The sequence below is a fragment of the Neovison vison genome, chromosome 11 (genome assembly GCF_020171115.1).
Source record: "Neovison vison isolate M4711 chromosome 11, ASM_NN_V1, whole genome shotgun sequence".
In the NCBI taxonomy this organism is placed as follows: domain Eukaryota; kingdom Metazoa; phylum Chordata; class Mammalia; order Carnivora; family Mustelidae; genus Neogale; species Neogale vison.
Window position 1 is genome coordinate 131,428,586 of NC_058101.1, and position 1,153,433 is coordinate 132,582,018.

Here is a 1,153,433-nt window from a genome sequence, read left to right on the forward strand (position 1 = left end):
GACAGATATATATTCCTCTCTGATCCATTTGGATGAGTCCTCTCCAGCATGATTTGGCCTTATCCACACACACTGATAAAACTCAGCTAAAGACTTGAGGAAGATCTTCCACAGATCTCTGTCTGGATGTCTGTGTAGTTCTCCCTTCTCTGATCATCTGTCTTGTGAAGACTATCCATTTTTCTTCACAGAGCTCTGCTTCATCTTCTCAATTGAGGGAGACCCTCAGGCTCTTTCTGAGGTCCTGGGCCACGTGATGTGGACTAGAACTCTGCCCATAAACTAAGGCAGTCAAGTCTTCCCTCAATTTTTACCAAACTTTCATGGATTCATTGGCTGATGTCCATGTCTTGAAAAGTGTTTTATATATTTCATCTGCTTTGAGTTTTCCAGGAGGGTGGTAATCCAGTCCCTACTAATAAACAATATTTTGAGTATTTTTCTCTTTCTTTCATCTTTATATTTTTTTACTTAGCAGAATACTGGGAATAGATTAGGTACAACACAAACAGTTTGTATTTCTCCTTATATATATGCTATAAAAGTATGTGCTTGTATGGGAAATGGAGACTTCTTTCCCTGGATTTTTATTTTCAAGGGAAGAATGATTACATTGGAGTAACATTTTGTTTGTCTCTCTTCTCCCTATCTCAGTCTGCTTCACATGACAAAAAGTGAATTATCTGATTTGTAAAATTGGGAGCAAAAACTAATATGTGTGTCTCAACCATATACTCCCTAACTTTTTTAGGAAATAGCTATTTGAAGGTGTTTGAAGGAAACTCATATTCTACACTGAATTATTATGTGTTAGTTCCTTTTTATGTTGAGATAGAATTCACTTATAATATTTACAAATTTAAAGTGTGCAATTTAGTAGTTTTATTTTATTTACAAATCCTTGCAACTAGTACCACTATCAAATTATAGAATATGTTCACTACTTCAAAGAAAAACCCCATAATTGTTAGCAGTCATTCTCCTTTCCCCACCATCCCCACTGCTGGCCCCAAGCAACCACTAAAACACTTTTTTTCCCCCTTTTTTTCTAGAATTTGTCTGTTCTGAACATTGCATATAAATGGAACCAAGAAATTTGTGGTGTTTTGTGTCTGGGTCTTTTCTCTTCTCATAATGCTTTCAAGATTCATTTATGTTGTAATATCAACCAGTACTTCATTTCTTTTCATGCTAAAGAATAGTCCATTGTATGGATATATCACATTTTGTTTCTCCATTAATCAGTAAATGGAAATTTAAGTTATTCTCACTTTTTGACTATTATGGAGAGCACATCTATGAGCCTTCATGTAGAATTTTTTGTGTGGATATGTTTTCATTCTCTTGGGCATATTCACAATAGTGGAATTGCTGAAACATATTTTAATTCTGCATTTACACTTAAAGGAACTGCCAAATTATTTTCCAAAGTGGCTGTAGAATTTTAAATTCTCACCGTCAATATATGAGGATTCCAATTCCTCCACATTCTCACGAACATTTGATATCAAATATCCTTCCCATTATAGTCATTCTACTCAGTGGGGAGTAGTATTTTAGTGTGGTTTTAACTTTTATTTCCCTAATGATTAATCATGTTGCACATTTTTATATACTTCTTGGCTGTTTGGATATCTTATTAGATATTAGAGGAATTTCTATTCAATTTTTTGCCCATTTGTAAACTGCCTAATTTATCTTTGTTATTATTGAATTGTAATAGTTTTTTATATTTTATAGATATGAGTCCCTTATCAAATAAATTAATTGCAAATATTTTCTTCCAGTCTATGGATAAACTTCACTTTCTTGATCCTCTGAAGTGTGGAAGTCTATTTTTGATGAACCTAATTTATATATGTTGTTTTTGTTGCTGTTTGTTGTGCTTTTGCTGTTATATCTAAAATCTAAATCAAGCTCACAAAGATTTATTCTTATAAATCTGCTGTTTTATCTAAATCAAGCTCACAAAGATTTATTCTTATAATTTCTTCTAAGATTTTAATAGATTTATTTATTATAGTTAGATCTCTGATCTATTTTGAATTTTTGTATATGGTATGACTTAGAGATCTAACTTTGTTCTTTTGCATGTGGATATCTAGTTTCCCCAGCACCATTTGTTGACTTTTCTTTCCACATTGAATTTCTATGACAATCTTATAAAAAAATTAATTGCTGCCAACATGTGGGTTAATTTCTGGATTCCAAAATTTAGTTCATTGGTCTGTGTGTCTCTCCTTAAGCCTTGGTTACACTGGCTTTGCAGTTTGTTTTGCAGTCCCAAAGTGTGGATCTTCTAAACTTGTTCTTCTTTCTCAAGTTTGAATTTTCTAGATCAACTGTATTTCCATATAAATTTTAGAATCAGCTCGTCAAACTCTGTAAAAAAAATCTGGAATTTTATGCGGATTAAGATAAATCTGTAGACCAATTTGTGTGTTGTTGATATCTTATCAATATTGTTTTCTATATCATGAACATGAAACATTTGTCCATTTTTAGGTTTTTAATTTCCTTCAGCAAGATATTGTACTTTTAGTGTACAAGTTTTGATGGCTTTAGATTAATTTATTCATGAGTATTTGTTTGATGTTTTTGCAATTTGAATTACCTAAATTTTGTTTTTATATTATTCACTGTTATAGTTTAGAAAGATAATTTTTGTATGTTGATCTTGTATGCAACGTTGCTGATTCATTAAGTAAATTATTACTCTAATATTGTGTGTGTGTGTGTGTTCCTAAGGATTTTCTATGTACAAAAACATGTCTTTGAAAAAAGATTATTTTATTAATTTCTTACTAGTTTTAAAGACTTTCATTTAATTCTCCTTACCTAATTGCCAAGGTTAAATTTTCTAGTACAAAGTTGAATAGAAGTGGACATCCTTGTCTTGTCCCTGTTTTTTTGAGCAAAGCTCTCAGTCTTTTAACATAAAATATCATGGTAGCTGTGGGTTTTTCATAGATGGCCTTTATCAGGTTGAGGAAGTTCTTTTCTATTTATGGTTTCCCAAGTGTTTGAAAATGTAAGGGTATTGTATTTGGTTAAATATTTCCAGTATCTTTTACATGATCTTTTTTGTTGTTGTTGTTCTTTGTTTTATTAATATGGTGTCTTACTTTGATTGACGTTCATATTGCAATGGACTAAACTTTTGTGTCCACCCCCCATTCATATGTTGAAACCCTAATCCCAGTGTGATTATATTCAGAAGTAGAACTTCTGAGAAGCATTTAGGTCATGGAGATTCAAACTAGAGCTCTTGGGAATGAGACTAGTACCCTTATAAAAGACCAAAGAGCTAGTTAGCATCCTTCTGCTCTGTGTTGGCACAGCAAGATAGAGGTCTTCAATCCAAGAAGACACTTATCAAAAACCTATCCTAATGGCATCCTGATCTTGGACTAGCAACCTCCAAAACTGTGAAACATAAATTTCTATTTTTTAATAGGAAGATTACAGTATTTTGTTATAGCAGCTGGAACTGAAACAGATGTTGAACCAAACTTGCATTACTTGCATTAATTCCACTTGATTCCTGTGTATGATTGTTTTACATGTTGCTAAATTCTAGTATTTGCTAAAGTTTCTTGAGTATTTTTGTGCCTATTTTAAGAAGTGATATTGGCCTGTAGTTTCTTGTGATATTTTTGTCTGGTTTTGGTTTCAGTATAGTGATGGCTTACAGAATGATTAAGAAGTATTCTCACTATGTGCTATGGTGAATGCTGTGAATTGTATAAGACTAATGATTTACAGACCTGTACCCCTGAAACAAATAATATATTATATATTAGTATATATATATATATATATATATATATATATATATATATTTAGTGAAATTAGTGTTAATTCTTCTTCAAACATTTGGTTGAACTTATCAGTGAAACCATCTAACCGGACTTTTCTTTATGGGAATATCTTTGATTACTAAACTAATGTTCATAATTGTATGTCTTTCCAGATTTTCAACTTTTCTTGCACATGAGAAATCACTTTTCTTTTCCTATTCTCTATTTGTGTTTGGTTTTCTGCAATTTGATTATGATATGCCTAGTTGTGACTCTGTTTTTTCTATTTTTTGGCCAGTATTCTTACTGCTTTATGGAAAAGAAAATTTTTAAATGTCCTTACTTTGTTATTTTTGCTGACATGATTTTATAACCTTGGCTTTTACTAGGGAAGACTCTACCCCTCCTGGTGGTCAGCAAATATGTAACTCAGTGAATAAGTAGGTCTACTCTGGAGTTTAGTACTATGAAGTCAATTTTTAACTATTTCTATTGATAATTAAACTGATATTGTTATTTTCACGTGCACATGTCTTAACCCCTATCTTTCAATTGGTTCAGAACTTAAGCAAGGAACATGGCTGTCACTCAGTAGCCCTCTTCTTTCTCACAGTTTGCTTGACAAACACTGTGAAATTATCTCTGGCTAAAGGCAAGGATTCTTGATCATACCTCAACTGATTTCATTGTAGACAAATTAGCAAGAACCCAAGGGGAGATTTCCTCCCTAGTTTATGCCAAAATGCTATTCAGAATTAAAGTCAAATTCTTCTTCATACTCAGAGTACTTACTAAGATACTTTAGTAACAGCTAATATCTAAGATTATCTGACAATACAGTATATTTTTATCTACACTAATAACTAAGCTCTTTTATTAAAAGTTTTCTTTTCTTTAATTATGTCATATGTTATATCTTCCCAAAAAGAGATGTGTCTTCAAAGAAGGAATGAAGCTTAATTTTTGTTTTACTTTTAGTATATTAATTCATGAAAAAATAATAAGTATTCAGTTAATATTTATTGTTTAAGGATATGTAAGTAGGATTAGTGACTTCAGTTATATATATTCTTTTTATTTCCCAAAGACTTTATCTATTTACAGACAGAGATCACAAGTAGGCAGTGAGGAAGGCAGAGAGAGAGAGGGGGGAAGCAGGCTCCCTGCCGAACGGAGAGCCCAAATGCAGGGCTCGATCCCAGAACCCTGAGTTCATGACCTGAGCAGAAGGCAGAGGCTTTAAGCCATTGAGTCACCCAGGTACCCCCAGTTATATTTTTTTTTATCACTTAAAAATAATTATCTTGATAAAGTTTCTCAAATTTTTTGCTCATCTATGAAATGCAATAACACTAATTAAATGCAGTATTATATAAAATATAAGGCTTAATAAATGGCAGTTTGCTCCCTACTTGTTCCAGGGATTAAATGACTACTTGAAATAAATATTGCTTACTGTGTTTAATAAAACCATTTCACTAATCTTCTCATATAGCCCACATGTTCACTCCAAATATATGTGATAGTACACAGATTGTAATGTTTTGTTTTGTTGTTCTCCATTACATAGATCAATGATAAATGTTAAGAAGTTACTGGTTTTTAAATAAGAATCTTGGTATTGAGAACAATTTTGAGATTAAGTATAAGATCTTTATTCATGCTATTTTTTTCTTCATATAATGTCAGTTCTCGCATTCAGACTTCAATAAATGGGATTTTCAGAGGTACAATTCAGTGAGCTGTCACTTGAAAAGGAATGTTATGTAAGCACCTTCCTTGAGTTTAACAGAATCTTCAGAAATGAGTAATATCTTAGATATCTTAGAAATGTCTGCTCAACAGATTTCATACATTTGATTTGTCTTCTGGCTTTGCTTACTACTTACACACAAAGAAGATGGCTGATTACCACACTATAGGCTTTGTCAGTTCAAGGTTATATGTGAGTTTGCTTAGAACTTTAATACTCATCTATTCATCCTCTACATTGTAAGTTTTTTTTTTTTTTTTTAAGTTTTTCTTGTTTACCTCCTGCACACTTTCATATATTTTAGGGAACTCTTTGAATAAAACACATTTTAATAGTTAACATTTAATAAGCACTTATTACATACCACTATATTATATTTATATATATAAATGCTTACTTAGTATTTATATCATCTTAAGGTAGATACTACAATAGTCAGAAGCTCATAAATGAGAAAACTGCATCACAAGCAGGTTAAATATCTATTAGCATATTTTCCTGACTATTAAGGTAGAGACCTCATTGCATCATGTCAACCTTGCTAATCTCTATATTATGATGCTGAGTTTGAAAATCTGCAACTGCCTTCTTGTTACATTCTGACAAGAGAGAGGAGCACAGTAGAGAGTGCAAGGTAAACAAGGGGAAGAATGTCTTCCTTCTGCCCCGCGCTTGCTATTTATATCACCACCACCTCAATCAGTGGACTTCACCTCAAGAGAAAAAGTTAGTTCCAGTATCCAGATATTTTTTCTCTCCTAGGACCAGTATTATTGAAACTCCTCCTGGTACCTGCAGCAGCACATTCACACAGGCTCCTTGAGGTTCTGAGTTTTTGTTCTGCAGGACTGTTCTTGCTAGTCTATATTATAATTCCAAACTTTCCCCTTTATGCCCCCAGATATAAGGATGATAGAGTCTTCTTGTAGTTATTCCCAGCTTACCTCAGAGTTTTTGTTTTATTTTGTTTTTGTTTTTGTTTTAAGATTTTATTTATTTATTTGAGAGAGAGAGCATGAGCAGAGCAGAGGGAAAGGGACAAGCAGACTCCTGGCCAAGCAGGGAGCCTGATGTTGGGCTAGAATCCAAGACCCTGGGATCATGACATGAGCCAAAGGTAGCCACTTAACTGAACAGCTACACAGGAACTCCTTTGTTTTTTTACTCATTCAGTTTATTCAGCACCCACATAACCAATTCTCTTAAATTCTTCATTTCAAATACCTAATTCCATTTTTGTTTTTTTTGCCAAGCCGCCTGATTTATAAACTCTCTTGGCTCATTTCTTCGAATTGTTAGATCTCTTGATGTAGGTCCCTTATGGAGTGAAAATAAAATCGTTCATTTCATAACATTTTCAAATGATTATTGATATAAGTAAACAAATAGAACTACTTCTTACATCCTGGATGACAATAATGCTCAAGTAAGAATTGTTATCATATGCTCATGTATGATCTGAGAGTTGACATTGCTAACACCACACCACTTAGAATTGGAAAGTAGCCCGCCTTGATGTTCATATCTGTGTGGTTCTTGCTTTCTCAGGTTCTGAACTAACACTACTTGTGCCCAGAACCTGCCAATATTTTTTAGCTCTCCATCAATCAAAATCCAGATCTCATGCCCATATCTACATTTTCCTCACCAACAACTTTCCTTTTCACTGTACTTCATTTTTAGAATCTGAATTCAGAGCTAAGATTCAAAAGAAAATTAGGCATTACCAAATATACTAACTTATACAAATAGTATATGCATGTGTGTGTGTGTGTGTGTGTGTGTATGTGTGTGTTAGAGAGGCAATGGCAATTCCACATGTTTAGTAATTCTTCTATTTTAACCAGTCCAGATGAACCATCTGAATTAACCATGCTGCACAGAATTGACTTCGCCATTCATTAGTTCTGGGATTTGAATAAACTACTCAGAACCCACACACTGTTTCCTCACCTTTAAACTGGGAATTTTTAAAGTATCTGAATTGAGGATTATGTGGTTAAGTGCGTCAGTAAATTTAAAGTGCTTAGAATGGCATTGTCACATGGTAATTGTTAAATGAATTCCACCTAATGTGGTTGCTATTATTCTTATGATATCCTAGAATGGCATCGATCAAATAAACATGTACTAGAAAAAATAATAATGCATTCTCAAACATGCAAGGGAAATGTCCATGAACTAGAAACAGTTTACTCAAAAATATGGAGAATACAAATTTATCATTTTCTCCTGTGAACAGAAATATCTGAAATGAAGTCAGGAATGTCAATGGAGCCACCAGGCCATTGGGGAGGTTAGTCTTATGCCTGTCCCTACCTGAATGGAGCATGAACTTTTGGACTATGCCAACCACAAACAGCTATGTCCTGTTGTAATCCTCAGAATGAGGCTAAACTCCAACCAAGAAACTAGCATAGTAACGTGTATTATGGTATCTACCAATGTTAATTATTTTTGCTTATACCAGTCATAATCCTTGGAAAACAGTTTATATAAGTCTGCAGTTTTTGCCTTTATAAACTCTGTGTCTCCCCTCTCACCCTTCAGAGCATATTTCAGGTACCCCTGGATCTGTGTCTCCTGAATTCAAATTCCTAAAGACCTACAAATAAACTTTTGGCTTGCTTTGCAATCTCAATTATTTCTTGCTCAACATTCCTTTATATTTGGCTTATTGATTGGGTGGAACTGTTTCACACTTCTAGAGAAGACAGCCCCTCTGGTAAAAGATGTGTGAAAATAGTCTCTTCCCCTCCCTACCCTTCATTTCTCCCTTACTATATATTCTTAGAAACAATGTGAAGGCAGATGCCAACAGCATATAAAATTTTTTATTATGGAGGGCATGTATTGCATGGAGCACTGGGTGTGGTACATAAACAATGAATTTTGGAACACTGAAAATAAAGTAGAAAAATAAATAAATAAATACATTGATACTATTCATACAAAACAACTACAGATTAAGCAAGGTTGCGATATTATTTGTTTCATTTAGACAAATTTTCTCAATCCTGTAAAGAACAGTTTTCTAGTTCTTTGTCAGGAAACCGAACACTTCCCCTCAACACCAGCCATGTATGTATGTATGTATGTATGTATGTATGCATGTGTCTATTTATCTATCTATCTATCATCTATCTATATCATTACTAGGCAGATCTTTTGTTTCTTTCTTGGATTTCTCTGATTTCCACATAAACTGACATTTGTTTTGGGATATGCTTTTTTTTATACTTTATTCAAACTGATCTTGGTTCTCATTCTCCCTTATGAGAAATAGAATTGAATCCTAGAGGCCAAATGTCTGAATATAATCGCTGAGTCAATCAAAAACTAAATCTCCTGATCCTTGGCCTGGCATCTTTTGTTAATGTCTAGGTTAGAGGTACATGTTTGTCCTTTTCTAAGGCAAGGATGCATAGCCTTTATTAGATTCACATATGGATATATGATGAAAAACTGGTAATTACCAGAATTTTAAATATTACAGGAAGTTTGGGATTTGAGTTTGGTTTAGTGAAACTGGTGATAGTGAAGGCAACTGGGGTAGTGACTGCACTGGGTTCATTACTAGTAGATGTGGTGAGCCCATTTCAGGTCTATTGTACTAATCCCGTTTCCCTGTGGGTGGGAGAGAACCAAGTAATTCAGACTAAAGAGGTTTTTCATTTCTCCTTATCTTCTGTGCTGATCGTGCCTAGCTGAGACTTCTCTGAAGATAAAAAGACTAAATATTTACTTCAGAATAAATGTTTTTTTCTTATTTTTCAATACACTGGAGACACAGGAGTTGGAGAAAATACATCACAAGCCAAAATTGGCCTCAACTTGGCCAACAGGGTTCCCGTCACAGGATACTGCAATTTTTGGGGGGGGGTTGTTTTAATTAAAACACATTTTCTACTAAAAATATGGAAAATAGTTATTTAAATGTGCTACATTTTCCTTGGAGCATAACATGTTGCAGAGATACATGAAACATACCACACTAGGCCCATATATATATCTAGTCCTGGAGATTCTTGGATTCTATTTCTTTCTTTCTTTTTTTTTTTTTTTTTTTTTTTTAGATTTTGTTTATTTATTTCACAGACAGAAATCACAAGTAGGCAGGGGGAGCGGGGAAGCAGGCTCACCCCTCAGCCAAGAACCCGATGCAGGGCTCAATCCCAGGACTCTGAGATCATGATCTGACCCAACTCAGAGGCTTAACCCACTGAGCCACCCAGGTGCCCCTTGGACTCTATTTCTATTTCAGAAGAGAATTCCCTGGAGCAGGCAGCCAAGACAATATGGCAGGCAGGAAATAAAGAGAAAGCATTCCACACTGAGGAACCTGACTCCTCATCTATTCTACAAAAAATATAAGTGTAAAGAGGTATGAAATCTACTTATATGAGCAGTCTCATAATACGACGCATTCATAACTGCAATACCTGCATTTATTATCTAGTGTGAAATGTAAGCATTTCTAGAGTTAATATACCTTTCCTTTTCCATACTGAAAATCCATTAGTGTGGTCCTAGAAATTTATTTTTCTTTCCCTCTCTGTCTCTCTTTCATTCCCTCTCTTTCACCTATTCTCTCTTCCTTTTCTTTCTTTATACATCTGAAGTTTCCTCCGTAATTTAAAGAATTTTGTTTCACAAAATATAATATTTTAATTGCCCAAGCAGCTTGCTATCGCAAGTCATAAAATTCTATATGCTTACTTATTCCTTAAGAACAGCAACCAACAAGCTTGAAAGGAATACAAATCAGCAAAAAACCCAGTGGGAGGGGGAGGTTACAGGGACACCACATTTCCTAAATGATACTGATGTTCTTGTTTGTTACTAATTCCTAAATTCACCTCAAATCATCCCTGTTGAATTCTCATTTCTAGCAACTTTACCATGAAAACTTCTGTTCCTCTAAAAGCTTGTTTGCATTAAAACCAAGGAAACTCTAAGAATTAGGTTTATAAGAAACAGGAGAAATTGTCCTGCTTGATTCTGTTGCATTTTCTTGTATTTTTTAAACAAAACTCAATTTATCAATTCGAGAGAGGGTAGAACATAAAAGTAAAGGATGTTGCCATAAAAGTTGGAAATATATCCTCTATAACAGCTTCTGGGGCCGATCTGCATAGCAAGCTCTTGGTTGTTTATTCAGTGTGAAAGCTAATAAATCTATTTGTGAGAACTCCTAAAAGGCAATCATTTTCAAAAAGAGCGAATTCTGGCAAAAGCTATTGTTTCAGCAAATCCAAATGACAAGTGCTTTAATATGACAACATTTGCAGTTCCGGGGGCACAGTACATTTTGGAATCATAAAAGTAGCAACACATTCTGCGTGGCAAAACATACTGTGTTTAAATCTGTCCTACTGAAACGTGCTGCTAATGGTTATGCACAATACATTAAGGAGAGAAAGGATGACAAATTACAAACCTACACAGATCTCATCATTTTGCAAGAAAGTCTTTATTTTATTTATTTATTTTTTCTTTCCATCCATCTGTTTTAGTTATACACCCTCTCCAAATTCAGCTAGAAATCTGTCTCTCAAGAGCCTTCTCACACTGCATTCTACTTTTCTTTAGATGGTATGCATTAAATTTCCCAATAACAATACTTTTTATTTTATTGATAGTAGCAAATAAAATATATTTTTAGATTAATGAATTAAAATAAACACCTTTTTTGGTCTGTATAAAAAGTAATGATTCTTGATGCTTAGTAAGGTGAAATTCAGTTCTCATTTAACTTTCTTCATCAGCTTCTATTCTCAGTTTGTCACTGGGATACAGGACACCAAACATTGTGGAAAATGAGAAGTTGATAGTCTTTGCCCTGAAGCTTGCAGTCTGAGAGTAAAAACTTGAGACAGGCAGAGTCAAAGTAGGAAAGCTGTACCAAAGTGAAATAAACATTGTTAGAGGTAAGGCAGTAAGAAAACGATATACTGGGAACTTGGAAGTAGAGACAAAAATTGTGTTTATTTAACAATTGTCAATCTTTCCAACTTCACACTGCAAGATGACCCCTGTTATAGTGAGCTTAATTTTTTTCTAAAGGATTCATGGATGAGGCTTCTTGTTTGGACTTTCTGATTTGTGCTCCAAACCACAATGCAGAAAATTGCCTGGAAAACATAGCAATTTTTGAAGGCATTCCTGCATACACTGTAATCTGACTCCATTTTTTTCTGTCACATTTAATCTAAACATGTTACCCAGTTTTTCAAAGCTCTCTCTTCTGTTAATCTGCCATTCCTAATGGGTCTACCCTCCTAGTCAATAATCAGGCCAGATTTCCTGTGACCCACTTTCCTGATTTGAAGTGTTCAGTTTCTTCTCTTCTACCTATTCAAATCTTTTCATTTAAGCCCAGATAAATATACTTCTTCCACCATCCCTACACTATTCTTTTTTACAGATCTCAATTACTATGTTATAGGAAAGTGTGCCTTATGGATTGTCGGCTCCTGTCTCTGTTGCTCCCTCAATTAGAAGATGTGCTGCCTGAGGAAATCTGTGATGTATTATGTGCCCACATAGTTCACAAAGCCCTGAATAGAATATGTCTTTGTAATATTCTCAAAACCATGTCCATGTGTTTAAATGACAAATGAACATGTTTTGTTTCTTAGATAAATTCTTCATTAGTAATTATATTATTAATGCTTATTATATTGAGTGTAATAACTATAAGTGATGGGTTAATGAAAGTGTGATTTTTATCTACTTTTAATTTTAAATTTTTATTCTTAAAATTATTTTTGAATACAACATTTGGTTCTAAGATAAATTTTCACTGTAATGTCTTTTTGTAATTTTCCTCCACTCAATTCCATCCCAATTAAGGTGAAAAGGGCAATAGGGTTACTCTCATAAGTTTCAATTGAACTAATACAAGTGAGGATGGTGTATATTCTCTTCAATACATACAGATATTCACAAGCATACACACAATGAATTTGGCTTAAATATTTTAATTATTTATAAGTTCTGATTGTTTTATAATTACAACATCACTTTCTCGGGCTCATCAAACCTTTTTTCTTCATAAATGACTCTCATATGCAGGCAAATAAGTGTGTTTACTTTCTGTGAACTCTCAGTAGTTCAAGTAATATTTAATTCCATTTTGGTTTAAAAATTCAGTAATATTACTTGGTAAATAATACAACGAAACACTTCCTGAAGTAAGTACACTACATTAGCTAGCATGGTCTCAGATAGTGATACTATTCTGCAATGTCAGGGGAAATAGTCACAATTTTTCTAGTTAAATTTAGAGCAGAAAATGTTGTAGAATGGGCTAAGAGTTGAACCCTGATCTCTCTGTCTCTGATTCACAACTTTTGACCACTTTGCAATCTACCTTTCAGTTTTTATTTGCTCAAAGTGGTGAAGTGATGCAAAGGATGAAGATCTCTCTCTCCCACATCTCCCACATCTCTCTACTACATCTCTGTGTTTGTGTGTGTGCATAAATATATTCCTACCTGAAATAAAGTTCTACAGCAAGTCTCACATTTCATTTACAATAGAAGTCAAACTCATTAGCTGTCTTCCATCTAACTTTTCTGCTTCCATCCTCACACTACATTGGACCCAACTCAAATTTCTCACAATTTTGAAAATATGACCTGATCTTTCCCACCAGTCATTCATCTGTACTATTCTCTCTACCTGGCAATCTTTCCATTTTCCTCTTGATGCCTAATTTCAAAGCTCTTGTCAAGAATAACTTTCTCCTTGATGACCTGATGTATTCCTTTGTTCAGTCTAATTTCTATCTCTTTTCTTTATCCTGATGTCCCTGAGTACTCTCTGTCACATCTGCATAAAAACTGGCCTCCTTGAGATCACTAATACTACCCACATTGACCATTCACATTATCAGTTCTCAATAAAATATCTTACACAGCATATGAGCCAAGTTTGGTGTATTTACTGCCATTGATAAGGCGTTTTTTTTCGCATGGTTCAGAATACTATATTTTATTATTCTTCAACTAACTTACTTTTCTGATGCCTTTTGTTTCTCTCAACACTGGTTAGTGTTAATTCTTAGTCTTATTTTTTGTTCTATTTATAAATAATCTTTGGACCATCTCATTGATCTGATGGTTTAACATAGGGCAAAAGTTAACAATTTACAGATTTATTTTCATGATACCTTCATTCTCTCAGTTATCCAGTTAGAAAAATTCTAAAATTACTTTTTCTCTCACCAACATACCCATCTGAAAATCATGTTATCATTTAGATTGTAGCCATTTCTCTCAGTCTCTTCACCTGTTAATCTCTTAACTCAGATCTGAGTTGTTATCGTGTCAAGTTTCATTTGCTGTAATAACCACTAGGTCTCAAGTTCTTCTAGTCTTCTCTATAATCTCTTTTTAAAATAGACACTGCATTGTGCCTGGGTGGTTTCGTGGTTTAAGCCTCTGCCTTCAGCTCAGGTCATGATCTCAGGGTCCTGGGATAGAGCCCCACATCAGGCTCTCTGTTCAGCAGGAAACCTGCTTCCCTCTCTCTCTGACTGCTTCTATGCCTACCTGTGATCTCTCTCTCTCTCTGTGTCAAATAAATAAATAAAATATTAAAAAAAAATAGATGTTGCAAAAGGAAACAGTCAGCAAAACTAAAAGGCAGCTCATGGAAGGGTGGGGGGGATATTTGCAAATGTCATTACAGATAAAAGGCTTTTATCCAAGATCTATAAAGAACTTCTCAAGCTCAACACCCGAACATAAATGATCAAGTCGAAAATGAGCAGAAGACAGGAGCAGAAACTTCTCCAAAGAAGACATACAAATGGCTAACAGACACATAGAAAAATGGTCAATATAATTAGCCATCAGGGAATTTCAAATCAAAACCACATTGAGATACCACCTTAGACCAGTTAGAATGGCAAAAAATTAACAAGACAGGAAACAAAACATGTTGGCAAGGATGTGAAGAAAAGGGAACTCTTTTACACTGTAAGATGTAAGGAATGCAAGCTGGTGTAGCCACTTTGGAAAACAGTGTGGAGGTTCCTCAAAAAGTTAAAAATAGAGCTACCTTATGACCCAGCAATTGCATTACTGGGTATTTACCCAAAGATACAGATGTAGTAAAACGAAGGGGCACATAAACCCCAATGTTCATAGCAGCAATGTCCACAATAGCCAAACTGTGAAAGGAGTTGGGATGCCCTTCAACAGATGAATGGATAAAGAAGATGTGGTTCATACATATAATGGAATACTACTCAACTATCAGAAAAGATGAATACCCACCATTTTCATCAACATGATTGGAACTGAAGGGGATTATGCTGAGTGAAGTAAGTAAAGCAGAGAAAGACAATTATCATATGGTTTTACTCATATGTGGAACATAAAGAATAGCACAGAAGACATTAGAGGAAGAAAGGGAAAATTGAAGGGGGGAAATCAGAGGAGGAGATGAACCATGAGAGGGTTGACTCCAGGAACCAATTTGAGTTTTTCAGAGGGGTCGGGCATGAGGGAATGGTGTAGCCCAGTGATGGGTATTAAGGCGGGCACATGTTGTATTGAACTCTGTGTGTTATATGCAAATAGTGAGTCACGGAACACTACATCAAAAACTAATGATGTACTGTATGGTGACTAACATAACATTTAAAAGAAAAACAAACAAACAAACAAAAAAACAAAACAAAAAAAAGAAAAGAAAACAGATGTTGCATAGGTCCTGTAAAATGTGACCTGATTCTTCTTCTCTGGCCCAAGCCAAGCAATGATTCTCCATTTCATTCAAAGTAAAAGCCAAAGACCTAACCATGACCTAGAAAATGTTGTAAGATCTGATCCTGCTGTGGGTTGAATTGTATCTTCCCACAATTTATATGTTGATTCCCTCTACTACAGCGTGATGATATTTGAAAATGAGGCTTTTGAAAAATTGTTGGGTTTGGACTACATCATGAGGGTGGGGTTCTTATAATGGGATTAGTACCCTTATAAGAAGAGATGTCAGAAAATTCATTCTTTTTCTTTCTGCCATGTTAAGACACAGACAGAAGGTGGTCATTTGAAACCCAGGAAGACATCCCTCATCAGAACTCAACAGTGCTAGCACCCTGATATTGGACTTTCAGCCCATGAAACTGTGAGAAAATAAATTTCTGTCATTTAAGCAACCTAGTCAGTGCTATTTTGTTATGGCTGGCCAAACTAAAACAGACCTTTTTTTAGCTTTCTGAATTTTTATCCTATTATCTCCTTGACTCCAGTCAGAGACTCCTTATTCATTCTAAATCTACTAAGTAATGCCTATGTTAGAAACTAGTTCTTTTTTTTTTTAATATTTTATTTATTTATTTGACAGAGATCACAAATAGGCAGAGAGGCAGACAGAGAGAGAGGAGGAAGCAGGCTCTCCACCGAGCAGAGAGCCCGATGTGGGGCTCGATCCCAGGACCCCAGGATCATGACCTGAGCCGAAGGCAGAGGCTTTAACCCACTGAGCCACCCAGGCGCCCGAAACTAGTTCTATCTATCCTCTTTGCTTGAGATAAAGTTTTGGAAGACATTAATTTGCCAGAAGATTTTATCTTTTTCAAGTCATTGCTCAAAATCCCACTTTCTTTGCAAAGTCAACCCTGCCTGCCCAATAAACAACCACTTTTACACTCGAACCCTAGATTCACCACCCTCCTTACTCTGTTCTATTTTTGTTAAGTTTTCATTTAAATTCTACTTAGTTAACATACAGTGTAATACTAGTATGACCACTTCCATACACCTGATTCTCATTACAACAAAGTGCCCCTCCTTCATCCCCATTACCTATTTCACCCATCTGCCCACTCACCTCCCTTCTGGTGACCATCAGCTTGTTTTCTATAGTTAAGAGTCTGTTTCTTGACTTGTCTCTTTCTTTCTCACCCTACTTTTGCTCATTTGTGTTGTTTCTTAAATTCCACATGAATGAAATCACATGGTATTTGTCTTTCTCTGACTGACTTCGTATAATATTCTCTATCTCTAATCAAGTTGTTGGAAATGGCAAGATTCCATTCGTTTTTTTGTAGCTGAATAATATTCCATTGTATGTTTTGTTTGTGTGTACATATATTTACACACAAACATGACTTCATCTTTATCCATTTATCAGTTGATGAATACCTGGGATGTTTTCATAATTTGGTATTGTGCATATTAGATAATGTTGTTAAATCATCCAGGTGCATGTTTCCCTTCAGACCAGTATTTTTGTTTTCTTTAGGTAAATAGTAGTGGAATTGCTGGACCTGGGGTAGCTCTATTTTTAACTTTTTGAGGAACCTCTACCCTGTTTTCAAGAGTGACTGCACCAGGTTGCATTCCCATCAACAGTGCAAGAGAGTCCTCCTTTCTCCACATTCTCACCAATACGTGTTGTTTCTTGTGTTGTTGATTTGAGCCATTCTGACAGGTGTGAGGAGATATCTCATTGTAGATTTGATTTGCATTTCCCTGATGATTCAGTGATGTTGAACATCTTTTCATGTGTCTGTTGGCCATCTGAATCTCTTATTTGGAGAAATATCTATGTCTTCTGCCCATTTTTGATTGGATTATTCGTTTTTTGGGTGTTGAGTTTTCTGCTCCATTGAAATGATCATACAGTTCTTCTCTCTTCTTTGATTAATGTGATGTATCACATTAATTGATTTGCAAATATTGGACCACACTTGTAATCCAGAAATAAATCCCACTTGATTGTGGTAAATTATTTTTTAATATATTACTGAATTCAGTTTGCTAATATTTTATTGATAATTTTTATATCTATTTTCATCAGGGATATTGGCCTATAGTTCTCTTTCTTAGTGGTGCCTTTATCTGCTCTATTTTTCTTTAATGGAACATATCATCTTCTAACCATAAGATATCATGTAGTGATTATCTTTATTATTGAACATCATTCTCTGCTAAACTGGGAGCCTCACAAAAACAAGGATTTTTTCTTTATGTTTTTTCCTAATGAATCCCAAATATATATACAGAATATATGTTATTTTTTCTTAAAGATTAAGCTTTAATGTATTTTATACTATCAATAGTAATTCTTTCCTGAGAGCTCAGAACATTCATATAATAATTATTCATTATTATGCAGATTTCATAATTTTCTTTTCTCTTGAAATATTTGTAATAAACAATTTATCTATTTTTTGATTTTCACTATTAACATTAAAACATTTGTATATAATTTGCTTCTTTTTATTGAAGTATAATTAATATACAATATATTAATTTCAGAGGTACAACAAAGTGATTTTACATTTGTATGCATCGTGACATGATCATCTCCCTTAATCTAGATACTATATGTCACCATACAAAGTTAACATGATTTTACTAATTATATTCCTCCTACTGTACATTGTATCCCCAGGGCTTATTTATTTTATAACTAAAATTTGTACTTTCTGATCCCCTTCACCCATTTTGTACTCCAATCCTCATCTGACTTGCAAATACCAATCTATTCCCTGTAGTTATGAGCCTTGGTTTTGTTTTGTTTTGTTTTTTAGATTCCACATATAACTGAATTTATACAATATTTGCCTTTTTTTTACTCATTTCATATAATGTAATACCTTGAAAGTCCGTCCACATTGTTGCAAATGCAACATTATACTCTTTTTAATGGCTGAGCAATATCCATTGTGTGTGTATATGCATCACATCATCTTTATCTATCTATCATGAACATTTAGGCTGTTTCCATATCTTGGGTATTGTAAATGATGCTTCAATGAATATAGAAGTGCACATATCTTTTCAAATTAGTGTTTTCATTTTCTTTGGATAGCTACCCAAAAGTAGAATTGCTGGATCTTATGGTAGGTTGTTTTTTTTTTTTTTTTTCATTTTTTGAGGAATTATAATACTGTTTCCCACAGTGTCTGAACCTACTTACATTCCCAAAAAACAGTGTACCAGGGTTTCCTTTACTCAACATCCTTATCAAAAGTTGTTATTTTTTTATCTTTTGCATAATAGATTGTTGTGACAGGTGTAAGGTGATATCTTACTGTGGTTTTGATGTGAATTTCCCTGACAATTAGTGATGTTGAACATCTTTTCCTGTGCCTTTTGACCATCAATATGTCTTCTTAGGGAAAATGCCCATTCAGATCCTCTGCCAATTTTTTAATCATATTTTCTATTTTCATTTTTGTTGTGATTGAGTTTTATGAATTCTTTATATATTTTGAATATTTACCCCTTAATGAATATCTCATTTGCAAATATCTTATCCCATTCAGTAGATTGTTTTATTTATTTATTTATTTACTTACTTAATTTATTTGCTGTGTAGAAGCTTTTAATATGTTGTAGTCCCGTTTACTTATTTTGCTTTTTTGTCCTTGTCTTTGGAGTCAGATACAAAACAAACAAACAAACAAACAAAAATCAACAACAACTAAAATAGCAAATCTAAGATTTTTTTTCCCGCTAAAATTAATGGGAAAAAGTTTACTACATATATATATATATATATATACATACACACACACACATATATGTGTACATATATATATATTTTTAGAACAGTTATAATTTTAGTTCTGGCTTTAATAAATTAAAAGTTAATATTTGTGTGTGTGGTATAGGATGGTTTTCCAGTTTCAGTCTTTTACAGGTGGCTGTCCAGTTTTCCCAACATGATTTAGTGAAAAGACTATACATTCCTCACTGTATATTCTTGCCTCTTTTGTCATATATTAATTAACCCTATATGGGCAGGTTTACTTCTGAGCTCTGCTTTCTGTTACATTGATTCATGTTTCTGTTTTTATGCCAATACCATCCTCTTTTGATTACTATATCATTGGAGCATAGCTTGAAATCTGGGAATATATAGCACTTTGTTTTTATTTTTCAAGATTGTTTTGGATATTTAGGGTCTTTTGTGGTTCAATACAAACTTTAGGATACTTTGTTCTAGTTCTATGAAAAACTGCCATTAAAATTTTGATAGGGATTGCATTGAATGTGTAGATTGCTTTGGGTAGCATAGATATTTTAACAGTATTAATTATTCTAATCCATGAGCACAGAATATCTTTCCATTTATTAGGCTTTTCTTCAACTTCTTTCTTTAATATCTTATACTTTCCAGTGTAGAGTCTTTTTCCTCATCGGTTAAATTTATTCCTAAATATTTTATTATTTTTGACACAATTGTAAGTGCAATTGCTTTCTTGGTTTCTCTTTCTGATAGTTCATTATTAGTGTATAGAAACAAAACAGATTTTTGTATATTAATTTCATATCCTGAAGCTTTATTAAATTTATTTGCCAGTTCTAGCTAACAATTTTTGGGTGGAGTCTTTAGGATTTTCTGTATATTATCAAGTCAACTGCAAATGGTGACAGTTTTGCTTTTTTCTTTATAATTTAGATGCCTTTTATTTATTTTTCTTATCTGATTGCTTTGGCTACCATTTTCAATGTATAAAAATGTCAAGAATGAGCATTCTTGTCTTGTTCCTGATCTGAGCATGATATTAGCTATCAGTTTGTCATATATGGCCTTTATTATGTTGAAGTACCTTCCCTCTGAACCCACTGTGTTGAGAGTTTTTATAAGCAGATGTTGCTTTTTGTCAAATGCTTTTTCTGCATCTTTTGAAATAATCATGCAATTTTTATCTTTCATTTTGTTAACATAGTGTATCACTTTGATTAATTTGTGGATACTGAGCCATCCTTGCATTCATGAAATAAATCCCACTTAATCATGGTGTATGATCCTTTGAATCTATTGCTGAATTTGATTTGCTAATATTTTGTTGAGGATTTTTATATCTGTGTTTATCAAGGATATTGAACTATGATTTTTTGCTTTTATTTTTATACTGTCTTTGTCCTGTTTTGGTATTAAATAATGCTGCTCTCATAAAATGAGTTTGGAAGTGTTCCCTTCTCTCCAGTTTTTTAAAAGAGTTTGAGAAGGATAGATATTAAATCTTTTTTCAATGTTTTGTAGATTCACTGGTGAAGGTTTTGGGTCAAGGACTTTTGTTTTTTTAGGAGGTTTTTGAGACTGATACAACGTCCTTATTAGTATTCAGTCTACTCAGATTTTATTTTTCTTCCTGATTCAGTCTTGTGTCTTTTGATTAGAGAATATAGTCCATTTACATTTGAAGTAGTTATTGATAGGTATGTACTTACTATCATTTTGTTCATTGTTTTCTGGCTGTTTTTGTAGTTATCCTGTTTCTTTTTTATCTTTCTTTCTTTATTTGTGTTATAATGTTTTTCTTTAGTGTTATGTTTAGATACCTTTTTGTGTTTGCTATAAGTTTTTGTTTTGTGATTACTGTGAAGTTCATGTATAACATTGTATATACATAATAGTCTATTTTATGTTGATAGCAACTTAAATTTAAATACATTACAAAACTTCACATTTTTACTTACTCTCCCATTTTGTTTTTAATGCAAAATTTACTTTTTTTTTTTTTTTTTTTTTTTTTTTTAAGAAAAAGAGAGAGAGAACATGAAGGAGGAGATAGAGGGAGAGGGAAAGAAAAAGAATCTCAAACACGTTCCATAACCATCAGAGAGCCTGACACAGAGCTCAATCTCATGACCCTGAGATCATGACCTGAACTAAATCAACAGTCTTAACCAACTGAGCCACCCAGGTACCCCTCATTTTACTCCTTTATATTTTATGTATTCTTTGATTATTATGGTTTTAGTTTATCTTACTACTTTTTTTTTTTTTTTAAAGATTTTATTTATTTATTTGACAGACAGAGATCACAAGCAGGCAGAGAGGCAGGCAGGCAGAGAGAGGAGGAAGCAGGCTCCCCGCTGAGCAGAGAGCCCGATGTGGGACTCGATCCCAGGACCCTGGGATCATGACCTGAGCTGAAGGCAGCGGCTTAACCCACTGAGCCACCCAGGCACCCTATCTTACTACTTTTTTATTAAAGTATAATTTATGTGAAATGTTATATCAGTTTCAAATGCACAACATATTGATTCAACAATTCTGCACATTGTTCAGTGCTTATCACCATGCATTATTATAATATTATTGACTATATTCCCTATTTTACTACTTTTATCTTTTAATCTTCATATTAGCTTATCCCTACCATCTTTATATGTTTACTTTTTCAAGGGATATTTTCACATTCATATTTTTTCTTTTTTAAACAGTGTCATTTCTTTTCAGCTTAAACAAATCCCTTTAACATTTCTTGTAAGGCTTGGTTAGTGTGGATGATTGGACTTTTTCTTATCTGGAAAACTATTTATCTCTCTTTCAGTTGTGACCAGATAGAGTATTATTGATGGGTAGTTGTTTTGTTTGTTTGTTTGTTTGTTTGTTTTTCCCCCTACTCAGCACCCTAAATATGTCATGCCACTTCCTTTGGCCTACAAAGTTATTGCTAAAAAATCTCCTGACAGACTTATCGAATTTTTCTTAAACATGACAAGTTACTTTTCTCTTGCTGGTTTTAAGATTCTTTCTTTATTTTTAACTTCTCATGTTTTAATTATAATATATCTTGGTGTCACTCTCTTTGAATTTATTTTATGTGACTCTTCATGCATTCTGAATTTGGACACCTGTTCTTTCTGTACCTTTATGAAAGTTTTCAGCCATTATTCTTCAAGTAAGTTCTCTGTACTTTTCTCTCTCTCTTCTCCTCTTGGGACCCTTATAAATACAGAAGTTATTCTGTTTGATGTTTTCTAGGTCTGTTAAATTATCTTCTTCTATTTTTTTTTTCTTTCCTTCTCTTTTCTTTTTGGTGCTCTGGGTATGTCCCCAAATCCTTTGTCTTCCAGCTCATTGATCCATTCTTCTGTTTCATCCAGTCTGCTGGTGAACCCCTCCAGTGTATTTTTTAGTTCAGTTTTTATATTTTTCAATGGTACTTTCTTATATTTTCCAACTCACTATTGAAGTTTTCATTGTATCCATCCATTCTTCTTCTGAGATTGGTGAGCATCTTTATGACCATGGCTTACTTTCTTTCTTTCTTTATTTATTTAAATCATGTAGTTTGCTTACCTTCATCATATTAAGGTCTTTTTCTGAGATTTTGTATTATTCTTTCATTTGGAATATATTTTTCTTTTTCTTCATATTACTTGACGTTTTGTGTTTGTTTTTATGTATTACACAAAACAGCTATATCCTTGAGTCTTGAAGGAGAGACCTTATTTGGTGATGAAATTTCTCATTCACCCTTGTCTTATTTCACCATTTTTCTCTCAAACCTTTGTGTTTGTCTAAACAACTTGATTTATTCTTGATATGTCTTCATTGTTGAGGGTGTGTTAAGACGTGTCCTTGTTCCAACGTGAAGAATCTCATTTTGTACGAAGCTTCAGGCTGATTGGAAGCCAGACTCTTAGACAGAAACTTTTAAAGCATTCAAAATATACAATCCTATGAGGACCCACTTGTTAACCCTTCTATTTTCTAGATCTCTCAATCTGGAGATATTCCCTAGGCAAAAATAAGAACTCCAGATAAGCCTTTTACTGGAAGTTCTTATCAAGTTGTATAGCAAGGCCAAGGGGGTGCAAAAGAATGGTGTCTCTCTTCTTATATTACCTGGGAACTCTTCAATAGCTTATTGATGTGTGCAAAACCTGGAGTCTGTTTCTCAAGCTAAAGCTCCAGGATAAGTAAATAGGTCTTTTTCACAGGAAAATTGGAGGTATGCTTTATTATCTGTGCTTACCCTGCCAATAACTGTCCTTCTGATTTTTATCTAATTGTTACTTTGAAGTTCAGGAATACCAGGCACTTTGGCTACCTAGGCCAGGCAAACATAGGTTGTTTCCTGTTGTTTTTGTATACTCACTGGCTTTAATAGGGCAGCTAGGAAGTGTAGTTTGTAGCACACACCAGCTTCAGAAAGAAAGCAAGAAAATGTCTTGACTGTGTACACTAGTGGGCTTCAGTGACATTGTACATAATTAGCTTCTTTTTTCTTAACACTTCATTTGTGAATGAACAGAACATCATTGCTTTAGGTTGTTGCATTTGGAATACTGAAGATCTAGAGTTCTTGTCACAGTCCCCTTTGTAATATACCTGAGGCACTTGATGTATATCTGTGATCAAGACAAAAACATCCTTATCCTCCATCTTCTATTCTAGAGATCATGCTTCATATATCCTATGGGTTCAGATCAAATTATTTGAGTGTCAAACACTATTATACTTTTTGACTCTCTTTCACTTTAAAAGTTTCATTCATAAGACTTAAATTAAAAATTTCTTTCAAAGTCTCTGTTTAAACCATTCCCATGCTCCCTATGTCTCCTCAAATTTATTAATTTTAATCTTTTTAAAATTAATTTATTTATTTTCAGAAAAACAGTATTTATTTTTAATCTTTAATATTTATCCTTTATGTTAAGATGTTTCTCTTATAGTTCCATATGATTTATTTAAAGCTTTTTTCTTTCTTTCTTTTGATGGATTATAAATTCCTTTCCCTTAAATGAGTTGATATTTGTAAAATAACTTTAAAAGTAAATGCAAACTTTTAATATCCATCCCTTCCTTGTCATAAAAATAATTTACTTTTACTATTTCATTGCCACTTTTAAAAACTCTAGGCCACAATACAAATTGCAAACTTTTTGTTAATATAATTTACTCCTTTCATTTTCATCATTATTTTGTACATATTTCTTTTAGTTTCTTTCTTTCTCTCTCTCTCCTTTTTTTTTTTTTTTTTGCTTTTACATACTGTCACTCCATTAGTGAAAATGAATCTAAAAGGCTTTAGCCAACTGCGTAATTTTGTTCTTCTGTGCACTCAAGTCCCTGCCTGAGAGTGAATTAGGCACTTAGAGAGGACCATTAGCACTTGCAGTGCATGTAAAATGCTCAAAACAGCACCCAAGTGGCTTAAAGAATTTATGTACCTGATGCCAAAGATTCTTACAGAGCTTGACTTAGGTTCTAGAGAGAAAGGAAAACAGGATCCTGGGAGACTATCTGATCTAGCTTCTTGCCTTCAAGCAGGCACATGTTGAAGCTATTCAGAAATGATTTTTTCTAATTATCATTCTGAATATCTCATGTTCATTTTTTTCTTCTCAAAATTACACAAGGCAGTTTTCACAATGCCATGCACTTGGTGCTTTCTGATACTTCCTGGACTGAATGGTTGCCTTACATCATTTTTGTTGTTATTCGTAGGTATCCATCTAGCAAGGCTTACTATGTTTTACTACTCACTCTTTTAAATTGAAATAAGACTAGCATTCTGTGGTTTTAAATTTAGATATCAAAGATAAAAAATAGGTAATGTAAAAGCAGAAATAAATCTTTTATTATGAGATTCCATCTATTTCCACTGGAATCTCAATACTTTGGACACTTAACATTTTCTTCCCTTGTTAAGTATTAAAAATAATATCTGCATTAACTACCTCATTGAATTGTTGTAAGGATTAAATAAACCAGTGCATGTGATGGTGCCAAGAAATCTGCAGGGTACTATTCAATTATAAGGCCTTTAATCACTATCCCTTCTATGTCCCTGGCAGAATTTGTTTACATAGCTATTATAGCACTCAGGATATTGTTTCTTAGTATTAAATGTGTCTCTTCTATTTCCCAACTACTAGAAAGCAGAGGCTCTAATTTATTGCTATGCTCCCTGAATGTTAACAAGTTCAGTGCTATGGATGTAATAGCCAATAAATAAATGTGGAATAAATGAGTAAATGAAATGTGTAGATTTCATTATTATTTGCAAAACTAACATGTTATTATGCTAAGTCAGAAACAGAAAACAAAGGTATAATGAAATAGTTCCAGCTATATATTACTAGATTTTAATGGTAAAAAAAAAGATATAAATCTGTACAAGAAATATTGCCAAAATAAATTTTAAAAAAGAACATCCATGCTCGATCTTAAAATATTAGGAAGTGTTGCCTTACTTTATGAACATCTCAATCCATTATTTCAAAGTTTTACTCAAGCTTTCTCCAAACACTATTCAAAGCAGAAATTTAGAAAGTTAGGGACAGAAAATTCAGCAAAAGCAATTATATAGTTTGGTGAAGCTAAAAGAAATGTAAGAACACCAAGTATTACTTAAAATATTTGAGTACACTGACTTTCTCAGGCTTCCTGAGGGAAGTATTTGCTCATATTAACTTAATATTAATAAAATAAAAAAGCTTAAAGCATGGGAATAATTAAATGCTGACAAAATGATGACATATATCAAGCAGGAAAAGCTATGAAGAAAGATAAACATAGTCTACTTACAAAGAAGTGAGATTTCACTTGATTTAAAATAAGTAGAGTTTGTGATATTAGTAAATGGGATTTTAAAATAATTCAAAACAATTTGCTTCTTATTTGTTATATCTACATTAAAATTCTGAAATATGTTACTATAATGATATTATTATTAAGAGCACATAAGAAAAATTTACTAAAACTATCTTCCTCCCCCCAAAAAAGAGTATCTTTCCCTTCTCCACTTATATATATATATTTTTTTTAACCTTACCAAAAGGAGAAAAAGAAAACAAAAACAAAAACAAAATGCTGGGGGGTCTTTCAATTTCCAATCATGTACTTGTCTAATTGTCCTGAAATTTGGGGGCTTGAAATCCTGGTGGGGTAGAAAACTGCTAATGTTAAAGAAAAGAAAATGTAAAGGAAAAGATTTTTCATTTATGTAGGCCTTACCAGTTTACAGTGTGATTGTTAACAACATCTTTTACTCAATCTGATGTTATATCAGTTGTCATAAAAACAAAGTTTGTACGATTTTCTCTTTCTTTAAGAGCTTTTAAAATGGCTAACTTCATGGCATTTTTATCAACGTATTTACTTCAGTTAGAAAATATTTACAAAAATTTATTAATATTGCTTTTGTTGAAAAATGTCAGAAAAATGTTGTATTTATGTCAGTGGTGGCTTTTGCTATTATGAAATTCTGATTCTTTGGTTTGGGAGATCGGGAGATCAAATGCCATTTTTGGAAAAAGTTTTGCCTTACTTTATCCAAAGTAAGGAATGAATAAATGCAAATACCAAATGAAATAAATATTCAAAAGACTGATATCTAAAAATGTGTGAGAGAAGTAATAACAAGCAGAATCTTATGTATAAGGAGAGAAATAAATGGGAGAAGACTGGGCAGTCTATTCTCACTTTACAGTTCATAGTTAAATGACATTGCCAGGGTGACAAACATATGAAAACCTGTTTCACAATACCCAAGATGGTGTTTTTCCACTGTTTTATATTGATGGTTAAAAAGACTAAATCTTGGGGTGCCTGGGTGTCTCAGTGGGTTAAAGCCTCTGCCTTTGGCTCAGGTCATGATCTCAGGGTCCTGGGATCAAGCCCCGCATCAGGCTCTCTGCTCAGCAGGGAGACTGCTTCCTCCTCTCTCTCTGCCTGTCAAATAAATAAATAAAATCTTTAAAAAAATAAAAATAAAAAAGACTGAATCTTTTGTGAGTCACAACATGATGCAGTGGTTAAGTGAGTCCTCTGAAGCCAGACTCCTTGAATTCATATCCCATCTCTGTTACTTATCATCAGTGTGACTTTGGGCAGCTTACCTTCTCCGTATCTTTGTTTCTTTATCTGTAAAAGGGCCCTAACAATAGCACATACTTTTTAGAGTTTTTGTAAGTACCTTATTTTATTCACGAACAGTGCACAGAATGGTACTTAACACACAGTAAGGGTGTATCTGTTTCCCATGGCTGCTTTAGTAAACAACCATGAATCTAGTAGTTTAAAACAGCAGTTTATTCTCTCAGTTCAGAAAACTGGAAGTCTTTAGGTAGATAGGTCTGGTAGGTCCACATTCTTTCTGGGAGCTCTATGGTACAAGTTATTTCTTTTCTCTTCTGTCTTCTGATGCTGCCCCAGCATTCCTGGGTTTGTGGTCATATCTCTGACTTTATTCTCACATCACCTATATTGTATCTTCTGTGTGAAACCTACTTCTGTTTTATAAGAACACTGTGATGACATTTAGGTCCTACTGAGACAATCCAGAGCTATTTCCCCAACTCAATATTCTTAACTTATTTGTATAAGGACACTTTTCCAAATCAGTTAACATTTATAAATTCCAGGGATTAAAATCTGAGATGTTTAGGTGAACAAATTCAACTTACTATATAAGGGCTTTAAAAAGTTACTATTTTTAGAATTTGGGGGCTTTTGGATGTCCTTTTTTTTTTTTAAGATTTTATTTATTGATTTGACAGAGAGCAAGAGGGAGAGCACAAACAGGGGGAGGAGTAGCAGAGAGAGGGGGTGAAGCAGGTTCCACACTGAGCAGGGAGCCCAATGTGGGACTTGATCCCATGACCCCGGGATCATGACCTGAGCCAAAGGCAGTCACTTAACCAACTGAGCCACTCAGGTGCCCTAGATGTCCTCGTTTTATGACTAAGTTTAGCAGAGTCAATTATCAAAATATTAGGTCATTAACCTCTAGAACTGGAGAGGGAAAGATCTTGAGCAAAGTAGGACAGACTCCAAGGGAAGACTCAGAGCTACCAACAATTCTTGCTAATGAAGGAAGGAAGGAATAGCATTATTAAGAAAAAAAGAAAAAACTAAGTAGGTTTATTGTAATATGCTTCTCTAATCAACATATCAGTGATTTAGTAATACAGCTAAATTGTGAACCAAAGTGAGATAAATAGGATCTTTTTTCTTGAAACTTCTATTGTATTTGATAATGTGTCTAAAAACACTCGCTGATAATAAAACCAACTATTTTTATGGAGTTGTTCAGTACCATTCAAGAGTCTTATTAAACTCAGGGTGCCTGGGTGGCTCAGTCAGTTAAGAATCTGTCTTTGGATTAGATCATGATCTCAGGGTCCTGGGACAAAGCCCAAAGTCAGGCTCCCTGCTCAGTGTGGAGTCTGCTTCTCCCTCTCCCTCTGCACCTCTCACTACCCTCTCCCCTTCTTCCTGCTTGTGCTCTCTGCTCTCTCTCAAATATATTTTAAGTCCTATTAGTCTCATTGAAATGAGAAAAACCAAACTAAACTCTCATCTTGAGTTTCTACTTTCTTTGGGCCTTTTCTAATTCCTTTCTGTGTAAGTCAGGGCCCTGAAAGAAACAGATAGTCATGTTACAATTAGAAGAAAGTTTGCACATTTAAAGGTGTGGGAATGAATTAGAAAAAGCAAGAAAGGATGGTGTCCTACTCCAAAAATAGTACCATCAGGGAGACCCCACTGGGCATGAGTGGCAAGGTGGGGGAGCAGTGACTGGAAACAAAGAGCTGAATGGAGAAGTCTTTCTGACTCAAGCCATGTCCTTTAACAGTATCGAGGTACATAGGGAGCCAGAAAAACAAGTATCCTGGGTTTTTTGTTTGCTTGTTATTTTGGCTTTGGATTCCTTTTATTCTTTTTTTTTTTAATTCTATTTAGTTAACCTATACTGTATTGTTTGATTCATTTTTTGTTTCCTGTATTCTGTATGGTATTCTGGTTCCCATGGTGAATACCAGAGGACTGGGAAGTCCAGTGACTGAATCCATCTGGGTCATTCTCCCAGAACACAGACATGAGGGGGGATAAAGGATGTTTTGGGCAGAGAAGGTATCCATCACACTTACTTGGAAATTTTGGATTCCTCCTGGGCTCTTTCATATATTATTGCATGCACTTTTTCTTTTCTCTTCTCTCTTTCTTTCTTTTTTTTTTCCAGTTTATTTTATATTATTTTCAGTGTTCCAGAATTCATTATTTATGTACCACACCCAGTGCTCCATGCAGTATGTGCCCTCCATAATACCCACCATCAGGCTCAACCAACCCCTACCTCCTTCCCCTCCAAAACCCATAGCTTGTTTCTCAGAGTCCACAGTCTCTCATGGTTTTTCTCCCCCTCCAATTTCCCCCAACTCAATTCTCCTCTCCATCTGCCAATGTCCTCTGTGTTATTCCTTATGCTACACAAGTAAGTGAAACCATATAATACTTGACTTTCTCTGATTGACTTATTTCACTCAGCATAATCTCTTCCAGTCCCGTCCAGGCTGATACAAAAGTTGGGTATTCATCCTTTCCAATGGATGCATAATACTCCATAGTATATATGGACAACATCTTCCTTATCCATTTGTCTGTTGAAAAGCATCTTGGTTCTTTCCACAGTTTGGTGACTGTGGTCATTGCTGCTATGGACATCAGGGTACAGATGGCCCTTCTTTTCTCTACATCTGTATCTTTGGGGTAAATACCCAATAGTGTAATTGCAAGATCATAGAGTAGCTCTCTTTTTGATTTCTTAAGTAATCTGCACACTGTTTTCAAAGTGACTGTACCAACTTGCATTCCCACCAACAGTGTAAGAGTGTTCCCCTTTCTCCACATCCTCTTTGACACATGTTGTTTACTGTCTTGTTAATTTTGGCCATTCTAACTTTATAGATCTTGGATATCAGCCTTTGTCTGTAATGTCATTTGCAAATAACTCCTCTCATTTTGTCTGATGCCTCAATGTTTTCTTGACTGTTCCCTTTGCTGTGCAGAAGCTTTTGATCTTGATGAAGTCCCAAAAGTTCATTTTCATTTTGTTTCCTTTGTCTTTGGAGACATAGCTTGAAAGAAGTTGCTGTGGCTAATGTTGAAGAGGTTACTGCCTATGTTCTCCCTTATGATTTTGATAGATTCCTGCCTCACCTTGAGGTCTTTTATCCATTTCACGTTTATCTTTGTGTATGGTGTAAGAGAATGGACAAGTGTCATTCTTCTACATATAGCTGTCCAGTTTTTCTAGCACCATTTATTGAAGAGATTCCCCCACTCCACCCCACACACTGGATATATTTCCTGCTTTGTCGAAGATTATTTGACCATAGAGTTGAGAGTCCATATCTGGGCTGTCTACTCTGTTCCACTGGTCTATGCATCCGTTTTTATGGCACTACCATGCTGTCTTGGTGATCACAGATTTGTAGTAAAGCTTGAAATCAGGAAAATCAGGCTTTGAAATCAAACCCCGCAGGGTTTGTTTCTCTTTTTCAATATTTCCTTAGCAATTTGGGGCCTCTTCTGGTTCCACACAAATTTTAGGATTGTTTGTTACAGCTGTTTGAAAAATGCTGGTGGAATTTTGATTGGGATGGCATTGAAAGTATAGATGGTTTTAGGCAGTATAGACATTTTGACAATGTTTTTTCTTCCAATCCATACTCATGGAATCCTCTCCCATCTTTTCCTGTCTTCTTCAATTTCTTTCATGACTGTTCTGCAGTTCTTTGAGTACAGATCTTTTACCTTGTTGGTTAGGTTTATTCCCAGGTAGCTTATGGTTCTTGGTGCTATGGTAAATGGAATCAGTTCTCTAATTTCTCTTTCTATATTTTCATTGTTAGTGTGTAAGAAAGCAACTGATTTCTGTACATCAATTTTGTATCCTGCCACATTCCTGAATTGCTGTATGAGTTTTAGTAATTTGGGGGTGGAGTCTTTTGGGTTTTCCATATAAAGTATCATGTCATCTGTGAAGAGGGAGAGTTTGACTTCTTCATTGCCAATTTGAATACCTTTTATTTCTCTTTGTTGTCTAATTGCCGTTGCTTGGGCTTCTAATACTATGTTGAACAAGAGTGGTGAGAGTGGCCATTCTTGTTGTATGCCTGATCTCAAAGAGAAGGCTGTCATTTTTTCCCCATTGAGGATGATATTTGCTTTGGGTTTTTCATAGATTTTATGAAGTTGAGGAATGTTCCCTGTATCCCTGTGCTTTGAAGGGTATTAATTAGGAACGGATGCTCCATCCTGTCAAATGTTTTTTTCTCCATCAGTTGAGAGGACCATGTGGCTCTTCTATCACATTGATTAATTTACCCACCTTTGCATGCCATTGGTAAATCCCACCTGGTCATGGTGGATAATCTTTTTAATGTACTGTTTAATCCTAATAACTAGGATCTTGTTGAGAATCTTAACACCCATATTCATCAGGGATATTGGTCAGAAATTCTCCATTTTGGTGGTGTCTCTGCCTGGTTTGGGGGTCAGGGTAATGCTGGCCTCATAAAGAGTCTGGAAGTTTTCCTTCTGTTTCTATTTTTTGAAACAACTTCAGAAGAATAGGTATTATTTCTTCTTTTAATGTTTGGTAGAATTCTTCAGGAAATCTGTCAGGTCCTGGGATCTTGTTTTTGGGAGGTTTTTGATCACTGCCTCGATCTCATTACTAGATATTGGTCTATTCAGGTTGTCAATGCTTCCTGATTCAGTTTTGGAAGTTTATAGGTTTCTAGGAATGCATCCATTTCATCTAGGTTGCTTAACTTATTGACATATAACTATTGATAATAATTTCTGATGATTGTTTCTATTTCCTTGGTGTTAGTCGTGATCTCTCCCTCTTCATTCATAATTTTATTAATTTGAGTCTTCTCTCTTTTCTTTTGCATTAGTTTGGCCAGTGGTTTATTGATCTTATTGATTTGTTAAAAAAAAAAAAAACAGCTTCTAGTTTTATTGATGTGTTCTACTGAATCCCTAGTTTCTATCTCATTGATCTTTGCTCTAATCTTGATTATTTCCCTTCTTGTATGTGGGGTTGGCTTAATTTGTTGTTGTCTCTCCAGTTCTTTAAGGTGTAAAAAGGTGTAAAGAGAGCTGGTGTATTCTTGATTTTTCAAATTTTTTTTTTTTTTTTTTTGAGGGACGGTTGGATGGCTATGCATTTCCCCCTTAAGGACTCTTTGCTGTATCTCATAGGTTTTAGACTGAAGTCTCTTCATTTTCATTGGTTTCCATGAAATATGGAATTTGTTGTATTGATCCTCTTATAATTGTAAAGAGGTTTAAAAAATAAAAAGAATGAGAATAATGGGAACAAATTAAAAATAAGAGTTGTATCTATGAAATATATGGGTTTTAGGACAATACCGGGAGCTTAATGTTTTCTTTTCTCCTGATACTGGGGTTTTACAGTTTTTTGTGAACCCTGTGGTGGGTGTCCTCTCATTGGTTCAGTGGCTGTCTTTGCCAGGACTGTGATAAACCAGAGATAAACCACACTGAGACTTTCAAGCCCAGGCTGGGAGTGTTGAGACTCTTGGCCAGTCCTAATGCACACTGGCTAGTGCCCACACAGAGAACTCACAAGCATGGGTGAGGAGCAAGGTTCAGTCCCCAGTCGTGTAGTACAAATGCAGTGCATTATATCATCAATACATGTGCATTATATCATCAATACAATTTATTAGGGTACAGGTGGTGATTATCAAGATCTGCCATGACAGATTATACTTCTTCATGCAGAATTAATACCATTAAAGAAGAACTCACCTATTGCTATGATAACACATTAAAGGTGTATTGAGTATTTTCCCAAGTCAATGCAAACTCTTCCTGACTGTGTTTTATGATAGACTGGGAAAAGCTAGCATGAACAAGATCAATAACAGCATGCCATTGTCCTGCATCTAGCCGAGCTTCCACTACCCCAGTGATTAAAAGCATGGACTTTGGAGACAAACACCCTTGATTCATAGTCTAGCTCTACCTTTTATTAGCTGCATGATTTTGCCCAAGTTACTTAATCTTACTGCACTTTGTTTCCTCAGTAAAGCGAGTTTTAATAATACCTACTTCACAGAGTTGTCATGAGCACTAAAACAGTTAAAATAATAAAAGCATATAATAGAGTGCCTATATAGAGCTATGTAAGAATTTGCCATTATTCTTATACCCTAATATTTTACATATACCACTTTAGTTAGAAATCATATTCCCTAAGGTCTTTGTTAGAGCCAATACTGTTTCAGATTTCTCACTACTTTGCATTCCATACATCAGCAAGGTTTTAACATTTGGTTATAATTCCCACCTCACTGTCTGTGCTGTATCTTCTAGACATACTAGACAAATGTCATACTAGACATTTTTAACCTCCTCTTTCATTTTTGACTTGTTCACCACTACAGTCACATAGCTGTCTAAGGTTACAGCCAGCCTCTAGTGTCCATGTTTAGAACTAATGGCATAATCTACAGAGCTCAGGAGTCTCCTCCATGGTATTTGTCCAAATCCCATCATCTCAATCTTCTATGGAGCAGTTAACAATAACTAGGGAAATGCAATATTTTTTTTCTTCTTTTCAAAATTCTAATGTAATCTAATGGGGCAGACCTCTAAGAGATAAGTCTTTATAATCCACTGATAATTCTACTTGTCATCATATATCTTAGTGTCTGAGTCACAGGGTATACATCCAATCAATCAAGCATCATATGTTCTTACCAAACTCCACTCCCTTTATCACCCTGAGATCTTTCCACTGAGATTTACTCTAGCGGTTTATGGTTTCCATGGCAAATCATTTAAACTACACTTAAATTGGTGCAGTCAGAATATGTGACAGAGAGAAGTATCATTTTTCATAAGTGATAGTGGTATAAAGTTCTCAAAACTTAAAAATCCTAATCTGTTTGGGAAAATAATAATATGAGGGAGAAGCACATTATATCTCCAGGATGCTCAAATGGGCCATGAAAACTCAGCCTTATACATACAAGGGTAGACAGCTACTGTAGTACATAGCAAGATCTGAAACACACTACATAGCTCATGAGTATCAGGGAGGTGTTGTGTTCCATTTGACTACAGGCTTGAATACACTCTTCATTTGCCATCTGTAGATTCTGAAGTGAATAAAACCCTGTCTAAGTGTGTTCTTGAACTCAGAGCTATAGAGTTAGAACGAGAGTCACATCACACTCAAATGTCTCTGAGAGTCTGGCTAACAATATGTTAGGCAATCACATGGCCTATATGTAGCACTCAACCTGTATAAGTAAATTTTAAAGTTCAGTTTCAGTTGCATGTGACTAGTGCCTACCATATTTGATAGAACCAGCCCTTCAAAATTCTAGTTTTTAAAAATACAGAGGAAACAATCCTTTTATTTATTTATTTATTTATTTATTTTTGAATCTATCATATCTGATCACATTATTTATAATGACTCATTTATGCTGTGACTTTTTAAAATTCAGTGTAGGGTGGAAAGTCATACTGTTGTTTAATGACTTTCTTGAACTAGGGTAGGACATTTGTACTTAGAAGATATCCATTGCCTCTAAGATGCAGTGTGGATAATGTGCCAAACTTGATAAAAAGGGCATTGGTTGCTGTGGATTAAAGTTTCCAGTTTAGTTTTATGAACCTTCATGCATCTTCTGTGTTTTAACTGAGTCAGTTTGTTTGTGTATAGGTGTGTTTCTGACTTATATGCTTTCCTCAGGACTCCTGTACACTGAAAGCTACAGTGAAAAAATGGAGAAATGATAGAATCATCTGGAAAGGGATACATAATAATACATAGAAAATAGAAGTGGGAATTGAAGCCACCGGACATGGGGCAAGAACTCAAGAGAAGAATTTTGTCCTCCTAATTCCCTGCTTCACCCCCACTATACAAACCCCCTTCAGGAAAAGTCTTTGTCTTTTGTAGGGGGCATCTGTGTGTCTCAGTCAGTTAAGCATCTGACTTTTTTTTTTTTTTTTAAAGATTTTACTTATTTATTTGACAGAGAGAGATCACAAGTAGGCAGAGAGGCAGGCAGAGAGAGAGAGGAGGAAGCAGGCTCCCCGCTGAGCAGAGAGCCTGATGCGGGACTCGATCCCAGGACCCTGAGATCATGACCTGAGCCGAAGGCAGCGGCTTAACCCACTGAGCCACCCAGGCGCCCCAAGCATCTGACTTTTGATCTGGGTCTTGGTCATGATCTCAGGGTCATGGGATAGAGCCCCATGACAGGCTTCATGCTGGATGTGGAGGCTGCTTAAGATTCTCTCTCTCCTTCTGCCCCTCTTCCCCACCCACACACAGGTGTGCACTACTTCTCTCTTTCTCTAAAAAATAAAAAGAAAAAAAGAAAAGGAAGGATGGAAAGAAGGATGGAAGGAAGGAAGAAAGAAAGAAAGAAAAGTCTTTGCCTTTTTTGTTCCTATACAGCTAGCACCTAGAGCAGAACCTAGCCATAGTTGGCCCTTGATAAATATTTCATATATGGATGAACAAAAAACCAAAGCAGCACAAAAAAGCAGCATTTGAAGATTAGAAGGTTGATGTAGCTAAGGACACAGTGAATTCTTCTGGTAAAAAGTCAGGCTGCTATATAGGCAATGTCCATTTGCTCCTAGAGTAAATTTTTACCATTTGGTAAATATTGGGGGGTGGGGTTATGTTATTATATAAACATGATAACCTCTCGCTCATATAGCACCTTGTTAGCAAGCTGTCCAAACTAGCAGTGCTGCAAAACACAAACGCAAATGATTGCACTGATAAAGTTAAAAAGCTGCCAAATCAATCTCAAAATATTTATTTTATTTGGTTGTTTATTCCTCACTGGATTGAAAACTTCTAGGGTTGGTGATAGTATCTCATTTATCTTTGTTCCCTGGTAATACACAGAATCTGATTCAGAGGCAGCATGCATTTATTAATTTAATTGAACTAAATCCCAAAGAACTTTCTCAGTAAGCAGACGTCCTGCCAGATCAAATAAAGCCTGTCCTAATCTTTGCAAGCCAAGATTGCCGGTGTTGTTACTTATTAAATCTCCTGTAAAACAGGTAACTTCAGGCAATTCCTCCTCTAGCTTGAAAGAACCACAGCACTGACACTAATTTGATTTTTTTTAATGTTTTCTCTTCTATAATCGTATCACTTGAGGTATGCACTGCAAATCTGTCTTGTCAGACAGCTTGTTGCCACCCACTGCCTGTCAGCCTCAGCCTCTCAGAAGATGGTGGCTCAGTGAGAGAAAGCACATTTACACCTCTGTGATTCAGCTGGTTGAGAGAAGCACCACTTCTAACAGCTCAGCTTCCGTATGATGAGAGAGACTTGTTCTTTCATCCCTAGGCTACAGTCTGATTTGTATTGAAAAGTGTTATTTATATGAGGCAACTGAGACTGGGGGAAATGATATACCAGGCAATACAGGCAGACGTCAATATTTTAAATAAAACAGAAACAGCAGGATGTGAGATAGATAAGGAAACAGGGAGCTTAGTGGTCTAATTTTTTCATTTCAAAGGTAGATAAAAAATTCCAAAGAGATTATGGCCCAATAAAGATTACATAGATAAGTAGTAGGAAAAATACTGTAAATTAGAAGCAATATATACACTATGTACTACATTAAAAGGGTATGTGCTTTGCAGTATATACATATGTGCTATGCTGAGCACCCTGAATTGTGTAAGACTGATGAATCACAGACCTGTACTCCTGAAACAAATAAAGCATTATATGTTATTTTTTTTTTAAATCTTAAAAATAAATAAATAAATAAATAAAAGGATTGTTTCCTCTGTATTTTTAAAAACTAGCCTCTGTATTTTTAAAAACTAGAATTTTGAAGGGCTGGTTCTATCAAATATGGTAGGCACTAGTCACATGCAACTGAAATGGAACTTTAAAATTTAATTTTTTTAATTTTAAAGAATTTTTAAAATACTTTATTTATTTATTTATTTATTTTTATTACATCATGTTAGTCACCAAACAGTACATCTTTGGTTTTTGATGTAGTGTTCCATGATTCATTGTTTGCTTATTATTCCCAGTGCTCCATGCAATTTGTACCCTCCTTAATACCCAACACTGCGCCAACCCATCCCCCACTCCCCTCCTTTCTAAAACCCTCAGTTAATTTAATTAAATTAAAAATTTTGTTCCTCAGTTATACTACCTATCATAGATGGCTAGTGGCTATATATTGGACAGTGATGGTATAGAATTTTTCCATTAGTGCAGAATGTTCTTTAGGATGGCATAGATGGAAAGATTATGTTTGCTGATGGATACAACTCATATCAAATTAAATATTTCCTTCTACTTGGGGGGCGCCTGGGTGGCTCAGTGGGTTAAAGCCTCTGCTTTCGGCTCCGGTCATGATCCCAAGGTCCTGGGATCGAGCCCCACATCCAGCTCTCTGCTCAGCAGGGAGCCTGCTTCCTCCTCTCTCTCTGCCTGCCTCTCTGCCTACTTGTGATCTCTGTCTGTCAAATAAATAAATAAAATTTAAAAAAAAAAGTTCCTTCTACTTAACATATTTGACTTCCTACACAGAATTTCATTTAAAAATATGGTTTAAAAAATAATATAAATAGCACAGCAACTTCCTGTTTTTGTTTCTATCTCCTTAGGAACATAGTGATACTTCATTGTGACACTTACTCCCACAGATACATCACAAAATAAGAATTTGTGGGACTGGATTATAAACCAGTTTTTGTAACCAGCAAATATATAGTTTATTTACTACATCCTTAAAGATTGACAATCATGTAAATTTAGTACTCTATTTCAGTAAAAATTCAACTTTTTTCTTTAAGATTTTATTTATTTATCTGACAGAGGGAGAGAGAGAGAAAGCACAGAAGCAGGGGATATAGCAGAGGCAAAGGAAGAAGCAGGCTCTCTGCTGAGCCGTGAGCCCGATGCAAGGTTCCACTCCAGGACCCTGGGATCATGACCTGAGCCGAAAACAGATGCTTAACAGACTGAGCCACGCAGGTGTCCCTAAAAATTCAACTTTTAAAAATACTTAACTTTGAAAGAATTACAGATTCACAGGAAATTTCAAAAACATACATAGTAAAGTCCTGTGTATTCTCTATCCAGGCTCTACCAATTTTAACTATAGTAAAATATCAAAGCCAGGAAATTACCTTGATTCAAAGTGCAGTTTATACAGATTTCAGCAGTATTGTGTATGTGTATGTGCATATGTGTGTAGCTCTATGCAATTTTACCCATGTGTAGCTTAGTGAAACCACCGTCCTTGAGGATACTTAACTACACCATCACACAATTCCCTTATGTTATAGCCAAGTTTATTTTATCCCACTCCCCAGCATGACAATCAAAATTCATCCCTATGTATATAATTATATCATTTAATTAATGTTTATATATAAACAAAATCACATTATATATGTTGTTTTATGATTGCCTTTCTCCACTCAGCATAATTTTCCTGAAGGTCATTCAGGTTCTTGTGTATATCAATAGTTAGATCCTTTTTATTGCTAAGGAATACTCCGTGATATGGAAGTTCCACAGTTTGTTGAATTGTTCACCCATTGAAGAACATTAAAGAAGTTTCCTTTTCTGTGTGATTATGTACAAGTTTCTGCATATATCTCTGGAATAAAGGCCAAACACTGCAATTCTTGGATAATTTATGCAGAACATTTTTAGTTCTAAAAGAAACTGCCAAACTCTTGTCTTGGATTACTCTTCCATTTTACATTCAAGCCAGCAGTGTATGAATTACCAGCATCAACACATCTTCACCAGCACTGGGGGTTATTGCTATTTTTTAATTTAGTCATTCCGATGGCTATGTAGTAATATTGTGATTTTCATTTGTATTTTTGTAAAGGCTAATGATGTGGAACATCTTTCCATATACTTATTTATCATCCATTTATCCCCTCTGTGAAATGTCTGTTCACATGATTCTCCTCATTTTCTAATGGTATTGTTTGTTTTACTAACATTGAGTTTTAAGAATTCTTTACATAATATGTATATGAGCCCTTTGTAAGATTTAGTATTTGTAAATATTTTTTCCCAGTAAATTATTTTTTCATCATAGAGTTTTTAACATAGAAAATTTAAGTTTCAATGGTTTGTTTATCAATTCTTCTTTTTATGGATCATGATTTTGGTGTTAAGTGTGAGATATTTTTCCTAGTCCTAGGCCCCAAATACTTTGTCTTTTTTTTTTTAAGTTTTACAGCATTATGTTTCATATGTAATCCTTTATCCATTTTTATATAAAGTATCAGAGATTCATTATTTGCCAATAGCTGTCCAGGTGATCTAGCACAACTTGTTGAAAAGATTACCCTCCTAAATTAAATTGTTTTGTCCCTATGTCAAAAATTAATTCTAGTTTCTGTATTCTATTACATTTATCTCTGTCATTCCCTCCAAAGGTACCACATTCTCTTAATTATTCCAAATGTAGAGTAAGCCTTAATACTAGCAAGAATGGTTCCTCTCAATTCTTTTTAAATTTTTATGTCTTAAGGAATTTTTATAAAAACTTTAGAATAAGTTTACCTCTACCAAAAATTACTGAGAGTTTGATAACTCTGTTAAATCTGTAATCAATTAAGGAGAATTGACATCTTTACTATGGCGTATCTTCCAATCAATAAAAGTAATATGTCTCTTGTAGTATTTATAACTTCTTTGACTCTTTTCTTCAATATTTTATTTTCATCTTCTAGGTCCTATACATGCGTTGTTAGATTTATACCTAATATTTCATTTTCTCTGGAGCAGTTGTACATGGTATTGCATCTTTAATTTCAGTCTCCAGTTGTTCACTGTAAATGCATAAAAATGCAATTGACTTGTGTGTATTGATCTTGTATTCCATGACCATACTGATTTCATTTATCGGTTCTGGAAACTTTTTGGTAAATTGCTTGGAATTTTCTCCCAAGAAATCTTGTTATCTGAATATTTCTCTTTCCATTTCTATCATATTTTGATTTTTTTAATGTAACAGCTTTGGTGAGATATATTTCAAATGCCATAAATTCAGTCATTTAAGTGTATAAATCAATAGTTTTAGTATATCATGGAGTTGTGCGATTACCATTACAATTAACTGCAGAATGTTTTTATCACCCAAAAAAAAGTCGATGGCCATTAAAAGTTGCTCCTTCTAAATCCCTCCAACTCCCCACCACGCCAACCACTAATGAGTATTTCTATCTCTATAGATTTGCATTTTGGAAATTTCACATGATTGGAATTATTCAAGGTATGGTCTTCATGACCAATATCACTTAATTTGCATAATGCTTTCAAAATTAATCCATGTTAAAGCATGTAGCAATATTCATTCTTTTATGCATGATATTTACTTACTTAGAATATACACTATGAAAATTATCCATTCAACAGGTGCTAAACATTTAAGTGTTTCCACTTCTGGTTAGAATAATACTGCAATGGACAATCATGTATATGATTTTGTATGGACCTATGTTTTAGGTTACTTGGATATAACTCTAGAAGTGGAACCTTTGAGTCATTTGGTAATTCTGTGATCAATACATCAGTAAAATACTTTATTTTCAGCCTGTTTTCCTAAGTGTCTATAACATCTTCTATTCCCACCAGCAGTATAAATTCATTCTAATTTCTTCAAGTCTACCCTGACAAGTGTCCTTTTCTTTTTTTTTAATATTCTAGCTGGTGTGAACTGGAATCTTATTATGGTTTTTAATGGCATTTCTCTGGTAGCTGATGATAGTCAGTAGATTTTCATGGGCTTACTGGTGATGTTTATATCTTGTTTGTTGTTGCAACTTTATTTAGATATAATTGACATAATACATTGTGTAAGTTTAAGGGGTATAAAATATTTATTATCGTATGATTAGTTAGCACACCCCACACCTCTTATAATTATGATTTTTTGTTGTTGCTGTTATGGTGGGAACATTTAAGATCTATTCTCATAGGATGTTCAGGTATACAGTACAGGATTATTAACTATAGTCACCTTACTGTACATTAGAACATTTATTCACTCATAACTAGAAATTTGTATCCTTTGATCAACATCTCCCCATTTTCCCCCATGCCTCCACCTCAAGTCCCTGGCAATAACTATATATTCTGGTTCTATGAGTTCAGCTTTTTTTTGGATTCTACATAAATGTGAAATCACATAGGGTTTTTCTCTGATTTATTTCACTTAGCATAATGTCACAATCCATCCACGTTGTCACAAATAACAGTATTTCCTCCTTTTTTGTGATCCAGTAATATTCCTATTATTCCACTGTGTGTGTGTGTATCAGAGTTTCTTCATCTATTCATCCACTAATGGACATTTAAGTATTTTCCATACCTTGTCTGCTGTAAATAATGCTGCAGTGAACAATCTCTTTGAGACGGTGATTTCATTTTCTTTGATAAATACCCAGAAGTGGAATTGCTGGATCATATTGTACTTTTGATTTAATTTTTTCAGGAAACTATTTCTTTCTCATAAATTAGCTGGCATACAATGTACCTTAGCTCCACTTAGTTGCTTATCATCCAAATTTTTATTGTTTGTAAGAGAGGTCTCCAAGCTCAATTCATCACATTTTCTTTCCAAAATTGTCAGTTCTTCTGAGGATAATTTTGGAATTATCTATTCTTATGGCCTGCTTCTCCTGTGCAAAATATCTGGTTACTGCTCTGGAATTGGGAGTGAGAACAGTGACTCAATTTTCCCGGGTTGACACTAGGCTGGTATTGTAGTTTTTGGTCTTTTTGAATTCCCTCAATTTTCCTGAAACTCTAACTTGCAAGTAAGTTCAGGCAAAGTCAAGCAAAACCAGGGTTTTCAATTTGCCTAGACTGGCATAGATTTTTCTGCCCTATGAGTGGGGTAATATGAATATACTGTTTTTGGTTCAACATGTTAAGTAATATCAATTTCATAATGCACAATTTAAGTCATATAGTAACTTCGTCCCACATGGTCAAGTGTTTAGTCTCAGCCAGTAGTAAACAAGAAACTACTTTTAATTTAAATAATTTTTTCTGATAAAAAGACTCTTCTCCAGTACCTCTGTGATTACAGGCTTAATACAAACAACATGGCAGTACATCTTATACTGTAACCTGGACCTTTTATGAATCAATTTAATATCTTATACCATTACTAGTAATGCTATTTTAAAAACTTTTATAATATAAGATTATTAACTTATGAAATTAAATTTGTTTACCTTAGGTCTGTAGCTGACTTTCCCTCATACCTTACTGAATATATGAATATATGCACCTTCCATAATCCTCTGAAGTATATGAATTTCTTTTAGACTCAGACTATTAAACATCTTGGCTTGGTTTTAAAAGGTTAACGAATTTATAATATTATATTTAGATAAATATTACATTTAAATAAATATAATAAAAACAAATATAATTTAGATAAATAATATAATATAATATAATAATGGCTTAATTTCTTTGTCCCAAATTCTCTTTAATTCTGTCTTAGAATAGTCTAAGAGAATTCAAAAATACAATTTATAAATAACATAGGTTAGCATTTCAAATATAATATGTACATTTACTTATTTTTTTTCAGTTTTTTTTTCAATTTATTTATTTTCAGAAAAACATTATTCATTATTTTTTCACCACACCCAGTGCTCCATGCAAGCTGTGCCCTCTATAATACCCACCACCTGGTACCCCAACCTCCCACCCCCCCGCCACTTCAAACCCCTCAGATTGTTTTTCAGAGTCCATAGTCTCTCATGGTTCACCTCCCCTTCCAATTTACCCAAATTCCCTACTCCTCTCTAACACCCCTTGTCCTCCATGCTATTGGTTATGCTCCACAAATAAGTGATTTACTTATTTTTAACTATAATTTTCTTTAATTAGTATGATCTTTCTGGATGGTAATACTCAGTTCAAGTAATCATAACTAATAATATTAGCAAAAATAAATATTGAGCTAACAATGGTAAAAAATATTAGTTTTATGCACAACACATGAGTAAGTGCAATTAGAGGCAAGTTGTATCAGGTTGGATATTACAGAAAGTATAAATTCATCAAACAATAAAATTTAAATAAAATTGTATTTGCTTTCAACAAGGAGTGGTATACTTTTGATTTTATAAGTTAGTCTTTTTTTAAGATTTTATTTATTTGAGAGATAGAGAGAGAGGGAGACACACAGAAGGAGAGTGTGAAGGAGAAGCAGACTTCCCACTGAGAAGAGAGCCCATGTGGGGCTTGATCCCAGGACCTTGAGATCATGTCCTAAGGTGAATGCAGACACTTAAACGACTGTGCCATCCAGACATCCAATAAATTAATCCTGAAACAGAAATATAATCATCCACAAATACACTGATATTTCTTTTAGATATCATAGATGCAGAATCCTTTATTTTATGTAAGCATGCTTCTTGTGGCAAGGTTAATATATAAAGAACAATCTGCCTCTATAAATAACTAAAAGATGATATATATTAATTTAGAGTTTAATAATACCTGAAAGGTACTAATCTTTAACATAACAAACATCATGTTTACATAAGCAATTACATTTGAGATGGCAAATGTTTAAAATACATCATCTATCCAAATGTTCATTATATGTCTATTAGCTCTAATACTTTAGAGAATTAAAGAATATTAAATATAAAACACTTGCCTGAATGTTGCTACAGTTAATTATCCCAGTTTAATAACATTCAAGGCATGCATTTTAACATAATGATTTGAGATTCTCAAAAAGTTAAACACATATTCTATAGAGACCCAAAATATTTTGAGTTCAATTAAAACAACAATTCAAGTGTCTCACATATGTTTATTGGCTGCCTAATACATACCTACGACATTCCAAGCCCTTTTCTGGATGTGATATAAACAAGACAGACAAAAGTCCTTGCTCTCATTTGGTTGTATTATGTGTATGTGTTGAATGGGGTTATACAGATAATAAATAAATACACAATAAATTTTATAGCATGTTAGGTAATAATACATAATGGAAATGCATATCAACAAAGGTAGATGAGCATATTTTGGAAAGATTATTTCAAATTTTAAATAGGAGAGTCAGCAAATCTCACTAGTAAATATCTATCTGAAGAAAGTAAATAAACAATTCATGAGAATATCTGGAGACCGTATATCATAGATGGAAGAAACAACATCTATAAAATGCCATGTCAGGAGTAGTCTTTCAAAAGAAAAGAAAGGAAGCTATATGACTGCAGATGAATGATTGTGGGAGAAAGTTCTAGGGGGGTGATCAATTGATCAGAGAGCTAACTGGATGCTACATCATGAAGTTCCATGTAGACAATTTTAAGAAAGTTCCAGGACCGGAGAAGTCAGTTTAGAGGAACAGAGGCTACCATCGTCCATCCATTGCCTTGCTCATAAAGCTGGAGTGTCACTTGAAGAGTAGGGAGCAACTATTTCTACTTTTGTGGTGGCCACCTCTTTATCCTGTGCATGCCAAGAGCTAGGTAGTTCTTTGTTCCTCATTGGATATTAGATAACTTGGTGAACTTGCAACTCTAGATCTATAATCTGTTTAGGTGAAATTATAATATTGTTGACTTGTCCAACTTTTCCTTTTTACTAGAGTGGCAATGACTTTCTTTGCCTATTTGTACTTTCTAAGCAATATCAAAATCTTCACATTATTTTTGAAGTATATTGTTTTCATTTTTATTATTATATGGAGAATCCAGATTGTACGTATCTCAATTTGATTTTTTCTTTAGTGTTGTTTTTGAATACTTGTAAAATGTCTATGCTTATTTATTTATATACTTATAACCTCTTAAGTGATGGCAAAATTTGGCTATTTCTCAATTTTTTCCAAATGGATTGAGGATGTTTTCTGCACTATTTTGGTTTTTTTTTTTCAAGTTTCTATTTAAATTCAAGTTAGTTAACATACAATGTTATACTAATTTCAGGTGTACAATATAGTATGTCCACACATACAACACCTAGTGCTCATTACAAGTGCACTCCTTAATCACTACCCTTTAACTCATCCCTACCTACTTCCCCTCTGGTAACCACCAGTTTGTTCTCTATCATTAAGAGTCAATGTCTTGGTTTCTTTCTCTCTCTCTTTTCCTTTTACTCTTTTTATGTTTCTTAAATTCAACACCTGAATGAAATCATGTGGTATTTGTCTCTGACTGACTTATTTTACTTAGTATAATACTCTCTAGCTTATCCAGTTAAATAATGGGCAGAAGACACAAATAGCCATTTTCAAAAGAAGACATACAGGTGACTAACAGACAAGTGAAAAGATGCTCAACATTACTGATCATCAGGAAAATACAAATCAAAACTGCAATGAGGTATCACCTCATGTCTGTCAGAATAGCTCAAATTAACAACACAAGAAACAACAAGGTGTTGATGAGGATGTGGAGAAAGGGGAAACCTTTTGCATTGTTGGTGGGAATGCAAACTGGTGCAGCTACTCTTGCAAAGAGTATTATGAAGGTTCCTCATAAAGTTAAAAATAGAACTACCCTATAATCCACAATTGCACCATTAGGTAGTCACCCAAAGAACACAAAAATATTAATTCATATATTAATTCAAAGAGTTACATACACCTTGCTGTTTCTGGTTAGCATTATCTACAGTAGCCAAATTATGAAAACAGTCCAAGCGTCCATCAACTGAAGAATGGATAAAGAAGAAGTGGTGTGTGTACACACAAACACACACACACACACACACACACACACACACAGGAATATTACTTGACCATAAAAAAAGAATGAAAAATATTTTCTTTATTAAATGTATGCTTTTAATTGATTTTATAATGTACTAGTAGTTTCAAAAAATCAAGGAAGTGATGTATATATGTGTATATAAATGTATATATGTGTGTGTATGTGTGTGTGTGGGTGTATACACACAGATTCATTTTTTAAATATTAATATTACATTATTCAAATCCTATATATATATATTCTTAATTTACTTGATCTAATAGAATCTCCAGAATCAAGTCTCATTATTATTTTGTATCTTTGATATTCCTTTTCTACATAGTTTATACTTTTAAATACTTTGGCAATCAACCATGTCATTCTAGATCTAACAGACATTCTAAAATACTAATGGGATATGTCTGGATATTTAAATTTAATTCTCTAATATTTCCAGATATGCTTCCAGTTTTGCATAGTCTCAATGAACACACACACATACACACACACATCCAGTGAGGTGTCTAATTGCTGCAGTTTGTAAAACTGCATGGCACATGGCACAGTTGCACCAAAATCAACAAAATGAAATCATATATTTTTGTCAACAATTTTCTTAATTATGCAAAATTAATATGCTGTATGTTAATGTAATACTTTATATCTGTATATTTATTTTTGCTCAATTTATATTTCCCTCAAGAAAAATTAATGTATCCAAAGGATGTTTATTGATCTAGAGAAAGTCATGAATAATATTTTATTTACAAGCTCAAATGCTGAATGCTATGCTACTCCTTGCTAATAGTTCTGACCATAGTAAAGAACTTAAATTAGGAGCAAAACTGATTTGAAAGTAGGTGGGTAAGCTGAAGCACACTAAAGTAATTCAGTGATAATTTCAAAAAGTTACATAATTTCATGTATGTTGAGTCCCTATCCTGATTATCATGAGACTTTTCACTTGAACTTCATAGCACTGAACAAGTATTTAGATCCAGGTTTAAAAGAACATTGTGATTTTCTTTGGAAATGAAAAATGGAAGTATAAAAATTGCACCATTAGGTAGTAGGTATACACATGAACAACAGACATTTTTAATGGAAGTAATAGTATATTCTTTGACACTAAAACAATTTGGATTCTAAGTGGTTAAATGTGGATTTGCAAACAGTCTTCAAAACATTTATCAAACACTAAAACAGAATATATTTTGTCTTTTAGTATGTTCTTTCTCAATTTCAGCCAAATGATACTACATACAAAATTTAATTATGTATCTAAACATGAATTCTCCAAACATTGAGAATTTTATCATTATTAAACTCAAGTAAAAAAGAACAATTAAAACTTTTCTAATTCACCAAGTGTAGCTGTAAATCACTGTAAAATAGCTATAGTGTACTCATTAAATACCACAGAGACACGTATATTTTGCTGATGAATATTACTAAAAAGCTAAGTGTTTTTCCAATTACTAATAGGACTAGGTAATTTATTAAATGCAAACAAACAAACAAACAAGAATATGCTCATATGGTCTGGTTAAGATTTAGTATTCTGAGAAGTTGGGAAAAGTTACCACAACTTAAGAATACAGACAAGAACTTTTATAGCATGACTTTCAGAATACATTTCCATTATGAAATTTCCCAGGAGAGGTAAATGATATTAGTGTGTTTTTGGAAAGAAAGTAAAGATAGGCTTTTGATAAGGTGCTGCTTTTGTTCTCTATTTCCATTCATACAGGAACACATAAATGGTAGATATATGAACAAGTGATATTAGAAGTAACCCTGGTGACTTTTTAAGGTTGTAATGTTGGGTTGTCCATTTTCATCTTGTATTGATTTCGATCATAGCAGTATTCTTAAAATTTTTCTCACTTCAAAATTTACATAGTATGATAAATTGTCAGATATGACTAAAAATACTGTTTCATTCTAGAAAATCTTCACTAACGAATGTAAAATCCAGGCAAACTAACTTATTTCTCAAAAGAAAACCCTGTGAAGAATTTTTGGGTGAGGATCTGAAAGGTGATAAGATCTACATTACATTTTTTAAAAAGTGTTTTAACTTTACATAGATATAATTAGACAGAATATGGTCGGTTTGTTATGCATGATGACACTTCTCTGGGCATATATTCCACTGTCTAATATTTTCACTTAAAATATTATCTAAATCCTTATTCTCTGACCCCAATCTGTTTCTCTTTCCTGTGTTTATCAATGATGTCATATATGAGACTGCTCATGTTTGTCTCTTTTTATTATGTCTAATACTTATTCAGTTGCATTTCATGTCTGGTTCCTTAATATGTCCTGGTTCATAATATATACTTTCAATTTAATTGTATTAAAAACCATAAACTCACCTTGTTGCAGTGACTCTGCCCCCAATTTCCCTTTTCTTCAAATCTTCATTCTATTTCAAAATAATACACTTTAAAAGTGTTGTTTCTACTACCATTTCTCTTTTTAAAAATCACTGAGTCCTTATTACCTGGATTATATCCAAATCCTTTATCTATCTATCTATCTATCTATTTATTTATTTATTTACTTTTTGCATTCTTCACCTCCTTTCCTCCATAATCGTATCGTAACCTATTTTCTTGCCTTATCTATATCACCTCCTTTACATAAAACTTTTATTTCTTTTTGGTCAAGGTCGAAGTTCTCCATCAAGGACCTCTCACATCTATTTCCATTCTCGATTTCCCACCTTTCTCATTCCAATGCCCTGAATTGCTATTGCTTCACTTTGCCCCTGCTTATTACAAATCTACTATTTGACGTTAGAGTTTTGTTTTTGTTTGTTTGTTTGCAGTCACCTCATAATTTTATCCTGGTTTTTCCTTTTTTTTTTTTTTTTTTAAGATTTTATTTATTTAAGACAGAGAGAGAGAAAGCGTACAAGTAAGGGAGAGGAAGAGAAAGGGGCAGAGGGAGAGAGAGAGAAGACTCCCCGTGGATATGGAGCCCTATGCTGGGCTCAAACCCAGGACCCTGAGATCATGACCTAAGCCGGTCAGATCCTCAACCAACTGAGCCAACCGGGTGTCTCTATCCTGTTTTTTTCTTCAGTTTTTACACATACCTACATTATTGATGAGATCATTATTTGCAACAAAATTTATAATTTATATAAAAAGACAAACAAACGCCTTTCCTTGATTGATCTCACTTTACTTGCCCTCTACCCCATCAAATCAACTTTAAAAATAATGCAGAACACCAGACTATGTTGGAAGCACTGGGAAACAAAACAAAACATCGATATGCACATTAAAACATTGGACTCTCAAGGGTTAAAATTTAAGAGGTTTATTCTCTTTTTATCAAGCAATGTCTACAGACAGAGCATCCACATGGTATAAGCTACCAAAGAAGAATGTATGAGATGGACTTATATTAAATCATTAGACACTTTATATGGTTCATGTTCACAAGGGAGAAAATTGCTAAAATGGAAAGCAGGTAAGTAAAAACATAAGCTGGTAGTTTATTAAATCTACCTCTCATAATGTTTTCTTAAGCTAAGAAGAAATCTACTGTATCACACAGCTCAGGATGCTATATATACATAAGATATTACACACACTATAAAATTTCAGGTTTCTAAGCAGTTTTATACAATTTAAATTTGAGTAAAATTTGTATTTAAAAAAGACCTTATTGGATTACCTTCAGTAAACGGAGGTCATTTCAACAGCCCATTAGCATTTTTAGCAACAATTAAAAAAAAAAAAAAAAGTAAAAAGATTCTCCAAACATGTAAGCTATTACTTTAAGCCAAGATAATTATCTGCTTATTTCAATAAACCAACTCTCTAGTTTTAATTCAGTTCTGCTAGCCTTTTATTTGCCCTTCAAAAAAAAAAAAAAAGAAGCAATCATTTTTATTTCTATATAGTGTCTCAAATAAGAGAATTAGTTAGGTTTCAATCCATATGCACAGTTAATGAGAGGGTCATTTAAGGATTATTCAGGAGTTGAGCAGAACTCATTTAGGAAAATTCTTACGAAATGAAGTTCCTTCATGTGTTATGTTTAAACTGCCAATGCAAGAGTAAATTATCTCTTTACTCACCACTGTGGAGTTATCCCTTACTCTCAATTTCTGCTACTAATTCTCCTAAACCACTAATATTTATCAGTTCTCTAGCTAGTATTTTCTCCCTGGTGTTAATTTCCCTATATGTGGTTTACTTTCAGCAGACACAAATGATACTTCTTTTTTAAAACTGAAAGTTCGTGCTGTTTCAACACTGGACTAGACGAAAAGAAAGAAACATATTCTGCTAATAATAAACATTTGTAAGCAGTTGACATCTGAGACAAACTTGCATTAAAATACAGTGTACTCCAATGATTAAAAGCAAAATGAGTAGAGAATACATTGCAAACATTTTTCCATAATTATTTTTCCTCCCTTCCTCCCCATTTTCCATAGCATGCTGCAGACCATACAGTTAAGTATCAAATAGAGTTTGTTACCTGTATACAACCTAAGGCCAACTTATGCCTTCAAATGATATTTTGCTGAGGTTTAAAATAGTGTCAAAGACAGGATTTAGTGCAAGAAATGTTAAACTTTTCTCTTTTAATGACAAAAGATTTATAGTTATGGGGGTGTTTGGAATGCAGCATTTAACCTATCTTTTCCTCTTGTGACATTCCCTTCAAGGCACAAAAGATTATAAACAGTGGATGGGACAGAATATTTTGAAGTAAGAATTTTAAGGTTCCACAATACCTTTTTATTTCTAGTTTAAGCATACCAAAAGACAAAGGAAAGAATAAGAGATAAGCCACCCCCAAAATGAAATAGTGCTTAAAGTCATCTGAAATTCCCTGCAGTTATTTTTATGTATTTAAATTTCTATTTTATTAGTTTAAAATGTTATTGTAGATTTGATTCCTGTGATTGATGTAGTTCTTAATGTTGTTTTAAGTATTTCTAATCAACCAATAATACTAATTGTGTGTATCTTTGCAAAAAAAAAAAAATATCTATTTTATTTGGCCAACCAAGTAACTTATGCTTGACTAGGGTATCATCTTGTAAAGTTAAGCTGTAAATTTAAACAATGGATTAAGTGCAATGCACTGGAAAACTCCTTATTCAATAGTTATCTAACAGGGCTCCTAGGCATCTCCAACCCAAATGACTGTATTTCCTTTCTCAACTTCAGTAATCTCACAGTTTAACTTATTGAGTCGTCCATCTAGTATAAAGAGAGAGTCCTTGGAAGGTGTCATCAGGTATTGACCAAACAAGCCACTGTCCTGGATTTGCCTGTTCTTCTGGTTCCAAGGCCATTCTTCTGCCTTGAGTGGTTCCTTAAGACTCTTTATCATCTTAACCTTCCCAGAGGAGAGCTCAACAAAGAGCACATCAGTCTGTGTGCTTGAACTACCATAAATGTTGTATTGGTGGGCTTCAGTAAAGGATGGCTGAAATGCCAGATCAGATATATGCAGATTTGTGTGAATATCAAAAGCCTCTTGTATTTCTCCTCTGATGGTAATGTACTGGACCCTTACAAGACCTTTCACATCATTAATGCTGACAAGATAGTGCCCATCTGGAGAGACATAAGGAGTGCCTGTCACATCACTATTGAATCCAATGACCGAGTCGGTTACACCATCCACCATAAGCTGTGGTGGTATTGCCCCAGTGCTGTCAGGTTTGCAGCCAATAAAGTAGTATCCTCCCAAATGTGTATACGCCAATGACTGAGGAATGCACTTATAGTCCATCAAGTTAATTGTCTTGATGTATGACATGGTTTCAAGATCAATTTTTTGTAGTGCAGCTTCATCTTTATGAAGAATAAATCCAAACCTGAAAAGACGAAAACCAAAGTTAGACAGGAAACTACAGAGTGGTTCCCATATAAATATGTAATGTGGGCAGGTAGAAAGGGTCATCACTAGTCTAGGCATTAATTGTCAGGCTATGCAGCAATTTGTGTCACCATCGTGCTGGAATTAAACTTTAAATTGTGTTCCTTTCACCTCCTTTCTCTAGGTCATTTTTTCATTATAGCCAAACAGTTGTAACTCATGGTGTAGAAAACAAAATAATTAAAAGCAATATATCAAGTTAATTGGAACAACAGATTATATACCATACATAAAAAGGTAAACATTATTTTGTGAGCCTCTAATCCTTCTGATATTGAATAAGATTTGTTTACTGCTATTAAAGTCAACAACAATAAAAGACTTGAATATATATCTATTATACTCGCTTCATTTACTTCTTATTTTGTCCAAAGAGCATCTGAAAAGTCTGACACTCATTACTACTTAGACAATTATCCACATCTTTCTCATTTTCATATGAGGGTTTTTTTGTTTTGTTTTTGTTGTTGTTGTTGTTTTTGGTATAGAACTATTAAACTTCTTTTTGTTAGATTTTAAGATTGCCTTGATTAACTACTTTTATGATTTTAACACTCTTTTATTTTAAGTTTTAAATACAGGTTACATTTTTCAACCTTGCTATATTTACATTATCATTTTTAGTGATATACCTGCATTATATTTGTTATCATATATTGAACAACAATGAACCTTAAAGATTTATGATTTTTCTGTTAAAGTTATTTAAAAATAAATATTTCTTATTTGTTTTGGTAGTCTCTTTAATTATTTCTGTGCTTTTCAAAGCATTTGTCCTGAATTCTAGCTGCAAATTATTTTAAGTCCCTGTGACAAATATAAATATATTTTGTAACTATGACCTATAACACCAGTGGGTTCTTAGGAAAAATAAGTTAAATAAGATAAAATGAGATGGTGAGTAGTATAGAAAATTATATCCAAAATGGATACTGGCCAATAAAATTTTGAAGGACACTTACTTTTGTTTCCCTTAATAATATCAATTAAAACACATGCTAGTATTTTCAAAGACTCCATAAAAAAACGGGCGGGTCTATTGTTATAATGAATGTGCTTATAAATGAAAAAAAAGTAAACATAAGATGACTTGTGGCACAGTAAAACAGAAACTTTAAAGGTAATTATTTTCACCTGTGCAATTCATTTTTGATATGCTAATCCTCACACAAAATTTTATTTATGTAAAAATAACCATATCTACACATAATACATAAATATAATGAACTCAGGGTAACAACTCCTTAAAATTTCAAATATAAGCATATGGCAAGCCCCTCAAATAAATGCATCTTTAATATTATAGAAAGGATAAGATGAATGTTCTCAAAAAATCAGTCTTTGTGCTGTAATTGTGGAAGGTGACAAGTGCATCCGCAGAAATTTTACTGAAATAGATGTAAAGTTGTAACCACTTCTATGTTATTATATTACATATAGTTGGGATACTCCATATTACAATTTTAGCTAATTTAAACATTTGTGAAAAAAACTATTTGTTGTCTTTAGAGAGATTACAACATCCATACAAAAGAAAAACTACAATGTACACTTACTCCTTTAAATTTTCTAAAAAATTTTTATCGAACAACTACTGAATATGAGGCACTGGGAATATATCAGATCAACGTACCTCTCCCTGCTCTCAATGACTCTGGGAATTTTAGTAATAAAAACAGAAAACTTAGTGATCAATGTTTAATTATAGCATCTTACTATACTATCATTTAACTTAGTGATTATTGCTTTTTCTATTTACAGGAGATGGAATAAAGTAATCATTTTGAAAATAATATTTCTGGTGTATTTCAGAATGACATTCGCCATTTCTGGCTCATTTCCTCGATCTCTTTTCCTGTGTCCTTAATAACTGTGTTGGTGTCACAACTCCCATCATACCTATTTAGGATAACATTTTCATTTGATTATAATGGTATGAAGAAGAATTTGTACTATTAAAAATCACTTCCACATGTTTCTATTAAAATATTAATGCTTAGCACAGGTTTTAAATACTACCTGAATATTAGAGAATAAAATAAAAACAAAAACAAAAACAAAACCCTCAAACCAAAAACTGCACCCCATGATTTTTTGTCAACCTCAAAAATATCATAAAGTCTTAGATATCACTATCCATTCTCATACTTGTCTTAATAAATAATTAACTCTGATTACTGTAAAGGGATATTGTTCCATTAATGGACAATCATTAAGGATACAGAAGTATGTATATGATTGTATCTGGTATGATTTATGAGATTTTGAAAAATGATGGAAAATACTGTCTTTCTTTTATGTTATGCATTGTACATGTTCCCAGAGACAAAAGCAGTAATATGCACATTTAATAAAAGCAACAAGCCAATCAAGTTTTGGCATTTCAGCTCCTCTTTTAACCTTGAGTCTTTCAGTCCCTTTGGGCAATGGTTTGTGAATGCTAATGAAGAAGAATGTGACAAGCTTTAACTACTCTTGAACTATTTTAACTCTAATACTGAAGAATGCACTCAAGTTTTCTGTGATGCAACCCAGCTTCTTTTGAAGGTAATTAAAATTTTAAGAGAAGGTCCAGTTAAAAATGCAAAACCTCCATGTGGGGCGATAAAATCACATCTATTTTGGCGTCCATGCTGCATGCTCCTTTAGGACTAGAGATCTAGCTACATAAGCAGATGCACGAGAATGCCTTCAATTTTTCACTACTGATTTATTGGGTAGGAAGTGATGTCTCTAATTCAAAATTTCCCCCTAGTACAGATTGATATTCAAAAATCTCCCACTGTTCATTAGTCTGTGATTAATATTTACGAGGTTCTCAACTTCCATGCCTGCTTAGTATAATAAAATCCTACCCAGACTAAGCCTAATATAGTTTGTCTAATATTTGTCAGAATATGTATAGGAAGTTGCAGACTGTAAGAAATGAGAGTTAAAACTTACTCTTGGAATCACTGCTTTTACTAGGAAATGAATAAAGCTAGGAAAGTGTGACCCCCCTCGGTAACAGCATTGTGTGGATTTTTTGCTGGACTTGGTGAGGAGAATCAGGGCAATGTTTTTCATTTATAAATTATTTTATTTTTCTGAAGTGTAATCAATCTAATTTATTATAAAGGTTTTAAGAAGTTCAACTTTAATTACTGCTTTTGTACTTTAAGGTAAGGTCCTGAAGTGATTCATACAAGGGAACTTCTTATTTTGGAAGCAATAAAAATTTTCAACCCAGGGTGACTTAGTTTCGTGTTCCAGTTTTTCGATATAATAGGTAGATGACCTTATGTAAAGTCCTTGAACTCCATGAGTTTAAATTCCTTCGTTAGAAAAAAAAGGACAAAAGTATTACTTTGTTTGAAGTATAGAAGTTAAATGTGTGTTACCGGGCAAACAGTATATTATCAATAAACAGAACTTGCCTATGCTTTATACATTAAGTAACATAATTTTCCCCTTAGGAACCCAATATGATATTTCCTATGGGACTACAGATTATTACAATTCATAAATGGGAAAAACAGAAACAAATCATCAGTTTTTCTGTATAGCCAGTATTCCCAGTTTTTTTTTTTTTTTCTTTAAATAAGCACATTATGTTACTCCAATGTGGCAGGATTTTTCCCCTTGCAAATTCAGCAGATATCACACTTGTAATAGAAATCCACATTTTTATTCTTGCTCTCACTATTGGGTAAAGGGTGTACTAGCCATAGAACCTGTTGTTAGAACCTGACAACAGGTTTATGGCTAGTGCACCCTTTACCCAATTACAAATCTCTCACATTTTTAAGAAGGAAGGCAGTCTAGCTCACTCCATCTTCTTTAGAGGTGCTGCATCAGTTCTCACTGAGGGCATGAAGCAGTGAGCATGGTGTGCTGGGTGATTTTGACCTCGGCACAGAGGGTGGGATTTGAAATAGATACCTGTCTTACTCAAGAATTTTCACTTAGAGTAAGAGGAAATTTTGAGACAGACATGGATATCTAACGACATGGAGAATTGCAATCAGAGTATATCATGGCAATTCAAGAGATTTGTAAAAGAAGTTATTTGGCAGAGAGGGGAAAAGAACAGGTATTTAGAGAGAAGCATGGCTGAAATACTATGAAGTCTATTAAAGAGCTGCTCGAAGACCACATCCCACAAGACCACGTGCATTCCTTGCATCTGATTAATGACTGATTTCCCTATATCTCTTGCTCAGTTCCTGAATGGGTCTAGTCACAGAGAAACTTTCAGAGCAATTTCCCAGTTATTGTCACTCCATAGCATCTGCCATGTTATTCTACCCTGATTCTGCTTTCGGAGATGCTACTGAAAGAATCCCATAATGGCAATTAATAACCTGTATTAATTTGCCATGATCAGTGCCAACAGTGTTAATACTCCAAAGTTTGGTGTGAAAGAATCTCATAACATTTGCACAATAACAATTTTTTTTAAATCTCTTGAGTCTTAATATAGCGTGATTTTTTTCCCCAGAGTCCTCATAGATTCTCACCTGAACAACTCTCTTTACTGCCGACTTTCAGTATTTACCCACTGAGATCAATCCCCATACTACCAGCTGGGAAGTGTTCCTGAACCATCCGTACATGACCTCTTTCCTCATACCCCATCTTCTAAACCTCCTTAAATTTTAAAACAAGCACTTCTATGTATATCAGTGGACACAAATGGGAAGTGGTAAATGCAAGACCAGGTGTACGTGCCATCAAATGCTCTACCACTGAGCTATGTCCCTGCATATTGAAGGTGTCTGAACATGGGATTACTCAGACACTCTATCCTGTAATAAAAAAACACTGCTGCAATCCACACCTAAAACAAAAATATTTTCCAAAACTTTTCTGATGTCTTAATAGTAGAAAATATGAAATTCCAGGACAGAATACTTCAACAGGCCTAGGAATTACTTGTGATAGGATTTTACTTATGAAAATCTACATCTAAAACTTATGATCAAGTACTTAGTGTTTCATAATAATAATGAGCAAGATTATTAAAACCCTGTTTTTCTAACTGGATTATAGTTAGCACGTTTTTCCAATTGGAAGGTAAGAGATACTTAAGAGAAAAGAAACAGAAATTATAGCCTCTTCCCCACATAATTAATATATAAACTCACACATGCGTTGTGCTGTTGAAATGACATCTTCCATTATGTTACAGCTGAAAGAGAGTTTTCATGGACGCAAAGCATAAATCTGACATGAGCCATCATTCACTAGTTTATGAATTCCTTTATATTTAGTTGTTTTCTATTATCCCAGACTGACCCTTGTAAGAAAAGATTGAATGCTGTTCCCACACAAGTACCAGAGGATTTAGTTTTTATCTGAACTTCACATAAATAGCTCAGTAAAACATACCTGTTCATAAACAGTGGCCACATTCATATTCGGGAGATAGGAGGCACAGAGAAATAGAATTGACACATTTAGTGAAGATTTACAACCAGAGCAAGGACAGTTTCTGAATAGAACTAATGCTTAGATGTATTTGAGAGATCATACTACTTTGAAGTTCTCTGTTTTCAAAACATAGGTTGGAAAGCTAAAATAAGCAACAGGATGCCTCCTATCTGCCTTTTATAAGTATATTATAGAAATTCTCTGTTAAAGATTTTAATGTTACTTTCCCTACTTTCAGTTTTAGAAATTTTTTCTTTAAAAAGTAGACTGTGTTTCTGAATACTAAATTCCCTATTTTCCTCCTTCTCTGGTATCATATTGTTTGGATCTGTAGGCCAAATTGAAACATAAATGCATAATTTAATTATAGTATATCCAGGATGTGTAATGGCTCAACAGAATTAATACAGTACCTAAAGGTATATCACTTCTAGTGGCCAGGACATTAAAAAATTTAAAAAATATATTTATTAAGAATTCCATGCAGACCGTATATACTACAGACCATATTTCAAAAACCGAAGTCTTCCACCTCTTTCTGAAGGAACTTAAGAGCTTAGGGGGAAAAAAAAGAAAGAAAGAAAGAAAAAACAAACTGACAACTATGTTTTCAGATAGCATTTTATAAGATTGCTTGCTCTTCTGACCTGGTTTTGGAAAAGCACATGAAAATCTGAAAATAGGAGCTTCATGGATCTTACCCATTTTTCTAATCCAGGCATGTTTTATGCAGGAATTGGGAATGGAACAGGGATGATATTGTAGAAGTGGATATAGAAAATAGAAGAATGGGAAATAATTTGTGAGTACAGAGGTGGAAGTACAAAAGGAAGGTAAAACAAAGGCAAGAGCAAAATCTGTGAAAAACAAAAACAAAAACAAAAAAAGAACAAAAAAACAAAAACCTACCAAAGTGACCATTGCATACCTGGCAAACAGAAAACGATGGGTGAAAAAAAATTCAGTAAAGAACTAGGTCTGTCATGAGTTGGGTTCCAGACACCATGTGACCCAATTCAGTATTATTCACAAGCTGCTGTGTTCAGCACACTTTGTACAACCTTATGAAGGAAATGGAAAGGAAATATATGGCTCCTATCCTTAAGGTAATTATAGTCAAGCAGAGGAGTGCTTATAATTGGATGCCCTGACTTTCAAAAAGTGTTTAGGGAGCCTCTTCAAAGATGAGAGGAAGGATGGGTGTAGCTACATCTCTAGTTTCAGCTACTAATTTACATTTCAGTTATGCTATGCTTTAACGTGAAGAGAGAGGTTTTATTAGTCTGGGTCCCAGAAGGAAAGGAATAAATTTCAATTAGAATAAATCAAGGAGGATATGATAAAGAGACTGTTTACAGTGAAATAGAAACTGGTCACAAGGGATAGTGCAGTAATATGTGGAGAGTCACAATGAAGCTGTTGTCATTGCTCTATCTGGGTTGGAGGGAGTTATGTGGAGAGATGTGTCTTGTGGTGTTTTGTTACCTGTGATCTAAAGAAACAGCTGGTCACCTAAAAACAGCACACATGGTGGGGAGTGAGGGGATAAAGAGTGGGAAGGTAGGGGGTATTCTACACTCTGGTCTCATGTTCCTTCTTTGTGCAATCTTGTCAGGCTTTTCATAGACCCAATCAACCAGAAACCCTATTAGCCAGCCTTCTGGGATAGAAAGCAAGGTGGAGAAGGGTGGAATGTGTACCTGAGAATAGAAATGCAAAATAGCAACCACAGATTTCCTTGGCCAAAGAGTCTTGAAAAACTCAATTCCAGTGAAGACACAGAGTTATACGGAGTGATGATTGTGGCATATATGTTTAGTTCCTAAATGGGATCACATGACAATGGATAAAGGAAAATTGTGTAACTTTCCAAGCTGCAAGAAAGCATTCTTGATTTGTTTTCCCCCCTAAAATGATAGCATTTTCTTACTTCCTGTAAAGTTTTAGAAAATGTCTCTCACCTTTAGTTACTGGTAAAATATTTTTAATAATTGCTATGTACTAAATGTTTGTACCCTACCTCCTCAAGCCCCCAACAGATTCATATGTTGAAGTTCAAATCCCACTGTGATGGCATTTGGAGGTGGGGCTTTTGGAAAGAAATTAGGTTATGGAGGTGAGCCTTCATGGATTAGATTAGTGCCCTTAAAAGAAGAGATATAAGAGAGATGATCTCTCTCTCTCTCTCTCTTTCTCTCTCTCTCTGCCATGTGAGGACAGAGTAAGATGATGGCATTCTGCAAACTAGAAGGAAGGGTCTCTCCAGAATCTAAACAGTTTGACATCCTGATCTCTGACTTCCTAGCCTCCAGAACTGTAATAAATACATTTCTGTTGTTTAAGCCATCCTGTCTGTGATATTTTGTTAAAGCAGCCTGAACTGACTAAAACATCATTGGTACCAGAAATGAGGTGCTGTTACAACAGGTTTCTGAAAGTGTGGATGAGGCTTTGGAACCAGATAAGGCATAAGTGCTGGAGGCGTTTTGAGGTGCATGTTAGAAAAACCCAATATTATTGGGTTGGGGTCACTAAAAGTGATCTTGGTGAGAGCTCAGAAATGAAAGGAGAGAGCTGGAGAGGAAGTCTTTATCTTCTTAGAGAGTACATAAATAATCATAAACAGATTGTAGAAATGTGGCTGGTAAAGGGCATTCTGATGAGGTCTTAGATGTCAATGGGGGATATGTTATTAGAAACTGGAGGAAAGACATATCCTTACTATAAAGCAACAGAGGATTTAGTTAAACTGTGTTATTTCTGGTGTTTTGTGGAAAGTAGAACGTGAGAATGATGAAATTGGATGTTTAGCTGAGATTTAAAAGCAAAGGGTCGAAGAAGTGATTTGGTTCTTCCTGATTGCTTTTAGTAAAATGGAAGCAGAAAGAAATAGATAGAAGGAGGAATTGTTACGCAAAAGGAACCAGAACATAAAGATTTGGAGAGATCTTAGCCTGTCTATAATACCAATAAAAGAAGGGAGGGAATGCATACTCAGAAAAGAACATTACCAGTGTAGAAGACCAGCCGTTTGATAAGGATATTAGCATGTTGTGAACCACAGAACTAATCAGCCACCCAGCAGGGGGACTGCCAGTTTGAATTAAAGGAGACAGAGACAGAATGGAATGAGGGAAGTCTGCTGGACTTCTTGAATTTTATAGGATAAGACCACACAGCTCTATACGAATGTGCATTCTTCTTCAAGATAAAGGAAACATGATTCTAAGGTGATTCAGTGATTATTAGGGTTGCTGTCTCAGTTTGAAAAGGGCCAAGACAGCACCCAGAGTCTTAGAAATGAAACCCTCACCATGCAGAGATGTAGGGGCAAGACCACAACCGCAGTGGGGCTGGAAATCAGAACATCAAGTCAGAGAATTATTCTCAAGCCTTAAAATCTCATGGAGGTTGCTTTGCCAGATTTTAAACTTATTTTGGACTTATAATTACTTTTTCCTCTCCTACTGCTCCCTTTTCGAGTAGGATGTCTATCTTCTGCCTGCCCCACCACTTTATTTTAGAAGCACATAATATATTTGATTTCATAGGTTCACAGCTAGAAAGGAATTTTGCCTCAGTGTGAATCAAACCTGAGTCTTTCCCATATCCACTTTAGATGACATTTAGATAAGATTTTGGATGTTCAACTTTAGAATTGATGCTGGAACTAGTTAAGACCTTCGGGGGGCGCCTGGGTGGCTCAGTGGGTTAAAGCCTCTGCCTTCGGCTCAGGTCAAGATCCCCGGGTCCTGGGATTGAGCCCCACATCGGGCTCTCTGCTCAGCGGGGAGCCTGCTTCCTCCTCTCTCTCTCGGTCTGCTTCCCTGCCTACTAGTGATCTCTGTCAAATAAATAAGGGAAAAAAAAATCTTAAAAAAAAAAAAAAAAGACCTTTGGGACTCTAGGATAAAATAAATGTATTTTTTTTCCATGTGAGAAAGATATGAATTTTGAGTGATTAGGGGTGAGAATCTATGGGATGGGGTGGGAATCTATGACTGAATTACGTCTCCCCCACACCTCAATTTCTTGGGTCTAATTGAAGGTCTAATTCCCAAAGTGATGTTATTTGGAGGTGGAAATTTGGGGAGGGAATTAAGTCATGAGGGTAGAGCCCTTCTCAATGAAACTGGTGCCCTTGATAGAAGAGACATGAAGATATGATTTCTCTCTCTCTCTTTCTCTCTCTCTGCCATGAGAGACACAGCTTAAGGCAGCAATCAGGCTGCCTTAATCCAGGAAGAGGACTCTCACCAGAATCCAAACATGTTGGCACTCTGATTCCTGACATCCCAGCCCCTAAAACTGTGAGAAAGAAACTTCTGTTGTTTAAACCACCCAGTCTGTGGTATTTTGTTAAATTAGCAAAACTAAGTTAGAAATCATGTGATAAAAGTTACACACATGATTAATACCAGTGATTGTTTTATTATTTTCCCATTGCTTCTGCATTTTTTTTTTTTCAGGTAAGAGCAAAGCTGCTTGAGTAATTGTTACTTAACAGAGTAAGGGTTTGTAATATATCTTTAAAAACATCTGGATTTGGTAATTTTTTTTTTTACTTTTATTAATTTGTGTGTGTTCTCAGGTATGCAAGAGTAAGTGAAGGGGGAGGATTTCTGTTTGCTTGTTTGCATTTTTCCTTTATACAAATGACAGTATATATGATATGTATCTCAAATTGTGTCTTTTTTTTTCTTTCACAGTACATTTTTAAAAGATATATTCATGTTGCTCTGTGCATTTTTACTGTACTACTTATAGTCATTCATCAGAAATCAATTGTATGAGCTGCCATATTTTACTTAATCAGCTTCCTTAATATGTGTACTCATGTGGCCTCATTAAACTGGGGCTTGGTTGGTGGCTGAAGTCAACAAGGAAGCCTGGGATGGGTGAGCCTTCCTCTCTCCATGTGGTTTTCTCTCCTCAGGGACGCTCACAAGATTTCTTTTACAGGTGACTGCCAAGTTCTAATAGGGAAATCTTTTGTCAAGTCTCTGCTTGACTCATGTTTGCTTATGTTGCATGGACATAAAGAAATCACATGCCCATGGTCAGAGTGCAAGGGAACTACCCACAGACATTGATACTCATTAGTATATAACAATCTATCATATAAGGTAATGGTTCAACTGTTTTTTTTTTTTTAACTATTTTTAAAAAATATTTTATTTATTTATTTGAGAGAGAGAGCAGGCAAGAGAGCACAATAGGGGGAGGGATAGAAGGAGAGGGAGAAGCAGGTTCCCGCTGAGCCAAGAGCCAGATTCAAGGCTCCATCCCAGGACCCTGGGATCATGACCTGAGCTCATGGTAGATGCTTGACCAACTAAGACACCCAGGTCACCTCCCCCTTTTTAAAAATTATTCTTAAGATAGATATCTTTTAGCTCCTATTTTATTGGATAGTACATCACTTTCTACTGACTTGGAATGTCACTTGGCATTTAGTCTATGTCTGTTGTTCTATTTCTTTCATCACAGATACATGCTGCCCTATTTTATTCATTGAACCTATATAATATGTATAAATATCCAGAAGAATGAACCTAACAATTTTTTTCCTCAAAATTTATTGGCTATTGTTGAGTTTGTGTGATGTTCCATAAACTTTTCAATCAGTTTATCAAGTTAGAACATGATTAGTACTTTTATCTCACATTTTAGAATCAGCTTATCTAATTTTGAAATGCTGATATATTTGAGGGGGCTTGTTACATTTACATACTAACCAGGTTATAATATTTTAAAAATAATATGATATATATTTTTACTTATTTGATTCTTATAATCAAATTGCTTTACCAAGAAAAATTGATTTGTTCTTAGATATATTCATAGATATTTTACCTTTTGCTTGTTAATATTAATGGATTCTTTTTTCCATTATATCTTCTGTGTGTTTTTATTTATAAAGTTATTAATATCTGAATATTGTTTTTGTGCCCCTTAACATTTGGATTATTCCATTTTCCTAATAGGTTTTTATCTGGTATTCTAGTGTTACTTATATTCAATTATAGCATTTTTAGAAATGAATAATTTACCTCCCTTTTGCAATTTCTAACCTACTTGTCTTCATATTTTTCATTGCAGTGGCTAGTACATTCCTCTTATTTTTAAAGATTTTATTTATTTATCAGAGAGAGAGAGGGAGAGAGAGCGAGCACAGGCAGACAGAATGGCAGGCAGAGGCAGAGGGGGAAGCAGACTCCCTGCTGAGCAACGAGCCCGATGTGGGACTCGATCCCAGGACCCTGGGACCATGACCTGAGCCGAAGGCAGCTGCTTAACCAACTGAGCCACCCAGGCGTCCCTCCTCTTATTTTTAAAATACACATCTCAAAAAATAAAATAAAATACACATTTCGATACTGGCCTTGATCCAGTGGTGTTTCAGCAATACATAAAAATATTGGTGGAATAGAATAAAAATTTCAGAAGCAGACTCATATGATATGTGAAAGTTAAAAATATAATAAAGATTGTTATTGAAATCTGTAGAGAAGATAAAAGCTATATAATACTTTGAGATAATCAGCTGTGTCAGAAAAATGTATATATAACTCATTTTTTACACAAAGTAGTATCTAGAGAGATGAAAGGGTTAAAATTATGATAAACTAATAATAACAACAGATCAGTATTAAACAGCAGTATTATAGCAGCATTAAAAGCATCAGATATTTAAATATTGAAGAAAATGATACCTTTTTAAGCAAGATCCCATATTCTAGAAGTCTAGAAGTGAAGCTTGATAAAAGTGACTACATTTTTTAAATGAATGAACAATGGTTAATACAAACTATAAAATGAGCAAATATAACAGAAAAAGTCAATATTCTGACTGTATAAGAAATTACTAAAATCAGAAAAAGCAAAATATTAAAAAGAAAAAATAGTCACCAAATAGCTATTCCTCACATGAGGGGAGAATTAATGGCCCTTTAACATCAAACTTTCAAAACTTCATAAAGAATTAGGTGAATTAAGTTAAAAAAAAAAGAATGTGATATTTATTTTTAGCAGTCTACATTATCTACAGTGACAAAGTGTGTTTAAACCCAACAATGATAAGGATGTGATCAAATATGTTCTCTCACATACTACTGGTGGAAGCATAGTTACCTTGGGCTTTTTAGAGAATAATTTGGTATTACCTCTTAAAATTAAAATATGGCTCTGCTTTAATGAAGCAATGATGCCTCTCAGTATCTCCTCTTAATAAATGCTCATAAATGACCACAAAGTAGCATGCACAAGGATATTCACTCCAGCACTGGTTAGAATAGGAAATTTAGAAATAATTTAAATGTCAAACAATAAAGGAATACTTAAATACACTATAAAGCATCTGCCAAATGAAATCTCATACTGCAGCTATAAAAATGATAGGTTATTAGTAATGACCTACTGGTATCTCCAAAATAGTTAATGTTTAAAGAAGTACATACCAGATTTAAAAGAATACTATATATTTAATGCATTTATATATAATTGCTAGAAGAAATGGACTGGGAGGTTACACAACAATATGTCTAGTCTTCTAAAAAGAAAAGTGCTGAGTACTTATAGGAGATTTGCTATAAGGAGATTTGTACATATTACTATATTAACTTCTTTATGGTTTTAATACAGCATGTATGTATCAAAATAATACAGAAAACATGCAGTCCCATTATTTTTCTACTAAACAAAATTAAATAAACAGACTGTGCTTCATGCTTCACTAAAAATTCACCTATGTAAAGACTTTATCTGCAAAGAAATACAGACATACTGAAACAAATTCTGAAAATACCAGAGTATGCTTTGATGTTAAATTTAATGAAAAATGGTGCAAATGCAAAGATACCTGTACTGAATCACACAAGGAGATAATGGAACAATAAATTCATAGTATAATAATGACACAGTAGCTGAGTATTAGAAGATCAATGGGAGATGTTATGATCTATAATTTTAACAAAGAATTTGCATGCTAGAATGAAACTAAAAGTTTGACTGGAGAAAATGCTTGCAGTTGTGATCTTAACAGAAGATACAGCAAAATATAACTGAATGGAAAAAATGGGAAACAGGAAAAGTGTTCTCTGAAGACATCATTCCACAATGTTAATTAGAAGTTATTTTTTATATTTCTCTAAACTACTCTGTCTTTGAAAATCTACTTTTATATTCAACATGGGATAACTATATATTTTTTACAACTTCTAAATTCAAAATAGTACCTTTGATAATTATCTTAACTCTCATTTCAGTTATACTGGAAGGTTTTCCAGTTTTAAGTCTATTATATGCAAGTTGGTGACCAAATATCAGAATTTAAAATCAAATGTGATTTTATTGCAAATCTCTGAAAGGACATATTTATTTCAGAGATTGAACCAAGCATACATACTAGAAAAGTAAAGAAAAACAAGTCTGAAGTAGTTGAATTTGTATAACTCCTTCATCAATTTTGCTTGAAAATTTAATCTTATTAACTTTAGTAGTCTTTCCCTGGTGACTTCTTTTAATTGGCACGATGTTGCTACAGAAAAACATGTAGTGAAGTTTTATGAGGAAGAAAGTAAGAATAGAAAAACCAAAGTGTGCCTGTAGGTCTGCCCCAAAACTATAATATCATTGGTTTTATTTCTGTTTGTACAATGGTGATTATGCCAGTTACCTCCCAGAATACTACAAGAATAAATTAGTTTTAAGAATATCAGTGTTTTAAGTCATGAAATTCCTATGCAGGAGGCAATGTACATATAAGTAGAATGTTTATAATAATGAACAAATGGTAATATTTCACTTGGATGGAAATTAGATGGTTGTTGCCTTTTTAGAAAACTTAACTAATGCCAATTAATTTAGAGTTCAATAATGACATGTATGCCATGTATTTTTCTAATTTTACTAGATTTTATTTCAATTTATTATAACTTTGATTTTCTCTTACTTTTCAGTCATCAGATTTTCAAAAGTGACTTTTTCATATCTCTGTATAAACATCAGTCAATTAAGAGTAGGTAAAAAGCACAAAGGAGCTGTTACTGAAAGGAGCTGGGTAAAGCTAACATTCCTGAAGACAGCCTGATAGAAGGGAAAGTGAAACACGCACACACACACACTCAATGCAAAAATAACACAATATTTCAACAAAAACAAAAACAAAAAAAATTAGGACATTTTGGGCAAAATAATCAATGTATTTTAGAAGCATTTCACATGAAAGTTATTGTTTTAAACAACAGCCTGAATTATCACGAACAATTTGTATTACTAATAATATGATTATTTGGCCCTTACATGGACTTTTCCCTTGAAGAATCCACATAGCTGAGCTTTATTTTATACCACTTAAAATATTAGGAACTGAGCAATACATTTGGGAACAATGTCACATTGTGTTTGTTTTTTTCTGAATGTGTTCCTAGCATCTATGGATTATTTAACTTCTTTTGTTTAGAGTGATAGATTTAGCAAGATTTGTTTTTGTGAAGAAAGAATTTGGAGCTCTCTTTGGCTCTGTTCCTAGCCTCCTTTTTCTCCTTGTTTTGGTTTTGGGTACACTGCGTACTCCCCCTTCTATGTTAGATTCTTGGACTGAGCCTAATCTGATATTTGCTTCGTAATGGTCAATACCTCCTTTAGCGACCTCTGATGATGTAGAATCAAATCCCACTTACACCATTCAATATGCCATCTTAGGTACAAAATCAAAATCATGATTTTTACTTCCCAGGAGTATTAATAATTAACAAATATAAATGACAACCAAAATATTGAATCCTCTAAATACCTCAACATCATAAAAAGTACTATTAATTCTTTCAATAGAACTTCCTAGTTTTTGAGCTTTAAGAGAAGAAAATTTTTCTTGCTGTTTTCACAGAACTTACACAATTTATTTTTGTATGAAAAGCAAGAAGAAATATTGAGAAGTCAATAAATTTGAGGAAGTTTTTAAAAATTTAAAGACCTACAATTATTGTAGAAGATATGATCTAGTTTACTGATACTGAAATGTATCAAAAGTGGTTATTTTCTTGCACTTTTTTACTGGTAACTTACCAATTTTTTTTTTTTAATTTCAGAAGAAAGATTTCAAAACGATCACCAAACTTTGCACTTTAAGAACTAAAAAAGAAAGAACAAACCAAATCTAAAACCAACAGAAGTAAATAACAATGAGAGGTGAAGATATAGAGAATATGAAAATAATTTTTATTGTTCAACAAAATAATATTTAATAAAAAAAGTTGATTCTTTGAAAAGTATAAGTATAAAAAGTGACAAATATTTTAGTAAACTGAAAAAAAGAAAATAATCAGATTCTAAATCAATAATGAAAGTGGGATGGTACTACAGACCTTACAGAACTAAAAATAATTAAAAAGGATACTATGAACAATTATAGGTCAACAAATTAGATAACATAGATAAATTAGATAATATCCATAGATAATATGGATAAATTCCTAAAAAACACCAGCTTCCAAACTCACTCAAGGAAAAACAGAAAATCAAAACAGACATATAACTAGTAAAGAGACTGAATCAGTAATTAAAAGCCTCCCAAGAAAGAAAAGTCCAGGGCCAAAAGGCTTCATTGGTAAATTCTACTAAATATTTGAAGAAACATTAACACCAGTGTTCCTAAAGATCTTCCACAAAAGTAGTGGACTTCTTCCGTCATCAAGGCATATTAAAAGGCCTTGCATATTAAAGACCATCATTACCCTGGTACTGAGGTCAAAATATGAAAGAAAGGAGAAAGTAGAAAGGAAAGAAAGAAATAGAGAGAGAAAGGAGAAAGGAAGGAAGGAAGAAAGAAAGGGAGGGAGGAAGGGGAAGGGAAGGTGGGAGGGAGAGAGGGCAAGAAGAAGGGAAGGAGGGAGAGAGGGAAAGAAGAAAATTACAAAGCAATATCTCTTTAAGTGTAGATGGAAAAATTCCGAATGAAGTACTACCAAACCAAATCTACAAGCATAGTAAAAGGATTATATACCACGAGCCAGCGAATTAATCTTAAGACTGAAAGGGTAGTTTGTTATGAAAAACTCATTCAATATAAGTGTCTACTTTAATGGAATAAAGGGGGTCATGGTCATTAAAATTGATACAGAAAGAAAAAAAACACTTCATAAAATCTAACACTCTTTCCTAATAAAAACACTTAGATAATTAGTAAGAAAGAGAAATCTTTTTAATTTGATAAAGGATGTTTATGAAAAACCTAAAGCTAACATCATACCAATTGCCACCAAAACCTTCCCTCTAAGATCCTGGATAAAACAAGAATGCCTACTTTTTAAAGGTTTATTTTATTTGAGAGAGAGAAAGAGCTGGGAGGGCCAAAAGGAGAGAATCTTTAAGCAGACTACCCACTGAGCATGGAGTCCAACCTGTGGTTCAATCTCACTACCCATGAGATCATGGGCGAAAACCAAGAACTGGAGGCTTAACTAAGGAGCCAGCCAAATGCCCCAAGGGTGTCTACTTTCATCACTTTTATTCAACATTATATTGGATTTTCAAGCCAGAACAATAAGGTGGTCTTAAAAAAAAAAAAAAAAAACGCATTCGAATTGGAAAAGAAGTAAAACTATCTTAATTCAAAGATGCCTTGATATTATATGTAAAAAATACACTCACGTACACACACACAATATCAATACTAATAATTTCAGCAAAATTGTGGATACAAGATCAACATTCAACATTCTGTTGTATTCTATATGCTAGCAATAAACAATCGGAAAATGGAATTAATTGTTTTTATTTACAATTGCATAATAATAATAATAAAATGCCTAAGAATAAGAGTTTCAACACTGAAAGACTTTCACATTGAAAACTACAAAGCATTACTCACAGACTTTATAGAAGATTAAATAAGTGGAAAGTCATTTTTGTACATAGCCTAAAATACATCATATTGCTAAAATGGCAGTACTCCTCAAAGTGATCCAGAGATTCAGTGTAATCCCCAGCAAAATCCCAGTAGCCTTTTTTTTTGCAGGAATGGAAGAGGCAAACCTAATATTCATGTGAAATTGCAAGGTTTCCAAAATGGGCAATTAACCTTTCAAAAGAAGAACAAAAATGTCAGACTTAGATTTCCTGATTTCAAAACGTACTAAATACCTACTTTATTCACTACTGTGAATAAAGTTGTAGCCAATAGAAGAGTAAGGATAAAGTTGTAGCCAATAGAAGAGTATTGTGAGTCAAAAACTATGGCAATACTTCTATGGTTAAATTTATTTTTTTCAATGATACTAAGACTATTCAATTGGGTTGGATAGTCTCTTCAACAAATAGTGCTGTGAAAAATTCATATCCACTTGCAAAAGAAGGAAGTTGGTCCCCTTCCTCATGCCATATAAAAATAAAATAAATTTTAAAAATATATTAAATAAATAAATAAATAACAAAATAATAAAAAAATAATAAAAATAAGAAATAATTAAAAAGTAAAATAAAAATGAAATAAAGAAAAAGTTGGTTCCCTTCTTCATGCCATATAAAAATAAAATAAATTTAAAAAATAAAAATATAAAATAAATAAAATAAAAATGAAATAAAGAAATAAGTAAGATCTGTAACTATAAAAGTCTTAGAAGGTAACAGGTATAATTCTTCATGATCTCAGATATAGTGAGAGATTCTTGGATATGACCTCAAAAGTACAACTAACAAGAGAAAAAATAAAAGATAATTTGGACTATATCAATATAAAAGATTCTGTGTATTGGGGGCACCTGGGTGGCTCAGTGGGTTAAAGCCTCTGCCTTTGGCTCAGGTCATGATTCCAGGGTCCTGGGATGGAACCCCGCATGGGGCTTTCTGCTCAGCTGGGAACCTGCTTCCCCTGCCCCCCTCCCCCGCCTGCCTCTCTGCCTACTTGCCATCTCTGTCAAATAAATAAATAAAATCCTAAAAAAAAAAAAAATCGTGTATCACATACCACCATCAAGATACCATTAAAAAGAGAAAAGACCTCCTCCCACAGTATGAGAGAAAATTTTTGTGAATCATATATCTGATGTTGTCTAATATCCAGAACAAATACAGAACTCTGAGAATTTAAGAACAAAAAAGACAAACAACCCAATTAAAAAATGGACAAAAGACTTAAACAGAAATTTCTCCAATGAAGATATACAAATGACCAAAAAGCACTAAAAAGGTGTTCAATATCATTAGACATTAGAATTGCAAATCAACCCACAATGAAATACCATTTAATACTCATTAGGATGGCTATCATCAAAGAGATGAATAATAACAAATGTTGATGAGGATGTGGAAAAATTGGAACTCATGCCTTCCTGGTGGGAATGTAAGATAGTACAACACTGAAGCAAACAGTCTGGCGATTTCTCAAAAAGTTAAACATGGAATTATCACAGGATCCAGGAATTCTATTTCTAGATATGTATCCCTCCAAAACTATAGATAGGTATTCAAACAAAAATTGTGGAAAAGTATACATAGCAGCACTATTCTCAGTACCCAAAATGTAGCAATAACTCATGTCCATGAACAAATAAATGGATAAACAAAATATATTCATGTAATGGGATATTCAACCGAAATGTGGATGAACCTGGAAAATATTAGTCTATGCTAAAGAAACAATATATATTGATATATAGATATAGATATTTATAGATATAGATATATAGATATAAAATGTTCCATAATCAATGATACAATCAGTATGAAATATATTCCATTTATAGGTAGTACAAAAAGGTACATACAACAGACAGAAAGTATATCAGTGGTTTTTAACGACTGAGGCAAGGGGGAATGGGAAATGATTGCTTCGTAGGTACAGGTTCTCCTTTAGAGACAATGAAGAAAAATATTGGAATATTTTTAAACTGGAGATGATGGTGGCACAGCATTCTGAATATACTAATACTACGAATTGTACATTTTGAAATGTTTAATTTTGTGTAATGTGAATTTCACCTCCAAAGTTAAAAAAACAATCTAAATCTAAATGTTAATTGATGGCTCGGCTAAAACCAATAGCAAAAGAGGAGTAGGAATTGCTGACTCAGCCTAACTCAAGACAACACTGATGGTATCAAACAATGCTATCCCTGATTTATGGCACATTTGAATCAAATAGCAGTTTTGTCACACCCTGGTACCATTCTGAATTTTAGTTACTGGTCGGAGAAAGCAAACAATAAAAACAGAAGCATCCTATAAAAGGCCATAATAGTCATTAGATACAGAAACAGAAGAAAACAACAATACCTATGTAATTTAGCTTATTCACCTGAAAGAAGTAAAGAAACAATACATTTCATGTTTGCATTTATAGATTCTCTGAGTCAACCATGCTTCTAGAACCTTTGAGATATTTTAGTATTTAGTGAAAAGGAGTCATTTACTTACCATGGGAATATCAGTCAGGTATCTTAAATCTTTTCATACCTTATAATTTTTATCGAAAGAAAACCTAGATAGTTGTCTAAGATGTATTACTTAAACTCCTCAAAAAAAGGAGAAAAATGATGTGAGAGGAAGGGAAGCAACAAAAGCAAGAAAAGATTCAGAAAACAAATAAAATAAGACCATAATAACACCACACCAGCAATCCCAGAAGAGTATTAACTGAACATTTTTTTCTGCATGTGGAAAAAATATTGAACAATAAGATTGAAAATAAGACTGAAAAATAATTCAGACTTATTATTTCCTTTCTTTAAATATTGGTATGAGTTCTAATGTGGAACAATATTCCAGTTCAAGTTCCTCATGATTATATAGTAAAAAGGTGTGTTTTGGAGTCACATGAATTTGAATATTTTTCTTGTGTAATTTTGAATAAGTTACTTTATTTCAGCTTTGGTTCTTCTCTTTGTTAAATATTCCAATAATGCAAACCAGTGAATATTAGAGAAAATACATGTACAAAGTCTGATATATTGTAGGAAGTTAGTAATTACAGCTATTATCATTAACGATAATTGAAAAATATCGAGAACATATATTAAAATTACAAATAATGCAAAAATAAGTCACCGGTTTCTTTTCAAGAATTTAGATCATTACCCTGAATAGGGAAGATAAACATATTTAAGAGCTCTGATCTTTTTTTTCCCTCGGCAGGTTTTCTTCTCTGCTCACATTCTTTTGAGGTTCACTTAGCTGCTTTGGTTTTAAAATAATTCCTCACCTTTTACCTACTCAAAAAGATACACGTTGCTTTATGAGAGTTAACTAGCATTTCAGAGCAACAGTTGCTAATTTGCTTTGATGTTATTCTTTAATTTGTGTCTACAATGGGTGGGTGAGTGATGGATGGCCTGCACAGATCACTTCTTTATTCAGAGAACTTAGTGCTCAGATACTTAGAAACGCCATATGGAGAAATATTTCTGTTTATCACATTCAAACATATGAGCTTATGTTTACATTAAGCCTGATTATATATCTTTATTTATTGATGAAATTTCAATCCCAATCCATCAGCATTAATATATGGAATAATAAATGATTTTCCCTAAAGTACAATGATCTAGTATAATGTATAATTATATTACTATTCTTCTAAGAGAAAAATGTAAAATGTTTATTTGAGGATAGGGTCATTGAATCCAGCTCTTCTGATGACTATGAAAGATTAAGTATATTGTCCAGTTTTCAAGGCTGATTATAGAATAAACAATTTGGTTTGGAGAATTAATGGAGTCAGTGACCTTCCATTTAACTCTTTTGATCTATTGGTGCAACAATGTTTAAGTTGTTATATTTCACACAAGCCTTTTCTGTTCATTTCTACTGAAGATTTTGCTCCCGAATTATTTGGTCATTTTATTTTAAATATGATTGAAATAATTTCTTGTTCTCTCATCATGTCATAGCTTCAGTTACGTACAAAGTGTGGATTCACCAACACTTCTAAATTAATTTCTGTAAGTTTTAAAAAATATTCTGCATAAAACCATACCCAACATTGTTGGCCTTTCTGGGCTTTATAAATTGCCCATTTCCTGAAGGAATCTCATGCTTACTTTCAATATTCAATACATTATACTAAAATCTGTGCATTGGACAGCATCTCTTTATATAAAGTCAATTTTACAAACATAAATATTGCTATTTTAAATTTCAACAGTAGCCTAATTTTGAAGCAGCATATCTAGTTGATATTTAACTGGTTTGTTTGTTTTAACTCTAGCAAATTTTGTTCAAAAATCCACAACTCTTTATGGTCATACATAATGAGTGAACTTTTCTCTCTCTCTTAAAATCAGAACAATTCAGCCACACAGAAAGTAATGTGTGCCATATTTCCTACTAATTTTTAATAATGCCATCTTTTACTCCAGCTAGTTTATAGTTACTAATTTGTCTAATATGTTGCATCATTTTTCAACTTTATTTTTTTTTAAGTAGGCTCCAATGCCCAGTGTGGAACCCAACACAGGGCTTGAACTCATGACTCCGAGATCAAGACCTGAGCTGTGATTAGGAGTTGGACACCTAACTGACTGAGCCACCCAGGCCCCCTCCCAACTTTTTGACCCACTCTTCTCATGATGTTTCATACAGAAAGTGATTTGGGTACTAGAGATACATCACAGAACATGGAACATTCACTGTTCCTGAGGAGTGTAGAGTCTAGGATTAAAAATTTGGACCTGGACACTAAGCTTTCTAGCTTCAAATCCCATATGACTGTGTAGCCCTCAGCAATCTAGTTTTAGACAGGGCTAGCAATGACATCTATTTATAAGGGTTTTGTGAGGACTGAATAAATTCATGTAACACAAACAAAATTTTATCTTGCACACACTTACTCCCATATATATTTGTTCAATGAATATTTAAACTCATGTCTCTGTTTAAATGAGTACACAAATTAATATAATGTATTAAGTGTTATAATTAGACACAAAATTACATTAGAAAATGAGCAATTTATACAGACTGATGGAGATTTTGAATGCCTTACTGGAGGAAATAAAATAAATGTTGGAAACTAGTGTTCCGATGAAGGAGGAGGAGAACACATTTCGAGTACAGGGGACAAAATAAGTAGCATAATCTAAAACAGAAAGTATAAGCTACTTTGCATCACAAAACTTAAGAGTAAATCAGAGTCATCTATTTCATTCTGTTTTTAAGTTCCCTAAGAGGGAAGTCTTAGACTACCAGATGTGTGTACTGTTAGTCTCTAATCCAGAGCTTTACATAAAAGATATTCATCATCTCATGCATTATTCCCGTGATAGCTTTCTAAATGTCTCTCAAACATGTTCTCCATCACATTTCAATCTACTTCATGTAGAACTTCCAGGATAATCTACAGTATACACATAATCCCTCAAAAGACGAGTAGGCTGAAGAACATTAGTTGCTGCTTGTTACCAATGGCATTAAAGACATATTCCTGTTCTAACACTAAACATATTTTTTATACTTTATGGCCTCTACTTTTTTATTCAGCCTCCTCTTTTCTTCTGTCTCAATCATATATATTTATCTATACATATGAAACAAAATAATTTTCTAACTATAAAATATCCATTTTATATAACATACTTTACTAGATTTTTTTTAATTTTTAAAACATGTTATTTATTTATTTGAGAGAGAGAGAGGGGGAGTACAAGTAGGGGGAGGAGCAGAGGTAGAGGAAGAAGCAGAATCCCCACTGAGTAGGGAGCCAATATAGGGCTCCATTCCAGTACCTGGGATCATGACCTGAGGCAATATCAAGAGTTAGATAATTAATTGACTGAGCCACCCAGGTGCCCCCAAATCTAGAAGTTTATAAAAATGCAGTTGGAAAAACAGAGAAAACAGCAGGAAACAAAAAAGAAAATACTCTTAAAGGAAAGAGATTTCTTGAATATCGGTCAATTCTTAGTACCATGTCCTTGAGTGTTAACTGTTCTGAAGGTCCTGCCCTTGGATTTGGACTTTTACATTAGCTATACACCTGTCCTCTTAGAAAATAATCTCCACAACCACACACTTTCTCAGGGAAAATTAGATTCCATCTCATCTTCCATCAAAATTTGTAATGGCTTCTATCACACTCAGAGTGATATGAAACTGGCAGTACTTCTCCAAACTAATTTCCTACCTCTGGAACTGTAGAGGTCTCCATGCTGTTCCTCAAGCATGCCACAGGATTTCTGTTCAATAACTTTGCACTCAGTCACCTCTATCTAAAATACTTGGCTTGATTGTTTCCTCACTATTTATTTTTTAATTCTATGATCTTTCCACAAATATACCCTACTATAATTATTGTCAGTAAATTTACATTCTAATCTCTTAGTTGACAAGATTTTGGTCATCTCTGGATACTTCTAAGAGTCTCTAGGCCTTGCAAGTAGAGTCTAAACCCGGAATTCTGTGGTCAAATCCAAGAACTTCTTAGTAAGATTCTGCTCAGCAGGCAGCTTTTTGGTTGGCATTATATGATTTCTTCATGTCATCCTATTAATATCTACAAATTCCTCGTTTGAAGGGTTACTGAGAGTACTAAATATTATACGTCAAGTATGTGTTAGACTGCCTGGCACAAAACAGTGAAGACAGTCCACTACTACTATGATTGCTGCTCTAAGGAGCACCGGAGTTTCTGACAGGAAAACTAGTTTTACCCCCTGAGTTAATGAGAATTTTATTAAGAGTCCAGAACTAATTTTCTCATTTAGATTGCCTGGGCTAATCCAGAAATTAATTAGGTTTGGAGTTATCCCGCAGAAAGTGAAGTTAGGAATCCAAGGGGGCTAACGTAAAAGTGTGTAGATAGCAGCACAGCTGAGGAAAAATGAGCAGCTAGACCGGGCCTTAGGACTGCCTATACTGTGTTCCCTTGATTTCCCCTGGCTGACTTTGTAACCAAAAAACAAACAAATGAATAAAAGAAGCAATTTGAGCATTCCTGGCAGGATGCCTAAATACTACCCTTCAAAGTGCCCTAGGGAATATATTTTATTTTTAAAAAATAAATCCAACTGTAATGCGACACACTTCTCTCTTTGAAAAGGAGACTATGAAAGAAGGCATAGTGTTCGCTTGGAAAGGACCTATAGCCTAAAAATACATTTGCAGCAGATTACAATCTGATCACAGCTTCACTTATCTATTTGGAAAGGCATTTATATTGCACTTATTACCTAGTCACTGTTAAAGCTGTTTATGGAGACCACAAGGAAGAAATAATTTTTATGCTCCTTTTAGTTTGCTATAAATTCAGAAACAATTTTGCTTGAACAGCTGATCTGTGAATTAATAATGAGGGACTATAACTTTTTTTCACTACAGTATGTCAAGTACTTCTTTGTGTTTAAAAATTGATGAGGCTCAAAACTCCATTTCTTTACACAAAACAGATTTCAAAGGCATATGGGACAATCACCACTTCCCTCATATGGAAAGTACTTTCCAAGATCAGGTCTGGCTAGTAATAAATAAATAAATAAATAGAGCTTAGCTTTGATTGCAGAATGAAATAAAATATTATGTTCTTTCTTTACTACTTCATGAAAATATTCTCCAGAAAAATGATGTAAAGAATAATATTTGGTAAAATATATATCATAATTTATCACAGAAATGCTATCTACCTTAAGAAACAGTTGGGGCCTCCATGGCTCAGTGGGTTAAGCCTCTGCCTTAGGCTCAGGTCGTGATCTCAGGGTCCTTGGATCAAGCCCCACATCAGTCTCTCTGCTCAGCAGAAAGACTGCTTCCCCCTCTCTTTCTGCCTGCCTCTCTGCCTACTTGTGATCTCTGTTAAATAAATAAAATCTTAAAAAAAAATTAACTGAGTCTTTCTGTAACGTGAATAATCCTCTTAATTGCTTTTGTTGGCCTTGTATGTTTGGATTTTTATATCTACTGTTTTTGAAGTACCAGTATTCTTTCTACTATATTTTTCATTCATTATTAGCTTGAATTTCTTTTGAAGATTTATTTACTTTAGGAAGAGAGAGAGAAAGAGAGTAGGCGAGTGGCAGAGGAAGATGGAGAGAGAAAGAGACACTCCTCAAGCAGAGTCCCAATGAAGCATGGAGCCCAACACAAGGCTCAATCCCAGGATCCTGAGACCATAAGCTGAACTGAAACCAAGAGTTGGATGCTCAGCTGACTGAACCACCCAGATGTCCCACTACTAGCTTGAATTTACCAAGACTAATACATCACTGAAATGAGCTTCCTATCATTGGGATAACTGGACAGGTAGAGGCAAAGATGAAAATTCCCTCATTTCCAAATATGATGCCTTAGTCCTGAGCATGGACACATAAGTAATTGAACCAGAGGCAATTTGAAGGTGATCTGAAGCAGTGGACAGGGTTTGATCTATTCTAGTACTTTTTATGGTTTATCATCAGATGGAGGGTAGAGAGGATATCAATGTTCATGTTCAAGTTGAAACATTGCCCAGATTATCCATGCAGTAAGAGTAATTCTTAAAGTTGCTTTAATATAATTATTTTGTCATTGGAAATAGGGTGTTAATGTAATCAAAGTATTTACTGACTATTTACTGGGAAATAGGGGATGGCAGTTAACGATATAATGTCCTGAAGGCATATAGTCTATCCCGCATAAGTTTTTCATTTTTGAGGGGCAGGGAGAAAATTTCCTAAGTAGTGTCTTTAGAAGATTTTTATTGTCATTTATTTAAAGAAAGTTTATACCTCTTATCTAAATTTTAAAAAAAATTGATTTTCTTTTGTATTGTATTGTTTTCCCATTCTATCTCTTTTTTCATATATTACATATATGAAATCTTCCTTCTTTCTTGTTTTCTTTTTCTCTACGACTCAGTATGGTGATAAGATTTTGTAAATATCCAGTCTCTAAGTATAGAGATTGAAAATTAAGTCAGATAGTGGCAGATACACTCTGCAAATGAACTTTAATTTTAAGAAATTTAAAACGACAAAAATATTATATAATTTTGGAAGTTTTTTAGAGGCAGACACTAAAGTTAGAGAGAAACTATAGCTAGGAAAGAAAACCATTTTTATATCATGGAATGTTGTTATCTTGTTCATGTTTTCCATAATTAGATATTAACTACATTAAGGTATATAAAATACCAATCCAAAGATTCTGGTGTGTGTGGAATGTGATAGGAATAAGTTGAACTGAGCTAGGATTTATTTGTAGTTAAGACTGTATTTGACAATATGGTGAGTTCTGCTGTGCTATAGATATCACTGATTTTTGAATAATTATGTATTATATTTTAATAGGTATTAATTGCCCAGGAAGTTCCTATTCCAAAAATTGTTTGGCCTCCAAAGAATGATTAATACTTCGTAATTCTTATATAATAATTCTTATATAATATCACAAGGCATTAGAGAGAAGAACAGCAGAGAGCCAGATGTTCTGGTCTGAGGCAATCTTAAGATTTTGAGTTTGCTTTAGAACTGAAGGAACTTTAAACATGATCTGGTTCAATCCCTTCATTTCACAGATGAAAATCTTGAAACCCACTGAAATTAAAGGATACACCTGAAGTCACACAGCTTAGTTACTGAAGAGCTTGGATTAGAGCCTATGTTCTTAAATTCTATTGTATTCCCCTCTTAGGAGGGAGATATCATGAGTAGAGCTTATAAGGTTAAAAAAAAAATAGATAGAGATAGATATATAGATGTAATATAGATATATAATATAATAATGTGATATATATATATTTAAGTTAATGCAAAAAGAAAAATAAAGATTAATTATTTAGTAGTGATTGAAAATTCTAAACCAACAGAAAGTGCCAAAAAAAGATATTTAAGAAAAAAAATCTACCACCTTCTAGGTAGTATCTCAATGTATACTATTTGAATATTATTTGTCTTGTGTAACTTATAAACATTTTTGTAGCTACATATTTTTACTATATATAAATATTAAATTTAATAAATTTGATTAACATACATATATAGTAATTCTACCTAAATATTTAACAACCATTATCTATTAGGTACTACAATAAGTGAACAGTTTAACAAATTCTATTAAACTCTAGAAGTTTAATTTCTAGAAGGCAAAGATACAATTCTGTGATATAAAATATGATATTATAAGTGTTACAGTAGCTGTAATCATATCAGCTCTGAGAAACAGAAAATGGACAGAACAATATAGATGTAGCTACAGAATGGTACTGAAACATCTGGAAAAAAATCCTCAAAGCTAAAAGACACAATGTGATGTGAATTTTAAACAAAAGACAGAACCTTGGGCGCCTGGGTGGCTCAGTGGGTTAAGCCGCTGCCTTCGGCTCAGGTCATGATCTCAGGGTACTGGGATCGAGTCCCGCATCGGGCTCTCTGCTCAGTGGGGAGCCTGCTTCCTCCTCTCTCTCTGCCTGCCTCTCTGCCTACTTGTGATCTCTCTCTCTCTGTCAAATAAATAAATAAAATCTTAAAAAAAAAAAAGACAGAACCTTGTAGGCAGGTATTTGGAGGTGGGCATTTTTCATAGGAATTATTCCAAGTTTACTTTCATTACATGTCCCTTTTCCTTTCCAAGCTTGAGGGCATAAATCTTTCAATATAAGAAGGTAAATATTTATTTTATTTATCAAGAGGAGTAAAACAACCATTCTTTCTCTGATTTCTAGCTATGAGTGACTTGAAAATAATTTACATAAAATTTACTAGTTACTTAATGATCTCTAACCACACTTAAAATATTTGCCAACTATCTCAGTTGAATTCAGTTTATGAATTCATCATAAAATGATTTTTGAAAGGATTTATATTCTCTAGCAAAGATCATGTTAAGTATAAATCATGTCAAAGTTTGAGAAAATAGATTTAAAAGTCTATATCTATTGTTGAGATTAAAATACAAATAATGTATTATCTATGAGAGAAAACCAAGCATTGCTAATATGAAGATATTATAAGTATACAAAATAGAGATTAGCTAGAAATTAGGAAACTCTTAAATTGGGTACTAAATATTCAATAGTAGAAGTTAACTTTAAAATTTTACCTAGATCTCAATATGCTTCCTGAGAAAGATAGTCCCCTCATTTTTATTGTTACTTTTAATTTAACTTAATTTAACTAATTTTATTAAGCCCTTGCTGACTATTGATTTCTGTAGGATCCATGTCCCATGCTGTGCCAGCCATGAAAATAAGATCATCAGTTCTTCTCCTGTAGGGACTCTAATTGACTAAGGGTCTCAGCGGCTGTGCTTGGAAATCTATAGCTCTGTTTGTGACCTAACCATGTTTTCCACATGCTGCTCTGAGCCAGTGTTGGAGGGTAGTACTAATAGGAAAGCAGACTCATTTCTACTAGATGAGAGGCTTCTCTGAATGGGGATTTTGGCTTTAGGACTTCCAACAGCACTGTTCAATCTTCTGCAGACTCTGGGAGTCTAGGATGTTTCACCCAGACTCACTTTTTTTTTTTTTTAATAAGATTTCATATGTAAAAATATTTTATTTGAGAGAGAGAGTGATGGAGACAGCAGGAGCAGAGGGAAGTGGAAGAAGCAGACTCCCTACTAGACAGGGAGCCCGGTGTGGGACTTGATTTCAGGACCATGAGCTGAAGGTTTTTTGGCTCAGGGTCCTGTAATCAAGCTTACTAATCAACACTTAACTAACTGAGCCACCAAGGTGCCCCTCACTTCCTTTCTTTTCATTCTTCTTCACTCAGGGTCAGACAGGAACAACACATTTCTGCTTGGTGTCTGCTTTATAAAAGATCCAGAATAAGACACATACATATAGAGGATATGTAAAAATAATGTCCAATTACAATAAGCTATATCATGAATGTGACAAAATTTCAACAGAGGTAATAAATTATTATTACACCAGATGTTCAGTCCTCATAGTAAACAGTCAAAACTAGACTGCTCCTTGGCAACTCTCAAAAAAGCTATTCAAATCGGTCACTGAATGTCACACTTTATGCTTCCACCATACAAGAACCGATGGGATGTCCCTAAAGGAATCAAAACAGGTTTTTAAGTGTATTTTTTTCTGATTATAAAAGTAAGCATGCTATTGTTATTTTTTAAATTAATATGGCATTTCCTCTACCAGCAATAAATTTCCTCAAGTTTTTCCCCTTGTTCAGTATGACAAGCTATGCAACTTTTCATAGCTGTCTCAGAGTAACAATGGTTGATAGATATTCTCCATTTGACACAAGCAAAAGGGCACTCATTTTTTAATGAAGTTAAAAATTTAAGAACATGCCTGGATTGGTTAGCACTTCTTGCAGAAGATACAACAGAACGCTTTCTGTTGGGGGAGTAATTTTACCAGCCCACCAGTCTCCATAAGAGGAGGTACCCGCCGAAAACCCTGAAGATAGAATAAAGATCTAGACAACTCCATTCTGATTATTCCTTCAGTTCTCAAGGGATCTATATATCTTCCTAGATTCTTCCAACTCTTTGGTGGATTTTTGGCTATTGCCACACCCTTGCCTGATCTAATAAACAAACATTCCTAAGTGTTTACTGAAGGAGTGAGCTGATGTTTATTTTCTGTGCAAACTATGTGCTAGCATTTTCATGTCCCAAGCTTTGCTTTCTTTATTTCTTTAAAACCAACTGCACGCATCATTGCTACTGCCAACTCTCTGATCTTTCTGCAATGATCGTGTCCTTCACTTCTATTAGAAATGTCTTGGCACTACCTCCATGATAGCACTTACCATTATGCCTTAAACTATATTTATATATTAAACTATTTTACAAGGTTATGAAGAACTTGATGAAAACATATTGTTAATGATTTCTGTATCAAACTTTTCCACCTATGCCTAAATTTATCTGCAGATGGTCAGATTAAACCAATAAAAAAATTGGGATAATTCCTTCACTAAGATTAATAAGAATTACTAGCTTTTTTTAAGATAGAGACAAGGACTCTTTCCCCAAGTAATTTCAAGTTTGCAGAGGAAAGTTTTTGAAGTCTGTACAAGTAGCTTCTACTGATTATATTTAATAATTCCTTTACTGAGCATTTATGTGCCAGGCAATGAGGTATGGGTTAGGTATAAAAATACAATGATTATTATGATTCTGTTATTAGGGACCTTATTCTCTCTTATTCTCATAGGGAAGACAACGATGTAAACAAATAGTTTTTGAAAAAATGAGTTCTGCCATCCTAGAAATTTGCATAGAATTCCATTAGAATTATCCGGGGCTACAGTTGTTTCCACAGACAAGATGAAGTGTCGACACATTGCAGCATCGGTGAGACTGACACAATAGAGACACTGGGAATAGTTTGTCTGAAGCCCAAGATATATATTAGGAAGTAGCTGATGGTGAGGATGAAGAAAAATTGAAAAATCTAGGTCACAAATGTCTTTAATCTCATGAAAAATATTCTGGTATTTCTTGTAAATATATTGTAAGGACCTATTTAGAAACTGTCCCTGCTCCCCTTCCCCCAGGGGATTTACTTGGAGACAAGTCCCGGAAATCAGCTTCAGGTAACAAAGCCCAGATACAAAGGTGGGTCAGGCCAGGTGGAGACATCTAATCAGTTGAGGGATGCATACTGTCTCCCTGGTAACCAAGGAGTATGGGCCCCGCCCTTTGGGCGCCAATCCCAATCAAGGTGTAATAGGCTGGTTCAAATGTCTACTAGGGTAAATTGTAACTCAGTTGGTCACCCAGCATCACTGTGGAGTTTCCTGTGTGTGTTCCAATCTCATTGGCCACCTGTGCGTGGCCAGGCCCGACCGCATGGCCTTTGCCTTTAAAAGCTAGTCTGTGAAACAGAGAAGGGTCGTCCTCTCCTGTAAGAGGTACGGCCCTGAACATTAGGTTAGATTCTTGATGCTTGGCACGAAATAAAGCTTTCCTTGACCTTTGCTTTGTATCAGTCTCGCTCCTTTAATCACGGACCCATTATTGGGGCATAACAGATTAATAGGTACTATTGTCATCTTCGAAGCAAGGACTTGCAGTATGAGCAATAGGAACAATTATTAGACAAGTTAGATTATATTTTGGAGATAGAATCAATAGCACTGGTTGATCTTGTGGAAGTATGAAGTATGGTGGGTGAGTAGTCCACACAGATGCAGAAGTCACATGTCTGGAAAGGGCATGGAGATGAAGGTACCCACTGAGGTTTTTAAACAGTAATTGTTGTTAAAGGGTGGTTTAGATGTTGTTAGGTAGCAATAAGAAATGGAAGTGATTCAGCTGAGATGAAGGATTATACATTTCTACAGGGGATCACAGGTATTTTTCTCATGGTAATGAAGGACCAGTTGTCTGTAGATGACCCTGTGGGCAAAAATGGGAGAGGCAAACAACTCCCACTTCTCAGCCTCACACACTTCAAGTCTGTTTAGAATAAGAACACTCAGGCATGTGTGCAAAAATAGCCTACAAGAAGGAGAATGGAGTTTCATTAAAGGCAAGGAGGGTGAAGAAAAATGCTTTTAACAGTCTGTGGAAGTAAGGAAATTTAACTCAAATAGCTGTCTATAAAAATAAGATAATGTTGAGGCATCTGAAGTGATTCTCTGCCTATGAGCCCCATCTGTCCATTTGAGGTTTTTCACATTTATCTTTAAGTGGGCCAGAGACTATACTTAGGTTGTTGGTTTTTTTGTTTTGTTTTGTTTTGTTTCCCCTTTTTCTTTTATGTCCACAATGTACTGGGAGAAAATAACAACTGCTACTTAGAAATGAGTGAATAGCTTATTGTATTGGATGCATTGATGGTAAAAATGAATATACATTCAAGAAAAGGATTTTATCTAAAACCTTTCATATGTTGCTTTTTAATTACCCTTTATATCTTGCTGATGATTTAAAAAAATAGACTGCACAATTATCATTTTATATGGCTACAGAATGGCATTTTTCCAATGTCCCATGGCAGGGAATATTTATAAAAGTCTAAAGAACAACAGGAATTATTTTCCAGCTCTACAATTCATAAATTTAAATGAACAAAAGATAACTGAATTGCATTAAGGTATATCATTACTGGACAAGGGATCAAAAGTAAAATTAAATTGATGACTTTAATGTAATGAATTATGATATTCCAGATGCTTAAATATGTTTACAGAGTATTTAATTATCTTGTATGAAGGAATGCTTTTGGAAGAGATAAGCACTCTACCCCGATATAATAAATCAGAAATGAAAATCTATTTTATAGTAATTCCTGTCTTTCATACTTGAAATTGAAGTATATATTTTCTTCTTTCTAAAGTTTATCCCAGCACTATTTGGGTAGTGAGTACAAAGACTATTTTTAGAGTATTTAACAGACTGGCAGCTATATAGAAAGCTCATAGATGATGATTAAAATAAGGAATGAGCTTGCTTTCTTTCGATTGGAAGTCATTTTTAAGCACTGAAAACACCAAAACATAGCCCTACCCAATTATTATAAGGAACACATTCAAATCAGTATAATTTCATTGATTCAGTGTCTTTTAACATGGTATGCCACAGTTTGTGCATTAATGAACGTCTCTCAAAAAGCGTCCCATAAAACAAATTTCAGAAATATATCTGACAACAGTAGACTACAAAATCTCTCCACAAAACAAACAAACAAAAGGAGACATTGTAAGTGGAGGTTAAGTGTGTGTGTATGTGTGTTGGGGGAGTGGATCACTCAGGGCCCCTCAGGAGGAGAGTGTTTAAGAACACTCAAATGCAATGCTCTAACCAGACTATGCAGGTTTGTGTCCCAGCTCCATCATGCAATAACTTGGGTGATATTGAGTAAGCCATTTACGTTCTCCATGAGTGTTTTCTTAATGCATGAAATTGGATTAGTGTGGTTGTTCTGATTAATAATAGGCTAAAATGTGCACAAGATAAAACATTCCCTTCACAGATTAAGCATTCAATAAACATCGGTTATTTCTGAAGTGATATTAAAAATATCTGACATCTGATAGGTCATGGGCACCAGCCAATTGGAATGCATGACAACCTGGTATCCACTTCGTTAATGCAAACCCTGATTATTTAATACACACACATAAGTGCATGTATAAAATACATGTACATACAGAGTGATTTGAAACCAACTGACTCTTTTGAATTGGTATTAGTCAAAAATTAAGTTGTGCATGTAAAAGTTATCAAGATACCCTTTAGTGCATTTACAGATTATCAGAAAAGTTCTCCAAGTAATGGCCAAAATGAGCTGGCACTGAGAGAGGCATTTATTGATACTACAGTTTGGCATATTTTCTATAAGTGATTGGAGATAGATTATTGCCATTTTCAGAAGCTATAGGTCCTGACAGAAATAGATAATGTTGAACAATACAATATCAGCTATTAGAGTTGTGGAGAAAATAAGATGACTTTGCAATTCACTTCACAATGACAGGGCTACTTTTGATTTTATTTATTTTTCTTTTCTAGAGCAGAAAAAAAGAATAGACATGATGCTCCTAGGGGGTACTGAAAATAAACATGTCATCACTAAACATGTAAGGGATTCATTGATGTACAGACCTTGCTCCACTCTATCATCTATCTATCTGTCTTTCTGTCTGTCTGTCTATCTATCTGTCATCTATCATCTATTTACTGCAGCTAACACAGTGAGAGTAATCACATATGTGGACTTGTTGATGAAGTGTTTTATTTTCTTTCCCGCTGTACCTACAGAAATTCTCTGACAACCTCATTTTCCAACAGACTGGGGTTTTGTCCTGTTTTCCTCATGCTGTTCTGAGTTTCCTAATGAACACCTACTTTGTCAGTGGTTTGTTCATTCTGTATAAAATACTGATGTGCCTCTGGACCTGCCATTTAGTACCTCTCCATGATTTTTTTATTTTAGAGGTTCTTGTTTTTACCACATTTTTCCTTTTGTCCTTCTGAAAATGAAGGACTCTGTCATGGCTCTGATTTCAACCACTAATGATGTTTTACTTCAAAAGGTCTAAATGAACTATACATAGGACTGATGTTTAGGGTGGCACATAGTGGACATAATAGAAATAACTGTGAGTGATTCTTTTTTAATTTGTTTTGAATATTACTGATATTCCTAGTAAACTAAGTAATAAATTTGAGAGTGTTCAAACATTTACCTGCTTGATGCTCTTCAGGTAATAAGCCTACAGGCTTATCATTTGGTTGCTTTGAAAAAAAAAAAAAATTCTCCAGTATTTCATTTAACAGGTATTTATTCAGAATTCTTCCATGTCATCTTTATTACAGGATTATTTACTTGAAATACTCCTCTCCAGAGATGAGCTACTCAATACAGCTCTCCAAAGGAGTTATATGAATCATTAGTCCTCATGATTGCCAAAAAACCAAAACTATACTTGGTTTTGAACTTCTTCCTATATCTTGTTTCCAGAAGAGTATGAATTGCTTTCTGTAGAACACCAATACTAAAAATATAAATTAAAATGAACAACAACCCAAAGCTTCCTGAGCTTTACACTACTCATAATATACTATGAGTATATACTCAATACTATAATACAGTAAATAAACTGAACGTCAACCTCAGATGATATTCTTCTTTGTAGTGTTACAATTTGATAAATTCAATTTTAAGAAAATAACTACACTCTTTGGAGAAATATTAGCCATGGGGTAGGTAGGGTTCTAACTTACTTATAAAACTTACCAATTATTCAGTATTGTTATGAATCAGGTTTTTTTTAAGATTTTTTTTTTTTTTAATTTGACAGATAGTAACAGTGAGACATGGAACACAAGCAGGGGGAGTGGGAGAGGGAGAAGGAGGCTTCTGGCTGAGCAAGAAACCCCACACAGGGTTCAATCCCAGGACCCTGGGATCATGACCTGAACCCAAGACAGATGCTTAATGACTGAGCCACCCAGTTGCCCCTGTTATAAACTAGGCTGATGTTAAATTAAAACTGAGACACCTACCAAAATATCCACTCCAATACACAGTGCTTTGAACCAGAAAAAAAAAAAAATCACTGAGTAAACATCTCTAGAATATTTTCAGAATCTCATAAAAGACTTAAATTTCAAACAAACATTCTAGGAGATTTATAATGAAATCTACCCAAGAGAGGGGAAAAATAGATTCTCTAAACCTTAGAAGAATTGTAATATTCCTGGAGTTCAGATTTTGTTAAATCACAAGTTTCACTCAAATCCTAAAAGAAATAACAAGCTTCCCTTTGAGAAAGTCCTAGAGAAATTTCTCTTCTTAACACTTAGAGAAAACGTGGATTTGTGCAAACCATAGATATAGATATCCAGACTGAAAAACAATGGCCTTTCCTATAACTTGTAATTTAAGGGACTCTGAGAAAACCTCTACAGATGAAACCCTATAGTTTTAGCATTACTCTTGAGTTGCCTTAGTTGTCCAAATATCTTCAAACTGAGTCATCTTCTTAAGGTGTTACACAAGTGGTTGATAAACAACAACTCCCTGTCTCCATAGCACTAAAGCCATGGAGAAGTTTTTAGTAAGATACAAACTGGGACTGATTCATGGCCCTTTTTTTTCTTTTATGCAGAATCACCATGCTAGACAGACAGAGAAACATTACTAAGTGTGTTACATTTTTTAAAGATGTATTTATTTATTTATTTATAGGGAGGGAAGGGCTGAGAAAAGGGGACAGAGTCTCAAGCAGACTCTGTCCTGAGCATGGAGCCCCACAGAAAGCTGGATCATATGACCCTAATATCATGACCTGAGCTGAAACCAAGAGTCAAGTAAATGCTTAGCTGACTGAGCCACCCAGGCCCCTCTAAATACACTATTTTTTAACAAATATTTATTGAGCACTAATTAGTATAACTGCTAGGGTTATAATAACTATACTGTGATAAGAAATTCATCAACCCAAGGGAATAGGAAATTAGCATTTGTTAATCGCATTTTGTGTGCCAGGAATTGCACAAGCTCCTGCAATCAACTCAAAAGAGTATGAAGTGGGTAATATGCGTATTTTATATATAAGAAAACCTGCTCTTAGACTCTTTCATCTGTAAATAATAAGATATGCAATCCAGACTTTTTAAACCACAAAAATATGGGATTTCATACAGATGGAATTCTAGAACCAGCCCAAGTATAGCTGAAATTTGGTCTACAGTAATGTTAATATCAATCATATTTTTTTCCTAGTGCATTGGCTCTGCCATCTACTATATTGATTTCAGGTCTAGGCTTCACATGGTATGAAAGTAACTGCTGTAAGCTCTGTATCTCCTAGACCAGTCTACACACAAAACCAAAGTCTCTTTCCAGAAGTCCCAGAAAAAGTGTTCATTATAACATATGAATTCAGAATGGGTTATACACCATGTCTATGCTAATTATTGGGGGCAGAGAGAATTTGGGGACTTACTTGTCTATGCCTGTCTCTGGTGCTCTTCCTCTTTGGTTAGTAAGTGAAGCAAGGCAGGCAAAAGACACAGGCCTAAGAAGAGGACAGGATAAAGCTCTAGCAGACAATTAAAAATAATTTGCCTTGATAGAGTTTGGAGTCTGCATACAGAGTCAGGGAAGAAATGAAAGTGAAGGTGAGTGGGTCAGGCTTTCTCCTTCCACTATCCCCACCCATCTCCATTTAATTAACCTGGGTATTATGGCATTTATTTCATTTACATTATAGACTTCAACAGAGGGTCACACTGCTCTAAGGAAGAAAAAAAGAAAGAACACAAATATTTTAAAAATAGATGTCAATTCACCTGAGTAGGGACATAAATTGTGTAAAGCTGTAGGTGACAGGGTGGGAGCTTGGGGGAGGAATAAGGTAACAAAATTATTCCAGTAAATTAAAGATAAACTAATACTTGAAGCAAGCAATATTTCTGGATGAAACACATATCCTTAGCAGACAATTTTTAAAAATGTCCTTTAAAAAGTTTAATTTGCTTAAAATCACATTGTAGTAAGTGGTAGCATCTGAATTTGAACCTATATTCTTACCATTCCAAAACCAGTTTCTTTTAAAAAATACATCTAGGGCACCTGGGTGGCCCAGCTGGTTAAGCACCCAACACATGACTTTGATCATGATCTCAGGGTTGCAGGATCCAGCCCTGTGTCGGGCTTCACGCTCAGACTGGAGTCTGCTTAAGACTCTCCCTCCCTCTTCCCCTGCCTCTCCCCACTTTTGTACTCTCTCTCACTCTCAAATAAATAAATAAATTCTAAAAAAAGCATGTATCTTTTTTTTTTATTAACTGTTCAATATACTATAGGAAAGTAGGACAAAAATCTGTACTCATGCTCCTATTAGAATCTAGAATAACGTCTATTATGTGAATAGTTCAACTGTATTGAATGAATAAATGAAATAAAATAACAATTGGTTCATGCCTTAACAAGAAGTGAATTCTAAGGAGAGTGTTATTATAAATGATAAAGCAATAGAAAAAGTTGCATGACACAGAATGCACTTGAGTTTGGCCAAGAAATTGGCATAAATTAAGAGGTTCTAAATGAAAATCATAAAGAATACTTTAGAGAAAATGAAGGGTTAAGTGGAAACAGGGAAGTATAGGAGCTACTCAGGTTCACACTGGCTGGGCCCTAGGGTGTCTGCAGATCACACACTTAGGAAGTGACGTAGGTGTAGCTTAACTTTAACTTAAATACAGTAAGAAATATTTTTTTTTTCTTTACAGTGCAAAACTGTAGTACCATAGCTAGGAATTCAAAAAAGGAATGTAGTGGTTCTCTGTTTATTGAGTTGAAGTATGGAGAAAATGGGAAGTATGGAGAAATAGTCAGGAGCTCCTTACATTAGCAAGGTGGGATGTAAGGAAGCTCAGCTTAAGGCTGTGTCATGAGAGCAGAAAGGAGCAGATTAATAAATAGATATTACGAAGTTAGACATGAACAGACAGAAAAAAAATTTACTATAGAATCTGTAGGGACTGTAGACACCACATCATATTTTTTCTCCATCGCTTCTGAAATCATTTACTTGTGGAAGAGGAAAATCAAACTGATCTAAGCAAAATTAAATACTGTGCTAAAGGCCCCAAAGGATCTGAAGAGCTACTTTCCATCCTAGGTCTGTGTGAATCTCAACACAAATGAGAAATAACAAAAATTCAGAATGTCAAGGGGATTCCAATTAGGGAGATTATAACAAATTTTATAAAAGGTGGCTTTGAGATAAGTCCTGAAGAGTTTGTTAAGCAGACAATGAAGAAACAGGGCATTCTGCAAATTAATTCAGATAGGTGAGAAAATATCGTGTAGGTTTGTTGTGAGGAGGTGAGTTTTGTTGTAGCAGAGATAATAGAAAAGTGAGAGAGAGAATGTGTTAAAGGTAAGTGTGAGATAATTTGTAGAGGATATCAGTCATTAGGTTTTACCCTAAAAGTGATAAAAGGACTTGAACACTAAAATGTATTAAGTGCTAAGAAACTAAACTTAGACAGTATGGAGTTTATAGCTTGTTCCAATACTTATTAGTTAAGTGATTCACCATATGTAGAATAGGGATAAAAATTTACATAGCTGCTAGTTCTAAATGAGTCAGTTCTGGCATAGAGTAAGTGCTCAATGTTTCCTCATTACTCTTAACATATTATATAGCAACCATAGTAATAAGAACAAAAACTGTAACCAGGGAATACAACTGGAGGGTATGTAAATGATACAGTAAGCTCTGACTTTAGAAAATCAGGTTTTGTTTCCATATTAAAATAAAATTATAGGGAACCACTCTAAATGACTATTATACATAGGAACAGAGAAAAGATGGAAATTACTCATGAAACTATTAGACAATATGAATAAGTGGTAGTGTATTTCCTGTATTTCTTATAATTTTCTCATATACCTAGTTCTCTTCTCCTTAACATTTTCATTCCTTTACTTCCTGCTAACATTCAAATTTGTGACTTATTCATGTGCGTATCTTTTATGAAATCATTATGTCTGTCATAACTTAAAAAGTGACTCTCTTTAAATTATTTACATTAACAACTTACAATTAAATGTAGTGTTATTGTGTGTGTTTCACTTGTATAAGTACAATAAAGAACAATGTTTCCCTGATGAATTTGAAATTTTAATAATGACTTCATGAATTGGAAGCATAAATATAATTTATCTGCTTTCTGTAAACCCACATATGCTTGTTCAAAAGTGTTTTCATGCATTTAAAAATTGTTGAAGATGGCAAATGGAGCAAGCTGAAGTTAAGTAAGTGGTAAAAGTATTGAAAACATTATTAATATATCTTTGATGGTGACAGGGCACAGACTGGATTCAGTAAATGAAAAATGTAACAGATAGGTTAATGTGACCTCTCTTTTCATAAGGCCTCTTATTATGATAGCCAGGAAGTATATCTCTTAATTCACAAAACAAAAAGTACTAAGTTGTCAAATGTATATCTAAAAGAACTATTACTAAATAATTTCTATTCCACTTTAAGTCTATTTTTAAAAAATCATTTGTATCCAACAATCTCTTTGAACTAGATTCTGTTATATCCCAATGCAAATAATAATTTAGATGGAAGTAGGGGTTTTGATGTCAAAAATTACCAAACAAAATTAAGGCTGTATATAATCAGGAAAGCACATTTAGTCAACATAAAGATATGTGTACCTATGATCTATTAAAAGTGTTTCTTAACAAAACCTTCTTATATAAACTAATAAACTATTTTCAAATTATCTTCACATATTAATTAAATTAGTTTTTCAAGCTTTTTAATAAATATTCTACAGATGTTCCAAATATTCTATTACTTTCTATTTGTACAGCTAGGTTTTGAAGCAGAACTTAAACACTGTATACTTTAATTAAAAAACACAAAAAATGTTTTCTATCACTCAAAACTGATGAATAACCCTGATTTCCATTATGAGAGGAAAATCTCGGTTATTTTAGGATTTTCTTGGCTCACTTCTAAATCAGCAGTACTTGCACAGCACATGCAAACTCTGATTTCCTTTTGTTTCAAAGAACTAAAAACTACATTTATGCGTTCGAATTACAGAAGCATAAAAATAAGCTTCTACATTATGACCAACAAAGGAATTACTGTAATTTCAGACTGTTTTCCTTGAAAATCAGTTGTGAATATAGGAAAAAAAATCTATAAAGATTAATTATCCACCTCCCAAATAACAGAAAAATGGGAACGTAAGAAAGGAAAATTTTCTATAGTGTAGAAAAATTCAGCTAATCTCAGTCTAAACCAATACAGAGATTTTAACCATAACTAACCCAGCTAGCAGTTTAAAAAATCACTGAAGGCAACTGTCATTTTCATCTCCCCTGAAGTTGTCTATTTCAATCAATTTTATAAGTTTTATGTATCCTACAAGGTGCTAGTGTATACACCAAAGGATAAAACCCTGGCAGTTTGATATTTGTTGCCTAATGTTCTTAATCTACTCAGGTAGTTATGTTGAGTATTTCCACTCATAATAGATGATAGATGAGACCTAATAGTTTCTCCATATATCTACTAATTTGGTGGGTTTTTCTGGTACAGTAACTTTTAAAGGCTCTCTGACATCCTGTCATGTACTTCATTTTTGCTTGAACCAAATCTTTAAAACCAAGGAATTTTAAAACCTGAAATTTTGCTGCAGGATTTCTGAGATAAAGCACTGCTACAGAACAAGTGATTGTTAATTTAAATGAAAAAAAAAGGAATGCATTTGTGTAAATATATTTGATTGGTTTACAATAACCTATACCTTTCTCTTACACAGATAGCCATAGTGAGGCCAAATCCATAGATTTACAACTAAATTAGAATGGCACAGGAGCACATGGGTGGCTCCGTTGGTTAAGCACCTGACTTGATTTTGGTTCAGGGCATGATCTCAGGGCTGTGAGATTGAGCCATGTCTTGGGCTCCATGCTCAACATGGAGTCTTGGGATTCTCCTTCTCTCTCACCCCTGTGCCCCTCCCTCCACTCTGGCACTCCCCCAACTTACTCAAGTAAGAGTTCTTTCTCTCCCTCTCTCTCTCTCTCTGTTTCTAAATAAATAAATAAAATCTTTTTAAAAATGCTATAAAATATGAACTTGTGTGGATTCACAATGAATATTTTTTATAGTCTTAACTCATTATAAATAGAGTATCAGTGCCACCATGTTGTCCATCTAAAGACACCTCCCACTACTACCACTAATTTTACATTTAAAATAAGTTTTTATAATTAATTAAAATTGAGAAGTGCTGTGTGTGTGTGTATATATATATATATGTATATATATATATATGTATTTAGTCACATTCACAGAAAATTTCAAAAAAAATGTTCTACTGACCACAGTTCTATTGACTTTACACAATATTCAAAGATAAAATTATTTATTTTCAACTATATTACTCTATTGAACTGCAGTAGGAGTCTTTCATTCAAAAAAGAGTTTTTGTTAAAGTTATGATATGTGTATGTTAAGTTTTAGCATTTTAATAAAATATTTTATCAAAAAACTAATGAATTCATAAAATAAGATACTATGGTAAAATATATCAACTTTTAACAGAATACTAACAAAGCCACTTCAGATAGAAAGAATTAGAAAACCCAATATACACTATTCATTTGTATACACATTTTATGAGAACTAGTTAATGTCTTATACACTTGATTCAAAATACTATAATCTATTAAACATATGTACAAAATGGGCCATGTAGTGCATATATTAAATTCACATAAGAAATTAGTTAGGTTCTCAGGATGAGTTTTGCCCCTCTCTTGATATATTGTATTGTACTTTAAATTTTGGTATTTTTCTTTCTTAACCTTAATTGTTATCTGAGTTTGTTTTTACTACCAAGCAAAAAAGCAAAGTAATCTATACAACCATATCATTTACTCATTTAAGGTAAAATAAATTTGATTTACAATTCCAGCAAAACTTAAAATCATATGTGACAAAGAAAAGAAAAAGAAGACCATACAAATTTGCTATGTATATCTCACACCTGCCTCCTAAGAATCCTGGGTCTTGTCAAATGGACAGCCCTATGTTTTACTGAACACCTTGATGAGTTAGCATAAGGACCTCTTGAGAGAAGCAAGAGCTATTTTTCTTTGCGTAATAAAACTCAAGAGGCAGATTTGCAATGTAGAGTGTTTCTAAATTACACATTATTAGTGCTCCATTGATTTCTTCAATAAAAAATGTCATAGAATGAATCTACTTAGGGATTTTATTAAATCTTAAAGCTTGGAGTCCACTAATAACACCTGTACAAAACTTAGCCTTTTTAAAAAATAATGAGATCCTCATATTTTATTTATTTTTTTTTTAATTTTTTTTTAGGTTTTATTTATTTATTTGACAGAGAGAGATCACAAGTAGGCAGAGAGAGGCAGGCAGAGAGAGAGGAGGAAGCAGGCTCCCTGCTGAGCAGAGAGCCCGATGTGGGACTCGATCCCAGGACCCTGAGATCATGACCTGAGCCGAAGGCAGCGGCTTAACCCACTGAGCCACCCAGGCGCCCAGAGATCCTCATATTTTAAATATAGTTTGCTCTTTAAATCCAACCTCATTTACCCATACAATAAAATATATATAAATATATATATATATATATATATATATATATATTACATAGCTAATATGGCCTACTAATCTGGTTAAGTGTATATTCTGCCAAAAGAGGAGTTGGCCTTCTTGGACACTAGATTCTTTTTTTTTTTTTTTAACAGTACTTAGATAGTGCAGAGACCTGTTAATGTAGGGCAGAGACCAAGCAGGAAGCAGACAGTGTTCTCTAACTCAAGAAATAATGAAATTAACAAACTGAACACACACACACACACACACACAGGAACATATACACGCAACACTTGGCTGTAAGCGCTCAATGGTTTTCTGTCTAAGCATTTTATACTCAATGTGTTAGCTACACAAGTATGCTTAAGAAAGTGGAAAATAAAAAAAACAAATCCCATAACCAAAATGAAAAAGGAGAATAACATTACAGATCCAAATTGAAGGGTGTGTTTACTTCTTCTTCTTCTTCTTTTTTTTTTTTTTTAAGAATTTATTCATTTATTTGACAGAGAGACACAGGGAAGAGAGGGAACACAAGCAGGGGAAGTGGGAGAGGAAGGTTTCCTGCTAAGCAAAGAGCCCAATGCAAGGCTGGATCCCAGGACCTGAGCTGAAGGCAGATGTCCAACGACTGAGCCACCCAGGTGCCCCATGTTTACTTCTTTAAAAATTAGTATGTTTAGGGGCATCTGTGTGGCATAGTTGGCTATGCAGCTACCTATGGCTCAGGTCATGATCCTGGGATCCTGGGATTGATCCCCACGTCATGCTCCCTACTCAGTAGAGAGACTGGTTCTCCCTCTCCCTCTCCTTGCCACTCTGCCTACTTGTGCTCTCTATCTCTCTGTCAATAAATTAATAAAATCTTAAAGAAAAAACAAGTGTGTTTGCTTCTTTAAAAGTAAGATGAAACAAGTTATCAAGAGCTTGTGTAGAAGAAACTGTGCACCCATATAAAAAGTTTGGAAAGTTTACCAACATGATTTGTATATGTATTGCATACCCACTCACAAACATATACATATGTACTGTGTTTAATAAGCCACTTATGAATGTCTTCTGTTTTTCAATAGTGCACTAGGCTATGGAAATGTAAGGGTCCCAAGATATTGCAGGTCCTGGCAATCTAGAGTTTGTGTTTGTGTGCTGTGGAGAGGGCAATGAAAAACCTCAGAGACTCTGGGGGAGGAGATCATAGTTTCAGAATTCATAAATGTTTCAGGTATTCACTATATGTGAGAATACAGACAGAGAGAGCTCCCACTCCTGGTTTATTTAGAATCCTTATAGTTTGTTAGTTTGTTTCTTTGTGGGAGAAATTAGCATATAAGGATGAATGGAGTAACAAAAACAAAACAAAACAAAACAAACAAACAAAAAAACACTGAACTGTGATTTTGTGAGATCTTTATCTAAGAATCATTTTTGAAACAATTTTGATTTTTGCTTATCATCTTTAGTTTATATTTTTCCTATAAAGGATTGAACAACTGATATTTTCAATTTCTGATGTGCCAGGATTTCAGTTACCCAGGCAATTTTGCTGCTGACATTGTATCTCCATATACCTGGCCTGTCCATGAATCAAGTCACACGTGTAGGGTTGTCTTGATAAATGGCTAGCCATATATATAATTTTGCTTTAACAGATTTGATAAAATATGAGGAAGAATGATATACTTTACTTTAACTTTCACTTTCACAGAATGTTTATTTTTCCCTTGGAGAAGCTTCAAGGAAACATAAATCAAACCCAATCCCTTCTTAATCATTTCCTTGCTGTAATTTATAACAGAAAAGGAGCGCTATAGACCTCTCTCCAGACTCCTAGAATGGTGCCCGCTACTTGTTATTTCAGCTTTCTTCATCCTTTACAGTGGAGCCATAGCCGTTGGGTGGGGAGGAGTTATGACTCATCTGGAACAGGATAAGCTCTGAGCCCCTTATTCCACATTTGTCTGCAACCCTTTTACATTACATTCTTCTCACTCATTTGACTTTTGAGGGTCTTAAAACTGCCTTTCCAGCCCACCAGAACTGAAAAGTAACACTGAGGTCCACTTTCCATGAAATGCCTGAATTACCCAATTTGAGATAATTATTTGACACTGACATCATTTTAAGGTATGTGGTAGGGAAGGGATGAGTGTTACAAGGAAACTTTTGGAATATTGTTTGTTTGTTTGTTTTGTTTAGTAGGTCAAGTCCAGAGGAGAAGAAAAATGTTGGAATTGGCATTCTCAGTTTTTATGTAAATACTTGTTGCTTTCAAGTACTCTATTATATATACTCTATTCATCTTATAACTTATCATGTAATCATAGATCGAAATAAATACACACACACACACACACACATCCTCCCAAGTTCAAACATTAATCTTAAGAGACTACATAATCAACCAATCAACCCATAAATAAAAATGCCAATAAGAAAAATGTCAAATTTCCAAACTGCCCTTCCATTTTCCTGTTAAGAACTAGGAGTACTTTCAAGGTAGATTTCTAGAGAAACATAACCCAAAGTAACAGGAGTAGTTTAAATCCAGGCAATATTACCAAATGCTGATGTTGGAGGTGATGTCAAGTGTAGACAGGCCTTTTGAAGAATCTCAAATAGCATCGTTGAAGTTGTTATCTTCCCTTTCTATCTCAACACTACTCCTGAAGTAACACATAAATCAGAAATAACTTCCTTCTTTTTTTTACTAAAAGTTTCCTCTTTTAGGTGAATTAGATAGGATTAAATTTGTCTGTAGTTGTAGTCAACTTCAGAGAGGACAGGAAATCCAAGACACATGATTTGTAGATGTTACAAGGGTCAGACTATAAAACACAATTTTTCTTCATGTATTTTATCTATTTAAAATTGTATCAAAGGTATTATTTTGGTCAGTGAAAATTTAAATAATTTCTTAGAGCCCTAATGAACCTGAGTATTAGCTGTGCCTTTGTAATGTAGGTAAAAATATCTAGTTGTTCCCCCCTTTCTTATCTTTCCACTAATTTTATTCATGACAAGACATGACGTGACATTCATGACATGACAAGATAGAAATACTTCTGCTAATTCTTGCATTTGTCATACCTTGTAGTTTCTGTCCTTCTCCATATCTTCCACTAAGCTTTATCAAGTTTCCTTGCTCTCAACCATGCTGGCCCTTAAGTAAATCCCACTTTCATCACCCCACTACCAAAAATAAATCATTCTTTAGAAAAATTATTGAAGTATTTTCGGGGAGAGTCCCATGGAAATACTTTGCCATTCACTGCTTGAATATCTTTCATCTCACTAGCTTCTCCTCTCATTTTCTCAATTCTCCTCACCCCTCTAAACTCACACAAGGGAATATTTTAAAAATAAACATGCAATAATGCAATAAATCACTGTCAAACCTGTGGTTTTCATTTCCTATGCTAATTATAGTAGCATTTGCACAGTAAGTTGTAATCTTTACATATATCACAATAAGAAATTGGCATTTAAATTTTTCTCTTCAGAATAGTATAAAAATGAAACACAATCAATTATGTAAATGTCCATTCTTTATGAGATTTAGTTGCTTTGAAGATAATACAACCATTATGATACAACAATTTTTCTGGAAAAAAAATAAATTGCTTTGAAATTACTTTTTAATCTCTAGCTAATTAAAAAACTGATGCAAAAATTACTAAATTTCCCATGCATTATCCATATCATAAAAAACGTTAAGAGTAGTAGAACTCTATCTTTCACATATCTATTTGCATGTAATGATATTATAATAACTTAGCATTTTGGATACAAGTTATGAGTACAATAATGAAACATTTTCCTTTACATTTGTAGAACACTTGTGCTTAAAAAAGAAAATGAATTATTATTTCAATTTTTATACATTAAATAGACATAACTGATTCTTCTGAGAATTTTACATGCATTTTCATTTTTAATAGTCTCTTTTAATTTTTCCTTTCTGGATATATTTGTATATAGAAAAAGATAAAAATGCAAATTGAAATTCCTCATATAAGAAATTTATATTTCTCATGTCATTACAAAACACATTCTTTTTCACTGCATAATCTCTTCAAATTTAGAACTATGATTTATGATTAATTAATTACTTGGTGGAGTTTAAGGTTTTTAAAGAAAATTCTTTAATAACTACAAGTCTGAAAAATGAGTATCTAGTTAATATATGTTGCCAGTTAACTGTATTGTGCTATGAATTACTAATATGAAAAGTACATCACTTATTAAATATTCAATGGATCTGTTTTTATGAAAATTAACAGAATATAAGGTATGATTTCTTTACTCTTACTTTAAAAACAAAAAAGCAAACATAATTATAGAGTGATTTAAATCAATATATTTCAATAAACATCAGATTATCATCTGTGTTATTAGCTAAATATCAAGTAATTTAAGTTTTCCCTAAACAATTGGAGAAGTAGATATTAAGCAACTCACACTCAATATTAAAAATACATATGTTAGAATTTTAATAAACTTTTAAAAACAAACTTTTAGTCAATAAGTATTTAGTCAATCCCTTTCAGAAGCTGAGTAGGTAGTTGGAACTTTGGGGAGACAGGATTGTAATACTTCTTCTCTTATCTTCCAGGAAGTCTAGTTTCATTAAACCAAAGTGACTTCACAGTTGGGGCTCACATATCTGTATCTTAAAGAATGGCTGCGTGCTAGTTTATAGTTATTATCCCCTGGTAAGCATGCATATTCAAGAGAGTGTAAGGCACGGACACAAGCTATAGCTGAGTCCCGTAACCAGAACCCAATCGTTTAAAGACCATTTTGATTTAGATCAAAGGAAGTATGGCATCAGTGTATCTCAGCCTAGGGCTCAGGTACTCTTCTGATTCCTATGGAGAAGGAAGGAATACATAAAACCAAAACGGGATTCTTTTTACTATTAAAGTGCCATTCCATAGGATAAAATGGGAATAACTGTATGTGTGCTCACTTAGGCAACATATATACTTAAAAATAGAAATAACTGCATGTGGTCTGGACTGTGTCTCTCAAGGAATGGGAAGGAGATCACTGAGGAACTGAATGAATCAGTCCTTCTTTCTCAGATATTTTTTAGATGTTAATGAGTTTTCCAAAATTAAACTTTCTCAGGTCATTCAAAATGGATAAAAAAGATATGAAACACATGTACACACACAAACACACACACATACATTCCATACAATGGAATATTACTCAACCATTAAAACAAATGAAATCTTTTATGAACATGAATGGATCTAGAGGCTATCCTGATAAGTGAAATAAGTCAAACAAGGACAAATATCGAATGATTTCACTTATATGTGGAATCTAAAAAGCAAAACAAAATGAACAAACAGAATCATAAATACAAAGAGTAAATGTGGTTGCAAGGGAGAGGACAAAGAGGGGTTGGGTGAAATAGGTGAAGGGGATTAAGAAGTACTAACAGGAAATATAGTCAAAAATATTGTGATATTTATGTATGGTAACAGGTGGTAACTATACTTACCGTGGCAAGCATTGCAAGATGTAGAGAATTGTCAAATCACTATGTTGTACAATTGAAATTAATATAGTATCAAATGTCAACTATATTTCAATTAAAAATGAGGGACATAAATTAAGATCCCAAAATTTTTTAAATGCTGAAAATTTTAAGCTGTTTTAAAAAGTGAACAACTTTCTAAATTTTGTGAAGATTGGTTATTTTTTAAGCTACAAACTTGTTTTTTAACATAGATGGATAAAATAATTTTGGTTCTCTTAAATTCCTCAGTCTCGATTTACTTTACAGACTAGATTAAACAAACCTGAGAATTTTAGACATTGAAAAGGGAGAAAAATGTAGAAAAAATGAGAAGTTAAGCAGGGAAAATACAAACCTTTAGCAAAATTGTCACTATTCACAGGGAAACCCCTGGTACAGTGTGGATTATGAGTAATATCTACATCATGGTTATGGGCAACTTAAAATTTTTTTGATATTTTTTTTGAAGATTTTATTTATTTATTTGACAGAGAAAGAGAGAGAGTACAAGCAGGGGGAGGGGCAGAGGTGGAGGGAAAAGCAGACACCCTTCTCAGCAGGGATCCCAAGCTGGGACTCCATCCCAGGATCCTGGGATCATGATCTGAGCTGAAGGCAGCTGCTTAACTGAATGAGCCACCCAGGCCCCTGTAACTTAATATTTAAACATTATTTCATTCCAGTCCTCAGAAAGAAATGAAGTAAACTGGCTAAATTCACAATAGCCAATGGCAAATGTTATTGCTGGGACCTTCAGACTTTGATCTGACGGGAGATCTAAGTATTTATTATTTGTATTTACTGTTTCCACATAATTCATGTGCACTTAATACAGTACTTGTTGCATCTCTGATACCGTGTTAGATGCTGGGAAATTCAGTACAAAAGAAATACAGTTCCCTTAATGCTATGTAATTCTCTCAGTCTTAGACATAGTCTGGCTTAGAAAATAGCATAGCACTTTCTTCTTTACTTCCATTCCTGTGAGAAACATGAATTAAGAGCCTACCAATTTTTAGGCACTTAGGGTATAAAATCCTGACACTTGTCCAGGATCTTTTCAGACATTTGAGATATAAATTATTTGAAATGAGAGTGTAGCAATCTGAGAGAAAAGTAGATTAATGTGATGAGGGGTCAGAGGAAGGAAACTCATATTAATTAAACACGAATTATGTGTCAGACCTTCTGCCTGGCCTGGAAATATATACCAAGCCCAGCATCAGAAAATAGTCTCAAATTCTGAAAAACTCAAGTTACAAACAAGATCAATCTCTGCAACACATATTTAAACACACGCCAGATTTGGTTAGAAAAATATGTTACATGAGATTGGTAGGAGAAAAGACTGTATCTGTCCCTCAGATTTTCCTGACGTAGAAAAAAATTCTCATTATGTTAAAAATAATTTATATTTAATGTTTTGACTTTGAAAATGCATGCTAATTTTTACTCTCACTCTTCGCTTAGTAATAGGAATAATTACTTTGAAATGCAGTAGAAAATTTGACCATCATTCACATTCATGAAAATGGCACTGTATATGCAAGCTATGCAAGTAGGCTTGCTATAATTTAATTTATTATATTTTACAAGTATGGCAAAACATCCCTGCCTATCCATCCCTAAAAGGAAAATGATGTTTAAAAATATCCTCAAGCATACTTTTCAGTGTTTTTCATAATATAAAGAAATAACTAAAATAAAAGTTTGCCTTATATGTGTTCCCATTGTTTAGATGTTCTTCTAATTATTAGCTCCAACTCTAGCTATATAGTAATCATTTCAACCCTAAGAAGATATTATGTTCTGACTGCATATATAGCAATTCTATAATCATGCAATATAATTTTGTATATCAATTATAAATACAAACCCAGAATTACACATAGCACTTGCTGCATTTAAACAAAGTTAAACTCTTGACCTGGTAGCTATTTTACCACAATGATATAATTTACTGGTTGCAGGGGAAAATAAACAGCCCACACTATACACTATTAACCCTATTAGTATTGTAGACCAGGAAATTTGCCCCAAATAATTCTGTTACTAGTGCATTCAGGGGGAAAAAAAAAAACGAAGTTGATAATAGTATATTGAATACAGTAATGTGTAATAGAAGAATAGGATAAATAGAAAGCAAGTGTTACACAGTAAATTATTGATGATAATAATTTATCAGCAACTTGAAAATAACAGAGGAATATAACACTCATTTCCAAATAAAAATGTATTTTTTTCATACTATCTCAAGCAGTCCCATTTTTCATTCATATTCTAATTTCTTTTGTGTCTGTACTATTATAGCACTTACAGTCAGATGTAAAAATTATTACTTCAATACAATACTTTAAAAATATGCTATGTTTTCAAAAAGTTCCACTTATTTTCCATAAAACATGTAATAATTATAACAGGACATTATATTTTTTAATCACATTATTGTTGAGCACATAATAGACATTCTGAAAGTAATGGTCATTTGCTTGAAAAATGTACTAACCTCTTTGAAAACATACTTGGCTATGCAAATGACAGTTTCTATGTAGTGTCTGAAGATGAACACAATTCTGATTTATTAAACTCCCTTTTTTACTTTTGTAAGTTTGAGAATTCTTATAACGCTAACTCTTAGATAAGATAATTCCAATTTAATACAAAAGAAACATATATATATATGTAAGAATCAAATAATGAGTCATATAACATCTGGAACAGTTCTCTCTCAATATAATTTACTTGAGAAACACAACAAAATGATAGTTTGGTTCAAATTCACTAACATTGCTAGGTGATACTTTAAAAGTTTTTCGGTAAATTATCAAAATATATACTTAAAATTATGATATATTCTGTCTCTCTCTGTCAAGCATTTAAACCCTTCTATGGCACTTTGGAGTAATGTCATTAGAAGTAATTATCTTTTCACCTCTTATAAATACATTCAAAGGTAGAACACATCATGTTTCTTCAAAGTGTAGGCCTCAAACATTTCAATTTACTATATGCTTCCAATACAGATTTATGCTCATTTCTATAAGAGGAAAATGATTAAAGAATGTCATTATAATATTTGAATGGATTTCTATGAAAGTGTTTCTTTCATCATGCCAAGTTCGAATATCAGCATTTTACAAAAGCTTAATAAGAAAACTCCAATGGCTATTTGCAAAAATATTAACTATAAAATTGATTTTAAAAAGCAACTGATTGTCTAAAATTCACTCCTTTTTGAGGCATAAAAAGAAATACAGGACAGGAAATTCATTACTAAAGTTGATAAAAGTTCATCAAGCAGATGAGACAAGGTAAATCATGTGCAATTATGCGTGTATCCATGTATAACAGAAATGTATTTTGTTTTTTATGACTTCCCCTCGCTTCCTATCAAAACCAGAGAGAAATCTGAAAGTCAATCACTCATTTAGCATTTACCTTATGTGGGTGATGATGAGTGTTGTAGTAGGAATAAAAAAATCATCCACTCGGTCAAACTGCTTTCCCACAGGCTGGGTGTGAATAGTATGGTGTGGCACATTCCCGCTGGCCAGCGTTATTACCTAAACAGAGCATATTACAGTTAGACATTGCCAGTGCATTCCCTTAATAGTACCAGCATTAATTGTGTTTAGAGATGAAACAAATCAGGAAATGTTTCAGAGACTCTTTATTGCCCTCTCAAAACTAGTATATCGTTAAGGAAATTGGATTTTTGTAATTGTTTGCTTATTTTCAACATAGAAATTTGTTTTTCTAAAGAAATAAAAAATAGAGAATGATTTGTCTTGAATAATTTCTGCCTAAATTATAAAATAGGTAGAAACAACTTCTGTATTATAAAAGCATTAACCTTGATATAATGAGAAAAATAAAGCAACTCTACATATGATATAAATGAGATTATTGGTTGCTTGCTTCTCTTTCTTTCTTTCTTGCTCCTCTCTTTCCCTCCCTCCTTTCCTCCCTTCCTTCTTTCCTTCCTTCCTTCCATTCTTTCTTTCTTCAGCTTTGTGGAGTTGATGATAGTATATTGAATACAGTAATGTGTAATAGGAGAATGGGGTAAATAAAAGCAAGTATTACAGGTTTTTCTTTCTTTCTTCAGCTTTGTGGAAGTGTAACAGAAAAACAAAACAAAACAAAAAAATTCATCCTAATATAGAACACAGCCGGGAACAAAACTGAAAATTCCAAAACAAATCATATGAAATCATTTTAGTTCTTAGCAACATTAGAATAGATTAAATTATAATGTTTTTTCTTCTTATAAATTGAAAGTAACAAAGTTCAGGAAGTTATTATTTATTATTATTTTTTTAATTTGTTTAGAGAAGAGAGAGTGAGAAGTGGGGAGGAGGAAACGGGGAGAGAGACAATCTTGAGCCGGCTCCCTGCTGAGCATGAAGCCCAACATGGGTTCCAACTCAGAGATCCTGACCTGAGCCAAAAACCAGGAGATGGATGTTTAACCAGACTGAGTCTTCCAGGTGCCCCAGATTTAAGTAAGTTCTAATCAAAGACATTTCTTCTTCTTAGTCATCATAAATTGGTTTTTAAAATCTTTATAATCCAGGGTGCTGGGGTGGCTCAGTGGGTTAAGCCTTTGCCTTCAGCTCAGGTCACAATCTCAGGGTCCTGGGATCAAACCCCTGCATTGGACTCTCTGCTGAGTGGGGAGCCTGCTTTCCTCTCTTTGCCTGCCTCTCTGCCTACTTGTGATCTCCCTCCCTTTGACAAATAAATAAATAAAATCTTAAAAAAATAATAAAAAATAAATAAAACCTTTATAGTCCATTAAAGAGAAGATCACTGCATTTAAATTCTTTTATTCCTTGTATCCCATTATGCGCCAAATTCTATCACTTCTTTCTTCAGATTTTTCACACCTCTCCATTTGTTTTCCTGTTGTTTCTGCTGGTCAACCATCATTCTGTGTTAGCCTTTTAAAGCACGTTCTGTCTTTATTTCTCCCCTTTTAAGTTCTTTCTATATATGACCACCAAATTAAACTTCCTAAATAATTGACTCACTCTCTTAAGGCAATTACTTTCCTCCCTCAAAATGCAGTTTTTGGTTTTTATGACAGAAGTAAGTAGCACTTTGATTTTTTTTTTTTTTTTCTGAATAGCTAATTTTTCTTCACTCATGTGAGTTCCCCCTGGAAACTCATTGAGTTCCCTCTGGAAATTGCCTTTTCAATGAAGTTAGCTTATTATGATTTTAACAGGATAGGCTCAGTTACGTTGTGGTTAAAAAGAAAAATAGAAAAAAAAAAAATACTAAAGTCTTAGAGGCTTGAAGATTTCATCTCACACCCATGAATTTCGCCGAGGGTTTTGGTGGGGTATCTACTGTTTCACTTAGTATCCCATGCTGAACGAGCCAACTACCTTGACTATTTCCACTGACAACAGACCACATTTGCCAGAACTAATCATATGGCTCCCAACCAAAAGGAGCCTATCGTGTGCCCAGAGGAAGAGAGAACCAAAGTCTTTAAAAAAAAACTAGAAAGATACCATACCTATTTTATTAAGGAATGTCAATGAGGACATTTTCAGTGGATTTTAGCCATTCATGTCTGTAAGATTTTAATAAAGGTCAACAGAAGTAATGGAAAAGGGATTCCTCAAATTTTCTTCCCCTTAGTTTGTATAGGGGTGCCTAGTTCTGAAATGCATATACAAGTATTCAAAATTAATACTCAAACTGACAACAGCAATAATAATATTTACTAAGAGCTTGTTACATGCCAATTATGTGTTCTCAGTAATCTACAGGCATCACATAACTGAATATTCAAACAACACTATAATGTATCCCAACCTTACTGATGCAAAAATATTTTATGCCAGTGAAGGTATATTAAGCATCTGAGCATCTCCTTTGTGTTTGGCACAGTCCTAGGTTGTAAAAGATGCAATGCCAGTTCCATAGTTCTTCTCAGTCTGGACTTTGTTCCCTGATGGTTCTAGGTCCTTCTCACTACTGCAGGTGAACAAGATGTAGTGGACTGCCAGATTCAGGACTGAGCTGACTAACAGCAAGGATGCACAGGTTGATCTATGATGCACCTTAATCAACAGGTCCAATCTTACAACAATCCTTGGTTCATTCCTAATTGCATCCTGCTGCTGGTTCCTCCATATGCGATGTCTTCCACAAACCTACAGCTGCCACATCCCACTGTCACCCCATCTGGCTGGGGCCTACATCCTGGCCAACAGCAAGGTGTAAAGACTTTATTCCAAGTTGTTTCCTGGGGACATTTCTTCTCTAATTTTGTGCATTTGAAATGACATTACATATAGATTGTAAAACTGTGCAGATGAGAGTCACATGACTTTTAGAATAGCATGTCTTAAATTTTCATAAGGCATAAATGCCTTTTAAAAAGGAAAAAAATAACTATGGTAAATCTTTGAGAATTCATCTGAGAACACTAATTGGAAAATCACTGTCTTATACACCTACCATGACAGTTTATGGGTTTTTATTAATTAATTATAAATATCACAGAAAATAATATATTTTGCTTCCATAATTGACAAAAATTTATAGATCGGATTATAGTCAAAATGAAAACACAAAGTAGGGGGCACCTGGGTGGCTCAGTGGGTTAAAGCCTCTGCCTTCGGCTCAGGTCATGATCCCAGGCTCCTGGGATCCAGTCTCACATCTGGCTCTCTGCTCAGCAGGGAGCCTGCTTCCTCCTCTCTCTCTGCCTGCCTCTCTGCCTACCTGTGATCTCTGTCAAATAAATGAATAAAAATCTTAGGAAAAAAAAAACACAAAGTAGAAGTATACATAGGATTTTTGATCATTGATAGGTTTCAGTGGCCACTATTATATACTACATTAGGGCAAAATTTTACTGCCTATCTACCCATCACAACCTAGCATCAATGTTTCTAGTTCTAGTCTGATCTTTCAACATAGCACAAGGACACTTGGGCAAAAATGGAATTTTGCCCATGTTTTGGTTTGGTGATTTTGATTTCACCAAAGGAAAGTCTGTTTCTCTTGTCAAACAAATCTTAAATTCCATTTCCTTTTGCAAATGTTTCCTGAGAATCTTGTTGGAAGACAATCATCCTGAATATTCTGATATTTCTGCTGAGTAAGGTCTTTCTAAGCAAAGAGCTCTAGCAAAGTTGGAGAAAGGATGATGGCAAGAATGCCTTGGAAGATGAAGGTGGGGTATTGTACCTCAGAGAAGTAGAGACTTAATTCCCTTGAGCCTTATTGACATTCTAGCATACTTATCGGGTAAAATTTGCATTCGAGACTATAACAATATATTATTATTTATATAAGTATAGAGTATAAAAGTCTCTATCTGTCATGAGAGGATAGATTGATATGCCAACAGTCTTAAAAACAAACAAACAAACAAACAAAAACTCTGAGACACATAATTCCAGGTTTCTTCTCCTGTTAGTGCAAATGTGCTATTCATACAGGGTAACATTAGTCTGTCACTACATCACCCTTGGGATGGAGGCTGGAGCATAAACACTAGCATGCTCCTAAGTAAGAAATGGTCTGTTCTCTGATCCAAAGACCCTGTGTTTCCTGTCAGTCTGCTAACTATCTATATATTATCTTATCTAATCTGTCACATATATATGTGTATGCATTTGTGTATAAATGTTACTTTATGCAAATAAATCTTACTATATGTACTATTTTAAGAGTACTTCTCAATTCTTACATTTTATTTTACATTTACATTATTTACATCTCAATTCTTACATTTTATTTTCAGGCGTGAGACTCACCTTTCCCTCTACCCAACAAATATTTTAAAAATTCATTAAATCTTAAAAGCATATTTTTATTGGACTTTCAGAGAAAAATAACCCATTTTTAAATGGATGAATAATGTGTGGAAAGTTACTTAACACCTTTTCAAAGACTTTTTCTCCCTTTCTGTATTATATTAAAGGAGTTTGCCTAAAGTGCTTTATGGAAGGTTTGCAACACTGAGAAAGCTATTAATCTATCAAAGTAGCAAGTACCAAAGGGGAGGAGAAGGATTCAGTTCCAAAGAATATGCTATATTGAAAATTCATACAGCTTTAAAAGAAAAAATATATATACACATATATACATATATTAACTTTTATAAGATGTGTTTATTTTAAAGGTAATAGCATTAAATATAATTCATAAGTGAATTTTTTAAAAAATTCATAGATATTGACCTGTTCTATCTTGTCAGGATTTAAGTACAAAATATCAAATAACTAGATAATATTACCATATTGTGGTGATAGATGAAGACTATATTCTTTCCATCAAAAGATGAGCTCTGTTACTTCACCCTCTTGATACTAGGCAGTCAGTGTGACTTGCTTTGATCAAGAAATTGTGGTGGTATTGGCATAAAAACAGACACATAGACCAATGGAACAGAATAGAAACTCCATAAATGGACCCTCAACTCTATGGTCAACTAATCTTTGACAAATCAGGAAAAAATATAGATATCCAATGGAAAAGTCTCTTCAATAAATGGTACTGGGAAAATTGGGTAGCCACATGCAGAAGAATGAAATTGGACCATTCTCTTACACCATATACAAAGATAAACTCTAAATGAATGAAAGACCTCAATGTGAGACAAGAATCCATCAAAATCTTAGAGGCGAACATAGGCAGTAACCTCTTCGACGTTGGCCACAGTAACTTCTTTCAAGACACTTTTCCAAAGACAAGTGAAACAAAAGCAAAAACGAGCTTTTGGAACTTCATTAAGATAAAAGTTTCTGCACAGCAAAGGAAACAGTCAACAAAACTAAGAGGTAGCCCATGGAATGGGAGAGGATATTTGCAAATGACATTACAGATAAAAGGCTGGTATCCAAGATCTATAAAAAATTTCTCAAACTCAACATTCAAAAAAACAAATAACCCAGTTAAAAAATGGGCAGAAGACATGAACAGACACTTCTCCAAAGAAGACAAATGTCTAACAGAAACACACAAAAAAATGCTCAACATCACTAGCCATCAGGGAAATACAAATCAAAACCACAATGAGATACCACCTTATGCCAGTGAGAATGGCAAAAATTAACAATAGCAACAACAAAAAATTAACAAACAGGAAACAAAAAATGTTGGTGAGGATGTGGAGAAAGGGGAATCTTCTTACACTGTTGGTGGGAATGCAAGCAATTACACTACTAGGTATTTACCCCAATGATACAGATGAAGTGATAAGAAGGGGCAGATGTATCCCAATGTTCATAGCAGCCCTGTCTACAAGAGCCAACCTGTGGAAGGAGCCGAGATGCCCTTCAGCAGATGAATGGATAAAGAGGATGTGGTACATATATGCACTGGAATATTACTCAATCACCAGAAGAGATGAATACCCACTATTTGTGTCAACATGGATGGAACTGGAGGGGATTTTTTAAAGTAAAGTTAAGTCAAGCAGAGAAAGATAATTATCATATGGTCTCTCTCATATGTGAAACATAACCAGTAGCATAGAGAACCATAGGGAAAGGGAGGGAAATCTGAAGGGGGAGAAATCAGGGAGGGAAAAGAACCATGGGAGACTATGGACCCCAGGGAATAATCTGAGGGTTTCAGAGAGAAGAAGGGTAGAGGGAGGGGGTAAAAGGTGATGGGTATTAAGGAGGAGAAGTGCTATGATGAGCACTGGGAGTTATATGTAACTAATAAATAATGGAACACTACATCAAAAAAGTAATGATGTACTATACAATGGCTAACTGAACATTAAAAAAAGGTTAAAAAATGAAACAAACAACAACAATAAGTTGTGATGGAAGTGACTTAATAAGAATTCTAATGCCTACATCTTAATTAGCCTCACAATTTCCACTCTCTTATACCCTGGAACCACCATGCTGACATGCCAGTCTAAAGGATGACCACGCACATGCAGTAGACCTAAGCCACCCAGCTATTCACCACTAATACATAATGGACGTGGGGGTGAGGCTATTTTGAACTACCCAAGTACTGTAATAAGATGAGTGTGGCCATCTGAGTGTTCCCCAATTATGTCTACAAACGGCCCAGATTGCTGAAGCACAAAACTATGGGTAGTAAGTCATTCTTTAATTCTGTTTAACACAACAAATTTTAGGGTGATTTGATTTGCCACAATAGATAACTGGAATACTATTATATGTTAGATGTTTCAAATGACACATATTTCTAATGAAATATAATAGGAATCTTCATCCTGATAGTTCTCTTAAAAGATTTCCATAGTACTGTCTTTTGTAAGTTAAATATTGCAAAACTAAAAATCTTTCGAAAACATTTAAGGTATTGGTAGTGAAAATGGATTAAAATAAAAAACATGGCACTCAGTTGACTTACTGAAAACCAGCCAAAGCTTAATGATTTGTAATAAGTGGAATGTTCACAGCCATGCTATAATCACAAGGTAGTCTGAGATATAGATAAAACATTTTCAGGGACGAATGTTCCTTCTCATTCCCTCTCAGTTTTCTGTTAAACTTTTAACTCCAACAATTGAAACTGTACCAAAGAGACATTGTCAAAATATATAATTTTTCCTCTGTCAAGTTCTATATAAACAACTTTAAAACATAAGCAAATTCCACAAAGATTATACTGCTTATTCCCCAATTAGAAATGAGTCTGTTCTCAGATAATATCATACAACCTGTCTGGGGAAAAATAGAGATCTGCCTTGAGACTATCTAACTCTCTTGGTCTCTAGCTCACATGCCCCATTTTGGAAAAAAGAGATGGAAACAAGAAAATTCTCATGAAAACTGAAGGGAGGCAGGTAATTGTTGAAAGACAAATTATGACTATTTTTCACTAATGGCATCAGTTTTCTAGTCATTGGTTTTTCTGTTTGCATATAGTCTAAACTTTGATAAGAATGACATGCAATATTTTCCATTCAAACAAGTACTTGTGTATTAACTTCTTCACCCTTTTCTGTGCAGATCTAGAAGTGATTAAAGTACAGTCCTTAGCTGAAGATCACTCTCGAATAGTTATAAATATCCAATGAGATAGCTAAAGGTTTAAATACCACGGTTTTCTCAAATACACTGAAATGTGCTTACCTGCAGTGTTGGGGAAATCTTTTCCATGGTACCCCAGCTCAGCACCCAGACCTGATCATGTGATTTGTCATAGTGTAATTTAACTGGTACAGGGTCTGTGCTTACTGCCTGTAATAAACGGGAGTTGAAAAAAAATGTTTTCAGACTGAAATATTAGTTTAAAACTATGCCAGACATTATGAAAGAACACAAGCGTTTAGATACCAAATTAAAAATTTATGTTGCCAATTTTCTGATTTTTCTAATTTGGAAATATGATACTTTACCCAGCATGTTTTTGCACAATTTTATATAGTGTTATGTTCCTTTATTACCTATGCAAATTGGGTGTCTGTGGAGAAGCTATTTAGGAACTTAAGATATATAAATGATTAATATGTATATTTTATTCAATTGTTGAACACAGGTAAGAACTATGTTTATACTATTAGGTATTTTTTCATTCTAATGCCGGGCATGGGATTTGGCCATCTATAGTGCTAAAATGCCTAAGTCTGATATACAGTGATAACCCTAATGACAGATTACCTAATTTAATTTCCTTAACGAGAAATCTAAAATCACAGAAAGAAATAAATGCATTTCTTAACCATCCTTGATATGGTAAATGTGTTTTTCTGCTACTGTTTATAATATTTAGCATTTACTTAAAACAAAACTTCCAGAAAACAAATTGCTGCCAGGAAGTTATTTCGCTCACCTTAATTTCAAGTTATTTATATTTCAAGCTAATACCTTTTTAAAGTAATTTCCTGTAGTAGTTCTTTATGTATATTTTTCTAATTTTATAACATGAAACAAATTGTATTCAATAACACTACCTTTATTCAATATTGAAAGCATTTCTTTCTGAAGAAGTTCTGATGAATATTCTTAGAGAATTTCCCAAGTCCTAGTTCATAATGCAATCCTCTTCTCAGTGGGTTAAAGGTAAAGTACATTTGTGTTTGAACATGTGAAGGTTCATATTTTAGCTAAATGTTGGCAACTTAGTCATACTAAAGTATTTATTTTCAAAAGACTTGCCCCGGATTTTATCTATTTAAAATTCGCAATACTCTTGGATTACTGAATTAATTATTTAATTTCTGAAAATGCCTACTTAAACATTTCTGTATTAATGTCTTCCCTGACTTTCTTCCTGGCTAATAGAGCCATTATGTTGTTTTGGAATCTTGTAGTCAACAACTTTCTCAGGGAAGGCAGCTCACTTGGCAAGCACCAGAGATTTAAGCCTATTCCCCTTTCACAAATGCCAAGTTTCCCAGCCTCTCTAGTGGCTCCCGTGGTCACATGACCTAGACTCAGTTATACATGATAAGGATTAACAAGATGAATGATATCATTTTTTACAATGATACTGTGCCACAGTTTCTCTTTTTTCCTACTTTGAACACTATCATGTAACAAGATTAAGCCTTCATTTCCAAAGTCATTTTGAGGCCTGAAACAATAAGCTTAAGAAGGAAAAGCCACACAACACTTTGAGGATTTGGCAGGAGAAAAATGAAAGGAGAATGAATTCTCCATAACAGCCTTGAGTTGCTACACAAACCTAGAGTAACTGTCTCTAGACGAAGTTATTTGGGATAATTAAATAGCTTTATTGCTTAAGAAATAGTCTGGTGTTTTGTTAATTGTAATCCAGTGAATGCCAGATGTTTCATTTAAATTCTTCATGTACTCATCAATAATTTCAATGTGTATATAGCAAAAGTGCCATCATTAATTATTACACTAATAACAAAGCATTAAGATTCCTTTGATTTTTCATATTTTCCCTTTTATATGTAAAACTTGATCTGTACGTGATTATAAGTTACCCTATTTTGCATGCAGCTTAAAAAGAAATAATCTCTAGGTCTTTACAATGTTAAAGATAAAATAGTTCAACAACAAAAGCAATATAACAAAGACCTCACTGTTATTCAATTGTTAAGAGTCAGTTACACAAAGAGCAAAGAGCTTTAGGTAACTTTAAATATTAAGGAAAAATTTAAATGAAAATTTCCAACTTGCCAGCTCTCATAAGGTTCTTTTCTTTTCCTGGTTCCTCTCCTTAGTATTAACTTCTAGGGCATACCACAGTCCATGATTAAGTTAATATCCACATAAAGCAGGGCAAAAAAACGAAACAGCCTTACCAGGAGTCATCCAGCAGGTGATCAGCAGAGCTGGGATTGGATGATCTGTTTACCCCAATGTGCAACCTTTCTGAATATGAGTCGGCATCCTTCCTAGCTGTTAGTTTAATTCCCAACACCGCGTGCATACATTGCCCTCCTATTGTTCCCTCATGTATAAGAAATATTCTTTGGACTTTTTCTCTTTTGGAAAGTGGAAGGAATCCAAGGGCCCAAATATCATCTGTATTATCTGTATAAGCAGTACAGACCCAGCCGAGAACCAATGAATGGCGGAATACACCATGTTTGTTAGTTTGTTTGTTTTAAGATTTTATTTATTTATTTGACAGACAGAGGTCACAAGTAGGCAAAGAGGCTGGCAGAGAGAGGGAGAAGCAGGCTCCCTGCGGTGCAGAGAACCCAGTGCGGGACTTGATCTCAGGACCCTGGGAATCATGACCTGAGCTGAAGGCAGAGGTTTTAACCCACTGAGCCACCCAGGCACCCCAAAGTATACACTATGCTTACGAGCATGCATTCTGAAGCGGACTGTGAATTTTAGGGTCCTCACTTAAGTGAAAAAAAAAAAAAAAAAAAAGTAAAGTAACATAAAAAAAAAGTAAAATAACATAAAATAACAAAACCTCAGGAAGTTACTAAGCTTTTCTGTGGTGCACCATGGAAATACTACTATTACTGTCAGAAAAGCTAATTGAACTAGAGGTATTTCATGACAATAGCCTCATAGTGTTTTAAAGTTTGGAGATTCAGCACCTTTATTTAGCAAATGAAGAATCTGAGATTTAGAAAGTAAATAAACACAGTCTCTAATTCCTTAAAGAATTAGAGGCTAGAGGGTGGAAGAACTTGAAATAGCTAGATGCCTAGTCACAAAATAAAAATAAGGACCAAATGCCAGGAAAGTGCAGAGGAAAAAGTACAAACCTGGATGAAGGATAAGGGGAGGAGGTGATGCTTTGATTGAGCTTTTAAGTATGAATATTTTTATAAATGGGAAGACAGAGACTATTTTTTAAAGTTAACTGATGAGAATATGTTTCAGGAGATGTCAAAAAGCAGTCCATGAACAACTGCCTTCAAATAATTAAGATATATGTATTTGAAAGAGAAATATATCAATTTTCAAAACAGTGTCCGATTTTGAAAAATATCTGCTCAGTGATCTCCAAAACGTTTGAACATTTTTGTCTCTCAGCATTTCAGAGGTTTGGTATTAAATTCAATATATTTTGGTTTGGGGTTATAATAGTTCACCAGAACTGAAAAAAGATATGCAGATCAAAAATGAAGAAAAATACATCTGACATACTTTATTTGGAAAATGTTTAACTCTTGGGGAAAAAAATATCTGTTTACAACTTTTCAAGCGTGGAGATATAACACATTTTACTGAGGGAACATTAACATAGTTTTCAGAAACAAGATCATGTAACAAAGACAGAAGTATTTCCAAACAACCATCTTCAGGATAATCTTGCCATACCAATCTTCAGCCAAAAAACAGATATTTTCCTACTTATATTGTCAACTTTTGAAAGGAACAAATTGCACGTATTGGATTTCACAAAATACCTGCTAGTACACTCTGGAAATTACTTTAAATGATGAGTAAGCTTAAAAGCCATTAGCTTTTGTAAAAGAGAAAGGCACTATATTTGATACTTAAAATATTTTTTTTCTTGCCACAATTAATCCTGTCTCTGTGTTATAAGTAGTTTAAGTATTTCTCCACATTTTATGAAAGACATTGTAAAGATTCTCTTATCCTTGACTGCCCTCTCTCTCCCATGCCTCACATTCTCAGGAAACCGAATTCTATCTGCCCTTTAAATACTGACCTCGGCAGTACCTTACTGATACCATCAAGAACAGAGCCTCTATCCTCTCAAATCGCATCACATGGTTTCTAACTTTTAACTTTTTATATACTCACCACCTTCCTCAACAGATTTGTTAAAATGATTTTTATTTTTTGGTAAGCATTAGACAGATCATAATACTAATCTTCTCAAAGCACTACAGCGTCTTCTCATTTCCCTCAGAGTAAAGACAGAGGTCTTTTGAATGACTACCACACCCTGGCTCACTTGCCCCTTCTGTCTTCTTTCTCTGATCCCTTCACCTGCTACTCCAGGGGAGGGGCTCTGGGCCCCCTGCTGCTCATCCAGCATGCCAGCCTCACTTCTGCTTTTCGGCGGGCTTTTCCCTTGAATGTTCTTCCCCTAGATAGCCCAGTGTCTGCTTCCTCAACGTGTTCACTGCTGAGAACTCCTGCGCCCAGGGACCCAGTCTGATCTCCTGCTTAATGCTATAACCAGCCTTTGCTTGGTACACATCTTCTCATCCTTAGTTTTCTTAATTCCACCTGGTCTTACATCACTGTTTTACCTTTTCTAAAGCACTTACCACCTGAGCACATATTATAATTTGCATGTTTAGTATTCCTATTTTTCATTGTCTATCTTCATCTAATGGATTCTAGGTTCCAAGAAAGCAGCTTTTTTTCCTGCTTGTTTAAGTCAATAATACAACCTATGCACTTAGAACAATACCTTTTTAAATAGCAGTATTCAACATACAACTAATGGGACTTTAAATCTACAAGACTGGGAAAGGCAAATTGCAAAATTAAACAGTGTTCCAAAACTTATTATTATTAAGAACATCATTATTATTTTATTTAAGAAAGACAATTATACTCTGTACCATGCTTATTATGAACAGGGAAGTTTTTTAATGTTTTACAAATAAAAATTATTTTAATTTAATCTTTGTAACAACTTTTGTGTTGAGGTATGCAGTACTGTTATCTCCTTTGTAAAGATAAAAGTGAAGTAAAGTACCAATATTGATCCCCTCTTATTGTAAAACTCCTACTTTCGTCTTCAGGTGCCCTCCTGTCCATCGAGCATTACATCAGCATTCAACATACAGATGATGTAGGATTACCATGTTGGTCCATATATTAAGAGATTATAAAGTGTAACATGATTTTTTAAAGATAAAAACACATATTAATGACATCCTAGTATTTCTTTCTCACAAGTCAGCATCTTTCATTCCATTTTGGAGACCACTAGTGTATATAGTTTTTTGTTTTATTTTGTCTTGTTTTGTTTTTCCCTATATCCACCAACCATTTATCAAGAAGAAATGATATAAATTGAATAACAACATTCAAGAATATGGGATTATAAGAAAATATTCCATATATATTTATCTTCCACCCCAGAATTAATCTATATAGATTGCTCATCTATTACTTTGCATAGATTTGTATTTAACTACTGATATTACTTTGTTAGGAAACTTGTTTTCAGACTTTGCCTTGAGAAGCCTATGGAAATGAGATTTATTTGTAGCAGGTGATTCAAATTCCGGCCATAATAGAACAAACAGGGTCAGTTTGGATCTATCAAATGACTCCATAAGATTTGTTTAAATTAAGGATTCTGATACTATAGGTTGGAAATTTCTTTCCAGTATCATAAACACTATGGTTTTCTGTACACAGTGTTATTTCTTGGCCTGATGATATTCGGATAATTAAGCCACATTCTTACTTTCAAAAATGAATTGATCTTTTAAACACTTTAAGAAATATCTTTCAAATTACAATGTGTTGTTATTATAATTAATAAATAATAGTGATCTACATATTCAAGTCTGAAAATGCATTTCTTAACTTTCTATATAAGAACCATTTTTGGAGTGTTATATTGTCATGTTGAATTAACTTCTTCTATTCCTTCCTTAAAATACACTATATAATGTAATAATAAAAAAGGTTTATTTGTAGCTTTATAAAGATATCAATAAATGTTTTTATTTAATATTTTAAAACATTGCTTGAGCATATAATTTACATATATCGTAAGGGTTTTTTTTTTTTCTTTTTGTCAATCCACAAATCTTAACTCCTTCATAATCCCCAACTACCCAGTATTACACAAATTTATCAGTGTTTCTTGAGAAGACGAGACAAATAGAAAAATTTAAACTATACACTATAATGATCATGGACCAGTTGCATCTGGTACTGATAATCCATAAACATCTATACTGATAATAGCAACAAAGATAAACAAAACTTGGGGTTTGGTCTTAACAAGAAGGAACAGTGAAGCACAGCTTGTTTATCAGCCTGACAAGGAGAGTACCAGCTGGCTAATTAAGTGAACCTAATTTAAACTAATGATGTCGATTCTCAAGATAATGTGCTAATGGCTGGAGGAGACTGCTCCTGACACTTAAGAATACTCCCGAGGTGTCACAAGCCACGTTGGCATCCAAGCAGAACCCGATTTTACTCCATAGAAGACAAAATAAGGTCAGTTGTTTACCAGTCAGTCTTTAATACAGCCAAATATCACCTGCCTGCCACTCTGACAAAAATTCCACAGTAAGAAAGGCAATACACATTTGATGGCTAAAGCGATAGCAATCTTAACGATTCCATTAAAACATTGTGACCTTTTATATTTTAAGCTGCAGATGAAAATATAAAAATGGTATTGTTGCATCCACTGAAAACAAATGTAGTCTAATGGTAATATTTTATCATGAATTTTCTAAAATATTGTCAAGAAATGTCAAGAAAATATTTGTCATTTTAATAATAAAATGTAACAAAGCTGTTCCAAATCTTTAAATTTTTAACCTTCAATGCACATTTACTGCCAATCCACACAGTCTTTCGTATGTATTGTTTTGCATGTATTTGCATGAAAAAGAAGTAGTAAGAAATATGATTTCTTAGATAAGGTCGGTATAAAACACTAGGGATCTACTTTAATTAGATTGAAAAATAAAGCTTATAAGATCAAAGTTAAATAATAGTAGTGTTCTTTTTTGTCTCTTTTCTTTTTTTTTTTCTTCAAGATTGATTTTGGACTTCGTTGTTTTGTTCCTTTTCTGTACACCAGAGAAAATTCCATGGCATTTTCTATCATGTTTGGGAGAAGGTTAACTAAATTTCTGTTATAGTTAATATTCTTAGCTGTTTCTGTATAATACACTCAGGTTTGAAAGAAAGAAATAAATGCCTACAACACACAATCAGGAAGTATAACTTACTTGGATGCAAAAAAGATTGACTTAAACTTAGCCTCAGTTGAGAAAAGTGGTCAAGTTGAGAAAGAATGTTTAACTTTTTATAAAATTAACTTCGTACTTGGCAGTTGACTTTGAGTGTGCTCTGTCCTTGCAGATAAATACAGCTGTATTCATTTTTTAAAAGATTTTATTTATTTATTTGACAGAGAGATCAAAAGTAGGCAGAGAGGCAGGCAGAGAGAGAGGGGGAGGGAGGCTCCCTGTTGAGCAGAGACCCAATACGGGGCTCCATACAGGACTCGATGGCAGGACCCTGAGACCATGACCTGAGCCAAAGGCAGAGGCTTAACACACTGAACCACCCAGGCACCCCAATAAGTACAGCTTTAAATCACAAAGTTGTTGTTGTTTCAATATAGTCTTTTAAGTAGCTAGAAATGTTCTTTCTTTAGTTTTAAAACTTGAACTTCTTGGATTGTTAATTTATAAAACAGAGGGTTCAATATCTAAATCTGCAAAATCTATAATGCTGTTTTTAAATTGGGAAAACCTTGAGGGAATTTACAATTCTAAGAAATGAGGTATTTTCAAGTATGAAAATAGAACCACTAGGATATTTATAATTCACCTTCAAGCGTGTACTTTTGAGGACTGAAATTCACAGATTCTAAGTTATGTTAAGACAAATATAAGGCAGTGTTCTTTCACCCAGCAGGTAAGTAGACGCATGGAATTCATTATCTAAAGAGCTCACAAACTGAAATTATACATGGCTTTGAAAGTGAAAACTTAGACAAATTAAAGCCTAGAAAATTTTAGTTTTTTAAAAAGACAATCTTTTGTGGTATAGATCTAAAATTTTAGGTTGATATTTACAGTCAGTAATAGATTTCAAGAACTAGTATTCCTATCAGTAAGAACAGGAAACGGATTCTACCCAGTATGGAAATTTTCATTTTATAAACAATGGTGATCTCTGCATTTCTACAGAACGGATTGTTGCAGAATGTCCCAAATCGCTACAGCTGCACTTTAACTTCCCCTCTTTCCAGTAAGGTATTCAGTAGCCCCTACGATTCAAAACCGTTTCTTTTTATTGAGAGAAGCATAATATTCAACATCATCACACATCTAGCCAGAGCTGTGCAAGTAACCCCATGACACTCTGCCTTTTTGTGCCGTGGTTTAAGTTCTCACATTTTTCTGACAATAGGAACAAATCTAGTACGTTATTCTTGGTTTCCACTGTTCTCCAAATAGAAGGAGGCCATAGGAAGTGAGACAATGGGCTGATAAATGGTGGTGTGGGGCAAGATGCATGGAGAGAAGCTTTAGATTTGTCTTTGGTAATAGAAAATCTGAGAATACACAGAGGCTCTAGCCAGAACAGGTGGAGTGAGTAAAGCAGGAAATCAGTACCATGTCAGTTTTCACCTCTAAACCCATCTGGGGCAGAATATTTTTCTTTGTTGTTTTATTTTAGAACTCTCAAATCAAGATTGCTTTTTTATTCCTATTTTGGTTACATGATATTAACATCTTTTCCCTTTAATTTGTTCTTTCCCATTTTGCTTTTAAAATTCAATACCATACGGGTGCCTGGGTGGCTCAGTGGGTTAAAGCCTCTGCCTTCAGCTCAGGTCATGATCCCAGGGTCCTGGGATCAAGCCCCGCATTGGGTTCCCTGCTTGCAGGAAGCCTGCCTCTCCCTCTCTCTCTGCCTGCCTCTCTGCCTACTTGTGATCTCTGTCTGTCAAATAAATAAATAAAATTTTTTTTAAAAAATTCAATACCATAATTTTTTACCTTAATACTTTCTTAGTTTCTTTTACTCTCTGCTAGGAGTGTGGTTATATACTTTTACTCAGTTCTAATAGTGTTAATCATGACTTTTGTCCTTATTTTTTGCAAAAAATTCCCAGCTTCTTTTTGATTGTTCTACTAGATTTTAAAAATTTTAATTTTTAGTTTTTTCAATAACTTAACTTTTACCTTTATACATTAATTCCTTTGTGTCTCTATATACGTATCCTTATATTTTCCTTCTTACATTCAGATTATTCTCTTTTTCTTCAGCTAAGTTCTAAAATTATCTGGTTAAATTAATCTATTACTTTTTTTTTTAATTAAGGAGCAAAATTCCCTAACACACAACCTTATCTGGATTCAACATATTTAATCATGATTATCATATTACTTGATATTGATATTAAAATTTTGCGTTTATATGGGTGCTACTAATAATTAGCCTAACATTGTGTCAGAGAATCGGTATGAAGTAACTTTCATTACTATATCTTGCAACTTCATTTATAGACTATTATTTATCAGTTGTAGCTGTTTCTATAAAATAACCGCTAACACTGAGTTTCTGAATACTGACCCATTGCTCCTAGGGGAAATACATACTTAGGTTCCTTTGAGGCTCCGGTCTTAAGATTTTTATCAACTGATCAATAGATAACTTTGTTTCATATGTGTTTCTGTTCAAAGACACTTTATTTAATATATATTGTTCATTAATTAACATTGAACTTGTAGCCAAATAACACTAGGACTCATGGCTGAATGAAACTTACCAATACGTACATCATAGCCTTCTTGCACAGGCATTTCAATGTCGGGGACCGCCTCCGGCCGGGAAAGTCCCCGCCATTACAAGATGGTGCTTGGCTCACTGCCAGCAAAATACGCTGCAAGTAAACACCGAACTTTCTGGTGAAGCCCACCTAAAGGAGGACATGGTCATTGGCTGTTTCAAATTTAATCAGCATAGTAACAGGACTCTCATTGGCTCTCCCCATTGTTTGGCCCCTTATTGGTCACCTTGTTCACTGATTGGTCATGTAAACGTATATAAGTGTGTGGACTTGGGGAAATAAAGAGAGAGAAGATAGATCTGAACCAGGGCTTCTTGTCGTCCTTGCGGGTCGAGGGCGACAAATGGTGCCGGCACCCGGGAATTGTTAATGAGTAAGTAAACCTTGCAAGGAGAAAAACCGCAGGTAAGCGGGGAAGGAACCACAATTAAAGTGGTGGGAATCTTGTACAAGACCGCAATAAGAAGCGGGCGGCCATAGAGCCGGGATTTTCTTAAGGGACCACGATTAAAGTGGTGGGAATCTTGTACAAGACCGCAATAAGAAGCGGGCGGCCATAGAGCCGGGATTTTCTTAAGGGACCACGATTAAAGTGGTGGCAATCTTGTACAAGACCGCAATAAGAAGCGGGCGGCCATAGAGCCGGGATTTTCTTAAGGGACCACGATTAAAGTGGTGGCAATCTTGTACAAGACCGCAATAAGAAGCGGGCGGCCACAGAGCCGGGATTTTCTTAAGGGACCACGATTAAAGGGGTGGCAATCTTGTACAAGACCGCAATAAGAAGCAGGCGGCCATAGAGCCGGGATTTTATTCCGCGGTAAAGCGGGGAATAAAGGTCGACTGAAGTATATGTGCGTAAAAAGTCAGTGTGTTAGTGTCTTTAACGTCCGCGTCTGTTGTCTGTGTGTTCATAATGGGATCTGAAGTATCTAAAGTGCGGTTAGAAGGGTCTTTAGAAGACCTGCTGTAAGCCAATGGAACTCCACTAAAAGCAAAAACTGCTCGGGCCTTTTTGAATACAGTGGAAAAGGCGGCTCCATGGTTCCTAGATGAAGGCTTGCTAAACATACCTCAATGGGACCAGCTGTGATCCAGGGTTTGGCCCCTGTAAAACCTATTAATGCCTCGGGGCCATATCAACCTTTGCCATTGAGGACCCAGTGCCACAGGCGAGACATTATCATAAGCTGTTCCCTGTGAATGCTTTAACTCTTCACCTCAAATTTAACATAACAAAAGCACAGGCACGGGACTTAGTAGTCTCCTGCAGAAACTGCTTGACTTTACTACCTGCACCTTCTTTGGGGGTTAATCCTAAGGGTCTGTTACCTAATCATATATGGCAAATGGATGTCACACATGTTTCAGAATTTGGAAAGTTAAGATATGTTCATGTCTCTGTAGATACCTGCTCTGGAATAATTTTCGCCTCAGTGCATACTGGGGAAAAATCCAGAGATGTTATCGCCCATTGCCTACAGGCTTTCGCGGCATGGGAAAAGCCATGCCAGTTAAAGACAGATAATGGTCCAGCCTACACCTCACAACCCTTTAAAGCCTTCCTACAACAACTTGACATTCACTTGATACATGGAATACCCTATAACCCACAAGGACAGAGTGTTGTGGAGCGCGCGCATCTTATAATAAAAAATGCGCTTTATTAACAAAAAGGGGGAATAGGGGACACCTTCAGGTCCCCTAAAGATAAGCTCAACACCATTTTCTTTATTTTGAATTTTTTAACGTTGGACAAAACAGGTAAATCAGCTGCAGACAGACATGCAAGTGCTGCTGCTGCTCCCCCTAAGCCTTTAGTACTTTGGAAGGACATCCTCACAGGAAAGTGGAATGGACCAGATCCAGTGTTAGTATGGAGTAGGGGGTCTGTATGTGTTTTTCCACAGGAAAAAGAGGCTCCAATTTGGATCCCAGAGCGGCTGGTGCGTGCAGCCTTGCCTCCGAACACCAGTCATGATGCTGAAGATGCTGATGATAACGCTGAGGATGCTACACCTCCTGCGGCAGACTCAAGCCAGAGAGCTGTGAGCAGTGGTTAAAGCATGGCTATATCCTTTACCAGTGACTAACTCTTCTCTCATATTCCCTCCTCTCCCTTTGATGCATGGCAGGTCTGTAACTTGTTAGGAGCATGTACTGATATCTCAGCAGTGTCCATGTTAAATGGTGGCAAATTCCTCAACTGTTCTTATAAACAAAATGACTCTAGTACCTTTGAGACAACAGTTAATGTGTCTTGTCCCAATAATATTACTTATCAGCCCACTCCCATATGCGTCTCGCCACCGTTCCTTTTCCTCGTAACAAATGCTAGCAAGCTGAATGATATGTTGAATTGCACTAAGAATTGCTATCTTTCCCAGTGCTGGAATGTCACGGCCTTCAAGCTGGCTGTGATTATGCGTATCCCTACCCATGTTCCTATCCCAGTTTTCATTCCAGAGGACAAGTTACCGGTGGTGCTATCCAGAAATAAGAGAGATTTTGGTATCACAGCCGCCATTGTGACAGCATTGGCTATATCTACAGCAGCTGCCACGGCAGCAGCAGTCTCGCTTGCTGCAACTAGACCCACTGCGGAAGCTGTGAACACCCTTGCAGCAGGAACGGCAGCAGCCCTTCAAACACAGACTCAGATCAATGCACATCTGCAAGCAGGAATCCTAATAGTCAACCAGAGAGTGGATTTGGTTCAAGAACAAGTGGACATATTGGGGGCCCTATTGGGACTGGGATGTATAGCACCCTTCCCGGCAATTTGTGTAACTCCCATAGCCTATACAGAATGTTTCCCGACAGCTCTCCCAGTATTTGCAGGGTGCTTGGTCTGACGATTTTCAAAATTTCACATGAGTACGCGTGTGCAACCAGCTTCCCTCCCAGAGCTATTTCAAACATTCAGCAATATGTTCCAGTTTACCAAACAGTGGGCTGGCACAATTGGTCTTCTTGTCCTCCTTCTTATTGGCATTCTGATTCTATTCAGAAAAGTTCGCCAATGGAGAACACAGCAGCGAGAGCAGAGCCGAGCTATAGTACAAGCCCTTATGTCAATAGAGGCTGGGACATCTCCCCAGATATGGCTAAGCATGCTAGATCGGTAGTCAAAGACGGGTAAGATCAGTAGAGAAGCATACCAACCTAAGACAGGACAGAGATCATTGATATTTTGTGTCTGATGACGGGTAAGGATGTTTTCTGCTACTGACAACCTAAGACAGGCACGATCTCTGCCATAAAACAAAAAAGGGGGAGATGTCGGGGACCGCCTCCGGCCGGGAAAGTCCCCACCATTACAAGATGGCGCTTGGCTCACTGCCAGCAAAATACGCTGCAAGTAAACACCGAACTTTCTGGTGAAGCCCACCTAAAGGAGGACATGGTCATTGGCTGTTTCAAATTTAATCAGCATAGTAACAGGACTCTCATTGGCTCTCCCCATTGTTTGGCCCCTTATTGGTCACCTTGTTCACTGATTGGTCATGTAAACGTATATAAGTGTGTGGACTTGGGGAAATAAAGAGAGAGAAGATAGATCTGAACCGGGGCTTCTTGTCATCCTTGCGGGTCGAGGGCGACATTTCAACACTGTGCTTAGGAGTCATTTTAAGCAACAGAGTTGCCAACAAAACACAAAAATGCAAAACACGTAGTACTAAAAAGTCCATGAAAAGGACTCTTGTTTACAGTATAAAAACTGACACAAGAATGCAGAGTATCTTCTTATTCAACTTCAGCTAGAAACGTGTGTGTTGGGTGACAAATTTTTAACCATTCTGTTCATGTCCTTGCATGACCACAAAAGCCCCATGAGTATTGATTTTATGCTTTTAAATAAATTTAGGTGAATTTTCAAATGAGAATCAACAAATAATTAACTGTAATTGATTTATCTCCAGCAAAGAAAGAATCACACTATACCTACATTTAAACAAAATAATCTTATGATTATAATGTAGCACAAAGTAGCCAGATACAAAAATTGAATGCTATATATTTCCACTGATGTAATATTTAAAATCAGTCAATGTTTATTTATGGTGGCATAAATATACATTATGATTATCTATGAATAGTTAAGGACTAGAAGGAGCAATAAATCATCATTATTATTTTAATAATAAGATCATAAGAACTCATTTGGACTGAGGCCCAATTTTCTAGCCTATAAAAAAGTAAATGTTAGATTTTTGTTTAAAAATACTCCATAATGATTATATCATAAACATGATTTTTAAAAATATTTTAGCATTATATATTATCTTTTACATTCCCTGGTATTTCATAGCAATTAGAGGCACTTTGAAAAATAATATAATTTATGTGACTTTTGCATTTCATTATAGTATTTTCTATTAATTTTAATTTTTAAATTTTAAATTTTATACTGTTGTCTGAAGATGGAAAGGATATGAAGATCAATGATATTAGTTTTTCTCGCTTTTGAATATCTAGTAGGTAATACATAATTAGCATAGATTTCTAGTTTGAAAACAAAATTTAAAGACCAATTTGATTATTTCTGAAACATACTTCTAATTTTAACCTGCTGGCTATAGCGTCTAAATAATCCTAAACTGAATGCCTATAATTTGATCACCTATGTTATAGCTGAAATCAAGATCAAATTAACTTGGTCAAAATCCAGAAGTCTCAGACAAAAGAGGTGAAATACACAGAAAAATATATATTCTCAAGGTGGATACTGAACCATCAGACTGGATATATATGTGAACCATGCAACCCTAGAGGCCTTAGAGAAGTTTTCTGGTAGAACAGTTACTGATCCTTTTCCTCATGATTATACCAGTCACTCTCTTATTAGAAATTTAACCATTAGACTAAATATCCACTGTAAATTTGTAAAACCAGAGACAACAGAGTTTTTCAGTAGAAACACTTTTCACTCTTTTATTTGCCCTACCAAACATCCATAGAAGGCAATTGATAAGTATACAAAGAGTGGATGGATAGATAGATGGATGATTGGATGATATCATGTGAAGCTATGAAGGACTCTTAGAATGAAAAGCCCTAACTTTGAACTTATTGCCACTTTTTGTAGTTCTAGTCAGTAATCATTAGAGGAGTTACTTCAATATTTGATTTCAAACCAATATGGATGAAAAATAGAAGGACAAATATAAGGAATGGTTAGTTTCTAGTGTCTCTCAGAAACTTTGATAGTAAGTAGATGTAAATCACTTCTATATGCCAAGATCTGCTATATTTTTTTGCTATAAATGTTTTATATGCATTAAGTTAATTCTAAATACAACTTTATGAGATATTTACAATTATTAATTCCATTTCGTGGATTATGCATATCTAATAAAGCTGTTTTAAATTTGTTTCCTCTGATCTGAGAAGCAAGAGATTATAGTAAGAGTCAAGGGCCCAGTTACTATAGCCAGGCCACCTAGAAGCAAACCCCATACCATCCCTGGCTGTTGTGCAATTGAGTACAAATAGACTGCCAAAGTTAAACAACTTTGGAAAGAACTGGGAATGAAACATTTGGAGACTCAAACCAGAATTTTTTTCTATAACCATGACCATGACAATGTTTATTTGGATTTTTTTTTCTCTGTCATTGACCTATACACATATTCCTTGTTTTACTACTATAGTAAAACCTACTAAATTATTATTATCTAACAGTCTACTATTATCTTGGCTTTTGTTAAGAATCAAGTAAGGAAGAAATAATACTGTTTCTGGAATGGTAACTAGGAATACCTTAATTAGTGTCTGACTGGAACTCTCCTGGTTCTAACAGAATAAATAAATCTGAGGTTGATTTTTGTGGAACTAATCATGTTACTATTATGATGTGTTTATGGAATCTAATTTTTGAAAATAAGAAAAATTATTTTTAATTCATTAAACTCAAGCAACAGACTAAGAGGAAAGTTTGCAGAAAATGCACACATTATCCAGTTATCCAAGTAATAAAACAAATTATCAATGACAATCAGATGGCAATGTACAAGTTACCTGGTAAAGAATTGCAAAAAAATAAATAATTTTTTAAAAAGTCACCTTCAAAAGCAGGGATCGTTCATACCTGAACAACTTTTTGGGACTGCACATCAACAATGAGGACTCTGTCCAGAGTTGGCTGTGCAACATAAATGAACTTGTCTTTGACATTAACAGCTGAGGCCCACACACACCTCTGAGCTTCATCTTCTTTAGCTTTGGGACAGACTTCATCCTATAATTTAGAAAACAGGGGAAAAAGTGAGTATTTTAAATTAAGATGGATATGGCATATTAGAAGCAAAATTAATGTTTGATGCTTTATTACTTTCAACATCAAAATTAAATATATATATACACACACATATATATGTGTGTGTATATATATATATATATACACATACAGAGAGATAGTGTGTGTACTAAATTAAACAATCCCCTTAAATATAAATCAATGGAAATAACCCTTTGATATAAATTTCATCAGGCTCTTAATTACTTATTTCTAATAGGATATAGCCTCTTCATATGTTACTATCTTGTTCATAACTCAGTAACTTCAGAAATAGATAATAAATTCAAAGTTTTCTCTCAAATCCTCCAATCTCAAGCTTCTTTACCAGACATTAAATGTCACACTGGAGTGTATTTAGAGGTTATCACATCAGTGGCTGGCCCCATGCCCTGTCCTTGATCTTTTCAAAAGCTACCAAATCTACCAGAAGTGATTGAAAGCTTTCTAATCTGTGGAGAATCAGAAGCTTCAAAAAATTATAAAAAGGTAGTTATTCATAAGGCTTATTTTATTTTTCAATTTTTATCAAGGTCAAATTTTACAAAATCTTTTAATATATCCAAGCATATTATTATTCTATTCCTTCACCCATAACTGTTTTCTGGTGGAATATTATATTGTTTGTGCCAGACTGTCATAAATGAGACAAAAACAAAAACAAAACACACACACACATAAAAACTTCTATTCCCTCCTATCCTGAATTTTGTTAATAAGTGAATGTTGAAGGGATCTGTGCTGGTAGACACATCACAAATGGAAGAAACGTCATTTAGCCCATTATTTTTCTTTCAGGTTTTTCTTTTATTCACTGATCTTTTTGTTTTATAATTGTCTCACTTTACCTATAGTTAGAAAACCACTAAGAAGAAATATTTGTTATCTAAACATAAAATATGTGTGTAATGATTCTAGTGTTTCATTTGTCTTATGATTTAGGTATGATCACTGATTACTAATATCTAATTTATTGATTTATATATTCCAGTTAGTAACTGTTAAATTAGAACACTCTCCTTCTCTAATTCAAATAAAAACATTTCTTTTCAGCAGAGATTTCATTCACCATTTGTATTTAATAATCACGAACTACAATTAACAAAGCTTACATAATCAACACCACTAAGCACTTCTTTTAAAGATAATACTGACAGCAAATCACATTTTACATATAGTAATTAAAATGGATATACCATAATAACACCTTTGGAAGGAGCACAAACATAGTAGGTGGTTTTTCTCTTTGCTTAAAATTTAGAAAATAATATAAAAACCAGAGCACTTTGAAATGAGAGCTCAACGTGTAGTCTGCTGTTTTCGTTCTCCAAATTTCAGATATGATTCAGGGAGAATCTGGAGTGTCCACTGATTTTTAAGATTCAATCCAGAAGTTGCCACGCACTGTCAAAACACCCGGAACATATGGTAGGGTCTTCCTTTAAACAGTACATGTTATTCCCAGGCTTCCAGAACATAACCAAACAAATTAAAAACTAAACATCTAATGCGTGATTCTGGTAGTTCTGGAGGTAGAGAATTAACTCCACTACATGGGATGTACCACTATCATTTTAAAATGATTACCAGTGGGGTCATCCTGAATCATGTCCACAGCACCCTCAAGCAGGCTCACAAACCTGAACTCTGTCCTCAGCACATGCACAAAACAGTTTCACTCATCAATTCACTGAAACATTACTTTCTATACCAAACATATTGCTTCAGAAGTATATTAAATATCTTTGACAAGAGCCTAATTTGTGAGAATCCAGCACAATATAAAATATGTACTTCAGAGGCATAAATATGTGGGGGAAAAAAAGTGGAATCTAAGGTTGATGAAAGGCTCTGAACACAGGAAAATTGTTTATAAATTCTTTGCTGTTGTGTAAAAGCTACCAACAAAATCTGCCAAAATAATAGGAAGTGTGAGTGACCTGACACATAACTGTCAGCGAAACAACTGCTGAACCAGGAGCAATTTCCACCCCTTTGTTTGCTACAAAACTATTCAACAGTAAAATAAACTGCTCTGCTGGGAATTATTTCCTATTTGTATGCTGTCTCTGTAAGATGTCCCTGATCAGCCTCACAAGCATTTTTACAAAGCCATTAAAAGTTTCCTGACAGCCACCCTGAGTTTTCTTTGCTTCACTTTATGCCATTATTTCTGATTATAGTCTATTAGGCTCCATTTTACAACGGCACTTTTATTTTTTCAGATCACATAGATTAATATTTGCTTCTATGGATGGGAATTTTAGAGGAATATTTTTTACATGCATTAGGCATTTAATGAGATAAAAGATGAGCTAAAAAAAACCAAAGATGCAAAATAAAATTAAGATAATACATACTGATGAGGAAAATGGTGAGGAATTATATCAAGAAGTTTAATTAAATCACTTTTTATAGAAATGTGTACCACAATTTAGAGTAAAAGGAATTAATAAGATATTAGAACTAATAAGGGTAAGAGTCAATAAGAAAAAGAAAATTCTAGTTCATAGTTAGAAATTATCTATCTCCCTTTAAGTAATTTCCATATTTAATTACATCCTGTGTATACATTATCTCTTTCCAAAATTTTAAAGGCAAACAAGATGTTTCTAGTGATGATATTAATTTGGATTTAACATTTAAAATAATGCTCATGATACCTGATTATTAAAAATAAGTAGGTCAGTTAGGTGGATGTATGCATTCATCTTCTATAGGACTTTGCCATTTTTATTTATTGTATTGATTGACTATTAAAAATACATTTCCCAGGATGCTTGGGTGGCTCAGTCCATTGAGCCTCCAGCTCTTGGTTTCAGCTCAAGTCATGATCTCCAGGTGGTGGGACTGAGCTCCAAGTCGGACTCACACTTAGTGGGGAGTCTGCTTGAGAAGATTCTCTCTCTCTCTGCCCTTCCCCTCATTCAATCTCTCTCTCTCTCTCTCCTCCAAATAAAGAAATAAATAAAATCTTTTAAAAAAATGCATTTCCCTCAAATCTCCAAATTCCCATCTCTCTGTCCTCTTCTTCCCCATAGTCTCTCTTTCAGCACATATTCTGTCATTCATGTCGGGGACAAATGTTATTTGTCACAAGCACCTCCATTTTCCTTGCATCCAACTCAGTAAGTTTCTATCATTATCCCCTCCTCTCAACCTTCTCTCCAATCATAGATTTGTCCACTGTCCTTTGCCTTCAGGAAGATCTGTCCTGTATTTAATTTGTCATTGTAGTCACATCCAATGTCAACATTCCAATGCAATTTAAGAAGAAAGAATAACGAAACATTACTTGGATTTATCTTCTTTACCTTCCAATCATCCAATTCTCTTCAGACACTAAACAAGCTGTCTAGAAATTTACCTCCATTTCCTGACCTTTCAGTCTAAATTGTTCTTACTTCAAATAGCTTTCATCATCCTCTCTCTTTCAAAACAGGAGAGATCACCAGTGGCCTCAGAATTTCCAATCATTAGTCTTTACTTCTTGTTGGGAAGCACTTATTGAGTACTTACTATGTGGAAGATAGTGTGAAAATTATATTTGGAAATAAAACTATGAATATACAAGAATGCCTGCTCTCAAGTTGCTTATAGTTTCTGATGAATTTGGCTATTCAGACATTTATTCTTCCTAAAATATTCTTTCATTTTTGCAAGGTAAAAATCAGCAAATAATGGCCCCAGGCCAAATTCATATCATTGCCTTTTCTGGTACATGTCCCAAAAACTGAGAACGTTTTTGCATTTCTTAATGGTCGGAACAAAAATCAAAAGAATACTACTCTATGACATGTAACAATTATATGGAATTCAATTCAAATTTACATAAAGGTTTATTGGAACAAAGCCAAAACCATTGACTTAAATATTGTCTATGACCATTTTCATGCTATAATGGCAGATAAAGATTCTGTGGACCACAAAGCTTAAGATATTTACTATATGAACCTTTGCAGAATAAAATGTTGTTGATCTCATTCTTGAATAGTTCCCTATCCTAGTTATCATTTAAATTCTATTAGTGAAATTCTGTCATAGTGGCTTCTTTATGTTATGTTCCTTAATTATGATTCAGGAAAGGTAAGCCTCAGACTTTGGTTTTCTATTCTATTTCCTTTACATTAAATTCCTCTTAGAGTGCATTCGTTTTTATTTATTGATTTGATTTAGAGAGGGGTTGGTGAGAGGCAGTGGGAGAGGGAGGGAGAGAATCTTAAGCCTTCCATGTCCAGCACAAACCCCAAGGCAGGGCTCAAGCTCACAGCCCTGAAAACATGACCTGAGCCAAAATCAAGAGTCAGACACTTAACCAACTGAGCCACCCAGGTGAGTCAAAAGTATATTCACTCTTACTGCCTGGTTGTAATCACGATTGAATGATACAAAGAGATTAATCTGTGACTTGTCAGTCACCAGGCCTTCCTTCCTCTATCAGTCTCTTCATAGAAAAAAATCTGTTAAATGAACAATTTGAAATAAACAAAGTAAAAAAAAAAAAGTATACTATATTAAAGGTAATTAAAAACTGAATCGAAAAAAAAGGTGAAATACACATAGATACACATGAGCACCCGCAAATAAATTATAGATAGAGAATAGATAGATGACAGAAAGGGAGAGAATACACAGATAATATAAACAGACATTATCTATGTAAAGATATATAAGTTTTGGTTTATATTAGGGAACTTTATTGAAAAAAAAACTAAATGATTCCATAAAATAAAAGACTATTGAGTGATAAAATAGCAGAGTAAAATTAATAGTAATAATCATGTATAAGTCTATATACAGAACATAAGTATGGTTGGTATATAAAATATCTTGTTTATAAGTAGACAACAGTCTAAGGAATGCCAGGCCCAGGAGCACAGGAAACAAAAGCACTAAAAAGGCTAGGTAATTAAATACAAATAGATTAGAGTTCTCTAAAGTTAAACAGAAAAGTAAATATCTGATCTTTTACATAATTTGGATTACAAATACAGTAAGTAATACACAGAACTTGAATAAAAATAAGGTGGCATTAGTAGTATTTAAAAAGGAAGAAATAAATATGTAACATATAAGGTGATCTAACATGTATTCATCTAGTTTAGGGATTGATTTTGGCAGCATGTGGATTCACCCAACGGGGGTAGATAGACACTCCTAGGTAGGTAGGTACTGAACTACTGGACATGTATATTGTCAAAGAATGAGAGAAAGACAGTTTGATATTCTGATCAATACGTCGCATTTAAGTTTGAAAATTATTAGTTATATTTTAGACCTGGTTGCCTTACTGATCTGGTCACTAATTATTGAAAATAATTTGATTTTAGTAGTTGTGCATTGATAAATTTTTCTGCTTCTTTACCAGTCATGTTCTTAAGACTGTCGTAATAGTTCCTTTCTTTGGCAGTAACTGAGAGTGGACGTAGAGTAGGACGTAGAGTAGGAGTAGAGGGACGTTGGGGAAGAAAAAAGAAAGAAAGAAAGAAAGAAAGAAAGAAAGAAAGAAAGAAAGAAAGAAAGAAAGAAAGAAAGAAGTTGTAAAAATCTTATTCAAAATGTATAACATGATCTTCATTATTTTCTAACAGTCTGTTCTTGCTAGAATATTCACAACAAAATTTCATAAAATCCAATGATTTTCCACAGACAGTAAAGAGCATACCACACATTTTATTAATCAAATTATTTTCAATCTACATTTGGCCATCATATTTCCAATACCTATGTGACTTTTAATCTTCCTGATTTTCTTCTTGTCTAAACTTCTATTATATTTACATTTTGTGCCACAAAACTTGGCATATAACCCTGTACTATCATCCTCCAGTTAAAATGTTAGCCTTTTCTCTTCCTATATTTTTACATTTTTCCAAACACGCTAGAAAAGATACAGTATTTCCTCAGTAAATACTTGTTTAAATGTTACTTATTGTAGAAAGAAAAGTCAAAAGTGTATACTTCTCAGTCATGCCATGTCATCCAGAATGATTGAAAAACTGAATTTTAGAACAGCATTATTCAAAATGTTGCGTGCAAACAGCTGCCAGTTGGCATACCATTTGTTACCAAGCTGAGAATAATATTGAAATTGAAAATAAACATTTAGAACCTTTTATAGTAATTTGACAGTGCCAAAATAGCCATGTGCTCCTATGATCAGTAAACTTATCTTTATGAACAGGATTTAGATCAGTTTGGGTGGTGTCAAAATTGCCTGGAAGGTTTCTTGGAATGAAAAATACTTACTGGTTAAAAAAATATATATATAGAACAAAAACCAAAGTGATTCTTCCCCCCAGATAGTTTAAGAAACAACTGATTTTGAGCTTTCTTCTCTGTCTCTCTCTCTTTTTAAAATCCAAACTGTCATAATCTGAGTCTACTGAGATATATAGAAAAGTAAATAATGAAACACTTTAAAAAATAGTGTTCACTTAATCAATAGAACACAAATAATTATTCTCAATGAGATTTCGTTCAGGTTATCATGAATCAAGACAAATGAAACAAAGGTTCTTTTGTACTGTATGGAATGTCTAGGTTGGGATTCCTAGGATATTTTTCATAGCCATCTGGAAATTAATGTGATCAAGGTTAAGCTTTTTTGAATACACCAAAAACAGTATACTCTGCTGAAACCTGTAAAACAGGTTTTACAATATTTTAAAAAAATGAGATTTTACAATAATGTATTATTAATTTAATATTAGTGGTTATCACCCTGGTGGAACATTTTTTAAAAAAGAAAGACCTGAAGTTTAAATACTTTTATCAATTTTTAATTGAGATTACTGGTTATACCTGAGCAATACAACTGGATTTTTTGTATAATTACATATATTAATCTATATAATTATATCTGCCATTTCATATATTAATGTATATAAACAGTCTAGCTCATATAAGTCAAAGCATAGGTAGTCATGGAAATGTAAGAGGTGATTTGTCTTAATTTGGCCTATCTTAGAAAACCATCATACAGCATGATTTTGATTCTAGGATATCAAAAGTACAAAGAAAACATTACAGAAACTTTCAATTATTTTAATATAAGAAGATTGTATTTATGTCTTTCAGTGTTATAATAAAAATGGAGTTGAGAACATTACACTGTCATAAATAGAGAACCAGTTTCTTTAGGGACAGTGTATTAGTTAGAGAGGTTATGAAAATAGTCCTTGAAGTCAACCAGACCAAGAGGTCATGTCCAGGTTTACATTCACATTAGCTGTGTAAATACTCCTTTTGATCCTCATATACTGCAATGGTATAACAATATTACCTATCACACGAGATTATTATGCACATTAAATAAAATCATGTTTGAAAAGTTCAAGTGATCAATGATGTTACTTGTTATTTCCTTTTCTTAAATATTTTGTTTATTTATTTATTTGAAAGAAAGAGAGAGCATGAGCAGGGTGGAGGGGCAGGGGAAGAGGGAGAATCAGATGTTCCCCCATCCCCTGGCCTGCAGGGAGATGCAAGCAGGGCTCAATCCTATGATCCCAAGACCATGACCTGAGCTGAAGGCAGACGTGTAAACTACTGAGCCACCCAGGAATTCCATATCTGTCATTTTCATACACAAAATTTTCTAAGGGCTATATTTCGTAAAACTATAATAGCCTACATATTTTTACAATTTTTTTCAATTTTCCATAATGTTTTGGAGAATAGTTCACTGTGAATATTTAAGAGTTTCAGAGAGGTACTTGAAGTATGGAATACTTGTTGCATTGAGAGAATTAAAGAGAATGTTTTCCCCCTCTATCATTTGGTAGTTCTGTGATCCTGAGCAAATCACTTGACCTTTCTCATTTTGTCTAGAAACTGAGGGGATTGAAATAGGATTTTGGGGGCACCTGGGTGGCTCAGTGGGTTAAAGCCTCTGTCTTCGGCTCAGGCTCAGGTCATGATTCCAGGGTCCTGGGATGGAGCTCCGCATCGTGCTATCTGCTAGGCAGAGAGTCTGCCTCCCCCTCTCTCTCTGCCTGCCTCTCTGCCTACTTGTGATCTCTGTCTGTCAAATAAACAAAAAACATCTTTTTAAAAATAGGATTTTGTCAGTTGTTTTCAAAAAAGGAAACAAAAACAAAAACAAGCTCTCTGAATTACTTCTACTTTGCTTAAATGGAAAACGTTTTACCCACTTTATAAAAATATTATGATAGCAGTTAAAAAATAAATTTTAAGAGTGTTAAATTTCAAATGTCTACAGAATATAAAAGAAGAAAACTGTAGAACTTTTATAAATGTAGGACTAGACGGTTTGTATCTTGGTTCTCTTGGTTCTTGTAAAGGAGCTGAAATCCTATCTCAGGGTTGGTCCAGGGGCCAATAGACACAGAGAATCTCTGGGGCAGGAACTTAATGTCTGTTGGGAAAGGCATAAATTTGAATAATGGGAAGGCCAAATTAAATATCAAAACCAAAAGTATAAAGTTATGTTGAAAAATCAGTAAATAGTGTTTGACAAAAAAGTGTTGGTATTAAAAGCTAATATCAGGCACTAAAACAATTGGACAATTATGGTAGATATCAGAAAGTGTAAATTATATGGACCAATTTGGTTCATGGTGGATAACTTAAATAGTAGTGGGGATAGTTGAAACTAAAGAATTAGTTGTGTTTAATTTTGATCCCCAACATAATGAAGATTTGATTTGTATGAAAGTAATAATCATCTTTCCTGACTTTGTTTTACAAAACACAATTAGTAAGGTGGTTAGGTAGAGGGAAAAACAATAAGATTAACAAATTTTTTTCTTATCAAATAACACATGAGGTTAACTGACCAGAAAGAAAAAAGAAAAGAAAACAAAAAAGAAAAGAAGAGAGAAAAGAAAAGGAAAAAGAGACAGAAAGAATGGATGAGAGCAAACAAGCTGAGCTATAGTATGTAAAAAATTCATTAAAATAATGAAAAATTCATAAGCATGACATCATTATGAATACTAATGAATATCATGGGAATATGGGGCTTATTTCTTTCTAATATGTTATATACTCTAATTTCTTTAAGTAGCAGCAAAAAATACTTGTTCAAGTGGTCCCTTGCAACTATTGATTAGAAGACTCATCAATAAAAAGATCAATTAAACATTTCTTTAAATGCCAAATGTACACATTCCCTTGTATAATTTTTCTGATGGCTGGATACCTAGTCTTGTTGTTGTTGTTGTTTTTAACTTCAAGAAGAGGAAGACTTCTTTGTAAGATAGGCTATTTCATTTTGACTAAAGAGCATAAATCTCTCCCTAATAGCTTCCCATCATTCAATTTGGTTCTTTGTTTGAAACAATACATTTTTTAAATTTTTTTAAATTTATTACCATATAATGTATTATTAGCCCCAGGGATAAAGGTCTGTGAATCACCAGGTTTACACACTTCACAGCACTCACCATAGCACAACCCTTCCCAATGTCCATAACCCCACCACCCTCTCCCTAACCCCCTTCCCCCGGTAACCCTCCGTTTGTTTTGTGAGATTAAGAGTATCTTATGGTTTGTCTCTCTCCTGATCCCATCCTGTTTCATTTATTCTTTTCCTACACCCCCAAACCTCCCATGTTGCATCCCCACTTCCTCATATCAGAGAGATCATATGATAGTTGTCTTTCTCTGATTGACTTATTTAGCTAAGCATAATACCCTCTAGTTCCATCCACGTCATCACAAATGGAAGATTTCATTTCTTTTGATGGTGCATAGTATTCCATTGTATATATATACCACCTCTTCTTTATCCATTGTTGATGGACATCTAGGTTCTTTCCATAGTTTGGCTATTGTGGACATTGCTGCTATAAACACTTGGTTGCACGTGCCCCTTCAAATCACTATGTTTGTATCTTTAGGGTAAATACCAAGTAGTGCAATTGCTGGGTCATAGGGAAGTTCTATTTTCAATTTTTTGAGGAACCTCATGCTGTTTTCCAGAGTGGCTGCATCAGCTAGCATTCCCACCAACGGTGGAGGATGGTTCCCTCTTCTCCACATCCTTGCCAGCATCTGTCATTCCCTGACTTGTTAATTTTAGCCATTCCCTGATGCTGAGTGATGTGGAGCATTTTTCATGGCCATCTGAATGTCTTCTTTGCAGAAATGTCTGTTCATGTCTTCTGCCCATTTTTTGATTGGATTATTTGTTCTTTGGGTGTTGAGTTTGATAAGTTCTTTATAGATTTTGGATATTAGCCCTTTATCTGAAATATTGTTTGCAAATATCTTCTCCCATTCTGTCAGTTGTCTTTTGGTTTTGTTAACTGTTTTCTTTGCTGTGCAAAAGTTTTGATCTTGATGAAGTCCCAATAGTTCATTTTTGCCCTTGCTTTCTTTGCTTTTGGTGATGTTCCTAGGAAGAAGTTGCTGCGGCTGAGGTTGAAGAGGTTGCTGCCTGTGTTCTCCTCAAGGATTTGGATGGATTCCTTTCTCACATTGAGATCCTTCATCCATTTTGAGTCCATTTTTGTGTGTGGTGTAAGGAAATGGTCCAGTTTCATTTTTCTGCATGTGGTTGTCCAATTTTCCCAATACCATTTGTGGAAGAGGCTGTCTTTTTTCCACTGGACATTATTTCCTGTTTTGTCAAAGATTAGTTGACAATAGAGTTGAGGGACTATTTCTGGGCTCTCTATTCTGTTCCATTGATCTATGTGTCTTTTTTTTTTTTTTTTAATGCCAGTACCATACTGTCTTGATGATGACAGCTTTGTAATAGAGCTTGAAGTCTGGAGTTGTGATGCCACCAACTTTGGCTTTCTTTTTCAATATTCCTCTGGCTATTTGAGGTCTTTTCTGGCTCCATATAAATTGTAGGATTATTTGTTCTATTTCTTTGGAAAAGACGGATGGGATTTTGATAGGGATTGCATTAAATGCGTAGATTGCTTTAGGTAGATTAGACATTTTCACAATATTTGTTCTTCCAATCCATGAGCATGGATCATTTTTCCATTTTTTTGTATCTTCCTCAATTTCTTTCATGAGTACTTTATAGTTTTTTGAGTATAGATTCTTAGCCTCTTTGGTAAGGTTTATTCCTAGGTATCCTCTGGTTTGGGGTGCAATTGTAAATGGGATTGACTCCTTAATTTCTCTTTCTTCTGTCTTGTTGTTGGTGTATAGAAATGCAACTGATTTCTGTGCATTGATTTTATATCCTGACACTTTACTGAATTCCTGTATAAGTTCTAGCAGTTTTGGAGTGGAGTCTTTTGGGTTTTCCACATATAGTATCATATCATTTGCAAAGAGTGATAGTTTGACTTCTTTGCCGATTTGGATGACTTTAATTTCTTTTTGTTGTCTGATTGCTGAGGCTAGGACTTCTAGTACTATGTTGAATAGCAGTGGTGATAATGGACATCCCTGCATTGTTCCTGACCTTATCAGAAAAGCTCTCAGTTTTTCTCCATTGAGAATGATATTAGTGGTGGGTTTTTCATAGGTGGCTTTGATGATATTGAGGTATGTACCTTCTATCCCTACACTTTGAAGAGTTTTGATCAGAAAAGGATGCTGTACTTTGTCATATGCTTTTTCAGCATCTTTTGAGAGTATCATATGGTTCTTGTTCTTGAAATAATACATTTTATCATAAATTTTACATAAATGTCCTTCAAATGCTAATGATAATTTGTTAATGTGGCTTTAAAACATGACTCCCAAAACTGAACTTGAGTTTTTTAACTTCAGTCCAACTTGTGGAGCTCATTTCCTTTGCCTTACTGATTATCCACTTAATAGGTATTATTTATTTTGAAATCTGCAATTGCTTTAAGTAATATGATCAGAGCACAGAGAAATGAAATCTATCAAAATACAATTGCTTACTTTTATAAAACATTGTAAGTGAATCTCTTTGGATTAATTTACTTTGATGCTTTGAAATTCTTATATTAAAATGGAGTAAATTAAATCATTTATAATCATTATAAGTCCATAGTATAAAGAGTTAAACTTTTAAGGAAAAGGATTGAACAGTTGTAATGAGATAATATCAAAAACAATATAACATGTCTTTTCCTTCTTTAAATGATCATCTCTCTCTTTTTTTTTTTTTTTTTTAGTAGTGATGCATGAGATTTGATAATGCGCATTTTACTAATTTTTCTTTTTGGAGACATTAGTTGAGGAGCAACATAGGTTTTATTAATTACCTTTAAAAAATGCATATGTAATCTCTTCCTGTGAATACCTTATTTTATCTTGTAACTGTTTAAGAAGTGTTGACCTAAAAGCATAAATTGAGTTAATTTTACAGTTGTGGGAGAATCTACATTTGGTTAAACACTGTGTAATATCATTTAGGAATTGAGCTTTTTTCTGTAGCACATAATCTCACAATGCAGATGGTGACATGTCATTTTGATCGAGTTCTTCCATCTTTCCATATTGTCTAGCACATAAGTGCCTTATGTGGAAGAGAGACATAATAATTTTTGCAAGATTACTGTTTACTGAAACGAATTATTCTGAAGGGTGATAAATTTATCTTCTCAAAGTATAAAGCTGTTTATAGGATAACTATATGCATTTCTATTTTTAAGCCTTATTCTAACACACATATAAATTTGTTCCACATCAGAATATCTATACTTAATAACATTAACTTTACCTTTTAGGTGAGTATTCTTTTAAAAATTATTAAAAATTAAATTAAAAATAATTTAAAATTTAAAATTTAAAATTAAATTAAAAAACTATTAAAATTACTTTAATATGATTTATATTATTTACTGTTTAATTATTATTGAAAATGACCTTACAGTCTATTTCTTACTATAGTGAAAAAATACTGACCAAATAATTTATACACCTATGTATTTTATCATGTTTATATCAGTTAAATAAAAGCCATGAAAACGGACTCATTTTAAAGCATATTTTGCAAATGTTTAGAATAAATTTTATGTTAAAAAATAACTTCCTTCATTATAAGTAAGAAAATACAAGCTAAAGGTACATTTTCTTTGTCCTTTCTTTTTGAAACTAAATCTTTACTTATTATATTGCCCACAGAATTGTATTTTGTATTGTCTCTTTCTTACTATGAATTAGATAGGAGTTCTGCCACACTATCAGTTTCAGAAACATTCTTGAGTAATAACATGAAAACTATATTGAGAATTCACCAAAAATGCCTCTGCAATTTAGTTCAATGCAAATCCCCTAAAATGTATACAGATTATTTAAACAGATCTGCTATTATTTTATTCTACCTTTAAGTTTTCCAAATAATTTCATAAATAAGATATCAGTAATAAAATACATTTTTAAGAAATTATATTACTAGATAAGTATATGCTGAAAATTACACATTAAACAGTTACTTCTTTTTAAATGAAGTCCAGTGGATACACAATATTACACTAGCATCAGGTGCACAGTGCAGTGACTTGAAATTTTCCTACATTATGCTGTGTTCACCTCAGGCGTAGCTACCATCCGTCACCTACAACACTCTTCCAATACCATTGACTATATTCCTGTGCTTCACCTTTTATCCCTGTAACTTTCTTATTAAAAGTTACTATTCTTCAATGAAAATGATACTAGTATATAGCTTTTTAAATATGTTAAGCTCATTTTATTCTGCCCTCATCATAGAAAGTACATTTTTCATCTCAAGATCGAGGTGAGGTAGAAGTGGCCCTTAGGGTCTTTTTCGAGATGGAAGAAAGAACACTGAAGATAGAGTAGTAAATGGATCCAGTTTCTGAAATAAGAAACACTTTGGTGGTGATTTTGGGCAGCTTAGACTGCTGGTAGTTGTGCCACTGGATAGTGGCTTGTGTTTCATTTTCTTTAGCACTGCACAGATGAGATTTCAAGAGGGAATGGAAAGATTGCTGTGTTTCATCTAAAGTTTCATCTAAAGATGAACTTTAGGTTTTGTCTTTAATTTACTGTATGTCCTCTTAAACTGTTTAAATAAAATTTTAAAGACAAATTACTAAAATACAAAAAAAGGAGTTTTAATGGGTAATGCATTACTATATTAAATAGTTAAGAGATAATAATTTTGAAGTTTAAGTTTTCTTATCTTTTTATTCTTGTTATATAGTTGTATCTCCAATTTTCATCTGAGAAACATATAAGATCATTATATGAGAAGTATATGGAAAAATACAAAACTGTTCATTTTAAATTCTTTCAGCAATATTTTTTTTAAAGCAATTCAAACAGTTAATAAGGTACACGTGAGGGAATTAATTTGCTGTTGTTTTTCTTTCTACACCACCTCTTAAATTGTGCAAACTGAGATTTATGACCTATCTGAAATATGAAAATGATATTAAAGAAATGACCAGCCATTGGTGCTAAATTGCAGTTTTGACTACTATGTATGAAATATAAAATACAAGCAATAAGAAAACAATACAAAAAAATACAAACAATAAGAAATCAAGCAACAGCTTGGAAAATTAAAGTTACATAAAAATTTTAGGAAATTTCAAGAAAAACAAGGACAAAGATTTAAATAAATCATTAAAACTATAAATCTAATTCCCAAAGCATTAAAATTATTACATAATTGTCAAAATATTTAGAAAGAGGAAAAGTTAGGAAATGCATAAGCAAAATTATTATCGTCCATAAAGAAACACCAATGGAAAATATAATTCAAGAGCTATCACTACTGAGCATAATCTTTAAAGTAAATAAATGTAAAGTAATAAATGTAATGTAATTAATTGCATACAGTGGGACTGGGAATAGAGAGACATGAAGAAAGAAACTACTACTTTTTATTATGCTTTTTTGCATTATTTTATCATGCGAATCTATTACTTTGGAAAAAGGAACCAGTACATTTGTTGTGAGTAAAACTAAATCTTAGACCAGAACTATAGTTTAAGATTTATATAAGACAAATTGATGTGATTTTATAAATTTCAAGTAAAAAGTTTTCATGTGTAAGGACGTCTGAATGAATAATTTTTATGTTAAACTTCAATTTTATCCTTAAGAAATTTACATTGAAAATTCTAAATTACTATGAACTTATTTCTTTCTGAAGTGCATAGAATGTACTTGTATGTGTATAGTGAGTCCTTATTTCTCATGTAAAAAAAAAAAAATGTTTCAAAATGACAAAAGATGACCTAAGACATATGCAGCATTCTGTTCATAATTATCTAAATTACTTGGCTGGTTCTCATTAATAATTCCTGAAGAGGACTTAATCTGCTTTCTTATATAAAATCACCTGTTACTCAAATCCATTAACACAACTGTTGCACAATTCACATGTTTCCCATTGTTGTTCTCCCAACGTCAGGCTTACATACTTATAGAGTGTAAGAAGCACAATGTAAGAATTTCGTTTATTTATTTATTTATGATTTTATTTATTTATTTGACAGAGAGAGATCACAAGTAGGCAGAGAGGCTGGCAGAGAGAAAGGGGGAAGCAGGCTCCCTGCTGAGCAGAGAGCCCGATGCAGGGGCTCGATCTCAGGACCCTGAGACCATGACCTGAGCCGAAGGCAGAGGCTTAACCCACTGAGCCATCCAGGCACCCCATAATGTAAGAATTTTAAAACACTAGATTTTTAATCCACAATCTTAAGGCCTCTTCAAGCTTAGGACTTCAAAGACTGATGTCATAAATTTTATTTCTCTCAACACCCACTGACTAATCTACTGAGAAACAAGGTAGTTTATATTACTCTTTAGGAAGTTCTTTGCAGGACATCACTGCAACCACTAAGGGACAAAAGCTTAAATCTTTATCATTCTAAACTCTTTTTAAGATAAGCCTTGCTAGAATAGAGGCCCACTGAAAAAAGAGTAAGTGGGGAAACACTCCTTTCTGAAATGTACAGTAGGCATTGAATTCAAAAGCTTGTTCAGTGGCTTCATGGGGAAATGGTCTGTGTCATTTAAAGGGACTGGTTTTTGTTTGTTTGTTTGTTTTGTTTTGTTTTAAGATTTTATTTATTTATTAGAAGAGAGAGACTGAGATCACAAGTAGGCAAAGGGGCAGGGAGAAGCTGACTCCCCACTGAGCAGAGAGTCTGATGCAGAGCTCAATCCCAGGACCCTGAGATCATGACCTGAGCTGAAGGCAGAGACTTAACCCATTGAGCCACCCAGGTGCCCCTAAAGGGACTGGGGTTTTAACAAATATTTTCGTGAACAGAGTTTGGAGAAATGGTAATTGGATAAGAAACAGAATGAAATGCTGAAAAGGGAAATGTGGAAGGATAAGTAAGGGAATGTGAATGCCCAGAAAGCTGTAGTGCTTGAGGTAAGGGAGAGCACCAAGAGAGAACAAAATGTGCACTGTTGTGTTTGCCTATTTCTAATTTCAACTTCAATTTCTTGATATCTAAGTATTCTGAACACTGTACATAATCTGTTCCTAAGGACGAATTCCATTCTAATAGAGTTCTAGTAGTATTTATTTATAAAAGTAATTTTCATATGTGGGAATTCCAAACCTAGAAAAGAGACATTTTAGAGGTGATTCACATCAGACGTCCTATAGAAAGTGCATTCCCCTGCAGTTCAGCACCATTGAAATCACCATTAAAACTAGTAATAAAACTTTCATGTCTCCAAATATAAGACCTGTGCAGATAAGATACATGGGATTGTCATTTAAGCTCTTCTAGTACCCATGAAAAAATAAAGAGCACTGTAGTATACGTGAAAAACAACAGCTAGAGCTCTAATAAGCAAACACAGAAGGAATGGAATTAAAAATTATTAAAAAAATAAAAGAATAGTAGTTAAAGATGATGAAATAGGTGAAAACTAGAGGAGCAGAAAAGAGTCATCTTGGAAAAGCCCGTCATCCTGAGTCTATAATTTAAACATTTTTTCAACCCTTTTCAGTTTGCCTTCTGAGTTCATAAGTCTGGGAGAGAATTCTATGTGCTTGAAGTTCATACTGTAGGGGACAAGATGAAATCATGTGTACAACTAGGATAAATATAGCAAGAGTCTTATCTAGTAAGGGTATATAACAATAAAGAAAAAAAGTGATGCAAGTATATCTAAATCATGTTGCATGAATCCTCACCAACTCACTATCAAAAGCTGAAACCCAATGTAATCTGACATTGCACAAAAATTGAATTTTTATTTAAAGCAAGCAAATAGCATCTTCTGAGAGGTTTGATGGAAAATTCTATATTCTAAGTATTTCAGTTTTTATCTAAATGTTACTAACTAATGAATTATATTGGAAATTGCATTGCTATTTTCTTAATATCAACAATGACTTTGAAAAATATTATATTCATGTTTAATCGTTTCATGGGAAAAAATAATTTCAATAGACTCATTTCTGCTACTCTCGCTCAAGAGATTTATTTTCTAAATCACAAGGAAGTAGTTTTTTTTTTTCCTGTAATAGAACTCCCTACTATCTTATACAGTATATTTGCAAAGTACATTTTGACTATGTGATCCTGAATTAAATAGACGCATAAGGTTATATTTACCCTGAACAATTTATTGGTAAATTATTCTATGAAACAATTTTCACAAACACATAAGAAGAACTCTGTTTTGTGGGAATTGTAAAGTAAGGTATAATATTAAGGTGAGGAAGAAATTAGAAATATATGTGTTTAAACTTCGAGAATGCATAGAAAAATGAAGGCTCTAAGCAATGGAATTTTCATTAAATTCATTTAACAAACGTTGTTTGACTATCTGCCATGTATAAGGCACTGTATGCAACATGTTGGGAATACAAACATGAATTAAATAGGCCCTTGACCAAAAGCGATAGTAAGAGGTGACGGTTAACTTTATGTATTAACTAGGCTACGGCTAGGCTATGGTGCTCTATTGTTTGGGCAAGCAACAGTCAAGATGTTGCTATGAGGTTGTTTAGAGGTGATTAACACAATTGTTCTTTACAAAACAGATCATATTCTGTAATATGAGTGGGCCTCATCTAATAGATTAAAGGCCTTAATATTTAAGAATGAGTTTTCCCAAAGACAAAGGAATTCTTCCTAAAGATTTCCACAGAGAAATCTGCTTGTTTCCAGTCTGCCTACAGATTGCTAACTCAAGGCTTCAATATGAGTTTGTGTCTGGATTTCCGGTCTATTTGCCTCATCTGTGGATTTCAGACTCCAGACTATAGCATCCACTCTTACCTGAATTTCCTGGTGGCTGTTCTCCCCTAGGGTTTCAGACTTGCCACCCCACCCACCATCACCTGAGACAATTTCTTGTAATAAATCAAACAGAGATAGAGACAGAGACAGAGGTAGATGGAGATGGGGCTAAAGATAGTGATAGATATATATACAGATATTAATTCTATTGGTTCTGTTTCTCTGGAGAAAAGTTTTCCCTTTACATAATACTCAAAAATTTCCTCAGGACATTATTTTATAATTAGAAATGTAAATCTAGAAATATAACACCAGATAGCTTACACACTCTGAAATTGACATCTCTCTTGTGTTTAAACAGAAAATAAAATAGCTTCACATAAGAAATAATTATTTAGGAATAAAAAATAATGGAGCAACATGAAATAAAAGTTTACTTGCTGTAGTCTTTATTTCATATATATATGGACTATGTTAGTTACATGGGAAATATCTTTGTTGGTATTCATAGAATGTCTCTATAGTCTACATTTAACAGTTATAAGTAGGACATACTTTTAGTTAAGTCACAATTTTCAATATTATTTCTAATGCTTTAAAAATGTATATTGGTCAGCTGAAATGAATTTATCTTGCAATTTCAACATCCAAGGAAATAGTAAGGCCATAACTTAAAGAACATACATTTGCAGCACCTGGTTAGCTCAGTCAGTTAAGGGGCCAACTTTTGATTTCAGCTCAGGTCATGATCTTAGTGTCATGAGATTCAGACTCATGTTGAACTCTGCCCTCAGTGGGGAGTCTGCTTAAAGACGCTCTCCCTCTCCCTCTGCCCCTCTCACCATTCACGTTGTCTCTTTTTCTCTCTCTCTCTCTAAAATAAATAAATCAGTCTTTAAAAAAAATAAAAAAGAAAACATTGATATTTGTTCTCAAAAGTACAAATCTGATGTTTCTTACTCTTTTTGCTTATTCTTCCATTAGAATATTAACTTTTTTGTAAATTTTTATTTTATATAATATAGGTAAGCTAACATATTCTCTTTCATTTTTGCATTATGCATTCTTAGCATAAACTCATATGTAGCATGAATATAAGATTTCTATAGGCTGTGATTTGGAAAATCTGATGCAATAAATTAGTTCTTCATAACTATCCTGGCTTTGATACACTGTTGATGTATGCTTGCTGATAAGGGGTTCTCAGGTTGAAGGAAATGAGTGAAGACTGTTGTCGTGGGGTTTGGTTTTCACTTCTTCAATTTTTAATTTTTAGAGAAAATCATATATAATGTATATATGTATGTATGTAATTTCTCACTATATATAGCCAAATACATAGAGATAGATAGATATACCTAATCCTATCTATCTAATAGATAGATATACAGAATTTCTACTTTAGTTGTTTTAGGAGAAGCCTATGTATTCAAAAGCTTTAAAGAAAGAGGAATTCAGGTCATCCCTATTGTCTAGACATGTCACAGTGTCACATCAAGTTTTTCTTGTTTTTTCAGCTTTAGATTCCAAATAGTTAAATTAACTCAACCAGAGCCATCAAGAAATGTTCTGAAAAAGGACAGTCTTCAACATTTGCATTGAACCAAATTACAGTACATTTGTTATTACAAATAACAACTCTGGAATTGCAGAGTATTGGTTAATGGTTTAATTCCAGTACTCTGGAAGAAAATTCTTTGTCTTTAAACTTGCAAATCAAATTCATGAAGTGACAGTTTTGTTATGAAAAGTACGGGTTTCACAGATTATCTTATTAGTTAGTAACTGAAGTTTCAAGCTCTGTGATATGACCAACACATCTGTGTCAGCTACAAAACTGCTGGTCCTGTAAGACTCAGAGATATATTCTCCTACAAAATTATTTCACTTTGATTCAAATCATTTTAATGCTACATTTCCTAAATTTGTGAATTAGCCCAGATTTTTCATCCATAATGCTTTTATGAAAATATGAATGTGGTATAAAATTGTATGATTTGCTTTATCACAAGCAAATATATTTTCATATACATTTATTTATTTACATACATGTAGGTACTTTATTCAAGATGGTCTCAGTTATATGATTATAAGACAAAACAAAACTATATGTGCAATTTAAAATATTATCTGACTTATTAAACCATAACTTAGCAAAAATAACAATAATTCCATTTAGCAATTTATATTATAACAAATATTTTAAATTAAAATGGTTTCATTTGTTTTTATTTTACTTTATTTTATCTTAAAGGTTTGTTTATTTATTTAAGAGACAGTGAGAGAGAGCACATGAGCATACATCAGCGTGGGGAGGGGCAGAGGGTGAAAACCTTCAAGCAGACTTCCTGCTTAGTGAAGAGCCCAGCATGGGGCTCCATCTCATGACCCATGAGATCATGACTGCAAAAAACAAGAGTTAGATGCTTAACTGACTGGGCCACCCATGCACCCCAAAATGGTTTCATTTCTTTTAAACAATCATAGACATATTAAGTTAAATTATTTCTTTTATTTCAAGTAAGAGGTCTTTTTGCTATAAAATATCTGGAGGGTAGCTGGACTATCTTATTTCACGCATATACTTTTTTCTTCTTATTTTAGGGCATAGATTTAATGTATAAATTGTTGTCTCCGTCTATCAATATACAACAACAGTGGCTAGGTTGAAAATAGGACTTCAAAGTAAGAAATCTAAATAATGACATTAAATATTTATTTTACTCATATCTCATGGCCATACCAACCTTAAAAATGAGTATCAAGAGAGGGTCCATGATGAGGTCTACCAATATCTTATCTTATATTGGGTGTTTGGTGCATGTCCAGATGTGTATGGGAATACATAAATAACATAGATGATTTAATATTACACATTTTGGTGTATATATGTTTATGTGGAGAGATACATATAGTTATGATAATATAAAAATAATTATAATTTATTATTATCTTATTAAAATACAGTCTCTATATAATCTATAAAATCAACACCCATTTTGTTAAATATCATTTTATTTTCTGAATCCTGTACCAATATTTTACAGAAAAAAAAAATCTTTCTGGATGGGTAAGATACGCATAAATAAATAAATAAACTAACGTTTTGTATATAAATGTAAAGTATTCATTTCATTGATACCTCATAAAGATGAGATGAAAAATAAAAAGAAATCTATCTTTATAAAGCAACTAACAGACCTCCAACTTCCCATCAGATTATTTGCATGCTATTTTCTTTCATTTTGTTAAAGTAACCATTGCCTACCAAAACGTAAAACATCCTAAATTAAGGAGTAGGTAAACTTACTACACTGTGTTCATCCTACATAGTTCACGTCTATTGTCTTTACTTTAATTAGAACAAGTAATTAGGAATCCACAACATATCACTTTTCTTCCTCAAATATTAAACTTGCATAGAATAACAGCCCTTATACCAGTTTTAATATTCTCCTCCCCGAACATCTCATATATGCATGGATTTCCTTGTGTTTCTGAAATGTAATTCTACTTAACAAAAACTGCCCCATAAAACTGCAAAGGAAGTTTTTAAATACTTGCCTGAAATCCAAGGAGCTTTTCACTAGGCTTAATGTGTCTCTGAAATTCACATTCTATGGGTTGTATCACTTTGATTCCATCTTCATAAAAAACATAGAACATGTTTCCAATTCCCAGACCTTAGGAATAAAAACACATTCAAAAGTTCAAAATAAAATTATCAGAAATCTTTACAAGCCAAACTCAGTGTTCCTCATAATACCAGCAGGAGATCGATTTGTAAAGTTGTGTAATGTTAATAAAGCAAACCATATGAAGCCTTTACCGTACACCAAAGCAACTTTCTGATATTATGCAGATATTCTACTTTATTCTCCCTAATCTGCAATTCAGTGATTTCTTTAATATAATTCAATAAATATTTCAGATAAAAATGAAAATAATAAACTCTCTGATACATAAATTATGTCTGAGACCATCCCCCACTTAATTTAAGTGTTGACTAAGGAATAAAAATATTTTTGAATTATATTTATAGTATATTTTTTTAAATATTTTTATTTATTTATTTGACAAAGATCACAAGTAGGCAGAGAGGCAGGCAGAGAGAGAGGAGGAAGCAGGCTCCGTGCTGAGCAGACAGCCCAATGTGGGGCTCGATCTCAGGACGCTGGGATCATGACCTGAGCTAAAGGCAGAGGTATTAACCCACTGAGCCACCCAGGCACCCCTATTTATTGTATATTTTTATTAGAGTTCCTTAGGGAAAATAGAATTTCACTCTTTGTAGAAATATAGTTTACCTAAAGACTGTTAAAAACAAAAAGACCAAGCCCTCCAGATTTTGAAGAATATATATTTTCCAAAATAGCTTTTGTAAATATAATCCTACATAGAGCTCTTATATTTTAGTTTTAGACCGACAAAGTTTAGGATCCATTTCTATACTTTAAAACTTGAATTAATTTACGGTCTTAGAAAAATCTGAATGAACTATTTAAATCATACTTCTAATTTTGTTCACACTACAGATCTGGGTGTATGGTATCTTAGAAATTCATCTCACTTACTTTTTCAAGCCACATGTAATGGGTGCAGGATGGTACAAATTTGACCCCTGGAATGCAATTGGTGTTAACTGATGCCTGCACATGGGGATCTTCATGTATTCCACCTTTTTTCTATGTCTCTTCTGGTTCTGCTTTGTTCCAACATGGCCAGACCTAAGTGCATCCAGTCCCTTCATTTTCTGATCCTCACTTGATCCTTTGCCCAGCTGTACTGGTTTGTTCAATCATATTTGTTCAGTCTAACTATAGTATACACAATTGAATGATGGCATGTGTTCTTTAAAAGATAAGTAATGGTATTCGAATCTTGGTAGTTTGAAAAGCCAAGCCATTGCTGCTTAAAAGGTTTAAATTCTGAAAATATCAATAAAAAGAAAGAATTTACTTAAATACAAAAGATTCCCCAAGTATCATTTTCATTTTGATTGATAATACCTGCAAGGTTTATTAAGTCAACCCTGAGGACCACGATGGAGGTGTACTGATTCATAAAAATATTTGATTATTCAATTTAAACCATATTTATTCTTCTTAAATATGTACTTAATTAATACAAAAGTCTCCAATTTTTTCCATTGAGTCATATATCCTTCTATATTTATGATTTAGAGGGAAATGTATTTAAGCATAATTATGACTTTGTTGATGTTTATACATAGTGATTATAATTTTCTTTTAGCACATGAAATTATTTCCATCTAATATGCTTATACATTTTAAGTGACTCCAGATTGTTTTGACACATCTTATTGATTTATAAATATTCTATAGTATTCATAGTTTAAAATAGGCAATCTTTATCAGTTAATTACATACTATAGTTCCAGGGAACACTACATTATGATGGAATATTCCTAAACAATAGAAGTGGCAAAAACAAATTCAAGTCATATTTTTCAGAAAATAAATTTAGGGGGTGCCTGCGTGGCTCTGGAAGCCTCTGCCTTCGGCTCAGGTCATGATCTCAGGGTCCTGGGATAGAGCCCCACATCAGGCCCTCTGCTCAGCAGGGAGCCTGCTTCTCCCTCCCTCTCTGCCTGCCTCTCTGCCTAGTTGTGATCTCTCTGTCAAATAAATAAATAAAATCTTTATAAATAAATAAATAAATAAATTTAGTAGTTGTCAGCTCTTATTTATTATTATAATTATGCATCAAGGAATATAAGTTCTATGCCCAAAGGATAAAACTTTTTAAAATGTTAGTTTTTATTCAAAGAGATAAGAATCACCAAGCTTCCATGTCAACATTAACATAGGACTGACATGTGCTACATGTCAATGACTCTCAATTTAACATTATTGGTCTTTGAAACTTGGGAATATGACCAGGTCTCAATGTGGTGCTAGTTTTCAGCTGTGCCAGTTACACGCTATGTTTGATGATTATTACAAAGCTCCTAAAATTTTTAGTGAACATGATTCTCCCTCACTTCAGCTGCTGCAAAATTTTGCTCCCCAGTTAGGAATTCGAATGTGTTTGAACCTGACAAATACTCTAAGTCCAGACTGTTTGCAGTCTGGTGAAATATTTCTGCCCTTATTCAAATGGATACTTTCATTATGTTATTTATCATAATATGTACAAACTACAGTCAGTGGGATTCCACTGCATGGTTTCACTGATGGAATTTCTGAGCTGTATTTTCCTCTAAAAACCATTTAATTCATCCAAATCACTTGTTCAAATCTGAAGTCTATTTTCTTACTTTTTATATGAGTTACACATTCAGCATTTTTATAAAGCATGAACTACTTTCCAGATTACAGGTTATTGAAGAAATACAGATTTCATTATGTAAGGTTTACTTTGTTTTTGAACCTTATTTTTGTCAGTGAAAATAGAGTTTTTCAGTGTTGATTAATAGTAATGACAGCAAAATACCATGTATAAATAAATTAGGTAAAATAATCATTTTAAAATAAGTAACTATTTTTTAGTCAATCTGCTATGAATTAAAATTTTATGTATACCCTTAGAGCCATCTATGAGTTTCTCCTCTCTCTACCCACAAGACACATGTTTACACTTTCTTTTTTTTGGGGGGGGGTGGCTAGGGAGTTTTTTTTTTAAGATTTTATTTATTCTTTTGAGAAAGAGAGAAAAAACAAGCATGAACAGGGGAAGGGAAAGGGCAGAGGGAGAAGTAGACTCCCCTCTGAGCAGGGAGCCCATAGGGGGGCCTGGATGTTGGAACCCTGGAATCAACCAAAGGCAGATACTTAACTGACTGAGCCACACAGGTACCCCTTGGCTAGAGAGATTTTTTAAATCATGTTTTCTGTGGGTTTTAGGAGCATGCATTTATGATCTGAATATATGCTACAGAAGGGCTTCTTTTAAATTTACTGCCATATAAGATAATTACACTGGGCACAGAATAATATAAATTACCTGATAATGAAAATGTTGAAAATTAAAGACACATGTAGATTTTCATTTGGAGGATTCATTAACTTTACTTACAAACAAAATAATAATGTCTTTGTGTATGCTCACTATAACTGTTACGTTCCCATGTCTGAACTTTTTTTTTTCTTTTTTTAATGGGAGAATGTTACAGAGAGATAAACTCCATTCTCTGGGTTCGTACAGCTCAGAGGACAATCATGGTTCTAGAACTGTGTTGTACCATTGGAAAGTTATTCAGTCTATATCATAATTTCCCCATCAAAAGTTTGGAGATAATAATTATACTTACATCATACAGCTATTGTAAAAATCAAATTTGATGGAGAAAGTAAAACATTTAGCAGAGTGACTGGCACATAGTAAAATTTTCAAAAAATGGTACTGTCACTATTTTTATGACTGATATTATTTTTTCTTTTAAACATTAGTAGAAAAAAATGGTGTAACAGTATATAACCAGATTTTGGTTTCTGTTTCCACGTTTTCCTCAAATCTACACTGTGAGATATATTGCTACATTTCAGTTTTCTATGATTCAGTTTTCTATTGCCACATTTCAAATTCTATGAATCCATGAGCCTGCTAAAAGGTCAACTTCATGTTTATAAAAAATAAATTTAAAAAAAGATCAGTTTCATATCCTAGTAGGCAATTCTCATAGTTGATCCTTTCAGAGGGTCTGCAAAGTCAAAACAATTTTCGTAATAATACTAAGGTGTCATTTACATTTTTCTCTCTCATTCTTACAAATTAGATTCTTCCAAATGTAGAGTGTACCTTTGACAGGCTACATGACATATGATGTAATGAGTGATATCAAAATAATTCATTGAATAAGCATATATAGGCATCCAGCATCTTCTACTCAATCAGACATCAAAAAGATTTTCAAAATACAAAACAATGTGAATCTCTTCATTTAAAAATATATAAATAGCTTTAAAACTGTGCTATTTATGGGTACTTATAAATTAATTTATTATGGTTATTTTCAATGAATTAATAAATATCTGTAATTTTTTTGCTTTCATTTTGATTATGGTAAATATAGGTAAACAAATAAACAAACAAACAAATAAACAAGAACTTTCAAGTTCTCAGCAATTTTGAAGAATGCAGAGGGGTTCTGAGTTCCAAAAAGTTTAATAACCATGTAGGTTTCAATCACAGTTCTCTCCTCATTCATGCATTGTATTGCAGGATATTAAAAAGTTCCTGGCTTCAGTTAAAAGCTTCACCACTCTCATCACAGTAAGAATCAGCAATATGTGCTGCCTCTAGTTTCTTTTTTCATCACCAGTGAAGACAGACACACGTACTTTGTCTTTTCTGGGTCGATTGTTAATCTAATGGAATATAGTGGCTCCAGAAAGTGATCCATAATTTGTTTGTTTCTTGTGAGCTTTCTTTTTGCTTTGTTTTTCTTTCTCTACAGAGAAAGGACGCAAGCAAGAATTACTTGCAGTCTTGTAAAAGGGAAGTATTTCCCAGAGGATTTTCTAATCAATACTGCACCTTTAAATATGTGAAATGGTCTGAGGAAAATGTATGTAATGCGCACGTCTGTCTCAATCCTTTAGGATAGTTGTTCATGAATAACAGCATATTGTGATAATACAATGATGTTATATCTTCTATTTAGCACATATATTACATAATTTGTATTAGTGATGAAAGTCGGTTAATTTCTGATTACTGGATGGACAACAGTAACAAAAGAAAGTTAATAATATATTTTGTGGTGATGTTTGTCTTCCTCTGATCTAAATTGCTATTGATTTAAGATTTAAGTTGTGGTCAAGAGCAAAGTATAATCATATGGTGTAGTGATTTGGTAATCAATTGAAGATAATTCAATAAATTTTAGTCTTATAAAGTCCTTTATTAGTTGATTTTATTCTTTTCACTTTTAAGGGATCCTAAACTAGTTTTTTTTTTTTTTTGAAATCTGGAAAAAAAATCTCTTTTTCTAGCTAAAGAAAAATGTAAGCAAAAGTAGATAGACAATCCATATTGCGTTTCTCTTCTTGAATAATTTAGCAGAGGAAATATTGTTGGTTAGTGAATATCCCCATGTTTTGTATCTTTATCTTTAGAACAAAAACTTCTTTACACACAAAGTAGCATCATTCCACTGTACTCAATAAGATCTTTTATATTATGTTCAACTAAAATAAAACTTACTATTTCATTCTTGCTAGAAAGTGAATGGTTGTCTCAAGCTCTTTACTAGCCACTATTAATCCAGAAATTGGGTACTATTTGCCTGGTCGGAGTGATATTACCGAAAACCAGTCCTTTTGAGTCAATATACCATTTCCTGAACTTCCAAAGATATGCTGAAAAAGCTGAATGCAGATCTGCATTGTTAATTTCACATTTAACAAATAACATAGCAAAGGTTATAACATAATAGAGTATTTGTGCTATATAATTAATGTTAGATGGAATCATATATAAAATTATATATGTATTCATATGTGTGTATGTATGCATGTATAGATCTAGCATGTATATATACATATTTATGTGCATGTATATACACACATACCTGCAAATGTGTATCTCTTGCCAGATCACAATTTTGATTTGAAAATTGTTTTAATGGAAGAATATAGAAAACTAAAAATGTTAGGTTGATGCTATTGTTTAAAGCAATGAGAGCGGACCGGCTAATGAAAATACTGAGAACTTGATTACGATTTAATTGGCATCATATACTGACCATTAGAGGCATGGTCTCTACGTCTCCAGAATGTTATAACTTTCTAAGTTTGATGCATTCAGAAGCCTACGCTCTGACAATTTCTTTTTTATTTTAATTAACTCATCAATATTACTGTGAGACAGTAATCTGGTCCTGAGAACTTCAGCATTATTTTTCTCTAAAAATAAGTTTATAAGAAACTTATGGAACTCACAAAGCTGTATATATTAGTCCTAACCTCCCTTGCAATGTAGAATAGTCTGGCCAATGAAATGTGAATAATTTCAGGATGAAGAAGTTAAAAGATGACCTGCTTGCCATATCCCCTTTCCCCCACTTTGATGAAATTATAGATCACGAAGTTAATCAGATTATGGTTTAATATGTACATCTTGTTTTAAGATTTTCCTGCAATTTCTATTTGCATTTTGTATTGGTAGGTGTAAATGAGCCTGACTAATATAATGTTTACCTTAATCATTTCTATATTTTCAAGTGAATAGATTTGTAAATATTTACAAAGAATAGAAGAGGCATTCAATTTTTATAAACACATTATTTTTGGCTTTTGAATCATTAGTCATAACCATCCAGTTTTTCCCAAAATAGTCTTTATTCAATATTGATCCTAAAGATATTCATCAAAATAATTCCATGTTATAACAAATTTAGGAAATGTTATGCTATATAGTGAACCATCTTACATCTTTCCTTGGAACTGAATTTAGCATATTTAAAAGTTAAGATTAATTCATCAGTGAATAAAATGGCTTAAAGTTCTTTAATTTGGTGTTTGTCTAAATCAAAACATGTGTTATTAAGTTAGACCATATAGTATATTCCTTAACTGTTGTCCACTAAATAAACTTTAAGATGTATTTCGTTAGATTATATTTTATTACAAGATTTAAAAAAATATTGCGGAAGGAAACCAAATAGTGGATCTTTTAATGTGTATTTTCAACTCTTTGGCAAAATTAGTTATCAGTAAGAATGATTAAGGTTTTAACTTACTAAATCAAAATTTTCTTTAAGGAAGATATTCCTATCTTTATAATTCCAGTATTTTCAAAGTGCTTTATATTTAAAGGCTCTTTAAAATATTTATCAATAAATAAGTGACATGTTTCCTTTCTTAACAATGTCTTTCCACACGCCTGCAAACCACAATGATGACTAGAAAAGAACTGGAAGAACCCAGAGAAGTAGAGGACGCTGTGTTTCAAGCTTAAAAATCCATATGATTCCTAAGATAATACATATTAAATTCAGTAACATCGATTTAGATTATAAAATCCTGGCTAAGCTAGATGGATTCTGATGCTCATGATTAGAAAAATAATTTTTCAGTTAAACAAAATTTTATGGTTTTAATACTTGCATATAAGTACAATGGCATTATAAGAGGTTTATAATTTTTAACTCTCTTTCCAAGATTTATCTTAGAATGTCTGAGACTGGGATGCCACTGCTGGGATAAATTTCTCTTGGCCATGGTAAAGAGTGAAGCATGCAAACAGAAAACGTTATTATAGCAGAGATAAAAGTAGATCTTGGAATTATGCAGTTCATCCTTGTTATTATTCTGTCTTTTAAAAGTAAAGGTAAAAGATTTTTGGAAACCCTAGTTAGCTGTTAGTTTAATTACATTTTATGAAATAATTGTATACACTGTTAAGATTTAGTGATTCCTCAAGCAGCTCTATTATCTCTGGCTACCACTATTATTATTATATGTAATCATTTCTAATTGTAATGCCTCACCAATAAGTGTGGCATTGTAAAAAAATAATTTACAGATGCCTATGAATCTAAATCAGGCATATTTTTTTCTCAAGTATATTATGTTAAATCTTGTTTATTCTAAGAAACAACAAAGGACCCTGATGCTAATTGCACACGAAATAAAAGATTTAAAAACTTTACCCAAAGATATTCATTATATATGTCTTAAACTTATCTACAAAATATACTAAATAATGATTATTTCTCAAGGACATATTCTCTGTCAAACAAAGTTATGAAGAGTAAGCAAATCTTTAATTAATGGAGATGATGGAGAATAATTATCGAGAGTACACATGTTGAAAAAACTAACAAAAGAAAATATAGATAAAAGTAGTTTCATGTAATGAATCGCAGGGTAATTCTAATTAATCTGGAGATCTCATATTTTTAAAGATAGCCTGAATAATATAATTATTATTATTACATATGAAGCTTGTACAATAATAATGTTCATAGTTATTATCAGTCAAATTACAAGAAAGCATTGTTTTACATGCTTTAAGGACATTTATATATCACAATTTTATAAGGAGAGTGCCAGCTGCATTTTAAGCAATGTATTAGAAAATTCTGGCTCAGAGAAGTAAAACAACGTATCTAATTTTTATCAGCAATTAACCAGCAAAGCCAGATCTGTGCTACCTGGTCTCTGATTACTTGGGTTTTTGTTCCTTCCATTACAATAGCATGAAAAATCAATTTTTAAAATGAACAGAGATATATTTGTTTGATCTAAAGAGGGAAGAGAGTGTAAAGAAATGTTGTTTAACAGCTATACTAATGTTAGTTTTGCAATGACTACTCTGTATGTTCAAATGTGAAATATCTAGGTGGACTAAAATGAGAAGGCATGGTCAGGGCACCTGGGTGGCTCAGTGGGTTAAAGCCCCTTCTTTTGGCTTGGGTCATGATCCCAGGGTCCTGGGATCGAGCCCCGCATCAGGCTGTCTGCTCAGCAGGGAGACTGCTTCCCTTCCTCTCTCTCTGCCTGCCTCTCTGCCTACTTGTGATCTCTATCTGTAAAATAAATAACTATAATCTTTAAAAAAATAATAAAATGAGAAAGCACAGTCATATCAGAATGTCTTTAGTAAACCAGACTTTGAAGAAGCCTATACAAAGGATTTCAGAAGCAACCGATACCAAGGGGAGAAATGGTGGTGTGCCTCATCATTGAGAACAAAACTGAGATGCTTCAATTCTCAAATTACTTGAAGCTTATGAGACAGGACCCTCACAGGTGGCAGTGACTCTAGTTGATATGGGAAACTGTAATCAGGGAAGAAAAAGTTTATCTAGGATGGATTATGAGGCAATATTTTGATCCCTGCTTACCAGAATAGTAATGGTGACATTACATTTTACTTCTAAAAATTTATTTAAAGTATGTGAGTGCCTGGTGAAACACATTCTCCCCAGTCTTCACAAATAAGAAAAATAATAATTATAATAAATGGAAGTGGATACTGTTTCTAGAATGTAGTCTATATTTAAGGAACTGGTAGCAGCCCTACTGAGTATTAACAACTATCCTTATTTTTAAGATAACCAAATTGAGACATAAAGAAGCCCTAGTTATACAGTGGTGGAGACTAGATTTGAAACTAAGTCCTTCAAGTTTACAACCCATTTTCTTAAATAATTTATTAAGTTCCCTTGATAAGGCAATGATTTTTAAAGTTTTTTTTTTCCCCTAATCTAAATCAAGGTCTATTATGGAAGTTATGTTTAAGTTTGCTTTTATTTCTTTGACTTCATTTCAATATATTATAATGTACTTTACTGATTATACATCAATAATAAATCAAACTGATAAAAAGTAAATATATCTAATGGTATCAGGTTTAAAAAAGAATATCAATTTACAATCAAACAAAAATATTGAGTCAACATAAAAATGAATAAGATGATTATTAAAACTGATATTCAAGAAATCCACTAAAATTAGGCAAAATAATCACAATAGAAAAATAATGGAATTTAGTACCTTCTTCTCTCCATAATATGTTAGCTACTGCAGCATGTTAAAGGAAAAGGAGAGAAAGAAAAATGAGTAAATAGAGCTTCAATTGCATAATAATATAAATAACTATTAAAGAGGTCACAATCTCTAGGATAGAACATGTACATAAAAGTGGTGATGGTGAATTCAACAAACTACTTTGAAAAAGCAAAATTCTGGTACTAGCTAATAATGCTCTTTTCATTTCTTAAAATTGCCAATTCTTAGGAATAAAGATTTTTGTTAATAAACAAAGAACATTTTATGCATCATTGGAAAGAATGGGATATTTAGCTTATGTTATTAAAATACATCTTTAGAACAAACACTGGTAGTTAAAACTATTTATTTAAGACAGTATAGTTAAAAGTTGTTAACTAAAAAGAACTTTTAAATTCTCAGTAATCACAATATGTAATATTCTTATATAATATGCAATATTCCTGAGCAAGAAGATTTATTTAAATAAAGGATTTTGAACACAGACATAACTTATTTTTAAGTAATATATGTTTTCATTTTTTAAACCAGACAATGAATTACATCTAAATATATCTTGTGTAGTTCAATGCACAAAAATGATTCATATTAAATTGATTCTGGACAATGGGTATATTAAATACTATGTAGAGATTAAATCAATAGAGTTAAAATATTGAGATAGAAATAAAGTAAAAAATACCAATTAGAAATATTCTCAGAGAAGTGTCTGCCTCCATTACTAATTCAAATTCACCCAAATTCTGTTTTCAAAGCAAAATAATATATCAAGAGAAAGTGTAATTGATACAAAAGCTCATCTAATTATACCCTGAATATTTTAACCATATTAAAGCACAATCACTTTTTTTTTTTTTAACTGAACCCCTGATGAATAAAGCAGAGCCAAGTCTATAGTCCAAAGTTCCTAGTTGGAGGCTGAAGGCCCACATATCCAGTTTCAAAACCTGCTAAACATTTAAAAAATATTTTTTTTGTAAAGTGACATTCATCCCTTCAAAACATTTTGTGGTGCTGTTCTTGTTGTCTACAGTGTTCTTGAAATGAATATGAAAATGATAGATCCTATTTGCAAGGAAAGGACACAGACCTCAGTTATCAGCAGTTAACCTCAGTCTGGAAGTAGATGATCCTGTTCCTAAAGTTTCATCAGAATGTAAGTGCATATGTCATTCACTTCATCTCATCACAGGAGCATTTTATCATCTCACATCATCACAAGAAGAAAGGTAAGTACAGTACAATGAGAGAGAGAGAGTATATTCACATAACCTTTATTATAGCATATTATTATAATTATTTTTATTAGTTATTATGGTCAATATTTTATGGTGCCTAATTTATAAAATAAAATTTATCATAAGAAAAAAACCCAGCATATATGGAGTGTAGTACATAAATAGTTTCATGCATCCACTGGGGGTCTTGGAACATATTCTCCGCCTGAGGGGGAACTACTATATTCAGAGAAATTTAAGTAATTGAGTATGTCTGAGAGCAAAACTGATAGAAGATGGGGTCAGAGAATTTTTCCATGAGCAGATTAAGAAAGTCTTTTGTACACAATGCAGAAGAAAGTAAATTTTCCTCTGTAGGTTCAGGAAAGGCTGGGTCATGACTTCTCTCTCTCCCTCTTTTTTTTTTCTTTTTTTTTCTGTTTTATTAAAAAAGAAATGCAACAGATATATGTTTCTTCATATCTCCATTCATTTGCTTAGGGAGTACTGATTGAGCCATCTACCATGTGTCAGACATTGCATTCAGTGATAAAATACACAGATTATGTAGGCCCATTCTCTCTGTTAATAGAGTTTATATTTTAATTGAGGAAAAAAATATTATTCACCACATGACAGAGAAAATTTTTTAAATTACACATTTAATGGGTTATAAAAGAGAGGAACAGTACTAGGAATGGTTTTAGCAGGTGAATTAAACATAGAGAAGTACCAAAGGTTAAGGATGCAAGATGAATTAGAGTGAACCAAGTGAGAATTGTAAGGATAGGTTTCTAGAGAGAAGAAAAAGCCTGCACAAACCTTAGTGATATACCAAAGCCCTGCTAGTTTAAAGGAGTTAAGGACAGAGATATTTTCAAGATAGGAAATAATTTATGGGAAAGTAGCAAAAAATACATAGTTTGTGATATTGACATCAAACAAAGTAAAATTTGAAGCACTTCATATTGAAATTAATATTATATAAACTAAAACCATCATATTAAAATATGAAGCAAAAACTATTAGGACTGGATACAAAATTGATAAATCCACAATCATATTTTATTTTGTTACCTTGTCACTCTCAGTATTTGAAAAATAAAAGAAAAAAGACTGTTTAAATAATATAATTATTAAGACTAAATTAGTAGTTTCATAATGAGTATTGTACTATACAAACAGAATGTTGAACTATAAAAACACAAGTGTTTTTCAGATTTTCTGGAAAAATTTTCAAGAGCGGTCACAAAGTAAACTAGAAAATGAAAAGTATTTTGTAGGTATATTCTAATCAGTATATTTTAAACACTTTCAGACAATAAAATAAATATGAAAATCCATGAAATATGTTTAAACACACAAAATTCTTCCACAAATTAATTTTTTAAATCAAATATGAGGTACCTGGTTGGGGCAGTACATTAATGTCCAACTCTTGGTTTTGGCTCTGATCTCAGAGTTGTGAGATGGAACCACACATCAGGCTCCACACTCCGTGCAGAGTCTGCTTAAAAGTCTCTCCCTCTCCCTCTTCACTTCCCCACTGATATCTCTCTCTCTCTCTCTCTGACACTCTTTGCCTAAAATAAATAAATAAAATCTTTAAAAATAAATAAATAATAAAATATGATTATGATTCATATAAGGCAACAAAAATGAATATTCAATATGTGGACCTAAAGAGTTTTGGCCAAGAGATAAAACAGAGACTTGATTGATGCATTATTGAACAAAATAGAAAGAGGAAAAAATGATAGAAAGCAGAAGTGGAACCAAAACCAGGAGGAAGAAAAAAGGGAAAGAAATGGAAAGACAAGGAAGATAGAAGGAGTGATGATAGCTATGATTTTAAATTAATGTAGGCTTTTTTGTATTTTCAAGTTTTTATTTAATTTACAGTTATTTAGGGGCTCCTGCATGGCTCAGTGAGTTAAGCCTCTGCCTTCAGCTCAGGTCATGATCTCAGGGTCCTGGGATTGAGACCAGAATCAGACTTTCTGCTTAGAAGGGAGCCTGCTTCCCCCTCTCTCTCTCTGCCTGCCTCTCTGCCTACTTGTAATCTTTGTCAAATAAATAAATAAAATCTTTTAAAAAATTAAATTATAGTTATTTAACATACAGTATAATATTAGTTTCTGGAGTAGAATTTAGTGATTCATCACTTTAATGTAGAATTTTTGCTAATAAATTTTGTAATCTGGATTTCACTCAAAAAAATTCAAAGAAATATAAATATCCAAACTGAAATGAAGAAAAAAATGAATAAAAATAACCACGGTACTGATTGAAACATGTTTTTAATATAAATTCAGTTAATTAGCATATAGTATATTATTAGTTTCAGAGCTAGAGTTTAGTGATATCAGTCTTATATAATACCCAGTGCTCATTATATTATGTGCTGTCCTTAATGTCCGTCACCAGTTACCCAGTTACCCAGTTACCCTATCCCTCCACTGCCCTCCCCTCCAGCAACAGTTTTTACCCCTATGATTAAGAGTCTCTTATGGTTCATCTCCCTCTGATTATGTCTTGTTTTATTTCTTCCTCCCTTCCCTTATGACCCTGTCTTGTCTCTTACATTCCACATACGAGTGAGATCATATAATTGTCTTTCTATGACTGATTTTTTTCTCTAGCATAATACCCTCTAGTTCCATCCATGTTGTTGCAAAAAGAAAGATTTCTTTTTTGATGGCTGATTAATATCCCATTGTCTGTACATACACATCTTCTTTATCCATTCATCTGTCGGTGGACATCTCTATTTTTTTCCACAGTTTGGCTATTGTTAACATAGCTTCAATAAGCATTGGGGTGCAGGTGCCCCTCCAGATTCCTACATTTTTATCTTTTGGGGTAAATACCTAGTAGCACAATTGCTAGGTCATAGGATAGCTCTATTTTCAACCTTTTTTTTTTTTTTTTTTTTTAGGATTTTATTTATTTATTTGTCAGAGAGAGAGAGAGAGAGAGAGAAGCAGGCTCCCCGCCAAGCAAGGAGCCCGATGTGAGACTTGATCCCAGGACACTGGGATCATGACCTGAGCTGAAGGCAGCCGCTTAACCAACTGAGACACCCAGGTGTCCCTCTATTTTCAACTTTTTGAGGAACCTCCATAATGTTTTTCAGAGTGTTATATCAGCTTGCATTCCCACCAATAGCATAAAAGCGTTCCCTTTTCTCTGCATCCTCACCAACACTTGTTGCCTCTTGTCTTCTTAATTTTGGTCATTCTGTTTGGTGTAAGGTGGTATCTCATTGTAGTCTGGGTTTGTATTTCCCTGATACCAAGTGATGGCATTTTTTCGTGTGTCTGTTCATTTGTATGTATTCTTTGGAAAAATGTCTGTTCATGCCTTCTGCCCATTCTTGATGGGATTATTTGTTCTTTGGATGTTGACTTTGATAAGTTCTTCAAAGATTATGGATACCAGTCCTCTATTTGATATGTCACTTGAAATATCTTCTCCCATTCTGTCAAATGTCTTTTGGTTTTGTCGACTGTTTCCTTTGCTATGCAAAAGTTTTTGTCTTGATGAAGTTCCAATAGTTCATTTTTGCCTTTATTTCCCTTGCCTTTAAAATCATGCCTAGTAAGAATTTGCTGCAGCTGAGGTCACAGAGGCTGCAGCTTGTATTTTCCTTTACAGTTTTGATGGATTCCTGTCTCACATTTAGGTCTTAATCCATTTTGAGTCCATTTTGTGTATGGTGTAAGAAAATGGTCCAGTTTCATTTTTTCTGCAAGTGGCTGTCCAATTTTCCCAGGACAATCTGTTGAAGAGACTTTTTCTATTGGATATTCTTTCCTGCTTTGTCAAAGATTACTTGACCATAGCATTGAGGGTCCACTTTGGGCTCTCTATTCTTTTCCATTGATTAATGTGTTTTTGCACCAGTACCATACTGTCTTGATGATTACAGCTTTGTAATAGAGCTTGAAATCTGGGATTGTGATGTCACCAGCTTTGATTTCCTTTTTCAACATTCCTTTAGCTATCCAAGGTCTTTTCTGGTTCCATACAAATTTTAGGATTATTTGTTCCAGCTCTGTGAGAAAAGCTGATGGTATTTTGATAAGGATTGCTTTGAATGTATAGATTGCTCTAGGTAACATGGAAATTTTCACAATATTGTTCTTCCAATCCATGAGCATGGAAAATTTTTCCATTTCTCTTTGTCTTCCACAATTCCTTTCAGAAGCATTCTATAATTTTGTGAGTAGAGTACCTTTGCCTCCTTGATTAGGTTTATTTCTTAGTATCTTAGAGGTTTTGGTGTAATTATAAATGGGATCAACTTCTCAATTTTTCTTTCTTCTGCCTGATCATCAGTGTATAGAAATTCGACTGATTTTGGTGCATTGATTTTATATCCTACCACCTTGGTGAATTATTGAATGAGTTCTTGCAATTCTAAGGTGGAGTATCTTGGGTTTTCCACATAGAGTATCATGTCATCTCTGAAGAGTGAGATTTTTCTTTCTTCTTTGTTGATTTGGATGACTTATTCTTGTTGTTGTCTGATTATTGAGGCTATGACTTCTCGTACTATGTTGAAAAACAGTGGTAAGAGTGGACATCCCTGTCCATAGAGAAAAATCTCTCAGTTTTTCCTCATTAAGAATAATATTCACTGCAGGCTTTTCATAGATGACCTTTATGATACTGAGGTATGTTCCCTCTATCCCTAAACTGAAGAGTTTTAATCAAGAAAGGATGTTGTACTTTATGAAATGTTTTTCCTGCATCTATTGAGAGGATCATAAGGTTCTTAACTGTTCTTTATTAGGATAGTGTATCACATTGATTTGTTGATGTTGAACAACTCTTGCAACCCAAGAATAAATCCCATCTGGTTGTGGTGAATAATCTTTTTAATGTACCATTGTATCTATTAGGTAGTCTCTTGGTGAGCATTTTTGCATTATGTTCATCTGGGATAAGGTTTTGTAATTTTCCTTTTTGTTGTGGTCTTTGGCTGGTTTGGGGATCAAAGGAATGCTGGCCTCATAGAATGAGTTTGTAAGTTTTCCTTCCATTTCTATTTTTGGAAACACCTTCATAAGAATAGCTATCAGTTCTCTAAATGTTTGGTAGAATTCCTTTAGGAAGCCATCCAGCCCCATCTGGGGTCTTGGTGTTGGGAGATTTTTGATGACTGCTTCAATTTCCCTGATGATTATGGGTCTGTTCAGGTTTTCTATTTCTATATCTGAGTTTTGGTAGTTTATAAGTTTATAAGTTTCTAGGAATGTATCCATTTTTTCCAGATTGCCTAATTTGTTGGCATATATTTGCTCATATTATGTTCTTACGATTGTTTGTATTTCCTTGGTGTTGGTCAAGATCTCTCCTCCATCATTCACAATTTTGTTAATTTGGGTTTTGTTTCTTTTTGATAAGTCTGGCTAGTGGCTTTGATAAGCCACTATAAAGAATCTTATTAAGATTCTAATACACTAATAAAGAATCTTATTAATTCTTTCCAAGAATCAGCTTCTAGTTTCATTGATCTGTTCTTCTGATTTTTGATTTCTGTTTCATTGATTTCTGCTCTCACATTTATTATTTCTCTTCTCCTGCTTGGTTTAGACTTTCTTTGCTGTTCTTTCTCTAGTTCATTTAGGTATAAAGTTAGCTTGTGTATTTGAGACCTTTCATATTTCTTGAGAAAGGCTTATATTGCTATGTACTTCCCTCTTAGGACTGCTTTTGCTGCATCCCAAAGATTATGAATAGTTGTGTTTTCATTTTCATTTGTTTCCATTAAATTTTAAATTCTTCTTTAATTTCCTGGTTGACCCATTCATTCTTCAGTAGGATGCTCTTTAACCTCCAACTATTCAAGTTTCTTCCAAATTTCCTTTTCTGATTAAGTTGTTGTTTCAAAGCACAGTGGTCTGAAAATATGCAGGGAATAATCTCAATCTTTTGATATCAGTTGAGACATAATTTGGAATCTAGTATGTGATCTATGCTGGAGAATGTTCCCTGTGATCTCAAGAATAACATGTATGCTGTTGTTTTAAGATGGAATGCTCTGTATACATCTGAAGTCCATCTAGTCCAGTGTTAGATTATCTGTCCATTGCAGTGAGTGGGGTGTTAAAGTCCCCTATTATTAATGTATTATTATCATCGGTTTTTATTTTTTATTTGGTTATTAATTGGCTCATAAAATTCATTGCTCCCGTATTAGGAGCATAAATATTTATAATTGTTAGATCTTGTTGGATAGACCCTTTATATATGATAGAGTGTCTCTCTTCATCCCATACTACAATCTTTGTCTTAAAATCTAATTTATCTGATATAAGGATGGCCACCCCAGCTTTCTTTTGGAGTTTTTTAACATGATAAATTATTTCTCTCCCCTTCACTCTCAAACTAGAGGTGTCTTTGGTTCCAAAACAAGTCTCTTGCAGACAACATATCCATGGATCTTTCTTTTTTAATCCATTCTGATACTTGAGTCTTTTGATTGAGGCAATTAGCTCATTTACTTTCAGAGTAACTATTGAAAGATATGAATTTAGTTCCATTGTATTACCTATAAAGTCACTGTTTCTGTATACTATCTCTGTTCCTTTCTAGTCTTTTTTTGGGGGAGAGTCTTTCTTTGCTTAAAGAATTCCCTTTACTATTTCTTGCCAGGCTAGGTTAATGATCACAAATTCTTTTAGTTTCTCTTTTTCCTGGAAGCTTTTCATCTCTCCTTCTATTTTGAATAAATAACAGCTTTGCTAAATAAAAAGTATTCTTGGTTGCATATTTTTTGTCATGTAGCACCCTGAATATATCATGCCAGTCCTTTCTGCCTTGCCAGGTCTCTGTAGATAGGCCTGCTGCCAGTCTAATGTTTCTACCCTTGTTGGTTATGGACCTCTTCTCCTGAGCTTCTTTCAGAGTTTTCCCTTTGTCTCCAAGATTTGCAAGTTTCACTTTTATGTGTTGAAGTGTTGACTTATTTTTAGTGATTTTGCAGGAGTTCCCTCCCTCTGGACTTGAATGTCTGTTTCCTTCCCCAGATTAGGGAAATTCTCAACTATATGTTGCTCCAATATACCTTCTACCTCTCTCTTTCCTTTTCTTCTGGGACCCCAATTATTCTAATATTGTTTCACTTTATGGTATCACTTATCTCTCAAATTCTCCCCTCATGATCCAGGAGTTATTTATCTCTTTTTGTTTCCTCAGCGTCTTCATTCATCGTTATTTTCCCTTCTATATTACTAATTCTCTCTTCTGCCTCATTTATACTAACAATTAGATCCTTCATTTTTTATTGTATTTCATTAATAGCCTTTTTAATTTTGACTTGATTAGATTTGGGTTCTTTTATTTATCCAGAAAGGGATTCTTTAGTGTCTTCTATGTTTTTTTTCAACCCCAAGTAGTATCTTTATAATTATGATTCTGAGCTCTAGTTCTGAAATCTTGTTACCATATTAATTAAGTCCCTGGCAGTTGCATCTTTTCTGAAGTGAGTTATTCCATCTTGTCATTCTTGCAGAAAGTGGCTGCTTTTCTATTCATATAATTACAACAATTCTTTTCTTCCATCTCCAGTTGAGTTCACGTTGTTCAGAATGATTTGATACTGTCCAGCTGAATTCCTGGGACCAGACAAAACTAAAGTCTCCTACTCCTCTACCATCTTGGAAAGTCCCTGATTGAAATATTTTTTAAAAATAGTTTTTTCCCAATATCCTCTCAGGGTCTGAGGTTTTTTAATGAATATTTACTAACTTTTAAGATTTGTACAGTTCCAGTTCTGTTAAATATGTTTAGGCTATGGAAACACTTCTATTTTTTTTTAAAAGTCAACAAAAGCAATGCCAATAACTAATCATAGTAGAAAATCAAAGGGAATTATAGAAAAATTTTACTAGTGACAAAAATTAAAGATAAAATGCAAACAAAATTCATCAGGGTATTAAAGGTTGATCATAGACAGGAATGGAATGAAGGAATGTATTGGTAAGAATTTAGTTAAGAAAGTTAATTAACTTAAAGCACTTTACTGGTATGTCAAGTGAGAAAAAGCAATGTAATTTAACTAAACAATTGTAATTTGATAAGATGTGTTGCCTATTACTAAGTATAATCTAAATACTCTTAGTGACTGAGCAAACTATAAGTAGGGGATATTTTGCTAAGTGAAATCAGACAAAGAAAGACAAATACCACATGATTTCACTTATATATTGAATCTAAAAAGCAAATGAACAAGCAAACAAAACAAAACAGACTCGTGAATACAGAAAATAAACTGGTGGTTGCTAGAAGGAAGGGGAGGAGGATAGGTGGAATAAACAAATATGATTAAATGGTACAAGCTTATGGTTATAAAATAAATAAGTCATGGAGATGAAAACTACAACATAGGGAATATAGTGAATAATTTTACAATAATGTTTTATGGTGAGGGAACATTTATTAATGTATAGAATTGCAAAATCAACATGTTATACACCTGAAACTAATATAACATTGTATATTAGTTATACTTTGATAGAATAAAAATAAAAAGGAGAATGTACATACAATAAAACCAACCTGATATTATCTGTACTTTAAAAAAAAGACTAGAGGCATATTTTATATTAATGAAAATTTAACAAATATTAGAATAATAAATTGAGAGCCAAAAGAGTGGATTGAAATTGTCATTGGGAATTAATTTTTTTATGAACTAGACAATTTGCTAAGTCAATAAATAAATATAAATCATATAAGTAGTCCAAATTAGAAAATAACCAAAATTTGAAGATAAAATTTGTCAAAAGAGTATATTAAAAGTACACATAAGATTAATTAAATAGTTCAATTTGGTAACAAGACACAAGATAAATACTCTCAAATCTATTCTTATGTAAGAATTAGAAAATGCAATAAATTTTATTTATAATACCCCAAAGCATAATATGTCAATGAATGAGTAAATTCTATATCTGGAGTATCATACTGTATGTTAATTAACTGGAATTTAAATAAAAATTCAATGATTCATGTAAAAAATACAGTAAATCTAGTATAACATTCACTAAAAATATGCTATATGGAAAGCTATATATTTTTAAATCAAAAGGGTGAATGTTATAAAGAGAATTTATTCTGCAATTACGTAATTTAAAAATAGCATGTACTGTTATTGTATATTTAGAACATATCCCATTTTTATAGTATAAATTTGGAATGCACATTAAGCGTAAAAAATAGTTTGAATTCAATTACATAGGTATAATAACCAAGCCTCTTTTCCTTAGATGTCTTATTATTTTTCTAATTTTTATATAAGTGTACATGTAAATGGGGGTATTTTTGATACTATGAATATACAACATGTAAAAATAATTTTAATCCTGCATATTCATTTATCATATCTCTACTTTGGTCTTCAATATACAGTTTAAATCAATATACACTATTCCTTCATATGGTTTTCTTCCTTAAAAAATATTACTGTTCATTATTAATTAATCCAAACTTGATACCTATTGCCAGAAGCTAGTATAAGTTATAAGATTCAGTATGTACCATTGACTTTTCAGTCATATACACATCTATATGATGTATGGATATATACATATACATTGACAAACAAATGTGTGTGTATGTGTGCATGGATGTGTTTTAACTGTGATGACCATCGTTCAGTGTAGTAATTTCATTGCTATATATTCCTACAAGAGGTGTAGGGATGGTCAAAGCCACTGGCACATGTTCAAGTTAACTGCCAAACATTGATATCAGCACCACAAACATTGTGTGCAAGTATTCACTCCTCCATGCTCAAGGTAGACTAAAACTGTATATATGTGTATGCATGCACATATGCATAATATTACCAAACATTAATATATAAACATTATAATATGTGTTACATATAATATATGGTAGTTTGATTATGTTATATTATTTTTGCAAATATTGAAAGAAAATTTTCTTGTTTTTTAATGCCTTTAAACCATTATTTCTATTGGGATATTACTTTTCTCTTCTATATGTATATACAGTTTAAAGATTTTGTTTATTTGAGAGAGAGGATGAGAGAGAGAAAAGAGCATGAATGGAGGGAGGGGTAGAGGGAGAAGTAGACTCTCTCTTGAGTAGGGAACCTGATGCAAGTGCTTGATCCCAGGACGCTGGGATCATGATGTGATCCAAAGGGCAGACACTTAACTGACTGAACCACCCAGGTCTATTTTTTTTTTTTTATTTTAACAACTACTTATATTAGAATGACTTTATAATATTGATCTATATTTCACATAATAAAAACTGCTATCTATAATGAATGCTGACTTACTCACACCACTTATTTACTTAAAAACATAATGCATATTTGTGTGTGTGAGTATATACTCTCAAAGTCCTTAATATAGCACATACAGTCTTTTATGACATACCTATGTCATTTTAAACTCACATTCCTAACATCAAGACATTTTGAATTTCTTCATGTTTACTTATATGTTAAATCTGACAGTAATACCCTTACCAGAAGTCTTCACTTAATTCCCCTCTAATTCTCCTTTAAACCAGCTTATTATTATTTTTTTAAATCTGTAGCTATCCTGTAAAACCGAGTCTGAGCTAAAGAAGCTGTGTTTTTTTTCTGTACTTATTGAATCCTATTATTATGCCCTTAATACAGCATAAATGAAATTTCTGTTCTGAAATCTTTTATTTTTAATTGGACAACAAACCCCTCAAAATTGCAGACACCCCGTAATTTAATATTTATTCATAACTTAATTGAAATATAAAATTCTTTCTGAAGATAACATATGCCTTATAATGAAAATGTGGTTCAAAAAACAGATGTCTGGAAACTAGTAACAGAATCTTTTATGAATGCCCTTTTCAATAAAGTGCCTTATTTTATATATTAGGGACTTATGATTACAATCAAAGTGATGGATCTCATGTTAAATATGCTATCTGTATGTGAAAATATATGTGAAGAGTTGAATGTTATATAAGTAACAGCAAAAGATGATTAACTACCTAGCAACATGCTATAGTACTGAACAGGTATTTTAACTGGTTGGCTTTGCAATTAAATAAGTTTTTCTTGTCCTTGTCTTTGAAAGTGTAAGGTTTTCACTAGTGGAAAACTTTTTTTTTATAAACTGCATTTATGTAAGGATAACATTTTAGTTATATGTCTTATTCACTGCTTCTTCTTTTGGATTTAAGAAGTTGACTTAACTTCAGAAGGCAAATGGAAAAGGGCAATGTTAAAAGAAAATGTAAATAAAAATTTAATGTATCTAAAAAATGTATGGTTAGTATTATGGTAGCTGAAATTTCTTTGAATGTGCATATGGAGAATGAAATGAGACATTTAAAATGGACTATTTTTAGGATGGAAAGCTATATAAGATATGTCAAGTACATTGCCTGCCATGTGCCAAATTCAAAGCCACTTTCAAATAAAACTGTCATTTGTTGGGCACTGATTGAAGATGATTCTCCCCTCTGACTACAAAGATTCCCAACCTAGTGTCTAACATTAGCTGATTAAGCTAGAGTGTCCAGCTAGCATTAGGGAATGTGACTCAGAAACTGGCCAGGAATCTGTGGTCCTAATTTCTACAAACTGATGAAATGGGATAATCAGATTCTTTTCAGGGATAAGTTGAGTCAAGAAATCATGTTTAAAAATGGAGAGCACAGAGAACCAGAATTGTAAGAATGCACAGCAAATGGCACCATGACATAGAGTCAGGGCCCTTAATGGTTTGTGAAAACGAAGAGAACTCAAAATTGCAAAAGGGACTCTTCCACGAAGAGAGAGAGTCAGAAGTTGTCTATGGAACATCAGTTTCTGGGTTCTGAATGAGGATACATCTCAGATTGCTTCACATTGCTAGTTTAACAATCACATCAATTTAAAAATAACCTATACTTAACCAAATAGAGAACCTACTTCTGGAAACCAAATAGCCTGAGTGAAACCAAGACAATATAAGAACTTATTAAATATTTTAAATAGTCCATGACACATAATTAATTGCTCAATAGGTCTTGGCTATGTAGTTATATATACATATATCCTAAGTAAAACTCAAGATAATCAATCATACCTATAGAAATTAAATTAATATAAATGTTGCCAAACAAAACATTGCATAAAAGTATATCTTAACCTATAATTAGGGCTATCAGAGGATTCTCCTTATTATCATTTGAGAGAACAAAGTAATTAGAAAAATAGAAGCCTACTTAGATATTAGTTAGCATTTTGTATAAGGAAAACAATGAAAAATAGAATTTAAAGCTATTTCAGTGCCGCCTAATTTTTATAAAAGGGTATTATTTCTAATATTTTTAAAAGATTTATTTATTTGTTTTATGAAAAGGGAGAGAGAACAAGGGCTAGAGTGGGGGAAGGGGCAGAGGGAGCCAATCTTCAAGCGGAATCCCCACTGAGCATCAAGCTAGATCTCAAAACCCATGAGACTGTGACCTGAGTCAAAACCTAGAGTCATACGCTTAACCGGCTGAGCTACTCTGGTACCCCGCTAATAATTTTCATTACTTCTCTCATTTTCTGAATTTCTCACTACTTAATTTTTAAATATCTACTTAATATATTTATGTTACATATGATGTTAATATATAAATAGAATTATATTTAAATATAGAGTAAAATAAGAGATACAAAGTTTTTGAAGGAAATTGACTACTTTAAAACATGATTTATTAATAAAATAAAGGTTGTTAGGTAAATATTTTATGAGGGAAATTACAAATTATAATTACAAATCTCAAGTTAAATTAAGTCTCTTGATAGTTAAGAATTTTGGATAAACACATAGCTTCTAATTCAGTTAAAATTGCTCAGCTTTAAAGATATTATAAAAGAGATTAGTAGCAGTGAAATAAAAGGCATCAGACATCCAAACGAATAACTGCTGTAGTCAGCTATAAACTTGTCACCTGAAATTTCTAGCAGTCGCAGGATGAAAGGAAAAAAAAATTGGACTTTATACTGTCTGAGAAGTGTTCATGAGAAGTGTTCAGCATAAAACAAGCTGATTATAAGTTAACAGAGGTTAACTTCTTAGAACAGATTTCTAAAGAAATTACATGAAATATACAGACGAATTAGACAGTATAAGGCTTTTATGAGAATTCCATGAGATAAAAATTTTAAATTGCTTAGAACAGTGACTACCACATACTCAGACAGCCTCATGTATGCACACACGCAACACATATGTATGCATGTGGACACATATCTTTTTGGAAAACAGAAATACATTTTTTCTAAGCATAACTTCAAAGGTAAGAACTTGATATTGTGACTCAAATATGAAGTAAGTTGCAGCACAAATTAGCCTATACATCTTGTCTTTTTAATTAAGAAAAATAAAATAATGTTTGTGTGGACACAGAGTTGCAGAACACGTATTTAACCTATTTATCTAAGGGACTCTCCCAACAGTCCTTGAAATATTCTTTTCCAAATATCAAGTATTAAAAGCCTTAGCAGACCAATGACAAGTTCTGAAATAAATTCAAATTTGTCTCTTATAATTGCTTAAACTTTTACATTGAGTTGAGTAAAGTGAATTTCCTATTGCTTTTGATTTGCTTTTAAACACAATAAGCACCAGACTTCGCACTCTGTTACAAAAATGTAAAATGGATATTCTCAATCTGCTGCATTCCCATTCTATACAATAAGGTTACATGAAGGGATGCCTGGTTGGCTCAATCAGTTAAGCATCTACCTTTGGCTCCCCGTTCATGATTGTGGGGGGGTCCTGAGATCCAGCCCCACATGGGGTCTTTATTCAGCTGAGGACCCTGCTTCTCCCCCTCCACCCTGCTCATGCTTGCTCTCTCTCTCCTCTCTCTCTCAAAATGAATAACTAAAATCTTTTTTAAAAGTTCTCATGTAATGGGATTAAAGGGATGACTAATTCTATAACTGAATTCATTTTCTTCAAAGCATTTTAAATATATCTTAGTTCTTTTACAATTTCATGATAGAGAACCCAGATATCTGTGTTATGCAGTGAGAGTTTTGATGTAGAAATGTTAATTGGAAAACTAGAAATTAATCATGTTTTATAAAAGAATTTCAGTTTAATCATGGAAGCATTTGTGATCTTAAATTAGAAAGTATCCTGAGGGTTCCAAGACGAGTTCACTGGACACTGCATGTCCACTTTGTTGATTGAGAGTGATCCTGTCAAATCAGATTGGTTTGCACTGGCCAATTCAACTTTATTTATTTATTTAGCCTGAGGTCCCTCTAAGTGGGTTTTTTTTTTTTTTTTTTCCTTCTGGGATAGTTTTCTTTCTCTTTAACTTAATTGTGAATGTAGTACCTGCTCAAAAAATTATCGTCTTGATTTTGCTTGATTAGTGGGAAAGGAATGGCAGCTTCTGCCTAAAACAACATCATAAAGTCCTGATTTTGTTCTCAGCTCTCCATGGTACTGTCACTAGTCTATGTTTTCCTAAAATTCTCAGTAGATACGCTTCTAACTCTTGGATTTTACTCACGTGTTTTTAAAATATCATTGAGATGAAAAGTGAAACATGTGTCTCTAATGTGATAAACTAAGAATCGGTTCAATAATTTATTTAAAGAGGAAAATATAATGAAACCAAAAAAACATCTCCAGTCATCCCCAGTTATTTTTTCCCTGAATTGGCTGACATGCTTCTTACATTGCTCCATTAAAATCCCTGATCATAATTTTATTTAAATCTCTAATTTTCCAGAAGCCTCATATCTTCTCCATGGAAATACTGTCATTACTGTTTTAAATGTCTGTAAAGAAGCTTGAGTACCACAATTCTTTCCCATTATGTGAGAAGGGGAAATTAAAGCATGAAGACTGGGTAAAGGAGGCAAGAATGTACCCTGCCACTGCAAAGAAAGATTAGGAATTGTAATTATCAGCCATATAATTCTAACACACACTGTCTTCTCTACTTGAAACATCATTCCTACCTCGGGGAGCAGGATCACTGCTTAACAACTGTTACAGCACAGAAACAAATGCTGGACAACCATAAAAGGAATAAAGTGGTCTGTTCTCCTTCAGTCCTGTCTTTCCTCTCTCCTCTTCTTTCCCATCTCCACCCCTATCCCATGAAGATTCTATATTAATAAGAACTATGCCAGCTGCCTGTTCTTCCTTCCATTGTCAACACTGAAGAAGAAGGGCAGAACAGACAACAGACTGCAGTGATACTCTAGCAGCTGCAATCACTGGCATGGAGAAAAGGGAATGAGGTCAAAGATGTTCAGCAGAGAAATGACAGGGAGAGAAAAAAAAACAAACAAAACCACAAAACTAGGCCAAGTAGCAGCAGTGTAGCCACCCGTGGCTGTGGTAAGAATGAACATTGGCACCGAAATGTCAAAGAATTTTCAGCTGAAACCTCCTGATATATCACAGTGACTCTGCACATGTATAACCTTTAATTATTGCTCACTCTTGAAAATAAAATGTGGTGAGACATGACTTGTAGGATACTATATAAGAACACACACACATATATATATATAATACTAATTAATATAATTAGTATATTAGGGAATATTAGTTATATATAATATATAAATATATAATTATATATAATATATAGTCATATACAATTAATAATTAAATATATAATAATTAATGATTAATTAATTAATTCAATAAAAATAGTTAATTATATATGATATAATTATATATTTATATATTATATATAACTAATATTCCCTAATATACTAATTATACTAATTATATTATATATATTATACTAATATATAATATTATATATTATACTAATATAATTATACTAACAAATAATATATAATCATACTAATATACTAATTATATATATTATATATTATATACATATATACACTAATATATATGTTACTACTATTCCCTATGAAACTTATCTTTCTTCCCATACTCTCCCAGAAGAACCAGCAAAGATAATTATCAGACTTGAATGAAACTCTGAAATTTCATGTCCTCGGAGCATTTTTTCAAACTTAAGGATAAAAGGTTAGGATGGGAATCAAAAACATAATTTAGCTTCACAAAAAAGTGATAGAACATATAAGATACAAGAGTAAAAAAATAGTTTGCGACACGTGTTAATAAAAATGTAAGAAATTTCTAAATATATCTGAATTTCAAAGTACTTTGCTACTAAATATAAATCTGAGATGTCTAGTTTGGAACTGTTTCTTGAATGAGCCCAAATCTAGTTTATGGCACTAGCACATTTACCCATTTTTTTACACATTTTCATAATTTTTATCCATTGTTCAGAATTTAAGAAACATTTAAGCTTAATAATCATTGACCCCAAATAATATTAATAATTGTAATCAAAACAAATACTTACTGAGCCCTCATTATATGTTAGACACTGTGCTAAGTATTTTATAGCATTGGATACATTAAAATGTTATATCTGCAAATGTCTCCAATTGAGTTAATTTCTATAATAGCTTACTCTAAAAAGGCAAAATAAAGCAAGCACTTGTTAAAAATATAAGAGGCTAATCACATAGTCTGGGGTAAAATAATAATATTCAAAAAATAAATTGAGAAACAGAACAACCACTTTTTAACGTATCACATAAAATGTTTTCATATTAGGCTATAGCCAGAGTTATTTATCTGGCCAGCATCCTACCAACCATATTTATATCAGGGTGAAGTACAGATTGCTCAGGGAGCCACAAAAGCATTAAGCTGATGGTAGATTATCTTCTATCTATTATCATAATAGAATCTTTCCAATGTCAGTTTTGCTGTAATTTAATGGTTACAAATTAATAGGCATAAGTTGCCTAAGGCATAATTTTAGTCCTTGACTATTTTAATATGATTATTTATTATGAAAAATAATACTTTATGAATGCACTGGTTTTCTTCATAGAAGTTCAAATAGGCTGATGAACCATGTAACACTACTTTGGGGAAATGCTATTATGCCAAATACTCTTGAAAAGATGGATAAAGGGAGATAACCTCGCATCGAATGCTCACATTAATTGTGTTCCACCAGCATGCTGTAATGAGTTTTCACAATACACATTCTGTCTTGAGATTAAATACAAGCTTGTTTGTCTTATAAACTAAGCTGGGAATTAGAATTTTGGTTAATTCTACCCAATTAAAAAAAAACAAGGTCAAATGTCTCCTATATGTTAACAATAAAATCTAGCAAAAAAATGCTTATCATGATCTCTGAATATTGAATACAAATTCTCCCTTTGAAGGAACATAGCATGTAAGTCACTCTTAATTTGACTTTTTCATTCAGTTCAAGGCCTTCTTTAGTTTGGTTCTACCCAATGATTTGTTCTCACTATGTATATTGTAAATTCCCAGCAAGCATTTTTATGGTGATACATTACACAAAGTTCATGAAACCTACCATGTATTTTATGATGGTTCTCTGGGTTTGACATACTTTTAAGTGTCCAACTATGGAAGTATCATGGTAGCCACCAAATATCAGCTCAAATATCATCACCTCAATTAGGAAGGGCTATGCTATGCAACTTGGTTGGAATTTATTGTTTCTGTGCCTGCAATCCTATCATACCTGGGTTATATGCCTAGTGCAACAATTATTTTATTTTGTCATGCATTATAGTTTCTTCTACTTGCGCTAAACTATAGCCTTTCTGAAAGTAGAGAGCTATGAACAGCATGCTAACAGCATGCTTGTTTTTGTGTTTGTTTTTACTTCAGTAAATATTTAATAAGTGAAAACATGAATGAACAAACTATTGTTCTATATAGATTTCTTTGTTCTCCTTACAATGAAACATTTTATTCACTATAAATTTTGTACATGTCCATTTCCTAATAGATAATTAAGAAAGGAGTAGCTAAGTTTGAAGTAATACTGACATTCATGCTCATGGGAAGGTAACCAGTTTCACACACATTTAAATTACAGCCATTGTAAAAAGTATTTAAATTAAATTTAGTTCAGTTGCCATAGAAATACAGATGGAATTAAAAGGCAGATAAAAAAAGGGATGACAAACTGTCACAAAATATTAAGTACATGGCAGGTTCTTCTTGAATGACTTCTGAACAAATGGCAATTCAATGTTTCTTTAATACATGACGATTGCTGGCTCCCAAGTTATATGTGAAATCAACTCTAATAGATAATGATGCCAAAGTGCTTTCCAAAAGGTGTAAAGATGGCGGTGGTACTAACAATGTGTAATGATTCCTATTTTTTCAAATCTCACCAAGTCTTGTTATTATGCAGTGTTTTAACTTTTGGTATTCTAGTGCATGCAAAATGACATTTCTCTCTGGTTATAAGATATTTTTCCTTGACACCTAATGAGGAGTAACATCTTGTCATAATATATATTGCCATTTTATTTATTTATTTTTCTTGTCTCTGAAAGCTCTTTTGAAAATTATGCTCTAGTTTTCTTTTGGGTTGTTTCATTAACATCTGTCTATCTTTCTGCCTATGAGACTAAATTCTTATCAGGTATTTGTATTGACAATATCTTGGGAGTAAATTTTATGATCCCAACTTCTTAATTTTAACATCATCATACTGTTTCCTCCAACGTTTACTCTACTTTTGAAATACACCCCTAAAATTACACTTTGATATTAACATTAGTGTAATTGTAATTTATATAATATTAGTTGTAATACATATAGTATGTTTATATATCTCTATCTATATATATGCAGTCTTTAGTTAAATTTCATTATAATAATTAAATTGGAAAGATATCATTTTTGTTTATTCTATTGTACTCTCAGTCATCTGAATCCAAAATGTCTCTAGAAATATTTTGACTTCCTATTGAAAAATGTTTGAAAATTTTTTTTTAAAAAGTTTGAGATAAAAACAGAAATATTTTATTCACTAATAATTTATATTATATTAAAATTTCACTATTACTAGAATTTTCCCAAAAATCATATTATGGTTTACACCAGAGTTTAGTATAAAAATATGTATTAGATAGACCAATATAAGGCAAAGATATTCGTATTGACACACAAGTTTGCTGCATGAAATAGAAAACGGTTTTTTAAGGACTTTCATTTTTTTAAAAATATTTATATGCTTTTTAAAGATTTTATGTATTTATTTGACAGACAGAGATCACAAGTAGGCAGAGAGGCAGCAGGTAGAGAGGAGGAAGCAGGCTCCCCGCTAAGCAGAGAGCCTGATGCGGGGCTTGATCCCAGGACCCGGGGATCATGACCTGAGCGGAAGGCAGAGGCTTTAACCCACTGAGCCACCCAGGTGCACCAAGGACTTTCATTTTTAATAATATTTCATATGTAGTGTTACATTTCATATGTAACACAGGTATGGAAATGTGCACTAAGTTGAAAAGTAAAACAAATAAAGAGGCAGAACATGGGCGCCTGGGTGGCTCAGTGGGTTGGGCCGCTGCCTTCAGCTCAGGTCATGGTCATGGTCTCGGGGTCCTGGGATCGAGTCCCGCATCGGGCTTTCTGCTCAGCAGGGAGCCCGCTTCCTCCTCTCTCTCTCTCTCTGCCTGCCTCTCTGCCTACTTGTGATCTCTCTGTCAAATAAATAAATAAAATCTTTAAAAAAAAAAAAAGAGGCAGAACAATAATAAAACAGACGCACTCTTCCTAGAATATTCATGTCATAATCAGAATTCAGAGATCTGGACAAACAGAGGACAACAAGACACACAAATGTGTAATCTGGTTCTGCAGACAGTTGATAAAAATGTATAGCATAAATTAGATTTTATAAAACTTGAAGAAGGTAAGTCACTGCAGCCCCTCACCCCAGAGCCTGTGCATTTGAAGGGAACATTTATTTTAGTAATGTTTCACACATTTACACTGTTTTCCAACCAAATTCCTACATCAGAGAATTCTAAGAAAATCACAGAGTGATGATAATTCTAACACCCTTTTTGAAACTAAGTGCACAATTATTTTGCAAAGGAATCACAAAGCTTAAAGCCTTTGGAATTATAGAATTTTAAAGTGAGTTCTAACATTCTTACCTGACCACCACCAACAAAATACTAATATGTAGATTTTCTAAGAGTGTCATAGAGATTTTATGCACAGCACTGTCACTGTTTAGAAGCTTATTTAGTCTACATGCCTGAAGTAATATAAATAAGATGTCACCATTGCATGCCTAATTTATCATCAAATAAATTAGGCAAATTGGCATTGTGTAATATGAGATGAGATGAGAATATTCCAATGAAGGTATATAATGCCTGGCAGATGAAATGTGCACAATAAATCAAACTAAACAAGCTTTGAGTCTTACTTTGTTTTCTAGGCAAAAAAGATGCCCAATTACTTAGGATTGTTATAAACCTGTCAATCTGATGACATTCAGATCACATAGCATCTTGTTAGATAGCAAGTCTCTACTGTTGTGCAAAAATGGAATAGCAATGTGTTAGACAGATCAATTTAATGACATTGAAAAGGATTTTATTTTAAAAATACAGCCTTCAGATATGGAAATCACAAGGCAGATAATTTCAGTGTGTTCTGGGTCAACAGATGAAAAGATTTTTGGAACAAGTTATACCACAGGATGTGACAATGTCATTGGGCAAATTGAGACTATGAATATTAGAATTTATGATAAATAATAAAAGCTCATAAAATAATAACTGCTTATCAAGCACAGTTAACCTTGACATGAGTCTGATTATCCTAAGTGCATTTTATTTCACACTAAGTTTACTGATACGTAAAGGTCTGTGACAAATATTAAATAAATAGGCTTGGAGACTTTTCAAAAGGTATATGAATTGTTCATTCTGCTTTAAATGTTTTTAGTATAGCTTCTCTGCAGAATAATATTCAGTGAATGTTAAATTTAAAAAATGATTTTTTTCACTTATAGATTTATTTCATTCTTCCTGAAATATTTGTTTTTATTTGATTCTTTTTGATTCAAGCACTTAGCTTATAACTATCAGGGTTAAATTTTCACACTGGTTATCATAGGCACACCTTATCTTTAACTATGGACTTTCCTTATTCCTTATTATTCTACCTATCTCACTGTACCGGTGTACAGACTATGCTCATCTACTTACATTATCTTTCTAGCCTCAGAAGACATCAATAAGATTCTGCTTAAATGATCTTATTAAATCTATACAACTGTTCTGGGGCACCTGGGTGGCTCAGTCAGCTAACCCAGCTCTTGATTTTGGCTCAAGTCACGATCTCAGGTTCGTGGGAACTAGTCTACATTGGCTCTGGGCTCAGTTGGGAGTATACTTGAGGGTTCACTCTCTCCCTCTCCTTTTGCCCCCCCCCACACACACTTTCTCTCTCAAATAAATAAATATTTTTAAAAAATCTATACAACTGCCTTTTGGAAATAGATATTCTCTATTCTTTAAAAATAGGAAGTAAAGGAGTTCTTGGCTGGCTCAGTCAGTACAACATGGACTCTTAATCAAAGGGTCTTGAATTCAAGCCCTATGCTGGGTGTGGAGCCTACTTAAAATTAAAAAAAAAATAAAGTAATAAAAATAAGAAGTAAATGAAGTCTAGAGAGTTAATTAATTTTTCTATATTATCAGAGTATATTCTATTTTCAAAGTTTGCAATACTATACTCAAACTGCTTATATATAAAAATACCATGTTTTAATCTATTTTAAGATTCTTTACTCAACTTCTTTTCAGTTTCTTTTTATTTTTTGACACGTTTTTATTTAAATTCTACTTAGTTAACATACAGTGTACTATTAGTTTCAGGTATAGGCAATCTGGCTCTCTGTCACCCAATTGACTGCCAGGGTTGACTCGGCTGATCTGACTGGCTAAGCATGTGTCCCTTTCCTCCCTGTCTGCTACATGTGCATCCTTCCTAAGCTGCACCCTCAGTGGAAAAGGACAACCTTATCAAGGTGGGCTGTTTTGGTCAAGGGTATAGGAGTAGTTGTACTCTCCTGCTAGAACCTCCAAAGAAGTTCTCAAAGTCCCTTTCCTCTACTTCCAAAATAGGCAAACACATCTTAAACATTCACATTATCTTTTGAAATATTTAGGTATGAATGGCTACATTTTACCATATTTCTAAAGTCCATGTACTATTAATTAGTCATTGTATTTTTGTAATATTACTAATTTACATTAGCATTCTATATTTATATAACTTGTACATTTAAGTAATCTTGTCATTGAACTTATCACATTTAAAATATTGTTTTAGAAAATTTTATAATTAATTTTATAATTGTCAACTAATATTAATTTACTGAAGTTAATTCTAAAATAAGGATGGTTGTAAAGGCTTTGTATTTCCAAATATAATGCTGACTGTGACAATGATAAAAAGTAAAGTTGTATATACTATTACAATATATTCTGACATTCTGTTCTAATATTTACATTAAACTAGATTAATCATATCCTTTACTAAAATCCTAGCAAGGTGTGATATAATCTGTGCTCAGTGCTTAATGCAGCCAGTAGCTTAAAAGCTTTCAATAGCAGCCTACGCTCACACTGCTTTTCATTTACCTTAATCCTGAAGATGAATTATTATCATCTGGGAATTGAACTCCGCTTGGGAATGGAAATGTATCAAGTGCTTATGCCACTTGCAAGACGTTTTCAAATGAATAACATTTACCTCTGCCTAAAACCCCTTCATATATTTCATATCATGTGTTACAATCCCCTATGGCCCATTTCTACTCTTCTTTACATTTAAATCCTCCCTGTATATCACCCCATTAAATCTTAGTTCTCAAACCCTATCCCTAATGTACCTGTAAATGAGATTACTCTGAAGCACTTTTTTTGTAGTTCAGTTTTTCATCTGAGAAAACTTCATGAGGTTTGTTGACAAAGTTGGGCACTGTAACTCAAGGTTTTCCAATTCAAAGATTAGGTTACAAGCAAAACATAAACTCCTGAGCACATGATTCTTTGCATGAATTGTTCACTCAACAATATCATCCTGCTGGGAAATGTAGTATAAGGGGAAAAAATGTGATTGATACTACTCTGACTGCTCTATTATGTAGAAAATAATGGATGATTGCTCTGAAGCTGTAGCTAAAAAACGTAAGAATGTTGTGTCATTTAGTCCAAAAATTGTAAGTCTCCCCCCATGTTTATCGCTGTCTATAGGGAATTCAATACGTCTCTTCTCTGCGTCTTTCAAAAAAGAAAACGGAAAACTTTACAGAAGAATTTTAAAATGTAATAGGAGGAGGAGGAGGGGCAAGATGGCAGAGAAGTAGGAGACCCTGTTTCAACTGATTCCCTAAAGTGAGCTAATTATCTATCTAGAAAACTCTGAACACCCATGAAACCAGCCTCAGACATAGGATTATACACTTCTGGATCTCTATGAGGGCAGAAGACACCAGTGGACAGGTAAAGCATACTAGGAATGATTTAACGGATATCGAAGGATAAAGAGAAGGGGGAGGGAGCCACGAGAAGCAACCCATTGGAAAGTAATACCCCAATATGAAAGTGCTCTATGATTAGGGACCAGCATTGACTTAGAGTCTGGTTAAGAGCACTCAAAAAGAACAAAATATCTGAAAGGGCAACTGGTGGAATCAGATGGTCATGGGCCTAAGACCACGGACCCAGGATGGCCACCACCAGAGACCACCCATGCCAAGGAAAGTGCAGCAGCAGAGCCTCCAATTCCTGGTCCCAGAGCCTCCAGGGTTGCATGGCTTGAGGGAATCTCATGGGCACTCTCTAGAACCAAGCCTTTTGCACTCTGTGCTCACTGCGCAAACAAGGTCTGAACCACACTCCCTACCCATGCCTGAGAGAGCTCTGTGTGGGCACTAGCCAGTGTCTCTAGGACTGGCCAAGAGTCTGAACACTTCCAGCCCAGACTTGAAGGGACAAACCCAGACAGCAGTCCTGGCAAAGGCAGCCACTGGAAGTGGGTTCCCTGGACCATTATCACTCGTGGTTTTGGCACAGGGGTGCAGGAACAGATGGGCGCTTTGGGCGCCCCCTGAGGTGATAGCTGGGGATGTGCACTGCCTATTGGAGGTTGCACGGCTCAGCAGAGATTGCTGAGGGGGAGTCTGTGTGTTCTGGACAACCCAAAGGGTAATAGACTGAGACTTCTCTCTGAGACAGAGTTCTGATTGCAATTTGCTTTCCACTAAACCTCCAAAAAGCTGCAAAAATCTACCAAAGAACAAAAACTTCCAGAGAACAAAAGCTTAAAAACAGTTTCCACAGAGCCTAGCCCCTTGATAAGGAGCAGGAAGACTCAACCCAAGCAAAACTGAGTGAAGAACAATACAGCAAGCCCCTGCCCAGAAAGGCAGCTGAAAGAATGAGAGGACAACCACCACAGGGTCCCCATAAAACTGTAAAACCCCAATATCAGGTGAAAACAATAAATTAAGCTCCTGGTATTGCCCTAAAACTGGTATATTACATAGATACAACTTCTATTTTTAATTCATTCTCACTATTTTTTTAACCTACTTACCATTACAATTAGAGGTTTAATACAACATATTCCATAATAATCTTTAAACTTGAACTTCTTTCATACATATACCTCTATTTTTCTTTTCCAAAGATTTTATTTATTTATTTGACAGAGAGAGAGATAACAAGTAGGCAGAAAGGCAGAGAGAGAGAGAGAGAGAGAGGGAGATCTCCCTGTTGAGCAGAGAGCCCAATGTGGGGCTTGATCTCAGGACCCCAGGATCACAACCCAAACTGAAGGCAGAGGCTTAACCCACTGAGCTACCCAGGCACCCCTCTTTTTCTTTTCTATTTTTTTTTAATATACGTATACATAAGCTTAAAGGTAATCCTCTTTCCCTAATCAATATTACCCCTATATATAAACCAGTTTTAATCTCCCTTTATCTCTGGAAAGTTGAGTCCTTTAACAAAGATATCAAGATACACCTAGGAAGAATCAAAATAAAATTCCTTGCCCACATCCAGGATTTATAAACACTTTCCCATCTTTTTCAGTCAGTGTTCCTTTGTAATTGTTTTTGTTCTGGTATTATATAAATCTCATCCTTGGAGTTCATGTTGGCTTTTTTTGTTTGTTTGCTTGTTTGTTTGTTTATTTGTCTGTTTTGTTTTTCCTGTCATTTACTTTTGTTGGTCTTTTTTTTTTTTGTCCAATTTGTTTATATACCTTATAAATCTTATCTCTAGGGCATATTTTAATTGGGTCTTCTGTTTCTCTCTCTCTCTCTCTCTTTCTTTCTTTTTGATGGTGACTTCGATTGCTCAGAAGCATTCCAGTATGGACCTTGCCTGGATCGTGGTTGATATATTCAGCTACACATCCCCTCAACCACCTCTCACCAAAATGACTAGGAGGAAGAACAATCAACAAAGGAAAAATTAAGTGACTGTGCCCTCTCCATAAGAGCTATTGGATATGGACATAAACAGTATTTTGGAAAGTGAATTTAGGGTAACAATTATCCAGGCAATGGCTAGGTTGGAGAAAACCATTAATGACAACATTGAATCAATTAAGGCAGAAGTGAAAATCACCCAGGAAGAAGGTAAAAAATGCTATCAATGAGTTCCAATCTAATCTAAATTCCCTAACAGCTAGGGTCACCAAGGCAGAAGATAGAATTATTGATCTAAAAGAGAAACTGATAGGAAAAAAAAAAAAAAAAAAAAAAGGATCAGGAGGAGGCCTGGAACAAACAGCTTAGAAGCCATGAAAGTAGAATTAGGGAAATAAATGTCTCTATGAAACATTCCAATGTCAAATTATTGGGATCCCTGATGGAGAGGAGAAAGAAAGAAGACTAGAAGATATAGTTGAACAAATTCCCCATGAAAACTTTCCCAGTCTGGGGAATGGAACCAGTGTTCATGTAGAAACACTACCCCCCCCAAGATAGATGCATCTAGAAAGACCTCGAAACATGTTATTGTAAAACTGATGAATAATAATTTTAGACAAGAGCTCTTAAAAATAGCTAAGGGGAAGAGATTCCTTACATACAGAGGAAGGTCCATCAGAATAACATCCGATCTGTCCATAGAAACCTGAAAAACCAGAAAGTTCTGGCAAGACATATTCAGGGCACTAAATGAGAAGAACATGCAGCCAAGAATACTTTACCCAGCAAGGCTGACATTCAAAATGGATGGAGAGATAAAGAGCTTCTAAGACCGGCAAAGTTTAAATGAGTAAGTGACCACTACGCCAGCACTACAAGAAATATTAAGGGTGGTTCTATTAAAGAAGAAAGAACCCAAGAGTGTCATGGAACAGAAATTAACACAGACAATCTATAGAAACAAGGACTTCATGGGCAATGTGCTGTCAATAAAAACACAATTTTCAATAATCATTCTCCACGTGAATGATCTAAACACTCCCATAAAATGACACAGGGTTGTAGATTGGATAAAACGACAGGACCTGTCCATATGTTGTCTACAAGAGACCTATTTGGAACCTGAGTCTACATCCAGACTGAAAGTGAAGGGATAGAGAAGCATCTTGAATGCCTCAAAAGAAAGTGGGGTAGTGATTCTCATGTTAGATAAATTAGATTTTAAATTAAAGACTGTAGTCAGAGATAAAAAGGACACTAGATCATTCTCGAAGAGTCTATCCACCAAGAAGATCTAAAAATTATGAATATTTATGCCCCCAGTATGGGAGCAGGCAACTACAATAAACAACTGTTAATCAAGATATTCATATCAATATGAATGCATTCATAGTAGGGGATCTTAACACTCACTCTCAGTAAAAAACAGATCATGCAGGCAGAAAATCAAAAAAGAAACAAGTGCATTGAATGACACATTGGACCAGATGGACCTCATAGATATAAACAAAACACTCCAAGCTAAAATAACAGAATACTTATTCTCTTTGAATGCACATGGATCTTTCTCCAGAAGAGACCACATTTTGGGTCACAAAAAAAGGCTCAACCAATACCAAAAGACTGAGATTATTCCCTGCATATTTTTAGACCACAATGCTTTGAAACTGAAACTCAACCACAAGAAAAAGTTTGGAAGGAATTCAAACACCTGGAAGCTAAAGACCACCCTGCTTAAGAATGTGCTGACTTTGGCTCAGGTCATGGTCTCAGGGTCCTGGGATCAAGTCCCGCATCGGGCTCTCTGCTCAGCAGGGAGCCTGCTTCCCTCTCTCTCTCTGCCTGCCTCTCTGTCTACTTGTGATTTCTCTCTGTCAAATGAATAAATAGAATCTTTAAAAAAAAAAAAAAAAGAATGTTCAGTCAACCAGAAAATCAAAGAAGAACTTAAACAATTCATGGAAACCAAAAAGAATGAAGACACTTTAGCCCAAAACCTATGGGATACAGCAAAGGTGGTCCTAGGGGAAGATATGTAGCTATCCAAGCCTCCCTTAAAAAAAAAAAAAAAAAAAAAATTGAAAAAGCCAGATTATACCAGCTCTTGTTACACCTCAAAGAACTGGAGAATCAACTATAAGTTAAGCCAACCCCATACACAAGAAAGGAAATAATCAAGATTAGAGCAGAGATCAATGAGATGGAAGCTAGGGATATAGTAAAACACATCAATGAAACTAGAAGGTGTTTGTTTGTTTGTTTGAAAGAATCAATAAGATCAATAAATCATTGGCCAAGATAATCCAAAAGAAAAGAGAGAGGAGCTAAATTAATAATATTATGAATGAAAGGGGAGAGATCACATCTAATACCAAGGAAATAGAAACAATCATCAGAAATTATTATCAACAGTTATATGCCAATAAGTTAAGCAACCTAGATGAAATGGATGCATTCCTAGAAACCTAAAAACTTTCAAAACTAAATCAGGAAAACATTGATAACCTGAATACACCAATATCTAGTAATGATATTGACGCTGTGATCAAAAACCTCCCAGAAAACAAGAGCCCAGGACCTGACGGATTCCCTGGAGAATTCTACTGAACATTCAAAGAAGAAATAATACCTATTCTCCTGAACCTGTTCAAAAGATAGCAACAGAAGGAAAACTTCAAGACTCTTTTTATGAAGACAGCATTACCCCGATCCACAAACCCCACCAATAAGGAGAATTTCAGACCAATATCTCTAATTAGAGTATGGATGGCAAGATTCTCAACAAGATCCTAGCTAATAGGATCCAACAGTAGATTAAAAAGTTTATCCACCATGACCAGGTAGGATTTATCTATGGGATTCAAGGATGGTCCAACATTTGCAAATCAATCAATGTGATAGAACAAATCAGTAAGAGAAGACAAAAGAACCACATGGTCCTCTCAATTGATGCAGAAAATGCTTTTGACAATATACAGCATCCATTCCTGATTATAATGATTCAGAGTATAGGGATAGAGGGCACATTCCTCAACTTCATAAAATCTATCCCTAAAAAACCCATAGCAAATATCATCCTCAATGGGGAAAAGCTGACAGCCTTTCCTTTGAGATAAGGAACATGAAAAGGATGTCCACTCTCACCATTGTTGTTCAACATAGCACTAGAAGTCCTAGCAATAGCAGTCAGATAAAAAAAAAGGAATAAAAGGTATTCAAACTGGCAAAGAAGAAGTCAAACCCTCTCTCTTCACAGATGAGATGATACTTTATATGGAAAACTCAAAAAACTCTACCCCCAAACTACTAGAACTCGTATAGCAATTCAGTAATGTGGCAAGATATAAAATCAATGCACAGAAATCAGTTGTTTTCTTATACACTAACAATGAAAAAATAGAAAGGGAAATGAGAGAATTTATTCCATTTACTATAGCACAAAGAACCAGGAGTTAACTGGGAATAAACCTAACCAAAGAGGTAAAGAATCTGTACTTGAAGAATTACAGAACACTCATGAAAGAAATTGAAGAAGAAACAAAAAGATGGAAGAGCATTCCATGAACATGGATTAGAAGAATAAACATTGTCAAGATGTCTATACTGCCAAGAGCAATCTATACTTTCAATGCCATCCTGATCAAAATTCCACCGGCATTTTTCAAAGAGCTGGAACAAACAATCCTAAAATTTGTGTGGAACAAGAAGGGACCCCAAATTGCTAAGGAAATGTTGAAAAAGAGAAACAAAACTGGGAGCATCACGTTGCCTGATTTCAAGCTTTTATAGCTTTTACAAAGCTGTGATCACCAAGATAGCATGGTACTGGCACAAAAACAGACACGTAGACCAGTGGAACAGAGTAGGAGCCCAGATATGGACCTGCAACTCTATGGTCAAATAATCTTTGACAAAGCAGGAAAAAATATCTAGTGGAAAAAACTCAGTCTCTTCAATAAATGGTGCTGGGGAAATTGGACAGCTATGTGTAGAAGAATGACACTTGACCATTCTCTTACACCATACAGAAAGATAAATTCGGAATGGATAAAAGACTTCAATGTGAGGCAGGAATCTATCAAAATCCTAGAGAACATAGGCAGTAGCCTCTTCAACATTGGCCATAGCAACTTCTTTCAAGCTATGTCTCCAATGGCAAAGGAAACAAAATGAAAATGAACTTTTGGGACTTCATCAAGATCAAAAGCTTCTGCACAGCAAAGGAAATAGTCAATGAAAGAAAGAGGCAACTGACAGAATGGGAGAAGATATTCGCAAATGACACTACAGACAAAAGGCTGATATCCAAGATCTATAAAGAAGTCCTTAAACTCAACACACGCAAAACAGGCAATCACATCAAAAAATGGGCAGAAGACATGAAAAGACACTTCTCCAAAGAAGACATACAAAGAGCTAACAGACACATGAAAAAATGTTCATCATCATTAGGCATCAGGGAGATTCAAATCAAAACCACATTAAGATACCACCTTATACCAGTTAGAATGGCCAAAATCAACAAGACAAGTGTTGGAGAGGATGTGGAGAAAGGGGAACCCTATTTTACTGTTGGTGGGAATGCAAGTTGGTGCAGCCACTTTGGAAAACAGTGTAGAGATTCATTAAGAAATTAAAAATAGAGCTTCCCTATGACCCTGCAATTGCAATACTGGGTATTTACCTCAAAGATACTGATGTAGTGAGAAGAAGGGCCATTTGTACCCCAGTGTTGATAACAGCAATGGCCACAGTGGCCACACTGTGGAAAGAACCAAGATGCTCTTCGACAGATGAATGGATAAAGAAGATATGGTCCATATATATAATGGAATATTATGACTCCATCAGAAAGGATGAATACCCAACTTTTGCATCATCATGGATGGGAATGGAAGAGATTATGCTGTGTGAAATAAGTCAAGTAGAGAGAGTCAATTATCATATGGTTTCACTTACTTGTAGAGCATAAGGTATTACATGGTGGACATTGGGAGATGGAGAGGAGAAGTGAGTTGGAGAAAATTGGAAGGGGAGACAAACCATGAGAGACTGTGGACTCAGAGAAAATCTGAAGGTTTGGGGGGGTGGGTTGAGCCTGATGGTGGGTATTATGGAGGTCACGTATTTTATGGAATATTGGGTGTGGTGCTTGAACAATGAATTTTGGAACACTGAAAAAAATAATAAAATAAAATTTAAAAAAATGTAATAAGAATATAAACTGACTGGTGTAAAGAGAAGTAAAGTGTAGCTTTTGTTTTGTTTTCTTTTTTTTTTTTTTAAAGATTTTATTTATTTATCTGACAAAGAGAGATCACAAGTAGACAGAGAGGCAGGCAGAGAGAGAGGAAGGGAAGCAAGCTCCCCGCTGAGCAGAGAGCCCGATGCGGGACTCAATCCCAGGACCCTGAGAGCACGACCCGAGCCGAAGGCAGTGGCTTAACCCACTGAGCCACCCAGGCGCCCCTAGCTTTTGTTTTCATTCTGTGACAAAAGTGGACTCCGGTAACAAGATATTATTTAAAATATCTTAATAGCTATATTAAAGGAAAAATGTATTCTCTAATCGCTTGAGTCAAATTGTTTTAATGTAAAATGAAATAATGATTTTTATATTTGGATATGTAATTGCATAGATGTCTATATATACTCATCTCTCTCTCTTTCTCCCTCTTATCTCTACATCTATCTTAATTTCTGGATCAATCTCTATTTGTCTCTATATATCATTCATTTTAGAAACTCTAATTTCTAACAATTACTAGATTCTCTAGAGTTTTTAAAGAATAACTTTTGTCAATGTTTCTTTCAAGGAATAAATAATTACTTTCATAAAATAAGCATGAAGTGGAGGAAGAGCTACTTTATGTCTAGCACTATGGAGAGTGGTCTATAATATCTACACAGATACCCCTTAGTGAGTTAATATTCGTACCAGATCATTATAGATAAAGAAATTAGAGCTCAGAGAGGTTATGTAAAAGCTCCAAATCATAGAACTATTATGTGGTGGGACAATGGCTCTAATCCATGTCTAATGGCAAAGTTCATGCTCTTCTGTGATAGCAATCTGCTTTTTTGGATGCACGTTGTATCCATCACTACTGAAAGGGAAAAATGACCTGTGAATTTATTTTTCACGAATGCAGAATGGTTAGTAATTTTTTTAATAAGTACAAATAAGAAGTTGAAAGTATCACTGATGGTTCTGTGACTGTTTCCTTTGGCTTTTTTGAAAATATCTACATATCCAAAATGCATTTTGTATAGCCAATATTGGTCTTTGTCCGTGGAATTACTAGAAGAGAACCCAGAGCAATCCTTAAGAAGTAGGTTACAAAAGTCAACACCTTTTTCTCATGTGATCTCCACTTGATTTTGGTTTTGTTTTTGTTATGCAGGATTCTGACAGTTTATTGAGTACTAGTAGACATCCCAAGGAAAGCTTATCTGCTACCACACAGACATTCTTATTTTTCATTTTCTTCTTTTCTGTAGCTCCTAATATTCTGCTAAGTTTGCTCGTTTAGTATTATTCAGATTTTAATTATGTGCATATAATTCCAAAATGCATGTGTTCATATCAACAAAAACCAAGAGAGTGAAAAGTCAACCTATGGAATGCAAGAAACCATTTTCACTGAGCATGAGAAATGCAAATCAAATCTACAATGAGATATTATCTCACATTTGTTGGGATGGTTATTATTATAACAAAAGATAAAAGTATGGGCAAGAATGTGGAGAAATTGGAACTTTTGTGCCTTGTTGGTGGTAATGGAAAATGGTATAGTCATTATGAAAAGTATAGAGGTACCTCAAAAGATAACAATGGAGCTATCATATGATCCAGTAACCCAATTTCTGGGAATACAACCAAAAGAACCGAAATCATGATCAAAGAGCTATCTGTACTCACACATTCATTGCAAGAGCATTCACAGTGGCCAACATACAGAAACAACTCAAATATCTATTGACAAATGAATGGATAAAGAAAACATTGTATATACATACAATGGAATATCATTTCACCTTAAAAAGAAGGAAATCCTACCATTTATGAGAACATAAATGGACCTGAAAGACATCAAGCTAATTGAAGCAAGACAGCCACAGAAATACCAAGACTGTGAAATTGTACTTATGTGAACTATGTAAAAGAGTCAATATCATAAAACAAAATAAAATGGTGGTTGTGAGGTGATGTGGAGGAGGGAAAAATAAAGAGTTGTTCAGAGGGTATAAAGTCAAAGTTATACAAGATCAACAAGCTCCAGAGATCTGTTACACAACCCAGTGTCTATAGTTAACAAAAAAATGTCATGTACTTAAAAACTTAAGAGGATAGAATTTATGCTGTGCTCTTACCAAAATAAATGAGATAATTCAGTTAAAAAATGAAATCTGTTAGTTTGCTCTCTCATTTTTTTTAAAGATTTTATTTATTTGAGAGAGAAAGAGAGAGAGAATGAGCAGGGGTGAGGGGAGAAGCAGGAAGGAGAAGGAGACCCCCACTGAGCAGGGAAACCCATGCAGGGCGTGATCCCAGAACCCTGGGATCATAACCTGAACTGAAAGCAGATACTTAACTGACTGAACCACCCAAGCACCCTTTAGTTTTCTCCCTTTCTCTTTGAAAATGTTACATAATTTAAATACATAAGGAACATCTACAAATAATTTGATCCAAACTTAGGAAAAAAATCCTCCAAATCTTTCACTTCTATTTTCCTATAACATGACTCTGAAAGTTCTATAAATATAGATGTTGTAAGGCCTGAATTACTAAAATTGAAAAAATGTTATCTCTTATTTTAATACCATGCAATCTCAAAAATTATTAAAAATAGATAAAAAAGATGTAGTGTGTGTGTGTTTGTATGTGTGTGTGTACACACACACATACATATATACACAATGGAATACTATGCAACCATCAAAAGAAATGAAATCTTGCCCTTTGCAACAATGTGGATGGAACTAGAGGGTATTATGCTGAGCAAAATAAGTCAAACAGAAAAATACAGTTATCATATGATCTCTAATATGAGGAATTTGAGAGGTAGGGCAGGAGGTTTGAGGGGAGGGAAGGAAAAAATGAAACAAGATGGGATCAGGAAGGAGACAAACAATAAGACACTTTTAATCTCACAAAACAAACTGAGGGTTGCTGGGGGATGGGAGGGTAGGGAGAGGGTGGTTGGGTTATGGACACTGGGGAGGGTATGTGCTATGGTGAGTGCTGTGAAGTGTGTAAGCCTGATGATTCACAGACCTGTAACCCTGGGGCAAATAATATATTATATGTTAATGAAAATAATTTTTAAAATGTATTATTTTTACCTAAAAGCTTAAAGTAATAAGTAAAATAAAAACGTGATTTCAGAAGCTGTTTACAATTGAACAAACATTCATATGACTAAGTGTATGAATCAAATTATTTTAAATCTTCCTTAAAATTATCCTCAAATTTACATGCTGGTAAATACTAAGTGATTCACCCACTAAAGGAACTCTGGCTAAGCATTTTATTCCTGTAACTAAGGAAATATATTAAAAAATTACTTGACCAACAGTAAAAGAAAATCAGAATAGAAAGTTGAAATTAAAATATGTGGCACAAATGTCATCATAAAGGACAAAGAAAGCCAAAGTAGCCAATTACTTGTCACCTAAAAAGTTATTTTTTAACAGAAAGTGAATTGCAGGGCGCCTGGGTGGCTCAGTGGGTTAAGCCGCTGCCTTCGGCTCAGGTCATGATCTCAGGGTCCTGGGATCGAGTCCCGCATCGGGCTCTCTGCTCAGCGGGGAGCCTGCTTCCTCCTCTCTCTCTCTCTGCCTGCCTCTCTGCCTACTTGTGATCTCTCTCTGTCAAATAAATAAATAAAATCTTTAAAAAAATGAAAGTGAATTGCAAATTGATATTTAGCAGAAATATATAAAAAGAGTAGAAAAATTATGGTAGACCTTACCCAGGTTATTAAATCCATCTTTCTTTTCTGTTTTTCTACCTTAAGAATTTTCTTTTTAAATATTTGTTTGTAACGATCATTGTCCTAGACAGACCAAATATAGACAAAAATATATTGGTAGTCAGGAGTTAGATAAGATCCTTCTTCCCCATGGGATCCACTAATATGTCATGTACTCACTGATTTAAAGAGAAATAAGATTCCAAGACAATGCTTTACCCTTTTTCAAAAACTTGGTTCAGAGAAATAAGCATGCCAAACTAGAGTCCTCCAAATATCAGGACCCTTGCAACAAATAGGATTTATAAGACTTGTGAATATAACAAATCAGACTGAGAAGCAAAGAAAATAATCATGCCAAATACATCCAGACCCACTCCTAAAACAATCAAACCATGGCATACGCAGACTGAGGAAAGAAAGTGTCTGCGGGATGTCCATTGAACGTTCATTTGATACATGCTATAAGAGGACTTTGAGGCCCAAGCAATTTAGCTGTAACTAAAAATCCATCTATATCATCCCTACCCTATCCATACCTCTTTCACTAGGTAATAATTTCTTTTTAAGAATGATACACTTTTTTCTTATTACATGGTATAACTGGGAAACATGTACAGCAATGGCAAAGGACTTCTAGCCCTCAATGGAGAAAACACCCCACGGATTGATGTCTTATGGCACTGGTGAGTGTCTTAACAGTGACAGTAACCATAGGGCTTACTGCAGAGAAACCCTGCTCTAGGGCTCATGAACCACCGACTGCAAGGCAACTGAGAGAAAAAGAAAGATATGAATTTATTAAACCTATAGGATCCCTCTTTGCTTTATCTTGGAACCTTGAAATGCCCATGTCGTTTGGGAGAAGGATTTTGTAGGAAGTTAAATTCCTCTATGTGTGAATGGGAAGACAGGACCTGAAATATAGTGGACATACTTGCAAAGGAAATAAAATCATTCTAGTGTTGTATTAAAAATTCCACAAGCTTGTTTAATTCGTAAATCTGATTTTAATATTTTAAGATTCTTATCTTTCTTATGTTTGAATTTTTTTTAATGCATTCTTCATTTTGCCAAATTTTCTGGTGCTTTTGCTTTTTGAAGAAAATAAAAAGTTTAATTGTAAAGTAGAGTACAATGTGTGTGAGTAAGTGCACTGCAGGTGTATACATACGGGTCTTTCTAGCAGAATCTTCAACAAAAAGAGAAGAGATGTCTTCATCCACTCCTGCTTCATTCTTGGCAATACAAGTGTATGCTCCTGTATCTTCATAGCGTACATTGCTTATATGAACCTCACTGCCATTTGCTGAAAACAGAAGGCAAATGCAACTTGTAAACTACGATTTCAGTTTTGGTACAGTGCTTTCCGATTACACAGTCAAGCAGTTCTCTTAGCTTGTCGTAATTAAACTGTTTTCCTTCCTACTTCCATGCTTTGGAGGCATGCCAAATTATTCCAAAATCATTCAAGTGTTTCATAAACTGTGTTGTCATTCTATTGGGAGCCCAAAACTCTATGTCAAATGCACAAGCTTCATATTTTACCTTTATTTCCTATTTCCTGCATTTCATGTGTATTTCATATTGATGACTATAATTCCACTTATATATTTATTTTTAGTATTCAGAATCCACTTTACAAAATTTTAAAATAATAGCAATATGGCTCATACACAGAAGAATATGGATAAAAAGACTTTTCGTAAAGAAACTCAGTGAGCTACATCATGAAATATTACCACTTATTAGGTACATTACTGAGACCGTATTATACATCTGGAATTAGAAGGTAAGGAAGGTATTAAGTAAGGAAAACAGAAAGGTAGGGCGCCTGGGTGGCTCAGTGGGTTAAAGCCTCTGCCTTCTGCTTAGGTCGTGATCCCAGGGTCCTGGGATTGAGCCCCCCATCGGGCTCTCTGCTCAGCACGGAACCTGCTTCCCTTTCTCTCGCTCTGCCTGCCCTTCTGCCTACTTGTGATCTCTGTCTGCCAAATAAATAAATAAATAAAATCTTAAAAAAAAAGAGAGAGAAAGGTAATAACACGTGATTTGTCTGCAAGATTTCAGTCTTTTGCCAGAAATATCCATAAACAATATTATAATGATATTTGGTATACTGATATACAGTCATAAATTGATACAATCAGTATACAACCAAAGGATTAAGAGAATAATTAGCTCAATTTTTCAATCTTGGTAAGGTAGCTTTTTTTTTTTTTTTTTACTTTCTAGTTCTTCATTCAAGACACACACGTTATTTAAAAAAATACATATTCTTAAGGGCAACATAGTAATTCATTTAGATGGATCTACTTTGTAGTTTTACCTTTAAAATAGTAAGTCCCCTCATTAAGACAATGCTATTAAAGAATGCTATTATGAATATAACTCTTAATAAAATAACTTCTTAAGCTAAAATCTGATTTCCTAATGTAGAAATCAGGGCATAATTAACCACCAACTGTGTTGGAAATATGTTGGAAATATACAAGGTACCTTAACATATTTTATATCTTAATTGTCCTAAATAATTCATAATTTTCCGAACAGAATCAGAAACTCATAGATTGATCTTATGGAAATCACTCAATTCAAAACATAAGGGCTAGACACCTATCAGACCCTAAAATTCAGTGTTCGTTGTGCTCATTTGTTTAGGTTTCTTTCTCTCTCTCTCTCTTTTACTTTATTTTCATTCTTTCTTTGTTTCTGTGTGTGTTTGTTTCATATTATCCAATCACAAGAACACCACGCATCATGTGCACAGAGTAATATGACTATTTAAGACAGATAAGTGATGAAATAATCCATAACCCTGTTTGGGGAAAGGACATAGAAAACCAATGGGAAAAAGAGCTAGGGAATGCCAGTGGCTCTCAAGGGATGTGAATGGGATATGGAGAGGCAGTTAGTGTTTGGGGGAGGAATAATGATTCAGATAACTTGAACCTTTTTCCTCACAGTACAGATGGTATTGCTCACCTCCATTCCCTGATCCATTGTTGAGAATCACTACTCCAAAACAGAAGGTTGACCATTTGTTTTTGGGTTGTGGGTGCTTTTCCTGTTTTGTTTTGTTTTGTTTTCCCATTAAAAGCTGGGTAGATATGCTTTGTAGGTCATAAAGTTTCTTTAACGCTACTCACCTCTGTCATAGCAGCATGAAAGCAGCTATGAACAATATTTTAAAACATGAGTGTGGCTGTGTTCTAAAGACAAAAACGAAAACAAAGCCCCCCAAGTGGCTTTATTTACAAAATAGGCTGTTTCCCAGATTTGGCCTGTGGGCCTTAGTTTGCAGACCCCTTAAATACATTATTTTTAAGCCTGTGTCAGCTTCTTGTTTTGCATGATATATAGCTTTCTCCAAAGAAAACACTTTCTCTTAAGAACCGCACACTTAGCAACCTAAATTCTCTAGATTTTTTTAAATATCAAAATCAATTTATTCCTTTTTCAAATGTTCTTTTCTCAATATTGTTGTATGTCCCCCTAACCTACATGCTCCAACTGTCTTCCTCCTTCACTACATAATCTGCCATTGCTAGATGTTTTCTACTCTATTGCCAGAACTAGCAATTTCCTCATCCATTTATCATTCTGACACATACACCTTACCAACTGCCAAAACTAGAAAAAGTGGACGTATCTCTGCACTTAGTGTCTCTGCATCTAGTTTTCTGAGTACATTAAGAGACAACTGCATAAGCAAATTTACAAATTCACAGTTTTCAGTTTGCAGGATGTTCCATGCTTGGTATTCATTTCACTTGACCTTGACAGGTATATGCCTTCCATTTCCTGCTCTGTCTTTATTTCAAATCTTTACTCTGTTTGATGTTTCCCATCCTAATACTACCTTCTCACCCTAAGCAAGTGACCTTGTTTTTAAATCATGAAGTGCATACATGTAATTAACAAGTAAACCTAAATCATTTTCAGTATATATCCTTATTAAATCATCACATTTTATACCTTAAACTTACACAATGCTATCAATTATATTCCAGTCAAAGCTGGGAAAACAAGTAAAGCCAACTTCCTATTTCCCTCTACAGTTTCACATGTATTTACTTCTCAAAAGAAGCTCTCTGTTTCTTTCCAAAGAAAATGTCCTTTCTTTTCTTTATGATCTCTACAGTTATTTAGTCATCGTTCCCCACCTCCATTATCTGCACGTATTTTTTCTCTCTTAGTATTTCTTCACTGGATGTTCTAAGAAGAAAAAAAAAATATCATTTGTCCTAATCCTTTCCATAAAGAGCAACTACCTTTTCTTTTGTCCTCCTTTCAAAATCTGAAGAGATTTTTATACTTTCTTACTTCCTCTCTTCTAAACCAAGGAAAATTGATGACTATGAATAAAGTTTTTCCTAAATGTCAAAAGGTCAAACTAATCACCTGACCCATGAATACATTTCAGTGACTTTCCTCCACCTTTCTGTGCATTTGATATTGTTGAACTCTTTCCCATACTTCGCTTTCTTTTATGTAGGATCACCTTTTTCTCTTGCATTTTGTTGATTTTTAGTCCCCTTGTGTTATTTATCATGATTTGCCTTCTAATTAAACATTTCTGCTTTTCTAGGATTTTACTTCCTCTCATTAACATATCATCCCATCCATTGATGTATTCAGTCCATGCCTAGACTTAGACCTTACCTGTAAATGTTAACTAAGCATTTGTTGAATCAATGGATAATTAAACTATAGTATTTGGTAACATGTAATCATACGGAATGCCACAGGGATTTCACATGCCTATGCACCCAGATTTATCTCTTAGGTTGTGCTCTCCACTCACTTTTCATTTTTCATTCTCTCAAAACTTCAGTAATTTTCTCATTAAAAAAAAATGATAATAGCTACCTTACAAGGGCTCCCACACTTTCACTATTGAATCTGGAGTGTAATCAGCCCCTCATATGTGCCTTTGTGTGTATTCCTAGAAACAAAGATATAATATGCTCATCTAATACTGTTTACTGCTATTAAATGGGCAAGAGATGACAAAGGCAGAAACTAATTAGGACTTTCTTCACTTTAATTACTGTTTATCAGATCAATCCTTTTCTAAGATTATAGACACTAAAGATGTAATCAGTAGATGTAAACATGTAAATTACTTGAATTTACTTCTACTAATATAGAGATTTGTAGAATCTAGGTTTTAAAGGTCACAATTACTTTCATATGTCATTTCTGACTTACAAAAATAAAATAGTTAATATTTCAAAAGGATTTATTTAAAAACATATATCAAAACGTTCACTGTTAAAATGTAATAAGAAGTAAAGTCTATGCTTATACAAATAATGCAAAAACGAAAATATATTCACTTGTAGTATGAATCAAAGGAATTTAAAGCATGCAATAAAGAATATAGTGTCATACAACAGACACTCCAATAAAATGACTCATCATGTTCTACTCTTGATGGTGGAACTAAGATTTATGCATTTTTAAACTTACTGGTATACTCAACATATATGCAACTGCTTTTGCATTATTTAGGTATTTGGCATTACAAAGTTTTTTTGTTTGTTTTCTACTTACCACATATTCATTATTATTATAATCTGTATAATAATTCTGTCTCATATTAGACTATTCAAACTTTAAATATTTATATGTTAAAATTCAATAATAACATTAAATACCTTTCAAACAATGTAAGTGTGAAACATATTTAGTATCACTTTTTTCTTCATTTGCAAGTTATGCTACAAAATATTCACTAAGGGATTCTATACTATTGACACTCTCTAAGATTCATTTTTAAAGTATGATTTAAATATTTAAATGATCCCTTCAAAATGTATTCTATGAAGAAATCCATTTATTCTGTTCAGCATTTCTGCTATAATTCATAGAACAATTACTTAAAAGATACATAATATTTTACTTATTGCTGAAATGATAGCATAACTAATTATTATGACATTATTATTTAAAACACAAAAAAATACTAATGGACTCTATTTCAAATAAAATGTCTTAAGAACAACTATATATTTTTTTTCATATGCATGACATTTGGTTGCCATTAACTAGCTTTTTTTTTTTCAAGTCATGCAAACTCTGTTATAAATTTTAGTATAAAATTTCTGCACAGTCATTTAAGAGGAAAAAGTGTAACTAAAAAGCACCTTGAAGTGTGAGTTGTTTGGACAGCTTCGGTGTTATATCAATTCCATTCTTGAGCCAGCCAAGCTGAGGGTTTGGTATCCCCTCTGCGTGACACCTGAGACTTGCAGTTACCCCAGGTTCTCGAGCCTGACTCTCTGGATACACCCGGATTACTGGAGGGACTAAAGAAGAAATGGGAAAAAAATGAATTAGTAAGCCATATTCTTTGATTTTCTAAAAATTGCAGTATGACATATTGTTAATTATGTATTTTAATGATATGTATTTCCATAATCTTAGTTTCCAAATATCATCATCTGCAAAAATGTACCAGTTACCTTTAACTGTACCAGTAATCTTTAGTACATAAAGGTTACTCTAAGACTGTGCCAGGAAAAATACAAGCTGAGTTGGTAATAAGAGAAGTTTTCAAAATATGATAGAAACACTAAAAAAAAATACAGAAGCCAACTTAAAGGGACTTTTATTTGTCAAATGTGAGAAAACTTGAGCATTAAAATAAGGAACAATTATAAAAAACATAAGGAATTTAAAAAGACTTAAAGAATTCAATTGTAGGGGCACCTGGGTGGCTCAGTGGGTTAAGCCTCTGCCTTCGGCTCAGGTCATGATCTCAGGGTCCTGTGATCGAGCCCTGCATTGGGCTCTCTGCTCATCAGGGAACTTGCTTCCCCTTCTCTCTCTGCCTGCCTCTCTGCCTACTTGTGATCTTTCTCTCTGTCAAATAAATAAATAAAATCTTTAAAAAAAAAAAAGAATTCAATTGTATAAATAAATAAATGAATATAAAAATAAGGAACAATGAAAATCTTTTCCTTACCATAGCATATATAAAGGATCAGGATAACAATTACATTTACAGAAGCATCCAAAAAATAAAATATTTAAAAATAAATTTCACCAAGGAGGTGCAAGACTTTCACACTGAACAAGGCAAAATGAGTTGAAGTATATTTTAAAAAAATAATGAAAAGTCATGAGTTTATGAATTGAAATAATTAATTAGTAGGATAGTAAGAACTGGTAAGAATTGTAAGATGATAATACTCCACAAAATTGATCTATCAATACAATGTAATCCTTATAGAAATTTCAACTGCATTTTTTCTTTTTGCAGAAATGGAAGCGCTAATCCTCAGATTTCCATAGAATCACAAGGGACCCCTGAAATAACCAAAACAACCTTGAAAAATAGTAACACTGGAGGTCTCTTACCTCTCAATTTCCAAATATACTATAAAGTATGTGTATAGTATATATATAGGAATCAAAACAATATGATACTGGCGTAAGGAAAAAACTCAAGTCTATGAAATAGAATTGAGTTGGGAATGCAGGAAAAAAACCTATTAATCTATAATTAATTGATTTTACAATAAATGCCAAGAAATAGTCTTTTTAAGAATTGATGCTGGAACAACATCCATATAGAAAAGAATGAACATGAACTCCTACCTCACAACTTATATAAAATTAACTCAAAATTAGTAAAAAACCTAAATGTAGGAGCTAAAATAATAAAACACTTAGAAGAAAACTTAAAGGTAAATCTTCCTCAACTTGTGTTTTACTATGTTTTCTTAGATATTACTCCAAAACCCAAGCAACAAAAGAAAGATCAATAAATTGAACCTCATTAAAATTAAAATTGGGGGTGCATCAAAGGACACACACTATCATGAAAGTATATATACAACTCACAGATTAAAACAATATTTGCAGATTGTATCTGATAACATAGTAGTATCCAGAATATATACTGAGCTGTTATAACCCAGAAACAAAGGGCAAATCATTCCCTCTCCATAGCAAAGGAAACTGTCAACATAATAGAAAGGGAACCTGCAGAATGGGAGAAACTATTTGTAAACCAGATTATCTGATAGTGGTCAATATCTAAAATATACAACTCATGCACTTTAACAGAAAAAGCAATTTAAAAATGCCCAAAGTACATAAATAAGCATTTTCCAAAGAAACTGCAACCTCAGAAAGGTCTAATACAGGGACCACCTGGCGAAGCTGTTCTCAAATTCCTTAGTTGTCTTATTTCTCTACTTATTACCTCATATTTTCCTGTTACTATCTCATATGATAAAAAAAAAAATGTTTGTTGGTTTAAGCCACTAAGTTTTAGGATAATTTATTGTTTGCTAATATGTATAGTAAGTTTCTTGGTTGAAGTTTTGCCTTATTTAATCTTTATATCCCCTTACATAGTTGAGTGACAAAAGCACTATAGAGCAAGAAGTGTTCCACAGAGTGCGTATTACAGACACATTACACATATATTTTATTCACACTCACACTTTAGCATTTGTTATTTAGAATGACCATGAGAACATATGTACTCTGCATTTTCCTTAGTAAGAATATGACTTGGTAAATAAGGAGAAACATCCTGGTTCTCAGTGCAAGAATTTTCTGCTGAAGCTCTCTTAGCAAAAGACAATAGACAGGAATGTTCATCAGGACCATCCTGCTCTTTGGTTAATTAATATACTTTGAACTGCCTGGTTTCTTTTATTTTTCACCCAACGGAATGCCTGTCAAAGATGCAAAATCAAAAAATCAGACTGAGACTCTCTTTAGGCTCTCAACTTGAGACCCAAGTTAATTTCAGCACTGTTTTTTCCAGCCATCGTATACACAAGTTAGATTGACTAACGAATAAACGTCAGCCTTCTACATCTACTGAAGTTATAAAAGCAATTCAATCCAAGAGACAAGTTGAAGCCACCACTGGACTACAGATACGCAGACCATCCTACTGGCACGTTCGTTCTGGCTATACACTAGAGGTCCTAAACTGGACTCATATCAGCTCTTACATGGAGACAAAGGGAAGGAAGTGGTACTCGGAAATGCCCAGTAATCCTTTCAAACTGAAGCTGGGTCTTTGTTTTGTGAATTGCCTTTAATAGTTTCTGAAACAGAAAAGTAATAAACTTCCAAATTTCCAAGCACTAGATTTTTGCTGTATTCTTTCACCCTCTCCTAAATATAAGTCAGAACAAATGCAGTATGCAGAAACATCCAGAACAATAAGAGGAGTAAAACCAGGCTCTTTAATTTTTTTTTTATCCTTGATGACTACTTAAATGGTGTATTTTGAAATATCAAATATATTTTCAAAAATAGTCCTCATAAAATTTTGGCTCATAGTTTCTTAGTAACATAGAGAACAAATTTAGGCTTTTGGTTTACATCTAAAAGGACAGAGTATTTTTTGTATCATTTTATTATATTGGAGGTTCAAGTTAATAACTTTTTAAAGAGATAGAATAATATATTTCCAGCCAAGCCACATTACCATAAGATCTGGAGTAAAGAGACTTTTTTCAAATACTCAGACCTAATCTCTAATCTCTTAACAACTCAGGAGTTAGGAGATGAGCTTTTTATTTTATTTTATTTTTTTTTTTAAAGATTTTATTTATTTATTTGAGAGAGAGAGAGACAGTGAGAGAGAGCACGAGCGAGGAGAAGGTCAGAGAGCGAAGCAGACTCCCCATGGAGCTGGGAGCCCGATGCGGGACTCGATCCAGGGACTCGAGGATCACGCCCTGAGCCGAAGGCAGTCGTCCAACCAACTGAGCCACCCAGGCGTCCCGGAGATGAGCTTTTTAAAAAGACTTACATAGAGTGCCAAAATGGAAAACTGCTCTCTCAATAAACATTTAATAGAAGAAAATGTATCTTGCCACAAAACTTATAGCTAAAGCAAGGGCCAAGGTTTCTTACAACATTCTTTGGAATAGCAAAACATTGGGATGACCTAAGTATATTGAAATTAGTTTGAAACGAAGCACATCAATCAACTCAATGATAACAATAGATTCTACATAATTTATATTTAAAAATGTAGATATTATATGGGTCACCTATACTGGCACTAATACTTCCTTAAGGACAACTTTTCCAATAAGATATTCAATTTCCCCTTGCGTTCCTAGTTGTTTTCTACTTTATTGACACATTTATTTGCATGTGAACTGAAAGGAAAACAATGAATAATAATTTTGCCACATTGAACTTTTATACCCAAATAGACACTATCATATTTTGAAAAAAATAATAATTCTCATATAATATGCTTCATATATTGGTATCAAGTGATGGTCTGAAAAATATCTCTTAACTTACACAAAATTGAAGGATAAGTGATTGGCATAACAACTATTTAACCTCCGTGACAAGCTACGCATTTAAAAATAGGTTATTTTTCCCGGGATACATATTATGAAATATAAATGAGGATTGATGGCAGCCTGAATTAAAAAGTCAATAATCCTCCAGAGAACATTTCAAGCCATTTGTTACAGTCATTTTTAGTTAGGAGGTGCACTCTATGAACTTGTCTTTCCTTGCTGTTGCATGAATAAAGAAACTGATGAAAAGGATCAAAGCGTTTTCACATTGGATTTAGAATCCAATCTGCGTGTGCTACCATGAAAATATTTAAATAAGGCTCCCAATATCTCAAGGAAAAAGGTAATATTAAACGTAAGTGTCTATGTACTTAAAATTTCCTAAGATATTCAATGTCTCACAAATTTACTCTTGAAGCAGTTTTTTTGATATAATATTATCTAATAAAGTCAAATGATATCATATAAGTAGAGATAATTGCATATTGTTCAATAGCATCCCATAAAATATAACCAAATAAGTTTTTGTCACTTAAAATGGAACAGATATGAAAGGATATAAATATGTGAATTTTATTTATGAATAAAATTTAAGAAACATATAAAATGTGATCTGTTTATTCTGAATTTTAGGATAATATAGAAATATTTATTGAACAACTTCTGTGTGTAGCATATTGTGGTAAATGACTCTCTTTCCATCTCTTACATGCTCTGTTTTATACACTAACATGTTGATTGGATATTGAGCTCAGGTTTTGAAATTAGCCAAATAAACACTGGAAAAATGGATTCTTACCTTAAATTGTATTATACGGTACCAACCATAAAATAAACGTTCCCATACACATAACTACTGGAATTTGTTGGCTTGAAATCCAAATATAAAATCTAAATTAAGTGTTTTAGCCATTATATATAAGGTATATTTGAAGTCCTTAAAAATTATATTTTAAAATGTGAAGGTCAAGTAATTATCAGTGCATTTATAGTAATTTGGAGAGGTATTAATAATTCATCTCAAACGGTTACAACTTTTCAAGGAAACTGAACTGCTTCTTTCCATAAGCCAGGTAAGATAAATATCATATGACTATATTAAACTGATAAAATAAATCTGCATTTAATTTACCTAATAGTTCTTAGAGCATAAAGTATAAATAATAAGATACTGTGTACAGAGGAATAGTTGCTCTAAAAATACATACTTAAGGCTAATACTTTTTAACTAGTTATAGAAATTAAAATAAAATGGGGCTCTGCAGACACTTCTCCAAAGAAGATATACTAACAGACACATGAAAAAATGTTCATCATCATTAGTTATCAGGGAGATTCACATCAAAACCACATTGAGATATCACCTTACACCAGTTAGAATGGCCAAAATCAACAAGACAGTAAACAGCAAGTGTTGGAGAGGATGTAGAGAAAGTGGAACCCTATTATACTGTTGGTGGGAATGCAAGTTGGTGCAGCCATTTTGGAAAACTGTGGAGATTCCTTAAGAAATTAAAAATAGAGCTTTCCTATGACCCTTCAATTGCCCTACTGGGTATTTTCCCCAAAGATACTGATGTAGTGAAAATAAGGGCCATCTGTACCCCAGTGTCCATAGCAGCAATGGCCACAGTGGCCAAATTGTGGAAAGAACCAAGATACTCTTCAACAGACGAATGGATAAAGAAGATATGGTCCCTATGTACAATGGAATATTATGCCTCCAACAGAAAGGATGAATACCCAACTTTTGTATCAACATGGACAGGACTGGAGTTGATTATGCTGAATGAAATAAGTCAAGCAGAGAGAGTCAAGTATCATATGGTTTCACTTATTTGTAGAGCTTAAGGAATAACACAGAGGACACTGGGAGATGGAAAGAAGTGAGTCGGGAGAAATTGGAGGGGTACACAATCCATGAGAAACTGTGGACTCTGAGAAACAAACTGAGGGTTTTGGCGGGGAGGAGGATGTGGGGGCTGGGTGAGCCTAATGGTGGGTATTATGGAGGACCTGTATTGCATGGACCACTGGGTGTGGTGCATAAGCAATGAATTCTGGAACACTGAAAAGAAATAAAATAAAATAAAATGAAATAAAAAATGGGGTTCTGATAGTAAATATTAAGTTTAGAATCAAAAAAGCAGTTCAGCTAAAGAAAATACAATATAACTAGTCTATTTTTCTAGGTCTTTCTTCCTGGAAACTTTGGGGTCTTTATGGAATCAGTTGTGAAGATTTATCAGCTCAAAACCATGAAGTATTGAATAATATTAATACATATAAAACTTGATACTAAGGTTGGTGGATATATTTCTTAAAGGTCTATAATAACTTCATTGTATTAAAAATAAGTGTTTTCTCAATAGTAGAAATTATCTAATACAACCTAATCATCTTTCTAATCTAGTATTAGAAACGATTTTATGAAAAAATAGCTATCTATAATACTAAGCCCTGATTTTTCATTCTTTCACTTTCATTCTGTGATCTTTCTTTAGAAATTGCTGCAGTGTTCCAGAATGTATAAAAACAGCATAACCTGCGTAGTTTGGAAACCTGATTTTTGAATCAGGAAGCAGAGATCACTGACCCAATACAGTGACTGTAATCTAACTGAAAACAAAAATGAATTTAAGGTGAATTGTCAGGTCACTGGTATGTAAACAACTAAACATTGGGTATTTTTTTTTTTCTCAACACTATTATCTTGTATTCTTTTGAAGGATTCTATCACTGCTCTTCCACAAATTATTCACACAGCTGCAACTGTTAGAGGAGGTTCTAAGAAAGCTTGAGGGTAAGAATATAAATGTCTCTGAAGTAGTGCTGACTCACAGCGGCATCTGGATTGTTCTGTTTGTATTATGACTTCCTTTGTCATTAAAGCAACTTTCCTATGAAAAATTACAGACAGAGTTTAATAAATATTTTAAACACTACTGAGCTTGTCCAATGCCTTTTGTCTCTGACATTATTAAAGCCATCAATTTCTCTTTAACTTTGTCCCAAAGCAGTCTTTTTATATTCATGACTTTCACACTGCCTCTTGTCAATATTACAAAACTCTCTGATCACATTATAGCAGCCTTCATAAAAATGTAGAAGAAGCAACGAATGGTGGAGGCAAAATATAAATTAACAAGAATATACTTATGCTCATAAACTTTTGTGATTTTTCTACTGGGTCTTCCTATATATCCTACAATATTTTAACAGATCACAACTTTTTTTTTTTTTAATTTTATTTATTTATTTGACAGATAGAGATCACAAGTAGGCAGAGAGGTAGGCAGAGAGAGAGAGGAGGAAGCAGGCTCCCTGCTGAGCAGAGAGCCCAATGCGGGGCTCGATCCCAGAACCCTGAGATCATGACCTAAGCCAAAGGCAGAGGCTTAACCGACTGAGCCACACAGGTGCCCCCAGATCGCAACTTTTTAAGCTATTTTGAAAGGGACAGCAGTCTATCCTAGTGTAATGAACTTAGATCTATTCTACCAATCCTTAAAGTTAGTGTCCCTTTTAATCCTTAATTTTTAAAAAGTGTCAAAGGCCATGATTTATAGAAATGCTCTCTGAAATAAAATCTAGCCAAAGCATTCAAGGTAATAATATAGAATGTTGTTTTTCTAAATCTATGAAAAAAGAACTAATGAAATAAATAATTTAATGTCTGGCACATGATGGTTACTGTTTTTTTTTTTCCTTAGATGTTACATTTAATATATATTTAATTTAAAGAAATTTTCAGAAGATATCAAATTAATTATTTGAGGCAGGGAATGTTCAGTAAATACATTATAGTAACCTCTCCACATACACACCTGAAAATCTGAATGTATTTTTAGCACTCTATGCTCTAAGGGATAAAATATCTAATTTCTCTAGGTCTCAGATTCCCCATTTATAAAGTTTGAAACCCTTCCTAGAATTAAATTGATTAAAAGAAACAATGAATGGCAAGTGGAAATATTAGGTGTTGTAGCTCACACACTTTAATTTCCAGAAATCATATTTTTGCTATTACATGCAGAATGACTGAGACCTAATAGGAGAAATGACAAAAGTATGTACTTTCACTAGTCAATACCAATTGATTAGTAGAAATGGACTTTTTAGAGATCCAAGTTGGAAGTGGCCTAAACCCATATATGGGTTCAATGGGATAGACTAGCTGTAATTGGTAAGCCATAGCTGCCAGGTCTAGAGAAAGGGAAATGGAAGCAAGACACATTTTGCAAACTTGCTTTAAGATGTAAATATAGGGGCATTTTGGTGGCTCAGTGGGTTAAGCCTCTGCCTTCAGCTCAGGTCCTGATCTCAGGGTCCTGGGATTGAGCCCCGCTTCGGGCTTTCTGCTCAGCAGGAATCTGCTTTCCTCTCTCTCTCTCTCTGTCTCTGCCTACTTGTGGTCTCTCTCTCTCTCAAATGAATAAATAAAATCGTTTAAAAATGGATGTAAATATAAGCCCTATCTAAATATAATGTATAACTAGATTTATTCAAAGCTGCCACTAAAAGAATTCTAGACAGGTCAAGTCAATCTTTTAAACTCTTCAATCACATTTGTAGCTCATTGGACATTTAATATACACATACCCTTTAAAAAGGCAGTTTTTGTGACTGGAGAGTAAGGAAAACGATTGCATTAGTTAAAACTTAAAAAGATACAGAAAAATATGTCTTTGTGATATTAAAATGTGTAGCAAAAAGCATAACTTTCCTTAAAGCTATAAGTCTAGCTAGACTTATATTTTTCCACCATTTGTATAAGAAATAGAAGAACTTTCAAAACATGTAAGACCATAGAATATAAAGCACTTTGTATCAGGCAGGATTACTATACTCAAGAGGTAGATCTGAGGTCACAACTTGGAACGGAATGATTTGGGGGAGACTTACTCCAACTCTTGTAGTGCCTGTTCCTTCATTTGAAAAATAAATGTTATAATGAAATAATGTGATGGTATTTTAAAATAGAAAATGCCTTGCAGATAGAAATGGAGAGAAATGAATTTATGATAATATTGTTGAGGCAAATGGTGAAAATCTCTTCAATAGAGTAGATGATGATAATTACAAATATTTAGTATTTTTTCTCACGTTTTTTTTTTTTTTATTGCAACTACTTTATGTAAAAGGCAAAAAAAAAAAAATCTGTAAGTTTAAAAGGTTAAATTCACCTAAGTTATAACAGTGCTAACACACTGGGGATTATAAATATAATTTCCTAATTTCAGAATGAGCTTTTTGATAGGAATTATAAATTCAATCTACCATAATTAGAGATAGTCATGTAATTCTAAACCACAATATTAATTTACTAAAAATGTACAGATAGTTCATCTGAAAAAGGCAGTCTTGAATAAAACAGCAGCAAGCTTTATTTTGTTGTTGTTTGTTAGTTTTTATTTAAATTCAAATTAGTTAACATATAGTGTATTACTAATTTGGGGGTAGAATTTAGTGATTCATCCAGTTGGCTATAACACCCAGTGCTCATCCCAACAATTCCCAACAAGCTCATCCTCTCTTAATGCCATCACCCAATTACCTCCAACCCGCCACCCACCTCCCTTCCACAGCCCTCAGTTTGTTTCCTAGAGTTAAGGGTCTCTTATGGCTTGTCTCCCTCTCTGTTTTTATCCTATTTTATTTCTACTTCCTTTTCCCTATGTTCATCAGTTGTTTCTTAAATTCCACATATGAGTGAAAGCATATGGTATTTGTCTTTCTCCGACGTACTTCACTTAGCATTATACCCTCTAGTACCATCCATGTAACTGCAAATGGCAGTAAGCTCTGTTTTAAGCAAACATTATTTTACCTGTATTTTACTCAACAACTGTCAAAAAAAATCTTTGTTACAAAACTGCAAACAAAACTGTAGCCTTAAAAGCTATGCAAAAATCACATTAAGTGCAATCCTTATTAAACAAAGAGAAAATATATGACTATGTCTTATTAAAACAATTGCTTAAATTTTTCATTTTTAAATTGACTAGGATTTTAAGTTTTTTTTTTTTTTCATTTGTAAAAAAGAAAGCCTTTCATGACATACATAAAAACTTGCCGGGCGCCTGGGTGGCTCAGTGGGTTAAGCCACTGCCTTCGCCTCAGGTCATGATCTCAGGGTCCTGGGATCGAGTCCCGCATCCGGCTCTCTGCTCAGCGGGGAGCCTGCTTCCTCCTCTCTCTCTCTGCCTGCCTCTCTGCCTACTTGTGATCTGTCTCTGTCAAATAAATAAATAAAATCTTTAAAAAAAAAAAAAACTTGCTAACTCCTGCAGAGGAGGACTATGCTATTTTAGACTTAATGCATTTGATAATTTTTAGAATATCCCCTTACTTAATAGGCGGTGACAAGGCTTTTTTCTCTCTGGTCAAAACCTAATAATTTCATCTTATACAGGATCTCTTAGCAGAATCTGTCCCTGTTTCATCTGATAAATCCATGAACCACATGAAGCCAGACCGATCAGTGTTTGAGGCCCATGTTCAGCATGTAAAGCACCTGTAGTTAGAAACTTCTTAAGCTTTCTCAGTCTTGTTTTTGTCAGTCATAAAATTAGCATATTAGAAATAATTGCCTCAAGGATTTTTGAAAGAGAAAGAGATCATGTATGTAGAAAAGCCATTTAAAATGTTGCAAAATAGAAATTACTCATTCATGTTGGCTCTAATTTGTTTCTCTTTAATTTCTTTTGTTATTGATATCTTAATATACTGTGTATTTATTATTAAAAACACATTATACAGTGGAGGCATATAAAATATTAATTGCCTTTCTCACCACAGACTTTTGAAATGACCAGTTTTAATCTTTCAGTGTACTTTAAGTTTCACCTCTATCTTTATGCAACATACATGCACATATGTATTTCTCAAATACGAACTTCTCTATATCTTACTTCGGATGTTTTTCATTTTAGACATCTTAGACATATTTGAGGACAATATATGTAAATAAATTTATTGTTTTAATAGATTAATAATTTTTGCCATAAGGGTATATGATAATTTATTCATCAATTTTGATAATGATTCAGGTTAAATTTCATACTATTTTACACAACTTATATAAAAATCATTCTTGTACCTACATACTACTGTTGCTTTTAATTTTTCAGATTAGCTGAGTCAAAGAAAAATTGCTACATTGAAAAGTATATGCATTTAAAATTGAATGTTAGGGGCACCTGGGTGACTCAGTGGGTTAAGCCTCTGCCTTCGGCTCAGGTCATGATCTCAGGATCCTGGGATCGAGCCCCACACAGGGCTCTTTGCTCAGCGGTGAGCCTGCTTCCCCCTCTCTCTCTGTCTGCCTCTCTGCCTACTTGTGATCTCTCTCTGTCAAATAAATAAATAAAATCTTAAAAAAAAATAAAATAAAATTGAATGTTAGATTACTATGCTAACATTTTGTAGAAATCCCTTCTCCCAAAACTAACCACGGTATGAGAGGGTCCATTTGCCACAAATTCACCTGAAATGGGTATTATTAATCATTTAAATTTGGCAAATGGTTCCTTATTTTAAATAAATTGAATTTCATTGTTTGCTACTTGAATATGTTTTCCTATACTCATTAGTCATTTTGATTTCTTCCATGAAAGTTCTGTTCATAGCTTTTACCCAATTTTTTTCTTGTTAATATATAAGAATATTCATCTAGACAAATGTATAATAATCCTTTATCCCTTATTTGTGTTGTAAATATTTTATCTAGTATATTTTGAGTGATTACAATACAGAATATTTTTTATTTACAGTAGCCCATAAAACATCTCTTTTATTACTACTGGATTTCTTGTTTGCTAGAGAAAAATATACATACACTGCCATCCTCAATATATCAAATAAATATTTTCCTTAACAATAAACACCCTAAATTTATTTTTCTTTTTAACACAATTATATTTCTAATTAGATTACAATCTAGTTTACAATCCGGTTTCTGGGAAACATGTTTATATAATGTGTGAAGAAACACAACTTTTTTTCAGTGACTTATTTTTTTATATATCATTCAAGAATGAAACAATATATTCTCAATAACTGGATACCCTTTCTTCACCACACTGTGTATAATTTTTCAACAAAGTATATATTTTCATCATACATTTAAGTGTTTATTTTTATTTTACATATCATATATGTAAAATGCACATATATTTTCAAACTTAAAATTATCTAACATATTTACTGATTGCATCTCTTTTTTGGTATTTTACCCACCTCAAGAATCTGTACTATATTCTTTGGTTAGTGTAGATTTAAATTGTTTTACTGTCCCTTAGAACAAATCCATGCTCACTAGTGTCCATTTTATCAGTTTTTTTCCCTCATTTCTTCTTTTATTAAAAGAAATGAGATGGGAGAAGTAGGGGGAGCAGAATGAAAAAAAAAAGAGAGAGAGAGATGTAGGGAGGAAGGAAAGAAGAAAGAAAAGAAAGATAGAAGAGAAAGGAAAACAGATTTTTGGAATTCTTGTTGAAATTGAATTGAACTTATAATTAAAGAAGTTGCACAGTTATTTTAATATTGAATATCTCCCAATCTAAGAATGTAGTATATTATTCCATTTGTTTATATTATTTTTGAAGTCCTTTAGTAGAATCTGAATTTTTTTCTACTAACTTTTTTAACATCTGCTTATTGCTGTTAATGGAAAATCTCTTTATATATATTCATAAGTAAAGTGTCTATGAGCCCTAATTTTCTTTTAGTAAGAAAGCTTTTAGAATTTAATCTCTTGGGTTTCAAAAGTAAGCCATCATATCATCTGCAGATATATATAAAAATTGTCTATCTTGGGCACCTGGGTGGCTCAGTGGGTTGAGCCGCTGCCTTCGGCTCAGGTTATGGTCTCAGGGTACTGGGATCGAGTCCTGCATCGGGCTCTCTGCTCAGCAGGGAGCCTACTTCCCTCTCTCTCTCTCTCTCTCTCTGCCTGCCTCTCTGTCTACTTGTGATCTCTGTCTGTCAAGTGAACGGATAAAATCTTTAAAAAAAAAAATTTCTATCTTATAATATTTATATGTTTAAACTCCACAACAATTTGAATAATAGTGGAAATGGATAATGAAATATAGCCCTGAAAAAACAGATAATAGCCCTGGGTTGTTTAGATGTTAAGTGAAATATCCATTTTATTAGTTGGCATTTTAAAAGTAAGCATTGTAAGGTATAGGCTGATTCCTTTGGTATCTAAGTACATCATGGTATATTAATTTTTTCAGTTACATTTTAGCTACTTTTCAGCATTTTATATATATATATATATTTGATACGTATATATATGAAAAAAGTATGTATATGACATCACTAATGCTACATCCATCCAGCCATCCATCTTTCTACCTATAATCTAAACACAACATGTATATCTCAGACATATTCATTGAGTTACTTTAATATTGTTTACTTTCACTTAGATTTTATTCATTTAATCTGTCAAACTTTTTTCTAACTATACATTAAAATCCTCACTAGCATTATAGCTTTATCAAATAATTCTTTGATTTTTATATTTTTTGTTGAAATTTTAATGTATATATTTGGCACATGGAAGTTTTTAACTCTTATATGTTCCTTTGTATGTTTTCACTAAGGGAAAATATTTTTCTTTATTCTAGCCAATGGGTTTAGCATAAATAAAACTTTAGCAAATATAGGTACACTACAATTGATTTCATTTAATTTATTTTTTTACACATGTATTGATTAATCACTTTATGATCAATATGGTTTTGTCATTTCTTTTTAGATTTTTCTTGCAACTATCACATAGTTTATTTTTTTTTATCTAAACATTAAATTTGAAGCAGGAGTTCAAACCACATATATCAATTGTAATACATATGATATTTGTTTAAATTTTTCATCAAATTTTATACTTGCTTTATACACTGTTGTTGTTTCCCCGTTTTTTCTGACTTTTTCTTACCTATACTATACCAGTAAAGTTCCTTTTTATTCCTTCTTCCTCCATTCTTCATGAAATTCCCATCTTTAACTGTCTTATGAATATCTTATTTGTCAAGTCATATCTAAGAATTAAGTAACATCTACTCCTAACTCAGGACGTAAGATCTCCTCTATCTAAAATAGAGTTTTAGAATTTCTTTTTTCTTCACTTCTTTTTTGCTCCTCACATCCACTCTCAAACCTGGAAAAAGTAAAACAGGACCAGCAAAAACACTACCTCAAACACATCATGGAAAGAGAAATACTTTTATCTTTCTGGCCTATTTAGGGATTAGAATTTAGAAATCTATGAGTTGTCCAGGAAAGAAGCAGGTTTGCAACTATAGCAGAGATGGTCCGATTTGACAGAATGCTGTCATCCCTTCCTTTGCCTGCTACCTATCAGGTCATACCCGTAGTATTTTCTCTTTTGTTAGTGTTAATGTATTATCCTTCTGTCATGGCATTATCATTGATTCGCATCTCACACCCTATACAAAAATTAACTTAAAATGTATTTAAAACTGCAGAATAAAAAACTGTAAAACTTTAAGAAAATGCATAGCAAAAATTCATCACTACCTAGGAATCAGCAAAGAATTCTTAGATTTGACATAAAAGAACTATTCATTAAAAAAAAAAAAAAAGACGAATTGACCACAACAAAATTTAAAACTTTTACTCTAGAAAAAATATCCCATGAAATGGATTAAGAGACAAGCTACAAACAGACACATGAAAAAATGTTCATCATCACTAGTCATCAGGGAGATTCAAATCAAAATCACATTCAGATAGCACCTTACACCAGTTAGAATAGCTAAAATTAACAAGACAGTAAACAACAAGTGTTGGAGAGGATGTGGAGAAAGCAGAACCTTATTATACTGTTGGTGGGAAGGCAAGTTAGTGCAGCCACTTTGGAAAGCAGTGTGGAGATTCCTTAAGAAATTAAAAACAGGGGCGCCTGGGTGGCTCAGTGGGTTAAGCCGCTGCCTTCGGCTCAGGTCATGGTCTCAGGGTCCTGGGATCGAGCCCCGCGTTGGGCTCTCTGCTCAGCAGGGAGCCTGCTTCCTCCTCTCTCTCTCTGCCTACCTCTCTGCCTACTTGTGATCTCTCTCTGTCAAATGAATAAATAAAATTAAAAAAAAAAAAAAAGAAAAGAAATTAAAAACAGAGCTTCCCTATGACCCTGCAATTGCTCTACTGGGTATTTACACCAAAGATACAGATGTAGAGAAAAGAAGGGCCAACTGTACCCCAATGTTCATAGCAGCAATGGAAATGGTTCTTTCTATGGAAAGAACCAAGATGTCCTTCAACAGATGAATGGATAAGGAAGATGTGGTCCGTATATACATCGGAGTATTATGCCTCCATCAGAAAGGATGAATACCCAACTTTTGTATCAACATGGACAGGACAAGAAGAGATTATGCTGAGTGAAATAGGTCAAGCAGAGAGAGTCAATTATCATATGGTTTCACTTATTTGTGGAGCATAAGGAATAACAGGGAGGACATGGAGAGATGGAAAGGAGAAGGGAGTTGGGGAAAATTGGAGGGGGAGGTGAACCATGAAAAACAATCTAGGGTTTTGGGGGATGTGGGGTGGGAGTTTGGGTGAGCCTGGTGGTAAGTATTATGGAGGGCACCTATTGTATGAAGCACTGGGTGTGGTGCATGAAAAATGAATTCTGGAACACTGAAAATAAATTTTAAAAAATTAAAAAAAAAAGACAAGCTACAGTTTGGGACAAAGTATTTACAAAACAGATACACAAAAAAAGAATATCTAAATAATCAACAAAACTCAACAGTAAAAAACACACAAACAAACAAGGAATTCAATTAGAAAATGGTTAAAGGATATACTAGGACATTTTATCAGAGATGATATACAGATGGCAAGTAATCACATGAAAAGATGCTTGGTTTCATTAGCCATTACATAAATGCAAATAAATACGACAATAAGATTTCACCACACATATCAGAATGACTGAAATAAAAGCAGTGATAATACCAAATGTTGGCCAAGATACAATAAATCCATCATTCATTGCTAGTGATAATGTCCAATGGTACAAGCACTCTGACAGTTTCTAAAAAAAAAAAAAAAAAAGAAAAAATCTAATCATGAAACTACCGTATGACTTAGCAATTAAATTCCTGAGTATTGATCCCAGAGAAATGAAAATTTGTGTTCATATAAAAACCTCTTCATGAATACTCTTTGCAGTGTCATTTGTGATAGAAAATAACTGGAATCAGCCTAAATATCTTTCAACAGGTAAATGAATAAACAAACTCTAGCATATTCACATCATGAAATACTATTAAAAAAAAAAAAGAACAACTATTGAAACCTACAACAATATAGATGAATCTCCAGAAAATTGTGCTCAATGGAGGGAAAAAACCAATCCCAAAAGGACATATACTGTATAATTACATTTATATAACATTCTCAGAATAACTCATTATAGAACGCGAGAACAGGTTAGTGATTGCCAGTTGTTAATGGGGAGGAGACTGTAGACAGGAAAAAAGTAAGTGGGTTTATTAAAAGGCAACATTAGGGATCCTTGTGTGATACAGTTGTGTTGTATCTTGACTGTATCAATATCAGTATCCTAGTTCTTATGCTGTACTTAAGTTTTGCAAGACGTTACCAATCAGAGAACATGGGGAAAGGGATTAAGGATGTTTTGCATCATTTTCTTAAGTCGTAAGAATCTACAGTTATCTCAAAATAAAAAGTTTAATGAAAATGTTATTGACCTATTTTCAATAAAACATGATTTATTTCAATAGTGAAGAAAAGCCCACCCTGAGTAACTCAAAAGAAAATTAGTCATGCCATTGTAACCATTATAATCCTATTCTAACTTTCCCAGGAAAGCCTTTGTTTCTGGTTTCTCCATACTCTGAATTTCCATAGCTTTGGTTCCCTAACATTGCACTTCGAAATATTTCACTACTGATCTGTGCTTGACAGGCTCGCCAGGGGCGGAGGGGAGGTTTTGATAGTCCTAGTGGTGACTGCTGTCACCAACAAATAATGTTTGTTATGTCTCAAGCTAACGTCATGTTCAACTCAGAAATGGCATGTTTCTTACAAGTTTATTTGCAAATAATGCTGCCACCACATATCTCCAAATTTTTTAAAAAATGTGAGCGATCTGTGACCTGCCCCTCTAATTTTTTGGTAATCTTCCCAACCAATCCCCTAATTATTTACCACAACATATTTACTTCTAATTTTCTCTCAATTTCATTCTCTTTTCCTACCCTAAGTCTACTTAGCAGCTTTGCTATTTCTAGCCTTTGTTAATAAAAAATCTATTAAGTGTTTTTTCCTACATTCCTGTGCAAACCCATTCTCCACACCACAACTAAAATTATGTTTAAATTGAAAGTAGGATGTTGTATCTAATATACTCAAAATCCTTTATTACATTAACCCCGTTTTTTAGAATAATATCAAAACTACATAACACAAAATGTCCTTCACTGTCTTGTCTGAACTTGTCTTTCAAAGTTTACATCTTGCCAATCCTTTCTGAAACACCTATATTAATGCTTCCAAATTATCAAGTGCTGTTCTTTCTATTCCTACTCCCATTCTATTCCTCTTCCTATTTCTATTTCTGTATCTCCTTTCTGTTTTCTCCTGCTTTCTGCCTCACCACTTTCTCCTCTTTTTCTTTTATATTCCATCCTTTTATATTCCATCTTCTTTTCCTTATTTTCCTTTTTTCACTTTCTTCAGTCTCCTCATTTTTCTATCCATGTTTTAGTTATAAAATTTAACTTATTCTTTCATTCTTAACTTCATTATTTTTGAGGTGTTCATCAAATGTTTATTGAATAAAAACCACAGAAAATACAGTCATGGGGTCACTCTCCAAATGTGAGAAGCAGCCCCTGTGGGAAGTAAAGAATATCCTCAGCTATGTGGGTTTGAGTCAGTTAAAAGGCATGTCTAAGGCACACATCTGGTGGCCACCTTTGTGTCAGAAGACGTGGTGGGTGTATTGCTCAGTAGAACTATTCCCCATTTTTATTAGGCTTCCAGTCACAGCATCCAGGTAAGGGTGGGTCTCTCTGACCCTAGATGGGTCTCCCTACCCGTTCCTCCAGGGCAGAATGTCCACCTCATTATTTTTTAAATAGACAATACATTCACTTAATAGAAAATTCAAAAGATACAAAGAATATACTGTGAAAAGTCTCCCTCCCAGTTATCTAGGTTTTTCCTCTCCAAAAGCAGCTAACAAAAGTTACCAGTTTTTTATGCATTTTGACAGAGATATTGCATTTATATACTATTATGATAATATACATTATATGCTGTCATATATACGATAGACAATATATTATCCAACCATATATGCATAGCTACCTACATCCAACTATATATGCATAGCTACTTACATACATATACTTATATACATCTCTCTCTCTCTCTCTCTCTCTCTATATATATATATATATATATATGGATTTATCTTGTTACAGGAGTTTGACCTTACACAATTCAATTGTGTAAACTGAGTAAACAGCCTCTCAGGCTATTTATTGTCTTCCTGTCTGATTCTGGATTCTGAATTCCACAAGACAGACAGTGAAGGAGTAAAGGTAGTTCTAAAGTACCACAATAGGCAAATCTATAGAAATAAAAATTAGATTAGTGGTTGCCTGGGGCTAGAGGATTGAGGGTAAATGCCAAATGGCTACTAATTGGTACAGGGTTACTTTTTGCGATGGTAAAAATGCTCTGGAGTTAGATAGGATTGATGGTTGAACAGCTCTAGGAATATATTGAAAAAAAAAACCACACACACGCTAAATTGTGCACTTTAAAAGAGTGCATTATGATATAAGAATTATAGCTTAGGGGAGGCTGGGTGGCTCAGTCAGTTAAGCGTCTGCCTTTGGCTCATGTTGTGATCCTGGGGTCCGGAATCGAGCCCCACATGAGGCTCTCTGCTCAGTGGGGAGCCTGCTTCCTGCTTCTCCCCCTCCCATTACCCCTGACTGTGCTCTCTCTCTCTGTGTCTCACTCTCTCAAATAAATAAATAAAATCTTTCATAAATTACAGCTTAAAAGAAAAAATGAAAAGAACAGTAAGTACAGTACATTATCATCTGTGTGAAGAAAAATTAAATAAAATAACTAAAATAAAATAATAAGTAAAGTAAAATAAATAAACTAAACTAAAATAAAATAAATAAAATATTACTGGCTTAAGTGTCTCAATGCAGCTAGACTGAACTACATATCCAAGAATTCCCTTTCTTGTATTTTTCCAGTTAAAGTAGGTGGATAAGAGATTGTTTTTTGTTTTTTTGTTTTGTTTTGTTTTGTTTTGTTTTAAATAAGAGTTAGTTTAATTTTGTCTGAGGTTTGTTGGGCAGAAGTAAACCAAAAGCCATTCTGAAAGTTGGGAAAGGGTCCTTATGTGATCTTATAGCCACACAGTGTCACATCTGGGGCTCAGATGTTGGTGATGAAGGGTAGCAGCCAGGCCTGCAACTGCTCCCCTTTCCTTCAGCTTGATAAATTCTGGGCTTGGTGTGCATTTGGTTCTGTTCAACAGAGATCAGCATCTCATACTCTCACCTCATTGAGGTTGGAGACAGTGAGAACTGACATGGGTCTCAGACCAACCTTGTGAATTCCAGTTCACGCTCAAAGGTTTGTATTTTTCCTTATTCTTCTCCAGTCTACATCTATTGTCCTCTCTTCAATTCCCACAGTTCTGCTTCATTGATCTATATGTCTATTCAATATCAGTATAACACCATCTTGGTTATTGTAACTTGATAGTCCCATTCATATTTTGCTTGTACAATATTTCTCTATTTTTTTATAATGTCACTAATGATATATTAAAAATCAAAGTTCTTGGGGAGAAGGCAGCTTGTATTTTTTTTTAATTTTTTAAAAGTTTTATTTATTTATTTGAGACAAAGTGAGACCCAGAGAAAGAGAGAGAGGAGTAAAGAGAGAGAGCACTCTCCCTCCACTGAGCAGGGAGTCTGATTTGGTGCTTGATCCTCTGACCCTAGGATAATGACCTGAGCTGAAGGCAGTCGCTTTATCAACTGAACTACCCAAGTGCTGTATTTAACAAGAAGTTGAAATAACATCGAGAATGACAGAAAGCACTTCAAAGAATATAATTATCATTAATTCACTATTGGACCCTCAGCATCCAGCGTAGTGTATAATAGATGAAATCTACAGTTCTAAAAATAGATAGATTACATATGTGTGAATAAATGAATGAACAGGATCTTGATAACATTTTTATATTCTATCACCATAATAGCACACCAAAGTTGGCCCTGGTTTCATTTCAGCCTCCATTTTAGTTCCTCCCTATTAAAGCTGTGTTTGTTTTTATTGTTTCTACTCTTGTCAATGCATTGCTTTCTCTGCCGTACCTGTTAATGTTCTGGCATGTGTCACCTTTAACATAAAATCCAATCAAACCCCAGAGGTCAATGGATATTACCACTGCCTTCTCCTCCTTTCCTATCTGTAGTATTGTCCCTTAATTAGTATAGATTTTTTAAAAACTAGCTCTCCTAAACCATTCTGTGCCATCTTTGATAATTTGGCCAGAAAGGACATAGACTATTCTATCCAGATGTACTGTAACAAATTGGAAAAATTGAAAGTTTAATTTAGAATTATTTAGAATAGCTAATCTAATTTAAAAGTCTTTAAAACAGTAATCTGTTATTATATATAATCAAATCAAAATAAAAAGAAAAATAAATATTAAAATGGTCATGGTAGTATGCTAAAAGGTAAATATTCAAATTTTTATGTGTTAAAGTATTTTCTGCATATTAAATTAGAATAAACAAAAAAGAAACAATGATTCATCATTCACCATATAGGTATTTATTCCTTAATTTTTTTAGCAGAAAAAAGTGTATAATATTAAAGTTAATTTTCTGCAGTGATTAAATTTATTATTATTCAATTCGATAACAACCTAACTAAACTTAAATCGGTAATCAGTATTTATTATGTGACGTATAACATTATTAATTGCACACACCTAAAGACATACATAAACACACATACATATACACGCATATTCACACAAGTATTATTTTTAACACAAGTCCAGTACTTCATGTGATACAATAATAATTTAAAATAATCGCAACAATAAATAATTTTTTTTTGGAAATATATTCCTATAAATTCTTAGTTTTTCTTAAAAGGAAACTGTAGTTTTCAGTTTTATCAATAGATGGCACTACTATTTACCACATTTTTTTTTTTTTTTTTTGCTGCACTATACCTTAAAATATTTGCTAAAATCTGTCAGTTGTCAGTTGATCAAATAACACATTATTGGTATTCTTTCTAGAAGTATTCCTTTTGGAGACTTACTTTCAGTAAACAATTACTATTACATTGACACAATTGATGTGTTACTTTAAAATAGTCACTTTCAAAACTAATAGAGTTTTTAAAACTGTGATGATTACTGTAAAATGCTTGTTACCACCCATAAAATTTCCCAGATACTTTCTAAGAAATATTTTATTTTTATTTTTATTTTTAAGGCATTCTGACTTAGCATTTGTGAGAAAAGGGACTGTTGAATTTGTTGGGAGTAGTACTATCATTGGGTGTTTTGCTTATATTTTGTTTTCTTAAAGATTTTATTGTTTATTTGACAGACAGAGGTCACAAGTAGGCAGAGAGGCAGGCAGAGAGAGAGAGAGGGAAGCAGGCTTCCTGCTGAGCAGAGAGCCCGATGCGGGACTCAATCCCAGGACCCTGAGATCATGACCTGAGCCGAAGGCAGCAGCTTAACCTACTGAGCCACCCAGGCACCCGGCTGTTTTGCTTATTATTTGCTTTTATTTTAAAATAATCAGTGGTCTTAAAAAGTGATTTAGAGGAAACTTATAAAATCTGATTGCATATATTACCTATGAATGGTGATAGAGCCCTGCTGATAGTCACAAATTATCTATTTTCTATTGTTAATCCCTTGTGCAACTGTATGACTGGTAAAATAATCAGTATTCTGTCATGAAACCTCTCAAGTCACTATTCTAGATGTTAGTTTAGAGCATTCTCTTTGCTTAACCTCTGGCAAAGCTACTTAAACTAATTTGTGTTAGCTGGAAATGTAGAGTCAGAAGCAAAAGAGAACCTCTCAGGCTGCCTTATGAACAGTAAAATAATCAGAGCCTTCAAATCTATACTGTCTTTTCATTTTCTTTCGGCTTATCTTGTCTATCACCAACATCATATTCATCATAACTAGAAAGTAACAACAACATCTTTTAGCACGTGGTCAATATAGAGTCTTTATTTATGGCATTAAACTTCTAGAAGTATGCTTGCTTCATCATCTCAACTAAATTGAAACCTCCTTGTTCTTAATATAATCTCCATAAATATAATACCATAAATGTATATGCAGATTTCTGAGGAAAAAGTGCTATTGTATGACCACAGCTTTCTCTTTGGCTCTCATCTAAAATTATTAATCTAAATGAGTGGCAATCCTGCTACTAAAAGAAAATGTACTCAAGCTAGGATGTGTTCACGGGCTCATTTTGGAAAAGTTCTTCTTTGCAACTTACACGAACTTTTTGGATTTGTCTGACACCCAAATTTCAAAAAGGCTACATGGGTAGGATCTATGTCCTTGTTTATACCACCACACTTAGTTAATGACATTATCTACTGTGAGTTTGATCCAAACGCTGCTTTCATCATTGTGAGACTACTATGCAGCTGATTCTTGAAGATCACAGATTTGAATTGCGCAGGTCCCTTTATATGCAAATTTTTCTGGTAAATACAGTACAGTACTATAAATGTATTTTCTCTTCCTCATGGTTTTCTTAATAAAATTTTCTTTTCTGTAGCCTACTTTATTGTAAGAATGTAGTATATAAACATATAACATGCGAAATATGTGTTAACTAATGGCTTATGTTATCAGTAAGGTTTGCAGTCAATGGTAATCTATTGGTTGTTAAGTTTTGGGGAAGTCAAAAGTTATACACAGATTTTCAACTGTAAGAGTGTTGGCACCCCTAACCTTCACATTGTTCAACAGTCAACTGTATATGGAGATACAAATACCATGGTACATGTAGAGTGGCCAACCTTTATCAGCCCACAGCCATTTAGTTGATTATATTTTAGTATAAACAAAAAAGTTTCCAGGGTACCTCGGTGGCTCAATGGGTTAAGACTCTGCCTTTGGCAAAGTTCATGATCTCAGGGTCCTGGGATGGAGCCCTGCATGGGGCTCTCTGCTCAGCAGGGAGCCTGCTTCCCTCTCTCTCTCTGCCTGCCTCTCTGCCTATATGTGATCTCTCTCTCTTTCAGATAAATAAATAAAATCTTTAAAAAAAAAGGTTTCCAGTTCAACAAGCAAAATAGATCAATATATAATTGCCTACTGTATGCTGTCTGCAAAGTACAAAATTCAGCGTATAGAAAAAAAGAATTTATGAAACATGGACCTCATTCTTTGGATATCTAATTGCAAAGCTCCATATATATCAAGACCCTAAAGAAAGATGCTATGAAAATCAACATAATTACTTCTAATGAAAAAAATATATATATACACACACATATATATACATATAAATATATATGGGGCAATATATATATATACAATAATACATATATGCATATATATACATATACATATGCATATATATATATATATATATAGCAATGCATATAAGATGAAAGAAATTACTGGGAGCTGCAATGCTTGTGGCTACCTGCACATGAGCATGGAACACAAACTGAGCCTTAGCAAATGGATCTGAATGAGGTCAGAGAAAATGGGAGGCCCACCCATGCCTGTACTCAGACCCTGATGGCTTAAAGAAGTAATGTGCTACAAGAGTAAACTGCATTGAAAAAAAAAAAAAAAAAAAGACTGGGTAGTAAAAATCATGTAAATGAATTACAACCATTACTCATAAGAAAAGCATGAAGAGGTATTAATTTGCAGAACTCGTCAAAGCCTAAATACAGAATGTGAAAATATAATTTTATACTTCCTAAGATATCAGAAACAGTTTACAATTAACTGAATTACTGCTACAAATGATGTCCTGTGTCATTGTTAAATTAATTTCTAGAATGTTCTTTCCATTTGGCCAAGTTTAAAAATGATATAGATATCAAATAATGAAATCATATTTACTGATATACTGTACCATGTAATATGGTATATAAGTGACACATAAAAGAGTTAAATGGGTCCAGTCATGACTGGCCATAACTGCTTGCATTATACTAAGCTATCATTTCATAATTTAAAACATCTTACTATTTTGGATTGAACCGCAATTTAAGCATAATATGGAAGAAATAATTGTAAATAATACATATATCAAATGCAAAATTCAGGGAAACACCATCACCAATAACAGTAAAACAGTACAAGGGAAGAGAATGAACAAATTCATTAATTTAATTGAAGTAAAATTTATTTTTAGAACATATGGATTAACAAGTACACATGTAAATTGCAAAAGGTGCTTAAAATCTAATTAAGCTATCTTGAGAGTTCCTTCATGCTAAATCTTTAAGATCAAATAAGCCTCATTATCACATTAACCTTCTTTCAACTCTCTTGTTATACAAGTGTCATTACATTAATTAGTCATTATACTGTTCTTTAAGTGCTGGCCACCTCATGAGTGTTTTGTAACATTACCTAGTACTTGTATACACAAAAATCATCTATGAAATAGCACTTCTATGGGCAGGTGTAAACCAGCCAAGTAAACTAGGTTGTGCTAATCTAAATGGGCCTGTCGATATAATCATTATAATTTTATGAAGAAAGATAATTTTGTAGCATTTAAAAATAAGATTTAGTACATTCATTCACCCATAAAAGTCCATGAATACATTCACTTATACCCTAAAAGAGTTCTGGCTGAATAAATTTAGGTTTGAGTCAATCGTGAATGAATACAAAACATTAGTATCTGAGAATGAGTCATCTACCTGAGATATTTGCTCCTATTAACAAAAGACTCCAAGTAACTCTGATTCATGGAGACGATTATATCTCTCCCAAAATGTTCAGAAGTCCACAAGTAAGAGGAGGGAGGAAGTATCGGCTTGGCACACTTGAAGAAAGACTGAGCTGGTTCAGTTCTTCCTTCTCACATCTGGGGTCTGTGTGTAAAGAGAATGTGTGTTGTTCTGCTCTGGGGAAAACCAAGTCTCAGCTTTGTTTCCCTGTGCTGAGGTCTATAGTAATGTTCATGAGTTATTAAGCATATTAAATTATGGAAATTAAACAATTGTCATAGATCTCAAAACATTCTCTAAGCAGGTTTTCCACAATGATATGCTGATATTTGTATAACTCACTATCTTTCTCTCAATTGTTTCTGAAGATCAGATCAGGAGGGGAAGAAATTGGTGATATTTACCATCTCATAGATGCTCAACATCTGATGCTTTAGGAAACTTTGACAAATTTATAGAGCAAAGTTTTGTTGACATAATAACACCAGGAGGAATCACAGCTTTTGAACTAGCTCTGGTGGGTAACTTAGATAATACATGCTTTGAGGGTGATTTGAGAGAGAGAGAGAGAGAGACAGTAGGAAAGTAGGTTTCTATATGCTGCAGCCTTAGCAAGCGGCTTTAGGCCTAAGCTTCAATAAATACTGGCTAATTAGATTTGATCCCATTGGGTGACTTTTTTCCCCATAAATGAATAGCTGTGTTTATGTAGGCAGAACTGTGTCTAACAAATACAGACCTTAAGAAGCAGGTCACCCTGTTTGTATAGGCTGTCATAATTCAATTTTGAATTACACAGGTGCACTTTGGTTGGGTATTTTAATCAAAGCCAAAGTAAAGGTAAATCCTTTTTATGTATCAGTAAGTGGCTGTTGCTGTGTTTCTCAACCATGTCTGTAGGAAGGGTTTTTGTTGTTTTGTTTTATTTTTTTTTCCCTAATGCACAGGCAGCTAATTTCCATTAGTGTTACAAAGCCCTAAGTACAGGTTACTCCTTTATATTATTAGTGGCATACCTAAGTAGGCAATACTAAATTGACTACCCAAATTCCATTAACTACCTTTTTGTTGCAAAAAGGGGAGCTTTCTCAAGGACTTAAGTACCAGCCCACTGCTAGTGGTCACAAGAACTCTGGTTTCCTTAATTATATAAACTCTGATCATGGCTTTAGATTTCATAGATCTATAGTGCGTCTTGACCCAAAGAAAGATGATATATATTTTTAAACAGACAAATGGAAAATAAAAAAGTATCTTATCTTTATTCTAGAGAAATAAATCTCAAGGGCTGGATAGACTAGCAACTGCTGGTGAAAATACTGCCAACTAAAAACCTAAACTGGAAATCAAACTTCCATACCCCCATTGTCTCTAAGAATTAGGTTTGCTTAGGATGTCAAGGAGGAACTGAAGCCATTTAAAAATATCCTGTCATTTTCTATCAGGACGTGAATAGAAGCAAATGAAAACAAAAGAAAAGAAGACTGATTAAACTGGAAAAGAGAGATTTACTTAGGAGGACATCTTAGAGGACAGAGCACACTGATATAAAAAAAAAATTAAATCTTGAAGTCCAATGTACACACACACAGACAACACATGCACACGCACATGTCACCTACAGCCAGCTCTTAAAAAGGGTATCATTAAAAATCGAGGAAATGTTTTTGTTGTCTGTTTAATAAAACCATAGGTAGTACCCCCTGCCACCTGACAGCTGAAGAGAGTGGAAAAATATGAGAAAGCAGACTAGAATGATTCCTCAAAGGGATCCTGAACTAGGAAACAAAAGGGAACATTTATTTATCATTCCTATGTATTTAATCAGCACATTGCTTCATTCTGGGTATCAAAAAGCAGACAGAGAAATAATCTCCTCCAGTAAATAAAGACCAAAACTGAACTATGAACATACGAAATAAGTAATTTGCCTTAAGTCTAAGATGTTATAACATATATTAATAACAAAGAAAAAATTGCTTCCAGTTTAATAGACACATTGGTTCTTATAACCCTAGACTGTAGAACATATCCCTATTTCAAGGATATTAAAATATAACAGAAAAAAACAGCATAAATAATATGTTAGGATGTGTGAAGTTATTAGAGGGTAATAGCACTATCAATAAATAAAGTTGAGAGTGACTGCAAGTGGGAGGGTGGGATTAGGTATAATTTTAAATTGTGTAGTCTGCATAGGTTTCATTAAAAAAAGGAACATTTAACCGAAGAGTTGAAGGAGGTTGGAACTGAGCCTGGTGGGGATCTGGAAAGTATCTTTAGGCAGAGGGAATAGCCAACTGAAAATGCTTTCTATACTTAAAGATAAAAAGAGCATTTAATGCAGCTGGAGTGAAGTTTGCAAAAGGAAGAGTAGCAGAATAGGAAAATACCATAAAAATCAGAACATTTAGTGTTTTGATGGGCATTCAAATGACTGGCTTTTAATCTGAGTAACGCTGGGGGCAATGATAGGATTTTAAGCACAGGAGGGACATGAGCTGATCCCATAAAGGTGAAATTAGGGATACACAAAAATTGGAATGATCATAGTAAGTTGGGAATACACAACAATGAGAATAATATCTCACAGATATTTACCAAGTGTTTACACTGACTGTGGAAAAAAAAAAAAAAATTAGAAGGACAGAAGAGAAGCATCAGATTCTCATAGCATCCCTGGCTGTATTTCAAAATGACAGTTACTGCAGGTGGCCATGGAGCTATCCTCCGCAACTAAGGGCACATGACCAGGAAATCTATGGAAAAAGAGATTCTGAGAGAAAACAGAGCGAAGAGGAAACATGCTAAAAGGAATCCAGGCAAAATAATGATGGATCATGTCCAGACACAGGTTAGATACTGTTCTAATGGAAGAAGAACCTCTGGCTGGGATTACTTGAATCAAGAAGGAGAAGGTGGACAATATGTGTCTGGACTGTGAATGTTTTTGGCAGATCCAGATGCAATATTTTCAAATCCCTCCCTGTGAAAGATCCCACAGGACAACATATAAATGTAAGGACCTATTTAGCAAGAGGCTTTCATTAAAGTTAAACTGTCCCAGCTCCCCTTCCCCCAGGGGATTCACTTAAAAACAAGTCCGGGCTGGAAGAGATTATGCTGAGTGAAATAAGTCAAGCAGAGAGAGTCAATTATCATATGGTTTCACTTACTTATGGAGCATAACAAATATCACGGAGGACAAGGGGTGTTAGAGAGGAGAAGGGAGTTGAGGTAAATTGGAAGGGGAGGTGAATCACGAGAGACTATGGACTCTGAAAAACAATCTGAGGGGTTTGAAGTGGCGGGGGGGGGTCTGGGGTACCAGGTGGTGGGTATTATAGAGGGCACGGATTGCATGGAGCACTGGGTATGGTGAAAAAATAATGAATACTGTTTTTCTGAAAAAAAAAAAAAAAAAAAAAAACAAGTCCCGGAAACAAGCTCCAGGTAACAAAGCCCAGATACAAGGGTGGGTCAGGCCAGGTGGAGACCTGGGTTGCATACTGTCTCCCTGGTTACCAAGGAGTATGGGCCCCACCCTTTGGGAGCCTTTTTGGCTCCAATCCTAATCAAGGTGTAATAGGCTGGTTCAAATGTCTACTAGGGTAAATTGTAATTCAATTGGTCACCTAGCATCACTGTGTAGTTTCCTGTGTGTGTTACAATCTCATTGGTCACCTGTGTGTGGCCAGGCCCGACTGCATGGCCTTTGCCCTTAAAAACTAGTCTGTGAAATAGAGAAGGGTCACCCTCTCTTGTAAGAGGTGTGTCCCCAAATGTTCAGTTAGATTCTTGATGCTTGGCGCAAAATAAAGCTTTGCTTGACCTTTGCTTTATATCAGTCTCGCTCCTTTAATCATGGACCCATTATTGGGGCATAACAATAAAGAAATACACAAGAACAAAATGTTTGGGCCCAAAGGCAGAGAGCAACAAAGAAAAAGGAAGACACTTATTTCTAGCATACCGCCCTGCTGAAGGAAAAGGGAGAGTCCAAATTAAGACGATAATGAAGTTGGTGAACACTCCTGAAATAAATAATGGAACAACTAAAGAGAAAGAGAGCAGTAGAGCAGGAAAAATGTAATAGAAATAAACACTACACAAGGTCTGCAATCCTTCTAAACTGAGGAAATGACACAGTGTAGAGCTCATGGTGAAGTTAAGGTCAGCAGTAGTCCCCTGAAGGCACAGTTTTCAGAAACATTAATCTCAATTTTAGTTTCAAAATCAGCTAAAGGCTATATGTCAGCTGAAGCAATGTGGGGCCTTGGTAAAATCGTTGTGGACCTGGTTTCACAAATACAAATAATTCCATGTGGCACTGGTTCCAAAAACGCCTATTCCCCAGAGACGATATGATTGTCTTAAATGTTTTCTTAAAGAGGTGGCACTCTACACCACTTGGTCTTTCTCCCAGAAAGCTTACAAGCATTGTATTCTTACGACAAAATCAGGCTAGATGCACACTGTAAGTATTACCATTTCATTCTGAACCCAGAGCCCACTTCTCTTCCTCAAACTTCCTTACAACAGAATGTATTGATTGTGAACCCTAGTAAGTAGGCGAAAGGGCTATCTGCTACAAGGCCCACCCTATAAGCCTCCTACAAAATCCTTAAAGTGTTGTCTCTTCTGTTATCTGCTAAACAAACAGACAAACAACAAACAAAAAACAAACAAGAAAACAAACAAACAAACAAAAAAAGCAGAGGCTCTATTAGAGGATCCCAAGGCTTTCGGGAAGTGATTATTTTTTTTCTTTTTTTTTTTTTTTTAAAGATTTTTATTTATTTATTTGAAGACAGAGATCACAAGTAGGCAGAGAGGCAGGCAGAGAGAGATATTGGAGGAAGCAGGCTCCCCGCTGAGCAGAGAGCCCAATGTGGAGCTCAATCCCAGAACCCTGGGATCATGACCTGATCTGAAGGCAGAGGCTTTAACCCACTGAGCCACCCAGGCGCCCCAAAGGAAGTGATTCTTAAACTCTTCAGGAGATCTTTTTTTTTTTTTTTTTTTTTTTTTCATTCAAAGCTATAGTTACCAGGTAATAGGATCCTTTACCTAGATGGTGTAGAAATATGCAATTACTATAAAAATATTTTTGAGGTTACTAATAATTTCTATATTTTCTTTCATGGATGGATAACAGTTCAGAGAAATAGTTCATAGACTGTAACAAGGCCATGGCAGTAGCATCGTCTTACATAATACTGTGGCCTATAGAAAGAAGGCTCCTGAATCACTGAATACATCAAAGAGAGCCTCTCTACCAGTCTGCAGCTGGACTGTAGGAGAACTGACAATAAACTTGTTAAATAAAGATAAGATACTGGTTGAACTGATGTAACAGAGCCACAATACAGTCATGGCTTAAATAAGATGTAACTTCTGTTAGCATAGTCATAAAATGGTATGGTGGCTTGATAATGTGGATGTTGTTATAACAAGGAGGCCCAAAGACAGTTACTTAAACTAAATGTAAGTCCTTGAAATGGTGAAAGGTTAATTTGGTAACTTGATCTTGTTAGAAAACTCAGTGTTGCTGAAACAATTACCACAGGGTTAGTGGCTTAAAGCAACAAAAATTTATTCTTTTAAACTTCTAGAGGCTAAAAGTCCAAAAACAATTTTAGGGAACTAAAGTCAAGGTGCTGCCATGGCTGGCATGGCATTTTCGAGTCTTAGGGGAAATCCATCCCATTGTTATTTCTGGGTTCTTGAAACCACCTGCATTTCTTGGACTATGACCCCTTTATCAAATCACTCCAACCACTTCCTTCTGTTATCATAGGTCATTTCCTTCTTTGACATTTTTGCTTCGTTTGTGTGGGGGTGCTTATATTTAGAACCTACCTGGATATCTGCAACTCAAGCTCCTTAGCTTAACCACTTATGTAACTCTCCTCAAAAGCCATATTAGGTAATATTCATGAGTTCCAGGGATTAGGAAATGAATACCTTTTGTGAAGATATTATTAAGCCTTCCATACCCAGGAAACTTCTATCTTTTTCTTCTTCTAACTTTAAAACATAATTTCCTTTCTCTCAATTCAACATATCTCCTCAGCTACCACTATTAGATCCATAGTCCAATAAACAGAAACAAAGAAAAAGAGAAAGAAAAGCACATAACTTCCCTTATATGTTAAAATCCAGACATTAGGGCACTTGGGTGGTTCCGTTGGTTAAGTGTCTGCCTTTGACTCAGGTCATGATCCTGGAGACCTGTGATCAAGTCCCACATTGAGATCCCTGCTCAGTGGGAAGACTGTTTCTCCCTCTGTCTGTCACTCACCCTGCTTGTGCACACTCTCAAATAAAATAAAATCATAAATAAATAAATAAATAAATAAATAATAAACAAACTCCAGACATTAAGCACATTAGTTATTAGCATACTCCATTAGCAAAAACCTTGTTACAAGACAATACCTAGCTTCAAAGACATCTGGGAAAGGTACTTTTAGGTGAGTAGTAATGAAACTGGCTGAAACAGGGCCTCTATCACTGAAGAAAGCTGTAGAAAATTATTTGGCAGATAGCAATCTCTTCTTCTCACGTAATCACAAAATTAACCTATTTTGGTTGTTTTGATCAATTAAGAATAATTTCTTTAGCCTTAAGAAATTGATATAGGAAGACTCATATTCCACCACAGCCAAAACACAGTCTGTTGCTGCTGTTGTTGCTGTTGTTTTTGTCATTTCTATTGTTGTTTTTGTTCATTCTCCTCGCTTCATGTACTACTGAGTGCCTGCTCTACTTGTGGCAGAATTAAGTACTGGACATCGAGAACAAAACAAGCATTACTCAAAATTTCTAAATTTATTTCACATAGTGTTGGTGCTGTCAGCATCAGCCATGTCTACCAACTTTCAGAACGTTTACAAATAAGGATCATGAGAAAGCTTGACTTTAACTAACAAAACCTCTCAGTCTTTTAAAAAAGGTTCCTGTGAACCCTCTTACTCTTGTTGGCAGGAATGTGAACTCATGCAGCCAATCTGGAAAACAGTATGGAGTATCTTCAAAAGTTAAAACTAGAACTATCCTATGATACAGCAATTGCACTACTGGGTATTTACCCAAAGCATTCAAAAATACAGATTCAAAAGGGTACATGCACCCTGATGTCTATAGCAACATTATCAACAATAGTCATAGTATGGGAAGAGTGCAAATGCTCATGTCCATCAACAGATGACAGATGAAGAAGAAATGGTACACACACACACACACACACACACACACACAGAAGTGGCACACACACACACAGTGGAATATTACTCAGCCATCAAAAAGAATGAAATCTTGCCATTTGCAACAACATGGATGGAGCTAAAGTATATTATGCTAAGCAAAATAAGTCAGTCAGAGAAAGACAAATACTACATGATTTCACTCATATGTGTAATTTAATAAACAAAACAAATGAACACAGGAAGAGAAAAAAAAAAAAAAAACAGAGAGAGGCAAAGCATAAAACAGACTTTTAACAATAGAGAACAAACTGGTTACCAGAGGGAAGGTGGGTGGAGGGATGGGTTAGATAAGTGATGAGTATTAAGGAGGGAATTTGTTGTGATGGGCACTAGCTGTTGTATGTAAGTGATGAGTCACTAAATTCTATACCTGAAGGTAATAATATACTGTATGTTAACTAACTGCAATTGAAATAAAAATTTGGAGAAAGAAAAAAAAATGGTTCATATGAGATATAAAGTCATGACAGAAAATGTTGAACATATAAGCCTCTGCTATAGATAAATAGAGCCAATATGAAACAACCATTATCAAATGTTGCAAAACCATCAGCAGAATATCATGATCCCTGGGGGGAAAAAGAAAAGAAAAATGAAGAAAATGGGTTGAGCTTATAATTGCCTGTTTTCTGCCTAGAGACATTTAGTTTATGTTGATATGAGGCAGAGGAATTGAAGGGTCTTGCTCAAATAAAAGAGTATTTCCTGGAGTTCAGGAAAACTGAAAGGAAATTAATTTCATTTCTTGGAATTCAGGAAACCTTGAGACCTGGAATTTGTAGGAAGAGTGCCAGAAAGGACAGAAGTATGTAGTGATAGAAAAAGCTACATGGGGCGCCTGGGTGGCTCAGTGGGTTAAGCCGCTGCCTTGGGCTCAGGTCATGATCTCGGGGTCCTGGGATCGAGTCCCGCATCGGGCTATCTGCTCAGCAGGGAGCCTGCTTCCTCCTCCTTCTCTCTCTACCTGCCTCTCTGTCTACTCTCTCTGTCTACTCTCTCTGTCAAATAAATAAATAAAATCTTAAAAAAAAAAAAAAAAGCTACATGAATCTGAATCAGGTTTCTGTTAGGGCTTCAGCTCAAACCATAGGATGAAACACCACAAAGTCATGCAAAGTTCAATGACTATAGAAAAAACTACTACTAGGGAGCTATAAATTTAAAAACTTAATGAGCTTACTCAAGGATAGGTGACATATGAGTTAGATTAATCAGACTCCCAACTAGAGAGACCTAATAGAATACAAAAACAAAAACAAAACAAAACAAAAAACAGATTAAAGGAACTTCATTAAACACCTCATAGAGATCCCAGAAACACAACATTCTAGGAAATAGTGAAGCAAACCTTAGTGTAAAGTTTACTCTAGAAATACTCAAATTGAGTTAGAAAGAAAGCTTCAAAAAAAAGTCTAACAGATATGCTAATGCCAAAGAAACACTTCTAAAAGGAATCCCACAAATCTCTCTCACAAATTTCCATCATCTAAAACAAAAACAAACAACAACAACAACAGAAGACAGATGTGAGAAGGAAAATGTGGCTCATATGCAAGAAAAATATTGATCAATAGACAAAGATATAAAATTTCAAAGACCATGAAATGATCTTCAAAATATCTGGTATAGATAGATTCAAATATTTAAGGGGAAACATGAACACAATCAAGGAGAGAAATGAAGGTCATAAAAAACAATCAGAATCTGAAATTGAAAAATATGATATCTGAAATATATCTTTAAAATACTTTCGTTGGGTTTAATGGCAAATTATAGAGGCAGCAAAACAGATTTGTGACTTTGAAGTCAGAGCAGTAAAAACTATCTAAATTGAAGTATAATGAGGACAAAGCATGAAGACAGAAACAAATAAAACTGATTGTAGTGGCCTATAGAAAAATGTCAAGCAGCCCTGCATAGCTGTACTTGAATTCCTAGTGGAGAGAGAAAGCAGGAATCTACTTAAAAATGATGGCCATTTTTTTTCCAAATTTGCTGAAAAATGTATATTCCAGACTCCAAGAAGTTGAATAATCCCTACAGAATAAATACAAGTAGAGAAAACAGAACCAAAGCATATTAATAATTAAATTGCTGAGACCTAGTGAAAAATGAAAACCTTAAAAAATTTCCAGAGGAAAATTAAAAAAAAAAAAAGACAAGAGATAAAACTTACTTCTCTTTTATAAAGCATTAAAACCTACAAACCAGAATATAATGCAACATCAGTAAAATATTGAAAGAAAAACAGAAAACAGAAACTGCATTCTTAAATTTCAATATCCAACAGAAATATTCTTAAATGAAGGGGAAAAAAATACCTTTCCACAAATAAATTACTGATAAAATTGTTAAAAAATGTTTATTAAGCTAAAAGAAAATGGAGAAATTTGGATTTACATAAATGAATGAGGAGGATCAGAAACAGTAAAAGTTTGTCTCTTCTTTTTAAAAAATAATATCTTTGAAGGATATTTACTTATTCTTTTAAAGACTTAAAGATTTTTTTTTTTAATTTATTTATCTGACAGGCAGAGATCACAAGTAGGGAGAGGCAGGCAGAGAGAGAGGAGGAAGCAGGCTCCCTGCTGAGCAGAAAGTCCAGTGCAGGGCTTGATCCCAGGACTCTGGGATCATGACCTGAGCCAAAGGCAGAGGCTTTAACCCATTGAGCCACCCAGGTGCCCCCTTTTAAAGATTTATATATTTATTATGTGTGCATGAGTGGGAGAGGTAGGGGCAGAAAGAGAGGGAGCATCTCAAGCAGACTTCTGCTGAGTGCAGAGCCCCACTCAGGACTTCAACCCACAACTCCGAGATCGTGACCTGAGCTGTAATCCAGAGTCAGACACTCAACCACCTGAGTCACCTGATTGCCCCAGAATATTTACTTACTAAAAGGAGAAATAAAACAATGTGTTATAGAGTTTGTAACATACATAGAAATAAAATATTTAACAGTATTATCAAAAAGGATGGAAAGGGAGAGACCTAAGATTTCTGTTTTAAGGTTTTTATTTTAAATGTAAAGTAATAAAATATTATTTGAAGATATGTGGTAATAGGATAAAGATGCATATTGTAAATATAGCTTACAGCTACACTTAAAAAAAATTAAGCAAAGAGATACAGCTAACAAGTCCATCCTGAAAATAAAATAGAATTCTAAAAGTTATGCAATCCAACAGAAAGAAAATACAAGGAAATAATCAAGTATAGACGTGGCTATTTGAAAACAAATAGCAACATGGCACACTTAAATCTAATGAGAATTAGCCCAAGATAAAGATGTTGAATTTATACCAAAACCATAAACTTTTCAAGGACCTCTCTCACCAAAAGAAAGTAAAACAAGAACTAGAGGAAGAATTTGATTCTTGAACTTTACTTGTAATTAAAACATTTGGACTTTCTCTAGATTTTATGTTGCAAGGGCAGTATACTTTAATTTTGTATATTAATTACTTTGGATTTATTTCTTTGGAACTTTAATCTTTGAAGTTTTATTTCTCGGTGGGAATTTAATAATTAGATTACATATTAAAGTTTGAGCATGTATACGCACTTGCTATTACATAATTGTAGTGTCTTGATGTCAAGATTTAATATAATTGCAGAGGCTCTGAAGAGCTCTATCGAACAGTATAACTGGACATAATTTAACATGGGGAATAATAGAGATAGAATTTTCAGACTCTGGAGTCTATGAATTAATACAATGTTCAGTCATATTTCAAAGCCTTCTGGAAGCAAACATATGGTGCCTATCAGTAGCTTGCAGGGTGAGCTACCAAAGGACATTTATTATTAAGGTAAGGACATTCTTAAATGTGACTGTCCCCAAAAGCAGCTTTGAGAAAAGAACTTAGGTTCATGTTGCTGATTTGGGATGTGATTCCAGAAAGCATAAGCTAGAGACTAGAAAGGTAAGATGGATGCAAGAAAAATAGAAAAGAAAAAAATCAAAAGGAAAAGAAAAGATAAAGAAATGTAGAAAAAAAAAGGGGGAAGGAAGGAGAGGGGAGGGAAGAAGGGAGGGGAAGGAAAGGAAAGGAAAGGAAGGGGAAGGAAAGGAGGGAAGGAAGAAGAGAGAGAGAAAGAAAGAAAGAGAGAAAGAAATAGGAAAAGAAAGAGAGAGAAAGAAGGAAGGAAGAATCATATGGAACGTATCTTAGAATCTTCTCTCTGAGTGAGTGCGAAACAACGATTCTTACTTTTTCTCACTTGTGTCCCTCACTGGTTGAGGACTGTCTGTGTAAGACATTAAATCCCTGGCACATTTAGACTGTCTCAAGTTCAGCTGATAAAGCTTCCTGTGTCAAATAAAATTCTTAGAAGAGTGGTTTGGGACACATTCCTGAAGCATCAAGCCATCAGGGGATGTCCACCACAGTTGAGAAGGCATAGGTAGGCTTTTGAGCAAGACATCAACATCAACACGTCTGCAATCAAACCTCCTGAGAGGGATGACTGATTTGATACATGGCTGATCCCACCCCTAAGAGACAGCCGCTTCCCAAAATCACTGTGAGCTTAGTTTCAAGTCAAGCAACATGGATGGGACTGGAAGAGATTATGCTGAGTGAAATAAGTCAAGCAGAGAGAGTCAATTATCATATGGTTTCACTTATTTGTGGAGCATAACAAATATCATGGAGGACAAGGGGTGTTAGAGAGGAGAAGGGAGTTGGGGTAAATTGGAAGGGGGGGTGAATCATGAGAGACTATGGACTCTGAAAAACAATCTGAGGGGTTTGAAGTGGCAGGGGGGTGGTGGGAGGTTGGGGTACCAGGTGGTGGGTATTATAGAGGGCACGATTGCATGGAGCACTGGGTGTGGTGAAAAAATAATGAATACTGTTTTTCTGAAAATAAATAAATTGAAAAAATTTAAAAAAAAAGAAAAAAATTAAGAGAAAAAAGTCGGAGGGTATGAGGAAGGAACATATACTCCCACTTCTCAGGTCTTTCAGGATTAACATTTCTAGAGCAGTGATTCTGAAACATGGCCAGAATCATGAGGAGAGTTTGTTAAAACACGGATCACTCTCCTTCAGGCTCAGAGTTTCTGATTTGGTAGTTGTGGGTGCAAGTCTGAGAATTTGCCTTGAAAACGAGTTGCTGATGCTGTTTGCTGAGGAACTACAGAGAATCTCTGAGTCAGAGTAACCTTCAAGGATTTTCTTTCTCATCTTTCCTCTGCTATCCAGGTAGGAAGAGTGAGAAGGGGGAGGTAGGCCTCTCACCACCTGCTTTCTGGATCTTACTGCTTGTAACAAGGTTTTATTCCCATTTGCATTTTGGCTATACAGAAACCTTGGCAAGGGAAGGCTGCCTGTGACTGGAGAAGGAAGTTCAAGTCTATGATGCAAGACAAAGCAGGCCATTGTTGCCCAGACTTAAGCCACTTTCTCAAACAGCTTTGTCAGTAATGGAGGTGATGTTTCCATACGTATACTTCTGGCTCTAGTGTCTTCTTTTAGATGTTTTCAAACTTCGAAGGAGAAAAATGGGATGTTCTATATAGACATCCTATAAAACCAACAATTTTGTGCACATATTTCTGCCATGAGCAGGAAAAAAAAAAATCCACTTGATATTATGTGTAAGGTCTTAAACAATATGAACGAGAGGGAAATTACAGCATACATTATAGGTCTATTGTGAATATGGACAAGCTTCTGCCCAGAGGGTAGTGTAAACACTGAATGACTTTTAAAATTTCAAACATTCTGTTTCATAAGCTGAAGATCTAAAGACGATTTGCTTTATGTAAAAAGAAAAGAAAAAGCATGAAATGAATTCCGCTGGCAGAGTCAAGCTCCTTTGATTTATACATAATGTTTCTTCTGACAAGGACACAGAAGCACTCTCGTATTTCAATAATCTAATTTTGCATTGTTTGAAAAGAAACAGGACTATTGATAGACTTATTTGGCTTGCACCCTGGGATATTTAAATAGACTTTGCACTTCAAAAACACTTTCAGAAATTCCAATAACTTGTGGTATTTTCAGAGCTTTTTATATAAAATATATCGGTGATATATTTTATTTTTATTACTAATTGAAAAATTGCTCAGATAAATATGTTAAGTTTTCTGTGAAAACTTAATTTTCTAAAGGTTTTTTAACCCTTTCTGAAAAGTGGATGAAGTATAGAAAATGAGTCAAATCAGTTTAGAGATTTATTTGGTTTATAAATGTGTCATTTGGCTAATCTGATTTGCATTTTCTTGCATTTTCATTGTATTTTTCCAGTGTCACAGCTCATTCCTATCTATTCTTCTGTTATTGGCATATAATAATATTCTGAGTGATCTCAAGTTTATTCTACTTATTTCTACATAAAATATACATTTAAAGTTATTATTGCAAATATAAAACATCACAAAACCAAAGGAAAGGAAAACACACACACAAAAAAGAAATCACTTGTTCAGCAAATCATTTGTTCAGCTGCTGTTTTACAGCTAATCCTACCATTTCTAAGCAATTTTATAAAGTGTCATTGTTCTACTACTGTTTTGCAAAAACTTTTGGTACACCAGACATTTTTGTGACAAAAGATGGCCACTGACATATCCAATATTTATTTCTTCTTTTAAGTAATTGAACCCTTAATTGTTGTGGATGGCAAAACAATAAGGCCAAAGAAATATACTTAACTCTCTGCATTTAGAGAGGGTCATTGGAAGTTACTGTTGTTACTTCCATTAAAGTTATTTCAAAAGTGCTCTCTCACGTGACAGGTGTTATTTTTCCACACTTTTTCTTCCTTTTTCCTTGTTGAAATATGAACATGATAATTGGAATTTCCACTGCCATTTGGAAAACATGGGAAGAGACGGAGAAGGGAAACCATGTTCTCACCACGGTAGGGGAAGCAAAGGATAATGATGACATGATGGAGTTGCCTTTTGAAGTGCCTTATCTGGGCTTCTTTTACATGTAAGAAAATACAGCAGTATCTTCTTTAAGCCCCCGTTATTTGGGGTTATCATGCCCAAAGGTCATCTCTTACTGATACACACACAATACATTTTCTGCTTGCTTTCTGGCTTCTTCAAATAGGTTTAAATATTAAATACGATCCTTGAAATGCACTTATTATTTTCCCTCCTTGATAAAGATGCCGTAGAGGAGAGTTTTGATCTACTGTGGTGAATTAATGATTAATTAATGTTCTTCTTCCCTTCATTTCTCCTTTTGAGCTAAGAATAGAACTGGCAAGTTAGATTTAGAACAGCTGGCTCCCTGAACACCTATCAAACCTTAGTGGTTCATGCATTCTTTTGTAGAAACTTGACCTAATTAAATGTGTTTCTGATAAAGAGAAATTACCAGATGCCTTAAGAAAGTGCTTTGAGTGAAGGAACTGCATTTTGCTGGTTCGAACACCCCATTTTAGAAGTACTTGATCAACTTGGAAACACCAGTCGCTATTTTAGTTCATTTCACATTTCTTATGGTCTCACTGTCTTCCTTACCTACCCCTTTCCTTACCTTACCACTTCTGTGGTCCATCATTATAATAATTCCCTTATAAACTTGTTTATTTTCTTCATTCCTGTCTCTCTTCCACTTACTCACCTGACAAAATAAAATGCTGGTTTAACCCAAATCTCTTCTTTCTATGATTGCAAATGCACAGCCAACCACACCTGAAGGAAAACATACTAATATTTATCACCTCAAGGACACCCAAAGATCTGCCTGACATACCAACTATCAGCTGTTAGTTCTATCACCCTCCTGATCTGCAAGATAATTATTTTATCTCCCTTCCTCTGCTCAAATCAGCTCTTACAAACTCCTCACTTTCAATAGTTGGTATTCCTGGCTGCACTGAAGAAATCCAAGCAATGCAAAGAGGATTATTTCCTCATGTTTCCACCCTGAGCATCTGTTCCCAGTCTCTCTTGCTCCCTGTTTCAACAGATTAACTATTCATCTTCCAAAGACCAATCCTTCAATGTGTGTACTAATTACATCAACTTTTTACAAACTTGACTACTGCAATTCTCCCTTTTTTCCCTCTTAAATGATCTGCATTTCCTCTTTACCAGATTATTCACATCAGCGTAAAAGAGTATCATATCCGCAATTTTTATAAAATCCCCCCACTTTAACTCCACGGCACTCTCTGTCTACTGCAGTTCTCTCTCTGTTCAGTCTCAATCGATGTTCAGCAGTAATGTCATCATTTTCCCTCTTTGCAAACCCCGCGCTTTCATAAAAACATTTATACAAAGAACTTTGGAGCAGATTAAATGTAGTAGGAGGTAATTGAAAGAGAAGGGTTTTTCTCCCAGGTTCAGGGATCTGTTTCTAGAAGAGAGAAAACATTAAATCTCAGCAGCAGTCAATGCTTATACTGAAGTCCTCTAAATTAATTCATAATGCTGAGACAGATGGTCATAGCTCTGTGGCTGAGACCTCATGGTTCCCACATTCTCCCATTCCATCTTCAGAAAAACCTTGTGGTCAGAGAAGAAGCAGTTCATTCACAAGGTGGGGGTAAAATAGGGAAGGTGCATTTCTCCAATGCTGTTCAGGGCACATCCTGCAACATGAAAGCCTGCAGTTTGGCTCAAAACCTTCTTACTGGGCTTCCCAGCTGGAGCCTGAAAATGAGTAAGTTATGCAACAAGCCTGCTTCAGACATGAATGGGGAACAGAAATGCCTAAAGAACAGTTATTTGAAATGGCTCTCATGTTTTACCAAGCACCACAATTACCTAGGAAGCTGCCAAAGTGCTGTATTCAAATCAAGTTCCAGAAAGTGTTAGTGGAATCCAGAGTTCTACGCTTTTGATAATTTTTTCATGTGATTCTGATGTTGCTAGAACATGAACCATGCACTACTCTACAGACTACTAAGAAGTCAACCAGCTGGTCCTTAGACTAAGAGAACTAGAACTGGGAGTGAATATAAAAGACAGAACTAATTGTTAACCAAACAAAACTGGAGAATCTCTCACAAAACAAATAAATAAGTAGCTCAGAGCTTTAGTTTTGTCAAAGAGGCCATAGTCTGTAAACAGTTACAACAAAGAGGGAGGTAAGAACCAGATTTGCAAAAACAACCATTTCCCCAGGATGCCACATCTAGATAGAGAACATCCCCCAGACAATGTTGTTCTGTCCTACCAAGATTGTGCATCCTCAGGTACAATTGTTGTATCCAAAGTCCAACTGCAAACATCTGAGACCACTGAAAGTGGCATGCATCACCTCCTTTGTACCTTGTATGCTCTCTTCACTGGTGTCCTTGAAAGTTTGCTTCCAAGCCTTAACCTATCAGTAGTTACAACTGGGTTTGCATTAGAAACCAAGGCCTAGATCTGCTTCTATTGAGTGCCCGCAACAGTCAAGTCAAACCGTCAACTCTCCAGTCTTCTCAAACTTTTTTTCAATACATTTTAATTGATTTCTCAGGGCACACTTTCCATGACAAGGTGCTCACTCTAAGTCTTCTTTACTCCACTTGTTAACCTCAGCTCCAAGGCTCAATCTTCAACATGAATATTTATATTCATTCCTAAGGTGACCTCATCAAGATCAAACTTATGGCTTTAAATACAGTTTATACACATTGATATTATCTAAATATACAACTTTAGGCTGTCACTCTCCTCTGATTTCCATACTTACATACTAAATTGCAAACTTGATTTCCATCTAGAAATTATATTGAAGTTAATTTGTCCAAATACATATATATATATATATATATATAAATCTCACTCTCCAAATGTGCTTCTTCTATATTCAGTTAATGTTACAAAGATATATCTAAATGTTTCAAATTTAATGGGTTTATTTTTTTTAAATTCTGTCTTATATTTGCATGCCATTCCTCAGTAATATCATCAGATCTACTTTCAGTAAATATACTAAATTTAACCACTTTTTACTCTTCATCATTAACATTATATTTTTAGCCACTGTTATCTCTTCCTTAGACTATTAAAATATTTGAACAGATCTCATTGCTTCCAGTCATTTTAAAACAAATCAGAATATGGCATTTAGTACACTAAATACTTTGATAGCTTCCCACATTATACTTAGGGTGGGAATCCAAATATTTAATTAGGTCCCCAGGGATCTATGTGATCTAACCCCAGGCTACCTCACCAAGCTCATATCTGTCAGTCCCTTTTTAATTCATCCAAACCACATAAGCCATCTTGCTGCTCCTACAACAAGCCAAGTAAGTTTCTGTTTCCTTTAGTAAATCATAAAGTTATACACACACACACACACACACACACACACAATATGGAAGTGAGTAAGTATGAATTAATGTATCATACATATAATCCTATGTGATCAATTGAACTAATTAGCTAAAATTTGAATTAAGTCAGGAAAAGAAAAAACCCCTCTGATTATAAGAATAGTATCAGGGGCACCTTATTCAATTAAGCATGTGCTTTTAACTCATGTTATGACCTTCAGGTCCTGGGATTAAGTCCGAGTCCAGCTTCCTGTTCACCAGGAATCAGCTTCTCCTTCTCTCTCCCTCTGCACCTTCCCCAACCACATGCTCTCTTTCTCTCTCAAATGAATAAATTAAATTAAATTAATAAAATAAAATAAATAAAAATCTTAAGGAAAATAGAATATCAGCCTACATGGCCAATGTTCACAGCCATTAAATTAACAATTAAGAGTATAACATTTGTTGTACATAAATAGCAGTCTTTTAATATCATTAAGATCAACCAGATAATCTGATTAAAATTTCAAGATGCTTATTTTTTTAATTTCTAAAATTAATATGGTTGCCTACTTGTTGATATTTAAATTTCAGAAAGGAATTTAAGTTTTTTATGTTTTAATTTTAAATTAGAATGAGTTACTCTGTACTATTTCACAATAAGAATAGTGGTAAAATTTACAGCATTTATCCACCCAACCACCTGTTTTTTTTTTTTTTTTTATTGAAAAAGGCTTTACATTAACAATAAGTTTCAAAACAAAACAAAACAAAAACAAAAACTGATACTTTACCAAACTAAAACAATTGAAAACTTGCCTTCCTAATCAACTGCGATATTCTTTGAATACATAGTGAAACATAAAGCAACGATATCAACACCACATTTCTTACCATTTACTTGGAAGATGTGAGTTTGAAAGACTTGTTCATAGCCATCTGCATAGCAGGTGTAATTGCCCATGTGAGTTGTGGTAACCTTAGTAATATACAAGGACCCATCATCTCCAAAGTCCTAAAGAAATAAAATAAAATAAAATAAATTGAAATCAAATGAGATCTTTGTATTTAAAATGTATTTTAACAATTCACTTTTTTTTTTTTTTAGTGTATTCAGGAGCAAAGTAAATAGATTAAAATACTGTTTTGTAAATTATCAAAATAATCATTGTTAGTCTTATAGAGTTAGAAGACCTATAATTACCATATTCTCAAGGCATGTTTTGTTTTAAAAAAGTATAACTTTACTCATACATGCAGCTTTTTTAGTATTTATTTGAATTATGAGTTTATATATAAAGTAACTCAGTTTCCACATTTTTTTCTAATTTAGTTACAGCAGTCTCCCCTTATCCATGGTTCTGTTTTCCCCAGTTTCAGTTACCCATAGTCAACTGCAGTTTGGAAGTAGATGATTAACCTTCTGATGTATCATCAGGAGGTCAATAGTAGCTTCATGCTAAATCACAAAGTCTACATCATTTATCTTGCTTCATCTCATCATGGAGGTAATTTATCATCTCACAACATTATAAGAAGTAGCATGACGTACAATACAGTAAGAGATCTTGAAAGAGAACACATTCACATAGCTTTTATTACAGTATATTGTTGTAATTTTTCTATTATTATTGTTGTTAAGCTCTTACTATGCTTAATTTATAAATTGAATTCTATCATAGGTATGTGTGTATAGTAAAAGTATAGAATATATATAGGATTTGATACTATACATAGTTTCAGGCATCCCTTGGGGTCTTGGAACATAACTCCTGAGGATAAAAGGGGATGGCTATACCTTTTTAATTAATAAAATTTTAAAATGACTTTTTTCTTGTTTGTAACTAAAATAAATAGCTCCTAATTATATTCTTTACATTAGTAATTTTCTATTCATTTTATATCCTTTTATTATATATTTACCCAGAAAAAATGATAACATTTATAGTCAAATTGATAGAATGTGATTTTTTATAAACCTCAGGGACAATCAATATATTAGAACAAAATAGCCATACTATTTCAAATCTATGGAGACAAATGTATGACCATTTTGGAAAAAAGGAGAAAAATCTGACTCGATCAAAATCAAACCAAGAAGCACCTCTAGAACAGCAAACACTAGAAAATCTTTTCTTCCATAAAGGCAATGAATACACAGCAGCACTTGTCAAAGCCAACTTTTCAGAACAGTGGAAATAGATAAAAAGAGTTTGCACCAATCTACAGAGCATTTACTCCAAAAAATTGCTGAATCTCAGTAAGAACAAAGAGATTCATAGCATCCCTCTTTCCACAGCTGCATGGATGCCTTTAACTATCAGCTTTGTAATTTTGCCTGCTATGAAAACCATCATCGTAGCACACACTGGAGGGGGGGAAAAGGGCTTGGAGCTCCTCTGAGTTCCCATCCCTGGAGAACTGTCACCATTTGACCTATCTAGCAGGCCCCTAAAAAGTTCCATTTTTGTGACTTCCTTTTTATTTGAGCAAGACTTTAAGCTCAGTCTGTATAAACATAGTCTGTATAAACATAGTCCTATCCCTAAAGCCTTTATTGAAAAGAAACAACAGTAATTGTTTAACATTACAGCTTATTATGTTGAAGATACTGATTGGAGATAACAATAGGTGCACCAAACCAAACCAAATCAAACCAACCAACCAACCAACAAAAATTTTAAAGAAAAGTGGAGATGAGATAGCAATAGGGGCATATGAAAAGATCTGTGTATTTCTGGGAATCTAGAAAGCCATAAAAATGTGCAAGACTGTGTGCATGCCCAAAAGAGGGGTGTGTGTGTGTGTGTGTGTGTGTGCATAACATATACGAATTAGGAAGAGAATCCCTAATCTCTCGTCTCTGATTGGCTTTGAGGTCCTACACAGACAGAAAGTGAAGGCTAAGGCAGACTTGTAACTGCCTATGGGAGTATTGAGTGCATAACACAAACAGAAAGAGAGCACCTTGGCCAAGTCTGGAAGATTGATTGATTCAACACATTTAATTAAATATATTTTTAATCATTAGCTCATCACTAAACTGAGTGAAGATTTCAGTAACTAAATATAAGAAACTGAGTAAAAATAAACTCTCCTTCATCAAAATTAAAAATCTGTGCTTCCAAGGGATACTATCAAGAAAGTAAAAAGATCTCCAACAAAATGGGAGAAAATATTTACAAATCATTTACCTTATAAGGACTTGCATCTAGGAAAAAGAAAAAAAAATATATATATAGCTGAATAATAAAAGGACAAGCAATTCTGTTAAAACAATAAGCAAAGAATTTAAGTAAATATTTATCAAAAATGAATTACAAATGGGCAATAGGCACATATAAGGAAAATCAACATCATTAGTCATTAGGGAAAGGCAAATAAAAACCACTATGAAATACCACTTCACACTTACTAAGATGGCTAAAATAAAAAGACAGTAACAATTGTGGAAGAGGATGTGGGAAAGTTGAAACCTTCAAACATTGCTAATGAGAATATTAAATGGGATATCTACTTGGAATAACAGTTTTGGCAGTTCCTCAAAAACTTAAAAACTTGAACAGAATTAAAAGTTAAACTTCCTTAAATAGCGTCTCATATGTCTAAAGTAATTTGTTTCCTAGGCATATACCCAAAGGAACAACAACAACAAAAATCTTGTACATGAACGTTCATAGTAGCATAACTCATATTAACCAAATAGTGAAAAAACTCAAATACTTATCAATTGATTAATGGATAAACACAAAGTGATATATCTATATACAATAGGATATTGTTTGTCAATAAAAAAGAATAAAGTCCTGATATATACTACAGAATGAATGAACGTTGAAAACATTATGCTAAATCAAAGAAACCAAACTCAAAAAGGCACAAATTGTATGAGTCTATTCATATGGAATGTCTGGAATGGCTAAATCCACAGAAATAGAAAATAGATTAATGGTTACCAGGAGCTGAGGGGATGGAGTGATAGGAAATGAATGCTAGTAAATATGGAGTCCTTTGGGAGTGATGAAAATATTCTAAACTTTGATAGCCACTATGGCTGCACAATTTTCAGAAAATACTAAGACCCACTGAACTAGACATTTTTAAAGGGGTTATGAAGATGATATTTCAATAAAGCTGTTACTGAAAATAAGTTATATATAAATATTTAGATATTATATATATTTATATAAAAACATATAATGGATATGTGTTAAAATAAAACCGCATATTACTTTGGCCAAAAGAATCTTAATTTAGTATAAAAATTTAGAAATCAAGAAAGAAAGAATGACTAAAATATGCGTATGTAAAGAATAAACACTTTGGCATTACAAAACGTTGTAAGCCTTAAAGGAAAGAAAATGAACCCCAGGCTATATATATGTAAAATATTTAAAAATGTATTTTAATCCTCATTTATATAGTGATTATATGTCAGATACTACTCTAATTAATTCAAGAATATTGACATATTTGATCCCTATAACAAACCTATGAATCTACTGAAGAAAATCTATGAAATTCCTGTCACGTTATAGCAGCAGATACTAAGATGTTAAGTAATCTTCTTAGTTTCTCTTGGCCCCTAATTAGTAGAACTAGGATTTGAAACAAGGTAGGCTTACTCCGGAGGCTGTGCTTTAAACCCCTACAATATGATGCCTTCCTTGTCAATCAGAGACTCAAGTAGGGATAAGGACAGGAAAAGAGAAACAAAGAAGAAAGTCAAGGTAAAAAGCCCAAAACAAAGAAGGTCAATTATGCTGTTAAGTCTGAAGAAAAAAAGGCTAGAAATATAATGAAAGCACCTATGGAAAAGAAAGAAGGAAAGCTGAAAGATCTGAGACGTAAGTCAAAAGACACTAACACTTAAAATAAGTCACAGCCATGGGCCACCTGGGTAGCTCAGTTGGTTAAGTATCTGCCTTTGGCGTGGGTCATGGTCAGAGGGTCCTGGGATTGAGTCCCACATTGGACTCCCCGCTTACTGGGGAGTCTGCTTCTCCTTCTTCTCCCCCCACTCTTTTTTTTTTTTTTCTCTCTCTCTCAAATAAATTTAAAAAATCTTTAAAAAATAAATAAAATAAAATAAACCAACAGCTATGTCTCTTTCCTTTCTCAACAGCAGAAAATGAGGATGACTATAAGGGTGCTGTTGAACTCACTCTTCTCAAGATGTAATTGGCATATTTTCAACATCTTCTACCACAAATACTAGTAAAAGGGTTTTTATGTATGTGGTAACTGTTAAGATTTAGTCTTTAAGAATTGTTTGATAGGCACCTTGGTGGCTCCATCAGTTAAGAGGCCAACTCTTGGGCGCCTGGGTGGCTCAGTGGGTTGGGCCGCTGCCTTCGGCTCGGGTCATAATCTCAGGATCCTGGGATCAAGTCCCACATCGGGCTCTCTGCTCAGCAGGAGGCCTGCTTCCCTTCCTCTCTATCTGCCTGCTTCTCTGCCTACTTGTGATCTCTGTCTGTCAAATAAATAAATAAAATCTTTAAAAAAAAAAAAAAAGAGGCCAACTCTTGATTTAGACTCAGATGGTGATCTCAGGGTCTTTAGATCAAGCCCCACATGATCAGCAGGGAGTCTGTTTGAGATTCTCTCTTTCCCTCTCCCTCTGCCCCAACTCTTGCTCATGTGCTTTCTCTCTAAAATAAATAAATAATCTTAAAAAAAAAAAGAATTAAAGAATTACTGGTTTATTGTTTCTTCCAACTTTTAACTTTGGAGTTTGCTATCATTCATTCCCTAATTTTTTAATGCATCTTTATCTTCTGTGTAAAATAATTTGGTTTGAAAATTGTTTCTTTCCTTATATCAACTTCATGATTAGAAAGGCCTTTTTATTCTGATTTAATGTAAATATTTTCCAACATTTCTTTCTCATTTCCTTATGTTTATAAAATTACATTTTAATCTCTCAACATTTCCTTTTTATCTTTTAAAGAACTGAGCACTCATCTTTACATTTTTTCTAAACTATAACTAATTGTATCAGCAGCATTTGTTCAAGAAACCCCCTTCCTCATTTGTAACTGTGATGAGCAATGGGTGTTATACACAATGAATCATTGAACACCACATCAAAAACTAATGATATGCTGTATGTTGACTAACTGAACATAATAAATAAATAAATAAATAAATATCCGTCTATCTTTAAAATATCAGAGTACCTAGTGAATTACCAATATTCACATAGCAGTGCTCAAAAAATATGCCTTGCATGTTTCTGACTTTAGCTATATTCATACCATGTTCATATTTTTTTAAATAACTTTCCTCTAACTAATACTCATATAGATTGATTGCAATCAAGAAAATTACTATGAAGATATTGAACCTGGGTCTGAAAGTAAGGTAAATGCATTCTGAGTCAAGACAGGAAGAGATGGAAGGAAGGAGACAGAAAGAAGGAATAAAGGGAGAGAGAAGAATGAGAATAAAGAGGAGAGGGGCAGGAAGGAAGAGAAAGCTGGAGGGTGAAGAAAAGGACTGGCAGGAAAGAAGGAAGAAACATAATGCATGCTCTGACCATCAAGTCATTTAGCTGAAGAATGATATTCTTTAATAACTGTCAGGTAAAATTCTTCGACATCACATGAGATTAATCGTACCACATTTCAAAGCTGTCGGGGAGAGCTTTCGCAAAGCTACTGGAAAAGCCTCATGACCTGCACAATAGGAGAGGATTTAGAACTTGAACCCCAACAGGGGAGTCACTCTGTGACACACATGTGTGATAAAACTCCCTGCGTCACGGTAGGCAGCCACTAAAAGCACTGCTCACTCAGGGCAGTGCACATTGGTTAGAGAATGGAAATGCCAAGTATAAACCTGAAGCTGTGATTCTAGTTAACACTGAAGCAGACAGTTGATATGCAGCAGGATAAAATGTGGAAAAGCCAGACTTCTATAGAAATCAACTAATACTGATCAGAGTTACAAAATATTTTGCAGAAGATTCTGACCCAAAAGTAACAACTGATAACCTAAGATATGATAGTAAAATATCTAGTATGCATAAAGTAAACAAGCAGGCAGGGGGGCAAGCACATATGAGAAAGATTCATCACAAGCAGAGCAAATCTTGGAGACCAAATTAGAACATAAATGAATCCCTTCACTGGGCAAGAATAACTGGAATTTTAAAAACTCAAACCATATTTGTTATTTGTGATTATTTTTATATTCATGTATGCCAAACTGTAATTAGATCTCATGAAGTATATTTTCAAAAAAATACTTTTTAAAATCTCCATAAAATCTGAAATAAACTGGGAGCCTGGGTGGCTCAGTGGATTAAGCCGCTGCCTTCGGCTTAGGTCATGATCTCAGGGTCCTGGGATCGAGTCCCTCATCGGGCTCTCTGCTCAGCAGGGAGCCTGCTTCCTCCTCTCTCTCTCTGCCTGCCTCTCTGCCTACTTGTAATCTCTCTCTGTCAAATAAATAAATAAAATCTTTAAAAAAAATCTGAAATAAACTTTTCCATGTGTTGTTCTATATAGGTACCTAGAAAGCATGACTCTTCCTTGTCTGCTACAATCAAGAGTCGTACCAGGTGGTGGGTATTATAGAGGGCACAGCTTGCATGGAGCACTGGGTGTGGTGAAAAAATAATGAATACTGTTTTTCTGAAAATAAATAAATTGGAAAAAAAAGTTTAAAAAATACATAAATATAAATAAATAAAGTCAATTAGCCGACATATATTAAAAAAAAAAGAGTCATTTGCCTAATGGTATGAAAATTACCAGAGAATAAAACTTTGAGAATGTTTATTTAAAGTATCTTATTGCTATGTGTTATTCTGCAACATGAAATTGCTTTAACTTAGAATATTTTCTAAATTAGCATATGTGTGACCCCTTCTAGTTTATATATACATTTGCTTATGTTTTTTTTTCCCTTTTCTTCTAAATGGAAGCAAAATCTTCTAGTCTCAGTTTCTTTCAATATACAACTTATAATCACCTTTTCAGACAGCGTTTCTGTATAAACAAGACTTCAATATTCTCTCATCACTTCGAGTAAGGCATGGATCTTTCACTACACTAACATCAAGTCCAATAAATATTTACCCTTAAATATGTCAAGTGCTATGCTAAATAATTATATAAATTACCAAATTTCATCCTTTATACACTCTTTTTCAATACCACTACTGTTAGTCCCATTTTATATATAAGAAAACTGAAACACCCTGATTTTAAGTTTGGGGTTACCAACTCCTATGGTCTGAATATTTGTGTTCCCTTCTCAGGTCTTATATTAGAATCCTAATATGCCTAGTATGGTATAAGGAGATTGGGCCTTTGGGAGGTGATTAAATCATGACAGTGGAACCTTCGTGAATGGGATTAGTTTTCTTTTAAAAGTGACCTAACATAGATCCCTTACCCTTTCCACCATTTTGAGACACAGGGAGCAGCCACTGGCTAAGAACCAGGAAGAGGGCTCTCACCAGTACACTAATATGGTAGTGCTTTGATCTTTGATTTCTCAGTTCCAGAACTGTGAGAAATAAATTTCTGTTGTTTATGCTACCCAGTCTGTACAATTTTGTTATGGCAGCCTAATGGGCTAAGACACCACCAAAGTGAGGGGTCTAATGCAGAATGGAACTACTGCAGAATTGAACTACTCTTAACACATCCTCCTCTTCCCAAATTCTCCATTATTTTAGCCAACTCTCAAAATTCCTTTGAGTTCTTTTTAATATAAATTTTGAGAATATATATAAAGTATATACACTGTATATTTTATATATATGTATATACATATATATGTATACACACACTGATAAATCAATCCTGCTCTTTACCTCATCCTGATTCAGCACTACTGATCTTTAAATCTCTCATTTTCTCACCATTTTTCTAATCTTAAATCAAATGTGCAATTTTTATACACAGTCATGGTTGAGAAGTATGGCATTAAAATACAGTCTTAGAATTCAGGGACAAAATCTTGCACTTACTCTGGACCCCCATTATACCTTTATAATTTTGCTGCCAATAGACATTCTATAAATATTTCTTCAGTTATTAAATCTTCATGAGCCTCTACAAAATTAAAAAGTTGCCTCAAGGCACTGATGTCTGGAAAGTCAATAGAAAAAAGCAAAATCATTTATTTTGTTGAATTTATTATTTATATCCTTTCAAAGCAAAAAGGAAGAGAGTTGTGGTTTAAAAGAAAATCTGTAGCACATTTCTAAAATTTCAAAAAACTTCATGGCTACTCTGTTGTCTATAATCAATTATGTAAGAGTAAAAATTAAAAGATTTAACAACCTATAAATGACAAGCATTGATCACCCTGAATATGCAGGACAGCACACATTAGGGATAATTATACCAGAGCATAACAACTGAAATTCAGACCAGTATTTAACCACAAGCATTCATTCCAATCTGAAAGAAAATCCCATCCATTAAAAAATGGTAACTTTGAAATTTAAAACTTACTTTCCTATTTCATATAATGTTCTCCATAGTTCTAAATTGCATGGTACCAGTGTTACTATACTTTAAATGAGATTTTCTATGTAATATTCATTGCTTTGATACATACTAACATTATAGTAATTTGTAATGCTGATTATGCTAGTGTGTTTTTACTTTGTAATCTCGTGTAAGCTATTTTCCTAGCTTTTTATGCATATAAAATGTATTTTCATAAAATAGCAATAAAAGTAATTTAAAAAAACATCTACATATTGACATTGATGAAGTACTATTGTCTCATGATTTGTGTCATTTTTCTAAGAACTATGGCAGTTTCTCACTAGTCTATTGGATATTAATCTATCAATAATAAATACAAAAGTGAAATATGAAATCTGATAATATAAATTTAATTTGTTAAATGCATTATTTTTCAAATCTTTTTTTTCCCTAAAGTCAGTCATTTCATGTGTTAATTTAAAAAGATACATGAGAAAATAAGTAACCTAGTGTGGACTGATTTAAAAAGATACACGAGAAAATAAGTACCTGGAATCCTGGTGACTTGGATATAATTAGTGAACCTATAATAGGGAGGGGTTTCAAACTCGTGAATGCTGTATTTTTATTATTTCAAGTTGATAAGCAAAAAGTCAAGCAACTACATTCTTGGGTGAGAAAACCAAAACCAAAATTATGAAAGCCATGTGTAACAGTATTATTTGATGTATGTGTGAATAATTATATTAATCATACTTTATTTCACTGAAGAAAATAACCTTGTACTAATTTGAAAAGATATAAGCACCCCTGTGTTTACTGTAGCATATTTATGATTGCCAAGATATGAAAGTAACCTAAATGTCTATTAACAGAGAAAGGATAAAGAGGTTGTGGTATGTATGTACAATGGAATATTCCTCACACATAAAAAAAGGATGAAATCTTGTCATTTGTGATACCATGGATGAACCTAGAGGGCATTATGCTAAGTGAAATGAGTCAGAGAGGTATAGACAAGAACCATATGACTCTATTTATATGTGGAATCTAAAAAAACAAATGAACAAATAAGGCAAAACAGAAACAGACTCTGATACTGATTGCAAACTGATGGTTGCCAGAAGGGAGGGAGATGGGAGACAGGTGAATGAAGTGAAGGACATTAAGTGGTACAAACTTCAGTTATAAAATAAATAAAACAAGAGGACATAATTCACAACATAAGCTAAATGTCAGTAATATTATAACAACTTCATATGGTGATAGCTGGTAGCTAGCCCTGTTGTAGTCATGATTTGGTAATGTATATAAATATTGAATCACTATGTTGTACATCCAGTGCATGTTAATCATTCTTCAATAAAAAAAGGAGACCTATAAAAATTATCCATTGATACAAGTAATAAGATATAATATAGATAATAATAAGATATAATAAGTAATAAGATAAATTAAAAACACCTATCATTCTCATAGAACTATTATTCAAAGGATTTAACATAATATCGAGTCAGATTTGCCATGAAGCTGATAAAGATTAAGTTTCAGAGCCCCTCATTTGTTCAAGCCCTTTCTAAGGATCTGAAAACAACCCTACAATGTGTTTATACTATGTGTTTCTATAAAATTTACAACTATATTAGATTGTCTTTGATTTCTTATTGTAATAAATATCCAAGTTTGCATTTAATTTCTATTTATAATTTGTATTCAAACTGAAATGCAGCACCTTCAAAATGTAGGTGCTTTAAAACTTCAAGGTCATATAACATTAAACCACCCCTGATTCTTTTATATTTTGGCAATACTATGTTATACACACAAAGAAACAGAAGTCAAAAAGATGAAGTGACTTATCTATGAAGACTATTTTGTTAATGATACAGTATTTAAAACTAGTTCTGTTTTGAATACTAGTTCTGTAAGTCCATGCTTTAAAGGGGTGCCTAGGTGGTTCAGTCAGTTAAGCCACTGACTTGATTTCAGCTTAGGTCATGATCTCAGGATCCTGAGATGGAGCCTTGAATTGAGCCCTGCATCAGGCTCCAGTGCAGAGTCTGCTTGTCCCTCTCCTTTCTCCTCCTCACACTCTCTCAAATAAAAAAATTAAATCTTAAAAAAAAAAAGGGAAAGTCCATGCTTTATGGATACAGACAAAATATAGATGAATCCCCCAAAACAATGGCAAATATATATGAAATACAATATGACAATATGACTCAATTTATATAAAATTCAAGCATATAGAAATAAACAATATTTTATATACACACACACACACACACACATTTATGGTAAAACAATTTAAAAAAATAGCAAAGAACTACTTAATATATAACTCATGGTAAGCGTTATATCTACAGAAAAAGAAAACTATAATAGGGAGGAGCCTATTATAGGAAAGAACCTATAATAGGGAGGGGTTTCAAACTCGTGAATGCTGTATTTTTTAAATGGTTATTAGGTCTATAATTACTAGTGCATCATTTTGCTTTAAGTTGTATATACTCTTGGGTATGTGTAATATTGAAATATAAGACAACCAATTCAATAAAAAATTCTACTAGACCTTAAATCATGTACTTCAAAATATATAGCTTCCCCTAAGTATATGTAGAAAGTTCCAAGTCTCCTTCTTATTCCTTTTAAATAGACTGGAATTTTACTTCTTAAAATTTTAATGGAAAAAATAAACACTTAGATGCTAAACTATATTCTGGCATGTTCTGAAAGAGAACCAACTTTTATTTGATTTCATCAAAAATATTAATAACATAATACCCAAAAGTACCTGGAATCCTGGTGACTTGGATATAATTAGTGAATCAATAATGTATATTACAAAGGTCTGGCTCCATCTTAGAATAAAGAACTGGAAAGAATGTCACATCTATCCAAACAATAAGAAGTGGGGAATCTGTAAAATCGTCCTGTGTTCTTGAACTTATCAGAGTACTGACTTCAAATGCAACTGACTAGGGTAAAATCTGATTAAGCTGGAGTGAGCCTCCAGAAAGACACCTGGGTGGCTCAGTTGGTTAAGCAGCTGCCTTCGGCTCAGGTCATGATCCCAGTGTCCTGGGATCGAGTCCCACATCGGGCTCCTTGCTCGGCAGGGAGCCTGCTTCTCCCTCTGCCTCTGCCTGCCATTCTGTCTGCCTGTGCTCGCTCTCTCTCCCTCTCTCTCTCTGACAAATAAATAAAATCTTTAAAAAAAAAAAAAAATTAAAAAAAAAAAATCAGAAAGAGACATGGCATAAGCATTCACCCACCTAGACCCCAGCACTGGAAGAAAACAAGGCTGCCATACAAATTAGTGTTTAAAAAAAAAAAAAAAAAGTAATTTTTAATGGATTATTGAAAGTTGAACATACACAATTTTGAATATAGACCCTTGGGAGCACAAACACTTGGAGCCTCTTCTCTCTGGACCTCACTATTTGTTCATGAAAAAGACTGGGGCAGTAGAGATCAGGGAAAGCATCTCTCAAAGTGTAGTTCTAAGTTGTGTAACATAATGTAGTTCTGCTGCTGAGGAAAAAAAAAAAAAAATCAACAATTCTTGCCTAGAGTCTTCTCCCCAGTGGGATAAAATTTTAAACTGCTGAAGAAAGGCAGCAAATCCCGTCATTTTCAGTGAGTGAAAACTTACTAGTTGGGAAAGTGAGAAAGGAAAGAAATCCTCCTACTTCCAGAAAATTAAAGATCCCTTCCCACTGGGGACAGGCAGGATCACTGAGAAAACTCCACTCAAAAGACTCAGAGACACATGAACAGCCTAAAGCTAAGGTTGAATGAGGGAAAAAAAAAAAAAAAATATATATATATATATATATATATATATATATATTTATGTATGTAAATTCTTTCTTGCTCCTCACCACCTAGGCTAGACCAACAAGCAGGAAATAAGCAGTAACACAATAACTGAATACCACTAATGGAGGGACAAGAGCATAGAGAGACAGCTTCTCTGAGTCACCAGCTCACAGGAAAAGTCTAAAACTGATGGTGGACAGAACACAATCAAGATTATCTCAGATAGTCAGTCTAGTTCCCACCCTAATCAAAAAGCGCCAGTTGAGGGACTTGAAGCTGGTGGCGCATTGAAGATAATGATTGCAACCAAGAAAACTGAAACGTGGCTCAACTCCTCAATGGAGGCCTAGCAGAGAAAGAGTCATGCCTATTCCCAGGCATAAATACTATTTACCTTGGTCTCTACTACCACACACAGAACTATGTGGATTTCAGCTAAAAATTATGAGGCACACTAAAACTGGAGGGAAAAATGATCTGCTGTTGAGAGACAAAACAATCAATAGAACTAATCTCAAATATAAATCTATTGTTAGAAAAATCACATAGTGGATAAAATAACTATGATTAATATGTCACAGGCTTTAGTGGAAAAAGTCGAAGACATTCGTGAATAGATGGGTAATTTCAGCAGAGAAATAGAAGCAATAAAGTGTCAAAGGACATGCTGGAAATAAATTTAAACACACACATAATAACAAAGATGAAGTGTTTTTGACAAGCTCATCAGTATGCTGACACATCCAAAGAAAGACTCGGTGAACTTGAATATAGATCAATAGACTTTACTAGTGGAAACACACACAGAAAATTAGTGAAATAAAATGGAGAGAGAAAACAAAGCATCCAAGAGATATAGGCCAATATCAGTCTAAAATATGTGTAATGGGTATGGTGCATAAACAATGATCTTGAAAAAATAAAATTAAATAAAAGAAATGTGCTTAATGGGAATCCTAGATAGGGGAAAAATTAAAAAGGAGGGAGAATGGAAAGAAAAAATACTTGCAAATGAATAGTCAAGAATTTTCCAAAAATGACAGATTAAAAAAAAAAAGAAAGAAAAGAAAGAGAAAACCTGGAAATATATTGATACTGCTGAAGACCAAAGATAAGGAGAAATGCTAAAGTTGTCGGGGGAGGGAAAATATATATATATATATAAAATATCATCTTTAAGAAATGGAAATCATCTGAGATTTTTGAGACCAAGTATAACCAGAGTAAAAGTATCAACTATCCGGTGGAAAAAAAAAATATGTATATTGGAGAGGAGTGAATGATCTACCAGAGAGGTTAAGAAAAATCAGAGAAGTGAGGTAACAATATGGATTCTCCAACATAAAATGAAAGAAGTTCTCTTTGCCCGGCCAAGGAAAATTGGACGACTGAGTCATCTATAACATTGCAAATATCAATCAATCAATTGATTGTATGAACATATATAAATAAAAACACAGACAATCTTAACAGAAATGATGCTATTTAAATCATAAAACTAATCATCTCTTGGTATTTGTACCTAAGTAATATTCATTTCTAATTATTTTCAATAAATTCACTTCTTTTTTTCAGTACAATTTTGATAATGATCTTCCCAATATAGTTTGGGGTTGATTTTAATATTCAGTTAAATTATGTATAATATTCAGTAACAGATATTTTAAATTTCTTGGATTAAATCACCAAATATATTTTTTTAAAGATTTTATTTATTTATTTATTTGACATAGAGAGAGAGATCACAAGTAGTCAGAGAGGAAGGCAAAGGGGGAGGGGGAAACAGGCCCCCTGCTGAGCAGAGAGCCCTATGCGGGGTTAGATTCCAGAACCCTAAGAACACGATCTGAGCTTAAGTGGAAAGTGGGTCCAGTTTCTAAGTTTCTTTTTGCACCACCTTATTGCACCATCTAACTATTCTTGTTTTTTATAAGATTTTTATTTATTATTTATTTGAAAGACAGAGATCACAAGTAGGCAGAGAGAGAGTGGGAGGCAGTCTCCCCACTGAGCAGAGAACCCAATGTGGGGCTCAATCCCAGAACTCTGAGATCATGACCTGTGCCAAAGGCAGAGGCTTAACCCATTGAGCCACCCAGGTGCCCCCAAATCACCAAATAATGTTATACAAAAATCCACTTAACATTATTTCCATGGATCATCAGTCTTGAATCAAAAGAACTCTGGGAACCAGAAGAAGCAAGCACGTGATTCAAAAACCAACCAAGAGGCAGAAACCACACAATAATTTGAGCATGGAAATGTCAATTAGAAATTCCTAGTTGTAACAGTGAATTAGAGTAATGGGTGATTATCTGCTATAAAGGGAACTCGAAACAATATAGGAATAACTGGTATAGGAGCAACCGTTGTTTGAAGAAATGAGATAGTAAGCCTAAGAAAGAGACTCCTCTCCTGCATTGTTGACACCTGGACCTCTTTGTAGAGGGTGGGAATGTCTATGGCTCATAGGAGAGTAGAAAAATTCACTGAGGCTATAAAGCTTGTACAGGAGAAAATGTTCATAGGAGGTACCCTGCTGGAACCTCCTACTGAAAAGCCACTTAACGGTGTTGCTGGCGCAATCTGTTCATGGGAACTACCATGAGCTGCTATAAATCACAACTTTTAGAGCCAAGGGACTAAGCCAGGAGTTTCATGAAGACTAGGCACTGAGAAATTTGCACATAGTGCAGGAGTCTGCCAAAAAATACACACCAGAACTTGGAAGAGAAACCTTCTACTCTAGTGTTCTTCTAGTCTTCTCTACTAACAAAGCATGCCATCTGCCATTGGAGAAATGTTTACACATATAGTATTGCAGAACTGTCATTTAAGGGTGATTAGAGAGGAGAGAAAATGGATCAATAACTAGTACATCAAATTTCTCAAGAAAAATGCCAAATTAAGCAAACAAATAGTTAGCTGTCTGGTCTACTGCAGACCACGTTTTGCACTGCACACACTTTCTATCCTAATCATTCATCAGTAAGGGAAAGAGAGGAGATAACATACAGAAAAATAAATTCAAATGTATCCCAGAGCTAGCAACATTATTAATTTCAATTTGTGAAAACTCATCAAGCTATAAATTTATGGTTTATGCACTTGTCTGTAACATTTTTTATATTTTAATAAAAATGCTTAAAATACAATATCCATGTTGCAGTTTAATTTCTGATCATTGGTACCTGTACATAGCACTCCATAGAATCCATGTACTCAGCCCTACTGACGTATATGTCTCTCTTTTGTAAATGTCTATTTAATTGAAATGCTCTGAATTGAGAATAATTTTCTTTCCAGGCCCTAAATAAAGGTTTGTTGAAAAAGAATTGAAGAATGAGTTTATTTTGGAGGTAAAGAGTTGTCAGTCATTCAAAGCAGGTTCCTTTCTATGATTTCTTGGATATTTCCCATTTTTCCTCTAAATGAAGATAACCCATTATATATCACGAAGCTGCTACCAACAATATTCATTATTTTATGGTAAAAACCAAATGACCCCATTTCATTCACTAAGTTCTTGCCCTTCAATGAAATTTACTAGTTGGAGACCCACCCAACTCTTCCTCAAAACAGAAAATTGAATTGTCTTTGCTCTTCAGTGGAAAACCATTCCATGTCTTAGAAAGTGGGTCATTTTAATATTGTTGTTAACGTAAGACTCCCCTTTTGTGGTAGACTGATTTCATTGATGGTCTCAATTAATCGCATTTCTTTTTTTTTCTTTTTTTTTTTAAATTTTTTACTTTTTATAAACATATAATATATTTTTATCCCCAGGGGTACAGGTCTGTGAATCGCCAGGTTTACACACTTCACAGCACTCACCAAAGCGCATACCCTCCCCAATGTCCATAACTCCACCCCCCTTCTCCCAAACCCCCTCCCCCCAGCAACCCTCAGTTTGTTTTGTGAGATTAAGAGTCACTTATGGTTTGTCTCCCTCCCAATCCCATCTTGTTTCATTTATAATTAACTGCATTTCTAAGCAATGTCCTTTGCTCTATAGCTTTCTAGTCTTCTCCTTTTTGACTATGAGTTTGCTGTATAATTTCCTCTGGCTAAGTGATGTTAGCAAATGTGATGCAAGCAGAGGCAGTGAAGAAAGGAAAGTACATTTCTGCTTGCCTTGTTCCATGCCCTGTCCTGCTCTCTCTTGGATCCTTGCCATCAACAAGAGCAGAAACTGAGATTAGCCTGCAAGAAAGCGAGAAAACACATGGAGTAGAGCTAATCATCCCAACTGAGGCCATTCAAGACTAAGCAGTTCTTAGTTTACGCACAAGTTTATGTCTTAGGAGTGAGCTAATTTAGAAAGGTCAGTGAAGTTCAATCTAGATCAGCAGGACCTCCAAGCCAACCAAAAACCTTGCAAAGAATACTGAATGGTGGTGATTTTAATTCATTAAATTTTGGAATAATGTGTCATGTAGCAATGTCTGCTTAGTGTAATTTCTTACCCCTGGCTGAAGTTTCCTCTTGATTATATTTTAATTATTAGAATTCTGTTCTGTTTTCTTAAGAAACTATATTCATAGCACTTCCCTGGAGTTACTGCACAGGCAAACTGAATAATAACCAAAAAGCTACACTGAGTTTTTATATGAAGTGGTCACTTGGGTTTCTCAATAGCTAGAAAACATTTTTCTTCATATCAGCAATGAGAGATTGTAAATCTAAATTGCGTTTGAAGGGGCGGGGGGGGTGGGAGGTTGGGGTACCAGGTGGTGGGTATTATAGAGGGCACGGCTTGCATGGAGCACTGGGTGTGGTGAAAAAATAATGAATACTGTTTTTCTGAAAATAAATAAATTGGGAAGAAAAAAATAAATTGCGTTATAATCAAAATGCAGAATATTATATACCATGAACTTTAAAATTACTTAGGATGAGTTAAGAACTTAAATGCAAAATCTATGAATGTTGAGTGTGCTAAATAATTGATGAAAAATTAAATTAATTTATTAAATATATAATAGTAACATTCTTAAGAAATTTTGCAAGGATTGAATAAAAGATGTTTTTAAAATCATTTGGAGGAAACCTGGGTGGTTTGGTTGGTTAAGTGTCTGCCTTTGGCTCAGCTCATGAACCCAGGGACCCGGGATTGAGTCCCTCATGGGGAGGGAGAGGTTCTCTGCTCAGCAGGGAACCTGCTTCTCTCTCTGACACTCCCCCTGCTGTATCTCAAATAAATAAATAAATAAATAAAATCTTTCTAGAAAAGAAAGAACAAATTAAAATCATTTGGAAATCTTTTACAATATAAAGGTTATAACTCAAGAAAGTCAGTGTAGGCTTTCTGTTTCACTATGTGTGAACTAAACCCCAGGTTGTTATTAAGTAACATACCAAGTTTGATGACTGTCAGTGAGGTAGTAATGATAAAGAGCTGCACAAAAGTGGGCAGTCTCACGTTCTGAATCATTCTGAAAACTTGGGGAAAGGACTTATGATTTCATGATTAGTTAAGAAATATTGTGTATATGAGACATTGATTACTTAGATGATGTCTTTCTTACTGCACAACAGTCTCTGATAAGTTAGGAGAGAATGGTAAGTATTGTTCTGCTAATTGCACATACCACTGCTAAAATATAGATCCTATTTGAAACAATGACTTTTTTCATATTAATGCTGTCTGTTTCTGAGATAAGAATAAAGAAGACTTAAAAAATAAAGAGCATTAAATACCTTCTCTAAAACAATTTACTTTTTCCAGAAACGTTTATTGGGTAGCTCCTCTTTATCAGCCACCTTGAATCTCTGACAAAGACTACCTAACTGTCCTTTCAGATGTCTTATGGGAAGGGATAATTTCCTTTTAACTAATCACAAAGGAAAACATAAAATCGGTATTGAGGACCTGAATAAAGATGGTTCTTTATTCTACTTCTAACCTTAAAAAAAAAAAAGTTTTCAACTCTCTAATTCAGTGTATGCTCATGTAGAACAAAGATATTTACAGAATTTATAGGATTTGATGGTTTATCACCTTGAAATGTTTATTTTTCTTTCTACGTACTCTTTCTGCTTTCTTCAGCTTTGTTGGATATTAGATATCCCATACATGCATACTTTTCCCACCAAATATGTGCTTCTTAGAGAAGCCTTGTTGTTACTTTTGTTCACAACATTTCAATTCTAATTATTTACATAAGTCATCAACTTTAAAAAATCAAAACTCAGATTTGAAAACCATCTTTGTCACAGACTGATTTTAAGAAACTTGAGAAAGTTTTTTCTTTTCTCCAATCTTCATTTTCCAAATATGCAGAATGGGAATGAAAACATTTGCTCACTTTATCTCACAAGCAGATATAAGAAGAAAATGAAATGTTGTTTTGGAAAACACTTTGTAAATGACAATAAAATGTGAGACCATGATCCTCTTAATGATAAGGAATTCATAGTTGGTATATTGACACATCTAACTTTACATGCATTGCAGGTTTCCAAATGGAAGATAAAGTTGTTAAAGCAACAAGGAATAAAACTTCATAATTATTTCTAACAGTTCATTCCAACATCAACCATCAGTATATTTTTCACACAGTAGGTAAAATTAAGATGTTCTGACGTTCTTCTTTAAGTGAAGCTGTATATTTTTTATTCTGTTCAAAGGAACTGCTTCTCTGTTTCTTTTCTTTGGGCTATATAGGGTCAGATAGCTTCATTGTTCAGGATAGTTCCACATTTAGAGAACAATTGGAAAGAAAAGAGTAACTGGAAATAAAGCTATACTTCCTCATTTGGAAAATTTTACACATTTCTAAAATTATCTAGAAGGAAAAAGTCATTTGAGACTATGAATCTCAAATAATTAGTATGTCTCTTTTAAAAACGTTTGACATCTAGGGGCAACTGGGTGGCTCAGTCAAACATCAGACTCTTGGTGTTGGCTCAGGTCTTGGTCTCCTGGTGATGGGATTGAGCCCCTTTTCTGGCTGTGTTCTCAGAGAAGAGTCTGTTTCAGACTCTCTCCCTCTCTACTTGTGTGGGTGCACATTCTCTCTCTCTCTCTCTCAAAAATAAATGAAATCTTTTAAAAATGAAATTAAATTAAAAAATAAAAACATTTTACACCTCATGTTAACATTTGTAGGAGAAAAAAGACATGTGGTGCACTACTAGAAAATGTCATGTGAGCGTTTTAGATTTTATATCAAAAAAGAATATATGATTGCTTCCCCAGTCTTGTCTTCTGCCATCAGGCTCTACCCACAGTCTCTTTGGTTTCTTTCCAGCAGTCCAGGATCCTTTCCACCCTGCAGTCCTCATACCTATTGCTTGGCATACACTTTTCAGAATATTTCATATAATCCTTGAGATAGTACATTAAATCTCATTTGATAACATAAAAGTTTTTCTTTCTATAATCTGTCATAGCACTCTGTACTTTTATTCTTAAATTTTAGTGTAATTTCTATTAGCTTTTAAATTTTGTGTGGCTACTTTTAATGATCAATCTCTTATCCATGAAGGCAGATAGCACATAGTTCACTGCATGTCTTTAGCATGTACCACAGTGTCTGGCATATAGGAAGTATGCAATGGGCATTTGAATGTATTAATTTAAAAAAAAAAAAGTAATTTCTGTTTTTTTTAAATTTCCCAGACTTTTATTTGGAAAATTATTTATCATAAATAACATTTAAAAATATGTCATGCTGAAAACAAGTTTATTTTACCTTTGACTGTATTTTTATTAAGTGATAGATCATCAAGTGTTGTCATTTAAATTTATTTTATTTCACAACCAACAAATATTCTTAAACCTTAAATTATTGATTTCATTGGATTCCATGGAAAATATTTTATTTAAAGATGGTTATCAAAATTAAATTCAATTCTGATATGTCATGCAGTTAGTTTGCAGGATTGTATTAGTTCAAACTGTCAAGAGCTTGAATGGCCTATTTTTATTTCCTCCTTACAAGCTAATATGTAAGCCTGCTCTAATTTTGTGAATGCTGGTAGAAGACATGAGATTCCTGGGTCAGAGACAAAGGTCCTTCTTATAGGTGGTGCAGCAAGCAGTATGAGCCTCCCACTTGCATCAGTTTCCCTTGCCTTCTCAGCCTTACCGGAGCAAGGCAGAGCAGCCTGGGTCAATGCTGCAGACAGCAAACAAACCTGAACTCTGGACGTAAATACTATTTCTGTTTTCAAAGACCGTATACTAGATCAATACCCTTACAGATACAGCTGAGAACAAAAACCATCAGTGCCTCTGTTCAGAAGACATGCAAAAATATTAAAGACTCATGGAAAATTATTTTCTAATATGCTCTTCTCAGATTAATGCAGCTCTTGCAGTTTATACTTTGAAATAATCATTTTGTTGATGTTATCAGAGTAATACACACATGTGTCAGAACATTTTTATTTCAATAGGTAAACCTGGGCCCACTAAGTATTACACCTATTAAAAAATGCACTGGCTTATTGAAACTCTTCTTGCTAATAACAAAGAGATAACAATATGCGATCTCAAAAATGTTAAATGTTGGCTTTACTTCTTTTGGATTATATTTCTAGAGTCAATCATGTTGCACATTTGTCAAGTGCTCTGTTGGATGTGTGAGACTTACATATGCTCTAATCATAGAACTACAGTTTATTACAGAATGCTTAAGCTGGCAGAAGTGATAAAGATGATTTAGAGGTGTACATTATGTACAGCATCAAAAATCACTTGTATCTCTTTTCCTTTCCCAACATGTGCTATTGGCCTCAGAAGAAAACTGATTCTATCCCCGTTTCAGCCCAATTTTGCTCTAAATGTGAGAAATGTGAGGTGATTGCATGGCTGAGGTCAGTAAATGCAATCCAGATTTCCCAAATCTAGTGCAAACCTGTTTTAAACAAGAGAGTGGGGAGGATCATATCAGTGGGGACAGTACGACAGTACATTGCTCATGCCGTGGAAATCTACATTAAAAACCAAATGATAAGGGGTTGAAATTGAAGATGAAGACTCTGCCACAAATTTCATTCTGAAAATGATAAGGCAGCTTGCTTTCATATTTATATGGAATTACTAACTTAAATCACTTTCTTCTATAATTTGTTTCATTTATACTTTGGTTGTGGATGAACTTTCTCTGCCGAGATTTTCATGTGTTGTAGTTTCTGCATGATAATTTCAGGTGCAGATATAATAAAAAATTGACTATGCCTGTCTTCTATTTTCTATAGGCTCTTTTCTCATTCATAAGACCAAAAAGCCATCATAAGTAAGTTTTAACATTATGAAAAAAGTATATAAAATTATTTGTAAGATATCTCAATTCAGATATTTATTCTATCAAGAAATAAATGGACACAGAAGATTTGAATAATTTGCCCAAGGTGATAGAGTGAGATCAAGAGAAAAAATATATATATAAATATAACTTCCTATTATCAGTCAGTTATTTAATTTATCACCTAAAGGGTTTTTTTGGTAATTTAATCATTAATACTTTATCAAGAAAATTGAGATATCTTTTGCCCTTGCCTGGCACAGAACATATGAAGCCATTATCACTAATCTTCTAAGTGAGGATCTTGTATTGGACTAGAAGGAAAATACAGATCACTTGCATCAGGTGTGGCATCAATGGGATAATGTGTCCAAAGTGAGGGCTGTGGACCACTCAAAGTATTGACTGAGCACAAGACATTGGATCAGAGATGCCATGATGGTTGGGTTTGGTAGGTTTTTAGCCATTGATGAATAAACTGCAGAAACATCTCTAAGTTATGAGTGCAGAGTATATAGAGAGGACAGAGAGAATGGAGGAAGGGTATCTAGCCCAGTTGGGGATACCATACCCATTCTGAGATGCCTGTAAAGCCAAGGTAGGGGAAGTGGCATTTAAACACTAGAAGGTAAATGCTTTTTCCTAGATGTCTTTAAAACTCATGAGATGGGATGCCTGCTGGAAAATGAGACATAGGCACATAACCCTGGTGCAGGCAAAGCAGGTTTGAGTGTAAATGGAGGAGACTGCATGCCAGGCAGTGGTGAGTGACTGATGTGGATCACCTTTCACAAGCTCACAAAATTCCTGGGCAATGGGCAAGATGATCGACATTAAACAGATGAGAAAACTGAGGCTCAAAGAGGTAACTTTCTACTCCTAGGAAGCAGCAGAGCACAGGGCTTGAGCCAACCTTTCCTGGTAGGCTTGATTCTTTTTCAGAAGGTGTTACCTATAGGCAGGTGCCTGCTGTTGGAAGCCCAGTGGGTACAATAAAAGAAGCAAAGAACAGTAGTGACATTGTGAAGGGATTTACCATGACTCTGGCCTGGCAGAGAATGAGGAAGTGATCTCCTGATAACCCTGGGAAAATGGACACAAATATAAGATGCAGTGGGATGCTCTATCTACTCAGCTACCACTGGCAGGAGCAGTGGAGGGATTCTTAGATTCTCAGTTTGCATGTGGATTTCCTAACCATCAAGGAAAAACAGAGGAAAGTGATCTTCCATTTCTGCTCTGCACTGGTGTGGTATTCCTGGTTTAGTAGGTGGGGAGAGGGAGAAGTTTGAAGGGAGGGGAAGAAGTGAGGAGAAGGCACTTTTTCTTCAGTGGCCAGAGAGGCAGGCAGCCACAGCTCAGCACCACACCTCTGCGCTGAGGTGTCCTGATCACCCACCTCCTTGGGAGCAACACAGAAGGTAGTGGCCTGGTGAAGGCACCGACAAGTCCTGCACACAGACCACAACTCCCATGTGAGTCTGAGGACATTTGAACATGTCTTAATAGTTAATATGTGGCATGGTATGCCTTTCCATTAAGGTGTGGACTCCATGAGGTAGGAGTATATCTTTTTTGTTTCTTTGTTTTGTAAGGATTTATTTATTTATTTGAGAAAAGGAGTGTACATAAGTAGGAGGAAGGGCAGAGGGAGAGAATCTTTAAGCAGACTCCCCACTGAGCACAGAGTCCAACACAGAGCTCAATCTTACAACCCAGGAGATCAAGACCCGAGTCAACACCAAGAGTAAGATGCTCAACCAACTGACCCATCCAGGTGCCCCAAGGATTGTATCTCTTTAAAAAAAAAAAAAATTCTTCTTTAATCTTGTATGTGTTTATCTAACAAATAGTTATTTATAACTTACTACAAACACTGTAATAGTAACTCTAGCCTCCATTGTAAATTAGCTAGGAGTTAGCAATATGTTATATGTTTTTATTTATAAATGGATTTTTCTATCCATTATTAAAATTTATAAAATACCCACTAGGCAATATACAGTATTCAAGGTCCTGTGTATATAAAAGCGAACCGACTCACCAAAAAATCGCCGGCTATCAGGAAGCATAATTACAGTGAGAAGAATTAAACAGTAAACACATGAAAGAGGTAATTTCCGAGCACAAAATTATAGGGAAAAATTGGGCTGGATAAATTACTTTGGACAAAATGGTCATGCAAGGCCTCCCTATGAGGGCATACCTTACTAATACAACTATAAGCTTGAAAAGGAACCAGACTTGAGAAAGGTTAAAAAAAAAAAAAAAAAAAGAACAGCAAGATGCTAAAACTCAAACCCTCAAAGGCCAGAGACACTGAAGTTAATTCTGTGAATGTCACAGCACTTACTTTGGACTGGATGAGTTCTTCTGGAGACAAGAGAAGGGGATTAAAGCTGGCACTGCCAGTCTAAAGGTTGTTAGTAGAGGACAAGTTGGCAAACAAAAAGACTGAGGATCAGCCAGAAATGTAAAAACAAAGCCAGCAAAGTGTAGGAAGCCAAGAGAATAAAGAGATTCCTCATCTTGTGTGGCCTCAGATAATTAACAACTTCTAATGCAGAACTTCACTTAGTTGGGAAATATGAGAAGAAAATAAATACAAAATCAAAAAACAAAGTACAACTTTAAAGTTACTTTAGAATAAAATAAAAGCAATACGATATACATAAAAGTAATTTAAGTTAATAAATGGAAATAGTGTATCCATATTTTTAAGAGAAAATATTTTATACCTACCGTTTTCAGGATAATAAACGGTATATAGCAATGGCAAAGTAATAAAAGAACAAGGATTTATTTTAAAGTAAAATAAAATCAGTGGCATTTTATAGGGCTAGAAAAGTCAGATTTCTCTATTTGCCCTTCATCAGAACTAGTGTGTGATCAGGATGAATGAATTTGGTACTTGAAATCCACACTACTATGTTCTACCATTGTGATATTCATTAGTGCACCCACTGGCATATTAACATAAATTTGTGATGCGATTTTCTAGATTCTTTTAATAAAGATAAAAGGTCATGTAGTTCACTTGCAGATTAGAAGTAGGGAAGACACAGTATCTTTTTAGGGCATTACTTCAATGAGGGCATATAAAGCTATAAAGCTTCAGAGGAAATTCCTGCTTCTGAACAGAGAAGCTGGTTAACAGTATTTAGGGACTGGGGGCTAAAGGGAAAGGTGTTGAGGTAGAATCTGTAATAAAAGCAAGAATTACGTGATGAAGGCAAATCACACACCTCTTCTTGTCTCAGAATTATCATCTATGAAACGTGAATCTTAGTATAACCACCATGTTACAAGATTGATTCCTTTTGTGACATATACTTACAAGTATGTCGGCAACACTGCAACTGTACCATAAGTATTATTGGGGTCTTGTTATTTTAATATTACATGGCTTAAGAATTGTACCTTAAAAATTGAGTACTGAATTTCAAACAAGCTTGGAGCTAATTAAGGTATTAACAAATCTTTTAACCAAGCCTGATAGAAATTATATCTGTTGAACTCAAAATATAATCACAAATTTTGTTGGAAACCAGAGCTAATATATGATGATTCACTAATGCAGCATCTAGTATAATACTCCCAACACTTAATGTGGTGATATATGTGTTCACTAGATGATGATACTGATGATAAAACACAAAGACTCAGGGGTAGAAGGACTACCGAGCACAGTGGAAAAACAAGGAGACCAGAAGACAAATTCCATGACTTCTTTAAATAGTATCCAGTTTAAGAACACATATAGGTAAACCCATATGCAAAAAGCTGTGGGGTCTTTTTAAAAGATTTTTATTTATTTATTTGACAGCGAGAAAGACAGCACAAGCAGGGGGAGCAGCAGGCAGAAGGAGAAGCAGCCTCCCCACTGAGTAGGGAAACCCACTGGACTAGGACTTAGATCCCAGGTCTCTGGGACCATGACCTGAGCTGAAAGAAGATACTTAACCTATGGGGCCACACAGATGCCCCCATGTGCAAAAGGTTTTATTTACATATCAAAAATACTCATCTGAGCTCTCCTTTAAAGAATATATTCCCTCAGTATCTTTTAAATTATAAATTACAAATTTTGTTTCACATTTAACTTTTCTGAAACATATCTGGTCAGCGAACTAATATAAATATAGAGATATATAACTAATATAAATATAGAGAATACAAAAAATACAATTAAGTCTGAAGGTCATGTTTAAAATATTAGTTTTCTGTGAAGACTTTGAATTGAAACAAACAGAAAATATGCAAAACATGAACTATTAATGTAGCTCAATTATACTTCATATATCATTGACTAATCAAATTATTTTGTTTATTATTTAATCCTTATATATTACATCCCTAAATTATTCTTTTTTTTTTCAACTTTATTTTTTTACTTTTTTATATTTTTTTATAAACATATAATGTATTTTTATCCCCAGGGGTACAGGTCTGTGAATCGCCAGGTTTACACACTTCACAGCACTCTCCATAGCACATACCCTCCCCAATGCCATAACTCACCCTCCTGTCCTGACTCTCCTCCCCCCAGCAACCCTCACTTTGTTTTGTGAGATTAAGAGTCACTTCTGGTTTGTCTCCCTCCCGATCCCATCTTGTTTCATTTATTCTTCTCCTACCCCCCTAACACCCTACATTGCATCTCCACTTCCTTATTCAGGGAGATCATATGATAGTTGTCATTTCCCGATTGACTTATTTCACTAAGCATGATACCCTCTAGTTCCATCCACGTCATCACAAATGGCAAGATTTCATTTCTTTTGATGGCTGCACGGTATTCCATTGTATATATATATATCACTTCTTCTTTATCCATTCATCTGTTGATGGACATCTAGGTTCTTCCCATAGTTTGGCTATTGTAGACATTGCTACTATAAATATGTGGGTACACCTGCCCCTTCGGATCACTACCTTTGTATCTTTCCTGACTTGTTAATTTTAGCCATTCTGACTGGTGTGAGTTGGTATCTCATTGTGGTTTTGATTTGTATTTCCCTGATGCCGAGTGATATGGAGCACTTTTTCATGTGTCTCTTGGCCATCTGGATGTCTTCTTTGCAGAAATGTCTGTTCATGTCTTCTGCCCATTTCTTGATTGGATTATTTGTTCTTTGGGTGTTGAGTTTGCTAAGTTCTTTATAGATTTTGGACACTAGCCCTTTATCTGATATGTCGTTTGCAAATATCTTCTCCCATTCTATCAGTTGTCTTTTGGTTTTGTTAACTGTTTCCTTTGCTGTGCAAAAGCTTTTGATCTTGATGAAATCCTAATAGTTCACTTTTGCCCTTGCTTCCCTTGCCTTTGGCGATATTCCTAGGAAGAAGTGCTGCGGCTGAGGTCGAAGAGATTGCTGCCTGTGTTCTCCTCAAGGATTTGGATGGATTCCTTTCTCACATTGAGGTCCTTCATCCATTTTGAGTCTATTTTTGTGTGCGGTGTAAATAATGGTCCAATTTCATTTTTCTGCATGTGGCTGTCCAATTTTCCCAACACCATTTACTGAAGACGCTTTTTTCCATTAGACATTCTTTCCTGCTTTGTCGAAGATTAGTGGACCCTAGAGTTGAGGGTCTATTTCTGGGCTCTCTATTCTGTTCCATTGATCTATGTGTCTGTTTTTGTGCCAGTACCATGCTGTCTTGACGATGACAGCTTTGTAATAAATCTTGAAGTCCGGAATTGTGATGCCACCAACTTTGGCTTTCTTTTTCAATATACCTTTGGCTATTCGAGGTCTTTTCTGGTTCTATATAAATTTTAGGATGATTTGTTCCATTTCTTTGAAAAAAAAAGGATGGGATTTTGATAGGGATTGCATTAAATATGTAGGTTGCTTTAGGTAGCATAGACATTTTCACAATATTTATTCTTCCAATCCAGGAGCATGGCACATTTTTCCATTTCTTTGTGTCTTCCTCAATTTCTTTCATGTGTACTTCATAGTGTTCTGAGTATAGGTTCTTAGCCTCTTTGGTTAGGTTTATTCCTAGGTATCTTATGGTTTTGGGTGCAATTGTAAATGGGATTGACTCCTTAATTTCACTTTCTTCTGTCTTCTTGTTGGTGTAGAGAATTGATTTCTGTGCAACTGATTTCTGTGCATTGATTTTATATCCTGACACTTTACTAAATTCCTGTACAAGTTCTAGCAGTCTTGGAGTAGAGTCTTTTGGGTTTTCCACATAGAGTATCACATCATCTGCGAAGAGTGATAATTTGACTTCTTATTTGCCGATTTGGATGCCTTTAATTCCTTTTTGTTGTCTGATTGCTGAGGCTAGGACTTCTAATATTTTGTTGAATAGCAGTGGTGATAAAGGATATCCCTGCCTTAGAGGAAAAGTTATATCCTGACTTAGAGGAAAAGAATATCCTGACCTTAGAGGAAAAGTTTCATTTTTTCTCCGTTGAGAATGATATTTGCGGCGGGTTTTTCATGGATGGCTTTGATAATATTAAGGTATGTGCACTCTATCCCTACACTTTGAAGAGTTTTGATCAGGAAGGGATGCTGTACTTTGTCAAATGCTTTTTCAGCATTTATTGAGAATATCATATGGTTCTTTTTCTTTCTTTTATTAATGTGTTGTATCACATTTATTGATTTGCAGATGTTGAACCAACCTTGCAGCCATGGAATAAGTCCCACTTGGTCGTGGTGAATAATCCTTTTAATATACTGTTGAATCCTATTGGCTAGTATTTTGGTGAGAATTTTCACACCTGTATTCATTAAGGATATTGGTCTGTAATTCTCTTTTTTGACTGGATCCTTGTCTGGTTTTAAGATCAAGGTGATGCTGGCCTCATAAAATGAGTTTGGGAGTTTTCCTTCCATTTCTATTTTTTGGAACAGTTTCAGGAAAATAGGAATTAATTCTTCTTTAAAAGTTTGGTAGAATTCCCCTGGAAGCCCTCTGGCCCTAGGCTTTTGTTTGCTTGGAGATTTTTGATGACTGCTTCAATCCCCTTACTGATCATGGGTCTGTTCAGGTTTTCTATTTCTTCCCAGTTCAGTTGTGGTAGTTTATATGTCTCTAGGAATGCATCTATTTCTTCCAGCTTGTCAAATTTGTTAGCTTAGAATTTTTCATAGTATGTTCTTATAATTGTTTGTATTTCTTTGGTGTTAGTTGTAATCTCTCCTCTTTCATTCATGATTTTATTTATTTGGGTCCTTTCTCTTTTCTTTTTGATTAGTCTGGCCAGGGGTTTATCAATATTATTAATTCTTTCAAAGAACCAGCTCCTAGTTTCGTTGATTTGTTCTATTGTTTTTTTGTTGTTGTTGTTTGTTTGTTTGTTTGGGGGGGGTTCTAGTTTATTGATTTCTGCTCTGATCTTTATTATTTCTCTTCTCCTGCTGGGTTTAGGGTTTCTTTGTTGTTCTTTCTCCAGCTCCTTTAGGTGTAGGGTTAGGTTGTGTATTTGAGACCTTTCTTATTTCTTGAGAAAGGCTTGTACCGCTATATATTTTCCTCTCAGGACTGCCTCTGCTGTGTCCCACAGATTTTGAACCATTGTGTTTTCATTATCCTTTGTTTCCATGAATTTTTTCAATTCTTTTAATGTCCTGGTCGACCCATTCATTCTTTAGAAGGATGCTGTTTTGTCTCCATGAATTGGGGTTCTTTCCAAATTTCCTCTTGTGATTGAGTTCTAGCTTCAGAGCATTGTGGTCTGAAAATATGCAGGGGATGATCCCAATCTTTTGATACTGGTTGAGACCTGATTTATGACCCAGGATGTAATCTATTCTGGAGAATGTTTTATATTCACTAGAGAAAAATGTGTATTCTGATGCTTTGGGATGAAATGTTCTGAATATATCTGTGATGTCCGTCTGGTCCAGTGTGTCATTTAAGGCGTTTATTTCCTTGTTGATCTTTTGCTTAGATAATCTGTCCATTTCAGTGAGGGGAGTGTTAAAGTCCCCTACTATTATTGCAATCTTGTCTATGTGTTTCTTTGATTTTGTTATTATTTGGTATATATAGTTGGCTGCTCCCATGTTAGGCGCATAGATATTTAAAATTGTTAGATCTTCTTGTTGGACAGACCCTTTGAGTATGATATAGTGTCCTTCCTCATCTCTTTTATGATCTTTGGCTTAAAATCTAATTGATCTGATATAAGGATTGCCACCCAGCTTTCTTCTGATGTCCATTAGCATGGTAAATTGTTTTCCACCCCCTCACTTCAAATCAGGAGGTATCTTCAAATCTAAAATGAGATTCTTGTAGGCAACATATAGATGGGTTTTGTTTTTTTATCCATTCTGATACCCTGTGTCTTTTGATTGGGGCATTTAGCCTATTAACATTCAGGGTAACTATTGAGAGATATGAATTTAGTGTCTTTGTATTGCCTATAAGGTGACTGTTACTGTATATTGTCTCTGTTTCTTTCTGATCTACTACTTTTAGGGTCTCTCTTTGTTTAGAGGACCCCTTTCAATATTTCCTGTAGAGCTGGTTTGGTATTTGCAAATTCTTTCAGTTTTTGTTTGTCCTGGAAGCTTTTTATCTCTCCTTCTATTTTCAATGATAGACTAGCTGGATATAGTATTCTTGGCTGCATGTTTTTCTCATTTAGTGCTCTGAATATATCATGGCAGTTCTTTCTGGCCTGCCAGGTCTCTGTGGGTATATCCGCAGCCAATCTAATATTTTTACCATTGTATGTTGCAGACTTCTTTTTCCGGTCTTCTTTAAGGATTTTCTCTGTGTCGCTAAGACTTGTAAATTTTACTATTAGGTGATGGGGTGTGGACCTATTCTTGTTGATTTTGAGGGGGGGTTCTCTACACCACCTGGATTTTGATGCTTGTTCCCTTTGCCATATTAGGGAATTTCTCTACAATAATTCTCTCCAATATACCTTCTGCTCCCCTCTCTCTCTCTTCTTCTTCTGGAATCCCAATTATTCTAATGTTGTTTCATCTTATGGTGTCACTTATCTCTCGAATTCTCCCCTCGTGGTCCAGTAGCTGTTTGTCTCTCTTTTGCTCAGCTTCTTTATTCTCTGTCATTTGGTCTTCTATATCACTAATTCTTTCTTCTGCCTCATTTATCCTAGCAGTGAGAGCCTTAATTTTAGATTGCACTCATTAATAGCTTTTTTTATTTCAACTTGGTTAATTTTAGTTCTTTTATTTCTCCAGAAAGGGCTTTTATCTCTCCAGAGAGGGTTTCTCTAATATCTTCCATGCCTTTTTCGAGCCTGCCTTGAACCTTGAGAATCATCATTCTGAACTCTAGATCTGACATATTACCAAATTTCTGTATTGATTAGGTCCCTAGCCTTTGGTACTGCCTCTTGTTCTTTTTTTGTGGTGAGTTTTCTGCCTTGTCATTTTGTCCAGATAAAAGTATATGAAGGAGCAAATAAAATACTGGAAGGGTGGCAAAGACCCTAGGAAATTGCACTTTAACCAAATCAGAAGAGACCCAAAATTGTGGGAGGGAGAAAGGGGATAAAAAGAAGTTCAGAAAAAAAAATTAATAAAAGAAAACAAATAAAGAAAAAATATAAAAAAGAAAAAATATATATATTTATATATATTAGATAAACTAGTTTAAAAAGTTAAAAAAGAAAAGGGTAAAAATTAAAAAAAAATTAGTGAAGAAAAAAAATTAAATTAACCACAAGACTAAAGAATCTTGGGGAGAAAGCCATGAGTTCCGTTCTTTGCTTTCTCCTCCACTGGAATTCTGCTGCTCTTTTTGGTCGGTGTACTTTGTCTTGGCTGGATTTCTTGTTGATCTTCTGGGGAAGGGGCTTGTAGTAGTGATTCTCAAGTGTCTTTACCTGAGGTGGAATTGCACCACCCTTACCAGGGGCCGGGCTAAGTAATCTGCTCAGGTTCGCTCTCGGGAGCTTCTGTCCCTGAACGCTTTCCATAGAGTTCTGGAGGACGGGAATGAAAATGGTAGCCTCCCAGTCTCTGGTCTGGAGGAGCCAAGAGCTCGGGGCCCCACTCCTAAGTGCGCCCTCAGAGAAAAGAGCCCAATCATTCTCGTCTCCCTGGCCTCTGGTTGCGCTCTAAGCTCACCCAGCCTGTGACCAGTTCAAGGTAACCCCGAGCTGAGAGCTCATTCCTTGGCTCTGTCTCTGTAGCCAGCATCCCTGGTCTAATACCTGCAAGCTCTGCAACACTCAGACACCCCCGATCCTTCTGTGACCCTGTGGGACCTAGGGCTACGCTGGCCCCACATGGGCTTCATCCCGGTTTAGCCTCTGGAGCTCTGTCCCTCAGTGGAGCAGACTTTTAAAAGTCCTGATTTTGTGCTCTGTTTCTCCGCCATTTGCCAGGAGCTGGCCATTCCCCTCACAGTCTATCTTCCCGTCGCTTTGGATTCAATTCTCCGCCAGTCCTACCTTCCAGAAAGTGGTCAATTTTCTGTTTCTAGAATTGCTGTTCTTCTCTTCAATCTCCTGTTGGATTTGTAGGTGTTTGCAATGGTTTGATAAGCTATCTAGCTGATCTCCTGCTACCTGATGTAGTCTCAGCCTGCTACTTCTCTGCCATCTTGACTCCTCCCAGCCCCAAATTCTTCTTATGTTTAAAGAAAGAAAATAGCTGAGTACTCAAATTTTTTAAAAAATGGTATGGGCTTGTATTCAATAATTGCAATTTAAAATACTCTTGTTGCGTTTTATTAAACTCCTTAGAGTGGAAACATCACAGTGTGGATTTTATATCAGATAAGCCTTATCTTTCCTGTGATATTTTGAAATTCTTATTTAACAATTGTCTTAGAATTATAAAAAATAAAATTAATAAAATTACTATATATATTAAAGCTTAATTATTCTGTATTGGTTCTGATAAACTTCCCAGGCTTGTTCTAGTATGAACTAAATGATCTGATGTTTAATAATTATATGATCCTGAGAAAGTTAGACTCCTTGAATCTTAGTTTTCTCACCTTTAAACTAAGGCTGTAAAACTGAATTTATTTTGATTAATTAAGTTTAGGTCAGTAAATCTTCTAGTGTACTATCCATAACAAGCTTGTAGTAGTGATTCTACTAGGCATTCATTAAAGTAGAAGCAAAGAAGGCATTTGGTAGAGTGACAAGAGCAAGGATTTTGCAGTCAGAACCCAAGAAGGACTTAGATTCCTTTCTGTACCCTTGTGTTCCATTTCACAAGTTAAACTAGCTTCTCTGATCAGTAAGAATAAAAATGGTATGTTTTATGATACATGCACATATAATTTCTGGTAAATTGCAAGTAATCACAATCATTGTCTTTATAATTATATTCCAACAATCTATTCTCACTAATAAACCTTTTATCAATACTCTGAAAGCAAATCATTTCTATATTCCATCCATTATACAATACACTATATTTAAACTAAGTTTATTCCCAGGGACTAACTATTCATAATCTCTACATATTCATCAACACCTTTTCATCATCTGATGTCGACAATCTCAAAAATATGGGAGTAAAAGAGAACTTCAACTGAGATATAGGATTGAAATCAGGTGTCTGTTACTATCTCTTATGGAACCTCAATTAGAGAGATTTATTGAAATAATAGAAACTATAGTCAATCAACAAAGATGAAGCAATCAGGTGAGATTAAAGGATAGAAATGTCCTGAATAATTAGGAATCCAAGTACTCCTTTGAGATTTAGACAAAAAGCTACATACAAACAAATTTTTTTAAAAATGTAATTATATTTAGGGTAAAAAATTCTGATTTTTTTTGCCTCTTTAAATATCAAAATCTTACACATGAGAAACATTTAAAGAATCATGCAATGCTTCTGTTATCTAATAAAATATTATTAATTTTTTTCATTGTAAGCATATCAATCCATGTAGCACAGTAAGAAATGCTAAGAATAAGTGACAATGGGGGGTGCCTGGGTAGTTCAGTGGATTAAGCCTCTGCTTTCAGCACAGGTCACGATCTCAGGGTCTGGGACTGAGCCCTGCATCGGGCTCTCTGCTCAGCAGGGAGCCTGCTTCCCTTCCTCTCTCTCTCTGCCTGCCTCTCTGCCTACTTGTGATCTCTCTCTCTGTCAGATAAATATTTTTTTTTTAAATCTTAAAAACAAAGGAAGAAGTGACAATGGGATTTAATTACCCTCCTTAGATCAAGTAAGCATTATAACTAAATGGTACAAATATTCTCCATTCTTCAGTTCTACCTATATTTACACTATCAGTATACTTCCAGCATCGTCAACATTTTCCATAATCGTGTATATATAAACATTTTACTAGGCTATCATAGCAATACATTTTTTTTCCAATTTATTTATTTTCAGAAAAACAGTATTCATTATTTTTTCACCACACTCAGTGCTCCATGCAAGCTGTGCCCTCTATAATACCCACCTCCTGGTACCCCAACCTCCCACCACCCCCCCGCCACTTCAAACCCCTCAGATTGTTTTTCAGAGTCCATAGTCTCTCATGGTTCATCTCCCCTTCCAATTTACCCAAAAGCACATACCCTTCCCAATGTCCATAACCCTACCCTCCTTCTCCCAACCCCCTCCCCCCAGCAACCCACAGTTTGTTTCGTGAGATTAAGAGTCACTTATGGTTTGTCTCCCTCCCTATCCCATCTTGTTTCATGGATTCTTCTCCTACCCACTTAAGCCCCCATGTTGCATCACCACTTACTCATATCAGGGAGATCATATGATAGCAATACATTTTTTAAATGTAACACACTTAGCTTCCTTTTGTAAAATTATTTTATTAAGCCAACTTTTAAAATTGTTTGGATTCTATTTGCTACTGAGCAATCATATATTCTTTTTTTTTTTTTTTAAGATTATTTATTTATTTATTTGACAGAGAGAGACCACAAGTAGGCAGAGAGGCAGGCAGAGAGAGAGGAAGGGAAGCAGGCTCCCTGCTGAGCAGAGAGCCTGATGCGGGACTCTATCCCAGGATCCTGAGAGCATGACCTGAGCCGAAGGCAGTGGCCTAACCCACTGAGCCACCCAGACGCCCCTCATATATTCTTATATGGTAATCTGGTAATCTGACTTTTAAAAGAGCAATAAATTCTCTATTCTTTCTTTTTCTCTTTTCATTTTTTTTACTAACTGTATCTTCAGATTTTATTACTTTATATTAGAAAATGTGGAGAGAACCAATCTAAACACTTTACAAACTTAATTTCATGTCTGAAAGTTCATCATCTTCATTTGACAAAGAAGAAAGAGCTCCAAATCTCAGTCTAGATCATGCATCAAGTAAAGGTCAGAAAAGGACCTATACTGCCTTAGCTCAGTACACCAATCATGATTAAGAACAAACTGTTATTGGGACACCAGGGTGGCTCAGTCGTTTGGGAAACTGACTCTTGCTTTCAGCTCAGGTGTTGATCTCAGGGTAATGAGATTCAGCCCCACATCAGGCTCTGCACTCCGTGTGGAGTCTGCTTGGTATTGGTAATCTTCACTGTATCATTCCAATTTTAGTATATGTGTTTATGGAAGGGAGCATTGTAACATATTCATTACTATTTAAAATTTATGTAGTTTGCAAGGCAAAGTATACATTAGGAATGAACATAAACAAGCTTAAGTTTAAAAGTTATAACCATCTTATTTGTTTTTTACTTAAGACAGGTCACCTGATATTTAAGAAATTAAGTTTGCATTATTATAGCCCAACAATACTCTTAGACTAAATCATTTTGATTTTTGTTGTTGTGGACACTAGACTATAGCATGTGGCTGGATAAACATGTACCAGAATAATTTAAGTCACTACCCATCTAAACAAAGCTATATTCATCTTGTGAATTTCCTAACACAGTGTTCACAATTTTTTTAATAAAAAATTATATAAAATAATTTTTCTCAAGCCTCAAGCCTCACTCATCAAACTATCATGATAGGCATAGAAAAATTTTATCCACTTTACGGAGAAGATGTAGTGCTCTTGTATCTTTTCTCCTCTCTTATTTAAAATATAGTCCTTTTTTTTAATGTAATGTGCATATCACTTATATCAGAATCTCAATGAGTGCTTGTTTAAAAACATAGATTACTTTTTTGAGGCCAGATACTCATTAGATCTTGGAAAGAATAAAGCACGTCATAATTAAAATCTTCCAGAAGTGATTTTTAATATATAATAATTTTTAAGACCCTCTCCATATACTTTTGCATTTTTCTCTTTATTTTTTAATTTTTTTAAATTTTATTTTAGAAAAAGATCACAAGTAGGTAGAGAGGCGGGTAGAGAGAGAGGGGGAAACAGACTCCCTGCTGAGCAGGGTCCAATGCAGGGCTCTATCCCGGGACTCCGGGATCATGACCGAAGCCAAAGGCAGAGGCTTAACCCACTGAGCCACCCAAGCACCCCTGTCTTTGCCTTTCTTAATGGAAAACAAGCAAACTAACCCCCTTTATTTCCACAAAGGAAATAGTTTTCTTATCTATACTATCTCACATTTCCTTTTGTCATTCCTTTTCTAAAATGTCCTCCTTTGGAGTCCTGGGTGGCTCAGTCCATTAAGTGTCTGCTTTCAGCTCAGGTCATGATCCCAGAGTCCTGGAATAGAGCCCCATGTTGAGCTCCTTGTACCGAGGGAAGCCTGCTTCTCCCTCTGCCCTCCACTTGCTCTTGCACTTTCTCTCTCTCTCTCCCTCTGTCTCTTTCCAGTGGTCTCTCTCTCAAATAAATTGATAAAATCTTAAAAAAATAAAAAACAACAACAACAAAAAAAAAATAAAATGTCTTCCTTTATCTCCAGCATGTTTAAAAGCCCTTATTTACTGGCTTATGCAATGATCAGGTCAAGCCCTTTTTTATCATGGCATTATCTGATGTAGAAGCAAAAATTAAAAATTAGCCAAAAGATTAAATTATCCAAGTGAGATAATAGGAAGTTTGTTATCATTTCCTCCTCCACTTTCTTTCATTATTCACCTAAAATGGCTACATTATATCTAAAGTGCAACAACTCTCACAAAGGAAGGTACAGAATGAGAAATGGAGAAGCCTGGTTCCTGATGCCATAGCTGATCAATCATTCCAAACCCCAGCCTGCGCATGAAAGATAAACACCTCCTTATTTATTTAGGGCACTGGTTTTTTAGTTTTCTGCTATTTGTAGTTGCATTCAACCCCTAGTTAAGACAATGTGTAATCAGGGACAATTTCTACTTTAGTTTTCAATTGTTTTGATCACAATATTTTTCAGGCATTTTCACTCCATTATCCTTCCTCCATTTTTTCAGGTATTCTGTTACTATCAATGTTAACACCTGGAAATTACCTCTGGGTACAAATGGGTCCTGGATAGCAATGAATGTCATCAAGATATGATATTTTCTTGTTTCTGTAACTCTGTTCTGGTTTTTAATATGATATTTTCATTTTTAAGCTGACTCTATCTATCCACACGATAGTTTCCATAACAGAATTTCTCAAGATATGACCTCTGTAGTATGTCTTTATAAATCTGGGCAGGACAGAAAGAGCTCAACAGATTGATCATTTCATCCAAAACCTAGGATTGATGTTGACTGCATGTTTTGGTGAATAGACTAAGATATGTGTGCTCTATCTAGAACTAAGGATGAAGTTAACTTCATCCAAATGCATGGACACCGAGTCATGGAGATGGATATCTTCAAAGATAAAGAAATGCTGAGCAGACAAAATTAAAACAACAACAACATAACACTTTCTACTCTACTACAACCTTAGTTTTAACTTTTTAAATTTACTTGGAATGCTACAATATCTATTTTAATCTCCTGTCTCCAATACTTCAGTTGCATTCTCAAGCCAATTGTTTCTTCCTATGTCTAAGTTCCTTTTAACTTCCATTTTCAACTATGCTTATGCAGGGGAAACTGAGTTGAACTTCTTACTACTGCCTAAGGCAAGAGAGTTTGGAATTTGAGACTGCTCACATAACTGCCTATTGGGTTGTGGTATGTGTGGGGGGCAACTTTTCAGAGGAAGAAAAAAGAACCCAGAGTGTCCATAACGTATTTTTCTTATTGTCCACTATCCAGTGAAAAATTAACCAGATAGGCAAATAGAAAAAGATGACCAAACTCAAAGAAAAAGAAAAAAATCTGTCAATAAAAACTGACACTTAAATGACCTAAATATGCAGTAAGTAAATAAGGACTTTCCATAAGATATCATAAATACAATCAAAGAGTCAAAAGGAAATAAGGAATGACAAGAAAAACAATTTCAGCTGCAATCCTATGTGTGTGTGTGTGTGTGTGTATGTATACATATCTGTAACAAAAACTCCAAATTAAAAGAAAAATAAGAACTGAAAAGTCAACATATAGAATTAAATAGTTAACTATCAAAAAGAATTAGTATCAGATTGATAATTCCTAGGGAAGCGCCAGTAACTTGAATGCATTTAAATAGAAATTATGCTCTCAGAAAAATAAAGAGAAAAAACATTAAATAAAATATAACATGAACAGACGTTTCTGCAAAGAAGACATCCAGATGGCCAACAGACACATGAAAAAGTGCTCCATATCACTCGGCATCAGGGAAATACAAATCAAAACCACAATGAGATATCACCTCACACCAGTCAGAATGGCTAAAATCAACAAGTCAGGAAATGACAGATGCTGGCGAGGATGTGGAGAAAGGGGAACCCTCCTATACTGTTGGTGGGAATGCAAGCTGGTGCAACCACTCTGGAAAACAGCATGGCGGTCCCTCAAAATGTTGAAAATAGAACTGCCCTATGACCCAGCAATTGCACTACTGGGTATTTACCCTAAAGATACAAACGTAGTGATCCAAAGGGGCACGTGCACCCGAATGTTTATAGCAGCAATGTCCACAATAGCCAAACTATGGAAAGAACCTAGATGTCCATCAACAGATGAATGGATCAAAGAAGATGTGGTATATATACACAATGGAATACTATGCAGCCATCAAAAGAAACGAAATCTTGCCATTTGCGACAACATGGATGGAACTAGAGCGTATCATGCTTAGCGAAATAAGTCAAGCGGAGAAAGACAAATATCATATGATCTCCCTGATATGAGGAAGTGGTGATACAACATGGGGGCTTAAGTGGGTAGGAGAAGAATCCATGAAACTAGATGGGATAGGGAGGGAGACAAACCATAAGTGACTCTTAATCTCACGAAACAAACTGTTGGTTGCTGGGGGGAGGGGGGTTGGGAGAAGAGGGGTAGGGTTATGGACATTGGGGAGGGTATGTGCTTTTGGGTAAATTGGAAGTGGAGGTGAACCATGAGAGACTATGGACTCTGAAAAACAATCTGAGGGGTTTGAAGTGGCGGGGGGGTGGGAGGTTGGGGTACCAGGTGGTGGGTATTATAGAGGGCACGGCTTGCATGGAGCACTGGGTGTGGTGAAAAAATAATGAATACTGTTTTTCTGAAAATAAATAAATTGGAAAAAAAAATTTTAACAGGGTCCTGGAGACCTGTGGAAATAATAACTGTAAAAATATATGCAATTTTAAGATGCCTGGATGGCTTAGTTCAAGTGACTGACTTCAGCTCAGGTTATGATCCTGGAATCCCAGCATCAAGTCCCACATTGGGCTCTCTGCTCTGCAGTGAGTGTGCTTCTCCCACTGACTTCCTTCCTCTCATGCTTTCTCTCTCTCTCATTCTCTCTCTCTCTCAAATAAATAAGTAAATTTTTTTTAAAAATACATATGCAATTTTAATACCAACAGAGAGAAGAGAGGAAATATGAATAGAAAAAAGTATTTACTGGCCCCAAATTTACAAGACAATATCAATTTATGAATCCAAGAAACTAAACAAAATGAAACTTGATAAATGTAAAGCAAGCAATAATGATACCCAGGCACATTATAGTCAAACTGAGAAATTAAAAGAGAAAGAGGAAATGTTTAAAGCAGGTGTGGGTGTGGGGGAGGTAACATACTAGATATAGTAAACAATAATGGGATTGACTACTTCATTCTTATTAGCAAGAACACAAAATAAGAAAAAGAGGTCAGAAAACAATAGAATGGAATCTTTGTATTATGAAAGGAAGTGAAAATAAAATTATGAGCACAGAATTGTATATCTGATAAAAATAACCTTTCTAGATGAAAAGTAGAGACATGTTCAGATAAACAAAATGGAGAATTACAAGTTTATTTACTCTATAAAAAATGCTAAAAGAGTTTCTTCAGGCTGAAAATAAATACATAAGTAATAAATATATCATATATAAGTTTATATAGCATATAAAATATTATATATAATATATAAATATAAATCTATACAATATAAATCATATATGATACTATAGTATATATACCACGTTATATATTATACATATACACATATATGTGTGTGTGTGTGTGTATCACCAAAAACACAACTTAGAAAATGTTTCAAGGTAAATGATAATTAAAATATAGGATTTCAAAATATGTGGGTTGCAGCTAATATGGTGCATGTATATTTAAATGGTATATAGGAAAGTAAGAAAAATTTAGCTTAAATTAGCTAAGATCACACCTTAAGAAGATAGACTATATAAGCAAATTAAATCCATATTAAATAGAAGGGAAAATAAAGACAAAAGCAGCAACCAATACTATAAAATAAAAACAGAAAAATTAGCAAAGCAAAATTTAGTATTTGAAAAGATTCGTAAAATTGATCAAAGACAACACCTCTTATATCTAAATTAAATAGATGCTATTATTACGATGCTAAAGACATTAAAGTTATAATAAAGTCATTTTAAAAGATTTTATTGCTTTATTTGAAAGAGAGATAAAGAAAGAGAGAGAGCAAGCATTGAGGGGGGATGGTAGAGGGAGAGGGGGAACCAGCTCCCTACTGAATAGGGAACCTGACTTGGGGCTTGATCCCAGGACCTTGCGATCATGACCTGAGCTGAAGGCAGATGCTTAACTGGCTGAGACACCCACGTGTCCCTATAATAAAGTCATGTTTTCCATAACACTCTTTTTTTTCCTTTTTTTAAAGATTTTATTTATTTATTATTAAGTGAGAGAGAGAGAGAGAGCACAGGCAGAGCGGCAGGCAGAAGCAGAGGGCAAAGCAGGCTCCCTGCCGAGCAAGGAGCCCAATGTGGGACTCTATTCCAGGTCACCGGGATCATGACCTGAGCCAAAGGCAGCCGCTTAACCAACTGAGTCCCCCAGGCGTCCACAACACTCTTATGTCCATAAATTAAAAAATAGGAATTTAGAATACTTGACAAATTGCTTAAAAAATCACTCATTAAGTCAATCAACAGGAGATAAAATAGAAAATATGAATAACTCTATGTCTCTCAAAAATTGTATTTATTATCAAAATCTTCCCCCACAAAGAATATTCAGAGTTTAGATCTTTTTACTAGTGATATGCCAATCTTACACAGACTCTTCCATAAGTAGAAGAAGGCACACCTCAATATATATTATGAACTCAGAAAAACCTTGTTATCACAGCATGACAAAAATGTTACTAGAATAGAAAAATTGTAGACTTTCATAAATACAGACATAATAATCTTTATTAAAATATTACTATTTGGAGTGATGGATATTATGGAGGGCACATATTGCATGGAGACTGGGTGTGGTGCATAAACAATGAATGCTAGAAAGAAATAAAATAAAATAAAATGGAAAAAATATTAGTACTTGAAAGTAGCAACATATATAAATGATAATATATAAAAAGTAATAGAGTATGACCAAGTAGTTATTCCAGGAATGAAAAGTTAGTTAAACCTTAATACAACATAATCTCCTAAATTATCAGAACAGCATTATCACCTTAATAAATGAAGAAAAAATTTCTGGACAATTTTCAACTCTCATTAATGATAAAATGCTCTGAATACTAGGAGCAGATGATAACTACCTCAATCTGATAAGGGATATCTTGGTCATGACAATAAATCATGCCAAAGATGCTTTATTCAGGAAATTGAGGTTGGTAGATATTATAAAAATCAACTTACAGTGAAAGATTAAAAGAGAAAATTCATAAGACCATCCTAATAACTGCTGAAAAAAATAACACATTTGCTAAAATCACCAATGGTAACAATTTCAGAACATTCAGAATAAAATAAACACCCTTTATCTGCCAAAAGTTATTCAAAATGCCTCAAGTAAACATCCTATTTAAGGGTTAAAGCCTTAAAGCTTCCTTTAGAGACTGATAAGAAGAGAAAAATTCCCATTATCATCACTTTCATTCAACATTGTACTGGAGTTTCTAAAAGGTACAGTAAGTCAAGGGAAAGAAAGAAAAGCAGAGATAAGAAAGAAAGAGTCATGCCAGTATTCACTGATGTTAGGACCAAATTATGAAGTTTCAATGAAGTATCAGGTGAAAATACATGTAACTCAGACATTAATGTCTTCAGCATGAGAAATATTGTTTAGATCAACGCTTAAAGTGCTCTTTTTTAAACATATGGATAGATTTTTGAGGCACAAAGCCTCAGTTCCATTCCTAGCTTTATTTCTAGAGTTTTCTGATATGTTCACAGAAATATCAAGCATCACAAGGGGTGGTGGCAGTTAAAATTGTTAAGTAAATACACACAAACACAGTTGTACCTTAAGTTACAGCTGAAATGTAACCTAGACTGTAGGAATTTTCTCAACTTCTTGGCCCATGTTTTATTTTATAAGTACTGGATCCAATTAGAAATTATATTAATGAAGACCGTTGTCCTCATTCTCAAGTGCACTAACAAAAATGACAAAACCATGACTAAAAGGAGAATTTTTATTTTGTTTTTTAATTTTATTTTTATTTTTTTTTTAAAGATTTTATTTATTTATTTGACAGAGAGAAATCACAAGTAGATGGAGAGGCAGGCAGAGAGAGAGAGAGGGAAGCAGGCTCCCTGCTGAGCAGAGAGCCCGATACGGGACTCGATCCCAGGACCCTGAGATCATGACCTGAGCCGAAGGCAGCAGCTTAACCCACTGAGCCACCCAGGCGCCCCTGTTTTTTAATTTTAAAATCCTCACAATTTACAAACATACATTCATTCAAATTACTCCATTTTTCTTTCAACATTCCTGTGGAATTAAATTAAATAAACGACCACCAAATGATCATCCATTCAAAAAATTTAAATTTTTTATTGTACCTGAACTCCTTATAAAATATATTATGATTGTTCAAGATTATTTATAGTTTTTATATTGGTTAAATGAAGTCTCTGCCTGTCAGAATATAGTGAAGTATTATGTTAACAATGAAACAATTTCCTATGTAATATTTTAAAAAGATTTATTTATTTATTTTGGGAGGGAGCATGAGCTGGGGGAGTGACAGAGGGAAAGAATCTTTAAGCCAACTCCCCGCTGAGGGTGAGCTCCACAAGGACTCATTCCCACAACCCATGAGATCATGACCTGAGCTGAAACCAAGAGTTGGACCCTTAACCGACTAAGCCACCCAGACATCCCTGTATAATTTTTGGTAAGAGTTTACTTTAAACTACTTTTAATTTCAGTTTTTAATAGTACATGTATTTGTGTGTGTCTGACATGGTTCACAAAAGAAGAAATAAATTAAAAAAAGGAAAATAATAAAGTCATGGTAATGTATTTCATATCTCAAAAGATTGATTTCTGGCGTGATATATTTCAAGTCAATTATAAATATCTCTTCATTTCTGTTAATGAAGGCTATTTCTTCTCTTAAAGAAGCTATCACTTTTCCTCATTAAGTGGAACCTCTAAGAGGAGACTTTCCAGAATATCTTGAATCCTTTGCTTGGAGAGCCTTAATTTAATATATTTGAGATATTTGACATTGTAGAACTCCCAAGGACTTGCTTATACATCAAAAATTTATTATTTCTCTTTAATTAAATTCACATAAGCTCTTAGGCAATCAAATTTGCAAGAGAAATTTTTAAGTGATGAGAAATATTACAAGGATGAATGTACAGAAGTGAAATTTTCCAATACTGATTACATGCTATTTTACATAAGACAAAGACAGTGGAGAAGATAAATGCTTCCTCATAAGAGATAAGGTAGTTATTAACTAATTAAGAAAATACATTTGAAGCAATTACTAAAGGATAACAGCAGTAACTCCATTCATATTTTGGGTTTCCCCTGTCTGCCAAATTGAAGTGTGGACCTCTACTCCATAACTGACAGCACTAAATTTGATCCTCCCCACTTTTTTATATTAATAGGACTACTTGTGAAGTTTTAAAAGCCTAAATGACTTCCTATCCTGAAATCCAGAGAGAAGCACTTTGATTTTGATATTTTAATTTTTCTCTTCATGTCTTTTTCTCTTCATATATCCATAGCTATAATAATGTAATTCATTTTAAAGAGTGAAATTCAGGATATCTTCTGATATAATAATTCAGAGAATAATTAGAGGGGATACACAGTTACGTGCACTTCCAATTTGATGATTTTATAATGTATTTTTTCATTCTTATATATAGATACTTACTAAAAGTTGCTTTATATTATGAATAGAGCTACAGATTTATAGTAATAGGTTTCTATTGTTTTCCCCTTTTCAAAAAATACTTTTTATTTTTCCCCACATTCTTATTTAAATTCCAGTTAGTTTTATTAAATTCCAGTGTAATATTAGTTTCAAGTGTACAACATAGTGATTGAACACTTCCATACAACCCCCAGTGGTCAAGTATACTCCTTAAATCCTACCCATCACCTATTTCAGCCATGCCCCCATCTCTGGCAACTATCAGTTTGTTCTTTATAGTTAAGGTGTCTGTTGTTTTTTAACCACAGCACATTAAAAACTTTCATCCTTCAATGTAAGTTAATTAATTTCTGTGTGTTCATTAAAGTGCTTTAGTAGAACTCCCTTTCACGATAGAAAACTTTGCACTGCTTGTGAAAAAAAATGTCATCTAATACTCTGCAGTAAGTTAAGCATCTAGAACAAGAAAGACTGATGTTATTGCAAGATTAAAATAAGTATTCTTAGTTCTAATCTGTATCAGTGTCTGTTCTATGGACATTTTTGCTGTTTACAAAATTTTAGTTGGAATCTTATGCAGAAGCCTGATCCTGTCTGGACTGGAAAAAGCAGAAAAGCAGGTGTTGTGATGAATAACATGTAAGCTGTGTGGGGCCTCTTTGGCCCACATCACAGCAGCTGCAGTTGGAGTCGAGTAAGGGAACAGCAGTCCTAACTCTATGATTGTCAATAGCATGCGGTATTTTTCATTAATGGGATAACACAATAAAATATCCATCATATGGAAATGATAGCCTTCAAAAAGTTCTCTTTAATCACATGAAAATCATAGTCTTAATAAATTAACCATTTTTTCATATTTATCAGTTTTTAATAGCAGTATTTTATAATAATTTTAGGAAATGTGTTTTTATCAGATACTCTGTATAAAATATTGACCCTCAGAAAACTTAATGGTTAATTACATTGAATTAAGTTTTCATAATTCACCATATTTTTATATCTATTACTTTAGCACCTAAGGCATAAATAGTATATAATCAGATGATTTTTCACATGATAAATGGACATTATCAAATATGTTTCTCGAGTATAAAAATGGGATTAACTAAAGTAATAGTATTTTATTCTATAGATAACAAAACATAATTTCACATTCAAAATACAAATTATTATAAAAATTCTGAATTTATACTATTACACAGATATAGATTGGAATATTTTTATAATGGAAACATATAACAAAATAACTCATTTTTTATTCAAATGTAATACACAAGGAAGATTAGGCATGAATCGAAACTTTTGTATATAGACAAAATGATATGACTTAGGAGTCAATAAATTTGGCTTTTTTTTTTTTTTTTTAAGTGGAAAGCTTCCTGTATTTGTGTGTCATTCTTGCACCAGGGACATGCTAATCTCTATGCCATTATGCACTGACAAGCAAGCACCAAATCTGGTTCTTAATTCTGGCTTTACTTCTAGCCCCCTTTGTATGATTTTGGTTAAATCAGTAGTCTTGGCCTCAGTTTCTCATACATTAATTGGGGAGCACCTTTCCTTACTGAATTTGAATATCATGATTGGATATCGTGATTGAATGAAGCAATTTACTATATTTTTTTAGCACTGTGTCTATCATGTGATAGGCACTCCAAATAAGTTGATTTCCCTAATGTGTTTTTATTTTACTGATTGGATTTTAAAATCTATAATCTCTATGTCTTGAATTATGCAGAATATTTTAGTTTTAGGAAATTGTTGCAAAAACACAACGAATTGAACTTAAAATATCAATAGGCCCTGATGAGTCTAAAGGCTTTCTTACGGTGGAAATGTCACGCTCCAATCAGAAACATGATCACAATTATAAAAACTGCTTAAAGGAAAACACACAATTGGCAGCTCCAGTTTTTAAATTATGCTTAAAGAAAAATTACTATATAAAACATAATTTCAAAGTATAATCATTTTACTTCCTCAGATTAACCAAAGATGAATGACAGCCATATTACTTTTAATGTGCCAAGTGATGCCAAAAAGGACATTGGAAATCACTTTAGTCCATTAGAGGTAACATTAAATCCCAATGAAATCTAAGTTTTAATTTTATAATGCATCTCAATCTTAAACCTTCATTTCTAATTAGTAATTTATTCCTTTTAACTTCCTATCAGGTTAGCTGTGCCAATCTTAAGCCCTCGATTATAATTTGTCACTTATTCATTTCAGATGTCAAGATTCAGACTACTAATGGACAGCCATGTTATCCTGCTACCTGGATGTACCAAAAAAAAAAAAAAAAAAAAGTCACTGGTCTCAAGGACCAATAAAGCTCTGTATTGATTGCTTAGTATATCCAACTCAATAGTATTTTTTGGGAACTTCCAATGAAGGTATCACTTTGGTTATTGTATGGTACACAATATTTTAACTGCGAAGCACTGTCAATAAGCAAAAACCTTGGAATATAGTGAGGGAGCTAAGGCAACATATATATAATATGTGTTAGACAAAGTAGAAAGACATGATATTAATGAATCATTAGTAAAATCTAAGTTTGTTTTATTTCTATAGATTAGTAATTCTTTAGGGCACATCCAGGTAGCAGAAGCCTATGGATGTCTAACATAGGTCTCACACAAGGAATTTCTTCCTCCTTTCATCATTTTCAAGTGGCTTATTAGACTACCATCTACATCTCTACTCCAGCTCCATTTTCTATCCCAAGTTGTAGCAAACATTTCCAAACATATTTTATTAGTAAGCAATAGTAAAATTACAAGATATTATAGGAAATCATTATATAGGTAACTTACAAAAAATGTTTTTGAGGAGGAGAGCAATCTTAAGTAGAAGAAAATTGATTTTTTTTTCAAGCTAAGGTATAAGTTTTGGGTTGAATCAGTTTATGCCCAAGTTATTGAGGAGTCTGTTTCCTGGTCAGAAATCAATGTGTGATCTTTCAGGTCTGACCACAGGCAGTAGCAAAGATTCTGCCTGGCAGAACTTGCAAGGGAAAGCTGCCTTTCCCACACCAGACTTGGAGCACAGCCCGGGCACTGCCATCTCTATAGAAAATTACAGTCAAGAACTTGGCCAGCCATGCTCTTATCTATATTACTAGTCCCAAGCACCTCCATTAGGTACCTGCATCAGGAACCTCTCTCAGAAGCACCTCTGACAGGCACCTCTGCTGAGACTTCTTTTTGGGGAAAAAGGTGGGGCAGGGACTGGAAGATATTTTTTCTACTCTGGATTCAGTATTTAGTACTTTGTCACTCCTAGCCCTTAACTATCCCTCCCCTCCTCTACCCAAGTCCATAAAACTGCAGGATCCTTTTGTTCAGCTTCTCTTGGGAGTGAGGCAATTACTTCATTTTGGCTAGCAATTCACCATGTATGCACTGATCCATTTGACCCTTGACTGGTGTCACATCATGGAGAAAAATGGAACAGTGAGACACTTGGCATTTTATTTAATTTAGGCTCTTGCTTATATTTTTACACTAAGCGACTAAAGACTTGCATTTACTGTCATTTTTGCTTGTTCTGTCAACCAGTTTCTATGACACCTAGCAGCTGAGGAAGCTCCAGCTCAACTCAGCCCTTGAAGTTATCTACCTTCTTTGAGCCTTTCTTGTCATAACAATGGAATATTGATACCTTTCTCACTGTAAGTATGAGAGACGATATAAGTAGATTTCTTAAGATAAAACTGAAACTCAATTACAGCAATCTCGAAACCATAACTGTAACTGGAAACTTGAAGGATCTCCAAGACAGCAAGTAACAGTGATTGAACGTATGAATCATTTTACACTTGGTTAAATTTTTATAAATATGAACAATAAATCTTGTGTCTTCAAACTACATGTTTTCTATTTTTTAAGGTTTTATTTATTTGACAGACACAGTGAGAGAGGGAACACAAGCAGGGGGAGTGGGAGAGGGGAAGGCAGGCTTCCTGTCAAGCAGAGAGCCCGATGAAGGCTCGATTCCAGGATCCTGGGGTCATGACCTGAGCTGAAGGCAGATGCGTAATGACTGAGCCACCCAGGCGCCCCTACACATGTTTTCTAGAGGACGTCCTATAGAACATCTTCTAGATCTTTTTAAAAAAATTTTTAGAGGACAGTAGATTCAAGGAAACATGGTTGCAATGGTATATACAGAGATAGGTGTGTACTGTTTCAAAATCTTGAAAACTGGTATCATTTAGAGGTTAATAAGATTTATTTTCAAAGTAAATTACATTATATATATACATATATATGTATATATATATACATATATATACCATATTTTAATTCCAACAAGAAACCAACTCACAAGAGTCTTCTATTTTTACCAATAGTACTAGGTACTACATAGTATTAATAGTACTACACAATAGTTACTAGGACACAAGTTTTTGAGTCCTATTTTGTTTCTGCTTGTTCCCTGATTTGTTGACAGAACATAGCTTCTTGTGTATTTGTGAAAGAGACAGACCTTCACTTGTAATCTGTATCTGTTATATTAATAGGAATTTGACACAAAATGTCATCTTGTCTTTCCCCAACATTTCTGTAACATATTTGCTCAATAACACACAAATAAGCAAAACTTAAGCAAATGAATTCCTTACAGGCCAAATTAATATTATCAGATAGATCCAGGCATTTTTCAGTATTGATTGAGTCAAGAAAATTTAATTCCCCACTGTTATCTTCTACTAAGAATCACTATGGCAATGGAGCTGGTTGATGCTAAGTTTCCTGAATATTATTTGTCCATATCTGCCTTCATAAAATGTCCTTCTAACTGAAGTTTCTGCATACTATTTAGAATTATTCTGTTCTTCTTAATTCTTTAAGGCCAAAGTGTGAACTTCCCCATCAATATTTTGGTCCACAATTTATAATTTTTTCTTCTATCAATCATAGAATGACCCACATGTGACCCACAACAGTAATTTGATACTTGGTGCTTTGTTGTTTCATTTATTTAACAACATGAGTATTATTCAAAGTACCTCATAGCCTTTTTAGGATTACACAATTACCACAGTGTTTTGACTAGACAACTTCAATAATAAAAAAAAGTTTATATTAATTATTCATTTAAGAAGTATAGTTTCAAATCTAACTTCTACCTGAATAAACTTGGTAATTAAAGCAAATTGTATAAGAGATTTCAGCATATTATTTAAGCGGCAACTTAGGCATTTTCTTTTAAGTTTCAATTTATTCTTGATTTATTGTATCCTAATTTCTTTCATTTAAAGCTACTTCCAATTTAGAAATATATTAAATTTTTAGTTGTCTCATATAAGATTTATTTTAGTGTGTGACAAGGTCAGCTTCAACTACAACAAAAACAATGCATTTTAACTGATTGCCATTCCACTGCACAAAGGTAACTTTTTTTTTATATGTTTTTTTAGAGGACAGTAGATTCAAGGAAACATAGTTGCAATGGTATATTCAGAGATAGGTGTGTACTGTTTCAAAATCTTGAAAACTGGTATCATTTAGAGGTTAATAAGATTTATTTTCAAAGTAAATTACATGACCAATTATATCTTTCTGTTAATGTAATTGTATTCTTTTGGGTATTCTTCACCAGATTATAACTTGCATATTCCACTCTGTTTGTGTCAAGAAAAACACATTACATGTAATATTAAGAGACTGAAATAAAAAGAACATTTTCTTGACAATTAATTTTGTGTTTTTCATTTAGAAGGTGAATATTACATTGTCTTATGAAATATTCATTGGTGTTATATATACTTCTAATTTATTCAAAAGTTGATTTTTTGGTTCTTTGTTTAATAAAATATTCAGATATAATAGGATAAAATTTTATTAGCAAATGAACAAGGGAATTTTAGTGAGGACAGAAGGAATGAATGGAGTAAATGTTCCTGTGAAGGAAGGAAAACTAATCTTATTAAATTTTTACTACCTATCTTATGTTAATTTAAAGATGTATGTTTCATTTAATAGAATTTTTCACAAATCTGTAAGGTAAGTTGCTGGAAGATCTTTTATTTTCTTTACAAATAAAAAAGTTGTGACTTAGTGAGATTTCATGCCTTTCCAAGGAACTGACAGAGCAATAATTTCAGTGTTTCATGGGTGCATCTCTCTTTTGGGCCAAGGATTATGTTAAAGTTTCTAATGTTTTAACAGAGCAGAGGCAATTAAATTCTTTCCACCCACCCCACAAAGAAGAAAAAAAAAATGTTTCCAATGCAGAATTTTATCACTAAATAGCATAAATAATAGCTCCTTCTTTTATTCAGCTAACTTGCTGGAAACGAATAGCACATTTTACCAAAATATCGTGCTGGAGTCTATAGGAACCATAGATGCTTGGAGCTTAAAACACTGTTGTACTATAACTTTAAAAGAGTTAAAACACAATTCCAATAAACATATAAAATTAACAGGAAACAAAGATATTTTTTATCTCATTAATGAGGGAACAAGAAAGATGGTCAACACAGCTTAAAGTCCATTGGAACAGAAGATATTTATATCATTTAAGGCATGCTAATGTAAGTTTATGAAGTTTAACACAAAGTGGTTAATAATTATTTTGGAGTTATCTTTTCCATAGAACAGAAATCATTTGCATTCACATGCATATTCATAGGGTCTGTGACCTAATAAGTAGTTAATGGACAAATTACAACCCAAGAGAATTGAGTAATCTTTAGGTGGAAATATTAGCCCATATGTCAAGATGGTCTTGGAAGATATGTCATTATTACATATCTTTGTAACACACATAGTCCCAAGCAATTGACTCTAGACCATCAGGCGGAAGATGCCCCCCTCTTGTTTACCCTAACCCAAAATATGAAACAACATCATAACATCTTGCAATCAGGGTTAGCCCAGTTTGTTTCACTCTAAAAATTATATTGCCCTTGTTCACCTCATACACTGAAGATTGTCTTTATTTTTGATGCCAGTTTTTCTTGCCATAAATTAAAATAACTCTTAAATCTATAAACTCAAGGATCATAGACCATATAATATGTCCCCTGCTATTAATTCATTTATCTTTGTTAACTTTGTAAACATTCATTGGTAAGTTATCAAAGGATCACATTCCAGCTAAATAGTTAGACTTACTTATGCCATAGTGGAATAGAAATAAAAAATAAGGGATTAATTAATATTTGTCTTTGGGACAATAGCTAGTTAATTATTTTTAGACAAAAATTATAGAATCACAATGCATTTTCCCCCTTAAAAGGAGGTCTTATAAATCACAATAATGTCAGCATAAATATATTTGAACATTGGTTATATAAATTTAAGAATGTTTACTAGAGTTCTCTATTATAAATATAATTTATTTTCAGTAGGAAAAACAGTAATATAGAAGCAATTGCCAATTAACATGCTTCACTAATATAACTGATTTCACATACCTCTATATCAAGTTCCTTGAATGAACAAAAAGGTTTTTTTTAAGTGTTCTTTATTAGTAGTGTTTTTGTCTTATTTTAATAGTGTATACAGTTAGAAATAAAATATATGATAAAATCCCAACTTCTGTCAAAATCCTGCTAATAGGAGGAGTCAAGATGTCGGAGAAGTAGCAGGCTGAGACTACTTCAGCTAGCAGGAGATCAGCTAGATAGCCAATCTAAAGATTGCAAACACCTGCAAATCGTAGAGAAGAACAGCAATTCTCAAAATAGAAAAACAACCACTTTCTGAAAGGTAGGACTGGCAGAGAAGTGAATCCAAAGCGACGGGAAGAGAGACCCCGGGGGGAGGGGTCGGCTCCCGGCAAGCGGAGGAGCAACGGAGCACAAAATCAGGACTTTTAAAAGTCTGTTCCGCTGAGGGACATCGCCCCAGAGGCTAAACTGTGGCAAAGCCCACGCGGGGTCAGCGTGGCCTCAGATCCCGCAGGGTCACAGAAGGATCGGGGGTGTCTGAGTGTCGCAGAACTTGTGGGTATTGGAACGGGAAAGCCGGCTACAGAGACAGAAACGACAGTAAGCTCACAGCTCGGTGTTGCCTTGAGCCGGTCGCAGGCTCGGTGAGCTCGGAGCGCAGCCGGAGGTCAAGCAGACGGGAGTAACTGGGTGCTGTTCTCTGAGAGCGCACTGAGGAGTGGGGCCCCGGGCTCTCGGCTCCTCCGGGCTGGAGACCAGGAGGCCGCCATTTGTATTCCCGTCCTCCGGAACTCTATGGAAAGCGCTCAGGGAACAAAATCTCCTGAAAGCAAACTCGAGTGAATTACTCAGCCGGTCCCCTCGTAATGGCGGTGCAATTCCGCCTGGGGCAAAGACACTTGAGAATCACTACAACAGGCCCCTCGACCAGAAGATCAACAAAAAATACAGCCAAGACCAAGTTCACCTACCAAGGAGTGCAGTTTCAATACCAAGGAGAGCGGCATAATTCAAGAGGAGGAGATAGCAAAGCACAGAACTCATGGCTTTCTCCCAGTGATTTTTTAGTCTTGCAGTTAAATTAATTTTTTTCTTTTTCATTTTTTTTTATTTTGCTAAAAATTTTTTTTGAACTTTTAACCTTTTCCTTTTTAACGTTTTTCAACTAGTTTATCTAATATATATATTTTTTCTTTTTTATACTTTTCTTTATTCATTTTCTTTTTTTTTTTTTCCTTTCTTTCTTTTTGAACCTCTTTTTATCCCCTTTCTCCCCCCTCACGATTTGGGATCTCTTCTGATTAGGTTAAAGCATATTTTCCTGGGGTTGTTGCCACCCTTTTAGTATTTTACTTGCTCCTTCATATACTCTTATCTGGACAAAATGACAAAGCGGAAAAATTCACCACAAAAAAAGAACAAGAGACAGTACCGAAGGCTAGGGACCTAATCAATACAGACATTGGTAATATGTCAGATCTAGAGTTCAGAATGACAATTCTCAAGGTTCTAGCCGGACTCGAAAAAGCCATGGAAGATATTAGAGAAACCCTCTCGGGAGATATAAAAGCCCTTTCTGGAGAAATAAAAGAACTAAAATCTAACCAAGTTGAAATAAAAAAAGCTATTAATGAGGTGCAATCAAAAATGGAGGCTCTCACTGCTAGGATAAATGAGGCAGAAGAAAGAATTAGCGATATAGAAGACCAAATGACAGAGAATAAAGAAGCTGAGCAAAAGAGGAACAAACAGCTACTGGACCACGAGGGGAGAATTCGAGAGATAAGTGACACCATAAGACGAAACAACATTAGAATAATTGGGATTCCAGAAGAAGAAGAAAGAGAGAGGGGAGCAGAAGGTATACTGGAGAGAATTATTGGGGAGAATTTCCCCAATATGGCAAAGGGAATGAGCATCAAAATTCAGGAGGTTCAGAGAACACCCCTCAAAATCAATAAGAATAGGCCCACACCCCATCACCTAATAGTAAAATTTACAAGCCTTAGTGACAAAGAGAACATCCTGAAAGCAGCCCGGGAAAACAAATCTGTAACATACAATGGTAAAAATATTAGATTGGCAGCTGACTTATCCACAGAGACCTGGCAGGCCAGAAAGAGCTGGCATGATATTTTCAGAGCACTAAATGAGAAAAACATGCAGCCAAGAATACTATATCCAGCTAAGCTATCATTGAAAATAGAAGGAAAGATTAAAAGCTTCCAGGACAAACAAAAACTGAAAGAATTTGCAAACACCAAACCAGCTCTACAGGAAATATTGAAAGGGGTACTCTAAGCAAAGAGAGAGCCTACAAGTGGTAGATCAGAAAGGAACAGAGACAATATACAGTTAACAGTCACCTTACAGGCAATACAATGGCACTAAATTCATATCTCTCAATAGTTACCCTGAATGTTAATGGGCTAAATGCCCCAATCAAAAGACACAGAGTATCCGAATGGATAAAAAAACAAAACCCATCTATATGTTGCCTCCAAGAAACTCATTTTAAGCCCGAAGACACCTCCAGATTTAAAGTGAGGGGGTGGAAAAGAATTTACCATGCTAATGGACATCAGAAGAAAGCAGGAGTGGCAATCCTTATATCAGATCAATTAGATTTTAAGCCAAAGACTATAATAAGAGATGAGGAAGGACACTATATCATATTCAAAGGGTCTGTCCAACAAGAAGATCTAACAATTTTAAATATCTATGCTCCCAACATGGGAGCAACCAACCATATAAACCAATTAATAACAAAATCAAAGAAACACATCAACAATAATACAATAATAGTAGGGGACTTTAACACTCCCCTCACTGAAATGGACAGATCATCCAAGCAAAAGATCAACAAGGAAATAAAGGCCTTAAACGACACACTGGACCAGATGGACATCAGAGATATATTCAGAACATTTCATCCCAAAGCAACAGAATATACATTCTTCTCTAGTGCACATGGAACATTCTCCAGAATAGATCACATCCTCGGTCCTAAAGCAGGACTCAACCAGTATCAAAAGATTGGGATCATCCCCTGCATATTTTCAGACCACAATGCTCTGAAGCTAGAACTCAACCACAAGAGGAAGTTTGGAAAGAACCCAAATACATAGAGACTAAACAGCATCCTTCTACAGAATGAATGGGTCAAGGGGGAAATTAAAGAAGAATTGAAAAAAATCATGGAAACAAATGATAATGAAAACACAATGGTTCAAAATCTGTGGGACACAACAAAGGCAGTCCTGAGAGGAAAATATATAGCGGTACAAGCCTTTCTCAAGAAACAAGAAAGGTCTCAAGTTCATAACCTAACCCTACACCTAAAGGAGCTGGAGGAAGAACAAGAAAGAAACCCTAAGCCCAGCAGGAGAAGAGAAATAATAAAGATCAGAGCAGAAATCAATGAAATAGAAACCAAAAAAAACAATAGAACAAATCAACGAAACTAGGAGCTGGTTCTTTGAAAGAATTAATAAAATTGATAAACCCCTGGCCAGACTTATCAAAAAGAAAAGAGAAAGGACCCAAATAAATAAAATCATGAATGAAAGGGGAGAGAACACAACTAAGACCAAAGAAATACAAACTATTATAAGAACATACTATGAGCAACTCTACGCCAACAAATTTGACAATCTGGAAGAAATGGATGCATTCCTAGAAACATATAAACTACCACAACTGAACCAGGAAGATATAGAAAGCCTGAATAGACCCATAACCAGTAAGGAGATTGAAACAGTCATTAGAAATCTCCAAACAAACAAAAGCCCAGGGCCAGACGGCTTCCCAGGGGAATTCTACCAAACATTTAAAGAAGAACTAATTCCTATTCTCTTGAAACTTTTCCAAAAAATAGAAATGGAAGGAAAACTTCCAAACTCATTTTAAGAGGCCAACATCACCTTGGTCCCAAAGCCAGACAAGGATCCCATCACAAAAGAGAGCTATAGACCAATATCCTTGATGAACACAGATGTGAAAATTCTCACCAAAATACTAGCCAATAGAATTCAACAGTTCATTAAAAGGATTATTCACCACGACCAAGTGGGATTTATTCTAAGGCTGCAAGTTTGGTTCAACATCCACAAATCAGTCAATGTGATACAACACATCAATAAAAGAAAGAACAAGAACCATATGATACTCTCAATAGATGCTGAAAAAGCATTTGACAAAGTACAGCATCCCTTCCTGATCAAAACTCTTCAAAGTGTAGGGATAGAGGGCACATACCTCAATATCATCAAAGCCATCTATGAAAAACCCACCACAAATATCATTCTCAATGGAGAAAAACTGAAAGCTTTTCCGCTAAGGTCAGGAACACGGCAGGGATGTCCATTATCACCACGGCTATTCAACATAGTACTAGAAGTCCTAGCCTCAGCAATCAGACAACAAAAGGAAATTAAAGGCATCCAAATTGGCAAAGAAGAAGTCAAACTATCACTCTTTGCAGATGATATGATACTCTCTGTGGAAAACCCAAAAGACTCCACTCCAAAACTGCTAGAACTTGTACAGGAATTCAGTAAAGTGTCAGGATATAAAATCAATGCACATAAATCAGTTGCATTTCTCTACACCAACAACAAGACAGAAGAAAGAGAAATTAAGGAGTCAATCCCATTTACAATTTCACCCCAAACCATAAGATACCTAGGAATAAACCTAACCAAAGAGGCACAGAATCTATACTCAGAAAACTATAAAGTACTCATGAAAGAAATTGAGGAAGACACAAAGAAATGTAAAATTGTTCCATGCTCCTGGATTGGAAGAATAAATATTGTGAAATTGTCTTTGCTACCTAAAGCAATCTACACATTTAATGCAATTCCTATCACAGTACCATCCATCTTTTTCAAAGAAATGGAACAAATATTTCTAAAATTTATATGGAACCAGAAAAGACCTCGAATAGCCAAAGGGATATTGAAATAGAAAGCCAAAGTTGGTGGCATCACAATTCCGGACTTCAAGCTCTATTACAAAGCTGTCATCATCAAGACAGCATGGTACTGGCACAAATACAGACAAATAGATCAATGGAACAGAATAGAGAGCCCAGAAATAGACCCTCAACTCTATGGTCAACTAATCTTCGACAAAGCAGGAAAGAATGTCCAATGGAAAAAAGACAGCCTCTTCAATAAATGGTGTTGGGAAAATTGGACAGCCCCATGCAGAAAAATGAAATTGGACCATTTCCTTACACCACACACAAAAATAGACTCAAAATGGATGAAGGACCTCAATGTGAGAAAGGAATCCATCAAAATCCTTGAGGAGAACACAGGCAGCAACCTCTTCGACCTCAGCCGCAGCAACATCTTCCTAGGAACATCGCCAAAGGCAAGGGAAGCAAGGGCAAAAATGAACTATTGGGATTTCATCAAGATCAAAAGCTTTTGCACAGCAAAGGAAACAGTTAACAAAATCAAAAGACAACTGACAGAATGGGAGAAGATATTTGCAAATGACATATCTGATAAAGGGCTAGTGTCCAAAATCTATAAAGAACTTAGCAAACTCAACACCCAAAGAACAAACAATCCAATCAAGAAATGGGCAGAGGACATGAACACACATTTCTGCAAAGACATCCAGATGGCCAACAGACACATGAAAAAGAAATAGAACTGCCCTATGACCCAGCAATTGCACTAATGGGTATTTTCCCTAAAGATACAAACGTAGTGATCCAAAGGGGCATGTGCACCCGAATATTTATAGCAGCAATGTCCACAATAGCCAAACTATGGAAAGAACCTAGATGTCCATCAACAGATGAATGGATAAAGAAGATGTGGTATATATACACAATGGAATACTATGCAGCCATCAAAAGAAATGAAATCTTGTCATTTGCAACAACATGGATGGAACTAGAGCGTATCATGCTTAGTGAAATAAGTCAAGCAGAGAAAGACAACTATCATATGATCTCCCTGATATGAGGAAGTGGTGATACAACATGGGGGCTTAAGTGGGTAGGAAAAGAAGAAATGAAACAAGATGGGATTGGGAGGGAGACAAACCATAAGTGACTCTTAATCTCACAAAACAAACTGAGGGTTGCTGTGGGGAGGGGGGTTGGGGGAAGGAGCATGGGGTTATGGATATTGGGGAGGGTATGTGCTTTGGTGAGTGCTGTGAAGTGTGTAAACCTGGCGATTCACAGACCTGTACCCCTGGGGATAAAAATATATGTTTGTAAAAAATAAAAAAAATTATTTAAAAAAAATACTGCCAATAGAAATGAAATAACAAATCTTGAAGGAACAACAAAATTGGATTTTACAACTTCTTTTTCTTTTTGGCTAATTACTTCCAATAACCTTAAATTTCCCTCTCTAAAACGTAGAGTACTCAGAATGATAATGTCAATGACATATATGAATACTGTTACAAGACAGAGATATCGATGATACTATTTCTTTACATTAAACTGTAACTTTTGCTTCTTGCACAAAAGGAGAAAGAAAAATAAAACAAGAATTAACAATTAATGTTAAAGTGATGAGTTGCCTTTCTATATTAAATAATCTTCACCTATTATGCCTTAAATTATATAAGAAGATTTTTATTTTGAACCTTATGATTGATGGTGGCTGTTAAGCAATTCTACCACAGAATTCCCCATCAGTTTTTTTAAAAATAAACTAGGTAGCAATATATAGCTCTTACAAGCTGGACATTATTTAAAAGGTTAAGAAGAAGTTAACTATAATTAGAAGGCAATGAAAAGTCTATTGCGAAACGAATGGAATGTATTTTAGGAGATATGTAAGATCAACTGGCATTAGTTATATATCCTTCAAATGGCACTTGCTAGTCTCCTTTGATATGAAACTGAAAAGTTGCTTAAAATTTTATAGATGTATTATTTGTTTAAATTTTAGTTCTATCTGTAAATATGGACCAAGGTGACTGAAGAGAACCAAAATTATCATTGAAATTCTGCAGTTAAAAATCAATTTAAACATCATCTTGGTTATGAGTATAAATATGTTTCTCTTGTGTTGAGTTAATATATTATATATTTTTAAATGATACATTTTAATACTTGGTAAATATTAAGTATCCATCCATCATCATCACTGTGTTATATGTTGTTAAGTATAAATGTAAATCTCTATAATCAAATGCAAAAACCTGATTTTATTTAATATATTTAAACCCTTTATCAATATATTAATAATTTGAAGCCCTTTATTAACCTATTATCTTTGCTAACTCTTATATGTAACTCCATTAACTATACCATGCTATCTCAAGCCTGCTGTACTCTTTTTTTTTTCATTTATTTATTTTCAGCATAACAGTATCATTATTTTTTCACCACACCCAGTGCTCCATGCAATCAGTGCCCTCTATAGTACCCACCACCTGGTACTCTTATTCGGAATACCTGTCTGTCACCCCTTCACCTAGTTCTTATCTCCACTGCAAGTCTAGTGTATTCTTAGAAGTCTTCTGTGACTCTGCAACTTAAATTTGACTTCCCTTTACTATTCTTTATATATTTGCAGATAGATTAAACAAATATATGTATAGATGGCCTCCAACTTACTATTTTTCAACTTCACCATGGTGTGAAAGCAATACACATCTTGTAAACACTGTACTTTTTAATTTTGATGTTCTCCTGGGATAGCACTGTGCCATTCTAATATTCCCTGGAGATACGGGGCAGCAGCAGTGAGCCACAGCTCCAAGTCAAACATGCAACCATAAGGACAAACAACCCATACACTTAAAATCATTCTGCACACATACAGTCATTTATTTTTCACTTTCAGTAAATTACATGGGCTGTTCACCACTTCATTATCAAATAGGCTTTATGTAAGATGAGTATGCCTAACTGTAGGCTCCTGTAAGTGTTTGGAGTGAATTTACAGTAGGTTGGGCAAAGCTATGATATTCAGTAGGTTAGTTAAATGTCTTTTCCACTTAAGATAATTTCAATTTACATTGGTTTTATTGGATGTAACCTCACCGTAAGTTGCGGAAGATCTGCATTTATGAAACTTTCACACTGCATTATTAAATATAATGTAGTTGTGTTTTTTTTTTTATTCCTTCTGTCTGTGAGATTTTCAAACTGGAATGATGTCTCTTATAGGTTTACCCTCAGCATTTAAGTGATTGGCTGGAAAAGTGTACTAGTTAAAGCAATATTTGTTTAATCCATGAAGATGAAACAATGACCAAATATGTGTTGCCTCTCATCTTTTTCATCCCCCCTTATTGCATATCATATGAGAGTAAATTGAAACCATAGTAAAAAATCAATATGCTTAATGAGAACTGTTATTAAAGAAATGGAATCCAGATATTGTTGAGCTGTGTTAGACTTAAATGAGGCCAATAAATATCAGTTGATTGATAATCCTGCATGTGGCTATAGTAAGTAAATAAAATCTCTAACAAGATGTTGAATATAAAAAAGTCTACAAATAAACTCAACAATGAATAATTGTTGAGTTTATTTGTAGACTTTTTAGTCTACAAATTTGTAGACAATTTACAAATTTGTAGAAAAATATCACTATGTCATTTGTTATTTGCACATTTAAATTGTATTATCTCCTAGGTGTCAGTACAGGGCTATAACATCATAACCCAAAGCTGAATATATAAATGTCCCTGAGCTCAGAGTTTCTAGAGAAGAACAGCAAGGATGTTAATAGCTCTATTATGAAGCAACAAGTATGGTAATTGTGAGACAAAGAACTTTAAAAAAAAAAAGAATTTAGGCATAAAAGCATTTATCTATTTGTAAAGAATGCACTGGACTTACATAAATTAAAAAAGACAAGGGAAGATCTTCCAGTAGAGAGTAGAATGTGTTTGAGAATGGTAATAATAACACAACTTAATAGTCAGAAAACAGCTAGTGTTTGGAGGGGTTGTAGGAAAGAATGAATATGTATGAATAGTACCAATAATTAATAAAGAAACAGGCTTTCCAGAATAAGCTAAATAATTTGAAACTTCTTTTTCTCATGAAAGTTACAAGCAGCCATTAGAGGATTTTAAAGAGGAATGCACAATGGCCATATATAAATTTTATGAGGCTTCGTCTGCCTGTTATAGGAAGTACAGGTTTAAACTGGAGGGTCAGTCTTAGTAGGAAAGGATCATGTTCGAAGGTGAGACATGGTAAGGGCTTAAACTAAGGCAGCCATGGTGGAAATGAGATGACAGAAGAGATTTAAGATAAATAAAAAAGTTAAATTCATAAGGTTTTGTAGATTAGATCTGAGGGGCAAATTGAGAGAGACCTTGACCAGGACTCAGTTTTCTGGCTATATTGAAATGGAATAGGAAACACTGCAAATGTTGCAGGTTTGGGGATGAAGATAATTGGTCTGGAATTTGATTTGGGAAACAAAGGAGAAAGAAGAATTACATTTCCTTACTACTTACAGCCCACTGACAAGTCCTTGAAACAGACAGGGTGATGTTCCTCTAGGAACTTAGCTGCCTCGATTTTAATACTTTGCTAAGAGCAAAAGACAATCCTAACCCAACCCCCAGAATCCTATAAATCTAACATATAAAAATTCCTTTGGAAACTTCCTTTATGGGTTTTGTTTTGTTTTACTTTCTTTACTCCAAAGATACATGTTGGCAATCAACCTTCAAGCATATGACCCTACTAATATACATCTGGAGGGTCTCATGGCCATGGTTTTACTAGACAGTAATAAATGATGTTTCCTCAACAATAACTAGCCCCATCAAGGTCCTGGAAACCTTGTTTTTAAAATAATATTCAAGCAGCAAGCTATTAGGCAATGTTTATGATCATGTGCAAATTCACCAATTTAACAGCTATATAGGTTATAGGTGGAAAATGAATGCATGTTGGATGTTTGATATTTCTGGAAGAAATCCAATATCTTTAGCCTTGCCAATGCTCCTTGCTTTCTTTGGCTTAGAAGATTTTGAATCATAAATATTCTCAAATTCCCCTTGGATTTTAAGAGTCAACAATGGCCTCAGGCTTATATTAAAAATAAATTAGTGATAAAAATTACATGGTGAATGATGTATTATATTACAAACATTAAATGTCTACATTTTTAGTTAAGGGGAAAAAAGAAATGGATTGTTTATAGTCTAGAGAAGAAAAAAGTCGATAACTTCCTTTTTAATAACTGGTGTTGATGTTATACTCCAATATGTTCCATATTAAAATAGAACACTATAAGTTTCTAAAAAGTTGAAATGAAATCTTGCTAACTAAATTGTTTTTATTGGTGACATATAATTTGGGTTCTGTTATCAATGAATAGCCTAAAGGGTAAAAATGCTCCTTTTCTATAAATGAGAACTTTAAAATTCATAGATTTAAGGGGAAAAGTTATATCCTCACACTGCTGTATTAAAACTGAGTAACAGAGTCAGATATCTCTACTACTAAAATAATTTTCAGTCTTTGGGAATGAAGTATGACTTGGGGATTTGATTTTTAAATTTGAAGTTCAGTACTTATTTTGAAACATGTTTTTAAGCAGAATAAGGTATATTAGTTTATATTAAGCATTTAATGACTTTAAAAATCCAGACATATTAAAATAAAACAAATAATAAAATTTTTATTAACATTTTAATTTTGATAAAATTTATTGATTATGCTGTGATATGCTATCTCTCAGTGCTAGTTTTGCCAGCTACATACATAGTAGGAAATCAAGCATTGAAAAAAAAAAAAAAACAAACAAAAACTAATGTGCAAACTGCCACACCTACAATTGGATTCTGATTTGAATTAAAATGGTTATTTCAAATGATTTATTGCCTGTGAGTAACTTAAACCATGTTTCAAGAGAACACTTTGCTTTAAATGGATGTTAGCTGTACATGGTGAGAATTGTTTCAAATAGGAAACGGGGATAGAACTATCTTAAAAATGATCAGAAAAACTGATGAACCACTGAACTCTACCTCTGAAACTAATAATACACTATATGTTAATTGATTGAATTTAAATAATTTTTTAAAAGAATGAGCCAAAAAAAAAAATCTGACTGAATAATCTAAATAAATAAATAAATAAACAAAATAGTACAATATTTAAGGAGCGGCATATTAGTACAAAATACACAATCAAAGAAATTAGTTGAGGACTGATGAAACTACCAAAGGAGCATAGGTGGTGTGCAGAACTGCTCAGATTTGAATTTAGATGATAATCATTTTTAATCAGTGCTGAAAAACAAACAAACAAAAAAAAACCCTAAAGCAAACAAACAAATAAAAACAGACTATAAAGACAAAAGCAGAACATCTTCTATCTTCTTAGATGCCATCGATAGAGAAATAGAAATTGATGTCCTGTTCCACCTTTGTAACTGAAGGCTGAGCAGTACATCTAGTTAAACAGTGGTATTTACCAGTCTCCCTAGTAGTTATTATAGTTATTGCTCATCCGTGACCCATAAACAGTTGCAGAACTTCCAGGAATAAATTCCTTTATCTTCTACCTGCTTTGTACTGCTATGGACACGGACTGTAGAATGATGGAATATAGATTGGTGGCTGGAGCTCCAATAGCCTGCTTGATCCTGAGATGACCTTAAAGATGAAAGCTATCATCTTGGAATACCAGAAAAGAAGATAGAAGATTGAGATCCAGATGCTTCATGGAGCAATCATGTGAGCTATGGAAAGTACATTTTATGAAAGAATAAACTCCTTTGAGTTTAATCTTCTATTTTCCCTAGCCTCTTCTCACTGTGAGGTACAATTACTAACAGGTTAGATGGATGTAAAGGAAACAAAAATCACAGAACGAATGTTAAGATGGAAAAAAATAAGGAGTCTACAAAACCAATGTATTAAATTCACATGAACTTTTAACAGATCCAATTTTTAATCTCAGTGATGTAATCCACAGGATCGTTTGTAAGAAAATGGTTTCATGCAGTATTTAAGCCAATTTGACTTTCATGTAAAGAGAATGCCAGACATAGTAAATAAAATACAACACCTAATTAAAGTTGAATTTCAGACAGATAAGAATGATTCTTGTATGAAGTATATCCTATGCAATATTCTGTACATACTTATAATGAAAAAATATTTATCGTATATCTGAAATCTAAATGTATCTCTGAATGCTGCATTTTATCTAGCAAGTCTACCTTTAAAGTTGTGAAAGACATGATAATATAAATTACATCACGCTATTTCAAAATAACATTTTCATAGGGCTTTACATTTGTTATTAAGCATGACCAATGATGACATATTGAATCAAGCTACTGATAGTAATAAGACAAATAACTTATATTTTATGTTCAACCTAGTATGCGCCATTGAGTTTTATGACAATCCCTTCTTTTATAGATGAAGGGACTGTAACTTAAATTGGTTCAATCAATTCATGGCAAAACTAGGAATGGCAATAATAAATGGCAAAACTAGGAATCTAGTTTTGGAATCTAAAAACCAGCTAAAGAGAAGGTCAACAGGGGAGTCATGTTCTAAACCTCATAGCTCCTCATCTGCATCCTGGTCATAGCTCATCAAACCAGGATTAGGACTCAAGCTCAATCATTTGTGGTTTATATGCCACATCCCATCCAAATCAAAGTAAACCAATTATCTATTGCAGGACAGAGGACTGAGGCAGGCAGGATAGAGACAGGCAGAAAGAGGACTGAGGACACATATATGAGGGAAAATATATGAAAATACAGTAGCTGAGTGAATTTAATGGCATATCTTTAGAGCAAAATTAATACAAGATTGCTAATAGGAAGTTAAGTCAGCATGATTCCTAAAACTGCATTGAAAAGAGAGAAAAAAAAAAAAATCTCGTTTCAGGGACTATAATCAGAATAAATTTGGTGGAGGCATTTCCTGTTAGTTCCCAAACTCTCTTACTACCATATGCATCCTAACATTGAATTTCTGTTGTGTTCTGTGATTCTGAATTTTTCTGTGATTCTGAATTCTGTGTTCTGTGTTCTGAATTTCTGAGTGTTTCTGTGCTGTTGAAACCTACATTAGAAAGAAGAGGAAAAAGAAGAAGAGTTGGGAAGAGGGCAAGAAAGAAAAGAAAGCAAAGAACCTAGTTTAACTGAAGATTTAAACTATGACTCATAATGTTACCAGTTTTAAAATGCTTTATCTCATTAGCTCTTATGCAAAAATGAGTTCATTCTACTGTTATCTTCAGTTTACAGGTAAGGAAGCTGGTCATAAGCAGGTTAAGTACCTTGAGGACACAACACTCCCAAGAGACCAAATATTAATTGGAATCCAGACAGTCTGAATCCCCAGCCCATTTTGTAAACCACTATGTCACTGCCTCTCATAGTTCAGGAATGTTCTTTAATTCATTTGGCACAAAACAGAAGACAGGTCAAATGAAAGACCCCAAACATCAAGAGAATATCAATCAGTACCACACATAATAGCAGAGAATATAAAACCTATTAGTAATGTATAGGGGCCAGAATTACTTGGGATACATTTTGCAAAGGGTAGTAGAAAATGGCAGACCATCTCACCTCTGTGCAGTGGCAAAGCTCAAGAACTAGAGTCAATCATGCCATATAAACATTCCAACTGTAACACTTATTCATTCAACAATCTTTGGAAAAAATTATTTTAGCATAAATCCCCACATATGCAAATGAGGCTAAGCTTCCCTGCTGCTGCTGCCAAAAAAAAAAAAAAAGAGTTTCCCTGCTTCATGGAGTTGTCTTTAAGGCTGGTAAGATAATGAAGTTGTGACAAGGAGAATTAATATGAATCTATCTTACTAAATAAATAAAATTATATTTGTAATACATGGAAGAAAGATTAACAATGTACTCACTGGATTCTTTTACACTTAAGAATGGAAATAAATAGATATAAAAAAGGAGGGGTAATCATGCTTTTAAAAAATAAATCTATATTATTTTAATCTTTTACAATAAGAAAGTATTTGTATATTTCCTAGGTAAATATATGTTAAATCCTACTAATATATATTAAAGAATCAAGAAGAATATTAAAAATTGTCATCCATTTCCTTTGACATGAAAACACTTATAATTTTAACTTTACATAATTTAATGGGAATTAAACCCACTCTTGTGAGAACAAATATATACTAATTGGACATAAAACTGACTCATATCTGGAAATTTTGAATGTCCTTTTTGCTTATAAACAAAAAAATGTATTTTATAATAGTAAGGTCATCTAAAATGTATATGGAATATACATATATATATGTAATGATGAAACGTACATTTTAAGAAGATATGATTATAGATGTTTCTTAACATATTAAACTCATAAAATTATTTAGACAACATTCTTAGAGGCAAACACTAGAACCCATTCTAGCTAGTTTTAAGCATGAAGGTCATTTAATGAAGATATTAGGGAGATCATAGGATATCCAGAACTGAGTGTCATCCTTAGGAAATGAGATGCCAGGAAAAAAGCACAAGCCACTTGCTGAAACCCATGAAGATCCAACTGAAGCTGAACACTGACCAGCTCCAGAACATTTATCACTGATGTCCTTGTAAGTAGGATCTGCTGCCACAGCTCTCATGAGGAGGGATGGATGGGTGGAGTGAATTCTGTAAAGCATCTGTGATTCCCTGTTCTTTCCTTACAAAATGAATTGTTGAGCAATGTCTTTGTTAATGCCTTATTCACATATCTGCTCCCTAATTGCAAAGAAGTCTAATTAAGTAAGACTTCGGTTTCTAGCTTGGAAAATCAAAGAACCAAAGCACTGCCAAAATGTTTGAAGGGTTGTTCGAAAGATGTTAAGTAATTAGATAACACATCAAATGTCCACTAGAGACAGTACCAACTCTTTCTCTCTCTCTCTCTCTCTATATATATATATATATATATATGTGCACACACACACATAAACTATATAATAAATATTTTATAACAAATATATTATATAGTATAATATATGGTAGACTATATAATAGATTATTATATTTAATACAGTTCTATGTATAAAAATTATATAGTTTGTTAACTGTAATAAACTATAAATTCTATACACAGATGGATCACTATAAATAGATAATTCACATGGTGAAGTCCTTATTTTAAAAGCAGGAGCAAGAACAAAATGTAATGTAATATTTTGTAACTATTATTTCACCCTTTAGTTATATTGGTAAATGTATTTAAATGAAAACACCAGTAGTATATAGGAAAATTACATAAATACCCCTTTCAAAGATATCCCTGCAGTTTCATTTGGAATGCTGGAAGTTATATGTATACTATAGGTTAGGAATGCTTGTCTGATTTATTTAAATATGCCTTGTAATGAAATTGAAACTTTCTAAATCTTAAAAATATTTTTAAAATTCTCAAAATTTATCTGCTATATTAAATGTAACCAAAATAACTTTATCCAATATAAGTCAATTTATTGATGCCAGATTTATCTAGTGCTTACATATATTTTAGACACCAAACTTATTTACAATCCTTTTCTTAGAAATTTCGATTTCCTAGAACAGTCAGAAGTTAGGAAGTAAACAAAATAACTTATAAGGTACAGGCACAAAAGTATGCTAATGTTTACAATTTTTCCACAGATTATTCATAACATACCCTTCCTTACTGAAACAATTCAAATGAGCTTATTTTGAGGTATTCAAACCAGAGCACCATAGAATACATGGGCCTCTGGATATAACAGTGGAAAACTTGATAGTAGGAATGAAGGTAGAAAATAAAAGATAAAATGTAGACATAACAACATATAAGCATATCAATGTCTCTCAAAGATTGTTGAATACTGCTGAGATTATAGCTATTCTAATGCACAGTATTCTTAGTATCATAGGAATTAAGTATTAATCTCCATATACTTTCTGAAGAAATTCCACAGATGTAAAAAAATTTAGAAAAAAATTATTAAATAAAAAATTACAGTTAGAAATCTTCTGTTTTGAATCATTTGAGGACATTAAACAAGAAGATTTAGTAATATAGTATACATAGGAGTGACTCTTGGACCTGTGGTTTGGAGGTTCTGTACGAAGCAACAAAGAATGAGCAAAAGGTGATGGTTTTCTTGAGCAATAATAAAAAATAACTAAAATTTACATGCATAGAGATCATAAAATCCCCAAAATCACTAAGACAAAGGATTGCCCTATGTCATTTCCATGGGCATCCCATAACACTGACTTTTTTACTTCTTTTCATCATCTAGGATGATGTATACTTTTTAACCCCCACTTGGAACATATAGCATGGAAGGAACAGATGAATACCCTGTTTCTGTTTCATTTTCAAAGCTGTACCCTTTCAAATTGAGTTTAAGATTCTGAGTCTCTAGGTGTGAACCTCAGTAGAGAAATTTATACAATTTTATTCTAGAGAATAAACCATTTATTGCTTGATTAATGTTTATTATTTCTAATACACTATGAAGTATCTGAAGCAAAAACTGCCCTTACCCAATCTAACACCTCACAAGCTTTAGGCTATTGCTCAACCATAATAGCAAATACAAAAAGATTAATTGTTGATAACTGTAGAAATTCTTACCATCAGAAAGAATTGGTTTAAGTTGATATCATCTCACTAATACAGTGCTCCATAACCTGCTCACCATATCTACTCACATGATTTGGGTAATTTCAAATGATCCATGGTGCACCTCCCAGTCAGTAGTGTGGAAATGAAAATGTTCCAATAGCCCTCTTCTACTCTATGTCCAATATTCATTAAGCTCTTCAGACTTCACAAAGTCTAGAGTATACTGCATGAAATATGCAAATTATAAAGCAACATCTATTTAGTACTCACATTGATGTCTTCCAAGTCTAAATTATTTAGGATAATATCGTTCCTTTTCCAGATGATGGGGGGTCTCAGTGCCCCCTGAATGGCACAGCTCAAAACAGCACTCTGTCCCACAGTTGTCGCTGTAATGCTTAGTTTCTGATCCTCAGGCAGACTCAACTGGATAACCTCTGTAAAGATAAAGTGTCAGTAATGTTGATGAGCATGTAGTTTTATAAGGTTAATTAGTACAAAGTTTCTGAATACTAGTAATTAAGGCTTTTAGTTTGAATAAAATGGAAAAAAGCGTGTGATGAAATGAAAAAAAGGAATAAATTGTTTCCAATAAAAGGTCAGAATGACATTTCAATTTAATTGATTGACAAGCATCCTCATGAGGCAAAGAACTATTAAACATAAAATGAGTATCAGAAGTAGAGTTATAATAAGCCTGGCAGATTGCGCCCAAAAGAGAGATAAATTATTTAACTGCCAAATCGACATGTAGTGTGACATAGGCATTGAAAAAAAAATGATGTTGTTTATTCACTGATAGATTTATATTGTAGGTGAGGTGAGATCATTGCTGGCTGGCTTCAGAGAACACTAGCATAGCTGAATGGGTAAAATGTATCATTATGCTGGGAAACATAAATTTACTCTAAAGGGATAAGATTTATTTGGGAAGCTGACGAACGAAAAACTGAAGTTCACCAACCAAACAGCAATTAAGTGAAATTCTGTCAGCTGCCTTTATCAGTCAGTGTTGGTATAGTACAGTTGCTTCCTAATCCTTAAATTTTAAAGTCAAGTATAATATTTTTAACTATTCAACACATTTCTCCTAATAATTGTGCCAAACCAGAAAATATAATATGAAATCTGGATCTGGCTTTCCTTTTCTGTTTTCAGAGAATCTTTACCAATTATGGAATTAACAAGTCTATCATTGTGCATTTTCATGAGAGATGACTGGATAACCCTACAAGTTTTCACCCATGTCTCATCAGCTGACATTCACAGACACTAACTTTTCTACCCTGAGTTTTGCATTTTGACTTTGCTCAGTCTTAGTCAGGTTAAAATATCACAATATTCTGAAATGAACTTTCCATGGTGGTAGTGGGGGAGAGACAATGATTGTCTTCTGTTTGTTGTGATTGATGATATGTTTCATGGGGACATTGAGTACAGGAAAGTGGTGGCTTTTAATTTGCAATAGATATATATAAGTTGCAATCTTTGCTGTGCCCTGCCCCCACACACCCCTCTCCTTTCCTTTCACATTTCTATCTTCTTTCTCTCTCTTTCTGAATCCTATGTCCTCTTGAGAAGAAAGATAAATGCCAATCAAATACATTTTATAGAATGTAACTATTCAATAAACAGTAACGTTATTTTTTGGTACCATCATAAATTGTCAAGTCAAAAATAGCATACATTTTTGTATTGAAAGACGAGGATTGAACATACAATCCCCCCACAACCATATGGTAAACATTAATATTAAATGATCTCTGTTGTCATAAGCCCTGTCTTCCACACCATTAGTTAATGAATATAAATGAAACAAACTGAAAGTCTTAATGACTTAAGGAGCAGCGTTTCATGTTGTTAAAGAAGTGGGTGGGCTTGCCTTTGAAACTGAAAACCCTATGAGGGAGACTCAGCCCAAGTTTATTCTTTTTGTCATGACATCACTTATAGAAATGATACAAATAGGTAACAAGGACCTTGCTCAGTCATTTGTATTGGCACCCTAATGTTCCCTAATGGTATTTACCAATATTCATATTTTATTTCAATGTTTCTTGAGCAAAAAGAACACAAGCAATATGCTTAATCTTCTTTTCTTTAGTACTCATACTCTTTTTTTTCCTTTCTTTCTATAAAACCACTAAAATATATTTGGCCAATTAGGCATAGTAAATATTTGAAATTTGCAGAAACAGTGTTTCTTTAGGTCTTTTTTTTTTTCCCTAAGATTGTATTTATTTATTTGAGAGAGAGAATGAGGGGGTAGGGGCAGAGGGAGAGGGAGAGAGAAAATCTCAAGCAGACTCTGTGATAAGGATGGACCCCAGCATGGGGTTCAATTACACAACCCTGAGATCGTGACCTGATCAAAAGTCAAGGGTTGGATGCTTAACCAACTGAGCCACCAAGGTGTCCCTAGGTCTTTTTTATTTTAATATTAAAAACCTATAGAAAAAGGGAGAATTATAAAAGTAATAACATCATGTAGACTATTATAAGGTTATCAATAATTTTCTATTAACATTTCTGAATTCCAACTTATGTCTTATCATAAAATCATGTAAGAAATAATGGGACATCTGGTTCTAAAATCAGCATGTTAGCATTGGCTATTCTGACATTTAGAAATATAATTGCTACTAAGTCACCTTGGAATCTCTTCACTAACCTCCTGTATCTGGTATTAGAGCTCAGTCCATTGAACTTAGTTGTGCTTTTAGTAGTTATACACTAACAATGCTAATTAGATAATATGAACATGTTAGAGTAAATGTGGAGATTTGGCATAACAATGTGAGACATCTTTCTAAAATGTAATTTTTTTGAGAGGATACATAATGAGAAATAAGAATTACTATTCACCCAGGGCATATTAACTTGCACAGTAAAAAAGTTTTTCTTTAATATGGAGATTACATTTTTTGAAATTATTTTAAAAACTACCTCAGTAATATGTATTCTTAAATAATGATGTGTATTTTGAAAACTCTAGAATTTTTTCCTGCATATTTCATGCAACATATATATTTCTCCTCTTCCCTGACATAGCATATAGGACTACATGCACAAAGCCAATTATGTTCACTTGCTACTTCTCAAAAATTAAGTGTTTTTTTCCTTAAGTAAATGCAGCAGCAAGATGTCTTTTACCTACAAAATTGTCATGCTTATCTTTACTAGTCTTCCTGATAGTTATTAACAAGGAAAGATTTAAGCACACACATGCACTAATATTAAACACTTTTATTCTTACATTCTAACTTTAATCAAACATGCTTTAATGGTGGAGAAAGTACACATAAAGCATATCAGATTTATATTTTATAACAAAATGGTGATTATGTCTAGAAACACATTAACAACCTAAAACAAAATCTACAAATCAATTCATAAGCCAACTTAAGATTTATTTTAAGTGATATTAGTGTAGGTTGGTTGTCTCTGAGTGTTTGTGTATATTTAGTGTTCACAGTTATCACTTTAGAAATGAGTTTCCAGGAAAAATATTGAAAATTTAATTTCTTATCAATCAGTATTAATTTTCATGGATATGCATTAATGATAGCATATTTCATTCTATAACATTCTATCTACATCTTATGCTAGTTATGTACAGAAAATTGCTTTGCAGAAAATAAGATCTACCGTTTTAGTACCCTCTTCCATCCTTTCAGGTCGAATGATAAAACACATATGAAAAGTTTTCTTTAAGTAAAATCATGTATTACATGATATCAAGAGTTAGTTGATGTCTTGAACAAAGATAAAGGCATAAAAATACATAGGCTAGGTATAACAGATGGTACTAACTTTTTTGAAACACTTCAGTACTTCTTTTGACTTATAAGCTTTGTGTCCTATTGGACGACCTTTTAGTATCCAAGGAAATAAATAAGAGCTCTAGCTGTGGTGTTTCCTCTAATCTCATGTTATGAAGACTACTAATGCCATCTCTAGATCAGCTTTTTCTTTTGATTACTTGGGAAAGAGAAGAGGCAAATAAAAGAGTGGAACAATTTTTGGACTTTTTTTATTTTCATAACTTGCCTTAGAGGAATATTAAGAGATTGCTTTCGAAGTAATGAAAATTGTTTAGTCTCTTCCAGCAGAACCCAAAGCTAGAGAGACAAATACAGTTGAATCCAACTTCAACCACAGCAGATAAGTATTTATGAAGCATTTATTCTAATAGCAACTAGGTGATAGAAATAGTGATAGGAACATGGGTAAAAATAGTATGTGTTCTAAAAAAGTACAAAAAAGGAATAAAATAATATGAATATTTGTGAAACACCAATTAAAAACAAGATGATTGTAGTAATTTGATTAAATTCATTTAAAATCATCAGAAAAATTTAATTTATCATAAACAAGATTCTGTTCTTTTGAAATTCCTAAGTACCTATTTATGTTAAATATTTGAATACTAGTTTTAATCTTATTGCCCTAATTACACATAACTATTATTATAGGAATGAAATATGGAAGAAATTTTATCAATAACATTTTCAAATTACTTGTATTTTTCCCTTCCCTACTCCACCAGGTGGTGGGTATTATAGAGGTCACGGCTTGCATGGAGCACTGGGTGTGGTGAAAAAATAATGAATACTGTTTTTCTGAAAATAAATAAATTGGAAAAAAAAATAATCACTAATTAAAAACAGATAAAATACTTAAGTCAGAAATGTATCACACACACAAAAAAGATGGAAATCCCAAGTGGAATTATTGATTATTCTCATAATGAAACCACACTTATTCAATGATATACCCCTTAAAATAATTTGAAAATTCTGATGGTATCTTTTGTCAAGAAATATGTGATTTCAAAATAAAGATTAATTTTTACCTAATTTAGACATGTCAAGATATATACTAATTTACTGTGATCAGATGTCTAGAATTGCTTATCTGTACACTATTATATGCCTATATCAGAATATGTGTGTTGCAAAAATAAAACAAAAGAAATTTAAAAAGAGATCTAGAAACATTCCTTTGATAGCAATGTATTGGGTAATTTGGATTAACTCTGCAACTGAAGAAGTAACACAGCAACAAAAAAACAACAAACAACCTGGAATAAATACAAATAATATTCCTAAAACAATATATGAACGACTTATTCTTTTCATTCTTATCTCATGAAAGAGATATAAGATAGTGAAGAACTATAACTTAGAGACATAAGATTTCACCTTGAGTCACTTAGTGTTTGGGGAATTTTTTCAACTAGAGAAGATGACTGAGGTTTAAATGCATTTTGGTGGCTTTTTGCTCCTTCAGGCATATGAGATGGGTACAGTAATGGATTACCACCTTCTCTCGGCTAGGACTTTAGGATGCCTCACTATGCAAGTGAATATGGACTGCAGCTCACTTTTATCCAAGTGTCTTGTAAAATATAAAATCTTCCCCTCTATAGTAAGATAGTATCATCCAAGTCATCTAATCATTATTACAAATAATTCTTAATAAAATGTCCAAGAAACAGTCAAAGATAACATGGCATACACAGAAGACAGTGTGATGAGAATAAGCAGAAAGAGGGTACAATAGTAATAAATCCACCAGGATTATAAAATTAATTGTTTATGAAAATAAAATCAGTTCAGAAAACTCGACAAAGACTTTAAACAATTTATAAACATTATAAATTCATGAAAGAACCAAATAGAAATTATATAAGTAGAAAATGTAGTAATTGAAATAAGAATTAAATTGATATGCTTAAGAACAGATTAGACACAGTAGAAAAGTTAATGACTAAACTAAGGAAAAGATTAAAAGAAATTTTACCCAATGAAACATAGAAAGATGAAGAATTAAAAATACAGGTGAGGGTAACAAAAATAGTTCCATATGAAACCCGCAGAAGGAGAAAACAAAGAAAATGAATCAGAACTAATATCTGAAGAAATAGGACCTGAGGATTTTCCATAAATGTTGAAAGATGCCAATCAATAAATAGAAGATCATCAAATTAGCAAAGCAAATGAAAAACTACAATGATTTACACCTAGACACTTTAATGGTAAAATTGAAAAAAAAATTAAAGAGAAAGAAAATCTGTAAAATTATGCAAATAAGAAAATACAGATTGACTTTATAGCAAGTAGAGCCAGAAAAGTAACCAGTGTCACCAGCAAAAATAGGAACAAGAAGCTAGCGGGATGCTATCTTCTAAGTGATGAAAGAAAATAAAATCAATCTTAGAATTTTATATACATAAATAAAAATTAAAATAAATATATTTTTAAAAACAATTAGAAAGTTCATCTCTAGTAAACTTGTCTCAAGGTAAACTCTGTAGGATATTCTTCTGGCAGAAGGAAAATGCTCTTAGGTGGGAGCTCAAATATGCAGAAGGAAAGGAGAGCAAAGAAGGTGTTTAAATGTAAGTGTTAAAGTTTAACATTAAACTTTGTTACTTCAAAGTGCCTGATAATATAGAAGACTATCTTCTTATTCCTGGGCAGAGAAAGATGTTTTAAAGCGCACACACACACACACAAATGAACACTAAAACCAAAACAAACAAACAAACAAGCAAAAAACAGGTAACAATAACAACAACAACAGCAATGAGTTCACCTCAAGGGAAATGATTTATATGTTTAACCACATCATAATTTAGATCACTTATTCCTCAAAATGTACTTTTAAGAGACCAAAAATGCAAGGCACCAAGCAGGAAAATAAATTCATAAAACTAACAAAGATCTCAGATAGAAAATTAATAATGATCTCCTAAAAATTAATAAGTAAAAGACAATTCCAAAGAACCACCAACAAAATACTTGAACAAATATTCCATGAATTAGTTAATCCATATGGCTTAAGAAAATCTGAAAAAGTATTTAACAATGTATGTAATCAGAGAGATGAAAATTTAAGCCAAAACTTTGAGAATGGCATAAATTATAAAGTCTAGTGATAAGTATTGAAAGAATATGAAGCAACAGAAAATCTTACATTCCGTGAAAAAGAGTGTAAATTCATATATATACTTTCTTTCTTCATTAGTAAATAAAGTCTCATCTACACAAACTTGCTCTGCCAATTAATGTTTCCAAGTTAGCCATGTGTCTTGCAGAAGCCTAGAGTATAAGAGTGTTTAGGTGTTATTAAAAAATATATATACCAGAGGTAGCAATGCATATATTATGAAGATGCCTTTAATATACCGGACAGAAGGGAGGGGGAAAAAAAAGAGAGGTCTAAATTGGGAGAAAAGAATCTGGTGAGGAATAGAATAGAATAGAATAGAATAAAAAATTCCCAAGTTTATCCTGAAGAAAAAGACCCGCTAGACAGGAAAATTCTAAGAATACAAGTGAAAATGGGATTATTTCTGCCATGACTTCTGAGAGAAACCAGAAGGACCTAAAATCAAAACCATAAATATTCAGCAGTTAGTTAAAACAAAAACATCATTTATTCTTATGTCATTGGAGGGATTTAAAGTTATGGGAAGATATTTAAAAAAAAAAAAAAAAAGACTAGTAGGAGAATTTTCTGTACGACAATGAAGCAAAAGTTCTTGTATAGGGGCACCTGGGTGGCTCAGTGGGTTAAAGCCTCTGCCTTCGGCTCAGGTCGTGATCCCAGGGTCCTGGGATCGAGCCCTGCATCGGGCTCTCTGCTTGGCAGGACGCCTGCTTCCTCCTCTCTCTCTGCCTGTCTCTCTGCCTACTTGTGATCTCTGTCAAATAAATACATAAAATCTTTTTTTTCTTTTTAAAGATTTTATGTATTTATTTGACAGAGAGAAATCACAAGTAGATGGAGAGGCAGGCAGAGAGAGAGAGAGGGAAGCAGGCTCCCTGCTGAGCAGAGAGCCCAATGCGGGACTCGATCCCAGGACCCTGAGATCATGACCTGAGCCGAAGGCAGCGGCTTAACCCACTGAGCCACCCAGGCGCCCTAAATAAATAAAATCTTTAAAAAAAAAAGTTCTTGTACAAAATTGGAATTTCATTTTTTTAATCTCTTTATAGCTCTGTAATAAGGACAATACAACATTATAGACAGGACTGTATTTTGATAATACTTCAAGATGTTAACAATGGTAAGTTATATTTTCTTTTCTTTTAATTCATGATTTTGATATTCCTTCTGTGGTCTTATAAATGCAGTGCAATTACCATTCAACATTTCTGTTCAATTTTATTTAATTTCTCTCTTTCAAATAAATTATATACAGTTGAATTTAAACTGGAATATGTGAAGAATAGACCTATTCATTCAGTGATATGTATAACACCAGTATTTGGAAAATAATTCTTTCTAATGAATAATAGTTTCCTTTTGAAATTCGACCTAACAAAAATTGTATCCAGAGAGAACTAGGTGGTCACACAAACTAATCAAGTTAATTTTAACGTTATAATTTGGAAACCTTGAGACAATATCATCAACAAGACTCACATTTGTGACATCACTGGGATGCTTGCTTCAGTTTGATCTCTAATGCACAGTCTTTCTAAGACTTCTTTTGACAAGTTATTTAAACTCTGTGAGTCTCAATTTTTCCATCTTTACAATAAGGATGATAGCTAACTCCTATAAATACTATGAAGATATGATATTTTAAAATCCTACTGTGCATGGTCTTTAGTAAATTCTGGATATGCCACACAGCTCGCTACTAGTGGAAAGCTATTGAAGTACTTGTAGGTTAAGATAGACACCGTTTTACCATGCTTAGGAATTATGTTCGCTTTGAAAAAGGCACTGCTTATATAAATTCTGTTGGTTTAATTTTCATAGATATTACGTAAGCATGAGAAGAAAAACCCACGCTCATGACCCACAAGGCAACTTAGGCTCTATTTTGGTACTACTCTTACATACAAACGAAGTATCCTTTATGTTGTACTTGATATGCAGGCTAAGAAAAAGGCTATTGAACATAATGATAATCACTCTCCTACCTTCAAAAATCATGAAAAATAAAATGAAATGTTGAAGTAATCAAGTATCTTTTTCCTGTACAATTTGTGATATAAATACCCTGTGTGATTTGAGAAAATTTGATATTATTCTCTAAATGCCTAAATTACATAAAATACTGAATAAATTTACTATCTCTAATAATCTTTGAAAAGTTTCAGTGTGATCACTTACAAATGGAATTCAATGTAGTAAATTGGGAGGAGAAATTGCACAGACATACGAAGGAAAGAATCTAACAAGAAGAGTTTGCCGTGAATCCTCATTTGTCAGTCAGGGCAAAACAATCAGTTAATCACTGTCTATTTCCTGTATGTTAACAGTGTGTTCAGTGGTGTGTTAAAAAGCTATTACGGATATAAGGAAAGAATGTTAACCTGTGTTTATTCCTTCAACTTATCTCAAGGAAACCCCAGGACGTTAATGGTAGAGTCAATCAAATGGCACATTATTTGCCCTGTCTCTAATAAATTGAAATTTTTTCACTATTTTTTAGATTACAGTCAGTCAGACAGAGCTAAATGAACTATTCCCTCCATGCAGTGTAAGCTAGATTTCTGAGCATTTCAGACTGAAAAAGATTTTAGTATTGCTTGCCTAATTAAAACAATTCAGGTAAAGGAGATTGCTGTTTGTCATAACACACTGCTATTAACTGATAAAACTGAAACTGGGGTCCAGAGCATTAGCCTACACTATGAAGTTTTACAGAGTTGGAGTCTCCCTATTATGTTCAGCAAATAGATGTGAAAGATGGGGGAATTGAACATTGGCTGTTCATTTTGGCAGCTCTTTATAGCTTCAGAAGACTGGGTCTCAGCTATGCAAATTCAGAAACAAATTTAACAATTCATCCAGAATTAATTAAGCTATTGGGGATTGACTGAGCTAATCAAAATCACAGGATACCTTTGTTTATACTGAATACCAATTTATTCATTTACAATTGGGAAAGCATCAGGTTTAGTAAATGGTGTCAGCTCTGAGCCTGGGAATCTCCCTTCTAATGCACAGGTCAAAAGCTTCTCAAGATTGATGAACAGAAAATTACAAAAAAGGGAGTTGGCTATTCTCAAGCTAGTCAAGCTCTAATCAGCTAATGAATTGCCCTTTTCAACTCTAAAGACATTTCTGTCTAGAGAGCTTTTCTTTTTCTTGTCACTTTCAAGTTTACTGACAAATTCTTAGCCCTTAGCCTCCTGTTTTTTGTTTTGTTTTATGCCATGCAAATAACCATATGTTTGCAACTAGAGCATTAACTCAGGTAGGTTATAAAAGAGTTGAGTATCTATACTTCTTCACCTCAGGAAATGTTCCCATAGTCCTGGGCAAATGATGCCCATGCACTAAATAAGGCCCACCAGTTGTTTTTGTAAGTAAATTTGTATTGGAACACAGCTATATTCATTTATTACTGTATTGTCTTTGTCTGATTTCAGTTATATAGGTAGAGCTGAATAGTTGTTACAGAAATCTTATGGTATGGTTAAGCCTAAAATATTTATTCTCTGGCCTTCTATGCAAAGTTGCCTAGTCATTAAAATACTACTTTGCACATTTTGTATCCCTTTAACATACATTAGTTATTTAAATGTGATCTATTGGATTCTTGCTCATATTCCAGGTTTAGAACACCAAGCATTAAATAATTACTTACAGAATACATAAAAAATGTTCCCATTTATATATGGGTGAATTTGTAAGCTACCACTGTATTTTTTATCATCTTTGAAGCTTCTATGAATAGGGAAAGGATGAGTTTCTCTAATAACTATGCCAATTGCTACTCTTAAAGTACAAAACAAAATGTAAAAGTGAGTCAAGTTTGTCCTGACCAAATACAAATTTCTTGTTCCAGATAGTAACATCCTCCTGGGTCCATCTTCTCCAAGTTTATCATGTAGAACAATGATCATTTCTTCTCTCTTCTTAACAACCAATCAAAATACTAATTCTCAGGACACATTTCTCAGCCAGAAGGAAAGCAATCTGATTATCCCATGTAAGTCATTCACAGTAGTAATCCGTGAACAAGCCTGATTTCCAAGAGAGAATTTACATTTTAATAGGGAACATTTTAATTCAAATGTGTCTTTAACCACCAAAATGCTTAGCAGAAATACTTCGGAGAAGGAAAACCTTCTAAGGAACCCTTGTCAACTCTGCCACCACTTTCTCAATAAGAAATCAAAGGGACCTACATCAACAAAGACAGATTCAGTTTAAACTTGAGACAAAACCTGTAGAGACTATAGGGCTCTGACATTGCTCTTCTTAGAGCATTTGCTTTGAAAAATTGCTATTGTAAGTTCCTTCTCTGCCCCTTTGAGGTGTAAATCTTCTCCCAGCCTCCTGCCAGTTATACCACCCAGGAACGCCTTTCTCAAGGACCTCAGAGCCATCCCTCTGAAATGTAATCATCAGGGAAGATGGTGTTCTTATCACAGTCTCTGTGAGAGGGTGTGAGGCTAACTCCAGTTAGCCCTGGAGGAGACATGCTTGGAGTCCTCAAGTTGACCACCACCTTCTCTACCCTATTGCCCTTCAGTACCTTTCAGTTTGCTCACCCTGGTGCTTTATAACTCATCTGCCTTTTGTTTCATTGGAGTTGAGTTCAGTCATTCCCCTCTATTGCGGTAGTCTTCCGTGCCATTTTAACTTGTGGTGTGCAGTTATTCATTGAAAATCAGAAATCAGTTTTCCTTTTCTGAAAAAATCAGGGTATTTGCTTACCTTTATTTCCTATTTCCCAATCCCACTTAAGCATAGGGAGTTTACAAAGTATTAATTGAGAGCATGAGTGACATTTATTTATGGTCTACCATTCTGGAGAAGTCTAGAATTGAAGAAAAAGAGATTGCTCTCATTTGTTTTCACCTATATTCCCAAAAGCCATAAATTTAAGGATTTTTACAAGCTTATGATTGTTGCTATACAATAATGGTTTTATATCACTTATAAAGCTAGGAATCTGTCTTCTGTGCAAATGAATGTAATTTAAATTACTTTAAATACATACTTCTCTTAGGAACTTCTGGGCATACTTTTAAGCACTATCACTACCTGGAAACTACAGGTCCTTACAAATCCTATGTAAATACAGTACAACTGGAAGCTCTCCAGCAAATCAAACACTGTCTTATTGCCCAAGAACCCAGATTTAGGGTCATTTATCTTCATCATCAAAACAAAGAAGAGAAGTGAACAATGATGTACTTTACCCAGTAAGTTTAAATAGATACTCTATACATTGACGGCTAAAATTAATGTACTAGATTTAAATGATACAAACTGAAATGTACTTATGTAAATTAGAACTTGCATGGCTTTAATTGAAATTCTATATGTATAAATCTCCTAATTGCTTAAGCACATTATTTGAGAAAAAGGACTCAGTATAATAAATGTCAAAATCTACATTTTGTGGCTTTTTCATGCAAAAATCTCAGTCTTTTATGTCAATTTGATATTTGCAATAAGTTTCTCAATTTTGTTGAAGATTTTACTAAGGTACTATGTCTTCATCCTGCTCATTTAAGCAAATTTTGTCAACAGTACTGACTAAAAAAGTTAAACATATTTCTTTTTAAAAGAAGCTGCTCAAGTAAATCCAAAAAGATTTTTTAGTAATTCTTAAATAGTAAAATTGATTATTATAGCATCATAGGACAAACAAGTAAAGCATGCATTTTTTTGGTTAAATAGGTAAAAGATTAGGTCAAACTCAAAATACTGAATTCCAACCTCTGACACTGTATTTATTTCTTTGTGACAAACAAGTACTAATTGTCAAATGTCACTATTTTTATATTCAAGTCTGAGTTTTCGATTACAAATTTGTGATAGAAAATACATAATTTATCAATTAACATCTCTTTATATTTTAAGTAATTATTTTTGAGAATATATTTTCTATTTATTTTACATTCATGAAAAAAGGCAACTTGTTTTAAAAATTATATGAAATTAGTATAAAATTTCAATATACATTTATAAAATGTCAAAGAAAATGCAAAAGTATTTTAACATTTATAATTTTTTTTCAACTCTGTTTATTTGAAAGAGAGAGACAGAGCATGAGCAGGAGGAGCAGAAGGAGAAGGAGAGGGCATCTTAAGCAGGCTCTGTGCTGAGTGAAGAGCCCAACGCAGGGTTTGATCTCTCTACCCTGAGATCATGACTAGGGCCAATATCAAGAATCAGAAGCTTAACTGACTGAACCCACCCAATCCCCACTTTAAACTTTATAATCGAATTCACTTAATTGAAGCTATTTTAAGGTACAAACAGTATATTTCATATAGCATTGTCAACAAGAATGATTTTGTTTTGTTTGGATAATATTTAGCAAAAACTAAAAGACACTGAAGGAGTAAAGCAAAATAAAGCACTCTATAGGTTTCCACTATTAATGGAAATTTTTTAATGCAAATATATATTCGGCAGGATACTAAACTAACATTTTACAGCATTAATGTTGTAACTGAAAGCATTTCTTTGGGAAGAAAACATGGGTGGAAAGAATAGCAATGAGGAAAGAAAATAATGAAAAGATTTGGTATAGCAGATTCGTCTTATTACTTGCTGGTTTCTTTTCTTCAGGCTACCCTAGCCTTTGATGTAAGTAATTTGAATAATCCACATCTCTTTTATATTTGCCTTTTATATTTTGCCTTAGAAAAAAACAAATTGCTCCAACACACAACACCAGAGCTGCCTGGTCCAGCAGCATATTTGGATTTTCTCAAGCAATACTAGAGGGCCAGGCACTGCTGTCATATAGTATGTCACCATACCAAAGGGTTCCCTGATAGGCTTATTTGATTGAGGTGGCATATATTAAAAAGATAACTAGTGACCGAGTTTGAAGCACTATAAGCACTAGAAGTCGGTGACTTAACAGTTTATAAGAAAAATGTAACAAAGGTGAAAACATGCCCCATAGATTTAATGAGGTTGAAATACTGGAAAGTTTAAAGCTCGTTTTTCTGAGAAATGTTTTCCCCTAATTAGCTATTGGTCTTTTCAGACCCCACTAATAAACTCCCTAGCTATCTCTACAGAAGCCTGGACTCAAAGTCAATAGTATGTTTCGAGCCTAGGAATAAGCAAGGCTCTGCATTCTTTACACAAGGTAATAAGTCCAAGACCCCATTCAGTTTATACCAGCTCTCAGAGCCTCCCCGTACCCCCTTCTCCCTGTCCTGAGATACCCTCCTGATGTCAGGGACTGAACCTTGCCTCATTTTGGTGCTGTTGCCACCCTCAAAGTAAACATAGGATGTACATTACATATATGTTTGCTCAGTGTGCTTTCTCCATCTTTCCTCATGAAGAGTCCTAAATTTTATCAATATGTATATAATCTCAATCCCTATGATTATAAAAACAAAACAAAACAAAAAACTCCTTCTCTTCCCATTTGGGGAGGCAGATTTTGAGCTTTGTCTTCCCTCTCCTGGCTGCCTCTCAGATAAACTCTTCCCTTGTTGCATCCCTGATGTCTCAGTGATTGGCTTTGGTCTCCATCATGCAGACTTGGGTTAGGTTACAAAGGCAATCTATATACAGAAAGCAAAAAGGGGGACTATTAATTTTGATAAAGAAACATTTCAGTCAAGACATGTAACAGTCCGTTTAACAGAGGGATGCATATAAATCTTATCTTTGGGAGAACGCTTCGGAACTTGAGCACCCAGTGCTGTTGCCATACTTTGTTTCCACAGGAAACAAAACCCCTTTCTCCCATACAGAAGTTTTGTGCCACAGTATCTGAGATCAACTTTATAATCTCTGATTTACTCATCTCAATTTTATAATCTCTGATTTACTCAGTTGAGATATCTGTTACAAAACTAACATCATAAAAATAGAAAGAAAGGTATAGATAGACTGTAGATATAGCAGGATACTTCATAAATATTTAATTTCCCCATATAGGTATAACTCTAAATAGATATGCTTCTAATCACTTCAGTAAAAAAGTTAAAAATGTAATAGTTGATAATTATGTAATTGCTCACTATTAATAAAATAATACACATCGTTTAAAAGTATGTGGGAGGTATTTTGTTAGTGTTATTCCCTCCATAAAAATTTAATAAACTGATATAGGTATTATTTATTTTTGAACTTGGTATATAAAGAATGTCAAATCATAGTCTCTAAATACATATTTACTAGAATTTCATTTATTCTGGAAATTGGAATACAAATGAACAACAGAGCACAATATTTTCCCAGTACCTCTTAATTATCAATTTAATATTAGATAATCCAGTATTTAGCTCACCATTTTGTTAAAATAGCAACACCCAGGAACACACTGAGATTCTTAGCTAATTCTTCTTATGCTCATAAAGGTAAAGCTCTGTAATTAGCACAGTTAAGAAAGTATTTTCATATAATCCATTTTTTTATTTATCAAAATTCTAATTTGGTAGTTTTAAGAAGCAGGGATTTACTATGTACCATAAAAGCATAAACTTATGTGTAGTAATTTTCTTTGGAGTACAAATAATTCTAGTGAGATAAGAAAAAATATATTATTTTCCCTGAAGGCATGTTGCATTGCTGCAAAATACTTATACAAATGTGCTTTTAAGAAAAAAATTTAAAAACAAAACAGAACCTAGAATCACTATGTAATTTATGCATATGATGCTGTTTGATAGAACATCTTTAGAAGTTACCAATATATGTTTTATATGAATGATAAAATTCATATTTTCTCAAAAGAGGAAGAATTGAAAAAATATTAAGTTTAACAGCATGTAATATATTATTACATATGAAATATTACCTTGTTTTATGGCATATAGCCAATATAAACTAATTTGTATGATATGATTATAAAGAACAAATCACATTAGAAGAGTATAAACTGGCTCCTGGTATGATTCTAAATTTAAATTCTGACTCTAGTACTTTCTTGTTATAGGACCTTGGATAGAAATCACAAACTACCCTCATAGAAATCAATAAAATTAATTAAAGGTAGGAATATTGGCGGGGGGGAGTGTAGGAAATAATTGTAAATATGCTGTCTTGGTTTTCCCTCATCAAGAAAGAACATTCACAACAATCCTTAGTCCCAATTTGCAGACATTTGGGCTGAGCAAAATGTAACAAAGAACAGTAAACCAATCTTTGAAGTTTCTAAGGCCCTCTTTCTTTCAGGTCCTGCTGTAATCATTATTGCTAGTACTGCTGATAATATAAATTACACAAATAAATCATTGAGAATATAGAAAGAGAATGTAATAATTAAATGAGTCAAGTTGAATCCAGAGAGGACTCTATCATTATGTTTGATCAACAAAAGAAGAGTATGCATTTATCAAAGCTACAGATATATTTTCAAAATAAACTGTAAACCCAGTGGAAGGTGGAGAAAATTTTCAGAGTGATGAAAAGTAAGAAATGGGAAAACAGCAATACAGGATGAGATTTAATTTAGATAAATGTAAGGTAATACACAGAAGGGATGCCAAGAGAAAGAAACAAATTGAAGAGTATTGGTTAGAGAACTCCTTTTGGAGATTAACTATGGAGTATTGTGGGAGAGAATTTTTGCTACACGACAGTGAAGTAAAAACTAAATGAAATATATCTTGTAGTAGATGAAGAGGATTATTAACTTTTTATCCATATACCCAGAGTTTATTTTTAGCAAACAAATAATCATTTTAAAACAACAATAATTTTAGTAGCCAGATGTTATTGAATACACACTAGACATTGTATTAAATTACCTAGTATTGAACACTCAAGGAAATCTGAAGTATTGTTACTCTCTGCATTTTACTGTTAGATTTAGAGATGTTAAGTAATTTTTCAAGGTTACACAGTGTTATAAGTAGTGGAGCAAAGATTATATAAAATTTGAAAATTCATAGCATAAAATTTAAATTAGAGAAAATAAAACGAAGAATACAAAAGCACTGGATATTAATATGTAGGAATTAAGGGTTTTAGTAAATTGTGATTTTCACAAGTGATATTTGCTAACATACATTGAGCATTGATTGACTTTGTGCTACATACTCTTTTCCATACTTTACTAGTTTTTATTTATTTAATCCTCAAAAATCATATGTGTTAGAATTATTATTCCATTTTGAAAGTTAAAGATACTGAAGTTGGGAACAATTGTGTAACTCATCTTGGTCATACAGTGCATAAGTGGTAGAGCTGAGATTTGAACCTAGTAATCCCACTCTTAGCTTCTGGAACAGTCCTAGTTACTGCTGTCTTGTATTGAATCTAGTATTGGGAAAAGGGTGCAAAGGTAGAGCAGAATATGATGAAATGCAAGAAAATGGAGTTATTGAAGGACTATGCCTAATACATAGTGTAATTATTAATAAATATTTATTAAATGCATAGAAAATAACCTAAATGAGTTTAGGTAAAGTTTAGAATATGCATTCACTCATTGAGAAAATAAAAATAATAAACCGATATGCTATCTTTCTTCTTTCATTGACGATAGTTACTGGCACATACTATATGATGGATACTCTTCTGGTGTGAGGGATACATTTTTGAAACAGACAGAAATGGTCCTATAGTCACAGACCTTCTTTCCCAGAAAATACTAAATAACATTTCACCAAGGCTCAGATATTTACATTTCTATTCCTGATTATATTCAGAAATATAATATTCAGGAAGCAGGCTCCCTGCTGAGCAATAAGCCTGATGTGAGACTCTATCCTAGAACCTTGGGATCATGACCTGAGCCACAGGCAGACGCTTAACGGACTGAGCCACCCAGGCATCCCAATGTTTTATCTTCCTATGAAGTGAGAAAAAAATGGGAGGGAGAATTATTATAAAATGCATAATTTCATACATATTTCTAAATATCCCTGGGAGAAAAGCTCTGGAAAAGCAATTATTTTGACACACAAGAAATCTGCAAATAATAAAGTACAAAATTTAGAGCACACACTAACAGTGACCTGATGAAGGCTTGAAAAATATGAGGTCCTGCAAGACTGAAAATAGCAAGATTCAAAGGAATTCCATGTTTTCTACTCTTTCCTGTTTGTCAGTCCCTCTCTGGCACTAAAGAAAAACACATTAAATCATTCAGTTCAGTGAAGTATAACACTGCAAATGGTTATAATGTGTAGATGCAGTCCAAAAATCAAACTGAATTATAGTCAAAGCAAAAGTTTCATTACATGAAAGACTAACTATGGAAATCAATTAATGGAACAGCTAAGTCCAGCCCTGGGTCATATGAATCAAATAAAATAGTCTCTGGGTATATGTGTGGGTGTGTGTGTGCATGCATGTGTGCATAAATTAAAAATCATCTTCATACAACAGAAATGACTCCACTAAAACCTGTTTACATACTGGGACTGCAAACAAATACTTTAGGACACTATTTTTGGTTTCTAAAAGGAAAAGTCACAAGAACAAAAAACTGTATCACAGGTTTTGAGAAATATAATATCTTATTAGGAAAAAGACTGACACAAAATTAATAATAGATCAAAATTAATAAGAATGTTAACACTCCTGATATATATTGTCAAATTACTTTTATAAAAGGAAACTAAATTATACAAAGATTATATATACATATATAAATTATATTACTGTCTTCAAATTTTAATACTTTTATAATTTTATATATGAAACATATTCAGTGCATGATTTTTATAATACATGGGAAAAACAGGAAAATAAAACTATATATAAAAATTACTCATTATTTACCTGGAGAAAGTAAAAACACTAATTTGAAAAGATACATACATCTTTATGTTTATTACAACATTATTTACAATAGCTGAGACATGGAAGCAGCTTAAGATAAATAGATAAATAGATAAATGCATAAAGAATATGTGTTATACACACAAAATAGAATATTAGCCATAAAAAAAGAATGAGATCTTGTCATTTTCCATGATGCAGATGGACCTAGAGGTTATTATGATAAATGAAATAAGTCAAACCGAGAAAGACAAATGCCATATGATTTCACTTAAATGTGGGATGCAAAAAGCAAACAAAAAAAACCGAACAACTAAAAAATAAGAGACTCACAAATAAAGAGAACCAACTGACGGCTGCCAGAGGGTGAGTGGTAGGCAAAATAGTCAAGGGGATTAAGACGTATAAACCTCAAGTTATAAAATAAATTTATCATGGGGATAAAATGTAAAGAGAATATGGTCACTAATATTATAGTAAGTTTGTATAGTGACAGGAGCTAAATTTATCTTGCTTGCAAATTTAACCACATCTTTCAAAAATGTTATGGTTTCTCTCTTACAAAAATATTTTAATGATACTTGTAATTCTTACAATTTTCCCTCTTATAGTCACAATACTTTTATGGATAAGTTAATAGGAAATATTTAATTATATTGTTGATACAGTGAATGGTAGCTTTCTTTCACTGTATTTTCTAAACATTTATTGCACTATGATCAAGAGTAGTACTGCTTGTGTATCCTTCTTGAACTCAAAAGCCTTCTCAATTAAATGCTTTTTAATGGAGATCTTTAGGTTTTCTTGACATACAATTATCATTTGCAAATAATAATTGACTTTTTCTATCACCATTTCTTACTGATTTTATTAGCCTAATTATGATTAATTAATTTCTAAATAAACAAATTACAGAAGTCATGAAATACTTCATTTCATAGCACTAGGTTTTGTTGGAAAGAATTTATATCACTAGGCACAGATATAGATATCTGTTCCTACTACATCTTTTTGGTATAAGTTAAGTGTATGGAAACAGGGCATAACTAATATGAGTCAAAAAAAATGTAGCTTGCTTAAGAATATTTTCTTCACTTTCCTGAAATAGAAGGACAGATTTTGCTTTTTCCATGTATTATAAACTCTATTATGGAATAAACTGTAGGAATAAACTACTTTTTTTTCCTAAGGTAACTTTTGTTCATTCCGTGGAAAGGATATAGAAAAAGCATTTGACAAAATTCAGTACGTTTTCATGATAAAAACACTCACTGAACTAGAAATGGATGGGGACCTTCTTTACATGACAAAAGGCACTTATGGTATGTGTGTTTTAGTTTTTATTCTTCTAGTGTTTTTTTTTTATTTTCTAACCTACTGTTGTTTGAGAGTGTATTGTTTAATTTCCATATGTTTCTTATTTTTTTCCTTCTTTTATTGATTTTAACTTCATCCCATTGATGTGTGAAGTCTTCAACTAATATACAAACTCCAACGGTACTATAAACACATATTTTATAACTTTCTATCTCTTTCTTTAATTCTGTCAATGTTTGCTTCATGTATGTTGGGATTCTATTGTTTGTTGTATATACATTTATAAATATTATATCACTTTGATGAATTGACACTTTTATCAGTATATAAAACCATTCCTTATCTCCTATAACACATTTTGGTATTAAATCTTTATTGTCAAATATTGATATAGCCATCCCAGCTCTCTCTTGATTACTAAATAGTAACATGGAACATTTTTTTCCATCCTTTCACTTTCAACATATTCAGGTTTTTTAATCTACAACTAGTCTCTTATAAACAATATAGAGTTGACTGTGTTTTTTTAATCCATTCTACCAGTCTCTTTAACTTGAGAGTTTAGTCTGCTGTCATTTAAAGTAATTACAGATAAAGAAGGACCTCTGCTATTTTGTTGCTTGGTTTCTGTATATAGTATACCCCTTTTGTCCTTCGTTTCCTCTATTATTGTCTTCTGTTGTGTTTAGTGCCTTTTTTGTGCACTCATGAATTGCACTTGTGAATTTGCTTTGTGAACTTGTACACTGTGAATTATATTGATTCCCTTCTCATTCTCATATTTTGATTCCCATATTTTAATGTTCTAAATTTATACAGTCAAGTTTGAACTGATACCAAAGTAGTTTCAATATCATAAATTAACTCTACTCCTCTCAGCTCTTTCCTCTACTGCTTCATGCTGATATTGTCACATACATATTTGTACATTGTATAGCTATTAGATTTATATTTATTGCTTCATAAATTTGTTTTTGTTTTGTTTTGTTTTGTTTTTTAAAAGATTTTATTTATTTATTTGACAGACAGAGATCACAAGAAGGCAGAGAGGCAGGCAGAGAGAGGAGAAAGCAGGCTCCCCGCTGAGCAGAGAGCCGACCTGAGCAAAGGCAGAGGCTTTAACCCACTGAGCTACCCAAGTGCCCCCATAAATTTGTTTTTTAAAGAGTTTAAGAAGCAAAAAAAGAGTTACTTTCCAACTTTTCAACTACAAAAGTTCTATTTGTTGTCTTTTTACAATTTCTATCTCTTACTGATATTCCCTACTTTTTCATACACCATTCTCCTGGTTTACTTTTATTTGTTTCTTCATGGTTTCCTTCAGCTCTTTGAACATCTTTCAAGTGGTTTATTTAAAGTCTTCATTAACAAGTTTAGTATCTGGGCTTTTTCAGAGATTTCTGATATTTTGTTTCTTCTTATTAATGGGATATATTTTCATGTTTCTTTTGGTATTTTATATTTTTTGTTGTTGTTGAGAACTTGATATGTTTAATATCATAATAGAGTAAGTTTGTAAATCACATTCTCCTCTCTCCCCAGAGATTACTGATATTACTTGTTGAGGGCTGCAGTGGTCCATGTGTTTAGCGACTTTCTGAAACACCCCCCCACCCCGGCAAAGACTGTACTTTTTATCACGTGTGATCACTGAAATCTTTGTTCTATTATCTGTACAGTCAGGAAAAAAAAAAAAAAGATGTTTTCTATTTCTTTAAATTATGTTTACAAATGCTAATTAGGAAGCCACTTGAGCCAACCTAAGCACCAAACCCCAGCAAACCAACAGGCAAATTAACACTGTACATCTGATCTCTATAAGATAATGTATGTATTGTCCATACATAGTAGAACAGAGACCTAGGAATCTAAAGGAATGCGTGCTGCCATTCACACAGTAGCTACCTACCCTGGAACTTGGTAATAGGAACCGTGGCTACTATACGAAACGACAAAATTCCTCACACTTGACCAGCCTTTGTATTCATCAGGCATTCTCCTGGACACTACAATTGTTTGATTGGAATCCAGAGGCCTGAAATCATTGATTTTGACAATTCTTGTCAGTTCAATCGTTGTTTTAGTGGCAGGACGATCTCCGCGAGCTTCTTGCGCTGCCGTCTTCTGTGGTATTACAGAGGGCAATTTTGAAATGAATAATGGAAAACAATCAATAGGAAAGTCTAGAAAAACGGAATTCATAACAGTAATGAAAGTTTAGAGGAAATTGGGGAATGAAAGAGAATGAACTGAAGAAGTAATTTGATGAAACAGTCTAAAACTCCAAAGAGCAATAAAAGAACTGTAAAAAGCAGAAAGAATAGCGAAGGATCAAGAAACAGCTTCAAGTTCGAGGTTTGTCCTTAAGTAGCTGAGAGATTTTGACATAACATTAAATATTTTAAAACTTTGTTTCTTTCTTTTTAATATAAAGGCCTTATGATCTCTATAATTCCTTTCACCTCTTAAACTTTGAAATTTAAATACATAAAAATAAAAAGTATTAATTTTTTAAGTTTTCATTTTGAATCATGCTTTACTGCAACCTATAATGCATACATAATAAGATGATAGTCCATGTAAATAAGTTATAGAAATATTTTTACTATTAATCATACATTATTCAACATTTGTTGAATATTTAGTATGTGCTACTTAGTGCTAATCACATGAAATGATTAGTCTTTTAGGCTCAAAGGCAAGACAAAAGTGGTCTGCATTTTTCTTCCCCCAATTTTCACCCCATGTGTTTTATGGAAAGAGAGAAATGTTTTTTCCCAAGCAACAGCCTGTGTTGTGATAACTTGGAATCTGCTATCTAAGTGGCAGGATACTCTCAGGCATAGATTTTCATTATTTAACAAAGATGATCTGTAGGAAACACATTAATAAATTCACATTTAAGGTACGGAAAATGAGTGTAATTTTGGCCAATTCATTTGTACTGCATGACATACTGAATTTCTAGAATACAATTACAAAATTTATGTTAATTTGTACATTTATATGCATATTTTTATAATGTATATAACATGTTATTAATTATAAAATAAAAGATTTCTACATAAAATGTATGTTTTAATTACATATTCAATTATATATTCTATTAACAATGATGTGATTTGGAACTTCTTATTTCTTTTTCAAGTTTTATTTCATTGTTTCCTCAAAAATAATGCTAAAATTCTAAACCAATAAAACTGCAATGAAGCATATTCTTTATATCTAGTGTTAAGATTAAATTAAGCTTGCATTCATTTGGTTTGCCTCTTTAAAATGTAATTTAAAAGCAACCAACTTTTTAAAAAAGATTTTATTTATTTATTTGAGAAAGAGAGAGTGAGAACAACCAGGGGCAGAGGGAAAGGAAGAAGGAGATTCCCCACTGAGTAGGGAGCCTGATGCAGAGCTCGATCCCAGAACCCTAGGATCATGATCTGACCTGAAGGCAGGGACCCCCCAAAAAGCATTCACCTTTTAAAATTACAGAAAGTACCTTTATTCTACAGGCTATGCTTCAAGTTTAATGAATATTTGATCATATGCATGTGCATGATTTGATGCATCTTGATGCATCAAAGTATCAATAAGGAAAAAATATGTACTTTAATGGAATATTTGTTATTGATAGTTTTAATTTCTATTCATATCGGTGACAAAGATACTTGGAATTCAGTGGAATTAATTTTTTGCATTTTCTTAAATGTCTTAAATGTTATTCTCACTCAGAAAAAATCTTAAATGTAATCAAAACATCTTCCTGAGGGGCACTTGGGTGACTCAGTGGTTAAATCCTCTGCCTTCGGCTCAGGTCATGATCTCAGGGTCCGGGGATCGAGTCCCACATCGGGCTCTCTGCTCAGCGGGGAACCTGCTTCCTCATCTCTCTCTGCCTACTTGTGATCTCTGCCTGTCAAATAAATAAATAAGATATTTTTTAAAAAAATCTTCCTGATACAACATTTTCAAGTAAAACTAAAGCAATTATTTTTTTTCTAAAATGAAAATTATTTTAATATCTGATTGTAAGAATTGAGAAGAAACTTGTAAATTATTGTTTTATCATCCAGTATAAAATCAATACAAGTTTTAGGTAAAACAAGGTGTGACTCTACAAACAATACAGGTTTCCCTATTATCCAAAAAGTACAACACACCTATAAACGTTTCGTAAACCAAAGTGACAAAAAGCTAGACTATCTCCCACTTTCTGAAGTGTTAGGTAACTTCATTTTCACAAAAGACTTACCTTAGCATTGTAGTGCCTTTCTTCATAAAAGTGAAAATTCTTTGGGGGTTTCTTTCAATCAGCAAAAGCAAATACTAAAGCAGGTCTTTTGTAAAAGTGAAGTGGCCCAATGTGAACTTTTGGAAAGGGGGAGATACTGTATCACTCTGTACTTTCATAGTGACCATTTATTCTTACAAATGGTAATGCTTTAAGCAAATTCTTCACATTGTCTCTCTCATTCAAGTTCAAGATTTTATTATATGAGCAGGTGGTTAGAGGACTATGATTTGACTTAAATAGTCGTGAACTGATTCATTTTGATGTGATATTCATACTATGTTTGAATACTCTGAGTATGGAATAACCAAATGTTAGGTCACAGTTCAAAAATGGCTTTATGCTTTGATGCTTGGTATAAGAAAGAGTTGTAATGGTGATTAGATTGATATTATAATTGCATTACCTACATAGAAATATGTTAATATATTTATTTACAATGATGTATTTTATAAAATATTGTATGAGTTATTCATGTCATAGTATATTACATACTTCCTTAGTACATATTTAAGTATGTTTCAAAGTAGGCAGAAATATGTTCTGAAATTGGTGGTACTAGTGTAGTCTTGAAAAGTTGACCATGGCATCCTCCTATTTAAAATTATTAAGGGCTGTGAATTGTGCAAGACTGATGAATCACAGACCTGTACCCCTGAAACAAATAATACATTATATGTTAGTTAAAAAACAAACAAACAAAAAACAAAAACAAAAAAACTATTAATGGTTTTCCTTGATTTACAAAATAAAATATAAGCCACTTTATACCATTGGAATTAATTGTTGTATGATATTAAGGATACAAATAAAATCACTTTGGAATTTAAAAATCTCCTTGAGTCAAATGAAAGTTTAAGTGCCTGCAGTTGATGAGGATGATATGAACATTAATTACATAGTGATAATCATTTATTTTTTCAATTAGCAATAATCGCGCCTCAGATAAACCTCATTGGCTACGATACTGCCACTGCGCAAAGCTAATAGGTCAATTTAGCTCATTTGAAGTCTATTTGAAGTTGCCTTTTCCAACATTTCAAATTCCTCAGCACCATGCTTTGGCATGAAGTCCTTTAGGAGGCTCCCAGGGATATAACAATTTATTAGTGGCCATTTATCTATGGGCAGCCACACAATCATCCCCCAAAAAAGAATGCCATCCCAGAATGCCATTACAGGGTAAACTTCAGGACTTCTACACTTGGCATTTTACTTTTTGGGACATCCTAGAATGAAAGAATGAAATCAGTCCTGCTGATTATGAGACTGTGTTAACAACCATAGCTAGGACTGGCTCCAAAGGTAACAATTCTGCCGCCCGCCCGGCCCCAGGCCACCCCTACTGCAGAATGCTTAAAACAGCCACCTTTTCTTGAGTGACGACTTCTGTCATACCACCAATGTCTTCATATCCACACTGTGGTTCTTGCTTCCATCAAAAAGATACAAAGCTGAACTCCACTTCCTCCAGTCTTTCCTCAGAAAAACAACTGATACATAGTTGTTATGGACTGAATTGTGTCCTCAATTTATATGTTGAAGCCCTAATCTCCTATACTTCAGAATGTAAATTGGCGATAGGCATATGAAAAGGGTAAATACATTGAAATGAGGCCGCTAGGAAGGGGCCTTAATCCATTATTATCTGTGTCCATACAGATAGTGAGACACCAGAGATGTTCATACACAGAGTTGACAATTGTATGAGGCCAGAGGGAGAGGGAGACATCTATAAACAGGGAGAAAGAATTCAGGAGAAACCAAACCTGCTGACACCTTAATCTTGGAATTCTAGTCTCTAGAACGGTGAGAAAATATATTCTTGTTGTTTAAGCCACCCAGGCTGTGCTCTTTTGTTATGGTAGCCCTAGCTGACAATATTCTTCCTTGTTGCCGCAAGTTACTAAACTGAGATTTGTTTGATTACAGGTTTGTTCCTGGTAGACTTTACCTCATGGGCTTTATCATCCTATTCCAGAGGTTCAAAACCTTCGTTAGGGCCAGGTAACACCTCTTGAAACAAAAATCCCATATCTCTTTCTCTTCCTTCAACTTAAACAATTTTATTCCCTTCAAATGTGTGGACCTTTATAACAATAACATTTTGATGAGTTGCCTTGTGAAACACTGACTCTTACTGGCATTACTCTACTTTCCAGGCAGGAAATAGGTTCTGAAAATCTCAGACTTCATGTTGCTGAACCACTTACAGAGGTTACATATACTTTTTAATATGTAATATTAAATGTATTAAATGAATGATGAATCCATAGACAGACCTTCATAAAATGTAAGTCAATTTTTTAATTACCTGCTATAATATTAAGATTGATAATATAGACAATGATCCAGCTCTACCTCATTTCAGTCATAGATCTTCCTCTTCTTTGAACTTGAAAATGTATTTTTCCCTTTATATATTAAAAGCACAAATAAATAAAAATATAAAAACACAAAAAGGTTTTCATAGAAAATAAATCCCTATATTTTTATCTAACCCACAATTTTCTGAGCATATTAAACCATAAAAAAAAAATCTGAGCATAGTGTTAAAACCCTATGAAAATGCACAATGGGAATTTAAAAATAAATCTTGAAAGAACTGATTGCTAACTCTTGTCAAAGTTTTATTACAGACCTGGGACAAGGGACTAATATCCAAGAAAGACAATTCAAGATTTCTTTTCTCACAAATTATTTTTATAGGAAGACCAGATAATTAAAAACGCTAGTAAACTAGGTACAAAAAGAAAGAAAGAAAGAAAGAAAGAAAGAAAGAAAGAAAGAAAGAATGGAAGAAAGAAAGAAAGAAAGAAAGAAAGAAAGAAAGAAAGAAATAAAGAAAAGAATAGAATCTTGGCCCATTACAGATTGATGTTTACTTAGGTAGTTTAAAGACAAATTCTGTCAGAATCAACTGTTTAATTTGATTTTCAGTAATGCTACCCTTTGTTAATCATATGACACAACAAAGTCCCTACAGATACATAAACATTACCTTTCTCAGGTCTGAGACTGTCTTCTTTCTCAACATTATCCACTAGAGGTTTGTTTTTCTGGGCTTTTGTATCTGGAACTTTCTTATCTAACTTATTTTTTCAGACATTACTTAACATTCTTCAAGCAGTAATCTATCCCTTGTACAAGCTTTCCATGAACTTCAGATACATTTAAATATTTAAATATTTTATTATACCTCAAAATTGTATAATTTGCAATAATCTTTCCCAATAAATGGTACATTCCTCAGATACAGATATAATATCTTATGTATATTTGTAACTCTATATTCCTATTTTTTAAATGAACTTACATATATTTATATTTCTAACTCTACATCAAGAACAAAGTGGACAGATAATAAATGAATGTTGAACAAAACTTGTTTGTGACAATAAATTAGAGAAGATGAAAATATTTATTTTTATGAAATATGAGCATTTTTCTTTACAAAATATATTTATATGTATTATTAGCAAAACAAAACAAAAATTAACAGAAGATGTATTAATTTTGAAAGAAAAGAGTGGCCTTGAAGTAAGAAAGCTGAAGGGACTCCATTTTAGAAAGGCTCTATCTCTATTATGTTCTGCTAGATCCCATTTACTCATGTTCCACATTTTGCCTCTGCATAAGCCAAAGAAGCTATGTTCCCACTTCAAGGGAGAAGCAAGAAAGTTAGTCATTCTCTGAGATTTGTCCCAGACCCCAAACACCTGATAATACCTAAGAAAAGCCAGATCCCAAACATGTTCCAGACAAACCTGGGCTGATGCTGGCATCAATATCTTTATCTTCCGCCATTTATGGAAAAATACTTATTGTTCACCTGATAATCACCTTTGATTGGATCCTATCATGGACTCCTGAAGAAACACATACCCTAGATCCTTTTCCAGTGTAAACCCCCAGCCCCAAGCAACAAGGCTTATTCTCCTTTCCTTTCCACATATCCTAGGCCCTCCATCTGCTATTCTGCACCTGCCACTCACCCTAGTCAATAAACTCTCTTTCACTTTTTCGGGCTTGCATTTGACTTCCATCCTGTATGAAGCCAATGACCCCTCCTGGCACGTCGTGTGGGACACTCTTCTGGATCCTCTGGCCCAGCTGGCCTGCATTAGCTTCATTAGGAGGTCACAGGGAAAAAAATGTATAATATTCATAGAAATATCTATGTTTTAAATTGATCTAAGCTTCAGTTGGAACGGACAAAAGCACAGTATTAGGAAATCATGAAGGAAATTCATTTTTGACCTCAAGTCAAAAGGCCTTGGTCTGAATTCCAAGTCTGTACCTGTTTTGAATTCAGTTTACTCACTTACAAAATAATAACAGTACCCCTGTCTTGCCAGCTTTCTTTACAGGTTTCCTGTGAATACCAAAAGTTAAAAGGTATGTAAAAGACTTTATCATTAAAAAAACATTTTTTTTAAATTTTTGGTTTAATGAGGATTATTACAGCAATTATGTTTAATAGAGGTGAAAGGATTCCACTTTTTACTCTCTCTCTCTCTCTTTTTTTTTTTGGAATAATAGGTTTATGGAGCTATTTATCGTGAATCATTGACTTCATGTCAGTGAGTTGGGTTTAATTTAGAATCAGATAAGGATGGACCAAAAAAAGAAAGAAAAAAAAAAAAAAGAAAAAAAAAACCTGCTTAACCAACAACATCTATAAAAGCACTAGGTAAAAACATTAATTTAAGAATTAACATGCATTAGCTTATAGAAGTTTAAGGAACTTGGAGTCCTCAAAATTAGTCTTTGCAGACTGAAATCAATTCAGTAGCAGTATCAAATAGCTAGTAGAGAATAGTAGCTAGTAGAGCAGTATTTCACCAAAAGGAGACTTGGAATAACAGTAAAATATCTACACACACTGGTTTTTGCTTTGTTTTGTTTCATTTGTTTTTTAGATTTTATTTATCTATTTGACAGCAAGAAGGGGAACACAAGCCAGGGGAGAGGGAGAGGGAGAAGTAGATTTCTGCTGAGCACTGAGCCCAATGCTGGGCTCAATCCCAGAACCCTGGGATCATGACCCAAGCTGAAGGCAGATGTTTAACAACTGAGCCACCCAAGTGCCCCTCAATTCTTAAATAAATATTACTTTTATAGATAGTAGTTCATTCTACAATATTACTCATTTTACTATATACCTATTCTAATGCATTTATTTAAACAAAACATCTGCACAAAAATTAATTTGTTTCTTTCTATAAATTAATTTGTTCAGAGAGAAATACTTTTCTAGAAATACAAATTGAGTATAATTACCAATACTTACATGATACTTTTCACTTCTCAAGCAAGAAATTTAATTTTCACACATCAGAAGAACTTTGTATTGAAATGAATTTTAAACCTAATTTCTTGGCCAAATTCCTATTATAGAAGCAAGACATGCATTCTTGAAAAAATCCTGTTTATGCAGTTAATGACTCGGTTATTTTGTTACTAATAAATTTGTAAATTATGACAATACATTTATTAGAAGATATATGACTTGGAAAAGAGAAAATACTGTAAAACGTTGAAAATATTTCACTCAGTGTACCTGAGTTTCTTAATCCATCAAGCCATGGACTCTTGGTTTCAGTTCAGGTCGTTATCTTAGGGTAGTGAAATCAAACCCTGCATTGGGCTATGCGCTCATTGCAAAGTTGGCTTGGGATTTTTCCTCTCCTCCTGCCCTTCCCTGGACCTTGCACATGTGCTCTCTCTCTCTCTCAAAATTAAATAAATCTTTGGGGAAAAAAATGTATTTTACTCATTACAAATGCATCAATGGCATAAAATTTTTTAAAGCATAAAAGTTGAAGTATGTCCTACGTATAATACTTTTGTATATATAATCTAACTTATTAATGAAAATGAAACAATTTAAGATCTTACTTCAATGTTTCCTCATAAAAACATCACTATTCTCATGTTGTTATACCAAATATAGTGATTTATGAAAATATTTAATTTGTGAACCTATTAATTTGCTAACATAACAGATTTTGTAAATTTAATTTTATCACACAGTGGAGAACAAGCATTACTAATTTTTTAAATGATTAAAATAGGAGAATATATCCTTCTGTACAAAGAATAAAAAATCTCTGACAATATTTAGTCTTTAGATAGTGCCTTTTTTTCATTGACACTTGGGGTTTAAACCTGATAACGTTGAAATACAGAAAAAAGACAAGAGGAAGAAAACAGTAGAAAGTAAAAGATACTCATTTCCCCCACAAAACCACATTTTAAGTTTTGTAAAGGTATACTTGATCAATTACAGAACTTTAATGCCTGCCTGCAAAATTCCAGATTGTAGAAAGCTGAGTGAGCACACATCATTACAATGAGGAATTTTATAGTTAGAAGAAAAGTTAGACATTTTCTATCTCCCCTCTTTAACAATTCAACACTGAAGGTACCCAGGGTCCTGTCCCAAATTCAGAGGCAAAAAAAGAAAAAAAAAACAAACTATAACTCTTGTTTCCTATATAATATGTCTATATCTCTTCTCTATTACATTTTTTTAGCTTTGTCTACTTGAGAAATCTATAAGACCTCTCAAAGTTTAAGTCTATATAAAATAATTAATCCTTTGTATTGTATCACTTCTTAGAATTTACTTAAAATAAGAGGTATTTGTTTTACAGTTTATATTTGTACTCAATATATCCTAAATAACGCTCCTTTTTAGGAGAATATTTCCATACTTAATGTGTCATTAATTGTATTCCAATATATTAAAGATATTAACAACACACACACAAAAATCAAAATATGAAATCCACAAAACACCTAAACAAGTGTAAGCCCTGAGTCAGAGGGAAGTGATTCTACTGTTGAACGTCCCCTTAAAGCTATTTCAAGCATTATGCATCATTTAGAGACTGTATTTCTTACTTACACTTTTCAGATCATTTACATACATTTTTAAAGTTTTCAAAAAAACCCTCATCATTTTATATTTGCTTTCTTTGTGAAGATATGACTTTGTTTCTAACGTTTTCCCCCATTTTCAGTGATACTATATGTGTGTATATATATATATATATATATATATATATATAGTAATTGGGGAAAGGAAGATGAATTGTATAATAGAATGAAAGAAAGAGTTTCATGTTATTACCTGCCTACCAGGCACAAACATGATGCCAATTCTAGATCTATGGAAATATATATTAGGAATACTTCTTCTGAATAGATTTTTTTCATATGTTAAATTTACATAAAACTATGTAAATATTACTCAGAATATTTATGAAATGTCAAAAGCAAAATAATGCTAATAATTTGCTAATTTGCTTTTTCTTAGTGCATTTATCACAACAGCCATAATATTATGTAAATATATGAAAAATCCAGTATGCATTGACGATTTATAATCTATACTGGCACAAAAATTTGCTACTGTTTTACCTCTAACAAATCTGTGGCTATTTTTCATAACGTAGCTCAAACAATTTCAGTTGGCCTGAAGAAACTTTTATTTTATAAATACAAACTTATTCCGCTTTTATTATCTTACATATACCAATTTAATTTTGAACATAATTCATAGGAATTTTTAAAAATCTATTTTGATCCACAATTTCAAAGACCTACCTAAATTAAATATAAGTTTGGAGAAATGAATCTTACTTTTAAAATAATCTCAGTGTGTCATCAAATAAATTATTTATTATTTATTAAATGAATTATTTAAATTGTATTATCTTCCATTTGTTAAAAGGTTTTTCATAGAATACATGCTAGGAAAAGAAAAGAAATCAATAAGAGATACGATAAATTCTCAAATACATATGACATAAATATGATATTGAAATAGAAAATTTAAAAGTTGATTATATTTCATTGATTTATTTTTGAACCTCTAGAGTGGAACAGGAAGCAGAAAACAATATTAACTATTAATGAGAATAATGGTGTAGAGAATTGTCAAATAACTTTTGTGCACCTAAAATCAAAACAAATAAAACACTGTATTTAACCATACTTAGAATAATAAATAAATAAATAAATAAATACAAACTGTAATACTTAAAACAAAACAAAAGAAAACATTTGCCTTTCTCCAAATAGTGCAAGAAGAATTATCTCATGTCAATAGTATTTATTGAGTCATGTCCCTATAACTGTGGAGGAAAAATGTGATCTTCACCTGGGCCACATCTGGGTTACTATCTGCCTCAGGAACTAAGGGTGAGAGAAAAGATAGTTCTCTGGAATAATCCTTCTCAAAGTTTGTCTTAAAAACGCAAATTCTCAACCATACCTCACACCTATTCAGTGAGGAACTCCTGTAATGAGACTTAGCAATCTGGTTTTTAATACATTACCCAGGAGATTCCGATAGTTGCTTGAGTTTGAGAACCAATGTGCTGATATAAAATATGGGTTTTAGAACTAGGAGAATACAGAGATTATGGATGATAAAAATAACAGTCACAATAATTTCTTCCATAAACTATTTGTGATGTGCAAATATGCATATGAGTGTATAAGTGTGGTTTTATTATTAAACAATAGTTTGTTGAGTTATCTGACAGATAATTGAGTCCTGTATTCATTTATATCAGTCTTCTCCATAAAATATTGAACTTTATTTCTACATTATTATAACTTTATTTCTTTAAGATAAATTAAACTCGGGACGCCTTGGTGGCTCAGTTGGTTAAGCAGCTGCCTTCGGCTCAGGTCATGATCCCAGCGTCCTGGGATCGAGTCCCGCATCGGGCTCCTTGCTCTGCATGGAGCCTGCTTCTCCCTCTGCCTCTGCCTGCCATTCTGTCTGCCTGTGCTTGCTCTCTCGCCCTCTCTCTCTCTGATAAATAAATAAATAAATAAATAAAATCTTAAAAGATAAATTAAACTCATACATATTACACATATATAAAAATTATGAGATACATTGACAAATTTACTTCCCTCCTTTCTCTGTTTTCCTAATTACTATTTTTAAATGTGCAAGGAAAACACCTCAGGAATGGTAGTATGAGAGGTCCATAGACTCCTACCTCATAAAAACAGATACACTTCACAAAAACAGTAATGGCTATTACTGGTTTAAAAAAAACCATTAAAAAATGAATTATCCTAAAGGTATATAGCAAATGGAGATACACTTATTCTAGGAGATCAGATCTAAATATCTGTAAAACCAGAGACAGACTTTGGCATTTGAGCCAAGACCTCTTCCCTCTTTCCTGAACTCATCAAGATAGTAGCTCTACACTGGATATATGCAGCAAAGAAATGGCCCTGCCTCCCTCCCCAACTAGAAGTCTAGAGCTAGTTTCTTCCTGGGAGAGGAAGACTGTCATCTCTTCTCCTTTCCTTCAGCTCCGTAGTAGAGAGGCTCTTTCCCAGACAAGCATGAGTGGGAAATCTGAATTCCCTTCTTTACCCAGTCCCCCACTGCTAGGGTACAAGAATGCTAGGCTCAGTTGCATTCATCCCTACTCACACATCAGGTGAAAACCTCACCTTTGAAGACACAAGGCAAGACAATCAAGGCAACAAACCCAACCCAATAAATCTCTCAGAGAACTGGAGTGTCACTCAGAGGGAAATGGGCTGCTATTCTCACCGCCAGGACCAGTGCAACAGCAAAGAAATTCTGCCCAAGGGGAGAGGCAAACCACAAGGAAAACAGATCTCCATAGCAGTATCTAGGGTGACTAACATTCTTTAGAACAGAATATGGGAAACTTCAAGGTTAACAAGGGCTGATGAAAACAATGAACAATTGAGGTGGGCTATTAACTCCATAATTACAACACATGAAACTATAGGCAAGCGAGACACTTAGCAGAAAATAGAGAAAGAAATAGCTAACAGCAGCCCTCCTAGGATTGAAGCAAGCCTCAAAGAATGCATCAAAATTACTCTTGCAAAATGACCCGAATTTAATTGTACCTGATTATGGATCACTGATTGATCTAGGATGTCATCAAACAATAGAACAATTAGCTAACAATTAGTGGAAAAAAAACAAATAGAAGTGATATAAAAAAAAACAGACTGAGGGGCGCCTCGGTGGCTCAGTGGGTTAAAGCCTCTGCCTTCGTCTCAGGTCATGATCCCAGGGTCCTGGGATGGAGCCCCGCATCTGGCTTTCTGCTCGGCAGGGGGCCTGCTTCCTTCTCTCTGCCTGTTTCTCTGCCTACTTGTGATCTCCATCTGTCAAGTGAATAAATAAAATCTTTAAAAAACAAAAGCAAAGAAACAAACAAACAAAAAACAGACTGAGCTGAACAGAAATCAGGGAGAGAGGCAAAGAGAGCCCTACTTCAACCACTGATAGACTTGGGATGAGGTTTACCAGCAGGAATGTGTGCATGCCCAAGAATAAGTCCCTTGAGTTGCAATATCAAAAGCTGAGCTTTCTTGTGCAGAAAAAAGAGGCTTACTGAAATATTAAGTACAAATTACTAAACATAGTAAGTAAAAAAACAAAGAACAAGAAACTGTAGAGTGGAGATCAGTATTTAGAGTTGTTACTATATATTGTCCAAAATGAGCAACTGTCTTTCCAACTCATTCTTCAGAGTCAATATTATCTTAATGCCATAATTAGAGAACACAATAAAATATATTCTTTTGGTTATACTTCTTATGGAGATAGTTCTTTTGATTATAGATGCAAAAAATTATCAACAAAATACAAGCACACTGAATCTAGATATATATAATTATGCATATATATTATATATATAATAAATTATATATATAAATTATATATATATATATAATAAAATCATACTTTCATTGCACTTTAATGCTTTTCTTCATGCAGACACAGACACAACAACTGTACGAAAATGATTTTTTTTTTTTTTTTTTTGGTGTGTTGATTTCTTGCCAGAGCATTGATTAACTCTTGGGAGCTTAGAATTTTGTGATTGGTAATAGCTTCCTTAATATGTAAAATTTTGAGGCTATCAGCTCCCAGATGATCTGTTTATCTATAGCAAGTTAATTACATATTTGTGTTCAAATAATATACTTTTAATTAACACTTACGATATTGAAAGGGATGACTCTACCTTTTAGTCTTCATAAAATATGGTATTAAAAATAATTGTAGGTAATGCCTATAGAGTTAAAACTTCTATTAATATTTTCTTCCAGCTTATTTTCATGCGCATTGTATTTATTTGGTTATTTTTTTTTTCCAGGATTAGGTTCAGGTTGTTTAGCAAAGTTGCATTCAATTTTTTTTTAGTTATTATCACATCAACATTTTCCATGTCATTAAATAGTCTTTTTAGTTTGAATCCATTCTAGAAGCAGAATAGCTTAGTGCATGTGGTGCCAGATAACCTGTGTTTACATCCTGACTATGCTGTTCACTAGCGTTTTTTACCTCAGGCAAATTACTTAACCAATTTGTGCCCCTCTTTCCTAACTATGAATAATACTGCTTATCCCACAGGCATGTAATGGGAATTAAACGAGCCTATATATATATAAAGGTATATACAGATACATACATAAAGTGCTTAGAACAGTCCCCAGTATACTCAATAACTCCTATCATCATTCCTCTTTCTCCTTGAATATCCAGATGACTCCAAGGACTGAAGTATTGACTTTTTAATGTTATGAAATTTGTCTTTTCACAAATGCACTGATACATTACAAAAAAAAACTAAGCTTATGAAAATAGTGTATTTTTTAAATATGCTTATGTATTATGTATTACGTGATATTTTCATATATGTTGCTTATATATTCCTTTAACCTTTCAAGTAATTTTTATATGGTAACTATTTTTAATTCTAGGTTTAAATTAGCTATCTGTTTAATTTTTATAGATCTCAAATAGAGTCAAGCTATCATGATAACTGCAAATTTGAATTTTCCTTCTTTTTAGTGATTTTTTAAAAAAGTAATAAATATATAAGTAACTATATGCACATGGTACGAAATAAATAATATTGAAGAATTTATAGGCTTAGTAGCACACAAGAGTTTTGCCTTTTCCTTTTTATACCCCAAATAATTCACCTTCCTGGAGGCATCCATTTTACAAGTCACTTAAGTGAATTTCCACTGTAATTATAAACATAAACAAGAGACTGTGAGTTGTTAGCATATAATGTTCTTGGGTCTTGATCTTGTATTTTTTCTTTTCTCTTTTCTTTTTTTTTGAAAAATATTTTATTTACTTTTTTAAATTTAATTTTTTGTTTTTTTTTTTAATTTATTTTCAGCATAACAGTATTCATTGTTTTTGCACCACACCCAGTGCTCTATGCAATCCGTGCCCTCTCCAATACCCACCACCTGGTTCCCCCTACCTCCCACCCCCTGCCCTTCAAAACCCTCAGATTGTTTTTCGGAGTCCCTAGTCTCTCATGGTTCACCTCCCCTTCCAATTTCCCTCAACTCCCTTCTCCTCTCCATCTCTCCTTGTCCTCCATGCTATTCGTTATGCTCCACAAATAAGTGAAACCACATGATAATTGACTCTGCTTAACTTATTTCACTAGATCTTGTTTTTTTCTATGAACTGTATTGTGGAGAGGTTTCATGTTAAATGTTTCTGCCTCATTTTTTTTTTTAAATGCTTAATATCCCTTTCTCATATCCTTGAGAATTTGATTTTGATTCATTTCACTTACCTGGGTATAACTTCAAGAAAGTTTTACAGATAGGACATCGGTTGAGTATCTTTTCTGAGTAACTGTATTTATCTTTTTACTGCTTTCATATTAAAAGTAAAACAAGCAAATAGATATAAAAGCTTGCATCACAGGCATTGTCTATACATCATACAATGTCTTTTTTTCTTTTTTTTTTTAAGGTTGGGGAGCAGAGGGAGAGGGAGAAGAATAGAGAGCATCTTAAACAGGTTCTCTGCTTAACGTGGACCTTGACGCTGGGCTGGATCTCATAAGCCTAAGATCAGAGCCTGAGCCAAAACCAAGAGTTGGATGCTTTACTGACTCTGTCACTGAGGTGTTCTGGGCATCGTAAATAGTGAGACTTGTCATCCCTTTGCTCTGTCCTCATCTTTCTATATTCATTCATGAAATGATCATTAAAAAGACAACAACTGAGATTTTCGGAAGGCAGATATTAAAAGCGCATTGAATCTCCAAAGATGGAACAACTGAAAAAAGCTAGAATGATCCTTGGCAAACTGAGTTTTAGATATGTAAACATCAATATACACAACTATTTCTCTTAAAGTAGGAATTAACCACAATCCAGTGCCTACTGAACAGGACCAATATCTAGACAGATGCCTGGGTTATGAAGGGTATATTGAAAGGAAAATCAACAACAAAACAAACTCAGGATTTTGAAAATGATATTTAATCAGAGGGAAAAGATACTCAAGGAGAAAATAATCTGAAAATAAATCTGAGAGAAGAAAATAATTTGAAAATAATTTTACAGAAAAAAACAAGTTACTATTTGGATACTCAGTGAAATTCAAAATAATATTAAATCCATGAAAGAGAATTGAAGGCCATAAGAAGAACAGTCTTTTTGAAGGATATAAAAGGTAAAATAAGAGTAAAACTGAATGAGACCCAATGATAAGCTCTTAGGAAAAAAAAATCATAAAGAAAGCAAAATATCATTAGCAGAATTAAAAACTATTCAAGACAGAATTAAAAACTATTCAAGACAGTAACTATTTGCATAATCTTTGCCAGAAGATCAGACTTGATAATGAAAAAGTTAAACAACGGTGTTGAGAAAAAAATTTGAGAAAATTTCCCTAAGTATTTAGAAAAAATAAAATAAAATAAAATGCAAATGAAAAGAGGTGCTAGATAAGGAGGACAGAGAGTAGGCCACACCTAAATATTATTCATGTTCCTGAGTAGATGCCAGAACAATGAAATAAGTGTTGTCAATAAATAATGCAATTTTTAATAGGGAAGAAAATCTTTTTGGAACTGAAAAAATACCTATGTGTATAGATCAAGAAAATTTATCATATTCCATACAAAATAAATGGTATAAATTAATGAAAATAAATCCATAATGGACAGAACATTCACACATATACATATGCATGTGAATAGGTAATATATGTATATGAAGGAATTAAAAATTAAAGACATTATAAGATGTAGAGGGGTACCTGGGTGGCTCAGTTGATTTACCCTCCCACTCCTAGTTTAGGCTCAGGTCTTGACCTCAGGGTCATGAGATTGAGCCCTGCCTCAGTGCAAAATCTGCTTAAGACTCCCCTTCTCGGGACGCCTGGGTGGCTCAGTTGGTTGGACGACTGCCTTCGGCTCAGGGCGTGATCCTGGAGTCCCGGGATCGAGTCCCACATCAGGCTCCCAGCTCCATGGGGAGTCTGCTTCGCTCTCTGACCTTCTCCTCGCTCATGCTCTCTCTCACTGTCTCTCTCTCTCAAATAAATAAATAAAATCTTTAAAAAAAAAAAAAAAAAAAAAAGACTCCCCTTCTCTACCTCTCCCTGAACTCTTTAAACTAAATGTCTTTAAAAAATAATTAGAATGCCTTTGTCAAAAGTTCAGAAATAGCATAAATAAAACCAAAAAGTCATCAAAGTAGCAACAGTTTATTGTGTACACAATAAAAAGACAGTCTGCAAACTGGGAGCACTCAAACCAAAATGTGGAATGAGGCTCAGGAATATAAAGAAGCTTACTACAGTGAGAGAGCTGTGATTGTTTATTCTTCACAGTAATTGGGTATAATATTAACATTTTTTAAATTATGGGGAATTGGTCAGTGGTTACTTCATATCAACCTTGGAAAACAGTCTATGTTTTACTCATGATTTCCAGAAGTATAAGCAAGAGATGACCCAGGTCAGGTTAGTCTTGCAAAAGAAGCTAAATTAAGTTTTGTTTGTGTGGCTAAACTGGTTTTGTCTGTTCAGGGAATTTTCGAGGTTGGTCTTCATTTGGTTTTGATTTTAACACCCTGAAAGATGTTATACCCTGCCTAGTATTTTGTCTGATACAGATCCTCATCTCCTACTTAAAAGACAGAGAGAGGGAGAAGAACAAATTGCCTATGTTATAAAAAACATAAGTTGTCCACTGATAGCTTTTCCCATCTAATCAATCAGTTTTATAGTCAGTGGGTAATTCTTCAATATTCTGCCAATAGATCTCTTATCAATCTAAATTTTGGTTTAGGTATTCTTATCCTCACATATTTTGATGCATGGGGGAGCTGCTATTCATATGTGTTTATAATCCTGACTATTAACTGAAAAGCTTTATATGTATACTTTTTCTCATTTCTTTACAAATAATGTTTCATCAGGGAAAAAATATATCTTATATGTTCTCATAAATTATAGATGCTTCCTTATTCAGAAATGTACTTTCTGGCTGGCCCCTTGGATGACTTGGCCTTGCAGATTTCTATTCTTATGGAATTATGTATTCTCTAGAAAGCAATGTAGTTAGCTTTCTATACATGTGAGGCTGACACTTAGAAAAAGTCACCTATAGCTCCTACTAAGTATTGTTCATAAAGACAGTTTTAACAATAGCTGTTCAGGGCCCAGAAGACTTAGTGGCATTCCAGTGACCCAAAAGGATTAACATGCTTCCATGATTTTCTCCTAGTGACATTTAGTATATTTAGCTTAAAAAGGTAATCAATCATGCCTTATGAGATATGCCATTTAAAAAATAGTTTGGCCAAGAATATAATTCAATATATTTAAGTGAATAAAAGCCGTGAGAATGATTAAAATGGAAATTGTCTGGATGGAGGAAGTAGCTAGTTAAGTGCCACAGGGTTAGTTCTGCATATAGATAGATCAGCGGTACCATTATAAGGAAATCCATCACTGCAATTTACATACATCAGAATAATTAAAGGTACTGGAAACACTGGTAGGGAAAATCACCTAAAGTGAACTAAAAGAAGATATATGAAATGTGAGCTGAACATCAAATGAGATTCATCTATAGTGTAGGAGAGAAAATTATTTGAAATTCAATAATTTTATAGGCAATTATTGTCTGGAAAGCAATATTCTAAAAAAGACTTAGATGACCCAACTAATCATTTTGAATCAATTTCATGTTGTGAATTAATTAAAACTTAATGACAAATGTTGAATAGGATTAATCATTAAAACAAATAGATACAAGAAATTTTTACAAGAGTAGAAAGAAACTTGCTAAGGAAAATGTTTGCATTTGCATTTAATTTCCCAGCTGTGTTTTCACATCAGTGAGAGGATGAAAATGAAGCAATATTAACATTTCTGGGAACTAATCCCAGACACCCACATAATCCTTAAGGCAAGGAAGGAGAAGCTAGACATGTTATTCCAGAAAGAATTGAAAGAAAAAGACATCTTAGAAGTCTTTTTTTTTTTCATTTATATTTGCATCCATATCATGTATAAGATGTTATCACACTCTAATTATAATTTAATTCACCAGATATCCTCTGTGTCTTTTTACAAATTCAATTACTTTGACCCTTGGCTCACAAGTATAATGATACCTGATTATGTTCTTTTAGACTATCCCTTTGCAAACTATTTTAAAATTCCCTCACTATTTTTTTTTCTTTTGCATAATCTTTGCCAAAAGAGGAGTGGAAATTTTCCGCCAAGTTAAGTAGCTTTATTCTAATGAAAAGCTTGTCTACATGGCATGGTGGGTTTTTTTGTTTGTTTTTCACTTTCTTTTTCTGATATAGTTTGTCTTCCATCCTAGTCCATGAGGTCATGGTCCCCAAAATATAATTCCAGGAGACCTTGCATTGCAAGAAAAAGCTCAGAGTTTGTCTACTGGAAGTGAGAAAACACCTGACAAGTGGGACTTGGACCACCCCCTTCCTGACCCAACATAAACAGTTCAACATTTGGGGCACCTGGGTGGCTCAGTAGGTTAAAGCCTCTGCCATCAGCTCAGCTCATGATCCTGGGATCCTGGGGGTCTTAGGATCAAGCCCTGCATCAGGCTTTCTGCTCAGCAGGGAATCTGCTTCCCTTCCTCTCTCTGCCTGCCTCTCTGCTTACTTGTGATCTCTGTCTCTTGTCATTATTAAAAACAAACAAACAAACAAAAACTTTTTTAAAAAAGCTCATCATTTAACCATTTAAAGTTTCAGAGTTTTGTTTTTGATGCCACTATTAATGAAACTTTATACAAGGATTATTGGTAGATCAATATTTTCAGAATATAAACATAGGATTTCTAGTGGCTTTCATGGGAATTTCAAAGTCTTCACTAAATTATTCTTTCCACATCTCTATCCTCAGTGCCCTGAGTTGAGTAAAATCAGAATAATCTCTTTTTTAGACTTTAATAGTAAATCTCATTTATTAATTCATTTAACAAGTACCATATATCAATCCTTTCCAGGTTTGTGATTGGTGCTGAGTTAAAGAGGTGAATGAAATACCTAAAGTCTTAAAGAGCTTGCCATTCTATTGGGTTAGGTGGGAGGGTAGAGGAAGAAGACTGAAAAGTACATAAGCTATCATCTGGAGATTATATGAAGGAAGGTAAAGTAAGAGACTGATAAAGTGCAATTATTTATAGGATAGTTGGCGAAAAAGACCTGTTGGATGTGATGAAAAATAAGAGAGATCTGAATGCAGTAAAGAACAAGTTGTGTGCACATCTATGCTGTGGTGGGGAGGAGACAGTAATATCAGATAAAGGGAATACAGCAAGTAGAAAATTTCTAAGGCAGGAGCTTGCTCCCTATGGTCAAGGTTCAGCATAGAGATCAATGCACTGAGAAGATGGGTAGAGGAAGTACACAAGGTAGAGGGGTAGTCAAGGATTAACATTCATTATGTTGTGCAAAACCTTGTTAAGAATTTTGGGTTTGATTTTGAGTGTGATAAGAAACTAATTATTTACTTTATAATGGCGTTTCTCTGTAGAGACTAGTCTATGGAATAAGGGCAGAGCAGGAAATGGAAGTGGTAAATTAGAAAGGTGGTTTTGGTAGTAGTCCAGGCTAGAACTCATTCAGATACATATATCAGAATTAGAACACATCTTTTGATTGGATATAAAATAGGCAAGAAAGGAAAATCAAGGATGACTTTTAAAACTTTGCATTGAATATTTGGACAAATGGAATTGTTGTTGCCCTAGATGGGTAAAGACTGGAAATGGAAAAGATTTGGTAAATATTACATTTAGGTACCTATAAACATCCAAGTGGAGATATTGAGTTGACATTTAAAAGAGGGGTTGACATTGGAAGTATAAAATGGAAACAATGAACTTTCAGATGGTATTTTAAACCATGGAACAGGAGTTAACAGAGAGTGAGGAGCTCACATGAATATTCTGAGTTGTGAATACTTCTGTACTCTACTGTATAAAAGTCAGGAAGATGAAAAACATCCAGTAAAAATATGAGAACAAGTAACCAGTGAAATTGGAAACAAGCAAAACTGTAGAATATGTCTGTAGGAAGCCAAATGAAGAGAGTATTTCACTAAAAAAGAGAAGACTCTGCTGTTATCAAATACTTGGACATTAGACAAAATTATCTTGCTTTCTAAAGTTCTTGAAATTCCCCTTTTTTGTAAGCAAAATAATGGTTGTACATAATCAGTTTTTCCTAGATCATCCCAATGCCCTTTTTGCACTTTGGCTTCCATTTTCCAATGGAAGGAAAAACCTACATTTATGTTACAAGCTTGACAAATAAATTCTCAGGGCATTTTTCTCCCTTCTCTCTTCCTACCCTCCTTAAAACATCTATTTCTTGCTCCAGCGATCCTGATTGTGCATATAATAGAGCGACATTATTTATTTTAAATAATCAAAAATCATTGGTTGCTTATTCTAACATTCTATCTAATCATTATACTACAAAAGAGTGTTGCTTTAAATTAGTGAACTATTTAAATTTATTCTTTCAAACCTGGAAAGAAAAAGGTATATTGAGATTGACATTAAAATTGCTAGTCTTAATACCTAGCACATGTGGGATAGAGGAAATAACCCTCAGGCTTTCTTTGGAAAAAAAAAAAAAATCCCGATTTATCTACTAAAATCAAGCTGCACCTGTTTGCCTCTATAATCAACAAAGCACAAAGCAAACTTTATTTCTCCCAGTGCAGAAATTATGGCTTGTGTCTAAAAACAAACATTTTTAATTAGAGCTGGTAATTTTTTCTGTTTTTCTTCTATCTAGAAGAGACTAGTTAGTATGTAAAGGTGACATTGGGAGAGCCACAAAACTCAGCAGATGACAGTGTTAAACAGAAAAGCAAGGAGCAAGGATTTAGTCAGAAGCCCAGCGAATCCTGGTCATACTGTGAGCATTCATTATAGGAGACAGCCTAGTGGATTAGAAGATTTTTTTTAAAGGATTAAGAGATTCAAATGCCATTTTTTTTCTTTTTCTTTTTTATTCTTCACAATAAACTTCATTGTGTAAATTGATTATGATGTTTTATGTCTAAACATTAAGTAGAACATGAATGTAGCATTAAGGAAGACTGAGTACACTTTTAACTGAAAACAGTAACAACAACAATCACAACACAGGACTCAGAATGCAATGTTCTTATGTGTATTCTGGTTCTGAAGGAGAATTTGGGGTTTTGATTTATATTCTCTTTGAGGTGACCTCCGTCCATTTCTCACACTTTAATGAGTATTCTGCATGCCCTCTGAGTCTTCCCTTTGGATAGGAATCTCCTGAAAAAGCTTTCCCAAAGGAAGTTTTGGGAAAGGAGGAAATGCTATTTTTTTTTTTTTTAAGATTTTATTTACTTATTTGACAGACGGAGATCACAAATAGGCAGAGAGAAAGGAGGAAGCAGGCTCCTTGCTGAGCAGAGAGCCTGATGTGGGGCTCCATCCCAGGACCATGGGATCATGACCTGAGCTGAAGGCAGAAGCTTTTACCCACTGAGCCACTCAGGCACCCCAAGGAAATGGTTCTAAAGTAAGGAATGTAAGTGGCCAACAAATAGGAAATTCTTTTTAGCTCACTAGCAAATAAAAGAAATAAAAAATGATGAGATTGTTTTAAATATTTATAAATGTGGTAGGTTACAAAAAGTGGCAGGGGCACCTGGGTGGCCCAGTGGGTTAAAGCCTCTGTCTTCAGCTCAGGTCATGATCCCAGGGTGCTGGGATCGAGCCCCACATCAGGCTCTCTGCTCAGCAGGGAGCCTGCTTCCCCTTCCCTCTCTGCCTGCCTCTCTGCCTACTTGTGATCTCTGCTTGTCGAATAAATTAAAAAAAGAAAAAAAAAAAAAAAAAAGGTGGCAGCACAATTTCCAAAAGGTTATGGGTAAAAGATAATCACTCCCCAGCAGTGGAAAAGGGTATATTTCTGGGGAGCAATCTAGCATTAAAAGTCAAAAAGTTATCATGCATTTTTTTTCTTTTAAAGATCTTATTTATTTATTTATTTATTTATTATCATTTCTTTTTTTTTCCAATTTATTTATTTTCAGAAAAACAGTATTCATTATTTTTTCACCACACCCAGTGCTCCATGCAAGCCGTGCCCTCTATAATAGCCACCACCTGGTACCCCAACCTCCCACCCCCCCCACCCCCCACCCCCCACCCCCCCCCCCCGCCACTTCAAACCCCTCAGATTGTTTTTCAGAGTCCATGGTCTCTCATGGTTCACCTCCCCTTCCAATCTACCCAAAAGCACATACCCCTCCCAATGTCCATAACCCTACCCCCCTTCTTCCAACCCCCCTCCCCCCAGCAACCCACAGTTTGTTTCGTGAGATTAAGAGTCACTTATGGTTTGTCTCCCTCCCTATCCCATCTTGTTTCATGGATTCTTCTCCTTATTTATTTGACAGGTGGAGATCATAAGTAGGCAGAGAGGCAGGCAGGGCAGGATGTGGAGGTAGAAAGCAGGCTCCTTGCTGAGCAAACAGACCAATGCAGGGTTCCATCCCAGGACCCTGGGATCATGACCTGAGCTGAAGACAGAGGCTTTTATATATTTTTTTTTAACCCACTGAACCACCCAAGCACTCCCATCATGCATGTTCTTTAATAAACAATTCCAAGTGGAGAAAATGGAAAACATTCTAAACCCATTGATAGTGGACTAATGAAATACAATGTATTACAGAAAAAAAAAAAAGCTACCAAAACCAAAAAGAAATTTACATGAAAATATGCTTATTTTTTAATGTTAAGAGAAAAATATGAAATACCAAATAGAAAATAATTAATGAAAAACTCTAAACATCTGTGAAGATATATCTAAGGAAGAATGTGTGCGTGTGTGTGTGTATGTGTGTGTATGTGTTATTTTAAATGGATAATCAATGTTTATCTCATTATTTTGTGGGATTTCTGGTTCTATTCATTTTTCCCTCCTTTTTTAAAGTATGCGATATTTTTACACTTGAATAATGTAAGGCTGTTCTGTAAATCTGTGAAAAAAATTGTTTTGAGTGTTTTAGTGACTATTGCCTTTTCATAGTAATATCACAAACCAAAGAAACCCTTGTGACCTTGAATTACTCAACATATCTCTAACTACTTAATCAGGAAACACCACTTGACATAACTGCCTCTATTGAAGATGGTCTGAGAAAGACCTTTTGAAATTTCCACATCTCAACTGTTTACGCAGTGTCACCTCCCATCCCTAGGCAGAACTGTAATAACATGCATATGAGTAAAATGTGTTTTGGTATTTGGGTTTTCCCCTCACATTATTAACTATTGTTATCCATAATTTATTGTACAATTATATCTTATTTATAGAATGTTAACTAGAAAAGAGGTACTCCTTTGGTTTCTTTGGGGTTTTTTGTTTGTTTGTTTGTATGTTTTTTTAAAGAATGATTTTCTTTTTTTTTTTTAATTTGAAAGAGAGAGAGAAAGCATGAGAGTGGGGAGGGTCAGCGGGAGAAGCAGATTCCTCACTGAACAGGGAGCCTGATATGGGACTAGATCCTGGGACTCCAGGATCATGACCTGGGCCGAAGGTAGTTGTTTAACTTGGGTGCCAGCCGGGCACCCAAGAGGTAATCCTTTAAATCACAAGGTTGCTTAGGGGGTGTTCAGACTTAATCCCTAATTAATTAACTCTACATTATATTACTAAACACTTACTGCATTTGGGTAAGGCAACCGTGTATGATTTGAAAACAAACACATGTTCTGTTTTTGTATTAGGCAAACTCTGGCATCGATTCTCTGATTTTGGTTTTCAAACTCCATCAGTCCTGAATTAATTTTGTTAGGGAACATCTGTGGGAAATCTATAGTGGTTCCAGCAGTCACTGCTGGGAGAGTTAACCTAATGGTCAAATGATTTTTTTTTTTTTTCTTATTTATTTGATAGAGAGAGAGAGAACACAAGCAGGGGGAATGGGAGAGGGAGAAGCAGGCTTCCTTCCTCATCAGGCTTCTGATGCAGGGCTCAAACCCAGGACCCTGGGATCACAACCTAAGCCGAAGGCAGACACTTAATGACTGAGCCACCCAGGCTACCCATGGTCAAACGATTTAACTAGCTGAATTTAAGAATGCTTATCAGCACTTTTTTTTTCATTATAACAGATCTTAACTCTATATGTATTACTTTTTAAAGCACCTTTATTGAGATATAATTTGTAGAACATAAAACAATTCAATTCACCCATTTCAAGTGTACAATTCAATGTTTTTTTTAAGTATATTCATGGAGACATGCAACCATCACCACAATCAATTTTATTTTTTTTTAAGATTTATACACCACGATCAATTTTAGAACATTTCTATAATTCCAAAAGGAAATGCCTTACCTATTGTTAGTCAATCCACATCCACCCCAACCTTCTGTATGATATTGAAAAGAAGTATTAAAAAACATTGTTTCTTTTTTCTGGTCTTGGGAGGAAACTATTCAGAAATTAAGTGTAATGTTAGCTGTGGGTTTTTCAAAGATATCCTTCATCAATCAGATTTAGGAAGTTCCCCCTTACTTCTAAATGTTGAGTGTTTCTATCACAAAAGTTTTTGGATTATGTCAAGTATGTTTTCTGCACCTACTCAAATTAGCATGTATTTTATGCTATTTTTTACACTGTTTTTTTATGCTATTGCTGTGGTATATTACATAAATTGATTTTCAGATAGTGAACTGATCTAAGATTCACAGGATAAATCCAACTCGGTCATAATGTATAGTCCAAGTTTTAGTTTAAAAATTCAGGAAAAGTGAGCTATTTTGAGGAGATAATCTGATTGTCAGAGGTACTGCCTGCCACTTATGATGTTGCTGTAGGAGGTAAATAAAATACTTCTGTACTTAATCAAAGGTGAAGTTTGAGGTAGCAGATGATTTACCCAAGTGAGGGATCCTGCTGTTGCCTGACCTTATAAAGGGTTTTTGACAACAGACTTCTTTATTTACATCGTAATACTCTATATTTTGAAATAATAGTTGCCTTTAGTTATTCTTTGTATCAATATAGTTTGAAATGATTTGAATTGCTGCTAGTCCTTCCCAAGCAGAGCACCAAAATTAGAGAGAGAGAGAGCGAGAGAGAGAGAGAGATTATGGGTCAACATATTTACTCTTAATTTAGATTCAACTGGGATCAGAAATACCTTTAGCTGCAGGTAGCCCCCATGTGATTCTGCTTTGGTAGTTTCAGAAGGGATATAAATTATTGAATACAGCAAGCCTGGCCAATTTGATGAATAGCTATTCACCTCAGTCACTTTACCGAATGACTAACCTGCCAAACTGCTGAAGAGTTTTTGCAGTTTTCACTTGTTCCCTGATGGCTTTTGTCTCTGCTCCTGACCCTGGGTCTTTATATGAAAATGTATAGAAGTTTTTTCTAGTCTAATATATTGTCCACTGTGGATTGAAAACACAAACCCAGTAGTTATGTCCCTTCCACTGCCCACCTCAGCATTAGCCTCTACTTGTTGTTAAAAGAGCAGGACAAAAGTAGCACAAATAAAATTGTAAATTTAAGAGAAGGCTTTCTGAAGAAGGTAACTTCTTAGTTTTGCAAAACTTAAATGAGACACAGGACAGGGAAATGTGTCCAAGGAAGAGAGTAGCTTTTTAAAAACCATGGTTGAAAACAAAGCGTGGCAAGTTCCAAATGTGTTGAGTCAAAATCTGTGAGGATGAAAAGTGTTACATGAAGGAAAAAAGAGCAAAGCAAAACAAACAAACAAACAAACAAAAACGATGCTCAGAAGTTTAGCACAGAAGACAGCATAAGCCTCAGTTTGATTCCCAAAGTCACTGAGAACCACTGAGGGATTTATAGCAAGATAGTAACAGTTTTGGAATTTACAAATATCACCCTGTTGGCAGCTTAAAGATTAGAGCTTGAAAATAATTAGGATACTTTGTAATAATCTAAGCAATAAATGTTATAAGATTAATCAATTAGTAAAAATGTAGATAGAAAGGGGACATTTTTGAGAGGTAGTTTAGTGAAGGAAAATTTTATTGTTGGTAACTGATTGTGGAAATCAGGGAAATAATTCATTCCGAGCAGTGCAAAGATCTAGGCCTGGAAAACTGTGCTTATTGCTTAGAAGAAATAAGGGAGGAACAGTGGCTTGGAAGAGATCATGAAAATGTTGGTTTATTTTGGATTTAAGATGTCATTTGAGGGAACACATATAGCAATTTATCAAACTGTGTGTGTGTGTGTGTGTGTTTGTGTGTGTGTGCATGTATGGATTTGAGCTTAGAAGGGAGTGACGGATAAAGATGGGGGCATATGTAATTGAAGTCATATATCCCACATGACAAATGAATTAGTCACAGAAAAAGTAATAGGCATTGGGAAAATAAGGAAGAGAAAGGAAGGTACATGATGGAGCCAAGTCTATGTTGATTCGCTTCTGTTTCAAAGAATTGAATGGGAATGTTGTAACTGCCCAATACACTCCACATGGCAGTTGTAACTGTCCAACTGTCCAATAACAAATGTCTGCACACACACACACACACACACACACAAACACACCCCATAAAATATTCTCTTCTCTTTCCCTTTCCTTCTCCCCTCACAAAATAATTATGGAGAGAGAAGACTTGGCCGGAACACCCACATACTGAAAACTTGCCCGCACTAGAAAACCCTTTTCATTCGCTCTCTGATTGCACGTATCTTTGCTGGCATTCTATGATGTAGCTGCACATCACTTAGATTTCCACCACCACCACTTAGCCTATATCAGTCTCTTTAGTGTGCCACACAGGAATGAGAAAGGGCACACAGTTGGAACAATGCCTAGGGAGGTATTAAAAACAGAAAACAAATGAGGATAAAAACTAGTAGAGCAGCAGTCAGTTATCAGACAATGCTCTGCCTACATGAACATAGAGAAAACTGATTGTGGAGGAGAATGGGTAAATTGGCACAGGAAGTAAAAAAAGAGCTAAGAAAGCAATTGGTATGTTGGAATGCTCATTCTAAAGTTGAGGTTATCATAATCTCTGAAGAATTTGAATGCCACTCTGGTATGCTGTCACAAAAGGGTCCAAGAGAGAAAGTCACTGTGAACGGATGTGTGTTCTGGTCTGATGACATACAATCAACAAAGCCTGGAGTTTTAGGAAAAAATCTGCTTCTGCTACCATGATTATTTCCATCCGAAAGCTTCTCTGGATATCAGCACACTACCCATGGGGGGAATATCTAGATGAACTAATAAGTTTTATCAAACCCTAATTTTGGAGTCTTAAGCACAAAACATCACTGTAGCAGATGCACCAGGCAAGACCATCTACAAAGTAGGTACCTGGCTGTATGTAGAGTTCAAGCTAGTGAAGTGGGATCTAGTGCTTACACAGTAGATGCACAAAATACATCTCAGGATTTAGGTTAGACTGCTACGCCATACTGGAGCAGGCAGAGAAATAACCCTCCAAAGATTCTGTGTCCTAATCCCCAGAACCTGGTGAATACACTATGTGGCAAATGGGCTTTGCAGAAATAATTAATATGCTGCCCTTAAAACAAGGAATTTATCCTGGATCCAGGAGGGCCCAATCTATTCACATAACTGCTTAAAAGCAGAGAACATGGAGTTGGAGATACTCAGCAGAAAGGGAAGTAGGAGGGGGACTCAATTGCCCATTGCTGGAGGGGAGGCTACATGGAAACATGAAAATGAATGTAGATAGATCTTGGAGCAAAAACTGGCCCAAGACTGACAGCCAGGAAGGAAATGGAGGCCTGCGTCCTTCAACTGCAAAAAACTGAATGTAGCCAACAACCTGAACGAGCTGGGAAGCAGATCATCCCCATGGTCTCCAGAAAGGACCACAGCCATCCCTACAACTTGATTTCAACCTTGTGACTGACACAGAGGACCCAACCGAACAACACTATACAAAGACTTCTGACTTAGGGAACTGTGGGATAATAAATAGTTGTTTTAAACTGTTAAATTTAATCCATTATGGCAGCAGTAGAAAACTAGTATGTACATACTAACTTGTGATATTCCTAAGAATTTAGGTAGCACTGATAAAATTAGGAAGTCAAGATAATAAGAAACTCTTACCACTCATGAAAGATAATCCAAGATACACATTTTATTTCACCTTGAGTATCCCACTGACTTAACAAAACAATAAATACTGAATACAAGTTCAGATGACAAAGACAACTTTAAACTACCTTAGAGACACGATTCAGTAATATGCACCAGGTAAGCTATCCCTATGAAAACTATACAATAAAACACAAATTTTAGGTGTAATTAAGATAAGAAAAATGACTAAGCCTTGGAGAACTACTACGTAAGTGGGAAGTATATGGAAAAAAAAGTGGGTAGTACATGATACTACTGTTAACAGTAGATAATGTCTCTTTAGATCTTCTAGTAACACTTTAAACAGATTATTTTAGGAGTCTTCCCTAACATGATGAGATTACGCTGCTACCTTCAGTTAACATTGTTGCTGCTTCAACTCATTCACAGCAGTCTTGGGCACCTGCCCCATCGCCAGTCTGAGAATGGCCTCTAAAATCCCAGAAGTTTGCCACAAAAGCATAGTGAACCTACCATCACTACACAAGACAACTTATTAGACACCTGGCTCTACATCTCCCTTCTCAGTTCAGAGAACAGCCTGTGTTTTTCACAGGTGCCTTCTTGTTGTTTACTTTAAATAAGATGGAGCCCCTGCTTCCTCCCTCCAACTTGAGATATCCTCTCAGGGAGTGTGGCCAGAATACCAAAGTGTTTTCATAAAATTCAGGTGTAAGAAAGTTTTAGTGCCTACTCTACACCTCCTCCACTTTTACAACCCCCAAATAACTCCCATAAAATGAATGTTTTACTGTCCTCTACCCGTCAGTTTCCTGTAAGTAAAAGTTTAGAAGTGTGTAGTGCCAAAAGGTGTAGAGGCAGTTGAGGATACTTTATGATGCTGAGCATGTCAGATTTGAAGCTTCATGGGTTTTAAACACACAGTTCTGAATAACTCTGCCCTCATACCTGATCTTTCTAGCCCAGCGGTCTTAAAAAGGATGGCAATTACCACTTCATCATATTCAGTGACATAATGATTTGCCTCCTTGTATTATTTTCCATGATTTAAAGATTTGCAAGGAAGAAAAAAATAGATATTTTAGGGAATGGCAATTCTGAATTACGAAAATCAGGTACAAAACTTATGGAAGAAACGAATTCCTTCACATCTGAAATGAAAACACCCCAAAACTTACTCTTCTGTGTAAAACTATTCATTTTTTTTCCTACAGGCATTTCTGATGAAGTTGGGTGGTAGCAGGTCGTCCATGATTAAAACTGAATTTCAAGTAATTTCAGGTATAGAAAGATGGCAGTGATGGAGGGGTGTCATAGGTTCTGCTTCACTACACAGAAGATCCAGAGATAAAGGGGTGATGAACTTCTAAAGTAAGAAGGCAAAATCGTTATTACCCCTACGTATGTGTAGATGTAACACGATCGTATTTTTCTGTATATGTTTATTATTCACAAAAATTTAGGGGTAATTTCAGACTGGAATACTCTAAATCAGGATTCATTGGGATTGCTGGTCTGTGGTCTATGTTTGTGTTTCAAGATGAATGCTTTTACTATTTTATGTCAGTTCTAGTCATGTCTGTGAATACGATTTGTGACAATCTTGTTCAGTTTTTGTGTTTTCCGGTTTCATTTCTGTGTGTGTGTGTATGTGTGTGTGTGTGTGTGTGTGTTGTATATACAGAGTCACATGATAGAAGAGCTTTGCATGAAACTCTTATTCTTTCAAGAATTATAAAGGATCTATATTATATTGGAAAATTTGTTGATAGAAAATAGTGTCTAAGGAATTATAAATAGAAACTCTTTTGAAATATTTTTTTAAGTACATAGTTCTCTTCTGAACTCATTTACAGCAATGTGAAGGACAAAATATTATTAAGTATCTTAATCTAAAATCAGTTCTTCTGGAAGGAAATATTTTCCATTTTATTTTTATTTTGTCTATTTTATTAATTTAAAATGACTTTTAATTTTATTTAAAATAACTTTTTTTTCCAATTTATTTATTTTCAGAAAAACAGTATTCATTATTTTTTCACCACACCCAGTGCTCCATGCAAGCTGTGCCCTCTATAATACCCACCACCTGGTACCCCAACCTCCCACCCCCCCGCCACTTCAAACCCCTCAGATTGTTTTTCAGAGTCCATGGTCTCTCATGGTTCACCTCCCCTTCCAATTTACCCAAATTCCCTACTCCTCTCTAACGCCCCTTGTCCTCCATGCCATTTGTTATGCTCCACAAATAAGTGAAACCATATGATAATTGACTCTCTCTGCTTGACTGATTTCACTCAGCATAATCTCTTCCAGTCCCGTCCATGTTGCTACAAAAGTTGGGTATTCATCCTTTCTGATGGAGGCATAATACTCCATAGTGTATATGGACCACATCTTCCTTATCCATTCATCCATTGAAGGGCATGATGTCGTGAAAAGAAGGGCCATCTGTATCCCAATGTTTATAAAATAACTTTTAATTTTAATTTTATTTAAATTAAATTTAATTTTATTTAAAATAACTTTCGATAAAGAATGGATTGCACAAATCAGTACCTAAGGATACCAAAGATGGTATCCTTAAAAGATGGCCTCTACCTTCCTGTAAAAAGTGAGTAGTAAGAGTTAGTGGCTGTCAGGAATCCATCTTCAGTTGTCAACCTTTGACTTCTCCTTCAGCAGAATTTGCACACATCTAACCCTTTCTTGGAAATGATGCATTGCCTCATTAGCCAGAATATGGGTCTACTATTCACAGACTATGACTCAACATTAATTTCCATTTTCTTGCTTTCACACGAATTTGGAAGGATTTCAGATTTGCAGCTCAATGCTGAGCTAGGAATCTTATGCTAGATAAGTAAAAATGAAAAAAAAAATGAAAACTCTAACATTTTCATCAACATAGAAGAAACTGAGAATTTGGAGGAAGATGCGTCTCTCCCAAAACAAGCAAAACATCACATTGCTAGTGCTCATGCAAAAGAAATACGTGTGTGTGTGTATGTGTGTGTGCATATATATATAAATTTTAAGGTCATCTATTCCTGTTTTTGTTTGTTTGTTTTGGTTTTGGGTTTTGTTTGTTTGTTTATTTTTAAAGAAAGGGAGAGGTTGGGGTGCAGAAGGAGAATCTCAAGTAGGTTCCACACCCAGTGTGGGGCTGTCACAGGCTCCATCCCACAACCCTGAGATTATGACCTGAGCCAAAATCAAGAGTCTAATGCTTACCCTACTGGAGCCACCCAGGCTACCCATAAAGGCTTTTTAAAGAGTGTTTTATTTATTTTAAAATATTTTTATTTATTTATTTATTTGAGAGATAGACAGTGAGAGAGAGCATGAGCAAGGAGAAGGTCAGAGAGCGAAGCAGACTCCCCATGGAGCTGGGAGCCTGATGTGGGACTCGATCCCGGGACTCCGGGATCATGACCTGAACTGAAGGCAGTCGTCCAACCAACTGAGCCACCCAGGCGTCCCTTAAAGAGTGTTTTAGATTCATATCAGAATTAAGAGGGTAAAAAAAAAATAAAGAAATGAAGAAACTACATATGTTTAAGTGTATAATTAGATGAGTGTTAATGTGTATACACACACTGAAAACATCACCACATTCAAGACAATAAACATAACTATCACCCCAAAAGTATTTAATGCCCCCTTGTAACCCTTTCCTTGCACTTTCCCTATTCATCTTTATACTATTCTCAAGCCAACACTGTCTCTCTTTCTGTTACTATAGATTAGTTTGTCGAGTATGTACTATTTTTTGTCTGAACTTCTGTATGTAAATCCATAATCATTTTAATTTATCCATCTCATTGTGTATAAATACTTGATAATTTTTTATTCTCAGGGTCATTCTTTTTTTGTGGACATTCCACAATTTTTGTATCCATGTACCAGTTGATAGACATTTGAGTTGTTTCCTGAGTGAGATAAATCAAGCAAGAGAGTCAATTATCATATGGTTTCACTTACTTGTGGAACATAAGGAATAACACGGGCAACATTGGGAGATGGAGAGGAGAAGTGGGCAGGGGAAATCAGAGGGAGAAACACACCATGAGAGACTGTGGACTCTGAGGAACAAACTGAGGTTTTTTTTTGGGGGTGGTGGTGAGATTTGTGATGGGTATTAGGGAGGGCGTACATTGCATGGAGCACTGGTATGGTGCATAGACAATGAATTTTGGAACACTGAAAATAGAATAAAATTAAAAACCCACCTAAGTACAAGTATTTGTGTGGCATATTATTTCATTTTTATTACCCCCTAGGTAGGGTTGTAAAGCAGTTGTATGTTTAACTTTTGAGAAACTTCGTTTTCCAAAGTGGTTATTCCATTACCCATTCCGGTCAGCTGTGCATGAGAATATCAGCTGTTCCGTATTTTTGTCAACACTTAGAGTCAATCTGTAATTTTAGCTATTTTAGTGAGAATATAACAACATCTCATTGTGCTTTTAATTTTCATCTCCGTAATAATTAAGGGTATTGAAAATTTTTCACATTAGGGCATCTGGGTGGTTCAGTTGGCTAAGCATTTGACTTTGACTCAGATCATGATCTCAGGGCCCCAGGATTGAGCCCAAGAATGGTCTAGCTCAGCTGGGACTCTGCTTGTTCTCCTGCCCCTCCCCCCACCGATGCACACATGCATTCTTTCACTCTCTCTCAATAAATAAAATCTTAAAAAAAAAAAAAAAACTTTTTCACATTGTCATTTGTATATCTTCTTTAATAAAATGCTTGTTATTTCTTTTTCTTTCTTTAAAGATTTTATTTATTTGACAGACAGAGATCACAAGTAGGCAGAGCAGCAGACAGAGAGAGGGGAGAGGCAGGCTCCCCACTGAACAGAGAGAGCCCCATGTGGGCTCTATCCCAGGACCCTGAGATCATGACCTGAGCTAAAGGCTAAGGTTTACCCACTGTACTGCACAGGTACCCCTCTTATTTCTTTTTACTTATCCATTTTTGTCTTCCTGTTATTAGATTGGTAGAATTCTTTATAGTTTCTAGATAATGACCTTGTTAGATATATGGTTTGAAAAATGTGTTTCATTCTGTAGTTGTCTTTTCATTTTTGTAATGTTATTTTTTGATAAATGGAAGTTTTTATTTTGATGACACCATTATTTTTTTTTATTTTGTGATTGGTGTTTAAATATATATATTAAAGAAAACTTCACCAGCCCAAGGTAAGTAAAATTTTATTCTATATTTTCTCTTGGAATTTTTATAGTTTCAGCTCTTAAATTTAGATCAAGGATCAATTTCAAGTTAATTTTAACCTGTGGTGTGTCATAAGGATGGAAATTTAATAATTTGTTTTGCCTATGTGTATGTTCCAATACCATTTATTGAAAAGATTGTTCTTTCTTTATTATACTGCCTTAAATCTTTGTCAAAAATCATCTGCTCTTATAATGAGCTAATCCTTGACTGTATTTTTCTATTCCATTTTTCTGTACATCTATCTTTATACACATACCACACTGTTGTTATTACTATAGCTTTATAAAGTATTTTAAAACTAGATGTAAATCCCCCAGTTTTGTTCTTTTAAAAAAAATAGTTTGGTCTATTCTAAGTACATGTTACTTCCATATAAATTTATAAACAGGTTCTTGATTTTTACTGAAAACCCTCCTATGATTTTGCTTTGGTTTGTATTGATCCATAGACCAATTTCGATAACATTAACATCTCTTATTTCCTGAACATGTTCAACTTTTCTAATTCATTTGTCTTCATGATAGGTCTCTTATTAAAAGTGTCATTTTCAGTGCACAGATTTTGTGCATCTCTTATCAGACTTATCTCTAACATAGATCACATTTTTTTGTTATTATTCTAAATATTTTTGTTGCTATTGTGGACATATTTTTTAAAATTTTAACTTCAATTGATTGTAGCTAGTTTATTGAAATCAAGTAAGTTTTGTATAACTGGTATAATATCCTGTGTCTTTGTAAAACTAACTTACTAGTTTTTTGTTTTTTTTTTTTCTTTTTTGGGGTAGATTTCTTAGGATGATAGTGTTGTTTTCAAATAAAGACTGTCTTACTTCATTGTTAATCTGTATGCCTTTCAAGTCCCTTTCTTGCCTTATTGTACTCTATAGATTCCTAAAGGGCTTTTTAAATGCCTCTCAGCAGGTGGTGATGTCATCTCTTATATCCAGATTGCTAAGATGTTATCACTGCTGCATATGAGAATATTATAATTATTTTCATATTTATAATTTTAGTAAAATTACCGTATTTTCTGATGTTTATCTCATTTTGTAATTAAAATTTATTAAAACATCTAATTATATTTTCTTGTATATATGGAAAGTTGGTACTTCTTTTAGAAATGTAGGGAACTGTAGGAATTACCTAGTCTAAACTGTACATTTAAAGATTAGTATTATGATTTCCATTTTTTTTAAATGACTGTCTCAAGGTCATTCAGTAATGAAAAGTAAATACATAGATTCCCTTCTCTTTTCATTTTCCTCTTTTCTTTAAAGTAAATGAATAGTATTTTTGAATTTCATTTTCAATCTACATTTCAATCTACTAATCTATATTATACATTCAGTGGGAAAATATGAACAGATATTTGAGAATTAAAGAATGCTAATATAAATTCATTTAAATGGGTAAAAAGTAATTTTTCTTTTAAACATTATACTCATATGAGCACTTTCATAAATATGTATTTTATAAATATTAATGAGATTTTCAGTCAACAAAAGAAGAAGTAAAATGTAGGTGCCAATAATATAACCAACATTATTTAAAGCTCTTTTTGCAATGATAATATAACATTTTCAGAGCAGTTTCATTTTGTATAATTCACAATAGATAGGTAGAAGTTTTGCTACCTTGAAAAAACATTTTAGTATCCAAGGGAAGCATGAACTTAGCATCCAGACTGTTGCAACCAAGTTTCAGTGGATGATATCAATGACTTCTGAAAAATTAGACAACTTATCTCTTATGTCTAGGCCTCATTTTCTTTACTGTTTAAATATAGGTGTTATGATTTTGAGTCAAATTTCTGTGATCTCTGGTTAGATTGACAGTTTAAGAATATACATTTAATGAACTTTTTGAAATGTGCCTCACTGAAAAATAAAATAGTTAACTATGTGTTCACAAATGAATGTGGTTGTCTCAAGACTCATTACCTAATTCCCCTTCGATTTTATGAGAAAATAAACTATTTTTTTGCTCACCAAGTAGTCACTCTTTAAATTAAATTTAGATAAATTAAGTTAAATACATAATTTTTAAAATAGGTGATTTTCTTTTTGGTTATTATCATCTTCTGAGAAGATCAATTAGCTAAAGTCTAACTGAATCCATTAATGCCTTATACTTTTTAAGAAAGTGTTATATTTTATTCAGAATTTATAGTTTGTATAGTATAACTTACACTTTTACTTGTTAAAATAAGAATGATCTCAACAACAATGATCAGGAAGACAATTTAAAACTACTGGTCCCTGAGCATTTTTGTATGCATGTAACTAAATGTATAAATTGTCCAGTATAAAAACAAACAAGCAAAAAAAAAAAAAAAACAAAAGCAAATAAAAATCTCCTGTTGTAATTTCCTCATAGTACTTTTGATTAAGCATGTTATTTGCTTACAATTACCAAAATAAACATGTTTGATGTTGTAGAAATCTTTACAAAATAGTTACTACCATTTTGTATTGATAAAAACTCACATTATTACAGATGGTCTTGCTTAAGAAAAAGCAGTATTATTACATAAATTTACTGTGTAGATGAAATGAAACTCCCCTAAAGCTATCTATTTAATTGAGTGAATCTACCACTTAAGTCTACCAATTTGGGCTTTATTAATACAATTTAATATATTTTGAAGTACATAAAATATATCTATTTTATTTCCTCCCTCAATCTTATAGATAACAATTTGCTATTGGACAATCAAATGTAATTGAAAAAGTAGAACCCTTATAGCCCTCTCAGGAGACAAGAAAAGAAAATAATATTGATTATGTAAAATAATTTTCATTTTTCCCTAGTGTGCAGCAAAGGAAGAGTCATTAGGAGAGTTCTCTTCCTATTTCTACAGAGCCAGCAGAAGGGATGCATAATCTGAAAGTGATTATGAGAGAATCTGTCCTGCAAATTAGAGGTAGTTAGGATATTCTTCTGTATGGGTTTAGATTGGGCTTGGCAAGAATGTCTGCAGCTATAAAAGCCTATTAGTATCTAGGGGTTGTGTGTGTGTATTCGATTAAGTTGCTGGTTTGGGAAAATCTAAATTATAAAAAGTCACATCTGCACCTCAAGTTAATAGTGTACAGTAGTCAAAGAAACCAAAATCTACAGTGTACATTACTGCTCTGGATGACCCTGTGGGATTTAGATTGCCAAAAGGTGAGTCATGAATAACAAAATGGTTTTCAGAAAAAAGAGAAAATTTCCTAAAGAAACACTAATTAGAGAATAGGAAGACAAGAAGGGTTAGTGACCAGACAAATCAATGAAAGAATCACTGTTAATTCTGTGTAGGCTTCATCTTTGGTTTATGGAAAATGTCAGATTTAAAATTCAGGTTTTAACTTTTTTCTATATCAATTTTTAATTCTCTTTACTGAACCTCACTCTTTATGATTACCTAGCATGTCCACAAAGCACTGTGTGTTAGCTTTGTGGAAAATCAAGGAAAGGAAACAAAGTGTAGCCATCAATAGACCTTAGTGGTTTCATACTGAGGTAGACACATGCAATCATAATGATGACTTGAAAAAAGAATTTGATCCTACAGTAGGGCAGGAAGAGCAGGAAAGATCACAGAATGTGGGACAACTGTTCTTATAAAACAACTGCTCTACTTTATAAATTCACTCTGCAATAATAATACAAAAAAATCATGTTCTATCTTTCAGGGTCTTTTTATTACCAGTTAGGCACAAACAGGAAGTAGCTCTCAAACATTATTTTTGGCATATTTTATGTTAAATTAAAAGAATCAAAGGAAGATCAAGAGTCAAAGATAGTCAAACTTCCAGTTAAGCAGACTTTATATATTTGTTTTCAAACTAGAAAACATTGTTAAATTCATTTTTTTATATTTGATAATACCAATGTGAATCTCTACCCACTGATAGGTTTTTAAAATGATAGAAAAATAAGGGCAATTTCCAGCTTTTTCTGAAATAACTACTTCATAACATGTTTTATAACTTGAAGTTTAAAAATGGCCAAGTATAATGCATTTAAATATGACCATTATGAGTAACCTTAAAGGTCAAAATTTAAGACTGACCCTCTTCAGACTTTCAGTGATATTCTTTTTTTGAGCATATGATGAGCAGGGGAACACATAGATTTAGACTGTGAATAAAAAATGAGAAAACTAGTTTTTTGTTGGTTTTCTGAATAATCAGGAACATAATATTTTAAAGAGGAGGGTCATTATTTATCTGATAAAAATTATATTAGATTTTTTTTCTTGTTATATCGAATACATGACTTACAAACTATGTATTCTGGATACCTAGTTTTCTTCTGAATGTCGATTTTATCTGAGAAAGTAAGAGAGAGTAGGTCCATTAATCAAAGTTCTTGTGTTCAAAAGTAGCTGTTAACCTCTAAAGAATTCCAGCAATGCATCGGCTTATGTTGGTGACTTTTGAAAACCTAAAAGCTTTTATAATATATTTGATTTGGGTCAATAATTGTGAAATAGTAGCTCATAATATACTTAATATTAACTTCTCTTAATGACAAAATAAGAAGGGTCAAGAATGAACGTGGGGAGAGGATGTTCATTCACTCTTTCAGATATCACATTGAAAAAAAACTATATGAATAAAGGTAAAATAGAAATTTTTAAAAAAAACTGACATTGGAACTGATCCAGGGACAAAGAGAATTAATATAATAATATGTGATCAAAGTGTAGCTTGTATTATACTGAAACACATCAAAATGAACAAAAATATGATGGGAACACTTACCTACAAGATAATCAAATTAATTGGTGTTGATCAAATTCAAATAAGAACGCTTTACCTACTTGGAAAATTGTATGCAAAATCAAAACTGTTTGGCTTAACAAAATATTAAACTACAAAATAAGCCTTTGATTACTTGCATGTTTTTCATAATACTTAAAACACTCTTCTTGTTTTTTTCTGACTACTCTTATTTGCATATTTTGGTTAAATCACTTGCACAATTTCCTTAACGGTATAAGTTGCAATCAAGCTCTTTTATAAGTGCTGTATTATTTTTTTTAATTTACAGAGAATAGCATTCCTCTCCAAATTTCATTCAAGACACTATTTGTATAGGAAAATTCTGACAACTATATTCATCTCATTTATGTATGCATAATTTATATGCTTCAATTATTAAAAATGTTCTAATTATGACTACCTGTGTTATGGGTTGAATTGTATCCCTGTCAACTTCATATGTTGAAATTAACCCCCAGTACCTGAAAAGGTGACCTTATTTGAAAACGGGATTTTGCCGACGCTATTAGTTTCTAAGTGGTCGTTAGAGTGGGCCCTAATCCTTTATTACTGATGTCTTTATAAAAAGGAGGCATTTGGAGACAGGCATGTTCATATAGAGAAAATGTCATTTGAACATGAAGATAACTATCTACAAGTCAAGGAGAGAGACCTGAAACAGAGCTTCCATTCAGCCCTCAGAAGGAGCTAAACTGCCTAAAACTTGTATCTTAGGCTTCCAATTTCCAGAACCGTGAGACAATAAATAGCTGTTGTTGAAGTCATCAAATCTGTGCTATTTTTATGGTAACTCTAGCAAACCAATATAAGTGGTTAATATCACTTTATGCTTAAAATGTTCATTACTCATTTAACTACCAAATTTTCTACACACTGAGTCGAGCCATTTTTACAAAGCTGACTTAAACAGGGAATGGTTATAGCTAGAGAAAGGCAAGAACAGAAATCACCTCAGAGCTCAGTGCAACTACTGTCACACACTAAGAGAAGGACCCAGAGTCAGAGACTGATGTCCTAGATCTGGGCAAAAGTAGGTGTTCAAATGTAAAGGGAAGGAAGGATAGACATGGAGGTAGTTTTGTTTTATTTATTTTTAAGGATTTTATTTATTTATTTGAGAAAGAGAGGGAGGGGAGGAGAGGGGCAGAGGAAGAGGGAGAGGGAGAAACAGACTCCCTGCTGAAGATGGAGCCACAGGCCTCCATCCCAGGACCCCGAGATCAAGACCTGAGCTGCAGGCAGATGCTTAACCGACTGAGCCACCCAGGTGCCCCAGCATGGGAGTAGTTTTAAATTAGTGAAAAATATCTCTTTCCCCGGTTCAATATTTAAGCATGTATTTAAAACGTAAGTATCCAAACTGGTATACTTACAAAAAAAGAAGAGGAAGAGAAAGAAGGAGGAGGAGGAGGAGAGGAGAAAGAAACTAATATATATGGGCTCCGCAGAAGCAAGAAAATTGTTTTCTTGTGGTTTTTGTAGGCTACCCTAAAGCTTAAAGAATCCCAAAATTTAAGTTCCAAAGGTGAATCAAAGACAATCCCAGATAGCAATTAAGATACCTAAAATAATATAACAGCTCTTTTAGGCTTTGATTGACAATATACTAAAAATTTATAAAGGTTTAAGAAGAGTTTTAAACCATACTATCTAATTTGATTTTTACATTTTTATTGGATAAGCATTCAAGTCCTGTTTTACTTTCCATGTTTCAAGTCGTAAACAAAGCAATACAACACATACATACACAAAAACCTGATTCTTAGAAAGATAAATTAACTTTTCTCAAATCAAGAATAAGAAGAAGCAGGGCTGACATATAGTTCTAGTGTTTTATTTTTAATTTCCATGTTATTTACACCATACCACAATTACTGATCCACACAGAAGAGCTACATCTGTGCAATGATTTTTATAAATATTGCATTAACATTAATTTTATACCCAAATTATCATTTTGAATTTGATATCTTGAAATTCACTCATTGATTGTTTTGTTCATAAAATATGTATTCAGAACACGTTACCTACTTAGATCATATGGTACCCCTGACCTAAAAAAATTTCTATATCCTAATCCTCAGAATCTGTGAATATGTTCAATTACATAGCAAAGGAGAATTTAAGTTGCAGTTGGAATTAAGATTACTAATCAACTGACCTTTAAATGGGAAAGTTATCCTGGAATATTTGGAGAGGGCAGTGTAATCACAAGGGTCTTTATAAGTGTAAGAGTGGGGGCCAAAAAGGAGACAACCAGAAAGACGGCAGCTTGAGAAAGACTTAACCCAAAGTTGTGGACCTCGATGACAGACAAATGGAGCTATACATCAAGGAATGTGATGGTCTTAAGAAGAAAACAAGGAAACAGATTCTATTCCAGATATCCAGAAGGGATGCAACCTTGGCACTGATACCTTGATTTTAACCCAGTGATACCTGTCAGACTATCTATCATACTTTAAGATAATCACCTTGGGTTGTTCCAAGCCTGTATATTTATGGTGATATATTGTGGAAGCAATATAAAGCAAATACAGATAATATTAATATTCCTGATCAAATGGATCTTACAACCTAACAGAATTCAGAAAAATAAATGGAATTATAAAAAGACTGTGATAAGTATAGGGATTAGTATGAGTTAGTTCAGGAATATTTATGCAAATCCACCAAACACAACCTAGGGACTGGGATTGAAGTGGGACATGAAGGCAGAAGGAGTTTTAATTAAAATAAGTGTGGATCAGTGTTATGACTGAAGGTGACTAAACATCGAGTTTCAAAAAAAAGGAAAAAAGGAATGTGGCATTCATGGAGAGTAAGTTGGTAAGTTTATAGCTTGTGAGAAAACAAGCAAACAAAGAAGCAACAAAAACAAACAAGCAAACCAAAAACTCTGACTAGTATTAGACTATGAGGACTAGTTATGTTAGAGATAAACTTGTTATTTGATGATTTGAGAGGATTGGGAGGCCATTAAAAATGATTTAAGGATAAGCTTTGCATTTGAGGAAACATATTCTGGTAAAGGGAGTTGATTAAGAGGAGGCAACAATGGATGCAGGAAGATCATGTAGAAAGTTGCTATATTATTTGTTTAGAAATGATGGTGGTCTGAGACTTGTAGACAGCATAGAGAGAAAGGACTAGATTTTAAATTTTTTAAGGGAGAGATTCAACATGGATTTTTTTTTTTAATTCTTTGAGGAACAAGGGAAAAGGGGAGAATATACTTTCAATGTTTTGGAAACTTGGTAAAAAGCCATATCATGCTCTGAGAAAGATACACAGAGAGGATTAGCCTTTGACAGGACACAAACAGTGAATTTAGTTTTGAACAGATGGTATTGAAGTCCAAGAAAAGAATCCAAGTGACAGCAGTCAGTAGGCCAAGGATGGCTGTAGTTCTAATAATTCAAGTCTGGAGATATGTATTACACTATGACAACATATAGATTATAATCCCTAAAGGAGGGTGGGTTATTAGAGAAGAAAAAGTCATAAGGAAGAAGTATGAGAAATCTTCACCTTCATATGGAGAAACTTAATTAATGGAAGTGACCAGAAATTGATAGATTACCTGAAAATATGGTAACTGAAAAAACAAGGAGAGCAAGAATTTAAGTTGGAGATAATAATAAGGCAATCTCACATACTGAGGGGACATCAGATAAAATTGAGCTAACAATATTTCATTGGGTCTAGCAACAAGCAAGTTAATGTTCCCATTGACAAGAACAGCTTCCCTGGACAGGAGACATGGGAACAAGGTTTTGAGGTAAGCAAAGGAACTATGAGTATAAGCAACTGTAAGTCTGGATAAGGGATACAAATAAGATGGCAGTTGGATGAAAACATGCTGTGTAATGGGGAAGAAACTTAAAGTCCTTAAAATTATTAATGCCGGGTAACCATCATACTGTGAGAAATCAGAGGTATACTACAGAGAAGGAATATTTTTTAGACTCAGGTCTTATGAAATGTAAGAAAAAAAAATGGACACAGAGAACAGGTGTAAGAAACATTACAAAAGATTAAAGGTGGATGTGTTTCCTTATAACCAGAGATAATGAAGAAAAGATGAGTACGAATGCAAGTAAAAAGATGGATTTGTCTAGAATGTGTAACCTGTCACTGTTCCATGGGGAGCTATAGCAATGCACTAATTGATGTCAATCAAGTAAAATAAACAAAATAGACTCATATTGGATAGCTAATACTTCTTGGGCACCCAGAGCAATAGGAGCAAATTCTCCATTCTACTCAGTAAATAAAAATATTGATAATAAAAATCAGTATGTCCTTTGATTATCTGCATACACGTTACAAAGTATTTGTGGATTATTTATTTTTATTAAATTTTTTTTTAAAGATTTTTTATTTATTTATTTGACAGAGAGAGATCACAAGTAGGCAGAGAGACAGGCAGAGAGAGAGAGAGGAGGAAGCGGGCTCCCTGCTGAGCAGAGAGCCCAATGCGGGACTCAATCCCAGGACCCTGAGATCATGACCTGAGCCGAAGGCAGTGGCTTAACCCACTGAGCCACCCAGGCGCCCCTATTTTTATTAACTTTTGAAATTGTTACTAAGTATACATAATGTAAAATTTACCATTTTGATCATTATTAAATCTATACTTCTGTTGTATTAAATACATTCACGCTGTTGTGAGACTTTCATTGTTATCCATTTTGTCATTATACACCACCTACCAATTTTCCCCTGCTCTATTTCCTGAAAACCACAAACCTTTTTGTCTCTATGAATTTAATTATTTCATAGAAGTATAATCATACAATATTTATTCTGTGGTGACTGACTTATTTCACTTAATATAATATCTTCAAGTTTCATCCACTTGAAGGAAGTGTCAGTGTTTCCTTGCTTTTGAGGTTGAATAATATCCCATTATACATATATATCACATTTTGTTCCTCCATTCATCCATCAATGGACACTTGGGTTGCTTCCATATCTCCTATTTTGAATAATTCTATTATGAACATGGGTATACAAATATCTCTGCAGTCTTAGCTTTCAATTCTTTTGAATATATACCCACAAGTGGGATAGCTGGATTATATGGTAATTTTATGTTTATTTTCTGAGGAACTACTTATCATTTTCCACAACAGCTATACATTTAGAAAATTTCTCACCAGAAATTTACTATTTTTACTATTTTACTAGTAATTTACTATTTACTATTTTTTTCCTTTACTATTTACTATTTTTTTCCTTTGTTCTATCATAGCCAAAAAATCATTGCCCAATCCAATGTCATATGCTTTCCCCCTGTTTTCTTCAAATATTTTTGTAGTTTTAGTTCTTACTTTAAAGTCATTGATCCGTTATCAGGGTTTTTTGTTTGTTTGTTTGTTTGTTTGTTTGTTTTTAGTGTGGTGTAAGTTAAGGATCCAACTTTTTTTTTTTTTTTTTTTTTTTTTGCTATGTGGATACTCAGTTTTCTGAACACCATTTGTTCAAAAGACTATCTTTTATGCATTGAATGGCTTTGGTGTTCTTGTTGAAAATCATTTGACCACATATGAGAGAGTTTGTTTCTGGGCTCTCTATTTTATTCCATATGTCTGTCCTTAGGTCGGTGCTGCTCTGCTTTGATTATGAAAATCAGGAAGTATGAGAACTCCAATTTTCTCCTTTATCAAGAGAGTGTTTTGGCTATTCAGGGTCTCTTGAAATTCTATATGAATTTTTGCATGGATTTTTCTATATCTACAACAAACAAACAAAACAAAACAAAATAACAAAACAAGAAAAAGAACCCACTATCAAGATGTTTATAGGAATTGCACTGCATCTGCAGATCACTTGGATGGTATTGACATCTTAACTCCATTAAGTCTTCTAGTTCATGAATATGGACTGTCTTGCAGATATATTTTAAATCTACCACATTTGCAACTTCTTTCTCCATAATCTCAGAAACATTTACAAATAAAAAATAATACAAAGATGCTTTGTTTTTAAAATTGCAAATTCACAGGTTGCTTGTGGAATGGATAGATAAGTATAATAATAGTCACAAGTTTTTCAAGATGAAGAATTACGCTGTTGCATCTGAGATAATGTCTTAACTGGAACCTAGTTTTCAAAAAAGTAGCAGACTTTTTGGAGTCAAACGTGTTTCTATTCTCTCTTCTAGTAGAATCCAATGTGTAAATTTACCTGATAGCTTGCTGATAAATTCAGAACTGTTTAATCTGTTATGCTCAACCAGGTGCAAATTCTATCACTATTACAAAAATATGACAAGTACAAGGTTTTTAGAAAATCATTCCATTCTTTCACTAATAGATACTTTGTTCATATTATAATCTAGAGAAGTAAAAGTGTATGGTCAGTGCAGCATAAAGAATGAGCATATCATTGTGCAGACTCTTTTGGATGGTAACAATTTCTGAGATTTCTATCCAATTTAAGAAATCAATTTATACCACAAATTTATAACTGTGATTTAATTATGCATTCAATGCCTATTGATATATTTTGTGGTCCAATGAATTGATTCAGTCAAAGCTGACACACTGTGTATCTTTCTTCAATTATTATAATGTTGGGTTATATTTTCTATACAATTATAACATGGGGTGCTGGGTGGCTCAGTCAGTTAAGCATCTGTCATGATCCTAGGGTCCTGAGATCGAGTCCCAATTGGCCTCCCTGCTCAGTGGGGATCCCTCAGCTTTCCACTCCCCCTGCTTGTGCTCTTTCACTCTCTGTCAAATAAATGAATATAATCTTTTAAAAAGAGACATTATTTCATGGAATAGTAACAATGATGATCTAAGTCCATTCACATTATATCTTTCTCTATTTATGAAAGTATGATGAAAAGTGAAAGGAAATCTCATACCAAATGCCACCATACATATCAACATTTATATAAAATGCCACCTGGAAACAAGGCAAGCACTTTCTATCAGGGAGCTGACTGGACATTCATCCATCTGTAACCATCTGAGGTCTCTTATAGTCTTTACAAGAAATCTAATAGTTCTTGATCAAATTGGCATAGGTCAGTTCTCAACACTCTGATATCACATCTCAGCTAAAATTGAAAGAAAATCCTGATAAAGTTGTTCATAAAACTCTTTCAGTTTAAATACACTAACACTTTTAGAACTATATTTCTTCTAAATATAAGTATACTCTTTGGACTGATAACTGTTTCTGTGGTGACAGTTACATACTATTAGAAAGAAAATCTCAATTTTTGGCTTTAGTATGTTTCAAAAATCTGTCCATGCATTAAAAAAAAAAGTAAAAAGCCAAGTGATGCAAATTATAAAATGAGTTATGAAATTTGGGATAGGAAATATCAGTTGGAACTATTCTGTTTTATTGGATCTAGTAGCAGCAAGATGAGTAGTTTCTGGAAATAAGAATGCAATTCTCTACTTAAATGGCTTAAAAAGAGACCATAAAGCCTGGATTTTGAGGAAGGACTTCAATTAAAATTGATAAATCTCACTATTTCCATGAGCTACAATAATGTCTCAAATACACTTAATACTTCAGCAAGTAATAACTTGATGAGTCATTTGACATCAAAATATGAAAAAGTTCATAAATCCCAAAAGACAGAAAAAACACAGACTAAAGAAGCAGTGAGATCTCACATGAAAATCTTTTACAGGCAGTTTATTTTGTACATCGATTGTTATATTAAAATGTTACTTTTTAAGTTATAAAGTAGGAATTCAGTGCTAATATAAAATCTTTTCCAAATGTGGTATTAATATGAAGTTGTTCAGTTAACAATATAGGGTGATAATAGCAAGTGGATATGTAGAGGAATGGTGTATATAGCACTTTTGTGTGTTGTTTAAACATAGTTAATAGGTGTTGAATATTTAATTATAGATTTTTAGTTGAGTGTCAAAATATCTACAAAGGACAGGAAAATAATCTGCACTTTTAATGAGACTTCATAAAAATAATATCCTTTATATAAGGAATGTGTCAACTCATAAGTACAAAAAAAAAACCTCACTCAATACAGCAGTAAGATAAACTCTGGATATCAAAAGAAAATATTACTACTTCATATATTATAGCAAAGATTCAATCATTAAAAGAAATGTTAAGCTGTCACTTATGTGGTTTTTCAGAATGTTAATACAGGAAATTCTTATAAAAGATGATTCCAATAAAATGAATTGTGTCAATGGAAATGAATTGTACATATACCGTTAAACAATCACTGGTTCAGAGCTTTAGTTCGCTAAACTAATTTTGTCTGATATCATTTCAAGGTCTATTTTTCATCAATAAGATAAAGTTAATATATTTCTTTTTACTTGAGTAGTTCAAAAATTTTGTAACGAATTGCTCACGATTCCTTTCTATTATCTAAAATCTATCACATCACATATATAAATTATTTCTACTATAATAAATATCACATTAAGATTTCTAGAGAGAGTGAGAATATTATTGAATGTGAAGTTGAACAAAACAAGAATTGTCACCTATTAATTTATTTAGATGTCTTTTGCAAATCATAGCAACCTTGTTGATACAATTATTACTAATACTAATTTTAGATTGCAAAATGTATATATTCTAAGGTTCTTTTTTAGGAATTGTCAGCCTTATCCTTTACCAAGTGTTTTGGGTCACTTCTTTCTTTCTTTCTTTCTTTCTTTTTTTAGTCTGCATCTTCTTAATTACCCAATTATCCTTGTTCAATCCCTCAAATTTATCACTAGCAGCTTACAGCTTTTAGTCAGCAGTGTTCTAGCAAATATTTAAGAAAACCAGATCTCGGGGCGCCTGGGTGGCTCAGTGGGTTGGGCCGCTGCCTTCGGCTCAGGTCATGATCTCAGGGTCCAGGGATCGAGTCCCACATCAGGCTTTCTGCTCAGCAGGGAGCCTGCTTCCCTCTATCTCTCTCTCTGCCTGCCTCTCCATCTACTTGTGATCTCTCTCTGTCAAATAAATAAATAAAATCTTTAAAAAAAAGAAAACCAGATCTCGGGGCACCTGCGTGGCTCACTGGGTTTAGGCCTCTGCCTTCGGTTCAAGTCATGATCCCAATGTCCTGGGATCAAGCCCCACATCAGACTCTCTGCTTAGTGGGGAGCCTGTTTCCTCCTCTCTCACTGCCTGCCTCTCTGCCTACTTGTGATCTCCATCTGTCAAATAAATAAAGAAAAAAAAAAAAGAAAAAAAAAAACAGATCTCTAAGCAGAAGTGGGGTGGGCTCAAGGGGTAGGACTGTCATTTGTAGCATTGATCAATGTCCTACCATGGGCTAATTTTCAGTTTTCAATGTGATATCAACTAGATAGCAAAATTTCTGAAAATGTAATCACCGACTTCAACAACCATTGATTGCACTAATCTATGATATTTTTTTTAAAGATTTTATTTATCCATTTGAGAAAGAGAATGAGAGAGTATGAGAGGGGAGAAGGTCACAGGGAGAAGCAGACTCCCCACAGAGCTGGGAGCCCAATGCGGGACTTGATCTCGAAACTGCGGGATCATGACCTGAGCTGAAGGCAGTCGCTTAACCAACTGAGTCACCCAGGCGTCCCCAATCTTGTTTCTTAACCTCATTTTGCTTTCAGCTTTCTAAGTGATCCTTCCAAATTTAGACCTGATTATTCCATATTGCTGCCAGTGTCTTGCCTGTCACTGCATTATCTTGGTTTCTGGATAATACTATGGAATTTCAATCTCTAGCCCCTACCTCCATCCTAAGCTTCTTTTTTCAGTAATTCCCCCGTTTGCATTTCCAACTCCTTCATCATCACAGTGCTTGCAATTTCCCACACCTCAGTCTTTGCTGATGTGTTCTGCCCAGCAGAAAAGCACCTGATTGCTCTTTCTCTTCCACAACTCCTATACAGAGGATAGGCTTAGTTCAGCTGGTATACCTGCTGAGAATCCATTACTGAGAGTGGTCTCTTTTTCGTTTTATTTTATATGTTGTATTTTATACAAGTCTCTTTTACTCCATGCCATATTATTTTGTAATTGTTTTTTGTTTTGTTTTGTTTAATTTTCTAAAGTGGAGAAGATAAACTTTCATATCTATCTCATTATTTGTAGCAGAAGCCTTGATAATGTCACATGAGCATAACAGATATTGGTTGTTGTATATAATGTTAATAATTGTGACTTGAAATATTAATCTTAATATGGTAAAAATGTGTCAGTGGATGATTGCACAGCTAAGCTTCAAACTATAAAATACATAAAATAAACCTCACTTACTCTTCTTTGTCTGACTCTTCTTTCTTTAGTCTCTCTTTGTTGTCTTCTTTTTTTTGTCTCTGTCTGTCTCTCTGTCTCACTTTCCCCTCCTTCTATCCTACCTTGTCTTTCTAATTTTTATTTTTAAGTGAAATTATTTACCCTTTGGGAATAGACCAAGTACAATATATCATCCACTACAATGTTTAATTCCCATATTTATTTAATAATACATTACTGTCATTAATAGTGGATGAAACTAATAAAAGAAAGATTAGTCCATCAATGTCCTCCAAATAGTTGCAATAAATCTACATTACCTCTCAAGATTATTTTCAATGTTTAATTTCTGTAATACTTGAAACATAATAATTTTTTTTTTCATCCTATTTGGTCACCACCAATAAGAGTCTATTTATATTACTTTTTTTTAAAAGATTTTGTTTATTTATTTGACAGACAGAGATCACAAGTAGGCAGAGAGGCAGGCAGAGAGAGAGGAGGAAGCAGGCTCCCTGCCGAGCAGAGAGCCTGATATGGGGCTCGATTGCAGGACTCAGGGACCATGACCAGAGCTGAAGGCAGAGGTTTTAACCCATTGAGCCACCCAGGCACCCCTCTATTTATATTACTTAAATAACCAATAACAAGTTTACTAAAATTTCCTTCCTTTTTATAGGAACTATTTCCATTAAAATGTACACATTTCTCAGTCAGTACATTGCAGATGATATACCATATTTAATGCCTCACAAAATCCTCAATCAGGCAGCTAAATAGCACTTAGTATAATGTCTCCTTTCCTTCTTGTTAAGAAATTTATTTAATTTCAATCTATTTTTAAATCATCATCTAATGATACAACAAATACTCATTAAAATTTCAAGACAGATATACTATTTATAAAAATCATCATTCCAAAATTTACTAATAATGATGGTAGTATATTATGCTAAATATTCATTCATCAAATAGCACTGCAGAGTTAGAGGTCTATCATAAAGTAAGAGAGAGAACTGTAATAGAATTTCTTTAAGAAATGAAAATCTGTCACATATATATATAGTTTATATAGGTAATATTCACCAAATTGATTACATCTATGAAAGTGTAAAGATGGATGTGTATTAATTCATTCTGTCAATTCTTAAAACGTTTGTTAAAAAGTAATTTATTACTCCTTTGGAATATCTATAAAAGGAACTGTCATACAAAGTATCAGCACTGAATTACTATAATGCATGTTAAGAGGTATTTTGAACATATCTTGTTAACATAAGTACTCACATATGCACATGCGTTTTTTTATTGCGATGACCCTATGCACTATAAAATATTTCAATAACTCCTATGCATTAAAGGATATGAAGTTATATTTAGTGTGGTACACTAAATCCCCTAGGGTTCTCAGAGGTGAAAATACTTGGAGCTGTTTTTAATACTTAAAAACAAACAAACAAACAACTGGATATAAACATTAATCATTGCCGTATATAAAGTTTTACAGGCTTCCTGAAAGTGTTACTCTGTTTAGTGCTGTACTGAAATAACTCAGACTAGTAATACCTTTAATTCTCACACTGAACAGCTTCTCACTAGAAGACATACATGATTGGTGCATTTGTTTTAAAGCAGATGGGGGAAAAGTAGTCCTTAAGAATGAGATATTGCAAATTCATAAAATAGGTGCTAACTGTGAGTAGGGGATATCTGATTTAAATGATCCATTGTCAGGGGCAAGATGGCAGAGAAGTAGGAGACCCTGTTTCAACTGGTCCCCTAAAGTGAGCTAATTATCTACCAGAACACTCTGAACACACATGAAATCAGCTTGAGATGTAGGATTATACACTTCTGGATCTCTGTGGGGGCAGAAGACTACAGTAGAGAGGTAAAGCAGAGTGGGAATCTGAGTGATATCAGAGGATAAACAGAAGGAGGAAGGAGCCACCAGAAGCAACCCATTAGAAAGTAATGCCCCAACACAAGAGTGCCCTGTGATTGGGGACCAGCATTAACTTGGAGTCTGTTTAAAAGCATTCAAAAAGAGCAAAAGATCTTAAGGGAAACTGGTGGAATTGGGCAGTCATGGGCCTAAGCCCACAGATACAGGACGACCACCACCAATGACAACCCATGCCAGAGAGAATGCAGTGAAGCCTCCAGGCTATGGTCCCTAAGCACACGTGAGAGAATCTGGTGGGGATGCCAGCCAGCGCCCTCTAGAACCACAGCCTTTTGCACTCTGCATGCGCACTGCACAAATGGGGACTGAACCGTGCTTCCCACACTCTTCTGAGTGAGTGCCATGCGGGCACTAGCCAGTGGTCTCTAGGACTGCCAGAATCTGAACACTCCCAGCCCAGGCTTGAAAATCTCAGCGCGCTTTCCCTGGTTGGGATCTCTCCAGTGGTCTGGATCCAAGACAGCAGTCCCAGCAAAGGCAGCCACTGGAAGCAGGCTCCCTGGACCAATATCACTCATGGTTTTAGTAACATGGGAGTGCAGAGACAAGCAGGTGCTTTGGGTGACCCCTGAGATGGTGGCTGGGGACGTGTACTGCCTACAGGAGGTTGCATGGCTCAGTGGAGTTTGCAGAGGGGGAGTCTGTGTCCTCTGGATCACCCAGAGGAGAGCAGACTGAGTCTTCTCTCGACTCTCTGAGACGGAGGTCTGGATGCAGTTTGCTTTCCACTAAACTTCAGAAAAGCTGCAAAAAGCTGCCAAAGAACAAGAATTTCCAGAGAACAAAAGGCTGAAAAACTGGTTTCCACAGAGCCCAGCCCCTTGATAGGGGACAGGAGTACTCAACCCAAGCAAGGCTGTCTGAAAAACAACACAGCAGGGCCCTTCCCCAGAAAGCCCGCTGAAAGAACAAGAGGACAACCACCACAGGGTCCACATAAAACTGTAAAACCCCAATATTAGGGGAAAAGAAGATACTAAGCTCCCGGTATTGCCCTAAAACTTGTATATTTCATAGATGAACTTTTATTTTTAATTCATTCTCACTATTCTCATTCTTTTTAATTTTTTTAACCTATTTACCATTACAACTAGAGGTTCAATACAACAATTTCCGTAATAACCTTTTAACTTGAACTTTTTTCATACATGTACCTGTGCTTTTCTTTTGCTTTTTTATTTTGTTTTAATATACATATAGAGATAAGCTTCAAGGTAATACTCTTTCCCTAATCAATACTACTCCTATATATAAACAGTTTTAGTCTTCCTTTATCTCTAGAAAATTGAATCCTTTAACAAAGATATCATGATAACCCAGGAAGAATCAAAATAACCTTCCTCATCCACATTGAGGGTTTATAACCACCCTCCCACTTTATTCTTCTGTCAGTGTTTCGGTGTATTTGTTTTTGTTCTGGTATTATATAAATCTTATCCTTGGGTTCATTTTGGCTGGGTTCTTTTTTCTTTCTTGGCATTTACTTTTGTCAGTCTTTCTTTTCTCCATTTTTTTTTCCCTTATATCCCCTATAAATCTTACCTCTGGGGCCTATTCTTATTGGGTTCACTCTCTCTCTCTCTCTCTCTCCCTCTCTTATGTCTCTTTCTTTTTCTCTTTTTTCTTTCTTTCTGTGGTGACTTCCAATTGCTCAGAAACATTCCAGGGTGCACCTTGCCTGGATCATGGTTGATATATTCAGCTACACATCCCTTCAACTACCTCTCATCAAAATGACTAGGGGGAGAAACAACCAAAAGAGGGAAAATTAAGAGACTGTGCCCTCTCCATCAGAGCTATAGGGTATGGACATAAACAGTATGTCAGAAAGGGAATTCAGGGTAAAAATTATCCAGGCAATGACTAGGTTGGAGAAAACCATTAATGCCAATATTGAAATCTATTAGGGCAGAAGTGAAAGCCGCCTGGTAAGAAGTTAAAAATGCTACCAATGTGACCCAATCTAATCTAAATTTTCTAACAGCTAGGGTAACTGAGGCAGAAGATAGAATTAGTAATCTACAGGACAAACTGATAAAGAAAAAGGATCAGGAGAAGGCCTGTAACAAACAGATTAGAAGCCATGAAAACTGAATTAGGGAAATAAATGATGCCATGAAATGTTCAGATGGCAGGATGGGATCCCTGAGGGGGAAGAGAAAGAAGGAAGACTAGAAGATATAGTAGAATAAATTCTTGATGAAAATTTTCCCAGTCTGGGAATGGAACCAGCATTCATGTCCTAAAGGCAGAAAGATAACCCTCCAAGATCATAGATTCTAGAAAGACCTCGAGACACATGATTGTGAAACTCATGAATCATAATTTTAGACAGGGCTCTTGAGTGCAGCTAAGGAGAAGAGATTCCTTATGTACAGAGGAAAGTCTATCAGAATAATGTCAGACCTATCCACAGAAACCTGGCAAGCAAGAAAAGGCTGGCAAGATATATTCAGGGCACTGAATGAGAAGAACATGCAGCCAAGAATACTTTATCCAGCAAGGCCAACATTCAAAATGGATGGAGAGATAAAGAGTTTCCAAGACTGGCAATGTTTAAAAGAGTATGTGACCACCAAGCTGGCACTACAAGAAATACCACGGGAGGTTCTATAAAAGAAGAAAGAACCCAAGAGTGTCATAGAAATTTATAGAGACAATCTATAGAAACAAGAATTTCACAGGCAATAGGATATCAATAAATATGTATCTTTCAATAATTACTCTCAACGCAAATGCCTTGACACTCCTATAAAACAGCACATGGTTGCAGATTAGGTAAAACAACAGGACTCATCCATATGTTGTTTATAAGAGACCCATTTAGAACCTACGGATACATCCAGATTGAAAGTGAAAGGATGGAGAAGAATCTCTCATGCCAATGGGTCTCAAAAAAAAGTGGGGTAGTGATTTTCATATCAGATAAATTAGATTTTAAAATAAAGACTAAAGTCAGAGATAAAGAAGGACACTACATCATTCTTGAAGGGTCTGTCCACCAAGAATATCTAACAATTGTAAATATTTATGCCCCCAATATGGGAGCAGCCAACAAAGACAATTGTTAATCAAGAGTCATATAATCAAGATAAAGAGTCATATTGATATGAATACATTAATACTAGGGGACCTTAACATGCCATTCTCAGTAATAGACAGATCATCCAATCAATAAAATCAATAAACCAAAAAAGAAACAAGTGCATTGGATGACACATTGGACCAGGTGGACCTCACAGATACATACAGAACATTCCACCCTAAAACAACAGAATACTCAATCTTCTAGAATGCACATGGAAATTTCTCTAAAAGAGACCACATTCTGGGTTAAAAAAAAAAAAAAAAAAAAAAAACTCAACCAATACCAAAAGATTGAGATTATTCCCTGCAAATTCTCAGATCACAATGCTTTGAAACTGGAACTCAACTACAAGAAAAAGTTTGGAAGAAATTCAAACACTTGGATGCTAAAGACCACCTTGCTTGAGAATGTTTGGAACAACCAGGAATCAAAGAAGAACTTAAACAATTCATGGAAAGCCATGAGAATGAAGACACTTCGGTCCAAAACCTATGGGATATAGCAAAGGCGGTCCTAAGGGGAAAATACATAGTCCTCCAAGTCTCCCTCAAAAAAATTGAAAAGTCCAGAATACACCAGCTCTTGTTACATTTTAAAGAACTGGAGAATCAACAACAAATTAGGCCAACCCTGTACACAAGAAGGGAAATAATCAAGATTAGAGCAGAGATCAATGAGATAAAAACTCAAGAAATAGTAGAACACATCAATGAAACTAGAAGCTGTTTTTTTGAAAGAATCAATAAGATTGATAAACCACTGGCCAAATTAATCCAAAAGAAAAGAGAGAGGATCCAAATTCATAAAATTATGAATGAAAAGGAAGAGATCATGACTAACACCAAGGAAATAGAAACAATCATCAGAAATTATTATCAACAGTTATATGCCAGTACAATAAGCAACCTAGACAAAATGGATGCATTCCTAGAAACCTATAAACTTCCAAAACTGAATCAGGAAGAAATCGACAACCTGAGTAGACCAATATCTAGTAACGAGATGGAAGCAGTGATCAAAAACCTTCCAAAAAACAAGATCCCAGGACCTGAAGGATTCCCTGGAGAATTCTACCAAACATTCAAAGAAGAAATAATACCTATTCTCTTGAAGCTGTTTCAAAAAATAGAAACAGAAGAAAAACTTCCAGATTCTTTCTATGAAGCCAGCATTATTCTGATCCCCAAACCACACAAAGACCCCATCAAAAAAGAGAATTTCAGACAAATATCCCTGATGAATATGGATGCTAAGATTTTAGTTAATAGGATCTAACTGTACATTAAAAAGATTATCCACCACGACCAGGTGGGATTTATCAATGGAAAGTAAGGGTGGTTCAACATTCACAAATCAATCAGTGTGATAGACAAAATCAGTAAGAGAAGAGAGAGTAACCACATGGTTCTCTCAATTGATGCAGAAAAAAATATTTGGCAGGATACACCATTCATTCCTGATTAAAATTATTCAGAGTATTGGGATAGAGGGAACATTCCTCAACTTCATTAAGTCTATCCATGAAAAACCCACAGCAAATATCATCCTCTATGGGGAAAAGCTGACAGCCTTCCCATTGAGATCAGGAACACAAGGATGCCCACTCTCACCACTCTTATTCAACTAGTACTAGAAGTCCTAGCAACAGCAATCAGACCACAAAAAGAAATAAAAGTATTCAAATTGGCAATGAAGTAATCAAACTCTCTCTTTTAACAAGTGACATGACACTTTATATGGAAAACCCAAAAGATTCTACCCCCATACTACTAGAACTCATATAGCAATTCAGTAATGTGTCAGGATACAAAATCATTGTACAGAAATAGTTGTTTTCTTATACACTAACAATGTAAAAATAGAAAGGGAAATGAGAGAATTGATTCCATTTACTATAGCACCAAGAACCAGGAGTTAACTGGGAATAAACCTAACCAAAGAGGTAAAGGATCCGTACTCGAGGAACTACAGAAAATTTATGAAAGAAATTGAAGACAAAAAGATGGAAGAGCATTCCCTGCTCATGGTTTGGAAGAATAAACATTGTTAAAATGTCTATACTGCCTAGAGCAATCTATACTTTCAATGCCATCCTGATCAACATTCCACCAGCATTTTTCAAAGAGCTGGAACAAACAATCCTAAAATTTGTATGAAAAAAGAAGGGACCCCAAATTGCTAAGGAAATGCTGAAAAAGAGAAACAAAACTGGGGGTATCATGTTGCCTGATTTGAAGATTCACTATAGAGCTGCGATCACCAAGACAGCATGGTACTGGAAAAAAAAAAAGAAAAGAAAAGAAAGACATATAAACCAGTCGAACAGAGTAGCAAGTCCAGATATGGATCCTCAACTGTATGGCCAAACAATCTTCAACAAAGCAGGAAAAAAGTATACAGTGAAAAAAAGTCTCTTCAGTAAATGGTGCTGGGGAAATTGGATAGCTATGTGTAGAAGAATGAAACTCAACCCATTCTCTTACATCATACACAAAGATAAACTCGAAATGGATAAAAAACTTCAACATGGGGAATCTATCGAAATTCCAGAGGAGGACATAGGCAGTAACCTCTTCAACACCAGCCACAGCAACTTCTTTCAAGATATGTCTCCAAAGGCAAAGGAAACAAAAGCAATAATGTACTTTTGGGACTTCATCAAGATCAAAAGCTTCTGCACAGCAAAGGAAACAGTCAACAAAGCAAGGAGGCAACCCACAGAATGAGAGAAGATATTCACAAATGACACTACAGACAAAGGGCTGATATCCAAGATCTATAAAGAACTCATCAGAGGCACCTTGATGACTTAGTGGGTTAAGCTTCTGCCTTCGGCTCAGGTCATGATATCAGGGTCCTGGGATCTAGCATCAGGCTCTCTGCTCAGGAGCCTGCTTCCCCCCTCTCTCTCTGCCTGCCTCTCTGCCTTGTGATCTCTCTCTGTCAAATCAATAAATAAAATATTTAAAAAAAAAGAACTCATCAAACTCAACACACACAAAACAGATAATCATGTCAAAAAATGGGCAGAAGGCATGAACAGACACTTCTCCAAAGAAGACATACAAATGGCTTACAGACACATGAAAAAATGTTTGTCATCATTAGTCATCAGGGAAATTCAAATCAAAACCACATTGAGATATTACCTTACACCAGTTAGGATGGTCAAAATTAACAAGACGGTAAACAACATGTGTTGGAGATGCTATGGAGAAAGGAGAACCCTCTTATACTGTTGGTGGGAATGCAAGTTGGTTGGTGCAGCCACTTTGAAAAACAGTGTGGAGATTCCTTAAGAAATTAAAAATAGAGCTTCCCTATGACCTTGCAATTGCACTATTGGGTATTTACCCCAAAGATACCAATGTAATGAAAAGAAGGGCCATCTGAACCCCAGTGTTCATTGTAAAAATGGCCACAGTCACTGAACTATGGAAGGAACCAAGATGCTCTTCAGTGGACAAATGGATGAAGCATATATGGTCCATATATACAATGGAGTATTATGCCTCCATCAGAAAGGATGAATACCCACCTTTTGTATCAACATGGATAGGACTGGAAGAGATTATGCTGAGTGAAATAAGTCAAGCAGCGAGATTCAATTATCATATAGTTTTCACTTACCTGTGTAGCGTGAGGAATAACATGGAGGACATTGGGAGATGGAGAGAAGTGAGTTGGGGGAAATTGGTGGGGGAGACAAACTGTGAGAGACTGTGGACTCGGAAAGAAACTGAGGGTTTTGGAGGGGAGCAGGGTAGGGTTTTGGGTGAGACTTGTGGTGGCCATTATAGAGTTTATGTATCACATGAAGCACTGGGTATAGTGCATAAACAATGAACTTTTGAACAATGAAAATAAATAAAACAAAATAAAAATTTAAATAAATAAATAAATAATCCATTGATAAGACAACATTTGGGAGGCACTGGTTTAAGATGGATGGCATTAAATATATTTTATTGAATTCTGTTTTTATTTTCTTATTACATTTTAAATATTTTATTTATTTATTTAGAGAGAGAACATGAGCAGAGAGAGGAGCAGTGGGAGAGGGATAGAGAGCATCCCAAGCCAACTCCATGCTGAGAGGGGAACCTAAGGCAGGACTTGGAACCTAAGGCAGGACTTGATCCCACGACCCTGAAATCATGACCTGAGCTGAAATCAAGATTTGGTTGCTCAACAAACTGAGCCACCCAGGCACCCCTTGAATTCTGTTTTTAAAATAAATATCTTATTTTGAGGATGAAATTTTTTTGCTTAGATGACTATATTTATTCTATAAGTGTGTATTTTTTCTGATTTCCTAAAAAACAGATATGAATTTCACACTATGTTATTTACTTACTACTAGAATATGTGCTTAATCGCATATTTAAAATAACTAAATTGTCAAATCAGTATGTTGTACACTTGAACTTAATATAACATTTTATGTTAATTATACCTCCATGATAAAAAATAAATAAATAGAATCTGTAGATTTCCTACATAGATGACAGTGTTGTCCCTGAATAAATATAATTTTACTTATAAAAAAACTGGAGAAGAATTTTAAATTTTTTTTAACACTCTAAAATTATACTGTTCAAGATGGTAGTCAATGACTACTGACTATTCTGAATATGGTTAGTCCAAAATGAGAAATGAGATATGCTGTAAATGTTAGATTTTTAAAGTTAATAGGAAGAAAATGGAAAGTATTTCCTTAATTTTCATATTGACCATATGTTGTGGATAGTAATATTTTTGGATATGTTCGGATATATAAAATGTTAATAAAATCAATTTCACTCATTTTTTTAACGTGACTGCTAGAAAATTAAAAGTTATTAGGATGACTAACATTTTTTGCTTGTATTATATGTTAAATGGAGAGTGTTGACTTTTAAAGAAAGAAATAATATCTTAGGAATAGTAATAAATGGATTGTTATGATTATAATTTTATAATTATGGTGACTTCATACATTGTAGGCCATTAAAAATATGTTAAGCTATGTTTGTTAATACTGATATATGCTCCCATACTTAACTAAGGTATAATTAAAATCTTGAGGATATAATATTACTGTAGTCCCATTTTCATAAAATATGTATGTGTATATCAAAGTGATTATAAATGAATGATAGAATTAAAATTAATTCATATTTTTCTTTTATGTCTTTCTGTTTTCTTTAACTACTACAACAACAAAAATAGTTATTGATAATGCTATGGAATGGACATGAAATTAGGGTAGTTAATGAAAGCAAAGACTGTTGGCCAACCTTTTAAAATGTGATTTGGTTTAAAATTTATTAAAACTCAAAAATCCATTTATGTCATTTTGATTCATTTCCTTTTTTTTTTAAACAAGACAGTCTCTAATCTTAGAGACTTGACTTAAATCTTACGATTTCTATATGTTGTTGATAAGGCCTACTTAAAACTTCTTGTTTTATTTGGTTACACCCATGTAACCACTCTATGAAAGTGGTAGAACTCTTTTAAATAAGACGGTAGGCCTCTGGCAGGTATTAAAAAAAATGTGAAGGTACTAATAACTATACATTAAAATACATTTAGCAAAAAGGTATTTTCTAAATACTAGCTTCCAAACCCTTGAATTAAAAAAAGTATTTTTAAAAGATTGTCTAAACATATATGATTATCTTATATATTTAAAAAACACTTGATTATATATATAACGGCCTTCACTTTGTGGATAAATGCCTCTATAATGGATCATTGACAGAGCAGAATCTTATAAAGAAACTTTCAACTGGGGTGCTTGGGTCGCTCAGTTGGTTAAGCATCTGCCTTCAGTTCAGGTCATGATTCCAGGGTCCTGAGATTAAACCCCTGTTCGACAGGAAGTTTATTTCTCCCTCTGTCCCTACCAAGCTTGTGCCTTCTCTCTCTCTCAAATAAATAAAATCTTAAAAAAAAAAAAAAAAAGAAAATTATAACTGAAAAATGTTAATGAAATGCATTTTCTCAGACTAACCTTGAGTAGGGAATTCAGAAAACAGCTAGTAGTGAAAACATTATACATTACATTCAAATTGTTTTAAACTATTAAACAATAGTTAACCAGTTAAAAACTAAATCCCATTCATAGAAACTCAGTTTGGAAATCTGAGACAGTTTGTTTGTTTGTTTGTTTAAATAGGCTCCACACCTAACAAGGGGCTTGAACTCATGACCCTGAGATTGAGGGCCATGCTCTATTGCCTGAGCTGGCCAGATGCCCCTGAGATACTTGAAGTTGAAGCGAAGGCTTTGGTGCCAAGCTGCAGCAGCTCTGTTGCCCAAAGGAATCAGATCTGCAGCAGTAATACAGCTGGTGGTCTCCACAGGAAAATCACTACACACAAGACACCAAGCAGACAGGGTTTCAGAATCACACAAGCACAACGCAAGGCTCAATTCAAGGAGTTTCTGAGAAATCAGTATAAAGAAAGAGGTTAACAAAGCCAAAGTACCAATGAATTACAGAACAACTTTGAAAGTCGGAAACAGCCTCAGGCTACCTCTGTTGCTGAATACCATGCTGAAGTCAGGGGAAAGTAATTTTAAGTCAGACCTGCTAAGTTATGATTGACAAGATACGGTGGAGTGTAGAAAAGTAAGAATGAATAATCAATTTCCATTTTATTGTTCTTATTTCAGTTTTATTTTGTGACCGAAAAGGCCTTACTCTCAATATTTATATGACAAAAAGATTCAATACTTTAAGAAATAAATACAAGTGTTTCACTTGAGATAAAAGAGAAACTAAAATATCTAATTGTCTGCTTTTAGGAGTTCCAAATAGTTAGGTCAGCAAGCAAAATTACCAGTAAGAAATCATAACAGAGGCTATAGGTAAAAGAAGAAAAATGAAGTTCCACTAGCTACTATTAAGGTAACCTTAGCAATTGGAAGGACAGGGTCATCTTAAAATGAAGAAAAAAAAAAGGGGGCGCCTGGGTGGCTCAGTGGGTTAAAGCCTCTGCCTTTTGCTCAGGTCATGGTCCCAGGATCCTGGGATCGAGCCCCGCACTGGGCTCTCTGCTCAGCAGGTAGCCTGCTTCCTCCACTCTCTCTGCCTGCCTTTCTGCCTGCTTGTGATCTCTGTCTGTCAAATAAATAAATAAAATCTTTAAAAAAAAAATGAAGAAAAAAAATATATATAAGATTTTATTCTCTTTAAAATTATAGTTTAAATTGGTATTTCTTTACCTTTTATCTTTCCCTTCACAATTGTTACATAAAAATAATTTATTTTGTTTAGAACCAAAATTTGTCCTTTTGGAATACATGTCTATAGGTTGTGTCTCAGTAATCATGTTGGACAGTTCTTTCCCTGTAAAGTCTAAAGAACTTAGAACAATAGTCGTATAAGGTGGAAATTATCTTTAAGTGAATGGTACTGAGCTTTATTTACCAAAACTGTCAGGGTATATCTATAAACCCTAACATAGAAAATTATAATTATACTAACAAGTGAATTAATATTTTAATCAAAGTATGCCATAGAAGAATTGTTTTCCCAACTCTTCCAGCAATTAAAGTTGCTCTAAGGTTTCATATTACAATGATATGTGTGTGAGGCTATTCTATAGTAGCTATATCAATGCCAATATAGCATTTCCCAAACCAGTGTGGGGTTTTTTTGTAAGGCTAAAAAGCAGAATGTTATGAGCATCCTAGAAGCCTTCTTCTCACTTTATGTTCCCACCCCATCCCCTGCCAATTCCTCCAAAGGTCCCATCATGTGAACTATTGAAACCACAGATAAGTTTTACTTATTTTGGATTTTATCTAAATATATACTCGATACATGCTTGCATGCTCTGCTTCTTTGCTCAGCACTTTTTTTTCTTTTTCTTTCTTTTACTTTTCTTCTTTTTTACATATAATGTTTCAACTGCCAGCACTTTTGCTTCTACCTCTATATCTCTGATGAAAATGTTGTGCCCAAAGTCACCAATGGCCACCTTACTGACAAATCCAGAGGCCATTTATTTATCTGTCATATACTCTCTTCTTCTGAACTCAGTCAAGGAAATTGCTGGTCAACAATTTTTAAAGTTTTATGACAGTGTAGTCCTTTGGTTTACTTCCTACCTCTCTAAGTGTTGTTTTATGTTTGCTTGTTTTGTTTTTAAACTAATCAATTAATTTTAAGTTTTGGTTCCATTGCTCTTTTGCTCATCTCTTCTCTCTTTACATACTCACCTTGGTTACCCCATTCCCTGCTAGAGTAGCAATTTTTTATTTTATTTTATTTATTTATTTGACACAGAGAGACATCACAAGGAGGCAGAGAGTCAGGCAGAGAGAGAGAGAGAGAGAGGGAAGCAGACTCCCCACTGAGCAGAGAGACCGATGCAGGGCTCGATCCCAAGACCCTAAGATCATGACCTGAGCCGAAGGCAGAGGCTTAACCTACTGAGTATCAAATTAACTATAAGCTCCATATCTCTATTTGTGGCCCTGAACTCCCACTTGAGCTCTAGACCACAATATGCTCCAACCAAAGTTTTCTATGTAAATATGCCAATATGTTGAAAATTTAACTCAATGTATGTCCCCAAACTTGCTTCTCTTCCTGTGTGCCCTACTTTAATAAATAGCATCATTGTTTAACTTTGTATGCAAGCTAGAGAACTAGGCATTATCCTTGACCCTAACTTCTCTATCCCATGCATATGTAATCATTCATCAAGTTGAGAGGATTCTACTTGTGAGTTATTATCCAAATATGACCACTTCTCTGTATTACTACTTTTGTTCCTTTAGTCCTGGCCCTATCACCTTTAACCTGTATTACTGTAAGAGTCTTAATTCTCACTAAACTCTGCTAATTTTCTCAAAAAAATCTTTCATATACTAATGATCTAATATCTATGAATATTAACATAATATTCATATTTCATTTCTCTGATTATTAGATGGTTCCAATAAGTAATATTTTATTATAGAAATTGTGATTTCCTAGAAAATGATTTTTTCCTTATAATGTCATTACCAAAACTATATCCCATTAAGAGTGTTTCCTATAAAGAGAGATGACATTTTGAGTATAATCATGAATAGTTAGGCAATTTAAAATAAGTGTTCCATTTTTTTTTAGTACTTTAAAGTTTCAGAATACTAATTATTCTTTTTAAGAAAGGAGAGAAAACTATTATGCAATTAGTTTCAATATAAATGCTCACAGTTGATGCATTACACTTGCAAAAAACTAATTATTTTATGCCTAGTAGAAACACATCATTTTTTGGATCCTTCCACACATAAAGATAATATTGAATTGATAGAGATTTATTTAAGTGTGGCATTAGAACTTGAACTTCTAGAATACATATATATTTTGAAATACATGTATATGGATTTGGGAACTACAACTCATAAGAGTTTAATTGAATTTCAAGAATCTATCAGAATTGCAAACTCCTCATTTCATACAATTTTAAGACTTGAAACTCGAGTCAAACAATTTATAAGTTAACTTTCAATTTATAACTTAACTTATAATTTAAGAAAATAAAGTACACAAAACATTTTCAAAAAATGTTCTTTTCTGGATAGCCACTTGCTAGAAATAAAAACTAGCTAGAAATAAAAACTACTCCTAAAATCAATAATCCTATCATGGCACTTTATCATCTTAATTGAGTCTGACTACAAAAATAAGTAAACATAAACATTTATCTGAATATCACTTTTGAAATTGGATGCCTTAATTCAGTGTATGGTCATGTTTGGATGGCAAATCATTTTGGATTTACCTAGATTTAAAGTGAAAATATAGTGCTCTATGTAAATCAACCAATCAAACATTTTAATTTAATTTTGAATGGGAAGAAAATAAAGTGCCGGTTCTTTGTATGTTAATCCAAGTCCTTGTGATTAATAATGACACTGTTGACTCATTTTTAATTGTACAGGAGACCTTTGCACTGAAAAGTCTACACATTTTACTGAAAATATTCAAGACAACAAAATGCCTGGGTGAAAGGTGTTCACCATCTGACCAGAGGATTTAGTATTTCCTCTAAATATTCAAAACTATGTCACTGACCTCATTTAAAATTTATTTGATCCCATTAAATAGATTTCCAAGTTTGTTAATCAAACAAGGCATAATTTAGCATATTTGATACTCACACTGAGGATTTATTTTAAGTACCTTTTTAATAATGCCAAAAATTCTGGAGAAAAAAACCAAGAATACCATCCAATGCTTGTTGGAAAATATTAAAATAATTCATCTTATCCAAAAAGAGAAAAAAAGGCTATTTTACAGAAAACCTTATACAGTTGATGATTTGGTATTTTTTACCATTAACCTTTTTTTGTTTGTACATTACCTTTTACTTTACTTTCTTCCACTTTTATATGGCAGAAAGAATGATAAACTAGACTCCAAAAATCTGTATCTACAAGCAAGTAATTAATAGATCAAGAGAAGTTTTTTAATTTTTTTTAACTTCTCTGGACTTTGCTTATTCCTTTGTATCTTCATTTAGGGACTTTTTAGTTTTCTGGGTGTTGTTTTTAGGAACTATCTGGGGGGAATCATTCTGGATGCAATAATATATATATATATTTATATATATCCCCCACATACTAAATATGTCATTTTTATCATTATCTGTCTGTGAGTATATACTCCTAAGGGAAAGAAAAATAATTTTTACGTTGATTTAACTATCACAGCATCACAGCACCCTATACACAGGAGTACTTAATACATGGGTTTTGAATAGATTGGTTTTCTTACTATTGTTACACGTTTTTACTCATGAAACTACCTTAATATTTTATAACACAGTGACTTTTAGAAACACACCATTTTAAAAAGTCTGTCACTAAACTTCACAAAACTAAAGTGGGTTTAGTTATAAAGTATTTTAACAGATGGAAAGAAAGAAATAGATACATATCTCCTATTGAAGACATATAATATGTCTTATTAATGCAGACACAATCCATACAGATTAATTCTGCTATCTTTGAGGGATCACTGTATAGTTTGATGACTTGTTTAAATTAGTGAAACACTGAAAACAGAATACTTCCCAGAAAATCGCTTAGTGAGACCAGAAAGAATATTAAAATCTTCCATATAATTCCAGCATTACTTATAAAAACATTATCTTCTCTAAATGATTATGTGAACATCATTTCATCATTGTTAAGGGATAGTTTTGTGATTATACAAAAAGAAAAAAAGATCATAATATGATTGCTGATTGCCAAGTGCTTTCATAATCTAATATCTCTTTATGACTTAGAATATTAAGAATGTAGACCTTTTGTGTTATACATAATTTTGACCTAATGGCAGAAACATTACAATATTCATTAAGTTCATTGCATTTACTATAAATAATTTCCATGAAATCGTTACATATTACTTCCTAATAGTAAACCCAAATCATATAGATTTTTTCCCTTTCAACTTCAGCAGTTCCTAGTATAATTTAGCCTCTTTATAGACAAAACTTAACTATTTCTCTATTGAATACTTTTATTGATGATACAGATTTCTGAGTTGCAGAATTTTCTTTATCAGAACAATAAGCTGATCCACCTTGCTTTCCTTAGCAACATTAAATCATATCTCAAAATGCAGTATCATTTTTTTCCCTAGGATAAGTGCAAGTAGCTGTATTCTGGACAAGATTCTTATTTACTGATATTGCCAAAGATCATTATTCAGTCTTTGCAGTGCTGTCATAAAAATAACATATTATTTAGACATTATTTTTATTGTTTTAGTTTCTAGCTCTACCATTTCATCATCAATAATAACCATATTTAAAATTAAAATTCTACACAGATAGCCACTTATCTTATGATGCTTGATCAATTTCATGACACTAAAAATATTTTTTGCTCTCGCTACAAATTTCAATCACTTTTACTTAGTCAAATCCACGCTTCTACACAGTTTAAGGGTGAGAGATTGGAGTTGGTAAATTAGACTGCTTGTTTCACAAAACAAGTTAGTAAAATAGTAATAATAATTGATATATTTTCATAGAATTTCAGACCTGGAACAGATCTTGCAGTTTAATTGGTTTCTGCAAATACCTTGGTTTGTCACACACTTGAGTTTTTATTCTTGCTATTCTTTTTGTCCAATTTCCCCATCTCCTACTGACCAAAGCCCATATCCACTTATCCTGGAGACTAATTCAAAAACTATCACCCTCAAGAAGTCTCCTTGATTTCCCAAACTGGAGAGTATATTCTCAATTCACTTAATATTTTATGTAGGTCTTTTTATGATATTTATCCCTTCTATCTTGTATCTAGTGCTTATATATATATATATAGTCTTTATATAATAATATAATAGGACAGTATTAATATAATATAAATATAAAATAATATAAGTATAATTTCTTTCCTGATAAACCATAATACCTTCTCTTTGCCACCATGAGCACACAAACTAATGACTATTATGGAGTGAAGTTCTGTGGAAAGAACATATACTTCATAGTCTGACAGAGGTTTAATAAGAAACTCAGCCACTTAGTTCTTAACTTCTCTGTACTTCAATTTCTTCATACAAACACAGAATAATAATACTACTTTCTTGTTAACTTTGAAATATAGTTTCACCTTGTGACATACTTTTAGAAGATTAACAGTTTATGGAGTTGTCCTCCCTTGTGATCCTGCTTTTTAATCTAAAATGGAAATGAAATTTAATTAAATCTGAAGAGCATACTGATATCTTGCCTTAAAGCTTTGTAACTTGCAACTATTTCACATATATTGTTTTACTTGCACCAAATATTACATACCATATAATTTAATGTTTAACATAAAATTATCATATAACAAGAAAATTACTACCCTTGTTCATATAAATTTTCAGAAATTTAAGTAATTTCTCTAATATTAGACCACTGATAAATGGCAGAGGTATAATTCAAAAGAGATCTTTTCACACCAAGCACATATATTATTTCCTGACTTTCTGGAAAGTGATATATACATGTGTATATATATGACATATTAAAGGTAGATAGATGACAGATGATAGATAGATATAAAAAATACTAGTTTCAGTTCTAAATTAAATCCTTTTGAACTTTGATTCTTTGGTGATTATCAAACACCAACTAGTTAATTTAATTTTTACATACATCTCCTATATCTTTCCTTTCTTGTTTTTGTCTCCTAGTCTTTCCTCTTTGAATTATTTTTAAAGAATAACCTAGTAGGTAACTTTTTTTTTTTTAGATTTATTTTATTTATTTATTTGACAGACAGAGATCAGAAGTTGGCGAGAGGCAGGCAGAGAGAGAGGAGGAAGCAGGCTTCCCACAGAGCAGAGAGCCCGATGCGGGGCTTGATCCCAGGACTCTGGGATCATGACCCGAGCCGAAGGCAGCAGCTTAATCCACTGAGCCACCCAGGCACCCCTAGTAGGCAACTTTTTAAAGCCAGGTCATCTTCATAATTCCCTTTCATAAAGCACATAAGTTAATTTTAAGAAGTCTTTAAGCAATTGAAATATATATAAATTATTCCAAAGTACCTTAATATTATACCAAACACCTTAACATAAATACAATTTTTCCATTCCTATGCTTGTTACCATAATGCAAACTCTATCTAGGAATCTGCTTTAGTTTCCCAATAGGGTAAAAACAAAAAAGTCACTGTGAAAATAATTAAATTGGTTTTGACATACAGTGAAAATCAGGCAGGTACTGCTCCTTCTCCAAAGCTTAGAAACAACATTGTGGAATTAATGCTTTCAACGAAAATCAGTAAGAACAGATATCTAGGGTTATCAAGTATTCCCAGTTTTTCATTTTAGAATCATTAAACTCCTTAGCTTTTACATATATTTCAACAACATTTAAGTACTTAAATTATCTTACTTATATATCACTTCTCTTAAAAAAAAAAAAAAAGAACAACTTGTACTCTGAGATCAAGCAAACACACAGAATTGTGTAAAGAAACAGAAAAAGAATGAAGAATTAAGAGAATGAATATTATACTCACGGAATGTTCTATAAAGTTCTTCAAGAGCCAGGTGCTTGTCAGAGTTAAAATCATCATATTTCAGTAGATCATACAAAGTACAATCAGAAAGATCCTTGCCAAGTTCTTCCTGTTTTATCACCTGACAGGAAAATGAAACCATACAATTATAACCTTCTTAACATTTCTATAGCACAATTCATTATACATAATAATCATTTAATGGATCATTTTAAGTCTGCAGTAGGGCAAGTAAGTGAACCTATGAAAAATCCAGATTTTCAGTTACTGGACAATTATTTTTAACCATTCCAAAGATAAAAAGTTAAAAAGTTCAGATAGGTACTTAGAATTTAGTCCAAACTTTCTAATACAAAAATTTCACAGTAGAACCCAGAAAAATCTGAACTTTACAAGGACATTTGTATTTTACTCATTTTCTTTGCTCCATTTACACTGACTTAAGGAACTATCGCCACATGAAAATTGCCTCCTACATCTCAGTGACCTCTGTCAAAATAAAGCAGGACTCTTTCTCAACAAAAATAGTGAGATTGTTTGTTCCAATTTTCATCTTCAAATTATATGTGAAAAATGAAGTTAGGGTTTTTTTTTTTCTTCTCTGCCTAAACTCCTCCTCAGCTGGAAGTTAAACCATTTGGGATTGTGCATAAACTCCCTGGGTCACAAAAGAGCTATTAAGCAAATAACTGTTTCCAGGAGCCAAAGAGAATTAATGCTCCAACTGATGATGAAAATCTACCCAAGTGTGAGTGAGAAAAATCATCAAACTGCCTTTCTACTCTGTGCTCTGTCCTATGGACTGAAGCTGTAGCTTTTTTATACTCAACTGCTCTAACTATTGCCTCTCAAATAAAATCAAAGAAAAGAAAAAGACTTTTCAAACACTTCTGTTCATCTGGTGGGCTGCAGAGCTGTGTCCATGGCTTTTCATAGCCTCCCACATACAGAGGCAGTATTTCACATTATAGTGTGTGTTTTTTAAAAGACAGTGCCATGTAATCAGAAAATGCAGGCTCTTGAATTCAGCCAGGTCTGGGTTCTGCTCCTGCCAAGGCCACTTCTATAATTTCTAGTAAACTGTTGAACATTTCCTCAATTAGAAATTGCAGAGAGCAACATTTATCTTTCATGACTACCCTGAAGATTACACACACACATGCATGCATGTATGTCCATAAATGCGCGCGCACACACTCACATAGTTAGATGCAAGACTACACATAATGTTCACTCCAAAGTAAATCATTTAAAGTAAAAAAAAAAAAAAAAAAAAAATTAAGGTAATGTGCTTCTTATTCAAACAATTCACTGCCGATTTCCACACCAGCTTGCACAGTTTGTTTTTGAGAAAACAGTATGCTTCAGACTTTCTTTGTTAGATCGATGGCAGATTAGCGATACCAACTTCTAAAGATTCTCAGATGCTATTGAACTACTTTTTTAATAACCCTTTTGGGAACAGTCCAAAAGGGTTATTAAAAGTTCTGTTACAGCTAAGCATGGATGGCTGTAGAGGTAGCTTGGAGGATGGAGCTTAGCATAAGGGTCCGTAGAGCCTCCAGCCCCCTCCAGTCCCAGCCACCTGAGCAGAGCCAAACAGAACTTCCACAATATACTGAGTTATCTACTTTTGTGCAATGTATTCACATTTCATTGGTGAAGTTCGTATTTGCTGCCTTGGGGGTGGGAGCAGGCAAAACATTTATCTGCTTTAATTGATCCACAAAAATAGATATTGTTGAGAGTGAGTATTAAGCCCTACACTCTTGCACAGTCCAGCTGGAGGGATTAACAAAACTACCTCATGGCTAAAGCCACCTCTCCTATAAGCCTAGTGAGAAAACTAATACTGCTTTTCTCTTTAGAAAGCCACAGAGCTCTCAGTCATTCTCCATCTGTTATTTGTTAGATCATGGATAATGACTTTTTCCCGGGTGGTAGGGGGGCGGCGTATTTCATCTGACCTCACGAGGCTCTTCCTAAAGAAGTACAATGCAAGCATTGCGGTGACACCAGGTTTTGGTCACGTATTTTAAGGATATATTTTAGTGGTTTTTATTCTTGTACATATTCATAAAGAGAAGGAGATGGAAAAACCTAGAGAAAAATCTTCTTCATTTTCTATTTCCTATTTTCTATTTTAATAGTTTACTCAGATTAAGTCATGTATTAGACAAAGAGAATGAACTTCCACCTTTTTTCCCTGAATGCCAGCATAAGACTAGATAGAACTTGATTTGATCTTGGTCTTCGTTTGATCATGATTGTACAACGTAAACTGGATGTGTTTTAATGAGTGTGCCTTAGCAAAACAAATAGTCCTGGCTAGAAGTTTTTTAAAGCCAAAACCAAAAAGCAAAAAACCCCAACTCTGTTCACCTATATTGGACCATGTCCATTTACAGAAGAGAGGTGATTCTTATCATCAATATTTCAAGTACATATTTTCTTCATTTATTCCATTTTTTGGTCAAAAAACAGCCTACTTAAAACATATTTCCTAGTGACTTCTTCTGCCCTTTAGATTTCCTAATGGATCTGTGTATAGTCTGGGGTATTCCAAAAGAGAGAGACACCTTCCTATGACTTTTCATTCAATGGATCAATTGCTTTAGATATCTAGAGTTTTGATAAGCTTATCAAAGTGTCTGTCTGCAAGAAAGTAAGCAGATTTCATTCCCAAGTGTACAGTAATACATTAAGCATTCTTTGACACAGGGGTCCAAACTTTTAGGGCTTTCATTGCTGCCAGCATTTCCTTTATTTATGTCTGGCACTGATTCTGATTGCTTCCCCGTCTAGGCTCCCAAAACACACGTGTTATTTTTGACCTGGTGATCATGACAGAGCCACACTCACTGAATATATTGTGGGAAAAAAAATACATACATATACATATATATATGTATTTTTTATTTTTTTTATATATCCTACATATCCTACAATGAAGCTTTAATCAAGGAGGTAACTCATAATTTCATTTGTTATACACTGTAAAATATTGAGTGTTTTTCCCAAATTTACCAGTGTTTGGTGAACTCTCTAAGGCTAAAAGACAATTAAAGAGTCTCACATTTTTTTAATGATCAAAAATCAAGTTTCGTGAATCTTGGGTTCCACAGAGATTAGAGTCAGTATGACAAAATAGAAGTATTAGTAGAATATATGTCATCCAGGGAGCTCAGATACACAGCATCCCAGAGGGGATACATATTTAATTTCAAAATAATAGAACTGTCAAGGTTACATGAGGAATTGTAATAACTCAGGGATGATTCAGTGTTTTTGTATTATATTCTTTTTTGTCCAAAAACAACAACAAAAACAACAAAAATAAAAACAAAACACCCAGTTCCTCCCAAAGTAAACTATTCTCCTTATTATTCTCTTTCATTTGTTTATTTAGATATCTAGTCAACAAATCATTTTTGACTATCTACTGTGTGCCAGACTCCTAGATTCTGAAAATAAGACAAAGATCCCTCCCACGTATAACTTATATGCTAGTAAAGGGGAAACAAATAAATATATAAGTAAAATATATTGTATACCAGATAATAAATTATTTGAGGACAAATAAAACTGGAAAGAAAAAAAGAAAATGCCAGAGGTGGGTGGAGAGGATTGTCTCCCTGCTGTGGAGATGTGTGGATATTAGTTTTCTGGACATATATCATGACTTAGAAACCAAAGATTATTATACCGACTCTCATAAAAAAGGTAAAGTACATGGGATCAGTTTTGATGGTCTCAAGTCAGGTCATGATGATGAGAGGTGAGGGTATAGAAGGACAATGGAGTAGAATCTTCCAATACTGTCTTTTTCTTTATTCTCCTTGGTGAGACAGAAAAACAGCAACAGTAAACTCATGGAAAGACACACCAATCATTTGTTCAAGAGCACATCAGAGGCTGAGCTCTTCCTGATCCTTTGCAAGCTATTTTTCATCTAACTAATCACGACCATGTCACAGTCACAGTGATCCAGTAGATCAGAGCTCAGTGTTCCTCTGTTTATACAAAGTACATCACATTTGTGAAGTTGAGGAGAAGAAGTTATATTCACTCTCTACTTGACAAATTGCATCAAAGCCTGAGGGGTCAGGAAATAAATATACTTTGTTAGAAATACGTATTCTTCAGGCTTTATCCTTAAGCTTCTCCTACACACTTGATATGGATGGGTTGGCTTCTCTACTACTTGGTTCTCTCAACATCTCCTTGTACACTACGTTTCTGCTTCTCCCCTCCCCCCTGCCCTCTCCTTTTGTCTTTCCCTTTTTAACAACAAACATGTGCCAAGAACTGTGCTGGCGTTGGAGATATGGTAGTAAATAAGAATGACATAGCCTTTGTCCTCATGGAATTAATTTTCTGGGGAAGATAAGTGGGAACAGGAAATCAAATAATTAAATAAACAAGATAATTACAGATTGTCAACAGTGTTCCAAAAAAAAAGACAAAGTGAAAGGACAGAGAGTAAATAATTAACATTACAGATTATAATTGTTTAATTATATATAACCGATGTTATCCTGAACTAGGTGTATTACAAGAAAAGGTTTACATAAAAATTAATTAACATCTTTTAAGTTCTCTTAAGGTTTTGTAACATTTAAAAAATCAATAGTGTCAAAGTTAATTCTTTTGAAGAACCTGCTGAAGATATAACATTAATGAGAAAAAAAATATTTTATTTTTAAGGCATTCTATATGGCTCATAGGGATTTTCTGAATGTAAATTCCTCTTTTTTAAATGCATATTAATATTCCAAGGGAAAGATTCAATAAATGATAGAATTACCTAAAAACTACCTAAAAACAATTTTTTAAAAAATTTCCAATTGTCTTGTGCATATTATGAAAAGCATTAAACAAGAAAAAGAAAAAAAGGATACTTGAAACTCTTTACTAATGTTTCCAGATAGGATTGAAAGTCCTGTTTCTTAATTGTAGCCTCAAGCTGCAACTAAACAATCACAAGCCTTACCTTTCTCTGTTAAGTGCTAACTGTTGCTGTTATTACCCTTCTGAAATCTTTAGTGTTTGAAAGGAAATTGCCAGTGCTAGGAAGATCTACCTACTGGCATTGCCACTGCCATTCTAAGTCAAACACCTGGTTTCTGCTACCTTATTTCATCTACCAGAGGTTTATGGGGCTTTAAAATGTTAAATAGGATTAATTACTATGGCATTCCCTGGAAGTCCTCACTTATCTCCCTTCTCTATCCAGACAAAAGCTTGTTTATTTGCATTTAGTTTGTTCCCACTAAAATAGCTTTTTTATCTATTCGACAAAACAATTCTTACCAATCTTATAGTAAATAAATATGTTGACTAGATACCAGAACCTTTTAAAAAATCTTGAAAATTGTAATAGGCTTCATCAACTCAAAATAAAGATTAATTGTCCATTCCCTATATAACAGCTCTAATAATTTTTAAAGAAAATTGTATGTACAAAAGTTGCAAAAACATCATTGCCATGCCCATTCTGATAGCTTAAAAATATCCGGTCTTATTTATTCTTGCTTTTTATTTAATTTTGTAAATGTATTCACATATGGTAGTCATTGAGCAAATAGCTTTTTAAGTCAAATATGTATAACATAATAATCTAAATCCTGCGAACAAGTAGCTCTTTTTATTATTTTAATAAAGAGTTGGCATGTGTGCACATTAGGGAAATATTTTATTCTAATATGCATGCTTAATGTGAATCAGCTTATTAAGATGACAGAATCTAAATGAAGAAAGAGCTAAATCAATATACTCAATACAGCTGCTTATTTAAACTCAGAATCACAAGGGAATGATTTTGCTTACTTAAATTCTACGGGTGGTTATTTTATGAAATAGGGAGAGGCCGAAGGAGTAGATTTTCCAAGCTGTTAGCACTATTTCACTTTAAGAACCCTATGTTTACTACTATTAAGTTAAACAAGGAAGCCATTAGACTGAGTTGGATCTAATGCTCTGGCCTTTATGTAAACAACCCAATATCTAAGCCTGTAAATGCCACAATTTTCAAAACTGACAACCAATCACAAATAGCCAAGTATGCTTTAAGCAGTAGCCAATCAAGATTTCCTTACTTTGCTTTCTCCTTTTCTCTAGAAAAGTTTTCCCTTAGCTCCCCTCAGCAGAATGCATCTTAACCATTGCTAGTTTGGCACAGTCCAATTCAAATAGATTTTTGCTCAAATAAATTCTTAAAATTTTAATATGCCTGAGCTTACCTTTCAACACTGCTAACAAATTCAAGGGTGCCATTCTGCCAGGTGAAATCTGTTTATAAGTCCCTTCATCTTACCCTAAAGACCCAGCATTTGAGACCACAGTTCAAGACAAAGTTGTCCATTCCCCTCTATGGGACAATCTGGACAATTCCCTTTGTGTTTCATACCCTGGTTCAGCTCTGTGACCCTATGAATTCCCCATATTGCTATGCACATTTCCTTCTCTGACTCAATTTCCATTCCTTTCCAACTAAAACCGAACATAGTGACCTCTGGAAATCCTGCTCTCTGATCAGAAAACTCTCTTTTATCTTCCATTTCTTACAAAAAACATGTTCTTCACCACATTAACTTAAAGAATTCTGGCTACCCCTTAAGAAAACAATTTGTCTAATAATTTTATCAATCAGAGGCCGATTTTTCTCTCGTATCCATTCTATCTCAGCACGGAAGATGGTCAATAACTCAATGGCTCCCTCTTGGCACTTCTGGATTTTTTCTGCTTCCTAAACCTGTCTTCATTAGATAGATAAAAATGAGAGATGGATGGATGGATAGATGGAGAGAGAGAGAGAGAGAAAGGACCTACTTCTTTGAATCTCAGGCCATTCAGCCACATAATTCTCTTCCATTCTCTCCCCATAGTTCACAAATAAATTTAGCTGCTGATTCACAATCTTTCTGCCTACCTTAACTCTTTTAATATCCCCAGTGTTTCCCTCTATACATATGAATAAACCACCCAGAACCATGCTGAGCCACCCCCAACTTTTTTCTTTTTTAAAAAATAAATGATCATTAACCTCCACAATTCTAGTGACCTTTCCCTACATGCTAGACTGGCCAGGAGGAATATATTCATACCTTAGGTCACCTCATCCTGAAATCTTTATTTCAAGCATCACACATTCAGGTCTGTTGTAGGGAAATTATATTTTGAAAGCCACAAATATGTTACTATGTAGCTGAGCACCTGACTACACTAATCATATATATAACACTTGGGAGAGATATCAGGTTTGTGATCATACTATGCAAAAATATACTTTTATGTTTGTTGAGGCTTTTGCAGTAAGCTATTATTCTATGAATCATACATTGGAATATGATAATCCAATTTGGATCATATTGTTATAAAAATGATTTTCAATGAAGCAAGCATCAGTAAAGCTCAGATTTCACCATAGATCCAAAGATAGCATCAAGTTCTCACTTTTGGGGAAGATAATTAAAGAAAAGAAAGAGAGACAGATACAGATAATAGAGATGAACCTCAGAAATTTGCTTAGATGTGGGGAGTTAAGCTAAGGTAGAACACCAAACAAATAAGGTTTCACACTTTATCAAAACGGTCTTCAGAAAAAGGCAGAACATTTGGTTTTACCTTTAGTATACAGAATTAGTTACCAGCAAGGACTACTCAGTTTAATAATCTCATTGTGAGGGTACGTGGGTGGCTCAGTGGGTTAAGCCGCTGCCTTCGGCTCAGGTCATGATCTCAGGGTTCTGGGATCGAGTCCCTAATCCAGCTCTCTGCTCATCAGGGAGCCTGCTTCCCTCTTTCTCTGCCTGCCTCTCTGTCTACTTGGGATCTCTGTCTGTCAAATAAATAAATAAAATCTTTAAAAAAAAAAAAAAAAAGATCTCATTGTGAATGGAATCCAGACACTATAGCATGGATCTGAGAAAAGGTACAGACCTCTACAACAAAATAACTGCCCATTTACCTGTTTTCCATAAAGAGAGAATAGATATTTAAAGACAAAATGCACAAAAAATATTTAAATGTGATTGAAATACTGCCTTTGTCATACAGTAATTAAGACAATTATATGGGAAGGAGTCAATGGTAATCTGTTCTGTTCCTATAAAACAACAAAGTTTATAAATAACACACTTTCCCTACCATCCATCTCCATATCATTTGGGGAACAGAAATTCTCACCCAAATGCTAAAAGTGGGCCATACACTTGAGGAAAGAGAGACATACGAGACTTAATTAGGTTCTGAGAGTATAAAAAGTAAGGCACAAGACAGAGGCTAGGAATTTCCTTACATTTAAAAGACTGGTGATGTATTTCTCCTAAAGAGAAGAATATGATAGATACTGGTTTTTGATGTTGGTATTATATCCTATAACCTGTCATTAGTTTTTTAAAAAAGATAGATATTGGCAACTGTGGAATGTGATGTATTTGTCATACAAATTCAGGGGAATATAAAATAGAACATACTGTTTTACATGATAAAGCATTTGGAGCCCCAGGCTGAGAGAAAGATTTAAGCACTGAATCTATGGTGTAGGAAAAGCAAACCACAACATGGACAAGGCACAAGGAAAGGAAAAGTGTACAAAACACTTCATCTAAACTGGATTTCAATTTGGGATTTAAGTAATTTGTGATGTAAACACCCTATATTTCCTTTACACATCTTCAAGCAAGTCTACATTGCTTCTTTCAAATATATATATTTTACATATATATATAATTATACATGTATATGCATAAAATTTTTGTGGAGTTCAAAAAGAAGCACAAAGGAGACATAGACATCTAGATTATAGCAATAAAATAAGTATCATTACTATTACTAATATTATTACTATTAGTTACTATAACATAGTACTCAGGATTTAACAATTCATGCCGACAAATATGTAAGTACTTCAAATGAGATGAGCAAAATAAAAACACACCATCATTTATTTTTTCTAATTTCTAATTTCTTGGGAAAACTATTTCTCTTTTTTTGCAGGAAACTTTTTTCTTTCTTTTTTGTCGGGGACCGCCTCCGGCCGGGAAAGTCCCCGCCATTACAAGATGGCGCTTGGCTCACTGCCAGCAAATACGCAGCAAGTAAACAACGAACGTTCTGGTGAAGCCCGCCTAAAGGAGGACATAGTCATTGGCTGTTTCAAATTTAATCAGCATAGTAACAGGACTCTCATTGGCTCTCCCCATTGCTTGGCCCCTTATTGGTCACCCTGCCACATATAAGCTAAGGAAGTTGACGAAATAAACGGGATGAAACATTAACACCATACCAGGCTGGTTGTCGTTCTTGCGGGCAGAGGGCGACACTTTTAAAAAAAACTTTTTTAATGTTTATTTATTTTAGAGAGAGAGAGAGAGAAAGAATGAGTCAGTGGGAGGAGGGGCAAAGGGAAAGAATTTTCAAGCTGACTGTCCGCTGAGCAGAGACCCCCCACTTGGGATCAACCTCATGACCCTGAGGTCACAACCTGAGTCAAAATGAAGAGTCAGACACTTAACTAACTGAACCACTAGGCACCCCTCTATTTTTAAAAACTATTTTATTTATTTATTTTAGAGTGAGAAAGAGTGTGCACATGCATGAGCATGGGGTAGGGGAAGGGCAGAGTAAGAGGAAGAGAGAGAATCTCAGGCAGACTCCCTGCTAAGCCTGGAGCCCATCACAGGTTCCATCCCTGACCCTGCGATAACGACCTGAGTTGAAATTGAGAGTTGGATGCTCAACTGACTGAGCCACCAGGTACCCCAGACCATTTTTCTTTTCATTATAAAAGTTGGTATTAAAATTTTTGTATGTTTAATAATGTGTATGTAGATTTCTGTGTCATAATGGCTGTGACCTAATGGTATTTAAGTTGTTATCACCTATCATCCAAGTATAAGCATTAAAAAAAAATGCAAAGGGGGATGATCATAATGGAAATATTATTCAATCACTCATTCAATAACTTAAGTATATGTGCTCTCTTTGCTTATATTATCATCTGTGTCATCACATGAAAGTTAGCTTTGAAAATATAATTATAGCTAACACACTGTATTTTCTGTGTGCTAATCATGTTCCTAAGAAACATGTATATTGTAAATGATATAAATATTATATTAAATTTACACAGTAAGGACTTGTATTATTGCTAATATTTAGAAAGGAAAACTGAGTCGCAGAGTTTAAGTAACTGGCCAAAGCTTCAGAGGTAGTAAGTATTGATCATAAAAAAAGATTATTTTGAAAAAAAAAAATTCTAGGACTTTACCAATTTAGAACCACTCATGCCTTTCCATTTGTAACACTCTCTTTTGGTCTTTTGAAATGCATATGTCATCTTAATCTATGTTGATTTATTTTCTTCTGTTATTACCTTTTTTAACTCTTCCAGATCCTCTGTTACCAATGGCAAATCTACCAGAGCACTATTACTGAATATATTAACTTAGTAAAACACAATTCTTTTGAAAATCTAAAACTTCACTTTGCTATAAATTACTATTGCTATAAAATTGCTATAAAAATACCCAATTATATCTTATATCTCCCACTGACTCATATAATTGGGTATTTTCAACATACAAAATGAGCCTCAGACTGAAGGATGAAATGTGCAGTTACAGATGTCTATGTTAAGGTAGAGTGTTGAAGAGATGTATTGAACAAGATTTAATTCTCTAAGTGGTCAGTTTATTTTAGTAAATATTTTCTTGCTGTGACAAATTGTTAGCTGTGATACTAAGGATCCTATTCCTTTTATCTACTACATTTTTTATTCATTTTCACTCTCAACTAGAAAGACCTGTAGGTTCTAATTTACTTGAAGATCTGCAAGAAAAATTCTAGAATATATATTCATTATGTGGAATAAAAATAGAATGTATGCAGCCAGCTCTCATGCTGCAATTGTAAAACCTCAAAGTCAAATTATATTCTTTAATTTTTCCTTGTCACTGGCAGTATCTTAGAGCTATGTATTATATTTCTGCTAATAATAGCTTGTAAATTATTAAAAGACACCAGTAAGATCCTTTCCCTTTTTATCCTTCTAAGTTAAATTATTTCAAAATTCCATTTTAAATTATGATATTATATGTTTCTAAGCTTATTAATAAAGCCATATGTATTATTGGTTATAATATTTAGCAAAAAGTTCTTAAAGAGTAACTGTAACCCCAAAAGACACAAGTCAAAAACAATACTGTGCTATACATAAATAGGTATTCATTCTATTTTTTTTTTTTTAAGATTTTATTCATTTATTTGAGAGAGAGAAAGAGCATGAAAGAGGAGAAAGTCAGAGGGAGAAGCAGACTCCCTGTGGAGCTGGGAACCCAATGCAGGACTTGATCCTGGTATTCCAGGATCATGTCCTGAGTTGAAGGCAGTTGCTTAACCAACTGAGCCACCCAGGCACCCATCTCTCCATTTTTTCAAGCGTGTTTGTTATTACCTTCTGTTGTTGTTGTTCTCCTTTTTTATTTCATAGTTGATTACTGACAGATGAGATACTGATATTTTCACAATACGCTGCTAAAAGTGGAAATGACTTAATGTGGTATGGGATATATTCAGAAGGATGTTAGTAAACCTCCCAGAAATTTCCTTCCATTTACCTCATGGAGAGCCAAGATGCAAAAGAGTTTCTGAAGTTTCTGAATATAAAGTTTCTGAGGATAACTTTCAGATGAATTGGAAAAGTACTTTTCAGACATACAGGAAATCCAAAGCAAGGGAAACAGAATAATTTCTGTTTTTTGAAATATTTCTGTTTTTTGAAAAATAATTTTGTAGCAGATGAACTTTATTATGGGTTGAGTTGTATCTTCTTAAAAGATATATTGAAGTCTTAATCCTGGTGCCTCAGAATGTAATGTATTTTTGGAAATAGGGCTGTTAAAGATATAATTTGATAACTTAAAATGAGGTCATACTGGAGTAGGGTGGTCCAATCCAATATGACTGGTATTCTTTAGAAAAGGCAAGGTGTTGGGAAGACAGGCACACAGAGAGGATGTCATGTGGCTATAGAAACAGAAAGATGTTACTACAAGCCAATGAATGCCAAGGAATGCCTAACACTGCCAGAAACTGAAAGAGACAAACAAGAATCTTCTTCCAGATATTTCAGAAAGAGCATGGTATAGCCAATTCTTCGATTTTAGATGCTGAATGGAGAGAAAGATTGATTTAGAAACCCACTTTGCATTATTTTGCTAAGGCTGCTCTAGGAAATAAATACAAATTTGGTGTGGCAGAAACTTGAAACAGGTATAATTGAAGTATGCTGTCACTGCCATTTTCTAGTGAGGAGAAGGTTTCCATTTGGATTTAGATGGAGCTACTATGATAATAACCGGATTCAGTCAAAGCATGTTTTGTAACTAATCAATGGTTACAATGGTGTAGATATGTTAATAAAACTAATATATATAGAAATAATTTTATTTAATTTTTTAATTTATTTTATTTAATTAATTTTACCTAAAATTCCAGATTTTGATTCTTTAAATCCCAATGCCTGGATTCAGTAACTAGTCAATAAATGCAATCTGGATTAAAGGAGATAATGAAAATGATATATATTTTAATTAACTAGAATGACAAGAACTGTAATCAATTTACTTACAAATTTACTTTGATATAAAGCTCTAAACTAAGTTATACTATTCCAAATCTTAGAAATCTTTGCAGAATAAAACCAATATTCCACAATGTCAGATTTTTAAAATAAACCATGAAATTAACCATAAGAGATGAATGACATGACGTTATAGACTACTGGATTTTTTTTTATTAACTGTATTAACTGCTAAGTACTGCAGCAAAATTCACCTCAATATATTCACTATAGGGATTATCAAGAAGTCAGCAAAATTCCTTAGTGCTATCACCATTTTCCTAGATTGTTCATCCTAGATTGGCTTCTTTTCTTCATTAATCCCTAAAACCTGTATAATTTTGGAAGAAACCTTGTGTCTTCTATTTTACATTTCTACTATTTTCTACAACTAGTTTAGTTTCTTAAATCTGAGTGTTAACATTTTCCTTCAAACTAGTCTTTCTCCATGACACACACATAAAAGCATTTCTGTTTTTCCAAAATGATCTAAATAGACCTTTGTTTATTCAAATAGTCTCTTTAGTAATTGGTTTCTTATTACATCTTTCATTTTGGTGACAATTTTCAAATAAATGAAATTTAATAAAGTGGACTAAATTATTTGACCTAAATTGACTGTATCCTAATTAATCTTTGGTTATTGAAACAAAGTAATTTAGTAACTTCCTAAATGATTTACTTACATTATGTTATAGATGTGCTTAATTGCTGATGAATAATTCCCCTAAAGTTTGGGTACACAAGTTCTCATTGACTGATAGACAAACATTATAAAAGCTCCAGAGTAGATCTGAAGATCTCTTACACATTTTGTAAGATAAAGAACTAGTGATTCCTTTAGGTATTTAAGGTGTAGAAACCTATCAAAAGTAGTTACTGATTTTTAAACTACAAAATATCATATAAATGTTATTTGAAATTTTATTGCTGATAGAATAGTGTTAAAGAAAAACAACACCAAAACCCAAAAATTAACCAACCAACCAAAGAATATTAAAATGGCATCACTTAGGCCATGTCTTAATAAACTAAATTATAATAAGCTGATAAACTAATTGTAGTTCAACCTCTTCCAGAAATGTAGTCTTATTAGTCCATCATGAATTTTTCAATCAGCACCAATGAGTCTAACACCTGGGCCCTTTCCAGCTCTCAAAAGAAGATGATGTAATCTACATGAGAATAGCCCATGCTTTTCCCCTAAGGAAAAGTGGCCTTATCTGGAACAACCTTTCTCTTTTGATAATAATTTTCCTGCCCCACTCTCCTTCTACAAAAACTTTCCATCTTGTACGACTGCCCTAGCACCCATCTATTTGCCAAATGGGATGTTGCCCAATTCGATTTTGTTTAATAAAGCCATTAAAACTTTAAAATTTACTCAGTTGAATCTTTGTTATTTAACAGTAATCAAATGTTGCCCTTAAAAGTATGTTTTGTCTACACTCTCATATAATACAGATTAAACATATATTTTATTAATACAGAATAAATTCACACAGATGTGAAAATATTGTACATGATACATTTAAATAAACTTGTTAATTCAATCATGAATCATACCTGAGTTAGTTCATTAATATCTACAAGTCCATTACTGTCGGCATCAAAATATTTAAACATTCGATCCACCAACAACTTCTTCCAAGATATGTCATCACCGTTAGGGTTTTCATTTTCTTGTGTAATATATTTTTGATTTTGTAAATCTAAAAGCATATTTTTCATCTTGCTGTATTCAGTGGCCTTGCAGTTATTTCCTGTAACAAAAGAACTAAGTTATTTTAAAAGCAATGTTATTGAAAAGAAATCATTTATTATATTAATGTTAAGAAGCCGTTATCTCTAAAAATAACATACTTGGTACATGATTTTTCTCTTCCTACTTTGAATACTTTACAATTCACACAAGGTTAAAATAATGGACTATCAATTTGCAGGGTAAGATAGAAAACTTTCATTTGTATCATATCTACTAACAACATATTTACGGTGTTTTCTCTATGCCAAAGTAATTGGTTCTATGAGGAGCAATAGAAAAACATGATAGCTCCAATTGTTTGAATACATTATCTTAATTTTAATCCTCACTATACATTCTTACATGGATAGTTCGCAGGTTTTGAAGCACAAGGAGATGAAATGACTTGCCCAAGGCAAAGGGTTAGATTGTGTTGGATTTTGCACTTGAACTCATATATATCTTGTATCAAAATAGGATAGCATATTTTTAAGTGGAAGTATCCTTTATATATTTGAAATTTTTTTGAAGAAGCTTGTGTGTGTGTGTGTGTGTGTGTGTTTGCATTTTTTAAAATTCTATTCTTGATAGTAAGCTCATATTTGTATTCTTACAAAAGTCTTTCTCTTTCTGATATTCATTTTTCTCTCTTTTTAGAGCACACAGTGTATAAAATGATATATGTTTGCATTTTTATCTTGAAGTTCTAACTTTACAAATTTTATCTCCACAAATGACGTGAAAGTTCATTGAACTAACAATGCATCACAGACTTTCAGTATTTCCCATAAAGTAGTGGGGACAATATTTGGCAACATCAGAGTTGGTGAAAATAATTGCTTAGCTTAATGTCTTCAAAAATAATGCAATTGATCTAATATCATCACACAATTATTTTACAAAGGATTTTTCTTACACTGGTTCCCATGATAATGTCTTTAAGTAGTACATTGAAAAGTAGTATATACCACTGATAGGAAATGCAATATAAAATGTATTATAGAAAATACAGTGACTAATGTGACTTGTAAACGAAAAAGTAAGTATTGTATTAGCCAAGAATTTTTAGAACACATTTTTACAGAAAGTACTAACTTTATAATTGTTGTCAATTTTGACAATTAGGCTTTAACAGAATCTACGATTTAAAAAGATTTCTGAAGATTTTTAAATATATGTCTGAACAGCACGGAGTTGAAAAACAGTATTTGAAGTCTCATTCTCTTTCAAGACAAGATGGGAAACAATCTCTTCCAGAGAGATGAGAGACTGTCTTTTTCAAAGACAGCGAAATAATTACTGTTGTTCAGCAATTTTAGTGTTTAGCAATCCTGTCAAGAACTTTTTTTTTACAATAAAAGGTAAACTTTGTGCTTCAGATTAAGTCAATTTTGCATTATTCTATTCTCAGTTATAAAAAAGATAATACTGAGAATGTTCTCATAATAGCAAAGAAATAACTGACAAAAGAGAGAAGTAATCAAGTCTAGAGGGATAGGTAGCAATTTTGATGTCCATGGAAGTGGCACAAAAAAGATTTAAAACATGTGCATGCCTGTGCGTGTGTGTATGTGCACATGTGCATGCATCAGGAAGAGAGAGGAATATGTGATAAAAGAATGGGGAAAAGCATCATAGACTATTCCAATAGCCTTACCCAGGATTTCTGTATCTGACTTTGGGTCTATATCTCCTTTCATCTAACAGTGAGTAGGATGCAGTTTGGAGACGTTGGCCTGGGTCCCAGGCAATGTGGAGATCAGAATGCTGGTGAGAGGCAATAGGAACTAGGGTTTAAATGCTGAGAAACATGTAACTAATATTTACAATTTGAGGGAAGAGGATACAGTGTGAGTTGTTACACTCTAATTTTGATCTAATTGAGTAATGTGATCATCATAATGATCTCTATTAATACTCTCACTTCCCAACTTGTAAATTTCCTTGAAAATTCAAGTGATTGTTGGCAATCCAAAGAAAATAAAAATAAAAGCATTGTAGTTAAGGATTTATAGTCTATGGAAATGTACAAAAAGTAGTTATAAAATCACATAAAACTTTGTGGAATTTATAGATTTAATAAAATTTCTGTCATAGATTTTTAGTAATAAATGGGAACACTTGCTATTAACAATAAGTGATATGTAATGCAGGTTTCCTATGTGTCAGGAACTTTATATCAGTTATTAATTACTGATTATTATATCAGTGTTAAATCAGTTAACTGTCACAACAGTCCCAAAAGAAAGTCAATGCAATTATCACCATTTTATAGACCAGGAATTAAGGCATTGAGAAATTAATTTGTTCAAAGTTATAGAGCTAGAAAGGAACAGAATGATTTTTATATACAAGCAATATCTCTTTTGCCATTTATTCTCTACTTCTCTCATCTTCAGAACTGAGTTTTATTTTTTTAAAGATTTTATTTATTTATTTGACAGACAGAGATCACAAGTAGGCAGAGAGGCAGGCAGAGAGAGGGTGGGGGATCAGGCTCCCTGCTGAGCAGACAGTCTGATGTGGGGCTTCATTTCAGGATCCTGAGATCATGACCTGAGCCAAAGGCAGAGGCTTAACTGGGGCACCCAGGCACCCCCAGAACTGAGTTTTAAAATCAACTTACATATGTGATTCAATAAATTTGTCCAAGGATTATTTGTAAAGTAAAAGGTAAACATAATAATAAACTATAGGCAAATAGAGAAAAAAGAACTCATAAAGGAAAAAAGAAAAAGGACTACCTGAGAAGTTGCAGGCAATAAGAAAGTACTGAAGAGGAAGCTAAAGGGAGAACTTTTCAAGAAAGAGGATATGATGAAATGTCAAATATTTTAGAGTAAAAGTAAGATAAACAATAAAATACACTCATTGAATTCCTTAAATTGTAGGTAATTGGTGACTGTAAAGAAAAATTTTAGGAAATAAATTGAGTAAAATTCTTTTTTTTTTAAATTTAGAATCTTTCTTTTTTAAAGATTTATTTATTTATTTGAGAGAGAGAGAGAGAGAGAAAGACAGTAGGGGAAAGGAGCAGAGGTAGAGGGGGAGAGAGAGTCCCAAGCACACTCCCCACTGAGTGTAGAGCCCGATGTGAGGCAGGATTCCACAACCTGAGCCAAAAATAAGAGTCTGACACTTAACCTACTGAACCACCCAGGTGCCCCTAGAATCTCCTTTTTTATTAGAGACCTCTTTTCCACTAGAATTCATATTTTCTTCTATTTTGTTTCATTTTATTTTAATTACAGTATATTTAGCATAAAATGTTAATTTTAAGTGTACAATATAGTGATTTAACACTTCCACAAATCACCCAGTGCTCATCAGGACAAGTTACAAAGGTAACCATTGGTTTGTTCTCTGTAGTTTAGAATCTATTTCTTTGTTTGTTTTTTTCCTTTGTTTTGTTTCTTAAATTCCACATATGAATGAAATCATATGGTATTTGTCTTTCTTTGACTTATTTCTTTTAGCATTATACTCTATAGCTATATCCATGTCATTGTAAATGACAAGAGTTTATTCTTTTATGGCTAAGTAATATTCAATATTTATATTATATCAATATAAAGATTTATATTGATATAAATATTGAATATATATGTTGAATATATATATCTCACATCTTCTTTATTCATTCATTTATTGATGTACAGTTGGACTGCTTTTGTAATTTGGTTATTATAATTAATAATGCCATAAACATAGGGATGCATATTTCTTTTCAAATTACTGTTTTTTGTATTTTTGGGGGGGTAAATTACTGTTTTGTAAATTTTGGGGTAAATCCAGTAGTGAAATTACTAGATCAGAGGGTAGTTTTATTTTTAAGTTTTTGAGGAAACTCCATATTCTTTTCTGGAGTGGCTGCACCAGTTTGCATTCCTACCAACTGCGAATAAGAGTTCCTTTTTCTCCATATCCTCACCAACACTTGTTTCTAGCATTTTCATTTTAGCCATTCTGACAGGTATTAGGTGATATCTCAGTGTTGTTTCAGTTTGCATTTTCCTGATGACAAGTGATGTTGAACATCTTTTCATGTATCTATTGGCCATCTGTATGTCTTCTTTGGAGAAATGTCTGTTCATGTCTTCGGTCCATTTTTAACTCGATTATTTGTTTCTTGGGTGTTGACTTGTATAAATCTTTTACACATTTTGAATACCGACCCTTAATCGAACATGACATTTGCAAATATCTTCTAAATGGAGCAGAGTTCTTTTTACAGTGAGTTAAGGAACAAGAACAGTGAACATTTGGAAATATTAAATATTTATTAATTTTTAGTGGAAGAAAAAGTACTAGAATTATTAATGAAGAAGGATAGATATTTAGAAATGAACATCAATTAATAGATATTTAGAAATCATGGACTCATCCATGAATAATGTCAGACAGGAAGGTAAGAGATTTTTATTTGTCTGCTTTGATAAGATTCCTTTCTCAAAGCTTAATCAACAGGGAGTGTTAGATTGGTGTAGCTAAGGGAAAGAAATACTTTCCTGGATTTACCTCCTATTCTGGATGGCAAGTAAGAAATCTCCTCTGCTGTTCTTGTTCCAGACACTGAGAACAAGACAAATGAGATGCCTATTTGATGGTATCTATAGCATCATCCTTCCCATGAATGCTGGGGCTGTGCCAATTCTTGATTTAGAGACATTCTAAGGGCAGTTAAAATCCATCTGGTCTTAGGGGGCTGAGAAAGATGCAGACTCTCTGACATTCAAATGGCTGCACCTGTGTAGTTGGCAGTGTTTCTCCAAGTTTCTACAGAACCAAAGATAATTACATTTTATATATCCTATAGTACAAGCATCCGTTTCAGTACAGGGTAAGTGTTTAAATTTATAGATTATATCATTTATGTTTTTATTATGTTTTTCAAAGGCTGTTTTTATCTTTTGAAATTATACGTTTATCCTTCTCTCCAAGCATCCATCAATAAAAATTACCTATTCCCTTCAACACAAAAATATTGAAATCTAAGTATATAAGAATATGATTTTCCCTCTTACCATTTATATTTAGAATATGATTAATTTTATCCTACTATAGGCTGAAATCTTAAATATTCAAAGAATAAAAATTGAATATTTTTATTTTAGTGTTAATTCTATCCATTTATTAGAATATATATTGGAAGTGTTCTTTTTCTCAAACTGTTCAATAGTTGTTAATAAAATCCTTTCACATATTTTTAGAAAAATATTTTATATTTATAGCACACATAATATGTTAAAACCTTAGTATGTTTGATTTAATATGTATATATGAATCAAATTAAACATGGAAAACTATTGTAATTATGTTAATCTGTAAGTTGTTAAACTGTGTGAGAAGGAGGTAAAATCATCTTTATTAAAAGTTGTCTGGGGCGTCTGGGTGGCTCAGTGGGTTAAAACCTCTGCCTTTGGCTCAGGTCATGATCCCAGGGTCCTGGGATCGAGCCCCGCATTGGGCTCCCTGCTCACCAAGGAGCCTGCTTCCCTTCCTCTCTCTCTCTGCCTGCCTCTCTGCCTACTTGTGATCTCTGTCTGTCAAATAAATAAATAAAAACCTAAAAAAAATAATGTTGTCTGAACAGAATTAAAACAGACTTAAATCTTTAACTGGAAGATCTATTTAAAAAGGTAATGTATAAATATTTTTGTGATACATGAACTCTACTTAAATGTTCATATTAAAAATATGTTAGTTCTACACAAAATTAATGTTAGTTTATTACATTTCAGATACTATTCTAATTTTGGGAATTCACTAATACAAACACATGTAAACATACCATTTCACAACTTAGTACTTTTTTTTTTTTTTTTTTTTTTTTTAAGTAGGCTCCATACCCAGCATGTTGCCTGGTGCAGGGCTCGAATTCACAACACTGAGACAATGACCTAAGCTGAAGTCTAGATTCAGTCACCAACTGACTGAACCATGCAAGCACTGCAACAATTTAGTACATTTTAGGAGCTGTGATTTTCTCCAAGACGCAGAGAATTTTGTTTTTCAATTTTTATTTAAATTCCAATCAGCTAGCATACAGTGTAACAGTAATTTTGGGTGTACAATATAGTGACTCAGCACCTCCATGCAATACCCAGTGCTCATCCCAAGTGCCCTCCAGAACACCCATCACCTATTTTACCCATTCCCCACCCACCCTCTCTTTGGGAACTGTCAGTTTGTCTTTTATAGTTAAGAATCTGTTTCTTGGGATGCCTGGGTGGCTCAGTTGGTTGAGCAGCTGCCTTCGGCTCAGGTCATGATCCCAGCGTCCTGGGATCGAGTCCCACATCGGGCTTCCTGCTCAGCAAGGGAGCCTGCTTCTCCCTCTGCCTCTGCCTGCCTCTCTGTCTGCCTGTGCTCACTCTCTCTGACAAATAAATTAAAAAAAAAAAAAAAATCTTAAAAAAAAAAAAGAATCTGTTTCTTGGTTTGAGGCGGGGAATTTTTTTAAAGAATACACTTTACTCTTTAGAGTAGTTTTAGGTTCACAGCTAAACTGAAAGAAAGTAAAGATTTTCCATATACCCTCTATCTCCCACCACCCTGCCAACTCCCCCACTATCAATATCCTGCAACAATCAGTGAACATACTAAAAGTCCATTAGAAATCAAACAATGTAGCATACTAAGCTACATTCTAAGCTTGCCTTCTTTCACTTAAAAATAAGCATTTAATATTCTTCCATGTTTTCTCATGGTTTGAGAATTCACTTGCTTTTAGTGTTCAATTATATTCCATTGTCTGCATTCACCACAGTTTATTTATCCATTTACCTTATTGAAGGATGTTTCTAAGTTTTGGAATTTATGACTAAAGCTGCTATAAACATCTGTGTTCAGATATTTATGTGGCCTGAGTTTTCAGCTCTTTTGGATAAGTACCAAAAAGCATAATTGCTAAGATAATATGGTAAAATATGTTGTTTTGTGAGAAAACACTAAGCCGTCTTCCAAAGTGGCTGTACCATTTTGTATTCCCATCAGCAATGTTTAAGAGTTCCTGTTGTTATACATCCTCACTGGCATTTGCTGGGTTGCTCTAGTTTTTTTTTGCCATCTAATACATGTCTGGTGGCATCTTGCTGTTTTACAGACAATTTTTTTTAAATTAATAAGCAGTATTTTAAAAAGGGTTTGGCTTTCTAGTTTGGCAAATGTGATTGTATATTAGTATTTCAAAAGTGTTCTAGTAACCAGGTCACTTTGCTCTCTTAATCCTGAGAGAACACTGATTAAAATGCGTTTGAGAGGTCAGATTAGGCACACTAATCTGTTTCCAACTATATTCTTCAAAGGAGACACATGTTGGGGTAAGTCCTCAGCTCAGCCATTACTTACTATCACCATCATCTGTCATCATCCTCACAAACACAATCACATGTTATAAAGATGCAGAGAGTGTTGATGGAAAAACAAAACAAAACAAAAAAAACGAAATAGCACAATACAGTGGTGGAATTATTAACCTAGAAAGCTTGGAAAACAAAATGAAAAATGGACATTTCTCTTATCTGAAGTAGATACAACTTATAATATTAATGATCATGAAATTGGCTAAATGTGTTATTTTATTGCTTCAGGAATTTAATAGTTTCTTAAGGCATTATTTTTATAGTAAAAATCAAGAAAATGTAATAAGTTTCATATGAAAAGCCATGCCTCCCATACAGCATATGAAAGTGCTGTTAAAACATTTATGAATTAAGTTTTTCATACTTAATTTTTTTCTGGCAACTTATCTACAAATATTTTATACAGGATATGTAAGTCCTTACATCTTATTACAATCTTATAATTAAATTGTTAAAATATGAGTGCATTATTGCCTTAAATATTATAATATATAACATAATTATTGTGGAAACCTGTATTTTATGAAGGTTATTATCATTTATGCTACCTATATTTATATTACTTCTCAGAACAAAGATTGCTTAAGTAAAAATTTCTTAATTTTTCAAGATTTTGACCAAATCATTTAAAATTAACCAAACTACAAAAAGTAAATCTATCCCTGCAGCAAATATAGTCAAAACTTAGTCTCATGTAGCTCCGGTGGAAATAGATCTCTTAGTACTTTTGAACCCTAAATAATCTTTCCTCAGAATTTTATCACATCACTCAAATATGTGGTTGCCAATGAAAAAATTAGTTTGTATTGGTGTTATAAAGGATATGCTATTCATATCTGTGAAGCCATAGTCATATAATGATTTCTAATCCAATATTTATATGGCAATTGTGTGCTGGCACTGTTTTAAGTATTTTACAGCTAACTTTCAATCTTTATAATGATCCTATGAAGTAAGAACAATTACCATACCATATCATTGAAAGCATAATAAGCCCAATAATAGGCTTGACATTTGATATTACATGAAAGGCTAAGAAAATTCTAACCCTAGGATTGTAAGGCCATCTCTCAGAAATCAACTCCCAAGTTTCCCATGAAGTATACAGAACTCACAAGTTTTTATCTATTTGTCTATTGAGAAGATGAGAAGCTTTAACTCTTTTTTCTTTGCTTATTCTACAAATTTCTGTGAAATTCTGTCAAGAACTTAGTATTCTGAGGACTGCCTACATGCATGAAATCTGATATGCATATTCAAAAATAAATATTTTTTTTTGTCTCCTATATTAGGATAGGAAGGTCTTTTCCTTGGTAGGATTTTTAATTTCCACAACAGTCATTAGGGGCACTATCTAATAATGACATGAGTGACTTACCAAGCCTATCTAAACATTATGATTTTGTATGCTCACAACTTCAAAAAATGTAAATCAAATGGTGATACAATTACCAGGCAAGCTTGATAAACCACAGAGAAAAACTGTAATACTTTCACATGGGAAATGTAAATCAAACAGCCATTGAGCACTAATACTTTAGTCTGGAACAAATCCAGAAATGCACTATTATAGGAGTATAGTACTCTTCCTTAAGCATTAATTTTAATGCTAAATTTATCTATAGTAGAAGTTTGAAGTTTGAAGTTGAGTTAATTTCCTGAAATTTTCCATAAGCCCTGGGTCCTTTGGACAGTTTGGTGCTAAAATTGCTAGTTAGGAACATAAGTATATGTCTTTTTCTGGTCACTAAATAACCTGAATAAAGTCAAGAGTTCATATACATCTTGTTTCCTAGTAACTCCGCTACTCTTTGTTTCATTTAGCACAGAAAATTACAGAAGTGATTATGAATATAGGATTTTTGTCTGTGATTACTATATATGTGTGTGTGTGTATACATATATGTGTGTGTGTATGTATATTCTATATATAATATATTCATTATTTTTTGCCAAGCAAACAGAAGAGATAATAGTCATGAATGGGCATCAGCTTCTGGCTATGTCTTATCCTATCAAATGTAACAAGAAATATTAGTTCCAAATAAATATTAGAATCCAATTCTTTTTTTTTTTTAAGATTTTATTTATTTATTTGACAGAGAGAAATCACAAGCAGGCAGAGAGGCAGGCAGAGAGAGAGAGAAGGAAGCAGGCTCCCAGCTGAGCAGAGAGCCCGATGCGGGGCTCAATCCCAGGACCCTGCAATCATGACCTGAGCCGAAGGCAGCAGCTTAACCCACTGAGCCACCCAGGCGCCCCCTAGAATCCAATTCTAATCAACTGTAAATATTCACCTATTATCTTATATTAAACATCACAACAACAATGTTCATAGTGTTGAGAGTGTTTTATGATAGATACTTTCATATAGGTTCAATTTAGGAGTGGGTTTTTATATATATACATATGTAAGTGTATATATATGATATAATATATATGATATATATAAATTTATAGCTTTTTGGATTTGGGAAAAGATTTCTTGTATATATTGTATGTGGGTCAGTGGTATCAGCTGATTGGATATTATATCTCAATACAATGCTCGTGTACAAATAATTTATCTAAATAGATGCAATATGCAAAAGCCTTGTCCCTATACTAGCAACAACTATATGTTATTGTCATTATTTCTTTAAAGCACAGCTGAACTTCAGGAGATATTATTCTATAAAGGTCCTATGATATTTTATATATTGGTTTGTCATAGCATGGATGCTAGCATTAATTACTTCCAACTGCCCAAACCAACCAAATGAACAAATAGAAATGATTCTACTAATGTGTGTCCCTCTATAGAAGACAATAACTTTGTATTTTCAAATCAGTCCAGTTTAGTAGTTAAGTAGTTAAATGGTCAAGAAAGGACTTGTTCAACTAGACATATATCTGTTATTCTCTACTACATAATGATTCTTTAGAGTATTTCCAAAGTAGACCCTATGTTTGTCTGAAATTCCAATAACTTGTACATAAAGTATTGTATATTAAAAACATTTGGTTATATATAACCTTTATGCAATGCTCATTGTTTTAGTATCTGGAAGATTGTAAAGTTTTACTGTTCAGTTCCTCAGCATTATATATCATCATAGAAATATGACACTATTTGACATTTTCTCTTAACTCACACATACTTAGTCACACAAGATAAGAAATAAGTATCTATTTAGTCATGCAATTTCTTATGGATATACATCATGGTTTTTTTGTTTTTTAATTAATTTATTTGGGAGAGAGAGAAAGAATGGGGGGAAGGGCAGAGAGAGAGGGATAAAGAGTTTAAGCAGACTCCAAACTGAGTGTGGAGCCCAACGCTCCATGACCTTGAGATCATGACCTGAGCTGAAATCAAGAGTTGGACACTTAAACAACTACATCATCTTGGGGCCTCATGAATTTACCTCATTTTTAACAATAGCTCATCATCATCTTGACCAAAAATACTTAGGAAATAGAAAATACAGAGGACAAAATATATAAGCACTGTAAATAGGAGGACTGGAAGGTTTCTACATTGTGTGTAGACTGTGTATGCCTGCAAAATTGGGCCTGTGAGACGATAAACAAATAAAGATAGAGGAAATGATAAACTAATTTTTAAATCAAATGAGTTTGAGGTAATTTTGGGTTATCCTGATAGAGGTCTCAATGAGGGAAAAGGAAACATAAATTCAAAAGCTTTATATTTCAGAAGGAAAAAACTTTGATAAATTGGACTAATGAGTCATTGACAAATACATGGCAGTTGAAGTATGATTGATAAAGGAGGGCACTTGCAATGAACACAGATATCATATGTAAGCGATAAATTACCAAATTCTACTCTCGAAACTGGTACTACATATATGTTAACTAACTAGTATTTAAGTAAAAACTTGAAACAAACAAAAAATAAAGGAGGACACTTGTAACATGTGAAGTGAAGGTAGAAATTTTCAAACCATGATCACACACATTTTCAAGGAGTATTAAGACACAGACTTCTTGGGGTACCTTGGTGGCTCAGTGGGTTAAAGCCTCTGCCTTCAGCTCAGGTCATGATCTTGGAGTCCTGGGTTCAAGCACCACATCGGGCTCTCTGCTCAGCAGGGAGCCCGCTTCCCCCTCTCTCTCTGCCTCTCTCTCTGCCTGTTTATGATCTCTCTCTGTCAAATAAATAAATAAAATCTAAAAAAAAACAAAAAAAAAAACCACAGACTTCTTAAAAAAGAGACTGCTAAAACACTCAGTAGTTTGGTGGAGAAGAGATGAAGACAATTTCATTATACAACTTTATACACTAAAGTCTATTTCTTGAAAATGGAGAAACTGAGTAACTACTACAAATCACGTGGAAGAATATAAGGAAATGAGATATTGCCTTTCTCTGAAATGCAAAGTTTACTGTGAAATTCAGCTGACATTTTTATTTTCACCATATGCAAGCATGTGTGTTTGTGTCTGCATAAAGCAAAATCTGCAGCTATATTTATATGAGTAATAATGCTTATATTCCTTTGGTAGGGTATTGAGTAATGTTTAGAAAAAGCCTACGGGCTACATTATTAAAGGTAAGTTCAATATAACTTTATAGAGTAAAAAGTTAATTCTTCATTAAATTGACTAATCTCATGTTAATTTTGCTACTTAAAAGCATATAATCTATGAATATGTTACACAAGAAAAAAACATTTAAATGTGTGAAATTTCTGAAGTCAATAGAGATGAAAAACTCCTAATTTTCCCATTATGAATAAATAAAAGATGATTACTTAAGTAGTTGTCCTTCTCATGTGTGTTTTCAGATGATGAATTACAAACTCCTTATTTTTATAAATTTATAAAATTGTTTATACAATCCTTTTATAAATGAGTTGCAAAATTATTTAATAAATATATTTTAAAACAATGACCAACTTTCTAATTTCTAAGGAAAAAGAAAAACCATAATGTTCTCCTTTACATTAACTCTAAAATTTTTACTTATTTTCTTGATTTAGTTACCTATTATGAGCAGCAAAAACAAAAAATACCCTTTCTTTGAATATTACATGCATTGAATTGATACACCTGTATTATTTCAATAATAGTCCATGTAGCTATTATTGAAAAAATATATAATGGTTTAGCAATATTTTCTTTTCTTCAATTAAATTGGTTTCTTCTTGGCTCCATAATTAAAATAATGAGAGTAGCTTATATAGTTTATGCCTACAGATTTTCCTTTTGTACGGTTTTAATGTTGTTCAGGCCACATACTGAGTTCTAGTACTACAGTTCAGTAAATAAGTTTGGAATGGGCAAAGAAATTATTAGGTGTCTACACTGGAAAATCATTCATTATTTATAACGACTTTCAGGGTTATCTGACTAGCCTTTCACTGCCTTTGAAATATTTTACTGTTCTGTAAATTGTAGATAACTGATACCAATGAAAAGTAATTCTTGTCTATGAACTTGCAAATTAATTCTGACTGGAAGAAATTCAATTGATTTCTCTCCCCTCTTTTGTGGTAAAAGCCAGATTCATGTGTACCTGTAAGTGCATTTCCACAATTGTTTACTCTATGTAAGCATGTGGCTCTTTTTTTTTTTTTTTTTTTTTTAAAGATTTTATTTTATTTATTTGAGAGAGAGAGACAGTGAGAGAGAATGAGCGAGGAGAAGGTCAGAGAGCGAAGCAGACTCCCCATGGAGCTGGGAGCCTGATGTGGGACTCGATCCCGGGACTCCAGGATCACGCCCTGAGCCGGAGGCAGTCGTCCAACCAACTGCGCCACCCAAGCGTCCCAGCATGTGGCTCTTTGGCTTCCTTGGACTGATTATAATATCTGCCTAGATCTTTCATAAATAACAAGTTAGTTAAATATTTAACATGTATTAAACTATGACAGCATTTTGGCTGGTAACCAATACTTAATTCAAGACCAGGTCCCTCGGACAGACCCATCTTTTTGGAATTCTGCCAGGTTTAAAGACTAAATAGAAAGTTATATGAGGCATGATCTGAATTTTTATTTTCTTTTAATAAATCTTTAAATCATCCTTAAATTATCTTTCTCAGACCTGGTAAAATATTCTCAAGGGAAGCAAAGAAAATTCAGCATTTGATTTCTGAAAAGATGGCAATTGTTTTAAAAGTCCAAGGAAATATAGCTTTTTAAAATAGTCCAAGGAAGATAGGAAATTGTATCTTGAAGGGGGAGAAAAAAGCAAAAAACACAGCACAATACAGTAAAAGAAACAGGGCAAGGGAAAAGAGGATGGGTGATGGAGAGAAAAAAGAGAGAAAGTGAAAGATAATTTCACACTGAGGAATAAACTTGTTTCACAAATAACCCATTTTCCTTCTTCGTTTATTACAGGGAATTGTCAAAGACCTACCTGAGGGAATTAGTTATGTCAGATTATCTTAAGTAATAGATTTTTTAAAAAACCTATAGCAAGTTTGGACAAACTTCTTCTGTAGAGAGCCAGAGAGTAAATAATTAAGGCTTTCTGGCCCATGCTGTTTCTATTACCACCACTCAGCTTTGTTACCTTAGGGCAAAAGTAGACATAGGCAGTATGTGAACAAATAGTTATGGGTGCATTCCAATGAAACATTATATACCAAAGCAGGCAGTGGGCCATAGCTTGCTGACCCCTGGTGTATAGAATAATGGCATAGCACAGATAGATATCAATATATTTTTTGGCTCTTCTCCTGAAATCTAAGTGTAACATTTTTGGGAAACAGAAAACAACAACAACAACAACAACACAAAAAAACCCCGCATAGATACGGATATATTTAATACTGAATTCAAAAGCAGCAGTTTTAAAAATTCTAATTCAAAAGCTCCTCCTTTAACTTGTCATGTAAATCCATTTCTGAGTGGTGTGATAAACTAATGTTTTATTTAAAACTAAGGGACAGTGTCAGAATCAAGGAAGGCTACTATATCATATACATCCCAGGAAAGTCATTGATTTTTCTCTATTGTCATAAAAGGGTAGACCAGATATTTTACTTTTATTGAAGTAACCTCTTGGTCAAGAGGGGTTGTTTTAGGGAAAAGCGTTTTGTTAAATGTAGTCGGGATAAATTTGGTATTATATTAACTTGTGAACATAAGAAAGATCTGCTAATGTTTGCTTAGTGGGGATGGTCAGGAAAGCTAGACAAACAGGTAATTCAGACTCCAAAGAGTATTGTTGTCACAGCTTGAAGTTGCTTTTAAGGTGTACTAAATGAGAAAATAGGACTCTCGGAAGCAGCAGCTTTTAGTGTGTGTTTCATATTATAGCCACCTGAGGAGCATTAAAACAAGGTCTGGGCCTCTTTCTCAGAGTCCGATTTAATTGATCTACGGTGGGATGGGACATCAATATTTTTAAAAAGCACTTCAGATGATTCATACATACATCCAAGGTGGTGAACCACTGTTTCAGGGTTTTAATAAAGTAGATTATAACCATATCCCTATAAGAGGAAAAGCAGACTTGACATTAGTGCTAAATCTAGGCCATGATCTCCTAGTTGTTTCTGCACACACATGGGTCTAGTAGCTTATGCAACAGAAAAATGCCTTGAGCATTCAGGGCTTTTTATGATTTCTGTATGGTAAATCTGAGTTAAATTTGTAAATCTGAAGAAAAATATGCTTTTGTCAATGAATTGCATTCTAAGTTTCATCCAGCCTAGGGGGACCTACAAAATGTCCCCAGTCCTTAGGGCTCAGAAACATAGAGGCCCTACCTGGGCCCTCAGTTTGTTTCTCTCTTGAAACTTCTGTAGTACTTTGTATGAATCACATTTATTTTATTTCTCTCTTTCTTGCTCACTCTCTCTCATTTTACCTTTTAATTTTTAAATTTTAAAGATTTTATTTATTTGAGAGAGAGAGAGAAAACAAGCAGAGGGAGGGACAAAGGGACAAAGGGACAAGCAGACTCCCTACTGAGCAAGGAGCCCAATGCTGGGCTCCATGCCAGGACCCAGAAATCACGAGCTGAGCTGAAGTCAGATGCTTAAATGAGTGAGCCACATACATTTTATTTTTCAAAATATGACATCCCCCCCCTTTTGGACTATGATATGCTGATGGTAAGGCTCATTTATGATTTACTTTATGCCATTCACAAGCTCTTGACCTAGGTTTTATTATTGTTTTAAAGATTATATTTATTGGGGTGCCTGGGTGGCTCAGTGGGTTAAAGCCTCTGCCTTCAGCTCAGGTCATGATCCCAGAGTCCTGGGATCTGTCAGATTTTATTTATAAATAAATAAAATAAAAATAAATAAATAAATAAATAAATAGAAATATAATAATAAATAAATAAATCTGTCAGATTTTATTTATTATTTATTTGACAGAGAGAGAGAGAGAGAGATCACAAGTAGGCAGAGAGGCCGGCAGAGAGAGAGGAAGGGAAGCAGGCTCCCTGCTGAACAGAGAGCCTGGTGTGGGGTTCGTTCCCAGGACCCTGGGATTATGACCAGAGCCAAAGGCAGAGGCTTAACCCATTGAGCCACCCAGGCATTCTGAACTAGGTTTTATACAAAATAATATTTTAATACATTGTCATAAACTAAGTACCAATATGTTGTTATACTTCCCCCCATCCTTCCACTGTATGCACGGCTTAATATTTTATTACTATAATCAGGTAAACTCAGACTAGCTTATTCAAGAAACTATCTACAACTACATCTATCTTACTAGACACACACACACAAATACAAAATGTGTATTTTGTATACAAATATATACTTGTATTTTCACTACCTTCCTCAGTGCTAACACCTATTTGCTTACTAAATGTTTGTTGAATATCTTACCATCTTCTTTGAGGAAGAATAGAAATGACTAAAAGAGTGAAGTAAATGAGGGGCACCTGATAGCTCAGTCAGCTGAGCATCTAACTCTTGGTTTTTAGTTCAGGTCCATGATCTTGGGGTTGTGAGATTAAGCCCTGAATTGAGTTCCATGCTTAGCACAAGCACAGAGTCCGCTTGGGTTCTCTCTTCCTCTGCCCTTCCCTCAGCTTATGTACACATCCTAAATAAATAAATAAACAATAAATAAAATCTTTAAAAAAGTGCAGTAAATGAGAATTTCAGTTATTACTAGAATTGCTACCATTAGGGCATAAAAATGAAGAACAGCCAGTTAATTTAGAATTTCGGATACGTAGGGGCGCCTGGGTGGCTTAGTCATTAAACATCTGCTTTTGGCTCAGGTCATGATCCCAGCGTCCTGGGATCAAGCACCACATTAGACTCCCTGCTCCACGGGAAGCCTGCTTCTCCCTCTCCCGCTTCCCCTGCTTGTATTCGCTCTCTCTGTGTCAAATAAATAAATAAAATCTTTAAAAAATTTTCAGATAAGTAATGAACATTTTTTTTTGGCATACATATTTCCAAATACCACATTGTAATTTATCTGTTAGTATCTTAGTTACTAACTCTGCCCTAAATGATCCAATTACCTTTAAGACAGTATTATGTTCATCCTGATCTCATATAAATATATTTTAAGAATCTGACATTCTCTTTCTTTTAATTGGTAAGATAACTCCACTTATATTTATTATTGTTATGTTCTGAATGTTTGTGTCCCCTCAAAATTCCTATGTTGAATTTCCACTACTCAGTGTAATGGTATTAGGAGATAGGGCCTTTGGGAGATGTGTAGGTCATGAAAGTGAAACCCTCGTGAATGGGATTAAAGCTGGTATAAAAGAGACCCTAAACCATTCTGCCCTAGGAGGACATAGTAGAAAAACAGCTGTTTATGAATGAGGAACCCCTCACCAAACACTGAATCTGTCCGTGCTATAATCTTGAACTTTCCAACCTCCAGAATTGTAAGAAAAAAAAAAAAATTGTTGTTTATAAACCACTCAGTCTGTGGTATTTTGTTATAGCAGTCTGAATGGACTATTATGATGATTAGTGTTTTAAATTTGTTTCTGTAACTTTTATTGTGTTCAATTTTGTTTGCTTTTGTATGTCTTCTTTTTGGATAAATTTTATTTGTTTTATTTTTATTTTACCATTTTCCTGTTAGTGATTTGGAATCTATATGCTCTTTCTCTTTTTATTGCAGTGCTTGCCCTCAGTATTTTATCATATAAGTTTATTGTAGAAATATGTTTTATTCTTTTCTCTGTCTTTGAGAAATTTATTTAAGATTCCTTTCATTAATGGTCCAACTCTTTTATGGGATTATTTTACTCTCATTTTATTAGAGTCTTTAGGAGATGATGAGATAAATGTTTAATCTCATTAGATTTCTTCCTCCTTTCCTTCTTAATGTCTATTATATTTCTCTATCCATACTAGCTGGTCAGTTAGCTCAGGACTCTGTCATTCATCTGATTCGAGCATTAATTTCTTTTCTTTTTAAAGATTTATTTATTTGAGAGAGAGAGAGAGAGAGAACACAAGCAGGGAGGAGGGGCAGAGGAAGAGGGAGAAGCGGGCTCCCCACTGAGCAGGGAGCCAAATGGGGGGCTGGATCCCAGGACCGGGATCATGACCTGAGTCGAAGGCAGAGGCTTAACTGACTGAGTCACCCAGGTGCCCCTGATTCTAACATTAATTTCTTAACTGCCTAACTTGCAACCCTCTTTAATTTCCATCTTGGTGACTTCAGTCTAATTACTGTTAATCTATAAATTAACATTATCAGGTGCTTTCTGCTTAAAACTTTTAAATGCCTTACCATTCCTTTCTATATTAAATCCAGACAGAAAAATGTGATGCAGCCTTGCCTTTCATCAACTCACCAACCTCACTTCTAGTCTAGTTCAAATACTTGAAATTCCTGAGAGCTATCTGCTTATTGGCTATTCTATTTCTTTTAGTAAAGATTTCATATTGTCTATTCAGCAGGGTCATGGTACAAAAAGCATATTGAAGACGCAGAGTAAGCATTATGTTTCACTCAAATTGTTTAAATGTCTATACACATAATAAAATTATTATAAATGGGGCACTATAACATTCTGGGAATTGCTTAATGATATTCAGTACAGCATTTAACTTTCCTAGAGTAGTTTGCTTATGTTAATTTGGTTTTAATCAGGTAAAACACTACTCTTTACCACACTAGCACTATTAGCTATTCTTGCATAAAAATGACAAGTCTGCTACAAAATTAGAAATACATATTTTGCTAAAAAATCGACCCATTCGATGATTACATGATTGTATTTTAATTATAAAGTACAAAGAACACTATTAGAAAAAAAATTCATTTTAAAAAAAAAGGTGGATTCTGTATGCTGTTTCATAAGTATTGTGTTCATTGAAATTTGAAATAGGCTTTTTAATGAATGCAATACTCTCAAGAATAAGAAATTCATTTTCTCATAAGTAGCAAAGCCTATTTGTTGCTATATTAATATAGTATTTTTGAGGCTTTTGTGTAGGAAATATTTCAGTCATAACATTTCCAAGAATATTATGGTTGAATTAAAAATATAGAACTAATGCCAAACATGTTAAGCTGAGATTTGAATTTCAGTTGATCCTTGGTGGTTATGTTTATCATACTTTATCAGTTAATAAACTCTGCAAGCAAAAATATTTGACTTTATGTAAAGCATAATACTACCATCAAAGAAAAATTAAAACTCCTATATCCCTCACTGTAAATATTTCTAATTTCTTTTCACATATTAATCTATATAATACTAAAACTACCAAATAGAATGGATGCTACTATTATTTCCCTTTTTCAGATTAGGAAACTGTGGCACACAGAGGTTAAGTAATTTCATCAGGGTGACAGATTTCAGGAATGGTAACCTGGAATTTGACTTTTAGGTAGTTTGACCAAGAGTCTGTATTACTTTAGAAACTGCTAAATGATAGTGATTGATGTTAGACATTTGTAACTGACAAAATTGACTATAGTTTCCTATTCCACTAATGTTTCCTTTAGTCTGTAAAATATGGAAACACCCAAAAAATTGGAGAATGAAAAACAATAGTCTTAGAATCAAAATTTTGCCAATCCCTAAATAATATAGGTAGTGAGAATTTTGTCAAAGGTTAAAAATTATGCTATAATGGGGCGCCTGGGTGGCTCAGTGGGTTGAGCCACTGCCTTCGGCTCAGGTCATGATCTCAGGGACCTGGGATCAAGTCCCGCATCGGGATCTCTGCTCAGCGGGGAGCCTGCTTCCTCCTCTCTCTCTGCCTGCCTCTCTGCCTACTTGTGACCTCTCTCTGTCAAATAAATAAAAAAAAAATCTAAAAAAAAATTATGCTATAATAATTTTTAAAAAGCATTCAGGATTAATGGGAACAAAGTGATTGAAAGAATTTTAAAAATATGCTATATTGGTCTATACCAGTGGTCACCCACTTTGTAGCCCAAATGCAAATTCTCAGTGTAAATTCATATGTACCAAATCAGAAAATCTGGGTGTATGGCTTAACAGTCTGTGTTTCAGAAAGTTCTTCAGGTAATTCAGATGAACACTCAAGTTTGATGAACACCTGATTTTACTCACAATGATATAATCCAGTTAAGAGGCCCAATTGGGGGACACTTGGGTGGCTCAGTTGGTTGGACGGCTGCCTTTGGCTCAGGTCATGATCCTGGAGTCCCGGGATCGAGTCCCGCATCGGGCTCCCAGCTCCATGGGGAGTCTGCTTCTCCCTCTGACCTTCTCCTCACTCATGCTCTCTTTCACTGTCTCTCTCTCAAATAAATAAATAAAAATCTTTAAAGAGGCCCATTTGGAAATATAAAAAACAGGAAGTTTAAGTACATTAGAGAAGAGCCTAAGCCTAATTTTTAGTGTAGCCTGGCATGCCAATTGCTAAGTGTTTTGTTGTAATAATCTGAGTTAATAAAGAAAACACATTAAAGAAATTTGAAATTCTAAACTGTGTGAAAGGGAAAGAAAAGTGGAAATTGCATAGCCAGAGGTGGGGCATGGGTGGGATTTACACAGACCAGACACCTGAGGGAAATTATGATGGGCTGTGAAGTCTTTACAATAAAACTCAAATGAAAGCTCAAAAAAGTGAGCCCTAGATTCGGTTGGATATTGAAACCATATATTTTTAAATTAGTGTTCTCAATTACTAAAAGACAAGGTGCCTAGGTTATGAACTTAACTCCAATTTATGCTAACTGTGGACATGTGAGTTAGTCATTGGCTCTTTCTATATCTTAGTGTTCTTTAATTTATACTAAATATCAAATATCAAAACGTAACTCATGTATTTTTGAAATGATTATATGTAAAGAGCTCACCACAGTTTATGACACATAATGGACTCCCTCCCCCACAATGTTAGATTTAGATTCTCCTTTTACTGTAAACAAAGTACATCACCATAGTGATGAGTGAGCTATGAGAGATTAAAAAAATATATATTTGATACTCTATTTACAAATATTTTGGGTAGAGACTAGTGATATTAATTCAGTTTGAAGGTACCATCTTATGATGTTCTGATGCTTGCAAAAGTTAAACTATGGAATAAAATAGAATTTTTTTACCTGACTATTTTAATAGTAGAATCAAAGAGATGCTTGACTCAAATGGCTTTACTTTCTATCCCTATACTCTACTTTTCATCTCATTCTCATAGTCAACATCGTAGTGCAATGTACTTTGCCCGACTACAAAAAGGAAATGTGGAAGGAAGACCTAATGTATACATGAATAACAACAAACAATTATAATTGAATGTTCATCATGTTACAGGATCTCAAACTGATTATTAACACATTTAATCCTTGCAGCTATTTTATGAGATGAACATTACTTCTCTTTCATGGATGGGCAAACCATGGCAATAGGGTGTCGAGCAAGTCTCCAAAAGAGATATAGTCAGTGAATACTGGAGCTGGGTTATAAAATCAGGCAATTAAACTCCAGAGTCTGTGTATTTAATCGCTGTGCCATGATTCAAGTCTCTTAAAATAAGGATGTTTACAAAGTAATATTGATTCATAGCCATAACAGCAATTCAAATATTGACATAACATTCATAACATTCAGGACATCTGTTCAAATTTAGATTACCATATCATACAGATGTAGTACAGAATGCCATAGACAGGCTAAGATTAGACTTGGCTAACTTATCATTGAAATAGTGATGTCTCATCTTAAAGCACTAATTATACATTTGCTTTTTAGCCCTGAGATAAAAATCCCTTTCCTATCTTCATCTTGTTTGTTCCCAAGCTTTTTGGATGTAATCTCTTAGGATCTGGAAAAAAAAAATAGTTTACCTGTTATTTTTAAGCAAATGGTTCAGGAGAAAAAGCTTATGTCATAAATTTTCCCTCTAATTTTCAATCTCATTTAATGGGATAAATATAGTAAATAATACACAAAAACAGCTTAAGCCAGAGAGAAGCACCTCTTCAAGATGAGACTAAGGGGAACATTTCTAGATGGCCCTTGTTTCTTCTTTTACCATGGAGGAACCAGAACTGCCTCCCTCAGCAGCAGTCCCCAGGTGGCCTGGCCAGTTTTCACCTTTCAGTGTTTATGTCCAAGGACATTTTAAATCCTTCTTGGGAACTACATTTAAATTTTAAAAGAATCTTTTAAAAAAAGAAAGTTTTCAAGCTGGCAGATGGAAATGAATATACAAAACTATCTTTTTCCCTCTACTGAGACAAAATTGCCCTGATTTCTTTACCTCTTAAGTAATGCTAACTTTTAATTTGAATTTTTGTTGGGATAAAACTTTGATAAATTAGCACTTCTAAGTGAGTCAAATAGCAATTAGAAATTTAAGAAGTTCACTTCCTTTAAGTTTCAATCGTATTTTAATTCAGAAATTGTCATAGAAAATAATTCTTTACACGTGAACATAAATTGCAGAAGCACTAGTATCATCATAGGTTGCTCTTCAGATAGTATAAACACCTTTAATATAAACAAATATTTCATTTAATTCTCAGAAGAATCAAACAATTCCTGATAAAAGAATCAGTGACTATTGTGAACTATGTTTTGGCCATATTTTTAAGTAGTTGGTAAGGTTACCATAGTCAATGTGAATTTAGTTTCATTGGATAGGATTTGGAAATACTGAGAACTGTTAGAAGATAATGATAAATGGTAGTGGCTATGTTTCATTAAGCAGCTGCAGGATTGGTATTAGGTGATGTAAAGTGCTACACTTGTCACATTATGGAGACAAAAAATAAATAAAGCAGCATTTTTGCAGTCCCACTTAAAAAAAGAAAAAATTTGTAAATATCTAAGTGCATAGATTTTTGTTACTGATGCATTTCTTGCGGGGAGGGGGGTTGGAATGTTTCTGGGAGGGCAAGAGTGATGAACAAACTATACATTTCCTATGAACTATATTATTCCTTTTAATCTTTTCACAGCTGGTATGCAGCATAATTGGCAAACAGTAGGGATACCATTTGGGTTTATGTAGTCATTCACTGCACATTTATTTTGTGGAGAAGTGAATGGAGATTGACAGTCTTTCTCAGATTTATGCTTTCCTGGGGTCTGGGATTGTCTTTATAGGAAAACCTCCTCAGAGAAATATGAGAAAGAATCATTTCTGCAATATCAAGAGATCCTTCTGTTTTTATCAGTCTGTGTTCCTAATGGAAAAGCAAAATCCTCTCCTCTTTGAAGACCTTCTAGGTCTCAGATTTAAAATCTCTTATCCAGCATAGCATTCAGTTTAAAAAATACTGTAATCAGAATTTTCAGTATGACTGATTCATTCTTCTGAAAGTGTAATTGAATATATCATTCATTACTGTGCTATATATAAATATTTGTAAGTATCTTACTTAGCTAATATGGTATGTATAATAATAATAAAAAAAGCCTTTGGACAAAAATGTCTCTACATGGCAGGCATTCCATCAAATTTCTTGAACACCAGATGAGCTGTGATTGAAATGTATGAAAGACAGACTAAAAAGAAATTCCTGTTGTGCCTCTAGTACTAATGTTCTTCCCTCTCCCCAGCAAATAAACTGCAAGATATGGCATTCTTTATAGATGTCTTTCTCCTTGTTTGCACAGTATTCAAGGATTGAATGTTGCTTTATGATGGCACTCAGTTTATGACAGTAGAATACAATCATGCAGTCATCAAAAAGTCTCATGTCTACGTCTGTGCATACTTTTCAATTATTTAAGTGATGTGCTATTCTTTACATTGAAAGAAGACCATCTTGGTTAACCTTTACTATTTTCTTTATTAGGAAAAGAATGGATTCTTTGGATTCTCCCTTAACATGAACATGTAGCCACACCATACCTATATTACTTCTGTTATGTGATTAAACAAGTCTTCTGTGGTCATGAAATGAAGAAAGCTAACTGCCCTCCACAACAGTTAGTCACTGAGGTATAAGCATTTCTAAAACCAGTTGGTTTAATGGTACTCTGTGTGTGTGTGTGTGTGTGTGTCTGTGTGTGTGTGTGTGTTGATAATATTTTTCTGAATCTAACACAGTGAGCCCATTTACAATTTTCCAGACCAAAGGTCTCTGACAAATGATAAGATAGGCAATACACTTAGGGGAAATGATGTGGAACTCTCACTTTGCTCTACTCTGATAACCATCCATTGAGTTGGGTAAAAAAAGATAATAAACTTTACTAGATGCACAGTTTTGCTAAGCCTGTATGTTCCATCCTTCCAAATCTTGTGGTATTAATTATCTTTATTATCAGATCAATACCTAAGATGCCCAGCTGTATTGTAAGTAAAAATTAAAGCCTCACAAGCACTATGTGTCAGAGTGTCTTTAATTCATGTATTGCTGCTGCTAGAACATAAGAAACAAAGAATACAAATGCTGTTGTTGAAGAAGAACTCCATTCATATGTGGATGGGAAGATTAAAAAACAAAAATTCTGTTCCATCATTAATGATGTCCATGGCATTATTCAATAGAAGGATGTTTCCTGAGATTCACACTTGAAGATAGAAGGACTGAATATATTTTGCAGCTATAGCTTGAAAATAATTTTTAAAACTTCATAATTTACTACCTGAACAAAGTTGTTTTTCTTCTATTATTATGGTAAGAATCTCCAGAGATAATTAAGGCAAAAGACACATATATTGATCTCTGAGCCTTCCTGGTATCCTAGTACTTGGTATGTTTTGTACTTGTTGGTTTACAAATTCAGAAGTGAATTAATTTGCTGCTGTATTGAGAAGAATACTACATGATTTCTGCATAAGGCATTCTGAAAATTCCTAAACCTTTATTCTATTTCTGTGCATGATACTGCTCAGTGTTTATCACTGACTTCGTGATTGATTAACTGGGTAAAATTAATCTTCTAGCATAATAAGCTTCAGAGTCATGCCTCAAATCCATTTAAAAGGACCCATATAAATTAAACATTGGAATACATAGGTTATAACTTCTTGAAGAAAGATAATATACAATCTGCACAGTCTTTTAATATCTGTGAGTCTGTAAAACACTGATGATCAAATATCCTGTTACTGACTTCATAATAGCCAAATTTCAGTTTCAAATTTCAACATATTCAAAAATATTTATGATGGTGGAGGTCATTTTTATCATACAAATAACTTTGCATGAATGGATAATTTTCTATATGCAAAAATACTGATTAATAAGTTATATAACAGTTATAGTAATAAGATGTTTGTTAATTTCCAATTGCTGTCTTAACAAATCATTACTAACAGAAGTCTGAAACAACTCAGGTTTTATTATTTCACAATTTCTCTAGGTCAAACATTTGGGTGTACTGTAGTTCATCTGGGTCCTTTGTTTTGAGTTTCTCAAGGCTTAAAGTCAGAATGTCAGTTGGATTGCATTCCTTCCTATAAGCTCTATGATAGATTCATATCAAAGCTCATGCAGATGTTGGCTAAATTTAGTCCTGAAATTGGAGGACTGAAGTTTCCTTGCTGTTACCCTTAGCTCCAAAGGCCCTGTCTACGGTATGTACATGGGGTTACCTAAATCTCAGAACTATCAATAGTGTGTTCAATCTTTCTTATACTTCATATCTTTCTGATGTTCCTTTTTGTGGCTTCTGGGCTTCACCAAACTAAGCTCTCTGATTTTAAAGGCCCTGGGATTAGCTAACTCTATCAAGATAATGCAGGAGACTCTATCTTTAGGTCCCTAACCATAACTATATCAGTAATGTTCATTTTCTCATAAAACATATTAACACACTCATTTTTTAAAAATATTTAATTATTTATTTTAGAAAGTTGGGGGAAGGCCAGAAGGAGAGGGAAAGAGAGAGAATCCTAAGCAGACTCCCTACTGAGTACAGAGTCCAACACAGGGCTCAGTCCCATGACTCTAGGATGATGATCTGAGTTGAAATCAAGAGTCAGACACTCAACTGACTGAGCCACCCTGGCTCCCCTGGGGTGTAGATATCTTTAAAAGTGGAGGAGTGTTTCTACTTATCATAGATACGTTATTAGTTGTTTTAAATATCGTTTTTTCACTATTAAATTGTTTCAGTTACACTTTATTTTCATACTCTAAGTGCTCATTGCAGCTCATTAAAAATATCATGTATAAAAATATATATTGAGCAGTTCCTAATAAGACCAAATGCTTTCTGTACAATTATCACTTTTCTTCAAAATAAGAAATAACAATCAGGGGTGCCTGGGTGGTTCAGTGGGTTAAAGCCTCTGCCTTTAGCTCAGGTCATGATCCCAGGGTCCTGAGATGGAGCCCCGCATCAGGCCCTCTGCTCAGTGGCGAACCTGCTTCCTTTTCTCTCTCTGCCTGCCTCTTTGCCTGCTTGTGATCTCTGTCTGTCAAATAAATAAATAAAATCTTTTTAAAAAACCATACTTTTCCTACTTATGAGGTAATTCTTAAATTTATGGGTTGATTTTTTTCACCTTTTAAATAAAAATTATTAGATATCTAATAAGATTTGTTGATCAGACAGATGGCTAAGGATTTTCAAAGAGGTATGCCTAATGTATATTTCAAAAATTAAATTCCATTTCTTAATAGAAAACGAAAAAGATTAATTGTTCATTTTTTTAAGTACCAGAGGAGATGGGACAGGAATGTGTAGTCAACCATGAAAACTATGAAGGGATTTTAAGACATTTAAGTTTTTTTTTTTTTAACATTATTTGCACAACACTATTGAAGTACTTACACATATTTTAACTCATTTAATCCTAAAAAAGGATTGGTATAATTATTAAACTACACTTTATAGATGAGAAACAAAGCAAATAGAAGTAAGAGATTTTCTCAAGTTATGCAATAACTAATGGTAGCACTTGGATGAAAACTCTTAACATTAAGATATATAAAATGTTGTGGCGCCTGGGTGGCTCAGTGGGTTGAGCCGCTGCCTTCAGCTCGGGTCATGATCTCAGGGTCCTGGGATCGAGTCCCGCATCGGGCTCTCTGCTCGGCAGGGAGCCTGCTTCCCTCTCTCTCTCTCTGCCTGCCTCTCCATCTACTTGTAATTTCTCTCTGTCAAATAAATAAATAAAATCTTTAAAAAAAAAAGATGTATAAAATGTTTCTGTAGAGTATGTTCTTATTTGTGCCCATTTCTACCACTCCATACCACCACCAGTCATAGTCTATCAAGGACTCAGAGAATTCTCAAAAGTAGTTTAAGGAAAAAGGAATGGCTCAATTCTAGTGAGGAGTGCTTGAAAAAAGTTGAACAATGAAGGGTGGATATTGAATCTCAGAAAGAAAAAGATGGAAAATGACTGTTGGACATAGCAAGAAGCAAATCACAGATGATCTAAAAATGCCTTGGAAGAGTGGGGGTAAAACAAAATTATAGTTGGCACCTGAGTTGGTTAGAGGCAGTAGAAACAGTCAAGAATGACTATGAAAGGGATAAAAAGTTCAGTAGTCAAGAGAAAGATGGGTTCAAGGGAGGGTCCATATATATATATATATATATATATATATATATATATATATTATATACTGTGCTAGATATATAGATGATAGATGATAAATTATGATAGATAAATAGAAATATAGATAAGGGGAAATCATATCTATTTTTGATTATTAATGAGAATAAGAGTTGTAGAAATTAAGGTTAAGAAAGAACAGATTAATAAGTATATAAAAAACCAGAAGGGAGTATGAGCTTGCATATAGTTGAGAAATCATGCTTGGGTTAGAGGAGTATTTCCTATTATAAAAGAAAGTAATTAAAAGCAATGAGTCTGGATATAGGTTAATCAGCTGGTTTAAAGACATAAAATTAATGGCAGTAACTTTCACTTTGAGAATATGAATCAAGGCCATTTACTAAAACTGTCTGAAGAAAAAAGGAGACCATTTGAAATAGTTACTGTGGACTATGCAGATAGAGATAACTAAAAAAAAAAAAATGTAGAAACATTACTGGGCAGAATTGGTACTGAAGTTGTGGCTGAATTTGGGATGATATCATTTTGAGAAATTAGTGATACCATATAGGCGTGATCTGCAAGCATGTTGTATAAAGGTCAGATAGTAAATATTTCAGGATTTTCAGGATTTGTGGGTCATAGATTTTTGTAGCAATTACTTAATTTTTGTTTTAACATGAAAGCAGCCGTAGAAAATACATAAATAAATGGACATGGCTGTGTTCCAATAAGACCTTATTTGCAAAAATAGGCGTTAGGTTAGAGTTAGCCCAGGGACCATAGATTAAAGATCCTTGTTCTGCAGGACCATAGATCCATTTGGTCATAGACAAGGAATCAGAAGCTCCTATTGGCCCCGCATAAAGTTTGCCAGCCAGTGAACAGGGTTGGCAATAAGGCATAGAATGTAGGCACGAGTATTTATGTGTGGTGATAAGCACTGGGTGTTATACACAATTAATGAATTGTTGAACACTACATCAAAAACTAATGATGTATTATATGCTGTCTAACTGAACATAATAATAAAATAAGTAAATAAAGTACTGACCATGATGGATGAACTGGACTAGAAGTGAGAACTTGTTATATCAGGAAGCAAATACACAGCTATTAAGTAAAAGGATCAAAAGGCAGTGAGGACAAATAACATGTACATTGGGGTTGCTGGATAGAAGAAAAGGAAACAAAAGAACTAGATAAAATAAAATGTAGTAAAATCAGGCTATAGCAATTTCCCATGTGTGTAAATAATGAAATGATTATGTCTTTTATCAGTATAAATAAGAAAATAAACTCAGTGATATAACCTTCAGAGAAAGGACTGATACAAAATTAAAATAATAAAAGAAGGACCTAAAAAAATTAGTGATAGATGATAGATAAATAAACAGAAGTGTATGATAACAAAGTAAATGGATTGCATAGAAATTCCTCCGAAAATAAAAGAATTACCATATGATCCAGCAATTCCGCTTCTGGGCATATTCTCAAAAGAAATGAAAGCAGGGACTTGTTCATGTTCATAGCAGCATTTTTTGCAATAGCCAAAACATGGAAACTTAAGTGCCCATCAACAGATAAATGGATAAACAAAAAGTTGAACTTTTACACCATGTAAAAAATTAACTCCAAATTGATCAAAGACATAAATGTAAGAGCTAAAACTATGAAACTCAGAAGAAACATGGGGAAAAGCTTCATGAAACAGGATTTGGCAATGATTTCTTTTATACAACAACAAAAACACAAAGAGAGTAAAAACAGATAAAATGGACTGTATCAAAATTAAGTTTATGCATCAAAAAACACTATCAACAGAGTGAAAAGAAAACCTGAATGAGAAAAAATTGCAAATAATATGTCGTATAAGGCATTAATATCCAGAATTTACAAAGAACTCCTATAACCTAACAACAACAAAAATAACCTCACTTAAAAAAAAAATGGGTAAATGACTTCAATAGACATTTCCCTAGGGAAACAGAAATGGCTAACAAGCAATGAAAAGATGCTCAACAAAATAATCTTTAGGGAACTAAAAATCAAGATCACAATATTACCTTATACCCATTAGGATGGCTACAATAAAAACACACATACACATACAACAAAAGTTGTGGCTAGGATGTGGTGAACTTAGAACCCTTGTGCACTATTGGTGGAATGCAAAATGATTCATCCCTCTATGGAAAACATTATGGCAGTTCTTCAAAAAATGATTAATAGAACTACCATATGATCTAGCAATTCATATTTGAAAGAACTAAAAACAGGATCTCAGGTCAAAAAAATATCTGCTGCATTATTTACAATTGTGAAGAGATGAAAGCAGCTCAAGTGACCTAGTCCATCAATGAATACACAAAATGTGGTATATACATCCAATGGAATATTATTCGGCTTTAAAAAAGGCAAAAATAAATCTGATACATGCTACAGCATGGAAGAACTTTGATGATGTTATTGCAGTAAGTGAAATAAGCCAGTTACAAAAGGACAAATATTGCATGATTCCATTTATATATAGTACTTAGAGTAGTCACATTAAAAGGAATAAATAGTAGAATGGTGGTTGCCAAGGCAGAGGGGAGAGGGAAATGGAGGGTTAGAGGAAGATTAATGGGCACAGAGTTTCGGTTGAGAAATACAAAAAAATTCCAGATATAGATGGTAAAGATGGTCACGAAATAATGTGGATGTACTTAGGTCTTTCTCTTAAAAATGAACTCTGTTGAGTCAAATATTTTTGATCACTAATTTACTGGCTCTGGAGTTAGGGTGTGTAGGTTTGACTCAAAATTTAATTGCTTACAAATTGGTGATTCTGGGCAAGTCAGATAAGCTCTCTAAGACTCAGTTAAACATCTGTAAATGAGAATAATATGAAAACTTAAACCATGATGGTGTTGCAGGACAGAATGAGATAATACTTATGAAGTACCTAACACAATACATGGCACATAGGAAGAAATCAACAAAAATTAATATTTAATTATGGTTATTACCTCAAGCTTCTAAAACTAAAATATGTGCAGTGATAATGAAACTAATAAAATAGGGAATGCAAGAGGAGAAAAATAAATGTTATATGAGAAGGTAGCCCTAGTGTTGAGTGCATTTGATTGAGAAGCCAAAAAAGATAGCTATAGAAATGTCAACAGGAAATTGGAAATTCAGGCCCAGGGTCTGAGAGAATGATTCTGAGCAGAGACATTAAATTGGTGGTTGTGTTATGGTAAAAGGTTTTAATTTCCTACAATGTTAAAATGTATAGCTAGACATAAATAGATTATGATTTCAAATTCTACTACCAGTGTAACTTTAAATATATGGCTTAGGTCTCAGTGAGAAAGACCACATTTATTTCATATATTCTAAACTTAATTTATTTACATAATTGTATGTTCTAAAATTAATTTATTTACATAATTATATGTTCTAAACTTAATTTGTTTACATAATTATAATAAGATTAATTGATATGCAATTTATATAATGTAATAATAACAGTAATTTATATAAACTTCTTAGTATAGAGAAGGTGATTAGATGTACCAATAACAAAAAACAATGGTAACTTTTGAGATTAAATGATTTAAGCACTTGATAACACCAAGAGTAGTTACCATCTGAAGGCATGGACACTCACTACATAACTGTGTCAGCCCTGTTCTTCACATTTCACTTGAATTTTCTCCTCTATCTTCACACGCAGACTGAAAGTGAAGGGATGGAGAAGCATCTTTCATGCCAATGGGCCTCAAAAGAAGGCTGGGGTAGCGATTCTCATATCAGATAAATTGGTTTCAAACTAAAGACTGTAGTCAGAGATACAGAAGGACACTACATAATCCTTAAAGGTATTATCCACCAAGATGATCTAACAATTGTAAATATCTATGCTCCCAATATGGGAGCAGCCAATTACTTAAGAAAACTGTTAATCAAGATAAAGAGTCATATTGATATGAATACACTAATCGTAGGAGATCTTAACACGCCTCTTTCAGAATTAGACAGATGATCGAAGCAGAAAATCAATAAAGAAACAAGAGCATTGAATGACACATTGGACCAGATGGACCTCATAGATATATACAGAACATTCCACCCTAAAACAACAGAATACTCATTCTTCTCAAGTGCACACGGAACCTTCTCCAGAATAGACCACATACTGGGTCACAAATCAGGACTCAACCGATACCAAGAGACTGAGATGATTCCCTGCATATTCTCAGATCACAATGCTTTGAAACTGGAGCTCAATCACAAGGAAAAGTTCCGAAGGAACTCAAACACCTGGAAGCTAAAGACCACCTTGCTTAAGGATGCTTGGATCAACCAGGAGATCAAAGAAGAACTGAAACAATTCATGGAAACCAATGAGAATGAAGACACTTTGGTCCAAAACCTATGGGATACAGCAAAGGCGGTCCTAAGGGGAAAATACATAGCCATCCAAGCCTCCCTCAAAAAAAATTGAAAAATCCAGAACACACCAGCTGTCTCTACACCTTAAAGAACTGGAGAATCAACAACAAATCAAACCAACTCCACACATAAGAAGGGAAATCATCAAGATTAGAGCTGAGATCAATGAGGTAGAAACCAGACATACAGTAGAACGTATCAATGAAACTAGAAGCTGTTTTTTTGAAAGAATCAATAAGATCGATAAGCCACTGGCCACACTAATCCAAAAGAAAAGAGAGAAAGCCCAAATTCATAAAATTATGAATGAAAAGGGAGAGATCACAACTAACACCAAGGAAGTAGAAACAATCATCAGAAGTTATTATCAACAGTTATATGCCAATAAGCTTAGCAACCTAGACGAAATGGATGCATTCCTGGAAAAATATAAACTACCAACATTGAGCCAGGAAGAAATCGACAACCTGAATAGACCGATATCTAATAACGAGATTGAAGCAGTGATCAAAAACCTCCCAAAAAACAAGAGCCCAGGACCTGACGGATTCCCTGGGGAATTCTACCAAACCTTCAAAGAAGAAATAACACCTATTCCCCTGAAGCTGTTTCAAAAAATTGAAGCAGAAGGAAAACTTCCAGACTCTTTTTATGAAGCCAGCATTACCCTGATCCCCAAACCAGGCAAGGACCCTACCAAAAAGGAGAATTTCATACCAATATCACTGATGAATATGGGTGCTAAGATTCTCAACAATATCCTAGCCAACAGGATCCAACAGCACATTAAAAAGATTATCCACCATGATCAGGTGGGATTCATCCCTGGGCTACAAGGATGGTTCAACATTCGCACATCAATCAATGTGATACAACAAATTAATATGAGAAGAGAGAAGAACCACATGGTCCTCTCAATTGATGCAGAAAAAGCATTTGACAAAATCCAGCATCCGTTCCTGATTAAAACGCTTCAAAGTATAGGGATAGAGGGAACATTCCTGAACCTCATCAAATCTATCTATGAAAGACCCACAGCAAATATCATCCTCAATGGGAAAAAGCTGGCAGCCTTCCCATTGAGATCAGGAACAAGACAAGGATGCCCACTTTCACCACTCTTGTTCAACATAGTATTAGAAGTCCTAGCAACAGCAATCAGACAACAGAGAGAAATAAAAGGTATCCAAATTGGTAATGAAGAAGTCAAACTCTCTCTCTTTGCAGATGACATGATTCTTTATATGGAAAACCCAAAAGACTCCACCCCCAAACTACTAGAACTCATACAGCAATTCAGCAACGTGGCAGGATACAAAGTCAATGTGCAGAAATCAGTGGCTTTCTTATACACTAACAATGAAAATACAGAAAGGGAAATTAGAGAATCGATTCCATTTACTATAGCACCAAGAACCATAAGATACCTGGGAATAAACCTAACCAAAGAGGTAAAGGATCTGTACTCAAGGAACTACAGAACACTCATGAAAGAAATTAAAGAAGACACAAATAGATGGAAGACCATTCCATGCTCTTGGATCGGAAGAATAAACATTGTTAAAATGTCTATACTGCCTAGAGCAATCTATACTTTTAATGCCATTCCGATCAAAATTCCACCGGCATTCTTCAAAGAGCTGGAGCAAATAATCCTAAAATTTGTATGGAATCAGAAGAGACCCTGAATCGCTAAGGACATGTTGAAAAACAAAAATAAAGCTGGCGACATCACGTTACCTGATTTCAAGCTTTATTACAAAGCTGTGATCACCAAGACAGCATGGTACTGGCATAAAAACAGACACATAGACCAGTGGAACAGAGTAGAGAGCCCATATATGGACCCTCTACTCTATGGTCAATTAATCTTCGACAAAACAGGAAAAAATATACAGTGGAAAAAAGACAGTCTCTTCAATAAATGGTGCTGGGAAAACTGGACAGCTATATGTAGAAGAAAGAAACTCGACCGTTCTCTTACACCGTACACAAAGATAAACTCAAAATGGATAAAAGACCTCAATGTGAGACAGGAATCCATCAGAATCCTAGAGGAGAACATAGGCAGTAATCTCTTCGATATCAGCCACAGCAACTTCTTTCAAGATACGTCTCCAAAGGCAAAGGAAACAAAAGCGAAAATAAACTTCTGGGACTTCATCAAAATCAAAAGCTTCTGCACAGCAAAGGCAACAGACAAAAAAACAAAGAGGCAACCCACGGAATGGGAGAAGATATTTGCAAATGACAGTACAGACAAAAGGTTGATATCCAAGATCTATAATGAACTCCTCAAATTCAACACACACGAAACAGGCAAACACGTCAAAAAATGGGCAGAAGATATGAACAGACACTTCTCCAATCAAGACATACAAATGGCTATCAGACACATGAAAAAATGTTCATCATCATTAGCCCTCAGGGAGATTCAAATTAAAACCACATTGAGATATCACCTTACACCAGTTAGAATGGCCAAAATTAACAAAACAGGAAACAACATGTGTTGGAGAGGATGTGGAGAAAGGGGAACCCTCTTACACTGTTGGTGGGATTGCAAGTTGGTGCAGCCTCTTTGGAGAACAGTGTGGAGATTCCTCAAGAAATTAAAAATAGAGCTTCCCTACGACCCTGCAATTGCACTCCTGGGTATTTACCCCAAAGATACAGATGTCGTGAAAAGAAGGGCCATCTGTACCCCAATGTTTATAGCAGCAATGGCCACAGTCGCCAAACTATGGAAAGAACCAAGATGCCCTTCAACGGATGAATGGATAAGGAAGATGTGGTCCATATACACTATGGAGTATTATGCCTCCATCAGAAAGGACGAATATCCAACTTTTGTAGCAACATGGACGGGACTGGAAGAGATTATGCTGAGTGAAATCAGTCAAGCAGAGAGAGTCAATTATCATATGGTTTCACTCATTTGTGGAGCATAACCAATAGCATGGAGGACAAGGGGCATTAGAGAGTAGTAGGGAATTTGGGTAAATTGGAAGGGGAGGTGAACCATGAGAGACTATGGACTCTGAAAAACAATTTGAGGGGTTTGAAGTGGCGGGGGGGTGGGAGGTTGGGGTACCAGGTGGTGGGTATTATAGAGGGCACAGCTTGCATGGAGCACTGGGTGTGGTGAAAAAATAATGAATAATGTTTTTCTGAAAATAAATAAATTGGGGAAAAAAAATAAAAAATAAAATAAAATAAAAATAGAGCTTCGCTATGACCCTGCAATTGCACTCCTGGGTATTCACCCCAAAGACACAGATGTCGTGAAAAGAAGGGCCATCTGTACTCCAATGTTTATAGCAGCAATGGCCACGGTCGCCAAACTATGGAAAGAACCAAGATGCCCTTCAACAGATGAATGGATAAGGAAGATGTGGTCCATATACACTATGGAGTATTATGCCTCCATCAGAAAGGATGAATACCCAACTTTTGTAGCAACATGGACGGGACTGGAAGAGATTATGCTGAGTGAAATAAGTCAAGCAGAGAGAGTCAATTATCATATGGTTTCACTTATTTGTGGAGCATAACAAATAGCATGGAGGACAAGGGGCGTTAGAGAGGAGTAGGGAATTTGGGTAAATTGGAAGGGGAGGTGAACCATGAGATACTATGGACTCTGAAAAAAAATCTGAGGGGTTTGAAGTGGCGGGGGGGGTGGGAGGTTGGGGTACCAGGTGGTGGGTATTATAGAGGGCACGGCTTGCATGGAGCACTGGGTGTGGTGAAAAAATAATGAATAATGTTTTTCTGAAAATAAATAAATTGGAAAAAAAATTTAAAAAAAAAACCTTTGGGATCTATTTTTATTCTCTTCCACATTTTTATAAATCTGTAATATGAAGTTAAAATATAGAGAGGAGATGAGACTTATGGGCAGTATCTTGAAGAATGCTTTTTGGTTGCTTGAAAGGAAGAATGAGAGAAGCAGGAGCACCCAAAGATGGAACAATGCAGTCCCAAAAATGATTGAACAAGTACAATTTCACTGAAGTCAAAACATGAGAGAGTTAAAAATTATAAACCACATGAATTTTCTTGCAGGATAATCAAATTATAACATTATTTTATAATGAGATTTTTTTAATGTTTTCCTTTCACGTACATGCCAAGCACTTGAATTATTGAATGACTTGTCCGTTGTGACAGCATTTTAATGGACTTTCGGCATACACTACAGTTGAATCTAAATTTCCTTCACTCAGCTTTTGCTGAAACAAGCTACAGAGTTAATCTTAAAATGACTCTACTGAGAAGAGAGTGGATTTTACATAGTGTACAATAAGTCTGAAAACATGGAGATGAAATCACAAATGAAACTTTGACCCAAAATCCTACTTAATGTTAAAATCAAGACAAGGCTTAAAAAATGAAAATATGTCATTAATCATGGTTAATCTATGAAACCACTACAAACATAATACTATACTGTGATCCCATTCTTCTGTTGTAAATCAGCAAATTTCATACACAATTCACCTAAAATTTAATGTTATATGCAATATGTTTCACAATCAAATATTTAAGAATATTTGTTAATATTCTTAACAAATGATTATAAGTTAAATGCTTTGAGGATCACTATTTCTTAAAAGCAGTTCTATTACTACCCTATAGTATTTCTAACCAGTGGGTTAAATGTTGAAGTAACAATTGATAATGATCACTGGGAAATATTTGGATATAATATAAATATTAATAAGAAATATTTACCTTTCAGAATCCTAGAAACTCTGTTTTTTTTATTAAACTACATAAAATCACAATGTAGCTGAAAAATTCAACAGATATTATAGAGATTTGTTCCAAAATTATGTTTTAGGAAACATTAGTTCTATAAAATATTAATATATGCTTCATTAAAGAAAAGTTTGTGGGACAAAGACATTAAGGAGATACTGAAGTAATTATCTGTAAAGGGACTTTTTGGGCTTTTTAAAAGGGCACTATGTGTTTTCAAAAGACAATCACATAAACATATCCTTCTCCATTTTCTTTCTCTGATCATAGAGCCAGGTACAAGTACTTATACAAGTACTATGAAGAGATGGCAAGAGCTGAGCTCTGGGACCACACTGGGGATAAAACTCAGCTCTGCCATTTCTTAGGTGTGTGACTTTGTGTGAATCGTTTAACTTCTTTGTGTCTCAACTTTCCCAGCTGAAAGTAAGAAAGCAAAAATACATAAAAAGAAAACAAAAATGATCTGTCGGTCTAATGACTAAACATTGATATTTTGAGGGTTTTAAGTACTATTTGGCTCACAGGAGGCTCTCTCTCATTAGTAGTTTGCTTTTGTTACAATGTATTATGAATTGAATGCCTGTAATCTCTCTCCCTTAACTTCATATGTAGAAACCCTAATCCAATGTCTTTGGTGTATGAAGTGAGGTCTTTGAGAGGTAATTAGGTCATGAGAGTGGAGCCCTCATGAAAGAGATTAGTCCCCTTATAAAATGATCCCACTTCCCTCTCCTTATCTCCTATATATGGTGACAGCAAGAAAGTGGCTGTCTGTAAAGGAAGAGGAGCACTGACCAGATATTGAACCTGCTGGCATTTTGATCTCGAACTTCCCACCATCAAAACTGTGAGAAATATATGTCTTATTTAAGAATTCCAGTCTTGGTATTTTTGTTATAGCAGCCCAAACTAAGATATTATAATTCCGCAGAACATCACTAAGGAGCAGTGTGCCAAAGGGAAATTCTATTTTATCATATTTCCCTACTATCCTATTCTACATTTTCAGTAAGATGAGCCCAACCTTTGTTATTCTTCATGGTGCTTATGATGGGTACTCTAGTAGGTATTTTATTGAGTAAGCATAGATGTGAATGTTTAGGTGTAAGGGAATAATTTCATCCAAACAAGATACCAAATCTCACCAAAAATGATTCTGTTTTAGAAGTAATAACCAGCAGAAAAGTTTTTCTCAAGTCAGTGATCCTGTTTAGATAAGTCATGGACTCTATCAAGTGTTTGACAGGATTAAGGGCATGGAGTTACAGGATTATGCAAGATTCTTTAGAATCACATAAGATTACTCTAAGCCATGTTTAATAAATATGCTAAACTGTGAACAATTAAGAGTTTTGTACTTAATAAAATGTTACTAGAGGTGGCATGTTCTAGTGGAAAAAGAATATGGACCTCAGGATCAGCCACTTACGCACTGATCATGAGAAAGCTGGTCAATTTCTTTGAATTCTAACTTTCATTTTGAAGTTGTTATGAGAATGGCTAGTTGGTTTTTATCTACAGTTGATCCTCAATATTTTGTGAGGTATATACTGGTATATTGTAGAGCACCATCTTACTTTTCAAAAATAGAACACATCTAGAAACTGAAATTTTTAGCTTTTGTATTTCATAAAAATGACTTCCTTAAATATCACTGCTAGCAGACTATAAAGGAGATAATGTATGCTAATTATACATGATAAGATCATGATTATTTTATTCTTTTATATGAGGAATGGGGAATTAAAGAAAACGTTTCAACAAGATTTCTGACCCTTACAAAACTAAAAAGGAAAGAAGTTCAAATACAAGGCATATCTTATTTTAGTTCTTCCTCTCTTTTTATATGTTAGCTAAATACAAAACACAAATTTTATTTAAAGCACCTAGACAATAAAGAAATTTCTCTGTGTAATGAAGAATTAATGAAGGCTTGCAAAGAAAAAAGCAGATCAGCAAATGATTGAGGAAGAAGAAAGAGGAAAAAAGAAAACAATGACAGTAAAAGGCAAAAGTAAGAGAAGGAAAGAAGGCAAAAATTTGGGAACATGAAAGATGGGTGAATACATAAATATGCACAAAGATGAGTACAGGGAAGAAAGGAAAGAGAGAGAGAAGGGAAAGAAGGATAACAATCATGAAATTAGAGAGAAAATTAGCATATACAACAGAATTTCCCTTTGGTACACCATTCCTATGTGATACTTTGAGGAATCATAGTGTCTTAGTTCAGACTGTTGACAATATCATGTGAGAAATATGGATAACTTCAGCTGATACTTATTTGCATATGCCTGGAAAATAGTATGTTGTGTCTTTTCATTGACGGCATATCTACCTAGAGATAAAGATAATATTTAAATATGTAAATCTTTATATCCTAGGTATAAAAATAGTCCTCTCCTTATAATATATATATTATTCTCTCTATATAGAGAATAATACGTATTATTCTATATATAGCAAATATTTGCCTAGAATTTTAACTCCATGAATAAAAACAACCATTTATTGTTGTTTACTCATTTTTTTTGTTGTTTACCATTTATTATTGTTACTCTAGTAATTTAATTGTCCTAAAATAAGATCTATTTGTCACTTATATCACTTATATCCTAATACAATGCCTATTTATTTTGATGCCCAAATAAATTAAATCAATTTGATTATCCAATTAGGATTATAGAAGTGCTTTTCTAAATAGAAGTCATTTTATGCTACATTCATACCTCAAATATGAATGGTTTCAACATTTGAAAGATTAATATATACAACACATAATTTAGTATACTTCTTAGTAACCTTTTTCTATATATAGTTTTAAAAGATTGCTGGCTTTCATTATGTTATTGGTTTTGCTACAACTGTTTCACATACTTATTGAATAATAGTTTTGTTAAATGTATTTTTAAAACACCTACTTTTATAGAAATTTAAGTGTTGCTGACCACAGAACATACTTAAAAATTAAATGTGAAGGACTTGTGTGTGTGTGTGTGTGTGTGTGTGTGTTTACTTTCAGATGAAAGGGACTTGGATCAAAATTATTTTTAAATTCTCAAGTATTCTGATCTAAATTTGCATTATGAATCTTAGAATAATGCATTATTAGTCAAGGAATTATCCCTCTTTCTTTGAAGGTCTTCTAAAATTTCAGTGTAGTTTGAGCTAATGAGAACTACTCCAAAACTGAAGATACTCTGCCCAGTAATTACAACAACCTCTGCTATATGATTTTTATATCTACTGATAGTTGTCTTTCTATCTGTCTACCTGTTATTTTTGCTGGATATATTTGGTTTTCCAAGAAAACTGTTACTTCCATATATGCTAGATTTTTTTTTTTACACCTTGAGTAATTCCTGTTTTCCAATGCACTTGAAGCTTCATAAAACCCTTGTTTAATGATGAAAGGCAAAAAAAAAAAAAAAAAAAAAAAAAAAAGCATACGCTGAAGTAAAGAAAAGCATATAGTATAATTTAAACATTCTAAATGGCTATGCTATGGTACATATGCATTCATTTGCTTACTGCAATAAAATAGACTATTAACCTTACTTTTCTATATTTTAATATATGATGTAGTAATGTATTTATCTAATAATAATTACCAACTTGATAATGTTTTTGATTAAAAAACACATTTCTTTGTGTTTCATTATAAGAACTGAAAAACTAGAATTTTTCAGTATTCATGGAGAGTTAAAATGTGTTCTGGAAACAAGTAATAGCTTTCTTTGTCAAATATCTTACCGGCAAACAACAGGTAATTTGTTCTCTGAGTTGATTCCTTTTATTTTATACACTGATAGTTAAGATACTTCCCTGAAATCTTATTTTGTGTAACTAACATAAAGAGAGTTTACAGTTCCTCAAAATTAATCTTCAGTTTTCAGTTTTCATCATCTGTCTTTCCCTATAAATTTCAAGCATTTCAAAATGAGTGTGACCTTTTTAGCAAAAGTACATCAATCAGATACACTGTAATTTATTTTCAAATCATTGCATCAGATGGAAGGAAATTTTGAATGAGAAAAGGAAATAAAATATCAGTTTTGATCATTTTAAAATACATTTTAATTGTAGCTATCTCCTTTCAAATTTAAGTATAAATACCATATTCTAATAAAGTTAGCATGAAAAATCTATGATTTAATCATACTTTTCAATAATAGTAACTTAGCAGAAATTTAGCTCACATCTTCTGAGTCAATTATTTTTTAAAATGTTATGTCTATATCAAAAACTGATACTATTTGGAGGCATTGGTCATAATGCAAAATAGAGTCTTTTGAGTACTTTTTAAAACTTACAGAGCATTTTTCTCTAAAGGGCACTGATGTGAAGTGCTGGAGTCTCTAATATCTTGCTCTATTATGGCATGTATTTAAAGTGGAAAATATTTATCTCCTGAAGCTTGCCAAAAGTTGTTCTCAATAACACAGAGGAACAAACTATTTACAAAAATTTACCATAATTTTCCCCTTACATTGCCTACTGTTTTAAGTAGTATCAGCTGATATATAAATATTTTGTAACTTAGAAATAAGATTATAGAGTATTATTGGAAGCTAAAGATTACAAGAAGTGATTTATTCTGTATCCCTCCCCTCATATTTAAGGAAGAACAATAATAAAAACAATCAAGGGAAGAATAAAAAGGAAATTCAGAATCATCAAGAACTTTTTGTGATTCTCAGTATTCAAATACGTATATTTTAAGGATTAATTCCAATATGTATGCAGTTTAATACTATTTACACACATACACACTCACGCACACATTTCAACTGAAAAAATAGGTCTTTGAGACACATAACAAATAGCTACTTGATTTTTAAAATTTGCTTAAAATCTTTTGAGTTTTTATTTAAACTCAAGTTAATTAACATACAGTGAGTGTAGTATTAGTTTCAAGTGTACAATATAATGATTCAACAATTCCATGCAACATCCAGTATTCATCACAGGTGCCCTCCTTAATTCCCATCACCTATTACCTCATCCCCCCACCCATCTCCCATCTGATAACCATCAGTTTGTTTTCTGTAGTTAAGAGTTTGTTTCTTGGTTTGCCTCTCTCTTTTTTTGTTCCTTTGCTCATTTGTTTTGTTTCTTAAATGTCAAATCTGAGTGAAATCATGTCATTTGTCCTCCTTTGACTGATCTATTTCACTTGGCATTATATTCTTTTTTTTTTTAACATGATTTTTATTAGTTGAATTAGTGTGGTGAAAAAATAATGAATACTGTTTTTCTGAAAATAAATAACTTGGCATTATATTCTTTAGATCCATCCATGTTGTTGCAAATGGCAAGACTTCATTCTTTTTTATGACTGAGTAATATTCCTGTGTGTGTGTGTGTGTGTGTGTGTGTGTGTGTGTGTGTGTGTGTGTGGTGTTACTTCTTCTTTATCCATTCATCACTGGATGGACACTTGGGCTGTTCCCATAATTTGGGTATTATACGTAATGCTGCTATAAACATTGCAGTACATGTATCCCTTTGAATTAGTATTTGTGTATTCTTTGGGTAAATGCCTAGTAGTGCAATTGATGGATCTATTTTTAACTTCTTGAGGAACCGCCATACTATTTTCCACAATGGCTGTATCAGTTTGCATTCCCTCCAATAATACAAGAGGTTTCTTCTTTTTCCACATTCTTGCCAATTTCTGTTGTTTCTTGTGTTGTTGATTTTAGCTATTTTGATAGGTGTATGGTGATATCTCACTGTAGCTTCAATTTGTATTTCCCTGAGGATCAGTGATATTGAGCATCTTTTCATGTGTCTGTTGGTCATCAAGATGTCTTCTTTGGAGAAATGTCTGTTCATGTGTTCTGCCCATTTTTTAATCGGATTATTTTTGGGGGGTGTTGAGTTTTATAATTCTTTATATGTTTTAGATACTAACTCTTTATTAGATATGCCATTTGCAAATAACTTCTCCCAGTCTGTAGGTTGCCTTTTGATTTTGTTGATGCGATTTTGTTGATTGAAGCTTTTTATTTTGATAAAGTCCCAATGGTTTGTGTTTGTTTTTGTCTCCCTTGCCTCAGTAAACATATCTAGAAAGAACACGCTAAGGCCAATATCAAAGAGGTTACTGCCTGTGTTCATTGCCAAACTGATTTCTTTTTCTTCCCAAATTCATGGCGGTGTGCATTTTTCAGTGTTTCCTGTAGCATGTTGTGGTTGAATGACAGAGAGTTAGACAATGAAAAATGAGCAGAAGTATATGTGATGATTCTAGAGCCCTGGACCCATAAGTGATCCCTGTTGCTCATTTCCTTTGAAGACAGATGTTGAAGATGAAGCCATATGTTGAAGATGAAGCCATAAAATGGAAGAATCTTCGTCCCTGAATTACCACATGGAGAACTGCTTGTCCTTTAGACACATGTTTTGGTTTCTATATCATATTTGAGCCATCACAATATTTTCATTTGTTACAGCACTCTAACTTTCATTAATTAATGCAATGATATTTCAGTTATTCTTAATTATTAGAATTCAAATGTTGATTTACAAAACAAAAGCTTTACAAATAGAAAAAGTGTATATTTGTGAACATTTTTGATTAATGGCATTTGATTAAAAACAGGTTTAATTAAAGAACAATGAAGATTTGGTAGATTCTCCTGGGCCATATGAAGATTCTTATTTTTTTTAATGTTTTATTTTGGAGGAGGTTTTTTTTTTTTTTTTTCCGCAATTTATTTATTTTCAGAAAAACATTATTCATTATTTTTTCACCACACCCAGTGCTCCATGCAAGCTGTGCCCTCTATAATACCCACCACCTGGTACCCCAACCTCCCACCCCCCCCGCCACTTCAAACCCCTCAGACTGTTTTTCAGAGTCCATAGTCTCTCATGGTTCACCTCCCCTTCCAATTTACCCAAATTCCCTACTCCTCTCTAGCTCCCCTTGTCCTCCATGCTATTGGTTATGCTCCACAAATGAGTGAAACCATATGATAATTGACTCTCTCTGCTTGACTGATTTCACTCAGCATAATCTCTTCCAGTCCCGTCCATGTTGCTACAAAAGTTGGATATTCGTCCTTTCTGATGGAGGCATAATACTCCATAGTGTATATGGACCACATCTTCCTTATCCATTCATCCGTTGAAGGGCATCTTGGTTCTTTCCATACTTTGGCGACTGTGGCCATTGCTGCTATAAACATTGGGGTACAGATGGCCCTTCTTTTCACGACATCTGTATCTTTGGGGTAAATACCCAGGAGTGCAATTGCAGGGTCGTAGGGAAGCTCTATTTTTAATTTCTTGAGGAATCTCCACACTGTTCTCCAAAGAGGCTGCACCAACTTGCATTCCCACCAACAGTGGAAGAGGGCTCCCCTTTCTCCACATCCTCTCCAACACATGTTGTTTCCTGTTTTGTTAATTTTGGCCATTCTAACTGGTGTAAGGTGATATCTCAATGTGGTTTTAATTTGAATCTCCCTGAGGGCTAATGATGATGAGCATTTTTTCATGTGTCTGATAGCCATTTGTATTTCTTGATTGGAGAAGTGTCTGTTCATATCTTCTGCCCATTTTTTGATGTGTTTGTCTGTTTCGTGAGGGTTGAGTTTGAGGAGTTCATTATAGATCCTGGATATCAACCTTTTGTCTGTACTGTCATTTGCAAATATCTTCTCCCATTCCGTGGGTTGCCTCTTTGTTTTTTTGACTGTTTCCTTTGCTGTGCAGAAGCTTTTGATTTTGATGAAGTCCCAGAAATTTATTTTCGCTTTTGTTTCCTTTGCCTTTGGAGACGTATCTTGAAAGAAGTTGCTGTGACTGATATCAAAGAGATTACTGCCTATGTTCTCCTCTAAGATTCTGATGGATTCCTGTCTCACGTTGAGGTCTTTTATCCATTTTGAGTTGATCTTTGTGTACGGTGTAAGAGAATGGTCGAGTTTCATTCTTTTACATATAGCTGTCCAGTTATCCCAGCACCATTTATTGAAGAGACTGTCTTTTTTCCACTGTATATTTTTTCCTGTTTTGTCGAAGATTAATTGACCATAGAGTTGAGGGTCCATATCAGGGCTCTCTACTCTGTTCCACTGGTCTATGTGTCTGTTTTTATGCCAGTACCATGCTGTCTTGGTGATCACAGCTTTGTAATAAAGCTTGAAATCAGGTAAGGTGATGCCGCAAGCTTTATTTTTGTTTTTCAACATTTCCTTAGCGATTCGGGGTCTCTTCTGATTCCATACAAATTTTAGGATTATTTGCTCCAGCTCTTTGAAGAATGCCGGTGGAATTTTGATCGGAATGGCATTAAAAGTATAGATTGCTCTAGGCAGTATAGACATTTTAACAATGTTTATTCTTCCGATCCAAGAGCATGGAATGGTCTTCAATCTTTTTGTGTCTTCTTCAATTTCTTTCATGAGTGTTCTATAGTTCCTCAAGTATAGATCCTTTACCTCTTTAGTTAGGTTTATTCCCAGGTATCTTATGGTTCTTGGTGCTATAGTAAATGGAATCGATTCTCTAATTTCCCTTTCTGTATTTTCATTGTTAGTGTATAAGAAAGCCACTGATTTCTGCACATTGACTTTGTATCCTGCCACGTTGCTGAATTGCTGTATGAGTTCTAGTAGTTTGGGGGTGGAGTCTTTTGGGTTTTCCATATAAAGAATCATGTCATCTGCAAAGAGAGAGAGTTTGACTTCTTCATTACCAATTTGGATACCTTTTATTTCTCTCTGTTGTCTGATTGCTGTTGCTAGGACTTCTAATACTATGTTGAACAAGAGTGGTGAAAGTGGGCATCCTTGTCTTGTTCCTGATCTCAGTGGGAAGGCTGCCAGCTTTTTCCCATTGAGGATGATATTTGCTGTGGGTCTTTCATAGATAGATTTGATGAGGTTCAGGAATGTTCCCTCTATCCCTATACTTTGAAGCGTTTTAATCAGGAACGGATGCTGGATTTTGTCAAATGCTTTTTCTGCATCAATTGAGAGGACCATGTGGTTCTTCTCTCTTCTCATATTAATTTGTTGTATCACATTGATTGATGTGCGAATGTTGAACCATCCTTGTAGCCCAGGGATGAATCCCACCTGATCATGGTGGATAATCTTTTTAATGTGTTGTTGGATCCTGTTGGCTAGGATCTTGTTGAGAATCTTAGCATCCATATTCATCAGTGATATTGGTCTGAAATTCTCCTTTTTGGTTTGGTCCTTGCCTGGTTTGGGGATCAGGGTAATGCTGGCTTCATAGAAAGAGTCTGGAAGTTTTCCTTCTGCTTCAATTTTTTGAAACAGCTTCAGGAGAATAGGTGTTATTTCTTCTTGGAAGGTTTGGTAGAATTCCCCAGGGAATCCGTCAGGTCCTGGGCTCTTGTTTTTTGGGAGGTTTTTGATCACTGCTTCAATCTCGTTATTAGATATCGGTCTATTCAGGTTGTCGATTTCTTCCTGGTTCAATTTTGGTAGTTTATATTTTTCCAGGAATGCATCCATTTCATCTAGGTTGCTAAGCTTATTGGCATATAACTGTTCGTAATAACTTCTGATGATTGTTTCTACTTCCTTGGTGTTAGTTGTGATCTCTCCCTTTTCATTCATAATTTTATGAATTTGGGATTTCTCTCTTTTCTTTCGGATTAGTGTAGCCAGTGGCTTATCGATCTTATTGATTCTTTCAAAAAACCAGCTTCTAGTTTCATTGATACGTTCTACTGTATCTCTGGTTTCTCCCTCATTGATCTCAGCTCTAATCTTGATGATTTCCCTTCTTATGTGTGGAGTTGGTTTGATTTGTTGTTGATCCTCCAGTTCTTTAAGGTGTAGAGACAGCTGGTGTGTTCTGGATTTTTCAATTTTTTTAGCAAGGCTTGGATGGGTATATATTTTCCCCTTAGGACCGCCTTTGCTGTATCCCATAGGTTTTGGACAGAAGTGTCTTCATTCTCATTGGTTTCCATGAATTGTTTCAGTTATTCTTTGATCTCCTGGTTGATCCAAGCATTCTTAAGCAAGGTGGTCTTTAGCTTCCAGGTGTTTGAGTTCCTTCGGAACTTTTCCTTGTGATTGAGCTCCAGTTTCAAAGCATTGTGATCTGAGAATATGCAGGGAATAATCTCAGTCTTTTGGTATCGGCTGAGTCCTGATTTGTGACCCAGTATGTGGTCTATTCTGGAGAAGGTTCCGTGTGCACTTGAGAAGAATGAGTATTCTGTTGTTTTAGGGTGGAATGTTCTGTATATATCTATGAGGTCCATCTGGTCCAATGTGTCATTCAATGCTCTTGTTTCTTTGTTGAGTTTCTGCTTCGATGATCTGTCTAATTCTGAAAGAGGCGTGTTAAGATCACCTACGATTAGTGTATTCATATCAATATGACTCTTTATCTTGATTAACAGTTTTCTTAAGTAATTGGCTGCTCCCATATTGGGAGCATAGATATTTACAATTGTTAGATCATCTTGGTGGATAGTCCCTTTAAGGATTATGTAGTGTCCTTCTGTATCTCTGACTACAGTCTTTAGTTTGAAGTCTAATTTATCTGATATGAGAATCGCTACCCCAGCCTTCTTTTGAGTCCCATTGGCATGAAAGATGCTTCTCCACCCCTTCACTTTCAGTCTGTGTGTATCTTTAGGTTCAAAATGGGTCTCTTGTAGACAGCATATGGATGGGTCCTGTCGTTTTATCCAATCTGCAACCCTGTGCCGTTTTATGGGTGCATTTAGGCCATTCACATTGAGAGTGATTATTGATAGATATGTTTTTATTGACATCGAGTTACCTTTGAAGTCTTTCTTTCTGTAGACTGTCTCTATATTTCTGTTCAATGCTATTCTTGGGATTTTTCCTCTTTTATAGAACCCCCCTTAATATTTCTTGCAGTATCGGCTTGGTGGTTGCATAGTCTTTTAAGCCTTGCCGGTCTTGGAAACTCTTTATCTCTCCATCCATTTTGAATGTCAGTCTTGCTGGATAAAGTATTCTTGGCTGCATGTTCTTCTCATTTAGTGCCCTGAATATATCTTGCCAGCCTCTTCTGGCTTGCCAGGTCTCTGTGGACAGGTCTGACGTTATTCTGATGGGCTTCCCTCTGTAAGTAAGGAGCCTCTTTGCCCTGGCAGCTTTCAAGAGATTATACCTACAATTATAATTTCTCAATTTGACTATCAGGTGTCGTGATGTTTTTTTGGAGTGTATAATCTTGGGTGGAGACCGTTCAGCCTCTAGTACATGAACGCTGGTTTCATTCGTGAGATTCGGAAAGTTTTCATGAAGGACTTGTTCCACGACATCTTCTAGACTTCTTTCTTTCTCCTCCCCTTCAGGAATTCCAATAATTCTGACGTTGGAACGCTTCATGGCATCATTTATTTCCCTAATTCTGCTTTCGTGGGATCTAAGCTGTTTGTTCCAGGCTTCCTCCTGATCCTTTCTCTCTATCTGTTTGTCTTCCAGATCACTAATTCTATCTTCTGTCTCAGTTACCCTAGCTTTGAGAGAGTTTAGATTGGATTGGAACTCATTGAGAGCATTGTGGACCTCCTCCCTGGTAGCTTTAAGCTCCGCCCTAACATTGTGAACATCCTGTCTGGTCGCTTTCAGTTCGGCCCTAATCAATTCTGTTTGGTCATCCATGGCTTTCTCCAACCTAGCTATTGCCTGGATAATTGTTAGCCTGAATTCTCTTTCCGACATATTGTCTATGTTGATAGCCGTTAGCTCTATTGCAGAAGGTCCATCCTCTGTATTTTTCTTCTGTTGGGCATTCCTCCTCCTAGTCATTTTGGTGGGAGAAGACTGAACAGATGTAGCTGGATGTATCAACTCTGGTGCAGTCAAGGTGCACCCTGGAACACTTCCTGATCTCCGTCTCAGAGAGAAGCCTCAGTCTGGGTGCAGAAGCTGAATAAATTCCCCCTTGGCCGCTGGCAGTGCAGGTTCCAAGTTGCAGACCCTGGGGGCGCAGGATCTTTTGCTCGTCCCCAAAGCCAAGGCAGTGGCGGCTGTCTGGGAGCTCCTGACCGCCAGAGAGGTTCCAAGCAGCGATCGCACACTGAGATTTTGCCGCCGGCCGGGGCTGGCAGTGCCTGGCTTGCGCGCACCTCTTTTCAGAGGCGGCTGTGGGTCCGGCGCGCGTCTGGGGCACTGAGAACGGGGCGCTGGTCCGTAAGCAGCAGGCTGGGCTTTTGCGTGCCTCTGTCCGGGGAAGAGTTTCGCGCGCACTCGGCTTAGACTTTGAAACAATGGCGCGGGTCAAGAAGCGCCCCCGGGCCTTAGAAACCCAGGAGAGCTGGAGCGACGTGCGCGCGCATCTCAAACTTTGTGGTAGGGCTAGTGCGCGTTCTGCAGACCGGCGCAGCTCCCATCCCCTCACAGGAGCCTGAACCCACGTGCTCTGGGGAGCGCTGGCGGCTTAGGGACCAGGAGCCGGTTTCTCCGCCGCACTCTCTCTGCCTCCATGCCGGGGAGGCCGTCTGGGACCGGGGACTTAAGCCCCTGTCCCTAGCCGCCCTGATTCCCATAATTTGCCCCCGCGATCCTTTGCTCTTTTGGAGTGCTTTCAACCAGTCTCCAAGTTAATGCTGGTCCCCAGACGCAGGGCACTCTCACTCGTATTGGGGTATTACTCTCCCACCGGTCGGCTCTGGTGGCTCCCTCCCCCTTTTGTTTATCTTCCGATATCAGTCCACCGTTCCCATTCCGCTTTACCTGCTCACTGGCGTCTTCTGCCCCTGTAGAGATCCAGACGTGTATAATTCTGATCTCAGGCTGATTTCATGGGTGATCAGAGTTCTTTGGTAGGTAATCAGCTCACTTTGGGGTACCAGCTGAAAAGACGCCTCTTCCTAGTACCCCGCCATCTTGTCCCCCCGGAGGTTTTTTTTTTAATTACAAAAAAGGCATTTAGAAAAATTATCTCACAATTTTAGAATCTGTGATTTCTTCCATTAGACTAAATATTCTCTGAGTCATATGTCATTAATTTTTGCAGGCCAGAGTTTACTTATATTTAGCAAATGATAGATGTTCAATACATTTTTATTGACTGTTTGAATAAATCTATCCATTTTTGTATCTCATTTTATGTTAGCCATTGTATTTATCATTTATCATTATTATAACACATGCTTATTTGTTTTTACAACCTCTTATAAATGTGATATAAATGCAAACAGGAAGGGAAATCAATAGAGAGTAGAGACAAATATTTTGATTTGTCCTGACTATGGACAGGCTCAATTCCAGTACAAAGATATGTCAAAAATGTGGTAGTAAAAGCAAAATATGAAGTCATGTCCTTCAATAGGCCTCAGGTTAAGAGTGAAGTAATGAGAGGAATGAACTTTTAGAACAATGTACTTTGTAGGTGTCAATGGTGGTGAATTTAGAATACTTGAGAAATAAATTAGCTTCAAAGAGGGAAAATTGAACAAAGAGTTTAAAAAGCTTTAGTTACATTAGACACAATAAGAGGGAAGGCAAGTGGATGCTACCTCTAGGATCAGAGTCTTTCTGTATTTTAGATAAATTATTTCTTGGAGAATAAAACTTCTGGGTAGTATATTAATGAAAAAAAATCCTTGTAATATATGTATGCATTATATATATATGCTATTTTAATGTATACATAAATATTTGCTTAGGACTGTATATTTATGTGTATTCTGATGTTTAAGAGCAAAAGCTCCTTAAAATATTAATTTTAATTAGACAGTAACACAAGAAAATATTAAAATTTTCCACTTGGTAGATGAAAGCTGAAGGAAAAAAGAAGCAAATAATCATTTTCAGGATTGTCAGTGAATAGAAAGAATGCCACCAAACAATAGCAAATCAAAGGACAAACCAAGATAGAACAAGATTTTCAAGCTGAAAATAACACAAATCACATTATGATGAATGTATACAATTAACTATGATAGTATGCAATTCAAAGTTACACCAATTTTTCTTCAAAATTATCTTGTTTTAAGGATTTCTTATGAATGAAAAATGATTTTCAGTTTTGTTTTGAGCCATCAAATAACAAACACCTTGTAAATGAGAAGGAAACAAGAATCCATTTGGCTACTGTGCCAGGAGGGACCCTAACAGCAGGTGATTACAATAAAAACCACCTTGTTGTTATATAGTTAACATCTGTGCTTTCTAAATGGTAAAGTAAATGAACATAATGGATATAGTTTTGGATTCACATTTTGCCACCTGCCTTTACACAAGCGTATGCAGATTGTCTTCAAACCACAGAGCCAAAATCTCAGATACATCCTGCCAATTTTCCTTAAATGATTGTATGCAACAATGATAAGGAACCAATACATTTTGCAATTTTGTTCACAAGGAAAGAGCAATAATTAAGTTTATAACACTGAAAGGCTAGAATCAGAAGCATTTTTTGAGGTGAATAAAGACAAGAAAGCAAAGATCCAGTAGAATTCCAGATTATCCTATTGTTTTGAAGGGTTTAAAAAATATATATGGTATAAATACAACTGATTAAATAAAGAACAAATATCTATGAAATTTTTGGCTGATGTAATAGCATTCATTGAGATTAAACATAGGTAAAAACATTGGGTATTGTGCAAACATGATTCTTTGTGTGGTTACTTAAGGTCTTCAATTATAATATAGAGAACAATTGGCCAATTATTTTCAGACACTTTTTTGTTTTTGCCCTTTTAAAACACCTAGAAAACTCAAAGATGTGCACTTTGAAAATAAATGAACTTGTTGCCAATTACTTCCAGATACTTTGCTCTCTGTTATGATGTACTTTCTTAGTTCTTAAGAGGATAGTAAGAATTAAAAGTAAAGATATCTATAATTGAATTTTTAAAAAAAATTAAATATCTTTGTGTTTGTTGACCATGCTTTCTTTATCCTCCTTAAACTAAAAATTTTAATAAACATGAAATTGTGTTTGCAGGCATAGTTTTGCAGTGGGTAAAACATTTGATTATGAGTGAAGAGAATCCTAGCCTCTCTGTTTCTTTGTTTTGTAGTTGAGAGAAGGTCTTAAAATCTGGTCTTGAGATTCTTTGTTTATAAAGTGAAGCATTAGTATCATTAGTGTTAAAATCAAGCTGTCCTTGTATGTTTCAAAAACATAAAGTTAAATGAAAAGTGTCCCTTTGACAAGGTTTGGGAAGCAGTAGTTGTATAGTCTCTCAACAGGGACACCATGACATCAGAATATTAAAGTCTTCAAAAAATCTTGAAGAGGGGTTCCTGGGTGGCTCAGTGGATTAAAGCCTCTGCCTTCGGCTCAGGTCATTATCTCAGGGTTGTGGGTTCGAGCCCCACATAGGGCTCTCTGTTCAGAGGGGAGCCTGCTCTTCCCTCTCTCTCTGCCTGTCTCTCTGCCTACTTGTGATCTCTACTGTAAAATAAATAAATAAAATATTTTAAATTTTTTTTTAAATCTTGAAGAAAAACCTAAACGAACAAATAAATGAGTGAATGAATGAATAAATAAAACAATAAATAAAACAGTATTTTCCTCAAATCATTTAACCAGAGCCATGTCCAAAAGTTGGAATGGGGGTAATAAGGTTGGAAAACATATTAAAATATCTCCGACCTCTATGATGCGGCATTGTTATTTTGAGGGCAAAAGTGGTATCAGGTAGTTTATGGGTCCCTTTTGGTAATAAATTGCTATGATGCTAAACATATTTGAAAATAACAATTTTTACATGTTCTCCAGAAGTTGAAATGTGACTTGCATGATTTAGCATTAAGAAACACTTTGCTCTTTTAGTCATTCCCAAATATCTAATCAGTGGACATACTGTAAATTCTTATTTGGACATTTAAATGCAATTTCCCCCCTTTGAAACATACCTCATACTATGCATCTGATAAGACAAGCAAGCACCATCTGCTTGGTTTTTAAATTGACATTTTCATCACCTGAGTGTGTTCTTCTGTGTCATTTTCAGGAGGAAATAATACAAAATTTGAAATAAAGTAGAAAGTTTTAAATTTCTAGGATTACTCTCTCTACTATTAAGAAGTACATATGACTCATATAAAAACATTAAAATATGCTATGATTCCAAAATGTTATATTTGAGATCAAAAGATAGAATTAAATTTCTTATATATTCAAATTCAATATAGTATTATTCTTTTTTTTAAGATTTTATTTATTTGACAGTAAGATAGACAGTGAGAGAGGGAACACAAGCAGGGGAAATGGGAGAGAGAGAGGCAAGCTCCCCCCTGAACAGGGAGCCCGATGTGTGGCTCAGTCTCAGGACTCTGTGATCATGACCTGAGCTGAAGGCAGATGCTTAATGACTGAACCACCCAGACACCTCTAGTATTTTATTCTAATATGCATTTTCACATGATTTTCATTTTGAAAAACAAGAGCTGCTTATGAATATCTCTTTAAGTAGTGTCATTCATTAACTTCTGTTGTGTCTGTAATATATCTATGAATAGCATATTAATAGATATATATGTCATTCTAAAAATAAAAATAAATATCCTTAGGGTTTTAGAGACAATTTGATGAAAAAAATATTTTATAAAACTAGTATAGAAATGACTTTTGACTTTACTGACCTATTAGGTGACTGGATAACAGTAAGACATATTGCTATATTATTACATTCAAATTATTACATTCAACAGATTCTTAATGCCTCCTCCTTAGGATGTGCCGAAAGCAGGTAAGGAGAGGAAAGATGTATGTTAGTAAGGCTAGTGGAAATTCCCACATATAAACAAACCAATACAAACACCAACATAGAATCACGACAAGTTTAAGCACAGTATACATTTGTAAGTCTTGATGACTCTTTAGGTAAGAGGATGACTAACCATCTCAGGATAAAGACAAGGGAAGAATTTATAGACAATATGAGAACTGAACTAAACAAATGAACTGTAACATAGGACAGTGTGTTGGTATATTTTATGAGGAGAGTGAGTCATACCAGAGAGCCAGAAGACAAGTAGAATTTTATGAAACTGATAATAAGTAAGATGTATTCCTACACCTGCATATAGCGCATTTTCCCTCAGGTAGAAGCTGCTGATGGGAGTCTGGTGGATAATGAGAGCTCATGGAGAGTCTTAATATACTCTTCTAAGAAGTTTGGAGGCAATTTTAAAATGGCATTGGATTGCAGATGGCATTGTAAGGCTATTATATAAGCAAATTTGGACATTAAAAAAGTACTCCAGAAGCAGTGTTGAGAATAGGTTGTTCTGGAGGAATATTTGAGATATTGTAAAATTTTGTCTTCTTTAGAAACATTTTTCAGGTATTAAAATGAAGGGTGAGACTGGGCATATAAAAAAGAAGGTATAGTTATGGTATGTTTAAGGGTCAGAAAGAACTTTTTAAATTAATTTGGAATATTTTCTTATTTCCTATAGATATATTGATTCCATTTTTTGAGATAACAAAAAAAAAGAAGGAAGAGGAACACTTTTGTGAAATGGTACTGAGTCAGTTATTAATCTACTAAGTTTGAGACACATCTGCCTGGCCTCTAACTGCAGGTGCTAAATCTGTAACTGGACCTATGAACCTGGAAATTCAGGACAAAGTTTCAAAAAGAGTTAAGTAAAATGTAAATGTAGCTGAAATCATGGAGAAAATTATTATTTGTTTGAAAGACAGGGAATAAAATGAATAGAAAATTCTTTAGATCTCAGCAAAAGTGATGTTGAGGTCATCCAAACAGAGAATAAATTGTGGAATGGAAGATCACTAAGTAAGGCTTCTGAGAAAGACCCTTTCTTAAGACCAACGGTTAAAAAAAAAAAAAAATAGGAACCCATGAAAAAGAACAAGATGTAGTGAAAGAAACAGTGAAGGAAATAAGAAAAATAATACCACTGAGAATTTCCAGATATATAGAGTGCTAAGAATTTCAAATGCTATAAAAAGTTGTATCAATCCATTTCTGAAAAATGCCTGGTTTATAGCGTAACTAAGTATGATGCCTTTAATATTAGGGAAGGATGTTTCAGTGGATTTTCGGACATGGCATTGCATTAGTTTTAGGTGAAGAGACAGCCAGGAATTGAAATAAAGAAATTAGACAAGATATTTTAAACTAGACAAAGCCTTTTCATATCATTAGTCAATTAAAAAGATCACACTATTTAATCTATGAGGTCCTATCTTTGTACATCTATGATTCATGAAGAAAAGAGAACAACTACACAACAAACCTTAATATTTGAAATACCATAAAGAAAAACAGAAATATTTTATAATGGTTAACTTTTACTGCAAGCTATGAATATGGTTAAAACCACATTCTATGGTCAATGAAATGTATGCATATTCTCCATTATGCATTTAATGCCCTTTTATTTACACAGAAGCAATGCTGACCCACCTGAAATTATGAGTACCTCTTCTATAAAATGCATATATTATTGACTTTAGGGTCAATAAAATAAATACTAGTATCTCATTATGGAGGTCACAGAATGTTAACTATTTTATACTTGATATCTATCTGCTTATAAGAATTCCTTCCTTTTATTTCATGATTTTAATATTGTGTGTTATTTTTTATTTTATAAAGCAAGGGCAGATTGAAGAAAATATATCTAGGATTCACACACACACACACGTAACAGTGATTCAGGAAAAAATTCAAAGTAAAAGTAAAGTAAAATAAACAAGTAAACAAACAAAAAGCTAAAGTAATACCACCCTCTGGGTATTATTGAATAATGATAAAGATGGAAAACTGCATATGTTTATGTGTTTGTCTCTCTATAACTCCATGTATGAAAAAATTTAATTTTTATTGAATTTTATTATTTCTATATTTTATCCATCTAAGAGAAGGTTATTAAGAGAGAAAACATTGATGAATGTTATCATTTTTCCTCAGAACTGGTTACTTGTATCAAAAAATAATATCATTAAGTGCCTAGAAACATCTGTCCATGAAAATTTAACTAGAAATACAGATAAGAAATTTAAAATGTCAGAGAAGTAGAATAGATTTTGAGTGATGCAGAGATGGCATGTAAATGCTACTATAAAAACTGGGAAGTATTATGGCCTTAATGAGAGTGGTAATTTAGGTCTGGATTGGAATGGATGTGAACAATGTAATAAAGACAGCATTGTCTCAGAATACAATACAGCTAATCATTACTGGTCACTCAGAAAATGATGTTATTTCTTTGGGGATGTCATCATGTGGTCCTGAGCTACATATGATTGTAATCCATATGTTTTTCCAATGACTACCCTGTGTGGTCAGCAGTCCAGAGGAAACCATAGTTACCAAGAGATGCAGTCTTGGCACACTTGAAGACGTGGATGAAAGCAGGTGCATTTTCACCTTTCTTTCCCTCTCTGTAAAAGTGTATATTATAGAGTCACAGTGGCCTTCAATCTTTTTTTTTTTTTGCTCATTCTTTTTGCAATTGTGCACATTTCAAATTTCAAAAGAAAAATTAAAGAATTTAAATAAAATAAATGCTCAGTTAAGAAATGTACTACTCCACATAAAGATTGTACCTTGAAGCATAGTGTCATGTTATTACTGATTACATGAATAAAACACACATATTTTATGATTTTACTTTATTACTTTGTTTATAACAAATATATTTATATAGTAATTTAGTTAATATTTTATTAAATATTATATTTATGAAATATTTTATCATTTTTAATACTTATATATTTATTATTATATTATTATTGATGTTTTCCAATATGTTAAACACATGTTATTAAATATTAGAATATTAATACTTGATATTATTTTTATATTTTATTTTATAATTACAACTTACTTATATTTAACATATACTTTATTTCTATTGCAATTATCTACCTTGGAGTTTCAATTTTGGGTTACTCATATTTTTAGAGAAAAACTTATTTTATAATAAAACACTTTCTCACAATATATTAAGTTGTTTGGCACTTTTGTGCTATTAAAATATTCAAAAGCCTTAACAAAATTATGTTACAAACTTATAAGTGGTTATTTTCATTCTTCTGTTAACACAAAAACAGTAAAGATTCTAAGACTGGTGCTAGTTCTTTCAGGAGTCCAAGAGAAGGCAGGATGTTAGACACATTGATCAACTCTTTTCTCCCCAGGAGGAAGATGAGTACTGGGACTTTTTTTTTTTGTCTTTTTGCCAGTCCTGTGAGCCCTTAAGGAAAGTTTGTGATACCAAAGAAGTGAACCAATCTCCTTCCTCTTGGAGGATCTGGGAGCTAGAGCTTCTCTTCCTGATTATAGGTTGTTGCACAGGGACAAGGATATCCTCTGGAAAGAGGATGTCCTGAATCTCCCAACCTTTTTTGGTTAGTCTATTTTTAATTTACCCCATATGCAGGAGCCATTCAATTTCAATTCTGGATTTTCTCACAAAGGAAATTTATCTATGAATTGTTGCTGAATCAGTGTTTTGTTGTTGTTGTTGTTTTGTGTTTTGTTTTTTTAAGATTTTATTTATTTGACATAGAGAGATCACAAGCAGGCAGAGAGGCAGGCAGAGAGGGAGAGGAAGCAGGTTCCTTGCTCAGCAGAAAGTCCGATGTGGGGCTTGATCCCTGGACCCTGAGATCATGACCTGGGCTCAAGGCAGAGGTTTAACACACTGAGCCACCCAGTGCCCCTGAATCAGTGTTTTAATGGGAGAAAGGGATCCCAGAGCTTTTCTATCTACTCTGTGTTGAGTAAGTTTATTTTCATTGATAGTTACAGTGGACTTGAGCTGAATAAATATTAAAATGTTTAAAATAATATGTTAGCATTTATGTTGGAAGATATAAGGCTTACGTAGAACACAAATGCATTCTACTGTTTTTTTACTTAGTTTTTTTTCCACTTGTACCATTATAACAAACACTGTTTTTCAGTAACAACGGAGGCAAGTAAGGAAAATAAAAAGAGTTCTTGAGTAAATAGAGAAGAAAAGAGAGAAAAATTGAGCAAAGGAGTAAAACTTCTAGAGAATAGGAGTGAAAGTTAATATTAAAAAAGAGGAAAGAGAAAATATAAATGAATTATAACACTTCATCATTTTCAGAAAGTAAAATGAAGTTAGAAGAATAAAAATATAATTAATAGAAATAAATCTGTATTTCCAAAAAAATATATAGATATGTACTATTCTTTCGCTTAAAAGGAGGGTGCTTCTTGGCTCTTCAGTTTCTACTGCACAAAAATCTTATTTTTGATCCATAACTTCTTTTGTTTGTTTTTTTTACACCAAGTTATATATAAAACCATAGATATGAGGAAAAATCAGTCATTCTCAACTGGCTCTAATAGAAGACAGTATTCCTTTATCAAAATGAACTTGGGAGTTTTTCTGAGTAACGGTAAAGAATCTTCCCACACCCATTTAAAAATACGTAGCTGTAATAAAAAACAGGTCATATGGGAAAGATTTATTTTCTTTCAGACTCAAGTTCAATAAAAAGGAAACTGTAACCACAGGTTACTTTACATGGAATCATCTCTACCTTTGCAAACACAGGGGGACATCACTGAACCAGGTCCTCAGTTTTGTACAACTTCTTCATAATACTGCTGAAAGTACCTTGTTTCTATTTTTTTTTTCAAGATTTTATTTATTTATTTGAGAGAGAGAGAATGAGAGGGAAGAGGTCAGAGGGAGAAGCAGAGTCTGATGTGGGGCTCGATTCCAGGACTCCAGCATCATGACCCAAGCAAAAAGCAGTTGCTTAACCAACTGAGACACCCAGGCACTCCCTTGTTTCTATTTCTACTACTCATTCTTTCTTGCTTGAGCCAGCTCCTACCAGATCATAAGAGTCAACTGTTCATGTTCTTAGCACAAGCTCGTAACTACAACCCATTGGTAGCTAAAAATTGGCCATGGTGGGGATATTTACACAACTGAAATCAGCAAAGGTTACAAATCAAGGGTTTTGTTTTGTTTTGTTGTTTTTTTGTTTTTTTTTTTTTGTTGTTGTTGTTTTGTTTTGTTGTGTTTTTTTTTTAACAAAGATTACACATCAGGATTTTTTTTTTTCCTCTTTTGCTCTCTGTCAAGCAAAGGATATTCAGCATTTACACACACAGCATTACTTGCCCTTTACTAGTCATAGCACTCTCAAATGTAACCCTCCTTCCAAACCGTATTCCACCTTGGACCAGCATGCAGTCCAGGGCTTGTACCACCGCTGTCTTATTCCAGCAACCAACATGAAATTTTCCCTGAATGACAGAAAAGGAAAAAGAAATCTTCTAACTCAAATCATTCAGAAATTAAATTTCTCAGAACCCTCTTCCTTACTGTGAAAATTTTTCCATATCCAACACGTTCCATTCCTCTATCCTTGTATTGATGATAGATGTGTAACCAGTTCTCTACATTTATAAATTGTTCGTGAAAGGCAACTTTATGGCACAATTAGTGATCATAGAGCCATGCAATCTTTATTTTTTAATTGAAATTGATTTTGGAGGTAATTGAAATTCACATGTATTTGTAATAAATAATAAAGAGATCCCCTAGTATACTTTGCTCTATTTCCCCTCCTGACAACATTTTGCAAATTTATAGTATAATACCACAACTAGAATATTAACATTATTACAGTCCACATATCTTATTCAGATTTTACTTGTTTCTATCAGTTTTACTTATACTTACATATAATTGTGTGTGTGTGTGTGTGTGTATAAGTACTATGCAATATTATCACTTGTGCAGGTTTAGATGTACTACCACAGTATAGGCAAGGAAGAGATCCAATATTAAAAGGATCCCATGGTGATGCAGTTTTATCTCCACACCCAACACCCTTCACCTCCTCCCCATCTCACTACAAAACTACCTACTGGTAAACAAAAACTGTCTTCCAGTTCTAAAATTTCATCATTTAAAACTGTTATGTAAATAAATATATTGCAGTATGTAAGATTTAAGTTCTTTATGTTGTTTTTGTTGTTGTTTTTTATCCTGGAGATTTATCCTGGTTCCTATCTTCATTTTTATTGCTGAATAGTATTCCATGGTATGTATGGACCAGAGTTTGTTCCACCATTCACCTGCCGAAGGATATGTTGGTTGATTCCAGTTGTTGGTTTTTACAAATAAAGCTGAAATATTTGTTTACAGACTTTGTGTGAGGATAAGCTTCATTTTGCTACAATAAATGAACAACAGTGCAATTGCTGGGTTATATGGTATATTGGTTGGCTAAGGCTGTGGAAACAAATACCACACACCAGGTGGCTTAAACAACAGAAATTTATTTTCTCACATTTCTCGAGGCTGAAAGGCCATGATCAAGGTGCCAGCAGGATTGTTGTCTGATGAAAGCTCTGCACTTGCGTTGCAGATGGCTTTCTTCTCACTGTGTGCTCCTGTGTATACGGGCACAGGGAGAGAAATGGCATGCTCTCTGATGTCTCTTCTTACAAAAACATTAATCTTGTTGGATCAGGGTTCCATTCTTATGACCTCATTTAAGTTTATTCAAGTCTTTAGAGAACTCATCTCCCAGTGTAGTCATACAGGAGGTTAGGGTTTCTACATACGAATTTGGGAAGGATAAAACCACAATATATGTCCACAATATATGGTTATTAGGCATTCTGTTTTATATGACACTGTCAAACTGTTTTCTAGAGTGGCTATTCCATTTTACATTCCATCCAACAATGTGTAAGTGATCCAAGTTTCTTGCATTTTTACCAGAATTGGTGTTGTCATTATTTTTTATTTCAGCCATTCTGATACGTCTGCAGTGATAGCTCCTTGCAGTATTATTTTGCATATCCCTGATGACTAATGGTGCTGAACATCTTTTCGTGTGTTTATTTGAACATATTTTTTTGTGAAATGTCTGTTCATGTCTTTTGTTATCTTAAAATTTCATCAGATTGTTTATTTTTATTGTTGAATTTTGAGCATTCTTTGTATTTCTAAGTGCTAGTCCTTTGTTGGATATGTAATTTGCAAATATAATCTACCACTCTGTAACTTGTACTTTTTATCCTGGTCTCATGAACTTCCTTAGAGTAGACATTTTAAAATATTTTTATAAAGTTACATTTATCACTTTTTTCTTTCATGAATCATGATTTTGGTTTGTGTATAAGAAATTTTTATCAAATTCTAAGTCCTGAAGATTTTTGCCTAATTTTTCCTAACAGTTTTATAGTCTTACATCTTAAATTTAGTTGTGAGGTTTATGTTGGTGTGTATGTGTGTTTGGGGAGTGGTGTTTTTCTACTCTGTTCTCTTAGTGTTTGTGTCTGTGGCTCTGCCATTGATCCCTGTCTTAATATAAGCTAAGATCATTTTCCCAATTTATTTCTTTTATAAAGATTGTTTTAGCTATTATAAGTTTTGTTGCTTAGGAATCTTAGTGTTCTGGTTATAGGAAAAACCTAGATATTTAAATGTTTACAGAAGGGAAAATAAGTTTAAATTCAAGGATATAATTTCATCTTAAGAAGCTGGAAAAAAGGAAAAAAAGTAACCTAAGTATGTAGAAAAAATAAATAATAATAAAATTAACATCAAAAAATAGAAATCATATAATGGAATTTAAAAGCCAAAGGTTATTTCTTTTGAATATTAATGGAATGATTAAATTCCTCACAGAATGACCAGTGAGAGAGCAGAGATAGAGAAAAAGAGGGAGGGAGGGATTGAGAGAGGAAAGGAGAGAATAGAGTGTTGTATGTATGTGTGTGTGTGTGAGAGAACTAATAACCAGTATTTAAAAATGAACAAGACCAATGGCTGAGAAAGAAGGCTTAACTAGAAAGAAGAATAAAAGACTATTCTGGAGTCATGCACATATTCTCTATCTTGAATGGACTGTTGATTACATAGTATAAACATTTGTCAAGGAACTAACCACTTAGGTTAGTATGTGTCATTGTATCTAAATTTTACATCAATAATACAATTTTGAAAAGAAAATATAAGGGCAGATGATATATGGACTTGCTTGAGAAAAGCATACAGAGAGGAAAGTACTGAATAAAGGCTGGAATTTTGGATAACAGAATACTGGGAACTTTTGACTTTGGAATGTAATCCAATAAAACTATGTTATTATAAAACCTAAAGTTTAATAGAACTATGTTATTATAAAACCTAAAGTTTAATATAGTTTTAATATTTCTGATGATGTTGATATTTTTATTGTTCAATCACGTTATTGGTAGAATTCTCTTTTGTTAATGACTTAAAAGCATCGGTGTATTTAGCAGTATTGGCTGAACTAAGGGATAGTGAATCCCATGTATTCTTGGGAGCATAAGGAAAATAGAGCATTGAGATGTGACTGGGAAATTAAGAATTAGGACAATAAGCCAGTATTCATATTTTCAATATGCTTGATTAACTTGGGAAGGAGAAAAAAATGAAAAAAAGAAACTCAGGTTTTAAAAAAATTCAGAAAGGATTGTGTTGGGTCTATATCTACATATTCAATGTAACTGCTATAGTCTGTACAGAATTTGTGTGTCAATTGCTCAATGTGTAATAAAGTTTTCTCGTATTTGGAGAAAAAATAGAACACTAAAAATATTAAGATCTCCATTCTCAAGAGTAAGTCTCAGTTAGCCTTCTCAAACACTTGGTTTATTAACATAGTTCTTTGTTAAGGAAATATATAACTATTTAGTGACATTAATTAGGTGTAAGGTTGAAATTAGACTTAAAACAGATGATAAACTTGAAATAGATAGTAATTATTAAATAGCATGTTTTTATGTATCCCATTTATCAAGTATAAAGAAATATATATTTTATTTTAGATGAGGATGTTTGTGTTTAATTTTGTTTTATAAGGACAATTATACTAGTGTTCATTTGTAGAAGACCACTTTTGGAATCATAGTTCATTCTCCATGACTATATAAATGAATGTATAGAAGAACAGATGTTTGAAATTATATAAGCAAGTATGGAAGCTGACTTGGTGAAGTCACAGATATGGTTTGGAATGAGCCTATAGTGTTTATAATGCAAATAGCCATCCTGATTACACACAGGAAGATTCGCAGACTGTACCTTCAAAATACAATAATCACCATCACATTTCAGTTCACATTTAGCCACCTGTTTTTGATTACTTGGTACCAGCTGTCAATTTGCAGCTATTTATATTGATGTCGCAAGGTGTCCTCATTCTGCTGGAGTCCTACAGTTGACACCATGCAGAAGCCCCTTTGTGTTTTCCCCGAAGCTCACTGTGAAGACAGTCTCACATCCTTCAGTGCCAACGTACATTCAAATATGAATAGACATGCCGCCCAGCTGGGAGCAGATCTTTAGGCCCATTGAGTGGATGCCAAAGACTTATCAGCATCAAAAACAGTTATTGAAGAGCCAAGTAGAAGAATAAATACTAAAATATTAAATGTGCTCTTATTCACAATGCTCCTACTGCACTGGTCACTTTTCTATTCTTAAAATAACTCTTTTAAAGAATTAGGAACAGCAGGTAACATCACCTATGATTGAATGATTGATTGCCTATACGGTCTCATCTAAATAGAAGCTCTGTGAGAATGGTGGTCTCACCTCTTCTGTTTAACAGTATCTCCATTTCCTAAGTTATTCTTTATAAATATCCAATTTTTAAGATTTTATTTATTTGTTTATTTATTTGAGAGGGAGACAGAGAGTGAGAAGACAAGCAGGGGTAGGGAGGGGCAAAGGGAAAAGCAGACCCTCCGCTGAGCCGGTAGCCTCATGTGGGGCTCAATCCCAGGACCCTGGGATCATGATCTGAACTAAAGGCAGATGCTCTTGACTGACTAAGCCACCCAGGTGCCCCTATAAATAATAGTAATTTTTGTGTGTGGTATAAGAAAGAGGTTCCACTCTTTGGCATGAGTATACCCAGTTTTCCTTAACACCATTTATTAAGGAGATTCCCTTTCACTAATGAATTTTCTTGGCATTCTTGTCAAATTGACTGTGTATGGTTGGGTTTATTTCTGGGCTCTCAATTCTGTTTCATTGATCTATGTGCCTATTTTTACCATAGTACCATATAGTTTTCATTAGTATAGCTTTGTAATAGTTTGAAATCCAGAAGTGTGATGCCTTCTGCTTTATTCTTCTTTCTCAGGATTTATAAGCTTTATTATTATTATTGTTGTTGTTATTATTATTATTTATTACTTAATTTTTCCAGAGGCCTCTTTTACACACTTTGTGGTTATCTACTTAAAGGGTTGAATAACTATCTTATAATTTAGGTAACTCTGTTGTACTACTTATCCTCCTTGTCTTGGATATTAAGAATTAGGTAGTAATAATTTACCTAGAAAGCTGTTCCTTGATTTTGCATTAAAAGTATAATGAAACAGACACACATACTGACAGCAGAAACAGTGAAATCATAAAACAACAAGAAATACTATTCAGGTGAATTTAACCATGTTTTTCTTTCCTGAGTTCAATGCCCAGATCTTCAAATGCATGCTTGAGAAAATAATGTACTTTAGTACCATAAGCTATGAGATTAATGTAATCTTTTAAGCTATAATAATTGACTCTTAAATATCTTTATATCCAAGTGAAAGCAACATTTTTTTCTTCTGAGTTTTATTTTAACTAAGACCTGTTGCTTCGTTTTATTCACGCTGTCTTTTCCTGCTGTGAGGAGGTAATGTGTTCTTAAAACAAGCATGAGGAGTGCCTGGGTGGCTCAGTGGGTTAGAACCTCTGTCTTCAGCTCAGGTCATGATCCCAGGGTCCTGGGATCAAGCCACACATCAGGCTCTCTGCTCAGCAAGGAGCCAGCTCCAACCCCCCACGCCTGTCTCTCTGTCAAGTAAAATAAATAAAAATCTAAAAAAAAATAATAAAGCATGAATATTGTGTGTTTGCTCAGGCTTCAGAGTACTTAGAAGCTGTCTTCTAGACCAATTTACAAGTCACTCTGGAAAATCAATCTCATTCTTTATAATAGACTATTGCATTTGTGACTGAAAGTGATATTATCAAGGTTGACCACTCATCTTACTCACATGAAATAAGGCATGAAAGAGTTCTACTTTAAAGAAAACATATTTGTCACCATTGAATAAATTGTGCACTTTTACTTTCGGATTCAAATATAATTGCAAAAGACAAATTCAGACAAGTTTTCAGAAATGTCAACATGTATAGATTTTCATTTGATAGGTGATGTATATTAGTTTATTATATGGTCCACTGTTTAATTACTTCACAGATTTGTAATGTTATTCTTTACAAGCATCTTTGAGTGTTTTATCTGATGTTAAGGACAGTGAATGAGTGTGTGTGTGTGTGTATGTGTGTGTGTGTGTGCATGTGTACTGAGGCAAAGGACATGTAATTTCTAGTTTACAGTTTTATTATTATTGGAGCAATCTTTAAATTATTTTCTGTAATTAAATAAAAAACAAAAATAAATGCATTTAAATCAGTCTGTATTTCAAATGCCTCTTTTGTTCAAAATTGTGTCATTTTACATTCTTTTTGAGTGCACATGGAACATTCTCCAGAATAGATCACATACTGGGTCACAAATCAACTCTCAATAAGTACAAAAAGATTGAGGTGTCAAACCACAACGCTATGAAACTTGAAGTCAACCACAAGAAAAAAATTAGAAGGATCACAAATACATGGAGGTTAAAAAACATCCTACTAAAGAATGAACAGGTTAACCAGGAAATTAAAGAAGAAGTAAGAAAATACATGGAGACGAATGGAAATGAAAGCACAACCGTCTGAAACCTTTGGGATGTAGCAAAAGTGGTTGAAAGAGGAAAGTATACAGCAATACAGGACTACCTGAAGAAGCAAGAAAAGTCCCAAATACATGATCTAACCTTGAACCTAAAGGAGCTAGAAAACAGCAAATAAAGCCTAAAGCCAGCAAAAGAAAGGAAATAATAAAGATTAGAGCAGGAATAAACAATATAGAAACAAACAAACAAACAAACAGAACCAGTAGCATGGACAAACTATGGAGAGAACCCAAATTTCCATTGATTGATACACACACACACACACACACACTAGAATATTAGTCAGCCATCAAAAAGAATGAAATTTTGCCATTTGCAAGAGCTAAACTATATTATGCTAAGTGAAATAAGTCAGTCAAAGAAAGACAAATACCATATGATCTTACTCATATGTGGAATTTAAAAAGAAAACAGATGAACATATGGAAAATGGAAAAAGGAAAAAAGGAGAGGGAAACAAGCCATAAGTTACTCTTAATGATAGAGAATAAACTAAGGGTTGATGGAGGGAGGGAGATGGGGGATGGCTAGATGGGTATTAAAAACTGTGTTTGTTGTGATCAGCACTGGGTGTTTTATGTAAATGATGAAGCACTACTCCAGAAACCAATATTTTTTTTAAAGATTTTATTTATTTATTTAAAAGAGAGAGAGAGAGCACAAGCAGGGGCAGAGGCAGAGGGAAAGGGAGAAGCACATTCCCCACTGAGCAGGGAACCTGAGGTGGGGTTCAATCCCAGGACCTCAGGATCATGACCCGAGCCAAAGGCAGACACTTAACCAACTGAGCCACCCAGGCGCCCCCCAAGAAACCAATATTGCACTGTAGGTTAACTAACACATTTTATTAAATGCAATTTTAAAAACCTCCAAATTAGGGGTGCCTGGGTGGCTCAGTGGGTTAAAGCCTCTGCCTTCAGCTCAGGTCATGATTCCTGGGTCCTGAGATTGAGCCCTGCATCGGGCTCTCTGCTCGGCAGGGAGCCTGTTTCCCTTGCTCTCTATCTGCCTGCCTGTCTGTCTACTTGTGATCTCTGTCTGTCAAATAAATAAATAAAATAAAAAAAAAACACCCTCCAAATTATGCATTTTACTATTAAACTCTATAAACATATAAGTAGCAATTTAGTATTTAAGTTTGTGGCACAAATTCTTGTCATTGCATCATAAACAATCTACACATAAATTCAAAATTATTGAATATAAAGTTAGGTTACTAATTAAGGGATAAGACATTAGTAATTTTTCATTAGTCCTAAAACACTAATTATAAGGACTTCAAATGCTATACAGATACCAACTTTTACTCCATGGATATCCATGAAGAGGATTTACGATTGTAACCAACCATGATTCATTCTGCAAAGACTTTCATTTTCATTGTTTCATTTTGTTCTTAAAAGTACTATACCAAGGGACCCTGGGGTGGCTCTGTTGCTAAACTGTCTGGTTTCCACACAGGTCATGATCCCAGGTCCTGAGGTGGAGCTCCCATTAGGCTCCTTGCTCAGCAGGGAGCCTGCTTCTCCCTCTACCTACTGCTCCCCAAACTGGTGCCCTCTCTCTCTCTGAAAAATAAATAAATAAAATCTTTAAAAAATACTAACTACTAAATCAAGGAGTTTTTATATTATTGACATTGTAAGATGATGAAACAGAGGTACTGACAGTTCAAGTATTTATCTAAGTCAATAATCTAGTCAAAGTTGAATGGAGGATTAGAACCTAAGCATATTCTTTTCTGCTACCAATATCATTTCACTGCATAACCATAAAGTCAAGTATTACTGAGTTAGCAGTCTACTGTTTTTTTTAACTTAATTAAGAAACTAAAGAAATGTTGATAAAAAATTAATAAGTGCATGTGTCATCTGAATGTCGTTTGAAACTTACATTTAACTATTACCCCTAGATTTCAAGTGATATTTGAGTATTCTACTAATCTACATTAGACTCCGTTATTACTTCAAACAACAGGTAGGAGATATTTGACAGTATTATAGAATGATTGCTTTAAAATCCCACAATTTTTTTTAAAAGTGAAAAGAACATTTAATGTTAAGATAGTTATATTACTTTTATCTGTGTTCAGAACACCTAATTATATGTATTGAAGGGAATATTTAGAAAACATTGCTATGAGGGCAAAAAACAAAACAAATGTCTGTGCAAAGTTTAATCCAAAGTTTTTTTAGAAAATCGTTATAGAGAGAATGACGAATCGGCAATACTTCTCATGATTATGATAACTTTTATTGAGTAAATCCAATGTACAAGCTATTGTTCTAAGCATTGGATTAGCCCAGTAAATACAACTCTTTCACAAGGGAGCTATTATTACCATCCTCATTTTATAAACAAGGAAGTTCACACTCAGGGTGGTGAAGTAACTCGCTCAAGGTCTCATAGATACTAAAGTGGCAGAGCTGAAATTTAATGCCAGTCAACCTGGCTCTAGAGCTTGCTCTCTCAAGCACCAGAGTTTATGGACTCTAGAATCAAGATACCTCTAGATTCACTGCCATTGGCTTTTCCAGAAAGTAGGGTTGTTTTGTTTTGTTTTTTTAAATTTTGTTTTCTCTCTTTCTCTGTTTAAGTGGAATCGCAGTAAAGACCAAAATGACTTCCAGGTTTACTTCAGTATTTATAGCAATAACCTTAACATTTTCATTTCAGCATAATATTAAAATCATTTCTGCCTAAAAAATTCAAGAAATATCTAAAAATATGTACGATTTTATTTTTCCTTAATATTTTAAGGAAAGGGAAAACTTGTAGTATTGCAAAATTACAGTAATGTGAAGACACTAAAATGACTCAGTATATATCAGAAATGTAATTTTTTCCAAGAATAATCCATAAAAATGATCTCAGATATAATTAGGTTTTTCATAAATATAATAGCTACCATGAAATGTTCATCTGCCTTATAATTTTCAGAATCCTGATTTCTTGGTTATTTTAGCTTTGATTTAGAAGGTAGAGGATTACCATTTTGAAATGATATTTTCATTATGTAAATCTTTCTTCATTCTTCTAAGCTAATATTATCCCAAGCTATTTTTCTGTAATAGGAACGTCAAAAAAATGAGTCCCATCATTATTTTTTAAATATACTAGATAAACAATCCCTAATGAATTATTAGTGGTTAATATACTAACATGTGCTATGAGATTTCAAGAAATTAATATCATATGTATATTTACATAATTTGCATATTATATATAACTTCATTTCCTTGTTAAATAATCAGGAGAGGATATGTTTTCCTGCAATGCAGAAGAATTCAGAAAAGCCCTTGCTACATGCTCATGATGAGTTAGATAAGGCTGTGCGCTGAATCATCATCATTTGGGGCTCAAACTTGGGATGCTGCCTCTACCTAGAAATTTTCTGGTTCTCATGACAGAGTTAGGGAAAGAGAGTGTTGGCAAACCATGAACCAGTTTTTAATCTACTAAAAATGTGACACATATATCACTTTGGCTTCCCTTAAAATGATGAAGGCAAGTAATAGACTTTCTGAGTTCATTAGGGTGTGGAAGTATAATCATTGACGCTTGAGAGATGTTGCAAGTCATGCGATGAGAACTGCCATCACTGGTTAAGGGATAAGAAATATATTAAATGTATTACAATCTACCATTGCCTTTATAGAGGGGTTAGTGACAAATTTGTACCTAACTCAACACAATATTGCTAAATAAATATTTGTGAGCCAATAACTAAGGTAAAATTGTTTCTATATTAAAGAGATTTTCTTTAGAAAAAGTGTCCATTGACCTTTAAATCTGAGGAAACTAGAAAAACTAGAGGTGTCCTCGGAAAAGAAGCCACAAAGACCCCTACTAGCATGACAGTGTTTCTTGGATCTCTGTTCCCCTAGAATATCTAGGAGTGATAGGGTTTGGAGCTTTCACATGATCTCATCTCTCTGACTCACACAGATGCACAGGATACTGAAATTTTACTGTATATATTTACTGTATATTTATCTTCTCTGTTTCTTTCTTCACAAGAATAGCACTATTTAATGATAATAATTATAAATAAAGATTAGGTAAGATCTCTATATAAGTTACAGAAATAAAGATGTTATAATTAGCTAATTGAATAAGAGAAAAAAACAGTTTCTAACAATATAAAGTATTAATAATTGATGTCTTTAACATACTGCCAGCCTATTTAACCTATATAATCTGTAAATGTCTAGGATCTTTTATAATCATGAAACTGTTATCTTTGTTTTCTTTAATAGCATTACTGCTGTCATAAATTATCTCTAGGCAAAAGCAGTTCTTCTAGGTCTTAATATGACAAAGTTAAGAAAATAATTTTCTGTGTCAATATATACATTTTGTTCCACTAAAATTGAACTGTTTGATAACACCAAGATCAAAAAAGGAAAGGCTAATTTTATGTAAATTTGGTACAATATTTATACCTTATAATGGCTAGTAAAAATATGTATTATAGAAAACTAAGGCTGTAATTATGAGTATCTTTCAGTATGCAAACTTTCAGTTCTAACAGTTTATATTTATTTCATCACCCATTTTCAAATACAGAGTTAAAACATATTGTGTAATTTAGAAAAAGGAATGATATGATTTCAGGGGATTTTAGCCAGAAAATGGGAGAAGATTAATAATGTGTTTTAGAATAGGCACCACTGAATGAAGACTGCAGTGTCTGAAGGGAAGCAAAACTAAAATGCACTGATTGTGTTGCTGTATACTGCTATGAAGCTTTAAAACATTAGCCCATTTAATTATCCAAATGCCCATTCATTGTAATAAAACAAGATGGAGGGGACTGTTTTTTTAACACAATTGAATGGCTTCATGCAAAGTAGAGATGTTTATGTGTGCACATACATGGGCTTGCATGCTGCGTGAGGTCGGCATGGCACTCTGCTACACTTCCTAGTAGAAGAGAATCATGGGTCTGGCCCAAAGACATTTGGGGGGTTATGGAGAATGTGGCAAAGACCACCAGATGACAATAATCAGCCCCTTCTCTCCAAGCCTGAGAGAGTGCTGATTATGCATCAAATAAAGTGACTTCTTCCAATAACCCAAGATCTTCAAGCGTTAACCAGAAAAGAAAATTTACGAACCATGTATTAGTATGAAAGGAGACAGAGACAAAATGACTGTAAATAAATAAAGTCAGAAATCTATAAATTTGAAGAGGAGCAAGGATATGATTTTGGAAGTTTCAAGTCTCCCCATATATTTAAGAGCAAGAATGATTCAAGTAAAAATCTCGTTTATGATAGAAATTATTATTACCATTTGCTGCGCTTGACAAAGTTGAAACTTAGAAAATGTAAATTCCTTTCTCACAATAATTTAGCTAAAAACTGAGAGAACTAAGATTTGGAAGTTGAACATATTGACTCCCTAGTTCTCTGTCATACAGAACAAATAGAAATGTAGAAACTACTTTCTTATGAAAAGTTTCTGACATAAATCAGAAAGTTTGTGTGAGTTTGTCATATACTCTGTGTTGTCATTGGAGTGTCATCATTAAGCTAATCTCTCTAGCATATCTTCAGTAGTATCCAGTTAATAAAAATTTGTTTTTGAACTAGCACCACTGAATGAAGATTGAAGGTTACCTAAGCACACAAACATAGGTGCACATGATCACAAGCATATTGAAATACTATTTCAATATATATTTCCTGGGTGCCTGGGTGGCTCAGTGGGTTAGGCCACTGCCTTCGGTTCAGGTCATGATCTCAGGATCCTGGGATCGAGTCCCGCATCGGGCTGTCTGCTCGGCAGGGTGTCTGCTTCCCCCTCTCTGTCTGCCTCTCTGCCTACTTGTGATCTCTGTCTGTCAAATAAATAAATAAAATCTTTAAAAATAAAAAATATATATATATATATTTCCTAATGACAAACCTCCAAAGCAAAACAAAAGGTACACACATATAAACACATATATTATATATATATGCATATAATATGTCTATATATAATGTATAGCACTATTATATAAATTTTAGTGATTATTCTTATATCTGAAATAACAATTCTGGATGTTAGTATAGGCACTATTAGAATATTTCAATGCTAGTGAAACAGTAGAGTAACCCAGAAAACAAATGTTAGAGTTATAGATATTCCCCATATTATTTGAGTATATTTTTGCTTTGAATGTTATATTATTTATAATTTTAGTTTCTCTCATAGTTACCTAAGTTAAAGATACTTTTACTTTCTTCTACAACCATCTTAAGTGCTAAAGAAAAATAGTATAAAGGAAAATCCAGCTTATAATATGGACCCACACACAATTTTTCAAAGCATTTAACTTATAATAGTGTTTCATTCTCATGAGTATTTTCTCTTCATGACAGTTTGGTCACGTTGTTATGCTACAACATTAGAAAATGCACTGTTCATTATTTAATTTATGCCATCTTTGAAACTTATCTAAGAAATATATTTCTTTAAGAATGACCATAGTTTCTCATTTTGTTAATTGAGGTTAGTAAGTGACCTCTCAACCTTTTAAAGTTCTCATTAAGTTCTCATTAAGTGAACTCTTTGAACTTAAGCAGATGTCAAATATATACATAATTAGAAATTATACAGATAAATTCTAAGGTAAAATCCTGCCAAATACTAGAGGACCTAAAATAACTTATTTGAAAATGATGGAATTACATTATTTCCATTTTCTTGAGTATATGCCAACACTTGTTAGCTTTTTTGCACTTTGAAAAGTTTGATATTATTGACATGATAAAGGGTGCAAAACTAATTATTGGGTAAGTATTTACTCCTCTTCATTCTGGTCAGAAAAAAAATATAGTAAAACCAATTTCAAATGTTCTTACTCATTTGAATATGGTTGACTCAGGTTCTGACAGAAAACAAGGGAACATTAAGATTCTGGGATTAGATAAGACTACTTAGGTTCAAATTCCTCATATCAGAGAGATTATATGATATGAAGAATTTGAGAGGCAGGGCAGGGGTTCTTGGGGAGTAGGGAGGGAAAAAAAAATGAAACAAAATGGGATCAGGAGGGAGACAAACCATAAAAGACTTTTAATCTCATGAAACAAACTGAGGGTTACTAGGGGATGGGGGAGTAGGGATAGGGTGGCCGAGCTATGGACATTGGGGAGGGTATGTACTGTAGTGAATGCTGTGAAATGTGTACGACTAATGATTCACAGACCTGTACCCTGGGGCAAATAATATATTATATGTTAATTTAAAAAAAAAGACTAGGTTCTACAACTTACTGTCTCTGTAAATTAATTTATATTATTGAGACTTTACTCACTAATTCAATGAAAATGATAATCTTTACTTTTTTTATGCTTAGGATGAGGTTTGAATAATCCATATTAGGGGCACCTGCGTGGCTCAATCAGTTAAATGTCTGCTTTCATCTCAGATCATGGTCCCAGGGTCCTGAGATCAAGCCAGTGTGGGCTCCCCACTCAGCAGGCATCTTCTTACCTGCCCCCCTGTGCTCTCTCTCATACTCTCTTGTGCTCTCTCTAAAATAAATAAATATATATTTTTAAAATCCACATTACAAGACAGAAAGTAAGAAAACTACCATCAAAAGACATATTTATAAATGCAGATCAGAACCTGTATACATATCTTCGTAGTGGTGAGTTTAGAGTTAAACACAAACTTATTCTGGACTCAGAGTTGGGTGAGGATAGGCTGTTGGGTGAGGATAGGGATGTGAGGAGAAAGACTTACTGGAACCCTAGGAAGGAGGCTGTTGATGGGAGTAGCTCAGTAAGATTTGGACAGTTCTATTTTCATTAAGGAAAGGAAAAAGATGACTAACATTTACTTCTGAATTGAGAAGCGCCATTGCCCAAATGAGTACATTCAGTCCTGGGAAGGAACTTGTGGTGTTGAATGAGTCTTCCAGTAGACAGTCTCAGCACTCAGCATAGAGGAAAGGGCAGTATTATTTCTCTGAATGAGTGCCCTGGACTGCTGGGGAGTCCCTACATAATAATTCCTCTTGACGGGGGTTTTGATTATAAGCATTCACATTCACTGAGAATGATTACATGCCTCTTCAGTGGCCTAAGAGACCAAAAGATATTTGATTTAATATCAAATCAAATAGGGGTGATGGGAGGTTTTAATTCTCCATGGGGATTACAAATGTTACTCTAACAAAACACCAATTTTATAGACAAGCATGGACTTCTTGAGTCATAGAATGTGACTCAAATGAGAAATATTACAAATGAATGGGTGAGGAAAAGTTACTGTGTAAAATAGTAGCTGGCTTTAATAAAAATCTAGGGGTCATGAGAAATATTTTAAAAAATTGTAAGACATAATGAACCATATAGACTATAATATATAAAATGCAATATGGAGGTACCAGGGTGGCACAGTGGGTTAAGCCTCTGCCTTTGGCTCAGGTCATCATCTCACAATCCTGGGATCGAGCCCCGCATCAGGCTCTCTGCTCAGAAGGGAGACTGCTTCCCCCCTCTCTCTCTGCCTGCCTGTCTGTCTACTTGTGATCTCTGTCTGTCAAATAAATAAATAAAATCTTTAAAAAAAAATAAAATGCAATATGTGTTATATATGTCTATTTAAAGAAATAGGCATATAGTTACCATATAGATGTAACCTCAAAGATATTACTAAAACTCAGAAGGTGATTTTGAAAATATTCAAACCAAACTAACAGAAAAGCCAAATCATTTTTCTAAATCTAAACCCGATAATAATTAATAATTAACATGGAAATAACACTGTAGCTAAAACCAATATTTTTTCCCCCACAATATAGTTGTGGATTTTGTTTTGTCTTTTTCCTTTTAGTCTTTTGTTACCATTAAATTCTACAGTTTGGAAGAAAAGATTGAGAATGTTCTCAGAAATTTGACTCAAGGCGATAATACTAAAGAGAAGACAGTCTGATTAAGCCTTAATTGTGCTATTTGGGGTAAATTAATTATATTGCAATAAATACAAAGATTAAGATTAGCAAAGTTTTATGCCCTGGGCTATGTAAACATAGGGTAACATTGCTATAAGGTATCTTTGGAGAGCTTTCTAATGGGTTTATTCGGAGTTACTCTGTATTCCCATGAAATTTCACAATAGAAGAAAATTATATATTCTGGTCCATAAGGAATACATGGAAACAAAACAAACCTCTCCTTTGAGCATAAAAAGACTCATTTATTTCAATATAATGTGCACTTGTTTGCAATCAGAGAACTGAATCACATTTGCTTCAGAATTTATAGTTTGGAAATTCACAGAAACACATAGAAATCTGCTCCTAATTATTCATCACATCAATACCAAAAAAATATAGGAAGTGCAGGAAAAGATAAAGAGGCACAGTACTTGGTTCTAGGACTATATTTGAAATTTATGGAAAAAGTAAAACATCTACTTCAAATATTGTTCTGTACTTTGTTTACCAGTCATACAGCAATTGGATCATTGTACTATTCATATTAAACTGAAATTAATTTAATAACATGTTTAATTTTTTCACTTAGATTGTAAATAGACATTTCAAAACTGAATGAAATGTCAGGTCAATGGATTTTTTTTGGTAGATATTTGTATATATAAAACCATGTATTAATTTGGCTGTATCAGGAGTGGTTGATTCAACAGAGGGCAGGCAAAGGCACTAAAGGCCAAACCTTAAGGTTTGAAGAAGGAATTAAGTTTTAACAGGAAGATAAAAAGTAAGATATTTAAAATATTGCTGTTTGTTTGCTTGTTTTGTTTTTAAATGTTTTTCTGCATCATGCCTATAAGAAGCTTACAGTCTTATAGGAGAACCATATAAGCCACAGTAACTAATCTATCTATAGTAAAGAACTAATAACTAGTGAAAACATAGGCAAAATATTTTAATGCTGAAGGAAGAGCAAATTACTTTCATTTGGAGGATGGGAAAATTCTCATGGATCACAAGGAGGATGAATTTTCCTTAAGAGATAATTCAGGCCTAATGTCTTGGTAGGAAAGAAGGAGGAACAGCATAGAGAAAGGTATGGTGGTGGGCAAACGTGTGTGCTTAAGGGAATGGAAATTATCACAACCAAAAAATGCATAGTTTTCAAAGGTATATTTTAAATATACTGATATTTGGAAATATTAATAAATATTTAATTATAAAATTAAGAAAATAATGATTTTAGGAAGGTCTACATTAAAGTAGTCATTTTTTAAAAGCCATTTTGAAATACCCTTTGGTTTAATCAAGTGCATTCATCAACCAGTTATTAAGCATACACTGGACTAGATACAGTTCTTGACCTTGAGATAGATACAAGAGTCAATAAAGCAACCAAAGACTTGTGTCTCTTAGTGGAGTGTATATTCTAATGTGGAAGAAAGACTGTTTCTCTTTCTGTGTGTCTATTATTTATTTGCATGCTTGTGTATTTATGAATGAGTATATATGTGTATCCTCAGGTAAATAAGTAATGTAAATTCAAATATTAGTAAGTATCATGGAGAATAAAACCCAGAAGGAGGATTGAAAGTTTTGTTGAGCAGTAAAGACAGAAGGCATAAATGAGTCCAGAAACCTGACTGACAGGAGAAAGGCAACTGGTAAAGACCTGAGGAAAGAGCGTGGAGGAAGAGTCCTCAAGGTGCTGAGGCCAGAATCAGTTTTGCATGTTAAAGAATAGAATAAACAAATAATACATTAAATGTTAATAATAAAAAAAAGATGATACATTCAGAGCAAAAAAAAAAAAATCTGTGATTAAGATAGAAGCCAGGTATCTCATCTTTGCAGATCATTGCCTAGAATTTAGGATTTACTCTCAGAGTAGTTGGGAAGTTATTGGTTAGGATGATCACAAGTGGCAGTGGTATGGTCTGACTTGCCTTTCTACAAGATCACCTGATGTAAAAGCTGGAAGCAGAGGAGCAGTATTTAAAAACCTACTATTACAGTACAGGAGAGAGATGAAAGTGACTTGCAATGGAAGACATGATGAGAATTGATCAGATTCTCAAATTGGATATGTATTTGGAAGATGTTTCTAAGAGCCAATGATGGATCAAATGTGAGAGTAAAAGGGAAGAACGGAGTAACAATAGTTTCTGTATTTTGGTCTAAGCACCTTAGTGAAAATATATTTCAATCCATTAAGAATTTTTTTCCCTTAACATCTCCAAAAGACAATTTGTGTATGTGGGGGGGTGATTATTTGTAACATTCTTAACTGCTGCATTATACTTATCTGCCTGGAAGGGTACCTCCTCCCAGGCCACCTCCATCCCTCTCATAAATCTAACTGCTACTTGATTTTCATTACTCAGTGTAAATATATCTTCGTACTGGTTATTTCTCTGCAAGCCTACATAAGTATCTTTTAACGCATCTGTCTCTGTCTTAATTACTTGAGTTTTAATTTAATAATTTAATGTAATAATATAAGGTTTGCATCCCCTCTATGAATGTGAGAGAAAGGCAGGAACTGTCTGTTATATTTACAAATTGTTCTTAATACCAGGACCTTGCAGACAGTGGAAAGCCAATAAATATTTATTGAGTGAGTAAGTAAGCCTCTTCTTTTTGTATCTTTTCCTATTTTTCCCCACTCATTTATATGGGAGTTCCTGCTATCTGTTTCTGTCACTTATTCTATTGCCTCTTCCTATTTTTGTTAACTACCAATCAATGTTGGTGACAAAGGGGCTGCTAGTCTAACTTTTAAGCAAGCATAAAATTTAAAGTCTTCTGGGCAGCTATTTATACATTAAACTAAAAGTCCTTGATTTATTTGCATCATTATTTAAAAGGCTTATTTAAAGAGCATTTACTATTTCAAGGTACTCTGATAGGCACCAAGGATAGCATAGTAGCACAAGCAGACACGATCTTTGTCATTATGCAAATCAGCTTCCATTTAGTAAACAGATATTAGCAAAAAATTCCATAAAATACTTTGACCTCTGGTCTACTTTGGCTACCTTCTTCCATAGATACTGCCTTGAACTGCTTCACCTCTCTAACTACAATTCTACTACAATTCTAATTCTCATTCCCAGACCACGAAATTGACCCCCTCTCCCATTTTCATTCTACTGGTTCTGCTCCGTGAATACACTGAGATGTTTAGTTCATGGTCATGTCTTCCACTCTTAGAGGAGTGTATTGCTCCTGGCTTTTCTCTCTGTAGTCTCTTTCCTTGATATCCTTTGGAGCTTCTCTCTTGCTTAGAGTTTTATTTCCTTTGATTCTGCTTTAAGTCGCAAATTCTTAGCAAACCCCAATCTATGAAACACTTATGTATCTTTCATTCTCCATGTCTATGGGAGCAATTGAACACTGAGGGATAAAATCTTATAAAAATTTTATTTAGTTGTTTTGCAAATTTGTGGTTTCTCATCTCTATTCAGACAAATATTATTCAGTAGACTTTTTAGGTATTCCTAGTCAGTTCTCTCTCTAATTTCTACTCCCTCCAGGAAGCGTCCTAGTCCTTTGAAGATGATAGTACCTCCACTACTTGGAACATTTGGCCTATCAAAGCAAAACACTTAACTCCTTATCCTGGTACCTGCATACAATCTTATAGTCACAATGTTCCCCATTGCCTTCATTTCTATCCTAGAGGAGTGGATGGGTACTTCTCCCCTCTTTCACATTGCATTACCATTCTTAAGGTTTACACAAATGTTAATTTGCAAACTTTATATGTGCTTTCTCAGCTCTTGAACTTGTCTTTTTGATTAACCATACCTCTCACCACCAGACTAACCTTGATAAAATGTATTTCACTGGGTTACATCCATGTTCAAAAACTTCCAACATTTTATTTAAAACGTTAGTACATTTACCGAATTCCTCATCTGGTTATCTCTCTGTAATCTTATTTAATGATAACTATCTAAAGTTGTCTTCTACAATCTTACTCTAAAATATGAACTCCCGGGCGCATGGGTGGCTCAGTGGGTTAAGCCGCTGCCTTCGGCTCAGGTCATGATCTCAGGGTCCTGGGATCGAGTCCCGCATCGGGCTCCCTGCTCAGCAGGGAGCCTGCTTCCCTCTACCTCTCTCTCTGCCTGCCTCTCTGTCTACTTGTGATCTCTCTCTGTCAAATAAATAAAAATAAAATCTTTAAAAAAATAAAAATAAAAAAATAAAATAAAATAAAATATGAACTCCCAATTCATAGATCTTTTGTTTTTTTTCCCTAATATTTTAAAATTATTTTTGTTACTTTAACAGCTACATTTGTTTAATTTCAAAACTTTAGGAAATGAATTCAAATTAAGGTGTCCAAATGGAAAGAGCCCAAATGTTCATCAGCTGGTGAATGGATAACATACACACACACACACACACACACACATCCAACACCACTGGAATATTACTTAGTCATCAAAAAGAATGAAATCTTGGCAAATACAACTATATGGATATAGCTAGAGTATATTATCCTAAGTGAAAAAAGTCAGGGAATGACAAATACTGTATGATTTCACTCATATGTGAAATTTAGGAAACAAAACAAATGAACATAAGGAGGAAAACCAAGAAACAGACTCTTAACTGTGGGGAACAGTATGTTGGCTACCAGAGGAGAGGTGGGTGAAATAGGTGATGGGTGCTAAGGAAGGCACTTGTGATGAGCACAGGGTGTTGTATGTAAATGATGAATCACAGAATTTTACACCTGAAACTGATATTACAATGTATGTTAACTAACTGGAATTTAAATAAAAACCTGGGGGGGGAGTCAGCTATGTAAAAGGCATAACACTAACTGTTGAGGATAAATAATGAAAGAGATAGGCCTGTTTCCTTCCATTAATAGGCTTACAGAAGCAGACGATGGTCATATTCCAACAATTAAAACTATAATATGCAGGTGCAGAGGGCTATGGGACATGTTGGAGGGAAAAGGAACCCAGAAGGAGAGGTTAAGGTGGGGTGTCAATGAAGGCTTTGAGGATTAAATGCCAATTAAATTAAGGGCTACAGTATGAGAAGAATGTGTTAAATGAAAGAGAGATGGCAGTGAGGAAGCAGCAGTGCTTTCCAGGGTGTTTAAGGGAGTATGGGATCGAAAACCAAGTTTGGCTGAAATGCAGAGTTAAAGGTGAGAGATGAAGTTGAATAAAGAATAATGTTATTGCATGTCAAGTTAAGGAGTTTGGATGTTAAAACAAAAGTATAGGGAGGCTTTGAGGAATTAAGAAATACTAGGGTCAGATTTGCCTTTTTATATTAGTCAATTTTGCTTTATGGTAGAGAAAGTTTCTAGGGGCTTAGAAATGGGGACAAGAAGCTGAATTAAGAAGAATTCATATTAAAGGTAATAGTAACATAAATCAAGGTAGTAATAATGGGACTCTAAAGTACTCTGGGAATAAATAAAACTTAATTTAACAATTCCTCTTGTTTTGTGCACTTATATTCTGTCTGGTGAATCTCTAAGAAGGGTATACATTATATAACATTTCTAATATGTGTTTGCCTTCCTCGTTTTCCACAGAGCATCTCATAATACCACTATATTTACAAGACCTGCACTGCAAGAAATGCTGACAGAGTATTGTTTAGCAATGGATAAATACTCAGGTATATACCTGCAACAGTGCAAGTCATTTGCTTTTTAGCCCAGGAGATCTTGGATGGATATTAACGCATGAATTACTACCCTCCCTCCACCAACACAACATATTATAGTTCTCAAAAATACAACATTGAATATTACAAACAAGTATTCTTAAATACCATTTCTTTGTTCAGTGATTTGTGTGTTATATTTGTAAATATTTGTGTTGGCATCATCTATTTACTAGTTCTGCTAGAAGGCAATTTTCTTTTCTTGTCAGAAGTTCTAAATGATAGCTTGATGACACCATTCAAATTAAAGAAAAAGAAGAATCATTCTGATATTTATCCTCATTCAAATATGATACCAGAACTTCAGCAGGCCAATTTTTGGAGAAAAAAAATCGGATAGGTATCATATTTTTCAGGCATAGAATTTGACTCTTCCTTCTGGATTCTTGTTAGAGAAGCGGTTGGAAGATTTAGTGGGCAAACTTCAACTCATTTCAAGCAGTCCTAGGAAGTGGCTTTCTCCCTTAATTCTTTGATGATGAATGTGGTATAATAATAGTTGACAGCAAGATGGAAAGAAAATATATAAATACATAGAATAAACTACTCACAGACAATCTGATCAATGCATGTGTCTGTGGCTAAGAAATCATTTCTCCCTTGATGCAAATTTAGTTCATTCTATCCCACTGAAAAGTAATTTGATATCATTAGTCTTTCTTTACCTGGTAAAACTGACATAGCATATGCAGGAGAATTCAATTTCCTACTTTAGAAGGAACTGTAATACAGAGATCAAATCAACTGTCAATGGGAATGAATTCTTTATGCAAATAATTCCATTTGATAAATACTATAGAAATAACATTTTAAATAATTCATTTAATTATGTATAGATCAAATATACTTTTGAAACCTTATGAAATGCATTCGTTTTTTAAAAGTAGTGGTATTTCAGTTTTGTTTTCAAAAGTAAAATAGAATACAACAAAGAGAAAAAATAATCATTACACTTATAAGTGAATACGAAAGACTTGAATCTATAACTATTAGGCAATTAATAGCTTGGGTACAGTAAAAGGAGCTCAACACTTTGCTAGAACGTCAATTTTAAAGAAGTAATAGCATCACAACCAAAATCAAGCATGTAATATCAATATTTAATGTGTGTGTTGGAAAATCTAAGTTGCTGTCCTTTCTCTCTTTTCGGAAAGTAAGTAGGGAATTTACAAATGCACTTTTATTGTAATTTAAACTCTGAAAAATAAAAGTGATAAAGCTACGATTGAGTGAAGACAGTGTATGTCATAAATTCTCCATTCACTACAAAATACTCTCTGTACCAAATGTTGTGATAATGCCACAATTTGACTTGATTAAATTGGCTCTCTTATGTAATAATCCCTAAATACACATCAAGCTCATTTACAGAAATCCCTACTCCTCATCTATATGCAACAAAGCAGCCTGCCATTTTTCTGTCGGCTATGATATTTAAGTATTCATATTTCAATATAAATACAAATTCCCTATGTTGTTGCATTGTTACCGGTATCTAGGAAAAACAATCAAGGAGCATCGTCTCAGGAAATGAATGTCTGTGCTTAGGGATAAATAAATGATCTTGTTTGAGGTAAACAGTGAATAATGATAATTGAACAGATTGGTTGATGTCAGAGGATAGAAACCTTGGATTGCAGACAGATTTTTGTTACAGGTGATGACAGATCAGGTTGGTTGGTTGGTTTGTTTGATCAAGGGGTTTCAGCATCAACACTTGTAGGTGGATGAATGTCTGTATTCAGCTCAGGGAGAAAGCCGGCACAGAATAAGAAAGGGAAAAGCAGAAGAACCAGTTAGAGGTTGTTGCAGTAGTTACAACAACAGAAATAGAGTACACTGAGAGGTTGAATGAGATGTGCGAGGCATGCCCGCAGCAGAATTGACAGATTGGATATGATGCGAGCAAACAAAAAGAAGGGTGTCGGAGACATTCAGCCCGGGTAGAGGGAGAAGAGTGTTTGCTTTTTCTAGTTCTTGATTTCCATGAGAAGCAATTTACCTCACCCTCTCATTCCTACCTGGTCCACTCTTGGGAAGTAGAGTTCTTTATCTTGTTTGTAAATTTACAAAGTATAATTTGGCAAACTTGTCACAGCACCACTCACTTTTCCCCTGGGATCTGTACATCTGCCAGCATCAAGCCTACTCAGCTCCTCAGGCAGGAGCTTGCATTCTGCAGGAGAAAGATGTCAGCACCGCTGGGATGGGGCTGGTGAATTCTGTGGTCAGGATTTTCAGGACCATTAGGCTCCACATTGCAAGCCGTGTCTTTCAACCGTAGTTTTGTCAGTGGAAGAAAGAAAAGCCTCCGTTTTTGTTTGTTTGTTTGTTTGTTTTGTTTTGTTTTGTTTTGTTTTTAATTAAAATTTGTTATAACTCCAGTGGAGAATACGAATTCTATTTAGATGGACCTTCTCTGCCCCCTGAAGAGTCCAGGAACTGTCTCAACCTTTATTTTCCTGTGGGTTAGTTTGCTATGCAGTCAAATGCTCTACCACTGAGCTATACCCCCGGGTTAGTTTGCTATGGAGCAAAGTATTTTGTACTCATCTTTTAGGAACAGATTCCTTTGAGGTAGATCCTTAAATGCCTTTTAATACAACGAATGAGGGCACTATGGAATTCTGAGGACACTATGGGAGACATGAAAGGCTGTTATGAAGAGGAATAACATTTATTTCAGCTTCATTCTGGCAGTAATATGTAGTTGGCAGCCAAGGTTCAGGATTTGGATTCATGTGGACCAGACCTCAAATCCCATCCCTGACTCTGACTGCCTAGGTGATTATAGATAAGCCATCAAAGACACGTGATTATAGATAAGCCATCTAAAACCCAGTTTATTGGGGGTATCAGGACATCTCACAAGTTGTGAGGATTAGATGACATACATGTAACAATTAGTCCAGAACTAGGTATATAGATTAAAGTAGAGACAGTTATTAATAATGAATGGAATAAGCCAAGCTAAATGTAGGAGGAAAGGTAGGAAGCTAGTGCAATAGATCAGAGTGAAATTGTTTTAAAAATATTAACAAGGGTGAATAATGAGTTTGATTTTGGTTGTACTATATTTATAATATTGGTGAAATATCTCAGAATAGACATCCAGCAATAAAACATAAGATAAAGGGTTGTAGAATGTTACAAGAACCATACACACATATAGATGCATAATAATAAGGGTAAAACCTGTGGATTTATGTAAGAGGACCAAAGAAATTAGCATAACATTAGATGAGAATTAACTATTACCCTAGAAAAAACTGGAAAGTGAGAAAGAGAAACCAAAAAAAAATGGGTCTCTACAATATTTTGACACTTAGTATGTAATACCTAAACAATGAATGCATTTTTCAATGTAGCCTTAACATCAGTTGCAATGTAATGAAATTATATTTTATTTCTGACAAAATGTAGTGATTAAATTAAAATATAAAACACATCTACTTACATACACATTTTCCTTCCTATATATTAAAGTTCTTTCAATAATTTTCTAATATCAAATTGTTACTTCCTACCCTACAGGACTAATACCAAATTAACCCATTTGCAGTATATTACAGTTGGGCAAATAAAGGAAGATGAAAAGTCTAGAAAAATGGTGATTTTCACATTTGTCAACTTGTGTTATGCAACTAAATGGCAATTTTTTTCACCCTGTCTTAAGCTCTAAGAAGAAGGGACAAGACCATGAAGGCAAGCATCAAGTGTGATTTATACTTAGCTAATAAAATGTCTTTTTGCCTTTTCTTATTTGCCTCTGGAAATACTGAAGTTTATTGTTAATTCAGGAGGAGAGAGAGACAGAAATAGTATGAGGTATTCTAGGCTTTAGTTAAAATCCCCAGCCTTTTGCTTTATTATTTGAGGGCACTTATTAAGTGGTCTCAGTTTCATCCATATGACTTTTAATTTATATGCATTATCATTGTGAATTTTACAATATTATTCTATTTTCCTGCTTAATTATCATCTTGAAATTATCTTTTATTTATAATCTATTTCTCTAAATAGATAATATACCCTTTTAAAATTAATGACCTAAGTAATGCACAGTATTAATATATTTAATTTACCAATGTCTCAAATCATTAATTACTAATTAACTTGATGAACACTTTCTATGCGAAAGACACATGGACATTTGAACAAAAACATGAGCAAGCAACTTAGACATAAAGAAATATAGATATTTTAGGGCACCTGGGTGGCTCAGTGGGTTAAGCCGCTGCCTTCGGCTCAGGTCATGATCTCAGGATCCTGGGATCGAGTCCCTCATCGGGCTCTCTGCTCAGCAGGGAGCCTGCTTCCCCCTCTCTCTCTGCCTGCCTTTCTGCCTACTTGTAATCTCTCTCTGTCAAATAAATAAATAAAATCTTTAAAAAAAAAAGAAATATAGATATTTTAAATATATGTGGAAATTGTGTTTTACCTCAGAACTAATCTAATACATATATTCATATATACATAAATTCATATATACATTTTTTGCATGTAAGTATTTGGCTATTTGGCTATCATTTAAATAATGAAAAATAATTGTGTTAATATTTGACATGGAGAAAAGTATATGGGATAATTAAATATTATTTGTGTGAAAATAATTTGGTAAATTCTTTATAAAAGAAAGGAAGTGATATAGAATAGGAGCAATAGGTATCTGTAAACTTTGGTTCTATAAACTAACTGAGACCTTATCCTTAGGAAAGAGTTCTACATACAAAAAAAAAATAATCATACTCTAAGATATTTACTTCAGGATCTTATAATGCAAAACTTAGAGAAGATGAAATATTGGCTATAGGGATTTACATATAATATAATGCAAAGTGAAAGAAGCACAATACAAATTTCTGCCTGTCAACTACATCACATAAACAAAAACTGCATCAGAAAATGATGAAGGTAACCAACCCAAACTCTAATCAAATATATATATGTGATTATATATATTATGTATATTTATATTTCTACATATATATGCAGAAATTGCATAATTTTAACCGTAATACATTTTTTTAAAAACTTAGTGTCATAAATGAACATAGTGTTTCAAATGAGACAAGAGTACGTCGTGAGAAAGTTCTCCATTCCTCCTTCTATTCATTGTCCTTGACCATGTGCCTTCTTAACAGCCCTTGCCTTCCCCACAACCATCTTTTTTTTTCCCCCCGATATCTCATTATCATTGTATTTTACCAATTAGATGGCCAAGCCAAAAATCTGGGTGTTACTTTGTCTCTCTTTTACTATTTCAAATTATTTAATATCTATTATAGATTTTTTCTCTCAGTCTGCCTAGAACTTGGTTTTTTCTTCAATTCCACTGATACCATTTTAGTTTAGGTGCTTATCGCCCTTTACCTTTTCCTGTCTGAAGCTTCTTATTCTCTCCGTCAAATTATCCCCATCTCCTTCAGAAATCTAATTTCCACAATATTGTCAAAATTATTTTCTAACAACTTGGTACTATTATTAATTTTTTGGTCATATTCCTTCAGTGACTCCTTTTCATCAAGTGGATAGTATCCAAACCCATTAGCATGATGTAGGTCGTTGTACATTCTTCCAAGCACCTTCTCTTACGTACAATCTATCTGCAATAAATCCTGGTAATTCCTTAATGCAACACCCTCTCACAATTGTGTCTATTTGCAAATGCTAGACCTAGACCTTCTTCTTGGCATGGCCTTTTTTGGTATGTGCCAGGCCATACTTAATCCTCTAGTCTCACAAACTATCATCCCCTTTAGCAACCTTCTTTGGTCTCCTGGGGAGATTTCGACAGTGCTACTCTCCTATTCTCAATCATCTCATGCAGTAATGATCTGACTCTGAAAAGATAATGAATGATGCTTATTTCACTGGGCAGCTGTGAGGAAGAATGTAGTAATTACGTGAAAATGTTTTAGAACACGAAACATACTTAGAGAGTGATAACTATTAAGGAGGGAAATATATTAAAGTTATTAGAGAATTGGCTTATTTTTAGGCAGATCTCAGATTGCTAATCATGCAATCATAACAAGCTTCTTATCTAAGTCTCAGTTTCTTTATTAGTGAAAGAGAAATAATGCTGCTATTGTTGACATGCTGACTTCCACCACCCTTCCCACATGTCCAGGTCTAAGTTCTGATTATTCTAACATCAGTGATTCACAACCAATTGCGAGTTTGCTCTCCAGAGGATTTTTAACAATGTCTGAAGACCTTCCTGGTAGTCACAAACTTGGAAGTGTTACTGGCATCTAATAAGTGGAGATCAGGGATGCCGACAATCTCCTACAATGCGCAGGAGAGCCTTCCATAACAAAGAATGTTCTAACTCCAAATATCAATACTGCAAAGCTTGAGAAACCATGACCTAATAATCAATCATGAATATCCTAGGAACTGTGCCAGTTTTAAGATATCAGCACATGGCATTCTCCTAGATAGGTATTTGTCCAGATTATTTGTAGCTTAAGTTGATATAATTGGACTTACATGCAAAATTATATTTCAGAGTAAAGTCTCTGCCTTATCCTCTCTACCCCCTCCTTTCTCCTCAATCTCTTTCTCCCTCCCTCCTCCTTCCATCTCCCTTTCCCCATTTATCCTCTCACTGAAGGTGAATGAGAAGTCCTGTAGCTCTGATAAATACCTACACTCACTTTAAGGCTGCAAGGGGAATCTCTTATAGCAAAAACAACAGAGAAAAGAAATCGGGAGTGTGTGGGGTTTCTGATGACCTCACGGACTTCATGAGCTACCTCCCTTCCTAGACTAAACGCTGTAAGAGAGGTCATGTATTTGTTCACCACTTTTAGGTTGAGCTACTTTCAACCTAAGTATTCTTATTGCTTAACGGAAAAAGAAGGGGAACCTGTGTGGCTCAGTCCATTAAGTGTTTCTCTTAGACTCAGGGATCTGAGACTAAGACTGACTTAGACTCTTGGGATTTGGGGATTGAGTTCCACATCAGGCTCTCTGCTCAGCAAGGAGTCTGCTTTCCCTCTCTCTCCCCTTGCTAATGCTGTTTCTCTCTCTCTCTCTCTCAAGTAAATACATAAAATCTTAAAAAAAAAAAAAAAAAACAAAAAACAGAAAAAACTGCTTTCTGATCTCGGCCTTGCCTATTTCCTATCACATCATAGTGTTCATGCATGCAGGACATTTTTCTTCTTTTTCCGTTAAGCAATGTATTCCAAATGTCTGGGAAAAGAAATGTCTGTCATATACTTGGCCCTCAATAAACTCTTAATGGATTAATAAAAATCACTTAACCTTTCTGAGCCATGATTGTTTCTGTAATATAAGGCCAACAATACTTACAGGTTTTATTAGGATTCGTTCAATTAATTAAAGTAAGCTAAGCATTAGACACATTACAGGTGCTCAATACATATTAATTCCTTTTCTGTCTTTATTTTTGCAAACAATTTTCTGCTTGAGAAACATTTCAGACAGCTGGATGCTAATCAAGTGTACTAAATGGGTCAAATTTTTCACATAATGAAAACAAGCCCAAAAGGAATGACAGACACAAGAGAGAGTAAAACTTTTTGGTGCATAAATATGTTTTTTTCATAAATATGTTTTAAAGCAGTAATCATAGTTAAAAATAAATTATAATTTAATTTATATTTAAAAACATATGTGTAGCCACATCTTTGAAAATCATGGACTTAGAAGAAAAACACTATATCCACATTACTTTTTCTAAGTCAAGAACAATCAACTATTATACAAATATCTAATTAATCTTTCAAACAAGTGATGTACAACTATCCAATTCATAAAAGCAAATTGCTTTATGAATGAATTATAGTTGTTTGGTATTATAAAGAATTTCTATAATGAGATTTATTAGCATATGCTGTATACCGTTAATATAGTTTTACTTCACGTAATGAATGTAGAACGTAGCAGATGTTAGCTGAAGTCTGTACATCTTTGCAACTTCAGTAATGAAAATTTTCCCGAGATTAATTTACTACTTTCAACTTCCAAAATCAATAATAATTTCTAAGTTTATTTTATAGGTAAATGAATTCTTAATTTGTGGGAAATTTAGTATTGAAAAATTTTTATCTGTGATTTAAAAAAAAAATTATTAGAACTGTCATCGATTGCAAATTTGCCCAAACATTTCAAAAGGCAGTGCAGTAATGATAATGGACAGTTACCAAATATATTATGTATAATATAATCCTTCATATATTTCTACATATGATCATCATAACATTTCCCAATATACTATGTACTACCCAAGGATTAATAATCTCCATTTTCAGGGAAAAGCCTTAGCTATGGAAAGTTTAACAAATGCTTGTTAAAGGTTTATTTGACCACCTGCAAGCAGATCATCCACTTTCCAAATTGATTTGTTTTTTAATACAATGAATATGTAAGTTGCATTTGTGACTAAGCAACAGGTTTAAATCATGATTCTTGCTTCTGTTATCTGTGTGACTTTGGGCAGGTTAAAATATACTTTACTTCTCTGATTTGTAAGACAGAAATAAATATTGTGTCTGTCTTATAAAGTGTTTGCATGAAGCTAGTCATTTCATTCTTGAAGAGCACACAGAAAAGTGTCTGGCAATCATAAATGCACAGTCTAAAGGCTAGTATTACAATCATTATTATTATTATTTCAAGAATGTAATACGATTAACTTTTTAACCACAAAACTATTACTGATTGTCCATTTGACAACTACACATTTTTTTTAAAGATTTTATTCATTTCTTTTAGAGTGACAACATAATTAAAAAAAAAAAGCTACACTTAAAAAACAAAATAGAGGTAGTGGAGAGAAAGTGCAAGAGGAGAGAGGATCAGACGGAGAAAGACAAGCAGATTCCACACTGAGTGCGGAGCCCAACACAGGGCTTGGGTCTCATGACCCTGAGATCATGACTTGAGCAGAAACCAAGGGTCAGATGCTTAACCAGCTGAGCCACCCAGGCTCCCCTTAACAACTGCACATTTTATTCACACCAAAATATATTGCTTTGTAGAAAAAATTTATTTACTCCAAAAAGACCTTTCATAAGTCTAATGTGATGGCTTTAAAAATGCTTAAGAATCCACTCAAGACCTTCATAAAATTCCATGTTCCTGCTCACTTTTCTCAAAGGATTTGATTGAGAAAGTACTGTTCAAGAATTTATACTATTCAGCTTCCTGGTTGGATAGCATATGTACCATTCAACTAGAATATATATGTATTTATATGTATATGTATATGTAATGTGTATATACATACACATATATATGTATATGTGTGTGTATGTATATATATATATATATATATATACACTGTATAGATTTTATAATTTCTACCTAATTTTAAAAACTCCTTGTTCATTTTATAGGCTTCTGTTCTTCTATTATTATGCTTCATAACTTTTTTCTTTATATATGTATTAAAAATACTTATTTGATTTTGTATATCTGCAGAGATGATTACACCATATCTTATTCTCTTGGTTCTCACTCAAGTTCTCTTATTACATTATGTGAACAGTATTTTTTGAAATAGGAGTTATATTTGTTTTGTTTTGTTTTGTTTTGTTTTGTTTTTTTGTTTTGTTTTGTTTTGCCTCTGTGGAACTGGGTAGAGGCCTAAGGTAAATGTTTGTAAAGAAAGTCTTTGTCTTGTTTGCATTTCCTGGCACTACCATCCCAAATCCCATTTAAAATGGAGTCACTGATGTTTTTCATAGTTGTGGCTATTATGTGAATTGAAACCAGAATCTCAGTGGAGAGATAGTTTGTAATGATTATTTTTAAGATTTTCTTCTTTCTTACCTATTGCCAAGATTAAGACAGACAGTTATTTATGGCTTCCTCTGAAAAGCAGATATGTTTTTATTTCATTTCGTTATGGAGTTTGAAAGACAGCAATTAGCTTTTTTTTTTTTTTTTGTCATTTAGCTAATTGATTACAAAGGTGTTTTGGGTTTTTATGTGACATTTGTGACATTATGTTTGATTTGGATGGTTGTTCATGTTATTTATTGCATCAGGTAGCCACAACTGGAAGTCATTCCTTTTCTATTTTAGAAATGTTCAATTCATTAGTATCTTCTCATTTCTGGTCTAACACTACTCATAAAACTGTAAAGATATGAATATATGAAATTTGTTATGAATTTGTTACAAATTCAATATTTTAATTAAAATCACAGAATTTTAGACATAAATCCAAGCAAAAATAACTATCATTCTATATAAAAGCAGTCTTTGAATTATTAAATAAATCACCAAAAATATTCTTAAAGATATTTCAGTAAGCAAACTTATGATTCTCTCTTGAATATTTTACAGGATGTGTATATGGCATTCAAATAATTTTTGAATCCATTTTTAAAATTATCACCAGGAGGAAATATTAAAGTATATTTGATCAATGAAAAAACATTAAATAAAGAAAAAAAGTTTCAAGAGATGATTGGGGTACTACGGTATGCCTTTGTATAACTTTTATGTTAGGTCCATCAATAATTATCTCTATTTGAATAGCACTCTAGGACTGCTAAAATATTCAAATCATAAAATAAATCTTAACTAAAAACAACAACAAAAATGTCTACACTCCAGTGGAATGTTTAAATGCATTTTGTTTAAGTGACTATTAGGGGCTCCTGGGTGGCTCAGTGGGTTAAAACCTCTGCCTTCAGCTCAGATCATGATCCCAGGACCCTGGGATTGAGCCCTGCTTCCCCTTCTCTCTGCCTGCCTCTCTGCCGACTTGTGATCTCTGTCTGTCAAATAAATAAAAATAAAATCTTAAAAATAAATAAATAATCAAAACATTCTACTAATTAAAACATTCATTTTATAATAATTTCAGTATTTTTTGAAAATTACAGTAGTTAGGTTATTTAAATTTCTTATATAAAACCATCATCACTTTCTCCTATATGTTACTGCACAAAATGGATGACACTATTATAAATAAGAAACACATGTAGTCGTGTATCTATATTTCTACTTACATAGAATCACATTATTAATATAGTGGAGAAGTATATTTATATCCAATAAGTGGGAAAATAATTCTACCTTAAATAAACATTGAAATTTTCCATACTTCACTACTTAAAAAAATTATTTAATAATATTATCTTGAGTAATTTGCTAACAATTTAATCCAATGCTCAGTTTTGGTAAGTATATTTCTATTTGTATTTAAACACCTCTCTATATTTAAAAGATTTTATTTATTTATTTATTTCAGAGAAAGAGCACAGTGTGGGGATCAGAGAGAGAGGGGAAAGCAGAGTCCCTGCTAATCAGGGAGCCCCACATGGGTCTAATCTCAGGAACCTGAGATCATGACCTGAACTGAAGTCAGACACTTAACCAACTGAGCCACCCAGGTGTCCCTATGTTTTCTTAAATTTTAATGTCCATTCCTATGGATATAAATTTAAATGAAATTAATGAGAATGATAGCAAATTCTAGAAACTCCTTCTCTCTATAAAATCTTGAATAATTTTGCCATTGATATTTTAACATGGATATTAACACCCTAAACTTACAGATGATGCCACCGGGCCCAGAAATTTATATTTTGTGGTGATTCTCAATTTTTTCTGCAATGATGATCTCTTCCCTAAATATTAGATTTATATTTTGAATTGCCCATTCAAAACTTTCATTTGAATATATAGTATTCACTATAAAATGCAAACTGTGGCTTTCTCCCTTTCCTGAATTTGTTCTTTTACAGTCTTTCCTTGGTTGAGAAATGGCTAGCTGATTTCTGAGGTCTGAAACTTTGATTTTATCTTTGTCTCACTCCACGCTCACCCCATATTAGACCAGCAGCAGCAAATCTCATTGGATTTACTTGCAAATTATATTCAGAACCCAAGAAATTCTTCTCACCCCACTGCTATCACCAGGCTTCAAGCCAGCCTCATTTCTCACCTAGTGAATAGACTTTTAATAGCCTCTTACCTGGGCCCCTTCCTTTCACTCTCCTCAAGCTGCAAATTAGTTATCATAGTAACAGCTTAGAACTGTGTGGATCAGGATCCGCACAGTGTGGATTTTTTACAGTATAGGACTGTAAATGTATTTTCTCTTTCTCATGATTTTCTTAAACATTTTATTTTCTTCAGCTTACTTTATTGTAAGAATATAAGATATGGGGTACCTGGGTGGCTCAGTGGGTTAAAACCTCTGCCTTCGGCTCAGGTCATGATCCCAGGGTCCTGGGATCAAGCCCCACATTGGGCTCTCTGCTCAGCGGGGAGCCTGCTTCCCCTTCTCTCTGCCTGCCTCTCTACCTACTTGTGATCTCTGTCTGTCAAATAAATAAATAAAATCTTAAAAAAATAAGAAATAAAAAAAGATTTTAAAGAATAGAAGATATAATACATATAACAATAAATGAAGTGTTCATTGACTTTATTTATTGGTACAGTTTCTGGGTCAATAGTAGGCTATTTAGTAAAGTTTGGGGAAAGTCAAAGGTTACACAGGGGTTTTCAATTTTGCTGTGGGTTGGTGACCCTTAACTTCTGAGTTGTTCAAGAGTCAGCTGTGTGAATCTATTCACTGTACTTCCCTAGGCAAAACATTTCATGGACTTTCTCTCACATAGGGAGATAAATACAGACAGGAAAGTGTCGAAGTCTCTGCAAGAGCTCATCTCAGGCAGACCTCCAATATCATCTCTGTTCAGCCTCCTCTTCATTCTTCTCCAGTCATACAGACCTTGCGGTAATTTCCTAACATATGCCATATGTTTTTTACCTCAGAACTTTTTCAGTAGCTTTACATTTTGCAGTGAATTTACTTTTCTTGTATTGTCACATGACTAGCATACCTCACTTCATTCAGTTCTCTGCTCAAATGTCATCTTATGTGATGGACCATCCAAAAACTTGCAACCCTAGGACACTTTCCTATCCTAAAAATAACTCTTTTTCTTATACTTACCACTATTATATTGAATATTTATTTATTTCCTTCTAGACTACTCTCTCTCACTAGAATATTAGTTCTACAGAAAGAATAGAATGTTTCTTCTGTCTGATTCTGAACTGCCTAAATGTTAATTTTCATTCATTGTTAATGTTTATTTGTTAACTATATTAATAGATCTCCTCAAGTTCCTTAATCCCATTGGTGAAGACCTTTTTCCGTATGTGGTAATATTTCTTGTTTTTATAGATTAGGTCCTAAATATATTTTGGAGCCCATTATTCTGTCTACAACTTTGATTAAGCACAAAACAGAACTATTAAATATAATAGAACCTTGACTCACTTATATAATATTTATCTTTTTAAAAAATATATTAGGCAAACACTCATATATTGCTTAACTGTAAAATAGTATAAACACTGGCAAACAGACAGTTTCTTAGTAAGTTAAACATACGCTTACCATATGACCTAGCAAATCCTTACTAGGTATTTAGTTTGGAGAAATAAACACTGATGTCCATGCAAAGACCTGTACACAAGTGTTTATAAGTGCTTTATTTTTATGCACCAAAAACTCAAAACAGCCTACCTGTCCTTTAGTGGGTAAATGGATAAACAGATTGCAATAGCCATATGATGGAATACTATTCAACAATAAAAAGAAACAAACCATTGCAATACAAAGCAGCATAAATGAATCTTGAAGGCATTATGCTGGTGAAAGATGCCAGTTTCAATGGTCCCATACCTTATAATTCCATTTATATGACATTCAGAGAAAGGCAAAACTATAGGGAAACTGTAGGGAAAGTGATGACTGGTTGTCCTCAGGTTGGGGTAGGAAGAAGGTGTGACAACAAAGAGTGAGCAAGGGAATTTGGGGTGCATAAGGGAACTCCTCTTGATCCTGATAATGAAGGTGGTTTCACGAATCTATAAATGCATTACAACTCATAAGACTGTGCACCAAAAAATTTAAAAGTAAATTTGACTCTGTAAAATTTAAAAATATTAACTTTATAATGTCCTATGATATAGTAATCTGCAATATTGCTGGGAATGGAACTTAATTTTAACAACTCTGATTGGTAAGAGCAAATAATTTAGCTCTTTAGTATATCCAGCCAATAGTATGTTAACTGTTTCAACTCAGCACTCTGTTTACTCACTATGCACAGGCACCGCACATGCATACACAGTTTTTTTCTTAGGGTAAGAGTAATTATGTACCAAAGTGGCATCAGTAAACTTCAGGACTTGGGGATTCAAAAGTATTTGGCAAGTACTTTTTGTATTTTTTTTAATTTTTTATTTTTTATAAACATATATTTTTATCCCTAGGGGTACAGGTCTGTGAATTGGCAGGTTTACACACTTCACAGCACTCACCAAAGCACATACCCTCCCCAATGTCCATAACCCCACCCCCCTTCTCCCAACCCCCAACCCCAGCAACCCTCAGTTTGTTTTGTGAGATTAAGAGTCACTTATGGTTTGTCTCCCTCCCAGTCCCATCTTGTTTCATTTATTCTTCTCCTACCCACTTAAGCCCCCATGTTGCATCACCACTTCCTCATATCAGGGAGATCATATGGTAGCTGTCTTTCTCTGCTTGACTTATTTCGCTAAGCATGATATGCTCTAGTTCCATCCATGTTGTCGCAAATAGCAAGATTTCATTTCTTTTGATGGCTGCATAGTATTCTATTGTGTATATATACCTCATCTTCTTTATCCATTCATCTGTTGATGGACATCTAGGTTCTTTCCATAGTTTGGCTATTGTGGACATTGGTGCTATAAACATTCGGGTGCACGTGCCCCTTTGGATCACTATGTTTGTATCTTTAGGGTAAATACCCAGTAGTGCAATTGCTGGGTCATAGGGCAGTTCTATTTTCAACATTTTGAGGAACCTCCATGCTGTTTTCCAGAGTGGTTGCACCAGCTTGCATTCCCACCAACAGTGTAGGAGGGTTCCACTTTTTGTATTTTTAAAAGCACACTATACTAATTACCTGGAACACCATATAAGACAGTAACACAAAAAACAAAATGTAAACAAACAACTATCTTTCTCATTCATTTTAAAGTTTTAGAAATCATTGTTTAAATAAATGCTGATTTTTCTGATCCTGACATTTGAACCTCATCTGTTGTTCAAAATACTCCTGGGGAAGAAGTGCACAAGTCCAGACATTCTGTTAATAGTGGCAAAGGACTCAGGTCACTGCCCTTTTGTTTTGTTTGAAACGTTTTCTTTCCTTTTGTGAAAGAAAACTCCTTTCTCTTTCACTGGCTTATTTCAGGCCATCTGTTTTGATTACAGTCACAATAGGTGTTACACATGCAACATGGTATCCTGTGTTATAGTCTGGATCAGAAAATACTTATTTCTCTATTTGGTTTCTCCTGCAAGATTCCTTGATTCTGAAGACAGCAATCAGAAATACAGAAATTTATTTTCATCTTGTAAAACCTAAGCCAACAGCAATGGACTTTAAGCTGATCACTTGTCTTATCTTAAATTGTTCCTTTCTAATTCAGGATTTTCTCAAATCACTAGTGACCTGCTTCTTGAAAACCATAAATCCTCAACTAATTCCTGACATGAGATTATTTGGAAACTTCATCTGCTGTACCAAAACAAAATTGTAATATTTGGAAAATTGAAAATATTCATATAGCTTTTGGCATCTCTTTTAACTAAGAATTTTCTTATCTGTTTGCTATTTTACAGTTGTTTAGCCCAATAGTATTATGTTAAAAATCCAGGCTAAATGTTTCAACCCAATGCTATTATCCATAAATCTGAAGTAATCATGGCAAGTCCTTTATTAAGAAAACATAAAAACTTGAAATAATGATGAACAAGAATACCATATCTAGGATACTTCTGATTTAGATAGATCAAAAAAAACTAATTAAAAATAAAAATGATTTTAAGCATGTTTAATCTTTATTTCTTCTATACATTTCTATTTCCATTTATAGTGGAATCCTCATTTTACAGAACTCAACTTATCTTTCCAGTTGAGGAAAGAGCCACAGACGCTACATATTGGAGTAGACAGCATTATCAGTATAATTCTTTGATTAACCATGTATGAGGCAATTGCTAAATGGTTCACTGAAATGTATAAATAGTTTGGTTTCATTTTGACTCCAAAAGATACCACTCCAACATGCCCCATGTATTATCCTGTTTGGGTCAATACTGAATTATGGATTTTCAGTGAGAACACTACTGAATGATCTATTTGTGGGTAAAGGCCATTAAAAATGTGTTTTGGATGTTTGGAAAGCACATAATATTCAGGGGAGTGTGATTATTTCCTTCCTGCTTAGAATACAATATTGAAATTGAAAACAAGGGTGAAAGATACATTTTAAACCAGGATATATAGACTTCTGGTTTCTAGACCCTCTTTTAAGGAGCTTGGAAGTCACCACTCTGTCCTAAAAATAGTTAAAAGTTGAATAGATTGAAAAATCCACAACTCTTTCTGGATCTGTTAGAAAAGGGAGGATACCGAGCAAATTGCTACCTCCCGATTGGGAAGACAGATAGGCAAGTGTAGGGAGTCACAGTTTTCCAGAGCAGAGACTCACCAGCAGAAACTACCAAGGGAGTGCCAGAATAAAACAAAAACCAAAATTTAAGCTGTAATGGTAAGTTGCTGAGGCGGACTGTAGACAAGTTTGAGAGTTAAAAACTTCCAGGATACCCACAAATGGGGGGGGCGGTGTGTGAGTTTTATCTGTAGGAGCTTCACCAGATTTTCACCGTAAATATTGGCGAAAAACTCACCCATGCTTCCAGTATTGGGGGGTGGTGGTGGCAGGAAACTACCACTTTGAAATAATGAGAAATCATTCTGTTCTTCTTAATGATATTTGCCCTCAACAATCAACTGTTTAAGGATAGTTACAAACAAATCAACTGTTTAAGGATAGCCCAATCTGCTGGGGTTTTATCAGATCCTAAATAACCTGCCAAAAAGAAATACCCAACTTTAGCCCACTCTAACCATCCTCTCCAACCTAAGAAAAGGGGAAAAACTGAGAGGTATATGTGAGGTTGATAATCCAGAGACAAAGATTCTCTAGAAGCCTGAGACCTTATCAGAGGAGTATAGAAGATTTTCTTCCTTCTAGATTATTCTTCCACATTATTAAGGGCTTAATTACAACACTTCTCTTTACCCAGTGCATTGTACATTGTATCTGTTTTATAATTTTTTTTACAAAATTTAAAAAAAAAAATTTACAAAAAATATTTTACAAAATTTACATGGCATACTTACAAACAAAAAACAGAAGTGGAAGACATAGAAGAAATAGCATAATCACACATGACAGAAATGTGATTATCAGACCAGAAATTTAAAGCAACTATGATTAATATGTTAAGGGCTCTAATGGATAAAGTAGACAGAATGCAAGAACAGATGGGCAGTTTAAGCAGAGAAATAGAAATCCTAAGAAACAAAATGAATTTCTAGAGTTTAAGAAACACTGTGACAGGAATAAAGAATGCCTTTGATGGGTTTATTAATATCCTGGACATGGCTGAAGAATAAAAAATTCTCTGAGCTGGGGGTTATGTCACTAGAATCCTCAAAAAATAAAAAGGAAAGTAAACAAAGAATTAAAAAAAAAAAAAAAAAAGGAACAGACTGTCCGATTCCAAGGACTGTGGGACAAATACAAAAATGTGTAATGTATACATAATGGGAATACCAGATGGAGAAGAACTAGAAAAAAGAACAGAATATTTGAAACAATGAATGACTGAGAATTTCCCCAAATTAATGTACCAAATTACAGATCCAGGACTCTCAGGGAATACCAAGCAAAATAAATAAGAAGGAGAAGAAGAAGAAGAAGAAAGAAGGAGAAGAGGTGGGAGAAGGAGGAAGGGAGGAAGTAAGGGAATCCCTAGACCTAGGCATATCATTTTCAAACTACAAAAAATCAAAGAAAAAGGAAAAAAAAAAAAGCCTGATATATGGTGTGTGTGTAGGGACACCTGTCCTACAGAGGAACAAAGATAGAAATTATATTTGATAACTTCTCAGAAACCATACAGCAAGGGGTGTGAAGTGATTTATTTAGAGTTGAGAGAAGGACAATCCACCAACCTAGAATTCTGCACCTTGCAAAATTACCTTTCAAAACTGAAGGAGAAATACTCTTAGACAAACAAAAATTGAAGAAATCTCTTGTCAATAGATTCACTTTGCAAGAAATATTAGAAGTTGTTCTTTAGAGAGAAGGAAAATTATAAAGATCAGCATCTTGGATCTACATGATAAAAGCAAGGTATCAAAAAGGACTAAATAAAAAATAAAATAAAATAAAAACTTTGGTTTTTCTTATTCTTAAGTTATCCAACAGATAATAACTTTCTGAAATAATACCAAAATAGTATTTGATTATGTATGTTTATGTATATATCATATACATATGCTTGTACATGAGGAAATGAATTACAGCAATGATACAAAGGGTGGGAGGGAGGAAGTAGGATCATTTTGATTTTATAACTTATTAACACTACTTGAGAAGTGGTATATAAATGTACACTTGGGTTGGCTGTAATTGTATATATATATATTTTTTAAAGATTTTATTTATTTATTTGACAGAGAGAAATCACAAGTAGATGGAGAGGCAGGCAGAGAGAGAGGAGGAAGCAGGCTCCCCGCTGAGCAGAGAGCCCGATGCGGGACTTGATCCCAGGACCCTGAAATCATGACCTGAGCCGAAGGCAGCGGCTTAACCCACTGAGCCACCCAGGCGCCCTGTAATTGTATATTGTTAACTCTAGGACAAATACTAAAAAAGCGGGGGGGAAAGAAGTATAACCTATATGCTAAGAAAAGAAAAAAATAAGAATTACATAAAATGCTTAAATAAAATCAAGGAAGCAAAAGAGTGAGAGGAAAAAAAAAAGAAACAGAGAACAAAGGCAACATATAGATGACAGTAAGAAGTATGGTAAGTGTGAAATCCAAATATATCAAAACCACTTCCAATGTCAGGAGTCTAAATCTACCAACTGAAAGGTAGTAATTGTCAGAGAAAACCAAAAAAACAAAAAATATTGTGTAGAAAAAAAACATTTTAAAATATAAAACTGTACATAGATTAAAAGTAAATGGATTAAAATTAAACGCTTCTGCACGACAAAGAAAACAGTCAACAAAACTAAAAGATGACATACTGAATGGGAGAAAATATTTGTAAATGATAATTCAGATAAAGGGTAAGTATTCAAAATATATAAAGACTTCATACAACTCAACACCCCAAAGATAAAAATAATCCAATTTAAAAATGGGCAGAAGACATGAATGGATATTTCTCCAAAGAAGACATCCAGATGGCCAACAGACATATGAAAAGATGCTCAACATCATTAATTATCAGAGAAATGCAAATAAAAACCACAGTGAGATACCACCTCAAACCTATCAGAATGACTGAAATGAAAAAAACAAGGACAACAAGTGTTGGCTAGGATGTGGAAGAAAAAGAACCCTTGTGCACCACTGGAGAGAATGTAAATTGATGAGGCCACTGTGGAAAACAGTATGGAAGTTCCTCAAAAAATTAAAAATAGAAATACCATACATCCAATGATTGCACTATTGAGTATTTCTCAAACAATACAAAAACACCAATTCAAAAAAAATCTCAAAACCGCAATGAGATATCATGTCACACCTATCAGGACAGTTAAAATGAACAACGCAGGAAACAACAGATGTTGGCAAGGATGTGGAGAAAGGGGAACCCTCTCACACTGTTGGTGGGAATGCAAATTGGTGCAACCATTCTGGAAAACAGTATGAAGATTCCTCAAAAAGTTAAAAATAGAATTACCATACAACCCAGCAATTGTACTACTATATATTTACCCAAAGGATACAAAAATACTAATTCAAAGGGATACATGCACCTCAATAGCATTATAACAGCATTATCAACAATAACCAAATGGTGGAAATGCCCAAATATCCATCAACTTATGAACAGATAAATAAGAAGTCATATATATATATATATATATAAACACACACATACACACACCTATATATAAGCACATATATGTATATATGTACATGTGAAAGAAAGAAATATTACTCAGCCATAAAAAAGATGAAATATTGTCATTTGCAACAATGTAGATGGAGCTAGAGAGTATTATGTTAAATTAAATAAGTCAGTCAGAGAAAGAGAAGTACCATAGGATTTCACTCATATGTGGTGTTTAAGAAACAATACATATGACATGGTGGGGGAAAAAGAGAAAGACAAACCACAAAATGGACTTTATCTATAGAGAACAAACTGAGAGTTGCTGGGAGGTGGGTGGGGTGATGAGTTAAATGTGTCATGGGTGTTAGAGAAGACACTTGTTGTGATGAGCACTGGTTATTGTATATAAGTGATGAATCACTAAATTCTACAATGAAACTAACATTACACTGTATGTTAACTAACTGGAAATTAAACAAAATCTTGAAACTACAAAGAAAAGATATATGCACCCTTATGTTTACTATGGCATTATTTGTAATAGCCAAATTATGAAGCAGCCTAAGTGTCCATCAATAGATGAATGGATGAAGAAGATGCAGTATATATACATATATATATATATATATATATATATATATACACACACACACACACACACACACATATACATGATGGAATATTAGTCAGCCTTAAAAAGAATAAAATCTTGCCATTTGCAATAATATGGAGGAATCTAGAGTGTAAACTGTTAAGTGATATAAGTTATTAAGAGAAAGACAAATACTATATAATTTCACTTATATGTGATTTTAAGAAACAAAACAAATAAATGAAGAAGTAAAGACAGACCAAAAACCAAACCAAAACAAAAACCAAAAACCAGCCAGCCAAACAAACAAACACTCAGACTTTTAACTATAGAAAACAAACTGGTGGTTACCTGAGGGGAGGTGAGTAGGGAGATGAGTAAAATCAGTGAAGAGGATTAAAAGTACATTTATTGTGATGAGCACTGAATGATGTATACAATTGTTGAATCACTATATTGCATACCTGAAATTAGTACAATGCTGTATGTTAATTATAGTGGAATTAAAATTAAAAATAAAATCAACACCAGAAAAAAAATTTATCAATGTAATCTTTAAATAGTACTGAAGAGCTTCTCATGAAAAATAGCAATTTTGTGTCTAACCCATCCTCTCAGCTACCTGAGGCAATATCAATGATATTAAGTAATAAGCTTATTCCTCTTCTTTGATTTATTAAATTCAGACAAATATGATTTAAAAAACTAAATGGATGGAGAAAAATATACCATGTTAACACTAACCAAAAGAAGGCAGGGATAGCTATATTAACTTCAGACAGGAGAGGCTTTAAATTAAGGAAAGTTGTCAGGAATAAAGAAAGCCATGTCATGATGAAGGGGTCAATTCTCCAAGAAGACATAATAATCCTTAATGTGAATGCACCTAACAACAGAGCATCACATTCTGTGAGGCAAAAACTGATAGGATACAAGGAAAAATATGAATCCACTCTGAAAGCTGGAGACCTCAACATCCCACTATAAGAAATAAATCCAACAGGCAAATATTCAGTAAGGACATAGCTGACCTCAAGAACAACATCAATCAACTGGATATAATTGACATCTACAGACTACATCAACCAAAGCAGCAGATTAAACAAACTTCTTAAGCTCTTGGGGAACATTCAACATGATAGATCACATTCTAGTCCTTAAAATACACCTTAATCAATTTAAAAATACTGAAGTCATACAATATCTGCTCTCAGAGCACAGCAGGATTAAACCACAAACCAATAAATGAAAAATAATTTGGAGATTAACAACATAATTCTAAAGAAACTTGGATCAAAGAATAAATTTCAAGACAAAATTTAAAAAAATATTTTGAACTAAATGAAAATGAAAATATAGCTTATCAAATGTGTGTAATGCTCTTAAAGCAGTGCTTAGAGGATTTTTACTCCAGATTTACTGAGATATAATAGATACATAACATTGTGTATGTCTAAGGTATACAATGTAATGATTTGATACATGCATGAATTGTAAAATGATTACCAAAATAAGGTTAGTTAACACTTCCATCCTCTCACTATAGTGAAGATATTTAAAATTAACTTTTTCAGCAACTTCCAAATACATAATTTTACAGAAATGTTCTACACTTTGTTTCTAGAAGTTTGGCTTTTGTTAGATTCCACATACATATAAGTGATATCATACAGAATTTTTCTTTCTCTGATTTATTTCATTGAGCACAATGCCCTCAAGCTCCATTCTTGTTGCCACAAACGACAGAAAATATCACATTCCCCTTATCTGATCATCCACTGAGACATATTTTGGTTGTTTCCATGTTTTGTTTTGTGAATACTACTGCAATAAACATTAAGATGCAGACATCTCTTCAGGACAGTGACTTCATATCCTTTGGTTACGTACCCAGAAGTGGGATTACTGGATCATATGGTAGATTGCTTGATTGATTGATAATTGTTATTTGAGGACCCACTATCCTCTTTTCCATAGTGACTGTATTGATTTATAATTCCATCAGAAGTGCACAAGCTTTCTCTTTCCTTCACAGCCTTGCCAACACTTGTTATCTCATTTCTTTTTAATAACAGTCATTCTAAACAGGTATGAGGTGATATCTCATTGTGGTTTGGATTTTCATTCCATTATGCTTAGCAGTGTTCAACACCTTTTTATGTACTCATTGGCCTTTTTAAGTCTTCTTTGGAATAATGTCTATTTAAATTCCCTGCCCAGGGGAGCCTGAATGGGTCAGTGGGTTGGACCTCTGCCTTCTGCTCACGTCATGGTCTCAGGGTCCTGGGATTGAGCCCCCCATCAAGCTCTCTGCTCAGCGGGAAGCCGCTTCCCCCTTTCTCTCTGCCTACTTGTGCTCTCTTTCTCTCTGTCAAATAAATAAAATCTTAAAAATAAATAAATAAATAAATAAATAATAAATTCTCTGCCCATCTAAAAAATCAGATTATTAGTATTTTTGTTATTGAGTTATAGGCATTCCTTATATATTTTGAATATTAACCACTTATATATGATTTACAAATATATTCTTTCATTGTTTAGATTATCTCTTCTGTGTGTGTGTGTGTGTGTATGTTTTGTCCTTATTTTTTTTGTTTTGTTTTGTTTTGTTTTTTACTGTGCAGAGCTTTACAATTTGATATAGTTCCCTTTAATGTCTTTTTATTCTGTTTTTGCTATCATATCCAAGCAAATCATTGCTAAAATAATGTCAAGGAGCTTTTTCTCTATTTTCTATTAGTAGTTTCATGGTTTCATGGCTTCATGGCTTATTTAAGGTAAGCTTTTTTTTTAATCAATTTTGAGTTAATTTTTGTGAGTGATATAATCTAGGAATTCAATTTTATTCTTTTGAATGTGAATATCCTGTTTTCCTAACACTATTTCTTGAAGAGACTATCCTTTTTCCATTGAGTATTCCTGGCTCTCTTATCAAATATCATTTGACTATATACACATAGTTGTTTTGGGGGTTCTTTATTTCTGATTTTTATTCTCCATTCTATGAATGTGATGTATCAAGTTTATCAATATGCATATGTTGACCCATCCTTGGATCTCAGGGATAAACCCTACTTCATCACATTGTATGATCTTTTAATGTGCTGTTGATTTTGGTTGGCTAGTATTTCATTTGGAATATTTGTGTGTGTGTCCATTAGAGATATAACCTATAGTTCTCTTATTGTGCATTATTTGTCTTCGGTTTCTGGATAATATTTCCTCATAAAAGGAGATGGAGAGTATTCTAGGGGTATAGTCATACCATTGGATGCATATAATAATCAAGAAGAAATATCTAAAGTCAATAACCTAAGTTTCTACTTCAGGAAACTAGGTCTTCAGAACTTACTCATCTTATAACTAGAAATTTGAACTATTTGACAAAAAGAGCAAATTAAATCTAAATTAAGCAGAAGGAAAGAAATAATAATAAAAATAATTCAGCCATCAAAGAAATTGAAATCATGGTGGGCATCTGGTGGCTCAGTTGTTTAAGCATCCTACTTTTGATTTAGGCTCAGGTCATGATTTCAGGGTCCTGAGCTGGAGCCCCAGGTTGGCTCTGTGTTGAGTGCTGTATGGAGCCTACTTAAGATTCTCTCTCTCCTTCTCCCTCTTTCCCTTCTCTCAAATAATTAAATAAATCTTTAAAAAAAAATTAAAACAGGACTGCCTGAGTGGGTCACTTGGTTAAGCAGCTGCCTTCGGCTCAGGTCATGATCCCAGGGTCATGGGATCGAGTCCTGCATTGGGCTCCTTGCTCGGCAGGGAGCCTCTTCTCCCTCTGCCTCTGCCTGCCTCTCTGTCTGCCTGTGCTTGCTCGCTCTCTCTCCCTCTGTCTCTGACAAATAAATAAATAAAATCTTAAAAAAAAATTAAAACAGAAAATCAATAGGAAAAATCAAAGAAACCAAAGCTAGTTCTTTGAAAAGATGAATAAAATCAGTAAGTTCCCATCCAGGCTTAGGGAAAAGAGAAAGAGAGAAATAGAAAAATGAGAGCAAGAAAGAGGGAAAGAAGAAAGGACACAAATTAATACCATCAGAAATGAAAGATATTTCTACAAATCCCATGGATATTAAAATGGTAATAAAGTAATACTATGAACAATAATTGGTTCACCAAATTGAAAGTTATAATCTGCCAAGATTCACACAAGAACAAATAAGAAATGTGAGTAGTTATAGATCTAAAAAATGTAATCAATACTTTTAAATGTTTCAAAACAGAAAGGACAAGGCCCATATGGGTTCATTGCTGAAAACTTTCAAGGAAGAAACTATATTAATTTTATATAGTCTTTCGGAGCTTATATAAGCAGGATCCTAACTCATTCTGTGATACCAGCATTACCCTAAAACCAAAAGCAGACAAAGATATTATAAGAAAAGAAAGCAGCAAATCATTATCTTTCATGAATAAATGAGCTAAGGAAGAAAGTGATCATATCAATAAATGCAGAAAAAGTTCTTGACAAAATCCAACACCTATTCATGATTAAAAACAAAACAAAACAAAACAACAAACAAAAAACCCCACATACCTCTCAGGAAACTAGTAAGAGAAGAACTTCCTCAACTTAAAATTATCTACCAAAAATCTATCACTAACATACTTAATGGTGAGAAACTTTCCCACTAAGATCAAGAACAAGGCAAGATGACTCCTATTACCACTACTCCTAAATGTCATACTAGAATTCCTAACAATGCAATAACATAGGAAAGGAAATAAGATTGGGTAGAAAAACATAAACTGTGTTTGTTCAAAGATGACATGATCATCTGTATAGAAAATCTGAAAGAATCTACAAAAAATGTGGAATAAATAAGCCATTGTAGCAAAGTTGCAGGAAATGTGGATTATAAAAGCCAATCACTTTCTTAAGTAATAGCAATGAACAAGTTTGAAATTAAACCACAGTACAATTTACATTAACACCTCAAAAATGAAATACTTAGGAATGCTACAAAACTACAATAAATTTATCAAAGAATAACTAAAAATATGAAGATATATTCATAGACAGGAACCTTCAATATTATCAATATGTCCATTCTTCCCCATGTGATCCATAAATTCAATGTAATACCAATTAAAATTCCAGCAAGTTATTTGGTAAATATTGACAAAATGGCTCAAAGTTTATATGAAGAGGTAAAAGACCCAGAGTAGACAACACAATATTGAAGAAGAAGAAGAAGAAGAGACCTGACAACCTTATGCCTAGACCTATTGTAAAACTTCAGTAATTACGACAGTGTGTATTGGTAAAAAAAAGACAAGTAGATCAATGCAAGAGACTAGAATGCTCAGGAAGAGACCCATCTAACTATACACAGATGATCTTTTTTTTTTTTTTTAAAGATTCTATTTATTTATTCGACAGACAGAAATCACAAGTAGGCAGAGAGGCAGGCTGAGAGAGATGGGGAGGCAGACTCCCTGCTGAGCAGAAAGCCCAGCGCGGCTCAACTCCAGCACTCTGGGATCATGACCCGAGCTGAAGGCAGAGGCCCCAACCCACTGAGCCACCTCAGAGCCCCCACAGATGATCTTTATAAAGGAACAAAGACAATACAACGGAAAAAAAGATGTCTTTTCAACAAACAGTGGTGGAAACACTGAACACCCACATGCAACAACAACAACAAAAAATCTGGACATAGACCTTCCAAGCTTCACTAGAATTAACTAAAAAATGAACTATAGAATATGAATGTAAATGGAAGATGTAAAACAATAAAGCTATTAAATATGACATAGGAGTAAACCGAGACAACCTTGGGTATGGCAATGGCTTTTTGTTACAACCCCCAAAGCCATGATCCATGAAAGAAATAAAGAAGGTGAATTTCACTCAAATTAAAAATTTCAGTTCTGCAAAAAGACAGTATCAAGGGAATGAGAAGACAAGCTATAGACTAGGAGAAAAGATTTACAAGAAACACATCTGAAAAAGAACTGTTATCTAAAATTCATATGGAACTCTTAAATTTTAACAATAAGAGAATAAGCAAACTGACTAAAAAATGGACCAAGTACTTGTAACAGCCACCTCACCAAAGAAGATACACATATGGCAAATAAGCATATGAAAAAATGATAAATATCATATGTCACCAGAGAAATGTAAAATAAACAACAACAGGTACCACTACACTCCTATTTTGGAAGGCCAAAATCCAGAACTTTGACAACCACAAATGTGTGTAAGGATCTGGAGCAACAGGAACTCATTCACTATTGGAAGGAATGCTAACTGGTGCAGCCACTTTTGAAGTCAGTTTGGCATTTTCTTACAGATTTAAACATACTCCATAATACCCATTGCAGGGAACACTGGGTGTGGTGTGGTGCATAAACAATGAATTTTGGAACATTGAAAAGAAATAAAATAAATTAAATTAAAAAAAAATACTCCTAGCCTATCATCCAGCAATTATGCTCATTGGCATCTATCAAAATGAGCTGAAAACTTATGTCCACAAAAGTCCTGTGCACAAATGTTTATAGCAGCTTTATTTATAATTTCCAAAACTTGAAAGCAGCAAATAACCTTCTGTGGGTAAATGGATACATCCCAGACAACAGAACATTACCTGGTGCTTTAAAGAAATGAGCTCTCAAGTCATAACAAGATAAGAAGAAATCTTAAATGCATAATATCAACTAAAAGAAGCAAATTTGAAAAGGTTGCATACAATATGAATCCACCTAACTGACATTCTGGAAAACTATGGAAACAGAAAAGAAAAAAAGATTAGTGATTGCCAGGGATTGGGTGTGGGAGGGGGAAAATAGGCAGAACCCAGACAACAATATAACTACTATAGTGACACTACAGTGGTGGATACAGGTTATTATACATTTGTCAAAATCTATGAAGTGTAAAACAGCAAGGGTGAATTCTAAGGTAAATCATGGATTCTGGATGATAATGATAATGATAGGTGAGTGTAGGTCCCTGGATTGTAACAAATGTACTACTCTGGTATAGGATATTGCTAGTAGGGGAGGCTGCCCGGCCATGGTGCACTCTCTGTACTATCAGCTCAATTTTACTGAAACTTAAAACTGCTCTAAAAATACTCTTAAGAAAATAACAGCATAAATTCTTCAACTCCCCATTGATAATGTCAGTAAGGATTTATTTTGAACTGAATAGAAATAAGGAAACTAGGTTGAACAAGACACAATGACTTAAGAATCAGTAACAAAATATTCTTTAAGTTCCTAATATAACAACAATTTATTTTGTTGTATTAAGTGTATATAAACGATGTCTTTTATCCATTTCATTTCTTAATGTCACATTAACTCTGTCATCGTTACGAGTCCTATATTGGTCTCATGAAGCTGTTTGCTAAGTAATTTAAAATCTAAATAAAAATAAAAATTTTGCTTGATATGTGCTATAATGAGAAGAGGAAACAAAAATAACCCTCTGGGATAATGAAATGTTTCAGTATGACTAATATCAAATTTAATAATCATGGACTGTGTTAGTATTTAATTGAAATCAAATTTTATTAAGAGCTTATTACTAAAAAGAAATGAATTAGAGGCACCTGGGTGGCTCAGTGGGTTAAAGCCTCTGCCTTCGGCTCAGGTCATGATCCCAGAGTCCTGGGATCGAGCCCCACATCGGGCTCTCTGCTCAGCAGGGAGCCTGCTTCCTCCTCTCTCTCTGCCTACTTGTGATCTCTGTCAAATAAATAAATAAAATCTTTAAAAAAATGAATTAAACTGAGATAAAAATTAATTTATGGGTCAAAAACAGGTGCTGGTAAACCAAGGGATATATTAAGCTCCCTGAGGCCAGAGATGAGAGGTTAGTATGTCCAAGACTATCCCTGACATTAACTAATGATGTTGCCAGTAAAGCAAGAGATTTCCAAAGCATGGCAAGACCTTGATCACAGTGGAGGATGCATCATTCTTTGTTCTGCATCATAATTTTTTCCCTCACTTCTTTGACTATTTCTCTGAGATTTCTTTGATATTTATAGGAGAAAATTTTACATATTTCAGAATGTACTCAATATTTTTTTTTCCTGTGAAATTATGCTTAGGGCTCAGAATTTTTGAAATTCCTTTGTATATGTGCTGCCGATTTCTGATTGTTTTAATATATTTAAGTAGTTTTTGTCAGGCATCATTCTGTCTCCATTAGAAACTAAAATGAAAAGATGGAAGGCGAGAATGCTGAATTATAGTTAAACTTGATTCTTATTAGATGAGGAGTTTAGGATAAGATTTGATCACCATGATTCTCAGTCTGCTTCTATCCCAATAACACTGATAGAAATTTTGGGGGGATCTTATGAGGTAGCAGATGTGAAAGACTGAGACAAGAGATCTATACAATGTGTCCACTATCAGTTTCAGAAGCAAGTCTCCTTTCCTTCTTCTTTTCCTCTATTCTGTTTCCTAGGAAATGTCTATGCACAATGGAGTAAAATGCAATATAAAAGGGAGTTCACCATCTATCGAAAGTAAAAGAGCATAGACATAAGTTTAAACAATAGAATTTATGTATTTGTTTTACTTAAACATATAAAATACCATTTTAATTGGGCATTCATTAATAGGAGGTATCTTTTATGTAAAATCTAATGTTCCAGGAATGAGATATATCTATAAACAAAATGCATTTTAAATAAATGTATCACTTTTAAGATATTTAGATAACACCATATTTCTCAAACCTATATTTTTCCACTTAAATTAAAAATCTCTAGAGAGGTCATTATGCCACCACTGCCATAGGTCCTTATCAACTTCATCTTCTTCACTGAACAAACAGAAGAAATTGTTTATATCTATGTTGTATACATGTATGTGTGTGTGTGTGGTATCTATGACGAGAATATTCCGAAAGTATTAAAATGTTAACAGAAGTCTTCCTATCTCTCATCAGCTTACTAAGCACTTTTTTAATTAAAAGAGAAATAAGTATATTATGATAATTATATAGCAAATAACCACTCTGCAAAACAATAGTGAGAAGATACACTTTTTTTTTTCTTAAGACTTCATTTATTTAATGTGACAGAGAAAGAGAGAGAGAGAGAGCACAAGTAGGCAGAGAGGTAGGCAGAGGGAGAGGGAGAAGCAGGCTCCATGCTGAGCAAGAAGCCCAATGCAAGGCTCAATGTGGGGCTCAATCCCAGAACCCTGGGATCATGACCTGGGCCAAAGGCAGAAGCTTAACCAACTGAACCACCCAAGCACTCCCACATTCTTTCCATACTAGTCAGTTATAAAGTTGCAGGTAGAAATTGAAACTTGGATTATAGTCCCTTTTGATTTTAAATTAACTTTATCCTTAAAAGATGCTATGATAAATGGAAACTATAGAATTTTAATTTACAAATAATAGTTGAATTTAAGATTGTGGGTAGTCATTAGTTTTCAGACACAGTAGCAAGACAGGGATGTCTTTATCTCAGTTAAATGAGTGCTCCTACCCCCCATTTTTAAAAATCTTTAACTGATCCTTGTCATATTTTGAAATGTTAACAATATAGTTTGAATTCAATTTCTGCAATTGAAAACTAAGAAAATTCAGGAGAAAGTTTAGGTGAATTATTCTATGATTGTCTTTGCAGCTCATCTCAATTTTAAATATTTAAATAATTCCTATGACTGAAGAAGAGCGATCAGTGCAAACGGTATAAATAACCATTAGGGGAACATATTTGATTGACAGCTATTCCCCAAAATGTTCAAAGTAAAAGGCAGTTATTATCAACAAAATTATTGAGTATAATAACTTGAAGGGTGCAGTATAGTCTAAATCAATGCATTTCAACATGCACAAGAATGATTTTTATAAAACTTGCCATTTAAATTGTCATGAGCTGGAAATAAAAAAATAAACAGAGTTAAAATCATATTTGATTTGTATTTATATAATCTGGATGATGAGTAAAAGTAAACAAGGGAAGACACTTGAGCCATTTTTTTTCCTCAATACATTTTTTATGGTATAACTGAGTTTTGGGAATCTAACTCCATTTTGTATTCCATAGACAGATTAAGCCTTGAAGAAGCATATATACAATGACAAAACAAGGAAAGAACACAACAAATTAAAAAAGTCACTGCATTTCTAATCTTTTTGTTTCTTTCCTTGTTTTGCTCTACGTGTGTGTGCATGTGTATGTGTTTTACTTTGGGCAAGAATTTAGTTTAGTTAACCACAACTACTGTCATGGGATTCTACTGTTATAACAACATGAAAGCTATCAGAGGAACAATACAGAGAGTTATTGAAGGACTATAGAAGAACATAACTGATTAGCCTGAAGACCTAACCAGTTCTTGTTTAATTCTTTTCATAAATAGTTCTGTCTAAAACACATTTTACATACCAGATCTTGGACTGGGCACTGTTTAAGTAACTGAGGATACTATAAAAATCCTGCTTTGAGGAAATGACTATCTAGTTTTGGGAAAGAAACAATTAAATGAAGTTTTATAATTCATATTGATGGATACCTGATCAATCCAAATTTACATTAGAAGCAATTCTTATTTTAATAAACAAGAGGACCTCAAGATAAATATCTTCCACATTCTTTAATCATACTTAGATAAAATAGGGCCAGTACTTTAAAAGATTTAAATAGATTGTGAGGTAGACAAGAAATGACTATATCTCCATACACATTTACCTTAATCTGAATCTGAAGTTCATCACTAATAATAATTAATTTATCATAAAGCTCACTATATTGTGAAAGGCCCACCACCTTTGTGGTATATTCTAGGTTACATGCTTCATACTGAAGAAAAAGAACATGCTGTTTTAGGATATACACATACTAACCCTCATATGAACACACATCATTAACATTTGTATAGCAGTTCAAGAATCCTGGGTTGTCAATAAAACAATCCTAATGTAAGCTTTCCTCTACAAAATGATTATAGCACTGCCTGGAACTTCAATGTTTAAACATATTTTTCAAGCATGGTCAAGTTAACCTCTAAAATAGGTAAATACATGACTACTAACATTTTGTTGGTAATTTACAAGCAATGCGATATTTAATGGCTCTGAAGGAAGTCTGCAGCAAATTTGCAAATCCCAATCCCATAACAGCATTAGCAGGTAAGACTGTGAGTCATTTAACCCAAATTAATATTGCTTGTTTTCAAGGGTAACCGACAGTTATTTAAGTGCAGTTAAATTATAGTAACATTTGGACCTCCGACCAAGGAAGAAAGACAGACCCAGCAGAAAGAAAACAACAAAAAATCCAATGCTACTTTACCCATTATTGCCAACCTTCCCTTACCAAAATGTAGGAATATTTTTTGATCAATTAGAATTTTTTCCATGAATTAGTGTTCTATTTCGGAACCTGTTATATCTATTTCTCTATCTAACATCATCTATCTATCCATCCATCCTTTTATACTATTAGATTTCCTTACTTTTCCAATTTTAAATGTTTCTCAGGCTTTTCCATTTTTTGCTATAATATTTTAATAGTACCTATAGCATCTTTTAAAAGTTTTTTTTTAATAGATTCATCTCACTTAATATTTTCTAGAGTTTACTCTATTTTTTTACTTTAATACATACATGAGTAAAATTGATGAGCAATCTCACTAGCTGACCAAATATGCATTATGCATTCATATTTAACCGTTAATCTTCCAATTTAATTCACTTTCTCCTTAAAACTAGTTTTTATTTTAAGATTTATTTATTCATTTATTTGGCAGAGGGAAAGAGAGAGAGAATCAAGCATGAGGAGGGGGAGGGGAAGAGGAAGAGAGAGGAGTAGGTTCTCTGCTCAGCAGGAACCTTGATGTGGGGCTGGATCCCAGCATCTAGGGATCATGACCTGAGCCAAAGGCAGCTACTTACCCAACTGAGCCATTCAGGCACCGCTAGACTAGTTTTCATAAGACTGATTAACTACTGTTACTCTTCCACAGAAAAATGTTCGGTAGGAACAAGCACAGTATTTAGTTCATTCATTTCACAGGTGTGGACATCTAAGTCCAGAAAGGTTAATGTCTTGTTAAAGTATCAATACTCACTCAGTCCCTGAGTACAATATCTGTTCAAGTTTATTTTTAATATGTCTTTTTTCCCCTCATTAACCCATTGATTTCACAAAAGTCCAAATGGAGGTTGTCCTACTTCTACTTTTATAAAACAGATAAGGTCACGTGGTTGTTAGACATTAACTGATGTTTCTCAAACCTGTTTCTCTTCCTTCTGTGTATAAACCAAGCTTCATTTCCCAGCCTCCCTTTAAGTGAGCTACAGCCAAATGACCAAGACTGGTCAATGTGATGTGCTGTGCCACTTTCAGTTTGGCTCATTAGAATCTCCCAGGAGTGATCTTCATTCTTTCTCCATTCACTGACGGAATGGAGAGAACTTAGAGCATCTGATATAGATCACGGGTCTAGGATGGAAGAAACCTGGGTCTCTGAATTACAACATGAAGCAGAGTCCATCTAAACCTAGAATGCATACCGGACTATAATAGGTACAAGAAATAACATATTATTGTGTTACATCACAATTGATTTGGGATTTCTTTTTTGTTGTTATAGAAAGTAGCATACTTGAGTAATAAATCTGTATTGGTAATACACATTAGTTTGGATTTTTGCCCTTGGTGATTTTTAGGAGAGGATTTTGTCAAAACTTTCACTAAAGTATACATTAATGAATTTGCTATCTTCATTCAAAAATAGTGAATATTCTAATACACAATGGGTGACAGAAATGTAAAATTGTATGTAATATATACTCAAATTTTCATAATTAATTTTTATGCTTTGGGCAGACAAATTAGTGACAAATTTTGTCACTGCTTTGTTGTATGACTATAGTTAAGCAATAACACAAATATAACACAAAATAACACAAAATATTTAGTTAATGCTATTAAATCCTTTTAGCTTAACATGTTCGGTAGCTTTGTTATCTTTTTGTTTTGTCTATATAATAAGAATGATTAAAATAAAGTACTAAATATATATGTATTTTTCTATAGATCTTATGTTTAGGTTTCTATACATTTCAACTATTGTATCCTTTATCAGGAAAAAAAACACGATAGAAAGAAAGAATCTTATAAGATATAAATACTGGGAAATGATTATTAATTTTATAACTTTAAATTAATTCATTGATGATTCAAATTTCCTTTATGAAATAATTAACTCAGGATTTCCTTATGAGTCATCTATGTATACAGGATATTCTTTTTTTAATCTTTTCATAAAATATTTCATGAAGAGAACTGTTCCTGTGTTACAACAGATATTATTAGAATTTCTGATATTGGTTGTAGTAGCAATTAAGTTTTGTAGTAGCAATTTTGTAGTAGCAATTAAGGTTGTAGTAGCAATTGGTTGTAGCAATTAAGAATTTATTTATAGGGATGCCTGGGTGGCTCAGTTGGTTAAGCAGCTGCCTTCGGCTCAGGTCATGATCCCAGCGTCCTGGGATCGAGTCCCACATCGGGCTCCTTGCTTGGCAGGGAGCCTGCTTCTCCCTCTGCCTCTGCCTGCCTCTCTGTCTGCCTGTGCTCGCTCTCTCACCCTCTCTCTCTGACAAATAAATAAATAAAATCTTTAAAAAAAAAAAAAAAAAGAATTTATTTATAGATGTAAAAAGGAATTTCTTATGGATGTGATTACAAAATACATGTGGCCTTTTTTGTTTGTAACTAAGAAGAATGAAAAATATTTAATTTGTTTTTAATTCAGAATTAGATAGCAGTCAAATTATCCTGGATCTAGCAAAACTTTGAAAGGCAAGTTATGATCGTTCATCACATGGAGAAGGTCTGAAGCCTCTCTAAAAACTATTTAGTCTGTTGAAAGACAAAAGGTTCTATCTTATAGAAATATAATGGAATCATTTGTATATCATTTGGCTGAAGATATCCAGGGTGAAGGCAATTTATGTTTGTCCTTGAACATTCTGGGTAAGCAAAAAATAAATATGTTTCAAGAGGATGATAACCTTATTGGTGAATTCACTTATATGTAAGTAAGTTGTTTCTGCTCCTGTTTCTGATGTACATACATGGTTGTAGTCCAGCGAGCTGTAAAATATGATAGACTTGGGACTTAAATGGCCTAAGCAGTCTTGCCATCTTGAATCACTAAATTCTGTACCTGAACTAATATTACACCGTATGTAAACTGACTGGAACTTAAAGAGAAGTTTGAAAAAGAAGAAGAAATATTCTCATTTCTTATTTCTCTAATAAGAAAAAGAATACCTGCCATTTTGCCTACCTTCAAATAGGTTTTCTCTACTATCCTTTCCAACAAAATATTGCCTCTTTCCTACAACCATAAGATTTTTTTTTTTAATAAAAGGAAATTTAAAAAACTTTAGTTGTTTATTTGTTATTACAAAATCTATGGTTTATAACCTGATCTCGGCTCCATAGCTCAGGGGTTAGAGCACTGGTCTCGTATAACCTGATCTCATAATTTTTTTAAAGATTTTATTTACTTATTTGAGAGAGAGATCACAAGTAGGCAGAGAGGCAGGCAGAGAGAGGAGGAAGCAGGCTCCCCGCTGAGCAGAGATTCCCAATGTGGGGCTTGATTCCAGGACCCTGAGATCATGACCTGAGCTGAAGGCAGAGGCTTAACTCACTGAGCCACCCAGGCACCCCCGGATCTCGTAATTTTTTGAAGTATATCAGCAGGTAAGAAAGGTAGTGTCAGTAACACACACAATGAAGGGGAGATTCTAGTTGATATGTTTCTGAATAATATAAAATTTTCAAAGTAATATAAAATTTTCAAAGTAATACATCTCCATTTTTGTCCCTCTTTGCTGTCTGTGTCAGCAAATGGAAATGAATCCATCTATATAACATATTTATAATCAGTTCCAACGATCTCTGTTAAGGTATAAAAAACGGAAGTTCAGGGGCACCTGGGTAGCCCGGTTGATTAAGTATGTGTCACTTGATTTTGGCTCAGGTCATGATCTCACGGTCCTGAGATCAAGACCTGCACTGGGCTCTGCACTGAGCATGGAACATGCCTAGAATTTTCTCTCTCCCTTTCCCTCTGCCCCTCCCCTCTGCACACACATTCCCTTGTTCTCTCTCGCTAAAAAATAAAAATATAAATAAAATAATAAACCAAGGAGGCTCACATGCCACTACTTGCCTGATTGGCACTTAATAGATGCACTTTATTAAGGTATGGGTTGATGGCATATTAAAGGTTAGATATAAGATGAGGTCAAACATCACAAATTCAGTTTGAATGAGCCTTAGAATAAATCTTATTTCCCTATTAACTAACAATATGAAACAAATCTTCTTAAGAAAAATGTATCTATTCTTTTATTTCTAGGATCATTTGGCATAAATTAAGAAAAAGATGTATGGAAATACTTTGGAACCAGTAAAATGATTTATAAAATCAGTTATTCAAAATCATAGAAAGACTTATATTAGAATAAATAATATCCATCTGTGTCCCTCATTTTTTTTCTATCTATCTGTCACTTTCCTTCATTTGAACAATAAAATTATACGCTGTGTCTTTAAGTGCGAAGCAACTATTGACAAGTAGGGCCACTGATAATGTTGAGTCCATAGATAAAGTAACTAGAGTTGCCTGAGCTTCTTCCATTATAATCTGACATTCTTGAGTAATGGGTATTAAGGAGAGCATTTGTTGTGATAAGCACTGGGTGTTGTATATAACTGATGAATCACTGGATCCTACATATGAAACCAATATTAAACTGTGTATTAACTAACTAGTATTTAAATAAAAACTTGGAAGATAAAATTTAGGGACAAGAGAAGGAAAAAAATTGACATACTTATCAGTTTAAAATACTGTGGTTTCCTAATCACTTTAATCAGTTTGATTTTTTATCTTCATTAATTATGATTCTTTCCATATTTGTATTTTTAGTTCTCAATACTTCCCTGCAGCTTGTAAAGTATTTATTTACTCTTTATTTATTCTGTTTTGATCTTATTTGTTTTATTTGATCAAAAATTTCCCTGTTTAATTCATTCATTATTTTTTATGCCATTCTTGAGGAATTTACTCCTTATTTTAGAATTTTATTTCCTTAGTTTTGTAATTGTTCTTTTACACATCCAGAATTGGATTAAGAGATTTCAGAAAGTTCTTTTCTTTTCTTTAGAGACAAAACATTTTTCTATTTGCAGAAATATCAGGGCAAAGTGGAGAAAAGACACTATGCTTGCTAGAGAAGTAGTCTGGTGTAATAATATCAGTAATGAAAAAAGATGGTTCACATATCGTTTCAAATCTCTACTTCTCCACTTACTCAAATTACTAGCTCTTAATTTGTAGTAAGTACTTGATCTCTCATAAATGGAATAATCTCTCATAAGTAAATGTGGATAATACCCTCAACTTATGATGATGTTTTGAATTTTAAGCAAAATCACACTTAGTAGCCATATAATTAGAAATAAATAAATTCTAGATATTTTATCAGTTACTTTGGGGAAACTTTGAAAAAATAAATTATTCCATCTTTGGGCTACTCATATTCTGATTGAATTGGCGAAATACTAATGTTGCACAACTCGTCCAGTCAGGGAGGGATTCCATTATATCCAACTTTTAAAGTATGACTTTTAAATAATGTCGCAAAAATCTGAGCGTGTCCTGATGATTAAAAACCTTTTTATGCCCAGCAGGAAGAAAAAAGGTGTGTAGTGTTTCTCTTATTTACCTCATAAATGCCTGCTACTTTCTTTCACAAGTCAAGGCTTAAACAATATTAATCTTTCCCTTCAACACGAGTTTCTGCCATCAGAGAAGCCGGTTTGAATGACCAGCTTTAATTGGCAGTGTAACTTCAATTTTCTTTGACTCCCTCATATTTGAGAAGTTTTACTTCTAGTCCACATTAGCTATCCATGTTCATGGGTGCATCTTGGATTTTGTTTTTCTGATATATGCTTGTTCTCCAATATCTCACATTTCAGTATCCTATGATTATAAATTGCTTTTATTTCAATCACTTTATTATTTGAACAACTACCAGCTTAGACTTTAATTTGACCACCAATAACCTTCTCATTTTCTACTAACTTTTCACCTTCAACCTGCTTTCATTTGCAATGGAAGCTCTATTGAAGCTGGATGTTCATTTAGTTACGTGGGAATAAAAATTACTGGTCATATTACGTTAGTTATTAACATAATTCAAGATCCATTCATTTGCCATTACATTATACTTCTATTAGCCCAGTTTAAAAAAAAAAGGACAAAATTTTTAAGTTTATTTAACATTTTGTGAATGTTTCATTTCATACTTCTTACTATAGAACAGCACCCCATCAATATCCTAGAGGAGAACACAGTCATCAACCTCTGTGACTTTGGCCACAGAAACTGCTTGCTAGATATGCTTTTAAGGGCAAGAGAAACAAAGGCAAGAATGAACTATTAAGACTTGATCCAACCTCCCACCCCCCTGCCACTTCAAACCCCTCAGGGCGGGGGGGTGGGAGGTTGGGGTACCAGGTGGTGGGTATTATAGAGGGCACAGCTTGCATGGAGCACTGGGTGTGGTGAAAAAATAATGAATACTGTTTTTCTGAAAATAAATAAATTGGAAAAAAAAATGAAAAAAAAAAAAAGACTTGATCCAGATAAAAAAAACTTTTGCACAACAAAGGAAACAGTTAACAGAACCAAAACACAAAGGGCAGAATATAAGAAGATATTTGCAAACATCTTATCAGATAAAGGGCTAGTCTCCAAAATCTATAAAGAACTTAACAAATTTAATACCCAAAGAACTAATAATCTAATCAAGAAATGGGCAGAAGACATAAATAGACACTTCTCCAAAGACGACATACAAATGGCCAACAGACATGAAAAAAAAATGCTCAACATCACTCAGCATCAGGGAAATAATACAACTCAAAACCACAATGAAATACTACCTCACAACAGTCATAATTAAAATTAACAAGTCAGGAAATGACAGATATGGGAAAGGATGTAGAGAAAGGGAACTTCATTACACTGTTGGTGGGAATGCAAACTGGTATAGCCACTTTGGAAAACAGTATGGTGGTGACTTAAAAAGTTGAAAATAGAGTTACCCTATAACCTAGCAATGGCACTACTAGGTATATACCCCAAAGATACAAACGTATTGGTCCAAACGGGCACCTGCACTCCAATGTTTATAACAGCAATGTCCACAATCTCCAAACTATGGAAAGAGTCCAGATGTCCATCGACAGATGAATGGATAAAGAAGATGTGTGTGTGTCACACACACAATGGAATACTACTCAGTCATCAAAAATGAAATATTGCCATTTGTAACAATGTAGATGGAACTATAGAGTATTATGCTAAGGAAAATGTCAATCAGAGAAAAACAATTATGTGATTTCACTCATTGGAATTTAAGAAACAAAACAGAAGATAATAAAGGAAGAGAGGGAAAAAACAATACAAGATGAAATCAGAGAGGGAGACAAACTGTAAAAGACTCTCTCTTTTTTCTTTTTTTTTTTTATTTATTTGACAGAGAGAGAGAGAGCACAAGTAGGCAGAGAGGCAGGCAGTGGGAGAGGGAGAAACAGGCTCTCCGCCAAGCAGAGAGCCTGATGTGGGGCTCGATTCCAGGACCCTGGGATCATGACCTGAGCTGAAGGCAGATACTTAAAAATTGAGCCACCCAGGTGCCCCAGAGACTCTTAATCACAGGAAACAAACTGAAGGTCGCTGGAGGTGGAGGGTGAGAGGATGTGGTAACTGGGTTTTGGACATTAAGGAGGGCACATGATGTAATGAGCACTGGGTGTTACGTAAGACTGATGAATCACTGATCTCTACCTCTGAAATCAATAATACATTATATGTTAATTAACTGAATTTAAATTTTAAAAAATGATAAAAAAGAACACCACCAAAGTTTCATCTTTGCCACAGAGATTTTAGTCCTACCTCTCTCAAAATATATAAACCATGTAGAATTCTATAGGCTTAAATATATATTGAATATATCTATGCACATATTCTCCAAAGCTTTTCAAATTTGAGGACTCAACTCTGAATCACCTGCAAGTACTTACTATAAACTCTTAATAATTCACATATCACATTCTAAGTTTATTTGCTAACTTTTACAAATGTGAGATGTCATTATTTATATGTAGAAAATTAAAATGCTTTGAGTAACATGATTTCTCAGTCTATCATTCCAATAAATTAACAATAAAAAAAGAATATAGCAAGTAAAAATTCTTTAGGTTTCCTTTTGAAAAAATATGGCAGGCATTGCATAATATTTCGTAGCAATATTTTATGCTTTACTTAAATATTTACTACAAGTATTATTCATATATTTAAGTACATATTATAAAAATATTTTCCACAATATTGTACTCTTATGCTGTAAATATTCATATCTTCTTGCAATAAATGAAGAAAAACTATTTTTTGTATGACATAAGTCTGTGTTTTGCCACCATAGCTCAAATTTCTGTTTTAACACTTAGTCATACAGTAAAAAAGATTGATGAAATCCCAGTACAGACATTTACCATCTGGTTAAACAAATACACTTAAAGATACTTCTGCGATTGTGATCAAGTGATAGCAGATCTAAAAGCAGTCAGAGCTTGGACTCTAAAATGATGATTGTACAGCTGTAGTTGGCATCATTAGAGACCAATAAAATCTTTATGTTCCGTTTGGATGGCAAGGACCTTTATCAAAGAGAACTCGAATGGCTAAATAACAAAGAAATGATCCACTTAGCAGTTGTTTTAAATTTAAGATAGATAATGGAACTTCTAAGTCATAATTAGCTCTTAACATTGGAAAGATTGTTTTCAAGTTCTATATTCCATTCTGATATTTTAAACTTGTCATCTTACCATAATTCTTTGATTATGGTTTTGCTTCATTTTTCTTATGTTGTCAATGTAAGCTAAAGCCATCACATAATCCTTAACAGCCAAACTGCTGAAATTACCAGAATGCTTTCATAATATTTCCAATTAAATAATACAATAGAGAAAGAAAACCCCAAATGTCTTTGCCTAGTGAAAAAAATAAGCAGATACACACTTTTTTTTTCTTATCAGGTAATTCAAAGCTGTTTCTGAACACTGAATATTTACTGGGTTCTCTGTTAACAGGATAATTCCTGAGAAGCTATATAAGGTCTATTAAAACAGAACAAATGAGCACAGCATACTGCTGACTGATTTACAATACGAACAGTAATCCCTTAGAAATCACACTTAAGAATTTCCGGTGCTCTAAATTGACATCAGCAATTTTTATTAATTGGTAGTTTTTCTTTCTCTAAAGATTCAATAATACAAGCGCCTAAATATTTTAATGATGTTCCAGACTGGAGGGTAAAACCAACTTTTTACTCCCACAAGCTTGTTAGTCAGAATTTCCCAGGGAATGCCTGCAGAGCTTAAATTCTATCCATTGTAGAAAAACAGGTATGTTTTTCTATGTAGGCTGCACTATAACCTTAATGAAGTCAGAAGCTAGTATATGTTCTCAGTTATAAAATTTTACACGAAGAGGATATTACTAATCTGACTCAAAGTTATGTCCACAGATGTGGAAATTTAAGTCTGAGATGAGTGTTCGGATAAAATTACACAGTAGGAGGTAGAGCATGGATTAATGTCAGGCCTCCCTGACTCCAGAGTTCCAGTTCCTCTCCATTACGTTATCAAATATTAGCTCTGACTTTAGAAAAGTCAGAGTTCTTCTTAGTCCATGTTCTTCTTATCACTGGACCTCTATCAGTGTCCATTTTAGTGTAGTATTTGGGCAATTCACACACACACACACACACACACACACACACAAACATTTCTTGGTCATTTCTGTGTGTCTGCCTGTGGACAAAGATGCATATGCTTTTTCACAATATACTTATGAGGCATGCATGCACACACATTAATTTATGTGATGCATATTTATACTATATCCCATGTTGTATAGGAAGCTTCTCTAAGACAGGAAATTATTTTCTTCAAGAACGTGCACATTATTTAGTAAAGCTCTCTTGGCTATATCAGTACTTGCCATAAATAAATCAATGCTTAGAGAAATCAATCATAATGATAGCTTGCATGTACAGGGTACTTACTATGTGACAAGGGCTGTGATTTGTGAGCTCCACTCTTAGAGAGTGTTCAGCCAACACAACAACTGTGTGGGATAAGTATTGGTATCTCCATTTTCCAGATAAGAAAAGTCTGAGTTGAATGTTGGTAAACTTGCCCAAGATCTCACAGCTAAGAAGGAACAGGAGCATAACCACCAGGTGTGATCAGACTCCAGCGTCCTTTCTTCTATCCACTTAGCTCCCATGAATTCCATTATAACATTTCAATATTGTATATTAGAAAAGTCCTTTCTCCAGTGCTTAGGTGGTGCAGTCCGGTGAGCATCTGACATTTTTTTTTGGCTCAGGTCATGATCTCATGGTAGTGAGATTGAGCTCCCCTTGGGGCTCTGTGCTCAGCATGGAGTCTGCTTGAGATTTTCTTTCTCCCTCTCTCTGCCTCTCCTCCTGTACTCTCTCTCTAAAATAAATAAACAAATCTTAAAAACAAACAAAACAAAAAACAAAACAACAACAAAAAAACAAACAAAAAACAGGAGCACCTGATTTAGCCTTCAGCTAAAGTCATGATCCCAGGGTCCTGGGATCGAGCCCCGTATCCGGCTCTCTGTTCAGCAGGGAGCCTGTTCTCTCTCTCTCTCTCTCTGCCTGCCTCTCCGCCTATTGTGATCTGTCTTTCAAATAAATAAACTCTTAAAATCCAAAAAAGTCCTTTTTTTCCTGCATAAATTAGAAAAAAATCTATTGCTACAGTTCTTTCTACCTCTCAAAGAAGCATTAGTTAAAAAAAAAAAAAAAACTATTATGTGTCATGTTCTTTTATTTGGAACAGGTTTAAAGTGAGATTTATGATTCCCACTTAATTGAGGAGCTCAAGTAAGTTGAAAGACTCTCCACACTGTTAATAAGCAGCAAGGACAGAAAGTGAACCCAATCTTCTGAGTTTAAGTACCGAGCTATCTTAAATAAAGAAATGTGAAGTTAAATTTATACAGTTTTCGGAGTTGCCTGAGACTCCATCTAAAGCAGGTGTAACTGTGATGCTATCTATGATATATCAAAGCAGAAATACAGCAAAGAGCAAAAAAAGAAAATAATGACATTAATTATTTTAATTTACTTTAGGGTGTGCTTAACTTTATGCCAGCTACTATAATAAAGGTGTTTACACGTTATGTCATTTAGTCCTCACTACAGACTATTAGAATTATTTTTACATGGCACAATATTTTTTGCTTGTCTTAGTCATTGACCAGAGGACCACTGGCTTCTAAGTGGCAGTGGTGGGTCTCAGAGCAAGTATCCTGGAATCCAGAGCTTGCATTTTCTGATGAGTAACAAACAAAAATACAGAGGAACACATCTACTGCTTTTCTTCCTACATTATTTTCCTTTGGATATCTGATAATATTGTACTTTCTCACTGACACAGAACTGCCACCTGAATCACAAAAGAGTAATCACAAAAGCGTTTTCTCCCTCCATCTATATAGTCATGGAAATACACAGTTGATACATAGTATCAGTATGTATCTAGATAATCATTAAATATCAGTTTAGACAATATTTTTGATATATTGTAATGATCTCTGAATTCAATAATAATGCTAAACTCTCAAAGATACTGCTAATAATAATATAGACATCTTCATTGTTTTGCTACTTGAACTATTTCATTCTTTGATGATAAAATGATACAAGTTAGACTGAAACAAACAAAATTGTTTTGTAGGTGAAAACGGTAAATATAAGCAATTTCTTAGGCTTAGAACTGATAATATTATTTCCTAAAGTGTTCATGTTAACCTTGATTATCAGGTAGTACTTTCCTAATTGACCTCCACTAATATGTTAATGTTTTATGAAAGTTTTAATTTAAATGCTGGAGAGGTGTTTCCCACCCCACTGCCCACATACCCAAATTAGTATTAAAGCAGTTTAATGCAACTGATAAAACTAAAATCTTTGGTTTTGTTTTATATCATATTAAGAATTGGTTTTCTTTTCACAATAAATATTAATAATTATATATAATGGAGTTTTCATCTAATAATGCTGCAGCTGCATAAAAGGTGATAAACACGAGACTTCAAAATCCTAAATCTGAAAAAATACTAATTTCTTTCCTAATTAGATAATCAGTGGGGGTGCCTGGGTGGCTCAGTGGTTTAAAGCCTCTACCTTCGGTTCAGGTCATGATCCCAGGGTTCTGGGATCGGGCCTCACATCAGGCTTTCTGTTTCATGGGGAGCCTGCTTCCTTCTCTCTCTCTGCCTGCCTCTCTGCCTATTTGTAATTTCTGTCTGTCAAATAAATGAATAAAATCTTTAATTAGATAATCAGGCATCTACATAATTCCATATTTTTTAAATTCCCTTAAGACTTTTTAGATGGTAGAGATTTTATTGTGCTATATTTATATTCCACGTTTAATTCCAGTGTGAAAACATCAATCAATTGTACACTCTGAAATGTATTAATTATTTTTCCTTAGGTGTTAAGGATCCCATTGGCATGTGGAATCATATATATATATATACACACACACGTATATGTATATATATGAAATAAACTTTTCAAAATAGTAAATATATATTAAAATTAAATATCTGTAAAAAAAAGGAAAACACCAAACATTAGGATCCAACTGGGTTATACTCTTTGTGAAATCATATTATTGGAGGAATCAGTTATATATTTCATTCAATTTATTTGTAATAGGTAACTGGGGGAATATTAAATAATATATATTCAAATGGCATATATATTTTTAAAAGTAAGTCATTCATGTTGCATCACCACTCCACTTGACTAACATGGGGGCTTAAGTGGGTAGGAGAAGAATCCATGAAACAAGATGGGATAGGGAGGGAGACAAACCATAAGTGACTCTTAATCTCACGAAACAAACTGTGGGTTGCTGGGGGGAGGGGGGTTTGGGAGAAGGGGGGTAGGGTTATGGACATTGGGGAGGGTATGTGCTTTTGGGTAAATTGGAAGGGGAGATGAACCATGAGAGACTATGGACTCTGAAAAACAATCTGAGGGGTTTGAAGTGGCGGGGGGGTGGGAGGTTGGGGTACCAGGTGGTGGGTATTATAGAGGGCACAGTTTGCATGGAGCACTGGGTGTGGTGAAAAAATAATGAATACTGTTTTTCTGAAAATAAATAAATTGGAAAAAAAAAAAAGTAAGTCATTCATTTTTTTGGTGTATATTCACCATATAACTAAGGTTCCTAAGTTTTTTGTGGTAAGATTCCTATAACTTATAGTGAAAAGTTGTTGTTAGTGTTGTTTTAATTAATAGGCTAAATATTTAGAAAAGTTGATGTCTACAGAGAAATTTCATAGTGCAAAGAGATCCTTTTACTCACCAGCTCCTATATTTTTTCTATTATTAACATCTGGTCTTATTTTACTGTATCTGTTACAATTAATGAACTGAAAATGACACTTTATTGTTAATCGAAATCTATAATTTACATTAAGGTTCACTATTTGTGTTGTACAGCTCTACGGGTTTTGGTGAATGCATAATGTAATCTCTAAAAATCCCCTTGGTTTCCCCCATTTATTCCTCCTTTCATCTCTATGTACTTGACAAACACTAATCTTTTTAGTGTCTCAATAGTTTTGCCTTTTTCAGAATGTCATATGGTTGGAATCACACAGTATGCAGCTTTTTAACTTAACAATATGCATTTAAGGTTCCATCAAGCCTTTTTGTGGCTTGATAGTTCATTTAATGTATTTATGTGTATATATAAATATACATTATTTATATGCATATATCATATATATTCATTGTACTTTATCAATATTATGGTATTCATGTTAAAAGTATATATAATATATAAACATGTTATATAGTATAGAATATTATCATTTGTATAATTAAAATACATGAAACAAATATAAGTATTATATATTAAAATTTTGATCCATATATTATATTCATATTTATATTATATATGCATATATGCATTTATCATTAAGATATGATACTCCATCCATTCACCCATTAAAAGATATCTTGATTACTTCCAGTTTGAGGCAACTGTGAATAAAGCTGCTATAAATATTTGTGTGCAGCATTTGTTGTATTTGTGGACTTAAGTTTTCAACTCAAGTGGACAAATACCTAGATCATATGGTAAGAGCATGTTTGGTTTTTTAAGAAACTGCCAAACTGTCAACTATTTGTGGTCAGAGAGTTTGAAATGTTGAAGCACTGGATATTATAACAGTAGGATACATTTCTGACTGGTCTACATTTATGTTTTTAAAACCTGCATCTGTCAACCCAAAGTATGCTTTCTTATTTTTTTAGATCAGATAATAGTTCTCAGGAGACTTTCAACAATTATTAAGATGTGTTTAAATTTTGAACATTCAGAGTGCGAATCTACAATTGAATACGATTACCAGCAATAAATCAGGTCGACACTTACCTGCACAGATACAGAAAGTAATTCAATCTTCTTATATTCAGATTGCAAGAAAGTGTAATTCAGTCTTGAGATTTTAATTACTACAAGATCTCAAGTGTAAAGTATAATTCTTAATTATTTTTTTAACAGAATGCAAAAGTCACTATGTGACAGCAAATTTGAAGGGTTCTATTTTATGTTGAATTCAAATTTATGTCAAGTCCTTTAGAAACAAATCACCATTGTTATTGTCAGTTTGAGGGTGTATTTGTTTATTTATTTTAGCCATCCTAATATGCATGTATTAGTATCTAATTGTTACATATATTTGTAATTTCCAAATGAAAAATAATGTTTAACATCTTTTCTTTTTATTTTTTAAGATTTTATTTATTTGATAGAGAGAGAGAGAGATCAAAAGTAAGCAGAGAGGCAGGTTGGGGGAGGGAGTGGGCTCCCTGCTGAGCAGAGAGACTGATGCAGGGCTTGATCCCAGCACCCTGAGATCATGACCTGAGCTACAGGCAGAGGCTTAACCCACTGAGCCACCGAGGTGCCCTAGCATCTTTTCTTACACTGTTTGCCACCTATGTATCTCCTTGATTGAGGTGTCCATCACTACTCAATCTCTGTCCTTTTTCTTCAGCCACTTACACTACACTTTTCTTTTAGGAAGATACTCTTCCTCCCTTTTATAACCTTCTGGATGGAGTAATTCCATCTTTAATGTTCGAAGCATGCCTGGCATAGGGAACTAGGCGGTAGGCAAAGAATCAGGGACCATATATAACCCAACGCTGTCAACTATGACATTCTCATTGGAATTTATGTGAAAGAGAAGCTACCTTTCCATCAGACAGGAAACTAGGGAAAATGATGTCACAAGGTGCTGCAGACATATGAGAAAATATTTGCTGAGATGTATACTTCCTGCCTCTCAGGTAGAGTTGATGCAGAGGAGAACAGATGCAGGACATGGACAGTGGACACACTAGAATATTAGTAGAACCCCTGTATCCAGCTGTATTCTACTCATGCAATTTTAATTGTATATACCACTAAATTTCATATTTTTTGCTCAATCCAATCCACTAGATTTTTCTTTCAATTCTGAAAGCTGTTATTAACAGATATATTCAACCATAGGTATCATTAGAAGGCCTAAAATTTCTCTGCCAGTCAAGGTAGAACTTCCAGGAAGCTTCTCTCTTCCTATTCATCTAGCTATTCAAGCCAATGCTTATTTATTGAACATCTGCCATGTGTCAGATACTATTCAAGGGTTTGAGGACATACTGATGAAAAATTTAAAAAAAAGTCTCTGACTTCATGAAACGTCATTTTCATGGGGGAAAAATAAAAACATAAAAACAGACAGTATATGTCAATAGGTAAATAAACCAAAGACGAGTAAATCCCTTCTTTGGTGTAACCAGAGTTTTGTGGGAAAAACAAAACAAAACAAAACAAAACAAAAAACACCAAAGCTACCTGCCAATAAGAAATTCCACATAAAAAAAAAAATATTAACAGCATTACCACCAAATTCTGAATCCAGGAATGGAAAAGTGAGCCTATAGAGTGAGTTTAGAAAATCTCAGCTTTAAACACTAGTTGAACAAGCATGTCATGTTGTCCACAGAAGACACATTTGGAGAGCCACAGAACAAAACCACATAATAAATGAAGCATAGGGTGTAGCAGGAACCACCAAAAAAAGTGATTAAAAATGCATTCTCAGAAAGAACAGAAGACCCTTAATAAGGATAGCAATAGGTGGACACTGAGCCTTGCTAAAGGTATCTGTGTATACCTTGAAACTTAAGAAGATGCAAATATAATCAAAACAGAACTGTGGTGTTTGGTTCTTTGTGATGAGTTAGCACAATTCTCAATTATAAGAAGATCATAGAAATAGTTAAATATGTTCAATACCATCTGTGCTATTTAACTCTTTAGAAATCAGTCAGTCATTTATTCTCAATCTGTCACTGTTTTCCTACACCACTTTTATTATCATTATTAAAGACATCTGAAGGGATAGTTTTGAGTATGTGTTCATTCATTCCTTCATTCCTTCATTCGTCACATATTAACTGAGTGACTCTCTCAATTCTAGACTTGTCATAGATGATCTACAAGAAAGATGTCCCTACCCTCACTGAGATTATATCTTAGTAGTGAAGCCTGCCAAAAAAAAGAAGATATAAATTGATAGTCACACTTCTGGCAAAGTTTCAAATGCATACTTAAAATTGTTGTATTTTAAAAATTAAGCCAGAACACTTAGTGTACTTTGAAGAATGTATCAAAGGTATTTTATAAAGAGCATCCTGTGAGGAGGTGGTATATGAGAGCTGAATGGAATAAGGGAATGAGCCACGCACTGATCTGAGGAAGAGTATTATCAGTAGTCCAAAAATGGGAAATGTAAAGTTTCTTAGATAGGAATGCGCTTGCTGTGTTTTAGTGTCAATGAAAATAGACTTGAAGGCTGAGTGAGTAAGCATTTAGAAAAACTTCTAGGGGCGCCTGGGTGGCTCAGTGGCTTAAGCCTCTGCCTTGGACTCAGGTTATGATCCCAGGGTCCGGGGATTAAGCCCCGCATCAGGCTCTCTGCTTGGCAAGGAGTCTGCTTCCCTTCCTCTCTCTCTCTGCCTGCCTCTCTGCCTACTTGTTATCTCTGATTGTCAAATAAATAAAATCTTTAAAAAACAAAAAAAGAAAAAGAACTTCTAAAAGAGGATGGGCATTGATATGGGTTATTGATCAGATCACATGAAACCTTCTACATTGTGGCTAAGCCATTGTATTTTGTTTGAAGTATCAAAATACACTTGGGGTGTTTTAAGAGGGAGAGTAACATAATTTTGTATTTTATAAATTTTATTCTGATCTTTGAAATGGGTATGTAGTTAGGAAAATAAAAACCTAGGGTAAATAAATAAATTGGAAAAAAAAAAAACCTAGGGTAAGACTAGGTTTACATAAATTACCCCCACTAAAGATGAGTATATATGTGGAATATTTCCAGTCTTATCTTTAGTTTCTAAATTTATATATCCTCTGTTACATGTACTCTGATAAATTTAATTGTTCTCAGTCCTTTAAAATACCTACCAACTTAAGATGGTTACCAATTATAAATTATCCATGACAGTATTTTGCCTCATTTTTAATAAGTTTAATGATTATTGTACCTATCTAAAGACACTGTAAAATCCATTTGATATATAAAATCATATGATATCTAATCTGATAATTATTCAAGTCCACTAAGAGAAGATGGAGAATCCCATAGACATGTTTCATGTGTTAATAAGCGTTAGCCAAATTATTTTTCTCTGTGTGCTACAGTAGTAGAGATTATTTAAGTACATAATATGTAAATCATCAGGGAAGGAACATATGTCTATTTAAAAAATAGATAAAGGCAATAAGGCTAAATCTAAATGTAACAGTGATTCTTTTTGTTTCTTCATGAATTTGTGTCTTATTAAAGTGTGGATGAAAAGATTAATGCATAAAGCTTTTCTTTTTCCAAAAGAAATTTGTATTTCCAAAAGAATAAATTTTGTGACTACACTTAATTCTTGCTACTCTCATATCTGCTCTCTTACATTTTGCTAGCTTGCCCACCAATATTAAGATTTTGATAACTGCTTTGAGATGTTTGAACAGTGAGGTCTAATTAATCAGCAAAGTCAGGCTGCTCACCCTAGTGAGAGTTGACAGTAGACTATATTAAACACCTTTTCAGGGTTTTTATTGTGATGGTTTTAATAGGTGTTATTCCTACAGGATATCAAATCCCAAGCTCCAACATTTTTTTTTCATGTAGTTCATTCATTTTTTTCCTTTTGATCAGATTATTAAGTCTTCTATAACTTTCCCTCCTATTTTATGTGCCAGCACTTTTAACACATTTTAAAAGACACTATTGATGTGACTGCTCCCGAGTGTTCTATTCAACCGTAATTTTCATTTCCTTCTGGCATAAAGAGATAATTTTTAAGAACTTTCTTTTTCTAGACCCCTCAAAAGCTGTTACACCTTTGTCCCATAAAAATAAGAAAAATGAGAAACCTTTTTTTATTCATTTCCTCAATTATGATTATGTGAAACCATCCTTTCATTTATTTTTTTCTTACTCCTACTCCATTTTAGTTACAATGGATTAAAACATCCTTGTTGTAACTATAATAAACCATTAGTAGAATGTGTTTTTTTTAACAATTACAGTCACACATCATGAATTTTAAGCAAAATACCTCAATATTCTTAAATTCTTATCAAAAGCCAGATAGCTCAATTATTGATGTCACAGTGGATTTCCCCCCAAGGTAGACATTAGTGTTTTACTGAGGGCATGGGGCATGTGTGAGGAGGGGTGAGTAGCTATAGGCAAAAAGTCTCTCTTCAGGAAACAGTATGTACATTTTCTCAAAGCACACTTTGTCTTTTTTTTTTCTCCCAAACCCTAACATGCATGTATCAATCACTAACTAAAATTCGGACCCTCCATGTCTTGGCCACACAGACCGTTAAAGTGTTACTCTGGGCCCTTCATTTATTTTCCAAGTCATCAATCTTTGCCTCAATCATGTAAAGATAGCAGAATGTGAAAGGGAACTTTATGACAATGATAGAAACAGTATTGCTAGACAAACTTGGACCAAATTTTTGGAGAAAAAAGTCAAGAAAAAGAAAAATTTCCTCAATATCCTAATGTGCATAAGAAAAATCCTATATGAAAAAAAAAAACCTCACTCTTATTGATAGTCTTAAATTCTAAAACTCCAAGAAATAAGTTTTCTCAACTTTCATTACAATTTCCATACCTGTTAACTTAGATTCATAAGCAGACAAAATCTTAATGAATTCTGTCACTTTTATTTTTCAAAGATTTTCCCTATTTATTTATTTATTTATTCATTCATTCATGTATGAATGGGAGAGGGGCAGAGGGAGAAGGAGAGAGAGAATCTCAAGCAGTCTGTGAGCATGGAGCCTGATACAGGTCTAGATTTCATGACCCTGAGATCATGTCGTGAGCAGAAATCAAAATAAGATGCCCCATCTACTGAGCCAACCAGGGGCCCCAATTCTGTCACTTTTAAACTCACAGGACTTGGCAGCTTAGTATCAATCTAAGCACGAAATTACAGGTGTACAACATGAATATGATGATTTTTCCTTAACACAGTGAAGGATTCAAGAGGATCATTCTTAAATTGGCTCACAATTTAATTTGTGCAAGTGCTGAGAGCCAATTACTTAAAATATCTCTTTCTTCTTTTTTGCAGAATAAGAAAATTTGTTAAAACTTTATTTTAAATAATTCATGCAAAGAAATATTAACAGTGTTCAATTTATATAAAATTATTTTTAATTTTTTTTATTTATTTTTTAAAATCTTTTTCTTTTTTTTTTTCCAATTTATTTATTTTCAGAAAAACAGTATTCATTATTTTTTCACCACACCCAGTGCTCCATGCAAGCTGTGCCCTCTATAATACCCACCACCTGGTACCCCAACCTCCCACCCCCCCGCCACTTCAAACCCCTCAGATTGTTTTTCAGAGTCCATAGTCTCTCATGGTTCATCTCCCCTTCCAATTTACCCAAAAGCACATACCCTCCCCAATGTCCATAACCCTACCCCCCTTCTCCCAACCCCCTCCCCCCAGCAACCCACAGTTTGTTTCGTGAGATTAAGAGTCACTTATGGTTTGTCTCCTCTTAACATCTTAATTTTTTTCAGTGTTCCAAGATTCACTGTTTATGTACCACACCCAGTGCTCCATGCAATATGTGCCCTCTTTAATACACACCACCAGGCTCATCCATACCCCCAACCCTCTCCTCTCCAAAACCCTCAGTTTGTTCTTCAGATTCCGCAGTCACTCATGTTTTGTCTCCTCCTCCGATTTACCTCAATTCACTTTTCCTTTCCTTCTCCTAATATCCTCCATGTTATTCCTTATGCTCCATAAGTAAGTGAAACCCTAAGATAATTGACTTTCTCTGCTTGACCTATTACACGCAGCATAATCTCCCCTAATGCTGTCCGTGTTGATACAAAAGTTGGATATTCATCCTTTCTGAAGTAGGCACAGTATTCCATTGTTGACCATATTTTCTTTATCCATTCCTCTGTTGAAGGGCATCTTGGCTCTTTCCACAGTTTGGCGACCGTGGCCATTGCTGCTATAAACACTGGAGTACAGATGGCCCTTCTTTTCACTACATCTGTATCTCTGGGGTAAATACCCAGTAGTGCAATTGCATGGTCATAGGGTAGATTTATTTTTAATTTCTTAAGGAATCTGCACACTGTTTTCCGAAGTGGCTGCACCAGCTTGCATTCCCAACAATAGTGTAAGAGGGTTCCCCCTTCTCCACATCCTCTCCAACACTTGTTGTTTCCTGTCCTGTTAATTGTGGCCATTCTTACTGGGATAAGGTGATATCTCAGTGTGGTTTTGTTCAGAATTTCCCTGATGGCTAAAGATAATGAACATATTTTCGTGTGTTTGTTAGCCATTTGTATGTTTTCTTTGGAGAAGTGTTGGTTTATGTCTTCTGCCCATTTTTTGACATGATTATCTGGTTTTTTGGGTGTTGAGTTTGAGGAGTTCATTATAGATCTTGGGTATCAGCCCTTTGTAGTGTCATTTGTGAATATATTCTCCCATTCTGTGGGTTGCTTCTTTGTTCTGTTGACTGTTTCCTTTGTTGTGCGGAAGCTTTTGATCTTGATGAAGTTCCAAAAGTTCATTTTTGCTTTTGTTTCCTTTGCCCTTGGAGATGTGCCTTGAAGGAAGTTGCTGTGGCTGATGTCAAACAGGTTACTGCTTATGTTATCCTCTAGGATTTTGATATATTCCTGCCTCACATTGAGGTATTTCATCCATTTTGAGTTTGTATATGGTGAGAGAGTGGTTGAGTATCATTCTTCTGTCCAGCACCATGTATTGAAGTGACTGTCTTTTTCCCACTGGGTATTTTTTCCTGCTTTGTCAAAGATTATTTGACCATAGAGTTGAGGGTCCATATCTGGGTTCTCTACTGTGCTCTACTGGTCTATGTGTCTGTTTTTGTGCCAGTACCATGCTGTCTTGGTGATCATAGCTTTGTAGTAAAACTTGAAATCAGGCAACGTGATACACCCAGCTTTGTTTTCCTTTTTCAATATTTCCTTAGTGATTCACGCTCTTTTCTAATTACAAACAAATTACTAGAACTCATACAGCAAGTATGTGGCAGGATACAGTAATGTGACAGGACACAAAATCAATGCACAGAAATCATTTGCTTTCGTATACACTAACAATGAAAATATAGAAAGGGAAATTAGAGAATTGATTCCATTTACTATAGCACCAAAAACTATAAGATACCTTGGAATAAAGCTAATGAAAGAGGTAAAGGATCTGTACTCGAGGAACTACAGAACACTCATGAAAGAAATTGAAGAAGACACAAAAGATGGAAAAGCGTTGCATACTCATGGATTGGAAAAATAAATATTGTTAATAAATAAAAATTTATTTATTGTTAATAAATAAAAAAAAATTGTTAAAATGTCTATAATGTCCAGAGCAATCTATACTTTCAATGCCATCCCAATCAAAATTCCACCAGCATTTTTAAATATTTTTTTAAGATTTTTATTTATTTGTTTGTTTATCTATCAGAGATAGAGAGTACAAGCAAGGGGAGCAGTAGGCAAAGGGAGGAGCAGGATCCCTGCTGGGCAGGGAATCCAATATGGGACTCCATACCAGGACCCAGGGATCTTGACCTGAGCAGAAGGCGAACACTTAACCGACTGAGCCACCCAGGCTTTCCTAAAGTTCTTTTTATTTTAAAGAGCTGAGGGCATGTTTAGTATTCACAGAAACTTGGACCAGTGAAGGATGACTATATGTTTGTCTTAGAAAACCAAAGACCACAAAAAATCCCGTGAATTACACACACATTTTCACCCCATAAAAAAAATAATGACTTGAGTATTAATACCAATGTTAACATACCTGCTCATTTAATTTGATATTTCATGTTAAAAATCACTGGATCCTCAGCCAGTCAAGTATTGAGATGTATCAGTATACATGGATGGCAGTCTTTGAAAAAGATGTGAGACACTGAGGATGTATGGGTGGGTAAGAATGAAAGGCATAACCTTTACCACTGATGTTCAAAAGGAGAACACCCTGATGAAGTGGATTAGTAGTGTCCTGGTTGAGATTTACTGACTGTAGAGGACTCTGGACCTTTAAAACATAACCAAGCAGAAGAGGAGGAATGGAGAGGTTTGTGAGAGAGGCTTTCTTTTTTGATCCAGAATGTGGCTGAGACGGAAAGTTTCCAGGGAACCTGCGTTTGGACAATGTTTTAACCTGTGATGTTGCCACATGAACTCTGAAATTAGAGCCCAACATGTGCAGACCTGAGATAAGTTCAAAGAATCCAAATTCCAAACTCCTGAGTGAGTGTCAAAGACAGAGATTCTGTGATAGAAGAGTAGAAAAAAAGACTTGAGTGTCTTGAGGAGAACATGTGCTTAAGTGGCCCAAGAAAATGACAAGAAACCAGCCAAGCCATACCCTACGAATGCTCACTGATACTGTTAATGATAACTACCTTTTTCTTTTTTATTCCTAGCGGTCAGTGACAAGAGGAAGTAATGAGACTATGCTGATCGAGGATAGGAAAAAATCACAAGAGTAGAATGACAAAAACAAAGGAGTTCAGGTTAAGCACTTTCATATGAAGATACATCCTTGAAACAGCTAAAGGCTCTAGCTCAAATTGATCCACTCACTTTAATTTGATTGGAAATAAGGATGGAATAGAGACTGCTTTCTATTAATTTAACAGTTTGTTCCTTCAGACCTTTTCTTAAGAAGAGGGTCAGGAAATTGGGTTATAAATGGGGTTGATGCCTTTGCCTCGTCCAAAAGACACAGTGTAATAACTTTTTTTGTTCCTTGTCAGGGCCCCTGGTTTCAAGTCTCAGAGAACAGTGGAATCCTTTGGGCTGGGAGGCGAGGAGGACTGGAAGGGGAGGTGGTCTGGGGAGGATAGGGTGACAGAGGCTTTGTGTAACAAAATGTTTTCTGTATCCACAAGTAAATTTTCTAAATATTTAAGATAACCTGGAGTCAAATAGAGTAAGCTTCTTCTCCCTATTGTTTGCTCTATCATGTCTGGTTGTCCAAGTAAGATATTTATTTGTTTGTTTGTTTGTTGTGGTGTTCTGATGTTCAAATAATTAGAATTACATAGAAAGGGCATGGCATAATATTTCTTTCATATATTTATTGATATATGGAGATGAAACTCACTTCCATGCCTGCTACTTCCTGTGGAGGTAGACACAGCCCTGACAAATTTATACAGGAGTTGGTGTGCGTGTTTACCGTGGAACTAATGAACAAAACTGTTGCTATGCTGTACACTAGCTGTTTCTGAGCTATGGAGATTGTGCCAATGTGTCATGTAAATGTTTCCACTTGTTAAAATTTTTAAAGGCCAAAACATGTGCTGTATTATTCAAGCATATTTTTCCCCGGGATTTGAAAGTAATTTTGACATAAATTTAATTAAACCCCCAAATCCTACTCTTATGTTTTGTAGACTGTCATCACAGCTAAATGCCATAGTTATTATTCTGAATACTGGAAAATACATCCTATACCAACCTACAGGTTCCTTTGTGTTTCACTAAAAGTGCAGTAGATGCAAACCTATCAGTGTTCTTTGAGTGAAAATTAAACAATAGTCATTTTTTCCAATATAATTAATTTAGGCACATGTGTTCATTTTGGAAATATGTTAATGTGGGGATACATAAAAGAAATGATGAGTTTTGATAAGGCATAAAAACTCCGCCTCAAAGCTAGAGTTCTAGAGTTAATAGTCTATGCTTCTTTGGGAGCAGATAAAGGTCTAATGACAAGAGATAAAATGTCAATAAATAGCCCCAAATGTCTTTGTCCTTCTTGGAATATTCCCTTAGTCAAAATACGCCATGTACTACATATGCAACATTAGGTTCTCTGGGTTTTTATAGGCATCCATTAAGCTCAGGGTATACTATATTACTACACCTTACTTGATATCGTCACTTTTCTGAAAGTAGAGTGAATGGCCAATATCTTCTAGGTTGTGAGAGCGAACTTGGGCTGAAGATGTAAATGCTTATAAAGAAACACTGTCTGCCAATTAGAACCATATGCAGTACCTTCGGAAGCTGCAGGAGTTAACATACAGGATGAGAAGGCAAAATGAGCTCTCCATACATTCCTTTTGAGTTCAAACTTCTCTATCATTGTTTTTTTTTTTTTTTATTTGATTCTTATTTCTTGCTGAATACATTTCTCAGGGACCCCTGATCTCTCTTTTAACTTGGACTGCATACTGAATAAACTGCCAAGGGGGGGGGACCTAAATGACCATAGACAATTGAATGTAATGTTGTAATGTGGCACATATACACTATAAGGGGGAAAAAAATGTTTCACTTAACAAAAGGCAAATGGTATTGTTTTGACACAGAATAATTTCATGTACTTGAATATTAGGTATACATGTTAATCTAACCTCATGAGTCCAGAAATGATGGAAATCGCCATTGGTCATTAATTGATTTCTCTAGCTACTCATCCCACCCAGGTAGCAAAAGTAACAACTTTATCATCTACATTTTGGACACAGCTTTAAGAGTGGGTCTGACACAGGATTACATGTCAATATATAATCACTGTGAATGGCTAAAAATATCATATTTGCTCATACATACCAATCCATGTTGTGTGTGTGTGTGTGTGTGTGTGTGTATTTCATTTCTACAGATATTTTATATTATTATTATCTGAAGTCTTTTTTATCTGAAGTCTTTTGACAGGTATATAACATTTTGAGCATTTATAAAAATCAAGCACATGTGATATTGTTCCTTTCAATTAATTACACTAATGATCAATTAAATTCATCAAATGCTCATGCATCTTTCTGAATTTTTAGTAACACTTTCATCTTCTTTTAGGAAAAAAATTTCAAAAATGAATTTAATGTCAACAACCCCAGAAATATCCACATTAAATTAGTCTATATTCCATCATTATTGGCATCTTGAATGGTTAAATTGAATATGTTCAAATGTAGAAACATTATGTAGAAAATTTTGAGCTGCCTCAAATTTTCAAATGATTTGCTTAGCTAAACAAAGCAGTTTCCACCATCAAAAACACTGACTTACAGAATTAATAATAAAGTGATCTTATGTTAGATATGCTTCAAGGTAATTTCCCACCCACACTCTATTTCAGAGAATTACTTTCCAATTGTCCCTCTTTTTTTCCAAAAATATAGATTTCCAAAAATAAAGATATAGATGATATAGATAGATACAGTTGTAAATATCTTGTTTTCATGCCCATCACAGTGACTGCTAATTGATCAGAGAGGTAGAGAGTCATTGAAATAAAATAGCTATTATAGGCCTATATCCTTTCCAAAGATCATGGAAAGGTATGACTTGGCTAACTAGTTTAAACAGATTTCATTACTGGAAATTTTGACCAAGAGTCACAGATGTAAAATGAATGTTAGCATAAGGAAGTTAAGCCAAAATATGTGATACAATTTCCAGAATGTAGAAGTGGTCGGGAAATTCATTCTCTCCTATATGCAAGCTGAGGAAAAAGATACCCACCAGGAGATTTCTGGATACTAGAGGAGGTATACAAAAAAGAGAAGAGATAACATAATCATTCTGCCCCTGAAATATATGGAAAATATGACTTTGGACTCTTATGTATAATTTTTTCCTGGGTGAAAAAAATCCTGATTAAACCTAATTTTTCATCTGTTCAATGCCTTAATCTTAAGAAGCTGATTATATTTGTAGAAAAGTACACAACCACAAAAGACTACTCTCTTTAAATTTATGAGCAGAGATATTCAGTTCTTCAAAACTACTGGAAATCCTACCATATTTCTTTAATTTTTTCTCCTGTTGTCTTTGTTTATTTTTTTCACGAACTCTTTGTTCATTTTTCTCAAATCTCCAAAACCTTTTCCTCTGTCACTTTCAACCGATACTTCATTTCTTATTTCATATAAAAATATATTAAATATATTTGAAATAGTGAAATATATAAGACATAATGCATTCTTATCTGGTTGCATCTGTACATTTGAATGTATGTGCATATACACATATGCAACCAAATAAGAACAACTTTTACATCATAGAATAGGTCCATCTACCACAACCTAGAAGTACTTAGTTTTCCAATCCTTGTCTATTTAATGGATGAAGAATCCAAGCTCTCATCTAAAGTCAAATATAACCCTTGTCCATTGGAGCCCATTCTCTCTGGCCTATTCAATGCTTCTGTTGTGACAGCTACCTCCACTTTCTCTTGCCCTATGAAATTTCTCCCTTTCTGTTCCCTTATTCCCATCCACATGTCTCTCTCTCCTGATCACTATATGTATCTGCTCCTCTTTAGAGCTTTCTGGAAAGTGCTATGCTATCTTACTTCCTCGGCTCCTATTTTCTTTTACAGACTCTCTTAACCAAGTTAACTAAATCAATGGTCATTTCCTAATTTCCATCATACCTGATTTCACCAACATTAATTCAGCTAATTATTCTGTCTTCCATGAAACACTTTCTTAATTAGTTTCTATATATCTACACTCTCCTGATTTCCCACCCCATCATTGCAGACTATGTATATGTCTGGTTTACTTATCTTTCTCCATCTCCTGATCCCTGAAGGTTGAAGTACAACAGACTTCCATCCCTGTACTCTTTGCTTCCTAATGTGCACTCCGTCTCTAGTTTATCTCAACTACAGAGTCCTTTACCTTGCCTCTTTATTAGTATACTAATAAATCCTATATGTACACATCTTCCTCCAAATTTTCCTTTAATTTCCTGACTCATATTCCACCAAATAAATGGCATTTTCCTTGCTTTTCTAAAAGGGATTTAAATTTAACTAACCTTAAATGCATATATATGTGTATACATTTTCCCCTCACATCCACTTTCAAAAGTGTGAGTCCCCCAGTGTTTCACATTTCCATAAATGACTCCTCAAATTTTCTTTTTTTAGGTGATCTTGTTTTTTCTTAATTACCATAAACTCCATCCCCACTTCACAGAAAAATATGTCAGATAGCCAGACAACTTTGTACTTCCAATGGCACTACGGTCATCTTGATTCAAACTACCCTCATCTCTCTTACTTTTGGGTAACTACAACTAGATATTAATTGCTCACTTAATTTATGCCTTACCTTTCTGTACTAATGAATTCTCATCCAACATCTCTTTACCTGTCATCAAGAGGAAAAAAAATACTGACAAAATGTAATCACAATTCATGCCTAGATTTTGGTGGGAGACTTTTAGAGAGACATTCTACAAATCACTGGAAATTCATATATTGATGAAAGAAACATACAGAAACAAGTCTTTAAAGTGATTATCACATAGAGGAACACATGAAATGCTTCACATCTGTCTGAGTACACACCACCCTCTATTGTAACCATGAGGTTGCTAAGTAATTTATAGGCAGATGATGGTGTGTCATGAACTAAAAACAAACTGCACATTACCTGCATTAAATTAATTAAATTAATTTAATTAATTGAAATTCCTTATACTTTCCTTAACCAGTTATCAAAAGAGCAACACCATTAATTACCTATGCCTTACATTGTGCTGGAAAATGCCAAATCTCCTTTCTTCAATATGATTCCCTCCAAATATTTTTTTCACGTAATTATCTAGATGATAACATTAGGCAAAGCTTCTCACTTTCCCATCTGGTTTAAAATTTTTATTATTAATAGGTTTTTAAATGCCCTCTACAGTACCTAAAGACACCCCTCAGAAAGGATTTTATTTATTTATCTTTTTTAATTGATTTATCTATTTATTTATGAGAGAGAGAGAGTATGCAGGGGAGGGACAAAGGGAGAGGGAAAGAAAGAATCTTAACCAGACTCCACGTCCAGTGCAAAGCATAATACAGGGCTCAATCTTATGACCCTGAGACCATGACCTGAGCAAAAATCAGGAGTTGAACACTTAGCTGGCTGAGCCACCCAGACACCACCCACTCGGAAAGGATTTTAAAAGTGAAATATAAATCAGTCTAATAGAGAAAAATTTTCAGTTGCACTTTCTAGAACAGTTTATCCCCAATTACATATGCTGAATGTAATCAATGGAAAGTTTTCCATCATCCTATTTTACACAGAAATATTAAAGAGAAAAGTTTTAACGCATTAAAAAAAAATGGTTGTAAAAAATGTTCTTCACTTGGTATGGTACAGAAATGTCACATTCTGCATTTGAAAATCCGATACTGAGAAAATAAACATTATAAATGAAGGTGCCAGTGACTGGTAATGACTGATAAAATATTTCAACAGTCTCAAGATAGAAGAAAAATTATTTGAACTAATAAAAGGTTAAAAAATGTTCTCATTTTTTGTCATTATTGAATATTGTGCTTATAGCTACTAATGGAATGTTCATATAATCATAGAAAACATGCTCTTATCTGGTTGCATCTGTACATTTGAATGTATGTGCATATATACATATGCAACCAGATAAGAACAACTTTTACATCATAAAATAGGTCCATCTACCTGCACCTGAAAGTGCTTAGTTTAACACTAAAATGTTAAACTAAAATATTTATTCTATAGCTTGAAACTGAAGAAAAATTATATCACATGAAAATATATAAAAACAAGAATATCCATGTTTTTTAACGTTAAATTAAATTCTTATAACAGGAAACAAAAGGGAAATTTTGGTAAAAATTAAATGCATCAAGAAATGCACTTAATTTCTAAAGTTTTGGTTTTGAAGAGGGGAGTAAAATAACATTGTCACCTTTCTAATAGATATTCTATTTATAGCATAAGATAAGCAAAACCAGCCTAAACAAAATCTATGAGGAAGGTTATTATAAGATAGCTCTTCAAATGACAACCAAGAAATTAATAATAAATATATTTCTAAACTCAAGTTAGTTATTTTTTCTTTAAGTAGTCTTACCTACAATCAGAAATTTACTACCTTAATTAACCTGTTATAACCTGGCAAATTCAATAATGTAGTAATTCAACCAGAGTCTTTTGATGCAAGATTATAAACTAATATAAGCCTAAAAGAAAATATATGTGGCTTTTGGGTAAATTGGAAGGGGAGATGAACTATGAGAGACTATGGACTCTGAAAAACAATCTGAGGGGCTTGAAGTGGCGGGGGTTGGGAGGTTGGGGTACCAGGTGGTGGGTATTATAGAGGGCACGGCTTGCATGGAGCACTGGGTGTGGTGAAAAAATAATGAATACTGTTTTTCTGAAAATAAATAAATAGGAAAAAATAAAATAAAATAAAATACTAAGAAAATATATGTGGCTTCACAGATTCAAATTTGAGAATTTATTGCAATTAAATGTTCACAGTTATTGTATAAAGTTACAGTCTTAAATAATTATTATCTGTTACTATGTTCTTCAGTTGGTTAAGAACTATATCAAGTGTGTTACTTAATCAATCTTCAAAATACCACAGTGAGCAAAAATGTTTCTAAATAATGTCACATGTTCATGGAAATCACTATTAAAAGTAAAGTTTTAAAAATCTTAGGCAAGTAAGATATCATGGCATATATTTCAGCAGAATATTTGGAGCATACATGCACTAAAGAAGACAGAACCCCTTGTGTTTGCTATGCAAGTGTTTTGCCGGCCATTTTTAAAGTCTTAATCTCACCTTCTTTATAGTATACTGGCTTGTTACTATGATAGAACAATAAAAAACACTAATAATAATAAACACTGTGTCAGTGTTTTGAAATAAATAATAATCAAATTACTATTATTATCACCTGTATTCTCTCTCTTTCTTTCTGGTAATATTTTTTAATGTATTTTTTAAGTAGTCAATATCCAAATCTATTTCTTTTAGATCATTTTCATATTATATGTAAAACCTCATTTATCCACTATCTATAAAACTATTTAAAAATAAATTTTTAAATATAAAAATCCCATATAATACATAATGTCTACAGAGTCCTTTATAGAATTTTCAAAAATCAGAGGAGAAATAAACATTTGGTATTATTTTAATAACAAATGGTAACTTTCTGAGTGTACACATTACAATGATTTCTTATTTATTTATTTATTTATTTGACAGAGAGAGATCACAAGTAGGCAGAGAGGCAAGCAGAGAGAGAGAGAGGAGGAAGCAGGCTCCCCGCTGAGCAGAGAGCCCGACGTGGGACTTGATCCCAGGACCCTGAGATCATGACCCCAGCCAAAGGCAGTGGCTTAACCCGCTGAGCCACCCAGGCGCCAATGATTTCTACAGATATAATGAGCAATGCACAGAATTCTATATTTCACATTTTGATTAGAGCGGCAACAAAATTATATTAACTTTAATTAAATGTTAAATGTGAGATAAGTTTTGAAAGTGAAACTCAGCTCAGTCAATTTCATAACACCAAATTCAGAAAGTTTTATTGTAAATCTACCCCAGTTCCGGGGATTAATCAAATTGGTTTGATGTTGTCTGTGCTGAGGGCATTCAAGAGATCTAGAGCATCTGTGTGTATGTTATGGTCTTAAGGAGAGCACATTTGTAGTTGTCCAATTCATTCATTTCACTACCATCCTACAGTTTCACTTGGCTAATACTGCCCAAATCCCAAAACAAAGCAAACAAACACATATCTAGGTGTTACTTTCAGTTTAAATATTTATCAAGGTTACTATTTTTCATGAAATGGATAAAAGACAAACATAAAATAGAAACTGTACAAAGCCTTCCTTCAAAAAAAGAAAAGGTAAATTAAAATCCCATGTGTTTTAACAAAATAATTAAAATGGCATTGTATCATTGGCAGCCTAGTTTTCTAGCTCAAGTCCTGTCTTTAAAAAAAAAAAAAAATCAGGTAAAGGAACCAATTAAAAAATGGAATATGAATGTCTCTCCAGATCATACCAAAGAAAAAGAACACAATGTCAGATCTCATTCAAATAGTGCACACATAGCCATAAAAACCATATTTCCCAAGTTGTTATTGTTTGTGATGCACATTTAAGTGCACAGAACATTTGCTTTTATGGCAGTTTTATTCTCAGCACAGTAAATGGCAAAAGGGTTTCTGTTCAATTGACTTTCTCATAAAAGGTTTAATTCCTTACTCATTTTGGCATAAGTTATATCTTGAGTTTCTTACTCTATCTTATATCTATTGTCTGAGTAAATCAATTCTGCTGTGTAAGACAGACAGACCCGGGGTAAGGGTAAGAGAAAATTATACTTGTTATTAGTGACATGAATTGCAGAAGCAAGAAGCCCTTTGGGGGTAGAGTGGGGATGGGAAATGACTTTAAGCCAAAACTGCTATCACAAGGAACAGCTAGGCCCTACACAAAAATAGAATGTTTTATGCTATGTGATGGGGTTCAGTATAGTTCACCTCAGAATGTGTCACTTTGGCATGAGGGTTATTTCCAGACAATCTTATTTGAAGACAACAAAAGCCCGACAGACCCACGAAGACCATTTTGGTTCCCTCCTCCCCACAGCTGCGTAAAAGAACTGAGATAGGGGGCCTGTATCAGTAGTATTTATTACAGAAATTTTTTTGTTTGTTTTTGTTGTTTGGTAACATAAAGAAAACTTCTCAGCAAGACATGGCAAACATTTGTTTACCAAACTTCTGCTCTTCCATCTCCCAGTGTCTTCTCCAGTTTGAAGTCCCAGACCCTTACCCTCTTCTTACTTCAGGATGCATATAAACCTCAGTTCCCTGTCAATGAGTCTCATTTTCTTATGGGTCCCCATGTATATGTAATTGAATTTATTTTTCTCCTCTTACCTGTCTCATGTCAATTTGATTATTAGGCCAGCCAGAAGAAAAAAAATATAGAAAAACTTTTTTCCTCCCCAACATATGCCAAGTATCATCTTAAAGTTTTTCGTGTCATTAAAAAATACTGTAATATTCTATATCCGATTATAGTCAGTTTCTTTGTAATCACAGAAATGTGAATAAAAATAAATTTAAAGATGCTATATTCTTAGATATGTTTTATTTATGGTTCCACATATCTTAAATCACTTAAGAAATTTCTTAGTGAATCATTGTCTCTAGTTAAGAGTTAGTAATAACAAGTGCTAAGCATACTACTGAGGTGTTTAAATATTTAACACATACAGTAGAAGGGAGAGAAATAGATACAGTTATAGGTATAGATATATGCATAGATATAAAGATGCAAAAGTAAATATAGATATAAATCTCCCTAACTTGAACTCTAATCTTGATTTTAATATAATCAATAAACATGATTATACAGATATAAATCACTTTAATAAGTTTAATATAAATGACAAACATTAACCTGATAAATTTGATACGTAAAATAAGACTTAACCTTAAAGTTGAAATAATTAATGAATAATGTAAACTGTACTTTCTTTAAAATTATCTTAAGTATTTGCTCAAAATTTTCAGTAGTTTTTCGTATTAAACTCTTTTTATTTTGTGATAACTGTAGAGGCATATGAGGTTGTAAGAAATAATAGAGATTCTATGTACTCTTTACCCAGTTTCTACCAATAGTAAGATTTTGAAAACTTTAGTACAGTATCATAACCAGGATATCATCTTTAACACTACCCACTGATCTTACTCAGATTTCCTGTTTTATATGTAACCATTTGTGTGTGGATATGAGTTTAATGTAATGTAACACATGAGTAGGTCCCTATATTTAACACCATAGCCACGAAGACATAGAGAAGATCTCTCAGTATTTTAAAAAATTAATTTTAAAACACTGGTAATCTTTTATAGCAGATGTTAACAAACTTTTTATGGGAAGATCCAGACAAAATGTTTTTTATACTTTGCAGACCATACTATCTCTGTTATAAATACTCAAATCTCCTTTCATTTTGCAAAAACATCCAAAGGAAATTCCTAAATAAATGGCTGTGACTCTCTTCCAATAACACATTGTTTTAAAAACAGTGGACTGTAACCTGAGTTTGGCCATTAGTTGCTTGTTTGTTGACTCTTATTCTAAGGTTTACATAATTACCTTTTATTAGAGCTAAAAAAATTTTTTTTGGGGGGAGGAAAACTCATTCCTGTTATTTAGTTTGTTTTGATTTTTTTCTATTAAAAATCTAATTAAACATAGGTTTTTAGCAGTTCTTGAACTTAATATTTTAATTTGCTTCTTCCTTTGGGCCATTATATAATTGCAGACATTCTGTGGAAAATAAAGTTCATAATCACAAGGATTAATTTGGGCCATGACAACCAACCATGTCAGGCGTTTAGCAGTCATGAATCTTGTTTTGCACCTTAAACTTGGTCTACTGCACACCAGTAAGACAAGTAACTTATTGTTTGGTTATACATCACTTAGTTCCTTTCTGCTGAAATAAATTCCTTTTGTGAGGTATACATGTGTTAGGCAAAATCCCAAAATAAATAATCCAAAGACACAAATTCTGAGACCCGAGTAATGCATAAACCCTTGGTAATTAACCCAGATAATATAAATGAATTTTTTTAAAGATTTTGTTTATTTATTTGACAGACAGAGATCACAAGTAGGCAGAGAGGCAGGCAGAGAGAGAGAAGGGAAGCAGGCTCCCTGGTGAGGGGAGGGGCCTTGATCCCAGGACCCTGGGATCATGACCTGAGCCGAAGGTAGAGGCTTTAACCCACTGAGCCACCCGGGTGCCCCTATAAATGAAATTTTTTAATACTAGGTGTAATTAGTTAAAGAAGCATTTTGATTTATATATGATGACAAAGTCTTTTGAAAAAAATCAATAAATTTGATAAATTTAAGTCTGAAAGACAAAAGTTTTTCAAACCATTGTTTTGTGAACTCATAGGGCAGAAAAGATTCCTAGCTATATTCAGTTCATCTATGTCATGCTGATATACACATTGATTTGTATTATGCCTAAGTATCCAGCAATAAAGTTGAACATTAGAATATACCAAATGTTGTTTTTTTTTTTTCTCACATGATATCTAATATCATATGTTTTCACATAACTGATTGCTGGGTGTCAGTTGGACAAAACCTCATTTTGAGAATGTATCTAAATTATCTTAATAGAATATTATGTATATAGTTGTATGATGTCATGGATCAATGGCACAGCAATATTGTTACTGTACCATCTTAGGTCGAAATGACAGAATAAATACACACACACACACACACACACACACACTCTTCCATGAGTTCTAAAGCACATTTCTAATAGAATTAATTTTAATTAATTGTAAAATAGATTTGATAGAAGAAGAGAATAAATTGAACTTGAAATCAAATCATATGCTATTCTTTCTATACAAGAAGAGAACCTGATATCATAAAATACTCTGTGCATGAATTCAAGGTGCACCTAGTTCACTGTTGTAAAGAAACGATTAACACTTTACTTCAAATATATCAATGGGCTTCTAGTAGCCACACTGACTACAGAGTATGTCACCTTATATCATCTGAAAAGCTCTGTATATAACTTTATTATCACCTTGGAAATAATATTTTATTTATTCTACCATGTTTGAGAAAGGAAAGTTTTTAGCCATTTTACTTAATATCAGAAAAGTCTTAAGTGTAAATAAACTTGAGGAAAGTTATGAAAAAATGGGATGGGAACCAAGTGAAGATTAGAAATCAGGTTGATCACTATCCTATTTGAATGTTCTGTATATTTAACATCTCAGAATTTCAGTCATAGTTTTGACTATGAATAAGCAAGTATTTTCTCCAGTAGAAACAAATAAAGAGAGGCTCATGGGTGGCTCAGTGGGTTAGGCCTCTGCCTTCGGCTCAGGTCATGATCCCAGGGTCCTAGGATTGAGCCCCACATCGGGCTCTCTGCTTGGCGGGGAGCCTGCTTCCTCCTCTCTCTCTCTCTGCCTGCCTCTCTGCCTACTTGTGATCTCTCTGTCAGATAAATAAATAAAATCTTTTAAAAAAAAAAGAAACAAATAAAGACAAAATAGGCTTATGAATAAATAACATTAGAAATGTTCTATGATTTATGTACTTATATAGCACATTAAAATAATTTCTAAAATTACTTATTCAGCAATACTTTTTCATAAACCATAAACAGTGGTTTTGGGTACCATGAAAATAAATACCAATATTTTTAGGTTTTAGGTTGTTGTAATCTCACATTTACTATGTAAATTTAGCAGAATTCCTCAGAGTTATTTCAATGGACATTTACGGGTTCCATCTAACCCAAATTATGTGGTGCAAACTGAAACCCATCGTTTTTAATCAGGAAGAAATGAGATGTTATCCCAGCATGGCTTGGCATTCACTATTCACTCAATTCCACTCCAGGTGCTTTTCACTGGGTAGATTTGGCCTGTTGGCTGAATTGGCCTCCCTGTGTCCTAAGATAACTGCCATGATTGGGAAGCCATATGGTGCAATGCTGTAAGCTATATTAAATTTGAGTCATATTTTGGCCAACTTTGTACTCATAATTGAGATTCAGAATTGTGTCCATGTACATTTCTATATACTTACTGCTTATTGATGTAATTAAACTCACATTTTTTTCTTTCTCTTTTTAAATACTTGCTGATATGAAATCATGCTTCAGTTTAAACTTAAAGGCAGTAGTTGAGAGAAGGAAAGGAATAGAAGGTGACACTTTAGGTTCACCCCGTATTTACCTTTAAAGAAGCAGTCTTCGTTGTGAACAATGGTAATCTTTTGCTTTTTCAGGCAAGCAGCTCTATGGACCTCACAGTGGTTTTCATAAAATTCTCCATCAGATCCACACACAGGTTTATAGTGTCTCTTGCAAATGTCCATACAGGCACATTCTGGTTGCCCTGTCTCTCTGCTGATGACGCAGTGCCTTCCCAAACCACAGTATTTATTCTCACAAGACCCCAGAATGCCATCCTGAATCAGGAATCCTGAAGACAAGGAAGAGGAAAATCATTTGCATTCATATGTTTAAATATGTGCATGTCAAAATATGAAATAAGGAAAAGTCTATGAGAAATATAGTATAATCAGGGTTCAGTTGTTCTCAGTACAAAAGAGACTTGTATTAGACAGGTAGATGACCTTTTGAAAACACTCTCAATAGTCTTTCCCTCCTACCGTGCTGTGGTGGAGCTCTTTTCTCCCTTTTCAATGAGTAGTGTGGTCCTTAAGAACATGATCTCCAAAATTCTACTGCCTGAGTTCAAATACTGATTCTACCATTTATTAGCTATATGTCTTTAGACAAATTACTTCTTCGTGCCAAGTTGTCCCATCTGTTACTGATGGTAATAGTATGGACTCCCTCCTAAAGTCGTACAAAATATTACATGTAAGAATCCACAGGAATCACTTCCCTGTCATATAGTGAATGTTAAGTAAATGTCAACTTTTACATTAATAGTAGGAAAAATGATATGTATGTATATAAAGCAAGAAATAAGAATGGGAAATAATTGTGCCTTGAAAACTCCTTGGTGGGTTCTGGTAGCTGATCTTTTCTTGTTTGACCTTTGCCACTGGACAATCACAAATACATTTCTTAACTAAATGAATAAATCATGAAGAATTCGATTTTATTGCTACATATCAGTTTAACAATCTCCATTGGCATCAGAAAAGAGTAAGTAGATCCAGCAGTCTTGTACTAAAACCAAACTAATCAGCTTGAATCACCACACTTTTAAGACAGATTTGGCTTTTCTCCTTTGAGAATTTATCTGACTGGAAAGTAAAAAAAATCAATAAACTAAAGACACACACACACACATATGCATATGTATATGTATATATGTATTTTTAATTTAATTTTAATTATAAATATATTTTAATATATTATAAATATAATATATTTATACATAAGTATATATTTATAGACACACACAGATATAAGATATAAAAACACAGATATAATATATACATATACATACATATGCATGTGTGTATATACATACACATATGAAAAGATTTGTGAGGTAATATACTACAGTAATTTTCTTATATATTTAGTGTATAATTTTAGCTTGTTGATTTAAGACCATCTCTCCACATGACAACATCATAATAATTAAGAACACAGATACTGATCCAGAGCTTAAACCATAACCCCACCAGTTACAACATTTAGGACCTTGGGCAAGTACCTAAACATCCGAGTTTCCTTGTCTGTAAAATAGGAATAATACCATATTCTCATAGGATTATCAAAATTAAAGGGCTTGGCACATGTAAAACTCCATTCAATTGCCTATTATTATTATTATTATAACTACCTTTTTAAAGACTAGTTTTCATAAGGACAGATATAATACAATTGAACAAGTATTTAAAAAAATCATATTTATTTGTTTTTAAATGAAACCTATAACGCAATTTACTTTACTATATACACGTATTACCAAATGGAGGGTAGCAAATTTAATATTACAAAAAGAAAAGACCAATACTATTTTGGTATAAAATATAAAAAAAATCAACTATGTTTTTTTTTTTTTTAAGCATGTCTTTTAATAGTGGTATAAATTGGAATAAATCTTCTCAAAAGCAATTTTTAAGTACTTGAACTTTGATACCACATTCCAATTATTGAGAAAACAATCTATAAAATTAAAAAAATAAAAATAACTAAAAATATACATAATTTTCGGAATAGATCTTCTCGATATAGTGTTAATTTATATGATAACTCACTGAAATATTTAGTAAATTTTGTAAAATATACTTAATGTGGTAGTTCCTAAAATTTGGCATGCATTAAAGGGGCCTAGTGTAGTTGTTAAAACATGGATTCTGCCTCCAAGCCACCTCAGAGTTTTTGACTCAGTGATCTGGACTATGTATAGCCCAAAATTTATATTTCCAAGTTCTCAGGTAATGATTACACTGTTGTTTCTGGGATCATACTTTAGGGTCTTTGATTTATTGAAATTCTACTTTATATTTAAAATAAATACAACACAAGGAAAAGGTTAGGTAAACAATTAGGTAATGTTCTTAAAGGGAAAAGATGAGAAGGTTAGCTATGATTAAAGGCATAAAAAATGCAAGTATTTAGAATTAACTAAGAAAAGAGAGAGAAAAACAGACAGCTAGGTGGATATAATACTGGGGAAAGTTTTCTCTTGGCATTACTGCTTTCTAATGTTCAATGAATTCCATTTTAAAAATGCCCTAAATTATTTCAATAGTGACTATAAAATAATGACTGATTTCAATTTGGAAAATACTTTTCCTCATCCTTATGCCAGTATTTATGCCAGTTGGTGATCTAATATTTATAGAGCCTAAGATATGACTGTCAGGAATCTGACTCACATATCTGCATACCTTAGATTTCCTCTGTGTTCTTACTAAGTTGTTTTTTTGCCATCATATAGTTTAAGATTTATCAAGAGAATAATTTTTTACTGTCAAGGAATGAGTCTAATGTTTATTGAAAGTCTGATCGTTTTACATTTTAGTTACAAATGAGTTGGCTAACTGAATTAGTAGTTTTCATTTTGGGGAGGAATGCTCTGCTAAAAATGAAGTCATTTCTCATATATCTAGGTTGGTAAATTGAATTCCTAGAGTCTTTCTTCTTAATTTTTTCCTCTCAAAGCCTGTACTCCAGCTCAGAGATTTGTATTAGGATATTGGCCATTTTCTAGAAGTTAATGAACTAGTTAGAAGCTGCATGTTGCATGTAGTTGCTACAATTAAAGGAAATTTAATTAATTCATATGCAATCCAAAAGAAGACTCATATTATGTAAATGAATAGCTAGAACATATCCTTTCTGACAGTAATTATCCATGACTAACGCTGAACTTAAGTTTCAGCTGAGATTAAATCAATTTAATCTGATCAACATGTCAAAGATTTCTTTTAAGTACATTCAGTCAGATGACACACTAAATGAATTTTAATCAAGAACTTATATCCTGCTCTCTCATAACTTGATAAAATAGCATTTGTTCCCAAAAAAGTGTTGTATATTTAACACTTACATCATTTTATAAATTCTATGCCTTCAGAACGTTATAAAAACTCCTCAGATTTAAAACTAAAATGAAACCTTAAAAGATAAAAGACACCAAGTTATAAAGCAAAATAATTCTATAGAATTCTAAAGATGGTCATTTCAGATTCCCAATCATGACGCACTCCTCTTCAGGTCATTTATATATGAAATATGCAATTTATCAAATAGTACTTAATATAGATTTGACGTAAATTGAAGCTTTAATATAGATTTGATGTAAATATAGATTTGATGTAAATTGAAACTTTACTGAACTCTACTTATTATTTGCAAGGTTCTATGTTACTTGCTATAAGATAGACGAAAAGAATAATAGTTGACACTTTTTTTAGTGGCTCACAAAGGGCATATGGCAGAATTTGAGTGTGTACCTCAAAGTAGTGAGGTAAAAATTTAGGGGTACATTTAGGGGCACAAAAGAGAGTGAGATGGATAGTAACATGTAAAACCTCACAAGCAATGTATCATGTCGCAGTTGAGGTTAAGTCTTACAAATGGGTTAGACATTCAGAAGGCTGCTCTAGGAATAGACAAGGTAAGAAATAGACTGATACTGAATTGAGAATAGGAGCAGCAGAGGAAAGAAACAACCAGATATTGATATGCTAATGACTACCTCTAAATGATTCCAGTGGAATAGAAACATAATTAATTTAGAATGCCGAGTTATTTGAGGTATTAATTGTCTCATAAAAATTTATAATGTTCGAGTCCAAAATATGAGTATTAGGTTAACTTTGATTTGTTAAACAAAACAGAAGATTTTTGGCTAGAGAGCAGGGTTAGAGTCTTTGCTTTTCTATTACCTATTTGTCTGACTTCATCCAGGCTGTAATGTCTTCAGACCTGATATTCAAATAGTTAGATAAGAGGGAAGTAATAAATTATCTTCAGATTTACTCTCATCTAATCCCTTCATTTAAGAATGCTTGGCAAAACACGATTTTGATTTTAATAAAAGCTGTTATAAATATATTAATAAGCTTTCTCTAGAATGCTTCATATTTAAACTCACCTACATTAAATAATCATATAATTATCTAGTTTAAGTATTTTCATATTCTAAAAACAGCCTCAGTCATATAAAATGTGAAATTATTTTTCACTTAGATTTTCTAATTTCTCTTTTCTAAGACTTTGTCATTATATATTCTATTTTTTATCATGTTATTAATTACAACAATGGATCATGAAATCAGAGTCCTTTAATTTGTATTCCAACAGTCATTGTAAGTGCAATTTTTAGGCAATTAGTTAAAATTGGTGTGCCTCAGTTTCCCTAACTAGAACAAAGAAGAAACTCTGGAAGTATTATTTAATGAATAAATAAAATGAGTATAATAATAATGGCCATAGGATAATATAATTGATCCTACAAGAGGATTCTATGAGATAATGCACTGCACATGCTTAGCTTAAGAGATTGTGTTTAACAAATATAGTTATAATTATTAAGAACTATCACTTACTGTAGACTTGGCATGTAGAATATATTGACTTAAAATCACTGGAATGAATAAAGAACAGCTTTTGACAACTCTAGCTTTAATACATGTATTAGGAATGAATTTATGGGAGTGTGGAAATATGTTTTTCCTAAGTAACATTCCTAAAATTTTCAAGAATATCCATTACAGAAAAATTTCCTTTATCTGCAAAAACAAGACACCCTCAAATTTATATAATAACATTTTGCTTTATAAATAAGTATAATACTTTGGAGACGGTTTTGTTACCCACATATAGAAAAATCACAAAACTCTTCAGTAAATAAAAAATACAATTTTTTGTTGCACACTGCAAACTCTAACAAAACACAGTCAGTCCTTACAAACTTCATGGCAAGTAGCAGTTCAAGTAAATATTCCAATGCCTGCAGAAGATTGCGCACAGTATGATCTTTTCATGACTTTTTTTTAAAGATTTTATTTATTTATTTGACAGAGAGAGATCAAAAGTAGGCAGAGAGGCAGGCAGAGAGAGAGGAAGGGAAGCAGGACCCCCGCCGAGCAGAGAGCCGGACACAGCACTTGATCCCAGGACCCTGAGACCACGACCTGAGCCGAAGGCAGCGTCTTAACCCACTGAGCCACCCAGGCGCCCCTTTTCATGACCTTTAATGATTGAGATATGTATATCCTGCTGCTGCTTTGTGAATTCGATCAAAATAAGTCTGCAAGAATGATAGTTTGCCCAGTGCACCACTACTGAAAGATGGTTTAAATGGTCACATGTCTGTATTCCAGTGAATTTGGAAACTTCTTCCCCATCTTATTTTAGACAGTCCATTGGAATTCTGTAAGCACCTTCATGTAATTCTGCAATCAGATTGATTTTTAAAAAAGTAAATATGAAAAAAGATAAGTAAAACAAAACAAAACAAAAACCAGGAATTCAGTTAAGTTCCAACCATCCAAAATATAGTTTCTGTTTAAATCAAAGAAATTTTTGCCAGCACAGGTGCTTTTTGATGTGTTGTTTTAAGAAGTTATCACTAGCTAATATGCTAACAGTTACTTACTTCTTGTTTGATGTCCTCAACTGCAGAATAATTCCAACAGCAGAACACTGAAAGAGGCTAAGATGCGCTCTCAGAAATCTTTCACCCCACCTAGTGACCTTGATAACAGAGCACACAAAAATGTTTGCTCATCATCGATTTTATTCTTCCCATGTTCCATCTAGGAGCCACGATTTCTCTAATAACGTAATATTTCTATCCTGTTGAGAACTTGTGTTTATACACTTCAGCAAATAAAAATATTCTCATCTTCTCTGTGATATTTTTAGATATTCCATTTTTGGAAATGGTTGGAAGCTAAATTGTACTTGATAATAGTGTCCTTCAGTAGCTAGGAATGCAATGGCATCAGAGATATGCTAGTAGACAGATAACTTGAGAAACATAGATAGATCGTCGGTGTGTATATGGCATTTGAGACCTTTCCTTTACATAGCAGTGACAATTAAAAACAAAACATTTATGTTTAGATGTTTTAGTTCTGTAAAGATTTTGAGTGATATTAAAGGAAAGAAGTATTTCTTTTGTTTAACGGCTGCTACTGTCTTCTATAAATGATGTTGATTGATATAGCAAATAGAATATATCAATTAGCAGACATAATATAAAAGCTTTATTTTATAGAAGTATATGCAATGAAAGTAAAGACATACGCTCAATCATCTGTGATACTTGAAGTATTTCAGGCTTTGGAATAAACACAAAACTTTAAAAATATCTTATTTCTTATTTATTTAAAAAATTAAAGCTGTGGATGGATTATTCTCCAACAATGTAGATATTTTCATACTTGATAAAGAATATTAAATGACTATGGCTTCCTGGCTGGCTCCATTGGTTAAGCATCTGCCTCCAGCTCAGCTCATGATCCAGAGTCCTGGGATCCAGCCCCTCATTAGTCTCCCTGCTTCATGGGGTGCCTGCTACTCCCTCTCCCTCTGCCTCTACCCCCTGCTTGTGCTCTTTCTCTCTCTCTTAAATAAATAAATCTAAAAAAAAAGAAAGAAGAAGAATATTAAATAATAAAGTAAAATACTTAAAGTGAAGGTCAGACATTGTAATGGTAGGGTAGATCTGGGTACAAAACCTAAAGATTAATTATAATGCTGATTGCTGGAGTCAGACCAGCCACATGGCCAATAGGAATTGAGGGAGAAAAGACAGAAATTTCTATTAGAACTGTAAGAATGACTGCTAGAAGAATATTGCTTTTAGACCTTAAAAGTTTTCAATTTAAAATCTACTTCAATAAATTGCTTTTAATATGCTTCATTTCCTTTGAAAAAATTATTTTTCTTGGTGTGCCTGAGTGGCTCAGTTGGTTAGGCTGGGATACACTTCTCCCTCTTCCTCTATAACCACTGGGTTATGCACTTAACAATGGTTAAAAAGATAATTTTATATGTATTTGACAACAATAAAAATTTGGAAAAAAATTGAAAGTACAAAGAGTTCCTATATATCCCCTCTTTCCAAAACACACAACTTTCTCCACCATCAACAGAACTTGATTATCCACTATTTGCAAAAAAAGAGCCTTTGTTTCCTAAAAATCAATTTATTACCACATCCAGGACACTATACTTCTATGATTAAGTTATAAAACTTCAATCTCTGTCATTTTTTTTTCTAAAGATTTTATTTATTTATTTGACAGAGAGAGATCCCAAGTAGGCAGAGAGGCAGGCAGAGAGAGTGGGAGGAAGCAGGCTCCCCGCTGAGCAGAGAGCCCGACGCGGGACTCGATCCCAGGACCCCGAGATCATGACCTGAGCCGAAGGCAGCGGCTTAACCCACTTTTTTTTCTCTTTGCAGGTGTAAGTCAACATAAGGGAGGGCTTTCTGAAACAGCAAAGCACGAGAGATCAAATACATTTGATGTCAAGTTCAGAATACACAGTTCATTGCTTTACAACTCTAACTCCTATTCCCATGGTCACTTATATTCTTTGCACGTTAAAAAAAAAAAAAAAAAAAGAAAGAAAAGAAAAGAAAAAGAAAAACAATCAAAACACAAGACACTCTACTTGCATCAACTCATTTCTTTCAACAAACCATTTACTTCTCCCCTCCATCAACTCTGGCTTAAGTCTACTTCCTATACAATTTTTTCATAAAACTTATCTTTTGAATTCTGTCAGTTCCCTTGATGTAGGTGTTTGGAACAAAAGCAGGTGGTTTTGGCTTCTCATGCACTTACCATCTTAGAGGTAATAGACTCAAGTTCAATCCACAGCTTGAACTGGACAAAGTTCAAGGAGGAAATAAAAGAATACTACCTCAAATGTATTATGTCACCACCTTATAATGGAAGGACACACAATCCAGACAAGTAGGGTTCTAGAAAGTATTCTGGAGGAGAAAAGACTGGCACTGTATGGGAATTAATCATGTAAAGAAGAGAATCCAAAAAGGAGATTTTGAACAAAGGTGTAGATATATGCACACGATGATTCCATGTTACAAGAATGCAGAGATTGTTAGAAGATGTGGTTAGCATATTAGAAAAGGTTTATATTGAGCAACCCTGAAGGCTATGTTAGGGGTGTTCCACTCTGGCAGTGGAAGCTAGTATTTTATAGTTTTAAGAAAGATCTGATATGCTGGATAGAAAAGAAACAATAGTCAGGAAGCTACCACCCTAGCCTTTGTGGAACTAATGTGAGTCAGAACAAGGACAGCTATAAGCAAATCAATTTATGGAGCAGTACAGTATCAGTCATAAAGAGAGGAGGCAAAAAGAGTAGCTTTGAATATTAGAAGAAAGAGTTTAGAAGTAGTTATAAATAAAGATAACTTTGTGAATAATATTAAGCCATTGAAATTCTTAACAGTCTCAATATTCTTGAATAATAATAACAGTAAGCACAATAAATAATGGGTTCTGGATTAAAATAACACAATTGAGGGTGGAATTCAAATATCTTTAATTGCATAAATTTACATTATTGTATTATTTTTCATCAATATTTGGTCATCTCACATAGAAGAGTGGGAAAGTAAATATGGCAGTATTCAGAGTAATAGTTCTACTTGTTAAGTGTGGTGAAAGGATTTAACATGCACAGATACTCACCATGATACTGATGAGGATAATGTGAGGAAGGATTTGAATGTAGGAAAAGCAGAAGCAATTATAAGAAAGTGCTGCAAATAAGGTACAAAGAACAGAGTACAGATACGAAAAAAAAAAGGCAGTTTTCTGAGTTCTTGCCTGGTAAATTGTTTTAGTACTTTAATATCACGTAGAGTCACAGAGTTAAGTCTAGCATATTCTTTTCCAGCTGAAATGACAATCCATCATGATGTTTCTCTAATACATATAGAAAATAAAAACTCTCTTTCTATCCACTAAAATAACAAGAGACTTTATATATAAAATTGCCAAGGCCTTGAGGTTCTATTTTTTTAAGTTACTGTTTATTATTTCCTTTATATTAAGAAGCTCTAATAGATATGTGCTTTTTTCATGTGTCCAAAAATTAAGCTGTATATAGCAGAAATATAATTTACATAGCTTAAAACTAATTATCCTAACAAAAAAATCATTGTCATACTAGAATTGTTAATATATTTGTTTGAAAATCTTATTTAAATTTTTGTAAGTTCTTATTTAAATTCCACTTAAGGAGCATACAGTGTAATATTAGTTTCAGGTACACAATACAGTGACTCAACACTTCATAAAACACCCAGTGCTCATCCCAACAAGTGCACTCTCCTTAATCCCGGTCACCTCTTTAACCCATCCCTCCACCCACTTCCTCCTCTGATAATCATCAGTGGGCTTGGTTTGCCTCCCTCTTTGTTTGCTTTTTTTTTTTTTTCAGTTGCTTGTTTGTTTTGTTTCTTAAATTCCACATATCTTTTTCTCTGACTTATTTCAATTAGCAGAATATTCTCTACCTCTATCCATATTGCAAATGGCAAGATTTTATTCTTTTTCATAGCTCAGTAATATTTCATTATGTGTATGTATACTAACTATCAAAACTGAAGCCATACACACACACACACAGACACACGCACACACACACACATATATGTATGTATTATGTGTATATATATATATATATACATTATATATACATATTATGTATATATATACATAAAAATAACACAATTGAGGGTAGAATATGTATATATACATATATACATAATATTTACATAATATATGTATATATACATACATATGTACATATAGACATATGTACATATGTATATATAGACACATATACATAATATGTATATATATGTGTCTATATATACACATAAGTCACTTCTATCACTTCTTTATCCATTCATCAGTGAGTAGATGGACACTTGTGCTGTTTCTATCATTTGGTTATTAGAGGTAATGCTGCTATAAACACCAAGGTATATATATCTCTTTGAATTAATATTTTTGTATCCTTTTTGTAGATATCTAGTAATAAAATTCTGGATTTGGAGGTAGTTCTATTCTTAACTTTTGAGGATCTCTATACTGTTTTCCAGATTGGATGCACCAGTTTGTACCCCCACCAGCAGTGCAAGAAGTTTCCTTCCTCTAACTCCACATCCTCACCCAACACCTGTTGTTTCTTTTATTGTTGTTGATTTTAGCCATTCTGACAGTTATAAAAAGATATCTCATTGTATACAGCAATACAACCCCACCTCAAGAAGCAAGAAAAATCTCAATAAACAATCTAACCTTGTACATAAAGGAGTTAGAAAAAGAACAACAAACACAGTCTAAAGCCAGCAGAAGGAGGGAAATAATAAAAATTAAAAATTAGAGCAGAAATAAATGATATAGAAACTAAAAAAAATCAATAGAACAGATCAATGAAAACAGGAGCTAGTTCTTGACAAAAAAAAAAAAAAAAAAGATAAACTTCTACCCAGACTTATCAAAAAGAGAGAGTGAGAGAGAGAAAGGACTGAAATAAATTAAACCACAAATAAGAGAGAAGAAATAACAACACCACAGAAATACAAACAATTATTAGAGAATATTATGAAAAACTATGCTAATGAATTGGATTACCTGGAAGAAATGGATAAACTCATAGACACATATAAACTACCAAATCTGAAACAGGAAGAAATAAAAAAAAAAAATTGAACAGATCAATAATCAACCAAGAAATTGAATCAGTAATCAAATAACTCATTCGCCCAACCCCCCAAAAAAGTCCAAGGCCAGATGGTTTCACAGGGGCATGCTACTAAACATCTAAAGAAGAGTTAATACCTATTCTTCTCAAACTATTCCAAAAAAATGGAAAAGAAAGGAAAACTTCTAAATTCATTCTATGAGGCTAAAATTACCCTAATGTATTTCTATTTAAAATATCATTTAGCTATGTTTCACTATGATTTTTAGGTCTTTGGTCTTAACTGATTTACCTCTATTTTCTAAGTTTATGGTTTTTTTGTTGTTGTTTTTGTTGTTGTTATTGTTTTGCCTCATATCACTGTTTATTATTTCACACTTTCTAAAAAAAATTGTTTTTTCAGCTCATTCTCTATTTATCACATACACATATCTTTAATCTCATTTTTCCACAAAATAAAATAAATATTTTAATTCATTGTGTGACTAATACAAAAGCTTTTTAAGTTATTTTTAGAGATTATTTTATTAATTTTATTAGATAAGTGAGTTGCTCTCTTAGAATTCCAAATATTTTGATTCTGGTGTTTTCCCAATCACTGGATGTTGGTTACTTTCAAAGCACTGATAAACTCTTTATAAGTTATATAACAAAGGACAATATTATATTACAATATACAAAAATTTTTTATCTTTTTATAAATGTTTTAATTTCCATTTGCACATGATAATCTCTACACACACTTTTATATCATGTATAATTTGCTTATATAATATTATTGCTTTTCCATTTTACACCACTGGCAGACAGACATGGCAGATTTGGTGTAAATTTAGAAGTTATTTCATGATCTGGCAACTCACTCTCCTTACCCTGCCAACATAGGCACTGATACTCTTTTCCAAGGGTTTCTCTCTCATTATGCCTTTTAGGCACCAGTGCCTCATGATCTCATTGGACTGATATTGTATGGTTTTTATACCTTGATGACTATCCATGTTTCTTTCCTCTACCTGTCTTCTTTTTCTCGGATGTAGAGGTTATGTTACAGAACTCTCTACAAAAAGATGACCAGCCAAGTCCTAGAAAGTATGCTAACATAAGTGTCATTTGTATTTAGTCTCCAAAGGACCTCATGTTTTAATAAAGATATAAGATAATTAAAACATAAATATTTATAAGGTAAAAAAAAGCCTTATCTTGTGGAAGATACAAAATGATATGAAATTTTAGAGCAGGAGATTTATTTTGAGGGAAAGAAAAAACAAAAGCTTTTGTATTTGATCAAAGAGTTAAAAAAAATTGGCTAGGATTTTGACAGGTGGAAATTGGTTAGAAAAGTTAGAGCATGGGAAGACAAAAGAGCAACATTTTATGTCCCACAAAATTTGGCTGTTGTATCATTTTTATATGAACGATAATTTCCTAAAGTGGTAAGTCAATCCTTATCATTGTCCCAATGAAAGAAAGCTAACAGAACTTATGATATTTTTTCTTAAGTAATTTATTTTTAGGTAATTATCCACCATATATTTTTAAAATTACATAAAAAGCAACAATATGTTTTTTTTTTCCTATGTAGTTCTTTGAGTGGTAGCTCTGAAACAGAGAAACACCTACAAACTAAGTTTCTTTTCTAATAACTATCATTTATAAATACAAACTAAAGCATTTTCCTATTTTCCATTTCTTAATCTTTGTGAACTATGAACTAAGTTTTATTCATTTTCTGTTTTACAAATAAAAAAGAAAATAGCTCAAATTGTTACTTATCATGTCCTAGGTCACACCGTTGGTAAGCAATGACACCAGGCTTCAAACTCACATCTTTAAACATTACATCATTTTGCCTGGATTTTGTTCCTTTTGTATTTTAGAATTCTGGTGTTATATATAGGAAATACGTATTATAGACAACTGGAAAAGTAGAATTTGAGCTTAATAGAAAGTCTAGGAGTCTGAATTTGACAGTCATCTATATAAAATGATAGGTGATAACCTGAATGAATGTAATGAAAAAAAGTATATATAGAAGGGTGAGTTGGAATTATAGCAATTTGGATTTTGGAAAGTTTTTCCACAACATAGAGCACATTCACCTTTAGTCATAAAAGAACTTGTAATTTAAAAAAAAAAAATCTTATTTGCTCATTAGTAGTTAGGAGCTTTGGACCCGGAGTCCCATTGCCTGAGTTTAAAACCTGGCGCCATCAGCATCTGTTCGTATGATCTTGAAACTTTTCTTGGTTTCTCTTTACTTTAGTTCTCTCATCTGTCAAATGGTGATGGTAATAAAACTTATTTCATTTCATAGACTTATTATAAATTAACCCATGTAAAGACCTTAAAATACTACCTGTCTGTTAATAAGTACCATACTACTGTTAGTTGTTATTAACATCAATATTATTACTACTGTTGTTATTGTTGTTATTTCATTCTAATGGATAACCAAAAAAGGAGGAAATTTTCAAGAGTAGCAATCCAAAGTTTATGTGCTATTTAATACTCACTGGAACAATATTTAACAAGATAACCTCTCAGGCTATCCCAAAAACTCTACTTAGCCCTTAATGACTCACTAGTATGATACCATATTGTTGATATTACAGAAAATGTTCTCCAACAAAAATGTGGCCAACAGTTTAACTTTGGATCTTATGACCATATTTCTTTTTTTGTAGATTTCCTGTCCACATTGTCATACTATATGGTACCTGAAGAATACTGAATGTTGAATGCAGTGAAGAAATTTCTCTTCCCACAACACATTCAATCCTAGCACCATACAAGAATATTAGCAATATAAGCATAGCTTTCAAGCAGGTGATTCAAAATTCTTCTCTGAGGGATTTATAACCTACTATTAGGAGTTCCCTAAAATTGATCCACCCAGTCACTCACAGAGAAATTTACAGTTGAAAAACCTTACCCAGTACTCAGAAATTTCAAGTCAGCTTTTTGATATTTCTCTTATGATCTGAAGCAGAAAGCAAACATTAACCGGACATCTGAGTAAACTGTCTAACATGGATAATAAAGCCAAAATAAACATACTTACAAAGATAGTGTGAAATGAGAATATGCAGGGAGAAAAATACCACAAAAATCAAACCAAACCAAACCTGTAATTTATATTCTGGTAGAAATAAATGATAATAGTTAATCCCTAAAATAAGAGAAAGAAGATTTTTTTTAACCAAAACAGCTATTGGAATTTAAGACTCTGATAGTTAATTAAAAACTTCAAGAGGAAATCTGAATAAGAAAGTTAAGAAAAACTTACAGAAAATAAATAGAAAAAATAACACATTAAAAAAGATAAAACTTTAAAGCAAAATGGATTCCACTTCCAGAATTCCAAAGTCCAAATAATAGAAGGTCCAGATGGAGAAGGAAGAAAAACAGATGGTAAGAAATAATAAAATTATTAAAATACTTCCCAGAACTAAAGGACATTTATCTCCAAATTGACAGTGTTCACCCAGTACCAAGTAAGAGGAATTAGAATAGACAAATACCATGATATTGTGAAATTTAAAAATATTGAAAACAAAGAGAATTTTTTACAAGCTCCCAAAGAGAAGAAAAAAAGTGTTCAGTAACACAACGTGGATTAGGAAACAGAACAGCTTCTGATTTCCCAGCAGTAACAGGGAAATCAAAAAGTCCATAAAGCACTATAAAATTCTGAAGGACAAAGGACCTTGAACTGATGCTGTCCCTGTACCTGCTCTCCTCTCCATATTCTGCTCCTGAGGACACCTATTTCTCTCCATAGAGATATTTCTGCTTTGACTTATTTCTGAGAGCTGGAGTAAGGGAACAGAAAAATGTGAAGCAAAAAAATTCAAAGACCTCTCTGCCCATATATCTGCTGCATTTCAATATTTGGTTCATCCTACAGTCCTGACACCTGCTTTACTGCAAACTCCCTGGTCCTTTAGATATTCTAATATGGCGATCTCTTTAATATTATCTAACCTACCTCCCAACACACAACATTCTTTGTCTAACTCCCACTCATCACACAGGTCTCACACTACATGGCTTCTCATCAAAGAGACTTTCGTTCACACCCTTCTTTTACATCTGTCTTTACTTAACTACTAATGTAATTCCACCACTGGGCATCAGTGCCAACGTACTTTTGTAGAACTCTGTGCCTTTTCTCCATAACACCGAAAACAAAATTATGGTTATAAGGCTACTTGTTTGAATATTTGTTTAATGTCCTTACACAATAGAAATGAAACACAATGCTGAAATTTAAAATTATGTATTTAGGTTGATACAACTTCAATAAAAAGATAGTCTATGTTGATGGATTTGAAGACTAAATATTGTTAAGATCACATTAGTACCCAAAGTTTCCATTGTGGCTAGCTATTATTATTATTTTACATTATTTTAACATTAAAAATGTATTTATGTATTAATTAATTTATTTATTTGAGGTGGGGAGTAGGAGGAAGGACAGAAGGAGAGGGAGAGAGGGAATCAGAAGGTTACTTCTGGCTGAGTGCAAGCCCAATACAGGACTCAGTCTTAAGACTCTGAGATCATAACCTGAGTGGAAATCAAGACTGGGATGCTTAACTGACTGAGCCACCCTGGTGCCCCTATTTTATCCCCCTCCCTTTTTTTAATGCTGATGAGAAGCATGCATATAGCATAGTTGTCATTAATTTTAAGGTATTCTGATTATTTTTGTAATTTTAACCTGCTATGGTTAAATAGGAATTTGTTTTTATTTATTTTGCTCAAGTGTTTTCTTTTATGATCATTTAGATGATTGACACATTTTGAAAAAAATCTCAAAAATTACTGACTCATATCCCTTGGGGCTATTACTTTAATCACATTCCCAGAAGTCCTAAAGTTTTCTATTGGTTATTTCCCACCATAACCTCTCTATCTTCACCTACTCTTAAACTATTCTTTTTTAAAATTTTCCTTTTCATCAGCTTCTCATAAATAGAATTGATTTTCTTTTTCCAGTGCCTTACATTAAGGATTGGAGTTCTGGAGTTTTTCTGGGTCTCTTAACAAGCAAAGAATCGATTTAACGCTTCATTCTTTCTTCAGGATTACAACTTCATAGTTTCCAGTATTCTGATGTATAAATTAATTGCTCCTTTCTCTTAAATGACAAATATCAGCTTCTACATTCTATCTATCTTGATATGAAATTCTTGGGTTCACTACATCAACTTGTATTTCATTCTGAAATTTAATGTCTTTATAGTTGAAAAGTTGCTTGCTGATAACAACATAATCTACCTATTTTGCAAAAAGACTCCAGAATTTAATCATGGTTATCGTTATATTTGTAAACCCTAATATCAACTGCCAGTAATCATCTGTATTAGCCTCAGAACTCATGTTGCAATATTTTTGCCATAAAAAACAAACAAATGTCTATTTTACATGTATAATTAAAAATTGAACAGCAATCTTGAAAATGAAAACATCTTATATTATTTCATAAAATAAGATGTATTTGACATCATGAAATAAGATAATGGTGAAGTAATTGATTTGCTCTTCTTGGCTAATTAGAAAAGTATGGAAGCAGACATAAAGAATTTAGTATGTGTTTTAGTCAAACAAGGCCACATGGTGTCACAGAATGCTAGAGTAATAAGCCTCATATAGTTGTATAAATAGAGAAACTTTGTAGAAAGTTGCTTTATAAAAAGTGAACATACATATTTTATACTCAGAGCTATTGTCATGGTATCATGTATCATTTTGAAAATAATGATTTTATTTTAGCAAAATAATGCTTGTTAAGTCAATGATATAAAATTTGAAACTACTGGCTTTATAATTTGGTTAGTAGATATGATGCTAGAGGTAGGGAGTTTTTTTTTGTTTTTCTTTTTGTTTTTTGTGTGTTTTTTTTTTTTTTTTTGTAGAAAATTTCCAAACATTCAATGAGCAGGGATAGGGAAACTATCACAGTTCTGTCTTTCCATAGTGTTTATCTCAGGTGACACTTTTATTTTTATTGAAGAGAAACGTACTCTCTATATCACAAAAAAATTTGTTGCTGTTGTTAAAATAATCCAGTAAAAACTGAAGGCTAAAGGCTTCTGATTAGTCAAAGAATGGGCAACTATTATATTCTTTTCCAAAGCTACCTGCTATCTCATATGTATGTCTGGGATCTTTTCCTCCTAGAATTTATCCATGGTCAAACACCAAAATTGATAATTTTTAGATTTCCTTTACATGAGGGAGAATCCCATCCACATCTCTTTTCCCTTTCCCAAATCCATAAACTACAGATGAGGAATCAAGAAATCCTGGTGCATCCTGTCACAACATTCTTCGAGTTGAGTCAGAAAACTAAGAGCAAAATGAGAGATGACCTCAAAGTGGAAAAGGGAAAGAGAGAGAAGAAAGGAGTGAAAGACATTTTTTGGACTATTTCTGAATATTGTCATATTAAAATTTTCTTTAAAATTTTGCAATTTTTTCTGTTCTAATCAATGCTACTAATATTAAAATTTATACAAATAAAATAATTTTTGGTATATACTTACATAAAAAGTATATAACCCAAGTTTTTCAAAGGTTTCTTTAGAAACTCACCATATATTCCTCCCTGTATAGTACAATCTAGTTTGACAAAGGGACTTGAAATATGCATTAGACTTAAAGTGAGGGGGTGGAAAACAATTTACCATGCTAATGGGCATGAAAAGAAAGCTGGGGTGGCAATCCATATATCAGATCAATTAGATTTTAAGCCAAAGACTATAATAAGAGATGAGGAAGGACACTATATCATACTTAAAGGGTCTTCCAACAAGAAGATCTAACAATTTTAAATATCTATGCCTCTAACATGGGATCAGCCAATTAAATAAACCAATTACTAATGAAATCAAAGAAACACATCAACAATAATAGAATAATAGTAGAGGACTTTAACACCCCTCCTCACTGAACTGACAGATCATCTAAGCAAAAACTCAATGAGAAATTAAAGGCTTTAAATGACATACTGGATCAGATGGGCATCATAACATCACAGATATATTCAGAACATTCCATCCCAAAGCAACCACATACACATTCTTCTCTAGTGCACAGACAACATTCTCCAGAATAGATCATATTCTGGGTCACAAATGAGGTTTCAACCAGTACCAAAAGACTGGGATTATTTCTTGCATATTTGCAGACCACAGTGTTTTGAAACTAGAACTAAACCATAAAAGGGAAGTTGGAAAAAATTCAAATACATGGAGGCTAAAGAGCTTCCTACTAAAGAATGAATGGGTCAACCAGGAAATTAAAGAAGAATTTAAAAAATTCATGGAAAGAAAGAAGATGAAAACACAACTGTTCAAACTCTTTGGGACACAGCAAAGGTGGTCCCGAGAAGAAAGTATACAGCAATACAAGCCTTTCTCAAGAAACAAGAAAGGTCTCTGATACAAAACCTAACCCTACACCTAAAGAAGCTGGATAAAGAACAACAAAGAAAGCCTAAACCCAGCAGAGAAGAAAAATAATAAAGATCAGAGCAGAAATCAAGGAAATAGAAACCAAAAGAACAGTAGAACAGATCAATGAAACTGAGGGCTTGTTCTTTGAAAGAATTTAAACCCCAGGCCAGAGTTATCAAAAAGAAAGGAGTAAGGACCCAAATTAATAGAATCATGAATGAAAAGGGAGAGATCACAACAAACACAAAAGAAATATAAACAATTATAAGAACATATTATGAGCAACTATACACCAGCAAAACTTGACACTCTGGAAGAAATGGATGCATTCCTAGAGATGTATAAACTACCAAAAATGAACTGGAAGAAATAGAGAACCTGAACAGACCCATAACCAGTAAGGAAATTGAGGAGTAATCAAATATCTCCCAACAAACAGCAGCCCAGGGTCAGATGGCTTCTCAGGAGAATTCTAGCAAACATTTAAAGAAGAATTAATAACTATTCTGCAGAAACTGTTAAAAAAAATAGAAATGGAAGGAAAACTTTCAAACTCATTTTGTCAAGACAGCATGACCTTGATCCCAAAAACCAGACAACGACCCCATCAAAAAGAATTATAGACCAATATCCATCAAAAAGAATTACAGACCAATTACAGACCAACATGGATGCAAAAATTCTCACCAAAATAGTAGCCTATAGGATCCAACAGTACATTAAAAGGATTATTCACCATGATAAAGTGGGATTTATTTCTGGACTGCAAGTTTAGTTCAACATCCACAAATCAATCAATGTGATACAATACATTAATAAAAGAAGAAGAATCATATTATACTCTCAATAGATGTTGAAAAAGCATTTGACAAAGTATAGCATCCTTTTCTGATCAAAGCTCTTCACAGGGTAGGGATAGTGTAGGGATAGAAGGATAGCTTGCATGATGCCTCAATATCATACAAGCTGTTTATAAAAAAAAAACCCACAGTGACTATCATTCTCAATGTAGGGGTGGGGGGGGAGAAACAACAACAACAACAAAAAAAAAAAAAAAAAAAAAAAAAGAGAGCTTTTTCCCTAAGATCAGGAACATGGCAGAGCTGTCCACTATCACCACTGCTATTCAGCATAGTACTAGAAATCCTAACCTCAGCAATCAGACAGCAAAAACAAATAAAAGGCATCCAAGTCAGCAAAGAAGTCAAACTCTCACTCTTTGCAGATAATATGATACTTTATGTGGAAAACCCAAAAGACTCTACTCCAAAATTGCTAGAACTCATATAGGAATTCAGAAAAGTGTCAGGATATAAAATCAATGCACAGAAACATTTCTGTGTTATATTTCTATACACCAACAATAAGACAGAAGAAAGAGAAATTGAGGAGTTGATCCCTTTTACAGTTGCACCCCAAACCATAAGATACCTAGGAATAAACCTAACCAAAAATTAAAAGAATCTGTACTCAGAAAACTATAAAGTACTCATTAAAGAAATTGAGGAAGACACAAAGAAATGGATAAATGTTCCATGCTCATGGATTGAAGAACAAATATTGTGTAATATGTATGCTACCTAAAGCCATCTACACATTTAATGCAATCCCTATCAAAATACCATCCATGTTTTTCAAAGAAATGGAACAAATAATCCTAAAATTTATATGGAACCAGAAAAGACCCCAAATACCCAGAGGAATGTTGAAAAAGAAAACCAAAGTTGGTGGCATCACCATTTTAGACTGCAAGCTCTCTTAAAAGTTGTGATCACCAAGACAGTGGTGGAACAGGACAGAAAACCCAGAAATGGACCATCAATTCTATGGTCAACTAATCTTTGACAAAGCAGGGAAGAATGTCTGATGGAAAAAAGACAGTCTCTTCAACAAATGGTGTTGGGATAATTGTACATCCACATGCAGAAAAACGAAACTGAACCATTTCCTTACACCAGACACAAAAATAGACTCAAAATGGATGAAAGACTTCAATGTGAGACAGGAATCCATCAAAATCTATGAGGAGAACACAGGCAGCAATGTCTGTGACCTCAGCCACAGCACCTTCCTAGAAACATCAACAAAGGCGAGGGAAGCAAGGGCAAAATGATCTATTGGGACTTCATTAAGACAAAAGTTTTGCACAGCAAAGGAAATAGTCAATGAAACCAAAAGAAGACTGACAAAATGGGAAAAAAAATTGCAAATAACATAGCAGATAAAGGGCTAGTATCTAAAATCTATAAAGAACTTATCAAACTCAACCCCCAATGAACAGAGTCTAGTCAAGAAATGAACAGAAGACATGAACAGACATTTCTGCAAAGACATCCAAATGGCCAACAGACACATGAAAAAATGTTCCACATCACTCAGCATCAGGGAAACACAAATCAAAACCACAATGAGACACCACCTCACACCAGTCTGAATGGCTAAAGTTAACCAGTCAGGAAATGACAGATGTTGGTGAGAATGTGAAGAAAGGGGAACCATCGTACATTGCTGATGGGAATGCAAGCGGGTGGAGCCACTCTGTAAAACATTATGGAGGTTTCCCAGAAAGTTGAAAAAAGAACTACCCTATGACCCAGCAATCACACTACTGGGTATTTACCCTAAAGATACAAACGTAGTGATCCAAAGAGGCATATGCACCAGAATGTTTATAGCAACAATGTCCACAATAGCCAAACTATGGAAAGAACCTAGATGTCCATCAACAGATGAACGGGTAAAGAAAATATTGTATATATACACAATGAAATACTATGCAGCCATCAAAAAGAAATCTTGCCATTTGCAATGACGTGGATGGAACTAGAGGGTATTATGCTGAGCGAAATAAGTCAGTCAGAGAAAGACAATTATCTATGATCTCTATGATATGAAGAATTTGAGAGGCATAGAGGGAAAAATGAAACTGGGATGGATGGGACTGAGGAGGGAGATAAACCATAAGAGACATTTAATCTCAGGAAACAAACTGAAGGGTGCTGTAAAGGGAGGGAGAGGCGGTGATGAACACTGGGGAGGATATGTGCTATGGTAAGTGCTGTGAATTATGTAAAACTGATGATTCACAGACCTGTACCCCTGAGACAAATAATACATTATATGTTAATAATAAGTATAAATGACATATCCAAATTTTATGGTCTCCAGTTCGGCCTGGTAACTTTGGAACTTTGAGTCATAAGTGATTAATTTTGTATTCACTAATTGCTATCCTTCCCTCACCTTCTTCTATTAATATGGCTTCAAAAGATATAAAGCTTTCATAGAGTTTTTAAATAATGTAGAATCTAATGAGCAAATTTACATCATAGATGTTAAATAAATTAAAAATGGAGGCCATTTAGACTAAGGTAGCTCTAATGCTGTGATAGCTTACATAAGCAAACCAAAAGTCTAAGCCTGTAAATGACTCAAAGCTCCAAAATCAAAACACTAAGGATAACCAGTCATAATCACAAACAACTAGGCTTTGAACTATAAACAATCAAATGATTTCCTTTCTTTCTTTCCATACGTTCTTTCCTTCTATAATTCTTTCTTGGCTGTCAGTGGTGGAATGTTGCAAAACACTTCCAGTTTTTACAATTCAAACTGAATTTTGTCCAAATAAACTAAATTTTTTTTAGTATTCCTCAGTTTATCTTTTCTCAATGTTTTCCATTTGTTTCTGAAGAAACCAATTGGGAGCCCCAGCGTTGGTATGAAGATTACTTTTAAACTGAAGACATTTGAAATTCAACACATGCAGAAGAAAACCGACTCTGAGCTTCTCTTATTTGACTAAAATCAGCAACTTCCTAGAAATGAGGCTGCTGTAAATTCCCTCTTCAAGGTGAGTCTACTCCCGAAAGAGGAATAAAAATAAGCCTACATAAAGCACCAAAGGAGAGCAAGACCTCTCATATCTGTATAGACAAGTATCAGCTTTCTTATTCTTCCCTTTGTTCTCCTAAGGACCCATTTATCTTTCTTAAAGAAACCTTTTTATTCTTCCTGTATGAGCCTTTTTTCCCCTTCCTTTTTACCTACTACATTAGGACTATAAGCTTGCAACTCTAATCATTTAAGGAACCGGTTATTTCTTTTGTTGCCTTAATGCATAGAATGCATATATAAAAACCTTTCTCTCCTGTTAATCTTTTTCATCAACTTAATTCTTAGGCACCTAGGTACTGAAATAAAAGGAAAGAGGTAAAGTGCTTTCCTCTCTTACACTTTAAAGCATTACTATGATTTTATGCTACTCTCTTAAAAGTTGCTGTGCTTTTTAAAACTGAGTTACCTAATGCAAAATATCTATTGAATTCCAGATACTTTTATGAAATCAGATTGTGAGTTTAAATTACTTTGTCTTTTTGAAATATTGTCATTGTAACTTGTAATAATTTCAAAACTTTGAAGACCACCCAAGAAGACTGAGGATCCATTCTTTAAGATCTAATTCTGTTTCCATTCTATACTTAAAATACTATTAATTTACAAGTCCACAAAGAGTAAAAATGTCTCACAGCTGACTATAAATCATGTTAGCGTACCTTCTGTGGAATCTCTAAGTAGAACATAATGAGTCATTCCATTTGCTTGCTTTAATAGGCAATTCTGGAAAGGGGAGGTGTTTGGACTGTACTGTTCTATACAGAGCTGTAACTAATCTTCAGATTTTGAACTTTATGTCTGATAGAATGCTTACAACATTCAGAACCTAGCAAAAAGAGAAAATAGGTTTATTTGATTGTTGTGTATTTGTTTTTAATACAATATGATCTGGTTTACAGAATGTAATTTATGAGCAGTGGGTATAAGATGTCTTACAACAACCTCAGATAAGAATGTGAACACCTGGATTATAAGCTAATTTAATGAAGGGAGAGGACTTACCCAAATCTCTTCATTAGATTTTGTTTTATGTCTAATTTGGAATTGGAACTGAGAGACTCAGTCCAACTGGGGGCTGATGCATGTGGGTTTATGCATGTGGTTGAGGAAATCGAACATGCAAATTAGAGGATATGGACTTATCAGTGCTTCTTCTACACAGAGCATGGACAGCTTTCTGCTGAGGGAATTGACAATGGCAAAAAAAAAAAAATACTATCTGGATATCTAATAACTCTATGTATCCTTGTTCATGTCCCTACTTGTGGGTCAGATACAGTTCTCTATCATGCCTTTGGCTGGTTTCATAAGACAATCTTAATTCATAATTCTCCTGTTCTTGCTATCACTTAAAACAATTTGAGTTAATTTCTGTTCCTGCAAATACAATCATATTTTTTTTAGATTATATTAATGTACCTATGGAGAAAATTATTCTCAATACTACACTTTAGATGTGTATAATATTCCTTGAGTTCAGCATACCTATAGGAATATGGGATATAAAAGAACTGGGATATAAAGATCTGGGATATAAAAATATAAACCATACTCTAATATACATAATGGATGTAGAAGTACAGAGAACACACAAAAATGTTCAAGGACTAATAGGTTATCTTTTAGCCTTCCTTGTCTAAGAAATTTTCCTCCTAATAACATCACAAAGCCACACATGTTTATTTCTGTTGATGTATCTACATGGTTGCTTAGTTCTGCTTCATATTGTTTTAAAATTTTACCTGCAAAAGTTTATAAAATATACCATAGAAATTTAGGATCTACTGAAAAATTAAAATGCAAATGTACTTAGCCAAGAAAAGCTACCTTCATTTTTAAACAATATATAGATGACAAATATGTTAATATATCTTACCCATGAATGCCATTTATTTATACCCATACGAATGTGCATAAACATATAAATAAACATAAATTATGGTTCATGCTAGTATTTTTGCATATATCTTATTTAAGATTAAAATTTACGATGCCATGTGTGTTTTATTTCAACGCTGAATTTATTATAAATAGCTAATGATAATTATAGCTGTAAACAAGATTATATTTCTAACAATTCTTGCAAGAAAAGAGACAGAAAAATTATGTATAAATGTGCATGGCCTTCCTTTCATTCTACACAAAAGAGAATGTCTGGCCCTTGTAACTCAAAGCCCAAGGTTGTTTCTAATATTAGACATGCTCTTTTCAAATACTCTTCAACGCCATCATGAATCTTTTTTTTTTCTCTAAACCTGTTTTCTTTGCTTTTGGCCTCATTTTCTGCAGTAGTCCTTCCACACAGAAGCAATGGTGATCCCAACTGTCTGTAGACTTATGTGGGGCTAACCACCATTTATCTAAATAGAAGGTATAGCCATCATTTGGGATATCAACCTCTTCAAAAGAATTCTAACTGGTCCTAACTCGATCAGACGTCCATGCCTGATTAATCCATTTACCTAGAAAAAAGGGGTAATTTGATAGGTCAGCTGAGTGGCATACACTCCCCTTCTTTATAAAAAAGCTCAAACAGGTTGTTACAGAGCCTTATCTGTTTGATCGGGCCATTTCTAAAATAAGTATTATAGGACCCCCCAAAGAAAGAGTATCATGTTTTCTGTCTTTAGAAAGAGAAGTAAAGAAAAATTCCTTTTAAGTTATTTATTATTGTTTAGTTCTGCTAAATTGTAAAGATTAAGCTATTGGTTTCCATTCTGAAATGATCATATATATTATATACACACAGACAATATTAAACTGGACCAAAAGCATGGACTTTGTGAGGCTTTAACATTTCTTAGGAGATCTGGGATAAGAAGCAGAGAGCCATGAGGGATAAAATAGTCTTTCAGGAAGGCAAGAATTAATTTCTAATGTCACCCATTATTATAATTTTCTTTAGGCATATATTTGGGCATATGATAAATTTAAATTTGAATTTTGGGTATTTGATTCATATATTTAGCTTGTTTTGAGATCAAATTTACATATTAGAAAGTGCATAGATCTCAAGTAAGAGAGTGTTGACAATCTTACACACTATCAACACTACCTTTATATATAATATTTCCATCCACATCAAGCTCACATCTGATCAGTCTTGTCAATTCCAGGCTCAACTCCCAACCTCAGGCAGAAGCATCATTCAAGACATACTGCTTGGTGTTCTCTCTACTCTTTGGTGCCCATGGAAATGTTTTATTTTAAATCAGGAAAGAAAAATAAGTTTTAAGCCAAATTTATTACTATTTTTGTCATTACACTAGAAGAGTCATAAAGTATAAATGTGTTTGTGTGTATATATATATTTTTCATTTTATTTTTTTGCAAGTGGGGTAAAAAACCCATCATCAAGGTAAATGTATTTAAGACCCCAAAAGTCATAATGCAACCGATTTCTTTCACCATAGAAAACTTTGTCTTCTTTGGACTTCATGAAATCAATCATGCCATATGTTTTCTTTCGTGTTTGGCATCTTTAATTCAAGACTTTTTTTTTTTTTAAAGAATTATCTGTGTTTCCATATCTTTTCTTCCATTTGTAATGATGAGTGGTATCCTATTATATAAATATATTAATATCTACTTATCTACTCTTCTGTGGACAATTACTTGTTTTCCTGTTTGGAGCTGTTATGAACAACGCTGTGATGAACATTTATGGACACATATTTTTGGAACTATATTTTCATTTATTAAATAAATATTTAGTGGGGAATTTTTTGTCATAAGATAGACATATATTAAATTTTATAGAATATTATCAAGCTATTATTCAATGTAGCTTATTTTACACTCACATGTGAGTTCCTCATGTGAGTTCCACATCTTTGTTAAATCATATTATCATCCCTCTGAATTTTAGCTTTTCCAATAGATGTGCAATGGTGTCTCATAGTTATATTCATTGTAACTTTCCTGATGAATGATGATGATGGGCATCTTTTAATGTAGTTATCAGACATCTGTATGTTCATTTTTCAGTTTCTATTCAATAGCTTTTTGTTGATATTTACTGGGTCATATATAATTTTATAGTGATTTTTTTTAAGTTCTGTGTATACTCCTTTAGCAGATATGTATGTATGGTGTGTATCCTATTCTGGGGTTTTATGCCTATTAATTTCTTTAATGGAATCTTCTAATGAACATAAATTTATTTTCTATGAAGTTCTGTTAATTTGTTTGTCTTTCTTTTATTTTGCCTTTTGTGTGCTAATAAGATACTCTTGCCTATATGAAAATTAAGAGGTAGACTGAAGGCTACAGCATTTTGTTTCTTTTCATTTTTTTCTCTCAAAATAGTTTTGTTCAGATCAAATCTGTTGTATTTCCATGTATATATATTGATATGAAAGAAAAAAACAACAAACTGTCTTTTAGGATTTTGAGCTTTATTTATATCTATAGATTGATATGGAAGAATAAGCAATATAATAAAATTAAGTTTCTCAATCTAATGTGGTATGCTTTTCCACTATTTAAGTTTTCCATAGAGAGGTCTTTTACTGCTTTGTTAAATTTATGGTAAAGCAATTTTAAATGCTGTTTTATCTTCTAAGTAAAAAAAGAAAAAGAGATTGATTCTAATACTCTTCATTATTTTGTTTTTGAAAATCTAGGTTTTGATCAAATACAATTATCCTTCAACCTGTAAAACTTTGTTGCTATTGTTTCTGTTATTTCAATAATTCTTGTAATGTAGATCTGTAGAAAAGAAAGTTGTTGTTTTCATTTTTTATCCTTCTGAAAGTGTCTTGTTTTTTACCTTTTTTTTCAGTGATATTTTTATTAAAAATTGAATTCTGGATAGGCAGTTTATTAGTTATTGAAATTTTATTTGTTTTTTTTAATTTAGACTTTTAAGGATTTTTTTTAAAGATTTTATTTATTTGTTTGACAGAGAGAGAGAGAGAGATCACAAGTAGGCAGAGAGGCAGGCAGAGAGGGGGAAGCAGACTCCCTGCTGAGCAGAGAGCCCTATGTGGGGCTAGATCCCAGGACCCTGAGATCATGACCTGAGCCGAAGGTAGAGGCATAACCCACTGAGCCACCCAAGTGCCCCTAAAGATGTTCTTCCACCACATTCTTAATCCATTCTTTCTGTTGAAAATTTTGTCCTTTTTCTCTTCTTACCATTTTTCAATATGATCTGTGGTATACAATACATTTTTCAATATGATCCGTGGTATACAATTTCCTTTGGTAGTTTATATTACTATCTTATTAAGATTGTGACAAATTACCACAAACAGGATGACTTAAATAAACCAGGGAACTTCAAATCAAAATCACATTGAGATACCACCTTACACCAGTTAAAATGGCCAAATTAACAACACAAGAAACGACAAGTGTTGAAGAGGATGTGGAGAAAGGGGAGCCCTCTTACATTGTTGGCAGGAATGCAGATTGGTGCAGCACTTTGGAAAGCACTGTGGAGATTTCTTAAGAAATTAAAAATAGAGCTTCCCTATGACCCCGAAATTGCACTACTGGGTATTTATCCCAAAGATACAGATGTAGTGAAAAGAAGGGCCACCTGTACCCCAATGTTCATAGCAGCACTGGCTACAACAGCCAAACTGTGGAAGGAGCCAAGATGCCCTTCAAAAGACTAATGGTTGAAGAAGATATGGTCCATATATACATTGAAATATTACACCTCCATCAGAAAGGATGAATACCCAACTTTTGTATCAATGTGGACTGGACGTGACTAGAGATTATGCTGAGTGAAATAAGTCAAGCAGAGAAAGTCAATTATATGGTTTCACTTACCTGCGGAACATAAGGAATAACATGGAGGACATTAGGAGAAGGAAAGAATAGTGAACTGGGGGAAATCAGGAGAGCAGGAGATGAACCATGAGAGACTGTGGACTCTGAGAAATAAACTGAGGGTTTTGGAAGGGAGGGGTGTGGGGGATAGGTGAGCCTAGTGATGGGTATTAAGGAGGGCACATACTGCATGGAGCACTGGGTGTGGTGCATTAACAATGAATCTTGGAACACTGAAAAAATAAGATAAAATTTTGAAAAATTAATAAAATTGATACAAAATGAAAAAAAAAAAGATTCTGGAAGTAGAAGTTCAAACCTATTGAGTTAAAATTTAACCACTGGCAGTATTGTGTTTCTTCTGGAGGGTGTATCTGCCTTTTGCATCCTCTAGAGACTGCCTGCATTTCCTTGGTTGTGGTCCCTTCCTTTGTCTTTAAAACTAGTGACACAACATCTTTAAATATCTCTCTTCTCTGTTCTCAGCTTTCCTCTTCTCAGACCCTCAGGTTTTTGTTTCACTTTTTCCCTTGTAAGGAGGACCTTTGTGATTATATTGAGCCTACCAAACAATCCAGGATAATCTTCCCATATCCATATCCTTCTTTTAATGTCATCTTCAAATTTCCTTAGCCACATAAAGTAAGGTATTCACAGGTTTTAGAGATTGACATAGAGACATCTTTGGGGAGTTACTATTGAGTCTACACACAGTTTTGTTTGTTTGTGTTGTTGTTTCCTGTTTTGTTTTTTTTGTTTGTTTGTTTGTTTGCTTTTTACAAATATTCTCTTTATACTTGATTTGCTTCAATTTGACTTTGATACAGCTGTGTATGGTTTCATTTTTTTTTTTTTTCCTCCTCCATAATGCCTGATGAGACACTTGATTCTACAAGCACTTTTCCAAATTTTGAGAATCTTAGCAATCATATATTCATTTTTTTTTCCTATTCCAATCTTCTCTTTTCTTCTGGAGCTCAAGTGTACATATAAAAAATATATCTTATTATACAAAAGTTCTCAAAATGTTCTGTCTATAGTTATATTTTGTATTATATTGTATTTGTATTATATTTTATATTATATTCTGTATGCTTCAGTTTAGATCATCTTTAAAGTCATTACTCAAATTCTCTGATTCTTTTCTTTCCTGCATCCATTTTTTTTTTTCTGATATCCAAACTGAAATGTGTCTTTCCTAAAATCTCTATTCGGATTTTTAAAAATAGTTGATATTCTCTGTTTCATTTTTTCCTCTGTTCACTCAAGTTATTTTCTCTTCAGCTATATATTTAAACATATTTACTGAAGATTTTTAAAATTCTCTGTTTGATAATTCTAATATTTAGGCCATCTCTACATTGGTCTCAATTAATGGTTTCATTCCTTGATGATGTTATATTTTATGGTTCCTTTCATATGTTAAAAAAATTAGAAAGAGAATGAAAGAAATAGTATTAGTTCCAGAAAAGGGCAAATCCTTTCTCTTTGTGAACAATAATGTAAGTCTCTGAGACAATAAATGCATTGTTGAGAAATTCTAGGCTAGACTAATGCTTAGACTGAGTTCAGTACTGATGAAGTTCATTACTTAAGTAGGGCACGAGATCTTACTACCAAGGGCACTGTAAAAATCTCTTTGTTGATTTACACACAGAACCAACACACTAAACCACAGGAGATCTGGTTCTCAGCTATTTGGGTTATAAGGAATTCTATTTGTTATCTACTCCTACTTCTGTCCATAAGATGTTCAGGTGTTGTCTCTTGCTTGCTCTCCTCTGCCCTCCCGCCCTAGGTTACCCTTTGAAAGGCTATGGTCCAGCATTCAGTGAAAGTCTTGGAAATTTTTTTTTCTAAACTTTCCTATTCTGTCACATTCTTAGGATACAGGCACATTGTGTCTTCTCAGAGACATTGCTTCAGTTCAGGAGGTACACAGTATAGCGGCCCTGCCTGATAGTTTCCAGAATGTTTACCTCCATGGAGTTTATCTTAATTGTTTTTTTTCTCCCACAGTGTTCAACAGCCTTAGCCTCCTTGTTCCTGAAGGCCCAGGAAGCCTCATTTTGGTTTCCCTCAGTTATCCTGACCTGCCCTCAGTCTCCAGTGTATTCCAAATGCCTCAGGAAAGTTCTCTCTAGGCACTCTGCTGTCTTTAGCTTTTTGTCTCCATCTCCAAGTCTCACTGAAGAATTTGGAGAGTTGGGAAGTAGATGAAGACTTGCTTAGAGGGTTGAGCTCCTCAGGATTCTAAATCATCATGCCAGACACCACTTGACCACCATTACTGCTGCTGCTGTTGCTACTACTTCTACTATTACTACTATTACTAGTGTATTTTAATTTTGGCTTCTTTCTCCTTACCCCATTCTCTGGTGAATTCTTCGCCCTCCATCCACTCCACCAGGGATAAAAGCAGACTTGAATCTCTTTTTTCCCCGAGGAGGCTCTTGTTGTTTCATACATTTTCATTCATTAAAATTTCTTGCATCCTCATTTTTCTAAAAGGTTATTAAAACTATGATTTTCTCAGTTATCTAGTTTTTTTTTCTCTTTATCAAAGTAAAACTGATGTTCTCTTGAAACATTCTATGTCTTACTGAGAAGCAGAAGTCTGCAATGTTTGATATTAAGTGTGTAGTAATTCTCGCCTGAAGGCCTATCATCAAAATTAACTTAGTTATTAATATTAGATAAATTTAAAACAATAGTATAAATAAGGTTTAAAAGTCAAATAACAAAATGTGTTGAGATCTAGAACTTTTGACTAAAGAATTTCATAACACGTTTTCCTGAAAAAATATTGAAATATATTTCGAGATTTTAAATTTATCTATTTTGTACATAGGAATTTTTATATAGCATTATGTCTTTATATGGGAATACAGTTTATTTTTAAAAGAGAAGTGGCGGGGGGGTGGGAGGTTGGGGTACCAGGTGGTGGGTATTATAGAGGGCACAGCTTGCATGGAGCACTGGGTGTGGTGAAAAAATAATGAATACTGTTTTTCTGAAAATAAATAAATTGGGAAAAAAAATAAAAAAAATAATAAAATAAAATCTTTTAAAAAACAAACAAACAAAAAAAAAAGAGAATTAATTTTTTTTAGAATAATAACATTGGGAAAATAATGACCTTTCTTAAAAATGTCTTTATCAACATAATTCTCAACTCAGTTATATCAAGCAGAGCTTCACATTTTAATAGAATTTTTTTTAAGATTTTATTTATTTATTTGACAGACAGCGATCACAAGTAGGCAGAGAGGCAGGCAGAGAGAGAAGAAGGGAAGCAAGTTCCCCGCTGAGCAGAGAGCCCGATGTAGGGCTCGATCCCAGGACCCAAGCTGAAGGCAGAGTCTTTAACTCACTGAGCCACCCAGGTGCCCCGAGCTTCGCATTTTATAAGAAATATTTAGATGTATGTATAGCCAAATTGACTGATTCCTTATTTGGTTGTAATATATAGCCTTCAAGGCATTATATGTTTACTCATGGAAGGTAATGAAAATATAAGTTCCTTGATAGAATGTTAAAATAAAAATTATCTCTGAAAAAAGAAAGTTTTACAGAAATATAACAAATAAATATAACAAATGAGAGGTTAAGAGATGTACGTGGGGAAATAATGGATCTTCCTTTCTAATGTAACACCATCCATCTCACTAGCTTTGATTAGACTTTTAGGTATTGTTCTCTTCTCTTTCTTTTTAACAGAAAATACTTTTAACACTTGTCAGACACAATCAATAGTTCTATATTTGACTTATTGAAAAATATGTTTCAGGAGAACTAGAGATGGAAAGTGAGAGAAGATAAAAACCTGGACAAGGGAAAGAAGGGAGGATATGAGGTAGTAGTTTTCAAGTGATCATTGCAGACTGATCTGAGGTCATTGAAAAATAGCTTAACTCATCATATAATAATAATAATAATAATAGTAATAATAAAAATACTGCATAGTGCTCTTGGCCAAAGCCTTGAAAAACATCTAAAGCTTCTAGTTAAGCTTTATTTCATGTATCAGATAGTAACTTAGAAAGTTTAAGAAGTTATCTCATTTTTTTAACATAAACATTCTTATGCAGTGAAAGATGCTACATGATTTTGGAAATAAATATGGTTAATGTCTTAGGTTAATTTAAAAAATCAATGCATTAATTGAATTCATTCATTCATTTAACAAACATGTAAGAAATGACTAGGCACAGTAAAGGAATAAAATGATTAGAGTATTAAATGATACCTTTTAATTTTGATCAGGTCAGGTAAATGGAATCTGACTATTAACTGCTTCTGAAAATATCTTTATGTAAACCAAATTTAGACATTACAGTCATAACTTTAAGAACTATCATTTTATTAAAAATATAACCATGTACAAAAATATGATGGGTTTATTGAGAGCTAAGTATACATTAAATTATATGATCATTTACTGTTGGCTCAAGGCAAGGTTCCCTATCTTCATGAATACAAGATACAACTCTTAGGAAGGATTTAGACATTTATCTGCCTGAAGGTCCTAAAGATAGATGGCTTATCACAGGGTTATTTTACTTCCTTTTATCCCCTTAAGAATGTATTATCACAGACAATCTAAGTAGGTCCTTTACACCAAACCTTAAAAAATATGGCCGTTTGCTCTCTGTATTTAGAAGATTTGCCCTCTAATCTGTAATATGTGTGAGTCTGTGGATTCAATTCAAGTATACAACTTTAAGAATAAATGTCACAAGTCTTTCTATTAACTTTAAAATGAACTCATTGGATAACTATAAAAAATAAATTATTCTATGATTCTTTGATTCATAACTTTAAAATTTAACTCTATATTCTATTAATTTGTGGCAAGTTATGCTTATGTTATTTGAAATATTATGAATTATGGGAAAATTTACCTTTAGGACCTTTATTTTCTGTATGAGACAGTGTATTATGGACACTGCTGACTTATAAGCTGTATGGATCTATGTGAATTCAATTCACGAATCCATCACATATTTAACAGAACTGGCATACTTCTTTAAGTAGATAGTTTTGCCTCAATAGAGTCAAATAAAAATAATTTTATGTTACTTTAATAAAATTGCACAATTTTAGGTCACCACAGAATTACCAAACATATCTTTTCAAAAACTAGGTAAAAATAATTTAAATTCAGAGGGAACAAAAACAAAATTGTTTTATTTTGTGTATTTCAAACCCCATAATTATCCCACAATTTCTTTTTCCTAATGATTTTCAACTGTTTTTGATATAAGGTATAAAACTTGGTAGATCTGGGAACACTTTTATTTTTATTTATTTATTTTTTAGATTTTATTTTATTTAAAACAGAGAGATCACACGTAGGCAGAGAGGCAGACAGGGAGAGAGGGGGAAGCAGGCTCCCTGCTGAGCAGAGAGCCCGATGGGGGCTCGATCCCAGGACCCTGGAACCATGACCTGAGCTGAAGGTAGAGGCTTTAACCCACTGAGCCATAGGCGCCAATCTGGGAACACTTTAGAAAGTGCGGTTAAATTTGAGCTTTGTATTGCCAAAGAGTAAGTAATTTATATCCATTATTTATAACACTAATAACTAAAATAATTTTGGTTGATGATGCAATATAAGTTACTGAGATATTATATACTAGATGGTCCACTGAATATTAATGTTCATTTTTCAGTTAAGTGCTATATATCAGGGAATAATGTAAAATGATCATATTACAAGATTCAGCTATATTACAGAAAAACATAATAATAATAATAATAATAAGATAATATTTAAAGCATTAAAAAAGCATGTATCAAATGAATATATATTATGGGATGATTACCACAACAAAGTTAGTTAACACAATTATCACCTCACATTTATATCACCTCACATTATTTGTATGCATGTGGGGAAGCCAGGAGATAACACTTGAGATTTATATTCTCAGCAAATTTCAAGTATATAACACAATATTGTTAACTGCAGTCACCATGCTATACATTATATTCCCCAGAACATATCCATCTTATACATGAAAATCTGTGCCCTCTAACAAACATCTTCCCATTTTTCCCAGCCTCCCAGTTCTGGCAACCACCATGCCACTCTCTGTTTCTATGAATTTGACTTTTCTAGATTCTCATATAAGTGAAATTATACAGTCCAGTCTTTTGTCTGTTTGTCTTTCTCTGGCTTATTACACTTAGTATAATTACCTTAAGGTCCATTCATCTCACAGATGGCAAGACTTCCTTTCTTTTCTATGGCTGAAGAGTATTCTTTTGCATGTATACAAAAAATTATACCACGTCTACTTATCACATTTTCATTATTCATTTGGCTGTCAGCAGGTACTGAGATTGTTTTCACATCTTGGTTATTATGAATAATGCTGCAGTGGACATAGGAGTGGATTGCAGATATCTTTTTGAGATAACAATTTCCTTCTTTCATATACAGAACCAGAAATGGGATTGCTGGATCATACAGTAGTTTTTTATTTTTAACTTCTGAGGAACCTCCATACTGTTTTCTATAATGGCTGCTGCAGCAATTAACATCCTCACCAACACTGCTCAAGGGGTCCCTGTTCTCTACACCCTTGCCAGCAGTTATCTCATCTTTTTGATAATAGTCATTCTAACAGTGTGTGGTGATATCTCATAGTGGCTTTGATTTGCATTTCCCTGATAATTAGTGACGCTGAACATCTTTTCAAGTTCCTGTTGGCTATTGGTAGGTTTTCCCATTTGAATATCTTCTTTAGAAAAATATCTGTTCAGGTCATTTGCACATTTGTAACTGGATTATTTGCTTATTTTTATTATTTTATTATAGGAGTCCCTTATATACTTTGGATATTAGTATCTTATCAAATATTTTTCCCATTCTGTAAATTGCCCTTTCATTGTGTTGATTTTTTTTTCTCTGCAGAAGCTTTTTAATATGATATAGTTGCACTTGAAGGTTTTTACTTTGTTGCTTGTGGTTTGTTGTCATATCCAAAAAATCTTTGCCAATACTTTGAGATTTTTCCTTGTTTTCTTCCAGAAATTTTATGCTTTCAGATCTTACATTTATATTTGAAATCAATTCAAGTTAATTTTTGTGTATACTGTAAGGTAAGGGCTCAATTTAATTCTTTTGCATGTGAATATCCAGTTCCCCCCATATCTTTTATTGAAGAGACTACTTTTTCCCCACTGAGTATTTTTGATTCTCTTGTCAAATGCTAGTTTACCATATATTTGTGGGATTATTTCTGGGCTATTGATATTTTCTGGGCTATTGATTTTGTTCTATTGGTATATGGTTCTGTTTTTATCCTAGTACCATGTTGTTTTGTACGTTGAAATCAAGACACAAATAAAAATATATCTGATGTTCATGGATTAGAATAAATAATACTGTTAAAATTTCTATATTGCTCAAAGTAATCTATAAATTCAGTGTTATCCTTATCAAATTCCAATGACATTTTTCACAGAAATGAATTATTCCTAATTCAGTTAATTTTACTAAATGGATCATTTAAGTAAGATAAAGTTAGTTAACATATTAAGAACCAGAATACATACAAATTATTAAAATATTTTAAAAATTTATTTCAAAATTCCAAAAGTATCCATAGACCAAATGCCTCCAGTTTCCTGCAATGTATAATTAGCACAGATACTTTTATAAACTACTTGGAAATTAGTGCCTATAAATTCAGCTCTCATTCTATTGATATCTTCAAGCCATATATTATATGTTGGAGTCTACATATAAAGTATCCATGTTTATTTGTGTCTCTGTGTGTGTGAAATGTATCTATGCATCCATCTCTATCTATCTATCTGTCTATCTACATCTACCTATCTATCTATCTATCTATCTATCATCATCATTACAAGCCTGGGTTTTATACTCCTGTAAAGCAATTCAATCTTTCCTTTCTTACTTCTTTTTTCAATGTTTTATTAACTTATGTCAAACACATTACATATTTCTCTTGGAAGTTGAAATCAATTAGTTATCATTTAAATATGTCTACCATTTAAAATATGTCTAGGGGCACTTGCTGGCTCAGTTGATAGGGCATGTGACTCTTGATCTCGAGGTTGAGTTCAACCACACATTGGGTGTGGAGTCTGCTTTAAAAAATTAATTAAGTAATTAATATATACACACACATGCACATATATGCACATATATACACACATGCATATATCAATATATACACATATATAAATATATGTATATATACATATGTATGTCTATTATTCCACCACTTAAAATATGTCTCAATAAATATCATAGGCAAATTAAAAATTAAAAAGGATATAATAAACAAAATAAGACATGAAAGGACTAAAGTTAGATAATGTGGAATTTAGGGCCAGATAGCAAATGGGAAAAGTAGCAACATTTCATGATGATAAAAGTTTTAATATGTAACAAAAACATAATACATATTAAAAAACTAAAAATATAGGGCGCCTGGGTGGCTCAGTGGGTTAAGCCGCTGCCTTCGGCTCAGGTCATGATCTCAGGGTCCTGGGATCGAGGCCCGCATCGGGCTCTCTGCTCAGCAGGGAGCCTGCTTCCTCCTCTCTCTCTGCCTGCCTCTCAGCCTGCTTGTGATCTCTCTCTGTCAAATAAATAAATAAAATCTTTAAAAAAAAAAAAAAACTGAAAATATAATTAAATACATGAGGAAAATTTACTGAGAACTGCAAGCATTCAAGAACAAAAGGCATAAAAATAAAAGAAAAGCATACTCCCACATTTTAACATTTTCTTCTGGAAATTTTATGCCACAATTGATATCAAAATATTTTGAGTATTATAGTTTTAATTTATGAGTCAAATTATAAAATATAGGGTGTCAGGCTGACTCAGTTGGTGAAGCATGCAACCCTTAATCTCAGGGTTGAGTTTGAACCGCATGTTGGGTGTAGAGATTACTTAAAATAAAAAAATCTTTAAAAAAAATATAAAATGGGGACGCCTGGGTGGCTCAGTTGGTTGGACGACTGCCTCCGGCTCAGGGCGTGATCCTGGAGTCCCGGGATCGAGTCCCACATCAAGCTCCTAGCTCCATGGGGAGTCTGCTTCGCTCTCTGACCTTCTCCTCGCTCATTCTCTCTCTCACTGTCTCTCTCTCTCAAATAAATAAATAAAATCTTTAAAAAAAATATATATAAAATGTATAATTTTCTACAGGCAATATTTATTCTTGGGAGAGAGAAACAGAGAGAAAGAGAGAGATACTATGTCCCTTACAAAAAAGTGAAGTTCTTTTATATGTAAGGAACAGTTAAAATAATTATGTACCTAAACATACACACACAAATACATATGGCCCCTTAATTAAGTAGAGGCCTGAATTCCTTCATATAATATTAGACCTCAAGATGATTAAAAGGTAAATTAATAATAACAATAATAAAAAGAATGTTCAAGTAAATAATTTAAATAAAACCAAAAACTCTATTCTCAATAAATCTTGCATTAAATAAAAATAAAAACTAAAATTAGAACTTTCGAGAAATCAATGCAAAGCAATAGCACTGTATAACAATACTCAGAGGATGTAGAAATTGCACACAAAGGGAAATGTTTATCCTTATATCCTTAATATTCAGTGAAAATCTTGAAATAAATTAACTTAAGTATTTCATTTATATGATTATAATTTCATATAAATAAGCAAGTATATTGTTTTTTATATGCAAATAAATATTGAATAACAAAATATATTAAGAGGGAATCTCCAGAAAATATACAACTAGCAAAGGACCCATGACTAGCAGCCTAGCTAAGAAGGATTAACTTGTTCTTTTTTTTTTTTTCAGCATAACAGTATTCATTATTTTTTCACCACACCCAGTGCTCCATGCAATTCGTGCCCTCTATAATACCCACTACCTGGTACCCCAACCTCCCACCCATCCGTCAATTCAAACCCCTCAGATTGTTTTTTAGAGTCCATAGTCTCTCATGGTTCACCTCCCCTTCCAACTTCCCCCAACTCCCTTCTCCTCTCTAACTGTTCTGCCAACAGAACCTGCATTTGGAGTGTATGAGTCAAGCTTAGGACATTCAGCATCTGGAACCCCTGCAGCTGGGGTGCTCATGTGACAAGGTTTTGATTACTAAGAGAGAGATAAGAGAATTAAAAGTTTGACCAATAAAATAGATGCTTGTCTTTTACCCTTCTTTATTTTTGGAACACAGAGCAATGCCTGAAAGTGCAGAAGCCTTGAAACTGGAAGAATGAGAATAATATTCACAGAAAGAGAAAGAGCTTGGGAGACTGACGTTGTAGTGAAGCTGTTGTCCCAGCTACCTATTTTGTTATTACCAGGAAAAACAAATGAAGCCTCTAATTCATTTAAGTCTATATAAAGATTTAGATTACAAATGGCCAAGTGAACTAAGTAGAACTGAGAAAGGAATGAAGAGTAAAATAGAAATAAATGAATTTTAAAGTAAATAGAATACCAAAAAGTCTAGCTCTCTAAAAATGTATATCTGGAGGTTGCTTAATAAAAAATGAGAATAAAATTGAAATATAGACAAAATATGTGAAAATTGATAAGTGACACACAAAATGACTTTATATCTACTATGAAACAAAAAATAATACTTAGGAGTGCATGAAAGCATCCAATCTCCAAAGTTAAAAAGGGGGACATTGACAGATTTTAGCAAAAGAAATTTCAATATTTCTGTATTTCAAAAAATACAAAAAGAGAAAAAATATGTATGACACGTAAAACACAAAGGATTAGTATCTGCAATATATAAATCATTCTTACAAACAAATGTTAATATAATTTAGTGGAAAATGATGAAAGTGATGAGGCCAAATAATGCCTAGAAGAGGACACATTAAGTCAATGTGAAAAAAGCTGACACTTTCTAATAAAGGCATGCAAAATAATGCAAACTGATCTTTCAGATTGGCTAAAATTTTAAAAGGTGTTAACACTAAATTTTGAAGAAAATGTATTTAAAATGGCATTTCTCAAATAATGACACATTTAAGTTGGTACTATTTATTAGAGTGATGTGGTACTACTTAGCAAAATTTTAAGTACATAGTCTATAAGGAAAATTTTTCTTTTTTTTTTTTAAGATTTTATTTATTTATTTGACAGAGAGAAATCACAAGTAGACAGAGAGGCAGGCAGAGAGAGAGAGAGGGAAGCAGGCTCCCCGCTGAGCAGAGAGCCTGATGCGGGACTCAATCCCAGGACTCTGAGATCATGACCTGAGCCGAAGGCAGCGGCTTAACCCACTGAGCCACCCAGGCGCCCAGGAAAATTTTTCTTTTACTCTCTTGACAGAAAAAAAAATAACAACTCAGCTTTATCAGCATAAGCATGAGGGAATTTGTCACAATATTGTTTTTTGGTTTTGTTTTTTTTTTTTTTTTAAGATTTTATTTATTTATTTGAGAGAGAGACAGTGAGAGAGAGCATGAGCGAGGAGAAGGTCAGAGAGCGAAGCAGACTCCCAATGGAGCTGGGAGCCTGATGTGGGACTCGATCCCAGGACTCCAGGATCACGCCCTGTTGTTTTTAATAGTGAAAAATATCCACGGGGAAAGGGCTGGTTATATATAGTATTTGATTTAACAAAATTAAATTAGATTTTTATGAACTGTTTTGAAAAGATAGAAAGATATTCTTGCCTTATAAAAACAGTTTAAAAAATTCTGAAAATATATAGTTGGATTGAATGGGTAGATGGAATAGTAGTTTTTTTCTTCAGTTTTTAATTCTGTGAATGAACATAATTTAAAAACTGTGTATAAACACATATAGCGCTATTTACCTTTGCATAAATCCAGGCATTTGCATAATTATATTATTCTTCCATTTTATATTGTGGTTGTAGTACTTAAACTCTCACATCAGTCCTCGAAACAAGTAGGTGATATGTTTTGCTCCTCTTATTCATGTCTTTCTTTAGCTAACAGAATTTTTAGAAATCAAGATGCAAACAGGGACTTGAAAAGTCTTGTTCTCTTGTTTCTCTTGCTTCTTAATGAATGAAAACATGCCCAGAATAGCAACTAAAGGGATGAGAAAGACATGTGGGGAGAGAAAAGGCTGTCCTAAAGGAGCCAAAATGAAGTAAGTCCTACTACCTGAAATAACATATTTAAGATAACCATTATATGGTATGCTTGTAATTTTTTAACAGCTTTGAAGTATAATTGGCATGCATTTAACTACATACATTTAAAGTACACAATTTTAATTTTTCTGCAAAATTTTATAAATTGAAAAATTACAGCTTAACATATAAACTTTAAAAATTCAACTGTAATTTTTGACATACATACACACTTATTTTTATTTTTCCAGGCTTTAGGGATTGTTGACTTCCGTGGATATGTTAGTTTACAATTTTTATCAAATTTGAAAAATAATTTTCTGGGCTCCAATTACACAGCATTTCTAGGGCTACATTTACACATACATTAGGTTGCCTGAAGTTGCCTTAGAGCTCAATGATGTTCTGAATATTATTTTAAATCCAATTTCTACCTTTGCTATATTTTGGATAATTTTTATTAATATATATTCAATGTGAGCAATCTTTTCCTCTGCAGTCTGATTTGCTGTCAATCCCTCCATTGCATTTTTCATACCAGGCATTGTGGTTCTCAGCTTTAGAAGGTCAATTTGGGTCCTAGTTAAATCTTCCATATTTCTAGTTAACACATTAAATCTTTTCTCTGGTTTCTTGAACTTTCAGTTGGCCATGATACGTAAACTTCACAGCCAGAAAATAGTCCTCACATTGTTGATTTTTGGTCAATTGGGGATCACTGTCCTTTGTTCCCTGAGGACCAAGTTCTTAGGAAAAAAAAAAAAAGTCATATATTTTGTCTTGATTTTCTAGTCCTTACATATAGGAGGCTGAACCCTCCTCCTGGTCCTTCATCTTGGCTGGAAGCACAGGTTTTATCATAGGGTTTAAATTCTTACTCTTACATAGCTTTTATTTTATTTAAGATGACAATTTTTGTTATGTTATGGTGAAGAAAGACTTTTCTCTCAAAGAAGTATACCCATTTACTTGATTCTAAGGTGCACAATATCCCACATTTTAATATAGATATAATGATTTAATTTATAGATTTTATTTTTCATTTTAATTATTTAGTGCATGATGACTACTCTTTCATGTTAAAAATATGTAGATCCTTATATGACAGAACTTCTAATAATGATTTAAAATGGTTAACAATGGCAAGGAGTTCAGTCAAGCTTTTAAATTAGTATATTTTAATAATCTCAACAATTTCCAATTACATTAACAAAAAGTAGCTTATATGCGTGAGAAATGTCATCTATTTAAAAATGTTTCTTGGTATATAAATGGTTTTGGAGATTTTTTTTTTCAATAACATTTCATCCTTCAGAGTTCTGTGCCTCACAATTTATTGGGTGAGAATTGGCTGTCTGAGAAAGCTAATTCAGAGGTGTGCTATTGAACTGGCCTTTAACACAAACAGTAATTCACTAAGTGGTGTCCTGGTTGCCTAGAAGAATGAACCATGTTTTAAATTTACATCCAGGGAGCAGTTTACACAGAAGAACAATTCTGGCTTCTTGTATGCTCAGCATGAGAAAGCTAGCATTTCAAAGTATTCCCAAACCCCAAACTAAAATCACATTGAAATGCCAAATCAAACAAAAGAAAGCAGATTATACATTTATTATCTACAATGTAGTTAAGTAAAAATAGGTTTGGCGCTTGAATGTTCAATTAGTTTATTTGTTTTTCCAATGTTTGGTTCTATGCTAAAACAGAAATAGGCAGATGGTTATATACAGAATTTTATTTTATTTTTTTTAAAGATTTTATTTATTTGACATAGAGAGAGAGCATGGATGGGGGGACAGAGGAAGAGGTAGAAGCAGGCTCAGCAGAGAGCCCAAAGTGGGCCTTGATTCCAGAACCCCAAGATTATGACGTGAGTTGAAGGCAAATGCTTAACATACTGAGCCACCCAGGCACCCTTAGAGTTTTAATATACTTTAACCAATGAAATCTCCCTATATAATAAAGTATATATATATTATTATATAGTATCTATACCTATTATTATCATTAAACCATGTCACTAAATTAAACTATTATTATATATTTATTTAATAATACTATTTATTATTAATTAATTTATGTTTAAATAATAATTAAATACTATTAAACAATATTGAATAGTTAAATATCTACCACTAAATAATTAAATATTTATTACTAGATAATTATTTCTACTTTATGCTATATATAGTATAAATATACTTTATGTATAATATAAATATAATTTAGATCTAAATTATAAATATACTTTATATATATATGGATGGACCGAAATGAACCTACTGCTGAAGTATCTATTTTCCAAAAAATGCAAGCTTGATATAGCATTAAAATAGTAAGAAATTTTGAGAAGAAAGTTTAAAGCAAAAATAATTTTTGTAGATTCAGATATGAATGGGAAAACTAAATTAACAACTCAAATTGTGAAGATTCGTCAACCCTTGATGAAAACAAATTAATAAATGCAGTGAATTCATTTGTAAATGAAAAGCTTTTTTTTGTTTTTGGTTTTTTTTTTGGAGATTTTATTTTTAAGTAATCTCTACACCCAGTGTGGGCTCAAACTTGCAACTAGATCAAGAGTTGCATGCTCCACCTGAGTCAACCAGGCGCCCTGAATAAGAAAAAAATTTAAGCTTTCATTATCACCTTACATGTATATCTAATTAAATATAACTACTTGATGAAGCTTTCTTATATATATTCATTTGATTATATGGCTTATATGTTTTTAATTAGTTCTATTTTGCTCTTTATTTTCAAAAGGAAAGCAAAGTCTAAGAGATAACTTTGGTTATAAAAGATCTTAAAATTTTAAATGATACCATTGCATCGTTAACAGCTTAATGGGCACATTTGGCCCCAAAGAAATAATAAGCAAATAAATAATGTTATATTCATCATTTTATCTTAGAAAAGAATGTATGCTAATATTTATATATATATATATAAAGATTGAATTCGGAAGCACATCTTCTCTTTATTAAATAGCCATAATTTCTTACTAAATTAAAATTATCTTAACATTGTGAATTCTCTTCTCATCCCCAAAACTGTTAGCGAAGATTTCTCCATAGAACAGAACGATATCAATGTCTCCAAAGTTGATGATTTGGTGATAATTTGGTGATAGCTATTTTTTTTTTTTTTACACATTGTAGAAGTCAACTGGTACTTGAATACTAATAAAAAAAATTCTTCCTACCAACTTCAGTTAATAATTGTATCATGGTCCTTATTTTTATTATATGGACTAATTCCACCAAAGTAATTTTAAAATCCATAAAATATACACTGAAATTTAGAATTTATTTAATTGCCCCGATTGGGTTAGTTTATGGACTTTTAAATAAGTTAATTCTCTACCAACTAGTCTGATATTTGTTTTATACTAAATGTAGCAATATATGTTGATATTATACATTAATGCACAGAATATTGCTATTTATTGCAATAGAATCTTTTTGTTTTATGAAAATTGAGCCCCAAACATTCACAGAAAAAGTCAAATGTGTATATAACCTAGTAAATGAAGCATTTAAGTATTTGTGTACTCTCAAATTTAATAACATTTTACCATATTAAAATATTAAGAAAGTTACACAATAAAATTTGACTATTTCTATAAACATCCCTAAATAGATTGATTGTAAGCTCCCTAAGACTAGAGTCCCATTTGTTCTTTTAAATATTTTGTGTAAGAACCTAACATTGTTGTCAATGTGTAATTATTTTGATATGATTTAGAAAGTCTTTTCTGCTTACTACTCTAGCCAAAGCTTCCTTTTTTGAGATCTAATAAATCTCTTTCCCTCTTTGTAACCCTCCAATATAGTAATTTGTACCTTCCTATGAACTTGGAGGAATAATTGCCCATAGTACTCATTTGAAATGGATTACAGGCATTGTATGATAGTATCTTTTATTATTACCTTTACTGTTGATTATCTGTCTTTTAATTTTCATAAGTTGATGCCCTGTCTTTTAAGTTTCTTTAGGGCAGGACCCATGAATTAAATTTAATTTTGTCACTGAGACATCTTATTAACTGAATCCTTAATACTCTTTAAACCGCTATTTAGATAATCACTAACTGCAATTTCAGGCATGTCCATAGAACTGAAGGACTTTCACTTCTCAAGGCACTTGAAGGACTATCATTTAAACACACTCATTTTCTAATTGAGGGGAATTGATGTAAAAATTTTATATTCTAGACATGCAATTTGGAGATCAGAATCCACTTTTCCATTCTCTAAACTAACCCCCCTATTATAATTATAGATAAAAGTGGCCATTTCTCTAAAAACTGAAACTTATCAGCAAGAGTAATATGTATTTTCATAAGTGTATGTATGTAATTAACTGGCATTGTTTGGTTACTATATATAATTATTTGAAATACTGTTTGTACATATGTAAATTTTGCTATAAAGAAGTTTAGAACCCAGTTAAGGAATGTTTTAATTTACAAGGATATTTCAAGAGAGGAAATAAAGGTGTGTATGGTGTATTGTATACTGTAATTTGAGAGGTAGATCTTATTATGAAAGAGGAAGCATAAGTTTTGGGATGTAACTAAGCTCGAATTCCAGGTATGCCACTTGTTAGCTGCATTCAGTTCAGCCCAATTTACTACTAATAGAGAGGAAATACAAGAATAGAGAGGAAATTACAATAATTTGTGGTTTGAAGTGGCAGGGGGGTGGGAGGTTGGGGTACCAGGTGGTGGGTATTATAGAGGGCACGGCTTGCATGGAGCACTGGGTGTGGTGAAAAAATAATGAATACTGTTTTTCTGAAAATAAATAAATAAATAAATAAAGTAAAAAAAAATTAAAAAAAATTTAAAAAAGTAAAAAAAAATTAAATGAAATCATTTAAGTGAAATATTATGCAGGACATCTGAATATAGTAGATGATTTCTATTTTTTTTCTTGTACTTTCTTTTAAATGAATTCAAAATAAATGTAAAATAAGAAGTCTTTCTTTGGGGCTCCTGGGTGGCTCAGTGAGTTAAAGCCTCTGCCTTCTGCTTAGGTCATGATCCCAGGGTCCTGGAATTGAGCCCTGCATCTGGCTCTCTGCTCGGCGGGGAGCCTGCTTCCTCCTCTCTCTCTCTCTGCCTGCCTCTCTGCCTACTTGTGATATCTCTCTCTGTCAAATAAATAAATACAATATTAAAAATAAAAAAGAAGTCTTTCTTTTTTTAGCAAGTTAATAGTCACTTTCAAGATGCCAAAAATGTTTTTTGATAATATGATACTTTTTTTCTGAAATCTTGCATATATTATATATACTTATGAGTAGGGCATTTTTTAAAAGTTGATTTTGAGGTTTTTTTTTTAAATAAAAATCAAAACAGTCTTCACAGCTATTTTCCTCCTTTGCAGGGTTACAATTTATTATGCATAATGCTTGCTGCTACTAAAATACTACAGTAACCTCAATTCTTCCTTAGATAATTTAACTACCCTCTAATACATTTTCAACTTTAAAGGGTGAAACATTATACTGCAGAAACTTAAATTAGGATTTATACTTGAACAGTCATATAAAGAAAAGTGTAACATAAAATATGAGGTTCTTTAAACACGATGCTTTTATGAACTCTCCATTTCTAATGTCTGACTTTTGCAAGAGATTGATGCAATTTAATAGAAAAAGTTCCTAAAGTTTATATTTTTCACAGAAGTTTGGCTAAATATTGTTTTCAACACAAAGTGCAAACTTATTATTACCAGTTAATGGCCTGGCCTAAGTATTATCATGATACTATGGTATGTGGAACAAATTTAAGGCATTTCTCCCACTCACGCTTGACACATGGTCAATTGTAAAATATACTGGTAAGTGATTTAAGTAACTTCTAAACTTACTAAAACACTTTGGAAATTGGTTGCAATAGTGATAGGAGAACACTTTCATATAATAATAGATCTCCATGAATTCTAAATTATCTACAGTTTTTTTTTTATTATTATTAGGACAAAAGATTTCAGGAAAGATAACTTTTAGGAGTATCCTTTTTTTTCTCTAATCTTATTTAAATTTTATGAATGCTCAATACTAACTATTCACACTTGGAATGAATTTTATCCCTATTGAATTCTAATGTGACACTGAAATATGATGGATATCAAGTAAAGAGTCTGCACTGAAGGTGGCTTTTATAATAATTTGAAGAATACCTCTGAGAGTATGTTCTGGATTGGCAATCATTTGACTGAGGTGGAAAATTTCAAGTCAGATTTCACCTCTAGCAGAAAGTGACATCTTCACACTTCAGCTCACTGATATTGGTTTTTAATTATTTAATTAACAACCAATTTATCGAAGTCTTTATTAGACTCTACAGAGCTTTGCAGCACTCCTTAAATACGGTTTATAAGTTACATGCAGATTTTGAGAGGAAAACCACAGAGTACAATGAAGCTACATTAAAGAAGACAAAGTTTCAGATAAAATTCTAGGGATTAGCTATTTATTATTTACCTCAAGAAATCTCAGGCTCTTGCATGTAGTAATGTGAGAGATTTAGTAATATGGAAGGTTAACTGTTTTAAAGACCCCCTGTGGTTCTTGTTTTTCTGTTACCATAGGAAATCGTCCTTCAGATTTTGGTCAGTTTACTGTGCTCTTCTATGAAAACAGGTAATATTTAATTTATAATGCTTCCCTCATTCTTAGTCTATAAATATTAATAGCTTCCTGTGTTTGCCTTCTAGGACACAGCAGGATAGTAATAGAAATTTGTGAAACACGAATTTTGGCTTCTAGTTATAACAGTTACCCTTGGAATAAAACATTTCCTAATTTTATAACATATATGGTCACTATTTCTCAGATTTTTTCTTCTGAACTCCTAGAAAAGCTAATAATTTCTCTGTAATAAATAAGACCATCCTTAACTGTTGGTTCATCATTACACTGTTTCATTTTATTCTAGAGTAGGATAATGCTTATCTAATTACAAGGAAGCAACCAGAGTCAATGTAAAACTATTAAGAGATCCCCTAAAGCATTATAACATCTAAAGGAGAACTGACTATTAGTAAGCATACATTAATTGTTTTGAATATTTTTAAACACATGTTTATTCATGAGAATGTAGAATTTTTTATTACACCTTAATCCTTCATATCTCTAATGGGCCTATTACCTTTCTTACTTGACCTTAACTTCCATTCAATATCTGTGTCCCTTTTAAAATTATATTCAGAATCTCAAGCATATAGTCACCCTCCAGACACTTTTTCAAGTGTCTCAAATGTATAGGACTAGAGAATAGGTCTACCTCTACATATTATAAGGAGTATATCTTATAGCAGTCTCATTTGAGCCCAAGAGAGGCTCAAAGAGTTTTGGTAACTTCCCCTTGGAATAGTAAATAGGACTTTTGTCTGAACTAGAGAGAAAATTAAAATTTCTTGGTATTGTTCACTTTTACTTTTTATGTAATTAATTGTTCATTTAATTTGTGTGGGGGTTTAGGAGAGGGAGAGAGAGAAAAAAAGAGGGCAAATAAGTGGTCATTCAGAGTTTATGTAAGTCCAGATAGGATTTGTCTTAAGATATGCATTTGCTATGCCCAGTAGAAATAAATTTGGAAAAAAATATGACCTATATATCTACTGAGGAGGCCATCTCTTTTATTCTTTTTTTGAAAAAAAGACAGGACTGGAGCCATTTTTTTTTTAAAGATTTTTATTTACTTGATAGAGAGAGACACAGCAAGAGAGGGAATACTAGCAGGGGGAGTGGGAAAGGGAGAAGCAGGCTTCCTGCCAAGCAGAGAGCCTGATGAGGGGCTTGATCCCAGGATCCTAGGATCACAACCTGAGCCAAAGGCAGGTGCTTAACAACTGAGCCACCCAGGCACCCCATACTGGAGCTATTTTAAAATAGAGTTGAGTGGCCACTGCAGAGAAACCGCATTATGTTTTGTATTGCTTTGGTTTGTTTTGAACAAACTGGACTTTTGGACTGGGCAAAACTGCAATACTTAGAAGCACTTGCTTGAAAAGTTAATAGGAGAATGGACAGTTAAATTTCTGTTATTCAAGCCACCCTGTTTGGGGTACTTTGCTATGGTAGCCTGAGCAAACTAATAAAGAACATCTTCCTTGCCATCATGATTTTACTTGGGTACATTTACTTCACCCTTATAAAGTAATATTTAATTTCATTTAATGACCTACTCATTGTTTGACATACAAAAAAATCTAATTTTTCAGTGGAAATATTTTTAAACAGGATGGACTTGGTCACAACTAGCTTTGCCATAAAAACCCTGTTAGCCCTCTCCACATAAAAATAATATAGGATTAACAAACTTGTTTTCTATTTCCCCTCCAGCCTTTTATTCTGTAGATAGAATCGGGTACTAGCCTAGCCTCATGAGTTCAAAACGTCAGTGATTAAAAAACTAGAGTATGCTCTCTAAAGTCAGGAATTACATCACTAAAATACAACAAAATATAGTACACTCTAGTACTCCCTCTCTTGATTTCTATTTGAATGATTCCATAACAATTTTTGAATAAATTAACTCATTCTATGAATAAGAATAATTTAATATATATATATAAACATTCTCAATTCCATTAAGTTTCATGTTTCTAATCAGATTATTGACTGTGCTAAGGGTGATACAGATAAACTATTTTAAAATTAAAGTTGTTGTATTAGGTAATCCTCTCAATATTTAATTTTTACAAATAACAGATTCATACAAAGTTGACTAATTTAATAATTTGAGATTTAAAATCTCAAACATGCAGAAAATATCTCATAGTTAAACCACATTATAGAATTATCTAAATATAGAAATTTGAAGAAAACTTTTGGCTTTGGTTTAGTTTAGCTGAGATAGTCATCTAGTTATATCTATCCTAAAATTTTCCAGCTTACAACCACAGTTTTGAGGGAAGCTTGACATGTTTCTTTCATGTACTGTTGAGAAACTCCATCTTATGGAATTTCTTTTTCAATCATCTTAAAGATTTTTTGAGCTAGAAACAAGATAAGAAGGCTGCCTTCGTACACCATCAATAAAATCTATACTGTCCTTAAAAAAAAAATCTCTTCCCCAAGAAAAGAGAGAAAGAGGAAGGAAGGGGAAGAAAGGAAGCAAGAAGAAACAGGAGAGAGGAGGGAAGGAAAGGAAAGAAATTAAAGAAGAAAAGGAGGGGAAAAACATTAAGAAAAAGAAAAGTAAAAACAGGATGGTCCTAGCTCTAAGGGATGGAGAAAAAATATTCAATTATATAAAACAAATTTGTAAGTTGTTGATTCGTTAAATGATATAAAGGAACTAAAGATAACTTTTTGTATTAAATTGAAAGTTTTAAATAAAAGCAGAACAAAATCATCCTCAAAGTGTTATTATGGAGTCAGTTTATGTAGAATAAGTTAACTTTTCTTTTTTAAAATCATTAATCACTGGAAGTAGTTGGTTTAAAGAGGCTCCCAATTTAAATTTTTATTCTGAAAAGAAAGTGTTTTTTTTCTATTTTTTAAGGCTAATAGAAATTATTGAAAAAGTGGCGGGGGGGTGGGAGGTTGGGGTACCAGGTGGTGGATATTATAGAGGGCACGGCTTGCATGGAGCACTGGGTGTGGTGAAAAAATAATGAATACTGTTTTTCTGAAAATAAATAAATTGGAAAAATAAAAAAATAATAAAAAAAATAAAAAAGAAAAGGGTAATAAGGAATCTCAACCCTTCATATTTAAAGAAATATCTTCTTTCAGACAATTTTAACAAAGAGAATATTTTGTGTTGAAAATCGCTAAAGAACTTTCTAAGAGTTTGCCTTCAATATCTTTTGTGCTTATGGATATTTCAAAAAGAAAATAAATGCTACTTTTTTGTTGTTATTTGTTTGTTTAAAACACAATGTAATTGTTGGGTGCTTGGATGGCTCAGCTGGTTAAGCTTCTGCCTTAGGCTCAGGTCATGATCCTAAGGTCCTGGGATCCAGTACCACATCAAGCTCCCTACTCAGAAGGGAGTGTGCTGCTCTTCCCTCCTCTGGCTCCTGTGCTCTTGCTTTCTGTTGCTCACACTCTCTCACTCTCTCTCTCTCTCTCTCTCAAATAAGTAGATTAAAAAAAATCTTTAAAAAATAAAATAAAATAAAATAAAACAATGTAATTGTTAAGAACAAGTGTTTGGTGTACTTCTGATTTTTAAAAAAATACCCTCTTACTAATTGAGGGACTATGGGTAATTAGTTTATTAATCTGCACATGTTTCATCTGTAAAGTGTGTTGCTCTTAAACCTACATGATATGGTAAGATAGGATAGGATACCAGTAGAGTTCAGAGTCTGGCAAAATTTTAGAAAAACTTGGTTAATGGAGAAATATACCCTCATTATTATGTTAAGTATGTGGGTAATATTAAATGAAGTATAAAATATAAACATACTATTCTTTAAAAAATGTCACTTACCATTGAAATAAGTAATATAATCTATGAAAGGTAAAAAACATGTACTTGAAAAACAGTGTATTTATAAGGCAAATAAATACATTATTTTATACATGTAGTATTACATACTAACTACAGAAATATAAAGTAAAATATTAGAATTTTCTTATACCAGAAATTTAAGACAGGCATTTCCTATTTAATATTTAAACTGGCCACTTGGGAAGAGAATATATATATTTTTTTTAAATAGGTAATCTGAGGTTTAGAAGGGACCTCAAAGACACTCTAAAACAAGCCACTCATTTGATATTTTAATCTTCCCCAAAGCTTTTCAGCCAAGCAATTATTTCATATATGTTTGAACACCTGTTCTAACAAGCAATAACACATCTAAGTTTGTCTTTAGCATCCCAATTATTTAAAGCTAATATTTATATAGAGCAGAATATATTCACTTAGCCTCTTCTTATTAATCCTGTTGGGTATTCCTCTCTCTCTCAAATAAATACATAAAGTCCTAAAAAAAAAATCCTATTGGTATTAAAAGAGAGGAACAATCCCTCTTGTCATAACAGACTTTAAATAAGGAAAGACAACAACGACATTTCTCTTAACACCCATAATGCACACATGCACGCGTGCGCGTACACACACACACACACACAGAGTATTTTATCTTCAAAAGAAGTGTCTACAGACCAGGAATTTATGGGTTGTCTTTGAAACATTTTACCATGTTGACTGGCATTATCTGTACAATTTCCAGGGGTGGGGAAGGGAGGTTATACGATCTTGGAAGTTAGGCCTACCTGTATGTCAAAATATTACTCTGTATTTAGTGTTGGTAGAAAGTGCAGTTTTCAGTTTACCTGTTCTGCTATGTGACCTATTAAGTATGTACAAATATTCTTATTCATTCTTTCTTCTGCTACTTCATTGTTTGCCTTCTCTACATTTCTCAAGTTGTTCTCTTCACCAAGTGCTGGAACTAACAAATTTTTTCTGGTTATACTGAAACTGTTTGCCAAGATGTCGACAGGCTTAAGGCTACAAAATATTTACCTAGTTTATTTTCTATCAGAATTTCAAGATATACACAAATTTGACAAGCATTCCCTCTGTAATCTAAAAATATGAAATAACACCAAATCATAAATGTCCAAATATACTTCATTTTGAAAGAAATGCATTCATAAGGAAATATTTTAATGTATTTGGGCCATATGTATCATTGGGAGAGATTAGGTAAAATCACAGGCACAGAAGATACTTAACTGAATATCATAGTTAGTTCTTTAAGAAACTCAGCCTGTAATAGAGGAAAGAGCAACATATGCACAGAGGACATATTTCATTATAGATCAATAGAATGGTTGAAGACATAAAGAGGAACAAGCTGGCATATGGGCTGTGTTGGTACTGATGTTGGTAAAGTGAAACAAGCAGTGAAAGTTTGAGAAAATGATCAATACATCATAGGAATATCCTGTCTCTCCTAACAAAAGCCTATCTTAAAGGATTGGTGAATCAACCATTTGCAATAAAGAGTAAAATGATAATAATTAAGATTACGTTTATAGTTTGTAAGGCAGTGTGTTCAAAAGAGCAGAGGATAGGACCAAAGCAATAAATAGATTCCTGTCCCAAAGAAAGAAACACACAATAAAAATAATAACCAACGTTTGTATCTTTAGGGTAAATACCCAGTAGTGCAATTGCTGATACAAACGTAGTGATCCAAAGGGGCAGGTGCACCCGAATGTTTATAGCAGCAATGTCCACAATAGCCAAACTATGGAAAGAACCTAGATGTCCATCAACAGATGAATGGATAAAGAAGATGTGGTATATATACACAATGGAATACTATGCAGCCATCAAAAGAAATGAAATCTTGCCATTTGCGACAACATGGATGGAACTAGAGCGTATCATGCTTAGCGAAATAAGTCAAGCGGAGAAAGGCAACTATCATATGATCTCCCTGATATGAGGAAGTGGTGATGCAACATGGGAGCTTAAGTGGGTAGGAGAAGAACCCATGAAACAAGATGGGATAGGGAGGGAGACAAACCATAAGTGACTCTTTAATCTCACGAAACAAACTGTGTGTTGCTGGGGGGAAGGGGATTGGTAGAAGGGGGGTAGGGTTATGGACATTGGGGAGGGTATGTGCTTTTGGGTAAATTGGAAGGGGAGGTGAACCATGAGAGACTATGGACTCTGAAAAACAATCTGAGGGGTTTGAAGTGGCGGGGGGTGGGAGGTTGGGGTACCAGGTGGTGGGTATTATAGAGGGCATGGCTTGCATGGAGCACTGGGTGTGGTGAAAAAATAATGAATACTGTTTTTCTGAAAATAAATAAATTGGAAAAAAAAAGAAAAAAAAACTTTAGGATACCCAAAAATAATAATAATAATAATAATAATAATAATAATAACAAACACTATTTGATTGTGATTTCAGCATTTAGGGGGAAATACAAATGAAAGTTGAATGTTAAGACTATATAAATTAGGACAGCAATATATCTATGGGATCATGTAAAAGATTTAGTTTATAGAAGGAGAAACAGGGGTGCTTTGGTGGCTCAGTCAGTTAAATGTTCAACTTGATTTCGGCTCCCGTGAAGCCCTGTGTTGTGCTCTGCACTCAGCGGGGAATCTGCTTGATATTTTCTCTCATCTTCTCCCTCTGTCCCCCTGCCACACCCCATTCTCTCTCTCCTGTAAATAAATAAATCAATCTTTGAAAAAAGGAAGACAAATAGCAGACTTTATTAGGGAGTGCATAAAGATAAAAATATCAATTTAGGCTTTTGCTTTGGAAGAAATCAAGGTGCTATACTTCCGGCCAAGCACGCAGTTAGGCTTAGAGAAGGAAAATACGATGACACAAAATACTCCTCAAAATCTAGTACTATGTCTTCCCCTATTTCATAGAATCTAAAATACAACCAATTATACGGTACACCTTTATTTCCAGCAGAATGAAGAAAGAGAACACCTGCTAATACAGAGGTATTATAGGATGCTGTAGCGAAACAGAAGAGGAAGAACTTGGTCTCAGCATGAGTAAAGTCTGTCTTTCTTTTTTTTTTTTTTCATTTATTTATTTTCAGCATAACAGTATCATTATTTTTTCACCACACCCAGTGCTCCATGCAATCCATGCCTTCTATAATACCCACCACCTGGTACCCCAACCTCCCACCACCACCCCCCACCCCCCGCCACTTCAAACCCCTCAGATTGTTTTTCAGAGTCTTTCTTTGGAGGAATGATTGATTAGCCCAACCGAAGGAGGAGGGAAAGAAGGAAGAGGAAAAAAAATGAATAAGGGAGGTGGTAATGATGACTAGTAATACATACAGAGGAAATGAAGGAAGACTAGAAGAGAGAAAGGGTATGGTGTGTGTTTAAAAAAAAAATGTAATTAGTTCATTATTCCTATAGTGTAAGTATCAGTGCAGAGAAGGAGAAGCCATGAGCTGGCGAAATTGGTGAGGACAAGACTCTCACATGTAAGGCTAAGAAATTTGGATGGGGTTTGATGGAAATTCAGGAAGATTATGTGATTAAAAAAATGAGAATAGTTATAAAATGTAGAAAATATTTTTGAGGGGAGAGAGTGAAATATAACTGGTTTAATAAAACAGTCCAGATATAGATAATGAGGACCTGAAACAAGATCATGCTAATAGGAATAAGAAAAAAACAAAAAAGTTTAAGAATAGATTTCTTAAAAATACTGAAAATATAAAATCCCACAATATATTCTATATTTAGCAAGTTTATGTTGACTATATCAATAATAATATTTTTCAAGATTTTAATTGAACTTTGCAGTGTAGAAGCACCTTAACTGATTCAGAATATCTGTGAGTTGAGTTTGGATTTAGGAAGAAAAGAGCAATAAGAAGAATAGAGACTTATGCACTAAATGTTTTGAAATGCAATATTGTGGTGACAACTAAAGATTCATTAGGGTACATTACATTTCCTGCAAGACAAAATTTTTTTAAAGGCTTAATTCACATAAGATTATATTATTTAAATTTTCAGGAATCTGGTGCCCAGATTGAACTAAGAGGAAAAAAAGCAAAATGTTGCCTTATGGAGATTGCATCTGTGCAATGATAAACAGAGATTTTCCATCCTGTACAAAAACTCTCAGGCTGGAAAATTGAGCAGAAAGTTTTCTAAAAGGCACAAATTTAATCCTGGTTTAAGGAAAAGACCATTAAAGACAGAATATTAGAAACAAAATCCCTATGGTAATGCATTCAAATATTCATAATACAACCTCTGAAATGCAAAAAGAATAACATGATTTCAATAGATGGTTGAAAATTAATTTATATTCCAAGCAACTCTGAGTTTATCAGTTATATTTGAACAATGAAATTCAAGCAAATCGTGTAGAAATTAGAGTTAATACCTGGTATGGATTCTATTTCACTTATGTACTCTCTGTAAGTGATGTAATTACATAAAAAGAGAGCTAGTTCATCATTAAGAAATGACTTTTCCACCTGGGCCTGTGAATTATTTTACTAGGAAACAATAATAGCTTTCTATTAATGCATGTATCAATTGCTGCCATAATATAATAATAGCAGTGGTAAACATGAAACACTTATTTTTTTTATATTTTGCTGATATAAAATGACTCAGAATGGAGTTTCATGAGAAAGAGTGGAGTTCTCAAATCAGATAACAAATTGTCAATGACCCTTGCAGTGTAATGTCATATTGAACTATACAAAAATACTTTTAATAGGTCACAAGTGGAAATAGCAGAAATACCATATAGTCCTAGTTTAATAGACAAGAAATTAATTTTATAAACCCTATATTAAAGTATTCTTAAGCTATTTTTAAGGATTCTAACATATTTTATATAATCCTGGATGATGTAAGGTAACAATTATATTCAGAAATATTCTCCCTAAGGAACCCAAGAACCATGTTCATACATGAATACACTATAATGAGGTGACCAGGATAATGGAATAAGAATTTTGGTTGCCTCAAGATTCTTGAGGAAAATACTGAAATAAATACTATGGATTTCCTCTTTAAAAACTACAAATTTCCTGAGTTTAAATGTCAGAATGCAAAAGGCAACAGTCATAGTCTATCAATTGACATAATGCAAAAACTCTAGCTATAAACTGTGCATGTCTTAAACAAAAAATTCAAATAAGCAGTCACAGAAATAAACATTGATTTATATATCAGTAAATACCAGCATCTTTCCTCCAACTGATTGCTGAATATTCTTGAAATCATTCCCCTACTCTTACCTCATCCAATTCATTGCCAAGTTGAGGATCCTATTAAATAATCTAAAAAATTCTTCTATACTATTTTCCATCCATCATAGTAACTGTATCAAGTCAATGATACTATAGGACACAGACTTTAAGATGGTCCTCAATGGTCCCTACCTGCTGGAATTCACTCACTTGTGTAATTCCTCCTCTCTGCCCTCCACTCCCTGCTTAAATGTGGAAGGAAACTATAACTTGTTTCTTAACAATAGAGTATGAGAGATGTTTTGGGATGTCATAAGATGCCAACATCTGTCTCTTCTTTCCCCTGCTGACTTTGCTGAAGCAAGTTCTCTTGTTGGAAGCTGCCCTACTGAGAGACATGTGGCAAGCAACTCAAAATGAGACACTCTGACTAAAAGACAGCAAGAAGCCAAGGTTCTCATTCAAACAGGCTTCTAATATCTCAGGAAACTAAATGCTATCAACAACAGAGTGAGCTTATAAGTGGATCCTTCCCCATTTGAAGTTTCAGATGAGACTCCAGCCATGCTTTATACCTTGCATGTGAGAGATGCAGATGCAGAGACCCCAATTCAGCTTTCAACTCACAGAAATTTTTAGATAAAAATCTATTTCATTATAAGCTCCTTTGCCTGCGATACTTCATCACAACAAATAAATAATACAATTACCATCACTCTCACATGGACTACTAATATTTTGTTGTTGTTGTTGTTTTTCCAAAGATTTCTTTATTTGTCAGAGAGAGCATGAGTGAGAGAGAGAGCGCAGGCAGAGAAGAGAGGAACACCATACGGGACTCAATCCCAGGATCATGACCTGAGGGGAAGACAGACCCTTAACCAACTGTGATACCCAAGAGTCCCAGGACTCCTGATGTTTTAACAGCCTCTCCTCCACACTGACCAAAACATTCTCCTCTACTCAGCAACAACTGTTTGTATAAAATGCAAATCTGATCATAATACCTTCTCTTTTTCCACAAACTGCTTAAAATCCTTCCCTTTTTTAGTAAATGTTTTTAAAGATTTATTTATTTATTTGAGAAAGAGAGAGAGCACACAAACAGAGGGAGTACGAGAGGGAGAAGCAGGCTCCACACTGAGCAGGGAGCCTGAGGTGGGACTCAATCCCAGATCCCTGAAATCATGACCTGAGCCGAAGGCAGATGCTTAACATACTGAGCCACCCAAGCACCCCAATGATATTCCCTCAATAGTACCAAAAAATCTCGCATCTCTGACCTTCACCTAAGTTTCCAGTCTGATCATTCCCCCCTGAGAAGATTTTTCAGATCCATTTACTGTCATGCAGTCAAAGTCAGAAGATCATTTGCTAAAGTGTCCGGTATCTTTTATATTACTTAATGGAAGTTATGTCTCATAGGGGTTTTAAATGCTGAGATATAAGCATAGAAAAGAAAGGTGATTTTGTCATAAACAGTGTTAAATGAACCTGCGGTGTCTGTAAAAATATCACTGGGTTCTAGGATAGGCCTCACCTATTCTCTTAAATATTCTATAACATGTAAGAGAAACTGGAAATAATACACATATATTTTACAAATAGCATAAAATTAAGAGGGATCCTTAATGCATGGGGAAATAAAGTATTTCAAAATATTGGAGAAATAAAATCAATGAAAGTTCAGTTTCTTCACAAACGAAGAATTCTTCATTAGCAATAAAAATACTTTACATTATATTTATATAACACTTAAGGTATACTGAAGATAAAATGAGTTTGTGTGGAAAGCATCTAGTCTTAGACATAGTACAAAGTAGGTATTTAGAAATATCCCCCCCAAAAGTGTTTACAATCCCCAAAAATGTAATTCAGTACAATATGAAGTACCCCTACTGTGGTAATGTTAAGGAAGTAAGATCCACCAAGGAGGGACCCTCTGACTCCAATAACAAGAGTCAAGGGAAAATCTTCACTATGTGTATTGTACTGAGACTCAGCTTTTACCACTAAACAATTAAATAAAGGCATGGAACAAATCAGAGTCAGTTAATGATTACTTCATTAACTGCATTTCATTTTCACCCACATTTTATCTCAAGTGGAAAACTTCAGACTAGGAACATATTTTCCTTTGCAGTAAAGATGGGAGATTATGGATAAGGGAGATTGGTATGGCTACTTGTTGCTTTCTTTACTGCATCTAATCACAAAAGTATCTCTTTCCATGGTCTTTGTATTAAGAGTAACTAATTCAAGATTTTCATAAAATCTGATAAAGAAGGAATGAGATAAACTATTTCTCTATATATTGATAAATATCAATTTTTCTTTGCATGGAACCCAGATATGAGTAGTTTTTTTACCATTTATCAGGTCATTTTAAGATATATCTAGGTTTGTGGTGCCTGGGTGGCTCAGTGGGTTAAAGCCTCTGCCTTCAGCTCAGGTCACGATCCTGGGGTCCTGGGATCAAGCCCCGCATCAGGCTCTCTGCTCGCTTGTTTCCCTTCCTCTCTCTCTGCCTGCCTCTCTGCCTACTTGTGATCTCTGTCTGTTAAATAAATAAACAAAACTTAAAAAAAAAGACATATCTAGGTTTGAGAAATTTGTATGAACTCATAAGGCCTCAAGGGACTATGAAACAGAAGAAAGTCTTCTAGACATATGAAAATTACAAATTCATCCAAGACCAAGTTTTCATGATTCAACCTTTATTTTTCTGGAAATGAACACCATCTTTTCTGTTTTTCACAGCGACTATTATAGTTATCTTCCTTTTCTTCATTTAGCGAAGAGCAGTTGTAAAGTCCTAAAGTTATAGTCTCAATTGTAAGTGAACCCATCATCTCTTTATGATGGGCCATAATTCAAAAAAGCAAATAGCATAAAATTAAGGTCAACCAGGATGAGGCTCTATCAACATGGAATTTTTATTAATCTATATCCCAAATAAGGATGGAAAATCCTTAAAGCTTATGTACATTTTTATATTACCACAAGGAATTACCATATAAGATCTGTAAGTTATTTTGATGCTGTCATCAAATTCAGAATCCAAATGTTGACAATGCTGAATCCATTTATTACTCATGTTGTTGTCCCAACAGTATCAAAATGAAACTAATAGTATTGGCCTTTCCACTTTTATTTAAATTATAAACCTCCAAAGGCAATCTATTGTTTTTTTGCTAAATGTAGTTTATATATAATAATCATTAAAAGTAATGGCTAGGGGCACCTGAGTGGCTTCAGTGGCTTAAAGCCTCTGCCTTCGGCTCAGGTCATGATCCGAGGGTCCTGGGATCAAGCCCCGCATCGGGCTCTCTGCTCAGCAGGGAGCCTGCTTCCCTTCCTCTCTTTCTGCCTGCCTCTCTGCCTACTTGTGATCTCTGTCAAATAAATAAACAAAATCTTAAAAAAAAAAAAAACTAATGGCTAATAGACTTCTTATTAACAACACACAAATCATGACAATTTTCTAGACATAAACTATAATATTAATGCCTCATTTAAGTAAATTAAACTATAAAATATGCAAATGTATACTTATATGCATATACTCAATAACTATCTCATGAAGCTATTGATTATATGTTAACCTTTTCAAAAGTATTAAAATAACTCTCATTAACCACACACACACACAAACACACACACACACACACACACACAAAATGACCAAAAGCAGAAAACTATTTAGTGGACATCTATGGATAATCAGAGCTACTTATTCTTTTGTTTAAATAATCACATTAAGGCAATTGATATGCTTTATTTAGATGCAAAAAATAATACATCACTCATAATGTCTTATTTAATTATTCACAATATAAAAACAATTTTAAATCTCAGTACATTTGCCCTATTTTATCTATTCATCCATCTATCTATTCTACCTATCTATCTAATGCATTTGAAAATAAGTCAGAGACATCATAAATTTCACCCCTAATTATTTCAGCATGTATCTCCCAAGAATAAGGATGGTCTTCTATATAGTATAGCATTATTATAACACCATATGAAATTGATATAAGTTTATAATATCATGGAATATAGAGTTCACACCATAAGTTTTCCAAAGTATCCTTGATTTTCTTTAAACCTAAGATCCAATCAAGCTGCTTACCTTCTGTTTCATTGTATGGCTCCTTAGTTTCTTTCCCTTCACAGTAATAGCCCCATCTTCTAGTGTGTTTTGAAAACTATATGCTGCTTGTTTTCTAGAATATTTTACATTCTCGATTTCCCTATTGATTTCTCATAGTTAATTTAAGTTAAAGTTAAGTACTCTTTTTGGAAAAGTTTACCATGCAGGTTATTTATGTACTTATTACATCATCTTAGAAGATATGTAATAGGTTGATTTTATCACTTAAATGGTGATAGCAAGATGTCTTCCCTGAATTATTATTTTTCTCTCTGAACCAAAAAAGTAATCCATTTGTAATGTTTGAATATAAATATCCTGATGTCCACCAAGCTTTCAGACTATTAATTAGTTCGATCTATCTAATCTGTGATAGATAAATCATAGAAGAATAATCTATTTCTGGGGCACCTTGGTGGCTCAGCCAGTTAAGCGGCTGCATTCTGCTCAGTTCATGACCTCAGGGTCTGGGATTGAGCTCCTCATTGGGCTCCCTGTTCCATGGGGAGTCTGCTTCTCCCTCACTCTCTGCCCCTCCCCCCACTTATGGGTTCACGAGCTCTCTCTGTAATAAATAAATAAAAATCTTAAAAAAAAAAAAGAAGTGTTTATCCTTTCTTTTTGGATGTGGACTTGGTTGCGTGGTTTGCTTTGGCAATGAGATGTCAGTGGATGTGATGAAAACAGAGGTTTGAAATGTCCTTGCCAAACTGTGCTTATCCTTTTGCACTCCTGTCTTTCACCATGAAATAAAAATTGTGACTCAGATAGCCTCTGATCCAGGAGAATAAGAAACACATGAGGGAGAAATAAATGCTCTTTGTATATGTTGCAACCTAAGACTGCATTAACTTGGAATGTAGCAAATACTGACGACCTTTACTTCATTTAGTAATTACTTCGGGGTTTGAAAAATAGTGATTCTCTAAATTTGTTTCCCCACTCTATATTAACTTACCCTAAAAACAAACAAACAAAAAAACCAAAAACCTCTCTACCACCCTTCTTGTTTTTTTTTTTAATCAGTCATTATGAATTCTTTTTTTCCCCCATGATTTCTTATTTAATATGTTATTATATTCATTTCTATCAAAATTCTTTTTGAAACTTAAATTATCTCAAATTGAACAAGTAGATACCCTTAAGATATAAATTATTAGTTTTTTTGAACATGACCCTATTGTCTTTAAGCAATTCTTTGCTTTCTGTACTAATAGCATATTCACTGATGCCCAGAACTGGAATCACACATTTCTCTGATCCATGATAGTGGGAAATGGTATTTAAAAATCAGGATATGGGCTCTATATATTTTCTGTCTTACTGCAATTGATTGTTCTAGTCCTATTGGAAGACAGAGCTAAGGAATGTATATTTTTAAAAAATGCATGATTTCATATAAATGCCTTCATGCAAATCCAACATTATACATTTTTTTTTTATCTAAAGGCCAACACATTTTCTAGAGAAATATACTTGAATCATTTCCCATCAGAAAGAAAGAAGAAAGTTTAAGGACTGAATAAATCGCCCAGAGACAGGTGGATTTAGAAAGAAACACTGGGAAAGAGCAGCTGCTTAAGACCAAAAAACAAATGACAAGCTATATCCATGGCACTTGTTCTTTCTTTTCCCTTATTCCTAAACATGGCTGTTTTTCTTCCCCTCTCCCATTTATTTCTTTCTTTGCTCATTGTGACTCCTTCCCTAGATTTTCATCTTCTCTTTCTTCTTTTTGTTTACTTATAATTTTTTGTTTAATCTCTTGCTCCTCATTCATCATCTGTATCATATGGAAATTATGGGGAAAGTGAGTGGTATTTTTATACTCTAGCTTGTTCTATAAATTTATTTATTCAGGGCACTTAAACCTTCTGAAAATATTATTAATTATTATAATTATTATATAATTTATAATAGTAATTGTTATTTAAAGAAACTAATACCATATCATTTAATAAAAGTGTAATATGATTGTGCTTTATTCTAGTAATTTTTGACAAACTTCTCATGTATAAAATCTTTGCTCTTTTTTTTCTGCCAAAATCAAAATAACACTTTATAGTCTAAGATACACATTTTCTAAAATGTCAGTATAGGAAAAGATTTGATGAGACAACTAACTAAAACACGTTTGTTACCTCCTTACTAAAATACAGATATAAAATTCTATCATCCTCAATTGAAATTCACTACCATGCACAGCGCACATTCTAAACCAGAAGTTACATCCATTAAAAGATAATGAAAATGTTTTACTGTTATAATGATGATCTTGCAGCTTGTAGTAACTTTCCAATAAGAAATCAGAGTAGTGAGAAGAGTTCCATAGATTTATCTAGCAAAACTCTGCCTTTTGATATGATACACCAAAAATGTGAAACTTTCATATTCTCAGTATATTGTTTAATTCAGAAGTTTCTGTGTGATTCTGGAGGTGTAGGTAACTGGTATAAAATATTACACTTCTATACATATATATAATGTATGTGTATGTATAAATTAAATAAATATCCATTAAATATACAAATATAAATATATATGCCATATTTCTCCCATATTTTCCTCTTTCACCCTAGTTATATGCCATTACTTCCTTATCTTTCCTTATTATATATAATTATAGTTTCACTTCAGAGCACAGGACTAGTTCATCTTGTTGATACTTTGTAACAAATGTTTGGATTTTGTCTCTCAGGTCCTTGGAATAGGCTTCAACTTGATATTTTAGTGTTTATATAGAATGAGCTCTTAAAAGTTAATATACCCTTTATACATTTAAATGACATATTTATATAATAACTGCAAACACAATTGATTTATATACAATTCTATAGGTACCTTTAAGTTGGTCCTGGTTTTCTTCAGTTAGAAATAGATACATTTTGAAGTAAGTTGTATCTAACTTTTATAAAATCTTCAACAAAACAAGTTCATTAATTTTGAATTATTTCTCCCTGATTACTGGAATTTTAGAGCCTGCTTTATGATGCTTTTGCCTCCAATGAATACTCAGAATCAAATTTAGCTACAGCAATTTTGTTGAAGTTTAGGCTGTGATTTTCAAATATTACACATGACTTCATAAATAACAACAAAGCCACAACAGATTGAGACCTGGTCTAGGAAGAAAAGAAGTTGGGTGAGGAAGTCACCTCGTGAGAATGGATTACACAAAAGGGATCTGCCCAAATGATTGATTATTTGGAATTAAGTCTTGTTTTTGAAAATAGTTGTGGGCCCTCCTCTACCAACAATATCCACAAAAGTGGAGACCAATATTGTAAAAGTGTCTACTGAAGATAAAGGAACTTCATTTTAGAAAACAGAATGGTTCTGCGTGTATAATTGTCTTTTTCTGCAACACAGATACTGACAAGGGGAACAAAGATGCACTTGTGAAAATGAATGCTTAGGGTACCTGGGTGACTCAGTGGGTTGAGCTGCTGGCTCTTGATTTCAATTCAGGTTATGATCTTGGGGTCTTGTGTTCATGCCCCTTGTTGGTCTCTGGTTTTAGAAGGGAGTCTGCTTAAGGATTCTTTATCTTTCTCCCTCTGCCCCTCCCCTGGTCGTGTGTGTACATGCTCTTTCTCTCTCTCTCTCTCTCCCCACCTCTGAAATAAACAAACAAACAAACAAATAAATAAATCTATCTTTAAAAAGAAAAATTAATGGTCTCCTACTCCTGCTTTTTTGCTGCATTCTACTTACTCTTTTTTTTTTTTAAGATTTTATTTATTCATTTGACAGAGAGAGATCACAAGCAGGCAGAGAGGCAGTCAGAGAGAGAGAGAGGAGGAAGCAGGCTCCCCGCTGAGCAGAGAGCCCGATGCAGGACTCGATCCCAGGACCCTGAGATCATGACCTGAACCAAAGGCAGCGGCTTAACCCACTGAGCCACCCAGGCGCCCCTCTACTTACTCTTATACATCCATGTTTGTATTTTATTATATATTCTTTTGCTTAGGAATAACTGTCCTATACCTGTAAAAGACTATCTCTCTTAGTATTAATAATATTTGAATAATGCTTGAGCAGTGTTCCATATGTAACATGGAAAAATATAGTATTGCTTTATATGCATAATAATTATGGGCTTTCATATTCTATTATGGTCCACTTTGATAATAAATTAAGAAAAATTATAAAATAAACTGCCAGTTTCTTCAGTCATTGATTCATTAAGAAATAATTATGGGCAACTTGTTAGTCTGTGTAGTATTTTTTTTAGCTTCTTAGGCATTTGATATTGCTAACAACATACTAACTATATTATAGTGTTTAAGATACTGTATTATGAAAAAAAGACACTATATTTGTACTCACCATCAAAATATACAGTGCATTCCCTAGGTTTTGGAAGCTTCTACAATGTTATGTTATTCCAGCCTAACTCAAATACTATGTTTTATTATTTTAATTTTTTTTAAAGGGGGATATTATTAGAGCAAGTAGTAAGTCAACAAAAGGATTCAGGAACATACTAGTTTTTGCATGAATTGCACTGAAAAGTTAGGATAAAACAAGAGAAAAAAATTCAAGGAGGCTTTTACAGTATGGGAAAGAATGAATGCTTATGGAAACCATGCATCATTCATATCAATTATAAGTGTATTTTTAATACTTGTGTCTGTGGTTTGAGATTTATACTTGCTATTTTAGCACTAATGTAAAGTATGTGTCTTCTTTAAGAGAGTTTTAAATATCTATAAATTTCATGGAAAGGGCAGAAAGATGATTAAAATTAGGAACCATGACACTCATTTATACAACCAAAAAAAAAAAGTGAAATATACTTTATTAATTTATCTGTTTTCCAGTATTATGCCTTTCACCATGAAAACTCTGGGACATGCAAAGCAAGCTTCTTGAAACCTCAGGACACAAAACTATATTGTTTGGATTAAAGTACACTCTCATTGTTTACTTCTTGTATTTGACTGTATTTATGGAAAATCCCCTCACAAAGTAAGTCCATAGTCAACTGTCATATAATACCATTCTCTTATTTTTTTTATTCTTCAACAAAATATCCAAGGCCTACATCCTTTTACTTCTGATAAACACATTTCCTTAAATCTTCCATAATGAAGTTTAAAGGAATTATAGTAAATACTGTAATATCCTATAGTATTACAAAAGAAATTTAACTATTATTTTCCATATCATGCTATTTAATATTTGTGTTTCTCCATATTTTTTTTTAATTTTTAGAGTCAAAATCACCAAAACCTTTTTTTCTAATCAAGTAATATGTAAGGTGAAATCAATTAGCAATTAATCAGTATTATATACTTTCAAATGGCACCTATGACATATTTTTGGTTTTTTTCTTTTGCTGTAAGTTTTTCTGCTACAGGTTTCACTTCACTTTTTTTTTAAATTTTTTTATTTTTTATAAACATATATTTTTATCCCCAGGGGTACAGGTCTGTGAATCGCCAGGTTTACACACTTCACAGCACTCACTTCACTTTTTTTGACATATACTTAATTTTATTTATATTACAGATACTATGCCAATAATCAGTATCTATAATATGAATTTATACATTTATTATTTATTCTGCCAATTATTTTTAGACAAAACTTGATAAGGATGAATAAAAAGAGAACCCTAGAAATAATCCCATTCAGTTTACAATCAAGTTTCTATAATGCTATTCATTATTTTTAACTGAATTTAATTTCCAGATCCTCAGTCATTTCCAAATGATTAAAATAATACTAACAATAGTCACCATGTAAACCAAAAGTACCATCAAGATTGATTAGATTCACTGTTTTCACATCTCATTATAAAATAAAACATATTTTAAAATTCTTTAATCTCACTGTCAAGGATATTAACATTTTGGCAACTGTATGAAACACTCTATTGAAATAATGTTAGTTATGAATCATTTTAAGAAATAGGGTGTATTTTATTTTATTTTATTTAAATTCAATTAACCAAGGTTTAGTATATCATTGATTGGTAAACCAAAAAAAAAAAAAAAAAAAAAGAAAAGGAAAAGAAAGGAAATAGAGTGTATTTATTTTGAAAACGTTATATTTTTTATAAGACAAATTTGTGGTTTACCCAATTATTCCATTATTAATACTGCATAGTTTCACTATAAATTTCAGTTGTTGACATAAGTGAATGTGTGTTTTTGAGGAAAATAACTTTCTTAAAAATATAATTGACTCAAAACATCACTGAAATAAAAACTAGCTAAACATCTTGATTATATACATACATTTAACTTTGACTATAAGTATACTTTTAAATATCCATATACCATTCTGTAGGCACTTAATAATGGGTTTTGATGGCACATTATGTTTTTCTTAAGTTGAATGGCATCAAAATTATTGAGCAAAGGGTAATTTTATGAACATTTGCATATAAAATATTTATTATTATCCACTTTTCTGCACCCCATGTATATTTATAGTTTGAACATGTATTTTTTTAAATAAAACAAACATTATTTTAACATTCATTCCCTTGAAACATAAATCTTCCATGAAAATACTTTCCTCCACCACTTAGTCTTAGCATGTGTATCTATCATAATTTGTTACCTCCTTATAAGGCTATTAATGTTTTTGTTTGTCTGCCTGTGTGTTTATTTGTTTTTAGAGAAAGAAGGAGAAAGAATCCTAAGCAGGCTCCACACTCAGCACAGAGCCCCAATGTGGGGCTCAATCCCATGACCCCGAGATCATGACCATAGCCAAAATCAAGACTAAGACACTTAACTGACTGAGCCACCCAGACAACCAAAGTGTTTCACATTTTTAACTGACAAATGTGACCATGCTCCTCCAAGCTCCTACATACACACTTTTGTACTAACATGATTACCTCACACAGCTTTTTTATACACCTTTGTTGTTGACATATAAGGTCTTTGGAGGTAGGAATGAGACATATGACAATTGTAATCTTAGTATTTACCAAAGATTATGGTATGTAGTAAACATCAAGTAAATATTTATTTAAAGAATGAATGATTAAAGAAATTAGAAGGAAAGATGTATAGATTAATTTAGTTTTGAAAATTAATAATTGGGAGGTTTCACAATTTCTTGAAATATAGGAGCATTTTTGTTCAAATTTAGTTTGAACTAAGATAACCGAATGGAGAGTGGAGGTAAAAGTTTTCACTTCAAAAGCTTTCTGAAAAGTAGGAAACAACGTGATTGTGACTAAGATTTTAGAAGGCTGGATACAAGGACCACAGTTAACATTTAGGGCTCTGGTCTACTCTTCTTGCTCAAGTAACTGCTGGAGATAACCATGAGATTTATTAAAAAATAAACCACAGGCCCAAAACAGAGTCACTTGTGGTAGGCATATGTCACCAAAACCGAGATTTAATATGTATCCTAACTGCAATTTCAACGTTCCCCAAGAATGTAATCTTAACTGGTCAGTCTGGAATTTCCTGGTCTCTGCTGGTAAGGTAATCCACATAAGAAGATTCACTGTCCCCTCAAAGGAGGAGACCTTGGCCAAAATAATCCTTTTGTTGTTGTTGTTTAAGACTTCCTTGTCCTATCTTTAAAAATATTTCCCTTTCTGTAGCCCTTTGATGATCCTTCCTACTTGCTAGATGGTATGTTACTTGATTCATGAATTGTTCATTGAAACCAATTAGATCTTCAAAACTTAGTTCAATTTTTGTTATTTGACAGATTTAATTAACACTTGAAGTTTGGGGAATCTTGCCACAGACTGAACATAAGCCTTAGAATTTAAATCCTAAAAATGTATTTGAAAACTAAAAGTTGTGAAATTGACATTGACGGAGGGAGCCTAGAAGCAGTAATTCCAAGGAAGCATACATTCCCTGAATCTCCTACTCCTGTTCCAATTTATCTCCTTCCCTACACCTAGTTTTGATGTATCAAAGTTAATCCATTAACTTTCACGTACAGAAAACCTGTTTTAAAAAAATAAGCCAGTTTCTTTTTTTTTTTATTACTTAATCTTTCTGTTCTATACCTCACAGATCATGATGATGGTGGTAATGATTGTTTTCATTTGTTCATCCTTACAAAAGCAGTTCTATAACCCAAATAAACATAGCTCCTCTAGCAGATTTTCAGAAACAGTTAAGGAAGCTGTGAAGAAGATATTTTGGAACAGTAAGGGAAGGAGAAGAAACTTCCTAAATACAAGAATAAGTTTATAATTCTTAAGTAACAACTTAAATATTACATAAAAAGAGAATCCAGGCGGCTTAGGAAGCCTAACAGAATAAATCAGAATCTGGAGAAATATTCCTACTCAGTGGCTCCAACAAATTCTAATTTGTAAGGCTTTGAGTTCTCAGTGAAAGACTATACTTGAGCATGTCTTCCATGAAAATATCCTCTAAGCAAGAGATTTGCCACCTGTAGTTTGACTTTGAGAGATCAATAAAACCCAGACTGCCATGTCATGATAAAAATTACAATTTACCTAGTCAAACTTCATCATTTTACAAATTTAGAAAATGATTGTCAGAGAACTAAAGAACCTATTTCTCAGTTATTTCAGTTTAAAGTTTCAAACTGAAGATACAAAGGGTTCTACATATTTTATTGCGAGAGAATAAGTGAATTCAGAAACGACTAAAAGAAAAACAGAGGTAAGTTGTGAGAGTTGAAATATGCTTCCCATTTCAGATAAAGTATAGTATTTTCTTCAATTTCACAAAACTGGAAAGGAAATGGGATCTAGACAAGGTAGAAAAAATTGGTGTTAATGAGGTAATTAGAAGATTTTTTTTTTGTTTTCATAGGTTGCAAACCACAAAATAGGAAGCTTAGAATGGGAAAGTCAAAGACAACCAAGCAAGCAAATATATTCTCACGGTTTAACTCACAGAATGACTGACAACAAAAAAATGGATCACCTGCCCTGATGCAGGGTAAAACAATAATAGCAACAAAAATCCAGAATATATGTAAATGAATTATAGTGACAGTTAACAATTCTCAAAAAGATGTTAAAAATCTCTAAAAGAAAAAACTCTATAGAAAAAAGCATGAAAAATATTTTATCAATAAAAAACTGCCATGTTATAATTTTAGTAGAAAATAATTGGATTTATTAGAATATGTCCCCCTGGGAAAATGATCTCCTTTAATAAATACATTTAAGATTTTTAAAATCAGAAATATGAAAATTCTGAAAAGTTCTTTCCATACATACATCCAAAATTTTATGAATAAAGAAGTAATTTTTTAGTTATTTAAATTGTCCCTTTCCTCATGATTTATTTTAAATTAAGCAATATAAAATGCTAAGTCAGTTTCACTTAAAGTTGCAGTAGAACTAATTCTAATAATGAAATAACCCCTTACAGCAAGTCTTTGAATGATTAGAGGATTTTCAGATAATTTCTTGTGAATGCAAACAAGATAATCATAGAAGTGCATATATCAAGTAGCCCTTTCTTCAAACACTAGTGGTTATGCATATTCAACAGAATGCAAATATTGACTTTTCTGATAGCAAGTGGATCAGATTGAAAAGTGTCTGATGGGAAACTATAATCATTTTGTGGAATGCAGCAATGACCTTCATACCTCCTATGCCAAGGGTGTATTCTACTTGAATCTCTGATTCTACTAACCTTCAAACAATTTACACAACTTGAGAAATAAAATAGACAACTGTAAAATAGCAGTCATTGCCAATACAACAAAGGTTTGGAAGAAATAAACAGACCTCATGTCTCAATGTTTCTTAGGCAATCCAAAGCAAGAAAGCCTAAGGTTGCAATTGACTTCTCAAAAAGACAAACTAGCACATGAAAAACTTCCTCCCTCTGAATAAACAGAGAAGATAAGAGAAAAAGTCAGCCAACTGTAAACCAAGGAATCAATATGCTCTGGAAATATAATATACAATTAAAGTATTTAATGTTTCAATGAGAAAAATACCCTAGTACATTTCAATCAAGATACCGTTAAAAATATCACATATTTTACACTTCATGAACATAGATTTATCATGTTTCAAATAACAGCTAAAGCATAGCTATGGATTCAAAGCTTAAAGAAATATGGCTGACTGAAAATAGACATATATAGGTACTCTGACAAATAAAAAACAAATGCTTTTTTATTGAAATGTTAAATGCATTAGACAGTAGAAGTTCCAGTCCAGTCTCAAAAGGATATATACTGCATGATTCCATTCATAGGTTACTCCGGAAAAGGAGAATGTGTAAGGACAGATAAACAAGTCTGCAGTTGGCAGAGGTTGTGGGGATGATCTGACTATGAAGGATAAGCATTACAGGTTATTACTGGGTAATGGATCTGTTCAGTACCTTGATTTTGGTGGTGTTTACAGGAGCTAAACAACTCTGTGAATGAAAATAAGTGACAGTGATACATTTTATGTATATGTGTATGGGTAGATAGAAATATAGAGGTAGATATAGAAAGATATTTACTCATATATCCCTTGCTTATGTTGATGGTGGTTATACATGAGAATATGTTGTCAAACTCATAGAAAATGCCCATGAATGTTTACAGGAGTTTTATTCATAATTACCAAAACTTGAAAGAAACCAAGATGTCCTTCATTAGGTGCATAGATTTATAAATTGTAGTATATCCCAACAATGGAATATTATTCAGCACTAAAAAGAAATGAGCTATTCAGTCATGAAAAGACATGGAGGAAAATGTTATTGAGTAAGAGAATCCAGTCTAAAAAGTTTACATACAGTATGATTCTAACTAAATGACATCCTGGAAAAGGCAAAACTACAGTGGAATTACTCTGTATAGAGACAATAATATTGTATGCATTTCATATACAATAATATTATATGCATGTCATATTGGTATTGGTATCTACCAATACCAATAATTTAATCATACCTCAGTGTTGCTACTAAAGCATATTGAAAAGACTTAGATATATAGAAAATAGCTTTAGATAATCTCTTCCCATACTTTTAAAGTAAAATTTAAATACTCAAAATAAAATAAGATGAAGTTTACATGCTACACAGTTTAATGGTTTCTATTCAAACTAGTGATGCTGGGTGTTTATTTAGTTAACTCTGTTTTAGAAAATTAGACATTTATACAATCTTAAAGCAGTTTCCATGTGACCCTCATATTGCAATAAAACTACAAAATAAGTTATATTTTTGTAAGAGAGATATATTAGACGATATACAAAATATCTTCTTTATCTAAACACTTTAGTAACAAAGCTGCTCAGTTTTATTTTTGGGGTTTGATGCACCACAAAAAATGGTGTTATAAAATCATTATCAATAAAGTTAATGAATAAATGTGAGTGAATTGTTACAAGAATATATATATATATATAAAATAAAAAATGCAACATAGTAACTGAAAATAGAATAAAAGATATATATTATCCTATTTTATTTATTTATTTATTTGAGAGAGACGGAGAGAGAGCAAATTGGGGGAAGGGAGAAACAGAAGGAGAGGAGGGGGAGAGCCAAGCTGACTCTGCACTGAGCATGGAGCCTGATGTGGGGCTCAATCTCACAACTCCGAGAACCTGACCTGAGCTGAAACCAACAATCAGACGCTTAACAGAATAAGTCACCTGGCTTCCCTCAGTTATTCTTCTTTTATAAATTTAACATTAACTTATATACATATAAACTCTATTACCATTATATATATATTTTTCCATCATAGTTCATTAAGAAATACAATGGATGATACAATTAGATATGAAAATGCATAGGATGACAAGAACATAAATACTAAACTTAAAGGCTATTTAGCCATTATTTTGTTATTTTCTTGTACAAACATTTTTAGTTTAGCTTATTGTGAAGCATCATAACCTTAGTCAAAAATGACTGAATCAACAACTTACTTCTAAACTCTTTCTAGTGGATGAAATTTATGAGCTACAACCCACAAAGCTTTAAATTGAATCACAGCTACCAAGTGATTACTCCTTCTAGTTGGGTGTTAGACATGCATGTCCAAACTTGCTATCTCCACTGACCTACAGGTCAAAATACAGCAGCTACTATCAGGATGTTAACAATGGAGTCCCAGAAGTGAGAGAATGGAAATAGACTTTATAAAAAAAAAAAAAAAAAAAAAAAAAAAAATGAGAACCCTCTACATGTGGTCTAACTTCCCAATATTAACTTCCTAAGGAAAATTTATTACACTTTAATATAAAATAACTCACATAATGCAATTGGTTTGTCTAATACCTAGTGAATAATCAATGTTATTTTATAATCTGCATCCAACCTTCTACGTAGGATAACTGAACTTTGGGAAAGCGGAAAGAACTGAGTTCCTAGAGAACAAATACCAACATTATAAAGTCATGTCAGTGGCTAGAGCACCAGCTCTCCTCAACTCTGCATATCTTCTCTCTCATTTGGTCATTTTAGTGTTTCTGTTGGCAGATAATTATGTGGACGAATTCCTCATGTATTCTATCGAATATTTTAAAATATAAATATAAGTCAAGCCTCTATATTATTGACCATTTAAAAATATTCATCAAAGATCCATTATATTACTAATATTCTAAAGGCAGGGTGTACAGTGACCCACACAGATGGAATCCCTGCCTTCAGGTAGCTCACATTTAGTGAGGGGGTGGACACGAAACAGGATAAACCAACAAAATATATAGTTTGTTAGACGGTGATTAAGGCCATGGAAGAAGAGAAAAACAGGGATAGAAGAGAGGAAGTGAGAGAATAGGAAGTTTCAGTTTTTAAGAAAAGGGTCCCAAGGGGGATGGCGTGGCAGGAACAACATGAAAGAAAAGAAAATAGGGTTGCGGTAAGGGAAAAAAGGCAGGGGGGCCGGTCCTGCAAGACCTTGGGAGTAGATCTGGCCTTCCTGCAGGGCCCAATGGAGAACTCTGGGAGTGGGCTGAGCAGGGCAGTGGCTTCATCTTAATCGCTCTGGCTGCTGAATTGGGAAGAGTTTGAAGGAAGGAAAGGTCAGGACAAGAAGAGCTAATTGGGGTAAGCTCAGGAGAGGTGATTGTGGTTTGTACAAACACAGCAGCAATAAATTGGTGGGGCAGCTCAGAGCTTGGAGCTGTTTTTTGTAGTTTTTAAGATTTTATTTTTTTATCTGATACAGAGTGAGAGAGCAAGAGCGAGTGAGAGAGAAAGAGAGCACTCACCAGCAAGGGGAAGGGGTGGAGGGAGAGGGAGAAGCAAAGGCTCCACTGAGCAGAGAGCCCCATTCAGGGCTGATCCCAGGACCCTGAGATCATGAGTCCAAGGCAGACACCTAACCCCTGAGCCACCGAGGCACCCCAACAATATGTTTTGAATATAAAGACTAAGATTTCCCAAGAGACTAAGTGAAAGAAAAGAATCTAAGTTGATTGCAAGATTTGACTGAACACATGAAAGGAACAAGTAGCCATTAATTGAGAAGGGAAAGACAGCAAGAGAGATGTATTCTACTTTGGATAGAATAAATCTGAGAAGTCTTTAGATGTTCATGTACAGATATTTTTCAATACATCCTGCAAATGGTATGTCTGTTTTGTTTTCTACATTTGATATCAAGTGGTCATTCCATGGCTTGGATGTCAGATGTAAAAGAATATTTTTCAAAATTTGTCAGCAATTATTTTTTTTAATAATTCAGTGATATAGTTGGTGCACAAACTGAAAAAAAAATCATGATACCATTATATAAATTCATTTCCAGAATTCATTTCAGAGGCCCTTAGTAAATTATGCTTCAAAGAAAGAAAGAAAGAAAGGCTTATGAGTCAACTTTATTACTAAATAGCAACAAGTCAACTTAAAAAAAGGAAAAAAATACTTGAAAGTATATAATATTTGAAAAAACAGAATATGATCTAAAACTGTAAATTCATGTCTTTCTCAATAGTACACAATAAATTTACCTTTGCATGACTTTTAATCTTAATAATAGTCAAAAGTAAACTACTTAAAAGTAAATGGAAAAACAATAAACCATTTGCTTTCAGTGTATATGGAAATCAAAAACTTCAAAGCTGTATGATTATAGGATTTTGTCACACTTTATTACAGGCTCAGAGAAAGACTTTTTAAATAAACTTGGCTTTTGAAATTAAGAATGTCTTTCATGGAATGCTGTTTTGTGTAGGTTGGAGGAGTGGCGGTGAATAAAATTAACATTACATTTACTTTGACCTGATTTGCAGTTTTTGTAAATGTGTGTGTATGTGTGTGTTTGTGTATGTGCATGTGTTTGTGTGTGGTGTGCAGATGTCTGTGGATAAGGTAGTTGTTTTATTTGGAATACATAATTGACTCAAAATGTTAGCAATTTGTGCATTAAGATTACATGTTATTTAAAGAGGGCTACTCTGTTGGGATGCAAGTTTAGGGAGGGAAATCAAATTCTCACTCTAGTTTAAAAAAATGATGATGACAAAATAATACTGATACTTTATACATCATACACCAAGGAAACTGCGTAAGATTACACAAACTTTCATATGCACAGCATGGGTTACTGATAACCAATCTATAGATAAATTTGGAATTCTGTGCTTTTGCCAATTAAAAGAGTGAGAAATAAAATGACTTGTCCATATTCATATAGTGGAGAGACAATGGAATGAGGATTCCAAACCAGACAGCCTACCACTAAAGCCTGTACTTGACTTGCTATTAATGTGTCACGACTTTATGTATCACCTATTTCCTTTGGGTGACCTATCTTCTGTGAACAAATGCTCCCTTAGTACATAAGGGGAAGATTATTCTTATCAGCCTTAAACAGATGGACCAGAGTTAACCAATTTGTCAGCATTTAGGAATACAGTAATGAAAAATCAGCATCAGTACTTTTGTACAGAAGACACTGTATCACATCAAATATATAAAATAGAATAAAGCACTAAGTTGTTAATGAATTGTTAATTTGCATTTTCTAAATATTTCCCTCAGTATGTTGACAGTTTCCAAAGTATTGAACATGTAGTGAGTTTTTTGATATTTGGATATATATTTCCTTTGATAGCTAATGAAAACACACTGCTTTCAGTTAGCCAAAAGGACTCTCTGGCAACCCATACCACACTTCAGATAACCTATCAGAATCTTAAGGTCTGCTATTCTCCTAAAAAGACCACTTGGTACTCTTAAACAGCAGTCACCTCAGATGGATCTGAAACCACTTTGTTAGAGAGAGAGAAATACACAAGAGTTAAGGCTGTTAAAATTACTTGCTAACCAAGGCCCTGAAGTGCCGGAGAGGTAAAGGCTGGCGCCTAGAAAAAGGTCACTTTTGCTAACAAATTCAATCCTGAGAACAACTATATGAATTAGCACCTACAATCTCCATTATGTAGAAAGGGATCTGAGACTCAAACATATTACATAAACAGCCCAAGGTAATATATCGTGTGTCTGGCCAAGCCACATTTTAGCCATGAATTATCTGACATCTGTGGGTATCCTGTAGGCTCTTTAAACTAAGGTTGATCACCAGTGAAATAGTTTTTCTCTCCAGAACGTGCTCTCCTTCCAAGATTCACCTTCACAATGTACAGTGAACATCCGCCACTTTTGTCCCCTGCAGCATCTTTTCCTGTCCTCTCCCATCCAAATATTACCATCGACTCTGACTTCCACTCCAGTAGAATTTCATTGCTATTGTCGTAACTTAGGAATTCATTTTTCTCACAAGCCTGCCCTTCAATTGCCTTGTCTGTTTCCTTTGTTTCATCCATATTCCACATAGCTGCTGATGTGTTCCTTTGGATATATAAAAAGTGATTATATTTAAAACCGTTCAATAGCCTTTACCCTACAGGATCTTTCTTTTTTCCGCCTCTGGAATGGAAATTCACCCTTTCATGTACCACCTGCTGTGCACTCCCCCCCCCCACTATGGAACCAATGACTCAGATTATTGCTTAATAAATCTTCCAACTTTATTAGCTTTCTGCAATTATTGTACTGAATGGCTATATTTTTGTGCGTCTTGAACGTTTGATTATAAATAAGGAATCCAACTGTACTTCAAGAAGACTATCTATTGCTAATTAGAAAATATTTTTAACCTCACAAAAATCATTCTCTCGGGATAGTTGTTATGACAGGAGAATCTTATTTTTATGGTTAAAAATATGTACCACGTTTTAGTAGGCAATTATATTTAAAGTATGAAATCACCACTCCAATAAAATTTATGTGAGTACAGTCAAAACACATGTTAATTAGATCTTTCATGGGATGAGTCAGACAAATGTATATTGTCTGTACATTTTATTAATTTATATTTTTACAATGTTTTATTTAACTTTTTATTATTTCTTTTTTGAGGAGCAAATAAAGTATGTTAAGTTAAATTTTTAAAATTATTTTGAGCTAAAGAAGTCCTCAGATTAGAAATATAAATATATTTATAAACATAATTTTCATCACAGGACTTATTTGATGTATTAAACAATTTATTTTTTCATACAAAAGTTTTATGGTTTAATAGATTTTCCTTATTAGTTTCAGAATATATCGAGGATGAGTAGTGCAAATGGATACAATTGACAAAGAATAACTTACATGAAGCCCTGAGGAAGGAATGCAGGATAAACACATATCCAATCCCAATCCCTAAAAAATGTAGGCAACCTATGTAAATTCCAAATATCTACTGCATTTATAGCATATATATATATATATATACAGGCTCATGTATATATATATATTCCTTGGATATTTCAGTTGAAAGAAAGTCAAATAAGCCATACTGTAAATGACAAAGTTTTTTAAGTCTCCATACTTAACAATGTGTGCACATGTGTGTGTGTGCACATACATGTAAGTGTATGAATGTGAGTGTAGGTCATAGGGCCTAAACTATGCCCCATGTTCAGGAATGAAGCAACAGTTGTCTTGATACCTCCAGTTAGAACCAGACAAGAACAATGAATCTTGGAACACTGAAAAAATTTAAAAAATTTAAAAATAAACTTAAAAAAAATAAATATTGGGGCCCCTGGGTGGCTCAGTGGGTTAAGCATCTGCCTTCAGCCCAGGTCATAATCCCAGAGTCCTGGGATCGAGCCCCACATCGGGCTCTCTGCTCAGCAGGGAGCCTGCTTCCCACCCTCTCTGCCTGCCACTCTGCCTACTTGTGATCTCTGCCTGTCAAATAAATAAATAAAATCTTTAAAAAAAAATCATACAAAGAAAAAAAAATAAATAATAGATGTCAGTCATAATCTTTTATCTAAAGCTGCCCAATGGAAGAGATTTTATTTTTTTTCACTTTAAAGTTTTTATTTAAATTCCAGTTAGTTAACAAATAGTGTAACATTAGTTGGGTATACAATTTAGTGATTCAGCATATCCATAGACACCCCATGCTCATCACAACAAGTGCCCTCCTTAATCCCCGTCCCCTATTTCCCTCATTCCTCCACCCATCTCCCCTCTTGTAACCATCAGTTTATTCTCCATTACTGAGTCTGATTCTTGGTTTGCCTCTCTCTCTTTTTTTGGTCCCTTTGCTTATTTGTTTTGTTTCTTAAACGCCACATACAAAAAATCATAGGATATTTGTTTTTTTCTGAATTATTTCACTTCACAATAAACTCTCTAGCTCCACCCATATTATTGCAAATGGCAAAATTTCATTCTTTTTATATGGATGAGTAATATTCCCTTATATATACACAAACTCTTCTTTATCCATTCATCAATTGACAGACATTTGGGTTCTTTCCATAATTTGGGTACTGTAAGTAATAATGCTATAAACATTGGCATTCATGTTTCCCTCTGAAAGAGTATTTTTGTATTCGTTGAGTAATTACCTAATAGTGTAATTGCTGGATAGTAGGGTAGTACTATTTTTAACTGTTTTCCAGAGTGCTGTACCAGTTTGCATTCTCACCAATAGTGTAAGAGGGTTCCCTTTCTCTGCATCCTTGCCAAACCTGTTGTTTCTTGTGGTTTTGATTTTAGTTATTCTGACACATGTGAATTGACATATCATTGCAGTTTTGACTTTAATTTCCTTGGTGATGAGTGATGTTGAGCATCTTTTCATGTGCCTTTTGGCCATCTGTATGTCCTCTTTGGAAAAACATCTATTCATGTCTGCTGTCCATTTTTAAATTGGATTATTTGTTTTTTGGGTTTTGAGTTTTATATGTTCTTTATATATTTTAGATACTAACCCTTTATCAGATATGTCATTTACAAATGTCTTCTCCCATTCAGTAGGTCCCCTTTTAGTTTTGTTGACTATTTGCTGTGCAGAAGTTTTTATTTTTATAAAGTTCCAATAGTTCATTTTTGCTTTTGTTTCCCTTGCCTTGGGAGACATTTCCAGTAAAAAGTCACTATGGTGGTTGTCAAAGAGGATAATGCTTATGTTCTCTAGGATTTTAATAATTTCTTATCTCACATTTAGGTCTTTAATCCATTTTGAATTTATTTGTTTATTTATTTTTTTAATAAAGATTTTTATTTATTTATTTGACAGACAGAGATCACAAGTAGGCAGAGAGGCAGACAGAGAGAGAGGCGGAAGCAGACTCCCCACTGAGCAGAGAGCCCAATGCGGGGCTCAATCCCAGGATGCTGGGATCATGACCTGAGCTGAAGGCAGAGGCTTTAACCCCCAGGTGCCCCTTGAATTTATTTTTGTATAATGTAAGAAAGTGGTCAAGGAATGTCTTTCTAAAGGACCCGGAGCTACCTATTTAAAATCAACAAAGTTAGTGTCCTTATCTCCTACTCACTTCCAGAAGGTAGGGGCATAACTTTGATAAGCAACGTTAGCAAATGTAGATGGCCTAATCCCATTGACCAACTTTCCTGTGAAGTTAGATCCTCCAGTACTTTCCCATTACTTCACTCCACCATTTACAGCTGTCTTACCTTTTGCTCTAGGGGAGTTGAGTTTGAAGTTTCTCCTCTATTGCAAGGTTCTTACCCCCTATTGCAATGCCTTAAATAAAATTTTGCCATTTTTAACAAGTATCTACTGCAATTTGTTTTATAGTAACTATTCAATATATGTAGCTAAAAGAATGTTCGATTGAATTGCTTTTGGATGAATAACCAGTCAATTCAGTCAATGGATTCATTCATGCAAAGAGGGACTTAAATAGGCCGTAGCTTCTCCTTCTATACAACATAAATTGCACAAAGAAATATGTACTATTGTATTTACTTATTAAACAAAATATTTTTCAAAGGAATATAAAGATGTAAAAAATTATTTGTCAGTTGTTCAAGTGATTAACCCTGAACAAATGTGCTAATGAACACTATTATTCCCCCAAAAGTGGCATGTTAGAAAATAAGTTTGCAAAGTCGTTTTACCAGTACAAGTGAAATAAATAATTTTTAGTATGTTATTAAATAAATTATAACAATTTACTTATTAAGATGAAATATCTATAATAAAATATTAGATTCTAAATTTTTTCTTATATTGCTTCTGTTTTATAGTTGCATTTCAACATAAATGTTATACTACTTTATTTTGTAGAAAATTTACTTTTTAACATACAACTCTAAAAGTATTCCCAATTATTTGGATAAGTTTGCGGGTGATCTATGGCTTTTTAAATTCTAATTCTGGCTTTATTCATAAACTGTCTTTTTTTATTTGGTAAATTATCTCCAATTTTCTGTGAACTGCACTGTTTTTTAAGCACAGTGTTCTATGAGTGACAGGATTTTGTGACTTCTACTCTGGTGTATAATTTTATTACCACAATGTCATACAACTAGATGAAACTTCCAAAAGCTTATATAATCCAAGATAGGCATTAAAAAAAAATCAGCTACATGTATAAGCTATTTTAAAATATTCTACTTCTTCTGGCTAACTTAATCTTAGGGAAAAAATTAAAAACATAGAAATGAGAATAAAATATCACCTGACAGCTTAGATGCAAAGTCAATTGTGAAGTACTTGAGAAAAAGCTTTTAGCAACATAAGAAAATAAATGAGGCTAAAATTAGATCGAGAATACTGGCAAGCACTCTTGACTTTGAACAAGTAACCAATAACCAAACTGGATGATACACCTGTGATTATTGTGTTATCATATACTGCCTTCATTAAAGGAATGAGGCTTCCTATCAAGAGTAAAATATTCAAGATCTGGGAAGAAGAAATCAATGGGCTGAAAATATTGTTTAAATTAAAACAATGTTTTCAGAAATGTCTAGGATGATGTCAAAGATGGCAGAGGTTAGAGCTTTGGACTCATTATGGTGCTAAAAATACAAAAATATTATATACTCTAATAAGAAAGAGCATATGTGATTTTTCTATTGTCTATAAAAATAATAGGTAACATGTATTGATCAAAATAAACTATGAGAATTCTATTAAAAGCATGTCCAATATCCAAAATATCAATAATAAATTATTGCTACATTTCAAGTCCTCAGACATGTTCATGTTTTAATAAAGGTTATTTATAAAAACATTAATTTATTTTATTTCCACTCTGAAAGTAATATGAAGTTAGCTATTTAATATAAAGATTATATGCTATAATTAAAATATATTATCTGCACAGATAAATGTTGTGCCACAAAGACCAAAAGTTACATAATACCTAGATATTTAAAATACCAATAATAATTAAAAAAAAAAAACAAGCAATCCCCTGAAAGTAAAGTTAAACATTGAAAAGAGAATATTAACTTTAATCTGGTCATATAAATTGATAATTAATGAGAAAACAAATTCACTCTGAAATTATCTTCTTTTGTGTATAGTAAATCTCTTTCTAATTAACTGTGTATAGTAAACACTTTATGGTGCCACTAAGATATTTGTACTAATCAGCAAATAGATTGTCTAAAATTGTCTAATAAGAGAATTACACTCTTCTGGGAAAATTACAATGCATTATGTATGCACAAATGATCATTTGGATAAAACATTTTAATGTGGCTGAATTAATACCATGATAGCCAACAAATTTCATTTATGCCTCAGTTATATGTTAATTTTAGAAATGACAAATTCAAGTATAATCCATAAATTTTATAAATTTAATAGCCTACATGAAATAATGATGTAAAAAGCAGAGTTTTTATCCTCCTTGTCTAGGTAATTCATGTGAAAACTATTACAGTCACCTTTAGTCTAGTCAAAAGTTAGGAAAAATTTCAGAAGTCAAATCCAGCTCTGATTTCCCAGATAAAACAAGTAGATTTTTCAATGCAAGTAATGGTTTTTGCTGGATATTTCAGGCATCATAAGGCCAGCCTGCACTAAATGATTGAAGATGGAAATTGATTCTGAAGCTGATTTAATATATTGGATTTGAAGTTCTTTTCCTTAGGGGCTATCAGGAGAACAGATGTGAAGAGGTTTGACTTTTGGAAGCATCAACCAAAATCCATGTGCTTACACTGATGCCTGCCAGGCACAAAGATACAAGTATCCACAGGTTCAATAGTTCATGCTTTAAAATTGAACACTGAATATTTTCCTTTTTAAAAAATTGTACTACTTACAAACTTAAAAGAACTAAAAATGCCATATTTGTTGCATTTTTTTAATGTAAACTTCTGCAAACTTACATATCTATGGAGGCTAAGGTAGTATTCTTGGATTTATTGTGCAAAACCACCTTTGTAAAATGACCTTGATAGTCTAATTGGGATTGAGAAGCTTTTACTAAAATGCATGCTTTTATTTTCTAGAAGTAGGTCATAATTATAAACTGTCTTACAGGGGTTGTGGAAGTAGATGTAAAGTAGAAATTATAGCCCTTGGTACGAAATCAGGGAGCACCAAAATAGAGAGACAGAAAAAGGGGGGAGGCAGAATATGCCTGGAAATGCTTCCAAAGTTATCAAAACTGGAAGTGTTGGAAAGAGGTAAGTACAAGTAGAATACAATTGTATATAGACAATTCAACTTGATATTCCATTGATTCACATCTATTAGAAACTATATATTTTAAACTAAGTGGATCAATAAACTCATTTTTTAATTTGATCCCCCAAATACCAAACAATAATGATAAATCCTGAGATTTTAAAATCTTGATTTAGTTTCTCAATAACTAACAAATAAGAATTAGTAGCTACTTGTTAATATCTACCTCCTACAGGCCAGGAACTGAATACTGTACTTTATTATCTTTATCACAATCATTTTTAAAAAGGGAAACTCCTCAGCAAGTTTTAAAGTGTATTGGATACAATGTAAGATTACAATCCAGTTAAAATAATTATAGGTGGAACCCCAGTATTTCATAAGTGTGTGTGTGTGTCTGCTTATCACCTTTATTTTTAACAACATGTGTGGAAAGGTGACTGTTGTTATTTCCTCTTGTATACAAGAAGGACGTCATAGATAGGAAGTAAAACCGAGAACACAGTAAGTACTAAGGACTGAGAAAATGAGGCATTGCTGAATAGCAGATAAGAACCACATAGCCATGAATTTGAATCACAACTTAGTCATTTGGTGGCCATTAGATCTTAGACACATTGCATAGTGTCTATGATTTTTCACTTTCCTCATTATACATGAAGTGTATGATAGTGATCATATTTATCTGTTGTGAGCTGTCAACTGCATAATACACTGAAGTCTCCCAATAAGAATATAAGACGGAATACCTGGATGACTCAATTGGTTAAGCATCTTCTTTTGGTTCAGGTCATGATCCAAGGGTTCTGGGATTGAGTCCTACATCAGGCTCCTTGCTCAGTGGGAAGCCTACTTCTCCCTTTGCCTGCCACTCCCCATGCTTGTACTCCCTCTCTCCCTCTCTCTCTGACAAACAAATAAATAAAATCTTTAAAAAAATAATATGCGCCTAGGGCACTTATGTTTGTATGCCTGTGTATATACATGGATAACATTCAGTAACGTGGGTTACTAAATGTTACATTTAGTAACATGTTCAGTACTTCAGGAAATCATAGCATTATTGCTAAATGTTAGCACCAGGATTCAAGCCCAATATTATTTTTACACCCAAACCAGTATTTTCACTGCACTAGTGCCAAAGCCAGAAATGCTCATTGTCTTAACTGCTTTGATGCAGATTAAGAAAAATGATTTATTCTTCTTTCCCTTCATTTTTATTTAAAATTCTACACCTAATTGAATATATCGTTTCAGATATTGTCACAGTTTAAGGAAGTATAAGGAGACACTGTTTATCCATTAGGACAAAAAAAAATTATTACGAAGGTAATCATAATTTTATATGGTTGTAAGATAGAGTTGAAAACACCTACTCATTTATTAAAAGGTATATCATTATTTGGTTTGATCAATTGTTATAAATTCAAAATTTTTATAGGAATATTGTACCTTAGTTGATGATACACAAAAATTGTATATTTCAATCAGCTCTACCACAAACACAGAGACTGGTATTTTATGATTTTATACACAACTTTTATAACTAATGAGAATGCCTACTCCATTAAATAGTTATAACTCACAAACTAACTCAAAAATTCCATTTGAAAATAATTTCAGAGATTTACTTAAAACATCACACATCTCCTTTCTCTTTCCTTTTTTTAGTTAAATCACATTATGTTAATTTTTTATGGACTGAATCACTATTTGAAATAAACTTCTTGTGATAGTTAATTTTATGTGTCAACATGACTCGTCATGGGGTGTCAGATTAAATATTCCTTTTCAGAATGTCTCTGAAGGTGTTTCCAGACGAGATTAGTATTTGAATTTGTGGATTTAGTAAAGTAGATTGCCTTTCTCAATGGGAGTAGGCACCATCCAACCCACTGAAGGCCTGAACAGAAAAAAATAGGGAGAAAGGAAGAATTCACCTCTTTTTTCTACCTTATTGTTTGAGCTAAGGCATCATCTCATCTTCTCCTGTCCTTGACTGGAATTTATACCACCAGCTCCTCTGGTTCTCAAGCATTTGGACTCAGAATTAATTATACCATGGCTTTCCTGGGTCCAGCTTGCAAATAACAGATTATTCAGCCCCTCCGCCTCCATAATTATGTAAGAATGGGTTTTCTAAATTGGTTTTTGAGATTTCCAGTTGGCTGTCCAATCTGATTAAGTTTAAAGACACTCATGACTATGTTTCAGCAGTAAAGGGATACTGATAGTCAATGGCACGAACTGTTCATAGAGATATGCAAAATATCTACACTTTTTACAGGATACTCCTAATCAACTACTTATAAAAAACAAAGAGCAAGGAGATTTTCTTTTTTTAAAGAGTGACCTGTGGTGATACTACCCTTTTGTTATTTTATTTTTATTATGTTATGTTAGTCACCATATAGTACATCATTGGTTTTTGATATAGTGTTCCATGATTCATTGTTTGTGTAAAACACCCAGTGCTCCATGCAATATGTGCCCTCCTTAATACCCATCACCAGGCTCACTCATCCCCCGACCTCTGAGCTAGGAGATTCAGTGTATGATGCCTTCAAACTTTTTTTTTTTTTTTTTGAAAACCGATGAATACAGTGACATTGGTTTGTTGCTCCTAATGTCATTGGACAAAGAGGTGAAAGAAAAGGATGAGTTCTGGGATTTGAATTTCCAACTCAAACATTACATAAATGACCTAAAATACCATTGGTCATTCAAGCTATGTAGCTGGGGGAGAGGATTAACCCTACATTTATAGCAGGCTCCTATAAGACAATCCTAATCTTCCCAGTATCACCCGTCACCACACTTTTTCTGCCTCTAGACCTTAACTACACTCATGTCCCAACAAGCTCCTAAAGGCAAGGCACAAAATGTGATCCACAAGGAGGTGTGTTACACTCCAAAAGAACAACTCGAGTTTTCTAGTGTATACAGACAGATACCTGCAGAACATGTGTGGGCATAGATATTAAGGGTGGGAGATAACCGTGACAGAATATAAGGTTGAGTAAGGCTGAATTTATTGACCTGGGCTCACTAAGAAGAGATTACACATTTAATGTTGTCATTTTGACTGTTAGAATTAGAAAGGGCTCTAAAAGTTTACTTGGTTGGTTGATTGAAACATGGACCAAAAGGTGGTCCCTCCCTGAGTGAATCAGAAGTGCCAGACATGCCTTGGTTTAACGTAGAAAAAGGGATTCAAAGGAAGATTGAAATGTTACAATGGAAAGGTTCTAGAAGACATATCTTGTACTGATGCTGGGAAGAATAGATTTGTGAGGAAAGTCCTGATATCCTTGAAGAGCTCTGTGATAACATTTCTCTGTAGTAGAGACTTCATATGGGAACCATAGTTTCTGAATTGGGAAACCTAAATATGATAGGAGAAATTGCATCCTGGGGTGGCAGGGGCCTAGTGGCAGCACTCAACTGCCAAAGGCAAGGTGAACATGGTTACTGTAATGGACAGCAGATTCAAAGCAACAATCAGAATAACCCAACATATGCAGACTGTGGCATTGGTGAGTTGGTTATGGTGTTCCTATAAATGAGATAGGAAACTTACTAAATCCTTACTTCATCTATATAAGCAAAAAAAAATTTCTAGTTCAAGTGAACAAAAGTCCAACCTGAATCAGAAAAACAGACAGTCATGGGACCTCAATCAATTCCTAGACTTGAGGTAATTTACAGTGTCCTAACTCCTGGAATGATGAGGAATCCAGGTCACCTTGAGGAAGGATACTATTGAAAATTTTTACTGTTAATCTTTCCCTACCCTTTCCCAAAGGGACATACAGCTCAGATAACTTTACATCAGGGAAAAGGAAATAATCAGACTTTCCAGGGATGACTGGATACTGGGTCTGCACTGACAATAATTTCATAAGACTCAAAAGGTCACCATGGCCCACAGTCAGAAAAGAAGTTTGTGGAGGTCAGGTAATCTATAAAGCTGATCCACCACTTGAGCTATATAATCCAGAAGATGCAATAGTGCTTCAAGTCTTAGTGGCAGATAGCAATGCTGTTTGTAGGCTTTGGAAGGCCCTTATAAGTAACTCACAGTGCAGGCTTTTAGAATTTGGAAACAAGGCCCTGCCATCATCCACAAAGGACTACTCTCCTTTTGAGAGACAACTTTTGAAATCTACTTGGCTTTACTAGAGACTAAAACTTAACCATGGGTCACAAAGTTACTGTGTGACCTGGGATACCCAACACAAACTGTGTGTTATCTGATCCACCATGTCATACAGTTGAGCATATACAGAAATATTACATCATTAAATGGAGTGATATGTACTTGAATGGGACCAAGTGAGCCTGAAGGTACAAGTTTTATGGGAAAGTAGCTCAAGCACCCATGGTTCCCAGGCTTACTACATTGTCTTCTCTTTACCAGCCTGAACCTATAGCCCCATGGGGAGTTTCCTATCATAGGTTGACATAGGAAGAGAAAACTTGGGCCTGACTTACAGATGATTCAGTGGAATATGCAGGCACTACCCCAAAGTAGATAGCTACAGTAATACAGCCTCTTTCAGGGACATTCCTAAGGAATAGGACTAAGGTGAATTTTCCCAATGGAAAAAAACTTGGAGAAGTTCACGTGGCTGTACACTTTTCTTGGAAGAAGAAATGGTCAGTTGTGTTTATAGACTGATTTGTGGACTATGGCTAATGGATTGACTAAATGATCAAAGACTTCGGAGGATCATTATCGAAAAATTGGTTACAAAAAAAAATTAGGTCAGAGTTACATGGACTTTTGCAAATAGGCAAAAAATATGAAGACATTTGTGTCTCATATGAATACTCATTAATTAAAGGGTGACCTCATCAGAAGAGGATTTTAATAATCAGGAAGATAAAATTACTGCATATATTCTGGATTTGGATTAAACTACAATTAACCTCTTTCCCAGCCACCTTTATCATTGCCATAGTGGTGGGGATGGAGACATTCATGGGCTCAGCAATATGGACTTCCACTCATCAAAGCTGACCTGGCTGTGTACCACAGCTGATCATCCTTTCTACCAGCAATAGAAACCAACACTGAGATGCACTCTCAACATACACTATTCTCTGTGGCGATCAGTCAGCTCTCTAGTGGCAGGCTGATGACATCAGACCTCATCCAATATGGAAGGGGTCACATTTTGTTTTTACTAGAATAGCTACTTACTTTAGATAAGGATTTGCCTTCTCTTCCATATACTGCTTCTGCCAAAACAAGGACTTATAGAATGCCTTAGTCGCTGTCATGCATGGCACATGTTATTGCTTCTGATCCAACTTATTTCACAGCAAGAATTCACTGGTTTTATCATGTTCCCCCTCATCATGAAGCAGTTGGCTTGAAAGAATGGTGGGATGGTCTTTTGAGGACTCAGATACAAAACCTAGGTGCTAATATCTTGTAGGATGGAGGCAACATTCTCCAGAAGACTGTATAAGCTCTGAAATGTTGTCTGATATATGGTGCTATTTTTTCCAGAGCCATAATTTATAGGTTTAGGAATTAAGAGCTGAAAATAGATGTGGCACCACTCACCATTACCCTTAATGATGCACTAGCAAAATTTTTGCTGCCAGTTGCCATCACCTTGTGCTCTTCAGGTCTAAAGGTCTTAGTCCAGAGGGAGATAAGCTTCCACTAGGAGACACAATAATGATTCCATTGAACTGGAAGTTAAAACCACCAACTGGTGCTTTGGGCTTCTTCTGCCACTGAATCAACAGGGTAAGAAGGAAGGTACAATACTAGCTAGCATGACTGGTCTTGGAAATGAAGGAGAAATTGGAATACTACTCCATAATTGGATAAAGAGTGTGTCTGGAATATAAGAGATGCCTTAAATCATGACTTAGTATCATCATGCTCTGTGATGAAGGTCAACGGTAAAACCACAACCCAATCCAAGAAGTACTATTAATGGCCTAGGTAGGAACCTGGGCCACCCCACTGACGTGCTTGCTGAAGGCAAAGAGAACACAGAATGAATAATGAAAGAAGGTAACTATAAATACTAGTTGTGATCACCTGACCAGTTACAGAAATAAGTATTGCAATTGTCATGAGTATTTTCTCCCTATTTTGCTATGAATATATTTATGTGTCTATCTACCCATCATATCTTTGCTTTCTTTATTCTCTTATTCCCTTATCAAATAACATAAAATGTATTGATGTTATTTATATAACAGGATATCAAAGAGAAAAGCAAATACCACTCAATGATTTTTAACTCCTCTTCAGGGAAAGGAATTAGTGCATTTCAAGTTTTATGCAGCATAGTTGTCCTGTTAGGTGGAATTGCAGCTTTGCTACTGTCTTTATGTAGAGATCAAGTATGGGTTGAAATGCATATAGGTGGTAAGCTGACAAAAGGCAAACTGGACATGATTAATTTTATGGGCCAATTTGACTGGCTATGGGATGTCCAGATTAAATACTATTTCTGGGGGCACCCAGGTGGCTCAGTGGGTTAAAGCCTCTGCCTTTGGCTCGGATCATGGTCCCAGGGTCCTGGAATCAAGCCCCGCATCGGGTTCTCTGCTCAGCAGGAGCCTGCTTCCCTCCTCTCTCTCTGACTGCTGCTCTGCCTACTTGTAATCTGTCTGTCAAATACATAAATAAAATCTTTTAAAAAAATACTATTTCTGGGTGTTTTCAAGGTGTTTCCAGAAGAGATTAACATTGAATTAGATGTTATTGTAAAGGGGATTATTTTCTAAATTTCTCTTTCTGATAGTTTGTTATTAGTGTATAAAAACTGATAGTTTTTATAGTTTATAATAACTGATGTCTATGTATTGATTTTGTATTCAGTAATTTTACTGGATTCGTTTATTAATTTTAATAGGTTTTTGGTGGAGTCTTTAGGGTTTTCTGTATATAGTATGTTATCTGTGAACAGGGACAGAAGTTTCATTTCTTTCTTTCTGACTTCAATATCTTTTATTCCTTTTTCTTGCATAATTGCTCTGGCTAGAACTTACTGTACTATATTAAATAAAAATGGCAAGAGTGGGTATCCTTGTCTTGTTCCTAATCTTAGAAGAAAAGCTTTCCACTTTTTACTGTTAAATATGATGTTATTGGTATGCTTGTCATATATGACTTTTATTGCATTAAAGTACATTCCTGCTATATCCTTTATACAACTTTAAATAAAAATTCCACACAGAGGCATTCCATTCTCTGATTAGGTTACACCCTTATGTTTATGTTTAATGTTTCTATAAAACCCTTCGCTTATGTATTTATTTTATATCTTTATTACTAAACCATGACTTAAATGAGTCATGTCCTATATATTACTATATTATTGGTAGTTGCTTGCCTGTATTATTGCATTATTTAATGCATTATAAAATAGATGAGTGGTAGATATAATCATGTGATTGAATAAGATTCCCTGAGTGAGAGTTAAATGAGGAGAGTACTGAGATGGATGTGGGAGCCCAAAAGCCTTCAGTTAGAGAGGTCTTTAATTAGTCAGTGAAAGAAATGGGGGAGAAATACAGAAAACAAAGAATTTGGGGATGAGAATCCTAAAAACATTAGTTCTTTCCTCTTTTAATTCCTCCACCTCACCTGTTTTGGTAAGTGAAGAAACACTGATATTGGTATTAAGTGTCAGGTACAATTCTAAATTCTTGTATGTATTTTCTCTTATTTAACCCTCAGTGTGTCACTGTGGGATAGGGACTATTTATACCTCCACTGAGGCAGAGGAGGCTCCTAAAGAAAGACTTTCAGTAAGTGACTAAAATAGGATTTAAACCCAGAAACCCAGTTTCTTATTCCCTTGTACACTGCTTCTTCTGCTGCTATTTATAGTATTTTAATTCTATGAGTTGTGCTGTTTTAATGTTTTAGTCTCACCTTGCGTATATGCACACACACATTCTTCCTCCCAAGACAAACACATTCAATTAACTGGTGGCAGATATATATAAACATTAAGCATTACCAGTTTTCATTGCATATATCAAATTTAACATAAGCTTTTATTTTTGAATAATATAAAAAAACTATTATAGTGATTTGCTATAGTGTCCCACTATAAAGCTATAATTATAATTGCATATGATTTATATTTGGGGGATAGATTCCTACAATTATTATGATACAACATTTAATTTTACTATTGATAACATTTCTATCCTGACTAAATATTTAAAAAGTTTTCTTCTAAACACAATTAGTGTTTATTCTAAATATAATTTATGACCAAGAACTCCTGTAAATTCAGGGGAAATGGAAGAAATTGAAATAATAGTATAGTTTTAAAAAATAATTTTCTGACCTTCATTTGGAAAGTTAAACTGGTAAATAACCAGGCATTGTGGTACTTAAAAAACGAGAACCAGATAAATGAATAATTTATATCAAATATCCAATTACATAAAATATATTAGATTATACATGTCCTCTGGGCTTCTTGTAAGGAAATTTTATATGTTATCATTTTATAAGCAAAAATATGATTAAAGTCAATTTTCTTATGGTTCTATAGGAGAATGACTATTCAAGAATTAGAAGTCATATTCTTTTGGTAACAAGAAATAAATCATATTTTCTAAGTCCCAGTGTTATTCACTGCCCTAAGTGGCTTAATAATAAGCCAACACAATTTCTTTTATTTTGCCATGTTCATGTTGTTTTTCAAGTAGGATTTCCTGCTTTGAAAATTACTCCATTCCTATGGATCCTATTTGCAATATTGCAATTTTCTATTTTTGTGGCAGGTTTTGTTTTGTTTTGTTTTTCAAATAATGCCCGGTGGCAAAAACAATACAATAGCCTCATAGTTATGGAAGGGGATTGGCAAAATCTTCACATTATTGGATCAGTATTTTTAAATTAAAAATATAGATGTATATACTATCTGTTAGTTACCTTGTCAGTCCTTGGAATATTTTGACTTTCTCATAGCTAATCAGAATCTTATTCTCAGATGGTTAGGCACCAAGAAATTTAAAGACATAGCCCCATTTATCTGTAACTTGTTGCCAGGCTCACAATTAGCCAACTTATTTCATCAGTGGTTGATAACATATTAGTTATTATAAAGAAGGAAATGAAAGAGATAATTCTTCCACTCAATATTCTGAAGTTCTTAATATGCAGGCGCTATAAAGAATCATAGTATATATAAGCATTATATATACCAATATATTTTAAATTCAAGAAAGTGTATTTTTCAAATAAAATTACAGTATAGGAGCCCTTGGGTGGCTCAGTCGGATAAGCATCTGCCTTCAACTCAGATCATGATCCCAGGGACCTGGAATTGAGGCCCCCCTTGGTTTCCTCCCTCTTCTTCCTCCACCACTGCCCCCCATAGGTGCTCCTGCTCTCCTCTCTCTCTATCTCAAACAAATAAATGGAATCTTTACTAAAATTGCAAATCTGAAAAATGTACAATAAACATATATAAGAACACCAGCTTTTGAAATACTTAGATTTGGGGGAAAAATATTAGCACTGAAATATTTTTTGTGGTTGGGTAAGTTTCATAGTATGGCTATGTTTATCTCCTTGGGTTAACTCTGCAATGCCCATAATACAATATTTCATCATATTTGACTTATTTTCAAAAAAGTAAAAGTGTAGAAGAAATAGTGCAGGCTCAAAAGACAGAAAAACTTGGGTTTGAATCCCTGCTCTGTATTAGCCAAATACTGGTCAACAGCACAATGGGTGAAGTACATCATGGTATGTTCATACAGTGTAATACTAAATAGCAATAAAAATGAACAAAATACAACTTTGAGTAACAAGTCTAATAAGTATCTTAGACTGTTGATCATGAAATAATTAGATTATTTCACTTATATATGGTTAAAACAGATACAATTCAACTCAATTTTAGAACTCACAGTCGGGCGCATGGGTGGCTCAGTGGGTTAAGCCGCTGCCTTCGGCTCAGGTTATGATCTCAGGGTCTTGGGATCGAGTCCCGCATCGGGCTCTCTGCTCAGCAGGGAGCCTGCTTCCTCCTCTCTCTCTGCCTGCCTCTTTGCCTACTTGTGATCTCTCTCTGTCAAATAAATAAATAAAATCTTTTAAAAAAAATAAAAAATAAAAAAAGGACTTACAGTCATGTCTAACTTTTATTTTTTTTTAAAGATTTTATTTATTCATTCGACAGAGAGAGATCACAAGTAGGCAGAGAGAGAGAGAAGGAAGCAGGCTCCCCGCTGAGCAGAGAGCCCGATGCGGGACTCGATCCCAAGACCCTGAGATCATGCATGACCTAAGCCGAAGGCAGCGGCTTAACCCACTTAGCCACCCAGGTGCCCCATGTCTAACTTTTAAACTTGCTAGTGACTGGACAGAGGATGGCATGGGAGGAGCTCAGGGGGCTTTGGTAATATTCTATTTAGTGATGCAGTATACATCAAATTGTAAACTTGATATTTATTTATTTGCTTATATAAAATATGTTATAATAAGATATTCATTTAAAAATAAATTATGAAAATTGTATATAATTAGAGATTGGCTGTAAGTATATTGTTGAACATTTAAACTCAAGAGTGTTTGGATTAACATAATGACTGTGAATGAGATAACTCTTTCCAACTGTCTTCACCTTTATTTTTACAAAGTTAAAAAAAAATTGGTATAGCATAAAGCAAATACAAGTGTTCTAAACAGTGGTAGTAATGGTTAGATGATCAAGGAACCATAGTGCCATGACAAGGCTTAGACAGAGTGAAAAAAAATTAAAAATCTAAATTTAAGATCCATTACTCATTGCCAACAGTATCTTTTAATGTTTTCAAATATTTGGGTTCTTCAGAGTCCATAGTCTCTCATGGTCAACTCATTTTGGTAAGAAAGAGTGCTATTTGGTAAAGGGTGGTTATATGATTAAAGTTAATTCAATAGGAAAGTCATCTTTAATTTTGTTTTAATATAGAGATGGTATTTAATTCATGTACTCATCTCCTGACAGGAACATAAAAATCATATCTGAATTTCCTGTTCTGTAGAAACAATGATAAAATCACTATGATGCTTGCACATATTATATAGGAATAAAAAAATGAGTTTCAAAATACAATTTCCATCCATGTTCCAACAGATAGAGATCTTTACCCAAAAGACAATGAACTAGATTTAAAAAAAAAAGTGTTGCGTTCTAATTTCCTGAAGCTTGAATGATTTTAGGTCATCCTTTTTTCTTTTCCTTTTTTTTTTTAACATTTAATATAGAGGATAAATTGCCTAAACTTGGGCTCAATTTACATAATCCTCCACTAGGATAGTAATTTGTATTGTAGTATTTTAAATTAAACAGGCACAACTATTCAGGAAGCAATTGAAATAAAAGACTTTTTCTCTTCTATCTATTTAGCTTACATAAAAGGATTTAATTTTGTAGAGAAATTAAATTGAAAAGAAAAAAATAAATAAAAGGAGGGAAATAAAAAATTGACCTTTGATTGACAGAAGCTTCTAACATTCTACAAAAAGTGTCCAATAATTATATACCTTTAAACTACTAGTTAGCAATGGACGTGTTCTCTTTTAGCAAAGCCTTCTTAGAATGCCATTCCTTTAACAACAATCAGAACCGACAGCCTGGTCCACCTTTTGTGATAATGTGCCATGCAGCCTTGTTAATGTGACCCATTGAAATAAATGAAAAATGTGCTTGTGCCCCGGTATAATTGTTGGCAGCAGCATTTGAGCAGGCTTTAATTTGCACTTCACTGTAATATCTCCTCTCAAGTCTGATGTAAACGTTAACCAGAGCTGGCACTATTAATAGCATGCTAGGAGCTGGGGTAAGGGCAAAGGAATATAGCTGGAATGAACCAGAATATGACCTTAATTGTTAATGAAATGCAGCAGTTGTATGAAAAGGCAAGAGCACAAAATGACTACAATAATTGTTTCAGTAGAAACCTGCATAATGCAGAAGGCTACAACTATAAAATATACCACCCCAAAAAGCACTCCTTAGATTCATATTTCAAGGTTATATGTGAGCTCTGATTGCCCTTTAAATTGCCGGTAGACGATAGAAGAGAAAATAATACATCTTAATATATAATTAATAATATTTAAAAGCATTAACTCATAGACTTGAAGCTAATAGGTGGCATAAAAATAAGAATAATAAAACTGCTATGCACAGGAAACAAGAATTATTTTTTTATTCCTACATTACTCTGTGGCTATATAAAGGTTTTGATATCATTTAGTATTTTGTTTCTTCCTACGGACACCATATAAATAAATAATCATTCACCTTAACACACTTATGACCAGTTTTCTAAAAATTAGGTGTGTAAAGATGAAAAGAAACATGCTATTGTTTGATTTGGGTTTTTGACTTGCAATTTAAGACAAATTTTCTTGGTATTTGTTTTGTTTTGTTTTAAAAAATAGAACCTATTACGCTTTTTGACAACTTTCCTATATTTTTACTAGTTTAGAATATAAACATAAGTGGTGATTCTGAACCATTTCTTGATGCTTTTTTCCTACTTGCACGTTAATTCACTTTTTATAAAGTTCAACACACCAAACTTGGAAGTTTACCCGGCAACACTATTTCAAAATAGCAAAGTTGTATCTTGCAATATGTCTCACACCTATTTCTCCACTTTCTAAGGCCCTTATATGCCCATAAAATTATAAATTTGTCAAAGCACCCTAAGATGGTGATGCATTAATGCTAAGGATCACAGAGAAGTTAAAGAAGAAATACAGTCCTATATAATAGGATCATCATACTAAGGAGAAAAAATGCTGAAGGAACATATGAGAAACAATTCTCACAGAATACACTTCACCCATTTGAAGTACACCATTCAATGTCTTCTAATATATTCACAGGGTTGTACAACCGTCACTACAATCTAAAACATTTTTGTTACCCTGAAAAGAAACCCCAAACCCAGCAGCAGTCAATCTCCACTTCTTCCCATACATCTCCCTAAGTAACAGCTAATTCACTTTCTGTCTTTATAAATTTTCCAACTCTGGACATTCCATATAAATGCAATCAGACTACGTATGGCCTTTTATGCATGGCTTTTTTCATATCATACACTATTTTCAAGGTTCATCCATCCTTGCTGTAACTTACATCAGTACTTCATTCCTTTTTTATTACAGAATAATATTCCACTGCATTATACCAAATTTGTTTATCTGCTTATGAATTGGTGAACATCTGGATTATTTTGAATTTTTTCCTATTAGGAGTAATGCTGCTAAGAACATTTGCGTGCGAGTTTTGTCCGGATGTGTATTTTTATTTCTCTTGGATATATACCTAAGAGTTATATTGCTGGGCCATATGGTAGTACCATTTAAATTAATCACATTTTGAGGAATGTTCTATAGCACAATAAAAGTCAAAATCACCAGATCAGATTATAGTTGCTCCCAGGAAGTAAGAAAACATCTGTTTCACTGTCTTTTTACCAAGCTATAGTGTTATGGGAAGTGTGCATGACAGCAAAAACTAGAACACAATGATGCCTGGAATTTGGAGGTTCAGAGTTAGGGGAACTCTCAAGCCAGAAAGTAAGTGTCACTTTTGTGCTGAGTTTTTGTTCTTTTCATCATCAAACCATTAAGATTTTAACCCCCAGGGTTACAGTAGGTTATATACTGAAAGATCTGACTTGAATTTGTGCAATAAACTCCTCACAATCTTCTAGAGGACAGGTAAAATATTTCATGAGCTTGTGTCTTTGGTATGCCTCGGTGAGTACTTTGCACTTAGGTTGATGTTCAACAAGTATATAGATTCTAAATCCCTGTGTGATGCACTGTGTTCAAAGGGTAATAGCCAGAAAAGCACTTTCCAGCACACATCAAATATTGATATACAACGTGCATCAGTCCTCCATGGGGGTATCTCTGGAAGGCAGCAGAATGAAGAGAGACATAAACTTCAGTATCGCCTTTCAGTTTAGGGCAAAGGAAAAACGCAGTTTATCCTGAGGAACATGCTACCCACAGAAATCTTGATGATTTCCTAGAAGTACAAGTACTGAATTTTAATAATATTAGCTCAACTTCAGGTTATCAACACTTGATTCTCTTACCTTAATGCAATCTCATATATCCTTCTCAGGATAAAAAATTCTTCAAGTGAACATGGATTATTAGTGAAAACAGAAAATCAGAGTTAAAAAGAAATACTGTGACCCAAAAATCCATCATTCAAAACATTCCAATCATTTCTTCAATTAAAAAATCTGTAGACTAATATTACCTAAAACAAATCAATACTAAGCATATGAATTTTAACTCAACTTTTCTGAGTTTTGATAGGAAAATCCTGATTTAACAAAACTTGAAAATTTCATAGAAAGGTTTATTTTATCTCTTAGTTAAATTATATAGGAAGAAACTGAGATATATCAAATGCACTTCAAGTGAATGTCAAATATCTGAGCACTTAATAATATTAAATTGGAAACTTATAGACTTTTTCCCAGAATGGATGGGGAATCATGTTTTTCACCACCTTCTTCAATGTGGCATAATGTGTTATTAGAATTTTTGAATATTATAGTATTATGAATCTTATCCAATAAAATATAACCTCTCAGAATAGCTTCACAAGTGTCTGTCATACTTCAAACATACTTCAAACATTTCAGGAGTGAATTGGTTCTCCTGGGATTTAGAGATTGACAGTGTTGAAGACCAGGGAGTAGAGAAGAAGCAGAAGGATCTTCCTCCTCTCCTGATATTCTCTCCATATAGAGGAACTCCATTAATACAACACATGCTACTCCTGGTTTCTTTCTGCTCCCTTGCATCCATCCTTAAGAGACAGCAGGATTGATATGACAGTTGAATTTGGGGCTTATTCTGTTTTACTTATTTTTTGTGTTTGATTTTGTTTGTTGGTTTGTTTTCTATTTTTTTATGATTATTATTATTTCTTCTGCTTCCATGATTTTTATTTTACAACTTAGGAGCATCACACATGGTTTTGCTTCACACAATAGTAAATAAGAGGTATTTTGCTTTTGGGGCGCCTGGGTGGCTCAGTGGGTTAAAGTCTCTGCCTTCGGTTCAGGTCATGATCCCAGGGTCCTGGGATCGAGCCCTGCATTGGGCTCTCTGCTCAGCAGGGAGCCTGCTTCCTCCTCTCTCTCTGCCTGCCTCTCTGCCTACTTGTGATCTCTGTCTGTCAAATAAATAAATAAAATCTTAAAAAAAAAAGGTATTTTGCTTTTGTAGAGGCTTCGATTAGGTTATGTAAATGAATTTTAGGTTATCAACAGGCTTAATCAAGCACTTCTGCTTATTTTTCTACCTTGGCTGGTCATTGCAGTTTATGAAGGATTTGTCCATAGGCAATTTCTCTTATTTATTTATTTATTTTTCCAATTTATTTATTTTCAGAAAAACAGTATTCATTATTTTTTCACCACACCCAGTGCTCCATGCAAGCTGTGCCCTCTATAATACCCACCACCTGGTACCCCAAACTCCCACCCCCCTGCCACTTCAAACCCCTCAGATTGTTTTTCAGAGTCCATAGTCTCTCATGGTTCATCTCCCCTTCCAATTTACCCAAAAGCACATACCCTCCCCAATGTCCATAACCCTACCCCCCTTCTCCCAACCCCCCTCCCCCCAGCAACCCACAGTTTGTTTCGTGAGATTAAGACTCACTCCATAGGCAATTTCTAAAAGAGCTACAAAGACATGCCTGCAAACGCCAGGTCTTAAGCAAAGGTGCACTGACCTTGTCAAGGTACTGGGTATCCTGGAACTGACCAAAATTGAAGCCACACGGATCTCTGAAACCAAAATGCACTCTCTGTGGGCAGAAAATTCCAGAGCACACTCAAAAGCCTCACAGGCCTCAATAAAGGGGCAATCCTGTTGAATCTGGCAGTCAGTCACTTGCAGCCCCTCAGTGCAGGTGTGAAGACCGCGGTGTCTGGGTAACGCCACCAGGGGGCTACAGAGGCCTGAGCCATGAGACTTAACTCCAGGAAAAGTTTAGTTGTGCGGAAAAGGGAATCTTGCCATATACCTACCATTACACTTTAAAAAGCAGAGCAAGTTATTTGTCGTTTGCACTGTGCTTTTCTGTCTTGTCTATAGGGAATGACTTTTCAACTGCAAAGCAGCTGGATTCCAAGCATGCTGCATCATACTAAAGAGGTCTGATTTTAAATTATGATTGTCAGGCTTAGGTTTGATGCTTGAAATTTCATTTTGCTTTCAAGGCTAAAGAGGAAATGGTAGAAGAACTAAGCTTGAATTCATAAAGTTAATCCACATGCCTGAGATTTGAAAAGGAATAAAATAATTTTAGGTAATGAAGTTACATTTAGTTGGCTACCCAGGAATTTTCTCTGCCTTGGGAGGACATGAATGATCAATCTGTAGAACTGAGATCCTAAATGAAAGCATAATAAAAATGAAGCATATGACAGGAAGGCAGATGGGATGATGATAGATTCAGTCCATGCTATGGTGAGATAACAGTATTTCCTGGATGGGATTGTCAAAAACAAGAAAGTCAAAGTGCACAAGATTTTCTTGAACAATGGATGCATTTGGAAGAGTCAGAATATACGGAGTTTAAAATCCTAAAACAAAATCTGAAACAGAAACATTAGGATGGTAAAAGAGCAAAGCATTTAGAGCCAGGAAACAGATTGCCTTTTTTTTTTTTTTTTTTTTTTTTTTACATGGTAGACAAGGAAAAAGACCAACTTTATAACAAACAGGTTACCAATGGCTTTTCTAAAAGAAAAAGAGAAAGAGTAGGAAAATAAAACAATAGACGTTATCTTCCATCATTGAATTTAAAAAAATCAACTAGAAATAACACTCAAGACCTAAAACATTCAAAATATGAGGGATGAGAGAGACCTGAAGAACTCATGGCAGCCCTATTATCCACACTGTGTTCTTAGTGCAAATTCTGAAGCATTAACAGTAGGTTAAAGTTGGGAATCTTCTGAGAGTCATGTTAGAACATAAATAGGAGTAAAATCTTCCCACGAGAGTAGTTTCATAGGTCTGAACAATTTTGCTGTAATAAGACAGTATAATGAGCCCCCTGTGGCAAAATTCTATAAATGTTAGTCCACAAGAGAGGCTAGAGTCTCGGTCACTAAAAAGATTGCACATTCATTGCAGCATTGGTGGGCTGGAAACACAGGGCTCCACGAAAATGGAAAGGTACCCGATTTGGCTTTATTCCTTGCTCCAGATATAACTACTTGATTTGGTTTCCTACTGAGGGACTCAAACACCAACTTAGCTGTTTCCTGGTCATGGGGCAAGTGGCCATTGTCCTTGGCACAGCCACTGGTTCCTGCCCTTTTTCTCTGATGTTCATACATTTGCATCAATAATATGTCATGCCATACTTCACACTGTACACCAAGGCACCAGATTCAGCTCTGCGTACGTACCTAGGTAGCCTGAAAGGGAGGGGCAGTTCACATCTCTTGACAAGTTTGACTAATGGAGGTCAGTGGATAAGTTCAGATAAATTCTTCTCCCTTCTTTCCCATGGATGGATTATTTGAAGATGGAGTACTTTCATATGGTTTTCACTAAAGATGTCCTTTGAGGGTGCCTGGGTAGCTCAGTGGGTTAAGCCACTGCCTTCGGCTCAGGTCATGATCTCAGGGTCCTGGGATCGAGTCCCGCATCGGGCTCTCTGCTCAGCAGGGAGCCTGCTTCCTCCTCTCTCTCTCTCTCTGCCTGCCTCTCTGCCTACTTGTGATCTCTCTGTCAAATAAATAAATAAAATCTTAAAAAAAAAAAAAGATGTCCTTTGAGACCAGATAATTGGTGCATTATGGAAGAGTCAGAATATATGGATATATATATATGCATACTAAGCTAGATAACTAGCTTAGTAGGAGGTGTGATGACCAGCTTGGTAGAATACTGCCATCTATGGCTCTCCAACATCTCTCTTCCTCTCTACCGTATCCTTTACTCCTCAGTCACTGGGGATGTCCTCACCACTAAATGGTAGCACATAAGCCTTTCCAAAGGTTCTCATGTTAAAGGAAATTTGGTTGACAGAAAATTAAAAGATGTTCAATATGCTGGATGAGAAAGAAAGCTATGTAAATTAATACTCTCTAAAACCATTTTACTGTATAATTCCAAACTTCAAGAGAAAATGGTCATATCTCAGCCCTTAACGAGAAAGGAAAGAGTGTTCACCAGAGCTTAGTTTTCTCCCGGATATGGTAAATACTGTGCCATACTTAACCTCTTGATCACAGTCTTCTTCTAGTTGAAATTATTTAAGTTCATAGGTGTGGGCAACTGACATTAATTAAGTGGTATTCTAGAGCAGTTGAAACAAAGCTTATTTTCGTGCTCTATTTTCATTTCTTCAGGTAGCACTGAGCTTCCATTTGGGTCTTTTCCAAACCTAAGTCCTAGGTTCTACAAATATGAGTCTGAGTGGAGTAACTTTGTCTGCATTCTAGAAATAAGCTTCTTTACAAAATGTATTGGCTAGGAATACAGACCATGATAATCTTCAGGCTCTCTGAAAGAAAGGCACATTAGACCTGATATTGATCTAATTGAGATTCTGAGTTTGTGAGAGAACCACAGTAACCCTGTGGAAAACAGATGCCCAGACTGTGCTGAAAGCAGTTGCATTACAGGCGGGCTCTGGTCTTCCCCTAGGGTGCATGCTGAGCAGGATGAAAAGTAGGGAACATTCTATTTTCTTTGGATTTAAAGGGGTTCAATAATTGATTTTGGGGTGTTTTAATTCCTTTGGATTTTAGTGTCTTTGGATTTTAACTTACATGGGAATTTAGTTTTCCAATTAAGTTTCTCTAATGGCTTCCCCAGGCTTCAAATAAGAATGAGATTTATAATTATATTTGAGTATCTCTGTGGTGTTGGCGTTCTTTGGAGTATCTTTATAATGTTACATAATCCTAATATAGAATTTTGGATGAAACATAGCTCACAACATGGCTGGGCATAGTTTAGGAAGTGTGAGAGAATTGGAATGAATTTTCAGTTTGCAGGGAATCGTCTTAGAGTTAAAGCTATTTTTTTCTGACTCATTTCGGCATCTTCTGGGGACAGAATCTACACTAACCCCAAGACATGGTTGGTTGATGGTGGGGTTTTGATTTCATGAAGTCCTGTAACTGTCCTGATAAACTTCAATGAGAATGCTCACACTGCATATTGAACATAGGTTTAGTAATTTAGTTAAGTGGTTTAAAAGTAAAGCTAAAACCAATCTAGATGGAGAGTGTGGAAGTTTTCTCTCCTCCTATTCTCTAGTAAATTTCCCTTCGAGTCAGTCTTCGCAGGTGCCCATGTAGTTACTCTGTGTGGGATGTTCCTGCTGTGACTGAGATCATAGGGCCTGCGGTGTGCAGACCACACACCAGATGGGCTGTATGCTGCTATCCTGTAGACTATCTGCCAGCATGTTCTTTCCAGAATGACCAGACTGTAGCCAAAATCTTTGCAACATCTCTACCCGACCTTGGTTTTGTTTGTTTTGTTTTCAGATAAATTCACTGAAGACGCAAAGCCCTCCAGTAAAGTGAAAGCATTTTTCTCTGATGAAGTATCTCCTAATGTTTCTGAATTCTATTACATCACACTAAAATTATTATAAAAGATCTGTTACCTGAGAGATGACCATGTAAAGAGGAACTTGTGTCAGATATGCAATGAAGGCATTGACCCAACATATAGTTTCTACTGCCCTTTTGAGCGTTTTAAAGTGGGCTCATCCTAGATTACCAATGCCATCAGGCACATGATTTTATGCATTTTTTAAAGATTTTATTTATTTATTTGACACACACACACACAGAGAACACAGATAGGGAGAGTGGTAGAGGGAGAGGGGAAAGTAGGCTCCCTGCTGAGCAAGGAGCTCGTGGGCCCGGATCCCAGTACCCTGGGATCATGACCTGAGCCGAAAGCAGATGCCTAATCAACTGAGCCACCCAGGCACCCGATCTTGTGCATTTTTTAATTAATTTATTTATTTCCACACTTACAGCAGACCACTTCCTAACTCAGCCTAATAAAATCAACAGAGAGTGTGATCAGCAAGAACTGTAAAACATTTTGAAGAATGAGATAACAGAGGATAACACTTTTTCTTAATGTAGAATGATTTAATAATAGGTCATCAAACTCTGAAGTTTTTCAAAATGTGAGTTTATCTCATGGAAACCATTGCTCTTCTAAGTGTAGTCCACTTTCCTTAGCTTCCTCAAATGCAGATTTCCCTAACTCACTGTACCCTTTCTAAGTGGTATTTTCCAGTTCATTTCCCCTTCTAAAGCAGTACTGACTGGGAGTAGGCAGTGGGTTACTGTCATGAACCCCTTGTATTAGAGAAACTTCTGGCCTTCCTTATGTTGTTCAACTCTTGCAAGGCAAGCAGTTCTTGGGGGTATGTCCAAGTATGTATCTTGCTCTCTTCCAGGCCTTACGCATGGTGGTTGGATCCCAAAACTCCCTAACAATGTACTCTAAGCCTGCTTCCTGGACCTGCCCAGTTCACTTCTAAAGACATATTGTTTTTAAAATTTTTCTGAGAGGTGGAAGGATAAGAAAAGGGCATGCAATCATGTATAAGAGAAGAAGAAAAGAACAACCAAGGTGTGGTGGTAGTGGCTGAAATGCTTTATCTGTGCTCCTGGCATATGCCCCACAAAATTTAGAGTGGGGTCCATTTAAAACACATATTAAGGAAGACTGCAAATTAGTACAGGTTGAGCCAAACTTTGTAGGTTTTTGTCGTTAGAATATTGTTTTTTATTAATTTCCAAAAATCCTATTGACCCCCAACATTGTATTAAATTGTGACAGTAATTCAATAATCATTTTATTTGTGAATAATTGTTTTCTTATTTTGCAACATATAGGGTAAAAAATAACTCTTAAATATTGAAGATGCTCTTGCTGATGTATTTTGGTACATAATGGAAATCATAAATGCAATCTAGATCATTCTTCACTTTGCTATTATTGATACTAAAGTCAAATTACCATATATTTGTTGCCTATCTGTTTAATATTTCTCTGTTTTGTGTCCAGTAGTTTTGCACTTCCTTAAATAAAAAATTAAAAATATATCAATGCCATCTGCTAACTCAGTGTTCTTCCTTACATTCCAGAAAACTTGAGAAGGCATTCTAAATAAGCTCGGACCCAGTTCCTGTTCTTTAGGGGCTCTAGTGTTAATCCTTCATAGTGCGGTAGTAACATAATTGCCTTTCTTTCATTTCATTGTGGATAGAGCTGCCTTTTCCACTCCTATCTCCACCAATTCCATACTGAATAATATCTCCAATAATGGAACATGAAAATAAATAATCTGTTAAAAGTCTAACTTGTTCACATTTTTTTTTTGCATTGCTGCAGTAATTACTCCACTGATATGTAAAAACCTTTATCCCAATCCAACACTTAAACAACTTCTTATTGTTGGTTCTATAGCTCTTTAATGTTATCACAAATTGTTTTTGGCCTGCAAATTTGAATTTGTGAGTCAGACATGAGGAAAGCTTTTTTCTCTGCATCTGAAATTTGGAATTTTTTAATGAGAATGCACGTATTTTCCTTCAACTGGGGAAAATTAAATTTTGGTAATACACATATCATCCTTGAATTTTCCTATAAAGTAAAAAGTTTTCCACTGATCACAATTTTTACATTACTTATTACAAATTTAGCTAAACATAGGGAGAGGGTGGTTGGGTTATGGACATTGGGGAAGGTATGTGCTATGGTGAGTGTGAAATGTGTAAACCTGGCAATTCACAGACCTGTACCCCTGGGGCTAATAATACATTATATGTTAATAAAAACTAAAAAACTAAAAAAAAAAAATAGTTAAACATATGACATACATACCCATTCATTCTTTTTAAATTCATGATGAAAATGTGTGCCTTCTCATTTGCAAACCTCAACTCTTGAAATTAAATGCAAACTATGCATGACCATAAATACAAAAAGCTAAAAATAAACTATGCTGTGTTGCTTGTCTAGATTATACACTGAAAAAGATAACTGAAAAAGTAATATATTTGCTACTGTTTTACAAAGAACACTAGTGAAAGTAATTAATTTTGAGAAAAATAATGTATCACATTACTAATTAGAAATATTCTAAATAATTCATCATGGATTGCATGAAATGCTCTTATATAAAATTATACTGACATTTTGTAACTGAATATGGCTTCTAGTTCATTCATCATTTATTCACAAATATTTCCTGAAAAACTTTTATGGAAAATACACTTCCAGTGTTTTAACAGAGATATAAAAACTAGCTAATTTCTGATTTTAACCATAAAGAAACTAGTTTTGTTTGTGTGTGAGTGTGTGTTATAAGTAACTTATAAGTAGTTTATAGAAAAGTAGTTTAATTTTACACCTCTACATATATAAGAATATATGTATAAAAAATACCAATTTATTTTAATTTTATTTCATTTTATAGATGCTTATTGAAATTATAATGGATTATACATATTTAATAATATATACAATATTGAATCTATATTTTCACATATACAGTTATCTATATATATTTCATAAACCATAATTTTATTTAGGCTTATCTAAGATTAATTGAATATCTATGAGATTCCAGGTAATGTGCTAAGTACTTTTTTTTTTTAAAGATTTTATTTATTTATTTGACAGACAGAGATCACAAGCAGGCAGAGAGGCAGGCAGAGAGAGAGAGAGGAGGAAGCAGGCTCCCCGCCGAGCAGAGGGCCGAACATGGGGTTCGATCCCAGGACCCTGGGACCATGACCTGGGCCGAAGGCAGAGGTTTAACTTACTGAGCCACCCAGGCGCCTCTGTGCTAAGTACTTTTTATATATTATTACATTCATTATCTTATTTGACCCTCAAAAAAAAAAAAATAATACTTAACATTCATCTCCTAATTAACAAGGGCCATAGAAGACAAATCCTATGGATAAACTCACAGTATAGGTAAAACTAATGACTTAAGTTGTTGAAAAAATCTGTTTCATCAAAATTAAATCCAATATTTAGAAAAAAATAGATGATTAAGTTTACCTCTGTGAATGATATGAATGGGGAAAGAATCGTTTTCCTTATGACAGATATTTTCTACTCCTATCCAAGATAATTCACAATATAGGCATTGAAAAATTTCCCAAATCTTAATTCATATGTCAGATTACTCAATAATGTATAATAGTATTTAAACTAACAGTTATAAGGTTTCAACTACGTGCTGAAACTTTTCTAGACACTTCCGTGCATAATCATAGTTAATCCTCACATAAGCCTAATTAGATGAGTGCTCTTGATTGTCCCTCACTTAAGGAAAAGGGAAATAAGACTTAAACTAATGAGCTAAGTTGCCTACAGTTCCATGGCTAGTGAAAGTTAAAGTCAGGTTTCATCTAGGTAGTGTGACCTAATCACACGGCGTTATGACTTGATATTTTAACTGAGCAAAAAAGAGAATGAAGGTACTTCCCATTTGACAACAATAACATCAACAAACTACACAAAGAACAAACAAACCAAAAAGCATTTCCAATAAAAGTTACACTTTTTCAGCATGTATTTAGCATGTGCCCTTTGCTGATTAAACTAAGTGATTATTGCCTTATCAGGCCCCCCATAAATAAAATAAATCTTTCATTTATTTAAATCATAGGACCATTAAATTCTCTATTTGGGGACAAAGGCTTATATTTATCCCCCATTTAATTTGTCCAACCTGTGTACTTTTTTTATTGGCTATGAAGCTTGATTTTTTCATTTGAATTCTGTTATTTAAATAACTTATTTATTTGGTTTTTGAGGAGACAAGACTTTCCATCTTGCAACAATGTAGTTTATATTGCTTACAATGTATTTGCAAGCAATGACCATATTCTCATATTTAGATTTATCCAAAAATAGAAAATTTCACATACAACAGGATCTATAACAGAATGACAATAGCAAGTGAAAGTAGTACCTTTATTTTAAATTAAGCATTTATTAGCTGGATAATATTCAATGAATTATTTAACCTTCAAGATTAATTTTCAATACATATGAAATGATGCCTACTTCTCAGATCTTTTTTATAGATACAATGAGCTGAAAAAATAAAATAAATAGATGTGTGATTCATGATAAGAGATTAATATATATCAGCTCTCCCTTTAAGTCTATACACAAATACAACAAAAAAATACACAAATATAAAATAAATCACATCTATGATCACTTAATATTATGATGGCATTAATTATATCGTTTATATAATATGATAAACATCATATGATATATCATATAAATCATATATGGTGCTGTATATTATTTATTAGCATTTTATGTTAACATTTATATATAACATTTATATATACATATATATAAGATTTATATATTATATATTTATATGATTATATATATATAGTATCTTCCACATTAAGATTTTTCAAGAAAAAATTTAAAACCTTATTTATTAAAAATTATACTGGGGTAATAATGTTCTACCATGCCTGTGAGAGGATAGAAATGTACATAATAAAACAGAAAGATTACCACATAGAAACCAAGATAAGTAACAACACCTCTGTAGGTAAACCATAAGCCCAACAGCTGTGTGCTCTAAGTCATCCTATGAAAGCTTTGCTGCTTCATTTCCCTGAGAGAATATTTAATTGAAAACCAAATAAACCCAAAAAATGACATTCAGTTCTTTCCTCCTAAGGATTCATGAGAATTACATCATGAAAATTACCACTTAATCCCCCTGATTTTGAATTGTTGAGAAGAGATTTGGGGGCAAAATTAAAAAATACATATTTTGGTTAATCAGAAATTATTTCTTGCTAAGGTCTGAAGGTCTGGGAGGAGGGGTTTATATCAGATGTAGCAGCAGTTAAACTTCTCAGAGAGGGAGTTTATCCTTCATCAAGTTGATTCCAATTTATCACTTTCTCTTTACCCTCCTGAAGACCTCATCCCCTGTGGTACTGGTGTCTTACTCTAAATTTTAGAGTAAATCTCTTCTTTAAACTTTAAAGAAGAGAAAGGAGATGGTAAGAAGACAAGCAGAGAAGAAAAGTTGTCTGTGCTTTTCATGAGATTTTAGCTGTTCTTTGAAGATACCAACCATCCTGTGCTATGGGCAGATTTCCTACAAACTACAACCTAAGATCCAGGAAGGCAGAATATTTCTCCTGGTTTGTCCACTACTATCTCTTCTCTCCAGTGCCTAGAACCAGAGATAGCTGTGTCTGGCACACAGCTGATACTCAACACAAGACTTTGGATAGTTTGAACAAGCAACTGTATGAACCGCAATGACTTCTGACTTAGGAATTCCCTACTGTTTTGCTTGGAAGGGAGATAGAACCACCTGGTTTTACTATGTGTCTGAACAATGCCTGTTTGCTCTGCAATTTGACCATAACAACGTTTGCCCCCTGGCTGTCATTGCGGGCTTCTGCCTTGCAGATAGGTTTGCTTGCTTATGCTCATCCATATCAGGTCCCTAGTTGTTTTAATCCTAGGACGGAACAACACATGGATCGAGGCTCTTTGTTACAGACAAAAGACTCTGCCCTATTTGAAGAAAGGATATATATTAAAGGATATAGAAAATGGTTCAGGATTGAAGGAAAGGGCTGTATATTGAGCTCTTAGAAACAACTTATAAAATCCCACCACAGACCGTAGTAACAAAAGGCTCACTATCTCTGTGACTATCAGGACAAATACATAAGGAAGCTGTCACCCTAGTTGCTGGGTTCAGAACCACACTACCTTCGCCATTGTCTGTGAAAGAAAAGTTCTTTCCCCAAAACCGTGCTTACTTTATAATAAGAATTTCATAAAAGGCCATGCTGGTACGAAATGTGATGGGAAGAACCTAAAACATATCCAGAAGGCGAACTGTAAGGAAATCTGGGTAATGTAGCTTTTAATTTACTGGATTCTGTTAAAAAATCTATAAAAAGAAAGTATGCTAATTGGTGTTTGAAATGGTTGTTGAGTGAACAATTCATGGTATCCATTACAAAGCATTTGCAAACTTTTAAGATATAATAAGGCTATCCATTAACAGTTCCAAAAGAATAAAAAGTTGTTGGTGGGGTTTTTATTTTTTGGTTGTTGTTTTTCATTTTGTTTTGTTTTGTTTTGCTGAAATATATGCATATGTAAAAAATGTTTGAATTCACATATACCAAAATGGTAATGATGGTCATTTTTAGATAGATGGATTGACAGCAAAATCTATCTCTTTTAAGTATATAAAATTCTTCTGAGGGTTATATTAAATAATATGTGGAAAGCAATGAGCAGAAGACCTACAATAAGGAAGTACTCATAAATGTAGCATATAGATAGTCAAGATAAGTCAAGTGAAGAACTTTACACAGGGCCTGGCACTTATCATTATTATTATTATTATTATTTTAAATTTAAATTTAATTAATTAACATTTGGTGTATTAGCCAGCAAAGAAACTTGGTATCTTACCATTTGTAATGACATGGCTGTCACTTATTATTTATACAACAATCATGAATTACTGTAATTATTTTTCACTCTCTGAATGTGACTTTCAAAATGACTGTGCATTAACATTATAAAAAGAAAAAATATCATTGTTTTTCTCTGCATCTGTCCCCTATATACATATGCAGTTCTTCTACCCTAGAAGCAAGTTTAGAAACATGTACCTTTCCATGAAACATCAACAGAGAGACTATAAACAAGAGAACTGTGCAGTTGCTATATTTTACATCACTTGCACCCCAGAAGAGAACCAAGCAGAAAAGAAAAACATTCTGAATGATGATGATGGTGGTGGCAGTGGTGGTAGAGTTAAAAATGTTTATTGGGTAGGTTTTTCCAACCCCCTACTATTCTAACTGCTCTAAGAGACAATTTTCCCTGCATGTCCCATTTCTGCATGTCTTGAAAAAAGAATCCATCAGAATCCTAGAGGAGAACATAGGGAGTAATCTCTTTTGATATCAGCCACAGCAACTTCTTTCAAGATATGTCTCCAAAGGCAAAGGAAACAAAAGCGAAAATAAACTTCTGGGACTTCATCAAAATCAAAAGCTTCTGCACAGCAAAGGAAACAGTCAAAAAAACAAAGAGGCAACCCACGAAATGGGAGAAGATATTTGCAAATGACAGTACAGACAAAAGGTTGATATCCAGGATCTATAATGAACTCCTCAAACTCAACACACATGAAACAGGCAAACACATCAAAAAATGGGCAGAAGATATGAACAGACACTTCTCCAATGAAGACATACAAATGGCTATCAGACACATGAAAAAATGTTCATCATCATTAGCCCTCAGGGAGATTCAAATTAAAACCACATTGAGATATCACCTTACACCAGTTAGAATGGCCAAAATTAACAAAACAGGAAACAACATGTGTTGGAGAGGATGTGGAGAAAGGGGAACCCTCTTACACTGTTGGTGGGAATGCAAGTTGGTGCAGCCTCTTTGGAGAACAGCGTGGAGATTCCTCAAGAAATTAAAAATAGAGCTTCCCTATGACACTGCAATTGCACTCCTGGGTATTTACCCCAAAGACACAGATGTCGTGAAAAGAAGGGCCATCTGTACCCCAATGTTTATAGCAGAAATGGCCACAGTCGCCAAACTATGGAAAGAACCAAGATGCCCTTCAACGGATGAATGGATAAGGAAGATGTGGTCCATATACACTATGGAGTATTATGCCTCCATCAGAAAGGATGAATACCCAACTTTTGTAGCAACATGGACGGGTCTGGAAGAGATGATGCTGAGTGAAATAAGTCAAGCAGAAAGAGTCAGTTATCATATGGTTTCACTTATTTGTGGAGCATAACAAATAGCATGGAGGACAAGGGGCATTAGAGAGGAGAAGGGAATTTGGGTAAATTGGAAGGGGAGGTGAACCATTAGAGACTATGGACTCTGAAAAACAATCTGAGGGGTTTGAAGTGGCGGAAGGGTAGGAGGTTGGGGTACCAGGTGGTGGGTATTATAGAGGGCACGGCTTGCATGGAGCACTGGGTGTGGTGAAAAAATAATGAATAATGTTTTTCTGAAAATAAATAAATTGAAAAAAAAAAAAGAGACACTCAGGGTTTGTTTTTTGTTTTTTTTTTTTTCTTTTTTCTTTTTTTTTGTTTTTGTTTTTGTTTTTATTATTCCAGACTTTCTTTTCAGGAATTTTGTAAATAACTGATCCTAGCTATGCTGAGTCTAAACCCTGTGGTAGATCTTTTAAAAAGTGTTACACAAATCAGTAGTTTTCAAAATGTTGTTCTTATAATTTTAGTGCTCTGAATCAAAATAACTGTTTCCTGAAAGGTCTGTGATGGGGGAAAATAGATCCTTGATCAAAAACAATGAAAATGCTTAATGATGCAAAGATAGGCATCACTAAAGGACTATGTAAAAATTTTGCAGTATCAAAATGCATATTTGGCCAAAATTTTCTCTTATTTCAGGGTCTACTGGATAAGGATTCCGTGCACCAAGAATTTAAGAAACAATGATATTATTTTTGTAGGATGGCATGAATTTTCCAAAAAAAATACTTATATCCAGCTATCTAAGTAATTGAAAAAATATTACCCATATAAAAATTAAAACTACAAAATACATCTTATAGTTATTTAAAAGGGAAATTATTTGGCCTTTAACATAATAAGTAAAACTCCAAATTGACTTATCTATCAGTTTTAACAAAGAATTATATGTCTATTTCACCTCATAGGAGTCACTGAGTATAACATCACAAAGTAACAACTTATTTTATTTAAAATCTCTAACTTTATAATTAAAAAATCAAATAATCACAAAATACTTAACATATTATTACAATAAATGGGAAAAAAGAAGAAAGGTATATTTTATTTATTTTTTAAAGATTTTATTTATTTATTTTACAGAGAGAAAGAGATCACAAGTAGGCAGAGAGGCAGGCAGAGAGAGGGGGGAAGCAGGCTCCCTGCTGAGCAGAAAGCCCGATGTGGGGCTCGATCCCAGGACCCTGAGATTATGACTGAGCCACCCAGGTGCCCCAAAACATATATTTTTAAAACTAAGTAAGTATAGTCTCTTTAATAAAGTCAAATATCATGCTTATAGAATGTGAGGAAACAAAGTAAAAAGGAAAACTGATAGTTTTTCATTGGGAGATAAAGCAGGGATTTTGGCCAAAAAAGATATGTAATGTTCAAAACAATTTCAAGAATTACTCTTTCACTAAGGCCACCCATTGCAGCTAAGTGAAGTGACTTCATTAAACTAAATAAATGAAACCATCAACACATTTTGGTTAATGTTACTTCATTTATCTTGAAACATGGCATTCAACTGTTTCAGATTGTGGAATTTTTTTAAAAAGACTTCAGAAATATTTAGCTCTGCAAAGTCTAAATAATAAAAATATTTTGTGTTGATAATTGAAAAAATCAATGTTGAGATGTTAGTGTACAGGTAATTAAAATATTGAGTTATATAAAGAAAAACCTGAACAATATTAATTTGATATTACATTCATCATTAGATTATTATTTTTTAATTATTTTATTTAAAAAATTAGATGCAAGTGTCCTGGGTTGTTTTCCCAGTATCAACAAAGGGATTATGTCTCCATTTCTTTTAGTTAGTAATGCCTCCTGGTGGGCAAAGTGAGTGGCAAAATTAATCACCCTGAAACCAAAATAAATGATCTATTGGACAAGATGATTTATTAGTATCCTTTTAAAAGCTAGAGAATGTATGCAAAATGGGGAGAGGGGTGATGTGTTTCACATAATATAAAATGAGCCCTTCATGGCATAAACGAGAAATAGATAGAGAATCAGATACTTTCTGACACCTCTTTTGGGTGATGATAATAGCATCATTAGGTATTGAAGTGGTTTGTCTTCCTGTTTGCCATGGCAGGAGGACATGCACCACAATCATTTCAAATTGTACCGAGTTGGTCAAATGGAGTTTAAAGAATGAATAACAAATATCATCTTAATTCCCTGAGAAAAGTTGTTACTCATATTGAAATCTATACTAATTAAAAGCTATTTAGTAGGATATTTGGGAGCATCATTTAGATTATTTACAATGAATATATATCTATTAATTTATATCTTTCAATATAGTTATACATTGGAATTGAAATTGTTTTATTTTTGAAAGTTTGTCAAAGTAAGGAATACTATCATGATGATAGTAATTTGGCTTCTAGAATTTGCATCTATGTATTATTATTTTTATTTTGAAACTCACATTATCACAAAACACTACTCAGATAAAGAATTATGACCATTTTTAATAATACAAAATCATAAATGTAACAACTTCATCTAATAAAATCATTAAAGTATGGCATAGTGACTAGAAATTACATTTTTAATTTATCTCTTTTTCAGTAGTCATTTCATACTTATACATTTTTGGGTGTAAAATGAAATGGACTGAAATATGCGATATGCCCATATTAATAATTAAAGAGTTGTTAGTCAATTATAAACTAAGAAGTGGTCCATATATGACATTTATATTTTGCAACAAGGTAACCTATAATCATTTATGAGAATACATTTGTCCCCAATTAATTTTAAAAGTGAATTTTTAATAAAATAGAGTGAAAATAGAATTTTTTGATGTAATTCAGTTGCTGTGTTATAACATGTCAGGCATACCTCAGAGATACAGTGGGTTAGTTTCCAGACCACCCACAATAAAGCAAATAAATGTTACAGTAAAGTGAGTCAAATTAATTTTTTAATTCCCCAGTTCAAGCAAAAGTCATGTTTACACCATACTGTAGTTTATTAACAGTGCAATAGCATGTCTGAAGAAACAATATACATATTTTAATTAAAAAATAGTTTGTTGGGCACCTTGGTGGCTCAGTTGGATAGGCATCTGGCTTTGGCTCAGGTCATGATCCCAGGGTCCTGGGTTTGAATACCATATCGGACTCTCTGATCAGCAGGAAGTCTGCCTCTGCCTCTCCTCCTCCTCCCTCCTCATGCTCGCTCTCTTTCTCTCAAATAAATAAACACAATCTTAAAAAAAAAAACAAGTTTGTTGCTAAAAAAAATACTAAATCATCTGAGCTTTCAGTGAGCTGTGATCACTGATTGCAGATCACTATAACAAATACAATAATCATGAAAAAATTTGACATACTACAAGAATCACCAAAATGCTACACAAAGTGAGCAAAGGCTGTTGGAAAAATGGTGCCAATAGACTTGCTCAATACAGGGTTGCTCTAAACCTTTAATTCGTAAAAAACAAAACAAAACAAAAAACAATATCTGTGAAGCACAAAGTGAAGTGTAATAAAACAAACAAGGTATATTCTATTATAAAAATATTATAACTCCTGTACATGTTTTTATAGCATTTAATTATTTTTCAATAATTATTATCACCAGATTGCTGTAAGTCCACTAGCCTGGGGTTTACCCAGCATTACTCTTTGCCAAAAAACAAACAAATAAACAAAACAATCCTTTGGTTGACATTTTCTAGAAGTGAGTTTTCCTGCCTTTTAGATACTTAAACCTTCTAGGACTATAACTGTTGAAGACAATAGACAAAACCCACAGTTTTTGTAAATCCTATAATTATTTATCTTGGCAATAGCTTTATAAACTGAATACCAAAAAACCTAACATTCATTCGTATGATATTGTAATTCATTAAAAATACAGCACCTCTGAATTTCTATAGTGGTAACAGTCTCCATTTCAAGCATTAGTATTGTACTGGCTATATCTTATTTCCTAAACAGAAAGATATCTAATTTAGAGGGAGTCCCATAAAAGTCTGAGATAAAAGAATTACCATCTTTCAGTTTTATATAATAGTTTTATTTGTTAATGAATGTGTCCAGTAACTTTCAGGAATACAAATTTGAAGGTCTATTCCTACCCAATAACTGTTCTTGACTAGTTACCTAACCTGGAAGAAGTGAGTTAATGTCAATGTATGTCAGGAGCTCTGCAAGATTATTCTAGTGAAAAGAGCTCTGAATAGTCAGGCAACCCAGGTTAGGAATTTATTAGCATTTCAATTATATATATATAGATAGATAGATATACACACATATACATATAAATACACGCATACATACATATATATACACATGCATATATGTACATATATATTTTTTATTTTGTTATATAGAAATATATATCTATGTGTATATATATGGCACAGATATATAGAAATAATATAATATAATATGAATTAATATAATATACATTAGATATAATACATAATAAAATACATGTATAATATATAAACATGGATACACACATACACACACACACACATACACACATATATTATTTCTCTATCTCTATATCTGTATATCCCTGCATGTATCAGATCACTTTCAGTGCCCTCAATTGGCAATTTGGAAATATAAGAGAATCTGAATGCATGGTTGTATAAAAGTAAATAGAATGTATATGTGTGTGTGTGTGTGTATGTTTACATGTAAAAACTACAGGCTCCATAGTATTTTAATATCATTTATTGTCCCAAACACACATCTTTAATTTGATTAGGTATGATCTTAGCATAATAGTGTTCTTCCTTGTTCACTATATACAAGAATGTATGTATGTACCATAGGGAGAACAATTGTGCAGCTTACCTTTTCCTTATATACAAATGTATAAGACATAATATTTGCCATGTAGAACCTATTTAGAATTAAGAATTTTGAAAGATGTTTGTAATAATAGCATTGTCCAGTGTCTTTATGGAAGTATAAGCATTAGAATTTTATATATGTGAAAGGACATTTGATATCATAGGGTATGTTTTGTTAATATAAACTATAAAAGAGAAATTACTTCTGGAGGATTAAGTCATTTGTCAAAGATCACAAGCATTTATTGCACAAGCTGGCACAATTCTCATCCCCTAGAACATTACTATACCACATTTATTATTATCAAAATCTTCTTAATGTTTCAAAGCCCTGAGCAGTATTTATACAAATTGGCAGTAGGAGAAATATTTGTAACACCATACCATCAAAGAAAAATAGTGTATAAATAATAAAATTCATATATATCAAATCCATGAAAATGTCAAAAACATTGCTAATAACATACTAAATGTACCTTATATATAATTGGTAAAATGGTTAAATAAAACATGACCCATTTAAAAATAGGACAAAATGATATTATTGGTCTGAATTATTTACTTTGGATGTGAGTTCTCAATGTGCTGGCATGTTTGAATGCTAAATCTTACCTTATAATATGTGTTTGAGGATTACAATGAGGTAATATATGTAAAAAGCTCAGCCCAGTGTCTGACATCTAGTAGATACTTAATAAAAGATAGATGTCAATAGCATGTGCTATGGTTAAAAAAAAAATCATGTCAATAATATACCATATAAGTGACTATTAGGGAACCAACTTTTGTCTCCTAAGATGTGACTAGCAACATAAGGGGAATATATTTTATTATCACTTCTGAATGAGAAGAGCCAAGAGTCTCCCTTGAAAAGAAAGGAAGGGAAATTTTCATTATAAAAGAACTGAATTTTTTTGGTGAAGGAACAAACATTATCTTAATGACAGAGCGAGAGGTAAGTAGATACTCAGGAGCACACTACAGCATAATCATATGCAAACTTTCCACAGTGATATTATCCTTCTGACTATAGTATTTTGAATTATTTTTTGGAAAATTAAAAACTTGACTAAGCTGACAGAATTTTTAAGCTTTTTGTAAAATAAGAATCATTTAAATTTTTGTCAAGAACTGTTACTGTTTTATCACTGAGATGATCTCAAATATAATGATGATCACTGAAATGATCTTAAATATAAATGAATAAACAAATAACAAATTAAAATACTCTCCTGAGAAATATTTGTAGAGATAACTGACTTGTGCTCCTTATATTAGAACTATTCTTCAAAGGAAAGTATTTCCTAATAGTATCTATCAAATTCTTAATGGATTTTAAAACATAATATATTTGTAATATCACTGAAAAGCAATGTGAAATAGATAGCTTTCTGAATAGTTGGTCATTCTTCTAAACATGTTAGGACTATCTTTATTTTCCTGCTGTAATTGTCAATGTAATCTTAATAATGGACATCCTAACAACTGTAAACTTCAAAACTGTGTGCTAATTACAGGTTGGGCTCTAACTCATTAAACAACATGAAAATCAATTGAGAATTTGATGGTTTACTAACTATTGAACCAAAATTTATTATGTTAGCTGAACTCCATATATATATATAATTCCAAACATTTCAACATATATTTCCATGTACACAGAGGAAAGACTGGTCAATTTTCATTGGACTGCTTTGTGCATTAATGTGATTTCAGGTACAATGAAGGTGGGATTGCTGTCATAAGCAGGAATAGGTACAGAATGCAGAAAATTAGATGGTTAAAGACTTCCTTTGCATACCTTGCTAACTATGTAATTAACGTGTTCTGATCAGGAAGTCTAGGGAATTATTACTTGAGAATTCATTATTAATGTCAAGTGAAAACATAACTCACATTTCAATCATTAGTTACCAAAATATGTACAATACTTCATTTTCAGAATTTTTCTCATCTATGAATGGATAAGCTCTTGCTTTTATTCTTTTTTTTAAAAATATTGACATTTAAAGACTTTCTAAAAGATTTTATTTAATGATTTATGTGGGTGAGAACAAGAGCATAAGCAGGAGGTAAAGGAGAGAGAGAAGCAGACTCCCCACTGAACAGGGAGTCTGATACGGTGCTCTATCACACCGGGACCCGAGATCATGACCTGAGCTGAAGGCAGACACTTAACCGATTGGGCCACCCAGGTGCCCCTAAAGACATTTTTAGTGATCATTTATAGTTTTCAGTAAAACAACATTTCAAGATGATTTTTATAAGAAGTTAAGAAAAATACTGAGTTTAAGTAGAGTTAGGGAACAGGTCCTGACAAAACGGTATGTCTCTGATTTACTTAGAACTCAGTAGCCTAGAAGCCATAATGTGAGAGTTCTGAAACATGTGTCGGCCACTTAAAAGAAGTGGCAAGCATCATCTTGAAATTTTATTACATTATAAAAGAAAACATGTTCCTAGGCAGTAGTTGAAAAAATATAATTTCTACTACTTCAGATGATAGGATTTATATGTCTCAAGACAATATAGCATCAAGAAGAAAGCTATACTAAACTTATTTCAACTATAACAGAATTATAAATATGATTTAAGATTAACCTGAAATACTGGGACCCTTCTTGAGAAGGAAGATGTGTACTCAGTATGCTTAAAATGTATATATCATTTAAATGTATACCATACAGCCCATCTTGGAATAGAAATTCCCTTTTGCAAGACAAAGGTATGAAACTTTGAGTTGATATGAGTGCTTTGAGGATAAATAAGTGTAATAATTTCACATATAAAATAACAAGACATACTTCAGTTCGCTGAAAAAGAACACACACAGTTTGGGAATTCCTGGAAGGGCAGTGTTACATAATTCATTTGAATAAAATATACCTAGCAAAATAAAAAAGTATGTCTTTTTACATTCTTCAGTGATATAGGCACACACAGATGATCGAACATGGAGAACAAAATTGTGTAATTCAGTTGGTTGCAGAGAAATGTGCAGAGATTATGTTCAGATTTGTTATTAATAAGCAAGACTGATATTGTCAATTTAGAGACTTGCAAAAGAATAACTGCCTTTCATCTTTTCAGAAGTATGTGTAAATTTGATAACTTTTTATTATTATTTTGGTTTGTTTTAGTTTTGTAGAACTCTAAAAAAAAAAAGTAAAAAGTAAAAATAAACCTAACTTTCTATGCAAAACAGGATGCAATGAAATAGGGAAATCATCCTTCATTCCATAGTCAGGCCTGTGACTAAATACTACCAGAAAGGGATAGATGGGTGAGGATATCCAACTAGTACAATAAGAAGAGCCAGGACATGAAGGGAGAGCCCAGAAGGATTAACCAAGGAAAAAATTGTTAAATTTCACTATATAATCGGCGGGCACACAAATTAATGAAGTTTTTTGCTATATGATATAATCTATCTAGAGCAATTTATTATTTCAACAATAAACATCAAAACATAATAATGTCATTGTGGGGAAAACTGTTTCCCTATGTCTGACTAGACTTGACTATGCCATTTAGCTACCATCAAATTTTAACATTTATTGTCTTGCTTTTTCATAGAAAATAAAATGAGATAGCAATGACTAAATACTTGGTTTCCCATGAGACATATTTTTTAAAGTTTATCTTCTAAATCCTAGATAAAACAGAATACTAATTCTTATGGACAATACTGATGGAGGAATTCCACGAGAACAACTCAGAGAGTTAAGAAAAAATTATGTTGAAATTTGCAATAGCACTATATGAAGAAAGGAAATCTCAGTGGAGGATCCTCAGTGATCTTGCAGGATTCCCAAAAGGCTCACAATGGCTTTAAAACCACATTGAAGATTTTGAGTTCTTAATGTTTTCTCATTTTTAGCTATATTTTCAAAGCTAAATAAATTTTTTTCTTCTTTTATCCTTATATGAATTTATGAAACTATGATCTTAAAACAGTCATTGCTTACCTTTAATTCTTGAACTGTCTTGACTCTTTTCCTGCTGGAATTAAAAAGAAATAGGTCAAAATCTCTGAGTATGTGATCAACAACCTGATATAACAGATCATGGTAACTAAAGACTTGTCAAGATATTTTGTTCTACATATACCCTGGAGTCACTCTAACACAAATCTCAACTTAAAAAAACACTTATGTCCAATCTTTTATCAGAGTAGTAATCATTCTTACTGTACACATTCTTCTTTAAGAAACAAATACATTATATTAATATGGATTCAAAATAAATGGTAATGAATATTAAATAATCATGCCTCTCAAATGTCTTAAGCCATTTCATTTAATTTCAACAGATATTGAGTGATGTCTTCAGAATTTACTTTCAACATCTCTGCGTTGAAATTGTTGGTGAGGAAAAAATTTTAAGGGCAAACAGTGGACGATTCAATAAAAGACCACAAAAGACATTTCAACTGCCTTCCTTCACTTTAAGAATTGGTCCCACCTCACTACTTGAAGGCTAAAGTTGACAATAATTCTATTATTTATTCAAAGGCTGCTTCAGTCAGACCTGTCTTTCAATTTGACATACTCCTTATTAGTTACCAGGCAACCCCAAAAGAATTAGCTTGCTTTCAAGTTTTTAAGTAGAAATTGTGCTCTCTATACCTTCTCAATTAATATTCAAGCACAGTTTGTTCTGTGTATGTTTCAGGGCCTCACACTAAAAATAATTATGAAACATATTTCTAATAAAAAATGACAGATATATATAAATAGAACTTCAGAATTGTATAAATGCCAATAAATATTGATACAATTTATGAAAATAGTGAAAATAACAAAGAATTTATTTTGCAGCAAGCATTAATCTCAGAGTCAGATTTGAGAACAAAAATGCATATTGACAAATGTATATTTATGGAACACACTTATCCAATGTATGATTCTATTAAACTCTAATACTTTGTGTGCTACTTCACTTGTCCTAATTTACCCAGCTTTTGTTTTGGCTCCTGTACTGTCCTTTATTAATTAATTTATTTTTCCAGTCCTGATTTATTTTTAATTTAGAGTAACTGTTGTTCATTAAAACTAAAATTTAAATATAAATTACTTGAATTAAAAATAAATTATCCATTCATGATATAGAATAAGCAAACTTAAGCTTTCCAGAGAGATATTTACTAATAAAAACAAAAAAAAAAACCTTCTCTCTGTCCTCTCTCCTTTTCTTTCATCATTAATTCATTCACTCATTTAGTCATTTATTCTTTGAGTAAATATGTATAGATGCTCTTATGTGCCAGACACCTCTCCAGGTGATCAGGCTACAAAGGATGAACAACACAAAAATGAAATGAAATAAAACCAAAAAATAAATAAATAAAACAAAACAAAACCAAAAAAGTGTCCTTAAAGTAACATACTGCATAAATGTTCAAAAATTCTATTTAGGAAAAAGATCTAACATAGAAGGTAGTTTTAGAGTAAGTGACTGCAATTTTACATGGTTCTACATGACAAAATGACTTTTTTTGTTTCAAGTTTTTATTCAAATTTTAGTTAGTTAATATATACTGTATTAATTAGGTTCAGGAGTTGAATTTAGTAGTTCATCACTTACATATAACACCCAGTGCTCATCACAAGTGCCTTCCTTAATATCCTTCACCCATTTAGCTTATTCCCCTGCCCACCCCTCCAGCAATCTTCAGTTTGTTCTCTGTAGGTGATAGTCTTTTATGCATTGCCTCCCTGTCTTTTTTTTTCCCCCTATTTCATCTATTATTTCTATTTCTTAAATTCCTACAGGAGTAAAATCATGTGGTATCTGTCTTTCTCTGACTGACTTATTTCATTGAGCACAATACACTCTAGCTCCAGCCATGTCATTGCAAATGGCAAGAGAGACTCTGGAAAACAGTATGGAGCTTCCTCAAAGTTAAAAATAGAACTACCCTATGACCTAGCATTGCACTACTTGGTATTTGCCCAAAGTGTACAAAAATACAAATTCAAAGGGGTACCTGAACCCTACTTCTTATTGCAGCATTATCAAGAATAGTCGAATTATGGAAAGTGCCCAAATGTAATCCACTGATAAAACTGACTTTTGAATAGAATTTTGAATGAGATGAGAGGATATTCTGAGGATTTGTCTTGGGAAAATATATGCGAGGAGATAAAAAAGATGGCACACTTCCCGAGGTACAGAACTTCTTGGCATTGTCAAAACTACCAAGAAGACCAGTGTGATTAGACTAGACTGAGTAAGGGGAGTTTAATAGGAAATGCAATGAGGGAGCCAATAAGGGTCAGATAAATTAGCACCTGGGGCATTTGTTAGATCTTTGGTTCTTACACTGAGACAGCTGAGAAAACATTGAAAATTTCTTCTCAGAGGAATAACATTATCTGAACTGCATTTAGGAAGAATCATTCTGAGTATTAAAAATGGGTTTAAATAATGAATAATGTTTTTCTGAAAATAAATAAATTGGAAAAAAAATGGATTTAACAGGGCAAGGACAAAATTAGAGGGACCAGTGGAAAGGGTATTGTAGTAATCCAGGTGGAAAGCAAGAATGGCATAGGACAGTGTGGTAGCAGTGCAGTTGGAATATCAGTTAGAACTGTTAATAGAATAAATTTGGGATATGAGATGCAGGATAGATGAGGGTGATTTCAAGGATCTGAGTCACTAGAAGAATGAAGTTGTCTGTAAGATGAGAAAGATATGCAAAAAAGAAAAAAACACCTTTATACTTCATTACTTGATTTTTAATACTGCCTCACACTGTGAATTTTTCTTTGTGTCTGTCCACCCCTTTCCTATCCGCTTTACTGATGCCTCCTCCCCTGAATCTTTAAAACCTGGTTTCCTAGACATTGAGCCCTTACCTTTCTTCCATATATACTTCACTGCTTTGGTGATCTTATCTAGTCTTCTGGCCTTAAATACCATCCTTTTCCTAAGGACTCTCAAATTTATATCTCTAGCCAATTTTCACCATTGAACTTTAGCCTCATGTACTTGACTTTATTTTTGACATTTCTACTTGGATATCTAATAACAGCTTACTTATCACATCCAAAACTGAACTTCTGATCTTCCCTTATTTCTTTGGCCATCTTTCTCATCTTCTTCATCTTCCTCGTCTCTTCCTGCTCCGAGTTGCTCAGATACTTAAAGTAATCCTTGTCTACCCCCTCTTTTAAGAGTAAAAAGTCTGAATTTTTCATGGGTTTGATGTTTGAACATGCTGACTTTGATTTTACTTTAAATATCACTCTGAGGATGCAAAGTAGGCAGATGGTTAAAATGTCTGGAACTCAAGAGAGCTATTTCAGCAAGACATATAAATTTAGAAATCACCACCATGTGTATAAATCATCAGTATTGCATCTGGAGAACACATAGTAGAGTTGAATGATCTAGAACTAAGTATTGGAAACAATATAAGAAAAATATTAAGTGAGTTAGCCAACAGAAGAGAATAGAAAGATAGACTACAGGAGAAAAAATAAAATAGCATAGAATCATAAAAACTTGGGAAATATATCATGTAGGGAGAGGTTTTCAATAGCACAGAATTCTTCTGACAGATCAAAGACGATTATATCCAAGGCAATGTCCATTAGAAAAAGTGGTATGGGGTGCCTGGGTGATCAGTCAGTTAAGCGTTTGACTCTTGATTCCAATTAAGGTCATGATCTCAGGGTCCTGAGCTACAGTCCCGCCTTGGGCTCTGCACTGAGTGTGGAGCCTGCTTAAGATTCTTTTTCTCCCTCTCCCTCTGAACCTCCTTCTTTACCCTGACTAGCTCTTTCTCTCTTGCTCTCTCCTCTTCCTCTCTTAAAAAAAAAAAAGAAAGAAAGAAAAGAAAAGGCACAGATGGATGGATCATTGACTTCAAAGAAAAAGCATATTTGTGGTGTTATATGTTTGGAAGTAAAACTGAAGTTACTCAAGGAAAAAGAGGGAAATTGAGAAATGTATGACCTAATAAAAATGTAATGGGAGAAAAATAAATAGCAAAGAAAGGCCTGGTGTGGTGTGTGTCTGGAGATTAAATGAGATCCACACAAGTGTCATGTTTGTTTTTTGTTCATCTCTGTATTTCATCTTTAGTTTTATATTACTTAAATCAATGAGATTTGAGAATGTATAAATGATGGGAGATACGTAATAGAAATGGAGAGGATTGTGATAAAAGGGAGAGATGATATGATGGATTTCATAAGGTTATTGAATGTGACACAGAACACAAGTGGAAACATTTAGATAGGAGAAAAACCAGTTCCTGTTTTATAACATGTGGACACAGAAAAGTGGGATCATAGATGCAAACGATTTTAAGTTTGATATGATTAATTTTAAAAATTTAGCCTGTGAGGATTATTATCTTTATCTATTAGAAGGAAAGTCAGATGAGTGGTGAAGTAGGATGATTTCTCAGATATTTAAAGAGAGAAGATTATAAACACATTGCTTTTTGTGAGAGTAGATGAGTAGGACAGCTTGGTATTGTCAAAATCTTAATTCGGATTTGCCATCTAAGTTTGTATGATATTGATATTAGCCTTAATTTAATTTATTTAAATTTAATTATAGGCAAATAAGTTTAATACTCACTGATATATTTTATTTTTTCTTAAAACCTAATTCTCTATTTATATAATTGTATATAGTCATAAATTACCAAAGAAAATATTCTTAAATATTCTACAAACAGGAAATGTTCAAGAAGCATGTATTTAAAGAAAAAATAGAAATTAATTTAATAGACTGAGAATAACAGCTGCAAAGTAAGAAGAAAATAAGCATAAATTACTTCATTCACTGCAAAACTTGTATTAGAACCATGTCAGCACGGTGCTTGGGTTTCTCAGTCAGTTGAGAGTCTGCCTTCAGTTCAGGTCGTGATCCCAGGGTCCTGGGATCAAGTCCCATATTGGGCTCCCTGCTCAGCTGGGAGTTTGCTTCTCCCTCTACCCCTTGCCCCTGCTCATGATCTCTCTCTCTCAGTCTCTCTCTCTGTGTCAAATAAATAAATAAATAAAATTTTAAAAATAATAAACAAATAAAATATTAAAAAATAGAACCATGACAGTAGGTATTTAATAAATATTATTTAGGATTTTCAAAGTAATAACTATTCCAACTTGCTTCTATGACTAAAATGTTGCATTATTCACCTGGCAATATATTTTTTCAATTTTATTTTATAAACTATTACTTCATGTTTTAAATGTTAATTTTTTAAGTAGGGAAATGTTAAGGAGAAAATTGTGATTATTTAATTATGTGAAATCTCCTATGAGGTCAGAAAGTTTTGTTATCCTGTCCTCATGATACATTTGAAGAGCATTCCTACATTAAGAAAACTTCGATCTTGTCTGCAATGGTAGAATTCCAATACCTTAGTATAACTCAATTTTAATATTCTTTCAAAAGATTTTCTGATAAATTGATCCTGTCTTAAAATAAGAAATATATTTTGGCTACATATCAAAATTAAATAATAGCAAACCATTTGTGTTTTACTTTGTACTACACCATTTCTTGGAAGAATCCCAAAGTGCTACATTAATTACATAAATAGACTCTATGAAATCCAGCTCAATGGTAGAAATGAGTAAATAGATCCTTGCGGACCATATGATAAAGATTGGCAAAGGCAATCTGGGCAGTAGTGTGGATTCAGAAAGAACACATGATTGTATAACAGAATGTCCTAAATATTAAAAAAATACAAGATGATAAATGGAACTTAATTAAACTAGTGTAAAATTAAGTCACATTGGGGGTACACAGTAATTCCAAAATAATACGCAATGGTCCTAAAGCATCTAGGCAAACAAGACTATAACAAATAACACTAATGCATAGGTTGCTAGTACCACTTAAGGGCAGAATGCTATCACTCTAGAAGATATTATTAAGAATGTTGCTTATCTAGTATTTTCATTTTAGCATGGCATATACTAATATCTCATGATGCTTCTAACATAACAATTGATCTCTCTTCATCAGCATTAAAACTAAATGTCTGGTCACAATGTCTTCAAACATAGTTTACTTGGTTACTTCCTTCTTACTAAGAAGTACAAGGTCTATAGAAAGAGAAGAAATCATCTAAATACTAAGTGAGCCATTTCCATCATAACAGCATTGAGTTACAAACGTTAGAGAGTAAATTGTCCTCTCATTCCATACTATAAAACTTAAATTACTTAAAAAAAAAGACATAAACCTCACACAAGTAATACCCATAGATATTCTTTTATTTTAAATTTGCATATGCATAAGTCTAGATTAATGAAGCTACTTATGTGCCTTTTGGTCATCCCATAAGCTTCCCTTCACATGGAAGGATATAAGAATGAAGCATGTTCAAGTCCCTTAGAGCTAAAACAATTCTCCCTCTACTTTGGGAGAATGTACTTAGACTTTCTTTTGAATGTACATAAAAATAACATCTATACTACAGGGAGGACTTAGGGAACATCTATAAAATGCAGCATCTTTCCCCCTCCAATACAGGAGTGTTAAGAAAAGATTCTAGGTTACTGTTTTGTCTCTGTGAACTTGTTTACCTTTGGGCATTAATAAAAAGCCATATGGTAAGGCTATGCTACCTAGATAACAAAGATAGTATTAAAAACTCATTTTTTACGTAAGGACTCACCCTTAAACAAATAAGTGCCTTTGGTTGAATGGGTGACACATTCTGAGAGACTATAGACTTTCTTTAAAGTCACTGGGGGGAGATATTTTTATTTATTTATTTCTCATTGCCCAAATTATACAATAAAGTACACTCAGACTGTATCTAGGTTGATCATGTACCGAGAAAACAAACAAAATAAACCTTCAGTCACAGGATTTAAGAAAAGTCAAATCAAATATGCAGAATAATTTTACTCAAGTCCATAATGAATCTTAAAATTTAAAGATTAACAAAAGAGAAAAATAAGTCATTAGTATCCAAAAATGACATGTCCTTGACTAAACTTGCTCACAATCCATATGATCCACACTCGTTATTGAAGTAAATAGATGTCACCATTCGCCAAAGCTGAATCATTATTTATTAGTAGTCTAACATGCAGCACACATAAAATTTGATTAGAAATATTTGCTGCAAGTTCTGTTGTATTTGTATTTATTTGCATTGTATTTAAATATATATTTTATATAATGTATTTATATACAGTAATGCTATAAAAGCTAATGTATATAATTACATATATATAATTTGTGTATATGTATATAATGTATGTTTATATATGTATATGATGTACATAATTTTATATAATTTTAAATGTATATAGTTTTAAAGTCAAGAATAAAGACCAAGAGATTCTAACAGTCAAAATAGTCAATGGATGGAAAGAAAGGATATTCAAATATAAATTTGGTGACAAACAAATATAAACGTAAAAGTTATTAATTTTAGAAGGTTTTCTATTTTAAATTGCTTCTCAGGATTCTTCCTTTCTCTTTGATGCAGTCATTGTTTACCAGACAAATACCACCAAAAAAAAGTTGTGAAATATTGATTTACAGTGGAATACTTATGTTTCTCATATATATATATATAATTATATATTTATATATTTCCACGTGCTGGTGATTAAAACATAAAATATTAATTTTAACATTAGAGCGATTAAGTAATATTTATCCTTAATATTAAGTAATATTAAACTCATGGAAGCTGAGAATAGAAGACTTTCAGCAGAGCCACTGCACCACAATCTTGTAGTAAATCTCTTCTATTCTGAAGCATGCATACACATGTACATATGAGTTTCCTCCCTGTGGCCTTCAATGCACAAGTGTGTGTGCATACCCACACATACACACATATGCACACACTTTCTCAAAAACATATTTTGCTTGTGGCAATTTAATTATAAAATGCCTAGAAAATAAGAAATAGTTGCAATTGAAATGCAGTATATCAAGCTTCCTAAATCTTGGAGATACAGGCATGTTTTCAGTAAACTCTAACGGTGAGTTTTCAGTCTTACTTAATTTAATCAATCATCTCATCTTTTATTTAAAATACTTCCCTTAGATTCTGTATCATGTTCTTGATCCAATATCACCTTCTCAACAAACCTCAACCCTCATCATTGTTTTTTTAATTTACATTCAGTTAGCCAACTTATAGTATCTCTTTAGTCTCAGATGTAGTGTTCAATAATTTATCAATTGCATATAACACCCAATAATCTTTCCCTTATAAAACAGCACACCCATTCCTAGTTGCTTTTATTTTATTAATTTTTTATTTTCAGCATAACAGTATTCATTATTTTTCCACCACACCCAGTGCTCCATGCAATCCATACCCTCTATAATACCCACCACCTGGTACCCCGACCTCCCACCCCCTGCCCCTTCAAAACCCTCAGATTGTTTTTCAGAGTCCATAGTCTCTCATGGTTCACCTCCCCTTCCAATTTACCCCAACTCCCTTCTCCTCTCTAATTCCCCATGTTCTCCATGCTATTTGTTATACTCCACATAAGTGAAACCATATGATAATTGACTCTCTCTGCTTGACTGATTCCACTCAGCATAATCTCTTCCAGTCCCGCCCATGTTGCTACAAAAGTTGGGTATTTGTCCTTTCTGATGGAGGCATAATTCTCCATAGTGTATATGGACCACATCCTCCTTATCCATTCGTCCATTGAAGGGCATCTTGGTTCTTTCCACAGTCTGGCGGCCGTGGCCATTGCTGCTATAAACATTGGGATATAGATGGCCCTTCTTTTCACTACATCTGTATCTTTGGGGTAAATACCCAGTAGTGCAATGGCAGAGTCATAGGGAAGTTCTATTTTTAATTTCTTGAGGAATCTCCACACTGTTCCCAAAGAGACTGCACCAACTTGCATTCCCACCAACAGTGTAAGAGGGTTCCCCTTTTTCCACATCCTCTCCAACACATGTTGTTTCCTGACTTGCTAATTTTGGCCATTCTAACTGGTGTAAGGTGATATCTCAATGTGGTTTAAATTTGAATCTCCCTGATAGCTAGTGATGACATGGTCCTCTCAACTGATGCAGAAAAAGCATTTGACAAAATCCAGCATCCGTTCCTGATTAAAATGCATCAAAGTATAGGGATAGAGGGAACATTCCTGAACTTCATCAAAACTATCTATGAAAGACCCACAGCAAATATCATCCTCAATGGGAAAAAAGCTTGCAGACTTCCCATTGAGATCAGAAACACGACAAGGATGCCACTCTCACCACTCTTGTTCAACATAGTATTAGAAGTCCTAGCAACAGCAATCAGACAGCAAAGAGAAATAAAAGGTATCCAAATTGGTAATGAAGAAGTCAAGCTCTCTCTCTTTACAGATGACATGATTCTTTATATGGAAAACCCAAAAGACTCCACCCCCTACTAGAACTCATACAACAATTCAGCAATGTGGCAGGATACAAAGTCAATGTACAGAAATCAGTGGCTTTCTTACACACTAACAATGAAAATACAGAAAGGGAAATTAGAGAATCGATTCCATTTACTACAGCACCAAGAACCATAAGATACCTGGGAATAAACCTAACCAAAGAGGTAAAGAGGTACTCGAGGAACTACAGAACACTCATGAAAGAAATTAAAGAAGACACAAAAAGATGGAAGACAATTCCATGTCTTGGATTGGAAGAATAAACATTGTTAAAATGTCTATACTGCCTAGAGCAATCTATACTTTTACTGTTATTCCAATCAAAATTCCACCAGTATTTTTCAAAGAGCTGGAGCAAATAATCCAAAAATCTGTATGGAATCAGAAGAGACCCCGAATCGCTAAAGAAATGTTGAAAAACAAAAATAAAACTGGGGGCATCACGTTACCTGATTTCAAGCTTTACTACAAAGCTGTGATCACCAAGACAGCATGGTACTGTCATAAAAACAGACACATAGACCAGTGGAACAGAGTAGAGAGTCCAGATATGGACCCTCAACTCTATGGTCAAATAATCTTTGACAAAACAGGAAAAAATATACAGTGGAAAAAAGACAGTCTCTTCAATAAATGGTGCTGGGAAAACTGGGCAGCTATATGTAGAAGAATGAAACTCGACCATTCTCTTACACCGTACACAAAGATAAACTCAAAATGAATAAAAGACCTCAGTGTGAGACAGGAATCCATCAGAATCCTAGAGGAGAACATAGGCAGTAATCTCTTCGATATCAGCCACAGCAACTTCTTTCAAGATATGTCTCCAAAGGCAAAGGAAACAAAAGTGAAGATGAACTTTTGGGACTTCATCAAAATCAAAAGCTTCTGCACAGCAACGGAAACAGTCAAGAAAACAAAGAGGCAACCCACGGAATGGGAGAAGATATTTGCAAATGACAGTACAGACAAAAGGTTGATATCCAGGATCTATAATGAATCCTCAAACTCAACACACACAAAACAGACAATCATATCAAAAAATGGGCAGAAGATATGGACAGACACTTCTCCAATAAAGACATACAAATGTCTATCAGACACATGAAAAAATGTTCATCATCACTAGTTGCTTTTCTTAACTTTTTATTCATTTTGCACAGAAGTTGCTACTACCTGGAATAATATGTACCTATTTGCCCATTTTATGTTCCCTTTACTGGAATGCATGTGGAATTATGTATAAAATATAGAGAGTACTTAGAGGAACAATGCATTCTTTCATAGGCAAAAAGAAGCTTTGAGAATGTGGAGAACTGGGAAATATATGAGAGAGCAGATGAGATGGTAAGAATAAGAAGTTGATCTCTACAGCAAAAGAAAGGAGAGGATTCTATCAGAAGACATAGCTTGAACAAAGTTAGGCATTTATGACAGTGTGTGGAAGACAGGAAATAGTGTGTTGTGCTAAGTGCACAATGTGATGATAAAATTATTCCAATGGGCCAACAAATAGAATTCACCTTTGCATGAAGAAATATATAATTTTCTGAATTTTATAGAAATATTACATATATTAGTAATATATAACATGCATAATTTGATTAGAAATGTATGCTATAAGGAATATTATATATTATTCAGATTAATATGGATAGATATAGATATATAGATATTCAAAACATGACCTGTAAAAGCTATAGATTGTCAATCTAGAGCTACTTCTTATTTGGCTTAATATGTTGATGTGAGATCATTAATTCCAATGTCAAAATTATAGTTTCTTCTTATTATAGATTCATATTATATTTGATATGTTTATGTGATTTTTTAAAAAAATGACAAGAACTTGTTATTGGATTGATGGACATCTTCAGTATTACTTCAAATTCTGAAGTATTAAGCAAGGTATCAAGAGATATGCACTGGAAGTAAAAAAAAAAAATCAAACGAACTGAATTTACTTATAAATCAAATCCATATTTAATAATATTTATATTATGCTTTTGTTACATATATTCTAATTTAAATCTTACATTTAGAAGTTTTATGATGGAAATTTATATGTATTTACATTTAAAATAAAATCTATTATTATTATAGAATATATATAATTACATTCATGGTTTAAATCTAATGTAAACACCAGAAATACTTTTGTCTGATTTTTTAAATGTGTATTTAAGTTAAGTGGGTAAGATGTATGCATAAACTATCACCAGATATTGCATCAAATACAATCAATAAGAATTTTCAAATGCATCACAAAAGACATCTTTGATTCATATACTCATGAAAAATATAAACAAACTGGATCTTAAAAGATGAGCAGGATATAAGTAGGTGAAGGAATTATGGGCATTTAGGGCAAAAAAAAAAAAAAAAACACCAGCCTGCACACATTGAGGAATTAGGTAATGAAACATGTTCTATAGAAAATAATGCAAATACGCAAGATAATTAAAATAGTCAAAGGACAAAGTACTCAGTAAAAACTCCATACATGATGCACATATATATGAGTACTCCTCTCCGTATAAAGTATAAAATTACTTATTTATTTTACAATGGATAAGATTTGAGGATTTAAAAATCACAAGGAAAAAAATGTTCTTTTACTTACACTACAATCTTAAAATAAAAGTGATAATTTTGTATTTTACTTACACTACAATCTTAAAATAAAAGTGATAATTTTGTAGTCCCTTCTTGCAGCATCATTGTTTCATTATTAGATTTTGACTGGAAATATGGGAAAATCTAAAATTAATATATGGTGATGGGCTACTTTTTTTGTGGCTATAATTTTGAAATGGAAAAAAACAGATAAAAAATAAATAGTTTTTGAAAATTTTAGTTCTGTATTATAGATAATATTTCACTGTGAAGGATATTAAGCATAAATATGGGAACATCTAAAAGATATACTTATTTAATTTTTGAAATATTGATTATTTTTTCTAAAATACTGAGTTAATGTTTTTTAATTTGATAATACACATTATAACTGGCTTTATCCATTTATCTCATTAATGTGTGAAGAAATTTAAATTATAATTAGAACATATATTTTTTTTAATATTTTATTTATTTATTTGACAGAAATCACAAGTAGGTGGAGAGGCAGGCAGAGAGAGAAAGAGAGCAGGAAGCAGGCTCCCCGCTGAGCAGAGAGCCCGATGTGGGGCTCGATCCCAGAACTCTGGGATCATGACCTGAGCCGAAGGCAGAGGCTTTAACCCGCTGAGCCACCCAGGCGCCCCTATAATTAGAACATATTAATCTTATGATCATTTTACTACTTTAATAAGGTGTTAACATATTAACTCACTCCTTGAATACAGGTCTGTTTGGAATATACATGGCCAGAATTACATTATAAGATAGGAATGAAGGATAGGTAATGTAAATTTTTTATCTCAGATTCTATCTGGAGAGACTGATAGTTATTAATTATAACACACCAACAAAAAATTTATAGGATGATCTGGAAACAAGAATAGGAGGAGCAATTGTCTATGCTGAGTATGGGGCAAAGGGAGAATTCACCATGAAAATTGTTGCTTCAGCAAAGAAAAAGTATAACTAATTTGCTGTGGAAAAGAGTATTAAGCTGTGCAAAGGCACAGAATTATAAAATATTTAGTCCTTTGGGAGAAATAGTGAATAGGTAAGCATAGCTCAACTACATACTTCTTTAAACATGAAGATTATATAAAAATATATTCAAGAAACTCTCTCCTATTTCCAGAAGAAAATTTATACCCATTTAAGTGTTATAGCTAAAGCTATTTGGTAAAGAGCCATATAAATTAAATAAACATGCCAATTATTATAACAGTTTTCACAGTGTGTTTTTGGAGTGTGAAAAATAATGATGATTTTCCTAAAATGAATCACTAATTAAAGGATTTGGAATAAATAGAAACATAAATCACTAATTAATAATGATTTTGAAAAAAAATAAATAAATAATGATTTTGACATGGAAATTAGTGAACTTGTATATTTAAAATGCACACATTTACATTACAATTCTCTATTTATCCCTCAATAGATTTAAATTTATAACTTACCAAGTCTCTAAATGGATCCTAAGTTATTTTTGTTATAATAATCTAATGATTTGGGGCACCTGGGTGGCTCAGCTACCCCCCCACCTGCCTCTCTGCCTATTTGTGATCTCTGTCAAATAAATAAATAAAATCATTAAAAAAAATCTAATGATTTGATTTTTAAATTTCCAGTGGAGCATAGTATACTTTTTCTAGTAATATAACTTTACTGAGACTACCAATAACTAACAAAGTATATTGAAATATAACAAAGTATATTGAAGTATATTGAAAATACACTTTGTGCAAAAATATTTATATCTTGCAATGTAGAAAATATAAAACTTACAGCCAAGTATCCCAAAGTATAGGATACTCTGGGCACAGGCAAAGAAGGGACTTCCTAGGGAAGATAAGCACAACAGAGGTCAATAGATGGTCTCTAAGCATAAATGCAACCATTGCTTATCCATTGGATGGATAAATTGGTTGCAAGTGTCTATGAAAAGATTAAGGCTTGGGAATAAAAAAAGAGAAAGGAGGGAGAGGACGCTAGAAGGGAGAGTGGAGACTGAGGGGAAGGGAAAGGAGAGAAAGATTAAGACACATATTAGTCTTACTACATGACAAGAAATGTTTAAGTTCTTTGCATATATTATCTCACTGAGGTGACTAAAAGTCCTGATCTAGCTTCACCTACTTATATCCTTAACTTACAGTTTTATGGAGGACTCTAGTATATACAGCAACATTTTCAAGCAAATGTGATTAACATGAGAGCAGAACCAAAACCATGGGTTAAACTGCCATTTTAAAAAGATGAATTCCCCAAGTGAGATATCCCTAAAATAAGTAAAAGAATATTTCATAGGATTTTCAGTCCTTCTTGGGTAGGTGGGTGGTAGCAGCTATTATAATATCAAACTAATTTTTACTGAAAGGTGAGTGAGGCCTAGGTCATTATGTTTACAATTGTTTACTTTTTTTTCAATTTTATTGAAGAATAGTTGACAAATACAGTGCTTTTCCACATGGTGTAAAATCTTTCCAAGGGATCTGTCTTAATGTTGAGCTGCTCTGGACTTGAGAACATAGTGATGGAAGTAAAATGCTTACTATACTTTTCTTTGTGGCCACTCTCAGTTTTTGAGCTCCACAAGATTTCTGCTGTTTCTTCATTACAGGCCAGAGCTTTCCTAGAGCTATTTTTCATCAGTTTGTGGTTGTTTATTTACTATTTTTATTGCACTGGGCCCTCCTTGCCCTCCATCTTGCTGACATCACCTTCTATTTACAGTTGTTGATGTCAAAACCTCTTCCCTCAAAAAACTTAAAATCTACTCTAAGGACTAAAACATATGTAACATACAGAAAAAATTAAATCTCAGAACAGTTTATATGGGTGATATTCCATAACATGTTGTAGACAAAGAAACACTTTGGGTGGTGCATAATTCATCTGATTCCTTCACTGCTGTCAGCATTATTTTCTCCTCTTTTAGGAAAATGCATACTTTATAAGTACATTTGTATTACACACACATATAAACACATCTGCACACACATATATTACAATCTGACAATTAATCTGACAATTAAAATACTTTGAATTTATAAATATATAATATTCTTCCCACAGCTTTTATGGATTTCAAGTCACCAAAACATTTAGGTCACCAAGAAAATTATAAATAACAAAACAATAATAATGAGTAACACAAAAGTATTGGGGCTATTGAGCTATGCTAATATAAACTAAATGTTCTGAAAAAGTCAACCTCTGAGTTACAGGGTCCAAAAAAAGTAAAATGTATTGGGAATATCAAAGATTGTCATCATTAGTGTAGAAGATTTATGAAAAGTGGCTGGATATCAAATTAATAGAAACTTTTGGATATCTGCTCTCACTTCTACATCTATCCAACCCCAAATAACTATAAATTCCCTTTTCAAAAGCAAATGTAATTGTACTAAGTTGTCTAAATTCACTTTTTAAAACTCTGATGAGTCTTACAGACCTGTACCCCTGAAACAAGTAACATATTATATGTTAATAATAATAAATAAATAAAGCTCCAAAGGGTCAAAAATAAGGTCTAGCAATATGTCATCTTCAAGAAGTACTTAAAAGGACAAAAGTATATATGTATAAATATATTTATATACAAGCAATCCCAAATGTACATATTTATATATAAGTATACCCATATATAAGTAAGAAACAGAAGATATTTTATGCAATATCTCATACTAAAATCTGAGATGAAATGCAGATAAAAAATATGACAAATATGGTAAGAGACTTAGGGGAAAAAAATCTAGTCTTAATAGGAACTATAAAATGAGAAGATATAACTATCATTAATATATTTTCATCTAATAACAGACTCAACACTAAATTAATATATAAATTAATTATATAAAATTATTATACACATGCAGACACACACACACAAACAAATAGACCAAGTTATGTTGCATTTTTTAACAACCTCCCAGAAACAGAAAATTCAAGTGAAGAAAAAAGAATAATCTGTAGTAAGAGTTCTATGGAGAATTGGCTTGAGCAATTATATAAAAAGCTTATACTCAATAAAAAAAAATCATCATTTTAAACCACATATGTGACATTTACAAAAACTGAAATGCATTAAAATTGAATGCTTTAGGGCACCTGGGTGTCTCAGTGGGTTAAGTCACTGCCTTCAGCTCAGATCATGATCTCAGGGTCCTGGGATCAAGTCCTACATCGGGCTTTCTGTTCAGCAGAGAGCCTGCTTCCCTCTCTCTCTCTCTCTCTCTGCCTGCCTCTCTGCCTACTTGCTATGTCTCTCTGTCAAATAAATAAATAAAATCTCAAAAAAAAACCCAAAAACTGAATGCATTAAAGGAAGCTTCATAACACAGAAGGAAGGGTTCAAGATGGCAGCCTAAGAAGACCCTAAACACTGACACAAAAATCTTGCTTTTACATATGGGGTAATTTTCCTCTGAAAACAGCCTGAGAACTAGATTAACAGCACCTTCACAATGAAAGGAAAAAGAGACAAATCAAGAAGGTTAGGAGAAGCAAAGACATAGCTTCTTCCAGGACACCATTGCAAATGACGTGACACCACAATCAAGAGGGATCAAAAAAAAATATGGACCCCTTCCTTGAGAAGTAAAGACATTATGACCCACATCGGGCACCCAGAAAGGCAAACCCCAAAAAACTCTGGTTTTCAACATCAACAGAGATGAAGACCAGGAGAATCATAGAACTATAGCGGATAAAGATTCCACTCTTCAAGGGCTTATATGCAAATCTACTCACCCTGAGGCCAGCACAAGAGAAACAGATTGACAAGTGCCTAGGCTGTAAGAAAAGGGACCAACTTACTAACTTTATGGTAGTTTCTGGAAAGGCAGGAAACTTTTCTAGGGGTGGAAGCATTGGTAGACACCACTTTTGCAATCTCATTCTAACTGGCTGGTGTTTGGAGTCACAAGCATCATTTTTGGTGACCTCCCTCTAGTCTGCTACTATATGGAAGGTATGCACAATCCATCCCATTTCACACCCACCCTGTGCTGCATGTAAACCATAACAGAGTTGGGTGTGTGCCTGAGTACTGCTCAACCCGCCCAGAGACTGAGACACAACCAGGATGATTGAGCCCTGCCTTCTTTTCTCAGCAGCTGAGACCTAAATGGGTGAGGCAAGCCCCCTGAGTCCCACCCTCACTGATAAAGATTCCAAAGTAATTTTCATCTCAGGAGAAAAAATGAAAGAACACAGAGAATACTTCAAAATAGAGAAAGAAAATATTAAGAAGTACCAAAAAATTATGACTGAACTGAAAAATGCATTAGAGTAGTTCAACAATAGAATGGATGAAATAGAAGCTTACTGCATCAGTAAGCAGTAAGATAGAGCAATGGAAAATACCCAGACAGAGCAGCAAAATTAAAAAAAAAAAAATAAGAATTAAAAGAAATTAGGAGGGGCACCTGGATGGCTCAGTCCTTAAGCGTCTGACTTTGGCTGAGATCATGATCCCAGTGTCCTGGTATTGAGCACTGCATCAGGTCCCCTGCTAAATGGAGAGCCAGCTTCTCTCTCTCCCACTCCCCCTTCTTGTGTTCCCTCTCTCACTCTCTCTCTCCCTCTCTGTCAAATATATAAAATCATTAAAAAAAAAAAAAAAGAAATGAAGAAACCTTTAGGGACCCCTGGGACATCAGGTAGAGTAACATTTACACTATAGGTCCCAGATAAAAAAGATAAAGTCAGAAAAAAAATTTGAAGACGTAATGGCTGAAAACACCTCTAACTTAGGGAAGGAAATTACCAGGTCCAGGAAGACAAAAGAGTTCTAAATAAAAAGAAAACAAAGAGAAACAAATCAAGAGACATTATATTTATATGGAAAAATTTAAGAATAATTAAAAAAATCTTAAAAGCAGTAAGAGAAAAGTTATATATTATGTATAAAGAAAACCCCATATGGCTACCAGCAGATTTCTGAGCAAAATATTGTAAACCTAAAGTGAGTGGCATGGTGTATTCCAAAACCTGAAATGGAAAAAAGAAAACAAAAGCCACTGAAAAGTCTCTACCCAGAAAGGTTATCATTCAGAATTGAAGGAGAGATTAAGAATTTTCCAGATAAGCAAAATCTAAAGGAGTTCACCACTACTAAACTAGCTTTACAAAAAATATTAAAAGGACCTCTCCAAGCTAAGAAGAAAAAGCACTAGTTAATTAAGAAAACATATGAAAGTCAAAAACTCATCAGAAAAGTTAAATAAGTAATAAAGGCAGTAGATCAATCCTTTATAGAACAAGCATAAAGACTAAAAGACTAAATTTATAAAATTAATTAAAAATACAGTAATTAGTTAAGGGAGGAGTGCCTGGGCTCCTCAGTCAATTAAGAGTCTCCCTCTGCTCAGGTCATGATCTCAAAGTCTGAGATTGAGCCCTGAGTTGGGTTCCCTGTTCAGCCAGGAGTCTGCTTTTACCTCTCCCTTTACCTCTGCCCTTCCAGCCCATTCATACTCTTTCTCACTTTCTCAGATAAATAAATAAAACCTTTTAAAAACACAGTAACTAGTTAAGAGATATGTAAAATAAAAAGATGCAACACATATCATCAAAAATATAAAATGGGGGGCAAAAATATAAAACTTTAGATGGGTTCAAAATTACTATCAAATTAAAAGAGACTGTTATAGGGAGGAGGAGTCTAGATGGCAGAGAAGTAGCAGGCTGAGACTACTTCAGGTAGCAGGAGATCAGCTAGATAGCTTATCTAAAGATTGCAAGCACCTACAAATCTAATGGCAGATCAAAGAGAAGAAGAAGAAAAATTCTAGAAACAGAAAATCAACCACTTTCTGAAAGGTAGGACTGGCAGAGAAGTGAATCCAAAGTGCTGGGAAGATAGACTGTGGGGGGAGGGGCCGGCTCCCGGCAAGCAACGGAGCAATGGAGCACAAATCAGGACTTTTAAAAGTGTGTTCCCCTGAGGGACATCACACCAGAGACTAAACCGTGGTGAAGCTCAAGTGGAGTGAGCGTGGCTTCAGGACCCGCAGGGTCACAGAAGGATCGGGGGTGTTTGAGTGTCACAGAGCTTGCAGGTATTAGAACAGGGAAGCCGGCTACAGAGACAGAGCCAAGGAGTGAGTTCACAGCTCAGGGTTACCTTGAACCAGTGGCAGGCTCGATGAGCTTGAAGTGCGGCCGGCCGGAGGCCAGGGAGATGGGAGTAAATGGGCGCTGTTCTCTGAGGGCGCACTAAGGGGTGGGGCCCCATGAAGTCGGCTCCTCCGGGCTGGAAACCAAGAGGCCACCATTTTCATTCCCGTCCTCAGGAACTCTAAGGAAAGTGCTCAGAGAACAAAAGCTCCCGAAAGCAAACACGAGTGGATTACTCAGACCGGCTCCTGGTAAAGGCGGTGCAATTCCGTCTCCAGCAAAAACACTTGCAAATCACTACAACAGTCCCCTCCCCCAGAAGATCAACAAGAAATCCAGCCAGGACCAAGTTCACCTACCAAGGAGTGCAATTTCAATACCAAGGACAGCAGCGGAATTCCATAGGAGGAGAAAGCAAAGCATGGAACTCATGGCTTTCTCCCCATGATTCTTCAGTCTTGCAGTTAATTGAATTTTTTTTTCTTTTTCAATTTTTTTTCTCTCTTCTTCTGCTAAATTTTTATTAACTTTTACCCTTTTCCTTTTTGTTAACATTTTTTAACTAGTTTATCTAATATATATATATTTTTCTTTATTCATTTACTTTTTTTAATTGTTTCTTTTCTCTTTTCTTTTCTTTTTCTTTTTTTTTTTTTTTCTTTCTGAACCTCTTTTTATCCCCTTTCTTACCCCCTCATGATTTGGGATCTCATCTGATTTGGTTAAAGCATATTTTCCTGGGATCTTTGCCACCATTTTAGTATTTTACTTGCTCCTTCATATACTCTTATCTGGACAAAATGACAAGACAGAAAAATTCACAACAAAAAAAAGAACAAGAGGAAGTACCAAAGGCTAGTGACCTAATCAATACAGACATTGGTAATATGTCAGATCTAGAGTTCAGAATGACAATTTTCAAGGTTCTAGCTGGGCTTGAAAAAGGCATGGAAGATATTAGAGAAACCCTCTCAGGAGATATAAAAGCCCTTTCTGGAGAAATAAAAAAAACTAAAATCTAACCAAGTTGAAATAAAAAAAGCTATTAATGAGGTGGAATAAAAAATGGAGGCTCTGACTCTAGGATAAATGAGGTAGAAGAGAGAATTAGTGATATAGAAGACCAAATGACAGAGAATAGAAAAGCTGAGCAAAAGAGGGACAAACAGCTACTGGACCACGAGGGGAGAATTCGAGAGATAAACGACACCATAAAACGGAACAACATTAGAATGTTTCTTCTTCCAGAAGAAGAAGAAAGAGGGGAGCAGAAGGTATATTGGAGAAAATTATTGGGGAGAATTTCCCCAATATGGCAAAGGGAACAGGCATCAAAATCCAGGAGGTGCAGAGAACCCCCCTCAAAAACAATACAAATAGGTCCACACCCTGTCACCTAATAGTAAAATTTACAAGTCTTAGTGACAAAGAGAAAATCCTGAAAGCAGCCCAGGAAAAGAAGTCTGTAACATATAATGGTAAAAATATTAGATTGACAGCAAACTTATCCACAGAGACCTGGCAGGCCAGAAAGAAATTGCATGATATATTCAGAGCACTAAACGAGAAAAACATGCAGCCAAGAATACTATATCCAGCTAGACTATCATTGAAAATAGAAGGAGAGATTAAGTGCTTCCAGGACAAACAAAAACTGAAAGAATTTGCAAACACCAAACCAGCTCTATAGGAAATATTGAAAGGGGTCCTCTAAGCAAAGAGAGATCCTAAAAGTAGTAGATCAGAAAGAAACAGAGACAATACATAGTGACAGTCACCTTACAGGCAATACAATGGCAATAAATTCATATCTCTCAATAGTTACCCAAATGTTAATGGGATAAATGCCCCAATCAAAAGACACAGGGTATCAGAATGGATAAAAAAACAAAACCCATCTATATTTTGCCTACAAGAAACTCATTTTAAACCTGAAGACACCTCCAGATTTAAAGTGAGGGGGTGGAAAAGAATTTACCATGCTAATGGACATCAGAAGAAAGCAGAAGTGGAAATCCTTATATCAGATCAATTAGATTTTAAGCTAAAGACCATAATAAGAGATGAGGAAGGACATTATATGATACTCAAAGAAGCTGTCCAAGAAGAAGATCTAACAATTTTAAATATCTATGCCCCTAACGTGGGAGCAGCCAACTATATAAACTAATTAATAACAAAATAAAAAAAACACATCAACAATAATATAATAATAGTAGGGGGCTTTAACACTCCCCTCACTGAAATGGACAGATCATCCAAGCAAAAGATCAACAAGGAAAAAAAGGCCTTAAATGACACACTGGACCAGATGGACATCAGATATATTCAGAACATTCCATCCCGAAGCAACAGAATATACATTCTTCTATAGTGCACATGGAACATTCCAGAATGTTCCCCAGACATCCTGGGTCCTAAATCAGGTCTCATCTGGTATCAAAAGATTGGGATCATTCCCTGCATATTTTCAGACCACAAGCTCTGAAGCTAGAACTCAATCACAAGAGGAAATTTGGAAAGAACCCAAAAACATGGAGACTAAACAGCATCCTTCTAAAGAATGAGCAGACCCATAACCAGTAAGGAGATTGAAACAGTCATCAAAAATCTCCAGACAAACAAAAGTCCAGGGAATTAAAGAAGAATTGAAAAATTCATGGACACAAATGATAATGAAAACACAATGGTTCAAAATCTGTGGGACACAACAAAGGCAGTCCCGAGAGGAAAATATATAGTGGTACAAGCCTCTCTCAAGAAACAAGAAAGGTCTCAGGTACACAACCTAACCCTACACCTAAAGGAACTGGAGAAAGAACAACAAAGAAACCCTAAACCCAGCAAGAGAAGAGAAATCTTAAAGATCAGAGCAGAAATCAATAAAATAGAAACCAAAAAACAATAGAACAAATCAATGAAACTAGGAGCTGGTTCTTTGAAAGAATTAATAAGATTGATAAACCCCTGGCCAGACTTATCAAAAAGAAGAGAATGGACCCAAATAAATAAAATCATGAATGAAAGAGGAGAGATAACAACACCAAAGAAATACAAACAATTATAAGAACATACTATGAGCAACTCTACACCAACAAATTTGACAATCTGGAAGAAATGGATGCATTTCTAGAGACATATAAACTACCACAACTGAACCAGAAAGAAATAGAAAACCTGAGAAGACCCATAACCAGTAAGGAGATTGAAACAGTCATCAAAAATCTCCAGACAAACAAAAGTCCAGGGCCAGATGGCTTCCCAGGGTAATTCTACCAAACACTTAAAGAAAAACTAATTCTTATTCTCCTGAAACTGTTCCAAAAAATAGAAATGGAAGGAAAACTTCCAAACTCATTTTATGAGACCAGCATCACCTTGATCCCAAAACCGGACAAGGATCCCATCAAAAAAGAGAACTACAGACCAATATCCTTGATGAATACAGATGCGAAATTCTCACCAAAATACTAGCCAATAGGATTCAACAGTACATTAAAAGGATTATTCGCCACGACCACGTGGGATTTATTCCACGGCTGCAAGCTTGGTTCAACATCTGCAAATCAATCAATATGATACAACACATCAATAAAAGAAAGAACAAGAATCATATGATACTCTCAATAGATGCTGAAAAAGCATTTGACAAAGTATAGCATCCCTTCATGATCAAAACTCTTCAAAGTGTAGGGATAAAGGGCACATACCTCAATATTACCAAAGCCATCTATGAAAAACCCAATGCAAATATCATTCTCAATGGAGAAAAACTGAAAGCTTTTTTGCTAAGGTCAGGAACACAGCAGGGATGTACATTATCACCACTGCTATACAACATAGTGCTAGAAGTACTAGCCTCAGCAATCAGACAACAAAAGGAAATTAAAAGCATCCAAATTGGCAAAGAAGAAGTCAAACTATCACTCTTCACAGATGATATGATACTATATGTGGAAAACCCAAAGACTCCACTCCAAAACTGCTAGAACTTATACAGGAATTCAGTAAAGTGTCAGGATATAAAACCAATGCACAGAAATCAGTTGCATTTCTCTACACCAACAAGAAGACAGAAGAAAGTGAAATTAAGGAGTCAATCCCATTTACAGTTGCACCCAAAACTATAAGATACCTAGGAATAAACCTAACCAAAGAGGCTAAGAATCTATACTCAGAAAACTACAAAGTACTCATGAGAGAAATTGAGGAAGACATAAAGAAATAGAAAAATGTTCAATGCTCCTAGATTGGAAGAAGAAATATTGTGAAAATGTCTATGCTACCTAACGCAATCTACACATTTAATGCAATTCCTATCAAAATACCATCCATTTTTTTCAAAGAAATGGAACAAATAATCCTAAAATTTATAGGAACCAGAAAATATCTCGAATAGCCAGAGCAATATTTAATAAGAAAGCCAAAGTTGGTGGCATCACAATTCCAGACTTAAAGCTGTCATCATCAACAAGACAGCATGGTATTGGCACAAAAACAGACACATAGATCAATGGAACAGAATAGAGAGCCCAGAAATAGACCCTCAACTCTATGGTCAACTAATCTTTGACAAAGCAGGAAAGAATGTCCAATGGAAAAAAGACAGCCTCTTCAATAAATAGTGTTGGGAAAATTGGACAGCCACATGCAGAAAAATAAAATTGGGCCATTTCCTTATACCACACACGAAAATAGACTCAAAATGGATGAAGGACCTCAATGTGAGAAAGGAATCCATCAAAATCCTTGAGGAGAACACAGCAACCTCTTTGACCTCATCTGCAACAATGTCTTCCTAGGAACATTGACAAAGGCAAGGGAAACAAGGGCAAAAATGAACTATTGGGATTTTATAAAGATCAAAAGCTTTGTACAGCAAAGGAAACAGTTAACAAAACCAAAAGACAACTGACAGAATGGGAGAAGATATTTGCAAGCAACATATCAGATAAAGGGCTAGTGTCCATAATCTATAAAGAGCTTAGCAAACAACACCCAAAGAACAAATAATCCAATCAAGAAATGGGCAGAGGACATGAACAGACTTTTCTGCAAAGAAGACATCCAGATGGCCAGCAGACACATGAAAAAGTGCTCCATATCACTCGGCATCAGTATTTGTTGAAATACAAATCAAAACCACAATGATATATCACCTCATACCAGTCAAAATGGCTAAAATTAACAAGTCCGGAAATGACAGATGCTGGCAAGGATGCGGAGAGAGGGGAACCCTCCTACACTGTGGGTGGGAATGCAAGCTGGTGCAACTACTCTGGAAAACAGCAAGGAGGTTCCTCAAAATATTGAAAATAGAACTACCCTATGACCCAGCAATTGCACTACTGGGTATTTACCCTAAAGATACAAACGTAGTGATCCGAAGGGGCATGTGCACCCAAAGGTTTATAGCAGCAATATCTACAATAGTCAAACTATGGAAAGAACCTAGATGTCCATCAACAGATGAATGGATAAAGAAGAAGTGGTATATATACACAATGGCATACTATGCAGCTATCAAAAGAAATGAAATCTTGCCATTTGCGATGACGTGGATGGAACTAGAGGGTATCATGCTTAGCAAAATAAGTCAATCGGAGAAAGACAACTATCATATGATCTTCCTGATATGAGAAAGTGGAGATGCAAAATGGGGGGTGAAGGGGGTAGGCGAAGAATAAATGAAAGAAGATGGGATCAGGAGGGAGACAAACCATAAGTGACTCTTAATCTCACAAAACAAACTGAGGGTTGCTAGGAGGAGGGGGGTTGGGAGAAATGGGGTGGGGTTATGGACATTGGGGAGGGTATGTGCTATGGTGAATGCTGTGAAGTGTGTAAACCTGGTGATTCACAGACCTGTACCCCTGGGGATAAAAATATATGTTTATAAAAAATAAAATAAAGAGACTGTTATATACATAAGATGTTATATGTTCTATGCGTACTTCATGTTAACTACACAAACACACACACACACAAAACTTATAGCAAATACACAAAAGAAAATAATAAAGGATTCTAGACATTTCATTAAAGAAAATAATCAAACTACAAGAGAAAAGAGAACTAAAAGAGAGAAACAGAGAGGAACTACGAAAACAGCCAGAAAACAATGACCAAAATAGCAATAAGTACGTATCTATGATAATTACTTTAAATGTAAATGGACTAAATTCTCCAATGAAAGGACATATAGGGTGTCAAGCAAAAAACCAAGACTCATCTATATACTTCCTACAAGATACTCACTTCAAAAGAAGGACATACACACATTGAAAGTGATGGGATAGAAAACTTATTCTACACACATGGAACCAAAAAGAAAACTGGTGTAGTTATACTCATATAAGACAAAATAGAGTTTAAAACAAAACTGTAATAAAAGAAAAAGAAGGGAATTACATAATGATAAAGACATTAATCCATAGAGAAGTGGTAAATTTACAGCAATACATTAATAATAGGGGACTTAAACGTCTAATATACCTCAATGGATAGATTGTTCCACAGAAAATCAGTAAGGAAACATTAGCTTTAAATGACACATTAGACCAGATGGACTTAACAGATATACACAGAACATTCCAACCAAAATAGAAGAATATTTATCTTCTTCAAATGCAGAAGGAACATTCTCTAGGAGAAATCACATGCTAGGCCATAAAACAAGTATTGATATATTTAAAAAGATTGAAATCATATCAAGCATCTTTTCCAACCACAATAGGATGAAATTAGAAATCAATTATAAGAAGAAAACTGGGAAAAAAACCCCATAAATATGTGGAGATTAAACAATATGCTATTAAACAATGGGTCAATAAATGAACTAAAGAGAAAATTTTAAGATACATTAAATAAATCCAATTGAAAATACAACATTCTAAAATATTTGGGACACAGCAAAAGCAGTTCAGAGAGGGAGTTCATTGCAATACAAGCCTACCTCAAGAAACAAGAAAATCTCAAATAAACACTCCAACTTTACACTTAAAAGAACTACTAAAAGGAAAAAAATGAAGCCCAAAAGTAGTAGAAAAAGGAAAACAATACAAATCAGGGTGGAAAAAGATGAAATAGAAACTAAAAATACAATAGAAAAGATCAATGAAACTAAGAACTGGTTCTTTGAAAAAAGAAACAAAATCAATAGGCTTACAAACAGATTCATCAAGAAAAAAAAAAAAAGGAGAAATCCCAAATGAGTAAAATCAGAAATGAAAGAGAAGAAATTACAACGATTAGCAGAGAAATACAAAGAATTAGGAAAGAATAATATAACAATTATATAACAAAAAATAGACAATCTAGAATAAATGGATAAATTATTAGAAACATATAATCTTCCAAGACTGAATCCTGAAGAAATAATTTTAAAAAATCTAAATAGACTAATTACTTGTAATAAAGGATCAGGAAAAAAAAAAAACAAAACAAAAAACAAAACAAAACAAAAAACCTCTTAACAAATATCCAAGTACAGATGACTTCACAAGTGAGTTCTTCCAAACACTTAATAGTTAATAACTAGCCTCAAATTATTACCCCCCCCAAAAAAAATTGGAGAAGGAACACTTCCAACTGAGCCTATGAAGACAGAATTACCCTGATAAGAAAACAAAAGATACTAAAAAAAAAGAGAGAGAGAGAGAGAGACGGAGAAAGAGAGAGAGAGAGAATTATGGGCCAACACTTCTGATGAAGATACATGCAAAAACACTCAAAAAATCTTTAGAAAATCAAATTTAACAATACATTAACAGGATCATACACCATCACTAAGTAGTATTCATTCCAGGGATGCAAGGATTGTTTAACATGCACATATCAATCAAAATGATATACAACATTAGTAAAAGGATAGATAAAAATTATATAATCATCTCAATCTATGCAGAAAAAACATCTGATAAAATTCAACATCCATTTTTTATATAAATACTCAATAAACTTGACATCGAGGGAATCTACCTCAACATAATAAAGGTCATATACAAAAAGCCCAGAGCTAACATCATAGTTAATGGTGAAAGCTGAAAGCTTTTCCTCAAAGATCAAAAACAAGACAAGGAATCCTACTCTTGACACTTTTATTCAACGTGTATTAGAAGTTCCAGCCATGGCGATCAGGCAGGAAAAAGAAGTAAAAGTCATCCAAATTAAAAAAAAAAAAAAAAAAAAAAAAAAAAAAGACGAAGAAAAAAAGAAAGAAAAAGTAAAGAAAAGAAATAGAAGTTTCATTATTTGCCGATGACATGATACTATATATATAGAAAACCCTAAAGACTACAAAAAACAACAAGAATTAATGAATGAATTCAGTAAACTTGCAGGATACAAAATCAATATACAGCAATCTCTTGCATGTCTATACACTAATGAACTATCAAAAAGGGAAATTAAGAAAATAATCCTATTTGCAATTGCATCAAAAATAAAAAAATGGGGACGCCTGGGTGGCTCAGAGGGTTAATGCCTCTGCCTTCGCCTCAGGTCATGATCCCAGGGTCCTGGCATCAAGCCCTGTGTCAGAATCTCTGCTCGGCAGGGAGCCTGCTTCCCTCTCTCTCTGCCTGCCTCTACCTACTTGTGATCTCTGTCTGTCAAATAAATAAATAAAATCTTTTAAAAAAACAACAAAATGCCTAGGAATAAATTTAAGCAGGAAAGTGAAAGATTCAGATATTGAAAAGTATGAGACATTGACAAAACTAATTGAAAACAAAAATAAATGAAAATATATACTGTGCTCATGAATTGAAAGTATTAATTTTATAAAATTGTCTTTATCATACCAGAAATCTACACAGTTAATGCAATTCCTATCAAAATATCCGTAACATTTGTCACAAAACTAGAAGAAAGAATTCTAAAATTCATATGAAACCACAAAAGAATGAAGAAAAAAGAGCGATCTTGAGAAAGAAGAACAAAGTTGGAGGTATCATGCTCCCCCATTTCAAACTATACTACACACCTATAATTATCAAAAGAGAATGATACTAGCACAAAAACATATAGATCACAGAACAGAATAGAGACCCAAGAAATAAAACCCTATTATGGTCAACTAATCTATGGCAAAGGAGTCAAGAGAATACAATGAGGGAAAGACAATATCCTCAATAAATGGTGTTGAGAAACCTGAACAGCAAAAGAATGAAACTGGATCACCTTCTCAAACCATATAAAAAAATAATCACAAAACAGATTAAAGAGTTGTAACACCTGAAATCTTAATACTCTCAGAAGAAAACATAAGCAGTTAGCTTTTTGACATCAGGGGTTTTTTTTTGGATATTTCTCCTCAGTCCAGTAAAAATAAACCATGGAACTATACCAAAATAAAAGCTTTTATACAGGGAAAAAAAAAATCAACCAAATGAAAAGGAACCTACCAAATGGGAGAAGATACTTGCAAGTGATATATCTGAGAGGAAGTTGATATCTAAAGTATATGGAAAACCCACACAACTAAATAACAACAATAACAACAACAAAACAACCTGATTAAAAAATGGACCATAGGGGCACCTGGGTGGTTCAGTGGGTTAAAGCCTCTGCCTTCAGATCAGGTCATGATCTCAGTGTCCTGGGATCGAGCCCCGCATCGGGCTCTCTGCTTAGCAGGGAGCCTGCTTTCTCCTCTCTCTCTCTCTGCCTGCCTCTCTGCCTACCTGTGATCTCTGTCTGTCAAAGAAATGAATAAAATCTTAAAAAAAAAAAAAATAGACCATGGATCTAAATAGTCATTTTTCCAAGAAGACATACAGATATCCAACAGACACATGAAAAAATAGTCAACACCAGTAATCATCAGAGATATGAAAATCAAATTATGAGATACCACACCACATTTGTCAGAATGGCTGTTATCAAAAAGACAAGAAATAACAAGCATTGGTGAGACTACGGAGAAAAGGGAACCCTGTTGTTCTCTTGGTGGGAATATTAAATTGTTGAAGCCTCTAAAGAAACAGTATAGAAATTCCTCAAAAATTAAAAATAGAACTACCATATAATACAGTAATTCAACTTCTGGATATTTATTCAAAGAAAACAAAGACATTTACTGAAAAAGATATGTGTAGCTAAATGTTCACTGCAACATTATTAATAATAGCCATGATATGGAAGCAACCTAAGCATCTGTCAAAAGATGAGTAGATAAGGAAGATGTTATATATGCATGCACAATGGAGTATTACTCAGCCACAAAAAAAAAAAAAAAGAAAGGAATCTTGCCATTTGCAGCAACATGGACCTAGAGGATCTTATTCTGAGTGAAATAAGTTAGGCAGAGGAAGACAAATAACATATGATTTGATTTATATGTGGAATCAAAAACAATGACAAAAAAATGTCCTTTGATCTAAAAACAAAACAACAAACAATACAAAAAGAAAGAGATTTGTGGACACAGAGAGCAAATCAGTGGTTGCTGGCGGTATGGAGAAGGGGAGAGAGACAAAATAGATGAAGTAATTAAAAGGTAGAAACTTCTGGTTATAAAAGAAATGTCATAGGTGTGCAATTTACAGCATAGGAATACACTCAATAATGTTATAAAAACTTTATATAGTGACAGAGTAACTAGAACTATCAAGTTGATCATTTCATAATATATAAAAATATTAAATCTCTGTGTTGTGCACCTGAAACTAATAGAATATTGTATGTTAATAACTCAATAACAAAGACAATAAAAATACTATAAAATAGGAAAATTATTCAGATAATTTATCAGATAATATTCAGTAATATTAGAATAGTATCACAAGGATGCTAAAATTAGTACTCTACAGCTAGAATACAAATATTAGATTACTAAGTAATCCTTTGATTAACAAGAAAACCATACAGTAATTCTGAAATACTTAGATGGAAGCAAAAGAAAGCACTGCATGACAAAAGTCATGGAACCCTGGGAACACAATATTTGTGGGAAATTTATAGCTTTAATTACCAGGAAACAAGAAAAGTTATAAAATATAAATTAAGAATTCAACCTCAGAGGTTAAAAGATAGTAACAGCATAAACAGAAAGAAACAAAAGAATAGACATCTAGGAAATAGGGAGCAAAAATAAAAGAAGAATAGAAATACAATTTCAATTAAGATTTCCTTTTTTGTTGAGATTAATAAGTTCTCCCTGACAAATCTTTCCCAAGACTGAATTTGAAAATAAAAGGTAGACTTTTAGAGTAAATAGAATGTGATATGTAAAAAATTAGAAATATAGAAAGCGGTAATTTAATGTAAAGGGCAAATGTTATATTCTAATAAATCTTATCTAATAATCTTAGATGTAAATGATGAAATTCTGAAAAAAATAAAAAATTACCAGAATGGCACAAGAATAAGAAAACCTGCATAGATAAGTAAAATGTAAAATGTAAAATGTAAAAACAGTAGCACAAAAACAAAAGAAAAAATGGCCATGAAAAATCTCTTTCCAAATACCCAGACCCCAAAACCTTTGTGGATAAATTCTACTAGATATTCAGGAAGTAAATGTTTTGTGTATTAGGAAATTTTTTAAAAAATTAAAAAAAATATAAAATATTTACTGTTTTTGGTGTAAGACTAGATCAATCAAATAGCAATAGTCCCCTGTAATCCATGCATTATTATGATCTCAGGGGCATGAGACTGAATCACACATCACGCTCCTCCACACTCAATGGGGAGTCTGCTTGAGATTCCCACCCTCTCACTTTGCCTCTGCCCCTCTGCCCACTCACATACACACACTCTCTTTCTCAAACAAATAAACAAATCTTTAAAAATAAATACATGTCAGTGGAGGGAACAATAGAGTAGCTGTACTGTCCCAAATCTCAAACATTGGGATTACTGGATATAAATTTAGGAAATTAAAAATATTTAGAGAGTTGTAGAGAATTATGAATACAGAAAAAAGGCAAGGGACCCTTTTAAATACTTTTAAAATGAATAGGCTAGTTCAATGTAAACTAATTAGTTAGCATGTTGAACAGCACCAAGCTGAAAAGAACTGGAGAACTGGGAGACAAATCTGAAGAGGTCCATCAAAAACACTGGAATAAAAGCAGATGATTTCCACTGGATGATCAGAAATATTGTCGTTTGAGGGATGCCTGGGTGGTTCAGTTGGTTAAGCCACTGCCTTCCGCTCAGGTCATAATCCCAGGCTCCTGGGATCGAGTTCCACATCTGGCTTCTTGTCCAGCAGGGAGCCTGGTTCTCTCTCTGCCTCTGCCTGCCACTCTGCCTGCTTGTGCTCTCTTCCCTGACAAATAAATAAATAAAATCTTAAAAAAAGGGGTGGGGGGTGCGCCTGGGTGGTTCAGTGGTTAAAGCCTCTGCCTTCAGCTCAGGTCATGATACCAGTGTCCTGGGATCCAGCCCCACATCACGCTCTCCGCTCAAAGGAGAGCCTCCTTCTTCCTCTCTCTCTGCGTGCCTCTCTGCCTACTTGTGATCTGTCTGTCAAATAAATAAAATAAAATAAAATAAAATAAAATAAAATAAAATAAAATAAAAAAGAAATATTGTCATTTGGGAAAAATTGAGAAAAATTCTTAGAGTCATTTGTGAGTATCAGTTATGCTTGAATATACAAATAACCTATGAGATAACAAACCTACTTTTAATAATGTATCTGAGAATAATTTCTGCATATTTGTACTTGTAAAAATGTCTAAAGATGCCCCTAACAATACTCCTTATAATAACAAAAATGTGAAAAAAATTATCGCTTCATATGGCAAATGTGACATATTTATATGTTGGAGCATTAATTCTAGAATAAATAAATAAAGTAAAACTATAGGAATCACTATGAATAAATAATATGTTACAATTTATAGTTTCATAACATGCAAACTCATTATTATTATTATCAAAATACCCATCTATATTAAACTGATAAAACATATTATAGGGGTGCTTAAAACAGAATCAAGAAAACATTTTTTTGAAGAGTTAATCAGGTAAAGAATATGATTGGGGGAGCTTTGGAGGAGCTAAACAGTATTTTCAGTATATTATTTCTTACTTTGTGTTAGATTCATAGAGTTTTATTCAATTATTTTTATACATTATTGTACATCAGAAATATTTTCTACTAAGTTAAAAGGAAAGAAAATTTATCTAAATGACAAATAGGAATAAACTAATAAAATATAATTTACTTAAAACAGCTGTTGTTAATTTTATTATCATAGAGAAAAATATATAGATACATGCAGACATGTGGTATGGTGTGACTGCATAGGCATATGATTTAAACTGATGCTTAAAAAAGACCTGTGTACAGCAGGTTGCAAATAGGTCCTGAGGGGACAGAACAACCCAGCTGGAGTGTGTGGCCCACCTGCCTGATTAGCACTGTGGCTGAAAGGAGCTGACAAGCAGCTTCTATTTTTATCTAATCTTTAAATTCCAGGAACCTCATTTCACTAAATCATAGCTTTCGAGTAGGATTGTAAAAGCTTTCCCTCTGCTTATTCCTTTTTAATCTAGATTTCTCTCAAGAGCTCTTCTCACAGAAGGCTACAATCCTGATAGTCTTTATATCCTCTGCCACTAGGTAACTGGGAAAAAGAAACAAAAACAAAACAAAGCAAAACAAAAACCCGAGCTCAAATTAAAGCAAAAGAATAATTTGACAATGATCCAGACTGGTAAAAACTAATTTTAAGAAGATTTAAAATTTATAGTTTTCTATTATCATTAATGTTTTTTGCATTATGCACAATGTAATATGCAAAGTTAAATATATTTATGATTACTTGGACTATTTTGCTTAAAGAAATAATAGAAATGCACCCATGAGTTTATTAAACCATCCTACAATTGGTCTTCTAAATTTTGCTTTAATTTCACTTTGTATTTAATATTTTTTATTTGAAAGATACAATGCTGGGGTATTGGCAATAACAAGATAGTATACCATAAATGCATTCTTAGTGTGATACTTTATAGAAGTTATAAGAAAATTCTAGTATTTTGCCACTTGCACATGTGTGGGCATTTCCAGTTGATTTCATTCATGGTTTTGGCTAGATTAGGTATAATATACAATGATTGTGAGTATGGGTATAGGTAGTGAGATATATAATGGTGAGGGTATTGATAGAGGAAGAACCCATATAGTTTGCTCTTTGACTTGACATCAGTGATGGGGAACAAAGCTCATTTTCCAGGAGTTAGGGACAAAGCTGGATTAGAATATTTTTTATGTTGTTATACAATTTAGAATTGACATTCCACATTTAAAGTTAAATTTCTAAACTAATACAAGGAAGATATACTACTTGTATCAAAGAGTAGAGTCAAAAGAATGTGTGCTATATTCACAATATGGCCTTAGTTAAGAGGCAAATAAAAAAAAAATCATTGAGCCTATAGGCTTTTAATGATATAACTTATTATTATATTCAAAAGCAATGGCATAATTGTATTGGAAAGCAAGTTCACTAATTATTAGTCCTTTGAACAGGTGTGATTTAAGTGATTTAATCCATTTTAAATTTAAGAAAATAAATACCATTTCAAAATAATTGAAATACTTTTAAATATCATAGAGATCTCGTAACATTTAAACTTATTAGTCAGAGGGCTACATGTGTATCTTTTAAGTAATAGCCAAATTTTCTGAAAGTTTGAGAAAGTATCAGAAGCTTGAGACAGCCTAAAACTATTTGATATTTAAGTCCCAACAAATTTTGAGTGCCTAATATTTTGATACAACAGGAGTGAAAGAAGAAAGGGGAAAACCCGGGAGTCATGTTTTAGTTTTTGATACTTATTAATAGTCAAAAATTTTCTGTTTGCAAAACTAAAATATTAGTTATAGAACATCATATATAGAAGTCATACATTCTTAACTGTTAGTGTTGTGGTTGTGTTCAAACATTCAAATTTTCAATTTATTAGATTTATTAAGTTTCAATAAATTAAATCATATTAGGTTTAAATCTCTAATTTACAGCCTCATCTTGGAAACTGAGAAGAAAATTGAAATAAAATTACCAGGTCTATTAAATATCATCAACATTTTCAAGTACAAGGTGAAAACTACATTCGTGTTCAAATACTATGTAACATATTAATCTGTTATGTCAGTGCACAATCACAGAGGTCAAGAAAAGTCAAGAGTCACAGTGGAATGAGAATGCTAATAATAGTCTATAAATAGCATAATCTATAACTTAGGTAAAGAAACAATAATGTCTATAAACATGAGGAAGACAAAGCAGGATCATGCTCAAAATTTAAGTAGACTGTGGGGAAAGATGAGCTGCAAAAAAGATCAAGGTTAAGAGATAAGAAACACACACAGGCGCCTGACTTCTGAATAAAGGTCACAGGTCTGGAAAAAGTTTCAAATTTCTCAAATTTTTAGTATGCATAAGAATCACTGGGGAACTTGTTAAACCACAGACTTCCCTGGATTCCACTTTAAGAGAAGTGAATTGATTCGGTACACTTCATCTAAAATATCTTTAAAATAAATTTCTCATGGGAGCCATTTCTTATAGTTTTTTCAAGATTAAATTGGAAGTACAGAATAAAAACATACGGCAATTGAAGGTTGCAATCAGCTTGTTTATTTGGGATTAAATTAATTCCTTATTTTCAGTTCTGCTATTTTTTTCTGGTCTCTAAATATCTTTCATTCCATACGTTTCTTAAAACTTTAGCTGAAATTTTTAGTTGTAAAATTTTAGAAATAATAGTGCACTCATGTTAGATTTATATGCAAATCTGTGGATAAACTGGTAAAACTATACATGTCACAGTGTAGGAGAGGCTCTATAATTTCACAATATCTTCTTTGAGTTTTGGAATAGTGATTGGCTTTCTCAAATAAATTTCAGAGTATTCTGATTAATTTCTGATAAGAATAAAGGCAACTTTGTTATGTACATATCTATAACTTCTAAATACAAACTTCTAAACTTCTAAATACATTTTTAAAATTTTATTTATGCAGTTATCTATTTATTAGATAACATCCATTTACTTCTGTTTTCTGATATTGGTCATTTTTAGATCTCAGCTATATCTGAAATTATGTCATGTTTCAATAAACATTGTTCTTATAAGCTGTCCTCCCACTGTAAAGACAGAATAGTACAGGCTATTTAGACTACTGTGTCATCCTAAGTCAGCAAATGATTGTAAAGCAAAAGATTGCATGGCTACAATGTGAAGTCTTCAACCATAAAACAGTTTCCAAGTGTCTGAGATCCCATGTTTAGTCACATCAAGACATTCTAAAAGTCCTCACAGTGCAATGGAAATATCCCTTCTGGCCACTTTTTCTAAAATACTGAGGATTGAAATTCTCCTTTTATAGTATCAATATTGAAAAATGTGATAGTTATGATTTCTCTCCCTGTTTGATGTGTAATTACTTCATTTTTAACTCATAGCTACAAAAGAATGGTTTTAAACCACTGACTTTCAATGTCCCTAAAAAAAATAAAATAAAATTTGTAGCCATAGGCCAGATAAATTTGCAACTCTACCCTCTTCCATCTTGACTGATTTTGCTTTTGAAAAGCATTTCTCCTCAATCTTGGGAGTTTCTCAGTTGGCTCGGATTGCAATGGTTTTGTTTTACTTCTTAAATCAGTTTAGGCCCTAGCCTCTCTTTTCAGAATATAAGAATTCTAGGTACAACACTGGTTCTTCTTTGGTTTATAGGCTTCGTCTGTATTACATTTTTAAAATTTTTCTGGATTGATACTTGATTTTATTAATTTTGTTTTTTGCCTATTTTTTTTTTGCCATATTTCTTGGGGTGCCTGGATGGCTGTGAGTTAAGCATCCAACTGGGTTTCAGTTCAGGTCATGATCTCATGGGTCATGGGATCAAGCCCCCACATCAGACTGTGCGCTTGACAGGCCTACATGAAGATTCTCTCCCTTTGCACTTCCCCCCACGTGCACCCTCACACTCTACCTGTCTAAAATACATAAATAAATCTTAAAAAAAGATGTTTCTCATGAGATATATCATGTATCTTATTTAAAATCTTAATACATTTTTTAAAAAAAACTTAAGAACCTTTTTCAACATATCTGACCAGACTTTAACATCATAAAATTTAACTGTTCTTTTACTGATAACATTATCTAAATGTAGCAAATGCTTCAATATAGTCATATTCAATTTCTCAGAATCCAAATTATGAATTGGAGACTAGGAATGATAAAATATTTCACTATGTATTTGTGAACCTAAGGTTTTTCTATTAGTGATTTCTTTTAAAATAAGGTTACTCCACATTGTAATACGATATTATAGTCTTGTTCCATTATACACCTTGTGTTCCTTTCCCTCTTTTCTATGTATGCTGACATATATTATAGATTGAGTCATGTGTGTATGTTGAGGTTCTAAACCCTAGTACTTCTCAATGTGACCTTAATTGGAGAGAGAGCCTTTACAAAGATAATCAAGTTAAAATGGAGTCATTAGGGTAGACCTAATCCAATATTACTGGTGTACTGGAAAACTTGGACAGTCAGAGACACATGTACAGAAGGAATATGATAAGAAGATACAGAGAGAAGATCATTTACAAAAAATGCTGAAGATTGCAAGCAAACCTCAAGAGAAAAGACTGAGCAGATTTTCCTTTAAGGTCTCAGACCCTCAAAGGCGCTAGTCACTCCATTTCTGTTGTTCTCAGCCACGCAGTTTATGATATTTTGTTAGGCAGTCTGGTAAATGAATACACCATATGATCCTTTTTATTAAGTGGAACATGGGTTTACTTGAGTGACCTCTGATGCTTGGAACCAATAAATCATCGTATGTAAAACTAACACTTTCTGAAATATTATGGAGAATTAACATACTCCCCTTTTAAATTCTTGTTAACTTTTGGTTTATATTTATCTAGGAAACACTTAAAATTCCATGTATCCTCCTGTAACAAAGTAACTTTCCTGTGACTAAATTGGGTCTTGAATATTTTTGAAGATTGGAGCAATGTTCTTCCTCTTCTAAAGATCTATTACACATGAGTTTATATGCTTTGATGGTTTTGAGTTGTTACTTTTCTTGTTTTGTTTTGTTTTGTTTTAGTTTTGATGGAAGTAAAATGAAGGGTTCTGGTTCAAGATAAAAGGTAAGAAGATGCCACAATAGAAAAGGAGGAAGAAAAAATAAAAGGAACACACAAAAGGGACAAAGAAAGGTAAGATAGAGGAATATGAGAAAAAATGAAAGGCAAAAGAACAGTCACCAAGGTAATGGAGGAATTATGACCTAGGCCACATCACTGCCCAGCCTCCCTAAGAGTAACAAAGGGAATGATAAATCCAAAGGCTCTGTTTTGATGAGCGATTTTCTGAGAGTCTGCTTCGGAATAAGGTGGGATATGTGAAGTCATTCTCTCCATTCCAGGTCAACAGACAACAAACCTTCGGCACTCAGACAGTTGAAAACTGATGTCAGGAGCAGTGAGCAACAACGTCCTTCCTACTGCCATCTGTGCTCTCATGGAAAGACGAAAGCCACAGTGACAGCACACAGAAGCTACTGTCACCCTAGGACTCCCTAAAATAAAGGAAGGTGGTATTTGTGGCCTGGAGACAGGATCAGCTATGTAATTTACAGGGCTCTGTGTCAATGAAAGCACAAGTCCCCTTGCTCATAAATTATTAAGAATTTCAAAACAGTTTTAATTTGAATCTCCCTGATGGCTAGTGATGATGAACATTTTTTCATGTGTCTGATAGCCATTTGTATGTCTTCATTGGAGAAGTGTCTGTCCATATCTTCTGCCCATTTTTTGATATAACTGTCTGTTTTGTGTGTGTTGAGTTTGAGGAGTTCATTATAGATCCTGGATATCAACATTTTGTCTGTACTGTCATTTGCAAATATCTTCTCCCATTCCGTGGGTTGCCTCTTTGTTTTCTTGACTGTTTCCGTTGCTGTGCAGAAGCTTTTGATTTTGATGAAGTCCCAAAAGTTCATCTTCACTTTTGTTTCCTTTGCCTTTGAAGACATATCTTGAAAGAAGTTGTTGTGGCTGATATCGAAGAGATTACTGCCTATGTTCTCCTCTAGGATTCTGATGGATTCCTGTCTCACACTGAGGTCTTTTATTCATTTTGAGTTTATCTTTGTGTACGGTGTAAGAGAATGGTCAAGTTTCATTCTTCTACATATAGCTGCCCAGTTTTCCCAACACCATTTATTGAAGAGACTGTCTTTTTTCCACTGTATATTTTTTCCTGTTTTGTTGAAGATTATTTGACTATAGAGTTGAGGGTCCATATCTGGGCTCTCTACTCTGTTCCACTGGTCTATGTGTCTGTTTTTATGACAGTACCATGCTGTCTTGGTGATCACAGCTTTGTAGTAAAGCTTGAAATCAGGTAACGCGATGCCCCCAGTTTTGTTTTTGTTTTTCAACATTTCCTTAGCTATTTGGGGTCTCTTCTGATTCCATACAAATTTTTGGATTATTTGCTCCAGCTCTTTGAAGAATACCGGTGGAATTTTGATCGGAATGGCATTAAAAGTATAGATTGCTCTAGGCAGTACAGACATTTTAACAATGTTTATTCTTCCGATCCAAGAGCATGGAATGGTCTTCCATCTTTTTGTGTCTTTTTCAATTTCTTTCATGAGTGTTCTGTAGTTCCTAGAGTACAGATCCTTTACCTCTTTGGTTAGGTTTATTCCCAGGTATCTTATGGTTCTTGGTGCTGTAGTAAATGGAATCGATTCTCTAATTTCCCTTTCTGTATTTTCATTATTAGTGTATAAGAAAGCCACTGATTTCTGTACATTGACTTTGTATCCTGCCACGTTGCTGAATTGTTGTATGAGTTCTAGTAGTTTGGGGGTGGCGTCTTTTGGGTTTTCCATATAAAGAATCATGTCATCTGTAAAGAGAGAGAGCTTGACTTCTTCATTACCAATTTGGATACCTTTTATTTCTCTTTGTTGTCTGATTGCTGTTGCTAGGACTTCTAATACTATGTTGAACAAGAGTGGGGAGAGTGGGCATCCTTGTCATGTTCCTGATCTCAGCGGGAAGGATGCAAGCTTTTTCCCATTGAGGATCATATTTGCTGTGGGTCTTTCATAGATAGATTTGATGAGGTTCAGGAATGTTCCCTCTATCCCTATACTTTGAAGTGTTTTAATCAGGAATGGATGCTGGATTTTGTCAAATGCTTTTTCCTGCATCAATTGAGAGGACCATGTGGTTCTTCTCTCTTCTCTTATTAATTTGTTCTATCACACTGATTGATTTGCGAATGTTGAACCATCCTTGTAGCCCAGGGATGAATCCCACCTGGTCATGGTGGATAATCTTTTTAATGTGCTGTTGGATCCTGTTTGCTAGGATCTTGTTGAGAATCCTAGCATCCATATTCATCAGTGATATTGGTCTGAAATTCTCCTTTTTGGTAGGGTCTTTGCCTGTTTTGGGGATCTGGGTAATGCTGGCTTCATAGAAAGAGTCAGGAAGTTTTCCTTCTGCTTCAGTTTTTTGAAACAGCTTCAGGAGAATAGGTGTTATATCACCTTACACCAGTTAGAATGGCCAAAATTAGCAAAACAGGAAACAACATGTGTTGGAGGGGATGTGGAGAAAGGGAAACCCTCTTACACTGTTGGTGGGAATGCAAGTTGGTGCAGCCTCTTTGGAGAACAGTGTGGAGATTCCTCAAGAAATTAAAAATAGAACTTCCATATGACCCTGCCATTGCACTACTGGGTATTTACCCCAAAGATACAGATGTAGTAAAAGAAGGGCCATCTGTACCCCAATGTTTATAGCAGCAATGGCCACGGTTGCCAAACTGTGGAAAGAACCAAGATGCCCTTCAATGGACGAATGGATAAGGAAGAAGTGGTCCATATACACTATGGAGTAGTATGCCCCCATCAGACAGGACAAATACCCAACTTTTGTAGCAACATGGACGGGACTAGAAGAGATGATGCTGAGTGAAATAAGTCAAGAAGCGAGTCAATTATCATATGGTTTCACTTATTTGTGGAGCATAACAAATAGCATGGAGGACATGGGGAGATAGAGAGGAAAAGGGAGTTGGGGTAAATTGGAAGGGGAGGTGAACCATGAGAGACTATGGACTCTGAAAAACAATCTGAGGGTTTTGAAGGGGCAGGGGTTGGGACGTCGGGGTACCAGGTGGTGGGTATTATAGAGGGTATGGATTGCATGGAGCACTGGGTGTGGTGGAAAAATAATGAATACTGTTATGCTGAAAATTAAAAAAAAAAAAAAAGAAGTGACGGTGCAGTATAAACCCAAACCTGTGGCCTAGCCTAGCGTGGGGTTTCAAGCAATCATACAGGTCACATGCCCATAAAGCACCCTCCCTGGACATGATTCATAGATAGACAGATAACGGCTAGGAAATGATATGCTATACCAGTATAACAAAATGAAATTATCATTAAACATGCCATCAATTCCCTGTAATTCCTCTATTTAGTAAGTATGATAGTATTTAAAGGCATGGAATTTTAATTTTGTTTTTTAACTGGCTTAAAAAATTAAAATGGTGAATCTACTTAGAGTGTCCCTCTCAAGAATATGTTTTAAAGCATTAAAGAAATAAATGACTCACTATTTTTAGATTTTATTTTCCAAATTTTTATTAAAATGACTATTTAATAAGGAAGTGTTTTCTAAACCCTACCTGAATTATATGCATGAAGTCGAACATCTTCTTAATTGATATATAGCACATATTATTTCTGATTAGCAACATTTATACAAAGTTGACATTTTCATAATAGATGAAGCAAACAGAAACCAATTGTTTATCTTATCATGAACTTACTGCTGTCTCTGATACGAATTCTAAGCGGTAGTTGAGTCATCTTATTTCAGGCATGGAGATACAGTAGGCAGACAAGCCATACAGACAGAAATAGGAATTTTTAACACTTCCTTGAAATTCAGGATCCTTATGTTGTTTTTGCTTAGTTCAATTTCTATTAGAATTTCCCAAAAGAAACAAAATCTTTCCTATCCAACACTGTGCCTGCTTTATCTGCTTTAGTAAATGCCTGAAATAAAAACTTAACATATTTTTCCTTTTTTACATTTCTTCTAACAATTTATATTCACACAATCTGACATTTCCTGCCCATGTTTCATATCCATTGTCATATATCTTCTAAATAAGAAATCAATTTAGAATTGTTATTATAATTAAATATTGAATAATATTTTTGTTATGTTTCTCACAACCCTTCTTTGTAATTAAAAGGGAGGATAAAATAAGGCTTACTTGTATAATGTTTACAAAGTGTATTTTTACTTATACAATTTAGTTGGATAACAGTTTTTTTGCCCATACTAAGCAATTTTTTTTCAAATCCCTTCATGTTTTCTAATAAAAGTAATGACAAATCATATGATTCTCTTTTCATAAGAGTTGCAAATGGTCCTCCGTGTTTTCTCTATAAAACAAGATATTTTCATATCTGAATTCTATCTAGTTTCTTATTAATGATACTGATATGATAGTGCCTTAACTTCATAAAATTCACCTCTTTATTATTTGTATTATATGCTACTATTGTGTGTGTCAGAGAAAAAGAACAAGAGTGGTGGGTGTGGGTTGGGTAGGGGCAGAAGAAGAGGGAGAGAGAGAAATCTTAAGTAGGTTCCATGTCCAGCATAGACCCCAATTTGGGGCTAGACCTCACCACCCTGAGATACGACCTGGGCCAAAATCAAGAGTTCAATGCTTAACTGACTGAAGCCACCCAGGTGTGCCTATATGCTACTATTTTAAATTGGGCCTTTTCCCTTTGTTTGTCAAGATATATTCTGAATGCCCTCTCATTATCTTACTGACTCCTCTAATTCCACTGTTACATCTTAACATCATTTAATCACCAGTGTCCTTAATGTTCCTGGGATTAGTCTTTTAACTACAGCGTGGTTATTACTGTTTGCATGTATTGTCTTGTTCCATTATTTTCTCTCTGTTTTCTCATTTATCTCATCTGTAAAATTATGAACAAGTTATGGAAATACTTGTTTTCCATCTATTTTCAAACTTGAATGCACATAGTTTTGCATAGTAAAACCTCTTTCAATGAAGTTTTTATAAACTTCTTTTTACATAAGAGAATTTTCTCAATCCTGTTTTCCACATATAAAACAATGATTGCATTTTAATTTCCAAAGGCCTGCTTTAATGGCTTCCTGAGTTTTACTGATAGCCTGTATTGACCAATGCGCTGTATCACCTAAAATATTTTGTACTAAAATTTAAGAAAAAAAAAAAAAAACACAGTAAAACCATCCTTTCAAATCTTATAATGCATAGTAAAAGTTCTAAATTTAGGTGCTAATTTCTAAGATAAACAACTTATATCATTATAATAGAAGACTTAGTTATCTTAAATTTGGCATAGACAGTTAAATCATTGAATTTCTTTTTTTTTTCCCTAAAATCCTGTTGATTTGTTATTATTTGATCAAAACTAACTGTGGTCTCTTTAAAAAATGAATTTTTGTACTCTTCTAAAATAGCAAATGCTTTACTCAGAGATTTATATTTGGACAGATATGTTCCTTTAATTTCTCTCTGGAATTAAACAAGGTTCTCACTTCATAAGACTTTTCCAGGAAGTAATGACAATACATAAGTATTGTCATTACTTATGAAGTGAATTCTTAAAATTAAACTCTCCTTGAAAGTGTTTTTCTTTTTTTTCCTGTCCTATGTTCTTCTTCTCAGAGACTTGTGTCAACTTTCCAAATCTTTGTTTTATGCAGACTAATAAAAAACAGACCAGGAAAATGAGAAACATACATTCTTTCTTTTCTCCTGCACAGTATTTACCTTAATTACATTTTTCTATATTTTCTTTCTTTCTTCATTATTCAGCTATTTTTCCATTGGTCTTTTCATTTTCCTTCTCTTGGCTTCCCTGTCTAAATATCTATAACAGCTTTTGCTATGCTCATATGCCTTTCTACTCATCCTCAGCCCCCAGTTGTTCTTAAAATAAGAGTGTTATTTATTGAGGAAAATTTCTTGATCAAAAGTAACCTTTGTGGGGGCACCTGGGTGGTTCAGTCAATTAAGCACCAAGCTCTTGATTTTAGCTCAGGTCATGATCTCAGGGTTGTGACACAGTGGCTGGGTTCCAAACTGGGCATGGAGCCTCTTAGAAGTCTCTCTCTCTCTCTCTCTCCTTCTGCCCTTCTCTCCCACCCCCAAAAAAGGTAACCCTTGTACCTGTATATTTTGCTGTTAGTATCTGGCTTGTTAGTAGAAGAGGTGAACATTTATCAGCAGATGGCACATGTGATGGTTAATGTTATGTGTCAAAATGTCTAGGCCATAGGGTGTCCAGACATTTGTTCAAACATTATTCTGCATGAGGGTGTTTCTACATAAGAATAACATTTAAATTGGTGAACTGAATAAAGCAGATTATTCTCCCTAATGTGTCTGACCTTATCAATCAGTTGAAGAACTAAACAGAATAAAAAGGGTAGAATAAGAGGGAAATCCTCCTGTCTCACCACTTGGCCTGGGATATGTGTCTTTACCAGCCTTCACACTGAAACTTGAAACACTGGCTCTTCTTGAGTTCCTGGTCCTCCAGCTTGCCAACTGCAGACCTTGGGACTTAGCCTCCATAATGTTGTGAACCAATTCCTAATAATAAGTGTCTTCCTCTCTCTCCCTCTCTCTTTTTACTTTATATATTTGGAAGCTTCATTTGTAGACACTTGAATATTAAGGATTGTTCTTCCCTCTTGATAAATTGACCCCTTTATCCTTATGAAATGACTTTCTTTATCAACAGTAATCTGCTTTACCCTGAAATCAGCTTTGTCTCACAGTGATATTGTAACTGAACTAAGGTGAGTCCTCTCTTTGATGAGTTACAGGTAGACAGACTACACCAGGTAGACTTGTCACACAAAGGAAACTGTTTGAAACAAATGAGGAACTCATGGGAACTAACTACTAAAGCCAAGCCATAACTCCCTGGGGGATGAATGGGTTCCTTTTATTTCGGGTTAGAATGAATATTCAGAAAAGAAGTTTTATCACCACACATAAAGGCAGGCATAAAGTTGCTCACCCATATTTAGAAAAAATGCCGATATAGTTATCTTGTGCTATATTAATGAAGCTTGTGTTCCTTCTTGAGCAGAGATTTTAACAATAACATAAAGCAGAGGTAACTGTCAGATGAGGGGAAAGGCCTTTGGTCACATTCTGAGAGCTGGTATAAATCAGATAGCGTCTTGGGCTCACTATTGTCTTGATTAGCTTTGAAACAGCACTGGGTGTTTTTTCACTGATTTATTGTCTCTGATATAGTTAGGTTATTTGCTGGAAGTTATTTCCTGGTTTGGTAGAGACTGTTAGCCTCTGTTCCCTTCAAATCCTTAACTATTGGGGTTTAGCATTTCTTTGTAATTCTAACAGTGTTAGCTGTTGCATTCTCTCTGTTCCCTACAAATCCTTAACTATTGGGATTTTGCATGTCTTTGTGATTCTGACACCTCCTTGGAGATTCTGTAAGGAGTGTACTGAGGCAAGTAGACCCCTGTAGGGCATAGAATGGTGGGGGTGGGAAATAGCTGGGGGCCTAAAATGACTTTTCTTCTGTCAAAGTTTTATCTCTCTTTGTCCGGAGACCTCTAAATCTTTCTGCTTACAATATTGCTATTCTAGCTTTTTTCTTTAACTAATGTTACCATGGGATACATTTTTCTATCATTTAACTTTTAATCTATTTGGATATTTATATTTAAATTGCATTTTATAGGTGGCATATAATTATTGCTTCTTAATCCAATGATGACAATTTCTACCTTTGAACTATAATTTTTTGACAATTTATATTTAATGTGATCACTAATGTATTCAGATTTGAATTTATCTTACTATTTTTTGCATTTATCCTTTCTGTTGTTTGATTGCTTTCTTATTTTTTCCCCTCCTTTTGGATTAATTGAACATCTTTTCCTATGCCGATCTGCCATCTGTTTATCTTCTTTGGTAGGGTGTCTTTTCAGATATTTTGTCATTTTTAATTGGGTTGTTTGTTTTTTTAATTGGTGACTTTCCTTTTTTTTTTTTTTTTAAGATTTTATTTATTTATTTGACAGAGATCACAAGTAGGCAGAGAAGCAGAGATAGGGAGAAGCAGGTTCCCTGCTGAGCAGAGAGCCTGATGCAGGCTAGATCCCAGGACCCTGGGATGATGACCTGAGCTGAAGGCAGAGGCTTAACCCTCTGAGCCACCCACGTGCCCCCTAATTGTTGACTTTCAAGAATTCTTGAATATTTGGATATAAGGCCTTTATCACATATGTCTTTTGCAAATATCTCTCCCAGTATGTGCCTTGTTTTCTCACTCTCTTGATAGAGTCTTTTGAAGAGCACAGATTCTAATTTTAGTGAAGTTCAGTTTATCAATTATTTATTGAAGAATTTATTGGAATGTGCCTTTGGTGTTGTAATTAAAAAGTCATCACCATATCCAAGGTCTCCTAAGTGTTCTATGTTATCTTCTATAAGACTTATAGTTTTATGTTTCTCATCTTGGTCTCTATTCCATTCCCTGTTAACTCCATTCTTAGCTTATTAGCTACAATTCTCACCTTTTAAATTTTTTTATTGGTTATCAGGGGGATATGCACAGCTTGAACATATCTATCATCAAGTCATATTACCTATGTCTTCTATAAGAGATCCTTACAATAATATACACCTATTTTCCCCATTCTAGCCTTTATGCTGAAATGATTCATTCACTATAAAAAATGTTCAAGTTAGTCTTCTAGGCAGAAGGAAACAATACTAGTTGAAATATGGATCTACAATAAAAGAACAAAAGCAATGGGAATGATATGCACATTGGAATATATATATATATATATATATATATATATATATATATATATATTTTTTTTTTAAATATAGTGTTTTCATTTCTTAAAAATGAAACTTCTTTTCTTCCCCCAGAGTTGCACTATATAATGGGAATGCAAGGGAAATAAATAGAAAAGTAGAATGTACGAAAGGCTTACTCTTTCTCTATTCCTCCACCATAACTATATCTGCCCCTATATTTATCCCATAAGAGTCCTTTTGGTCTCATTCTTTCTGAGATTGGCTTATTAAGATTTCCTTGGCATACTTAAGAAACACATGTTTGAGAGTTCTCAACATAATCATGATTCATCCCAAGTAGTGTACACTTAATTTATTAATACGATTTATATTCCACAACTTCTCACTTTTTAGTTTCCAAAATCAACAATTTCTAAGTATACCAGCTATTTGGTCTGGTGTAACCCTGGAAACAGTAAGTGCCAGTAAATAAAAGATTAGACACTGAGAGGAAGCAAAATTCTCTCAGTTCAAAGTTGGTGATGCAAAGTGAAACTGCAAAGGCATATTCCACATATGAAAATGACTTGGTACATATAACATTGGTTTATAAGAAATCAGCCAGCAGCTTAGAGGAACATAGGACTCAAATGTGACTTTTCTGTTCCTCGTTTCACCACTCCTTTTATTTATAATATGCATATAGCATATTATTCTGAACCAGAACAATGAAATAATCAACTTTTGATATTATATTTTAACAAAAAAATTAGGTGAGGACTGGCATCTGTATTGGCATGTTTGGTTAGATACTATATATACTACAAGGATATCATAACAAAAATATTTACAGCAAGTGATGATGGAGAGATACCCAGGAGTCTTACTAGATGGAAGATACATTCAGGAGTCTTAAATAGCCTGTCCTTGTCATTTTTTTTTTCAGTTTACTTGATATTGGTTCAACAGATGAAATAATGCATACTTAACAAGGGACATCTAATCAAAGCTCACAATTTTACTTCACATCTAAACAAAGTATAAGTGCTTATTTAATAAAGTTTATCTTTCTTTTTAACACACATAGAACAAAACCAAGATGAACTCTTACCATGAGAATTCCAGCTATGGTTATTCTTCTAAAATGTAGAGATAAAATTTTCAAATCAAATTTTCAGCTAATTTTTCTGTGTAATTTCTGAAACTGAATCTAGCATTTTTATAGGTGTGCTTAAGTTTCTAAGATGTTATGGTTAAATAACTGGCCCTTTACTACCGAAATATTAAAAACTTGGTTCAATATTTAATTAATGATAAATGAATTACTCTATAAAGAAAAGGTAATATATAATAAATTATAGATAAAGATAAAGTTGCTCTGAAATCTATTGGATTACTATAAAGGAAGAACTCACAAATTAAAAAATGATTCATTTATTCACTACTAATTATTTTTTGTTCACTAATTTAGGGAATAAATATACAGCATGATTTTGTTTCTAAGCATGGAATCAGTTCTTTGAACAGAAATAAGTTTTATAGTTATATGACAAATATAGACACCCTTCAATGAAGACAATTTTAATAATATAATTGCATTCTGGTACGATAGCAAATAATTGCTGTGTATAATATAATAGTGTTGAAACATAAGATATACGGAGTTAAAACCTAGTTGACATTCTTGGTCAAACATTATCCTGGAGTGTTTCCATAAAAGTGTTTTGGGTGACATAAACACTTAAGTAGATAGGATGAATAAAAAGACTGCCCTCCTTAAGGCAGGTGGGCCTTATCCAATCATTTGAAGACCTAAATAGAACAAAAGGGCCTACCCTCCCCAAAGAAAAGAGAATTTCTCCTGCCTGATTCCCTTAGATCTGGGACATTAGCTTTTTCTTGCCTTCAGACATGAACTGAAACATTGGCTTTTTCTGGTTCTCAAGCCTATTAAAATTTGCACAGGAACTATTCTATCAGTTCTTCAGGTTCTCAAGCCTTCAGACTCTGAACTACACCACCATCTCTCCTAAGTCTTCAGCTTACTAACTCACCCTGCAGACTTAAGACTTATCAGCCTCTGAATCATGTGAGCCAATACCCTGTAATAAATCTCTGTCAAAATATACAACCTACTGGTTCCATTTCCCTGGAGAACCCTAATACAGAATGTAAAAATGCATGTTACTAATAAATGATTGTTCATTATTACACTATCATTTGCATGTGTGTGTTTTATGGGTATAAATTCAATATGATATTATATTGATTTAAAAAAGAATAACTTCTTTAACATTAACCAGTTTAGGAAACTCATTTTCTCTTGTTACTTTGTTTCTTTTAGTAAAATATTTAATTGATTAAGTTGCAAATATCACAGTAAAGCTATTTATATAAAGGCAAACTGTGATATATTTATTTGTGACATATCTTTAATCTTTGCAAAAATAGAAAAATTTTGCAAGAAATATCCAAGAAGCAGCATAGCATAGGACCCAAGTGATGTACTTTGAAAACATGCTATGATTAAAAAGTATATAGAAAATATTTGACATAATAGCAAGAATAAAAAATGAATATTTGTTGTATTATAGTTCACTTTGGTGAATTAATTTTTGTCATGATAAGATGCAAGGGGTTAAAATTGTAGGGAAATTAATGGTTCTAAATAAAATGCTCTACTTCTTCTTGTATCCCATATGTAAAATTAAATATTCTTGTTGTACTCCTCCCCTTCAAAATTAGACAGGATAGATCAGGCAATGTTTGTAGTGTTTTCAAGTTTTGGCAAAGCAATACTGCTACCTCTAGAGAAATCTGAGATTCTTGAACCAATACACTTAAAAAATAAATACGATGCATTTTATAAATTTCAGCTTGTCAGTAAGAAAGCTTATCTGCTAAAATCTACCTTTTTTACTTGTATTTCTAAGTCTCAGTTGGCCCCTGCTTATGAAAACTCTTCTTCTATTATAAAAGGAAATTAAATTAGTTCAGCACAATTAGCCCTTTACAAAATCAGCTGGATTACACACAGCTATTTTCCAATTTTAGGTGATTCTAAATTATGCCTTTAGTGACATCAAGTAATTTCCCAAACACAAGTATTTTGCTCACCATTTAGCAATTTACAGATTTGTCATTCTTCCTTTCCTAAGAAGATTTTAAAATCACTTTTCTATCACTTGTATTTATTATTTTTCATAATCATGTTTGTGCAGTTTCCTTTGCATATTTATCATTTAAATGATGGTATTCTTAGCAAAGCTTACTACGTTTTATTTATTTTTAATTTGAATTTTTTGTTCCTTCCTAAATTTATCTGTGTGGATTTTATAATTATAACCAAAGGATTTTTTCAGTAAAAAGTGTAAATTTCATATGAAATACCAATGGTACCATGTACCAAGGGTTAATGAATATCTTTTGAATTAACATTAATATATAGACATTACCTTAATTATTAAAAATTAAATTCCGTAAAATATGACCAAATTGTTCTTCCTACTGTGTACCTACTATATATTATAAGGTCATTATCTTACCATTTTATAAATTCTCTGTAAGCAAATCCTCTATATTTCTTCCTTTATCTTTTTAATTATGGCAAAATAACCAGCATCAGAGATCAACAAAAAATACTAATAATAAAAGGAAGCCATTATTTTCATCTTTAGGTAGATCGGAAATTATTTCAGCAGAATATTTCCAAGGAATTCATGTTGCGAGTAAGATGTTTTAGAGCTTGCATGTTTTAGAACCTGCCTTCCCTTGACTTGTCCCATATATAAATGAGAAAATGGTCCAAAGCTGATAAAGAAAATCATTTGTTACTGGAAATTGATATCAAGTAATCTAGCAATAAAATTAAGAAAACATTTTTAGGAGAAACCTATAGGGAAAACTACCTATTTCCCATCAGACAAAAATGGGAGATATATATATCTGATGAAGGAAACTTACCAGGCAACACTAAGTGGGATGAAATGATTATAATAAAGTTAATTTGGCTCCTAGCTTCAGTAATCTGTCTCTCTGTCTCACACACACACACACACACACACACACACACACACCCCTTTAGAGAACACCTAGACATTCTGGGAAAAAAACACGAGAAATTTTATTTAAATGCATATCTGAGCTTTCAAGAAAGAAAGAGAGAAACAAAAGGTACTAGAAACAAATAGGAAAATGAAAATCAATTTGCAAGACTCAAGATAAATACTGCACATTCCATTAAGATGCTGGTATGGCAATTCTGGGGCTTGAAATATATTACCTATATACCCAATATATTACTTGAAATATATGAAGCAGGAGATAAAGCTTTGACCTTCCAAAAACTGGTTCATATCTGTGATGATTGCAAAAAATCTGTACCTTCAGTGGGCTATATGATTAATGAAAATCTGAACTAGGGGGAAAAAGTTATATTATATATATATAAAAAATTGCATATGTGTATATATAATATACATATAATTTATATTTATATATTTATATGTAGTTATATATAATTTATTATATATATATAATATATACACACACACACACAGTCTCCACTGCAGCATGAAAAAATCAAGGCAACTGTCTCTGATTTCTAGGGGATTGAGGAAATCTCTGAAAACACATAATCATAACTATAAACCCTCCAGGTAGGTTTGGCCCTGGCTAGATATTGTTAAGGTGCCAGATAGAATAAAAAACAAAAGATTTCCAGAGGGATGTTTTCCACAGGTTGTATCAGAGCCTTTTGATTTTCAACCTCCCATCCATACTGTTGGTTGGATAGATAGGAAATATAATATTTATAGTTCCCTTGATATTTATATCAAGCCTATTTATAGTTCTCTTGAACTATTTATAGTTCTCTTTTCAACCTCCTGTCCATACTGTTGGTTGGATAGATAGGAAATATAAAATTTATATAAAAGTTCCCAAACCTTCTTTCCCATGAAGGTTTGAATGTGAATTGGGTTCTCCAATTAGATACACTTGCATGAGATTTGGAACAAAATTGCTGTAGCACAAGCCATCTTTCTCATCCTGCCGCTGCCAGAAAGCAATGTGTGACATTGAGTGATAGATAGAGTTGAGGTGACCAGAATTAGCATTTTAGTATCCAGCTGTCATCTCCATGAGGATCTAAGGCATGCTTCTCATACAAAAGTTAAATGTGACAAGTAAGTGGAAGTAGGTCTCCAAAATTTAGAATGGGCCCAAATGGATAGTTTCAGGTCCACAGTATAGTACCTCCCTTGCCAAAAAATCAACTCTATATCCAACTACGCCAGAGATGTCTAAAGACATTATAGTAACCTCACTTGTAATAGTTACTTTACAATGACATACCAATATTTTTCTACCCCCTTCCTATCCCTGAGTGTCAGATCCATATACCCCAGAGGGAACAATAACAAAATATGACTAAAGAGTAAGTAACTAACACATAAAAATAATTGTAAGATGTTGCTAATTTATACCAGCGGAAACCTGGATGGCACATATGGAAATGAAGTCTAAGAATGATGACCTACATAGGAAAGAAATAACTAGATTAGGCCATATTTATCAATATGGATATAATTATGAATGTTCTGATTTATTAGATTACCTTCAGAATATGACAGTTGATTATTTTGCTTGATTTATTGACCAAAACTAGAATACTCATCAGTGCCTTATACTGAATAATGTTACAAGTCCTAATTTTTTTATATAGTCCAAAAAACTAAAATAAACACTAAATAAAAAGTGTAGTAAAGTTAGAATAGACTTATCTTAAAATACATAATCAGGCTCTGTAATGATGCTTCCTCAAGATCAGAGTGTGAACTCTTTATAAAGGCATTGAGTTGATCACCAGCACCCTTGAAAAGTTCGTGGTTATGCCAAAGAAGAAATTGACTTTTAAGTCTCTAATATGTCATCTGTATCTAGATGAACCAGCCAGTTACCTGGGGTAGGTTAATTACATTGGTCAGATTTCATTATGAAGTTTGTAGATATTTTCCACACTGGAATAGACAGTAATCTGGATATAGATTTAACTTTTCTGTCAATAGTAGTTTTGAAGTTGTCACCTTCTTTAGAGTCACCAATGTCTTATTTACTACTATATATCCTACATAATATTATTTTGGACCAAATAACTAATTTTCATGTAAGAGAAATGATTACCATAACTATGAAATTCACTGACCTTACCATGAATCCTAATATTCAGAAGCACCTGGCTTTATAGATTAGTTCAAGATTTATTTTATTGAGTGTTTAGTTATTTTACCTAATAGGAGGAAACAACTGTTTGTGAATTAATGGTACAAGATGAAATGGATATTATCAATTGATAACCAACATATGATGCTGTTCTCTCATATATCAGAATACCAGGGAACAAAGGAATAAAAATGGGAGAAGTATTTCTTACTATTATATTTAATAAACTATTCTCAAATTTTTGTTCACTCTTTTTCTAACTTCAAGCTGTGTTATTTTAGTATTCAAGGGAGAAATGCTCTCACTAAGGCACGAAAAATTCTTACATTGAATTGGATGTTTAAATTGCTACTTGACAACTGTATATCTGAAAATAAGGATACTGATTATGATTATCAAGGGAACAGGGCTGCAGGCACAAAACATCTGTCTGAAACTCAGAAATTCCTTTGCACTAACTCAGTATTTTCATATGCACTGCCAAATATTGAAAGAAGGCTATAGCAACCTAATACTGATTTAAAAAAAATCACTGAAGACTCAGGACCTTCAGAAAAGAAGTTAGAGCCCAGCTTACTGGAGAAACCAATACCAAAAAGACTCTATTGGCTGAAGTATCATTGAGGGATCCGGAAAACATGAAACAGTTAACAGAGGAAGGTTGTTATAAACACCAACCATGATATTGTGATCGGCTGAAAATTATAGACTATAGAAACTCCCTGCATTTCCCGCTTTGCTCTATTATTTGCTTCCTATAAATATCAACCTTTTTTTTTTATTATTAATCTACCTTTCTTCTGTGATTTTACACAGGCATATAGGTTATGGTTAACGTTCTAATTTAGCTTTAAGGTGAGAGCACACCAAGTTGAGAGTATGACTGAATTAATTATCATCTCAATGATGCCTTCCATTTCAAGATGCCTTCCATGACTAAAAGAACTCTCAGTGTGTCTCCTTCTAGGTATATGGATTTGTGTTGTAAGATAATTAGTTGCATTACACTATAGGGAAAAGAACTTCTGGAGAAGAAAAGGGAGGGGAATGGAGAGAGGGTCTTTGGGTAAATAGAGTTTTTTTTTTTTTTTTTCAAAATTTTTTTACGAACAGAAATACAGAAGCAACTTGGAAAAGCATTAATGTCTCTTTAGATGGTTATGAGTGTGTGAGTTTCTAGTACATATTTCTCTGTACTGTTCAATGTGTTTGAAAGATTTAAAAAAAATCAATGAAACTATAATAAGGATGTATTCATGTTTACTTATCCCTAAACTTGCATGTATAAATATTTGGATAAGTGAAATTATTTTTTTTTAAATTTTTATTTATTTATTTGAGTGGGAGAAAGAGAGAGCAGAGAGGGGCAGAGGGGGATGGAGAAAAAATCTGAAGCAGACTCAACAGAGTGCAGAGCCTGACTTGGGGCTTGATCCCTTCACCCATAGATCATGATCTGAGCCAAACCAAAACTCCAATGCTTAACTGATTGAGCCACCCGGATGCCCCACCCTTTAATTGGTGAATTCTTCAGGACAAGAGCAGGGCAACTTCAAAGCATTTAAATTTCCAAAGAGAAAAATTATGTAAATGAGAATTGGAGCAGGATTTAGGTAAATTCAATTCATTTAAGAAAAATGAAAGAATAGGAGAAAAAATTGCCCAATAGTAATATACAGTACAATAAAATAGGGGAGAAATTTTAAGATAATGAACTGTTCTTTGGATTTAATGTAATACTAATATGTGATTGAAGGAACAAGAAATTGTCAACTTACACTAGTTGAAGAGATAAGAGTACAGTATACACTTCAGAAAAACAATGATTAAGGGATTATAGCAGACAAGAGATGATATTAGTTGACAAAAAAGGCAATGTGTATATTCTTAAAGGTGTCAGAACTTTTTCCAAAAGTAAAATGATACAAATTGCAGTCAGGAAAAAAGGTACCCCTCTCCCTAGAATACTAGAATCTTTTTTTTTTTTTTTCCCTGCTGCTCTATATGGACCTCCATAATCTGTCTTATTTCTCACTACCTGAGCAACATCTCCTCAAACAACATGGTATTGAGGTTATCTATGTGTGTCAGGTTCCCCGAGCCCCTTCAAATACGACTTAATCCAATCACTTTTAAGGATCATTTTACTTATATTTTTCATTATACTTTTCTATGGTGAATTGTATAGGATTTATTCTGTTAATATATTTAATGTGTGTCCAAAAATTGCAAAGAATAATTAAATCTCATTATGCAGGGCATAAACTGATCACTGGAAGGTATTATTTTTTATTTTTTAATTTTTTCCAGTGATGGCTAGAGTGTTTTAAAGAGGTATTTTCCCTCTGTGCACAAAACTGCATATTGGCAAATTAAAAGTGGTATCTGAGGGAGAATCTGCTGTTCATTAGTACTGAAATAAAAGCACTAATCTGGAAAATTCTATAGGAGAGGTTCATTCTAGACATTTCATGTTTTGTTTTTTTTTTAAAAGATTTATTTATTTATCTGTCAGAGAGAATGAGAGAGAGAGAGCACAAGCAGGTAGAGTGGCAAGCAGAGGCAGAGAGCGGAGGATGCTCTGCACTGAGAAAGGCCCGATGCAGGATTCCACCCTAGGACCCTGGGATCATGACCTGAGCTGAAGGTGGACACTTAACAACCTGAGCCACCCAGGAATCCCATTCTAGACATTTTATAAAGTGTTACAAAGTGTATTCTTTATAAATGTATCATAGATTGGGATTTTCCTTTAAATTAATTATAAAACAATTTCTCAAAGTTTTTCTACTTTCTTTTATTATATGGTTCATTTCATTATCTTGTTTCTATATTATTATTTTTTAGTTTATGTATCAATAATTTGAAAATGAATCTAAGCAAAATTACTCATGCTTTCAAATTTGCTAAAGTTTTCTGCTATTGAAGTTTTTAATGTGAATTTAACAAATTTTGTGCAGTGGATTAAATATAGGGACTTGTAGAGCATAATTTTTTACCTGGTGATTCCTAAAAAAAAAAAATCTGACTAAAAAAACCCTAGGGTATTTTAATTGTCAAAATTTAAAAGCATTGCTATCAACTAAGCATATATAATCCTTGTTGCTTTAGACAATATTAGTCTGTACAAATTACGTCCACAGGACTTATTTTTTTTTTCCAAAATAAGAACTGAAACTCCAAGATTGAAATATAACACTAGATTAATCTAGAAAGTTAATTTTAGTGAATATCTTCATGCCTGGCCTCTAAATAATCTTCACTGTAGGAAGCATTGTAATTTCTTAAAGATGAATATTTAATCACTTTTCATCTAATACCAGCATCTCAAAGACTAGCAATGTTGGAGTATATACAAAACCAGAGTTTTCCTGGGTCAGTGGCACGAAAATGCTCTTAACAGGTAGGTAGATCACAACTCACATAATATAATGGATCACAGTGACGAAGAGTTCAAAGGGCCACTGGAGAGGGTCCTCTGCTAATGAAGCAGATCAGAGGCAGGTATCCAGTAAGGACAATTTGGTTCTCATTTATTTCTGGCCCAGCAATCGGTTAGTAAAAGGCCAATTTGTAAAGTGATTCTCTTTATCAGTGAACACAACTCAGGTAAGTCAAATATATATAGAAAGTGAAAACAGTCCATCGTTTCTCTTTGCTTTTCCAAAAGCAAAATACATGTAGGTGGGAAACAAAGCTCACACTTTTCTCAGGGAGGAAGTTGTTAGACTCTTCTTTATTTCTAAGGAGGCCACTTCCACGTATTATTTTACAACACTGTAGAGTCAACATAATAATTCGGTAAACCAGGGCCCATTTATACCATGTCATCTAGTTGTCCACAGATACCATAAACTAAAAAAGAAGTCTATAATATGAAAATAAAAGCAGGAAAAAAAGTCACTCAATCCTCTTTACTTTCTCCATCTCTCTCCCTGTCTCTCTCCGCGCGCACACACACACCCACCCACACACACACACACACACACACACACTTTTCTTAGGCAGAAAAATTAGCAAGAATATATACTTCGAAGATTCCCAAACAGAGTTCGGTAATCAATAAGCAATCCTAAATCCCAATGACATAACATTTCAAGTAAATAATCAATACATTCGACAAAATTATTTTGAGCCCAGAATATTTAATAAAATTTGAGTTAATTTCAACATTTAACAATGGAGGTTTTTTACACCAGGATGAAAAACTGAATTATTTTAATACCATTGATATTACCTGGTTTTTAAAAATTAAGTAGTTATGAAGCTAGATGGATAGAGAGCTCAGCTGTGGGGCTATCTGATTCTGGTCCATTTATCAATGTCGATCTCTAATTTCCTTTCCAATCTCTTTTATAGTAATTGGAGAATAAGTTTTCCACCTTCATTTTAGTTGATTTTGAAAATTTGCCTTTTTCTAAGAAATCACTCATTTTATCTTAATTTTCAAATTTGTGTAACTGAATTCTGTTAAAAATTGCTCATGATTCTTTAGATCTCTCCTGATATTTCCTACTATTGCTTGCTTATTCACTGGTCAGGCTTAAAAGGGGATAACGTATTTTCCTAGTAAGTTAAAGAAAGAGATTTGGATATATTTACTTATTCTATTGACTTTTATCATCTAGCACATCAATTTCTGTTTTACTTTATAAATTCTATATTCTTAATTTTATTTGATTTATTCTTTGTCCAATTTTAGGCTAAACAAGGTAATTTTTTTTTCAAAATCTGCCATAAAGACGGTATTTGCAATTATCTCTATTTTTTTTTTAAGTATTCTAGTTTCTTACAATACTCACCAGGTCCAATTTGTTCATTTTTGTCACTTATTTAGTTTCCAGAATCATTTGAATTTTTAAGTTCTGAACATTGACACATCAATTTATGGGAACTTATGGCTCCCAGCAGATTAAATAGGTAAATCTTTTGATGTTACTATCATATTAAATTTAATCCATACCTATCCAAGCCCAAGACACACAAAATATAGATATATTTTTTCCTTTTCTTTTTTTTTTGAGACAAAACAAAGTATTCTTTCAACTTCATGTGGCATCCAAACACACTCAGAAACTAACCACTGAGAAAATGCTTCAGTACATACTACAAAGTAAATCAATATCAAATAGAATGTTAAATGAAAATTCTGAAGGCACCACATAGTGAGATTTGTATAAGCCTGCTAAATGGGTAGTATCAGGAAAAGCTGCTGCCAGTATTTAGTGTTTACTCAACGGCAAGTATTTTGTGATACATTTGTTTGAAAAAGAGCTTATAATAAAGATATTCATGTCAGAGATAGTATATTATTTTATTCCTTTTTACACTTTTAAAAAACATTTGTTTATTTGAGAGAGAGAGAGAGAGAGAACAAGCAGGGAAGCAGCAGAGGCAGAGGGATAAGCAAGTTCCCTTCTGAGCCTGATCCCAGGACCCTGAGATCATGACATGAGCTAAAGGCAGACACTTAACCAACTGAGCCATCCCCATTTTCACATTTTGAACAAAATGTGTGGGTACTTCTTTTCCAATATTGATTTAAGGTAGTTCTATTGGAAACATGCAGAAAACATATGCCTACTAACATTTATTTGATGATTGTCTTATATTTAATGGCTAAGCAAGTGTAATGAAATTTTTCAAATGGAGAATTCATAAAAACCAATGAACAATCATTACCACATGACATGCTCTAATTCTCTCAGAAATGAATGTTATATAAATCACTTCATTTAAAGCATGAAGAAATTGAGATAGTTTAGCTTTTGGATATAAAATATTGCCTTTCTAATAGCTAGTTCAAGATAACAGAACTTTGTTGAGAGAAATAAATGAGTTAATGCAGATAAAACTCATCTGATAGGAAGAGATTTTCTCCCTAGAAAGATAGTCAATTGGAAAAATGTACAGAACCGGGGTGCCTGGGTGGCTCAGTGGGTTAAAGTCTCTGCCTTAAGCTCGGGTCATGATCTCAGGGTCCTAGGATGGAACCCCGCAGCAGGCTCTCTGCTTGGCGGGGAGACTGCTCGCCGCCCCCCCGCCTGCCTCTCTGCCTATTTGTGATCTGTCTGTCAAATAAATAAATAAAATCTTAAAAAAAAAAAAAGTACAGAACCAATAGAAGAATCCAAGAACAAAAGTAACTGCAAAAAATTTAGATCTTTATACCTTTGCAAGGAATAATTTAAAGGAATATAATTTTAATGTTAAAAATATTACCAAAACAGACCAATATCCAGTAGAAGAAAATATGAAACTCTTAGAAATCAACTTAACAAAATGTGTGCATCAATATCAGGAGAACTGTGAAACATTGCTAAGAGATATAAAAGGATGTTAATTGAGAGATTTATTTATTTCTTCTTGGAAAAAGTTAAATTCATTATAAGATGATAATTCTTCTCAAAGTAAAACTGACTGACATGGCTGTAAACAAATGTTTGATATAAGAACAAGTTAATTATTAGTTTTAATGCAATCTATCAATAAATCATTCTGTAAGTCAATTATTCCAAAATATTCATAGAAGGAAGTATCAACAGGTAGAAAACATTCTGAAAATGAATTATAGCAAGGTGTATGTGTGTCCACTGAAGTATTAAAGTATATCATAAAGCTATAGTAAATAAAGCTATTGCATCCATCCCAGAGTAAACAGACACATCAATGGTATAAATTATAAATTTTAGATACAGTTTTCCCTGGTTAACTATTAGCTGATCCATACAACAGTCCTTCTGATTGGTAAATGCTAATACCATATTTATTTTTGAACATTTAGAATATTATCTTCTGGAATCATGTTTATCTGGCAATATAATTTATAAGTTAGATAGCATTCAAAGAGGTTGGAAAATATGAATCACTTATAAATAAAATTTGAAAAAATATTTAATAGTTGGGATAAAAGAAATGGATTTCTGACCCAAATATCAACACAAAAACAACAAAATGTTCCAAACTTTTTGGAACGTATAGTTACCCTTTCAAATGTAAATGCAAATTATAATTAATTCTAGGATAAATATTCCAGAATAATATTTAACTATAGCATAGTGCCAACATAGGAAAAACAAAAACAAAAATCTCTTAACAAATAACAGTTGTCATAAGGACTGAAATACTGGGAATCATTTCTATGTAAATAGGACAAAATATTTTTAAAACATAAAGGGATTTAGTGTGAACAATAAATATTTTGAATTTCCATCACTAAAAATGCTATTCACTAAAAGATTTTGAAGCTATTTAACAGATTGGAAAAGTTTCTGTTAAGAAATAGGACTGAGGGATGCCTGGGTGGCTCAATGGGTTATGCCGCTGCCTTGGGCTCAGGTCATGATCCCAGGGTCCCGGGACTGAGTTCCCCATGGGGCTCCTTGCTCGGCAGGGAGCCTGCTTCTCTCTCTGCCTTTCTGCCTGCATGTGTGCTCTTGTTCTCTCTCTCTCATTTTCTCTCTGACAAATAAATAAATAAATAAAATCTAAAAAAAAAAAAAAAAAAAGGAAAAGAAAAAGAAATAGGGCTGAAAGATTAAATGTCTTTAATATTGCAATAATTCCTATAAACTAATAAAAGTTAAAATACCTATAGGGAAAAGAAGAAAAGAAAATTTGAATATTCAATAAATATTTAAAAATTACTGTCACTTAAAGTAGATTATTTTCAGGTTCAATATAAGGAAAGCTTAGAAAAATACTGATCTTTATAATTTCTGAACAAAATCAACCAGATATTTCTTATTTTCTCATAATTATATTGCGCAGAGTAATGTATAATCTCTGTGTGTGGGGGTGTATGTATATGATCATTATATATAATATATTTTATAATATATATTATAATGATCATATATAGGTGTGTGGTTGTGTATATGATCATTTTATATATATCATATATAAATATAGTATATCATGCATAATTATATATTACATATATAATTACACATTATATATATTTTATATATATATTATAAAATATATTATATATTATATAATGATCTTATACATACCCACACACCTATATATGATCATTATCATTAGCTAGGTATTAAATCATCTGAGTCATTAATAGGGAATGTTATCAGGGATGGAGCATGAGAAATAAAGAACAGCACTTGTGTAGTTGAAATGGGACAGCCATAATTCCTGCCTGTTCCTGGTGGCCCTGCCATTGAATAATTCTGTTACCTGGGTGATGGTTTATTCTATTTCTAAGGATTCAGTCTCCTGGACACTAAAATATAGAACTTTGAATTGGATACCTTTAAGACAGCCAACTCATATGCTATGTGATCTTGTTCTACAAAATTTCACAATTTAATTTACATCACAAACCATCATATTTCCATTAAATAGGGGCTCCTGAAGCAAAGTAACAAAGAGTATAAATGTAATCCATGTTTTGAAAAAAATTTACAGCATGTTTAGCAGGTGGTCTCTGAAATTGAATCTGTTATTAGCTTCAGGGCATTGTCAAAGTAGGCATGCAATATTTAATATACTTTTCCCTCTTTTCCTTAATAGTTAATAAATTTAATGTGTTCTTTACTCAATCATTATCAAAATACGTGCTTCACTTATCTAATTTCACACAGCACCAGGCTAACTCTCTAACATACATAAATTAGAGGAAACATATTCCAATTTTTTCTCTCCTTTACATCATTGCACCTCCCATATCATTGCCTTTGCTTTTACATTCTTTCTTTTCTTCTCCTTCTTCTTAAATATCTCCAAATTTACCTATGCTATTCTTTCTCCCACTTCAGTTTTAATAACGGATGTTGTTTACACAATTACATCCTAACCTAGTATTCCACTGGCAACATTAACAATATATAGAATATTTGTAAAACTTTCAGTTCTGGCAAACTGACTATGTAGGATGCTATTATATATTTATTTTTTAAGCATTATGGCTTATATCTCTGTGGGATGCTTTTGAAAATTGACACTATCTAAAATGTAATTCCTTTTTTATTACTTTTTTAATGCTGAACTTGTGGTAATTTTTGTGGTTTATTCCAAATGTCTTTTGCCTCAGGGATTTAGTTTTCCCCTTTTGGTTTCCCTATGTCTTTTAAAATGTTTATTGATCTGAGAACTATAGATTTTTATCTTTCTTCAAAGACCTCAAAACTTCATTCCTATGTATTCAACAAACACTTCCATTTAAGAAAACAGTAACATAATTTAAGATTCTAAAAGATTAAGTTAATATTTCAGCAGTGTTTTATAATTAAAGAAAATGGAATAAAGTATATCTGAATATTTGGTTAAATTCAAATATGTCCATAATACTTTAGCATTGCACATTATCCTGTGAATTATCAAGATAATCATTCTTTGGAGATTTTAACATAACTTGTTTCTGATAGAAAATTTCTTTCATTTGTGTCTATAAAGACTTAATTTACTAGTGCTCCAAATATGAGTAAATCTATGAATAAATGTACTAGTGTGAGTATATAAAATTCAGCATTCTGGAGTGTCTGGTTGTCTCAGCAGGCTGAGCATCTGCCTTCAGCACAGTGCATTTTCCCAGGGTCCTTGGATCCAGTCCCACATTAACCTCCCTGCTGAACAGGGATCCTGTTTCTCCCTCTCCCTCTGTCTGCCACTCTCTCTACTGTGCTTTCTCTGTCAAATAAATACATAAAATCTTTTTTTTTTTTTGAGATTTTTATCCATTTATTTGACAGAGATCACAAGTAGGCAGAGAGGCAGGCAGAAAGAGAGAGGGGAAAGCAGGCTCCCTGCTCAGAGATTTTTAGAACTTTCTCCAGATTCTCAAGTTCTTCACCATCATGACTACCTTACTGCTGCTCAGAGGAAATAAACCATTTTTTAAAATTATCTTTGAATAAGAGAATTTTAAAAGCAATTCCTATTCTGCCCAAATGAAACACTTCAGTGATAATTTCTTATAATGGCCTACATAAGATTACTCCAATTAATCAAAGTTAGGGTGAGAAAAATCCATTTGGTTATTTATTGGTTTACAATTTTGCTTGTATTTGGAGAAAATCAAGCAAATAACAGGTCTATTGTTTTGTCATGATCGTCATGCAGAAAGAAAACATTCTCAATTTGCTTTTGCTTCATTTTGTGTTCAATCAAGAGAATGAAATCTTAGAAAAATATTTATAAAAGGTAAAACCTCAGGAATACTAAAGGAATTATAAAAAGTAACATTCCTATTTCAGTCTAGTTCAAACTTCGTGGTCTAAGTGCATCCCATCCTTTCCATTCTCTCTTCTCCAAAAACAAAACAAAATAAAGTACAGACTTATAAAATCACAGACAGAAAAGTTCAAATTTAATTTCAAACAATTTTTTAAAAAGCAATTATTGAGTGATACTTTGGACACCTAGAAGCTGAGGTGTATAAAAAGCAGAATGAGTTGAGTAAAAGTTACCATATATATATATATTTTATTTTCCCTTTATTTCCCCTTATCTTCATTTTGATAAAGTAATGAATAAATTTTATAATATCATTAAGGAACACCGAATTACACAGGCTGATTCTAGACCAACTCAGTGCCTTGCATGTACTTGAATAATTATTCACATTTTCAATATCAACAGCTGAATCAATAATTTCTAAACTGTAGTAATTGTCTTAGGCATATACAAAATGACATATTGATTTGAGAATAAAATGAATGAAAATAGAAAAATGTATGAAATAGGATTTTTGATCTTTAATGAAAATAAAAGTGAGGTACTGGCTTAATTCTCAATATACAAGGTCTACCAAATTCATAATAAAACTGACTTACAACAAGGTGGGAAAAACATCTTCCCTTAAACAAACAAAAGCCACGGGGTGAGGGGAACCCACAAAATTAGATTTTGAATTGTAAATTCTGGAGTACATAAGGTGGATGGTCTTAAGTAAGATTGGGGAAAAAAAAAAAAAGGAAAAGAAACAACTAGTTCATTACTGATAACTCAGCATTTTGATACAAATGTCACATCCAGAAGTAAGTCTGAGTTTAGTTAGAGGAAGATCACACCTAGAGAAGTGAGTTTTAGTCCGGGCACCACATTTCACAGGGAAGGGATAAAATGAACTCCAGTCAGCAGAGTTAAGAACACAGAGGAATTTGAAGCCAAAGTCATATGAAAAATGGTTAACAGAACAAGAGATTTTTAGCTTGAGGAATAGAAAATTTCAGGGGTTATGACAGCCATGTTCAAATATTTCAAGGCTTCTCTGTGGAGAGGATATTAGATACTTTATGAAAAATCTGCAAAGCTACATTAGCACCAGTAATTGAAAGCTACGAGGACATACATTTCAGTTCAAAATAGCATATTTTCAAAGTTGCAATGAGGAGTTTCACCCACTTACAGGTGGTTGCAAGTTACTCAAAGTAACAGTACAAGCAGAAAGACTAACAGGCATGTTTCAGAGCATTCAATCTAGAAAAGGATAATCATCTGGTAAACTGGATGATCTTTAACATATCCGAAAGATATAATATAAGCCAACTATTTTATGTTAAGAGAAGGAACAATTATGACTTAAATTCTTAGATACTTATTATTAGAAATTATTTGTTATGTTGGGGAAAGGAATTACATTGTTATGTTAAAATCCTCATGTGAGGAAAACTGCAACATTTTGACTTGTGCTTTTCCCTTTAAGCAAGAGTTTTCAAATTTTATCAAGAGTTAGAATTACCAGGAAGACTGATTTAGCAGATCTGGGTGGGATCTGAGAATTCATATCTCTAACAAGCTTCCAAGGGATGTTGATTGAGTTGATCCTGAGTCATACTTTCTGAACTTTTTTAAGGGATTAGATTTGTAACATTACTGCCAATTGTCAAGCAGGTTAAATTCCCATCTACACAACTGTAGTTTGAGTCCCAGATTATTGTGGAGAATAGCTAGCCTTTCCAAAGTATGATTCACTGAAGCATGATAAAAATTAGGTTCTTTACAAAATTATGTTACCCTAAAAATTAGCAAAATATTTCTAATCTTTAAAATATATAAAATTACTTTGTTATTCCTTCGTCAAGTCTTTCCATTGGCTCTTTGTCAATCCTATAATAAAATCCAAAAGTCTTATTACTGCTTATATAGTAACCTCTATCACGTCTCTGCTCCTCACTTTTTTAACTGAGTCATTTCCCTATACATTTCCCAATATATGAATTCTTGAAAACACTGAACCCATTCTCAGCGGTTTTGGACAGATATATCTTTCCTGCTGCTTAGAACACTTTCATCCCTTCTTTTTATGAAGTAACACCAGCATTTTTTTCTTCCTAAGTTATTTCTTCACTTATGCCACCTCTCAAAAAAACAGGTTGAACGACCATCCCATGCACTTCCATTGCACCCTAAAGTTACCTCAAGATTTTGGTGAATACATTATCTCCTTGAAGGCGGCGTAAGTACTATATACTGTCAAATCTCTGTATTAATATAAACTTAAATAAAGTATATTAATATTGGAAGATTTTAAATATCTAAGCATGTGTTTTATAATCTTCAACTCCTACCAGTTGTGGCTTAAACCAGATACTTTCCTAATTACAAACAGAACCAACTTATCCTAAACAAGGGGTTTAGCTTCTTCTGGGATTTCTTTCACCATAAGTTGCCATTAAAAGTCTCTAAGCATTTTGCCCCAGCCAACCTTGCAATTAAATTGATGTTAATTAAAGGGATGATCCAAACATTCCCTCTGGAAGTTCTGTTCTTATTATTTGTTTGGGCTTCATTCTCCCAGGCCTTGTTTGTGGCTTGACAGATTATATACTTTATTTTCCTCTGCTAATGTCATAAACATATTATAGTCAACTTCTTACTTCACGCATTGCACATGAGTATTCTATCTGCTTAATGTTGTTGCATTATTATTTTCTTTGTTCTTCCAACACCAGCACTAAGAAAATTCACAAGCATTACAAAATTTTCACCAAAGTGGGTTTCCTTTTGTACAAAAACATTTTTATTTGCTGGTATTATTCAAATTATATATATCATATATATCTCTATATACAATTTTACATCCTTTTTCCATATATTCTTTTCTTCCCATATATTCTTATTGTATAAATTCTATATTCTGTTTCCATATATTCTTATAAGTAATATATCCTATATAGTTTATATAACATATATCTTATATGATATATAACAAGAATATATGGGAAAGAACATAAAATCTTATAATCCATATAGAATTTTCAATATTTCTAAGCCATTTACACAGTGGTTGTCTACTCTGACTGCACTTTAGAATCATCCAGGAAACTTTATAAACATCCATGTCTGAGATCTAATCCCAGAAACTCTGATTTAATTTCCTAAGGGAATGGACAAGACATCTGCATGTTTATATGCTCCTAGGTGATATAATATGCAGTCAAGATTGATAACCATTGTTTTAGAGGCCCTTAGAATCACCCTCTACCTATAATTGCTTTCTTGAAATATTTTTTATTGTTAAAAAGAAACAAATTTGACAGAAATATACAATTTTCTTCTACAGGTTTGTGTACTGTTTCATCATAAGGATACTAAATACAAGTTTTCTGCTAAGAGTCAGTAGAATCTATTACCAGAACAGATTATCTTCTGTTGCCAGAATTTCATTTCATATGGCTTATTCTCCTGATAACAGCAAGAACACAATGATGGCACTAATTTTCAGATCATTGCTATGCGCTGATATCTGTGTGTCCCTTCCCTCAAATCCATATGTTCATGCCTCATCCCCAGTTTAATGGTATTTGGAGGTGCAGGATATGGGTGGTAATTAGGCCATGAAGATGGGGCCCTCATAAATGGGACTGGCTCTCTTATTAAAAGAAATACGAGCGAGTTTGCTTCCTCAATCTCTGTCTTGGCCAGTGGATGACATAGTAAGAAGACTGTTGTCTATGAACCAGTAAGACACCAGACACCAGAACTACTGGCACTTTGATATTTCACATCCACCCTTCAGAATTGTGATAAACTACGAGGTAACAGGTCAAATGTGTGCTGAGAAATTCCAGACTTCTCACATATAAAGTATTATGCTTTCCAGTGGTAAATATTCCTCTCAGAGATATAAAGTTTTCTGTAGTAAAGTCCGATTTTGCTAATTATCAATAAACACTACAAAAACAACATGTTGAATTCATTCTTACTAGGGATTGAGGAGAGATGGAAACTGCTTGAAGTGCTTCAGTTTGAAGAATATAAATATAAAATGTCATACCTGAGAGATTTATATTAAATAAGTAGATAATAGGAACTTTGGGGTTTACATTATGTACAAAAACTGTAGGAAGCTTAAATCATTAAGTTTCCTCACATGTCAAGAAGGGGAAATAACTTTAAGAAAAATTTAAACTCATAGTTCTGTGATTTTTTTATAATTAGTAAATTTGCAATGGAACAATGAGTCTTTTTTTGAGTCAGACACTGAATACTAATTCACATTGTACTAAACTTTCAAAAATGGACTAAATAAGAAATTTTGGAGTCTCAATTTTAGTATTTTTTTTCTTGACAGCAGAATATTCAGTCACTTAATCATCCTATAATTGTTTTGTTCAACCATTAGTCAGCAGCAACAATAATATAACATCTGCTCACACCTCATTTTTTCCATCTAGGTAGACAAAAGAAAAACCTAGAATTAAAATAATCATGATGTCATTCTGAAATATTTTACAAAACAAATATGTTGACACACATTTTGGGAAACTCTCTGGCATTATCTATTAAAGCTAAATATATGCCAACCCCATGATCTTACAATTACAGTTCAAGAGGAATAAATGCATATGTCCAACAAAAGGCATATGTAAGGATGTCATATTAGTCTCAAATATCCATCATTAATAGAATGCATAACAAGTTGTGAATTTTGTGTAATAGGGCACTATAGAGTACTAAAAACAATAGGCTTCTGTTACATTTATCAATGTATAAATATCACATGGTGTTTAGCAAAATAAACAAACCAAAAGCCATACATGAAAGAATACCTGTAGCAGGATCCCATTTATATGTGGGGTTCGAAAACAAAATTGATTGGTGACAAAAAGTCTGGGATAGTGGTTACCTTCAAAAGATGGCATTGATTAGACTTGACAAAAGGAAATTCCTGGATTGCAAGAAATATTTTGTATCATAATCTCATTGGTGGTACTGCAAATATGTACATATGTAAAAATGTATTTAAGTGTACAGTGATGATCTGTATACTTCACTGCAACTAAGTTACCTCAATTAAAATTATAAAAATTGGTGTATTTTGATATTTTAATTTGAGAATACAGCCTAATTACTGATAGCAAGATTTTGAAGAATGGTGATTAATACATAGCATGTGATTTAAAGAAAACAAAAACATTAATTTGAAAAGATATATGTATCATAATTCTTAAACTATAATGTCAACATTCCCTTTCTAGAAAAATAAACCCTAAAATAGAGACTGATAAAAAAGAGCAAAAATTAATTTATAATACTTTATCATTATAACTATAAAATGATAGCAAGTCAGATCTTTAATACTGTTAGTTTCAAGAGAAGCCATAACTGGCCGTTGTGTATAGCAACAATTAATTCTAAAGCCACTGGAGTATAGTTACCCAAATTGTGTTTCCTAGAATACTAGAAGGCATTCAAAATCTTCTATAGTCCATTTAGTCTGGAAATTCTAGGTTAAGCAAAGTTTAGAATATTTCTCAGACTTTAATGCGCTCTTGTGCATTGTAGATTTTCACAGAAGCATACTATGCAGTTTTCACCAAATGACTTGGTCATTAGAATCCATTTTCAGCAGAACATTTCACAGAAATAATGCTCTCAAGGGCAATGAATATAGACTTCTGAGAGGTGAATAAGGGACTTTATCAATCAAAAGTAAAAATCACAAGATCTTAAGGAACAGTTTTCCAAAAAGAGGGACACTAGACACAACAACGGGGTTTGAACTATAGCACAAAACCAATTCTATTTGTTTTAAAAAGGCTGGTTTTATTGTTATGATGGACTTAAACAGTGGCTGAGATTCCACAGGGAGAACTAAAAGGTATTGTTATTGTTGCTGGCTTTGTTTTTTTTTTTTTTTTTCCTTTGAGAACATATGGTTATTTGGCACATTAGTTATTTAAGCAGAGCCTGCTTGAGATTCTCTCTCTCTCCCTCTCTCGGGGTACCTGGGCGACTCAGGTCTGCCTTTGGCTTATGAAGTCATAATCTCAGGATCCTGGGAGCCCCAGCTGGCTCCCTGCTAAGCATAGAGTCTGCTTCTCCCTCTCCCTCTCCCCACCCCACTCTTGTTGTCTCTCTCTTGCTCTGTGTTCTCTCAAATAAATAAATAATATCTTAAGAAAAAAATTATCTCTCTCCCTCTCCCTGCCCCCTGTTTGCACATTCTCTCTCTCTCTCTCTCTCTCTCTATATATATATATATATATAAATTAATCAGTTAATTAATTAATTAAAACATATTTGGTTTAGTTCATCTTCATCCTTGGGGGATAAATTTGAGTTTAGGGGGGCACATAGGAAGCTCAGTCTATGTAACGTATCTGACTCTAGATTTCAGCTCGGTCATGATCTCAGGGTCATGGGATTGAGCACTGCATCAAGCTCTGTGTTCACCAGGGAGTCAGCTGGAGATTCTTTCTCTGCCTTTCCCCACCTCTTCTCTCTGCTCTCCTTCTCTCCCTCTCAAATAAATAAATAAATATTAAAAAAAAATTGAGTTCTGGAACTAGCTAAAACACTTTAAACCATAATTCACAAAATCACTAGATAATTAAGACCATCCATTTCAATATATAATTTTTATTACTCAACAAGCATATTTTATCCAAATGAAACTGTTTATAACTCAAAATAAATATAAAAATTAATCAGAAATGTTCTAGGTGAAAAGGGAATAGAATAAGGAGGGCTTTCTGTTCAACCTCTGCTTGCCTTCCATTTTCATGTGTTATCTCTTGATCATATCCTTGTAACCATAAGCTAAGCATAAAATGGAATGGAAACTAGTAATCTGGTACAGTCACTCATAGATGTCTACATTCTCTTTCCCGTAGTACCTCTAATACCTGATTAATACATGTTCTCCATTCAAAGGAAAGAAATAATTCCATGGACATTAGGCATCCATATCAGCAAAGAAGTCAAACTCACTAGCTGCAGATGACATAATACTCTATGTAGAAAACCCAGAAGATTCCACCAGAAAACTGATAGAACTGAAAAACAACAGTGTAGCCGCAGGATACAAAATCAACATATAGAAATTGGTTGCATTTCTCTATACCAATAACAAAGCAGCAGAAAGAGAAATTGAGAAATGGATCACATTTACAATTGTACCCAAAACAATAAGATACATAGGGATAAACATAATCAAAGAGATGAAAGACTTGTACTCTGAAATCTATCAAACTGATGAAAGAAATTGAAGAGGACACAAAGAAATGGAAAAACATTCCATGGACATATACTGGAAGAACACATATTGTTAAAATGTCAATACTACCCAAAGCAATCTATACATTTAATGTAATCCCTATCAAAATACCAACAACATTTTCACATAACTAGAACAAGTATCCTCAAATTTGTGTGGAACCACAAAGACTGAATAGCCAAGGTATCCTTGAAAAAGAAAAGCAAAACTGGAGGCAACACAATTCCAGACTTCAAGTTACATTATAAACCTGTAGTGAACAAAATGGTATAGAACAAAAACAGACCTATAGATCGATGGAACAGAATAGAAAACCCAGAAATGAACCTACAACTGTATTGTCCATTAGTCTTTGAAAAAGCAGGAAAGAAAATCCAATGATAAAAAGTATCTTCAAAAAATAAATGATTCCTTGGGGCACCTGGGGTTCAGTGGGTTAAGCCTCTGCCTTAGGCTCAGGTCATGGTCTCAGGGTCCTAGGATCAAGCCCCACATCGGGCTCTCTGCTCAGCGGGAAGACTTCTCCCCCCTCTCTCTGCCTGCCTCTCTGCCTACTTGTGATTTCTTCCTGTCAAAATAAATAAATAAAATCTTTTAAAAAATAAATAAATAAATACTCCTGGAAAAACTGGACAACAACATGCAAAAGAATGAAACTGGAACACTTTCTTATACCATACACCCAAATCCATTAAAAATAGATTAAAGACCTATATGTGAGACCTGAAGCCATAAAAATCCTAGAGCAGAACACAGGCAGTAACCTCTTTGACACTGGCCATAGATATGTCTCCTGAGGCAAGGGAAACAAAAGCAAAAATGAACTATTGGGACTTCATCAAAATAAAAAGCTTTTTTTATAATGAAGGAAATAATCAGCAAAACTGAAAGGCAACTGGAATGGGAGAAGACATTTGCAAATAATGTATCTGATAAAGGGTTAGTATTCAAAATATATGAAGAATTTATAAGATTCAACACCCGGGGCACCTGGGTGGCTCAGTGGGTTAAAGCCTCTGCCTTCTGCTCAGGTCATGATCTCAGGGTCCTGGGATCGAGCCCCGCATCGGGCTCTCTGCTCAGCAGGGAGCCTGATTCCTCTTCCCTCTCTCTCTGCCTGCCTCTCTGCCTACTGTGATCTCTGTCAAATAAATAAATAAAATCTTTAAAACTCAACACCCAAAAAACAAATAATTCAATTATTTAAAAATGAAGACATAAACTGACATCCTCCAAAGAAGACAGATGGCCAACATACACATGAAAAGATGTTTAACATCAGTGATCATCGGGGAAATAAAATCAAAACTACAATGGTATAGCAACTCACAACTGTCAGAAGAGCTGAAACTAACAACACAAGAAACAAGGGTTAACAAGGATGTGGAGAAAGGGGAACTGTCCTGCATTGTTGGTGGGAATGCAAATTGGTGCAGCGACTCTGGAAAACAATATGGTTATATATATGTACACCTATGTGTACACACACACACACACACACACACACAGTGGAATATTAGTCATCCATGAAAAAGATTTAAATCTTGCCATTTGCAAAGACATGGATGGAGCTAGAGTATTATGCTAAGCAAAGTCAGTCAGTCATAGAAAGACAATACAATATGATTTCACTCATATGTGGAATTTAAGAAACAAAAAAATGAATGGGGGAGGGAAAGAGAGGAATAACAAAAAACAACTCTTGATTATAGAGAATAAACTGAGGATTGCTGGAGGGGAGGTTTGCAGGGGGGATGGGTTAAACAGATGATGGGGATTAAGGGGAGTACTTCTGATGAGTACCAGGTGTTACATGGAATTGCTGAATCACTATATTGCACACCTGAAACTGATAATACACTGTACGTTAACTGGAATTTAAATAAAAAACTTAAAAAAAAAGTTAAAAATTTAATCGTATATATTCTTAAACATCTATAAATCCAAAATAAATTTAAATAACAAATACAAAAATAAAAAAATTAACAATATTCACATGATGAAACAGAATTGATACAATTAGTGATTATTATTGAAGCTATATTAACACCTGCTACATACCTGTGGTACTGACAGGAATATAGAACCCAGCAGGATTAAATACCCTTTGTTTCTTATTCTTCAAAGATGAAATAGCACTTTATTTTTAAGACTTGGTAAAATTCTAATATAATGTGATAAAGCAGGAGATATTTTCTCATTACAGTATTTATATGTCCTTTTATTCTTTCTTTTCCTAACTGGATTTTTAATTCCTTCTTGTCAATGTTAATTCTGCCATTTCTGGTTAACATATTGTTAATATCACAGAAGTGAGTTATAGAGATGATATACTAGGAAGATTTTTTTTTAGATTTTGAATTGGGTGTGACTGATTAACTTAAGTGGCTTATAAACTAACTGCAATAGATAAGTTTCTAAATTTGTTAAAAATGAAAATGAGTGAAATAAATGTGATATTTTAAATTATAAATATTTTATATATTAATATATAATTATATAATATATAATCCTAAATATACATAATTTTAAAAGTATATCTATGTATATCTTCAGATGCGTTGTAATAAAATATAGCATTATTTTAGCCACATCTAATTTGTGTTGTTATAGCTTTTGATTATTATTATTATTATTTGTTTAGTTAAACATTATAACTCTGTCCAGAGGAAGACTTTTTTTTATTGTCTTCACATTTTTTTAATGAAATCACACTAAAGACTCCAACAGTGGCTATATGTAGTTTAAAATTTAACAGTGATATAAATATTTCCATAAAATAATCACATATTTTTGAAGTATTGAAGAAATATAAATCATTTGAATGACAGTAAAATAAAAACAAAAACAAAATTATAAAAAAAAGCAGACAATTCTGGACACCCCCTAAACAAAATTTATGAGTAGTACACAAATGAAAAAATTCTCAATGTTACCACCAGTCACCAAAAAAGTTTGAATTTAAAAAAAAAATGTATTAAAACTACAAAGAATCCCACTCCAGAATGGCTAAAATTAAAAACAGAAAACAGCAAAAGTTGCATAAATGTAAAGTAGCTGGAAATTTTATACATTTCTGTTGAGAATGTAAAATTGTGCATCTTGTTTAGAAGAAGTTCTAATGGTTTCTTTTCTCTTCTTTTTTAAAGATGTATTTATTTATTTGAGAGAGAGAGAGAGAACATGTAGAGGGAGGTACAGAGGGAGAGAGAATCCTCAAGCAGACTCCCCACTGAGTGTGGAGCCCGAGGTAGTCCAATCCCTGAGATCATGACCTGAGCCAAAATCAAGAGCTAGACCCACTGAGCCACCCAGGTGCTCCATGGGGATTTCTTTTTAAAGGAAAGAATACCAAACTTACAAACCAGCAATCCACTAATACTATTAACCCAAGGAAAATGAAAATATATAACCGAAAAAACTTGTACAAGAATGTTCATGGACACTTCATTCATAAGACTTACAACCTGGTTTTATCCACAGGAAATGGATTTAAAAATAAAACAAAATACTGTGATACAGTCATATGATAAAATGTTACTCAGCAATAAAAGGGAATGCACTATTGAGAAACAATAACATATATTAATATCAATAACATTATTTTTAGTAAAACAAATATTACACAAATCTGCATGTATGGCATGATCCCATGTACATGAAACTTCCAAACAGAACTATACTATGGTAAATAATATCAGGACATTGTTGGCTCAAAGTGAATGAGGGAGTCAGAGATTGACAGGGAAGAGACGTGAAGCAACTTTTGGCAGGGGGTGGTGATGACTTTCAATATCTTGATACAATTGTATTTTGATGTTTATGGGGGAAGTATACACATTTGTCAAAATTCAAATAAAGGTTTAAGATTGGGCCTTTCCATTGAGTATGAAATGTATCTCAAAAAAAAAAAAACAAACAAACCTCTAAATAAATATTTAACTCTAATTTAATGATATGTACCAAAATATTTAAGAAAGAAAAGCTTAATGTCTATAATATAATTTGATATGAATAAAAAATAGGATAGATAAATAAATGAAAAGAGGGATGGAGATACAAACAAACGCATATATATATGAGAACCAAGCATAATAAAATATTTATCTAGGTTATGGTTACATGGGTATTCATTATATAGTCCATTGAAATTTGCTGTATGCTTAAAATTTTATTCCAAAACTTGGGAAAACTAAAACATAAGGGATATATAATTCCCTTCAAAGTTTTTCTGCACCTTTACACAATGAGGAGAAGCATTTATATTACTTTAAATAATATACCTTAAAACTTTATGTTGTTGTATTTGTTTAATTATCTGTTTCAGAATTGGCAGAACTCTTGTTTCTGTGAGGTCTTTATAAAAAATTTTAAAGCTCATTGGCAAAATATCCTGCAAATTTTTGATAGTGGGGGAAGGGGTGTACAGGTGGTGACAAGAGGAATATAGGTCCTCTAAACTCTCTGCTCAAACCGGTTGTTACCCTAAAACTGCTCTAAAAATAGTGGTCAGTGTAGCATGACATATAGAGTTGTTGAATCACTATGTTATACACCCAAAACTAATATAACATTGTGTGTCAACCACAATAAAATATAAAAATAAATAAAAAAGGAATTATTTTTTGAGGGAAAAGCCTATTAAAATTGAGAAAAAAATTGAGAAAGAGGCCTCTACCTCAAGAGAAAACAAAACCACAATGCCAGCATTTCTTATAACATATGTAAGCAAACTTTTGACAGAATGTTGAAAATAAACATTTGTTTTTTTGTTCGTTATTTCTACCAATTGTTAGTGTAACGATTGACGGCCCCATATCTGAATGGGCTGTTTGTTTAACCCACACAACTGATAAATTCGCAATCACTTTCAGACAGCCTGACTAGTTCAACATCTTAACCAAGCAAGTTTTTCCCACTACCTCATCTGGCAAATACGCATAGTCACCCCCATTTATTCCCCTGTAGACTAGACCCTATGGAGCAAACTCTGCTTGTCCCTGAAGGCTGGTCCCCTTGCTGGGTACTAAATAAGGTCTTTTATTGTATTTTCAGTCAGTTCATTTGAGATGTTTACTTCACCAATAATCACAGACAAACCAACATATGTACTTAAGAATTTAATTTGAATCATTTTGTTCAGTCTCTTGTGTGTAGCAGCTACTTAAGAGATACTTGTTGAACTAAGGAGTGAATGCATGTTTTCGCTGATAAAAAACTGGACTTGAAGAAACATGTTAATTTAAGGGGGCAGTGTGTTAAAGGAAAATGGAACTGTTTTGGATGATCAGAAACCTGGGTTCTAATCTTAGCTAAGCAACACCCAGCTGTATGAACTTCAATGAAGAACTTTGCCTCCCAGGCCCTCAGATTTCTTATCTGTATTATATGTATATATATTTTTTAAATGGAATGAGTATTTTCTACTATCATATAATTCTAAAAACCTAACTCTCAGCTCATATACAGGGAACTGATGCCCAAAATAACCAGTAAGTAATATTAAAAATAATACTTGTTATTGGTGTTAAAAATAATACCACACTTTCCAATTGTGGCTCATATACCATAGGGAGTTTATCGTTTAGATATGCTGAATGTCAAGCTCATAAATCAGGATATTCTCTTTCATTTATAATACACAGCTTTGCTAATTGAATTCACAATAGAATTTTAATAATTAAAGATGTACAAAACAACTTATAATTAATTTACACATTGAGGTAGTAAATGCAAATGCTAGCTTGCAATACATTAATATTAATGATTAGATAAATGTATTTTTACTTCATTCACCTGCTAACTCACAACCTTTTTTCCTACATCTACAGTTTAGCATAGCCGCACTGAACTCTGTTAAAACAACATACCTATATTTTACTTATTTTATTTTTTAGATAAGAGGTAGCATAATGTGCTTAATTAGAAGATAATGAAGGTGTGTTAATAGTTTGTTTTTCTAGCAAACTAATAGGATGTAGCCAACGTCCTTTCGACAAAAATGGTGAGAAAAGACAACTAGATCTAAAGATAAGGAAGCTTTGGAACTCAATCTAAAGAAAATGAACAGTAATGACAAATCTATTTCAAAGCACCTAGGTTCTAATATTCTGGTGTTTCTTGATCAACATAGGTTGGTCAATGTTCAGAAAAACAGGGGTAAAGCTGCTTTTTAACTATCGGGGTAATCTTTTTAAATTATGGCATTGGATAAAAGGAAGCACTGTAACCCAAATCACTTGAAAATCCATACTAGGATGGTAGAAAGCATGATATGTGCCCAAGGGTGACACATAAATAGAGTTTTCTGAAATCCTGACAAGCTTGGCTTTAATGTACTATATAAATTTGACTTTATTTGTATACTTTATTACGCTTTGTGAATGGGTGTAAATAGAATACTTAAACATCACATTTTTAATATTTCAAAACTTTAAATCTTCAGTGGAAAGTAGCTCTATTTTTTCAAGCGATAGCTACTGTTAAATCTTTACAACAATAGTTTAATGTAGAGTCAGAGAAGTGTAAGGGAGCATCCTTCCTGCATACTACCCTACAAAACAATAATAGTCCTGCTTTGAGAATTAGTTCTTGAATAGATCAAATGACAATTTTTTGTAGTAGGTCTTCATCTTAAGAGTTTTAGAAGGCAGATATATCCCTTTGTTTACTTATTTTTATTAAGCAAAATAATTCACTCCATTGTATGCCAATTTCCCCCAGTTTATCAAATTCCCCCTGGTTTGAAGGAATAAATATGCATGCAACACATCCAAAGGTGAGCAAAATATTTTTTCCCCTTAAAGTTCCAGAAAAGACAAGGTTAACCAGGCAAAAAGTGGGATGAAGCTATAACCATGTACCATGTGTTTAGTATACAAATCAACTTTGAAGCACATACAGCTTTAATTCGGGCCTTAGAAAGATTTACCTGACGGCAACTCTCACCTCCTGTTAAAGGTGGTCCTCTCCATGTGCATCATGAAACCCTGATGGTGCCTCATAATTCTGAGGCCTCAGGAACCGAGACACTGACTGCCATTTGCTCTGGACTATTTGTTCAAGGCTTTTGTTTAAAAAACTTCCTTGAATCTCAGAGATAATATCTCTCTCTAGAGAGAAGAGCAAGTGTCTTTACAGCCTTAGAAGAGAGAGATTGTATCTCTGTTCACATGCTTACTGTCTAGTACAGAGATAATGTCTTCCTTGGGTGCAAAGAACAGGCAGGCTCATGGCCCATGCAGTAAAGCTGGTGTCCTTCGGCTCAGAGATCATGTAACATTCCTGGCGGTATGTGCTGGTGGAACCTTGTCCTATTTATCCTGCCTTTGTGGAAACTAGGCTGTGGGAACTAGCTCAATTAATATCAGAATCCCATTCCTCAGAAATAAAATTTCAAAAATGTTCTGATTTTTCAAACATAACTTCCTTGATTAGAAAAAAAATCTGAGATTTATTAATAATATTCAACCATTATGATGAATATGGGTTACATATATCAACATATATATTAATCAGTACTGTCTTTAATATTTAATTATTTGACCAGTAATCTTTCTCTCCCTTCATCGCCATCATTTTTGCTCTTAGATAGTGTGCCAGATTGCTTCCCGACCTCCACAAAAATATATTAACATGTTAAGGGCCTTCCGTTGAACATGCTGCAAGCAGTCAGAGGTTTCAGATAGAAGGGTACAATTTTTCCTCAGTCAGGAAATAATGCTCTTGGGTTTGCCTGAAGGTTTCCAGGCTCTAAGCGGTCATGGTTTTGATGTATTGTTTAATGTTTCTCTCTTTCCCTAGAGTTCTCTTCTGCCACTCTTCACCAATCCACAGCTATCATTCTTTTATACCAAAAGTCAAAAATCATCTCCCACAAATGATGTCTTTGAATTATACTGTACAATGGGGCATAGCAACACTCTCTGGACTTATTAAGCTATGACAACTCTGCCCATTTGCACAGTATCTACTCTCATAGACAAACATTTTGATTCAGAAGGTAAAGGAATCACAGGGTACTTTAGGTTTGCAGGGGTAGCTTTGTACCATAAAATGGACATAGCATTCCCTGGTCACATAAAGTTGTAAGAATTTTAAGGTCTCTAAGTGGTCCCACTAGATATACTCAAAGAACACTCCTATTGTCTTCATAACATTTTTCAGGCCTGACTTTGATTATCATCAGCAGCAAACAATGCAGCAGTATGATGGGTGTGATGTGAGAAAAGCGATGTTTTATATATATATATATATAATATCTTATATATATAATATATATATATTATGTACATAATCCTGTTTCTAACAGGATTCATAGCCAATCAATCAGAGTATGGGACAATACACTAGAATATTAGGACATGCCTATTACAGTGTTGTAAATACAACAGGAAGTTACATTGTGATGGGCCATTATGACCTAGCAAGTAGTAGAGACAAAATAGAAGTAGAGAAAAGAGGGTAAGAAAAATCTGAAGAGTGGAAATGAAACACAAAGTCAAGATGGCACAGAGAAGGAGCCCAGGATTTCTGATGAGGTGATGTGAGTCTGAGTTCTAGTTCTGTCTTTATTGGCGAGGATGGGCTACCGTCAATGTGGAGTTAACAACTTTCAGTCTCAGTGGTTTAAAACAGAAGGGTTTTGTTTTGTTTTGTTTTGTTTCTCCCTCCCATTTCACATTTCAAGACAATCACTAATTGCCAGGGTGTTTTACTAATCCTAGTTATTTAGAAACTTGGGATGATTAAGCAATCACTACCTTGAACAGATGCTGTTTTTAATGCTAGATGAAAAAGAGAGTTCAGAAACATTTTATAACTGTGATCAAATATTCAGTCCAAATGCATTCCATGGCACTTCTTTTAACTCATTGGCCACAACTAGACACATAGTCCAATCCAACCACAAAGAGACATAGAATCCCATCTTCCTACATGTGATAAAAACGCGGGGAGAATAGGAAATATATAGTACATAGGTCAAATTACTATGAAAAGTTCTCATTGCATACTCTGCATTAAGTATTTAGTCTCTTGGGGCTCCTGGGTGGTTCAGTGGGTTAAAGCCTCTGCCTTTGGCACAGGTCATGATGCCAGGGTTCTGGGATCAAGTCCTGCATCAGGCTCTCTGCTCCCCAAGGAGCCTGCTTCCCCCTCTCTCTCTGCCTGCCTCTCTGCCTGCTTGTGATCTCTGTCTGTCAAATAAATAAATAAAATCCTTAAAAAAATTTTTAAAAAATAAAGGTTTATTAAATCTCACAGCAATGCATAATTTATCTTCAACATCCAAATTTAATTCAAAATAGTTTGTCTGTCAAATAAATAAAAAAAAATTTTTTAAAAAAGTATTTTATCTTTTGTATTAAATCCTAAATCCTTTCTCTAACTTTCTAGATATGTGGCATTAAAAATTACTATATATTTGTGAACTCCAGTTTCCTCATCTATGGAAAAAACATAAAAGCACTTAGGAATATTCAATAATTAAAAGACCTAATGTATAAAATAAAGGTGCTACATTCCTACATTTGATATTCCATAAATGCCTGCTGGATAAACACAAAGGTGAAACACATGATCAGCTCCTTCAGATATACTGTGGACTATAATTACAATTTCTATAATTAACATGATGGATGTATATGATATTCATATTTATGACGCAAACATGTTTTCAGTCACATTTATGTATACCTGAGTTGTAAGTGATATAAATATGTACATATATATTTATATTTAAATCTACAACATTTCTATGTAATCTGACAAATAAACCACATTTCACTTTTTGGTCCCCAGAGAGGATTCATTACACAGTTGGCATGCAAATATTTGGTAAACATGAGTTCTAAACGTGTATTTGTTCACACCCAAAGTACTGACACCTCTCTGGGAAAAATGTGGAAAATAGCTAGTATATATCAAGATGTATCATATATATTATTTATATTATTTTATTGTTTTCTAGTCAATAAATATATTCAAAACAGTGGAATTTAATCCAAATAGAAAATCTTCTTATCCATTCCCTAAGTCTTACAGAAATTTAGACATATTCTTTGCAATCTCAATGAAACTGAAGGTTAAAAAATAACAAAGAATAGGGAATTTATCTTTGTAATGATATTAAAATAATTTATTTAAAATATGTTATTACATATTGCTCTTTTGATTTTACTCTCATAAACAGAACAAATTATACCTAATTAATGTATTATTCATTATAATAAACTATATAATATAATAAATTCTATAATATAATTATATATCAGATATATATATGATTTCAGTTTATTCTAGTTAGCAGATGGAATCATTAATTCCATATGTATTTATGAAGTGTTGACTATGGGCCAAACACAATTCTAGGTGTTATCGTATAGCAAGATGAGTAGTAGTTCACATCATAATAGAAGGAAGGAAACATCCAAAAAAAAAATAAACAAATCATATATATATATATACATATATATATGAAATATATCATATAACCATGATAAATGGTGAAAACACATTTCAAAAGGGAGATAAGCAATGTCTGTGACTGTTCTATTTTTTTAATTAATTTATTTATTTTCAGAAAAACAGTATTCATTATTTTTTCACCACACCCAGTGCTCCATGCAATCCGTGCCCTCTATAATACCCACCACCTGGTACCCCAACCTCCCAGCCCCCCGCCACTTCAAACCCCTCAGATTGTTTTTTAATTACGGTTTGAGGAGGTTTCACCAATAAGGTTGCATATGAGCTCAGTTGCATGGGGATGTTGCTAGTGAGCAGAAAGTACTTGGTGAGGTTTGACAGGGACTGTACAACTGTGGGTACTTCTTTACTCCTGTCAAATACAAGCTTTCACACACACACTTTCACAAATGACTTTAATAGCTTAATTTTACCTCTGTCTTAAATCATTTAGTAGTTAGATATTACTAACATTCTACCTCTCTGCTTTTAAATACCAGTAATCATGTATTACCTTTAACTATTTAGAGGTAAGAGCCACAGAGATGGAAAAGATTGGGAAGTAACTTCGATCATCTTTGGTGATTGTTAGTGTTTCTAAAATAGGCTTAATTCATTATGTTGTTTCTTTTCTTTAAAGGTTTACTAAAGGGGCACCTGGGTGCCTCAGTGAGTTAAAGCCTCTGCCTTTGGCTCAGGTCATGATCCCAGGGTACTGGGATGGAGCCCCACATCGAGTCCTGCATCGGGCTTTCTGCTCAGCAGGGAGCCTGCTTCCCCCTCTCTCTCTCTGCCTGCCTCTCTGCCTACTTGTGATCTCTATCTGTCAAATAAATAAATAAAATCTTCTAAAAAATTTTAAAAAATAAAGGTTTACTAAATCTCACAGCAATGCATGAAAATTTATCTTCAACATCCAAATTTAATTCAAAATAGTTTGTTTATAAATGTACACTGACACATAAAAACCTGTGGTATTATATTTAGCAGGAGAATAATAAAAACTGCATAGCTATACATTCTGCCATCATTTTTCTGCCACGGAGATAATTAAACCTTATCTATTATGTTCACAGCATCAGGAATGAAAGGATTAGAAAGGCATAGTTCCTGACCTCAAGACACATAACTTAGGGTAGACAAACAGCACAGAATGCATCTTCACTGGTATGCAACAAAATGAGCCAATATATTGTATTAGTAATATGTTTTGAGAGTGTTCATAAATGAATTCTTATCTCTATGCTTTGGAGTAGGATAAAACTGATTGTTAGTCTATGAGGTAGGGGACACAAATGATAACTGAAAGATAGTGAAACAAGGTCAATTCTCCAGCTGCATTTATCCAGAAACTTACTTACATTTACATGTGACTAAATTTCAACAATGATTTTTGTAATTGAAGTATATTTCAATATTTTACTTATTTTTTTTTCTGGCTACCAAAACTGTACTGCATGTTACCTTAGTCAATTACTATACTTCATAAATGTAGGCATTCATAAAATCCCTTAACATTTCTAAAAATTGCAACTTTTCACATATCAAATGAAAAAGGTACATCTTTATAATACTATTTTGGAGATTAAATAAAATAGTACATTTAAGAGCTTACCCTATGATCTGGCACATAAAAATTCCAGTCAAGATTAGTGATTTTATCAAAACATTAGAATGTGAAAGAATTTCAGCAAAATGTATGCAATGTGTACAGATGCAATGTAAATATATGTGTATTATACATGTATGTGTACCACACAGGTCTGAACTGAATGACCCACTTACACACAATTTTTTAAATTAATATGGTACTTTACTGTAACTGTATTTTTTCTCATAATTTTCATTAGCATTTTCTTTTCTCTTACTCTATTGTGAGAATATGCTATATAACACACATAACACACAAAATATGTGTTCATTAACTGTTTATATTATCAGTAAGGATTCAGTCAATAGTAAGCTATTAATATTTAAGAATTGGGGGTCAAAAGTTATGTGTGGGGCACCTGAGTGGCTCAGTGTGTTAAGCACTTGCCTTCAGATCAGGTCATGATCCAAGGGTCCTGGGATCTAGCCCCATGTTGACTCTGCTTAATGGAGAGCCTGCTTCTCCCTCTGCCTGACACCCCCCGGCTTGTGCTTTCTCTCTCTCTCTCTCTCTCTTTCAAATAAATAAAGAAAATCTTAAAAAAAAAAAAGTTATGCATGGATTTTCAACTATGCAGGGGCCAGCATCCCTAACACTTAATATTGTTGAGGGGCCAACTGTACTTATATTTATTTCAAGTTTTTTTAAAGACAAATAAGAAGTTTTAAGATATATATTTTCTCCATAATTAATATGTCATTTTTCGTCTTGATTCCTACTTTCAATGAAAATCAAAATGTATTATAAACTTTTAATTTGATTGAATAAACAGCTACTTTAGTATTAAAGTTGCCCTATTATTAAAATAAAAGTACCAACTTAATTAATGTAAGTACATTATGTAATTTATAGTATGCCTAAAGCCTATTTATTTTATGCTTGAAAATATTTAACATAAGGAAGTGAAGTATTTCCTCAATATTAAAAACGTAAAATTATGATTTTTTATGAAATTAATACATTTAATGATTTCCATAAATACTAATTTCTTTACCAGCCTATCTAACTCCAGATGGTACAGACATCTTTTTTGTTCACTTCTACTTCAAATTAAAAAGCATAACAATGTTTTAGTTTAAAAAGTTCTAAATTTAATATGGGAGTAACAGAAACTATCTAGTCTGTCTAGCTGATAGGGTCTTAACATATTTACTTATTTTTATGTCACTATTACCATGACTTAATATAAATTTAAATGATTTTTTTCAATGAGCCATCTCTATACTTTAAGAAATATTTAATTCCCCAAATTATAAATTTCCTAATTGCTACAATTTCATGTTTTAAAATGTGCACTTTTATACAGAAATTATATTCTGAAGGCATATACTGCAATAAGTGCTCCTAAGTGAATAATAAAGCAGACACCTAATAGTTCAGTTCATAATTGCTAGGCACTGTGAGCAAATTCAGAATGCTGACTGTACCTTGTGTCGCAATCTGATTAGAGGTTGGTAGGATTGAAGGCCATATTCTGCTTCTTTGGTTGGCCTTCCTTCTGACTCCAGAATAATGAATCCAAGAACCAAAACTGCTGACCAGCACTTAAACATTCTCATTGGTTCTCACCTGTGAAAATTAGCATTGGTAGTAATGAGAAAATGTTTTATATATTGAAAAAATTCTTCAAGAAGTATTCAATAGTGCATAGAAATCTCCACAGATCTAATCAAAACTTGTAGGCAATTGCCAACTGAATCCATAATAGGTAAGCATCTCCAAATAAAGATTATGATACTCTTGATCATAACAAACACTGTTTTGTTCACTCACACAGCCTTACACAACATTAAATACATGGAGATATAAATGCCAATCAAAAGGTATGGAGGAGAATTAATTAAAATGAAGTTGGGGATGCCTGAGTGGCTCAGTTGGTTAAGGGACTGCCTTCGGCTCAGGTCATGATCCTGGAGTCCCGGGATCGAGTCCTGCATCTGGCTCCCTGCTCGACAGGGAGTCTGCTTCACCCTCTGACCCTCCCACTTCTCATACTCTCTCTCTCTCTCATTCTCTCTCTCTCAAATAGATAAAATCTTTTAAAAATATTTTAAAATTAAGGTGAAAGAAAATGAAAAAAAAAACAAAAAACAAAAAACAAAACCTTAAGCCATGGCTAAATTTCTAAGCATCCATATAGAGTACGATTATCAACATACTTAAAAATCTTGAACTTGTTTTTGAGTACATTCGATGAATAACACTTAATAAAACTATAGCTATTATAATTCACTAGCAAAGGCTGGTAAGAGTTTGACAAGGTGGTCTTCTATGGTAGGTACTTAATAAACTGAAGTACAACAAAAATAAGGCAGAGGGTTATACTGAGTTATGAATACATTTTCCCAATACTAGCTAAAAGAATATTTTCCTAAAAGTTTCTTAATAATTGTTTTAAACTAAAAGCCGTGTGAGTCTGTCCACTGCTCTGTATCTTTAAATATACCAGAGTAATTGTAAAGTGGCATGAATTTATTATATAAACTCTAAGCCCTCTTCCAAAAAATAAATCTATGCTTTGAATTAAACCATATCCCATTTTATCACTTTCACCGACACATCTTTGTCCCTATTGTGACAATAAAGAAGCTCTTTCTCCTCCTGTTCTGTATATCTGACTTCTTGAGAAACTTAACCAATTAATTAAACTTGATAGTTATTGTTGTCTAAACGTCCCCACCCAGTTATTAACTTCCATCTTTAAAGATGCTCAAATCGCCCAGGTTTTAAGATAATTTCTCTCCTCTACTTTCTGAATATTCTGATAGAGTTGTGTATATTGTTCTAGCTAATTTCCGAAACTAGTTCACTCAAGCATGTTTCTATCTCTATCACTCTATCAAAGTAACATTTCTTTGGTAAGATTGATGATTCACAGATCTGTACTCCCAAAACAAATAATGCATTATATGTTAATTAAAAAAAACAAAGTAATATTTCTTTGTTTCAAGAAATGGTCACTTTCCTTGGTGTTTAAGATACCCCTCTCTTCTGTTTCTCTAGAATTTATGAAAATTTCTCAGTCCTTGCTTAGGTTCATCCCACTCCTTTGCTTCACCATTAAATATTATAGTTTACCAAATTTCATTCCTAGCCACTTACCTGCTCCCTCCATCCAGCCAGATATTTCAACATCATCTATCGTTTTAATTACAGCTACCTCATGCTTTTAGACCACTTTGCTTTTAAGGAACAACTACACTAGCAGTACCTGTTTTTACTACCCAAAAGAAATCTGAAAAGGATTTTTGTTTTCACAAAAACAAACGAACAAACAAAAAGATGAGAAGAAAAAATAGTGTTCAGCATTTGTTTTGAAGTCAGCGTAGAAGCAGCATTTTTCCGGAGGGCGGAGTAGAGAGTGTTGCCCTGCCAAGCTCCTTCCCAGGCAGAACTACCCTCAGCATCCCAGCACCAAGCCACCAGGATTTTGAACTGTGCCTGTGAGCATCTGTGTTTTATCTGGATTTATTTTGGCATACAGTAGTAAGAGGTGTCCTAAGGTATCAGAAAAGCCTAAGAGGGAGGTCTGAGAACACTCAAAATTTTTCCATATAAATTAATGGTAATTGCTTCTTTCGATGCTTTTTTTTTTTTTTTTCGCTTATGAAAGAATACATAGGAATGCTGTAGTTTGGGATAGCAAAGGGAACTTTTGCATCATTGCTTCTCATCCAAACTCCAGATTAGAAGAATCAGCTACATGTATATTTCAAAACGGTTCATGGTATACAAGCCCCACATAAAGTCACCCTTTCCCAGATTTTCATTTGCCCATTTAGTCAAGCCAGAAATGAGGAGACACCTTTGATTCCCTTAACTTTCAGACTAAACCCATCCCTAAGCTCTGTTAGTTCTGCCTTCAAAATGTATCTCTTAAAATCAGTTTCTTTCCAGTCTACTGTCAAAACCCGAGTTCACGCTATCACCACCACATCTCCCCTAAACTGCCCCAAGCACAACCTTACTGGCCATCCCCATTCATGCTTATGCACCCTGAATCATTCCCTATGCAATAGCCCACATGGTCATGTCAAAGGCAAATATGATGACTTCATTGCCCTTGTTAATAACTTTAGGATATAGTCATTTACCCTTAAGATAAAAACCAAAATCCTTGACCTATCCTGCAAATGCAAAGTCTAGGCTCTGAATGTTTTTCTCTTCTAGAGAATTGCTCTCCAGCCACATTGACTTTCATTTAGTTCTCTGAACTTGGTCCATTCTCACTGTGAGACTTTTGTACCTTACTTCCTTCTACTGGAAGTATACCTTTTCCCACCCGGTCATTTATCTCCCGAAGACCTTCACATATCAGACATATCTCTTAAGAACCTTTCCCATAATATCAAGCTTGAGCTACATTTCTTAGTTACTCATGCTCATAGATCAGTCTTCCTTCATTTCAGAACAACCATTTGTAATTATACATCTTTAATATGATTATTTAAATAATGGTGGACTTCTTCACTACATTATATATCTCTCTTCTCCTTCAAACTTCATGAATACAGGGATCTGGTGATTGGTTTTTCATTTGTTTTTCTCAGCATTATATCATCTGGGCCTAGCAAATTGCCTGGTACCTACTAGACACTCAATAAATGAATGCATAAGTGAATGTCATCCTGCATTCAAGAGCAAAAAAAAAAGATTGTGTTTTCTTGCCTTCTGACAATATTGAATGCAATTCCTATTTCACTACCACTACAAAACATCTGAAACTGAACCAGAAAACTAAATAATTTCATTTGCAATCCATCCCTTTGCTGTCATTTTGATGTATAGTCTAATACTTCTCTCAGAGGTAAATATTTGTTTATAAGACAACTGGATGGAATATTTTAAATCTAAGATAGAGCCCAAGAATAAAGCAAACAGGACCAACTTAGCTGAAGGGATATTTTATTAGGGGTTCTGAATACTATGTTCCTTCAGTTGTCAAACAGGAAATGTAAAAAAGAGGCATGGCAACAACCTTGTCTCATTATGACAGGGTAAAGGTTGGGTCATAAATTTCTTAAGATCCTCACTTAAGGGTTTTTATTTTTCTGTCTTCTCTCTCTCTTCCTCTCTCACTCTCTCACTCACCACACACACACATTCACACACACATATATTCCACACAGCTAAAAATATTTCATATACTTTAAAATATAGATTAAATAAACAATTACTTAATTTTAATAGATGACCAAAAAAAATCTCACAAATTTTGAGTGAGAAAACTTCCACATAATGATAATTAGATCAATAATCTCCTGAGGTATTTTTTTCTGCCAAAAAGCAATAGGCTAGGAACGTCTGCTTTAAGAAATTTTATAAAAAGTTGGTAACAAGTCAACATGCAAATCTTCAGTGTATTATATACAACTTATTTATACCATTTTCATCTACTTCTCATATTATTAGCCATGATTAATTTTTTCATTGGTAATCCAAAATTTCATGACTAAAATTTCTTACTAATACAAAGTTTTATAAAAATTTAAAATATAAAAATAAAAATACATACTTTTTATCTCATCAAAAGCTATTCAGACAACTGGAGTAATTTATTTGGTGTCACAGAAGAAAATGAGACAACTGATATTTAAAGTCAGATACCAGGGCACCTGAGTGGCTTGGTCAGTTGAACATCTGACTCCTGGCTTAGGCTCAGGTCAAGATCTCAGGGTCATGAGATCAAGCCCTGAGTCAGCTCTTCACTAGGTTAGGACTCTGCTGAGATTCTCTATCTTTTCTTCTCCCTCTGCCCCTCCTCTACTCTCTCTCAATTAATTAATTAATTAATTAGTTAAATCTTTTTTAAAAAGGTCAGCTACTTTTTGGGGGGTGGGGAGAACCCTGATTTCTATTGCAGATAGGCATTGAGCTCAACAGTAAGTGTTTACATAAGACAAAAAACTAAGACAAGTTTCTTCATTTATCTTCTGTGAATGACTACCTTGCAAGATTTTCTTCATTAAGATATTAGTAAGAAAAATAATTGAATCCAATTAGATAGCCACCAATTAGCAACCTAAATAAAAAGATGACACTTCTTGATAGATACTCAGAAAATAATTATCATTTTCTTATTTCTCTTCAGCTACAGGATCCAAAGATGTCATTATTATGTCTTTAAAAGTTCACTCCTTCACAGAAGGTGTTCTGGAAATTATAAATCAGTAGTAATCAATCCCATGATATACTGACTCATGATCTCACTTTCTCAGTACTATAACCTCTGACAACGTGTTAGGTTTTCATAATTAATTGGCAGTTTGTTGATAGCTCAGTAAGAACACTGAAAAGCACGTGACTAAAACAAAACCAGCTGGAACAGATGGTGCAATAATGATCCTATGACTTTTCCTTACAACCTCAACATTTATATGGAAGCATCAGAAAACAACCTCGTTATTAGCTTAGAGAAAACAAAATGTTTACAAATCTAAAAAGTATCTGCTTAACATTAGATTTAACAAAGTTACACTTGAAAATAGTAAGGGGAATGGAGAAAGGTTTCTTTTGTTCAAAAAATAATATTTATCTTTGAATCAAACTATTTTATTCACCATATGGTGTAACATGCTGTGCAGCTCATGGCAGTAGGATTTAGACTAGTTATATAATTTAGTAGATTCAAATTTCAGGGATTTTGATTTGTTTACACATTCTCTAGAATTTCACCTCACTTGGGAAAACAAACTAAGAGTGTTAAAGTACTGCCTTAAGAATGAAATACAGCATTTGAGATGGTGAAGGAAACTGTGGTACCATGCATACGAATGAAAAGAATGTCAAGGTGAAGCAAATCCACAACATTCTCAAATGTCGCAGAGAAGTCAAGTATCGGAGGGTTTCTCCTGGAGTGCCCTCACGGCCTCTCTCGCCAGCCTTGAAAAATATTGTAGGTCTTTCAAGACAGTTCCAGCCACTTCCTTGGTGAAATCTTCCCTGTCAATTTTGTCTGGACTTGACTGCTCTCTGCTGCAATTTTTACATGTGTCTCTCATGTGTCTTTTCACCTTGCACTGCTAATTACTGATTTAAGAAGATTTATGTGTGTGTGTGTGTGTGTGTGTGTGTGTGTGTGTACATTAGGCCAGTTTTATCATAATCTCTGAGTTTCTTAAATTCCACAGACCTTTGTTCTCTTCTGTAATAGAGAAGTGGCCTAAATGATTACTAGTGCCTTTTTCTTTTTTGGTATTCTATAATTCTATGAGACAGAGAAATTGACTTCTAACCTACGCTGTCACACTGTATAACCTAAGCAAAACCAATTGCATTACTTGGGCCTCATCTGTAGGAAGGGATTTATGACCCTATATAGTCTAGCATCTGTACCAGATTATTGCTTCTGAGTAGATTCATTGATCTGGAAAAGGATATGAGGAAGAACAGGTTTGAGGGAGAAAACTATCATTCCTTCTTTGAGCGACCTTTTGGTAGTCCTACTGGAGATGTTAAGTAGTCATGGTACATAGGAACCTGAAGTTCAGCAAAGAGGCATGGGTTAGATATTCCTATTTGGAGTTCTTAGCATTTATATGTCATCTAATGTAGGTATGAGATAGGAAAAATTTGGAAAAGAGAAGAGGTCCAAAGACTAAATTCTCAGGCAGGTTTAGTCAAAACAGAAGATCAAGTGCTGCTAAGGAGATAGAGAAAATGAAAATAGTGAAGTTTTAAGTTTGGAGAAAAATATGCATGGAAATTTCCATTGAAATGGAATGACTGGAAGTCATAGCTCTTATCATCTGGCATGCTATATTTCTACTGGTTTGTTTATTCTCCATTTCCAACCAGAATGTTAGCTCCATAAAGACAGGACTTTGTTAATTACCTATGTGAGTTAGAGCAGTACCTGGCAGACAGCATGAGCTCAATAAATATTTTTAGATAGATAAATGAATGAATAAATTAATGGTGATAAGTAATTAATTTGAAATAGTAGGTATACATTAAGGGATTCTTAATAGTCTTCATGTAATTGAAAATATTCATTAAAACTGACTATGAAATCAATCTAGAATTCAAGTGGCTGTTATTACAAAAGGCCTTTCTTTTATACCTGGATCAAAACCAGGTTTTCAGTGGGAAGTTCCTGTGGAAAAGCTTCCCTTGTCAAGGACTGAGTTTTTCATCCTTTAGCTCAACTGAAATTGGAAGGACCTGAGAGACTAAAAGGAGTAAAAGAATATTTTCTATGAGCAAATCTGTTGAGTAACTGTTTTTATCTTTTGACCCACTTTAACTTCATACCTACTACTTCGAACTCTGTGGTTGAGTTCTAATTTAATACTTCTCTTAGGAAAAAAAAAATTCTAAAGAATCTACTTCCATTATGGGCAATGGGTTCTCCCTATCACAGAAGTAGATTCTTTCCACCTAGCAGTTAGTTACCCTTATGAGAGCAATGGATTCTCCTAATGATTGTCCCATCTTGAAATGTTCATTCTAATAAGCATAGTTAAAAACAATATGAAAACAGCTACGAGTCACTGCCTTCATCCTGTAGGACCATACTGGAGAATAGTAAAGGAAAAATAGATCATGCATATCCCACTAAACATATTAGGAGGCAACCATATAGTACTTAATCATCCAAAAATATTTTTTCTGGTAAGTATTATTGCTTATATTGAACTAAATATAATGAAAAAGAAACGTAACAGGATAAAGTGTCCAAGTTCAGAAAGCTGGTCATTATCAAAACTGGTATCTGAATCCAAGGCTGACTCCACTCAAATCTGACCCATGGTTCTGTCATATAATTCTACCTTTAAAACACACATAATGACACAGATACAGAAGAAAAACCTGTACAAGTAGTAGCCATAGAAAGCAAGCAACTACTTAATCAGACTGAAAACTACTGGAAGAGAGAATCTTTCCTTTACATTCACTTTGGATCAATGCAAATGCAGATACAACAAACAAAGGCAGGGTTCATGAGAGAGCAATAGCTATGTGACTTCTATGTCCATACTGCATGGGTAAGTGTCTTTCAATTCTATACAGACACATACATAAAAATGGAAGTTTCTTTAGTTCTTAACCCTATCTTATTGGTTTATATTGTGAAAGAGACCAAAACTTTGAAATGTCATACCTTGTTGAAAGATGATAATATGTGCAGTACACTTTTTTTTTAACATCTTAGATAAGAATAGAATTATAATTGTTAAATAATAAGAATGATGACCATCAAATTAATTTAACGTTCAAGGGAAGAACTTCTATTTCAATGACATCGATCGAAGTCATTAATTTGGATGAACAAAAACTGTCCAGCTTCTCACCAATTATACCTTTCAATAGTCAGCTTAACTTGAAAAAGAAGGAAGCTAAATATAGATAAAATATATTCATTGGCATTTTGGAAGGACTGCAGTGTGAAATGTATAATAATCTAAGCTTGCATTAGGAGAAAGTATTCACACTGAATTCCATTTAATTAAAAAAAAGAAAAAAAGAAAAAGATGTGTGTACTCTGCTTTAAAAAAATGAAAATCCCACATCATGAAAAGCATGTTGGGTGGTAAATATTTGTTTCCCAAAGCTATCTTTGCTTTACAAAACTATGCTGCAATCTTTACTTATTTTTTATTTTATTTATTTATTAAAACAATTTATGCTGCAATATTTATACAAAACTATTAATACTTCTAGTGCACTAAAGATATTTTTGAAGTAAAATATTTAGCTACAACATTGAATATAAGATAACAGAACTGAAAATCATAGTAGAGATGTAGTGTAACCCCTTCTTTTTATACGGGAAGAATATGATACGCAGCAGGAGTAACTGGTAGGCCGACGTTGAAGGTAGTCACGGGCCTGGAATGTCACTGTTCTGATTCCAAATATAATATTTTTCTTTTAAATGCTACAATATATTTGACTAGAATCCATTCAGTGTGGAAAGAAAGGACACACACATTCAATTGCTTTCAGTGTCTAAGGCACTGTTTAGAAGCCACAGTTCTGTGAACCCCAGCAACTTTGTATTTAGTACTCTATAGAGTTTATAAAAGCCAACACAAAGGACATCAGCATCACCATCTCTACAAAATCATATGGATTAAGTAGAATTTTCAGATTTTTTTTTTTTGCTTTGTACATTTGTTTTTTCACAATGAAATTCACTGGGAAGATAGTTATATATGGCTATGGTTAAAGTTATATATAGATGGTTATAGCAGTGCTTATATAATTGTAGTGATGCAGTAGTTTCATATATATATTTATTATATATAAATAAATATGTATTTTTATATAAATAAACAATTTTCATGAATATATATAAAATTTATGAGAGATATAGTAACATAACCTTATAGATGTTTATAGTTGTATATGGATGGTTATATGCAGTACAGAATATATATATATTTTAAAGTGTGTTTGACAACTGTGGAACAGAATGAAACTTGGGGTCTAGCTGACTTTACCAAGGAATTTTATTAAATTATATAACATTATGGTAGCCTGGACTTCAAATTGTAAGTACTGGTGCTTCAAACTGAGGCAGAAAAACAAGACAACATACAGTGACCCATGACTCATATTCTATCTCCCAAAAAATGTCCCCAGACTTGACTTTATAATACGGTTTTGATTTGATAGCAAAAACATATATGTGTAGGCTGAAATTAAATTAATTCCATATGTCAGTTTTTTATGATGACCTGCAGTAGACGATATTAAAAAATAAACTTTATGCAATTATTTATTTACAGTTTATCAAACCATCTGTTGTCAGTTTTGTCTTCAAAATGAATAGATTTACAATGGAGTATTATGCCTCCATCAGAAAGGATGAATACCCAACTTTTGTATCAACATGGACAGGACTGGAGTTGATTATGCTGAGTGAAATAAGTCAAGCAGAGAGAGTCGGTTATCATATGGTTTCACTTACTTTTGGAGCATAAGGAATAACACAGAGGACATTGGGTGAAGAAGAGAAGGGAGTTGGGAGAGGGGAAGAAAAACCATGAGAGACTTTGGATTCTGAGAAACAAACTGAGGGTTTTGGAGGGGAGGGGATGGGGAGTTGGGAGGGTCTGGTGATGGGTATTAAGGAGGGCATGTATTGCATGAAGCACTGTGTGTGGTGTGTAAACAATGAATCTTGGTATGCTGAAAAAATTAAATTTAAGAAAAATGAACAGAATGGAATTATTTTTAAATAAATTTGGTACAATATTCTGGATTATATATGTTGGTATGCACATCTAAAAGGGAACAATTTTTTTAAAAAAAATTCCCACCTTGCTGAAAGCCGCAGTCTGTAACGTGGGGCAAAATGACTGGTGAAAAGCATGTACTAATATGACCAACATAGTATGAAGCACTTCACTTAGATTTTCTGGACTGTAGGTCCTCCTGGCTTATGTATGAAAACTCAAAAAAGAAGCAACTTCAATATTGTTCCTATATTTTTGTATGCAGTTTATTTGACATGATGAATTTCTCAATTTTAGCTCAATTTTAGAGAAATCTGACATCAAACAGGCAATTTGCTTCTTGTGGTTGGTAACCTGAAAACATTCATTTGTAAAAACTGTACCAAAAGTATTTTTAATGCTGAGCGGCAGAATGCTGTAATAGAAAGAACAATAGCTAAAGTCAAAAGATAAGGATTCTACCTGTGGCTGTGTTCATAAACTGATTTTTTTAACACTTGCTCTTTAAGTCTTAATCCACTGTAATTCAGCTTCTACCAAACTAATCCATTGAAACTGCTCTCAAGAAAGTGACCGTTTTACTTGACCTCTCTTCCTTTCAGCTTCTGTAACACAGAATTCTCATGATTTCCCTTCACCTGCCTAGCCATCCTTCTGAAGTCTCTTTTCCCATCTCCTTCATTAATCGGCTCTTCTAAAGCTTGTATCTCACAGGTTTTGTTTATTAAATTTAAAAAAAGAAAAAAAAATTAATCACAATGATAAAGTTCATTTTTTTCTTTGTCTTCTAATTTGTATTCTCAAGAAAAATTTAAGGAACAACATCTATATGTCATGGCAATATAAAGGGAGAGTTATAAATATATATATATTTTTTCTTTTCAAAGTAAGTACCAGCTGGAAGTAATCATGGAAACTAAAACTAATCAATCACATTGATCATTGTTTGTTTTGTTTGTTTGTTTGTTTTCTCCTAAACACTCTGGATGTAACTTTATTGCACTTTGCAAAATGTTAGTTAACGAAAAGTAATTTCATGTTATGTTTGGTGTTAAAGTCCTATTACCTTAGTTTGTAGCTAAGTTGTAGTGGTAAGTTTGCCTGACAAAATACGAAAAACAATGTTTTAAAGTAAAAAAAATAATAATATGTTATATGACCTTGAGGATATTGCCCTAGTTCAAGAGAAGAGAAAATCATTATAGGCACTGTCTTCTGAATTCATTGCCTTCTACCTTGATGAGCACTTAAAATGTAAGTTAAGGAAGAATGCAGCTTTTAGGATTGACTCTGTCTAAAATCCCAAAGGTACTATGTTACAGATTTTATTTGCTATTAAAAAAAATCATTGCAATTTTGTCAATGTCAGATTTTAAATTCAACCTATTCCATACCAGGGTTTCTAGCAGCCTATCTTCTTTAAATCAGGGACTACATTTATTGTACAGGAAAAAAAATCTGTCACAGTTTAACAATGAAGTGCTGCACAGGGAACAACTTAATTTCTTCTGTATTTAAAACTGAAATGCCATGGGGAAAACCTGTCCAATCATTTAGGTCTGCTGAATCTCGGAGGTATTCTACTTCATATTCAGACAAATATGGGAAAGGCCAAGGATGGAGTCCACAATTAGTAGCAGAAGTCATGGAGACCCAGAATATTTTCCAGAACACCTAATGCTTCCTCAGAAGGAGAGGTCTAGGCCACCATGATGTGGAAGGGAAAGAGGGAAAATGGATTAATGTGACCTAGTTCTACCATGAGGATTTTTACAAAGTTTCTCAAAAGCAAAATCTCCATGCTTTCATGAAAAATAGAGAAAGCAGTGGGTAAACCAGGCATAAAGGTGAACAAATAAATCAACTGAAGTTGACTTCAGTTCACTGCCAGTGATTGGAACCAATGTAGACAAGAGTAGTTGAAACTTTCCAAGAAATGTCTATCAGGAATTAACAGAAACAGTACTAACTAGTTATGTGGCCAATGGTGACTAGGGATTAAAACCCGAGTCATGAGCAAACATGCAGCAGAAGCTGAGTTAGTTCTAAGTGCCATAAAAGAACCTGAATTTTATTCTATACCAGTGTTTGAGATTTGGAAAATAAACGACAGGTAAAAGGTTGGATTTAAGGAAAAAAAAATTAATAGGGTTGGAAAGAAAGGAAACTGAAGATGAAAAACAAAGAGCAGTGACATGATGTTTTATGATTAACAGTAAAAAGTGCTTAATGGATATTTATGGTGCTCCAGGTAAAGTATACTATGTGCTTTCACATTCTTGGTAACAATCTATCAAGACAAAATCCACTAATTTAAGTAGACTAGACATGTGAATCCAGGTAATACATCCTTATCAACCTCCCAGGGCATACATCTTTTGAAGCAAATGTTTTGAGGAGAAAATACAGGCAAGGTACCGGTATCAGTTTGATATCTGAGAATTTCACATATGAGGTCTTTGGGGGTGTCTCTTTCTAATTAAATTTAGGGGAAGATACTTCATGGAATTTACCCATATAGAATTGGTAAATTGGTATTTGCTTGCAACTCCATCTGGATACTGTGTCTAGTCTAAAGGCAGGTAACAACATTTAGTAGCAATATCCAAACCTCAGATGGCCTGCTTCAGGACACTTTCAATTTTGCAAAAATCCTGTAACACTGACAACCAATTTTTTTTTTTTTTTTTTTTTTTAGCAACTTTGGGTCTCCAATTTTTCTTTTCTGGGTAATGAATATCAAACTCCCAACAGAACTGACTGGGCTCAAGACTGCCAGTAAAATTTATCTCCCTTCCTCCATTCTCATGGAATTAGAACTAGAAATGACCATAATGATTCCTTGCTGTGGCTGGAGGCTGAGAGAAATGCCTCTCAAGCTTCTTTAATAAGGGAATCTATTGCAAAATGGCTCCTTGAACACCCAGAGAGCAGCCAAGAAAATACTGGGCGGTAGCTAGAAAATCTATCAAAACTTCCCTCAAGCACACTTAAATGCTTCTTTTATTTCATTACTTTTCTTAAAAGAGCAAGCTACAAGCTTGACGCAGCCCACTTATTGTCCTACAGTAAACACAAAAATAGCTGAGGCCAACCCCAAGGGGGCGTAATTGCCTATAAACCATAAAGGGAAACTAACTCAGGGGTCATAGAGTCCCCTCAACTTTGGCTTCTGAACTTCTTATTTCTTTCTTTCCTTTTTTTTTTTTAATTTTTTTAAGATTTTATTTATTTATTTGACAGAGAGAGGTCACAAGTAGGCAGAGAGAAAGAGATGGAAGCAGGCTCCCTGCTGAGCCTAGAGCCTGATGTGAGACTCCATCCCAGGACCCTGAGCCGAAGGCAGCAGCTTAACCCACTGAGCCACCCAGGCACCCTCTTATTTCTTTTTAAATAAAATTTTAATTATATTTTCTATTTCTGCTTTTAATATATATAATTTCTAATTATAATGTATATTAGTTATTGTTTAATGGCTCATAATAAAACTAATATTTAAGAAAACCCCCCTTTCATAAAAAAACTCTCATATATATATTTTCATGTGTAGTTTTTCACTACAGTTTTTTCTAGATCTGGAATTAATTTGGAGGCATCTCATGAGGGCAAGATTTTGTTTTATTTTTCTTGTATTTTCTTGTATTTTACTTTTTAAAAAAAAATTTTATATTTGAATTTTATTTTTACCTTTACTTGTATTCTACATAACTAAAAAAAAATTAAAGATTTTATTTATTCATTTGACAAAGAGCACAAGCAGTGTTGTGGCAGGGAGAGGGAGAGGCAGGCTCCTCACAGAGCTGGGGGGAGCCGGGTGTGGGACTCAATCCCAGGACCCTGGGACCTTGACCTGAGCTGAAGGCAGTTATTTAGCCGACTGAGCCACCCAGGTGTCCCTCAAGCAAAGTTTTTTTAAGAACTTTAGCTGGCTTATAACTATGTCTTGATTAAATGTTGGGTTTCCCTGTATCATGGTTATGTTTTTAAATTCTCTATTTGATCCTATTAACCTCTTTATTCCTATGCAGATAGCACAAACTTTAATTACTAGACTCTGATAACAATTTTTTTTTTTAAGATTTTATTTATTTATTTGACAGACAGAGATCACAAGCAGGAAGAGAGGCAGATGAAGAGGGGGAAGCAGGCTCCCTGCTGAGCAGAGAGCCCAATGCATGGCTTGATCCCAGGACCCTAGGATCATGACCTAAGCCAAAGGCAGAGGCTTTAACCCGCGGAGCCTGCTGATAACAATTCTTGATATAGAGTAAGGAAAACCTTTGGTTCTTTTCTCTTCCATATCCATTTTGAAAATGAGCATATAAATTTCTTCATCAGAGCTTGTTGTGATTCATATTTAAGTTTACATTTACCTCTAGACTGGCAGTGTGATTTACTTCAGGTATTTACTTTCAAAGCAGCACATGATGTTTTTGTTAACCTTAATGAAAATCTATCCTTAGTAGGTAAATATAATAGTTTTACATTTATTAAGATTATTGATATATTCTAACATTTCTACAATTAGCTTTTTTTATTCCATATATGTGTGTTGTTATTTTTTAACTGTTGTATATCTTTGATTACTTTGTTTCTTTTTATACTTTCTTTTAGACTGAATGTATTTTTAATACATTCCCTTCTTTCTCACTTTATTTAGAAGCTGAAGATGAATTTCTCCTGTCTAAAATATTCAATACGACTTTCCTCTGAACAAAAAAATCCTTAAGCTTTCAACAGGTTTCCAAAATATAAGACCTTATATAAAATTAGTGATAATAAAAGCCTCACCTTTAAAAGACAATAGGATATTAGATTACACTTAATGTCAATAGTTCATTTAACTTCTGTACTTGCCATTTTTTCCTTGCACACCATACATTTCTAATGGTTTACTTCTATGTTGAGTAATGCCTTTCTAAAATATTTCAGTGTGGGTCAATAAGAGGCAAATTGTCTTGCTCTTTGTGTCTTAAAATCTCATCTTGTTCTTAATATGAAATCATATTTTAGATAGGTAAGCAACTTTAAATTGGTAATACTTTATCTCCAACACTTTCAGATGTTCTGTGGCTTATATTAATTTAACGAAAACATTTCTGTTAATCTATTTGCCATTCCTTTGTAGGGAATGTGTTCTTTTTCCTTGGTAGCTTTTAACACCCTCCTTGTTAAATTTACTTATTTATTTTTAGCACTTTATTCTTGATAAATTCCTCAGTAGTATTCTACAATTCATCATATTTTGTTTTTCTGTATAACCTAGTGTATTAACTTCTCCATTTAACCTTTATTTAAATGCTTATAGGTATGTTTGCCAAGATTTCAAAGTATTTTGTCCTTTAAAAGTGTTCTTATTTTTATTTAGTTAACTCTGATTTCATTTTATAATCTATTATTTTTGGACATTATGACTTATCTACTTGATGTTCCTCAGTGTATTTATTTAAAAATTTGTCAATCCTTTTTCTTAAATAGCATTTCTTCTGGAACATAATCACCTTCAGTTATGTATTTATTTCTTTATTTGTCATGTTGTTGGATGTGCGTGCATGTAAGTGCCCAAGATGAAATGGATGTTTGGCTGTGTCTCATTCTACCTCCCCAGTCTAGCTCTGGCAGCTTTGGGCTTCTTCCATGTTACTATGCTGAGAGCAGCCCAGTAAGTCATCAAGCCTGTGATTAGCTTGCCTGATCATGAGGGTTTCTTTTTTTTTTAAGCAGTCCCCTCTCTCAATGCGAAACTTTATTTAATTTGCAGCACTGACCAATCTTTTTTCCTCCATCTCAAAACAATACTAACTCAAACCCTGAATTCAAACAGTTTGGTTCCAGCACCTTCCAAGAATTTGCCTGGAAGTTCTTTCCCATTAACCAAAAGAACTTACTCTCCTTGGAACTTTATCAGTTTCCCTATATAAACCTGGCTTTTGCCACCAACACCTTTTGCTTATCCTCAAAAGTATGCCTCTTTGATGTCCCCCTTTTTGTTTTTATTATATGTTTTATGCTGAGGAATACCCTCACGAGATAAATAAGGAAATGGGGTTTTGTTTGTTTTTGAGTGTGCCTAAGGCATGCTCACGATGTAATCTATCTGTGACTATTGGACTTGCAAGGATAGAACCAATATTAACTAATTATTCAGTAAATTAAAAAAAATTGAGTTGTCAAGAACTCAAAAAACAAATGAATCTCACAGAAATACCATTTGCAAGTCATTTAATGAGTACATATATCTTGAAACCATTTGGTTTTCTAATTTACTTAGATAAATTTAGTAGCATTTTCATTAACTTTTTCATGATAAAAGTTAAGTGGAATATCTTTGCACTATTAAGCTCTTAAAAATACAAATGTAAATACTGAAACACTAATGTATACATATTATAAGGCCATATAACCAGGAAATCTGAGAGGGAAAAGAAGTGTCAATCTCAGTGGAGTATTTTATAAATATTAGACAAGAATTGATATATTATTATTAAATTCTTACACTAACAAAAATTCTAGGGTGGTAAAAATTGATGAGAACTTTTGAAAATCATGACTTGATTTGATCTACAACCCTGAAAATAATTCAAATGATCCACTAAGGAGATTCTTACAAATTTCTTTTTTTGACCTATCCCTCTATTTGTATTAATTTTCAAAAACTACAGAGCAAGTAATTAACATGTTAAATTTAATCTAATGCCAACATAAATCCAGTCTCATGAAACCTGAAAAACTAGAATTTTATATTTGAAAGATATATTAGAATTATGTAGTCCAGGGCGCCTGGGTGGCTCAGTGGGTTAAGCCGCTGCCTTCGGCTCAGGTCATGATCTCAGGGTCCTGGGATCAAGTCCCGCATCGGACTCTCTGCTCAGCAGGGAACCTGCTTCCCTCTCTCTCTCTCTGCCTGCCTCTCCATCTACTTGTGATTTCTCTTTGTCAAATAAATAAATAAAATCTTTAAAAAAAAAAAAAAAAAAAAAGAATTATGTAGTCCAAAGTCATTTCTCACAGATGAGGGAAAAGAGTCAGTATCATGAGCTGAACTCTGATGGTACTTAGCTAATTACTTGGTAATAGCATCAGGCTCTCTGCTCAGCAGGGAGCCTGCTTCCTCCCCACCTCTCCTGACTCTCTGTGTACTTGTGATCTCTCTGTCAAATAAATACATAAAATCTTAAAAAAAAAAAAAAAAGAAAGAAAGAAAGAAAGAAAATTTCTCCCAGAGAATTGTTGGAATTTACGATTTCCAAGTAAATCTCTGCAAGTTTTCATATTCTTAGCAAAAGTAATAAAAAAAAACTTTTGATGATAACTTTGATGTTGCATAACAAATTCTTAATTAAAACATAGTCATCAACAGACACATAATAATAATTAAAAAAGGATATTATTTATAGTCTGTCACTGAGAATCTTAACCCAATGTTGTATGATTGTGAAATTTTTCAAAATTGGCATCAAACTATATCATGGTAGTATTAATAAGAAAAGGCATCTCTCAAAAAAGGGGGCGTCTCTCAGCTCCATGTAAAAAACAAAATAAAATGAATACAAAAAGGAAAAAAAAAGTTACTTTGAATTGAATAATTTAATGTAACTTAAAAAATACATTTTTGTATAAATATCTATGCAAGTGCTAAATTTAAAAAAATAATAATTTTCCAAATTTTATAGTCTCAGAAATAGTGCTCAATGTCACGTCTGTTATGAAGGGAGGAGAGGAAGAGCTTAATACAACAAAACCATCAATTCCTTTTGGATTTACTCTTCACAAGATTTAAAATGTGTTCTTTTTTTTTTAAGAGGCAACACGCTAGTGCTATAAATATATTTTATGAAGACAATACAGTGAGATTAAAAATATGAAGCAATAGAATTGTAAAAACCTAGCAGGATAAAGTCCATACAAGTATTGACCTTTTTTTTATTTTCTGAAATCATCCTGCCCTTTGAAGTAACAAACTGAAGGTCTAGTAAAATGATTGTATTCTGCTTTACCTAACCATCTGACAAAGAGTTTAGGAAAAAATCATCAGTGTCTGGTCTTTGAGAAACTTTAACTGTGTATTGGGGTTTCAGTGTCTATAAGAGTTCATTCTTCAGAAGGAAGAATATACCATATCTGTAAGTGTAGTTTTTACCTGTACAAAATGTTTCATCATAACTATAAATTCACCCTTCACCAAATGCATAATAAATAGGTTCGTGGGTTTGAAAATTACAGTCTTTTAAAACAAGCTCAATCAAGACAGAACATGGTAAGTAAGCCCTTCCTACGCAACTGATTAGGAAGGTGCATGAACTAAATTTCCGTGACCTATGTAAACAAAAGCTAATTATCTTTACAATCAGATTTTTTCAAATGACTGATAGTCGACATTAAATAAGGAAAAGCTCCAAGTGAATGTGTTTTTCTTTTTTTCCTAGTTTTGTGTTTAAATAAGCTGTGTCACCTCATAGAGAACTATAGAAAAAGCCCTTCCAAATATAAGGCCTACATAGTTAAAACAATAAAAATTAAATATTTTTTATTTTAAAAATATTTTTAAAATTAAAAATAAAGAATTAGTAACAATGACAAAGGTTTGTTGAATTATTACTTATTGTAGACTTTATGTTAAGCAGGTTATACGAACAATTCAAACAAAACAACTTAGACTGATGTGTAGTGATTTGTCCAAGATGTCTACACTGACGAAAGATCTGGTTTCTGGTTACTCATGATAACCAAAAATCAAGGATTCTAATTATCAATTCACTATGGAACAGGATTGGCTATATACTTTTAAATCTTCATCTTATCAGCATTTCCATAATATAAATATAGCATAAAGCACTAAATATGGTAAATAATCATGCATTGAAACTATTTCCCTGCTTATTTATATGACTTATTCCCTTAGACATACATATTACTCTGTTTTAATACATGTATGTCAATCCTACCATTGTGGTAACTTTAAGCCATGTTTCTTATTACATATATGAATCATATTAAGTGTAAAAGGAAAATACTTTTAAATATCATTATTGTATCAGAGAGCCACATTTTCTAGTGCAAAGACTTAAATACCCTATGTAAATATATCATTTGAATTAGAATACAATTTGGATTATGCTCACTGCAAATGTGGTGATCCAATGCGTTTATGTACTATTGTCTGCCATGGTAACCATAATATAATCCTACTAGAAGATTTAAGAACATACCTAAGCAAGCAGGGACACATTACTGCACTCACTTCTTATGTAGAATTAGAATCTCTGACATCATCTGGGTAATTTAAGTAAACATGGACCACGATTTCTTCTTGGAGAGAGAGAGTAGGGTGTTCCATTATTTGTGGGCTAATGGAGTTCCATGAATATGTTATAGTAAAAGAATTAATACACTACAGTACTCTTTTGCACTCACACAGTAAAAAAAAAAATTATGGATTGTGGTTATAACAAGGTCACATTGTTTAATATCAAAAGCAACTACATTTTAGAATTTGGGACTCTTTGGCCACTGAAGGACAGTTCATTTGATCTTCTTTAAAGCTGGCCATCTGGTGGCATCATTTCAAATTGAAGTCATGTTCTAAAAAATGTATTGTGATTCTCTGAGGATGTGGCTAAGCAATTCAACTCTATTTCCAGAAATTATAGTAATCAAATGTCACAATGATATAAAATTATCCCATGGAATTGGAGAGTAACTTCTACAGCAGGAGCTTCTCACTGAGAGAAGGTTCCCTGGGCTGGAAGGATGCAAGCAGCATGAGAATAAAAGTAAAAAATGGCAGGCATAATGAGAGGGCCCAGGGGTGTCCATACTAACGTTGTTCTGTGCCAGTTTCCAGCTCACTGACTTTCCTAGCCTTTGGCTACCCTTTCTCTGCATTCCTTAAACAGCAGACCTTACACTATGTCTACAGCTGTCAGATTTTGGTGGGGAAGAGAATTTTAGGCCCCACCAGAGAGGTTCTGATTCCAGAGGTCTTAGAGAAAACACATTTTATGGATTTTAGAGAAAATGCATTTTAAACAGGCATCACAGAGGAATCCCAACTCTGGGACTACAAACCTCACACCTGTGAAACACTGCTTTAGGAAACAGGTTAACCTCAAAGCACGTCAGTTGTATTTGCATTCCAAGGCTTAGTGGAGTATTTATTTATTTGTTTTTTTTGTGTTTGTTTCATTAATGAAAATGAGTGTGGTATTTCATTGCCTGAATACTGGTTTTGTTCTTAATCTTAGCAGGGGTAGGCATAATTGCATTTATTTCAATACTCTCATTTATAGGACTAGGGGACAGTGGGGGGAAAGATGTTGAAACTACAGAAGCAAAATACTGTGCACATTAAAATTTTTAAAATTTAATCTCTCATTTTGCCAGAGGGATGGAAGGTAGAGGGAAAGGCAAAAAGGGCTAATGGGGGTGAGAGGAACAGGCTTCCAGTTATGGAATGAAGAAATAAATGATGGGGCAAGTGGTATGACACAGGGAATATAGTCAATGGTACTAGGATAGTGTTGTATGATGAACAACAGTAACTATGCTTGTGGTAAACATAGTATGGACATATATACTTGTGGAATCACTATGTCACACATCTGGAACTAATGTAACATTGTATGTCAACTATACTTCAATAATAATTTTTAAAAATATAATCTTTCTAACCGGAGATGAAATCCTTAGTGGCATTAAAAACAACTGTTCCCGAGTTTAGAGATAGGGCATCTTTGTCGTAGGTGGCATAAGAAACCATCTTCAGAAGTATGAAAGAGAAGCCACAATCAAGACAATTGCAGATATTTATTTATATTTTTTTGTCGAGATTTTGCCATATGCTTTGCAGGAGGAACTAATTCCTTCTTATCTTCTAGAGGAGAAAGTTGTTTGGTCCCCAAAGATTGTCGACCTGTGATCTCTTAGATGCTGTTAAGAGAATGTAACTATTTTTTTTTAAATCTGATTTTTGTTTCATTATTAGAAATTGATCAAAATCATTTCAATATGTAGCAGAGAAGTAGTGGTAACATAATTCTAAGAGTTGTTCAAAAGCTTAGGGTTGAACTTAATATATTTTTACATGCATTTGAGCTTTTAACAGCATTTGTGATTCCAAAAACAGTGCAAGTAAGGGAGTATGGAACTCTGGTTTGCAGAGTGTACAACTGAGTTGTCTACTCACAACAAGTAGATGAGTACCACCTCAAGTTTATACACAGAGTATGTAAGGTCAATCTTGGCTCTATGGTTCCTTACTCATCTTTTCCACAGCATATGAAGAAGAGGTGGACATGTACTCTTGTTTATGGATGGCTTTTCCCCCCCAACTCCCTGTACTTCCTCCCCCCCCCTTCCTTTCTCTCACTCTTTTCTTTTTGAAGGCCTGTACCATCTTATTTTCATGTAAATACTGAAAACATTCACTTTAAAATGTAGCCCTTTCTCAGATTAGGTAAGTATTTCAGCTGATGGGAGATTCCCTGAATATTTGAAAAGTGAAAAAAACAAAACTGTCAAAGTAGTTCCCTTGGACCTATGAATCTTCCCATATTTGTGATATCTGGTGCCATAAAGTTCTTTTTAAGGAATTCACATAAGCAACTCTAAAATATAAAGGAGTGGAGATCACAACACACATTAAGCCCCTTTTTCTGTGGCATGACTGACTTTCACCAGGGGCCTGGGGCACTGGCCAGTCTCCCAGGCTCTCTGGCTTCTTTGTCTCTTTCTAAAGGAAACGGACTTACTGTGCTTACTTTGGAAGTGCAATGAATCCTGATGGCTAGAAGAACTTCTGGTGTTGCCCCAGCTTTGTGTCATGTTAGGGAGGTCATTGAAATTGTTTTGATGTGTTTTGATCAGTCATGGGATGTGGAATGGATGATCTTTGGGTCTCCTGGAGCTCAAAATTCTGATTTATAATCCATAGTTTCCACTCTCTTCCCTCTTCCCTATGTACAGTTGATTTTCTCACCAGTCTACCTCTGAGACACTGTACTGTAATATTGAGAAATAAGAATAATCCTGAAAATTTTAAACACAGTGGTATCTCAGGCCACGGAGGCCTTGTAGAAGTGTTTTGGGGGAGAATAAATTAAAGTCAGGGGACTTAGAGGTGTACTCAGTAATACTAAATAATCAATTTTAAAATATGTGATTATCCTGCCCCTGAAGTTTCCCATCTCACAAGATATATTTTAATCCGTAATTGGTTGATGAGCTTCAGGCTAGCAATTACACACTCTTTTCTATTAAATGACATGGAAAACCACCTGAGAATATTTCAAAAATGCTTTAATTTGTTTGTGAAAGGTATCTGAAAGAAAACAAAACAAATATAAAAGAACTTAGTAGTTCATTGATTTCCAAGGTGTATTTTTTCTAACAATACAAAAACATTGGAAGAAATTAACAATGTAGCCCCTTCTCATTTAGCTCCTGGAAATTTTAATTCCATAGCCCTTTCCCATGCTGAAAGGAAGGGAGAATAACAAAGGTATTATCCCACCCAGGCCTCAGAGGAGTTGTTTTAATAGAATGGAATCATGGCTTCTGATCTCATTTTCCCATAAATGTTCACAGCTCAATCTCAAGGAATGGCTGTGTTTACCACCACTGATGTTTATAATCAGTGTTAACACAGGAAACTTAGACAGTCAGCCAGGCAGTCCTTTTCTTCTCTTGTTAACGGGGCTTGTTATTACTGTTTCTTCAATTTCCTAGAGGATTCATGTACATAATCATGTCAGCTGCTAAACTGGTGGGAATTGAAGCTATTCTACATTTTGAAAGCATTAGCATGTGGCAACTTACTAGCTACATAAATTAATGCTTTGCTTTTCACTTTTTAAAAACTTCTAGCAGTTCAAGCATCTCTAGTTTTTTGGTAGATGTGTGTCGTCAGCATAGAACAACTTGAGTTTTGGCAATTATCGACTTAATTAGATCATTATGGAGCCAATCAGAATAATGAAGTCCTCAAAGTAAGTTTACCAAGATTTTGTTGTCAGTATTTGAATCATTTTATTTAATTTCTTCATATTTATTATATTATTATTCAGGTAAATGTTATACCTCCATTACATTTACATTTAAAATTTAATTAACAATAATCCTTAGAACACAGTTCATGTCTAAAATAATTTTTCTTATTATAAAACAGATGTGTCTTGATTGTAGGCATTTATAAAATGCATAGGAGAGAAAACAATAAAAATTACTTGTAATTCCATAGTCCAGAGTGAAGATGCTTAATATTTTGATGTATTTCAATCTTTTCATATGCATATAGTTTAAAATAAATGCCTTACAGTTCAACCCATTTCACTATGACTTCTTCCCCTTCTATTCCACAAAAACTTATCTCACTGAGTCTCTTACATACTCATTGTTGCTAATTTTAATGAAAACCTCTTTATACTTTCTTATCTGCCTTGGCTTTCCCTAAATAATTGGGTGCCATTATGTATTTCAAACTCTATGAGGTGAGGGATGGTCCCATCCTGTTTACCTTTGTGGTCTAGTGCTAGTAGAGTGCACGGCACATAAGTCCCTGGATAGTTTGTTTAAACAATCATATCGCTCATCTTCAAACAATACCTCCATTTCATTTTATGGCAATAACACTTGTGGACTTTCCATTACTTATCTAGAAAGGCGTTTAAAATCTCTTTCATTTTTCTCTTGTTCTTCTTTACTTTCAAAACCAGTGACTTTCTGTTCAACATCTTCATCTTTCCACTCTATCTGGCTCTCCATGTAATCTTATGATTTCTGTTATCTTTCCTAAATCAATATCCACCAGAGATATTCCCTTGTCAGATTCATAAATGTATCTGTTTATTGTAGTTTTAAACTTTGATACATATGCATCCCAGAAGCAACATGTTCTAAGCCAAAAAAATTACCCTCTCGCTTCCCTAAAAACAACTACATCTTTCTGTGAGGTCTTCAAGAAATAATCATAACTGAAGTGGGATTGGCTTTGAGAGATGTTAAGATCCTAGTTAGAGTGAAAAAAAAAAAAATAGGGATTGAAGACAGTCAAGAGACATGTCCTTGATAATTACTTTTGAGATAAATGTAGCAGCAAACCAAATTATTTGCTAAGAGTCTGTCAAGTTTAGGTTTTGAATCTCTTCAGTTGGGAAAGTTGTGGATATAAAAATTCCTTGAAACAGGGACTTGGTTAGAGTATTAACCCAAAAAACTAAACAGAACTCTACAGCAATATACTGGGTTAATAAGCCAAACAAGCTACAAAAAGCTTTAACACCAGAAAATCTCGCCTGTGGATATAGTCATTTATATACAAAAAGGAAGTAATCTAAATTAAAGTTTTAGTGAAAAATTGTATATTTCTTACCCCAAACTATGCTTTCCAAAATGCAGCCTGCAGAATACTAGGGATATATTATCTGGGTTTATATAAGAAGGAAACAGACTTAGATGGTCAAATAAAATTTAGGGAAGCTGATATAAAAACTAATTTTATAAAAGATTTCTCAGGGACTTCAAATGATAATGTGTATTGGAAACTCCAAGAGGAAGCTGTAGTATGCATGGTTTCTTAAATATTCTTAACAATTCTTACTTTAAAAAAAAAGAATATATTAAGGGATAAATCGACTTGTGATTAAACTTTGAAATAGACTGCTATAAATAAATGTATGAAACCCAGTTGCATATAGTGGGTACTAAGCAAAATAAGATCTTAAAAAATAGAGTATACCAAACAATGAAGAAACATGTTTAAAATATAATTTAACTTTTTCTTAGCTACTTTTCTATGCTGGCTATAAGTCAATAGCTATTATCATAATTCTCCCATCAAAAAAATAAATAAAAGCTGGTGGGCATTTTCTACATAGGGAATAATTATAAAATGTGCCCCCTAATTTTAACATGCATTACCAAAATATCCACATATGGGGTGCCTGGGTGGTTGGTAAAGTGACTAATTCTTGATTTCATCGCAGGTGATGACCTTTAGGTGATGAGATCAAGCCCCGTGTCCAGCTCTGTGCTCAGGGCAGAGTCTGCTTGAGATTGTCTCTCTCCCGCTCCTTCAGCCCCTCTCCCCACTAGTGTGCTCTCTCTCTAAATAAATAAAAATAATAATAATAAAATTAAAAAGTCCACATATAAGTGGATTCATTCAAATCAAACTCGCATTGTTAAGGGTCAGTTCTACACACATTCACATAGTAGATATGAATATAAATAAATATAACATAAGCCTTCTCTCTCTTAAATGTACTAAATAATATATGCACTTCAACAAATTAGCACTAACCTAAATATAAAGCAGTTTTTTTGATAAATCATGGTGTGATGTAAAGAACACTTCAGAGCTACAGAAACTTCAATTAAGTAGTTAATGAATTAATTAATTTGATTAGTATGTATTATAACAGCACATTTAAAGATTAAAGACCATTGATACTAATACTGGAGCTCATCTTAGTACCTGCAGATATAATTCTTTTGATTAAATCTAAGCTAATGCATGATAAAAACTCTTAGCAAACTGAGAATAGATGGAAACTACTTATCCTAAAAAAGGACATCCAAGGGGCACCTGGGTGGCTCAGTGGGTTAAGCCACTGCCTTCGGCTCAGGTCATGATCTCGGGGTCCCGGGATCGAGTCCCACATTGGGCTCTCTGCTCAGCAGGGAGCCTGCTTCCTCCTCTCTCTCTCTCTGCCTGCCTTTCTCTGCCTACTTGTGATCTCTGTCTGTCAAATAAATAAATAAAATCTTTAAAAAAAAAAAAGGACATCCAATTTTAAAAAAATATTAAGAATGTCATACTTACTGAAATAATCCTTAATAAGATCAGCAACAAAAAAATGCTGCTATTATCAATTATATTAAGGATTGTACTGGAGTCCTAGTCAATGCAATTAAAAAGTAAAAATAAGGGGCACCTGGGTGGCTCAGTGGGTTAAAGCCTCTGCCTTAGGCTCAGGTCATGATCCTGGGGTCCTGGGATCAAGTCCCACATCGGGCTCTCTGCTCAGCAGGGAGCCTGCTTCCTCCTCTCTCTCTGCCTGCCTCTCTGTCTACCTGTGATCTCTGTCAAATAAATGAATAAAAATCTTTAAAAAAAAAAAGTAAAAATAAAATAAAACCTATAGGGGCGCCTGTGTGGTCGATGGGTTAAAGCCTCTGCCTTCGGCTCAGGTCATGGTCCCAGGGTCCTGGGATCAAGCCCCGCATCAAGCTTTCTGCTCAGCAGGGAGCCTGCTTCCTCCTCTCTCCCTGCTTGCCTCTCTGCCTACTTGTGATCTTTGCCTGTCAAATAAATAAATAAAATCTTTTAAAAAATTAAAATAAAATAAAACTTATACTCGGAAAGTTAAGGCAAAAGTCTACTTTTAGTTATGTGACTATCCATATAGAAATTGCCAAATGCATTTTTATTCTTAGAATAAATAATTTGCTGAACCAAAAGAAAAAGTCCACATGCAACATAAAATTGTAACTTTTAGGCCATAACATTCAGTTAGAAAACGTATTTTTTAAGTTAAGATTTAGAGTATCAATAAAAATAAAATATAAAAAACTCCTTTATAGAAGAAACTTAAATATTTTACTGAAAACATCAAGCAAAGTAAATAGATGGCAACATTGACGATATTTTGGAAAGAAGAATTCTCCATCATTAATATACCACTATTCCTCAAACTGAGCTATAGAATCAGTGCAATTCCAATGAAAATCCAATTGAGGTTCTTCACAGAACTTGATAAGCTGATTTTACATTGCATATGGAAATAAAAAGTGGCAAGACATCTAAAAATCCCTGAAAGAGGACTAGGTGTGGATGTGATGAAAAAGTTTGAAGGGTAAAATGATAGACAATAACGGATCATGAAATAGTTCAAACATACTGAAGACTAAACCTAAGCCATGCATTTTGTAATATGCAGAATATTGCTCACTTCATGATAGATTTCAGAGAACAATAAAGTAGATTCAAGAGAGGACACATTTAAAGAGAGAAATTTGATAGAGTGGTAGAAATTTACAAAGAATTTTGCCACAAGACAAAGGAGAGAAATAGAATGAAAGATAATCATGGTCAAAGGTGTTTTTGCTTGTTTGTTGATTTTGAAGATGGGAAAAATTACATTGTTCTTGTATGCTGATAAAAATAATCCAGTAAAGCAGAACTTACTGATGAGGCTGAAAAGAGTGAGGAAGAATTCTTAGAGCAATGTCCTTGAGAACTAAGAAAAGATGTGATACAATAATTGATATATTCCAAAGTTTTTTTAAGTAGAAAATGAAAGAATAAGCATTATCATTCCTATGCATTCAGACATGCATGAACTTGATTTTGACTTTTGTCAATTATTAATAATAATTAGTCATATTATTTAAGCCTCGCTCTACTTTAGCTTTCACCTGTGCAATCATACCATCTTATGAGGCTGTTGTCAAATTAAATAAGATAATATATGCATAACACCTAAAAATTTGCACTGACACACATTGGGCTCTGAAATAATGACAACTATTAGTATTCTGATTTGTAATGAGAGAATCAACTACTTCACCCTTGAACTATTTCTCTGAATGTTACAATCAGTTAAAAGACTCAAATGCAATGTCTATAGCTGTTTAACAGTTTCTTAAAACAGGCTATGTTCTGCTAAAACAAAACAAAAGAAAACACACATACTGATATCCAGTGATAGATAACATTAGATATATTAACTCAAACAACACCTATACTTTTCATAATTAACCATCTGCAAATTATACTTAATTGGGTCATTTTGTTTCCACTATAAGATATTAAGTTGCAACGATCCAAAAAAATCCACTTTTAAAAGTTATTGACTATAGCTTGATTTGTAGCAAGGCATTTATATATGTTTTATACATCAAATTTAACTTGGTTTAATTTAATTATTTTATTTTAAAATTTTAAGTATAAGCTCACATTGTTACCTTCCAGTGCTCCTTATAGAATTAAATCTGGGAGCAGATAATTCTTTTTCAAGATCAGAATTTGTACCAAAGACAATCTTATATATGTTTAGTGGTCAAAAAACCAACCATAAATGCTCCATCTTAATTGCATATAATCGGCATTACCGATTTAAATGTCCAAAGCATATTATTTCCTTTCCATTTTTCTCTTCTTACTTCAACTGTTCCTTGACTTTCATGATGATTATAAGTTGCATATTTTTTAAGTACTTGAATCTTTAAATCATCATACACACTTTAAAAGACTAAGCCTTAGAATCTCAAATCCCAACAGCTAAGATGACATTTTATCTGACTTCTAAAAGACACACACACACACACACACACACACGGAAGTGCTTGTTTTTACAGTTTCTAAGAAGAATTTCTCTAAAGCTTTTTGTTTTCTCTCAAGATTACACAATTGGTGTGTAAACATTACTATTCTTACAATATCTGCCTATTTTGGAGTCAAAATTATACTGAGAAAATTCAAGACATTGAAACTACCAGGGTGATGACCCAGTTTTGGAAGGTCCATAATTATGTCTAAAACAGAACCTGCTGACAGAGTTCAAAGCTTAGGATTTCAAAGTTATTGGATTTTGAATGCAATGAAATGTAGCGAAGGGCCTTCACTGGCCTCAGTGGGGGAAAGGACTTGCCTAGTGACTGGTCTGAAGGAGATAAACAAAACGTATTCTAATGTGATCCAAAGTTAATGAACTTTCAAGCATGCACGAAAGGAACAAAATTCAAATGCACACATCAGTGATTTATATAGCTATAACTTAATTATTTGGGAGGAATTTCCATTTGTGTTATATGTTCTATTATCGATGTAACTCAATTGGATTGCCTTCTTATATTTGCATTTTAATGCACTAAGAGGATTTAATTTGAACTTTTCTCCCACAAGGCTATTCCAAATGGAAATTTATTTCTACGTTACTATTTGAGCTGTATTCCATTCATTACAATCAAAGATGTCAGAGTGTACTATGTTGCATACAATCACTCAGACTGTGTGATTAGTATGGAACCAAACTCAACTTAATTTTTTAAATAACTTTGTCAGCTCAGGAAAATGACACCAGTTCAAAGCTGTGCTTCATCATGATGAGGTTATAAACATCAAAAACATCATGATTATTTTGAAAATTTGATTAGACATATATAATGATCAATAGGAAGAAAAGTGAATTCATATTTCATCAAGGAACCAATGCAGAAAAGCAAAAAGAATTACATCAGATCTGATATATGGTACACATATTATTGTAATATTGTTTGTTAAACTTATTTTTATAAATCCATTTCTTTGTTTTGGAGTTTTCTTATAACAAAGCTTATAAAAGTATATGTTTTATTTTTTTATTTTTATTTTTTAAAGATTTTATTTATTTATTCAACAGACAAAGATCACAAGTGGGCAGAGAGGCAGGCTCCCTGCAGAGCAGAGGCACCCCAAAAGTATATGTTTTAGAATGCAAAGTTAATTCTAAAGAGGAGATATCCACACAGAATTATTGTTATAGTTTTTAAATTAAGAAGTGGGAGTCCTGAAAAATTCTTTTAAAAACTTAAATTTCTGTATAATACGATAGCATTTTGAATAAGCCCACATCTAGCACCTCTACACACATACTCACACACACAAACACACAAGTGTAAATCCATACAAACATATATATTTACATATATAGACATACACATAAAATTGGAATTTATTTTTTAACAAATAATGAAATGGAAGTATTATAATTATCTCAACTTTTTAATGGGTTTTAAGAAATGAAAATTAAAATGCCTATTTAGAAATATTTAGGGCAAAATGCTTATAGAAAAGTGTTGGTAAGTATGACAGAAATAAAACTTTATTTTCAAAATATCTTTAAAAAGGCAAGTTTATAGAGGTTTTTATATAGTATTTATAGTCTAGATTGCCTACATTATACCACAAAGAATTCTAAATCTCAGAAACCTATTTGTTTTTCAAAGTGAATATTTGCCTGTGCTATATATCCATTAATTTTTGGCAGGAAAAAAAGTCTTTTTGTGGAATTACTAAAATAAATAAATAAATAAAAATGACCTGACGAAGAGTTCCCCATCTTATGACACCGTCACTCAACATGAGCATCAGGATATACCATTCCAGGGGAAGAAAACATAGACAGTCGGGCACCAGCTAATAAACACTGACAGATAGGAGTTCTCCTATGAGGTCTATGCCCTTTTCACTGGCCAAACAAGTCACATGAACACACCTAACTTCAAGAGGATAAGACAGTGTAATCTCTGTGTATGCTCAAATAGTAAAGTGAATTTAAAAAATTTGGTGAGAAATAATCATTTCTATCATACTTCAAGATCTTTTTCTTTTTTAACAAAACTGAGCTCCCAACGTGGAACTTAAACTCATGACCCCAGGATCAAGAGTTGCATGTTCTACCCACTGAGCCAGCCAGTTGCCCCTCAGGCCCTTTTGCATTGTAAAGATTTTAATAAGCTAAAATGTATTATGATTCTTAAAGGCTGGTGGTGAGACTGTACTAAATTTCCTAAATTTTCTTAAAAAGTGATTTTCTTAAAACATTTATTTATTTATTTGAGAGAGACAGAGACAGAGAACAAGCATGGAGGGGAGGAGCAGAGGGAAAGGGAAACTCAAGCAGGGAGCTAGAAGTGGGGCCCGATCTCAGAATCCTGAGATCATGGCCTGATCCAAAACTGAGTCTGGCTTAACTAACTGTGGCTCCCTGGCACCCCCAAAATGATGACTTTTTATGTGGGATATTTTTGCATTAAATTTCTGCGAATATACATTGAAATAGTAGTTTATGCTGTATTTTAACATAGAGATAAATAAACTAAAAATATGTTACAATTGCACTATAGTAACTAAAATTTTTACTTTTTTGTTACTGAAATACATCAAATTATAATAATTCCTTATTCATATAGCATTATAGTGAAGGAAATTATAATGATTTTCTGGAATTCAGACCTTAACCCATTAAGTATGTAATGTTATTTTCTTTCTTATACTTGAATGGGGCTATCTATATATTTATATCATCTCCATCTTTCTCTGTGTGTCTCTGCATATCTATCTATCTATCTATCATCATCATCACTGAATGTATCTAAAGAATGGTTGCTCTTTAACTGAAGTAACTAAAATTTTGGGGTGAATCTATTTTTTTGGAAAAATCAAATACAGAGTTTCCTTTCTAAAATAAATTCCTTAATAATGACATTCTGTCATAATTCCCACGTTCCTTATAAAGAGGAGTAAAGACAAATATGTTCCGATCTGTGATTTTCTACCATAAAATTACTAACTGCCCATAAAATAAATCACTATGTTTATAGCTAAACATAGCTTTGTTTTATAGCTAAAAATAGCTTTGTTTTACATTATCTTAATGTCTAGCTCATTTTATAAGTTTTAGGTTCAGAAGGTTGCATAGATAGTACATATCCCATGCTAGATAGCCATGTAGCCAGCCAACACTCGATCCCCTATTGTAAACATCTTATATTAGTGTGACACATTTGTCACAATTAATAAATCAAAACAAATATATTACTATTAACTAAGGTTAATAAAATCCATGCTTTATTCTGACTTCTTTAGTTTCACCTAATGTCTTTTTCCTTTTCTAAGATCTCATTGAGGGCATCACATTACATTTAGTTATTATGTTTCTCTAGACTCTTCTTAACTGTGATTTCACTAATTTTCTAATTTTCACTTTTTCAAAATTTTGTAAATATTCTTATCTGGCAATTAGTTTCCAAACATCTTCTTAGGTCACTCTGACTCACTTAACATTGAAATGTTTCTTTTCAAATAATACCAATCAAGTCTAACATTAAGAAACATTTCACACAAAGCTGTTTTCACAACAACAAGCAAAAACTGGATTTTAAAACTATGGTGGTTCTTTGATGCTTGTTTTTTCTAAATGGTCATATAATAAAAGCTGTAAGATTGCTTTGTAGTACAGAATTATAAATTTACTCTATTGTCATGAGAAAATTTAAAAATAGAGTGAAAAGTACAAATTGATTCACATTTTTATGCATCATTTAAGTTAAAATTCTATTTGATATCAATCCACTATCCTTTCTCTGAAGAGGTTTTCTAGAAGAATTTTTTATTAATTGTACTGTTTCCTTAGTTTGTCTATTTCTTATTCATTTGTATTTACAAAATTAATGTTCTAACTATATAGACCACTTAGGTAAGTGACAGGCATTTGTACCTGTATGGCTGACCCACCCTCATTACCTAAATCACAATCTGATTACCTAGAATATGGCAGATTACTGGTCAACATTAAGCTAAATTTTATAACTAAAACTAATACATATATAGTTAAAAATTGAAACTATCAGAACTTTACCATTCTAGATGAGTTTATAAAAGATCATTCCATACTAGTTAACCAATTCTCCCCTCAGATAAACACAGCAAATGTATCATTAAAAAATTCTCAGACACAATTCAAAATAAAATGAGATAAGATGCACTATTAGTATTTTTTTAGTGTGATAATTATTGTATCATATTAACTCCTTTTATGTCTCCAGTTAGTTAGAACTCTATTGCATTTTCAACCATTATATTTAGTATGTGAATGACTCTAGTGGCTCATCAACTTTTTTTAAAAAATTTTTTTATTTCTTTTCAGCGTAACAGTATTCATTGTTTTTGCACCACACCCAGTGCTCCATGTAAGCCATGCCTTCTCTAATACCCACCACCTGGTTCCCCCAGCTCATCAACTTTTAATACATTCCATTGAAAATGTACTTATCGACATATTAGTAGGTATAAAAACTTCAGTGTACTTGGGGATTTTAGTGGATATATCACATATAAATATAAATAAATAGAATATAAAATAGAATAGTACTTATTTTAAGGTAAACATGATTAGAGTATTCACTATCTATAATAGTGAAGAGTATTCACTATCTATAATAAATCATCATGTATGTAGTTCACCCTCCAAACCCCCAAAGAAATAATCATTTTTATCTTAAGCATTTAAAAGTATTCCACAAGGTAGCCAAAAAAATGATCTGAAATTTCTTGAAATCCATGTGATTTAGTACCATACTTTGGATTTTTGAGTCAGGTATTATTTACTTATATTTCCAGAGGAATAACTACCAAGCCACTTTACAAGTGAATACAACTTATATAATTTGAAATTCTAAGTGCTGTAAGGATTACCAAGAGTAAATTTTGAAGAAATACCACATGTATTACCCAGCCTGAAAAGCATATATATTAAAATAAAGTTTTTGACATTACTCTACCAAAGTTTGTCAGGAAAAATACTGCAAATTAAAAATCAAAACCTTCTGTATGTACCTTCACCATATGATTACATGCATAAGGTTCACAAACAGACTTCTAGCATTCACAAGTACAACTCTACCCCAAAAATGAAATGTCTGAAAGTATCTTGTTCGGGATTATACACAAAAATCTGGAAGTGTGCAGTGACTGGAATGAACTCCATACACAGTTGAGTCTAACCTCAATTAAAATTAAATGGCTTAATCTCTGTTTTCTCATTATTAAATTAGACGATAATAAAGATTCCTTCTTCTGAAAAGTCAACGTAGATTCAGTTAATTTTTCTATATATTTATATACATTGGTATAGATACATACATATTTGATTTTTATTAGAAAAATAATAACTTTTTTAAGAATACTTTTGTTCCTATAAAAAAACACCTTATGATTTTACTTAATTTGTAAGTCAGTTTCAATATAATGTCTAGTCTGACATATTTCTAAGATAAAATATTTAAAATATATCAGAAATAGAAGTCCTGATACTCTCTCATTTAATGATAAGAATTGAATGAAAAACCCAGATAAGATTACATTAATAAATCTAGTTTTAGGGGTGCCTGGGTGGCTCAGTGGGTTAAAGCCTCTGCCTTCAGCTCAGGTCATGATTCCAGGGTGCTGGTATTGAGCGCCATATGGGGCTCTCTGCTAAGCGGGGAGCCTGCTTCCTCCTCTCTCTCTGCCTGCTTCTCTGTCTACTTGTGATCTCTGTCAGTCAAATAAATAAATAAAATCTTTAAAATAAATAAATAAATAAATAGATAAATAAATAAATAAATCTAGTTTTATTTTCCTTTAAATTAGGAAAAGTTTTAATGCATGGTGATTTGCTTTTGCAAAACTGTAGAATGTCTTTATTAAAAAATAATGAATAATCAAGATTGCACTGGTATACTATCTTTGTTTAGCATCTTAGATATTCAAGACATGAGTCACTTTGAAGAAATCTTACCTACTTGAGAAACCCAAGTGCTTTCTAGAAAAATGTGGTGGGCCTAAAAACCTTAAACACTGAAAAAAATCAGCTTGCATGGAAAATATGACTAAAATTATAGAATTCTTAATATATAGTCCTAGAGCACACACCTTTTTTGCTGTCAAATTATCAAAATCATAAGACGTAACACTATGATCAAATATCTCAAGCATTACTAGCTTCAATCTATTGTAATCATTATAGAAAATAATACAGCAGTAGCCATTTCTAAACTTAAGTATAATCAGTTGATTTTACCAAGTAATTCAAATTCTGGGGAAATTTTAAAATAACAATAAAAGCTTTGAATGGATTTCAAATATACCTTTTCAAAGTTTATATATCACTCAATATTCATGTAAAAACTGCATGCTAACAATTAATAATATGTAAATTTTACTAAAATGCATATTTAGTATGATCTCAATAAATCATATATATAACTATTAAATTTTAACTGTCCTATGGAAAATGACAATTAATTCCAAAAAATGTCATTATGAAAGAAAAGAATCTATTAATTTATCATTAGTCAGGACAGAATAATACTATCACACTGAAACCATGTTAAGAAGTTATTATTACAGGTTGGCTGGGTGTCTCAGTTGGTTAAGCAACTGCCTTTGACTCAGGTCATGATCCTGGAGTTCTACATCGGGCTCCCTGCTCGGCAAGGAGTCTGCGTCTCCCTCTTATCTTTCTCCTCTCATACTCTCTTTTTCATCCTCTCTCTCTCTCAAATAAATAAATAAAATCTTAGAAAAAAAAAAAGAAGTTACTAGTAATAAAATTTGCCTTCCTTTTCAAGAATGCCGCTATATAATAACTCATTCTTAAAAATCCATGCTAAGTTTTCAGTTGAACCTTTGGGATATATTTAATACTTTCTGATGCAGAGAAAAAAAAATTAAAATTTTAATTTGAAAAAATGTTTTAAATTACCAAGTTTTATATTTTCAGAAAAACTCTGGAAAATTGTGGAGCAAGTCCCAATCAAAAACAACCTGAGAGTTCCTAATTTCAAATTTATGAAATATATAAAAATGGGACTTGACTCTCAGTATGGAATTGCTAATTGAAAACATCAGGACTGCTTAGGAATTGCTAAGGATGGATGTCCTCTACCTTTGTGCTTTTTGGTTTTTGGAAGTTTAGAAGGATGCTGCCACAGGTCCTGGCTAGAACACAAACCCATGTTTAAGTTCAGTGTATCTAAGCTAACCAGTAACATTTTCGGATAGGACCCAACTTATTCTTAAGGCTATCACAGATTTGGGCCACCTGGGTGGCTCATTCAGTTAAGCATCTGCCTTCAACTCAGGTCACGATCCCAGGGTCCTGGGATTGAGTCCTGCATCAGGCTCCTTGCTCAGTGGGAAGCCTGCTTCTCCCTCTCCCTGACTCTCTCCCTGCTTGTGCTCTCTCTGTCAAATAAATAAATATAATCTTTAAAAGACTATCACAGATTTAATTTAAGCCAACTAATGCTTTATAGTATTGAAGCATTAAAGCATACTAGGTGTCTATTTCTGATGTTCTTTTTTCTGGACCAAGGACACTGTGCTAAGATCTAAAAAGTGGGGCAGGAAAGATCTGCTATCACAGAGTGGGGTCTTTATCGTGTTCCAACAATTTATAAATCAAACCTGTTTACCTTCTATTACAAATAGGACCCCCCAAAATTGGGAGAAATGGTGAAGCTTCTTTAAGTGTTTAAATAACCATGAACTCACAATTTCAAAAAGGTTATGTTGCACTTAAAGATATATCCATTCCCTACATATGAAAAAGACAATTTTTGAGGGAAAGCATAGTGACAAAGAAAGGTAATATCAAAATATCCTTAATGCCTTCTTGAGCTCCCTCTACTGATTTTTAGACAGTCGTTAAACTGACAGAGATTTTTTAACAAAACATATATAATTATCAAGATGTCCAATCGAGTGCCAGGATCAAGGGTTGTTTTCAGAGCTGGGCACAGAATTCTACTCCAGACATTATCAATTAAATTGTACTATTTGTGCACAGACAGGAAAACAAACTCAATGGAAGATTTTCCCTATCCTCAGGCTTCAGTAAATAAAAAATGGGACACTTGTCCAAAGAAAATAAACATAGAGGGTATTTATTTTAAATCTTTGTTGTCATTAATTGTAAATATATAGACTTAAAATGCAAAGCATTTCTAGAATTTTTTCTCTTCATTTTTAAAAATTTTTACCTCAGTTAATTATAACTTTATGAGAAATCTCACCAAAAGAAGTAATTTAGGGAAAGCATTGCCACAATTTGTGCAAGTTCTTTCAAGTCATACTTTTTGGTTTTTTGTAAATGCACTAACTTTTGAGATTCTGCCAAAGGACTGAGATGTTGTGCATCTAATTGCTGTATTTATTTCATAAAGTTGTGGATGTATCTAGATCACATTTCTTTTGCATTTTCCTTACATGGTCCCATGATGTCATACTTTTTAATAAGCACTGTGGTTTCTCAAGCATGTGCACAAACGCAAAAGGCATGCTAAGCATTTCTCTTCCCCTAATAATGCCATAGTGTCTAGGATAATGAATCACTTGACATAAATACCAGCTCACTGGATCATTGCCTCAGAGGATCATAGATTTTAAAGCCCTTAAGTTTTCTATGAAAGAATGTGAAGTTCTGAACAAATAAGCTATACAATGCAGAGTACAAACTAGTTTTCAGAAATTAGTTTCAAGTCCCAGAATTTGGTTGCAATATCTGCTCTGTATCGTGTATTTAAAAGTGGAAGGAAAAATTGATCTAAATAACACATCTCAAACATATTGTAGTGCCAAGCAAAGAAGGATGCTAATTTTCACTAATAAAAAAAAATCAAAAATTAAAAAAAATAATAATTTTCATCATGATGGGAGCCTTTGGATTTTGACAATAATTTGACATTCATAAATGGAAAAGATACACTAAAGAATACATATAAATGGGTTGAGCCGCTGTCTTTGGCTCGGGTCATGATCTCAGGGTCCTGGGATCAAGTCCTGCGTTGGGCTCTCTGCTCAGCGGGGAGCCTGCTTCCTCCTCTCTCTCTCTGCCTGCCTCTCTGCCTACTTGTGATCTCTGTCAAATAAATAAATAAAATCTTTAAAAAAAAAAAGAATACATATAAATGGCCAACAGTACATGAAAAGTTGTTCAACATCACTAATCATCAGGGAAATGCAGACTGAAACCACTATGAGCTATCACCTCACACCTGTTAGGAGGTCTATTATCAAACAAGAAAAAAAAAAAAAAGCAAAAACCAATAACCCTGTGCATTGTTGGCAGGAATGTAAAATGATACAGGCGCTATGGAAAACAGTATAGACGTTCCTTAAAAGTTTAGAATATAAATATCATATGATCCACTGATCCAACTCTTTCTGGCTATTTATCCAAAAAATTAAAAGCAGCATCTCAAAGAGATATCTTCATCCTCACATTCATTGCAACATTATTCACAATATCCATAAGGAATGTCAGTTTATCAGAAACTACTTAATGGGTACCACAGAATGCCAGAGTTGGCACCCAAGATAACCCCTACCTTAGATACCACTTTTATTCCTTAGTAATCCTTTACCTGTTTAGCTTTTGATGGTGACATTTATCACTAACAGACATGAACTTCTGTCTGTATTAGTTTGCTTATTGTCTGTCTTTCCTCAGAAGGAATAGGGTGGGAACTTTCTATCATTCTCACTCAATTCCCAGCACCCCAAAGGGCACCTGAAACACAGTAAGCACTTAATTATATTTATTGAAATGATTATTTTATATTAAATATGTTTAAATGTTTTTTAAGAAAATTACTGTTTATTAAATTTAAAATTGAATTGATATACTAGTTAATTTTCTTTAGCTTTTGTCAAGATAAAATTACCATAATTGTATGAAAACTATAAAAGATGTAAGTGCAATAAAATTTTTTGTATAATAAATGTAAATAAAAATAATTACCTAAATGTTTATCAATTTTTAGACCAAATAAATAAGAACAAAATTATTAGTATCATAAATGTGATATTCTTTTGAAGATGACATTCTTTTAAAATGTAAAGTTTTTCTTTCAAAATAAATATAATTTATTGTACCATTTTCACTTTCTATATAATATATAAAGCATAATATTAAATATAAATCCCTGATTTGCATGGAAAGATTCTATGTTGCATAAATAAGATAATAATAATAAACCCTTTGTGTGATTTTCAATTTGTCAGAGACCAAAGGCAAAAAAATAAATAAATAAAAACGGAATAGATTAACAAAACCTAGAATCTAAAAACATTAACCAATCCATGAGCACAAATTACATGTACAAACATAATAGAGGCAGACATAAAGGATAAACTTCAATGAGGACTGTATAATATGTAAATGAAGTAATTTTAAACCACAGAGTTTTGCACACATGGAAGGAATTCCTAGGGTTCTTCCTTTAAAAAGACCTTAAGATTAATTAGGAAGAACAACCTAAGTCACATAAAAAATCCAAAAGCCACACCAGACTGTTCATTGCATAGTTCAGGTCATAAATGCTGGAGATTAGGGGACAACAGCAATAGAGAAAAGGTTCTAAGGTTCAAGCAGAACTTGGGTCAGGTATAGTAGGCAGAATTCTTACATGCGTCCCAATGACCCACAGTCTTGTATAATCCCCTCATCTTGTGTGTAGGTAGAACTTTTAACTTGCTTTTGACCAATGGAAGATGACAAAATGATACAGTGTTCTTGTGGTTATTACATTATATGGAAAGGAGGAGAGATTTAAGACATAATTAGGGTTCCAAGTCAGCTAACCTTATGTTATCAAAAAAGGGGGTTATTGTAGTTGGATTTGACCTAATGAGATGGGCCCTTTAAAAGCAGATTTATAGATCAGAAACTGAAGGAATCAGTGAAATTTTTACCTGGCCTTGACAAAATAAACTTTCATGGATTCTGAGCTGAAAAGAAAGAAAAGAAAAAAGAAAGAAAGAAAGAGAAAGAAAGAGAGAGGGAGGAAAAAGAAAATATATATTTTTTTAATTTATTTGACAGAGAGAGACCACAGGTAGGTAGAGAGGCTGGCAGAGAGAGAGAGAGAGAGAGAAGCAGGCTCACTGCCGAGCAGAGAGCCCGATGTGGGACTCGATCCCAGGACCCTGAGATCATGACCTGAGCCGAAGGCAGCGGCCTAACCCACTGAGCCACCCAGGCGCCCCAGAAAAAGAAAATCTTACCTATGACCAGTGATCTTAGAGGAGGAACCTGGGTCTCGAATAAGATCCCACTCCTGGCTGAAAACTTGATGTGAGATTCTAAGCAGAGGACCCAGCTAGTCTGAACCCAGACTTGTGACTCATGGAAACTGAGATAATAAATGCTTAAACCACTGAGGTTATGACAATTTTTATACAGCAATAGAAAAAAAATATGTACATGTGAAAAAAATACGGATCTTGGTGATATCCAAGGTGATGCTGACTTGACATTAATTGCAACAAAAACTGGAGCCTCTGGAAAGCACATATGAGCACAATGTGCTCTTATATTATTAAAAAACTTGGCTGGAAATAAAGAAGTGAGATGTAGGTGGAGATTCTTGAACACACAACAGTGCAGACAGGACATTCATTTTGTACAGAGGAAAGGAATCATACTTTATATTTTGACCCATCTCTGTTTTACATACGTGCTTTGCACACATGAGAAAATTGAAAATCAAATTGATTATTCGCAGGCTATAGAACCAATAACAACAACAAATAGAGAATTTCAACTTAATAGAGTAAAAAGTAGCGATCCACTGATGATTTCTGAAGAACACAGTGATAGTTAAAAGCTTACTTTACAAGACCAGTGCTCTAAACCCTGAGCTATGGAGCCTAAAAGCTTACTTTAACTGAGAGGAATCTAGAAGAGGTATGAAGTCTGTATCCGTGAAAATAGTGATATTAATCAGGCAGCTGGTTTCAGACAGAGCTTGGTCTAGGTCCCAACTCTGTAGGCAATGTCACTCTTTAAGCTTTGGTCTTTCACTATCTACCTTATACGGTGTTGTGCATATAGAATGTAATGATGTTTATGAATACTTAGCATATTGTATGATACACTATGAATTGCTAAAAAAATTACTTTCTATTTTTGTCATCTGTTATTATCACTGCAGGAAGAAATAAGAATCAGGGAGATCAATGTAGGGAGTGTCAAAATAATTTCTATTGAGATGGGATAGTGTGGGTCAAGGTAAAAGTGATAAGATGAAGGAATAGCAAATAGGAATTAGGTAAAGTTATATAACAAAGGGAAGAATGTCAAAACTTGGGGAGTCCCTGCATATAGTATAGTAATAATGATGTATGTTTAAAACACCTGTGAGTTTTTCAGACCTAGGTGAATAGGAAAGTGTGTCATTAACTGACAGGCAACAAAATTAGGATGGGAGACCACATTAAGGATGAGATGATAAGTTCATGGAGTTTGTGCTGTCACCATGAAATCAGAGTTAAAATGTCCAGCAGACCTTTGTAAATACATTAATGGAGTTCAGATCTGGGCCAGAGCTATATATTTGGAAGATATCTGTGAAGAGAGAATAAATGTAACTGTTGGAGTGAACAGACTTCCTGCAGTGCTCCACAGAGAATGAGGAACAGCGAGTCAAATGAATAGTGTACAAAATGGTTCAGAAATGTCAAGATTAAAAACTTTTATACCAGGCTTCATTTCAAAAGTAAAGCACCAATATTGCTAACTGATATGTAAAATATTTAATAAAAGCTGTATTGTCTTTCACATTTAAGTTAATTTCCTCTATAAATCAAACTTTTCTATCTCCTTTGGGATCCATTTAATAAGGATAACCCAAAACTTGTGTAATGAGGATTCACTAGGGAATCTGATGCAACTCTGTGGCTCACCTGAGAAGTGTGTTATAATTATGGCCAGCAGTATTCACCTCTTATCCTACTCAGTGAGCTTAATCCTCTATGAAAACAAAGAGCATCAGCTAGTGGTCAATGTTTCCCTTCATACCTCAAATAGAGTTAAAAAACAATAAATGCAGTATTTAGTGGTTTCTAAGTGTTCAAGAACCACTTTAGACTACCTCTTTTTATTTTGATTGCTTTATTTCATCTCACAGTCTATTTAAAATATTAGTAGCTAACTAGTCTGAAGGTTTGAATAGGACACAAGTGATAATTGCTTGAAGTGGGCTGAAGTTCAAGATGCCTTTATATTTGATATTCAGTAGGACTCTTTGGGGGGGAACCTAGAACTCTTTGGACATATTAAAGTGTATTCTACTGTTCTTATTCTATTTAACTTGGAAAGGGAAATATTGTCTGTCCCTACTGCTATTAATGGTCAATGAGATCAGGCAATGTAGCATCTTTCTAATATTAAATTCAAAGGAAAAACTTCTTAAAACCTTTGTGCAGTCTAAAGTGTGTATACTTAAAAAAATGCTATAAAATCATTTCTATATAACTTAATAATTAAGTGAAAGACTTGGAGAAAGAGTAAAGGTGGATTCACGTTTAGTGAAGAAAGTCTCACAGAAAATGCATAGTTTTAAGTAAGACACACCCAGTTGAATATTTGACCTAAACAGAGGTGCTGGAGTGCACAGTATAGCTGCACAAGGGATGAGTTAGGTATGATTGTCTAATCCACCTGTGCCTAGTTGTGTGATCAGAGCCTGGAGAGGTATACAATTTTGATCTGAGTGTCTACTTTCTCATATCTCAAATGAGGACAATATGAATTTTTCAGTCATACAAATGTTAGACTTAATGTAAATAAAATAGCCTAATATGAATAAAATATATACGTACATATATGTGAATAAAATATATGTTTATGTATTAATACTTTGAATGGTATCTCTGTCTTCTTCTTGTCATAAGCAAGGCTCCAGGCTCAAAAACTTTATGCTCAAGTATCAATACACAATTTACTGTGAGACAGCAAATGTATTTATCAGTGGCAAATCACTCTCTTTCTTTGGAAAGATGAATGGAACCCTCCTCCTTAATCCTAAACGAGTCAGTTCAGAGTCTGGTTGATGTCAGGATCACAGCAATTACTATAGTCTGAGAAAAGGGGGCACATATCTACAGAGTACATGGGGGCATTTGCCTCTTCATGTTAGTAAAACATCTTTACTTTGAGGGTTTTAGAAATTATAAAAGATAAAGCCTTGATGGTCACTAGAGCACTACCTAATGTGTTTCGTGGAAGTGGTCCAATCATGAAAGGCAAATTATTTCCATTTCATCATCATCTTTGGGGAACGTAGTTCAGACCTGTAGTTTTAATTGCTACTGTATGTATGTTTTAATTGCTACCTTAGTGCTACTAACATAGAAAAAATACATCACTAAAGTAAGTTTCTCTTAACTGTCAATTACAATAGATATATTTAAATAAAACTGAACGAGAAAAGTGTTTTCAAATCTTTTGCCTTGTGTTTTAGAATTGCTAGCAGTGCTATGAACCAGTTATGAGTTGGAATAATATTCTCTGTATTGACATGCAAATGAACTCACTAAGCAACTACTTTGCTTTAGAGATTTACATAATTTGATACCAAAAGCTACATTAAATTAATATTAATTACTTGGTTTTAAAGCAAGAAAGTTGAGAGTGAAGCTGCTCTTCTTCCCACATTTTATGACATCTATGCATGAAAACACTGATATACAAGGAATGAAAATATCTTAGGTATAGGGATATTCCAGCTGTATCCCATAGAAGTGCATGGCTTATTACCCCAAAATGTATATGAAGTAAACCCGATGTATCTCTTTTAGAGATAGAAACTTTCAAATCCTTTATCAGCACTCATTTTTTTTTTTTCAGAATCGATGTGGTACTATAAACTCTTCATTACATACACATCAATTCTGCTGCTTATTTCTGGCAAATTTTCATTTCCAGTTGTCCCTTCCCTTGCCAATCACACCATGAGAGCTTATGAATGACATTTTCGTGGCAAAAAATTGGTATGTACTAAAGCGTAACAGCCTAAATAAAAATAACAACAAAAAGACACATTTTCTACTAAAAATCTATATTGCATTATAGCTTGTCAAGTGAATTTTTTTTTGTATTAAGTAGCATTTCTTGAACTTGCTTAAGATCATTCCCACTGCAAAAAAAAAAAAAAATCATTCCCACTGCAGGTTTGTGGTAGAGTACACCAAGAAATATATATGTATACACACACACACATACACACACACACACTGTACACACAATGTACACACATACATACTCATTATATCACACACTCATACTATTATTTAATATTGTCTCAAAAAAACATATTAAAACTCCTTGGAATTCTGAATTTATCAAAAATACTCTCTCATCTGCTATACTAATATTAACTTCCTCAGTACTAAGGTGATTAAAGCACAAAGGGACCAATTGTTTTGTTGTGAATGTTGTGGTGACCAATTTAATGGGAAAATTAGGAATTTCCACAAGGGACCCCACAGTTCACCTTAACTAGTCTAGGCCCAAAGGACAATGGAGGTGTTGAAGCAGAAGGTGATTAAGTCTGTTTGGTAAGATAATTGGTCACATGACTGTTACAATAATGTTAACAACAGGAAGCATTTTTTCTGGCCTATTAGTTCACATGAGGGTTTAAAACTTTATAATACATTAAGTAATAAAAATACTAGAGTTATTAGGGGGATTGGGTTTGGGGCAGAATTGATAGAAATATATTATTGAAGGTGTTTTGGAATCATTTCTAAATGATAATTAAACATGAAAAATTGCTATTATTCAAAGAAAATTCTCAGTAAACTATAATTTGCATAATCTCTTAAGTATAATTTAAAAATTACTTTAAAAAAGTCAATCCCCTAAAACTTTTTAACACATTTCTGGTTTATTATCATTTTCTTTAATTCTCTACTGTACATGTTAGTTAATAGATTTTTTAAAAAAACAACGGTTTCATTTTTGTCTTAAATTATCAAACAGCATAGTTATTCATCTTATCTACAAGAAAAAAAAGACATCTACCCAGTATTATCATTTTTAAAGTTTCGACAAGCTCACTGTGTTTTAAGAAACCAAGATGCAATTAAGAAAGATAACTTGAGCTTGTCATGTGACATAAAATTATATTAGTTCAGTAATTTTTCTATATATTTGGTAAAACTTCATCATCTTGGAGTAGAAACTGTTGCATGTACTTATAGAACCTATGCAATGAAATGAATTCATGCTTTAGCAGGCTATCTATAGTGCTATTGAATATTCCTTTGAATTTCACATGGACAAGTTGTAACTCCAAAATATGGTCATTTTTTGGTGTAGCAAAAAATTTGTGAAGAGTCACCACATTTGAATATCTTTAATAGGTGTCCTCAAAGTTGGCAATTTTATTTGTTTACAGTAAGAGTTGTATTCTGTATCCAAACAGCATCCCCTATGTGCTAAGTTTGGGCTTATCATGGTCATCTAATTATCTAATTTTACCTTACCTCAGAACTAAGATATAAAAGCTAATAATGTAAAAAAAATCATGAAAAATGTTTCTAATATTTTAAATTTTAAATCTCATAGAAACTACTTTACTAGTTTCATGATTGACAATAGCATGCTTTGATTTTAGTGCTTAACCATCTCCCTGTGACAACACTAAACTTCATCTGAAAGAATTCCTGATACTGGTAGTTCAGGGGAACTGTTTATACTCAAACAAAGATACACATCTTAAAAAACTTTATGCAAAAAGAAATCAATGAGATACTGAAATATATTTAGGTGAGCATAGTGTTTATTTCTGTTCTTGCCTTTCCAGTAAGTTATAAAATTAAAAATAAATTGATATTTCAGTAAAGAAAAGAAAACTGAAATTAAAAGAAGCCGTTTGAAATTCCATAGTCAGAGTGCTTATACTCACATAGTTTTAAAAAGAAAATTTCAAAATGTATTGAAGAAAATAATTATTCTAAATTAATTTAAAGGAGGATGTTTGGTAGGAGTTTCAGGGCCTAGTGCTTCATATATCTTCCTTTGCCTCTCTACCTGTTCAGTGTTTAAAAAATTTGTATCAATATTTAATGTATGATCACATGACTGACAGGAATCCTACAAAGAACAATCTGCTCAGGGTAAAACATGAGAACAACTTAAGGGCATTTACATTTAGCCTGTAGTGTTTGCAATAATATCCATTTCGTGTAACAATCACTCTCATGTAAGACTGTGCTGTAAATGAAATGAAAAATCTCTATGCAGAGGAACTATTTTAAGTCATAAACTTTAAAGCTGAAGTTCATACTTGGTAAGTGTAATGCAACTAGAGCAGAAATTTTTATGATAATTTTAAATAGCCAAATATATAAACTTAAATTAACATACTCTTGAGTATGCTGAAAAACATAGCCCTAGTCAGTTGAATGATACTTATTAAGTCTGAAACAGCTTATATTTTACAAGCTCCTATTAAGATAGGATGTCTAGTTGCAACCTGAACTCTCTCCCTGGAAGGTAAACCTCTCCTCTATATTTTTCCAGCCATCATTTATTCTTATTCTAATGTCACTAAATGACATAAATGAAAATTAATAATCTATTTTTCAGACAATCATCATGCCTGTCAAATAAAGTCATGAATAGTAATAAGAAATACACAGAGCACAGTTAACTTCCATCATTTAATAATTGTTCACTATGAGAAGTACTGTTCAGTGGTTTTCTGTACTGAATTCTTTCTTCATACACACTCAAACCACATTGCCAATTGACAAAAGGAACATAGCTTCAAAAGAAAATCTCCTAAGTAGAGAAAAGCTCTCTGTTAAACATGCAAGAGGTTAAACATTGCTGAAATAGCGAGACATTTTCTCAGCCCACGCTTCCCAGTTCCATTCAATTACCAACAGCAGTAGCGGCTATAATACAAGCTAATACTGTATTATTAAATCAGAGCTTCCCATTTACATCCACCTCTAACCTGAGGGGGTGGGGAGGGGAAGACATTTACTAGTCAATAGCAGAATAAACAGCCCCCAACTTGGAAATACACATGACCTTGGGGTGTAGAATTCTCAGAGACTGAGTTTCACAAGTTTTATTTGGATCTACTGCATAATAACACATCTAATGCACCCAACATGGTAAAAATGCTCTTATCCCTCCCACCTCCCCTCCAAAAATGCTAAGAGAACTCTGTACTTTGTAGTTTATGCCATAGATCTCAGAAGTAATCTTGATTAATCAGAGATTAATCCACTCAAATATTTTTTTAAGATTACATTTGTTTTAAACAACTTGTTGGTTGATTTATTTAATGTCATTTACTAATATATATGGGGCTTGCATTGAATGTTTCTTGTTTCTCAAGCCATGCTGGAAGTGTTGCTCTACAAATATTTATATTTATAAACCAGATGTAACCTGATGACATTAACTTCACACACATACACAACCTCAACTTCCCCTCTAGGATTCAGTGCTTAATCACCAACTGATGTTCTTGTAATAAAAATAGTAGTAGTAATTATTAAAATAATTATTGCAATCATTGCCAAAAGTCCCGTTTCAAATTATAAAAATCACAACTTGCTTTTTAAATTTTTGTATAGTACTCTGCATTCCCCCCCATTTGTAATAATTTATAATATTCTTTTTCTTACCTTATTTTAAGAGTCAAAAAAGTCTCCCAGAAAGATTCCTAAATGGTGTGGATATATAAATCACAATAATAACAATAGTTAAAAAAAAAAACCTAAAAGATCGTTTCAGCTAGGAAAAGAGGAAAATAGTTTGGTCTAAAACTATAGAAATCTCCAAAGTCACGCTTGAACGGGAGCCTAGGTGGCAAACAGAGGACTCTCTCCCACGTCGGATACCACACTCCTTTGTCAAGTTGATATGGTCCTGCTGGTGAAGCGGGTCCCGCAGGGCATAGAGAGTGCAAGAGGGCGTTGCCTCCAGGTGCTAGAGCAACCCGTCCGCTCGCGTCCCAGGTTCAGCACCGACAGCGCAGTGGACAGCACCAGCTCCTCTCACCTCCAGTTTGTCTCAGTCACTGAACCAGGCTGATTCTCGCGCCTCCTCCCACAGCAAAAGCGGCTGCCACTCAACCCGGGCGTGCCCCGCCCCCATCATCTGACGTAACTATTTTGCATACCAACTCCCTGAGAGGTGCGGGGCCGCCCCTTTGACTGGGCTTACTGCTAGGGTCAGCTGAGGCAATCGAGACGACAAAATCCAGGTTATTGAGCAACGTTGGTTTCATTGGACTTCATGATCGGTCCAGAATAAACTAAATGCTTTTGGCGTGGCCTGAGCTTTTCCCTTCGCTGGGACTGCCGTTTCTGTGCGCTCTAAAGATCGCTGCTGGCACAGCTCTGGCAGAAAGCAGGGGCGGAGGGTGGGGGCAAAGGAGCATTGAGAGGAGAGGCTGGGGAGGCGGGAGGAGAAGGGACTTGAGATTGGAATGACTCTATCCAACCACTCCAAAAAAACATCCCCGCTCCTTTTGATCTCCCTGGCCAAACTTTCCTCCTGCTCCCTACCATTTGTTTACTGGAAAGGATGGTTTTGGTGTTCCGTTCCCTTTCCTCGGCTCACGGAGCTGCTAGAGGGAGTCGCTGCAGCAGAAACTTGTCCTGGAGGGGGGAAAAAAATGCTCTGAGCACTGGAAGAAAATGTGAAAACTGGCTATGCTTATCATCATTCGTAAACATTGTTTTTCTTATTTTTTTTTATGTGAATGCTGTATAGTATATATCAAGTATTCACGTGTTCTTATAAAATCTATGGAAGCGTCCCTCTTCATTCTTATGATTTAAATACATCATCAAACTATGTGAAGTTGGAGATTCCAGGGTTAAAAAAAATCATTTAATAATGAAAAAAAGTGAAAGTTTCTCAGCTTCAACTTCCACTGCCAAAATCCTGAAGGTTATGTAATATTTATTATGTCTAATATATCAATTGTTCTATGAAAGATGGGGTATGCTGGAAGCATTTCATAGCCTTTAGCAATCCTCTCAGAGTATGAGATGTTTCTTGTTCCTTTGAGGCTCTAAGGGCCTTGACAGCAAGAGAAAGGGGGGCTGCCATGCCAGATTCCTGACTGCTTAAACTTGTAAACAAACACTTTTACTGAACTGAAGCAGTCAGTCATCTAGAAAGGTCATTATTCACATCCTGTCCACATGTGTCACCTACAGCCATCAGGACTTACCTGTACAAAGAAATAGACAAATAAAATTAAGCCCAAATTTTCTTAAGTTGGATAAAAGTATTTTCATAAACAAAATTATTTATTCAAGAAATATCATAGCACTCAATACATTGTTTTTTATCAAAATACATACCCTGATATTCCCAGAGTCTAATATAATTCTGCACTGTATCCACCCATGAGTGTTTTCAGGGACTTTGATGAAATTAGTACAGTTGTCTATTTTCCTATCAAAAAACATAATTAATAAAATTGATTTTCTGCAGTATTTAAGAAATTATTTGAGGAAGAATATTTATCGTGTGGGTATATGTACCCAAATCCTTTCCTGAAAGTTAGTTAGCTAAATTGAAAAAAAAACAAAAAACAACAACAAAAAAAAACCGATAGTTTTGCTTCTGAGAGAACATCTTTTTTCTCCTTTGCATCCACATAAACTTTCCTTTCCAGCCTTATTAAGGCATTTGTCAGTTCCTTTCCTAAATATTCAGTTCCCTGGGAGTATCCCCTAACATATCTAGGCAGTAATGGCTGCATTCCAGGTAATCTGCAATATTTTATTTTCCTCTGACTGCTATTGATTTTATATAAATATATAAATGACTAGTGCATGCCTTTTTGCACTGCTCATTGCACACACACACACACACACACACTCATACATACACATCCCAAAAGCACTTCAGTTCCCAAAGTGATTTTATAAAGGTGTCAAACACAATGTAGGGCATAAAAGATGGTATTTAGGGGTAGAAGGGCATTCTACAATTATAATTACAATGAATATTCTGTACTTAGGCTGAGCAAAGCACACATGTCATGCTTCTTTTAGAAATGTCACATAGCATATTTTGGTCTGCTTCATGCCAGCATGCCAAAATGGCAAGAAGACGTAAAAGTTCACTGTGAAAATATATAGTGTGCATTATAAAAATTCTTATAAAATTTCAACAAAGCTCGTGTCATATGCTGTTTAATAGACACTATTTTTCAGTTCACTTCAGTAATCTATTGTTTGGGGCTATGAATTAAATTAAGGCAAGTATAATATTATTCAAAAGCCTAAGAGGATAAAATGGGAAAACAAATATGTTTCAAATGTTTCAAATATGAAAAAAAAAAAGGAACCATTTTTCTTACTGTGTTGGGGGCAGGGGAGAAAATAAAAGGGAAAAGAAAAGAAAAGAAATAGAACTAGGAGGACTGAATCTTCCTAAGAGATTCTAGGTTTTGTTCTGTCATAAATTAGCTGTGTGACCAAGATCTAGTTATTTAAACTGCTACATCATACTCATCATTTGTAAAATTTGAGGATTTTATTATACTAAATTATCTCTAAAGTTCCTTATATATCTGTCATCCTGTGATTCTACAGTAGAATTTTAAAACTTCATAAATTTCTATACTATAGTTATACTGTGATAGAATTCAAGATCTCAAGAACCTTCCCCTTAGGTAGGATAAATTGGCATCTGGTTACAAGGACTGTGAAAATGGTACCTTAGGGTAATTAGTTTGGGAGGTGTGCAAAGAAGATGAGTAACTAGGACAAAGGATGAGGTTAAAAGAAGACAAAAAAATAAATTTTACCTATCCAGAATGAAATTAAGAGAGGACTGGAGGAGTCTGTTAGTTACTTTTATATAAGCAATATTACAATATCCTCACATATACTCATAATTATTGTTTAGGATATTTAAATAATTGTAAAGCAACAATAAAATGTAATGCATGCAAAGTCATTAGGTAGATTTTTAGTTGTAAATTGTCATGGGAAAGATGACTAAAATATTAAGTAAATATGAACAAGGAAAATATCTTAAAGCTGAATGACCAACATGTACTTAGGGATTTTAATTTAAGTAATTTACATGAACATATTAAAATGTAATACACAGAAATGATGAAGCTCATTGTGTTGCTGCCTTGTGAATGTGTATTTATACTTGTATATAAGATTTACCTTTTAATCATATTGCTCTTTGCTTCTCATTTTTGGGCTTCTGTAGCGTCATCAAATTTTATAAGTTCCTTTTTGAATTATAATTATTCTAATGTATTTGTAGTACATCAGAAATATAAATACTCTAAAGATATTAACAGTGTATGCCTTGTTAATTTATCTTTTTGCATCAATTATGAGAAGGTTTGCTGTGAATTAAGAATATGCTTATTTTGAAAAGCCCATATTCACTACTTTATGCTAAGTAATTTTCACTCTTAATTTTGGGAGATCAAAATAAAGCAAGGCCCAGGAAAAAATATCAGAACCACAAATGACCAAGCCTTTCTTAGTTAAAAAGTCATAAAATTATAACATAAGCACAAAATGTATCTATCTTACAGATTTCAACCCTCTTGCAAGGTGAGCTTCCATATAATTGTGCTTTCCTCCTGACACATTATATGCCCATAGTGTTTTTAAAGCATGAAACCTGCACTTATAAATTAGTTCTTGGGAAAAAACAATTCCTGAAATTTAATATATGCTCTTGGTTTTTAGCTTTTTAATAACAGTTCCAAAAACCAAATATGCAGTGTCTTGCCACATTATTTGAATATATGATACTAGAAAATATATTTTTCTTCCCTTACTTTTACTGTTTTTCTTCCTATATCCATTACTCCCTTCCCCTACTTCTTTCTAAGCTTTACATTCTTATGACCTTCTCTCTACCTATCTTTTAACATTCTGTTAATAAAATGTTTATTAGTGATATGTCTGTTGTGTTCTAGGATATTTAAATACAATATTTAGGAGTGTTGTAGTGTTGATACAATGTGTTTATATCTACACATCTTAGCTAATGCAGAATTTCCATCTTAAATGCACTTTATGTGTATGTGAGGGGATGTGCACTAAACAGGATTTTCAAATGTATTTTCTTTAAAATATGTACATAAGCTTTAAGATATAAGAACCAAAACCTCAGGGCACCTGGGTGGCTCAGTGGGTTAAGCTTTTGCCTTCAGCTCAGGTCATGATCTCAGGGTCCTGGGATGGAGCCCTTCATCAGGCTCTCTGCTCGGCGGGGAGCCTGCTTCCCTGTCTCTCTCTCTGTCTGCCTCTCTGCCTACTTGTGATCTCTGTCTGTCAAATAAATAAATAAAATCTTTAAAAAAAAAATCAAAACCTCTATTCTAATATATAAAGTTACAGATTGAAGAACACTATTGTGTTGAAAACATACACACTCACACACACACTTTTTTTTTAACCTCAGTGGTATTTGCAATGAACTATATGTTTTGATGAGATTATATTAGCTTAATTTTTAAGAATTTCAGTATATGTTGCAAATTCAGATTATGTTTATTTTTTATCTCCACTGTCTATTATAGTTTAGGCATTGTTTTTCACATAAAAGATTATTACATTTAGGTTGAATAATATGAAAGTTAGTTCTTTTCTTATTGATATTTACTTTAAGTCACAGGAAAACACATAAAAATAAGACTATTCTTATAATTTTTAATCATGACCCTACCATCAAAAGGGTATATTTCACAAAGGATTGAGGTCACTTCACAGAAATACCATGCTAAAGCTTGGATATAACTCTTTATGCTGTACCTCGAATTCTCACATCAATGTATGTATGAACTCTTTAATTCCTATGTAAATGGAATTTTCTAATTGTACAATAACCTTCGCAAGTGCAAAATATGAACAAAAGTTGTAAGTTAAAAAAATTGGTTGGGACGCCTGGGTGGCTCAGTTGGTTAAGCAGCTGCCTTCAGCTCAGGTCATGATCCCAGCGTCCTGGGATCGCATCCCACATCGGACTCCTTGCTTGGCAGGGAGCCTGCTTCTCCCTCTGCCTCTGCCTGCCACTCTGTCTGCCTGAGCTTGCTCTCGCTCCAAATCTTTAAAAAAAAAAAAAAAAAAAAAAATTGGTTGATGTTAATCTGTACTGAGGTAATATTAAAGTGAGAAAGAATATAACATTTTTCAAGAAATGCTACCTAACTTGAAAGCTAAAATCTATAACATTTAACAGAGCAATTTGGTTGGATTTTAAGGACTAGATTTGTTCATTATCATCAGTAATCTAGGGCTTATTATCATCACTAATTATCATTAATAACTTGAGTCAAATTAAGTTCTGAATTTAAATTCAGAATTAAGTACTTATGGGCCATTCAAAGGACCACTGTAGATTACAATGAATGGTATGTACTGTGGCTGTCAAGTGTGGAGAGACCTGTAAATATAATATTTTTCTTATGATAAACATGGATCTTTAACTTGCTAAGTTTTATCTTCTACACTGAAGGGAAAAAATAAAGCTGCCTCTTTACATAAGCATATCAAGGGAAATGAAAAATAATAGATTTACCAGACTCATGTTTGTGTTACCTACTCTAGTTTTTGAGTTTCCATGTACTTCTATATTCCTCATCTAATAACTCTTTTTAGACATACTCTTTCTGACTTCCAAATGATACCACTATGAATTTCCCCCAGAGCTATATTTTGCCTTTCTTATTTTGGCTTGGTAAGGAATATTTACTTTTTCTGTCCCAGTCTGAAAACAATGGGAATAACTTCTCTATAAGAATTGTCATCTACCAATATGTCCATGCACAAAATTCCAGGCTCACAGGGATAGGTCCGAATATGTTGCTCTGAAAAAGGGAGGACCAGATGAAATGAAGAATTAAGAAAATATTTTTAAATTAAATGTAATTAAATAAATTAAGAATTGTTTTTATATTGCCACTTGTCTATACAATTTGGGATAACCTCATTAGGAAGATGGCAGATATGGACATAAGCCTAGACAAAAATAATTGGATTAATAAGAAAAGTCTGGGAATTTTTTTATATAAACTGAAGGTGGGGAGAAAACAACAGAGTTCTATTTTCCTAGATTTATATAATAAAAAAATTTAAGTAATATTTTTCTTATGAATAAACTTCAATGTTAAAAATATCTAGATGTAGAGAACTATAATTAAAATACCTTCCATTAATCAACTCAATGCACTCTCTGCTAAAAGCTATGTTATAGAAAATAATAGAAATTGTAGTAAAATCTGAAAAATCCAAATGTATCAGCTAATTCATCTGAGCAAATGCTTTACAACTCAACCTAATCTTCTATGATTAAATTAACTTGAGAGTTATAGTTACACACTATAGTGCTGGCAGTATTTATTGAAATTAGAAATCATTAATCTAAGTGGATCAGATGTATCACTGTCTTCACTCTAGTTTTAAAAGCAATTCTGGAAAAGTTTCCTTTTCTTTCCTCTATTATCTTAATCATCAGTGTTTGGGGCAGGTAATTTGGAATTTGGTAATCTTAAGAATCTAGTATCTAAAAATATTGTACCATTTTACAACTGTAATGAAAACTGAACTATGAAAATAAAGCATAAGAAGCACTGATTCTCAAATACGTGATTTTAATTCTTTGAATTCCTGTGTTTAAGAGATCTCTTAGGGCATCTATTGGCCAATGTTAGTATTACATATGAGAATGTAATGTGTGAACCCAAGAGTTCTGTGTTTCAAAATAATAATTTAAATACATGCTGATAAAGAATTTATGATGGAAATGTTCAGTGTTTATTGTTGGATTTAAAGTGTCTTGCAAATACATGAAAACTAATATGGTATAGGAATTAGACTTACAAAACTTTTGTAATAAAGTATTTGCATTTCAACATTTTCAAAGTTTATGTTGTTTCTTAGAATCTGTATGTCACTGGATTAGCTTCCTTCAGTATTTTATTTAAACTTCTGAATATTTTAGGAGTGTCTAAATTATTATTTTTTCGAATTTCAAAAAGAACACACACAGCAACATATGTTCTCTTGTTCTCTGAGAGAGGAATGTAAAAAGATAATGAGAATATGGTTATAAGTCTCCAGTTGAGAAATATTATAATATGTAAGGAAGTATACTGTTAGGAAAAAATATATTTGGCCAAATGGAGAAGTAATTTTACCCAAACAGCTACTTCCTAGACATTAAGCACAACATGAAAAGTAATAGAAAAGGATCTAGAACTTAAGGTCTAGCATCTGTGTATGTGTGTGGATGGGTGTAGTATATAGTATAAGTATACTATATATTTAATAGTATATAAAGTAATGATGCCATAACTAAAATTATAAGATACACTTAAAAAAGAAATCACAAATATTAGGATATATAAATTATCGCAGTTTAAAAATTGGTAAAATGCCACATGCAAAAAGTGATGAATCCTGAAAGAGAAGTAGAGTTTGGTGAAATGAACAATTATTGCTGATTTTGCTTGTATGTAAGATTCTCCCAGGGCATATGAGCCAAAGCAGCTGTCTCAGTTGGTTCCCAAGAATGGTACTAGCATTGTCTGGGAGGAAATATGCTAGGGACCAAATGGAGATGTATATATACATTACTTTTCTTGAAGTCTCACTCCATTAATGCCTATTTCTGTTGTTTATTAATATTATGTGGAGGGCGCCTGGGTGGCTCAGTGGGTTAAGCCGCTGCCTTCAGCTCATGTCATGATCTCAGGGTCCTGGGATCGAGTCCCACATTGGGCTCTCTGCTCAGCAGGGAGCCTGCTTCCTCCTCTCTCTCTCTGCCTGCCTCTCTGCCTACTTGTGATCTCTCTCTGTCAAATAAATAAATAAAATCTTAAAATATATATATATAAAAAATATTATGTGGAAATTTTTTGATTTAAAAAGATATTGTCAAAAAGAAACTTGAAAACAGTCCATGTAACAGATTATGATCTTACAATATACTTCTTTTGTATTTATTAGTGCTGCTTGCTGCATAATCCCAACTTCCCTCCTGTGAATGTGTCTGAATCACACTTTGTGGTCTCCAGTGGTTGAATAGAGCCATGTGCCCACTTCTGTACAAAGGATTATGAATAGAAATGACACATGTCACTTCAGGGCTGAGAATTTAGCAAGATCCTGCAGAGTTCCTTTTTCTCTGTCAAATAAATTGGCAACATCTAAGATAAGTGGCTGCTCAGTTATTCTGGATTCCTAAGGGGCAACTGTGAACTGAGAAGCATTTGCTGACTGTGATAGTTAATTTTATGTGTCAGTTTGACTGGGGTAAAGGATGCCCCGATAGCTGGTAAAACATTATTTCTGGGTGTGTGTGTGTGAAGGTGTTTCCAGAAGAGATTAGCTTTTAAGTTGGTAGAATCTCCCTTACCTATGTGCATGGCATCACCCAATTTACTGATGCCATCAATAGAACAAAAAGGAGGAAAGGCAAAAATCACTCTCTATTTGAGTTGGGATATCCATCTTCTGCCCATCCTGCTTTTTTTTTTATAATTTTTTTTTATTTTTTATAAACATATATTTTATCCCCAGGGGTACAGGTCTGTGAATCGCCAGGTTTACACACTTCACAGCACTCACCAAAGCACATACCCTCCCCAATGTCCATAACCCCACCTCCCAACCTCCCTCCCCCCAGCAAACCTCAGTTTGTTTTGTGAGATTAAGAGTCACTTATGGTTGTCTCCCTCCCAATGCCCATCCTGCTTTTGAACTTAAGATTTAAACCATTGTCCTCTCACACATTCTGATTCTCAGACATTTCCACTCAAACTAAATTATACCAGCAGCTTTCCTGGTTCTCTACCTTGCAGATAGCAGATCATGAAACTTCTTAATTTCCATAATTGTGTCCAATACCTATAATAAATTATCTATCGATCTATCTATTGATCTATCGAATTCTATTGGTTCTGTTTCTTTGGAGAACCCTAATTAATATATACTGATTCATGATGGGCACAAAACATGAGGAAGAAAATAAACCTTGGTTATTTTAGGTCACTAAGATGTGAAATGTGTTTCAGGTCTCTGAGATTTGAGATTTCTTTAGTCTGTTACTGCACATAAATAACTTTAATTAATGAATAACAACAATTGAGTTTATTTTGAAATAATTATATATACATCAATCCCTCACAACACTTTAATTACACATTAGCTGACATCTCTGGTTTCCTACATGAATGTCATGAATCTCCTCAGATAATAGATTTATTTATTCCTTAGGTTTCATAACTATCCTAAAGTAAGTTTAGGTAAGTGAGCAAAATAAAGTAGCCCTGTATTAATCTGAACAAGTTTCTGTCATTCTGACCTAGAAACATTTTTCTAGACCCAATTATTTTTTTTGAAGATTATTTATTTATTTATTTGACAGAGAGAAATCACAAGTAGATGGAGAGGCAGGTAGAGAGAGAGAGGGAAGCAGGCTCCCTGCTGAGCAGAGAGCCCGATGCGGGACTCGATCCCAGGACCCTGAGATCACTACCTGAGCCGAAGGCAGCAGCCTAACCCACTGAGCCACCCAGGCGCCCCTAGACCCAATTATTTGACTTCTTTTCTAGGCTTTGGAATGGCTCACAATCTCTCAGTTAAGGATTTCATTTCCACCTACCAACTTCTATCCAAAATAAGAACAAAGCCTCTTCTTTAGGGGTAATTTCCAAGTATCTAATTATCCGTTCAATAAACACAAATCAGTTTTCTACTCTGAAACAAAAATGCTGGAAGTTAGAGATACAAAAAATAACATATAGTACCATAAACAAGATCCATCCAAACTATTACACTACAATGTGACAAGTACCAAAATAGAGTAATGTGCCTAGAATCATCCCAGTCTAGTGTAAGCCTTACAGATATTTCTACGAGACACTAAAGTTCTGTCTTTAAAGAAGGATTGGTTGGTATTATCCATGACAATGCTCCCAGATACATAGATTTCAAAGTATTGCCTGCCTGTATTTTCTACTTCCATATTCTACCCACCTGACTCAGCAACAGCTGTTTAAATGCATATTATCCTATACTATCTACCTAAAACTGATGGTGAATAACTTCTTCCTTTGACTACTGTGACTTGACCAGATGGCTCAATCACAGCATTCAAGTGTCCTTGTTTTTTGAAGCTTACCTAGTGAGCTTATCTAGTTTTGTTAACTCCCCCTGTTTCACTCTCAGACTCATACTGATACTAGTTTTGATGAAAACTAACTACTTCATAATGTCCAAAGAATTTTATCTAGAGTGCTAAGAAAATTTATAGGGAAAAAACTAACATTAAATCAGAAAATACTTTGTATAAACCATTGCTAAGACCTTTAAATTCATTTCTTTCATAACTCTCTATGACACTCTTAGTTTATTATTATAATCACCAATTTACAGCTGAATGCAGAGAAGTAAATTAATTATTCCATTACTGAAGATCAAGTTAGTGAAACACGCCAGAATTAATCCAAGTATCATTCAGAAAATCTTTCCACTTTACCACCATAGTATATTTTCCAAACCCTCAGAATTTCAAAATTGTTTTGTTGAGGTATGATAAAAAGAGTTAGGAGATAAGCACTTACATTTGGAGCAAAAAGGAATTGGTTCACAGGTGAGAAAAAGGTATTCCAGGAAGAGAGGGAAAGTGCAAAAGAAGATAGGGAGCATGAAAAAAAAATGGGGCTTGTTCTTTTATGGTTTATAAAATAATCCAGTCTAGAAAAGAATGGGGTGCATAAGGATTATGGAAGAGAATCAAATGAAACAAAAATGAGTTTCTTTTTGGAAGTTGTATCCAATTATTATCTCTCTTTTTCCTCTTCTATTTAATCCTCCAAATACTGTCATCTTTAAAATGTCTGCTCCATATAGTCCTTGGAAATTGCTCTGGTCAGGACCATATTCCCTTTTTTTCAATCTCAAGGATATTTTTCCTGTCCTGAGCTCTCAGAATCATTCAACTCTCTTGACCACTCCTGCATTGAAACATAGTCTTTCTTTGGCTTCTGTGACACTACACCCTCTTGTTTTAAACAAATTGCCTAATTATTTTCATTTTTTCCTATTTTTCTTTGTTTTCCTTCTCATGTCATATCCCTTATTTTTCCTTCTCTCCTCCACTCCCACCCTCCTTCTCCCCTTCTTTTGTTCTCATAACTCCTCCTTTTCTGCCAATCTGGAATGTTGTCTTTCAGCAATCAAATTCTACTCTTTTCTGTTATCCTACACACCCTCTGGGAATTCTCCACTCTTTCCACAACCCTCTACATTTTTTTGACCTGATTCAGGGCTCAAATTCATATGCCTTACTAAACATCTGCAGTTAAATACACAAGTAACTAAAACATAACCTACCCCAAATCCAATTAATTCATCTATCTCACTGAAAATCTTTTTTTATGATCTTTTCCTTATTGAGTGGTACTTCCATTCGTCAGAATTAATACCTCAAAACCTGGTTACTTAACTTTTGTGTTCTTTGTATCCCAACTTGGATGTCACTTTCTTCAGAAAGAATTACTAATTCCACTCTCGACAGTCTTTTTAATTTTTTTTTTCTTCTTTGCAGTCTTTATCAAGCATCCCAACATGATGGTCAACTGCATCTTTAATTTCCTCAAAATTACTGTTTTATTATATTACATGTAATTACATATTTAAGCATGTATCCTGTTTTGTATGCAAAGCTCATGAAAGATTTCAATATGGGATTTCTAATCTCAGCCCATTCGTGGCTCATAGTATAGAATGAATACTTAATATGTTTAATTCTGTAAGTCCATGAATTTGAGAGTTTCCAAATTTCTAAATGGTGACCTTTAATAGGGGAAAAACAATGTGCACATTGAGAGTGGACTAGAAGGGGAAAGATGAAATAATAGCCTCATTAAGATGACAAGAGGGGCAAGAAAAAAATAAAAGACTGCAAAGAGTGGAATTAGGAATTCTCCCTGAAGAAAGTGACCTCTAAGTTAGGATACAAGGAACTTAAAAGTGAAGCAACCAGGTTTTGAGCTTTAACTGATGAATGGAGGTGCCATTCAATAAGAAAAGGATCATGAAAAGATAAGATTTCAATACGATAGATGAATTTGATTTGGGATATGTTGTGTTTTAGTTAACAGTGAATTATTTAATTGCAGATGTTTAGTAAGGCATATAACTCTGAATTATGTAGCTCAAGTAAAAAGATAATAGTTATCATAAAAATAATAAAAGAGATGACCAAAAAAAAGTGAAAATCATGTGTAAACCAAGAACAAGTCAGGGAAAACAACAATCACCCCATGAAATTTCTAAAGAACTGTACAGACTTTATGCAATTTAATTTCAACAAGGTATTAATAAAGCCTCATATGATAACTTCCTTTGAAAAATCAAGAGCTAATGCACTGAAGAAGAAGAAGAAATAAAATAGAATGGCCACACCAATAACAACAATGAAAAACCTTGAGAGTTACTATTGTCTACTAAATTAAATAAAAACTCCTGGTTTTGCCTTAATACCTCAATTAAAATTATATTAAAATTAGACAGCACAAGTTTCACTGAACTTTTTAAGTCTATTTTGTCACTGGCTCACACCTTAGTCCAACCTACCTTCATCTATATTAGGTTATCATCTATCATCTCCCATTGTCTGGTTGCCTAACTGATCTCTTACTCTCTTAACTCTTTTAAAATATATTTTCCACACATATAATATATAAAATTTTCTACAGTTATTTTTAAAAAATATATATGTCACATTATATCCCTTCTTTGCTTAAACTAAATTACTAAGCATTGTTTATAGGTCCTTCCACCATTGCCACTCACATCTTTGATGTTAAACTTTACCCCTGCCCTTATCTTCACTGAGTTCCACTTGTGGCAGTCTTGCTCTTTGAACATGTGAAGCTTATATTCATTTTAGTGTCTCAATAATCAATACTCCCATTTCCCAAATTCTGTTCTCCCAGATTTCCCTAAGGTTGAAACCTTAACATTTAGCTCCACGAAGTGGCCTTTTGCTGTCTACCAATACTCTACACTACCAACTTTTAACAATTAGACTTGTTCTTCATAGAATATAGTAATGTTTGAAAATAGATCATTCATTTATTCATTTACTCATTCCTCAATATTGTTTTCTTTTGCTTGAATGTTAGCTAATCAAGTGTAAAACCCAACTTGTTTGTATCTATATTCTGTGTGCAGAGAGTTGCCTTTAGTATAAGTGCTCAATATATATTCATTGAATAAATGCAGTAATATATTTGACAACACATTCACTTACTACACCTTTTAACTTTTTCAAAATCTACCTATTCTTCAAGAGTATACTGAATGCTATTTCTTTCACAAAACTTTGTCTTATTTGCAAACTGTGACACTTTCTTCCTTTAGACCACTGGGGACATCTTTCATTTTGACTCTATTCAAAGATTTTTTTTGCTTGTTCGTTTTATTTCTTTTTAAATTCCTCCCTCCAATCACTAGGTAATGATTACCCTAGGAAGAAAAAAACTAGGATTTATACATTTGATATCCATTAAAAAACTAGGAGTTATAAATTTTATATCAATGATGTGATGTGAATTTCTGGCTCACAATAAACACACCATCTGTAAACCTGTGTATTTTAGTTTTTCTGTGCTATTGTCTATCCCTAAATGAGAGTTTAGCCTTCTTTTATTGCTCACATCTATATCTTCATCTAGACACAAGTTGGCAGGTAGGAAAAGTCCAATAAATCGCTGCTCAAAGAATAAAAATCTGAACATTTCCCCCCTGAATTCAACATTTCCTAAAATATTATTTTACCTTGTCAATAAGAGTATTAGCATCATAATTTGGTAATTATTTCAAGAATGTTATATTTTCTTAAAATAGTTTACAATGTTTATTTTACCAATGTCTTCAGATCACTGAAATTTTAATTATGCCCAATTACTTATCTAACAAATGGTTATTTAATATTCTTTAGGTAGTTTAGTAATTTAAAGAATGATATTTCAGTTTCTAAGAACAGTGGATAGAAAATTCTTCATCTGAAAGTAAACAATATACAGTTTGACTCTTAAGTCTCAAGTTCCTGACATTGCCTTAGCTGTCTTATCTTACTCTGCAAAGTATTTTATTGATTCTTAGTCTATACTTATCCTTGGTAAATATAAGAGAGAAGAATCTAAACTGGGTTAACACAAGTATACATGCTTCAGATTTAGACTGGAGTATAGAAATTTTAAACTAAACTCACATGAAAACCAGTGACAAAAAAATACTTGTTAGTCTTACATGGGTATATATTCAGTTCCCCTTTACCACTATTTTGTTAATGACACAACTTATAAGATTCCAAAAAACGAAGAAAATGCATACCTAAGTTTTCAGACAGATATAAAAAAATACTATTACGTATAGGCTGTTTATATGTCCATTTCAAATAATTAAATAGTAATGTTTAGGTTGAGTGATATGCCAATCATGTAATCACTGACGATTTATTGGTTGAAATTATTGTATTTGTTGAATGGTTTTTGCTTAAAAGCAGTAGGGAAATTGGAAAGCTTTAACTTCTATCAATGTAGTACTCCTTCTTGTCAGTTAAAAAATGATAAAAACTGTATCTTGCTTAATGAAAGCAACAATCAACAGACAATATTTGAGATATTTAAAGTATGTATAATCTAGTAATAGAAGAAAACGTGTGGTGAATAAAATAAATATTGTTGTATTGTAGAATTTAAAGGCTATATATAGAGTTATTTTATCTAAAAATAGAGATCAAGCTAATGTAATTTTTATAAAAATAGAAATTTAGAACAATGTAGATGTTATACATGAAAACAATTGTACTTAAATTATCCTCAGTGGTGCATAGCAATTAGGAATAGCAATACAATGTTACTAAATTGTTTCCTAAAACCTTATCCAAAAGAATTCTTTATTATTATTTATTTTACAGAATGTGGCTTAAATTACTGAAAATAGTTATATGAGGACATTTTATACTGAATAAATAAAAGTGTTCCATTAGCCAGTGAAATGTAAGAAAGAAATTAAAGGCTATGAAGAAAAAGAAATAACACATTTTAAAATGAGTCTTAAAGATTAATATGTTCTATTTGCTATGCTTACTATTGAGCATAAAATATCAAGACAAACTAGTAAACAAAATTTATGAAAGAGCATTAAAGTAATCAGATGACTTAGACTTAAGCAACAACTCAGTGTACGCATAATTCAATGTTTTGTTTGGTTATTTATTTATTTTTACTTCAAATCAGGCCCTATTACTGGCACACTGTTTTATACGCTTACTAGGCAAGTGACAAGGTTCACTTAGCTATACAATGCATTTCTTGGAATAATCTTAGGTGACTTCACATAGCAGCTCCCTCAGTTTGGGTTCACAGACAACCTGCCTTATTACCTATCTTTGTGTTCAATTAATAGTTCCAGTTCCCTTGTTTCATTATCATTTTAACATTTAATCAATCCTAATTAAGTCTGAGCTGGGGACTCTCAACATGCTCCACCTCATCTATTACAGAAGTTCATATTTTTTCCTACAAATGTTCGTTACATTTGTTCCAACCTTAACATTTTTGTAAAATACTTTGACAAAGACAGATGACTGGATAGCAATTCAGCTTTAACCATGTTTCAAGTCTATTTTCAAATATGAAACAAAATATTTTAGTTTGCTTCTAAGTTACATTTACAGCTATACCAAGCTGCAATATACACATGAATTAGATTGACTCGTCATACAAGTGATGCTAAAATAAGGAAACTGTGGATTTTACAGGAATAGCTTGATGTGAAATGTAAAGGAGGGATTTTATTATTTGATGTATTACTCTAAGCTTTACAGAAATATATTTTGAGCATCTCTTTCGGTCAGGTGTTATAATAGGCCTAGGGTTGCATAATGACAAAAGAAAAAAGAGAGTTCTCATTCTTATTTTATAGTAGGGGAGAAACTTAATCTAAAAATACATACTATTATAATATAGCATATTATACTATAGTTACAAGAATTATGAAAAATAGTTGATATAAGCATAAAGAGAAAAGGATGATACATTTCAGATAGAATGTCCAAAGTAAGCTTCCAAATAAAATAAATATTTGAATCTTAGTAAAGAGGAATAACAGAGTCCTATAAATATTTGGAGGAAGTTTTCCATGTAGAAGGAATAGCAAGAATCAAAAAAAAAAATGCTAAGGAAAGCTAGTATGGCAAGATTGGATTAAGTTCAGAGAGGCAGGTGGGACAGCAATGTAGAGTTTTGTGACCCATTATAATTATGTTTGGTACTGATTTTTAAGATTTTATATGAAAGAGAGCAAGAGGGCAAGTCAGGGGGAGGGGCAGAGGGAAAAGTAGACTCCCTGCTGAGCAGGGAAACTGATGTTGGGCTGGATCTTGGCATCATGATGGGAAATGAAGGCAGATGCTTAAATGACTGAGCCATGCAGGTGCCCCTTGGTACTAATTTTGATGGGAAGTCATTGAAAGATTTTGGGAAGGAAAATTTGGTTAACATCTGAAAATAATTCTCTGATGGTTAAATGAAGAGTTGTCTTTAAGGGACGCTTGGGTGGCTCAGTTGGTTAACCAGCTGCCTTCAGCTCAGGTCATATTCCCGGTGTCCTGGGATGGAGTCCCGCATCGGGCTCCTTGCTCTGCGGGGAGCCTGCTTCTCCCTCTGACTCTGCCTGCCACTCTGTCTGCCTGTGCTCGCTCTCACTCTCTCTGACGAATAAGTAAATAAAATCTTTAAAAAAAAAAAAAAAAGAGTTGTCTTTAAGAGAAGATAATTGTATATAGGGAAAACTGTTAGAAGGCTGTTACCATATGTCAGGTGAGAAGAGGCTATAGGAAAAAATACATTAATAGTACATGAAAAGGGCTATACACCATGACCAAGTAGGATTTATTCCTGGAATACGAGGATGGGTCAACATATAAAAATCAACTAATGTAGTATACTATAGTAACAGAATAAAGGACAAAAATCATCTTATCATCCTAATTAATGTAAGAAAAATTTGACAAAATTCAACACCTTTTTGTAATAAAAACTCTCCTGGAGCTAGGAATAGAAGAAAACTGCAGCAGTGTAATAAAGGCCACATATGGAAAGTTCATGGGTAACACCATACTTAATGGTTAAAGACTGAAAATTTTTCTTCAGAGATCAAGAACAAGGCAAGGATGCCCATTATTTTTTTTTTAAGATTTTATTTATTTATTTGACAGAGAGATCACAAGTAGGCTAGAGGCAGGCAGAGAGAGAGGAAGGGAAGCAGGCTCCCTGCCGAGCAGAGAGCCCGATGCGGGGTTCGATCCCAGGACCCTGAGATCATGAGCTGAGCTGAAGGCAGAGGCTTTAATCCACTGAGCCACCCAGGTGCCCCAAGGTTGCCCATTCTTTTTTTTTTTTTTTAATTTTTTTTTTTTTAAGGTTGCCCATTCTTGCCACGTTATTTTAACACGGTACTGGGAGTTCTAGCCAGAACAATTAGTCAAGAAAAAAGAAAGAAAGAAAGAAAGAAAAGTGTCCAAATTTGAAAGGAAAAGTAAAAATATCTCCATTTGTAAATGATATAATCTTATATGCGGAAAATCTTATATTCCACACACACAAACTCTTAGAACTAATAGACAAATACTGCAAAGTTGCAGGATACAAAATCAATAGGCAAAATCAATCTGTGTTTCTAAATACTAACAATAAATAATCTGAGAAGAATTTGAAAACAATCCATTTACAATGCTACTAAAAACAATAAAATACTTAGGAATAAATATAACTGAGGAGGCAAAAGATTTGTGTAGTGAAAACTACAAAAAATTGATGGAAAAAGTTAAAAGATATAAAAATAAATAAAATATATACTATGTTTGTAAATTGGAGGCTTAATTTTAAGATGCCTCTCCTACCCAAGAAGATCTATAGGTTGAATATAATCCCTGTCAAAATCCCAGTAGAATTTTTTTTGCAGAAATATAAAAAAATCCTAAAACTTATACAGAATTTCAAAAGACACTGAATAACCAAAACAATCTTGAAAAAGAACAAAGTTGGAGACCTCACATATCCTGACTTCAAAACATATTACAAAGCTATAATTATCAAAACAATGTGATACTGGCATAAAAACAGACCATATAGACCAATGCAGTACAGAAATCCCAGAAATAAACCCTTACACCAATGGTGAAATGATCATCAACAAGGATTCTAAAATCACACTGTGGAAAAGGACAGTCTTTTCAACAAATTGTGTTGAGAAAGTAAGAAAACTGGATATCCACAAGCAAAAAATAAATAAATAAATAAATACAAAATAAAATTGGACCCTTATATCATATATAAAAATTAAATGGAAATTGGTTAAAAACCTCAATGTAAGACTACAAAGTCTCCTAGAAGAAAACATAAGGGAAAAGCTTCATGATACTGGAGTTGGCAATGATTTATTGGATATGATATCAAAAACACAGACAATAAAAGCAAAAATGACAAATGAAAGTATATTGAACTTTAAAATTTCTAATATGAAAGAAAACAACCAACTGAATGAAAAGATTTACAAAATGAGAGACAATATCTGAATATCATGTATCTGATAAGGGCTTAATATCTGGAAGGTATAAATACTTCCTACTGCTCAACACAAAAAAACAAAAAGTCTATTAAAAATGGGCAAAGGATTCAAATAGACATTTCTCCAAGAAGATATCCAAATGGCCAGCAAGCATTTGAAAAGATGCTAGACATCATTAACCATTACAGAGATGCAAATACATACTACAATGAGATACTACATCAGACCTGCTAAGACAGCCACCATCAAAAACAACAAACAAAACCAAAACCCAGAAAATATATGTTTGCAAGGATGTAAAAACATTGGGTCCCTTGTTGGAGCCCTCGTGCACTGTCAATAGGAATGTAAAATGGAGCAGCTGCTCTGGAAAAAACCTGAGGTCCCTCAGCAAATTAAAAATAGAATCATGGGGTCTTTGTTTGGGGTCTTTGCCTGGTTTGGGATCAGGGTACATCTGGCTTCATAAAAAGAGTCTGGGGGCACCTGGGTGGCTCAGTGGGTTAAAGCCTCTGCCCTTCGGCTCAGGTCATGATCCGAGGGTCCTGGGATCGAGCCCCACATCGGGCTGTCTGCTCACAGGAGAGAGCCTCTCTCTCTCTGCCTGCCTCTCTGCCTACTTGGGATCTCTGTCAAATAAATAAATAAAAATCTTTATTTAAAAAAAATAAATAACAATGGACTCACCATATAATTTAGCAATTTCCCTTTCAGGTAAATACCTAAAAGAATTGAAAACAAGATCTCTAAGAGATACTTAACATCCATGTTCACGGCAGTATTATTCATAATAATCTAGAAATAGAAACAGCTCCAATTATCAACCAATAAATTAATGGACTTTAAAAAATGTGTTATATACATACAATGGGAATGTTTTCAGCCTTAAAAGAGAAAGAAATCCTGTCACTTTGTGTTACTTCGTGGATGAACCTTGAGCAATTTATGCTAAACAAACTAGGCTAGTCACACAAAACAAACACAAGATGATTTCACTTATCTTAGGTAACCAAAGTAGTCAAACTTTAGAAATACAATGTAGAATGGTGCTTTCCAGGGCCTGGATGATGGGGGAAATGGGGAATTCTTGTTCAATGGGTTTAGAGTTCCAGTTTTCCAATGAAATTATTTTAGAGATCTCTCATACAACAAAATGAAAATAGTTAACACTGCTAAATTGTACACTTAAAAATACTTAAGATGGTAAATTTTTGTTATATCTTTTACCCATAATTTTAAAAAGTTCATCCTCAAATTTATCCCTGTCTTAGGAGAGAAAACTATTAGGTTAAAGAAAAAGGAGGCCTTGTAAAATGTGGGTAGGAATGTCACTTGGTACAGCACTGTGGAAAACAGTTTGGGGGTTTCTCAGAAAATTAAAAAATAGTATTATCATATTATCCAACTATTCCACTCTTGGGTATTTACCCAAAGAAAATGAAAACACGAACTTGAAAAAACATGGGCCCCTCTATGCTTATTGCAGCATTATTTACAATCGCCAAGATATGGAAGCAACCTGCGTCCACAATAGATGTGGATAAGAAAGATGTGGCATGGGAACACCTAGGTGGCTCAGTTGGTTAAGCATCTGCCTTTGGCTCAGCTCATGATCCCAGGGTCCTGGGATCAAGTCCCACGTCAGACCTTTGCTCAGCAGGGAGCCTGCTTCTCTCTGCCCCTCTGCCTGCAGCTCCCCCTGCTTGTGCTCTCTCTCTCTCTCTCTCTCTGACAAATAAATAAATAAAATATTTTAAAAAAAGAAGTGGCATGTACACACATCTATATGCACTGCACCCACACACTCAACCCCTACAACCCACATACAGAAAAATTATGCATCCATAAAAAAGAATGAGATTGTACCATTTGAGATGACATGGATGGATCTAGAGGGTATTATGCTAAGTGAAATAGGTCATACTGAGAAAGACAAATACCGTTCGATTTCACTCATAAGTGTAATCTAAAATCACCACCACAGTAAGTGAATAAACAAACAAAAAGCAGAATCAGAACTATATATACAGAGAGTAAACTGACGGCTGCTAGTGCTTGGGCAAAACAAGTGAAGAGGAGTGAAAGATACAGTTTTCAGTTATGGAATGAATAGGTCACAGGAATAAAAGACACAGAATATGGAATATAGATAATGATTTTTTTAAAGCAGGGGGAGCTGCAGGCAGAGGAAGAGGGATAGCAGGCTTCCTGCTGAGCAGGGATCCCAAAGTCAGGTGGGATCCCAGGACCTTGGGATCATGATCCAAGCCGAGGGCAGACACTGGACTGACTGAACCACCCAGGTGCTCCAAGTTAGTGATATTTTAATGGTGATGTAAGGAGGCAGATAGTAGCTACACTGTGGTTAGTAATGTAACTAATGTAACATTGTATGTCAACTATATTCAAAAAGAAAATTAATGATAATATAATAATAATAATAATAATAATGTATTGTATCTAGAAAGGATTAAAATTGCAATTCACATCTAAGTCTGTCTTGATCCAAAAAGTAACTTTTCACCCTCCATATTGACAAGTTGTCTCTCTGAGGCAGAAGCCCAGGTTTACTGGCTTGATCAATGCAGTATTTTTTGTTACTTTGTTCTGTTCTGTTTTGTTTCCAAGGGTGAGACTAGGGGCAAGGTGGCTTAAGACAGATTTGATTCCAGAGGTTTATAGGTACTTCTATTGTATCAGAGATTTCCCAGAGCCTATTTCCAGATAGGGTGTGTGTGTGTGTGTGTGTGTGTGTGTGTGTGTGTGTTTATTAATAATGAATCACTAGCAAAAAAAAAAAAAAATGAATCACTAGCATATAGATTTGAGGATCACAATATTTTTTTTAAAAGATTTAATTTATTTATTTGACACAGAGAGAGAAAGAGAAAGAGAGCCAGCACAAGCACAAGCAGCGGGGCAGCAGACAGAGGGAGCAGAAGAGGGAGAAGCAGGCTCCCTGCTGAACGAGAGACAGATGTGGGCTGGATCCTAGGACCCTGGCATCATGACTTGAGCCTAGGGCAGACACAACCTACTGAGCCACCCAGGTGTCCCAGGATCATAGTAATTTTTAACCTCATAATTGGAGGAAGCTAATATCATTGGTTTATTTTCTACCTTTTAGAATCCTAAATAGAGGACAATAGATATAATACCAGTGGTTCTGCATATGAGGACTTAAGGACAACAGAAGCAATGAAGGAAAGGACACAGCTGGCTGTCTACAGAGAATGTCCACTATGATCCAGATTCATTGCCTAGTTTATAGTAATCTCTATGATTATTGATTGATCATTGCCTAAATGAGTACATGATTCTTTCACCAATTATGTTCCTCTCTTCCATGGCATAGAATGCTGTCAACCTCAATTATAAGATCAAGGCAACTCCTGATTTGAGTTGCTGGACAATAAAATGTCATGCTCCCCAGGTTTAGCATCATCATCTTCACCTTACATCCAGTTCATTCACTGAAATTCATTCTGCCCATTGAATTTTTCTCAAGCTATTTTATAGATTCTCTTCTTTTTCATTTTTCTTATTTTTATTTCTTCCTTTTTTAAAATTCATAATGTTAAAGTTATATTTTCCTTTTTCTGTAAGGGTGCAGTTTTCTCTGTCTCTCCTGATTCAGCCATGACTTCCATGAACTCCTGATCCTCACAGCTTCCTCCCTCTATCTCTTAGGCAGCCTTGTTGTCTAGAGCATTTTACCTCTGCTTTCACACATGCTCATTTTCCTGTTTCCCAGAAGCAGTACACTTAAACAAGTGTGCAAAGGAAATGGCAGAATAACACCTGGCATCTTCTAAGAATTAGGACATTCCTACAAAAACTGTAAACATTTAGAATGTGTACAATCCTTTTTTTTGTCAGGATTCCAGATACAGATGAGTGGATTAAGGATCTCAGCAAAACAGAACTTAAAACTAACTACTCTTTTCCTCTTTCTTCTTTTTTATTTTCCAAAATATAAACTAAAAACCAATTTAGCATTTATTTTATTTTTTAAAGATTTTATTTACTTATGGGGGGGGCATGAAAGAGGGGAGAGGCAAAGGGAAAGGAGAAGCAGGCTCCCTGCTGAGCAGGGAGCCCAACTCTGGGCTTGATCCCAGGACCCTGAGATCATGACCTGAGTGGAAGGCAGATACTTAACTGATTTTTTAATGTAATATAGAGTATATCAGCATCATTTACTTCGAGTACTTGATCATAGTAACCCAGGGCTTCTAACCTCATTATATATAATGTAAATTGTGTGGGGAAAATATGAGAGACATCATGACAACTTATAAAAAATTACTGTTTGTGCTAGGGGAGCAGGGCTTGCTATACAAGATAATACAGACAAAGGAAAGAAAAATCAATTGTGAAAATATTAGAGAATATGAGCTTCTATGTTAATATAGTTTTTAAAATCAACTGTATACATAAAAGTGACCTATATAGCTAGAAATTCTGCAGACAAATATCAACTGTCATCTTAGTGTCTGAAGTGGAATAATTTACAGGAAAATATTAAGTTAGAAATTCCATAATAATTGAAGCAAGCTTTTCAAAAAAAAAAAAAAAAGATAAAAGATAAATAAAAATGCTCTTAGGCCAAGAATGCAATCACAATGCCTTCCACATGTTAGCAGCATCATATTACCAGTTACTCAGGATCCGAACCTTGTAATCACTGTTAATTCCTCACTCCCTCTCATAATTAGCATTTAGCATCTGTGTCCTATTTATTTTATATCTGCAACATTGCTCCATTCAGTTTGTAATATCAGTTATTTCCTTTCCATTTTCCCTGCCCTAATTCAGATTTTCGGTACATTTCCTGAGATGATGGAAGTGGACACCTAATCAGTTTCTCTGCTTCAGGTCTTTCTTCTCTCCATTCCCATGTATACGTTTGTTTTAGATTAATCTTTCTGGAGCATAGACCTCATCATGTCATCATGTCATTATCACACTAAAAAGCCTGTCATGGTTCCTCATTGCTCCAGTGATCATATAATCTGTCATCCAAACTGGAAGACATTTGAGAATGAGAGAAGAATGATTAATAATCACTCTCAGGCAACAGGTGGAAACCAGGATTGTTCGGGATGGATGGAGAATATGGTCATTCTACCCACCGCCACAAACGACCCATCATTCCCCACAACTTTTCTATTAAAAATGTTCCCATCCTTTTCAGACTAGCTGAATTACTTTATGTCCCTACTACTCACCTAATTTTCATGTCAGTGAATTGTGAATTCTTAACTCCAGGTTTTCAGGAGAACAAGATGAAAGAGTATGTAAATACATGAAACATACCAGACGCGCAATGTTACCATTCATCTTCTTCAGTAAATGTCTTTTAAAAATACAGAATATTGGGGGGACAAGATGGCGGGGTACTAGGAAGAGGCGTCTTTTCAGCTGGTACCCCAAAGTGAGCTGATTACCTACCAAAGAACTCTGATCACCCATGAAATCAGCCTAAGATCAGAATTATACACGTCTGGGTCTCTACAGGGGCAGAAGACGCCAGTGAGCAGGTAAAGCGGAATGGGAACAGCGGACTGATATCGGAAGATAAACAAAAGGGGGAGGGAGCCACCAGAGGCGACCGGTGCAAAAGTAATACCCAGATACGAGCGAGAGTGCCCTGCGTCTGGGGACCAGCATTAACTCGGAGACTGGTTGAAAGCACTCCAAAAGAGCAAAGGATCGCGGGGGCAAATTGTGGGAATCGGGGCGGCTAGGGACAGGGGCTTGAGTCCCCGGTCCCAGACGGCCTCCCCGGCGCGGAGGCAGAGAGAGTGCGGCAGAGAAACCGGCTCCTGGTCCCTAAGCCGCCAGCGGGCCCCAGAGCGCCGGGTTCCGGCTCCTGTGAGGGGATGGGAGCCGGTCTGCAGAACGCGCGCTAGCCCTACCACAAAGCTTGAGATGCGCGTGCACGTCGCTCCAGCTCTCCTGGGTTTCTAAGGCCCTGGGGCGCTTCTTGACCCGGGCCATTGTTTCAAAGTCTAAGCCGCGCGCCCGCGAAACTCTTCCCCGGACAGAGGCGCGCAAAAGCCCAGCCTGCGGCTTACGGACCAGCGCCCCGTTCTCAGTGCCCCAGACGCGCGCCCGACCCACAGCCGCCTCTGAAAAGAGGTGCGCGCAAGCCGGGCACTCCCAGCCCCGGCCAGCGGCAAAATCTCAGTGTGCGATCGCTGCTTGGAACCTCTCTGGCGGTCAGGAGCTCCCAGACAGCCGCCACTGCCTTGGCTTTGGGGACGAGCAAAAGATCCTGCGCCCCCAGGGTCTTTAACTTGGAACCTGCACTGCCAGCGTCCAAGGGGGAATTTATTCAGCTTCTGCACCCAGACTGAGGCTTCTGAGACGGAGATCAGGAAGTGTTCCAGGGTGCACCTTGACTGCACCAGAGTTGATACATCCAGCTACATCTGTTCAGTCTTCTCCCACCAAAATGACTAGGAGGAGGAATGCCCAACAGAAGAAAAATACAGAGGATGGACCTTCCGCAACAGAGCTAACGGCTATCAACATAGACAATATGTCGGAAAGAGAATTCAGGCTAACAATTATCCAGGCAATAGCTAGGTTGGAGAAAGCCATGGATGACCAAACAGAATTGATTAGAGCCGAACTGAAAGCGACCAGACAGGATGTTCACAATGTTAGGGCGGAGCTTAAAGCTACCAGGGAGGAGGTCCACAATGCTCTCAATGAGTTCCAATCCAATCTAAACTCTCTCAAAGCTAGGGTAACTGAGACAGAAGATAGAATTAGTGATCTGGAAGACAAACAGATAGAGAGAAAGGATCAGGAGGAAGCCTGGAACAAACAGCTTAGATCCCACGAAAGCAGAATTAGGGAAATAAGTGATGCCATGAAGCGTTCCAACGTCAGAATTATTGGAATTCCTGAAGGGGAGGAGAAAGAAAGAAGTCTAGAAGATGTCGTGGAACAAGTCCTTCATGAAAACTTTCCGAATCTCGCGAATGAAACCAGCGTTCATGTACTAGAGGCTGAACGGTCTCCACCCAAGATTATACACTCCAAAAAAACATCACGACACCTGATAGTCAAATTGAGAAATTATAATTGTAGGTATAATCTCTTGAAAGCTGCCAGGGCAAAGAGGCTCCTTACTTACAGAGGGACGCCCATCAGAATAACGTCAGACCTGTCCACAGAGACCTGGCAAGCCAGAAGAGGCTGGCAAGATATATTCAGGGCACTAAATGAGAAGAACATGCAGCCAAGAATACTTTATCCAGCAAGACTGACATTCAAAATGGATGGAGAGATAAAGAGTTTCCAAGACCGGCAAGACTTAAAAGACTATGCAACCACCAAGCCGATACTGCAGGAAATATTAAGGGGGGTTCTATAAAAGAGGAAAAATCCCAAGAATAGCATTGAACAGAAATATAGAGACAGTCTACAGAAAGAAAGACTTCAAAGGTAACTCGATGTCAATAAAAACGTATCTATCAATAATCACTCTCAATGTGAATGGCCTAAATGCACCCATAAAACGGCACAGGGTTGCAGATTGGATAAAACGACAGGACCCATCCATATGCTGTCTACAAGAGACCCATTTTGAACCTAAAGATACACGCAGACTGAAAGTGAAGGGGTGGAGAAGCATCTTTCATGCCAATGGGACTCAAAAGAAGGCTGGGGTAGCGATTCTCATATCAGATAAATTAGACTTCAAACTAAAGACTGTAGTCAGAGATACAGAAGGACACTACATAATCCTTAAAGGGACTATCCACCAAGATGATCTAACAATTGTAAATATCTATGCTCCCAATATGGGAGCAGCCAATTACTTAAGAAAACTGTTAATCAAGATAAAGAGTCATATTGATATGAATACACTAATCGTAGGTGATCTTAACACGCCTCTTTCAGAATTAGACAGATCATCGAAGCAGAAAATCAATAAAGAAACAAGAGCATTGAACGACACATTGGACCAGATGGACCTCATAGATATATACAGAACATTCCACCCTAAAACAGCAGAATACTCATTCTTCTCAAGTGCACACGGAACCTTCTCCAGAATAGACCACATACTGGGTCACAAATCAGGACTCAGCCGATACCAAAAGACTGAGATTATTCCCTGCATATTCTCAGATCACAATGCTTTGAAACTGGAGCTCAATCACAAGGAAAAGTTCCGAAGGAACTCAAACACCTGGAAGCTAAAGACCATCTTGCTTAAGAATGCTTGGATCAACCAGGAGATCAAAGAAGAACTGAAACAATTCATGGAAACCAATGAGAATGAAGACACTTCGGTCCAAAACCTATGGGATACAGCAAAGGCGGTCCTAAGGGGAAAATATATAGCCATCCAAGCCTTGCTCAAAAAAATTGAAAAATCCAGAACACACCAGCTGTCTCTACACCTTAAAGAACTGGAGGATCAACAACAAATCAAACCAACTCCACACATAAGAAGGGAAATCATCAAGATTAGAGCTGAGATCAATGAGGGAGAAACCAGAGATACAGTAGAACGTATCAATGAAACTAGAAGCTGGTTTTTTGAAAGAATCAATAAGATCGATAAGCCACTGGCTACACTAATCCAAAAGAAAAGAGAGAAATCCCAAATTCATAAAATTATGAATGAAAGGGGAGAGATCACAACTAACACCAAGGAAGTAGAAACAATCATCAGAAGTTACTACGAACAGTTATATGCCAATAAGCTTAGCAACCTAGATGAAATGGATGCATTCCTGGAAAAATATAAACTACCAAAATTGAACCAGGAAGAAATCGACAACCTGAATAGACCGATATCTAATAACGAGATTGAAGCAGTGATCAAAAATCTCCCAAAAAACAAGAGCCCAGGACCTGACGGATTCCCTGGGGAATTCTACCAAACCTTCCAAGAAGAAATAACACCTATTCTCCTGAAGCTGTTTCAAAAAATTGAAGCAGAAGGAAAACTTCCAGACTCTTTCTATGAAGCCAGCATTACCCTGATCCCCAAACCAGGCAAGGACCATACCAAAAAGGAGAATTTCAGACCAATATCACTGATGAATATGGATGCTAAGATTCTCAACAAGATCCTAGCCAACAGGATCCAACAACACATTAAAAAGATTATCCACCATGATCAGGTGGGATTCATCCCTGGGCTACAAGGATGGTTCAACATTCGTAAATCAATCAATGTGATACAACAAATTAATAGGAGAAGAGAGAAGAACCACATGGTCCTCTCAATTGATGCAGAAAAAGCATTTGACAAAATCCAACATCCGTTCCTGATTAAAACGCTTCAAAGTATAGGGATAGAGGGAACATTCCTGAACCTCATCAAATCTATCTATGAAAGACCCACAGCAAATATCATCCTCAATGGGAAAAAGCTTGCAGCCTTCCCGTTGAGATCAGGAACAAGACAAGGATGCCCACTTTCACCACTCTTGTTCAACATAGTATTAGAAGTCCTAGCAACAGCAATCAGACAACAGAGAGAAATAAAAGGTATCCAAATTGGTAATGAAGAAGTCAAACTCTCTCTCTTCGCAGATGACATGATTCTTTATATGGAAAACCCAAAAGACTCCACCCCCAAACTACTAGAACTCATACAGCAATTCAGCAGCGTGGCAGGATACAAAGTCAATGTGCAGAAATCAGTGGCTTTCTTATACACTAACAAGGAAAATACAGAAAGGGAAATTAGAGAATCGATTCCATTTACTATAGCACCAAGAACCATAAGATACCTGGGAATAAACCTAACTAAAGAGGTAAAGGATCTATACTTGAGGAACTATAGAACACTCATGAAAGAAATTGAAGAAGACACAAAAAGATGGAAGACCATTCCATGCTCTTGGATCGGAAGAATAAACATCGTTAAAATGTCTATACTGCCTAGAGCAATCTATACTTTTAATGCCATTCCGATCAAAATTCCACCGGCATTCTTCAAAGAGCTGGAGCAAATAATCCAAAAATTTGTATGGAATCAGAAGAGACCCCGAATCGCTAAGGAAACGTTGAAAAACAAAAATAAAGCTGGCGGCATCACCTTACCTGATTTCAAGCTTTATTACAAAGCTGTGATCACCAAGACAGCATGGTACTGGCATAAAAACAGACACATAGACCAGTGGAACAGAGTAGAGAGCCCTGATATGGACCCTCAACTCTATGGTCAATTAATCTTCGACAAAACAGGAAAAAATATACAGTGGAAAAAAGACAGTCTCTTCAATAAATGGTGCTGGGAAAGCTGGACAGCTATATGTAGAAGAATGAAACTCGACCATTCTCTTACACCGTACACAAAGATCAACTCAAAATGGATAAAAGACCTCAACGTGAGACAGGAATCTATCAGAATCTTAGAGGAGAACATAGGCAGTAATCTCTTCGATATCAGCCACAGCAACTTCTTTCAAGATACGTCTCCAAAGGCAAAGGAAACAAAAGCGAAAATAGACTTCTGGGACTTCATCAAAATCAAAAGCTTCTGCACAGCAAAGGAAACAGTCAAAAAAACAAAGAGGCAACCCACGGAATGGGAGAAGATATTTGCAAATGACAGTACAGACAAAAGGCTGATATCCAGGATCTATAATGAACTCCTCAAACTCAACCCACACGAAACAGACAAACACATCAAAAAATGGGCAGAAGATATGAACAGACACTTCTCCAATCAAGAAATACAAATGGCTATCAGACACATGAAAAAATGCTCATCATCATTAGCCCTCAGGGAGATTCAAATTAAAACCACATTGAGATATCACCTTACACCAGTTAGAATGGCCAAAATTAACAAAACAGGAAACAACATGTGTTGGAGAGGATGTGGAGAAAGGGGAACCCTCTTACACTGTTGGTGGGAATGCAACTTGGTGCAGCCTCTTTGGAGAACAGTGTGGAGATTCCTCAAGAAATTAAAAATAGAGCTTCCCTACGACCCTGCAATTGCACTCCTGGGTATTTACCCCAAAGATACAGATGTCGTGAAAAGAAGGGCCATCTGTATCCCAATGTTTATAGCAGCAATGGCCACGGTCGCCAAACTATGGAAAGAACCAAGATGCCCTTCAACGGATGAATGGATAAGGAAGATGTGGTCCATATACACTATGGAGTATTATGCCTCCATCAGAAAGGACGAATATCCAACTTTTGTAGCAACATGGACGGGACTGGAAGAGATTATGCTGAGTGAAATCAGTCAAGCAGAGAGAGTCAATTATCATATGGTTTCACTCATTTGTGGAGCATAACCAATAGCATGGAGGACAAGGGGCGTTAGAGAGGAGTAGGGAATTTGGGTAAATTGGAAGGGGAGGTGAACCATGAGAGACTATGGACTCTGAAAAACAGTCTGAGGGGTTTGAAGTGGCGGGGGGGTGGGAGGTTGGGGTACCAGGTGGTGGGTATTATAGAGGGCACAGCTTGCATGGAGCACTGGGTGTGGTGAAAAAATAATGAATACTGTTTTTCTGAAAATAAATAAATTGGGGGAAAAAAAATAAAATAAAATTTAAAAACAAACAAACAAACAAACAAAAAAAAAAAAATACAGAATATTCTCAATACAGAATACTGCTAATAGTGCCATGTAGGAAGTTTTACTCTTGTTGACACTATTAAATGATAATTAACTAGTGTGTTTAAAAGAACTTGAGGAGCACCTGGGTGGCTCAATCAATTAAACATCTACCTTGGACTCAGGTATTGATGTCAGGGTTGTGGGTTCCCTGCTCAGCAGAGTGCTTCTCCCTCTCACTCTCTTCTATACTCTCTCTCTTTCTCTCTTTCTCAAATAAATAAATAAAATTGTTTTAAAAATAAAATAAGTTGAATAAGTTTCTGTAGAAATTTTTATTATTTAGTTTTGCCCTTTAACTTTGGCAAATCCAAAACTAGATCAATAATACTGTAATTTTTGGATGCATGTACATGCAATCTCATTTTAACACATTGGGTTTTTTTGTTGTTTTAGCATTGGAATATGCACAAATGCATTACTGTTTTTAACAATGTTGTATGAATAAAGTAAAAATGTAAATTTGCATCAAATTAAATTATATTATCATGTTTTCCTTAAGAATTTAGAATTTGTGTCTCTAAAAGACTTATCTTTTAATTACACACTTGATGCCTCCTTCATCACAGTTACAGACATGTTAAATTATATCTTGATTAGGAAGTTAAAAATAAACACTTGCATACAGGAATATCTCTGGCATATGTCAAAAGAATATTCTGCTATTAATCCTATAATTAACTCATTATTTCATAAGTAGATTTATTGAAAATAGTCTCCAAGGAAATAAATTTGATCTAATTTGAATTATACTTTCAGTGTGTTATGAATCTGGTTTATATTCAGACATTTTCTACAGTTAAAAATCATATTAGTAAGAGTCTGTTTCCTATATTTTAATTTATTGAACTAAATGGGGTAGTAGTAATGATATTTTTTCACCTCTTCTTGTTTCCTTAGTCATTTGATATAATAGAATAAAAATTAATTCTAGTGTCTTATTTTTCCTTTTTCAATTTTTATCTCACTATGTACATATTAATGGATCATTAGTTCACAGTGATATAGTCCTATATTTTTGTAATAAAGAGATTTTTGAATGTTTTATTTTTGTTTAATTATTTCAATTTTCATTATATTTATGGTTAGTAAACTGTACAAAAATAGTTTAAATTTAGTAAGATTTATCACTATTCATCTGATGATGGACATTCTCCCTCAAATACTCACAACAAATTAGAAATAAGGTATATTTTCTAGGTACTAATCTGTAGATCCCACTCAAACAACTGTGTTTTCTTCACTAAAGAAAAGTATAATCTTTTGTAACTCCTTGTCAAATCTACTCTAATGTATATGTCAAACATTTTTATATTAATGTTTCTGTGATTAATATTTTAAAATACTGGAATGTTCTTAACTTCATACAGTTGAGTCATTTGAATACCGTTTGGTTAGTTTCAAGTACTATTTGTGGAGAACCTTCTCTTAGTAGCAAAGCAGCTTTAACCCATTCCTCTTTTCATTATCACAAGTTCCAAATCAATGACACCTGAAAGAGTGATCAGTTCCTTATAATCTTGTAAAAAAAAAAAAAAAGTCCAAAATCCCTTGACACAACTGGGTGGCTCAGTTGGTTAAGCCTCCTACTCTTGATCTCAGCTCAGGTCTTGATCTTGGGGTCCCAAGTTCAACCCTTGCAGTGGGCTCCATGTTAGGTGAGCCTACTTTGGAAAAAAAAAAAAATAAGTCTAAGATCCCTTGGGTCAAGCTATATTCTTGAAACTACCTTCATTAAATAAGAGTCAAATTTAGCACAAAAAGCCCATTACCCAGAATTGCATTAGTTGAAATTCTCTATAAGAATTCTCCACTTGCATATTTTTAAGCTAAGAGTTCTTAAAGTTTATATTTTCTGAATCAAAGTCTATAATTATTATGCTAAGTATATGCAGAATAACACACTCCAGATTTAAATCTGAGATTTTATCCCAATACTTTTTAAACCTCCCCCCTGGTAACCATCAGTTTGTTTTCTATAGTAAGGAGTGTGTTTTTTGACTTGCCTCTCTCCCTCTCTTTTTTCCCTTCACTTGTTTGTCTTTTTTCTTAAATTCCACAAATGAGTACATATGGCAGAATTTCAAATCTAATTAACTAAAGTAATTATAAGAAGTAGTTCAACCTACTTGGAGAACAAAAGTCACATGGAATGACTTGCTTGGGATTTCAAATATGGCTAAACTTCCTTAGTAAGGGAGTATGTGCTGTATACTCTGGCTTCTGTTGTCTTATTCTGGTCACTTATCCAATACCCATCCCTACACCCATCAAGCATTTCACAGGAATTTATAGTAACAGTTACAAGATGTCCTAACTGATCAGGTCAGTGTGTAGAAACCACATCTCATTCAGATTGTCCCTCTTTTATTTAGGCCTTTAGGGAATTTAGGTCTATGGCCTGTCTTTGCTGCCTTCATTACAGGTCTGAGGACACTTTGGATACACCATGATACTCAACAACAAAAAAGTCTTTGTAAGTAATTTTGGTATTTGATTCCTTTCTCCACAGAATCTCAAATTTAGTAAGAACAATCCAACTTTGTGGGAAAAAAAACAAAAAACAAAAAACAAACTGAGCATGGAGCCAAGACCACCTCACCTGGACATCTCAAGTATAGGGCATCAAGAAGGCCCTCTTGGAATTCTGTAAAATAATTTTGATTTATTAGTGACTTTCTAAATTATAGTGATACTTTCTAGGTAAGTATTTTCTAGAAATCCTTCATATGGAAATAAAGGTAATGTTACTAGTTCTCACTATTTCATGTTCAGAAAATAAGTGTGGTGGTACTTTATATAGATACTGGAATAAAGAAAGTCAATGTTCCATAGGCAATAATCTGCTCAGACACAGGTGGATCTTATTACATCATTTGATATGATTATTTTAATATTACTACTACTTTACAAAAAAGTATTTTCACTTTTGATATGAACATTTCCAATTGTAATAATGAGATTTTTTTAAAAGATTTTATTTATTTATTTGACAGAGAGAGATCACAAGTAGATGGAGATACAGGCAGAGAGAGAGAGAGAGAGAAGCAGATAATGAGACATTTTTGTTATTAGTAGATAAAGAGAAAGGTATTCATGAAGGATATTTGTTTATGATGTTTTCCTAAATTGGCATATGATTTACAACCTTTTAACCACAAGTAGTAGCTCAAAAACTTCCATTCTGAAAAGAGTAGAAGCATTATAAAAATCTATTGTGGAGGTTATATTCAAAATTAGCATGAACTGATTTCACTTAATAAGTAATAAGTCACATTTAACTTTTTGTTTGTTTCTTCCACTCTCAATTAAACATTAAACAGTATCCATTATACATCTATATAATGGATTACTGAATCTATATAGATAGATTACTGAATCATAGTTCAGGATATTGAAGATTTTATGATACATGTTGATTACCTGAAAAGAATTTAAGGCCTTTAAGTGGGCTAATGAAGATGAGGGCAATTAGAGATTTTTGCTGTCTGAATATCTAGTCTATTACTGAGCCCATTATTACACTTATCTTTTTTTACCAAAATGTTAAAAAAATGATACTTCAATTCATTCCTAAGTCTACTATATAGTACATTTGTTCATTTTGGAGATCCCTTTGATGATTTATTGAAATGTTTACAAATCTTTGTGATCTACCGATCAAGGTGATTAAACTTTTAAATTGTGAACAAAAATTACTTTGTCTTCATTTTGCTGATGATAGGATATTCCTATTTTGACTTAATGTTTACTTAGAGAGGAATTGTGTCATTGTAGATAAGCATTTGTGTGTGCATGGAATCATACCCATGAAGTTGATGCTTTGGAGTTGTACTGAGTAGGAAGGTCAGACATTGTATTCAAACACTACCTTCATGTTAATTCAAACTTCCTGAAAGCTGGTGTGATTATTTTAATATCTAATATTCAGAAGCCAACTCTTGACATTTTCTATGTGATGAGAATAAATACACCCAGAAGAATTGATAAATCATTTACTAAACAAACATTGAACAAAAGCATTCCCTTTTCTAAACATTATGCTAAGCTAAGAAGATAACATTTTCTCTCAGTCATATAAAAAAAAAGAACAACAATAATGCAATATTTTAATGAAATAATAGGAGTGTGTATTTAAACCTAAAAATAACTAACATTTATTTTGTGTTTTTTTCCCTGTCTGTACTGATCTATCCCTTTGTACAGACGAGAAAGCTGAAGAAAGAGAATATGTTTAATTTGCCTAAGTTTGCACAATGTGGACAGAGATTTGGGTCCATACTCCACACATTATACTATTTTAACAAATGGCAAAGAAAAACACAAGTTAATACTACACATTTTTATGACCGATAGAAGTCCATAGATAAAGAATCTCAATTGTGTATGTGGTAAATTTAATTTAAGTGAATTTAAACACACACACACACAAATATTAACTACATAATGTCTTTTGACCTATAAAATTAGTGGGGAAATACATTTTCCAAATTTTTTTCAAGTCTGAGTGTCTAAATCTATCTACATAGAGATAGGTATAGACATATATAAACTTTCTTTTCTCTATTTCTGCTACACAATCTGAAAATAAGAAGCACCTGGATTCTCTATCTCTCCAGAATTGGCACAATTATAATTTGAACTGTTAAAAGTGAAAATGTGTGGTTATTTTAAATGTAATCACTTGTCATTCAGTACTTAATGGCTATGGTTGTTTCTCCTCCTCCGCCTCCTTCTCCTCTTCTTCCTCCTCCTTTTTTCAGTGTGATGAAATATTTTAATTAAACTTGAAACATTAAAATATGACTTAATCTTTGGTATTTTGTCATGTTGTATCATATTTTTGTGTGTTGCCAAATTTGATTTGCTATATGGTAAAAAAAATTCTGTGTCTGAATTCATGAGAGATATCTATCCTTTTCTTTCCCTGTAATGTCCATCCCAGCTTTAAAAAGAGAGTGAAGTTGGCCTTATAATATGTATGAGTTTGGTAGTTTCCTTTTCCTGTGAGTTTTTCAAAGATAATTTCTCATCCTTAAATATTACACAGAAATCAACATTTGAACCATCTTACTCTACAGTTTTAACTGTGGGAAATATTTTGAATACAAATTCAATTATTAAATATAGTGTTAATTATATTTTCTATGACTATTCCTTATTACATTTGCCTACTTTTCCTTTTCAGCATTTATCCAAACTTTTCCCCCCCTCATGATAAAATCTTTGGGGATGGCCTAATTCTTCTGCAGCTTAAAATTATACGTAATAATAAAATCACAATGAAGTGATAGTTTTTGTAACCTCTCATGATGATCTTGATATCTTTAGGAATGGCAACATACTTTCTGGGAATGCTGATGTACACTAAGGCTTTTTTCAGAAAGCCTTTTCTGAATTCCTAATTTCACCTTTTCTCATTTGAATCATGTATTTCCAGAAGTTAAATAGTCTGTTCAGAAGGAGCAGAAACTTTCTATCAAATTGATACTGGTTTCTTTGACAAGAGTGATATACAAGTCATAAATTGGTCAACTCTCTTACTTTTGATTTGATTTTTCATCTATTTCAAGGAGTAGGCAACTTCTCCTCTCTTATACCACATAGCTTATAATAGGACATTATTTGGCTTATATATAAATGACAAACTATAACATAGTTTCAGGTATCAGAGTGTTTCTTCTTTTCTCAAGTCCCTTAGACTGTTGTGTTTTTCCCTTGTAAGGAAATTGTAGACATTATTCAAACAATAAATCTGTCAAGTGATGGTTAAATTTAACATGGCTAGTTACAAAATTAGACAGAATTCAATTGAAGTAAAGACAATGTTAACAGCTCTGACCAAAGTATTGTATGCATAAGCATTTGCAATTGTATTGTGTTTGCTGTTTGGTTGACTGTGATTATAAAGTTGTAATATACAACCTGGTTTTTAGCTACTTTCTCACAATGTGCTAATTTGAAAATTTTCTTGTTTTATAGTATTAGCTAAGTTCCCTCCAGCCCAATAATACTAAAAGTATTATTAAGAACAGCTAACAGGATCTTATTTTTAAATTCAATGGCAATATGTTCCAGATTATTATATTTAATATTTTATTTCCTTTTATTTAGGGTAATTAGACTTCATTGTTTGCAATTAGTTTCCTGAATTGATATTTTAGTTTTTATTTTTATCAAAGTGTCTAAGTATAACCTGTATTTACTTTTAAGTATTGAGTAATTCAGTAAGTTTTGTTAAGAATATGTCCACTGCCCCCCCTTACATTTATTTCCCAAAAGAATTTCATTTCTATTCTTTCATCTGATGCTTTGTTACCAATTTTTACATCTCTAAATTGTTATTGAATAAACTCTATACCTCCCCCCCACACACAATTTCCAACTCCTTAATGTATTTTAAGCACAGTATTTATTAGATCAAATTTGAACTTCACTGATTAAAATAACTTTAGGTATATAAAGATCTCAGAGAAGAAGCCCCTCAGATCTAGGGTTCAGGTGGCCATGAAAGGAACACCCAGTTACTTGAGCCTGGCACTTTGAGAAGGTTATGGGAGCCTTGTTCTTACAAGCCAAATGAAGCCAGAAGCTGGGGTGAGATGGTGGTTCTGGAGTGAAGCAGATAAGAACAGAAAAAGATGAAAAGAAAGTTGCTTCTGCATTTCTCCTGCTTCCTAACCTCCTCTGTGCCTTGATTTACATAAAAATAGCTGGAACCACCCTGTCTCACCCATAATCTGCCAGAGTCCCCTTCAGCCACCTCATTTCATAGGAACAGTAAATAGCTTGTGCTCACAGGGTACAGAGGCTGTCACTTACACCAAGTGCCAGGACTGCATCCTCACAGGTAGCAGCTAAACCCTGCCTGCCTGGGCCCACTAGTCCACACGCAACTTGCTGAAAAGGCTGTAAGTAAAAGATAGAGTAAAAGGGATAAATCCTCATTACTGCAAATCCCTGCTGTCCCATTGTAGTTCCTAACTGCTGCACACCCTTCTGTATGGAGGAGATTCCCATTCTCTTTCTGACCTTCAGCTTGTTTATTTTTCCAGCAAATATTATCTGTGGTCATATATCATGCTGAATTTAAACCAAGCCAATTTAAAACAAAGGCACGAAATGTCTTTCACATGCCTGATCCTACTACATTTAAACTGAAACAATCGTTTTTACTAAACAATATTTCTGTATATTGTTTTACAACTCACACATAAAAGGCTTTTTGATACTAAAGATGTGTATTTTATGAAGAATTAGCAATTATTACATGAGTGTATTTTATGACTAAGTAGATTTTTGAGAGGAGAAAGCAAAAATTTTAATTAGGAATACATACGGGCTGTTACACACTTAGAGAAACCTTATATGGTCAATGACTTAAACTGAATATTTGAGCATGAGCAATATGATGTATTTAATAGTGTATACCCTATTGAAAGATCAATTAAGATTTTAGTGTCAGTGTATTCTCACTTACTGAATTAGACTATAAGAAAGCGGCCATCAATGTCATCAAAATGTTCCAGTTAATTAATCCATAATAAGCAATTAAAGTCTTAGCCTTAACTTGCTTAAAAATACAGATTGTTTTGATTTTTATGAGTTGAATACATACTATTTTTTAAAAGATTTTATTTATTTATTTGACAGACAGGGATCACAAGTAGGCAGAGAGGCAGGCAGAGGGAGAGAGGAAGGGAAGCAGGCTCCCTGCCAAGCAGAGAGCCCGATGCAGGACCCAATCCCAGGACCCCAGGATCACGATCCAAGCCTAAGGCAAAGGACCCAACCCACTGAGCCACCCAGACTCCCCTACATACTATTTTTAATAATATTTGACTGATAGTAACTATAGTAATCTTATTACATCAAAAGTGAAGTAATTAACATATACTAATTATATTCAACTTTTGAAATCACTACTCTGCTCTTTATAGGCACACATATAGGATAGTAATCCCATCAATTCTATAAATATCCTGTTTATTAATCCCTATTGGAAACTGTTTATGAAATATTACATTTTTACTGTATCTCACATTCCTTTCTGCTGTAGAAATTACAGCCAACTATTGGCTTTAAATGACTCTGAGAAGGATGAATTTGAGTTATTATGATGTAGTTAAATAATGCAAATCTTCTAACAACATGGTCCAATTTTTAGTTACCATCGAGCATTATATGTAAGAAATGGTGAAGTACAAAATTCATTGCCACCTCTTTAGTCCACAAGTCAGTAAGCAAATAATACATATATAAAGGGATCTGTGAGCACTTACGTCACTGTTCTTTTGAAGTCTAAAAGGAACTGGTCTTCGTGCATGTTAATCAGTTCACACACTGTCTTCAGTGTGTGTAGCTGGATTGTCTCCTTCCCTCCCTGTGATAAACCCCAGTGACATTTTCCAACATGGATGATAAAAAAGGAAGTTGGACCACAAATATGAAAATACAGCAAAAAAAAGAAAAAAAAAGAAAGAAAGAAAAAAGAAAAGGAAAAGGAAAAGAAAATAAAGAAAAGTGATAAATCAACCAGAAATAAAATTCACAACAAACACAAGTGGAATTATGTGAGAAAGAGTGGGGTGTGGGAATGTTGACAATGGCACTCTTCAGGAGACTCTAGTTATGCTGCCAGATTGACTAAACAAAGTTAGACAAGTGAACATATGGGCAAAAATGAGGAACATGATTGTGTTGAAAAGGATGAAGCTGTCCCACAGGGAGTGACACTGGCAAAAACTCCACATTAAAGACACTCTAGAAGGTATTGCATGGCTTTGAAACACGTAGCATAAAATGTTTGGAAGCTGATATAAGTATAGAAAGGCATATGAAAGATAATTCCTTTATAATTTGTTATATAATGAAAAAATGGCAAAGGCTGCTGATGCTACGCTTGGTAAATTAAAAAAAATAAATATAATACCTTAGTTCTCAATGTTTCTAATGTTTTAAATTAAAATGAGTTAAATAAATAATACTTTACTTTTTTCAAAAAATTTTCATTCTTATTTTATCCTTAGTATCTAGGTGGTCAGTGCCTGACCTCTAGTTATCTAGCTATACAAAACATGGGTAATGGGGCACCTGACTGGCTCAGTTGTTGGAGCATGTGATTCTTGACTTTGGGTTTTGTAGTTTGAGCCCCATGTTGGGTATAGAGATTAGTTAAAAATAAAATCTTAAAAAACATGTTGGGTAATGACCTAAGTTCTTAAATATTTTTAAAATATGGGAAAAGGATCATCTGAACTGGTTGACTTAGCAGATAAAGAACCAGTAATTAAAAGATAAGAAGGAATGTATTAGGTTAAGTGCTGTCCAACCTTAGAAAGAATAATGAGTTCATGGATTGCTTGTGAATTTATTGTGGAATGTGTGAGTATGACAGGCCCTGGACAATATAAAAGTTAGTTTGGGAACTGATTATGAGTGGTAACAGTGAAGGTGCTATATGTTACTTCACCAGCAAAGAGCAACCATTTTGATATTTTTTAATTAATATATAAGTATTATTTGCCCCAGTGGTACAGGTCTGTGAGTCACCAGTCTTACACAATTCATAGCAGTTACTATAGCACATACCCTCCCAATGTCCATCATCCAGCCACCCTATCCCTTCCCCACCCCCAACCCCCAGCAACCCTCAGTTTGTTTCCTGAGATTAAGAGTCTCTTATGATTTTTTTTTAACTAAAGGAGTATTCTAATATTGGTTATTCAGAAGACAATAAGATTTTCTCTATTTTTCTTCTTAAATTTCAAATTAGAGGGAAGTTAAATTATGCTTGATGTTTCAATTCCATCAGAATACAATGGGAACAAGCATGAAATGTAGACTTATTTTCCAAGTAATGTATAGATGTATAGTAACTGAATATGTGAATTGGTAGAACAGCTGAAGGGGCAACATCGTGTAGTGAAAGAAATATAGTTTTATCGTGGTTTAAGATTTTATTTTATTTTTTTAATTGTAGGTTTGACACTTTCTATGTGTATTGTCCTAGGATAGTTATGTACAACCGGTAGACCAGATTTTGTTGATGGTATTTTTTTGGTTGATGGTATTACATTCCAAGCTGACAACCACTGTATAATCTTTACTGAATAAATACTTGATAAATTTAGGAAAACCAATCTTTATTTTATCTTTGATTTATAAATAGGACCTTGTTCATCTCACAGATGAAGAATGAAAATTTATTTTCAAACCATATTCCAAACAATGCTAACCATAGAAGTTTGGGCAGTTAAATTTGTTAGTGCCATTGGTATATATTTATTTTAATGGTGGAATTGTTTATACCTCCTTTGTTGGAATGAGTGATTTTCCTATTTCTTGCAAAATTATATATGCATCCTGGAAATGCTGCAGATACTGAGTTAAGTGACATAGTATCTGCATTTTAACAACAGAATCATTGAAATTTGGCCAACCACATCCCTAAATGTGTGGTGGTTAAGCATCCTCTAATATAATTTAGCATAGTATCTTTTAAAATTTTTTCTAATTTAATTAATACAGACAAATAAAAGAAAGTGCTGCAAAACCACATTAATAAACTCAAACATTAAATTCTTTTTCAAAATGGCTTCCTCATTCTTTTATCCATAGCCTCTCTACTGTTACAACACTGATATATTGCCTTCATTAGCTTCATCATTATAGTAGACCACAGAAAGACGACTCCCTTGAGTATTGCTATTCTCCCATTGAACCATACACCACAGCTACACTAGAATTTCTTAAATGTAATTTTCCATATATCATGTAAAATTTTGGATGGCTTTGCCTGAAATCTTTATTTTTCTGATGTCCACAAATTATATCATCATTCTTCCTGTGTAATTACTTCACTAGTTCTCTCTTAGTCCAACCTACTGGGTTACTCATTTTAAGAGCTTATTTTCAGTTCTATTAGAGTTTATTAGAGTTCTATTTGATTATTTTTCAAAATTATCTTATCTTTTTGATACCTTTTTCTTCCTTTATTGTACTTTCAATGTTATCTCATGTCTCTGAACACATCAAATAATTTTAAGAGATAATTTAATTTTATAAAGTTATTTTAAGTTCATAGAAAAATTGAGAAGAAATTAGATTTCCCACATTCCCTTTGCCTCTACATTTGCAATATTTCCCAATATCAAAATCCTGGGCTAGAGTGGAAATGTGTAACAACCGGTGACCCTAGAATAACATATCCTTAGCACCTGGAGTCTATGGTGTACATTATGTGGGTATTGTACATTCTATGGGTAAGAACAAATTTATAGTGACATATCTCTACCTTTGTATTATCACAGAGAATAGTTTCATTGCCCTAAGAATGCTCTGTGATCTTTCTATTCATCTCTCACCCCAAATCCCTGGCAACCATTGATCTTTTAACTATCTCCACAGTTTAACTTTTCAAGAATGTCATACAGTTAGAATCATACAGTATATAGCCCTTTCAGATTGGTTTCCTTCACTTAGCAATATGCATTTAAAGTTTCTCTGTGTCTTTTGATAGCTTGATAGCTCAATTCCCTTTTGCATGGATAATATTCCATTGTCTGAATATATCAAGTGTGTGTTTTATATTTTATATTTTATGTAATTTATATAATTAAAAATATATTTTGTATTTAAAATACACTCTACAGGGATGCCTGGGGGGCTCAGTTGGTTAAGCGTCTGCCTTTAGGTCAGGTCATAATCCTGGGATCCTGGGATCAAGTCCCATGTGGGGCTCCTTGCTCAGGAGGGAGTCTGCTTCTCCCACTGCCTGCTGCTCTCTCTGCTTGTGTGGGCTCTCTCTCTCACTCTGACAAATAAATAAAATCTTTAAAAAATAATAATAAATAAAATATACATATCTGTTGGTTCTCATTTTAAGTGCTTTGTTTCCAATGTTATTTGCAATTCTTGTATTGTTTTACTTCTTTCGGTGTTGTTCTTGTACATCTATCTCTGTCAATTCTTTCAGGCCTATATTTTAAAAGTGTCTAGTTGTGTCATGAGCTTTGGGTATTATCAACTTGAGGTCACTTTAAATTTCTTCTGTTGACATTTCTTGACATTTCTCATTGTGAGGACTGCATGAGGTCAGATTGTTTTTTCCCCACTTTTCTTTGTGTTGTTTGAGTCTTTATTTTGTTTATTTGTTTTTATTTTACACCCACCCACAAACAAAGCAGAGGCAGGAAAATATCACCACTATCTCCCTATGCAGTGTGTAAAGTTATCTAATACTCCTTTAAGTGATAAAAATTTATGATACAGGCATATCTCAGAGATATTGAGGGTTTTAGGCTACCCCAATACACCAAATATTTAAATACAGTGATCCTAATTAATTTTTGGTTTCCCAGTGCATATAAAATTTGTGTTTACACTATATAAGAGTTTATTAAGTATGTAGTAGCATTATATCTTTAAAAACTGCCAATATACATATCTAAAAGATGTTTTATTGTCTAAAAATGCTAATTAACTTCTGAGCTTTCAGTGAATCATAATGTTTTTGCTGGTGGAGTATCCTGCCTCAATGCAGATGGCTGCTGACTGCTGACTGCTCAGGGTAGGGATTGCTAGAAAGTCAGGATGGCTGCAACAATTTTTTTTTTTTAATTTTCATCATAACAGTATTCATTATTTTTGCACCACACCCAGTGCTCCATGCAATCTGTGCCCTCTCTAATGCCCACCACCTAGTTCCCCCAACCTCCCACCCCCCACCCCTTCAAAACCCTCAGATTGTTTTTCAGAGTCCATAGTCTCTCATGGTTCACTTCCCCTTCCAATTTCCCTCAACTCCCTTCTCCTCTCCTGTGGCAATTTTTAAAAATACAATAATGAAATTAGCCACATTGACTCTTTCATTCATATGCAAATTATCTGTAGCATGCAATGGTGTTTGACAACTTTACCCACAGTAGAACTTCTTTCAAAATGAGAGTCAATCTTCTCAAACCCTACTGCTGTGTTATCAACTAAGGTTGTGCATTATTCTCAATCCTTTGTTGTCATTTCAACAATCCTCACAAGGTCTTCATCAGGGGTAGATTCCATCTCAAAAAACAAAACAAAACAAACAAAAAACCCTCTTTCTTCACTCAGCTGTAAGAACCATCTCATCTGCCCAAGTTTGATCATGAGGTTGCAGCAATTCAGTCACATGTTTGATTTCCATTTCTAATTCTGGTTCTCTTGCCATACCCATCACATCTGCAGTTACTTCTTCCACTGAAGTTTTGAACCCCTTAAAGTCATCCATGGGATTAAGATCACCTTCTTCAAAACTCCTCTTAAATTGATATTTTAAACAGCTTAACAATAACCCACAACCTTCGGATATTTTGACCTCTTCCTATGAATCACAAATGTTTTTAATGACATCTAGAATGGTGAATCCCTTCCAGAATCTTTTCAATTTACTTTGCCCAGGTCCACCAGAGGAATCACTATCTATGGCAGCTATACCCTTATGAAATGTAGGTCTTAAATAGTAAGACTTAAAATTACTCTTAAATCTATAGGCTATAGAATGCATGCTATGGTAGCAGCCATGAAAGCAAATTTAACCTCATTTTCCATCTCCATTAGCATTCTTGGGTGACCAGGTAAATTATCAATAAGCAATCATATTTTGAAAGGAATCTTTTTACTGAGCAGTAGGTCTCAACAGGATTAAACTATTCGTAAACCATGTTGTAGAAAGATGTGCCATCACCCAGGCCTTGCAATTCCATTAATAGAGCACAGGCATAATAGATTTAGCATGTTTCTGAAGGTCCTAAGATTTTCACAACAGTAGACAAGCACTGGCTCCAAATATAAAGTAACCAGCTGCAGGGCACCTGGGTGGCTCAGCTGGTTGAATGTCTTCTTGATTTTAGCTGAGGTCATGATTTCATGGTCTTGAGATGGAGCGCCACAAGGAACCCTAAGTTGAGCCCCAGAAGAGGTTCCATGCATGGTGCAGAATCTCCTTGTTCTTCTCCCTCTGTCCGTTTCCCATGTGTACTCTCATTCCTCTCTCTCTCTCTCAGTCATAAATAAATAAATAAATAAATAAATAAATAAATAAAAAATAAATAAATAAATAGAATCTTCAATGTAACCAGCAGCCTTATCCCCTAACAGGAGAATTAGCCTCTCCTTTGAAGCTTTGAAGCCAGGGAGTGACTTTCTGAAGCTATGAAAAGTCCTAGATTTCATCTTCTTCCAGTTTAAGACTGTTCCACATAGCCTGCAAATCTGTTGTTTAGTACATCCACCTTCATCAATTCTTTGAGATGGATCTTCTGAATAACTTGCTGCAGTTTCCACATTAGCACTTGCTGCCCCCGCTTGCACCTTTGTGATATGGAGATGACTTCTCTTCTTAAATCTTCTGAACTAACTTCTGCTAGCTTTAATTTTTCTTCTTCTTCTTCTTCTTCTTCTTTTTTTTTCTTCTCAGCTTTCACAAAAATTGAGGAAAGTTAAGAGCTTGGTCTGGATGAGACTTTGACTAAAGGGAATGTTGTGGCTAATTTGATTTTTTATCCAGACCACTCAGAACTTTCTCCATATCAGCAATAGGGCTGTTTTGATTTTTATTATCCATAAGTTTACTAAAGTAGCACTTTCAACTTTCTTTGAGAACTTTTCCTTTGAATTCACAACTTGACTAACTGGCACAGAAGTGCAAAAGGCCTAGCTTTCAGCTGATCTTTGTTTTTGACATCCTTTCCTCACTAAGCTTAATCATGTCTAGCTTTTGACTTAAAATGAGAGATGTGTCACTCTTCCACTCCCCTGAATACTTAGAGGTCATTATAGAGTTTTTAAGTGGTCTAATTTCAAAATTGTTTTATCTCAGGGAATAGAATGGCTTCAGGAGAAGGAGAGATGGAGAATAGCCAATTGGTAGAGCAGTCAGAACACACACATGGATCGATTAAATTTGCCATCTTGTATGGGCGTGATTTGTGGCACCCCAAAACAATTGTAGCAGGAACATTGAAGATCACTCCTCACAGATCACCATAACAAATGGAATAATAAAAAAATATGAAATATCATGAGAATTACCAAATGTGACATAGACACATGAAGTGAGCAAATGCTATTGGAAAAATGGTGCTGATAACAGACTTGCTCTACACAAGGTTGCCAGAAATCTTCATTGTAAAAAGCAAAGCTTCTGCAAAGTGTAATAAATTAAGCACAATAAAATGAGATATGCCTATATAATGTCTTATTCTTTCCCTACTTCGGCTGTTTACCCAGGATATCTCTTATCTCTTAAGTAAAAACTCAGTAAACACATGGCTCTCAGCTCCCTAGAGAAAGCAAATAAGACCAAATAAATGTCAATTTTTTGACTAGATTTATGACTTTCCTTTTTCTCCTCTTTTTGATATTATGTTTTTTTAAGTTTATATTTTGGATTAACTTTAAACTTACAGAGGAGCAGCAAAAACAGTAGGATTTTCATAAATCCTTCACCAAGACTTTTCTAGTTGTTTAACATCTTAAATAATTATAATTGTCCCAAACAGGAAATTTACATTAGTATAATGTTACTGTTTAACTCCAAAATGTCCTTTTTTTTTTTAATGTTCGAGGATTCTAGTAGGATATCATGTTCCTTTCTTGCAGTCTATAACTTTTCCTCTGTCCTTCCTTGTTTTTCACATTTTCACATTTCTTAAAAAGATTTATTTATTTATTTATTTATTTATTTATTTAAAGGAGATTTTTTTTAAGGAGAGAGAAAGAGCACACAAGTAGGTGCAAGGGCAGAGTTGAGGGAACGAATCTCAAGCAGACTCCCCAGTGAGTACAGAGGTCCATGCAGGGCTTTATCTCACCACCTTGAGGTCATGATCAGAGCCCACATCAAGAGTTGGCCACTTAACCTGAGGCACCAAGGTGCCCCACACTTCCACAGTTTTGAAGATTAGTTTCAGTTATTTTTTTAAAGGTTTATTTATTTATTTGTGAGAGAGAGACCCACAGAGAGAAAGAGAGCATGAGCATGGGTGGGGGGAGGGGCATAGGCAGATAATCTTAAAGCAGACTCCCTGCTGAGCACAGCCAAGTGGGGCTTGATCCCACGACCCTTGAGATCATGACCTAAGCCAAAACCAACAGTCGGATACTCAACCAGCTGAGCTACCCTGGTGCTCCTGTTCACTTATATTAATGAATGGCCTTTGCTCTATGTTTGTCTAATTTTTTATGAGTGGGTGAAGTTTTTACATTTTTTTTTAAAGAATAACAAAATGAGGCTGTACCATTTCTCTGCATTAAATTTTGAGATATAGGATGTGATATATCTTATTAATGATGTTGACCTTCACCATTTTCTTAAGGTGGTTTTTGGTTTATCTCTCTATTCTAAAGTTACTAGCTTTCCCTGCTTATTTAACATATATTTTGAGGGAGATTGTTGTTTTTCTTCAAATTTCTGCTAATATTAGTATTCATGAGTGGATCTTGTGTGCATATGATTACTAAGGTTTTTGCCTCATGTTGCTTTAATTTGTCTTTTCTTTTACATTTTTTAACTGCAACTCTAAAAGTGAAAACTGTCTTTCTTTCTACATATTTATTTAATTGATTATTCATTTATATCAGTATGGGCTGATAAATTTTATTTGACTCTATGGGCTATAATTTAAAGACATCAACATTTATTTAGTTATTTTGGATAACTAACTGTTATCCTCTGTTCTTTTACCAAATTCCCTCTCTTTTCCATTTTCCCCTATTCCCTCCCTCCCTCTTCTTCTATTTCCTTCTCCCTTCCTCCGTCCCTTCCTTCCTCTCTAATATTTCTTTTCACTGTGGTCCCCCAACTAAGTTCATCTTCTATTTCTTCTTGTATTCTTTTTTTCTGTCCCAGCCTTGTAATCAAACACTGCTGCAAGATATCCAGGTTTCTTTTTTCAATAATAGTATTTAGAAATCAAGCAAAGGCCTTAAATATGAAATTTACTATATGAAGCCATTATTTCTAGGTCCTCTCAGTGTTCAGGCTAAGAAACACACACACACACACACACACACACACACTAAGGCACAATATACAGTCTCCTATATTTTTGTACTTGTGTATCTATCCCATACTCATATTTATATCCATACCTATATCTATTATATCCATATAAATAACTATCTACCTATGTATCTATAATCTTCCATCAGCTATCTAAAAATACATGTTCATAATGAGATCATGGATTCTAATCCAGTACACAGGATTAATATTGGCTCTTTCTATTTTCCTTATTTGTTACTTTCCCAATATTGTCAAGCTCAAATAAGTATCTACAATGTATTTACTTATTACTTTAATTCTAGTGTACAGATATAATTGTTTCCAAGTTATGAGAAATAAATTTACTGATGAGATTGCAGTATTTATGATTCTTTTTGTGTTAGTCTTACAATATTCATCCAAGATATTGTTTTCCAAAGTTACCTAAGTTAGTTCTTTCCTTTCCCAAATCCTTCAATATAGATATTTCATTTGCTTATTATAAAGTTAGTTCCATTTCTTTGGGCTTATATTCCATTTTGAATTTTCTTCACATCCCATTTATTTTGAATTATTTAATTTTTAGAGTATGTGAAATGTATATAAACTATTCCTATGGTTCTAAGAGACAGAACAATACAAAAAGGTATATTTAAAAAAGTGTCACTTCTCTCTCATCCTTTCTGTAATATTCCCATCCTACCTTCTTTCCATTCTTTCCCCAACAACCTCCATATAAATAAAAATTCTCTTTAGTCTCTGGTTTGTATTTATCTTTTTTTTTTCATTTGTCACAAATAAGCTGCCACATGTATTTGTGACATCCACTTAAGTTTTGTTACAGAGAGATTAACACATTATAAATACTCATTTGTGGTTTGATTTTTTTTTAACTTAGCAGCATATCTTGGAAATTACTTGATATTAGTTCACAGAAATCTTTCTCATTCTTTTTTATAGATGTACAGTGTTCCACTGTATGAATGTAGCATAGGTTACTCAACCATTTTTCTTTAAACAGCAGTTAGGTTGTTTTCAGTATTTTGTGATTCCAGATAGTCCAAAGAATAACTTCGTGCACCTGAATTTTTTTAAAGATTTTTATGTATTTATTTATTTGACAGAGAGAGAGATAGATCACAAGTAGAAAGAGAGGTAGGCAGAGAGAAAGAGGAAAGCAGTCTCCCCGCGGAGCAGAGAGCCCGATGTGGACCTCGATTCCAGGACCCTGGGATTATGACCTGCGCAGAAGGCAGAGGCATAACCCATGGAGCCACCCAGGTGCCCTGTGCTTCTGAATTTTGTGTAACCATAGAAGTGCATCTTTAGGGGCCACCTAGGTAGCTCAGTCGGGTAAACATAACACTCTTCATTTTGACTCAAGTCATGATCTCAGGGTCATGGGACTGAGCCCTGAGTCAGGCTTTGCAGTCAGCAGAATCTGCTCATCCCCCTGGTGCATGCATTCTCTCACTCAAATAAATAAATCAAATCTTAAAAAAAAAAAAAAAATAAAGAAGTGCACTTTTTAGATATATTACTAGAAGTGACATAAGTTGAAATTTCCACATTTTAAAAGTATTCTATAAAAGACTTTTTTTTTTTTTTTTGGTATATCAAGTGTGCTACATTGAGATAAATTAAAGAGCTACTGTAATTCTTTTAAAAGCAGTGCTATTTCTATTTAAAAAATTTTTGCTAAATATTTTCAAGAAAAGCTTCTTAAGAATGACAATGATTCTAATTTCTAGATATAAAAATTGGTGTTTCAACATCAACCAAACAATGATGTGGCTATATTTAGAAATGCATCAGAACTCATAAAACAGGTTTGTTGTTTTAACCATGTACCACACATTTTCTGCTTTCCAAGAAAAAAAAATGTGACAATGAATGCTTTTGGCTATTTTAAATCTAAGTGTTATTCTTCTATGCTTCTCCCTCATTAAAACTAGAACATGTTAAAAAGGTGATGACCTCACAATTTTGCAAGTTATTTTTTATGAGCTTGACTCTTTCTTAGTAGAACAGTAAAGCTATTCATTTCTCATCTATTCATCTTTCTCACTGGAAATATTTTCAGCAATTTGACAAGGAGGAAAAGTGTAAGGAAAGAGAGGTTTTTAATTTTCTCACCATTCATCTAATCTAGTATTTCTCCTCAGTTTCAATTAGAAAGCTATATTCTCAGTCAAAAAGAATGACACACAAACTCTGAGGTGTAGAATTAATACAGATTAGTAGGAATTAAAGTCTATAATTGTAAAGAGGTTTTAAGAGAAAACCAATTCTCCTAAATTAGTTCAAGTCTAGTTTCAAAAATTACATCACATTACCCTTAAAAAGAAGGTGCAAATTATATCTATGATTAAATCTGTGTTTATTACTTTTCAGACAAAAGATAAAAAAATATATATATGAGCAGTAAAGATACTACCAGTTCCTTAAGAAAACATGAGAAGAATTGGTATTGGGTAAATATAAGTGTTTCAAACTAGAACAATAAGTTTGGAATTACTTCTGTAGAAATTAAGAACATTACTTTATTGAAAAAGTAAAAGGTCTGTTGAGTGACAAATAAAATGTTAGGTAATTGGATAATAACATAATTACAAGCATTTGTTAGGTAGTTTGTTTGCTTTTGTAACAATCCAGTTGAGAAAAATAGATATGTGGCTTATATATACTTAAGGTTTATGTCATAATAACCAAAGATTCAGATGTCTAGGTTATTGACAAATAGGTGAACATGTAATTTAAAAACAGAGTATATTAGATGCTGTTTAAAATAATTTTTTTTACATTTTTCCATTCCCTGTTTATTCATTTATTTTTAAAAATTGACATAGAATTGACATTTAACTTTGTATTAGTTTCAGGTGTACAACATAGAGATAGTTATGTGTATATATTGTGAAATAATTACCACATTAAGTCTAGGATTATTTTTTAAGATGAATATATAAAGGTCTCTTAAAAAGCATTACCAAAACAGTATGATACTGACACAAAAAATAGATAAAGACAATGGAACAGAATGGAGAGTCTAGAAATAGATCCATGCTTTTATGGTCAATTAATCTACAACAAAGGAGGCAAGAATTTACAAAGGGAAAAATATAGTTTCTTTGACAAATGCTGGGAACACTGGACAGCTACATGCAAAAGGATGAAACTGGACAACTTTTTTACATTATACACAAAAATAAACTCAAAATGGGTAAAAGACCTAATATGAGACCTAAAACCATAAAATGCCTAGAAGAAAACACAGGCAGTATTCTCTTTGACATTAGCCATAGAAACACATTTCTAGATGTGTCTCCTTTGGCAAGGGAAAGAAAAGCAAAATTAAACTATTAGAATTACATCAAAATAAAAAGCTTTTGCACAGCTTAAGAAACGATCAATAAGACAAAAAAAAATCTACTGAATGAGAGAAGGTATCAGATAAAGGGTTAATATCCAAAATATATAAAAACTTATACAACTCAAGACCAAAATGGAACATAAACCAATTAAAACAAAGCATAGAACATGAATAGATTTTTTTCCAAAAAGATATACAGATGGCCAATAGACACATGAAAAGATGCTGAACATCACTCATCATCAGGGAAATGTGGATCAAAATAACAGTGAGATATCACCTCACACCTGTTAGAATCACTAAAAAAAAAAAAAAAAAAAAACAAAACAAGGAACAACAGGGGTTGGTGAGAATATGAAGAAAAAGGAACACTTGTGCATTGTTGGCGCGGATGTAAACTGGTGCAGACTCTGTGAAAAACAGTATGGAGCTTCCTCAAAAAGTGAAAAATAGAACTACCCTATGATTTGGTAATTGCATTATTGGGTATTTACCCAAAGAATACAAAACCAGCAATTCAAAGGGATAAATGCATCCCTATGTTTATTGCAGCATTATTTATAATGCCCAAATTATGGAAGTAGACCAAATGTCCATCCATAGATGAATGAATAAAGAAGAAGTGGTATATATATAATGGAATATTAGCCAGCCAAAAAAGAATGAAATCTTGTTATTTACAGTGACATGGATGGATCTTGAGGGTATAATGTTAAGTGAAATAAGTCAGTCAAAGGGGCGCCTGGGTGGCTTAGTGGGTTAAGCCGCTGCCTTCGGCTCAGGTCATGATCTCAGGGTCCTGGGATTGAGTCCCGCATCGGGCTCTCTGCTCAGCAGGGAGCCTGCTTCCTCCTCTCTCTCTCTCTCTGCCTGTCTCTGCCTGCTTGTGATCTCTCTCTGTCAAATAAATAAATAAAATCTTAAAAAAAAAAAAATAAGTCAGTCAAAGACGAATACCATATGATTTCACTTATATGTGGGATTTAAGATACAGATGAATAAAGAAAAAAGGAGACAAACAAAAAACCAGATTCTTTTTTTTTTTAATTTATTAGAGAGAGAGGGAGAGAGAGCAAGCACAGGCAGACAGAATGGCAGGCAAAGGCAGAGGGAGAAGCAGGCTCCCTGCCAAGCAAGGAGCCCAATGTGGGACTCGATCCCAGGAGGCTGGGATCATGATCTGAGCCGAAGGCAGCTGCTTAACTAACTGAGCCACCCAGGCATCCCAAAAAACCAGATTCTTAAATATAAGGAACAAACTGGTGGTTACCAGAAGGGAGGCAGGTGGGTGGATGGGTGAAACAATTAAAGGGAATTAAAGTACATTTATCATGATGAGCACTAAGTAATGTATAGAATTATTGAATCACTACATTGTACACCCAATACCAATATACTGTTATATATTAATTATATTTGAATAAAACAAACAAATGAACAAACAAACAAAAAGGATTACTTGATCCTTCAAAGAAATCTAACAATCCCTTGGTGCCAGTGATTGTTTATTCTTCTGATCCATTATAAAGTATTGACTTATTTTAGCTTCAACATTTTTGAAAAGGGAAATATACAATTTAATAATAATAATTAGATAATTAAGTACCTCACTTTTGATAATAGATAAGCAAATTAGAAAGAAAGTCATCAAAGAAGTGGAAGACTTGAGTAGCACTGTAAGCCAGCTAGACTTAAATTTCTAGACCACTGAACTTAGAAAAAACAGAAAACAAATTCTTCCCAAGTTCACATGAAGCATTCTCAAAAATAAACTAGATTGTTAAGCCTTTGAAAGACCACACGAAATTGATAATGTGTACATCATAAAAAGTATGTTCTCTAACTAGAATAGAATTAAGATAGAAACAAATCTTTTTTTTTTTTTTTTTTGAGGTTCAAAGTACACGGTCCAAGTTAATCAATGCATCAAAAAGAAATCACAAAAGAAAATAGAAAATATTTTCACATGAATGTAAAGGACAACATGTCATAATAAAATTATAGGATGTAACTAAAGCAGTGGTTAGAGGGAAATTTGTAGCTATAAACCCATTTAAAAAAAAGCTAGATCTAAAATCAATAATCTAAGATTGCACCTTAACAAACTAGAAAAAGAGAAGCAAATTAAAGGAAGGGGTTAATAAATATTAGAGTAGAAATAAAAGAAAACCAGAAGAGAAAAATGATAAAATTAAACATCATAATTTGCCACCTCCGATGGTGAACGGGAGAAGAATGAGGCACAAACAAGTCAGCTGCAAGAGAATGGGAGCAGGGGGTGACAGTAGAAAAGACTGTCACCCCAAACAACTCCTCAGCCTCATATTTATTAGAAAGTGAGTAACAATCAACAAAGCCGGGGTAGATTACACATTTCCCATGAGTCTTGTACATATGTAAGTAGAAAGGCAAAACATGTCTGGTCATATAGTACATGACCTACAGCGAGCAAGCCCAAATGAAAGGATTGTCTGACTAACTGCTGATGCTCTCTGGAGAAGGGGAGATAATGGAAAATGCAGGTGGCATTCAGTCCTGAGTGAGCTGGAAATCCCCAGCTACTGGGCTTCAAGGACGTCTAGCGTCCTCTCCTCCAGAGGCGTGTTGCCAGGACATGTTTTTTTTTTTTTTAAGGCTATATCTAAGCATGCTTGGTAACTAGTATAATTTCTCATAGGTTGTATTTTAAGCAGTATGTAGTTCTGAGGGATGGTTACAACAACTAAAGTTTGTTCTTTGAAAATAAAGAGATGACAAGGTTTTAACTGGATTCACTGAGAAGAAAACAGAGATTGAAAGAGAGGGCATTCTCTGTGAAATAAAAAAGGATTATAAGAGAAGACTATGAACAATTAATTGTATGTTACCATACTAAACAATCCACATGAAATGGACAAATTTCTAGATGATGAAAATTGACAAAGAAGATGTTAAAAAAATCTGAGATAGAATTAATAATAAAAAAAAACTTCTCACAAATAAAATCCAGGCCCAGATGGCTTCACTGGTGATTTCTACCAAATATTTAAAGAGGGTCAAGCAAGATAGTATGAGAACGACTGAAGAGAGGAGCAAAGGGAGAAGGACAAGCAGAATCTGAAATCAGGCTCCATCTCATGACCTTGAGATCATGACCTGAGCCAAAACCAAGAGTCAGACACTTAACCAACTGAGCCTCTCAGGTGCCAAAATAATCTTTCAAAGAACAAAATAAGTGGGCCCATAGTTCTTTATATCAAAACTTACTATAAAGCTATGGTAATAAAGCAGAGAGGTTCTGGATTAAGAACAGAAATGTCAGAAATATAGGAAACAAAACAAATGAACATGAAAAAAAGGAGACAAACCAAAAAATAGACTCAACTATAGAGAACAAACTGATGGTTACTAGAGGGGAAGCAAGCAGGGGGGTGGGTGAAATAGGTGATGGGAATTATTGAATACTGCATAATGTGTAGAATTGTTGGATCTGAAATATATACATATACATATATGTGTGTGTGTGTATGAATTATGGCTTTAAAATATAAATAAGCAAATTAGAATCTTTAAAAGTTGAAGGGGATAAAAAAGAGTAGAAATATACATCAGTGGAACAGTACTGAAAGCCAAGAGGGAAATGCTTAAAATAACTGTCGTGAGGAGGGAGTCAAGATGGCGGAGAAGTAGCAGGCTGAGACTACTTCAGCTAGCAGGAGATCAGCTAGAGAGCTCATCTAAAGATGGGCTCATCTAACGATCTAAAGATTGCAAACACCTGCAAATCCATCGGCAGATCGAAGAGAAGAAAAACAGCAATTCTAGAAACAGAAAAACAACCACTTTCTGAAAGGTAGGACTGGCGGAGAAGTGAATCCAAAGCGACGGGAAGATAGACCCCGGGGGGAGGGGCCGGCTCCCAGCAAGCAGCGGAGCAACAGAGCACAAAATCAGGACTTTTAAAAGTCTGTTCCGCTGAGGGACATCGCTCCGGAGGCTAAACCGGGGCGAAGCCCACGCGGGGTCGGCGTGACCTCAGGTCCCGCGGGGTCACAGAAGGATTGGGGGTGTCTGAGTGTCGCAGAGCTTGCGGATATTGGAACGGGAAAGCCGGCTGCAGAAACAGAGCCGAAAGTAAGCTCGCAGCTCGGAGTTGCCTTGAACTGGTCGCAAGCTCGGTGAGCTCGGAGCGCGATCGGAGGTTAGGCAGACGCGAGTTACTAGGAGCTGTTCGCTGAGGGCGCACTGGGGAGCGGGGCCCCGGGCTCTCGGCTCCTCCGGGCCAGAGACCAGGAGGCTGCCATTTGTATTCCCGTCCTCCGGAACTCTACGGAAAGCGCTCAGGGAACAAAAGCTCCTGAAAGCAAAGCCGAGCAGATCACTCAGCCCGGCCCCTGGTAAGGGCGGTGTAATTCCGCCTGGGGCAAAGACACTTGAGAATCACTACACCAGGCCCCTCCCACAGAAGATCAACAAGAAATCCAGGCAAGACCAAGTTCACCTACCAAGGAGTGCAGTTTCAATACCAAGGAGAGAGCAGCAGAATTCCAGAGGAGGAGAAAACAAACCACGGAACTCATGGCTTTCTGCCTGTGATTTTTTAGTCTTGCAGTTAATTTAATTTTTTTCTTTTTCATTTTTTTTTCTCTTCTTCTGCTAAAATTTTTTATAACTTTTACCCTTTTCTTTTTTAACGTTTTTTAACTAGATTATCTAATATATATATATACATATATATATATATATATTTCTTTTTTATACTTTTCTTTATTCATTTTCTATTTTTTAAATCTTTATTTTTCTTTTTTTTTCTTTCTTTATTTTTGAACCTCTTTTTATCCCCAAATCAGAAGAGATCCCAATCAGAAGAGATTGGGAGATCCCAATCAGAAGAGATTGGGAGATCCCAATCAGAAGAGATTGGGAGATCCCAATCAAAGGAGATCCCAATCAGAGGAGATCCCTCACTCAATCGTGAGAGGGGAGAAATCCCCGCTCACGATTTGGGATCTCTTCTGATTTGGTTAAAGCATATTTTCCTGGGATTGTTGCCACCCTTTTAGTATTTTACTTGCTCCTTCATATACTCTTAGCTGGACAAAATGACAAGGCGGAAAAATTCACAACATAAAAAAGAACAAGAGGCAGTACCGAAGGCTAGGGACCTAATCAATACAGACATTGGTAATATGTCAGATCTAGAGTTCAAAATGACAATTCTCAAGGTTATAGCCGGGCTTGAAAAAGGCATGGAAGATATTAGAGAAACCCTCTCCAGAGATATAAAAGCCCTTTCTGGAGAAATAAAAGAACTAAAATCTAACCAAGTTGAAATCAAAAAAGCTATTAATGAAGTTCAATAAAAAATGGAGGCTCTCACTGCTCAGATAAATGAGGCAGAAGAAAGAATTAGCGATATAGAAGACCAAATGACAGAGAATAAAGAAGCTGAGCAAAAGAGGGACAAACAGCTACTGGACCACGAGGGGAGAATTCGAGAGATAAGTGACACCATAAGACGAAACAACATTAGAATAATTGGGATTCCAGAAGAAGAAGAAAGAGAGAGGGGAGCAGAAGGTATACTGGAGAGAATTATTGGGGAGAATTTCCCCAATATGGCAAAGGGAACGAGCATCAAAATTCAGGAGGTTCAGAGAACGCCCCTCAAAATCAATAAGAATAGGCCCACACCCCGTCACCTAATAGTAAAATTTACAAGCCTTAGTGACAAAGAGAAAATCCTGAAAGCAGCCCGGGAAAAGAAGTCTGTAACATACAATGGTAAAAGTATTAGATTGGCAGCTGACTTATCCACAGAGACCTGGCAGGCCAGAAAGAGCTGGCATGATATTTTCAGAGCACTAAACGAGAAAAACATGCAGCCAAGAATACTATATCCAGCTAGGCTATCATTGAAAATAGAAGGAGAGATTCAAAGCTTCCAGGACAAACAAAAACTGAAAGAATTTGCAAACACCAAACCAGCTCTACAGGAAATACTGAAAGGGGTCCTCTAAGCAAAGAGAGAGCCTACAAGTGGTAGATCAGAAAGGAACAGAGACAATATACAGTAACAGTCACCTTACAGGCAATACAATGGCACTAAAATCATATCTCTCAATAGTTACCCTGAATGTTAATGGGCTAAATGCCCCAATCAAAAGACACAGGGTATCAGAATGGATAAAAAAACAAAACCCATCTATATGTTGCCTCCAAGAAACTCATTTTAAACCCGAAGACACCTCCAGACTTAAAGTGAGGGGGTGGAAAAGAATTTACCATGCTAATGGACATCAGAAAAAAGCAGGAGTGGCAATCCTTATATCAGATCAATTAGATTTTAAGCCAAAGACTATAATAAGAGATGAGGAAGGACACTATATCATACTCAAAGGGTCTGTCCAACAAGAAGATCTAACAATTTTAAATATCTATGCCCCCAACGTGGGCGCAGCAAACTATATAAACCAATTAATAACAAAATCAAAGAAACACATCAACAATAATACAATAATAGTAGGGGACTTTAACACTCCCCTCACTGACAGATCATCCAAGCAAAAGATCAACAAGGAAATAAAGGCCTTAAATGATACACTGGATGAGATGGACATCACAGATATATTCAGAACATTTCATCCCAAAGCAACAGAATACACATTCTTCTCTAGTGCACATGGAACATTCTCCAGAATAGATCACATCCTCTGTCCTAAATCAGGACTCAACCGGTATCAAAAGAATGGGATCATTCCCTGCATATTTTCAGACCACAATGCTCTGAAGCTAGAACTCAACCACAAGAGGAAGTTTGGAAAGAACCCAAATACATGGAGACTAAACAGCATCCTTCTAAAGAATGAATGGGTCAACCGGGAAATTAAAGAAGAATTGAAAAAAATCATGGAAACAAATGATAATGAAAATACAACGGTTCAAAATCTGTGGGACACAACAAAGGCAGTCCTGAGAGGAAAATATATAGCCGTACAAGCTTTTCTCAAGAAACAAGAAAGGTCTCAGGTACACAACCTAACCCTATACCTAAAGGAGCTGGAGAAAGAACAAGAAAGAAACCCTAAGCCCAGCAGGAGAAGAGAAATCATTAAGATCAGAGCAGAAATCAATGAAATAGAAACCAAAAAAACAATAGAACAAATCAAACTAGGAGCTGGTTCTTTGAAAGAATTAATAAAATTGATAAACCCTTGGCCAGACTTATCAAAAAGTAAAGAGAAAGGACCCAAATAAATAAAATCATGAATGAAAGAGGAGAGATCACAACTAACACCAAAGAAATACAAACTATTATAAGAACATACTATGAGCAACTCTACGCCAACAAATTTGACAATCTGGAAGAAATGGATGCATTCCTAGAAACATATAAACTACCAAAATTGAACCAGGAAGAAATAGAAAGCCTGAACAGACCCATAACCAGTAAGGAGATTGAAACAGTCATTAAAAATCTCCAAACAAACAAAAGCCCAGGGCCAGATGGCTTCCCGGGGGAATTCTACCAAACATTTAAAGAAGAACTAATTCCTATTCTCCTGAAACTGTTCCAAAAAATAGAAATGGAAGGAAAACTCCCAAACTCATTTTATGAGGCCAGCATCACCTTGATCCCAAAACCAGACAAGGATCCCATCAAAAAAGAGAGCTATAGACCAATATCCTTGATGAACACAGATGCAAAAATTCTCACCAAAATACTAGCCAATAGGATTCAACAGTACATTAAAAGGATTATTCACCACGACCAAGTGGGATTTATCCCAGGGCTGCAAGGTTGGTTCAACATCCACAAATCAGTCGATGTGATACAACACATCAATAAAAGAAAGAACAAGAACCATATGATACTCTCAATAGATGCTGAAAAAGCATTTGACAAAGTACAGCATCCCTTCCTGATCAAAGCTCTTCAAAGTGTAGGGATAGAGGGCACATACCTCAATATCATCAAAGCCATCTATGAAAAACCCACCGCGAATATCATTCTCAATGGAGAAAAACTGAAAGCTTTTCCATTAAGGTCAGGAACACGACAGGGATGTCCATTATTACCACTGCAATTCAAGGTAGTACTAGCAGTCCTAGCCTCAGCAATCAGACAACAAAAGGAAATTAAAGGCATCCAAATCAGCAAAGAAGTAGTCAAATTATCACTCTTCGCAGATGATATGATACTCTGTATGGAAAACCCAAAAGACTCCACTCCAAAACTGCTAGAACTTGTACAGGAATTCAGTAAAGTGTCAGGATATAAGATCAATGCACAGAAATCAGTTGCATTTCTCTACACCAACAACAAGACAGAAGAAAGAGAAATTAAGGAGTCAATCCCATTTACAATTGCACCCAAAACCATAAGATACCTAGGAATAAACCTAACCAAAGAGGCACAGAATCTATACTCAGAAAACTATAAAGTACTCATGAAAGAAATTGAGGAAGACACAAAGAAATGGAAAAATGTTCCATGCTCCTGGATTGGAAGAATAAATATTGTGAAAATGTCTATGCTACCTAAAGCAATCTACACATTTAATGCAATTCCTATCAAAGTACCATCCATCTTTTTCAAAGAAATGGAACAAATAATTTTAAAATTTATATGGAACCAGAAAAGACCTCGAATAGCCAAAGGGATATTGAAAAACAAAGCCAAAGTTGGTGGCATCACAATTCCGGACTTCAAGCTCTATTACAAAGCTGTCATCATCAAGACAGCATGGTACTGGCACAAAAACAGACACATAGACCAATGGAACAGAATAGAGAGCCCAGAAATAGACCCTCAACTCTATGGTCAACTAATCTTTGACAAAGCAGGAAAGAATGTCCAATGGAAAAAAGACAGCCTCTTCAATAAATGGTGTTGGGAAAATTGGACAGCCACATGCAGAAAAATGAAATTGGACCATTTCCTTACACCACACACAAAAATAGATTCAAAATGGATTAAGGACCTCAATGTGAGAAAGGAATCCATCAAAATCCTTGAGGAGAACACAGGCAGCAACCTCTTCGACCTCAGCCACAGCAACATCTTCCTAGGAACATCGCCAAAGGCAAGGGAAGCAAAGGCAAAAATGAACTTTTGGGATGTCATCAAAATCAAAAGCTTTTGTACAGCAAAGGAAATCGTTAACAAAACCAAAAGACAACTGACAGAATGGGAGAAGATATTTGCAAACGACATATCAGATAAAGGACTAGTGACCAAAATCTATAAAGAACTTAACAAACTCAACACCCAAAGAACAAATAATCCAATCAAGAAATGGGCAGAGGACATGAACAGACGTTTCTGCAAAGAAGACATCCAGATGGCCAACAGACACATGAAAAGGTGCTCCATATCACTCGGCATCAGGGAAATACAAATCAAAACCACAGTGAGATATCACCTCACACCAGTCAGAATGGCTAAAATCAACAAGTCAGGAAATGACAGATGCTGGCGAGGATGCGGAGAAAGGGGAACCCTCCTACACTGTTGGTGGGAATGCAAGCTGGTGCAACCACTCTGGAAAACAGCATGGAGGTTCCTCAAAATGTTGAAAATAGAACTGCCCTATGACCCAGCAATTGCACTACTGGGAATTTACCCTAAAGATACAAACGTAGTGATCCAAAGGGGCACGTGCACCCGAATGTTTATAGCAGCAATGTCCACAATAGCCAAACTATGGAAAGAACCTAGATGTCCATCAACAGATGAATGGATAAAGAAGATGAGGTATATATACACAATGGAATACTATGCAGCCATCAAAAGAAACGAAATCTTGCCATTTGCGACAACATGGATGGAACTAGAGCGTATCATGCTTAGCAAAATAAGTCAAGCGGAGAAAGACAAATATCATATGATCTCCCTGATATGAGGAAGTGGTGATGCAACATGGGGGCTTAAGTGGGTAGGAGAAGAATCCATGAAACAAGATGGGATAGGGAGGGAGACAAACCATAAGTGACTCTTAATTTCATGAAACAAAATGTGGGTTGCTGGGGGGAGGGGGGTTGGGAGAAGGGGGGTAGGGTTATGGACATTGGGGAGGGTATGTGCTTTTGGGTAAATTGGAAGGGGAGATGAACCATGAGAGACTATGGACTCTGAAAAACAATCTGAGGGGTTTGAAGTGGCGGGGGGGCTGGGAGGTTGGGGTACCAGGTGGTGGGTATTATAGAGGGCACGGCTTGCATGGAGCACTGGGTGTGGTGAAAAAATAATGAATACTGTTTTTCTGAAAATAAATAAATTGGGAAAAAAAAAAAATAACTGTCGTTAATTTTTGATTATCAGGGTATCAGTTATCAGGGTGATTTCATTGTGGAAAGAATCGTCCGTTCAATGAATGGTGCTGGACAACTGCGTATCAATACACATGACCCCCACCCCCTGACCAAAACAACTGGACCCATACCCACATTTTAGGCCAAATGTAAAAATTAAATACATAATATATCTAATTGTAGAAGCTAAACTACTAACTAAGAAGAAAACAGAAATAAGTTATCATGACCTCGGATTGCATAACAGTATCTTAGATAGGAAATCAAACGTGTTAGCAACAAATAAATAGGTAAATTCAACTCCTTTAAAATGAAAACTTTTGTAATTCACAGGACAAATGGAAGTGAAAATATAGCAAATTAAATGAATGAAAGTACTCACAAATCATATCTCTGATAAGGCGCCAGTATCTAAAATACAAAATGAATACTTCAAACTCAACAGTAAAAAGCTAAGTCAAATATGGGCAAAAAGTTAAAGTGGACACTTCTTCAAAGAAGACAGACAAATAACTTATACAAACATGAAAGGATGCTCAATGTAATTAGTCACTAGAGAAATGTAAAGCAAAATATCAATGAGATACCACTTAACCACAAATGAAGATTTTTTAAAAAGGAGGGGGAAAAGCAACAATTATTGTTGAAGATGTGGAAAACTAGAACCCTCATACACCTGAAAAATAAGCTAACTACAGTATTACTATATGACCCATTTCTAAATATATAACCAAGAGAATTGAAATTATGCGCTTAGGCAAAAATTTGTACACAAAATTAAAATCAGCAGTATTTTAATGACCTAAAAATAAAATCAGACAAAATATTAATAACTGATGAATAAACTTAAAAATTGGTATAGCTCTATGAAAAAATATCACTTGACAATAAAAAGAAATTAAGGATGGACATATTCTACAACAAGAATAGATATTGAAAATACTGTGCTAATGAAAAACAAAATATTATGCAATTACATTTATAGGTATATCTAGTATACAAAACCCAAGACAAGAAAATAATAGTAATGAGGAGCTAGGAGAGGGGGTAATGGGGACAGGCTGCTCTTATGTACAAGGTTTCTTTGCAGACAGATGACATGTTCTGATATTAGACTGTGAATACACTCAAAACCACTCAATTGTATACTTTACAAAGACAAACTTTATAATATGCAATTGTATCACAATAAAGCTTTTAGAAAAAAAGAGAAGCTATAGTCAAAGAATTTCTGATGTTAGAAAATGAAGTCAATTTGGAAAATGAAGCAAATTTTAACTGCTTATATGAATAAATTTTTCACAAAGTAGCAAAAATAAAGTTAACACCAGTTTCCTCATTTTAAGCAGAAAATTTGAATCATAGTCATCTATGTAAGACAATGATCAAACTTTTTTCCTTGTTTTCTAATGCCCTTTACTGTTTTATTTAAAGCTGTTTACATGAGGATTTTGTTACTGCTAATGAGTGTTTTGCTCATATTGATCTTTCTGAGATGGTATTTTATTTGACATATTAAAGGCCTTATGCAGTCTTCATGTTCCCAGGGTTGTTGTAATGTAGGCTTGAGAGCCCAGGCAACTTTTATGAATCTCTTTTTGTTTCCTTTTCTTTGTCTGATCTAATGTGAATTATGCTTATTAGTGAATTGCATGTATACATGAATTCTTATTAGGCTACAAATTTTGGCATTAGTTATAATTTATTAAAGATTTTTTTAAAGGTTGTTCAGTTTAAAAGCATAGACATTTATTTAACTGTTCTGAAGGAATAAAACAAATCAGCGGTACAAATGTATATGCACAAATCACCTAAATTTCTGTGATTAAAAGTTCTTTTTATCTTTAGATATTTTTTAAATGTAATACACTTATTGTTATGTGTTGATGCAATGCTTGAATGGGGATATTTTCTTCAATTCAAAACAGAAAAGTTAATTTTAGGAAACAATTTGATAGTTAATGTACAATAAATGCCCATAAAATAAGTGTCTTACAGGAAGTAAAAAATTTCTACATGCATCGATAATCATCAAATTTTAGTCTTCATTTGGCACTTCATGTCATTAACACCACTATTTACCTTTGCTGCTAGATATGCTCCCAAGATATTGTGCTATAGAAAAATCAAACATTTTTAACTACAAGCAGTGATCATCTTGGCCTGCCCATCTCCTCACGCCTCCTATCCCAAACAAGACACCATCTGTTCATTCATCTCCTTACAAAATAACATATCACGTGTGTTGGCACAAAGGTTCCTAGTCTTTTCTGGGTGATCACTACATTTGAAAAATAAAAAATCTTATGGAAATTTCTCCAGAAAGAGTAAGTTTATGCATTCACACACACACACACACACACACACACACACACACAGGCATACCAGAGTACCTCCGTGTGGCTCTTCCACAGACCTAGATTACAAACCATAATCCATTAATCTTCTGTAAACCCCTCCTTTTTTATTTCTCATATCCATTGTTTTATAAGCCAAATCAATTCTGCCCCTAAAATCTCTCATATTCTCCCATTTTGTGTCGTTTTAGAGCTTGCCTACATTATCTATTTTTTTATTATTTTGACTATGTACTAATCCCCTAATTGATGTTTTTGCTTTTTATCTCAGTCTTTTCCAATCATTGTTCATATTACGGCCAACTTATATTTTAATGTAATAATCAGAAAACATCACTGCATTTATGCATAAGGCTGCCCATTATTTTGTTTACTTGATTAAAAAAAAACAATCAAGATATTTTTTCAGTCTCCTTATGCACTTTGATTTCCTAAAATTCCCTTCCACAAAGTTCATATTAAACTCCTTAAGCCATTTTGTTTTTACCATCTTTGGGCTATTTTTTTTTTTTAATTCTAATTTCAGCATTAACATAATGCTGAAACAAAGTTGGTCACTATTTAAATGATCATGAGAAATGGTATTAAAGTAGAACTCTTAGTAACCTTAACCTGTTTAGATCTACAACTATGACTAAAAATTTCAGAGAAGACAATATGCTACTCACTGTTTAGAACCCATTTTTATTGAGCTTCTACTTTGTGCTTGGCACTCCTTTTGGCACTAGGTACATCAGTGAAGAGCACAGAAAAAATACCTTCCTCCATGGAATGTAGATTCTAGTATAAGTAAGGAGCAAATAAACAAAAGAAATACGTAAAGTCTATAGCAACCCAGGTTGTACAATGTGTTATTAAGAACAAAAATATGACAAGAAAGGGAGATAGAGAATATTTGTAGAGTGAGATTTGTCATGTTTAAAATACTGTAGCCATGAAAGCAATACTGAGGACATGATATTTGAGCAAAGAACTGAAGAAGGAGAATAAATAAACTATCTATATGTCCTGAAGGAAAGTGTTCCTGGCAGAAGAACATCAAATAAAAAGATAGAGTACACTTGGTTGTTGCAGAAAGAACAAAGAAGCAAGTGTGCATAGGAAGAGTGGCTAAAGTAGCAGAAATAAACTAAGGTGTGAGAGAATTTATTGAAGCCTTGTACTTCACTGTGATAACACTTTATTTTGCCAAAAATGAGTGGATAATGTCCATGGCTCTGAGAAAGTGAAAATCAGTACTACTAGGAATTGATCTTTCCTTTCCTATCGTATCAACAAAGTTTCTAAAAGAACAGAGTCAAGAGCTGATCACAGTTATAAGACAGTTAAGTTTGTGTTAAATGTGATTGCTTTCTTACCAGCCTCAAATAATTTTCCCCGTTTTTGGAACAAAGATTACCAAGATACCCAATTGCTGAATCATGCGGCTTATTAACAGTATCTAAGTTGAAAGAGATCCTTGCTTCCCAAATTCTTCCTTAGAATCTTACAAGGTCCTCTCTGTAAACCGTATCTTAGACTCCCCAGACTTCCTCTGATGTGATTTTATCTTGATGACTCCAAGCTAAATAAATCTAACACTAACTATAAGTATATTAACTGGTGGGATTAGATAGTTTTGAGCACAGAAGTGATAGTATTATGATTTAGATTTTACAGATCATCTGACTGTTATGTTAAGAAGAGACTGCTGGGGCGCCTGGGTGGCTCAGTGGGTTAAGCCGCTGCCTTCGGCTCAGGTCATGATCTCAGGGTCCTGGGATCGAGTCCCGCATTGGGCTCTCTGCTCAGCAGGGATCCTGCTTCCCTCTCTCTCTCTGCCTGCCTCTTCTACTACTTGTGATTTCTCTCTTTTAGGTTTGTTGATTATTTCCTTCTCTGTGCAAAGACTTTTTTTTTTTTTTATGTAGTCCCAATAGTTTAATTTTGTTTTTGTTTCCCTTGCCTCAGGAGACATACCTAGTAAGAAGCTGCTATGGCCAATGTCAAAGAGGTTGCTGTCTGTGTTCTCCTTCAGGATATTAACAGTTTCCTGCCTCAGGTTTAGGTCTTTAATCCATAAATGGTCCATTTTCATTCTCTTGTCTATTGCTGTCCAGTTTTCCCAACACCATTTGTTGAAAAGACTCTTTTTTCCATTGGATATTCTTTCTTCCTTTGTCAAAGATTAATTGACCATATAGTTGTGGTGATGCATCCACTTTTAGGATAAAATAAAATAAATTAACATCAAAAAACTTGATTGCATATAGTTTTGCATGGTTATGCAACTTATGTACAAACCTCATACATTATTTAAATATTTTAGAATGTAATCTAAGCTTTAAATTGAGCATATGGAAAAAAGGAATTAGTATTCAGTCTCTGTCTCTCATATAGCGGGGTTGTAATTTTTTATTCCATTCAAACCTCTAACATGGATATAGTTTTTTCCATTTAATTATTTAAAAATAAGGAATCCAAGTCTTATAAAATGTAAGATATTTTTCTCAAGGTCAACTTACTAATAAGAGCCAAAACAAAGATTTAAATCAAAATCAGTCCAATCAAAATTCCCTTTACCTTTCATGAAGGGCCTGCTTCAACTTTTAAAGCATAAGTGTATTGTGAACAGTCAATTTATAAACCTAGGATTTGGGGCAGCATGGGATCGGGGGGAAGGACTGTGGTCCACATCATTTAAGAAACTGGCTTAAGAACTGATTAAGTTAGGAGGCATTTAACTGAGTGATTACCCAGTTTGGTTAAATGTGGGTAATATCAAATAAAATAAAACATTGTCCCTGGTCTTAAAGAAAGAACAATCTAGAAGGGAGAAACCTCATAACTCAACAATAGACGATGTGGAACATAGAGATATGAGTAAAATTCTACTCTGGAATCAGAAACAAATAATTAAGTTAATCTCCAAAGCAGTAGTGAGATTCAGAGAATACATGATTTTATTAAATGTTTATTAAATGTTTATTAAATGTTAAATAAGGAAATGGAAACAGAGTCATTATAGTAAGAAGGAATACCATGTATAAAGACAAGTATGGAAGCATTTGATGGAAGGTCCCACTTGGACAGGTGTGTTTGAAAAGGCTGTAGATAACTATGAGGACAAGTGGGCCAAGATGCTTGAGATACACATGGGCTGGATGATTAATGGCTAGAGTACTAAGCAAGGGGCTATAAATACACACTTATATTTTCTGTGCAATTGAGCTTTGAAGAATGAGAATATGGTATATTTAGAACTACAGGGTTATAAAAAGCTGACTCTTAAGCAAATTCTGCATCAAGAGCAGAGTCTTAAATGATTTATTGAAATGTCATTCTCTAAATTGTTCTGCAACTTCTGCTTGTTATTTCCAAACACATTTATGGAGCAGTTCTTGTACTGAGAACAGGTAAGTTATTCTAGTAAAACAAACTTGGGTTATTGGTTACATTGTGTGTGGATAAGATTTGGTTAACAATCAGATCAATATTTAGAATTACAATTATTATTTCAATTTCAACCAATTCTTACATTGATTTTTATAAAATTTTAGGGACAATGATTTTTAAAGGAAAGGAATAGCTAAGTTTTTTTTTTTTTTTCCAGCTGTTTTCTATATTATTTTCTTCTGAGGAAGAATTTCATCTTTTATACATGTATTAGGTATGATTAGAAGACAAAATATCATATGTAGTTTTTTTAAATAGAAAATCACATAATACTGATATTAGTGCATTCATTAGATCACCTATAAACCAAAGAACTTTTAAATGAGGAAGTGGAGACAAAGCGTTATGGGAAGGACTCAAGATCACAAGCAGTTTAATGAAAAATCCATGTCTGGAACACAGATTTTCACAACTTTATGGTAATGGTTTTCCCCACTATACCTTAGTTATTATTCCTGGGTTTCCTATTCCAGATACTGTTTTTCAGGGAATAAGAAAGATTTCAATAGAGTCATAAGTCAAAGACAGGTACTGATGAGGAAAAATTCTGTGCTACGGAAAGCAACAAAGTTCAAATGCTTAGAATTTTATTATAGTCAGTTTCAAAGTATTCTTGTTAAAAAGAGGGGAAAATAAGATGAAATCAGAGGTTGAGATCAAACCATATGAGACTGTTAAGTATAAGAAACAAACTGAGAGTTGCTGGAGGGGAGGTGGCTGGGGGGATTGGGGTAACAAGGTGATGGGCATTAAAGAGGGCATGTGATATAATGAGCACTGGGTATCATAATCAATTGATAAATTACTTGAATCTACATCTGAAACCAATAATAAACTATATGTTAAACAAGTGAATTTAAACAAAGTAAGTTTATTTTAAAATACTTGAAAAGATACTATAAAATGATAAAATAAGTATGTTTATCTTCTTTCTATATAGAAGACTATTTTAACAGATTTTTATAGACAGAGGGTTGTTACTTGGTTAATTTTGGTAGTGCAATCTCAGAAGATTCAGAGTTTATTTAGTTTGCCCAAAATGTTGACTGGTAATCTAAACAAATGAGATACATCAGATTTGCCTAGAAACACTGTAAATTGGTTTGCATTTCTCAAGATATTTAGAATTTTATTTTTAGTTGCAGAAAACCTTAGAAATGTGTGGAAATTTTAATATAAAGACTATGACCATCTTTAAATTGTTTTTCCTTCTTTAAATATTTGAAAAATTATTTGAGTAAATAATATTTAACTAAAATAATTACAAAATCATGGGACGCCTGGGTGGCTCAGTTGGTTGGACGACTGCCTTCGGCTCAGGGCGTGATCCTGGAGTCCCGGGATCGAGTCCCACATCAGGCTCCCAGCTCCATGGGGAGTCTGCTTCGCTCTCTGACCTTCTCCTCACTCATGCTCTCTCTCACTGTCTCTCTCTCTCAAATAAATAAATAAAATCTTTAAAAAAAAAAAATCATGTTCATGTGCTCGCTTTGGCAGCACATATACAAAATTATTTTCACCCTGTGAAGGAGTTTTAAAATAATACTAAATGAATATCTTTAAAAGATGGATTAAAATATGTATCTTTTTTTGCTTTTGAAAAGAGCATCATTTTATAATTGCAGTTATTCAAACTTATCATTAACAATGTTTTTATTTTCTTTCTTCAAAAATATGTACAAAAAATATATCATTTGTACATGTATTTAAGAATTATTCTTATACACTAACAATGAAAACATAGAAAGGGAAATTAGAGAATCAATTCCATTTACTATAGCACCAAGAAGTATAAGATACCTGGGAATAAACCTAACCAGAGAGGTAAAGGATCTGTACTTAAGGAACCAAAGAACACTCATGAAAGAAATTGAAGAAGACACAAAAAGATGGAAGACCATTTGATGTTCATGGCTCAGAAGAATAAACATTGTTGTCTATACTGCCCAGAACAATCTATACTTTCAAAACCATCTCAATCAAAATTCTACCGGCGGGCGCCTGGGTGTGGCTCAGTGGGTTAAGCCTCTGCCTTCGGCTCAGGACATGATCCCAGGGTGCTGGGATCGAGGCCCACATCGGACTCTTTGCTCAGGGGAGCCTGCTTCCTCCTCTCTCTCTCTGCCTGCCTCTCTACCTATTTGTGATCTCTGTCTATCAAATAAATAAATAAAATCTTTAAAAAAAAATCCCACCGGCATTTTTCAAAGAGCTGGAGCAAACAATCCTAAAATTTGTATGGAACCAGAAGAGACCCTGAATTGCTAAGGAAATATTGAAAAAGAAAAACAAACTGGGGGCATCACATTGCCTGATTTCAAGCTTTACTACAAAGCTGTGATCACCAAGACAACATGGTGCTGGCACAAAAACAGACACATAGACCAGTGGAACAGAGTAGAGAGCCCAGATATGTAGCCTCAACTCTATGGTCAACTAATCTTTGACAAAGCAAAAAAAAATATTCAGTGGAAAAAAGACAGTCTCTTCAATAAATGGTGCTGGGAAAGTTGGACCGCTACATGTAGAAGAATGAAGCTCAACCATTCTCTTACACCATACACAAAGATAAACTCAAGATGTATGAAAGACCTCAATGTGAGGCAGAAACTTATCAAAATCCTAGAGGAGAACATAGGAAGTAACCTCTTTGACATTGGCTACAGCACCTTCTTTCAAGACATGTCTCCAAAGGCAAGGGAAACAAAATCAAAAATGAACTTTTAGGACTTCATCAAGATCAAAGCTTCTGCACAGCAAAGGAAATAGTCAACAAAACAAAGAGGCAACCCACGGAATGGGAGAAGAAGATATTCACAAATGACACTACAGACAATTGGCTGATATCCAAGATCTGTTACGAACTCCTCAAACTCAACACACACAAAACAGATAAACATCAAAAAATGTGCAGAAGACATGAACAGACACTTTTCCAAAGAAGACAAACAAATGGCTAACAGACACATGAAAAAATGTTCATCATCATTAGCCATCAGGGAGATTCAAATCAAAACCACATTGAGATACCACCTTTCACCAGTTAGAATGGCCAAAATTAACAAGACAGTAAATAACATGTGTTGGAGATGCTGTGGAGAAAGGGGAACCCTCTTACAATATTAGTGGGAATGCAAGTTGGTGCAGTCACTTTGGAAAAGTGTGGAGATTCTTCAAAAAATTAAAAATAGAGCTACCCTATGACTTTGCAATTGCACTACTGAGAATTTACCCCAAAGATAGAGATGGAAAAGAAGGGCCAACTGTACCCCAATGTTCAAAGCAACAATGGGCACAGTCGCCAACTGTGGAAAGAAGAAGATGCCCTTCAACGGTCGAATGGATAAAGAAGATATGGGCCATATAAACAATGGAGTATTATGCCTCCATCAGAAAAGATGAATACCCAACTTTTATATAAAAATGGATGGGACTAGAAGAGATTATGCAGAGTGAAATAAGTTAAGCAGAGAGTCAAGTATCATATGGTTTCACTTACTTGTGGAACATAAGGAATAACACGATGGACATTGGGAGATAGATAGTAAAAGTGAGTTGGGGGAAATTGGAGGGGGAGACAAACCATGAGGGACTGTGGGCTCTGAGAAAGAAACTGGGTATTTTGGAGGGGAAGAAGGTGGGGGGTTGGATGAGCCTGTGGTTGGTATTATGGAGGGCACACATTGCAAGGAGTACTGGGTGTGGTGCCTAAACAGTGAATTTTGGAACACTGAAAAGAAATAAAATAAAATAAAATAAAAATAGAAAAAAATATTTTAAAATTTTTTGTGAAAATAATATACAAAATTTTATATACAAATATATAAAATGACCTCCCTGAAAAAGATGTGGGTAAAGGGTAAAGGTTAATCTAAGTAACTTTCAGTATGATCACAATTTCTTAAGACCGAAACAAGCACTATGCTTTAGTTGATATAGTGGTTTTCCACAGGGATTCAGGTTCACAATTCTGCTACTATTATAGATATATACTGGAACTGAAAAACCATGAGAATGGATGCTGAATAGTGGAAGCCAGATTTCTCATTGTTGGATTGCAAAACTTCAGGGGAAAAAAAGGAGTGGAAACTAGAATAACCTAGTTGGTAACAGATTTGAGCTAGAGATACCAACATGAAATTATGTTTAGCTTAATATAGATACAAATGAGTACACTTAGAAATATTTATAGATAAGCATATACACCCAGATCAGTATTTGCATACATATTTTTGTTCTATTATCTGAGAAAGTGTGAAAGCAATAACACTTCTAGAGCAATAAACACATATAGCACACAGAATTGGTTTCTAATACCATTCCCCAACAAAAGGAACTAGGGATCCTTGAGGAAGGGCTGATTTTAGGACTAAGTAAAAAATGTACAAGATGATCCAGAAGCCCCTCATAGTACCAACAAGCAAAAATATGGTAAAAAAAAAAAAAAACCACACAGTTTAGTCCAACTGATATAATTAGATAAATAAGTAAATATGGGATAAAAGGCAAATGTTTCATACAGAATTCCACAGGATTTATATAGATACTCTGCTCTCAAGAAAGAGAAGTATAACTCCCCACTCTCTAATGGTTGACTTTGCATAGTGACTTTCTTCTAAAGTTTCCATAGGGGAAAAAAGAGTGAGTAATTACAATGAAGAAACTTTGTAAACAGTGCAAAACTATGTGATCAAAGTCAACAACAACAGTAAAAATCAGGTTCAAATTATGTATCCTTGATATGATGCAATGAAAATGGCACTTTATCTGTGTTCTTTCTCAAACTCTATAACTTCCCACTGATCAGGAAACCAGATGTTAGGACTGATCCCAGAACCCTGGGATCATGACCTGAGCTGAAGGCAGATGCTCAAGTGACTGAGCCACATAGACACCTCCATAACTTCAACCTAACCATTAAAAATACATCAGACATTCCACAAAATATCTGACCAGCATACCTCAAGAAGGTCCAGGTCATCAGAAATAGGAAAAGTCTGATAAACTGGCACAGTTAAGAGAAGCCCAGGGAAACATAACTAAAGCGAAAGGATATTAGAGAAGATCAAGGAAAATATTTTAATTTATAAATTATAATTAATATAATACAATATTAATTCACACTGAGAAAGATATAGCATTGTGATGTAAGATTTAATAACAGAAGAGACTGAGAATGAAATATATGGAAACTTTTTATACCATCCTCACATTTTTCTGTAAACTTAAAATAACCTTAACACAAAATTTTATTTAAAAATATGGTGGTCTAGCAATATAAAATACTGTTAGACTTATAGATAATAAGCATAGTTTATTTAAATAATAATGATGATTATATTAATGATAGTGTTGAAGTATTTTTATGTGCCAGTCACAGTTGTAATTTAAATATCATGTTTCACTTTGTTTAATTCTATGAAATAGTTTAAGTACAGTTTTATGTAGACATTTATGGTAATGCTTTACTTGATATAGTGTTAAGTTTTTCTCAAGACTTTTGTCTTTACTTCTCTCTACTTTCATCCCAGGAAAGCTGAGCAATATCACCAAATCCCCAGGGATTCAATCATCAACTATATCTGATGATTTTATTTTAGTATCTAACACTTTCCTGAACGGCCCATGGAACTTTTCATTACCCCAAATCTCAAGGTTTCCTGGCAAAAGCAACAACAACAGCAACAACTACAACAACAACAACAACAAACCACAAACTAAAATCAAACTAATTTCTTCCTTCCATATCTCCTGCCCCAACTCTTCTTAGAATCTCCTAACATGTATGCACATTGCCTTCTGCATAACCTACAAACTTTTGCATCAAGTTTACTTCCTCCATATTTTTCCCTCCACATAAACCACACTCATTTTATCACTTTTGAGTGTTTAGATAAGCTATTTCATGATACTGCTGTCTCAGCCACCATTTTGTTTAGCCAAGTGGCCTGCATGGACCATGAACTAATACTAGCCCCTCATGCAAGCATATCCTCTGGATTAACACCTCACAGAATCACAAGCAAATGCAAGCTCCTGATAGAACTTCCTCAATAACCCTTGTGATCAACAGTCTCCCCTGCCTCCCAAAGCCTTCTGCTTATGTTCCCCTTGGATAAGACCCATGGAGCTTATGAAAACCACACTTTTATTTGTTTGAATTGACTAATTTGGCTTTAGCCTGGGAACCCCCAAACACTCCAACCATGGATCCCCATAAAGACATATGCCCCAAGTTCTGTCTCTCTCTCTCTCTCTCTGCCTTCTGCCTTGACCATACATGTGGCCCCTTGAAGCATGCAGTGTTCTTTCTCCAGGACCTATGAGCAATAAACTTCTGCTCCTCTTGTGGTCATTTAATAAACATCTAGCACCATGTTCTCTACTTCATAAGTGTTTAACAAATTCGTAACAGTGATTAAAGCCCATCTTCAGTTTTATTTTCTCCTTTTACCAGTCTTTGGCAGTTCTTTCTTAGCTCAAGTCTATGCATTCTCACCCTCCATAGGCCCAGTGTGTAGGTTTCTGAAACAAAAATTAGCACCCTCGTGGATATTTTGATTAAAACTTTTTGTATTTCCCCAATGCCTCAAATCCAAATGCCTTAGCATGTCTTATTAGCTGCATTCAATTTCTTTCCAAAAAATTCCTTGGTAGGACTCTGTTATGGGCTGAATTGTCTCTCACCTCCTGAACATATACTCAAGTCCTAACCCCAGTCCCTATGAATGTGATGAATGTGACATCTTTGCAAATAGGGTCTTTGCAAATGTAATCAAATTAAGATGAAGTCATACTAGGTTAGGTTGGGCCTTAAATCTAATGACTGGTGTCTTTAAAAGGAAAAACAAATTTGAACACAGAAACAGTGTTCTTTTTTTTTTTTTTAAGATTTTATTTATTCATTAGAGAGAGAGAGGCCACACAAGCAGGGGGAGGGGCAGAGAGAAGGGTAAGCAGACTCCCCACTGAGGTGGGAGCTTAGTGTGGAGCTTCATCCCAGAACCTGGAGATCATAACCTGAGCCGAAGGCAAACGTTTAACCATCTGAGCCACACAGGCATTCCAAAACAGAGTGTTTTAAGCCATTCAGTTAGTGTCACTTTGTTAAGGCAACCCTAGGAAGCTAATACAAATTTCTTCCTATTCCCAAGGCCTACTATGTGTTTTAATGTCATTGATTCTGGTACCCTGATAAATGTCACTCTACATTCCCCACAGCATAACTCAGTTTTTAACCCTGGAAAGTTTCTGTGACTCTTTTAGATGGAATTATTTGCTTGTATCGGTGTTTCTTTGAAAGTATTTACAAGCAGGGCACTTCAGTGGCTCAGTTGGTTAAGCACCTGATTTCAGCTCAGGTCATGAACTCAGGGTCCTGGGATTGAGCACCATATCAGGCTTCCTGCGAGGTAGAAAGTCTGTTTCTCCTTCTTCCTTCACCCCTCCCCCATGCTCAGGTTCTCTTGATCACCCTCTCTCTCAAATAAATAAAATCTTTAAAAATAATATAATCAAAGAACATTTACTTGTTTATATATTTCATTGTTAAACTGTCACCTTCTCAAGGGAATATTTCATTCCTAGCACTTAACTAAATATCTAGTACAATATAACTATCCAATAAATTGTATTAAATGAGTCAATGAATGGCATTTTCCATGTCTTTTCATTTGCATTATCTGAACTGATCATATATATAGAGAGAGAGAGAAAGAGAGATACTTAGCATTTTGAAATATTCATGTATAATTAAATAAAATGTTCTAGAAGATTAAGTGCAATTTTATAAAATAGTATAGTCTATAACAATATTTGTTAAGTATTATTTAAGATTCAATATAATATTTAGAACATTAACTACATTCATCTCAGTAAAATTGATGGATTTTTATAATAAATTTCTAAATACTTTTCTCTGTTTGAATGTGAAGAAACATGTTTGTTTTCTTGAATAATATTGTACTTCTTGGAATTATCAAGGGAAGTAAAAAAGCTTTCCAATCTAAATAAGATACATTTACATATAACTGTTAGCAGATGTTAAAGGAAGCTACAGAAAGACAACTGCACTTCGTTACCAATTTAATAATCTTTCCTGCTCTAGTTGAAGGAGGAAATAAATGATCCCATGAGAGAGTTACCTGAAGTATTAATATTTTAAGTGCTTACTTTAAATTATCTAGATATATGCTTGGGGCACGAGGGTGGCTCAGTTGTTAAGCATCTGCCTTTGGCTTAGATATCTGCTTTATTCTGTTTCTCATTAAACAATCATCACAAGTTTAGACAGAATCCAAATATGTTAGGAAAATCACACACAAAAGGAAATATAGCTTACCACTGATATAAAGAGGGAAAAATTATATAAAAAATTTAGCTTATGTCATGTTCCTCATCTAAATAATAATGAGAAAAAGAATGAAAGTAATAGAACAGGGACACAATTTGTCAAATATTTCATCAACAAGAATAGAAAGTGATACAAGGACATTCTGTAAGATAATCAACCAAATGTCAGATATGGGAGGAGCATTGCTAGTCTCTGCTGAGAGACACAATTGATTGTTCAGGACTCTGCAGGGAATTGCTCAGCACAAGAGGAATACAAATAAGATCTTCCCATAGTTCAGACATGTACAAGTTCCTCTCTCACAAAAAAGGAGAAGCTGTGAATTGAAAGAGGTCTTTAAGTTGTGATTTCATTCTCTGCCTGATACAACAAAATGGGGAAATATCCTCAGCATTGGACAGGATAAACAAAATGGTAACAGTGGGTGGTGGTTAAAGAATAAATTAGAATGACGAGAGGTGTTGGTAAACAGTGCATAATAGGGATTACCAGAATTTTAGTAAAATAAAGAGAAATTGGAAGAAACTACAGAGCTCTAATGTGAGTCTGATGTTTACAAAGCCAGTTGTCTTCCTCCAGTCAAAAAGTAGGAAGTGTAAAGAAGAAATCAAAGAACAAAAAAAAAAAAAAAAAAAGAAAAAAATTGGTACAGCCCTGCACATGTGTAAAGCATAGGAGGAAATAGGGAGATGGTGATTCTCTTGGTGCATTTAAGATAGCAATGTCCTATCAATGCCAGGGTAAAACTTATAATGGAAGGTGATTTGGACTGTTGGAAAAGCTCTGTGATGCAGTGAAGCAGCCTGAGTTCATGAATGTCACTAACAAACAACATTCTGCACACACATGAGAACTTCTGTTTCTCTCAACAATGTTAAATAATATTAGAGCAGTTGGGAAAAGTTTCTTTATTTTCAACTACAAGTTTTTTGACTTCCACATGCACATTCCCTCTATGTATAAGATTTTAGTAGAAAAAATATTTGGATTAGTCCAGAATTTAAACATTAATTCTATTATTAACTGGCTGTGGCCCTAGTCAATTCTTCTAATTTTGTAAAACTTAATGTCTTTATTTATAAAAGGGCACTACCACAGTAGTCAAAATGTGGAAGGAGCCAAGATGCCCTTCAACAGACAAATGGATAAAAAAGATGTGGTCCATATACACAATGGAATGTTACTCAGCAATCAGAAAGGATGAATACCCAACCTTTGCATCAATATGGATGGGACTGGAGGAGATTATGTTAAGTGAAATAAGTCAAACAGAGAAAGCCAATTATCATATGGTTTCACTTATTTGTGGAACATAAGGAATAGCATGGAGCACATTAGGAGAAGAAAAATGAAGGGAGAAATCAGAGTGGGAGATGAACCATGAGAGTCTATGGACTTTAGAAGGGAGGGACGTTGGGAATGTGTGAGCCTGGTGATGGTACTAATGAAGGCAGGGATTTCATGGAGCACTGGGTGTTAGGTATATGCAAACAGTGAATCATGGAACACTACATCATAATCTAATGATCTACTATATGTTAACTAACATAACACATTAAAAAATAAAATTAAGGGACACCTGGGTGGCTCAGTTGGTTAAGCAGCTGCCTTCGGCTCGGGTCATGATCTCAGCATCCTGGGATCGAGTCCCACATCGGGCTCCTTGCTCGGCAGGGAGCCTGCTTCTCCCTCTGCCTCTGCCTGCCTCTCTGTCTGCCTGTGCTCGCTCTCTCTCCCTCTCTCTCTGACAAATAAATAAATAAAATCTTAAAAAAATAAAATAAAATAAAATTAAATTAAATTAAATTAAATTAAATTAAAAAAAAATAAAAGGGCATTAAAACCCTGCCTCATATCTACATTTGCCAGACAGTATCATGCCTGACCTGTTGCTAGCACTCAAAAAATATGAGATTCCTTTACAGGGCTACTTGATTCATGAGGGTGTATAGCTCCATTCTGTGGGCAACAGATCCTTCCAATGTTCAGAATTTATACAGTAAATTTGGTCGTATTCAAAGACCACTACATAATCTAATAGATGAAAAAGAAAAAAAAATATATATATGGGTGTATGTGTGTGTATATTTAGTTTATATATGCATGTTGAGTGTGTGTGCATGTGTGCGTATATGAAGAGAAAGGAAAAGAAAGAGGGAGAAAGAAGAGAAGGGTATTAATACCAAGAGCCCAAACCAGACTCACTGAGGCTAGTTGTAAGGTCACTAGGTTGGGAAAAAGCAAGTTTCACTTAAGTATGGTACTGCTTGGATACTTGAAAATTATGGAGTTTGACCTGGAATGGCTTCACATATATGTAGTTTATCTTGTCAATTTATCTTTTTCTTTCAAGTTCTGTGCAACTGATTTGGATAAAAAAGTTACTCTGGGGGTGCCTGGGTGGCTCAGTGGGTTAAAGCCTCTGCCTTCTGCTGGGGTCATGGTCCCAGGGTCCTGGGATGAAGCCCCGAGTCGGGCTCTCTGCTCAGCAGGGAGCCTGCTTCCTCCTCTCTCTGCCTGCTTCTCTGCCTACTTGTGATCTCCATCTGTCAAATAAATAAAATCTTCAAAAAAAAAAAAAAGTTACTTTGGTTGATTCTATTTAGAAATAAGCTGTTATTTAATACAGCATCGTAGATACTTATCATGAAAACTGAGGAAAGCAATAAAAGGTAGGTGGGCAAGCCAACATGCTATGGTGGTTAAGACCACAGAACTCAAAGGCAAACAAATTTGGTTTCAAGCAATATCTCTGGTGTTTAAGAACATTATAACCTTGGGTACGTTAACTATCTTCCCTACAACAGTTTTCTTATTTATAAAATGTGAAAATTAATAGTAACAATATTAGAGTTGTTGTAAGAATTAAATATGGAAAAGCTTAAATATTAAAAATGATATTTTCTATTCTATACAATTTTAGCACTGTTGACACATTGCAAGTGTTCCATAATTATAATTAGTATTGCCATTAATAGTCCAGTAATAATGATTCTAATCCAGAAAATGCATTATACTTATTAATGACAAGAAAATAAGCAACTTTTCAGAACAAAAGAGTAAGAAAAGAGTCTTTGTATATATTTCAAGAAGCAGTTAGGTATGGATGGTATACAATGTTTAGATATGCATTGATTCTGAATAGCTAGGTGAAAACTTACCTGAAACTTAATTATTTTTAAATATTTTATTGATTTTCAAGAGGAACTTAACATTAATCAAAGTTTATTGTAAAATTATAAGAATTAGTATCTAATTTGCACATTCTTATTTTTTTTAACTGCAAATAATTACTCTGGAGTGCTATTATTGGAGATTTAGGTCACTACCAATTTTAATTATAAAAACAAATGAAAGAATATATTACATTGACACTATCAACTTCATCAAGTGTAGGCTACCCAGGCTTCATCACTTTATTTTCCGAATTCTATTTTATTAAAATATTGCTGTTTGTGCTTCTTATCACGATTCTTTACATTAAACTTACAAAGTCTTTATGTATTTTAATGGTTTTCATAAAATAAGAATTTAGATGTTTCATTATATTTTATCTTACTGTATGTGTATATTTCTAATTTTATGTTTATCACATTCATATTTTCCTTTGGGTTATTTTCAATTCTACTTGCAAAATCACAGTAGCCCACTATGTTTATTTAATGCTTCTTTTTAAAGATCATTTATAAGTGAATTCGCTCAAGAATTCTCACTTTTAGAGTCTCATACATTGCCACATCACATTTGCATTTATATTATTTTCTAAGTTTTCTGTTTTTGTGTTTTTAATTCCTCCTTTGAGTCAAATGTTATATAAAATAGTAATTTTTTTTACTGATTTCTTATTTTGGCATAGAGATTAAATACTGTATCTTGAAAAAATTAAAATTTTTTATTTCTTGACTTTCTTTGATTTCTTCTTTTTTATGAGGATTTTATAATATATTTTTCTACATAAGTCATAAGATACTGAATGTGTTATTCCTTGAATTGTGATATCAATTATAGACATTGAGTGCACCCTACTCATTTCAATTATAATTTATTCAATTTATGAAATATGGTTAATGAGGGTCACCTGGGTGGTTCAGTGCATTAAGCCTCTGTCTTTAGCTCAGGTCATGATGTCAGGGTCCTGGGATCAAGCCCCACATCAGGCTATCTGCTCAGAAGGGAGCCTGCTTCCCCCTCTCTCTCTCTGCCTGCCTCTCTGCCTACTTGTGATCTCTCTCTGTCAAAAAAATAAATAAAATCTTTAAAAAAATATATATATATATATATGGTTAATGAAAAAAAATCCTTTCCATAAAATTTGAATTTTAAATAGTTTTTAAATATTTTTGTACTGTTATTTGTTATTTATAATTTTTATTAGTACTCCTTATATTCTGCAAGCCCTTTGATGTTAGGACCATGTTAATTTTTTTTTTTTTTAAGATTTATTTATTTTTTTGAGAGAGAGAGAAAGCATGAGTGGCGGGGAGAGGTAGAGGCAGAGGGAGAAGGGGAATCCCTACCAGACAGGAAACCCAACACAGGGCTCCATCCAAGGACCCCAGGATCATGACCTAGCTGAAGCAGATGCTTAACCAACTGAGCCACCCAGGCGCCCCAAGGACTATGTTAATTCCTTATTTTTACTTAGCACTGTACTAGACACAAACTCTCATTAAGTATATGTTGAATAATTGGATATGCATTTTAAGGTTTAAGTAGCATGATTACTTCTTTTTGAATTTTCAAATTTAAATTAAAAGAAAAAAGAGCAAATAACGCCAGTGCAAACACTACATAACAATTTCTAAAACTCACAAATCTCAATATTAAGAAATTCCTAAATATAATTTGTGTTATTTTGTTTACAGAGAAAGCACTAAATAAATAAGGCCATCAATCCAAAATCATGAAAAGTAAATGGAACTAAAGAAGAAGAAAGAGGAGGAGGAGAAGAAAAATATAATATAGAGTTGGTCGGTTATAATCCTTTTATTTTCCTTTTCTATAAACTTCATAAAAATAAAACCTCTACTTTTAATCTTTCTATATATTTACATATGTGACTCATTTTAAATGAGCTATTAAAATGATTCCGTTTCATAACTTTATTAAACTTCAAGTTTTGGGGGCGCCTGGGTGGCTCAGTGTGTTAAAGCCTCTGCTTTCGGCTCAGGTCATGATCCCAGAGTCCTGGGATCGAGCCCCGCATCCACTCTTTGCTCATCAGGGAGCCTGCTTTCCTTCCTCTCTCTCTGCCTGCCTCTCTGCCTACTTGTGATCTCTGTCTGTCAAATAAATTAAAAATAATAATAATAAAAAAAAACCTTCAAGTTTTGTATAGTCCAAATCTCCTCACAGTTCCAAAGATGCAGTTTATTAGGTCCCTGAAAGGAATATATATTGGAAATTTTAAGTGTGCTATCATATGTGCATTCAGTATTATAATTCACTTACTCCTCACCACTAATGTACACATAAATATAATAACCAGCTTATATTTGAATCTAGACTAGCATGCTTTTCTTCTCTAGTTTGACAGCATCTTTATGTGAACTGGAACTTTCTCCTAATACAAGGTGGGAGGTGACTGGGACTTGGAACACTTTTTCTCATCTTCCTTTATCTCAGATAATATTATGATGCCAAGTTGTATTCACCATGTCATTTGAGCTTAGAGGTTTTTTTATTTTTATTTTTATTTTTATTTTTTTAAAGACAGAGATCACAAGTAGGCAGAGAGGCAAGCAGAGAGAGAGGGGGAAGCAGGCTCCCCACTGAGCAGAGAGCCGGATGCGGGGCTCAATCCCAGGATTCTGGGATCATGACCTGAGCCAAAGGCAGAGGCTTAATCCACTGAGCCACCCAGGCACCCCGAGCTTAGAAGTTTTTTTTAAGAAATTATGGATTTCATGTGTGTGCATTTGAGAGGTCTGTGTGTATATGTATGTATTCAGTCTTTCTTTTTGTCAGTTTTAGTTATACTTGTTTATCTAGGAATGTGCTCATTGCATTTATATTGCTCAAATTTATCCTAGATTGCTTTTTATAGAACTACTTTATTAATATTATAATAGCTATAGGTTCCATTGTAACTTTTTAAATACTAGTTTCATTTATGCATTAGTTTATGTATACCTTCTCTATACATTTCCTGATGTGTTCCTATGGATGCATTAATTTTATTAGTCTCAAAAACCAATTTTGGTTTGATAACTGTAGTATGTTTCTGTCTATAGTATGTCTACCAAATACATACTATCATTTTTTTCCACACTATTCCCATTTTGCTATTATTTCATACTTTCCACACTTTTCCTAGTTTGCTGTTTATTTTCAGGCATAAAGACCAAAATTATGATTGCTGCGGAGGGGTATATAGGCACTTAGCCAAGATGGGTGAAGCGTAGATAGGGATACAGGCTGCCAGTTATAGAGTGAATAAACCATGAGAGTAAAAGGCACAGTATAAGGAACACAGTCAACAATACTGTAATAGCAATGCAATGGGACAGATGGTAGCTACACTTGTGGTGAACACAGCATAATGTATAAATATGTCAAATCACCAAGTTATACACCTTAAATTAATGTAATATTGTGAGCCAACTATACTCAAATAAAAAATGTGTAAAAACAAAGAAGAGGTGCCTAGGAGGCTCAGTCAGTTTCATGTCAGACTTAATTTCAGATCAGGTCATATTTTCAGGGTCCTAAGACCCAATCCCACATCAGGCTCCATGCCCAGCATGGAGCCTGATTAAGATTCTCTCTCCCTCTCCCTCTGCCCCTCCCTCAACATATGCATTCTCTCTCTCTCTTAAAAAACAAACAAACAAACAAAAAAAAACACAAAAAGAAAAATAATATTTTTCTAAATTTTTAAGAAGAATGCTTAGCTCATTGATTTTGTCATATTTTCTATTATATGCTTTAAAGAGATTATCTTTCCAAGGCTTTATTTAGCAACAACAGTCAAGTTTTAACATAAAATATTATTTTTATCACCATTCACCTCAAAGTATTATTTATTATCCATCATTTGTTCTTTGACCCATGAGATATGTAGAAGTATATTGCTTAATTTTCAAGTGTCATGTTCCCTAGTTTTATTTTTGCTACTCACTTCTAGCTTAATTCTACTTCATAGATCCACTCTGTATGCTTTATGTCCTTTGAAATTGGTTGAGAAAATAAACTTTGGGAAATAAAATTCAAAGGAAACAATATGATTGAATTTGACTTCTTAACAGAAGAAAACATGGTAGAACATTTTTAAAATGCTAAAAGAAAATAAGCTATCTTCTCAGAACTCTAATTCCAGTGAAACTATCCTTCAGACAAACAAACAAACAAAAATTCATCAGTGGGGTGCCTGGGTAGCTCAGTGGGTTAAGCCTCTGCCTTCAGCCCAGGTCGTGATCTCAGGGTCCTGAGATCAAGCCCTGCATCAGGCTCTCTGCTCGGCAGGGAGCCTGCTTCTCCCTCTCTCTCTGCCTGCCTCTCTGCCTACTTGTGATCTCTCTCTGTCAAATAAATAAATAAAATCTTTAAAAAAAATTCATCAGTAATAGACTTACATCAGAATAGACCCATCAGTAAATTGTAGAGAAAGTACAATAGGTAGAAAAAAATGCTCAGTGACTTGTAGAGTGCCTGATGCATTTGTAAGGTGCATGTTTTCCAACTCTTCATGGTTGTGCCTTTGTCTGGTATTCACAAGAATAGTAGCTAGGACCTCCTTTTCTCTTAGGCAGTCCCTGATCTACTTCTGGCCAAGGTTTGTGAGCAGAAAGCATGTATGTCACTTGCTGGACCAAACACTTATTTGATAGATAATAACACCTTATTAGCATGCATACATTTATGTACTTATATGTGTATGCATATATGTAAGTATGTATTTTCAAACTATTGAAAAACTTGAGATGTTATCTTGTCCCTCAGCTTATGTATGAATGATTTTGCTGAGTAGAGCGTTCCATAATGTTGTTTCACAGTTTTGACTATCATCATTTGCTAAAAATTTATGATTTTTTTTCTTAAATTAATCCAAAAGATTCACATAAGAAATGTAATCAGTGGTTTCTGGTTTCTGTTTCCTTTAACAACTATAATCAGCAATTTAAATTTTTCTCTGTTTTCAAGATGTAGAATTTTTCAGTGATATAAACTTAACAGTCTCTGCATTTTTCTACGATCCCTTTCTTTTAAAAAAATGTTGCATTTTTCAGTGATACATGCTTAATACTCTTTTCTCTACAATTTTTAATGGCCTGTTTCTTTTATTTTGATTTTCCTAAAAGAATGGATCTCACGGGAGGTGATGTTGAAGACATGTTCAAATTGCTCACTTAATGACTGAGGAAAAAAAATTCAGATTTAATGGTTGCATAGTGGCTGCATAGAGCTTGAGCTATGCCTTCCGAAATAAGGAGACCAGGATATTGAAAAAGACTTGTCGTTGTGCTTATATGCCTGGAACCTCTGGCAGTTCCACAAGTAAACCTAGCTTGTTCTGCAGAATAATTATGATTGTTCTGGAATACAAAACAAATTAAGCTGTAGTCCTCATTTCTTTTTTTTTTCCTTTGCTTATATCAGTTAGGCTTTATTCCAAGAAACAAAACTATTCTAGGCATTTTAAACTGAAAAACATTTAATTCAGGGATTTAACAAAACCATTGGAAAGGCTAGTGGGAACTAGATAGCCATTGCTGAAGCTATTGATCTAGGGAGAAGAAAACCAGGATCTGCCACAAAACCTGCAGTTGTCTTCCACGTCCACAGAAATGTTGATTAGAATAGGGAGACACCTATGTCCTCATAGGCTTTTCTTGCTAGACAAAAATCAAAACCCCAGTAAGGTGGCATCAGCTTTCCTTCTGCTTCATCAATCTGTTGAACTCATAAAATTAAGTAAAAGTTACTTTGCATCTAGAACATCCAGCAAGAGAGTGTGGAAAATTCTAGTTTTTAGCATCACCTTTTCTGTAGAGCAAGGCACATAGGATACTGAGAACTAATCAAAAACATCTAACATGATCAAAATGCTTCAGTTTTAATGGGAAATACCTTCATTTTCAAGACAGTTAGTTTTTTTTCCCCCGCACTTTAAGGAAAACCCATACTTGAGGGTGATGATTTCTCTATTTCTTAATATTGACTAATAACTTGCCTGGAGTACATACTGGGCTTTGGTCTAATTGCTATGTGCATTCTTATTATACCTTGGTTGCAATATCATTAACTATGCTCCCCTCTTAAGTCAGAGGTTAAGATTAATTTAATGTTTTGATTTTTACATAGTACAGTTAACAATCTTCTTACAAATGACCATTATTCTGAGTTTAAATGCAGTTATAGAATTCAGTCTTATTCTTAATTTGGCTAAATATTCCTTCTTTTCATGATATTATTGATTTTTCTCTGAAAATCCAAGAGGTATTTTTATGAACACTAAACAGAAGATCTAGGTGCTTCATTGTTTTATTGTACTCTTTTCCTTAAAATTCATTTTGCTGGTTTTGCAGCAACTAGTAGAATAACCCCATGGATTTGATAGCTAAAGATATGGAAAGACAGTACTTCATTTGGGGAAGAAATTAGCCCATCATGGTGGATAAAGATAAAAACCACCTCAAAGAGCCTATATTGCTAACTGAGCCTAATGACTTTTCCAGATATTTAGAAAATTTGTCTCTATCCCAGCCTTCTACGGATTAGTTTTGATCTAAGTAGAAAGCCCTCACTAATAGAAAGTGGCACAGGTTCAGGCTTCAGTTCCCTACATATTATAACCTCACTTTAAGCCTGAGGTCAAAGTTCTATTATTTTTTGCCATTTCCATGAGTTCTGAGACAAGCACTGTGGTTAAGAGGCTAACTTTTAATTTACTTTACTAATTTATAATTGCTGCATGATCATACATTGCTGAATAATATCTCACTAGGATATTTCCTCCATGGGTTGTATTATAATATTATTAGGAAGGGAAAAATGAAAGAAATAATCATCTTCCTCATCTTGTAGCAGAATATGCAATGAATATTATTGATAACATTTCATTTTACTTGTTATATTTCGTTTATACATTCCTTACGTTAGGTTTTTTTTTTTGTTTTTGTTTTCTTTTTTTTTTTTTGCTTTCTATCCTACACTAATGATAAATGACAAGAAAAGTTAGTAATGGAAGTCTGGCAATGACTATGAATGCACTCAGTCAACCTGAGCAAAAAATAATGTGAAGTGACTGACTTAGGATTGTAATGAGGGTGGTATAATTTAATACTATTTTCTCACCTTGTTAAAAGAGATAGATTTTGTACCATATTTAGTTTATTATAATTTTTGTCATAAAAGTGATTCACTGAATAGGGATGCCTAAAATCATACCTTGTTTTTGAATTATTCTCCTATTGCATGCTGTCCCATCTTCAAATTTAAAATAAAATGCCTGGTTGATCTGCAAATAATTCTATGTCATTCTGATAATTGAGAATAAATTTCCCAGGCACATGATTTCAAATTAAATATTTGCCATAAATTTTTTTTTATGCTTTTTAAAAATTATATTTGATTTAAATGACCTGAAGTATAGTTTTCTACCTGATTTTCTAAATCTATTCTAAATTACATACATTTAGATAACTATAATTTATCAGAAGTTGCATATATGTTGTATTATGGTATTATTTATATTTTGACATTTTTATGTTTGAGAGAGGATGTCTTGTGATTTTTGATATTTTGAAAGCTGACAAATTTTATTCATTTACTCATTCAAGATATTACAGAGGAGAATTGGCAAGTACAAGGCTTTGAAGAATGTACTAGCAAGGCTATGGAGACAATTTTGACATATATCCTGCCCTAAAGGAGTTTATAGTTCAGAAAAGAACTTACAGCTGAGTAGAACAGTTTAAATAAGCGTTATGTATATGGATTGATAAAATACCTTTGCAAGTGGTATGATTACCAAAGTATTGTTTAAAAAATTCCCACAGCTTTCCTAATTTTTAATATTTGACTACACTCCTCAAATATATTTCAGAATTATTATAAATTTAATTCAAATGTATAACAAACATAAACTTGAAAATATAAAAATTATAAATTCATAAAAGTCATGACTTTCTCCCTTTGTACATCATTTATTTTCTTAAGCAAATCAATGTCCTTTCTAATAATTTTCAGTCTCACACTCAACTTAATTTTCTCTTTAACATTCAAACAAACAAATTTTAATTTTTTATAATGATGTTTTTTGTCCTAACTCTGAAAATGACAGTTAGCCAAGTATAAGGAAATATGAAAAGCAGTATGTTCTCTTAAAATGCATTACATTGTCCTCTAATCTATTTTTTTTATATCCTTTAGTGTAAGAATGTTCTCCTTGCACCCACATGCACCACAACCACCAATATACAAATTCAAATAAGAGAAAGTAACACGTCAGTAGGATAAAAAGGTTTAGCACCACTAGTCAGGAAGAAACATCAAGCAACTAAAATAGATAAATGGACTTTGATGGCTACCAGAGTAGGCTGAAACTGCACCCTCTAGACCTCTGATCACACAGAACTGCCTGTGCTTGATGCTGAGTGAAGATAAAATATTTCTTCAGAAAGAAATCACCTTGGCCTGTTAAATGAGTAGTGCTAGTCTTTACCATTTTGATCATAAAAAAGCAAGAAAGTGGGGCGCCTGGGTCAGTGGGTTAAACCTCTGCCTTCGGCTCAGGTCATGATCTCAGGGTTCTGGGATCGAGCCCCACATCGGGCTCTCTGCTCAGCAGGGAGCCTGCTTCCTCCTCTCTCTCTGCCTGCCTCTCTGCCTGCTTGTGATCTCTGTCTGTCAAATAAATAAATAAAATCTTTAAAAAAAAAAAGCAAGAAAGTGAAGGGAACTAATCTCATGAGCACTGACAGTCCAACCGTATTAAAAAATTTTAAGATTCAAACACTGAGTCCACTGTAATGTCCTTGAAACTGATCAACTCATAGTAACCCTTCTTTGTGGATAGAGAAATGGTATGGCAAAAAACATAAAAGATCTTTTTTGTCTGTGTATAATTATTCAGCACCCATATTTGTTAGCTTAGCAGAGCAGACCTATACCAAGTCTTCTAAATTTATTGAGAAAAAGATTTCACATTGTACAAGAAAGTACATTATTGTGAATGCTGTAGGAGAACTGATATGGAAATAGCGCTGGGTTTTCCATTCCAGTTTAATACCTCTATGCTCCTTGTAATGTAGATGCATACCAATTATTAAAGAGTCGTTAACTGAAGGTAATAATAATAAGGCTAAAATAAAAATTGTGTTTCCAGTTGATGATATTCTTCCAGCAACTTAACACCCTAAGAAGTTTATGTAAATAGCGCTCACTTGTCAGAAATATGAGGTATTTCATTTTCCCGTCAAAATTTGATTGTCCACTCCAGCATCCATCTCCAAAGACCATTTACTTAGTAACCTTGACCATTTTTAATCTTGTTGAGTACATCACACATTGAAAGTGGAAATCAGGAAGATGAATAGTGGGCAAAAACTCACTGAAGCTGATAGGAATCATTTATTTAACAGCATGATATTATAATCACATCCTGATAGGACATATAAGATTCTAGTGGATGACTTTGAGTCAACGTTTAGGAAAACTGACAATTGTCAAGCCCAAGGACCTTCACAAACTTGTACATATTTTCTCCAACTAGTTGATTTTTCTTCTTTGGAAATGTATAGACAATCCATTCTGCCCAGTAATGTCAGAGTATGAAGTATTACACAGAATTAACAAACAATAATACGAAGTATTAAAGATTGTGCGTGATAATGTTCTTCCAAAGTAAGCAATGTGGGATATGAGGTTTGTACATATATCCATGTTTAGAATAGTATTTTTTTAAAAAGATTTTATTTATTTGACAGAGAGAGAGAGAAATCACAAGTAGGCAGAGAGGGAGGCAGAGAGAGAGAGGAGGAAGCAGGCTCCCTGCGGAGCAGAGAGCCCGATGCAGGGCTCAATCCCAGGACCTGGGATCGTGACCTGAGCAGAAGGCAGATGCTTTAACCCAGTGAGCCACCCAGGCACCCTACAATAGTATTTTCTGCCAAAATTTCACAGTATTTTTCTTCTTTTTCCATTGCTATTCTGTCTAGAGAGCATTATAATTTATATTCTAAAATGTGGATTATAATAAGTAATATGAGAAAATTTTATATATAATTTACTATTATTTCCATTGCAAATTTATTTTGTAACATTATAGAATCGAATTATTTAGTTCCATTTATTTAATAATACAGAAGCACATGATTGTCTCATTTAAATATCAAATTTTGTTTTTATAATCTGAAGAACATAAAATGAACATAAAATAGGCAAACATTTATAATTGGTATATAGTTAAGTCAAAAGAAATGAACATTTAAAAGATTTAAATATTTGAACTATTTTACACAATTCCTCATAAATTAGCTAGATTTGTGGGGGAAGGTTTATAAGTGCAACTATACTTTTTTTCCCTTTTTCATTTTTAAAAAAATTTTCCAATGTCTTTCTTATTTTTTATTGATTTTTGTTTGTTTGTTTTTTAAAGGATTTTATTTACTAATTTGATAGACAGAGATCACAAGTAGGCAGAGAGGCAAGCAGAGACAGAGGACAAAGCAGGCTCCCTGCTGAGCAGAGAGCCCGATGTGGGGCTGGATCCAAGGACCCCGGGATCATGAGCTGAACCTAGGGCAGAGGCTTAAACCCACTTAGCCACCGAGACACCCCTGTTTATTGTTTTTTATTTTGTACAGTTATAAATTATATAATATGGTAACATAGGTTATTATTTTTAAACATTCTCATTTAAATTTGTATTTTATGTTGAGCACATGATTCATACTTTGTAATCAGAAAGGTTTCTCTCTCTCTCTTTTTTCCCTACCCCAATTTTCAAACGCATAAAGTGGAACAAGTTCTTCTTTTTCCCTTGGGTAAAGACTCATGCCCCTTCTCTGACTAGTCATGATTAATACACAAAGTAGTTTATAAAATCTTAAAGGCATAAATATGGATCTGATTCAATATCTAGGTCCAGTCACACTTACTATTCAAGATTGCAACCTTATTTAGGACTGGAGCTACTCTTGCTCATGCAACAGGAGTTTGCCTCAGCAAGAAAATTCTAGATGACTTCTTTGGTCTATCTACTTTCTTTGCTGAATCACTCCTCTCATTGTATTCTCATAGTCTCTCTGAACTCTGCAATGAAGCAGGGGAAAATGGAAAGATAAGGGGGAACTAAGATGTTCTTAATTGGTTATTTCATAAACCTACTTATAATCTTTGGATCTGACAGAAAAACAAAGCTGACACTTTCTTTCAAAAGGTTTGTTTCTAAAGCAAGTCAGCAATCTCTTTCTGTTTGGCTTCCTGCACCACTTCATTGTTTCTTTGGTAATGTACTCCACCCAGAAACTATGTTAAGATTCCAAGGTCACTCTAGTGAACCTCTTTGGTACAATTTTAAACAATTCAACCTGGAATTTCATAGGCAATCTATCTTGTAGAAAATACTCAATTTTTTTTAAACATTCTTCCTATGGACAAGCTGTAAGAGTACTGTCAAATACACATAAATTTCATCTAAAAACTACTGAAATAATAGTCACTGGACTTTGATTTTAAGATTTGCTTGGTTGGAGTCTGTGATGCTTAATTTTACATGCCAATTTAGTTAATCCATGGTGCCCAGATTTCTTGTTAAACACCAGGATAGATCATTCAAAAGAGAGGGTTCTGGGAAAATTGATTAAGGAGCAATGGGAATGAATCTGTATGTATCTCTACCTAGAGAGCAATTGCAAGGCAGGATCTACCTGTAGTAACTATATTGGAAATCTCGAGTATAGTCAAGGCTTGCCAACTTTCAAGAAAAGGTGTGGAATGAAACCTGTAGGTAATTTCAGTTCTGGCATAGTAAAATCCACCAATCTGCTACCCCTCAGTTACACAGCAGGCAGAACTGTGTGTGTTCTTAGAGTATCCTGCAATCAGTCTGAGGGAGTCAGGGTGGACTAAAAGGATTCTGTCTTTAAATACTAGGGATTTATGCTTTGATTGTTGATTGCTGCTTTTGATCTTTAAAGTGCAAAAACCGCAGATAACCATTGTTGTTGAACCTCACAACAACATCCCCTCTCCCTCTGGCTGACATGACTTCCAAGGGATTTAAAGAATCAACACCCTTTTTGTCAACTCCTCCACTTTTTTCTTTTTTTTTTTTTTTTTTTGAGAGCCAGAGATGAAAGATGTGGAGATTCAAAAGCAACTACTTATACAGGAGAAACTGGAAAGTCACCACAAATGACCAGGAAAAGGGGCAGGCTCAGGTTTCCTGACTTGTCACATCATTATAGTCAAATATATACTTTTCTTTTTTTTTTTTTTCCAATTTATTTATTTTCAGAAAAACAGTATTCATTATTTTTTCACCACACCCAGTGCTCCATGCAAGCTGTGCCCTCTATAATACCCACCACCTGGTACCCCAACCTCCCAGCCCCCCCGCCACTTCAAACCCCTCAGATTGTTTTTCAGAGTCCATAGTCTCTCATGGTTCAACTCCCCTTCCAATTTACCCAAAAGCACATACCCTCCCCAATGTCCATAACCCTACCCCCCTTCTCCCAACCCCCCTCCCCCCAGCAACCCATAGTTTGTTTCGTGAGATTAAGAGTCACTTATGGTTTGTCTCCCTCCCTATCCCATCTTGTTTCATGGATTCTTCTCCTACCCACTTAAGCCCCCATGTTGCATCACCACTTCCTCATATCAGGGAGATCATATGATATTTGTCTTTCTCCGCTTGACTTATTTCGCTAAGCATGATACGCTCTAGTTCCATCCATGTTGTTGCAAATGGCAAGATTTCGTTTCTTTTGATGGCTGCATAGTATTCCATTGTGTATATATACCACATCTTCCTTATCCATTCATCTGTTGATGGACATCTAGGTTCTTTCCATAGTTTGGCTATTGTGGACATTGCTGCTATAAACATTCGGGTGCACGTGCCCCTTTGGATCACTATGTTTGTATCTTTAGGGTGAATACCCAGTAGTGCAATTGCTGGGTCATAGGAAAGTTCTATTTTCAACATTTTGAGGAACCTCCATGCTGTTTTCCAGAGTGGTTGCACCAGCTTGCATTCCCACCAACAGTGTAGGAGGGTTCCCCTTTCTCCGCATCCTCGCCAGCATCTGTCATTTCCTGACTTGTTGATTTTAGCCATTCTGACTGGTGTGAGGTGATATCTCATTGTGGTTTTGATTTGTATTTCCCTGATGCCGAGTGATATGGAGCACTTTTTCATGTGTCTGTTGGCCATCTGGATGTCTTCTTTGCAGAAACGTCTGTTCATGTCCTCTGCCCATTTCTTGATTGGATTATTTGTTCTTTACACCACACACAAAAATAGATTCAAAATGGATTAAGGACCTCAATGTGAGAAAGGAATCCATCAAAATCCTTGAGGAGAACACAGGCAGCAACCTCTTCGACCTCAGCCGCAGCAACATCTTCCTAGGAACATCGCCAAAGGCAAGGGAAGCAAGGGCAAAAATGAACTTTTGGGATTTCATCAAAATCAAAAGCTTTTGCACAGCAAAGGAAACAGTTAACAAAACCAAAAGACAACTGACAGAATGGGAGAAGATATTTGCAAACGACATATCAGATAAAGGACTAGTGTCCAAAATCTATAAAGAACTTAACAAACTCAACACCCAAAGAACAAATATATACTTTTCAACAAAAATCATAAGGCATAAAAAGAAATAAAGTTTAACCTATTCAAAAATAAGTGAGCAACAGAAAAACAGAAATTGCCTGTAGAAGAATTTATGACAAATCAATAAATAAGACAAAGACTAAAAGCAAGTGCCTGAATAGAGTCTTAAAAGATGATCAAATAACTAAAGGAAGAAGTGGAAAATTTAAAGAAAATTTAAAGAAAATGGTCTCTGAAATGGAAATAACAGAAAGAGATAAAAGCCCTAAAAAGAATCCCCCCCCCAAATTCCAGATCTTTAAAGTAAAATAACTGAAATTTTAAAAAAAAAATATTAGAAGGATTCAAAAGCAGATTTTAAATGGCAGAAAAAGAATTAGCAAACTTGAAGATAGGACAGTAAAAAATTGAGCTTGAAAACAGGAAAAGACTGAAGTGAAAATAGTGAATATATCCTAGGGGACATGTGCATCAAACCAATCATCCATTGTAAGAGTCCTAGAAGAAGAAGAGAGGAAAAGACATAGCAAATACTTAATGAATCAAGGCTGAAAACTTTTCTAGTTTGATTAAAAACATGAAAATAAACATTCAACAAACTCAATGAATTCCAAGTAAGATGAACTCAAAGAGACTGATATCAAGACACACTATAATCAAAATTTTCCAAGTCAAAGAAAGTTTCAAGAGACTCTTGAAAGCACCAAGACAGAATGGACTCATGACATAGAGGAGATCCTCAAAACAACAATTAGCAGTTTGTTCATCAGAAACTTTGGAAGCCAGAAGCAGTTACCTGATGTGTGCAGAGTGCTAAAGGAATAATACTGCCAGCCAAGAACCTATATCTGGAAAAACTGTCCTAAAGTGAGGGAGAAAATACATTATCAGATTAAGAAAAAAAAAAAAAGAAAGAAAAGACATTCTCAAATAAACATAAGCTGAGGGAATCTGTTACTATTAGACTCCTTGCAAGAAATGCTAAAGGGAATCCGCCTGGTTGAAATGAAAGGTCATTAGACAGTAACCTGAAGTCTAATGAAGAAATAAAAATCTCAGTAAAGGTATAAGCATGGACAATTATAAAAGTTAGTATTTCATTGTAAGGTTTCACTTATTAGTGGAGAACAAGGAATAACACGGAAGACATTGGGAGATGGAGAAGGGAAGTGAGTTGGAGGAAATCGGAGGGGAACACAAATCATGAGAGACTGTGGACTCTGAGAAACAAGCTGAGGGTTTTGGAGGTGGTTAGTGGGGAGTGGGGTGAGCCTGGTGGCGGGTATTAAGGAGGGCACAGTATTGCATGGAGCATTGGGTGTGGTGCATAAACAATGAATTTTGGAACACTGGAAAAATAAAATAAAAATTTTTAAAATCCAGTATTATTTATTTATTTAGCATTATTTTTTTAATTTAAATTCAATTAAAAACATATATCATTAGTTTCAGAGGTAGAGTTCAGTGATTCATCAATGTTATATAATATCCAGTGCTCATTATATCATGTTTTCTGTAATTCATCATCCCTTACCCTCCCCTCCAGCAACCCTCAGTTTGTTTCCTATGATTAAGAGTCTCTTATGGTTTGTCTCCTTCTCTGATTTTATCTTATTTTATTTTCCCTCTTTTCCCCTATGATCCTGTTTTGTTTCTTAAACTCCACATATAAGTGAGATCATATGATAATTGTCTTTCTATTATTGACTTATTTCCCTTAGCAAAATACCCTCTAGTTTCAACCCCATCATTGCAAATGGCAAGATTTCATTTTTTGATGGCTGAGTAATAGTCCCTTGTGTATATATACCACATCTTTTTTATCTTTTCATCTGTTCATGGATATCTGAGCTCTTTCCATAGTTTCACTATTGTGGACATTGCTGCTATAAACACTGAAGTGCAGGTGCCCCTTCAGATTAATTTTGTTTTTATCTTTGGGGTCCAGACCTAGTATTGCAAATGCTGGGTTGTAGTGTAGCTCTATTTTTAACTTTTTGAAGAAACTTCATACTGTTTATCAGACTGGCTGAACTAACTTGCCTTCCCACCAACAGAGTAAGAGGGTTCCCCTTTCTTTTAAAAGCTAGTATTATAACAGCTCTGCCACTCTACTTTTTGATTTCTACATTATGTAAGAAACAAACACATTAAAGAATAATTAGTCTAAAAGCTGGTATTACTGCAACTTTGGTTTATAAATTTACATTTTGCTTTCTACATAACTTAAGAAGGTAATGTTTTAAAAGAATCATTAGTTTATACTTTAGAACACACAATGTATAAAGGATGGAATTTTGTAATATTAATAACTTGAAGAGTGGAGATGGAGTTATGAAAGAACAGTTTTTGCATGTTATTGGAATTAAGCTTGTATAAATCTAAAATGGAGTGTTACAACTTGAGAATGTTAAGTGTATTCTCTATGGTAACTACAAAGATAACAGCTATAGAATACACACACAAAGAAATGAGAAACTATTATTAAATATATCATTAAAAAATCAACAAAGGGAGGAGTGAAGATGGTGGAGAAGTAGCAGGCTGAGATGAGTTCAGGTAGTAGGGGATCAACTATAGCTTATCAAACCTCTCTGAACATTTACAAATCCAACAGGAGATCAAAGAGAAGAAGAACGGCAATTCTAGAAACAAAAAATTGACCACTTTCTGAAAGGGAGGACCTGCGGAGAAGTGAATCCAAAGTGACAGGAAGATAGACCATGGGAGGAGGGGATGGCTCCCGGCAAGCAGTGGAGCAACTGAGCAGAAAATCAGAACTTTTAAAAGTCTTCTCCACTGAGGGACATCACACCAGAGGCTAAGTGGGGCTAGAGCACTCACAGGGACAGCATGGTCTCAAGTCCTGTAAGGTCACTGAAGGATTGGGGGTGTCTGAGTATCACAGAGCTCACAGGTATTAGATCAGGGAAGCTGGTGACAGAGAAGGAGCCAAGGAGTGAGCTCTCAGCTCAGGGTTACCTCAAACTGTGATTTGTGGTACAGTCAGGCCAATGCTCTTTGAGCAGGGACCCCACAAGTGGCAGATCAGGGGAGACCTCCCTGGAAGAGCGCAGTGTTCTGCTGGGTTTGGAGATGCCAGGCAGGGCTGTGTGCCAGAGACAGAGACACTTGGTCAAGGACGGGTGAGCTTGGCATGCAGTCTAAGGTCAGGGTGCACTGAGGAGTGGGGTGCTGAGCTCTCGGCTCCTCTGAGCCAGATATTGAGAGGCTGACATTTTCATTCCCATCCTCCAGAATTCTATGGAAAGTGTTCAGGGAACAAAACTCCCGAGAGTGAACTCGAATAGATAACTTAGCCTGGCCCCTGGCAAGGGCTGTGCAATTCAGCCTAGGGCAAAGACACTTGAGAATCATTACAACAGGCTCCACCTCCAGAAGATCAGCAAGAAATCTGGCCCAGATCAAGCTCACTTATCAAGGAAAATGGCAGAATTCCAGGGGAGGAGAAAGTGAAGCATGGAATTCATGACTTTCTCTTCATGATTCTTCAGTTTTGCAAAGTTAATTACTTTTTAAATTTTATTTTTTTTCTTATTCTCATTTTTAAACTTCTGCTCTTTCCTCTTATAATGTTTTTTTAACTAGTTTATCTTAACAATAACTTTCATTAAAAAATCTTTTAAGCCTTCATTATTATAGTCATATTTTATGCCTCATTGTATCTAACTTTATTTTCTGTATACACATAGGATCTTTTCTTCCAAAAAATTTTGGGATACAACTTCTTCTAATAGATCAAGATATACCCTAAATCTAGCATGGGGCATTGTTCTAATTCTAGTCTCCAGCCTGAGCAAATTCTCTCCATATTCTTTTTCTTTCGTTTCCCTACCAACTCATCTTATCAACTCCTTTTTTAAATATTTTAAAAATTTTTTCATCTTTACAGTCATATTCCATCTCTTCATTGTGTTTACCCTTATTTTATATATATAATTAATAATATATTTAATATTATTTTTTCATTACACTATTATTATATCATTATATTATATATTATTATATTATATATAATATATTATATTATTATATTATATATTATATTATATACTATTATATATTATGATGTATTAATATATTATTATATTATAATTATATATTATTGCATAATATTATATTATTGTTAAATTATGTTGTATTATTGAATTATTATAGAGAATTTCCCTAATATGGCAAAGGGAACAAGCATCAAAATCCGGGAGGCACAGAGAACCCCCTCAAAATCAATAAGAATAGGTCCACACCCCATCGTCTAATGCTAAAATTTACAAGTCTTAGTGGCAAAGAGATAATCTTGAAAGCATCTCAGAAAAATAATTCTGTAACATACAATGGTAAAAATATAAGATTGGCAGCATACTATTCCACAGAGATCTGGCAGGACAGAAAGAACTGGCATGATATATTCAGAGCACTAAATGAGAAGAACATGCAGCCAAGAATACTATATCCAGCCAGGCTATCACTGAAAATAGAAGGAGAGATAAAAAGCTTCCAGGACAAATAAAAACTAAAAGAAATTGCAAACACCAAACCAGCTGTACAGGAAATATTGAAAGGTGTCCTCTAAGCAAAGAGAGAGCCTAAAAGTAGTAGACCAGAAAGGAACAGAGACAATATATAGATAGTAACAGTAACCTTACAGGCAATACAATGGCACTAAATTAATACCTCTCAATAGTTACCTTGAATGTAAATGGGCTCAATGCTCCAAATGAAAGATGCAGGGTATCAGAATGGATAAAAAAAAATCCCATAAATATGCTGTGTACAAAAAACTAATTTTAGACCCAAAGACACCTCCAGATTTAAAGTGAGGGGGTGCAAAACAATTTACCTTGCCAATGGACATTTAAAGAAAGTGGGGGTGGCAATCCTTATATTAGATAAATTAGATATTAAGCCAAAGACTATAAAAAGAGATGAGGAAGGACACTATATCATACTCAAAGGGTCTGTCCAACAAGAAGATCTAACAATTTTAAATATCTATGCCCCTAACATGGGAGCAGCCAACCATATAAACCAATTAATAACAAAATCAAAGAAAGACATCAACGACAATACAATAATAGTAGGGGAATTTAACACTCCCCTCACTGAAAAGAACAGATCATCTAAGCAAAAGATCAACCAGGAAATAAAGGCCTTAAATGATACACTGGACCAGATGAACATCAGAGATATATTCAGAATATTCCCTCCCAAAGCCACAGAACACTCATCATTCTCTAGTGCACATGGAACATTCTCCAGAATAGATCACATCCTGGGTCACAGATCAGGTCTCAATTGGTACCAAAATTTTGGGATCATTCCCTCCATATTTTCAGATCACAGTTCTCTGAAGCTAAAACTCATTCACAACAGGAAGGTTGGAAAGAACCCAAATACATGGAGGTTAGAGAGCATCCTACTAAAGAATGAATGGGTCAACCAGGAAATTAAAGAAGAATTGAAAAAATTCATGGAAACAAATGATAATGAAAACACAACTGTTCAAAATGTGTGGGACACAGCAAAGGCACTCCTGAGAGGAAAATATATGGTGATACAAGCCTTTCTCAAGAAACAAGAAAGATCTCAAATACACACCATAGCCCTCTACCTAAAGGAACTGGAGAAAGAACAGCAAAGAAACCCTCAACTCAGCAGGAGAAGAGAAATCATAAAGACCCGAACAGAAATCAATGAAATAGAAGCCAATAAACCAGTAGAACAATCAATGAAACTAGGAGCTGGATCTTTGAAAGAAATAATAAGATTGATAAACCCCTGGCCAGACATAACAAAAAGAAAAGAGAAAGGGCCCAAATAAATAAAATCATGAATGAAAGAGGAGAGATCACAACTAACACCAAAGAGATACAAACATTTATAAGAACATATTATAAGCAACTATATGCTAGTAAATTGGACAATCTGGAAGAAATGGATGCATTCCTAGAAACATATAAACTGCCAAAACTGAACCAGGAAGAAAGAGAAAATCTGAACAGACCCTTAACCAGTAAAGAGATGGAAGCAGTCATCTAAAATTTCCCAACAAACAAGAGCTCAGGGCCAGACAGCTTCCCAGAGGAATTCTACCAAACATTTAAAGAACTAATTCCTATTCATCTGAAACTGTTCCAAGAAATAGAAATGGAAGGAAAACTTTGAAACTCATTTTATGGGGCCAGCATTACCTTGATCCTCAAACCAGAGAAAAACCCCACCAAAAAAGAGAATTACAGACCAATATCCTTGATGTACACAGATGTGAAAATTCTCACCAAAATACTAGCCAATAGGATCCAACAGCACATTCAAAGGATTATTCACCACGACCAAGTGAGATTTATTCCATGCCATGTAAGTTCGGTTCAACATCCGCAAATCAATCAATGTGATACAATACATTAATAAAAGAAAGAACAAAAACCATATGATATTCTCAATAGATGCTGAAAATCATTTGACAAAGTACATCAGCTTTTCTTGACCAAAACTCTTCAAAGTGTAGGGATAGAGTGTATGTACCTCAATACCATCAAAGCCATCTATGAAAAACACACAGAAATATCATTCTCAATGGAGAAAAACTGAGAGCTTTTCCACTAAGGTCAGGAACACGGCAAGGATGTCCATTTACACCACTGCTATTAAACATAGTACTAGAAGTCCTAGTCTCAGCAATCAGGCAACAAAAATAAATAAAAGGCATCCAAATTAGCAAAGAAGAAGTCAAACTATCATTCTTCACAGGTGATATGATACTTTATATAGAAAACCAAAAAGACTACACTCCAAATCTGCTAGAATTCAGGAATTCAGCAAAGTGTCAGGTTATGAACTCAATGTACAGAAGTCAGCTGCATTTCTATACACCAGCAGCCAGAAAGAAGAAAGAGAAATTAAGGAGTCAATCCCATTTATAAAATTGCACCCCACACCATAAGATACCTAGGAATAAACCTAGCCAAATAGGCAAAGAATCTGGATTCAGAAAAGTATAAAGTACTCATGAAAGAGATTGAGGAAGACACAAAGAAATGGAGAAATGTTCCATGCTCATGGATTGGAAGAACAAATATTGTGAAAATGTTTATGCTACCTAAAGCAATCTAAAAATTAAGTGCAATCCTTATCAAAGTACCATTCTTTTTTTTTTCAAAGAAATGGAATAAATAATTCTAAAATTTATATGAAACCAAAAAAGACACTGAATAGCCAGAGGAATGTTGAAAAAGAAAGCCAAAGTTGGTGGCATCACAATTCCAGACTTCAAGCTCTATTACAAAGCAACACAGTATGGTACTGGCACAAAAACAGACACATAGATCAATGGAAAAGAAAAGAAAGCCCAGAAATAGACCCTCAACTCTATGGTCAACTAATCTTTGACAAAGGAAAGAATATCCTTTGGAAAAAAGACAGTCTCTTCAACAAATGGTGTTGGGAGAATTGGACAACCATATGTAGAAAAATGCAACTGGACCATTTTCTTACACCACACACAAAAGTAGACTCAAAATGAATGAAGGACCTCAATGTGAGAAAGGAATCCATCAAAATCCTTGAGGAGAGCACAGGCAGCAACCTCTTTGACCTCAGCCACAGCAACTTCTTCCTAGGAACATTGCCAAAGGCAAGGGAAGCAAGGGCAAAAATGAACTATTGGGACTTCATCAAGATCAAAAGCTTTTGCACAGCAAAGAAAACAGTTAACAAAATCAAAGACAACTGACAGAATGGGAGAAGATATTTGCAAATGACATATCAGATAAAGGGCTAGTGTCCAAAATCTATAAAAAACTTAGCAAATTCAACCCTCAGGGAACAAATAATCCAATCAAATAGGCAGAAGACATGAACAGACATTTCTGCAAAGAAGACATCCAGATGGCCAACAGACACATGAATAAGTGCTGAACATCATTTGGCATCAGAGAAATACAAATCAAAACCACAGTGAGATACCACCTTCCACTATTCACAATGGCTGAAGTTAAGAAATCAGGAAATGACAGATTTTCACGAGGATGCAGAGAAAGGGGAACCCTTGTACATTGTTGGTGGGAATGCAAGCTGGCGCAACCACTCTGGAAAACAGCATAGATTTTGCTCAAAAAGTTGAAAATAGAGCTATCCTATGACCCAGCAATTGCCCTACAGGGTATTTACCCTAAAGATACAAATGTAGTGATCCGAAGGGACACGTGCACCCGGATATTTATAGCAGCAATGTCCATGATAGCCAAACTATGGAAAGAACCTAGACGTCCATCAACAGATGAATGGATAAAGAAGATGTTGTGTATATACACAATGGAATACTATGCAGCCATCAAAAGAAATGAAATCTTGCCATTTGTGAGGACATGGATAGAATTAGAGGGTATTATGCTTAGTGAAATAGGTCAATCAGAGAAAGACAATTGTATGATATCCCTGATATGAGGAGGTTGAGAGGCAGTGTGGGGTGTTTGGGGTGGGGTAGGAAAGGAATAAATGAATCAAGATGGGATTGGGAGGGAGATAAACCATAAGAGACTCTTAATCTCACAAAACAAACTGAGGCTTGCCAGGAGGAGGAGGGTAGGGAGACAGTGGCTGGGTTATGGACATTGGGGAAGATATGTGCTATGGTGAGTGCTGTGAAGTGCAAACCTGGTGAATCACAGACCTGTACCCCTGGGGCTAATGCATTATATGTTAATAAAAGAAAATCAACTAAGAACAGATGAAGACAGTAATGTCAGATATAAGGGAAAAAATTGTCGAAGACATGTGGAAAACAAGTAACAAAATGATAGAAGCACCTCCTTATTAGAAGTAACTTCAAATATAAATGGATTAAACTCTCCAATCGAAACAGAATGGATAAAAATATATGATCCAATTATATGCTGCCTGCAAGAGACTCACATTAGATACAAACAAAAAATAGAATGAAAGTGAAAGAATGGAAAAAAGATATCCATAGAAGTAGTAACCAAAAGAGCAAGAATGGCTATACCAAAATCAGACAAAATAGACTTTGAATCAAGAAAGTTTATAAAAAAAGAAGGATATTATATGTTAATAAAATGTTCAATATAGCAAGAAGTTATAACAATTCCAAATATTTATGCATCTAATAATAGATCACCAAAATATATGAATATAGAATTGAAGGGAGAAACAGGCACTATTACAATAACATTTGGAGAAGTCAATTCCCTATTCTCAGTAATGGATGCTACAAGCAGACAGAAGATAAATAAGGAAACATAGAACTTGACCAACATAATGAACTTGTTGAGTCTAATAGACATATACAGAATATTCTACCCAACTACCACAGCATACACATTATTCTCTAGGGCACATGGGAAGTTTCTAGAATAGGCCACATGCTGGGTCACACATCAAGTATCAATAGATTTCAAAAAAAGGTATACAAAATATCTCCTCTGACCACAGTGGAATGATGTTAGAAATCAAGAACAAAAAGAAAGCTGGAAAATTCAGAAATTTTTTGAACTGAAGCAGCACTGCTTCATTGTATGTCTCTGCATCCTATGTCAAAGATCAGTTGACTATGTTTATTAAAATCTACTTATGAGATCTCTGTTCTGTTCCACTGACTTATTTCTCTATAGTTCTCCAATACCACAGTATCAATTGCTGTAGGTTTATAGTAAATCTTGAATTTGTGTGGCATAAATCCTCCAACTTTGTTTTTCTTCAATATTGTATTAGTTATACTGAGTATTTTGCCTCTCAATATGAACTTCAAAATAAGTTGTTAACATCAATAAAACTTGCTGGGATTTTGGAATTGTGTTCAATTACATATCAAACTGAGAGGAACTGACATCTTAACAATATTGACCCTCTCTATACATGAACATGAAATAACTCTCCCTTTACTTTATTACTTAAGTTTGTTCATCAGACTTTCATGATTGGGTCCGTAGGATCTTATTCATGTTTTGTTAGGTTTATACCTATATATTTAACCTTCCTGGGTATTAATATAAATTGTATTATGTTTAAATTTCAAATTCTACCTCTCCATTATTAGAGTGTAGGAATGCAATTGACTTTTATGTATTAACCTTATATCCTGTAACCTTGCTGCAACTACTTATTAATTTCAAGAGTTCTTTTGTCATTTTTGTTTTGTTTTGTTTTTCTACATAGATGATCATGTTATCTGCAAACAAAAATAATTTTGGTCTTCCTTCACAATCTGTATATTTCTTATTTCCCTTTCTTGCTTTGTTGCATTAGCAGGGATTACCACTGATTTTGATTTTGGTTTTTGTTTCATTCACAAGGTTATTGGATTCACAATAATATATGATATTTAATCACTTTTATATTGATAACTGCTTATTTAAAGGGTATATGATTAAAGGGGTTTAACAGTGAGGTATCATCTCAATCTAATGTCAGGTGCATTAGATTCATCCCATGTTTTTCAACCTCAATTCAAAAATTAAGCTGTATCTTTCAATCCATCCACCCATATTTTAGACTGCTTATCTCGGATGTGTGAGCTATTCTCAGCAGATAAATAGCTATACATTCCTCAAGAAGATGAGAGATACAAACTGACTATTACTCTCTATTTACAAATGATCTCATGAGAGCAGATAAATTTTCAGGAATTTTAAAGCTGGTTATTTAACATAACAATTATTAAAATTTGTTTTTAACATTACAATTGTACTTTTTTTTAGGCACTGGGACTATAGCAAAACCTATGGGATGGAAGATTCTGCATTGGACTTGATGTTGATGTAAAGCCCCATAAATGTTATATTCCTATCCCTAAAAACTGTTGAAAATCTACTTGACATGAAAAAAAAAAAAACTATATGAACGTATAATTAAATGATGTCAGAAAGAAAAAGGAATACTCAAGACTCATCACTTCCTTTTTAATCATTAATAGCTGTTTACTCTCACTGAAGTAATTGAACTTTAAGTGCTTGAAGTTATATATATATTATATATATATATATATGTGTCAGTATATATATATACATATATATATGGTCAGTAAGTTGAAGATAGTATAAAATGGAGTGCCACTGTGTATTGTTTCATAACATCTCATTTGGTAGCTTGAAATTGATTATAGTATGAGTATTTACATTATGGGAAGCACTAAAAATAGGGTTTTGTTGTGTGGTGGGATAATCTTTAATTTACTAGCACACTAAGTCCCATTGTGTTTGTCTTTTACATCTTGCTTATACCTTTTTTTTTTTTTTTCCAAATTTTAAGGTGAACTCAGATTTTTCAATATACATAAGCCAATTTTAAAAGATAATAGATTGACAGATATAATTAAAATTACTCTTGAGAGTGGAAATTTAAAGTGTATGTTAGATATAATTCACCAGTCCTTAAAGCTGGGCTTGCAAAAGCATGAAGGTGCATATATATTGTGGTACAGCTGCAAATAAATTTTTAAAAAATCAATATCTAGATTCTCACCTTTTAAATGTATAATTTCCAACAAGTGGTCTGTCTGAAAACATGACATGATTTATGTCTATTTGCTCCCTCCTCTTTCACAGTAGGCATTCCCCCACTTTTCAGAAGAGATTTGTCCCTCTCTGTCACCTAACTACTTGGTAAAATGCATTTTCCATGTCAAAACTTCCAGATTACACTAATGGCAATCTCCCTTGTGAAAGAATACTTGAATTTTAAGGAAGGATTTATGCCAAGAGTGTGATTTATTTATTCAGGCTACCACCTCAAGGTAAGGATTACATTACAATGAGATTACTAAAGTCCTAGGGTTGTCTAGGGCATGACTATTAGCAGGCTTATCTGGAAAGAAAATGAGTTCTGATTTTTTCCTCATGACAGAAAGTTAGACTAATTTGGCTGGTTTGTTTGGCAATGAAGGTTTACTTTGCCAATTAAGTAACTCGGTGACATTATCTATAAATTCAATAAGATAAATCTGCAGCTTCACAATTTCAAGGAAAATATATTTAATGTGCATATACAATACAAAGTATGCTAGAAGAAAATCCTTTGCAACTATTTAAACTATAATGAAAAATAATAGATGTCAATTTAAAAATGTATGAGGTGCTTCATAGCATTACAAAATTATTTTAAGGTGTTAGTAGGAAAACATTTGAAGATCAATATTATAATACACAGTTGAATATTGCATGAAAATGAATATTTTGGGGGTGCCTGGGAGGCTCAGTGGGGAAAACCTCTGCCTTCAGCTCAGATCATGATCTCAGGGTTCTGGGATTGAGTCCCACATCAGACTCTCTGCTCAGCAGGGAACCTTCCTCCCCCCCTCTCTCTCTGCCTACCACTCCGCCTACTTGTGATCTCTCTTTGTCAAATAAATAAATTAAATATTTAAAAAATTAATATTTTGATGGTTGATATAATTGTATCCAAATATAAAATTTTATTATTCATCTCTGATGAAAATGTATATATTTGGAATATTATCATTATCTACTAGCAATAGTTCTAATTTTCTGACAGTTCCAAAAATTAAATACCTCCAATACCACATCTACAAAACTGGTACAATAATATTTATTTACTGACCCAGGATCCTTTGAAGATTACAATTTTTTTAAAGATTTTTGATTAATTAATTTTTTTTCAAAAAATCAAAATGAACTTTCTCTGTGACAGAAATCATACCAGCTTTTGAGCTAAATCTCAGCTTTTGAGATTTAGAAATTAGTCTTTAAAAAAAATCATTTGGCACTTATGGTAGGTCATATTCTCATTAAACATCAGGCTATAAGCCTCCTTAATATGTTATGAGTCAAGTCAACTGAAAAAAAACAAAACAAAACAAAAAACCCTCCACCTGGTCTTGCCATATTTGGGAAATCAGGGTAGGATCATTCCTTCTAAAGACTCACACAAGCTTAGACCCCAGCATTTTTAAAGTGGCTCTGACTGATTAATATTTTTCATTGTGGAGTCTTGCCTTGGAATCATAGAAATGATGCCCTCTGGGTTGAATAAGTATATGGTAATTAACAGATTATGTTATAAAATAATTCAAACACAAAAACCAATGAGGTCATTTACTTCCCCCAAATTCTCTAAAAATAACTTCTGAATGTCTGGATATGACAGATACATATTTATATTAAATAAGCAACACACAGCTGACAATTACTTAGATCATAACTCCTTTTTATGACTCTAAATATGCACATATTTATCAGTTCTCAAATGTACCTTAGAAATTATTAGTCCACTTTTTCCCCCAAATCCTAAGTAATTGTGCTCAAAGTAATAAATTAAAAGTGCAGATACTATTTTGCTGATACCCACATGCATGGTTTAATATATATTTCTAAGAAAATATTCATGATAAGTACTTAAAATTAAAACAAATATACATTTATGCAACTAGTGTTTTCATGAGTAGCAATGCATTTACAAATTTTGAAATATATCAGTGGCTTATAGAACTATCTTACTATAGAATTTACAATGCTTTCTGAACATTTCTTAGAGAAAGGAGGAAACACAAAGAAGAAAGAAAGCTACTGGTAAAAGGTTCCCACATAACATTAAAAGCCATTACAAAAGAAAACTTCATAAAAATTTTTTCAAAGTTGCTACTTCATTCTGGGTGACTTCACAGCAATAGGTTTCACTAGATTTTATAATGTTTTCCTGGAAAAGTTTTTACTTAGATTGAGTGCTATCAATTTCTTTTGCAGATAGGCATTTAATGTTCCATTTAAGACATGAACAGAATATAGTATGCCTTGGGATACTGTATTTGGGATTTGTGAATATTTTGTTTGTTGCTATTTTTGTAGTATAGTAACTCCAACTTGTGTATACTAGGGTTGTCATTTTAGGGCTGTTGTTTTGTGGGAGATTTTGATATTATATACTTGTAAGATTTTTGTTGCTAAAGAATAAAGAATAGGAAACTTTTTTGCTTTTATACTCCTTTTTTAGTGTATTAGTAGCATCTTAAAAAGTAATGGAAGAGTCTTATCATGGTCAGAATCATAAAAAATTATCTCTAAATAGCAATTTGTTAAAATATATCTTTTAACCATTCTAGTGGAACGTTATGCTGAGAGATGTAGGATATACTGGTTCTGTTCTTTGAGTAGGAAGAAATAATTCAAAAAGAAAATAAATGTGAAAAAAATATGCTATTTGAATGATTCATTAATTTCCCTTTAAATAATAATACTGCTCTTTGTTGAGCTATAATCTGACATTTTACTATTTTATGCACAGAAATGTGCTCCTATTCATGTCATTAAATAGGAATTTAAATTGCAGCAATATTATTAAGGGGAATATATCCATTATCCATTTTACTATGTTTTATGATATACATGAAGACATTGGAGTATATTACTCACTGAGATAATGACAAGATATTTTGCTGTGTGGAATTTTAATGAATAAAATGGCATTTACATTGGTTATTTATCTACTCTTTTATTTAAGGGTAGTATTCCTATAGTAGTGACCAAGGACTAACACTTTAATCACTTTATACAGACCTAGTGAAGGCATTGGCAGGTTAACAGGATAAATCAGAGCTCTTACATCAGTCTCTATCTCACTTTTAAAGAGATTGCTGCAATGTTTGTGACAAATCAAAGATGGTTCCCATCCATGCACATTTGCTTCAGATCTTAAACCACGTCAGTACAAAACCTGACACTGACTTTTAATAGCTATGAGTTCTTGAGCATATTACCTGAGCAACTAACTTTATGTAATTGATATTTATAGAATGCAACATCAAACAATCACAGAATGCACATTTTTTCAACTGTATATCAACCGTTCTTTAAGTTGCTAAATCATTAGGTAAACCTGAATAAATTTTACAAGATTGAGATCTTACAGAGCATATTTTCTGATCACAACATAATTAAATTAAAAATCACAATAAGAGGGCACCTGGGTGGCTCAGCCAGTTAAGCATCCAAATCTTGATTTTGGTTCAGGTTATGATCTCAGTGTTGTGAGGCCAAGCCCTGTGTCTAGCTCCACACTGGGCACAGAGCCTGCTTAAGACTCTCCCTCTGACTCTCCTTCTGTCATTCCTCTCCCCACCATGCTAAAAATAAATAATGAATTAATTAAAATTTTAAAATAATAATAAATAAATCACATTAAGAGATCTAGAAAATCCACAATTATTTGGAAATTGACCGCATACTTTTATATAAATCAAATGCCAAAGATGAAAAACACAAGGAAAAATAGAAATCACTTCAAGTTGAACAGAAATTTAAACACAAAGATAAAAATTTATAAAATGCAGTAGAAAAGGAAAAGCAAGATGGTGGAGGAGTAAGAGACCTAATTATCATCAGGTCCCAGGAGTTCAGCTAGATGGTTACCAAACCATTCTGAATCCTACAAATGCAACAGAAGATTAAAGAGAAGAAGAGCAGCACTTCTAAGAACAGAAAACTGACGACTTTCTGGAAGATAGGACATGCAGAGATGTGAATCTGAGGTGATATATGGGAAGATAGATCATGAGGGGAGGGACTGGCTCCCTGCAAGTGGTAGAGCAGCAGAGCACAAAATCAGAACTTTTGGAAGTCTGCTCCACTGAGGGACATCACTCCAGAGGTAAACCGGGGGTAGAGTCCTTGTGGGGACAGTGTGGTCTCAAATTCCTCAGGGTCAGAGAAAGACTTGGGGTGGGGCACTTGGGTGGCTCAGTGGGTTCAGCCTCTGCCTTCAGCTCAGGTCATGTTCTCAGGGTCCTGGGATCAAGCCCTGCATCTGACTCTCTGCTCAGCAGGGAACCTTCTCCCCCCCTTCTCTCTGCCTGCCTCTCTGCCTACTTACAATCTCTCTCTGTCAAATAAATAAATAAAAATATAAAAGAAAGAAAGACTGGGAGTGCCTGAGCATAGCAGAGATCCCAGGTATTAGAGGAGGGAATCCAGATGCAAGATGGAGCCAAGGAGTGGGCTCTTAGCTTGGGGATGCCATGAACTGTGATCCCCAGCACAACTGAGCCACTAATCTTTGAATGGGATCCTACAGGAGGCAGATCCAGGGAGATTTCCCTTTCTCCCCCCAAAACAAGTGGCATGGGAGCGCACAGCAGGAATATGCTTGGTTTGGAGACTCCAAACACAGCTGTGTGCCAGAGATAGAAATGCTCTGTTATAGGCTTGGAGAGCACGGAGTGCAGCCAGAGATCAGGGAGAGAGGAATGATTGACTCCTGTTCTCTGAGGGTGCATTGAGGAGTGAGGCCCCAAGCTCTCAGCTATGGGGCTGGAGACTGAGAGGCCTCCATATTCATTCCCATCCTCCAAAGCTGTATGGAAAGTATTTGGGGAACAAAAGCTCCCAAGAGCAAAACTGGGCAGATTACTTAGCCTGGTCTCTGGCAAGGAAAGAGCAGTTCCACCTTGGGCAAAGACATTTGGGAATCATTGCAACAGGCTCCTCCCCCAGAAGATCAATAAGAACATTCAGCCAAAACCAAGTACACTGATCATTTTATCCAGATAAGAATAGATGAATGAGAGAACTAAATACTAAAATACTAAATACTGAAAGCATAGCACATAGAATTCATGTCTTTTCCCCTTGATTCTTCAGTCTTTCAAAGTTAAATTTTTAAAACATTATCTTTTCTTATTCTATTTTTAAAATTTTGCTCTTTCGTATTTTAATGTTTTTAAATATTTTATCAAAACCTTTTTAAAAATCTTTTTAATTTTCATTGTTATAGCCATTTTCTATCTCTTCATTTTATTTAACCTTATCTTTTGTATACATATAGGTTTCTCTTTCTTTAAAATTTTGGGATACAGTTTCTTCTAACAGATCAAAATATATTCTACATCTAGTACATGGCTATGTTCTAGTCTCCACTCTGATCACATTCTTTTCTATCTTTTTTTTTTACTTTTCAACCAACTTCTTTTCTTAACAATTCCTTTTTTAGAATCTTTTCAAATTTTCATCTTTACAGCCATATTCCATTCTTTCATCATGTTTACAATTATTTGTGTGTTGGTGTGTGTGTATGTGTGTGTGTGTGTGTTTCTTTCTTTAAGATTTTGGGAGGTAGTTTCATCTAACATACCAAAATACACCCCAAATCAAGTGTATGGTTCTGTTCTATTCACAGTCTAATATATACACATATATATCTGTACATCCCCCACCCCAGTTTCCAGTCTCTTCTGATTTGGTTAGTGTATATTTTTCTGGGGTCATTGCTATGTTTTTAGTATTTAGTTCTCTCATTCATCTATTCTTATCTGGATAAAATGACAAGGCAGAAAAACTCACCTCAAAATAAATAAATAAATAAATAAATAACAAGAGGTAATAACAATGGCTATGGACCTAATACAGACATTAGTATGAGAGTTCAGAGTGATAGTTATCAAGGTGTTAGCTGGGCTAGACAAAAGCATGGAAGATACTAGAGAATCTCTTTCTGGAGAAACAAGAAATCTGTCTTTGGGGAAATAAAAGAATTAAAATCTAACCAAGTTGAAATGTTTAAAAAAGCTATTAAAGAGGTGCAATCAAAATTGAGACTCTTACTGCTAGGATAAATGAGGGAGAAGTGAGAATTAGTTGTATAGAAGATTAAATGATGAAGAATAAAAAGCTGAGAAAAAAAGAGATAAATAGTTTCTGGATCATAAGGGTAGAATTCAAGATATAAATGATACCATAAGACCAAACAATATTAGAATAACTAGGATCCCAGAAGAAGAAGAAAGATAAAGAGGGGCAGAAGGTATATTGGAACAAATTGTAATAGAGAATTTCACTAATTTGGCGAAGGGAACAAACATCAAAATCCAGGAGAAGCAGAGAAGCCCCCTCAAAATTAATAAAAATAGGTCAACACCCCATCATCTAACAGTAAAACTTACAAGTCTCAGTGACAAAGAGAAAATCCTGAAAGAAGTTTGGGATAAGAGGTCTGTAACATACAATGGTAGAAATAATTGATTGGCAATAGACCTATCTAGAGACCTGGAAGGCCAGAAAGGACCGACATAATACATTCAGAGCACTAAATGAGAAAAACATGCAGCCAAGAATACTATATCCAGCTAGGCTGTCACTGAAATAGAAGGAGAGATAAAAAGCTTCCAGGACAAAAGGAAACTAAAAGAATTTGCAAACACCAAGCCATCCCTATGGCATATATTGAAAGGGGTCCACTAAGCAAAGAGAGGGCCTAAATGTAATAGACCAGAAAGGAACAGAGACAATACACAGTAACAGTCACCTTACAGGAAATACAATGACACTAAATTCATATCATTCAGTAGTTACCCTGGATGTGAATGGGCTAAATGGCCCAATAAAAAGACACAGGATTTCAGAAAGGATAAAAGAACAGGACCCATCCATTTACTGTCTACAAGAAACTCATTTCAGACCCACAGTTACCTCCAGATTTAAAGTGAGGGGGTGGAAAACAATTTGCCATGCCAGTGGACATGAAAAGCAAGCTGAGGTGGCAGTCTTTATATCTGATAAATTAGATGTTAGGCCAAAGACTATAATAAGAGATGAGGAAGGACACTATATCATACTTAAAGGGTCTGTCCAACAAGAAGCTCTAACAATTTAAAATATCTATGCCCCTAACATGGGAGCAGTCAATTATATAAACCATTAACAACAAAATCAAAGAAACACATGGCCAATAGTACAATGATAGTAGGGGACTTTAACACCCCCCTTAATGAAAAGGACAGATCATCTAAACAGAAGATCAACAACGAAATAAAGGCTTTATATACCACACTGGAACACATGAACATCACAGAAAATATTCAGAACATTCCGTCTCAAAGCAACAGAATATATATTCTTCTCTAGTGCACATGGAACATTCTCCAGAATAGATCACATCCTGGGCCACAAATCAGGTCTCAACCAGTACTGAAAGATTGAGATCATTCCCCGCATATTTTCAGACCATAGTGCTTTGAGACTAGAACTCAACCACAAGAGGGAAGTTGGAAAGAACTCAAATACATGGAGGCTAAAGAGCAGCCTACTAAAGAATGACTGGGTCAATCAGGAAATTAAAGAAGAATTTAAAAAAATCACGGAAACAAATGAAAATGAAAGGACAACTGTAGAAAATCCTTGGGACACAGCAAAGGTGGTCCTGAGAGGAAAGTACATAGCGTTACAGGCTTGTATCAAGAAAACAAGAAAGGTCTCAAGGATACAACCTAACACTATATCTAAAGGAGCTAGAGAGAGAACAGCAGAGAAAGCCTAAATTTAGCAGGAGAAGAGAAATCATAAAGATCAGAACAGAAATCAATGAAATAGAAAGCAAAAGAACAGTAGAACAGATCAATGAAACTAGGAGATAGTGTCTGAAAGAATTAATAAGACTGTTAAACCCTTTGCCAGGCTTATCAAAAAGAGAAGAGAAAAGACCCAAATAAATAAAATCATGAGTGAAAGAGGAAGATCACAACCAACACCAAAAAAATACAAACAATTATAAGAACATATTATGAGCAAAAATATGCCAAGAAATTAGGCAATCTGGAGGACATGGATGCATTCCTAGAGATATATAAACTACAAAAACTGAACCAAGAAGAAGTAAAAAACCTAAACAAACCCATAACCAGTAAGGAGATTGAAGCAGTCATCAAAAATCTCCAAACAAACAAGAGCCCAGGGTTAGATGGCTTCCCAGGGGAATTCTACCACATATTTAAAGAAGAATTAATACTTATTCTCCTGAAACTGTTCCAAAAAAATAGAAATGGCAGGAAAACTTCCAAACTCATTTTATGAGGCCAGCATTACCTTGATCCTAAAACCAGACAAAAACCCTATCAAAAAATAGAATTACAGACCAATATCTTTGATGAACACGGATGAAAAATTCTCACCAAAATACTAGCCAATAGGATCCAAGAGTACTTTAAAAGGATTGCTCACTATGACCAGGTGGGATTTCCTGGGCTGCAAGGTTGGTTCTACATCCATAAATCAATGTGATACAATACATCAATAAGAAAAAGAACAAGAACCACATGATACTCTCAATAGATCCTGAAAAAGTATTTGACAAAGTACAGCATGCTTTCTTGAACAAAACTCTTCACAGTGTGGGGATAAAGGGTACACACTTCAATGTCCTCACAGCCACCTATGAAAAACCCACAGTGAATATTGTTCTCAATGGAAGAAAAACTGAGAGCTTTTCCTCTAAGGTCAGGAACATGGCAGGGATGTCCACTATCTCCACTGATATTCAACATAGTACTAGATGTCCTAGCCTCAGCAATCAGACAACAAAAAGAAATAAAGGACATCCAAATTGCAAAGAAGAAGTTAAACTATCACTCTTTCCAGGTGATATGATTCTGTATGTAGAAAACTCAAAAGACTCCACTCCAAAACTGCTAGAACTCATACAGAAATTCAGCAAAGTGTCAGGATATAAAATTAATGCACAGAAGTCAGTTGCATTTCTATACCAACAGTACGACAGATGAAAGAGAAATTAAGGAGTCAATCCCATTTATAATTGCACCCAAAACCATAATATATCTAGGAATAAACCTAACCAAAGAGGCAAAGAATCTGTACTCAGAAAACTTAAAGGACTCATGAAAGAAATTGAGGAAGACATAAAGAAATGGAAAAATGTTCCATGCTCATGGATTGGAAAAACAAATACTGTGAAAATGTTTATGCTACCTAAAGCAATCTACACATTTAATGCAATTCCTATCAAAATACTATCCATTTTTTCCTGTAGAGCTGGTTTGGTGTTTGCAAATTCTTTCAGTTTTTGTTTGTCATTTTTTCAAAGAAATGGAATAAATAATCATAAAATTTATATAGAATTAAAAAAGACACTGAATAGCCAGAGGAATGTTGGAAAAGAAAACCAAAGTTGGTGGCATCACAATTCCAGACTTCAAGCTCTATTACAAAGCAACACAGTATGGTACTGGCACAAAAACAGACACATATATCAAAGGAACAGAATAGAAAGCCCAGAAATAGACCCTCAACTCTATGGTCAACTAATCTTTGACAAAGCAGGAAAGAATGTCCATTGGAAAAAAGACAGTCTCTTCAACAAATGATGTAGGGAGAATTGGACAATCACATGTAGAAAAATGCAACTGGACCATTTTCTTACACCACACACAAAAATAGACTCAAAATGGATGAAAGACCTCAATGTGAAACAGGGATCTATCAAAATCCTTGAGGAGAACACAGGCAGCAACCTCTTTGACCTTAGCCACAGCAACTTTTTCCTATAAACAGTGCCAGAGGCAAGGGAAGCAAGGGCAAAAATGAACTATTGGGTCTTCATCAAGATTAAAAGTTTTTGCATAGTAAAGGAAACAGCAAACCAAACCAAAAGACAACTGACAGAATGGGAGAAGATATTTGCAAATGACATATCAGGTAAAGAGCTAGTATCCAAAATCTATAAGGAACTTAACAAATTCAACCCTCAGAGAATAAATAATCCAATCAAATAGGCAGAAGACATGATCAGACATTTCTTTTTTTTTAAATTTTATTTATTTATTTGACAGATAGAGATCACAAGTAGGCAGAGAGGCAGGCAGAGAGAGAGAGAGGAGGAAGCAGGCTCCACACAGAGCAGAGAACCCCATGTGGGGCTTGATCCCAAGACCCTGGGATCATGACTGGAGCTGAAGGCAGAGGCCTTAACCCACTGAACCACCCAGGTGTCCCTGAACAGACATTTCTGCAAAGACATTTAGATGTCCAACAGACACATGAAAAAATGCTGAACACCACTTGACATCAAGGAAATACAAATCAAAACCACAGTGAGATACCACCTCACACCAGTCAGAATGGCTAAAATTAACAGGTCAGGAAACCACAAGATGTTGGCAAGGATGCACAGAAAAGAGAACCCTCCTGTGCTGTTGGTGGGAATGCAAGCTGGTGGAGCTAATCCAGAAAAAAGAGTCTGGAAGTTCCTCAAAAAGTTGAAAATAGAGCTACCCTATGACCCAGCAATCACACTACTGGATATTTACCCAAACAAATGTAGTGATCCAAAGGGAAGGGGCACATGCACCCAAATGCTTATAGCAACAATGTCCATAATAGCCAAACTATGGAAAGAACCTAGATGTCCACCAACAGATGAATGGATAAAAAAGATGTTGTATATACATACAATGGAATACTATGCAGTTATCAAAAAAAAGAAAGAAAGAAATCTTGCCACTTACAAGCATGTGGATGGAACTAGAGGGTATTATGCTGAGCAAAATAAGTCAGTCAGAGAAAGACAATTATATGATCTCTCTGATATGAGGAATTTGAGAGGCGGGGCAGTGGCTTTTGGGGGCGGGGGGGGGATGAAACAAGATAGGGCCAGGGAGGGAGACAAACCATAAAAGACTCTTAATCTCTGGAAACAAACTGAGTGTTGCTGGGGATTTTGGGGGAGGGATAGGATGGCTGAATTATAGACATTGGAGAAGATATGGGCTATGGTGAGTGCTGTGAATTGTGTAAGACATGATTCACAGATCTGTACCCCTGAAGCAAACAATACATTATATGCTAGTAAAAGAATAAATAAAGTTTTTTTTTTAATGCAGTAGAATAGTGTTCAAAGGAAAATTCTTAGCTATAAATGAAATTCTTATATTAGGAAAAAAATGATTAAAATTAATGATATAATTCTAGAAAGGAGGGAAAAGGATCAACTTAAGTCCAGAGAAGTTAGAAGAAAAAAATAAAGATAAGAGCTGAAATATAAAAGGGAATGATGAGGGGGGGACAAGATGGCGGGGTACTAGGAAGAGGCGTCTTTTCAGCTGGTACCCCAAAGTGAGCTGATTACCTACCAAAGAACTCTGATCACCCATGAAATCAGCCTGAGATCAGAATTATACACGTCTGGATCTCTACAGGGGCAGAAGATGCCAGTGAGCAGGTAAAGCGGAATGGGAACGGCGGACTGATATCGGAAGATAAACAAAAGGGGGAGGGAGCCACCAGAGGCGATCAGTGCAAAAGTAATACCCCGATACGAGGGAGAGTGCCCTGCGTCTGGGGACCAGCATTAACTTTGGGACTGGTTGAAAGCACTCCAAAAGAGCAAAGGATCGCCGGGGCAAATTGTGGGAATCAGGGCGGCTAGGGACAGGGGCTTAAGTCCCCGGTCCCAGACGGCCTCCCTGGCGTGGAGGCAGAGAGAGTGCGGCGGAGAAACCGGCTCCTGGTCCCTAAGCCGCCAGCGCGCCCCAGAGCGCGGGGATTCCGGCTCCTGTGAGAGGATGGGAGCCGCGCCGGTCTGCAGAACGCGCACTAGCCCTACCACAAAGCTTGAGATGCGCGTGCACGTCCCTCCAGCTCTCCTGGGTTTCTAAGGCCCGGGGGCGCTTCTTGACCCGCACCATTGTTTCAAAGTCTAAGCCGAGTGCACGCGAAACTCTTTCCTGGACAGAGGCGCGCAAAAGCCCAGCCTGCGGCTTACGGACCAGCGCCCCGTTCTCAGTGCCCCAGACGCGCGCCGGACCCACAGCCGCCTCTGAAAAGAGGTGCGCGCAAGCCGGGCACTCCCAGCCTGGGCCTGCAACAAAATCTCAGTGTGCGATCGCTGCTTGGAACCTCTCTGGCGGTCAGGAGCTCCCAGACAGCCGCCACTGCCTTGGCTTTGGGGACGAGCAAAAGATCCTGTGCCCCCAGGGTCTGCAACTTGGAACCTGCACTGCCAGCGGCCAAGGGGGAATTTATTCAGCTTCTGCACCCAGACTGAGGCTTCTCTCTGAGACGGAGATCAGGAAGTGTTCCAGGGTGCACCTTGACTGCACCAGAGTGGATACATCCAGCTACATCTGCTCAGTCTTCTCCCACCAAAATGACTAGGAGGAGGAATGCCCAACAGAAGAAAAATACAGAGGATGGACCTTCTGCAATAGAGCTAACGGCTATCAACATAGACAATATGTCGGAAAGAGAATTCAGGCTAACAATTATCCAGGCAATAGCTAGGTTGGAGAAAGCCATGGATGACCAAACAGAATTGATTAGGGCCGAACTGAAAGCGACCAGACAGGATGTTCACAATGTTAGGGCGGAGCTTAAAGCTACCAGGGAGGAGGTCCACAATGCTCTCAATGAGTTCCAATCCAATCTAAACTCTCTCAGAGCTAGGGTAACTGAGACAGAAGATAGAATTAGTGATCTGGAAGACAAACAGATAGAGAGAAAGGATCAGGAGGAAGCCTGGAACAAACAGCTTAGATCCCACGAAAGCAGAATTAGGGAAATAAATGATGCCATGAAGCGTTCCAACGTCAGAATTATTGGAATTCCTGAAGGGGAGGAGAAAGAAAGAAGTCTAGAAGATGTCGTGGAACAAGTCCTTCATGAAAACTTTCCGAATCTCGCGAATGAAACCAGCGTTCATGTACTAGAGGCTGAACGGTCTCCACCCAAGATTATACACTCCAAAAAAACATCACGACACCTGATAGTCAAATTGAGAAATTATAATTGTAGGTATAATCTCTTGAAAGCTGCCAGGGCAAAGAGGCTCCTTACTTACAGAGGGAGGCCCATCAGAATAACGTCAGACCTGTCCACAGAGACCTGGCAAGCCAGAAGAGGCTGGCAAGATATATTCAGGGCACTAAATGAGAAGAACATGCAGTAAGAATACTTTATCCAGCAAGACTGACATTCAAAATGGATGGAGAGATAAAGAGTTTCCAAGACCGGCAAGGCTTAAAAGACTATGCAACCACCAAGCCGATACTGCAAGAAATATTAAGGGGGGTTCTATAAAAGAGGAAAAATCCCAAGAATAGCATTGAACAGAAATATAGAGACAGTCTACAGAAAGAAAGACTTCAAAGGTAACTCGATGTCAATAAAAACGTATCTATCAATAATCACTCTCAATGTGAATGGCCTAAATGCACCCATAAAACGGCACAGGGTTGCAGATTGGATAAAACGACAGGACCCATCCATATGCTGTCTACAAGAGACCCATTTTGAACCTAAAGATACACGCAGACTGAAAGTGAAGGGGTGGAGAAGCATCTTTCATGCCAATGGGACTCAAAAGAAGGCTGGGGTAGCGATTCTCATATCAGATAAATTAGACTTCAAACTAAAGACTGTAGTCAGAGATACAGAAGGACACTACATAATCCTTAAAGGGACTATCCACCAAGATGATCTAACAATTGTAAATATCTATGCTCCCAATATGGGAGCAGCCAATTACTTAAGAAAACTGTTAATCAAGATAAAGAGTCATATTGATATGAATACACTAATCGTAGGTGATCTTAACACGCCTCTTTCAGAATTAGACAGATCATCGAAGCAGAAACTCAACAAAGAAACAAGAGCATTGAATGACACATTGGACCAGATGGACCTCATAGATATATACAGAACATTCCACCCTAAAACAGCAGAATACTCATTCTTCTCAAGTGCACACGGAACCTTCTCCAGAATAGACCACATACTGGGTCACAAATCAGGACTCAGCAGATACCAAAAGACTGAGATTATTCCCTGCATATTCTCAGATCACAATGCTTTGAAACTGGAGCTCAATCACAAGGAAAAGTTCCGAAGGAACTCAAACACCTGGAAGCTAAAGACCACCTTGCTTAAGAATGCTTGGATCAACCAGGAGATCAAAGAAGAACTGAAACAATTCATGGAAACCAATGAGAATGAAGACACTTCGGTCCAAAACCTATGGGATACAGCAAAGGCGGTCCTAAGGGGAAAATATATAGCCATCCAAGCCTTGCTCAAAAAAATTGAAAAATCCAGAACACACCAGCTGTCTCTACACCTTAAAGAACTGGAGGATCAACAACAAATCAAACCAACTCCACACATAAGAAGGGAAATCATCAAGATTAGAGCTGAGATCAATGAGGGAGAAACCAGAGATACAGTAGAACGTATCAATGAAACTAGAAGCTGGTTTTTTGAAAGAATCAATAAGATCGATAAGCCACTGGCTACACTAATCCGAAAGAAAAGAGAGAAATCCCAAATTCATAAAATTATGAATGAAAGGGGAGAGATCACAACTAACACCAAGGAAGTAGAAACAATCATCAGAAGTTATTACGAACAGTTATATGCCAATAAGCTTAGCAACCTAGATGAAATGGATGCATTCCTGGAAAACTATAAACTCCCAAAATTGAACCAGGAAGAAATCGACAACCTGAATAGACCGATATCTAATAACGAGATTGAAGCAGTGATCAAAAATCTCCCAAAAAACAAGAGCCCAGGACCTGATGGATTCCCTGGGGAATTCTACCAAACCTTCCAAGAAGAAATAATACCTATTCTCCTGAAGCTGTTTCAAAAAATTGAAGCAGAAGGAAAACTTCCAGACTCTTTCTATGAAGCCAGCATTACCCTGATCCCCAAACCAGGCAAGGACCATACCAAAAAGGAGAATTTCAGACCAATATCACTGATGAATATGGATGCTAAGATTCTCAACAAGATCCTAGCCAACAGGATCCAACAACACATTAAAAAGATTATCCACCATGATCAGGTGGGATTCATCCCTGGGCTACAAGGATGGTTCAACATTCGTAAATCAATCAATGTGATACAACAAATTAATATGAGAAGAGAGAAGAACCACATGGTCCTCTCAATTGATGCAGAAAAAGCATTTGACAAAATCCAACATCCGTTCCTGATTAAAACGCTTCAAAGTATAGGGATAGAGGGAACATTCCTGAACCTCATCAAATCTATCTATGAAAGACCCACAGCAAATATCATCCTCAATGGGAAAAAGCTTGCAGCCTTCCCGCTGAGATCAGGAACAAGACATGGATGCCCACTTTCACCACTCTTGTTCAACATAGTATTAGAAGTCCTAGCAACAGCAATCAGACAACAGAGAGAAATAAAAGGTATCCAAATTGGTAATGAAGAAGTCAAACTCTCTCTCTTCGCAGATGACATGATTCTTTATATGGAAAACCCAAAAGACTCCACCCCCAAACTACTAGAACGCATACAGCAATTCAGCAGCGTGGCAGGATACAAAGTCAATGTGCAGAAATCAGTGGCTTTCTTATACACTAACAATGAAAATACAGAAAGGGAAATTAGAGAATCGATTCCATTTACTATAGCACCAAGAACCATAAGATACCTGGGAATAAACCTAACTAAAGAGGTAAAGGATCTATACTTGAGGAACTATAGAACACTCATGAAAGAAATTGAAGAAGACACAAAAAGATGGAAGACCATCCCATGCTCTTGGATCAGAAGAATAAACATTGTTAAAATGTCTATACTGCCTAGAGCAATCTATACTTTTAATGCCTTTCCGATCAAAATTCCACCGGCATTCTTCAAAGAGCTGGAGCAAATAATCCTAAAATTTGTATGGAATCAGAAGAGACCCCGAATCGCTAAGGAAATGTTGAAAAACAAAAATAAAGCTGGCGGCATCACCTTACCTGATTTCAAGCTTTATTACAAAGCTGTGATCACCAAGACAGCATGGTACTGGCATAAAAACAGACACATAGACCAGTGGAACAGAGTAGAGAGCCCTGATATGGACCCTCAACTCTATGGTCAATTAATCTTCGACAAAACAGGAAAAAATATACAGTGGAAAAAAGACAGTCTCTTCAATAAATGGTGCTGGGAAAACTGGACAGCTATATGTAGAAGAATGAAACTCGATCATTCTCTTACACCGTACACAAAGATCAACTCAAAATGGATAAAAGACCTCAACGTGAGACAGGAATCTATCAGAATCTTAGAGGAGAACATAGGCAGTAATCTCTTCGATATCAGCCACAGCAACTTCTTTCAAGATACGTCTCCAAAGGCAAAGGAAACAAAAGCGAAAATAAACTTCTGGGACTTCATCAAAATCAAAAGCTTCTGCACAGCAAAGGAAACAGTCAAAAAAACAGAGGCAACCCACGGAATGGGAGAAGATATTTGCAAATGACAGTACAGACAAAAGGTTGATATCCAGGATCTATAATGAACTCCTCAAACTCAACCCACACGAAACAGACAAACACATCAAAAAATGGGCAGAAGATATGAACAGACACTTCTCCAATCAAGAAATACAAATGGCTATCAGACACATGAAAAAATGCTCATCATCATTAGCCCTCAGGGAGATTCAAATTAAAACCACATTGAGATATCACCTTACACCAGTTAGAATGGCCAAAATTAACAAAACAGGAAACAACATGTGTTGGAGAGGATGTGGAGAAAGGGGAACCCTCTTACACTGTTGGTGGGATTGCAAGTTGGTGCAGCCTCTTTGGAGAACAGTGTGGAGATTCCTCAAGAAATTAAAAATAGAGCTTCCCTACGACCCTGCAATTGCACTCCTGGGTATTTACCCCAAAGATACAGATGTCGTGAAAAGAAGGGCCATCTGTACCCCAATGTTTATAGCAGCAATGGCCACGGTCGCCAAACTATGGAAAGAACCAAGATGCCCTTCAACGGATGAATGGATAAGGAAGATGTGGTCCATATACACTATGGAGTATTATGCCTCCATCAGAAAGGACGAATATCCAACTTTTGTAGCAACATGGACGGGACTGGAAGAGATTATGCTGAGTGAAATCAGTCAAGCAGAGAGAGTCAATTATCATATGGTTTCACTCATTTGTAGAGCATAACCAATAGCATGGAGGACAAGGGGCGTTAGAGAGTAGTAGGGAATTTGGGTAAATTGGAAGGGGAGGTGAACCGTGAGAGACTATGGACTCTGAAAAACAGTCTGAAGGGTTTGAAGTGGCGGGGGTGTGGGAGGTTGGGGTACCAGGTGGTGGGTATTATAGAGGGCACAGCTTGCATGGATCACTGGGTGTGGTGAAAAAATAATGAATAATGTTTTTCTGAAAATAAATAAATTGGGGAAAAAAAAAAGGGAATGATGATGGGAAAATTAATAAAGAAAAAAGGTGGTTCTTTAAAAGAGATGACTACAACTCATAAACTTTAAAAAGACTAATCAAGAAATAAAGAAAAAAAAACATTTCTAATATCAAGAATGAAAGAAGAAATTTTACTAGAGACACTATATGCAAGTCAAGGATAAGAAGAGAACCTAAGAAAAATTTCATTCCAATATAAACCACTTAGAAGAAATAGGAAATTTCCTTGAAAGACAAACTTATCAAAACTAACAAAGGAAGAAATGGAACTAGCCATATTTTAAAGAAATTTGATTTGTAAATTAAAAGCAAACAATCAAAAACCAAGTTAAAGAGAAAGGAAGACTTCTTGAAAAAAATTCAAAGCCCAGATGGCTTCACTGGTTGATTTCATATATGTATGGAAAAATTAATGATTTCCCACAAAATCTTTGAATAGTAAAGGAGAAAGAAATAATTTCTTATTTGAAAAAGCTGAACCTAAAAACAGCATGAACTTGACCAGGACACCAAAAGGAACAAACTGCCTGTCAATATTCCTTATAAAGAAAGAGGTCAATGCCTAATAACATATTAGTCAGGAAAATCTGGCAATATATAAGGAGATAGACATCATGAGCCAGTGGGGTTTATCTCTGGATTATTTTAGCTTAGGAAGACAGTGTAGTTTACCAGATTAACAAAACTGAAAAATCATGTGATTTTACCGCCCAAGTAATATGAAGCTATTAGCAAACTAGGAACAAATATTTATCCTCAATCTGATTTTAAAAATCTATTAAAAAATTAAACTGGAATAAATTAAAGCTAATAGTAAGATGTTAAAATATAGAACGCTTTCTCCCTAAAAGGCAAAGAAATAGTATCACTACTTCATTACACATTGTACTGGAATCCAACCAATAAAATATGATGAAACAAGCAAACAAAAAGAAACATATTTAAAATAATTTTTTGGTGTGTCTGGGTGGCTCATTTGACTGAGCAGAGCCCCACTCAGCAAGAAGTCTCCTTGTCCCTCTTCCCCTCCCCTTTCTCAAATAAATTGAATCTTAAAAATATAAAATGTATTTTTTTTTCATAGAGACTATAAACTATCGAGGACAAACAGAGGATTGCTGGAGGGGAGGTGGGTGGGGGATGGGCTCAATATGTAAAGGATATTAAGGAAAGCACTTGTAAGAAGCATTGGGTGTTATACATAAGTGATGCATCACTAAATTCTGCTCCTGAACCAATATTACAGTATATTTTAACTAACCAGAATTTAAATAAAAACTTGAAACAAAAAGATCTTCCAAGACTGGCAAGGTTTACAACAATATGTGACCACCATGCCTGTACTACAAGAAATATTAAATGGGGTTCTATAAAAGAAGAAAGAACCCAAGAGTGTCACAGAACAGAAATTTTCAGAGACAATCTATAGAAACAAGGACTTCACAGGCAACATAATGTCAATAAAAACGTATCTTTCAATAACCACACCCAATGTGAATGGCCTAAATGCTCCCATAAAATGGGCACAGGGTTGCAGATTCAATAAAACAATAGGACCCATCCATATGTTGTCTACAAGAGACCCATTTTGAACCTAAGGATACATCCAGATTGAAAGTAAAAGGATGTGAAAGTGAAGCATCTTTTATGCCAATGGACCTCAAAAGAAAGCTGGGGTAGAAATTCTTATATCAGATAAATTAGATTTTAAACTAAAGATTGTAGTCAGAGATAAAGAAGGACACTACATCATTCTTAAAGGGTCTATCAAACAAGAAGATCAAACAATTGTAAATATTTATGCCCCCAAAACAGGAGCAGCCAACTACATAAGACTTTTTTCTTTTTTAAGATTTTATTTATTTATTTGACAGAGAGAGATCATGAGTAGGTAGAGCGACAGGCGGAGAGAGAGAGGAGGAAGCAGGCTCCCTGCTGAGCAGAAAGCCCAATGCGGGACTCGATCCTAGGACCCTGAGATTATGACCTGAGCCAAAGGCAGAGGCTTAACCCACTGAGCCACCCAGCCACCCCCCAAAAGACAACTTTTAATGAAGATAAAGAGTCATATTGATATGAATACATTAATAGTAGGGGATCTTAACATGCCACTGTCAGTAATAGATCATCCAGGCAGAAAATCAATAAAGAAACATGGAGCACTTAATGACACATTGGATCAGATGGACCTCATAGATATATACAGAACATTCCACCCTAAAACAGCAGAATACTCATTCTTCTCAAATGCACATGGAACTTTCTCTAGAACATACTGGGTCACAAATCAGGGCTCAACCAATACCAAAAGACCGAGATTATTCCCTGCATATTCTCAGACCACAATGCTTTAAAACTGGAACTCCACCACAAGAAAAAGTTTGGAAGGAATTCAAACACTTGGAAGCTAAAGACCACCCTGATTAAGAATGTTTAGATCAACCCAAGATTCAAAGAAGGACTTAAACAACCCACGGAAACCAATGAGAATGAAGACACTTTGGTCCAAAACCTATGGGATACAGCAAAGGTGGTCCTAAGGGGAAAATACTTAGCCACCCAAGCCTCCATCAAAAAAATTGAAAAATCAAAAATACACCAACTCTCTTAACACCTTAAAGAACTGGAGAATCAACAACAAATTAAGCCAACCCCACATACAAGAAGGGAAATAATCAAGATTAGAGCAGAGATCAAAAAGATAGAAGCAAGAGATACAGTAGAACACATTAACAAAACTAGAAGCTGGTTCTTGGAAGAATCAATAAGATCGATAAACCATTGGCCAAACTAATCCAAAAGAAAAGAGACATGTCCCAAATTAATAAAATTATAAATGAAAATGGAGAGATCACAACTAACACCAGGGAAATGGAAACAATCATCACAAATTTTTATCAACAGTTATATGTCAATAAGTTAAGCAACCTAGATGAAATGGATATATTCCTGGAAACCTATAAACTTTCAAAACTGAATTCAGGAAGAAACTGATAACCTAAATGGACCAATATTTAGTAATGAGATTGAAACAGTGATCAAAAACCTCCCAAAAAACAAGAGCCCAGGACCTGATGGATTCCCTGGAGAATTCTACCAAACATTTAAAGAAGAAATAATACCTATTGTCCTGAAGCTGTTTCAAAAAATAGAAACAGAAGGAAAACTTCCAGACTTTTTTTTTTTTAGTTTTTATTTATTTGACAGACAGAGATCACAAGAGGCAGGCAGAGAAAGAGGGGAAGCAGGCTCCCCGATGAGCAGTGAGCCCTATGAGGGTCTCGATCCCCCAACCCTGAGATCATGACCTGAGCCAAAGGCAGAGGCTTAACCCACTGAGCCACCCAGGGGCCCTGAGGCTTTTGATCTTGATGAAGTCTCAAAAGTTCATTTTCACTTTTGATTCATTGCCTTTGGAGACATATCTTAAAAGAAATTGCTGTGGCCAGTGTCGAAGAGATTATTGCCTATATTCTCCTCTAGGATTTTAATAGATTCCTGCCTCACATTGAGGTCTTTTATCCATCTTGAGTTTGTCTTTCTGTATGGTGTAAGAGAATGGTCGAGTTTCATTCTTCTACATGTAGCTGTCCAATTTGCCCAGCACCATTTATTGAAGAGACTGTCTTTTTTCTACTGTATGTTTTTTCCTGCTTTGTTGAAGATTCTTTGACGATAAAGTTGAAGGTCCATATCTGGGCTTTCTACTCTGTTCCACTGGTCTATGTGTCTGTTTTTGTGCCAGTACCATGCTGTTTTGATGATCACAGCTTTGTAGTAATCACGCAACATGATGCCCCCAATTTTGTTTTACTTTTTCAACATTTTCTTAGCAATTTAAAGTCTCTTCTGGTTCCATACAAATTTTAGGATTGTTAGTTGTAGCTCTTTGAAAAGTGCCAGTGGAATTTTGATTAGAATGGCATTGAAAGTAAACATTGCTCTAGGCAGTATAAACATTTTAACAATGTTTATTCTTCTGATCCACGAGCATGGAATGGTCTCCCATCTTTTTGTGTCTTCTTCAATTTCTTTTATTTCCCGGTTGACCCATTCATTCTTTAGAAGGATGCTGTTTAGTCTCCATGTATTTGTGTTCTTTCCAAACTTCCTCTTGTGGTTGAGTTCTAGCTTCAGAGCATTGTGGTCTGAAAATATGCAGGGAATGATCCCAATCTTTTGATACCGGTTGAGTCCTGATTTAGGACCGAGGATGTGATCTATTCTGGAGAATGTTCCATGTGCACTAGAGAAGAATGTGTATTCTGTTGCTTTGGGATGAAATGTTCTGAATATATCTGTGATGTCCATCTCATCCAGTGTATCATTTAAGGCCTTTATTTCCCTGTTGATCTTTTGCTTGGATGATCTGTCCATTTCAGTGAGGGGAGTGTTAAAGTCCCCTACTATTATTGTATTATTGTTGATGTGTTTCTTTGATTTTGTTATTAATTGGTTTATATAGTTGGCTGCGCCCACGTTGGGGGCATAGATATTTAAAATTGTTAGATCTTCTTGTTGGACAGACCCTTTGAGTATGATATAGTGTCCTTCCTCATCTCTTATTATAGTCTTTGGCTTAAAATCTAATTGATCTGATATAAGGATTGCCACTCCTGCTTTTTTCTGATGTCCATTAGCATGGTAAATTCTTTTCCACCCCCTCACTTTAAGTCTGGAGGTGTCTTCGGGTTTAAAATGAGTTTCTTGGAGGCAACATATAGATGGGTTTTGTTTTTTTATCCATTCTGATACCCTGTGTCTTTTGATTGGGGCATTTAGCCCATTAACATTCAGGGTAACTATTGAGAGATATGATTTTAGTGCCATTGTATTGCCTGTAAGGTGACTGTTACTGTATATTGTCTCTGTTCCTTTCTGATCTACCACTTGTAGGCTCTCTCTTTGCTTAGAGGACCCCTTTCAGTATTTCCTGTAGAGCTGGTTTGGTGTTTGCAAATTCTTTCAGTTTTTGTTTGTCCTGGAAGCTTTTAATCTCTCCTTCTATTTTCAATGATAGCCTAGCTGGATATAGTATTCTTGGCTGCATGTTTTTCTCGTTTAGTGCTCTGAAAATGTCATGCCAGCTCTTTCTGGCCTGCCAGGTCTCTGTGGATAAGTCAGCTGCCAATCTAATACTTTTACCATTGTATGTTACAGACTTCTTTTCCCGGGCTGCTTTCAAGATTTTCTCTTTGTCACTAAGGCTTGTAAGTTTTACTATTAGGTGACGGGGTGTGGGCCTATTCTTATTGATTTTGAGGGGCGTTCTCTGAACCTCCTGAATTTTGATGCTCGTTCCCTTTGCCATATTGGGGAAATTCTCCCCAATAATTCTCTCCAGTATACCTTCTGCTCCCCTCTCTCTTTCTTCTTCTTCTGGAATCCCAATTATTCTAATGTTGTTTCGTCTTATGGTGTCACTTATCTCTCGAATTCTCCCCTCATGGTCCAGTAGCTGTTTGTCCCTCTTTTGCTCAGCTTCTTTATTCTCTGTCATTTGGTCTTCTATATCGCTAATTCTTTCTTCTGCCTCATTTATCCTAGCAGTGAGAGCCTCCATTTTTGATTGAACTTCATTAATAGCCTTTTTGATTTCAACTTGGTTAGATTTTAGTTCTTTTATTTCTCCAGAAAGTGCTTTTATATCTCTGGAGAGGGTTTCTCTAATATCTTCCATGCCTTTTTCAAGCCCGGCTATAACCTTGAGAATTGTCATTTTGAACTCTAGATCTGACATATTACCAATATCTGTATTGATTAGGTCCCTAGCCTTCGGTACTGCCTCTTGTTCTTTTTTTTGTTGTGAATTTTTCCGCCTTGTCATTTTGTCCAGCTAAGAGTATATGAGGGAGCAAGTAAAATACTAAAAGGGTGGCAACAATCCCAGGAAAATATGCTTTAACCAAATCAGAAGAGATCCCAAATCATGTGGGGGGATTTCTCCCCCCTCACGATTGGGTGAGGGATCTCCTCTGATTGGGATCTCCTGAATGTTCTCTAGTTCCTCGAGTACAGATCCTTTACCTCTTTGGTTAGGTTTATTCCAGGTACCTTATGGTTCTTGGTACTATAGTAAATGGAATTGGTTCTCTAATTTCCCTTTAGGTATTTTCATTTTTACCGTATAAGAAAGCAACTGATTTCTGCACATTGATTTTGTATCCTGCCACATTACTGAATTGCTATATGAGTTCTAACAGTTTGGGAGTGGAGTCTTCTGGGTTTTCCATATAAAGTATCAGGTATCTGTCAAGAGAGAGAGGTTGACGACTTCTTTGCCAATTTGGATACCTTTTATTTCTTTTTGTTATCTGACTGTTGTTGCTAGGACTTCTAGTACTATGTCGAACAACAGTGGTGAGAGTGGACATCCTTGTCATGTTCCTAATCTCAAAGGGAAGGCTGTCAGCTTTTCCCCATTGAGGATGATATTCACTGTGGGTTTTTCATAGATGGATTTTGTGAAATTGAGAAATGTTCCCTCTATCCCTATACTTTGAATCATTTTGATCAGAAATGGATGCTGTATCTTGTCAAATGCTTTTCTCCATCAATAGAGAGGACCATGTGGCTCTTTACTCTTCTCTTATTGATTTGTTCTATCACACTGATTGATTTGCAAACATTGAACCACTCTTAAATCTCATAGGTAAATCCCACCTGGTCATGGTGCATAGTCTTAATGTACTGTTGGATCCTATTAGCTAGAATATTGTTGAGAATTTTAGCATCCATATTCATCAGGGATATTGGTATGAAATTTCCTTTTTGTTGGGGTCTTTGCCTGGTTTGGGATCTGGGTAAATCTGGCTTCATTAAAAGAGTCTGGGGGCTCCTTGGTGGCTCAGTGGGTTAAAGCCTCTGCCTTCGGCTCAGGTCATGATCTCAGGGTCCTGGAATCAAGACCCACATTGGGCTCTCCACTCAGAAGGGAGCCTGCTTCCCTCTCTCTCTCTGCCTGCCTCTCTACCTGCTTGTGATCTCTCTCTCTTTGTCAAATTAAAAAAAAAAAAATCAAAAGCTTCTGCACTGCAAAGGAAACAGTCAACAAAACAAAGAGGCAACCCAAGGAATGGTAGAAGATATTTGCAAATGACACTACAGACAAAGGGCTGCTATCCAAGATCTATAAAGAACTCCTCAAACTCAACAAACACAAAACAGATAATCATGTCAAAAAATGGGGAGAAGACATGAACAGACACTTCTCCAAAGAAGACATACAAATGGTTAACAGACATATGAAAAAATGTTCATCATCATTAGCCATCGGGGAGATTCAAATCAAAACCACATTGAGATACCAGCTTACACCAGTTAGAATGGTCAAAATCAAAACAGTGAACAATAAGTGTTGGAGAGAATGTGGAGAAAGGGAAACCCTCTTACACTGTTGGTGGGAATGCACGTTGGTGCAGTCACTTTGGAAAACAGTGTGGAGATTCTTCAAAAAATTAAAAATGGAGCTACCCTATGACCCTGCAATTGCACTACTGAGAATTTGCCTCAAAGATACAGATGTAGTGAAAAGAAGGGCCATCTGTACCCCAATGTTCAAAGCAGTAGTGGCCACAGTTGCCAAAATGTGGATAGAACAAGATGCCCTTCAATGGACGAATCGATAAAGAAGATATGGTCCATATATACAATGGAGTATTATGTCCCCATCAGAAAAGATGAATACCCAACTTTTATATCAACATGGATGGGACCAGAAGAGATTATGCTGAGTGAAATAATTCAAGCAGAGAGAGTAAATTATCATATGGTTTCACTTGCTTGTGGAGCATAAGGAATAAAATGGAGGACATTGGGAGATGGAGAGAAGTGAGTTGGGCGAAATTGGAAGGGGAGACAAACCATGAGAGACTATGGACTCTGAGAAACAAACTGAGGGTTCTGGAAGGGAGAAGGGTGGGGGGTTGGGTGATCCTGGTGGTGGGTATTATGGAGGGCACATATTGCATGGAGCAGTGGGTGTGGTGCATAAACAATGAATTTTGGAGCACTGAAATTTTTTAAATAAAATAAAATTAAAGAAAAAGAAATGGTATTATAATAAAACAAAAAACACTGAAACAAAAAATAAAAATAAAAATATGAAAAGATAATTCTAAAAATTAAAGAAAATTTACCCAAATTAAATAGTTAATTTATCTAGGCAGCAGTACATAAGATGAATATACAAACATCAACAAAAATAATGACAATAATATAAATTTCGTATGTATAAACAAAAAGTCTTAAATTCAATTTAAAATAATGCTATTTATTATAGCAATCAATATAACATAATATGTGGGTGTCTGTGTGGCTCAGTAGGTTAATCATCTGCCTTGGGCTTTGGTTATGATCCCAGGGTGCTGGGATGGAGTCCTCCATGGAGCTCCCTGCTCAGTGGGGAGCCTGCTTCTCCCTCTTCCTCTCTGGATCCTCCTGCTTGTGTGCTCTCTGTCATTAAATAAATAAAATCTCTTTAAAAAATCACACATAAAACACATAATATAATTATGAAAAAATGTATCAAAATATGTTGTTACAGACCTCTACATTGAACACTGTTGAGATTCTGAACACTGTTGAGAAAAATCTAAGACCTTAAAAAGTTATATATACTCATAAATAAGACTATGAAGTTTAGTTAAGATGTTAATTCCCCCAAAATTGATCTATAGATTCAACAAAATCCTGACCCCCAAAGATTATTTTTTCTTTTTGGGAGGTAGAAATTAATAAGATGACTGTAAAATTTATAACATAATATAAATACCTAATATAATCACAAAGGAAGAAAAAATTGAATAAAACATAAACACAATATAACCGTAAAGGTAGATAAACTTATTAAGAAATTACAATAAATAAACAGTGTAATATTAGCAAAAACATAGACATATAGGTCAATAGAACAAAACACAGAATGGCCAAAATAACATTACATATTGAAAGCTAAATATTTTTGTTAAAAGTTACAAGACCATTAAACAACAATAAAAATGAAAATCAAACACAACAACAACAGCAAAAATCTGTTGGAGAAAAAGGATTGAGTATGTGAAACATACCATAATTTCTACCTTTTGTTATACACAAAATTGATTCAAGATGGATCATCAAATTAATAATACAACCAAAACTATAAAGATTCTAGTACAAGACTTAAAAAATACTCGTCTGGGTGTCTGGGTGGCTCAGTCATTTTATCATCTGCCTTTGATCAGGTCATGATCCCAGAGTCCCAAGATAGAGTCCAAGGATTGAATCCCAGCATCGAGTCCAGCACCGGTGTCCCCAACCTGCATCAAATCTGCTTCTCCCTCTGACCCTCCCCCTTCTTGAGCTCTCTCTCTCTCAGTCTCTCAAATAAATAAAATCTTTTAAAAAATAAAAGAAAACACTTCTCCAACTTTGAGGTAAGGTTAAAAATTTTTTAGATTTTTTAGGGAGAACATGAAAAGCACTACCATAAAATAAAGAATATAACAAAATTTATTTTAACTAAAAACTTCTTGTCATCAAAAGACATTGAGTAAAAATATATATAATTTTATATTTATATTATAAGAAATATGTATTTGGTCTGTCTCTATTCCTGGCAAAGAGCTGCTAAAATCTTGAAATTTCCTCTGATTAGAGCAATAAAGTTTACTTTTGCTATGTTAATGAGATGACTCCTGGCAATGACCTATGGAGAGGGGAACCAACTGAATAATTAGAATAATTAGATGGGGCACCTGGGTGGTTCAATTGGTTAAGCATCTGCCTTGGACTTAGGTCATGATCTTAAAGTCCTGGGATTGAGTCTCACCTCAGGCTCCCTGCTCAGTAGGGAGTCGGCTTCTCCCTATCTCTCTGCCCCTCCCTTCTTCTTGTGTGCACTTGTTCTCTCTCAAATAAATAAACAAAATCTTAAAAAATATAGAATAATTATGATATTGGAACTTTAAGGGCACCTGGGTGGCTCAGTCAGATAGGTGTACAACTCTTGACTTTGGCTCAGATCAGGATTTCAGGGTCCTGGGTCAAGCCATGCATCCAGCTCCCCACTCAACAGGGAGTGTGCTTGAGATTCTCCCTCTTCCTCTGCAATAAATAAATAATAAATAATATTTTTATTATTATTTATACTAAATAAATAAATATTTTTATAAATAATTTTTTTTTCAAAAAGAATATTGAAACTTTCAATCACACATCCAACCTCCTGGGAGGGGAAAGGAGCTAGAATTGAGCTCAATTACCAATGGGCAGTGATTTAACCAATCATACCTATGTAATGAAGTTTCCATCAAAACCTAAGAGGATGATGTCTAGAGGGCTTCCAGGTTAGTGAACATGTGAAAGTTCAGGGTAAGTGGCACAGGCTCAGAAAGCATGGAAGCTCTGCACCCTTTCCCTATACCTTACCCTATGCATCTCTTCCATCTTGCTGTTCCTAAGATTTATCCTTTTGTGATAAACCAGTAATATAGTAAGTAAAGTGTCTCTCTGTATTCTGTGAGCCACTGTCACAAATTAATGGAACACAAGAAGGGGGTCACTGGAACCTCTAATCTATAGTCAGTTGGTCAGAAGCACAGGTGACAACTTGGACTTGCAAGTGGGATCTGAAGTTTCAAGGTGGGTTAGTCTTATAGGATTGAAGACTTAACCTATGGGATCTAACACTATATCTCCAGGTAGATAATATCAGAATTGAGTTGAATTGTAGGACACCTATCTGGTATCAGAAGATTTATGAATGTGGTAGTAGTGTGAGAGAGTAAAGAAACACATATAGGAGGAGGATCAAGTTTTTCAAAATAATATATAATCAAAATATACAAAAGTTTTAGATATTATTTGTATAATAAAAATAGAAGATAATATTTTAAAATGGAAAAAGTAGATAATTTATGAAAGACTTGATAAATACATATTGAAAGTGATAAATATCATTGATCATTGGGCAAAGGACTACTAAAATTTTAAGTACAAAATCACTCCAACTAGTATGGCTAAAATTAGAAATACTGACATCAGGAGTTGGTGGTAGGCATGTAGAGAAACTGAACTCTGATACACTATATAGAAATATCAAATGGTCCAATCATTTTGGAAAACTGTTAGGTACATTCTCATATAATAAAACTTGAACCTTCCCTATACTCTAGCAATTCTACTCCTACGTTTTTACTCCAGAGAAATGAAAATATATGTCCACAAAAGACTAATAGATAAATGTTTACAGCAGCTTAATTCCTAACATCCCCAATCTGAAAACAACTCTAATATTTTTCAATAGGAAAATGGAGAAGTAAATTCTAGTATATTCATATAATGAAATTCTACACAGAATCAAAAGGAATGAACTACTAATAAATAAAACACAGGGGCAAGTATCAAAAATATTATATTAAATGAAAGAAACTAGACCTAAAGAATACATATTGTAGGGGTGCCTGGGTGACTCAATGGGTTAGGCCTCTGCCTTCAGCTTGGGTCATGATCTCAGGGTCCTGGGATCGAGTCCCGCATCGGGCTCTCTGCTAGGCAGGGAGCCTACTTCCTCCTCCCTCTCTCTCTCTCTCCCTCTGCCTGCCTCTCTGCCTACTTGTGATCTCTATCTGTCAAATAAATAAAATCTTAAAAAAAAAGAATACATATTGTATTATTTCTATTTATAAAGAATAACAGGTAAAATTATTTGCAGTAATAGAAATCAGACTAATGATTTTCCATGGAAGATGGGGATTGATTAGAAGGGGGTGCAAGCGAGAAATGTAAGTCGATAGACATGTTATACATGTTGACTGGAGTATTGTTTATTCATAGACTCAAACTTACTGAATTATTCACTTAATATCTGTGCCTTTCATTATATGCAAATTATACCTCAAAAAAACAGGAAAGGGGGCAAATACTTGGAGAAAAAGATAGGAATTCAGTCAAAATAGATCTCCATGGCTATACATGCTACACTATTGTGTAAATTTAATAATTTTATCCTACTACATTGATAAATTTCAATTGATATCCCTTCCCAAGTTTTTAGATAAAAATAGTCCCTTGCATAGACTAAATAGAGAAGATTCTTCTATTTAGGTGACATAACTAATTCTAAGGTGCACTTTGACCCTGCTAGTATTCCTCAAACAGATGATTTTATGCAGAAAATGATCTGTACAATTTTATGCTGTAGCCCTGGACCAAGAAAAGGTCAAGTTCTCATTAGAGATGAGTTTAGGGCCAAAAAAGATTATTGAGCAGAGGTGTAGCCTAACAATATTGTAGAGGAGATGGGCAGCTTGGAATAAGGGAGGTAATTTGGGGACTAAACTAGGGTGTTGGCAGTGGGAAGGGAAAATGAGATACAAATGCTTTTGAAAAGTGCTAGAACTTACAGACTGGGGCTACATGGTCAGGGTGGGGATGGGGACAGCGTGAACAAACACGACAGGTTAAGGCTTACTCTAGGGCTGTCAGGAAGAGTAGCACTTCTAAGGCATTAGTGTATGTTTAAGCATCACAAGAAATCTGTTCTCTGTCATGATGAGTATCTTTTCTCTGTTGGATGTTCTTTGAAAGTTGGGAAATAAAGAAGATAGCTGGTGCCTGCCTTGAAGTATCAATAGTCTAGTAAAGTGATAATTAGATAACTCTCCAAATAAATGTTATTATATAATAAAACTTTATAGGAAATTATCTTAGGAGCCCAGATAAAGAGCTGGTTAACATGACTACTAGGAGACAATCATTGACTTCAGTCTTAATACATTAAGGGGAATTCTGCCAGGAGGAATACATTGTAGACCAAAAAAAAAAAAAAAATCAACACATATAAAATCATGTATACACAAATAAGTATGAGAACAGGAAAGGATTCAGTTTAATTTTAGTGTTGAATATACATGTTAGGGAATGATGCATGAGGTTTTATAAGTGTAGATCGAAGTTGCAAGAATAAGGCCACTTTATTCTGCATGCTGGATTTTGACAACTGGTTACTTTTGGGCTGAATTTTAACTGCAGATATTTTAATGTATTACAAAATGTGTTTAACAATTTCTAATTTAGTTATCAACAAACACTGAGGAATTTGTCACAAAAATCAAAACACCAATCTTATCTTGAAAAATCAAAAGATCTAGCAACACTATTCTTTTCACAGTTTTGCATCAGGAGCTGAACAATGCTTACACTTTTAAGGTAAAGTGTGCATCCCTTGCTCTTTATTACATTTATGGTACTAGCTGGGCATTTATCTGTATTTATGTCAGTTTTCCTCTCTGTACCTGATAGGTAGTTAAGCAAGTTAGATAGATTGCTTAGTAAACAGATGCATTAAAGTAGATTAGTGACAATATCATGAGTGCAATAACCTAGTTAAGATCTAATGCAGTCTTGTGATAAGGCAATGACAAATGGGATGGATGGAGCAAGGGAACCCCAGAGATATATGTGATGCAGAATAAATAGAATATGGTATCTGATGAGTAAAGAGAGATTGCTGAGCAAGGACTCTTTCGCAGTATCTAGAGTAGAAAGGATAACATTGGTTAGGTTGATGCTACAAATAAACATACCTTCCATGTAAATTAGACATTCTGCCATTAAATATATGCTATAAGTCTTAACAATCCTGGGAGAAGAGAATAGATAGCATCAGAAAGTAAAGAGGAAATAAAAGTATTACAAAAATGAAAGATGTGAGGTTCTTACCACCAAAAATCTACCTCTTAGATTCTCCTTTAGGGCACAAACTTGGAAATGGTGGTTTTAGAAATGGAAAAATATTTGGGGACTACAAGTCTGCTTCCTCCCCATAGCTAGAAGAGATTAGAAAGCCTATGGAGGAGCACTAGTGCTGGCCGTGCTAAAAATCCTGTATTAGATAAACATAAGTATAATATTGATTAAGGTTTTCCATGACCTGTCTGTGATGTGCAGGGGATCTGTAAGATCCAGGTTGCCTTTCTGTGAGGATGTAAAGATGGTGTCTTGTAAATTTCTTGGTGGCCTTGTAAATGTCTGGGACAGAAAGAAGAAGCTTCAATGTGGGGGGCTACTTTGACTAAGGAAGGCATAATTGTCTTCTACCATGGGTGTAACACAGAACCCCAAAGCTATATGGAACAATTTGTATCTAGCAGCTCTTAGTTCAAAGATGATCACAGACAAAACACCTCTTAAAAGATGACAACACAAATTCCTCTACAATCAGCACAGATGTCTTCCTCTTTCCCTTGTCATGAGAATAAATACCTCCTATACTCTTTTGACATTTTGGGAATAGGAGAGATGGAAGGGGGATAGTAAGCAAACTGATATTTAAAAGACCCTGAGCTACTTCAGTGAAGTCTATTTATTTATTTTTTAATTAAAAAAAATTTTAAGATTTTAGTTATTTATTTGAGAAAGCATGTGGTAGGGGGAAAGCAGAGGGGAAGGGAGAAGCAGACTCCCTGCTGAGCAGGGAGCCCATTGTAGGGCTCAATTCCAGGCCCTGGGACCATAATGACCTGAGCCAAAGGCAGACACTAAACCACCTGAGCCACCCAGGTGCCTGTAAGTCAGTCTACTTAAAATAAGAAATGCAAAAGAAAGAATTGACACTTAAAGTTAATTAAAAAGCAACAAATATTTATGTATTATTTTTGTTTTTTCTACAATTACCTAGGTGGGGGATTGGAAGGGTGACACGTAAGAGAAAACATCAGTTGCAGAAGTAAACAAAGCTGTAATTTTTCATACATCTCTGAGAGAGAATGTACATCTTTAATCCACAGGCAAATAGGTTGATAATAATGCTACATATTTACTGGATGCTAACTATATTCCAGAAACAGCCCAAGTACATTATATTTATAATCTAATTTACTCCTTTTAGGAGGAAAAAACATTTGAAATACATCTTGTCATTAATGTTGTTTATGAATAAAACAACAAAGCAAAAAGAAAGTGAGTAACTTGTTAACAGAGAGCTATTAAATAGCAAAGCTAAGGTCTTAACTATTAGCAGCTGAAATTGAATGCCTTCCTTATTATTCACTAGTAGTTTATCCCTCTAAGACAGTGAACATAATAGGAATACCAATTTATAAGGTACAAGAAATGGGTCTGGTTTTTACTGATTGTACAAAAGGGAATGTATATCAAACCCTGAAGAAAAAACCATAGAAAATGGATTTGAAAAATATTTTCTTCATTAGACTATAAATGTGTCTGAGCAATAAATATATAAATATAGGAAAGCAGAAGGATTTCCCTTCCTTGCCTCTGTTTTGGATGACAGACAATCCCCTATTAAGAGTTATCAGATCATGTAGAATAATATTCATGAATAACTAACAACAACATTCATGTAAAGCAGTAATATGTTTGCAGGTTTGTTCTGAAAGAAATTACATAAATAAATAATATCCCCTCAAAAAATTAGTGAGCAACATTAATGGGCAACAAGTTTTATAGGAAAACACTGATTTAGACATTGGGAAAATATGGTATCTCTTACAGTCATATGTATTGTTTTGTTACCCAATAAATAAAGTAATATAAAAACTTGGAATCATGAAATGTTAGTACTAGAATAGAGTTTAGAGAGCATGGAGTCCCATTTTATTATTTATTCTAAGACAAGATAAGTTTAGGTCTTAAAAATGAACAAAGTAAACCTGACTCAGAATACTCAGAGGGAATTTGGCCAAGTAATTAAAAACTAAACAAGGAACTGCGAGACATCCAAATGTAGTAAGAAAAATGCATTCTCACTCAGTATGGAGGAAGAGGTAGGTTTTATTTTGGTTGCTTGGTTTGTTTGTTTTAGGAATGAAATATGAGATCTATTTGCCTTATCTTTTAAGACAAAACAATGGCCTGAAACACTCCCCAATTAGTCAGCATTCTCAATTCACATAACCCAGCATAACCTCAAACATCCCAGACAAAAATATGAGTGAGTTAAAACCTGAAACTTTCTATCCCTGGTTGTGTATGTGCACATGTGTGTTCCTAAAAAACTGATAAGTTTTAAATAGGTTTCCAAGACACACAGCACTAAAATGAGAAACCCTTAAGGATCACAAAAAAAATATTTCAAAGAGGATTTTGGGACAAGGTACTAAGCATTGTACTCTAATTATTTTTACTTTGATAAATACTTTGATAATTTACTTTGATCATTCTGCTTTCTTTTTTTTTTTTTTTAAGATTTTATTTATTTATTGACAGAGAGAGAGCAGCAGAGGGAGAGGGGTAAGCAGGCCCCCAGCCTGAGTAGAGAGCTCAATGTGGGACTTGACCCCAGGACCCAGGGATCATGACCCAACCTGAAGGCAGACACTCAACTGAATGAATGACCCAGGCATCCCTCATTCTGCTTTCTTAACTCAGCTTCCTGTCAGTTAAGCATCATGTTTTCTGTTTGCACATGTTTTTTGTTGGGGAAAGAGCAGAAAGTGTGAGTAAATGACAGAAAGTTTTGTATCCTCACTGCCATCCCTACCTGAAATCACAGCAGTCTCATAATTTTATGTTTATGCTTTTCTATAATATTTAATTTAAAAAAAAGATTTCATAGAGTTAAAAATTTCAGAAAAAAATCTAATTGAGATAGTGGCACTTAACCAGCAACTTGAATTTTCATCACTATTTACCCAATGCTTTACATCTGCCTATTTTGTTTTTATAGAACCAAATCTGTCTTACATCTCAAGTAAGTGTCTTAAAAATAAGATACATGGGTGCCTGGTGGCTCAGTTGGTTGAGCGACTGCCTTCAGCTCAGGTCATGATCTTGGAGTCCCAGGGTCAAGTACCGCATCTGGCTCCTTGCTCAGTGGGGAGCCTGCTTCTCCCTCTGACCTTTCCCCTTCTCATGCGCGCGCGCTCTGTCTCTCTCTCATTCTCTCTCTCAAATACATAAATAAAATCTTTTTAAAAAAAAGAAAAGAAAAACACATATGCTCTGTCTCTCTCTCTCTCTCTCTCTCTCTCTCACACACACACACACACACACACACACACACACAAACACCAGGCACATTTTATCATTCAGGGACATCTGAAGATTTCCAATTTCTACTTTTATGAAATATAAAGGAAATGCTTTTCTTTCATTATTCTACTTTGTAGTTTTTTCCTACTTCGTCCTTCAAATTTAATATTACGTTTCAGTATGGGAAGTATTTTAAAAATTAGTGATGGCGCACCTGGCTGGCTCAATCATTAGAGCATGCCACTCTTGATCTCGAGGTTTTGAGTTTGAACCCTACACTGGGTATAGAGATTACTTTAAAAAAAATACAGTGTTTTTTTTTCGTTTGTTTATTTTGCTAGCACTTTAAAGTTAGGTAAGCAATTCTTGGGATAATTATTTACAAAAATATATGGGAAACTTAAGCTCATGTGTGAGTGAGCTCCAGTGAATTCATAGAACATGTCAGTCCAAGTGGTTGCCTGGAAAATTATTGATACACTGTGAAATAAGCAGTTTTTTTCCTAGCTGACAAATCACTTCAGAGTTGCAACAAGTGTTGCATGGCATTGTCTTGTCTTTTAAAAAGAGGTGTTATTGTGTTGTCTTTTACAAACATTATACAATTAAAGAAAAACAGAAAAATCTTAGAAGGTAGATGCATCTATATCATACCCATTCTACATATGAGAGAACTGAAGCCCAGGAAAGTTAAATAAATTGTCTAAGATCCTCTAGTTAGGAAAGGCAGGGCCAGAATTCCAAATGGATCTAATTCCAGTATAGTAGAATATAAAATAACTTATGCCCTCTCTGCCACCCAATCAGTTTTCAAAAGAAATGTACACTAGTTCCAAAAACCAAAAGAAGTTAGTAAGAAAGAAAATCTTTCTGCTCATGATGTTATATTTCTTCATTATGAGTACTTTTCAACCAGCTATTGCATACTCTGCTTTTATGGTAAATAACATTTCTTTAAACAGAGGAGATATCTCATTCTGTTTATATCTAAAATTAAAATTAATCTAAAATTAATCAAGAAAATTTAGGAAGCATTCAGGAAAAAATCTGAGCAAACGACTTTGAATGCACTCTAAAAAGCATATGAAACAGAAACTGACAGATTTTTGTCACTATTTGGAAAGGAATGCACAAAAAATGGTCTAATCATTATATTGCATAATTGTTTTATTAATAAATTTGTAATGTTGCAGTTAAGCATAAACACTCCATGAATTATGGAAGATTTCCTAGGCATATTGGTCAGAGGGGAAAATAAATTTAGAAAATGACGAAAATAGTATTGATTAGAAAAAAGTGTTATGGCAGAGGAGAAGAATGTAAAAAGAAGATAGTGACCCCAAAGTAAATGAATTAGTATTACCCTTCTTCCTTGCAACTTTGGGGAAAGGTGTGAGGGCATGTATGTTTATGGAAGAACAAACATAAGACACAGTCTATGTTGACAAAACTTGAGCTATAAAAACCAAAGCAGTGAGGGTGATTTTGATAAAGCTAAAATTTATTGAGCGTTTAGTGTATGCCAAGGTCTAGGTCAGGCTCCTTATTTGGCTCTTTATTGACTAAGAGGACTAGAGTTCAAAATAAATGAAAGATACTGTTTGGGGGATCAAAACTGCTATCATTTGAATTCAAGAGAAAAATCAATTGTTAAAAAATATTATATTTATATTATGTTAATATCTAAAAATAATACATTTAATCTATACTTAATATCTAATATTATGTCATGTGAGAAATATATTTGTCTATTTCATGTAACATTATATAAGTATAATTTATAAAATATCCTAATAATAGCAAGCTACCTGTGTAGGAGTTTTGTGTGCTTATTCTACACCAGGCATGGAATTTATTTTTTTTTAAAGCCTCAGAATTTTAAATACATTATTTAACACCTAACAATTACTCCATAAAAATGGGTTTTACTTATTTCTCTGTTACCTATGAGTCAAATAAAGCTTATTAGAAAACTTAAGTAATTCACCCAGCTCATTGCCATGTCTCCAACTAAACTGTAAACATAGCTAAGTGAATGATCACCTATTTTACTTTGGGACCATTTCGGCAAGGTACTTTTTTTTCTTCAAAGAATTTCATGTCCTTCAGTTCTCAGTCACCTGAATAGATTTTTAAAGAACCTAACAGTTTTAAAGCAACAGTAATTAAGGTTCAATTTTTTAAGGTTTTTTTTTTTAATTTTTTATTTTTCATAAACATATATTTTTATCCCCAGGGGTACAGATCTGTGAATCGCCAGGTTTACATACTTCACAGCACTCACCAAAGCACATAAGGTTCAATTTTTAATTAGAAAATAACCAATGCCTATTACAATGCCTATTTATCTAACAATCACTATCACATTACAACAAAGCAGTACCTCCGTATGCAAGTTATAGTCTTCCCATGACAGAAATGAAAGTAACTCTGGTAGATTATGAACAAGAAATGTTTGGAAAGTGGGAGGGAGGGGGATTATCAATGACAGTGAAAAATGGGGTGTAGGTTTGATTTAATGTTCTATTCTTACATGAGATTCTAATTCTAAGCTAAGGAGCTAATTATTTGTACAGCACAGTAAAATGAAACAATTTTTCTTTCAACAATTTTTAAAACCAATAACAAAAAGTAGTAATTGGAATTATTTTCAAGATTTTCTTTTTAATTTATTCACTTTAGAGATAGAAGGAGAGAGGGCAAGAGAGTGCATGAGAGAGCACAAGGAAAAGCAGAGAGAGAGGGACAAGCAGACACTGTGCTGAGCACAGAGCCTGATACAGGGCTCAGTCCCATGACCCTGAGATCATGACCTGAGTCAAAACCAAGTGCTAGATGCTTTACTGACTGAGCTGCCCAGGTGCCCCAGTAATTAGAATCTTGATAAATAAAGGGGTCATTTACAAGGCCTCACTTTTTATGCCACCTAGGTATTCAATTCAATGAATGATAATGTGACATTTCTAACCTTAACTAATTAATTATATTTTATACATAGCTAATATATAATTTGTAGAAAAATATTCCAAATAATGGTACATGTTATAGAATGCTGCATATATCTTCCAGGGTTTTATAGTTATCATTTAAAGGGTTAACTTATAGTTTTTCAATTTTCTAAAAGAAAAGTTTTAGTCATTACTAGGAGAACTGTAAAGCAAAACATGCTCATAAGACATGAAGGGAAACTGAATTTCAATCATTATTGCATAAAGTACAAACCCCTATAGTATACCGGACTAGAAAAATAAAGCTGAATGAATTCTCCCTACAGTACAACTTCTCTAAAATATAATGTATCAAGGTATACCAACAACAAATCTTTTGTCCTCTGGCATCTTAGTCTGGAGTTGATGTTGTATTATTCTTGAAGTTGCCAAATACTCTAAAGTAAATGAGGCTTAAGGGAAATTAATTTTTCTTCTTCCATCCTGTCTCCAATTTCTCAGACCTTTTTTCTTATTGACGTAATCATCATTTATTACAGAAACAACTAAAATGCAAACAGTATGATACCAAGATTAGCCTACATTTTCAGTTGATGAAAATGAAAAATTGCCCGTTTTAAGGTTTTCCAGAGAGCAAAGATAAGAAAGATTGAAGATGATGATGATATAGAGAGAGACCTATTGATAGATAACTGGGTACAGCGCCAACGCATAAATGGCAGGTGTAATCAACTCTCCCCCTGTGACATAGTCCATTCATTGTGTTGGAAAATGAACATGATGACTGAAGTCGGCAGATCTATCTAGAAAGAAAAAAGAAGAAACAACACAGATCACTGCCATATTTTTCATGGCATTTTCTTTCATTTTTCTAAATCTACTCTCTGGGAAATTTTTTCTTACACACAATACTTCACGACCAGGTAGAAGCTGGAAATAGAGGACTCTTGGAGAATCTGCATTTTGTGCTCTACTCTCTTTACACCTGGTTATGGATGTCTGGACTTGTCTTAGAACTTGCAAACTTATGGAGCATTACTGACAGGCCATTATTTTTTTTTTTTTAAAGATTTTATTTATTTATTTGACAGAGAGAGATTACAAGTAGGCAGAGAGGCAGGCAGAGAGAGAGGAGGAAGCAGGCTCCCTGCTGAGCAGAGAGCCTGATGCGGGACTCGATCCCAGGACCCTGAGATCATGACCTGAGCCGAAGGCAGCGGCTTAACCCACTGAGCCACCCAGGCGCCCCGAGGCCATTATTTTTTAAGTAAAAATGTATACACGCACATACACACGCAATCAGAGAGAATCTTAATGAAGGGTACAATAAGTAGCCAATAGATTATGAATAGATTTAGCCAACAGATTATATCTAGATTTCATCTTTAAATCTGCTATGGCTGTGATCTCGGTAGACACACTTTTTGACTTCCACGTTATATTAAAGTTTAACATCCATTTGTATCTTAGAATAGGGATTTCTAATTCTCAGAAATATTCTCCACCATATCTCTCACTCAGCCAATGCCACAGATGGGGGATGGTGTGGGGGGTGGGGGATACTCTCACTTGCAACACCCTATATCATGGTAGTGATTTGTTTCAGTTAGAACGTCTAAGATTGCAAGATTCAAAACAAACAAATCACAAAGCTTGCGTCATGTTTTAGATGAAATAAATATTTTCACTAAAGATTAAAAAAAAATAATAACTTCTGTTTTGAGGCGAATTGCCCCAGAAGTAGTCCCCAAAACTAGGATTGAAAAGTAAGTTTATTTGGCAGGTAATCCCGGGAAGTATCAGTGGTGCAGAGTGGAAATATAACTGCAATAGGAAGGAAGCCAATGGAGGGAGAGCAAATGACAAGCTTATACAATGACACCAATAGGAGATAATCTGCAAGCCTCAGAGCTGTATTGCAAAAAGGGAGAGTATATTCTTTCCTATTGCTGCCATAATTAATTACTATAAATGTAGCAACTTTAAACAACACAAAATTATTATTTTACAGTCCTGAAAGTCAGTTGTCCAGAATGGATTTTGCTGGACTATAATCAAGGTATTGGCTCTGTTTCCAAGTCTGGCAGCTGAGGGGAGATTTTTTTCTTTGCTTTTTCCAACTTCTGAAGTTGTCTCCATTCCTTTGCTGTGCCCTCCCATCCTCAAAGGCAGCAATGGATGGTCTTTCTTGTATCACATCATTTTGACACTTTTTCCTCTCTCTTACACATTTAAAGGATTCTTGTCATTAAAATGGTCCTATCTGGATAATCCAGGATAACCTCTGCGGTCAGCTGATTAGCAACCTTCATTTCATTGGCAAAGTTAATTTCGCCCTGCCATGTATCAAGACATCATCATATCCAGGGACTAGGATAGGTGTATCTTGGGATGGGAGCAAGGGATTAATCTTCCTACCACAGTAAAGAAGTTGGGGTATTTATATACCAATTCTTATCTGCCATTAGCTGGGGGCTTCTTTTAAGCACAATAAGTCTTTAGCAATTTTTTTAAAGATTTTATTTATTTATTGAACAGACAGAGATCACAAGTAGGCAGAGAGGCAGGCAGAAAGAGAGAGAAGAGGAAGTAGGCTCCCTGCAGAGCAGAGAGCCCAATGTGGGGCTCGATCCCAGGACCCTGAGATCATGACCTGAACTGAAGGCAGAGGCTTTAACCCACTGAGCCACCCAGGCGCCCCAGTCTTTAACAATTGTATCCTGGCCCATCTGTGGATGAGCATGATCCTATAGTGAGGTGAAGATTTAAGTCCATATAATGTCTCAGATGATTATATTAAGAAGCATGTATGTGACTATTTAGTTCTGATAATGCTTTTACATTCCATTATTTGCATGTCTGAGATCCACTCATGCCCCATTTTATAAATAATACATTTATTCCATTCTATCATTTATTTATCAAGGTAAGAAATTTTTAATTAAAAAAAAAACTTACAAAGGAGTTAGAGATAGAAGCTATACCTATAGATATCATTGCTCTGGTTGGCTCCAGATTTGGAATTTATAAACATCATCTCCCTCTTCTACTACACATTCTATATTTCCCCTCACACTCTGCCAGTGCTTAGTCTGGTTGTTCTTCTCATGTAGTAACCTTGACTTTCATTCCTGAAGAGTTTAGTCTCTGGCTGTTGTGTCCCTGTCAGGACATGGTTCCTGCATTTGTCTGTTAATGATTAATTCTGGACGTGAAACAATAAGAGGCATCTGCTCAGTGGGTACCCTGATTTTTAGACATAATTCTTCCTGCCCCCTACTCTAAAGATTCAAACCCTATCTCCTTATAAAACCCACAATGAACTATGATAGTCTGAACAGAAACTTGCTTATTTGCTTGTTGGTCCAGAGGCATGAGGACTGCAAAATGATCAGGTGGCAGTCTCCACTTCAGGTTCAGCGGAAACTTCACTGTGAACCAATGGTGTGCCAAGGAGAAAAGTTCTGGAAGTGTCCTTTCCTAGGTTCAGACAGTAAGAGGGTGCATTGTATAGAACTCAAAAACAGTAATTAGTTATTTTTTTAATTTCTCATTATCAACAATCACCAGCAATTCTAAACAATTTCAGTGATAAAAAAATATACCTGTCAGGAATGAACCATGCATGTGTTCCCCTCACTTTCTACCCTTGCTATGCCCCTGCTACTGCCTGGTTGCAGCATCTACCCTCTAAGAACTGGAACCTCTTATTCTGGAAACCTGATTCCTATATGTATTTTCTAAAATGGTATCACTGGGATCAATGGTTAGAGGAGGCAGACATAACACTATCTTCTATTTTTTTTAATGGATCAGTATAATTTAGTTGTTGAAATCATAGCCACATAAAATGGCCATTGGCTCAGAATATATATGACTTGCTCAGTTGTGCAAAGTGTCACTCCTTAAGTAATGCTCCTTTGAGAATAAATTAGAATATTCTTTCAGGCTGTCATATTCCATACAAAGTTATAAAGAAAATATTCTAATGTTTAAATGGAAAAAACGAATACCAAAAACAATAAGCCAACTGCTGTATCTTCTTTCTTACAAAGTAGTCTCTTTGTCCAAGGTGTTCTTATGTAACACTCTATGTCAGTAAGTTAGATACTTTTAGAGTTTCACAAAGCTCTGCTGTCATGTCAGGTAAGTAGGCAAAGCTAAAACCAGAATGTCTATCAAGCCCAGTAAAGGTGAATTACTTCTCTCTCTAAGATAATAGACGGCTAATAAAATCACCTGATACCAAGAGCTGGTTGGTCTCCTAGGGAACAGAACATATCAAAGGCTCAACAGTAGATTCTGTTCTTCACATACATGGTGGACCTACCATGTCTCTCTCTAGCATAGAAGTCCATTTAGCTGCTACTACAACTGAAAGGCTCCTGGCTGATGAGCCCTGATAAGAGACCCTAAGATCTTTACATTGTGTCCTAAATTCCATGGGTCTATTATCATACCTTCCAGACTTCTGCACTTTTAGGACTCTAAAAATCCAATCAGGCAATTTCCTGGTATTTGGGAGTCAATGTATATACTTATCTTTGCTCACTTCTTTCTCTCTCTATTGAGTTGGTGACCAGTTGAAACATTTGGAATTCCTTTCATATTGCATTTTGAGGCCACCACTATGTGGAGCTGTGTTGGAGTCACAGTCTGTTTTCAGTTCAGTTTAGTACACAGAAAAGCAGTTTTGGGTTTTTCTCCTCTGTTTATAGGAAATCCTACCTGATGTCTACAGGTATTAGCTAGAATAGAGGCATTAGGTAACAGGGATAGATGTCAGGATGGCCAGCTCTTCTTATTTCTGAAAATGAATTATTCTTCTGAATCTGCTTGCACCTGATCCTGATCCAGAATCTTATAAAATTCCATTTTATAAGAGACTGCTGCTGTTCCTACTTAAACTTATGAAATGATGGAACTTACAACGTGCAGCTCATGGTGCCCAACTCTGGACACAATCAAATCACGTGCGAAGGTCATACAGAGTGTCTACCAGGGCCAAATAGCTTATCAGGAGCTGATTTTCAAATGATGAACGGTTTTTTGCTGCAGCAGCATGACTTTGAATCACACCCCGGGGTATGATTCTCCTATTTAGGAGATACCCCCGGGGTATCAACTCTCCTATTTAGGCTGGCCAGAGAGTGCACACATTGCCCTTATATTATTCCTTTTATACTTCTGGCATCTGCTGGGTCATACGGACTAAACTGCAGTCATTTGAACATCATCCTGAATGTGCAGCAGAACACTCTCTTGCTAGTCCCCATTCAAAATTTGTAGCTTTATGATTCACCTAATAAATGGGCTGAAGTGCTATGACTAAGTGAGTTATCTATTACCTTCAAAATGCCAAGAGGCTCAGAGAGCTTTGTGTTCTTTTTAATGGACTTGCAAGATGAAATAATTTCTCATTACCTTAGAGAGGATGTTCCAGCATATACTAGAAAAGAGGAAACAATCTGTCTTTGAAAAAGGCCAGACAGTATACTTTGGAGAGTTACCATAACCTAGGGAAAAATAGTAAATGTATATATTTTAAACTATTTTTATTGGGGTATAATTAGCATACAACATTACATTAGAGTCAGGTGTAAAATATAATGATTCCACCATTCCATACATTACTCAGTGCTCATCACAGTTAGTGTACTCTTAACCCCCTTTATCTATTTCAGCCATTTTCCACCCACTGCCCATCTGGCAGCCACCAGGTGGTTTCTCTATATTTAAGAGTTTATTTTTTTGTTTGCTTGTTTTTCTATATATCTCAGGTGAGAACTCTTTCTGATTCTCTTTTTCTTATGGAAATTATAAAGACAACCTTTGCTAGATTAATAGCAAATTCCAGAGTCTGAGTTGATTTTATTTACTTATTTATTTAAAAAGTAAAATGGTTTGGGGCACCTGGGTGACTCAGTGGGTTAAGCCTCTGCCTTTGGCTCAGGTCATGATCTCAGGGTCCTGGGATTGAGCCTCGAATCAGGTTCTCTGCTTAGCAGGGAGCCTGCTTCTCCCTCTCTTTGTGCTTGCCTGCTTGCCTCTCTTCCTACTTGTGATCTCTTTCTCTGTCAAATAAATGATATCTTTAAAGAACAAAAAACTTTTAAAAAGGTGTGGAGTGCCTGTGTGGCTCAGTTAAACATCTGACTCTTGATTTCAGCTCAGGTCATAAACTCAAGATTCTGAATTCAGGCTGCATGTCGGGCTTCTGCTGATTTTGGAACCTACTTAAGATTCTCCCTCTTCCCTTCCCCCAGTGTCACTCCCACCCACTCATCTACCCTTTCTCTCTCTCTAAAAAAAGACTAATCAATTAATTAATTAATTAATAATAAATGCTAACTTTGGACAGCAGCTACCATCAGAATTATCACTTAGTTAAAATTAAATATAGGTCCACTTTATCTGCATACAATTCTTTCAGTTTCCATAAATATTAAAACTATAAATTAGTTTTATAAATTAGATGACATGATGGTGACTACCACCCTTATATCCTTTAATTTTCTGAACATGGTAGTGATCCTTGCTATTCAAACCAAATGAAGACTTGCTTCTGATTTATCATTTTGTACCAGTCTAGGGTGAAGGAAAGGACACACTTTCAGGAATTTCTCATTGGCCTTTTTTATTATAATGGGTTTTACTTCATGAGTCAGAGAACCTATGTGAAGATTCTGTGGTTGAGTAAAATCAGGTCTGAGGAAAAAAGGGATCAAATTCTTCAGTAGACCCACTGGACCTGTGATAAGATGGTTTTAGCCCTTTTATTCTATCACCTGGGCTTTCTGGGGAAAGAGCATAGTTTTATTTTGGTTTCCCTGATATTAATGTCAACTCATTTCTTTCATACAACAGTATATGAAAGTTCGATGTTTTCTTTTCCTAATGGATAGGTACTCTCACAGATGGGCGTAGGTCCCTTGAGAGAAGAGTTAGAGCAGTGATTGTATATCCTTGTTATGACCTTTTGATACTTCCTCAGTAGTACCTGGCCTCCAGTTCAATCAATGGACTCTAGGCTGAGAAATAAAGTCTAGAAAACTTTCAAATGACAGTGCTTATGCATTGTCACATTTAGCATCTCCTTCACATTCATTCATTCTTAGTCTTTTCTGGTTATTTACATTAAGCAACAATGTAATTGACCATCTATTTTGTCTCTAGTAAGCAACAATATGGTCTCCCATGACTGTCAGTGATGCCTACAGTTAAAGTCCACATCGATTATCATTCTGGTCTTTCTTCTTATTATTTTATTAAGGTCATCTTGTATCTAATGGTTATATGCTGACACCTGGCTTCTGCTGTTCCAGAATCCTAGTGTTCCTACCTAATGTTCCTAGTGTTTTGCAGACAAATTCAAAGGTGTTATCTTATAATCACTACTTGCCCACAGAGAACAGTCACCAATAAATTTTTTCAGATAACGTTAATGTCTTCCTCACTAGTATATTTCTTATCTTTTTGTGCAGGAGTGCTTTCTGGATGATCTTGGGAATTATTCTCAGCCACCAGGTTTCTGGGTCTTAGATAGCAAATTCATCTCAAAGCCATAGGGACTGATAATCTCTACTCTGCTGAGGATGGCAGCTCCAACTCATTTACTGTAAACATCATTTCCAAGTTTCAAATAGTTGTTCTAGATGCATATTATAACTTCAGGAATCCTTGCCAATATGTTCAACTTTGAGTCATGAGAGAATGCCCCCTTATTGATAAAATTCCCCTTCCATTCTTGTATTTTTCCCTCACTAGTCCAGCCTCATTCAGATCTACTCCCAGGCATTATCTTGCAGTTCCCACCAGTATATTAACCACGTGCATTATTTCCATGGTGAGTAGTTCTCCTCTCGTAGCAGGAGCAGTGTGTTATGGCCAGTTGATGCTGAGGCTTCACTCTTGCTATTAATGTAGAAACAACAAAGACAGCAAGAAACCATGAAGGGAATAAGCATAATCACGCAAGGTGTCTTTCTCAGATGAGAGCTTTGCAAAGTTCCAGGCAATGAAACACCTTTCCTTTAAAAAAGGGGAAGGGGACATTTCTGCCAATCCAGAACATTTTGAAGATTTGTGAATTCAAGGTTCTCAAGCATTTCCTTCAATACCAATCCCAGGTCTCTAAGTTCTCTTTTCCATAAGGTTTTAGTACAGGAGCGGGAGACTTAAATTTAGCTTCCTTCATAATTCCACCACATTTACTTTCAAATCCTGAATCTGTTTTCTATCATAGTGTGCCACCTGCTTGTAGGAGATGAGTGTCTCTTTCAACAGAGCGATGAGAGCCTTTCAGCTTTTACACTGTGCCCTGGATTAATAGTCTACTGATGTCAGAACTATTATTTTCTTCATTCAAAGTATTTATTGCCATTAACAACTGGCCAACAACATTTCAATCCTTATAATTACCACTCCTCCCTTTACTTTCAAGTTCCCCAACTACTACATGAAAATGCATCCCCTTCCATCTTTATATCTCATGCTCTGGTAGAAAGATTTATAATTGGTGATGCCATAATCATCACCCCAGTTACAACAGACTATTAATTCCTTGTTACCATCTGACCAGTGAGTAATCTTGTTCTAGAATTCTATTACAAGACTCTATCTCCTAAGGTCATGTATGCTACTAATTGTTTCAGGTAAGCCTTTCATCCCAACAAAGAGGGAAAAAAAGATTTTAGACATAGATTTGAGAACACTGAGAAAATGAATGGGTGCAATTGAAGTTCAGTCCTACTTGTAACCTGTGATGATAACAAAGACCGGATCTTCAAGTTGTACTATCCAAGGAGAAGGGAAGCTGAAATACATCTTTCTTTTAGGCAGAGTAATACTCCTTTCAAAAATTCCATATCTTAATCCTCAAATCTGTGAATATTGTAGGTAACATGGCAAAGAGAGTTAACATTGCAGATGGAGTTGAAGTTGCTAATCAACCAGTCTTAAAATAAGATTACCCTCCATTGTACATCTGGGTCCAAAGTAATCACAAGAGACTTAAAGTCAGTCGAGGGAGGCAGAAGAAGTCAGGTCAAAGCGATCTGAAGTGAGAAGGGCAAGACCAAGTTTTGCTAACTGTAGAGCAAAGAAGACATGAGCCCAAGTTGTAGACAGCCTCTACAAGCTGGAAATGCAAGGAAATCCTTCATGCCCAGAGACTCTGGAGATGAGCACAATCTTGTTAATACATTGCTTTCAAGCCTAGTGTGTCTCTTTCAGATTTTGACCTAGATAACTGTAAGATAATACATTTGTATTGGTGAAGCCACGAAGTTTGGGGTAATTTGTTATAGCAGCAAGAGGAAAGTAATAATAATCCTCAATATTTATGCCAGGCCCTGTGTAATGACAGCAGTCTTCCTACAGCTGTCAAAGCTCTCAGGCTGCGAGTTTTGGGAGTTCACTATAAAAGCCGCACATAGAAAGGGTTCAAAAGAGCATCTAGTATAAGAATATCTGCAATTACTTTTATAAGGTAAAATTATTTTGTAATAATAGTTAAAAATGTCGAACAAGACAAAAAAATCTTAAATGGAAAAGAAAAGGCAAATTTACTCTTATTTGCAGATGCTATGCTTGTTTTTCTGAAAAACTAAAGAGCAAAAACTGATTTTTCCCCCTTTAGTTAATTATGAGGTGATTAAATGAAGTGATCTGGCAGAAAAATAAAGAAAATGAGTAACAAATAACAGCCCGTTAGAAGATAAAATGGATATACATGCCTGTATTAGTTTTCTATTGAAGTATAACAAATTAACACAAATTTAGTGGCTTATAAAGCACTACTTATTAGCACATAGTTCTGTTTGTCAGTCTGGCACAGCACAGCTGGATTCTCTGCTCAGACTGAAATCAGGATGTCAACTTGCCGAATTCTCATTTGAATCTCAGGATACTTGTCTGAGCTCATATGTTATTCATATAGTTCTGTTCCTTGTGGTTATCTTATTGAAGTCCCTGTTTTCTTGCTGGCTGTAGGCGAGGGACCACTCTCAGTCCCTTAAGGTGACCCATGAGTCATTACTGGTGACCCTGTTCATCTTCAAGCCAGCAACAGAGTGTCAAATCCTTCTGGTGCTGCAAATACTGACTTTCTCTTCTATGACCAGCTAGAGGAAGTTCCGTTTCTAAAGGGCTCATCTGATAAATCAAATCCACCCAAGGATAATCTCCCTTCTGCCATGTAATGTAGTATACTCATGGAATTGATAGCACAACATACACACAGGTTCAATGCAAGGGTCATCTTAGAATTCTACTTACAACATTGCTTTTTTAAAAACAGAATAATATCCAGGTATAAACATATCACATATATGACAGAGGTATAAAGAAACTTAAAATGGGGATATGTGAAACAGTAAGAATATTTAAACAAAAAGGGTCTACCATATTGTTGGAAAAAATAAAGACCTACAATAAATATAATTAAATTAATATTTAAAATAACAATTATAAAATAAATTAGTATATACATTAAGAGATCGCAATAAAAACACCTACGCTTTCTCTTACCTAGAGAACAAATTAGTTGATTTCAAACTTTATAAATAATACAAACTAGAAAATATAAATTATGACAATAGTAAATGACAAATAGTAATAGTAGATGATGTAGGTTGACACTTGCTAGATAATAAATATCATATAATACTATTCAAATAATTAAAGCATCATGGTGGTATCATAACATGAAAAAGAAGCAAGAAATGGATGAGAAAATGTAGCATATATCAAAGTGCGATTTCATAGCCATGGGGTATAAGCAGAAAATTTTTAAAATAATGTTCATTACTCAATAGTCTTCTGGGAAAATAAATTGATCTATATCTCCTACCTTTTATCAAATTTATTATCAGGTATATCAAAGATAAACTTTAAAAAAGGAAACAAGATTTAATTTCATATAAGTTATTTTAGTAATTCAGAATGGAAAAGGCTTTCAAAATATACTATAAATTGCAGCACACACAAAAGACAAAACAAATGAAAATTTAAACTTAGCTTGAAATGAATCCAAATTTTAAAATCTTTATGAAGAAAAACTTCATATACAAAATGAAGAAACAAACAAAACACTGGTGTAAATTTGCAACTTACAACAAAAGGGTGATTTCCATAATCTGTTCTTAAAAATGTAAGAAAAACTAATAAAGATTAACTATCTAATAAAATTTGGCAAATAATATATAGTTAGTTTACAAACCAAGAAATTCAAATGACCTGAAGATAGGAAAATTTTATGCTGTTCAAAATAAAAAAAAATTCAATTAGTGGTTTAATTTCTCAGATGATCAAAGTTTCAAAAGGTTGGTAAAACACTGTGTTGGGAGAGGAAAACTAGTATTTTCATAAATTGTTGGTAAAAGAACAAATTAGTATAATCACTATGGAAGACAGTTTTTTATGTGTGTATGTATGTATATAAATGGTAGGTATGTGTAAAAATGACACAAAGTAATACACATACATACACACATATCTATGAATATTTTCAACTGCACAAAACAATGTATATATGAGGCTATTCACTGCATCATTATATATAGTAGCAAAAGATTAGATCAGTTAACCAGACTTTTCTAGAGAATTAGTTATGTAAGTCACAAGTCATTAAACAAATGAGGCAATCTTTTTTTTATAATATGGATGAATTTCCAAGATACTTTTTTTTGGTGAAAGAATTTGAAAGAAAAAGAGTGTAGGACATGTTACTATTTGTGTAGTAAATAAAATATAAACATACTTGTCTGTATATACATAGAATATTTTTGAATGCATACACAATGTCTTAAAAATTTTTGCCCCTGTGTTAGAGAACTGAGTTAAAAAAAAAAAAACAAGGTTAGAAAACTGTTTACTTTGTATTCTGATTGCATTTTTACCCTGTGTAAATACTGCTTTGTAAGTATAAAACTTTTCTTTTTTTAATTAAATTTATTTATTTTCAGCATAACAGTATTCATTATTTTTTCACCACACCCAGTGCTCCATGCAATCTGTGCCCTCTATAATACCCACCACCTGGTACCCCAACCTCCCAACCCCCCGCCACTTCAAACCCCTCAGATTGTTTTTCAGAGTCCATAGTCTCTCATGATTCACCCCCCCTTCCAATTTCCCCCAACTCCCTTCTCCTCTCTAACTCCCCTTGTCCTCCATGCTATTTGTTATGCTCCACAAATAAGTGAAATCATATGATAATTGACTCTCTCTGCTTGACTTATTTCACTCAGCATCATCTCTTCCAGTCCTGTCCATGTTGCTACAAAAGTTGGGTATTCATCCTTTCTGATGGAGGCATAATACTCCATAGTGTATATGGACCACATTTTCCTTATCCATTTGTCCATTGAAGGGCATCTTGGTTCTTTCCATAGTTTGGCGACCGTGGCCATTGCTGCTATAAACATTGGGGTACAGATGGCCCTTCTTTTCACTACATCTGTATCTTTGGGGTAAATATCCAGGAGTCCAATTGCAGGGTCATATGGAAGTTCTATTTTTAATTTCTTTTTTTTTTTTTTTAAAGATTTTATTTTATTTATTTGAGAGAGAGAGACAGTGAGAGAGAGAATGAGCGAGGAGAAGGTCAGAGAGCGAAGCAGACTCCCCATGGAGCTGGGAGCCTGATGTGGGACTCGATCCCGGGACTCCAGGATCACGCCCTGAGCCGGAGGCAGTCGTTCAACCAACTGCGCCACCCAGGCGTCCCTATTTTTAATTTCTTGAGGAATCTCCACACTGTTCTCCAAAGAGGCTGCACCAACCTGCATTCCCACTAACAGTGTAAGAGGGTTCCCCTTTCTCCACATCCTCTCCAACACATGTTGTTTCCTGTCTTGTTAATTTTGGCCATTCTAACTGGTGTAAGGTGATATCTCAATGTGGTTCTAATTTGAATCTCCCTGATGGCTAATGATGATGAACATTTTTTCATGTGTCTGATAGCCATTTGTATGTCTTCACTGGAGAAGTGTCTGTTCATAACTTCTGCCCATTTTTTTATACGATTGCCTGTTCTGTGTGTGTTGAGTTTGAGGAGTTCATTATAGATCCTGGATATCAACCTTTTGTCTGTAATGTCATTTGCAAATATCTTCTCCCATTCCATGGGTTGCCTCTTTGTTTTTTTGACTGTTTCCTTTGCTGTGCAGAAGCTTTTGATTTTGATGAAGTCCCAAAAGTTTATTTTCACTTTTGTTTTCTTTGCCTTTGGAGACATACCTTGAAAGTGCTGTGGCTGATATCGAAGAGATTACTGCCTATGTTCTCCTCTAGGATTCTGATGGATTCCTGTCTCACGTTGAGGTCTTTTATCCATTTTGAGTTTATCTTTATGTACGGTGTAAGAGGATGGTCCAGTTTCATTCTTCTGCATATAGCTGTCCAGTTTTTCCAGCACCATTTATTGAAGAGACCGTCTTTTTTCCACTGTATATTTTTTCCTGTTTTGTCGAAGATTAATTGACCATAGAGTTGAGGGTCCATACTCTACTTTGGTTTTTTTTTGGGGGGATGTATAATCTAGTACATGAACGCTGGTTCCATTCGCGAGATTGGGAAAATTTTCATGAAGGACTTTTTCCACTATATCTTCTAGACTTCTTTCTTTCTCCTCCCCTTCAGGGATTCCAATAATTCTGACGTTGGAACGTTTCATGGCATCATTTATTTCCCTGATTCTGTTTTCGTGGTTTCTAAGCTGTTTGTTCCAGGCTTCCTCCTGATCCTTTCTCTCTATCTGTTTGTCCTCCAGATCACTAGCTCTATCTTCTGTCTCAGTTACCCTAGCTTTGAGGGAGATTAGATTAGATTGGAACTCATTGAGAGCATTGTGAAACTCCTCCCTGGTAGCTTTAAGCTCTGCCCTAACATTGTGAACATCTGGTCTGGTCGCTTTCAGCTTGGCCCTAATCAATTCTGTTTGGTCATCCATGGCTTTCTCCAACCTAGCTATTGCGTGGATAATTGTTAGCCTGAATTCTCTTTCCGACATATTGTCTATGTTGATAGCTGTTAGCTCTGTTGCAGAAGGTCCATCCTCTGTATTTTTCTTCTGTTGGGCATTCCTCCTCCTAGTCATTGTGGTGGGAGATGACTGAACAGATGTAGCTGGATGTATTAACTGTGGTGCAGTCAGGGTGCACCCTGGAACACTTCTGAGCAATCAGGACTCCCCACCCAAACAAGAGACAAAAGAAAAGAAAAAGAAAAAGAAAAAAAAAGAGATAGAGAGAGAGACAGGAAAGAAAGTGAAGATGAAAGAAAAGGTTCAGCCCAAATGGGCCCCAAGGTAAGATTTATGAAGTAGACAAACAAAAAGATTGATAAAAGTATATGACAAGAAAAAAAAATATATATATATGCAATAAAGGAAGAACCTCGTCAAAAACAACCCTAAGTGTAAGATTTATATACTATCAGGACAAACACAAAAACACAGAAACACTTGTGGAAGAAAAAGATGGGAGAGTGGTTATAAATTCTCAGTGTGTGCGAGGAAGGTTTTTTTGATTCTTCCTGGATGTATCTTGATATCTTTGTTAAAGGACTCAACTTTCTTAAGATAAAGGGTGATAAAAGTTAGTTTACCTATTGGGGTAGTATTGATTAGGGAAAGGGGATTACTTTGAAGTTTAACTCTATATGTATCAAGAAGATAAAAATAAAAAGGAATGAACTAGACTAAACTAAACTAAAATTAAAAAAAAAAAAGAAGGAATTCAAAAAATAGAAATGCAAAAGAAAAACATAGGTGTATGTATCAAAAAGTTCAGGTTAGAAGGTTATTATGGAATTTGATGTACTGGACAGCTTGCTGTGATGGTTATTAGGTTAAAAAAATTACACACACACACACATATATATATATATAAAGAACCAGAATAGTGGGAATGAATGAAAAATAAAATTTTCCCATGAAGTAGTGGTTGTTCTCTTGTAGTCCTTTTTTTTTCTCTTTTTTTTTTTTTTCCTCTTTTTTTTTTTTTTTTTCTTTCTTGGTTTGTTTTCTGGGAGAGGGGCCTGCCATGTGGTTTTCAGTCAATGATGTTCCCTGACTTAAGTCCTCCCGCCCCCCTCAAGGGGGTGGGCTCTGAGGAAACTGGTTTTGTTTTTTCAGGCTTTTGTTCTCTGGTGGGTTTTATGTTTGTTCACTTTTTTTTTCTCACTTTGACCGCTTTTGATGGTTTTTGTAGTTTTAGAGGAAAACAAACCACACCCTGATCTCCCTCTCAGAAAGAAGCCTCAGTCTGGCTGCAGGGACTAAATAAATTCCCCCTTGGCCACTGGCAGAGCAGGTTCCAAGTCTTGGTCCCTGGGGACGCAGGATCTTTTGCTTGTACCCAAAGCCAAGGCAGTGGCGGCTGTCTGGGCAGCTCCAGACGGCCAGAGAGGTTCCAAGCAGCAATCGCACACTGAGATTTTCCCACTGGTCTGGGCTGGGAGTGCCTGGTCTTTCTGGGTCTAAGAGCACCCGGCTTGCGCGCACCAGTTTCAGGGGAGGCTGAGGTTTGCATGCGGGTCTCATGCTCTGAGAACGGGTCGCAGGTCCGAGAGCACCAGGCTGGGCCTTCACGCACCTCTCTGGGGGGAGAGTCTGAAACAATGGCGCATATCAAAGGGCACCGGCTGGGCCTTTATACCTCTCTCAGGGGAGTATTCAGGCTCTATAGCAGGGCTCTCGCGTTCTGCCACCTGGTGTGGCTCCCATCTCCTCACAGGAAATGGACCCTACCCGTTCTAGGGCACGCTGGTGGCTTAGGGACAAAGAGCTGGTTTCTCCACTGCACTCTCTCTGCCTCAGCGCCAGGGGAGGCTGTCCTGGGACCGGGGACTTAAGCCCCTGTCCCTAGCTGTCCTGATTGCCACAATTTCCCCCCGAGATCTTTTGCTCTTTTGGAGTGCTTTCAACCAGTCTCTAAGTTAATGCTGATCCCCAGACACAGGGCACTCTCGCTCGTATTGGGGTATTACTTTCCAACCAGTCGCCTCTGGTGGCTCCATCCCCCTTTTGTTTATCTTCCGGTATCAGTCCACTATTCCCACTCTGCTTTACCTGCCCACTGGTGTCTTCTCCCCCTGTAGAGATTCAGACGTGTATAATTCTGATCTCAGTCTGATTTCATGGGTGATCGGAGTTCTTTGGTAGGTAATCAGCTCACTTTGGGGTACAAGTTGAAAAGGCGCCTCCTCCTACTTCCCCGCCATCTTCACCATCCAGTATTAAACTTTTAAACATAAATTATAGAAAAAAACAAAAAAACTACCTGATGACAGAAGGGAAATGTACTGACTTATATAAGTTACCAGTAGTCTGTTCCATGTTTCTAGTAGATTACCAAACATAACATTAGAGCCCATGGTGCCTTTGTCCTACATTAGGAGGGAGTCATTTTCAGATGCCATATGGTGGTGATGAAAATTAGTGGCAATATGTCAAAAAGATACACATCTAAGTTTTTTTTTAAAAGGAAAACATATAACTCTGTCACAAAATCTTAGCAAGCATCAAATTTCTCACAGGCTTTGCTCAGGAAGCATGCCTCTTCCTGAATCTCTCTTTTTAGCTAATAGTATGTAAGAGTTATCTGCTTTGGACCAATCACTGCCCTCCAGAGTATTGTCAGGATGGGAAATATTATCCAAATAACATGAGTGTTTTCTGAAAGGTAATTTGGGGTACTATTTAACTAAAATCAGTTCAGAAAATTAATAAATTATTGTGAATAAATTTATTTATAATATAAAATATTTGAGAAATAATAGTATGTATGAAGAAATGAAAGAGGGGTGCCTGGGTAGCTCAGTCTGCTAAGCATCTGCCTTTGGCTCAGGTCTACATCCCAGGGTCCTGGGATGTACCCCTGCATCAGGCTTTCTGCTCAGTGGGGAGTCTGCTTCTCCCACTCAGTATCCCTCTGGGCTCTCTCTTTCTTTCTCTCTCTCTCTCAAATAAATAAATAATCTTAAAAAGAAATGAAATGATAGAAAGATATTCTGTAATCTTCTACAAAAATTTTAACCCAGCCAGCAGAGAGTTTGATCTTGGGTTAATGTTTTTGTTCAATGTAATGGGAATTTCATTAACATTTTTTGAGGGAAGTTAGAAGACAAATTTTAATGCTAATTATAATCCTGCTGTTAAAGGCATTGCTAATTACAGTGATATTCTTTTTATAGGTAACTTCAAGAAAAAAAATAATTTTCATCTTAAGATGAACAATTGTTTTTTTATATTTTTCTGTCATTGTGCATTACCAATCTGTTCAATTTCTCATTTCATTTTAATTTCCAAAAGTTAGAGCCAAATTTAAGGTCTATTCTTTGTTTATATTGGATTTACATTATGCACCTTTATTGTCCTGATGCCCCATTTTAAACCCCTACTACTCTTTTTATGGTTACCTTGCCTTACTTTTATTTTACATACATTTTATGATCAACTTTATAGGGAAATGCAAAATGTAAAGTGCACAGTTAAAGTATAGGCTGTTTAAAATCTAAAATATTTTGTTGAATTAGGGATCGGTTATATGGTATATTTTAATAAATATATTATCCTGGGTCACTTGCATCTTCCATCATAACTCAAAAGGCTGGATTATTACTCACAGTCTCTGTGACTAACCCAAGATAATGCAACTCCAATAGAGTAAGAACGATGTTTTCTCACAAGTATTCTAAAAGCCCTACAGTACATTCTTTCCATAAGAATTATACAAAACACAAACGCTAAGAATAATTAAAAATCTAGGGTCTTCAAATTTATTTTCAAACTAACATTATTTGCTCCCCACAGATTTGTTGCTATGTGGGATATATAAGGTATACTTTCAAACAGGCAATAAGTACATAGATAATATATATGCATACACATACACATACACAACAGAAATTTCAATTTGAATGTTTCAATATGCATCTTAAAATCAGATTTGTAAGTAACTGAATCTAAAGTATTTCTGTACAAATTATACAAATTATATCTTATTTCTACAAATAGTAGTAGTAAACTGACATATAAATGCACAAATTCACATTTAATTAGCTGTCAAAACACCTATGGCTGCCTTTATCCAATTTGCAAGTGTAAAGAGAAAGCAAAGCATATGAGAAAGGTTGCACACCACACTTGTAGAATACATGCTGTGTCTGCTTTTGCCATTTCATATTCAGGTTCTTAACAATAAAGCTAAGATATATGATGCTTATTACTGGGTCATTCTGAAATGTAAATAATTTGCTATATGTAATTGCTAGAGACTGTGAGGAGAATAACATTCAAAATGGAGCAATAATAGATGCACTGTTGTTTTTATTTTTAAATGGAGTTGCTTATGTATTCCATAAAAAGACCACAAAGAAAAAAGAGAGACAGAGAGACAAAGAGAAAATAAGGAAAGTAAAATGAGGAGGAGGTAGGATAAAGAATACAGTGAGTAATGGTTAGATCTTTAAACAGAACCATTTCAGTCTTGGAATTAATGTACTTTGGTATTTCCTTACTGCTTCTTAACTATTCCCTAAATGGCAGCTTCTAAAAATTTAAATAAATGCAAAGGCACATATGTAGTAAAGTAAGTGAAAAAAGAAGTGTTCTCATGTGATAATGTGTAAGCATTGAAAAATGAAGTATTTTTTATTAAAATATTTCTTATTAAAATTCAACTGAATGAATGACTTCATTGTATGCATATTAAAGTTGTTTTTATAATCTAAGTGTATATAAGTGAGATATTACTTTGTATGGATCATAATTTATATGATTATTTAATTACTTATGCATCTTTCTCAGTTCATTGTCTCCTTGACAGTTTCTAATGAAATGTTCTATTTTAAATTATTTTATTATGTTTTTATTTTTTGATTATTTCATTACTGTAGAGAAAGCCCTCAAATATAGTGTTTATATTTTCTCATGTTTAAGAAAAAGGGTAAAAAATAAAGAAGAAAAAGTATATAATTTTGAAAAAAATATTTGACAGTGAACTAGAACATTATATTTGTAAAAAATTTCTCAAACTACTCTACTGTAATTTTTAAATTTTCATATAGTGTGTGTGTGTATAAAGCAAAAAGCATGAAGTTTTAGAATGTTTTGAACCAGAAGAGACTTTAGAGATCATATAATGATTTTCCAAGTGATTACTAGATCCTCTTTAGAACAACTCTCCAAGTCATACCATGCTGCAAAATGATGTATTTTAATGAAATAAGCCAGAAACTGCAAACTTAGAAACATAATATCTCTCTTTTTTTCTCATTCATCTGTGTCCACAGAAAGTGTGTGTTTATAAAATTCTTTGGTGCCAGTAGACTAGCCATTTGCCTTCTTCTCCTTCAGGCAGGGGGAAAAAAAGTGGTTTCAGCTCCTTGACCTCCCTAGCAAAGACACAGCTGCTGTCTGCACATCAGATTAGCAATTTATAGACTATAATCATATTGCCAAGAGGTTTTATTAACTTTTCTTTCTCTACGGATATTAATACCCTTAAATATTTCAACATTATGTAAAATATGACCTCTAATTTCTGCTTTACCTACACAATAACTCTATGAAATGTCCCCCTTATGTTTATAGCAACTTCTATATCTAATTTCTTCTAATTGTATTGCTATCATGTGCAAAACTACCCCAACCACCATAGTGATTGGAGATAAATTATATTTTAGTATGAAACTAGAAATCAACTACAAAAAAAAATTGGAAAAAAGAAACACAAACATATGAAGGCTAAACAACATGCTACCAAAAAACAATGGGTCAATGAAGAAATTAAAAAGGAAATCAAAAAATTCCTTGAGACAAATGAAAATGGCCATGCAGCATTTCAGAATTTATAGAATACAGCAAAAACAGTTCTAACAGTGTAGTTCATAACAACATAAGTTTATATCAAGAAGCAAGAAATAAGAAATAGAAAACATGACCAGATCTATTAAGAGTAATAAAACTGAATTGGCAATCAAGTAACTCCCAACAAACAAAAGTCCAGGAAGAGAGGGCTTCACAGGTTAAACCTACCAAACATTTAACGAAGAGTTAAAATCTATTCTTCTCAAACTATTCCAAAAAAATGAAGAAAAAGGAATTATACCAAAATCAGACAAATGATATTGCAAACAAAGAAAATTACAAACCAGTATCCCTGATGAACATAGAGGCAAAAAAAAGAAAAAAAAAAAGGTAATAAAATATTACCAAACAAAATTCAACAATACACTGAAAGGATCATACACCATGGTCCAGGGGATTTATGACAAAGAACAAGGAATGTTTAACATACATGCATCAGTATGATCCACCACATGAGCAAAATAAAGTATAAAAATCAATAATCATCACAGTAGATTCAAAAAAAAAGAATTTGACAAAGTACAATAGCTACTAATGTTAATAAATAAATAAATAAACAAACAAACAAATAAATAAATAAACCAACCAACAAATCAATCAATCTAACTTTCAAAAGTGATGCCTAGGTGGCTCAGTCAGTTAAGTGGCTGTCTTCAGCTGAGGTCATGATCCCAGGGCTCTGGGATCAAGTCCTGCATCAGGCTCCTTGACCAGCAGGAAGTCTGTTTCTCTCTGCTTGCTGTTCCCCCTGCTTGTGCATTCTCTCTCTCACTCGCTCTCTCTCTTTCACAAATAAATAAAATATTTAAAAAGAACTGTCAACAAAGTGGGTATAGAGGAATCATACCTCAACAAAATAAAAGCTACATATGTCAAAACAACAACTAATATCATACTCAATGGTGAAAAGCATCTCCTCTAAGATCCAAAACAAGAGAATGTCCACTTTCACCATTTTTAATCTGATCCACAGCAGTCAGACAAGAAAGAGAAATAGAAAGCATCCAAATTGATAAAGAAAAAGTGAAAGTGTCATTTTGCAGATGACATGATAGTATATATAGAACACCTTAAAGAAGCCACCAAACTATGATTAGAACTAATATGAATTTAGCAAAGTTGCAGGATACAAAATTAATATACAAAAATCTGTTACATTTTTATATACTAATAATGAACTATGTTAAGTACCCATTTACAATTACATTAAAAAAAGACTAGTAATAAACTTAACTACGGAGATGAAAAACCTCTACTCTGAAAACTCTGATGCATTGTGATGAAAGAAACTGAAGACAATAGGGGTACCTGGGTGGTTCAGTCAGTTGAGTGTCTTACTCTTGGATTCAGCTCAGGTCATGATCTCATGGGCTGTGAGATTGAGCCCAGTGTCCAACTCTGTGTTCAGTGGGGAATTTCCTTGAAGAGTCTCTCCTTCTGTCCTTCACCTTATTTTTGTGAACATTCTTTCTTTCTCTAAAATAAAGAAATCTTTAAAAAAAAATTAAGGACAACAAAAATAAATAGAAAGATATACCATATTCATGGATTGGAAGAATTAATATTGTTTAAATGACTGACCATGCTACCCAAAGCAATCTACAGATTCAGTGCAACTCCTATCAAAATACCAATGGCATTTTTCACATAGTTAGAACAAAAAAATCCAGAAATTGGTATAGAACCAATGAAGACTCAGAACAGCCAATGTAATCTTGAGAAAGAAGGACAAAACTGAAGGTATCATGATCCCAGATTTCAAACTATACTACAAAGCTGTAATAATTGAAACAGTAATGAAAAGAAAAAAAAAGCAGATATATAGATCAATAGAATAGAACAGAAAATCCAAGGAAAACACATCCTTGTAAGACTAATAATATATGACAAAAGAGGCAAGAATATACAAAAAGGAAAAGAAAGTCTCTTCAATAAAAGGTGCAGATAAAATTAGATAGCTACATGAAAAAGAATATAACTAAACCACTTTTTATACATATATCCCATATACAAAAATTAACTAAAAAAAGATTAAAGACCTGAAATCATAAGGTTTCTAAGGAAAACTTAAGCAGTACTCCCCTGGACATTGGTCTTGGCAGGACTATTTTTTTTTTTGTATCTATGCCCTCAGGGAAGGCCAAAAACATGAATACATCAAACTAAAAATGTTTTGTACAGTGAAGAAAATCATTAACAAAATGAAAAAGTCATCGACTACATGAGAGAAAATACTGGCAAATGATATAACTGATATCAGGTTATTATCCAAAAAATATAAAGAACTCAAATGGGCGCCTGGGTGGCTCAGTGGGTTAAGCCGCTGCCTTCGGCTCAGGTCATGATCTCAGGGTCCTGGGATCGAGGCCCGCATCGGGCTCTCTGCTCAGCAGGGAGCCTGCTTCCTCCTCTCTCTCTGCCTGCCTCTCTGCCTGCTTGTGATCTCTCTCTGTCAAATAAATAAATAAAACCTTTAAAAAAAAAAAAAAAAAAGAACTCAAATATCTGAACACCAAAAACAAATGTAAATAAGTAACTAAACAAATAAACAATCTGATTTTAAAATGGGATGAAGACCTGAATGGACATTTTTCCAAAGCCATAAAGATGGTCAGCAGACACATGAAAAGATGCTCATCCCTAGTCATCAAGGAAATGCAAATCAAAACCACAATGAGATATTACCTCACACCTGTCAAAATGTCTACAATAAATAACAAATGTTGGCAAGAATGTGGAGAAAGAGAACACTCATGCACTTTTGGTGGGAATGTAAATTGGTGCAACCACTATGAAAAATGTTATGGAGATTCTTCAAAATATTTAGAATAAAAATACCATATGAGCTAGCAATTCTGCTTCTAGGTATTTATCCAGAGGAGATAAAAAACTCCCCTATTTATACAAAGCAAATATATGTACTCTTATGTTTATTGAAGGACTATTTACATTAGCAAAGATACAGAACTGACCTAAGATGTCCATCAAGAGGTAAATGGATAAACAAGATGTGGTGCGCGTGTGCGCGCACGCGCGCGCGCACACACACACACACACACACACACAGAGGAATATTACTCAGAAATAAAAAAGAATGAAATCTTGCCATTTGCAACAACCTGGTTGGACTAACTCAGAGAGAAATACTGTACAATTTAATTTATATGCAGAATTAAAAAACAAAACAATGGACACATGAAACAAAACAGAAACAGACTCAGAAATGCAGAGATAAATTTCAAAATGGGTGGTTGCCAGAGGACTGGGGTTTAGGGAGTGGAAGAAATAAGTCAATGGGATTCAGAAGTACAATTTCTAGTTATAACATAAATAAGTTTTAAGAATATAAAGTACAGCATAGGGAATAATAGTAATATTACAATAGCTATGCATGATGACAGATGATAACTTAGTTTACTCTATAGATCATTTTGTAATGTATATAAATGTTGAATCAGTATGCTGTATAACTAAAATAATATTTTATGTCAACTCTACTTCAATTTTAAAAAATTGTTTTATATGGTGTCAACATATACTTAAAATTATGTGGCCAATATATATCTTTATAAAACTGAATGGAGTTTTTGCTGAACGGACTTAATATAAATAAACTTATTGTATATGAATATATGTAAAATAGAGAGCTGAAAAGAACATAGAGAGCAGTTTGCATTTGAGGCCAACTTACAGATTGCATCAGAGGAAGAGGTTAGTAAAAAGTAAGCAAAAGTTATTGTTTTAAAGAACAAGTATATCAAATAAGCAAACATGGAAAATAAAGTATATGAAGGATCTTATGTAAATTTTGCTTCACATTTAATATTGATAAACTGGGGAAAACTCCCCTCTGTTTATCTAGCTGACAGGATGTGTGATTGCTTTTATGTACCACCCTAGAACAGTTTCATCCCATATAAGAGATTTTATTATGCTCCAGATTTTACAGCAAATTGGTATGTAATAAATGAAAGCCCTATGTTCAAAATAATGAAAGATGTATGGTAAGTGGTTAAAATACTCTTGATTTCTTTTTGTATCAAGTGCTATAAAACTCATTTCACAATCTCTTCATGAAAAATATTTAATATTGCTTAAATTACTGTTTTTATTTATATATTTTATGTAAATCCTACATAGAACTGCACATAGTAATAATTTTGTGGTACTGAAAATAACACTTTTCTGTTTTAAAGAGAAAATACTGAACACAGAAAATGAATGAACTTTGCTTTGCATTCTGCAAGTCTTCATTCAAAAAATTAAGGTAATATAAACCTTGCTTAGATCTTATAAATCATTTTAATCATATTAATGAGAGTCTATGTTTACATTATTATATTTGAAAATATATATTAAATTATATGTTGTCAGTTATATTTAATGGTTGTAAAAGATTAATAGTTTCCATACTATTTTGGTACAAGTATATCGCCAAATAATTTTTTTACTTATCACTTGTCTTCCCCTTCTGTATATGTTTGACACACTTGACATAGTAAACAATGCTATATGTAAATTAAAATAATTGTTCCCAAATTATTTACCACCATAATTTCATTCCATTCTTCTCATAGAAGACATTAGGTACTTAAAAGTAACTTTGATTAAACAATAGCATGTGTCAAGTAGTAATTGACTAACTTTTCTGTTAGTCAAAACATGTATCATTAGAAATGCTAAACACTAGAGAAACGCTGTCACAACAGGGAGTTAACATAATTGCATCTAAAAGTACATAAACATATAAAATGTAAAAGTCCTTATAACAGAATTGTGATTTATAATACCCTTACTGAAATAGCAAAAGTTGGGATGGCTGGGTGACTCAATCGGTTAAGCAACTGCCTTTGACTTTGGTTATGATCCTAGGGTCCTGGAATCAAGCCCTATATCAGGTTCCCTGCTCACTGGGGAGCCTGCTTCTCCCAGTCCCTCTGCCCCCCAACTTGTGTTTTCTCCCTGTCTCTCTCAAATAAATAAATAAAATCTTAAAAAAAAAAGAAAAAATAGCAAAAGTTGTTTGAGATTACCTATTACTCTTTTAAATGAATTATAGGAACCTGAGGTCCAGGCTGGTAGAGACAGATTAAAGTATTTAAGTTCTGTTATTAATTCCCTGTTGCTCTTCTGTAATTCCCCAATCTGTTCTGCAATTACACCATACATATAAAAATGGGATATGTGTTTTTAATAATTAAAAAGAAAACCCAGAAGTATATCCAGGGTAAAAATAAATATTCTGGATTTATACATCCTTTTTTTCTCCAATGCCATCACTCTCATTTATATTCTCAAGGGCCACCACCCTTTCACTTAATTTCTTCCTTCACTATTCTTCACAGTATCTCTTTTTTCTTTTTATTTAATAGAACTTTATTGAGGTATAAAATTCATACTGTAACATTTACTTCTATAGATATGTAATTCAGTAATTATTAGTAAATTTAGAAGTTATAGAAATTATAATTAGTAAATTATAGAAATTAGTAAATTTGCAGAGTTGTACAATCATCAGAATAATTCAATTTGAAAACTTTCCATCATCTCAAAGATATCCTTTCTGCTCATTTGCAGACAATCTGGCCTCTCACCCATATCTCCAGAAAACTGTTAATCTACTTTCTGCTTTTATAGGCAGACATTTAATATAACTGAAATCATGCAGTATGTGATTTTTTAGTTTGATTTCTTTCTATTAGCATAGTATTTTGAAATTTATCCATGCTTTATTATATGTCAGTAGTGTATTCCGTTTTATGCCTGGAGGTGTTTCACTGTAGCACATTCTATTAGATTTTTATGGGCTATAGTAACAAAGTACCATAGACTTGGTGGCTTAAAACAGCAGACATTAACTCTCTCACAGTTCTGGAAGTTATAGGCTTAAAATAGAGGTGTCAGAGTCATGCTCTGTCTTTAAGGTTCTAGAAGATCCTTCCTTGCCTCTTTCTAGCTTCTGGTGGTTGCCAGTAATCACTGGTATTCAGTGGCTTGCAAGGCATCCACCCAATCTCTCCCTCGATTGTCACATGAACAACTTTCACAGGTCTGGACAAGTTGAGACAGGTTTATATGTATAATGCAATAGAAGAAGGAAACAAAGACAGCTCTGATTCAAGCAAAGTGAATGTGTCATACTCTAAAAAGATCCACAGCCCAGTTCATTTTCAAATGACCTCCCATGAAAAGCTAGCTGCTGATTAAGATAGGCTTGAGAAGTAAGAGGAGGTTCTTATATTATTTGTCATATTTCCTAGTGATAAGCAAGAAAATTAATAGTAATAGAAACTTGGCCATGTATAGGTATAGTCTAGGAACACAGGAAGTAGTGTAGGTACCTGATTCACAATACCTTTTCTTCTAACACCTTATGTCTATCCTCTTGCTATGCAAAATAATCAATATTGTATCAGATGGTGGACTTTTGTGTTGAAGTTCTAAGATTTCCATTCTCCACCTACCATTTCAGCATCCTGATTTTTTATTTACATACATATATTACCTTCAAGCTGAAAATTATTGTTAGGAGAAAAATGCAAATAAAGAATTTAAGTCTATATATTGAAAATCACAAACTCACTGTGGTTTAGATTTCTCTTATACAAATAAATTATTTTATTCTCAAGGTCAATATGCTACACAGTTTAATTAATTAACATTACACTTTGCATGGTAAGAGAGATTCCTCTTTATTAAGGGAAAAGAGATAAACAGCAATATGCATTTTAAAAAATTAAAAAATTACAGTAGTGTCCAGTAATAACATTTTTTTCTTTTCTGTTCTGTTCTTTTCTTAAGACTCTGTTTATTTATCTGAGAGAGAGAATGAGTTCATGAGCTGGAGGGGGGGCAGAGGGGGAGGGAGAGGGACAGAAGATTCCATGCCAGGTGTGTAGCCTTACACTGGGCTCCATCTCGGGACCCTGAGATCATTATCTGAGTCTGAGCTGAAACCAAGAGTCCAAGGCTTAACTGACTGAGCACCCAGGCACCCCAATAACCTCTCTTCTTTCTAAGTTTTCACAGCTTCCCTAGAGTCATAAAACTAGGTTATTTTGATTAATCTGATAGAAAATTTAAGTAATGTTTTACCTTAAAATACTGATTTCAAGTTAACTAGTGTTAAAAATAAAACAAAACAAAAATTCATGTCTGGCTGGGCTTCTTTATTCCAATACCTACAACTTATAGATCTTTTTTTTTTTTTTTCTCCAGGTGTGTGATTCTGACCTACACCATGATCTATATCTGACCTCTGAGCTCCAATAACCCCAGCCTTAACTCTGCTGCCTTTCTCCAATAGGACTGTACCCAAGGACTCAGTGTTTTTTTGGTTGTATTTGACTAAGCTTCATTTCTACTCTCAAATTATGAATTGGTTTCATATTATAAAATCCCTTTTTTCATTCTCTGTACTTATGGATAGCTTTTACATGAACACCTTTTAAATTATTCCACAGAATTCTTCCCCAACTTACATAGTTCTTAAGCCAATATGCTACCTGTTAACTGTTAGTGCAAATAATGCTAAAATTAAACTAAACATAGGCACTTTCTTACAGACCAAAGTCAATTAATGTTCAATTGTAGACATATGTAAGAGCTAATATATGGTCTTTATCTCCTGGAAAATTATGTATAAAAGAACTCCACAAATCAAAATAATCAATTTTTTTATTGGTTGTAAAAATAAATAGAATAGTAATGGTGTTTTCCATCAGGCAGAAAATCTACTGAATGAAGCCAATGACATTTGGTTCCACTTCAACACATTCTGGAAAATTACATTACAGAGCTGTCAAACACAAATTCCAACCAAAATGTCATGTTTGTACAAAAGCAACAATCTGAAGGACAAAGTGAATCTTGTCTTACCCTAGAACCTCCAAGGCCGAGTTTCATATTATTTAATTGTAGTCTTTTATGCATAAATTAGCTTTCATAGTAATTTTAGCCTGATTTGACATAAGGCAGAAATAAATGCTAATTCCAAATCTTTGATAACAGAAAAACAAAGTTGGCATATTTTATAACTTTCTATAATGATAATTAAAACAAAATAAAAAATTTATTATCTAAAATAAGAAAGTAAATGATCCAGAACAATCAATTTTTAGAACATAGATTGAAGGAAGAAAGTATATATATATATTTTTTTTTTTTCCCCCACTTTTAAGCATGCCATGTTGATTCTGTCCCCTTGCCATACAGCTGCTTCAGTCATGGAGGAAGCTTAGTGATAATCTTTGCTTCACTGTGAATTTTCATTCACTGACAGGAATAAGACTGAAGCATAAGCAATCTAGCACTTGTTATTTTCCACCAGTTAATTACTCCTTATTTGTGCAGCATTCATTTTTCTTTTATCCTGCTCCATTATTTTTAGCCTTTGGAAGTTGACCTTGTATATTTGCCTGAGTTGGACTTCTGTCTGTCCCTTCCTGAATGAATCCAGTTCCATAAGATTGATTTAAATCACCTACAACTTGCTGAAGGTTCTATCTCCAACATTCTTATTTCCTATTACTTACCAGCCTGGATTCACAAAAATAAAATATCCTTAAGGGAGGGAATCGTGAGTGTGTGTGTGTATTTCATTCACTGTTTTTATCTCCAGAATATAGAAAAGTGCTTGACACATGGACACCTGTTTATAAATATATGTTTAATAAATGTATTAATTCTTTTTCCAGATTTAATTATTGTCTATACTTAAACACATTCATGACAAATATGATTATCTAACATGTATCCCATAATACTCAATTCTTGCCTCTGTTACACTTATCTTATTCTATCTACTAGACCAACATCATCTGTTATAAGGACATAGTAGAAGAAAATTATTTTCTATAGGTAAAATATTAGCTTAAAATGGATGAAAGAAACTAAAATTCCAAAACTTTGACCCTAAAACTTATAAATGCAGAAAATTAAATAAATTACACAAGAGCAATTATTGGCTAAAACTTAAGGTATGTACTTCTAGCAAACAGTATATATTTCCCTACTAGCATTTTATCAGAAGGCTTACATTGAGTCATTTTATTTTTAAGATTTTATTTATTTATTTGACAGAGAGAGAGAGAACAAGCAAAGGGAGCAGGAGAAGGAAAGGGAGAAGCAGGCTCTCCACTCTACAGGGAATCTGATGCAGTACTCAACCCCAGGACCCTGGGATCATGACCTGAGCAGAAAGCAGATGCTTAACCAACTGAGCCACCTAGGTGCCCCTGAAACATTACTTTGAAAATAAATGTAATCCAATTTAATATAGTAAAAACTGAAATAAATGTGAAGTGTTTTTACCAAGAAATAAAATTATGACTAATAAAATATGACTAGATTTGAACTATCCATCCTTTCTTTATCACCTATGATCATGTGTTTCCAAAGAGAAGGGAGGGTATTTTTTCAGGGGAGAATAGCTAAAAACAGTCTCTGGTAATTAACTTTTATATTTAAGGTAATGAATGCTAAGTAGTTTGAAAGTTTTAATAGATAAACCCTGGTTTAGCTTAAGTAATATTTTGTTAGCTCAACTTAATAAAGCCTTCATTTTATGTATCCAGGGAATTTTTGTGATTCCTCTCTTCAATGCTTACAAGTTTACCTCTAAATATAATTAGTTATATCATATCTGAGAAATTACACAAAACAAAACGAAAAAAATGCTTACCAAGACAATTTAAACCGACTCCCCCAAACTCTTTCAGAAATTTCAAGAATGTATTTTTAAAGGCCAAGTGGTGTTCTAATTCTTCATATTTGCTCAGTCTCTTAATTCTGCATTTATTTTGAAATCATCCTTACTTGTCTCATTTATTGTTTTTTTTTCTCTTTACCTATATGATCATCATTTTAAAAACTCAATGTGCTAAGAAAAATAGGTATTGCCAACAATTATTTATATTAATATTTGTGAGTTGCCCATTCTCATACTAACTCATTTACTTTTCAACAGATCTATGTATACTTTCTATCTTAGGAAAAAAAAAATCATTGAAGATTAGATTTTTTTTTTCAGATAATTCATTTAGTAAGTGAACTGGACTTGAAACCACCCAGGTTTTGAATTTTTTTATTTCTTTACATATCGCCAATGTTTAGCACAGAGCCCTGTAAACAAGAAGAGATTAAATATATTGTTGAGCAAATGTTTATTGGATGTATAGCTAAGTAAATATTTCTGAAGTTAGTACTTTTCCCATAAAACATGCTGTATATCTTTGTACTGTTAATATTTGCAGATATTCATTATGTGTGTTAGTGGCCAATTTAGTCAGTAGTACAGTGCAACAGGAATTGTAAGTCAACAGAAACTCTGAAAAGTACTTTCAGCTCAAAAAACTTTGTCATTTTTACCACTATTCATTCACTTACCTGTATCTAATGCTGACATTCTCTAGATTACCCTTTAGTATGCTTGGGAAAAACTGTTCTATGTAATGAAATATATGCTTACCATAATTCTATTTTGTTTGTTATCCTGTAAGTTAGTTGTACATATAATTGTATCATATGGTTTAAATAAATAATGCTTAAACCAATGGAAGGAAGTTAAAAAAAAAGAAAATTACAACTTTCTTGAAGTCCTCTACATTCTATAAATATTACTGGCTTTGTATTTACAGTATAAAGGCAAGTAACTAAAAATATAACTAAATTTAACAGAAAAACAAAAATTATAAAATACCACAGAAAAATAATAGAAATTAAGAATGACTCTGAATTCAGATTACTTTATTTTTGTCTTTGGAATTATTCTGTTCTTTAAACAACCCAAGTTAATATTTTAGATGACACCCTATGGATGTACTTTGGAAATGGTAAAGCATATTAGGCAACACTAGGAGAGATTATTGAAAGGATATACTTTTCTATTTTTTAAACTTTAAAACAATGTTTATAACTTTGTTAAGTATCTCCTGCTAGAGCCAATGTTTTCCCTTAACCAGTCAAATATTGATCCCAATTAACATGAGGTAATGTTGTCTAATAACATACATAAATTGAAATATGAAAGTTTAGGTTTAAAATAACAGAGTAATGGAAATAGGAAGCCTGTTTAGGAACTTGATAAAGAACTAGTGTTGTGCTTGAAAATTTTAAGGGAATCAGGTATATAATATAGGACCATGAGATTACATTAAATGATCTCTTGAGGACAGGATTCTGTAGCTATAGGAAAGCAAACAACTTCTCTACTTTAGTATGTAAAATATTGTGTAACAGAATTTGTCTTTTTTCTCCATGAAAAGTAATATTAAAAACTAGAAATATAAGGCTCCCTATAAGAATGAAATCAGCTATACCTAAGAAAAACTAGAAAGCATTTGTATATAAATTTGAAAATCAGATGCTGTTTTGTCAAATGTCCATCTGTTCTGCTTATGAAAATACAATAAATAAAGAATTAAAACAAGCTGTTCATAAATTAAGATAAAATTCCCATATAAAATGAAATTAGACTGTGTATTGTTTATTCACAATTGGTATACTGCTCTATTGTCTTTATCTGCTGTCCAAAGTAATGAAGTAAGGATATTCTTACCATCAGATATTATTCCACATGATCCTGTTACTACCTATCCCTATAAAGCTATTCCTATCTTCCTCAGATTTCTCTTTATCCAAGGAGCCATTTTACTAACTAATAATAGTCCAACTCCTTGTTAATAATTAATCTGTAATTTTTAAAATCAGCTAGTGATTTGTTTCTGGAATGTACTCTGATTGTTACAAAAATTGACCTTTTTTTATTAAAAGTGAAGTCAATACACAACCCTAGTCTCAAAATTGTAGCAGGCCAGATTTTATCTCACAAGAACCTATTGGACTATTACTCATCAAAATTTCTTTCAAATACTAGAACAGAATGAACCTCAAAAACAGTTTTCTATATTGCATCCACTTATGTTATGAACATCTTCCAAATTAAGTTTACTTGAAAAGAATGTATCTTTTCATATAACTTCCATTTTATGAACTTTATTAAGATATAAACTATATATATCAAACTACATTCATTTAAAATTAAAAATGTGGTGAGTGTTAAAAATTGAATACTACTATAAAACCACCACTAGATTTAAGATACAAACCATTCCCATTACCTTTAAAAGATCTCTTATGCCTCTTCACTCTCTACTCTTTCCTCCATCCCCAGCCATAAGGAACTACTAGTTGTCTTTTAGTCACTGTAAATTAGATTGAACGTTTTAAAATTTTATATATATCTGAATTCTTTTCAACAGCATAGCGATTTTTAAAATTTTATTTATTTTTATTTTTTCAAGTTTTTATTTAAATTCTAGTTAGTTAAAATAAAATGTAATATTGGTCTCAGGAGTAGAATTAGTGATTCACCACTTACTCATGTAACATCTACTAGGCAGCATGATGATTTTGATGTTTCATCTCTGCCTTTGCTTGTTTCGGAGACTGGTCACTTTTGATCGCTATTGTTCCATTACATGGGTATCCCATAGTCATTCCGTCCATTCATCAGTTGAAACATCAGGATTTTTTCAGGTTTGGCTATTATGGATAAATCTCCTATCAATACTCATTTACAAGTCTTTGTGTAGACAAAACTTTTTATGTCTCTTGTATAAATAACTAGGGGTAAAATTGCTGGCTTATTTGATAGATATTTCCTTAGCATTTTAAGAAATTACTAAACCATTTTAAGAAATTACCAAATCATTTCCCAAACTGGTATGTAATTTACATTTTCATCATCAATATCTGAGTCCCAGGTGCTTCACAACTTCATTAAATCATTGTACTGCCAGTCTTTCTTAAAATTTTACTTTAAACAAAATTTTTTAACAAATACTTCAGGGCACCTAGGGGGCTCAGTCAGTTAAGCATCTCCCTTCAGCTCAGATCATGATCCCAGGATTCTGGGATTGAGCTCCACATTGGGATCCTTGTTCAGGGGGAAAATGAACAACAACAATAAAAAGGCACAAACCATAACAGACCCTTAACTATAGAGAACAGACGGATAGTTATCAGCGAGTAGGTGGATAGGGAAAGAAGTGAAATAGATGAAGAGGATTAAGAGTACACTTATCGAGGGAGGAGTCAAGATGGCAGAGAAGTAGCAGGCTGAGATGACATCAGGTAGCAGGAGATCAGCTAGATAGCTTATTTAACCATTGAAAACACCTATAAATCCAATGGGAAATCAAAGAGAAGGAGAACAACAATTCTAGAAACAGAAAATTGACCACTTTCTGAAAGGTAGGACTTGCGAAGAAGTGAATCCAAAGTGATGGGAAGATAGACCACGGGGCAGGGGCCGACTTCCCGCAAGCAGTGGAGCAATGGAGCACAATATCAGGATTTTAAAAGTCTGTTCCATGGAGGGACATCGCTCCAGAGGCTAAACCAGGGGGAAGTCCATGTGGGGTCAGCATAACCCCAAGTCCCACAGGGTCACAGAGGGACCTGCGACGGAGGGTCGCAGACTCACAAGTATTAGAACGGGGAAGCTGGCTACAGTGACAAAACCGAGGAGTGAGCTCTCAGCTCGGGATTACCTTGAACTGGTAGCAGGCTGGGTAAGCTCGGAGCGCGGCCGGAGGCCACGAAGAAGGAAGCGACCGGGTGCTTTTCTCCAAGTGTGAATGATTGAGCGCTTTCCTCTATGCGCAACCAGAGGCCAGGGAGATGGGGGCCATTGGGTGCTTTTTTCTGAGGGCGCACTGAGGAGCGGGACGCTGGCTCTCCGCTCCTCCTGGCCGGAGATTGGGAGGCCGCCATCTTCATTCCCGTCCTCCGGAACTCTACAGAAAGCGCTCAGGGAACAAAAGCTCCCGAAAGCAAACCCGAGCGGATTACTTAGCCCGGCCCCGGGTAAGGGCGGTGGAAAGACACTTGAGAATCACTACAACAAGCCCCTCTCTCAGAAGATCAACAAAAAACCCAGCCAAGACCAACTTCACTTACCAAGGAGAACAGAGGAATTCCAGAGGAGGAGAAAGCACATCTTATCTGGACAAAATGACAAGGCGGAAAAACTCACCACAAAAAAAAAAGAGCAAGAGGCCGTACCAAAGACTGGGGACCTAATCCATACAGACATTGGTAATATGACAGATCTAGAGTTCAGAATAATGATTCTCAAGGTTCTAGCCAGGCTCGAAAAAGGCATAGAAGATATTAGAGAAACCCTCTCCGGAGAGATAAAAGCCCTTTCTGGAAAAATAAAAGAACTAAAATCTAACCAAGTTGAAATTAAAAAAGCTATTAATGAGGTGCAATAAAAAATGGAAGCTCTTACTGCTAGGATAAATGAGACAGAAGAAAGAATTAGTGACATAGAAGTGACAGAGAATAAAGAAGCTGAGAAAAAGAGAGGCAAAGAAATACTGGACCACGAGGAGAGAATTCGAGAGATAAGTGACACCATAAGGTAACATGACATTAGAATAATTAGGATTCCAGAAGAAGAAGAAAGAGAGAGGGGAGCAGAAGGTATATTGTAGAGAATTATTGTAGAGAATTTCCCCAATATGGCAAAGGGAACAAACATCAAAGTCCAGAAGATGCTAAGAATGCCCCTCAAAATCAATAAAAATAGGTCCACACCTTGTCATCTGATAGTAAAATTTACAAGTCTTAGCGACAAAGAGAAAATCCTGAAAGCAGCCTGGGAAAAGAAGTCTGTAACGTACAAGTGTAAAAACATTAGATTGGCAATGGACCTATCCACAGAGACCTGGCAGGCCAGAAAGAACTGACATGATATATTCAGAGCACTAAACGAGAAAAACATGCAGCCAAGAATACTATATCCAGCTAGGATATCATTGAAAATAGAAAGAGAGGTAAAAAGCTTCCACGGCAAACAAAAACTGAAAGAATTCCCAGCCTGAAAGACTGAAAGCCTAACCAGCAAACACCAAACCAGCTCTTCAGGAAATATTGAAAGGAGTCCTCTAAGCAAAGAGAGAGCCTAAATGTAGTAGATGAGAAAGAAACAGAGACAATATATAGTAACAGTCACCTTACAGACAATACAATGGCACTAAAATCATATCTCTCAATAGTTACCCTGAATGTTAGTGGGTTAAATGCCCCAATCAAAAGACACAATGTATCAGAATGGATAAGAAAAACAAAACCCATCTGCCTACAAGAAACTCATTTTAGACCCAAAGACACCTCCAGATTTAAAGTGAGGGGGTTAAACAATGTGCCATGCTAATGGACATCAGAAGAAAGCTGGGGTGACAATCCCTATATCAGATCAATTAGATTTTAAGCCAAAGACTATAATAAGAGATGAGGAAGGACACTATATCATATTCAAAAGGTCTGTCCAACAAGAAGATCTAACAATTTTAAATATCTATGCCCCTAACATGGGAGCATCCAACTATATAAACCAATTAATAACAAAAACAAAGAAATACATCGACAATAATACAATAATAGCAGGGGACTTTAACACTTCCCTCACTGAAATGGACAGATCATCTAAGCAAAAGATCAACAAGGAAATAAAGGCCTTAAATGATACACTGGACCAGACGGACATCACAGATGTATTCAGAACATTCTATCCCAAAGCAACAGAATACACATTCTTCTCTAATGCACATGGAACATTCTCCAGAATAGACCACATCCTGGGTCCTAAATCAGGTCTCAACTGGTATCAGAAGATTGGGATCATCCCCTGCATATTTTCAGACCACAATGCTCTGAAGCTAGAACTCAATCACAAGAGGAAATTTGGAAAGAACACAAATACATGGAAACTAAACAGCATCCTTCTAAAAAAATGAATGGGTCAACCAGGAAATTAAGGAAGAATTGAAAAAATTCATGGAAACAAATGATAAAGAAAACACAATCGTTCAAAATCTGTGGGACACAATGAAGGCAGTCCTGAGAGGAAAATATATAATGATACAAGCCTTTCTCAAGAAACAAGAAAGGTCTCAAATACACAACCTAACCCTACACCTAAAGGAGGTGGAGAAAGAACAACAAAGAAAGCCTAAACCCAGCAGGAGAAGAGAAATCATAAAGATCAGAGCAGAAATCAATGAAATAGAAACCAAAAAAAACAATAGGACATATCAATGAAACTAGGAGCTGGTTCTTCAAAAGAATTAATACGATTGACCTTGCCAGACTTATCAAAAAGAAAAGAGAAAGGACCCAAATAAATAAAATCATGAATGAAAGAGAAGAGATCACAACTAACACCAAAGAAATACAAACAATTATAAGAACATACTGTGAGCAACTCTACGCCAACAAATTCGAATCTGGAAGAAATGGATTCACTTCTAGAGATATATAAACTACCACAACTGAACCAGGAAGAAATAGAAAATGTGAACAGACCCATAACCAGTAAGGAGATTGAAACAGTCATCAAAAATTTCCAAACAAAAGTCCAGGGCCAGATGGCTTCCCAGGGGAATTCTACCAAACATTTTTTTTTTAAAGATTTTTATTTATTTATTTGATAGACAGAGATCACAAGTAGGCAGAAGGCAGGCAGAGAGAGAGGGGGAAGCAAGCTCCCCGCTGAGCAGAGAGCCTGATGTGGGGCTTAATCCCAGGACCCTGAAATCATGACCTGAGCTGAAGGCAGAGGTTTAAACCACTGAGCCACCCAGGCGCCCCATCTACCAAACATTTAAAGAAGAATGAATTCCTATTCTCCTGAAACTGTTCCAAAAAATAAAAATGGAAAGAAAACTTCCAAACTCATTTTATGAAGCCAGCATCACCTTGATCCCAAAACCAGACAAGGATCCCATCAAAAAAGAGAATTACAGACCAATATACTTGATGAACACAGATGCGAAAATTCTCACCAAAATACTGGCCAATAGGATCCAATAGTACATTAAGAGGATTATTCACCACGACCAAGTGGTATTTATTCCAAGGCTGCAAAGTTGGTTCTACATCTGCAAATCAATCAATGTGATACAATACATTAATAAAAGGAAGAATAAGAACCATATGATACTCTCAATAGATGCTGAAAAAGCATTTGACAAAGTCCAGCATCCCTTCCTGATTAAAACTCTTTGAAGTGTGGGGATAGAGGGCACATACCTCAATATTATCAAAGCCATCTATGAAAAACCCACTGCAAATATCATTCTCAATGGAGAAAAACCGAAAGCTTTTCCGCTAATGTCAGGAACATGGCACAGATGTCTGATATCACCACTGATGTTCAACATAGTACTAGAAGTCCTAGTCTCAGCAATCAGACAACAAAAAGAAATTAAAGGCATCCAAATCGGGAAAGAAGTCAAACTATCACTCTTTGCAGATGATATGATAGTATATGTGAAAAACCTAAAAGGCTCCACTCCAAAACTGCTAGAACTTGTACAGGAATTCAGTAAAGTGTCAGGATATAAAGTCAAAGCACAGAAATCAGTTGCATTTCTTTACACTAACAACAAAATAGAAGAAGAGAAATTAAGGAGTCAGTCCCATTTATAATTGCATCCAAAACCATAAGATACCTAGGAATAAACCTAACCCAGATGTTAAGAATCTATACTCAGAAAACTATAAAGTACTCATGAAAGAAATTGAGGAAGACACAAAGAAATGGAAAAATGTTCCATGCTCCTGGATTGGAAGAATAAAATTGTGAAAATGTTTATGTTACCTAAAGCAATCTACACATTTAATGCAATTCTTATCAAAATACCATCCATTTTTTTTCAAAGAAATGGAACAAATCATCCTAAAATTTATATGGAACCAGAAAAGACCTCGAATAGCCAAAGGAATATTGAAAAAGAAAGCCAAAGTTGGTGGCATCACAATTCCAGACTTCAAGCTCTATTACAAAGCTGTCATCATCAGGACAGTATGGTACTGGCACAAAAAACAGACATATAGATCAACGGAACAGATTAGAGAGCCCAGAAATAGACCTTCAACTCTATGGTCAACGAATCTTCAACAAAGGAGGAAGGAATGTCCAATGGAAAAAAGACAGTCTCTTCAACAAATGGTGCTGGGAAAATTGGACAGCCAGATGCAGAAAAATGAAATTGGACTATTTCCTAACACCACACACAAAAATAAACTCAAAATGGATGAAGGACCTCAATGTGAGAAAGGAATCCATCAAAATCCTTGAGGAGAACACAGGCAGCAACTTCTTTGACCTCAACCGCAGCAACTTCTTCCTAGGGACATCGCCAAAGACAACAGAAGCAAGGGCAAAAATGAACTATTAGGATTTCATCAAGATCAAAAGCTTTTGCACAGCAAAGGAAACAGTGAACAAAACCAAATGATAACTGACAGAATGGGAGAAGATATTTGTAAACGACATATCAGATAAAGGGCTAGTGTCTATAATCTATAAAGATCTTAGCAAACTCAACACCCAAAGAACAAATAATCCAATCAAGAAATGGGAAGAGGACATGAACAGACATTTCTGCAAAGAAGACATCCACATGGCCAACAGACACATGAAAAAATGCTCCACATCACTCGGCATCAGGGAAATACAAATCAAAACCACAATGAGATACCACTTCACTCCAGTCAGAATGGCTAAAATTAACAAGTCAAGAAATGACAGATGCTGACAAGGATGCAGAGAGAGGGGATCCCTCCAACACTGTTGGTGGGAATGCAAGCTGGTGCAACCACTTTGGAAAACAGTGTGGAGGTTCCTCAAAAAACTGAAAATAGAGCTACCCTATGATCCAGCGATTGCACTACTGGATATATATCCTAAAGATACAAACGTGGTGCTCCTAAGGGGCACATGCACACAAATGTTTATAGCAGCAATGTCCACAATAGCCAAACTATGGAAAGAACCTAGATGTCCATCAACAGATGAATGGATAAAGAAGATGTGGTATTGGGGCACCTGGGTGGCCTAATGGGTTAAAGACTTTGCTTTTGGCTCAGGTCATGATCCCAGGGTCCTAGGATTGAGCCCCATGTTGGGCTCTCTGCTCAGCAGGGAGCCTGCTTCCCCCTCTCTGTCTGCCTGCCTCTCTGCCTACTTGTGATCTCTCTCTCTGTCAAATAAATAAATAAAATCTTCAAAAAAAAAAAAAAAAAGAAGAAGAAGATGTGGTCTATCATATGATCTCCCTGATATGAGGAAGTGGAGATGCAATGTGGGTCGGTTGGGGGTAGGAAAGAAAAAATGAAAGAAGATGGGATTGGGAGGGAGACAAACCAAAAGACTCAATCTCAAAAAACAAACTGAGGGATGCTGGGGGTAGGGGGGACGGGAGAGGATGGTGGGGATATGGACATTGGGGAGGGTATGTGCTATGATGAGTGCTGTGAAATGTGTAAACCTGGCGATTCACAGATCTGTACCCCTGGAGATAAAAATACGTTATATGTTTATTAAAAAAAAAAAAGTACACTTATCATGATGAGCATGAGTAATGAAAGTAATTGTTGAATCACTACATGGTACATCTGAAACTACTACAATACTGTATGCTATCTATACTGGAAATAAATACTTTAAAAAATCGATCTGTTACTCTTTTTTAAAAGTGTGCTTTTATTTTCATTGGTATAGTTTCCTATATACATTTGTTTATATATGTTTATATTTATATTCACATAGATGTTTATCATTTATTATTTTCATTATTTATTCCTGAAGATTAGAATTTACCTCTGGAATCATTACTTCAGCTTTAAGAAATGTATTAAACATTTCTCTTCCGTAGGGTGGATCTTGCATCAACAGTTTCTCTTAGATTTACTCTGTTTAAATTTATTTCTCTTTTGTTTTTTAATTTTAGCATTACAATTTTTTTTACTCATTTCTGCCTCCATGGTTTTTGTACTGAAGTCAGGATCATTAGAATCATTGTTCCTACACACACACACACACACACACACACACACGGAATTATCGTTCCTTCATATTTAATGTGTAATTCTTTTTCCAATTGATTTCAAGAAATTTTCTTAATGTTGGTATTTAGTAGTCTAACTGTAACAAATCTGGGGTGTGTGTGTGTGTGTGTGTGTGTGTGTGTGTATGTGAGTGTGTAATTCATTCTGCTTGGATTTTGCAAAGTTTCTTGAATCTATAAATTTATGTTTTCTCCAAATTTAGGGATATTCAGCAATTATTCATACAAACATTTTATCTGCTCGATTCTCTCATTTTTTTTTTTCTTTTGGCACTTCAATTACCCATATGCAGATAAATAAATGATTAAAATGGTCAAAGCCTCTGGGGAAAAGGTACCCCACCCATGCCAGGGGCTCTGATCATCTTATTCATTAATGTTTCTCTCTTTTTCAGATTGGCTGTTATTTTCACTACCAATCTTTCTTCAAACTTGTTGAACCTTTCCTCTGACATTTTCTTCCTGCTATTAAGCTCTGTCTCTAAATACATTGAGACTGAATTTTTCCATTCTAAATTTTCCATTTAAAAGAATATTTTCGATTTCTTTGATGAAATGTTCTAAATTTAGTTTACTTACCTCAGTAACAAATATTGAGAGCTGCTTTAAAGTTTTTTTTCTAATAATGTCAACATCTGAGTCATTTTCAGTGTATGTTCCTTTTCTTTCCTTGAGAAAATTATTCCATTAACCTGGCTTTTTATATGTCAAGTAATTTGGGATTGTATTTGAACATTGGGAACATTGTATTGTGGGTATCTATAATTATTTTATTTTGTTCTGAAGAGAGTTAATGTTTTTGTCCAGCAAAATCTAAGCTGGACCAAAAATCTGTGGAACCTTTGGTATAGAGGAGCTCAGATCTCAAAGAAGACTACTTTCATTTTTCTCTGCAAATATGTATAATGTTGGCAAAATCCTACACAGAATTTACAGTTTCTATCCTTCCCAGATCTCCTGGTCACTCTTTAGCAACCCTGATTCCCAGACTCCTGTGTGTGTGTGTGTGTGTGTGTGTGTGTGTGTATGTGTGTGCTTGTTGCAGGGAGAGGGGTATCCGGGTTCTTCCATCAAAAAATGCAGCTTTACTTTCTATTGGTGTTTTAGCTACCTGCTCTGTAAAATAAGAATCATAGTCATGTAGTCACTTCCTTTAAAACTGAACTCCTTTCCAAATTCTCCTTATATTTATTTACTCAGCAGAGTCCTCAGGTAGTCTTATTTTATATTTTATCCAAATTTTATAATTATTTTTTATTCTCCAAAATCATTGTGACATTTTAAATGTCAGAAAAATACATGAAAATTCTTTATAGCAACACAGCTGAAGTTTAAAATAGGTAATAATCACTGACTTTTAAAATATCAATAAGGGATATTAACATCTAAATTAGTAGCCTTTTTTAATATTAGTAACCTAAGGAATGTTCACAATGACAAAATATTAGATATAAAATGTCTATTTTGGAGCCATGGGAGACTTTGGACTCTGGAGAAGCAAACTGAGGGTTTTAGAGAGAAGGAGAGTGGGGGAAGAGATGAGCCTGGTAGTGGGTATTAAGGAAGGCACGTATTATACATAAACAATGAATCTTGGAACACTGCCTCAAAAACTAATGAGGTATTTTATGGTGAATAACATAACACAATAAAAAAAAAAAACAGAGAAATAAAGAAGAACTATTTTGGTGTATTCCTATTAAAATCATGTGTGAACTTATTGCAAGTCGGAATCTTGAATGTTTAATATTCATTCAAAGTTTCCATATTTTTAGGTCTAAATTTTATTTTTCTTGCTATGATTAAAGTTATTTATTAATAGTCTTTATAATTTAATACAGTTGACCTTTGAACAACACACGACTGAATTATATGAGTCCACTTTTATGTGGATTTTTGTTGATACTGTACAGTATTACAAAATGTACTTTGTCTTCCATATCATTTTCTTAATAATATTATATTTTCTTTAGCTTCTTTTATTATAAGAATACAGTACATAGGGGTGCCTGGGTGACTCAGTGGGTTAAAGCCTCTGCCTTCAGCTCAGGTCATGATCTTAGGGTCCTGAGATTGAGCCCCAAATAGGGCTCCCTGCTCAGCAGGGAGCCTGCCCCCCTTCTTCTCTCTCTGCCTATCTCTCTGCCTACTTGTGATCTCTGTCAAATGAATAAATAAAATCTTTTAAAAAAAAAGAATACAGTACATAATACAAATACAGAATATATGCTAATTGACTTCATGTTATCAGTAAGGCTGCCAGTAAGCTATTAGTAGTTAAGTTTTTAGAAAGTTGAAAGTTACATGTATGACATATATGTATATGTTATATGTATGACAGTAGGTCAGTGCCCCTAACCCCCATATTGTTCAGGGTCAATATGCACATAATTCACATTAAGTTATGAAAATAAATGTTACTGAAAGTAATTCAGTTACAAATTAAATGTGTACCTACCTTTATTTTGAGAATTCCAACTTGGTATTAAACTACTGCCATAATACAACATATATTGAATGGTATAAAGAACATATATTTTCACTTCAAGATTTTCCCTGAAAGAACATAAAAATAGGAATTTCCTCCATTTTTTGCACATTACCTTTTTTTTTTTTTTTAAGGGAAAAACCTTTAAGACTTGTTCTTGATACTGCTTCTAAATAGTACACTCATTTCCATAGTCTTTGATATTTTATTGTAGCTCTCAAATTATAACCTTTGCCAAATACCAAGCTCCATTCAACATCTCTCAGTGGCTAATACTAAACTCTCTTCCTAATTCTTTAAACTGTCACCTAATATCCTTATTGTCTTGCTTCCTTGCACCTGTTGGTAATTCCCAAACATCCAAATGTCAGGTAATTGGGTTTGCTAGCTGTGAGAGTTTTCATCTTGCTGTGGGTAGTGTTTTACCCATTACTAGGTATGCCTCTTTTTATGAGCAGGATAATGATATTCATGGGAAACTGCCTGCTAGAGAACTAGGCTGAACACTGCAGCAAATCTGCATCACAATGTACTGCCCTCTTTTTACCACTGTGAGATAGGAATAGAACTTTAAGGACATTTTCTATGACCTTCATTGTGTAGTTCATGTAGAAAATTGGTTTGGGATCTGATTATTTAGGAGAATATCTCACAAGAATATTAATCAAGTAATAACATGCACAATTTGTAACTTGCTTTTTTATTCCTTCTGAACTCTATACTTCTTTTTCTTCTTTTTTTAAACAAAATATTTCCATTTTGAAAATTAAATGGAAGAAACATATCAAATGCAGAGTGATAGCTTTTACAGGACATATGGTTCTATGCTGACATAAAGAGGATAAAGCAGTGATTTCAGGAAAAAGCAATATGAAAGAAAAGAGAAAACCACTTGATTATATTCTGACTAGTACAATCACAGGTGAGCAATCTAATAATATTAATTCTGTAGGTTGCTGGGATCCACAGACCCAATCTCAGAACCACATTAATATTTTGGATATCATGGTGTGTGGGTAGCTTTGAATGGGTATTAAAGCAATAAAAGTTCAAGACTATTGTTCTGGCAAAACATTTATCAGTCAACTTATATTTTTTGATTTCAGGCAATCATTTGTGGCCAAAAATTCAATCATGGAAAAAAAGACTCTAGGTCATAAAAAAGACTCTAGGTCAAAAAAATATGACTCTAGGTCATATAAAACTTAGTAGTGTAGAAAACAAAGAGTATTTACATAATGACAAACTTGAAATTGTAAACTATGGTAAGTGCTATGAAAGAAAATTGCAAGGAACTATATGACCATATAACCAGGGGATAAAGTTTACTCTTAAGCTTAATGAAGTCTCTTTTGAGAAAGTAACATTGAGCCATAAACTAAAGGTCACGTAAAAATTAACCAAGAGGAAAGAGCAAAAGTAGCCATGTAAGAGTAGAATAGAGCAGTATTTCAAGGACTTGAAGTGGCACTGGTTTCAACATTTTTGAGAAACTGCTAAGAGGTTGTTGAGGTTAAAACAAAAAGATCACATGGAAGATAAATTGGCTCAATGAAACAGAATTTTGAAACCATATAAAGTTTGAATTTTTATACTCTGAACTATAAGAAAGCTCTGGGGTTAGGAAGAAGAACACTGACATGTTCAGATTTGCAGTTTTGATGTAATCTCTCTGGTATGAGTTCAGTGACCATATTGGATGAGACATGTAGACATGAGAAAACTAATTTGGAGTCTTATCTTTAGGAAGAGATCTGCTCTGATGAAACATTGAACTAGTGTAGTGGTATCATAAGTGGTAAGAAGCTGATTACTTGAGAGATATTTGGAAAATCAAATAGGGTGGACTTGGTAACAGACTACTTGTTCTATCAGCAGACCATCATCAAGATTATAAGGCTTCTGACTTGAACAACAGTTGATTAAGGATTCTTTCACTGAAATGAAAAATACTTCCTCAATGTCTCTTATTCATGGGGAAAGTTTTATCTATAGTGAACGTGAGGTACTGTTGAGATATTCTAGAGATAAGTTGGAAGAATCTATTGGCTATATAAGTATGAGACTCAAAAGAGAAAACTGAAATGGAGATGTAAATTCTTCTTTCATGATTAGATGTTAAATGAAATAATGACCATGAATGTAATCTGCCCCAGTATCCTGTCTCAAATGAAAAAATAAACCAGACCTGAAAAATAATGTAAAGAAAGAAAATGACAAGGAAAAATGAGGCCCATAGTATACTATAAATCCCTTCATTTTCTTGCAACTATATGTAGGATGCTGAAAGAGCTATTACTAGGAATATAAGACTCAATAATAATTCTTCTTCTCAAAACACTGAAGTCTAGTGCAAATGTAAGGTTTTCATCAAGTATTTTCTTCTGTTTCATTAAAAATGTTTTATTAAAAATTATTTTCTGTTTTATCAAAACTATTTTCTTCTGTTTTATTAAAAATTATTTTCTTTCAAAATGTAGACTACAGATAAAAACTTTTGAGGTTACATATATTGAATTTTGAAATCATTTTCAAAGAACAAGTATATACAACAGCAAAAACTCTGAATCTTTTTTAGACCTAAGTTTAATAAATTGCTTACAAATAACATTTTAAAAAATTTAGGTATAAAATCCAAGAGGCAAACATAGGCAGTAACCTCTTCGACATCAGCCACAGCAACTTCTTTCAAGGTATGTCTCCAAAGGCAAAGGAAACAAAGTGAAAATGATCTTTTGGGACTTCATCAAGATCAAAAGCTTCTGCACAGCAAAGGAAACAGCCAACAAAACAAAAAGGCAACCCGCGGAATGGGAGAAGATATTCACAAGCGACACTACAGACAAAGGGCTGATATCCAAGATCTATAAAGAACTCCTCAAACTCAACACACACAAAACAGATAGTCACGTCAAAAAATAGAAGAAGACAGGGGCTCCTGGGTGGCTCAGTAGGTTAAGCCTCTGCCTTCAGCTCAGGTCATGATCTCAGGGTCCTGGAATCGAGTCCCGCATCAGGCTCTCTGCTCGGCGGGGAGCCTGCTTCCCCCTCTCTCTCTGCCTGTCTCTCTGCCTGCTTGGTCTCTCTCTGGCAAATTAATTAATTAATTAAAAAAATAGGAGAAGACGTGAACAGACACTTCTCCAATGAAGACATACAAATGACTAACAGACACATGAAAAAATGTTCATCATCATTAACCATCAGAGAGAGTCAAATCAAAACCACATTGAGATACTACCTTACACCAGTTAGAATGGCCAAAGTCAAAAAGACAGTAAACAACAAGTGTTGGAGAGGATGTGGAGAAAGGGGAACCCTCTTACACTGTTGGTGGGAAGGCAAGTTGGTGCAGTCATTTTGGAAAACATTGGGAAGATTCTTCAAAAAATTAAAAATAGAACTACCTTATGACCCTGCAATTGCACTGCTGGGTATTTACCCCAAGATACAGATGTAGTGAAAAGAAGGGCCATCTGTACACCCCAATGTTGAAAGCAGCAATGGCCACACTCGCCAAACTGTGGAAAGAACCAAGATGCCCTGCAACAGACAAACGGATAAAGAAGATATGGTCTATATATACATTGGAGTATTATGCCTACATCAGAAAGGATGGATACCCAACTTTTGTATCAACATGGATGGGACAGGAAGAGATTGTGCTGAGTGAAATAAGTCAAGCCGAGAGAGTCAATTACCATATGGCTTCACTTACTTGTGGAGCATAAGGACTAAGACTAACATGGAAGACATTGGGAGATGGACAGGAGAAGTGAATTGGGAGAAATTGGAGGGGGAGATGAACCATGAGGGACTGTGGACCCTGAGAAACAAACTGAAGGTTTTGGAGGGGAGGGGGGTGGGGGGTTGGGTGAGGCTGATGATGGGTACAATGGAGGGCACTTATTGCATGGAGCACTGGATGTGATGCATAAAGAATGAATTTTGGAACACTGAAAAAAATTAAATAAAATTTAAATAAAAATTAGATAAAATTAATAAAATTTAATTAACACAATTAAATGTGGTTGCATGCAACCACAAATTCCCCAAGGGCATACAGCTATGATATTATCAAATGAATCCCAGGAAACAGCTCTAGTCTAAGCAACAGTGTCTTTCTGTGAGGGTTAGGGTTCACAAGTAGAGAAGTTGAGATTGATTTAAAAATGTTGTATCACACACATTGCAGTTAGTATTTTATCTATCATTACCATACTTATAGGAATTGCATATCAGTTTACTTGCTGTCAGAAATATCTATATTTAGAGGACACTATACAGGTTCATTAAACAATCCAAAAATAATGTTTTATGTGAATGCAACCCTGTTCAACTTCAAACAAACTAGATATGTCACAAAATGTAAGGTGAAAACAGCAATATTTAATTATAGATATGGGTCTCTGCCTAAACACAGACCTAGATTAAACTGATTACCACTTTATTAGAATATCAGAAAATCAATTTAAACCTAAAACTGTTCTAACTTTGATGGACATAAAGTGCACAGAAATATATGATCCAATCTTAACAGCTTTATATATGTCTCATTCAAATGCAGTTTCCTACTTTGCCACAAGATATACACTCCCCTGGAATTTGGATTTAATATATTAATGAACAATGAAAAGGAAAAAAATATTAACATCCTTCCTTTATTGTTATTATCAACATCAGCTGTAATGGGATATCATTAGCTGACCAACTTTAAGATACAAGAACAAACTGGAAATTAAACTGTAGACTATAAACCATTAAAAAAAGCTACACTTTACAAAAATAAAAATAATTGCCAGGTTTTTTATTCCTTTTCTTTTAGGTATGTGCATAACACTATAAGAAGAGCAAACAAGAAGTGACAGTCCTGAAAATACAGTAGACAAGATTTTAATCAGGTTAGCTTCCTCCTCAGGAAGGAGTAAAATATGCAGCTCAGATAGTCTTTTTATCTCACATCACAAAATAAAACCACCTAGAAAGTAAAAGATCAAATATCCCTGCAGGCATAAATATAGATAGATAGATATAGATGATGATGATAGAAAGATGATAGATAGATAGATAGATAGATAGATGAATAAATAAATAAATGGATAGATAGTTAAAATGCTGACGTTACTAACACCTCCAGAGTAATTTTAGGAGTATTTATATTGAGGGGTTGGATTCCTGTTATGACTTGACACATTCAAGCCTGTTAAACTAAAGTATGAGTACTTGTAGATTAAATGCTTATGCTGGTAATTGGTAAAAAGTTTCTGCATTTTGTTCAAACTCTCCATAAGCCCACTACTTCATATTCTTTTTCTGCTTGAACATGGGTAATAGCCATTATAAAATGAGAATAAAATTTTATGATAAATGAATAAATCAATTATCAGAAATTCAATTCTCCTGATATTCACTGTATTTACCAAAATGTTCCCATTATTCCCTCTGTATGTAAGTTAAGTAGCATCAAATCTAATCCATATTATTAAAATTCAATATAAGCTGGTATATTATCTATGTTGAAGTTTTTAAGCAGACCTGTGTTATGCCACATAAATCAAGTAAAAAGTACAATTTGATTATTTTTCTTAATTGTATCTAATTAACTGCAGTACTTATGTTACACAAGTACTTCTGATTACAAATACAGAAATTTTAAACTATTTTTAAATATTAAGATATTTTTGCTATAAATATTTTACTTTATTATTAAAAAAGAACAAATTTCAGGACACCTGGACAGCTCAGTGGGTTAAAAGCCTCTGCCTTCAGCTCAGATCATGATATCAGGGTCCTGGGATGAAGTCCTGCATCGGGCTCTCTGCTCAGCAGGGAGCCTGCTTCCCTCTCTCTCTCTGCCTGCCTCTCTGTCTACTTGTGATCTCTCTGTTTCTGTCAAATAAATAAATAAAATCTTAAAAAAAAAAAGAAAAGAACAACTTTTATGCCAAGCAAATATTTCACAATTCTCAAATTATTAAACATTTGTTAGGAAAAATACACGATCATCCTCAATGATATGTTACAGAAAAGCAGATACAGGGTCATGTTTTTTACTAATGTAAAATTTCTTTATAATTTTGGCCCTTTTCCAAATACATGGACCCATTAATGTTAATAATGTGCTCCTGACAACCAGACACACAACACCAGCCATAGCTATTTGCCATTATTTTCAGAAGGGGAAGACTAAGCCCTAACTTTCAAACAATTTACTAAAATTTGAGTGAAAAATAGTAAATACCTGTATATAACTTCTATCATGCTAGGATGCAAAACATTCTTTAAAACATTAGCATTTGCGGGGCGCCTGGGTGGCTCAGTGGGTTAAGCCTCTGCCTTCAGCTCAGGTTGTGATCCCAGCGTGCTGGGATCAAGCCCCACATTGGGCTCTCTGCTCAGCAGGGAGCCTGCTTCCTCCTCTCTCTCTGCCTGCCTCTCTGCCTACTTGTAATCTCTCTCTCTGTCCAATAAATAAATAAAATCTTAAAAAAAATTAGCATTTGCTGTTCAATAACCGTTTGGTGTGATTGTTAACAATTGCTTTTTATGGTGTAACACTGAAGTTTTTCTGCTGACAATGTCAGACAATTAGCAAGTAAATTGCATAAGCTAGATAATTAAAGAAATAATTGCAATAAGAAACCAGAACTGGCCAATGAATGAAGAAAAGATTGAGATACAGCCAAAGGGCTATGAGAGAATTTACCATTTAATAAGGAGTACATTTTAGACTTTTAATCAGAACCATTCTCTAGGACTTATGGTACAGCTTTACACATACTATCTTATTTAGGTCACAAATATTTGGGGAAAGAGCATTATGTTGCAGATGAGGAAACTAAGGTACAGATAGTTATGAAAATTTCATGTAGACATCTCTCTCAAATGACATATTTGTTGTGAATAACATATTAAAAGAGATGACACAATAACAGAACATGTTTAGAGTTTAAGGTTCTAAAGGAGGTAACAGCAAAAAAATTAAAATTAATAATAATAATAATGTTCACAATGGAAACTTTGACATAAGTAGTTCAAGTAAAATGGAAGCAAAAATTATTGATACTGAAAAAAAGTCAATGGACACTTTCCTAGTATTTTGGATGCGTTGTCCCAGATATTTTAAAATTTTGTAATTATGAAAGAGGTGGTTTTAAGATGAAGCAGGTGAACCAGATAGCTATATATCAGTTAGTCTTGGGAAAAAAATAGAATGTGGGGGAGTAAAACCCATAGAACAACTATGATCAGAGGCTCTGAAAACAGATTTCCTAGATTCAAGTCTTGACTTTATCATTAATTCTCTTGACATTATTTACCGACTCCATACCTTGGATTCTTTGTGAAATGGAAACAGTAATAGTGATTATTACCTATATTAAGTGAATCAGTATGTGCAAGGTGCTTAGAATTTTACCTAGATTAATATTAGATACATTATTATTATTATTATTGTTACTATTACTAATACAACTAATACTCATACTATCACTATGTTGACTTGGTCAGATGGGTTCCAAGTAGGGAAATTTGATAGGAGGCTGTAAGATTAGTGGCTGGGAAGCAGGTTAGAAGAACAGATGAATGAAAAATGTTAACATTAATTAATTTATGAGAGGTGGAGGGAGAGAGAGAATCTCAAGCAGACTCTGTGCTGAGCAGAGAGCCCAACACAGGGCTCAATCTCCGACCTTGAGAACATGACCTGAGCCAGAATCAAGAATCAGACATTCAACCGACTGAACCACCCAGGTACTCCAAACAGCTGAATGAAGATTCTCCTCCTGACTTTATGTTGGGATACATAAGAATAAGTAAAAATTCCTACAGGAGTGAGCTTAAAGAGAAGTGGATTTCTTAAGAGATAGAGACTCAGGTAATAGCTACAGATAGACACATTTTAAAAACTACAGAAAACATTTAGCAAACATTTTCTTAAATAGTCAGAGAATTTTTAAAGGAGTAAAGTTCCCAGGAACCAAAAATAAAGAGTATGCTAAAAGTTACAGTACAGAGCTAAGCCCCTGAAGATACTTCAGCTCCTCTTGGGGATTTTGCTGATAGTTTAACGGCCATGCAAGTATGGAAGATAATGCTTTGGGGCCACCTGAGCCAAAGCAGGATACCCAGCATCTACAGGACAAATTAAAGGGGGATTACAAAATAAACCTGCCTATAGGAAAAGGGAAGTGAGATTAAAGCAGGTCTATCTTGACCTGAGATCTTGATAAGAAAAAGAAAATATAGTTCTCCTCTAAAAACTCAAAATCACAGGGCTGTCTTCAGATTCAGAGTTTCAAACTACCACTATGTGATCACTCAAATAAGAATCTAGTTGGCAACAAAATGCACTACTGTACCACCTAATTCCTAAATCACTCGCTAGAAGCAAGAAGGCATAACAATTGCAAGGATATACTCTTTTTAAGATGTTATTTATTTATTTAGTTAGTTAGTTATTCACTTATTCATTCATTCATTTTAGAGAGAGAGAAAGAGCAAGCCTGAGTGAGGGAAGGAGCAGAGGGGGAGGGAGATGGAGATGGAGAGCATCTCAGGCAGACTCTGTGCTTAGCATGGAGGCCCCCCCGCCCGGGGCTCCATCTCACAACCCTGAAATCATGACTTAAGCCAAAACCGACAATTCCAGGCTCCACCACGATAAACTCTTCAAACTGGATTTCACAGGATTTCCACTGATGGAAGCAACAAAATATAAAGTAACAATTCTAAATCACAAAATGCACAAAAAGACAAACCCCCATGAAAAAGAGTCAGGGGAAACAACAAATAGCTGAATTAGAACTTTGTCAAACTCTAGAAAATAAAAACATTGGCTATAGGTGAAAAATGTAGATTATACATTATAAAATATTATGGGAAATTGAAAACATGATAAAGTAATATACCATTAAGTGATAGAATTTAAAGAGAAATATAATTTCCAGGTATGAAACATGCAATAATCAAATTAAAAAAATAAAAGGGGTTAAGCATCTGTTTAGATACAACTGATGTAGTAATACATGAGGAAATAGATCTGTACATTTCTTCACAATAGATTGCAGATAAATAGGAGTAGGAAAAATATAAGAATTTAAAAGTAATGAAATGGAAGAAATGGAAAAAAATCAGAAGAAAGACTAACAAAACAAAACAAAAGCAAGGAGGATGTGGGGGATAGAAATACTTAAGAGGTAAGAGAAAAATAGCATATATCACCAGATTCAGGAAGCTTCACAAATTCCAAGCATAATAAAGAAGAAAATCACTCCTAAACACATTGAAATTAAACTGGTAAACACCCAAAAGAAAGAAAAAAAAATAAAATTGAAGGTGGGGAGCATACAAATAATTGCAATTACAGAGAGAAAAGTTTAAAAGAGGAAAAATTGAATCTACAGTTGAGTAAGGTTCTTCAAAGACCTGAGCAAATTTGCCAACTAGAATTTTGAATATAAGTATCATTCAAGAGCAAGAAATTAGATGAACAAGGGATTCTTGGACAAATAAAACTTAAAGAATTGTCACCAGTATCTTCACTGAAATAACTTCTAAAGAATCCTCTTCTCAAAGAAAAAGTTGAACACAGATAAGATAAAAAATAATAATGACTAAGTCAGAAGAAAAACTTAAATGTGGAATTAAGATCCTGGAAAATAATAGCAATACATAGTACCATAGTGATCTCATGTATTTGATTCTAAGATCTATATGTTACTCAGGTGGAAGAAAAAACGTAGTGATTAACTTTCACTTAATGTAATCCATCTTTAAGTAATCCATCAAATAAACCGAAAGGCAAATAATAAAAAAAGTTCAAAAAATTAAACAAACCTGATCTCCCAAAAGTCAAACATAGAAAATTGCACTCTCAAATTTGAGAATGTACAGCTACATGTAACTTTAACAAATACCAACGATGTACTAAGACTCAAAACATATTAAACACTTGGTGATTTTCAGACTAAGATTGTTTTATAATTATGCAGATAACTAGAATTTACCGAAAGATGACCAATAGCCAATACAAAAGCAAGTAGATTCCATACTGGAAAATGTAGGTTTGGGGAGGAATAATAACAAGCTGGCAATAAAACACCAGAAAGCCAGAAAGGGAATCACCTAATGTCTGCCGTTAGGATGTAAAAAAGATAATGGAGTGAGAGATCCAGCTGACACTGTCTAGTCTCAAACATCCCAGTTCAGCACAAGGTATTTGGTATTAGAAGTGACTGCTGGATCTGAACAATTTCTAGGATTATCTTTGGGAGATGGTTTTGGTAGTATAGTGAGGGGTGACAGTCTCAGGAGGATGGGAACTCATCTGAAATGTGCATTTCAAAGTGTGAATTGTAAATGTGTGAATGAGTGAGCCCAGAAAAAAAAAAAAAAGGAAGCTATATTTTAGGGTGCAGATTGTGAGTATTAGGGTCTCAACAGAGTCTCTCTTGTAGCTGAAATAGTCAAAAGGTCATTTTTCTGTTCATTATCAAAGGATGACAAGTTCTGGGTTTTCAAAAGAGTTAGGATTTTTTTTTCTCCCAAGTATATTATTCTGCACTAAAAATATGATAAGCTTCATATATGCCCCAGAGTGTGTAAATAAATTCAGAATCAATTTTATACTTCCTTTGACCATCATTTATTTGTTTTTAGTGTTATGCCTTCTTGTTATTTTTTAAGACTATACTTTTACCATATCTGGTTTTGATGCACCATATAAAAAGAAGGCATGTGGGATATACTATTAAAGCTCCCTACTACCTTGGCAAGCACCACCTAACACTGAAAGCATTTTTTTTATAGCAGACCAGATTCATCATCAGACTTTACATTTGTTAGAAATAAGGCAGAGATTTAATAAACAGAGCTTCAAATAAAATAGCCTTCTTTTACAGCAGAGAATAATATATATCATAATGCAACTTTCCTACATTATTCTATCATACAGCATTCCCTAAAAAAACAAAACAAAAATATCAGTCCTGGGCACAGAAAATACATATAGTTTTAAAATTATGGTGGAATATCTAAACATAAATATATAGCACAGCAGCTGTACATGTTTAAATACAATATATACAATATTGAAGGCTCAAATTTATAGTCTAGTCCTTGGTAAAAAATATTTAATTTTATATTTTCTTTAGACTGGGAATTAGATAATGCTGTTTCTAATAGATGGCAATGATATATTTAAAATTATATATTTTAACATCCCTATATTAAATCACAAAGTAATGTATTTATAAGTAAAGGTAAAATAATTTCTCTTAATTAGCTTATTAGAGAACATAAAGCTTCATTTAACTGCCCAGTTTATAATTATTTCCATCATTTTTGGACCTTGAGGAGATGGTTGGGCTTTTACTGAACTCCAAATCTTTGTTTTCTAAGTTGATTTTCAAGTTTAAAATATCATAAATAAAAACTTTAAAACCTAACAAAGACTTTATATTAACATTTTTGCAAATAACTGCTTAAAAGAATATTTTTAGGGGCACCTGGGTAGCTCAGTGGGTTAAGCCTCTGCCTTCAGCTCAGGTCATGATCCCAGGGTCCTGGGATGGAGCCCGGCATAGGGCTCTCTGCTCCGCGGGGAACCTGCTTCACCTCTCTCTCTGCCTGCCTCTCTGCCTACTTGTGATCTCCGACTGTCAAATGAATAAATAAAATCTTAAAAAGAAAGAATATTTTTAAAAATTGGTATGTGATTTGTGATTGAGGACAGGGCCCAAAATAAGGAAATAGCTTACCAATAATAATAAAAATATGTTTAATTTGAAATTAATAAAACATCCAGAAAAGTTTAAAGATGAATAAATAGCAAAAATGACTTTTTTTTCTTTAAAAAATTCATTATTTGACGAAGCAGCATAGACTTCAAAGGATAAGAAATTAGGACCTCCTATACTCTGACAATTTTTTTTAAAGATTTATCCATCCATTTGACACAGAGGGAGTGAGAGAGAGCATACACATGCATAAGCAGTGAGAGGGGCAGAGGGAGTGGGAGAGAATCTTAAGCAGAGCCCCCCCAACCCACCCTGAAATCACACCCTGAGCTAAATCAAGAGGTGGCTATTTAACACACTGAGCCACCCAGCTGTCCCACTCTGACAATATAGCAATATATAGCAATTATATAGCAATCTTTTCATCTGTGAAATGTGGATAATAATGGTATCTACTTCATGGGGTTCTTATGTGTATTAAGAGTTAATGCTTGAGGTGCACGGGGGGCTCAAGTTGTTGTTGCAGACCCTTGATTTTTGGCTCAGGTCATGATCTTGGGGTCCTGATATGGAGGTGCCATGTCCAACTCCACTCTGGGCTGGGCGTGGAATCTGCTTGAGATGCTCCCTCTCCCTCTGCCCCTTCCCCCACTCACACACACTCTCTCTCTTTCTATAATAAGTACATCTTTTAAAATAAAATGAAACCAAAAACAAGTATCTATCCAGGAGACAAAGACATAAAGGGCAGAACACCTCCATTGTGCTATAAAATGTACATGATATTTTTATAGTCACCAAATCAGCTTTGCCAGCAGCACTACTGCAGTTGGGTCCATTTTACCACCAAGGGCGAAACTGAAAGACAAAGAGCAGGGTGGCTGCAGTCCCTTTGAAAGTTGTGAACACCTTACACAGTAAGATTTATATAGCAAATATTTGACAATATTTTTAAAAAGTGATGGGGCGCCTGGGTGGCTCAGTGGGTTAAGCCTCTGCCTTCAGCTCAGGTCATGATCTCAGGGTCCTGGGATCGAGCCCCGCATCGGGCTCTCTGCTCAGCAGGGAGCCTGCTTCCTCCTCTCTCTCTCTCTCTCTGCCTGCCTCTCTGCCTACTTGTGATCTCTGTCTGTCAAATAAATAAATAAAATCTTTAAAAAAATAAAAATAAAAATAAAAAAATAAAAAGTGATAAGGTGGCAATCAAGCCTCCTCTACGTGTCGTCTTCTTTGGTCTTTCTCTTCACCTTGCTTATTCTTCCATCTTGAAATAGACTTGTTCAGTTATCTGATCCAACACCCAACATCAGCTGTTTAAAATGATAAATATTTAAAATACTTTAGATAGGTGTACCCAGCTTGGAATTTCCCTACTTCTGAGACATACATGCAAGCCAAGAATTTACGCGAACATATTTCAAGTAGCATTAATAGAAAAAGCAGAAAAGTGCGAAAATAGTTAACTCCCACTCAAACTTTTTTTTTTTTCCCCCTGAGCAGCAATGAATTTCAAGTCCACTCCAGAAGTATCCTTTTTAAAGATACAAACTTCACACCACCACACAGGACTTAATGATATGTCAGAGGCATATAAATGAATATAAAATTACTTAACTAATTTACAATGTTCAGTTCGCTGTGAAATTTACTATAAGGCTAAATAAGTTTGAATATTATCTAAGAGATATTTCGTTCCAGAAGCATCAAAAAGAGCTTGTGTTTGGGATGCCTGGGTGGCTCAGTAGGTTAAAGCCTCTGCCTTCAGCTCAGGTCATGATCCCACAGTCCTGGGATGGAGCCCCGCATCAGGCTCTCTGCTCAGCGGGGACCCTGCTTCCTCCTCTTGCTCTCTGCCTACTTGTGATCTCTGTCAATCAAATAAATAAATAAAAATTTTAAAAAAGAAAAAAGAGCTTGTGTTTATGCAGTCTAAAGACAACTTATTAACAGGCTGAAATATATAAAATTTCACATCTATAAGTGCTCATTTAGTAAATACATAATGCATAGAAGAGATATCAATAATATCTTAAAATTATTCATCTTTATCTAATTTACTTGAAATGGGCCTAAATTATGATATTTTTTAAATTATATAAATGACTTTCTTATTTTATAATGTTTGATATTCCCTTCTAAAATGAGCTCCTACAAACAATCATCTATTCACATTAATTTAAACACTAATAGAAAAATTTTGTCAATTACCTTACACTGTAAAAAAAAATGACAGAAAATTTATTTATATTTTTGTAAAAGTGTTGTGTGTGTGGGTGTGTACTAACTGGGCTTTTCATAAAGTGGCATTTATAGCAACATTGTTTAAGGGGAAACAAGTGGATCTGAATCTGATCCATACAAATGCACAGTCAATAGGGGGTATAGCTCAGTGGTAGAGCATTTGACTGCAAATGCACAGTCAATAAACTACATAAAAAATAACTAGATGTACTGAAAGTAAATACTGTATTCATTCTTGCTTGTTAATGAACATATAAATTTATTTTCACCATTTTGACCACTATAGCTTTCCTTTTAAATACAACATGATTAATTTAACCAGTCTCCTATTGAAAACCACTTTTAAGTTCCAATTTTTCACTAGTATAAGCTGCCCTAATACATCTTTATAACCACACATTTTCACACTTGCCCATTATTAGTTGAAAATAAACTGCTAGAAGTGGATTGCTGGGGGAAAAAAGCCATGAATTTTGAAGGCTTTTGATGATAAATGGGATTAAAGAAAGTTTATGCTTTGGCACTGCAATCTTTGATAGTGTTCCATAGAATTTATAATAGAAATTTTGCAGGTAAAAATTATATATCATATTTTTCTTTGATTTGCTTGTGTTTGTTACAAGTGTGGTTAAACACATTACATATGTTTGTCTTTATATGCTTTCTTTTCCAATTAATCTATTTCATTTCTATGTAATTATTCCTTTATCATGGATAAGTTTTTCTTAACTATTTATAAAGTCTCCTTACTTAATAAATACACTGACCTTATCATTCACCTGTGATACTTACTGGCTGTGATGCACTTCCTTTCTTTAGTTTTTCTTATCTTATCTTTGACTTTCTCTCTTGTATTTTGATGATAGTAGCTTTTGCTGTCAAATCCACCACTTTTCTTCTTTATGTATTTTAACTCTTTGTGCTTTGCTTAGAAAGTAATTCTGTAGCATAGTAATAATAAAAAATACATAAAGAACTTTTTCTAATAATTGTGATGTTTTATTTTACATTTTACAAATACTCTTATTTTTTGGAATTTTTTTTTAAGTAGGCTCCATGCTGTGGAGCCCAACTCCCTGCTGTGGAGCCTGACGTGGGGCTTAAACTCCTGGCCCTGAGATCAAAATCTGAACTGAGGATCAAGAGCTGGATGCTTAACCAACTGAGCCACCCAGGTACTCCTAAATAATGTTGTTTTAACTTTGATTCATTTTGAACTCATTTTGATAAAGTTGAGAAAAAGAGGGTATAACTTTGGTTTAGATCCAAGTATCTAAAAATTGACCCAGTTTCATTTTTGAATATTTAAGTATTTTACTATTAATGTCAGACTTGTGGTTTGTAGATTCTTATCTGTTTCTTTGATCTCAGCTTTTAGTCAGGGGCCAATATCACACTGGTTTAATATTATCAGGCAAGCTCCTGCTCATTTCTCTACTCATACAAAACAAGCTGGACTAGTCCTGTTGGCAGGAAAGTCTCTTTTTGTTCAGCATATCTTCTGAGAGGTGAAAATATCAGATTTAAGAGACTCTTTTAATCAGAGCAATTTTAAAATTCTAATCATGTGGGACTCAATATTGTAATAACACAAACTCTTCCTAAATTGATTTCTAATTTAAACACACTTCTGATCAATATGAAATGGATTATTTAGATAAAAGTGTAATTCTAAGGAAGGGCCATCTGTACCCCAATGTTTACAGCAGCAATAGCCATGGTCGCCAAACTGTGGAAAGAACCAAGATGCCCTTCATCGGACGAATGGATAAGGAAAATGTGGTCCATATACACTATGGAGTATTATGCCTCCATCAGAAAGGATGAATACCCAACTTTTGTAGCAACATGGATGGGACTGGAAGAGATTATGCTGAGTGAAATAAGTCAAGCAGAGAGAGTCAATTATCATATGGTTTCACTTATTTGTGGAGCATAACAAATAGCTTGGAGGACAAGGGGAGTTAGAGAGGAGAAGGGAGTTCGGGGAAATTGGAAGGGGAGGTGAACCATGAGAGACTATGGACTCTGAAAAACAATCTGAGGAGTTTGAAGTGGCGGGGGGTTGGGAGGTTGGGGTACCAGGTGGTGGGTATTATAGAGGGCACAGATTGCATGGAGCACTGGGTGTGGTGAAAAAATAATGAATACTGTTATGCTGAAAATTTTTAAAAAATGGGAAGATGTTAAAAAAAAGTGTAATTCTAACATTCGTATGAAAAATAAGTTAATGGGAGATTAAGTTAATAACTTAGAAATAAGTTAATAAGTTAACTAAAAATTAGTTAAAATATAAAATGTATTTTGTATTTTACATGTAAAATGCAAAATACATTTTACAAAATTTAAAAAAAGTTTAGTGCAGGTAATTGTAGAAAAATGACATTTAGAAAAATGCTCTGATCTCTGACCATGGATAACAATAAATTATATCAAGAACTCAGACTCAGATTTGAATCATAACAGCTTAGTAGTAAGGGGCATCAGGGTGGCTCAGCTGATTAAACATCTGACTCTTGATTTTGGCTCAGGTCATGATCTCAGGATCCTGAGATCAAGCCCTGTTTCAGACTCCACGCTCAGCTTGGAGTCTGCTTAAGATTCTCTCTCTTTCTCTCTCTGCTCCTTCCCCTGCTCACTCTATCTCTCCCTTCTCTCAAATAAGTAAATAAATAAAATCTTAAACTTATCTAGTATGTGGAATTAATTCATGTAAATTTTACCTGGTTTCAGATAGATCACTTGGAAACAAGATTACATCAATTGAGTAATTTATTCCCTTTAAAGATAAATGAAAATTTTCAGAGAAAAAAATTGCTATTTAAGATAAATTATCAGAGGAGGAGTCTGAGGTCTAGAAAATTTAAGTGACTTTCCCCAGGGCATCAAACTATTTAAGTACTCAACAGGGAGTAGGAACCAATCCCCTAAATCCAGGTGCAATTTCTATTGCTCTTTCCAGGTTCTTTCTACTTGATTTTTTATATTACCTTTTTTCACTAGTTTTATTGCAGTCATGCTGAGAATAAGAATTTTTTTTCCTCACAATGATAATTCAGATATAATGGGGGAAAAAGGGTAGAATCTTGTGTGATTAAATGCCTTGGGTACTATGGTAGTGCTATTATAATTGCTTGCTAGATATTAAAACATTTCCCAGTAAAAAATAGAACCTTAGGGAACTAGAAGTCCAATCATAAAGAAGGCTGATGAATTCTCTTGAGGAATATATTAAGAAGACATCCCACTGTGCTCATATATCAACACCATGAATTACCTTAAAGTATATTACAGTGTCTTTAATGGTCAGTTTTCATTAATTATACTGTCAACAACAGGAAAATAAATTAAGAGTAGCGTATATATTTTCAAGAATGCTTTGCAGTTTCCAAAATTATGTTTTAAAAAAACACTTACTAGTACAGAGAAACATTTTTGATAAAAACCTTAAATGATATAAAATTGTACAATATGACTTTATTTTTCAAAAACGTGTTTATATATTTGTGTATATATATATGTACGTATTTGTACATATTTATGGCTATAAGCAAAAACATACAGGAGATTGTTAACTTTGGAAATTTCTAAGTATTTCCTTGTTGTGTCCCTTTTTCATGTTCTCTCAGTTCTATAATTAGCATGTACCTTCCAATCATAAGAGAAATAGTGAAAAAAGTATTTCCTGGGGCGCCTGGGTGGCTCAATGGGTTAAAGCCTCTGCCTTCAGCTCGGGTAATGATCCTAGGGTCCTGGGATTGAGCCCCACATCCAGCTCTCTGCTCAGCAGGGAGCCTGCTTCTACCTCTCTCTCTGACTGCCTCTCTGCCTGCTTGTGATCTCTCTCTTTGTCAAATAAATAAATAAAATCTTAAAAAAAAAAAAGAAAAGAAAACAATTTTTCCTTAGATGTGTAATAGCAGGGATGGAATACCTTGACAGTGCTTTTATATTTGAATAATATTTTGAAGTTAATACAAGTTATCACATATGAAATGTATATTTTAGAATTGAAAAAAGATTAACCTTCTTACAAATGGCACTGTCATTGCTCTATGTAAATCAGCTAAGTCTTGGGCAATTAATTGAAAACAAATAAATAAATAAGTTAATCAATTAATTTAGTCTAAATAGGAGAAACTAAATCTGAATTAAGAAAAATGGTTTACCAGCAGATGGTTCAAACACTAGAAAAGTAAATTTCTTCTTATTGTGTAAAAATTTTGCATAATTGTTTTATTTCTAACTGCCTAAAATGATAATAATCAGTTTTTTATAAAGAGCAGATTAAGTGAGTTCAAAAACTAGATAATTCTTAATTATCATCATCAGAATCACTAGACCTTAAATCAATTAAAATATTAATAATAAATAGAAAATAAATAAAAAAAAACCCAGTGCTAAGACAAACTCCAGGGGATTAGAGTCTTATCAATTTATATTAACATAGTCCAGAAAGTAATTCTCCTAAGGAAAATAATTGCTTCCTTGTTGCATCAATCTCATGTGATTTGGGGGATAATTAAATGAGGCAATGAATATAAATTGCTTATCGGAGTACCTAGCACATAAGTATTCAACTCAATATGTTAGGCTATCTCTAGAATTATCATCAGTATTATTATTCCTGTCCATGAGTAGCCACTGTACTATTTTTGCTCAAGCTTCAATAATCTTAGCAGTTTCACTGTTCATATGAAACTTTTGGGAGAAATGAATCATGTAAGATGGACTGTATCAAAATACATATTATTTATCCCAATAGATTTTGGTTCTTAAGTATCATTTTCTGTATGTTTTAGCTTCATTCTTTTTTTTTTCTGTGTTTGTTTTCTATTCAAAGATGCTTTTGAGCTCAAGAGAAATCTAAGATAGAAAAAACTTGTGTTCCTTTCCACCATGAGCTGAATATTCCCTAAAGCAAGGAAACTGAAATAATCTCAGGAATTTGCCATCCTTTTAAGGATTTGAACTAAAAGAAATAATATTTATTATTATTTAATGCCCATTTTAGTTGCCTCCCAGGAGAAACTGTCTTATCTAGTTTCCAAGTCCCCAAATATGGCACCTCCCAATCTAGGTATACTCCTGCTGGTGTTCATATCCCTCTATCCAGATGTACCCCTGACATTACTGCCATAGCATTCAACTTGTATGATTTTATATATATACACACACACACACACACAAAGTTTTGTTTTATATATATATGTAATATATATATATATATATATATATATATATATATATATAATCTACCTTCTGCCTTGTAGTTGTTTTAAAATATGTCCACAAATTATTTGACTCTCTTTCCATCAATAGGTACAGCTTAACTTTGACTCTTTCCATTAATAGGTGGAGCTTCACTCTCATCCCTTCAATGTGTACACTGACTCAGTGATTGGTTTCCAATGAATAAAATATGGTGGAAATAATAGTGCATCACTTTGGAGACTGAGTCATGAAAGACACTGTGGGATGCTCCTTTCTCTCTCTTGGATCACTACTCTGTGGAAAACTAGCTATCATTTTATGAGGTCAACCAATGAGCCCTATGAGAGGACTGATTGGAAATGGCCAGAAAGTAATTCATATTTCCTGGCAAGTCCCATGTAAGTGAGCTTGGAAGAGGATCCTCTAGTCCCAGTCAATCCTTGAGATGACTGTAGCCCTGATTAACATCTTAACTGCAACAGAATGTAAGACCCTGGGTCAGAATCACTCAGTCAAGCTTCTGAATTTTTGACCTACAGAAATCTTAGCTAATCCAGGTTTTCTGTTTTAAGTCACTATGTTTTAAGGCAATGCTTTAAAAAGCTATACACAATGAACACCTGGTTTGGTGGTGGGAGTGGCTATTAGAGCAGCATAACAAAGTCCTAAACTATTGGAGTGGATTGAGAAGCTAAAAAATGTTTGAGGAAAGTGTTTGTGAAAGCATCAAGACCCTTGAAGAAACTATAATTTTATAAACTTTGAGAAGGTTGAAGTGAGGGCTTATAAGGAAGTGTGAAAACTCTTACTGGAAACCTGAGGAAGGAGGATCTCTGTTATGCAGTAACAGAATATTTAGCAACAGTATCATCTGCATTGATATAGAAAATAGAAATATACTTACTAAACTGAGTGAGCTACTTAATGGGGTTTCTAGGCACAGTGTTAAGGTGCCATCTGGTTTATCTCTATGCATATAATAAAATATGAGAGAATTGAGATCATCTAAAGAAGGAAAGGAACTGAACAGAGATGAACTAAAAAAATAGACCCACATGTATTCAGCTAATTGATTTTTGATACACATACCTAAGCAATTTAATGGATGAAAGAATGACTTTCTTTAAATAGTGCCGAAACATGTAGGTATAGATATGGAAAATAATGAAAATGTATTCATCTTACATAATATTTAAAAATTAATATTGCCATAGGCCTAAACATTAGACCTATAACTATTTTAAAAAAGAATATTTTTCCAGCTTTTGGTTTGGCAAAAAATCTTAGGATGTAAAATATATGAATCATAAAAGAAAATGTGATAGATTGGATTTTATCAAAATTAAAATTCATGGAAATGTACACCTAAAAAAGCAGATTTTACTGTATGTAATTTTACCATATATCTTAGTCTTTTTGGGCTGCTAGAACAAAAACATCATACACTAAATAGCTTATAAACCACAAGCACTTCTCACAATTCTGGAGGCTGGGAAGTCCAAGTTCGTGGTTTGGCAGATTTAGTAGATGGCAAGGACCTACTTTCTGGTTCTGAGAAGACACCTTTTTGTTGTGTCCTGAAGGTGGTAGGAGGGTCAGGGGGCCTCTGTAGGGCTTATTTTATAAAGGAACTAATCCCATTTACAAGGGTCTGCTCTCATGGTCTAAGCACCTCTCCATGGATTTACCTTCTACTACCATCACGTTGGGGGCTAGGGTTTCTGCATATAAATTTTAGGGGGAAGAAGGAAGGTTTATCCATAGATAAACCTAATGGATTTCATAGACCCATGATAAACCTAATCTAACAAAAAATGTGTAAATTCCAGGTTAAGGATCTTTTCAATTTTGTTACTGATCTCTAGTCTTATTAAATCCTGATTGAAAAGTGTTGTTTATAATGATTTCATTATGTTAATAATGAATTATTATTATACATTTTTCAACATTATGATACATTTACTAGATGTTCTTTTTTTTTAACATAAAGAGTTATTATTAGGGTATAATATTTGATATTTTCCATATTATCCATCCTTTTGATATTGGTTAGACCTTTTATGTGCTTACTTATTTGCCTACTTGAGGTATTTTAACACAAACTTAAAATAACTGAAACATCCCTAAAGTTTTTATTCTATTTCTTCCTGAATATGTTTTAGAAAAAAAAAATAGTAACTGTGTTACTTGGTACATACATAATAATGCCTGTTACACCTTGTTGGTTTTCCACTTTATTGTCAGTTGAGTCATTTTGTATCATAAAGATCTTCTTTGTCTACTTTAATGTGTTGAGGCCCGGATCCTAAAAATCTGCTTAGTATTTCCATTTCTCTTCTATCTCTTTGTGTCTCTCTCAATCTCTTTCTCTCACCTATTTCTATCTATATATCTCTCCCCTTTTTATGTCATTTCAGAAGCATATTTTCAAAACAGGTGTTTCCTATGTTTCATAACAGAGTTGCATTTTTTTCTGGAAAAAAGATCTTTCACTAATCTTTTATTAACTTTTCCTAGCTTTTCCTTTTCACAGTTGTTTAAATCCATTTGTAGTTACTGACATGTCTGATATGGCCATACTCAACACTGCATTATTGTCTTATTTTATACTTTCTATTTCCATTATTTCATAATTAATACTGGGGGGATGGAAATAGAGGCAGAGGAGAAGGTGAGGGATATATGTGCTTCTTTCTCGAGGTGGTGTATTTCATCACTAATTTTTTTATTTATTTTGAAACAATGAAAACTTTTATTATGGCCTTCGGAGTTACTTTCTTATCAATATATTTCATTATATCTTTAATTCTTTTTTTCCCCTTTAGTTAAGCTTCTATTAGTTTATTTCCACTTTAGAATATATGAACTATCTCTCACTTATTAACTCTTTTTAATCTTCTTTACTAAGCTTCTATTAGTTGAGTTGACTTTCACCTATTCAACAATGAGTTTTTCTACTTTCCTATTTTCTTTTTTCCTTCTACTTACACTTTTTGGCATAGATGACATTTGTACTTTTTTTGTCACAACCTTGTTTGTGTCTCATTGACAGTTCTTTAGCTAATGTTTACTAATCACTTTTAGGTTAGATGATACTTGTCCTTTAGTATATTATGCAAAAAAATTTCATGCTTACATTATTGCAAGAGTTTTTATAGGTATTTTTTTTAGATTTTATAGGTATTAAACTATTTTTATATCCTTTATAGCCTAGCTAAATAATTATTGACTCATACTTCCTGTCCTTGAATGTATTGAACCACACTCCACTGTTGTCTTAATTTTTCCATTATTTTCTAGATGCCTGATCCCAACGTGTGTTGTTCTTTTTTTTTCTCCTCAGTAAGTTACTTGCTTCTTTTTTGCATGGAGGCTTCATAAATATTTCTCTTCATTTACTTAATGTCTAAAAGTTCACTGGAATATCACAGAGTTGATTGTTCAATATCAGCTTCTCTGGATAAACATCAATTAGTAGTTTCAGGACTTTAATTTTCAGAAATTTTCTTGAATCGTAGTTAAAATACTAATTTCTTTCATGTTTTTTTTGTTTTTGTTTTCCTATTTTTCATCTCTGCTTTTTTTCCATTTTATTTTATTTCATTTTATTTTATTTCCTTTCAATGTTTCAGCATTCATTGTTTAAGCACCACACCCAGTGCTCCATGCACTATGTGCCCTCCATAATACCCACCAACAGGCTCACACAACCCCCCACCCCTTCCCTTCCAAAACATGTTCTATTTTTGTTTGAGATTCTAATTATGTACATGTCAGAATCTGCTTATCTTTTATATCTATATCTTCTAATCCTTTTACTTTCATTTTATTTTTATTTTTTTAATGTTTTCATTTCTTAATATCTCTTACTATACATTAATTAAACTTTATTTTCCTTTGGGCATTCTAATTTAGTCACCATTTATAAAATGGTATTGTATTTCAGTTGTCATTCTTTACTGAGTTCTGACAATAATTTGTATTCAAAGTTTTCTGTTGTTTTTTTTTTCTTATATTTTATTTATATATTTGACAGAGATCACAAGTAGGCAGAGAGGCAGGTAGGCATGGGTGCAGAGGAAGCAGGCTCAGAGAACCCGATGCAGAGCAGAGAACCCGATGTAGGGACTAAACTCTGGAACCTGAGATCATGACCTGAGCCGAAGGCAAAGACTTAACCAACTGAACTACCCAGGTGCCCCAAGTTTTCTGGTTTTGTCCACTTTGTACACACTTTTGACTTAAGGAGTTATCTCATTTCTTCAAAGGATGCCCAATATTATTTAATTTATATTGAATACTCTAAATTATAGTGTATAGTATATTTTTTGTTGCTTTTTGATTGATTTATCATAAGCACTTTAATCAGGTATAACATTTTGATTCTGCCTATTCTATTCTCATCATAGTTATTTTGGGGGGATTCCTGATATTTGTGCTCATTATACAAAGCTTTGAATTTTTCTAAACTAACTATAACAGAATGTCTCCATTGGGATGAGGCTTGAAGGTTCCGAGTTCCTTTCTAGGATCTTCATTCAAAAGGACCCTCTTTTAAAACAGACAAACAAACAAAAAGAACCTCCTTTGTTGGTATAGTAAAATAAGGCTTCATTGAGAGAAAATGTCATTTTAAAAAAAAAGAGAGGGTTGATTTCTGATTCTGTACTCTCTCTTGTTTCTGCAGGACTCACAATTTTCTCCACTTACCATGTCCCATTCCAAATGATTTCTTATATTAATGCCTTCCTGAGACAGTTACCTCTGGTCAAGGGCAATTTCAAACCTATTTTAAGGAAGTGCCCAGAAATCAGCACATGGTTGTGCCATCTTTCATTTCCATTTTAAGTATTACTGCCTTCACAGTGGACTATGGTGAATTAACATTGTTCTGTCCTAGCTAGGCACTGATATTCTGGATTTTTTTTTTCTTTTTTTAAAATAATCACTGTCTGACTCTAAAAACTAATGTGAATTCCAGACAGGCTCTGCTTATCTTGGAGGTTAACATTACTACTTATATGTACATCAACATTTGTATTATTCTTTTTTGTCCTGGTTATGTTTGAGACATGAGTTATTGTAGTTTAGATCCCCTTTCCCAAAAGTTCATTTTTGCTTTTGTTTCCCTTGCCTTTAGAGACATGACTTAAAAGAGGTTGCTTTGGCTGATGTTGAAGAGGTTACTACCTATGTCCTCCTCTAGGATTTTTTAAAAATTATGTTATGTTAGTCACCACACAGTACATCATTAGTTTTTGAAGTAGTGTTACATGATTAATTATTTGTGTATAACACTCAGTGCTCCATGCAATATGTGCCCTCCTTAACAACCATCACCGGGTTCACTCATCCCTCTACCACCACCCCTTCTAAAATGGAGAATTACGCAGCAATGAGAAAGGATGAATTCCCAACTTTTGCATCACCATGGATGAGACTGGAGGAGATTATGCTAAGTGAAATAAGTCAAACAGAGAAAGTCAGTTATCATATGGTTTCACTTATTTGTAGACCATAAGGAATAGCATGGAGGGCATTAGAAGAAGGGAAAAATGAAGGGGGAGAAATTAGAGTGGGAGATGAACTGTGAGAGACTATGGACTCCTCTAGGATTTTGATGGATTATTGTCTCACATTGAGCTCATTCATCAATTTTGAGTTTATCTTTGTGTATGGTGTAATAGATGGTCCAGTTTCACTCTTCTGCATGTGACTGTACTGTTTTTCCAGCACCATTTATTGAGGAGACTCTTTTTTCCATTGAATGTTCTTTCCTGCTTCATCGTAGATTAGTTGGCCATAGAGTTGAGGGTCCATTTCTGGGGTCTCTATTCTGTTCCACTGATTTATGTGTCTGTTTTTTGCCAATACTGTGCTGCCTTGATGATCACAGCTTTGTAATAAAGTTGAAGTCAGGCATTATGATGCCCCCTTCTTTGGTTTTCTTTTTCAACATTCCCTTGGCAGTTCAGGGTCTTTTTCCATACGAATTTTAGGATTATTTGTTCCAGCTCTGTGAAAAATGTCAATGGTATTTTGATAGGGATGCATTGAAAGCATAGATTGCTCTAGGCAACACAGGTATTTTAACAATGTTTATTCTTCCAATCCATGAGCATGGAATGTTTTTCCATCTCTTTGTGTCTTCCTCAATTTCTTTCATAACTGTTCTGTAGTGGAACATAAGGAATAGAGTGGAGGACCATAGAAGAAGGGATAGAAAACTAAATGGGAAGAAATCCAAGAGGAACATAAACCATGAGAGACTGTGGACTATAGGAATCAAACTGAGGGTTACAGAAGGAAGGCAATGAGGGATGGGGTAGCCAGGTGATGGGTATTAAGGAGGGCACATGTTGTGATGAGCACTGGGTGTTATATGCTACTAATGAGTCACTGAACATTACATCAAAAACTAACAATGCACTATATGTTGCTTAACTGAACATAATAAATAAATAAATAAATAAATAAATCCTCTCTCCCTTTTTAGAATTTTAGAAATGTGTGGACACATTTGGATTTAGTGAGCCTTGGGTTTTTTTTATTTTTATTTTTATTTTCCTTTTATCTTCCAATTAATTTAATATTCATTTATTTTACTTTCAGTCTCTCATATAAAATATTGGTTATCAATAACATTTTCCCTGAGCACATTTTTTTTTTCCTGAACAATATATTCTGGAATATGACTGGGTTTTTTGTTTAACATTATTTTCTGTATAACTATTAATTTTCATGCCATAAGGGGCAGATTTTAAAATATCTTACTAGCTTTTCTACTTGTCCTCAGTTGAAGAGGTGGCTTGACTTACCAAGTTAACTAGCTATGGAAATAGAAATTTTAAGCTAAAAGTTTTATCAATTCTTTATAGTTGAAGATTTTTAGTAACAACCAAAACAGCCTTATAGTTGTATTATGTCTAATTTGACATTTTTATTCATTCTATTTATTCATTTATTTAAAAAGATTTTATTTCAATAAACAAATTCTGTGAGAGTCATGGTACCAAATCTTAAGCAAACTGAAAGGAATAATTTCAATAACTTTATTACTATGAAATAAATTGAATTCATAATTAAAAAACCAAAAAATAAATCTATAGGCCTAGATAATTCCACTGGAAAATTCTACCAAATACATGTAGAAGAACTAGCAACAATTACACAAAAGGTTTCAGTGTGTAAGAAAATATTCCTCAACAATTCATTATATGGGATCTGATACACAACCCAACAAAGTTATCACAAGAAAAGAAATCTGCAGCTTTCTTTTCAACAACTCTTTTGAATTCAGATATAAAAATCATCAACAAAACACTAGCAAACCAAATCCAGCAACATATACAATGACCAAGTGAAATTTATTCCAAACATGGAAGGCTGCTCCAGTATTCTAAAATCAAACAATGCAAAACAAACAAACAAACAAACAAACAAAAAACCAGCCATATAAACAATTTGAAAAAGAATAACCGTATGAGCCTGTCAATTGACATAGTAAAGCATTTGACAAAATCCAATACCCATCCATGATTAAAAAATAAAATCATCAAATTAGGAATAGAAATGAATGACAGCAAACTGATAAATTACATCTACAAAAAAAAACGTTATAAATGCTATCATTTTTAATGGTGAAAGACTGAATAGTTTCCCCCTAAGATCAGGAACAGACAAAGATGGTTGTTCTCTCAACTCTTACTCAGCATAGTTCTGGAAGGGTTAGCCACTGAAATAGGGCAATGAAAATAAATTTAAAAAATACAGATTGGAAAGGGGTAAACAAAAATATATATGCAGATGATATGACTATCTCTGTAGAGCTAACCAAAAAAATCTACCAGACCAAATGGAAAAGGAAGACTGGAAAAAACGCAAGAAGTTTTCAGCAGGTTTCAGGATACAAGATCAACATAAAACCACTCATATTTCTTTATGTTAAGAATGAATGTGAATGTGCAGAACCTAAAATGAAAAATGTAATTAACAAAGGTGCCAAAGGAATGAAATGTTTAGTTATATACTTAACAACAGATATATAAGGACCTACATACTATACTTACATACTAATCATAAACTAGTAATTATAAAAAGCTGATGAGGGAAATCAAAGATCTAAATAAATAGGAATACAGTGTTCAAAAATGTCAAATTGCTTTGTAGGATTAATACAGTTCCTATCAATATCCTAATATGGATTGTTATGAACATAGATGAGCTTATTCTAGACCAGCTATATAATAATAGTCTTAGTCATAACAATAACAACAACAACAACAAAAGTAAATCACTGTATTTCAAAGAAACCTGATAATAAAACCTACTATCTAGGTATAGCAATAAAGACTGTGTGGTAGTGTTAAAGGGATAGAAACATAGATTCCTGGAACATAATAAAGGATCCAAAAATACACCAGAACAGATATACTCAAATGATGTTTGACAAAAATGCAGGCTTGCCAAAGATGTTCAGTAGAGGAAGGATAACCTTTTCAAAAAGAGTTGGAGCAACTGGATACCCAAAGTGAAAAAAATTGAACAAATATCTCAATCTAAATCTCACAACTTGTACAATAAGTAACCCAAAAGATATCTTGGACTTAAAAGGAAGATGTAAAAGTATAAAACTTTCATGAAAAAACACAAAAGAAAATTTTTGATATCTAGCCCTAAGCAAAGCATTAACACATGATACCAGAAACGTGATCCACAAAATGAAAAGTTGATTAATTGAGTTTCTTCAAAATTAAAATGTTTCAGGAAATTTTATGACAAAAGGATAAAAAAGACAAGCCTCAGATTGAAAGAAAATATAAGCAAACCACACACTCAAAAGTATATAGACTAGACTATATATTATCTAGACTATATAAAAAAACTTTTATCTTTTTGTTGTTGTTTATTAAAGGGTGGCTTCCTTGGAAAACTTCATAAAGAAATTTATCATTTCTGTGCTCTAATGAATAGATAGGTTTTTTTGGTCAAAGAACCAACAGCTTTTTAAATATTTTGATATATTAAGTCTAGACTATCTATTAAAAACTCAAAACTCAACAGTTAAGAGGGAAAAAAAACAGCTAGAAAGTGGGCAAAAATATATATATATACGAAGGGACAATTCACAGAAAAGAATATACAAATAGCAAATAAGCCCATGAAAAGATTTTCAACATCAGTAGCCATCAAATAAAGGCATACCAAATCCCCAAGGAGATAAACATTATGAACCCATTAGAATGGTTAAAAAAAAAAATAGTGAAAAATCCCTAAGGCCAGAAAGGATGAGGAAAGAATGGATCACTCATACATTACTATTGGGAATGTAAAATGGTACACCCAGTCTGGGAAACAGTTTCAAAAGTTCTGCAATTACTATATGATCCCGAATCTGTATTCTTTGGCATTTATCTCAAGAAATGAGAATTATGTTCTCACAAACATCCATACATCAATGTACATAGTAGTAGCCTTATTTCTAATTGCAAAATGTGAACACTTGAGGCATCTTTCAACAGGTGAATAGACTGATCTTTAAGCAAACTTGTGCTGTATGTATACAAAAAAATTAACATTTTTTTAAAGGAAAGGAATTGATAACATACAACACCTTGGATAAATCATGAGGTGGGGATGGGGAGCCAACACAAAATTTTATACACTATGTAATTGCACTTGTATAACATTTGCAATGACACAATCTGAGAAATAATGAATAGATTTGTGGATTTCAGTAGTTAGAGACAAAAAGCGGGTGTCAGGGTAGGTGTGGTCATTTAAGGACAAAATGAGGGATCCTTTTGATGATGAAATTTTCAGTGTCTTGACTGAGGACATATGGACCTAGATATATGGTAAAATTGTATAGGTCTTACACACACACACATACACACACACACACACACAAGTACAAGTAAAAAGGGGGAAATTTGAATAAGGTCAATAAAATGTATCAATGTCGATAACTTGTTTGTGATATTACAGGTTTGCAAATTTCATTGGTGGAAACTGGGTGAGACATCTCAGGATCTCTTCATTCAACCTCTAACAATAAACTCTTAAAAATGCATGCAGTTACACAATTGTCTCAATAAAGATTTTATTTAAATGTATATTATATTGACTTAATATATCAAAATATTTAAAAAACTGTTGGTTCTTTGACCAAAAAAACTATCTATTCATTAGAGCACAGAAATGATAAATTTCTTTATGAAGTTTCCCAAGGAAGCCACCCTTTAATAAACAACAAAAAGATAAAACCACATTTTCTTAATGAAAAAAATATATGTATATATATTATATATATAAAATAATATATATATTATATATATATATACACACTCACATTGCTCAATGTACAGAAATTCTTTTTTTTTTAAATTCCACTACTGCATGAATCTTGACTACTATAGACAATAGAAAAGTAAACAAATGAGTGGTCTTGTTACCATCTTTTTTATTAACAGTAAAAACTCTTAATAATAAGCAATTGTCTCCATTTAACAACTTTCTTGCCTATGCAGTAGTTTACAAAAACTTCTTTAAAAGAAAGGACTTATTCTGGATTGAAAGGTAAGGAAAAGATTCTAATTTTTCATCCAAGTTACACAATCATACCAGTTTTTCCATGTTTTTCCATGTACTTTTGGACACTATCCAACCCTCCAGTTGTTTCTATGAGTAAGTTACTTAATAACTATTATAAATTTTTCCTAGCCTTTATGCAAGAGGTATGTGATGGCCTGATTGTTCTAAATTGCATTTGAGAGCATAAAGAAAATGAAAGCCTCAAAGTGCATATTGTCCAAAAGAGAGTGCTTTTAACATCTTTTACTTTCATTTTTTCTTCTCATAAAGGCCCAGGGATTGAAAGTTTGTTTCACACCAAAAATTTGATATGTTGGCCCCCTGATCCGCAATGTGATGGTGTTTGGGTGGTAGTAAGAATTAGATTAGGTCATGAGTGTAGAGCCCTCATGATGGGATTGATGCCCTTATACAAAGAAGGAGAGATAAAAGAGCTTTTTCTCTCTCTTCCCAAGCACTTCTTCAAGCACCAAGAAAGGCTGTGGGGAAACAAAGAGAAGATGGCCAACTGCAGACCAGAAAGCGAGTCCTCATGAGACACTACATCACCAGGCACCTTGATCTTGAACTTCTTAACCTCCAGAACTGTGGGAATGAATGCTTGTTGTTTAAAGTAGCCAGTTTGTTATCTTTTTGTGATAATAACAGTATATTGGACTGTATCTATGGCTAATTAATGAATAGAAGAAACTTTGAATTCTTAAATGGTTTGGTATTCACTTGTCTGGGTATGTAGCCCTTGGACTTCATGTTGACCTATATGGTAAAATTGAGTTTGGGTGCTAAAAGCTAATTTTTATTATGTAATGGAAATAACAAAAGGAGCTAAAAATGTTAGAGGAGTTGAATCAGGTGAATACCATTTAATCATAGCCCACCATGTCCCCCAAGAATCCTCTAAGGCTACCTCTTTAAAAACTGTATTAATGAGGTGACTAGCAATATGACAAAACACACTTTTAGTAGTTGTTATGTGTAGTCTGAGGATGTTGGTGGAAGGTTATGTCACTAAACAGAGTTTCCAAATCACTGAAAATAATATCCTCATATGGCATGGGTAGTTTATCAGAGGCAATGAAGAACAGAAAAATAGCAACAAAAGTGATCTAATCATAGGAAACTTCTAAGAGAGTAAATTTGTAGGACAGTTACTGTTAGATTTATAAACCAAGACAACTATAAGTCTGGGGATTATAGTTTTGACTAAGGATTCTAGATAACTAGAAACTTTCTCTTTCCCAGATGTGAAATCACAACACTGTGTGCTCTCTGAGGGAAGTGGAGTCTACAGACTCTTGAGGTTGTTCCTGCTACCACGTATTACGTATACATCATGGCATGTTAATAAAAGGACTTGGGGCTTGGGTCTACCTTTAGTGTAGCAGAACCCCAAGTTAACCCCCCATACAATGGTGAACCTTCGACTTGTGAGCATGTAATTGGGATACATATTTGGAGCGAATGTAGAATTAATTTATCCTTTATCCATGATCCTTGGTATAAAGAATTTTCTTTTGTTTTGTTTGAAAGAGCCAAGATGTGCTCAGAAATTATCTTTCCTATCAAACAGAATAAGAAAAAGCCATGCCATATCCTATGGTCACCACAGTGTTAGAACCACATCAAAGATTTATAATTTTCAAAGGTAATTATGCCTATATCACCATATAACCTACCTGAAGTACTCTGAAAAAGACAGATGGGTATTAAAAGTAAAAGTAGAACACTATTATCTTAAGGTAGGTTTCAAATTGCAATTTTTTTTTCAGACATGGCATCTTTATTGGAGCAGGGAGCATATGCCCCAACACCTGATAAACAGCTCTCTGTGGGAAATCACTAAGCAGCAACAAAAGAAACCATTTGCTTTCTACTGGAAAGAATAGTCATGCACCCTTTCAACCATGCCTCAGCATTATGTCAATATCATTAGCCTCAGGAATATGTGCAACACAATCCAATCTAAGTACATACTTATTTTTATCAATCCACTAGTGTGTCATTACATAGAGTATATACTAAAATGTAGCTAGGGATGCATAGTAACAATACTTGATCATTAAGATAGAAGTGGTAAAGACAAGGATTATCTTCATATAGATCTTAAAGGAACACATAAATTGCATGCCTATTCTCTCACAACTATAGTTCCTTCATTTCCCTTCTAGAGTCTTGTGAAGAAGTTACCTATGATCTGTTGACTGACAAATAAAAACGATGATAATTTCAGGTGGCTCTGCACAATATGTTGGCAAAAGCCAGAAAGAACTGCTAGACCATCTCCACCCCTTTCAGTGATGACTTGAAGATAAATGGAAAAGATAAATTATTTCATGGATTAAATGCTTTTTAGAGTCTACTTTGTTTGCAGTTTTGAACATTTATCTGGATATTAAGCTCTACTTTTATTGGGAATCTTCCTAAGTATATTGATGTGGACATCTCATCTTCGAAAAATATAGATGAAAACAATCCTAAATATATTTAATTTATGTATTGGTTTAAAACTATAAAGTTTTATATTGGAGGCAATTAATGACGAAGAGTTGGCTTTACTTACTTTTTATTAGTCCAAAAGCTATCTTAATCTTGGTATTTACTAAAAAACACAAATTACATTTAATTTTAGCAATTTTATATAGCATACGTGTGAATAAAATGTCATTTAAAATTCTTACCTTCATCTATGTAATTAAAGGGACATGGAAAGATATTAAGCATTATTTATAGCTCAACTATTTTTTAATATGTGATGTTATTATAGTATAAAGGACAGGGATAAAAGAAAAATAAAGCCCAGATAATGAAAGTTGACAAAGGCATAATTTCACCTAATAAGAATACTGTAGGTTTAAAAGATTAGCAGAGAATAAGTGTTTTAAAAAGATGATCCAGGATAGGAAAAAGAATACATTAATTCATTACTCAGCTTTAATATCATTCACTCTTGTTCAATATTGAAAACAATTTTTAGAATTTTATATCAAAGGACATCTTTTCAATTTTCAATGTGAAAAAGAGAATTATTTATTCTTATTAAATTCTGGTTGTTAAGACAGAATTATTCATAGTACATTATTATAAAGGCACCTAGGGGGCATCTTTGACATACACGCAACAGGATAAACTTATTTTGCTTGCTTCTCGCTTCTCTGTTATGTTCCCATAGAAGCAAATAAAAAGCTTTCAAATCACTTCTTTTTCCTAATTCATTCAGCCTATTTTCATAAATCACATGTACGAGGCCAGATACTTTTAAAGTCATGAAGGAAAATCCTTTCACAGGTTTACACAGGGCCCAGAAGGGAGGCAATCTATTTGTACCCAAAATGAACAACTGTTTGAGTCCTTTCACATAACTACTTTTACACCCATGACATGCAATAAGCTACAAGACTAAATGTGGGCTTTAATCACTGGCATGAAACCTGATAGTTTCATGTTTAAGTTCTATGTTAAGTCAAGGTGTACCCTCAATTTAAACAAAGAATATAGGAAGTCTCTTAGAAAAGGCAATAGAGCATACTTGTGAAGTGAGCCAGCTCTGGAGACAGCATTCCTGATGCCCATCTGCCCCCATCCCCAACTAGCTTTATTGGTTAAGGCAAGTCACTTATCCTCTCAGCCTTAATCTCCTCCTCTGTAAAGTAGGAGAAATAACAGCCCCTACTTCAAAGAGTTGTGAGGGTTGTATGAGATAATATATAGCAACAACCTGAGAAAAGTTGAATTACTATTAGAATCTGCTTGGTCTTTTATTACACTCTATAGAATGGGATAAAAAGAAGAAACCACATTATCTTCTTTAAAAAAAAAAAAAGATTTTATTTATTTATTTGACAGGAAGAGAGAGAGAGAGCACAAGCAGGGGAAGCAGCAGAGGGAGGAGCAAGCTCCCCACAGAGCAGGGAGCAGGATGCAGGAGTTGAACCCAGGACCTGCTGAAGGCAGATGCTTAACTGACTGAGCCACCCAGGCACCCCTACATTATCTTCTTAAAATTAGTATATTTATCTGCACGCTACCTGAGAATCCTGATACAGATATAGTAAATTGCCATTCTCTTAATTATGAGATTTTCTGCAAAAAGTAGCAAAGTCCTTTTACTGTTTATGAGCATGCTTAGTTAAAAACATGCTGAATTATTCATGATAATTTAAATGTTGAAGCCTTGTTAAAATAAGTCAAGCAGAGAGAGTCAATTATCATATGGTTTCACTTATTTGTGGAGCATAAGGAATAAGACAAAGGACATGGGGAGCTGGAGAGAAGGGAGTTGGGGGAAATTGGAGGGGGAGATGAACTGTGAGAGACTGTGGACTCTGAGAAACAATCTGAGGGCTTTGGAGGGGGGCGGGGTGGGAGGGTTGGTGAGCCTGGTGGTGAGTATTATGGAGGGCACGAATTGCATGGAGCACTGGGTGTGGTGCATAAACAATGAATTCTGGAACACTGAAAAGAAATTAAAAAAAAAAAAAAAAAAGATTGCTTCAGCTATTTAGGGTCTTGGTTGTTCCAGACTGATTTTAACATTGTTTTATTTTGATTTAAAAATACTGCTTGGTACTTGATAGGGATTTCATTTAATCTACAGATAGCTTAAGGTAATATAGACATTTAACAAATCTTAATTATTTCAATCTATGAGCAAAAAGTGTCTTTCAAATTATTTCCAATTTTTTTATCAACTGTATACGCATTTTAGGAGACAGATCTTTCACTTCCTTTGTTAAATTTATTCCTAAACACTTTATTCCTTTGATGCAATTATAAATGGAATTATTTTCTTAATCCTTTTGGTAGTTTGTTAAAAATGGAGAGAAACGGTATAGATTTTTGTGTATTGATTTTATGCTCTGCAATTTTACTGAATTTATTTATAAGTTCTCACTTTTTTTGGTAAAATCTTTAGGGTTTTCTAAATATAAAATCATAGGTTCTGCAAAAAAATAAATAAATACATTATAGTTTTATTTATGTACATTATAGTTTTACAGTAATAAGTAAAGTGTTGTTATTTATTAATCAAACTTTGCAAAATAACAAAATTTTTGTCTGACAGAGCAAATGAACCAAAATAAAGAAAATTAAATAACAGATTTAATACACATTTCATGATCCTCAAGACTGTGTCACAATTACCAAAATCTCATTATGTAGATGACAATAATTTTAAATAGGTCTACATTTATCTTCTAAATATACTTCTCACTGTTATCTTTATTGTTTGTAGATCTCTCATATATGGATATACATATGTAGCGAGAGAGAAAAATAGAGAGACCTCAATATATAATCAGAGATCTATAGAACAATAAAGATCTAAAAATTATTTTGTCTAATCAGGTTTTCCTTACTAAGTTTGTTTTTATGGGTAGGGAAATGGCAGTGTCAGTTCAGTGGAAGGAAAGGTGGAAAAAAGAACTCATGTTCACCAATAATCATTGATAAACAGTATCCTACAGTGGATAACCTCAAGGATATTCTTCTCTTCTCAACCACCATCTGTGTGACAGTTCAGCAGAGCTCACAAAATCAATACTTTGCAAGACTTGGTATAAACTCTGGAAGTGTTAGCATTCTATAAATGTCTACCTTTTTAGAAAAATGACCAAAGTAGGTTAGGTGTTACTATAGAGATTATATAAAACCATACTCGTAAGGAGGCAGAGTGATCTTGAGTCATAGAGTCTGATGTATTCAGCAAGTAGGGAAATAACCGAAGGATGGGTTTGAAGACTAACTGGGCTCACTATGAATTGTGACAGAGCTAGTTCCATCTGTTTTCATAAACTCCCACTGAGATTTGTGAGTTTAGCTTTTACTAGTCCCTTGATATAAAAATTAGCACAAAACCATAACCAAATTCACTTTTTTCTACTTTGCCTACTTCTTTGGCTAAGAGCAACATGTGCTGTATGTACTGTGGTCTCTTTCCTTTTACTACTTCTGCTTTGCTATTTATTTTTTATATAGCTAGAGACAGACACACGGTGATGGCAAACCGTTTTCATGAACACCTTGTTATAAGTCTTCTCAAGTCCTCTGAGAATTTTTTTTCCCTTTGGGAACACATTATTCAGGATTAGGATCACTAAATCTTAAAGGTTATACATGCTTAATTTCCCTAGATACTGTCAAGAATTCCCTTTCTTCACAGCCCTGTCACCAGTAGATTTGTATCCACATCTAAACATTTTCAATTTGCTTTAATTTGCTTTTTTTTCCCGACTACTTAGGAAGTTTACACAGCCTCTGGGCTACAACTTTTGTAAACTTACTGTTCATTTCTATGTCAGTTTTATTCTTGAAATACACTTTCTTTTCTTTTTATTGTCCTATAATTATAGCTCTTTCTTATCTATATTATTAATATTTTGTTTTCATTTTAAATATTTGGAAGATACTTAGAAATATTGTTCATTGGTTGTTTATTGGTTATTATCTATAACTTTGGTTATAGGTAATGTCAGTGAAGATAATTTAAAACATTTGTGTGTGTATTATCAAATCTGTTTTCTCATGATCTTGTCTGCTGTGATTTTTAGGCCTCACTGAGGAAGTTCTTCTCACCCCTTGGTAATACTAAAAGCTCTTCCTAGTTATTTTCTATTATTTTTACACTTTTTTTCCTTGTACTTGAGGACATTAATATACTTCAAGGGCAACATCATTTAGAATAAAATAGTGATACAGCTGCACTCTTCTCCATAGAATGAGTCATTAGTGTTCTCAACACTACCTAATAAATAACTCATCCTTACCCCATCTGTAATAAACCATATCTCATATAAACATGTATTTTTCTCATATACACATATGTTTCTGTGTTTACCATTTTGTTCTCCTAGTCAATTCCTTGTTTTTGTATTAATTTACTACTATGGTTTCTCAATACATATCAGTATTTTTCAGCAAGAGTATCTTTCCTTATCTTGTTTATCAATGTTGACCTGCAACAGGGTACTTTCATATCCATTTTAGAATAAGACTGTCAAATGTCTCAGGATATCAGTTGCTCAACCTGAAATCTTACTTTGATTGTACTGATAATGTGTATTATTCTGGAAGGAACTGACATATTCGATATATAATTGTAGTTATTAATCCCTGTGCATAGTATACTTTTCTATTTATTTAAATCTACTGTTATGACTTTTTGTATTTTATGACTTTATTATAGTTGCAATTTACTCTATAAAAGTGTTAGCTCTTTATGTTGGCATTTAGTACTTTTGTTGTTATTTTGAATTATATTTGTTTAAAAATGCTTATTAGTTGATTCTGCTGTTACAAAAAAGTTCTATTAATGGGCATAAATTGATCTTTTATCCAGCACTTTGATGAGTTTTCTCATATGTTGTTGATTCACTTACTTGATACCACATTTTATACCACATTTTTAAAAAATTCTCTTTTCCAATCCCCGTATTTCTCATGCATTTTCCTTACAGCTTTACCCCATAAGGTTACTAATCAGCTGACCTTTTGCTAAAGAATTATCCTGGATTTTCCATGTGAAATCAATGAAATTGAATGGACCTGTAAGAGTGGGAAAGAAAACAGAAGCAACTATCAGAGACACCAACAGGGGAAAAAGGGACAGAAGAGACTCTAAGTATGATGAAGACTTAGACAACCATTGGCAGCTTTGAAGCTTGAGAAAGGACTTGAGCCAAAGGGATATGGGCAACCTCTAGAGCTGACAGCCAACCAGGAAACAAGAACCACAGCCCTACAACTATAAGAAACTGCTACATGTCAACGATTCAAGTGAGTAAGGGAATGGATTCATCCCTAAGACCCCACAAAGAAAAATAGCCCTGCAGAAACCTTAATGTGAGCTTCAGTATCAGTCTAAAGAATTCTAAGATAATAAATCTATGTCCTTTCATTGTGATAGTATTTTATAGCAGCAATAACAAACTAATACATGATCTGAAAATTTTTTTTAAAGATTTTATTTATTTATTTGACAGAGAGAAATCACAAGTAGGACAAGTAGGCAGAGAGGCAGGCAGAGAGAGGAAGGAAAGCAGGCCCCCTGCTGAGCAGAGAGCCCGATGTGGGACTCGATCCCAGGACCCTGAGATCATGACCTGAGCTGAAGGCAGCGGCTTAACTCACTGAGCCACCCAGGCACCCCACATGATCTGAACTTATTTCAGCCTTTATATCCTGCCTCCCCTCAAAACTCCTATGTTCCAACCATGTTAAATTACTTGCAGTTTCACAGGTACTTCAGAGATTATGAATTTTAAGCTTGGACACTTTTAGAAAAATAGGTTTCTCTAAAATTCTCTTACTAAGGAGCGATACACAACTGTCAAAGAAAAAGAAAAGAACTCTTCTACATAAAAATTTATCTGACTCCGTTCTCAGTATCTCTACTGTCTTTCTTCTCTACTCTTCAGTAAAAATAGTAAGACTCTGAGCTTGATAGGGCAAGGGCTGTATCTTATTTTAAATTTCTAGCTTAGAAATTCACAAATAGGAAGAAGTAACAAATACTCATTTTATGAATGAATGGCACATTGGCAGGAAGTCCCCTGACTTCATAAATCCAGGGAGTCAATCAGCATACAAAGCAGGAAATAAATTTCAGGCATAAATATTGGGAGAAACATAGAAAGAAGGCTTTGGAAACATTTTATAACTATCTGACACCAAGAAAAAAAAAAAAAGGTAAGAAAGGATAATGCTTGGATGTGCATTTTCCCCCCTGGAAATTGTCTTTCTGATGATCCATGCTTCAGTCAATTCACTTTGACTAATAGCCTACTACATCAATAGTGACATATCACTAAACTCTGGTGCACATTTTGGGCCAGAGGAAACATCTTTAAAATTATTTCCAGGATTGCCTGACTGCCTACATGTCCTCATCTTTTAAATATTTTATTTTTGGTGTCTGCACAAATGTTATCTATCTCTAAAGGAAAATTCTCAAGGGTAAGCACCAGGTCTATATTTGATTTACCTCTCAATACTTTTTTTTTTTAAATAGCAGGTAGCAGAGTATTCTACATCTTGTATACATTCAAATGATCAAAATGTACTTTTAACTTAGAAATTGAAATAAACATGATTTCACTCCACTAGAATTTTTTCCTTATTAGCCAAATAGTCAATTTGTCTCTCTGTGCTGTGCACCTATGTACATGGACCAACAATCATTGTTCAATATTCAGAGCACTCCAGATGGGTTTCCAATTGTAAAATCTGCAACCAGAAGTCTGGTTGAGCTTATCTCTTAATTACACTTGATTCTGGGCTGCTGAGATAGTCAAATGACTGAACTGCACAAGTACACCTCGATACATATCATGTGTTCTACTTTAATTTTTATACCATTTGTTGAAAATACTGTCTGTCTTAGTTGGAGTAGTAAAGAATTAATATTAAGTTGAAAATTATCTTACTTTCTTTCTCCAAATAATTTTTCCTTGATATTCATTAAAAAAATTTAAATGAATATTTATGTGAGTTTAATAAATCACTAAAGAATGAACTGACAAATACATCTATTTTTAAGGTCATATGTCTAAAAATGAATTGAAAACAAAGTACTATTGATTTTAAATGAAACTGCCTATCTTAAGTAATTTATCACATGACAAAAAACATTATTTAGAACTTCCAAATTAATGCCCAATACAAACAGAATTTGGTCCAATGCTGCTCTTTGACTTTTTCCAAAGGGTTTCAAAGTCTAGAACCTGAAAAAAGATACACATTTACATAAAGCACAAATATTTATTTTCATCTTTATGACAATATTATGAAAAATCAACATTATAAAAATCATGTAACATTCCTACCCCACTGCTATTACTATTCATCTTTTAGAACTAAGAAAACTGAGGCTCATACAAGTTAATTATGTTAAAATAACCTATTTTAGTTCAGACTCAGAATTCAGATCTTTACCTGTTTACTTCAAAGCCAAATAACACAGCCACCATTCTATGCCTCGCCTTTCTCAAATTGATTTAAAAAAATATATGACTGCCTTTTATTTAGTACATATATGCATTGAAGTATAGGCAATCTTTTGTATATATAATATACTTCATTCTTCCCAACCTTGTACATGATTATTCATTGTTAGCTTCTCATGCTACTAATATTATTGCCATTCTTATTAGCATCTTAATTGTTGAGATTTATAAATATAGAACTCAAAAGCCAAGTAATTTCACTCAAGGTGATAGAAACAGTAAGTGGCTAAGAGTTTGAAATCAAATTTGTTTCTAGTCCTATTCAGTAGAATTTACCAATATTTGAATGTGCAAGTCCAAAAGATTGGCATCAGGAAACATTCTTGTTTCTCAGATCTTCAGCATCCTGATAACAACATATATGTAGTCACCCTGATGATCCCTGCCCCTTAATGAAATCTGCTTAACGTGATTTAAAACAAATTCCTCCCTTACCTAACTATATTGTACAATTAATCTACTAAACCCAATAGCTTTGTTCCTAAGCATATTATTTACTTTTATGTATTTGACAGGTGTCCAGAAACACAAGAGATTAAAATTATATTAATTTCCATTTGTGCAAATCACCATGTGGCTTTCAAAATATGTTGGTATTTCCATATAAATTGTCACTGAACAATTATAACAACCATCTGGAAGCCTTATGAGATAAGATAAAAAAGCATTTTACTGCATTTATCAACCAAATAAAATAAGTTTAGAGAAGATGGGCAATATGGAAAACACAGAAAAATACAGCTGAGGTGGCACAGTAGCAACTGGATGGAGTTTTCTATGTGTGGTGCCCATTTTCTCCATCTCTCCACATTCTCCTTATCTTTGAACTAATCCCACTTCACTCCTGTGCTTGCAGCTTCCAGATTTTAAAAATTCACCAGTTTCTCAGAACTCTAATGGCTATTCAATGCTGTCCTCTTCTTATAAATGGTTTTCCTTTTTCTTTTATAAGACAACACATTAAATATGGGAGAAAAATTAATAAATATTCAAAGATCTCTTTTTGTCATTTCATTGTTTCATACTCCTTACAGAACACGAATTTGGTTACACTTGTTTCACTTTTGAAGAGGAAAAACTCTTCAAGGAAGTGATACTGGCAACTGTGGACACTGCTGGTAGTTTCCTTTCAATGTATATCCTTTTCCACCTATAATGTTAACTATGGAAGCACAGTATTTCATTCATTTCATAGAAGTATTAAAAGTGAAACTGCCAAGTAAAATGACATCTAATTGTCATTTCTAACTTGTGGTCTGTTAGACTTCTTGATTCACCACCATTTAAATGATTAGTCTTATCTTCAGAATTATTGACATTTTTAGCCTTGTATTTAAGTAGATTGAAAGTTTTGTCTTCAAACAAAAAGCATATGATTTAAACTTAGTGTAATGTCATTTGACTTTTATATTGAAGCTCATATTAAACCACATTTATATGGAGGCGGAAAGAAATACTGTGTGTGTCAGCAGGATACTGTATTATTAATTCCCATTCACTTTAAATGTCGAAAGTAAAGGAAGCAGTAAATCTAAAGCACAAAGTTAAGTTCAAGAACTTAATGAGGTGTGATGTGATATTATTTAGAAAAAAGTTTTATTATATAAATCTATAAAAGTTTTTGCCATGATTTTAGAACCTTTATTCTAAAACTTACAATGCTTTAATTTCCTTAATTCTTGAGTGGTAAATTTAAACATTTTATTTTATTATTATTTTTTAAGATTTTATTTATTTATATGATAGAGAGATTACAAGTAAGCAGAGAGGCAGGCAGAGAGGGGGGGAAGCAGTCTCCCTGCTGAGCTGAGAGCCTGATGCGGGGCTTGATCCCAGGACCTTGAGATCATGACCTGGGCCAAAGGCAGAGGCTCAACCCACTAAGCCACCCAGGCGCCCCTGAGTGGTAAATTTAAAGAAGAACCAAAATCTTTTTCTAACTAAAAAATTTCTGGCTAATTTTTTTCTATTTTATGTAATAGTTTTCTTTTGTTCAGCCTCTAAAATTTACTATCTAAGAACATATGTGAGCCCATGTAGATTGATTATATGTTCTTTACCATTTGTAGTACCTATTCTTCTATTCCATGCTATCGCTTGAGTCTGGGTGCATATTTGATTCCTGAATTTCTTACTCTCTATGATTCAGTATTGAGAGTTAAAATGTCTAGATTCTGATTCAGTTGTGCTATTTTTTATTTTGTTGGTGGTGATTTATTTCTTATGTAATTTTTTAAGAAATATTTGATCCATACATAGAAGAAGATAGTGTAACAGAGCCCCATGTGCCTATACCTAAGTTTACTGAATGTTAACATTTGTCATATATGGTCAGAACTTCCTTTTTTGAGAACAAAAATATGATTGACACAGTTGAAGTGTTGTGTATTGCTCCACTTCACATTTATTCTCACCATTTGTCATTCTCAATAACAAACTCAACCAAGAAGGCAGTGTGTTTTCTTCATAACCATGCATTTTAGAATTATATTACATATGTATGGGTCTCCAACAGAGTATGCCAATTACAGTGCTTTTTAAAGCTGACATATATCATACCTGTGATATTATGCTGCAATTGGCTTTTTTTTTAAAGCATTGTGTCAGATGTATCCATTTCATGTGCATGTGTAGCATGAGTTCATTTTCTGTCATTTTTCTATATAGGTAATTATGCAAATATATATGCCTGGATATAGTTATTCTCATATTATAATTGCTTCCAATTTTTCTGGTACAAACAATTCCACAATAAACATTAGAATAATCTTCCAAATGAAAATATGCAAGGGTTTTACAAGTGTAGCTGCTTGGGTAGAATATGCTTTTTATCAGATTTTTAAAAAACATTCTCAAAGGTTGTTACACCAATTTATGCCATCACTAACAGTGAGAATTTCTTGAGCTACTTCTCACCAGTGTTTGATATTGGCAGATTTTATATATTCCCCCACATCTGCTGGAAGCTGAATTATATCTTACTGTTGTTAAATGTTCACTTTAGTGACTATTCATAAGCTTACCATAATTTCTTATGTTCTTTAGTCACTTTTGTGAATTGTTAATAACCTTTACCCATTTTCTATTTAGTTATACTCTTATTGATTTGTTGGGGATTAAAAAAAAAATACATTCTGCTCATTCATCCACTGCTAGTTATATATGTCACAAGTCTAGTCCCTAGTCTGTGATTTTACTTTTTCCTTGGGGATGATGCATTAGTTTAGACAGTTTTTATTTTTAATCTAGCCACTTTGATTAAGCTATTCCTTACTGGTTTATCCACTACCAGGCTGTGAAAAACTGACTTCTTTTTATTCTAAAGTAGGAAAATTGTGTTTTGTGTTTTATATCTAAGTATTAAATATACCTGAATGGTTTTTATTGTATAGGTAAAGAAGTGATCCAATTCTATATTATTTTTTTACATTAGAATAAGCAATTTCTTAAGCATTTTCTCTTCTTTCTCTATGTAGAATAATTCCAATGATCTCACCCTGAATTATAGATTCAAAGTAGCTTTGGTTTTCTTTTTCCAGTTGATTATCTCCTAACAAAAGCCACTGTTCTTATTCCTATTGCCGTAGATTAATTTCTACATTCTTGAAAATCACATAAAAGTAATTATATGCTTTATGATATAGATAAACTGTGTGTATATATATATACATATATATATATACACACACATGCACATATCTATACATACACACATATATGTATATATATAAAGTTTGGAGATACAGTTATGTGGTCAAATTCTTTAGTAGACAAGGTAGACTGAACAGTCTGGCATACTTCTCTTATTTTCTTAATCCTATTTGTGTCACTTAGTCATGCAACTTATTTGTTACTTCTGGATATACCTGATGCCATTTTCATGGATCTACCTCCACTTAAACGGAGGTAGTGGCCCTGATTCTCTCTGAGTCTCCTTCAGAGTAATATTTCCCTCTTCGTGAAGAACAACACATGTTCACAGTTGAACTAGCTCTAGTATTATATACTATGAAATCTGAAATCCAAGAAGTCCAACAAACTTTCTATAGTTTGTCCCACCTCTGCCTCCTTTGGTTCAAAATGGCAGTGCTTCTGCTTATAGTATCCCGTAAGCTCTTTATTAATTTACAGACTAGACACACCCATGGTGTTTTCTTCATTATATGATTTCTCAGTTTTTCCAATATAGATAGCTTGAAAATGTTTCCAATCTTCAAGTTCTGTTTTGTTTTTTTCAACAATTCCTTCTTCAGTTAATCTCTGTCCTTTCACATTTTACTATAAGCAGTGAGGAGGAGCCAAAGCACTCTTTAATACTTTTCTTAGAAGTCTCTTCAGTGAGGAGTCAAGATGGTGGAGGAGTAGCAGACTGAGATGACATCAGGTCACAGGAGGTCAGCTAGATGGTTGTCAAACTATTCTGAACACCTACAAACCCAACAGGAGATTGAAGCAAGAGAAGCAGCAATTCTAGAAACAGAAAATTGACCACTTTCTGAAAGGTAGGACATGAGAAGAAGTGAATCCAAAAGGGATGGGAAGATAGACCACAGGGTGAGGGGCCGGCTCCCTGCAAACGGTGGAGCAATGGAGCACAAAATTCAAACTTTTAAAAGTCTGCTCCACTGAGGAACATGGCTCCAGAGTGTGGTTTCAGGTCCCGTGGGGCCACAGAAGGATCAGGGTTGTCTGAGAGAAGCAGAACTGGCAGGTATCAGAGCAGGGAAGCTGACTACAGAGACGGAGCCAAGGAGTGAGCTCTCAGCTTGGGGTTACCTTAAACCATGATCCATGGCACAGTTGGGCCAAAGCTCTTTGAGCAGCAACCCCACAAGTGGCAGATCTGGGAACACCCACCTTCATCTGCCAGAAGAGCACAGCATCAGGAATCTGTTGGGTTTGGAGACTCCAAACAAGGCTGTGTGCCAGAGACATAAATGCTCCGTCACAAGCAGGGTGAGCTTGGAGTGTGGCTAGAGACCAAAGAGATGGGAGTGATTGAACTCTTTTTTCCAAGAGCACACTGAGGAGTGAGGTGCTGAGCTCTTGCCTCCTCTGGGCTGGAGATTGGGAGGCTGCCATTTTCATCCCCATTCTCCAGAGCTCTATGGAAACTGTTCAGGGAACAAAAGCTCCCGAGAGTGAACCCAAGCAGATAACTTAGTCTGGCCCCTGGCAAGGACGGTGCAATTCCAACTCAGGCAAAGGCATTTGAGAATCACTACAACAGGCCCCTCCCCTAGAAGATCAGCAACAACATCCAGAAAAGACCAGACTCACTGATCAAGGAGAACAGCGGAATTCCAGAGGAGGGAAAGCAAAGTATGGAACTCATGACTTTCTTCCCATGATTCTTTAGTCTTGTGAAGTTAATTTTTTTAACTTTTCCTCTTTCTTCATTTTTTTTTTAACTAGTTTATCTTAACAATACCTTTCTAAAAATATATATATATTTTAAACCTTCATTATTATAATCATATTTTATCCTTCATTGTATCTAACTTTATTTTTTTGTATACATAGAGGGTTTTTTCTTCTAAAAAATTTTTGGGATTCAATTTCTTCTAATAGATCAAAATATACCCTAAATCTAGCACAGGGCTTTGTTCTATACTCAAGCCTCAGCAACTTACCTCCACTTTCTTTTTCTTTCTTTTTCCAAACAACTTATCTCATCAATTCCTTTTTAGAATTTTTTTTAAATTTTCATCTTTACAGTCATATTCTATCCCTTCATCATGTTTACCCTTACTTGTGTGTGTGTGTGTGTGTGTGTGTGTGTGTGTGTATCTTTCTTAAAAGTTTTGGAAGATAGTTTCTTCTAAGAGACCAAAATATACCCAGAATCAAGTGGGTGGCTCTGTTCTATTCACCAGTCAAATATATATAAATATATATATATATATATATATATTAATTTTTTAAATTATTTTTTAAACTTTTTACTCCTTTTCTTCTCCCCCAGATTTGGGATCTCTTCTGATTTGGATAGCTTACATTTTTCTGGGGTCTTTACCACTCTTTTATCATATTATTCTCTTGTTTATATATTCTTATCTGGATAAAATACAAGGTAGAAAAACTCACCACGGGGTGGGGGGGAGAACAAGAGGCAGTACTGAAGGCTAGGGATCTAATCAGTACGGACATTGGTAATATGTAAGATCTAGAGTTCAGAATGATGGTTCTAAATGTGCTAGCTGGGCTCGAAAAAGACATGGAAGATATTAGAGAGACCCTGTCTGGAGAAATAAAAGCCCTTTCTGGAGAAATAAAAGAACTAAAATCTAACAAGCCTGAAATCATAAAGCTACTAATGATAAAAAACAGAGGCTCTTACTGCTACAACAAATGAGGCAGAAGAAAGAATTAGTGATATAGAAGACCAAATGATGGAGAATAAAGAAGCTGAGCAAAAGAAGAGACAAGTAACTACAGGACCATGAGGAGAGAATTTGAGAGGTAAGTGATCCAAAGACAAAACCATATAAGAATAATTGGGATTTTAGAAGAAGAAGAAGGAGAGATGGGGGAAGAAGGTATATTGGAGCAAATTATTGTAGAGAATTTCCCTAATATGGCAAAGGGAACAAGCATCAAAATCCAGGAGGCACAGAGAAATCCCCCCCCCTCAAAATTTAAAAAAAAGAGGTCCACACCCCATCATCTAATAGTAAAACCTACAAGTCTTACTGGCAAAGAGAAAATCCTGAAAGCAGCCTGGAGGAAGAAAGTCTGTAACATACAATGGTAAAAATATTAGACTGACAGCAGTCTTATCCACAGAGACCTGACAGGCCAGAAAGAACTGGCATGATGTATTCAGAGGACTAAACGAGAAAAATATGCAGGCAAGAATACTATATCCAATTAGGCTATCATTGACAATAGAAGAAGAGAAAAAATCTTTCAGGACAAACAAAAACGTAAAGAATTTGTACACACCAAGCCAGCACTACATGAAATACTGAAAGTTATCCTCTAAGCAAAGAGAGAGCCTAAAAGTAGTAGACCAGAAAGGAACAGAGACAATATACAGTAACAGTAACCTTACAGGCAATACAATGGCACTAAATTCATAACTTTCAATAGTTATCTTGAATGTAAATGGGCTAATTGCCCCTATCAAAAAACACAGGGTACTAGAATGGATAAAAAAAAAAGCCCAAACCCATTAATATGCTGTCTACAAGAAACTCATTTTAGACCCAAGGACACCTCCAGATTTAAAGTGAGGGGATGCAAAACAATTTACCATGCTAATGGACATTAAAAGAAAGCTGGGGTGGCAATCCTTATATTAGGTAAATTGGCTATTAAGAAAAAAACTATAACAAGAGATGAGGAAGGACACTATATCATACTCAAAGGGTCTGTCCAACAAGAAGATCCAACAATTTTAAATATTTATGCCCCTAGATAGGGAGCAGCAAACTATATAAACCAATTAATAACAAAATCATAGAAACACATTGATAATAATACAATAATAGTAGGGGACTTTAACACCCCCTCTGAAATGGAAAGATCATCCAAGCGAAAGAACAACAAGGAAAATAAAAACAAAAAACCTTAAATGACACACTGGACCAGATGGATATCACAGATATACTCAGAACATTCCATCCCAAAGCAACAGAATACACATTATTCTCTAGTGCACATGGAACATACTCCAGAATAGATCACATCATGGGTCCCAAATCAGTTCTCAACTGGTACCAAAATTTTGGGATCATTCCCTGCATATTTTCAGATCACAGTGCTCTGAAGCTAGAACTCAATCACAAGAGGAAAGTTGGAAAGAACCCAGATGCATGGAGGTTAAAGAGCATCCTACTAAAGAATGAATGGGTCAACCAGGAAATTAAAGAAGAATTGAAAAAATTCATGGAAACAAATGATAATGAAAACACAACTGTTCAAAATCTGTGGGACACAGCAAAGGCACTCCTGAGAGGAACATATATAGTGATACAAGCCTTACACTGTTGGTGGGAATGCAAGTTGGTGCAGCCTCTTTGGAGAACAGTGTGGAGATTCCTCAAGAAATTAAAAATAGAGCTTCCCTATGACCCTGCAATTGCACTCCTGGGTATTTACCCCAAGGATACAGATGTCGTGAAAAGAAGGGCCATCTGTACCCCAATGTTTATAGCAGCAATGGCCATGGTTGCCAAACTATGGAAAGAACCAAGATGCCCTTCAACGGATGAATGGATAAGGAAGATGTGGTCCATATACACTATGGAGTATTATGCCTCCATCAGAAAGGATGAATACCCAACTTTTGTAACAACATGGACGGGACTGGAAGAGATTATGCTGAGTGAAATAAGTCAAGCAGAGAGAGTCAATTATCATATGGTTTCACTTATGTGTGGAGCATAACAAATAGCATGGAGGACAAGGGGTGTTAGAGAGGAGAAGGGAGTTCGGGGAAATTGGAAGGGGACGTGAACCACGAGAGACTATGGACTCTGAAAAACAATCTGAGGGGTTGGAAGTGGCGGGGGGTGTGGGAGGTTGGGGTACCAGGTCGTGGGTATTATAGAGGGCACGGATTGCATGGAGCACTGGATGTGGTGAAAAATAATGAATAATGTTTTTCTGAAAATAAATAAATTGAAAAAAAAAAAAAAAGAAACAAGAAAGGTCTCAAATACACAACCTAACCCTCTACCTAAAGGAGCTAGAGAAAGAACAGCAAAGGAAGCCTCAACTCAGCAGTAGAAGATAAATCATAAAGATTAGAATAGAAATCAATGAAATAGAAACCCAAAAAAACAATAGAACTAATTAATGAAACTAGGAGCTGGTTCTTTGAAAGAATTAATAAGATTGATAAACCTCTGGCCAGATTTACCAAAAAGAAAAGAGAAAGGACCCGAATAAATAAAATCATGAATGAAAGAGGAGAGATCACAACCAGCACCAAAGAAATACAAACACTTATAAGAACATATTATAAGCAACTATACGCCAGCAACTTAGACAATCTGGAAGGCATGGATGCATTCCTAGAGATATATAAATTACCAAAACTGAACCAGAAAGATATAGAAAACCTTAACAGACCCATAACCCATAAGGAGATTGAAACAATCATCTAAAATCTCCCAACAAAAAGAGCTCAGGACCAGATGCCTTCCCATGGGGATTCTACCACATATTTAAAGAAAAATTAATACCTATTCTCCTGAAACTGTTCCAAAAAAAAAAAAAAAAAAGAAAGAAATGGCAGGAAAACTTTCATTCATTTTATGAGTCCAGAGTCCAGTATTACCTTGATCCCAAAACCAGACAAAAACCCCATCAAAAAATAGAATTACAGACCACTATCTTTGATGAACATGGATGCAAAAATTCTCACCAAAATACTTGCCAGTAGGATCCAACAGTACATTAAAAGAATTATTCACCATGACCAAGTGGGATTTCCTGGGCTGCCAGGTTGGTTCAACATCCATACATCAATCAATGTGGTACAATATATTAATAAAAGAAAGAACAAGAACCACATGATACTCTCAATAGATCCTGAAAAAGCATTTGACAAAGTACAGCATGCTTTCTTGATCAAAACTCTTCAGTGTAGAGATAAAGGGTACACAACTCAATGTCCTCACAGCCACCTATGAAAAGCCCACAGTGAATTTTGTTCTCAATGGAGAAAAACTGAGAGCTTTTCCGCTAAGGTCAGGAACATGGCAGGGCTGTCCACTATCTCCACTGATACTCAACATCATACTAGAAGTCCTAGCCTCAACAGTCGGAAAACAAAAGGAGATAAAAGGCATCCAAATTGCAAAGAAGAAGTTAAACTCTCTTTTTCCTGGTAATATAATACTTTATGTAGAAAACTCAAAAGACTCCACTCCAAAACTGCTAGAACTCATATAGGAATTCAGCAAAGTGTCAGAATATAAAATTAATGCACAGAAATGAGTTGCATTTCTATACACCAACAACAAGACAGAAGAGAGAGAAATTAAGGAGTCAGTCTCACTTACAATTGCACCCCAAACCATAAGATACTTAGGAATAAACCTAATCAAAGAGGCAAAGAATCTGTACTCAGAAAACTGTAAAGTACTCATGAAAGTAATTGAGGAAGACACAAAGAAATGGAACAATGTTCCATGCTCATGGATTGGAAGAATAAATATTGTGAAAATGTCTATGCTACCTAAAGCAATCTACACGTTTAATGTAATCCCTATCAAAATACCATCAATTTTTTTCAAAGAAATAAAACAAATAATCCTAAAATTTATATGAACCAGAAAAGACTTTGAATAGCTAGAGGAATATTGAAAAATAAAACCAAAGTTGGTGGCATCACAATTCCAGACTTGAAGCTCTATTACAAAGCTGTCATCATCAACACAGTATGGTACTGGCACAGAAACAGACACATAGATCAAAGGAACAGAATAGAGAGCCCAGAAATATACCCTCAACTCTATGGTCAACTAATCTTGGACAGAGGAGGAAAGAATGTCCAATGAAAAAAGGACAATCTCTTCAACAAGTAGTGTGGGGAAAATCAGACAGCCTCATGCAGAAAAATGAATCTGGACCATTTCCTTACACCACACACAAAAATAGACTAAAAAATGGATGAAAGACCTCAATGTGAGAAAGGAATCCATCCAAATCCTTGAGAAGAACACAGGCAGTAACCTCTTCAGCCTCAGCCAGAGCGACTTCTTCCTAGAAACATTGCCAAAGGCAAGGGAAGCAAGGGCAAAAATGAACTATTGGGAATTCATTAAGATCAAAAGCTTTTGCACAGCAAAGGAAACAGTCAACCAAACCAAAAGACAACTGACAGAACGGGAGAAGATATTTTCAAATGATGTATCAGATAAAGGGCTAATATCCAAAATCTATAAAGAATTTAGCAAACTTAACACCCAAAGAACAAATAATCCAATCAAGAAACAGGCAGAGGACATGAACAGACATTTCTGCAAAGAAGACATCCAGATGGCCAACAGACACATGAAAAAGTGCTCCACATGACTCAGCATCAGGGAAATACAAATAAAAACTGCCATGAGAACCACCTCACACCAGTCACGATGACTAAAATTAACATGTCAGGAAGCGACAGATGTTGGCAAGGTTGTGGAGAAAAGGGAACCCTCCTACACTGTTGGTGGGAATGCAAGCTGGTGCAGCCACTCTGGAAAACAGCATGGAGGTTCCTCAAGAAGTTGAAAATACAGCTACCCTATGACCCACCAGTTGCACTACTCGGTATTTACCCTACAGATAAAAAAAGTTGTGATTCAAAGGGGCACATGTGCCCAAAAGTTTATAGCAACAATGTCTACAATAGCCAAATTCTGGAAAGAACCTAGATGTCCAACAACAGATGAATGGATAAAGAAGATGTGGTGTGTGTGTGTGTATGTGTGTGTGGGTACACACACATACACACACACACAATGGAATACTATGCAGCCATCAAAAGAAACGAAATCTTGCCATTTGCAACGACATGGATGGAAGTAGAGGGTATTATGCTGAGTGAAATAAGTCAGTCAGAGAAAGACAATTATCATATTATCTCTCTGATATGAGGAATTTGACAGACAGAGTGGGGAGTTGGGGGGTAGGGAAGGAAAAAATGAAACAAGGTGGGATCAAGAGGGAGACAAACCATAAGAGACTCTTAATCTCACAAAACGAACTGAGGGCTGCTGGGGGGTGGGAGGATAGGGACAGGGTGGTGGGGTTATGGACGTTGGGGAGGGTACATTCTATAGTGAGTGCTGTGAAGTGTATAAACCTGATGATTCACAGACCTGTACTCCTAGGGCTAATAATACATTATATGTTGAAAGAAAGAAAGAAAGGGAGGAAGGGAGGAAGGGAGGAAGGGAGGAAGGGAGAGAGAGAGAAAGAAAGAGAGAGAGAGAGAGAAAGAAAGAAAGAGAGAAAGAAGGAGAGAAGTCTCTTCAGCTAAATACCCAGTTTCATTGATCGCAAGTCCTAACTTCAACAAAACACTAGAACACAATTCAGGTAAACTCTTTGCCAGTTTATTACAAATAACACCTTTCCTTCTGTTTCCAATAACATGTTCCTCATTTCCATTTGAGATGTCATTAGAATTGCTCTTAACCTCCATACCCTAGCATACACCTTAAACTTTCCAGCCTGACCCATTACCCAATTTTTAAACCCTTTTATGCATTCTTAAGTATTCATTACAGTAGCACCCCCTGTCCATACCAAGATTTGCCTTAGTCAGCTTGGGCTATCATAACAAAATACTGTAGACTGGGTGGCTTAAACAATACAAACTTATTTTCTCAAAATTCTGGAGACTGAAAGTTAAGACCACGGTACTAGTATGGTCTGTTTTAGGTGAAGACTTTCTTTTTGGGTTATAGATGGCTAACTTCAGGTTGTGTACTCACAGGGCAGAGGGAGCAGGCAAGCTATCGGGTGTCTCTTGCTATAAGAGCACTAATCCCATCATGGGCGACCCACCCTCGTGGCCTCATATAAATCTAATTATCTCCCAAAGGCCCCCTTTTCCAAAAAACAACACATTGGGGTTAAGGCTTCAACAAATGAACTTTGGAAGTTTTCAGTTCAGTCCAAAACACTATGTACTGGTTAATATGAAAGTTAAATATTTTTGGATTATTGTGCACTGTGTCTAACTTACTCAGATTTTTGGATATTGAAACACTACTGTGTACCACCAGTCACAGTAGAGGCAGATGACGTTCAAGTAATCAGTCTAGGTTTTGTCTAAGGTCTGTCTCACAGTGAGTTTAATGCATCTCTGATCCTATCCTGTGATTATCCCAATTCTCAAATGCTTAATAGGAATAGACAAACTGTCAAAATTCTTATATTAGTTCCTTAATGCATGTCATGAGGATACTCTTGTAGCAAAAGCTTAACATAAGCCACAGAACTTTCTCAATCTGCCAAAATAGTAGATCAAAGCAGACCTGCATTTCTGCAAAAATCACGGACATTAGTGCCATCACCACTGTCTTAAACGGAGCAATATGTAGTGATTCCTATCACCTTCATATTTAACGTGCCTACTTGAACTTTGCAGAAGAGATATGTATTTTTGTATGATGGTAGTAAATTATTTTATTAGTAATAGTATAATATATATAACATATATAATAATAGTATTATTTTATTATTATTTTTATAATGATAGCGAATTCCTATAAACTTGAATAGGTGACAAGTTCAGTTGCACATGCTCCTCCAGATATAGTTCTGATGCTTGAAAAGAAAATGAACATATCTTTTGGCACATGTATGCAGCTACTAAATGTAAAAACACTTTTCTCTATTATTAAACTGATAAGAACAGATACTACACTTGATCTTTTGTGAACATCACCAGAGACAATTTGTTTTCAGTTTGTATGGTCCACAATACCCCTTTAGTATTGTGCCTCAAGACTGTAACAATAGACAAGGACTACAGTATAATCTAGTCATAAGAAATCATATCATATAAAAAAATCATATCATATCTGTATTCTACAGGATAATATATATAAATGTTGAATCATATATAGATGTTAAAGCACTTTATAATGTATATAAATGTTGATTATTGTATATATTTTATACATACAATAAAACACTGTATGTCAACTATACCAGTAAAAAATATATAAATTATAAATAAATAAAACAAGTTTTTCTCCCTCAAAAGCCTCTATTATTAACCACTGTACCAAAATTATCTCTGTGAATATAATCTAAGGTTTGGAAATTATTATAACACTCTCATAATTTATAATTCATATTTTTGCTTTAGACTATTTTGATATTCATATTGAGTTGTAAAAACAAAGTGAATATTAATTGAATTATATTGCATAACAGTAATCACTTTTTGCAATGCCCCTCATTCTTACAGTGTAAATTTTGATCCATTTCTCAGCCAGCTCATGTGTATGTGTTGCATGCTTATATATAACTCGTTAGCCTGTTAAAAAAAAAAAAATAAAACATGTATGATAAAGATTCTGAGTCACTAATTATCTGAAATGCATTTATATGTTTTTAAAACTTTTCTTTCATACAAAATTGTTTCAAATTTATTTTCCCTTTAAGTGCATGATAATTTTGATCACTTATAGAAAGACCTCTATTTTTTCAAAGATTTTATTTATTTATTTGAGAGAGAAAGAGCACATGCAGGAGGGACAGAGGAAGAGGGAGAGAAAGAAGCTCAAGCAGAATCCACACTGAGTGCAGAGCGCAATGCGGGGCTCCCAGAACACTGAAATCATGACCTGAACCAAAACCAAGAGTTGGGTACATATTCAACTGAGCCACCCAGGAGTCTGGAGAGACCTCGAATTAATTTTGTTATTGTGTGTTTGTTTGTTTAGGTTTTTTTTTTTTTTGAAGTCTCAGAGATTGTAGAATTTTTATTATTACTATTATTATTATTATTATTATTATTATAAAACTTTTCTTATAGAACAGTTCATGGTATGTCTACTTCTCTGCTTATTTTTGCTTTAATGTGGACTCTTTTTCTAATATAGTATTTATCACTGTTTTTTAGCACTATCAGTATACTTTTTCCTTTTGTAATTTTATTGTTCATGCAATTCTTCCTTTCGTAACTATTAACCTTTACCTCAACATATCATTTTGAGCTTTCATTTTTCTTATGATTCCCTGCTTTTTTTTTAAATTATAAAACCATTTTTACTCTTTTTTTGTTGTTGGTTTCAATTGTACATTATTTCCCGTTATGTTTTTCAACTGGCACAACACAATTTTGTCTTCAGGATGACATGCTGATCCTACTTCTGCAGTATTTTTCCATAAATCACATGCTTAGAAACATATCAGTGTTTCAACAGAAAGTTGAAAGCAGAATGAGTGTTTCAACGTAAAGGATATGCAGAAAATCACACATCCTTAGTTTCATTTCCTATCTGTTTGAGTGATGCTTTAATTCACTTCTTAAATCTACGGTTTGATGCATGTAACTCCCATTAACCAGTCATCATTTGTCAAACACTGTCTAATTTTACAAAGATGGGATCTTTGCATCTTCACAGTATCTGGATCTCTTTTAGAAAGAAATACTAGACTTTTTTGTGGAACAAAACAAGCCGGAATTTTATGGCTATTGATGAATTTTCTGTTTATAACTTGCTTATAGCATTGTACTTTGGTGAAGGAACTGTGGAGAATCAAATGCAAAGCAGTGTGCCCTTGACAGTCTCCTTACTCTTGTTTATTACATGATTGCTTCACAGTTTGATCTTCAAAAGACTTTTAATATAGGACAGAAGTCATTATTGTATTTGTCTTAGAAACAACACCTATGAATTAACACATTTTGTATGTTTTCTGGGTGAAACACTCAAGGTTTGAGAGCCTAGAAAAAGACAATATGCATAGGCTGTGGCTAGGGGTGAACAGGAAATACCTTTATGTTCTTTCAGGTGTACAGTGTTTCATACATCTTATCAAAATAGAATCTATCTTTTAATTATATTATTAAAACATCTCATAGAGACTTACGAGCACTTGAAATTACTCTCAGATCCTGACAACAGGATGCATGACAAATCTAATTGCCAAGTCTCAAGTCATCTCATTCAGCCTTTCAACACTATTTGTCACAGGGGATTGACAACTTACTAAAGTAAGTTCCCAGAATACCTCTTTTTCAGTTCTCATACTCATTTGTTGTTCCTTCTCAGTGTATTTTTCTGGTTCAACTTCACCTACTTGACTTCTTAATTTTGGATTTCACCAGGATTAATCTTCACACCATTTCTGTTCTCTCTGTACCTTAACTCTTACAGTGATCTGATCCTGCCTCGTGGCTTTCATATTATCTATAATATATATCAAGGTATGGATATGTACATATATGTGTGTGGAGGTTTCATTCATATATATATATATATATATATATATAATCTCCAGTCCTATTTTATACACTGTGCTCTTGATTTATACAACTTTTTAAAGTTCTATACAACTCTACATCTAATTGTCATCTAATAGCCGTTAGTAAAATGTTCAAAATCTGTTTTTGTTTTTTCACAAGCATTCCATTTGGATAAATGGCAACTACATATTTTGGCTCAGATCAAGAATCTTTGGGCTATCCTTTCCCTTTTTTAGTAATTTACAACCCTATTTACTATACAACCAAATACTGATATTTCTACATTCATGACATATTCAGAATCTACCATTTCTCCTTCTCTTTAACACAAACTACTCTGTGTCAAGTTGTCTCCCCATTAGTTAACCTCCTAATTCATCTCTTTTATACTCATGAAATTAATTCTCTACCCAGCAACCTGACTGGTTGATTTTCTTTTAATATAAGCCACAATATATCACTTGTCTACAAAACTCACCAATTATTTTCTGTCTTACTCAGTATATTATGATACACATATGTGGCTTGTAACTGCTTATTGGTACCAACATTTCATCACTTCAAGTGAGAAAACTTCATTTCCATTTAGGTTCTTCGCTTTCTCCAATTTTAAATATTGTCTCAAAAATCACATAGAATTTCAATTTTAATAATCAATAATCAAATGTGATTTATAAATCTTATATTTATATATTCATATATAAACTTATAAGGTATATTTTATATAAATACTCATATAAAAATTAAAGTGAGATACTATTGTATGTACCCATATTTCTGGTCTTTCTGTTGTTCATTCTTCCTTCCTCACATGACAAGGCTTCTTTTATCATTTCCTTTCTGTTTAAAAAATTTCCTTTAATGAGTTTCTAAAGATAGGTCTGCTATTCAAGAGTTCTTTCAACTTTCTTTGTTTGAATTTTTTAAATCTTTCACTCCTGAAAGATAACTTCACCAAATATAGAATCCATGGTTGTCCATTATTTTATTCAGCATGTTAAAAAAAAAAATCATGACATTTTCTTCTGGCCTCTGTGGTTTCATTTGAAAAATCAGATTTCCTTTGAATTGTTTTTTCCCTACAAATAATGTATCACTTCTCCCTGGTTGCTTTTAAATTTTAATCATTAGTTTTCAAAAGCATTATAATGTTATGCTCTTGTGCGGTCTTCTTTGGGTTTGTTTATTGTATAAATAGTGAAGATGTCATCTGCTAGGGAACTACTAATTTATAATATAGTACAATCAGTTTGATAGGAATAAGATAATAAAAATGGTAATGGAAATATCAAAAAGGAAGCCTGAAGCAGTTTAATATAAAAATTTAATAAATTCCACATGAATAAAGCAATTTACTCAAGAGGCACTTTGGAATTACTGGCTAAAAAACTTTGGAAAAGATTAAACAAAATAAATAGAATGGGCAGATTTTTCTATTGTATAAAGAATTTGGCTAGCCTTTGTCACTGGTTCCTGGGAGGGAGCATCTATACTTTTTATTTTCCTAGTGATGGAAGTGTCTCTGTTATTCATGGTGTGTTCTCATAGTTTATATTAATGAGGTGACCAGTGGTAGAGGCCTAGATGGTTTATGCTAATAATATAACTCAGGATGGAGGCCTGCCATGCCAGAAAGACCAACCATATGATTAGAAGGTTGGGGTTTTGAGCCACTTAGTATCAGCTCAACTCCCAGGGAATAAAAGGAGATAAAATTTAAGTTCAATCACATGGCCAAAGATTTAATTAATCACATCTACCTAATGAAACCCCAGTAAAAATCTCTGGACACCAAGTGATCTCTGTTGGTAAAATAGATTCTGTGTGTATTGTTACACATTAATATGACAGGTTCTTGAGGATATGGAAGCCTTATGTTTGGGAACCTCCCCAGAACACCGCCCCCCATGCATCTCTTGGTTTGTTCTGATTTGCATCCTTTTGCTATGTTGAAGCTGAATTCATAAGTATAACAGTGAATTCTTTAACTCATTCTAGTGAATTACTGAACCTGAGTAGGAACTCTCAAATTTTTAACCAGCCGGTTAGAAGTGTGGGTGCCTAGGAATCCCAATTTTGCTGCTGTTGTCCTGAACTGAGAGCGGTCTTTGGAGGAATGTGTCCTTAACTTATGAAGTTTGGCCTAACTTCACATAGTAACCTAAGTTATTATGACCTAGTGATTGATGCTACTTTTTGTCAATGCTATTAGCATAAGTCCTGAGGTTAGATTTTTCCATATTACTATCTGCAGATCAAAAACTATTTTTTTAGTAATTAGTATTTTTTAGTTTATTTTGCATTATAACATGGTACTAATTATATTTTACATTAAGGGAATTTACATGCTTTAAAATGCTGATTATGAGTGCAACAATCAAAGAATAAATTGCATTTGTTATAATTTTTACACTAGATTTCATAATTCATATAACATTCGATTTTTCTATTTTCAATTACATGTTTTCAACGGTGGTAAATGAACAAGAGGCATAAAGCAACCTGCATTTAATTTTCAGGATCTGTTTATATGACATAAACTATATTTCTAGAAGCACAGGTTTTTAATTATATTTAATTAATTAACCTATTTATTTATTTATTTATTTATTTTTGTGTATCATGTTCCATATTGCATTATCTAATATATTCTTTTTTATCTTCTTAATCAATATTGTCTTTTTTGGACTAGAACATTTTAAGCCAATACACTTATCAGAAGAATTTTGGAAGTAAGAGAACTTTCTAAAATGTTATAATTTCTGCATATTTGGTTGTCATTATGGTAGGAGGGTGGTGACATGCACTGATTGATTCAAAATAGAATTTGAAGATGTGTTATGATCTGCTGTGACCACAAGCTTTTTATATTAGGAGCATGATCAGAGGGAGTATGCCGAGGTTTGTGTCACAGTAAAATTCCTAATGGGTTCATGCTTGAGAACTATGGAGAATAGGTAGATGATAAAGTAAAATAAAACAAAATAAACACAGGAAAGGCTGCCTAAAAATATGTAAGACACAGTACAATGAGTACTCCTTGTGAAGGTCTCTAAGAGAATGTATTATGAGAAAGAAAGATGCAATCTCCTGCACTTTGCCAGAAGGAGAGGGAACAGCTTTGGAATCACTACTGCTTCATGGCATTCCTGGGCTTATAAAAAGGGAACAGCTGTGACAGCAGCAGCAGAGACACCACCATAGTCAGTAGAGCCACGACAGCATGTGCCAAAGCCTGACCTTCCTAATGTAACATCGGTGATGCCTTACAATAGAGTGGAAACGTTGATGGGGACAAAAATAGCCAGGAGGCCTCAGTTCTGCCAGGCAGAAGACTGCAGTGTCTACTGAAGAATGGTGAAAACACCAGGGAGCTGGTAGAATACCCCTGACAAGATTAATGTACTTGTAAAAGACAAATAGGACACCTCCTAGGGTCCTTATAAAATCTTTAAGCACAAATAATACGGACATATTTGAGGATCTTAAGGACCCCCATGATAAGGTACAGGTAAATACTCATGCTATATATTTACTCATGTAAATATTCATGTTAATATAGTGAATATAAATCACAGACATTTGGGATCTGGAGAAATTGAGATTTTATACTGGTAGCACATTTTAAGAGTTGTATTTTTGCTCTTAGATAATAAATGTAATTGCAAAGGAATGGGTGGTTTATTAAACAAAATATATTAAAGTAGTTCAATAATTTTCTACTCTTAGTAGCTGTTATTGCTGACTCATAAATGCTGAAATAAATTTTTAAAAGCATAACTGGAAATATTTTTTAAATTATATTATGAAGAGGCACCTGGGTGGCTCAGTGAGTTAAAGCCTCTGCCTTTGGCTCTGGGCATGATCCCAGGGTCCTGGGATCAAGCCCTGCATCAGGCTCTCTGCTCAGCAGGGAGCCTTCTTCCTCCTCTCTCTCTGCTTGCTTCTCTGCCTACTTGTGATCTCTGTCTGTCAAATAAATAAAATAAAATCTTTTTTAATAAATAAATAAAGTACATTATGAAGATGAAGGAAAACTTAGCCATTATTTTAAAATCTTAGCCTTGTCCAAGAAAAAAAATGATAATTTGTGTGTAGCAAAACCAATAATTTTCCATAATGTATATATAACACTGTTTTATCAAAATATCTTCTCTTTCAAAGAGAATATATTTTCTTTGCTTTATCATGAGACACAATTTTTTTGAGACACAGTAATGAGAAATATTGGCCAAGAACTTGTCTTTGATATATGCAGTCCATAGGTTGTGTATGAGTTTTGTACCCAGGGTTCTTGTTTATTCAATTTATTCAATTTGCTTAAACTCAGAAATGCATGCTCCCATACAATTAATGTTATAAAAAGTACTATGTCCTCACAGTACAGAGTAACCCTCCTGTCCAATTTTCATAGTCCCTGAAAGGAGTCAACAACTAGTGGTGATAATAAAACAGTGGCAAGATTAGGGGAAGAAAACCCGAGTAAAAGGACCACAATATTCTTTTCCTTCATTAATTTCATGAACCACCATATTGATTACATATTATACTCCATTATATTACTTTATTCACCAACTTTAACATCATTACTCCAGCTTCTCATACCTTCCCAGACCCAGGCCTACTTAAGCCCTGCTCAAGTTCCAAGAACCTGGGGCTTGAAACTCTGGAAACCTACTCTCCTACTTTCTTGTAAGTGTGCAGAAAGGATAAAAGGAAATTCTTCAGACCTGCTTTCAGAGTGAGAATAAAGTATGGAGATTCCCCACCAGAATAAAGTATGGAGAATAAAGTACAAATATCTGCCATTCCAAGGTAGAACTTGGTAAACGTTTTATTTATTCACCAAAAGTGTATTAAGGACTACTATGTGGAAAATGAATTCAGCCCCTGATCACATGAAACTGACAGTGTAAGGAGGGAGATACACAATCATCCAAAAATAAATACAAGCATAAGAGCTAATTAAAGTGCATGGTATTCTGGGATTATGTGGAGCCCACAGAGAAGGCTGCTTGTACGTGTGACAACTGAACTGAGACCTACAGAATGAATAGGAATTAATTACAGGTGCAAGCGTGGAGGAAAGCCTTAAAAGTAGAGGGACTGCCAAAAGCAAAGTCCTGTGGAGAGCACCAAGGGCTGGAGGGATTAAGAACTAAGCACTGTGCAAAGCCCTTGGAATGATTTGAATGTGAATAAGTGCCGTAGGAGGGAACAAGAACTGACATACTTGCATTTATATTTCAAAAATAGCATCTGGCTACCAATGAGTGGATGCAAATAAGAGTTGGGACAGGAAGATTGGTCATTTAGGAGCCTATTGCAAGAAATGATGGTAGCTTAGTTTAGTATGATAGTGTGTGAGATAAAGGTGATTGAATTCTGGAGGTTTTTGATTTACGACTCAGTATTGTGATGGATAAAATACAGGAAATGGCAAGGAAAGTTGTAAAAAAAAATCATTATTAGATTTAAAACCTGCAGAGCTGATTCACAATTTGCACAGAAACACTGATATACATGGAAAAGAGCAGACAGAGAGCCTTTTTGAAATATGGCTCACACGTGTCATGATTCTTATCAAAACGATACCAGTTGCCCAAACGTAAAGCAGAAATTTTCTGTAAGTGAGAATCAGAGTGTTAGACATTTGGTTACAAACCATAGGGTACAGAATACACAGCCAAAGTCTGAGACAATAAAAGGACACAGCTGAAATATCAGGAGAGCCCATATACCAGAGAGCAGATGGGGTCAAAAATGTAGAAAGAGACTGTAAAAGTAGCCCATTATCAACTGTGGTTAGTGTCCCCAACTGCAACTCAGATGTAATTAACCTAAGGTCATGGAGCATTCAGACTCTGTGTCCTGGGGGACAATCTTTGATCTTTAGAGTTACTCAACTCTACTATGATACTAAATTTTTGAAAGAGAAGACTAAATTTGCCTGAGATGTTTTAGAAAACAAATTTAATTATCCCTGGAAATGTTTTAATTAAACATAGAGGTGGTGAAGGAATTATAATCTCAATCAAAAAATTAGAATTAATACTATGATTGTTAAGCTTATAAGAATGCTTCAGTAGTAAGAATAAGTCCTCAAGCAGGACGACACAGAAGCTTGAGGTGGGAAGCAAACACTGTGTACAAGAACCCACTGAAGCTTCAGCTGATTAAAAATAAAATGAGATCATCTAGGCCAGGCACCACTAGCATCTACTACAGCCTATGCCATGAAGACCTCAGATCTACTCCTATTGTACATGAAGTTCAATCTATCATTTCTTTTTTTCCTAAGGATTTATTTATATTATTCATGAGAGACAGAGAGAGAAGGGGACGAGTCAAAGGCACACACTTAACCAACTGAGCCACTCAAGTGCCCTAAGATGTCATTTCTTGAGAAGGTCAAAATGACCAGCTGATAGTGGTAACTTTAAGATCTATGAAAATCCTGCCATGTCAACTGGCAGAATCATTTCATTCTTGGGATCAGAACTTCTAATTCAACACAGCCAAGAGCTGTGACTGAAAGCATAAGTTTCTCCAAATTGTGCTTATAAATAATGGTGAGAGGAACCAATCCTACTTTCTCTCTTTGATTTCTAGATTCATAGTCTAGGATTAGGGACATAACATCTTATAATGGTTATTTGTTCAATGTGGTTATTTCCCTAGTTCATAACCACATCTAGAAATACACCTACCACCTACTGGGCAACATTCCAGAGTTGATGCCTTAGCTATATGTTTTAGGAGGCCGCCCCAATGTTCTGTCCAGCCTTTAACTTCAGGGCAATAGTGTATAAAATATAACAAGTAGATCCATACAAAGGGCTTAGCACTGGCCCCTGTTAATGATGGGTGAGATATTCAGTAGCCAAGTTAATACAGGATACAAAGCTCTGCTCCTCTTGAACCTACTACCAGATCCATCTTTAAGCCTATTCTCCAGAACTTTCTGTATATGATTTTCTACTCTTGCACTTTCCAAGACTAAAATTATTCTCTGTGCCATTTTCCACTGTCCAGAAATCTAGATACCCTTGCTTTAACAACTTTTTCCTTCATCCAAAGTGGAGGGGTGAGCCATGAGTATGGCTCAAGATTGGCTGAAGAAAGGTTTTTGACTCACTGTTCTCTTAAGTGCCACCTCTAATTTTTATGGTAATAAAGCAGAGGTCCATTTTATGGCCAAACTTACCTAGGTGACCCATTCTTGATCCAGGCCCAAGATTACTCTTCTGCATCAGCAACTCAAAAGAAATCATTAGTTTTCCACCCCCCACCATACCACAGGAATGAGCTTAAGAAGCTGTGTCAACACAACAGAGATGACACAGACACAAATAATTCTTCCTACTACTTACTTGTACACTCTACATTTGGATAGCCACTGAAAACATACTATCCTCATAATAAAATAGGTCGCTGCTGCACTGCCCAAATTTGGGATTAGTCACGTCTGATACAACAAGTTCACAAGGGTCAGCTCTGATCTTATAGTCACTTATTGTGCTGTTGTGGTCAGGTATTCAATTTCTTCTGGAACCTAGGAGCATGTCAGAAACTTTTGTTTTTTGCTGGTTTTCTGCTACCTAAATCATAACCTTTCTCCAGAAATGAAGAAGTCTTCACTGCTATTCTCCTATTATTATTTTCAAAAGCTCCATAAATCATCCTCATTTACCACTAGCACTTTTGGGTCTATCAGATAAAATGACTGAGCTGAAAAGCAGCTATTACCAGAGCTTGGACCTGTTGAAGAACTCTATCTTGTCCTGGGTGCACTAAAAATGGACAGCTTCTGAATTATCTAATAATTAGGTTGAAGCAGTATTCCAAAAAGAGTTATATTCTGTTCCAAAATACAAAAGGCCTACAAAGTTCTGTTCTTTTTATTAGAAATAGGAGAGGTAAAATGTAGTAATTTGTCCTTCCATTGGAGAGATGCCCTGGCAATTGTCTTCAGACAATTGGAACCCTTAAAAATTCACTGACGTGACAGGTCCCTAAACATTGCAGATATTTATTTTCTACTCTTTGTTTACATGGATCTTATCAGGGAACTGAAAGTATTTGCTTATTCCTACTTATCAGGTAATGTAATTAGTTGAGTTAACTGATCTAAGGAATATCAAAGTGACCAAATTTCTGTTAGATCTATCTTAAAATGTACTGGAAAGTTATAGCTCTAGGACAAGACACTGAATCTGTACTGGTTTGGATCTCCCTTCCTTATAAAAATTGAAAACAGTATGCCACCAGATCATTAGCTATATACCAATTTCCAGAGCTGATTAAATCTTTTCTAATAAGGATATCATATCCACCACAGCAGCCACTTTTGGGGCTAACCACTTCATTATGTCTAGGCAGTCCACTGTCTTCTGTCAACATCCATCTGTTCCCCCCGTCCCAACCCACAGTGGTCATACTGGTAAGTTAAATAAAATGTGATAGGAGTAATACTATTGAATCCTTTAAGAAACTATTTTCTGCCTTCCCAAATGGGAATGGCACTGAATCTGCATTACTATCTTCTTCAGTTAGAGGGAGACATTTCAGAAACCTTCATCTTGCATTTTTTTTTTTTTTTTTACCATAATGGCTCTCATTCTCTGGGCCAGGAAACCTTTGTAATAGTTCTTCCAGCTAATAATTATATTCCCCTTCATAGTACATTTATGGACTAGGGAAATAACCACAAGTTTGGTCTACAGAATCATAAGACACCCAGAAGATGAACTTGTAATGGCATGCCATTTATCATCTGGCCTCTCTATATATCCATACAAAGTAGAGAGAGGCCATGATGGGTTTTATGGCAGCTAACCCCCTCAGCTTTCTAAAGATCTAGGTTTCCTTCTTCCTCAACTATAGTAACTTTAATATAAATTTTGGGCCTTTTGGGGAAGAGTAGGGCAGATATTTACTTTAAAATTTGTTATGTCATTGATGGGCTCTTCCTCAAGGAAACCTGGTCTCCTTTTTAATTGGTCTAGTTAGATCTGGAAACTGTCCAAGAGAGTACAAGATTCTATTATAGCAGCTAGCATCAGTATTTTGCTCATTAACTCTTGGTCTTTTTGGTTTTATAAACTAAGTAATACTTCCATGAACTTCTGATTTACTGTGTCCTAGGAACAGCGTGGTCTGTTAATCATCTCAGATCCTTGTAGGTAAGTAAACCTATCTTGCTTCTGAGGGTCCAGTGCTACCACTTATTCTCAGCTCTTCCAAAATAATATCCTACCCACAGAGACACTGTCAATCCTAGTTCTAGAACAGCAACTCAGATCATCATTTCTGGCCTCAGAGGATGGTTGTACACATGGCCCACAGGTACACTAAAAGTCATCAAACTAAATAATTTCTGCATGACAACGCCTTCCCATGCCTCCTTCCTCAACACACACAAACCTTTAGAAGATAGTTAACTGACCAATGTAATTGCCACCTAGCCATGGCATATAACCTCAGCAGAGAATGATCTTTTGCTTTTCATAACAAGTCACCATACAGCTACAAATTTCAGTGGAAAGACAGTATTCAAATGTAGTTTCTGGGCAAAATGTGAAATTTTCTAAATATTCTCATTATATTGCTTAGAAATTGGAGTAGAGGCCAAAAGATCTTAAAGAGGCTTTTAGGGGTACCTAGGTGGCACAGTGGGTTAATCATCCAACTCTTGGTTTTGACCCAGGTTGTGATCTCAGGGTTGTGAGATCAGTTCCATCCATGTCAGGCTCTGCACTCAGCATGAAGTCCCCTTGAGAGTTTGTCTCCCTCTGCTCCTCCCACTCATGTTTTCTCTCAGAAAAAGAGGTTTTGGGTTGTCTGGGTGGTTCAGTCAGTTAAGTGTCTGCCTTAAGCATCTGCCTTTGCCTCAGGTCATAATCTCAGAGTCCAAGCCTCACCTCAGGCTCCCTGCTGAGCTGGGGGCCTGGATTTCCCTCTCCCTCTGCCTCTATTTCTGCTTGTGATCTCTCTCTTCCCCTCTCTCTTCTTCTTTCTCAAATAAAATAAATAAAATCCTTTAAAAAAAAAAAAAAAGAGAGAGAGAGGTTTTGGGGTCCCCTGGGTGGCTCAGTGGGTTAAAGCCTCTGCCTTCGGCTCAGGTCATGATCCCAGAGTCCTGGGATCGAGCCCCACGTGGGGCTCTCTGCTCAGCGGGGAGCCTGCTTCCCCACCCCCCGCCTGCCTCTCTGCCTATTTGTGATCTCTGTCTGTCAAATAAATAAATAAATAAAATTAAAAAAAAAAAAAAGAGAGGTTTTTAAAGTCTCACATTTTAAAACATAACTACAATTTGTATTGAGTTCTATCTGGTGAGTGTAGAAATTCAACATTAGGATTGGATTTTTTTATCAATACATTCAATTATGAATTGAATATTTCATGGTCTCTATCCCATCAGTGAAGTATTTATATGTAATTATTCCACAATTAAATTAAAGTAATATAAAGGTGTTATACAGAAGGTTAAAGGTGTCCTACAGAAGGAAACAAGATCCTAAAATAGGTAGTCTCCTCCTACCTAATGAGGAGATTCCAGTTGTTGTATTTGAATCACACATAGTGTCAAATGTTTTAAACACTAGAAAGATGCTGATTCACACTGTAGTCCACCCACTATATGACTGAGAATCACTGAAAAGCAAAGAGCTGTCAGAGATGTCACCTCAACAGAAGAAATTATAAGATACATGCTATAACATTGGGAGTAGATAAAAAAGCAAACAAAAAAAATTCAGCTCAATGGAAAGCAATAATTTTCTATATACTAAAATGTGGAATATGGAATGTGGAATATTGAAATAATGATATAGAGCTAGAAAATAGGGAAATACCTTGACTGGAAAATTGGGGACTCTGATATTGCCTCTAACAGGAATTAGCTATAAATAAGGTCTAAGAAAAACAAGTACAGTGGCCTATAACAATAAAAGTTCATTTCTCACTTATATTGTATGCCCATTTTTAGTTAATAAGCATTGTAAACATGGAAGGAGCTCTAATTATCCTCACCCCAGGCTCAGACCAAAATCATCTCTCTATCTGGAGCAGTACTCAACAGACTAGACAGAGAATATCTGATAATGCAGAAAGTGCTCATACAGCATCTTCCTAGAATTGATATTTACATTTCATTGGCCAAAGGCACTAACATGGCCAACCTGACTTCGGTAAGGGAAGGAATAAACACTTCTTCCGGGATAGGAAAACAGGTATTCATGAACAGTAATACAATCTACCACAGTGGACATTGGAATATATTTCATTGTTGCCAACTGTGTTGTCACTGCCTGTGACCATGGCTCTCCTAGATATGAGGGTTGTGTCAGTTGCTGTGGCAAATTACTCTACGTATCAGTAAGCCAAATCACACTTTTAGGAATGCTTTTACGGCGAATCAAAGAAATACGTGGAAAGATGTGGATACCAGTAAATGAACAGTATTGAGTCACTCTCTTTCAGCTCAGGTTTCTTCATCCTAAGAGGAATGGGTAAACATTATGAGTTTGGATCCATTTTTTTTGCCAAAATAAGTCACAAATGAAACAACTGTGGTCCCCTGAATGTATCTCATAATAAATCAAGTTGTTATTTCTCATTTATAACTTCAGATAAAACAAACATATGTTACTGAAGAAAAAGTGAAAGAAAAGTAGAAAACAAACAAACAAAAATACTAAGTACTCTATTCAAAATAAAATATTATTGAATATATAAGATAGGAATAATGAAAATGATAGTTTGTAAACAAATTACTCTTATAGACAAATAAATGGGCTTGGAATTCTGAGCTGAAAAAAATCCAGAGGACCGTCGAATTAAATACTTATGTAAATAAGTTAGAATTCACCTTTTTCAGTGTTCTCTTATCCATAGACAGAGTTAGAAAAAGTTAAGTCCTATTCTTAGTAAAAATAATTGTTTAAGAGTGGATCCCCTCTTTTAAAACCTACCATTGGAGGGCATGGTCCCAGGATATTCAAGAATTACTAACCATGTAACCAAGTGCTATCTAAGCCTAACATTAGATCAATCAATAACTTGGTAAGGGAATTAAACTTTACCTAAACAACAAGGAGTTTGAATTATTATGAAGCAGACCCCCTGGGAATGCTATTTCTTTCTATATAAGGCCAAGAATGAGGAGGAGTGTGCTTGAGATACTAATGTAACAATTCCTCTATGGTGATGAACTCAAAGCACCTGTGAAAACAGAAAATTACAAATTATTGGACATCTGAATTTGACAGATTCTGATACTAAACTGCCAATGTGGGAAAAACTGACAAAATGACAAGTGTAGTCAATTTGGTAGACTGATTAGTAGAAAATTATCTGGAAGTGAACAGAGAAATGAGGTTCTACCTCTCAACTGAAGTTAAAACAGTCTCTCTTGAGATAAGAAAGCTATTGTTTGTAAGCTCATTAGCATATGATCTGTTTGGGTCTCTGGGTAAAAGATCTAAATCAGGTTGAGACTTTGCAAATCTCAGCCAATTAGGTATTCAAAGACTCCTTCAAGTAAAAGGGGAATGCAAAGTAAGTTACATGGGTTATAATGTAAAAATATGTTGGAAAATAAGCAGTTCTTTTTATTTTGTATTTATTTATTTATTTATTTATTTTAAAGATTTTATTTATTTATTTGACAGAGAGAGATCACAAGTAGGCAGAGAAGCAGGCAGAGAGAGGGAGGAGGAAGCAGGCTCCCTGCTGAGCAGAGAGCCCGATGTGGGACTCGATCCCAGGATCCCGAGATCATGACCTGAGCTGAAGGCAGCGGCTTAACCCACTGAGCCACCCAGGTGCCCCAATAAGCAGTTCTTTTTAGACTTGTTTCTATACCATATTGCACATATGCAGTCCTTGCACAATATTAAGTCCAGGTCTTTCATGGCCTAATATTTGGATTTTTAGCCACAAAAAGAGGCAGGTCATACACTGGACAATAAATAAAGACTTTTTCTTTTTTAAGATTATTTATTTAATTATTTGACAGACAGAGATCACAAGTAGGCAGAGAGGTGGGCAGAGAGAGGAAGGGAAGCAGGTCTCTGCTCAGCAGAGAGCCTGATGTGGGGCTCCATCCCAGTACCCTGGGATCATGACCTGAGCCAAAAGCAGAGGCTTTAACCCACTGAGCCACCCAGGCACACCTAAATAAAGTCTTCTAACACAGGAAGGTATTTATTAAGAAATGGTTACTATAAGGAAATGTGAACTACTAAGTTCTACCCATTTGCCCTTACTTCCAGTCCCTTAGTCTAAGAAAATATATAGTCACAACCATGTTTTTCATCAACACCGAGGCAATATTAAAAACAAAGGTCATTCCTCCAGTGGTATGAAAAAGAATTATACCCTGACCCCAAATTTAGTACTCACTATAAATCCTCAAGACATGAAGTATTTTAGTTTGAAACAAATTTAAAAGTTATATAAAAACATCATTAAGGAAATCTTATGTAACATACACTACTTTCCAATATATACTATGTTCTTCTATAAAAAAAATTATTCTTCCAAACCCCTAAATCATGAATTAATCACAATACTATAGCAAAATCTAATGCTATATCCATTTTTTTTCGTTCTAAAAAGAGAGTAGAGGGAGAGGAAGTGATGTATTAGGAAAAATCATTCGACAGCTATTTGTGGAGAATGAAATATGTTCCTGATATTGTTCTTAGTACTTAAAATTATTATTAAAACAAACAAGCATCTCCTCCTTTGTGGTGCTGGGGGAGCATTTGTGCCTGAGTTTGTTGTTCTATAGGCAAATGTGGAATATATTTATCTAATCACATATATGTATATGTATATGTAAATACAGCCAATATATGCTTATCAATAAAAGGTATCCATCAAGTATACATTTTAGTATTAGCATTAATTTAGTACTGAAAAAAGGGAAAACAAATATTTCATTTTGTTGAAAGGATACTGAAATAAATAAGTCTCTTTTCACATTATAATTAAAACTTATGTGTCAGTCATATATTGCTCTTCACAGGGAGATATAAAATATCATCTAGCAGATGCAATTCTAATTGATAGTCATTCTTCTCTTTATTTGAATTAAAGAGCATCCTGCTGTTTTACGTTTTCAGTCTTATCTATAAAATACTGACAAAGAAGTGGAATTCATGAAGAAAATTTCTTTTCCTTTTTTTTTAAGATTTTATTTATTTATTTGAAAGACAGAGATCACAAGTAGACAGAGAGGCAGGCGGGCAGAGAGAAAGGAGGAAGTAGGCTCCCTGCTGAGCAGAAAGCCTGATGCTGGGCTAGATCCCAGGACCCTGGGATCATGATCTGAGCCAAAGGCAGAGGCTTTAACCCCCTGAGTCTCCCAAGCGCACCTCGAAAATTTCTTTTTTAAATTTAGTAAAAATCAGTGATGAGATTGGAAATGATAATAATAAAACAGTATCATAGCCAGAAATTCCTTAGTCTAGAACACATATTTTTTTTGTTCTTCATTGAAGGGGATGACAAACACACTATCTTTAAGAGATAGAACTTACTGAGAGGTTAAAAAAAAATACCTTGAGAAAATAGTCAATACTTTACCACTGACCTATACCTTCAATGGTTAGATAACTTAAAAACAGCTGGGATATCAGATTTATCTAACATATAATGCCCTCCATCCCCTTCGAAAATATTTAGTGAAATCTGCATTTGTGGATTTAATTATTTCTTTCTCCCTGTTTTTGGAGGGTGGGTGTTTGGGGCAGGCAGAAGGTGGGCATGTACAGAGAACAGCTCCGGATAATTTGAACCAAGTTGTAGAACCTACCCATATATTGGATTAAAGCAATAAACACTAGAGAGCACTCAAACCAATGGTTTCAAACTATTGACTATGTGGCTTGGAGAAAAAGATTGACTAGGAATTCTAATATAATGAAGTATAGAATAACATTGCTATAGATGAGGAAAGACAGAAAGACAGGACCACAAAACAGATGAACATCATGACAAAACGAAGTCTCTCTCTGTATAGATATATATAGAGACTTCGTTTTGTCATATATGCCATATATATGTATATATATATATGGCATTTGATAGACACTCCCCTTTCAAATAACATTTTTAAAGCCTCTGCCTTGGGCTCAGGTCATAATCCCAAGGACATGGGATTGAGCCCTGCATCTGGCTCCCTCCTCAGAAAGAGACCCGCTTCTCCCTCTCTCACTCCCCCTGCTTGTGTTCCCTCTCTTACTATCTCTCTCTCTATCAAATAAATAAATAAAATTGAAAGAAAGAAAGAAAGAAAGAAAGGGAGAGAAAGGAAAAAGGAAAAAAGAAGGTAAGGAAGGAAGGAAGGCAGGCAGACATACCCTTACTAGGTCATATTGACTCAGAATGACCGACACCAAGATAAACTGCCATGTTATTACTAGAAAAGAGAAAGGGAGGGAGAGGAGAGGGGGGAAAGGAGGAAAAAGAGGAGGAGGAAAAAAGGAAGGAGGGAGGGGAGGGGGCAAGGAAGGAAGAAGAAGGGGACAGAAAGAGGGAAAACAGGAGATGCGTCATTTAAATAACAAGTGAAAAGATCAAATCACTTTATGAGATGAAAAACAAAACATACAACAACAGCAAAAGTAATCAGACTGAAATTGTTGGTTTTCAGAAGCAATGTGTTATGTCAAAACAAATATAGTTTTGTTTGTAAGAAATGAAGAGATGAACCAAGAATTTCATTAATCCAAATCGGTTTTCAAATATAGTATATAAGTTACAGATAATTTGGAAGAGGAATCTAGTAGGGCTCAAATTTCACAGAAACAAAATGACTTAAGTAGACACTGACATAAAGATTCACAGTAAACAGTTGATAAAAATTTGCATTTAGTACCAAAACTAATTGAGAGTTTTATTTTATTTTATTTTTTAAAGATTTATTTGTTTATTTGAGAAAGAATGAGAAAGAGAAAGAGACACACATGAGAAGGGAGAGGTCAGAGGGAGAAGCAGACTCCCCGCAGAGCTGGGAGCCCAATGTGGGACTCCATCCAGGGACTCCAGGATCATGACCTGAGCTGAAGGCAGTTGCCTAACCAACTGAGCCACCCAGGCATCCCATAAATGAGGGTTTTAAAGAGCCCAATGAAGGGCTTGATCCTATAACCCTGAGATCATGACTTGAGCCAAAATCAAGAGTCAGACACTTAAACAACTGAGCTACCCAGGTGTCCCAATATAACATATTTCTAATCAATATTCCCCTATTCTCGTATTACCTAAAGTAATATAAAAAATACGTAATCATCAATATAATAGAGACACCCAAGCATCAAGGACTAGGAACTGTAATTATCAAGAGGTGGTTCACAAGGGCAGATTGACTCATAATCCACCTTATACATGTTTAAGAGCCACGTTGGGCTGGGAGCTTCAGTGGCTCAGTTGGTTAAGCATCCGACTCTTGATTTTGGCTTAAGTCATAATCTTAGGGTCGTGAGAGCCAGCCCTATATCAGGCTCCATTCTCTCTGTGGAGTCTGCTTGGGATTCTCTCTCACCCTCTGCCCTTCCCCCTGCTCATGCTCTCTCTCTCTCTCAAAATAAATAAATAAAATCTTAAAAAACAAAATCAACAACAAAACGAGCTAAAACCCATATCAGCAGAGAGAAATTTGAGAAAATAATTCCATAAAATCCAGTAATTCATCACATAATATAATTGTGTGGATACCTATTACGCTCTAGACACTATGATAAGCACTTGAAGTATGTTACCTCTAATCCAACAATCATATAATATAAATAGTACCTCCCTTAATCTCCATATGAGGGAGTCAAGAGTCAGAAAGGCTAAATGACTTACCAAAAGCCACATGGCATAAAGTACAAAAGCCAGATATCAATTCATTTCACAGACTCAGAGGTTCATCTGTTTTTTTTCCACTATAAAATATGACAAAATATTTCCACTTAAATAAAATATTATTTATTAAGACCTGATTAAGATAATGCAATCTATTTCCTGAAATTTTATTAATATAACTTGCTCATCTTTCATTTTGAGTATTAAAATAACAATATTTTGTCAATAGTATGTTAAGCGGATTTTAATGTAGTTAATATTACACATGGTTATTAATTCTAGTTTGATTCAGTTATAAATCTAAATTAGATACTATATAAACCTCTCTCTCTGATTACAGAGGGTATGTTCCTAAAATCAGATTTTGTTGGGGCACCAGGATGGCTCAGTCAGTTAAGTGTTAGCTCAGGTCATGATCTCAAAGTCCTGGGATTGAGTCCCATGTTGGGGCTCCCTGCTCAGCAAGGAGTCTGCTTCTCCCTCTGCCCCTCCCCAGCTCGTGTTTTTTCTCTCTCTCTCAAATAAATAAATGAAATCTTAAAAAAATAAAATAAAATACAATCAGATTTGGTTAGTTCACATAGGTGCTAGGGCAACTAGAAATATAAGTTTGAGGATACACAGACAGGAAGAACACATCCAAATGTGCACTTTAGTGACTCATCTGAGGACATAATTGCCACAGTTGATACGTTGCTAAATATTGTAACTGACATGGACAATTCTACATTCCTGAACACCAGGGCTGCCACTTACGCCTTGGAAACTACTTTTCAGTGAGAGCCTATTATGTCACACATATTTTCACACTAGGGGTAAATGGACTTCCTTGGAATAGCTTGGGTTACATATGTGTCTTTGCTGCAAAGGGTGGTGGGAAAGTGAGTTTCTATAAATTTTAAGTTCTCTAGTAGTTGGCATCCTTTGGGTTCTGACTTAACTCCCCCAGTGGGGAATACCCAAAATGTGAAGAAAGGCTTAGATGCTATACCACCAGAAGAATGATAAATAACTGCCACAGCAGTGTTTTCTATATTTTAGGTAATACTAACCTTCCTAATGTTTGTATATTTTTTTCTTTAATCAGTTTATTGTGGCCAACCATAACAAAATAGGTTTAAAATCATTTGTAAGCTAGTTCATTGTTCTTTTCATGTAGTAGAAAGACATATTCTTTTCATTTAAAAATGTTATTTATTTATTTTAGATGGAGAGAGAGCACAAGGAGAAGCAGAGAGAGAGGGACAAGAAGACTCCCTGCTGAGCATAGAGCTCCATATGGAGCTCAATCTCATGACCCTGAGATCATGAGAGGTAAAATCAAAAGTTGGAAGCTTAAATGACTGAGCCACCCAGGTGCCCCAGAAAGACATATATTTTAACTAGATAAAGGACACATACACTCCTTCGTTTTAACTAATAAAATTTTTCCTCTCACTTCATTTTTATGCTGTAGGACCAGATTATTTAACCATAATCTCACAAATACACTAGGAAGAGCAAAGAACAGAAGGCTATCTCCCCTCTAAAATTCCAGGAGCTTAATCTTCTCTATGCTGATGGGTGCCCTTGTCTTTTCATATTTCAAAAAGCAAAAGTAGAAGGGCCACTGTGCTAATTAGATTATTTTGTATTTATAAGGAGTGGCAAGTGATGAGGTATAGTTGCTTTAGATATAATGTACATTCTATTCAACTTAATTTAAAATATAAAACTACTTCATATTTATGAAGTACCTTTGATCTAAAGAGATCAAAATGTTTTAAGGCTTTCATCTCATGAACTTTTATAACACTCTTAAGTTAGGTAGGTAGTAATTATGACTTTATTCATTTTACAGTTGAAGAATATAAAACAGAAAAGGTAAGTATAAAAGCTTGTCCTATCACAATAAATATCAATTCAAGGGTGGGTGAAGAAAGAAAGTCAAGGTCTTCTCACGACCACCAAATTTTTGCTAATCAAAATGATTTTGGAGAATGAATTTCCTCACATTAACTAATAAAATAAAATCTCAAGACATATGTTGAACCCAGATAAGCTAATTTTTTTCATAGAGTGATACTGATGCATAGCTGATACATAATCATTCTTGGTCAGGTGTATAGTTAAATGAATAGGTAAATATTAAGAACAAAACAATTTATTAGTATTAGGGAGGATGGAGACTGTGAGCAATGTAATTGCTGGGGTTTCAAAACACCTTCGTCTGAAATACAAGAGCTAAAACCAGGTGTATTTGCCCATTCCCTCCTGGCATTCCAATTTAACAACTGTTGACGCTAAGGTACCAAACTAAAATGACTAAAGGGAGTGGGAACTTAATCAAGGTTAATCAACTAACACAGCAGCCACAACCTGCAATATGTAGTATAAAAAAGCATTACAAAACCTAGTTGCTATGGTATTTTTTTTTAATATTAGGCAAATAAATGGAGATACAAGACAATTTCAGGATTTAAAAGGGTATCATTGTTTATCTCCAGGTTTGGATCTATTGCCATCCAGAGAGTGAGCTGCCACCAAATGGCACAGATGATTACTGAAGATAATTCTGTTTTCATTTCTTTCTTCTGTGTTACAGAAAAAAATATTAATACTTTTTCTTTGTGCTGAAGCAATAATATTTGTATTTTCCCTTATACATAAAATAAATTCTAAAATTCCTTAAAAATTCCAACACATGGATAAGGGAATAAGTATAGTGTAATCATTTTCTCATATTTAGAATTGCTATGTATAATTTTAAATAACTAAATAGCTTTACAGTGCTTAAATATATCAAAATACATCTCTATTTTTGAAAACAAATTCAATTTATTTATTGTCATTATCAGGATGAAAATTCTTCTCATAGAGCATTTTTGACAGAAATGCACTTCCATATGACTTTTAACAAGTGACTATAGGCTAATTCAGATTCAAGTTAAAAGAATTAATTCTATTACTATTCAACCTTTTCATAGAGGCATTTTGCATTTAATAGAATGCAAAATTTTGAATACAAAAATAGAATGCAAAATAGAATTGCCTTTTGTCTAACACTAGCTGATTTTATATGCCATGTTTCACGTGCCAGCAAATAAGATGGTCAACAAGCAGAGAGAAGGAGGGGGGACATATGGACAAATAATAAAATGGATAATTAACCCTTGAAGTAATCCAAAGTTGACAACAGTGAAACAGAAACACTACACATTTCAAGAGTTCAATAAATAATGTAGGTTCTTTTTTGCATAATATTTTAGTAATAACTATTCAAGCAAACTGAAGGCAGTGTTTGATGTAAGTAAAATATTCATATCTATTCCATTGTGATTTAATAATTGTGCACACTTTAATGTTGTGATTAGGAAAGAAGCAATTCAACTTCTACACTTAAAAGACTTTAATTCTGTTACCAAACACAGCATGTATAACTGATTTTCCTTCTTTGAGGGAAGTTTTTTATTTATTTAAATTGTAGTGTTGGCATTTTGCCCACTAGAACAAGGAAAATTTCAGAAAGAAATGTAATTTACCTTGATCAAAATTGCACAAAGATAGAACATGAAAAAGGAAAAAGAATGAATGAAAATGTATCATGGTATTCATTTTAAATGCTAACAGTATAAAAATCATACAACTGTAATCATTATATATTCTATTATGTATAGTTGGATGCACAATACAATGGATTACAAAGAATTTTCAAGTTGGGAAACTATCCTTATTTCTTTGCACAACATGAGGAAGCTAATGTACAGTAACTTCTGACCTCCTTATATTTACCTTCCACATGACTCAGCTGTAGCACATTAGCAACACAAAAGAATACTGGGTTTCAAAACTTAACATGATTGGGGGGCGCCTGGGTGGCTCAGTGGGTTAAGCCGCTGCCTTCAGCTCAGGTCATGATCTCAGGGTCCTGGGATCGAGTCCCGCATCAGGCTCTCAGCAGGGAGCCTGCTTCCCTCTCTCTCTCTCGCTCTGCCTGCCTCTCTGTCTACTTGTGATCTCTGTCTGTCAAATAAACAAATAAAATCTTTAAAAAAAAAAAAAAAAAAAAAACAACTTAACATGATTGGGGCGCCTGGGTGGCTCAGTGGGTTAAAGTCTCTGCCTTCGGTTCAGGTCATGATCCTAGGATCCTGGGATGGAGTCCTGCATCGGGCTCTCTGCTCAGCAGGGAGCCTGCTTCCTCCTCTCTCTCTGCCTGACTCTCTGCCTACTTGTGATCTCTGTCTGTCAAATAAATAAAATCTTAAAAAAAAAAAAAACTGAGTATGATGGAATGAAATTTAATGGAGTCACTCTATAATATAGGTTATAGAAAGTTAACAGACATGGTAGAAAAAATAATTTAAGAACACTCATAGGGGCGCCTGGGTGGCTCAGTGGGTTAAGCCGCTGCCTTCGGCTCAGGTCATGATCTCAGGGTCCTGGGATCGAGTCCCGCATCAGGCTCTCTACTCAGCAGGGAGCCTGCTTCCTCCTCTCTCTCTCTGCTTGCCTCTATGCCTACTTGTGATTTCTCTCTGTCAAATAAATAAAATCTTTAAAAAAAAAAAAAAAAGAACACTCATAAATTCTGTTCTCCCTCAAGTCTCTTCTGTTCAAATTATTAGAGGTGTATTCTATAGGAAATTGTCAAAAATTATTCAGACAAGTCAAATGCCAAATACTTAGAACATAGAAACAAAACAGAGGGTGGTAAAAAGATAGGTGGAGCAGAAAAGAGATAAACTATAACTTGTTTGTTTTAAGAAAATACCAAAGGAAGCTCAGGAGTTGCAAATACCAGGCACGTAGGTGTTTGGCCTGAAGTTATGCCTGATTATCCCTCTCGCACCACCCCACTTGTGTTCCCTCTCTCATTGTGTCTCTCTGTCAAATAAATAAATAAAATCTCTAGAAAGAAATGCCAACACTAATCCATACTGATATAAGATAACAGATCTTTAGACTAAAAATTAGCTACAAAAAGTTTCTAAAGAGAAGCAATAAAGAAATATCAAAACCCCCAAAGAAATTCAAAGGAAAGAATCAGAATTATATTAGAATGTTTTTTGTTTGTTTGTTTGTTTTGTTCTTTTTGTTTTTTGGGTTGTTTTTTTTTTAAGATTTTGTTTAATTATTGACAGAGAACAAGAGAGTACAAGCACGGGGAGCAGCTTGGAATGGGAGAGGCAGGTTCCCACTAAACAGAAAGCCCAATATGGGGCTCGCCCCCCCCACCCCTCGACCCTGGGATCATGACCTGTGTTGAAGGAGAGGCTTAACTGACTGAGCCACCCAGGCACCCCTACATTCGAGTTTTTAAAAGCAGTAATAGATGATGGAGAACAAGAAAAGAAAGGCTTTAAAATTCTGAAAGGAAATGAATTTTAACTTAGAATGTTATGTTCAACCAACATGTCAATCATGGTAAAAGTTAAATTAAAAACATTCTCAATAAGCAAGTACTCAGAAAAACTACAAGTGTTTGATTCCCTCAATGTCCTAGTAATTCTTTTGAAACTACTCCTTAAAAAAGAAAGAAGCAAAAAAGAGAAACATATGATATCCAGGAAGCAATAAATACATTATCAGAGAAGGGCGGCTGGGTGGTTCAGTTGGTTAAGCGGCTGCCTTCAGCTCAGATCAAGATCTCAGTGTCCTGGGATAGAGGCCTGCATACAGGTACTGGATACTGAGCAGGCATCAGGCTCCCTGATCAGTAGGGAGCCTGCTTCTTCCTTTGCCTCTGCTCCTCCCCCTCACTCATCATTTGCTCTCCTGTGCACGTGCTCGCTCTCTCAAAATAAATAAATAAAATCTTTAAAAAAAAAAAAAAGAAAAATTAAATACATTATCAGAGACTCTAAGGATAACAGCTATGTAACAGTGCTTAAGACTAAGCAGTCCAAATTGGAGCAGGATAGAATGATGGAGTACTCTGGGAAGGATACTTCTGGGGAAACTGGGAGCTATGAATTAATAAATCAGGGAAAATTAAGTTCAGGCACACAGATCAGAAAACAAATGAAATATTAAAAAGTCGAACAAGTTTTAAAGAAAGGAAAGATAATGAGTATATCATTTGATCTATAATTAATAATACTTATATAGAATATAGAATCACCTAGACATTACGTCTTGGGGGAGGAGAAATGTCAGGATGAGTTAAGGGAACTGAATCTTCATGTACCAGAATGTATTACTATGTAATGTATTACAGAGTACACATGTATAATATATGTAATCTTAACACATCATAGCAGCAAGTAAATATAGATAAGGTCTAAAATTTATAAATCAAAAAACAGCAATAAAGTAATATTTTTCATGGGAAAGTAGAACCAAACCAAAAAAAAAAAAAAAAATCCAGCTAAGAAACAATTTGTTGCCTTAATAGAAGTGTGAGAGAGTGAGCTATAAATACGCCATGTTAGCATGGAAAGAGAGAAGGAGGAGAAAAGTTTTGTAAAAAGTGTTTATATTCTCTCTATCTCTGAAAAAAACCTGCTATATATTCTAATTTGAGGAATTTGTCTTTATTATGTAATCATTCCAGCTGAGCTTCCTGAGGATGCTGGCTATCCAGCACAGCAAAAATATAACAAATCAAATAACTCTGATTAGGAATTGAGAAAGCAGAATCATTTACTCAGCAAAAAGTAAATATGTTCGAATTAAATATGTATATTTTATACTATAGAATTATTGCATTTTATTAATTTTAAATATAAAGAGTTGTACAAATTCAGAAAGATGTCAAATACTACTTTTTGTTCAAGCTGTGTTGGGAAAAGTGATTGATTAGATAAGGGACTGCTGAGCATCCATGTAAAATAATAGTAAGAATAATAATAACTATAGCCAATGAAATCACTTAATACTGACTACAACTATGGGGTACCTGGGTGGCTCAGTCCATTAAGTGTGCAACTCTTGATTTTGACTCAGGTCATGATCTCAGGATCATGAGACTAAGTCTCAAATTGGGCTCCACACTGGGCATGGATGGAGCATGAGTGGGACTGGAGGGAGGAACAGAGGGAGAGGGAGAGAGAGAGAATCCCAAGCAATAAATACACACACACACACACACACACACACACACATATACTGAAAACAACTTCAAAAGGTGGACACTTTCATTATTCTCATTTTAGATGAGGAGACTATGGCACAGAATTTCAGAGACTTGCCATGGCCTCACCGATGGTAAGTGGTGGAACCATAATTCAAACTGCGGTGACAGGGATGAAGAAGTGATGAGCCAATATACTGTGCACTATGTCTTGAACTCAGTCAGTATACACCTGAACAGCTTTTCTCTAAAACCCGTCTCTTCTGTATTATTTATCTGCACAGTCCTATAAGGCAAGGCTCCTGAATAATTTCAGACTCAGACTTACTGCTCTCTTTCCTTCTTGTTCCTCCCCGCACTGACAATCTTCAACTTGGCCTCATTCTACTGCTTTTGCATCACTCCTTAGCTGTTCTTTCTGCCTTATACTCCTTCCTCAATCTCAATTTGTAACCTACCCTCTTTGTTGACACGGAAATTAGCTCCTTAACACAACTCCTTTCATTCATTGCTTTCTTGATATTTATTAACTGTTAACATTTCCATGACGCAGTCTTCTTAATCTGTTCTTATCTAATTCCTAAATAACTCTATATCAGGATCATCAAAATTCTGGATGGTCCTCTATGTCAGTGTCTTCAGGCTTTTTTTTTTTTTTTTTTATCTACTCTTTTGGCTCAGAAAACCATTCTTCTGTTTCTTGTGCTATGGAAATTCTGTTCATCTTTCAAGCCTAGATAAAATATAGATTTTTTTTTTAAAGCTTCCCTCTACCTCTTGCTAAATTAATCTTCCTTTTAATTTAATTTGTTTTCTTTGCATATGTTATATTTCCATACCATGGCTTTATAACTTCATTAATATGCTTTTCTCTTCTAGCTCATTATCATATTTGGTTTTCTGTGCTGCTACACAAAGGTGCTCATCAAAATCTGCTGCAGGAAGCATGGTTGAGTACCAGCTCCTGCTAGGAGCCTTCTAGATCTGCCTGTGAGTTCTTGTCCAAGCCATGCTTCACTCAGGCTGCTCATAGCCAATGAGGAGTAAGCACTCAAGCTCACTCCTCAGAGATGCAGCACTCATTAAATAAACAACTTTGGGCTGGCCAGAGTCTTTAACTTTTCCTACTCCATCCTTTTTTTCTTCCCTCTCAACTTCACAAAGATCAAATCTACTCTTTCCTCCTTGTCTGTCTCCCTGTCCCCTTTCCTGCACAGGTATAATTCTCTAGTAGGATCTGCCTGCTTCTTGAAGGATCGAAGTAATACTCTGACTTCTTGAGAAGAAGATCTGTTTCTTATTTAAACTTGAATTCCTTGGGGCCTAATATGGTAGTCTGCATGTAATGAGCACAGGTCAAATATTGTCAGTCATGGTCTCCTATAGAAATAGAATACAGAATCACTGTTACTGGAATTTAGATGTTTTTAGTGGATATGGATCAAAGTATCTGGACCTTCTCTTCAAAGTGTTTGTTTTGTGAGTGTGAAAAGACCGTCACTACAGAGCATAAGTCATCCAGTGTTGTTTAGTCATTTCAATGAATAGCATTCTTCCAGTATAAAAGAAAGAAAACCCAATATAAAATGGTTCTTGAAGATGTATAAAATAAATATATTAGCACATACTTTTGAAAAATCTAGAGGTGTTTGCTATCAGACACAGCTGGACACAGAAACTCAAATAAACTCAAATCCAGTCTCATACTTCCCATATACAGATTATATTTTCTTATTGATTTTTATATTTTCTCTGACATGTGACATATTTTTTCCATACATTTGGGACCTAAGCCACCAGCAGATTCAAGCTTACATCTTTTCTTCTTAACAACAATCAGTGACAGGATATGAGGGAGAATGAGATGGGTTAGGGAGACTGAAAAATAGACAGGAAGAGAGACCAGACAAATCTTATTAGTCTAATAGCTACTGATTAGTCCTCCCTGTATCAATTTTGTCCATTACGTATAGACTACTCACTGGTTATGAGTGGACAAGTTAATAATTTGTAGTTACACAGCCCTGACATCATCTATATAACTACACAGTTGCTTCAAAGACTAAAAAGAGTCAAAATCTCAAGGTTTAGACCATCAAGCACTAGGAATTTTTAAAGAAATTCATTCACAGGTATAGTTTTAAATGCATTCATTAGAAGCTAAGGCTAACCAGAGCAGTTGGACCTTTATGCTGTATTGCAGCTATATTTAGTCATCCTTTTGGCAATGACAAGTTTTGCCATGTGAGCAGTATATTACCAGGTTTCTTCAGAGCTCCTGCTAGCTGTAGGATCTCCTCTCACTCTTGGAAGTTAAAGATGCGCTGAAGCTCGGGCAGCAAGCACTGGTTTCCCACCCCCCTCTTCCAGACAGATTCTTCCTCCAAGAAATCTCAAGCCTTTCTAGTCAAGTGTGTTCTCCTGCTTCTGTACTCATAGCCTTGTCTATTTTGCTTATATATATATATTTTTTTTTTTAAAGATTTTATTTATTTATTTGTCAGAGAGAGAGGAGCGAGAGTGAGCACAGGCACACAGAGAGGTAGGCAGAGGCAGAGGGAGAAGCAGGCTCCCTGCCAGGCAAGGAGCCCGATGCGGGACTCGATCCCAGGACGCTGGGATCATGACCTGAGCTGAAGGCAGCTGCTTAACCAACTGCGCCACCCAGGCGTCCCTTTTGCTTATATTTTAATTTAAAAATTAAAATGCTGAATGTTATACATCCAAAGTGCCTTGAGGATTTAGTCACCTGGCGTGTTACTATGATTTGGTAACTGACTGAAATTCAATGCAAGGAGGGCTTTTTTTTGCTTCTTAAAAAAACCTTGGCTATAAATGATGGTCATTCAGCCACAGCTGTTTTGTTCTTCAGGGCCAAAAACAAATGTTACTTTTCAATATTAAAATGGACCTTTTGATTCCACTCTAATCATCTACCACTACCTTGGATTTCTAGAACCCCATAAATGTTTTGGGAAGAGGGGAAAAAGCAGCCTAGTATGTCATCTGCTTTGCTTTTGTAGAAAGTGGATACGGGGTGGGGGAAGGAGGCATGTGACTGTAATTTCTACCTTCCTTTCCAAAAAAAGAAAGAAAAGAAAGAAGGGAAGAAGGAGGATGGAAAGGAGGAAAGAGGTAAGGGAAAGAGAGGAAAGGAAGATAGTGAAGGAGGACAGTTAAGTATTGTGAGAGAGGAAAAGCTAATCTGAAACTAAGAGTAAAAGAAATAGGAGCGGGAGACGGCAAACATGAAAAATCCATTCTGGTGTTAATGAGACTGTGATTACAAGCATGGATAAAGTCAGCTGCAGAGTTAATAGCAAACTATTTCCCCCAAGGTCATGCTGCAATTCTAAAGTTATCGAAATAACTCTCCCCTTTGAGGCACAACTGCTTCCTTGCCAGTGATACACCCCGCTCCAATTCACTGACCATGACTGAACCCAGATCATTTACTCCATTACTAACCTGCTCTCACACTGGCAACAATCAGTTTAGAACTGACCGCGGGCCTCCTCCAGCTTCACCTAGGAAAGACCAACCCATCCAGGGTCAGTCACCACTTCCTGTGGCCTCCGTGGTCTCTTTCAGCGCAGCTCTCTTTTACAGAGAAAAGCCTTCCAATTTCATCTTAGAGTGGATTCCACTGTTACGCTGGAGTTCCTTCCTTGTTACAGAAAACAAGTAAACCTTACTTTGTTTAGTTTTTGGTTGTCTTTAACTACTTGACATAAATGATCAAATAATGTATTAATTTATTGTCTTCTGCTTGCTCTATAATACTTCATATTTACTAATAAACTTTTAAAAAAATGAAATATTTTTATATAACTAATAAATTCAGTTTATAACTGTGATTATTCAGGCCTTTAAAATGTGTATAAATGCTGTTTATATAATTTCAAGAGTATTATTTAAAATCACATCCTGGGGCATGTGGGTGTGTCAGTTAGGCATCTGACTCTTGGTTTCAGCTCAGGTTGTGATCTCAGGATCATGAGATCAAGCCCCAAATGGGGCTCTGTGCTCAGCAGAGTCTGCTTCGGATTCTCTCTCCCTCTCCCTCTGCCCCTCCCACTTGTACTCTCTCTCCCTTTCTCTCTCTCTAAAATAAATAAATAAATCTTCAAAAAAATAAAATCATATTCTAATTGCATTTCTCAGTTAAGCATTATAAATTAGAATGCTGATTAATCTATTTTTAAGTAAATTATTTTAAATATTGCACATACATTAAAAATGAACACATTCTCTGTAACAGAAAATTATTACTACTAATGACTGGCTTTAAGTTTCATCTTTCCATTCTAAAATATCTCACAGCGAAGGAACAACTATGGTATAAGACTAATTTTAAGTGAATAGCCAGGTGATATGTTTGTGGTTATCTACCAAAGCAATTTTCCTTCACTTTTGTTGATGTATATCATACATAAAGACAGTGCTCACTTTGGCAGCACATATACTAAAATCATACATAAAGACAACTTGACAAAGCCTAAATGCATAGTTCAATGAATTCTCACAAAATCTATGTGACCAAGTAATCAACACACAGAACTAGAAATAGTATGATCAACAATGTGGAAGATGCTTTATACACATTCCAGTCAACAGCCCACTAAGGAAAACATTAGTGGCATCTATCACCATGGATTATCTTTTCCTGTTTTTAACTTAAAATCAATTGAAACATGCAGTAAGAAAATACCTTTTCAATTAGCTTAGGTTTTATATAGGCCAGAGAATTTGCCCAAGATTCAGAATTTGAGATTCTTGCCTCAAACATAGACTGGACCCATTGAATCCTGTTTATAGATGTGATAACAGAAATTCCTTAACTCCAAAGCCTTAGTTAACTTTGCTTTCAAAGCTCACAAGCCTAACTTTTAAGTTATATCCAATTACCAAGTGCTTTTATGAGAAGTATACAATCCTAAAGATTAGATTATAAAGGAATTTCTGTGTGGCATCAGCTGTACGTGCTTTTCTTCCTTTTAATATATCTAAAAATTTTTTTAAAGATTTATTTATGTATTTATTTAAGAAAGAGAGTACATCAGTGTGAAGACAGAGGGAGAAGGAGACAGAATTTCAAGCAGACTCTTCATTAAACACAGAGTCTGATGTGGGGCTCAATCTCACAACCCTGAGATCACAACCTGATCCTGAGCCAAAACAAGAGTTGGTAGCTCAACTGACTGTGCCACCCAGGTGCCCATCTCCAAACATCTTCTAACTGGATTCTCTGTAGTTTTCAAAGCTTTTTGGTTCTATGGCCACACTTTCAGGATCCAGTTAATAAGTTTCCCAGGAAAGTTTTTCTCTCTAACAATTTCCTTCTCTGTAAAAAACAGTTAAATAATATTATATATTTATAGGGTTGTTGTTTAAGACCAAAAGAGCTAAGGTATATAAGCATTCATACAGTGCCTAACCCACCATAAATGGTCAATAAGTAATTTTTGTTATTAAGAATGACACCCTCTCTTCACTCATTAAAACGTTAAGAATTTATTATGGAATTGAAAGATAATTGTGCATTCCCAAACATAATCTTAATTATCATAACATTTTTCCCTAACAGTTTTAATTAAACCTGCCTGAGCAATTATGTATAATTTGCATATGTCCTGATATTTTGCTGAAATAGGGCCTATACAAAGTTGTAATTTATTCAATTGGGAAGGGAAAATTACAATAGAAAATAGAGATAATTTTTGTATGCATTGCTTGACTTAATTAAATAACATTGTGCAAACACTGTGCTTTTGTTAAAGTTCTTTATCCAAAGCTACAGTACAAAGGTACTGTAGTTTTTAATATATTTCTTTAAGTCGTTAGGGAGATTACATGCAAAGAAATGGGCAAAACACTAAAATGATGAACAGAAATTAAAACATAGTTACACATATTAATGGAAATATCTGTAACTTCTTTGTCAGAAAAACAGATTTGCATCAGTCACTAGCCAAAAGTATCCAAAAATGACTAAAGGATGATTAAAATGTTTAAAACATAAACTCAATACAAAGTCTACAATGTGAATGAAGGTCTGTTAACTTATGATTTACATAACTTATTCTAAATATTTGTTCTTTTAATCTCCTTAGATTTTTTTTAATTTTTTATTTCTTTCAGCGTAACAGTATTCATTGTTTTTGCACCACACCCAGTGCTCCATGCAATCCGTGCCCTCGCCAATACCCACCACCTGGTTCCCCCAACCTCCTACCCCCCTGCCCCTTCAAAACCCTCAGATTGTTTTTCAGAGTCCATAGTCTCTCATGGTTCACCTCCCCTTCCAATTTCCCTCAACTCCCTTCTCCTCTCCATAGATTTTAACAGAGAATGCCTTATAAAATGTTTCATCAGAATTATACTCTAAAATGACATCCAACAAATGAAATATAAGGAAACCTTAATTTATATAATAACTTTCTATAAACTCCATAAAATGTATGCAAATAGATGGCAGAGTGGGGCACCAACCAAGGTCAGAACGATATCAGGTTATATACCCTTTTTAAGGGAGTCATCTCACTGAATTATCTGGGGCTCACAGACTCAATGCATTCCCCTAAACTATAGGAGGAGCCTGGATGAGAAGCAATAAATGGCAGTTTGGCAGCAGTTTTAGTTCAGATGAATAGGATCCCCTTGCTTATACTATTCATACAAGTAGGGGAAGAGAGAGACTTCTGATTCTGAAGGATTAATATTGGTCTGAATGTATCATTTTAACATTTTCTGCCTGCCTAAATAATTAGAGAGGCAGTCCTCATACATGACAGGGGAAAAAAATCAAATAATTATATATTATTTGTATATGTGCTTGTATGATTTGGAAACATTTTAATAATTTTTAATTAATTGGAATACAAATTTAAGAATTTTAACATTTTGAAAATATACAAACTTTGACCAACAATAATAACAAATAATAAAGTTAGAACAGGAAAATTTGAACCAGGAAAATACCTAAATTTGAGTCCTGTGTATGCCATTAATTTGCTAAACATGTACAAGTTATAAATTCAATGTACCTGAGATTTTTCTACCATTAAAATTGAGTCAAATTCAATTCATACATTATTTACAAAAACTAATTGAATGTTAATCACTTTCCTAAGAGGTAAGAAATGAAAGACCAATGAGGAAAGAATCAAAAAATTTATTTTCACATAGTGCTTTTTAGAGTTGACATGTATGTCACTTACCAGAGAACATGGAAAATGACTGACTCCTAGAAATCCTAAAACTGGTTAAGAAGAAGGTTCACCTCACTCATATGTAAAAAGGGAAGGGAAAGGGGAAGAAAAGGGGGAATGGGAAAGGTGGGGGAGAGAAAGGAGGAAAGAAGGAAGGAAGGAAGGAAGGAGGGAAGAAATTACCTGGGGACATTTAAAACTCAGAAGATTTCCTACAAAAAAATCAGGAATTCTTGACTTTTCTTGGGGAATCAAAACATCTAACTGAATTGAACTCCTATTACTGCATGGCCACATTCTGCTAGAGATAACTAGATCTTCATTTAAGAAGGGAGTAAAGGAAATCCAAACAGAATAAAAAGAGAGGACACGAAATAGCATGGTTCATTCAGGTCAATCAATTGTGTCAGGATCAGTGGATAAATCCTTGGGGAGAGATGACACTAGAGAAATAAACACCTAACAAGGTTAGGATTAGCCATGGGGTTGCCTGGGTGGCTCAGTGGGTTAAACCCTCTGCCTTTGGCTTAGGTCATGATCCCAGGGTCCTGGGATAAAGCCCCGCATCGGGCTCTCTGCTCAGCAGGGAGCCTGCTTCCCTTCCTCTCTCTCTGCCTGCCTCTCTGCCTACTTGAGATCTCTGTCTGTCAAATAAAGAAATAAAATCTTTAAAAAAAAAAAAAAGGTTAGAATTAGCTTCATTTTTGGCATTTCTATCATGGGAATAACTACTTGAATTTAAGATTCAAATTTATTAGCTTTAACAAAAAAATACCATAATGCACTTAGCATTTAAAAAGTTTCCTTTATAATCCTAAAAATTGAATACTTAAAAATAGACATGTAAGTTTTTAAAATCTGGTGCAAGTCCTCTTTTGGATATTATTTCTCTGTTTAGAAGAACATGGACAAAATAAACATATCCCTGTGAGAGTTATTCTCCATCAAGGATCACTTCTACCCCCAGGGTCTTTAACCTATCTATAAATCATGTACTTTTTAGTTCTCTATCTTACAGAAATACTCAGAGTATTTTTGAGATGTCCTCTCTGAAGAGCACTAGAATCCTTATTAACTAATGAAAGATACTCAAGGAGTCACAAAATAGATGTATGAACCTAGGTTCTCCAGAAAAACAAACAAACAAAACAGAATGGGATCTATATGCATTTATTTTATATATATATTTTATATATATATAAAATATATATATTTTATATTTTATATATATATTTTATATATATATATATTTCCCCTATTATATATATATATATATAATTTCTTATAATAAGTTTCTTATATATATATGTTTCTTTATATATAAAAGTTTCTTTATATATATGTTTCTTTAAACTTATATATGTTTCTTTTTATATATATATATATATATATATATATAAAGAAACTTATTATAAGAAATTGGTTCACATGGTTATGGAGGTGAAAAATTCCCAAGATCTGCAGTTGGCAAGCAAGAAACACAGAAAAGCCAATAGTAGAGTTTCAATCTGTGTCCAAAGGCCTGAGAATCAGGAAAGCTGATGGTATCATTTCAAGTATGAGTCAGCATCTCCCAAGGTCCCAACCTGAAAACATCTGCAGAAAATGAATTCTTCCTTGCCCTGCCTCTCCTTCTATCCAGATTTTCAGTGAACTAGAGGAGGCTCACTCACACTGCGGATGGCAATCTGCTTTACTCAGCCTACTAACAAAGAAAATAAAACAAAATCAACAACTAACAGACACATCCAGAATAATGTTTGAGCAGATATCTGCACATCATATGGCCCAGTCAACTTGACATATAAAATGAATCCTCACATATCCACCCCTTGTCAACTTGGCACCTTATATGTCTCCTGAATTTCTGAATGAAGATGATAATAACAAGGTCCTAATTCTGCCTAATGATACATAATACAATTTACCAGTTTACAGCTGAAAACACCATTAGTCTATTCCCCAGGAGAGGAGGTAAAGTCTTTAAGTGAAGTTTACTTTTCTCCTTTATATTTATAACTTAAATTCATGATGTTAATTTAATAATACTAATGTCCTAGGACATAACTGATACATCTTGTGTTAAATAAGGGAAAAGGAAAAGGAAGAAAACAGAAGTTTGCTTACTAAGGACACAGACATAGTCATAACAAAATAAGGAGGAAATACTCATGACAAGTACATTCCTCCTTTCTACAACTGGTCATATGACTGAAACTATATATAAAACTACCTTCATCCACTACCTATTCCACATTCCCTTTGTCTTCAGTAAGCCTCTCAACTGATTGTGGGTCTTTGCATGGTTAAGTGACCTAAAACTTCATTCTTGAAGGCATGGGGCCTTAATAATCCTGCCTAGACGGGTTGTTATTTTTCACTAACATTAATTACAGGGCATAGTAATAATAAGGAATGCCCTATAGGATTTCCTATATACTCTTCCTTACTTTCACTGTGGAGTAGCAGTCCAATTTCCCTTTGATAGTATTAATCACTTCAGCCAGCACAATAACTCCCTTTTTTGCCTGTTGATTCAAAGATTGGGAGCTTGAAAGAAATAGGTAAGAATCAGCTCCCAGTTTACTGGAATCATTATTGTATTTCCTGGTGGAAACATTCCTCTCTTTGAAAGTAAGACCTCTAGGCAAGTAGAACACAAAGTTTTGGAAACAGGAAGCAAACATTTTTCTAGTCGGTCACTATGGAAAAGGATGAGTGGTGCCACTCCCATTCCTGCCCTTTGATTCCTGGACCCATGACTCCTGGCTCTGGTAGAAACAGCACCAAAATGTGGATGCTGATTCAGATCACATACAGCCATCTGAGGAACCCTGGCCCAGCCCTGCAAGTACCATCACCTAGCTGATACTGTACTTGAGCCTTTAAAACACCATTCCACCAATCTATCAAACTAACTGCTTTCAGATAGTGAGGGACATGGGAAGACCAGTGAAATTCCATGAGCATGAGCTCATCGCCACATTCTTTTAAAGTGAAGTGAATTCCTTGACCAGAAATAATTCTATATGGAATAACATGATGGCAGGTAAGGCACTCAATAAATCTACAAATTGTGTTTTTGACAGAAGTATTGCATGCCGGCAGGCAGCTCCATATCTAGAGTATCTGTTCCGGTAAGAAGAAATTGCTGCCGCTTCCATCATGAAAGCAGTCCATGTAACCAACTTGCCACCTGGTCACCAGTTCATCATGCCTGGGAATGGTGCCACTCAGGGTCTCGGTGTCAGGCTCTGCAGCTGGCAAGTCAGATACTCAGCAGGGACTGCAGCCAGACCAGCCATGAGTGGAAACCCAGAGTGCTGAGCCCATGCATAATCTCTATCCCTGCCATCATGTCCACTTTATACATGAGATTTCTGGTGATGATAGGGGTGGCTGGGGAAAAAGGTTGACTGGAATCCACAAATAGATCATCTTTCCACTTGATTATTAAAACCTGCTCTGCTGAGGTTACTGTCTGATGTTCAGTCATGTAGGACACAAACACCTTCACATTTTTTTCTCCAGAGAGAGCTATCCACGTAGTCCTCTTACTCAAATTTTCTGTCACCATTTTCCCAATCATGTTCCTTCCAAAGCCTTGACCGTTCAGTCAAACCATTGGCCAAACCACCTGAATCAATATGTAATACACACCTCGCTACTTTTTCCATGCAAAGGGAATAACCAGGTGTAGTGCTCAAAGTTCTTCCAACTGGGAAGATTTTCCTTCATTACTGTCCAGAGGTATCCCAGAAAGATGCAGGAGTATTGCAGCTGTCCACTATCAGGTGGTGCTTGCATATCTTACAGAACCATCTGTAAACCAAGCCCAAACCTGCTCTTCCTCTGTCAACTGATCATACGGGACTCCTCATGAGGCCATAAGAGAAGGCTAGGAGAGACTTCAGGGCCTGCCCAAGGCTTGATATATACATATTATATATATTGTATGTATTATATTATACATAATATACATGTTATATAATACAATATATAATATTACACATGCAATATATGTAATTTATTATATAATGTGTATATTAATATACATATTAATAATATGTATTATTTATAATATATAACTTATGTATTTTATACACACACACACATATATATATATCACCTCCATTTGATGATAGAATATTGCTATGTGTGCCCAACATTATGTCTTGGTGAGTCAGATTACACCTAGTTCATGATAGGTCATAAATAACTTAGGTTGCTAGGTAACTTGGTGATCCATGTTTAGTATTCAGTCTCTACTAACACCCAGTAGCAAGCCAAGAGATGTTTTTCAAAAGAGGAGTAGTTATCTGCAAAGGATGGCAGGGCTTTGCTCCAAAATCCCAAAGGATGAAACTGTGATTAACTTGTAAGGGCCTATCAAGGTCCAAATAATATCCCTGTCTGCCTGCATGCGCCATTAGATCTGGATCACATGGCCCAAGGAGTAAAGCAGTTTACACAGCAGCCTGGACCTGTTGCAGAGCCTTCTCTTGTTCTAGGTCCCATCAAAACTCACAGCTTTTCAGGCCACTTGATAAATAGGCTTATAACATGCATAAATGAGGAAATAAGTTACCTCCATGTGAGGTGAGTTGAGGATGGCTTAGATGGGGAATGAGTATTAAGGAGGGCACTTGTTTTGAAACCAATATTGTACTTTTTGTTAACTACCTAAAATTTAAATCAAGCAGTTTAAGCTAAACAAAAGTCAATACTCTTTCAGGAAAAGTAATATTTTTTTTTTTTTTTTTAAGTTTTTGGACCTAAGAGATTAAGTAGGTTTAAATTTAACATTAAAAAAATTGCTAATACAAAATTCTCTGGCATTGTTGCAAAATCATAGTACCTTCTATAAGGTACAAAAAATTTTTCTATCAAGGTTAGTGTGGATGTCCTATTATATAATTCTGCCTGTTTCCTAAATGATTAGTACTGTAATAAACCAAATGAGATCTTTCTGTACTTATTTTTTGTTTCAGTATTTAGCAACTGATGATGTGCACTCAGTATAATGAAGCTTGATACTGCGGATCCTAATTTCTGAGGTAATTTAAGATGTAAGAGGAAGACAAATTTCAGTAACAAAGATGAGTTATCTTTATAAAGAAATACATAAAAACACCTTCTTTAGTAAAATCTTTAATAAATTATTTCATTTTAAACAAATAGATGTTTGATTTCAAAAATCCTTCAGCCATATTGCTGATTAATCAAAATTTACTCTAAATGACTTCACTTTGGTAAATCTCTACATTACTACCTAAGCCACCCTTCCTATTGTGCTTCAAAATAAGAGAGACTTCAGGCAGTAATCTAAAGATTTATACCAAAGTGATGTGAAACATAGTGATAAATTTGAATTTTGAAAAGGAAACCTGTACTGTATCATAAAGAATTTATTTGTTCACTAAGTATTTTTTTAATAGCTTTTGGAATTTTATTTTTCCCAAGTAGTGTTCAGATATACATTCATTTTTATTTGTGCTTTCTTTGACAACTGAAGTAAGAACTCCTTTCTAATTAGGCATAAATTAGATTTCATTGGCTCAAGTCCACACAGACTACAAACCAAAAATCATGACTTGGTCATGATTCTCAGCCAAAGGTGTTGGTGTCATGTAGATTTATATTGAGGTCTTCGAGAGAACTACTAAATTTTCCAGAACATATAATGTCCCAATAGTGCAAGAGTCAGGGAAGATTAGAAATACGGCGTCGGGTTTTCACGGATGGTGTGCCCTTTACAGAAAGGTGCATCCATGATAGGCTCAAAGCTTTTTAAGCCTCAAATCATACCCAGGGCTTCAGTTATCAGGAGGACTGCAGAATCTATTATGTAAATTTAAGTGAAATACTTGAATTGAAAGTAAAATTGGTTCCTCTAACTTAAACGGAAGATGCTCTTCTCTTTATTATAATCTAAGTCGGTTTTAAAAGTAACTTTCAGTTACTAATGGGCTCTATAAAAATTCTGTTGGGTTTAATAGTTAACAATAGTTTTATTCACATTTCTATTCTACTTCCCTCCCTGTTCATTCTTCCCATTATTTCCCCAAACCCTTCAGATAGGGTAACTGCAATTAGAAGTGATGGAATGAAAATAGATTAATTTCCTTTTACCTCTGACACTGACAGTTCTCAGCCAAGAAAAGATTGGTAGAATGTAGGACTTTGACATCATTTATTTTTCTCTCTCTCTCTCTCTTTTTTTTTTTTTTTTCTTTTTTGGGCCTTCAAGGTGAAAGAGGTCACTGGTGATGCAAAAGGGTACAGTATATTTAATTTCTTTTTTTTTTTTTTAAGATTTTTATTTATTTATTTATTTATTTGACAGAGAGAGATCACAAGTAGGCAGAGAGGCAGGCAGAGAGAGAGAGAGGGAAGCAGGCTCCCCGCTGAGCAGAGAGCCCGATGCGGGACTCGATCCCAGGACCCTGAGATCATGACCTGAGCCGAAGGCAGCGGCTTAACCCACTGAGCCACCCAGGCGTCCCAGTATATTTAATCTGACAGAAGCTACAACCCCTGCATATGTCAGTCACTGATAAATAGAATTTATAGACTTATAAACCATTTGCATATGAAAAAAGAGGAAGAGGAGAGTGTCTAAGATGGTTACAAAACTGGATAAACATGATGAAAGGATAGTATTACTTTGAGGGAAAAACTGAATAAAAATAATTATTTAATGATGAATATGATAAAGTTTGTTTCGGTAAGAAAATCATTAAAAACCATTTAGGAATCTATGATGAAATGATAAAGATTTGGATGTAACTTATATTCTCAAATACATAAGAGTTAACTGATTCTTTTTCAAGAATATTTTATGATATTCTAGATTTTCTCAATTTTATTCTAAGGTCTAAAATATAGATCAGAGTGTTTAGCAGCCCATGGTGATGCTGTTTTTTCCTCTCTTTTGATGTTTTTGATGTCTTTTCATGTGGTATCATAAGAGGGTGAAGGCAAAGGATAATATGAATTTAAAATTGTTTTAAACATTATTGATCTCTGAGTGAATTGCTTTATATCAAATTATAAGTTTTATTTCCAAAAATCTTTTTTTCTTCTCTGTAAAATATTAGCCCGATTTTCCCCTTTCCTGGAACTTACTTTGAATTTAATTTGAATGCAAATCAGTGGTTTGGTTTTAATGGAAATTTAAGTCCTGGGGCTCCACTGCCCTTCTTTCTTGTCTTCTTTTGTCTCCTCTTTGTCAGTTTGAATCCTTCTTCCCATGTCTGACACCTAATCCTGCTCCTTCCATCATCTATCCTTCCAAATATTTTAGAAATATCTCCACAACGATGTCCCACGTCATTCACAATCATAATAAGCTAAGTCAGACTTCTCATGCGGAAGGTAGAAACTGAGTTAAGACACTAGGGCTGCCTGCCAAAGCCATTTCACTGTCTATTTTTGCGTGGCTGTGCACTAACCATGTTTCTGTACATTTTTAAATCGTTGAGAAAAAAAATGAGAGAGTAATATTTCATGGCACTTTCAAGAAAATTATATACAGTCCAAATGTTAGTGTTCAAAAAATAAAAGTCTTGTTTGAAAAATACACATGCTGATATATTTATTTTTCTAAATATTTTATTTGTTTTAGGGAGAGAGCACATGTACACATGCACATGTGGGGGAGGGGGTGGCTGGGGAGGTACAAAGGGATAGGGACCAAGAAGGAAGGAGAGGGACTAACAGCAGACTCAGCATGGTGGGCTCCATCTCAGGACCCTTACATCATGACCTAAGACAAAATCAAGAGTCAGAGGCTTAATCAACTGAGCCACCCAGGTGCCCCACGTGCTGATATGTTTAAATATTGTCTTTGGCTAATTTAGTGCTACAAAGATAGAAAATTTACACCCAACAAGATTATATATTTGATATCTGGTCTTTTACATATGTTTGGCGACCCTTGATGTAGAATACAAGGTACGTAAGGTCTAGGATTTTACTGCCTTATTCATTGTTGCATGCCCAGTATGACGGACAGAAGACAACATAATACACTGGACAGGGGACACTGTACTTGTCTGCTTTGAAAAATATTTGTTCAAAGAAAAAAAAAAAACAAGTACACAAATCTTGTTATCTAATTTCTCCATTTTATAACATTAATTTAAACTATAATAGTACAAATCTGTCTCTTTTTTAAACTTCAACTCTTGTGCAAGTCTTGCTAGTTCTATCCCTGCATTCTGTCTTCTAGGTTTCCTTTCAGCTTTCAATTTCCATAGCCCTTGCTTTAAGTAAGGTCTTTATTCCTTCAGACATACATCATAATCACTAAATGCCATAGCATTCATTGGCTATGCCATCCAACCACTCTTCATACCGCTACTCTCTGAAATTATTTTGTCAACTACTACACAATTCTCTGCATTCAAAAAGCCTAAGATAGAAAAGGGGAAGATAGAAAAGGATAGATATAGGGGACTAAAAGAGGATAGAGATAGAGATGTGCTATTCTCTGAGCCCTTGCTGTGTGCTGGTCATTTCCTCTGCTCCTCACAAAGATGCTACATGACAAATATTCTGAACCATATTTCTCATGTGGGGAAAAAAATACTGATCAGAAAAATTGGCATTTGTCAAATACTGCATATCATGGAAACTGATGTGTTCACAATTCATAACTAATCCTTGCACATTACAAAGCCTTTATTTTTAGTTTCTAAACAGACAGAAACTAATAGAAATACACCCCTTATATGTGAATACACCAATTATGGTGAGAATCACAGACAGAAAGGTGCAGGGCAATGACTGACAGGTGCCACAGACAGCAGCAAATATGCAGAGGAACGTTGCCAGTGACCTCCAGGAGGAGTGGATTAGAAGTGAGTTGCTCAACCTGAAGACATTCAAATCAAAGGGTACAGCCACTGCCAGCAAAGGGCATTATTGTATATTCAAGGACAGGTGAGAGAAAGGAAAACATGATTACACAGCCCCAGAAAAGCCTGTAAGAAAGCAAAGACTGTGACAAATGAATAAAACCCTATATATAATTGCCAACAAACAAGAATGCCAAAAAAATGGAAACAGCAAACAGATAAGCAACAGTTCACTCCCTGATTTTTTTATATGTTCCAACTTATATTAGATGTTCAGGGTCTAATAAATAATGATAAGTAGCTATTAAATTATAGTCCATTTGCTTATTGGGCCAGATTTCTTAATATTCCTGTACACTTTCAACATCTATAAAATGCTGGGGTTTAACTGTTCTATAAGATAGCCCTTAGTTCTTCATTCAATGGGATTTTGAAATACTAACGTTAAAAACTGTTTTTGTATGGTAAAGAAAGCAATTGCTACGATTATGGTAACCTTAGAATTCTCTGTGTATGAAAATAGCAATTAGATTGTCATATATCCGTGGGCATACCTATGTACTTAATATATAATTCATTTTATCAGCTATATACAGAATAATATTAGATAATCTATAACTTAACAATTCTATCAAACCTTTTCACTCTCAATTTTTCTCCTCAAATAAATGATCATATGCAATAAGCAGTATTATAAGTTAACTTGGTCTAGATTGCAATTTAGTAGATTATAGTTTTACACCAGTATATTTAATGAATGCATACCTTAAAATTATTTTATTTCTGTAACATGAGCAACATTATTTTCCCTACATATTCTTACTTGAGCCTCAAACCAAAGTATTAAGAGATGGAACCATAAATCTATTTCCTCAATATTCTGAAGGGTAAGAATTTGGCTAAAATATATTTCATCCAGTCTTTTGCAGTTAGGGGAGAATTATTTGCCGGATTCATATCTAGTTTGATTCTGGTGAGGCTGGAAAAGTGATAGGATATGTATTTGTGAGGCAGTTTTTTGGATAAATCCTGCAATTGATATAACTACTCTTGTACTTAGAGGGAAACAAGCATTTTTAAAGTTAAATCCATCCATGTATTAAGTAACTTGACATGAAAAGGTACAGAAAATTTTTAAAAATCACAAATTAAAAAAATATTAGCTTATAACATTCTCTATAGTGTTTCAATTAATGAGCAAAAATATGTTTTATAAATACTTTATGACCTCTCTCATATAAAAAAAGTTGAACTCCTAGAACTAGGGAGCAGAATGGTGGTTACTAGGGTCTGGGGGCTGAGAAAAATGGGGAGATGTTGGTCAAAGGGTACAAACTTTCAATTATAAGACAAGTAAATTCTAGCGACCCAATGTATAACATGATAATTATACTAAATAATACTGTATTGTATTCTTAAAATTAGCTAAGAGAGATCTTAAGTGTTCTCACCACATACAGAGGTGACTATGTGAGATGATGGATGTATTAATTAACACGGTTATGGTAATCATTTCACCATGTATCATTTCACCACGTATCATTTGATGATATTAAATCATCAAAGTGTATACCTTTAAAAAATCACATTTACCACCTAAATGTATGCGATTTTTGTCAATTATACCTCAATGAAGCTGGAAAAATAATAAAACAGATTCATGCTCCTTCCAAAATAACTTTTTTAAACTATGTTTTAAACATTTATTAGCGAAATAAGTCAAGAGGAGAAAGACAAATATCATATGATCTCCCTGATATGAGGAAGTGGTGATGCAACATGGGGGCTTAAGTGGGTAGGAGAAGAATCCATGAAACAAGATGGGATAGGGAGGGAGACAAACCATAAGTGACTCTTAATCTCACGAAACAAACTGTGGGTTGCTGGTGGGAGGGGGGTTGGGAGAAGGGGGGTAGGGTTATGGACATTGGGGAGTGTATGTGCTTTTGGGTAAATTGGAAGGGGAGATGAACCATGAGAGACTATGGACTCTGAAAAACAATCTGAGGGGTTTGAAGTGGCGGGGGGGGGGGGGTTGGGGTACCAGGTGGTGGGTATTATAGAGGGCACAGCTTGTATGGAGCACTGGGTGTGGTGAAAAAATAATGAATACTGTTTTTCTGAAAATAAATAAATTGGAAAAAAATAAATAAATAAACATTTATTATTCGGGTGCCTGGGCGGCACCCCAATAGTCTGCCTTTGGGGTTGAGGACTGCATTGAGCTCAGTGGGGAGCCTTCTTCTCCCTCTCCCTCTGCCATTCATTCCACTTGTGCTCTCTGGCTCTCTCTATCTCTCTGCCAAATAAATAAATAAAATCTTTTTAAAAAGTCTACTATAATGACTGAAAATCATAACAAGAATGGTAAATGCACTAATGAACTACCTTTGCTCCTAACATATAAATTTTCCTCCTCATCTCCTTACTTATAAGAGGTGATTTCAGGGTGCCTGGGTGGCTCAGTGGTTAAAGCCTCTGCCTTTGGCTCCCATCATGATCCCAGAGTCCTGGGATTGAGCCCTGAATCAGGCTCTATGCTCAGCAGGGAGCCTGCTTCCCTTCCTCTCTCTCTGCCTGCCTCTCTGCCTACTTGTGATCTCTGTCTGTCAAATAAATACATAAAATCTTAAAAAAGAAAAAAAAAAAAGAGGCGTTTTCACATTTGGCTGCAGATGATGTTAGTCAACTTTCCCCTCTTTAGAAATAAGTGCTTTCAAACAAAGGATTTCATAAAATGTTTTACAGGACTCTTTATAGTTTATTAATGTATGTGTGTGTGTGTGTGTGTGTGTGTGTGCGCGCGCGCGCTACGAACTTGCAGTCTCATCTAAGAGAGAGATTTATAATAAAAAAATATAAAATCAGTATTTTAGGTATTATAATAAATCTGGTGCTATAAAGGGACAAGGCACACACCAAAGTCAGTCAACAGAAAAGTTGTTTTTTTTATTTGTTTGTTTGTTTAAGATTCTAGGCTATTTAAGCTAGCTGTTCAGAGCAACATTCTCACCTGGGAAATTACTTATAAGCAGGAAGTGAGTGTCAAAATAGCTAGTGATTTTTTTATTCTACAAACAAATGACTACTTCACAAATTCTTATTCTTTCCAAGCTAACTTACTCCAGGGATATGCAATTTGCCAAAATCATCCTATGTATTTTTCAGTAGGATGGCCCCTGGCTGAACACCATTACCTTATACTTGAAATAAAGGAAGAAAACGTCTTGGGCTTGAAAGGTAGAAATTATTTGCTGTTTATGCTCTAAGGCATAAAACTAATAGTATCCATTCATTTGTCCTTTCATTTAATATACTATGTGCTTGAGACTCTGCCCTGGCCTCATATTGCGCTTTTTTAGATTACACTTACCTAGAGGGGAAAAGCTAATTATTTACCCGCCTCTTTACTCAGGTAACTTTTGTTGGATTCACTTGACATTTCTCCAACATTGGCACACTCTCTATTCAAGTTTCACTTCTCTCCCCAGTATACCAGCAGGTTTAAGCAAAGATAAAAAAACACTCAAAGGTGAGGTTAAACTGATGGTGGTCAAGTACTCCCTTGAGCCCTCTTGGGCTGTGGGTGGAGCAGTATTACAAAGACAATGAGGCTTGCTCACAAAAACAAAGGCATATGAATGTCACGTAGCAACCTGCAGACTGAGAGGCTAGAGCCCCCACGCAGAGCACATACCGGCGGTGCAGAATGCCAGTAGATTTGAATCCCACAGCTGCGCTGGTTCTCTGGGGGGAGCATCAGCGACAGCTCTCTGGGCTATGGAGCCTACGTCCCGTGTAGCGATTTAGTAAGATTACTTTTGCCATCAAAGGAAAAAAAACTCTCTTTTTCCAACCACAGCCAATAACTTCAGGTCTTAACTAACAAACTCACTGTTCCTGCTCAAAGGAGAAAAGTTAAGAGTTCTGTTTAGTTACAGGGCGCATTTGTAAGAAGCTAGTTTAAATTTGCATTAGAATCTGGTTTTATCCGTTAAGAAGGTAAGAACAGCGCACAGTTTTTAAAGCAAACTTTCCTTCCTAAGCATTCATTTATCCTCAGTTAGATGGGACCTAAGAGATTATCTCCCTTAGAACCAGTGGGAAAGAAAAGCAGGTTCTCAATTACTGGGACTGTATTAAATATTCTGCTAATTATTTGTAGTTCCATAAGATATTCATTAAATTACAAGAAACATGACCATGTAATGTGGTTACTACAAAGATCTCTGCCTTAAGAACAAGAGAAATATATTAGATCATACTGCTAAGCAATTTTTCTTGCTGACAAGGGCAGTTTTTCACCAACAGCATTATATACGGAACAGCAACATAATGGGAGGAAAGAGCAGATGCTAAAATTTAGTCAGACATAAATCTTTTTCATTTTATCTCCTTTACAACACAGGGAAGGCAAGAAGAAAAACAATTGCTCAGAGTGCAAACATAAATGATGGGTGTCTCAAGGAGATTTAATATCCCAATATTGAGATCATGTACATGTTACAGGATTGACATCTGGAAAAATAAATGGTGTTTAATATGATGACAGTAATTAAACGTCTGGCATTTTCCCCTAAATATCAACGTATAAAAACCAAAGGAATGAAATGATACTTAATCAATTTTGATAGCCTCTTCAGACATGCAATTATTCAAGTTCCTATCTACATATTCACTCATGTAATTTGTAGAATCTAAAATATTTCCATTTATTACATCAATTAAAATGTATCATTTACTTAAAACTTTACCCCAAATCTTAATACTATCTCTCTGAAATCACTCTAATTCTTAGCTTTTTAATCTGTATATGTTCACACTGGGGCACAAGACCCAGGGTCCCAAGATAAAACTTCACTTTCTTCATGAGCCCTTTTCCTAATACTCTGCTCCACATTGATTTTTCTTTTCTCTAAACTCTAAATTTATAATCATTAATCATACAACTTAAGTTATTTTCTATTTTATTTGGATGTAGCTTTCAATTTCTAATAATATTTAACTTCCTATTCTGTTGTAGAGAGCAGTCATTTCAAAGTTTTCCACATTATTTAATATTCTCCCAATATCTAAAACAATAGACTGTGCATGACAAGATTGTTTTTCTTTTAGAAATAAGTTTATTCCAGTTGTAAAAATCATACCTGCTTAATATGAAACTCAAATCTCAATAGAGAAGCTTACAAAAAAGTAAAAATCACCTTGAATCCACTACCAAAACCAATGTTAATATTTCAGTAAATACACTTCTAAACTTACTACTCTCTCCTCTGATCTACGTATCTGTGTTTATATTTTTCATCAACAGGATGAAATAATTATACAATAATGTTCCTTGAATGACTTGGTCATATTTACTTAACTGCAGTATGGCAAATCTATATTTTTATTTATGCATATACATGCATACATATATACATGTATATTTGAAATATTTCATATATATAATGTATATCACTTTTTTATTGCACCAGTCAATGTGATTAAAAAAGTAACTTCTCTAGCTGGCAGCTGGTGGGGAGGGGAGGCTGGAGGAGTGGAAAGTTATTGTTTAATCCATACAAAGTATCAGTTACACAAGATGAAAACTCTTCTGGAGATGGACGGTGGTGATAGTTATACAACAATGTAAATGTACTTAATGCCACTGAACTGTAAACTTAAAAATGGTTATGTATATTTTCTGAAAATAAATAAATTGAAAAAAAAATAATTACACTGGGGAAAAAAATGGTTATGTATATTTTATCACAATTAAAAACAGAAAAACTAGAGAATGAATTTAGACATTTCAACTCAGGAGTATCCGATAGCCTGGCTTCTTTCACACAGTACCTAATTAATAAAGAGATTGTACCAGGCTTGAAATGAATCTGAGTTATGTATGAATATCTCAATATCTTCTATATACTAGGAATTTTATAACATTTTTTCTTCTGGAGAGGGAAAATAATTATGGATGTTACTAGAAAAAATGTCTATAGTTATTGGAAAGAGCAAAGCAAATTGGTTTGGATTAAACTCCTAATTTCTTTCCCTCACTGAAAACAACACAACAATCAAAAAAATCCTTTTACTTATAAAGGCAAATATAGATGTTACTTAGGTCTTGGCTTTAAAACAGGATGAAAAGAACTATATATATATTTTTTTAACATTTTATTTATTTATTTGTCAGAGAGAACGAGCACAGGCAGACAGAGTGGCAGAGGGAGAAGCAGGCTCCCTGCGGAGCAAGGAGCCCGATGTAGGACTCGATCCCAGGATGCTGGGATCATGACCTGAGCCGAAGGCAGCTGCTTAACCAACTGAGCCACCCAGGCGTCCCAGAACTATATGTTTTAATAGGACATTTTTTTTTTGGTAGCAGCATAAAACAACAATAATAACAACAACCTGATAATTGGCTTATGCATTCAGGGAAACTCATTTCCTCAAGGAACTAAAGTTCAAGTTCCGTTTAATCAGGGCATTGGCTCATATCTCCAGTTTTTTTTCATGTGCTAATTTCATCATTTGGTTGTATTTCCTGGTTTTGTACGAAAAGGCAGCGGTTGTTCCAGACTTCATGAACACCAGCCATATTACCCAGAAGGAGACTGTGTGTGTGCCAGAGTTTCCAGCCAGTATTCTGAACTTTATTCTAAAATAATCATCACTGCCATGTAAATGCCATGGGTTGACTGACTTAGTCCCGCATGAACTGAAGCAATCACTGGGGCGGTATAAACAAACTTTCTGTGTTCCTTTTAGATCAATTCAGGACTAATCCTATAGCTAAGTGTAAAGTCATTCACTGTTAAACAATGGAAGAGTGTTGGCATCTTGTTAGTAAACAACAGTAAAGGCTATTACACATAATGGGTGTGATCCAAGTCACATTATCTGTGGGGTCTTGTAAAGTCTACGACTAGAGAAATGAAGCAAAGAATGAGTCCAAAAATGGAAATAGGATGAAAATTAAAAGAGGTAGCCAAAAAATAAGATATTACATCAGAACCAATTTAATAAGGAGCAACACGGGGACCCGCCAAAAGGGTCTAAACCTAAGGAGATTGCTCACAATTTCCCAGAAGACCCACTGTTTGACATAAGAGGTCAGAACATTTTGCTTGGGAGCAACTGGCTTCATTCTTCATTCATTCATGCAGCAAATATTTTTTTAATTATAGCATGTACCCAGTCCCTAGTGATAGCACAGTAAAAACAAACAAAAAACTCTGCCTTTGGCACATACATTCAAGTAGAAATAGAGCACAAAATAAGTTAGAGAGAAAAAAAGGGCCTGTCAGGGAGCATGTTTTATCATATTTTACATGAGATGGTTGAATATTGCCTTAATAAGAAAAAGATGCTTGAGTACAAAACATGGAAAAAGCACCCAAAACAGAGAGAACATCAGGCACAAAAGCACAACAGTGGGAGCTTGCTGGGCATGTTCAAGAATCAATAAGGTTGCACTATGGTTGGGAGGAGATTGGATAAGAAAGAAACTAGCAGGACAAAATGCAAAGAGGCAGGGTAGCCACAACTCTTAGTACCATTGGAAAGAATTTTTTTGCGGTGACATGAGGAACATCTGAAGAGTTCTGAAAAAAAGCCATGTGATCTAATTTATATATATATGTATATATATATATATATATAATTTACAAATTTTATATATATATATATATATAAAGATTTTATTTGTTTATTTGACAGACAGAAATCACAAGTAGGCAGAGAAGCAGGCAGAGAGCAAGGAGGAAGCAGGTTCCCTGCAGAGCAAGGAGCCCAATGTGGAGCCTAAGGCAGAGACTTTAACCCACTGAGCCACCCAGGCACCCCTTAGATCTAATTTACATTTTAAAGAATAGCTTTTATAGGTGGGTTGGAAATGCAAGGCAAGGAAAAGAAGCAAGGGTAGAAAACAAGGTAGGAAAGAATCAGGTAGGAAACAAGTAATCCAGGTGAAAGATGAAGATAGTTTGGACAAGTGTGGTAACCACAAGAGCAATGAAGAAAACATTGGATTGTGTATATTGATGATCGAATAGACAGAAATTGCTATTAGGCTTGGACATGGGATACGAAAGAAAAAGAAGAGTCAGGGATAACTCCACATGTGGCCTAAGCAAAAAAAGATCAAATTCCATTACCCAGTGTGTGACCTTAGAAAAAAAGTAATTCAAGTCCTATGTCCTGGGACTCTCCAACATGTACAGCTCAGACAGATGAGAAACAACTAGCAGAAGGGAAGTAAAAAGGGGCAGAACTGAAACAACGGGGGGGGGGGGGGATGTTTCAATAGAGGGAGATCCCCCATTTCAAACACTACTGATGGGTCAACTTCTTGCTCAATAGGTTATAGCCATGTAAAGACCACTGAAGACCTTGATAAGAGGTGTTTCAGTGGAGTGGTTGTGGCATAAACCTGGTTGGGATGGGTTTCAAGAGCAAATTCTAAGGAAAGATGGAAATAGCAAGTATCAATACATATGTGGATTTTTGCATTAAAAAATCAATGAAAGTGGATGTGAAACAATTAGAGTATAGTGTTTCTTTTCAAGTGACACACAACAGGGTGCTTATACACTGATACAATAGTGAAGGGAGACTATATGAGGGGGGTTGGTGAAATAACGTCCTTAATACATTTAAAGGACAAGAGGAAATGTGTTGTAGAAAGAAGGATTGCGAATGTACTTGGCAGAGAGCTGGTTGGATTTATTCATCAGTATGCTTTTAATTCAGGGAACATACGGTCATTCATATTAACTGTTAGAGTAAAATATGACTTCCTTTATGAAAGAGTTTACAAATCATAATTTAATATTTAATACAAATAGATTCCATAATTTAATATACTCAGTAAAAATGAATATTTTTGAGGGGATAAATTTAAATATATAAGTGACAGAAGCTCATTTGACACTGAAAGAATAAAACATAAAAGGATTAATTAATAAAAACAAATCCAAGAGGATTTGAACATAGACAATCAGACTATTAAATGTTAAACCAAAAACTGAAAATGAAATTATTTTGTTCATGTGGGATAATCCTGTGAATAAAGGGAAGGGTTATGTATATTAGGTTTAAAAAAATGACACATAGAAACACCACTGAACTCAAGCTATTTCCCATTTGGCCCTTTGATCTACTTGAAAGAAAACATAACCATTACCTTTGCCGCATGTTCTCAATACCAGGGAACAGCAAAATGAAAACACTAACCAGCCCTTCAATTACCCATCACTACTGTCATCGTCACTTAATTGGCTGGCAGCTACTATCCATGCCTACAAAGTAAAATAAAATACATAACAAAATATACCTTGTTTATGATACAAATCCAGTAGACAGAAACTGGAGTGGACTGAGAATAAGATAACCATGGTATCTTACTCTGCACAGTAGTTAATAACACAAGTTTAAACTTAAAAAGTTTAGTCCAGATTCCACCCTTTGTAGTTTTGTGGTCTTATACCATAAGCTTCTAGAAATTTATGTTCTTTAACTATAGCATGGGGATAAAACTACCTCATGGTGAGGTGGCAAAAATGAAATAAGATGGAATGACGAACTTAGTACAAAGCCCAGCATATAGTAAGCAGTGTGAGCTATGTGATAGATGGGGCTCAGCTTCTGGTGAGTTATAACTCTGAGCACCTAGCAATACATCTACTACATATTAGAAAAGTTGGAGCACAGCACTTAAGTTTTGTTCCAATTCTATAAGTATAAGGTCCTACTAATGTTAAAAGTACCAGGTAAGTAAACATATCTGCTAAATTTTCCTATGGCCATTATCCTCCTATTAGACATGAAATCCCACAAGCCCAATGCACTATTTTTTGGTCACCATAAAAATTTATTTTAGGGGTGCCCTTTAATTATTCAAGATAGAAAATTATTTATTAGGTAACATTGCAATTAAAGAGTCTGAATTCATAAATCCATGTAAATTATACATTTATAAACAATGAATATATAAATTAACTTATAATAACAAGTTCACAAAGAGAAAAATACAAAAGAACTCTTGTTCCAGAAGTGGATTCTGTGTATGAATATGACCTACATTCTTCAGACATTAGGAAAAAGCTTTATAAGCTTAAATAAATAACAACTTAAGTTTAAACATAATCCTAGCAGAAGTCCCATAATTTGAAGTTCTCGGTTAATTGCTAAATCATAAAAGATACTGCCCTTAATTCAGAAAAACAACTAATAGAGAAAATTTTCACTCCTTCTAAATTGCTACTATTACAAACCTCTCAAAGTGCTTATCAAAATAAATACCAGGGGGAAAATAAAAGAGCTAATATTGGATGTAATATTACATCCTTGGGGATGTAATCCCCAAGGAGGGGGGAAAAAAAACAACAACAACAAAAAAAAAAAAACAGGACTTACTGTCAAAGCCTAAGCAGTGTTCTGGTAAATCAGATGTTTAATTTTAATTCTACTTCAGAAGACTGAAGTTTTATCTCTGACTTTCTAAACAATCTAGAGCAGTGTAATTAGTTGGGATTGGCTAGGCTCAGGCAACAAAAGACCCTGAAGTACATAATTTCTCAACTGAACAGAGTCTACTCTTCACATAACAGTCTGAGATGGATACCCTGGACAGCAAGCAGCATTTCTCTTTGTGGTGATTTAAGGTCCCAACTCTTTCCACCTTGGGTCTCTGTGATTTTCCATGGCCTCACAGTAGCCTGCACCCAGACAACAGAAAGGCGGAAAGCAAGTCAAGGGGGAACGTGCTTGTTAAAGCCATGACCTGCAGAAAGCACACATCATTTCTGCCAACATTCCACTGGCCAAAATTGGTTCACAGAGCCATACCTATGCCAAAAGTGTTTGGGAAATGAAGCCTGTCTATGTGGTAAGGCAACAGAAAAGGATAAAAAGGTTGCTGGGGAAGAGGAAACAATCTCTGCCACAGGCAAGTCAACTAATCTTGTGCCTCTGGGCTCCTTCACTTACAGATGGTAAAATTATTTACATCCACATACCAATATGGACAGTTTGTGAATATGTATACCTATGAAGCACTTGGTGTTCCATGGAAAAGTACTGTGTATCAGTTGCGAATACAGTGCTATTGTTTATACCTCTGCTATGCTGTTGTTAATTTGAAATGTTACATTGGTTATATGTTACATTGGGTTAAGTAACAGTATAGAATGTAGAACTTTCTACCAAAAAACATTACCAAAAGCACTATGTTAAATGCAATAAACAGATGAACTAAAAAAAAAAATTAAAAATTAAAAATTAAATTTTAAGAACGAAGAAACTTGGACCACAGAGTGTCTAACCCATTCCTACTGAAAATACATGTGACCTGTCCAGGTTCATCTTGCAGGTGTGTGCGGCTCCAAGGTTTGTGCTCCTTCTGCTACACCAAGCTTTTCTCAAGAATGACAGTAATGACGAGTGACGACAGCATCTAACAGTGCTTTGAGTAGTTAATATTTGATGGTGGGTGATCAGGGACTAATTTGATAATTTAACGAATCTTCTTTACAAGAAAATGCACAAAAATTCATAATTTTGCATGAAATATTAAGAAAAATGTAAAGCCTCCAAATGCATGATAAACGAGGAATCCTAGTTTTAAAGATTGCTTTACAAGTTAACGGTTTCTTTTATTCTTTTCAAGCGCTCTGTAAGGGAGGCATCTGGGTGGCTCAGTCATAAGCATTTGCCTTTGGCCCAGATCATGATACCAAAGTCTTCCGATCAAGGCCCTGCATTAGGCCCCATGGTAGGTGGGAAGCCTGCTTCTCCCTCTCCCATTCGCCCTGCCTGTGTTCCCCCTCTTGCTGTGTCTCTCCCTGTCAAATAAATAACTACACTCTTAAAACAAAACAAAACAAAACACCCTGTAAAGAAGTAGTATGGTTATGGTATTGCCTTCATTCTACCAGTGAGGAAATGGAGGCAAATATTAAGTGACTGGTTGAACTTCCCTCACCAAAAGTGGTGGAACCAGGACTTGCACACATGTATCAAGACCATACATCCTTCACTCTTTTATGAATACCAGTTTATCTGGCATTGATGAAAATATGTTTTGTAGTTATATTTTACTTAAAATTACTTTTATATAAATACATTGCTTAAAATTGATGTAAAATCATCTGGATCCTTTTTGACTAGATTTCCTAGAAATGTCTTAGGAATTTTAAAAACAGTTCTCCAAAGGCCTTTTAGTTCCTTTGTAACCCCTATCTGCCTGGTGGTAAAATGTTTTCTAAATGAGCCAGCTATCTGCAACTCACTAAATAGGGCAGTAGCCTTTCCAATGCAGACAGAGCAAAGCACACTCTGTCTCCATCCTACAAGAGCAAAACTGTATGGGCTATGAAGTGGTAAATGTTGCAGTAAAAATGAAAAAGAAAGTGATGACAAGAAAAGGAATGATGGAATTTTTCAGCAAAATGTTACTTTCAGGCGTATAGGAGTATTTCATCGACTAAACTGAATATATTTCATTTAAATGAAATATTTAGTTTCTAATGTGAAATAACTACTATGCCAATCATACCCAAATGAGTGTCATTTGGATGAATAGTGGGAGATTTTGAATATGTATAAAGATGGGACAAGAGAAGTTAATAATCAGGAAATATTCGTGAAATGAATGAAATTGATACTGTCCTAAGTAATATAATCTTAATTTGATTAAATGACAAGATAACTACAATTAAATCTTAGTATTGTGATTGATAGAGATGTTATCTAAATAGGGTGAAAAAATGAACTTATGTGAAAAGCTCAAATTATTATTTCAAGATACTAATGTGTTATTGAAGACATTTGGAAAAGTTTTAATAGAATTCAGAATGTCAGTTCTTATTGACATATCTCAAATTGCCCAATTATCTCTTTCACTTCTGCCAACTCAGAGGTCCAAGTTACTATCGTCTTTGGCCTGGGCTAGCATAACAGCCTTCTAATTAATCTCCTGGCATCTAGATTTGCTCTCCTGCAATCTTTATTGCAGTCAGAGTTATTTTTTCAAAATGCAAATCTAACAGTGTCAGTTCTTTCTCAAATCCTGTATGGTTTCCAGTTGCTCTTGGGGAAAGAGACCGAAATGCTCAACATGGTATATCAGGCTCCGCAACCTACCACATTCTAGCTCCCCATTCTCATCTCAAAAACATTTCATCCATGCCCTAATTACAAGTACTTCTTTCAAATGCCTACGGTGTCACGTTTCCTCCCATTCCAGGGTTTTTGCATAATTTGTACCCTTTGCTATGCACACTGTTCCATGACCTCCCACAGCCACTTACACATAACTAACAATGATCAATTCTACAGGTCTCACTAGAAACAATATTCTCAGGAATACTTTTTGTTATTTCCCCAGGCTATTTTTTTTCTTCTTGTTATTACTCTTATATGTTCTTGTGGATTCATGTTCCTCTCCACTGAATATGAATGTATCTCAGTTTTTAACTATATATTCAGTTGTATGAGTATTTGATTAATACCTGTCTCTTGTCCCCATACTAAACAAAATGCCCCCTAAGATCCTAAACTCTGCGAATATGTCTCTTTTTGTTCACATTGTATCTACATCTTTAATCAGTCTGGACACATCATCAGATTTCAGTAGCTATTTTTTCCTTTTTTTAAAGATTTTATTTATTTCTTTATTTGTGAGAGCAAGGAAAGGGGTAAAAGGGGAGGGAGAGGGAATCTCAAGCAGATGCCCACTGAGCAAGGAGCTGAGAGAGGGGCTCCATCCCATGACCCTGAAATAATAACCTGAACTGAAATCAATAGCCCAACACTTAAGCAACTGAGCCACCGAGGCATCCTAGAATTCAATAGATATTTATTTGACAACTGACAGAAAGCTTTAACAAAAAATGATATAAAATATAAAATAACAAATCTGATTTTTGTTTTGAGCCAGCAAGTGGTTTATATTCAGGTAAAAAGGTATTTGTATTCACTACTCTACTGTTGTTATATTCTAAGAAATGTATGTACCTCTCATAAACACGTGCCAATACCATCAGCCTGAGATTCATGGTGCAGACAATGGAACCACTGGGATTGTCCCTTTCACAGGCAAAGTGAACAAAAGATTCAGCCTTGAATTCATTCCTTCTCAGAGCTCAATCTGAATGAGACACCACTGGCCGTTAGATCCAATGCCAAATCCCCTTGAAGAAACTGTGGTACTATATTAAATCCAATATGCCACTTATCCTTGTTTTCAATAGGCGACACTCAAAATTTAGACCCCTTTGGATCCCATTCTTTATCTTTCTATCATTCCCAAGTGGCTTCGCATGTGCTTGAGCACCGTATCATCCTTTCTTTTCCCCCAACTCTGCCTTCCACAGCCATTTCTCACATCTGCTGCCAAGGTCATTATGTCAGGGAATTTCTCCTCTACTTCTATTCATTAACTGAAGACTGGCTCTGTTTTAAAAAGAATGTCTTTTTTCCAGGCCTCTCAAGTATATTTCAGGCTTTCCCACTGATGCTTATTCAAGCAGTATCTATAATGACTATGCACACAGGTTCTCTTTCAGTCTACTGTGGTATAAATCCAAACACTCACACTTCATAATTTGTTGACCTTAAGAATCTGAATGAAGCAATCCATATGCAGTTCATAACACAGGTCCTAAAATGTAATATTAGCATTCAGACAGTGTAGAATAATACTATCATTCCAGACCATTACTACCTCACTCTTGTTACCGTTAATAAAAAAATAAAATAATAAGACCTGATCCATGAGGCTAATATAATTTGGGTGCTATGTCTTGCTCTTTGCTTTCGATTACAGATATTGTAGTCATTATTTCTTTCACTGAACCACTGATGTCTGTCTCAGTGGGCCTTCTACCTTTAATCTTACCATCTTTTTGAGTGGCATCAGTATCACATTCGTTGATATATGCAATTATTGAGCTTGTCACTTCCTTGATGTAGTCATCTCTAGTGATTTATTCTTCCAAAAACTATACTTGATTAGTGTTTTCATGCAAGAATTCATTTCTGGCATTTCTCAGAAAGTTAATATTTTACCAAATCCCTCAGTTAATGAATTAGAAAAATGAGAAAACATATTGTAATTCTCTTAAAATAATTAAAACTTAGTGATCAACCTAGAGATAATTTCCTTAGAAGATATCTATTGATATAAAGTCAAAAGCAAAAGTGGGCAGGAAACACTGGCAAAGGGAGTAAAAACTTAACATTTTTAGGAACCAGGAAAAGAGCAGGTCACAATCAAATCATTCAAACTAGCTTGCAGACGTTGCTGTGTTATAAGTGTGTTTCATGACAGTATCTAATACTAGCAGTGAGTCACCCTTGCAAATAAAATGCATCAATAGCCTTCTCACATATGCTTATGATGGAGAAGGATGAAAAAACAGGATACTTATCTTAACAATAAAAAATTTTAAGGACCTACAAAATCATACCTTTTCTTGACTTCGTCTGAGATCTGAGTTTGGAGGGTTCCTAAAATTCTACTATAAAAGTTCTTGATATATTCATTAATGATTTCTCATACTATTCAAGTCAATGGATATCTTTTTTTTTTTTTAAAGATTTTATTTATTTATGTGACAGAGAGAGAGATCACAAGCAGGCGGAGAGTCAGGCAGAGAGAGAGAGAGAGAAGCAGGCTCCCGCCAAGCAAAGAGCCCGATGCGGGGCTCGATCCCAGGACACCGAGATCATGACCCGAGCCGAAGGCAGCGGCTCAATCCACTGAGCCACCCAGGCGCCCCAATGGATATCTTTTTAAATCTCTTTAAAATCCTTTCTTAAAACATTTTTCTCTGTGTTTAATTAAAATAAAGTCTCCTTTTAGTATTTTTATCTCTTCTGGCACTTAAATTTAGATTTCTCTAGGTTAACTTGGGGATCTCTTCCCTTTTTTATTATATACAGTCTTCTTAAGTGGGGAGGAACTTGTAACAACCAGTACATGGATTTTGGCAGACCCAATTCATACTTGTAACACCAAGTAATACTCCCTACCAGAGGTTTAACTCATTTGCAGAACCAAGTTATGGGCACACTCTGACCAGGGAACATGGTGGGATACAAAGTTGCCTGATTTGGATCCTTGAACAAGGAGTTTTGCCAGTCCTGGAACTAGATTTTCCCATGCCCAGGCAAGGAGTCCAATCACAGCCCCATCCACTGTGGAAAGGGCTTCCAGTCCCATCTGACCAGAAACATTGGCAACAACTGCTAGAAGCAGTATAATCCAGTGGGACTTGAGCTGAGAGGCAGGTGGGCAGAGCTGATCACCTCCAAAACGAAGTCACTACTGGGCATGGACCATTCCTGTTCTATACATAGCAGGAGGATTAATTCATAGCCAAAGCTAAGGGTATTTCCAGACTCATCGAACCAGAAAGCCTATTTAGAAAATTGAGAGTAGCCGAAATGGCCCCTCCCACTCCTGCCCAAGGCTAGGAGACAAATGGCAGCCCCACGTACTGTGAAGAGTGTCTTCCAGCACCATCACACTGGAAAGTCTGGCAAGAACTCCTGTAAGATACGAGACCCTGACAGCACTTGAGCTGAGAGGCAAGAAAGCAAAGCTGATAGTCTGCAGAGGAAAGCCTGTGGCCCTGTTTGATTAAGGAACTTGCAGTATGGGTCAACTTGAGGTAAAACAACAAAGAGCTTGACCAGGTTTAGGGCTAATTGTCTCTACCTTAGATGAGGAAATTCAATTTGTAGCCTGCTCACCACTGAATACAGTCTTCAGTCTGTCTGACCATGGAATGTAACCAGAGCATACAGGACGCTGCATAATCTACTCACAAAATTAAGTACAGTGGCACTTAAACAGAGAGCACAGGGCATGGGGTCCCTCATTTGCAAAAGAAAACTGGTGGGCTCACCTGACCGAGGGAATTCAGTATACACTCTGGTTTAATTTGGGCCCAAAGACAGTGAGCGATACAGGCCCTGGGTCTCATCCTAATGCACTGACAGAGCAGGGAAGTTAATTCATAGTCCAAGCTACTACTGCATAAAATAGTACCTAGTCCTAAACCATGGAATTGAACAACACTATAGACCAAATGGACATATGCAGAACATTATATCAAACAGCAGCAAAAGAAAGGGATAAAGTACATAGGTTCTCAAGTGTACTCAGAATAAAGGTTCTCAAGTACACAGGGAATATTTTCTAGAACAGACCATATGTTAGGCCATGAAACAAAGTTTTAGCAAATTCAAGAGACTGAAATCATACCAAGTATCTTTGACACAATGGCATAAAGCAATAAATCAATAACAAGAAGAAATACAGAAAATTCATAAACATATAGAAATTATACAACACTCTCCTGAACAGCAAATGGATCAAAAAAGAAATTAAAGGGGAAATGAAAAAGTTTCCTAAAACAAACAAAAATGGAAACACAATGTACCAGAATCTGTAAGGTGCAGTGAAAGAAATTCTAAGAAGAAAGTTCATAGCAATAAACTCCTACATTAAGGAGTGAGACAGATACTAAATAAACAACCTAAGTTTATTCATTAAGGAACTAGAAAAAGAACAAACAAAGACCAAAGTCGGCAGAAAAAAGAAAATAACAAAAATTAGAGTAGAAATAAATAAAACATAGAACAGAAAAACAATAGAAAAGAATAAAACAAAGAGTTAGTTGTTTGAAAAGACAAACAAAATTAACAAGCCCTTCATTACAATAATAAAAGAGAGAGAGAGAGAGAGAGAAGACCTAAATCAGCAAAAGTATAAGTTAAAAGTTAGTATTATAACTGATACCATGGAAAGCTGAAGAATCTTAGAAGGATACTACAAACAACTAAATGCCAACGAACTGAACCACCTTAAAGAAATGGGGGGGGGGATCTTAGAAGCACACAATTTATAAAACTGTATCTAGAAAAAAATAGAAAACCTGAATAGACCAATTGCTAGTAAGAAGATTGCATCAGAAATCAAACATCACCCAACAAAGAAAAACCTAGATGACTTTGCTGGTGAATTCTGCCAAACATTTTAAGAAGAATTAATACAAATCCTTCTCAAATTCTTGCTAAATTTGAACAGGAGAGAATAGTCCCAAACTCATTTTGTGAAGATAGCATGATCCTGATACCAAAGCCAGAGAAGAAACTACTAGAAAAGAAAATGATGGGCCAATATCATGAATGAATATAAATGCAAAAATTCTCAATTAAATACCAGAAAACTGAATTAAGCAGCACATCAAAAGGATCATTTGCCATGACCAAGTGGGATTATCTCTGGGATGCAAGAATGTTTCAACACACTCAAACCAATGTGACACATCACATTAATAGAATGAAAGTAAAAAATCATATGATCATCTTTTTAGATAGAATAAAGCATTTTGACAAAATTCAACATCCATTTATTTTTTTTTAAATAATAAATTAGGCATAGAGAGAAAAGTATCAAAATAATAAAGACAACATATGACAAGCCCACAGCTATCCTCATACTCGATTCTGAAAGATTGAAAGATTTTCTTTTTATATCAGAAATAAATGAAGGGTGGGATGCCTGGGTGGCGCAGTTGGTTGGACGACTGCCTCTGGCTCAGGGCGTGATCCTGGAGTCCGGGGATCGAGTCCCACATCAGGCTCCCAGCTCCATGGGGAGTCTGCTTCGCTCTCTGACCTTCTCCTCGCTCATTCTCTCTCTCACTGTCTCTCTCTCTCAAGTAAATAAAGTAAAATCTTTAAAAAAAAAAAAAAAAGAAAGAAAGAAATGAAGGGTGATGACTTTCATCATTTCTATCCAAATAGTACTAAAAGTCCTAGCTACAGCAATCAGAGAAGACAATAAATAAAAGGTATCAGAATTCGAAAGCAAAAAGTAAAATGGTCTACACTTGCAAATAACAACATATTATACTAGAAAATCCTGCAGACAACTAAAATACTGTTTGATTTAATCAATAAATTTAGTACAGTTGCAGGATACAAAATTAACAGAAATCTTCTATATACTAACAACAAATCTTCTATATACTAACAACAAATTTTCTAAAAGAGAAACAATGAATAGATCTCATTTATTAATAGGATCAAAAGCAATAAAATACTTAAGAATACATTTAGCTAAGGAGGTAAAAATATCTACCCTGAAAACTATTAAGACATTGTTTAAAGAAATAAAAGAAGACACAGGTAAATGAAAAGGTATCCTGTATCCAATGGTTGGAAGAACTAATATTATTAAAATGTCAATATTACCTTAAGCCATCTATAGATTCAATGCAATCCCATCAAGATTCTAACAGCGATTATTAAAGATGTACACTCAACGTATACTTGAAGAGAGCACAGGCAGTAATGTCTCTGACAATGGCTGTAGCAAGATTTTTCTAGATGTGTCTTCTAAGGCAAGGGAAACAAAAGCAAAAATAAACTTGAGACTAAATTAAAATTAAAAGCTACTGCATAGCAAAGGAAACCATCAACCAAACTAAAAGAGAACCTACTGATTGGAGAATGACATATCCAATAGAGTTAGCATACAAAATATATAAAGAAATTATACAATTCAATACAAAAAAATTCCAATTTAAAAATGGGCAGAAGACAGGAACAGACATTTTCCCAAAGACATAAATAGCCAACAGGCATGTGAAAAGATGCTCAACATCACTAATTATCAGGGAAATGCAAATCAAAACCACACCAGGTATCCCCTCACACCTATCAGAGTGACTAAAATCAAAAACTCAAGAGATAACTAGCGTTACCTAGTTACCTCAAAAATTTAAGAATAGAATTACCATATGATACAATAATTCTACTCCTGGGTATCTCCCCAAGGAAAACAAAAATGATGGAAGTAGCTTATATGTCCATTGATAGATGAATGGATAAAGAAGATATGGTATCCATTTACCTATTAGTCAGTCATAAAAAAGAATTAAATCTTGTCATTTGCAACAACATGTATGGATCTAGAGGGTATAATGCTAAGTGAAGTCTATCAAAGACAAATACCATATGATTTCACTTACATGTGTTAAGAAAGAAGGCAAATGAACAAAGGAAAAAATAAACTCCCAAAACATAACAAAACAAAACAAGACAAAAGACTTTTAACTATAGAGAACAAACTGGTAGTTAGCAGAGGGTAAGTCAGTGGGGGAATGGGTGAAATAGATGATAGTATGCTTACATGATGAGCTAGGAGTAATGTAATAATATCAGAAAAACTAAATAACCCAATTAAAAAATGGGCAAAAGACCTGAATAGGCATTTCTCCAAAGAAGATATAGGAAGGATAATAGGTACATTAAAAAATGCTCAACTTCACTAGCCATTACGATATTGCAAATTAAAACCACAATAGAGTATCACCTCATACCTGTGTGAATGTCCATCATCAAAACACAAGAGATGGGGCACCTGGGTGGCTCAGTGGGTTAAAGCCTCTGCTTTCGGCTCAGGTCATGGTCCCAGGGTTCTGGGATCGAGCCCCACATCGGGTTCTCTGCTCAGCGGGGAGCCTGCTTCCCTTCCTCTCTCTGCCTGCCTCTCTGCCTACTTGTGATCTATCTGTGAAATAAATAAATAAAATATTAAAAAAAAAACCACAAGAGATGACAAATACTGGTATGGATGTAGAGAAAATGTAACTCTTGTGCATTGTTAGTAGGACTGTAAATTAGTATGGCCACTATGGAAAATAGTATGGAGGGTTCTCAAAAAACTAAAAATTAAACTACCGTATGATATAGCAATTTGACTTCTGGGATTATAACCAAAGGAAATAAAATCACTAACTTGAAAACATATCTGCACCAGAAGTTCTAAGATTATTATTATATATAATAACCAAGACATGAAAGCAACCTAAATGTCCACTTATGAATGAATGGATAAAGTTGTGAAACTCTCATACATACACATACACACAATGGAGAATAAACCATAAGAAAAACAAGGAAATTCTACAATTTGCAAGATTAATTGATGAACCTTGAAAGCAATATACTAAATTAAATAAGTCGTACAGAAAGAAAGAAAAATTCTTTATGGTATCTGATCTAAAAATAAAATGAAACAAGGGCACCTGGTTGGCTTAGTCAGTTGAGTGGCCAACTCTTGATCTCGGCTCAGGTTTTGATCTCAGGGTCCTGGGTTTGAGCCCGACATTGGGCTCCCTGCACAGCATGGAGCTCACCTCAAATAACAAATGAACAAAAAACAAACAAAGGCTCATAGACAGAGATCAAACTTATAGTTACCAAAAGTAGATGGCATGAGGCGGGGCAACTGGAGAAAGTCTAACAGCACAAACTTTGAGTTTTAAATAAGTACTTGGGATGTAACATAAAACATGATGACTATAGGTAACTTGTTCTATGAAAGTTAAGATACTAAATCCCAAGTTCTCACCATAAGGAACTTTTTCTTTTTTTCTTTCTTTCTTTTTTAATTGTATCTATATGAGAAGATGAATGTTAGCTGAACTTATTAAGGTAATCATTACACTATACATCTAAGTCAAGGCATCTTGCTGTATGCCTTAAACTTACAATGATGTATGGCAATTATGTATCAATAAAACTGAAAAAAGTAAATTGTAACATATTTACCATAGTACACTTACTATTTTCAGTAAATTTCTACTTATGTCTCTGTATCCAGTCTCCCTCCTTCTTTTATGTAAGTTGACTTATAATTCATAAACAATAAATCAATCTTAAATGTACAGTTTAATGATTTTGCTTCCCCTTGAATTTATATAAATGGAGTCATACGTCTTTGCTGATCATAATAGCTGCTGTGCAATAGTACATATATATATATTTATGAATTTACTACATTATGGTTATTTATTCACCTGAGAAAAGACATTCTTTTGCTTCTGTTCTTTTGGTTACTAGGAATAAGACTTCTGTTATTTATTCTCATAGAAGTCTCCTATTTAGGGTGCATGCTTTCACTTTTCATTTCATTCCTGAATCAAAGTATGATTTTTAACTGGAAAAAAAAAAAAAAAAACCTGTTAAAATACTTTCCAAAGTAGTTTTCCCATTTTACAGTCTCATTAACATTATATGAAAGTGTCCCAACTACTCCATATTTTGGTGATCCTTGTATCCTTACTATTGTCTCTTTTTCTTTTAAATTTTAACCATTCTTATGGGTATGTAGCAATAATACATATCCTTTTTGGTGAAATTCTGTTGAAACTGTTTGATATTTTAAAATTCAAGTTGTCCTTTTATTATTGGATTTAAAGTATCCTTTAAACATTTTAGATATTTTTATTATCAAAAAAGATATATTAGATATATTATATTATCAAAAAATGTTGCAAAGATTATCTCCCAACATGTGCTTGATATTTTTAAGTGATTTTTCAAATTCCAGAATTGTAAGTTCACTTTAACCACTTTTTTATGATCACTATCCTCTTTGTGCTGTAAAAAGTTTTTTCTAACCCAAGTTATCATAGATCATGTAGTATCATAGATCATGTACAATAGATCACTCTCTATTCCACAGTTTTTAAAGTTTTGGCTTTTATGTTTGGGTCTATAATCCATTTCAAATTAATATTTTTAATTAATGTTAATTTTGGTCTGAGGTCGGTATTGAGATTTTTTATTTTTTTTAACTCCTATTGGAATATCTAGTTGTCATAAGCCATATGTTGAAAATTTTCATTTTTCATTTTATTGAATTGGTAGTTTGGTTGAAATAAATTGAGTATATACATATACATATGTATGTATTTCTGGACATTGTTCTGCTACATTGAAATTTTTTTTAGTTGTAAGCCAATGTAGGTATTTTGATTAACATAACTTTATAATTTTTTAAATGAAAATGGTTTAACTTTGTGATAGTCCATTGCTATCTCCAGTTACAATTTGTAAGTGCTTTCATTTGTGGCCTACGTCAATATAAATATCTGTTTTCAAAAGAAGAAAATAGGTATTAAAATATCTGTCTATTATGTATAGCTGTGCAATCCTCCTAGAGAAGAACATTCATGGTTGCCAGTCACATCTGGCTCTACTCTTGCACACCTCCCTAACCCCAAATTTGGGCTTATGCAGGGCTTTTTTTCCCCTCAACTCATAAAATACCTGAAATTCAGAAAAATATTTTACACAAATTTTTGATGGTTGGGTTTTTGTTCCTGTGTGAAAATAAGATTGCATTATGTCTATATAAACAATTCTTAGAAGATGACACAATGCAGGGGGTTTTTGAGCTTTTAGATTTTTGCTGTTTTCTATCTCTTTATTATGCTTTTTAAAAAATCATGTATATTTCATACACTTATTTTTTCTCTCCCTATGCATAGAGTTTTCTCAGTCTCAAATTTATTTCCCTCTCTGCTTCCACATTCCCCTCCATCAGGATTATGTTTCTTTGAAATTACTATACTATTCTTTTTGTCTTTCATGTAGAAAGACCCCACAGCTTCCTAAATCTATCATTCATAATACTGATATCAAAATTTCTAATTTACTTCTTCTACTTCTCCCATTCTTAAAATTCGCTTTCTCTTCACTGGGTCCTGATATGTCTACTAATTAATTTTCCATTATTCAGAATCTTATCTAGCAGTCCTAATTTTCTTATGCTTCCTTAGTAAACTCTGGTATGTAGAAAAGAAGCTGGTTTTTTAGGACTTCCAAATATGCATGAAAATCTCCTGTCACACACACACTTGTACCAAGCTGTGCTGGTTATATAGCTGTTTTCGCTTCACTTCTAGGGAATATCTGAATATTCCATCCTAAGTTGCTAGAACCTACAAGCCTACCAATTTCCATTTTCTTTCTCATGAATTCCAAAACAATAAATTTTCACACTCCAAAAAATGGTATCATACTAGGCATCTTAAGTTATTTCCATAGGTTAAATTATGTGTGTGTGTATATATATATATATACACACACACTTGTTTTTTGTTTTACTTCTCACTGAATTATACTTCTTGATTTACTATATGGTGTTTATTTCCATGCCTTAATAGAAATTCTTCATTATTTCCTCAAATATCAGGTATCATATACACACATACCCATATAGACAATGGAAACTGTGTTCTTATTTTTCTTGATTATTGCCCTTCATGTTCAGATTGTTGTATTTTTACACACACAGCTTAATCACTGTTTTATACTGTATGTTAAATATCACCTACCTTTTTGAGCTTGTATGATTATACAGGCAATCATTCACCTCTGACATATTTGTTATATAACTCACTCAATTCTGATTTTTGCTTATGACTGATAGTTTTTGTTGTCCTCTGCAAGTTTATAACTTTAATAAATTCATCTGCAGTTACTTTCATTTCTGTCTGATGTATTTTCACTTCTCATTTCACATCTCTCACCCCTTAAAATCTCACTGTTATTGATTTCCTCCTCTTCACTGCCACTTTCTCCTTTTTCTGAAATTTTAGAACAGAATTAAAACAGCTTTTAGCTGATTGGCTTTTTAAAAACCCAGTATTTTTGAGGTACCTAGGTGTCTCAGTCGGTTAAGCATCAGCCTTCGACTCTGGTCATGAAGGGAGATCCTGGGATTGAGCCCCACTTGGGGCTCTCTGCTCAGCAGGGAACCTGCTTCTCCCTCTGCTCCTTCCGCTGCTAATGTTCTCTCTTCTCTCTTTATCTCAAATAAACAAAACCTTTAAAAAAATTAAATAAAACCCAGGATTTCCAGCAATGAATTTATTCTATTTTTATTCTTTGTTATTCTTCTCCTACCTTTGACTTCTCTCCTGATGAGTAGGCTTCTATTACCATCTATACACGTCTGTTCTTAAATATGTTCTCTTTTACTAAACACATATCTTAATATGTCATTTACGTATTTTCAGTGTTATTTAAATATATTACTTTCATTAATATTTCGGAGTCAGTGAGGGCAGAATTCAAATACTGCCTCCTATGTAAATTAAAACTGCTGAAACTTTAATAAATTTTTGGCTTCCTTATTGTGTTCTCTTAAAAAGTGAGATAACATCACTTTCACAAGCTGTTGACAGGATACAAGGATTAAATATTTTAATATATATTATGTGCTTAACACAGTATCTAGCATTACTCAGAACTTTAAAAATACCAGTTCTTTTTATTGGTAATATTTTAACTAAATCATTGCATTTTTAAATAAAGACAGTCATAAGAGATTAAAGAACTTAACATTCAATTTTTTTTAAAGATTTTATGTATTTATTTATTTGAGAGAGAGAGACAACATGGGCACGAGCCAGGGAGGGGCAGAGGGTGTGGTAGAGGGACAACCAGGACTCTGTGCTAAGCACGGAGCCCTACTTTGGGCTTGATTTCACCATCCTGATGTCATACTTTGAGCAGAAACTAAAAGTGGAAGACTTAACCAACTGAGCCACCCAGCCCCAAAGAACTTAACTAATGTCCTTCCTAAGAGAGTGAGGGAGACCATAGAAGGTGCAGGCTTCCCCACAGAGCAGTAGCCCTATGCAGGCTTGGATCCCAGGACCCTGGGTTCATGACCTGAGACGAAGGTAGATGCTTAACCGACTGAGACACCCAGGCACCCTAGAAATTAACATTCTTGAAAGGAAGAATGGGCATAAAATTATCCACATAATTTTACTTTTAAAATGTATTTTATAATTAATTATTACTGAAATAATACATGCATATAATACTTTAATATTAAATAGCCAAACAAGTGGTTGATGAAATAAAAAATAATCCTTTCTTTTTTTTTTAATAAGTTTTATTCAAATTCTAGTTAGTTAACATACAATGTATTATTGGTGTCAGGGGTAGAATTTAGTGATTCATCACTTACATATAATACCCAATGCTGATCACAAGCATCCTCCTTAGTGCCCATCCCCATTTAGCCCATCCCCCACCACCTCCCCTCCAGCAACCCTCAGTTTTTCTCTATAGTTAAGAGTCTTTTGTGGTTTGCCTCCCACTCTTTTTTTCCCCCTTTTTCCATGTTTATCTGTTTTGTTTCTTAAATTCCACATATGAGTGAAATTGTACGGTAATTGTGTCTAACTGACTTATTTCACTTAGCATAATATAGCTAGCTCTATCCATGTCATTGCAAATGGCAAGATTTCATTCTTTTTGATGGCTGTGTAATATTCCTGCATGTGCATGTATGTGTATGCATGTACATCACATCTTCTTTATCCACTCATCAGTTGATGGATGTTTGGCTCTTATCATAATTTGGCTATTATTGATAAACTACTATAAATATCAGGATACATGTGCCCTCTGAATCAGTATTTTTGTGCCCTTTGGGTAAATACCTAGTAATTCAATTTCTGGGTCATAGGGTGGCTCTATTTTTAACTTTTTGAGGAACCTCCATACTGTTTTCCAGAGTGGCTGCACCAGTTTGCATTCCCACCAGCAGAGTAAGAGGATTCCCCTTCCTCTGCATCCTCACCAGCAACTGTTGTTTCTCGTGTTGTTCATTTTTGCCATTAGTTTATTCTATCCTGGTTCCCTTCATGACAGGAATAACTCGTCAGTTTCTTTTGTGTCTCATCAGAGATACTCTATGTGTTCACAAATATCCATAGTATTCACTTTTATGTCTCAGGTAACTAATTATATACACAACAGTATATTCTGTATCTCACATATTATTTATATGTGTGTGTTATCTATGTTGATATATTTGACAGTGTCTGTGTTATATATGTTAATATATTTGACAGCTCTGCTCTTCAGACATAGGTGCACATATTTCCAGATAATCCTATGGACATACCTTGCTAACGTACTATTGGAAGATGTCTTGGGAGTCAAGATACAGTCCTAGGTTCTATTAACACTTTCATATGCATATTTTTTAGAAGATTTTGAGAAACAAGTTTAATTTTAACCATATTAGTAAATACTAATCAGTAAACAGTAAATATGACAAGACAAAAAATAAGGTATGCTGCACAAGCCAACATAAGGCAAAATATTTATTATTTTCACAAGAAATACTAAAAAATTATAATGAAGTAACACACAGAAGCACCCCTTGAAAAAACAAACAGCACATAGAAAACTAAAAAGTAACAGATTTCAGAGAGTGATATTAGTTCAATCCTACTTTCACCAGTGCTTCTAAATATCATGCAAATTGCTCGTAATATCACTTTTTGTAGTAGTAAATCTGGCAATTATTTGAATCTACAGAAACAGTAAAATATATAAATAAAGCATGACATATTTATATTACAGATACCATAGAACCATTTTAAGAATGAATTAGATCTTATATAATAACAAAAGAAAGGATACCAAAAAAAGATAACACTTTTGAAAAAAGAAATTAGGTAGATATAGATATACAGATAAGTCATGTATAATAATAATACACATCTATCTCGGTGCATTTATAGAAAAATACTGAAAAGACTACACTTTCAAACTATGAACATTTGCCATCTGGATACAATGGGAAGTGAGTGTGGGAGTGTGAGATAGCATTGATTTTAATTTATGAACTACTTAGATTTTATGAGTATTATAACTTCTATAAAAGCTACATTTTGAGTTTTCTCATACTATTTCATTCCTCTCTTCATGCTATTAAATATAATTATGAATTTTATAGCTCTTTTCTGTTGCATAAAATTTCTAGAAATGACAGACTCCATTTTGAAACTCCATTTTCCTTTCTAACTAATAAACTCTTGAACTGGGCCAGAAGCAGCAATTGTTTTATAAGCAGTTACTCATAAAATTCAACAGAAAAACTGGCATTCGGACCATAAAACTATTGGTATGAACTTTGTGAAGACAGAATAACTAATGCATAATACCAAGAATAGTTTTTTATGATAGCATCAATTAACTGTTGTAGGTTCTTTTTTCCCTCTTCTCTATCAAAATCACATAATTACCCCTTTACCTCCTTCTCACAAAAACCCCTTGCTTTTCCTCCAAGAGTGGGACAGTTTTCTGGTTGCTATCTAAATCTGTGCTCCCCAAACTATGATTCTTTGATCTGAAATACATACTGATCTACCTCTCACCGTGGCTCTTATTTTTGGGGGCTGACACTGTACAATGACATTTTCACCTTTTTCCTCCTCAAGCCGTTCCTTATCATGTTCAATTACATGATTTGATCTGATAATTACCTCATATTTCACCATGAAAATAGAAGCTATGAGATAGAAACATTTTTATCTTTTTTGACTAAGACTATGAACATACTAATGTCTGCTTTTTTTTCTTTCTTCTCCACTATTTATCTTTTCAATGATCAGTCCGTTCCTCCAGGTGAGCTGAATTCTCTTACCTTATCAAGAATTTATACCTTCATTATCCTTTCTTGAACCTTTATCAAACATCCCATCCTCTTAAAAACAACTTATTTTAACAGAGAAAGATGCAAAATTAATGCACTCCTTTAAAAATTGCAAAGAGGTGGCTCATCTGGTTTTGGATTTCAGCTCAGGTCGTGATCTCAGGGTCCCAGACGGAGCCCTGCTTGTTGGGTTCCATGTTCAGCAGAGAGTCTACTCCTCTCCCTATGCCCCTCCCCCAACCCACATGTGCATTCTCTCTCTCTCTAAAATAAATAACTAAATATATTTTTTAATGGAAAGAGAAGTCTCCTCTAAAGTCCAATAATATTTTACTAGACATTTCTTGTTGTTTTTCTCTTTAGAATCCATTTTCTTAGACAGCTAAAGCACCTTTTCAGCATGATATGTATCTTCTTTATGGAAAATTTTTACTTCTCTCCAAAAAAAATAGCTGGGAAAGAATGTTGCTATCTCTTTAGCTTCTTCATTCTCTCACACAAACTCTTTCCTTTTTCACTCTCTAGTGTCTTCCTATAAATGTTGTGCCAATTATTTCTCCTATATAGATTTGAAAGAATTGAACTTCTCTAGACCAGTTATTCACAAGAGTTTCCTGTTGAGCTGAGGATGGCTCAGATAAGTCTTCAAATCTAGCTTCATTTTTTTTTTCCTCCATGTCAGAGTCTGTCCTTCTGTTGTCTCACTGACATATCCTCTCATTAATATCTGGCATACCTGAAAGGCCATACCTCTTATATTTCTAAGAGGTTGCCAGACTTACAGTGTTCTACTGCCAGCTATAAGCAACTTCAGTTTCTTCAAAACGCAGTGCTAAGTGGCAAAGACCTTGCCTTCCAAAGCAATAATATATATTTTTTCAGGTGGTGTGTTTTTTGCTAGTGTTTTTCTCCTCTGGGCTCCCCTAAGCACTTTTTTACTTGCTCTCTTCAAGTTCTACAATTTTCACACATTATTTGATCCTAGCACTAATCATAGCAATTTCCATTCAGAGTGGTTTCTTCTTAGAGAAAACAGTTCCAAAGATCTGACATCATTAGACCCCTGTGTATGGTCGTGCTTTTTTACTATGTTATTGCAAGTTCTTATGGGACTTGATAAATACTCTGATTACCTAAATTGCTATGGAGAATATTTATATATAAATTGTAATCTGAGGTCTCCTCAGACTCCCAGTTTTCCTAAGAAAAAAATATATGTTTTCTTTTTTGTGTTGGATTGTTTCCAAGAAAAGAAAGGTGACTTGGAACTCATTGTCCACTGTTTCTACTGGTAATACATTAATAGGTATTTGAGCTCAGTCCTGCATGAGGACAGGCCTGCTCTTATAAATCCTTGCAGAAAACTTTTTCCACCTACAGAATGAGCCAAGACTAATTTTTTGCCTTTTTTTTTTAAATGATGGATGGTTTCTAGTTTTTCTTTATATCCAGTGTTCTAGTTTTTTCTGGGATTTTAGTTCCAACCTTTCTCTTTCTATAGATCAAGGTATTGAACCCTGTCTCTACTATTCATGAAAATCAAAATTGCTCAGATATAGTCTAGGCTCTAAGACAACTATAATTTTTGCAATAACAAATCACTCTGTTTCAACTTTGCCTTTATTTTTGACCCCTAATGATAAAGATGACTCTACCTTTCTTCAAGTTTATTCTTTTGTCTAACTGAGATATAACCAACATGTAACATTGTTTCCGACATACAACATAATATTATGATATTTGTATATATTGTAAAATGATCGCCATGGTTATCCTTTTTTTAAATGTTGATTTTTTTTCAGCTTTCTAAACATTTTGCAGCAATTAGTCTTAATATGTCATTCTCGATATTACCCAAATTACAGTCTCCAAATTCTTTCTAGCTATTTCAATCTGGATTCAATTTCAATCACTGGAAAAGTAACATTGTATTTTTCACAATCATTAATGATCTCCTGTATTATAGCTTTTATGGGAAACAAATAAACAAAAAATCCTTAAGACTTCCCTAATACATTGATGGTCGATCTCAGTTTTACTGGGAAGATCTCCTATCTAAAATTTTTAGGGCTAAAATGGTAAACTTCTTTATTGTCTCTCTGCATATTGTCTCTGGAGGTAATTACTTCATTTTCTTGGATTTAAATGAATATAAATACTTATTTTAATGCATTTGCTATATTTTATAAGATTGCTGGAAATAATATACATATTGTATAGTAGGAAAATGATATTTTAATAATAATTTTTAAAAGTTTATTTATTTATTTTAGAGAGAAGGAGATAAAGAGGAGGGGCAAAGGGAGAGGCCAGACATGGGCTCAATCTCAGGACTCTGAGATCATGACCTGAGCCAAAACCAAAAGTCAGACATTCAACGGACTAAGCCAACCAGGTGGCCCATTTTAATAATAAAATTTTAAAACCAATAAATGTCATTTTTACATCCTGCATGTAACCTTTGCACCTTTAGTATGAGAACCTATAAAATATATTATTACTTACATTAAGTCTTTGGAGTGTATTATACATTTCTTATTGTACGAAACAACAGAGAAATACTCCAATATGATAATCTTCTTATCTTAGTTATCAGAAAATGTACGAACAATTCTATTGCTTCATCATTTTATGTGTTCAACTAGGGTCTTAACAAGAGTATTTATGCTTCTCCCTTAGACATTCTGTTTCATTTAGATAAATGAGTAAACTTACTCTTCCATCACTAACACAGTTTTAAATACTTTCAAATAGGAAAGGGAAACTTTGAACTAAGGTAAAAACAATACTAGCTAACGTATGTCTGTGCCCCTGTTATACTGCCTATTAAATAACTCAAAATATCTAAAACAAGTATATCTGAACATATCTGAATATATTTGAAATATAAATCAATTTTATAAAGGTTACACTGATCTTAAGTTGTTTAAAGGTGTTTTTTTTTAAGATTTTATTTATTTATTTGACAGACAGAGATTACAAGTAGGCAGAGAGGCAGGCAGAGAAAGAGGAGGAAGCAGGCTCCCCACAGAGCAGAGAACCAGATGTGGGGCTCAATACCAGAACCCTGGGATCATGTCTTGAGCCGAAGGCAGAGGCTTTAACCCACTGAGCCACCCAGGTGCCCCTCTAAAGTTGTTTAAAAGTAATGTGTGCGTACAATGAAATAAAACCCAGTAATTTACTTAAGTGTAAGTGAATTATAGTTAATAAAAGTGGCTTAGTTAGCTTATCTGACTGCTGTAATGTATCTCTCTGACACTTCTCCAAATTCAGCAGTCATGTAAATATTTAAACAGAAGAAACTCAAAAGTGTCACAATTTCAAGTTCTAGAATTTACCCACACATTACATCATTGCCAGGACCCCTGAATCACACTCAGTTCTCATATGAGAAAGAAGCCTATAAAAGGACTTTCAGGGGTTACCTAAGCTCCAGAAGAGCAAATTTAGGAGGGAGTAGTTAAAAAACAAATTTCTTTCAACAACAACAACAACAAACCAGCAGACAGGTAGAATGAGACTAACTACTAGAGTAACATGCTACCATCTCTCTTGCCCTTTCTGTATCCATCATCCTCCACTTTCTATTTAAATTTAGGCAGGTGTATTGGACATGAATCACAGCAAACTCAGGTAGACAAGATATACAGTGTTATTTTTTATAACTCAACTTGATTTCTGACTATGAGTCTACATTCTTCAAGGCTGACAAGAAAAAATAAAAAATCAACTTTTACTAGATTTATGCTTCCTTGCTTCTGGGATTTTGCCACCCTTATGGTGTCCTTTGCAATTTCAATTCTTAAATAGTAGTGTGGAACAGGTTGCTAATCTTCATTTTTATTTTTAAGCATTTATCTTTTCTGGTTCAATTGTCCTCTAATGTTTTTGGCCCTATGCTTCAGGCACAGAATCTTCATTTTGTAACTTTGCATACTGTCCTATATGCTTGGGCACAACCCAGTTATTCGTCACAAGGGTTTTTCCGCCTGAATGGCAATTTGAATAGTTACCAAGAGGAAAAGAAAAATAGTAACACAATGATACCTACTATACATATTAGTATCTTGCTCATAATGAAACTAACATAATCTAAGAAAATGCTTAAAAATACTTCAAAATAGGTGGATGCCAAACTGAACTCTCTAGCATATTCTGCCAACTCCACTGCATTTTTCTGGAGCTCTTATTCAGCTGCTCACTTTAACCAAAATGGACTCCAATCAGTGATTTCCACAATTTTTACCTTTACATATTGAACTGATTTTTTGAACTGATTTTTTAAAATATTTGAATGAAAATGCCAATATTTAAAAAGTCAAACATGTACAAAATTTGTGTATATGATAAAAAGCAACGGAATCCCTTTTTTTTTTTTTTTTTCTCACACGAACTCCAAATCCTACTGTCCTGATGTAGTATTTCTTAGTCTCTTTGCTTTGTCTGGTACTTTTGCCCAATTTCTAACATGTTTATGCAGTTCTTTTTTGTTTGTTTGTTTATGCAGTTCTTTGATGGATTTAGTACTCCATACCACTCTCTTTCTCCTCTCCTCCCTTCCTTTCAATTTATTTACATCATTCCTATCATTTATCTTAGTGGATAGAGTTTGGGCTATTGGGTTTAAAGTCTGTCTGTCATGTGTTTACAAGCTCAGGTGGAAGAGGGACTTGGTGGTTTCAAATGATAGCCTCACTGTGCAACTGCATTTCTGTTCCATTTCTCATTTCTCCTTTTAATGCATCCAAAGTTCTGAGCTTCTCTATGGTTCAATAAAGATTAGTTATCTTTTCTTGAGAACTTTTCCTCATATGCTCTAGGCGAGGGCTTCCTCATCTCTGCTCCATCTAGTTTATTTTTCTAGAATCTTTACCTTCCTACACATTTCCTCCTCTTCTTTTTTAGAAATCTTCCTTCTCCTGATAGACTCTCTCATTCTTGCTTTTTGCTCATTTTTATGAGCACTAATGAATCAAGATATAAAAACAACTAGCATAAACAAAAATAAATAATAAACAACTTTCATAGTCATAATTTTAATGAGTTATCTAGAAAAAGATTATAAAAAAGTTTTTATTAATGTGCCTTTTGAACAGCAGTAACTCTTTAAGTTCTCTTTAGCCAACTCCATTACACTTTCTATACCCTCCCCTCCATCGTAATTGAAAATGTTGCCATTATATATGGTTTAAAACATAAGAATCCTTGCTATTTTATAATTATATCTCTATTGCTATAATTCTTCATAATGATTCAATGTGGAGTTATGTGGTTCAATAAAGCTACTATCCAGAAACAAATTTTAAAAATTACAATGAAAAGCAATTTTCATTTTGGAAAGATAAAAATAAAATAAAATTTAAAAAATAATGCACACAGTTAACAATTTCTAGCCTAGGTTATAATTCAAGTAGTATTATGCTTCATATCCTTCTAGACTACAATGTATAGGATTCCTAATTATTGCCATCTTTTTCACAGAAAAAGGTAGGTTTGGACTGTACATTTTTCTGTTTTGTTTTTGTTTTTGTTTTCTTTTCTTTTAAAGATTTTCCTTATTTATTTGAGAGAGAGAATGAGAGATAGCATAAGAAGGAAGAAGGTCAGAGGGAGAAGAAGACTCCCCATGATGCTGGGAGCCCGACAGGGGACTCAATCCCAGACTCTGGGATCATGACCTGAGCTGAAAGCAGCCGCTCAATCAACTGAGCCACCCAGGGCCCCATTTTTCTGTTTTTAAGCAGGGCTATTTCACATCTACACTACGGTTTCCTTTGGAAAATAAGAAACTCTGAAGATTCTGGACATGCTTTTTTCCTCCAATATTGATCACAATAAATTGGAGTTCAGTAGTTATGGCCCAGATAAGGATGTCATAGTTCCCACATCTACTTTTCAACTCAAGTTTCAAAGGGTTCCACTTAATGTTATAGTTCGTTCCTAGAACCATTTTAAGTTATTATACTCTGAAACACATCCACATACATATACATGTACATTTATATGTATGTGTATGTATAAATGCCACACATGTATTAAAACAAAAAGAAAAATATTAATTTGGTAGTGCTGAATATATCCAAATGCATTTTTATTGACAGTATTTTGGTAGCTTAACATTTTATCCATCTTTTTTGATTAAGGATTAGATGCTGTTAAATGATGGATAATAAGGGGACACACAGATAAGTCAGTCATGTCTGAAATCCTAACCTGATCCATAAAGCTGTAAACAGTCTGCTGTTCTTCTGCTGAACAATATACATGGGTTCGCCTGCATATTTCCCCTTACAGTATAGCTAATATTAACATAAGAGAAGTACAAACATGTACTACCAACTCATTAGCCTCAGCTAACCTAGCTTCAGAGAGTTAAAAATGCAGATTACCACAAAAGACACTCTGTGCTCCCTAGCAAACTGATTGGAAATGTCCTATTGAGGTGACTATAACAAGTATTTTCCATGAAGATTTTTTAAAAAATAATCAACAATTAAATTTAATTCTTAAAACTACAAAAATAAAAAGCTGTATGTATTTAGGATTTAGACCTATATGTCCACTATTTAATTTCTGTTGCATAATTTTTTTACTTATCTTTTGTGACTATGTTTTTAAAAATTCTAGAAAAGTAATTTACAAATTGTGTAGCCAATAAATGTATTATGTTATAGCTCTTTTAAATTAATGAAATAGAATGGAATAAAATACAATCACCAACACATCACATGGCTTCTTAGCAAGAAGTGTGTATACTACAATAAATGGGTCATGATATAAAATGTATTTCTCACTGCATATCATAAAAATTTTGGTTTGTAAAGTTAAAAAATGCAAGATTTTATTTTAGAAATCTATGTTTATGTATTTAAATACTTTAAAAGGAACGTGCTTTTTGCTGTCAGAGGTTTTCTTTCACCCTCTGACGGCAAACATGACATTAGGCTTTCTAAATCAGGACACATAGCACTTTTGCTTTTTTTTTTCTTTTCCCCCTTTCTTTCCTTCTTTCTTTAGAGTTTGTCACTCCATAATTAATTTGTTAATTTAAAATGTTAAGCTAACAAAATACTGTCAATAAAAATGCATTTGGATATGCATAATGAGTAAATATACCTAAACTATGCTGCAATCTTCCTTTAAAAAAGATTTATTTTTAAATATCTTGAAGTTAACTGACTCCCTAAAAATCTAATTTAAGCACACGCCCTATTTTAGAATTATCAGAAGGTATAATAAATAAAAGTAGATATAAGAATTTATCTTTTTGAATTCCTAGTTTATCTTTTTTGTAGATGTTGAATGTAATTCCTTCTTTGATGGAATCTTGCCTCCCGCACTTATCCCTCCCCCATTTCAATCCTCACCATCAGAACTACTTCCAGAAATGTAAACAGATTGGTGGCAACTAATATAAATCTAGGCACTCAGTTGACATTCCATAAATATTTCTTGAGGATTATAACTTTGTCTTGACCAGACTGCTCAGATAATTGCTTTAAATCTCCTGTGGCAATTTAGTTACACTGTGTGGAATCTGGCATGTCAATTAGAAATACCCTACCCAAATCAGGATACAGGCAAATGATGTTTTCATCAGATTAATTTAGATCTTTTTATAACAAACCATGACAATATTTTGACATTGGAAATGAAGCCAGTACTAAGGATAAAAATATAGAAATATATCATAACTAATTCAAACTATGCCACAAACCCTTATTATGTTATATCTACTACATCTGGAGTATTTTAGGCTTGAGAATATTAAATCAATAGATTCATGATTCCATCTGTCAGAAGTCTGTAAAGCCTAAAAATGCCACCAACTTTGTTATTAAAAGTAGACTTCCAAATCCTATCAATATTAATAAGGAGATAAATGAGTATGCAACATAAAGTCATATATAATTCAATTTTCCTTAAGTGAATTTTGTTCTTTCTTTATACATAAATATCATATTTCTTAACCTTAAAATTCTCTCTCTACCTTTTGGAATTTGTGTAACAAATAGTATCTGCAACATTAGGGTTTCTTTTCTCTCCCAGAAACATGCATTTACAATCTTTTTTTTTTTTCTTTGAAAATCCAAAGAGTGTATTCAAATAAATGTAGCTGTAGTTTTAAAAATTAAACAAAACAATATAACAAAAATGTGATAAAATGTATATTAAGTATGACTTTATCTAGACTTAATTTTACTTGCTCTTCTATTATTGTCAAACTTCCAAGTATGGGATAATTTTATAATCCCTTTTTAATGCATAAAGTTCTGTAGATACCATTAATTAAAACTTTTTTTTTAAAGAATCCTCCAGGTGTCCCAACTACCTTACTTGAAAAATTATAAGTAATTTCATGACTTTATTTTCCATCTCAATTGGTATTTTGTTGATAAATGACTGGAGGGAATATCACCTCTGTGAAATATTTTTCCCGACAGAACACACCTTCTCTAGAGGCCAGATTAATTCTGTTATCAAAGCAGCCCAGCCGCTGAGCAGGAATATCTGTACACCGAAACCTCAGAGATTCTGGGAGGGCCATCTCCGAAGTCTGGTCACACTAAATCATTCCTCATTCTGTCCTGAACACAAAGGAGTGCAGACCAGATCTGCATTACCGACTGGAGTGCACTCAGAGCCAAAGACAAGGCTCTGCTTCTGAATGAACTCACATTGACTGCAGTACTGAACATACTGTATCTACTAAAATACCCTTTACCATATGAACTACAATACCGCTATAGGACTATGTATCAGTGTTGATAAATTGTTTGGGTCTATTTTCCCCCATTTTCATAAATATTTCGTTCTGTTTTCCCTACATGAAAAATATGAAAATGTTTATCAGAAAATGGGGAAAATATTTTCTTCATCTGAGGTTACCTCGATTTGAAAGTACTCTTTTCTAAACACATTTATTCCACACATTTTTCTTCATCTTTTTTTAAAAGCAAAACTACTAATCTCTACAGAGTTATAATCATTTTTAGTTTTACTTAAAAGAGTTAAAAACAAATTGACTTGGATATATTCTAATCTTATTTTATCTCATTAGATGTCATTATAAATATCATCAAACTATTTTGATCTCTTTGTGTATATGTGGATATGTTCCAAATTTCTTGTTACCTTTCCTCATAAAACCTTCAAAATCTTTTTTGTTTACTATGCATTTTTATAATAGATGCATTTTATATTAGATGTTGACTTAATTGACTTAATTTGTTGCACTGTCTTCTGGTTTACTTTTCAATTTTTCTTCAACATAGGGGTAAAATATAAGAACGGCATAGTTTTTATTTAAATTCAAGTTAGCTAACATACATTGAAGAATGACATAATTTTATTTCTTTTTTTAAAAAGAATTTATTTATTTATTTGTCAGAGAGAGAGAGAGAGGGAAAGAGAGCACAGTGGGGGAACTGCAGGCAGAGGGAGAAGCAGGCTCCCTGCTGAGCAAGGAGCATGTTGTAGGACTCAATCCCAGGACTCTGGGATCATGACATGAGCCAAAGTCAGATGCATAACCAACTGAGCCACCCAGGCATCCCATATAATTTTATTTCTTTCATAATGTAATAAGATAGGTACTTATCACATTTCTATAGTCACTCAAAAATAACTCTGAATACTATGCAGCCATCAAAAGAAACGAAATCTTGCCATTTGCGACAACATGGATGGAACTAGAGCGTATCATGCTTAGCAAAATAAGTCAAGCGGAGAAAGACAACTATCATATGATCTCCCTGATATGAGGGAGTGGTAATGCAACATGGGGGCTTAAGTGGGTAGGAGAAGAATCCATGAAACAAGATGGGATAGGGAGGGAGACAAACCATAAGTGACTCTTAATCTCACGAAACAAACTGTGGGTTGCTGGGGGGAGGGGGGTTGGGAGAAGGGAGGTAGGGTTATGAACATTGGGGAGGGTATGTGCTTTTGGGTAAATTGGAAGGGGAGATGAACCATGAGAGACTATGGACTCTGAAAAACAATCTGAGGGGTTTGAAGTGGCGGGGGGGGGGTTTGGGTACCAGGTGGTGGGTATTATAGAGGGCACAGCTTGCATGGAGCACTGGGTGTGGTGAAAAAATAATGAATACTGTTTTTCTGAAAATAAATAAATTGGAAAAAAAAATAACTCTGAATTAAAATAAAGTGAAATGATACACCAAGAATGTACTTCTTGGTTCTTTCTGAAGAATGTCTTCACTCATCAAATATTTACTATTGGGAGTGCAAACTGGTGTAACCACTGTGGAAGAAGTATGGAATTTCCCCAGAAAGTTAAAAATCGAACTACCCTTAAAATATAATAATAACTACTGGCTACCCAAAAAACATAAAAACACTAATTCTAAGGGATATATAAACCTATTTATTATGTTTGTTTGTTTGTTTATTGAGAGAGAGAGAGAGACAGAGAGCACAAGTTAGGGGAGGGGCAGAGGGAGAGGAAGAGAGAAAATCCCAAGCTGGCTCTACACCCAGCATGGAGCCTGATGCAGGGCTGGATCTGACGATCTGAGATTACGACCATAGCTGAAATAAAAAATCTGACACCTAACTGACTGAGCCACTCAGGCACCCCTGAACCTTGTATTTATTGCAGCATTATTTACAATATCATTATATGTGTATATATATATACACATATATATATAGTTGAATTATATATCCATATATATGTATATATAATATGCTGCTTCCATAATTTGGATATTGTAAATAATGCTGCAATAAATACAAGGTTCAGGGGTGCCTGAGTGGCTCAGTCAGTTAGGTGTCAGATATATACGTATATAGATACATATATATATTGCAACCATAAATAAGAATGGAATCTTGCCTTTGCAACAACATGGATGGAGCTAAAGAGCATAATGCTAAGAGAAGTAAGTCAGTCAGAAAAAAACAAATATCAAATGATTTCACTCATATACAGAATTTAAGAAACAAAACAAATGAACAAAGGGAAAAATACATAGAGAGAAACAAACCAACAGACTTTTTACTATAGAGAACAAACTGATAGTTACCAGAGGGGAAATGGGTAGGATGATGGGGAAAATAGGGGATGGGGATTAAAGAGTACACTTATCGTGATGAACACTGAGTAATGTACAGAATTGTTGAATTATTATACAGCACACCTAATATAACACTGTATGTTAACTACACTGAAATTAAAATAAAAAATTTAACAAAAATGTTTACTACAGGTCTAACATATATCACAGTTGAAAGTGGTGGGTCCTTATAAAGATGACTCCAAAAACACATGAACAGGCTTCATTTGTACAATGAAAATGACTTAAGCCAATTTTGATGCCTCAAATCAACAAAGTCATTGCCACTAACTGGATTTATGCTTCTGGATCTCAGTCTCTTCTCTAAAATGAAAGAGTTGACTTCAGAATAGATTCTAAAATTCCTGCATTTTGAACAAATTAATGCTTTCTATTTCTATTATCAATATTGTCAACCCACAGTCTCTTTAATCTTGAGCTATATAACAATGATCAAACTCATCAAAATATTATTACATCAAGAATACCAATACACTGCTATAGTACATATATGTTTTTATATTATGTATTTCTATAGTAAAGCACTTTTACTATGACTGACAGTAAAATGCTCTGTCACCAAATGCTGTCAATTCTTCCTCAAACGTGTCTCTCAAATTCAGTCTATCCTCTCCATCCACCTGTCACTACCCAGGTCTGGGTCCTCATCGTTTCTCCCTTGGACGATTACAATAATGGCCTCATAACTCTCTTAACTGACACCCGATTTCTCCCTCATTCTAGTTCATTCTCTGTATAGCTGTCAGAGTTATCTTTCTAAAAGTAAAATGGTTCGTGCCACCCAGCTGCTGAAGAACTTTATTATATATAATATAAAATCCAAATTCTATATCTTGGCACATTCTGTCCTCAACCTATTTGCCCATTTTCATTTTATGTCAACACCTTTCAGACCCAACCTCCAACTTTATTGCTCCTACCACAGTTAATCATCTTTGACTATTCTACACATTCTAGCCCTTGGTGAAACTCACTGCTGCATGAGTGCCTGGCTATTTCTTATTGAAAACTCAATAATTATTTCTTATTGAAAATAAATAAATTTGCATGTTGTTATTTTTACTTGGTGTATACATCCTTTCATATCTTCTTCAATCCCAGTAATTTTTAAGTTTAGTTTTTAAGTTAAGTTTCAATATCACATCTCTATTCTTCAACTTCCCCAGAGAAAGTTGTTCCGTTTTCTGTTTCCATAGCATTTCAGCAATTTTTCTTCAATAGAACTATCTAAAATATTCTTACTTATCTGGAAAATTTCTATGGGAGGTATGGTATCTAAGCATGAATATATATGCATTCATATCTATCTTCAATACTTAACATCCTCTCAGGAGCATAGTAAAAACTCAATAAATTTTATTGGATCAATAAAAGAGATAAAATGCTACAAAAAATAGAAAACACATCTTTATTAAGTTAAAATTGACATCTTCCCATTATCTATGAGAAAATACAATGAATGATTATTTCAAAATCTGACATTGAAATATTTAATTTAAGCATATAATTCCATAAGGACTAATCTTTATTATAAAGGACAAAATAGGATCAGTAACTATATAAAAAAAAAAACCACCTAATCATCTGTAAAGGGCTCATATTAAAACAGTACAAAACTGATGATTCTGATAACCATATTGGCAAATAGTTCCTGAATTTAAATTTTAAAATTATTTGAAGAAATTAAAAATATATTCTGGTGAAAAAATGGTGAAAACTTTGTTATATTTAATGAAGTTTAAACTATACAGAATCATGATAGTGAAATATTATTTTACTTAATAATACAGTACTATAAGGTAAAATATATACTTACTTTTGGTAGATAAGATTTAAAATTAAAGTTATAGCAACATCTATAGGTTTATTAAAGTGGAAGTATATAAAAATTATTTGAGATCAGGGATTTTGATACCTTGTGTTTTAATAAAGGGTTTAGTAACAAAATCTAAATTTTAATACTATGAGTATTTAATAAATTTTGTGATGGTGTTTCAATATGTCACAAGTTCCTTTAAAATCTATGTTTAAATTATCTTTCAATAAGAAAAAAAGTATATTTTTTAAGTGACAGTTTTTTCCAAATGGTGATAAAAAATTTTTTTTCACCAGAGCTCTGTTTATATCTTAGTATTAATAGCTGCTTAGTTTATGCTATTTATAATCATAAAATTGTACAAGTGTCAGAAATCATTTTAAGTGATTTTTATACAGCTATGTTTCAATATAATAGAGACTTATTTGTTTAAAAATGAACAAATATTAATATTTCACATTTTTATATGATTTATAAATTAATTTCATGTCAAAGAGAAATATTTATTTGACTTTAAAGCCAAAATATTTACACATAGGAAACTGGAAAATTATAAAACTAGCAATACCTTTTTTCTTTCTGATTTTGTATGCATAGCTTTTGTTTGTTTGTTTTTTGCCTGTGTTATAACCAAATTTGATTAGCATTAATCAAAATCAAAAATCAAAATTATGATTAATCATATTTTGCTCAATAAATTAAATTTTTCATGAGGACTCTTTTATATACTATAAGGGTGACCCTCAAGTTGCTTCAACTATACCTCAAGTATAGAAGGTGAGTAAGACAAGAACTGCAACAAGGAATGATCAAATTTTGGTAAGGATTCAAATGAGAGAGAGATAATATCTAATTGGAGAGAGAGGAAGAGATTCAGAATGAAGGGCAAAAGAAAGTCTTATAAGGACAAATAAGATTTCTCACAATAGACTAGTAAAAAATGGCTCATGCTAAGTATACATAGTAGGATTAATAAGAACATGGAATACAAATGCCTTTTTTAAGTGTCTAAAATGATGTGATTTGTCTATGTAGTGACCAATGAGATGAATGTGAGAATATCATTAAGATGGGGTATGTGAAAACAATGCATCTAGGTGTTTAATAAGATACATCAAAAAGAATATAGAACCTTCAGTTTCTTTTATTGCTCACACAACAGTGAACAAGAGGTCCATTAGTACTAGTTTAGATTGGCAACGAAGTCTTCAGATTTGGGATTTCAGTCAGTACCTGGATTTCTACCACTACGCATTCAGCAATAGTTAGGTTGGATGAAATCATATCATTTTTACCCCTTACCTCTCACCCTATTCGTTTTCTTTTAAAAACTCATATTAGAGGGGAGATAAGATGGCGGGGAAGTAGGAGGAGGCGCCATTTCAACCTGTACCCTAAAGTGAGCTGATTACCTACCAAAGAACTCCGATCACCTATGAAATCAGCCTGAGATCAGAATTTTACACATCTGGATCTCTACAGGGGCAGAAGATGCTAGTGGGCAGGGTAGCTGAGACAGAAGATAGAATTAGTGATCTGGAGAACAAACAGAGAGAAAGGATCAGGAGGAAGCCTGGAACAAACAGCTTAGAAGCCATGAAAATAAAATCAGGGAAATAAATGATGCCATGAAATGTTCCAACGTCAGAATTATTGGAATCCCTGAAGGGGAGGAGAAAGAAAGAAGTCTAGAAGATACAGTGGAACAAGTTGTCCATGAAAATTTTCCCAATTTCACAAATGGAACCAGCATTCATGAACTAGAGGCAGAACAGTTTCCCCACAAGATTTGAGATGCTCAAAAGTCCTCGAGACACCTAATAGTAAGAATGAAGGATTATAATTGTAGCAGACCCTCTTGAAAGAAGCTAGGGCAAAGAAGCTCCTTATGTACAGAGGAAAGCCCATCAGAATAAGTCAGACCTGTCCACAGAGACCTGGCAAGGCAGAAAGGGCTGGCAAGATATATTCAGGGCACTAAATGAGAAGAACATGCAGCCAAGAATACTTTATCCAGCAAGACTGACATTCAAAATGGATGGAGAGATAAAGAGTTTCCAAGACCACCAAGGCTTAAGAGTATATGACCACCAAGCCAACACTGCAGGAAATATTAAGGGGGGTTCTATATAAATAGAAAAAATCTTAAAAATATCATTGAACAGAAATATAGAGACAATTTACAGAAAGAAAGACTTCAAAGGTAACATGATGTCAATAAAAACGTATCTATCAATAATCACTCTCAATGTGAATAACCTAAATGCACCCATAAAATGACACAGGGTTGCAGATTGGATAAAATGACAGGACCCATCCATATGTTGTCTTCAAGAGTCCCATTTTGAACCTAAAGATACACCCAGACTGAAAGTGAAGGGATGGAGAAGCATCTTTCATGCCAATGGGCCTCAAAAGAAGGCCAGGATAGCGATTCTCATATCAGATAAATTAGATTTTAAACTAAAGACTGTAGTTAGAGATACAGAAGGACACTACATAATTCTTAAAGGGACTATTCACCAAGATGATCTAACAATTGTAAATATCTATGCCCCCCATATGGGAGCAGCCAATTACATAAGAAAACTATCAATCAAGATAAAGAGTCATATTGATATGAATACATTAATAGTAGGAGATCTTAACATGCCTCTCTCAGTAACAGACAGATCATCAAAGCAGAAAATCAATAAAGAAACAAGAGCATTGAATGATGTTGGACCAGATGGACCTCATAGATATATACAGAATATTCCACCCTAAAATAACAGAATACTCATTCTTCTCAAGAGCACATGGAACCTTCTCCAGAATAGACCACATACTGGGTCACAAATCAGGACTCAACAGATACCAAAAGACTGACATTATTCCCTGCATATTCTCAGATCACAATGCTTTGAAACTGGAGATCAATCACAAGGAAAAGTTTGGAAAGAACTCGAACACCTGGAAGCTAAAAACCACATTGCTTAAGAAAGCTTGGATCAACCAGGAGATCAAAGAAGAACTTATACAATTCATTGAAACCAATGAGAATGAAGACACTTCAGTCCAAAATCTATGGGATACAGCAAAGGTGGTCCTAAGGGGGAAATACATAGCCATCCAAACCTCCCTCAAAAAAAATCAAAAAAATCCAGAATACACCAGCTGTCTCTACATCTTAAAGAACTGGAGAATCAACAACAAATCAAACCAACTCCACACATAAGAAGGGAAATCATCAAGATTAGAGCAGAGATCAATGAGGTAGAAACCAGAGATACAGTAGAACGTATCAATGGAACTAGAAGCTGTTTTTTTTTTTTTAAAGAATCAATAAGATCGATAAACCATTGGCCACACTAATCCAAAAGAAAAGAGAGAAAGCCCAAATTCATAAAATTATGAATGAAAAGGGAGAGATCACAACGAACACCAAGGAAGTAGAAACAATCATCAGAAGTTATTATCAAGAGTTATATGCCAATAAGCTAAGCAACCTAGATGAAATGGATGCATTCCTGGAAATCTATAAACTCCCAAAATTGAACCAGGAAGAAATTGACAGCCTGAATAGACCTATATCTAGTAACAAGATTGAAGAAGTGATCAAAAACCTCCCAAAAAACAAGAGCCCAGGACCTGAGGGATTCCTTGGGGAATTCTACCAAACTTTCAAAGAAGAAATAACACCTATTCCCTTAAAGCTGTTTCAAAAAATTGAAGCAGAAGGAGAACTTCCTGACTCTTTTTATAAAGCCAGCATTACCCTGGTCCCTAAACCAGGCAAAGACCCTACCAAAAAGGAGAATTTCAGACCAATATCACTGATGAATATGGATGCAAAAATTCTCAACCAGATCCTAGCAAACAGGATCCAAGAGCACATTAAAAAGATTATCTGCCATGACCAAGTGGGATTCATCCCTGGGTTACAAGGATGGTTCAACATTGGCAAATCAATCAATGTGATAGAACAAATCAATAAGAGAAGAGAGAAGAACCACATGGTCCTCTCAATTGATGCAGAAAAAGCATTTGACAAAATCCAGCATCCGTTCCTGATTAAAACGCTTCAAAGTATAGGGATAGAGGGAACATTCCTGAACTTCATAAATCTATCTATGACCCACAGCAAATACCATCCTCAATGGGAAAAAGCTTGCAGCCTTCCCATTGAGATCAGGAACACGACAAGGATGCCCACTCTCACCACTCTTGTTCAACATAGTATTAGAAGTCCTAGCAACAGCAATCAGACAACAAAGAGAAATAAAAGGTATCCAAATTGGCAATGAAGAAGTCAAACTCTCTCTCTTTGCAGATGACATGATTTTTATATGGAAAACCCAAAAGACTCCACCCCCAAACTACTAGAACTCATAACAGCAATTCAGTAATGTGGCAGGATACAAAGTCAATGTGCAGAAATCAGTGGCTTCTTATACACTAACAATGAAAATACAGAAAGGGAAATTAGAGAATCGATTCCATTTACTATAGCACCAAGAACCATAAGATACCTGGGAATAAACCTAACCAAAGAGGGAAAGGATCTGTACTTGAGGAACTACAGAACACTCATGAAAGAAATTGAAGAAAACACAAAAAGATGGAAGACGATGTTCCTAGCAAGATGTTGCTGCGGCTGAGGTCGAAGAGGTTGCTGCCTGTGTTCTCCTCAAGGATTTTGATGGATTCCTTTCTCACATAGAGGTCCTTAATCCATTTTGAGTCTATTTTTGTGTGTGGTGTAAGGAAATGGTCCAATTTCATTTTTCTGCACGTGGCTGTCCAATTTTCCCAACACCATTTATTAAAGAGGCTGTCTTTTTTCCATTGGACATTCTTTCCTGCTTTGTCGAAGATTAGTTGACCATAGAGTTGAGGGTCTATTTCTGGGCTCTCTATTCTGTTCCATTGATCTATGTGTCTGTTTTTGTGCCAGTACCATGCTGTCTTGATGATGACAGCTTTGTAATAGAGCTTGAAGTCCGGAATTGTGATGCCACCAACTTTGGCTTTCTTTTTCAATATCCCTTTGGCTATTTGAGGTCTTTTCTGGTTCCATATAAATTTTAAAATTATTTGTTCTATTTCTTTGAAAAAGATGGATGGTACTTTGATAGGAATTGCATTAAATGTGTAGATTGCTTTAGGTAGCATAGACATTTTCACAATATTTATTCTTCCAATCCAGGAGCATGGAACATTTTTCCATTTCTTTTTGTCTTCCTCAATTTCTTTCATGAGTACTTTATAGTTTTCTGAGTATAGATTCTTAGCCTCTTTGGTTAGGTTTATTCCTAGGTATCTTATGGTTTGGGGTGCAACTGTAAATGGGATTGACTCCTTAATTTCTCTTTCTTCTGTCTTGTTGTTGGTGTAGAGAAATGCGACTGATTTCTGTGCATTGATCTTATATTCTGACACTTTACTGAATAGCCAAACTATGGAAAGAACCTAGATGTCCATCAACAGATGAATGGGTAAAGAAGATGTGGTATATATACACAATGGAATACTATGCAGCTATCAAAAGAAACGAAATCTTGCCATTTGCAACAACATGGATGGAATTAGAGCATATCATGCTTAGCGAAATAAGTCAAGCGGAGAAAGACAACTATCATATGATCTCCCTGATATGAGGAAGTGGTGATGCAACATGGGGGCTTAAGTGGGTAGGAGAAGAATCCATGAAACAAGATGGGATAGGGAGGGAGACAAACCATAAGTGACTCTTAATCTCACAAAACAAACTGTGGGTTGCTGGGGGGAGGGGGGTTGGGAGAAGGGGGGTAGGGTTATGGACATTGGGGAGGGTATGTGCTTTTGGGTAAATTGGAAGGGGAGGTGAACCATGAGAGGCTATGGACTCTGAAAAACAATCTGAGGGGTTTGAAGTGGTGGGGGGGTGAGAGGTTGGGGTACCAGGTGGTGGGTATTATAGAGGGCATGGCTTGCATGGAGCACTGGGTGTGGTGAAAAAATAATGAATACTGTTTTTCTGAAAATAAATAAATTGGGAAAAAAAAAAAGATGGAAGACCATTCCATGCTCTTGGATTGGAACAATAAACGTTGTTAAAATATCTATACTGCCTAGAGCAATCTATACTTTTAATGACATTCCGATCAAAATTCCACGGGTATTTTTCAAAGAGCTGGAACAAAGAATCCTAAAATTTGTATGGAATTAGAAGAGACCCCGAATTGCTAAGGACATGTTGAAAAACAAAAATAAAACTTGCAGCATCATGTTACCTGATTTCAAGCTTTACTACAAAGCTGTGGTCACCAAGACAGCATGGTACTGGCATAAAAACAGACACATAGACCAGTGGAACAGAGTAGAAAGCCCAGATATGGACCCTCAATTCTATGGTCAAACAATCTTCAACAAAACAGGAAAAAATATACAGTGGAAAAAAGACAGTCTCTTCCAAAAATGGTGCTGGGAAAACTGGACAGCTATATGTAGAAAAATGAAATTCAACCATTCCTTTACACTGTACACAAAGATAAACTCAAAATGGATAAAAGACCTCAATGTGAGACAAGAATCCATCAGAATCCTAGAGGAGAACATAGGCAGTAAGTAACCTCTTGATATCCGCCACAGCAACTTCTTTCAAGATATATCTCCAAAGGCAAAGAAAACAAAAGCGAAAATGAACTTTTGGGACTTATCAAGATCAAAAGCTTCTGCACAGCAAAGGAAACGGTCAACAAAACAAAGAGGCAACCCACGGAATGGGAGAAGATATTTGTAAATGACAGTACAGACAAAAGGCTGATATCTAGGATCTATAAAGAACTCTTCGGGGTGCCTGGGTGGCTCAGTGGGTTAAAGCCTCTGCCTTCGGCTTGGGTCATGATCCCAGGGTCCTGGGATTGAGCCCCGCATCAGGCTCTCTGCTCAGCAGTGAGCCTGCTTCCCCCTCTCTCTGCCTGCCTCTCTGCCTACTTGTGATCTCTCTGTCAGATGAATAAATAAAATCTTTAAAAAAAAAAAAAAGAAAGAACTCCTCAAACTCAACACACACAAAACAGATAATCATACATACCAAAAAATGGGCAGAAGATATGAACAGGTACTTCTCTAATGAAGACATACAAATGGCTATCAGACACATGAAAAAATGTTCATCATCACTGGCCATCAGAGAGATTCAAATTAAAACCACATTGAGATAGCACCTTACACCAATTAGAATGGCCAAAATTAGCAAGACAGGAAACAACATGTGTTGGAGGGGATATGGAGAAAGGGAAACTCTCTTACACTGTTGGTAGGAAAGCAAGTTGGTGCAGCCACTTTGGAGAACAGTGTGGAGATTCCTCAAGAAATTAAAAATAGAACTTCCCTATGACACTGCAATGGCACTACTGGGTATTTACCCCAAAGATACAGATGTAATGAAAAGAAGGGCCATCTGTACCCCAATGTTTATAGCAGCAATGGCCATGGTCGCCAAACTGTGGAAAGAACGAAGATGCCCTTCTACAGATGAATGGATAAGGAAGGTGTGGTCCATATGCACTGTGGAATATTATGCCTCCATCAAAAAGGATGAATACCCAACTTTTGTAGCAACATGGACGGGACTGGAAGAAATTATGCTGAGTGAAATAAGTCAAGCAGAGAGAGTCAATTATCATATGGTTTCACTTATTTGTCGAGCATAACAAATAACAGAGAGGACCTGGGGAGACGGAGAGGAGAAGGGACCTGAGGGCAATTGGAAGGGGAGGTGAACCATGAGAGACTATGGACCCTGAAAAACAATCTGAGGGTTTTGAAGCAGCGGGGGTTGGGATGTTGGGAGAACCAGGTGGTGGGTATTAGGGAGGACACGTACTACATGGAGCACTGGGTGTGGTGCAAAAAGAATGAATACTGTTACACTGAAAAGAAATTTTAAAAAAAAAAAGTCAGAAAAAAAAAAAAAAAAGCAAAAAAAAAAAAAATCCTCATATTAGAGGTATTTTTAGTGATGTTGTCCACTCTAGTTTTAGGAGAGAGGAAAGAACTATTTCGTAAAGACGGTGAAGGGAGTAATGGTAACAAAGGTGGGAAGGATGGTTAAATCATGTTAGTTCCTTTCCTATGTTTGCTTTGAATTAGCTGAATTAAAAAAAAAAGTGATAAAGCAAGTAATAAACAATAATAAAAACAAGCATCACTATTTTGTCATATGCCATCATCGCCCTCCCACCGCCTTATTTTAAAAAGATGAGGAAGAAATCTCTAACTGCTGACTTTAGGAATGGATAGCTTTGAGAATTAGTGAGTTTTCTGCCTGGAAATATGTAAATAGAGGAATTCAAACTGGCCTGGTGTGTAAACAGACCAGTTATAGAGAGACCCATGCTCTGAAGAGAACTATGATTAGTTTAATGTTCTTCAGTTACTGTCTTGAAATTCTTTTTTTTTTTTTTTTTTTTTTAGATTTTATTTATTTATTTGTCAGAGAGAGAGAGAGCGTAAGTAGAGGGAACAGCAGGTAGAGGAAGAAGCAGGCTCCCTGCGAGCAAGGAGCCCGATGTGGGACTCGGTCCCTGGTCTCTGGGATCATGACATGAGCCAAAGGCAGTTGCTCAACCAACTGAGCCACCCAGGTATTCTGGTCTTGAAATTCTTAATTTCGGGGGTGATAATGCTAACTTTTATTTAGCATTGACTTCTATAATTGTGTAGCCGGTGATGAATATCAGACCAAAAATATGAATAGTAGATTCCTAATTTAGACTCTTCTGATACTGAAATCCTTTGATTCTATGTGCTTACTTTGGGAAACCAGAGTGAGAAATAATCTTTGAAAAATAATATTGAGTGAGACCTCATGGGGATATGGAGGTTAGCAGCAAAAAACTCTGAAAAAATTAAATCAACCTGTGCTTGTCGAATTAATTATGATTAACTCCACAAAAGAATATGACTTGGACAAAATAAGAATAGTCCTAAATTCTTACATTAGAATTAAAGAAAAAAATGGAACAGTTGTGGAGGAAAATAGGAAGAATATCTAATTATTGCTATGACATCTGTGCAAATTGAAACAACCAAACAGGCAATTAATGATTCTACTAGTAATGGTAATGCAAGACATGATAGCATGGGCAAAGCAAGCAATTACTTGTACAAATGCCGGAGGCTAAATAGGCTATTAGCTAGATACATGGCCCACTTGAACCTGTTAATTGTAATAGATATGGTATTTTCTATCTTACTAAAATTGGGTTATTTTTCATTCCACTGCTATAATAAATCATTCAAAAGTCTCATTGACATGTAATAAGGTGACTTCAAAACTCAGTAAAATGAGTTACAATTTTCACATATTTTCCTCATATATCTTCAGAGCAAAATCTAAAGACACTTCTGAAAGGGAAAAAGAAAATTGACACTAATCCTTTACTCCCCCTTATCTGTGAGGGATACATTCCAAGACCCCAGTAGATGTCTGAAACTATGCAGGACTGAACCCTGTATATCCTATGTGTTTTGCATTTACATACACCCCTATGAATGAGTGTAATCTACAAATTAGGTACAGTAAGAGGTTAACAACAAAACTAATAATGAAATAAAACAACTATAACAACGTTATAAAAGTTATGTGAATGTGGTTTCTCTCTAAAAATACCTTACTGTACCATACTCACCCATCTTCCGGTGCTGATATGAGATGATAAAATGCCTACCTCATGAGATGAAGTAAGGTGAATGATGAAGGCACTTTTGACCATTGTCAGAAGGAAAATCATCTACTTCTGAATCCAGGGTTCACTTCAGGTCACTGAAACTGCAGAAAGTTTGAAATCATGGATAAGAGGGATCTCCTGTATTGTCTTGATCTTCCTCTTTTATGCCTCAAATACTCTCCACTGTGAGTCTGAGTAGTTTATTTCCCCCCGACCCTCCTAAAATCCCCATTTGTAACACAGTGAGATCTGAAAAGCCCCTATGGCTCAAAGCAATTTTCTCATAGAAAACTCCTGCTAATAACACTTTATCTTGAGTCCCTCGGTGAGATGCAAAGTTCCTTTGTCATCAGAGGTTAAGAAAAGTGAATCAAAAAAGGAAGCAAAGCCATTTAAGAACTAAGGAGGATTTTACGTAAATACCTCAATTTTTAATCAAATCTAAACTTTCAGTTTAAATAAAGTTTAAGGTCACATTTCTAATGCAAATAAAAGCAATTTAATACTTACATGTGCATGATATGTTACTGATCTTACTAGAAATATGAAGATTGGAAAAGCCAACTTTAAAGAAAGTGTTAGTAATGGTAAATCCATTGTTCAATGACTGTGAAATTTACAATATTCTCTGTTAGGGCACCTCAAAAAAACAGAATCAAATGATTATATACATATATAAAATATATGTATCTTATATGTACTATATCATATACATATACAACATATATATGATGTTAGTTTTTCATATTTCATTTTAAAAATATTTCTTGCTAGTAATTCCCATATCCTCATTAAATTTCATTCAACATTATTAGTCAAAGATTGTGTGTGTCTATATCTATTGAGAGAGAGAGAAGAGATTTTAAGGAATTGGATCATATGATTATGGAGGCTTGAGAAATCCAAATTTTCAGCATTGGCCAGCAGGCTAGAGACCCAGGATAGAGTTGTAGAGACCAAAGACAGTCTGTTAACAGAATTCCTTCTTACTGTGAGAAGATCAGTCTTTGTTTTATTAAGGCCTTCAATTGATAGAATGAGGATCATCCACACATAGAGGGCTGCTTTACTCAAAATCTACCATATAAATGATAATCCCAACCAAAAACTTCCTGCATAGAAACATCCAGAATGATTTTTTCTTTTCTTTTCTTTTCTTTTTTTTTTTTTTTTTAAGATTTTATCCATTCATTTGACAGAGATCACAAGCAGGCAGAGAAGCAGGCAGAGAGGAGGAAGCAGGCTCCCTGCTTGACCCCAGGACCCTGAGATCATGACCTGAGCCGAAAGCAGAGGCATTAACCCACCGAGCCACCCAGGTGCCCCTGATTTTTTCTTTTATTAAAAGATTTTTATTTACTTGACAGACAGAGATCACAAGTAGGCAGAGAGGTAGGCAGAGAGAGAGGCGGAAGCTCCCTGCTGAGCAGAGAGCCAGATGATGAGCTTAATCCCAGGATCCTGAGATCATGACCTGTGCTAAAGGCAGAGGCTTTAACCCACTGAGCCATCCAGGTGCCCCTCCAGAATGATTTTTAACCAAATATTTGGACACTGTTACTCAGACAAGTTGATATATTAGCCACTACTCTTCACTGAAGAGTCTGGGCCACTAGCATTTTTTAATGAAATAAAAAGTATATAAAATAATTCATAAATATGAATAACAACATGCATATAATATAGCCATAGTGACATTTCTGTCTAATAGATGGTCTTAAAAACTGTATGAAGAAAAAAAACAGTAATTTTTTTTTTAAGATTTAATTTATTTATTTGAGAGAGAGAGCATGAGAAGAGAGAGGTCAGCAGGAGAAGCAGACTCCCTGCACAGCAGGGAGCCCTATGTGGGACTTGATTCTGGGACTCCAGGATCATGACCTGAGCCAAAGGCAGAAGCTTAACTGACTGACCCACCCAGGTACCTAAAATAGTAATTTCTTAACTCAAAAAAATCCGTATAAAAATCGTGTCTCATAGCTTTTTGAACCCCTTTCCTTTTATTTTCTCTGAAGAAAAATCTAAAATTGTTCATATGCTGCTTCCCTGAGCTTGAAAATACTGTCATAGCTAATGGTAATAAATATGCGTCATGCTGGATAGCCTAGGGAAAACACCAATGATTATGACTGAATTATTAGGATCCACTGGCTTACAGACTAAGGTCTGGTTCTTAACTCTCAAAGAATAAATGCATGCAGAGTATCTCAAGAAATTTAAATCTTAAAAGGGACATAGAAATATTGTCCCCAAACATCACCACTTTACTGGAAAAGATACAGAAAAGCACGAGTTCAATTTTGCTTCAAATACTAACTCATTTGATATATATATGTTCAATCTGAATATATTCTTCATATGGAAGAATTACCTAATCATAACTAAAAGATAAAAATTCTGAGAATAGTATTATGTGAGTGAGGTGAAGATGATTTAAATAATATTTTAGAAAGCCTGTGCTAAGTGTACTTAAAAATACTGGAGTCTCTAATTTAAAAGCTCTGTGTCTCTGGCCATAGAGTTCGGTCTGCCTGGAGAGATTAAATTAAAAAGGTTTCTTATTATAAAAGAATCTTTAAACAAATAATACAATAATAGCTTTCCTGACTCCAAGGAAATATTTCTAGATGCATCTCTATTTAAATTTCATGCAGCATAAACCATGTCCAATTGTTCCCGTCTTTCATCTGAGAAGATGGGTTCCAGGTCAGAATGTTAACTCACATAAATGAATTAGTTCTAGATTTATGCTGAGGCTTGGATTTGCTCAGAGCATATCATCTGAAAGGAAAAACCTGAAGCGGGACGCCTGGGTGGCGCAGTTGGGTAAACGACTGCCTCCGGCTCAGGGCGTGATCCTGGAGTCCCGGGATCGAGTCCCACATCAGGCTCCCAGCTCCATGGGGAGTCTGCTTCTCCCTCTGACCTTCTCCTCGCTCATGCTCTCTCTCACTGTCTCTCTCTCTCTCAAATAAATAAAATAAAAAAAATAAAATAAATAATATAAAAAACCTGAAGCAAAGAGAATTACACAAGAAAATGCTTAAATGTTCAGAGTTTAAGATGTATGTTATTGGAATGTGCCGTTTGAGCTCTATTTTACTCTTTAACTAGCTGTGAGCTGGCGTTTTACTTGACCACTCTGGAATAATGTCCACTTTCTTCTAAAATTAAGACTCTGATATCAATCATCTTTGATTTATACAGTTATTTAATTTACAAAACTAAGAAGAAAATACTGTGAAACCAAAAACTTCTAAACACATCTTGATTCTAGAGAAGGATGTTAAGAAATTAAATTCATTATGTTTACCCTAGAATTTTATCCCAACAGATTCATGTCAAAATAAAGATTTATAAACACATGCATTCCAGTGCACTTTTACCAAAAGTACTGTAATATTATTTCATGTGTGAGACAGGATGATGAAACAATTTATTATTTTTATAGCTTTTTGCATTAAAACTAATGATCAAAAATAGTCTACCTATAGGTTAGAAATCTGATATGAAACTGTGAAGTACAAAGAGACAAATTCAACCCCCCCAAAAAAAGAGAGACAAAATCGATTATGCGATATACTTCTTAAATTTCTCTTTAGACATCAAACCCAGTATTTCTGTTTATTGAAAACAAATCCTAAAGTTCCTCAATTGAAGTAAAATACGTAAATCAAAAGCGCATGGTTTATCTTGAAGGGTCTCTGCTTAGATCTGGGCAACCATCCTGCTGCTTCTTTTATGAGGAGAGAATTGTATATTTTTTATTCTCCTTTTTAAACTGCAAGATTTTAACTCTAGAGGGCTTCCTCTTTGAAAATAACATATATCATGTACCATGTAGATTCCATATATATGTCATTCTGCAAAGATTTCATTTCTACTATTGCTGTATATGAAGTGGCGCCTGAAGAGAGAGAAATGAAGCAGAGAACAGGAGGCAGTTTATTATGAAACTGATGCTTAGTAGTTCAGTGATCCAGAATGTATTATGAGTGAGAACCACTAAATTACCCATCCATAATGTATTTATTGCCACACCTTCATGCTACTTACACTCAAATCAAAGGGTGAAAATGGTGATATTGCTCTAAATTAGAAAGCAATAATAAATTAGAAGACAAAAGAACTGTTAAATTGGGATTTAGAATTATTGGAGAACTATGCGTATATAGCATTAGAGAAAAAAGCACAAACCAAAGAAATCTTGACTACTGTTATATGAATTATGATTTTAGCTATTTTTTTCTAATTCATGAGCAATAAATATACAACAGTATTTTTACACATTATTTACAGGCCAGGGGAAATACTTTCATTCACTAATTTATTCATTTTAAGTATAATTTACAAAAAATGAATTCACAAATTTTAACTGTAATGTTTGAAAAATTTTGACAAATGAATATACCTATGTAATCAACACCCAAATTAATATAAATAACATAATCATAGATCACAAGTTCTGTTAGACCATTTTCTAGTTAATAATCTCAGTCAAGAAACCACTGTTCTAATTTTTGTCATTATAGATTAGTTTGTTTATTCTAGAACTTCCTGTAAGTATAAATCTAGGCATTGTGGGTGATGCATTATAAAAATGATTTCTGAGGGTTTCTGGGGGGATCAGTCAGTTAAGGACCTGACACTTGATATCAGCCCTGGTTTTGAACTCAAAATCGTGAGTTCAAGTCCCACATTAAGCTCCATGCTTTAAAAAAATTATTTCTGTTACATTCTTCATTTGAGTGTTGAGTTTTATTCTAGCAAATAATTAAATTATTGATGGATAACCTTGAACTTGTGGACTTTGTTTGGACAAGTCTATTTCCTTTGTGTCATTAACCCTTGGGTGAACTCCTTAGTCTTTGATTCTCCAGGTATGGCCCTGCTGGTTGTCTGAAGGCAAAGACCAACTTCTCTACCAATCCTCCCTAATTTAGTGTGGAATCCAAATTCTAAATAGTGTCTCCTCCGCATAGAACTGAAATTAGCAACTCTTTCAGCATTCTTTTCCCCCTCTGGACTTCTTGAAATCTCATACTCATATGCAGTTAGTTCAGTGTTAAGTGAACTAGTTAAGATTTCAGGTGAGTTTCTACACATCTTTTGGATTACTGCCCTGTTTTTCTGTCCTTTTCAGATGTCCTCAATTTCCATTTATACTGTCAGTCCCAAACCTCCTCTGGCGCTTCTCCAGGGTGGCTGAGGCTTTCTGCTTGAGTTGTGTTCATCACTTGTGGATTAGGATGAGCCCTGGGTGGGGCAGGGACAGGTGAGTGCTGAACACCTGCCTAATTCCACAGTATGAGCCCCTTTGTTAAAAGGCACAATCACTCCAGTTTCTGAATGCTTTTGTTTAGTGTCTTCAAATAGTTCTTTTCTTAAAAATTTTGCCTATAGTTTATAATTATTTCTTTAAAAGCTATTCTGTTCTATCATATCTGAAACACTTGTTCTGTCACAATTTGAAATATTGAATAGAAATACTGTGGTAGTCCTTGTTATACCAAAGTCCCATTCTTTTGCATTATATGATTAAACAAATAATATATAAATAATAAATTTAAATGTAAAATGCATCCAAAGGAAAAACAAATTCGTGAGAGACAATACAAGAAGCAAAAAACTTAGACTGGATTTCATAGAGTTCCTCTTCAGGACATTTGTAGGATAAAGATTTGTTGACTAACTAGAGATGAAGCATGGTTTCCGAGGTAGAGGAAAGTGCCTATGGCAGAAATACAAGCTATTTCACAGGGGAAATGGAAAGTGGGCCAGTGTGACTTGATATTAGCGAGCAAAAGAGAAGTTACAGGAGCTAGGCAGGGACATAAAACTTAGGATTTTGGGGGCGCCTTGGTGGCTCAGTGGGTTAAGCTGCTGCCTTCGGCTCAGGTCATGATCTCAGGGTCCTGGGAACGAGTCCCGCATCGGGCTCTCTGCTCGGCAGGGAGCCTGCTTCCCTCTCTCTCTCTCTGCCTGCCTCTCCATCTGCTTGTGATTTCTCTCTGTCAAATAAATAAAACAAACAAACAAACAAAAAAACAAAAAAACTTAGGATTTTGTGCAAATGCTTGTAAAACTATAGTTGTATGTCAAATACAATGGGAGGTTATTGACAGTTTTTAATCAAGGTAGTGACACTGACTATAGTATGGAGTTATACACTCTGGCTAAAATGTGGCTAAGATGACTGGATATGTCAAGTGCAACTGATAAATAAAAGATTATGTAACCTGGTAGTACAGTTGGCCCTTGAACAATACAGGTTTGAACTCTATGGGTTGGGTCCATTTATACATGCACCTTTTTAAAATAAATACAGTACAGTACTGTAATTGTATTTTCTCCTCACTATGATTTTTAATAACATTTTCTTTTCCCTAGCTTACTTTATTACAAAAATATAGTACATAATACATACAACATATGAAATATGTGTTAACCCACTGCTTATTGTTAAGGCTTCCAGTCAACAGTAGGCTATGAGTAGTTAGGTTTTGAGGAAGTCAAAAGTTACACACAGATTTTCAACTATGCAGGGAGGCCAATGCCCCTAAATCTTGCATTGTTCAAAGATTGACTATAATAGAAGAGAGTAGAAGACTCAAGTTTTTTGGAAAGAAGTAGAAAATTTGAAAACATTGTCTTTAATTTTTAAAATGTGATTTCATTATTTAAAATCAGCAGTTCATAACATATTTGTGGAAATTTTTCTGGCAATTATTACATTTTTCTGTCCTTCACAAATAGATTTAAATTTATTAAGTAACATAGGACATATGACACATTCTTTCTTAACAATTTACAATTATAAAAATAATCTGAGGTCATCTAGTTCAATTCCCACTCCAAATTATAATCTCTGAATACACTTTTCTATTTCTCACTCAACTTCCTAAAAAAATACACAACTATTCTATTACTTTTCAGGAAACTATTTAAATCTGGGAAATTATAGCAGCCTGAAAATTCTAACTTCTAATGAAATGAAATATTACTCTTAACTCTTACAGCTATTAATTAACCAATTATGGATGAGTAATGCTTCTGTCATATTAATGAACTTTCTTAAATCTTAAATCTTGGGCATATGGTTGAACAATGTTAGTATTCTTTTCTTTGTTAACTTGACAACCTAGAATGATATTCCAAATGTCTAAACATTCTGTCATTTCTCTCCTTACTTGATTTCTTCACTTTTGATACCAGTATTGATAAAAGTTAATACAAATCAGTAGCTACGTGATTCATCCACTTTTTGCATATTTAAATTTTAGACAGTTTACAAGTCACTGCTACTTATATCCCACCTCCAAAACAATTTAATGGCAAATAGATAGTAGTAAAATTATTAGATGACTTTGTTTCTTGTCTGTTATACCTAAACAGCAACATTTTTGTGTGTTCTCTCTCATTTTCTTTATTTCAGTCTTAATCCAGATGTTTTCCACTAGCCTTCCTTCCTTAAATTCATGTATTTTTATATATGTGTATACATTTTGGACATATCACATCATGTCAATACTTAGTTTGTCAGAAATGTTTATTCTGCATAGCCCTATCACTGCTAATTACAATGTGTCCTTCAATGGTATGGTCTACTCTTTAGCCCTATTCTGCGAATAATTTTCCCTTGGGATATAAATCTCTATTGTTGCATGTTAGGACCATTTCTTATTTTCCTTGTTAAATATAAATGAAGAAAAGGTAGTTTCTTGTAATTTTAAGAATATTTTTCTGCTATTAATTTATTCAAAACCATTCTCTTACCTGAACTAATTTAAAATCCTTTATAAATTATTTAAGTGTTTCCTCATGAGCCCTAATCTCCTCACAAACATGTATGTATATGTGCATGTAACATGTTTCACATCTCCATATATAAAATTTAAAGCCAATTTGTGGTGTCTTTCATCCATAATTCTGCCTACTTTGGTCATAATAACCATGAATAATCCACCAGGACATTCTATGTAATACCTAGTAGAGTCCTCTAATCCCAACCTTTATGTAACAATTTGAGACTTTTCTTTGAAACTCTAAGAAATGAGAACAATGTAGATATTAGTAGATATTACTTTACATGTGAGTATACATAAACTTTATAAATATGAGTATACACAAATATCATACTAAAATATAAATGACACGAAGAGTCATGATATAAACTTTAAGATTCTTATCATCAAGAAATTGTTGTCCGGGGGCACCTGGGTGGCTCAGTGGGTTAAAGCCTCTGCCTTCAGGTCAGGTTATGATCCCAGGGTCCTGGGATCGAGTCCTGCGTTGGGCTCTCTGCTCAGCGGGGAGCCTGCTTCCTCCTCTCTCTCTGCCTGCCTCTCTGCCTATTTGTGATCTCTCTCTGTCAAATAAAATGAGTAAAGTCTTTAAAAATAAAAAAGAAAGAAATTGTTGTCCCTCTTCAAATGTGATCTAAATATTTATTTCTTTTGCTTTCACTGTCTATGTATGGTTGATCTTCAATTCTATTTCCAGTGCCTTGATACTGCGTCATTCTACCCCCAGTTGCCTATAATTCCCATGAAACTAGGGTTCTTTATTCTCTATTAACTATATCTCCAATACAATCCAATGGCAAATATGCAGTTTGTAAACAATATATATGTTTTCAATGATATTGGTAAACTAATGAATATAATTTATATGGCCTCTAATTCTATCCTTGTATCAAGAACTATATTTGTTAATTGTATTTTTACAAAAGTATTTAGTCAATATTGGTGGACTCACAAAGTTTGTTTTATATAGTAAGTTTTTATTGTATGATTATTAATGAGGTAATTGCCTACTGCTCAATGACCTCTCTCCTATAATTCTTTCATAGTACTTTTCACTTTCCAACTTCATAATAAAGTGAGTTTATATATACTCATGAACTTTTATGGTTGCTTTAAAAAGACAGGCACATATGTTAGTTATTATGAGAGGGCCAAATCTGTTATGGTGTACTCTTTGATATTCAGTATGACCATATGATTTACTTTAGACAATAAAACATGTGCAGCAGTGAAGGTTCTGATTTCTGGTATGAGCTTTACTAGCCAAAGCACTTGTCAATGTGGTCCCATTCTCCAGTGACAGAGAATATTGAAAATGTACTGAGAAGGAAGCCCCAGTGTTTAACTGCTCTCTTTAAAAAATTCATTTCCTTGGGTGGTGCCTAGGCGGGTCAATTGGTTAAGCCACTGCCTTCGGCTCAGGTCATGATCCTGGAGTCCTGGGATCAAGTCCCATATTGGGTTTCCCCCGCTCTGCAGAGAGCCTGCTTCTCCCTCTCCATCTCCCTCTCCCCCTGTTTCTGCTCTTTCTCTCTCTGTCAAATAAAAGCTTAAAAAAAATTTTTTTAATAAAAATAAAAAATAAAAAATTCATTTCCTTTATATTAAAAAAAATGTTTCCTTCTATCTGAAGAAAGTATGGACAAAGGGTTAGCATAGTACAATATGAACTATATACATTTTTTTCATTTTATTTTATTTATTTTCAGTGTTCTAAAATTCATTGTTTATAAACTATATACATTTTTAGAAAGCATTTATGAGAATGAGAATTTGAGAGTAGCATTTGGGATTTTTTAGTGTTTGATTTTTTTTTTAGCCCTAGCAAATAGATCTTAGCCAATAAAACTGGATAAACAACTATGCTTTGGGTCCTCATAATACTATAAGAGTGTTACAGACAGTGCTTCCAAATATCCATTCTCCCCCTTTACTTATTATAAGAACCTTGGTATTTACAGAGCAGAAAAAAATCCAATTAAAATACTTAGTTTTCCAAGGTCCTAGAAAGCTAGGTATTTAACATTTTAGGATAGTCATTCCCATTATTCATTTACTAAAAATCTTCTACTCCAAACAAACATTCATAAGTTCCTTAAGTGTTTCTTCATTGATCATATTTTCCCCATGTCACATGTAGCTGTGACATATGGTCCTGGTGAATGAAATATGAGCAAAAGTTTCTG

The 1,153,433-nt window shown here is 34.2% G+C and overlaps 1 protein-coding gene and 1 pseudogene across 1 annotated transcript; both read right to left on the minus strand.

Annotated features, from left to right (window-relative positions):
• Window positions 1–49,216: 49,216 nt before the first annotated feature.
• FSTL5 (follistatin like 5) lies at window positions 49,217–813,777 on the minus strand. Its single transcript, XM_044224773.1, has 16 exons — window positions 813,380–813,777; window positions 766,606–766,747; window positions 683,307–683,340; window positions 564,699–564,947; window positions 416,725–416,921; window positions 402,534–402,654; window positions 312,699–312,865; window positions 244,322–244,442; window positions 200,736–200,897; window positions 195,758–195,892; window positions 159,021–159,047; window positions 149,119–149,237; window positions 127,250–127,399; window positions 111,357–111,464; window positions 103,699–103,823; window positions 49,217–51,748 (listed from the first exon to the last, which is right to left on the minus strand). The coding sequence occupies exons 2-16, from the start codon at window positions 766,735–766,737 to the stop codon at window positions 51,046–51,048; spliced, it is 2,550 nt and encodes an 849-aa protein (XP_044080708.1). The 5' UTR covers window positions 766,738–766,747; window positions 813,380–813,777; the 3' UTR covers window positions 49,217–51,045.
• On the minus strand, window positions 337,526–337,714 carry LOC122890607 (annotated as a pseudogene).
• Window positions 813,778–1,153,433: the final 339,656 nt, after the last annotated feature.

Excerpts from the sequence above, each read along its gene's own strand:
- FSTL5 (XM_044224773.1), bottom strand. The coding sequence starts at position 766,737 with ATGAGAATGTTTAAGTGCTGGTCAGCAGTTTTGGTTCTTGGATTCATT. Across the intron at positions 683,341-766,605 it reads TAATCAGATTGCGACACAAG|CAGGAAAAGAGTCAAGACAG; the intron begins GTACAGTCAGCA and ends TTTTAATTCCAG. Across the intron at positions 402,655-416,724 it reads ATATTAATGAACTAACTCAG|GTGATAAAACAGGAAGAACT; the intron begins GTATGATTCATG and ends TTTTCCTGTCAG.